The sequence below is a fragment of the Lampetra planeri genome, chromosome 8, assembly GCF_965212315.1.
Source record: "Lampetra planeri chromosome 8, kcLamPlan1.2.h2, whole genome shotgun sequence".
Lineage (NCBI taxonomy): Eukaryota > Metazoa > Chordata > Hyperoartia > Petromyzontiformes > Petromyzontidae > Lampetra > Lampetra planeri.
In genome coordinates, this window is record NC_136114.1 from 6,038,443 (window position 1) to 7,159,049 (window position 1,120,607).

Below are 1,120,607 nucleotides of genomic sequence, written 5' to 3' on the forward strand. Positions count from 1 at the left end.
AGTGTAGTGTATAGTGTAGTGTATAGGTGTGTAGTGTATATTGTAGTCTATAGGCGTGTAGTGTATAGGGTAGTGTATAGGTGTGTAGTGTATAGTGTAGTGTATAGGTGTGTAGTGTATAGTGTAGTCTATAGGTGTGTAGTGTATAGTGTAGTGTACAGTGTAGTGTATAGGTGTGTAGTGTATAGTGTAGTGTATAGGTGTGTAGTATATAGTGTAGTGTATAGTGTAGTGTATAGTGTAGTGTATTGTAGTGTATAGTGTAGTGTATAGTAGTGTATAGTGTAGTGTATAGTGTAGTGTATAGGTGTGTAGTGTATAGTGTAGTGTATAGTGTAGTGTATTGTAGTGTATAGTGTAGTGTATAGTAGTGTATAGTGTAGTGTATAGTGTAGTGTACAGTGTATAGTGTAGTGTATTGTAGTGTATAGTGTAGTGTATAGGTGTGTAGTGTATAGTGTAGTGTATAGTGTAGTGTATAGTAGTGTATAGTGTAGTGTATAGTGTAGTGTACAGTGTATAGTGTAGTGTATTGTAGTGTATAGTGTAGTGTAAAGGTGTGTAGTGTATAGTGTAGTGTATATGTGTGTAGTGTATAGTGTAGTGTATAGTGTAGTGTATTGTAGTGTATAGTGTTGAAGTAGGCGAGAGATCTGCCGTGGCACGAGGTTATATAGGCCTCGGCAGTAGGGGGGAGAGCGAAGGGTGTGTAGTGTATAGTGTAGTGTATAGGTGTGTAGTGTATAGTGTAGTGTATAGTGTAGTGTATAGTGTAGTGTATAGGTGTGTAGTGTATAGGTGTGTAGTGTATAGTGTAGTGTATAGGTGTGTAGTGTATAGTGTAGTGTATAGGTGTGTAGTGTATAGTGTAGTGTATAGTGTAGTATATAGTGTAGTGTATAGTGTAGTGTATAGTGTAGTGTATTGTAGTGTATTGTAGTATATAGTGTAGTGTATAGTGTAGTGTATAGTGTGTAGTGTAGTGTATAGTAGTGTATAGTGTAGTGTACAGTGTATAGGTGTATAGTGTAGTGTATAGGTGTATAGTGTAGTGTAATGTATATTGTAGTGTATAGTGTAGTGTATAGTGTAGTGTATAGTGTAGTGTATAGTGTAGTGTATAGTATAGTGTATAGTGTAGTGTATAGTGTAGTGTATAGTGTAGTGTATATGTGTGTAGTGTATAGTGTAGTGTATAGTGTAGTGTATAGTGTAGTGTATAGTGTAGTGTATAGGTGTGTAGTGTATAGTGTAGTGTATAGGTGTGTAGTGTATAGTGTAGTGTATAGTGTAGTATATAGTGTAGTGTATAGTGTAGTGTATAGTGTAGTGTATTGTAGTGTATTGTAGTGTATAGTGTAGTGTATAGTGTGTAGTGTAGTGTATAGTAGTGTATAGTGTAGTGTATAGTGTAGTGTACAGTGTATAGGTGTATAGTGTAGTGTATAGGTGTATAGTGTAGTGTAATGTATATTGTAGTGTATAGTGTAGTGTATAGTGTAGTGTATAGTGTAGTGTATAGTGTATAGTGTAGTGTATAGTATAGTGTATAGCAGAGGTGTGGACTCGAGTCATGTGACTTGGACTCGAGTCAGACTCGAGTCATGAATTTGATGACTTGCGACTCGACTTGGACTTGCATAACAATGACTTTGTCCCACCTATGAGATGTGGACTCGAGTCATGTGACTTGGACTCGAGTCAGACTCGAGTCATGAATTTGATGACTTGCGACTCGACTTGGACTTGCATAACAATGACTTTGTCCCACCTTTGGTGTATAGTGTAGTGTATAGTGTAGTGTATAGTGTAGTGTATATGTGTGTAGTGTATAGTGTAGTGTATAGTGTAGTGTATAGGTGTGTAGTGTATAGTGTAGTGTATAGTGTAGTGTATAGGTGTGTAGTGTATAGTGTAGTGTATAGGTGTATAGTGTAGTGTATAGTATAGTAGTGTATAGTGTAGTGTATAGGTGTGTAGTGTATAGTGTAGTGTATAGGTGTATAGTGTAGTATATAGTGTAGTGTATTGTAGGCCTCGGCAGTAGGGGGGGAGAGAGGAGGTGGGGGGAGGAGGCGAGGCAGAAAGTGGACCCCGCCTCAGCCCCGAATCACGTGAGTAGAGATCGGAGAGAGAGACACAGAGAGACACACAGAGAGAGAGACACAGAGAGAGACACAGAGAGAGTCGGAAATAACAGCTGACATAGGCAGGTAGGATGGAAACATCACAGTCAGTTAAGACTTTACCTGGTTAATAACGTCCTTCCAATGATTGCTCAGTTTGTACCCATCTTCTCGGTTGAAGTTGTGTCTGTATTTGTATATCTGGATGGCTTCATGAACATTGAAGAGACAAAGACAAAGATACACCGTATAGCCTGCAGCAGACTGTCGGGGCAAGTGCTATTAACGAGCACCTATGAAAGCCGGGGCAACACACGAGGGGGTGGGTGGCCAGCACCACGCCCGGCCGCCTTTGTCTCCCTAGTGACGATGTTCACTACACACCGCACTCAGTTGAGGCTGAGTCGACCTAAGGCATGCCCGGGACAGGTTCAACTATTCGCCACTGTTACTGGTCGTGAGCGGGACCCGAACTCGGGTCGCCGGGTTCGTAGTGCAGCGCACGCGGACGGGTTTCACGCTCCCACTCCACCGCACCGACTCGCGCAGAGACGCAGCGGGGGTCCTTCTGCCACAACAGCGGCAGTCAATCCCCTCGCTTCATATTCTCAGGTTTTTTCGGTAAAGTCACGTAGGTAAAAACATTAAAATTAATGAAAGTAAAATAAAACAAAACAAAATAATGAATTTTTTATTTATGAATTTTATTTGTTTTGTGAATTTTATTTTGTTTTGTTTTATTTTACTTTCATTAATTTTAATGTTTTTTACCTACGTGACTTTACCGAAAAAACCTGAGAATATGAATCATTGCAGTCACGAAAGCTTCAAATCTAGAATTAATCCCCTCGCTATCACGACGCGAATGATGCGGAGGTCAGCACACCGGGGAGACTCTCTGCGAGCTCTCTTGCGCCTGTCATTAATAAGAGGCCCGCGGAGCCATCGGAGAGATCGATGAAAGTGCTGGTCGCTATGAGTCGTGCCGCTGCGAAATCCGGCTCCCTTGCGCGCACGAAAGCCAGAACCACTGTAGCTCGGTGTCTGCTGTACGGACAATTTTAATAATTAAAATTTATAAAGCGCCCTTAATCGTTCTCGGGGCGCTAATGGAAAACAACGGTTTATTTGTGTATGCATATCGACGGATTACTCATTATAAATCAGACTAATTACTAATCAGCCACACACAACAACAATAATAATAATAACTGCAAATCACTTGTGCCGGGCTGGGGTCACGGGGACTGAAGCAGGTGTTCCTCTTCTTCTGCCGCTATCCCTCAGAGTCGAGGGATGATCGTTTTCCATCAACGTCTTAACTCTGGGTCCTAAAGTGACTGATGTATCGACAGTCTCTGTCCCACAGCTCCGCGTGTTTCTGAGAGTGAGTGTTGGTGTCCCTGGCTCGTCGATTCGACCTGCGACCACGCCGTGGAAGACGGCCGTGCGTAAGGTCCGCGCTCATTTACACACAGAGCGCTCGCCACGGATGAACCACAATCATGCTCGCTGATGTCGTCGAGGGGCATGAAACCATCATCACGCTAACTCTGGTCATCCTCGACCACAGCGGCTCTTGGGTGGCCGTCAAACAACGGCGGCGGTCACCGCACCGCACGCTTTCGGATGCGCTTCTGCGGCCGTCTGGAACGCTCTTCCTTCCGACATTAGGAAGCCTCTGGAGCCATCCACTTTTAAATCATCTAGATTGAAAGCTCTTTTATTTTTTAGAACTGCTTTTGTGTTTAGTTTGTTGTCCTTCCCCCGCACCTCCGACTAGCACGGTTGGCTACGTACGGTGCGAACGAAATTCAACATAATGCATAAATCCGCGCGCGATTTTATATTTGTTATCGTTAAGTCATTAAACACCAGCTTCCACACGGTCATCGACACAACGGGACCTCGACCAAATGGCAAGGAGACCCAGACGTCTGGAGATATCGTTCCGCTGAAGCCTTCATGCTCCCTCCCAGTCGTTACAATCCTAAAAGCTTCTTCCACCTTCTCTGCGATGGGAACCTGTGGACACATGTTTATGGGCAGGCTTATTATAATGGTGGCCTCAACTTACCATGTCGCAACACCGTCAGATGATTTGTGTGGCTCTTCAAGAGGAGCAGCGTTGCCATCTGTTGTCCCCACCACATCCTGGTGGTACTAGCGCTGCTTGGTCTGCGACCTCTGCTTATTTTGACAGCTCGCCTTAACTGAAGGTCATTCCACGATCTGCCACCTGTGGATGAGCTGGATATCAGCACTGCCCTCAGAGACTGGTGTTATAAGTTAACTAAGTTGTCCCGTGCTCCCCAATGTGCCAACGTGGTGTATTATAGCCACTCAACACTCAGATCATTGTCAGCATCACTCCTGCACTTTCATTGTTGTTGGAGTCAGAATGCCGCCAACTGCCCCGTCGTATCTTCACGAGCTCCCTCCACAGAGGAAGCCGTTTGTTCGTGAAGAGTACCAGTTATTTGTGAGTCCACCCAGCTCCAAGTCCTCCCGTACCACATCTGTTTATCTCTTCTCTTCAACTTATGTCATGCCCACTCTATCCAGCCAAACAGAAGCTGTGCAGTGGCTGTATATGTAGGTTGTATGACCCAGCCAATGTATCTTCACCTGCCAGGAGAGCTCCCTAATGGGACTATGACCATATCCTCCAAGTATGTGTGAGCTTCTTGTACAATTATAGCAGGTTAAATCCAGAATGAACTGTAGGCAGGCTTGCTTGAAAGTTCCAAGGAAGCACAAAGTGTTCTTGTAAGAGGATCCACATTTTGTAAGCAAGATTGTGGCTGAGAAGACCCAGAGTTTTATTTGGTGCGACAGGCCAGACTGCTTCCACACAGTTGTATACCACTTCGCAATTCTGGGTAAAACTCTACTGCTAAAGCGGAGTTGGTCACCTCTCATGTATGTGCTTATGACACACACAGCACGGACACAGATCCACAAATACTCACACGTGCGTGTGTAAACAAACACCCAACCTAAAAAGCGAACCCAAGCCAGCAAGTAAATGGCCTTGACCACCATGGCACCACTTATCAGAAATGCAATGCATGTGGTTACTTTGTGCTCATATAAGATACTCAGACAGCTAAAAATTACAATAGCACACGTGCCCATATATACAGCCGAGAAAAAGTTTGTGAACCCCTAGGATTTTCACATATTTAACATATTTAAAACCTAAAATGTGATTAGATCTTTATCTAAGTCCTAATAATAAAGATAACCCGATTAAACAAATAACACAGAAACATGATACTCTTTCAACATGCATTTATCCTCAAATCATTCTACATTCAATAACCATGTGTGAAAAAGTATGTACATTCAGTAACTAGTGATACCGCCTTCAGCAGCAATGACTGCAACGAAGCGTTTCCTGTAACCGTTGGTCAGTATCTCTCGCATCGCAGTTAAGGCATTTTGGCCCATCCCTTCTTACAGAGCTCCTTGAACTCGGTGAGATTTTAGGGTTGTCTTGCATGTGTAGTATATCTTGAATGAGACAGAGACTTCGTAGAGGCCACACGCTTTTATTCCAATAACACTAGTCCTCCGGACTCACTGGGGGAACAGCCCAACCACACAACCTAGGGAGGTACAGCCTCCGGCTCTATTATCATTACTCTCCTTCCCTAACCTACAGCTACTCACTTACTCTCCTTCCCTAGCCGACAGCTACTCACTTTCTCTCCTTCCCTAGCCTACAGCTACTCAGTTACTCTCCTTCCCTAGCCGACAGCTACTCAGTTACTCTCCTTCCCTAGTCTACAGCTACTCACTTACTCTCCTTCCCTAGCCTACAGCTACTCAGTTACTCTCCTTCCCTAACCTACAGCTACTCAGTTACTCTCCTTCCCTAACCTACAGCTACTCACTTACTCTCCTTCCCTAGCCTACAGCTACTCAGTTACTCTCCTTCCCTAACCTACAGCTACTCAGTTACTCTCCTTCCCTAGCCTACAGCTACTCAGTTACTCTCCTTCCCTAGCCTACAGCTACTCAGTTACTCTCCTTCCCTAACCTACAGCTACTCAGTTACTCTCCTTCCCTAGCCTACAGCTACTCACTTACTCTCCTTCCCTAGCCTACAGCTACTCACTTACTCTCCTTCCCTAGCCTACAGCTACTCAGTTACTCTCCTTCCCTAGCCTACAGCTACTCACTTACTCTCCTTCTCTAGCCTACAGCTACTCACTTACTCTCCTTCCCTAGCCGACAGCTACTCACTTACTCTCCTTCCCTAGCCTACAGCTACTCAGCTACTCTCCTTCCCTAGCCTACAGCTACTCAGTTACTCTCCTTCCCTAGCCTACAGCTACTCACTTACTCTCCTTCCCTAGCCTACAGCTACTCAGTTACTCTCCTTCCCTAGCCTACAGCTACTCACTTACTCTCCTTCCCTAGCCGACAGCTACTCAGCTACTCTCCTTCCCTAGCCTACAGCTACTCAGTTACTCTCCTTCCCTAGCCTACAGCTACTCAGTTACTCTCCTTCCCTAGCCTACAGCTACTCACTTACTCTCCTTCCCTAGCCTACAGCTACTCACTTACTCTCCTTCCCTAGCCTACAGCTACTCAGCTACTCTCCTTCCCTAGCCTACAGCTACTCACTTACTCTCCTTCCCTAGCCTACAGCTACTCAGTTACTCTCCTTCCCTAGCCTACAGCTACTCAGTTACTCTCCTTCTCTAGCCTACAGCTACTCAGTTACTCTCCTTCTCTAGCCTACAGCTACTCACTTACTCTCCTTCCCTAGCCTACAGCTACTCAGCTACTCTCCTTCCCTAGCCTACAGCTACTCAGTTACTCTCCTTCCCTAGCCTACAGCTACTCACTTACTCTCCTTCCCTAGCCTACAGCTACTCACTTACTCTCCTTCCCTAGCCGACAGCTACTCACTTACTCTCCTTCCCTAGCCTACAGCTACTCACTTACTCTCCTTCCCTAGCCTACAGCTACTCAGCCCACTCAGTCCCAGCGGGGCGGCATCCTCGAGGCTTGGGGTCCAGGATCTCCGGCCGCACCTCCTTCAGCTTCTGGTGAGATGGACCCCCTCCGCTCTCCGGGAGCCGTCTTATATATCCCCTCTCCCTGAGGGGCGGGGGTGTCTCGGGCCCTGGCTCTCCCCAGCCCCCTCCCCTCAGAGCGGTTCCAACCATCTCTCGTCCCTGCCGGTCCGGACCGGTCCAGACCGGTACGTACCTCTCCCCTAGCTTGTGTGACCTGTGTGACCTGTGTCAACCTTGGTGTCAACCTTGACCACCACACATGGACAGCTCGCTTCAGGCCCTGACAACATTTAGATGGGGTTTAGGTCCGGGCTTTGACTAGACCATCGTAAAACGCGCAATTTATTCTTCTGCAGCCATTCTTTTGTAGATCTGATTTTATGTTAAGGATCCGTTGTCTTGCTGCAAGACCCACTTTTCGGTTCAGCTTCAGCTCACGGACAGATGGCCTGGCATTCTCCTCTAGAAGCTTCTGATACAATGCAGAATTCATGGTTGTGTCAATGACGGCAAGCCGTGCAGGTCCTAAAGCAGCAAAGCAGCCCTAAACCATCACATTCCCAGCACCACCACCACCCTTGACGGTTGGGACGAGGTTCTTCTGTTCGAAAGCAGTGTTTGGTTTTTGCCAAACATAACGTTTCTCATTGAGGCCACAAACTTCTACCTTTGACTCGTCTGTCCAGAGAACGTTGTTCCAGAAGTCTTGTAGATCATCGATATGCTCTGTGGCGAACTTCAGACGAGCAGCAATGTTCGGTTTGGAGAGCAGTGGTTCTCTCCTTGCTATCCTTCCACGAACACCATTCTTGTTTGGTCTTTTTCTGGATGTTGAAGTCATGAACACTCACATTAGTCAAGGTGAGAGTCGCCTACGGATTCTTGGATGCTTCTCTGGGTTTTTTTGTGACTTCCTTGATGATTTTCCAGTTTGTTCTTGGAGAGATTTTGGTAGTGACTGTGGCCTGGAATTTTTTCAATTTGTAGCCTGTTTGACAGTAGATTGCTGGAGCCCAAATCCTTAGAAATTGTTTTGTAACCCTTTCTAGATTGGTGACCATCAATAACAATTTTTCTGAGGTCCTCAAGATATTTATTTTGATTGTGGCATGAATTGTTTCAACACACCTGTATGGTGAAGACCAAACTCACACAGTTTGTAATATTTATACAGGATGGGGCCTCCCAAACTCACCCCTGATCTACCTAATTATTCAAACACCTGATTCTAATTATTCCCTTAATTTAGCTCGTGAAATCAGGGGTTCATTTACTTTTTCACAAACCCTGAACCCTAATTACTCATTGTTTGTTTCATTCATACACAATTTTGACTCAAAAGACATTAAATTGGTTAATATAAACCCTATTGAACATTTAAGAAAAAACGGTTTTTATTCGAGAAGGCTATCATGGTAAACCTATGGAATTTCCATCATTGTCATTGGGGTTGACGATCTTTTTCTCAGCACTGTAGTCCTGCACGCGCATGAAGAGTGGTGTTGTCAATCCACTGCCGGATGAAGGGTTCCCTACACCCCGTGGGTCGTGGGGGTTTCATTCACCATGCCGGTCAGCGGGAGGTGCTCAAGCCATATAGGTTAGACACGGGAGCATATAAGCGCTGTACAACAATCGATTTTGCACATCTGCTGCCCTCTGATGCCCATCACAAAGCCCCACAGCAGCCTGTAACATCCTGCTTCATGCATGATGATTGCCAATTGCCAGCACTATCCTCAATTCGCTTAGATTCCAACATATCACTAGATTAAGCAGATGCCATAGGCCACAGGGTCATGGTTGAGGGCATTGTTCGGTCTGATCTGAGAAATGGACGTGGGGTCAGACTTTAGGTCAGAGTCATGATACAGTATTAGGGTCAGGGGGTCAGACTCCGGGTTTAAGAGGTCACGTGCTACGTACAGTACTGCCTATTCAATGTTACGAGCATGTCCACGCCAAGATTCATAACTTTGACAAAAGTTCTAGATTTGAAGCTTTCGTGACTGCAATGATTCATATTCTCAGGTTTTTTCGGTAAAGTCACGTAGGTAAAAACATTAAAATTAATGAAAGTAAAATAAAACAAAACAAAATAAAATTTTATTTTGTTTTGTTTTATTTTACTTTCATTAATTTTAATGTTTTTACCTTTGACAAAAGACCTACGTTCACTTTTGCTATAAATGGGCTATGGCTGCACTCAGAATGCCACGTTAAAACAAAATATAGCAGTGCGTTTATTGTGAAATCGAAAAAGATACATGGAAAGATTGGCTTCATTGAATGTGATTTATCATTGAAGGCAGGCAATTTCCAAGCAGTCTGTTCTGATCTATAGGTCATGTGTTTAAAAAAAATGCTCATTTTGTTATATAACCGTTTTGTATTGAATTCTTGAGATGCTATCCAGATGCCCCATGAGATGTCTTAATATTCCAATGGAAAAGTATTTGGTTGTTTCTTTCTCCCACATTTTAGAAAATGAAATTACCAAAATGGTTTGTTTCCTTTCATGTACATTCCATTATTTAACAATGCCCATGAAGTGTGAAATTTAGAGTGACCGTATTAAGCCAACGTTTGGCTGTGAAGCTTAATTCAAAGAGATTGTACTAGCCCACATCCACCCATCCATGATACGAAGAGATGCCCTGACCTTGTAAGGTGTACCAGCACATCACGGACAACCCAGAGCTGCGTATACCCCACGGAGGAGCTCTCAACCCCCCCACACAAAGTCGCGCCTCATGTCCCGGTCACCCTTCAGGGGTGGTGAGGGGGTTACAGAGTCAAAGACCCCCACACGAGAGATCCTTCCGGTGACGGGAATCAAGGTACAACACCACCATCATGAACCAGGAGCTTATTGCCAACCCCCACACGGGATCCCCCGGGGTCTGACCCCTGCCCAGGAAATGGTGGCGAGCGCTTTCACACTGCTGCGGAACGGTGCACGGCAGATGGAAAATGAAGAGTGGTCCGCAATGTTATTGCTTGCGGTCACCAGAGCCAAGACCGTGGATCACATCCAACACTGATTTCTGTGCAATATCGCTGACATCCACGAAGCCTCCACAAAGGCTTTTAAAGAGCGTAATAACCTCGATATCCACATATGTTGCTTATTTCACATTGCCATACGAAAGACGTTTTTTTACCACTGGCGCCAGGAGAAAACAAAGATTCGATGTCTTTTTGTGTCTCCCCCACAATTTTAACCAAATTGTGCTGTCGGCATCATGCCACCCAAGTTACGATTCAGATCTCTCGCAAAGCAGTGCAAACCAACTTGCGTGTTAGAGAACAGCCCCAAGAATCAGATTTCACAGAACTACCTCTGAGAGCCCTTTAAGTGTCCTCTGTTTCACACAGTAGGGGGCAGCACTTTCACACCCACTTGTCCATCGAGAGTAAAAATATCCGTTTGATCGTCACATGAATGCTAAACCAATATATTTATTGCATTTTCGGAGCTGGCATTTAAATAAATTAAGTACAGAACCATATTCAAATTCAATCTTGATTTGAAGTTTTCGTGACTGCAGGAATCCATACTCTTTGGTTCTTTCGCTAAAGTCACGTAGGTAGAAAAATACATAATAAATCACGACGTTTCGATCGCAACACAAGCAATCGTCATCAGGTAGAAAGATACAGCAGTAGAACTGCTGAACAAGAAAGGGCTGTTGCAACAAGAGGTTTTTTCTAGGTTTGAGGTGGGTGTCACCCAAGGGTAAGTAGGCGGGGTCAGAGATGGAAAGGAGTCCCGTCACCGTACGCACGAACAGCAGCCGCGTTAAAGGAGCTACAAAGGACCGCGGTGACACTGCCAAAGCTGAGAAAACCTGTCCTGGATGAGCTGCACTCTGGACATTGCGGCATCGTCCGGATGAAAGAGTTAGCGCGTAGCTATTATCTGGTGGCCGGTGCTAGACCAGGATATTTAAGCCACAGCCAGATCCTGCACTTCATGTCAAATCAACAGAAACACACCAAGCTTGGCCCCACTGCATCCCTGAGATTGGCAAGCGAGTCCGTGGCAGCGTGTTCACCTAGATTTGGCAGGACCAGTGGAAGGAATGATGTTGCTGGTTGCTGTCGATGCCCATTCTAAGTGGCCAGAGGTCTCAGTCGTGTCCACCATAACATCAGAGAAGACCACCGAGATTCAGAGGGAGATGTTTGGACGTCTAGGACTGCCTGAGCAGATAGTCACGGACAATGGGCCATCTTTCGCATCTAAAGAAATGCAGAATTTCCTGCAAAAAAATGGAATCAAGCACATCCTCTCAAGTCCTGGCAGAAAGAATGGTTCAGACAATCAACCATGCTTTAACAGCATCCAGAAGGGAGGCACCCCTGAAGCAGCGACTCGACAATTTCCTGCTCAAATATCGCAACACTCCGCATGCAATAACTGGAACGTGCCCGGCTTACCTACTCATGAAAAGGCAGCTCCAGACTCGCCTTGATCTATTGAGACCAACACCCACCAAAACTTTTGTCCAAGACAAGCAGCAAGATCAAGTCAATGTACGAGCAAGGCGGTCTAAGGACAGACAGTTCTCTGTCGGAGATCCTGTCTATGCACGGAACTACACCACTAAGGAAAAGTGGGTTCCTGCAACTGTTCTTCAAAAGACTGGACCTGTCTCATACAGAGCCAGCACCCAGGACAACCAGGCCTGGAGGAGACATGTCGACCAGTTACTTCCTCGTGAACCTGCGGCTACAACCTCTGAAGTAAGTACACCAGCGTTTACCTTCAGAAGTGAACTGACACCCTACTGGAACATGCTCTGGAGGGTCAAGACACAACAACAACAACAACGATATAATGATTGCAATAACTTTCCATAGCACTATAGAGAACTAAACGCTGCTCATCAATGACTAAAAATTGAATGATGCCAAAACATATGGCTGCCAAGTTTAATACGCTCTGACTCATTTGACCCATTGGCCAAATAATATACACACCGACTCCAAAGTCTTTTTTTCAAGTGCACATAATCGGACAACATGCTCAGCTTCTTAAATAATTCCGTTCTCACTTTAAGTATTACCGGGTACAAGAATTATCCAATGAAGCTCATAAGCGACAGAATGGCGTGCAACGCGAAAGAAAACATGGGGGAGGGTGGTGCGCATTGAATCGAGGCCAACAAAGCTTTTCTTTTTAAAGAAAGCTTCAAAAAGGCAAATACGCTTTTCAACAACACCTCTGGGCAGCTCGCACACACGACCCTTGAGCCCACACGACCCTTGAGCCGCTGGTGGCTGACCCCCCCCCCACCCCCGTGTTTTCAGTGACAACAGGAGGCCAGCGCCCCATTGACGCCAACCGCGCAGACTCCGAGCTAAGCCGGGTCACCCTTCCGATCGGAAAGCACGCTGCCCTCCCTCCCTCCACATTCGGGTAGTGCGGCGGCTTCTGTAGCATCGGAGGAGGGGGGGCGAACCCCCCCCCCCCCACGTCCATTCCCTATGCTAATACAATCATAATTTCGATTTAAAGCTTTCGTGACTGCAGGGATTCATCTTCTTGGTTATTCGGTAAAGTCACGTAGAAGGAAAATAATAAAATAATAAAAATATAACTTAATAAAATAATTTTCACGACGTTTCGAAGAGACAGAGTCATTCAGACTCTGTCTCCTCGACAGACCTGTTCTCCACCTGAAGACGGCTGCTTGCCTTGTGGCCGAAACGTCGTGAGAAATATTTTATTATGTTTTATTTTTATTATTTTATTATTTCCCTTCTACGTGACTTTACCGAAAGAACCAAGAAGATACAATCATAATGTCAAGTAAAAAAAATGTTGGCACAAAAATGAGTACAAATAAGTGATGGGTGCTGCAGCCTTTCCTCAAATACACTGGGATGAGAGCTGTAAATACACACATACAAAATAATGCATTGCAATTAAACTTTGTTTATTTCACATCGACCTTGTAGTGTCATCCCCGAGAATTGGAATAATTATTATTACTCATTTGTCCAGGAAAGCCACACTTAGTTCCCAATAACTATTTTACAGGAGGGTCCTGCAGTGAGTTTTTAAAAATATATATTTTGTACGATGTTTTCAGCCAATGTATGAGTGCTTGTAGGTGTGTAAGGAAGCAAAAGCACCCAGAGAAAACCCACACACGTCACGCAAGCAATACACCATCCCTGCACAGATGAAAACAGATGGAGATTGGTCCACTTGCTGTACTGCCTTCTGCTGGTGAGCGAAGGTGTGGCACCCTCGCCCCCTTTAAAAAAAAATCTGGATTTCTAACTAATTTCTTTCGAACTGCTTTTTGCGTTTAGTTGGTTGTCCTTCCCCCGCACCTCCGATAAGTTCGGTTGGCTATGTACGGTGTGAAAGAAGCTAAACATACACACACACTACTATACACTACATACTATACACTACACTACTCATAATATAGGTTTTTGGGTCAGATCGCGTTATTTATAAATGTGTCGTAACCCTCCACCACCCGACACGGCCAAATAGTAAAAAATGTGTCACGTTTTTCAAAGGACAAAATAATTAACTTATTTAGCCCACCGGTGTGCTGAAGAGAGAATCAACAGCATTTTAAATTTGAGTAGTACGACGTTTCGCTGATAGTTACAATCAGCTTCATCGGGCAAGAATGGTGAAGCTCTCCTGTTGCTTCCGGTCTTAAATAGAGCAGCATCAGGGTGACGTCATCATTTAATTAAATTCAACCTATATTATGAATAATATTGGTCGCGAAAGCCTACGTGTTACACTACACTACTGTATACACTACTATACACTACCCCACTATACTACATTGAGAACCTCATTTTTTTTCGAATTGCTTGTTGTGTTTAGTTCGTTGTCCTTTCCCCCGCACCTCCGATAAGCATGGTTGGCTACGTACGGTGCAGAAGAAGTTCAGAATACAGTCCGTATGGAGCCAGAGTTGCCCGGCTGCGGAGGAACCCAGCGTGGCCACGCGTGTCTCAGCTCGTCGACGAACCCAGAGAACAAAGCGCACAGGTATCCCCAGTGGTGCTCCCCTGCTGTTCGTACACCTGTAAACCACTGCACGAGGCCAAGCGATAGAGATTTGTAATGCTTTTTTATGTTAAACTTTCGCTTATAATTGCCCTTGTGAGCACATTCTCAAAGGTTATTTTAACGCAATTTTTTTATCATAATGCGGTGTTCTTCGAGCACACAACTACCACGTTATTGGAGAACCGACTATTTATGCATTTATTAACTCCACTCAACCGGGAAGTTTTAACCTCTGTATACCCCACAGATTCCTCTTTAGGACCCACCTCCTTGCTCCTTAGGCCCACCCCTTCCTGTTTCAACTCTAATGCGCCTTTCCTTTTTAGGTCCACCCCTTTTCCTTTGGGGCCCGCCTCCTTCCTCTGGACACGGGGAGGAGGGGGGGTTGGGTTAGTGGTGGGCGGAGGTCAGTAATGGTAGGGATTCAGATGGCTTAAACTTAATTTGGAGCTTAAACTTAATCTGGAAAGAACCAAAGAGTAATTCAGATGGCTTCTCAACGGCCAAAATTGCTCTTTAGAGCAGCAATATAAACAATTTCCTGCGGAAAGAGCTGGTAGGAACGTTGGGTTGCTCGGTCAATGGCCAGGGTCAACGGCGGCGTGGTGTATTCCGCAAATATGCCCGACTGTGAGGGCGGCCACAAGCCGGCGTGAGTAGGTTAAGCATTGAGTTTTAGAAGGGCACCACGGGGTGACCAGCCCCTCCCCACCCAGCCCCACCCCTCCCATCCACCACCCAGCCCCACCCTCCCCACCCAGCCCCTCCCCACCCTCCCCACTCAGCCCCTCCCCACCCTCCCCACCCAGGCCCTCCCCACCCTCCCCTCTCCACCCAGCCCCACCCCTCCCATTTTTGGATCCACGACGGACGGACGGACACAATAATCCCCTGTGGGCTGGTGTAACCAGGAGGTTCCTACCAGTATAACAGATTGTATGTGATTAAGGCCAACCTATTACGGTACACCACGATGCGCACTGAGAAGTCTGCATTCCAAGCAGATGTAATGTAGTGGCCTGCGTTAGCTAAAGGGTGGGTTCTGGCTGATTTCCCTTCCCAAACGATTGCACAGCGTATTTACAAGCAATCGGTTTAAACATAAAACTTAGCCCCTTAATTCCCACCGACTGCATTGCAATTGTACCGAGTCGCGTTCATAATGAGTGTAACACTACTGGCTCGACAGGTTTATTCAAAATCGCTTTCAGCTGTGCTGGGAGGTTTAAAAGCAAATGAAAAACAAAAACATTCCACTAAGTGCATTTAAGATGTTACAAAGATGTAAGTCTTCCTTTCTACCGGGTTCACCTTAAAGACGAATGTGTACAGTATTGCCAAAGATCTGAAAGTAACATTTAAATGTAATATGTAAATAGTTAAAGATATAATTTGATTTTCATTTTTTTACAAGAAAAATATGGATAACTTAACTCAACAGGAAACCTGTATTTTTGTTTGAAAGTTTGTGGTGTGTGTGCTTTTTTTAAGCTTGTCCCTTTGGCTGTGAGGTTGAAACACATTGGCTTATTCTTTGGGTCTTTCGGCAAAGCTTTGGCTTAATCTTGCAAATTATTGTCACGTGGTCTTCAACATTTTCCAAAAGATAACACCGTGGAAATAATACAACTCTACACAAACCACTGAACAGCTATGCGACTCACTGAACTGGATGCAACTGCCCTTTAATGTACATCACATGCATGTACAGGGCTTAATTGCAGCCGGGTCTGACCAGGTTGGGAACCTGGAACATATTTCCGCACCTAGCACACCACACATCCAGTCCAGCTCTCACTATGGCTGTGGCTACGAGCCATGCGCCTCCTCCGGTCGACAAGTTACACGGGAAATATTAAACGAGAAATTAAACTTCACCGCATAACCAGCTGGATGATATGCAATTCGTCTCGGGAATTGCTATTCATCTACATTAAAATGACATTTGACCGACTTGGCTACGCAGCAATGAAATTAATTAATCTAAAATATGAAGGGGGAAAAAACGCCGATTTCCGCAGCACTGTAAAGCAACCGGTATGATTAAAGGGGTAGAGACATCAAAAAAGGCCGACTAACCCAAAGTTCAGTTGAGGTTACGACTACCTCTGCGCTGTGACAGCGCTACATTATTCATCGCGCGCGATCGCTTCGCCCCTTCTCAACATTCGAGTCTTTCCCTCTCGTTCCCCTTCACGCACTCGCACCGCGATGTCACCCACTAAAACTCGGGAGGCGGAATGTTTATGCTCAACCGCAAAAAAAATCACCCCCACAGGCCCCGGGGAGCATCCATCAACTTGCGCCGTTCATCATTTGGTTAATAAGTCCCAGGTGGATTGCACACCACGCGCGCACGTGCACACACACGCGCGCCCGTGTCTTGCGCCGCCCTTTGCGGGATGTGCCACTGTTGCTGCGGGGTTGTTGTTGTTGTTGTTTTTGTTGTTGTTGTTTGTGCAACACGCGCCTCTCGCGTGCTCCGGCGAGGGTTCGCGTGCTCTCAATATGCGAGCGCTCAGATTGAAGTGCTCGTTTGAATATCGATTGAAGATGCGCGCGCGTGCGTGTGCGTGCGTGCGTGTGCGCGCGCGTGTGGATTCCTTAAAATTGTTGTAATTATTGTCCTAATTACATAAATAAATGATAATTTATTCTAAACGATTGCCAGCATTCGCGTGCGCCCATCATAATTTGGGGCGGCCGAACGGTTTTGCTTTGCGTATGCAACGTGTTTGCTTTTAAATCTCGGGTAACGGGTTGGTGAATTTGGTCGCAGTAAATTTGAAATAAATTACAATAGGCCGGGATAGACTACAATGCTTTGTAACGAATTAGGAGCAACGGGGACTCCACAGACAGTATCGACTCTTATCTCCAGGGCATGCTCTCGCCAGATTGCCAAACACTATCTGCTCAAAATACAAAAAAACACACTCTGCCGAGACGAGAATCAACCTCTGGATATCAAGGGGTCATCTTCAAACGACCTTTCCGTATTTGAACTATTTTCAAGTGTGCACCTCTGTTATTTAAATGCATGCGAGTCTATGGGTCTGCTTGCCTTGCATTATCTGGCCTGCATGTGCCGCATTTGCATATACAGTCACTGAAATGAAAAAAGCTCCAAAAATTGATCTCTGGCTCACTCAACTCACAGCCAAACGTTGCTTGGAATATGATCACTGTCTTAAACATAACACCCTGTTTTACAAACGTTGTGCCTATCTATGAGGCGGTCTTAAACAAAGCTAGGTGGTGCTATATATGGTTAGTAGTTGAGTTTTCATGTATTTGATTTGTTGCACGCATGATCCCGTTTAGCCGATCGCCCGGCCTTGTCGCACGGGAGATCCTTAGTGGGTGTGAGCACAGCAGCTAAAACAAAAGATAAAAAAAAATATCGACATTGCAGAGCACGTGTACAGGGTGCTTGCTAATGAAGCCAATAAGTTCTAACTCAAGTCTGATATCTACTCAACCTTTCATTCCCCGAGGGTCCACCAAACGAATAACACTTTGTAGGAAGTAAACAGTTGCATTATTATGGATAAAGCACGTTCTGCCACGGCAATATGGAATTTCTATCACGTATATTCTTAGGTTTTTTTCGGTAAAGTCACGTAGGTGAAAAATTAAAATTCCACCTGAAGACGGAAGCTTGTGTTGCCTCCGAAACGTCGTGATTTTTATTTTATATTTATTTTACTTTTATTAATTTTAATTTTTCACCTACGTGACTTTACCGAAAAAAACCTAAGAATATGAATCCTTGCAGTCACGAAAGCTTCAAATCTAGAATTCTATCACTTAATCAGGGCCCCCAATACTGTAAATAAGTACCAATATATTGTCTGCTTGAGCATAAATACATTTTGACTTTTTTTTTTCAGTCCCTGAACCCAGGCCAGATATTTCACTTGTTTGGTACCACCTAAGGTGATGCAACTTTAGCGGTTCCAATTTCTTAATGTGACCAACGATAGTTGTGTGCGTTATCAAACAATTCAAACGTATTCAACCGTATAAATACAGCGGTGCGACTACAGTTTGTGTTGCTACCGTGTGTTCATGACGATTGTGGCAAAGTATGGCAGGCCCTCTGTGTGTCCATACCACTGTCAACAGAGGTTTTGTGCTTGGACTGCCACTCGCGCTTGGGGCTTTATAAGGTTGTTTCACTGTGCACACCATATGCACGAAGTGCTTTACACGTCGCATGCAAGTTGTGGTTGTAAAGGCACAAGTTGAGTTAGACGTGTTTCTATTCGCGGTACACAGGAGACGGCGTGACAAACAACGTTTATGGCGACAACTATAGCTGAAACGGACAGAAACAGGTACAGTAAATTACTTTTTGACTAAAATCTAAAAAAGCAATAAAGCGGTAGAAACGCGGGTTACATTTTCTATATTTTTTCCAAACAAAAAAAGCGAAAAAATAAAAAAGGAAAAAATAAACAAAAAATGGTAGAAGCATGGATTACATTGACTTCGTAAACCTTACAAGAATATACGATTGCATGCATTTTTTTATGACCATCACACACTCAATGTCCTAACCGAACATCGATTAAACAAAGTCTTTCCACGGGTGTTTTCTTGGTTAATAAAACTGATGGACCTCAGCGTGCGTATTATAGACTGCTTGGTAACTTTTGGAGCAACAAAACTTTTTCAAATGTGGTTCAAATTTGGGCAGGAGATTTACTTGACAACAGACAAACATCAGAGAGTTGGCCTTTGCTTCGGAATGTTGTACACTTCAGATTAATGTGCCATTTGCATTTTAACAATGGCACTTAAAAAGGTTATTTGATATTTAAAAGGCACATGACAAAAAAATGCAGTTTACCTCCGAATGGAGATATATTAATAAATAACTCCAATGGTTATTCTTGGTTCTTTCGGTAAAGTCACGTAGAAGGGAAATAGTAAAAAAAAACGGAAGACATTAGGACGCTGTCTTTCCGACAGCTCTGTTTCTTCACCTGAGGACGGCTGCTTGCGTTGTGGCCGAAACGTCGTGAGAATTGTATTTTATTATGTTTAATTTTTATTATTTTATTATTTCCCTTCTACGTGACTTTACCGAAAGAACCAAGCATATGAATCCCTGCAGTCACGAAAGCTTTAAATCGAAATTTAACTCTAATTGTGCTTGATCAAAATGTTTTAAATCTTCAAAGATATTCGTTTATTGTTACAAATTGGACATATTTTAATCATACTCTTAGGTTTTTTCGGTAAAGTCACGTAGGTAAAACATTAAAATTAATAAAAGTAAAATAAAATAAAAAATCACGACGTTTCGGAGGCAACACAAGCTTCCGTCTTCAGGTGGAACCGTCGCAGCCACGACAGCTGTATCAAGTAAATGAGATATTTCAGGAGCTACCACTCCGTTTATATATTGGTTGGAGAGGGGGGGGACTGGGCAAGTACAGCACACTTTTTATTCATATGGTAAGGTGAGGCTTAAGAGGGTGAGCCTTTGTTATGGAGAGGTACGGTTTGTGACTCAACCTGCGAAAACAACTGAACATGGTAAACCTGTAATAGTTGTCTGTCAAATAAGATTGGCCAAATAAGTGTAGTTAAATCTTTTTTGCATGGTTAATCACATCTTTCCAATGATTACTCAGTTTGTAACCATCATCACGGTTGAAATTATGTCTGTGTTTGTATATTTTTATCGTTTCTCCTATACGAGGCTTCGTGTTGAGGTGGCTGTATCACTCGTAAGTCAGGGCTCTGAGCTGGCATCGCTGAGATCCTGATTTTAGTTCCCAAGTCTTGCAAGTTGATGGTCTCAGCCCTGTAACCAATGACAACCACAATGATACGTTTGCATTTGTACTTAACTTGGCTACATTTCAGTACTAGGAATAGCAAAGCATCATATTAACTTGTGCAGCAAAATCATAGCAGAGAGTATGAGCAAGTGCGGCCTCTACTGTTTAATGTATCAATGGGCATATTGAAGGATTTTTAGTTAAAATTGTGAAATATATCTTCCAATGCCACTTTATAACTCACAGGGCGCTCTGCTCTGTAAGGTTACAAAAATATATATATTTAATCTCATGACATGATGTTAACTGCACAATTGGAATACATTGGGAATAAGACCAATGCATGTTTAAAATAAAAAATGTATACATTGGCAAGTGCATGTGTGAAATTCACCATAAACTTCAGATATGCAACATCCAATGAGAAGAGGGACGTCCAATATTTAAAACTATTGTACCTGAATCTGTGCAGCTGAAATCCACCTAATCCTGCCTTCCATTTGCCCATCCTCTGAACTGGCATTATCCCTCCTAAGCCAGTTCTCCCCGGCAATGCCTTCCTGATTTGTTTGGTCAGGTGGCACTGTGGAAGAAACCTTGACCCGAAATCAAATCAGGAGTTCAAGTCTTCGGCCAAGAGTCGATTCTGTCAACCCTTAAGAGTCAAGCGAGGCATCAAGAGTGAGCGTTGCATGAAGACGTTAGCGCTCGCCATAAAAATGTGAAATTTTCACAAATATCTCAGGACCACCAACAGATGCCCGAAAGCCCTACCCACCCCTGCGCAGGGAGACACTAAAACAAGAATCAAACGATCCTTCTGGACAATGTTCTACGGTACTTTTCACCAATACAATTTCAGAGCTCATAAGAAGAAAACAAAAAGATAACCAACGTTGGCATGCAATGTGCATTTTCTTCACGCAGCCACACCCGACGACTGGTCGTTGTAGAACATCTCGAGGAAGTCTTTTCTTGGAATAGGTATCGAGGTGTCTAGACGGCACGCTGATCAATTCGCGATCGCCGGGCTCTGCCGCGCGTGCGATGACAACACGATACGTTTGATGACACCACGGCACCCCCCCCCCCCACTTCGTTTCATCTGCAGTCAATTCGCGCACAGGACCGGCTGCACCATCGCAGGTACTGGCATCATTCCAGCTAGTAAAAAAAACCGCACAATTTATTCCTGTGCATGCTCAGCCGCGCCAGCGCTGAAAGATCAAAGGGACGGCGCAGATTAAAGTTTGCTCTCTATTGCCTGTAAGTGGTTCTGGTGCGGCTCACTCATTTACAAACTGTAAATCATGTTTACAGAAACGCTCAGAAGAGAAAAAAACCACCTAACGATGGGGGAGCGCGTGTCTGTGGTCTTGCTTTTTAAATATACCACACTTGTATTTACAACAACAAATGGATTTCCACAAGATGTATGCACTGCTGTGTTGAACTTCTTTCGCACCGTACGTAGCCAACCGTGCTAATCGGAGGTACGGGGCAATGACGATGGTCAGAGGACCTGACTAGGACTGCTGTTACCTGTATCACTGCCGCTTTGGATAACAGACACAATTTAGATGGCCTTACGCCTTGAAAGCACCGAGCCTATGAGAGACATTGTTAGAGCATCACAGATTGAGTTGTGTCTCGTCCGTATTGCACATTGGGGGCCGTCCATAAATGACGTCACGCGATTTTTGACCCCCCCCCCCCTTCGTCACACGGCGTCACAAAAAGTCAGACCCCCCCCTTCAAATATGACGTCACAAAGCTCTGCCCCCCCCCCCAAATAAAACATGCTTCAAATCGCTTTAAACTATTGTCATTGTAGTGCGTATTTAATGTGGCGCTGAACTCTGATGTTGTAGGAGAAAACATTCACTAACAAGTCTATTTAATTAAGTAGAACGTGTTGTCTATATTTATTTAAAGTTGTCTATATTTATTTAAAGTTGTGCATTTTGATGTGACGTCAAATTTCTCAACCCCCCCCCCCCCCATCGTCACAAATGTATGACCCCCCCCCCCCCCGCTATGTGCGTGACGTCATTTATGGACGGCCCCTGAATGCACAACCGTTCCCGTGGCGTTCCATGCCGCAGCAGCAAAGCTGTGGGCATCTTGCGCTCAACGCCATTCAGAATCTCCCGTGTGCCCGCGTGAAACCCGAGAAGGCTGCAGAGACGGGACGTGGAATGTAAAACTGCGAGACACGAGGAATCCACAGCAGTGGCGCGAGGCCCAAGGGGAATGCCACCATGCGCCCGGCTCTAAGCTCTCGAGATGCGCTCATAACATTGTTAAGTGGGTAAAAAATGAAATTAAAATTAATAAAAATAAAACAATAAAATCACGACGTTTCGGAGGCAACACAAGCCTCCGTCATCAGGTGGGACCGTCACAGCCAGATTAGCTGCATCATTGATTTTATTGTTTTATTTTTTATTAATTTTAATTTCATTTTTTACCTACGTGACTTTACCGAAAGAACTAAGAGTATCAATCCTTGCAGTCACGAAAGCCTCAAATCTGTAATTGTTAAGTGGCTTTTCTCCACGGAGGCGTGCGTGTTGTGAAGGTCTTGTGATGTTGCTCACGCAGATGTCAGAGCAATTGGTAGCAGATGAAGGGATTTCTGGGGTCCCCAATGGCAATGGTGCAACAATGGCTCATTTCATTGACCACCAGGAGTTGGGGTTGCTGGAGCCGTGAAGGTTCATGCACTCAACTCCCTCATGCCCAACCCACCTGCCCGCCCTCCCTCCGTGGCAATGAGGTACGGGTCACGCGACAATCTTTACAGAAGTTTAGTTTGTAATAATTGTTCACGTAGCGACGGGTTGTTCGATTTTTATTCTGCCAAGTTGCAAATTTCCGCCACATGCCCATTAAAGAATGCAGCGAAGTGAGTGGCGTTCGTGCGTGGGCTTCTCGCCTCCACGTTGACCCTGCGACTCTCACGCGAGGCACAGGTTGAAACGTGAGCACGCGGGCCGAGGTCTGAACTCGGTGGGAGTGGTGGCGCTAGGCTAGGCTAGGCCTCCATGGTAATGTGCGCCCCTCTATTCGCTGGCCAATCATGGCCGAGCCAGCACAGGGCAATCACTGCTTGGGTGATTTTCCATTGGCTATTTCATGAACCAAACCGTGATACGTTAATCTCACGATATAAATCTGACCCGGGGCATGGCTAATGACGGGTTCATTCCATTTGACATCAGTGAGGACACAACATCGCTGTTTACACCGCATCGCACGCTTTTGGATGAACTTCTGCAGCCGTCTGGATATTAGGAAGCCACTGGAGCTATGCACTTTTAAATCTAGATTGAAAACTAATTTCTTTAAAAACGCTTTTTGTGTTTAGTTTGATGTCCTTCCCCCACACCTCCGATTAACACGGTCGGCTACGTACGGTGCGAACAAAGTTCAACATGCATACATCGCTGTTGTCGACATGCGTCTCGACTCACTCATTCCGTGTTTCGTCAGCGGCACGCCTCAGGTTCTGCAGTGGACAAAACCAAGATGGCGTCTCCCGAGCCGCTCTGCGACGGCTTGCCACAGCCCCTGCACGGCTCGGTTGTGCAGTGGAAAAAATGGGTTGGTGGACCGCTCTGGCCCAGCCCGGTGCCAGCACAGTTCACATTGGTCAAGGGAACAAGGCATGGAAGGTGCCACCAGCTACGTTGGACTTGTGTCAGTATCGCCTTGAGCTGCACTCGGGGGGCCCCCATACACAGGAAGTCCCCTGCACCTACAGAGTTTGTTGAATGTTGTTGGAGGAATGCTACTTTATACCACTGCATTTTGGGCCCTACAGAAGTGCATTCATGCATCCATGGATCTTGCCCATAATAACTGGGTATTCATGGAGCAGTGGTTTATGTGGCCACAAATTGACGACGAAGACTGAGAATTGTCGAAACAGATAAAGGGGTGAGTTGTTGAAACAAAATCATAGGAATACTACAGTGCCGGTTGTTGTGGTTGTGCTGTATCAACTCTTTCATGTGTGTTTTGGGCTGTACGATGTCCGACGTTTCGCTCCACATGCTGGGAGCCTCCTTGAGACGCCGGACATGATGCCGAACGACACGCGGTACAACCGCGAAACACGTGAATTCAATGTAATTTCCTTCCAGCGACTTAACCGATTTACCTTACCTACTTACATACTTCCATTGTTACAATTACCGACAGGTTATGAGTAAATGGCTTTTGATTACAATTAGTAATAGGCGGCGTTTTATATTGCGTGGCGAAATGAGAAGGTTTGACCGCGTGAGCCTCAACCGCGTGAGAATGATGGCTGCGTTAGCCCCAGCGGTGCTTCTTTGTGGGACAGGGCAAGCTCCCTGTTGTTTTGGCAGCCGTGAGTTCGACCCGGGGGGAAAAAAAGAACGCGCACTTTTGTGTTTGTGAAAACACCCGAAGGTCTCCGTGGCGCTACTCCTCCGACAGGAAACGTCTTGAGACTAAGGGAGCAGGCAGCCGAATAAAGACAAAGGTGCCCCATATAGCCTTCGGCAGGCTGTTAGGGGCAAGTGCTGCTCGAGAAAGCCAGCAGCATTCACTCACATCGCTCTCCACTGATGAAATTAGATCCCCGAGAAAACTTCCGTCGTGGACAAAAATACTTAAAACATATAAAACAAACAATCCTTTTAAGAAATCAAAATAAATCAATGTTTTGTTTATTTAATGTTTGACCGGTATTGTGGCAGAGTGCCGGCCTGTCTCGTAATCGTGAGATCGATTCCTGGTTGGTAGTTGAAGCTGAATCCACCACAATCCCCTGGGATTGTCCACCCTCTCTGCTCAATGAGAAGTCAACAGTGGGTGTCCTCGAGAGAAAATGATCCCTGCTTCAAAACTGCCAAAACAAATGAGCAGCACCCAATTTCACCTTGAGCATGGATTCACACTTTTATATTTTCTTTACAACACTGAAAACTAAATTAAAGTGATCATTTACGACTAAATCTATTGCCAAAGGTCAAAGTTTAACGAGTCGGTGAGAGCAATGAGGATAAACATTTTTTCCAATCATCACCTTCACGTTTAAGTCAACGTTTATTCAGGTGCTGCTTATTTCACTTTTACAAGTGCATCTCGTTTGCTGTTTAAAAGCCGAGACCGATTTAGGGCTAGTGAATTTGTTTGGCATTCTGATCAATGTGCGTGTTCCCTAAATGATAAACATCTCCGAATCGTCGTAATCGTAGTGCTCAGGCTTTGTATACAACCATGAACTTGCAGAAGTGCACTTCGTTAGAGCTTTGCTCAGTCACTTCGAAGCTAAGTCTAGCTGTAGTTCTTTCATAAAACCATGTCCTTGCAATTCAATTATTTTTTTTCAATTTGTTTTCCAAACATTCCTTAAGACAAGGCTGACCATGGTAATTAGTAATTACAATTCATGCATCATTTCCATGGAAGAGTGTTACACAACAATAACATTGGAAAGGTCCTTATCTCCACATCATTAATATTCCTGCATTATTTCTCTGGAAGAATAATACACGACAAAATACGATTACGTTTTGATTTTATTTTATTGGCATGTCATCATCATCCAAGCTCCATCCACTGCTGGATGAAAGCCTCTCCAAGTCCCCACCTTTTGTCCCGTGTATTTGACACTAAACACCCTGCACAACCTTGTCAACGAGCTTCTCCCTCTGAAACGAATATTATCCCTGTTAAACGTTTTACTGGTAGGAACCTCCTGATTACACCAGCCCACAGGGGATTATTGTGTCCGTCCGTCGTGCATCCAAAAATGGGAGGGGAGGGTGGGGAGGGGCTGGGTGGGAGGGGCTGCTCACCCCGTGGTGCCCTTATAAAACTCAACGTTTAACCTACTCACGCCGGCTTGTGCCCGCCCTCACAGTCGGCCATATTTGCGGAATACACCACGCCGCCGTTGACCCTGGCCATTGACCGAGCAACCCAACGTTCCTACCAGCTCCCTCCGCAGGAATGTGTTAATTAAACAATATATGTATTTAAATATCATAACTCAAGAGAGTACTTATAATTGTATTTACGACGCTCTCCAGAATAAACTCAACACTATGTTATGATGATTGGGGAATATTACAATTACGCTATAAAATGTAAATTGAGCCCAAGTGGAATCTGTACGTTGATTGTTGAGCTTTGTAGTCAATTCATGTTGCAGTATTTGTGACTGTGATATGCTGTATTGCATTGCTCTGCCGTTATATGTCTTGTATTTACTGTATTTGCCTCGGGGCTCTATAAAACTCCATATAGAAATCATGCTAACCGATACAAACCCTGTACAAATGTCTGCAATGTGTTTTAGTGGTTGAGCATTGGCACTTTTGTATAGAATTGTACAAGCCATGCAAACACAGCGAGGAAAATGGATTCGATAATTGTGAAGATAATTCTGCTAATGACGGTGGTATTGATGGTCACGTTGATGATGATGATAATGATGGTAATTATGATATTCAACATTCTCATTACTCTCCTTGGGTAAGATGTTGCTACTATAAAGGAAGAGGCTGCCTGTGTATCTTACCTGCTGGCAGAGGTGGGACAAAGTCATTGTTATGCAAGTCCAAGTCGAGTCGCAAGTCATCAAATTCATGACTCGAGTCTGACTCGAGTCCAAGTCACATGACTCGAGTCCACATCTCATAGGTGGGACAAAGTCATTGTTATGCAAGTCCAAGTCGAGTCGCAAGTCATCAAATTCATGACTCGAGTCTGACTCGAGTCCAAGTCACATGACTCGAGTCCACACCTCTGCCTGCTGGCCTTGTATTTTGCTCTCTGTTCAGTGCCCTTGTCATCATGCCCCTTGTGCTCACCACAATAACCTGGTATCAACCGAGACCTTCAGATTCACCGCACTGTTAAAAAAGTATATACAATTTACAATTTAAAATAACTTTCACATCTTTGTCAATCAACTGCCGGATACAGCCCTCCCCATGTAGCATCGTTTCTAGATGTTATTCGACCATACTTCACCCACGCTGGTCAATGCGGGTTGGTAAATACGGTAACGCCAGGACGGGTACCAAACAAACATCACTCTCAGCTGTGTCCCAAAAAAAAATCGAGATTAGGTAACCATATTCTTAGGTTTTTTCGGTAAAGTCACGTAGGTAAAACATAAAAATTAATACACGTAAAATAAAATAAAAATCACGACGTTTTGGAGGCAACACAAGCTTCCGTCTTAAGGTGGAACCATCACAGCCACGACAGCTGTATCAAGTAAATAAGAGATTACAAGAGCTACCACTCCGTATATATAATGGTTGGTTAATAAAAAGTGTGCCGTACTTGGCCCTTCCCCTCTCCAACCATTATATATACGGAGTGGTAGCTCTTGCAATCTCTCATTTACTTGATACAGCTGTCGTGGCTGTGACGGTTCCACCTGAAGACGGAAGCTTGTGTTGCCTCCGAAACGTCGTGAATTTTATTTTATTTTACTTTTACAGTATTAATTTTAATGTTTCACCTACGTGACTTTACCGAAAAAAACCTAAGAATATGAATCCTTGCAGTCACGAAAGCTTCAAATCGAGAATTAGGTAACCAGTGTTTGTATGAAAGGCCTTGTCCGTTAAACCTGGAAAACACAAGACTTGTGCTGCCAGGCAAGACACTTCCTCCGCGAGACGAGACGCTTAGAAGGCCGGAAGGGCTGCCCGTGGAGCCAGGGACTTCCTCTCGCTGATTTGTGGGTCCGTAAAGACGTCTCGAGAGCAAACAAACATCGCCACGCGAGCGAGCGAGCGAACGAGCGCCGTGCGTGTAAGAGTCGAGGGCAAGCAGGCCCTCTCATAGCGCACGCAACCGAAGCAGTGGCACAAACCGAAGCCAGGCAATGTACACGACGACACGCGTCTCTCTCTCTCTCGCCGTCGAGGCAGGGATGCGGTGTGAAGTGCAGAGATGTGAATGCTTAGCAGCTACATTTAATGCGGTTGGATCGGTTACCGGTCAAAAAAAAACCAGACGTAATATTTCAAATTCGATTTAAAGCTTTCGTGACTGCAGGGATTCATCTTCTTGGTTCTTTCGGTAAAGTCACGTAGAAAGGAAATAATAAAATAATAAAAATAAAACATAAAACAAATATTCTCACGACGTTTCGGCCACAACGCAAGAAGCCGTCCTCAGGTGAAGAACAGAATCATTCAGACGCTGTCTTTTCGACAGACCTGTTCTTCACCTGAGGACGGCTGCTTGCGTTGTGGCCGAAACGTCGTGAGAATTATTTTATTATGTTTTATTTTTATTATTTTATTACTTCCCTTCTATGTGACTTTACCGAAAGAACCAAGAAGAGACATAATATTTGTATGTATTCATAATCAACGTTTTTGGGTTAGAACGCGTTATTTATAAATGTGTCGTAACCCTCCAACACCCGACACTGCCAATCAGCAAAAAAAAGTGTCACGTTGACAAAAGACAAATAGTTCACTACTTTAGCCCACCGGTGTGTTGAAGCGTGAAACCACAACATTCACAATTTTTGAGTACGTTGATTATGAATAATATTGGTCGCGAAAGCCTACGTGTTAAATTTGTATGTATGTTCTCAATGTGGGTATAGTGGTGTAGTGTATAGTAGTGTATACATTAGTGTAGTGTATAGTATGTAGTGTATAGTAGTGTGTACGTATTTTGAACTTCTTTCGCACCGTACGTTGCCAACCGCGCTTATCAGAGGTGCGGGGGAAGGACAACAAACTAAACGAGAAGTTGGAAAGAAATTGGTTCTGATTGTAGTATAGTGGTGTCGTGTTTAGTGGTGTAGTGTATAGTGCACTGCATAGTAGTGTAGTGTCTAGTGTATAGTAGTGTGTATGAATTGTACTTTGAACTTCTTTCGCACAATACATAGCCAACTGTGCTACTCGGAGATGCCGGGAAAGACAATAAACTCAACACAAAAATCAGTTATAAAGAAATTAAATTTTAACGTAGATTTAAAAGTGCATTGCTTCAATGGCCTCATAATATCGTAAGAGCGTTCCAGACGGCCACATCAAGTTTCAAGTTTCATTTATTAGGTATAGCCCTGTGAGCCATTCGGCTCTTGAATCGAGTGCAACCGCAACAAACAAAAAAACAAAACATGAACAAGAAAACATCTTAAAGTGACTAAGTGCAAACAGAAAATCCAAGAAAAGACAGCAAAATATTGCAGAAAAAGCACCGTACACCAACACTGTATGCAAAAATCTCAGTGGGATGCAAGTCAAACAACAACAACAACCACAAGACAACATAAGCGCATCTGAGAGCGCACGATGCGATGACCGTTTTTGTTCGATGAATATTTATATTGCTCAAGTATGATGTTGGACTGCTCTGCAGACTGTGTGGTGTATCATTTACCAAATGTTAAACAAGTTGCGTAGGCACGTCAGCAGATGAAAGACCCCTCCACAAGTGCGGAATTTTCATTACTGGTTCAAGTCTGCAATTACCAATGCTTATTTAAGCACACGCACCCTTTGACTATTGGATGATGGAAAATAAACACTCGGGCCTCGATACGTCTGTTGATGGCACTAAAACACAATTTATGTAATTAAATCCCATCATTAATGGAACCAAGTGACAGTGGATCAACCTTTATGGCCCATAACTACGATGTACAACATTAAGTGAACCTTCACCAAATAGATGCGTTGCACAGATTGTGTCTGGAGCATTTGGAGATTGGTTTATTCTTGATGTAACCCAGGTGACCATTGCACAATAGGCGATGGCTGAAATATATTTCCACGTGATAAGCCACTTCGTTGAGCTATCATTTGTTGCCAGGTCACTTCAGAAAAATAAGCTAATACCTCAGTGTGCTTTACCTGATAATTTTTTTTAACATTTTTGTTGTGTGATTTGCTTATGTTTCCTCTACCTTGCATTCTTATCGTGTGATTGTATTGTTTGTTGTTGTATCTTCCCGACTCGTCCCTATTGGACATCTGTGAATACGGATTTCTCCAATACAGGATGAATAAAGATTCTGATTCTGACTCAATTGGGTTATTTCCTCTCCTGGTTACATCGAAAATACAGCTGCGGGAGGCTTTCACAAGTGCATTGATGACCACCATTCTGTCGGCTATGGCTTTGCTTGTTTGATATGGTTACAAAATACCTAAAATTCCATAGAGGCAGGCATCTGATTTACAGTTACGTAACGATGCTCAGTCAAATGGATCTCAGTAGACTTCGGTGTTGTTGAGTGAAGAGGCGTTCCAGCAAGTTGGAACATGTTGGGGCATAAAGAGAAGCATATAAATATGGGCTTAAAAATAAATGCGTCTAATTATGTTTTGTAAGCTTTGGAGCTGGGAGTCTGTGGGGCAAACGGGAATGAAACCACACGCCGTCCTTTTCGCTTCTATTAATCGCTCCGTTAGGTAAGAGATTGCTAATTATTATGTAAAGATTCAGTCTTGGTAAGAATGCAGCGAGCAAAACTGTTGTGTCGTCATTATGTACGTATGTATGTTGAACTTCTTTCGCACCGTACGTATCCAGCCGTGCTAATCGAAGGTGTGGAGGAAGGACAATAAATTGAACGCAAAAAAGCAGTTCTCAAGAAATTAGTTTTTAAATCTAGATTTAAACGTGCATAGCTCCAGTGGCCTCCTAATATCGGAAGGAAGAGCGTTCCAGACGGACGCAAAAGCGCATCTGAAAGCGCGCGATGCGGTGGTCATCTTTGTTCGATGACCAGCCAAAAGCCGCTGTGTGGAGATTTAAGTGCACAGCAGGGATACTCCACTGACTTGAATTTGCAAATATAATTTTCAGTAATGGTTAACCCCCCTTTAATAAGCTGATTTGATATTGTTTACCCAGGAAAAATATTTGATTGATGGCCCAAATTTGATTTTCCCGAAAAGTGTTCGTAGAATTAACGACCGCAGAAAAATTGTGCATAACACTAAAACTTCATTCAGATAGGTATGAAACCTACCACCTCATTGGCATGCAGGTGTGTGCCTCATGCAGCTAATAGCTGCATCTGCATTAACTCCAAACTACTGCAGCTGGCAATGATCAATCTCCCTGAAAATAATTATATTGTGATAAATTATCATTGAAGACTTAGTGTCATTCCATATAGCTAGATACATTTTCCTGGAGATGATGCTGAAAACACATTTATTGAACAAAGTGTCTCTCTCTTTCTCACCGTCAAGATATTGCAATCTTTAGTGTCTTGTGTTTAATCTTTTGAGTACTGCAGTACGATGTGTCTGACAGCACAAAGGTGGCTCAGAATTATCTCTTAAGTGCTTGATTGGGTCATCACCCACCACAGGGGCGAATGTGAACTGGTGTAGTAGCACTGTTGTCAACATTTATGTGAAACTCTTAACTATAGCCTTGTTTTTCTAGGTCATTGAACAACCCAAGATCCATCACATCCATCATGCCCGGGCCACATTCACTCACTTCCAAGGGCTCGGAAGCTGTGTACGTTACAATCAACAATTAGTTGTAACGTAAATTATTTTTAAAAAAACACACTTGATTTTACTGACATTTGGCGTATTGCTTCTATGTGTTTCGTCAATTATGTTGCCGTGGTGTCAGAGATGTGAACTTAGTCAATGCAGCATGTTAGCTACAGTTTCTGTCTGTATACACGTTAAACACTGATGCCCTGCAACACTTTAGTTATCAAACCACCGCAGTTGTATTCTTAACTACTACGTGAATATTCATTTTTTCGCGTGTCGTACATGGGTGCTGTGTGTGTGGCAATTAAGCCTTACCATTTCTATAACAACATTTTTGGGGGCCTAGTAATCGTGTCGTGGTTAATGCACTCTTGTAGGAACCTGTTTATCTGATATTGATTCCTGCCCACAGCTCATATCGGTGGCGAGTGATATCTTGTGCAGCCAGCGTGGTGAAATATGGTCAAACACCCCCCCAAGGCTGATGCGGCGTTGAGAGGCCTTCATCCAACAGTGAATTGAAAAACTGCTGTAAAATTTTAAAAGTAAATTTCATATATACACACGAAACATATTTACGTTTTAAGATGATGATATCTACTTTGCAAGGGATGACGAACAAAAAACGAAGCAACAGATACAACAATAAAATGCAAATACACAAGAGATAAAATATATATATATAAACATGACGTTCAATAAAAGCAAAACATGCACACAACGTATGAAAAACATGAACGCTAAACGTCAAATTGAAATATTACAATAGAACAACTTACCTCGTTGCGCACGTAAATATGTTTATTACACGGTTACATACTGTACGTGTTTACCAATCAGAGGTTCAATGTACGACATGGTTTTTAATCTACACCCGCTTTGAGCGATAAAACAAAACAAAATCTGTGTCGTACATTTGCCGTCGTGATCGTCGTGAGCACGGAGCACGGGCTCCAGTGAGTTGATTAGGCAACGCAGTGGGATGCTTAGTCTATGGGACCGTTGTCAATTGTACAAATTAATGTTTTCTCGCCTGCTAATTTGCAAAATTGTATAAATCTCAGATAAAGCACGCATGCCCTCTGCTCGCGAGTAATTTGATGTGCAGTACTCTTCCAGACATCATGCGTATTTATTCACTTTGTGCTCTGTAGTAAGACTTGCTTGAAGGGCAATCTATTAATTAGTGTGAAATAAAGTGACTAACATCAGTACATTGATGTACGTTTTATTTTACCATGGCAATATTTGCTCATGATTTTGGAAATCTTTTTGGTGACCCCTGCTATGTATGGCAAGGTTTTTATTTGGTCCTCAGATGGTTATTTCCCAACGGTTGGGGCCATACATAGTAGGGGTCATGAAAAAATTACCAAAATCATGAGCAAACACAAGATTCAGGTTCGATTTAACACAGTACATAAAATTCATGATCTGATCTCATCTGTGAAAGATGTGATCCCTGACATGCAATACCCCGGCGTCTACAAACTAAGCTGTGTCTGCGGCAGTTGTTACATTGGGGAAACTAAACGACATGTCTCGGACCGTTTTCGTGAACATGAGGCAGATCTGATCATTGTTTTAATGCGGTGGGCTCACACGAAATTGATTTCTCGAAGACGAAGGTACTTTGCAAACCCACTGGCTATCAACAAAGATTCGTTCATGAAGCCATCCACATATACAGACACAGACACAATTTCAACCGAGAAGATGGGTACAAACTGAGCAATTATTGGAAGGACGTTATCAACCAGTTTAAGTCAAAACTAACTGTGATGTTCCCATCCTAACCACCTTCCGATGTTAATTGTTATTTTCATCTCTCCGATTTTACATTAACAGGTTACATTTCTCACACTAACACAGCCACCTCCGCGCGCCGACCTAGAGGTTGCGGCTCTGCGATCTCCCATGAACATGCTAATCTCTCCCATTAACATGCTAATCTCTACCATTAACATGCTAATCTCTCACATTAACATGCTAATCTCTCCCATTAACATGCTAATCTCTCCCATTAACATGCTAATCTCTACCATTAACATGCTAATCTCTCACATTAACATGCTAATCTCTCACATTAACATAGCCACCTCAGCACGCTCGCCGTGGAGGCTGCTCACCGATCTTACATTAACATGCTAATTTTTACCTGGCAGCTTTTTAATTGGTGGAAAACCCACCACCATCGCGGTCTCTGCCCACCACTCATATTAACATTGGCTGCTGACATTTGGGCTACGCCCATTTCAAACCTTTATAAAACAGTTTGCCTATAGAAGCTAACCCCCTTTTCCTGATGACGACCGCTTGTGTTGCGATCGAAACGTCGTGGTTTTTTGTTATTTTCTTTGAACCTATCTACGTGGCTTTACCGAAAGACCCAAAGAATATGAATTCCTGCAGTCACGAAAGCTTTAAGTCAAGACGTAACCGACCATCAATTTTTTTTACGAAAAAACACATGGGGAGGTACTGTCTATTTTGTGACATGAATCTTAATAATATATATTGGAGTCAAATGAGAGGACGAGACTGAAAATTTGTGGGTTGTTTTCTTTTTAAATAGGAAATCTAATCAAGATGATTGCTCCCTGGATGATGACGGCACCATAATAGCACGTGTTACGCAGGCATCTTGTAATGTCGCGGCGTGGGTAGCTAGGGCAGGTGCAATCAGTGCACGGCTCTTGCTAAAGACTGGGGACCGCACACACACGAAACAATGTACGTGTTGGTCCAGTCTGTGGAGATTAAGGTCCACGGTTCATGGGAAGCAATAAATATAGATATTGTTACTAATTTATTGCTCGTGTTGCGTGTGCGTACGTAAACGAGAGAATAAACATAAGATAAAGCACTGAATAACAACGTGGAAGAGAGAACAACATTTTGCATACAATTCATGGCAAACATTCCATCGCTTTATCATCCTCGGTATTATTTGTGAGCTTAAAACCGAAAGTTTAAACCAAGGTGGCTTCAGCTCACACTGCACCTGGCCGCGGCGCAGAGATGAAATGCGAGGGACTGTGGGTAGAGGTCGGGGTGAGGCTGGTGGCACGGGCCGACCCGTTGCGATCGCTACAAAAGGCCCTCTCTGCACGCGTTCGTGACCCGAGCCGTGCGGGAATGCCCAAAATTAGATGTTATCACAGGTCAACAATTAGCTTGACCTGCGATAACGTTTGCTGCTTTATGGAGTGATACATTTTTTTAAGTGTACATTTGTTGTTTGCCACAGAACAAATGGCCCATTGTAGATGGAATCAATAAACTAAATACTGTCACTCAATAGGTGTGCCAAGCATTGAAATAGCTCTTCGATTGCCACCTTTATCCCGAATCTGCACGCGGAATTTGCACACGGTCATTATAGGGGACAGATGAACGTGATAATAGGGCACACTGCTTACATTTCCCGATGCTCCTCTGAGCTGCTGATGCATTGGCTACTTAATGAAGCTGGACAATTATTGACTAAACTGATTTACTCAACTCAAAACATTGTCATGGCATAATACATATGATCCATATGAATACAATTACAGTATACTGTATACTATCAGATTCAAATAAGGAAATTTTCTTTGGGTCTTTCGGTAAAGACACGTCGATAGGTTCAAAGAAAACAACAAAAAATAACAAAAAAACTACGACGTTTCGATCGCAACACAAGCGATGACGACTGCTCGTGTTGCGATCGAAACGTATCTACGTGACTTTACCGAAAGACCCAAATAATATAAATTCCTGCAGTCACGAAAGTTTTAAGTCAAGATTTAATAAAGACATTGTGACAATTTGCGATTATTGCTCCTACCAAACGTTTCAATTACGATATTAATTGTGTGTGGGCGATTCCACAATGAAATTAAATTAGTTTTAGACGTGGTGACAGCATTCAGTGCATTATGCATCACGTAGACTGGCTATATAAGAACACTGAGAGAATCCGTTGCTCTGCAACAGCAAATAGGAGATAGCTGTCACTGTTATGTCTTTCTTACAATCCCGTATTCAGAGTACTATAAGTACAAAATTGTAGTTAATAAAATACCAAGATAATATGCATTGTCAGGTTTCTTTTTTAATATATATATTCAAGAATAGTCTGCCAAAACAATTACATTTAGAGGAGCACAGAATGAAAAGCTAGAGCAATTTTAAGTGTACCGTGTCAGCCTTCAGTATTCGTTACGCCCACCTCTTAGGTGTCGCTATCGTCTTTAGAACTTATTCCGCCGTTTCAATTAAATTTCAATTTGGCACACGGAAAATCCCGTTTAGCCAGTTATCCGGCTAGTTTTAATGGGAACGTGTCCGCAGCCAGTAACGATCGAGCCAGCTGAGAAATTCGAGGCATAGATTACATTTGTCAACAAAAAAAACACATTTTTTTCTGACCTGGACTTTTGCAGGTGTTTTAGACTAATTTCAGGGTGCTGATTCCAAATCTGATCTCAGATTTGCTCTATCACATCTCATTTTATGCTATCGGCATACCCCATTTTCATTGATTTTACCCGAAATTAACTCTGTCACTTATGATTGCAAGTTGTTGCGAGTCAGTGACTGCTTTAGTCTTAAAATATGGTGCTGTATTTGTAGGATAGTGTGTTTATAATATCATTGTATGTAGATATCCACATTTATTTAATATTTTTCTTCTGCAGTTTTTATTGAAAATGCAATATTTCATATCTAAAAAACCTGACGTGATAGACAAAAACTGATGCCAGATTTGGAATCAGCACCCCAAAATTACATTAAGACCGTTGGAATACCTTATGCCAGAAAAAGTGTGTTGACCAGTGTCAATTTTCATCGTAGTATATGATTTAAAATGAATTAAAGCCATGGGCTTCATTAAAAATCTGATAAAATCAGGTTCTGCCTCATGCTGTAATTCAAATCATCGTGGAATTTGATCATGTGCACGTGTCTCTTGTCCAGATATTGTCATTTGCAATATGCATATGCAGTATTTTATATATGCACGTCTACATTTACGGGAGCATCGTGTCGGCGGAGTGCTCTGGCCAATAACATCTGGCAGCCCAACAGAATTTGTTGAACTGGCCACACTGCTTATGAGATGCAGAAGGTCAGAACCATTCTAGAGTTTGCTTATTTAAACACATGCTGCTGGATATTTGGTACTGTAAGCCAATAACTAAACAAAATTTTAGTTTGCATTGGAGACACATACGAGTTTTGTTTACATGTGATTTACTTCCACGCATATTCTACTTCGGTCCTAAACAAACAACGTAATAATGTGCTTTGCAATGCTTTCATGACTGTTGAATCTTTGACCTTGATCTTGTGTAACGTCGTAAACTGTTCAAATCCCCCACCGTAACCCCAATGATCTTGGAAGCATTTTACCATTAACACATTAAAAAATACACGCGGGTGGGAGTGCTTACTTGGACGCAAAGGAGCATATTCCTGACATTTATAATTACGAATAAGTGACCTGCCTACAAGACTCTGTCCGCATGTCGGCGTGTTTTGACAGCTGAACGACCCCCCGGGGAAGATGCATCTACATTAAAATGAGAGTTTGGCTTAAATCATGCAGACCATGTATGGCGTTACCAACACATGACTGGGAAATAGTGGGGAATTAGTGGGGGGGGGGGGTAAACGTTCACAACTCTCGTTTCATACTAAAAATACCACGCGCCGACCGAACACTTGCATAAGAGTTCTGACGGCGTCGCCAGCATGGACTCCAACCCTTAACAAAAATCTTTGAGCGGTTGTTAAGGTAAGTGGTTGAGTGGTTAACGTTCCATTATTTATAACGGTACTATAAACCATTGTAACGCGAACACTGCATTGTACTACGTATACTATATACTGTGTATACTGCAGTGCCAATAAGACATCCGCGTGAGGGCTGCCACGCATTTGAAGCCATTGTGTTTGACAGCACGGTGGCGTGCGTCAGGGGCCGCACTAAATGCCACCAGGTCCACAAGTGGCCCACGGGCCTTGCAAGGAGACACCACTGGTCCAGAGGTTCACTCACGGCTCCGACGTTTATCAGAACATTTCCAGGCAGGTCTCGTCGGTTTTCCTGACAGTTCTGGGATTCCTCTTCAAGTGTAGTCGGGAACAACGCGTCCCGACCTCGTGTCAAGCTCCGTTCTCTCAAACCAACCTCGCTGGGTTTAGCACTTTACACTTCTGGGACAATTATCATTGATGATTATCACCTTCCGAAGTGACAAAACGACGTGATGACATTCATTGTACGGTGCTGCTCAACCAGTTCACGATCAAATATCCGCCCAACATCTCCCGGATTGTTTACACTCGTCATCGGGTGAGATCGATGCCAATTCCGGTAGACTTCCTGGCAACCTTACCCATCACACAACCCGCATCGGTCATCATGGTGAAGTATGGTCAAACACTACTCTCCCACCCCCCAAACCTTCACCCCATGGCCGACTGAAACGGCGTGGGTAGGCCTGCAACCCACTGACTGTAAACATCCATTTTTATATTAGGACAGCTGATAAAAAAAACGCGTAGGAGTGAGTAGAGGGGGCATTGTTTAGTTGCTGTGCGTAGGGGACCCGACTAGCGGCATCAGATCGGAGTGTTGGTCAGCGAGAAGGGAGCGCATTAGCTGCTGGGACAGGAGAGAGAGAGAGAGTTAAGAGAGTGGGCTAGGAGAGAGAGAGTGGAACATGAGAGTGAGATGGGAAAGTGGGGCAGGAGAGTGAGACGGCAGAGTACAGAGCGTGGAATAATTATGACGGTGATGCTAGTGGTAGCAAAAGTGTGTGTGTGTAGATAGTGTGGGGAACGGTGTTGCAAGCACCAGTGACGATTATCTGAACCGGTCCTGGACCTCTCCGAGGACAACTCAGCCTCAAATGAGTACCTGATGCGGTGTGTTAAACATTGTCACTGGGGAGACAAAGGCGGCCGGGTGTGGTTTTGTCTACCCAACCCCTCGTGTGCCGTGCAGGCCTTCAAAGGCGCCCACAAACAGCACTTGCCCCAATAGTCTGTTAAGGCTGCACGGGGGATCTTTGTCTTTGTACGCTTGTACCGGAGCGGTGGCGCAGCGGTTAGCGCGCTGCCCCACGAACTCACGGCCACCAACAACCAGTGACGATTGTGCGAACCGGTCCAGAACCATCCCCGAGGTTCAACTCGGTCTCGAACGAGTACCTGGCCACTGGGGGAGACAAAGGCGGCTGTGCGTGGTGCTGGCCACCCTCTTGTGAGCGGCACACGAACAGCACCCGGCCCCAAGTTTTTGATCATCGGGGAATCTTTGTGATCGACAAGGATGAAGGCTTTGTTGTTGACAAAGATCCCCTGTATAGCCTCTAACAGAATGTTGGGGCAAGTGCTGTTAGCGAGCGGCACACGAGGGGGGGCCGCACCACGCCCGACCGCCTTTGTCTCTCCCAGTGGCGATGATTGTCACACAACCGCCGCAGGTACTCATTGGATGCTGAGTCGACCTAGGGGAGGCCCGGGACTGGTTCAGATAATCGTCACTGGTGTTGGTGGCCATGAGCAGGAATTGAACTCGGGAAACGCAAGTGAGCACAAAGACAAAGAAGCCCCGTATAGCCTTTAACAGACTTTTGGGCCAAGTGCTATTAGCGAACACAAAGATGCCCCGTATAGCCTTTAACAGACTTTTGGGCCAAGTGCTGTTAGCGAGCACAAAGACAAAGAAGCCCCGTATAGCCTTTAATAGACTGTTGGGGCAAGTGCTGTTAGCGATTACAAAGACAAAGATGCCCCGTATAGCCTTTAACGCAGTTTTGGGGCAAGTGCTATTAGCTAGCACAAAGACAAAGAAGCCCCGTATAGCCTTTAATAGACTGTTGGGGCAAGTGCTGTTAGCGAGCACAAATACAAAGATGTCCCGTATAGCCTTTAACGGACTTTTGGGGCAAGTGCTGTTAGCGATTACAAAGACAAAGATGCCCCGTATAGCCTTTAACAAACTTTTGGGGCAAGTGCTATTAGCGAACACAAAGACAAAGATCCCCCGTATAGCCTTTATCAGACTTTTGGGGCAAGTGCTGTTCGCGAGCACAAAGACAAAGAAGCCCCGTATAGCCTTTAATAGACTGTTGGGGCAAGTGCTGTTAGCGAGCACAAATACAAAGATGCCCCGTATAGCCTTTAACAGACTTTTGGGCCAAGTGCTGTTAGCGAGCACAAAGACAAAGATCCCCCGTATAGCCTGGGCAGACTGTTGGGGCAAGTGCTGTTAGCGAGCACAAATACAAAGATGCCCCGTATAGCCTGGGCAGACTGTTGGGGCAAGTGCTGTTCGCGAGCACACACACACGGAGAGACGCATCCACAGTCTACACACGGCACAGGATACACGTGGACTTCTGCAGGGAGGGGTAATAGCGAGAGGCTGGGCTGCTGCTGGTGGTGCTGCTGGGTGCGCGTGTGGGTCACTCACGGCGCGCCTGCCTATGGGGGCTGCCGGTTTAAAATAGCATATAAATAAATAAGTGCGACAACATTAAAACAAGGCAGAGAGACGCCGTGCAGGTTCACACACAGCACACGCAAGACAGATAGACGGGCACCACCACCACCACCACAGAGAACATCGACAACGAGCGTGGAGGAGGGGGGGAAGTACACGCAGGCTCGGCTGGGGCGGATGACACGGAGCAGAAGGGGCTCAACATCGTCAACGTCGTCTTCTTCATCATCATCATCAGACATCCGTGGCAGGAGCGAAACTTCAGTTCGTTGCGCGCGTCTGGCGAGCGAGTCGGAGGACTTTAAAGTAGCGCTGTTGTTTAGAGACCGTCGTGGTTTGGGAGTTCGCGATTCATATAGAGAGAGAGAGATCAGCTGCGTGGATCACCATCACCACCACCATCATCACCACCACCATCACCACCATCATCACCACCATCACCATCATCACCACCGAGCCAGCGCCTGGCCGGGAGGTGGCCACGCGCGGCCGCTCTTGCTCACGGGGCTCGTCCACGATGAACGATGTGAAAGTCGTCGTGCTCGGCAGCGACAACGTGGGCAAGTCCGGTGAGACAGTCCTCCTCCTCGTACACACACACAGACACACACACACAGACACACACACACAGACACACACACAGACACACACACACACAGACACACACACATACACGTACACACCACACACTACACACACATAGACACACAGACACACACACACAGACACGTATACACTACACACACTATACAGACACACACACAGACGTACACACACACACACAGACACACACACACAGACACACACAGACACGTACACACTACATACACAGACACGTACACACTACATACACAGACACGTACACACACTACACACACACCACACACACACACAGACACGTACACACTACACACACACAGACTACACACAGACACGTACACACTACACACACACAGACACGTACACACTACACACACGACACACAGACACACACACACTACACACAAACACACACTACACACCACACACACACAGACACACACACTACACACACACAGACCTACACACACACCACACACACACAGACACACGTACACACTACACACACACAGACACACACCACACACACACTACACACAGACGTACACACACACTACACACAAACGTACACACTACACACACTACACACACACTACACACACACAGACATACACAGACACACACTACACACACTACACACACACTACACACCACACACACACAGACACACACACTACACACACACAGACCTACACACACACCACACACACACAGACACACGTACACACTACACACACACAGACACACACCACACACACACTACACACAAACGTACACACACACTACACACAAACGTACACACTACACACACTACACACACACTACACACACACAGACATACACAGACACACACTACACACACTACACACACACTACACACACACAGACACACACACTACACGCACATACACTACACACACTACACACACACAGACACACACACTACACACACTACACACACACTACACACACACTACACACACACTACACACACACAGACATACACAGACACACACCACACACACTACACACACACAGACACACACTACACACACACATACACTACACACACTACACACACACAGACACACACACTACACACACTACACACACACAAACGTACACACTACACACACAAACGTACACACTACACACACACAGACGTAGACACTACACACACACAGACGTAGACACACACACAGACGTACACACACACAGACACACACACTACACACACACAGACACACACACAGACGTACACACTACAGACACACAGACGTACACACTACACACAGACATACACAACACACACACAGACATACACAACACACACACAGACACACACACACAGACGTACACACACACACACGGATACCTCCTCCGCGTTCACTCTATAACACAACTCGTCGGCGTGGGGAGGCAAGTGTTGTTAGCGAGCACCTCTTACGAGGGCGTGGGCCGATAACGGCCCCACGCCCGGCCGCCTTTGTCTCTCCCCGTGCGGTGCTGATGTTCGCACACGGCAACCAGGTGACATCTTTCACGGCGCACAAGACCCGTTCAGATATTCGCCACCGGTTTCGTTGTCGCTCTGCGAGCGGGAGTCGAACTTGGGTCCGCTGCGCAGTGCGCTAACCGCTGTCCCACCGCTCCATGAAACGCGAACACCACCACACCGCACGCAGATGTGCCCCCCACATTGCATGCGCGAGAGTTGCGTTAGCCTCGGGCGGGGGTGTTCTTGCTGCGGCGAGGTAAGAAGTTGGAGTGTTGCCATGCATTCGAGTCCTGCTCACGGCCACCAGCTCCATCTGGACCGGTGCTGGGCGTCCCCTAGGTTGACTCGGCCTCAAATGAGTATCCTGTTGCGGTGTGTAAACATCGCCGCTCGGGGAGACAAAGGCGGTCGGGTGTGGTGCTGGCCACCCACGTTCTCCGTGTGCCGTGCCGGCCTTCATAGGTGCTGCTCGATACCAGCACTTGCCCCTATTGTCTGTGAAGGCCACACGGGGGATCTTTGTCTTTTGCATGGTGGGTGTGATGGGGGTGATGATGTGATGGGGGTGGTTGTATTGTGGTGGACCGCTACATTGGTGGCTGTGGTGAAAGATTTGGTGGTGTGATGGATGGGATGCTGGTGCGGATTTGTGATGAGCTGATTATAGTGCCCGGGTTTGTGTAATATGGTGCCGGATAATGGGTTTGGTAATGGGTTTGATGATGGGTTGTGGAGTGTTGTATGGCGCGTTGGGGTTGTATGATGTGATGCGCTGTTGATGGCTGTTGGTGGTGGCTTTGGGTGGTGTAATAATAGGGCCGTGGATGATGCGACGCTATGTTAGTGCGCTCTGATGAAATACGTGGCTGTGCAGTAATATAGTAATGGTGTGGCTGGTTGCTGTGTGTGTTCGTGTGATGGGGTCACGCGTGGTGTAATGAGCTGTCGTTGAGTGTGGTGTAAAGGGGTGCTGGTAATCTGGGGGGGGGGAGGTGTTTTATCTGTGATGAGCGGTAGCGTGAATGAATAGTGGGTCGTGAATGTAATAATACAGCGGCCGTGTCTCAGTGTGAATGGTGGAATTGTTCAACATCGTGACGAAGCGTCTGTGTGGCCGTGTAATATAATTGCGGTGCGCAGCGATTTGGGATATCGTTTGGTGCAATGTTTGCTGATGGGATCGAGTGTTGGGTCGTGGATGTGTTGATGCAGAACAATCCAGAGTGGTGAACGTCACGGGTGCGCACTTGCGATGCTGTCGGAGCAGGCTTTTATTAAGATGATGCCGTGGGCATGATGAGACAGGCGAGACGATGATACAGCCTGAGAGGCGTTTGTTGGCCCCTGGATTTGATCGCGGAATCCTCACGCCCGCGTTTACGGAGCTGCTTGCATTCTGCGTGAGATCACACAGTGATTAACACGAAGCCTTCAACGCTGATGGTTGCCAGCTGGTTGGCTGGCGTTGCGGCTTCCTTAGCAATGCGGCTGTGTTTGTCTTTGTGTCTGTATCGCTGTAGCCGCACGCAGGCTCCACAAACTAAAAAGTATAACCCGTAAAAACAAAGTTTTTCACTATAAATCCTTTATATGCGTGGCGGCTAGAGTCCTCTCGTCCTCTGGCTTGAGATGGCTGCCACATATGGGTCAGATGATTGCCTGCCACCATTAAGCAATTTATAATTAAATATTTTTTTTTTCCCTAAAAAGTGTAAAGTTATGGAAAAAAATTTTCACGAAAATAAATTGTCACGCACAACGAGTCTGTGTGCAAAATGTCAGCTCGATTGGATCACGGGAAGTGGGTTAAAAAACGACCGAAAGATTTGCACGGTCGTAAGCGCGCAAGCAAGCAAGCAAGTGAACTTAATATAAAGGATTTAAAAAAGGTTTATGAGTTCAAATAATCTCCGGGCTCGAGTCAAAGCAATAGGAACATCTCTCCTACGGGGTAGGAGAACGATCGTCACTTCAGGGAAAGTGAAAGCCAAACGGGTTGTTTGAACTGCATTTAAGGGAGTGCCTGGTCCCGTCACATGAATGTGGAATTGACGCCACCGGTTTCGCGACCAACGATTGAACATTAGGGGATATTTATTTACGTGGATACAGGACGGTATACAAATGAGATGAGGTTCATTTTTATAAAAACTCCCTGAATTGAATGGCCGCGTTTGTACTTTTAAATCACTCACTGATGCCTCAAGCAATGGCGCCCCCCTTCCCTCCCTTGAGATGCTGAAAATTGGTAATGTACTTGATATTAACCGAAGCATATTCACTGAATGTGTTTTGATTATTATTATGAATGTAAGGGCCCTAATTTAAACAAAAATACGCTTGCCATGACTGGAGCGCCTCTCCCTTGGGAAGTTTCTAGATCCGATGCCTTTTCATAATCTCGCTCGTTTTTGTTCTTTCTACAGCCCTCATCGTGAGATATCTTACCAAGCGCTTCATTGGGGAATACGCGTCCAATTCAGGTAAGACGACGGGACGCCCTTTATAAGGAATTCACAATGCTACATGCATCTTGCCTCTACCGTATTTGCTGATGGTTGTATGCTTATTGTGTACACGTGCCCGGAGCAGACGTTGGTACTATCTAAGGTAACAAACTTGAGTGGTAGCCATTTATTTACATGACTAATACGAGTGGATTTGCTTGATAACCCACTCATTTCAAATGCTTGTCACATAATTCACTGTTATTGGCCACATAAGGAAATTGGAATCACGAAAGTTATGCCAACTCGGGTAGAACCGACAAGTGAATTGACTGCTCTGGGCTCATGGACTAAGCCGCATGCCACTGGGAAGTTTCAAGATCTCACAGACCTGGATGCTGCTTAGAAGCTTAAAACGTACACCGATATTCTTTGGGTCTTTCGGTGAAGTCACGTAGATAGGTTCCAAGAAAATAACAAAAAACTACGACGTTTCGATCACAACACAAGCAGTCTTCTTGATGACGACCGCTTGTGTTGCGATCGAAACTTCGTAGTTTTTTGTTATTTTCTTTGAACCTATCTACGTGACTTTACCTAAAGACCTAAAGAATATGAATTCCTGCAGTCACGAAATCTTTAAGTCACGCACTCGGATAGCAAGCATATACACCCAATCAAGTAAATTTGATCATAAGGAAAGAAATTCATTCTATATTTGAAGTTTTCTTGATTGCAATGATCCATATTCTTTGGTTCTTTCGGTAAAGTCACTTAGGTGAAAAAATAAAACAAGTGAATTGTTTCTGGCTTTGCTACACATTGCAAAACACGTAGATGAGTAAGTAGTGTATTTTGACCTACAAGAGGATAAACGCCAACGGGACAGGTGTTAGCTAAAAGGTGGGCACAGCCCTGTGTATCAATATTCACTCTTGTTCTGTATTAGCAGAGTGACACGCGGTTTGCTTTGGGCAATACACCCAGGACCCTAGAGCACGCTCTGCTTGCTGCGTTAGTCGAGAACAGATCAAGAATTGCCACTCCACAGCGATGGAGGAACACTGCACTTCAAGTTTGTAAAATATGATGAGTCTTTTTTTTCCTCGTCTGTAATTGTCAGCTACAGATATTTGTGAGTGCAGTGTTGGCGTTGTGTGGTCTCAGAGGAAACATTGGCAGACGAAAGGTTATATAGACTTAAAGGGCAAATTATTTGGTTGGTTCACTTTCGGCCTTCAGAAGAGCTGAGTTGTTTGAGAGTGCATTAGTTAACTGACTGCTAGGGCTGCATTACATCAAAGCCCTTTGTACATAAAGTATATCGATTTTAAGTCTATCTGACGACTACATTTCTTATACATTAACTTCTTAGTTTCAGTTATAACTTATTTTTTCCTCTGCTTGGGGGGGTCATGCGTCTTGCTAGTATATTGCTATATATAACTCGCTGTGTTTTCACGTGATGTGTGTATTGTGCTTAATACACGCACGTGGGGTGCTGGTGGTGTCGATAGTGAATGGGGGTCTTTTAAATTCCCCTCGATCCCATGGACAGGAGCCAGCGTCTGGTTAAAGTCAACTGTGCGTGCACGTGTATACATATAGGTCGACCCAGCCTCAAACGAGTACCTGGTGCGGTGTGTTAAACATCACCACTATGGAGACAAAGGCGGCCGGGCGTGGTGTTGGTCACCCACCCCCTCGTGCGCCGTGCCGGCCTTTCGGGTGCTCGCTAACAGCACTTGCCCCAACAGTCTGCGAGGCTATACGGGATACATTTGTCTTTGTACATATGTGCCCAGTGACCTTCCAGTGTATAAACCCGCAATGCATTTGACCGAGGAAAGCCCAACTTTAAATGTACCACCGTACAATGAGTACTTGTGGCACAATCTGCACCTGGGGAATTCTGGCAGTCCGTTTCCTCTTGAAATCCCGTAGCCGGCTAATCGTCTAATTGGGGCGTGTGGGTGGGCTATTGTTTGCCGAGCGGTGTGGGGTTCTCTCCCCCCAGCTCCTTCCAACAATTCAGGCTCAAAAAACAATGGGCTCGATTTCCAAGACGTCTTCCAGTAATCGTCTCCAATAATGATCGTCACCCTCGCGTGTGATTGGAGATGCTCACCGCCGTTTCGCCATCGTCATTCACATGCAGCGGCTGCTCTGGATTCATACTCTGGCGCGCTGTCGACAAGTTCACGTGGTGACACTCTGTGTGTGTGTGGGGGGGAGGGGCATTATGTAGCCTCGTTATACCGATGCATGTACGTGTGAAAATATGCAACACGTACACTCATTTATTATGCGCAGCAGTTACTATGTCATGTTTTCCACTTACACGTGTACTGCTGGATCTAATCCACTGCTGGATGAGAGCCTCCCCATACTGAACAGGCTGTCAGGAATATTTGACCATACTTCACCACTCTGGTCAGTGTGGGTTGGTGAAAGTGAGGGGAGGAGGGGGCTAAGAAAACAATAGATTTTGATACACTGCCCTCTACTGCCCATAATGCATATAACGCCACCCGCCATTCAACCATGGTGAGTCGCCCATCCAAGCACTGCCCAGGCTCGTGGTTTTTTTTGGACCTGTGTTGCACACTCGAAATTAAGGACGTGGGCAGGTGCTCCAAATCGAGGGCAAGCACATTTATTTATTGTGGTTAATATTAATCTTGTGAAGAACAGCACCGTCACTCTGTAAAATGCAACAGCACGTGTTACACGCAGCAATTCTTCCGAGTCGCCATTAGCCACGTGGCTGGTTTACACGTGCGCTTAAGTCTTGATGAAATCCGGCTATGTTTCAACTGCGTTTTATACAAGGTGGCCGTATGTCCCACGGATCTTGCGTGCAAGCCACTGGACCAGTTTGTACAGCCTCCTGTTCAAATTCCTGCTGCCTCCTGCCCAGTAATTTCTGCCGAGTCGTGTGAAGTGGTCCTTGAAAATGGTGCACAATTGTAGGCCAGTCGGTAAAGTCACGTAGATAGGTTCAAAGGAAATAACAAACCTATCTAACGTGACTTTACCGAAAGACCCAAGAACATGCATTCCTGCAGTCACGAAAGCTTTAAGTCAAGATTTAATTGCAGGCAACTGTGCTCGTATAATAGCCACAAATAATTATAATACTTCTAGCCCATAAAGAAACAAACAAAAATGTGCATCCCTATATAGCCTCTGACCAATTCACCAGGTATGTGCCGGGTCTGGTCAGATATTGGAAGCCAAGCTGGGTTGAACCTAAAGAGTGCTTCAGTGGGTGACTGCCATCCGTAACAGGTGCTATAGGCTGCGGGGCTACGTGGTTGGCAGCAGACCCACAGTTGTACTGTACTTCTGCGCTTCCACATTGGTTCTCTGTACCTTGAACATTAATCACCAGTCAACACTGATACACGTGGCAAAGAATGCTCAAATAATGAGTGGAAGTCTTCATCCAGCGATGGATTGACACAACTGGTGTACCTGTACAAATGTACCAGAGGCAGATATATATTAAAAAAAGACTTCCATAATCACAGACACTGAATTCATATAATACTGTATTGTGTGCATATACACACACACACACATTGCCCAAATAATTCATTGTAATCTATATCAATCATTGCCCCCCAACTGGAAAAAAAAAACAAGCAAAGCGTCTCTATGTGTACACACGGCCGTGAAAGTGTAAACACAAACTGCGCTTGCACTGTGTGCCAATTTGATCATTTATGTTGCTGCAATGATTTCACACGACGAATGTCAACACACCCCCACGTTACGAGCGGCACACCGGCGCACTGGGCCGACACAATAAAAAAAAAATTCCTCGCACATACAAACAAACAAAGACAAAAATCCCCCGTATAGCCTTCACAGACTGTTGGGGCAAGTGCTGTGAGGGAGCGCCTATGAAGCCTGGCACGGCACACGAGCGGGTGGGCGGCCAACACCACGCGCGGCCGCCTTTGTCTCCCCCGTGGCGATGTTTACACACCGCACCAGCTACTCATTTGAGGCCGAGTCGACCTAGGAGATAATGGTAACTGGTGTTAAGCACAGCGGCGCTAACCTCTGCGCCACCGCTCCCCGCATGCGTGCACACTCCCACACGCAGCCTTCAAAGCCCCGTGGGGTGCTCTTTCCACGTGACGAGTTGGGCTCAGAGGTCGCAACCGGGTACCCGATACCCGTACCCTACCCGATACCCGGCTACCCGTACCCGGCCGGGTACGGGTACCCGTTTGCGACCCTGGTGCGGCCGGGTACGGGTACGGGTAGGCCGTGAGTCACTGGTGAGTCACCGTTTGTCACTCATTTCCCAACGTCTTGTCTCTTCTCACAATTCAAGTTCCTAGAATCAACCCACCCTCGCCTGCAACATGGCTTCATCCCAGAGGTCGCAATCAGGTACCCGATACCCGTACCCTACCCGTACCCGGCCGGGTACGGGTACGGGTAGGGTACGGGTACGGCGGGTACGGGTACCCGTTTGCGACCCTGGTGCGGCGGGTACGGGTAAGGAATCAAAACCCGTTTGCGACCTCTGGTTGGGCTGCACCGGTGTTGTCCAGCACCTGCTCGACTCTCCCGGTAGACATGTCGGTGAAGCTGCCCCTATGCAGCCCAAGTTCAGAGCAGTACCCGACAGATATTTTTTGTTTTTCAGGAGATAAAGAAATGTTAAAACGTGATAGTCATTTACCCGCCCTGGTGTCAATCTGCTGGACAAAGGCATCCCCAAAATTCGAGTTGCTTTATATCACGAGTTTCTTAAAGTTTATTAAATCCCCCTCCCCCCCCCCTTCCCCACCACCTCGGCAAGTCGTGTGTGGTGGGGTAAAGTCTCGGTGCCTCCACCTCTTACCATTGGTCTGGCCAGTGTGGAAGAGGAGACCAAATACCCTCTGTAAAGTTGCTCTCTGGAGCTTTCTCTGGCGGAGGGCCCTTCCGCCAACAGGGACGCGAACAGGCAAATGCAGGGCTACACCTTTGCCTCTTTACTCCGGTTCAGTCACCGGCAGCTAATAAAACAAAATGCCCTGTTGATGTTATTAATGTACCTGCGATGTTATATATAACCTCAAAGCAGTTTGGTAACTCGCAGATTGCTTAATGTTGAATGAAGCAGATGTGCGGGCTTCAGTGCATCACTCTCCAGCACACACACACGCACGCGATGGACCGCACCATCAATCTGCCAACTGGAAACACGAAGCACTTGTTTGTGTGACCACCCCTATGGTCGGTGCCAAAAGGCAGCCGCCGTCTTTATTTGTTTCATTTGTAACCGTGATTTTTAACCTGTCTAATGCGCGAGCAATATTTACGTGCTAGAATACGACGTTTCGATTGCAACACAAACAACCATCATCAGGTACAAATGAATGAGAAAACCAACATAGTGAACTTGGAAATATAATCAAACAGGTGGGGTGTTGACTGTTTTCTTGGCCGACTCTCTGTGTTGTATTGCATTTCATTTTTTCCAAGTTGGCTATGTTTGTTTTCTCATTCTTTTGTACCTGATGATGGTTGCTTGTGTTGCAATCGAAACGTCGTATTCTATTATTATTTAATTTCTTTCTACGTGACTTTACCGAAAGAACCAAAGAGTAATTCCTGCAGTCACGAAAGCTTCGAATCTAGTTTCAATATTTATGTGTTTCCCCCAGCCGGATCTGGGTTCTGTGCAGGATTGCCATTACACAACTTTAACAATTTAATGAAGCCTTCGACAGGACGTCATTCACGGTCGTTACGTGATCATCTCATTTATATGAGTGTTGCTCAATTCCTGGCGCCAATTCTGCCCCCATTTTAACGGAAGGATTGCTCTTGTTTGGCGAGCGCATTTGAATTGACCTTTTGGCGAAACCAAATATTTGATTTTCCAAGAAAGCAAGTCTCAAGACTCTTCTTTTCACCAAATTCTTACATTGAGATGTTACTCAATCCATTTATTTACGTCGCTTACTTCTACGTTAGGTATTGATTAGCAAAGACTGATATACCTGCCTAACTAGCAAGGTCTGTAAATAGATGGATAAATGGCCTTGATAAGTGAGAGCCCAATTAAATAACATTTCTCTTGATAGAGGGAGACCTGTATTTTTATGAAAATAATAAATTACAGCCCCTTTCTGTGTTGTGGGAGTTTTTTTTATTATTATATCATATTTCACCACGATGGCCAATTTAGGTTGATGAAGAGGAGCTCAGAAACCGGTTCAAATATCACTCGCAGCTGATGTTAGCCATGGCCAGGAATCGAACTTGGCTCAGCGGGTTTCATAACGCAGTACGCAAACCATTGCTTCACTGCTCCGCCCCATTGCTTGTGAGTAGAAGTCTATAATTGCCCACTCATTAAAGTCTATTTTCAACCTGTTGCCCCAAACACTCGTTCCGAGCACGTGTTGTCGAAGACCGTGTCTTCAGTGGGCTTCACCGGGTGGAACATGCTCGAAATACAGCGCCACGCATTTCACTTGTCATTGCGCAATTACCACATGCAGTCAACAACTGCGACAGACCACGAATTGAAGCCGGCCCAATGTGTTTTCCCCTCTCTCTCTCTTTTTGTTCTCACCCTTCACTGCATAACTCTGGACCCCTACCCACAGCTCGGCACGTGCATTCATAATATGCTAGCTTCTGAGTTCACTGCGTCATCTTTAGAGTAGTGTATAGTCTGGGTTTCTGAAACAGATCTGAACACTGCTATCACCCTTTGTTAAATCACCCACAGCTGGAAAAGGCAACAGACAACGTCGACCTTAGTCCAGCAGTGGGGTTGAGAATAGCAGATCTTTTATTTGTCACCTTTGAAATGTACGACCCGATGGTACGTTACCCCTCCCTGCGTGCGAAAGTGAGTGAAATAACTGCCCACGCTGCCTCCACTGTAGGCAGACCCCCCCCCCACACACTCTCACTGAGCCTCAGCGGGACTTAAAATGCGCCGTAATCTGATAGAAATGCATGGAAAACGAAACCGCAAACGGCTCCGCCAGTGGGAATTGTACCTCGACCCACAACCACACGCACCCCGCTCCCCGCGCAGCTACTGTCTACCGCGCTCCTGGCTCTACACACTCTTAGAGGCCATTCTCAAGGATTTCAAGAAATAAGCAAGGCTTGAAATGAAGGTTCACTCTGCGGAGTCAACGTGGTTTTTTTTTTGTCTCTCTCTCTCGCTCGCTATTCCCCCAACATTAATAAGAATGCAATTGATCGCGCGCAATATTTCACGGACACCACCAAATGACCACCAAGATCAGTGCCGCCTGAAAGCCAGGCGATCGAGATGGGGCCTTTAAGGGTCTCCCGATGGAGGTTTGTAGATCGAATGGCAGGTGATCGAGATGTGGCCTTTAAGGGTCTCCTGATGGAGGTTTGTAGATCGAATGTCAGGTGATCGAGATGGGGCCTTTAAGGGTCTCCTGATGGAGGTTTGTAGATCGAATGGCAGGTGATCGAGATGGTGCCTTTAAGGGTCTCCTGATGGAGGTTTGTAGATCGAATGTCAGGTGATCGAGATGGGGCCTTTAAGGGTCTCCTGATGGAGGTTTGTAGATCGAATGTCAGGTGATCGAGATGGGGCCTTTAAGTGTCTCCTGATGGAGGTTTGTAGATCGAATGTCAGGTGATCGAGATGAGGCCTTTAAGGGTCTCCTGATGGAGGTTTGTAGATCGAATGTCAGACGATCGAGATAGGGCCTTTAAGGGTCTCCTGATGGAGGTTTGTAAATCGAATGTCAGGTGATCGAGATGGGGCCTTTAAGGGTCTCCTGATGGAGGTTTGTAGATCGAATGTCAGACGATCGAGATAGGGCCTTTAAGGGTCTCCTGATGGAGGTTTGTAAATCGAATGTCAGGTGATCGAGATGTGGCCTTTAAGGGTCTCCTGATGGAGGTTTGTAGATCGAATGTCAGACGATCGAGATAGGGCCTTTAAGGGTCTCCTGATGGAGGTTTGTAAATCGAATGTCAGGTGATCGAGATGGGGCCTTTAAGGGTCTCCTGATGGAGGTTTGTAGATCGAATGTCGCAAAATGTGTAGAAGGGATGGAGTCCCAGATGGACGGTGGGCTGCCATGGAAACACGATGGCCTGGTGGTGAAGCTCCGCCACCTTGGTGTATAGAGGAGGAGGCTGCTGTTGCTGCATAGGAGTTGTAGTAGTGCAGGGTGACAGCAAAGGTGCGGTTGCACAGACAGCGGGCGCCCTTGCAGCTGACCCTGCTGGCTATCGATGGTGGGAAGCCATTCTTCCTCGAGCCTGGGAAGAATCACATCGGCCCTGACAGAAATGTTGGGACGGAATTATAGAATAACAAGGGCAATGAAAATTGTGGTTGGAATCATGGATGTAATGGAAAATATCCACTGTACAGTAGCACGCATGCCATTCTCGAGTGCAACGTATAGGTTTACAGTTTACATGCATAGCTGATGATCTCCTGTAATGTAATCATCAGAAAGAGTGGATCTTTTTTTAAAATGGCAACGCCCTCGCAAGAGCCACACGTTTAAAGCGCTGCATCCGAACATGTACAATCTCACAAGATGTGTAAAGTAGATTACGGTTGTTGTTTTACAAAAGCAACGTTGAGAACGGCTGGGTGGGCACAAGCCAGCGGTCCGGTGACGCCTGTGCAGTATTGTGGGTATTTCCCATACTCCTACGCAGCCTCAACATATTTAAACTTTCGTGATTATTATATTTCCTTTGAAAAAAAAAACGTGGTGTAACTCTTAACAATCGGATCTATTTTGTGTAAAACTGTGCACATGTCGTAGTGTTTAGCTTGCAAATGCATATTTGGATCATTTGGCGTGCTGTCTGTGAAGCCCACATTGATAACAGACGCAACACACGTATGATTCCAGGCTGGTTTTTTCTCATTACAAAATGGTTATTTTGCATTAATTTCACAGATAGGCTATTTACGGTGTATGGCAATGCACTTATTATAAATGGAAGTCAGATAGGGACATCCGAATTCCTGGGTAATTATGTGGCTATCATAAGCCAGATTGTGATCATTTCAAAGCTGCTTGTGTTCTAATGGATTTTATTATAACTTATAACTGCGGATCGGACAAATTTTAATTAATAGAGTTAGTTGCCATAATAAACACTGCTGGATTAGGCAAGCCTGTATGCTGAGTGATGTAATATTAAAGTCTGCGCTCAAATGGCCACGCTATATCACGCTTACCGAATGAGCCTCGTGAATTTGTCTCCGCCTGCATTTCGATACCATTTGGTGAAAATCTCACGCACGACCGACCGCTTGACCGGTCAGCCCTGTCCGAATCACCTGTGACCACAGTGCCTGCCCTCGAATGCCTTCTTTTAGAGTTGCGGGGCCTTTCCCAACCAAATTGCAACTTTAAAGGCACTTATTCATATTCTTAGGGGTTTTCGGTAAAGTCACGTAGGTAAAAACATTAAAATTAATAAAAGTAAAATAAAATAAAAATAAAAATCACGACGTTTCGGAGGCAACATAAGCTTCCGTCTTCAGGTGGAACCGTCACAGCCACGACAGCTGTATTTTTTGTTTTACTTGATACAGCTGTCGTGGCTGTGACGGTTCCACCTGAAGACGGAAGCTTGTGTTGCCTCCGAAACGTCGTGATTTTTATTTTATTTTACTTTTATTAATTTTAATTTTTTACCTGCGTGACTTTACCGAAAAAACCTAAGAATAAGATTCCTTGCAGTCACGAAAGCTTCAAATCTAGATTTAAAGGCACTTGCCTGTCTGTCTGTCGAAGTTCACTGGCCAGTACCTGCCCAATATAATTCGTCGCTCCCAGAACTCGTGTCGCTCACACGTCCTGGCACTGATCGTGTCTGTGACACGCGCACGTGTACGACCGCTACCCGCCGTGGTGCTTCGGGTGTGCTTCTGTTCAAATCCCAGTCGGGGTCAGCGCAGACAATCATCCCTCCGGGGTCGATGGGTAAACATCAACAGTGGTTGTCCGATGAACATACCGGGTCACACCATGGGAATGTGGAGTTTCCTCAATTGCACGAGGGCCACGAATGGGGGCGGGCACTTGCCCATTTGGTTGTTTGAATATGGCAGGCCCTGTGAATTTGAAATGTATTGCATGCATGCATGTCTGAAACGTGCTATATATTTAAAGTAAATAACTACATGCAATTATTTGTAGAACTACGTACATTTGTAGAGTGTGGATAAATGTAGGACGTGTGTTATGTGTTGTGTTCCACGTATTTTGCTTTATATTTATCCATGTAATATTGCATAACATTGACATGCTGTGTATATTACAAAGTAGTGTGTCGGTTGTGACATCGGATTTAATGTTAAACTGGGTCCACGTCAGTGGGCTGTAGCAGCACAGCCCATTGTAAGGTTACCATCACATTCGTCTGGACGCATGAGCAATCTCTTCACATTCACAATCTCTTCACGTTCACAATCTCTTCACATTCACAATCTCTTCACGTTCACAATCTCTTCACATTCACAATCTCTTCACGTTCACAATCTCTTCACGTTCACAATCTCTTCACGTTCACAATCTCTTCACGTTCACAATCTCTTCACGTTCACAATCTCTTCACGTTCACAATCTCTTCACGTTCACAATCTCTTCACGTTCACAATCTCTTCACGTTCACAATCTCTTCACGTTCACAATCTCTTCACGTTCACAATCTCTTCACGTTCACAATCTCTTCACGTTCACAATCTCTTCACGTTCACAATCTCTTCACGTTCACAATCTCTTCACGTTCACAATCTCTTCACGTTCACAATCTCTTCACGTTCACAATCTCTTCACGTTCACAATCTCTTCACGTTCACAATCTCTTCACGTTCACAATCTCTTCACGTTCACAATCTCTTCACGTTCACAATCTCTTCACGTTCACAATCTCTTCACGTTCACAATCGGGCTCTGGTACAGTCAATCTCTGCAACCACAAATCTCATTGTCCCAAAACGTGCCCCGGCATTCCCACGGAAGAGATAAGGACGCATACGTAGAGTAGTGATCTAGAGGGAAGGTTTATGGGAAAACACTGGGCTTACTGATCAGTGGTGGTTATGCTTTTAGGTAAATTGGCCCCCGAGTTTTACTCCGGTGAGCATTGCGAAAAATGTGCTCGCTCTCAATTCTTAATTGGCCAAGCCACTTGCACGACAGGCAGGTGAAGGCCCACCCCTTTGCCTTGAGCACGATTGTTGCTGCTCGGTCGCTCTTGTGATTGAGATGCGTTCGAGGGGATGGGCTCATTGTTCGGAAAGGTCCCTGGAGATGAATTTGTAGGCAACTTGCCATTCCTGCTGGGAGAGAGAAGGCGGAGAGAGCCCTGCTGGGGAGAGGTTGGGTATTTACAAGGCGAAACAGGAAGGGCGCCCCCCTTATACCGTCCCGCCGGATCAATTGCAAAACTCCAGTGGCCTTCTAATCTTGTCGCTGTGACTTGCTCTTTGAAGCGAATATATTTCTGATTTTAAATGTTTCAGTCCTTCCACCTAAGTTTCCATGGAGTACACACAGCTCTGCAGCCATGGAACAATCACCCACCCCATTTACCCACCCCACGAGGGTAGCGATTAGGTTCCAGCATCTATTTTTACACGCTTTTATTTAACTCTCTGTTGTTGTTGTCGTAGTTTCCTCAATTCTTGCAACTCAATTTTAACCCACTTCCCAATGCGGTATCGACTGCAAACTTGGTGTACTTATGTCATGCTGATGACAGTGCTAGATTCTATCATAAAAAAACATATATTTTAAAACATTCTTTTTTATATGTTATGTTTCGGCTTGGGTCTAATTGTCCACGCTCAACTGACGTTGGCTGTAATTGGCCACGGTCCCTGACGTTATGGCAAGCTTCGGGGCCACTTCCTGGAGTCGTGGAGTTCTGCCATTACTAGTACATTTCATAAAAGCGTTTTTTATATTACTTATTCCAGTCTTTATTTTATTCAGTTGATGAAAATTCAAGTAACATTACTGTATATTTGCCTAAATCTGTAACCATTGCATCATACACGCACGGTTTTCTGCATGTGTATCATAAGAATATCCTGTATTAGAATCGACAAATCAATGCGTCTGTGCACCGCTCCACCTCTGTCTCAAACTCCTTACGCCTTGCCTGCGCCTAACTCGGAGAACGCGTTTTTTCGTGGTCTGTGGGCGATTCATTTGTTTGCTGAAATTGCTCAGCGGTTGGAAACCGCAATGAGCAGCAGCAGCAACAACAACAAAAACAAAAAAACATCATTCAGCAGCAGCAGCAGCTGAAGCAGAGCAGCGTTTGTTAGTCCAGTGGGCGGCTTACCCAACCCAGCACCTGCCCTCTCTGGCGGCCAGCCTCTAATGAATTGTGTCAGGTCGACCGCGTACCATATGCTCGCCACTTTTTACAGCCAATGGCTGAAGTGGGTCAGCGAAGGAGACAGGGGGGGGAGGGGGGGGCCCTCCCGAGGGTCGACGTCGGAATGATCAGCAAAAGTCGCGGGGGCGATGCGGCCACGCTCAAGATTAGCCACTTGAAGCGACGCTTTTTTAACGACCTGTGAGACATTTACGTGACCCGTCAATTGTTTATCATTTAGAAACACGACCGGCGATCTGTATCGGCAAGGCCCCAGCTGTACGGCACGGTGGCGAGATGTTTACTACCTCGCCTGGTATACAGGAGGTCGTGGGTTCGATCCCGACCCTGACGCATGTTGTATATTTGGAGTCTGTGTGTCTCTCTCCCCCCGTGGCCTCGTGAATTTTTCTCCGGGTGCTCCGGTTTTTCCCTCCACATTTAGAAACATGCGTTTTAGAGTATTTCGCTGCTATAAATTTCCACGTGGTAAGCCACTGTTGAGCTATCAATAATTTGTGGCCAGGTCGCTTCTAAAAAAAAGAGCTAATAGCTCAGTGGGTCTTACCTGCTAAAATAAAACTAAGTTTAGTTTAAATAAAGGATATAATTGTGCTGAATGTACACGTACAATAAATATGCATAAGTTTAATTAGTATACGTATTGTTACCGACGTAAAACATTCCACGTATCTAGCGCAGCAGGAGGCCACTGTGAGTTAATGTCTTTTCCAGTTATTAAGTTAGCAGATTGCCCCTGTCTGAATGATTCCGAAAGCTGGGCCGAAGCAGGAGACATCCCATCGTGCCACCTGACAGTTTTTGAATTTGCAAAGGGGGATGATGTTGAGGATGTCAACCCTCTTGTGGCCAATACCATTCGCTCAAACAGGGGAATCCGAACTGCACTCTGTGGGCACCGATTGCTCTGCTGCATTACTTTAGCAGAGTGCGTTCTACGCTGCAAAAACAACGCGTGTAAGGCCCACAAGGCATCAGGGGGATTCCAAAGGCAACCTTGTCAGGAGCAGCCTCGTGATTGGCTCAGGAATCCCACAAATCCCTTCACGGCTCTTATGCTTTATGAATAAGATTAAATTATATTCATGGATTGCCTCAAACATTCACATTTGGCATTCTTATTGTGATATACACGCTGGAATACCCATCTTGCATTTTTATTGTCCTTTAGCACAGCGGCCCCAAACCTTTTTGGCACCAGGGACCGGTTTCGTGGATGACAATTTTTCATTAACCTGGGGGGGGGGGTTCATCATTGGGCCTTTCTCGCTTTTTAAAGAAGCTCTCCAGCTACGCTTGTTTTCTACTCATGTTGGCTACTAGGGGTTAGCAGCTTGTGGGCTTACCAACACTGTGACTGAGACGAGTGCGCAGTGCGGGGAAGAGGCGTGGAGGGAAGTGGTCAATAAAATAATTGGGGCGGGTTCCACGCGCAGTCTCACCGCTCTCACCTCCTGCTGCTGCTGTGCGGCCTGGTTCCTAACAGGACACGGGACCGGAATAGCGGTCTGCGGCCCCGGGGTTGTGGACCCCTGCTTTAATATGTATAATAAAAAAAAATTGCCCGTAGATTATTGTTATTTTGTAGACCTGAACAATAATTCCAGAGATGAAAATTTAATGAACATAATATATACAAATATTTTTTTATTGTAATTGTTACACTTCTTTGAAACAGGGAAGCCTCGCTGAGTCTCAAGGACCTATTAAAGGAGGGTCCTGTCACGTACTCACAGTACGGCGGTGATGTTACTGCTACGTGTAATTCCCAATGAGTAATTTCCAGGTCATGTTGCAGCATTGGGATGTTTTGACCGATACCGGTTACTTTGAATGGTTCTTTTCTTTCACTACGGGAAGAAACCGGAGAGTCCGGAGGCAAACGCGTGTACAGCCGGGGGAGAACACACAAACTCCAAACAGGAAAGGTGCCGAACTCGGCAATCTGACCCAGGGCCCTCTTGCTTGTGAGGAGCACGAGTGTTATCGACATGCCTCCCGAATTTTATAATTTGTCCGATGCGAACACAGTGACCGCATCGAGCGTTATGAAAACGCAAGCACATGCGTTCACTGCAGTGAACTCCCGCCACGAAAACTATTTTACCTGGTGGTGCTGCTGCTGCTACTGCCATTGTTTCCCCCCGTGATTTATTTGAGCGCGACGATGACTAACGGCGACTAACGGGCACGTACGAGCGCGTCGGCGCAGGAAGCCGTGGAACAAAAACTGCCATTGTGCGAGACGCGTGTTGTGATTGTTTTCTTTCGTTGCGACCGTGGCTCGCCGTGGCGTCTGAATTTGTTTTTTTGTTCGTGTGTTCTTCCAGACTCCCTGTACAGGAAACGCCTGTCTGTGGACGGGCGGCAGATGAACCTGGAGATTTTTGACCCGTGCTCGCAGGTGAGACGCGAGCGCACGTCGGCACGAACGTCGGCCAACGTTTTGTGACCTTGTGTATTTTACTTGAGTGTGTGTGTGTGTATATATATTTGCTCATTTATTACATGGGGAGCGGTGGTGTGACGGTTTGCGCGCCGCTCTATGAAACCAGCGACACGAGATCGATTCCCGCTCACACCGGTGACGATTATCTGAACCGGTCCTGGGCCTCCTCCCCTAGGTCGACTCAGCCTCAAATGAGTACCTGATGCGGTGTGTGGTAAACATCGCCACTGGGGGAGACAAAGGCGGCCCGGCGTGGTGCTGGCCACAGTACCCCTCTCGTGTGCTGTGCCGGCCTTCATAGGTGCTCGTTAACAGCACTTGCCCCAACAGTCTGTTAAGGCTATACGGGGGATCTTTAGCTATTATATATTATACCTTCAGCGCAAATTTAAATTTCCACGTTTTTACACGCTTTCATTTAACCAATTCTGTCTGTTGTTGTTGTATCCTCAAATCTTGTAACTCAATTTTAACCCACTTCCCAATGTGGTATCGACCACAAACTTGGTATACTTATGTCTTACTGATGACAATACTATATTCTATCATAAAAAATAAAATATATATTTTTAAACATTTTTTTTCATGTTTGTTTCGGCTTGCGTCTAATTGTCCACGCTCAACTGACGTTGGCTGAAATTGACCATGGTCCCTCACGTTATGGCAAGCTTCAGGGCCACCTCCTGGAGTCGTGGAGTTTTTCCATTACTAGTACATTTCATAAAAGCGTGTTAAAAAAAAGTTTTTTTATTAATATTACTTGTTTTTTTTGCTGTACGTTGTTTTCCTGGTTCCGCCCGAGTTGACTGTGATGATGAAAGCATCGTATGAGGAAATAAACGTGCTGGGGAAGGGGGAACCTCTTTTAAGTTCCAGCCCACTGGTGAACCAAAGTACAATGGTCCTATTTCATGTGTTACACGGTACATTGTAAGTTCATAATCGTACATTGTTAAAGTATTTATAGTGTTGGAATTTCCATATTCCTATGGTGGGGACGTTGCGTTGTGAAGGTTAGCAACACTGGACTTGCAATCCAGAGAACACCGGTTTCTAAATTAAACTGAACTACACCATTGGAACCTCATTTGCCAGTAAAAATATGATAATTGTTTTTTTTACCCTTCTATCTGGCAACAAAACTGACACCTTTTTTTTTACAAGGAGTCATGTTAACATAGATCACAATACCTGCAGTCATAATGCAAACAAAAAACATAACTGTGATAATGTGCACTGTCCTTGAAGTTGATTGGTCCACACCCGAGACAGCTTTCCTTAGAGCCTAGTCTCACATGGGTTGGACACAGATGACGCCAAAAGGCGCACAACTCAAAGACAATGCACCATCGGAGTATGAGAGCTCGGGGTAAGCATTTACACTATTGGAACCTCATTTGCCAGTAAAAATATGATAATTGTTTTTTTTTTACCCTTCTATCTGGCAAATGAGGTTCCAATGGTGTAAATGCTTACCCCGAGCTCTCATACTCCGATGGTGCATTGTCTTTGAGTTGTGCGCCTTTTGGCGTCATCTGTGTTCAACCCATGTGAGACTAGGCTCTAAGGAAAGCTGTCTCGGGTGTGGACCAATCAACTTCAAGGACAGTGCACATTATCACAGTTATGTTTTTTGTTTGCATTATGACTGCAGGTATTGTGGTCTATGTAAACATGACTCCTTGTAAAAAAGATGTCAGTTTTGTTGCCAGGTAGAAGGGTAAAAAAAACCCAATTAAACTGAACTATTTTTTATTTTACCAGGTAAGGCCCACTGATCTATGTAGCTTATTTTCAGAATCGACCTGGCCATAAATTACAGCTCAATGAGGTGGCTTATCACGTGGAAATCTATAGCAGCCAAATACTCTAAATGCATGTTTTTAAATGTGGAGGGGAAAACCGGAGGACCCGGAGAACAATCCACGCGGCCACGGGGAGAACACCCAAACTTCAAATATACAACAGGCGTCAGGGAAGGGATGGAACCCACGACCTCCTGTATACCAGGCGAGGTAGTTAACATCTCGCAACGGTGGCACCCTTTTTCATCTCCAGGCATGCCAGTTGATATACTGAGGCAAGTTTCTTAAATCCCCCGTCCATCGCTGTCCACCCAGCTGAATAAATAAGTACACGGAGAGTTACTCCCTCCCCTGCAAATATGCTCCTCCCGATCCTCATCCCTACGATAGTCGTCGGGGCTGTGAAAAGCCTAAGTGCTTCCAGCAGGTTTCCTTTGCGAGAGGGTTTTGCCCCGAAATGTGTTCTTGACCTGCGTTTCCCTCCCCCTGACGGGTGTTTGTATGCTGTGTTCTTGAACAATACAAATAAATAAATAATGCGCCGAATTTGTCAGTTCGGGTGCGATACCTGGCCAACACGGCGTGTAAGAGTCGGCCAAACGAGGCTCTTAGAGGAGGCTTTCTCGAGCTCCCTCTAGTGGGGAGGGTCCTGCCGCCAGCAGTGGCACGAGCAAGCGGCTGCGGGGGCTGCAAAACCAACTCCATCTATGGTGGCGGCCAGGGCCAATTTGCATGACGGGCCACTGTTGACTCGGCATCACGTGGCAGAGCCTCACCCAGGTGGTTCTCATTTCGCCGACCCGCAGAGGGGACGGTGGGGCCGAGTGCGAGCGACTCTGGCTGGGATTTGAGTTCACGATCTCGGCACTGGAAACTTTGCTGCTTCAGTCGGCCAGTTCATGAACGTGAGGATAGATTTGGGGGGGGGGGTCATGTGAGGCTGGATGAGTAGAACTGTCACGTGCCATCACATTCTGTTGAATTATCGGAATGTGAGTTGGTGTTAGAGCAGTTTGATGAGCGTGTAATTTTCAAGAGATATCAAGATGCGATGCGTGTGGATATGATCTCTTGATGTTTTTTTATTACGAAAAAATAATGAACAAAAAGCAACAACACAATGTTTTCACAAAAATCAGTTTTGTTGTACAAACACAACAATAGCATTTTGTTATATTACGTAAAAATCGTGCGTTTCTATTACAATGACAACACGTGAATGGATTGATTTAAATATGAGCCAGGTTTATAAAAATGAAAATGCAAACCCATTTTGACCGAACGAAAGCAAGCCTGAATGCCACGTTTGTTATGGCTCGCAGCTGCACGTACCATGCAAATTAAATTGGACGTCTTGGTTAAATCGGCAGTGTTGAATAACAGCCGTTCATCGCAGCACACAGTATTCCATTATTGCCGCTTTCAGATTACATTATCAGTGCAGCGAACAAGCCATCGGTCAACTTGTTGATCTCAAAACCAGGAACTCTGCCAGGGCATTGGGGCGGCAGTAGTAAAAGCTCTTGGGCAGGCCAGTGTTTACTTATGAGGTGTGTGGGCCCCCGATTAAAGTGAGCCGATTTCCTTCCCTCTGCTGTGCGGCTTTACAACGATCTTGGATCCACCCACACGTGTTTGTGCCAATCTTAGTGAGTGCTGTACTTTATGCACCATTACCACAGCAAATGCAATGCCATTATTACCTACATGTATAGAACACTGTGTGTGCATGTGATTATATGTGGGAGTCGTAGTGTAGTGGGAGTTGTTAGTGCACTGCGCTACAAAGCAGGCGGCCCGAGTTAGATTCCTGCTCATAACCAACATTGGTGATAACCTTTCTGAATTGGTCTGGGGATCCTCTCGGCTTACTCGGCCTTAAATTAGCACTTGTTGTTGTGTGTAAACAATGGCAGCGGGGAGCCAAGGTGGCCAGGAGGGATGCTTGCCATACTATCTCCACGTGCGCCATGTCAGCCTGAATAGGTGCTCGCGAACAACACTTGCCCATACATCCTGTGTAGGCAGTACGGGGGATCTTAGTCTTTGTGGAAGTTGTGACAATGTGGTTACTGCACTCTACTACAATTCCAGAAATTCATATGTAATGCCAGGTCTTTGGAAATCTGTTTCTGGATAATATAAGTACATTTCGATTTAAAGCTTTCGTGACTGCATGGATTCATATTCTTGGTTCTTTCGGTAAAGTCACGTAGAAGAGAAATAATAAAATAATAAAAATAAGACATAATAATATACAATTATTTATTTCATTTTATAAAATTTATTATTTTATTTTATCTTACGTTTTATTTTTATTATTTTATTATTCTCCTTCTACGTGACTTTACCGAAAGAACCAAGAATATGAATATAAGTACACCTTGTTTGGAGGTCAACACCCTGCCTACGGTCAACTCGGCCAGGAAACAAGCCCCCTGTTCGCCATATCAACATTGTCACTCGGGAAACAGGAGTCGCATTAGTGGCCTCCATGTGCCATGCTGGCCATAATGACAATAGGTGGTTGCTAAAAACACGAGCGTTGACGGTGTGTGTGTGGCTAAATGGAGACTATTTGCTGTGTCTTTTGTATGAGAAAGCTTCCGATACACTCATGAATGTAACTTTCCTTCAATGTTTTGATTTTGTTCTAAAAAAGAAAACGCTACGGAAGCGTGCCACGGAAAGCTTTTAGTGGTGCTTTCTGGTCCCATTATTGCCACTGACATAACCTGTCCCCTCGACTGTGAGGGCCCCATTCTTAGTCGTGGCCTCTTAACACGGATCAGCTCGGGCGTGAGCCGCTCATTTGCTTTCAAAGATACACGGGCAGCTTGGCTTAGGCTCGGATGGGAATTCTGAGCATTGCTGGGACCACGCTCGGAGCCGGCTCAAATTAAACGTGGCGTTAAGCCCGCTTTCTTGAGCCAGTGCCAAGCCTGAGCTGAGCCATGTCTTAATACGGTGCTAACCCCGAGGCTTTTTAGCTCAAATACTGACGCCGCCGCCATCTCTGCCGCCCGCAGCTGCGAGAAGGCCGCACGGGCCTGGGCGACCAGGTGCAGTGGGCGGACGGCTTCCTGATCGTGTACGACATCAGCGACAAGGCCTCCTTCCTGGCCGCCCAGTCCCTGGTCTACCGCATCAAGGAATCCCACCAGGAGCTGTACAAGAGGTAACTCGGATGGTTTGGCTGGATTGAGACTCGACCAGAGCCTAATAAATGTGCCTACAGGCGCTGGCTTGCTTCCAGCGTTTTGACCAAACTGTGATTTTCCATCTCTCTTGAGTAGTAAAAGCCTAATGTATAATCGGTATATTACACGCACAGAATGCATAGTTTTAACACTGAAGTGCGTAAAATTTTATAATATTTGAGTCCGTGCTTGGCGGATTTTCTTGTTTTATTAAGCGCTGCTCAAACCTCTGTTAAAGCTTGCGAGTAGTATTCTGTGATTAAGTGGGCGATGAAGTCATAAGTGCCTCTGTGCTCAAATTAAATGAGCGTGGGCTGGTGCTCATTTTGGTCTGGACTGTAACGTAATTCCATTCGTAGAATAAGACCTCTGCATATTCAAATATCACAGATCTCGGCAGCTATACAAAAATATAGAGGGGGCTGAAGCGGGACTTGCAATTTATTAACGACCTTGCTTTAATGTACACATGAGACTCCCTAAATACGAATATTGCAGGGTCAGCCCATGACACCGAAGGTTCATGCATTTTGATGCTGTTTGGCAGGAATGTTTGTGCCATAGAGGTGTACGATCCTGTCAAGTTTCACTTCTTTCGGGCAAATAGTTTTAACGAGAGAGGTCACCAAACGCGCGCGACCCAGGGATGGCTCTTTCCCCCGGATGAGACCGATGACATCGAAGTGCCCGATAACTCTCCGCACCCAAATCGGTGCGAAGGGAGAGGGCCCACGCGCTCACCGCTGCCATGCTCACGCGCGCCCCGCGCCCTGCCACGCTGCGTCTGTGCCGCCCCCGAACCCCCCCCAGCAGCGACGCGCACCCGATGCTCTGCCTCGTGGGCAACAAGCAGGACCTGTGCCACGCTCGCGAGGTCGAGGAGGAGGAGGCGCGCCTCTTCGCGCTCGAGTGCCGCGCGCAGTTCTGCGAGCTGTCGGCCGCCGAGCAGAGCACTGAGGTGTCGGCGATGTTCGCGCGGCTGCTGCGCGCCACGCTCGAGTACTCGCGCGACCGCCGGAGGCACAGCGGCTCCAAGTCCATGGCCAAGCTCATCAACAACGTGTTCGGCAAGCGCCGCCAGTCCGTGTAGCGCCGGCGCGTGCCCCCGCTCGCTGGACGCGTCTGTGGACTCTTGAGCGCCGACGGTGCATGGTGTGCAATGCTGTGGTCGTTTCGTTTTTTTTACTTGATTGAAACTTCGGAGGCTTTCATGAAAAGTCACAAAGTAATTGAAGGATGTGGTGCTGCGGATAGGGTTGCCATCCATCCTGGCTGTTTCCAAGGATCCTCATATTTTTCAGTCGGCTATTCTGGGACAGTAAAAGTCCAGGTTTTGTGTGACTTGCGTAGTAACGCACCAATCAAAAGAATGGATTTCCATAATTGTGAGATATTCTTCTTCACGTGACATGTCCGGGATTTTGTAGCCCAGAGGTGGCCAGTGTAAGTGCTGATGTAGAGGCTTTGGGATTGTGGATTACTCTGAGGAAGGGTTTGGTGGTGTGATGGGAGGTGGATCGGTGGGAGGTGGATCAGAATCGGAATCAGAATCTTCATTTGTACTGGAATAATCCGAAGAGCTATGAAGCTCTCTTTCACAGATCTCCAGTAGGATTGTTGGGTGGTGGAGAGGGGAATGGCGCTACGGTGAGAGAACCTGAGCGGACACACTGAGCAGTGAGCTCGTGTATTGGATGTGTGGCACGGAGGAGAGACATTCGGTTTTAACGACTGTTATGGCTGGGCAGAGCAGGAAAAGTAGGTGAGCCAGTTTATTTTTACGTGAGCGGTGACGCTAATTTGGTTGCACAGAAGAAGATGCATTAAAAAAACTGGGTAGATTCTGGCATTTAGCCAGAAATTGGGTGGGGCAGAAATGTTTGCTAAGGGTGGGAGCACTTTATAGGCTAAGCTGGGAAACACCCCAGACTCAAGTGGAGAATTTCCCCTTCAGTTGAGCAATGGAAATTTCACAATCATCGGGGGTGGAGTCCTCTGACAAGAGTATGAGATAGGGCACTTATTTTGAGCAATGGAAGTTAATAAGCTGAGAAAAAAAATCGGATTTGTCTGGAAAAAGAGGAGCACTTTAGACGATGACATGGAGCTCCGTAGGCGAGGCACGTCGAACACACTTGTTCACCAAAGCTAACGGCAAGAGAGCATATGACCTCGAGGAAAGGAAAGGTCAACAATACCGGGATACCATTGAGCAGGGCAAAGAACAATCAGGACCGAAGCTTACCTGGCATTCGAGCCACCCACGTTTCTCGGCAGTAGTTTCCACGACTGCGAGCGGGCCAGAGTGTCCAGTCCGCCGCGTCACGGCCCTTTGAGACGAGCAGCTGCATTGTACAGGCACACGAGCACCATTCGTTCACTTAAGACGAGCGTTGCTTACCCGTCACCGCAGTGCAGCCGCGGTCGCTCTGGACGATGCTTCACCACCTTCGGAGTATTCACTGACAGCAGACAGCAGCTAGGGACTTTAGAATAGTAGGCCGAGCTTATGAACTTTGTACGCAGTAAATGGAAGAGTTTTGCAAGCTGGCCGCTTTGCCCCTGTGTTGATGGTCAACTGCCATTAAGAAATGCTTGAATTATAAACCATACAGGAAGCCAGCGTAACACATTGAACCATCCATTCAGCTCATTGTCAACAGCCAGTGCTGGTATGTGCAGGTGTAGAGAACGCACACGCGTGCAGAAAATATTTCTTTCAAAAACGCCACGCTGTCCAGAAACACCGCCCATATATCATATCGGATTGTTGGCCCAGGAATACATTTTAGCACGGTGCTTGGGCAAACCTGAGCATTTGGTGTTGAGTGTTACAGAGGCTTGCATTCTGGTTTCAGGGCTATCGAGCGTGTCTTAAGAGCAAACATTGGCCCTTTTAGTGTCAGTGCCTCTGTGTTATCCCAGTCCCAGCCCCTACCCACGAAAATCCTTCAATCGCAGTTTCTGGCAAATGCACTGAACTTGTTCTGTGGCTTCATATTTCAAAGGCAGACTGGCATCCTTAAGCGGGTGATAAAGTCTGTAGCATTTCTTCAAATGTTAAGTTTGTTTACTTACCTAATGTTTAGTTTATCTTTATAGGGAAATGAAATCTGAAGCCAAATTTTGCCCTTTTGTTTTGAGTCAAGAGTTCAAATGTCCGTCGTCACTATTTTTGTAAGCGCTAATAGTGTCGCGTGAACACAAATCTTGTGTTCGGTGGTGAAGACTAAGCTCACTTGTCACGCAGTCTCAGCAAATGTTCGGGCTGTGAGAATTAAAAGATATTTACTTTTAACATAGCTGGCCTCATAATTTTGTTTCTAAGAGACAGTTCACCGCCTGGGGTTTGTAAGCAGTGTATTTAGCAATACAAATCATTAGATTTCACAGTGATGCTCTATACACTCTACCACCAAAGCCACCACTGTATAGTTGCAAAGTGTTTCCATAAGACTGTGTTAACTGTTCTGACAGTGGCATTCTATACCGATGAGAATTTAAGATTAAGCAATAATAATGATTTACAGCCCTTTGTCCTCGACTAAGGCTTACGCACACCGTGCCAGCCGTGCGGGTGGTTTGACCATACTTCACCACGCTGATCAATGTGGGGGTGGTTGGCGAATAGAGGACAAGGACAACTTCAGATATTGCTCGCCACTGATGTTAGTCACGGGCGGGAATCGAACCTTGCGTCACCAGAGTTAGTTGCGTCCACCTGCAAACCACTGCACCCCCTCCCCCGGCGTTTTCTTCCCAGATGCTGCTGGCCAATTAGCCCTGACTCGACTTGGTGAAACGAGCAGTGGCATTGGGTCAGCAACTGTGTAATTGATAGAACATCTCATTTGTGTACCTGCCCATGTGGACCAAAGCAAAGACCTGCCCATGATGCTGATGTAGAGAGTATATTAAGTACGAGGATTCACGTTTTGAATATGGTCATGTCAAGTAAATTTTGTCTTGTTTGGTTGGATGTTTCCTAGGCTCTAAAATACCTATACCGTATTATAAATCTCGACTTAAAGCTTTCGTTACTGCAGGAATTCATACTCTTTGGGTCTTTCGGTAAAGTCACGGAGATAGAAAAATAATGAAAAATCACGACGTTTCATATATTTCTCCTGCCTCAGCAGTTCTTCTGCTGTACTTTTTCACCTGAAGACGATTGATTGTGTTGCGATGGAAACGTCGTGATTTTTATTTTTATTTTTCTATCTACGTGACTTTACCGAAAGAGCCAAAGAGTACTACTGTATACCGTATTGTTAGAAAATAAAACTCATGCTCAACGTGGTTGCATATGTACGAACACCAATCACGGTTTGATTAACAATACGATCGGAATTGGCCAAACAGCCCAAGTTTAAGACCTATTCTGAAAAAGTCTCCAGGCTTTTACTGGGTGACTAAAATATCGTCACCAATTTAAAAATATGTACATTTTTGAAATATATATAATGATGATGATAAGATCGCATAGAATTATATGAGCGACTATTAGCGCAAACATCCTACATTTTATTAAATCCCCAAAACATTAACTTATTCGATTCCCATAAATATAAGGCACTTAGGAGCTGAATACCCGGACCGTTCACGACACGTGGCGCATCCAATGCTCTCGTACGGGAGAACGTTCACAAGCACTTTAGGATCTTGCTGTATGGCGCTGTTTTAAGTGCTGGCATCTCTTGCTCATTCACGGTGTTCGTCGGTGTCGTTTTGGGCCCGCGGCGTTTTGTGCGTCGATGCTGTTGCTGCCTGTCGCGCATTCGCATGGGAAACGCACGTGGGCTCCCCCCCCCTCTCTCTCGCCCTCCCAACGTAGACAGGGCATTCGAAAAGCTCTCCCCGTCGGCTCTGCGAACAACGTCGTGTTGTTCTACCAAAGAAATGTGGTGGTTTTTTGTTAAATTTTTTTTCTTCCGGCTGGCGATCGCGTTACAATCGTGTACATACGACACACGCCGCACCAAACTGTAGCCTTCGTGTATTTAACAGCATTGCATTTCTAAATGTACAGTGTAAAATACGTGTGACCTGTTGCGTGATGATGCTTTGCGTTACTGTTCATAATGTGAAGTTATTTTGTAATAAACATTCTATCCGTCTGTGAACATGCAATCGGTGTCATTTTTTAAATAAACATTTGTTTTTAAATGTCAGCCCTTTCTGTCAATCCACTGCGAGATGAAGGCCGCACCAAATCAAGTCGGTCATGGAGGTTGTTTGTGATACCACATTTTACACAAAGGCAGGTTTGATAACTGGCTAAGACCACAGTAAGTTCTAGATTTGAAGCTTGATACAGTAAATGTAGCTGTGACGGTCCCACCTGAAGACGGAGACTTGTGTTGCCTCCGAAACGTCGTGATTTAATTGAGTTATTTTCATGTATTTTTATTTTATTATTTTTTACCTACTTGACTTTACCGAAAAAAACCCTAAGATTATGAACCACAATACGTATCACTTACCTCGTGGTTTCCAAAAAAAAAACATGCCTAAGAGTCTTAATTGAGCTGCATGCAGTGTGCCTCAATATCACTACTTCAATTTCGATTTAAAGCTTTCGTGACTGCAGGGATTCATATTCTTGGTTCTTTCGGTAAAGTCACGTAGAAGGGAAATAATAAAACAATAAAAATAAAACAATATAAACCAATAATATTAATATCACTACTTCACTTACTCAAGACCGGCTTATTGAACCTGAACCTTGGCCTCATGATGACCAACACTTTGTGTTGTTTTCTTGGTTCTTTCTGTAGTCACGTAGAATGGATATGCTTAGGTTTTTTCGGTAAAGTCACGTAGGCTGTGACGGTCCCACCTGATGACGGAGACTTGTGTTGCCTCCGAAACGTCGTGATCTTTATTTCATTTTATTTTATTAATTTTTATGTTTTACCTACGTGACTTTACCGAAAAAACCTAAGAATATGAATCCTTGCAGTCACGAAAGCTTCAAATCTAGAACGTAGAATGGAAATAATAAAATAAAACATAATAAAATACTTCTCACAACGTTTCGGCCACAACGCAAGTAGGACGGCTACTTGCGTTGTGGCCGAAACGTCGTGAGAATTATTTTATTATGTTTCATTTTATTATTTTATTACTTCCCTTCTACGTGACTTTACCGAAAGAACCAAGAAGATAAATCCCTGCAGTCACGAAAGCTTTAAATCGAAACTTTGTGTTGTTGTTGAAAAATGCACCCAAGGCCGATTTACAAACGCTTCCCACAGCTGTTAATCATCCTCGCTCCGCAATGTTGGTGCCCGTTTCATAATAAACAAAAAAATAAATACAAGGGCATCTCTTCCTCTCCCCAGTTACCGCGAGATGCAGCAAGATGCAGCAGCGCCTTTCTGTAAACCTATCTCCTCTCTCCAGTTATAATTTACCAGGGCACACGCTCGAGAAAAAACACATTTTTTTTTGTGTTCCACGCCGATGAGCCCCTTTAAACAAATGTGCTGGCGCTTGCAGACGCACTGGCGGCATTCCCAGCATGAGCAATAACCCAAGCACGCGGAGACGCGAAGCACCAGTCCCTTTGGCAAGACACGACGCGGGGTGGATCGCATCTCGGCTCGATGTTGAAGTCCAGTGAAACCCCAGAGACAGACTATCTTGTTCCCACGACCATATTCTCTTCTGACACGACTTATTCTGGATCGAGGGCTATAAATAGGCGAAAGAGGTTTTTGCGTGGATTTCCAAAAAGATTTGCTGGGGGACTGAGCCGGACGAACGAGCCGCCGACAAAACCGACTCCCTCCTGGGTTTCGTTTTCGTAAACGAAACTTTAAACGGACTCCGCAAAAAAGATGCGCAAAGCAATGGGGACGTTGCGTTGCGAGTACGCAACAAAGCGGTGTGTGTGGGGGGGGGGTGTTTCATGAGTTACTCCACCGGTTTGCATGCTATTATTTAATGTTGACTTGAAGCTTTCGTGACTGCAGGAATCCATCCTCTTTGGTTCTTTCGGTAAAGTCACGTAGGTAGAAATAAAACAAAATAAATCACGACGTTTCGAACGCAACACAAGCGCCCGTCTTCAAGTGAAAATCACGATGTCTGCTGCCCTGTGAAGAGAAGCTGTCACCAGCAAGAGTTTATTAAAGTTTTTGACGGGCGCTTGTAATACGTTCGAAACGTCGTGATGTAATTGGTTTTATTTCTACCTACGTGACTTTACCGAAAGAACCAAAGCGTATGATTTAATGGTTACATACAATGTATATTTATTCCAATCGCTCATTATTTTAATGAGCGATTGGTACCAGCATATCAGGTCAGGCAGAGGACAACGCGACCTCTGTTCTGCTTCCCCTGGCACTGAATCGAACGTCTGGACGAATGTGCCCAAATCATCCGCTCCCAATCTCATGATACTGTCGAGAAAGCTAAGCTGGCTTGAGCCTGGAAAGTGCTTTAGCGGGCAACCAGCCACGCGTACACCGATGGTGTAGGCTGCGGGGCTACATTGTGGGCATCACAACTATTGTACACCCACAACAATTGCTCCCTTCATCAACCTCCACTATCCAGCGTGGTGAAGTATGGTCAAACAACCTCCAAGACCTCACGGTGGTGAGGCTTTCATCCAGCAGTGGAGTGACAGAGGGCTGTACGTGTACATCGTGGAAACGATTTTCGATCTGATGTGGCTACCAGTGCGATTATTTACACGGGAACAAATTAAGCAAATGGTTGCACAGCGACACGATTTTGTCTCAACCAACGCGCAGTGTCCATCCATCACACCGCAGCGAACAAACTCTTCTCTTTCCGTCTAAAACGTGCTAGGCTGTCGCGACCAACATCATCCATAACACAGGGTGGTTTTGGGTTAGATCTCTTTCTGCTTCTTCCCGACTTAGGGGCCGTCCATAAATTACGTCACGCGATTTTGGACGATTTTTGAGCCCCCCCCCCTCAAATATGACGTCACAAACCTCAAATAATAATTAAACATGCTTCAAATCGCTTTAAACTATTGCCATTGTAGTGCGTATTTAATGTGGCGCTGCACTCTGATGTTGTAGGAGTGTTGCTATAACAATTAGTGTTGTTATAACAATTCTATATTTATTTAAAGTTGCGCATTTTGATGTGACGTCACATTTCTCACCCCCCCCCCCACTCGTCACACATGTCTGACCCCCCCCCCCCAGGTGCGTGACGTCATTTATGGACGGCCCCTTAGAATTCACTCCTATCTCGACCCCCAACCTCTTCTATCCTAGCTCAATTCAAGAAACCGCTTTTAACAAATTGTATTCGTTGCTGGCCGCTTGACATTTTGGGACTGCTCAGCAACTGCGGTTTAGTTTTTAAAATATTAATTTTACAAAACTTTCCCTTCGTGTTTGATCTGAAATCATCACTTGCCAATTGTAACCGATTTACTGTCATTCAGTCGCGATCGCACATTGGTGCCACCAGTGCTGGATGAAGCTAGTGAGGGGCCTGTAGCATGTTATAAAGGGGCCCTAAATAAAATAAAAACACGTAAATATGAAAACACACAAATGTTTAACTTGCATAGTATAGTATTGGTATTTTTTCATTTGCTATACAGCCAGATAATACGACAAATCGCTAACCTTAAACAACCCAGTCGTTCATAAAAGGTGAAGGCAGTATAGTACTATAGTAATAGAGCAAGTGCAGATTCACCGAACCGGAATTTATAGCTTGAAAGAATTTAGCGCGGGGTCCTTGAACGTGCGGGGCCCGTAGCATTATGTAGCTACTTTTGCTACGAGGATAATTAATCCGGCACTGGGTGCCACCACTCCGGGTGAGCATTGCACATGGGCAATGTGAGAAGGAAAAGTTATGCAATCTATGGGTCCATGTGACGAATTACCGTACAGGGTGGTGACGGGGCCACCCTTCAGCATCCAGTGCACTGGTGCAGCACTGAAACGTAGAACCACTTGGGATTAAGTTACAAAAAAAACTACCCTCTAAATGATATAAATGTTAGACACGTTTTGTCCATAAGAGGAGTGCGGTTAATGTGAGATGACTTGAAAATATTGCACATTAATTAAAACGTGTATATAAACAAAATGTTCCTTTGCAATTTTATTTCACGTTTGGTTGGTGTATAAAAAAATATTCCGGAAAAATGTTAGAATGGGAAGATGATATTTTCTTGCTGTGGTTTTCACACCTGATGATGATTGCTTGTGTTGCATTCGAAACGTCGTGAGAATTGTATTATTGTATTATTTCCCTTCTACGTGACTTTACCGAAAGAACTAAGAATAAGATGAAAACAGTTTGTAATTCCAGGCCTCGACAGAAACTCCAGTTGAAGCGTGTATGTCTACTGCGCAATTCACATTTACAAATAGACCAGATATACAATCGCAGTTTGATTAACGGAAGGTATTTTGGGGATGAGTTCAGAGCCACTGATACTAAAAAATTACTTCAGAAGAGAGTTCAGCTGGTACTTTTACATTACAGGGAAGTATAAATGGTAACAGAGAAGTTCACAACGCTAGAATTTGTCAAAATGTTTTAAGCAGACGAATTATATTTGGAGCTTTCGTGACTGCAGGAAAGAAAATAAATGTATTTATTTATAAATGTATTTATTTTCTACGTGACTTTACCGAAAGAACCAAAAAGTAAGACGAATTATAATTGCACTAAACTACTATTTAATATACTTCGAATCACGGTTGTAAAGTAATACTTTAGTACTGACACGAAATACGTTAACTATATTCGCAGTATAGAGAATGTGGTTAGGTTTTTTTTCCACCAAGCGTTCTTTGTATACATTACCCACAACTTATCACACCACAATATAAACTCCTTACAGATTGTACATTTTACGTTTAAATTTAGCTCTTCTAAATATACAAGTTAGCATCTGAGATAGAGAATACTTTCTCGATATTGGCTATGGGAAATGTAAAAATACTCTTGACCAAATGTGATTGTTAGACAATGTTCGTCTCTTGCACAATGTAGATGGAATTCCCAGCGGATGACTTCACTTGCTGCTGCAGCCAGCATCGTATTAAAAAAACTTTCCATCTTCTGACAAAGCACGCTTCCCCAGCCAAACCCCGCCTTTGTCAATTGTGCTCGTCACAATTGCGCGAGTGTCTGTGGTTTGTTTTTTGTCGCTTGAGCAGGCCTTTTCCATTTCCGATCATTTTCAACGCAAACAGCAAGAGACAGACGGTATTTAGAGGAGACAAAGAGAAATCCCTTCGGTTTCTTAAAATCGCCACGCCAGATGCAACCACTGATTACTCGACTGCGAGAACAATCAGTGGGGGCGTTACCACTCAAGGAGTGATTCGTATTCTCAAATCACAGATCCACTGAATGGAATTCTCCGAATTATGCAAACAGTTTCCATGTGGGGAACACATCATCCGTTCTGTCATTGTTCGTGCAAAAGAGGGCATTTAATTTGTAGTGCACTTTTTTGTATTGTAAAATAATTCCCAAAAATGAATGAGTAAACTTCACTGCAACTGCATTTTAAGGCTTAATGTGAAACCACAGCAACGCGTTATATAGGGTACGTATGTACAAGTTAAACTGTCATCCTATTCTCAAAACCTCTCGATTGTCCACTTTACTTTCCAACAATCTTATGCACCGCAAAGAGCCGTGTGCTTTTTACACGTGATAACCCTGCACCGCACCTGCGCTTCGTATCAACTACCAGCGGTCCCCAACCATTTTAGCACCAGGGACCGGTTTCGTGAAAGACAATTTTTTCACGGACCGGGGGCGGGGGGGTTCATCATTGGGTCTTTCTCCCTTTTCAAAGAAGCTCTCCAGCTACGTTTGTTTTCTACTCATGTTGGCTAGGGGTTAGCAGCTTGTGGGCTCACCAAAACTGTGACAAGTGCGCAGTGCGGGAAAGAGGCGCGGACGGAAGTGGTCAAAATAAAACGATGGGGGCGGGTTCCACGCGCGGACTCACCGCTCTCACCTCCTGCTGCTGCTGTGCGGCCCGGTTCCTAACAGGCCACGGGACCGGAATAGCGGTCCGCGACCCTGGGGCTGGGGACCCCTGAACTCGTCGAATTGGAGCAGCGCAGCTGTGCAACATGAATATCGCGCTGGGAAGGTAAGCAAGCGAGTGTTTCACAGCAGGGGTGATGCGACGGCTAAACGTAGAGCCAGAGCTAAGAGACCGACCGATGAAATGTCACGCCAGGTTCACGAGTGGACCCAAGAACGGGCAAGTGAAAGCACGTTGCTTTAGAATGTATGTAGGTATGTTGAACTTCTTTCGCATTCATCTTCTTGGTTCTTTCGGTAAAGTCACGTAGAATGGAAATAATAAAAATAAAACATAATAAAATAATTCTCACGACGTTTCGGCCACAACGCAAGCAGCCGTCTTCAGGTGGAGAACAGGTCTGTCGAGGAGACAGAGTCTGAAGACGGCTGCTTGCGTTGTGGCCGAAACGTCGTGAGAATTATTTTATCATGTTTTATTTTTATTATTTTATTATTTTACTTCTACGTGACTTTACCGAAAGAACCAAGAAGATGAATCCCTGCAGTCACGAAAGCTTTAAATCGAAATTCTTTCGCACTGTACATAGCCAACCGTGCTCATCGGAGGTGCGAATATGTAGCTAGGTTGTACTGTAGATAAGAATCTTGTATACATTTCTATAACTCCTCTTTGTGAGAATTTGGAAAATCGAGGTTGCCTGCCTACCTTCCTGTAGTATTCCAGCCTTATGCATGTCCCTCCCTTCAGGATTTTTTTTTACAAAATTCTAATTTTTCGCAATTCTGTCGACATGCGTGTCTCAACAAATGCGGCATCTTAAAATGCGGTCACATTTTACTTGCTTCATAAATTCAACTTGAACTCTACAACTCCCCGACAGTGACAGCACGATCTTCCGCTCTCCATCTGTCTCCCTACTGTGAAGGGCCATTACCCAGAACTTGAGCTAAAACAGCTGAACGTTAAAAATTAGTGCTTGCTAAAATTCAAATGCTGCAGCATCGTATTTAGCATGCAAATTCAGGACTCTTTTATTAGCAATACACAACATTGGGACATCTCACCGCACATCCAGTCAAAGGCCGCCATGCAAGTGTTTTGATAATTGCATTTATTTATTAAACCATTCACGTTGCATTTTGGCAATCCTCCGTTTCTGGGCTGATAAACGTTAGACAGAACTCGACCAGAATCTCTTTGTTTAAAATAAAAAAAAAATGCACGAACAGGCACAAACGTTGAGTTACGCAAAAGACACTGCAATAGTCGTGGTACGGTACGATTCACAGGGGTACAAATCAAACAACGTGGTACAAAAACCGGTAAACTGGCCAAGCAACTTGTGTCCCACGATTATTGAAATCTAATACTAATCGTGAGACCAGGTCGTTGGTTGTTGAATGTACCATTTCAGTGGTTGAGCAAAATGTGTTTACTTCAATTCACACTTTGACTTTATAAGAACATTTTAATTACAAGATCCTGAAAGCAAATGTGACACATTGCTTCAATGTGGTGAAGACTACGTTTCTCCTAACAGAATACAGCACATTACAATGACATATTTGTGTTCTTCATTTTAAGTGGCGCCTCTCATCACACACAGAGAAAATGTGGCATTAAGTTGTGAATCTCTGTCATTGTTATTAATCTCCTATACCACAAAAAATTGCCGAGACAAAAGTAATGGCCACTTAAAATTAAGTGCAGCCTCAATAAACCACAGCGTATATCACACAGTACCAGATAAAGCAAGTCATCGTTACAGCAAAATGAAAGCATTTTTAACAAATGTTGATATGAACCCTGTCCAACGTAAAACACAGTAGTAAATATAGAATCTGTAAAAGCAGAAACATTTGGTGTAATCTACACGTGTGTTCAACTCAATAACAAACCATAAGGCGCCCTTATACATCACATTACTTTCAATTAAAATATTTGAAAAATAATACTGCGCTTGCCACAACTGGACGCAACATTTGTTAGATACCGCCGCCAGTAGTCGAAATGGGCCACGATAAAACGGTAACGCGCCATGCCGCCACTTCTCAGAACACCGTACACGGTTCCTATTCCGATACTGCAATCTTTCCGCAGAAGGGAAACGAACATGGGGCTGCTGTAGGATAAATATTTATCATACTGGGAATTCTACATTTCCATTTCGACCACTGGATACTGCCATATGGTCTATTATTAAGCAGGACAGTCTAGACAAACACCAAAAAAGTGCAAAAGAAGGTAAATTTAAAATAATAACCCTAAATTAAAATAAAATAGAGGGAAAGCAGGAATCAATATTCAATTTTGATGAGTCTTACTGTAAAATTTGATTGATGGAATATAGGAGCGACGCACTCCCTGCTGTGCCCTGGCTCCATGCGGCCCGTCTCCTTCGCGCTGGTTCTCCCTCGCCCACTTCAGCTGCCCTGCCCTGGCCATCAGCCTGCGGTGGATGCTGCCCCTGCGACTGGCTAATCAATCTGGGGCTGCCCTTGCTCCTGGCCATCGCCTTCGCCCTGTCCCTGGCCTTCTGCCTGCTGCACGTGCTGCGCTGGAGGCTCCACGTGCAGCGCTGGAGGCTCCACGTGCTGAGGAGGCTGCTCTTGGTGGTGGATGGGTGCAGGTGGCACTTCCGGATGACCGAGAGCTGGAAGAAAGAAAAGAACATACATTCGCAAATTCAAAGGATCCCTTCCCCCCCCCCCCCCAGCTTTAACCTTAACCATTTCCCATTCCGATGACATACGTGCGCGTACGTCAGCGCGATGACGTTTACACATTGCACCAGGTACTAATTTAAAGGCTGAGTCAACATAGCAGAGGTCCAGGAGGTATGTACACGTCATCAGTTTTTATTCCAATCCCGTTGCAACGATGCACGTGTATGTCGTGTCGAAATGGAACCGGAATGAGAACTAAAATAAAGTAACTTTATCAGTACCGAGGCTCCCACAAGGCCATATGGGAGTCCGTGTGGGACAGTTTGGCACCAGCTATCGCAGGGTGCGGTCTTGTCGCTAGAGTTCTCTGTGGCGAGTATAATGTCTTTAACAACAACGGCGTTATGCCTCTCTAAATAAAATTCCACTGAACCGCTTGCATGTTCCGAGCTTCATCGGCGAACAGGACCCACCCTGCAATTGCAGTGGCCTCGGAACGGAAAAGGGTAAACAGAGTGTTGGGGCAAGTGCTGTTAGTTGGCACCCATGAAGGCCAGGAGGGCACACGAGAGGGTGGGTGGCCAACACCACGCCCGGATGCCTTTGTCTGCCTCTTGGTGATGTTTACACATTGCACCAGGAGAGGCCCAGGACCAGGTCAGATAATTGTCACTGGTGTTGGCTGTGAGCGGAAATTAGTCAGGTCGCAGAGTTTGAATCGTAGTACGCTAACCGCGACATTACTGCTACCCACACACATTCACAAGCCACACGCGCACGCAAAATTGATGTGCTTATAAATATACACAAACGCACACATGCGTTATTTTCTCAACGTTTGTCTATGTACCATTTTAATATGTCATGGGGTCTCATGTACATTAATATGTCTGTGCGGCAGTTGTAGTGTTTGGTCTCAATGTCACACTTCAGTGTTAAGACACTGGTGTTTGGTTTATTAGTTATATCATTGTATTGGGTTAAAGAGTTGGACTTTAAAGGCAACTAGCAAATAGGCTTCTATGTGTAGGTATATGTGGAGAATGTTCGGAATTTTATGGCAAGATAGGAAAAGCAACATTTGGGTGTGGGCATGAGTGTGTCATTTGTAGGAGCTGGATTGAACCCATGCTGGCTGTACACGCATCAATAAGAGTGTCTGCGAGTATTTGCACAGAATTTCAAAGGCACAATGAAGGTCTGTAATTATCATTCATTTTGAGTTGGCTATGTCGATCTGGTCTCTTAAGTACAGGTGAGGATTTTCTGCTTGAAAGCATTCAATTTTGAGAAAGTACTAAACCGCGGTTAAATTTATGCACAAATCATGAAGTGTTAAAATCTACTCTCCATACCATTAAAAATCTTATGCACACACTCACTGAAAGTGACATTCAGCCTTTTTAGCATCTGTTGTATAGGACTCTGTCAAGAGGCAGATGGATGGGAAAAAAATGCTCAAAGAATAATTTAATGACCAGACAGCATGACAAAACCAATTTTTCCCGGATCTCTAAAATTAGACGTGGAATGCCTCTAAGTGGCGTGACTACTGCATGGACGGCAATCCAAAACCGAAGAGACGCAATCAGAACCGCATCAGATAAGAGCCACGGGGGATGTTTATCGGGCACGGCAGCGAAAGAGCTCAGGGCCCCTCATGCCCAGCTGGAGCGAACGATGCTCTCTCGTGCCGCGCGCTGCAAGACGGGAGCCTCCTACGAGAGGGTTTGCAGACGCACGCACAGTCTCAAGTAATATCACGTTACACAAGCACCTACACACGTTCAAATACCAGCATATTTGCGGCGCGGCTTTTGTGAAAGGATATATATCTCCCGTGGACACTTAAATATGGAAGGGGCCTGCTGTTTTAACTGTTAGAGGGGTGTTAGTTGCCATGCAAAGTCACCATGATATGATGCAAAATTTTGGGGGTTTTCGTTTGACCATCACACTTTCAGTGCTTTTATATAGGGCAAGGAGTCACACATTTAGCAGTTTTGGTATTTACTGAAAGATAATACAAATAAAAGTTGATAATAAAAAATGAGCCACCAGGTTATATTACTATATATTTGATTACTATCAAAAGCATTAAAAAATCATTCCTTTGCCAAACAACTGCTGAATAAAGTCTTTCCCACACCATGTCGGTAACTGGGGTTTTGAAGACATTTTTACCGCACTTTAGCACGTGGGTCAGTGTCGATGAAAGTAGGATAGTGTGGTGCCAATTAAGATATGATTCGGCAGAGATGTCAGCTTTGGCCAGAAATAAAATTCAGGCTGACGAGACCATAACCATGTTCAAAACAACAGTGTCACCTAATTTTAGATTTGAGGCTTTCGTGACTGCAAGGGTCCATACGCTTTGTTTTTTTCGGTAAAGTCACGTAGGTAAAAAATAAAATTAAAATAAATTAAATCACGACGTTTCGGAGGCAACACAAGCTTCCGTAATTTTGCTGTGACGGTGCCACCTGAATACGGAATTAAAACTAAATCCTCGACCAAACGCATGTAAGGAGTGAATTGTGTGTGCAGCGATTGAAGAGTCCGTGTTTAAATGCACTCATCTCTGTGCTGCAATAAACAGAGCTTACACAGAACACTGCGGTAGCACACATCAAGCTCAGACTACTAATAATTCAGTGTTAAGCCACTGTGTTTTGAAATTGTGGCTCTTAAACCATAGCAGAAATTATTTAAAAATAGAACTCTGTCACCACCACAAATCATGTCCAAGCTCATGTCGAAAAAATGGAATCCCAAAACAACCTTCGCCATTTTTTTAGGAGGGGGGGGTGGGGTAGAGTAGGGGGGGGGGGTTTAGTAACAAATACAATATTAATGTCCGGAACTCATTTTGTCAGTAAAAGGTTTAATCACACTTAAACTCTATAAAGGACGATTACGTCAAGCTAAAAGTAAATAGATAAGATAAATACATTGCTTCAAAGTATTATTTTTAAGTCAGTGGTTTCCACTTGGGCAAAGTGGAGTCCTTTGTCTCCTGCTTACAACGCTGAGACGATGGTGGACATTCTACATTCCTATGGAAGTGGTGATGGAATCCATATGAAATCCACTGCTGATTTTTCGCTAAATATGCCTTATTTTATTGACTCCAGAGTCAATAGTTTTGTTTAAACCCCTTACCAGGAGTTGAACTCACAACCTTCTGATTAAATGATGCTTGCTCTCACCACCCAATCACCCCGTGCATTACATTACCTCTGTGTACTCTATAGGGCATCAAACTTGAGCTACCCTGTCTACAATCATTCAATGAAAGCGGTAAATACGTATTGTATCTTGAAGAATTGTTGCATTTCCTACCTGTGCCAGAGTTATTTTATTTATTGACACAACAACAACTTCGTTCCCATAAAGATAAATCAAACTGGCCAAGAACAGTAATTTCCAGCATCACATAAAGACCTGAGGAAGCTATTTTATAGCTATCATCAGTTTTGGCAGTACACACCCACTCGCTGGATCACAGCTGGGCCAACAGAAACACTCGCAAGAGAACCAACGGTTGGGTAAGGAAATCTCGCCTCAAATTTTAATCTCGTTTGTGGCAGTGAAAATTATTGGTGTAGCCTTGTGAATTAAACATCTGCCAAAAAACTGTTTAATTCCTTTACAACGTATTGCACTCTCATGAAGGAGAACACAGCCTACCATTTCTACCAATAGCACTCACAGCCAGAGTTATCTTCTGCTCAAGTAAGCATTGGAGGCTGTTTCCATACCCTTCTTACAAGATTCCAATGGCGGGGGTGAGGAGTATCTTTAGGACAACCGCTGTTGACTTTGCGGCAAAGTGATGCATGTACTCATTTAATTGACTCAGGAGGGATGATGGGCTAAGTCAGGGGTCGGCAACCAAAATAACAAGGAGAACCATTTTTTCGAATTCGGTAATAAAAAAATAATATTTCAAGAGCCGCAATGCATGTGAATACGGGACGGTGCCCCTTGAAAATAAACGTCACGAAGCAGTCCTTAAAGAGCCGCCTGTGGACTCTGGATCCGCAGGATTTCGACCCCTGGGATAAGTCAAAAGCAGCAACCAGGAATTGAACTGCCAACTTTCCTCTCGCGAAGCCACACGCTCTATCGATGAGCCACATCGCCGGTGTCACGATGTCAAAGCTGCTTTGCAAGGTCACACAAAGAACAGTAAGCGTGTAAGTAATCAGGAAGCCATGTAGGACATGCAGCATTTAAAACCTAGCTTGGTGGCCAAATGTCCTCGTAATTAACCATTCTCAACATTGCGCTAGCTTTAATGAGTTGTCAAGTCAATTAACGCACTTGTCCAGTATAATACTGCATTGACGTTAAAAAGATACGTGACTTTTTGGTAGGCCATTGCATTTAATTTCATCGCCCAAAACCCTGAATTACAACAATTTACAATATTTCGTATTAACTGAAAGTTGAAAATGTCGTACTCAGATTGTAAATGTTGTGGCTTTGCTCTCCAACACACCGGTGTGCTGTACTAGTGACGAATTGGCACGTTCTGTCTACATTATAACCTTACTAATTGGCTGTGTTGGGTTGTGGGAGGTTGGACAACACATTTATATATTTACACAATCTAACCCAAAAAAAACTGTATTATGGATGATATTGGTCGCGAAAGCCTACGTGTTAAACTCAAAGCTGTTGTCAGTCCACTGCTTGGTGAAGACCTTTGCACACTATGTCAGACATTCTTTCACCATGCTGGTCAGTGCAAGTAAAATTAAAAAGTTCTGAGTTAAGGATCCCTAAGTCACGAGGCCAGGCAGGAGTGTCAGCCATTACAAAGAGTACAAAATGGAGGCACAATGAGCGTCTCAGTGAAGACGGGTGCATCTGTTCATTGTGGGACTTGAAGAAGCATTGTCTTTGAGTTCGTTTATGTTCTTATAATACTGGGAATGCTGTTATAATGTTAGGATTGCCGCTATAATACTGTAAATGCCTTTCTAATGCTGTTAAATTGTTATGATGAATATGAGGCCTAGTTAAGAACGAAGCCTGCCACTTGCATTATTGTGACTTATTTGTAGTTGGATAAGTCGAGTCAGATTTGTACCCATGTAACTTTAATGCGTTCTTGAGAGCAAGGATGAAGAAGTATCTCATCCACAGTTCAGTCTTATGTGCAGCGCTGTACATTTAGGCTGCAGTATGGTGATTACACGAAGTGACCTTATTTAACACAGTAGCTTATTCTCTTGTATAGCTATTCAGTGCTAATGTAGGTGCCTAATCCATCCAGGACCTATTGTTGAGTTTCATGTTATCTAAGACAATATTATGATGCTCCTTGTGTTCATTCATTGTATCGATATTGCAAGTATTAACAGATGCTGTATTTTGTGCTGTGTTTTTCCATCAGTTTTACCTCATTCTATTCATTAAATACGTTGGAGTCGGATGTTCACCCTGGCTCCGAAGGCTTATTGAATGCGAGGTTAACTACTCGGATAGTGGTGCAATGCAGCGCACAGCGAGGCCGAGACATCAGGGCATTGCAATTGCATGCTTTTGTGTTGGCATTTAATATCCACGCACGTCTATAAGCTATCGGACGTGCACACAAGAACACAATCAGAGCACACGCCCACGAGGTACAGAGAATCGTGCCGTTCTTGAAATGAAATGAACCTGTCTCAGTTCATTTGAAGGCTTTCTCCTGGTCCCATGGCAGATCACATGTCTGATGAAATCCTACACAGCAACTGCATTTAAGAGGGCAACCCAACTTACAACGACAAAAGCGCACCTCTCACCTGCACAAAGGTATTTTTTGGTTTACGTTAGCAAACTGAATTGGGTGACTACTTGCCTGAGTGGTTCGTCTGCTTGGCCCCAGAATAAGGCTTCATGGGTAACAATCCGGATATCATTTGTTAAATTTGAAACACAAGGTCAAAATAAAAACAACGTCTTGGTTGTCAATGCTGATAAAGAAAACACTAAGACTAATGTAGTGCTGCCACCCAACATTCTCAATCACGATATGGAATGAAAAACAAATGTCAAGATGGTCTTATTTTTAAAGAGTGCAATTTGAATGGGATTTTTAATAATAAACAAAGAGACAAAGACAAATATACGAGAGATTGCTAGCAGCACACAGAGGGCTTCACAAGAGACACTTATAAAGATGCAGTGTAGGCTGGTAAGTATAACCCGGAGCACGTTTGTGGAACCTGCCATCAACGCAGGCCTTTGAAAATGCTTGTCATTTGCCCAGATAAATCCTCAGCTATGCCCACGCATCATTCATGAATATGAATAGACTGTCTGCTATTCTAATCCAAACTTCATTTGTATCATTAACTGTGAGCGTGGCGACTTTTATCTTAAGAGGTTTCTCTACTTGATTTAAAATGTTTACAAGGGGACTATCCTTTAATGTTCTTAGCATGTGCCTTTCAGATAAATATGTACAGATACTTCTGCCCTCGACATAATGAACACACACGTACGCTTGTGTAAAGACTGTCAGGGCCAGCCTTTTAAGGCACGTTTCTGATAAACTCAATTCTGAGGCAAAAGAGGTGACCTCAGCTTGATTTTTGTGGAGCCTTGTAGTTACTACTGGACATCTGTGAAAAAGAACTTAACAGCTCATCGTATAGGGTGGTTTATAGCAATACAGTATGTAATTTAATGTTGGTTTTGCCTATGGAAGTATATAGTACGGTATAGACGCGTGTGATGTAAGAGAATAAAGTTTAGATGGAAGCATATTATATAATTTTTTACAACGTAGAATTTTTCATGTATTACTTACTGTTAGTAACTCAGCTTATTGTAGAGTATAGTAAGTTTACTGATGATGCTATGTAGTTTATACTTTAGTTTGTCATGCAGTTTATACTGTAGTTTTTTACGTGGTTGTTTAGTAACTACAGCTACATACTATTAACATTCCTTTCCTTTGTTAATGCTCCCCCCCTTCCCCCCCCCCCTTTGATGCTGCTAATCCTGCATAATGCACGGGCATAGTATTGATTTGGAACCCCCCCCCCCGCCCACCTCCTACGCATTTTCCATATGCTGAATTCCTCTTGATATGCAAATTATTTTGTTTAGGCGCTCTTCTTCCCACCTCCCCCCCCTCTAACCCAGCTTAAATATACGCTCCAAGCTTGGGGTGTTTCATTCTTCGCCTGAGGATGGCTGCTTGCGTTGTGGCCGAAACGTCGTGAGAATTGTTTTATTATGTTTTATTTTTATTATTTTATTACTTCCCTTCTACGTGACTTTACCGAAAGAACCAAGAAGATGAATCCCTGCAGTCACGAAAGCTTTAAATCGAAATTTAGCTCATCGGATTCCTCCAGTCTAAATAAACATTCTGAGTCTGATACTTCTGAGCCCTGTCAAATAAATTCACTGTGATGTTTAGCACGTGTCGCGACGGGTACTGCAAGATCCGACCATGTCTGTCCAGTGCTCGCCGAGCTGAATTGGCTTCCGGTTGCCCAACGAACACATTATGAGGTCGCACTCGTTAAACACAATATGTATGCCACAAATGAACCACGATAACTTGTGGATCTCATCAAGGAGCATAAACCATCACGTGAACACCGGTCATCCTCGCAGTGGCTTTTGGTTAGCTCTTGAACAAAGATGGCCACTGCATTGTGCGCTTTCAGATGCGCTTCTGCAGCCATCTGGAAAGCGCTTCCTCCCGACACTAAGAAACCACTGGAGCTACGCATTTTAAAATCTAGATTGAAAACTAATTTCTTTAGAACTGCTTTATTTGTTCAGTTTGTTGTCCTTCCCCTGCACCTCCAATTAGCAGGGTTAGCTAAGCTACGTACGGTGCAAAAGTAGGTTTTACATACACACATAGCTGAGATGTACACAGCCCGTGGTTGGGGACAAAAATGAGGATGAGAAGGGCTAAAGCACGTTTACCTTGAGCATTGGGGTTCTCTTCTCCGGGGTGTAGCACATCCCCCAAGCTGTTGGGTTGTCCTGGAGGTGGCAACCGCCCTTGCTGCTGCTGTTGCTGCTTCTTATTCTCCATCTGTTTCACCGCCTCCGTATAGGGAAGCATGTGATCAAGTGGGGGTCAACAGATCATTTTGCGAAAATCATTGCTGACATTTCAAAGCTTCATGGTACTCACAATTGATTCACAGAGATAACGACAAACTCAGCCAACACTCTTTGAGGTCAGATGTCACAACTACTTGATTACGTTAACATACTGAAACTTTTTCAACTCATTCCACGGCTAGCATCTGCTGAACCTACCTAAACAGAGCCAGGGTCAAAGTGTATTTCGACCATTGGGGTAGCACTCAAATCTGTTTGGCAGCACAGAACTAGAGCAAAATAAACAATATTCCAATAACAGGGTCCAGTTTATCCACAATATGGTGAAAGGTTAATGGGCTGAATAGACCCCCCAATCAAGAACACATTCCTGCGGAGGGATCTGGTAGGAACGTTGGGTTGCTCGGTCAATGGCCAGGGTCAACGGCGGCGTGGTGTATTCCGCAAATATGGCCGACTGTGAGGGCGGGCACAAGCTGGCGTGAGTAGGTTAAACATTGAGTTTTATAAGGGCACCACGGGGTGACCAGCCCCTCCCCACCCAGCCCCACCCTCCCCACCCTCCCTCCTCACCCAGCCCCTCCATGCATAAAATATATTAATAACTTGGGAGAGCCACTAATTTAAACTAATAACTCATTGAAATAATAGTCCATGCAACTTAAAAATATAAGTGCTGTACTATTGTTACAGATTGTTGAAATTATATACATATATAAATATTAAAATACAAGTGAAATTCAACAACACGATTTCGCAGTCATGTTGCATAGCTCTGATGTGATTTGTTGTTCCGGAAGAAGCTCTCAGCACATGGTGCGAAATACCGTGTCAAACAACACACGCGGTAATAACTCGAAAAAACATCAGAAAGTTAACTCAGCACACGATTTAGCAGCAATTATTATGATTTGCAATTTATTTTTGGGTTAGTCCACATAATGACTTGGCCAATTTGAGTCCAAGTCCCTTCGCCACCTGACACAGCCAAACGAATTAAGTTGTCACGTGTACAAGCATTTGAATGCGGCAATTGTTATTGGTTCAGCTCACCAGGTAAAGTTTAAGAAAAAATGTCTACAAATCAAGGATTTATAAATTGGATACGGCATTTCACTTGAAACTGCATCCAGTATGTTGAAGAAAATCCAGAAAACTAGACTAAAATCCAAGAAGTCAGAATAACTGCATCACCAGTAGCTATAGAATTGTTAAAATAAAATAGATCGTTGAGTTTCGTCGCTCCGGTCTGCGGATAGGCCCATCTAGTTGCAGTACCTGCTGGTATTCCTTGCGCTTGCCCTCCAGCTCGTTCTGCTGCTTGCGCAGCTCCTCGTGCTGCTGCTGCAGCTCGCTGGCTTTCTGCTGCAGCTGGCTCTCCTCCTCCATAAGCTTGTGCTCAAAGTGCTGCAGCTCCTCCTCAGTGTACACCTCCATCTCGTCCACTGTCTGCTTGGCACGCGGAAGAAGGGCAAGAGCAACGAGGTTAGTTGCGAGTTGCGTTCACCTCCTAACAAGAAGGGGCCCGACACGTTCGAATATTGCCAGCCTGTAGGGGCCTTCTCTTGGTGCGGCCCCACTACAGCTGTGGATTGGTGACTAATGATGATTATTGTGATAAAGCTCTCCCGTGCTATCATCATTCCTCACAATGCCGTAAAACAAAAATCCATCTCTCCCTTCTGCACTTGAACTGATCTTATTGCTCCCTTTATTCGGTGACTGTCCTCTCGGGCCTGTTTTATTTTTTGTTTGTTGCGGTTGCACCCGATTCAAGAGCCGAATGGCTCACAGGGCTATACCTAATAAATTAACTTGAAACTTGAACTGTTCTCTCATTTGAGCTCCAATCTGTCACCAGTCTTTCCCGTCGGCCATCATCACATCCAGTGATCTGTTCTGCCCAAGCCCACTTTTCTAAATGGTCAAAATGTACGATTTCAGAACTAAAGCCTTCACAAGCACATGCAGGTGTAAAGCAGAAATCTTATGTCTGTCATTCATTACATCCATTTATTTTATGTATTAACTGTGTATACACTTGAAAAATGGTATTCAATCTTTCCTAGACCTCTTTTATGTCGGCTCACCATAAATGCATACCTGGGTATGCTATGCTAAATTAGCAGTGGGGAGACAAAGTTAACGAATCATGTTGCTAAATACCATTTCATATCCTGTTCCGGCCTCAATAGGAGCTTACTAATAGCCACTTTCCCTGGCAGCCTATTGGGTTCAATTGGCGTGATATTTTTAAGTAAAATGTATGTTTGGCTGTGACAACAAAAATTCACAGACACATTTCCTATTAAACTTTTGGCAACAGGCACAGCTGGTGTGTCACATCACAGAGTGCGGATATGGTGGTGGCGTCGTGTCTATTTGGACAGACATTCAATGCAGGAAACCAGACACAGGAAAGGCAATTCCTTTCATCTTCTCCCATCCACGTTTCAACCACCCAGACTCCTTAACTCCTTCGATGTAATGACCCCCAGCCATTTAAAAACTGAACCACTGTTAATAAGGGGTTTGACATTATTAAGAAAAACTTTTTTTCCACTTTTCATTTCGAAAAGCCATTGCTTCATCAAACTGCACAATTGTGGTCACACAAGACTGTTTTTTTCTTCCCTTGATGTGCATTAGGGTGAGAATACATACCATGATATTTTAAAGCTGCTTTATATAAACAATACATGAGAAGGGTGCCAGTCCACTGCGTAGCTACAGCTTGACTTTGAAAATCTCAACACCCAAGATCATGACGTAATTTAAATTAATTATATTTATTCTAATGTAAATATAGAATTTTCAACACACAAGTACAATTATGCATGTGCAAGCATGTGTGCACGTGTTGTATTACCACACACCGTCCAAACAGAAAATGTTCCCCTTATTGAAAATTCCGCACACTAAATTCAGCAGTGTTGCATGAATCCGAAATGGTCCCAATTGACTGCATGTATCTTTTTTTTTAATCAAATGTACAGCAGATTACGGAGACTTTTAAACATTTCGAAAGGTAAACAAGCACCATCCTTTGCAGAGCCGGCACAGTATCAAGTACACGTGGCTTCAATACAAAGAGAATTCCACAAAGATTATACACACCGAGCCAAGCGTTTGTGCACAGCACCGGGGAAGATGGGGAACAATAACATCGGGGAGAGATTTCCCACTGCTTCTTTCTGACACTCGTCCCAAGCGAGTGTCTTTACACTTTAAGACGATCGATCTAGTGAGCATTCCATTAAACACTGAACTCTTTGTGACATACTCTGGTATCATAAGCAATGGGAATTCTGGTGGAGACCCATCTCCATGGAATGAGAGTGAGAACAACAGTAAATGATCACTTAATTCACTGCCGGGGCTATTTTTAAATCCTTTATATTAAGTTCACTTGCTTGCTTGCTTGCGCGCTTACGACCGTGCAAATCTTTCGGTCGTTTTTTAACCCACTTCCCGTGATCCAATCGAGCTGACATTTTGCACACAGACTCGTTGTGCGTGACAATTTATTTTCCTGAAAATTTTTTTCCAAAATGTTCCACTTTTTAGGAAAAAAAAAAAATTCATATTTCATTTAAAATACCAATGTGATAAAAATGAAACTCATACTCAAGAAAAACAGAAATGAATAATAAAATAAAACCGATGCCACGCATATAAAGGATTTATAGTGAAAAACTTTGTTTTTACGGGTTAAATTTTTTTTTATATGGAATTACAAATACAAAGAAAGTTTGCGAGTGACAAGCAGCGGCATAGCAGTGGAGGAGGCATCCCTATTGGTATGCAATTTCAGACATAATATGGAAACAAGAGACATTTTTGGCCATTGAATAACAAACACATGAGTGGATGCCACCGTGTGTATACATTGTCGTGATTGTTCTTGTAAAGGTCCTTTAATCTGTGAGTAAACTGTCTTGTCAGATGTTCAAATAAGAAATATATACCTGTGTGGTGTGTCATGCTTTTGCCTCTTAAAACCAGATCACTAATACTGTCTGAACCAGCCAAACAGTATAATGGTTATGCAGTAAAACCTTGGATTGCGAGTGTTTTGCAAGACGAGCAATTTTTTTAAAATAAATAATAATTTGATAAACGAGCGAGGTCTTGCAATACGAGTAGTACGTGTATACGCTTTGTCTGCCGAGCGTCACGTGATCACAACTGATGTACGAGTGCTTTGGATTACAAACACGTTTCCGGAACGAATTATGCTCGCAATCCAAGGTTTTACTGTATGGTACATTTGAGAGCAGTAGAAATTGAGACCCTTCAACATGGGTTTTATGAAATAGCTTATTAGATTGAACAGCCTTACTTTTTGGAATTTACTAACCAAACGCGTAAAAATATTAATTATATTGTATGAATACATGAAAGTGGCTACATAATATGTTTAACAATGTGTTGATGGAATGTCTTTGGGGGTATTTAATATAGATATTATGAAAACTTCTACGTCTACATTACAGATGAGATCACCTCACCTGAGAACGTATCTTTTCAACACAATTTGGCGTTATACAGGATCAAAATACAAAGCTATCTCCTTTTGATGTCATACAGGCTGATGATAGGGCAACCACAGATGCATGAGGGGCAGACAGGGATAGTGAATCAAGGTTTCAGTTCAGTTGTAAACAGCATGTTTCATCAGCGGGCAAGCATCACATTATGACGGAGAGGAAATGGCAAACCATTTTAGACTTTAGAAGCAGCAGAGGTGGAGTGACTGGCCATTATGAGAAGGTTGAGATGGAGTGGTTCCCATTCCTCTATGAAATATGTATTTAGATAGCCCTGCGTTAAATATTAGGCTTTAGCGATTGCACAATAAAGTTTGGATGCCAGTGCATGAATGATGAAGTGTAGAACTATATATGGGTATATCATTATTCGTTTTTCAATCTGAATCTTTTGATATACTAATGAAACAACACGGCTTTATTTAACGTCACCATTTGTCCCGGGCCAAATACTAGGATAAAAATTATCTGAACAAATCATCAGATTTATACGAGCAGCGTTCTGCCCGCAGCATCAGGGAACATTTTTGTAAACGTGCCTATTTCAAAACCAAACCTCAAAACGATTAATAATGTCGCAGCAATTATATAACTCTAACATATTCCAGAAATCAGGTGGCAAAAACACGGCACGCGCGCGTCGAATTTTGACAGTCAAATGCCAACATTTTTTTGTCAGCCGCAAATGAAGCGTTTACATTGACAGCCAAGATAGGCAGCTAAAAAAAACCAAGCTTTACTATCGAGGCCAAGTTTCTTGCTGTTAAATCCAACACAAGCACGGCTTCTCTGGGGAGCCACTGGGATCTCAACAGCAGCAGCAGCGCGCGCCACTGGAATGCATGTTCTTATAGCGGCAAATTCCAAGGCATGAGCTCTTGCCCCCGATGTCTGCTGTGCCCTTGGCTTTGCTGGGCTGGCCTGTTGCACTAAAACATGGCACAGTTTATAAATTAAATTTCCGTTATTAAATTGTGGCGCTAGGAACCAGATTTTCTCTCAGGATTTCACCCAGTTAAGTAAAAACCTATGTTTTAAATTCACCCGCAGGTACCGTTTGCCATCATTGGTGAAAAAAAACCCAGCTGTGCGAACACGTGCGTCTTCACAAGGAGCAATGACGTACAAGGGCGGTTAAAATGTCTGGGATGAGATACTAAATAAAACAAACGCCTCAACTACCTAACGTTAGGCTTACCTGAAGCCCCCCTTATATGCGATCATCGTAAGATATGCACTTCTGTTTGCAATAACTGTACTAAATAAACTGTCAAGCCAGCCCATTAAGAGAAGCTGCATTTTGTGAGGGGATATGACAATACGGAACACACGGGTGCTTGGAAATAAGCAATTACAACGACCAGCGGCGGTGCGTGAAGTCGGCTTACCCCACACGCACGGCACTCGTGCAAAGCCTGGTCTCTCCAGTTCTCACCTGGTCAAATAAATAAACTTGACTCGATTTGTACAAACGATGCATGCTCATCGTCCTGGCAGGCAGCATAACATGATGTGTTTATTGCTTTTTGGGCTCAAGTTGTTTTTTTGGAAATGATGGTACTTGACTGGTTTTGTGGCTTTCTGAATACATCGCAAGTCTCCCCCACAGATGAATGGATGGGCCGGATGGAAAGACAGATATTTCTTGTGCATAGAAATAAGCAGCCTTGTGTCTATGTATTAAATATTAATGCATTAGAAGAAATGTAAATAAAGGCCAGACACCCATGGATGTGTGTGGAAGGAAAACATTCCACTGTACTGTAAAGGACAACAGAAACAAGGAAACATTTGTTTCTCTGGACGGTGGTAACCACATCTTGTGTATGAGTGACTGCCCTTTGTAAATCCACTGCTGCATGAATACCTCCCCACCCACACAACTTGTGGGTAATGGTCGTTGTTTGATTACACGTCACAACGCTGGTCAGTGCTAGTTGGGGGGGTGGGGGCGGATAGGATCAGTTCAGATATAGCTTGCCACCGGTCTTGGTGGTGGCTGGATATCAAACTCAGGTTGCCAGATTAGTTCAGTGCTCAAACCACTGTGCCACTGTTTCCAAACATAGATAGCATATGAGCAATGGTGTCATCCCTCTGCAGTGAGATTAGAATTGAGAAAATCAAATAGATTTCCTTAGGCTGCAGCCTAGTCAATATATTAATATGTATGTTGGCACAACTAAGCATTTGTCTATGGAAACGATACTCACTTTCAAAGGTGGCTATTGAGCTGGCAAATTTTACAAGTGCACTCTTCTTGCAAGCCTGTCCCCCTTATAAGTGCCTCCTGAGAACACGATTGCGTGGTGCTAAGTACCCATGATGCATTTCTCTTTGCAAGCATGTGTTTACCATTCACTAATGCTTATGAATCGAAGCTCTCAATGAGGGGTTCATTTTTACGTCTAGATTTGAAGTTTTCGTGACTGCAAGGATCCATACTCTTTGGTTCTTTCGGTAAAGTCATGTAGATGAAAAATTTAAATAATAATGACAATAATAAAATGAAAATAACTAAATTAAATCACGAGGTTTCGGAGGCAACACAAGCTTCCGTCATCAGGTGGAACAGCCACAGCAAAATTACTGTCATGAGTAGGAGTAACCTGATGACGGAAGCTTGTTGCCTCCGAAACGTCGTGATTTAATTTAGTTATTTTCATTTTATTATTTTTATTATTATTTTTGTTTTTCAGTTCATATATACTTGTTCAGTTCGCTATATTGAAGTCGGGGATGCAAATGGTTGCTGTCTTTATCGGAGTTGGGTTTTTTTTAATGTTGGTCTCTTCTCCAAGTTGTTTTCTAATTGTGTTATTGGCTTCACGTCATGAGAGGAATAATATATTCAGGAAGCTCACAGAGCAGTGTGCTCTGCGTGCCAGAGGATAGTCTAAGAAATACAATTTTCACACGACTTCCAGTGGCCTATGTATCCTTCAAATGTAAGGTCTAGGTTGCATTATCCCATACAAGATCGTTAGTCACACTTTTAATTCTGAGACCTCAAATTTTGTAAAATCAAGTACACAGACAACTGCATAGATTTGAACCCAAAATTTCAAGTTGTGCCAGCTTAATCTCCTGATCTCTGAAGCATTAACTCACCAGTCAGAGCTGTTTAAATGCACTTGTGTGCTGTAAAATGTCTACCTCTCTATTGGTTAAATAAAAAATAGATAAGGATTGGTTTTAAATCACAACACGAGTAATTCATCACAAATTAGCCGTGATATTGCGACTCAAGGCTTTCCCAAGCCAACCAATGGTCTTGTGAAGCAACAATTAATACAGAATTCCCTCTATTCATGAACTTGCTATCCGTGATTTTGGCTATCCGTGAATCACATCTGGAACGCAACACAACTGCATCGAGAGCAAAAAAAGTGATGACAGATACAATTATGAGAGATAAAGTGATGAGATAATTTTCACGTATTAAATACGTATTTATTAAAGGTAATTCAGTCAAAATATTCATTTTCGCATCCCTCGCGAATAACGAGGGAACACTGTATTGTTCCTACACATGAGCTGAATTCATTGCTTAATTCTCTGTGGTGAACATCCTCCCAGGCGTGTTCCATCCTTTGGCTGTCACTGTCCTCAGACTTCCAATGACATGCCCATTTACTTTTCTTAAATGTCAATATGCCGAAAAAGTGCGTTTGTATATGTTCCCTGATCCATGTGTTCCTGTTACTTTCTCTTTATGACCAATAATGAACGTAATTATAGATGTACTTTATAATACATTGGAGACTTTGATAAATGAGTCATCTAATTTTGAATACATTTATTTACTCGTTAAATCATGCATCAATTCAACAATCAATTATATTTCTGCAGGGGAGTGAAAATGAATCACCAGCTACTTAGCGATAATAACTACCCATTTTATGGATAAGAGTCCAGAGATTTGTCGACAAGTTGGTCATTACAAAGCCCATGGTTTGTCGTTGCTGTGACAACTGCTGTCATTACCATGGAAAAACATAATAACGAATAGTTAGACTGCATGTATAGCATTGCTTTCGGGACAAAAACAGGCAACTGCATTTTGGACCAGATCGTAAGTTGAACAATAAAGATGTAATGTCATCATTGCAGTTTATATTTTCTTTCCAAAATTAGCACGCGTCTTTGCGTGCTTGGCTAAGTTTAACGTGAGGCATAACGTCCACATGCGCACTAGGGAACACCGTCGCAAGTCCAAACACAGACAACAATGAGGCACCAGGAAACCAGCTTCTGCCAAGAATAGTTTCACATTTTCATCTTCTTATTATTACAGTTAACAACCTTGATGCTGAAAGTCCAATCAATTGCATGCGATCCAGTAACTTCTAAGAACTTACAATCATTACATCAATCAGTAAAAATTGTTCAAAGCCAGTCCAGTAATGGCACCAACATCTGCCATTTATCTCAGTCAGTCAACTCATAACACCTGGGTCTGTCCTGTGACCTGTTGGCAAGCCTTCCACACTCCACGTGGCCTCACAGCGCACCTAGCTTGGTGTGAGTGCGTCGTTAGACAGCTGTTGTTGTATAGTTGTATATCTATGGGTGTGTGCATGTGCACGTAAGTATATCAGGGTGTGCACATAAGTATATCAGGGTATGTACATATGGAGAGCACTAGTGTAGCGGTTATCGCACCGCGCTACGGACTCGGCGTCCCGAGTTTAATTCCGCTCACGGCCAACATCAGTGACGATTATCTGAACTGGTCCTGTGATCTGCCCTAGGTCGACTCAGCTTTTAATGAGTACCCAGTGTGGTGTATAAACATTGCCACTCAGGAGACAAATGTGGCTAAGCATGGTGCTGTCCACCCACCCCCTTGTGTGTTGTTCCCACCTTCATAGGTGCTCGTTAACAACGCTTGCCCGAACAGCCTGTTAAGGCTATATTGAGGATTTTTATCTTTGTATCTATGACGATGTGTGTGTTTGCTTGGATGTCCAGTGTGAATGTATGTGTACATGTATTTGTATCAAGTTATGTATTGACCGTTGATATATGCAGGTCTTCTCATCTCAGATTTAAGTGTTTTAATTACAATGTGGGAAAATACATGTTCCACAAAAATACTTTGTAATGAGATTTAAAAATCAGAATATTTATTTATACTGGAGGAATTCGATGAGCTATGAAGCCCTTTTTCATAAATATCCAGTCGGGGTGGGTAAGAACCTTACAACAACAACAAACAATACAAACACATGATAGGAGTGCAAAGTACAAGAAAGGTAAACAAATTACCCAAACACAAACAAATAATACTAAACCATCCCCATCCTAGCAGACAAAGGCCACTGAGGTATTAACTTATTTTTCAAAAAAGACCTGGCCACAAATGATAGCTCAACAAAAGTGGCTTATCATTTGGACATTTAAAGCAGCAAAATAATCTAAACGTATGTTTCTAAATGTGGCCAGTGTGAACACGTGTTCTTTTTTTCAGCACTAGTTTTTAGTAATTAAGACAACCCTAGAATACACCTCTGCTCTTCAAGAAATTTGAAACATCTCTATCAAGCCTGCAGACTGCATATCATGGTTTGGTATTCATACAGGTGTCCTTGTAGTATGTAGCGTAGGTTTAAAGCTCTTTAGGAAAATTGGTTATTTCGTGATATAAACTCTCAATGGATTCACAACATACCATGTTCTGGTCGGCATAATGCTTGTACATTTCTCAGGAATGTTGATGTTAGCCTTTGGGTCTCGTGCCCTTGTTTACAGATGGGGAAAACGTGATAGGGTTTTTGAAAACACGGGAAGGCAATGCACCGAGGTCAAAAACATGGGCATTGGGAAGCCACACCATGCAAAGACCTGTGGTTCTTTCACACCACAGCTCTTCTCGATAACATCAAGGGGGAGAACATGTTTTGAATGTTTACTTCGTGTAAGTAAAAAAACGTATGCACATTGAAGCACAATTGGAAAAACTCCAAACATATGAAAAACAACATTAATCAGACAAACTATCTCTTTCACAGCCATCTTAAAAACATGCCACTGCTGTGCGTATTTTCCTGATGGCTAAAACGCGACCTTTCAGGTTTGGTGGCAGTCAAGTGTGGGATCAGCCTATAAATATTGTGAACTCGACAATAGGATGTTCAAATGTCCACACTTAGCGTGCAGCTCTCTCCAGTGGTGATGCGGGCCAGTGTTGTTTTTTCTCTTTCCGGTTCGAGCCGTCACACACGCGATGGAGCGCTTGTGGCAGTTTGGAGACGACACTTGGGCAACACGACCAGCCGAAGTGGTGAGCGGTTGCGTAACAGATAAAGGAGCAGCCCTTATTTATGAGCCTTGAGGACCACAGGGGAAAAGCCATACCAGCCGGCACTTCTTTTCACGCCTGGCAAACAATGAGTGGGTGGCCAGTACCACCCCCGCGCGCATAACTGCACTTATACCCAAACACCCCCTCTTTCCAACACACTCCTTCAGTGCAACAAAGTCAGGAGCAGGTACTCATCACTGGCTGTGTTGACTTGGGAGAGGCACTCACTGGACTTCGAGACCTATTGTATTTGTGCAATGCTTCAGGCTTGGTGAGTGGCGTTGACGTGGGATTGCTGGGTGAGAGGGGCGAACGCCTTGCCCGCTATGCGATCCTTCGTAGATAACAGTGTAGGGGAGATACTGCAAACCTCAACAGTTGTCCACGTGCAGCTAATTTGTCAACTGTTATACATCATTGGCTTTTCTGTGATTTTATTTTGTCAAGTAAAACAACATATATAGGACTAGAAAAGTGGTAGCTTAGTATGACGAGTGTTTCTGGGAAGGTACCATATGAATCTGGCTCGTATGTAGAAGCAAGATGCAACTGTAGACACACAGCATCGAAGACTCTGGTACTACCATAAGGTGACGATCGTCCAAAAGTCGAAGAAGAATTGCTGACGCTGATGACGCTAAACTTTTTTAACGCGAGTGCTGCCCAAAGAACATAAAACAATTTACACTCTACCATGTCCAGAAATAATGTACTCATCCCTTCAATAATGCTTCCACACAAAGTTCAGCATCTTCAATGCAAAGTGTACTTTATACAATTTATACATTGCAATGTTCCGGGTCCACTAACCCCTTCACCAATCACACTGACCAGCATGGCACAGTGCCACCAAACGACCCCCATGATCAACGAGGAGTGGGGAGGCTTTCATCTGGAAATTCAATGACAAGGGGGCTATAATACATGACTATGTACAATGGGCACATAACTATAGGAGATACTACATTTTCCATTGGTGGGGGAGTTCCGCTGTCAATGGATTTAATAGATAACAGCAGTCGGGCTGCGATTGCATACCATGGGCATGGACTGTTATAAAAAAAAAGTCCAGCTCTATCGTCTTGTTCCTTCGCAACCTTCTAGTGATTCAAAGTTTTCATCACCCTTTCACAGGGTGCATATGACAGTGGACTTACAAAAGAGCCCTTTAGGGGTTTAAAACACCATGGTGTCAGTGTTTTTGCCAAGTGGTGCACAAGTCTGCGTGCGACAGAAGAAGGCCTTTCCGAATAGCATGCGGCACCGAATTTCTAAATAAAAGGGGACAACGCTAAATAGGCAAGTTGGCTTTGGCAATGCCCACAATGAGAAAGTCCTGTTTGACTAACTTACTTGCCTTCATCAATGTTAAACAGCGTCAAGAATATAAGGGGTGATGTAAATGCGACAGCCATCAGAAAAATGCCTCCATCATATTAATGATTAAATTATAATTTCTCAACGTGAACTTTATTTTGGCCATTATACCTGCACGCTAAAACAGGGCAGTGAAACGAAGGTTTGGGAATTTTAATGTGAACATTGAGTATCCACACAATTATTTTTTTTACAATTTACAAACGACAGTCCCATTTTACAAGGAGCTATATGGGGCGTATTAGATCCTTAGTAGGTTAGATATTAAATCCACCTTGCTTCTAACTGACTGGTTTTAGGTACCCTGTAGATACTTGCCAGGGAAAGATCTACGGAAATAACAGCGCAAAGGCGGTTTATAGCTGCGACCCTAAATCTTTTTTCAGCCCAAGGACCACCAAATGGGACTATCGTTAACAACCTCTGTGTGAATGGGTCTCTGAGGCCAGCCGTTTTAAACTGTATACTCTCTCGTGGTTAAACAAGTTCTTTAGGATAACGAGTGTGTATTTTTTTTACTAATTTCCCCACGTACACAACAGGTTAGTAGGCTAATTGGCATTAGGGTTCAGAATTGTTAATTTAAATGCAATGCATTAAAAACATTGCTACCAGTGGCAATGCCTGTGAAATGAAGGTGGGAGGAAGGAGGGAGGGATGGGGGGGCAGAGGGGGGGATGGGGGGACGGAGCGGGGGGGGCGCTGGGGGGAACGGAGGGGGGGATAGAGGGGGGGGGGGTGATGAAATTGCATGCTTGGGACTGGAAATTTAATCGTGGAAAAATGTACCCACGTCAACGTCACAAAAAAGTCCTGCTTTCCTTAGCTCAACAACGCAATGCTTCCACCTAGGTGGCATGATTAATAGCAACAACACGTGGGACAAGAGAAGTCATTTCCAAGGCATGCAATATTTCAACCAAACGCATAATGGCGATGAATCAATAACAGTGGCTTCACTTTCTTAACGGTCACTGCTCAAGCCCGGGTGATGAATTGTTAACATTTAAGAACAAGTTATGAGTGTTACGAAAACGAATTATGCGAACGATTTAAAGCTCAAGAACGATTAATGGTGTTTTACACATATCATATTTAAACATACAATATATGTCATGGGACCTCCTCCTTTTCCAGTTCCAGAATATGATAATAGGGTTTTCCCTTTTTTTCTGGCAACAACACAGGTGTTAAGATGTTAAAACACCAAACTGAAACCTTTTACGAGGAATCACGTCTGCATTAACCACAATACTTGCGGTCAGAATGCAATATTTTTTTTAAAACATACTCTCATAATATATGCATGCAGCTTTCTTTCGAGCCTAATCTCAAACGGTATAAGACCAGAGGACGCCAAAAGGCCAAAAGGCGTCCTCTGGTCTAACACCGTTCGAGACAAGGCTCGAAAGAAAGCTGTCTTTGGTGTGGACCAATCAGTTTCCAAGACAATGCATATATTATCAGAGTATGTTTTTTGTTTGCATTCTGACCACAAGTATTGTGGTTAATGCAGAAATGATGACTTGTAAAAGGATTCAGTTTGGTGTTTTAACATCTTAACACCTGTGTTGTTGCCAGAAAAAAGGGGAAAACCTATTCGTATACAATAGATGACATGGGCAAAAACAAACCCCTTCTATGAAAAGCCACTAATGTTGAATACATAACATCTTGCTCCTGCGCAGAGTATTGAAAACACGTGAATTAATCATTAAAGCCATTTACAAACCAAACGTCTTAGCCACAGCTAACTGTGGATAAGTGCCCAATAGTGGCAGTACAGAATTCATTCATTGCATGAGGAAAAGTATGAACTGAAATGACAAAAACAACGTGAAGTATGCATTGTATACAATGGATATATACAATCAGCACACCGACAAATTAATTCTGTTAAACCATACTCTTCATGTACTCATGAGCATCATATGAAGATTACATTGAGCACACATGTGAGCATCAATAGCTTGTATGCAATTCACTATGAATCCACGTTCATAATATATACAGTGCAGTGTCCAGCCTTGTTGTTCTATGGAAAGCTGCATGTTTACACGTTTGGCTCTGTTGTTTACATTGGGAGCGGTTGTAATTTACAGCAAGTATGCTATATTGGCTTTTCTGGAGGTACAGTGCAGGTTTTGACTTATCAAAAGGTAGGACACACAAGGACAATACCACTAAATCAAAAAGTACCTCATGGATTCCCAATTAAGACGCTGCTGCTTATTTAATTACTGCTCCATTACTTTTGATAATCATACAGCAGCACTTAAGGTTGTGTAAATGTGTATTAGTTAATCTTGATATTTTTCAACACATGCTAAAGAGGGAATTCTGAAAACCTTCTTCAAAAAAGAGCTGTCATTCTCTTTTTGGCTTTCTAGAGATTAAATTGAATGCTAATATTCATTTTCAAACGTTCAGCTGGGAGCTACAGGGAGCAATGAGTCTGCTTACTTTTACAGAATATTTTTGCAACACTTTAAGGAGCAGCAACGACTCATCTACGCATGTATCTATGTATGGCACAGGCCCTGTGCATTCATTTCGAGATACATTAATGTTAATTAAACAAAGCATGTTTGCATGCATGTTAAAATCGTACTCGCACAAAACCAAAAATAATGTACCTACTTAAAAAGAATATATTTGATGGCAAATCATCACCTCAACGACAAGGCTCTAGTCATGAAACAATCAGTATTCATGTTTTACTCCACGAGGGCTCCACAATTGACCTCAATAGGAGGGCAGCTTTGGCACAGTGTGTTAAAAAACAATGAAAGGGTAACATGTGGAGAAAGCATTAAGCATTCCCCCCTTTGATTAAATACGGCAATGCCAAAAAGGCATGTTTTCATAACAGCACTCGTAGCACGCCCGAATAATAGTGCAGATTGACCCCAATATCCAAGAACTAAATCCGTGCTACTATATTCATATTCTACTAGTCTAAGGCCTGTATTTGTTTGCTGTCAGTTTATGAAACCCGACCGTGGGTCGTCTCTTCCCTGCATGTCCAAGAAGATGGTGTGTTCTCACACAGAGGTGCCTTTATTTCACGATAAATGCCTGCATTTATGGCTTACATGAGCCCTTTTTACTCAATAGAGTGGGCAACAAGAAGCAGCTTGAGGTTAATGGGTCTTTGCTTCTTTTTTAAATGTACCCGTAGCCAAGTTTCACATGATTCTGCTGACGGTAGCAAGCCTATTCTCTGGGCAAGTTGAATCCTGTGCCAAGCTGGCATCATGGTGGTGTGATCCCACGGGCAAACAGAAATCTGCATGGATATTGCAATTCAGAAACTTGGCTCTCGGACAGTCTCCCTGTGGCTCGGAGCAAGTGTCAAAAGCGGCAGTAAATTTCTAAAAACAAATACGTGCCCATGAACGAAAGTGCCATTCCGTTTCGTTGACAATATTTTACGTGACGCATAGAGAGGGATTTATACGGCACGATCTTGGTTAGCAGAAATGAATAATAAACTAATTTAATTATACGTTATTCAGCAGTTTTAAATGGTGAAGGGAACCAAATCAAGTGCGTGCGAACCTACATTTTAAAGTTCGTTTAGTAATGACTGTTCAGAATTTTCTTCAGTTGAAACAAATATCTTGGAGAACGTCTTCCCTTAAGGTCGCAAAGACGGGAGGACGTTAGAATGTAGATGTGGTTCATTTCTATTGAAAATTAGACTTTTGGTTTTGATGGACTATCACCTGAAATTAGGTAATCGACAAGAACAACAGGATTTGTAAATGTAATGGGGAGGCCTACATTCAGCGGTGGATAGATAATGGCTGATTATCATCACTATGTAGATCCATTAGCCGAAGGCGTTTCCAACCAATATTCTCCAAATGTATTTGTTTAAGAAGACAAACCATGCATCGGTTTTAAATTCCCAAGCCTCATCAGCAAAGTGAAAACTCTGAAACTAATTCTGCAGGTTTATATAAGGTTATTTTAAATCTTGACTTAAGGTTTTCGTGACTGCAGGAATTCATATTCAAGGTTATTTTGTTACCAATACATAGCTATGAGAGTGTAGAGCTATTTTGTACAATTTTGCGACTCTGCACTCAGAAGGCCCCATAATGTTCATGTAAGGCCTCGTGGATATTACACCAGGCGAGCTCGTCATCCTTTTTTAAAGGCCATATCCAGCTGATAAGACTTAAAAAATTAAACCTATTTCAGGGTTTTTATATTTAAATAAATGCCGATGGAAAACATGAGTCTCGAAGACCTTTTGGCTGATACAACTTAAACGTTACTATTTTATTTAAATGAAGAAAAAAAAAACCTGTCTGTATATTTTATTATTTATTTGATCAGGCTTGTGTCTGTGAGTTTGCAATGGAGTCTGCATCGCACCGCTTTGTAAGTGTTATACCAGTGCAGTGAAAAGTGGGATGCAATGTTCACACGTTGTGAACAAATGGGCTGTGAAGAATATAACCACAAGTGTTTTTTTTTACAAACAACCGATAACACTGGTCAACAAAAAAACAGTTTTTTCTGGCCTGGACTTTTGCAGATGTTTTAGACTAATTTCAGGGTGCTGATTCCAAATCTGATCTCAGATTTGCTTTATCACATCTCATTTTTATGCTATCGGCATACCCCATTTTCATTGATTTTACCCGAAATTAACTCTGTCACTTATGATTGCAAGTTGTTGCGAGTCAGTGACTGCTTTAGTGTTAAAATATGGTGCTGTATTTTTAGGATAGTGCGTTTATAATATAATTTTATGTAGATATCCACATTTATTTAATATTTTTCTTCTGCAGTTTTTATTGAAAATGCAATATTTGCTATCTCAAAAACCTGATGTGATAGACAAAAACTGATGCCAGATTTGGAATCGGCACCCCAAAATTACCTTAAAACCGTTGGAATACCTTATGCCAGAAAAAGTGTGTTGACCAGTGTAATGTGTCCCTCTTATGGAAAAATGCATACTGAACGAAAGGATATGTACAATTTTTTTTCAAGTTAAGTTGGCTTATACAATGTTCCTGCTGGTTTCTATATTGACACTGGCCATCATTGCCGTCTGCACTAAAGAATGTCAGAAAACAGGACAAAATCACGGAATTATAAATCAACTGGGAATAGAGATTAAACGAAACACTTTCAAAATTTAAATGCCATTATTACGCAATGTCATGCTGTTAAATTATAAAAGTGTAGCCTGTGTCACATGCCAAAGTTCATGTGTCTGAGACACGAATAATAACAAATGGAAGCAACTCCTGTGCCAACATTTAGATGTGGCTAGGGTTTGTGTTAGAGCTGTCAGTGTGGTTAAACTAAATTAGAAGTATTGTACGGTGAACATAGTAGCTTTAGATTACGGCATGAGAAAGTATCAATCACAGTTATGAACGATATCCATTATATTTTCATTGCCAATCGACTTACAAGAAACCCTATGGACATCTGAAGCATAGGCTGGGCTATCAGTACTAAATATTGACAATGACCACAAAATCCGATGCAATCTTTAACAAGCTTTTTGCAAAGATCAAACACAATTATACATCGGATTCAGAGTTGCTGGCATAAAGTAATACTAACAGGATACAACTTCCATTTACAAGATGCTAATGGTAGTCATAAATCTTCATGTTTATACCATGCAAAAGAAAATGTGGTCCACCTTCCTTTCCAGACCAATATGTGATCTGTCTTGCTTTTGGCCACCCAACTAGCGGCAGAGATCCACCAAGGAAGTGCAGCTGCGTAGGTGATAAATGTATACAGTTTACGTGACCCGGAACGTACAAAGCACAGCATGTGCATAAAATTATGTTTATAGCTATAAAAATAGGATTTAAAGCAGTGGTTAATTTCACCCAAACGTCTAATCGGGTTATTGTAAATTTGAACTTTTTTTTGACCTGTTAGGTCATAACATATCCAGTATAACCAAAAGCTGGTTGCCAGTAAGCCGGAATTCAGGATAAGGTAGAAGGCTTCCTAAAAAGAAAAATTCCAACCAGAACACAGTTCAGAGTTTGGGGGTGGTATGAGACGATGGACATGTGTGGACTAGTAATTATAAACAAAAAATGAGCTTATCTGTTGTATAGTATCCAATAAACATGCGTCCTTGGATGGCTTGGGGTCTGCGTGGTCCTGTGTGATATTGTTCAACGTTATGTATTTTTAAAAATAAACAAAATAAATTCTTTAACGCTCATCACAAATTCTACTCCACCTTCCACATCGAGTGAACCACCTCTCCCTTCATCCTCTGCTGCGCAGTGATTTTGAAGCAACACGTAGTAAATTCCATCAACAGTGAATTTGTTACGAAATTGCAAAATATATATTGAATAGTTATGCAGTGTTCATTTAATATCTTTGTTGTTTATTACGTGTTAAATTAATCACAATTGTCGTTTCTTCCAAAATATGTAATTATTTGTAGTACGTTGAACGTTTCCCAGAACCAGAAAGCCTCTCCCCACCAATTCAGAATTTTTCTTTTTTCCTGGAGGAATCCGATGAGCTATAAAGCTCTTTTTCACAGATGTTCAGTAGGAGCAGGTCAGAAAGTTACAACAATCAATACGAAAACATGACAGGCGTGCAAAGTACAGGAAAGAATACGTTTTATTGCGCAAACTGTCAGCTGGATAATTCCCACCAATTAAAATTTGGAATTATGTCATTACGTGAATCAAATACAATTCATCACAAGATCGTGGAATGAGCAGAATTGTATGGTGGGGGGGAGGTAGTATTGAGCTTGGTGTGGCACTCAGGTAAGAAAAGAGGGAACCATGGGGCTTAGCCTGCCAAGTGGAGCCTCATTCCACTCCGATTCAGATGCACAGGGAGTGCAGAAGCTCATCTCGACATTCAGGCAAGACATGGCCCTGGCGAGCCTCGCAGACTCACCACTGGAACACATGTACGATGCCAATGTAATAGACATTTCGACCACAACACCTTCACCACCATGTATCACGATTGAAACCTATGGTCGTTTGTGGCGATGCCCGAACAGCTCAAATCGAACCGGATAACAGCCAGCCGGTATCAACAAGAAAATCCATTGGAACTTATGGGTGAAATTGTTTTCATTCCACCACACTTCTGGCGTGGAGTTCAGGCACGAAGGGAAGACCCGATTTTTCACTCAAAGGGGAATCTTAAGTTCTGAGAGAATCATGCAGAATGGAATAGCAGGAATCAATCAAATACGATTCCTGCAGGAATGACCCAAGTCTACATTCTGTAAACTTCATAGCACGTAAAAAAAATCGTACACATGTGCTACCTATTTTAATGCTTACTAATACACACTACTTAGGTTTGTGTCAACTGAAAATGTTTTTAAATCGTCTGAATGAACGTTTATTGGACAATTTAGCTATAACCTACCAGGTGTTTGTGCTATAGTTGGTAGAATATTGCTGTCATTAGGCCACTGCTTGCTGAAACAAAAACACACACACATTCACTGCTGGAAAGGTGAGTAATACAAACTCATTCTCGAACAACTCTCAATTCTGGGAAATAAACACCGGCTATCAACTATATCACGTGGATCAGTAACATGCTCTTTTCGGTAAAGTCACGTGAGACTTTACCGAAAGAACCTAAGAGTATGTATTCCTGCAGTCAGGAAAGCTTCAAATCAACATCAGTAACACGGACAATGACAAAGAAAATGAAACATCTGAAAAGTGCATGATTGGAATGCCACTCTGGGACACTTTAGCCATCAGCTTATCAAGCGGGAAGTGTGGCAATATGTATATCTGCAGCTGTAAAGTTACTTCGCGAATGCTGATGACCGTGGCCTTCAACGGACTGAGTTGGTTGTTGGAACATGCAAAAGTACAAATAAATGAGTCCTTGTTAAATTACTGTTCTTGTTAATTTTCAAAGAGGCTTCTCCACAAGATCATTGTGTATGTTGAACTTCTTTCGCACTGTAGGTAACCAACCGTGATAATCAGAGGTGCGGTGGAAGGAAGCGTGTAAGAATGATTACAGTAAGATTTGTATTTTATTTTGCAAAATGGTACAAATGGAACTATATGAAGGTGAGAATTCATGAAGGTACCTGATTCAATCAAATTTGTGAGCCAAAGTATTTCCCTGGCTTGGGCATGTGAACAGTGTTCTATACATATGAATCAGATGTATGCATGTATGTTAGACTTGTCTGGCATGGATATTTAAAAAAAGACACATTGTCCTTTTGGGTCTTGTGCTAGACCTTTAAACATACACCAATGCTCTATGAACTGAAAAATCGATGTAATATTTTGTTGACAACTACAACACTTACAACTGCAACAAATGAGTTAAATTATGACGTCACTCTGCTGCTGCTCTATTTAGGACCGGGAGCAAGAGCAGAGCCTCATCATTTTGGCGAATTGCCCGATGATGCTGGATGCAGTTACCAGCGAAACGTCGTACTCAAAAATTGTAAATGTTGTGGTTTCACGCTTCAACACACCGGTGGGCTAAAGTAGTGAACTATTTGTCTTTTGTCAACGTGACACTTTTTTGCTGATTGGCCGTGTCGGGTGGTGGAGGGTTACAACACATTAATAAATAACGCGTTCTAACCCAAAAACGTTTATTATGAAAACTGCAACAAAGTTAGTAATGTGAAAAAACTAAGGCCTTAACAGAGGCAAAGACGGTGCAAAGGAGTAGTTCCAATCTGTGGTTGCAAAGCATTCAAGCTTTGACGATCGACTTAATTATTAGTTTGTCTTTCCCTTTACATTTCAAATGGAGCTTAATCATGGCTGGTTGCATGAAATGAAAGCCAATGGTAGCTCGATAAATATATTGCACTTGATGGATATTGAACAATAAGGTTATTTTAAAAGCCCCAGGGCAAATCTGCCCAATGTATGCACCAAGCCTTGAGAGGCCTGCGCAACTACATTCACAACGCAGCTGTGCCATGAACCTGTGTTGATGAATCACTTGTTAAAGGGTTCATTGCCTAAAACGGTAAAGCACATCCATACATGCAAACCTATGCATGCGTGCATTATTTACACAGGTTTGGAACAAAACAGGAAGACACTGAGTAATGAAGCAGCATCAACTTAACGTAGGAACACATATACAATAATCCTGTATGCATAAACATGGAAACATGAAATAAATGCACACAAACACATGCAATGCTACACTTGCACACAAGGCAACAATGGGTTTGGTTCAGAAAGCCAAAGGTCGTTGTGCAGTTTATGATCTCATTAATGGGACAGATGTGTTTTCGTTTAGAACAGGGTATCAAGGACATTTGGATATGTCCTCATCGTAAAATTAGAGTTTAAACATTCAAATATACACGCAAACCAACCAATTTCCATTGCTCCATTATGCACACACACAAAACCCCAACCAACATACACAACAACACTAACACACCTGTGCAAACGGAAACACACATGTGCACATCACATATGGCTGCAGGCAGGAACGAGTGCGCGTGTGTGTGTGCCTGCACGCGCACAGACGCACACACGCACGCGCACAGACGCACGCGCACAGACGCACGCACTTACCGCCCATCCCTCTGGCTCGGTGAACTCCTTCGTCTGTGTTGATTGTAAGAATTCGTCCATGCTCACCAGCCGGTCTGCGTTCTTATCCACCTGCAAAACACATGCCCAGCTCCATTTAAACAAAAGTTCAGCTGTTTAAAGAAACACCATTAAAGGTACCACCGGTGCACACATTCAAATATTTTTTTGTTAATAGATATTTTTAGACCGTTTCTAAGAATCCAAACCTTTCACGTTTCCGAATAGGCAAGTGAGCATTTGGTTTAAAAAAAAAAACATCTTGCAGTTGAGACGGAAACGGTCATGTAAGAATGTATAATCATGTAAATCCTCGCGGAATGTTGCAATCTGATTAACCTGTGGCTATAATTCAATCTTTATTGGATCAGGGAGGGGTGCCTAATTGTTACATCAAGTGATTGCATACAGCTACCAAAACCTGAACAAGTAGTCTCAAAACACTCCCCAGTTAGAGCAACGATGAGATGTTGTCCATATACGGCCTGCTTGCACATCCACTGCTGCATGAGGGCATCCCCACACTGTGCAGGTCGCGGGAGTTCATGAGAAAACTTAACTGCCCCAGTCAGCGATGATTAGTGCCGGCAGAGAACATCGATGTGATAGCTTATAAGTACAGTACAACAATGGATTTCGCTGCACTGCCCTCTGTTGAGATGTTGTCCGCTCACCCCAAACTTAGCGTGCTATACGCATGAATATTAATACATTTTGATTTGAAGCTTTCGTGACTGCGGGAATCCATACTCTTTGGTTCTTTCGGTAAAGTCACGAAGGTAGAAATAAAATAAATCACGACGTTTCGGGCGCAACACCAGTGTCCACCTGATGATGGATGCTTGTGTTGCACCCAAAACGTCGTGATTTATTTTATTTTCTACCTACGTGACTTTACCGAAAGAACCAAAGAGTATTAATAAATTTGTTGCTGCAATAAATGAACCTCATGGCGGGACCCCGGGGTCCGGAATAAACGGAAGGCAAAATCGTAATGAATATAAACGTCGCGATCCACCTGGTGCGGATCATTCTGTTGTCGTGTCATCCAAGCGCCGTGAGGACGAATGCGCCGAAGAGCTGAACAAGCGAACGCACTCCATGCTCGCGTATGGGCAGGATCATGAATCTTATCCAAAGCTGCTCAAACTGCCTACACGACTTAAGTCCTTTATTTGTCATAACGGGATGCATAATACAGTGAAACTGCTCTCTTGTCTACATTATTATTTGTGACCTATCAATGTCTGCAGCCAGGAGCAATCGATGACAATCCTATTATCTGTAGATGTTTAACAGATGAGATGCGTTGCACCGTTAATTCCTCCTGTCTGATAATACTTCTCTTGTCTGTATGCATCTGTGGAGATAGGTTTTTTTTGCGGTTAAGCCATAGTCCCCACGTACCTCTCGTATCAATGCGGATAAGAGGAGCGGCGACCCACTACTCTGTAGAGTAACATTGGTATAAACGCTCGTTACAATATGAACATCGCATTGAAAACACGTACTATTTTATGTACTGTTTACAAAGTGTGTTCACAAATCCACACTGAGAAACACGATGATTGACAGAGGGTTGTAAATTATTTTTTCGATAGTGTATTTAAATAAAGGTACTGCAGGTAACTAGTTTTCAGTTTTAAAGGCATAGTTTAACAAGACAACACTTCCCACCATCCTTCATACCCATTGGTGAAAAAGAGGAAAGTTTTTGTTTAGATTATAATTTAATGTTTATGCGAGAGCCGTGGGCTTATGGAACCCCGGGGTTCTGCCATAAGGTTCAAATACCTATCTCTATAAAATAAGTGGTTAAACTAGTAAAACAACATCTTTGTTTCATGGAGATGTTTTACCATATATACACAGTATTTGTAAATTTGGCCTATGCTATTGGTACATAAAACATAGTGGCACATTTTGGTAAAGCCCCCAAAGCGATGAGTTTCATAACATTGAATGCTTTAACACAGCCTTAGTAGAATACATGCTTCCAAGGAGGCTGGATCTCAAAATGTTTTACGTATTCCCAGCTAAATTATACCATAAACAGGGTTCTTCCTATTAATCTTCATGGAATGTGAGATCAGGGATGAATTGAGTCCCGCTTTTATTTGTGAAATGAAGCGAAGCGTTTTCAAAAGGGGCCACATTACATGTGGTCAACGCAGTCCAATGCACACTTGGTTTATTTCCAGATTTACATTAAATCACTTGGCTGCACTTGAGATGAACACTTTGAAACACTCGAGCTGGCTCATTGTGATGATCAAAGCAGTGTAATTTATCTCTCGGATGCGGTGCACTTTGATTTGGGATATAGTTCAAAATTTCACGGAACGAACACAAAAATACAGCATCTAAATGTACATTGGATAAAGCCATCTGCGGTAAATTAAAATGCACAGTCCGATTAATAAATCCAGAATAGAGTACTTTAGCACTTAATAAAAAAAATGGGAATTTGAATGCAGTGTTATTGTTAATTAAATGGTGTGTTAGCATTAGCAAAAAGCGTGAACTAATCATGGACACTGCAAGAACGACTTCCTGATTGCAAAGTTTAATAACATAAGTTTCAATGGGAAATATTTTCAAATCCTGAAGCTAAAGTCCAGTTAATAACCGTAAAAATTGAATAAAATGCAAAAAAAAAATCAAAATTTAGGCATCATTAATTCTAATTATTAACAATATTGTCATTACATTTTTGGGGAAATTTGTAAAAAATATGGACAACTTTAAAATGTAAGCAACAATCCTACTGAAATGAAGTGTAAGCAAAAAAATATATAGATATAGATTTGTGTATCGAAAAAGAGCTACATTTTACAGCTTGTTCGGCTTAAGAATAATTAGTAAATTAATCGGAATATAGACAGAATACCACCTTATGCTACTGGAACTGTGAGTTCAATGTGCAGGCCAGACCTGTCGCTTGTTACGCTTGCTAACTGCAGCCTCAGACAGTGACTCATATTAAATGTTTTCCATCACTCCACAGTAAACTCGGATGATCATTGAAGCTTGCAAGCAACCAATCACAAAGCTGAATGCATGACCACAAGGGTTTTGCCAAACCAATACAAAGAATCACAACTGAAGAGACTTCATAATACAGCAACGCTTGATTGGTTGAGATTGTGTGCTTAATCACAAAACCAAGCAACTGATAAGGCAAAAAACACGTTTCGGTTTACCGCTCACAAATAAACGTTGCTACAAACTGACATCACAGTAATATTCACTGCCAATGAAATCTGCAGAACCTTCCCATAAGGCATGCCACAATACACGATTGTGAACGTTAACAAACAGGAAGAAACAAGACGATGGAATAGGCCATAGCGATCACCTTTTTTTGGGTCGTATTTTTTATTATTCTTATTTCACAGCATCGCACTTGACCCGCGCTCAATTGCATGGATCTAGTTGAGAAAGAGGCTGAATTGGATGTGGTTGATGTATTTTATTATGGGTGGTATCACGTGGTGGGTATATCTCATCTTCCAAGTGGTCCTGGGCCAGTTTTTTTACATTATTTCGTTCTCAAGCGGCGCAAGCAGCTTGTGATTTTTAATGACTATAGATTCGTACACAACCAAGACGGATGTTCTGTTCAATGAGACCAGAGTTCATAGGCATAAGTGAAGTTGAAGCAAAAATTATGGCATTGCAATGAATATCATTTCGTTTGAAGCCAACATTGGTTGCGCTATGGAAACAACAGCCCATCAGGGGAATGTGGAATTTTCACCAGCAGCTCAGTACCATCAAGTGCCACCCGATTGCTTGTTCGAGCAAGGATAACCGTTGATTTGCCTTGGATCTCGGAAATGAAATTATTTTGGCTGAAATATGACAAAGTATGATATAAGTTATTTCACGATAATTTACGGTGGTCAATCATGCATGGGTGTATGCATGGGACAACTGAAAGCACATTTCATTGCAGGCAATCTCCCTGAAATCCCCACTGCTCCACTCACCCCATGGGTCATGACCAACGCAACGTGCTGGCAATTCCTGCCCTCACTAGGGGATGTGGGATCAGCGGTGGAATTTCCATAGGCGCCCAGACACTTGGCAGCCATGGCAATGGGGATGATGGAAATCTTCAGGGCCCAGTAACTTTGCTTGACATTACTTTGCGTGCCCTTTGTAGTAGTGGGCGTACATCAAAAAAAGTTTACATTTTTATCAAAAGGAGTGGCTACTGGAGAACAGTTGTAATTTAGAAAAATTATTAACATGAATTATAACCAAATGTATGCCAGCGCTCATATACGCTTGCGCAAGCATGTGGCAAAGTACGCCTTTCACATGTGAACTTACGTGTATATGTAATCATACATCTTAAGATAGTGTAATGTCTCACTAGAGTGGACTGGAGAACATCTCCTGTTTATATTCCTGAGCCAGTCGGGGAAATTCTACATTGCTATGAGAATGGTGAAACTATCTAAAGGCCAACCAGTGTTGACTATCCACAATATAACACTGTCATTGACCCTAGAGGGATGAAAGGTCCGACTTGACCACCAACCAAGATTTTAATTTCCAGCCTTTCAACTAAAGAGTCATCACAATTTTGATTTTAAAAATTCGTGACTGCAGGAATTCAGATTCTTGGTTTTTTCTGTAAAGTCACATAGATAGGAAAAAAAATCATTACAAATTTAGCAAATAATAAAACAAAAAAATTAACCCGTAAAAACAAAGTTTTTTACTATAAATCCTTTATATGCGTGTTCAATGGGCCACAACCCAGCCCACATTGGTCTTTGAAATGGGCGGCTAGACCCATAGGTGGCAGATGGCTGCCACCTATGGGTCAGATGATTGCCTGCCACCATTAAGCAATTGGTAATTAAATATAATTTATTTTTTCCTAAAAAGTGTAAAATTTTAGAATTTTTTTTTCACGAAAATAAATTGTCACGCACAACGAGTCTGTGTGCAAAATGTCAGCTCGATTGGATCACGGGAAGTGGGTTAAAAGACGACCGAAAGATTTGCACGGTCGTAAGCGCGCAAGCAAGTGAACTTAATATAAAGGATTTAAAAAAAACCCACGACGTTTTGATCGCAACATAAGCGGTCTTCATCAGGCGGAGAGAAAACAGAGGGCAAGCCTCCAAATGCAACTGCTTATAAGGGTTCCAAAGTGAGTGGGCAGTGGACGAGAGCTGTACAAGCAACACCCTAATGCAGGAGAGCTGCAGATACAGCTTAGTTTGTAGACGCCGGGATATTGCATGTCAGGAATCTTGTCCTTCACAGATAGGATTAGGTCACGAATTTTATGCACTGTGTTAAATCGGACCTGGATCTTGTGTTTGTTCAACATGGCAATACTTCTGCCATGGCTGATCATTACTTTAATGCGGCTGGCTCACGTTAAATTGATTTCTCTAAGATGATGGTACTTTGCAAGCCGACTGGCTATCAATAAATATTCGTTCACGAAGCCGTCCATATATACAGACAGAAACACAATTTCAACCGAGACGACGGTTTTAAACTCAGCAATCATTGGAAAGCTGTCATTAACCACTTTGGGTCATGACTTGATTTATATTTTCTTGTCAACCTCTACCGACAGCAGTGTGGATGTGTGTAGCGAGGTTCAAGTTCAAGTTCATTTATTAGGTATAGCCCTGTGAGCCATTTGGCTCTTGAATCGGGTGCAACCGCAACAAACAAAAACATGAACAAGAAAACATCTTAAAGTGACTATGTGACTATGTTCAAACTGAAAATCCAGGGAAAAAAACAGCAAAAATTCCAGAAAAAAGTACCATACACCAACGCTGTGTGCAATGCCCCCCCCATCTCTACCCCTATCTCTGCACCCCCTTCTCTCCCCCCCATTGTCTGCTCCTACATTAGCGCTGGCTGACTGGCTGCCCCGCGCATGCTGTTTGCGCTGCACAAGCTCTCCTCATCCCAACTCCCCCATTGTTCTGCTCCTGCATTAGGGTGTTGCTTGTGCAGCTCTTGTCCCCTGCCCACTCACTCTGGAACCCTCATCAGCAGTTGCATTTGGAGAGGCTTGCCCCCTCTTTTCTCTCTGCCTGATGAAGACCGCTTGTGTTGTGATCGAAACGTTGTGGGTTTTTTGCTTTTATTATTTTATATTTATTTTACATTTTATATTACTATTTATCGTGGGTTTTTTTGCTTTTATTATCTTCAATTTATTTTTGTATTTTTTATTAAAAAAAAATTCTACGTGACATTTCCGAAATAACCAAGAATAGTCATCACACATGCACCATATGGATGAATCAATATACATGCACAGTAGAGCTGGGAGAGCCTCACTATACCGAGCCTAGAATCGTGACTACTCTCAGAATCAAACACAATTTCTAATGGGAACATGGGATCAGCAGACTCATTGTACAATTCGTTGTTTGCATTCCTTGATATGTAGAGCAAAAAATCGGAGCACCCGGAGAAAAATCCACTTGACCACGGGGAGGGAAACATACAAACTCCAAATATACCTTCTGTATACCAGGTGAGGTAGTTAACATCTCGCCAAACGGACCTTTAAAAGGTCCTTTACAAAAGTCATTTGGGTATCAGTGGACAAAGAACTACTTCAACAAACACTTGCCTATAAACAAGGGGGTGGGGAGTAGTGGGAAAGGTGGTAGATGTGTAAGGAGTAAAGTATACTTTAACATGCCTTACATTTGATGGTTAGACAATTAATAGCACGTTAACATGGTCACAAATATATGGGCACCACTTCAATGTGAAAATCAACTCCAAATGTTTAATTGCAAACATATGCTTTACAATATTTTTTATTTTAATACAGAGGCAATATTTTTGGAGATTTTTCAAGTCTCCAAAGAGGTATTTGCATGCTGGAGTGTCAAAGTTTACATAAAAAACTCAACATAAAAATACCTAAACACTTTTCTATAAGTGCGCAGCCATATATTTGACTTTCACTGTGTTATAAAAAAAAATCTGGCCGGGTTGCACTGTGAGCAGAAAACGTCAACTCGACGATCCGTGCAAAATCCCAGCCAGGTGCCCAGTGAGCGAATTGTCTCTCTGCGGTTGATAAAAGGAGTACTCCTAAATAGGAAGTCAAGACAGGTCGTGTTTTAGAGAGAAATAGGAAATGATACATTTCCATCCATTGCTACAGATCACAAATGTAAAGGTATTACACAGTATTAAATAATTATCAGATACAAGTTTGAGCTAGGATGATGAAACTATGAACACACACACTTGATGGGAGTGACGATATTATCGAACAGTCCCATCCATAACACATTCCTGCGGAGGGAGCTGGTAGGAACGTTGGGTTGCTCGGTCAATGGCCAGGGTCAACTGCGGCGTGGTGTATTCCGCAAATATGGCCGACTGTGAGGGCGGGCACAAGCCGTTGTGAGTAGGTTAAACGTTGAGTTTTATAAGGGCACCACGGGGTGACCAGCCCCTCCCACCCAGCCCCTCCCCACCCTCCCCACCCATTTTTGGATGCACGACGGACGGACACAATAATCCCCTGTGGGCTGGTGGAACCAGGTGGTGCCAAGCTGTGGCATTAACGACACACGTCTTGCCGAGATAGGAGAGGGCCCCAGGCATCCGCCAACATCTCAGGTTCTGATCGTTTTGAATCCTTCCGTTTTGCACTTTTGCAGGTAACCCAAGCTTTTTGGTTATACAAGAGTTAAATATTTGAAGGAATATGTTGCCAACATTCAACCATGCCCTTCAAACAGCTGTCTAAATAAAAATGTCCAATAATTGATGAGATCTTTATGGACACCCTGCAGTTAGCCATAAGAAAGGATATTTGAAGCAGTATGGATAATAACTGAGATTTATCTTTTCATGCTTTACTGACTTGGAAAATTAGTTATTCTAAATGCATCCAAAATGCCCAGCGACTGTATAATTTTACAGACTTTAATTATGAATTACATGCCAATAAACAATGGTTGTAGCTTGCAAAGTCATTATATCCATGCATTTGCTTCATTAGCCTCTAATGTTCCGTAGACGTATCATTTCCTGCACCAGCATATCATTTTTATAATTTTAAACTTATTTTAGTGATACTATCTCTGTTTGTACTACATTGGAAAAAAATACAAATTGGTGTAATACATTGTATAACAATGCCTTTACTTGTTCTGCTAACTACCTTGTCATATTTTTGGAGTTGTAAATTGTATTTCTTATTTAAATGTTATGATTTAGCTGAGGAATTGCATGAATGTCAAATGTTGAAGTAGTCTACAGATTGGGCAGATAAGATCCAAATCTTGACATGGACAAAATGTTATTGCATAATATCCTGCATATTGGATATAAGTCAAGGTATTTCCATGCTCCCATTTGTAGCCTGTATCAATATAACCCCTACCATATGAATGGTAGGGGTTATATTGATACAGAGTAGTTTTATTAAGGCACATGCTATATTTGGTTACAAGAAAGTACAATTTTATTCTGAAGAGAGTTATTTCGAGCACAGCTGCAGCCACTAGCATTGTGCATTTTCGTAGTTTTCTCTGAACGCGACAATACTTCCAAAACACCGTGCAAAGTCAAACTTGGGAATCTTGTGGAGTGAATGTCCTCTTTGCTGTGGAAATGTGGGAGCAACTCTGCCAGCTCTGGGCTCGAAGTCACCGCTGATGCGGACCAGTTTTTACGCGGCCACGTTTGCTAAAAAGCATTTCGAATTGGCAGGCGGCAACCACAGGCCTGACACGAGCGTGCAAGGGTGACGTAACATCCTCCCCCCCGCCAGAGAAAGGGTTAACAACAGCCAGAACAACGAGCAATAACGTAGGCGGTAAATATGGCATCCATTATGGCAAGGGAGCCGAGGAGGCATGGAGGGGCAGGATGCCATGCATTTAACTTGCTGTAATGGTGTAGCCATAGCGATGCTACCATAAAGAGGGGGGCTGGGCGCAGCATGAGCCATGTCTGGGAGGCTTCACGGCTCCACTGGAGGTGGGAGGCACTCAGTGTTATTAGACTTGACGATAGCATGAGGTCAAGAGTGTCTGCACTGCATGGTGACTGCACTGATAGATGCCTCGAGTAAATAGCAGCAGACAACCTTTACTATACAGTACTCTATGGTCGATCCAAACATTCTTTATATAAACAGATATTATACAGCGTGCATACATAATGTTCATTGCCTCTCCCTATATATGCGTGCACGGGCGAAACCTGAACCAGTTATTAAAATGGGTTGTGTCAGTGATATGTGGCTGTTAGTATATCGAGGACTTAACCTAATGTTAACTAAATAAAATAAGGGTTGAATAAATGAGTAAATATTACACTTAAAACCAAGCATGTTTTATCACTGCTTGATGCATTACAATTAATGTATGTTATCTATAAGAAGAAATCTCATTCATACGCTATACATAAATACAATTATGAAACAAAATGTATATATATATTTTATTATTAGGAATAATTGTGTTGTCTTTTTTTTCAAACCAGAAGCACAAACGTATGTATATTTTGCTTGCATTAACTTTTTAAAGGTTTGGCCTAGTCTCAGGATTGAATGTTACCAAACAATGGGCAGACAAGTGTACATTCCCCTCCACACATTAAGCACTCGTGCACTGATACAACAATGCGAGTTGGAAAAATAAGTAAATGTTTTTTTGCGGATCCAACGCGTGCAATGTTTGTGGCATTGTACATTTTTTTCTCTACGTCTGGGTGACCGGATGGAATTTTTCGAGGAGCTATACATCGCTCTGCTAATTAAAACTGTTCGATACAGACAGGCCCACAATCTGGCCAGTGCCAGTTTTCGGGGCCAGGCAGCTCACTACGGCTACGGTCAAGTCGGGTCAGAAATGCCTGCCGTGCGGCCAAGTCAGGGCTTGCCTCTCTTCCTCTCTGCGGAACAGCGCTACCTACGAAGTGCGATGCAACTGCTGCGCCGAGAATGGACGGCGGGAGAGGGCGCAATTAAATAATTATTTATAAAGATCTCCGGCTGGAAGCGCTGTGTTTAAACTGTGGCCTGACAAAAGACAACAAACCATCCAACGTGAGAAATGCTGCATGTTTTATTGAGGGGACAAAGGGCTATGTGCACATGGTGTACCATGCATCTTGAAAAGTTTCATTCCAGTCGGTGACGACTGCACTGTTATTGGTTCCGGTTTTTCCGATCCTTATAAAGCAAATATTTTTTGCAGCATTACATTAACTCGTAAGAAGTCGCTCTTTTTCGGTTTTAACCATATGCAAATATTCTTTTCCTAAATTATAGTGAAAGTCATTCATTTGCTACATTGATCCGGCATTTGCTCAAACTTGAACCAAGCTGTTCTAAAAGAGCAATGCCCGCGGAATACACCACCAGTGAAGGTAACCCCTAAAGCCTATAAAGCCACGTTAAAGACTCGAGCCGTTCCCACATAAAAACAGGGATAATGCATCCATGCTGGTTGAGAGGCTAGAAATCAACATTTACGATGCCAAACCACGAGACAAGGGAGGTGGCATTCACTTACAAATGGGCATTCTTTTGCGTTGCGGTTAGTAGAGCGCTCGGATATGGGCAGCTGGAGCAACCCTGCCTCGAGTTGAGCGTGCAAAGCTGTGTCAAAGCTTAGGACAAGCTGTGCAGTATTCTAAATCGTCTCACCCTTGCGACGAAACAGGGACATTTTTTTCAGAATACCTTTGGACAAAACAATTACAGATAAAAATGACGATGCATCACTGAGATGGCAAACAGTGTGCTTGTCGTAGTTTGGCACAAATGAAGAAGAACTGGCTTGTGATCAATTTATTTTTACTTTTGTTTTTGAAAAGGGAGCAAACTCTCATCTACACACGTAACTTTTTTATATTAATAAGCATTGCTATGCAACAGAACAGCTCGACTTCTCCAGAATCCAGATTGTGATTTTATTTATTTGCTGTACGATTCAAATGGGGTCGCTTTATTTTAATTCTATTTTTATCACCAACAGCAATGCCAAAACATGTGCAAGGGTGTTCAAGAGCCAGAGACAGTTCCCTAGGCCTTTGCTATGGGCAATAACATTGAATATTTGTTAGACACACAAGGTGTTTTCATTGTATAATGCATCAATTACTCAAACACTGCAATGCCAAAATTAACAACGTATCTGTAGTGTCTAAAGAAAACCTGTCTCAAACATGGCTCTGTGCATAAGTAGTACAATAACACCCCAGGTTTGCATCGGCGATGTGTCCCTGAAAGGTGCGACAACGAATATCGAAACTACGTAAAGCAAAGCAATTTTCAGGGTGGGTGAAGGCTGAGGCGACGGACACGAGAAAGGACGAATGATGCTGTCAGCGACGTAGGTGTGGGTTGAGGCGATGCAAATCAGGCAGCGGTATTAATAAAGTGACGACGTGTTTGCGAAATGGCATTAAAGGGATAGACGGAAATTGGGGTATTAATGTATACAGGAATGAGTTAACACAGATAGAGGAGTTTTGCGTATCATACTTTACAAAATAAAAGCTTTGCACGGCGACTTTGCAACATTACATTACATTGTGAACGCACTATGAGGTGAAGGTGAAATCTGTCCCTGCTGCTCATGCGCAATTGTTTGCAAAAGCACATGGTTAAACAATGAAGTGACGACGTCCACATTTAACACTCTTTAGTTAACAGGGTAAAAACATATTATCATAGCTGATCCCATTGTTAAGTGTGGTGAAAAGTAATCAGAAAAGTACGAGTTAATAAAATTTGTATCAACTTGTAAAACAAAACAAATGGGAGAATGTATTAAACCAGCTGTATGATGTATGGGCTTTGTTTATGTAGAACCACATGAGACTATTCTTGAAAGACGACTATTTTCAATAACATTGACTGTCATAGGTAGGAAATGTCATTCCACTTACACCACTAGTTCAAACTTGCTCGGCTTTGACATCCCCTCCAGACTGTGGCACTGTTGAGCATGAAGTATTACTCAGCATGCAATTTAATTTGTCTTGTTTCACTGATAAACAGCCATTTAAACCCTACATGTCCTTTGTGAAAAAAAAAACTACCCGCTATCATTATACAATTAAATAAAACATCCTATTGAGATGCTGCATCGAGCGCCACAGAAACCCGAATAAAAGCACATTCAGAATAAATAGAAATGCAGCAGCAATGTGAACAGAAACAAAGGCGATGTTTTTTGCGTGCATTGCACTGAGAGGCCGAAGTCGGGTGGTGTCCTCGTTTCCGTGAAAGGTCAGGCGTGCAAATTGACGCTTCCTGCCGTTTAGGTGGAGATGAGGGGAGCTTTCAGGGGGCACCACGTGGAGCAATGTTGGAGATGAGGGGAGCTTTGAAGGGGGCACCACGTGGAGCAATGTTGGAGATGAGGGGAGCTTTCAGGGGGCACCACGTGGAGCAATGTTGGAGATGAGGGGGGACCACGTGGAGCATTGTTGAAGAGGGGAAATGAGAGGAGATGAGAGAAGATGAGGAGAGCTTTCAGGGGGCACCACATGGAGCAATGTTGGAGATGAGGGGAGATGAGGGGAGATGAGGGGAGATGAGGGCAACTTTCAGGGGGCAGCACACGGGGCAAAGTTGGCCACAGCGTCCAGAGACGAAGCTGATTTCACGGCACTCGGCAAGGCATGACAACCCAGGCTGACTGTCTTCTGGGCAAACCTTTACCGTGTAACAACACAGCAATGAAGCTTTCTCGTCCAGTTGTTCAGTGATGTTGCTCAACGAATGTTTTAACGGGCCTCGAGTTTTCCGTCAGTCCTACACATTGTAACACATCTGTGAAGAGTTTTATAGCCTATCGGTTTTCTCCAGTATAAATACATATTCTGAATCTGTATGCTAGTCGTGGCATTTGCACACCCACTGCAGAGTGAATTCCTGTGAGCGTAAAATCGTTCGAGGAATATAGCTTAACTGTCACTACCTTACCACAGCCCGAATAATTAGAATTGTTACAGCAACAGTACGAGAGAATTTAGGCCTGATGAAGATATGAAGTAATTCCTACGCGTTATTTTAAGTGCCTTTTGATGTAAAACTATGTCAAGAGCTGGCAAGAGGTGTCGCTATTGATGTAATTATAAAATGAATGTTTCTTCATTATACTTTATCAAGGACCAAATGTAGTAAATGTAAGCTTTTTACATATATTTTTCAACAGCCAGTGCGTGCCAGTGGTGATTAAAATATTTTCCTGAGGAATGTACTATTTTTTTATTTTTTAATACAAAGCCACATACTATTTTACAAGTGATCACATGCGGCACCGACACAATTATGTAAGTTCATCGATAATGTTGAGTATTCAGACTATAAAAAACAAGCATTTCCATGACACGATAAAATTATACATTTGACGTTATAAGTGGCTACATCGAAATATAAAGCAACCCATATATGAGAACACTTTAATTTACCATTGTCGTAACACGACAACCATAAAATTTGAATATTGCAAAGTTCTTTCATGAAATAGCTTATTTTCTAATACATTTTTTTACACGAAGCAAGCACTGCAAAAATAAGCCTAAAATGTGAGTTCAATATATTTACCACGCAAATATCAAACATGTCTGTCTGTATAAAAAAAAAACATAACCTCAATTAGAATAGCTAAATTGTGGCCAGGGCAGTTACCCATTACTTATTGAAACAACAAAGGCACTCAAATTTGGAAACTGCCATTTCCAAAACCATACATCCGCACATTCAATTCGCAACTACAAAAGCTCATACGCAATACCTACACATATTCATACAGACGAACATACTTCAAATGAACAAAAGTGCAATTGCACTTTGATCATATTAATTTCCCTGTAAGAGAGAGGTGGGGGGGGGTAGCTGAAAAGGTCCTTCTGTATACCCCAGGGGCTGTCATTTCATTGCTATGTGAGACATATGGTTTTCATAAACCATTTCTATAATGGACAACATTTGGCTCCTTACACTGCTTGGACTGCATGCACGCAACCTGTCATTTCGTTGTTAAAAGGAGCGCGATTGTAGAAAACCAATTCCAAACAATGCGTTTCAATTTAAAGTAAAGCAATTGTGATAATTTTTCACTAAGAGGGTACATTTTGGAACGTAAATCGTGCTAAAAAGTTTTCTTTTTTAACGGGGGAAATAAATTCGTGCAAAAATGTTCCCATCTAAAATTTCCAACTGCCAGGATCAGCAAGATGATGATGGACGACGTTTCTCAACGTGTAAATAAACAAGTCAGCTCTGCCCAAAGCACCTACAGAAATTCTCCACTTAAGCAGCACAGTGTAGTTCAGTCACGCACAGTTGATAAAATAACCAATCGGTGGTCATCATATGTTTGCAACTGTGACTCACTGTGTACACATGTGTGCGTTCTTATACACACAACCATAATTTATCCAATGCAGGACTGAACAAGCTTATGTATGGAAGTCTTTTCCTGTCATCATTTTGATTTCTTCTCTGGTCTTAAGAGTTTTACTTTAAATATGAAACCAATGCAGATGTGGCCGGGTAGCCCAGAGGTCAGAGCGCTGAATTGATGGCCTCAACCCGGTCACCAATGACTGCACGAAAAAAAAACCCTTCACATTAAATTTGGTTCTGCACTTAATTTTGTAAAATTCCAGCTCTGAGAATGTTGGCTGCCATACAATTGAACTTTACTTTCATAAGCAGTGTGAGTGGGAAAGTGCTGCCTATTTCTCTGTTAATCAGAGGTCACCTGAAGGGATCTTAGAGGTAGTTCTGTAACATCAACTTCCATGGGCCATTCTCTAACACCAAGGGTCGCATTGCTCTGCTAAAGTTCTGAAAGGATACTTTGTCTCCTGATGTGATGCTGATAGCACAATCAGGATACAACTGGATACAAACATACTAGAAATATGTTTTAACATATAAAACCGACGTTAATATGAAGCTGCCCGGACGTCCCGTTGATTGCTCGAATTAGTGTTCTTTGTATGCACCTCTTACGGTCGCGACATGGCACACGACAGGGCAATGTGGCCAGCAACGCGGGCAATCGCTTTTGTCTCGCCAGTGCTGCTGCTGGTGATCCCTCCACAGCAGGAGGAGGAGGCATTGTGGGCTTCGTCAAGTGAGATTATGCATTTGGGTCTGGAATCTAAATCAGGTCATTGAGATTGTAGTAAAAGTAAATAACTTATTACACTCAGATGTTTATAGTTTTAAGCTGTTAATGTTACAAATCTTAGAAGCATGCTTTGTAGTTTTGGCTTGCATTATTTGGCGAGAACTACAGATGCAGCCATCTACAAAACAAACTGCAAGTGAACAGCACAATTAATCAATAGAACCCAGCCAACGCTTTCCTAGTTTAATAAGAGGCTTATGCAACATGTGTATGGTCCTGCCCATAATCAAAGTGAGTAAGATGACTTACAAACTGGTCCCCAAATGTAGAAAATGCTGGCAAACAAAGCACAATCGCATGTAATTTAAGTATTCTCTCTATGAGTCGACGCCACAAACACAAAGCTGTGGCAAACAGCCAGAAACAAAGGGGCATTTCGTACCATTTGGCTGGACACTTTAACATGGTTGCATAACAGGTCGGCTGGATTATATGTTGAAATTAATATAGACATGAAGCGGTAGTGGCACAGTGCTCTGATCATCAGTCGGCCTGGGTAATAGTGTGTGGCAGAGTAAGAAAACCATGCCCCTGGGTGTCAACGAGCCCGGAAGGACCGCGATGAGAATGCATGTGGGTTTATGGGTCCAGGCTTGGTCAACAACAAAGCCAGCACACTTCTCATTGGAAGTGGAAATGCGGCAAGAGGAACCCAGACAGGTGCCGCTGTGGCACATGACTGCCAATTGGAAGGTTGAGAGTGACAATGTAGGCCTATGATTCCTCTGCGGTCATTCAAATGAGGACACCAGAGTAATTATGGGAAGCCAACAACAGTGGGTGTCACGTAGATAGAACGGGTCCAATTATAGTAACCGTTCGTTAAGGGTTTACGAATGGAGATTTTGAGTAGATTTTTGACTCAAACTTTATTTGACACTCGGCCATCTGCAAAACTTTTCTCAGCAATGAAGTTGTCTTTGTGGGGTGTGCAGAGCCCTGTGTACCTCATTCATGACGTGCTCCCTCATGCGCACTCTCTCTTCCTCCATCTCCTGCATGTCATCCTCTGCGTTCTTGGGGTCATAAACCTTCTCCAGCTGTCAGGAGAAAATGACGGTATCAATTAGTATCAATGTCAATCTTTGCCGACCAGGATCTTTTTGTTGTCGTTGTAAATAACCATTGTGTTGTCACCTGCATTCGATTAGTGGAAAGCACATGCAGACATAAATGAATCCTTAAATAACTCACACCTCCCTTCTGCCACTTTATTTTTGCCACGAAAAGTTTGGAAAAATATACTCAAACCAAACAGTGAATGGACATCATACTAGTGGAAGCGATTTGCTAAAGCATGTCTGAATGGGTAACTTAACCGGCAGGACCAATAGAGACACATGGTACAGCACTGGCATTGCCGGTGTTAGTGTGCCTCCTTTTTAGACTGAAGAATTCCCCATAAAGTTTAAGGCATGCATAAGAGTTTCTGCTATTATCTGCAATAATGACCATATAGCACAATTTCACGTTAGAGTTGCACTGAGTTTTAACATGCCTCTATATGAAGGTTTGCATTTTTAACGGGGCATAAGTATATATGAAAGGCATTAACACATTTTTCATTAGAATGCACCCTTCTCAGTTTTCTTATGGAGCATTTAATAATTATACCTTTTTTAACCCACATGCCATCGACTATAATCTCAACAACCATCTGACATGATGATAAGACACCTGCATGGCCCATCTCCAAAGGCGCTGAAAAGTGTGTGATGGTTTATGAATAAATATGCCATCACACCTGAGCAGAGATCATTATCAACCGTTTTAAAATAAAAACAGCAAACAAATGTAAGGCAGGCTGCTACTAGATAGGAAAGATTCAGATGAAAAAAAATGAAAATAGGTTTACCACAACAAGATGGTTGCAGGTACAAGGTGCAACTGGACAGTTCTCAAACTAGATTCCTTTAGCCAAACAAGCAGATATAACACACATCAGGCTCGCGGGATGAAAGCCACTTTCTTGTGAACATAAATACTCAAATCACTGCTTTTACAAAGTCAAAAGTGATTTCCTGCTCGAATGCGCACCGAGGCGGTACTCATCTACCATTTACAGCGGAGCCAAATTGTGGAAATTCCACATTCCCTATGGAAGGAGCAAGGACGACCACTGTTGGTCCATTGTATTGACCATGAAGGGATGGACAAGCTTAGTCAACCCCTAACCAGGATTTGAACTTGCAACCTTTCGATAAGCTCTGTTGCTGATCCAACCAAAAAGATTTGACTAATGCTTGTTGTGTAACAATCAACGAAGAATGCAGAACTCTCTCTCTCTCTCTCGTTGATGATAGACTTGTGTGAAATATAATGCCTTTTGTGGGAATAAAAACTTCGAGCCCTCATTCTTGGCCAATGGTGTCTATCAGAATGATGCACTGATGTTTTTTCCAAAAAAATACTTGGTCACCCCTGCATGGAAATTGTATTCAAATAAGCAGCCCACTGTAATTTAAATGACAGCAGATAAAAATAAATTGAGGTAATATTAAGGAGTCTATTCACATTAACGCAAACTAAATGCAGATGAAATACATCTGAAAGGCGTGTTACTATGCTTTGTAAAAAGTGTCACCAAAACAAGTCATGACATTTGTTATGGGGAATGAAGGTTGATCTTGACCATGATGATTAAATTGATGGTGATTGTGGTAGCAGTGAGGGTATATTGCTGAAAGCAAAAGCATTACATGAATACATTTTTTATGAAGGTACAAGTGATGAAATATTTTACATTCGAGGATTTGGGGGGGTGGGGGAGTGGAATGCCTTGTTGACAGAAGTTATTAATGTCTACCGTGGACCACTCAATCACGTGAATCTTTCACCACGTGACAAATTGTACTGATGAAAGAGCCTGTTGAAGCAACAATAAATGTTTCTTAGTGGCGTGCATTAAAAAAAATAACGTGGGATGCATGGGTTTCTAAGAGGTCTAAATGCAAATAATATCACGAAGACAAACCTCGATGACCCATAGTTCAAAACCTAGGGCCTATTTAAAGTCCTTCATTTAATCTATTGGGCGTCCACACGCATGCATGATCTGTTTTGTATGCGAAAGGTTGGGAAAGTCATTACTAATTCATCTTTCAATGTAAAATGTCACACAATAGCCTATTCTTGCAAACATCCACTTTGTAGGATTTGGTTTCACTAGATAAATCCCTGCATAAATGACCAAATCCCTGCAGCTGCCGACTAGGAATAAAAAAGTTCACTTTTTGGGTAAAGGATGGTCCCAACTGAGTTACCTATGATTCCAAAAAAAGTCCATTGCATGAAATTGGTCATTGAACCTCATTTCATCATAGCCAACAAAGAAAGCACACTTAACTTTGAAGGTTTTAATTACAGTGGTGGCTTATAGTTTACTTTTTAAATGAAATGTATAAATCCTTAAACATCAAAGTGTCTTCGAAAATCACGTGCAATTAAATAAACTTGTCTAAGCAAAGCAAGCAGCAGGTACAGACAGATAGTATGATTTTTTTTAATATTGGACTGGTGTCTATCAAATGCAAAATAATCTCAACCTTAACAAAACTTGCATACTTATGCAGAGATTAGCTTGGCTCAGCTGACATGCAGCAATTTCTCTGGACTGTAAAATTTAAAGACTGTGGGTGCTACAAAAAAATACAAACAACCTGTGTGGCAATGCCTATGATATGAATACCTAGCTTAGTATTCGCTCTCAGCTATGGGAGATGTTTTAGTAAAGTGATACAAATAATTGTATCATTTCATAATCGAATAGAACCATATCCCCAATCCCGGCATGTCGTAAGAAACTCAAATAAACTGGATAATTGCGCATGCAATTACTTGTGTAAATAATTATTAATTTGAAAGCCAGCCTGGCTCATCATAGTGCCATGACACTGCAACCTAAAACTTCTCAGATAACATTCTCGATATTATTGTTAGCAATATAACAAGGGTGGAATTAATTCACAATTGAGAGCATTGAACTACATTTAAAAATCTGCATGATTTCAATGGTCAGACTGGCGAATTGTGAATTTCCAGCTACACATACACACTCGTGCATTGTATGTAATGTATGAATGCAATTGATATGAACACTCAAAATGTCACTGCTGTTGACTTGAACTATAAGTTTAAAAAGAACACTGCCTAGAAATGTGAATTCATAGTTGCATCGTTTGCAGAAGACAGCCCCATGGTTTTGGGCTTGGAGGCAAGCCAACCACCCTTCTGCTCAAATTCTTTTGTATATTGCAAAGGGTTTCCTAACAAGGCAGTCATTGTTTGTGACCGATAGAACCTGTTAATGAGAAATAACTTCATGGTGTAGAGGTCTGATGCAGGCATTACAGCAGCCACACCGAAATTTCACAATGTGGCTACTCTCTGCCAGGGAGTGTCTGCAGTATGCCATTTATCCGTACATTTTTGCAGTTTTTTTTAAAGAAAGTGTCTCCGTAGATGGCGCTTTTCCAGACATCGTGGCAGACAATAAAGCCGCCCATTACTATGAGCACAATGGTTTCTCAGAGAATGGTTATATTTATAGCACAAGCTATAAGTAATGCAGGACTATATACATCTTATAAAAAGGGGACAAAAATACATAAATATGAACGGATGATCCATAGATTTGAAGCTTTCGTGACTGCAAGGATTCATATTCTTAGGTTTTTTCGGTAAAGTCACGTAGGTAAAACATTAAAATTAATAAAAGTAAAATAAAATAATATAATAAAATATTTTACTTTTATTAATTTTAATGTTTTACCTACGTGACTTTACCGAAAAAACCTAAGAATATGGATGATCCATAATCCAGGTTTTTGGGTTAGATCGCGTAAATATATAAATGTGTCGTTAAAACCCGCCACCACCCGACACAGCCAACTAGTAAGGGTTGTCACGTAAACAGAACGTGCCAATTCATCACTAGTACAGCACACTGGTGTGTTGGAGAACCAAGCCATAACATTTACAATCCGAGTACGACGTTTCGCCAGTAAGTACAACTGGCTTCATCAGGCGACAGCCAGATTTATGGAGACGTTTTAACGTCACATTTAAATATTTACGCGATCTAACCCAAAAACCTCTATTATGGATGACATTGGTCGCGAAAGCCTACGTGTTAAACTGATGAATGGATGAGTTGTCAGCTTCGCAGAATGGGAACACATAATCCTTGCTTGAGCAATTAATTAACTGTCGACTCTACAAAATTTGAAAGTTGTAAAGCTGCTAGCATTGCTTACGAAACAGTTTCCTGCATTCAACAGTTATGCTCCTGAAATAGAGCTGAAGCTTGATATAGCAATGGGTGTAGTGTTAGCATTGCAATTTTTTATCCCATACCAACATAAATTAAGATTACAGGCATCACTGGAATGTCATTTATAGTAGCTAAACAAACACACACACTCCATCCGAACAATTTTTACTGATGATAAGAGGGAATAGTTTTTAATCTTGTGGCAGCTCTACAAATGGTAGAATTGATACCCGTACGTGTTATGCCTATCAGCTCAAATATTTGAAAAAAATTGTGTTTGGGCTATCGCTGAACCATATATTGTAACCCGTTCAAACAACACCATACAACAAACTGCTACTCTCTCACATTCAGATCACAACTGCTAAAGTAAAAAAAATACGCAACTTTATGAACTCACCAGAAGCAATTTGGGAGAGAATATTCCAGAATTCCACAGCCCTGTGCTGTCACCACCTCGACACTACCCACACCTTCACTTTTCAAGTGCAACGGAGGCCGCCATGACAGACCAAGGGCCCTGTGACTGAACGTGATGGCACTAATGACTGGTAGCCCGTGACCACAGTTCCCATGCATGAACACACAGTTAAGAAACTTCCAAAACATGTCACAACTAAGAGCTACAACCAGTGGTATGAACAACAAACACATGACAATGGGAACACCAATTGCCGAATGAAAAACATCGGCCACAATGCAAGAAAAGCATCCCCGTTAAACCCAAGACAAAAACAGCACATCAAATGCACCCAGACTCAAGGCTCTGAGGAGGAACCTTGTGGCATCTGGGTGAGTATATTTAGGGGAGATAGCAGGCTCTCCAGAGACTAGTATGTATGTATGTAGAACTTCGTTCGTACCGCTTAATCCAGAATCAGCAAGTAAAACATAGCTTTTATAAAACCTGGCCTCAGCAGATGCCCCTGTGTTCAGTCAGACTGTTTAATAAACATATAAGGAGAAGCCTGAATGCATGCTTTACGAATGTCAGTAACCAAATCAGTGAGTGCCAGATTTAAGGAGGCAGAAACTGCCCTCGTACAAAGCACGTTTAAAGATGGCAGAGCATCCTTGACTTGTAACCAACCAAAATGCATTCTTTGTTCTAAGAAACAATTTGTATTTGGGAGCCACCTTAACCTTGCATGTTTTTCAATGAAGGCCAAAATGTGTTTCATGCTGCAATCTCGTTAAGACTTTTTCAAATAATACCTGATAGCCTTGGACACATCAAGTTATCTTTCCTTGTTATAGAAGAGGTTTGGACATTAACACGGGAGGACAGGATTCTCATTCAGAGGATTAGCAAACACCACCTTGGTAAAGAAAGCGACATTGGTGGACAAAACAGCTCTCTCTTTATATAATATCATATCACAGCCTCTTCAGCCACCTCAATGTCAGCTAAATGCAAAGATAACCTGATTTCCAAGTTCAACCTCCTTTCCAAGAAGAAGCGAGATCCACACATCAAAAAGTTAGACGTTGACAAGATTGTTATCAATCAGAGTAACAGTCCAATTTCCGACAGCCTAAAATCGGTTCTAGCCAAAGGGTTGAATTTCGCAGTCACCCCTAAACACATCCCAGTTGATGATATCATTGCCCAATCGACGTAGCCCTTTAGGGTTTGGGACACATTACTGCAGATGTGACAAGATCAGAAATCGCTGCAATCCTCAAAAACGCTAAGACACCTATTAGCACCATCAGTAAAGATGAGCGCTTTGAGCTTTCTCAATTAAAAAAAAAGATTACGTCGTTATCCTCTCCGCCGACAAGGGCAATGCCACAGTTATCATGGACAAAACCACATACAATAGCAACATTCAGGACCTACTTAATGATGGTAGCTATACCAAAATTAAAAGAGACCCCACCAACCGCCTCGTTACAAAAACCAACAATATCATCACTGATTTGACATCTTTGATCAAACCAATCAAGCGGTTTTCCTTAAAACCCTCTGCTGCTAGACCACCCAGATTGTATGACTTACCAAAAATCCGTAAAAAAGGGACACCCCTTCGTCCTATCGTCTCCACCATTGACTCACCCACCTACAAACTGGCCCGATTTCTGTCTGAGACCTTACAACCATTCACCGGTAAGACCACCTCAGCTGTACTCAACTCAGCTCACTTGGTATCGTTAATTAAAGACATCTCACTATCTCCAGGTTATTTGCTCGTTAGTTTCGATGAGATCTCTTTGTTTACCAACGTTCCTGTGCTTGACACCATTGCAATCATTGAAGATTTGGTCCAACAAGGACTGAATGCTGATGTACCAGCCCTGGTGAGACACTGCCTCACCAACACCTGCTTCACCTGGAATGGAACATTCTTCAAACAAGTTGAAGGATACCCAATGGGTTCTCCCTTATCTCCAGTTGTAGCCAATGTTTTCACGGAAAAATTTGAGACAGATGCCATCCAGGCATCCACTCTACGTCAGTCCTTATGGAAGAGGTACATAGATGACACGTTCGTCATCTGGCCACATGACCGACCAGCTCTGAACCAATTCCTTAACCACATCAATTCCATACACCCAGCCATCAAATTCACCATGGAGGTGGAAAAGGATGGCAAGTTACCATTCTGGGATGTTATAATCGAAAAAAGACGAGATGGCTCAATGGGACACTGTCTACAGGAAAGCCACCCATACGGATGCCTACTTAAAACCTGACTCCCACCACCATCCTTCCCAGAAGAATTCACTCATCAAAACTCTACACCATAGAGCTCGATGTATTTACGACAGTCATCACCTAGCCAGTGAACTAGAACATGTACACCAAGCTATCAAGATGAATGAATAGTCAGACTACACAATCTGTAAAGTTATCACCCCAACCGTTGGGTAAGAACCATCTGATGACCCAATCAAAACCATCACATTGCCATACATAGCAGGGGTCACTAAACATATTTCCAAAATCATGAGCAAACACAAGATCCAGGTTCGATTGAACACAGTACATAAAATCCGTGATCTGATCCCATCTGTGAAGGATGTGATCCCTGACATGCAATACCCCAGCGACTACAAACTAAGCTGTGTCGGCGGCAGCAGTTACATTGAGGAAACATGTCTTGGACCGTGTTCGTGAACATAAGGCAGATCTGAAACACGGTAGGACCAATACCTCGGCCGTGGCTGATCATTATTTTAATGCGGTGGGCTCACACAAAATTGATTTTTTTTAAGACGAAGGTACTTTGCAAGCCCACTGGCTATCAACAAAGATTTGTTCATGAAGCCATCCATATATATAGACACAGACACAATTTCAACCGAGAAGATGGGTACAAACTGAGCAATCATTGGAAGGACGTTATCAACCAGTCTAAGTCATAATAGGCGATGATGTTCCCATCCTACCACCTTCCAATGTTAGTTGTGCTTTACACCCATTTCAAACTTGCGCTTTCTTCACAGTCACTTCTCGCGCCGACCCCTTGGTTGCGGCTCTGCGATCCTCCATTAACATGCTAATCTCTCTTTAACATGCTGATTTTCACCTGGCAGCCCGTTAATTGGTGGAAAACGAACCACTGCCGGGCTCGCTGCCGGGCTCGCTGCCAAACACTTACATTATAATTGCCTGCTGACATTTAGGCTACGCCCAATTCAAACCCTTATAAACATACTCTTGGGTTATTTCGGTAAAGTCACGTAGATAAAAAAATAACTAACAGATCACGACGTATCGATCGCAACACAAGCCATAGTCTTCAGGTGAAATAATAAAGCAGGCGGACTGCTGAGGCAGAAAGAAATGTAGCGAGAGAGCTACTGAAACCAAAGGTTATAAACAGTTTCCCTTGGAAGCTAACCCCCCTTTTCCTGAAGACGACCGCTTACGTTGCGATCGAAACGTCGTAGTTTTCTGTTATTTTTGATCATTTTCTTTGAACCTATCTACGTGACTTTACCGAAAAACCTAAGAATATGAATTCTTGTGGTCACGAAAGCTTTAAGTGAAGCCATCTTCCAAGCTACACGTTTCAATGCAGAAAAAGCCACCAATTCGGAAGATGGATGACAAATTTCGATTTAAAGCTTTCGTGACTGCAGGGATTCATCTTCTTGGTTCTTTCGGTAAAGTCACGTAGAAGGGAAGTAATAAGACGGCTGCTTGCGTTGTAGCCGAAACGTCGTGAGAATTGTTTTATTATTTTTTATTTGTATTATTTTATTACTTCCCTTCTACGTGACTTTACCGAAAGAACCAAGAAGATGGATGACAAAGTGAGTCTAACATCATGGATAGGTCCAATGGGCAGAGTGGTGACTTTATCAGGGGTCTCCTGAGCAGAACCTCCCTGCATAAGATGGTGAAATAAATAAATGCTCACCAAAGCAACACTCTTTTATCTCTCTTCGAAAAACTGGCACAGCAGCAAGATGAGTATTGACATGGGGTTCCACCAAACCCTTCTGAATCCAGCAAAAAATGTAGGGCTCATGGAACCAGCCATTTTCTATGCACAGCCCATTCACGCGAGCAGGACCTCAATGCCTTCCAGTAGGGTTCGTATATTGGGCCCATGGCGAATCTACATGCCACAACCAAGAACCTTGACACTCGGATAGTTTACGTCTCTCAAACATGTGCTGCTCAAGTCACACATCATACGAGAGGGCCGACAATGTGTTGAGAAACCAGGGATGGCCGTGTGCAGAAGAAGAAGTTTGTTGACCACAGGAGGATGAGACGACACCGGTGCTGGGTAGAAGGTGGATGGGAGAAATCGAATGCAACAGTGATGGGAGTCTACCTCTAATGTTTATCTATCTCACACCGGCACAGCCAACTCCTCCCGGGTGGTCAACCAAGGACAGTTGAGGGTGCGCGGAGGGTTGGAGAGGAGCTGCTGCGCATCATTCTTGAGTGACGCTTCAGAAGGGGGCAGTGACAGGTGAAGGCAGAGGTGGTTGCGGTTTTTTGTCCACGAGTCACTGTACAGTTGCCCCTGTGAAGCTGCACGTGATGGAAAATGAGGAACGGTGTTGCAGATCCCCTATTGAATAGAGCAACCCGATTGCTCTGGCTTGCGCTTTCCATGAAAAGAAAGCTGTTCTTTCTCATTGGTCAATTCAGCTTTGACCATCTTAACCAGTGCAAGTCGCCACACTGAAAAGGCCATCATCACCTTTGAACGGAACCCAGATAGCACGCTCATTATATTCGCTGAAACAGAGGTGTCTCTGCCACCAAACCCTGTTTCACACAATCAAGCCAGACACTGCCCGTGTGACCCATGACATTCTGTAGATAGATCACCGATGCGGTAGATAGATCCTGTAAATAATGAAAGGGATGCTGAGATGTTCTCTGACAGCTCTAACTTGTTGAGCAAAATTTGAAGAAACTTACCCAGGTAAGCGGTATTATATTGCCTTATGAATAGCCCCGGCAGACACCAATTGATATTCTTGAGTTCCTTGTCAAACTGTCTATCTAGAGGCAAGACTCTTCCTGAACAGGATCTTGAGAGTCACAGCCTGCTCAACTTGGGAAACCATGTAAAACTTTGCCTCGTAATTTATGAGAATGCTGCTTTTGGCAAGGGAAGGAGAGCATTTAGCAAGTTTGGAAAAGACACTGGAGAGAATTTCAGCCAATCCCGCGTGTATTTTAAAGACAATGCGCCCTTGAGGGAGGCTTTATTAAAACCACAAAGTCTTCTTGTCCCTAATAGAGCTTTTTTTGGGTTAGATCGTGTAAATATAAATGTGTTGTTAAACCCGCCACCACCCGACACAGCCAACTAGTAAGGTTTGTCACGTAAACAAAACATGGCCACACTGGTGTGTTGGGAGAGTAAACCCACAATATTTACAATTTGAGTATGAAGGTTCGCCGGTAATTACAACCAGCCTCATCAGGCCTTTGCTATGGCTGCTCATTCTCGAGAATATTCGGAACAGTCCCCCTAAGTTATAAGAAGGGTTTCAAAATATCTAGGCTTAGTTCCCAAGAGGTCATTTTAGTCAGTCTTCCTCTGGCACCTGCCAGCAGAAGACAGCCCTTGAAGCTATTTTGTGGATCATGTCCTGGAGTGCTGGGAAGTGGACAAAGTTCAACCAGGGCCAGCTCAAACGTGAGGGGGTCCGAGTCCCCCAGCTCATTCCCTCCTTCATCCTGGCTTTAGTCAAGGCTGTGATCTTCCTCATCGGGAGTTCGCGATAGTCCAAGATCACCGAGGACTTCTCTCCCTGGCTATGTCTAACAGGACACGAGGCGGCCGGTTCTGGGCCCCTGGTTAGAGGTCTGAGGGATGAGCCGAGCGCTTCGAGCTCTAAAGGGGTTGCTGCTCTTTTCTGCTCATGAGACTTGCTGCAGGCCTACCTTCGGGGGTTGTGATGGCAGAGGTGTGATATATGGTTGGGTCCTGGGGCATTTTTGGCACCAACTAGGATGCAGACCCCTCATATGCAACCCCCTCGTGATCTGTCTTAACTTTCCCGGGAGTGGTATCCCCTCACTGGGGGGGGGGGGGTGCACACGAACCTCAGTTTCGATTTAGACACTGTCTTTCCGACAGACCTGTTCTTCACCTGAGGACGGCTGCTTGCGTTGTGGCCGAAACGTCGTGAGAATTATTTTATTATGTTTTTTATTTTATTTCCCTTCTACGTGACTTTACCGAAAGAACCAAGAAGAAGAATCTCAGTGATCCCTGTTTGCACCAAGACAGGCTTTCCACCACGATTCAGGGGGTTGTGGGAAGGTTCTGTGAAATGGTCACCTTTAGTCGTTTCCACTTTCTATCTGTCTGGCTTTGATGGCCAGACTGGAAGTAGGCCGCAAGCACTACTGCCAATTTAAAAATAATCCGGCTTTAAAGTCCAGTATTGATTGTGTGGATCTCTGAGAAACATCCGTAGGCTGCATTCTACACACACGCAGCAATAGGTTGATGTCCTAACCTTTTTACTGACGTGGAGAGGTGGGAAATGTCAGATTGGATGGACGAAATTAAGTTCCAGCGTTATCGCTGCTGGGAATTTAAAAAAAAATCTCGTTGCACTGTACAGCAACCTGAAAAATATAATAAATAAATCACCAGTGTGAAACGTGCTCTGGTTACGGTCACCATCCAACAAAACCAAGTACACATGCATGACAGTGGCGGTCATGGGACCACGGTCACAGGCTTTGGTTCATGGGTCCTTGTGCGATCCGTCACATCTGCCCAGTTGCACCGGACAGTTAAGCGATATGCGGTCTCGAGTCGGTAATAGCATGAGCCTGTGGGATTCTGAGCCATCCGCTCCCCTCATGGCTGGGGTTAAGTTAATGAAGTTGTGTTTGAACTTTATCATCCGCCTGCTGAGTGAGACAGCAGAAATAAGTATGGTGGTATCTGTAATGTAGTATAACTACTCATTATTAAAAAAAAATTACTATCTACCAAAAACAGGGTTGTGGTGGGCACAGTATAATAGTAGATTTTACAATAAATCATTTGTATAAGTTCATGTTATTTTAATAACTTGTGCTCTATGAAACGAAGACATGCCAATTTCTCCCATTTAGCCACACAAACTGTTAGGGCAAAGGCAGTTAATCAGCTTCTATTAAGACTGCCATGGCTTCAATTAAGACTGAGTGTGGCTACCACAATGCCTGGTCACCTTTCACCTCTCCAATGTTTATACACCACAAGATGCTTTTTGTCTTTAGGTTTTTGTCCTTCCCCCGCACCTCCGATGAACACGGTTGACTACGTATGGTGCGAAACAAGTTCGACAAAATACATACAAAGCACTAACCACCCGTTCCACCACCACCCCAAATGAAATGTGCGCGCTCACTCTCCAGGAATTATACATATACACGTCTTTTCTTTCCCGACATTAATGTAAAATATAAATATGTGAACACAATTTGTAAATTTCACATACAAATCTCTACCATTGTGATGAACCAATTATAGGGTGCTTAAAACAAATGTTAACACTTCTGATAATTTGCAACAATACCACAAGAAATGTGCCTCTGGGCTCTGGAGACCACCTGGAGAAGATTCCAGGCACGTGTCGACAATGATGGCGAACAAGTGGAGACATTTTTTTTTATCATGTTCCATTAAAAAAGATAGTCCCATATAAGTGTTGACATTTTTTTGAAGCACCCTGCATTAAGCATTCCTCACCTCTTTAGTGAACAAAGCCTCCAACTCTTGCTCATCCAAATAGCTATCACCATTGGAATCTGTTGGGAGAAATTAAACAGGTCAGAAATAACAACAGCAATTTGCGAAATCTCTTACTTTATGGGACAAAAAAAATGTTGCTTGTTGTTTAGGATTACATAAATACGGATTATGTAATTCAGAGGAGCATGCGAACGGATTACTCAAGTTAGTGCTGTGAGAATACTCCAACGGTTGCTGTGGAATCACTTTTATAATGCCAACCTGCTCTCTTCAAAGGATACAATGATTGAATAATCATTAAATAACAGTAACTGTGAACACACACATTGATTTTCACAGCTAAATTGTGATGAATACAGCAGAGTACTTATAAAAATACACCTTAAGGTGTGAAAATGAAAGAACAGGTTTTCCCATTAACAATAACAGTGCTATTTTACAATCTAGCTGTGCCGAATTTTATACGAGCAGAACCAAAAAGCAAAAAAAATAATAACAAAAAAAAGGTGATTTTTGATTTAAGAACGTCTTTTCATGTTGACTCTGCCATCACCTATGCCCATCAAAATTACTGCACACGTAAACTGTTTCAGAAGTCAAAGCAGTGGGGGCGGGGGGCAGAGTTTGGTTGGGAATAAAGATGGAAAATCGTTCATGACTCATTTGCCACACCAAGGGCTCCCAACCCAAGACCTCCGACATGGTGCATTAGAACTTGCAATCACACAGCATCTCTATAATTGTGTTATTAATTTATAAATCGCAGTAATCCATAAAAATGAAGTGTGAATCTGGCTGAGTAGACTGTCTGTGTGTATCATTTTGAAAAGCCATGTTATTGTTGTTTATAACTGGTTGAGACAAATGGGCATGTTCTTATATACAAATAATAACTGGGCTGAGTTGGTGCAGTTTTCCACATTAATTCCAATTGCTTTTTGTTTTACGAAGTTGCTTGGAGCTAGCACAGGGTGTGTAAATGTTGCTGTATAATATTGCATTCAGGATTAGGGTATAAGATAGTGTGATAACCACAGTATTTAATAATTTGAAAAAGCTCTGCAAAATTATACTTTGATCTTTTTTAATTGTATGATGGACAACTGTTGTTACCAGAATTTTTTCCCCCTACAAATGACTTTTAGGCAAGATACAAATAGTGGATCCGGACGACTGAATTAGCACATGATAAAATACTTCTCGAAATGACAGCAAATGTTCTTAAAAATCTGAAATTACCTGGCAGCTATAAACATAATTATAATAATCTGTGCAAACCTGGATCATTCGTAATAACACTGACCTCTCGGCTATCCAGCTGTATCTTTGTGACTCTCACTTGTATGACTTAGCTTGAATCTATATATATATAAAAAAGTAAAAAATCGTGTGTGGGTTTGTGTGGTCGTGCGCTTGGCTCTCCAACGATGAGGTTGACGTAATAAAAAAATAGCCAGGTACCACGCCATAAACCCTGCCGTGAGCAATCGCTATTCCTTTTTCACATCCGTCAACTTTAAATTCGTTTTATTAGTGATTTAGTGCGATTTCTGTGCGCTTAATTATTTTTTATTTATTTATAACGCATGCACGACCATACCAACTCATGCGCCTTTGGTGGGAAGGATAGCCCATGCCGAGTCGCACGCCTTCGGTGGGAGTGAGGGGCACATTTTCTTTCGCGTTAAACATCCTATCAAAATACACTAAACGCTCAGGTAAATTCTTCACTGTCTCATGTCCCCCCCACTCCGATGCGTGCAGTTATTACTACTATACAGTTGGTAGATGCTACCACTCTACCACTATAGGCCGCAGATATTACTGCAGAGCGGCCCGGGGACATCGTGCCTGGGGGGGGCGGCAGGAGCAGCAGCCTAGCCCCAGACTGCCAAGGTGCCACCTCGGCCGGCTGGACAATCTAGGCGAGGCCGGAGGCTCTGCATGGGACTAAGCCTCACCACGCTACTCTGTCAGGTGAGTACTTTGTGCTATAGAGTCAATACATACTGCTATAGAGTCAGCATGTACTACTGTAATGATAGCAGGTACCACCACAGTCGGTATGCACTGCTGTAATCATAGCAGGTACCACCGCAGTCAGTATGCATTTCTGTAATCATAGTAGGAACCACCAGTCGGTATGCACTGCTGTATTCATAGCAGCTACCACCACAGTATGCATTGCTGCAGTGAAAGCAGGTACCACCACAGTATGCACTGCTGTAATCATAGCAGGTACCACCGCACGGGAATAGGCCTCACCACACCACTCTGTCAGGTGAGTACTTTGTGCTATAGAGTCGATAAATACTGCTACAGGGTCAGCATGTACTACTGTAGTGATAGCAGGTACCACCACAGTCGGTATGCACTGCTGTAATCATAGCAGGTACCACCACAGCCGGTATGCAGTGCTGTAATCATAGCAGGTACCACCACAGTATGCACTGCTGCAGTGAAAGCAGGTACCACCACAGTATGCACTGATGTAATCATAGCAGGTACCACCACAGTATGCACTGCTGCAGTGAAAGCAGGTACCACCACAGTATGCACTGCTGTAATCATAGCAGGTACCACCACAGTATGCACTGCTTCTGTGAAAGTAGGTACCACCACAGTATGCACTGCTGTAATCATAGCAGGTACCACCACAGTCAGTACACACTGCTGTTACATTTTTAAGAGTAGTTTTTAAATATTTTTAAGACCCGGGCAATGCCGGGTACTTCCCGCTAGTCTTCTAAAAAGGTTCCTCTATCGCGATGATGTAAACCTGCATTCTCATTTAACTGAGGGTGCGAGGCCCTTGACAAAACAAAAACCAGACACCTGCTTTCTGGCTCATTTATTTTGCCAGATAGTAAGATGGAATGTTATCATCATCAGATATATGCAAACCTAACATTTGCACAAACATTATATTACGTGGTGCGGCGGAAGATGATTCAGGTAAACGAAGGGATTTTTTAAATAATTATATCTATCCTGATCTGTATCTGGGAAGAATATTAAAATGTGTTTCTCTCATTCCCACACCATATTTATTTCAGATTCAGAGATACTAGAAATCTGGCTGTAACAGCCCTCTTTAACACTTGTCTGTTTACACTTAAGATCAATGTTTCAGTCTTTTTTGAAAATAATGTATTGGTAGGAATACTTTCAACTGTTTCAAACGGGTTTAATTATTTTGGTTTAGTCTTGAAATGTAAAAAAGGGCTTCACTTTCTCTCTGGCCCTCTATAAATGTTTATACACATACACATTCATATAACCACACGTTCATGTCAACGTCTGAAGATTTGAAAAGCGAATGTGTTGTGCAAATACTAGAATCTTTTATGCAAACATTTTTCAATGGGATTAATCTTAAACAAGCCATCAACAAGGTTGCCTTGCTGACAAGGTCTGTTGGCCTCTAGACAAGATAAATGAATACCTTGTGATCCTAGCCCTAATAGCCAACATGCCACAAACAATCATTCAACTGTCAAAGAAAAATGTCTAGCCCCATGGCATACCGACCTTTCAAAAGCAGTTAGAGCCACCTCTTGTCACTTTTATAAAAGAAAAAAAAACTTCACCCTGGATATTGAAATGTCAGCTTCATGTAAAAAAAGGAAACTGACATATGTTTAATGAACTTAACAAATGTTAACCTTTAAGTCATGATTAATTTGATTAATTTGTACAAAACAAATTTGATTCTGTATGTGCATAACTTATTCATATCAAGGCTGCGGAAAAAGGTTGTGTGTGCATCACGAGGGAGTTGAAACACTGTGTGATTCACAGATGGAAGAACACGTTGATGGACACATCCTTGATTGGAGGAACCCACTGCTGAAAATGAATGAGCTCTCTTTTTTGTGCAACGAGTGCTCTCCATCATGTTAACTTGCCTTTTAATAAAAGACACGCAGAACAGACATTTCAGTAACGTGCACAACAGCGTCAGCGGTGGTGGCCTACTCGTGCCCTTCTATCGAGGAATGCATTTCAGACAGCAGCCGCACTTGAATGTCAAATACGAGAGAGCATTGTGGGCACTTACAGTACCACGCATATTTGAAAATGAAGTCTAAATTGTGACTGCTTCATGCAATGCACATTGTGCCCGTTTACAACAAGCAGATTGGCACCTGTTTATATTAATCTGCAGACTTGTGAAATGTAGACAACACCCAAAGCACTTTGCAGTAAGTACAAAAGAAATGAAATGGATATGAGTTGAGGCATTTACCTATGCATTTATAAAATAAATAAACCGATCACTCAATCTGCGTGCATCATTACATATGTATGAGACACAGCAAAACACTTCAGGGCAAATGGTTTACTAAATAAATGTGCACACTAACATTTGTGGTTTATTTACTTATTGAGTAATCTTTAACATTAATGCAATGTGATATTATACAATTAGTACATACTCATAAGGTATTTGAAGTAAAAATGTAGCTTAGTTCAGTATCTAATTTAAAAATTCCCTAACTGCTCATTATGCAGTTAGGGAATTGCTTAGTTTGTATGACAATTTATTCTTGATCCAAAAATGTATTATTATATTGGTCTCTAATAAAACTAGAGTAATGAAAAGTTGCTAAATAACAGTTGGAGGGACGCAACTTCAAACACAGAGTACAACAACGATGGTAATTATAGGTTGGATCGGGATCATAATTATGACAAAATCAAACAAGGGAACTTTTGGAATGCTGAACTTAATATTGAAAAGCAGCAGGTGAGTAAAGTAATAAGGGGACAAATGTAAATCAGGATCATGATGCTGATTTCTAAGAAAAAAAAGTGGGCTTGTGAAGGACATACAATGTGATAGGTGATGGACAAGACGAGTGATGAACAGCCAAAGCAGAGATCACAACCAAGAAGGTGACCACCATGGCGATGGAGTAATTCAATTAACTTGTGCTACAGTGAAATTAATTGTGGCATCACAGGAACATAAGACGATGGCATGGAATGTGGAGGGCTTCATACAGCAGTGGGTAGACCACATCTCATGGTGATGATAGTGATTTTTAAACAGGACCATCCCAACGCGTTTCACATCATAATTAAATAACCTGCTGAGAGTGAGATAAAATAAGGCTTTATAGAAAAAAGCAACATCTTCAAATGATTTAATTACAGCAGTAAATAAAGTGAAGATTACAAAAAAACTATCAATAAAAATATTCGTTGGTAAAATCCAGAAATATATCACTTTTATTCTTATATTATCATCACTTCATGTATATACTCCTGTGCGAAATCTCCTGCTGTGTATGTTGTGATAAAATTATGATCCTACTGTGCACTAGCTTACCTCCCCCATAACGTTCACCGGATTATATTGTTAGTTGTTTAGAATTTCCATTGCGTTGCCTATGACACTTTGTCGACTAATCAAACCAAATCTTCCTTGCAGCTGCTGACCTTTAACTGACAGGGCCTGCACAGCATCTTGAGGGTAAACGTGGGTACACTCAATAATATTATGGCAGTCAGTGATGGGCTGGAATCTTATCTCGGGGTCTACATAAAAAAATTGCCCCCCCTCTCCCCCGTCTTTACTTTCCCCCTTAACAGCCACTGTAATTATGCATGGCCTCGTATCCTTACCATATCACAGCTGCGTGCAGTTTCACTAGGATCATGACAACAAACAAGCGTGCGTAAATTTCAATTGTGTGGCAACTCGTTAATTCTTGGGCCCTCTTGTCGAGGCTTAAATTACATCCCAGTGACTTGGGGAGTTGAAAAAAACCCTTTTGAACTTCACGGAAACGTGACGACGAGTTTGTGGACATGTGGGACAGATTTAAGCAGGCATTCTTTTATTCTCACAACAGCCTTAAAAACCTGACAGCCACCTGCAATACAGAAACATCTAAGCCAAACTATTTGCCGGTAAATTGTAGGGTTTTATCTGGCTTAGACCCAACATAGCCATTAGGGAAAACGACATCTGGTATTACTCCTATTCGATCACTTTGGAAGGAGGCCGCAGCAGTGGACATTTTAAGATCGCAGGTCACACAGAAACTCAGTGCTCAAAGTAACTTTCCACCGGCCTGCGTCCCGGTGATTTATATGAAAAAGGTGTCCACAGGACACACTCCTGGTATTTAACATTAGGGCCCAGCACTGGATTTCACAACCTGCATGTGCAATAATTTATATTTGGCCGGTGAAAAGGGTACCTTTGAACAAGAATCATGCGCAATTAGTGCACTAAAATTACACAGGCAAGATCGTTTGAGAGTGACAAGCTGCCGCTTAAATTGTCAAATATAACAAGTACAAGAATTTGGTGCTTTGTTACGATCATTCAATAACACAATATTTAGAAAGTCTGCTTGCATTACTGCATTCAATTTGGCATGCTGCAGTGATATGTATGGTTTGGGGTTTAGCGCTATGATTACCTATGAATGGCACAATGGGCAATGTTTATAACTTGCCCGTGGAAAACATAATATGTAGGGAATGAAATGCCTGATCTCAGAATTGCTAAATGACAGTTCCAGTTTATAACACGAAATGAAACGAATTTGTTCACGGTGAGAGTTGCATGAAGAATGTTATATCTACACACAACATAATTCAAATAACAATCATACATTAGTGGACTGGTCAGTCACCACAACAGATTACCAATTAATTTGTAAGTGAAGAAAGTGGTACATTTATGCCAGATTTCAAGTGGCAGATTTTGAAGCCAGTCGTTTCTTCGTTCAAATGCTCTGAAACATTGTTCCACAATTTAAACAGGAACATTATCTATCAGTTTTAAAATACTACCAAAAGGGTCTCTGAATTTCACTTAAGGTAAGCCATAATGATAAACTGCATGGCGTCAGACGGTTATAATTTCCTTGGATGGGCCTCATTGAACACACAGATGTATTGCAGCAGGGTGTTTGGAAATCCAGAGTCGTGCTGGCCTCATATGGGCCATAAGTTGAAAACCCCCGATTGCTGTCATGGTCTTGTGGCTTTAGGCAAAGGGCTGTTATCACCCAGTAATGCCTGTATCTGAGCTGATAATGACCCTCTCATGGGTGGGCAGATAGGTGTCTCAGAGATAACCATTATTTGTGCACTTTCAGCAACAGACACAATCTGCTCACTGGGGGATATATTAATAAACTGCTGGAGTATTGTGTGTGACTATTTGTTTATGATAATATTTTTAATAAAATTAATGGCAGAGACATTTTTAGAAAGACCGCTGAAACATTCCCTTTTTGTGTTTACTAAAATGGTAAAAATTATTTTGCTTCTTTTTTCTATAAGTGCAGGCACTTAACGTTATTGTTGACATATGGAAGTATTTCAGACCATGGGTGACAGCTATTGTTATGTTAAACACATAAAAAAATCATCACACTGTAAACACAACAAAAAGGCATTATTTTTTATACCATATTACTCACTGAACTACATCTATACTTTTAACTAGGTATATAAACATATAACATTTTAAAACTGCTACTATAAGTCATCTATAAGAAATTTTTAAAAATGCCTCCATTATTTGCAAAAGTTGGTTATGCGCAACGCCGTAAAAAGACACATTTCACTGTTTTCGTTTAGAGTTTTAAACTACCGTAATACCAATTGTGTCCAATACACCTTTGATTATGGTTGCCCAAGTTAAAGAGAAAGCACCCCCATCTTTAACACAGTGCAAAGGCAAGGTAAGACTAGTTGAATCAAACAAATGCAACCGGTTAAAATAATTCCACTTCCAGTGGGATATGTACAGGTATGTTGTAACTACCCACAGCGACGGGTTTGAGTGATGTATTGACACTCACCGTGCAGTTTAAAGAACGTCTTGGGCTCAAACTGTTCCGGGTCCAACCCATCGCTTTCCTCCCAAACCTCCTGAAGCTGGTCTTTACTCCCCTGTGCACAAACACGGCCGACAAACACAGTTGGGTCAACATTGATCTACGAGTAATGTTCCACACGCACCACTGAACTACCACCAATGTTCCACGAAGAGACAGAAATTGATGACAGTGGATCAGTGATTGAACATGCAGACGGACAATGGATGAGGTCATGAACATGTGCAAAAAATACAATGAACGTTTTCTAAGATTCTTGTGTACAATGTGATGGGTGTGAAAGTTAAGTTTTGGCACTTCTAATAAAAAACACACAATGTCGAAAACTTTAAGGTGGGGTGGTGTTGAAGGGAAGGTTTTGACAAGTCAAGCTGCAGTACTGATGTAAGGGTATGTTCACGGCAAGTCCCCATTCATTCAGCAGCAGATAGGAACCTGACCCAGCATGCATGATCGACCAATGCATTCTCATGTTGAAGGCTGCAACCACAGCTATTTATATTTCATGACAGTATAAACAGCACAATGTTTTTTCACGTGGCAGATTTATTGCACTCTGCGTGTTGCTTTATTTGTATGATGATGGACCTTGTACCATCCGGACAAAAAATGTTAATGCAATTAAACTTCTTTCTTTAGAAACAGGTGAAAAACTGTCGCAATATTGCAAACAATTAACTTATGACAGTCAATTTTTTTGAGATGTCATGATGATTAATGTCCTAGGTGTTTTAGTTGGCCATTTGTAAATTGGCATAAAAACAAGTTGTATGGCCTGAACATCCATGAGGTTTAATTTTGGAAAATGAAGAAAATAGACATGCCATGCCTGGGCAAAGTGGCTCACTGTCAATGACCAAGGCTGTCCAAGCCATCTTTTACCCAGCGGTGATAGCTTTGGCCTGAAATGTAAAATGAGTTCCACCCACAATGCTATGCATCAAGACCATTTGTGTAGACAGTTACCATAGGCACAGCTCTCCTTCCAGAATTAAACACACTGGCAGTGTTACAAGTCCAGCTGCATAATGTGGAGTGCAAACCACTCTGTGCCCGTTGAAAGAATGCAGTAATAAATGTTCCCCTATGGTATTTTAAACCATGCTACTTAAGAGCAATTCAGGCCGCATTCTGTACAGGATAAAATAGGTCTGTAATCTTTAAAATGAAAGAGTAAAAAGTATTTTCTTTCCAATGGCAGAGTGAATGGCTTGGTCTTAAACACTGGCTCCAAGTGAAATAAATACCAAGGGTGTTCTGGTTCTTTTTTATGTTCGGTAAATCCCTATTATCAATGTGATGGTTATGGTAATCTCGACACATTGAACGGTATGTGTGGTGTGTATATTTTAATGGCCAATTTAACTGTTCAGGCTACATTAAAATGACAATCATTGGGGGGCTTTTGGCCTCAATACTCATTAAAGTAAAGCACTCCTATTTGATAGGTTCCAGATTAAATCTCTGCAATTAAATGGTTGCCAGAGAATAATAATCACACGATGTGCCATGCATACCTTTTGAAGGGGACAATAAACATTGTTTACGATGTGATCCTAATGGTGCAGATGATCACATGTCGAAGTTGATCGGACAAATAATACATTATTCAACTGTATGTCAGCTCATGCTTATTCAAATGGAAATACAAGTCAAGCTAACTTTGTTTTTTCAAAAATCAAGTGGTTTGTAGCACTACTCAGCTCTAGACACAACATTGACTTTCGATTTAAAGCTTTCGTGACTGCAGGGATTCATCTTCTTGGTTCTTTCGGTAAAGTCACCACGTAGAAGGGAAGTAATAAAATAATAAAAATAAAACATAATAAAATTATTCTCACGACGTTTCGGCCACAACGCAAGCAGCCGTCCTCAGGTCCGTCGCCTCGACGGACCTGGTTTTCACCTGAGGACGGCTGCTTGCGTTGTGGCCGAAACGTCGTGAGAATAATTTTATTATGTTTTATTTTTATTATTTTATTACTTCCCTTCTACGTGGTGACTTTACCGAAAGAACCAAGAAGACAACATTGACTGTTAAGGAAAGTGGTGGGATGAGCCAGGACATGGATCTAGAAGTGATGATGGCCAATGGCTGCAACTGGTGACGCCATGGCAGTCTAACGAGCGTACGACCACCATGGGGGGATGGAATGATGACATCATCTCAAGGTACAGAAGCGAGAATTATTCTAGCATGGCAATATTGTGGGGGATACATCTGGGGTGGGGTGATGATATGAACTGAGGCATATTAGTAAAAAAAAAATTGTTGGCGCTGCAAAACAGACATGCCTAAAATCTAAATGCTTCACTTCCATTGCTTATATCGGTGGGTCCTATGTGTACCTTAGAGCCAGATTAACTTGTATTAGAAAATTGTAATATTATACATTATTTTCTTGAATAACATTCTGGTCTCCCCGACAAAATGGACGTGGCACACCAACATAGGGGAGACGACTGCCCAGCAACAGGGCTGCCTGAATGTTGTTGATTTTTGATGAAGTGGCATTTGTAAGCATTTTTTAGTTTATTTATTTATATGCTTTCATAAATTGAGCAAGGCTATGAGTATCCTTTGACTATGACGTCACTTGTAACACAGTAATTTGTGTAAAGTTGAAAAATATACATTTTGCATATAAGCTCAGGCCATGTCTATTGGAACAAGCCACACATTATCAAAAGCGATTATCAAAAACACAAATCGAACAAGCTCTTCCTTTCCCTAAACTTGTTTGAACCGAACGTTATTTTAAGCAACATTGCGTCAACACCTCAAATAAAATGCTGCAAAATCAGACCGAACTTCCTACGAGCCTTTGATTAGAAATTACAGAAACAGATTGTGTTTTGTGGCAGCCTGGCAGGCGCTGCGTGCATTTCACCACCGGGTGTCTGGAAACTGGCAGCAGAAACTGTAATTTCATCGCTGGCTTAATATTGTACAGTGTCAATTTACACGCCACGTGTACAGGAACGCACAGCTCACCGTGTGTGTTATCATGGCGTGAAAGCATAAAAGAGCTCCGTGGCAGGTTTTAAATTGGGCACTAAAGTACAGAAAATATACTACCACTGCTCAGTATCTGTACATAGAACATGTCGGTATAGAATTTGAGCCGAGTACTCAGTATTAATTACTTGTTTAATCAATCGTGTGTGCGAATGTATGATAATGTTCGCGTGCGTGGGTTGTGTGGAGGGAGACTGTGTGAGAGAAGAGAAAGAATGAGTAGCAGTGCCATAGTCAATTGCACACTGCACTGTGATCCCAATGATCCAGATTCAATTCCTCTCTATGCACGTCAACAGTGGCAAGTGGTACCTGGACCTGAATAAATACTGTTAAGCAGACAATACTCACATATTCCTTGGGTCTTTTGGTAAAGTCACGTAAATAGGTACAAAGAAAATCCCAAAATAACAAAAAACTACGACCTTTCGATCGCAACACAAGCGGTCGTCATCAGGAAGACCCAAAGAATATGAATTCCTGCAGTCACGAAAGTTTTAAGTCCAAATACTCACAAACTTGTCCCTCCATATATACCTATTCTATCAGTCACATCGCTATTGGTTCACACATACATAAACTCAGCCTTGAACACCAGGTGAACACTTGCATGGAAAGACACAGGGGGCACACAAACCTTAGCAGCTGCTTGCCAATAGCATATTTCCCGTGAGGATATTATTCCTCTGTATGTACGTATGTTGAACTTCTTTCGTACCGTACGTAGACAACAAACTAAACGCATAATGGAGTTCTAAAGAAATTAGTTTTAAAACTAGATTTCAAAGTGCATAGCTCCAGTGGCTTCTTAACATCGGAAGGAAGAGCGTTCCAGATGGCCGCAAAAGCGCACTTGAACGCGCGTGTGATGCAGGGGCCGTCTTTGTCCGATGGCTAGCCAAAATTCCTTTGTTTCATGAGGGTGTATATTCTATATTAACTTTTTAAATTGTTTTTAAGTCTCATCTTAATTGAGGAATTAAATTCCGAGAATGTTTGACCACTCCAATTACGTACACACTATGCATATGCTGTACGAAACGTACGTAATGTCACCACGGACAACACATCTACTGGGAATACGGTAAAGTATTTCATATTTTTGTCGCCAGCTCTTGTAATGAGTTCAAGTGAGAGCACACAGGTTTTTGCTGGAGCTGTTCTGTAAACAGTAGCCAGCCGGAACGTGACAGAATGTGCACTTAAGCAGGGTGTCGTACAGAAGGGAGGGTTGGCGACAGGAGGGCTCCTGCCATCCTCCTGGAAAGAGCCCTCAAGCCCAACGAAGACCTGACACGCGCTTGCCCTCACGTACCCACGAATGGCATTTTAAGTAACAAATGGCATCCGATGTAATTTAGTTAACGAAGCCACTAATAGCATTTGATCATCCTCCCTACCAACCTTAATATGCCTTCGCTAATATTAATACACTATTGTTGGTACTGAAATTTAATCCTCGAAAAGGTAACAATGTTTGAATGTACACTTCGAACTAAATCGTTTGTAGTTATTTTTGTATTACTTTAGTATAAATACATGTTAATTTTGATTCAAATGTTGTTCTTTTCTGACTTTGTGAACGAAAAGACACAAATTCGCCTGTTTTCTCAATGAAAATAGGTACATTTAAAAGTATCACTATCCTGGTCACAAAAGCAAAGTTTGTGGGGAATAATAGGCATTTTCTGTACTTTTGAGGCATAAGAAATTCGAAAATAACACTTACTACCCAGGAACAAAAACAATTTTTGTTCCACAGTGTAAGCAAGTCACTGCCTGAAAGTGCATGTTATTTTTTAATCACGATTGCGGAGCAGAGGCCCCAAAGGCCAACAATGCCAAGTAGTCAACAACAAACAGCACGTCTAAAGCTTTAATAGATGAGAGTTAATACATTTCTTTGAGCAAGGTTGTAAGAACTTGGGGAAACATGATGGGCAAGGAATTCCAAAGTCAAGCAGCGAGAGCAAAGAAGCAAAAAGAGAAGTGTCGTGACCTGCAGTGTAGGCGATTGAGCACAGTATGAATGAGGTGCAACACAACAGTCAGTCTGGTAAGAAATCAACAAGCAAAGTTCATGGGAAAAATAATCATGGTAGCAGCGATAGAAAAGCAATGAGGAGGCGCCTGTCCACTGGTTAGCGTGTTACTGGAGTGAATCGGCAAGTGCCGGAACCATAAATCACTCCGACTGCTTCACGTTGCATTTTCTATCAAATGCAGCACGTAGGCGCAGGACACTCAACCCCAGATATATCCAGTGATCCAACTTGTGTTTTGATGTGAAAATTGGCCAATTTGTACATGTAGCCGAGTGGTTATGATAGTAACACAGAGAAAACACACGGCGTGGTCCATTTTAGTCTTGACATATTCATGGTGTCAAAAAACATAAGCAATACTTTAACATCGAATGTATTCACACCTGTAAGTACAACATTTTGGTTCCATTATTGCAGTAAGTTGAGTGGGGGGAAAAAAAAATCTAACAATTAGGCATGACCTCAAGGCACGAGCATTTTCCTATTATCAGGGAAGCGAACACAAAAGTGCGTTTCAGAAAGGGAGAAAAAAAGAGGTTAACATGGAGTACGGGCCAGCAACAGCAATGCAATCTTCTGAGAACTTGCTAAAAATATCTGGTTAACAACACATAATACTGGATATTTTCTAGGCAATTACCTAGCTTTAAAATATCCCCGAGGTTACGATGGTTGAGTGCTCCGTTGCGTGACAATTTGCACACTGAATGAGAACCACTGTGTTTTGTTCTCTTTATAATAATGTTACCAGAGTGGCTGGTTGATCAACATTCAGCCTCTTCCACACTCCGAGTGCTGTTTGTGCGACATGGATCTGAACTCTTTCGCGTGGTATAGAGGAGGTTGTGTGTTCGTGGCTTCGATTCCCAATCCTGACGTCTGTATATTTGGTGTTTGCATGTTCTCCCTATGGTTGCATGGGTGTTTTTTTACGGGTCCTCGAGTTTTTCCCTCCACATTTTGAATCATGCGTTTAGAACAGTTGGCTGCTTCAAATTTCCACGTGACAAACGACTTCGTTGAGCTATCATTTATGGCCAGGTCGCTTCTGAAAAAGAGCTTCATAGCTCAGTGGGACTTATTTGGTAAAATAAAAAATATAGTTCATAGTTTTATCATATACAAGTGGACATTGTCTGCCTCCACATGACATCCCTCCATATGCACTTGTCAAACTGAGCGGATGTGGCATGCTTTGACATTTTTGCAGGCTGACACCTCAACAGGGAAGTTGAAGAACTCCACCACCAATGTCAATGTTATTTTATAATTTACCGTTTCGTGTTTAACGAGGCAATTCTAAACGTGAGACAGAGTACATCGCAGATAAGCTTAATTAAGGATAACAGTGAAAAAGTATAGACTAAATTCAACATGAAATGTGCACCATCCCATTGCTAATGTAAAACACTGCGAATAATTAATGTCAGTGATGAAAAACGTGTTTTTCATGTTTATACTTATTAACTAATCACACATATATAGCAATTACATTGCAAAGCATCTAGTTGTAGATACTGTGCAAAACATTTCCATTCTGTCTCTCCAAGTTACAGCAGGGTCCACATCATATTGGCAAATGACTCGCAACGACAAAGCACACGGATTCACCTGCAATCATTCAAGTGTCTATTTTGATAGAGCCTATGTGCTTTGCTTTCAATAAACATGTTTTGAATGTCTTTTAAAAAAAACTGAATTAGAAAATGATTTGATATCAAGGGACAGGGAATTACAAAAATTCGTATTCGTAAAAGGAATGTGGAGCCAAGATCTTTAATCTTCGAGTGAGACACTTCATGACACACACGATGTGATGATTACTAAGGCACAGCAGGTTAGTAATGACAGAAAGTTTCACTTTAATAATTAAGAGTTGCACCATGCCAGATGCTAAAGGAAAACAAAGAATGCTGGACCCCATGATTAGTGACAATAAGCCGATTGTGGAAGTGAGCGCAATGTGTGGTGGCATGTCTGAACTCAGTGACACCCTCAATGGAGGCTTAAAAAAACCCAACAGTAACATGGGTAATCCTACTGAAACCCCATGAACTGAGCAACTTCATGCAAATACTTTGGTGTGATGTATACAATGTCTCATAAATAATATAGTTCAGCAACTTCCATTTGTAATCTACTTTGATCTTTGTAAAGCCTTTGTGGTAACAAGTGGTGTGATGCTAGCATTGTTCTGTGATATATATAGCCCATTCTAAGTATCATATGTTCTGTAGGAAACAAATGAAGTAATGTTTTGTGCAGAGTTGTTGTTCACGATCCATACGGCCCAACAAAACGTCTTGCATTATTTGTATTGAAGGACAGACTAGTTGATTGATGAATAAGGGGCTTGTATGATTCACAGATGTATAGATTAGACCGAGCTGTTGATACTTCATGACGTAACAATTTTGTCAATATGGAATGTACCAATGTTAAAATGCAATGTCTGAAGCTCTAAAAGCTAAAATTACAAGATGACTATAGAAAAAAAAAAATCACTCCATTCAATAACCAAAGACGTAATTCCTCACAATCTGGGTCACAATGTATATTCATACTGAAATGATGGATGTGTTATTGGATTACTGGATAGAAGGATGGACAGGATGGCTTCTAAAATAAATAATAAGTGGTTGAAGACAGGTGAATGGACGTAAACGTGTCTCGGACATGTCAGAATAAGAATCATATTTATTTATATTGGAAGAATCCCATGAGCTGCAAAGCTCTTTTTTCACAGACACATGGATGAACAGCTGAAAGGATGGATAGGTGAAAGGATAGAACAATAAATGAATGGAGAGACAGATGGATGGATGTGGAGAGAGAGGTATTTGTTTTTGTTTACATTGGTGCACAGAGGGAGGCCGTACCGGGTGGTTGACCTTGGGGTGGTCCTTGTGCTTCTGCTTCATGTCAAGGAAGCGCTTCTCCTCCTCCTGCCGCCGCTCCTCATCCAGCGTCTTCAGAAACTCGCGGCGCTCATGCTCCTTGAGCATCTCGTAGCGCTTGAACTCCTCGTGCCGTGCCGCGTCGTAGTTTTCCAAATCCTTCGTTGCCTGGCAGGGGTCAGGGGTCGTTCGTTGGGGAGCAGGTATGAATTACATGTACAGTTACTTGTTTGCTAAGACAATGCTTTCATCAACACCGTTTTTTATTCATTATTTTAATGAGCCAAATTATCTATTCAGAGCTATCGCATCATCCAGTGCATCAGAGAATGACCCGTAGAAGCAGAACTGACAGAAGGTATTTTGAGATCCCTAAAACTGACATTTTTAATCCTCACGTTTGGGATACACTTTGCCACGCCACCTGATATGGAGAAATTCCCATCGCGTGACATTCAAACTGATATATTTTTTCATTCGCAGAACTGAAATTTATCCAAAGTATGTCAAAAGCCGTATGCAATTTGATATATTTTTCTGTACGGATATTTATGGCCAGGCTGAAAGCATCAAATCACTACACTTGACAACTCGGTTTAATCAAGAGTTGGTACAAATTTAAACATGAGCGTTGGGTATCCACCCAGGGCTTCAGCAGTACCGGCTCAAAGTGATCCGACCCCAAAAGCCACCCATCCATCTATGAGCACCACACTTTGGTAAGATTTTCCGTCGCTTGAAGCTGTCACTGAAAATGCACGACAGCCATATTTTTTACGGCCGCCATCCATTGTGCGTATGTGTTTACCTCACTTCTCCCATGCAAAAAGAACATCGCAGTCGCGCCAGGCTATAAATTATATGATTGCAATGATTACTAGAGCTCCATTGTGTTGAATAGCAGCTGCACCTGTGAAGAGGCTTATTTTTGGATCAATTTCTTTAAACATACACAAGCCTGCTTAAGTGACGTCAATCACCAGACAAATGAGGAAAAAAAACTACATTTTCCTCAGAGTTTTGGACAATGCCAGGGCTCTGTGGACCCTGCTTAAGCCAAAGAGGGGAAACAGACGGAGACATAAAACTGCCACAGGTTAGAATAGTCGCTGGGTGTGACTGGAAATATATTAAGAACGTGAACTTTAAAGTTGCTGATGGACACAGCAAAGTCAAAGAGTTAGGAAAATGGCAGGTTGACTCAGGAGTCAATATTTAAATACGCACACGTTTCCTGCATTTATAGACCATTCCTTCCCTGAGACCCTAAACAAACAATGTCTTAAAACTTGTGGCACATTGTAAAGGGACATAAGAATGCATACTTATGGGTGTCATTGAAGATACTGTAACAATTTTGTAGATCATCATAATAATTTGATCACGGTGCAGTAGTTTTGTGATTAGAAGTCACATTCTGTTCATTTATATTTTAGTTCCTGTGAACACAATACGAGGGATTCTGGGGGATATATGCACCATCGTTCGATGTCATCAAAGGCTTTAACAAGCTACAACAGCTGCACAATAGCACACATGTGTAGCCTGCATTACCAAAGACAACCATTCATAACTCCTCATGGATAAACCCAGGCAGCTGTTGACAGATGTCATCCTTATTTACTTAGTTCCATCAAGGTAGTACAATTAGGAGTGATCGGATAGCATGAAGTTCTCACAGTAAGCCTTAATAACCAAAGTTTTCCAGTCCTTACCCATTTAATACCCATATGTGTTGCCTTAATGAAAAAGTACTATGGGTACATCATTGTTAAACCCACAGCACATGCTATCCTTCAGAAGGAGATGTTCTGTCTGGTACTGTGTGGATATACAACATTCAATAAATTGTATGTGTGGGCAGGTTATGGCCTGATGTTCCTTTAAATAACTCCTTTGGACAGATACTCATGCTTAGCTTAACGAAAATGCTGAAAGAAAACAAACAATACATCTCCACGAGGGAGGTACACACAGCTCCTTTGTGGAGATGTACTGTTTGGAGAAATAATAAAATAATATTGTTTTCCACAGAGCTGCAACGTATTTGATAAGTATCTTGTGTTTGAAGACGTAAGACTTAAAAACCTCATTTAAAAAACTTTCAGAAGAAATGTATAAAAGGTATTTAAAAGGCCATAAATGAGAGGATTTTGAAAGTCTCAATTAATAAGCGTAATTTTTCCTTCAAATTACTGTAAATAATAAGGCATTTTACGCTAAAAACAAAATAATTCACCATCGAAAATAATTCCAGATCATCAAAGTAAACGTACACTTCACAAACAAACATCGCTCAAGTACATCAAAAGAACATCGGTCTTTGTGAACTTAAACTAAATAACTCTGCGGCGTGAAATAAGGCGTCAACCATAACAAACAACTGAAATGGGTCATGTTGCAATGAACCGAGTAAATGAAGCCAGATTGGCGGTGAAAAGCTAATTCTTTCAGCACACGAAGAAATGGAAATTTATCCCGATTTTAAAGGATCCAGCAACGCATAACTTCTGCTCAAGCATTAAAAAAAACATTCTCAACCACTTCAAACCGACTAAATGAACATTGGCCAAACACCAGTGACAAGCAGACAAATACACTATTAAGAACTATTTCTTAGAGGTTTATGTACAGATGCATTATTGCACTTTAAAAAAAATCCCCATATTAAAGCTATATTTATGTTTAAAAAAATCATGGGAATCTTTCAGTGACTGAGAGCACTTAAAAATAACTCCATAAATTATAGCATTGTAAAAGGAACATGCAATCTTCTGGATCATTGGAAAGCAACATGGCATGGGACTATCTGATTGTGTGTCTATTCGTGGAGGTCTGAGGGGGCCTCAAAGCCTCAGTAGGTACCAACTTAGATGTCCACCAACCTCAGTCGGACAGAAAACTCGATGTATTGATGGCTTTCGAGGCTTTCCTTAACGTTACGCTGCCAAAAAGACATGACCACTCTTGTACCCATCGCACATCTCCCTGCCCTCTGAGTTTCCAAATAAGCCGCCATGACTCTGACAGAATGATGAATCACTACCCAAATTCTTACATTAAAGTAGAGGAATCATGGTGTGCAATGTGCAGCCAATTTTTTGGTATTTGCTTTTGTGACCTTTCATTTTTTTAAGTGTGTTCATTTTTTGTATTTGCTTTTGTGACCTTTCATTTTTTAAAGTGTGTTATTTTTTTCCAGACCAACTTACACCGGCTTGTTACAAGACGTCTCATTCTCTGGAAAATACAGCTAAGTAATAATGGGAGAATCATCATTTCTCTAATTGGCAATGAAGTACAATTTAATGCATACACAATGTGCAGTTAAAGTAAGATAGAGAGTTGCATTCATTGCTCAGACATCGCCTGAAAGCCAGGAATCATTAATCTCTCTTTTGTAAGTTTAAACTAGGGGCTGTGTGACACAGTCAGTAGAGTCCAATACAGATCTCATCGACACATGCAATGCAACACTCGCTGAATAAGGAGCTATGAGCCCATTTCATGTGACAGCACTGGTATCCAGTTAGCATGTAACAATGATTTTATTCATTATTTAACATCGATTCTTATATGCACAATATGTGCATTGATTTGCGTATGTGAGAATTTATTCTGTACGATATTCATAAATCATATTCTATCTCTAAATGTATGCTAATGGGGAAAACCAAGATGTGCAAATATAAATTTTTTTAAAATTTTTTATAAGATTGAACCGTGATAAAAAAGTATTAATTCTTGAATCCAAAAGCGATTCTAAATCGTGACAATCCAATGAATCCCTGAGCAGCGCAGAGATTCATTACATGCCTAGAATCCAGTACACATCTAGACTTGGCTGCAGACTGTTGGCATGTTAAAGGTTGAATGCCACAGTGAATGTGTGCTACGAAGTAGTAAATAGCATGCAGTGGTGTGGGGCATACGGTCTTGATGAGCTTTTCCAGGTCCTGAGGCTCGAAGCTGTGTGGGTTGTTGTGGTCCAGATGCTCAAACTGCTTCAGCAAAGACTGGTGATCCATACGCAGGTCTACGTTGCGGAAGAAACACAGCGGTGGGTTAATGTCAGAGCAATGGCATCAAAGGGGTAAGGTCAGCTCCACAATCCCTTGCCACTGCAGCAGAACGCCTGCCACTTTTCAAGGGGCATTTAGACTCCCCGCTGTCCATTTCCAGAGGGATTGAGAGAGCATGGTTTACCGGTACACTTTACCCCACCTCAAGAAATCAATCAATCCAGCTTATTGGCGAGACAAAGTTTGTGAATGAACAAGTCTCCCCAACATTTGAATTTACAAAAAAAAAATATTTTACCAGGAAAGGCCCATTTAACGATATAGCTTTATTTCAGAAGCGACCTGGTCACAAATGATAGCTCAACAAAGTGGCTTATCACGTGGAAATTTATAGCAGATAAATACTCTAAACACATGTTTCTAAATGTGGTGGGAAAAAGCAGAAGACCGGGAGAAAACTCCACGCACCCACGGGAAGAACACGCACACTCCAAATATACAGGCGTCAGAGTCGGGATCGAACACACAACCTCCTTTCTGCATACCAGGCGAGGGAGTTAACATCTCGCCACCGTACCCTGAATAACCAATTTAATAGTAATGCACTTTTATATATCTGATACTGTTAACTTAAACATGAATACAGTCATGTAAAAATGAAGGCGAGTAGGTTCACCATTTAGAAAGTCTGCTGGAGTGGATGGTCAGAGCATATACTCACCAATTATGCAGCCACAATGACCCGAATATAAAGTGGATGTTTTTCCCGACAGTTTTAATTCATGAGTCTCATGCACAGAATTAAAGTTTTGCAATATTTGTGTCTAATTTTAGGGAAAATTGAGTGAGGGAAAATTGAGTCCTGAATAGAGATTACTTTATTAGGTTTCTAGAACGGGGCCTTAGGAAACATACATAAATATTAACCGCATCTACAAAGGTTCTATTATTTTTCTTGAATTCATTGATGCTTTGTAAAAAGGGCATGAAGAAGGCCAGACGTTGACAGCTGCTCATGGCTAAATATATAACCCCATTTTAGTATTATATTAAAAACATTCCTCCCTACCTTCCTTGTATAAAAATGTTAGCATCCACTTTTGGTAAACAACTTTCACCAAATGAGATCAAGTGCCAATTTCAAGATTTAAATTACACGCTTTTCATCACACACTTGAGTAAACTTAAGCGGATATGCATTTCAAAAACCAATTTATAAATTTCAGAGAAGCAGGATTAACTCGCAACATAATACCTGAAAAATATTTACCTTCGATAAAAAAAAAAACATTACTTCAATTTAGGCGTAAACGTGTAAATGAACCCAGAAAAATAAACTTGTGTTTCCCCAAATAAAAATTTCTACGACAAAATTTCATCAGAGCAGTTATACCAATCAAATGTTTGTGCTTGCATAAAATAGCCAAATATAATTAACTTTTGAAGCCAAAAGGGTATTATTTGTTGCCACGTCAGAATTTTTGTAGGTGGTGACTTTCTTTGTATGAATTTTTCCAATACCCCATGTGACTGCTGAACCAAAAGAGCCGCATTTGAATTAATGAAATTCTCTCTCGATGCTTCAGCCAATGTTCACATAAGCATCACCTGGGATTCTATGATGTTTACTCAATAATGCACAATGTCTGAAAGAGCTCAAACTCTACACAGCTACTTTGGCTGAATATTCAGACGTGGTATTTGGAGAGTGAAGATAAAATGAGAGAGCCAAGCTTTAACATATGGCAGACATACCACTTCAAAAATCACAATTAAAATGTAACATCAATGTAGTACACCGTTTATAAACAGAAATGGTCAGGATTGGCCTGTGAACGTGATCTGGATTAAGTTTAACACCATAGCTCACCGCCTATTGTATTTCCCCATGTGTGAATTATGCATTCATAATCAACGTTTTTGGGTTAACCTGAATTATGCATATTGTAGTAAGTTGAGAGGCAGCTAACGTTTGGTTGGTTAAAAGTGTGGGTATCTCTACCACTCTCAGCTGAGAATGCAAGCGAAATCTCCCATGAGATTTCCCATGAGATTTAGCTCAAACTGAACTATTACCTTTATATATTTACCTAATACATCACTAGTTTACATTATTGGCACTATGTGCAGGCATTTATATGTCCATCCCATTCATAAATCCTCTGCTGGATGATGGCCTCCCCACGACATGAGAGTCATGGGAGTATTTTACCATACATGACCATTCTGGTCACTGTGAGTTGAAGACAGGGGACGCATATGTTGGCGCAAAGTACAGTACAACAATGCATTGTGCTGCAATTCCCACTGTGGACAATGCAGGCCCACAGCAGCTGACAACATTAATTTTGAAGACTATGACCAAATCACCCAGAATGCAATAGATTTCAGATACGAAGCAGGGCTGAGCCTGGATGACACTTGGTTATCTACTGTTCATAAAAAACGGCCAAGGCATATGATTAATGTATATGTGCCCATCTAGTCTGGAAAAATCTAAGCTAAAATCAAATCAAATTAACTATATGTATACATGGGAATTCTATAAAAAATAAATGTGCTGAATCAACTGCAGTGGTTCATGAAAGCATACAATTATGTCTGTGCAAGAAACACATCCTTTCTTTTCCATTCCTCTGTTGCAAATACAAAATGTTGGGGGGGAAAATACCTTGAAATTGTCTTTTTATATTAGATGAGGAATTGCAATATTGCATGATAAGTCGTTGTCTGCTAAAAGCAGGTCCTTGCTTATTTTTCGGAAAATAAATCATAAGAAATATAACTCTCAAATTATTCGAAGTACAACCCTTTTATGATATTACCGCATGGCATTCATGACATGCATGACCTGGCTTCAAAAGCCACACATGCACCATTGCTTAAAAGCAAAGCAAGCAAGGACCAACACCTCCCCCAAGGCAAACAAGTCACTGTGGCCGGGAACAGGCTGTGATGGATATCCCTAACAAATGTGCGGCCAATGACAACAGTGGCTAAGGATGAAGAATACTCATTGCCTTACATTTCCAAAATAACTTAATTTAGAATATCAGTAACCTCCAGAGATCACACCCACCCTTTGCTTCGTAGAAAAGTGCCTTTTTATAAATAAGCAAAACAAGTGACCGAACAGCCCGTCTCGACGACCTTGTTGATTGAGATAACAAGGCTTTATTGTACTCATACCAAAACCTGAATTTGACGGGCTTGATGAAATAAACACATGATGTAAGTTATGCATCAATTACATGCAAGGGGATGAGTCATGGGTGCGGATCGTAGACGTTGCCTCTTGTTCTTCTGATAAATTCTCGGTCAGCACAACTTTAATTTTTAGAGACTTGAGATAACTAGTCTGACTTAATAGCCACTGCATGGCCATCCTATACTGCTGTCCGATAGTGTAGGCGTTCACTCACCCGATATCTATACATCGCAGAAATGGGTGATGCACTGACGCACTGAACAATCTCACATCATGCATTCCAAGGCAACACTGTGTTAACGAGAGCGCTCTACCGTTTGTGAATTCCTATTCCAAGTGAGTGCTCAACCTTTTGCCATGAGAATAAAGTGCTTGATTTTCTATGAAGCATCTAATTTACATTGTGGCATGCGAGCTATATGTAGAGACAATGGTAGTGTGGTTGTCAATGTAGCTAAGACTCACACACTTGCTTTTCAATTTGTGTACACCACAAAAGGGAATGTTTATGAGAACTAGTTGGACAGTTAGGCGATGAGCAGGTTGCATGGGGTGGGGGTAAACATGGGTACTTCCACATCTTCCAAGAAACCAGGCCATCGGGGAAGAGTAGGCCAAAGGGGCTCCCTTGAGCTCCTTGGAGTGAAAGCCCTTCAACAAACAGTGACACTAACCTTGCTCGGAATTCAAACATGCTTCATTTTGGATATCAGACCACGAGGGCAAGTATTCATTCTGATTTGACGGCATTGTCTCCTGTAATGCAAGGCTAATGCTACTATGCTAAACCTATACCCTCATATTCTTAGTCACGAAAGCTTCAAATCTAGAACTATACCCTCATTACAAGGTGCAATATGAAACGAACGTTATAATGAACAATCCATGTATGTTGAACTTCTTTGGCACCGTACGGAGCCAACTGTGCTAATTGGATGTGCGGGGGAAGGACAATAAACTAAACACAAAAAGCAGTTCTCAAGAAATAAATTTTCAATCTAGATTTAAAAGTGCATAGCTCCAGTGGTTTCCTAATATCGGAAGGAAGAATGTTCCAGATGACCGCAGAAGCACATCTGAAAGTGCATGATACAGTGACCATCTTTGTTCGATGGCTAGCCACAAGCCGCCGTGAGGATGAGTGGAGTTCGCGTGATGGTTTATGCTCCCTGACGAAATCAGCAAGGTATTGTAGTTCATTTGTGGAAAGCATTTTGTGTGTGCCCAGTGCGACCTTAGAGTGTATTCGTTCGTCAACCGGAAGCCAATGCGGCTCAGAGAGCACTGGATGGACATGGTCGCATCAACAATAATGACAATAAAGCACACCTTTGCCCTGTGCCGCATCCATCTTGGCCTTGATGAGCATGCGCAGACGAGCCACCTCCTGCCTCTTGAGCTCATCAAGCTTGGAGCGCACGTTGTGGCTGACAAAGTCCAGCTCCTTGCTCAGGCGTCCGTTCTGCTCACCACACACACAGCCAATATGAAGATATACCCCCTTTTTCCTCTGACACATCTAAGCCGAGCCAGTGTGGGTAAATTCACGGTAAGGGTGGTTTTCCACTGGTTATTTGCCGTGCCTAGCCAAAAACCAACCGTGACACGCTGGCCTCACAAGACGTCTGAATCTATCTTGGGGCCAAGTAAGGCCAGGGCAAATGACTAATTATATGTGACCTAAGTAAGTACACTATGAGGACACAGCATCACCACCTCATCTACATACGCCTCAAAGCATTAATTTTGTGTGATATGAGTGGGATGGTTTGGTTTGTGTCGTAGAAAAACCTGGCACCTCCTGAGCTAGCTTGGCCCTGGCGTGGTTGTAGAGTAGGAAAGAGATGACATCGTCTTATATCGTGTAGGGATAAGTACTGCTAGCGAGCGCCTTTTAAGACTGGCACAGTGCATAATATTCATTTAAGGATGAGTTTATCGAGGTTTAGATAAAATTTTATCGTGATGTGTGTGGCCAGTAATCAATCCCAGGTCACCGAGTTCCTAGTAGAGTAAGCGAAGAACTGCACTCCTGTTAAGAAAAACACATGTATCCGAATGCATTAACAACCACAAATAAACAGAACAAAGGCAAATATCCCACAGTTAGTAACATGGAATGTTGGTACAAGTGCTGCTATCAAGCACGAGTTTTGGCCAGTATGCCACAAACAAGGGTGGTGTAGTGAATACCTAGACTATATTTGTCTTAATGATGGTTACACACAACATGAGCTACCAATTAATTATAGGGTAAGTTGAGATTGCTATGATATGTTATCCCTAGTCAGGAATTGAACCATAGTTACTCGGTCATCACAAGTGTGGAACAGTGTATTCATTATTGTTTAACCACTGATTTTCATCCACCCTGCACACACTCCCTCAAAAGACAAAGATCCTCCATGTAGTCTTTATCAGACTGTTTGGGCAAGTGCAGTTAGCGAGCACCTGTGAAAGCCAGCACGGCACACGAGGAGCTGGGTGGCCAGCACCACACCTGGCTGCCTTTGTCTCCCTGTGGGAATGTTTATACTTTGCACGAGGTACTCACACACACGTACATGCACAGACAAACCTTCGGAAAACCTTATAAAAATAATCTATAAGTGCAATAAGTGCAATGTACAACATTTGAGTTCACTTTAGACGTTCTGTTCAATCATTAAATGCACCAGATAGCTTACTAAGACCATGTACACACATATGTTTATAGACTTAGTAATGGTGAAATAACCCAAGCTTTGTTGACTAATTTGCAAGAACAGGATTCAATGCATTTTACTATAAATTACAGATTTTCTGGAACCTTTAGATTATTTTAGGTCTAAAACGTGTCTGCCTTTATATTATATATAAAAAATAAAAGAGAGAAAAAAAAACATGGGAACAAAAATGCAAAACAAAATTAAACGTGAAAAAACTTTTTTGTGGAATGGAGGCTGTCAATTTTAATTCAAGCGTGCCAACTATGGGGATTGCCCTTAAAGGAAACAGCATCCTGGCAAATCTCCTGCAGGCATCCAACTGGGAACCCATCAAACGAGAGCGCTGTCACTTGCCACCTGCCGTGCCCCCATGAAAGGCTGGGCGCAGGCTATGAAATCGCGCTTTGTTACAGCGGCACGCAATCATAGACAGTTCCTGTATTGTGCTCATTACCCCATGGTGTCAGGGTGAGGAAGGGGAGGAAGGTCTGGGGTGAAACGAGAGTTTTAAATATCCTAATTGAAAAAATAAAACATATGCAGGAGGCGATGATCATGGTTTGAGGTTGTTTCCAGGAGACAAAGAGTATATTGTGGCTACAGGAGTGTGAAACTCTACACCATGTGCATGTTGTAAACATTTTGGAAGCGAATTTCTGAGCACATTCTGACAAGAATTGAAGAAACACGAACGCGATAACTAAACTGCCTTTCTATTTAAACATCATTCAATAGCAAACTTGTTCATGTCTTCTCGTATGGTATTAACACTAAACCATTTAAAACATATTTCAAAGATAACATTTTAATATAAAACAAGTCAATACAATTAAATATGAGCATGCAAGAATTTAAAGATAATACATGAAAAAAATATTCGCTATTGCTCACAAAGCTTAACATATAAAACATGGATCGGCATTATTCCCCATTCAAACACAACTAAAGATGAAATCTTAATTTCAATTGTTGAAAAAGTGTCAACATTAGCAATATTGTCAAGTTTGGAACAATTAATCCAAATTGAAAAGGAAGTGTGCTGTACTAACGTCACAGCAAATATTTTCGACAAAAGAGTATGCTGACTTAACCAAAGCAAAATAATGATATTTTAAACAACTCCATTGCGCGCAAATTGTGCAAGCACCTGCAGTCAATCAATGGTTACGTCAATTGAGCCACAACCCAACGTCTTTGAAAAGTCAATCAAGTTCAATATGACAGGTTGCCCAGAAATAATGGGGCACGTTTACGCAAGGCTGAGGAGCTGCTGTCGGATCAAGAACGTACCGACGTTGTTTTTGTGTCAGCATCATCGTATGCCATCACAACTGCCACCAAGAACGTACAGACGTTGTTTTTGTATCAGCATCATCGTATGCCATCACAACTGCCACCAAGAACGTACAGACGTTGTTTTTGTATCAGCATCATCGTATGCCATCACAACTGCCACCAAGAACGTACAGACGTTGTTTTTGTGTCAGCATCATCGTATGCCATTACAACTGCCACCAAAACAAAAACTGCATTTCTCCATTTGGCCCTCCTTTGAATCCGTTCCCCTTCCGATGACATACATGTACATCATTATAACTGAATCGAACCAAAATAACTTTATCGGTACGTCTTCAAGTCGGAAGACGTTACCGAGGCTCCCACAAGGCCATGCGGGAGGGCGTGTGGCACAGTTTGGCGCCAGCTATCATAGAGTGCGGTCGTGTCGCTACAGTTCTCTGCAGTGATTAGAATATCTTTAAAAACAACGGTCCTACGCCTCTCTAAATAAAATTAACGGTGAACCGCTTGTGCGATCCGAGATTCGGCGGTCAACAGGACCCACCCTGCAACTTGCAGACGTCTCGGTACGGAAAAGGGTTAATAAACTCGAACCATTCATTTTAATTGCTCTGCCCCTCTTCCTCCCTCACGAAACAATCATCATCAAAATCATCAATTCTCATTTCAACCCTAAAAGGAGATCTTCCTGTGCGAAAGTCTCCAAGGCGGTTCAGCGGCAATCCCTCTCACTTTCAAACGTGGCCCGAGTTAAGTGCTTCACCTCCCCCCTTTGATCATTTGTCGTCTCACTCAGTTGACTTTCTCACCACTTGTTTTGCCCATCAATGTTTGTCCTGTCAAGCTTAGTGTCCTGCCTTCATGTTACAATGTTGCTTGTTCTCCTATGTATGTGTCGCTCTTTTATTCATTTCCAAGTTGTTATATACACATGCAGCTTTCACAGCTAACAGTGTTTTTTTTCTTCTTAATATACCAACGTCCTCCTCTTAACATTTTTTTCAGCGTTCAAATAGAGAAGTAAAAAAAAATCTGTCTAAAATGTTTGTATCTGCAAGCTCCTCGAGGCATTCTCACATTACCTTTCCCCAAGGTCACGGCTAATCCTCTAACCTAATGAAACCTGGAATTCCATTCTTGGCTGCCAGCAAGTCGATCATACCATCACATCATCCAAATCCATTCATTTGGCTCTGGGAGCCGGGCAAGGAATTAGATGCCCCTGCGGAGCGCTTACAAATGAGCAGGTCCCGTGTGATGTCAGCCGCGCAGGGCCTGTCTGGATGCACTCTCCTACTGCCACCAATGCTGTGCATAGGCATCGTTGGTTTCAGGCTCTTTAATACCCCCCCCTTAGGCATGCCAGCAGATTGTCGCGAGACATTAGTCATGCCTCTCTGGCCGAAGATGACAATGAACTTTGGGTAACCGAGCATTAACACAAAGGCAGGGGGTGGGGGGACATGCTAGGGCATGGTTTGTTTGAAGAAGGCAGCGGTCATTTAAGGACCTAAATGTTAAACAATCAAACCAGGTTTAGTATTCCAATACTATTCATCTCTCTTTAGGCACTGAAGTAATTAGGTTAAAAATAAGTTGTTACTCAGCGGCAATGTGTTGAAATGCCCACTTTGGATTACGTTGAATTAATTACGCCTTTTTCAGAAGGGCAAACGTAAAAAAATGTATTTTATAAATGTACAATAACCTGCAAAGGCAACACTGCTCTGAAACCTAAAACTGAATTTTGGCAGCATGACATTAATAACTTTGGTAACTTTCCTCTACCTACTCTGCTCCAATATAATTCAACAGACGCATGCGCTAGAATGACAATGGTATAGTTGCCTCTAATTGTTTAATACGTTTGTTGAGATAAACACTGTTAGCGAGCACCTATTATGCACGACAACTGATACGGTGGCAATGGTCCAAGGCCAAGGTTGGCCACCATCGAGTACAAATAACGTGTGTTGCTATATGTTAGGTCAAAAGGTGCAAAGGGGAATATAATTATAATAATTATATTTAATTTGAGGTTAATCAGTCTAAGAAACTACAGCTGAAGTACAATAAAACGAATATCTTCAATGCATCTTAATTAAGGTACCTATACTGAACAATCTACATAATAAACTCACAAAGTAATAACCTACCTTTATGAGTCATTAAAGTGCCATCTTAAATGTAAAGACAAGACAACGAGTGTGCTGATGTTAGAGATGACAATGCTAGTATGTACCGGCACATGTGTGGACCAGTACCAGCAATCCGCACGTCCTTGGGACGCAACTGTCCGTCCACCCATCCCTCCCTCCCTCCACGATGTCCCTACCTCCCCATCCCAGGGTGCCCCGCTCTCACATGTGACAACCCCCAGGGTGCCCCCTACCCGCATATTCCCCCACACCCCCCCACCCCCACCGTCTTTACGCTGGGCGGCGTATGACCTCTAGCCAGAACGTGAGCTGGCTGGCGTGAGGTCAACCAGGCAATCAGCCAGCAAAACGTTGTTTGTAACAGTATGAAGAATGCATAATTCATTTCAAAAGACTATTCTCAAACCTTTTCAACTACTGCTCCAAAATATAAACGAACTTGTATTATTTTGTCACGGTTATATTTGTGCTTCTCCTAGTTCCACTCGAATGGTGCCTATCATGGAATAAACGTTCAGTATATCAATATGACACAACCCGAAGACAAATATGCCGAGGTAACATACCAAAAAAAACAGAATGCATCAAATGCAATTTTTGTAATTTCAGGTGAGACAATGGCAAGAGGGACAGGTCAGTTGTGTTACTGGGGAGAGCACCTCTTTAAAGTGAATACAAACCACCACAGCTCTTACAACCAAAAGAAAACTGAATAAATACGGCAGGAATAATCTTTAGTAATATGTGGAAGGGCATCAATTGTTGTGAATGAGCTGAGTGATCTGCAAATTAGGACTGGAGCTTCTGAAACAAAAGTGGCGATTAGGAATTTGACATGAAAGAGGCGGATGAGCTGAAAATAAGATTAGTGATGAAAACAAACGTGACAGGGCCAGCAGCCCTCCGAGATTACGCATCGGATATACAAAGCCTTCTCTCACATGCGGTCCAAAAGCAAAACCCAGGAGTTCATAAGACACAAGATTCAGGCAAAGATTTTAACTTTTGAGAAATGCAAGCATACATTTAGACAATGTAGTTATTATGTGTGGTTTGTGGAGGTTACACATGAGAGCTTGAGATAATTAAGAGGTTCATTTCCAAAAACAAGAACCCTTTTTTACTGCAATCGGGAGCAAAGAAAGATCTCGGTATACTGGCCGATTGGCCTTTTTCAGATATATCTCTAAAGAGGTGTGTCTCTCACGTGTAAAGGGTAACGAAAGGGATTTCTATGAAGTTCTTATCACCTTTAGCCATTCCTTAGAGAATAAAGAATGCCAGGTGGCTGAAATGTCACCCTTCATCTCAGAGACTGTGGAAAATACCTGTCATTATTTTTAATTAACAGTGTGTTAAGTTCACTGAAGCTTAAACCATATAAAACTAAATAACACTGTGTTGGTGAGGATTCGTGTACTGAATCGTATTTGGAGATTTGTGACAATTAAGTTCACTATTCTCACTTTAGGTTTAAAATGCATGATAAACCAGATAAGCGCATGTGTTTTAAAACAGAGAAAAGGGTCATCTTTACCATAATTCTCAAGTGAACCCATAATGATATGGGCTTAAAGTTTAAGTGGCAACATATTTTCCTTCACAAGATAATGAGCTTAATATTTTTCATAAGAAAAAAAAAGGAGCCATGGTGACGAGATGTAAACTACTTCGCTTGGTATACAGGAGGTCGTGGGATCGATCCTGATCCTGACGCCTGTATATTTGGAGTTTGCATGTTCTCTCTCCCCATGGTCACATCGATTTTCCTCCGGGACCTCAGGTTTTTGAATCTCAGGTGTCTATAGTAAGATCCTTAACAGAATAATACCAACTTGAAACCGCACACAAAAATAGAAACAAAAATGTGTGTAAGAAATGGTGGCTTGGTGGTCAGGCGTTTCAAACATTTTCGACTGGGTTCAGGTTTTGCTGGTTTGATGATGTGTATTTCCTAAAATATACTGTAATCAAATTGGCACAGGGTTAGAAAATATAGGGGGAATGCATTAACATTCTGGCTTTACCCACTCGGGCAGGTCAGTGTGTGCAGGCATTGCAGTCAAATTAGTAATCATATTTGCAATCACTCCATTACTTCTTCCCAATTGCTGAGCAGTCTGCTATGCCAAGGTAATGTTTGGGGCACAAACGGTCCAAAAGTGCAGGTGTGGGTATCACAAGCAGCCCCCACATATATCAAGTAACTCCTTAAACATTTAGATCATGCACTTATAAAGCTGATGCCAGATTTAATACATCTGCTTCCCAACAGTTGCACTCCATCACACTCCCACCCGACACAGTGCAAGCACTGCCGATCGTACCTTTCAGCCAATGGCTTGTACTTGATATCAAGTTAGAGAGCAGTTCAGAGTAACTCCCCAGATGGCAGATGTGACATCCTAAAAAGGCTTTGCGAAGCTGTTTAATATTGAGCAATATCCAAATAGATGTGTATACATTTACGTTCGTTTTCCCTGCGTAGGATTAATGTGTAAATGTATGTACGTTTGTATATGTCATCTTATAGAGGGATTATACTTTAATTTGTACACAGGACAATGCAGCGTATTTCTGTAGTTAGTATTACCAGACCATCAAATAGGGGTGGCCACTACTTTTTATGCACTTACAAGCATCTCGTGAACACAAATTCCCTATTCAGTGCGGCACTTTGCACACTGATTTTGGGAAACCTATTTTGGAGCGCCTTTGGAAAAAAGTTTGGTGGTGCTGTTTGAGGTTGCAACATTTTAACGACAAAAACCGGTAGCTCAAGGCAGACATACTAAATATATAGTTTCCCAAGCCAAACACTTGCCAGAAAATGCTGCCCTCAAATTGTTTAAGTGACTTGGATGAGCCTGCCACATTCCTTCAAGCCCACTGATGAGAACGGAAAGGCCACTGGGATAGGTCAAGGCAGGGGCTGCCACTGTGGGATAACGTGCCCAAATGTTCACAGCGTTTCACGGGGTGGTTTGGTTGGGGCTGTTGGGAGAGGTACGGTCAGCTTTGCTCAGAAATCTTCTGCTTCCAGATGCCCTTCCACTTGGCTGTGATGTGTCCTGTGGGATCCCCATCTGTGTTTTGACTAAAACATCACATTTATCTTAGTATGCCGAAATATAAGGGGCAAATTTCAGACACTCAAAAGCAGTAGCCAGTGCAATATAATATTTATTGCAACAGGAGTTGGGAACAACCCGTTAAGACAAATGCTTAAATATGGTCTTGTTCAAAAGGCATGACCTCGGTACTGTCAATCAGCGATAATAAACATCAATGTTACGACAGATTATGGAAGGAAATGGGATAATTTTTCAAAATAAAATTAGACATGCATAGAGCTTTAATTTACAGAACACTAAGACAAATAATACATATTACTCTGATCGAATAATTCTATAAAAAACTATTTATTACAACTTGCTCCTTTCAAAAACCGTGCAGGGGTTTACTGCGCAACATGTACGAGTCCAAGGGGGAGTTCGTGATTGTGAGAGGAAAAGGTGGATATTTGTGCAGTGAACATATAAACGCCAGTGCAGCTTGATGAAGACAGTGACTAAAATAAAACCTTTGGAAAAAAAGCCCACGTCACAAACATTTATGAGACTGCTTGCACAAGTATTGTGATTGACATCAATGTGGCCCAAACAAGCTAAATCAGAAGAAAATGTTGTACTGGCTTTGCGACAAAAGATATACGAGCACAAGATGAACTTCGTATTGATTGTACTGAAACCAACACTAATCATGGTGTCTGAGTGTCCAGAAACAGCCACTGCTCCTGTCACATGCAGTGAGCCCAAGCATTACACTGGTCAACAAAAAAAACATTTTTTTCTGGCCTGGACTTTTGCAGCTGTTTTAGACTAATTTCAGGGTGCTGATTCCAAATCTGATTTCAGATTTGCTCATCCACATCTCATTTTATGCTATCGGCATACCCCATTTTCATTGATTTTACCCGAAATTAACTCTGTCACTTCTGATTGCAAGTTGTTGCGAGTCAGTGACTGCTTTAGTGTTAAAATATGGTGCTGTATTTTCAGGATAGTGTGTTTATAATATCATTTCATGTAGATATCCACATCTATTTAATATTTTTATTCTGCAGTTTTTATTGAAAATGTAATATTTGATATCTCAAAAACCTGATGTGATAAGATAAAAACTGATGCCAGATTTGGAATCAGCACCCAAAAATTACCTTAAAACCGTTGGAATACCTTATGCCAGAAAAAGTGTGTTGACCAGTGTTATCAAAGGCTCGCTGTCCATACCTCTTACTGGCAATTGCCCAAAATCTGTAAACCTCTCGTCAAAGTAATAAAACAGTCGCAACCCAGTGTCCTTGGGGAGTGGCCGCAACAACCCACAGCTGGCAGAGCCTCTTCTCATTTAGAGATGCCCCAAAATGCGGGGCCCCCTCTTCCACAGTGCAGTGACGGATACGCTTTTTCTTTAGGCCATCAGCGCATGGCATTAAAAAACACCATGTGGTATTGACAGAGTGTCCACAGCTAGTGACAGAGTGCCCGCTTTCCACCAATCGCATCTCTCCGGGGACCATAACCTCTTAGTGTCTGGGACTGCTAAGGAGACTAACTGTTCTCGCTGACAGAAGCATGAGTGCTTGCATTGCCTTGTGCGGTGGCTGCTACTGTATGGTACTGAGACGTGGACACTCCTGCAGTGAAACTCAAACAGGCTGCAGACTTTGCAATAAACTACTATTTATTTTACCAGGTAAGGCCCGCTGAGCTAGAGAGCTCTTTTTCAGAAGCAACCTTGCTACAAATGATAGCTCAACGAAGTGGCTTATTATGTGGGCAATTATAGCAGCCAAATACTCTAAAATGAGTTTCTAAATGTGGAGATAAAAACCAGACGACACGGAGAAAAATCCACGTGACCACGGAGAAAACATGCAAACTCCAAATATACAGGCTTTGGGGTTGGGATCGAACCCACCCTGACACCTGCACAGCTTCTTGGAATGATGTGGTTTGATTTTGTTAACAACACCAGTCTCTTCGAAGACTGGTCTTCCTGCCATTCATGACATCAGTCGCTTAATATGTATCTGTCTGTTTGTCCACTTTGCAAGATTGAAGGACACTCGCTCACACTGTGCCCTACTTTGATCCATCCAGGTCAAGAGTGGATCTTTATCGCCTCCATCACGGCACGGTCCAGTCGGCTGTCCATGGAATATGCGTGGGTTCGTCAGATCTGCCGTGACACCATTGTAACCTTGCATGAGGCCTTCTACGTGATGGAACGTGAACACTGATTGCATGAGGGACCTTCGTTGCCTACCTGTTTCTGATTATTTTGCAGTGGCTGCCTACACATCCATACGTGAGACTCAAGTTAAAATATTTTCACAATCCTGAAAATATAATTTTAAAATAGCTATATTTGTTTTTCTTCCTAACATTCAGCAGCCATTTGAAATGGTCACAGACTTGAATTATTTTACATGAAAGCACATCGAGGTTACCTTTGTGACAGCATTGTGATTTTTTTTTATACAAATTTCACAATTTTGTTATCTCAGGCACACAAAGACAAAAATGCAATCCATGCCCGCATGCACACTTAAGTGCAACATGCCAAATGTCACCAAGTTCCAATGATGTCACCATGTTTGTGCCAGATTAAGTGTAGACGTAAATACACATACACTTGTTTTTGTACTTAAACAAAATCTGATCATATGATTCCGGCTATGCAACACTGGTGGTATAGCTTTTAGACTATACAGAAACACTTCTCATATATATCATGCTATTACTTTATTTGCATTATTATGCTCCCATCAATCAAGGTTAAGTGAAGCTTCACTGTGTGTGTTTTCACAATGTCCCGTGTTAGTACAAACACAGAAATTAACTTGTTTGATCACCACGCCATATACGGATAGACTTGCTAAAGCTTAATAGTAGCATGTTCATAACAGAATCACCACGGCAATCTTACACAGTTATTGTGCAACACATTTTTTTAAAATCGCTACCATATGACAAAAGATCATTCATGATAGTGACTGTAAACACTTTAAAATAAGACTCAAAATAAATACACTTATAGGCAATAGCTGTTGAAAGTCCATAGATATTTGTACACATTCAGCCAGGAACCAAGGCGACATGCGAATACACAACATGTTGAAATCACTGCTGTTCCAACGCGTTTCCTGCAATTGTGGCTGGAGACGGAATTCTATTTGGTGCTGAAGAACAAAACAACAAACCTTTATTATGTAAACATTCCAGAAGCAAATATTTGCTTACGTTTTTAGACATTCAAAAGGTACAATGAGTGGTTCCTAGGCAACAATCACGAGATCACAAAATGATTTCCCAGATGAGCTTCAATGCGGTAGGAGAATACAAAGTTTTATTCATCATCCAGTTGGCATGTGTAAATGACGGCTGAGTTTAAATATACTTTTTTTATGGAACGTATTGCACAACACAACCTAATGTCCATAAATTAATCTTAACTCTCGAGTCACATCTCTGTGTGTATGGGCTAGTTTCAGGCTGCAGAATTAATTTTGTTGAAAGATCATTTAAAAAAACGAATTGCCGCCCTTGTGTTAAACCACTGATGTATGAAGGTTTTCCAATGCCGGTAGGTGTGGTGTCGTGAAATTGAGGCAGGGGAGGCCATGACAAGTGCAGATATCACTGAAAACAAACATTTATTCCTATATTTGAAAAAAAAGTACTTTATACATCAGAAGAGCTTCACACTTGTGCGGTTAGCATACGATGCGTAGGAATGAAACAATGTAACTCATCTCTTGTCAGTGGTAGCGCTGTGCAGCGTCGCTTCGAAAAGAGCATTCCAGCATTGGCAAGGGTGTGCTGCTCTCTGGTGGGGGAAATCCGAAATGACAGCCTCAAGCTATGCGTAAAATGTGCAGTATTCCCTCGTTATTCGCGAGGGATACGTTCTGGAGATGCTCGGTGCTTTCTGGTGGGGGAAATCCGAAATGACAGCCTCAAGCTATGCGTAAAATGCGCAATATTCCCTCGTTATTCGCGAGGGATACGTTCTGGAGATGCTCGTAAAGAGAACATTTCGCGGATGATATCTGCTGCTTACGAATGAATAAATAATACGAGTTATTAAACACATTATAATTATCATAACAAACCACTTTCTCACATCACATTATCTTTCATCACTTATCTCACCGCTTTCTCTCGATACAGTCGTGTAGTCTCAGATACGATTTGTGGATAGAATATTGTATGTTGAACTTCTTTTGTACCGTACATAGCCGATCGTGCTAATCGGAGATGCAGGGGAAGGACAAACTGCTTACAAAAATAAATTCGTTTTCGCAGTACTGTACAGTACCGTCAAATGAAGTTTTAGCAGCGATTTGCAGTTCAAGAAAATAGGTAAGGTAAGAGAAAAAATACGAAATTTTTAATATTCTGCATGTATGTCCATACATATGTACAACACATTATTGATATCTAAGTGAGGGCCCATTGGGACAAGCCGGTTTTGTAAAGAAAACAAACCTGACAGAGATGGTAGGGATGACATATAAAGCAATGTATTTGATAGATTGTGAACGCTATTAATACAGTACTGCAGAACATGTCACCTAACTTAAAAGCACGTTTCAGATTTCCAGTGGTAGTCTATGAGCCAAGTAATCAGTATGTGTGGTGGTAATATGTTGGTGTACGCCTTGTATTGCACACACAAAAAATTACCAATGCAACTTTCTGCTCAGATAGAGAAAACTAGAACGAATATAAAGTGCACAGTAAAGAATTGTGGTGTTAATCAATGCTGCATGCATATACAAACAAACATGATTCTAATCTTCTCCTTAGAAAATATATAAGCTAATAACCAATACATTCAGACATTCATCACAATTATAAACTTGTGAAGTAAATGGAAAACAGTACTAATTGCTACATCAAGTGGCCGAATTCGCTCTGTGCTAATTATACTGAGTTGTATTTCCACTCGGTCAATGGTTTGATTGCCATATTTTCCCATGGACGCGGTGGTGAATATTTTAAGTGTGGACCTACAAAATCCTGAGACATTATTTACAAGAGGAACAAATGCGTGCCAGTGACACAGCACAAACTCAAAACTTCTAAATTATCTGCACAATATTAATCAAATAACACCAGGAGTACATTTACTGGACAGGTTGGCAGATTTACTTTTGAGAATTCACCCGTTTATAAATGAAGGAAATAATTTTCAATTTGGAATACGATTAAAAAGAGAATAGTCCCTTTAATATCCCAGGCAAGCATCACCGATTTACAATCCTCTGTCAAGAAGATCCTGCAATTTAGATGTTTGGCCAATTATAGAGTACCGAGTGATTACGACTACAATATCTGGTAAAGGCAGGTGTGCTCTGTTAAAGTATGCGTGCAGATATGCATTAAAGGGCAAGGAAAATAACTCATGGACATGTACACACGACAACAATGATGTTCACAAAAAATACACTTGCATGTTGTTAGATGTGTAGTGGTTCAATTCGGAGGCAGTAATTCTTAGAGGCACTTCTTACTCACAATCTCCCTTCACACACCTAAAGTTGCCTAGGCTACACACACCCTCACCTATACACAACGCTAGCCGTCTAACACCGATGGCGTTGACCGATACAGCCAACAACTGTATAATAGCGCAATATCAAGCGACGAAGACTGCGGCAACTAAGAGAAGAATGGTGACGACGACGAACTTCAGCAGCACGGCGGGGATCCCACTTACAGTCAACAGCCCCCAGGTCCCCTACAGAGGCCTTTCTTATACTGTCAGGGTGGCCTGGCTCGGCCCCGGGCCACGCCCCCTTTCTAGAACCTACCAGCGGGTTCTTGGTGTGCCCCTTCTGTGACCTTTCCCCGAGATCCCCCTCTGGTGTATCACGTGGCCTGCTGACATCAGGGCTGCCGTAAGCCGCAGATCCACTTCCCTGCCAGCAGCCAGCGCTATGCAGCTACATTACTATTCTATGCCCTACATTGTATTCTATCTTGTGGGGAGCAGTAGTGCAACTCTCAGCATGCTGTGCTACAGGCCTAGTGACCTGAGATCAATTCCTGCTCACGGTCAACACGAGTGGTGATAATCTGAACCGGACCTGGGCCTCCCCTAGGTCGACTCAGCCTCAAATGAGTACCGGTACCTGGTGCGATGTGTAAACATCGCCACTGGGGAGCCACAGCCCACAGGTGGCTGGGCGTGGTGATGGCCACCCAACCCCTCGTGTGCCGTGCCGGCCTTCATCGGTGCTTGCTACCAGCACTTGCCTCAAAAGTCTATAAGGCTATACGGGTGAACTTGTTTATGTGTTTAGTTTGTTGTCCTTTCCCTGCACCTCCGATTATCCCTATTGGCTACAGTGTGAAAGCATACTCTTGGGTTTTTTCGGGAAAGTCACGTAGGTAAAAAATAATAATGAAATAAAATAATAATAATTGAAAATAACTAAATTAAATCACGACGCTTCGGAGGCAACACAAGTCTCCGTCTTCAGGTGGGACCGTCACAGCCAAATTTACTGATACAGTCAATTTGGCTGTGACGGTCCCACCTGCAGTCACAAAAGCTTCAAATCCAGAAGTGTGAAAGCAGTTCAACAAACAGGACATCTTTGAATATGGGAACTTTCTTGCCAGTATTAAAATATAAAACATCTTGACACCTTTTTTATAGCCAGAAAAGGTGAAACCTATTGTTATAGGACATCTTTGACTTAGTTTTTTTGTCTACCTTAAAAAAGAAATGTGTAGGACTCATAATATACCACTAGGTGGCAGACATACTATTCAATGTTTTTTTAATAATCAGGAAATAATGTGTTATATAATTATTATACATTTGCAGGATCATAAAATAAAGGAGTAACACGAGTGTTATATAAACGGTCTATATTTAAGGATATTATTGACATATCACAATGCTCCTATCGAGTTAACAATCCTTAATTTCCATTCAGAACTCTGGTGTCAGAACTAACTTTGAAGTTCCGTCAATAGAATATTTATCCACAATGGGGGCGCATAAGGCATAAGGTACCCTAACATGCGCGTTGCATGCCAATCAAATTGTAAAAAAAAACATTTTCAGCAATGGAATTTGCCAAATTTTGTGGAACAAAAATTGTTTAGATTTTTGCTTCTGTGCAAACATTGGTGACTGGGCTCAGATCAGCTCACTGCACTTGAAAACCTTGTTACACAGAGTTCATACTGAGGGGGTAGCTGAGACAGGAAATAAAACCCAGGACCTGTACCAGTGGTTCAGCACCATGACATGGTCTAATGTGCCACCTCGCCACCTCTAAAATGCAACCACCTATAACCAAGATACGCAAATTAACTCAGTTAATGTATGCTATGCAAAGTAAATGACAAATTCCCCTTATCCATCACAAGTGGGTAAATGTGCATTATTTTTTGTCATCACGAAGGTATTGTGTTTATGCGGTGAATTAAAAATTTAGATTTAAACCACACAAATTCCTGCCTTGAAAATGAAAAGGTTTTATTTATCTGTTATTTATTTTTGATGGACATTCCACTAACCAATGTGCTCATGTGTAAGTTAATACAAAACAATGATCTTGCTACAATTCACTATGGGTTACTAAACCTAAATTTTCAGTGGCCCATGTATGACTTCTGGCAATGTACAGTTCTAGAATGTACGCACCTCGCATGGTAAACCGACCTAAAATCAACACTTTTGAGAACAGCAAACGGGGACAATGTTTTTGGGTGTCATCATAACAGACAATAGATCTCTCAGCATTTACTCCAGCAGTCTTTCTGTTTGCCTTCAAGTATGCATGTATGGCTGAACGTATGTAAGCGAACTGCTGCAGGAGTGATCCAGCATGTGTGAGATCAGGAAGGAGGGCCTTAAATGGGCTGTGCTTCCTGTGGGAAATGGCCCCGCATCCTGCCCGGTCTCCTGCCCTTCCCGTGCGTACACACACAGCCACGCGTTCAGTTCACTACCTCACATGGGCTGTACCACTGGGGCAATAGTGGGGGTGCCATACTGAGGTGCTGTAACAAATCTCAGCATCGCACCTTTAAATGTCAACTCTGTTTACGGTAATGGTTCCTTTAGACTCCCCAGTGGACTGTGTTAGGTGAATCTGGCTGCAGCAAAAGATAACAGAGAAATCCAATTGAAACTTAGCCTTCACATGGGAGTTAAGAGGGTTTTTTGTCATGGCTGAAGTTTACTAAAGTCAAGCGCAAAGCACAATTTCACATGAAATTTAAATCAACTCAAACACTTTTAAATGATAGTACATATAAGTAGTCGTAAATAGTGACATTCCCCCTGTTGTAATTACTGACGAACATGTCTTATGTAATGGCTTCGTTTTATGTCTGTTGTACGAGGCTGGAGGATTGTGAAATAGTAATAGAGAACATGAAACATTTTGTATAACCCAGTCAAATAAATGAGCCTCTTCGCCATCAAATCTTGCCTGGTACATGAACACATGTTTTCAGAGCTATGTCTGTCACACTCAGCGATATAACCAATATCTCTCCCCATTACACCACCTATTCAGTGTGCTTCTTGCCGGAGGCTATAGCCTGACCACTTGCGCAAGTATTCACCTGGCACGGTACCAAGTATTAGCCTATAGAGCGAGGTTAGGAAGGAAACTGATGTTATGATGAAAAATGATGGCTGAAAATTTCAAATATGTGGAGTTTTTTTAATGTATTTTGGAGGGGTTTTTTTCCTCCAAGTTCACACCAACCATTTAGGCTAAACATTCCAAAACAGGCATAACCTTTATTGTTAATGATAAACAGTATTTACTATTCCAAACTACCCAAATCCAAAAGTGAATATTTGACTACTTTTAGGTGAAAAGGAGTGGCAGTGTTTCGTTATACAGCATTTGAATAGACTGCACACATTTCAATAAATAACTTTAATTTAAACAATTAAAAGCTTACAAAAAAGTTAAAAGCATTTTAGCAACTTTTAAGATTAATTTGTTCATAATACATTCACAACTACAACTCCAGTAATCAACTTCTTGAGTTCACCGAATCCAAATGAGAAATCCCACATTCTTTTGACACAATTCAATAGACTGAATCATATAACCACAAAGAACTGCACTGCAGGCTATTGCAATGCTCATGGTCAAGTTCTGTAGAGGAACAAAAAGTGGGTTTTAAAAAAAAAAATTACTCAATGACCCGATTACAACACAGGGCCTTTGGACTTAATCCAGTTCCTGCCAAGTGAACTCCCACTGGTTAAACTCCAAGATATCACATGTTTTTTTGATGACATCAACACTTTTCTGTACCGGATGTACCTTCAGCGGTCCCTGTTAGAATGTGTCATGACCTTTGACATTTCTAACTGAAAATATTTGAGCTAGAACAATGAGGAAAATGTAGAGACCAGCGAAATTCAATGAAATCATATGGCTAGACAAATAATTTACATTTGCTGTAAAGCATAGACTCAAATGAGCTCTTTGCTTTCCTGTGTACACTTTTACAGCCTAAAACATGTTGGGTAGTGATTCACAAACTGATATCATTGTTTCCAATGACACAGTGTTTTCTAGGTCAACTGCCAAACATCAAAGTACATTGAATAGGATTTGTCTTTCGATTGTGCTTTTTAAATGCTTGCATCTAAATCAGTCTACAAGCATGGCATTGGAAGCTTTCTAGTTGACGGAAATGTAGGGATTACGCCGCATAGCTTTCTACATTAATCTGCAGCCACATGCAGCCTTACCAGCCGTAGGAGGCCTGACGACATTCAAATACAGCCAAAAAAAATGTGTAAACAGCCTTGATTGTTTTTCTTTAAGCGCTTCTGAATTAGTTTGTACAGAGCAAGCACACTCATGTATTACAATCCATTCCCGAAAAATGGACGTGATGCAATTTGTTTTAAATTTTTGCCTCTTAAAAGGAGGATAATTCATGCCATACTAGTTTTTACGCAATGACTAACTGCAATAAAAAACAGCACACATGTCCTTTCTCCTCTATAAACAGAACTTGGTAAACCATAAAAATGGCTAATAAAAGAAATTTGAAAAAGCAGCAAAGCTCTCCAAACAGCAAACTTGAAAATATTTCCAATAACCCACATAAACACTCAAACATTTTAATTGTAAGAATACAATTTTTTGTCACAATTATTTAAGCTAAGAGCGATGGTAGTTTTATTAATTGCTATGGAACTCACTATGTCAATGTGTTTTCTAAAAATAATAATCATTCACTTTCGGGAACAACATATCTGGCAAAGCAAAATATGATTTAAGACTAAATGCTTTCCGTCTGCAGAGCTTTCACCTCTTACACCTACACTGTACTGTATGCCAGAACAGAGCTGTTTTTACAGAAACAATGCAAAAGTAAATGTCCATTGACATTACTTTTAATGTAATTGTCAAATGATCGAAATAACTTTTTAAACTTTCTACTAAACTTTTGCAATAAATTGTGACCTGTCAAAACAGGTCTTGCTAAACAAAATTATTTTCATCCTGTGCTTGTTGATATTTCCATTTTCAACATGCATACTTTCTAAAACTCTTGGGAAAATGTTCAAATAGAACGTTCCTTTAAAAAATAAATTTAAAAATGTGGAAGTTTTATTAATAGTTCAATACCACGTCAAAGCAGTGAGCAAGCCCTTAAGATATTCTTTGGGAACCAAATGAAAAGTATGTTTGGTCCCCTCTCATAAACTCTGTATTATTGGGAGGAGAGGGTAAGCCCCTATTAAAAGCTTAGCACCATCTTCTACATTCTTATTGTCAAGTCATTGTTGATCGTCTTTTTCCAACCCTCTACACACCAAGATAATTCCTATATTATCACAAAGGCTACAATGTCTTAATGCTTGTATATTTCTGGCAAATATATGTCACACTTACTTATTTTAAATAAAGAACTTGAGGCTTTGCAAAGCCAAGGGAAAGCTGAACATGTCAGAACACATTTCAAATTCCAATTGCACAAAAAAACCTTTCCATAAAATCAATTTATGATAAATCCATTGTATCTCAAAACCTGTGGAATATTTGGAGCTGTAGAGTTCTTTGTCAAACAACTGCTGGATTAGGGTATATATGCCGTCCGAGTCGAGGGGGTTATTTGACCATATTCACCATCCTGCTCAATGCAGGTTAGTGAAGGTTAGAGTATATAAAAGACTGCAAAGGACACTGCAAAGATTGCATTTGCTACACTGCACTCTGCATAACAGAAGTCCACGATGTCCACGACATCTGTTATGCGTGGTTGCTACCCGTGCAATATCTATCCAGGTTAAAACTGCTTAGCTTCCAAGACATGACGAGATGAGGTGAAATTCCAGGGTGACCGGTGATAGGCACAAAGTAATTACAAGGTAATAAAACGATGCACTGTCCTGATTCTAGACTTGGTTGAATAGAGATGCAGGTGATATGAAACCGGTTACCTTAATGTCCTCAATGTCAGCTGTTTCCAGTTTCTGCTTGAAGTGGGTGTCCTTCTCCAGCACATCGATCACCTCTCGTAGGTAGCGGTCATAGTAGAGCCCAGTGTCCTGAGAGAGACGCACGTCAAATTCTCCCTGAGCGGCATCACAATTTTTCGTGTTCATTTTCCAGTGTACATCAACTGCAGCCTACCTCATGATGTACACTATGTTTCCAAAGAGACCGGCAGTTCTGTGCAATGCCCCATTGCTTAAGTGCATCAAAATCACTTTTGTTTTGGTGCCATTTCTTAATTACTTTAATTAACTTTTGATTTTGCTTGGTAGTAGGGTTTTCATTTACTTCGTAGTGGCTGTAAATGGGATTTGGTCCTCGTGTGTAATTAATATACAGCGTTATGGGGGTGTTATCAGCATTAATGATGCAATATAAAATGTAAGTAATATTTATTATTATCTAGGTTACCCTCTCGTACATGTTCTTTGTTGTGGCAGCTATTCAATTGCTACGTCTGCTACTGGAACTTACTGTAAAAATGCTTTCTACATTAACAAATGTGCAATACGAGGACAACGTGGTAGTGGTGCAATTTGAGAGCTGTAAGAGTACTGTATTATACTGGAACATCGTTTACCCACTGATTTCTAACGGCTCTCTTCCGTTTCGTCTCCACTAGTGACTGATCATCGTTAAGCTGATGGCTCTATCTTACAAAGGAGTGCATTTACATCGGTGGCCGACAGGTAGAGGCTTTTAAATGAAATGCATTTTTTCTATTAATTCTCCATCTTATTTTATTGGGGTATCTAAAAATGTATCACCCTGTACACTATAGATAATTACATATAAATACGCCCAAGGTACAAGATAACTATGCTGGCAATATTTCCGCGGACCACCAGAGCTACAGTGAGCTAAACCCTTAAACGGTTGTATAAAAAAAACATCAACATGATTTTCTCCACGATATTTTCTTAAATAATGACTTGCTTAAATGACAAATGCAAATGAAAATGCTCGAAGGTTAGTTAGAACTCACCTCTATCTGCTTTTCATCTTTTGTATCCTTAACCTCATTATGCTCCTTTAGTTTTGATTTGTCGATAGGAATAGCGCTCACGAAACTCAGCAATGCAAGCAGGAGGGTAAGGGCCGGAGCCCTTGATTCAAGTGCCATTCTCATCTGCAAGAGACATTTCATTTTTAAGGTCACACAGCCTGCTGCAGCAGTATATATGCTGCTCAGTGAAGCTTAAATGTTTTCAGCTTTATTGTATGAATGGTATGAATGTCCAAAATACACTTCATTTTTAATATAGAGTAAAATATTAACAATATTTGCTACTACAATATGGTCATAACACATCGTTCACTTAACGTCATTCTAAAAAAAGAGAGTTCATATCCAATGCATGTTCTTTGGTCACTGTCGCCTGTTGACACTGATGATTGGAAACGCATTCTGGCCGTACAAGAGTATGTCCTCCTGATTAAATATATCAAATATCCACTTAATTTAACGTACACTGAGACCACACATCTCTTTCAATTGCTAGGGAACACACGATGAAAAAAGGCCGAGCACAAATACATGATTATAATTCCTGTTGCACATTATTGTAATTGTTATTTATTTACTGTTAGTGTCACGTGATAAAATAGGCACCTGTAACTCAATACGTAGCTCGTTGTGTCAGAGAATAGCTTTGCAATGTGAAGTCACAAAACGAATCAATAGCCTCTATCTACCCAACAGTAGGACGGACACCTTTATATGGCCCTCAAAGTAGTAGTATTACAATGGAAATAAACCAGAAATGTGTTATTCTCACAGCTGCAATATGCTACGTGAAAAACTACATAACATAGAATTATGTTGTTTGTGTATTTTGAGACGATCAACTCACGACACTTTAGCACCTGGTTTAATTACCGACTGCTGCCTGAATTAGAACAAAGGATCCCAGTGGTGTCTATTAAATGCTCTAACATGGTGTCAACCTTCTAAGAAACAGCACATGCATTTAATTGTATTACATTTACATTAGCTAATTAATGTAAATAAGCCTACGTGTCAAACTAATGTAATCCCGTTTTAATATACAGTACCATGTCATATAACAGACATGTAAATACTGTAGGCAAAGTGTATTTATGCTCAGGGGGGCATAGGATGGTGCTCATTTCCATTTGTGCCAGTTACACATTCCCAGAACAGAGGCCAAAATATCCAAAGGACAAAAACAAAGATACCAAAATGTGTACACCTGGCACTGTATGTCTGCTTACTCCAAAGGTCTGACTGCCACGTGTGCATAGAGTGCATATTGATTAGGTTATAAACAAATAGCACAGGGCTGAAGCTTATTTGATCAAATAAGTATACTTAAACCTTACAGCCACGCGCTTGCTTAATATAACACTAATGCCACGACATTAATGTTAACGTCAATGTAGTCGGAATACAGAAAAATCAGGGTTAGTGGTGATTTGGGTGGCCACCTTACATAAAAGTGGTGATGATGCATTGGCAGTGGTGCTGCTACAGGCCCAAAAAACTACTTCGGCAATTACACTGAACTATTCTAATTTTACCAGGTAAGACCCACTGAGTTATATAGCTCTTTTGTCAGGCGCGACATGGCCACAAATGGTAGCTCAACTAAATGGTTTATCATGTGGAAAAGTATAGCAACCAAATACTCTAAACGCATGATTCTAAATGTGGAGGGGAAAACCAGAGGGCCAGGAGAAAAATCCATGCAACCACGGGGAAAGAAACACGCAAATTCCAAATATACAGCAGGCGTCAGGGTTGGGATCGAAACCACGAGACCTCCATACCAGGCGAGGTAAAGGAAGCCATATACGGGCGACGTTTCGGGAAATTAACCTTCCTCATAGCACAAACAGGTTGTCATGGGATGTGGGGCTACGTTGTGAGTATATGACAGTGCAGTAAAATATATTATTGTACAATATACTTCTATGACCAGACGTCATTGGACACATCACCTGGAACTCTGCCAAAATCTAAACCTGATTTTAAAGCTCACCTGTTACCTCACAGCTAGACGGCGATTTCTTTAAATAACATAATTTTGTTTTTCGATTTAAAGCTTTCGTGACTGCAGGGATTCATCTTATTGGTTCTTTCGGTAAAGTCACGTAGAAGGGAAATAATATATATTTATAACATATTTTATTATGCTTTATTTTTATTATTTCCCTTCTACGTGACTTTACCGAAAGAACCAAGAAAAACATAATTTTGCTCCCCGCCACCAAACCACAACAATCGGCATGGGTGGGCGCTGCGGTGGCGAGATGTTAACTACCTCGCCTTGTATATAGGAGGTCGTGAGTTTGATCCCAACTCTGACACCTGCTTTATATTGTGTCTCTGTCTGCGTGATCGCGTGGATTATTCTCCGGGTCCTCCGGGTTATTTCCCTCCACATAATAAAAAAAACATTCGTTTCGAGTCATTCGACTGCTAGAAATGTTCCACGTGTGACGATACGCCACTTTCGTCGAGCTATCATTTGTGGCCCAGGTCGCTGCTGAAACAGAGCTACAGTAAATAGATCGGTGGACCTTACGTGGTAAACAATGTTTAACTTTAATTGTAATTATGTTCAGGGCTCCCGCCTCGACCGCGTGGGTCGACCAAGGCGCCGTGTACGCGGTGTTGTGACGCCGGGCGGGATGGCGCCGCGCCTGAACCTGGACTTTTAAATTATTTTTCACAGCAACGAAGCCATCACGCAGCCCCGGAAACACACCACCACACACACAGCCACACCGCGAGGTGTTATTTATAGCAGCTTCTCGTCTTCGGCGCGACAATGAACGTCTTCACCATCACCTGCGTGACAGCGAGCGCCGTCATCAACAGTGCAGTCCCGGCAAAGTCACCTGGCAGGCCGACAAAATAACGCCCTGGCCACGAATACTGCGTTTGTTTAACGAGACACGACGCAGAGATGTAAAGAGAAATGAACGCGACAGGAAACAACACCGGGGCGATAAAATACAGCAGACTTACCCTCACGCCTCCACTGTACTGTACGTGGCATACGCTCAGCGACAACTAACGCGGTGACGTCAGGGGCTTGCGTGATGACATCACCGCACAGTCTCCATCGTGAACGTGGCCTTACGCGATTGCGTCATCGTACGCGCTGGCGTCATTTGCCGGGCGCACGCAACCCGACGTTCGGCAACATCCGACCTTAACACGATGACGTCACGCGCCATGGCGAAAGGAACACTGTCGGCGTTTTGCCTGATGACGTCACTCGCTCGATAGCACTTCAGACTACACCGGGCTGGGGGGGCGGGGCGGGCGCCTGGCCGGGGGCGGCGGGGCTCCCGGCGGCGGGGGCGGGGCGCGTGACGTCATCGCGCGCACGGCGACGTCCCCCAGCGTGCGGGCGCGATGACGTCGCTAACGGTCCCTTTGCGAGTGCCGCGGTACGGCAACGTGCGTGATGACGTCACGACGGGCCCCTGCGCGATGACGTCACGCGTTCGCTGTCAGTGTTGAGCAAAGTGGGGGGAGGGAGGGAGGAAGGTTGCCGGCGTCGAGTCGCTGTGGGCAGCGGCAGCAGCAGTAGCAGCAAGCGGCAGCTGCCGCATCGCGGCGAGTAGCCCGGCTTCCCCCCCCTCCCCTTTGTTAGCCTCGGCGTCCCGCGTGAGACCGCCAAGGGGTTACACTGCGTCCTCGTCGCCGTCTCCTCATCGTCGTCGTTGTTGTCGACGGCGTCTCTCTCTCGTGAGTTGGCCAAGGCCTCGCTCACACGCGCCGCTGTGGAGTTTGTGTCCGTGGTGGCGAGGTGAAGGGAAGAAGAGCCGCTTAGAGAGAGAGCGGCCACAGGGGGAGGAGGAGGTGAGACTCACACGGGACTTGGACACAGCAGCAGCGGCATCACTGCTGATGCGTGGCTGGTAACGGTGAAGACGACAATAGTCATGTTGTTATGTAGTCACCAATTAGGTTAACAATGTAATACAAGCTCGTTCGCTGTCAGTGGTATAGCAGTAAATAGTCAAAATATGGATTTGGCACTAACAATGTAACGTGTCTGCATAAGAACTCTGTTAGATATTCCACTAACGACTTAATCTACGTGCGATGTCCACCGTATTAAAACAACGTCGGTGTGGATGCAGTATTTATTGTTATCGTATCTATAAAGAGATCCCAAGCGTGCCCTGGCACACTCTTCGTTTTAAGTGGACGTTACCATTCCAATGTTAAGATATTAATATTAATAATTAATGAAACTGCAGTTCCTAGAGGAGACGTCTACATAGGCGGTGACATGAGGCGCTAGGGTGGATTATTTAGTCGACTTGGGGAGGTTTTCATCCAGCAGTGGATTGATTGTGGCTGGTGGGGGTGGTGGTGGGGTGGTGGTGGGGGGGTGGTGGTGGTGGTGGGGGGGGGGGTGGTGGTGGTGGTGGGGGGGTGGTGGTGGTGGTGGTGGGGGGGTGGTGGGGGTGGTGGTGGGTGGTGATGGGTGGTGGTGGGTGGTGGTGGGTGGTGGTGGGTGGTGATGGTGATGATGACAGTTCTGATAATGAACATGTTTTGGCATTCCATCTGTGACCGCCTCTCCGAAATTCAAGCGCTTCGGTATTCACGTTGAACTGTAGGTGTGGGAAGCTAAGCAGGTTTGAGCTTGGATATTGTTTGTATGGAGGTACCACCAGGCACAACACCAGGGTGCTATAGGCAGGCTACATGGGGGGATGGGGGGGGGCTCTCAGTGTTGGGCAGCAGAGGGCAGTGGAGCAAAACTCCTTTGTTAACCGGTAACCTCTTGGCTTTCCCCGCATTCACCAGCCGGCACTGGTTCAGATGCCAATGGTTGAATGGTCAAGTAGCTCCCACGATCCGCGATTTGGCGTGGGAAGGCCCTTCATCCAGCAGTAGATGCAACAAACGTGTCACTTGACTTGCCTAATGTGATGTCCGCGGCGTTGCTAAACACTCGGTGTGTCAATGCTATTGCGGTTGCTAATGTTTACTGACAATGACATTGTGAATTCCACTCTGCTATTGTAAAGTCTATATAGCGTCCAGCGCCGATGGTGAAATAGTCGTTCCTGTTATGATAGGAAGCCAACCAACATCTACTGCCCATGTTTCACTCAAGCACGTAGTATTAATATGGCACTTGGTTATAAAGCGAGTTTGTTGTTCATAATGTAAGATACAACATTTTTAAAGCACTGTTTAGGGGATTCGTAGTATCCCTGATATTGTAGTGGCAGCACTACAAGGGGGCGTTGAGTATCTACGTGACTTTACCGAAAGACCCAATAATATGAATTCCTGCAGTCACGGAAGCTTTAAGGCAATCGGCGACATTGTATCTTCTGAAAATGGTCATGAGCGCACCCAGCATGAACCACCAACCACCCACCACCTCATTGCCTTCACCAACCCCACTCTGACCAGCATACGGAAATGTGGTCAAACAAACCCCCCATCCACCAGTGTATAAAACGGCTCTGAGCAGTCACACGAGGATGCCCACACAAATACTAAAACTTCAAAGTTAGTTTTTAATATATAACGAACTATTTTTTTTTACAAGTAAGCGGTAACGTTTGAAGAATGCTAGCGGATGGCTCCATGCCATTGCACTCTGCTCCAACTTTACAGCATGTATGGTGATCGCTCTCAGCAAGGCCATACCTTCATAGTGCTATTATTCCTGCAGTATTAATATTCGTGTTATTATAAGAGCGGCTATGCTGAGCCAGCAGAGGTGCCTCTTTGGTCAGGGCAATACACGGTACACTGATGACACTGTTATTCATGTCATCTATTTTATTGTTGCATCTGTCGGTACGCTTCTTAAAACAATAACAAATTTGGTCCTGAATTTGAAAAGTTCAGTGGCCACCACTAAACGTGTAGTCCCAGTGCCCTCTCTGGCATTCGACATTTACTACTTCCATTGGGGGCAAATTTTGTACAGCATGAATGATGTTGAACTCCTATTTAGAGGATGTATGTATGCTGAACGTCTTTCGTGTCGTACGTAGCCAGGATCTAGATGTTCAGCAAATTTGGGACTCATGAGAAGGAAAGTCGTAGCTAGAATTTATGACAATAGTGTCATGACTAAATGATTCTAAAGACATTTTATGCTTTGGGATCTCTGGCCGATTCCACTTGCAATTGATGTTTCGAACGAAACCGGAGTTTCTGCGGCGAATGCACGTCTACAATGAGGAAGCACTCGGATGTTCTACTCGCTATTTAACAACAGTATGAAACAAACTAGGGCATGGTCAGTATTACATTCTCAAACATTTACAGTTCAGGTATGCAAACAAAGGCACTGTACTCGGTAGGGAATTGCAATGTTTTGGTAGTCCAAAGCATAGTGGCTGTACAACATTTCAATTAGAGAACTTAGAGTAGTGGCTATCTCAATAGTGCTCAATGAAGTCAAGGTGCTTACATTCTAGCCCAAAGAATGTTGTATTTCTTATCTTTACAATGTCACCTTTCTGGTTTGACTGTAAGCATTAAATGTGTATTTTAATGTCACCCGGCTACTTGCGAAAGAAACATGGAATGCTAATACACCTGCCATTTGAATTTTCAGTTTTAGTTGGTCACAATTGTACACCACAGTACATGTATGCATGCATTAAAATGCAATGTTTTCTTGACTACACGCACAACTTAACTCCTTGTTCAGCATTGGACCTACACCATTTCCCAGTGGTGACTCGTGATGGTTGATTATGCCATTAATGTCATTGTGAGCAAGGTTCAGTGCACAGATTGTGGGCAGCGTGATCGATTTGCTTCATGTAAAGATTAAGAACTCCCAAGTGGCGTTGTTATGTGCTTCCACCGGCCAGAGTAAGACTCCGAGAACATTTCCATTATCCATATGTGCACGTTTGCCTTTGTCGGCAAAACAATGGAGAAAAAACAGTATTTACACAAAAGCACAAACACCGCTTGTTGTCGTGTTAAATACTTGCTGAGGCACTGGCAAAGGAAATATGTTTCGTGACTTTTTTCACATTGGGCCTTGTGTTAGGTGCCAAACATGTTATTGGAATACGTTGGATGAGCATGCATGTTCGTAAATGTTTAACGCTATTTGTGTGTTGTCATCGGTAGGTTCTGGTAGGTATTAATTTTGATAGGTTCTTTTCACAGTGCAATATTACTCCTGTTATATATAAAAAAAAAGCATTTTCATTTAGTTTATTAAATTTTTTTCCCACCATAAGCATCCTCATGCTGTTAGCGCCACGGTGGCGAAATGTTGAGCTATCATTTGTGGCCAGGTTGCTTCTGACAAAGAGCTATATATCTCAGTGGGCCTTACCTGGTAAAACAATTTTTGTTTAAATAGTTTTAATTTGAGCATTTTTATTTGATTTTGGATTTTCCTACAGCCATCGGGACTTCAAGTCTTTTCCGTATTGACCCTGACAGCAACACACTGTATAAGCCTTTGCCCATTAACCTTCAAGTCTCTTATGCGTTAAATACATCATGCTTAAATTTTGTTGAAACTGCAGTTGAAACGCTTGCTCTGTGCGCGCCTGTTGAATGGGTCACCAGTGTTAGATTTCAGCGTATTCAGTTCAAAATCTGGCGGTAGCTGACCATAATTCACACCCTGGATCTCATTGGTCCTGGCACAGTGCTCTGATACATGGAGCCGATCATCCTTCTGAGATGCCTAAAAACCTATGTGAGCTCATTTAAAAAATATACAAGTACAATCCGAGATACCAGTGAGATTTGTCTGCACTGTGCTGTGGTACTGAACCACTGTCTCAGTCAATTCCTGCAACATGGGATGTGGAGAAAGTGTCAAGGTAGACACGTTTTTACTCTCGCATATACATAATATCCTTTGATAATAATTGAGTTACATTTTATAATGAGCGCTTAGGCTTTGAATTTGACGGTGATTATTTTTGATGGCATCAGTTCTTATGAGTTGTAAAATAACTCAAAATTGAAACCCATTCAAACTATTTGTCCCTCATACCACCTGGATATAGTTTCTGCTCCCTTTTGCTTAAGAATGTATTTGTGCCGGCAATGCTATTTTTGAATGGTGTCCAAGATGCAAGCATAAAACCAGGCGCAGCACACATTCGTGAGCTTTTGACCGAGAAGAGTGCATTCCAGAATGCTTGTGTTCCATGCTGTGCTAACCGCTCATGTCTACCTGCTTTCCTCTCTGCGGATTGTTTTGGGATCGGTTTTTTTCTGTGTTTATTTTGAAATTGTGGAAAAGGGATGTGTCACCGCTTATGTATTTCTTTTACAGCTTTGAAACTGGATTTTTTTTACTTATTTGTTTGACTGACCAGGAATTATAAAAAGTCACCATGCAGAACTTAAACCTGTCATATCTAAAATGAAAGTTTGTGTGCATTGAGCAAAGAAGGGCAAAAGCATATAAGCTTAGGCAATGTTTTCTTTTCAGATGGTATATTTTTTATGCCTTTTAATTATGATGTAAAATGTAGCTGTTGCCAAATTTGGTACCACGCCTGCACGTGTTCTGCAATTTTGTCTTAACTTCCTCACAATCTATAAAGGGGGTTCTTTGTGACTTATCAGGATGGCCACAGTCATAATAGAGGTGTTTGGGTTACGTGTCATCAATTCACTCCACGGTTAAATGCATCACATATTTAAAGCTGTCGTGACAAGTAGGGCCTAAGTTTACTTTTGATGTCGGCGCTTGTAAAGTTCTGAAAAACATTTTGTATTACCTGGCCACGTGCCGAATGGTTAACTACATATGGGCATGACAACAATGAGAAGTTTTGGCCTGTAAACTCAACGGTAATTGCGTTGCTTAAGTATTTGGGTGCATCATTGTTCTGTGTTACGATCTCGTGTTACTGTTTGATATGTAAAGATAATATCGTACTGGTAGGAACCTCCTGGTTACACCAGCCCACAGGGGATTATTGTGTCTGTCCGTCGTGCATCCAAAAATGGGAGGGGTGGAGAGGGGCTGGGTGGGGAGGGGCTAGGTGGGGAGGGGAGGGTGGGAAGGGACTGGGTGGGGAGGGGCTGGGTGGGGGGTGGGTGGGTGGGGAGGGGCTGGTCACCCCTTGGTGCCCTTATAAAACTCAACGTTTAACCTACTCACGCCGGCTTGTGCCTGCCCTCACAGTCGGCCATATTTGCGGAATACACCACGCCGCCGTTGACCCTGGCCATTGACCGAGCAACCCAACGTTCCTACTAGCTCCCTCCACAGGAATGTGCTCATGTTGATGTTAGCACAATGACAGCAAGTACGTGGAGAAAACAAGTTTCGTTTGTAATTTGAATACTCCTTCTCTGGGGCTCCTGAGTCTTGAGAGCTCTCGACACAATTCTAAAGGTCACCGTTATAATGCCTCTTTCCATGCAAGTCTTATCTTCATTCTTATCTGTAAGTACTGTTTATGTAATAGTCATTGATGTTGTGTTTTACGTTAAATATTCATCATTCTGTTTCCACTTTCTGTACTTGAATATATTCCGATTAATATTTAATATCAAGTGTTTTTTTTTACAAATTGAGTGTTTCTACACAGCTATAGCCTACATTTCTGACCTTCACTTTTTCAAAGATGACAATGTACGAATTAACTTAATATGCATTCATTGTCCTTATTGAAACAAAATGAAAGATGGTTGAGGTTTGTAACCTGTTTGTGCCATTGATAACGTAGGAATGGTTTTTATATACCATTTCACCTTCGCGTTCTCGTCATGGGTTTGGACTGAGAGTAATGGCACGTAATTACACAATTTTAAACTTAACTATTTAAACTATACTTTTATTAATATTACCAGGTAACACCTATATAGCTCTTTTTCAGAAGCAGCTTGGCCATGAAGGATAGCTCAACAAAGTGGTTTATCTTCTTGGTTCTTTCAGTAAAGTCACGTAGAAGGGAAATAATACAATAATAAAAATTTAACATAATAAAATACAATTCTCACGACGTTTCGGCCACAACGCAAGCAGCCGTCCTCAGGTGAAGAACAGGTCTGTCGGAAAGACAGTGTCTGAATGAACACCACCAAGCTTGGCAGCGTATATTTAAGCTGGGTTAGGGGAGAAAAAAAAGTTATTTATCATGTGGAAATTTATAGCAGCCAAATACTCAAATGGATGTTGATTCTAAATGTGGAGGGGAAAACTGGAGGCCCTGGAGAAAAATCCACGCTACCAAGGGGAGAACGTGCAAACTCCAAATATACAGGTGTCAGGGTCGGGATTGAACCCACAACCTCCTGCATACCAGATGAGGTAGTTAACATCTCGTCACCATGGGGCTCCTTTTGAAAATCATGTCACAGACTCTTCATCATCCTTGCCACTGCGTTTATTGTAATTCAGCAGAGCAATTGCAGTGCTTTTGTGGTAATCGATTAACTTAGTTCAAACTGACTGATTTAAGTGGCACGTTCCACCAGCTGACAAGAAACTACCATCTTAAAAATCTGTTGAGAGTGCTCTGGTAAGGTGTGTTACAGCTGCAGGCACTGGTTCCTCTTTGAGTTTCATCGGATTGTAGTTCACTCTGTCATTAGGTGTGAATGCGGTAAAGTTGAAGTGTTACCTAACCCTTGGGTATAGATATTTAGATGTCATGGTTTGGTTTTTTTTTAATTAAGCCAAATAACCTTTGCACGTCTTGCTTTTTCCCATTATGACGCCGTTGAAATAACATGCCACGGTGACAGTCGATTTGTTGATGTATTGTACTGGTGACTCGAAAAGGTTAACTGACATTTCAACACAGAAATGGGACACTATTTATAGAAGCTATTGCATATATGGCCGTTTTGTGAGTCAACTGCTGAGGGACTCTCCAAGCCATGAAGGTTGTCGGGGTTAATCGATCGCACTTCGCTATGCTGATAGAATCCTTCGTTAACCATTCAGATTAACCTGTCCCATTTATCTTCTTGGTTCTTTCGGTAAAGTCACGTAGAAGGGAAATAATAAAATAATAATAAAACATAATAAAATAATTCTCACGACGTTTCGGCCACAACGCAAGCAGCCGTCCTCAAGTGAAGAACAGGTCTGTCGGAAAGACAGCGTCTGAATGTTCTTCACCTGAGGACGGCTGCTTCCGTTGTGGCCGAAACGTCGTGAGAATTATTTTATGATGTTTTATTTTTATTATTTTATTATTTCCCTTCTACGTGACTTTACCGAAAGAACCAAGAAGATGAATCCCTGCAGTCACGAAAGCTTTAAATCGAAATTTAACTGTCCCATTTAATTTTATTTTTGTTATTTTATAGCTGAATTGATTGTGTGACATTTAACTTAACCCTCAAGTATTTGTTGTGTAATATATCACCATTCTGTACATTCTCATCTGCCCCTTCAAATTTATTTTCTCACAATGTCATATTTTCCTGTGGTTTATCAGTTCCTGGTTGCATAAAATGGAAATCGATAACATACATTGAACATCGGTGACAGCAGGAATGTTATCACTTAAAACAGGGTTCTCATCTCTAATCTAAATGATAAATATTTCCTAAAGACAAGGTCTGTAAAAATGCTTACTTGACACTTACATAATTCAAATATGTGAAAATGATGAGTCAACCATTGCCCCTTCTTCTCTGTGGGGTTGATAGAATAAATACCCCTTTGTTAAAAGTAAATAATTGGAATGATGACTGGTCCCCACAATAAGAATGTGGAATTACCACTGCACTGCCACATGCTCGTTTGAATGGTGAGATATTTCACTTTCAAGACGATGGTTGAGATGTGTTCATCTTTGTGTTACAGGATCTCCTCTGGATTTACAAAGCACCATAAGGACATGCAGTACCGTAGCAACGCTTAGCCGAGTCCCATCCCCCGCAAACTGAATGGGCAACGTTCTTCGCTTGAACACGTCCCGTTGAGCTGCGCACGTGACCAGAACCACGGGTAACCGTCCATGCGCCGCGAAGACGAGGACTTGACGGAGCGTGCGTGACACACGGGGCGGCGTGAAAGGAGCAATGGCACAGCTGGAGAGCGGAGGGATGATGCGGAGGGGACCGTCCTCGGCGAGGTCCGGCGCCCGTGTTCGCGCCTACTCGGCCGAGAGCGTGGGCATGGAGGAGGCGCTGCGCATGGAGGCTGATGCGCTGGCCAAGCTCCAGAAGAGCAAAGCAAAGGGTGCGGTGAGCCAGCACGGTGGCCAGGCGGAGGCGAAATCGGCGGGCAGCAGACGGGAAGCTCCGGCAAGCGGCGCTTCAGGTGGGGGGTGTGGAGCGTGGCGCGTTTGTTGGCGTTGTAAAATTGCGGTCTTCCCAAACGGGAATTTGGTTGGATGCTCGTTGTCATTGGTGGCGTTGAGCCGGCATGCCCTTGCTGGCGGGGCCAGTGTCTATAGAATGGCCACTGTTGACATTAGAGATTTTAGGCTGAATCGAAGCTCAACTGGGGTTTGCAGCTGCTACATTTTGATTATGAGTTGAGCGCTTTGACAACGGTACTACCCGGCTAGATTTAATCTATAAGTTAGTTAAAATATCATTGTTGGCTTGTCTGCTCTTTAAGAGAAGCTTTACGTGAAACAGTCGACTGTGTTAGTGTCTATGGTGAAGTCAGCATTGGGGTAGTGGACAGCTCCATTGGCATCCCCGAATGAGCATATACATTCTAGTTTTGAAGCTTTCGTGACTGCAAGGATTCATATTCTTAGGTTTTTTCAGTAAAGTCACGTAGGTAAAAAAGTTACAATTTTACTTTTATTAATTTAAATTTTTTACCTACGTGACTTTACCAAAAAAACCTAAGAATATGAGCATAGAAACTTCCACTTCACATGGTTGCAGCCTTTCATCCATAGGATGGGCAATGTTTATGTTGTAAGGCAGCGTTATTTACAGCAAAATCCCTCGAAATTGGAATAATTGGAGGGAGATCCTCCAGTTATGGTGGATGTCTGACAAACTGAGAATGTGAAATTGCGATGTTTTAATCACATATACATGCAATTAATAACTAGGATTAGCAACATCTTTCCAAGTTAAATGTGTAAACCATGACCTCAGCAGTACAGTATAATCCAAGTTGCTTACCATCAACTAAGAAGCAGAGACAGGCTGAGTGAGGCTCACTGGATATGGAGGACTAAAGAGATTTGCTGATGGCCTTGAAGAATGTATTTACTTAATTTGGGAAATAAATGTAAAATGAACGTGAATCTAAATAAGTGAGCAACGAGCAGAACATGCGGCATCCACTCCAGCAGGTTCGGAAAATTGTGTTAAACATAACCTTTAAATGATTAATGCACACTTGTGTATCATGTTCCACTAATTAATTTGTACTTAACCTGAATTTTTTTTTCGAATAGCTTTGTACTCTACATTATTGTTGTGGTTGTTTTAACTCTTTGGCTATGCATTCTTTGTCATTCTTAAGTATGCTTTATTTGACAAAGCTCTCGCAATACTGAACTGTTTGAATAGTTGGCAGACGAATTGAGCAGTATCTTTGCAAGCATCTCGGCTCCATATATGACCGACACTGCTGGGCTTTCATTTGGTAATTCTACCAAGCACAATTCTAGATACATTGATTATCGACATGGCGCGCTTGTCCACGTGGTCACGAGTGTCATCTCCTGGGGTTGGGAATAAAATGTTTTCGCCAATTTCTTCCGAAGTCAATTTACTCACAATTCCATCCAGATGGTTCTTTTTGCTACAGTCGGTCAATCAGGTTTCAAGAGAATATAGGGTTCAAGTCGTAATGAACGGGTAGCATTTACATCAGTGGCTGCTGGTTAAAGCTGCCAACAATCGATGCTGGATTACTGCAAAGTGCTGGGACAATTTGCTCATGGTTGTAAAACGTTCTAATAAGGGCAGGCTCTTCTGCTGGTGTAGGAGAAATATTTTGGGTGCTTGGGCTTCTTAACGTTCTGCCCTTTGACACAGAAGGACCCTGTCATCGAGTCCTATGAATCTGTGTATTATAATTGTCGTGTCCGATCAAGGATTCCAATATCTGGATCATTGCCGCTGCCTGAACTTTGATGTTTCCAGGCTTCGGCCATGCAAAATGTCATAAATGTGCATTTGGCTTTCGGACAGTTTCCGTGCTCTGAATATTGTGGAAACAAGTCTGTGTCATTTGATTCGGAGAGAATAGTACAAATTCTTTGTCCTGAATGCCAAACACCATAACAACACACTTCTTGCCATTGCATGAAGGAAATGCACGATAATTTGTATTTCTTAAAACATGTTAAAACATCATTTGTGTATTAAACACGTGATGGGATATGGTATGATGAAATGGTGATTGACTCATGCTACTCAGATTGGTCCGGTGCAAGTGCTTGTTGCCTGAAGATAATTTATGTAATACTCAGGATGTAAAATAAGACTGGTGTGACTTAATGGGGATTTATCATGACTAATATATCCTCTATGCTTGAATGTCATTGCTTGAGGTGGTCTCCATTTTCACCTTGATATCCATAACCCGTATAGGTTTTGCATTCATTTGGTCTGGGTTGCTTACACAGATTGGCTATGCCATGAAGCATGAACATGTATGCTTGCATGTTACGCAATATGTACATTTAAATAGCTGGACATTTTTATATTCACATCCCTGGCAGGAAATGACACAGGTTGTCTCTGTGCCAACATGTAAGATCCTATTGTGCAAATATTACAACCGGAGCATTGCACAATAGCCTACAAAGTGCTGGCGTCACCTTATATTTGTGCAATCACATTTGCGGAAGCTGCCGTTTTTAAACGTGATCTTATAAACATGCTGTTATAAAGGATGCCTAAGAAATGTTTGATGGTATGGAGTGGCAATGCTGAACATGTGGACCCTTGGAATTGCACTCTGACACATTCGGCTAATCATGATTAAGTTCATGGTGCGTACAGTATTTTCAATATGTAGTGTATTATTCCCAATGCGATACACGGGATGAAAGACAAAAACATTACATTTATAAATAATAGGAGTAATGCAAATTACACTTGGATTTATTACATTAGTATGTATGCATGTATGTTGAACTTCTTTTGCACCGTACGTAGCCAACCATGCTAATCGGAGGTGTGGGGGAAAGGCAACAAACTAAACAAAAAGCAGTTCTCAAGACATCAGTTTTTTAATCGAGATTTAAAAGTTCGTATCTCCAGTGGCTTCCTAATATCAGAAGGAAGGGATCATAGCTGTTTATTCTGTACTTGGTTTTATTTATCGCTGGTTTTTGCCGAAAATATTACGTATTATGAACAACACCGGTGATAGATCGACAACCAATATTGGAAAGAGTCATGAGAATGGCAATAATAACTAGCACTGCCCGGCCATGGTGGAGGGGTGGGAGGTGGGGCATGCGTAACCGAGAGCACCGCAGCAACCCGGCTCGGCACTGTTTTTTGCGGTTGACGTAATCACGGAAATGTGTGCAGTGACATCACTACCGCACACTTGTCCATCCGCGTGTCAGCCAGCCAGCCAGCCAGCCATCAAAACTTCAAAAAAATGTATTGTATAACAATTTTGAACTTGTAATGCGCACATCATTCGCCCACGCTCGAAGAGAGAAAACGACTTGGAGGGGCAAGTAACCACAGACAAGCGGAAAGGCAACCATGCAATGATCCGGTCAATTATCGAGGGTTAGCATGTGAGAGGAAACTGGAGAATAACAACTAAATGACGGAGCAGAAAAAGGGAGATATGGAGCAATAAAATAGGAATATGTCTGTGATGATAATTGGTTTTTTACCCTTCTATCTGGCAACAAAATTGACACCTTTTTTACAAGGAGTCATGTTTGCATAGACCACAATGCCAAAAGGCGTCATCTGGTCCAACCCATGTGAGACTAGGCTCTAAGGAAAGCTGTCTCAGGTGTGGACCAATCAACGTCAAGGACAGTGCATACATTATCAGAGTTATGTTTTTTGTTTGCATTATGACTGCAGGCATTGTGGTCTATGCAAACATGACTCCTTGTAAAAAAGGTGTCAGTTTTGTTGCCAGATAGAAGGGTAAAAAAACAATTAGCATATTTTTTTACTGGCAAATGAGGTTCCAATGATGTCTGTGATGGTTCGCATTGGTAAAGCATCGGAGAAGGCAATTGGAAGCATTCACCTGGCAGTAGGTTTAGCGCGGCTTATGATGATGCCAGATCGTGTACCCTGTGACATTTTTACAGTCACAGTTGAGGTTATGTGCAGTTTTACTCGGGTAGTTTAAGTCAGCTTTGCCAGGTTAACGGTAAAACGCGTGCGCATACTCTACAGGTCCTGCGCGGTCCCAGCTGGACAGCGACCTCATCTCATTCCCAGAGGGTGACTTGGAGCGCCGGCGGCAGCAGAAAGCAGCCGAGGCCAAGGACTTGGCTGACCTGGAACTGCTGCTGCTCGTTAATGGCACGGGCACCGGCACGAGCACCATCACCCCTGCTCAACCAGCGCCAGTCGTGTCCCTAGCACTGCCAACGGTTTCTGGCCGTGCTCCCTCCACCCCGCTGCCCTCCTTTTCACCCCTGTCTGCACCAAGCCACGCTGTGCTGCAAACTCAGATGCTGCCGCTGAGTCGGAGCTTGCCACAGAGCCAGACGCTCCCACCAAACCACCTCATGGGCGCTCTGCCGTTCGCCGCGGCACAGCAGCAAATTTCGTTGTGTCCATCCGGCTACAGTCAGCCCATGGCCGGCTTTGCCAAAGATTCCAACCTGTCCAGAAACCATACTGTGGCGGCTGTCTCGTACTCGTACCCACAGCTGCAAGCCGCTTTTCCACAGTGGGGCACCGCTGGGAGCCTCGCTGCTTTCCCAATGCACCGCCCGGTCGTGGGCTTCACGCCACCTGGAGCCGGCTACACGCATGCCGCTCACACGGCCGAGTGGGCCGAGGTCTACAACAAGATCGCCACCATCAAGAAGACGAGGCAGAGCGAGAGCCAGGGAAGCGGCCAGAAGTCCCCCTCGGACTTTGAAGCGTTGGACCTGAACCCCGTGTCGCTGAAGTCTCCGGAGACCCCGCGCTCTGGAGGCTGCGACTGGCTCGACCTGGATCCGATCGGCAAGCTGCCGCAGACGGTCGGGGAGTCGGCCAAGATGAATGGCGGAGTCAAGGACGTTCAGAGCCGGACCGGGGCCATCGCGGCGGGCGCTGCCGCCCCTGACAAGGACCCCTGGGATGCAGTTCTCCTGCAGCCGCAGAGCCAGGCCGGCAGCAAGAAAAGTGTCACGGTGGGTGGGTCGCTTTCTTGATTGGCGGCAGGTGCAGTTTTGTGTTCACGTCCGGGATGTTGTTAACATTTGATTAACTGAAAAGGAATGGTGGGGAGGTGAAGGAAAAAAAATGAATTTCAATTTCGTGTCTAGGTATGAAATTTGAAAGTATCCATGTACTTTGTATTTTTTTTTTCTTTGAATGGGGGGGGACCTTGGGAATGTGTTAATAACGAATGTGGTGGGGGGGGGGGGTTTAGTCATGCCTGTACACCGCTGCCAACAGCCCCTTACTTTCTTGTTGTTGTATACTTTTGGAAATTGTTAGTTGCGTGGATTTGTTATGTCTTGTTTTCTGGTGCTCCTGTAATTGCCGGGGGATTGTTCGCTGATGAGGCACGCAGTGATCTACCTTCACAGAAAACGTCAGTCTCTAACGTTGCCTTGTTAACAGCAGATACTGATGTTATAATTCTCTAGATATTTAGCTGCTGGGATTTGGGGACATGCCGTCAGCTGCTTGCAATTTCAACCGAATGATGAGAGTGAGAGCCTCTGTACTCTGCAGACCAATATCTTACTCTGATGAATGTTTACCATTCCTCGTGTAGACATTTTTTAAAATAGGTAATTCCCTTATTTATTTGACATCATTTTATTTGAATTCCTGCAGCAAAAATAAAACTGGATTTCACTAACGGTCACGAGGAAATGGATTATTGTAACTCACAAGAAACCACTTCCCACTGTAATCGATTGAAACAGGAAAATCATTGCCCTGCTGTTTGCTGAATCCCTTGCTGGGATTTCTTTGTGGAAGAAAATATTTTCTATTGCAGCAACCATTGTGTAGCATCCCATTTCTATAACGTTTCATTGTTGAGGGATAAAAATAACTTAAGGTATTAAAATATTTAAGCAGGCTTTATACTATGAACATTAACGATAATGAAAAAAAGACCAGTATCAATCATGCAATTGTTTGCATGTTTATGTGAAAGCAAGTTATCCCTGCCTTCACCTCCCCCTCTGCACCCACACTGACCAGTGTGGTGAAGAATGGTCAAATCGCCCTCACGACACATGGCACGGGGAAGTCCTCATCCCGAAGTGGATTGACACGAATAGCAGCACATGTGCATCGTTGTAAAAATCAAAACCGTTCACAATCCTCGCGTGTTAAGTTTCATTTAAACAAAGGTTGCGTCCTAGGCTGTGCCGAAGAGCTATGAGCGGTTCGAATGTTATCTGACAGAATGGGAACAAATTGCATGTCCATCTGCAAACGCTGAATTCACAGGAAGCAGATGGCAACTCCGATGGGAATCGGCTGAGCGGCCCCGTGGAGGGTCGCCCCATGAGCCCGGCAGCCTCAAGGCCACTTTCCAGGACACTGTCGGACGAGGCACCGTCGGAATCAGGATCTCGGGGAAAGAGTAACATCTCCAGCAAGGTACAGCCCCCACTAAACACCGCTGTGGTTTTTTTGAATGAAAACTCATTTCTTTAGAACTGCTTTTTGGATTTTAGTTTGTTGTCCTTCCCCCGAACCGACCATTAACACATACGTACACCTGACGATTTACCACCCCAGAGATTTGCTGAGTTGTCACGACTCACGGTGGCATTTCGATTGTCTTGCGTCGATTATTTTTGTCTTTTATTCGCCATCTCGTACGTTCCATCTCGTAAGTTCACCGAGTACGCCCAAGAATGGCAAAAGCGTACTATGTGCATTTCGTTCCCATGAATTGTAAATAGTTGCTATATGCACGTTGTTGTATGCATTCATCATGAGCAAAATAATGCGTATGAAAAACTGCATAATTTCAGTAATAAATCGGTGCATCGGTGCCTACGGGGTTTCCAGTTTTTTATATTTTATACTTTAGTGTAAACCAGACGCCTCCTACATTGATTCTCCTTGCAGTCATGTAAACCACAAGGTCAGCAGACCAGCTTTCATTTGTTATCGCTTCATTTTAATATCACACGCCTGCTGTCTGCACTGATAGCACTTCTGTGGAATGCATTACCCAGTACGGTAAAATTGTGTTTTTTGGAGCATTGTAAGCTTTCCCAATGATGTTTTTATATAGATATACACACACAGTATTGTCAGCAAGTTGCGTGGATTGCATCCATATACCAACATTTAGGATTGTTCATTATGTGCAGTGGATATTGAACAGCAAAGTGGTATTGAGTTAAATATTATTTTCGTCTAAACATGTATCAGCAGTTTGCTGACTTCTGGTGAAAAGAAAACATTAACCAGATGTTGTTATTGTCACTCAGTGACTTTGTTCGTACCAGATTGTCTTCACCGGACTTGTTAAAGTCCACATATTTTGCTCCAACACTAAAAAAAATACCAAGGCGTCAAAGTTCTCAGCTTTGAAAACATTAGCGCTATGAACAATGCTTTTCACGGCCGTAAGGGCGAGGGGTTACTCAGTAATGAATGGCACCGTAGACCCGGCAACTGCGTGCGTTCACGTGATGCAAGACATTTGCCAAGTAGACAGCATGACGTGTGACCTTGGGTTCTTCTAGCAAAACATTTTACATTTTAAAAGTTCTTTGTACAGAGCAGGAGTTTGGCCAAACTTCAGGCAACATGTTTGCAATTGGAATTAAGTTCTATGTGTAATATCTGAAACTGGGACATGGAAAGAAAACACACTTTTACCGTCACACATGATGACGTGGAAAAGTAGACGTTCTGCCTAAGTGCATTGCACTGCACATAACATAAGGCTACAAATATCTGTCACTCAAGTGACAACCATTCTTATTTAGTTTTGTTCTCATACAAAACAATAATATTCTTCATACTGTCCCATATGTACATAATATAACATCTCGATCAGACAGGTACTTTTTTGTTTTATGCCTGAAGTCTGTTGTTACGTATGAAATGTTACATCTCATGTGGCCCCAATTGGGCTCGTGGAATGGCAGATAAACTGGACATGAAGCCACTAAGTTGAGCTATCGTTTGTGGCAAGGTTGCCTCTGAAACATAGCGATATAGCTCCATGGGCCTTACCTGGTAAAATAAAAAATCTAATTAAATCGTTTTTTTTTCCTGGAAAATATACGTTTTTCTTACCGGTGCTTAATGCGACATTTCCTACCTATTTTCCAGTTTCCTTGGGTCTTTTCAGAGCAATTCATAAGTTACATTCTTTCAACAGTCTGAATTGCATAATTTACTCACAGTTACTGTTATTAGAATTTCATGCTGTCACATTCTGACAGTTTTAAAAAGTACAGCTGGGTTGCAGCTTGGGTTACCATACTGGATTTTTGTTTCTTCGTAGTGGAGATTGAAACGTTGAAAATGTTGGTTTGAATGGCTTTGCCGGTGTCATGTATACTTTGTAAATTGAGCCAGCATAATAATGGAAACATCTGAATACCGGACTATCATGTTTAAACATGTGTAAAATGTCTTTACTTTAATATCCATTTTTTATTGAAATTTTCTTCACTTTGGCTGTCTTCTCAGTAGTCTGATTATGCCTGTTTGAATTTCTTTCAGGGGAAATAGTCTTTATGGAATATCTGTCAGAAAGCCGTTCACAAGGAGCCTTTGTTTTGAGTGAATATTCAATTCGCAAAATTAGAATGAATAAAAATAATATTAAATGGCTGTGCAATAATTGTCCTTTCATTTCCAGACTGAGGCTAATTATATATATCATTTAAAATAATGCGTTCAACTCAATTTTTCCAGTGCAGTTCATTTACATGATATTACACTAATAAATATAAAAGTACTTGAGTAAAAAGTTATTTTTTTTTATGGCTAAAGAAATGGTTAAAATGACATGCCACTCACGTGTTATTCTAGTAACTGTGAATTTAATTGTTGACAATTTTTTTTTAATGACCCTGAGTGGTTCTGATGTGTTCAGTGTTCAAACCTAGGGGATGGTTCATCAGAAGATGCGCTGTTTAAATCGTCGGATCGCAAAAACGAAGAGGTGGCATCTTTCTGCGACATGATCACAAAGTAAGTTGGCTTCCCCTGATCTGGCAACCGGAGGACAGTGGCCTTAACATTGGCTGAGTAGCTCACGAGACAAAGCACTAAACTCGCAATACCTGAGATCCTGTGGTTGAATCTGCAGAACTCCACCATGCCCCCTCCACGGTTAAATTGGATTTTCAATTATGTTGAATTGATTGTCTCAGCCTGGTCACTAAAGTCTGCCCAAAAAAACAACCATATTATATTTTTTGTTCACTTAATTTGACTAAATTCCAGCACTGAGAATTTAGAAAAAGAATCTCGGTTTAAACTGCCCTGCCATGAACGTTTATTTATAACAGGGCACGTATCAATGTGCACTCCTTGGTGGTTGGATGAAAAGGGATACTCATAAGCAGTTTTGTGAGATCTACTTCTGCAGGATATTGTCTACACACAATGGGTTATGCATTTATTTTTGAGGTCTCAAAATAGAGGTGATGCTAATAGCACAATTTGAACACAATAGCGAAAAAATAAAACACTTTTGTCTTATTTGTAATCGTGCTAAAATAGTTAAATGTACTGTTTATGAATGTACTTACATGTGGTTTGATCTCGTGAATGCGTTTACTGGAAGAACGGATATAGACTACATTGGCAATCAAAAATGAAAGTGTGTTGATCACTCCATTTAGAACCTTACATTCATATTAAACTTCTTACGAGCAGTTGGTGAATCAATAGCTAATGAATGGCAAGCTTTCTCTACGTTATGCTATAGCTTTGGAATTACCGATGTTGAGATTGCAATGCAAATCAATATTTGCATTACCGATGTTAGCAAATCAGACCACCAAATTCTGTGCCTGCATTAATTAAACATCAGAGTACATATTTACAAAACTACACATGACTTACAATTTAAATATTGTAAATATAAAGAGACATTTGTAAGTTGCAAATGAACCCATCTACTTTTCGATTTAAAGCTTTCGTGACTGCAGGGATTCATCTTCTTGGTTCTTTCGGTAAAGTCACATAGAAGGAAGTAATAAAATAATAAAAATAAAACATAATAAAATAAAATAATTCTCACGACGTTTCGGCTACAACGCAAGCAGCCGTCTTCAGGTGAAGAATGAGACACTACCAAGCTAGGAGCTTATATATTAGCTTATATATAAGCTCCTAGCTTGGTATTTTATTTTATTATGTTTTATTTTTATTATTTTATTACTTCCCTTCTACGTGACTTTACCGAAAGAACCAAGAAGATGAACCCATCTACTATTCAATATATGGAGTGCTCACCAAAAACATTAAGGACTGTTATCTCTGCTTCCTCCTACCGATGATTTTCTTTGGCACTGGCAGTAGTGACAATTGTTTATCCAACCAAAAATGTGGGTTTGTTCTATGGTGAGGTACGTGTCTGTGAGTGAGAGTCTTTAAAATGTTTTGATGTCGTGAATGAGCTTCCGAAATATGCATCGGAGGAGGATGGGGAAAACAGTTGTCGTTGAGCAGACGTATTTCCATTGTCGGCGAAACTGGACTTTTTACGAGCAACAAGTTTGTGTAGGAGCGCATTAAAATAGCTGAACCTCAAGATGCGTGTGTTTTTGTCCTTTTTTTTTTCGCCCCCGCCACAGGCTTCGTGAAGAGCACCCCCACATGTCGTGCAGTAACCTCGGCTTCGTGCTGAGCCCTGTGCTACTCGAGAGAGACCTGAGCAAGGAGAACGTGAGCGTCAAGGTCACCATCGAGATGGAAGGCCTGCAGCAGCCAGTCACGTTCACCTGCGACGGTCAGGAGCCTTTGTCCTTCATTGCGTCTCTCTCTCTGCGCATTCTCTTTGTCCATAATAAAGGGGTTTTTTGTGGTCAGATTGCCTAAAATATAAATGTGTGGTTAAATTCGCCACCAAAATTAGTACATTGGATAATATTGGATAATAATTATTATGGAGAAGATTGTATGCGAAAGGCTAAGTGTTAAACTATTATCTGTGTTAAAGTGTGTAACTTGTGTCTCCATGTACAAGTTTCTACTTTTACAATCAACACAGTTTTATTACACTATTGGAGTCGTGATGACTGTCACATGGCTACAACAAAATACAATTGCTTGGTTGATGTAAGGTCTTCAATGTAGAAAAACAATCTTGTATGAGAAGGCATTGAGGTTAACCAACCTTTGATGTTTAAACGTTCATCGTTTATGACGGTGTGGACCGCGAGTGTCTGGCATTGCTCGCCAAGGAGCCTGAAGCTGAATTTGGCAAAGCGCAGTCTGGTAAATATTGCAGACTGCAATAATGGGTACAGGCCACATCCATAAAGCTGAAAGGGTCACCTGGAAGAAAGGAGAGATCTGGGAAGAAAGAAACCTTCTTTCAAAGCCCTGCCTTACCAAATCACGTTAAACCGACAAATCCTATTATCTGATGACCTTTTACCCGTTGCAACGACAATCCGTTTATATATCAGTCCTCTTACACTTCTTAAGTCCTGATTGTATTTGAGCAGGAAACGTTTTTGTTAAAACAAATGTCATCTGATAGGGAAGTCATGACATCGAACATTACAACTGGGTCCATTTTTACTCTGGGTTTGCCTGCAGCCACTTTATGTTCTTCTCAATGTCATTTTACATTTGGACATGCACGGTGAATTAACACGGTGGTCTTTCTGCGCGCACACAGCCTTCCAGTGCCATTAGCCTTGCCTAATATACAGTGCTCGTCTGCGGTGCTTGCAGACCCAGCTGAATGTGCTGGCTGCTGTTCAACTTAAAGTACCGTGTATCTTAAAGCCCACATTGACCTTCACAAGGCATATTCAATTGCTTCTCTCAGATAATATAATCAATAGACATCATCTTCGCTGTGTCCTGCAACAGTCTCCCATATCCATCCGTGAATTATTGTTCATATATTTAGTCGTAATTTTTAACTGGAATTGATTGATATGCTGACACTTGCCACCTTAGTCGTAATTTAGTGTAAATCTATAATACTATTTCAGGCTCGACATTATATGCAAGGCAGGGGCAACATTCCGTTTTAAATATAAATGTATTAACTTGTTTTTAAAATGCTTTCACATCCAAACTTCCCTTCTCCAGTTATAAGACGGAATAAAATTAGGCGTCATTGCCTTTGAAAATTTTCGTGTTTTAAGATACAAATTATTTTGTTTCGAAAACATTAGAACAAAATTAATGCTACTGTATATGTAAAAGTAAGTAAGGCATGTTTTAGTAGCCTGTGAGCTAAGAAGCTCATAAGTGGGGTTTCATCAATGTAAACCACACGCCGTTTCCGTGACAGACATAACACATCATAGAAAGAAAAATAAATAACTAAAACAAATTAATAAATCGTTTAAAAAACTAAGGAATAATATTGTTTCAAATATTTAAATGCATCTTTAAAAAGTTTTAGCCAATTAAGGAAACAAAAAGTGCAATATTAGACGTAAAAAGTGCCAGTGGTAAAACACCGTTTTCCAAGAAACACTAAATTAAAATCTCCAATAAAAAAAATATATAAATGTGCCATCAATCAACCACGACATTGCACTGAGCAAAACAAGCAATCAAGGTGACAGAATTGCCTTGTGGAAAATCTACAGTATCCTTCACATAAGTAGACCACATGTCAAGCTATCATCTGTCATGCACATTGGACAATGTTTTCTTGATTTTAATTCTTAAACAAGTATATTTTACTGGCCTACTTCTCAGACAACTCTCTTCTGGTCATACCCTGTTCTATCCAGATGAGAAAGTGGATAGAGACATTTCTCTGCCTTGAGGCCTTTTGCAAATGCGCAAGATTTGAACGGCAAATGAACGTCACGTCTTTCGTAGACAGCTTTGTTCTGCCCGATGTCAAAATATCCAACGTTTCGCTCTCCGTGCTGGGATCTCCTTCAGAAACTCAACTGAGCGTCTCGCTCTCTCCCTCGATTGCATAGCATGGCTGTGTTCCCCTGTTGCTGCTTCCTGTTTGTAACGTTGACTGGCTCGGCTCTGTGATTCGGGACAATTGAAAACCAACGAAGTATTAGTTTCGATTTAAAGCTTTCGTGACTGCAGGGATTCATCTTCTTGGTTCTTTCGGTAAAGTCACGTAGAATGGAAATAATAAAATAATAAAAATAAAACATAATAAAATACAATTCTCACGACGTTTCGGCCACAACGCAAGCAGCCGTCCTCAGGTGAAGAACAGGTCTGTCGAGAAGACAGAGTCAGGTGAAGAACAGGTCTGTCGAGAAGACAGAGTCAGACTGTCTTCTCGACAGACCTGTTCTTCACCTGAGGACGGCTGCTTGCGTTGAGGGCCGAAACGTCGTGAGAATTATTTTATCACGTTTTATTTTTATTATTTTATTATTTCCCTTCTACGCGACTTTACCGAAAGAACCAAGAAGATGACGTATTAGTAGTCTCTCCCGCTGCACGAACGTCAGTGGCGATGCTTCCTTATGGATGTTTTCTGCTCTGGGTGGTGGACAGTGAGCTCCCCGGTGGAGCTGATCGTCATTCAGGCACTGTGCTGCACCCACGACGACCTCGGCAAGGTGGTGACCAGCGACTACGTGCTCCGCGTGTGTGGCCGGGAGGAGGTGCTGCAGAGGTATGTTCAGAGAGCACTGGGTGCCTATCAGAGGGGCCCTCTAGATAACCCGAGTCAATAAGGTAGCTTTTTTTATTCAGAACCAGGGCCAAGGTCTTTCACGATTTCTCTGTTCTATTTTTGTCACCGGTCAGAAACCACTGAACTAAAAATAACATCTGCTCTCATCAATCAATATTAATACTGGGTTAGAGTCTCCATGGATTGAGCATCCATTTTCAAAGGGGACATGAGTGTCTGTAATTTTAAATATTAATAATAAAATCGAGTTTTTGCTCTCAGTTATATCCGCTTAAACATATGTGTTTACAATTGTTCATGTTCTACAATCTGATATTTTTTTAAATGATTATTTTCACACATGAACACATACTCCAGTTAAAATAAAGAATGAAAATATCCCCGGTATTTAATTGTTCATTGTTTCAAAGCATATACATATACAAACATCCAAAACCCCGCTCGGTGTATTTGTAAGCCTACTACTACTGGGTGCAGCGTTGAAAGAACTTTCACGTGGAAATCAAAGGGAACCATCTGTACGTGCCACTCCCCAGCCTGACCACAGCCCCAGTGAGAGACCTCGCACGCTATTGTGTTTGCCGTCCACAGCCGGCAGTGCCTAGGCAGCCACGAACACATCCATCTGTGCCGCAAGTTCGACACGGACATCCGCCTGCAGCTGCTGCACGTCTCGGCCATGCGGCACGACCTCGCACGCACGGTCAGGCCCTACTTGTTACATCCTGCATCCCCGTGTTGCCTAATGGGGCCACATTAAGCACCGCCGTGTGGTAAAATAATAAAGTAATGCGACGCAAGTTGGTTCAATACAACATCCTACAAAGACTTTCCCCCAACGACCTCTCTGCCCTCTCATTTCACTCTACTCCTCTCCCAGCACTCTCCCCCCCCCCCCTTTCTGCCAGGAACCAAGGCTTTTTGTCGAAGTCCCGCAGCCAACCGTGGCTTATTGTATCTATGTGTGTACGTTGAACTTCCTTCGCACCGTACATAGCCAACTGTGCTAATGAGAGGTGCCGGAGGGTGTGCATTCTCCCTTCTTTTCCTCATATCTGGAACTCCCTTCCCTTAGCCATCAGTGCCATTGGCTGCCGGACCCCATTCAAGTCCAAGCTCTCAAAACCCTTTATGTTAAGAGCACTCTAGATCGGGAGCACTCTTGTGACCTACTCGATGTAGTTCCATTCCTTACTTTTGAATAAATTGTCACTGCACTAATGTCATTAAGTGCCCCTGACTATCATGTCAACTGTTTAATGAAAGTGCCGAAGTTTATTACTTGTGTGAGACTTCACGGGACTCAACGCCGAGCTATATACGATATGTTTGTTTTTTGGATTGTATCTTCCTGATGAAACTAGTACGGGGCAGTCCTCGTCTCTGTTTACAGCTCTGAGTCTCATGGTGCGCACTGCCCTTTCTTTATGACGAGCATTTTCCGTACCGTGGCAGTCACGAAACCGGTGTAAGCACAACAGTAAATGAGCTAACTTGAGGCACAACCCAGAGTTGAACCCATAACCTTCCACATGCGAGTCAAGTGCTCTGCCGCAGTATCACCAGACCGGAATGTTTTTATTTGGTGGCAATAAAACATTACGCATCGTATGTGGGTGAGGGAGCACTGCATTGTTTCGGAGTAAAAAAAAACGATGAAGCAAGCTTCGGTTGAAAAAGTTGCTTATGTTTCTTGAGCTAAATATTTTGTTTAACGTCTTCTGCTTTGTTAGCTCAACCACATCGCACAAAAGAGTTATTCTACAAAGACGTGGAATTTTTCTGGGATGGTGGCAATAAATAAACTGTAAGAACCTCAAAATATGACAAGAGGCGTTGTATGTAGACATGTAATGTGTGATTAAAATATCTTGGGAGATCTTTGTATGTTTTCGCAATGGTAATTATAATGGCCATTTCTCAAGATAAAAACATGCATTGCTTCAAGTTGTCATTGAGACATGTTTAAAAAGTTGACTCACATGGCAGTCAATTTAACACGTAGACTTTCACGACCAATATCCTATGTAATAAAGGTTTATGGGTTAGATCGCGTAAATATATAAATGTGTCGTTGTAACCCGCCACCACCCGACACAGCCAACTAGTAAGGATTGTCACGTAAACAGAACATGCCAATTGGTGTGTTGGAGGGCCAAGCCACAACATTTACAATCTTTGAGTACGACGTTTCGCCAGTAATTACAACCAGCTTCAACAGGCGACAGCCAGATTTGTGGAGAAGTCCACCTGTTTTGTTTCTTATATAGAGGCGTAGATGTGAAAACCACCCTTCTGTGCTCTTGCACAATGTGGGGGGGGGGGATTACTGTCAGCAGTAGCAGAACACGCGTGCCAACAAGGACACTCAATTGATTTTGATAATGTTGAAGTTTTGTGCAAAACTAGCTACTACTGGCCAAGACTAATGAGAGAATCTATCGAAATTGAAAGAAATCAAAATAACTTTAACCGTTCGGCTAGCTACCGTCTCAGTCTTGCGTGGAAGCGAATCATCAACCAATACATTATTTATTTAAATGCATGCCTACAAAGGGCAGCGTACTTCAATAGGGATTACTGTTGGTAGGGCTATTGGAATAAACACAATGGACAGGAAGGACAAGTTCAAAGGGCTTGCGTAATGCACATTGTGCAAAAGCGCAGAAGGGTGGTCAACACATCTACGCCTCTATCTAAGGAACGAAACAGTAATAGTGTGATGCTGCGTTGGTATTGGGTGCACAACCACCATTTAGAACAACAACAAAAACTCAATCGCAAGCGTCAAACAAGAGGATTTCTCCACAAATCTGGCTGTCGCCTGATGAAGCTAGTTGTAATGAATTAATAACGTCGTACTCAGTTTGTAAATGTTGTGGCTTGGCTCTCCAACACACCGGTGTGCTGTACTAGTGACGAATTGGCCACGTTCTGTTTGTGTGACAATCCTTACTAGTTGGCTGTGTCGGGTGGTGGCGGGTTTTAACGTTTATATATTTATGCGATCTCACCCAAAAACCTCTATTATGGATCACATGGCAGTGTCTGCACCAGGTTGAGCCGTTGTTGTGATTTAGTTCGTGCAAACTAAAATTGCGCCCGTGATTATTTGTCCTCGGGGGTTTCGCGTGCTCGTGCCGTGGATTGACCGTCGCAGAGCGAAGACGACGCGGATCCAACAGACTTGCAGCAGCACCTGCATCTCTACAGCCACCCTCTGAAGCACACCGTCTCCAGGTTGGTGCCGCTACTGTCTTTGTTCGGCCCCATTTACTATTAAAGTATTTAAACTAAACTATAAACAGTTTTATTTTCTTTACCACGTAAGGCCCACTGAGCTATATAGCTCTTCTTCAGAAACTACCTGGCCACAAGTGATAGCCCAACGAAGTGGTTTATCATGTGGACGTTAATAGCAGACAAATACTCTAAACGTATGTTTATAAATGTGGAGGGAAAAACCGGAGGAGCCGGAGAAAAATTGCACACAACCAAACTCCAAATATACAGGCGTCAGGGTCGGGATCGAACTCTCTACCTCCTTACTCTCTGCCTCCTGCACACCAGGTGAGGTAGTTAACATCTCGCCACGGAGATGTTGTGAAATTGTGTGCATACATGCTTTATTGTACCCAATGTCAGCAAAGAGAAATATACAGACGAGCCTTATGCTTAGTTGTTTGTCGAAATAATATTGAAGATAATAAACATAATAATTCAACAAGTCGGTGCCTTCCTTAAAATATGAACAAGTAGTATGAATATTCGTTATTATATATAGAAAACGTACTTAATACAAATTAAAAGTACATGCAGAATGGAATTTCTAACTTTCAGAGTGCATGCAGCTGGCAATCAAGGTCCAGACCTTTTTTTCTCTGAATATCTGGCTGCCTTTCCAAACTATTTAATACTCATCTTCACAGCCATCATTAATGTTAAAACTATTGTTCTTATCTTTGTACTCGTGTTGTTGAAGGAAAGGGCTATCACAGCTGATGGATGCGTACCACAATGAACTGGACATTTTTTTGCAAACCAAGGTTTGTTAAAAATTTTGGTCATTTTTCGTAAATAAAAACAACTGTCTGCAATGTGTAACTCCGTGTCCAAAGTGTGCGTCCGCTTGGCTGAGTTTGTCATCACTGTGTATGAAACATCTGCAAAAGAACGGGGCATGCAAAATTGCCCAGACTCATGACAACATCCTCCCCATTCAGAGTAAACGGTAAAGGTGCAGCGCTGCAATTTCTTTGCCCAGCCTATTGCTGGCAGAAGAGCCTCCAAGAAGAGGGAGCTCTAAAAGAGAGGGCATTTTTGGCCCCACCCTTGCACAACCGGTCAGATGTTTTATAAGCACTCGAGGTATCCACGCTTTACTGCACCGGATGTGACCTGCTACTTGACCAATTGTGCCTGCAGTCGAATGCAGGCATTGTTTTAGTAAGTTTTAGAGGGGCTTGGTTTGGCCCGATTTTTTTGATTTAGTATAGATTTATACTTCAAATTTGTTTTATCTGTATTGTATTATGATTGTTATTGGGATCAAACATCGAAATGGATTTTGTTTGCACTTTTTGTACGCAACATGGATGGATTGTGCTTTTTCTGTAGGATTTAATTGTTTACGTATGTGATGTTCAGATTTGTGTACAATGAATTTTTTTGGTGTATCTTGTAATTTTATTGTTTGTTGCGGTTGAACCCAAATCAAGAGCCGAATTGTTCACAGGGTAAATCCTAATAAATTAAACTGAAAACTGAACTGAAAACTGGACACGTGCAGAGGGAAAGGGTGGGGGTGGGGGATTAAAGAAATGTTATTCTTTGTTTCAACTTCCTCGCTGAGTGATTAAATTGAACCGGCGACCTCTAGATGGCAAGTCCAGTGTGCTCACTATTATGCTACGGAAGCACCGCTCCGTGAAAAGTATCTTGCTTTCAAATACTCTTTGGTTTTTTCGGTAAAGTCACGTATGTAAAAAATTAAATTAAATAAATGAAAACAACTAAATTAAATCGACGTTTCGGGTGCAACACAAGCGTCCGTCATCAGGTGGGAAAGCATGGCCTACTGCTGATTGAGAGAGTGACATGGTACCCTAGAGCCTGGAAAGCATAACCCCCCCATAAAATATAAATCCCGCTGACGAATATTTTCTCTCTCAGAGTTCTCTTTGCGATGGGGGTTGCTCAACCCGCGTTGTTGTTTAGCACAAACGTGGCGATAAATGTCACGTAGGTGTCGCTTCTCATGCTGTAACAGTTAATTCCTGGTTGCAGGTTTACATTCAAATTGTTGTAGAGTTGTTGACTTTTATTTATGCATCTGAATACAACTGTTTACACATATACATGTGATATTTCTGGCTTACCTGTTACTTAATCGCTCTCTTTCATGCTGGCATCAGCCCGAAAACACAACCTGGGCACAGCAATAATAATAAGAATAGCAAATTTAAAGTCCGTTATCAATCTGTCACTGCTTGAAGGCCATGGTCGTCTTGGGGGTTGTGTTTGACCTTTCTTAACCACACTGGCCCATGCTTGCATACTTTCAGTGGGAGCAGCACCGTGGGATGGAAAGGGTGGCGCATGCCACCAAGGCCGTGTGCAGTGCGCTGTCCCACATCGAGACCCCGGCCGTCACGGAGGCTGTGCAGGCTCTGCGGCATGCAGCCAACCGCCCACGCCATACGACTATAGAGGTTTGTCCCCTCAACTATGTCCACTTTTGCCGTCTGTCTCTTACACTTATATCCATGCAATTAATGTACAAGGCATGTAACTATTTTCCCCTCCACAGTTCGAGAATTATCATGATTCAGGCTGATGATTCACTTCATGGATTGCTTCTTTTTTAATGTTACACACAGCTTTATTGTGTGTGTGTGTGTTTTTTTAAAGATGTTATTTATGTGCATGCCCCACGCGCGTGGTACATTCTGTCCGGCGTTACAGGTCATACCCATCAGTTGGTTCTTATTTTGAACTTGCGGTGCTTGTGTTATTTATTTTCGTATTCATATATGCTTATGCACATGTATATGTTTACACGTATATGAATTGGAAATGACCAGGATTTTGCGTGCACAGTTCAATGTATTTGTCGTGAGCGTAATTTGTGGATCGTCGCATCCCCCGAGTGTTTCCACTCATCATAATCTCAGCTAATGCTCCCAGTTCTACCTCTTAAGTTAGAACGATTGACTTTTGTTTACACTTCCATGTATCACCATCCACACTGTCCTTTCACTTGGAGCAGAGACCCGGCCTGTGTTAGCAGCACTTTTTTACCTCTGGGTTTTGCTGTGCGTGCGAGTCTTGACTTCCTGCTGAGTTCACATTGCCATCGTGCAGCATGCATGATCCTCTGGAATAGTTTTCCATTCACATGGGTAGGTCAAATGCATTCTTGAGAAGTAAAAAGACGCTACCGGGATTAGATTTGATGGAGCTTGTTTGGAATGCATGGTTTTGATTGCTGTTGCAATTGATTTGAATGCACGTAAAAGAGTGTGATAAATAGATTGGCTTCTCCCAGTAGTTCTAACTACATGATCCCCTTGTTGTATTGCATGGTTAAACGTGAGCACTTACACATTTAACAAACATATAGAGTTGATTGCAAACTGAAAATGTATTTCTGTATCCTGCATATCAGTTAATATACGTTCTCTTTATTTTTGCATTTAAATATATACTCTGATACACTCATTGTGACTGTGCAATACAAATATGCTTCTCTTTTGTTCCTAAACGCACTTATAGAATGAATTACACATTCTGCTGTTTGCCTTGGAGCAATGTTTACTCACTTATAATGGCACAGAGATTAGTTATCTTTGGTTGAAACCTTACTTACCATGCACTCTTACTCAAACATTCTCATTCCAACCAACCTTCTACTGCCTGCATGTAATAATAATTTGCCAGATTAACAAGGGAATTCAATTATTATTATTATTTTAACTGAATTCCGATGAGAAAGTCTTACAGTACATAGTGGAAGAGCAGACTCTGGAGGGGGTAGGTGTTGAGTGCACAACAATGACACAATCTGGCAGAAAAAAAGTGATGGTTAGGTGTGGTGACCCAAAGATTGGTCATGATGACCATAACCCTTCATTCATTGACAAATCAATTCACATCGGCACACCAAATCAGAGTGGCCAACAAATAATTTGGCGAGCACCACCATATACTGGCGAACGCGTTCCTTTTGGTATTTACAGTGGAATGCCTAACTTGGCCACGTGTTTTAATATTTTATTTTTGATTGGGAGGGCCGGAAATTACATGTTACGGGACAATATGTCATTCTTACAGTGCAGGAAAGCCGTGTGGAAGCGCCGCACTACTGGATATCTGTGAAAAATAACTTTATAGCTCATCGGATTCATCCAGTATGAATAAATATTCAGATTCTGCCTTCCTCCAGCACGCTCGTGTACACACGTCGATGGGTACGCGCTGTGCCCCCCCCCCGCTTTGAGCGTTTGTGCGCCACCCGGTGCTGCAACTACGTTGTGCGTGTGCGTGCAGGCCACGGGGGCGACAGCGAGTGAGAGGCTCTCGGTGGAGAACAAGCGCTCGCACACCCTGCCGGGAAAGCAAGATGCGAGTAAGGAACTCAGGAATGCAGCCCTGGAACGAGCCCAGCTCACACACGTGCACATGCACACACGCGCACAAAGACAAAGATCCCTCGTATAGCCTTGACAGACTGTTGGGGCAAGTGCTGTTAGCGAGCACCGATGAAGGCCGGAACGGTATGCGTGGAGGTGGATGGCCAGCACCACGCCCGACTGCGTTTGTCTCCCCAGTGCCGATGTTAACACACTGCATCAGGTACTCATTTGAGGCTGAGTCGACCTAGGGGAGGTCTAGGACCGGTTCAGATGTGTGTCACCGATGTTGGCCGTGAGCGCACATCCAACTCGGGTCACAGAGTTTGTAGCAAAGCTCGTTAACCACTACACTCCCGCTCCACGCACACACGCACACACACACGCACGCGCAAATTTGCCCGCCGCTGAACATTTGCTTCCAGTTATCGCTGCCTGTGTTTTTCCGCAAGAAATCGAGCCGACGTTAGATGCACAGTGTGCGAAAGCGCGGAAGCAAGTGCTGGCATCGTTTTAGTTGCTGATATTATCATGGTCATTACATTGCTTGCTAGTTATCTGTATTTTTCCGTAACAAAGACCTACCATTACCGATTTAGTCTTGAACATTTTTGAGCATAGCTTCAACTAAGTGAATATATTTTTCACAAATGCTAATTATTGGGTTTTAAGAACAAACACCTAGTTAATGTAAATATTACATAGTTGCTTGCAAAAAATGTGCTACAGTACATTATATGGAAGACCATCTGGCACCTTATGGAAAAGTACTTCTCCCACTTCTTATTGAGGCGCATTACATATGCTCAATGGTAATCGCAGACAATGCTCTTTGAGTAATAACAACCCATCCACTTGTCTTAAATCTGTGTTGTTGATCTATGTCATTCTGAGACATTAACTACTTAATCCGGCTTAACCAGATGAGCTGCTCATTATAGCGTTGGCTAATCAACTCGTGTAAAGCTGCGAGTGTAATGCTTTAACCACGTGACGCGTAAATACACCATGACCAATTCAAGTAATCTATTCCAATTCATTGACCTTCTCGTGCGTATTTTAAAACATCTGTTTGACATGTTTGCTGGCTTTGTAACTATGGTAGTAATTAATTTGATATAAATGATTCATTTAACATACATTTTTTGTGATAAGCAATTGACAATATGTTGTTGATTCATAATAAGAAAAAAATTAAGCCTTTATCGATGAACACCTAAGGGTAGATATCTGAGCAACCTACTTAATGTACTGACAATCTAATCGCCCACCCATAAACCCTGTAGGTTTGGAGTATCACAAGTGATGCTAACGTTTTGCATGATTCCTCCAAAGCGCCGCATCACTGAATCTTTACTCATACCGGTGGAATCCGATGAGCTATAAAGCTCTTTTTCAAAGATGTCCAGTCAACGCTGGAGAGTGTGCGCGCTGGCCGACTCCTGGGGCCTCGCTCAACCCACGTGGCGTGCTGCTTCCCCAGGGCGCGCGGGCAGCAGCGGGGAGGTGGAGACGCAGGCGGAACGGCTGACGGCGGCACTCTACGAGCTCGTGGAGCTCTACTGCGCCGCCTTCGATGCCGACTTCCTGCCCGGCGCGACGGAGGGGATCGTGGCGCGTGATGCCGCCGTGCGGGAGGCGCCCGGAGTCACCGACACGCTGCGCTTCACGCTGCACGCCGCGCACCACGTGCCGGCCGGCTGGATCACCAGGTAGGCTGGATCAACAGGTAGGCTGGATCAACAGGTAGGCTGGATCAACAGGTAGGCTGGATCACCAGCTAGGCAGGATCACCAGGTAGGCTGGATCAACAGGTAGGCTGGATCAACAGGTAGGCTGGATCAACAGGTAGGCTGGATCAACAGGTAGGCTGGATCAACAGGTAGGCTGGATCACCAGCTAGGCAGGATCACCAGGTAGGCTGGATCAACAGGTAGGCTGGATCAACAGGTAGGCTGGATCAACAGGTAGGCTGGATCAACAGGTAGGCTGGATCACCAGCTAGGCAGGATCACCAGGTAGGCTGGATCAACAGGTAGGCTGGATCAACAGGTAGGCTGGATCAACAGGTAGGCTGGATCAACAGGTAGGCTGGATCAACAGGTAGGCTGGATCAACAGGTAGGCAAGCCGACTACACAGGTGGTGGCCGTTTTGATAATGGCAGAGCGCTAACGCGTGGAGAAAGTGCTCCAGTGACGTCACCGCATTTATGTATCCGAGTGAACGTTGCAGTGATGTCACCCAAGTGATATGATGCTATTCTGGGCCATAATCTTAAAGTCCGACTGCATAGTTTGTCATGCTCTACAGCACTCCGATGTGTTTCCGGAGATGCGCCCAGTCCGGCGTGATTTCCATTTCGGGTGGAGTGAAATGTCAGACTTCGTGCCGAACCGCACACTTTGTGTTTTTTGTGTTTAGTTTGTTGTCCTTCCCCGCACCTCCGATTAGCACAGTTGGCTATGTACAGTGCAAAAGAAGTTCAACATACGGTACAACAAGAAAACACGTTGCAGAGCTAATCATTTGAATGTCTTTTTTTCCTACTCTCAGGAAGTTTTAACTTTCACTCGAGGAGCCTGGGACATACCAGCCATGCGTTGTAAAGACAGCATTAAAGCCTGTTTTGTTTTTGTATTGCGTCTACCTCTGAGCAAGTCAATGAAAATGCATTGCTTGTCCACCCAGCCACTGTGGTCTGAGGGCTTAACTCAGTCATCTCGGCATATCACAGTGATTTCTCCACGGCGGATTAAGTCAATCCCACCTTGTAGGAATTCAACCTCTGCCGTCACTTGGATACAGCAGCAGCACCCATTGTAGGAATGTGCATTTTCTACTTGTGGCTCATAGCCCATGAGACCTTTCGCTGAGTCTCTGCAATATTTAAGAATGGTCTTGTATTGTATATTTTGGCCAATTCCTTGGAGTATGTTTTGGGAAGCACCTGGAGAGAACTCGTGCGTGCACATGTGCAATTACTCAAGTAGGCTGCTGAAACAGCAGCCTACTTGCTGTACTGCCTTCTAGGCTATGTAAAAGACGTGCAGGCGGTTTATCATGCATATATCGATATTTGTGAGATTCCTCAACCCTGTCTTCAAAGCGCCAGGTTGTGTGTGTTTGTAAGTATGCTCGGCTGTTGAATTTCCTTTTAGACTCTTAGAAATATATTTGGGCTTAAACGTGATGTTTGGCATTTATATTCTGTATGTGATGTATATGCTTTACTCATACAAATATGACAGTGGTATTTTACAAACGTTAATATCCTTTATTGCTTTCTTTTTGAAGTGTATTTTAATATAACTCATGTCGCATATCAGCACAATATGTGTAGTTTAACACGTAGGCTTTCGCGACCAATATTGGTCATAATCAACGATTTTTGGGTTTAGATCGCGTTATTTATAAATGTGTCGTAACCCTCCACCACCCGACACGGCCAATCAGTAAAAGAAAAAGTGTCACGTTGACAAAAGACAAATAGTTCACTGCTTTAGCCCACCGGTGTGTTGAAGCGTGAAACCACAACATTTACAATTTGAGTACGACGTTTCGCTGGTAATTGCATCCAGCATCATCGGGCAATTCGCCAGAATGGTGAGGCTCTGCTGTGTCTCCCGTTCTTATATAGAGCAGCAGCAGGGTGACGTCATCATTAACTCATTAACTCATCAGGTGCAAAGATTTGAGGGGGGGGGGTTATTGTAATTATATACTTGATTAGTAATAAGGCTATTGTTACGATGCGAGTTGTAGATTAGTAATCATTTGGAATGTGTTCTATTGTGATTATGCTACATTAATAATCAGTTAGTGCTTGTTTCCCTTATAAGGAATTGTAATGCATCTTATTTAATAATACGCTTCCAGGCCGCACTAAGCCTGTAGCTGTCTGAGCGATTAAAGTTATTTCTGTTTCTCTCAATCTCAATGGATTCTCTAATTAGTCATTGCCAGTAGTAACTAGTTACTAGTAACTAGTTACTTTAATCGCTCAGACAGCTACAGGCTTAGTGCGGCCTGGAAGCGTATCATTAAATAAGATGCATTACAATTCCTTATAAGGGAAACAAGCACTAACTGATTATTAATGTAGCATAATCACAATAGAACACATTCCAAATGATTACTAATCTACAACTCGCATCGTAACAATAGCCTTATTACTAATCAAGTATATAATTACAATAACCCCCCCCCCTCAAATCTTTGCACCTGATGAGTTAATGAGTTAATGATGACGTCACCCTGCTGCTGCTCTATATAAGAACGGGAGACACAGCAGAGCCTCACCATTCTGGCGAATTGCCCGATGATGCTGGATGCAATTACCAGCGAAACGTCGTACTCAAATTGTAAATGTTGTGGTTTCACGCTTCAACACACCGGTGGGCTAAAGCAGTGAACTATTTGTCTTTTGTCAACGTGACACTTTTTTTTACTGATTGGCCGTGTCGGGTGGTGGAGGGTTACGACACATTTATAAATAACGCGATCTAAACCCAAAAATCGTTGATTATGAACAATATGTGTATATGAATAATATAGGGCAGTGAGAAGAGTTTACATGAAGCCTTACAGAAGAATTGGCATGCAGTCTTTTTTGTCATCTCCTTCTGAAAATATTTCAACCACCATATCCCCCCCCCCACATATTGGTAACATATGGGGCTCTGCTAGAAAGAAGGGGGGACCTCTGCTGGCAATGTCATTACTGCATTGTACAGAGCTGGTGTTTGTCTTAACATATTAGTGTGTATACAGAGGTGGTTGGATGTATTTGAGGTCAAGCCGCTGCTCAGAGCAGAGCGAGCAGCTCCTGGTTTTGAATCCAGCAAGCTGCGTTAATTAAAGCAGACTCTCAAGTTCAGTGAGTTGATGGTCTCAATGACTCCACATCAAACTATTTTATTTGGATAAAGTCTCTCTGGGAATTTTCAATACTCTGTGATAAATCGTTTCTGCTTTCAGTGGGGGGCACTCTCTCTGTGAGATTTCCAAATGGATTCTTCGTCCCGTAACACGACCCCCGATTCGCCCATCAACCAACAAAGTGAAAAGTTGTGCAAATGCTACAGACGTGTAGAAAGCCATGGCGGTTTGTTTCTCTGCAGCTATGAGAAGTACAACATCGTGTGCTCTCTGACGCATGGAGGCCGGTCGATCCTGCAGCCGTACAAGTGTCAGTCGGGCCGCATGTACAAAAGCTTCTTCCACCAAATCCGCTGGAATGATCAGTGAGTCTGGTGTTATTATTCTTGACGCACGCACGCGTACACGCACAGCACATCACTCGCTCTCCGCATGTTCCATTATGCCTGTGAATTAGCAGTAAAAACGACAACAGGGTAAACACATTAAATATATGAACAACCTACGTTTTGGAAAGCTACATATCAAACAAGGTATTGAGTATGCAAACAAATTATTTGTTGACACTGTTGGCAGTTGTGCACAAACACAGTTAACAAGAAACTCAACACATTCCTCAACAACACTAGCCTTAAACGTAAACGTTTTTTTAATAGGTGACGTTTCGGGCAATGGCTCTCCAGTGCCTTGTTTTCACAAAAACAACCCTTCCCACAATGCACTGTGCCAGCAAACATTTTATAATTTCACTTTCAACATAAATGAATTTATTTAGTCATACATTTCATTCTTGAAGGATTTTTTTATTGCCCCATATCTACTACTAGGTAACTTTTCACGAACCTTTTTTTAAAACTGGTCATCAAAAAACATCTTTAAAATGACATTTTCATCAAGCTGCATGTTATTAAGTGCAGTCTCCAATCCTTACTAACTCCGCCACGAAGAAGGGCCATTTCCCAAAACATCACCTGGACTTTTTATTTTAAGGCTCTGCTGTTGATGAATGTGAATGTTTTCTTATTTGGTATGTAAAAGTACTCTCATGCATAATGTCCAAGCAATTAATTGAGCTGTCATTCAAAAACTGATTTGGGAAAAGGTGGCTGGGTGGCTCCGCTGGGTTTGTGGGTGCGAATCCAGGAAGCCGCCTGTAATTATACCATGTTTTCAAAGTTTATTGAGCTGGGGGTCTCAGCCCACTCACAGGTCACTTGAAGGTATTTCAGAGGTAGCTCTGTGGTATTTGTTTCTGCGGGCCGGTCACTCGCACGGAGGGTCACGCTGCTCTGTGAGGGATCCCAATGCACACCTTGCCATATTGCACGATGCCGATAGCACAGTCGGGATACATTTGGGGCAAATGATGAGAGAAAGGAACAATAATAATAATTGGGAAGGAATCGTTTTTTTTTAACTAGAAAGAAGACATTTCGTATGAAAAGCATCATAAAATAAGGAGCAATTTCCAAAATTGGTGTTTACTCATAACATAGTAATGTTAATTACTGATACATTACATCTAGCAAAAGGAACAGCTGCAAAGAAAACATTGCCTATAGTATTAGCATATGATGTAGTATGATGCATAGCCATCAGGACATCTGTGCGACATGTAAAATGCCATTATAGACTCACTGTGAAACCAGTTCTCATTGTGTGCGGAATTACGGGGTTTTGTAGTCAGTGGTGACCAAGCTGATGGCATCAACTTGCAACACGAGAGAATGTGGCCTAATCACAGGTGTGTGCCTGAATTCAGTCCCAGGCTGTCAGCAGTGGTGTAGCTCAATGCTCCTGCATGGCATTTGCCATCCCCGCCACCCGCACGCCCTCTGCATGGGGTATTTTTAAATTGTGCCATTGATCCGATTGCCACAGCTGTCCCAGGGATGTTGGAAGATATGGCGCTGGCTTACATTGCATTGATGCAGATAGTGGAGTCGAAACTGAGTGCTCCTGTGACGCTGGCAATAATGCTGTCCTCCAGTGAGATTCCATTGGACTTGCACAAAAGCTGCCAAAGAAAGCTGCTGTGGTTAGCAAGGGCAGAGTTTATTTCCACTGGCGACAGGTTGGCTTCCAAATGTGCATCGTGGGATGGAGTTGGGTGAAGAGAGCAATACCCCAGGCTGCCTAAGATCTGTTGTTCATTAGAGTTAGATTAATTGCAGTTAATAACATGTCACTTTTGGTCAGGCAGTCGCACGTGTGTTCCCAATTACGCCTATATAGGACAAATACAAATATTTACCACAGTTTCTGACAATTGTGTGAAATTACTTTGCGGACTGAAACAAAATAGCAATTGTAATTATAATAACAGGGTAATTCTAAAGATACAGATGAGGTGACTTCAATCCGAGCTGTGGCAATATTATTAGTGCAGCAGCACCAGTTTTTTGCGTGTGGGCAGGAAACCACACTGAACGCAAATGCTGCAGTGTCGACACGGGTTCTAACACGCAACAGACACCGAACACAATTTGACCGTGAAGTCTCTGATGTGTGTAATGATTCTCACGTGACGAGATACGACCTTGTAAGTGTGGCCTCGCGTGTCTTGCAGTAAAAAGTGCAGCTGTGCAAATATACACCGGCTTTCACATCCCCAGTCCGAAGTGCTCTGCTGCGAGCTAATGAACTGCCGGCATTGGCGGCTGTGTGCGTGATTGTGTCCACGTGCCTGCATTCATGATGTCCGCCCCGTGAGACTGCGTAAATGCATGTGTTCCATCTGCACCTTTATGTCGTATAATATGAATTTTTTTGCATACTTACTGTGTGTCTGCAGGCACACTTGCTTGTATACTCGTGTGTTTGTGTTAGCTTTCAGCCTAGCTTTGCTCTTGCACAAAATCTTGCTTGTCATAAAATGAGCACCTGATGTGGTCTTTGCCAATAACAACGACGGGGGAGATGCGAAGGCAGCTGGCATGGCGATGGCCTCATTGCCTCCTCGTGTGCTGTTGTAACTTTTGTACCGTTCACTTGTGAGACTCATCCCCGCAGACGGTAGACCACACTTTTTGTCTTCAAATATGTGGCTTTGCTCTAAGCGGCAATGAAATAGAGGAAGCTATTGTGTGAAATACTTGGCTGTACCTGGAAACCCAACGGAAAACATTGCCTTCAAGGAAGAAACGCATTAACCAAAATTAATTGACAAAACTGAAGTAGTCCATTCAGGAATGCGAATGATCAGTAGCAGCCAAACATAAGTCTGCTTTCTTGGTGCAATAAACTCTGGATTCCAAAACCTTTAGTTTATTGAAAAAATATCTTCTAAGGAGAATTTAGCAAATTGGAAGCCAGGAAAACAGCAGGGAAGTATTACGTTTAATATACTTGGTTTCTCACAATGCTCTTCAAAATAAATAGATAATAGGTAATATACAGTAACATCTGTTGCTTTTATGTCAAGTAAAACCCATTCAAAAGAACTGTCATCAGCGTGATTAAGGTAACATCTTGACTTAAAATTAAATGTGATCTACAAATATATGTTCCTCAGTTTCAATGCCCTCTCCGTAAAGAATAAATGCCATTGCATTTATATTGAAAGGTCATTTCTTTAGAACTGCTTTTTGTGTTTAGTTTGTCCTTCCCCCGCAACCTCTGATTAGCACGGTTGGCTACGTACGGTGCGAAAGAAGTTCTACATACATTGCACACACTTGTGGGCCTATTGTATGTATTACATTGTAAGACTGCTAATAGCAAATGCAGTCCATTGCCCCCTTGTGAATGCCCCACTGGCAACTCGGTCCCTTATTTTGTTTTGAATCATCCTGTTGTTGTGATGTGCGCGCGTGCGTGTTCACTACGACGGACGCGCAGGGTGAACTTGCCAGTGCAGGTGTCCCAGCTGCCGCGCGAGACGGTGCTCAGGGTAACCCTGCAAGGTGTCCCACAGCCGTCCGCCTCCGGGGGCTCCCCCGACAGCAGCAAGCAGCGTCGCAGCCCCGAGCCGCTGGGCTGGGCCACTATTCCGCTCTTCAACTTCAGGCAGTGAGTATCGCGCCGGCAATTCCCCGTGGATCGTCGCGGCTTGATGCATCATCATCATCATCATCGCTGCCGCAGGCTTGCGGACGCCGTGCTGCGCTTTGTGGCAGCAAAGCAATACCGTCACAACTCTGAAGCACATTAACATTCTACGATGTGGCTTCATTACCATTGCCGTGCTGTGTTACAGACTCGACGCCACTAGCCCCAGAGTATTCGTATTACGGCGAAAATTCGTACATTTTCGCGAGACTGCTGTCCATTAGTCAATACTAAGCCAGTTGTTGGCCTGGTCACGAATTCGTTGAGCTTCCCACATCACCATAAAGGTGCTGTCATACACCTTTGATTTATGGTTTATGTTTGTGTCATATATGCACATAGAGCTCTTTACTACTGCCTGTGGTGCGTACACGTATGTTGTAGTGTGCTTGTGAATGTATAAGTGCTTGCCAGCTCGTGCACATTCCTCTAGACAATGCATTTCTTACCTCTGGCCACTGCTATTTCTAAGAAATTCCGAAAAAAATCTTTGGAATGGCTTTGTTGAATGTAAGAATGTGGCGCGTGTGTGTGTGTATGTTTCTCCATGTGGGAAGTTTTGGTATAGTGGTTCTCACACTGCACTGCAATCGAGTTGAGACCCGGGTTAGATTACTGATAATAGTGCAGAGTCATGCTTCGTGATGCCCTGTGGGATTGTAGACTCAGACGGAGACCAGGGATGAATATTCGGGGCTGCTTGCCGTTGATTCACGCCAACATCCACACACTTAGTTCCGTCGCGGGTACTCACTACTCCCTGTCTCTAACCCTGTCTCCCGACTCCCTCGACCTTCGTCCAGGCTACCTCATACCCATCCACCCGGAGCCTCCTTTGTCTCTCCGGCCCAGGAGCCTTTCTACCTGCTACCTGCTACCTGGCTCCTCTCTCTCTCTCTCTCCTTGGCTCTCCTTTGTCTCTGACCCCTCCCCTTCCGCCCAGGTTCCCCTTTGATCCCCTTTGACCTGGCTCTCTTCCTCCTACCTGGCTCCCCCCCCACTAGTAGACGTCTCACTCTGTCTACTGACCCCCCTCCTACCTGCCGCCCCCCCCCCCACTAGCAGACGTCTCACTATGTCTACTGACCCCCCTCTCTCGCCCTTCTAGCACTCCCCTTTTTGCTTGGCCCCCTTCCCACGGTTGCCCCTCGTTGGGTCCCCGCAGTACTCCTCTACATCAGTTATCTCCAGGAGCAGTTCGTATCTGAGTCTGGGCTGGGTCTCCCCTGGGTCAAGTCAGCCGACAATAAGAGTCTTGATTCTGCTTGTAGTGCAGTGAATATAAATTCTGACTAAAACCTCAAGGTATTCATCATTTAGTTGTGCGTGTAAACAATTTATTTCATATAAATGACAACAAAATGTATTAACACCATCACTTTACATGCTATTACAACCTTATAGGTGCTAATTAATAACACTTTTCCCCAATGGTGTTTTGCGTCTCATTTAACTTATTTCACGCCATATGTAGCCAACCATGCTAATCGTTGTTGCATTTGTGCGTATGTAAATTAATAGTTCTTAGAATAACCTCAGAATTTGTAGTTTTATTTTCGTATAAATATCTACAAACGATTTAATAATACAGAGCGACACACGTAAACCACTGCCTTCTAAAGCGCGATGTCCATGGCTACTGTGTAGAGTGTTGACCAGCGGAACGAAGCTGCTGTGCCTGGGCCCACCGAGTCAGGCGACCTACGCAGCCAGCTGCAGCGCTGCCCACCTGCTGCAGCCAGACAGCGTCATCCTCCAGGTATCGCGAGAGAGAGAGCGAGATAAAGTGATGAGCTAAAGCAATGAGAGATGACGTGGTGCGAGAAAGCGATGAGATAAATTGATGATACGCAGCATCATAATTTAAAGATACATTCATTTATAAACTATTATTTTATACTTTAATATTTATTTTATGGTGTCTATTATTACCAGTTATTTGGTGTTGTGATCATTTGCATGGGTTGTATGGCTTATTTATTTAAGGTAATGCATTCAAAAGATAGCTTTTCCGAGTCGAACATAATTATCCGTGAGCTATTGCTCTTCACGAGCAAGGAGGGAAATACTGTACGGAGCTGATAGAAAACTTAAAATGTGAAGCAGGTGTGTGTGTGTGATGTTCACATTTCCGTGCAACGCATTACTCTCCCACAGCTGGATTTCCCACCGACGAAGCTGGATATCATATTCCCCACTCCGATGGCAAGGGGGTTGTGGCTGCAGTACAACTTCGAGGACATGGATCCCGACACAAGGAAGAGCCTCCAAGTGATCATGTCCAAGGACTCTGTGCTGGGGTGGGTTGCACCAACCACAGCCTAAAAAAATAATGTGCATTTGCCCGACCCGCTATTTATGGAAGGAGCTGGTATTTGAATTACCGAGCACTTTTCCACTTTGCTCCATATTTAGGTTCACCGATATAACCGTAATTGCTTCAGGGTGCGTGAAGGCATGTGAACGTAAATACGTCCGTTATATATATTTTTAGATATTTGGACGTGCATTCCGAATATTTTTACCTTGGTCGTCTGCGCGACTGTAAGTCTGCAATGATAAAAATTCCAAAATTGCTTTACACTTCATTTATGTGTCGAGTTTTTCATTGACATTTAAAAATATCAATGAGAGACGATGAACCAGGAACTTTCTTGGATAATATAATTTAGCAACTGCAATGAAAATACCTCTGTTCCTGGATACATTCTGAAAATAGTCTAACTTGGCAGTCTAATTTGAACCTTTATAAATCCACATAGAAAAGCTAAGGATGCAGCCTTGCAGTTACTTCTGCTGGTGTAAGCGCGCCACGCTTCAAGGGCGTTCTAGAGAGGTTCTCATGAAATAGTTGGCCTACTCTTCCCACACTTTACTCCACCGTGAGTAGACGGCCATTTGACTAACTGGCGGTTTACCCATTTATACTGCTGAGTGGACAGGAGCGTGGGGGCGTCATTGGGATTGAATAAACTTGTCCCATTGCTTTCTTCAACTGGTGCTCCAGGAGATTGGATCTGCGACCTCTGGATTGCAATTCCAGTGTGCTAACCATTACGCCGGGGCAGCATCCCTTTAAGCATACTTAGCATTTCTTGTGAAAGTTTATCGGCGTTTATAATTGGCAGATGACGCTTCATTGCCATTTTGGATGTGGGTTCCCCAAGAACGTTTAGGTCAGCTGTTGATAAACTTCGTTCCTCGAACTCATTATCTCACTTGACCCACCACCCTTCGCCAAGATATTCTATTACCTGGTTAGTCATCCTTCATATTAAGGGGTACATTATAATGTGCTCATTAATAGGCATATAATGTTTCCACCCCTCGTAAATTTGCAAACTGTCACCATGTGAGGTAGTGTTTGACTTGAGGAATCGATTTTCGCGTTTCCTTTGCTAATTTAGAGCCTCTAGTGGCTGCATCGTTTACGTGAACTAATTTCAAAGTGCATTTGTCAACTGACAGTAATCGAGTCTTACACAGGAAATTCAGTAACGCGTGTCATGAGCTCCAGAATCATATTTGATAAATTGATATGTGCCTACGTATTGCACACATATGTCAATCGGTACGCAGGAGAAGTTGTAGCAGGTTGCGGTTTCCAAAACGGGCGTTTGTGAATCGTTGTTCTCGACTGCCAAATACGTATTTCACTTTATTTAGACTTGAGGAATCCTATGAGCTATGAAGCTCTTTTTCACACATGTCTATTTGGGGTGGGTCAGCAAGTTGCAATAACAAACAATACAACAACACGCTAGGAGTGCAAAATATATAAAAAGGGTAAGCACCAAGCTTGGGCAAGGCAGTAAAAGCAAAAACAAAAACAGCCCCATGCCACACCAAGATAACACCACACCAAGATAAAACCACACAGTAGTATCTCAATAAAATTTCACTTGGACATTGAACTATCGATACACAGGTGAGGATCGTTTGGCTGTATCCACATAGTGCATTTCACCACATGCTGAGTAGACTTATCCACAGTTCTAATCCACCTGATGATTACATAATTCGACTAATCATTCGGTGAAACTGTTGGCAGTGGTGCACAAGCACTGCTTACAAAAAACACAACACATTCGTCAACAATGCTTTCCTTAAAAAAAAAAAACATATATTGCATTTCAAGAAAATTTTAGCGAAAAACGTGGCACATCCGTCACTACATAGCATTGGTCGATGAGCTGCATGCGCAGCGCGGATCGCTTAGACACGAGGTTAAACTCGGCACGCGACGCAGCGGTCTTCGCAAGCGGGGGGGGGGGGGGCGCGTCTTTTGTTTCTGATCCGTGGTGGCGGTGACGGTGATGGTGTCGTCCGCCGCCGCTTTCGCGCAGGCTGGGAGAGGACGACAAGGTGCTGCTGTGGGAGAAGAGGCACCACCTCCATGCTCAGGCCAACGCGCTGCCTTGGCTCCTAGCCAGCGCCCCCGGTTGGCAGTGCTCAGCCCTGCCCGACATCTATGCCCTGCTGGGACACTGGCCCGCCCTCTCGCCTGTGCATGCCCTCATGCTGCTGCACTCCAAGTAAGCCTACCGATGAAGTAAAGCCCATACGGTCGTAATCATCATCGGTGTCATCATCGGCATCATCATCAGCATTGTCAATCATGATCGATCCACTGCTGGATGAAGCACCTTCCCAAGCGGCCGCCATCTCTCGCCGTCCTGCGATGTAAAGATCCACATGGCACCTTCACACCAGCACCTCTGATTAGCATGGTTGGCTACGTACGGTGCAAAAGAAGTTCAACATTTTTCACGCAAAATATATCATTGCTCCATCTCCTCGGTGGACAGTTTTTACTACAAATAGCTTTATTTTCTTTGTGAAGCTAATAATGCCGTTGTCTGGCCGAATGGCACGGTGGCTAGCAGTTAGGGGTTAAGCCATCTTTGTAGAAAATAACTGCCACTTGGTAAAAAGTCAGCAGTTCTATCAAAATTAATCCCGGCCGTGGGAATCTTGTTATTTCAGCCACTGCCATCTGGCCGCTAACAGAGATTAACATGGCCCCACGTTTTAGCTGCCCCTTTTTGTCAACGTTCCAGCATGTTGTGGTGTCATAGACTTCTCGCATGTGAGCCATTCACTTGACAGGAAATGCATTGAACCCTTCCGAAAGGAAAACATTGTCACCAGTAGGACTCATGTCCTCAAACTCGCAGCAGCCCATTGCACCGCTTTGCACCGTAATTCCCGCTCACCCACGTGCCGGCACACTTTCTCGTCTGGCTGCCCACGTGTTCCCGTCTTCAGCTTTGCGGACCAGGAAGTACGGCGTACGGCGGTGGAGTGGATCGCGTGCGTGTCTGATGACGAGCTTGCCGACTACCTGCCACAGCTGCTGCAGGTGCCATCACTCCGCTCCACATAAACACACGCAACCCTCGTTGGTGGCAGTACAGGAAGTAGGTTGCTGGCCACTGGTTTTTAAATGTTCCTGCACGTGGGTTACCCCCACTACCTTGGTGCCCCCTCCACGTACTAAAACACTCGATACTGAGCTGGTTTAACATGTGGAGCAGAAGCTGTTTAAAATAATATGGAGACTCATGAGGTGTCCATTTACTTAAAAAAATAATTCTAGATTTGAAGTTTTCGTGACTGCAAGGATTCATACTCTTTGGTTTTTTCGGTAAAGTCACGTAGGAGAAAATTTGATTAATTACTTTTTAAAAAAGAAACCTGTTGTTTTATGTGCATATTGATTGATTTGTAAGGTTTACCACTAAATATCACCTTTGCAGGTGCGAGGAACGGTTTAGTCCTCGTGTTTTTTTAATACATGCTCTGCGTTGTGTAGGCATTGAAGCACGAGTGTTACCTGGACAATGCTCTCATGAGGTTTCTACTGGGAAGGTCCATGTCGAACATCAGAATAGCCCACTACCTCTACTGGTGAGTAATGTGCCTCTCCATTGCTTGCCTTGCACAGCTAACACTTAATACCTGTTGAGACGGTTACATTTTAACATCTGCTGCACTCAATCATGGTCACTATATTCCGGCAGAACTTGCACTTGAAACATAAGTGGGTAATAATAGTCCACTGGTTTGTACAACAGGTGCATACTGCCTTGCTTTGCTGTTACATTTTTGTCCTTTTTATTTTCAGAGCATTGTAGTCGTATTTCAAAGGCAGTCTAATTGCGTTTGTCATTCCCTTTGTTGACACAAATGAAGAGCATTACTAGCATAGCCTTCTCAGGTATAATGTTTATTTGTTTTAGTAAATCAAACTGGGTGCACACAGTGCATGATGTAAGAACGCAATATAAAACATTAACCTAGTGTACTGTTTTAGTTGTGGTGTCATCTATCGCCATGTCCAAGATTTGCCTTTGGTGTCTCTCATATGTACCGACATTTTTCACTTATCCTTGACAAAGCGTAATAATAATTGAAAACTTATAATTTGGAGAACACAGCAGAGATAAGATACCTATATAGATTTCGTGTGCAACATAATGAGTTTCCCTACAAAAATGTAATATACAATCTAGAATTTATTTCTGAGTTTAGGAATCTTTAACTTAATTGACCAAAATCTAAATCAGTGAGATTCTAACAGCAGTAATCTTTTAGACAGACTGGCTCATGTCATGGTAATGTGGAATTTCTGCTGCCAGTCCAGGGCCACTAACGCAGATGTTAGCTGCCACATTGCTCAGCAGATTAGAGATTATTCAACTTGGCCTCATGTGATTGGTCAAACTCGACTTCCCCCAACCCCCATCATCTTCATCACTACATATTCTGTATTCTGCGGAATTCCATGCAGTACATCACAAAATGCCCTGTGGCAGTCTGAAGGGGTACACCCTGCGGCAGCTATCCCTGTGCGGCACAAGGCGAAGGCAACACCGGCCTGCAAATGTGCGTTAGTCTGCCAGTACGGGGCAATGTTGCCATGTGGCAATGAAACAATTTGCGAGCAATTTATAAAAGAAAAATTTCTCTATTCCGCCAGCGCGATAGCCTCTTTTTTTGAATAACGTCACAGCATCTTCATCGTCCACTCTGAAGCAGACCAACGCGTTTATACGGTCTTTACACACGCGCGCAGTATTAACCAGGGCAGCCGCTGGGCCAAACATGTGAACCTCTGCAACAAGCGGCGAACGCGCGAACGTGGGGTTATGTCACCGCCCCATGTTCGTTCCTATGGATTAGCAACAGCAGATTAACATGTAATTTTAGATTTGTTATCCACTCATGTTTGTTCAGAAGCAAAGTGGATCTCGTCCATTCCTCCTTGAAAGCAGGTCTTTACAATATGGTCTGGTTTGGGATTCGTGGCCGCACTCGTAGGCCGCCGAATCTTTGATGCGTCATTTGATCCTCATGGTGGTACCCCGGGGTACCAAATAATACAAAATGGCCGAGGCAATTAAATATTTTATTTCTAGGACACTATTTTTTTCCAGGGGTGTTACTTGACTCCGCGACTGGGGTACCAATCAATCCAAAATCAGTGCTACTCCGCGATGTTGAAACGTAGCGAGGACGATTGCTCTGAAACCCTGAACGCTCGTACGCACCGTATCGGTGCATCGTGTACAGCTCGTCGAGATGAGTCGATCGCCGCATCGCCGACCATCAACAGACTAAAAATGACTGCTTCACGGACATTCTGAGAACCGGGGTACTCCGGTACCCCGGGGTACCGCCATAAGGTTAATTTGCACATCAGGTGGCCGCATCGGCCAAGCCTGGTCCTGATTCGCCCCATCACCACTTATCCTGCCACCCCCCCCCTCTCTCACCCCCTTCTGTGGCTGCTTCACCCAGGCTTCTGAAGGACACGTTGGAAGACGGGCATTTTGGCGGGCGCTCCCACCGTGTGCTCGGCGCGCTGCTCTGCTGCTGCGGGCGTACGCTGCGCCACGACCTTGAGAGCCAGACGCGGCTCGTGCACACGCTGGCCACCGTGGCCGAGAAGGTGCGGCAGGCAACCGGCTCCACCAGACAGGTAAGGGCACACCGAACGCCGGCAGCTGAGTTCCAGCGACATTGTTGCGGTATTGTTATATTGCAGGTTCTGACCAAAGCTGTAGCAGTAGTGGTCGTTGATCATTTAGGTGACACCCTGTTCAGATTAGCAATGGAGTGGTGCTTGTGTCCATTGGCTGCCCTCCGGCACCTCCGATTTAGCATGTTTGGCTACGTACGGTGCGAAAGAAGTTCAACATACCTACATACAACTGGGGAAATGCCATATGTTCACAGTGCAAGTGCATGTTGGGTATGTGGTCGTTTTGGCGTTCTTTGGTTTACACTGGTGAGACATGGTCTTACAGAAGGCTGTCTCTGTAGACCAATCAGTTCAAGGACAATGCATATGTAATTATCAGAGCATGTTTTTGCATGTTCATCACAATTACGTGTGGTTAATGCAGACAGGATTCCTTGCAAAAAGTTTCTATTTGGTGTTTGAACATCTTAACAGCTGTTTTATTGCCAGAAAGGGTAAATAACATGTGGTCCTGTTCAGCCATATTGCAAAGAGGAGCATGAAGCGGTCACGCTCAGTAAATAATCATCATAGACCGACTTATTGATTAAGATCAATTCTCATGCTCATAATGCATGCATTGAATGGTTGCATAAGAATTAATCTTTTATGATTTATGGATATCATATGATGAGTCTATACTAATTTCAGCTGCTATGGTAATAATTATTTGTCTGTAAAATCGAGACAGATAATAATGATTTAATAAATCAAATCACGACCTCGCATCGCGACATATCGCCGTGTGGGTGAATCGCCTCATCTCCATATAAATAAAAGGCAAAGTTGTGAATGTTTTCTGTTCAAAATGTTTAGCATACTTCCTGACATGCAACAAACTTGAAATTTGCCATGTGGATACTTTCCAGACTGTACATCATGCACAAATTTAAAAAATACACTTTTTTTGTGGGGGGGGGGGGGGAGCTTAAAAATGCATATATTTTTTGCACAGCAAGTGAGCTGTGACATCAAATCTGTCATGTGACCCGCGCATGTGGAAGCGTAACACATTGTATTGTAGTGGTTAGCGAGCTGCGCTATGAACCCGGCGACCCGAGTTCGATTCCCGCACACGGCCACCACCGGTGACGATTATTTGGGCCTCCCCTAGGTCGACTCAGCCTAAAACAATTAACCGGTGTGGTGTGTGAACATCGCCACCGGGGAGACAAAGGTGGCCGGGCGTGGTGGATCCAAGTCCCGGGCGAAGCCGGGTAGTAAAGCTAGTTCCTAATAACCAAATGAATATTGTGCACGGTGGTCACTGTGTCCCGACAGGCCATGCTGCAGGAGGGCATGGAGAAGGTACAGCAGACGTGCTTCCGAAATGCTGGCAGCTCTCGTCTGCCCATCTGCCCCAGCCTGGCAATCCGCGGTGTCAATCAAAAGGTGTTGCACTTACCTTCTGGCTTCTCATATTGTTGCCGTAATACTTTAATTCACACCTCGGCCATTGCATTCTTTTTTTTTTCATTGTTCAGTGATACCTGCCACTGGTCCTCGGTGTGTTTTGCAGCCTATCATAGACTTTGTATCGTAGACATGCAATATAATTTGAGTTTCTTGGGACGAGCGATGTCGGCGGCTGCTTAAAGAGCCCCACAAACACGATTGGGGAGGTGTGATAGATGCACTCCCTGTGCCCACAACGTTGCCACACTCTGATTCTTCGGCTGCGATGCATTCCTGCGTGTCACCACTGGCATGTAAAATATCCCTTGTGTGTTTTATTGTATGTTTCATTTTACAAAAAAGGGTCTTTTTTCAAACGCGTAACGTGTTTCTCCGTTAGGCCTGCTCTTTCTTCAATTCCAACGCCGTCCCTCTGAAAGTTTCCTTCCTCAATGCTGACCCATCTGGAGAGGACATTCAAATCATGTTCAAGGTGAGACGCCCAGCCTTGCTTGCAGTGTGAAGTCATAACTTGGTGAGGGTGTGGCACTGAGTTCAGTGGGTCTGGGCTCCAGAGCTCAGAACGCACACACACACAAACATGTTTTAAATGAAAGTCCAGCTTTTATTATTTGAAATTCGTGTCAGCATACCTCGTTAAAACACGTTTGGTTTGCGTCCTTGAAAACCTGAACATCGAGTGAAAAATCGTACCGTATTATCGAAGCGTATTTTCGCAATAAGGTCCGATTTAATTAACCGAATTTGCGTTGCTAACAACATATTTTCTGACCAAAATCTTGCTAAAATAACACTCTCCAGCGCAACTAAGATATATTCATGCAAAAATGTGTGGAATAATAACTCGACATGTATTTAATACTACATACAGTATACACTATAATTTACTAACCAGAAACTGTGGTGCAAGTCATGTGAGGTGATGCTCTCGGGCAGTGATCTTCATTGCAAGGCCCGCGGGCCACTGGCTGCCCCTGATGGCCTTTAGTGTGGCCCCTGCCGTGCAGCCCTGAACAATACACAAATTACACAAATGTGAAAACACCCCCCCCCCCCCAATTGCCCCGTCCTGCTTTCAAACCCAATGGTTTCAAATGTGTGGTGACCCTCACACTGATATCTTATCGGCGAAAGTGGAGCCCTTCTGAAAATGAGTGAAGAATACTGTTCTATTTAAAACGTTCTTGACTGCAGGGATTCATCTTCTTGGTTCTTTCGGTAAAGTCATGTAGAAGGGCAATAATAAAATAATAAAAATAAAACATAATAAAATACAATTCTCACGACGTTTCAAATGCTGTCTTTCCGACAGACCTGTTCTTCACCTGAGGACGGCTGCTTGCGTTGTGGCCGAAACGTCGTGAGAATTGTATTTTATTATGTTTTATTTTTATTATTTTATTATTTCCCTTCTATGTGACTTTACCGAAATAACCAAGACGATGAATACTGCTCTAGTGAAAGGGGGAGGGGGGAGGGACTATGGAAGGGTGAGGGATGGGGATTAGGAGAGTCTCCCTTCCCCTGTGGAACATCAAACGTAATAACGAAACAAACACGATATGAACCCAATTTAATGTATTTATGCCGAACATAATAATGATGAATAATTCTAAATAAATACACAGAAATTGGAATCGCTATCAACATTCAATGCGAATATTAAATATTTATGGTGCTGTCTGTGTGTTTACTGAGCCTACAGTATGATGCATATTTTTGGTCTATAAATAAACACGTAGAATTGTATCTCGAGATATTGTGCCACAGGGCAGGTGGTAGAGGCAACTACATTATACCGGGGGTACATGCTGGGAGAAAGGAATTTTCAGTAGGGTCATAATGGTTTTATCACTGAGATTAACACACCGCAGGTGTATAATGAACATATCAAGGATGGAGAATACATACGGTGAAGTACTGCAAGGCATAGAATTAAAATAGCACCAGGCCCAGGTCAAGAAAAACTTGGGCAAAGGCAAACTAGAATATGAAAGTCTTTAGTCTGGACTTGGACAGAGGGGATTCAGTGGGAGAGACAGGCAGAGGGAGCTCGACTCAGTGGTTGTGGGCAGATGGGTACAGACCTCAAATTGAGTGGACGCCTATTGGAAGAATCGAGAGAAAAATCCTCGATTTTAATTGATATAAACAAATGTGCCCACTAACTTCTACCAATGTGTAATAATCCTTCAGGAGACGGCTTCGGAATCGGTCCTTTTATTTCCACTCCACAATACACTTTGCTCACTCACTCTCCGTTGCTGGCAGACAACGGAGAGAGGACAGACCACGCACTAAGTCCCCACCGCGCACGTGGCAACCCCAGCCCCCGTCCGCGCGTGACTCTGCTCTTGTCAGTTCCAGTCTGCTCCCGATCGTTCTCCTCCACTCGCTCTTAACACCTTCGTCACGTGGTTCCCCCAGCCAATCGTTCATGGACAGCTTCGACCATTCTCGATGGTTCCCTGTCAATCCCGGGACCACGCCCCTCATCCGACTCCCCATTAGCTGGGGCCCCGAATGGCTAGGCCAATCACCCCTGATGACCTGTCGTGATGACGCATGGGCCATGGTCCCTATCTCAACCCTTATTGGCTACAAGCAGGACGGCAAGCCAATCCCCACGTGAACCCTCTATGGCTGTTATTACAAATGTATAAGAGGTAATGTGCGTGTGTTCCCCAGGCAGGTGCTCACTGACATAACGCTCTGTGCTTTAACACTCCGTGTGGATAAGATAAGAGGTCTTTGTCTCTGTCTCGGGCAGGTGGGCGACGACCTGAGGCAGGACATGCTGACCCTACAGATGATCAAGATCATGGACAAGATCTGGCTGCAGGAGGGTCTGGACATGCGCATGGTGTTGTTCAAGTGCATCTCCACTGGGAAGGAGCGGGGTCAGTGTGGCCACAGTCTCTCATGAATTGTTTTGAACAGATAAATTGACTGCGGTACAGCACAGTGTTAACCTATTCGTATCATCATCATCATCATGGAGTCTTAATGTCCTTCACACAAGTGGACATTATCCTGGTTAGCTAATTGATTGTTGTAAATTACAGATTGTTATACTTGGCACGTGCCATCGCGATTCAGTAGACGGGACTGCCAATGTTGAGCAGCGGTTAAATTGTACGATGGAGCTGGTGCTCTGCCCCCTTGCAAGTAGCTCAACGAACCAACTCCACAGCCCTGATTCTTTGCCCCGATGCACGTAATATTTTATGTTGGATCCCTTGGCCCTTCTAGCCACCAGGCATTACATACCTACGGTGCAAAAGAAGTTCTAAATACATACAAAAGCAGTCAACTATTGTATTTTATCGTGGTGTCCCCCCACCGACCTCCGTCTTATGGCAGTTAATCGAATCGCATGGCGTTCAATCGCTACAAGCCAGGCCATTCCCACAGGGTAACGTCTGCCGTGGGTTGCGCGTGTGCCCATGCACGCGTCTCGTTTGCAGGAATGGTAGAGCTGGTGCTGGCCTCGGACACTCTGCGGAAGATCCAGGTCGAGCACGGGGTGACGGGCTCCTTCAAGGACAAGCCCCTGGCCGAGTGGCTGCAGAAACACAACCCCACCGAACAGGAGTACGAGAAGGTGGGCATCGCTCACTCTCACCGCAGGAAGTGCAACTCCGGTGCGGCCGTGTTCCGTGGCTCACACCTGAATGAAGGTTACGGGAAGCATCCCCGTTTCCGATGCTATGCTTGTTTTCTTGATGTAGCAAAAGGAAGGAATTGACAATGTGGTGTAGTGGCATCGATGACATTTGCAGTGATTGTCTCTTGACCTTTTATTCTTTTTATTTTGGCTCTACGGAAGCATCTTGTCTGCATACTTGGAAGGGGTGTGTTACGAATTGACATTGATTCTGCCGCTGCGCCCAGCGAAGTTGCACTTTTGCGAGGCCCTTGCTGTGGGATTGTTGGTTTTCCATCACTTTCTCAGATGCGTTTTAACATGATCTGACTAATTGACTATTCTAATAAGTTAACCATAATTTTGTGGTAGTCAAGTTGAGACCTCTAAAGCAACAGCTGTCTTTGACCTACAATGACATCTTAATTAATTAAATAGATTGATAGTTGATCCTTGAAAGTATTGATTAGGATTTTGAAAAAAATATGGTGAATATTCTTGGATCTTTTGGTAAAGTCACGTAGATAGGTTCAAAGAAAAGAACAAAAAATTGCAAAAAACTACGACGTTTCGATCGCAACTCAAACGTTTGTCATCAGGAAAAGGATGGTGAAGTGAAGCATACTGCACTTGAGGGCCAAGTGACCTCAGTTCAAATCCAGGCCATGGTTAACATCAGTGGTCAGTGATATCTCGACACCCTCTCGCCAACCCACACTGACCGGTATGTTCCCAACATGACGTGGGTTGGTTGGAGTGTTTTTAATTACCACTTCAATTAAATGTATTTCTACAACCATACAAGAGCCCGTTGCAGATCAGAAGGTCTCTCTTTGTAAGAGGACCTGAGGAATGGGTCCAGTTTCTGCCCTGCTTATGAAATCCCGAATCTGCGCGGGATCCCCGATGAGCGAGCGTTCCCCGCTGAGCGGTCGAACCGCGTCGTCTATGCCGCCGCTGCTGTGCACCAGGCGGTGGAGAACTTCATCTACTCATGCGCCGGCTGCTGCGTGGCCACGTACGTGCTGGGCATCTGCGACCGGCACAACGACAACATCATGCTGCGCACCACGGGGCACATGTTCCACATCGACTTCGGCAAGTTCCTGGGCCACGCGCAGATGTTCGGCAACATCAAGCGGTGAGGGAGGGCCAGCTGAGCTTTCACTGGGCTATAAATAAAGACAAAGATCCTCCATATAGCCTGAGCAGACTGTTGGGGCAAGTGCTGTTAGCAAGCACCTATGATGGCCAACACGACCACTTGGGGGTGGGTAGCCAGCACCACACCCTTTGTCTCCCCAGTGGCAATGTTTTCACATTGCACCAGGTACTCATTTGAGGGTGAGTCGACCTATGGAAGGCCCAGGCCAATTATTATTCATTGTCACTGGTGTGGCTGTGAGTGGGAATCGAACTCTGGTCGCCAGTTTGGTTAACCGCTACACTACCACTCCCCACTGGTCTCCATCCATACACACACACACACACACGCGTGCACAACACCCACCTGCCTTCCTAAGTAACTTGCAGACTTGGAGAGCACTCGACTCGCAAGAGTTTAGGTTCTTAAAATGCTCCGAGCACATGGGGCACAACGTAGGACATCGCGCCCAACAACACGAGCGGTACAACTGTAAAACACAGGAGAGCTACACAACACAATCGCAGAACATCTATGCAGTAGTTTAGCAATCCTTTATTAAACTAAAACTATTACACTATTTTAACGTTGCCAGGTAAGGCCTACTGAGCTGCATAAATGTTTTTCAGAAGCGACCTGGCCACAAATGACAGCTCAATGAAATGGCTTATCACGTGGAAATGTATAGCAGCCAAATACTCTAAATGAATGCTTATGCTAAATGTGGAGGGAAAACCAGAGGATCTGGAGAAAAATCCACTCGACCACAGGGAGAGAGACAGGCAAACTCCAAATATACAAACAGGCGTTAGGGTCGGGATCGAACCCACGAACCTCCTGCATACCAGGCGAGGTAGCTAACATCTCGCCACCATGACGCCCCACTGTTGTTAAAGCCGCATAAGCACTGCCGACTGCTGTCCGTACCCTGCAGTGACCGGGCACCGTTTGTGCTCACGTCGGACATGGCATACGTGATCAATGGTGGGGAGAGGCCCACCAGCCGCTTCCAGCACTTTGTGGACCTGTGCTGCCAGGCTTACAACCTCATCCGCAAGCACACCAACCTCTTCCTCAACCTCCTCGGCCTGGTACGATCGCAAGTGCTCTCAGCAGTGATTGCCAAAGGCTTCCCCTCTTCTCTCCAAGATTCGTATTCGTTGCTGCCATAGTCGTAAATGGTGTGGCCCGTGGTCAGAATCAGAATCTTTATTTATCCTGGAGAAATCCGATGGGCTATGAAGCTCCTTGTCACAGATGGTCGCTGGTTCTATGCACGCGTTATTGTGCTCACTCGGAAAAGTGTACACCGACATGGCCGCTCTTGTGCCTCTGACCAAATCACCCATCGTGCGCCCGACCTTGCCAGTTCTCGCTAAGCAGCAAGGCCATGCCTGGATGGTGCTTTGGGTTATTGACTACCATGCACAAGCAAAGGGGTTATCAGCGGTGACAGCCATGTGGTGGGCAGTAGCGGGCCATTTGCAGAAAAATCCATGATTCTCCCGTACTCTTGCCCTCCCCATCATCACCAAACCCTCGCTGCCAGCGCATGGGTAAAGTACAGTCAAATAACCCCCCACATGACCTGCACAGCGTGCGGAGGCCCTCTTCCAGCAGTGGATTAACTAGACACTGTATTCATGGCTAATATGCTCGGTCATTTTATGTGTTGTATGCTTTAGATGCGGCAGCATACATGTTTTAAGTCAAATTTTTAGTAATGAATATTAGCTTAAGTAAAAAAAAAGGCCTTTTTGCCTATCATTGAGAAGATGTACAGATTTTGATTGATTTCTACAGCAGCAACGTTTTATATTCACGTGTAAAATGCTTATATCAAACGTGTTTGAGATTTCATGGAAAGGGTTACTGGTGAGGATATGGACTGGGGAATTATCCACGCAATTATCCTGCATTTGCAGAGCCTAATCTGTACACCGTTCAGTGTTGACTTAGCTGATTCCATGCTCCAGTGCACTGTGCAGAGAATTTGATACTCGCTTAACATTGTCGTTTCAAAGTGGCTAAAAATTAATCTCTCTTGTGACATTGAGCATGAAGCCAATTTTGGTAAATTATTTCTAAATTGTACCACCTCTAACCCCTTCCTGCTTTCGAACATATTTGCTGTCGGTTGATTCTATGTTATCGTTTTACTGCCCGGTTAAACTGAAGCCCCACACAGCTCTAGCAGAATTGTACACCTCGTTTTTCATTACCTGTGGCTGTCTGGATAGATGATGTCATCGGGAATACCAGAACTTGCCGATGTTCAGGATTTGAAATACGTTTATGAAGCGCTGATGCCACAGGCTACAGACACGGAGGCGACAGCCCAGTTCACAAGGTAAGACAATGCATTGATGCTCTTGAAGAGCGCGTACCATTATGTTTTTACTCCGCACGCTCTGGTGAATGATTTCTATACGGCATAGCACCATCTGCTGATGTCTCTCTGCTGTTGCATATGCTTCTGCATTTCACAATGTATGTTGAATTTTCGTACCGTATGTACCAATCGTGGTAATTGGAGGTCCGTTTTTCGTGTTTTTTTTCCCGATTTTTTTAAAGCATAATGCAGCTTGGCATTTACCGCATGACCTTCGTTAACAATCCAGTTTTTCCAGCCACCCGATGCATTTCATGTCATTAATTTAGCTTCGAAAACCCTGCTACGTAATTAAACATGCTACTCTATTCCGATGTCATGACTTGTATTCTGCATATGAACGTATTTAACAAGTCTCAGTGCCCCTGTTAAATTAAAATTATCCAGGCCTTTATTTATTTTATAAATAATGAATCTCGGTTGGTGCTCTCATAAATGGAAATAGGACAATGATCATTTCAAAGCTATAATTCATGTCCGGGCGGAGTGAGCGCTGGTGGAGTGGACAATGCAATGCCCTGTGAACCCAGCGTCCTGGGTTTGACTTCCGTCCAGGGCTTAACATCAGAAGCGAACTGGTTTTGCCACCTCCCTTTCACCAACCTGCATTGACCAGCGTAGTGAAGTATGGTCGAATGAGAACTCCCCATGACCAACAGGGCACGGAGAGCCCTGCATCCAGCAGTGAATTCACAAAGGGATCTACATTAGTCACGTTAATAAATTATCGGAGGAGGTCAACGCAGACATGGAACGAGATCGCTTCTTGAAAAAGAGACTTGGCTTTGCGGGTTCTCACCTGGTGAACTAGCTAGTCAATACATCTATAGAAATAGCTTGATATTAACAAACTCATCACATTCGTTAATAACACTCGCCTCTAAGGGAACTATAGATAATGGCCAACATTTCTAGCAATGCCCCTTCTTCACGAGCACAGCAGTTGTTCTCTTGCTATGAAGAAGAGTTATTTTAGTTTTCAAACAGATTGTTGTGACGGCGAGGTGTGACGGGGCTGTTCGTTGGCCGGCGTGTGACTTTGGCTCTCAGGCTGATTGAGTCGAGCCTGGGCAGCATGGCCACCAAGGTGAACTTCTTCATCCACAACCTGGCGCAGCGCTTCTCGGGCCCGCAGACCTCCAACGAGGAGCCCACGCTCTCCTTCAACTCGAAGCAGCACAGCCTGCGCACGGACGGACGCATCTGCGAGGCGTCCGTCTACGCGTACCAGAAGCGCTACAACCCCGAGAAATACTACGTGCGTCCCACCGCGTCACGGTCACCGCGTCGCTAGCGACTCGGCACGGGCGCACGCACCTCACAGGAACGTTCAAGGTGTCAATGATATTCGGCCGCCGCGGTGGCGAGATGGCAACTACCTCGCCTGGTTTACAGGAGATTGTGGGTTCGATCCTGACCCTGACGCCTGTATATTTGGAGTTTGTATGTTTTTGCTGTGATCGCATGGATTTTTATTCGGGTCTTCCAGTTATTCCCCTCCATGTTGATAATCTAGATGCGTTTATTTAGAGTATTCATCGGCTATAAATTTCCACAGAAGCCTCTTCGTTGAGCTATCATTTGTGGCCAGGCCGCTTCTGAAAAATATCTATATAGCACAGTGGGCCTTACCTGGTAAACTAATTAAATAAATTGTATGACTTTATATAGTTTAGTTCATATTCGGTAGCATTGACCTGCGTACTCTATATTGTTTATATTTGAGAGTAAATTAAATCATCGTTTGGCTGAGAGGGCTTACTGCCAAGAGTAATCACCACGTGTTGAATTGAAAAGCCTGTTGTATTCATTAAAAAATTACGTTGGGTGACGCGAAATTTTCGCTGTTCAATAGAACGAATTGATAAGGATTTGCTATCACATGTAAGCGATTGCAGTTGGTCAGTTCATCATTTGTGGAAACCTACTGGACATCTGTGGAAAAAGAGATGAATAACTTGTCTAAAGATGTAGGCAGAAATGTTTTTGAATCCTTTAAGGAAATGTGAAATTTATATATATTATCGCATGCATGGGATGTCCTTGCTTAGACTTATTGCCTCATTCTAACGCTTCCACCAATCACGCTGCAGATTTACGTAGTGAAGGTGGTGCGGGAGGTCATGCCGGTTCCTACATTCATCCTGAGGACCTTTGCAGAGTTCCAGGAACTGCACAACAAGCTCTGCATGCTCTTCTCATCATTGCTGCTGCCCAGGTAGATAAACATCTGCAAACGGATTTCGTTCAAACGTAGACACAGGCTAATAGCAGCCTGGCATTTCCTCGGTTCTCATTGTCGTGTGACGATGTCGCGTACATGCGCAATTTTGCCTTCTGCTCCTTCAGCTTTCCAAATAAATTGATCTTGGGACGAACGCATGTCGAGGAGGTGGCTTCCCGAAGGAAAACGGACCTCCACAACTACCTGCAGGAACTCGTGCAGTGCAAAGCTGACATCACGGAGGTAGGCGCAGCACCACTGCTTCACTGGTAAACATCGCGGTGACCCACTCCCCATGTACCACCATCACTGCGGTGTGTATGGGTTGCGTCGATGTCTTCCAATCCTGCCATGTCCTTCGCACCGGCCTCCTCGCCCTCTGTACTCAAGCTGAAGTTAAACGGTGCAAGTTCGATTCGGTGATGTTGCCTAAAACGGTGTTCTCGTCGATTATTTTTTACTCCGTTTCACATTGGCTGCGAAACGGAGTAAATATGGTACTTCGTTGCTTTATTAACGCAGAGGGATAAGAAAATTTTACACAATCATATTTTTGAATGTATTGTGCTGAATAACAGGCACTGTGATTGTTGGCTGGATGGCAGTGGTAAATCAAGCGTGACTAAATATTTTGTATTCGTATAAACAACTGGCTGTTGGAAAAGAACATAAAATTTGGCTCTATTTACAATGGTCACTAACACACTCGCCTTGGTCATTTTCGTCGTCGGTGCTTTGTTTTTCCTTTCTTTGCCTTTCTGAAATGCCTCGTTCTCAACTTCGCCTTGATCCCCTCTTTCGGGTTCCCTGGGCGAGGGCCTGGGGTCATGAAACCCACGCCTCTACTCTGCTCTGTAGCGACATGGGCCGTGACTTAGCGTAATGGTTCAGCAGTGTGCGACTGCATTGCAAAACAGAAGCCGCCAATGTGTAGCGTTTGTCATGGAAACGTCGTGCAGCATTTTAAAGAATCCCCGCAAATATGCGCGCAGGGATGTTTCACCGATTAACTTCAGCTTTTAGAATCTACCCATATCCTGCCTTATGTGATCTAGTCGGTAAATCTACTGCTGGAACCTTTAGCCTGTCTGAATAACGTGTTCCCCTATCTGTGTGTGCATGTTAATGTGTAATAGAATTGTCGCGTGTGTGGAATGCATTACCGTTCAATTAGTGCTTTTTATGCCTCCCTATTTTATTGTTTAAAAAGGTGACCCATTAACAACAACTGCGGCTTTTGAAATGATAAGCCACAGTACAAGCTCTTTTATCAAAGTTACATTTCATGCAGAAATGTAAAATTAAAAAGCACGATGACGTACTAATTTAAATTTTTGTGACGAGTACACCTAATGTGTTGTTTGCGCGTGTGTATGTTGTGTTTGTGCGTGTGTATGCGTGTGCTTGTTACGTAGTGCGACCTCCTGTACACTTTTTTCCATCCGATCCTGAGAGACGAGAAGGTCAAGGAAGAGGTGACCAGACTAAATGGTGAGATGTAAATCCTCATTAATGATGCAATAGTTACTCAAACACAATCTTAAAAAAAAAATGTGTAAAACTACATTTGTTCACTGCCATTGAATTTCACAATGCAGCATTTCTTTTGTACGCCATTGTACAAAACTATATTTGATCGTGTCATACCACTCATTCCACACTGTGCATACATAACATCGTTAAAGTACAACGTTGCCAATTTTAAAAGCGAAGCAATTTTAAATACCGGGCTGCGAATGCAGCGTTCGATTTGACGCGTCGCACGCGATGCCACTCCGAGCTGGCGGGGTGTTGCGCCGTGCAGAGGGTTGACACATTGCCCCCCCCCCCCCCCCCCTGTTCCCAGCAGAGCCATTCCCTCAAACGCTGACGGCGGAGAAAGTGGGGGGCAAGGTGAAGCTCTCCGTGTCCTACCGCAATGCCGCGCTCTTCATCATGGTCATGCACATTAAAGACCTGGTCAGTGCAGAACCTCCCAACGTCGCCTCTGCAGCTTGTTCAGCTCGCTATTTTTTATTTTTCTCCATCCTTCACGCGCGTCTATGCTGTGCCCCCTTGTCTCGTAGCGTCCACTCTGTGGCTTGTATCTCGTGCCACCGTATTCTTCCATCTCGCCCTCGGGACTCCCGTCTCCTTCTGCACCTGCATCTCCATAGCCCTTCTGGCTGCATCTTCTTTGCCCTCTTCTCAACATCTCCATGGACCATTTTTGTGTTCAGTTTGTTGTCCTTCCGCCGCACCCCCGATAAGGACGGTTGGCTACGTACGGTGCAAAAGAGGTTCACCATAGGGTGGTACATACAACACAAACGCACAAACCGTCAAAGTGTAACTGTTTTCACCTTGTAGTGCACTTCAAACAAAACCTAATTTTCCCCATGTCTTACTGTCAGTGGAAAAAAGATCTAAGGCAGTGATTTTTAACCATGCACCCCTTCTTTGGTTCTCAATCGTAAAAAAGTATGTTAATAAATACGTAGGTTTGAAACAAATTATTTGCATTTATGTGCCCATGCTTAATTTGTGTTTTCATGAATTCCCTTCAGGCCATGTTTCGCACCCCCAGAAAGGGCATCTCGCACCCCTAGGGGGTGTGTGCACCCCAGGGTGAGAACCACCGGTATAGAACCACCGGTCTAGAGGATGGTTAATGAACAAAATGGATCAACTTCATGTAAGAATGTCTGGAACTGGAAATGAAACACCCTTGGAAGTGGATAGGCAATCGCTAGAGAGACGCACAGTTTGGGAGCTGGCTATCAGTAGGTGTGCTGCAGCAGCGAGATGTTAACTCCCCCACCTGGTGTACAGGAGGTCGTGGGATCAATCCCGACCCGGATGCCTGCTGTACATTTCAAGTTTGCATGTTCTCTCCCCGTTGTCACGTGGATTTTTCTCTGGGTCCTCCGGTTTTTCCCTCCGCATTTAGAAACATGCGTCTCGAGTATTTGGCCTCTATACATTTCCACATGATAAGCCACTCCCTTGAGCTTTTATTTGTGGCCAGGAAACTTCTGAAAATGAGCTACTTTATACAACTCAGTGGGCCTTACCTGGTTAAATCAAAATTAGTTTCGTTTTTGGGTGTGGCCGAGGCACGTAGGCAAATGGACTTCCTGCGATGTTAACGAGGCATGGCCAGGGAATGAGCGCATGTTGACAGAATTCTGACTTTCGACTATATTTGATGGTGTCTTCGACATGGGTGATATGCGCACAAAGTGAACACGCTCAATGGATTGGTTATATATAATAATAAATATAATAACAGTTTACAACGGCATTACATTGTAATGCTCGGATTACTTGCGTAGCATGTCGGTAAAAGAGGTTCCAGCACAGCTGAAAATTAAACCATTCCTGCGTGACTCAGAACAAAGTGGAATCAGTAGTAAAACCAGGATCAACTTATTAAACACATCCAGACAGCAAGTTGGTTTCACGCTTGCCCCACTTAACATTACTACAATATAAAATACAAAACAATAACATGTCATCTTGATTTGAAGCTTTCGTGACTGCAGGAATCCATACTCTTTTGTTCTCGCGGTAAATTCACGTTGGTAGAAAAATAAAATATAAAATAACTTTGGTGAGGCACTGCCTGGCCAACACTTACTTCATCTGGAATGGTACATTCTACAAATAAAATCAAGGTACCCCTATGGGTTCTCCCTTATCACCGGTGGTAGCGAATGTTTTCATGGAGAAATTTGAAACAGATGCCATCCTGACATCCACCCTACGTCCTTCCCTGTGGAAGAGATACGTAGATGACACTTTCGTCATCTGGCCACATGGCCAGCCAGCACTGAACCAATTTTTCAACCACATCAATTCCATACACCCATCTATCAAATTCACCATGGAAGTGGAAAATGATGGCAAGCTACCATTCCTGAATGTTTTGATTGAGAAGAGGCTTGTTGGGACATTCCGTCTACAGGAAAGCCACCCACACAGATTCCTATCTAAAGCCTGACTCCCACCACCATCCGGCCCAGAAGAACTCCCTCATCAAAACACTGCATCTCCCACCAGCGCCACCTAGCCAGTGAACTGGAGCATGTACACCAAGCCCTCAAGATGAATTGATACTCAGACCGCACAATCTGTTTCCCCAACCATGGGGAGACAACCATCTGAGGACCCAATCAAAACCATCACCTTGCCATACATAGCAGGTGTTACCAAAAAGATTTCCAAAATCTTAAACACAAGATCCAGGTCCGATTCATTACAGTACACAAAATCTGTGATTTGATCCCATCTGTGAAGGATGTCATTCCTGACATGCAATACCCTGGTGTCTACAAACTAAGTTGTGTCTGCGGCATCAGTTACATTGGGGAAACGAAACGACATGTCTCGGACCGTGTTCCCGAACACGAGGCAGATTTGAAACACGGCAGAACCAATACCTCTGCCGTGGCTGATCATTGGTATAACGCAGTGAGCTCGCACGATATTGTTTTTTCTGGGACCAAGGTACTCTGCAAACCTTCGGGCTACCATCAAAGATTTGTCCATGAAGCTATCCAGATATATAAACACAGACAATTTCAACCGAGAAGATGGGTATAAGCTGAGCAATCATTGGAAGGACGTCATTAACCAAGCAAAGTCGTCACTTGCTGTGGTGCTTCCATTCTTCCCTGCCGTCTGGCTGTTATCTCCGACTCTCTGAGTTGCATTGCCCTGTTAGGTGCCTCTGCATTAACGGGCTGGGTTCTCAATAACATGGCCACCTCTGCTCCCTTAGCCTCGATGTATCGATGGTTCTGGCTGTGTGATGGGCTGTGTGTCTCACTGGCGCGACCACCGTTGTGGTTGTTCTCTTGCGTGGACGCGCTTGCTTCTCACAGCGCATTTGGCAGCGCCGCAGCTTGTCTTACACATGGACATTACATTAACTTGCTAATCCCCCTAATCTCTCTGCCTAATTCTCATCAACATAGTGCTAATCTCCCATGAACACTGCTGTTGTGCGCATATGCGGGGACGGTGCTCTTGTGCGGGGACGGAAGCTCATTTTATGCTAATCTCTCTCCCTCATCTTTCTCTCCCTAATCTCCCCCATTAACACACCTGACGTGCTTGCGTTCGGGGATGTAATTCCTTTCCAGCTCAGACCCCGCCTGCTTGCCCTTCGCCACATATATAACCTTGTCGTAACAGCTCTCTCGATGGTTCAGCAGTTACACTGCTGGATAATTTTTTTCCGCCTGAGGACGACCGCTTGTGTTGCGATCGAAACGTTGTGATATATTATTATTATTATTATTATATTTTTCTACCCACGTGACTTTACCGAAAGAAACAAAGAGTACAATAACATTTATTTTACATTCTGGGTGTGGAATTTATGTATGTTGAACTTCTTTGACACCGTACGTAGCCAACCTCACTGAGGTGATAATTTTTACCATGACTACAATAACCTAAACCATTCTTCTGTGTATTGCAAAAATCAAGCTGTGATCTGGTTTGAGCAATGTTGAATATGATCTCTATTTTGGAAAAAAAAACTAATTTCAATAACACTGCATGAATATAATTTTGTGAATAAATAATGAGCACGTTATATTGTGTGATGAAGGAAGGCCATTGCCCACTATGTCACCTTGTATATGCTTCTCCCTTCATGGCCACAGTGTTATTGACAAATGTGTTGGTGATTTGTGCTTGTGTGCCACCACTGCCAAATGCAGTAGAGTCGCCAAATAGTTTTGTTTGGAAGCTCATGCTAACCACTGTGTTTTCTGGAACATTGCACAAAAACTGTACCATGCATTTTTAACGCCCGCCCCCTTACCACAATGCCATCTAATCGAAGCTATTTATGATGTAAATGAATTTCCATTTGTTCCCAAAAGGCAGTGCGGTAAATTGCAATGGCACGTAACCGAACTCAGTATGAGTGTGCACACCAAGGACACAATGCGCCGACCTTGCCCGAACGAACGAGTTGGGTCAAGGGATTTATGAACACTGACGGCTGTCTGCTGATTTTGATGCATGACACAAGTGTTGCCTGCGTTGCAAAGTAAAAGACATTTCACTGTTTAATATGATGGTGCATAATTACCTAATTAAATACGCTTTCAGACTAAAACTTCAAATGAAATAAATTACATTCGGATATTTTTATCGCTTTTGATAAGCTATGAATAATAACAGTGGTTATGACTCACGTTTAATTATATGATAAGCACTTTAAAACGCGTGACTTATTGGACAGCGTATTTTAAGGTTCAAATGTAAAGGATGCTTTCGAGACAATTAACCTCCTTTAAAGTGTATTAATACTGGTAGGAACGAAGTGGACCAGACCACCAATAGATTATATCGTCCGTCCGTCCGTCCGTGTATCAACATCGACCCCTACTGCAAACACTTGGCAGGACCCTACAAAAACCTTTTGAGTCAGTGGGGCTTTCCTGGCTTAACAAGTGTAATAATACATTATGTTTATATTCTTTGGTTATTCGTTCCTACCAGCCCACCCCGCAGGGTCCTGTTATGTATTGATATATTGAGGTTGAGCTGCAGTGCATCATACGATGTAACTTTTATTACTGCCTATTGCGATAAGTTTTTTAATGAAAATAATTTTTCTGTGCTTTCTTGAAATTCACATTTGTAATTATCTAGCAAAGCGATTGTCACTGATTGCTTGTCTGGCCTCGTCAAGGGTACCCATGGCTGTGGCGTTCTCAGTTTTATAACGAATCATTAATAATTACAGTAAGATGTAATACTGCACTTATTCAGTCAGTGAAGACAGTTGCACCAAATGTATTTCAGCCCAAAAATTCCCCATACCATTTTTACATTAATATGGAAAATGATTGCAATGTCATCGCTATAAAATTACAACTAAATATGGCACAATGAAAGTGTTACTTTTACATTCACGATTTGAGTTTAATTTTTTACCCAATTAAAAAAAATACATTCTCTGAGAAATCTGTCCTGCTTAAATGTCACTCTCCATGTTTGTTTCTAGAAACTATCCTAACAAGTGACCGTCCTTCATGAAGACTGTTCTATTCTTTATAGTGGATTTCTAATTATGGTTGCTGCCAACGAAACTCTGAATTTACATTCTGGAAGCAAAATCGGCTCTATTAAAGTCACACTCGCTCAACTGTCCCATGAAATGTTAATTCATCTCAAGGGTCACAACTTGCCTCCCGTGTGCCCTCTTGCCATTTAAGTTTAATAATCCTATAAATGTGATATGAATACAGTTCACACAGAGCAAAGTTAGAAAGTAAAAATTTTTTTTGTAAATGTTGTGGTTTCACGCTTCAACACACCTTTTTTACTGATTGGCCGTGTGGTGTGGTGGAGGGTTAAGACACATTTATAAATAACGCGATCTAAACCCAAAAACGTTGATTATGAATTAGAAAGTTAAGTCGGACATATTTTTCAGGATCCAGTGACTTCCTTGTTTTATTTATTTGTGTGCGTTTCTGTGGTTTCTTCTCACTAAAAGTACTGGCCCCAATGATCGATGGCTACACTGGGATTTCTGTGTATGCATGCAGTGTTGATAATATGGCTACAGACTCACACATTAATTTAAAGAAAAAAAGCTAGATTGTCAACCCCTCTGGCCGGGTGTTGCTGTGATACGATTGCTCAACTCTCAATCAAAGATGCAATTTCGAATTCTAGTTTGGTGCCAACTCGATAAACATGGAAATGGAAATGAAAAAATTCAGCCCCATCATATTGTTGCGGTTGATAAAATCAGCTCAGTTGAGTTTATTTTCAATGACCCTGTGGGAATTCTGCTAAAGGTCATCCATCCATAGGGAGAGACTTGCCCCCACCATGCGAATGTGAAATGTCGACTACTGGCTCGGGGTTGCCAACAGAGATGAGCATCGCAACCATGGTTGTTTGGGCAGCAAGAGCACTTTGACTCGACGGAGATGCTCATCCCGTTGGTGCGTGTCCATGTAATCTACTCCAGGTGTTCACTGATGGAGCCGATCCGGACCCGTACGTGAAGACCTACCTGCTTCCCGACCCAAACAGAGTCACCAAGAGGAAGACCAAGATCGCCCGCAAGACACTCAACCCCACCTACAACGAAATGGTAAGGGTGCACAAGCAGAGAAGCATTCGGATGACTCGCACTCTTCGCACAGGTATGCCGTCTTGTATGAGCTGTATTTTTAGCAAAATTATTCGGGACAGATTTAGCTTTTCCCCATTGTGCATTTAAGGGTAAATAATGTCACCTGTAACTTTTGCTGTTTTGTTTTCGAGATGTATCTCTCGTTTGTACTCCCAGCATCATGTGAAGTTGCTGAATTTTGATGCTCAGTATTTTTCTTACAAACTGCTTTTTGAGCGTTTCCTTATGCCAAACCTTTGAGTACCTTAGATCAGGCGTATTTCTGGCAGAGTGGAAAAAAAAGAGGTTGCGAGGTACGGTAGCATTTGCGACATTGGCCACGATCACCCTTCGATCGTCACGTGTCACAGTTCACACTCTGTAGACAGCCACTGATCTAAGCGCACCTCAAAGGTGATGATCGTGAGTTGGCGTAGTATCATCCAACGACTCAGCTGCTGGCCCCGTGCCCCGTTCCCCCAGCTCGTGTACAACTGCTTCAGCAAGGAGGCTCTGAAGCAGCGGCGACTGCAGCTGAGCGTGTGGAGCGCCGAGGCCCTGCGCGAGAACATCTTCCTGGGCGGCCTCAGCTTGTCCCTGCGGGAGCTGGACTTGGACCACGAGACCGTGGGCTGGTTCCCCCTGCAGGGCTCGCTGGGAGAGTAGCCGGCCTGGGATCCGCCCGACCAACCTCCCGCTCCGAGAACAGTTGCGCGCACTGGAGGGGTTTCGCTTGAAGTCGGCGAGTTGAGCGCAGGAGCAAGCGCCCACTCGCCCGCACTGAGGCCGGTTTGCCTGGCCGCTTTGCTCATTCCAGCGGCGGCGGCAGTAGCAGCAGCAGCAGCAGCAGCAACTCTGTGGTGCTAAATTTCTGAACGCGAAAATAACAATAACCGAGTCTGCTGAGGCAGTGCCTGCACAGGCTGAGCCCGCGTAGCTCGCAGATGTAATGCGTTGTGACCCCGTGGTCGCTGGCTTAAATGTTATAGTTGTATGGATGGGGGCAGCGGCTGATGGCATCGAGCATCAATTGGCAAGCCGACGGGAGTGGGAGGGACGCGACTGAAGACGATGCCGAGCAGGGCGAAGGACTGACTGTGGAAACACCGACAGTTCTGACGTGTCATCTCAGTCACACACTGCTTAAGCCATTTACCAGCCATAACTCCCCTCCAATAACCTTGCTCCTAAGTGGGAGTACAAGGTTGGTTCGCACTTGCCAGTGTTAGTGCATTCCACTATTTTCTTTATCTGCAAGCACAGCCGAGTGCCTTCTTGCTCCAAACAATGTAAATGACTCGTGGATATTCGCATGTGAAAACCTCCAAGCAACCATCCGCTGCATGAAATACCATTGCAGTCACTGACAATACATACGTCTTGTCGATAATATTAACAGGCGCCGCAAGCCACCGAATGGGTTCAGTCAGATACCGCCTCTTGGGGGTTTAAATCCAGATTTCTGTTGTCAGTAGGAAGCTGGCAGTCCTCAACATGCACATTGATGTTTCTGCTTGAGGTGACCCTGCCGACAACTTCTAGAACTGCCCAGCGTATGGCCACTGGTCATTTCCGTGGACACCACCTCGTACAATAATTAAAGTAAGTAATAGTTTTGTGCAACTGCACACTGCGGTGAGATAATATAAAAGCACGAATGGGGTTGCACGTTTGAGAATGTTGACACTGCTGTTGTGTCTACATGATGATTTAAGCGGAGCAAAACCATGCTCGTGCAGTTTTAATGAGCAACATTGACGGCAATATTGGAGTTGTGGTAGCTGACTTGGAGAAAGGTGGCTTCTGCTTGCTTCCCAGCTGTTGAGGTCAACAGATCCTCGGTAATGGCTTTGAATACCTTGCAATGTCAGTTCTTTGATGTCGTAGCTCGCCGTTCTAGTAACATAAATACATAATGCACTAAGCAAATAACAAGCCACGACATTTTCCTAACCTTTCAGTCGGGGCAAGAATGGACATGAAAATTATTATTTAAAAGGCACTTGCAGTTGACCTTTTAACAATACAATTATACCAGACAAATTGGAGTTATTCCATTGTCTGCTATTTTTTGCAATGCTGCTAAACAACCTGCAGCTATATAAAAAAAAAACAATGTCGTGTAAATGCAAATTCATGAAGTTTCCCTGTTTTTTTCTGGACAAAAGTGGTGCACGTCGTTATTTGTGAGCGCCCATGAATAAAGAAACAGACGGTGATGTTGAGAACGAGGCGGTGATATTGAGAACGAGGCCGTGACGATGCCGCGATGGTTACTTGTCAGATGGACGATGCAGCTTATTCTGAAGGACAACAATGGAGTAACTATGGCCTTGAAATTTCCATTACTGTGAGGGCTTGAAGGGGGGGAGACCAAATGAGAGCCAATACCCGCACCGGTATCTGATCCCGTGCGGGTGTGAAACACACCCACGCGACGCAAGCCGAGGCAAATGCGCCCGCCCTCGTCGGCGAATTGCTGCGACTCGTGTGGACACGGCTCCAGCCGACGACTACTGGGGGACAAACAGATGAGGCATTATGGGCCACTTGTGGGAAGGCTTTAACCGGACGGGATTGTGCGCGTTTGTTTGGATCGATGTCACGTGCCTTTTGGGGGGGGTGACTTGCCGCGTGCCAGCAAGGCGCGCAACGGAGGAAGGCAGCAATGCCAGGCATTATTGTTGAATGTAACACTCCACGAGTTTACACCGCGCTGGAGCGTGCGAGGTGAAGTGTGTGAATTGTTGTTCACTCGTTCACTTCAGACACCAGCCTGTGGCAACTTGCTAATCGCACATCGCTCGATGAGAAACTGTTGAATGGTTCGTCTGAACGAGAGAGGCGCGAGTGAAAAGGTTAATGCGCGCACACAAACGCAATGTGTTTTTTGCGCTCTTGGAGAGTGCACGCTTATCCGTAACCAAAATTTGTACGAGTTCATTGAGAGCATGCAGACACCGTGCCTGGAGGTATCTGAACGTTGACATCACGTCCAATAGTCGGTCACGTGAAAGGGAATTGTTCATGGTGCGTTCGAGTTCGTGAAGTAGTTCTTGTTCTGCAGCTGCAGGAAATCCGCTCGCGCGTTTCGGATGAGATAATATGAACGTACGGTCAGTGCATTGAACTGCGATTCGGAGGGGTGAGGGTGTGTGTAACCTGTCGGGGGTGGTGTTGTTCACAGCCTTGTGTGCACGCACACGCGTATGGGCCCTCATTCTCACGTTTCTGGTATCTGCACTAATTACCTATGTGTTTCCCACCCCCACTGGTTTATCCGACATACATACTTCCACTCCCCCCCCCTCCCTTTATATTGTGTACAGCGCCTTGGAATGCAGTTGCATTGATATTCTGCAAGTTCAAATGATAATAAATACGTACAAATCTGTACCGATAATTAGTTTGAGATTTCGAAAATGGTTAAAACGACTGAATTTGATGGACCAATAACTTTGTGTAATGCATACACTGCTTTATGCACCAAATTGCTCACAAAGAAAGCTAAGCAATATTTAAATTATCTTGGGAATCTGTGTGTGTCTTTGCTTATAAAACACCAAGGCATACATTCACGTGAAGAGCAGTTGCAGTGAACTGCAGGCACCTTAATTCATGCTTCACCGTTACGCGACGCATGTCAGCTCTGCTTTTCTTCGCTTAGTTCTGTGATGTCTTGAGTGCCAAATAAATTGAGAAGGTCACAACATGAACAATATAAGTGTTAGTTAAGGGAATTTGTGAAAATCTGAAATCTCGCTCGTTTGTTTGATTTGTTGCAGTATTTTGTTATGTTAATACGTTTTAGCACTAACCGTTTAATATTTTCGCGTATTTGTCCAACACAAGCATCAGATCCTATGTTATTTTAACACAAGCACACTCCATGACTGGGCAGTTGCAAGAACAGCAATTGAGTTACCCGATCACGAATCACGACTAACCAATGTTTGACTTTTTTATGTACTTCTTAGATGTCTCATTAATTCTGATTTAAAACTACTTTTGTCAGTTCATTTACCTATCAATTGTGTTAATTATTATGAATGTGCAAATTCACTGCTCCCGAACATGGCCCTCTATCACGTCTAGTGGATGAATAGGCCTCATTATATTTGATCAATGGTTATTTCGTCTCTGATGAGGTTTTATGTCCCTTTGATTTAGCCTAATCAAACAACGCTGTACCATTAAGGCAGTAGTGCCACTGACCTTTCATTCCTACAGTTAAGTCAAACACTTGGGGCACCAGTAAAACAAATGTTGAAATATTTTTCAAATGTTGAAGAAATAACATGTTGCCAGTACTTGTGTAAAGAACACTTTCTATTTCCATCAAATGATGGGTTACAACCTTTCCCGTGTGTTCATGCTGGTTTATGTGTGTGTATATAAAAAGTAAAACATCCATGCAGACTTTATTAAGGTCGTGCTTTCTCCGCCGCTAACTTGAAAGCGGTTGTTGTTGTATACACGCTTACACTGTGAAAATCGTGTGAATAGACTGCCGGTGGATTGTTAGGATTCATGAAAAATCGTGTTTTAAGAGTTGCAAGCGTTGTGCACTCCTGGGAGGACATCGGTAGGGCAGGGAGATAGGTGAACCTGGGACAACGTAATGGTGTGTGCACAAGTTAAGACGCTGTAAATACGTGGACTTGAAGGAGACGTTCGCTTTAAAGATGTTAAAACTGAGACTATAAATACAGAGCAGTGTTCATCGTTTGTGCATCTTTTTTTTTACTTAAACAAAATTACGAGATTAATGCATCGTGTACGGTTTAAAACTCAATTTATGAAATGAAAACTGATAACATACTTATTTTATTTGTGTTTTGTCCACATGGGTTATGTTCAGTATCTTAAAAATGCAGTACTGTATTCAAGTTTTCTGGATTTGAAGGTTGCTTAAGGGGTCGTTTTGGCTAAATGGTTAATATTAGAATGTTGTAATTTTCTCGTACATTTAAATTCCCTTTCTGTGATTGAACACTGCTGTTGTCGCTATCTTTGCTTATAAATGAGATCAGAATGGAAGGTTTTGGCAGCACTGCACCCTGCTTTCGTGATAAAAACACATCCTTACAGCCCTCGTGTGTTACAGGCAGTAGATTATGAAAGTGAAACTATTTTCAATGCTATCCTAAATACGGTATTACTGGGACTTAACATGTTTTATTTTACAATGTTTAATATCAATAGAGCATATATACAGTAACGTATCAAAGCCATTGTTGTTATAAAACATTCAAACATAGATGGAGACGTGTCCTGAATGTGGATTTTCATTCGCACTGGGTGGCATTAAAGATGCAACATCATCATGCCCCTTCTTTAAAAAAAAGGTAAAGTTGTTTGTTTAAGCCCACCTTTTTCTCTTTTGCATGAATTGTGTCTGTGTGCAATCTTATTTACACGCTTTTCTCAAAGTAAGACATGGGAAAGACTGGTGGCACCTTCTTCCGTGTCGCATCCAATCACAAGCGACAGCGGTCAAACGACTCCACGCCGTTCGGTTGAAGATAAAGATCGCTTCACTTGCACCAGTTCACCAATTTTATACTTGTTCATGTCAGATGTCAGCTTTCTGGTGGAGTTTAGCCCCAAGAAAATGTTTTCATTGCTTTGTACTTTGCTGTAAACCAGTATGCCTTATGTCGGATCTTTTGAGAGTCTACGAACTCGGAAAATAATTTACGTAAAATTGTATTTGTTTAAAAAAAATGTAATACATTTCTGTGACTAAAATGTGTGTCCATTGTACACATGATTGGTGGAAATGTATGAATCCTCTGTTTTGAAGCTTAAAAACACTGTTTTTCTGCCAGAAATGTACTACACTACAAAAATCCCCCATATAGCCTGTACAGACTGTTGGGGCAAGTGCTGTTAGCAATCGCCTATAAAATCTGGCAAGGCACAAGCTGGGGTGGGTGGCCAGCACCATGCCTGGCCACCTTTGTCTCCCCAGTGGTGATGTTTACGCACCGCACCAGGTCATTTGATGTTTAGTCCACCTAGTGGAGGCCCAAGACCAGTTCATATAATCATCACTGGTATTGACCATGTGCGTGAATTGAACCCGGGTGGTGATCGGGCTTCGTAGCGCAGCAGGTTAACCACTGCACTGCCGCTCCCCACTGCTTTGATCTCACACACCAGCGCCACCTGCAGACCGGAGAGCCGGCTTCCTTCTGCCCGAAAAAAACCCCCCATTAAATCCTGAGATCGCAGCAGCACGAAAATGACGTCACTATCTCAAGATAGCCACAATGTTATCATGAACTCCTGGCTCGCCATCACCCAGGTATAATCGAAGTTGAGGGAAGAGTTGAAGCTGGGGGTAATATGCTATAGCCATGGCTTTTGGAAGAAATCTGCCCCCTCGAAACACGAACTCTGCTCGCTCCCCTGTTTGTATAACTAGCCCTGCAAGAGGGTGACCGCTATTACAGCAGGGTCTTGAGGCTGGAAGGTGGTCCCTGGCTCGCCCTCATCTCTCGGGTGACCTCTGGTGAAACTGCAACCCCAGGCTGGGGATCCAATCGTTGTTCTGAAATGTCACTGGGTGAAGATCCTGCTCGGAGAGGTCCTCTGCTTCATTACCTAATTAGTCGCTGGAGGCAGTTTCCATGGGCAATTGTCAAGTGAAGGTCCTGGGACTTCACAGAGGAGCATCTGGAAGGCCCTCTGCAAAGGTTCTGGGGCAGACAGGCTGTCATCCCCTGCCAACTAATTATCCTTGCTCCTGTTGTATTGAGGTGGCAATGTCTTCCAGTGGGGCTTGGTCAGAGCATGAAAGCCCTGCCCTCGGCATAACACGAGTCATGGAACTTGCCAATTCTGTGAACATTTTCATGACGTGGTGGGGGTTTTAGGAGCCATTCATTTTCAATTATATTTTCTCTAAATGACAACGGGGAGAAGCATTTTGTGCTAAGCATTTGTTTTTATTAACGTGAACAATGTTGGTAAATAGGCAATATTACACGAGGAACTTTACATTTGCTTTCAGCAAACATGTGAATATATGTACACTATATATATAAAAAAAACACTATCTCCTGAGCTGCTATAACTATTACACCACAACCAGAAACATTTTAGGTTTGATATGATCATTAACAAGTACACATCTTCAGGATAAAATGTTATAAACACCCCCATACGAGCTCATGGGTCACAACAGCAGGAAGCAAATCACATGCACAACGTTCAATGAGGAATGTTACAAGGCAACTCCACCAGGTGAGGTGATTAATGAACTTAGACAATAGGAAATCGAGCAAGGGTTTACAAAAAAAATTACAAAATGTGCATAAAATCCCACGTATCATTAAAGATATGACTGCTAACACCATAACAGCATATCAAAATGCACATCAAGCAGTAAGCACATGATCAAAAAGTTACAATCTACATCTCTTAGCAAAGCTATAGCATTCGACCACTTCCATGCAAACAAGCTGGTAACTGCATGCCTGCAGAGATTACTAAATGTCACTCCCAAAGCACTTGGACTAGTGGTTTGCTGAAATTACAGAAAATTATAGCGGTTGTCTGGCCAACTATTGTTCTTTGCTCGACTCCCCATTAATTTCCACATCAGCCAGGAGTGTGCACTTGCATGCAGAGCAGCGCTTGATTAATATGCAAACTTGCGAAATACTGTATACTGATAATAGTGAGGCTCTTTCAGTGACCAACAGCTGAGAGCAAGTTGATGATTTAAATATAGACTACTCAATTATGCCAATTGTAAACTGTAAATGGGAATAACAAAAAATATTTTGAAGCTTAATCTGCGATTTCCCAGTAGTCTGCCTTTGTAAAAAAAAATCAATTCAGGAAAACCGTAACACTTTTACTGATAGTGCAAAACCGTGAATGAACCAAGCAAGATATGCTCCTAAGCAACTTTCACTCACTATACTGAAGCCAAGCATTTATTTGGTCGTATACTCAAGGTGCTAAACAGGAAACAATGTCAGCAGGCTAATCTTGGCTAGCACTCGGTAAAGCTGCGATGCACTTTTCTTCGTCATAAATCCTCCACCCTTTAGAGACTGCTCAGAGCAAAGGGGGGGGGGGGGGGCGAGTGTGTGAAGAGAAGTGGCCGAAAGGCGATGCGACTCCCCGCGAAGCATGCAGATTCATTCATTGCTGCATCAAAGCGTGTAAAACTTGTGTGCAAAGCTGCATGTAATTGAATGTCTGTGTCAGGGGAAATGGAGGCTTGCCATGCCACAATACGTCTATCTACTGATATGACCTCAAAACTGGAATGTGCACCCCCTGCTGCTAAAACAGAAGCGAGGCTTTACTGGATGTGATATGAACTAGCCTACTTTAATATTAAAAAGGTAATTCAATAATCATCCGTTAGATCTTTTTCTCAACTTTATTCCTTCTGTGCAATGTTTACATGTTCTTTTTTGCAAGCCAGAAAATTACGATGTTACTTTTATCACCAAAGACACCTTTGCGAGACATCACTATTAAATCCAGTGACTGATATTTCAGTTTCCAACAGATTAACGTGGATGTTACTGTGTTTTTATGTATAAAGAAAGAACGTAAAAAATAATTGGAAATAAAATTTCTTTACCCAATATTACCAATGCATGAACCTTAGCAAATGTGAGAACTGGAAACTCAACGCAAACCAACAGATGAAAATCAATGGTTTGCCTACCTCACTTATGAGACTCTACTAGATGGAACCATTAATGTCCATGAGCCAAGGCCAATTACTGCTTTGTTAATATAGATGTTAATTCACAGAACCTTATTTTATTCAAGCCAAAAAAAGATCCACTTAAGTAGTACGTAAGTAATTCTGCAAGCTATTACTTATGAAGATGGTTTTATGCACTAAGGGATTTGTATTTAACTATTACTTTTTTTCATTGCAAGATTGAATTTTCAACATGGTGTATTTCGATTTAAAGCTTTCGTGACTGCAGGGATTCATCTTCTTGGTTCTTTCGGTAAAGTCACGTAGAAGGGAAATAATAAAATAAAATAAAAATATGTTTTGTTTTTATGTTTTATTTTTATTATTTCCCTTCTACGTGACTTTACCGAAAGAACCAAGAAGATTATGGTGTATGTAGCCAGCGAGGTGAAACCCCAAGCCATGCTCCGTATTAAATGAGTTCCCTTTGCTCACAAACACGGGTGGAGACAGAATGAAGGTGTTTGGGGCGTGCAGCTTAACCATCCACGAACCCATGCACCCCAACATCAGCTTCCATTCTTGTGGGTTTTTTCCCAATTCACTGCATTTGTGGGCCCACACGGCCTTCTAGTTTTACAGGTGGCTATTTTACAATATTGTCACATGCCAGTTACGCATTGGCCAATGTCTCAATACTTTAACCAGCCGGTGTGTGAAGATTACAGGTAAGCGTTAAATTACTGGACTGCGAAGCCTACAGAAACAATGAAGGAATGGCAAGTCCCTCTGCCATGATGCACTCATCTACCTGCAGTTGATCCTGGCTTTACGTGGCAGTCCTAAATGCAGTCTTACACTGACTTTGTTGTGAGGAAAAGACAATGTTAGGCGTCGTATTAGTGTTCCATATTCACTACCCTTGTGAAAATGTGCTTTATGTTTAGAATCATCGAAACGGTCCGAAAGATGCGAATGCAGGTACGCATAAAGGAACGTAGCCATGTGTGTGTGCACGTAAAATAAGCGGGCGAGTTCACAGGCTTAAAATTCACATTAGCATGAAACCGAGTGCATTGTGCAAAACCTTGTGCTTAAGGTATCACACCACCTCTCTGAGATTGGCCCATAGCGTACGGCAAATGTTATTCACTGTAAAAATAGGATATGACAAAATATAACCCATCTATCTAATTCTATATTTGTAAGTCTGCCAAGGTTTGGTTGGCCTTTTAGATGTGTTTCAATAAAACTTACTCTACACACACACACAGACACTTACACACTTGATAAGGTAATATATATTATATATACAAGTGGTTTTAAAGGATTATTCAAAGGTGCAGTCGGTGACTTGAGATTAAAATTAACTTACAAAGGGCTGGCTATGAAATAGACTGGAAGTTTACACCAAACAGCCTGAACAATGTCGGCATGCTGTGGTGACTGGTTCAAAATAAAAAAAGCAGGCTTCAGATATGGATGAAGCCTGTCAAGCAGGCTCAAGTGCCAGTCAAAAATAGCCGGTGTTTTTTTATGCTAAAAATTAATTTAGACCATACAGAATTTTGTTTGATCTTTTTTACTGGGATTTGGAGAAGCTCAGCGGCTACATACAGGGTGCTTCAAAACAAATGTGAACACTTCTGAGAATTAGCAACAACCCCACAAGAAATGTGCTGCCTTCGGGCTCTGGAGACCACCTGGAGAAGATTCCAGGCACGTGTTGACAATGATGGCAAACAAGTGGAGACTCTTTGCCTTGTTGACGCTATTAACATACATTTGTTATCATGTTATAGTGTATTATCTGTTCTTTTTCCATTAAAGACGAGTCCCATATAAGTGTTTAAAAAAATGTAAGCACCCTGTATATTGAGATGAATAGCAAAGTACAAACAGAAACGTTATGAATACGTTTTAACTTGACGGTGAATTTCCCCCGAGACATCCATGATAGGACAAATTTTGCCTTCAATAGCAGATTCTGTTCCTGGCAATGTCAGACTGCACCTTCAAATGTGTGCTTTTGCAGGGGTAAGATTACAATAAAGAACTAGTCATCTCTATGTATATTAAAATTATACATTTTTGGGGGGCAGCTGTTTATGGATAAACATTGGAATAGTTTTGAGTCATTCACTCAGTCTGTTTCCAGCCTCTGACTCTTCTATTAAGTTTCATTTATATATTAATATAAAATTTAGGCAAGGAGGCTGTTTTGCATCACATTAAGAGTTTGTTCATTTCTTATAGACTCTACATTAAAAAATAAAGGTTTAATATACTCAGCGTTTGCATTAGATGGAATAGTCCCCGGTGTATAATACAGTTAGAGGGGTTCTTGGCATTGCTTTTAAAAATGCAATGGATAAAACAAGAGGGGGTAGAGGTGAAAATACCATTGCCCTATACACACCAATTCTGAACACACTGGATGCCTGAAACATGCCTTGGACACTGTGATGCAGATGGTCAGCAACATTATCAGGGGAAACTTTTGCACCAATCTATTAGAGACAAAGATTTTAAATCTGCAGCCCAGCAGGGGCAGAATTAAGCGTGCGACAGATTATTGCATCTTCGCAAAAAATCCATACAGCAGTCGATTATCTTCAGTCAACTATCGGCAGTACTCACTTAAAACCTTATTCACTTGATGATACCTTATTAATTTCACATTTTCTTATCCAATCAATGAATGTGAATCAGCTTGAATAAACATGGGGAAAACAACACCTGCTTCAAGGTTGCTGCTGCAAATGTTGCGGTGCTGCAGCTTGTCTCCCATTTGCTGACCGTTTGCATCCCAGTGTTCCGAGGCCTATGGACAGCAATAGGGAGAGCAGTGAGACGTGGGGGGGGGGGGGGGGAGATTCACCACTTTCCCGTTACGATGATGTACGTGTATCATCAAATTTTCTTCCGATTCCTTTTCAATGACGTACGTGTACATCATCAAAACGAAACCGGAAGAAAAACTAAAACTAAATCACTTTTATCGGTACCAAGGCTCCCACAAGGTCATACAGGAGGGCATGTCGCACAGTTTGGCGTGAGTTATCATACAGGTCGTGTCGCTAGTTCTCTGTGGTGAGCACAATGTGTTTAAAATCAACGACTCTCCGCCTCTCCAAATAAAATTTAATGCCAAGCCGCTCGCGCGCTCCAAGATTCGGAGGTGAATGGGACGCCCAACCCTGAAACTTGCAGACGTCTCTGTAACGGGAAAGGGTTAACCACGCGGGGGAGGGGTACAACCCACACCTAAGAGAAGCTGTTGTTGTGCGTCTGCCGGCGCCGTGCCGTGCGCAGCTTCTCGAAGCGAGCCTCCATCTCCTCCAGCACCTTGGGCGTGTAGCGCACCACCAGCTTCACCGTCCCCTGCGCCTGCTTCAGCAGCTCCACGGCCTTCTCGTGGTGCTCGCCCTCCACACTCTGAACAAGCGTAGACAGATTCCCCCATGCAGCATTACTCGCGGCAGAAGCACGCGCTGCATGTGTGTATGAATGTTGAACTCATTTCGCACCGCACGTAACCAACCGTGCTAATGGGGAGGTGCGGGGGAAGAACAACAAATTAAACACAAAAAGCAGTTCTAAAGAACACCATTGGAACCTCATTTGCCAGTAAAAATATGATAATTGTTTTTTTACCCTTCTATCTGGCAACAAAACTGACACCTTTTTTTACAAGGAGTCATGTTTGCATAGACCACAATACCTGCAGTCATAATGCAAACAAAAAACATAACTCTGATAATGTGCACTGTCCTTCAAGGACTGCACATTATCAGAGTTATGTGCACATTATCAGAGTTATGTGCACATTATCAGAGTTATGTTTTTTGTTTGCATTATGACTGCAGGTATTGTGGTCTATGTAAACATGACTCCTTGTAAAAAAGGTGTCAGTTTTGTTGCCAGATAGAAGGGTAAAAAACCAATTATCAGTTCTAAAGAAATGAGTTTGTAAATCTGGATTTTAAAATGCACAGCTCCAGTGGCTTCCTCATATCGGAAGGAAGAGAGTTCCAGGCGGCTGCAGAAGCGCATGTGCTGTAAGCAATCACCGACTAATACCAGCCTTAGCAAGGCACGCGAGGGGGTGGTGCAGCCGGCGCCCTGCTTGCAGAGATGAGAAGCCTGTGACAGATTCAGACAGCACTTGCCAGTATGCTAACCGCTGCGTTACACGTAAAGAACTGTGAACACTCAAAGAGCAATGTACTGTCAGCTAACAATCAGGTACGCGCACATGAACGTTACTGAAATGTAACACAAATATATACATACATGGAAACACTCAAATACAGAGGACACCACTGTTTAACATTATAGACGGTGCATACAAATGCTACGGGTGAGCACCCAATAAAGAAAAGCATGGCCACAATGGGGTCACATAATCACCACCCGCGCGTGCCTGGCCATTTTTGTCGGCCCAGCTCACACACAAATGCCAGGCCATCCACTATAACGGATTTACGCTTACAAGAGTCTACTTTAGATTCCTACAATGCAAAAGAATGAAAGTGGCTTCACGCAAAAAAGCTGAAAGGAAACTGCTCACAGCTGTGCTACTCTTTCTTACAGTGTTGATCTTCTTTCGCACCGTACGTAGCCAACCATGTTAATTTGAGGTGCGGGGGGAAGGACAGAAACGAAACACAAAAAGCAGTTCTAAAGAAATGAATTTCCAATTAAGATTTTAAATTGCATATCTCCAGCGGCTTCCTAATATTGGAAGGAAGAGCGTTCCAGATGGCCGCGGAAGCGCATCTGCAAGCACGCAATACAGTGACTGCCTTTATTCGATGGTTAGCCAAAAGACGCTGCGAGGATGACTAGAGTTTGCATGATGGCTTATATGCTCAGCAAGGTGTTGTGGTTCATTTGTGGCAAAGACTCTGTGTGTAATGAGCACGACCTAATAATTTATTCGTTCGACAAACGGAAGCCAATGCAGCTCGGCGGGGACCGGACAGATACGGTCGGATCTTTCAGTACCCGTCATGATACGTGAATTTTATACGCGCTGCAGCTTGCGATAAACACTTCAGCATCTTTCGAGACGAAGAGCCATCTCGGGGAGCCAATTCGCATCTCACTGGACGGCACTTTCGTCGTCACTCACTGCTAACGCAAACGTACGAGCAAACCCATGAGCAAACCCACGAGCAAACCCATGTGGGACTCCGTGCCATTTAATGTGTTTTGGCATCACAGTCGGGGGGCCGTACGCCAACAAGGCGCACGCCCTGCAGTGTGAGACCTCCAAGGCGCATGCGTCAAGAAGCGTTTTTCTTCCGAATGCAGATTAAATGCACAAAAAACTAAAAGTTATTAGCGGAGAACGTGCACATGAAGAAGGGTGAATGACGCCAGCTGCAATAGCCCAGCATCTGCTCTCGGACCCAGTGAGGACATCGTGTGGAACACATTAGCATGGCACGCACGCATAGCCGGACAAACTCCAGGTGATTTCAACGCTGGTGCACCGACGTATATTATTACAGACAAGCATCACACGGTCCCTGTAACAGTCAGACGGTATAGCTAGTGTCATGGTCATACTATACCATGCGATACAATGGATTCACATGCGTGTAAATTGTGGAAAAAGCATTGTCAATGCACCATGTTGCATGGTGAGAAAAAGATGTTGGTTTAATATGGCGGTGGTTAAAATATGGTTAAAGAATATTTAGCTGTGAACATACAATAGTGACACTATTAAAAGCAAAGATTCAGAATCAGATTGTACCGCCAGGCCAGATGCAAGCACCCATTACAAAACCACCTAGGCAATCACTGCCGTTATTATATGCTGTGTATAACACGGCTGACCTCATGGGGTCTTTCATAGATTTAATGTAAAGATCCAACTATGAACCATCTGTGCCTAGAATGTTCTGTCATTCAGTGGTGAGCGTTGGATTGCTAGATACTGGATTAAAGAGGCAATTGTGTGTCTTGTTTATATAAGACGCTTAAGAGATTACTGTACATACAAATATCACTATTGAGCACAGGGGAGAATACTGTACATTAAAATTATAACACGTGTCTTTAGTGTCGTCATTTCCCTTGGAAGCAATCATTTAAGCAAAAAAAAGGAATTTGCCAATAGCACTGCCTTCAAATAAAAACATATATCAAAGGCCCTACTTCAGAGCACACAAATGACAAAGGGTAATTGCCCAAAACATCGCCGATTATATATTTTGTTTCTTCTTACAAGGCAGTGTCACTGACGAATGCGAGAATGTGTGCTAATTATGCTTGTCCACCACTGTCACGAAGCACCACCAAATAGTTTGTTAAAATTCAAGCTACCAAAAACTGACCATTGTTATCCCCACTCTACCTTAAGATCCCTTGTTAAAAAGTTCCCTAACTTACTCTCTCTGCAGCCCTGAGGCATTTGTGATTTGCCAATTGCCAGTCGTTCTTTCCCAAAGTGTCTTTCTGCTCAACTGAGCATTGGCCTAAGTAGTCATCTCCCCTCTCATCCCTGAGCTCATGGTGAAAATCCTATTAAGGCGTTAACACCGGAGCTAACCGTTACACCAAACGTAAATTGTTCCTTCACCAACCAGCAATGTTATTGCACCACTGGTGACTTCTCACTAAGCGATACTACTCAAGAGTGGTTGTCGTATTGAGAGGCCTCTTCCATAGGAATGTGGAATTTCTCCCACTGGCTCAGAACCACCAACAAAGCATCATGCCCCATACTTGTTCAAATTGTGACATGGGTATCCTGATCGAAACTTCATTTCGAGGCCAATTGCATTATACGTGTGTCATCATTTCAGCGCAGGTGAAAGTTTACTGTGACAGTGCCAACTCAAAGTCATGGCAGTGGTGAACGAGCTCCCTGTCCTCACCACGCCGTTGACAGAGAGAAGCTGGTCCCCGCGCTTGAGGCCACCCTGCCGGTCGGCCACGCCCCCGGGGATGATGCGCGAGATGTATATGGGCGAGTTTTGCTCTTTTCCACCCATGATGTTGAAGCCCAGGCCCTCGTCGGTCTTGGGCAGTTCCACCACGCGAGGGTGCGCGTGTCCTTCGCTTGCCGCAAATGCCGCCACGGTGGCCTGCACGGCCCCCGCACACACGACAGTTAATCTGCTCTGCCACTCCAGACTTCCAGAGGGCACATGATGCGACTGCATGTGCACAGCAAGCGGACCCCATGGTTGTTCTTCCCCCGGTACCTCCGATTAGCACGGATGGCTACGTACGGTGCGAAAGTAAGTTCAACATACATGGTGCAATCCCAATGCCTCTAAACCAGATTATAAAGAATTGGGCATTGAGGGGTCATACTCTGGTTTGCCAGAAGGCAATACAGCAAAAAAAGCACACTCCACCTGTTCTGTTTGTATGGGATAGTGTTTCCCCCTCGCATGCATGGATTTTTTTTCTGGGTGCCCTGGTTATTCCCCCATATATAAACTGTCATTAATTGGCTGATAACACTTTCATATATAGAGGACCGCAGAGCTTGGGTAATTCATTGGCGCAGACTCGTCACGTGGTTGCCTTCCTGCTTGTCTGTGGTTCCTCCTCGTGCCTCCGAGTCATTCTCTCGCTACGACAGCGAGCGAATATTGTGCGGCGCATACGTTGAAATCATGATAAATTACACATCCAGTTGCCGTTAATGGCAAGAAGGTAAAGTCTGAGCATTTTCGGGGCCACTCAATAGGCAGTGTCTGTCTGATAAAATCAGTAATGGCCAAGTGGTCATCTCCATTGGCAGCCTGAGCCAGCGATGTAAATTCCACAATTTCCATGGTGGGAGCCAGGATCTCCACAGCATGACCACCGTTGACCAACCACGTCGTTACATTTATCAACCCCAGGTGTAATAGGCCGGGTTGGACAACCCTCAACCACTTGATAGGCCCAGGGAAGCTGTAGCCACTTGCTCCACAAGTGGAACGTGAGGAGCAGCCCAGATTGTGACTGTGGCCACCACTCAAGTCAGACGATTGCCCCACATACTGAACTCCTTGGCCTGAGAGAGATCCATTGTGGCATCGCGACCACTCGCTCCACCTCATTTGAAGCCGTTGAATGAATCGCTAATCTCGACATTAAACTACAACTGCTTTCTCAGCCATGTAGAGATCAAGAACCGAGATTTTAACGTACAACTTTCCAATTGCCTACCGCTGTAACCTCATTCAAGCCTCAAGCAGTGGGTGCCATGATTATGTAAAGAAATGATTGTCCACTCAGTGTAGGATTTTGAAATGAGTACTCAATGAACCCAGCGAGCTACAAGAGGGAGTGGTGTGGCCAACATTATATGGGACTGCCTATGTAGCCACAGGTTTGATGGACAGGGGTGAAGGGTTAGTGGTAGGATCCTCTTGAAATACCACCCTTTGGTGCAGACACACATTGACAGTCGAGGCACAATGATGCCCATTCCGAGTGCAAGCAGTGTCATTTTTCTTCGGCATTGCAGTGCCACGAGAACTTGATGATGTAAGCAAGTGCACGATAGAGCAAGAGCCATTATAAAAAGCAGCAACTGCCAAAATCTTCAACAAAACTAATTTTACATGCACCAATAATTTATGGAGGAATTCATTTTCATGTTTTTTTCCTTCCGAATTAACAAACATGCTTTCATGAAGCCCATTTTAATGAGGGTTCTACTGCATTGGAATGAGTGAAGGGATACGATTTATAATGGCATGCAGCATAAAAATAAATTACATTACTGCCCTCATTATATCCTTGCCCATGGAAGAACAAAGACATGAAGAAAAACCTCTTCATATTTACATAACGCATCAACTGAATGTGTATTGCTCCTTACCGCTAAGTATATTTGCCATCTGTAATGATCTTTTTCACGTAATGCAACTTATGAAGCACAGCATGTTGTACATTGCAATGGCATCGTAAAACTGCATTGCTGTACACATTTTAATCAAATCTACGTTCAATAAACTAGCATGATATCTAGCCTGATGGTTACCCAAGCCAGAGTAAGTAATAAATAGGTTTCAACTTGCATTTCAATACATATTGAATGACATTTATACAGAACAACAATAGACCAGAGTAAAAAACATTTTGTATAAACCTAAATATTTAAATATTAATATATCAGTATCTTTACTTTAAAATTGTATGCATTAAAATGTGCAAATCGTAAATTCCCTAAGATGTATATTGAAACATTTTCATGAAAATGTGTTACAAATCACACACACAACCATATTTTGTGCATGAATCAGTTACAATCTTAAAGAGCTGGAAACAGTAGCATCCAATCCATTAGTCTTAGTCGGGACATCACTCGTCACCTCTACAGCAAAAGACCATTAATGAAGATTGTAGATTTAATAATAGGGTTTTTCCCCCTTTTTTCTGGCAACAAAACTGAAACCTTTTTACAAGGATTCATGTCTACATTAACCACAATACTTGCAGTCAAAATGCAAACAACAAAAAACACACTATGATAATATATGCATTGTCCTTGAAACTGATTAGTCCACACCAAGGGACGGCTTTCATATATTATCATAGTGTGTTTTTTTGTTGGCATTTTGACTGCAAGTATTGAGGTTAATGCAGACATGAATCCTCGTAAAAAGGTTTCAGTTTTGTTGCCAGAAAAAAGGGGGAAAAACCCCATTTATTATATTTTGGTACTGGCAAAGGAGGTCTAATGATGATTGTAGATTTGTTAGGGGCTGTCGGATTATGGGTTTCAGCTTTACCTTTGCGGTGGCACTTGCTCTGACCTCTGCACTGCCACTGATGCCGACTGTCTCGTACACATGTTCATAGACCTGACAACACAACCGCGCACGCACAACAACAACAACAAACTCGCGCTTGCTACGCATCGGGAAAGAGGCAGGGCAATCATTGCAAGTTTGCACGTCGCTGTCAAAACTCAAAGATTCAGAAGATATGGAAAGGCCATTGCTGTCATCTCTGTTTAGGAAAGATCACTACTTTGGTGATTTGTAGAGTTTGAGGGCACAGAGTAGAAGTGTAGATTTCATTAATTGGTCTCAATGCTCAAATAACCCGGGATTCCTAGTGATGATCAATATAGCAAGCAATGTCATACAGTATAATGAACAGCATCAATGCAATTACACTAATTGATCAAACACAGCTCGTGGTGAGGTAATCAATATCCAGAGTTGCTCAATTCTAACTGTACTGGTGTGTGTACCAACACTGTTTAAAGGTCCAAATTACAGTCCAATGTTACTAATGAGCCGCGTATAGGACACTTCGATATCCACCTAAATTATGTGTGGTATGAAGGAAGACTTGCATTATATTCGGTATATAATTATCATTGTTTAGAAATGAATGAACTCCAATTGACTGCAGTAAGATGCACCTGAATTGCACGATCAGCTACACAACACATTATGCCGTTGGCGGTCAGAAACACAAAATGCGGATTTGTCTTTCACAAACACAGGCACTGCTGACACATGCTTAGCATTTGGCTTTACACGCTATATTATTTAATCCAAAAAAGCTACACATTTTTTCCTCCAACCTAGTTCTGTTTTTTAAATTCCAACAGGAATGATAACAAAGCTACAAGGGTATCAGCTACAACATGGCTGCAGGTTTACTGAACAGGCCCATTGTTTGTCAACCGTGCGGCAGCTGTAAATGTGAACCCTCAGAGATAAGACCGAGGCCAATATAAAGCAAGCAGTTGGCCAGTTGTGCTAATGGGGACACAGGCTCCCACGTGCAGCTAGCGTCCCATGGGTGCAGGTAAAAAAAACTGCTCATTTTGTGACTCACTCTGTAAATATCCCCGGTAACATCTAGCCTGCATATTCGCCAATTAATTCATTGTTATATTCATAACAAGCACAAAATGACCTTAAAAAGCAGAGAGGCGTGGGTGAATATATTAAAGAAAAGTCTTCAAATTCAGATAGAAGGTCGACACCAACGCCAATGTTGCGCAGTGAACGAGGGATTGAATTCCAGGTGACTAAAGCTGTGACAGCAGCAGCGACCTTTGCATCGTCTAGTTCGAGAGACGTTGGGGACGTTGGGGTTCGGACAAGGAGGCCACTTTTCGCAGATCAGAGGCTGTGAGATGGAGCGTACGATGAGACGACAAACACTTACTAGGCCAGTTGAAAGCTTTCATGACTGCAGGGATTCATATTCTTGGTTCTTTCGGTAAAGTCACGTAGAAGGGAAATAATAAAATAATAAAAATAAAACAATAAAATAAAAATTATGCTTCATTTTTTATTATTTTATTATTTCCCTTCTACGTCACTTTACCGAAAGAACCAAGAATATACTTACTAGGCCAGTTGACCCAATACATGTGCTAGGGACAGCGACGTTGTACAAGATGTGTTGTTGAACTGGAAGCCAGTAAAGAACATTTAGAACGTCTGTGGAACGGATAAACTCATGGGACGTGTCTAGTGCCGAGCACTGTGTGGGCGAGACAATTTTGGATGCACTGCTGACGCTTGAGATGTTTTTGTGGATATGCTGGAGAAGACAGCCTTGCAATAGAGTCCATTCTGGATCTGACGATAGAGCAGGTGATGGTGTTTGCCAACTCGGTATTCAGGAGAGAACGAATATGACGAAGTCCAGTGGTGGTAATTTCCATTGTCTGCTACTGCTTAGAAATAAAAACTATACATTGTGATACATAGCTGCAGAGCGGCATGCAGTTCAAAGCGTAATTTTAATGAGTACGTAGCTGCTTTGTGTTTACTCCCTTCTATTTTAGACGATGTGGAGTCATGTAGTGGTGGTATCTTAGACTACCAAAAGTATGTGGGGAAGTGCATTATTATAGCATTCACAGAAATAATCCTGAAAATAACAAAATGTACATTTACGACAAACCGCAGTCTATTCTTAATCAATAAAAGAGATTACAAAGTTAATGACACGTTATGTAAAAAAAACATTTTCAGACAAGGTCAAGAACATAACCCTATTAAGTTAAGTTTTTTTTTACTCACTGCATGGCAAAAATCCAATGTTACCAAGTGCCTGATTATAATGTTAGGAATGTCAGCTGTGATGCTTCTCAGCTTCGAAGCTGAGAACATGTTAATCCATTGTTGAATATCTGAATCAATTTTAAGTTTTGAATTTTCAGGTATAAAAACTAGAATCTACATCCCTCTATAACCTACATCTACCAAATTAAGCATGAGCCCAGATATTAAGTATACACCTGAACAGCAGTGTATTCAAATGATAGGTCTGTGCGCAAACTGCGGCAGACCTCAAGCAATACGCTTATCATCTATTTTTCGGCTTATCTGCCCGCAGGGAATTAAAACGTGAAAAATTTGTAACAAGGAATGGTCAGCATTTACACCATTGGAACCTCATTGGAAACTCAAAAAGGTGTCAGTTTTGTTGCCAGATAGAAGGGTAAAAAAACAATTATCAAGGAATGGTCATTTGCATGATGACGCAGGCAACAGTCTACAATGCTCACCTCTCGTATGGCAGTACAAAACTCGCTCTGCAGAACCCTTTGAAGTGCCTGCAGCTTCTCTGAAGGCACCTCGCCACTCCGCTGTAACTTTTCCAAAAGCTCTATTGCTCGCGCAATGTCTGTAGGGAAGAAATATCATTATCAGCGTTATTACAAGCATGCACAGGCAGAGACACCACGGGAAATCGGTGATGAAAATCAATGCCCTTCCTTGTAAGATGCACAATGCAGTGGGGTTCAATAACAAGGTGCTAGAAAATCATTAAATATTCCTGTTATGGAACAGAACCTTGCTCCAATGCAGTAAAAGATAAAGGATTGTTACGCATATGATTGTTACGCACTCTGCAAAGTGTCCAGCGCAAGTCAATTTTCCAAAATGACAAACATTGATGTGAAGTCTATGTGACATGAAGCTCAAGAAATACTAAAAAGGAAATCACAAAGTTGCAAGTTCTTGAACTGCTGGTAAAAAAAATTGCACATTTTCAATTTCATTCAATTTGCGTCAAAGTTCGGAAAGGACATTTGTCGGAATTACTCAGGTTCGACATTGAGGGAGCACCAACTGAACAATAATTTGGCACAATCATATATAATTCCTTAGCAGCGCCTTACAGACAAAGCCACAGTTCACCAACACCCATGCCAAGTCCAAGCCTTTGCAGCACACGCAGCAAATGAGCATTGTGATTCAAGCCCGCAAGTGTTTACATAGCTAAATAAGTTTAGACATGCACGTTGCTTAAATAAAACCAACACAAGATAAATAATAGGTAAACTTTTTTTTTCGAGATTATAGCATTAGAGACAATTAATCGACTTTGTATAATTTAAAGGAATGGTCTACAATTCCAGGAAATAATGTATTGGCTTTGGTTACTGAAGCATCCTTTTCCAGCACTCAATTAATCTGATGGAAGGGTGCAGACGGCTTCAGTAATTGCAGGCTCAGCGCTCACACATACTTAAATCACCGAATTCTGTTTTATAGGCCCCATTAAAATCCAATTGTAAGAAAAGCTCACAAATCAAAACTCACATAATATGCATAATTCAAAAGCACAATCATCGCCATTAACACCATCATGACCATGTTCTTTAAAAAAGCATTCATCATAACCATCAGCATTATTTTTTTACACGACGACCATCAATATAACAAAACGTATTCAGCATATCCATGCTCCAATGAGAACTGACTAGTGTTCACCTCTGTGGTCCTCAACGAGTGTTGGAAACTGATGGTGGTGGGAGCTTGTCTCCCATTCTTATTCAAACAGGCCTTTTGGAACAAAAGCTAATACTGACATCATATCATGTGGTGCTCATTGTATTCACCCCAGAGGGACAAATACCGTAGGTGAGTCGGCTCCAGTCCTGGGCTTAAAACTCACACTTTTATGATTGTGAGGTCGAGTACTGAAATGAAAGCATTATCAAGCCATATACAACTGATATACAGTACTCGTTGCGTCTTTCCGTAAAGTCACGTAGAAAGATAATACATTAAATAATAGAATACGACGTTTCTATTGCAACACAAGCATTCGTCATCAGGTAGAACTACATTTGAGAGAGAGCCAAAACACAGACACGAGACACACAGACAGGCAAGCAGAGAGAGACAACACAGAGAGAGACACACAGAGAGAGACACACACATCATAGACATGTGTAGACAAATGTTGTGCGTCTGTGTTGTCTCTTTCTGTGTGTCTGTCTGTGTCTCCGTGTCTGTGTTGTCTCTCTCTGCTTGTGTGTCTGTCTGTGTGTCTCTGTGTGTCTATGTTGTGTGTCTCTCTCTGTGTGTCTCTGTGTTGTCTCTCTCTCTGCTTGTGTCTCTGTGTGTCTATGTTGTGTCTCTGTGTGTCTATGTTGTGTGTCTCTCTCTGTGTGTCTATGTTGTGTCTCTCTCTGTGTCTCTGTGTTGTCTCCCTCTCTCTGCTTGTGTGTCTCTGTGTTTTGTCTCTCTCTCAATTTTAGTTCTACCTGATGACGATTGCTTGTGTTGCAATCGAAACGTCGTATTCTATTATTTAATTTATTTTCTTTCTACGTGACTTTACCGAAAGAACCAAAGAGTAATTCCTGCAGCCACGAAAGCTTCAAATCAAATTTGATATACAGTACTCAATGAAAGTTAAATGTATTACAGGACCAGTGGTCTTGCTTATGATAAAATGAGAAGGGTCTAAAAACACATAAACATAAAGACACCAGGAAAGCACAAAGCTAAAAACGCACAGATCAGCACAAGTGGTACACTTCTGAGGAAAATCAAATTATAAGAAAATGACAGATTAATCTGTCGGAAATTGTAGACCCTAAATTAAAATGTGATGCATGCGTAATCATATTACTCGCGTGGATAATTCGATGCACCCTCCAATGCAGTATTTGACAGATATTGCCTTAACCAACAAATATAAAATTGTTTATGGGCTTTCACTTAAGCTTTGCCATCTTTAAAAGCATAGTCACTTAAAAGCAGACATTCTCCTCCTCTATCAAGGTATGGTCACGTTAAATAATTTACAGTTTCGACGTGATACCCAACGAGATGAAGAGTGAAAAAAGCCAGCCCAGTAACTTTGACTCAAGGGCATCGCCTTTTAAAAGTTGTCCAACATCTTGAGGAATTCAAAGCATCCAGAACCCTACAGATACTGAACTACAACAAAAACTAACTTTTTTTTATTTTACCTGGTAAGGCCCACTGAGCAAAAAAACGATTGTTTCAGAAGCGACCTGGACACAAATGATAGCTCAACGAAGTGGCTTAACATGTGGAAATGTATAGCAGTAGCCATATACTCTCTAAAGGCATGTTCATTTTAAATGTGGAGGGAAAATCGGAGGACCAGGAGAACAATCCACGCGACCATGGGAGAACATGCAAACTCCAAATATAAAGCAGGCCGTCAGGTTCGGGATCGGACCCACGACCTCCGACAAGGATAGGCGAGAGGGTGAAACCTGGGCACTCTAAGTTTGAAGAACGTGGCTCATTACAATAATACACCAAGTAGAACAAATATATAGATGGTACAAATACAGATTAGCACGGTTGGCTACGTACGGGGCGAAAGAAGTTTAACGTAATGTATCGATCAGTCTTTTCAAATACTGTACACCATAAATACGTTTTATATTATAAGCTCACGTCATGGTAAGTTGTTACAGTATATTCTTCATGTACACCACATGGTATACACACTGTAATGAGAATATATGGACGTATTGTGTTTTACAGTTTCAAAACTGCAGTAATGTATATTACCAAGTCACAATGCCCCCCATTCAACCACTAAATGGGGTGGTGGCAATCATTTTTGATAGCTCTGTGCCAATGATGGAAAGTCCACATTTATACGAGAGGGGTTTCGTGAATTTATACTACAACCATATGGATATATATTTATCCACCTGGTTCAATTATATCAGTTTCTTGTCCATTACACGAAGACATGATGACCATGTGGGAACTTTCACAGTGAGCGTTGCACCACCGTGTGTCAAAGAACAGCCCTGGATGATGATGATGGCATCAGAATTCCTTCTAAAGTCACTTCAAAGGAATGTTTTGCCCATTTAGCGGCACACCTTTTTAATAAAACCACAAAAAGTCGTGTGGCGCTTATTGGTAAACCCAAACTACTCATTCTATGAGTTAGATTAAGCTTAAGAGTTACAAAAAATATACAATGTTTGAACAAACCACTACACCTGAAAGAAGCCAGTTTAAGCACGGATGGCTGAAACCCACATTCGAACTCGAATCTCACCGAGGTGCCTTGCTGGGGGCCAAGAGACACCCATAACCCAGTGAATTAACCCAGGAACTAAGTGTCTAGGACTCTGAATGACATTGGATAGGCACCCCTAAAGGCCACCCAGCCACCTTCTGTTGCCTACCCTCAACTGGGTTTTTATTGACCCCGATGGGCCGATAAAAGGGAGACGGACACCGTGAGAAATTTATAATATAAGGGATTTATAATATAAAAAAATTATAATACAAGGGATTTATAATATAAGGCATTCAACTCGCATACTCGCAGCCTATCCATGTATACACTCCCTGCAACAATCAACCACGTTAGAGTTACATGCACCAACAACATAACAACCTTTAACAGAGGGTTGAGGGGTGGGGGGCACACAAGTTATATTTATAGCGAACGCCTATTAAGACCGGCACGGCGGATGAGAACAGCACGACACCCGGCCGCCTTTATCTTCCCAGATCTGATGTCTATCAGCATCGCAGCCACCGGGCTGAGCCGACTGAGAGGGGAGAGACATTCGAGACAGATTCAGATGGAACTTGTCACCAGGGGTTACATTGTTTCATTATTTATCCGGGTCGTTAACAGACTGAAGGTGACGGCAGGTGACTTGGTAAGGATAGTGGGCCACGGACGTAGCGAAAGGTGGTAATAATCCTGGACTGCGGTGTGCCGAGTTGTGGGATACATGTCCAGAGTCGCCGGCATCGTGGGTTGGATACTCGATGTGGTGTGCCCACCACCACCACACAACCACCACACCACCACAACCACCACCACACCACCACCACCACGACCACCACTACACCACCACAACCAGCCCACCACCACAACCACCCCACCACCACCACCACAAACACCCCACCACCACAAACACCCCACCACCACAACCACCCCACCACCACAACCACCCCACCACCACCTCACCACCACCACCAGACCACCACCACAACCACCCCACCACCACCACAACCACCCCACCACCACACTACCACCACACCCACCACCACCACAACCACCCCACCACCACAACCACCCCACCACCACCACCAGACCACCACCACAACCACCCCACCACCCCACCACCACAACCACCCCACCACCACCACCAGACCACCACCACCCCACCACCCCACCACCACAACCACCCCACCACCATACTACCACCACAACCACCCCACCACCACCACCACAACCACCCCACCACCACCACCACCACCGGCTGCTCGCCACTGACGTTATCCGGAACCAGACATCGAATCTGCGCGGGTATTTTTTTCACACCGCAACTTAACACTGCCCGGCCACTCACCATCGCAACACAACATCACACACAGAGATGACCGCGGCGAGTACTCAACACGCCAGAGAGTAACTACGAGCTGCTGCTGCTGCTGCAGTAGTAGTAGGAGCCCCGTGCTACTGTCGGTGGCTGTGGCGGTGTCGCCGCACGAAGACGGCGCTCACCTCTCTCGAGGCGGAGCGGCTCCATTGGCACCGTCGCCATAATCGCCCTGCGAGTCGCGGGGTGCGGGGAGGAGGAGAGGGCCTCCTCGCCCCTCCCACTGCCTTAGCGAGACAGCCTATTGGCTCCCGGCTGCACCACGTGCCCTCCGCGGCGTCTTCCTATTGGCTTCGCTTGGCCACTCCCTCTCAAACGCCCCGCCTCTTTCGCCTTCGCACCGCGCTCATTGGCTGAGAGCAAAGTTTGACCTGGACGTTCCAACAGAGCTGAAGGCTTTGTGATTGGTCAACGTTAACTTATGGGCGTGGCACGATATGGAAATTTTCCAGGAAGGTGCGTTGCTACTTAATATTCATACCCTGCTTAATATTCATAACCTGAATTTCGATTTAAAGCTTTCGTGACTGCAGGGATTCATATTCTTGGTTCTTTCGGTAAAGTCACGTAGAAGGGAAATAATAAAATAATAATAAATAACAACATTTTTTTTATTTCCCTTCTACGTGACTTTACAGAAAGAACCAAGAATATATATTCATGGCCAATATCACAATCAGAATATGATCATTATGGCGGTACCCCGGTGTACCAAATGATACAAACTGGTAGAGGCAATTAAATATTTTATTTCTGGGACATTCAAACTCTTTAAATCCCTGCAGTCACGAAAACTTCAAATCTAGATTCTGGGACATTATACTGGTAGGAACCCACTGGTTCCACTCGCCCACAGGGGATTATTGTGTCCGTCCGTCCGTCGTGCAGGGAGGGGCTGGGTGGGGAGGGTGGGGAGGGGTGGGGAGGGGCTGGGTGGGGAGGGTGGGGCTGGGTGGGGCTGGATGGGGAGGGAAGGGTGGGGAGGGGAGGGTGGGGAGGGGCTGGGTGGGGAGGGTGGGGAGGGGCTGGGTGGCGGGTGGGAAGGGTGGGGCTGGGTGGGGGGTAGGAGGGTGGGGGCTGGGTGGGGGGTGGGAGGGGTGGGGCTGGGTGGGGAGGGGCTGGTCACCCCGTGGTGCCCTTATAAAACTCAACGTTTAACCTACTCACGCCGGCTTGTGCCCGCCCTCACAGTCGGCCATATTTGCGGAATACACCACGCCGTTGTGGTGTATTTAAATGTACAGGGTTTGAGTGCCACGGTGGCGAAATGTTAACTCTCTCGCCTGGTCTGCAGGTGGTCGTGGGTTCGACCCTTGACGCCTGCTGTTGTATATTTGTAGTTTGCGTGTCTCTCTCGTGGATTTTATCTCTGAGTCCTCCGATTTATTTCCCTCCACGTTTCGAGGACAAGAAGCCTTTAGAGTTTAGAGTATGGTGCCGTCCATAAATGACGTCACGCGATTTTGGACGATTTTTGACCCCCCCCCCTTCGTCACACGACGTCACAAAAAGTCAGACCCCCCGCTAAAATATGACGTCACAAAGCTCTGCCCCCCCCCCCACCCCCTAAAATAAAACATGCTTCAAATCGCTTTAAACTATTGTCATTGTAGTGCGTATTTAATGTGCCGCTGCACTCTGATGTTGTAGGAGAAAACATTTATTACAAAGTCTATTTAATTAAGTAGAACGTGTTGCCTATATTTATTTAAAGTTGCGCATTTTGATGTGACGTCACATTTCTCAAACCCCTTCCCCCCCTCGTCACACATCGTCACAAATGTCTGACCCCCCCCCCCCGCACAGGTACGTGACGTCATTTATGGACGGTCCCTCGGGAGACAAAGGCGGTCGCGCATGGTGCTTGACAACCCACGCACCCGCTCAGTCGTTGTGCCGTGCCGCCCTTCAACAGCAACTTGCCCCTAAAGTATATATTCTTAGTTCTAGATTTGAAGCTTTCGTGACTGCAAGGAATCATCTTCTTAGGTTTTTTCGGTAAAGTCACGTAGAAAGTAAAATAAAATAAAAACAAAAATCACGACGTTTCGGAGGCAACGAAACGTCGTGATTTTTGTTTTTATTTTATTTTACTTTCTACGTGACTTTACCGAAAAAACCTAAGAAGATATATATTCTTAGGTTTTCGGTAAAGTCACGTAGGTAAAACATTTCAATTTCAATTAATAAAAGTAAAATAAAAATAACATTTTATTTTACTTTTATAAATTTTATTTTTATTTTACATTTATTAATTTACATTTTTTACCTACGTGACTTTACCGAAAACCTAAGAATATGAATCCTTGCAGTCACGAAAGCTTCAAATCTAGAATTGCCCCTAAAGTTTTAGTTGACACGGGGGCGGGGGAGGTAGTGGTGGTGGATATTTGTCGTAGTACTTAGCACGACCACAAAGCTTTTCGTGAACACGTCACCACCACGGGGGGAGGGGTGGATGTCAGCTTTCCAACATTGCGCCACTCGCTTCGTCGCCTTTCGTTTATGATTGCTGCTGCTGCTGTTGTACTTGGCCGTGGCAAGAGCGCAGAGGAGAGGGAAGAGAAGAAGCGACGCCTTAGCTTTGTAGTTTGCAAGCTGGAGAAAGTTTAAAAACACACGTGGGGTTTTTTTTGTTAGTTTCTATATCCACATCGATTTTCTTAACTTTACACGCGAACGCGTCGAAAGCAATGCCCCCATTGTAAACGAGAGGGGGCGCGTAGCTGGAATAACTTGGCAGGGAGGTGAAGAAGAGTGGTGGTAGATTTGGGGGGCGGGGGGGGTGGTGGCTGGGGAAACATGTATAGGGGGGCTGGGGGAGAAACGTGGAGGTTGGTACATGGCGGTAGTGGCTTTGTGCAGGCGTGTGCTGGGTATGCTCCATTGTAGTGGTATCAGCACTGCTTGGTAGGAGTGGTGGTGGTGGGGTGGGTCGGTGGGTTGGTTGGTGGTGGCCACCGGCGGAATTGTAGTCGCGTCCCTGCTGGTGCTGCTGGTCCCACATCGCCCATGCCTTCGTGCGCATCCGAGCAAAATCCGCATTTATCGAGTCCAGGGACGCAGAAACTCCTCGCCATCATCAACCACCAACCAACCACATCGCTCCAAACTCCACGTTCCTCTTCTGCACACCCGCACTCAGCCTGCAGCTCCGCACTCAATAAAAAGGGATCCGACCCATCTACGACCTCGGCAAAACGCGCTCGGACACTTGCGTCGTGTGTTCACGGGTTGACTCAAGGCAGTCCTCGGTAACCAGAGCCTCCTGCAATCACCATCATCATCATCTCTCTTTGCCCCCCTGAACATCACCATCAACGATGATCCGCGCAGGTTGCACCGCAGTTGCCTGGTTTCCCCGCTCCCCCTTCCAACGCTGCCACCTGCCCGCCGTCTCGCAGCTGTCGCTGGTGCACCATCATCAGCTTCACCTTCAGCAGCAGCATCAGCAGTCCCGTGCCAGCTCATCATCATCCTCCGGCAGCAGCAGCAACTACGATGCCGCTTTCAAGTCGGCCAAGTCTGAGCCGGAGCGCTTCTGGGCAGAAGCTGCCAAGGGGGGTGACGTGGACCAAGGGCTTCGATCGGGTGCTGGATGACTCCAAGAGCCCCTACACGCGCTGGTAAACACAAGTTTGTTCTTTGGTTCTTTCAGGTAAAGCCACGTAGAAAGAGAATACATTGAATAGTAGAATACGACGTTTCGATTGCAACGCGAGCGATCGTCATCAGGTACGAATTAATGAGAAAAACAAATTTCGATTTAAAGCTTTCGTGACTGCGGGGATTCATCTTCTTGGTTCTTTCGGTAAAGCCACGAAAGAACCAAGAAAAGAAAATACAAAGTTAGTAAACTTAGAAATATAATGCAATACACACACAGAGAGTCGGCTAAAACAACAGTCAACACCCTACCTGGTTGACAGTCAACAACCTACCTGGTTGATTAACGTTCTTCCAAAGAGTGCTAATTTCTCTCTCTCATTCATTCGTACCTGATGATGATTGCTTGTGTTGCAATCGAAACGTCCTATTCTATTATTTAATTCATTATCTTTCTACGTGATATTTACTGAAAGAATCAAAGAGTAATTCCTGCAGCCACGAAAGCCCCAAATCAAGTTTAAAAGTTTGTTCGTTGCCTTTGGCTCCGTGCTCCTCGGTCGGGTGTTGTGCGTGTGCCGTTGTTGTCTGTGTGCGAGCCGTCTCACGGATAACGTCAGTGGTGATTCATTGAACCGGTCCCCGGGGCCTCCTCCCTCCTAGGTCGACTCGGCCTCAAATGAGTAGCTGGTGCGGTTGTGTGGTAAACGTCGCCACAGTGCCGGCCTTTGTAGGTGCTCGCGAACAGCACTTCTCCCCAAACAGTCTGTTACAGGCTACACTGGGATGGGTGGTGATCTTTGTCTTTGCTCTCTCATGAAACTCATTGGTTGTGGTTGACAGACGTGGTTTGTCGACTTCTATAAAACCTTGCATAACATGACCCCGGCCAAAGGAAGGTGGAGTTTCCACCACTGCGCTGCCAGAGATGCAACTTCACCAAGGTTCAATTGTTGTTTTTTTTTGTATTCGGGAGATAATCCATGACATGCCCGCACATGTAAGTCCTGCAAATAACTCTTACATGTACAACGTCATCCATCCACCGTGTGTGTAGAATGTCAGGGCCGAGTGCTTGTTAGTGAGCAGCTCGGATTAGTAAGGTTGGCTTCGTACGGTGCGAAAGAAGTTCAACATAAAGTCCTGTACATTCATACAAGCATGTTGGTATGGAACTCGTGATACACCCACTATGAATCACTTTTGTCAATCCACTGCACGATGAAGACCTCCTTTCACGCCTTATAAGCTACTTGACTATACTTCACCACGCTGGTCAGTGCGTGTTAGGGCATAGTATAGTACAACTGTAGATTTTTGCTGCACTGCACTCTGCTGACTACATAGCCCCGTAAGAGCCGACAAAATTTGCTTTATGCATGGTATGTTGCAGGCTCAAATACCGCTTAGCTTCAGAGAGCTGACCAGGTTGTGAGAGTACTCGGTAATTTTGGCATAGACCATCACATACGTATTGTGTACAGGTAAACAGCAACATACGTACCGTATTGTAGGCCTATACTGATGTATTGTAAGTGATCATGTAGCTGACATGCTTAATACTTATGTAGTACATTGCCAGTGTTTGACACCACCCCACCTGTACACTTACCTTCTGGAACTGATTGAAATGCCGAATGCTGATCAAGTCGTTTGCATAACAGACTGCTTTGTGATGCTTATCATTCTATTCCAACAACGTGAGTTGTGAAATATATACAAAGATGGTACTTGATTCTCTCACTTATCTCACATATTAATCATTGATTGTGAACACCGCTACAGTACCGGGGAGTGCTTGATAAGCCCCTGACAATGTAATGTATTTGCCGATGTGCTTTGTGCAATTGTTCTTTGCCTCTCTATCACGTGCAAATGTGTTTACGCAACCTCCAGTTTGATAGTTCCTCTTGGAAGCCACTTTGGAAGTTCTGATTAAAAAACAATACAATACTGTATAAACAAGATCATCGCTTGTTGTAGTTATTTTTACACTTGAATTTTGTCAGTGCTACATTATCACAATTGACCGTTATGTCATGCGAGATTAAGTGGCCATAAGCATTCACCGTTATAGTCGGGTTAAACCATACGTCTGGCATTTTTTCCAGTAGCTATACAGGTTACAACAACTGCTGCTGCTTGAGTGGCATTACATATCTCAGGTGAAAACTAGACAAAAAAACAAGTTTTACCAATCAAGCTTGACATCAGAGGTTTTAGCCAAAGCAACGGACTGACTTCACTTTACACACTACTGGGTAATTGCCCTGTTAAGTGCCTCTTTATTAACGGGCTGGGTTCTCACTAACATGGCCACCTCTGCTCCCTTAGCCTCGATGTATCGATGGTTCTGGCTGTGTGATGGGCTGTGTGTCTCACTGCCGCGACCACCGTTGCGGTGGTTCTCTTGCGTGGACGCGCTTGCCTCTCACAGCGCAGTTGGCAGCGCCGCAGCTTGTGTTACACATAGACATGACATGAACTTGCTAATCCCCCTAATCTCTCTGCCTAATCTCTCCCATCAACATAGTGCTAATCTCCCATTAACACTGCTGTTGTGCACATATGCGGGGACGGTGCTCTTGTGCGGGGACGGAAGCTCAAATCATGCTAATATCTCTCCCTAATCTCTCTCTCCCTAATCTCCCCCATTAACACAACTGACGTGTTTGCTTCCGGGGATGGAATTCCTTTCCCGCTCAGATCCCGCCTGCTTGCCCTTCGCCACATATATAACCTTGTCGTAACAGCTCTCTCGCTGGTTCAGCAGTTACATTGCTGGATTATTTTTTCCGCATGAGGACGACCGCTTCTGTTTATTTTTCTACCTACGTGACTTTACCGAAAGAAGCAAAGAGTTATGAGCATTTATTAACCCATTTCAATGCATGCCATTCAAATGACGTTATTTGAGCACTGGATCGCTGTTGACTTCTCTGGCCTCAATTGTCAATCCGAGAACATACTGTGCATTGCTTTACAAAAACAGCTGGTTTGCCAAGCGCTTGTTCCCCGCGAGTTCACTCTTTGCTTACTTGGTGAGAGGTGCTGGCAGAGGCAGACGTTTCCAAGCACGAACGCACGCTAACATTGACACAGGATACATCACAAGCACATTACAGCTTTGAAGCTGCCTGCACACGAAACACCATTGTTCACATGCGGAACGATTGATGCTTGTGTCCAACGTGGCAGTGAATGTATGAAAGTAATGAATATGCAATACGGTAATTGGTACCCATGATGCGATATTGTAAGTGTTTACTAACAGCATTCACATACTGTATATATTTCCATTTAAAGCTTTCGTGACTGCAGGGATTCATCTTCTTGGTTCTTTCGGAAAAATCACGTAGAAGGGAAGTAATAAAATAATAAAAAATTTATTTTATTATGTTTTATTTTTATTATTTTATGACTTCCCTTCTACGTGACTTTACCGAAAGAACCAAGAAGATACTGTATATACTTTAAGTACTATGCTCAGTAACAAGTACTATGCTGAACAAGTACACGTTCAGAAAGCACATGCAGAGTACATTTAACTAATGAGCTTATTCGATTGCAAATTGAATACAGCTTTACAAATGTACTGTACTATACATTGTCACAGTGGATATGCCTTGTATTTCTTTATCTTACATTAACTATTTTAAAAATATGCAACCAATTAATAAATCTTGACTTAAAGCTTTCGTGACTGCAGGAATTCATATTCGTTGGGTCTTTCGGTAAAGTCACGCAGATAGGTTCAAAATTAATACAATAAATAAAAGTTTCTCAAAAATCTATGTAGAATTTTCTTATTTGTACTTTTAAGAAAAATCCAGTTCGTAACCAAAAATAACTTCACATTAAAACAAAAAGCCTGACCTTAAAAGGGTCAACATTCCACACCATCTAACCGCAGAGTCAAATGTGGCCTTCATATGACACGAGCCCACAAAAACCACAGCATAACGATACGGATGCAAATTGCACAGATAAAGCAGAATGTGAGAGGTTGCAATACTTAAACACTACAGAAGTTGTGGCTAATTCATCAATGGGGTAATACACTGCGAGGTGGCATTGAGGTGTACTGAGGACACCTAAGCATTCCTCACAACTGACATGCGACATTGAACTCGGCTCACACCACTTTTGTAAAGTTCAGACAAAGAGCGGCTGAGTCAGCGTGTAAGCCGGCGACGTCCAGATATGGAGAAGAAAGATTCAGTGTTGGCCTGGTGAGTTTGGTGTGCAAGCGGGGGGGTGTTGCATGGTTGTGCAACAGGTGGCAACTGGTGGCTCACAACTGGTGGATGACTAGATTAGTACTAGAATTCTGGAGTGGGTGACTTGCTGCTGACCGGATTGGTGGGTTTGAACTTAAACAATTCTGGTTATATTGACCAAAAAAGAAATCTACACACCACGTAACCAGAGTTTTCAAAGATTTTGAAAAGAATTTGAAAGCTGGTTGAAGGTTTTATGCAATCCAAATCGTGTGATGGTGAATGTTCTTTTTTGTCCCCGAGGATCGTTTGACCTTCACGGTGGTCAGTGTGAGTTGGTGAATGTAGGACCCAGGTTTGATTTATATATATTGTTTGCCAGCTGCGGCCTATTAATGGGGCAACGTTTTTGGCTATTTCGTCAAGATGTGAGTCTGCTACTATGTTCTATTAAGTAGTTGCATGTGATGCATTGTACAGTATTGTATATATGCGAATGTGTGGTGAGGTATTAAAAATTATACAGCATATGAACCTTATGGCGGGACCCATGGGTCCAACAAATAAACGGAAGTCAATATCGCAATTAATTAATTAATTTCTTTTTGCCGATTCCGTCACATCGCGCACATAAACGCCGCGACCCACCTGGCGCGGATCATTCTGTTGTCATGTCGTTGCCGAAATTGCCGTAGTCATGAACAAAACTTTGATGAGCGCATCGTGTAGAGCTCGTCAAGAGGAGTAGATTGCCGTATCGTTCGCCTTAAACAGACATAAGATGATGTCGCATCGCTGTTTATGCGAGAGCCGGGGTCCCGCCATAAGGTTCATATGCCTCTTTTAAAATTTCCACCGTTGAAATGAGATTATGCCCATCAAGGGAGCTTTTTGTGTTAGTAAGTGAATACAATTTAACAAATTAAATATCAACATCTACCAGCAAAACGTGTTAATTCTCACCGACACCCACGCTGGACTGCCACAGTAGTAGCTTGGCGCATGCGATCATTATTAATGTTGGTCATCACAGCATCACGCCTTTATCCAATTACAGTGCTGTATGTTTAATGCACCACAATAAAATGTTGTATGTCGATGCATTACTCATAATTGTTATGCATATTGAGCCAAACAGATTTGATCAAATATTTGGGCCGATCTGAAATTCTATAAAGGCCAGGGTGCAGTCGTTTGTGCACTGAACTCTGAACCCGGTGTCCAAAGTTCAATTCCCAGACATGGCTAACATCAGTGACAAGTGATACTTTCACCAACCCACACTGACCAGCATGATAACAGTCAGGTTGGCTCTTATTTAATCAGGCAAGTCCATTGCAATGTATTATCAATTAGGCAAAGGAGGCTTGAGAGATAATACATGAGAGTATAGTAGTAATTAATAGTATTATTTAGCCTGTAATACTGACACAAGGTCTTTCCTATCGACTTTACTCTCCATAGCGTGATGTGGTCTGATAACCTGGAAAAATGTTTCAGAGTAACGGTGGGAATTGAACAATTGTGCAGCGTTAAGCTGCTTCAAGTGCTATTCACACTGACCAGCAGGCTGTCCAGCCACTCAATGTGTATACTGTAGTACAGACATGGACATTACAATCAAAGTCAACATTGACTAGTGTTACCAGGTTTCAAGTTAACTTTTATATTGGAATAATTGTCACATATAAACAATTAGGAAAATCGATAGGATGTTTACAAATGTATGCATCCTTCAATAAACTTGTCCAACTCATGCAGACAATAGAACCAAATATTACATCCTTTTTCATTTGTTGAGATAAATGCATTTTGCACAACGTCAGTGCATTTTAATGCAAAATACGCCACAATGGATTTCAATTACAAACACTTCGGCAGTCGTTAGGAACGGACTATACAACCAATCCATGCATAACAATCACATTGCACTGTTTGCTGGCTGATAAAGATTTTAAAAAATCCGTACTTTAAACAAGTAAACTCCTCGACATATACTCTTTGTTTTTTTCGGTAAAGTCACGTAGGTAAAAATAAAATCAATAAAAATGAAAACAACTAAATTAAAAAAGATCAATCGCTTAAGTATGCCGGCTCTTTTGATGTGTTTCCCCACCTGAAGACGGACGCTTGTGTTGCGCCCGAAACGTCGTGATTTAATTTAGTTGTTTTCATTTTTTATTTATTTTATTTTTACCTACGTGACTTTACCGAAAAAAACAAAGAGTATGGATCCTTGCAGTCACGAAAACTTCAAATCCTCGACTTATTTGAATAGATGTTTACTTATGTTCATTCAAACCAGTTACGTGTTTGTTTTGACTATAGATTGGAACACGATGATTGTTTTATCTTCATGATTTGCAGTCTTCTCTATAAAGCACATGCACTGTCACTTATTTACTGCTTCTGTTATGCAAATGTTGCGTGATACGGTCCAGCTTTTAAGAGGTGAATGTATGTATGTGTATGTATGTTGAACTTCTTCCATACCGTACGTAGCCAACCTTGCTAATTGGAGGTGCAGGCCAGAGGCCACTTGCTCGCACCACGGCTTGCAAGAGGGCCTCCACCAGAACGAGCTCTCGAGAGCCACTCTAGAGGCTTTGTGGCCCTCGTCTTCCACAATGGCCTGTCGTCTTGGAAGAGGTGAAAGTACCCACACTTTGCGTCACCACACACGACCTGCTGCCGGTCGACTATCTGTTGGTGTACCATTTACTGTGTACTGCTGAGTGGACAGAGGCGTGGGCTGGGGGGGTTAAGGAACCTGTCTCATTGTTTCAGCTGCCCCGCTGGGAGATCGAACCAGCGACATCTGGATTGCAAGTCCAGTGTGATCACCATTGCAGAAATGCATTCTTGCCTCGTGACGTTTAAATGCTGGACGGCTTATTGTTGCATCTGCAAGTTCTAATATTGCATATGGGCAAAGTCCAACTGGTGCTGCAATGTTTCATTGTGAGCGTTGAGAAAGTTAATTGTTAACAACTGGTAGTCTACACTCAGCTGTTCTCTGGTATCACTTGTGATAGTTATGCAAAAATCGTGTCCCAAAGTTATGTTTTATTTTGCAACATGTATTTTATTCAAAGTTGTACTGTTGCCATGAAAATGATACTGGTAGGAACCTCCTGGTTACACCAGCCCACAGGGGATTATTGTGTCCGTCCGTCCGTCGTGCGGGGAGGGGCTGGGTGGGGAGGGAGGGGCTGGGTGGGGAGGGGAGGGTGGGGAGGGGCTGGGTGGGGAGGGAGGGGCTGGGTGGGGAGGGGAGGGTGGGGAGGGGCTGGGTGGAGAGGGTGGGGCTGGGTGGGTATAGGGGAGGGTGGGGAGGGGCTAGGTGGAGAGGGTGGGTAGGGGCTGGGTGGGGAGGGTGGGGAGGGGAGGGTGGGGCTGGGTGGGGGGTGGGAGGGGTGGGGCTGGGTGGGGAGGGGCTACTCACCCCGTGGTGCCCTTATAAAACCCAACGTTTAACCTACTCACGCCGGCTTGTGCCCGCCCTCACAGTCGGGCATATTTGCGGAATACACCACGCCGCCGTTGACCCTGGCCATTGACCGAGCAACCCAACGTTCCTACCAGCTCCCTCCGCAGGAATGTGTTTTATAGGGTGTTAAGAGTAACCTTGTGGTATAGTGGTGGCAGTGCTTAGTGCACTCTATGGATCCAGAAACTGACGTTCGATTACCAGATATGACTAACATCAATCGCAAGCAATTTCTGAACTAGTTCTGGGCATCCCCTTTCACTGCTACCCACACAGACCAGCATGGAAAAGCACGGTCAAACAACCCCTATGACTGACATTGGATTCCTCCAGTGTAAATACATATTCTGATTCCGAATCTGAATTTGCAAGAACTTAAATGGTGATTAAATGATAAACAATAGCCTTGTATTTTTTTGTCCTGAATGGATTTTTGTTTACATTAAAAGTGGTATGCAGGATATTTTTTGTGGTGTTTTCCTCAGTCCAATTGGTTTAAGCTTGAATACAGTCTATCTTTAATGCGTGACAAATGACACGTTCTATTATCCATTTTCAACCAATCATCCAATAAAAAAATTAGCTTTTACCAATTTGTATTTTTTGGAATTTGATTTTGATAATTATAGGTTTAAATAACATTAGAGTCACATTACCTTAAAGCAGACAATGCATAAGCAGGCAATATGTATGTTCATTTAACACTGCATTGTTGTTTATTCTCAAGCTCTGTATGTATAAAAGGTTTAGATGCTTGCTCTGGTGACTCAAAATCTATTAAAACATGACGCATCAATAAGTGTTCTGCGTTGTGTGGAACTATTAGCAGTACATTTTAGTGCGGTTCATAGACATGTTGACGTGCTGGTGTGGTTGTGCTACTTATGATGCCGTGTTGAATGTGTGCAAGGGTTGACATCAATTCATTTACCCGTTGAATTGGTGCAGCGTGTTTTAGTATGTTGGTGTACCAATGTGGTCGTGGTGCTTTGTAACTGAAGGCGGTGCGTTGACCGTATTTCATGGCAGAGCACTGGCAGTGGTTGCGGTGGTGCTGGGTCATTGGGGGCCCAAAGCATACATTACTTATGTTTGCATCACGTGACGATGCACATTATAGAGTGGACAAGCTGCGTAACTTAACCATTGTTAATCACGGTTGGGTGAAATCATTACATTAATGAAATACTTCTGATTAGTTTAACAAGCGTGATTATATTTGAGCTTTTTTTTAATTTTAATAAGCATCTCTTGTTTGAGCTGATATTTCGTGCCCTCCATTTTTTTTGTTGCATGAATCCATGGGCCCCCTTTGAGCTGCTTGGCACCTTCAACTTTTGCTGAGTTGGTGCCTCGTGCCAGTACTGCGCGCTGGTGCTATTATTAAGGAGACATGCTGGTGCCAACGGCGGTGCGGTGTGTGGGCCCTGCTAGGTTCGTGGACGGGCAGTTGAACATGTGCTACAATGCACTGGACCGGCACGTGGAGGCTGGCCGTGGAGACCAGTCTGCCATCATTCACGACAGCCCCGTCACAGGCATCGTTCAAACCATCACATACCGCCAGGCTCTAAGCGAGGTAAACGGGGGCCCCCTTCACCTTGAACACAAAAAAATGAAAGTCAACTATTTAGTCACTGCTCTCAAAAACCGTGTTTCCCAACTGCATTCCGCACGCAGTGCGCGGTGTGTTAATGGGTTAATTTACACATGAATATAAAAATGTTGGTCATAAAAAAAGAGGATGGTGGTGAGGTTGTTATCGACTGGAGTTGAGAAACATTGCTCGAAAGCCAACCTCGCTTACCATCGTCAGGCACAACGCATTGTGGACTCTTGCACAATGAAATGTATCAAATCTAAATTTAAATTATCAGATTTAAAGCGATGGGGCCAATTCATATGTTGGCAGAGGGCCTTTTAATTCCACCAAAGCACTTTGGGCATTTTTCCATTGGTTCTACAAAGACAGTGATATCCACGAGGCTTGATTGCCCTCCGCAAACGTGGAGCGGTTTTACCCATGGACTGGATTAATTTAAAGATTTGGTCTATCAGCTATGAGACCATACCTATCATTAAATATTAGATTCCCATAAAAAAGTAGCACTGGCATCACAATACACCAGTGCACAAATCACCAGCTGAGCAGAGGGCAGTGAAACGTCAGCTCTGCAAGCTGTATATCTGACCCAGGTACATAACACCGGGTCTCAACGCGGTGATAAATGATGTGCAACCTGCTCGACCACATTGTTGTGTGTGTACGTTCATGTTTGTCCATGTATACGTGTGCATGCATGTGGACGCATGGCTGTGCAATCACACCTAAGAATGTTGTGCTCTTGTGTTGTCCTTGTTATGGCTGTGTGCGTGTGCAATGTTGTGTGAAAGGTTCTATTTACATAAACTGACTACTATAATGACTGAGTGAATGATGTGGGTTGCATGCTTCTTGCGTGTGCTTGTATAATTCGTTCATATATATTTTACAAACAAATGCCTCCAATCATTATACCTAACTATATATATCTTGTTTTTTAAAATCCTCGTGATGGTAAATTACATATATTCATTTAATTGCTAAATGAATAATAACGAGTTCTATTGGTGGCGGCATTTGAGTACCGACAGAAATCACATTATTGCTACCATCATTCATGCTACCTGGCTCTTTTCAAAAGCAGTGTGGCACTCTTTGATCTGAATAGATGTCATTGTCCACAGTGCGAGCCTACTATGCTATATATCAATGCCAAAGTGTCTGGTCAGGCTAGCACGGGGCAGCACCATTCTGTTTGGCGACCCCGTGTCTGAGCGTACGCATGTGTGTGTGTGTGTGCGCACGCGCCTGTGTGCAGGTGTCTCGTCTTGCCAGCGTCCTGGTGAAGAATGGAGTGCAGAAGGGCGACCGTGTGGTCATCTACATGCCCATGATCCCCCAGGCCATGTTTGCCATGCTGGCCTGTGCTCGCATTGGAGCCATCCACAGCCTCATCTTTGGAGGCTTTGCCTCCAAGGAGCTGGCAGTCCGCATCAACCACGCAAAGGTGTCGGAGCGTGAAAAACGTTCTCTTAGATGTGGGCTGTCTCGCTATTTATATAAATCCATTTCTCTACCGATTACGGTTAGATTGTGTTATCAGATCGGACAAAAATATTTGGAAAATTAGTCTAACTTTTGTTCTCATGCTTGCCGCTGGGCGGGGTTTTCTTACTGATGTCATCGGCATTGCAAGCCGCATCACGCTGGGCGTGGATCTTTGGGGGTTTCCTGACTTCAGCAGGCAGGTTATTGGGGCATCTGCTATTTTCAATCTATGTCAAAAATAGTCGATTATAATTGTGAAGCACCTTAACTGGCTAAACATTCATTAATCAAATTCCTCCGTAACCGACTTGTTGGTATATAATTGCAACATCACCAGGGCAGGACAAATCTTATTTGCCTGGTCCCAGGCTCATTCTCTCAATAGCTTCACCACCTCTGACCTCCCACAAAGTGATATACATTTTACCAGCCACAAATGATGATGGGATGAATAGGCTTACGATAGATATGACCTACTTATTAATAACTATCTGAATATGTCTCATTTACTGGAGATTTGCAATTCCCACATTAAATAGTAACCATATAGTGTAATTGTAAATATTCAAGGTCAAGTAATCCACTTTTTTCCACAAATATCGATTTCCCTGTCTGATTGCCATTCATTATATATATATCCACTTAAGTACTCAATATGTTGGTTATTATGTCTCCATTGATGTCTTTCATTGTACCTTGCAAGATTAAGGATGATGGATGTATTTCTGGTTTTATATTTTTTTCCATAAATCTTTGGCACTTTGCAGCATTGTGCCTTTAGTATTGTATTTCAGCATTTAACATTCAGATTACAGATTAGCATCACTTACTCCGACATTAAGGCTGTAGTTTTGCACATTCGAGCCTTTTACATTAAATCAATGCAAATTAAATCAATAGTTTAGGATTACATCAGCATGATATCCCTTAACATTGTACTTTTAGGATTGCAGTATAGTCATTATCTTTCAATATGAAGCCTCTGGTGTAGCATTCCAGGCATCCATTGTTTAACCCATTGTTTAACCCATTGTTTAACCCATTGTTTAACCCATTGTTTAGTGTGGCTGTGTTTGTACAGTAGTGGCACAGTGGTTAGAATGCCGAACTACGAACCTGGCACACCAAGTTCGATTCCCTCTCACAGCCAACACCAGTGACAATGATCTGAACCGGTCCTGAGCCTCTCCTAGGTCGACTCAGCCTCAAATGAGTACCTGGTTCGGTGTGTGGTAAACATCGCCACGAGGGAGACAAAGGCAGCGGGTGTGGTGCTATCCATCCACCCCCTTGTGCGTTGTGCCAGCCTTCATAGGTGCTCGCTAACAGAACTTGCCCCAACAGCTTGGTATGGCTACATGGGGGATCTTTGTCTTTTGACTACAGCCCAAGATGGTGCTGAGTGCTTCGTTTGGGATTGAACCAGGCCGTCAGGTTGCATACAAGCCGCTCCTGGAGGCAGCGCTTGACATCGCCACGCACAAGCCTGAAAAAGTCCTTGTCTACAGCCGGCCTGGCATGGTACCATGAACACGTGCCCTCCTGGCCACACCATGCCACTCCGCACAGCAGCTGCTTGCCGTTTCATACTGTTGAGCAGGAACATTGGACGAGCAGCTCATTCCCATGCTTCAAGCCCTCCCGAACACCACGCCACGTCTGGCAACAACATTCTGTACCACCCCCGTACCGTGTTGCACCGCATTACTATGCCATGCTGCTAACCACCAGCGAAGCACGGTTGCAATAAAATACAGCGAGCAAAAAATCTTCGTGACGTTTTGGAAATGTCAAAAAAAAGGCAAAACGATTATTGTGCCTGTCAAGATGTTCCTGACATTTGCTCTTTCTTGACTGTGCGGTGACAGGCGCGGGCAACGCTGGTTCCTGGCCGGGACATGTGCTGGCAGGAGGAGGTCTCGGCTGCCAAGCCCCACGACTGCGTGCCCGTCTCGTCGGACCACCCCCTCTACATCCTCTACACGTCCGGCACAACTGGAGCCCCCAAGGTGCGAGCACGACGGTGCCTCCCGCTATTCAAGAACGATGGGTGGATCAGGATTGGCCTCAGACACTGTGCTGCCTCCAACACACAACTGCTTCATACCGCAGATGAGGCGCCTGCCATGGGGCGCACATAGCACGTGTGATGAAGCCATGAATGTCATTATGTGGGCCGTGGTAACGGACACACAAATAGACTTTACACATGTAAATGACCACTTTATGTTACAGCCAAAATATGGTTAATTGCTTACCTAAATATACTCATTCAATAATTGCTTAATAATATTACTTTTGTTTTCAGATTTCGATCTTAGCAACGTAATAATGGTGCGGTTAAGTTTGTAGGAAGATTTTGTGCTCTTAGAAACCTTTTTTTTTTACAATATTACATGCCTAAATCTGTGACCAATTCCTAATAGCCACAAACACAGATTCAGAATCTTTATTTATATCAGTGGAATCTTATGAGCTATTTTGTTGTCCAGAAGTAACATTTTAAACTAGTGAATTGTGAGTGCTAATATGGCCTAAATATCATCAACGATATCAACAGTAACATGCATTCACACATTTTACACATATATATAAAATGCAATTTCATTTGCTTGACATCTGAAAATAACGTGGACTTCAAGTCGAAGTATCAATGGTTGATACTGAAATGCGCTGGCGGTGTGGGAACGATTGTTGTTTCGTGTGTGTGGTAATGGCAGGGCGTTGTGAGGCCTACTGGAGGCCATGCTGTCATGTTGAACTGGAGCATGTCGTCCATCTATGGCCTAAAGCCTGGCGAGGTGAGGTTATAAAGGCAACCCGTTGCGTATCTGTATAGCGCCTGTTTACACAGACCTGAACTACGTAATAATTTTTTTTTATTTTGACTGCACAAACATATTTCCAAACTTGGCATTTACTCCAACATCGAAATCATGGATCAATTCATTCTTATTTTGAGTATCTTTAGCGAGGCGTAGCCATCTTCCCAATTTCAGTACTGTATTTGGATTTTTTGGACTGCTGCCAATCAACACACTTTCAGGCTTAAATGTATAATATAAGTGGTAACATTATTTGACCAAATTACACTTTGGCAAGAAATTCACCTCCTGAGTGCCGTGATAACAATAGTATAGCATTATGTTTTGCCCAGTCATCTGAGGCTACATGCAAGAATTCCACATCACCACAAGTGAGTTTACAGGCAACAGCACTGTCCGATCAAAGTGTGAGGTTACAACAAGAAGATCCTTTCAACTGTAGTAATAATACTCACACCGGCATTTAATGCAAGGGAATGGCTACTTCCATGATTCCATGGTACTGTACTGGCTGGCAGCTTTATTGGTGACGGTTTAAAACCTTGGCCCTTTGACCTTCCTACCCTGACAAGGATTTCCAACCCCCATAAAGGAGAGTGTCCAGAAGAAAGATTCTATTGCATTTTACAAGGGCACTGATAAGCAAGTTGAGCAAAACACTCAAGTGATATTTTTTTGTTACCTATGAAGGCGCAATTATTTTATTTATTTATTTATGAGCCGCATGCTGAAGCAATTATTCGCAGGAAGTGTTCATGTTTTTACACTGAGGGGCCGGGGAGGAGGAGGAAAATGTAAGTCAACATTCCAGTTTTACAGCCATATTGCTGTCACCTTTGAGATGTCACGTGCTCACCGTGCGTGATCGGTGATGGTGCTACAGTGGCATCCCTATCCTAATTAGACACACATCGATGCTGTGGTTTGTTTTCCCACTTTACAATAGTTTAATGTCTTTTTGTAACGTCCGTTTAAAAGACACTGCCTGTTTTGTCAGGCACGTACAATTCATAACCCACGTTTCATGCAAACAAATATAGGAATAATCTTTACTATACGATACAAACAATTGGCGTGTTTGATTATTTAAATGAAGCACCGACAAACTGTTGGAAAACTGAACCAACAACGCGGACGAAACAGTCGTGGAAAATAAATCGTGCACTGCAATGTATAAAAAAATCAATTAAAGGAGGGCGTATGCCAATTGCAGGGCAGGTAATTGCTTGTGGGTTTTCAAACACAAATAAACAGTGCTCTCTTCACAGGAGATCAAAGTGAATGTTTCTACTATCAGCATTGTTCAACAAAAAGATAGCAGTACTGTGCCATAAAATATGAGGGTAGAGAGAGCGAGCCTTGAAACAGCTTTTGCTAAATAGTGGCAGTATAATAGTATAATAGTATTCAGCCACAGTAAATGTATTTTAAGGAAAAATTCAATCTGACATGCCCCTCATGGCAGATTTTTTTAAACGAGGAATATTAAAATCGTCTTCAGGTGAAGACGTCGTGATTTTTTATTATGTTATTATTTTTCTATCTACGTGACTTTACTGAAAGACCCAAAGAATATGAATTCCTGCAGTAATACGAAAGCCTTAAGTCAAGAGGCATAGTAAGTTTTAGAAAATATAAAATTCATGAAATGTTAATATATATTTTCAGTTTTGTTCTTCTGACATACACGGTTGTAAGCGATGGAATTATAAGATTATTATTCTACCAAAAAGTTATTTTTGCTGAAACGCTCGGGAAAAAATAATGGTCTGAATGTTGCACTATTAACATTGATCAGTGAAATGTTTCTAAAGTTACTCGTTCATATTTTTCTCATTAAAGGGCGAGGTTATGTAGGGCATACGTTATGTAATTTAACAATTTAATTATAAATCCCAACTCAAGTGATACTCTCACATATCAAACCCTGTTTGGAAGAGGAATTCATCAAAGCGTTGTACAATTATTTAGTTAAATATACTTTGCTGCATTCTTTATGTCTCCTGAAGTCCTCAGTCGTAAGTATATGAAAGTTCAGAGAGAAAAAGAATTGAAAACAAATAGTCTCCGAAGACATACATCTACATAAATTGGGGTTTTAAAAGTTGTAGACTTCAAATTAATAAATGCAGCACAATGGTATTTTTATTTTAATAATGTCACGAGATGAGACAATCTATGTTTCTGGCTTGCAAATTTAAGAAACGTTTTCTCACCTCATTAAAAAATCTACGTTTCGTTCATTAGCTCAGTGCATTTAATGATGTTTGATATGTAGGGGGGGGGGTGATTGTATTGGTAAACATCCATTTTCTAAAGGAACAAGCTCGATTATGTGTAGTACAAAAATCGAATCCTTGACCCAATTAAAATACCTGTAAATGTAGCCACTCTGTGGTTTTGCTCTCCGAAAGTCACCGTGAAGTGTTTGCAAACGGTGAGTTGGTAGCACGGTGTATTTAGCCAATGTTGTGATGAATTGAGTGTGGAGTTGGGCGTGTGTCCTCGGGCCTGCAGGTGTGGTGGGCTGCCTCTGACCTGGGCTGGGTGGTGGGACACTCGTACATCTGCTACGGTCCACTGCTGCACGGGAACACCACCGTTCTGTACGAGGTGAGCTGGGGAACAGGTGCAGCGGTGGCCACATCAAAGTTCAAAGTTTCATGTATTTGGTGTAGCCCTGTGAGCCATTCGGCTCTTGAATCGGGTGCAACCGCAACAATCAAAAAACAAAAACATGAACAAGAAAACATCTTAAAGTGACTATGTGCAAACAGAAAATCCAAGAAAAGACAGCAAAATATTGCTGAAAAATCACCGTACATCAACTCTGTGGAAATATCCCAGCCCCACATTCGTGCCATGCTGCCCCTAATAGGTGTTTACGAATGACACTTGTTCCACCCATGTATAGAAGTTGTGTGAATTACATACCTGTCAACCCAAACGGTTTACCCGTATTCTTGTATAGGGATATTGAGTTTTCAGGTCCATACGACATGAAGCCGTTTCAAATAGTCAATTTGTTTGTGTTTCTCCCTTGCGATGGGATTTTGTAGGATGAACGTTGAGATTTATAAGGGCACAGGGTGACCAATAATGTCTGAATTGGTCTGTAATAAGATAGGCACTGATAACGGGTAGACAGGTGTGGAATTAGAATTTATATTTTACATTTCTATACTGTGGCAGTCTTGCACTATGAACTTCACATAGGGTTGGGGTTAGGGTTTGAGTAAGGTTTGGGGTTAGGGTTAGGTTTAGAATTAAGGTTAGACCTAAGGTTAGAATTAAGGCTGGGGTTAGGGCTAGAGTTATAGTTGGGGATATAGTTGATTACACGTGTGTATATGTGTATATGCTCGCTAACAGCAATTGCCCCAACAGTCTGTTAAAGGCTATATGGGGGATCTTTGTCTTTGTATGAGAGCGGTAGTGCAGTGGGTTCAATTCCCGCTCATGGCTAACACCGTGACAATTATCTGAACTGGTCCTGGGCCGCCTCCCCTAGGTCGACTCAGCCTCAAATGAGTACCTGGTGCGGTGTGTAAACATCGCCACTGGGGAGACAAAGGCGGTCAGCCGTGGTGCTGGCCACCCACCGCCGTTGTGCTCTTTCTAGTTGCTCGCTAACAGCACTTTCCCCAACAATCTGTTAAGGCTATACGGGGGATCTTTGTCTCTGTGTGCTTGGGCAGGGCAAGCCCGTGGGCACGCCGGACAGCGGAGCCTTCTTCCGCGTGATCTCGCAGCACAAAGTCGTCTCCATGTTCACGTCGCCCACAGCGCTGCGCGTCATCAACCAGCACGACCCGACAGCTTCGCTCGGCCGCCAGTACGACATAAGCCGGTGAGGCTCACCCCCCTACCGCCTCTCCAGCTCAGCCATGTGCCCATCGTCAGCATCGTCACTTGGCATTCTCAGTCCGGGTTTTGCCACTGCCCCCAAGATTATCATCATCATCATCATCCTCAAATGCATAATATGCCACTGCATAATGAGTACTCTTCATGCAATGTTTGTGGAAAGCCTGCAGGCACCAATTCTGGCAACTCTCATCTCTAATCCAATGCAGCACACTTCCTGCAGAAATGTACCAAATATATCAAGGGCAATCATGAAAGACGCCTTGAGCTTAGATGACGCGTTTTTGGGTAAATAAATCGATTACTTATGATAATGATGACAATGATGATTGCAAGGCACTATTCAGTGTATAACGTCATGGCGTATGGATAAAGCTGTACCATACTTCCGGTTCAACAAATAATCTTGTACCTGTATATTTAACCACCTGTATATGAAAACTCCTTGCGGTCCCAGGTTCCGCTCGATGTTTGTTGCCGGTGAGATCTGCGACAAGGAGACTCTCAACTGGGGAAAGGCCACCTTCAACGTCCCCTTGCTAGACCACTGGTGGCAGACAGGTGAGGCCAGACGCAAATCATCGCCGACAGGCTACACCGACGACAGCCTACACCGCGGGCAGCGCTGTCGCCTGCCTTTCCAAGCGCTCGGCCGGCGACTAACGATCGCTTGTGTCGTCCTGCCCTTACTGGGCGCTTGCAGAGACGGGCTCGGCCATAACGGCCACCTGCATAGGACTCGGCGGATCTCTGTACCCGCCAGCAGGGCAGTGTGGAAAGTCCGTGCCGGGATACGACGGTAAGTGAACCCGGACTCCCCACCGTCAGATGTGACATTGAGGTGCCCGGCCCCAGATCACGTGACAGCGAGCCATGATAACACAACCATGTTGATTTTTCCGTAGGGTTACGATAAAGATTTGTTTTTTTACGTGACGGTTTTTTACGCTGGAACGTCACGGAGTGCTTTTTTCAAGATAAGCGACTTGCATCGCATCTCATTCATGACTTTTTTCTGTTTGAAGGGCATCCCACGAGTGGCACCTGTCTGTGGTAACATGGTGACTCAGTGCCTGGCCTGAAGTTGGACTGTAGCCTGCCAGTAGGGGGGAATTATTACCAAGCTAATTGCCAATTGCGTAACAATGGTCATCCTTTACTTAACTCAACTCTTGGGAATGCCAAATTTGAGCTCTGATGAAGCTAGTTTACAAAATTACGTGCTGGTAACAGTTTACGTTTAAATAAAATGCCTCAATTGAGGAATGGTACCCGAGTTAGTTTTCCATTCAAAAATGCAGACAACACTGACTTAAATAAATCAGGAACTTTAGCCTCCTAGCACCTGAACACAACAACATTCATGAACATAATGGACTTCACAGAGGCCTACCGACCACCTGAGCAACGTGGATGTGGAAAGTTTTGTTTTGTATTGACCACATAATTACCATGAATCATATCCTATAGATAAAAGTAAACGAATATTAGATACCATTATGCCTGGCTTGTACAGATGGATATTCAAAACGTTTCTTTTGGTCACGTGTTTACTTCTGTTTTTCATTGAGTTCATCGACTATTAATCAGCATTGGCATCTTCACTACATGGCCCCTGATGTTGTGGAGTTGTCAGCGTTTTATGTCCACATTCATGCTGGACAACATGGGTCCTAAAGATGTTATGGCTTATGGCCCAAATTGTTCTTCAAAGTTTTGATACTGAAACAGAGCATTGTGTGTTTAACTATTTATCATAATTACGGTCATTATCACAATGCATTAAGTGAAATAAATAATGTTGAATGTGATTATAGACAATGGCGAGGCCAGGATTTTCAGGAAGGGGGGCAACCCCTCCAGCAATGAAAAATGATAGGAGTTGTTAGTGAATAAGGAGTTGTTAGTGAGTAAGGAGTTGTTAGTGAGTAAGGAGTTGTTAGTAAGTAAGGAGTTGTTAGTGAGTAAGGAGTTGTTAGTAAGGACTTGTCCCTTGCTTTTTATTGGACAATCGAGGGTCGAATTAGAACTGTGTGTGATCGACATCGCGCTCGCTGAAGGTGAAAAGGTGAATGCCTTCAGGGAAGTCGTGTACTGTGTACGCGACTGCGCACAATTCTGTGAGTCACTTTAACTGCTTTGCCGTTACTTATTGCCAATTATGGACTCAGACTATTGTCCTATCATCTCATAGAGTCCCTGGCACGTAATAATCTGCTACACAGTGGCAGTGGGGGTCGCAAAATGCCGATTTATTACTAATAAACCCCAATGATCCGATCGAAATTAGGGATTTCGATCGGATCATTGGGGGGGCACGTGCCACCCCCCCCCCCCCACTGGCTCCGCCAGTGATTATAGACACTACTACAGTATAGATGTTTAAAAGTACGGTAATAAATGTTGAACTGTCTGTACTTTCAGTGTATTGTCAAAAGAGTTGGTATTATCACTCATGAAAAAAGTCAGAGACAATTGCATGCTTATGTTACGTTAAATACCGCATTGCAGTAAGCGTCCACTGCATGGAGGTTTAAGTATGGTGCCTTGATGTGCGGTCAACTCCACAGTGAAAGTGGTGGACAGCAATAACCAGGAGTCAAAGAGAGGCAACCTGGGAAACATTGTCGTCAAGTAAGTCCACACGGATTCCAGAGAATCCCTAGCACTGAACGAACACGAGGTTCATACTCTTAGGTTTGTTCGGTAAAGTCACGTAGGTAAAAAGAAAAAAATTGCTGTATCACAGCAATTTTGCTGTGACGGTGCCACCTGAAGACGGAAGCTTGTGTTGCCTCCGAAACGTCGTGATTTAATTTATTTTCATTTTATTTTTACCTACGTGACTTTACCGAAATAACCAAAGCGTATGGACCCTTGCAGTCACGAAAACTTCAAATCTAGAATCGAGGTTATGAACAATCATTGTCTTTGGCTGCTTCTTTGACCGACGTTCAGACGAAAGAGGCTGTCTACCCGCATCTGCTCTGCCCTGGCAATGGTATCAGTTATGATGTGTACCTAGCGTGGAATACCACGTGTATCTTATGCAATGCATTCGCTGACAACCTGCGCCCTGGAATAGCTAATGAATCGAGACATCAGTGTATAACTTCTGTTGCTGTTCTAGAAATCAGTTGCTTCTCTCTCTAACGCGCCATACATACCAATGAAGAACAATATTTGTTCTTGCATTTTTATCTGGCATGCATCTGTTTACACGATGCTTGCAAATAACAGTAAAAAAAATTCCTTTACTGTTAAAATAAATGCGGTCAACAGTTCAATGCATGTGCCTCCTTTCATTGGTATTTAATAAGAGCTCATTAATGCACTGTCCTTTCGTACAACCGCCAATTTAATCAGCTTCTGGATTTATTATATTCCTGCTGCATAAACTTGTATCAAGCATTACAGCCCAGTGCCTCAATAGAATATTTATGCCCGCAAGGCGCTGATCTGTTATATATTCTCCGCATAAGCCTGTGCTTACACACATATATACAATCTCCATTGAGCCACGAATTCATTGACATATTGAATTTGTATCAAAGCACCATTCGGTACCTTCACTGAAATCTGTGGTAGCAATGCATCGGAACGTTGATTAACTGCTGATTAAAAATACATCTTGGAAGCTTATGATGATGGTGCTGCGCAAACGATCGGGACGAGGTGGGCGTTGGGTGTCCTGCCCCCTGCCGGCTGCCATCATCACACGCGGCGGCAACATTACAGGCGGTCCCCGACTTACGAACACCCGACTTACGAACAGCCGTACTTACGAACGAGCTTCCGTAAGATTGTTTTTTAACCATCCGACTTGCGAACGCGAACTCGCACTTTGTGAACCGAACCGCGGAACTATTTTGCAGTGTCACGTGCAAATCTACAATATTACCTCTTATTTATGAGTTTAACAATGGTTCCCCTTTTTTTGTTGAACCTTAACATCTTATTGGTTCTTTCGGTAAAGTCACGTAGAATGGAAATAATAAAAATAAACATAATAAAATAATTCTCACGACGTTTTTTACGTTTTATTTTTATTATTTTATTATTTCCATTCTACGTGACTTTACCGAAAGAACCAAGAAGATGAATCCCTGCAGTCACGAAAGCTTTAAATCGAAATTGAACCGTAACATGTTTCATAACACTGACCGCGTGTGCATTTAAATACAGCACATTATTGTGTTCCGACTTGTAAAACGTTGGACTTACGAGCGGGTCTCGGGAACGGTACCCACTCATAAGTCGGGGACTGCCCGTGCTGACCTTACACCCCAGAAGTGGTTACAGAAACGTGGCATTTTAAACATATAAGTGCATGTCTTTTTTTCCTCTGATATATATAAATAAAATACCAATTCTTTTTATAATTATAATAATTTGTAAGGCGCGTTCCATCCGTAGATCCCGATGCGGCATGTATGGAAAGCAGGAAATCAACAGAACCAGTGTAAATGGTCAGAACTAGCGGATGAATGCCAATTTAAAGAGGTTGAGTTTTCAAGACTTAAATAGTTCGAACGACTCTGATTGCTTTATGGCCAAAGACAACGCGTTAAATAGTCTGGGAACTGCACTGGTAACTCCCCGATCACCCCAGGAACAGAACCTTGGACTACTTAGAAGGAACCAACGAGTACGGATCCCTGCAATCACGAAAACCTCAAATCTAGATCTCTCTGGGACATCGTTCGAGTTTGAAAATGGATAAGTTCCTGTGAATGTTGTGGGGCTAACACGAAGGCCAGCAGCAGGATCTTATAGTCCACTCGATGCTTGGCAGTTGGAGCTGGGCGATTACTCCCCATCGGCACTGCTAAGAGCCAGATACAAACATCTACATATGACCGAGAGAGACAGGATGTTATGTTATCCGACTCTCCGTTGTATTACATTACATTTCTAAGTATACTAGATTTCTCTTCTTCTTGGTTCTTTCGGTAAAGTCACGTAGAAGGGAAGTAATAAAATAATAAAAATAAAACATAATAAAATAATTCTCACGACGTTTCGGCCACAACGCAAGCAGCCGTCCTCAGGTGAAAACCAGGTCTGTCGGGGAGACAGCGTCTGAATGAAACAGCACACGAGCTTGGAGCATATATATAAGCTGGGTTGGAAGGGGGGGAAAGGGCGCTTCGACAAAAGAGTTTGCATATCAAGAGGAATTTAGCATATTTATGGGAAATGCAGTCATGAATCCCTGCAGTCACGAAAGCTTTAAATCGAAATATACTAGATTTGTGTTTCTATTTCATTTATACCTGATGATGATTGCTTGTGTTGCAATCGAAACGTCGTATGCTAGTATTTAATTGATTATTTTATCTTTATACGTGACTTTACCGAAAGAACCGAAGAGTAGAGACAGGATACACACGGTGGTCACGTAGCGCCGGTTGCATGTGGAGTTTGAATTTAGAAATCTGCGGGAGCATGCCGGGAGTACTCTAGACTGGCTCTGCTGCAAGTGGCTAGTGTCCCAGGTTGCTCCTCCTTCCGCAGATGTTTTCTATTTGAAATGAAGTTACAACAAATAAAAAAAAATGTTATTCACAAGATATGACCATTCATTGTTGGTGTTTTGCATTCTAGTTGCCCTATTTTAGTTATTTCTCACATATATAAATGTAAATTCTTCAATACAAGGAATCCACAAATCACTGTTCCCAATTGACCACAATGCCATGATACAATTATTATTATGCTAAACATGAGGATAATTACAACAGACTCGATCATTATAATATAACTAATCACTCACTGTCGTTGATGGGGATAAATGAGGTGGCAGTAATGGGTGCTGTGTTGGTATTGATGGTGTTTAGCATTCCTCACGTATAGTCCATGTGTCAATCTCCTGCTGAATGAGGGCCCTGCCCATGCCTTGTGAATTATTTGTGAGTAATATTTGACCATAGTCCATCACGTTGGTCAGTGCAGGGTGGCGAAGGCAGGGAGCACAGACTCGGAAGCATAGAAGCCAGAGGTCGCAAACGGGTTTTGATTCCGTACCCGTACCCGGCCGGGTATCGTGTAGGGTACGGGGACAGGTACCCGATTGCGACCTCTGGGATGAAGCCATGTTGCAGGCGCGGGTGGGTTGATTCTAGGAACTTGAATTGTGAGACAAGACGTTGGGAAATGAGTGATAAACGGTTACTCACCAGTGACTCACGGCTTACCCATACCCGTACCCGGCCGCACCAGGGTCGTAAACGGGTACCCGTACCCGGCCGGGTACGGATAGCCGGGTATCGGGTAGGGTACGGGTATCGGGTACCCGATTGCGACCTCTGATAGAAGCACAGTACAACAATTAATTTCCCTGCACTGACATTTACTGCCCATCACCTGGCCCCAAAGTTGATTACCAAGTTAATTCGAAAATAGAAAAAAAAACAGTCACGACTTTATTATTACTGGCGAGGATATCACCGTGTTGAGAATTAGGTCATGTCTTGCACAACCCTATTTGCATAGTAATTACGAGATGATAATAGTGATGACAGTCGTGGTGGTGATGGTGGTGATTAATGTCCTACGTGCTACGGTTTAGGTTGCCCCTGGCGCCTGGTTGCATGGCCACGCTTTGGGAAAACAACCAGAAGTATGAAGACACGTACTTCAAGTCATTCCCCGTACGTACACACGGCGACCTGGGCAGATTTCCCTGCCTTAGTGCTGCATAGTCAGAGAACGCACGGTCTTGCATCGCGTGGTTATGCAATCTGGTACGAGCGCAATGAGACATTGATAAACATTGATTCGTACGCTCATTATACGTGCGTTGAATCCCGCAACAATGCTTTTTTGTTCCTGCTGTCTTTCCCTGCACGCACGCACCGCAGGGATACTATGACACGATGGACGCCGGCAAGATGGACGAGGATGGCTACGTGTACGTGATGGCGCGTGTCGACGATGTCATCAACGTGGCTGGTCACAGGCTGTCGTCGGGCGCCATCGAGGAGGTACGCGGCAACGGCGCCGTGCGGCGCCCCAACCCGAGACGATGCCCTGACGCGCCGTCGCACGGCGAGGAGGCGCTCCGCGTGACGCGGCGCTGTGGAAGTAAACGCGGCCGGTGTGTTGTGTGCAGCCGATTAGCGCACGGTTGGCTACTAATGGTGCGAAAAAAGCACATTGCAGGGCGATCCATTTATAGACAGCCCACTAAGCCGTTATGGGGACATGTTTTTGAGAAAACAGCATTTTATCCCACCATCCTCAATACGTGGTAAAGGTGCATCGCTGGCACAATCCACTACTGAGGGTTTTTTCAGCTAACCAGGCACTGTGGAAGAGGTGGAAGGACCCACACTTTAAATTTCGATTTAAAGCTTTCGTGACTGCAGGGATTCATCTTCTTGGTTCTTTCGGTAAAGTCACGTAGAAGGGAAATAATAAAATAATAAAAATGAAACACAGACCTATTCTTCACCTGAAGACGGCTGCTTGCGTTGTGGCCGAAACGTCGTGAGAATTATTTTATTATGTTTTATTTTTATTGTTTTATTATTTCCCTTCTACGTGACTTTACCGAAAGAACCAAGAAGATGATACCCACACTTTATCCCCACCGCGTGCGACCTGCCGATTGACTAACTGTGGTGAACCCATTTATACAGCTGGGTGGACAGAGGCCATGTGGGGGGGTGGGGGGGTGCGGGATTATTTAATCTTGCCTTTCATTTCACTTGCCATGCTGGGAGATCGAACAAGCGAGCTCTGATTTGGAAGCGAATCATCACGAGTGTGCTAACCGTGACACAGCGGCAGCAAGCCACCACCAATTACAATACACTTATTGAATCTGTTAACACTCTTCTCTGTAAATGATGGCACCATTGCTTTCACAATATTTCATTGCCTGTCGAGATTAAAGTAAGAGGGTCATGATAAATCAGTAGGACTTCTATAAATCAATCACCCTGTGAGCACCTGCAAACTCAATGACCCGGCTCAGTAATATCCATTTTCTTTTTTTTACTGAAGCTAAGATGTATTTGATTGTGTGCGGTGCCTAAAACGTGCACGGATGTTGAATGCACTTTGGAATTAAGTCCAATGAAGGTAAATAAATAACTTCAAAAACAACTTTCAGGTTCTCAACATCCGGCTTGGTTGTCGCATAACTTAATTTACATGGCCATTGACTTCCTCGCCATTGTCAAGAATCTGCCAACTGATTTTGTGTGCCCTGCGTTTCATCCATGTCAAAGGAGTCTTGTAATGAATATTGCATATGTGCGTCCTATTTTGAGTGTGCTTTGTATTATATTTTCTATCATTATTCATGCCCGCCTATTTTTGTATAGCACCACAACAGAAAAGTACTGATTATTATCTTACGGCTCGGTGACACAACCTTTGTGAAATAATTTAGCAATCGACAAACGTACCAGCATGTGGCAATAACAGCACGTGTACAGCGGTGCTGTCACGCCGAGGATTACATCGCAGCGCTCGCATTTTCTTCAAATAGCATTCACGTGCCTGACCTCATGGGTAACAGCTTGTTCACAAACATCAAATCCATGCAGACAAAGGGTGGCTGGAGCAGGTCTCTAAATCTGTCTCTTTCATCAGTCCCAGGCACGTGGCCACGTTTTCTTTGAAGTTAAGGTCGAATTTCCCTTCCTTATTTTGTCACAACTGCTGCCTCGTAAGAACTCATCTGGTTCCTTCGACGCGAGTTCCGTCCGACCAGGTCCACCCTCACCGGTTCCTCTCTGATCTCTCCGTGACCCTCCTGGTTTCCCCGTGCCTATTGAAGGCCGCACTCGTACGACCTCCCCTCCTCCGTCTCTCACCTCTCCCTGCTCTACCGGTCTTCTCTTTCTTCGGCTCTTCCGCCTACTCACATTCATCCGCTTTTATCCAAACCGCACTGGCCCTGATTGTGCCTGCCAGCTTGCCACTCATTGGCTTGTTTAGTCGTCGTCGTTGTTGTTGTTGCAAAAACCTCTGCGACTTTTAATTTCTGTCCTCGTGTAACCCTCCCGCTTGCTGTTGATCTTCAGTGGCTGCTGTCCACGTTTTCTGTTTCTTACTTCCCCCCCACCCCCCTCCTGTAACGCTGCCTCTGGAGACCCACGGCGCCCCTGGCCTTGTTTCCTCCCTTTTAACGTCGTAAATCTTCCTTCACGAAATATCGCGAAGCAGAATATTGGTGCTGGATACAACCACATTTGTCAACGCGATTTGTAACTTTGATCCGTGTACATGTATCGATAGTTCAATGCTAATGTGCAGTTTAATTGAGAGACTGTGCGATTTCTTGGTGTGTTCTGGGACTGTTATTGTTGTTTGCTGCCCTGCTAAAGCTTGAATTTGGTATTGAAACATCGGCAGAAATGTATGTACTTGTGAAATTTGTACTTATGTACTTTATTAATTTAATTTGTATGACTTGCCTATACTACGATGTGTTGTATTGCGTGTTGTTGTCACTTGCTGACCCGTCCCTGCTGGACATCTTTGGAAAAGAGCTTCATAGCTCATCGGATTCCTCCTCCAGTGTCTACATATTCTGATTTTCCCTTCGTGTATCTTGATTACAATGTCCTGTCCAGCTCTCCTGGTCTGTGCCTGCGGTACAATTGTCTCTCTTGGCTTTGTTTTCCTGTCCATAGCGGTCCGTGCTTGTCGTTTGCCTCACCTTGCCTCTAGTTGCTTGTCCTCTCTTCGCGTTACCGGTCTTCACCTGCACTCGTTGCATACCCTGACCAGCCATTGTGTACCTGCACCTCATCTGGCCTTACTTGACCTTGCTTTGCCTCGTCTGCCCTTGTCGTGCTCTGCCTGTCATTGGTTGCTCTCACGTTGCATTGGCCTTGCCTTTCACTGCCTACATCTGTCTAGCCTGCGTCCCTTGCCGCGGTGGCGAGATGTTAACGGCCTCGCTTGGTACAGAAGGATGTCGTGGGTTCTATCCCAACACTGACGCCTGTTTATTTGGAGTTTGCATGTGCTGCCTGTGGTCGCGTGGATGTTTCTCTGCAAAATTTAGCAACAGCATGCATTTACAGCTTTTGGCTGCTATAATTTCCACCTGATAAGCCACTTCTTCGAGCTATCATTTGTGACCAGGTCGCTTCTGATGAAGAGCTACATAGCTCAGTGGGCCTTACCTGGTGGGAAAAAAAAAGTTTAAATTTGATCGTCTCTTGATCGTCACTGCCACGTGTGGCTCACCCACGCTCGCTTGACCCCTCCAGGCCATCCTGCAACACTCGGCGGTGGTGGACTGCGCCGTGGTGGGGCTGGAGGACTCCGTCAAGGGGCTGGTGCCCTTCGCGCTGTGTGTCCTCAAGAGCGGTAAAGCCACACGCGCGGCACGGCACGGCACACTCGCTGGCGTTGAGCGGTGCAACTTTCAATTGCGATGTTATCAATAACACTGCGGCGGGGAAAGTTGCGCTATGTAACGTCGGCTAAGCATCTCTCCACTCCTCCCCTACTCCCTTAATCAAGATGCCAGTCGCGTGGCTATTTGTTTCCATCTGCAGTCACCGCCACTTTTGCAGGCTCAAGCGAGAATGCACGTTGCGGTTTCTCTTCCCCGCTCCCTATCCACATCTCAGCACTCTCGTAAAAGAAATATGGCGATAATTAAGTACAGCCCTGTGTAATAAACAGCGTGTAATATGCGACGAGTGTAGCAGTTAACCACCCGTGGTGGATTAAATCATTTACAATTTAAAAACACACGCCATCTATTTATTGCCTTCTGCTTTGTGAGCGGAGAACACCCATGATGAATGCACGGGCTCGCACGTTTGTCATTTGCACGCTTGCTTGCATTAGGTTAATGCGAAAGGTTTTGCGGCGCTATTTGGCACAAGAGTGTCACTTCGTTTCTCGTTAAGATGGCGAGATGTCTGCCGAGCAGCTGCTAAAAGTTCAAGCGTGCATGGCGAGGGATTTCCCAAGCGCCGACGCTAAACGGGTTGAAAAGGGGACAACTGGTCGGAGTGTGACGATTCACCCCCTCACGTACCGCTCCGTCCATAAACCAGTGACCGGCAGTCGGCTAAAGACGACGCGGGGTGTGGGTCTGTGTCTGCGCGCGAGCAGGTGTGACCAAGAAGCACGACGAGCTGCTCCGCGAGGTCGTGGACCTCGTGCGGAACAGCGTTGGCCCCGTTGCCGCCTTCCGGCGCGCCATCTTCGTGCAGCGGCTACCGCGCACGCGTTCCGGCAAGGTTCCCCGCTCCACCATCGCCGCGCTGGTCAACCGCAAGCCCTACACGGTGAGGCCCTCGCTCCCAACGCCGCCTTGATAGCGCTCGCTCACAATTGCCGCGATATGGGGATGTTACGATACAATGTGCGCTGTAATGCCCGCGATAATCGTATCATCTGTTTTGCAAAATTTCGCTAATAGAACATGGCTGTTTACGATGATGACGAATGCACAGCTAAAAGAAATGTGATCTTATCCAATGTGAACATGCATAAAAATGGATTGTATGACTGTGCTAATGTGTACAAGAAAATACATTGGCCAGCGTGATTCATTAGGTGCATGACTTAATACCCGAGCGGTACTGACGCTTGCGGATGTGTTCTGCTTTGTTTTTTTCCCCCCAGATCACCTCCACCATCGAAGAGCCGCTCGTGTTTAAAGAGCTGGAGGAGGCCATGAAAAATGTGAAGTGAACGCTGTGAAATGCCACAAACCAAACCGGGGACCTGTGCTCGGGGGTCTCGCGTTGTAGAGCAGTCGTAGTCTGTGGAAGGGCAGTTACCTAAGATTGACACACGCACACACACGCGCATTGTAAGTGGCCAATTTGGTGCTGGGCTACACAACTGAAATACTTCATTTTCTGACAGATGCAAGAGGTATTCTTTAAACAAACCTATTTTTTACCCTTTCCTGTATATATATTTTAAACAATAAGATACCTAAAGGCAAGCAACGCAGATAATACATTTGTTGGTGTCACTACAGTGTAAGCAGACAGTGGTTGGCAAAAGGCCTTATTTGCCTAAATTATAAGAAAAGAGATAACATTTAACTTTCGATAAATTACATTTAAGTTCGACAAACTCTTTAAAAAATCACTTTCCCTATCTTGGGAGTCAGGTATTTGGTCGGATAAGATTGCAATAAGTTAAGTTATTTTAAAACCATTGTTGTCAGCATGGCCTAAAGTGTTAATACATATTGATACCTCAAATGCTTTAAACCAACATCTTTTGCCAAATGGAATGGATTTACACCCTTTGAACGTGCACCCACACTCGTTTAAATTAGTCTCAAAGTTAGGTCATTCTTTATCCTCGTCTTGTTTGAATACATTGCCTTTATAAACTCGAGTTTCCAAATTACATTCCCAGGCGCCTTGCTGACTGTCTTACAACTAGTCAGAAAGCGTGCAATCAAACACAGCAGCAAATGTCTGGGATTAGATGGTTTATTTTTTTAATTCCACAATATATTATAGTTTTACAGAGGATGCTGATGTAAAACAGGCCACGTACTCGTACCACTCACCAACAACACTCTGCCTAAAGCCATTGAAAATATAAATATTTGCGGTGTACATTTGAGTATTGTCAGTGATCGTTTACCACTTAACACTGCATATAATGATAGTGCTCTGAAGAGCACGTTGTATTACATATGCACTCACGAGAAAATCGTGTGCAAGTTTTGAAAATGCTTTTCGTAGAATGCACTGATTGGAATACCTCTTGAAAGAAGTCTGGATTACAGGGTCTTCTACTTGCAAGCCAATTAGTAGCGACAATTGGTGGAATCGCTGCTTATCTGTGTTAATCGCAATACAAGTTGACACCCTCTGGAGTGTGCATACATCACTGGCCATGTTTTTTTATTCCACTGGATGCAAATGGTGATGAATTGCACAGAGGTCATTAATCCACTCGTGTACAATAACGGTTTTTGACCAAAAAAATTACGTGACCAAAATGTAGTCGATAAAGTGCCTAGGGAAGGTGGAAATCTGTAATTTAATAATGTAATGTGAAAATACTTACATTGTCTTGACATTCTTCAATGTTACTGGAATGTATCCACTATTTTCGATAATATACATATGAAAACGAGACATATACAGCGTTACATATTACACGTTTTTATCGTACTCTACAATGCATTTTGGCCTGCTCTGTGAAAATCACCCAGACCAATGATCGCACCATGCTCTCATTGTTATTTACAGGCCATGCCAGGTAACCAAACATTTATTGAAAAATATATAGTAAGACAGTCATGGAATGATGTTGACAATACAAATTTGCACAGTTAAAATCGCCATGTTATTTAAAGGCATTGCTGAAATGAAACTGAATCATATGTACATCTGTCTGTGACAAATAAACAATGGTGTATATCCAACATTCGAGGTGCCGTCGGATTGTTTTATTGCTGCATGAAATGAGCTTATCACGTGAGATAGTCTGACGATTTTTGGCGATGCTGCATGGGCAGTGATGCACAGGCAAAATCAACAACAAACACTCGTCCATCAATTACACTGGGGCCTGAAAAAGAGAAATGAGCTGTGAGGAAGGGCCGTCGTCCGAAACGTGGCCGATTGTTTTCTTGACAGCAACTTAAGAAATGTTTTTTTAGTATGAAGAGATGTTAAGTGAAAACTACTTTTGAAAGATTAATGTCCAAAGGACATTAACCCTACTCTGCTTGTTGATCTGCAACTATTAAATTTAAATATACTCGTTCCAAGCTTATATTTCTACAAGTCAATATGTATTCCAAGTAGAATAAGTATGCGAGTTTTGTACAATAATGAAATATTTTCTGTGGTAAAATCCAAAGGCTTAAACACATTCATGCGGAGGGAGCTGGTATAAACATTGGGTTGCTCGGTCAATGGCCAGGGTCAGGGGCGGTTTCTTCATTAGGGCGATTGGGCGACGCACCACCAATGTCATTCAACCACAGAGTCACGCTAGCCGTCACTGTGCCGCTGGATATAGTCCAATCAGCGTCATGTCACGTTCTGTGGAGTACCGCCTCTTTTTGGGCGATTTCACTCCGGCTGAGAATCGCCCCGAGTGGTCCCATAGACTTACATTCAAAGATGTTTTTTTTCGAACGGGGGCGCTGCAATGCATTCTCTATGGGTTCCGGGAGGGCTCGCCCTAACGTGCTTACGTCATCATACGTGCTTACGTCATCATACGTAAGCACGTTTCATCCAACAATATAATTTGTCGCCACCTAGTGGAATCTTTAATAAAATAAACCTGAGTGGTTTGTTTTAATAGTGAGTATAGAAACAAACAAGATGTATTAAGTCACTTTATTTTTCATTAATATTAAAGAAGTGAAGTTACCTTTACATGCTTAAGCTGTTAATTTATCCATTGCATGGGTGGACCTTATCCTTATCAATCATCCAGACATTTGCCCCCCCTGAGAGATTTTGCAGGAGCCGCCACTGGCCAGGGTCAACGGCGGCGTGGTGTATTCCACAAATATGGCCGACTGTGAGGGCGGGCACAAGCCGGCGTGAGTAGGTTAAACGTTGAGATGTATAAGGGCACCACGGGGTGACCAGCACCTCCCCACCCAGCCCCACCCCTCCCTCCCCCCACAAAGCCCCACCCTCCCCTCCCCACCCAGCCCCTCCGCACCCTCCCCTCTCCACCCAACCCCACCCCTCCCATTTTTAGATTCACGACGGACGGACGGACACAATAATCCCGTGGGCTGGTGGAACCAGGTGGTTCCTACCAGTATCACTGAACTACGTGCCTCTCGTAGTTCTGATGTACCTCATAGGTGGAGGCCTAGAGATGGTCACAGGCCTCATGGCTGCATCAGATCAACCTTTGCTCTTAACACCTGGAGATACCAAGCTCGCTTGGTGATTTTTCCAGAAGGGACACTGGGGGATGATACCGGAGGGTGAACGCTCCTACGTTGTTCTCTCGGCGGATGCTCCGACACTCATGTCTCGAAGCTGTTCTCAAAGCACTGCTATGATCTGCGAAGCTGAATCTTGAAGCACACAGACGGCATGTGATGTAATACATAAAACTAAATGAGATGATTTAAAATAAAAAAAACTCGATGTTTTACCACAATAGCAAAAGCAACCACATAGTACAGAAAATATAATCATTAAACGACCTCTTCTGTATCTCCAGACGCTGTAAAGGTGCTTTAAAAAATATTTGGATGCCCACTAAAGTCAGGGCAATCATTTGCGCAGACACGTCCAGGGGCCAAAAATAATTGTGCCACTCCAGCAATCTTGTACGGTTACTTTCATATCAGCACTTCTCTTAGCAGGCCATGTACTCAAACAGTGCCTAGTCAAGACAAATTTACTTTGTATTGTTCCAGTCTCTTCTTAGAGTCTAGGGTCAAGATCTCATCATGGCCAAAGCCACCGATAGCACCCAAACCTCACCAACACTTTCTACCCTCTCCCCGATCCTACTACTGCTGCACCGTAGACAATATACCTCGAAGATCTGCCCTAGCAGCATCTTGGGTCGAGGCATAACATGCTGAAAGACGAGGCAATCAACTGCAATTCATATAGTTAATTAAATAATCACACGAGACATTGTTGAACCTTCATCCTCTTTTTTATTGGCAGTGGCATTGACCAGAGAAGCAATTACCTCTTAAAATGAAATAACACTGTTCCAGGTCAACTTTTGGAGCATGAATAGGACACATACACTGTACAAAACCTGCCGTTGACTTGCTTACAAAGCTGGGTGCAGGCATGGGGGGGGGCGAGTGGCTTTGCTGCAGTCATTTGGCCGCCTTCGTGCTGCCGTGAGAAACAGCACCTGGCTTGGCCACAGCACAAAAAAAACCCATTACAAAAGTCGGGCAAATAGAAAATACTGGTTTTACCACGCAGGAGGATTACCGTTTTGTTGCTGTTAGTTCGGACACTTTCATTCCTTGCTGGATGGCCAGAAAAGCAAGGGCAGAGACTATGATAACTGTGGAATAAACAGAAATGTTGTTTTTTCCCCCATCCTAATGTTTTCCTAGTTTTTTATATAACTGCGTGGCATCGCTGTGGGTTTAACGGGGAGGGGGGGGGGGTTCAGTCGGGCTAAAAACTTAAACCTGGGGTCTATCTGGATCAGTGACCCGGATTTTTGTTGTTCTTCTCAGGGCAGGCAAAAACAAACACATCTCAGTATTACCCCTCGCTATGGCTGTGGCTACGAGTCGCGCGTGCCACCTACTGCAGTCCACCAGCGACCCAGGCAATATTCGAGCCCAGGTCGGGTGAATTCCGAGGTCTTGTGGCATAAAAAAAAGATGGCATCATAATAATATTTTTCTTGATTCACAACTTCTAATGCAGGTGATGATGCAAATGACAATGACCGTGCCAGATACTAATTATGGCGATGCGCATGATCAGGCCAACGATGATAATGATGACCGTTGATTACATATAAATATTTTCTTTTGGTGCGAGGATTATTCAATAAAATATCTAACACACCTGTAGGATTAACACCTTGGCAGAATAGAACACATGCAAGTATATTTTGGTCCTTCTTTAAATAAAGTTAATCAATTGCTTGGCAAGTTTTCATTACAGATGGTGAAGTAAATATTAAAAAGATTGCACACTCCGTGCCTCATTAGCAGAGGTGTAACAATTCACCGCTCTCATAATTCGATGATGAATTGTGACGATCAGATTTAAGAAATTATTCATTTTAATATTTGTTTTTACATCGTGGTGAATGTAGCAGCAGCCTTTGGCGACTGTAGGGCGGGCCACCCAGAGGTTCAATGTCAGCCCGGGATAAAATGCCACTTGAGGCCCCCATTATTCCACCATCCATAGGCCCACTGTGGGCCCCCCTCTGTTGTGCGAGGCCTAGGGCAAATTTCCCCTTCAGCCCCCCCCTTCCACCCCAACTCCGGGCAGCCCTGCCCTGTAGGGGTCCACTTGAACCTTTTACGTACAACATATATGAAGTGAAAAACATTGATGATGCACGCGGTGCGATGCGTGCATCGTATACACCTCAAGAATCGCTACCAATCGATGACTCGATGCACCGCCGAACCCCTTCTCGGCAAGTTTCCAAAGAAACCATCCGTAACTTTAAATTCCGGCGCTGCTCGACTTGACTGCCCAGAGTCCCAACGTCGAGTTGCACGGGAGTGCAGCACTTGTGCTTTGGCAGTGCGACTAGCGGGTACAACCATAGCAGGGTCCCATGAAAACGTGCCAAGTCTTGTCAACCCACACGGGGTTCGAGATTCAACCGCAAACCCCCACAAGTTCCAACCGGTCACACCGTCGCGTTCTCTCCCGGTGAGCGAGCTCAGCTCGGAGCGTCCCATGCATTGCAGGGGTGAGACGTGGATATTAAAATGCATTGCCGTGTTTTGCAGGAACACAATTGTACTGCGGTCAAAAAGGAGAAAATTCTCTGGGAATACTGCCCCGAGTTTCCAAAAATACGGAAACACAAGCCGGACACACTGTGCTTTCATAGAATGTCATCATAGAATGTAATTGCACAATTGAACGTGTAATTGCACAAGAGAACACGTAATTGCGCAAGAGGAGGAGACTGTCAGTGGGGGCTTTAAATAAACTGCTGTTACTTGGCACCGTGAAATGGACGCTACGTACCTCGACCAGCATGCATTACCCAATTACACTCACAAAAAACCTGCGTATAGAAATTGCTTTGTTGAGCTGAGCCTGCATGATCTGCCTGTGAATCCTCCCTCAGAGCGTAATTCACCACGTGACTGTCGCATTGTTTATTTTACTCCCTGCAGCCACATTTACCTTCCTCCTGCTTCCTCGGGAGATCTCATTCCTCGTGTCCATGGTCAGTGGGAACCGGCCTGGATCTCTGCAACGTAATCCCCATGGCAGTCCTCCTTAACTGAACTAATCCTAAAGCAAAAGCTTGGCATCCTATCTTCAGGCAAGGGTTATCAGGCCGTGCCAGCCCGTGCCGCACCCTTTTTATCTGGGCTGACCCCGTAACCTGGCGTGACATCATCATCGTGGGGTCAACGTGAACGTCACTTGATCGTCTTGCCAGGCCTGTTACATTAAAAGCACATGGTGAAAAAACACAAAAACAGTCGACTCAAGCTTCACTCAGCCGAACCCAGAGGGGGGTCAGCAATCAAAATAATAAGAGGCATTTTTTTCGAGTGCGGTAACAAAAAAACATCCCCGCAATATTTCAAGAGCCGCAATGCACGTGAATAACGTCACGACGCAAGCCGCATGCGACTCCGTAGCCGCTAGGTTGACGACCCCTGAATCAGCCGAACCTAACCGACGCCTGTATTCAACTTTGTGTAAAACCAACGTTTTAAGACTACTTTCAGACCGCCACCTTCGAGAATGGGGGGAGTATCGGAGAGGGAGGCATGGGTTTAGGGGGGAGTAGCAGCAGTGGGCGATGTGCCCACAGAGACTCGTGGCTCGTTGGAACGTGACCACGTGGAGTGGGCCACTGGTGCCGATCCGGGGACAGAAATGGACTGTCCCTGGGCTCGCAAAACCTGGTTCTCTGTGGCTGTAGAACCGTGGCATTTGAAGTGGAGTAGAGCTGTGTCCAGCCAGCCAACGAGGTTTAGCGGGTAGGATTTATTTTGGCTTACAGCTCCACGTGCCCAGAATGCAGGTTTGGTGTTGTCTAATTCGCCCGACTGACAAACATTGCCCCATCTTAAAAGCCGGTCAATTTGGCCTATGCCTGCAAAATTGGATTCCACATTGTAAGTCGGAGGCAGGCTGGTGTGTATGATGTATGATAACAGCATACCTAAAACAAGATATATTACTTTTATTTAATTAAAACACCTTATTGTTGGAGTGCATTCCCAGAGAATACATGTTGCTTCAAATCAAACAATGCGAACAAGCAATGATTCTAAAATAAATCATCGGTAGCAGTCATAGCAACACACCATTTGGTCAACCGCAAAAAAAACAACGTGGATTTACATATTTGCCAGTGTGAAATTCAGAGAACCATTTGAAAGGGAACTCAACACCAACCAAAACATGAGCACATTTGTGTGCGAGTGAATGCGCGACTCAAACGTGAGGTGGGTAAATATCGCAAAATCTTGCCAGCCACTTTTCAGGAGAGGTATAGACATTTCTCGACAAAAAGAAAAGAAAAATACGTATACGCATGAGGTTGGCGAATGCAGTGAGCCCGACAGCCGTGCCGGGGTGGGGGGGAGGTATAGGTTCAAGAGTGACGTCCTCACTCATAAAGTAGACCACGCTCGCTCAAAACGCCCGCCAACACGCGTGACCATTCTCGTCGCGGGGAAAAAAACAAACTTAACGTAGCTGCGTAGACTTGACCGCAGCGAGGGTGCAGCACTCTGTGTGCTGTTGACATTTCCCGACATCTCTCTCTCTCTCATACACACACACACACCTGTGCAGCTTTACAAAAAGAAAATCTGCATATTACCTGGTAATTACATTTTCCCGATAAATTTACAAAACATCCCCAAAGCACAATTCGACCTTTTAGGTACATATACATACATTAGTATCGTACACAACCTGTGGAACAGCACGAAAAAAGGCAGCCGTCGCCAGCAAAAAAAAACGTAAAACGATAAATAAATTTCCAAGCAGATTAATGTCATTGTGTACATGATATGCAAGAGCAGACAGTAAAAGGTTCTTTTTACCGAAAGTGAAGAATTTTACACAATACAGTCATCGTAAGGTTTGGATTGATGGCAATATAAATATGAAGAGAAATTACAAAATGAAAGACAATTGATCTTTCAAAAGATTGTACAAGGAGCGCGCTTGGTCCATGCCGCGTGAGAGGTCCTCCCAAGAGGCATAGAGGGATGTCTTTGACTTGGCAAGGCCCCGCTTCATGGCGGTGATGCCAGGTCACCTACCGCTGTCGTCAAGTGGAACTCCACAATCAGCGGAGGTAACGGGCGCTCACTGCAGCAACAATGACAGCAACACGAGCAGATACATCCGCCAATCAACCAACGGCAGGCAATAGCGCACAATTAGCTGAGAAGTGCTCTCCTCGTGACAATAAATCAACACATTTCGTCTGCCGTCAAGAAGGGCCATTGCCTGAAACGTCACCTGTAATATTATTGATTTATAATATAATAATTTATTTTTATATTCTTGGTTCTTTCGGTAAAATCACGTGGATAGAAAATATAAATAAAATAATAAAATAAACTAATACAAATAAAAAAGAAAAATTTAGTGCAGGACTTGAGACAGATGCACCGTGTTTTGTTATTTGGGCTTCTACAGCACTGCCAATGCACTATCACGTGTTGTTGTTGTTGTTTGAGTAACTACCTCGCCTGGTATACACAGGAGGGTGTGGGTTCAATCCCAACCCTGACTCCTCTATATTTGGAGTCGGCAGTGTTCTCGCAGTGGTCGCGTGGATTTTTCTCCGGGTCCTCCGGTTTTACTCTCCACATTTAGAATCATGCGTTTAGAGTAGTAGGCTGCTATACATTTCCACATGACAAGCCACTTTGTTGAGCTATAATCTGTGGACAGGTCGCTTCTGAAAAATAGCTACATAGCTCAGTGAGCCTTACCTGGTAAAATAAAAAAGATAGTTCATAGTTTTAACATAATGAGTGGGTACGGCAGGTGGATGCCATCTTTTACACAGGTCCGTGAGGTTCAGCGCTAAAGAGCACCGTTCTGGATAAATGACCAAACGACTGAATAAATATCTTCTTGGTTCTTTCGGTAAAGTCACGTAGAAGGGAAGTAATAAAATAACAAAAATAAAACATAATAAAATAATTCTCACGACGTTTCGGCCACAACGCAAGCAGCCGTCCTCAGGTGGAGAACAGGTCCGTCAAGTAGACAGAGTCTGAATGTCACGCTCCAGGCTTGGAGCGACTATTTATGCTGGGATGGAGGGGCGAAGAGCGTCTTGACAAAATAATTTGCATATCAAGAGGAATTTAGCATATTTATGGGAAATGCAGATATGCGATTAGCATTACTTGTGAAATGCGTAGGAGGTTTGGCGAGGGGTTTAAAGTCATTATTATTTTATTATTTCCCTTCTACGTGACTTTACCGAAAGAACCAAGAAGATGAAAGCTTTAAATCGAGACTGAATAAATGGACTTGCGGGCACATGGTACAAGAGGGGAAGAAGTGACAAGTAATTACGAACTCTCAATTCGCTTGGGACATTTCAACTGTGGGGTGCTGCTGATAAAACATTCAGCTTTACACTCAAAATGGAATGAGAAAAGACTACTTCCAAACGAATGCAATGCCGAAACAATCTATAAGGGGATTTCACCTCCCAGCTACCCATTACCTCCTCGTAAACAATATCTCACACTGCAATACGCGCCCCCTGGCAAATGTACTAAATAGCTTGTCTTTCCCGCCAGATGTATTAAATTACAATTGTGTTATCAGTGTCATGTCCTCGAGACAGGTTATTCATTAGAATCTCTCTCAGTGCAACTCTTCACGTGAAACAATGGCCCAATGAAGCCAATATCGCAGATCTATCTCTGAAATTCCCTGACGTGATCTCTGATCCACAGAATAAGGTGGCCCTTTCCCAAATGCTGTGCCACTGAGAGGTTTGCAGTTCACATGACACTGAAGCAGATATTACACGTTCTAGATTTAAAGTTTTCGTGACTGCAAGTATCCATATTCTTTGGTTCTTTCTGTAAAGTCATGTAGGTGAAAAAAATAAGAGAATTTTTTTTTTAGAAATAAATAAAGTCACGATGTTTCGGAAGCAACACAAGCTTCCGTCATCAGAAAGCTACTTGTCACAAGTAGCTCTCTTTGCCCACTACAGTAATTTTGTTTTTTGCTGTGGTTGTCCCACTTGATGACGGAAGCTTGTGTTGCTTCCGAAACGTCGTGATTTAATTTATTTATTTCTATTTTTTTAATTCTTATTTTTAATTAAAAATTTTCACCTACGTGACTTTACCGAAAGAACCAGAGTATATTACACGTTCTCAGTTGATATAAATGCAAAAACTAGGAGCAGAACCAACCTTAATGGTTTTTTTGGTGGAGTCATTGTTTACTGGGCAGAGAACCATCAACTCACGACACTTGTGAACCTGCTTTAGGTGGCTGCCTAGATTCAAATCTAGCAATGCCAGCTCAGTGCCACCGAGTCACCCAGCCCACTCCGAAATTACATACAACCTCAATGCCACTCTTGTTTAACATCAGACTCCTCTGGGATATGGGGCAATGCAGAATAGTGCCTTGTATCATTATGATATATTTTAGTGTATTATTTTATATCATTAATAGCGCTGTGACACCTCTCCCTCCAGTGATTCAATCCCACGATTTAAGGTCACGTTTCGATTCAAGAATTGATCACAAAAAACATTGGTAAATGTAGCACCTCGAGTAGCTGCAAGGGTAACAAGAACCCATGACATACAACATCTACGAATCGAGGCATGTACCATGAGCTTAATCATTTATATTAATCGTGGAATCGATTCATAGGTCCACTTATTTTCATTCGTGCATTCTGATTGGCGCTCAATGCAAGTCTAACATTGTTGTAAAATCACTATTTTCGCAATATTTTCGAAACGTTTAACCACCGTGTAGATTTTCACGGCTTTTGCTGTAGAGCTCTCCGACGTGTCCGGCAGGATGTCCGACGTTTCGCTCCCACACGCGCCGGGAGCCCCGGCTTGGCCGATTTCAAAATTCAGTCCCAGCAAGCGAAACGTCGTCGGACATCGTGCCGGACAATGCGCGGTACAACCCGGCAAACACGTCGGGGAGCTGCACCACGAGGGTGAACGCACAGACGGACAAGCGACATGCGGGACGCAGCCGCACCCATCGTGCAGCGATGTTACACTGTCACGTGTTGTGAACGTGGGGGGGGGGGGGGGCCGTAGCCTCAGCTAGGCCGACACTCACTTGGATGGCGTGAGGGACCGTGGCACGTCTCGGGTATCAGCACGAGTACGTCCGCACGACCGAGGATGGGTCAGCCCGCTGCGTCCCCGCTGTTGCACCTGGGAATGCCAGCACGTACACACACAAATGCGCACACACGTATATAAAAGATAACAACATAGATCCCCCGTATAGCCTTAACAGACTGTAGGGGCAAGTGCTGTTAGCGAGCACCTATGAAGGGTGGCACGGCACACGAGGGGGTGGGTGGCCAACACCACGCCCGGCCGCCTTTGTCTCCCTAGTGGCAATGTTTACACATCGCACCAGGTACTCATTTCAGACTGAGTTGACCTAGGAAAGGTCCAGGACCGGTTCAGATAATCATCACTGGTGTTGGCCGTGAGCGCGGATCGAACTCGGGCCGCTGGGTTCATATCGCAGCGCACTAACCGCTACACTACCACACAAACACACAAACACAGACACACACGCGCGCGCGCACATACACAGATTTCACATTTAGCCTGAGAGAGCATCGTGGCAACAAGCGCTACAATTACCTCGTGCTACTAGAGGACGATGTAATGAGCGGTGTGGTCAGTACAACAACCGCCATGTGCCACTAAGTGGTGCTGATGTCACCAAGGTGCTTGTGGCAGGTTATGTGCACTTTAAGGCCACGTGATGTGTCGAACGCCCCCTTGGCAGGAAGTCACAGGACAAACTCAGGTTCCGTGAGTTGACCGACTGAGACGACTGGCAGATGCAGCACCTGTCAGTAGGGTACGATGCTCGACCGCTTTTGCATCTCCATTGGCAATGTCCACACACCGTCATCACCGCTCATGTTTAATCCAATGCCGGATGAAATCCTTCCTACGTTCTTTGCTCCCCCGAGTTCTGCGGGCCCAACAATCCACCTCATTCCTGCAGGAGCCAATCTCATCCGACCATCTCGGCGGTGTGGACGTCTTTCACGGGAATGTTCCCACCCATGGCTGCAATTCTGTTGTTAGTCTCGACCGCTGGCCATCATTGCCACCGCTCCCCATACACAACACGTATGCGAGCAGACACAGACAAAGAGACACTCATGTACACACACAAATTAAACCACCCATGTAACCTTGTAGACTATATAGGCTAGAATTGGACACACAGCGAGTCCTCGTTTAACGAAGTAGATGCATTCGTGAAGAGTGCAGCGTGAAACGAAAAACGCGTTAAGCTAAAACTCTTTCCCTACAAATAATATAACGCTAAAGTTTGGCGAGATACCATGTAAGCACACACAGTAAGATGGCGGGACTAAAAACTGACGGGATTGTCATGTATCATTCAACGTACTGTATTACACCGCCCATCTGCGCAGCTCAAGAAAGTAGTTTGTCATCGACCGTTTAGAAACCGCGTTATAACGGTGCTACGCTCCGCATTATGACAGGCGTGTTCAATCATGGAAGAGCCGCGTTATAGTGAAAACGAGTTGTAGTGTGAATACCACGAATTAAGCGAGGATTTACCCTATACAGACAAACATCTCTCAGCCTTAATAGACTTTTGGAGCAAGTGCTGTTAGTGAGCACTTATGAAGGCCGGCACGGCACACAAGGCGGTGGGTGGTGAACACCATGCCTGGCCGTCTTTATCTCCCCAGTGGCGATGTTTACACGCCGCACCAGGTACTCGCTCGAGTCGATCTATATACATAAAACATATACACGCACACTCAGACGTGAATGCGCACACACAAACCCATAAGTAGACAAGCATAATAAACCAAATAGTTTTGAAGACAAAACCACACTCACGCGCATTCAACTATAACCACGGCAGGCCGCAAGCACAAACTTTAAGAGCGCGTAAAATAATTTACACGTCCAAAAACTCTGAACGCAGGCGCACAGGCACGCGCACGTGCCCATAGACACAGAACACAAGCACACGGAGCTCTCTGTTAGTATGCGCTGCCACACTGCCATTCATCATGCTGGCAAAAGCCACCGGTGGTGAGGAAGCAATGCACCAAACAACATGAACACATGTTAGGCAGCTTGGCAATTAATGGAGCGCGGGACATCTGCATCCCACGCATGCTGAAAGGTCACCTGCCTCATCAATAAACGTCTGTCGGCAGGGCGACTGCCGTTAACATTCACGGAAATAGTTTCAGCTCCTTCGGACCTCACCCCCTTACTGTAACGACATCTTTTGGCATCGCGTAATTTCGCCGGTGTTTGGAGAAACATCTTTGCCAGGGGTCTATTTAAACTATTTTTTGTATTTTACCCGGCAAAGCCCACTGAGCTGTGTAGCTCTTTTTCAGAAGCGACCTGGCCACAAATGATAGCTCAATGAAGTGGTTAATCATGTGGAAATTGATAGCAGCCAAATACTCTAAATGTGCGTTTCTAAATTTTCAGGGAAAAACTGGAGGACGCGGAGAAAAATCCACACCAACACATAGAGAGAAACATGGAAACTCCAAATACACAGGCGTCAGAGTTGGGATCAAACCCACGCACACCTGCATACCAGGCAAGGTAGTCAACATCCTGCCACTACGGTGCCCCCCTCTGCTTTGTGGCATAAGTTTCCACGTTTCAGCAACAAACCCGGCACTCTGGTGTACCCTGAGAAGTTATTCTTGTGAACAGAAACTCGTGAGGTTGTTGATATCAATATTTTAATATGCTGCACTTACGCGATGTTTCTTTAGCAGCACAACTGTTATCTCTGTGGGACATTGGGACGTGTGTACTTGAAGTTCCGTGCAGGAAAGTTTTGGAAAGAATCAATGAATTATACGTGCATTGGTCATCGATGCGATACATAAGGACAGGATTGGGTTACGTATAATTCCAGTTGCGTCAAAAATCTCCACAAATGATGGAAATGTTGATCTATATTTGCATTTTTATAGAATTTTAGCGTATAGAATTTTAGCGTATGAATTGCATTTAATAAATATACACACAAGTTTGTTCTCAGCAATGTGTGATGAGCATTTAACATCATGCTGAGAGTAAAATGTTAAATGAACATATTTGTTATCTTCTCCAAACACTTGTGCAACTTAAAACAAAGTCTCCGAAAGATGACTAATGTTACTATTTAAAAAGAGAACTGACATTTATTTACATTTGAAAAGTGGCCCTATTTTTTTTCTTCCAATAAATTAGCTTCGAGAAAATAGTGCTCATATGTAAACACTGCACTGGTACAAAGACAAAGATCCCCCAAATAGCTGTTAATAGACGACTGGGGCACGTGGTCTTGGCGAACTCCTGTTAAGGATGACAGGGGCACATGCGGTGCTTGTTTGGCCAGCACTACACAGAGCCCGCTGTTGTGCACTCTGTACACACATTTAAGGTCAAGTTGACCTAGGTGAGAGCCAGGGTGGATTCCGATTTCACTTGCCACGCAGCAGAGCTCAGGTCACATGGTTTGTAAGGCAGTGTGCATAACCGCCACACACTACCGCTCCGCACGGGCAACATAGCCTGAGATCAGGCATCAATGCCGTTTGTTCTGAAGCGATCACATTAGTGCTCCACTTTAGGCCAATTAAACACAAAGTGATGACTCCCAGAAAGCCAGCATGATCCATGAACGCATCCGTGCACTCAACGTAGTCCGCGTGTGGGATCTGCAAGCAGCCCTGGGGCTCAGAGCCATTGAGAGCTGGGCTGCTACGGACAGTGGGAATTGGACAACGCGTTGCTGCTTCTCGCGTGCAAATTTCGAGGAACGTATGTAATAGGATTTTTTAGAGGCACAGAAATGCACGCTGGCTTGACCTGCAACATTAATGAGTTGGTATACGTTATTGAGATTAGAGAAAAACAAAATCCAATTTGTCGGATCATTTAACATGTGAATGCATTTTCAATGGCTTTGCTGGGTGATACTTATTTTTTTTAATTAAGTTTCAAAACCCAGTAAATTAATTATTCAAAATTTCCCATAAACCTCGCCTATCATCTCTGTATTCAAAACAATTCTTACGACTTCGGAGGAAGTCAATGAGACTGGCCCACGCCATAGGAATGTGGGATTTCAAACATCGGCTCAGGACTGTTAACGAAGAGGAGTACAACCCCAAGCGTATTTGAGTCAGGAGACACCGACTTTCTCTACTGCAAATAAATAACATCAATAAATACATTATTTTTGGGACAGGTCACAATGACATCTAGTGGTCGAACTCAACAATCAATTACAGTACGAATATTGGCAGAAAAAAACCTGTGCATTGAATCCTCAATTAGTCTAGAAGCTCTTCCACAAACGCCCCCCCTCCCTGCTATGGATACAGTACGCGTAATTAAAATAATGCGTTTTGTTCAGATGAAATTAACAATGCTAAAGTACACGTTGTACGATAGATCCTTCCTTGCGCCGAGTACTTGGGACATTTATTCTAGTGACAGCACTTCGAAGCACTTATTTACTCCGCTGAACAGCAGACTCACACGAAACCCTGTCTGACTTTCAAGAGACAAATGCATCAAAGCCCCCTGTTGACACTAAAACAGAAGGCTGTCGACACTCTCTATAGTTTTGAATGATTCAAGCGCAAACTAGTGGATCGTATGAGGCTGGTACGCTCGCACACACAACGAGAGCAAGGGGGTGGGGAGTGTTGGTGCAGTGGTAAGTGCCACTGCCATATCAACCCGGTCTCCTGAGTTTGATTCCTGGCCGTGGCTGCGATTAGCTGCGAGGTTTCTTTAAACCGGTTCTGCCCAACTCTCTGCACCCTTTGCCAACATACACAAACCAAAGTGGTGAAGTATGGTCAAACAACCAATGTAACGGGCACTGCATGGAGGGTCTTTATCCAGCCGTTGATTGACAAGGGGTATAACACTATGAGACACATCTCCTTTAGCAGTGGCAAAATATAGTAGTAGGTTTTTACCCTTTAAACTGGTACAAAAACTGACACCTTTATACAAGGCATCATGTTTGCAATAACCACAACACAAGCAGTCAAAATGCAAACAAAAACGCCTTTTGGCGTCATCTGGTCCAACACCAGTGGAGACTAGGCTCTAAGGAAAGCTGTCTCTCGGGTGTGGACCAATCAACTTCAAGGACAGTGCGCATATCATTATCAGAGTTGTTTCTTTTTGTTTGCATTTTGACTGCTTGTGTTGCGGTTATTGCAAACATGATGCCTTGTATAAAGGTGTCAGTTTTGTACCAGTTTAAAAGGTAAAAACCTACTACTAAGGGGCTATAAATTATGCTTTTTATTATTATTTACAGAACAAACACAAAGATGGCCCTTACAGACTGCCAGGCTTACGGCTGTTATCGAGCACCTATTTAACTCCAAGGCATGCCACACGAGGATGTGGTGTAGGCAACACCATGCTCAGCCGCCTTTGTTATCCCCAGTACCGATGTTGATGTTGACTGCACTATATTGGATTTTAGGCTGAATGCACACAGGCAAGGCCCATACCATGTTCAGATTTCCACTGCCACTGGTGTGGAATCAGGCCTTGGTGTCCAGGAGTCGAGCCGGAGCCAACACAGGATTGGAGCACAGCAAACTAACCACCACGTGCTCAATACACGTACACGATGTGCACACGTGGAGCGCCAGGGGTGGCGAAATGTTATCTCCCTCGCCTGGTATGCAGGAGGTCGTGGGTTCAATCCCAACCCGGACACCTGAATATTTGGACTTTGCATTTCCTCCCCGTGGTCGCGTGGATTTTTCTCCGGGTTGTCCGGCTTTTCCCCTCCGCATTTTGCAACGTGCGTTAAGGGTATTTGGCTGCTTTAAATTTCCACATGATAAGCCACTTAGTTGAGCGATCATTTGTGGCCAGGCCGTTTCTGAAAAGATCTATATTGCTCAGTAGGCCTTACTTGGTGAAATAAAAAATAGTTTATAATAGTGTAAAAAGACAACGATCCTGCTGTTGGGAATGCTGGGGCAAGTCCTGATAAAAGAACCTATAACGGTCGACACGACACTTGAGGGGGTGGGTGTATCTAGCACCATTTCCAGCCGCCTTCATCTCCCCAGTGTTGATGTTTACACATTCGGTACTCATTTAAGGCCGAGTCAGCCGAGGGGAGGTGCAGAATTAATTCGGATATTTCCCATTGATTTTATCTGTTGCTGGAAATGTAACCCATTTAGCCGGGTTTGTAGTAAATTAAGCTAACCACTGCACAGCCGCTCCGCACAGACATACACATTCATGTAAAAATAACCAAAGATTCCCTGTATAGCCTTAACAGAATTTTGGGGCAAGTGCCGTTAGCGAACACCCATAAAGGCTGGCACGGTACACGACGGGGTGGGTGGCCAGGACAACACCTGACCACCTTTGTCTCCCCAGTGATGATGTTTATCCACGGCACCAGGTCCTCATTCGAGGCTGAGTCCACCTAGTGGAGGCCCAGGACCAGTTCAGATGAATGTCACTGGTTTTGGCCACAAGCAGGGATCAGACTCGGGCCGCCGGGTTGCTCATGCTGTGTGCGCTAACCGCTACACTACCGCTAAGGTACACCCGTGGCGTCATTCATACAGGCCATTCGTTTTGAATTTTAAATGGGTATGAATATCTGTCGCCATTCTACAGGGGGCATGTTTGCACTTCACAGCTAGCTACACTTGGATGGAGCAGAAAATCACAGCGCAGACGCGGAGGCAGTGAGTGGGGAGAGGAGGTTGCCGTGGTGAGGGGGGGGATGAGAGGAGAGAGTGCTACTTTGAAACGTTCTCTCTCCTGCATGCCGCTCCATGCCTTTGAGCGTTCGCAGAAACCTGACAGAACTATGATAACATGTATTTTGCATTTTTTTGCCTATTTCTTTCATTCCTTGTTGTTGTTATTTTCCGTTAAACCATACCAGAACACAAGAGGTTATATACGGACCAACGCGATCATCCAGCATGAGCGATTTGCCGTGTTTGAATGGACTGTTGAATGGTGTGTCGTAAAATTGTGCCAACGCATCTCCGTGACCTCGCCGAGTGCCCTTTGAGGTACCAAATGACAATCGGACGATTGCAGTCGCATGCTCAAGCTTCTATTCAGGATGCAGGTTCGACCGCTCGCATCAACAAAGGCGCTGAAGACGTCCGCACGCCAAATAATCTTTGCCCAGCGGAGCCCTCCTCTACTAAAGCGTTATCCGAGACCTGCCGGGACTTAGAGAAGGGCGGAGGGGGGACCCCTCTTGCGTGCAGACCCAGATCACCGCTTCATTATCCTCTAATCAGCTTTGAGCAGCAGTGCCTACGCAAACACAGCGGGGGCTAAGGCGGCACACATGGGCCTCGGAGGCGCTGTGCATGGCAGATTGAGAGCGTTCGTCTCAGAACGAGCCGTGCAAAATTAGTTCCGCACACTTTTTAAAGCTGCCATTAATCCGCACGGTGTTACGAGCGATGGATATAGGAAGTGATGAGGCCGACCCCGATTTCTTACTGTATATTGTTTTTATATGTGTATATAGTGCACGTTTAAATGTTATCATTCATGCTGTGCATATACTTAAGGAACTGATCCTTCATACACGCTTTCTCAGGGGACAAGTGCCGTTGGAAAATATCTATTGCAGCGTCGATCTAATAAAATGTATTCATATATTATAAGATAATGTAACAATAAGGCCTCGCTGAGTCTCAAGACTCTTATTTCAGAGGTACCTGTTTAGCCGCTGCCATTATGCAGTGTCTTTCATGTTACGGGAAAAACCCGCAAAACACACATTGAGCAAATAAAAAGTCCAAGGTCTCCACTGACGTGTTTACAACCCGTTTGCTGCTCTGCAATCTCCTGGCCTCACAAATCGATGAGATTCACCACCAATCCTTGCCTCCAAAGAGCTACTTCACAGAAGTTGCGTCCACTATATCATCTAATCTACTCACAAACCAGGCCTCTGCGATCAATGCAACCCAGCAGTGGCTTTTTTGTCTTAACAAAGCAAATATCTCACAAATCAGGTGGATCACATGCGGTGCATTGTCTACACCTGCGCAGAGCGGCATGCTTGAGTCACGCGGGGTGGCTGTCTTGCCCAGGGCCGGATTAAATTTGATGGGGGGCAGTCAAAGAGTTTTGAGGGCTTGTCTTCGTGAATTCAATACGCTCCCCTTTAACGGTTTAACCTCCACCCATGCCCGATGCAAAACACACTGTTGTTATTTAGAAACTCAACGCATTCATCGATGACTGTGCCTTAAATGGAAAATACTGACGTAAATCGGTGACCCTTTGGCTAATGGCTCTCTTAAAAAGAGCATTGTTAATTACTTATATTGTTCCAGTTACAGTTTATAAATGTGATACTCACTGCAAAGCTCAGTGAAAATTAAAAGGAACATAACTCAGTCAATTTTAGCCCATAATAGGTCATGCATATAGTGATGCTCCAGCTATAATTACGAAATAACTTATAGGATGTATATGAGTACTAGTCTGGAATTTCAGCCATTAAAAAGCTGTATATATATAAGTAGAGACTCATCAAACTAAACTAAAATATTTCAGTTAGCAGGTAAAGTGCACTGAGCTATTAGCTGTTCTGCATAGGCGACCTGGTCACGTGGTAGCTCATTTAATTTATAGGAGCAGCCAACCAATCTAAACGCACGATTCTAAACATGGAGGACAAACCACGAAAGGACCTGGAGAAAAATCCACACAACCACCACGTGGAGAGAGAGAGAACACGAAAACTCCAAATATACACGCGTCAAGGTCGGGATCGAACCCACCGACATTCTGCTAACTGGCCGAGGGAGATAACAACTGGTGCGACCCCGTGAACCCCGGTCGGACCGTCTGGCTGCGCTTTCTTGGGCAGGGCGGTGGGGGACGCTGCGGCCGTGGCGTTGACGCGGAAGCCCGCGGGCAGCGTCTCGGCCGAGCCGGGCACCATGACGCCCACGCCCGACGCCTCCTGCGGGTGGAAGCGCTTCCGCCAGGACGGGCCGCGCTGGAAATTCTTGTCTTCGTTCTGAAAGAGGGCGTCCTTTTGGGAGAAGAGGACAAAAAAAAACACAAAGGAGAAAACCGTCTTGAAGCTGCCGGACGTGCACACAGGAAGAGCTGTCATGAGAGCAAACAAAACTTTATAGTGTTGCTTTAAAGACCTCGCAATTGGGCATTTCTTTTCATCTCGAATGAACATTTTTGTATTGCTTTTTGTGTTTGGTTTGTTGTCCTTCCCCCCAGCACCTCTAATTAGCACAGTTGGCTACGTACGGTGCGAGGACAACAAAACTTATTTTCTACCGTGCGACCGAGTCGGGGCCGTGCTAAGCCGGCGTGCGGCTCAGGAGGCACTGGGCACACTTTCCACCGTAGAACCCGAGCCGTCCCACGAACGTCACACACACGGTGAACGTGACATCAGCGTCACACGTTCAAGTGCAACTGACTGACGCAAAATACGACGAAAACGTTTAAACCCACGCCTCGCTCTGCTTGCCCCCAAGCCAGATGGCAGATGTCTTGTCAGGATAGAGTTTCATGGTTTGGTTTGGGCACGGCTCGGCAAATAGCCAGTGGAAACAATGTACCTGTCCTGTGAGGACTCTGCACTGCCACGGCTGAGATGTGGTTGTGCAAAAGGGCCGTAAGATGATTCATTGCTGCCAGTGCCAATACGTATTGACTAAATAAAGACAAATATACTGCCCATCGCATTGCGTCCTCTTCACATGTGCTGCGAAAAGTAATGAATGTAGGTTTCAGGTGCTTGTAAGGATTGTTATTTTCTAAAATGGAAATGGAGAGAGTTTTAAACAAAGTATCATCCTGCTTTTAAATGAAGTTTAATAATAATAAAACGTTATCATACTTTACAGCCCTTCATCAATCGACCACTGGATGCTGTGTTGGTGGTGGGAGTTATTTAACCATACTTGACCACACTGGTTAGTACGGGTTGGTAAGAGGTGGGCCTCGAACTGGTTCCGATACAACTTGCCACTGATGTTAGCCGTGGATCCAGACTTGAACTCGGATCGCCAGGTTCACAACAACACTGTTTCCCACAAAGTTTGACATGTGGCTTCCGATCGTGTTTAACAGTTTCCCCACGTTTTATACGTCCGCTTTCCCAATTATGAACCGATTTCCCCATGCTTCCAACAAAAACATTCACGATAAAAAGGCAGCTATGTGATCACGCGATCTTAACCACTGAGTTTATTACTTCTATCAAGACACGTTAGCGTGATTTTTAATGGAAAATACGTTTTGAGATGTTCATGACCTTGTTTTTATTTTATTTTAAACAGTATCTGAGCACAGGCCCAAAGGCCCAAAATGTCACGTGGCCAGCAACAAACAGCACTTGCCAAGTTGTAAAAGTGAAGCGTTAACAAGGTTCTTTCATTGAGAAAGGTGATTATAAGAGCTTGGCAAAAAGAGACGGAGGAGGCAAAGAAGTCAGCGACTGGGTTCCAGAGTCCTCTCAACGTCTGGAGGAGTAAAACAGTGAAGTTCATGAGAACAGTGGCCACATTTTCCATGAGTTCCAATGAGTCACTCGTGGGTGGCCGTTTGGTGGCACGTTGATGGCGGCTGGCCCAGCAGTGACGGAAACCATCGAGTCAGACATCGGCTGTGATCAGTGGCAGTCGCATCTCCCGGCGGAAGAAACTAAAACACGATGAGCGATTTCCTCGAGATGCCTCCTCTTACCTCTTCCAGCCGACGCTCGGTGCCCAGGGCCAGGAGATTGTTAAACTCCCTCTCCAGCACTTGCCGAGCCTGCAGCACAAACGGACGAGTGTCACCCGCGTATCCGACACAGCGTCCGTGCGCGCGTGCAGCTGCATCGATACCGCCGGCTATTGACCACTAAGTGGTGGTGAGGTCACGCTGGTGCCTGTGTCTGGGGTGCACTTTGAGGGCACGCAGGGACAGCGGGCAGGCCACGTCGCAGGCGTCTGGTTGCGTTCAAAATGTTCCAGGGTTGGAAAACAGTGGTGCTGATGCTGGTATCGCTGAAAGGATTTGAGTGTGCACCAGAGTTGTGTTCGTTTTTCCGTGAAGGTAATAGAACCCTTATCTGAAACATGCTCATTCATCCACTGTGTGTGTGTGTGTGTATATATATATCTATGGCATATAATCACTAACCCCTTGCGATTGAACGAATTGTCACGGTTCAAGAAGACATTTTTTATTTTCAGCATTGTGGTAAATGTTCCGCCCTCTAGTGGCTACATGGGCTATGTGCACAAATTAAATAAAGTTAGATCCCTTCATCGACTGTTGCTCAATAAAGGCCTCCTTATGACTTTGAATCATGGGGGCTGCTTGACCATACTTCACCACGCTGGTGAGTGTGGCTTGTTGAAAAGGATGAGCCCAGGACCAGATGAGACATGACTCAGCACTGGCACTAACCATTGGCTTACTCGTGGCTGGGAATGGAACTCAGGTCGCCAGCTTAATATCATGAGCATTAAATACATTTCAAAAGATGACTTTTTGCATCCTTACATGCCGAATATATATCACCAATTATTGTAACTCGGAGTGCAGACACACCAAGTGAAGAGACACTCATTATGTGAACTCCCTCCCGACTGCAGGCCATCGCAACAACAAAAAACTACATCCAGTGTCTCTTCAGGAGTGCTTTCTCACCACAGCAACAACATAAAGCCATTTAATATTGTGTGGTCTATTGAAAGCCATCTATCTGAAATAGGCTTGGCTGAATTCAACGAATTCAACATTTATACGATGCTTTTTAGAAGCAGCTGTTGGTAAATACATTCTACCATGACCAGTCTGCTTGAGACCCCGGTTTAACCTTAGGTGGGAATTAGGCATTCAAATGCAAAATCAATAAGTACATTTTTTTTATATATGTATATAAATATGGCTTTTTAATGTGTAAGGTCACAGAAGCAGCTACTCCAAAAACTACGACCCTGAGGAGTTAAAGATGCCCCCAGTAGCGAGTGGCATAAAGCTCGCGGTCACAACACGCAGCCCAACCGCACCGGATAACTGCATTCCTCCTCGAGTCTCAACAAAGATTCCGAAATCTGAAAAACGAGCGGCACGTGAAAACCCTCCTGTGCCCAATCGATCCCGGGGGCCGCGAGAACGTGCCGCGGCTCCTGCACCTGCGTGTTCTGCGTGGGGATCTGCAGCGAGAGGGCCAGTGCGATGTGGTCGAAGGTGTCGTCCAGGGCGATGAGCGCCCCGTGCACGCCGCTCTCCACCAGGCTGTTGGCGTAGTCGCGCAGGCCGATCGACTGGATCCAGCGGATCACGCGCTCGTTGCTCCACACCATCACGTCTGAAACGCACGTCGCGAGCGCCACCACCGCATCCACGTGACGCTGATGCCGCGCTGCCGCCGCGACTTTTTTAGTTCAGAGGCAACGACGTCCCCGTGCTCGAGCCAGTGTGTGGGCTGTTCTCGGTCAACCCGAGCTTAAGTTGGTGTTGGATCATCCACATTACTATGTTCGGGGACGCGACTATCATCACGACAACCGCTGTTGATTTGTTGATGATTATATTCTTGGTTCTTTTGGTGAAGTCACGTAAATAGAAAAAAAAAATCTGAAACAAAAGCGAAAAACCCACGACGTTTCGATCGCAACACAAGCGGTCTTCATCATCTCCGCCTGATGAAGACCGCTCTCGTAGGGCCATTCGATCTTCTTTCCCTCGGTCACTTCAGGGTGGATTCATTGACATGCTAATTTCTCTGCTCCAGCAGCTGCCCCAGCAGACCCACCTCTCTCTCTGCCCCCCCCCCCCTTCTCTCTATTTAAGGTCTCGACAGAGAGGAATTGGGTCTCTGTGTGTCTATGTTGTGTGTCTCTCTCTGTGTCTGTGTTGTCTCTCTCTGCTTGTGTGTCTGTCTGTATGTCTCCGTGTCTGTGTTTTGTCTCTCTCTCAAATTTAGTTCTACCTGATGACGGTTGCTTGTGTTGCAATCAAAACGTCGTCTTCTATTATTTAATTTATTTTCTTTCTACATGACTTTACCGAAAGAACCAGAGAGTAATTCCTGCAGTCACGAAAGCTTCAAATCAAGTTAGACCATGCCAATTCGTCACTAGTACAGCACACCGGTGTGTTGGAGAGCCAAGCCACAACATTTACAATCTGAGTTCGACGTTTCGCCAGTAATTACAACTAGCTTCATCGGCAACAGCCAGATTCGTGGAGAAGTCCACCTGTTTCGTTCCTTATATAGAGGCGCAGATGTGTTGACCTCCCTTCTGCGTTCTTGCACAATGTGGGAGGGGGATTACTGAGGCAACGTACATAATGCATGTGCATTATGCGAGCCCTTTGAACTTGTCCTTGCTGTCTATTTTGTTTATTAAAATAGCCCTACAAACAGTAATCCCTATTGAAGTACGCTGTCCTTTGTAGGCATGCATCTAAATAATGTATTGGTTGATGATTCGCTTCCACGCAGCACTATGACGGTAGCTAGCCGAACGGTTAAAGTTATTTTGACTTCTTTCAATTTCGAAAGATTCTCTCATTAGTCTTCAACATTATCAAAACTTCAACATTATCAAAATAAATTGAGTGCCCTTGTTGGCACGAGTGTTCTGCTACTGCTGACAGTTGCATTTTGGAGAATTTTATATTTTTCTGATGTTCTTTTAGTCTCGTGCTGACCATTCGTCCTGTTTGCCCAACATAACATTTACCACACGTGCAGTTAATTCTGTACACACCTTTTGTTGATAGCTTCGGTAATACATCTTTTGTACCAGATATTAAATTCTGTATTTTATGTACCGTGCCAAATCTGACTCGGATGTTTTGGTTTGGCAAACATCTGGCTAGTTTATCAGTTACTCCCGCAATGTACGGTATTTTGATCGTTTTAATTACTTGGGCAGTTTCAATGCTCTTATTTGATTTGGTTTTGGTATTAAATGCCCTGTTAATTTGTGAATCATTGTAACCAATCATTCGCAGCGCTTTACATTGTATTATGTGTGCTAGACGTGTCAATTGCATCTAGAATTAAATTCCGATGTTCAAATTACTGGAATATAGAAAACCATGGCATTCATGAACATTTTTTCATCGGATTAAAACAAAAGAAAAAGGGCACGTGATGAATTGACACACGTCCACAACTAACAGAAGCAAGCTGCGTGACAACAGTGAAACGCACGCACACACGGTGTCTCCAAACACAAACGGCTTGTGAACTTATTAGGGAGATCTCAATTAGCATTTGTTTTCTCCATCTAAAGCTTGGGAGCCCTGTGTGCATGTGCTCGAGCGCAGCTTTTGCTGCTCTCTGCAACGAGGCCACTTGCTTTTGTGATCTTCAATGGCAATGTCCCCGGCTTTGGTAAGAAAAACAACGCAGCAGCAATAAACGTAGCCAACAACACGTCGCTTTCATCTCAACAGCATCCCCGGCGCATGCACAAATTTCGCTCCCGCACTTTCAAAAAAACAGTGCTCATTTCCTTTGATGACACACTCGGAAGCTTTGATGCTGGGCTGGGTTAGGTGCAGTCGTACAGCTGCGGGCGTGAGTGGATAGGCGCTCGCTGGGTAAGGGGAAAGCAACACGGCCGTAAACTTTGACGTGTTTGCTGTCAGGACGATGTCACCTCTTCTCCATCTCCTGAAAAAACTTTCATCACAGGCGATGGAAGGGTGGCACTTGTGTTCTCAGATGCGCAATGGATGCACCAGGACCCGGCCCGTGACCTGAATTTGGAAATTTACATCGCCCACGCAGTGAAAAGAATCTTCCATAGTTTTTTTCATCATCATCATAAAAAAAAAAACCTTCATCCTTTTCCCTTCCCCGTACACAACTTGCGAAAAATATACAAACTCTAAACCCAGTTGTTTGAACGCAAGGGACGACGAACTTAACGTTGAGGGAAGTGCAAATTAAAGGCCCAGCCAGACTGAAAAATCCATCGCAAGATCTCGGTAGCATATTTTTCAAACGTGACAAATGATGATGGTACGATGATGTTAATAAGTAATGCTACTTGCTCATAACAGTGAAAAGATGAGTGCACGTAGTTCCACTGGGGAAGAGAGTTTGTGTCGTGGTCTTGGGCACAGACTGGGCGGCACCTGAATCTGTCTTTAAAAATCAGGTCAAGAGGTTTGAGCTGGCACACAAAACGAGCTGCATGAATCACTCCACAGAGCTGTTTGCTACTTTAGATGGGAAGACAAGTGAGTCGTTGGGTAAGTCTAAACATCCACACGAGCATAAGCTGAAGCTGGGGCATCAATCCATTCAACCATTCTTCACACCAAACTTAGCGAAACGCTCGATTAATTGATTTTGGAGATTCTAGATTTGAAGCTTTCGTGACTGCAAGAATTCATACTCTTAGGTTTTTTCGGTAAAGTCACGTAGGTAAAAAAAAAATCATGAAAAGAAATAATAAAAAATAATAGGGAATTTTTTAATTATTTTATTTCTACTATTTTTTATATTATTATTTATTATTTATGTTTATTTTTTTTCCCTACGTGACTTGACCGAAAAAACCTAAGAGTATAGCTCGATTAATTGCCAGTCAACACAGACCATTGCACACATGCTTAGGGTCCACTTGTGTGAGGCAAGCTAGTGTACCCTGGTGGCTTATCATAGCATGGGGTAGTCGTGAACACTCAATATGCACTGCCGAGCATACCTGAAATTCTATCGCGACCATTGGTCGCAGATAAAAGGGAAATGTACACGGCTCATTAACCCGTGAAAAATGACGTGCATCTCGTTACTTTAAAAATGTCTGCAAAAAAAATAGGGAGAATCAGGCAAATTGCTTTGGACAAACGATGCGTGATGAGCAAGGAAGGCTCACCTTTCATCTCGTGTTGACTCTCTTCCCGTTTCCTTTCCAGATCTTTCCGGTCGTAATTTAATCTCTTGAGGCACATGATGCCGTACTGCAGACTTGTCCTGTATGGGGAGTGTGCGTGTGTGTGGTGTGCGTGTGCGCATACACACACATGTGAGCATATGTACACATACATTTTATGAAATCCAGTTTCGTTATGTCTTTTTTGTTTGTTTTTTGGTGAAGTTTAAGACGTCAGACATGCTTATATGGGCACTGGGTGGTCAGTGGTCATCTACACTTGCAGCCCTGAGCCAAAGTGGACATTCCCCAATACTACAGCAAGGACCAAACTTGTTATACGATGCCCATAATACATTATGGAGTGATACATTTAGTTTCAACCGTCAATATAAATCCATTAATTAATTAGTTGAATATACTATTAAATATTTAGCTTTAAAGACACGTGCGTTTCATTTAGGGCATGACACGAACGTGGTAAAATAGGTCACATTTAACAGAATATTACATGTTATTTTTACGTATTAATCAAAGGGCAAGTCTAAAGCCAGCCCAATGCATGGAGATAAAAACACTGCCTGGATCACAGCTTAACCAATGCACCGTCTCATCTTTGTCCTTGTGTAATGACAGTAGAGTCAACCTACGGTGTGAGTGGACTAGTGGCCACAGGAGGTAATGACAGGGGAGTCGGCCTGCAGTACGAATGGACTAGTGGCCACGGGAGGTAATGGCAGGGGAGTCAGCCTGCAGTACGAATGGACTAGTGGCCACGGGAGGTAATGACAGGGGAGTCAGCCTGCAGTACGAATGGACTGGTGGCCACGGGAGGTAATGGCAGGGGAGCAAGCCTGCAGTACGAATGGACTAGTGGCCACGGGAGGTAATGGCAGGGGAGTCAGCCTGCAGTACGAATGGACTAGTGGCCACGGGAGGTAATGACAGGGGAGTCGGCCTGCAGTACGAATGGACTAGTGGCCACGGGAGGTAATGGCAGGGGAGTCGGCCTGCAGTATGAATGGACTAGTGGCCACGGGAGGTAATGACAGGGGAGTCAGCCTGCAGTACGAATGGACTGGTGGCCATGGGAGGTAATGACAGGGGAGTCAGCCTGCAGTACGAATGGACTAGTGGCCACGGGAGGTAATGGCAGGGGAGTCAGCCTGCAGTACGAATGGACTGGTGGCCACGGGAGGTAATGACAGGGGAGTCAGCCTGCAGTACGAATGGACTAGTGGCCACGGGAGGTAATGGCAGGGGAGTCAGCCTGCAGTACGAATGGACTGGTGGCCACGGGATGTAATGACAGGGGAGTCAGCCTGCAGTACGAATGGACTGGTGGCCACGGGAGGTAATGACAGGGGAGTCAGCCTGCAGTACGAATGGACTGGTGGCCACGGGAGGTAATGACAGGGGAGTCAGCCTGCAGTACGAATGGACTGGTGGCCACGGGAGGTAATGGCAGGGGAGTCAGCCTGCAGTACGAATGGACTGGTGGCTACGGGAATGATCGAGAATAGAAACGTAGCCAGGTGACGGAAGAGGACGGTAGAGTCTGCTGGTAGAGCGAGCGGTCTAGAACCAGCGAGAAGGTTCGGGAATGGGAGCGTGGCCTCGGACCGTATATAAGGGAGATGTGCGGGAGACTCGGGGCTGTAGCAGTGGGGGTCTCCGCCTGTTCGAGTGTGAGCACGTGGCTCCTTAAATAAAGAAACCATCTCAAGACAAGTGCGTCGAAGTCGTCATGACACTTGTACTACTGCCGTTATATTGCTCTTTGTTCTTCAGCAATCCTGCCTAGAATGAAATAAATAAGCAGACAATACGCCTCCTCCCAAATCTGTCCCTCCAAATACATAAAAATAAGTATTTTTACATGACCCATATCAGCTCCCATGGCCTTCTGGGAGTTATATGTTTTCAATAGCATTGCTATGCTTAAACCAACTCTGGTGAACTGTTTGATGTTTATTGGCAAGGATCCTATCTATTAAATACAAGTAATTGGATCCTCTGTCTTGTGCTTTTTAAAAATATGAATACACTAAAAAATATTAAATGTTTAAATATGAATATACTTTTAATAGAATTACATTGTACTATAGCCTGAACATATGTATATAATCATTATAAAGTGATTCACTCAAGGCGGAGGAAAATCTTAATTGCCCTATGCACATGAATATTGCACATGCCTAGAAGCTGTCGTTTGGTGAATTATTAATATTCCCCAGCATAAACTGCATTCAAATGTGCATTTAAAATCAAGGCCATATGCACCCACACACAGTAACACACGCAAATAAAATTAACACATATATTTTAAATCACACCCGACAATGATGTACAGTGTGCTGAAATAATTTCAAAACATTTCCGCCAAAAAATGTGCAACTCGGATATATTCCTCCTGAGATGTGCACATTAAGAAAAAATAGCGGCAGTTGAAAAACAGTCCTATTATTATTATTTGATTAAAAACACACAGGCCCTATTGCTTTGGTCTGAATGTAACCACTTTTTATTAAGGCAAAAAAAGTAACATTCTATTGAAAATCAACGACAATCGCCTGGCAGCTCCTCGGAATGTAAGAGCGAGATTATTTTTTTTGTGTTATTGTTACGCTTGTTTACCCCAGAAAAGCCTCACCGAGTCTCAAGACTTTTCCAAGAGGGTCTTACCAAGTTCTCACATTGGGGGTGATGTTGCTGCTTTGTGTGAACCCAATTGAGTCATTTGAAGGTATATTTTCAGCAGTCCGACGTTTGGCCAATACGAGTTATTATATTTTATTTTAGTTGGCGCGACTCCCATTATAATTCTAGATTTAAAGCTTTCGTGACTGCAAGGATTCATATTCTTAGGTTTTTTCGGTAAAGTCACGTAGCTAAAAAATTAAAGTTAATAAAAGTAAAATAAAAATAAAAATCACGACGTTTCGGAGGCAACACAAGCTTCCGTCTTCAGGTGGAACCGTCACAGCACGACAGCTGTATTAAGTGAGAGAAATTCCAAGAATTATAAATTTCCAACCGATGATAAGCCACTTCATTGAGCGATTCATTGTGGCCAGGTCCCTACTGAAAGAGAACTATCAGCTAAGTGGGTTTTACCTACTAAAATATAATAGTTTTTGTTTATTTGTTTTTAGTGATTTGCTTACCTTTCCTATACTTTGCACTCATATCGTGTTTTTAACTATTTGTTTCAACTTTCTGACCCGCCTCTGCTGGACATCTGTGAAACAGAGTTTTATAAGCTCATCGGATTTCTCCAATGAGAGGATAGATAAAGATTCTGATTCTGAAAACCGAAAACTTGGAGGAAACTCATGCGGAACAAGGGGAAAACAATCAAACTCCACTCAGAAAGGCGCCCTAGTCGGGAGCCGAACTCAGGGCCTTGTTGCTGTGAGGTACAAGTATTACCACTATGCCACTCAATGCTGCAAGTTGTGTGCAATTTTAGCAGGCTTTTACTTCCATTTACGTGGGACAAACGGTTTGTCTTACATGTCCTTATTTTGTAAAAACATATATGCTACGTAACATGTGTAATGTTTTCCAAATTTCAAATTCATAAATTCTCAGGACAGTCTACTGTGCAGTAAAAGCTAGATATGTGCACAAGATTATTTAAAACTAAAAACATGACCTCTGCACAAGGCTAAAAAAACGCTGCGCCGTGCGCATGTGTTATGCATTAAAAGGCTGAGACTATTCCAATGCAAACGTTTTTTTTACGGCACAGTTTTATTGCGCGCAAATGTGCTATTCACTTTGCACGTAAACGAAATATCTTGGGTCCAGGCTATAACATAAGCTATGATATATTTACTCTCAAGGAACCTATGGGACCACAATGTTAACAAAACTCACGTGGCTGGCTTAGTTGCGCAATTGAAATTAAGTCTACGCGCTCCTGTATCGTCTTGCATCGTTCCTGGTTTAAGAAATCATTAATTTCCAAACGCCGGTTGCAACGGGTATACACTGTCCGCTCGCATGCTATGCACATGCGAGAGATCACAATCCACCTTCATACCACTCTTCTCGAGCTATTAACATGATTGTCATTCTCGTGAACTTCGCTCGTTGATTTCTCCACCCAGGTGATGGACTCTGTTCACCAGACTTTCAAAGCTGGCTCATCTACCATGTGTTCCACCACCAACAACAACAACGACCGCCATTCGCCACTAAGTGGCGGTAATGTCACCCACGGCGCTTGTGCCAGGCGATGTGCACGTTGAGGCCATGTGAAGTGTTGAATGCCCGGTGGCAGGGCACGTGGCAGACCCAGGTTCCATGGGTCGACTGACTGAGATGACTGGTCGATGCACCACCTGTGTTCCACCACCACTACCAACATCGAAGGTCAAAACAAGCCTCTTTCTCTGCTTTTCCCCCATGCACCGCTTCACACTTTGGAATTCTACACCATGGTAATTTTCCACCCAAGTTCACGGATGCAGGGAGCCTGTAGACCTGTGCTTAACAAATAATGATTTATTAAATAATTATAATTTAAGACGGTGAGCAGATGACGGTGTGAAAGGGGCCCTTCGCCAGTGTTCAACGGCACAAAGAGTTGTCTCGATGCGTGTGAAAGGTGAGCATTAATTGTTTCGAGTGCCCCGGTGTTTGAAAATGGCTGGGAACGCCGAGGAGGGGAGCTTCGTCGGTAATTACGTTCTCTCCCCCTCCTCCCTTACACACACCCCCCCCCCGCCCCTCTAAAATTATCACCTTCATCAGAATTTCCTTTATGTGCTCAGTTAGCCCATGGAAACTCAATGGAAATTGTGCCCTGGGGATGAATTAATGAGATGCATCGGTGGGAAGAAAGGTGAGATGTAAATTAATAATTCACCGCGAGATGCATTCTAATTGCTGCTAAGCAGCGGGCAGGAGTTTGTGGCCACTCGGAACTGGGCCCTCTCATAAGAGTAATGTTTTTGGACAGAGTCCCTTTCGGCACAAGCGTCATGCACCTGCGTTTGTGAACGCAAACTTGGCAAATGTACACCGCAATGCCAATTCAGGGAAAAAATTGTATCCTACATATTATTAGTATTATTGTATGCAAATGCATCTGTAAGCAAGCACACACCCCATTTACTCCCTCATTCACCCAATCACCCAACCAACTCGATCATCACCAAGGTCAATCTTATAATGAAACTATCCTGTTGTTCTCTAGAGTTATCACCTGGTAAACAAAAAAAATCTACTGAAAACTTGAACTTGCTCGCTCACTCATCTTAATCATTCACTCATTCACCATCACATTCAATCACCCACTCAATGTAGGAATGCTCTCATGGTGAGCACACTGGACTTGCAATCCAGAGGTCACCAGTTTAATCTGCCAGAACGGGAGTTGAAACAATGATCCAAGTTCCTTAAGTCACCCTGCCTCTGTCTGCTCAGCAGTACAAGTTGTGAACACCACAGTTCTTTCGGTAAAATCACGTAGAAGGGAAATAATAAAATAATAATAAATGCATAATTGTATTATCTCCCTTTTAAGTGACTTTACCGAAAGAACCAAGAATATGAATCCCTGCAGTCACGAAAGCTTTAAATCGAAATTTATCACCACAGTTATTTGACCGGACCAGCAGGTCGCACATGGTGGGGGTTACACCTCTTCGAAGTCGTTTGGCCAACGTGGAAAAAGTAGGCCAAAGTACCCTGCAGGGGGCTCTACTGTGCTCCTCCTATTGCTGGACCTTCCGCCAGAAGTGACGTGAGAGCAAGCAGTGGCAGGGCTGCAGCTTTATCTTCGTTACCTTTGACATCCACTGTGTTTACAAAAGGGACCTTGTATTCCCCCATGGAGAGGGGCAACTAAAATCTCACGCAGCTGCACTGTGATTTAGCATCCATGCGAGCAAACACATGCGCACTCCGGTGCGAATTGACACTGAGTTGACATGTGTGTACTCCATTGTTAATTGACACTGAGTTGACACGTGTATAGTCCATTGCGAATTGACACTGGATTGACAGGTGTGTACTCCATTGTTAATTGACACTGGATTGACATGTGTGTACTCCATTGTTAATTGACACTGGATTGACATGTGTGTACTCCATTGTTAATTGACACTGGATTGACATGTGTGTACTCCATTGCGAATTGACACTGGATTGACATGTGTGTACTCCATTGTAAATTGACAATGAGTTGACACGTGTGTACTCCATTGTAAATTGACAATGAGTTGACACGTGTGTACTCTGGTGTGAACCGACAGTCGATCAGTGAAGAAGGGGCCTTCATTCTGCTCACTATAAACTTCCATCAACTTAACAAACATCAGATAATGTGATGCATATGAAGGCGATATATGTTGCCACCTGTTGTTAACACACATTTGTTCATGGGCTGCTACTGAAAGTGTATTACATGTTAAGAATTAAGGTAAAATATGTTTTAGCCCTTTATCAATCTGTGGGAAGAAGGCCTCCCCATGCCGTGTCGGTTGTTGGGGTTGTTTGACCATACTTCACCGCACTGGTCAGTGCAAGTTGAAGCGCAGGAATTGGGCCAGGACCTGTTTAGGTTATCACTCCCCGTAATGACATGGCAAGAAATACAATTCAAGGTTGGTGGGTTGATAAAGCAGTGAATTAACAAAATAATTATTGAGGGTATTTCGCTCTCAGGGTGACGACAGTCGCGCACAATGACAAATCCATGTCAATGTCCACTTTGTAGAGGAAAAATGAGCACCACTTAGTGGGAATTCAACGGTGGTGGTCCGGACTGTAAAGAGACCGGCTCCCGCCATGAGAATGTGAAATATCCACGACTGGCTCAGGACCACCGAAACTGAGATGAGCGTCACTCTCCGTGGCGTTTCCGGGTTATGCCACGGTGCTGGGAGCTTCTGCAGGAGTAAAACCTCAGAGTTTTTCGAGCAACACACGGCAGACAAACGAGGATACACCGGACAGCTATACAGCACAAACGTGAATACCGACACACAGGAGACGAGACGAGCATCGCCCCATTGCTCGCTTGAGCAGGGAGACACTTAGGCCTGCCTTTATGGCGGACAGTGAACGTCGTTAATGCCTGGACAGCTGTCGCCAGATTTGCATCAACTGGCTCAAGGCGGGTGCTGCCGACTCTTCAGATATCCAGCCGCTTTAGAGCGCGAGGCAAGGCAGGCGAGTGCCTTGCCCGTCCCATGGTCTCTCGCTCACCGGTGGAAGCTGTCGACCATCTTGAGCTGGCCCCGCAGGTCCTTCTTGGTGAGGTGGTCGAGCATGCGGGCGTCCACCAGGCACTCCATGAAGTAGCTGCGGTACTGCGGCAGGCCCAGGCTGGGCAGCCACTCGTTGCCGATCCACTCGTGGTTCATGTCTCCGTACGCCAGCGTCTGGGCGAAGAGGCATGCCAGCACGCAAGCACGCACCGAGCGAAACAAGTACGCACGACACACACAGCACGTGCAGGCGCAGAGGTGGCAGGGGACAGACGTGGATGGGCATGCGCCAAGACACGCAGCCGCACGTGCACAAGCGATGTCACACGTGTCGAGTTGAGAAAGCAGAGCAACAGGAAGCGTTGAAATGTACAGAGAAGCAACACGCACACGTACACAAGCACACACGTACACACATGCACGCGCACACACACACACCATTAAACCCATCCTTCATTTCTTTTCCAAAATTAAAACATGTAGACATCGTTTAAATGACTGCATAAATATCGTAAATACTTTCACATGTAGTTGGCTCCTCATTCCTATAGCGGCAAGATAAAGCAATAACCTGGATGTAAATAATAAATATATACACACAAACACACACACATCTTCGAGAAAGCCTATTTATTAGGGAGGTTCATCATGTCCTCATCTCATTAAGATGCTAATGTAATTTAAAATTGTTTGCGTCATGCATGCGCAGCGCTCCCCACAATAACCAGGTCTGCTGTTGACAAGTCTAAAAAGTTTGGGGCACAATTTATTAATGCAATAAAGCACGGTGGGAAATAAACTAGAAAACCAACACCATTTCTGAATTGAAAGCGGTGATTGCGCTTTGGAAATTTTAAATGCAAAATTATTTCCCAGTCTAACAAGATGCGCATTCATTTTAGAGTCTCAACTCTAAAACCACAATGACAAGTTGAAAGCAATTGGTTTTTTTTTTGGTCACGTGTAACGTAATTAATTGGCCCTGAAGGTATTTTTTTTGGTTCCAGGCTCGATTGTCAATGCATATAATATTACACACCGGCGCTCTGGGAGTTACAGCTCCACAGTGACATGAATGCACGTGTGCGCGCGCACCACAACTCTTTAGCAAACACAAACGGGACCATCGCTAACCGGGGAAAAGAAAAAAAAACCCGAGAAAAAAAATTACTTCCGACCATCTTCGTCAATAACGGTGTCTTAAAATGAGTCCGCGTCACCACCGCTCTCAGTGACCTACGCAAGTCGGGCAAGGTGAGCCCATTTCTCTCCCTTTCCCACGCCAACACGTGAGCTCTGCGTTGGGGGATTCTGCCCGCGGAAATTTCTGTGCCCCCCCCTTCCCTTTTCATTGCTCGCATTCTGTACCGGGATCTTGCCGAATAACAAAAACAATTAAAACCAAAAGCAGTGTCTTAAAATGAAATATATATGAATTTGGCGACGTTTCAAGCAACTGCACATTTCACGTGCTATGAATAAGAGCCATTGCCCGTTTATATATTTGATCTTTTAGGGGCAGAGTGTTACTGACCAATATATAGGTTTTTGGGTTAGTTTTTTGTAAATATAAATGTGTTGTTAAACCCGCCACCACCCAACACAGCCAATTAGTAGGGTTTGTCACGTAGACAAAACATGCCAATTCGTTACTAGTACAGCACATGGACATGTTGCAGAGTAAACCCACAATATTTACAATTCGAGTACCGCGACGTTTCGCCGGCAATTAAAACAGCCAGCATCATCAGGCGACAGCCAGAGTAGTGGAGAAATCCTCTTGTTTGACGCTTGCGTTTGAGTTTTTGTTGTTGTTGTTCTAAATGGTGGTTGTGCACCCAATACCAACGCAGCATCACCATGTAATTGCTATTACCTGCCTCTGGTTACCAGTCGAAGCAGATTTATTTTTTCAACTACAACGGAAACTCGAGTGCCCAAACCAATATGCACGTAATCATATGCATATTTGTAAGAGCATGAATGTACATTTTAGGAACCTTTTGCAACAATTCATTGTAATTTCTTTTTTAAACTACAGTATAATGTCAGGCCCTATGATTTATTTAAAAAATACACTTTTTGTTTTCAAATAGTATTTCTAGATTTTATTTTCAAGACCTGATATTAATTTACGTTTCATGGTACGAGGTCAAACAAGATTGAACATTACATAATTGTTTTCATAATACAAGAGAGAATGCATATATTTACGCGATCTATCCCCAAAAACCTCTATTATAGATGACATTGGTCGCGAAAGCCTACGTGTTATACCACATGTGTATTCATGCAGGTGTAGGGGTCTTACGGAGGAAATATGTGTCGAGCTGATATGTATGGGATCCTACGGGAAACTAGCACAGTGGGCGGGGCTACGTCAGTGCACGGGCAGGTGCCCTCTACGACGTCCGCGCTTCGGACGTTACGATCCCCCGGGGCCCCACCCCTCAGGGAGGGGGATGTATAAAAGGGGAATGTATCGGGGGGCTAAAGAGAGTTGGGGTTAGCTAAGAAGAGAAGATGGAAGACGTCCGAGATAGAGCCCTGGTCTCCCCCTGGTACGCCGTCCTTGTCAGGACCGCGCAGGCTCGAGCCAGTGGCGTGGTGCCAGAGCCAGAGCCAGTGTTGGTCTGGACTCTGAGTACCGGGCCCGACTGACCAGTGTCGGGCCAAGATAGCCTCCCCTAGTCCACGAGAGGAGGACTCTGAGGCAGGCTAGGGTTAGCTAGGAGGTGTGTCCTCAGATAGACGGGTGAGGGGGCCAATACCCCCTCAAGTGTGTATGTCACAACGTTTGCTGTAATAAACCTCAGTGTGCCTCAACCCCGGGTGTCGACCTGTATTCGACGGTACTACACAGGCATTCCTCCTGAAACTTTAAAAGCAATACACAAATGCGCTTCTTGGCAGTGATTCTTCACAACAAAAAATAATAATAAAAAGAATCTGACATGGAAACTCAAATAAAATGTAAAACATCTAGGAATGTTAAAGTCCTCGTTCACAGCACTTAGCGAACAGTGCTTGCAGGTGGAAATAACCACACATCTTGTGGTAGTGGAATTTACACTAAAAATTCTAAACCGGCATAAGGTTATTCTCTTTTAAATGGCGCTTACATTTTTTTAATCATTGATATACTCTAATCTTAAAACACAATCTTTCAAAGCAATTGTGTTGATTGCTGGTGGGCCCCATTCCACCAAGTCCTTAGCGTGAAGGTGCTGAAACATTGCAGTGGGACAAATTAATTAACTACCCCTTAAGAATGTTTTAATTGGATCACCAAATGTTCAAACGTTATAGAAAATTTCCATTATTAAACCGTCTCGGCAAGTTCTGCATTACCTTCAAAGGCAATTCGGATGACTACTTTCAAAGCAGCCTACCCAAATTCCTGCCGAGTACACACCTCCAAGCACTGTGCATTTGACCACGGAGGACAGGCCCACACAGCCTGGCCTCACGAAGGAAACGTTCACTTTGATGAGCGCGGTGTGCTACGTACGGCGCGAAAGAAGTTCAACAGACATACATACGATGTGTGCGTTAAAGTGAGCCTACCTGTGCCCAGCTGCCCTCCTCATCCTCCTGACATTACCGAGGCAGCGATTAGTGCGGGCGGGGAAGAGCGACAGAAAGGCGTGAGAGGGCTGGAAGGCAGAAGCTGGTCACTCACAGTTGCCAAAGTCGAAGAGCTCACTTGAAAACACACGGAGTTGGGGGGTTGCCACCTCCGAGGTACAAAACAAACCAGGGCGTATCATGGAAAGAAGAATATCCCACAATATCGGAATAGGGGAGTACTGTATTCATATGCACTGACTGGAGTTGTGTATTGTTACGTAAGATTTCTTAGGAAAGCTACCTCAAACCGAGGACAATCCTGGGAAAACCATGATGGGGTGGCAACCCTCACACAGCCAGCCAAGAAGCGCATATACGGTCGTTTAGGAATTGGCATGCCGCTCGTTAAACCCTTTCGCCTAGCAGCGGATGAAATGCAATCAACGCATGCTCATTACATCCACTGTTAGGCAGACCATTTGAGTGCACAAGGCACCAGTGTCATGCATTTTCAAGCGAGATCTTGTGTGGCTCTGCAAGACGACAACATCGCAAATGAATTCTGAAACTCAGAGCAAGATTTCAGTGACACGTGATATTATCACAAAATAAATTGGCACCACGAACAGGTGTTTAAATTAGATCAGAGGAATTGGTCAGTCCAGCTTAATTCTAGACGCACGCACATAATCGCGGAGTTTTATGACTACAGTCAGTACAACTCTCTATAAAGGAGCCTTACATAACTTGACAATTGCTATCTCAAATTAGTTTTCAGGGCACAAAATTACCCTTTTCATTAATAGCTATACTTGGCTTTATGAAATTTAAATATACTAGGAAGGATAAGATAGCTTATAGACAAATAACACTTACAAATAACATTGCTGTGGTTAGTATTTGTCACGCCAAATGACTGTATTTTAATACTTTAGATAAATGCACGCACTCATTGAAGAACGCATGTGCAACAGCAAAATCACGTGGTTCTAATGCCATCTCAGTTCATGCCAAATGCTGCAGCCTGATACAATCAAACACAAAACACTGCAACTATTGGCCTCTTATAAGAGTTTTTGCGATAAAGCAGCAGCAGAGGCCTGCAATTCACATGAGCATTTGAATCTCGTGGGAAAAGTATAAAAGTTGACATTTGAAAGTTGACTGTTGTTGTTTCATGAAAGAAACCGATGCCGGCACCGATTGTTAACTCAGTCTGCGTTAATATCCATCGCCGACCTTTAAGCGTACGTATTCCTTGCAAGGCCGTAGCCATGGAGTCAACATTGGGGGGGACCAAATCTTCCAGGGGGTCTGGGGTCCCCCCCCAGAAAAAAGAATATAATTTTGAAAACGAATTTCCTGCCTAAAATATGAAAAAATGCACTAACACATAGGATTGACTTCTTATTTATATTTAACAATAATGTCTAATGGTGTATTGTATTACGTGGCTCTGTTTTTTTTTCTTTTTTTTACCTTTTCTTGTTTCATTTTATGTATTGGCAGAGATGAGGGATTAATAAAGTACAACCAAAACTACAATCATATGAACATAAATCTATGCATTGTTATATGAAGACAAGTCCAGATATTGTGGCCAAGGTTGAGCAAATTGTTGTTTTTATTTAAATAGCATCGCAATTTAAAAATAAATATTTTTATAGCAATATATTGGGGGTGACATTTTGAGCATATTTGATTATATATATTATAATTACGGCATTGATTCATTTTACAGAGCATGGAATGGTATAGCACGTCCTATAGGTAAAAAATAAATTGTGGAATTGAAACAAATCATGTAATCTTCCTAAAGGGCTGTGAATATAAATACTGTAATTCCATCAGGACCATGTAAGATCCATTTGCAATTTCTTAGAGGAAGATGTTCTTGCAAAGGAGGTTTAAGAGTGTTTCGGTGAAGGGCTTTATTTATATATATATATGAGAATAACACAAAAGTTAAATTCCCTTATCCTTAGGGAGGACACATCATTTTCCCCGCTTAATTGGTTCGACCACCAGCACTGAATAATGATCAGATGGAAAACAGTATATTCAGATACAATGTTCGTACAAAATAACGTCAAAACGAATCTGGTATGAAGAAAACAAAGTTGCCGTTTTTGTCTCGGAGCAAGAAAAATAACTATGGGCAAAATAATGTGGAGAAATGTGGGTTTTTATGACTGCACATTTCTTGGTACATTGCCTCGAAATCATCTCTCCCTTTCAAAGCTGCAATTGAACTACATCTCACTGTTTATGGCTTAGAGCGATTGATTGGATGCTTAAAATGGTAGGGCCCACACACAAGTCTTGGCACCATTTCCATCTGCAATGAATATTGGCCAGACTACAGTCAACATCAATATCCTATTTGAATATTTCACAAATTAGATTTTGAAATTCCCGTAGGATTTGTAAAAAAAAGATATATATATAAAATCTATGTTCTTTTCTTTCCAGGTGCCTTTGTGTAATGTTTTCATGCATGATGCACTCATCTATGTGTTTTTTTATGAATGGTAGACAGAAATAAAAAACAATATTTATTTATAATAATTGTTTTTTTACCCTTTTATCTGGCAAAAAAACTGACACCTTTTTACAAGGAGTCATGTTTGCATAGACCACAATACCTGTAGTTGGAATGCAAACAAAAAACATAACTCTGATAATGTATGCACTGTCCTTGAAATTGATTGGTCCACACCCGAGACAGCTTTCTTTAGAGCCTAGTCTCACATGGTGTTGGACCAGATGACGCCAAAAGGCGCACAACTCAATGACAATGCACCATTAGAGTATGAGAGCTCGGGGTAAGCATTTACACCATTGGAACCTCATTTTTTTTTGCATTCCGACTGCAGGTATTGTGGTCTATGCAAACATGACTCCTTGTAAAAATTGTGTCAGTTTTGTTACCAGATAAAAGGGTAATAGAAACAATTATCTTATGTTGCTACTGGCAAATGAGGTTCCAATGGTGTCAATATTTGTTTATTTCACTGCTGGCAGAATCGCTTCCTCCAGTGGGAGCACGAGAGGGTCCCGCCGGAGGGTAACTTGGCAAAGGCATCCAATTCTTGAAAGAGGCGAGAGTACTCACACTTTACCCCACCTCGCATCACCTCTCAATCGACTATCTGTGGTGAACCCGTTTACACTGCAGGGGGGAGTAAGGTGGTGGAGTTTTTTCAAAGAAACCTCTCCCATTTTGGAACCTCCCTTGCCAATATCAAAATATGACATCTTAACACGTGATTTATTGCCAGAAAGGGTAAAACCTATTCTTATAACTTGCCCCATTGTTTCTATTGTTTCTACTGCCACACTGTGAGATCGGAACCCGGTGGGGGGAGTAAAATGTCCATTTACTTGTGTGGGATAACTAACCAGAGGACGTGAATGCAATCGATTGAGCTGAACATTCTAAACTATTGATGGTTTCATTATTTTAACGTTTCAGCGGGAAAATTGAAATGATTAATACCCTGGCAACACAGCCTCAGCATGACGATGCTTTAAGGACATTGGACGTTTTTATTCTACATTGTTTAGAACGTTGGACTTTTAAGTGCAGCATTTGCTATGCACAGATATTTGAAAATGTTTGCTTGTTCCCCCAAAGGTGTGTGATACAAAATTCCTAATCGGTGTGGGAGAGAGGAAAATATGCCTTTAAAGTATAACGGAAAACACGCTTGTGTTTAAACACATTTCACTCAACACAATGCTGCTTACTGGTAAAACAGAACATTCGTGCAGCACACACAGAGCATGCACCACGGAGCACGGCACAGGCAGCGTGCTCCTGCGAACACATGGGGGACCCCATTGCAGCAGGCAAAGGCAGCTTTAGAGGACATGCAGTTTAAAAATCGGACGCACGACATCGCGGCCGAGACAATCGTGAATACAATCGGCAGGAGAATATCACAGAGATTACCAAGTCAGGTTCAGAGCAACGAAGCGCGTACAAGCCGCTTGAAGGAGAACCCAACGAGAATCGGATTTAAGCAAGAGCTCTAGAAAGTTAGAACGTGACGAGCGATTGAGTGCCTGGCACCTTGGCACGGTGAGTTACTGAGATCAGAGGAATCCACCAAGTATAACTTTTCAAGGCAGGCCAGCAGTAGTGGTGCATCGAATTAGGCACAAAACGCTTTCTCTGGTAAATTCTCACGCCAAGCAGTCGTTCAACTAAACAAAGTGGAATGAAAGGAAAACGTGTGCTACATAAAAGCGTTGTATGTAACCACGAAGTTTAAAACATAAGCAAGTAAAAAGGCTGAAAGTGAAAACAAATAGAATCTGGATAGTGGTGGGAGGTGACGAGATGACAGGAGACGGACAAGAAGTGGTGAGGGCAGTGGAGAGAGAGAGAGAGCGAGATGGGCGAGAAGTGGGAATGAAAAATGTGTGGGAGTTGCAAACAACGAGACAAGATAACGGCAGTCGAGCAGAGTGGATAAGACAAAGAGGGAGAGCGACGGCATACGACTGGGCGAGCGCGCGCGAGCGCACGCCAGAGAGAAGGCCACGGTGAACGGGACGGTCGAGCGAAAAGGGGCAAAGCTCAAGTTGCCTCGTAGAGGGGGTGGTCAAGGAGGAGGAGCGTGTGGCGGTCGAGGGTAGGAGGAGGAGGACGCGGCGGCGCAGCACTGACCGCTCGTGCGGCCGCCGCCAGCGTCTCTATCTCCTCGTGAGTCATCCACACATTGCCTGTGGTCTGAGGGGGAGGCGGCCGACCGACACACGGGGGCCGCAGGGGGAGAGAGGGCAGAGCGCAAAGCAGAGGGTTAGCACGGCGTCGAGTGGGCACCGCAAGCGAAAAACACGGGTTGCATCGCAAGCCACCGGAGCGCCGGCCTAGAGGACAGAGGGCGGAGGTCAGCGTACTCGGAACGTCTGCTGCAGGAGCGCTGCTAGCTTGACGCTCCATGGCGGCGTGTGTGTGTGTGTGCAGAAGGACCAGTTGTGGCATTAGCCTGGAGGTGATGCCGAAATGATATGACGGATATTCAGCTCCGTGGCATCTCTTTCACTAAATCTTAGACAGAATCAATAAGAAGACTGCGATGTCGATTCCAATGCTGTAATAATGGACTGTTTAGCGATGTAGTTTCATTTTCCCAATTTTTTTTTTAAATCAGGAAAGTTGACGGGTGTGCATTTTAACATCTGTAAAGCTACGCTTGCAGGAAGATGGGGGCAGGGGGGAAGATCGGGATAAATAGTCGTGAAAGAATGCCTCGTTGAGTCAAGGCTTTTTGAGAGGGTACTGCTTGGGATGTTTGGTCACTTCTTTGACAAGTTCTTGCTGTTTGAGAAAGATTGCCTCAAGAATACCGACTCAAGTTAGGAAATGCCTTTCAAATTGTACACATGCGGCAAGTCCTCGATTTAATGCGTGTTCACACAACGCGTTTCCACTTTAACGCGCTGCTTCCATTCGAGGAACGCTTTTCAGCGCAACGCATGACGCCTTTTGTTGACGACTAACTACTTTCTCGAGCTCCGCGGTCGAGCAGTGCGGTAGAGTACGCGGAGTGATACGGTACGTGGCCGCGTACCCCCATCTCGGTTCTTTGTCACGCCACGGGGCGACTGCAGGCTGAAGTGACAGTGCAACTGCCATTCAGCGCGGCAACTCCTCGCGCATCGCACGGTTTTCGCTTCGCGCGGGACCTTTCAGGAACGCATCTACCGTGTTAAATGAGAGATTACTGTACAGGTTGGCACCCTACTCGTCACGTGTCTTGCTACAGGCACCATGCTATGATGTAGGTGGGTGTCCCTACACAACATCATTCAATTCAACCAGAGGCACAAAGTTTGTGCATTTCACATCAGTCGTTAATAGTACACTCTGGGTGTTTATCGTTGATTAGAGCACACCATTCCTTTGTCCTCACTGTCAATGAACAGACTTTCTCATACAGGAACAGAATGTAACACTTCAATCATTGGCCATAGTGAGACGTTCCTGCAGCAGCAGCAGCAGCAGCGATAATCTGTCTCTAACTGTGATTAATACCAGGTGCTGTGAGAGATGATGTGAGAGACGGTGCTGTGTTTCCACGAAACACTGGGAATGGTTCAAACTTGATTTGAAGCTTTCGTGACTGCTGGGTTATTCTCTCCCCCTGCTGCTGCGGGGTGGATTTCCAAACAGCTCTCTCATTGACATGCTAATGTCTCTCCTCCCGCAGACCCAGCTCTCTCTCTGCCCCCCCCCCCTCTCTATTTGAGGCCACGACACAGAGGCATTGGGTCTCTGTGTGTCTATGTTGTGTGTCTCTCTCTCTCTCTACTTGTGTGTCTGTCTGTGTGTCTCCGTGTCTGTGTTTTGTCTCTCTCTCTCTCAAATTTTGTTCTACCTGATGACGATTGCTTGTGTTGCAATGGAAACGTCGTCTTCTATTATTTAATTTATTTTCTTTCTACGCGACTTTACCGAAAGAACCAAAGAGTACTGGGAATGGTGCCAACTTCGGCACTCGACCTGAGAACCCCAAAACAAGCGGACTTGGTTATCCAGGCTCACGAGCTCACCGTCACGTGAAGGAAGCTGCAACAATTTAAACCCGGCTGACAGGACCATCGTGACATCGTAGTGACATCGTAGTGCACCTCCGATTATCACGGTTGGCTATGTACGGTGCGAAAGAAGTTCAACATACACACGTGCAGACATAGTGTCAATGTGGAAAGGGGATGCGTGGTCACTTAGTCCAACCTCAAGGCCACGTGTTGGTTGAAAGCACGCGGTGAGAATTACAAAAGAAACAAAATGTTAGCTCGGAGACCCCTAGCCTGCTAACACAAGTCTAGGTCAAGCTTTTGAAACTATTTTAAGATCGCTTCCGCATGGCCAATAGCCGTGGAAATGTAGCACGTGTGACCGGGCTGGGTGGTATGAGCCTTAAACAAGTGCACCTGAGTGAGCTAACAGCAGCAGTTACACCGGTGACCCATCAGGACTTATTAAACCACAAGATTTATCAGTTCAGTAAAATATTAAAAATACAAACGGCTACCAATAACTCATTGTTTTTTAAGGGAACATTTTAAATCAAATGAGAAATGTTTGCCTATAAAACTGCTGACAACTTGCATGCCATAATGTAAAATTAAAATGTTTTTTACCGGTACGAATACACAATAACTTATACAAATATAACTACTATGGGATCCGAGGCTGATTCCTTTGGCGCCTAACATTGACCAAACAGCATTATTTATGTTTGGATGAAGCATATAAAACTTATTTATTTATATGGAAATTACATTTTCCGATGTGGAGTCACCACAATCCAGCGGTTTGCAAATCATCTTTGGATTAAAATATTGTCCCTGTAAAACACTACATGCTACGCACCCTCGAGAACACGAAATCGATTTGCAGAAATTTTCATTTTCGCGTCCGAGGGAATAAAATTCAATTAACCCTTAGAAGAATCAGTAATTCCCAGCTACGCTTAGACTGGCTGTAAGATTTCACTTCAGAGACCGCCAAGATGATAATTTTTGCACTCGCAGGTCAGACGTGCAGATTATGTTCATGGGCAGAGACCCATGGGGAAAATTATGAACTTGTCGCCAATGACTAGGCAGAATCCGCATTGCTTCGCTGCTATTTGACGGCAGCCGTCCGCTCACGTCAGTGAATATTTCCCGTTTGATCATCCTATTGCCCCTGCGCCTGTGTGCTGTGGCTTTAACGGCTGACAAAATATCTCAGTAACTTCCTTTTGACAGGGAGCTAAGACTCAAACTGCATATACAAGCCTGAATGGTAATGTGCAAAATGAAACCCATGCATTGGGCGTTTCTGTTGGAATTTAGCAGTCTCCCACCTCCATTAGACGCATGCCACAGCGGTCGTTAATTTTCATGTTCAATTGTAAATTCAAATCTGTCTAACTAAATCAGCTCCAGCCTCCCGTAATTCACATAACTTCTGTGCGGCTACTCCCCTCTCCCCGCCCCCTGTGAGAACAAACGCTGCTCCGTGTAGCTCGGTCATGCTTGTTCGTTCCTTCTCTTTCCCTCCTCTTCCCTCCCCTCCCATCGCTGACATCTTGGCCAAGTCATTCCTTCTGCCCCCCCTTTCCCTTCCTGCACCGGCAATCCTCCTTTCTTCCTGCTGCTCATTTTGAGCTGTGGCCTCTTTGTCCGTCTTGGGGTACGTCTGTCCCGCACATCCCTTCCCTGCTCATCTCGCGCCGACTCTACTCCCCTTCCTGGGTGTTCCATGAGCCACGAGTGTTCAGATGTAAATAACCTAACACACCACAACAAGCAGTGGAACGCATTGTGAACTCATGGCCATTGCACGCCTATGGGTATGTGTGAACTCATGTCTAGTGTAAGCTAATGGGTCTCTGAGTGAGTCTATGGGTCTCTATATCAATATATGGGTCTCTATAAGAGTCTGAAGGCGTCATGTGAGCCTAATGTATGAATCGCAAACATTGATTTTCACATGCACACATTGATTCCTGCATCGTGAGCTTGAGCATCGGTATTAATCAATGAATAGATGCATCGTTCTACCCCTAATATACAGTATATGCAGCATGTATTACTTTTGATTGGTTACTCGCTATGTGAAGATGTGTGGCCGATTTGCCCACGTGAGGATTCCTGCTTGTTTACATTATCATAAATAATCAATTTTAATCATTTTGTCACACCACTGCTTCTTGAAGGCTTCTCCGTGCAAGCTGGACATGGAGGTTGTTCAACCATACTTCGCCACACCGGTTAGCGCAGGGCGCTGAAGCGGCGTACAAATATTACTTGCAAGTGACGTCAGCAATGGCCAGCAGTCGAACTCAGACTGCTGGCTGCAAAGTCCAGTGTACAAATAACTGGACCACCGTGCAACCCAGTTTCTAGCAGCCGGCCCACGTTATTTAATTTTCCAAGGGTAGGGATCATCCTTAGGGTTGTGTAACCACCTTCTCTAGAATGCAAAGCAGTAAAAATTGAAATCTGTAGATGGCTCCACCACCCCCTTGCAACAACAAAAAAAACCCCCTCTTGATCGATTGACTTTAGTGATAGGTTTTTACCCTTTCAACTGGTACAAAAACTGACACCTTTATACAAGGCATCATGTTTGCAATAACCAGAAAAGCTGTCTCGGGTGTGGACCAATCAACTTCAAGGACAGTGCATATCATTATCATCATCAGAGTTGTTTATTTTTGTTTGCATTTTGACTGCTTGTGTTGTGGTTATTGCAAACATGATGCCTTGTATAAAGGTGTCAGTTTTTGTACCAGTTGAAAGGGTAAAAACCTATCACTATATTTTGCCACTGGTAAAGGATGTGTCTCATAGCGATTCACTTAATTTAATTGTCAAATGGCTGACGTGAGCCACATTCTCTAAAGACACCATCTTCACGAACGCGTGAGTAAACAGGCTAAAATGCATCTGTATTGTGTACTGTGACTTTGGTGAATCCACAGATAATGATTTTAATTGCCAAATGGCTTCAATGGGATCACCTTTAGCCCCGAACCTCACAAAGGTTAATAGGCATAAGGAAGGCAGATGCTTCCTTTGGCTGTGTAATCAGGGGCTGGTTTGAGAAATGGGTAGGTAGGAGGACCGCACTGAGCATGTGTCGCGAGAATCACCAAGTCCCTGACTAATTACAAGGGTTACATGGCCGAAGGTCAGGGAGCCATTAGCCTGCAAAAGGGCAAGTCGATAATCAGACGTAACCCTAAACAAGACAGTCTTTGACCTCTTCTTAAATGGTCAGTTTGCGTGAAGTATTTCTACTGAGGGAAGCTGACAGCCGTTGAGAAATAAGGTCAAAGTGGGTTTGATATGGTACCCCAAAGAGTCAAATAGGTTGACCTTCTGAGGCCTTCAAGGTAAGGTCTTTATTGTGCTAAGAGCTCAGATGTGTTGCATTGCTAGAGACCCGCAGTGTGCCGTAAGCTACCCTATAAACCGCCGTCTTTACGAGAAATCCCCAGGTCATTCAAGAGATCCTTTGCCATGTACTGCGGCCACTTGGGGTCTGATATTTTTGATTTATAGTCCACTGGCATATTTACACCTAATCTACACCTTACATTTCTCAGTTGGTGCTAGATTCAAAGCACAAACAATTATGATATTGTTTACACTGACAAGTAACGTGGAAACACGATAATTGCCAAGTACGGTTATACAATTGCGACTGACTGCTCTGATTGCATTTCCAGATATATATGTTGTGAAATCATGTTACCACGGTGATAGTTCATAACGCCATGGTGACATGTGAAGATCATGTGACGCAGCAATGTACCGGTCGATCAGACCAATCACGGATGTATTACGCAATGATAAGAGGGCCTTCCTGGTTCAATTACAAACTTGTGTTGAATAAAAAACAATTTTCGTCGAGCATTAAGTTTCATAACCGTACTTCATAATAATAATGGATACTATTTTTTTTATTTACAATTTTAATCAAGTCAGTTGATTCTTTAAAATAGGTTAGTGGTTTTATTTATTATGGTACTCTGAAAAAATATTTTTTTCATGATACTCTGAAAATCAAAAACACAAAATGTTATTTACATGAAAAAAATGCACAATTGGAACTACACAAATTATATAGTACAAGTCCTTTGCATATGGGTGCGTGATGCAAGAGGTTTATGCACTCTTCTCTTATCACCCAGACTTTGATTTCCAGGCATGCACGACATCAGTGGCAAGAGATATCTAAACCTGTCCTGGGCATCCCCCAGGCAAACTCAGCCTCAACAATTAATATTTGATACATTGTACAACATTGAGAAGGAGGGAGACAGAGAAAGAGGAACAACACTGGGATGAAATAAAATATGCAGGTTAAAGGCATTATTCAAACTGTTAAGAAAAGTAAGTGGGGCTTGAGGCAGGACACATCACAGCTAGAAGGGATGACGGCCGATGGTGACGAATCATGATAGAGTGGCAGCTAAGGAATTGAACGGGTCTGAGAGGATGTCAACCGAGGAGATGGTGCAATGAAATAAGCTCGTGTGCAGGTGACCTTCATCCGAGAGTGGATTGACTGTGACTCAAGATGACAATGATGACAATGATGTAAAAACATCAGAGTTGGGGAGATGCAGGTGGCCAGCCATGGCGTAGGTGTATACCTCCTCCTGCATGTGGCTCTGCCGGCCTGAGTATTTGCTCGCTCACTGAAAGCAAAATGCGGGGGTCGTTGTGTCTGTGTGTTGGTTCGTGAGCGGGAGCAGCGAGCGAGCGAGCGAGCGCGTGCGAGGCACTGGGGCCCGCACTACAACAAGGAGCAGTGCGCCCGAGCACTTTGGCACACACCAACGAGACACACGAACTGGGCCCCGGCGTCGCTAACGAGCCCTCGGAAGGGACGGGAGACGAGCGAGCGCGGTGCTACCGTGCGCGAGGTGGGTGGCGCCGAGGGGCTGGTAAGCGACACCATCTCCTGGATGGCGAGGCGCAGCTTGAGCCGGTGCAGCGGGTTCGAGATGCCGATCTCGCGCTGGATCTCGGTGTCCGACAGCGCCGACATGATGGCGCCGCTCTTGACGTTGGCACGGCACGCGGCCACGTACCACGCCGGCATGCCCACCCACAGCTGAAACACACGTGCACACGCACACATAGGGACAATAACCACGGCCTTGCTGGCCTGATGCCGAGCCACTTGCTCTGTTGTTAGGATCCTCGCCATGCTCACAGAAAGGAGAGGATGAATATTGAGAGGTGGGGGGTGGGGGGAGGGTAACACGACGTGATATTGTTGACTGTCTGTGGAGAGGATTAGGGGTGTTGTGACACTGCAGTTCGCATATGTTCTACAGTCCACAGTGCGCCTTTTTGTTAACAATGTAATGATCTGCAAGGTTAAAATTCATTATTATTATGTTTCTTGTTGCCACTAAATTCAAGGTGTGTGGGAGGTGGGCGTGGGGGATGCAGTGCCCGGATTCAAAATTGGTGAAGAGGATAGTTTCTGAGCTCATGTATTTGGCTCTGCAAGGTGGCCGGCTAGTTCAGAGGTCAGCGTGCAGAGCTTGCAATTCTGCGACCCTGGGTTCAAATCAAGGCAATGTCCCCCTGACCAAGTGCAGCAACTTGTTGGTCTTAGGCTGAACACCAGTGACTGCACAAAAACGCATCATATTTTCAATTAAATTTTGTACATCATTAAAAAAAAATTCCAGCTCTATGACAACAAAAATGATCAGTTTGACGATCGTGCGATGACCATTACTCTTTGTGGCAGGGAGGGTAGGAAAGTGCTTCCCCCTTTAGCGTGGACAAGTCATTTAAAAAATATAGATCAGAAGCAGTTCTGCGATATTTTTCTACAAAAGACCGTTCTGTGACATGGGGTGGGGATGCCCTGTCAAGAGTTCTGAACGAATTCCTTGTGTCTCGACACGGCTCCAGTGATAACACACTCGAAATAATAATTTGGGAACAATAAATATTTTAAAAAGGTCTTGGCTCTGGTCACCTCTGGTAATGGCACACCAAGAGGGCAAATGTCTCCTTTTTTCCTGCCGCCGGTATATACATTATGCTGGGAAGCACCCAAGCTATAAATTGAACCCGTGCAGATTACATCTGCAGCACCCCGAGCTGTCGATTTTATAGAATTAAAAAATATATTCACAAAAATGTAGTTGAACGTATTACATTCACCTCTTCATAAGCGTCCCTGGGATAGAATGCCACTTCATATCAAAACAAAATTTACTTTTTGCTGGTGCTTCAATAACACTTGGTCCTAAAGTTTAAATTTCCTGGGTTTCATTGGCTAGTATGTTATATTGGAAAAACTATAAATCTAAATGCAAATAAATTCAAATATGTCAGACGTTTTTTGAGAATATCCATGAAAACCAAACTATAAAAATGTATTATCATAATTGCAAATCCTCGAGAGGGCATGTGAAATAGATTTCTTACATAGACCGTAAGAAGTTTACCGACATCCATATTACACAAATCCTGCAGCTATAACGAATGAGCAATACACATTATTCAAGCATTCTCAAACGATTTTCTTTTCAAAAGAATTGCACAAACATGCTTAAAAGTAAAGGGTTCATTTCAACTTCAACTGAGATCCTACGTGATTTTAAAATAACACTGGACACGCGTGTAAAAAAAAAAAACATTTTTGAAATGCAGTGTGCTCATCGCAATAACATTCCCCCTGACAGCCGGTTAGAAACACATTCCTGCCCATAATAGAATGCCCCAAAAAAATCTTCAATTGCTTTTCCCTTGCAAAATTGTTTTTATATCTGTTCGTGAACATCGGCACTGATATAATACTGCCTTATCACCGAGTACTGCACAGAATATCCCACAGCTACGGGCCCTACGACACGCTGTGCCAGTACTTTAATTGTACAGAGGGGAGAGATAAAAATACAGATCAGTCGTGAAGCAATATTTTTGTCATCTCTTCGCTGCTGCTGGTGCCTAAAATACAATATGTATTTTTTTGACAACATAAACCAGTAAAATAACGAAATGTACATTGATAATATCTCAGGCGTACAATAAGTCATGTTAAGGGTTTATAGTAAAATAAACAAATGCAAACTCACCGAGCATTTTTACATTAGTGTGCTTGGGAAAACCATGTTGCACTTACTGTTTGTATAATGTACAGCCCATTGATAATCCACTGCTGGATGAAGGCCTCCCCATGGCCGTTTTGGGTCACGTTGATTTCCATTCCTCACCACGCTCATCAGTGCCGGTTGCTTATAGAGGAGTGCACCCAGGACCAGTTTGAACATCAATCGCCACTTGTGCTAGCCGTGGCTGGTAATCGAACACAGGCAGCATGGTTCATCGTGCAGTGTGCCAACCACTGCACCACGCATACTTAGGTAAATGCAAATAAATTGTATACTGATCAAGATTGGACTGTTATAAAAAACAGACTTGGTTGTAGCATATTCTTAGGTTTTTTCGGTAAAGTCACGTAGGTACTTCACCGAAAAAACCTAAGAATATGAATCCTTGCAGTCACGAAAGCTTCAAATCTAAAATTGGTTGTAGCAATGGCCTACCCAGGCCCTCACCTGAATATTAATCTGGTTATGGTGACCGACGGGATCCTGACAGACGGCTCTTATAGAGCACTCAAGAGCTGTTTTTATTCCATTATCTACACATGCGAAAAATCACATCATATTACAGAAATTATTTTCAGGAATCCTCCAAAAATTGAAGTTCTTAAAGGATTCTATAGTATCCCTTATGGACTTGTATATATGACTTCCACTCATACATACATTAATCAATTAATATTACTCAACAGAATACCTTTTCAAGATTTCATGAAATAAACAAAGCACTCCACTACATACTGTAAACGGGGCTAAATGATTCCGCAGTGCCACACTATAATCCCAACCATCTAAACTTCAGTGGCGAGTGGTACCTGAACCACCGGTCCGGGGACCCCATCCTTGACCAACTCACACTGACCAGCATGGTTAAGCATGTTCAAATAACCCTTACGACCCACAAAGTGTGGAATGACCTTCATCCTGTACGGACTACGTACTTTATAATGTATGTATGTTGAACGTCTTTCACGCTGTACGTAGCCAACCACACTAATCGGATAACTATTATTCATCGCATAACTATCATTTACTTTACATATTATATATGGCCAAGTGGTCACCAGATAAAGAAACACTGGATCCTGCTACGGAAAAGCGTAATTTCTATCTCCAACTCAGAAAACTGGTTTGGGCAGGGAGACATCTAACTTGAATGTGCGGTTAATATACTGTATTTACATATTTAACAAAGACAAAGACCCCCGTATAGCCTTAACAGACAGTTGGGGAAAGTGCTATGAGCAAGCACCTATGAAGGCTGGCATGGCACATGAGGGGGGGTGGGTGGTCAGCACCACGCCCAATCACCTTTGTCTCTCTGGTAGCGGTGTTTACACTTCGGGTCAAGTACTAATTTTAAGACCGAGTCGACCTAGGAGAGGCCCAGGGCTGGTTCAGACAATCGTAACTGACATTGACGGTGAACAGGAATCGAACTCGGATCACCAGGTTCATAGTGCAGTGCAATAACCAATGTGCTACTGTTCCCCATTACACACATATATATATACACACACACAGACACGCACAAAGATGGAGGAGACAATGTTTCAAGAAAAGAAAATTAAAATAGCAGTACTTGTATACCATTATGTATTGAGTGTGTCCAATGCAGTCCTTCAATATCTCCAAGAAGGCCGAATTGCAAGGCTATTTTAACGGGATTGCAACATCGTGATTTTTTCACGCTATTCAACTAAGGTTGAGAGTGTTAATGCATTATCCTCTGTCTGTAAGGATAAGCCGACTCACTTTTCACAAGAGTTAGAATGATGCATTTAACCTGTGTGTTCTCTAATGTGTACATGCATCTTCCTGTCTCTCAAAGTAATTGTAGGCGTGCACCACTCCACGTTTCTAAAAAAACACGTTTTCTTTCCTTTATTGGTGAATATCCATGTCACAGCAGGTCATATTAATCTGTACATTTAAAATAATACATCTGAGGACAAAGGCAAGTTCGACAGTGATATAGAATCCATGTGTGTGTGTGCGTGGTTTTGTGCCCTTGTTCACGTGGGGAATGGGTGGTGTTACCTCCAGCCAAGCCACAACAGTCTGCCCATCCCAGAGGGCAAAGGGCAGGCCCTGTCTCCGGGCCTCCTCCAGCAACTCGTGCCTGGACGCAGTGAACACAAGGGCGAGAGATCGATGTACAATTTGTAAGAGCAACGGGATGCAACAACGGTGTCACGGTTAGCACACTGGACTTGCAAATCCAAGAGGTCACACTGGTTCGATATCTTGACGAGGCAAATGAATGTGAGCATTTCTTCTAGATTTGAAGTTTTTGTGACTGCAAGGATTCATACTCTTAGTTCTTTCGGTAAAGTCACGTACGTAAAAAAATGAAGTTAAAATTAATACAAATAAAATAAATCCCCCCCCCCACCTCCCCAACCTCGGTCCACCCAGCAATAAAAATGGGTACACCACAGTGAGTCGATGGGCAGGTCACCATGGCGGGGTCGAGAATTGTGGTTACTTCCACCTCGTCTAAGAATAGTGGAAGACTAGACCGAATGCTTGATTGAGAGAACTGCCTCTTGTGAAGGATCCTTCCGCCGTGAGCGATGGGAGCAAGTAATCGGTGACTCCAGTCATAGCCACATGATAACATACAGGAGAGAAGCACAGTTGATGGCGGATGACGCAAATACATTAATGTGTTTGGCTCCGACCTGTAAAATGTACACCAATGTTGGGGTGGCATTTTCTGCGCCCAATTGATAGCATACGCGATAATAAGTAACCAAGACAGTGCCCTGCCATGTTAGCGTCATACCGGGGCATCTCATTCCAAACCCATTTCATACAGATAGGCTCAAGTGCCATTGAATTACATTTTGTCATTCATCAATGTGCATAACATAATGAGAAATATAAAACGCAATAATGAGACTGCTATTACATTAGATAATCTTCAAACTAATCTTTACACAATCTCTGTAAATTGTTTCATAGAGATTGGTAAACACAGTCTTTCGAAGAATATGCTTACGGATTGTGGAAGTTTTTTAATGAATAGAACAAAGACAAGGATTACAATTATTTGTAACTTTTAAGCATGTAAAGTTTCCATTATAACGCATTGTTAATCGTGAAAACAAATGTTTCAGAGTGAACGTGTTATTACTATACGCACATACGTCTGCTAAAATACAGGCACATTGCAATCTCCATTATTACTTTGATTATTGATGATCCTATTTAGTCAGGTCCAGTGAATGTAATTTTTTATCAAAATACGTGACACCATCCTGGGACAAATCTGCCACCCAGGAAAGCCTCACCGAGTCTCAAGCCGTGATCAAAAGCGTTCTGCAAAGTTTTCACAGTCGAGGTGATGTTGACCAAGTGTCGTCCCAATTGAGTCATTTTCAGTGGAGAGATCGGCTTACGCACAAGATAAAGATGACTTGTGTGCCTTTGCAGAACCATGACGGACACCAGGCAACATCAGGAGCACGTGACCCAGCAGTGTATAGAACACGACTAAACTACTAAGCTATAAACTATTTTTTATTATACCAGGCAAGGCCAACTGGAATATACATCTCTTTTTCAGAAGCGACTTGGCCACAAATGATAGCCCAATGAAGTGGCTTTATCACGTGGAAATTTGCGGAGGAAAAAACCGGAGGACCTGGAGAAAAATCCACACGACCACGGGGAGAACATGCAAACTCTCAATATACAGGTGTCACGGTGGGGATCGAACCCACGACCTCCTGTATACCAGGCAAGGTAGTTAACATCTCATCACCGTGTTCTCTCACGTAATTAAACGGCAAGGTTGATATTGTTTGCTGATACCACACGTATATAATAATGTTTAACTTTTTGCTCTTTTTATGTCCTTGGAAAAATGTGCTTAATTTAAAATAACCATTATTTTTTATCGATGAAGGCAGTAAAAGAAATAAGTTAAGTAAACATGGCACACTCTCTTACAAATTTAATATGCACTTCCACGAAGCTTAAATATTCGGGGGAAGGTTATTTCACTTGTGAGCTCTCTTATGAATGTTTGTACTCATTATCATGTAGTCGTTGAACTTCATTAAATGTGTGAAATATTAATTTGAAAGCCGACTTCTCCCTCCGATCTCCGAGTTACACATTTAGAAATGTATTCTCTTGTAACATCCAGTGTTTTTCAATCAGCAGAGACAAGCAACTATCAGCACGACTTTCTTTGATCTGGTGACACAAGTAAAATAAAGAATAGGCAAATCTGTATTGAGAAGTCTAATTATGTCAGCGTTTGACCTTGCAAATTGATGCGTGGGTCCTCCATAAGCTCCATTCATATTAAATCACGAGGGATTAAGTGAATGGTAAGATCACTGTTCTTCATAACAGCTTGCAAGGGCAATGAGACAAGCAGCTGGGCCTTTCATTTTAGATAAAGATTTATCGGCCTTAGGTAGTGCCGGTAATGTTATATTGATTAAAAAAATCCTACCCTCTATGCTGCTGTCCATATTGAACAGACTACCCGAAATCTTTTTGTAGTCGAGGCTGCGATCCGTCCAGTGATTTACCCATCACTCTCACGGGCAGCGCCAACAGCCCCGCGGCAGTTAAGAACACTGCGCAAGTTTTCAAATTATTAAACAAGTCTCGTGTCCATCAAAAGCCAAATGGGGGCCCATAAACGTAATTCAGAATGGACTCTCGCAGCTCCTCCCGCCCAGTCTCAGTAAATGAAACGCTGATGCCCGTACCTCTCTGGCCACACGGCTGGAATCATTAATTAGTGTCTGTGTTGAGGTTAAGTGTTGAGGTTAGCGCGCCGCGCTACGAAACCTGGCGACCCGAGTTAGATTCCTGCTCATGGCCAACACTGGTGACGATTATCTGAAAGGGTTCTTGGCACCCCCTAGGCCTACTCAGCCTCAAATAAGTACCTGGTGCAGATTGTAACCATCGCCACTATGGAAACAAACCTGGCCTTGGTGCTGCTCGCCACCCACACCCACGGGCGCCGTGTGTGTTGGCCTTCATAGGTGCTCGCTAACAATACTTGCCCCAATAGTCTAAGGCTATACGGGGGACATTTGTCTTAGTCTTTTATGCTTGTGCGAATGTGTCTGTGCATCTGCCTGCCTCATGGTTTCGCAGTGTGCTCGAAACAAGCAGTACGTACGATTGCTAACAGGTTCTGCGATGGGAAAAAAAACCCACAAGCGATTGGCTAGAACAAGTGATTGTTAGGTTTGCAAATGAACGTTAAGTTCCTGGTCACAGAAAATGATTGTGGAATTAGCACTCAATGTCTTCACTATAGCACAGTGCATTTGGGTTTAGGGTGGGCGCTGACATTTGCATTTCCTATACCTCGGTTAATGATAGAGAGCATTAGCAAGTTGCAGTTTTAATTTCAGCCACTAAATTAGACCAAACGATCTCACCATTTAATGTGATAGTTTTTTTTATGAGCAATGGACTGCTTTGCATTAATGTTGAACGAAAGGCCATGTCTGTAGATCTGAAAAGAACCTTTCCTTCGTGGCAACAAGATGGAATTCACAATAGGAACCGTGAGATGTTTCACGGTCACATATTAATAAAATAATAAAACAAATTAACGACGTCATTTTTGGCCCTGAACATATAAAAAAAAATCCAAGTTACTTTGACTTTCTTTTTGTCAGGCGTGAACACCGTTTTAGCACTAAAGTAGAAGCTTGAAACATTTTCAATGTTTCACTTGCTTTATAAAGATTGTGAGAACATGATTTGAATGCATGTCATTGGAATAAAAATGCGTTTGGCAAACATGGTTGCTTACGCGTGAAACAAAATGCTCAGTTTGGTAAATTAACAGAGCAGTTACAAGTTTTACTTTTAACAATTAATAAAAAGAATTGTGCTGGGTATTCTGGTGTGGCATATTATTTCCATTTCTGAAAACACACCCAAAGCACATTTCCAGAAAGTGATATCTATTTCAAGGCACAGTGACGAGGCACTCTACCCGATAGACAGAGGCGATAACACCTCCAGGATTATACTTTAATTTAATAATTCCACAAGCGCGAATACTTTATTAGTAGATGCCCAGATTGTGTGTGGAATGTCTTTATAGATGGGGCAGTCACTAGAGCTGGGAAAATCTCATGGTACGCAGTGTTGAATCACAATTTGAGGTTTTAAAATCGCATATGATTCCGAACAATATTATGGGAAAGGTGGAATCATTGATTTGTGGGAGGGCCTGGCTGCATGGGGCCTGGCGTGGCTTTCAGGCAAGAATGGAGAACCCATGGGGGCTGGTGGGCTTAATGCTATCACCGTGGAAACGTATGATCAATTCCTATGTAATAAGCCACTGAAATGTATTGCACAGGAATTGGCCATACATTTAAATGGCCAATGCCAATGTAATACTTAGAAACTTTTTATTTAGCAATTACCAATGGAAACATATGGAAAATTCATATGTAGCATGCTTCAAGAGTGATCATGCTCGGTATCATGGTGAATACAATCCTGCCATTATTGACCAGAATCACCAGTGAAACATATTTCTGATAGCTGTGTGCCAGCAATTGGCATGATTCCACCCCGATTCCAGCATGGTATAAAGGGCAACACGAGCGGAGTGCTGGTGGAACTTTGATGGCCGAGTGGAGGCCGGCCCAGGCACAGTCCTTACACCCATGCCAAAGGCACGACTGGGAGACACAAGACAGCTAAACCTGGGCCGTACACAGAGAAACATATGTGTAGAGCCATGGCCGTAGCCTAGCATCTACATGGGGCAGATATGTAAATACACTTAACATTAAACACAGCAAGTAAAGTGTATAATTATAAGGCATGCCCAACTGTTTTGCAACCGATTCATCGTACCATCTGTTGATATTATGGCTTCTTGTGTTTTTCGATGTGTGATGCTCACAGCTTACCGATGATTAATCTTTCCATATTGCTGTAAATCAGTTTTCTTGATTGCAAGGCCCGCAGGCCACTGGGAGCCCCTGGTGGCCTTTAGTGCAGCCCCTGACGTGTGGCCCCCGACAATACACACCACATGATAAGACCCCCGTCGTGCTGCTGTCAAACCCCAATGCTTTCAATCAAATGTGTAGCGGCCCTCACACTGATGTCTCAATCGGCGAAAGTGGCCGCCCTCTGAAAATTACTCAAGAACACTGATGTAAATAATGGTTTCACTCTGTTAGTGCCAATTATATTAGGCATTCGTGAGCACACGCAATCTGACAACGGCCGAGCATCTGAATGCGAATTTAATGCGAAATCAAAAGTAAGTATCTCCCTGCTAAGACAAGCATGAGATGTTCATCTCCAGTGGTGGCTTCGAGCCAGTGGTGGAAATTCTACATTCCTATGGTATGATGAGTATATCCTCAACGAGAAGGCAATTTGTAGCTCGCACAATATTTCGCAAATATAAAGGGTCGTAACTATGAGGCGCACAGCCAAGCTTCGTGTCATTTGAAAGCCAGGCGAATGAGGTGGGGCCTTTAAGTGTCTCTTAAAAGTAGGAGTAGATTGAATGCTGCGAATGTGAAGCGGGATAGAAAAAAAGGATGTACTTAAACTCAATAGTTGCCACACATCACATGCCAAATCATAGAAATGCAGCTACAAAAGCCCATAAAAGGCATGGCTGGATAAAATATGTGTGAGGCTTAATAACACAGTAGTGTTATGCGAAAATGTTAGGGAATTATTTTTGGAAATTCCTGGCTTATCAAAAACTGAAGCGTGAGACTAAGCATCTCGTTGCATGGCTAGCAAAAGAGCCCGATGTGATTCACTGTTGCACCCTATCAGTCATGTCAGCGTTGATTCACAGGGTGAATTTGTGTTACCCTATGAACCTCACTCATGCCAATCGATAATTAAGACGGCAAAAACACACTGGTGGGTCAACAAGTCGAACAAAATCATTGAGGCTTACACGTTAACAGAAACATATAACATATTGTTCGAGGTTGAGACGGTGTTGGTGTTGTGCTAATGCCCAGATAAGTGTACTTTACTGCTAAGGTCGTCATAGTTTAGCAATCAAACCTTTAGGACGGAGCAGTTCAATCATCAATTCGGGCTCTAATTCCCAGCTCAAGTCTATTGCTTAATTAGTATTTGTTAGCAAATTTGTAACATTTTCACAAGTCTTTGTTTGCTACTAAACGAAAAAAAAAATTAAGATAAAAATAGAAAATAGGCTAGTAAAATTGCCAAGTGCAGAGAGGTGCTTACTTGACAGGTGATACACATAAACATCAAAGCATGAAACGGAATTAAATATTATTAAACAGATGTTATATTTCATAATGAGTTCATACCAGTTCTGCAGAGCTGCATCCAATTTAAAGAAAACCATATTTTATATGTATAGAGGCCTCCACTGTGTATAAAATCACCCAAAGGTTATAATGACCAGTAGCAATGTCAAAATGACCTCTCAAAATGTTTTTCACAAGTGACTGTGAACAGATTTCAAGGAATAAAATTGATTTTTGGGAGTTTTTTTCTGCGCGCGATTGAAAATCGTATTGTTCCATGACCTCTAACCTGAACTTTTTTTTCTGAAGTCTGAAATCAATAATATTCACTTCTTCAATAGTTGAGTAAAACTATTATATGATTACCTAAGCTTAAAAACAATACACTGGAATGCAGTGTATTGTTCTGTTTTATATTTCTAAATATTGTTGACGTCATTTATTTAATTGCTGTTTCGATTTTTTTTCCCACAATCGGGAGCCTGTTACTTGCTATAGGTTTTGTTTTACTGTTTGGTCTCTTTATATTTTACCCAGGTCTCCTTTGAAGAGGAGACATCTGCTCTCAACGAGCTTTTACTTGCTTTAAAGAAAGACGAGCAATCACGTTCATCTTCATGTCCACAATGGGATGTGATGACAGATGCTGGGGCACAATAAGGCTTGACAAGCAGACTTGAGCGTGTCAAAAATACTTTCACTTCCAATGTCTCAACAGCAATTACTGGATAGTGAATATCGTACAAATTTAATTCCGAGTAAACGCATGCACTTGTACCTTACTTTGTAACGTGATAAAGGCGGAGCCCTGCACTCCCTTGCTCACGTCACTGCTGGCAGAATGGCCTACACTAGAAGGAATTCTGGAGAACCTCTCTAGAGGGTGGAAGTAGCCACACTTTACCCCACCACACACCAATTGCCGATTGACTAACTGTGCTGTGAACCCATTTACTGTACGGGGGGGGGAGGAATTTAAGGAACTTGCCCAATTGTTGCAACAGGAGAACGAAACAGTAACCTCTAGATTTACAACAAAAACTCAACACATTTATCTAAAACACTTCCTTAAAATAGAAAAATGTATAATCGGTGATTTTTTGTTTACCCTAAAACTCACCAATTATATTTTCAATATTATTGTATATTTATTATATATGTAATCGTGCTTTTATGTGCTATGAAGGGCCACTGCCCGACACATAAATATAACATGTATATATTTGTTCTATTTTAAAGCAGTGCCATTGGCGAATGTATTGATTTTGTTGTTGTTGTTATGTGAGCTTGTGCGCTGCTGCCATCACCAAACAATCTGGATTGCAAGTCCACTGTGCTAATCATTATACCACCGCAGACTAATACACACATATACTTGAACCTTATTTTATATTACACCTATACTTATTACCAGCTGAGACTAGGAGGAAATGCAAGGAATGCTACAGAAAGGGGTGGAGGTACAAATCTGTAAACATCTCAAAATAAATCGGTGATTATCAAACAGAAACCACGTGCCATAATATAACTAACGTTCAAGATTTGGAATATATTACATTTGCAGAAAATATCCACGGGCATAATTACAACAATTTATAATTTCATTTAAATAATTAAGTGGCTGTACAGCGTAGTGGCTAACGACACAAATCACATTATTCGCAAGGCTTGGCCACCGAGTGCTTCAGTCATATCTCAAACTCCAAATCTGAAAATGAACTGCATTCAGTGAAGCACTGATCTTATGCACATTATTTATGGTCACTAAAGCAGGGAGGGGGGGCAATGAATGTCATCGGTGTTCCCCTGGAAATCAAACTATCGATTTTATACAAACTGCCACAGAGCATGTACACTGGACTACTTGGTACCAATGCCATGTCGCATATAACACGTTCTACATATGTATACATAAGTGTCATGAGAACTAGTGTGGTTGTCCTACAATACTGTTAAATCTAAGTAGGGACTGGCACACACCAACAGAATGTGGACTAACACGACAAAGCTGAACACAGCCTAATGCCGATGGTCAAAAAAACCGGGAAACCGCTTTGACACGTGCGACTTTTTCTATCAACACTGAACGCTGGCACTAAGAGATGTGAACTGGCTGACTGAATGGCAGGGCTCCTGTGAGGTTCCACTCACTTTTTCTTGAGTCTCCGGTCCCGTTCCGCTTGGGTGCCCAACTTTGCGAGGCCAACGCCCTCCGGAGAGCCTCCCTCGCCTTCAGCCGAACCCCCTGCGACAGAGAAAGAGAGTCCCCATTTTCCCCCTGTAGGTTGTCGCGGTTGTGCCGTTTGTTTGGGTTGATGTTTTGCTCCGAGTGCTCGGAGCAGCGTCTTCAGGAAGTAAAAACTCCCGGCACGTGGAGGAGGTGGAGCAATAACTTCGGACACCAGGCCGGGCAACACGAGGCCCAGCCACAAAAACATGACAGCGAGCTAAATGTTCACTTTGGTATTCGTCAACTGACGCACCTTACAACACAGCTTACAGAGGCATCACTAAGTGTAGCAAATATGGGTTCTGATGCTCTAATATAATGCATGTTATAATGTGGTTTCTCACCGAAATTATAATTGTTGCCCCGTATTAAACAAGGCGAAAACTCAGTAATATTCGTTATCATTCATGAAAAGGATATCTGGGTTTTATAAGTATGGGTGTTTTCTTTTTACAAGAATTGCGAATTAATCAGCCAATTTATGATTTTAACCATGATACTAATAAGCAATGGATTAGCCTATTGAATATTGACTTCACTGTCTCTATAGACAAGTTTGCACTTGGATAATTCCCAGTGGGAGTTAGACTCTAAAAGTCTGAAATAAAACCTAGCCACCAAACTTGATTAGCAGTGCGATTATGGGGCTACAAAGTAACACCAAAGAATAGGACTAAAGATGAGTGTATAGCATTCTAAGGTCATGGCGTTATGGTGTGCATACAGAACACGTGTTTTCATCCTCACATTTTGCACATAACCGAATACCATTTCTGTTTGGAGTCATCAATACAATTGAAACCGCCCCTCGCCGTGTCCATTGCTGGCCAAAGGTCTCGCTGTGCCATCTTGATGAGGGAGCGGTGACAGGGGCGTGGCGGTGGCACATTTGCAACTTATTGCAAAGGTTCACGGTTTTGATCCCAGTGGCCGCCCTGGTTAATACTGCGGAGTGCATTAACCAGAGTGGACGGTAAACGTCCCACGATGTCATTCACCTCAGTAGGCCATTGTGTGTCAGCGTCATGGTCCAAATGAATCGAAATTACCCAAGCATTACAAAATTGGACTCTACGTAACTTGACTGGACCCTCCTGAAACAGATTCTTGAGAAGCAGTGAGGCTTTCTTGGGTAAATAAGTGATCTCGAATCCTGATGGGGTTCAACAATGATGACGTCATCCTGCACTATTTAAGACCAGAAACAGGTGGATGGCTTCACTATTCTGGCAAATCGCCCGAAGATGCTGGATGTATTTTCCAGCGAAACGTCGTACTCAAATTGTAAATGTTGTGGATCCACTCTTCAAGACACCGGTGGGCTCAAGTAGTGAACTATTTGTCTTTTGTCAACGTGACACATTTTTTACTGATTGGCCATGCCGGGTGGTGGAGGGTTGCGACACATTTATAATTAATGCGATCTAACCCAAAAACCTTTATTAAGGAGGTTGTCGGTCCATACTTGACCACATTAGCCATTGTGGTTTGATGAAGGGGGGACCCAGGACAGGTTCAGGTACCTTTCACCAATGATATTAGCCATGTCTGGAAATCAACTGGGTTGACAATGAAGTGTGCTAACCATTATGCCACTGCTCCACCCTCCAACAATAAAGTTGTAATTGGTTAGACTTATCGAGCATGTTTTTTTATTATAAAATAAGACATGTTAAGGATGCTTATCATAATTCAGACATGATAGTAAAACAACAACCACGTTTCTGAGAAATAAATGCATATTACCAGGGAGGAAAATACACAAATGATGAATCATTCGTCCTTTAAAAATTGTTATGGCATCTACGGACACATCTTCCCAATAAGACAGCCACTGCAAGCGACAAAGGCAATTCTGCGCAATATTAATCGCAGAGCAAATGAAGAGAACAAATAACAAAGTGAGCCTGCGTTGGTTGTGATGCACGAGCACAACTGATTATAATCTTCAAAAAAAAAAATCCCCTCAAAATCTCTGCAATGCAGAAGGACCCTTGGCCAATATTAAACATTTGTCCTTTTTTAGTGGCAGTGTGACGAGAAGCTCATTTTGCACACAAAGCCCCGCAGCCATGCGCACTCGTTTTTTCGGCACGCACTTGGCGACAGCATGATGATGATGATACAGACAGAGCCTCGGCCACACATCTGACGTGGCCGTCACGCGGTGGCTGAACGCACCAGTGGGTGGGACCGGCGAAGCTTGGTCAGCATGGAGATGAAGCAGAGCATGGGGGCCAGGGTGCATGCATGCTTGCTTAGGGCAGGCCGGTTCAGCAGGTTTAGGGAGGCTGGTTGATAATGTAGCAACGTAGCCGTGCACAATGCATTTGTGAACCGACACGGACGTTCATGCACACGTTTCTTTCTGCACAAAACGTTCTGTAATGTGTCGGTTACTTTTGTGTAATGCTTAGCATGCAGTGCCGCGTTTAATCGTGGATCAAATGACAAGTAACCTTAAAAACGTATACTCACAGTCGCCTGTTTGCATAAAACACACAATCAAAGAGATGCTCTTAGGAATAAAACATCTCGGTGCATTACATGTGTGGTTAACGTAACGTCGGCATCGCTCGCTCGTCAAATACGACTTGCGGGGCCTTGTTTGGAAGCAGAGCCTTGAATCATGGGAAGTCGTGCATGATGACTCCAATTATGTTAACATTATTATTCTGGCTGGGTGGCACTGTAGGTGGAGAGCTCTACTCGTAATCAGAAGGCAGATATATTCAACTGGCAGTTGGTGGTTGATTCAGTCCACCATCCCTCTGGGGTTGATGAAATAAGTACCAGTTTGTAAGGAGTCTTGCATGGTTGTCCTACATATCCCTTACCATGGAAACGTAGCATTCCCACCACTAGCCACGAGCCTCCAATGGGGACGAGCACCACCCCTTTTTGCTCATCTCAGCAGATGGCCACTTTACAATCTTTATTGGACGATTTTTTTCAGCTCCTTTTTGATCTGCTGCTGGATTAAAGATTTCCCATGCCGTGTCAAGCCATAGGGTTTGATTGACCATAATTTACCATCCTGGTGAGGACAGGTCGGTGAAGGAGTGGAGGACCAAAACGAGCTCAGTTATCACTGACCACTGATGGTAGCCGTGGCTGGGAATCACAATCAGGACAGGGAACTAAACCCACACGTGTATGTGTATGGGCAGTTAAAGTAACTTTGGTAGCATGGTGTATTAAAATAATGCTTTTCAATTTATAAAAAACTCAACCACTGGACATAATTGGTTGAGTTGTCTAGCACATGAGCTGGACATAAGAAGTTGGAATAATCTCTGAGTGTGTTATTCAGGGCAGATAAACACAATATTCTGTTATCTGCATTCACATGGCAAATAGTTAAAAAAATAATGTTCCACAGCATCTGTAAACAAGGGCTCTATAATCATATTTTGTTCATGTAATACCACGACATCCAAAAGCGAACAATAACACCCATCATGGTATCCTTATAATGGCGTACAGCTGCTGAGAAGCATCGCACATTTCAGAGGTTTAGAAGCAAAACGTCTGCTATGGCAAAGATAGCCGAGCTCCAGTACCGCATAATCAACTTTGAAAGTGCATGGAATGCACACAGTCTGGTCTTGCCAACACCAAATTGGATTTTAAATGAGGTTTGGAAATGTGAACCCCATGGCTGGGCTTCAAGGGGCCAATGCCTCATCTCAAGGGAGAAATCATACCTGCAAAAGGTCACCCCAAGTAGTGGGGACATTATGTAAATTCACTGCTAAGGTAATAGAAGTTTTCGGTGGGTACAATTATTACCTTTTTTTAGTATTGAAAAGTTGCGAGGCTCTAATTGCGGTGTGAAACAGGCCCAGCGGTCGCGCGGAGGGGCTCGTGGTTCGAGTCGAGAGGGCCGCCCCGATTAATAACGTGGCTATTGTTTCATTAAATACGCGCCGTGCTAGCGGACATTAAAGATTCCCCGTGACGCCAATTCGCGAGAGTGGGCCATTGTGCACCTGACGTCAGAGACAAATATTATTTAATGAAACGTAAACAAAAAATGATACTGCAAATTATTAAATGCGATTTTACAAAGCAATCACCAGTTCCCCTTCCCGCCACTGTGAAAAACTTCTTCCTCCTCATGAAAAATAAGTCTTGAGATGCAGTGACGGGTTTCTTGGGTAAATAAGTGTAATAAGGAGGGTGTCTGTCCGAACTTGATGACATTAATGAAGAGCAGGGGGGAGGGGGGAGAGCCAGCCATGACACTCAATGAGGCTTTGCTGAGTAGACAAGGAAAAAATATACATTTCTGTATTACACAATGCATGTGTATATGATAAACTATTAACGTGTTTTGATCATATTTTGGCCACGTAAAAAAATAAAACACCCATAAATAAACAAATAAATAATCACATACCAAATTTCTATAAGCACCTCATTATCAAATCTTGTTTTGCTGCTTGTTGCCAAAGTGTATTGGTATGTTTGTATTTATTTGCCATATCCCTTGGTACAATGAGAGTTGAATTTAAGATTATGCTATGCTGCTTAACACCACTATAAAAAAAAAGTGAAAATCCTTTTATCCGAATATTTTAAGGATATGGGTAAACTTACACAATATAGTTAACACTGCCGTGTGAATCCATGACAACGGATTACCAAATCCATTTATCTGGGAAAAGAAAGATGAGTGTAAAATAATAATTTTATAAATTCTAACGGAATTACAAAGTATTTTGATGGTGCATGAAAATATACCCCAATCATAGTAAAAAAAAAATTAAAACATTGCCACAGCCAGATCTTCTTGGTTCTTTCAGTAAAGTCACATAGAAGAGAAATAATAAAATAATACAAATAAAACATCATAAAATAAAATTATCACGACGTTTCGGCCACAACGCAAGCAGGCGTCCTCAGGTGAAGAAACAGAGCTGTCGGAAAGACAGCGTCCTAATTTAATTTTATTTTAATTCTTTTATTATTTCCCTTCTACGTGACTTTACCAAAAGAACCAAGAATATGAATCCCTGCAGTCACAAAAGCTTTAAATTGAAATACAGCCAGATCTGTCAGAAGGTCTGACACAAACCAAACATGCGCTGGTATTTTCTGGGGCTAAAAATGTGATTTCTCAACCATTGCCTTACGTCCGCATCACCGTCGCGTGCTACGGATAATAAAGCTACGTAATTGGCTCTTACACAATCGATGACAACTACACGTGTTCGTGTCCGTTACGCTTTGTTTGTACTTATAATAAGTGGCATTCTCCACCCTCCTTTTCATAAAAAAAACAAAGTCAAGTCTAGTTGTCTCCCTGCTCAAATTGCCATGCAGCAGCACGTGTCCCCGATCTACTGGTGGAAATCCCACATTCCGATGGTGGAGGGAAAGTCTCGAAACCACTCAACATCACTGTTGAATTCTCACAAAGCGGTACTCATTTTAGTGAGATGCGAGAGGGACGAGCCCCGATGACCGGGTTTTGAACTCGCATCCTTCCCGTTATTCGTTTAGCACTCTCACCCGCAGTGCCACCCTGCACAGGAAAAAACGATTATTCAATTGAGTTGTTCTCACGTACTCTGTGATGAGGGCACGCATGGTATACCATTGTCATAATCTCAACGCGGTTCTGCACCTCCGGTTGGTTGAAGCCCAGCTGGCCATTTTTAATTACACTCACCACAATACCCTAAAGCTGGAAATGTGTCCAGTCATGAGTCATAAAGTGGGGATTCCTGATGGATCTTGGTCAGGAGGCAATGAAACGAACTGAATTGGAACGGGTTAATGGTGCTTTGGAGTGAGCCAGAAAATTACGAGGGTTGTGTCGCTCACCCACAATTTACCATGACATTACACGAATAGATTTTACCACAATATGGCAAATAATTGTATTGCAGTATAATTTTTATGACCACGACACAAAATTACAACTACGACAGGGTTCTCTCTTACGTTCTATATATCAATGCAGTTTTAGTATTTTATATTTTAAACATCAAAACATAATAGCCAAATATGTAGCCATGTTAAATAACACACGTGTGTAAACAGTGCAGGCGAACGGCTCAACAACAGAACATGTTACAATCTCAAAACTAAATTTTAAAATGTTTAGCATCCTTCTTTGCACGTGCCAATAAAAACCACATTCGACCACATAAACGTAAGCCTCAAGACCGGCGCAAATGTTCCACAGGCTTTTATAACCAAGACCCCAGAGACCCGCCGTTGAGTTGATGACCCATAAAAGGAAGAGACAGAGCATTTGTCCAAAACAATGGACAGCCATAAGATAAAGGAGCAGCTCTGCCCACCTTGGCCAGGTGATGCCAGCTCCTTGCTGGGTGTGAGAGGTCGCCCTTTTTCCTTCTTTCCAAACAAGCGGCCAAAGGACGACTTAATGCCCTTCTTTTTAGCCTTGTGCAGGGAGTCCTGGCTGCTATTGCTGGAGCTTGGGTTGCTGGCTCCGTCCTGCAAGCCAGACGACCTGCTCACAGCAAATCACGTTCCGGGCACACGGCAAAGGGAAAATATAAACGTGATCTCAAACCCCATCCGACCACCACCGCACGTCTGCCCCATTTACGCTCGTTAGTGGTTTAATGTTTCCCATTCAACATTCGTCTCCCAAGCATTGCAATTGTGTCAGTTGGCTAACGGGAAGACATTCAAACGCAAACCCCAATGGCATCCTCACGGTAAAAGGGAATCACGGTGGAATGTGAATGGTTGCCGGGTGCTTCCATGCGTTTTAATGATGCGGAGGCAAGTACGCTGGCGGAGAAGATCACCGTCCGCTCCGTGCTCTGTCACTCCCACCCAGACACTGTTCAGACTATAATTCAACAGGACAGTGCGATTTGCCTCCGTCAGCAAAACGGATAACCCTACTCCGAGCGGGCACCTTGCGGATGACCAGCGCCTGCATGCCCTCCTCGGCCTAAACAAAAGCGCCACTGCAACACAGCGCCGGCGCATTTGGAGGGGTTTCTAATGGCGCTGCCCTTTACCCTCGGATGTCCTCTTGGCTGGCCGAGTGCAGAGCTTGCGACACGCGGTCGAGGCGGGCAGACCGCGGCGTCTGCGGCGGAGACGTCTCGCACTTTATCGTGGCTTTGTCCTCCCGCGCATCGTCCCGCGAGCCGGCCGGCTGGCGTGGTGGGGGAGGGGTGCGGCGGGGGGGAGATTGAGGGATGGATGGACAGAGGGTCGGAGTATTAGATGCGAGGCTGTGACTATGAGCATCCCTCACATGGGTAAAATTATAGAAAATGATTTTGATACTGCTTTGGCGGTGAGGCGCAAGCACAGATGACAAAAACGCAACACATTTGTCAATAACTTTGCCCTAACGAAGAAAACATATACGATAGGCAACTTGTCTGGAAATGGTCCCTCTTTATACAGAGCGCTAGAGGGCCCAAACATTTTGAGCGGATGATAGTTGGAGACTGCATTTCTGTCGACACCATGGGGCCCTGATAGAAATGTAAATTTGGGAATGTTTCATTTTGAAATATTCATCTAGAAATTTTCTATTTGGTGTGGAGTGCATTGTCCCAACTTTAAACATGACTTCTCTAAGCTGCACGTGGAACTATTGCCGAATATCATAACACAATTGACCTCATAATCTTAGAATGGAGCTATCTACAGGCAAATAATTTCAATTTGGAAACTGTCACTCGTCACCGGCTCCTGGTGAATGTTAATGCACACATTCGCAAGGCTACACAAAACCTAAACAAAATGTAAGCCAGTTGACATAAGCACTTTCATAAAGTTCTGGTAACAGCTGTCAATCATTGAGGGGATAGTATGCTGTGTGCCAACAAAAGAACGGGTTCCTCTTGCCTATATAAAAAGGCTTTATGCATCTCCATTCTATCCTATTATCCTACTCTTTTTCATTCCACAAACCCCTTGCATTAATATCACACAACGCTCAAATTTATGACGGCCCAAAGATGCAACTAACTATATTGTGCTCCACAGAGATAGAAATCGTACAGTTTCCTGATGAGTTTCAAAAGCATATTTTGCATTTCATAGATTTTTTTTCCGCTCTATTCATTTTAAAGAGAAAATTGATATAACGCGAGTAGGGAATATAATAAAAAATCAAGAAACACAAAAGGGATTCATTTGAGTAGAGGGTACATTTTTTGTTAACGTATTCCAGCTTTATCATCGCCCTGTTGGCACGCGTCAGCCAAATATACAGCGACTCCGGCACTGGCAGCAGTAGCAGCCAGGTTTCAAATGGAGGCAGCGACACAACACGGGCAACCGTTTGAGCGCTGGGCGTGCTACCTTTTTCCCCGTGACACTTCGTTAAATCACTCGCTTGGCAGAGACAAGTGAGCGAACGGAAAAGGGGAGAACAGAAAACAATAAGCAATAAAACAGGCCAGTCGTGAAGGTACATTACTGAGCTGTCAGGCACTGCTGAGGTAATGCAAGGCATCCGTGATCCCTGGGGACGGCTTAGAAATGAGTCACGAAGGGCCAGAGCGCTGGGCCACAGAGATAAGGTGAACATAGCAAGTCAAACTGGGCATAGCTGCCTTTGTTAGTGGTGTGACTACCTGCATGCTGTGTTTATTTTTGTAATTAGTTAGATTTTTTTTTCTCTTTCCCTAGAATTAAAATAGATTCATATGCGTAGGCCCCTCAGACGCAATCCAAGTGAGACAATTCTATGCAACTGCCCGGGAGGCTGGAGCTAACGCAGTAAAATTTCAAACAGCAGCCTTTAGGGTATATTAAATATATTAATGATGGATTTGACATTACCACTGCAAGTGAAAATACTTAAATAATCCGAAGAGAATTCTCGTGCTCTATGGAAAAGAGGATTGGTAAGTGAAAGTTTGTACGGCAGTTTTAATCTGTCAAGCCCACAGAATATTATATTTTTTAGCAACTTGGGAGTAGAAACATTTCAATGCTATCTGGAACATTTTCACTTTTAAATGGAAATATTCAGTTTGAAAAAGATAGACATTTTTTTTCAGCCCTTGTAAAGGTAGATGTTTGGAATGAAATGGCTAACTGTTGGAGTGGTGAAAACCATATTTTGTTGGGCTCAAAGTTTGTTCGTATCATAGTTTAAATCGGTTTTCATTCTTACTTTCCTTCAATTTTGTCTTCGTGCATTTTACTGTGAAATTCTTTTTATCTTCGTATTTCTCAAAGTCATTTTGTTTGCTGCAAAATACATTCATCATCAGCACAAGCGTACGGAATGCCGTAAAAATGTAACAATGTGATGAATCAACAGCGGTCGCATACAAATATTTTTTCACATTCTCTCCCCCAGTTATGGAAATATATCACTCAGGCGCATTCACGTTTGACAGGGCACACACCGTGTCGCCTATCTGCGAATAATTCGAAAATAATTTGTTTTGAGCTTGTTGAGAACACCTTCTGAAGGCACAGAGGTGATTTGAATTTTTACGACCACCGTGAGACTGTGTCGACAACTGTACACCCTTTCAACTAAAGAAACACCTAATTTAAATTGACAGCCAAAGTTATCGTGACGTTTTGTCCCCAGCTCATTAAAATATACTCAACTTTTAGTGACAAGAAAGGCTCTCGTAACATGTACAGATATCTTGTTTTACAAATTAAAATATGTTTTAAATTAGCAAATTTAATTCAAGTCATTACACTTATAAGCATTTAGATGCAGTAAAAAATACAAACATTTTAAATGCTCAAAAATACGCATTCCAGAATGAAAATTAAACATGTGGAAAGTATAATTGTCCTGAGGATGATTAACTTTCAATTACACATCACAGATCATTTAGAGGGAGTTTTACATATTTGAATGGGGTTAAAACTGATATTAAAACCCTTCACAATACATTTTTCAAAACATTTAAGAGAAAATGTATTTAGCAACTAATCATAATTAAATCAATATTGTGGACAATTTTTTTAGCGAATTGTAACTAAACGGAATGGAATTGGAGCATCTGGTGGTAAACGTTAAATAACGACACTCATTTGCCAATGAGGAATTGGTTCCAGTGTAAATATATTAAATTCGAATTTTGTGTTTTTTTTTTACATTTGTCTTCTTGAGAGGATGGGATGTCTCTCAATAATTAATGTGTGCAAACTAATTAGGTTTATAAATAAGTATAACCCGTAAAAACAAAGTTTTTCACTATAAATCCTTTATATGCGTGGCAGCGAACTTAATATAAAGGATTTAAAAATATATTCGCCTGTGGAGGACGCGGGGATCGATCCCGCGACCTTTGGCATGGGAAGCGAGGGCGCTACCAACTGCGCTACTCCGCCACGGCCTGTGGAGGGGTTACGCTCTGGGCTCTTACACTCTGACGTTCAGCCAAAGCCATGAATGCGTTCTATTTGAATATATGTAAAATAATTTTTTTGCCTAAAAAGTGTAAAATTTTGGGAATTTTTTTTCACGAACAATAATTGTCTGGCACAACGAGTCTGTGTGGAAAATGTCAGCTCGATTGGATCACGGGAAGTGGGTTAAAAAACGACCGAAAGATTTGCACGGTCCTAAGCAAGCAAGCAAGCACGCAAGCAAGCACGCGAACTTAATATAAAAGGATTAAAAAAATCGTAATGGAACTTTTTGCACAAATCATTTACAAACTCCTACAAATGGCAGTTTCTAATTTAGGATTTACTGATATGGTGCGCACACTTAAAATGCTCCATGATGAATGTGCATTTGATCATTTCTTCATTGTAATATATGTCAATTAACTGTTAAACGTGAAATAAGATGAACAAATGTGTTTGCTCAGGTGTTCTTAAGAAACTTGGGGTGATTGGTGATACATTTAATTTTTAATTTTTATCATTTACAATTTAATTGCAAACTAATGGTTTCTTTAAGGTGCACACGGCAGCAGATGTCCGGAATTGGTAATTATTCACAAACATTGTGTGTCAACTATGGGAATGGAACATTAAATTGTGATTATCACACTGACCACTTCACAGAATTCGGGTAACTTCTCTTTCTGTTTCTCTCCTTATTGCTTAACTTTGGAATTCCATCCCATGATCTCCTTTCACAACTTCTTAAAATTGTAATAAATGCAATAAGAAATGCATCAACGTATCTATTCAATGGTGACATTTCATGCTGGCTACTTTGCGTGTTGGACGTTTGGGGTTGTACTATACATAGCAACTGGGAAAACAACTACTACTCATAACAAACATAATCTTCCTATATAGAAAATTAATAGTCATACAACCATGAAACACGTGTCATATGACGTCAAACAATGTGTTGCCTGGTTCGTGGAAGTAGTTGTGATAGCACATGTATGCTGCAAATACCAAAACACGGCTTTGCTAAAACTGCACCTATTTATGAAGAAAAGCTCAAGTGAAGGGAATGTTCAACTCAATAAAGATAAAAGCAAAAAAGCCACTATTAACATGAAGCTTACTCAAATGTAACTATTTTATTCATGCACGGTGGCTGCCCTCGGGGTAAAATTGCCGTTTTAATTGCATAATTCCGATAAATGTCATTGCAAACAAGGCAGCGGCGGCGGCGGCAGCCACAGAAGCCAAGCAAGCTGAAAGGTGTTAAAATAAAATACAAGACGTTGCGTTTATCTCCCTGCCAGCGACGTCTGCGCAGTGTCAAGGTCTGCCGGCAACGAGAGTTTATGTGTGGGGCAAGTGAAGAAGAGGGAAACTCGGGGGCCATAAAGCACTCGCTAAAGTTTCTTCACCCAATGAATACCGAATCCCGATGCGTGAGGACTTATACAATGGGGGGGGGGAGGGGGGAGACGTTTCAAGTTTTGTTGAACCTGGTAGGAAATCAAGAGGCCAGGACAGTCTCATTTTCAAGAGCGACCTGGGGCATGTCTGCCAACAATGATTGCATGTACAGTCTCCAGTTAATTAGTTTGCGGGTAATTTTCATACTTGCCAAACTTTGACCATGCCACTAGCAATACAACGGTCTCCTCTTTGCAAATTAAGTCCAGGGAACTTTAACATCCACTGCGAAGCAGAGCAGACGGCACGTAGTATCATTATGGTTTTAACACAGTATTAATCAGGGCAGTCGCTAGATTCGAACTGTGAACCTCTGCAGCCAGCGGCGAGCGCGCTGCCGCATCACCGCTCGAGACGAGTGAGAGCGGCGCGGCACCGGGATGCATGCGCTGGCTGGGGCCCTCTTTTTCCGGGTCACAAAAGTGGCCTGGATGTCTGGATGCGTGTCAAATTCCCACGCCTGACGTGCAATGCCAGGCGAGCGTTCGGCAGATAAGGATGCGGTTCATCATAGCGGGCGTGTCACTTTCATTTGAACGTCGAGTCAAAATCAGAGAGACTCCCTCCTCAAGTGAGCAGTCTGGTGGCACCTCGTCTCCAACAGCAGCGCCGAGTCAGTGGTGGAAATTCAACGTTACCATGGCAGGAGCCAGACCCGTCCGTTTGACACTCACTTTTTACGACGACATGTTCAAATCTAGAATGAATGTGTAAAGCGCTCCTAATTTTATTGACCTCAAAGGTATAACAAGTGAATCGAGGCCAGGATTGAATTTGAAAGATTCCATTTGTGTTTTAAGCGCTCGAAATCTTAGCACCAATGGATTACCTTGCATGATCCATAGAATATCTATGACCAGTTCTGCAATGTTGCCAGTGGATGATAACAGTAATACAAACATGGTGATAGGCAATAGGCTTTTCTGCACCATGGTTACAAATGAAAAGCGCCCATGACGCATGCATCCTTTTAAAAACGCTCCTCAACTCACCCACTCAACCACCAGTGGAAAATGAGAATGCCTAACAGGTACATAAAGCAAAGCTGCATGGAAATACCTGCGATGGAACAGCGGTGGAGGGAAGACTGGGGGGGGAGGGAGCATTGACAGCTGCAGGCACAGATGATGGAAACTGAAAGACTGAAGAGGATGAGGTCACTGCAGGCTGGGGAGAAGACTCGGACTGGATGGTGGGCTACACACAGGAATGAGACGCACACACACAACGCGCACGCACATGTCACGAGACAGCGGCCATGAGCAGAGCAAACGATGGTGTTGTGGGGGATCAACGGACATAACATCTCCAGATACGACAACTCCTGTGAGAGAAGAAACCCGTTAGATTTTTGTGAAACAATGTTAAATGAAGGAACATCAGCCAAAAGCAACATCATGCGCCACATGAGGTTCCCTTGTTCCAAGCGACGAGTTTCATCATTGATATTTCTTTGACACGAGAATTCACTGTTCAATGCACGTTATGTTCACAATGCTGAGCTAGGAAACGTGAGGGCTATGTTTTACACAAAAACAATGAACATTCGTTTTGGTTCAGGAATAAGTGGCCCGCACTAATGGCGTCTTTGGAAATATGGTATCCATGTGTACCTTAAATGTGTGGGACATCAATGAAAGAGTTACATTTTGCGAGCCCAGTATGAGATGGCATTGCTTGTTTCCATTCGCAAGTTATTTACGTATTGAGTGCCAGGGATTAGAGGGCATGCTGGCACAGAGCATAAGCAACGGAAACGGAGCAGCGGAGATGGGGCCTTTGGCTTTAGAGCACAGCGTGGCGAAACTATCAAGGTGTGCAGCTCCACCGTTTTGAATTTCAAATGGGTTCTTAATCGAGGAGACGCATAAAGCAAAAAAAAAACCTCAGCATAAACTGTTCGTCGCCACTAAAGTGAATGACAACGCACGACGAGTCACTGGGTGAATGATTAAAACTACGTTGGCACAATGGCAGGACACAATGTGAGTTTTTAAAGGAAGCAAATACTGTATTACACAAAAGCGCACGATATTGCACGCTTGATTTAAACATTATTGTCTATGTAGCCAGAAATATTTGACGTCAGGGTATCTTGATAATTACTTTTACAAGCTGAGTAAATACATTTACGAAAAGGTACGGTTTGAAATAACATATTTGTAGAACACTTAAGATGTTGAATGTGTAGTAATTATCAACACCTTTGCTAAAATGCATTTCCTTGACCAAAAACAAATATACAAAACTCTCTAAAAATACCACGCGCTATTATCTGCAATTATAAAACCCTATGAAAGTAAACTTTTTTTAAAATTACCACTTTGAACACGTACAATGAAAGAGAGATATAACTTTCTTGTGGACAATTTAAGAACGTTTTTTGGAGCAGGATTGACATTACGAAGAGAAAAAAAACATCTAAAGTGTAAGCGTTCTGTTATGCAACAGACAAAACGTTTAATCTCCTCATTAGATAAAGTATATTGACGAACCGACTCGCAGATAAAAAAAACGTAGTTTTGAGAATTTGTGACACTTTCTGAGGTAATTAAAGAGCACCCATTACATTATCTCATCAATTTTAAATATTCTAAATGCCTCGGCAAACCACTAAACCATTTGCAACACACCTAACAAGAGCACGGACACGCGATTAACGAATGCATGCAATTAATGATGATGTGCGTGTGGAGGGGACCTTCCAGTAAGCCTACCACATATATTAATTTCATTAAATCCACATGTTCAGAGCATTACAGGTGAAAATGGTTAATTATGAGCGGTAATCATCGCGGTCGGCATTGTGGTAACGGCAGGAGGGAAAAAAACTCCTCAATTCAAGAGGCTAATGTGTGGTAATTCATTATTCCCCTCCCCCTCCCGCTGTCTTGACCCAAGATGAAAATTGATCAGGTTTTTACGGCGGCAATTAAACCGCCTCGCAATACGTGACCCGGTGCTGATGCACGTCCGTCTTCAAAAGGGACCGGCGTTAAACATTCACGTGATAAAATTACATTTATAGAAAGCGGGCAGCAGGGGGGGGGGGGGGAGAAATAGAAAACACCGACTGAAACGCAGCATTTTGTAATTGTCGTCAATAGCGAGGCCCCCCCTGTCCCCCCCCCCCAACAGGAGGCGGCCATGGGTCACGAGGTGCTCCGGTTGGTTCATTTCTCGGCAATGATCTTGGGCACTCATTTAAATATTTTTTTGTCGTCGTCGTCGAGAGTAAATGCTTACGATGAGAGGAAGAATTATACTCGGGCCGTGTTCGCCCGACGGAGAGCCGGCACGCTGCGTACTCGTCTAACCTTGGTGCCCTTCCCACCTGTCATACCATTACATCCATTGTGCTAACCCCCCCTCATTCTGCACGTCATCTACACGTGCCTACCAGCAGCACAATAACCCACATTAGACAAACACAAAACCACGTAAACACATTTAAAATGGTCTATATTCTTCATGGGTTTTTTTTGGGATTGTTATTTTTTGTAAATTGCTTACCCGACCATACTGGACATCTGTGAAAAATTGCATCATAACTCATTGGATTTCTCCTCCAGTCTAAATGAAGATTCTGATTCTGATGTAATTACCATCAATTGATTATTTATGTAATGTAAAACCGCCATGCCTTATTATTTTGCCTTGAGAATTTTTGTTCAACAATAAACTGGTGACCTGGCATAGGAATGTAGAATTTTCTGCCAATTTGCTCAGCGCCACAAGTGAAGAATGATAACCCATGACCATGGTTGGATTGTAGGGGGGGGGGAAAGGGAAAAAATACGTATTTATTTAGTTGTGTTTAACTTGAATTTTGCGAAGGCTTTTGCCGCCCACTGCAGTCGAGCCATCAAGCCCATGGTTCAGTGGCGAGTGAAATTGACCCCCAGGTGATCCACATGCCTCTTGATGTCCATGCGGTGCTCCTGCACTCACGCCTTGCAGAGTACAAAGCCTACGCATAAGCAAGAGCACTGATCGGTACTATAAAACTTGCATAAGGAATCGCAGGATTCCGACTGGGACCCACCGATTAAAAGAATACTGATGACCTGCTCCGGCATGACTCATTCAAGTACGCTGCAATGTCTGCTATTGGGCGAATGACAGTTAAGACTGTTTACTGTTTCGAATTTATTTTGATAATTTGCTGTAGCTTTTCTAAAATAAAAAGACAAAGTAATTTGAGAATAGTTTTTCCCTTTTTTCTGGCAACAAAACAGGTGTTAAGATGTTAAAACACCAAACTGAAACCTTTTACAAAGAATCATGTCTGCATTAAACCACAATACTTGTGGTCAGAATGCAAACATAAAACGTACTCTGATAATATATGCATTGTCTTCTTCTTAGGTTTTTTTCGGTAAAGTCACGTAGAAAATAAAATAAAATAAAAACAAAAATCACGACGTTTCGGAGGCAACACAAGTCTCCGTCATCAGGTGGGACCGTCACAGCTAATCTGGCTGTGATGGTCCCACCTGATGACGGAGACTTGTGTTGCCTCCGAAACGTCGTGATTTTTGTTTTTATTTTATTTTACTTTCTACGTGACTTTACCGAAAAAACCTAAGAAGATGATTCCTTGCAGTCACGAAAGCTTCAAATCTAGAAATATGCATTGTCTTTGAAACTGATTGGTCCACGCCAGAAACAGCTTTCTTTTGAGCCTAGTCTCAAAACGGTGTTAGACCAGAGGACGCCAAAAGGCGTACAGCACAAAGACAACGCACTATCAAAGTAATGAGAGCTCGGGGTGAGCAACTACATCATGGGACCTCCTTTGCCAGTACCAAAATATGAGAATAGGGTTTCCCCTTTCTTCAGGCAACAAAAAGGTTTCAGTTTGGTGTTTTAACATCTTAACACCTGTTTCGTTGCCAGAAAAAGGGGAAAACCGATTCTCAAATTTTGGTACTGGCAAAGGAGGTCCCATGACAAAGTAATTTCTTGCACAAACGAGCAATGAGGCGGTTGCCCATCTATTTAGAGCCCTGAGCAAGTGGCGGAAATTCCCCATTCCTCTGGTGGGGGCAAGGCTATCCCATAGGACAACCACTTTAAAAGCTTCCCCCACAAACTTGGTGCTTGTTTTATCGACTCCGGAGAAAGGCGCCAAGTCAATCCCCAAAGCAGGCTTTGAACTCGGAAACTTTCGGATTTGCGAGCTGCTCTCGCTGCCGCTGAGCGACCCGGCTGGGTCCATGTTGAACGATGCCCACAGCGGAAACGGCGCTGGACTGAGACCAAAGGCCTCCCCGCGCATCAAATGGCATCGTGGTGATGATGATATTCGCCCCGTGTTTAGAAACTATTGCCTATGCATGACGTGCCATTAGAATTCAAACGCTTCAAAGCACTCACCCACATGAGGTCATCTAGCAAACAGGCCAACTTGACAAAGCCTGCCGCCGATACTGTCATAATGCTCGACAACAATTCGTCCGCATTAGACATCGGCCTACCAGCAAATGTTGCGAGTGCACAGCACGTGAGGTTTTTTTTTTCGTTCAAAAAGAATTGCGAATACTCCAGTTTTCCTTTCAGCCACCCACGTGCGCTTCACCGTGGAGAGTCACGTGCGCTGCCCCCTGTACTTGTATTATTCATTCACACGCCCGATTCACTCTGTCGTGCAGCCATCAAAAGCGAGGCTCTGTGTGTGTATTAGCTCAATACAGAGGGAGCTAAGGGTTATTTTATATTGAATGTTTAAAATACACCATTAATTTTTAAATGAGCCACACTGCCACGGGTGCAGTGCCAGCATTTCCATCTGAGCTCGCCTTCTATTGACACAACCGCTAAGCTAACGGTGTGGGCTAGGCTAGGCGCGAGTGCGGTGAAACATGAGAATTGAGTCATGCTGCGAGTGGAATGAGAGTGGGGTATTGTGTGCAAGTGATAAAGAAGTTCCATATACACAGTTACACACACGGACACTCACACACACATACACAGACAAAGCTCTTATTTGTTGATGGTGTGTTGTGGCCTGCACTGTCCCATACAAAGACAAAGATCCTACACATAGCTTTTAAGAAAATGTTCAGCGAAGTGCTGTTCGCGAGCACCTTTAAAGGCCAGCACAGCATACAAATAGGTGGGTGGTCAACACCACGCTGGGCCGTCTTTATCTCCCCAGTGGTGATGTTTACACACCACCCCAGGAATTAATTTAAGGCTGAGTCGACCTTGGCAAGGCCCAGGACTGGTTAAAATATTCACGACTGTTATTGGTCATGAGAGGAAAATTAAAATGAGGTCGCTGGGTTCGTTGTGCAGTGCGCTAACCGCTGCACAGGCCAGCACAAAGCCATAAAAAAACAAAGATCCCCCATGTAGCCTAGCATTAGCGAGCACCTATTAAGGCTGGCATGGCACACGAGGAAGGGGGGGGGCAACATTACACCCGGTGTAATTAAGCAAAGTATTTACTTCACTTAACCAAGGAGTCTCTAGTTCACTTTCATCTGTTGGAGGCGATAGTAAAAAAAAATTGACATTATTCTTTAAAATATTCCCTGCCTCTGTTAACCCATCAGTAAAAATTGGTACTCCACAATTAGTTGATTGGCAGGCAGGACACGTACGGTGGGGTTAAGTTTGGGTACTCTCACCTCTTCCAAGGAGTCTGTCCAATGTAGCAGAGCAGGCCAAATACCCTCTAAGAGAGGATCTCTAGAGCGGTCTCCAGTGGAGGACCTTCTACAAATAGTGGCCTGAACAAGCAATTGCAGGACTGCACCTTTACCCATTTACCACCTCGACTGAGAGTTCGATTCGGAAATCGAGAGCTCAGTTTGCGACAAGAACCACGGGTGACGCAGCAGCCCTCGAGACCGGCGTTGCGAGCACGTTCCCCACATTGTGAACGCTGACCGGCGACGCGGGGCGCCCAACGCAGACAGCACGACGCTCGCGTGCGAGTGGACCAGGGTGACATTGGTACGAGCGTACCAGGGTGACATTGGTACGAGCGTACCAGGGTGGAACCGGCACGAGCGTACCAGGGTGACATTGGTACGAGCGTACCAGGGTGACATTGGTACGAGCGTACCAGGGTGACATTGGTACGAGCGTACCAGGGTGACATTGGTACGAGCGTACCAGGGTGACATTGGTACGAGCGTACCAGGGTGACATTGGTACGAGCGTACCAGGGTGACATTGGTACGAGCGTACCAGGGTGACATTGGTACGAGCGTACCAGGGTGACATTGGTACGAGCGTACCAGGGTGACATTGGTACGAGCGTACCAGGGTGACATTGGTACGAGCGTACCAGGGTGACATTGGTACGAGCGTACCAGGGTGACATTGGTACGAGCGTACCAGGGTGACATTGGTACGAGCGTACCAGGGTGACATTGGTACGAGCGTACCAGGGTGACATTGGTACGAGCGTACCAGGGTGACATTGGTACGAGCGTACCAGGGTGACATTGGTACGAGCGTACCAGGGTGACATTGGTACGAGCGTACCAGGGTGACATTGGTACGAGCGTACCAGGGTGACATTGGTACGAGCGTACCAGGGTGACATTGGTACGAGCGTACCAGGGTGACATTGGTACGAGCGTACCAGGGTGACATTGGTACGAGCGTACCAGGGTGACATTGGTACGAGCGTACCAGGGTGACATTGGTACGAGCGTACCAGGGTGACATTGGTACGAGCGTACCAGGGTGACATTGGTACGAGCGTACCAGGGTGACATTGGTACGAGCGTACCAGGGTGACATTGGTACGAGCGTACCAGGGTGACATTGGTACGAGCGTACCAGGGTGACATTGGTACGAGCGTACCAGGGTGACATTGGTACGAGCGTACCAGGGTGGAACCGGCACGAGCGTACCAGGGTGGCACCGGCGCCCGCGCGGTCTGCGTCGCGCGCGGGGCTGCGCGGCGTGAACTTGGGCGTGGAGCGGCCACTGACGGGCGGCGAGGAGCTGGCGAGCGACGACCCCGTGAGCGACACGGGCAGCGACGTCCCCCCCGCCGCCGCCGTCGCGCTGTTGCGGAGCCGCGCCAGGCTCAGGCTGTCGAGACTCCCGCTGCCCACGCGCGACTCGATCTCCTCCGCGCGCTGCTCCGTCGACTCCTTCTCCTCCTGGATCAGCCTGGGGGAACGCGCGACATGGTTTCGGGAAGAGCGTCAATGCTGCCGTAGGATAACATGTAGAATCAACATGCATTTGGCAGCTATCAATGTACACTCGTTTGTGGCCCAGGTCACTTCTAAAAAAGAGCTATATAGCCGAGTGGGCCTCATCTGGTGAAATAAAAAATTGTTGGTTATTTAGTTAGTGAGTTGGGATACTATGTCGATTGATAACTGGTGTACCCATTGATACTGTTGGGAGGACGGGGGGAGGGGGGTCTTACAATGTAAATGTAAATCAAACACGTTTCCCTGAGGTTTGATTCGTTGATTGATATCAAACACCATAGAACAATAATTATATCCTAATTTAATTTTATAGAACTTCGAGGAGCCGCGTTACAAAATACCGTTTTTGACAATGTCACAATCTTCTGCCGTGTCTCTCCCTCTCGCTCGCTGCTCCAGAGAAGAGACAAAGGGCCATCTCCAATGTCCGTGAAAGCTTTGGATGGTGGATTGCACCACACAATATGAGTCATGTCTGAATGTCCACAATGCTATCCGCACAAATCAACCTTGGCATTTACACTGGAGCCAAAACAGGGGCATAAACGACCCTCTCAGAATACGTAAGATTGGTATATTCACAATTTTCTTATAAATGGAAAGAAGAAATGTTACACCAGACGAGACGGTACCAACGGTGTCGTTTTGCCACCCGGCTGTTGGGATTGCTAATTGCTTGGTGGCAAAATGGGGATTCTGCGCTGATTTTAATGTTAATTTGTTGAGCACTAAGCTGTTAGCTACGCACTTGAGCCCGAGTCAAAAGATTACTTTGGCCTTGCTTTGTGTACTAAACAGATTTCAATCCCTTTATGTACCAGGATTAAAACAATTGCTTTCCTATTACATCTGTCATTTTGAAGGGCCAACATCTATGATGATACGTAGACATTGACAGCTTTAATCACCAATAGAATAATTTTTTATTTAAAATTAATATGGATGCATGTATTTACATGCAGCCACTATAATGCATTAGATTGTAATGCTTGTGTAATCATATTCATTATTTGCACAGCATCAGCACAACAGAACAAATGGCTTTTTTAATGGCATCAGTAAAACTCAGTGAACACAATGAACTGCATTTCACAAAAGAACAGTTAGATTTTCTAGTAATACCTGTACATAAATGACAATCTAAATTTTGCATTGCGAATAACTTCAAAAATAATTAGGTAATTATATTCCAGATATCAACGATTGTTCAAATTGCTTTCCACAATTTTACAATGTTAGCGCTTCCACGGATGCTTACATTTTCTTTTCCTTCGGGATTGCACAGATTCCACGCTAAATCAGGGCTAAAACTCGTTTGGCACAGCTGCGGACGAGGGTTGACGCTGCTCTGCATGCGAGTGGTTCATGGGCAGCTCGGTGGATTGCCCCATTAATAATTTCTCGAGGATCAGCGCAGATCCCCGGTGTTAGATGCCCGGCATGATTAACGCGTGGGATCGTCATCACTCTGCAACGTTCGGTGCACGTTTGCGGGAAAATTAATACAACACGAGCAATCATGCTTCGCTGTGTAAAACGTGCACGGTTTTAAAATATACTGGTTTGGTTTTGAATTTCACTCAATTATAATGATGTTGTACATTATTTTTTTGTCTGGCCAAAAGGTGAAATGTCAGTTTGTCAGCAAGTAAGTTCCCTGACCACTTGATACCGTATCACTTGGCAAGCTAAGTGAGTGCAATGTCAGCCTGCCAGTGGGTGTGTTTAAATGTCGGCCAGTGGGTCAACTCAGCGCATTGTCCATCCAGGGTAAATGAAATTACTATTACTTTGTCAGACATCAACAGTGGTTGCCCTGTGGAAAGAGTAACATCTTTTATATACAGTATATATATACTGTATATAAAAAGATGAAACCCTATGACATGCTTCTTGCAGAGGGTATTGTCAATTCTTGACAGTATCCAAGACAGAAACAAAATGAACTGGATCAGATATATTTTCAAGATCATGCCAACATAATTCTACACAAATGGTGTATTAACATGATTTAATATGTTCAAACTTTGTAAATTTCTGCACCATCAATCTAACCCCATGTTACCCATGCCAGGCAGATCAAGAACTTTGACATGGCTTTGCTGCAATGACACAGCACTGTGGTTGGCCAGATTTAAAATGCTGCCATGTCCACAAGACAAATCCATTATTTCCCTCCCACTAGCAAGCACATCAGCACTGCAGTCTCAATGTCTTGCAGTGGGATTAGGATACAAATTCCTATCAGCTTGTGAGCAGCAAGAAGCCCCATCCAGGGTTTCCTCTGCAAGAGATTACGCCGGCTATGCATTACGACTCGCTCCACAAAATCACAACAATCCGTACAATCCTCTTAGTCGCTGTTCAACAGGTTTTGACTTATTTCGTCTACAAGCTTAAACCACTTGGGTTTTTTTTGTCACTTCATCAACATCAGCCATGATCTAATCCATTGCAGACTGTTCAGAAATTAAGTGGGCTTGGGGAGGTATGATGGCCGATAAGATGATTAATTGGTGCAATTTAAATTATGTCAATAAATATATTAGCAGTTCAAGGTCGAGAGGTCACCAAGCTCCACTGTCACTGTGCAGTATTCTACTATCTGGCGTAAGGTCTTCCCCCCTGGTCAGTGCATTCTGGGTACCACTCCAATGCCTGTCTTAGCAACGTACTCTTCTTCATCCTGCACATGTGCCCCACCCAACGTGAGCTCGGTTTCCTCATTATATTGACAATGCTTCCTTGGCATATGCTCGTCTGCGCTTACACTAAATAGCGATTGATAATAGAATCATTCGTATTCAAATACACCTGCATGCCCATCAGTTCAATGCTCATGTACTTCCTAGAAAGAAAAAAGATCCCCCGTATAGCCTCGAATAGACTGTTGGGGCAAGTTCTTTCCACGAGCACCTGTGAAGGCCGGCATGGTGCATGAGGGGGTACACTGTGGCACCACACCCAGCCACCTTTGTCTTGCCAATGCACCAGGTACTCATGTCAGAGTCAAATTATGGGAGGCCCACAACCTCTGCAGACATTCGTCACCAACGTTAGCCGAGTGCAAGGAATGAACCCAGGTCGCGGGGTTAATAGCGCAGAGTACTAAACAATACACTACTGCTCCCAACACTGCTGTACTTCATATGGTCACGTGTGCACTGACACATGGCTACGTCAAGACAAGTGAAAACAGAATGTCCATCTTCAAGCCTCAATCATGCTTGAGCCAGCATTCTTTACAGAGCTCTGGAACAACATATTGCACTCTGATCGAAGCAAAATCCTTATCGATGCGTCTCGCAAGATGCAAATGTCAGTAAAGCCAACCATAACACAGCTGCTCTATGTTTAAATGTTGTAAAAAACAACAATGAAATATCTATTTTAAGTGTAATGTCTTTAACACATGCCACAGTGGTGATCATAATGAATTACAAACATGCCTTTGTCTACATTTTGATAGCCTGCGAGTCACCATTGCTTTCCAATTCACACCCCAAAAATACGAACAGATGATTCATAGCTGAGATACCACAGACCGGCTTGAAATAATGTACAATTATGAATATTACAGAGTTTATAGTTTAAATGCTGGTTAGTGAAAGCAGTTCAGAATAACACACTTTCAGACGTCATCATGGCCAAAGCTGCCACCACCTTAGACAACCGGGATGTAATCGGTGTTCATGTAGAATCACAGAGCTCCTTCACTCAATGCTCTGCGATTGCTCTGCTGTCATCTGCCTGCAAGCAAAGCTAACATTTTGTTACACATTGCACTCTTACAGTAGCAGGAAACGTTAAGCAATCAATATACGTAACCGTAATTTTTTTTTTTATAAATGCATGTTTTTAGAAGGCACATTAAACTATACTTATGAACTTATCTGAAGCAATGTCACTTTGCTTTTGAAATATTTTTTATTTAACAAAAGAAGAGTTGTGCAGGCTATACGAAGCGTGCAAACAAATTGATGTGACTGAACAGCCCTTTAAATTTAGAACTACTCTTGGATATAGGGCATATTCTTCTTGGCAGTCTTCTCATATCTATATAAAACAAAGGTCAAAGAAACAAACACAGATTTTTCTGACCAACATGGAACACTGCCCACATGCAGCTTCGGCCCCTCTGGGGAGAGAGAAAAAGAAAATCCCTCGGCGAGCGACTCCTGGGAAAATCATTCAAGGAAACCGCATTCAGGGTTGCATTTATTCCCTGGCTCCAATTTGTGAGAAAATGTCACAATTAGGGCCCCCCCCCCTTCCTTGCAGATTTGTGAGTGAAAGCAATCGTGAATGTTTTCCCCGGCAGGGGCCAGTGAAATGTCACCGAGTCTTGACCGATGCTTTTGCTTTATGGGGGCATGAGATTGCATGGTGGATATAACATGTCAAAACATGTAAACACATGGTGAGAAAATTTGATGCAAGCTATATATATATCTGTAGCTGATGTATGCAGGCCCTTTGGTATGAGACCTGCTTTGCAATAAACGGTAAAGGTTCAGCCGTGTAATTCAATTCTCATGCCACCACTGGCAGAAGGCCTCTACTGAAGGGAGATGTAGAGAGCTCCCCTCGAGGTGACTGGCTTTCTATTCCACACTGGATAGACATCTAGGAATATGTCAAAGTACCCACATTTTTCCTCACCACACGTGACCTGACAGTAAAACAAATGTTGGTGTACCCATTTATTTTGGGAGAAATCCATGCTCAGAATGACACTGAGTGACAGAAAGACGAGCATGGTGCATCAAAGTAATCATGCATACCACAGACATCGTAGGGACACTTAAGAAAGGTTGGCTTGGGCAGCACGTATTGCTAAGGGGTGATGGCTCTTGGACGAAACTGAAGACGGATTGGCAGCCAAAGGAGGGAGCATGCCCAAGAAGCCAACAACCATGGAGATGGGGTGATAAGATTGGTTCACATGCAGAAGATCGATGGATGAATGTATTGCTTCACGAGACTGTAAGGGGAGACAAAGACTTGGGGCGTTGGGCTTTATCCAGCAGTGGCGGGATGAAGTCTGATTATGACGATTGATTTTATCCACCCTTGAGTGATCATGCTCTCAGTCAAACTCCAACCGGGATTTAAATGCGGGTCAGGTGCTCTGACCAGAGGGGGCCACGTGTACAATGCACGTACGCGTGTGCGAGCGAGCGAGCGAGCGAACGAGGGAGCGCGAGTGTGCGTGCGGGCAGCCTCGGCGGGCCCGTGCTACCTGATCTCGTTGTTGATCGCGTCGAGCTGCTCCTGCAGCATGAGAGCGAGCGTCTGTGCATCCGAGTGGCCGCTGGGCGACAGGAGGTCGGCCGAGCTAAAGATGGTATCGCGGTCGTCTTCCTGGTCGGACGCCTCCGTCTCGCTCTCGAAGGCCTGGGCGACGCTGGCCAGCACGCCCGCCTGCTGCATGCGCTGCCACTCCTGCTCATTCAGCGTTTGTACCTGGGTACACAGACAGGGCCATATTAGGCGTTATGGGGGCCTAGGGCCGTTGTAGTTTGAGGGGCCCATTATTTTGTATATTCAATTTCCTGCCTTTTGATGTTTAACTTTCAGCAATGCCCAATGGTAAACACTCGATTTTTTTGCTTTGCTTTGGTTATTTCAGTTCTCGTTTTTAAATGGAATATATGAATTGTGAAGCTAAATCAAAGTAAAAGTGGATAAATTATCTTAATTTTGTCACGTAACTCGTCGTAATATATGTAGTGGTGGCATGGCCTCCATTAAATAATTACCTACGTGATGTATCACAGACATATATTACTGCATTTATACCATTATAAAGCTGTGTATATATTTTTGGGGTTCCCTCAAAAATGCACGAGTCCATGGGCTGCAAACCCTAAACCCACTCTATTAATGTGGCCCTGTACATGGGCGTGAGGTGGAGGAGCGAAGTGACGCCGAGATATGTGATTGGCCACATTTGATATAATTTGTAAGATCTTTGTCTCAATGTACGTGTTTCTGCAAGTTTGTTTTGGGTGTTGCACATTGAGATCGATACTTTGTGATGTGAAACAGATTAATACAATTTCTCCTTGATTTTCTTATCTCCGTCATTGTAAGAGAGACATTTTCACCGAAGGTGTTTGATGTAACTGGCCATGATGCTGCACATTCAGTTGTGCACTGCACATTCACATCAATACAGCGCAACCCATTTTTAGGTATCCCACTGACTTATAATGACCCCTCCTATTTTATTCTCAACAGATGATTGGACATTGTGAAAGTGATGGCTCCATGCCTGGGACAAGCGAATTATGAGAGTCATTAAATAATTCGTACGTGTATTGAGATCGGTGCGGAACAAAAGTTTATTCTCTGTAAATTCTCTCTGTTATATTTTAGTGTATAACAAAAATGATGACGATTACGGCCTAAACTTTTTTGGAGCCAAGCAATCCATGAATGACTCAATTTATGCAATTGTCACAGCATGTTATAGCATTATAGAATAGCAAAGCAGAGGGATGAACTTACAGGAGCGTTAGAGTCCAGACAGAGTCAGCAATTCAGACATTAGAGAGACAACATTGGTGAACAACAACGAAAGAACGTTACAGATGTTGCATCATTTTGCAAAAAGCATTCTAACCTGAAACATGGATATGTTTTAACATTTTAAACATTTATATACTGGTAAGTTTTCATTTATTTCAATTAAATACCTTGCATTTCCTGCCTTAAGGACATAATTTGGGGAAACAGTAAACAACATTTAATTTCTTTGTTCAAATATTTAAAACACTCTAAAACAGTTAACAGAGTGGAGTGGTGGTCCAGTGGTTTGCACACTCCTGCTTTGAACCAAGCAACCCAAGTTCAATTCCCAGCCATGGCTAACATCAGAGGCGAGAGATATCTGAACTCGTGCTGATCCTGGTCCTGCCCCACCATCGCCCCCCATCACCAAACCGCACTGACCAGAATGGTGGTGTACGGTCATACAACCCCCCATTACCGATATCATATGGGAAAGCCTCCATCTAACACTGGATTGACAAAGCGCTGTATGTACTTAATCATGTTAAGGAAAATTTTAACAATGATTCAATGTTGCAATACTATGCCTAACTCTCTCTCTCTCTCTCACCGGCATTCGTTGCAGTGAGAATATAAATGCACCACTTAGTCAAGATGTACATTTAACATTTTTTGCTTTGGCTTGTGGTGATGCATGGTAAATGGCGACGCTTCAGCTGTGAATTTATGGCCATCCCTCAACTGTTTTCCACTACCGCCCCGTGCCTACCACGTGCTTATTTGACCTCTGACCCCTCCCAGCATACCTTGCCCGGTTCATCTCGCAGTGCTGACAGGCGTCCCTTCTGGCGGCGCAGCACCGCTGAGCTTCCAAACGGGTCTCCTGGTGCCTCCAGAATAACTGATGAGCCCAGCGAGTAGCGAATATCTGACGAGCTACCAAGATGTGACCTTCAAACAAAGCAAAGAGGGCAAACATCTCCACACCTGACACTGAACAGAAGGAATAAAATCACTAAACAACACCATACTCATATATTTAAAAATATATATATAAAATAAACATACATTATTCATTGGATCTTATTCGGATAGAACATCGGATTTTCAAAGAGGATTTTGAAGAACAATTGGTGGGACCTTGACCTGCTTAGAGGACGCTCACCCACCACCAGCGAGGTCAAAGGCTGCCTTTCAAAGCAGGGTTCAACCAAGGGGCATACATCACCGGCTAGACAATGCTTAAAGTGACGTAGCCACCCAACTGGCGTATGGCATTGGGTCAGCTTTAAAGGCGCACACATCCACCGTCACTGTCATCAGCGTAGACGTTCATTTTAAAGCAGTCTGCCACTCATCCTTTGAGAGCGAGCACGGGCTTTGAAAATTAACAAAACAAGCCCACTACGACTCTTCCTGTTCTACTCACATATCTAAAGCCCACATTGAGAGTATTTGGAATGCGGTCTCTATGAGAATTAATTTCTGGACAAGGTTATCCTTGGACGCCATTGCAGCCAGATGGATAGCCTACTATTGTAGTTGGGGCGTGCGCCACGGAGCCAGATGGAATGAGATTCTTGGTGCAAACTCGATCACATCCATCTGGTAATGTCGTGGAACATTACAAAAGCATGCACGTCACTGCAAAAGGTTTGTGACAATTTGCAAAAGTCATAACTGCATGCAATTGTCGTGACAGCAGCTCAAAATGGCAGTCAAAAGGGTCCAAGACCAAAAAAACTACTATTGCAAATAAAATACACACTAAATAATTAGATTGATAAATTATCTTTCTGAATGTATGCTTTGACTTCTTATTTGAAAATATAAAATGTTGCAATAATTATGAATCGATGCACACTTGTTATCAAACATATTTGATTGCTTTCCCTACAAACAATGGAGTGGATTTTCCAATCACAGATTTTATATTGGACTGCACGCAATCCTAAAGTCGCGTAATTCACTTTTCTTGGACACAATGAAAATACTTATCGCTTATCTGATGCCTGTAAGCTGCAGGTTACAAATATAACAAATGTATTCAAATATTAACGATGGAAGACGATCATAAAACAATTTCAAGCATTTTTCTGTCATTTTGACAAGCATGCCCAGGGGTGCGTACGCTCACTACACAATGCATCTTGCCTTGATTGCAGAGCTGCCCCCTCCGCTCCCTTCCCCCCCCCCCTCCCCACAGCACATTTGCAAAAATGACCGAGATTCATTGGAAAGTTTTCGAGCCAAACAGAGCAACAGCATTTAGTTAAGGTGATAATGTTATTACTTTAAGCGGTTTAGGGGCAGGAGAGCTGCCGAAGAATATACGATCAGAAATTTTATATAAATAATACCGGAGCTGCGCGGGAAATTATATGGTGCTCAGAGCAATGGCACACTTTTATGACAGGAAAAAAAACGGCATATCTAAATTGTATGCCAACACCAAGTTAAATAAAATGCTTTTCGTATAATGCACGATGCATTTTGTAAATCAAACGAAGTTATCGGCATAGGCTCTGGGTGGTGAAAAGTTCTGGCTGCAGCGCCTTGAGCGCTGTACACAGAACGGGTCTGGTCGTTTGGTCATGAACCATCATGAATGTGGACTTATATTGGGCAATGCCATAAGTAACCATAATGACCACATTACCCGCAATGTGCCCGATCTGGCTACATCTCAGAAGCTAAGCAGGGTTGAAAGTGGATGGTACTTGTGTAGTGACATAGAATGGGTCACTCGGCGCGTAGCGCTGGTTACTGGTAGAGAGCGAGATCGTGGATGTAATCGCCTGGTCTACCAGCAGGGCAGGTGAAGTCTGCCACTGGAGCGCGTGGCGCCGGTTGCTGGCAGTGAAGGGCATTTGAGGATACAGCGGCCGGTCTGCCAGTAGGGCACGTGACAGGCACGGATGTAGGGTAAAGGTGACAGACGGGACACGTGGGGCAGAGCCCAGAATCTTCTGGTAAGTTCCAGAAGGGGGCGTGGCCGAGGGCGGAGCCAGGCCACGATGGGGAGAATAAAAGGGAGGCCCCGACGCTGGGTCGGGGCTGCTGCGGTTTGGGAATGGAACCCGTCGTCTTCACAAGTCTTCGTCCCCATCTTCACCTCCTCGTCGGTGTTGGGTCAGGCAGTGTGTCGGCTGTCCTGACCCGTATATAGTTATCCCCTATACTGTGGAAAGTGTCGAATAAACGTGTGTGCCTCCTGCTATTAGTGTCTCTGAAAAGACTCGCTACACTTGTACAAGTGAGTAAATGCCATGCAAAACAGGTGTTATTTTCTTATGTTTTTTCGGTAAAGTCACGTAGGTAAAAAATTAAAATTAATAAAAGTAAAATAAAAATAAAAATCACGACGTTTCGGAGGCAACACAAGCTTCCGTCTTCAGGTGGAACCGTCACAACACGACAGCTGTTATAGGCTGCTACACGGGGGCCCTGTCATGGGGCGGCAGATGGCAGTGCATCAACTAGCATTGTTGAACTGGACGTCTATGCACTCAGGTCTATGCTCCCCGCCTTCACCAACCCGCACTGACCAGCTTGGTGAAATATGCTAAAACAACCCCCACGACCCTCCCGGACCCCCCCCCCCCCCCCAATGGTGTTGGTTGAAAGGGCATCATCCAGCAGTGGACTGACAAAGGGCGGCACATGTACAGTATATGAAGTACACAGGATTGGCACAATGTACAGTGAAACGTGTGAAAATGCAGTGCCATTAACACCCTCTACGAATATTACACCTAACCCATCTGACACTTTTATATTAAAACACAAAGTTTATCTCTGTGCAGGCAAAGTGTGGGGTGGCGCTAAGCTCCGCTAACGGTTCAGAGGCGGCGGTGGAAATTCCAGATTTCTACGGCGATGGCCATTAAACAACTGAACATTTTAATTTCGTTCATTATACAAACCACGGTTTTATAATTAAAGAAAAAAACCACATGTTTTAAATTAACTATATATGACATCATTACGACTGGTTTCTTCACGTGGTGTTTTTTTTTCTTTTTACAAAGGTTCCCACCATAGGCAGAAATATTAGTTGTGTTTGCAGTAGAAATGTTGTGAATGTTGTTCACAATCTTTCTGTTATTACCATGTCATTTGAACCATTGGTACCAAGTAGAAAGGATCAGGATGGCAACCGAGCAAGACTGACAATTGCATAATTTGCTGTTTTAGATTTTCCCAAACATTATTAAATTCTTGCCATTGAAATATCCATTAAGAGCTCTTGAAGGAATACTACATTACCCCGTGTGTAACCAAATGGCCATGTGAATGGTGATATCACCAAACTGCTTAAAAAATCCCCTCCCCCTCGAATGACCCTTGAGTTATTCATACACAAAAGACACAGGTTCCAATAATGCGCCCTGCTGCAGGGAAATGATGATTCCAACTTGTAACCCGCCGCACGGCATTCCGCTCACTCTCGCAGAGCAAGAACGACTCGAAGGCACGAGGAACCATAGAGAAGTGAGAAGACAGCCGGGCAGTGAGCCGGCGTCAAAATTCCTCCCCCCCCCCCCTCCCAAACTCTGCGGTCCTCTATATAAGAGAGTCAGTTAATTTAGCTGAAATCGTGAGTGCAATGTCTAAGCGACAACGAGTGAGTACCGTGGAATGACCGGGTCGACCATGGAGCTTGTTTTAAGCCTCCACTGCTCCATCTCCAGACGAACCTTTTCCACTTCGTCCGCCATACGCTCCTGCCGGAAGATATAAACAAAACTATTATAGCACAAACTGTGGCACTGGCTTACCAATGATAGCCTGCTTACCAAGGGCAGTTGGCTTTTCACGACAGCCGGCTTACCAATGGTACCCGGCTAGCCAACTGTGGCCGGCTTACCAACAGCGCCCGGCCTAACAACAGCGGCTGGCTTATCACGACAGCCGGCTTGCCAATGGCGGTTGGCTTGTCAACTGTGGCCGGCTTACAAGCGGCAGCTGGCTTTTAACAGCAGCCGGCTTGCCAATAATGGCAGTTGGCTTGCCACCTGTGGCCGGCTTGCCAATGGCAACCGGCTTACCAATGGCAGCTTGCTTACCGACGCCAGTTGCTGGCTCAGCACCCGCATTATCGGAGTAATCAATACATACACTCACATGTGCTTGTTTGGTGCAAGTCGTTTTATAAAACGTACTCAGTATATGCATGTACAGCAAATAGAAGTGAAAAGGTTATAAACTTGAGAGCTATTACATATAGCACCGTGCTGGATGAGGTCCTTCCAATGTCATGTCAGTATTTTGGTCAAACATCCAAACAAAATACTTTTTTGGTCAAACATCCTCATATTCTTAGGTTTTTTCGGTAAAGTCACGTAGGTAAAAAATTTAAATTAATAAAAGTAAATTAAAATTAAAATCACGACATTTCGGAGGCAACACAAGCTTCCGTCTTCAGGTGGAACCGTCACAGCACGATAGCCGTATCAACACAAGCTTCCGTCTTCAGGTGGAACCGTCACAGCCACGATAGCTGTATCTCAATTGATACTCACTTGATACAGCTATCGTGCTGTGACGGTTCCACCTGAAGACGGAAGCTTGTGTTGCCTCCGAAACGTCGTGATTTTTATTTGATTTAACTTTTATTAATTTAAATTTTTTACCTACGTGACTTTACCGGAAAAAACCTAAGAATATGAATCCTTGCAGTTACGAAAGCTTCAAATCTAGAATCAAACATCCTCTGTTGGTCAGCTCGGGTTGGTGAACGGGAATGGAGGAAGGGAGCTACGAGTGGACTGGTTCTGACACCACACGCCACGGACTCTGGCCATGGTCAGGAATCGAACGCAGATAACCAGATTCGCGGCACACTGAATGAACGACCGTACCATCTCTCCTACCCCTAACTGGGTTCAAACAAAGGAAATGCTTGGTTATATAAACAGGAGAGCAAACAATTGGTGTGTGGGAACGTTAATGCTATGCTTATTAATGCATATATTTGTATAATTTCTCTAAAGGCTCTACATTATTACCCCCCTTAATGGCTAAATGTTAATGCCTTGTAAATATTTGCACACTTTTCCTAATGGCGACATGAATCATGCATGCATATATTTCATCTCATGCTGTTAAGTGTTGCAATTAATATATCTGAGGTTAATCCTGCTTTCTGGCAGTGGGCTTTTCATAAGCGGCTGTATCAACTGCTTACAGAGCCTGCCTTGTGCGTTGAACATCACAAGACACTGGCAAAGACATCACAAATCACTGACTGTTGAGAGAATCCAAGCCTCTCCAGTAATAAGGAGCACATTGTTCAGTATTATTTCAAGCTGCTCTAACAACACAACATTGTCAGGTAGGAAAAAAAAAACACGCAACTTTTCTTTCCATCTAAATAATTTGCGACAATTTGTGAAGCTCATTATCCCAAGGGCGCACAGCAGATGCTCGAATCATCCAGTTTTCATTCAACAAGTGCACCGCCGATTTTCTTGTGGCCATTTCTATTTAAGCACGTCTCTCTTCCGTGCATTTCAAATGTCTCGTTTTGAAAGATGGAATTCTCTCCTTGGAAATCTGTTCTCATCATATATCTAGATATATATATACGTTGTTTGCTAAACCAAATTTAATCCCACAGAAATGCCAAATGATTACTAATCTACAACTCGCATGTAACAATAGCCTGATTACTAATCTAGTATATACTGTAATTACAATAACCCCCCTCAAATCTTTGCACCTGACGAATTAATGAGTTAATGATGACGTCACCCTGCTGCTGCTCTATATAAGAACGGGAGACACAGCAGAGCCTCACCATTCTGGCGAATTGCCCGATGATGCTGGATGCAATTACCAGCGAAACGTCGTACTCAAATTGTAAATGTTGTCGTTTCACGCTTCAACACACCGGTGGGCTAAAGCAGTGAACTATTTGTCTTTTGTCAACGTGACACTTTTTTTGCTGATTGGCCGTGTCAGGTGGTGGAGGGTTACGACACATTTATAAATAACGCGATCTAAACCCAAAAACGTTGATTATGAATATACATGTATGTTTGTGTGATGAACGTCGTTCGCACCGTATGTAGCCAGCCGTGCTAATCGGAGGTGCGGGGGAAGGACAACAAACTAAACACAAAAAGCAGCTCTCAAGAAATACATTTTCAATTAAAATCGAATCGGAAAGGTAATACTACATTTTACATACTTGGGCACGACTGCAGTACAGTATTATTTTTTGTTGATCTGCAAAAATAGGTTAGACAAAATCAAGTGGAATAATGCCGTGCATATTGTGCGTATGGAGTTTATGGAGAGACCGTGGTTCCAGGGAAACAGGGTGTGGGTGCTGGTGGATGCATGTCCATCGCAAGCTGAGTGATTCCCTTCTCATCTCCACTGGTGGTCCTCAGCCAGTGGTGGAAATTCCTCATTGATATGGCAGGGACAAATGAATCCATCGAAAAACCACTGCTAACATTCAATCGAGTTCAACCCTTCCACCTGCGAGTAGATTTTTGTTTTGTGCGATCCAACCTAAAAACACCTTTATTATGGAGAATATTGGTCGCGAAAGCCTACGTGTTAAGTAGACTTTTTGTTTTAGGTCCGAACACAGTACGCTCAAAAACCTCTTATCTGTGGTGATATGGTGGGCCCTCTAAACAGATCCTATTGTCAATAATTACTTGTGTAAATTACTCCCGTTATTCATGTGGCTAACCACATATAAATGTAGCTCATATGATACATTTTCCACAACTTCTGTATCACTCCCATTATCACAGACAAGAGCAGGTTAATATGCAAAATTAATGCATGGCAAACGGGATTTTACATCCACGGATTGAGTTGGGGGGTGCTGGATATAGCAAAATCTCTTAAAAAGGAAGGGTGGATAACGTGCATCTGACTGGATATGCTCTCCTTATGAAATGCAGAAGTCCAGTCTGCGAGTTCACGGTCAAATATTCCTTGGAATAAAATCAAACCAATCAAATAACCCGAGCTATGCAATACAATACAGTAATTGGTATTGCAAAGAAAACAATTCCTCACTCAATATCAGATTTAGAGGAGCCTGAACTACGGAATTAGCTATGAGCTCCAGGAGCTTAGCGGCCCATCACGTGTCTATGTGCTGTGCTGGCTTTATTTGCTCAAATGTAACATCTTGAAGGGTGTGACCAGCAGCCACTTGTGACCTTTTGTCAAGCAATTGCAGGCAGGTCATTGAACCAATTTAACTTTTTAACTTTCTCGAAGGTCCATAGCACGCAATGTAGAACTTGCATGCAACACTGTTTGAATAGAAAAGAGTTACAGCTGTATTGCAGTAATTTAATGTTCAGCATCATAGCGAGGCGACTGTGATGATCATCAGTGCTCATCGCAAACAGGTGAACTCCATGAAGTGCTCTCTCTCAAAGAGTAAATGTAGTTTGAAATCATTTTAAGTCAATCGCACCTGCTGACCCGAATAAGCGAAAAAATGGCACTCAACATCATGCAGCCAGCAGCAAGGTTGGTGAAGCAGTCAAGCATTTGTAAGCCTTTGTCACTCTTAATAAGGATATACAAAAGGTAGGGAAACCTAAAGCAATGAAATGAATACAAGGGACTATTGCATGTCACTGTTTCTATTCTGTCGCAAGAAAAAATAGTTTTTTTGTAAATTCCACAGAGATGCTTTCAGACCATCTTATTGCACAGAGATGCATGTAGTAAGCTGGTTATTACGTTTTCAATTTTCTGTTTGAATTGGAGCCTCAAAATTCCTCCCAAAAAGCTATGGGAGAGGTCAATCCCCTTTCCAAACGAATCATGCATTTTGATAGAGAGAGCTGAGAGCTGTAGCAGAGTGTGTGTACGTGTCTGGGCTGAATCCATTATGACATAAATCTCATCTCATAATGTATAGGTCCTGTCATATGGTGGGTACATCATGGCAATCAAACCTTGTTTGGAACTTACCAAGACATTGAATGTTGACTGTGTGTCTGTGATAGACACAGGTCCATCCAAGTTATGGGGGAAGGGTATCTTATCAAACTGTTGAGGCAAGTGCTGTTAGCGAGCACCTATGAAGGCCGACACAGCACACAAGTACGTGGTGCGAGGTTCACACACCACAGCGGGTACTCATTTGAGGCTGAGTCGACCTACGGGAGGCCCAGGACCGGTTCAGATAATCGTCACCTTGAGTGGGAATCGGGTCGCCAGGTTCGTAGCACGCCGCGCTAACCGCTGTACCACGGCTCTCCCCTCTAGAACGTGACCCCAACCACAGCCCTCATGCTGTGACCTGGTATCCCCAGAAACAGCGAGAGTCTCAATTCGTGATAAGTCCACAGTGCTACTGCTGGGGAGGCCTTCAACTCACAATTGGAATATTGTGAGTTCAGTCGATCATCCTTTGGGGTGGGGGGGGTGGGGTCAATAAAATATGTATAACTTTGTGGGCAGTCAAAAGTGATCAGCCTATCAATGGAATGGTTCCCAGCGTGGGAATGTGGAATTCATCATACCCAAAGGCGGTTAACTTTTCATGTAAAATTCACACATTACAATAACCACCAATTCTCTTCCTTCAGTTCACGGCTTCATTAAAGTTGTAATTTAAAAGAGACCGGGAACGCATTTTACAGGTCTATATATTTTGCACCACATTTTAAAACTATAATACGCGTACATTTAAACAAACAGCATTTCATTTATTTTTTCAAAAGATTTACACACAAAATTACTTTTGATATTAATTAAGCTATGAATATCGGGTTTTTTTCTTTTCCCAATGCAGCAAAAAATTTTTTTCCCATTGGAGCATTTAGTTCATTCACACAAACGTGTTTCACCTTTCACACAATATAATTCCGAATGAGTGACAATTACAACTTCATATTCCACAAGGGCTCAAGGGGCTCTGCATGGATATCACCTTCCACAGGCAAGGCACAGCATCACAGAGCCTCTTCCCTTGGTACTGGTCCACCAACCCAGGGGATGTATATTGCGCTTCTTTCGCACCGTACGTAGCCAACCGTGCTAATCCATTCCCTGGCTACCACATTCAGATAAGCCCCTCCCCCCTTTAACTTGTATTTAAGAGCTTGACTCTTGGAATTTTGCCTCACTTGAGACAGTAAATCTAGCTGTGACCGTCCCACCTGATGACGGAGACTTGTGTTGCCTCCGAAACGTCGTGATTTATTATTTTATTTCTATTCTTTTTTCAATTACATTATTTCTTATTTTTTACCTACGTGACTTTACCGAAAAACCTAGGAGTGTGAACCCTTGCAGTCACGAAAGCTTCAAATCTAGAATCGGAGGGTAACCATAAGTGCAACACTCATTCTGAAGCCTCTGATATAACCAAGACCTATCCTGCTCAAGGTGAGAGCCCTGCTAGCGCAACGCATGATGGGAGCTCGAGGAGCCATCCTCAATAACAAAGAATGGCGTAGAGAGGACGCCAATGACATAGACGGCAGAGGAAGGTCCTAGTGGAGCCAAACGGTGGGTGTGGCAAGCAGAGAGACACCTCGAGCCATCAGGGCCGCCCAGGTGTTCCTCCAAAAAGGGGACACACCAGGCAGACAAGCTCCTGATTCTATCAAATTAAATCCACGAGACGATGCTTGCTGTTGTGAAACGTTTAGATGATAACTACACATTGTTGCAGACGCGTGTGTACGGAAGAGACATCACAATATATAAAGCTGTGAAATAATTAATCAAAAATAAATTAGTTAACTAAACTAAAAGGTTTATTGTCTACATATATATACATATATAAAATTGCTTACCAATAAATCTGCAATAGCCATCAGACAAATCACAAGCATGATTACACTCGGTGCATACACAGACTCGCCCCTTCACCCTAGCCCGTCCCCTGTGCCGGGTGCCCAGCGAGGATGCCACACGAATACGAAGAGGTGACGGACGGGCGAAGCCGAAACCTTGGTCTGCCCCAAACCCTAACCCTTGACCCCATAACCTGAGCAGGCTGCTGGGCCTAATGGAGTGCTCGTGTAAAACTCTGAGTGACGTGCCTCCCGTTCTCGTACGGTGGCATAACCCATGCACCCCTAACCCCCACCTTGACTTCTGCACAAAGCAAAGGCCGAGGGAGGGACTTTGAATCATCCGCGACGCAGCACCGGTTACAGCGGCGCACTCAAGTGCGATGGAGCAGGCACAGCTCGTTCTTGAGGAGAGGCTGCGATACCAATGAGGAACCCACAGGGATCCCACGCCCCATGCTGTTGGTGAGGGTTTTTCGCACGGATAGACAACGCGAACGAAAATGGAACGGAACGCGACAAACAAAGGGGAAGCGGCGATCGAATTGAACTTGCTGTGCGTGGACGTGCCGTGCCCCAGATGGTTGCGGAGGAAGAATATTTTTTTACGGCGTCGGTTTGCTTTAATGATTCATCTTGGCCTCACTTTTGTTGTCCGAAGTGAGCGCAGCGAGACCGCCGGAGTGAAATTGATGTCGCACAAAATTCACGTCTCGCGTAATACGATGCGACTTTGTCAAGGGTGCTTCATCTTGCACATCTAAAGAACCCTTTCTGCTGGTATTAAGATGATAAAAAAATTAGATTTAACCCTATTTGGCAATAATACAGGAGGTGTTAAGATGATCAAACACCAAATTAACATCTATTACAAGGCATCATCCAGTCTGCATTGACCACATATACTGTACTTGTGGTAAAACATGCAAACGAATATGCTTTAATAATGTATGCATTGTCCTTGAAACTGATTGACCTGCACCAGAGGCAGCCTCCTCTATGGCCTTGTCTCACCGTTGCTCAACCAAAGAAAGCCAAATAGCTGTTGCATTTGGTGGTTGAACATCTTAGCACCTCCTGTATTAATGCCTTTTATTATTCTTTTAAAATCACATCTTACTCCGTTTGAGATGGGGTCTGTTTGTCAGCCACTGTCCACATCACCCCCAAAGTTTTCAATATTAACTGGCAATCAGTGGGATTTAACATGTTCCTTGACAATGGATGCAATTGTGCTCTGTGAGAGTATAGAATATACATATATCACAACAGTTGAACGAGCTGCACGACGGACAAAATAACGCAAATTGGCCATGAAATAAACACTCAAAATACAAACCGCCAAAATATAAGAGTTTTGTTTACCTTATCCATGTGGGCCTCTTCCAACTGTTTTCTTGTATTATCAAGTTCATGGGTAAGTGCATTCTAAACAAATACATGAAGGGAATGCATCATTACAAATGCCACACACACACACAACTGTGAAATAAGCAAGTGACAAATTGACAGTTGAAGGGAATCGTTACTGATTAAAATTCAATTCAATGTCGTTGAGCAAGCGGATGCATTGACTTGAAACCTGCCATTTTGTGATTTGTGCAAGCAAATTTTTGCTCATGTCTATGAAATAATCAGCTGCAGCTGAAAAATAATTGTAACAACTATTGGCTTTCATTCAAGGAAATGAGATTAGCCCAAAAAAACCATTCAAAATTAAATAATTCAAAACCAACGCTTAGTTAAGCAACATCATCTTAACGTAAGGTACATATGAAGTAAAAATCCAGATTAAAATAATGGATGTGTTGATGCAATCCAGTTTATAGGGCATGAAATTTATTTGTTTTTTGTTTATTTCAATGGAACAAAAAAACACACGTAACTATTCGCTTTGCCTTCGCCCACCAAACTGTAACACGCGCTCTCTCGCGACCACGTCGATGTTAGTCGCTCCCCGCTGAAACAATGAGACGTAAACCCCCACACGGCGGGCACGTCCCTTCGTGCTCGCGCGGTGCAGGGTGAGCGGGAGAAGTGAGCTGGCGGCCACTTGGCATACTCTTAGTTCTTTCGGTAAAGTCACGTAGGTAAAAAATGAAATTAAAGTTAATAAAAAAATAAAAACAATAAAATCACGACGTTTCGGAGGCAACACAAGCTTCCGTCTTCAGGTGAAACTGTCACAGCAAAATATCTGTATCAAGTGGCCAGTTGGCAGTTCGGGCCTTTAGGCCTTGCGTCCTGCGGCGGCGACTGAAAGTAATTATCAGCTACGACGGGGCCACGACGGCTTCCACACCCTGGGCGACGGCACGTACCTTCTCCTCCAGCGATGACATCCTCTCCTTGAGGTGCAACTGCAGCCGCTCGTTGGACTCGGACAGAAGCTTGTCCACCGTGTCCGAGAGCCGCTTGTTGTGCTCCTCGTTCATCTTCTCTCGCTGCCTCGCCTGCATTCACAAACACATGCACACACGCGCACACGCACACACGCACGCACGCACACACGCACGCACGCACACACGCACGCACGCACGCACACGCACATACGCGCACGCACGCGCGCACGCGCACACGCGCACACACGCGCACACGCGCACACACGCGCACACACGCGCACACACGCGCACACGCGCACACACGCGCACACACGCGCACACGCGCACACGCGCACACGCGCACAGACACACACGCACACACGCACACACGCACAGACACACAGACACACGCACACACGTACAGACACACACGCACACGCGCACACGCACACACGCACACGCGCACGCACACACGCACACACGCACGTGGCGGCGGCCGGGGGGGATGGGGGGGGGGATGGGGGGGGTCATCAAACACTCTCCAAGCTGCCCTCCCCGCTGGGGCATCCTGCAAAATATTACTTTTCAAGACAAGAGTCGCATATCCGCACCTCCGATTAGCACAGTTGGCCACGTACGGTGCGAAAGAAGTTCAGCATACATACACACATATACAACTCGTTGGGGACTGAGGTAAGGTCACATGTGTGAGCGAAAAGGTCGGATATGTAGACATAAAATGACAGTTACACCGTCCGCAAGCACTTTAGAAAATGCACTACATTTACAATGAGTTGCTTGCGAGTGAAAATATTCGTCGGGCATCAACTCAGATGTTCAACCTGTTGGGCCCACAAAGTGTGTTGTACCACTTCATGTGGCAGTCAACAGTTGGTGTCCATTTGAAGCGAGACATTCCACTGCCTCGGGACCCCAGAGAGGGGGCCACTGCCACATATTCACGCGTGCCCCGAGTGATTTCAACCTCGATTAGCCATCAGCAATTTACTGGCTCAATAAGTTGTGCCAAAAGCAGCACCACAGAGGACAATGCCCCCACAATGAGTTGCCATGAGACTGTGAGCGTCTGCATCAAGGATAATGCTTAATGGAGCATTGCAGACTTTCAACCAAACTAACTTTGGATTTGGACCCAAGCCCACTCAATCTCCTAACTACCCAGGCCAGCCAACAGCTAAAATGTTCCAGTAGGTGGATTTCAATTAGGTTACTGTGCAATTATCAGTGAAATATAGCATTGTCTCTCTAATAATTATGCATATTTCGCATCTTTAAAAAAGAAGTATAATTAATTTGGCTTATAAAATGCCAGAGGATCAGCTGACTCCTAAGTGTGCTGACGTTTGTTTAAAATCCTCAAGTTTTAAACATATATACATACATTTGTATTTATCCCAATTACTTATCAATTGTGATCTCAGCATCATGTAATGAAATTAAACATTTCCATTCTACAGCAAGCAGTGGATCACCCTGCGTCAGAGGGGATGACATCACAGAAGTATTTCTTCAAGCCTCTTTTACAAGACCTATATCGACAACAGACACACACCTTTTGAAGCCCTTCCTAATTAGTCATTTCACGTCAATGAAATGTACATATTTGTGTCAATTATTTTTTTTACTAAATTAACGTAATGGCTTCACTGAATGTTGTTGTATCCTGGTGCAGTCACTGGTGACCAAGTTGAGATCATCAACGCACGAAACTTGAGAATCGGGTTCAATCACGTATGGCTGCCTGGATTTAAACCTAGGCCTCAGGAGCGCCAGCTCATTGCTTGTTATTCCCGAGCCACACAGCAGCGACCTGAAGAATACGATATGTATCCGTCAAATTTCGATTTAAAGCTTTCGTGACTGCAGGGATTCATCTCCTTGGTTCTTTCGGTAAAGTCACGTAGAAGGGAAATAATAAAATAATAAAAATAAAACATAATAAAATAATTCTCACGACGTTTCGGGCCACAACGCGAGGACGGCTGCTTGCGTTGTGGCCGAAACGTCGTGAGAATTATTTTATTATGTTTTATTTTTATTAATTTATTATTTCCCTTCTACGTGACTTTACCGAAAGAACCAAGAAGATGTATCCGTCAAGTTGACTTTATTCAGTGTGGAAGTACTGTAATTACACATTATTCAGCCAGTTGCTAAATTAGAAAGGTTCCTATATGACAGTACAGTTGCTGACTGCGTGCAGTTTACAAGTCTTCCCCTCATTTACGGGTGCTGTGCACCAAAACAACTCCAGCAGGGCCCTACAAAAATAAAAGTCTTGAGACTCACAGAGAATCCCGAGATTATCATGTAAATCACTCATTATTTAAATGGTCACAGTGTAAAACATCGGTGTATGTGGGGAGTGACTGCAAGTAAATGGCCTTGCCGTGTAATAGGATTAGGTGTTAAATTACACAGAGACCCAAGGGTACTAATTGCACGTTAACATTTATAGCCGTAGCATAGTGAAAACATATCGTCACCTCAAAATGAATATTCGGTTTGGTGTAATGACTAAGCTTGTTAGTGGTAAGGTAATGCCTAGACATGTTAATGCATGCTAGAGTTCAAAGGATTTCTTTCAGTACCTTTCTTTTTGCATGATAGCACTCTGTAGATACCATTGTATGGCAGCTACCACACGCTGCTTTGTGTAATTAAATTGCACGAGTCACTTCGAGGAAGCCACTCATCATCAGCATTCATCGATCTGCTCCTGGATGAAGGCCTCCGCAGGCCATCGCCATCTTTCACGGATGGTCCCACGATGCACCAATCCCTCTAGTAACCTTCGCACGAGCCGATTTTCATCGCTCCATCTTGCGTGGTGGACGTTCTTTCAGGCACATTCACTCCTTTGGCTGCCACTTCAACATTAGTCTCGACCGCTGACCATCATGCCTTCTTGTCGTGTGTTCTACCCAAGCTCCCTTGCTTCAAAGTCTTGAACGCAAGGTGCAAAAATATAGAAATAACACTAAAAACTGTAAATACTCCAACCCTTATTTTGCAGATACGTACCACCCCAGTCTATGTGTTCTCTCGACTGCTCATCATGAACATGAAGCTTCATTCGTGGGAAACAAATGAAGTAATTTTAAGGATGCAACTGAAGTGACTTTACAACAATGACATTGCATTACGAAGCATGGGAATTACGCTGCAGAGCCATGAACCTACAGACAAAGTAATTTTTTCTCCTTGCTGTTGAAGCTTTAAGCTCATTGTCAGAAAGCTCCGGATGCACATCCTGGGTAAGTATCTACAAATAAAGAGCTGTAGGAATTTTGGGTTACGCTTTCCTATCCTCAAAGAGGGCTCAATGGATTGGCCAACCAATTCTTTCCAGCAGCTTTACACTCACAGGACAAATCTTCAGAAGGAATATTATCTAAATAATGAGATAGCATCCGAGAAGGGGAACAAACAAATATAGAATACCTACAGAGAAGTTGAAAAGAACACAACAACAAAATGAACAAAATGGAATGCATCCAAGAGGACATCTATTCAAGAACTTGAGAGATGACACCAGCTCGTGCTGAACCACGACGTCACGGCGATGGCTTGGGGAGGCCTTCATCAAGTGGTGGATTGATCACGGTTAATGATGAAGATTAATAAAAGGATACTCGCGGCAGTGAAATAAATACCAGCCAAACGGTTCGCAAGATAGTGGCTGCCCTTGAAGTCAGGTGACCGTGAGAGTTGATGCTTTCTGCTCTCTGGATGATGCCCAAGGGGAGGGAGGGACAGGGAACTCACTCTCAACACCTCCTGGTTCTTCTCCTCCAACTGGGTCTCCAGTTGCCGTAGACGTTCCTCGATGTCCCCGTGCCGCTCCTCCGCCTGTCAACCAAAACGAGAATGGTGGTGATAAAAAGCAAAAATCAGAAGTCAGAGAGTGGAGCATTAAAGGGACATTTCTCTTGCTGCAATGAATGAAAAGGTTGCAATGGGTGAATGGCAATGCCGCGAGAAAACCTTGACCGCGGCAAGAGCGGCAGCGTCAAGGCCCGCCGTGCCATGCTCTCTCCCCTGCTAGTTACTCGGAGCGCGCGGCTGAGGTCGGAGAGCTCGGCAAAGCGGTGTGCACGCGATGCATGGAAGGGGGGCGTGAGTCATGCCGGAGTGGCACGAGCTCTTGGGGATTAATGCGCAAATGCAGATGAGTGAATCGAAGTCTGCTATGGAGGACAACACTACACGCGTAGGTTAAAAAAGATCCGACTAATAAACATGTAGGTAAATATGCGAAACACAGATTTAGAATGTCTGAACCTAATCGATCAAACAAATAAAGATCGTACTTATATTTCCGCTCAGATAATTATTGTCTATTTTATTGTAACAATTGCACGCACATTATAATTCGAGTGACTGCGATAACAATTACAACTTTAAATTTTAAGTTCCCCATTGCTCGCTTTAATTTGTTGTCAACGGTTTGCTTGGATCACTAAACACCCGTCAAACAATTGCAACTATTGCGTTAAATAAAGCAGGCTATTGTTCAGCGAATGCTGTCATATAAAATAACTTTACATACAGAAGCTGGATTAGCGGACTCAATCTGGATTCGCAAATGGTTGGCAAGGACCAACTAAATTCACACATATTTCCATGCGAATGTAAGCAGCCTCTAAATGTACGAATGAAAATAAGTTAAAATTGTGCTGAATATATTCAGCACACACATGCAAAGACGCGTACTGATGGATTTCCATGCATTTATCCAAAACTACTTTGCAATTTGCCCAAGTTAATCAAGGAATTAATGATACCACTCCACCACTAACAAAGAGATCTGTCCATACAAAATTGATCCGGTGAACGTTGTAAAATTGAAATTACAAGACAAAACAACAAACCAGATCTTGCCAATATTTTTTTTTGTTGCGTGTCAAAACGTCTATATGTTAAAGTCACACTGACCCCTAAGAATTGATCCAAATTGATTTTCTTCTTCTCCGAGACAAACAAATACAACCCTAAGTTCTCTTTGTGCCTCCATCATCCAAGGTAACCCAATAAACACTGCTCACTTTATCATCTCAGTTATTGCGTCATCCCTCTGCCTCTATAATTTCCTGAAAACTAATATCTTTCACATCGTTCATCACGGTACTTTTATTTGCTCATCTCCATGATCTCTCTCCGCTAATCTTGAAGTGTACGATTAACTATACAGTGGATCAACAGTGAATGTAGATCTCATTTCCTAGCGTGACATACAGCACTATGCTTTGAATCAAAAGTGCAGAAAGTTAAGATGGCCGTACACTTTGAAACGTCGTGATTTCATGAGGATTAAAAGCGTCATTTTATCCACAGTGACTGCGCATCGACAACAGAATCGCGTTGGAAAGATGTAAATAAATGTCCACCATTTTCAGCCCAGGCATATTGTAAAATTCTAATGGCTGAATATGAAGTACATCCCAAGAGCTGAAATGTCAAGTTCCCCAAAGGAAAAGTAATGCAAGTCGAAGAATCTTCAAAATAATACTTAATCAAAAGGCCATAGCTTTGGCACATCTTAATAATGGAAACCCACTTTTAGTATTAATAAGACTTAACATACTTTCCGTGGTAAAGCTACATTCCCATTTTAACATCTGCAATAAATATGCAAGGCCAATTGAAATGCACAGTTGCTCCAACTTCATTCAATATAAATTTTCGTTAAAAAAAACAACCCCTTTACGTATGCATATCTCTTAAGAATTGTTTTTTTCTTTTGTTAACAAGCCTGCAATAGATGGGATTAGACTACCGAGTCGTTATGTTTAGGTGGCGGTCTCCAAGAACCTTGCAATCGACGGATACGTTGCACAAAAGAGGAAGTTCGAGTGCTTCCGCAGATTTCTATTGGCCCTGCTTGAAAGCCAGGCGGCGTTGGTGGTGGCGGTGAGCGCGGCGACGGAGTGAAGGGAGACGGAAGAGGAGAGGAGGCTGGGCACGCTCTACCTTCCTAAGCAAGATGCTCATGTCTTGCAGTTTAACTTCCAGAATAGTGGAGTCATCGGGTGAAGAGGAGGGATCGTACTGAGAGAGCGAGGAGAAGGAAAGGGGAGGAAACAATAGGAAAGAAAACACATTCAAGAGGGAACAAAATGAAAATGAAATACTTAAGTACAGTCACACCTCTTGAACGCCGATGCTTCGACACTGATTTTTCACCGAATAAATGTTTCAAAACAAGTGCGTTCGTTTTTGACATTTCGAGTTCCATATTTCAGTTTTTTTTTTATAAATATCTTTATTCTTTTTTACGAGAGACTGTGACACAATTGGAACTGTTTTAACAAACGGCATCATTCACGGAGTTCGGGTCAAGATGTTTCACCGTGTCTAACATGAGGGTTTGATATGCAATTTGTACTTTTTGTTAAAATAAATTGTGGCCATTACAAGAAATGCTATGTTATTGTAACTTAACTCCCTGGGAACGTTACCTGTGCATTTTAAGAGAAAGGGTAATTCATTCAATATTTGGGGAACTATAGGACTCATAAATACCAAAAAAATATGATTTATGAGCTCCCCTGATTACACATCAGCACTATTCATTTAAAGGCGCATCCTTCAATCAACATATTCTTCTGAAAAATTAACACCGCCAGCTCAAAGAGGTGAGACCATAATCACAGCTGCAGGTTGAAACACAAAACTGACAAAGCGGCTGGTGGTAAAACGTCCTAAATTTAGCTTGCATACTAATTGCAAATAATGCTTCAAGCCATCATTACAACTTTACGGGAATATATTGTATTACTTATTGAGGCACAATCAGCACCGTGAAAAATGCTGAACAGCCTCATCCCACTTACCTGCACAAATTACTCGCATGCAAAGCAGAGTCCAATTAAGAAAATATGACAAATAAAATGTCTCATCGAGTAAGATGAAAATCTCTCCAAGCATTGAAATTTATACTATAAATTAGTTACGCTTCAAATGCATAAATGTAAAACACCGTACGAAGTTTGTTGGTTTTTTACTAATATTATTAAAGATTGCCTGAACAAAATTTCCCCAACATCGAGAAGGTTTTGATATTTTCAAACAGCTAATTTCACTAAAAGTCTTTAAGACAAAACACTCTTAGATTTTTCTATAATCTTCAAATATATATTACACAACCATTAAAGCAGTTTAATTCTTCAAAACATTCTGTTCCTGTAAATGATTCATCCACTCTTTATCTCTAAAGGCCAAAGTGAGCAGAAGGTACGTTATGTAATTACAATATTTGCGCTATCACAAAAAAGAAACGCGTACGTTTGAAATAATCCGTGAATTACATTGGCAGAGCTCATCTAAAGAATGGATTATGTTCTCGTCTGAAAGAACAAGGTTTCAAAAAACATATTCAAAGGTACGACGCACTATTACCAAGTCATGAGAAGCACAGAGACAGCACAGAAAAAAACAAGTGCAGCAGGCGGAAGAGAATTAACAAGAACTCGGAGACATCAAACGTCCCAGCCTAAATCCCCCCACGGTGCATGCTGCATGCAGTTGTTTCATGACACAGTGTTAATGCACATGGGGGCACATGTGACCCTCAGTGTGCAACTTAACATCATGCACAGCACACAGCAACATCCTGCGACGGTGTAAAAAATATATATATATAAAAATGAACCGCTTCAAAAACAATTGCATTTCCACTCATCAGAATACATTCATGTATGTTCCTCATTAGGGTTTGGATGTTTTAACTACTTTGAGCGATATATACAGATATACGTGGTAATTGAAGCAGAGGCACTGTTAGTATTATTTTGAGGTTCTCTGAGCGAAGAACTGCAATAATGGCATTGCGTTAAAGTGATGGCATGGAGGAAAGATAAATAAAGCATTAAACAAGAGAACAAACGTGGGATGAAAAAATAGGACTATAGCTCTGTGACATGGAGCATGCTTATTTTGGGCATGGCATGAGTGACCACAAGCGATGTGATCAAATGAACTGTCTACACAGAACATTTACTTCACAACTCCCGCATGCTTTATATGTTTAGGAACAGTGCGTGCCAAACACTGATATTCCATTTTGTTGGCTGCTGTATCTACGTAACTAATTCTTAAGCATACAAGTGTGGATTCATAGATGAAGCGAAATTATTCAAGTGAACTCGAAACATACCAACACATCGTGCACACATTATAGAGTATCATACTCTTTAAAAACAGCCTAACTGTGAGCGTGAGAAATCAAAAGACGAGCAACACTAAAATGTTCTCGGATGTATTTTTGGTTTGTACCACACTTTGCACACAGCATGTCCGACCATTTTCTTCCAGCCCCCGCATATTCACTGCCAATGAAGCTCCCAAAACAGCCGAGCGAAACGTCGGACATCTTGTCACACAACGCACGGCACAAACCCGAGAACACACCGGAGCCGCTGTGCAGCACAAACGTGGACACCTACGCAGCACCAAAAAATACGTACTTGCATACTGTACATTTTGGACGGAGGGTGGAGAGGGGGGCAGCTGGGAAAAAACACTCCGTTTCTCTTTGCTCGTGTTTACATGCATCTTACTGGGGATGCCGGAAGAGTAATCCGCAACAATGACTCGGCGTTGGCCGTCAGGCATGCACGGTCCGGAACAAATGTCGGTGAGAGCCCCCCCCCTCCCCCCCCAGGCAGCGGCCGTACCTTGGTGAGCGCGGCCACACGCTGTGCCAGCTCGGCCTCCACCTCGGGCAGCGTCTCGGCCTTGCGCATCGTCTGCTGGAGCTTCTGCTCGGCGAGCTCCAGCCTCTCCTGCAGCTGCCGCGTCTTGTCCTCACTCTGCGACGCACGTACAGGTGGGAGACAAAGATCCCCCCCCCCCCCATGTTGCTTTAGTGCTGTTTGCGAGCACCTATGAAGGCAGGCACGCGAAGGGGGTGGGTGGCCAACACCATGCCTGGCCGCCTTTGTCTCCACAGTGGCGATGCTTACACACCGCACCGGGTATTCATTTGAGGCGGAGTCGACCTTGGGGAGGCCCAGGACTGGTTCAGATAATCGTCACTGGTGTTGGTCGTGAGCAGGAATCGGACTCGGGTTGCTGGGTTCGCAGCCCAGCACCCTAACCGCTGCACTACCGCTCCCCAAACAAAGGGGGAAACGCACAGAGGCGTATACACACACATTTCGAATGCAGCCCCAACGTAAGCATCTCAGAGCACGGATATACACGGCAGGCAATGGGGGAATAGGAGGGAGACCGAGAAAGAGATGGAGAGAAAAGAGCCGATGCACGTGCGCGCACGCTTGGGTTTTCGCAATATCATTCACGATATTTAGGTTGACATCATAGATTCATTTCTCGTGGAATATTTTACAAGACCTACCCAACCCCCTGCTGTTTCGTGACATGTTTAATGCGGTGTAAGTTTCCCATAACTGGGTATTTGTATTTCACATGTATTATTTATTGATGCTGTACTTTGCTGCACTATCTTGTAACCATGAAGTGTACTTAAAAAGTTATTCCACTTCATTTCACCCAACTTAAGCATGCCACAAGAGGTTCCGATTATTAAAATCTATGAGCGCTATAAAATGCACATGCTATCAGTTACACGAATCATACTTTAAATAACTGAATGAACTATGAAAATAATGACGTCATATGATCTCCATGCCATGACCTACTCTGCAAAACATATTAGAAAGCGTTCATTTAATGGATAATAGCAAAAAAATTAGATGATACAATTGAGTTTATAATTCGGAAGACATTTTGCTAAGATTTTTAAAAAAATAATATTTATTAAATGAGCAACGATAATCACGACATAACAATCAAAGCAGGCGACAGATTGCATCGTGCAATGCACATCGTGGTATCGCCACATCCTTGCGCCCGTACGCGCTCGTGCGAGCGTGTCGTGCGTGCTCGAATCTGGCGCCTGTACGTGCAGTCCGACACGGAGAGGCAATGCGGGAACACACAGGAGAACCCGTCGTGGGCCGTGATAGCATCCTGACATCTTCTTGGTTCTTCCGGTAAAGTCACGTAGAAGGGAAGTAATAAAATAATTATCACGACGTTTCGGCCACAACGCAAGCAGCCGTCCTCAGGTGAAGACCAGGTCTTGCGTTGTGGCCGAAACGTCGTGAGAATTATTTTATTATGTTTTATATTTTTATTATTTTATTACTTCCCTTCTACGTGACTTTACTGAAAGAACCAAGAAGATGAATCCCTGCAGTCACGAAAGCTTTAATAGAAGCATCCTAACAGTCAACATCAACAGGTCGTGGGCAGGGCTCTGCGATCAGCGCGGTGGCACGGTATAAGCCCGCGAGAGTGATTTAGCGTGAACCTCGTTTGCTCTCGACTTTTCCTTACAGCTCGTGGGGGGGCAAGCCTGCTTCTTGACGCAGGCGTGCGCACGTGATGAAAACGCACGAGAAGAGAAACAAAAACTGAAGCGGATTTTTGCAATGCACTTTAATAACCAGCTAAACCTGCTAGCCTCCCTCGCGCTGATGAAGGTAAATGATCTTGTAAATGTGTCATATAAAAAAAATAATAAAACATGAAATATATAATACACAACTCTGCATTGAATACATTTCCATGTCTCAATAGCCATGCATCTAAAAATATATAACTTGAGTTTTTTATTGCTAGAAATTGATATTTTGAATCACAATTATCCTCTATTAAACTCTTTATTATCTAAAACATCACAAGATATTACGGCACAAAGGCTACATATGACAAAGAAAACATTGTCATTTCTGAATTGATTCTAAAAGGTTGGCCGATGTACACGGTGCATAAAAGTAAAAATTGTACATCTTTATAATAAATAAATAAAATGAAATTTGATCTTACTACCATTTAAATATTGATTAACTCCTTGGCGAAATAGTTATCAAACACATGTAAACAATTAGAGGTTAATAATATTTCTGGAGCAGAATCCATCTTTAAGAATTGTTCTTGATTATTTTAATTGTGGAAATTAAACAAACTGTGACTAAATTTCGATTTAAAGCTTTCACGACTGCAGGGATTCATATTCTTGGTTCTTTCGGTAAAGTCACGTAGAAGGGAAATAATAAAAATAAAACAATAAAATTCTCACGACGTTCGATTGCTACACAAGCAATCATCATCAGGTGTAAAACCCACAGCAAGAAAATGTAAAAAAAATACAATTTCTTGCTGTGGTTTTCACACCTGATGATGATTGCTTGTGTTGCAATCGAAACGTCGTGAGAATTTTATTCTTTTATTTGTATTATTTTCCTTCTATGTGACTTTACCGAAAGAACCAATAATATGAAACTGTGACTAATTAAATTAAACAAATTATTTTCCATAATTCAGTAAAAACTGTAAAAGATTATGCATTTTGACTTCTGTTCATTATTCTCAGTGATGGTATGAGTTATTTGTATTATTTAGAATTCTGACATTAATATTGTATTAATTTCGAGGTGCATGAACGCCACATTACATTTAACATTCTGACCTGGCCTAGAAGCAACAATGTAAATATTTCAACCAAAATCATATTTCCATTGAGTAATTCATGATTACAATCTTGTAGGGGCTGACATAATTGAACAGTCCTCAAAAACGCAAATAAATGCCGGGCAGGATAAATAAAACACATTTTTGTCCGTGCTGCACTTTTAATGGGGCTTCTGATATTTCCATCAAATTCCCTTTTGTGTCCCTTGGGCTTTATTTATTTATTTAACTCTGCAGCTACAATATTAGATCACAAAATCGCAGATGAAATACGCTTCTGACAAGCCAGATAATTATTTATTTAGAACTTGAGAGTCCGTTCATTACAATGTGCAAGCGTGCAAAACCACCAATTCAAATTAATCGCAATTCTCCTTGTGATAAAAAACACAACAGCATCTATTATAAATTGGGCCTGCCGCTGCAACAATGGAGGCAATGTATACCGTGTTGACCGACTCTCTGTGTTGCATTACATTACATTTCGATATTTTACTAGGTTATTTAATTTTAGTGTGTCTTTCTCCTGATTTTCAAGCTTGCGTGCCGTGCCGCGCCGCGTCGTCATCTTACTTGCAGCAGCATCACGTTGCCGTCCACTCATTGATATGCAAATTTTTTTCTGCCCCCTCCCTCTCTCCGCCCCACCCCCCTCTCTATATTTAAGGCACCATCACAGAAACGACCTCTCTCTTTGTGCCGATATGTGTCCTCTCTCTGTGTGTCCTTGTGATGTCTGTCTGCTTGTATGTCTGTCTATAGTTTTCTAGTTAGATTTTTGTTGCTATTTCTTTCATTTATGCCTGATGATGATTGCTTGTGTTGCAATCGAAACGTTGTAATATGCTATTATATAATTTATTATTTTATCTTTAGACGTGACTTAACCGAAAGAACCAAAGAATACACCGTGTAATTTGGCTAAAAGATGAACCCGAAGAAGCCAGAAGGCACGCACGCACACACAAATATTTTGTATCAACAAACGTAAGTGGATTGCTGTATACGCTGTTAGAGCAACACGTGGATAATACACCACGCAGCACGGTCGATGTCAGGACATGCCTGTCAGCAGGGCTTCATTCAGCGGTAAAGGGAGAATTTCCTGCCTGCTCTGCAGGGTGGGATTGGAGTTGGGCGGGTGGGGGGTATAAATGCTTTGTCCTGACTCATCTCCCTTGTTTTATATTGACGTGCTCCACGCGCTCACGCATCCACGCTGTGGACCTGGTCTGTAAAGTGGAGAAAGTCGCACAACAGGAACCACCAACCTCTCCGTCCTGCTGAGATAAGTCACAAAAGGTCACAATCGATTTGATCGCCACAACGTTGTGATTTTCTTCTTGATTTAACTCCTGTGTCTGGGCCAAATGAAGAGCAAATAGATGTAGCAGATACACTAAACCTGTTTGAATAAACCTATTCAACTAATAGAACATTCAGTCGAAGATTGAGACCACATCTGGTATAAATTGTCTCATTTATTTGCATCTTCATTGCTTCTTTCGAAAAAAAAGAGTGCATTTTTTTTATTATTACTACATTGATTTATGAGGCTTGTTTTACAAAAGAGAAGCCTCACTGCGATGTATATGATACCAATTGAGTTATTTGCGAGCACATTTTTACATTTTGCCAACTTTGGACCATGCTGCCTGCAGACAGTGGCCTACTCTTGTGAATGACGCCAGAAGGTCTTCAACGCCCTGTGTGAACCGGACGGCACGTATTATTAGGGCTAAGACATCAGCAGGAAAAAAAGTAGATTTTTCTATTTCAATTGACGTATCAAATTCACAGATGTCAATTGACATCCAATGGACACGGTACAATAGACAAGAGGCTGCGATGTAAATATGGACAGTAGGAGCCCAAGGAGTGAGTCAACAGGAATTGAGAACTGCTCCTCTTCCAGCCAATCTTTAACGCATATGCACATCCCCCCACTCAGACGACAAAGCAGAGAAGATACCGCAATTCTGTCTCATACAAAGACTGCAGATTCCAAACATCTAAACAAACCAACACACAAAAGAAGGTAGAGCCAAGGGAAGGATAATAAAACGCAAGGCGCCACGTCTCCTGCGGTGAGGGCATCCATACGCCATGTGGACGTTGATCCACCAGTGCCTTGGAGCAAGGCTGCTGTGACAGATCATTACGACTAAGTATTCACTGCAGGTATGTGGTGCACCATGACATGTGAACTGTCAGCCAGGAGCAAACAATTCCCCTTAATTGACTCTTGCCGGCAGAACATCATTGGCTCTGGGGTCCATTACGACCCAGGCAGTGTCTAGGTGTGCCCATACTATTCTGGGGAGTAGGAGTGTAGCAGTTAGCGCGCTGCACTACAAACCCAGCGAGTTAGATTCCCGCTCATGTGACTATTACCTGCGCCGGTTCTGGGCCTCCCCTAGGTCGACTTGGCCTCAAATAAGTACCTGGTGCGGTGTGTAAACAACGCTACTAGGGAGACAAAGGTGGCCGGGTGTGGTTTTGGCCACCTACCCCCTCGTGTCCCATGCCGGCCTTCATAGGTGCTTGCTAACAGCACTTGCCCCTACAGTCTGTTAAGGCTATTCTGGTGTCTTTAAACGATTCCCATCACTTTGCCCCATCGGAATTAAAGCACAGGACAATAATAATAACACTGGTCAACACACTTTTTCTGGCATAAGGTATTTCAACGGTTTTAAGGTAATTTTGGGGAGCTGATTCCAAATCTGGCATCAGTTTTTGTCCATCACATCAGGTTTTTGAGAAATCAAATATTGCATTTTCAATAAAAACTGCAGAAGAAAAATATTAAATAAATGTGGATATCTACATAAAATGATATTATAAACACACTATCCTAAAAATACAGCACCATATTTTATCACTAAAGCAGTCACTGACTCGCAACAACTTGCAATCATAAGTGACAGAGTTAATTTAGGGTGAATTCAATGAAAATGGGGTATGCCGATAGCATAAAATGAGATGTGATAGAGCAAATCTGAGATCAGATTTGTAATCAGCAACCTGAAATTAGTCTAGAACAGCTGCAAAAGTCCAGGCCAGAAAAAAATGTTTTTTTTTGTTGACCAGTGTAATTGGTGAAAGAGGCACCCAGGACTAGTTCAGGTATCGCTCACTTACTGATGGATGTCAAGCGAAACATAACTTGACATCCAGCTGCCAGGTTCACGATGTGACGGAGCCTCTGCTGTGGAGAGAACCACCGTGCATTGGCGCTGTACACCCGAATTGTTGTTCAATAAAAATTAGTAACACTACACGTGTATACGTTGTTAGAATGTAAAAAAAAAATGGGATATGATGTGTTATAAAGTAAAACAATCGGGTCTATAATTACCTCGTGTGTTTAAGTGCCGAGAGAGAGAAAGGGAATTAACAAAACAATTTTGGTCGCTGAAAATCAACGTAAACTGAAGCGCCAGCACAAGCGGTTCAAGAATTAAAAACAAAACCCATCAACACTGGAAGCCATTGTGAATGATTATAATGCGATGCTGGAGACGTTGAACTTCTTTCCCACCATACGTAGCCAACCGTGGTAATCGGAGGGTGCGGAGGAAAGGACAACGAAAAAAATTAACCCGTAAAAACAACGTTTTTCACTATAAATCCTTTATGCGTGGCGGCTAGAGTCCTCTCGTCCTCTGGCTTGAGATGGCTGCCACCTATGGGTCAGATGATTGCATGCCACCATTAAGCAATTGGTAATTAAATATAATATTTTTGTCCTAAAAAGTGGAAAATTTTGGGAATTTTTTTTCACGAAAATTAATTGTCACGCACAACGAGTCTGTGTGGAAAATGTCAGCTCGATTGGATCACGGGAAGTGGGTTAAAAAACGACCGAAAGATTTGCACGGTCGTAAGCAAGCAAGCAAGTGAACTTAATATAAAGGATTTAAAAACACAGACGTACCGGTCACGTACAGACACTGCCCAATGCCTAGAGGGGGAGGGGGGGGGCTTGAATGACTCACCTGCTTGAGTAGGTCCTCTGTGTTGGCCAGCTCATTCTCCAGCTTGTCGTTGAGGTCGTGTAGCGACGTGGCCTCTCTCTGGGCCCCCAGGTAACGCTTCTCAAGCGTGGTGATTCGCTCCTCCATGTCCTCCTTCTGGGCCATTGCCTGCGCAGGTCACAGAGCAGCATTGGGTGCTCAATGGTGACCCCCGGGGCTGGACTTCAACTTGAGAACTGTGGCACCCCTGATAATTGTTTTTTTACTCTTCTATCTGGCAACAAAACTGACACCTTTTTTACAAGGAGTCATGTTTGCATAGACCACAATACCTGCAGTCATAATGCAAACAAAAAACACAACGTGTCAGTTTTGTTGCCAGATAGAAGGGTAAAAAAACAATTATCATATTTTTTACTGGCAAATGAGGTTCCAATGGTGTGGCACCCCTGTTAAGCACTAGCTACAGTCCTGGTTATAGCCTGAGAGAGACATTTAAACAGTTCGCATTTGTGACCTGTGCACGTTAAAGACTACACGGTCCTGATGTCCATGCACACGAACGTGGCACTGACGCCAATGTTGAATGACACGGCAGTGTTGCCCACGTTGATGAAAATTGTGCAAAAAAGTTACAGCCGAGCAACGACTTCCACAGAAGGGCCCTGCGCTATAGCCAGCTCTCGAGTGCCCTTCTAGACCTGATGGTGCGCCATGTCACTGCTCTAGAGCGCGAGCTGTCATCAGCTGACCTCCCTGATGTCGCGCTGGTACTTGGTGTTCATCTCCTCGGACTTGATGAGGTCCCTCCTCGCCGTGTCCACGTCGTCCTCCAGCTCTCCGACGCGCGCCGACAGCGTGCCTAGGCGCTCCTTCATCTGCGCCACCTCCACGTTCCGCTTGTCCAGCAGATCCTGCAGCTCCAGAAGCCGCCCGGGTCCCTCGATGTCCCGCAGAGCGGTGCCATTGGTCACGCGAGCCTGGAGTCCACAGAGGCGCACATGTGAGTAAAAGAAAAAAATACTCGACAAAGCACTCCGCGTGTCGTGACGGGGACTGCAAGATCCCACCGTATTGGTCCAGTGCTCGCTGAGCTGCATTGGCTTCCAGTTGCCGAACGAACACATTATAAGGTCGCACTCGTTAAACACAAAGTGCTTGCCAAAGATAAACCACAATACCTTGCCGATCTCGTCAAGGAGCATAAACCCTCACGCGAACTCTGGTCATCCTCACAGGGCTTTTGGCTAGCCATTGAACAAAGATAGCCACTGAACACTGCACCACGCACTTTCAGACGCACTTCTGTGGCCGTCTGAAACCCTCTTCCTCCTAGATTGACAACTCAATTCTGTAGAACTGATTTTTGAGTTTAGTTTGTTACCCTTCCCCCACACCTCTGATTCACATGGTTGGTCACGTACGGTGCGAAAGACATTCAACATACATAATGACACACTTGACTGGAGTAGCTTTCAGGTTTAGTTTGGTAACGGCAAATTAGTGTTGCATAGCATTAGACATACACCCTATGTACATGTTCATAAGATACAAAATAAAACAACTTTTTGCTCTTTCAATGTGATCTTTATAGATGTTTACAAATAGGAGTGCCTTCATGCATATGAAGGGCGACAGTGTTGTGCTTCTTTAAATGTTGTGTTTCTATTTACATTTAAAATCGATGGTGTAGGCATCAGGGATCAAGAGGATGTTGAACATCTGCATCAGCACGAGTGAGATCTTTGGTTTTAATCCCAAAAAGCCACGCGTGATTGAACCAGGTTATCTCCTTATTTGCCCTGTTATTATAAGCTCATCAAGCAGCAGAAATAATGTGTTGTTGTCATGTGCTGCCATTCCGGAAAAAGGGAGGAGCAGTGGCGCAATGGATCTATACTTCCCCGTTTAATGTTTTATATGTCACCTGATGCTCAGGGAGTGGTGGCACAGCAGGCAATTAACCCGACAACCCGAGGTCAATTCGCAGCCATGACTAACATCAGTGACGAGAAATATCTCAACTGGTCCTGGTCCCTCCCTCTCTTTACCCGCCCACAACAAACTAAACACAAAGAGCAGTTCTAAAGAAACGAGTTTTCAATCTAGACTTCAAAGTACACAAGCTCCAGTGGCTTCCTAATATCGGAAGGAACAGCGTTCCAGACGGCCGCAGAAGCGCATCTGAAAGCGCGCGGTCTATTGCACGCGGTTATTACAATGACCGGCAGTTGGGATCTAAAGCTCAAGAAAAATAAATCAATGTGGCAACGGCAGAAGTGGAATGACTGCGATTTCTGGATTATGCAATTAATCCGCACGTCACGGAACGATACCCAGAATGAGGCCTCCTCCAGTTTTGTAGGATAACCACTCATCACATTGACCATGGCAAAGTTTTAAAGTGCACCCGAGTGGACAGATCAGCACTGATACCGGACCAACAGTGGCGTTGCTCTTCTCACTTTATGGACCTCAAAATTGGTGAAAAAAACAGCGACGAAACTTATAGATTTTTCATTAAGTAAAAAAAATTGATTTTTCATTAAGTAAAAAAAAATAGATTTTTCATTAAGTAAAAAAAATAGATTTCCCCCCCCCTTCCCCCAGCCCATCTTAAAAGGAGCGTTTGACACACTTTGCACTTGAGACTTATGAAAGTGTCATCGGCGAGAATTAAGTTTCTCTTGTATTTAAAACCACTCAAGGAACACGCTTTAAACTGTGACATGTTAGGCGTGCGGGAACACATTTGGAAGCTGTTGGGGCAAGTAGCCATAGGGGCTCATGTCAAGTAGCCAAGGGGCCAGGGAGCTATTAATTGAAAGGACGCAGCATATTGCTTTGTCCCATCTGTTCAAAAGTTGGGGGCATGTGGGGAGGAGGGGGAGGAGGGGGGGGGGAGGGGACAGCAGCTGGCTGCCATGTTCTTCATATTTTCATGCCCATGCATGAAGCAATTAATTTAACGATACCTGTAAAATGAATTTGTGTTCCAGCGCGGCTTCCGAATGTAGGGTTGTCATTCGACCAGGCCGTCCCACCTTTGCGTGCGAGGTGAGGGGTCGCAGCTCTGCGGAGTTCTGCGTTGGCGGAGTCTCCATCTCCGTGGAGTCCTCGGAGCCATCCCCGGCCCTGCGCTGGGCGTGAGCCGCCTGCTCGCGCAGCAGCACGAGCTGTGGGGACACACGCAAAGCAAGGAGTGGCACAATGTCAACAACACAAGCCAAACTACCGCGCGCACCCTAAGAGTGAGCGTTCAAGTTTGTTTAACCAGGTGAGAGCCCAAGAGGCCAGGATAGCCTCATTTGCAAGAATGCTCTGGCATTAGCCTGCCAGTCGGGGGCAATGCTTGCTGTGTATGGCCCCGACTGAGTAATTTGCAGTGTAATTTTCGAACGTGGCAAATTTGTGCACCGACACCGGCACACAATGGCCTCCTCTTGCGAATGACGTCAGGGGATCTTTAATGTCCATCACGGTTGACCACGATTAGCCAACTGTGCACCTCTGATTGGCACGGTTGGCTATGTACGGTGTGAAAGAAGTTCACCATACATACATACATACGTGGTTATTACATCCGTAGTAGTAGTAGTAACAATGAAAAAAGAGTGACCACTGGATTTGAATGGCGAGCCTCTGCAACAAGTGGCAAACATCTTCTTGGTTCTTTCGGTAAAGTCACGTAGAAGGGAAATAATAAAATAATAAAAATAAAACATAATAAAAGAAAACAATATAATAAAATACAAAAAAATGTTCCCCTTCTACGTGACTTTACCGAAAGAACCAAGAAGATGAATCCCTGCAGTCACGAAAGCTTTAAATCGAAAAGTGGCAAACATACTACCGCTGGGCCGCGTCACTGACCAAACTCGTGTTGGTTCTATTTCGAACATGAGTCGGGGCTTAACCAGGCCCATTCTCTTTCTGAGCTCAGAATTATTTGTACCATTTCGTGGGAAGAAAACTGTGTTCATCCTGTAGGAAGAGTGGTCACTTCCATGGCAATGTAGAGTTTCCATCACTTGCTCGGGGCTACCGACGGTAATATGCGTCAATCCATCGCTAAATTTGAACAAGTAGACACTGTGGCTTTTGGCTGTTAAAATAAAAATGAATGTGTTGCTGAGCTTACATGTTTTTAGATGGTGTTTATCTACATTGGTGGTCTATAGCCAGTGGAGATCATTGTACACTTCTATGGCAGCTGCTCGCATGTTGAAAAGGCAACCAATGTTGACTTCTTACTGAGCAGTGCAGCTTGGAGGGAGTATGGGCTGAGTTTACCAGAGCTAAGATATATACTCATAGCATCATCATTGAAAGTCCTGCTGCTCTAGCAACCGAGCTAGAAATATGAGACTAATGGCAATGGTCGCTGACATACAATATTTTCTCACGCCATTTGGCTGTTCGTCACTAGCGCTCGGGTCAGAGCATTCAAACATCTGCCGTTAAAATGTGTACGGAATTTAGCAAAGAAATGCTTAATAATACACCGGGGGTGGCTGCTGATCGCATTTAAAATGCACTCCCCATTATTTGCAATAAATGAATTCGAATGCCCATAAGTTGTGACAAAGAGCCCGGTGCCGCCAAGCCCCAGGCTATTAGAACAGCGCCGCCGCCGCCGCTAAGAATGAAGGACCGCGTGAGGGAATAAGAGTGACGGGAGAATAATCAGAGCGCGCACGGGAGCGGGCGTTAGCAACGGGAAAGATTGAAATCCTGAAACGTTTCGACATCGCACTGGCGAAAAAGATTCCGGCAAATAGAAGTCATTCCGTGGTCTAATTTTACCATCGCTGCATCACTCTGACACACCGCCCTCTGAGCCTCAGAAATCCAGGAAATCTACACCCACAAATCTGTTTTAAATACCTGCAGGGAAAAAAAGTGAAACTATTTAACGCTTATTATCATTGCGTGTGATGACACTGCACTAATGCTCCATTTTTATGGACTAATAAAAGTTTAAACTTTCACATTATTTTAATGATCGTGTTGCCCATTTTGCTGTTGGCACCTCTGTTCACAATGGCACCTGAAGGAAATTATTTCCAATTATAATACTGTCATAATTTATGCTGGCTCCATGGCTTACAACACCTAAGTCGCTTTGGTATTTACTACACACCAGATTATGCTGTTTACTCAGCCCATTTCAATGCTCAGCCGTCAGAACGGATGGCTAAACAGGCATGTATCCTGCATATCTGCCCAGAAACATAGCTCCACAGGTGTATATGAAATTACACACGTGATTTCACCCAGCAGGACAATGGTTAGCACACACTGCAATGGGGAACCTGGCGAACTAAGTTGAATTCCCGACCGTAGCTAATATCGGTCGCAATCCATACATGAACTAGCCCTACCCCTGACTTCCCACTTCTCCAACTCACATTGACCAGTGTGGTGAAGTATAATAATAATAAAATACAGAACCCATGACCAACACACGGAAAGCCTTCATCTGGTAGTGGATCCAAAAATGGCACCAATTATTTCATTATACTTTGTAATGCAATAGAATGAACACAAATAGCAAGTGGTTTTACAAGGGAGAGAAAAATGACAAGCACATGTGCGCGCATGTTCTTTGTGTGCGTGTGTGCGCGCAGGCGTGTGTGTGTGCGCAGGCGTGTGCGTGTGTGCAGGCGTGTGTATAAAGGTCAATGTCAGCACGACTGCGACCACAGCCCATGAGCCGGTAGCTCTGCAATGCTCCACAACCCAATGACAATGAGGTCCGCTCCCATGGAGCAATCCATGCACAGAATGGACCCAAGGGAGGGGAGGGGGGGTCTCACAGTGGGAACCCGCGAGCCCCCCACGCTTTGGCCCGGGGCTTCTAAAGGTTTCACGCTCGCGTTCACAAGATTTCTCCAGGTGACGCCGCACCACGGCGCCGAGCCAACAGCAACAAAAAAATCACACATTCTCCTCCACCGCCGCCATCGTCATTAAGGTGCTTCAATACAGCTCTCGGGCACACACAGCCTCATGACGCTAGGACGCGAGGACGCGCCTCAATGTTCTCTCATTTTCCATCGCTCCGTGGAATCACGGGTTTTATCACAGACTCAATTTACCAAACACCGGGTCCTCTGCGCAGGTGGCTTACGTCACGCTGTGCGCAACCGTAGGTGGAGGCTGCCGTCGTACCAACAGACAACTCTGCACGCAGCCCTAGGCCACCTCCTGGGTGTGCCCAAAGCAAATATTATTATACATCAGCTCACGCTTGGAAGATTTCCCGAGTGAATGGCCAATCGTTGTCGCATGACCAGCTGCCGGAGAGATGCTGCGTGGCTTTTGGTGAAAGTCTAAGTTTCATTTTTAGGGTAGTCTGCCCAATCCAGCCCAAGCATAACGGTTAACGGAATGTCCTTTCCGGAGACAAACGATTGAACTGGAAACTCTCCAGCTGCGACAATGGCTGCGAAGCGTCTCCACACTGCGCTTGCTTCCTCCGGTGAATACGTAGTGGCGACCAAAGCATCGCGCCGTGACCTTAAACAGCAAACAACACGAGCAGCAGTAGAAGCACTGCAACTGGGCACTGTTTGGCTTCTTCGGCACTTTACCGAGTCGACATACATCAGAAACACGCCGACACGGTAGTTTACATCGTTCACTTTTGGACACCTTCTTATTGTGGGCAGGAACAATGCTGAATTACAACATTAAATGCAGGCGTTGCTCTCTCGTTTGCGATGAAGTGATTCAACCGACGAAGAGACACAAACAGAGCGAATTGATGTCCGCACAAAGAGCATTCGATAAGATCATTGCTAAACTTAGCATCAGATCAAACAACACATGTCAATCGCATCACAGGCACCTGCGGGCGAATTGTATTGCTGTTTTGCATCTCAGTACCAGCTGTTTAATCACTGTTAACGTTTACATCGGTTGTGCATCTCTTTTGCCTACCTCTGCAGTCATCTCGCATAATGCCTGGCCAGATGGTGAAAACAGTCCAACTTTTTGCCACGTAATAAGCAATACTTCCTGAACAGATGCCACACAGAATCTAATGATCGCTAGAGTCTTAATTAATTGTAGTTTCATATCACAAACACATAAGTGACCGTAATTGAAGTAACTTTTATCAATGCACTGCTGGATGAGGGCCTCCCTGTGTGTCTTGGTCGTTGGGGTTGTTTGACCATACTTCACCTTGCTGGTCAGTGCCGGTTGGTGAAGGAGGGCCTAACGACCGGTTCGGATGTCTCACGCCACCGATGTTAGCCGTGGCCACCAACCCAACTCGGGTGGTTGGACTCAGTGCCGTGTGCTAACCACTTCACCAATACCATAAAACAAACACCCGAATAAGAGTTAGTGATTAATATTTTTTTTACAACTAAATGCATCTCTCTGCCCATATATTTACTTGTCAGTCAAATGCGGTGTTTCCCTGCTGGAACCTTTGAGACAGAGGTGCAAATTCAAAATTTATCTTGGTGAGGTCAAGTCCATCCGCAGGACAACTGCTGTGAACGTCTCACGATGTGGTCTTCGATTTAAAGCATCCGCGACTGCAGGGATTCATCTTCTTGGTTCTTTCGGTAAAGTCACGTAGAAGGGAAGTAATAAAATAATAAAAATAAAACATAATAAAATATTATGTAAAAATAAAACATAATTAAATATTATGTTTTAGTATTATTATTATGTTTTAGTATTATTATTATTTTATTACTTCCCTTCTACGTGACTTTACCGAAAGAACCAAGAAGATGATGTGGTCTTCATTTTAACTCGGTGCTGAGTGGACCCCCGACTGGAACGCAAAATTACAACCATTCAATTGCGAGGCAGGCACGGTGCCAGGGTGCCATCCTGCAGGCATTATGTCCATTACACAACTATGTTATTGTATGAAAATGGTTGTGTTCACTGGTGCCGGCACTTTGATCGAGCAATGAATTACATCACAAAACAAACTCCGCCATGGATGCACCGTCCCGAACGTCAACGGCGCATCATAAAGAGCAATGCGGCAAATGTCGGCGCAGTAAATCGTTTCGAATCAATCTTTATCTTCTTGGGGCCACGTGATGTTCTAACAGTGGTTTGCCAAGGTATACAACCGGGGTTGCCACCTTTGAGTGATGAAAACACTGACAGATTTCGGAAGACATCTACCGTACTTTAAAAAGTGGAATGGATGCTAGGAAATCTGTGACAGTTGGAAACGCAACATTGCCACCCTTTTGAGCCATTGTGATTAATTATTATTGTGTGATAATTATCAGTGTTAAATGGTGTGGTTTAATGAGAGGATATCACATCCTTTAAACAAATGGCATCTGGCCACATGCATCTGGCAGTCCCATTAAATAGCATTTGCATTCGATTAGAAGACCTATGTAACTTTAAACACTCAAATGTAAGTGCCAACCATTTCCCTAGAGTCCCAGACCAGGATATCATTGGGTAAAAAAGGCTGCGGTGGAGGATATTTTACTCGCCGCTGAGCAAAGAGACAAAAGATCAAAGTTAAAAACATTCACCTCGAATTTACTTCGCAATTATATACACAGCAGGGCGAATCACATGCTGCCAAACTACTGTTGACATTTAAACTCGACATTCCCTTCCTGCCAAGCTGCAGCTGACAATTGAAGCACGAACCTCAGAGGTCGCAAACGGGTTTTGATTCCTTACCCGTACTCGTACCCGGCCGCGCCAGGGTCACAAACGGGTACCCGTACCCGTACCCGTACCCGGCCGTACCCGTACCCTACCCGTACCCGGCCAGGTACGGGTAGGGTAGGGTACGGGTATCGGGTACCTGATTGCAACCTCTGGGATGAAGCCATGTTGCAGACGCGGGTGGGTTGATTCTAGGAACTTGAATTGTGAGAAGAGACAAGACGTTGGGAAATGAATGACAAACAGTTACTCACTAGTGACTCATGGCCTACCCGTACCCGTACCCGGCCGCACCAGGGTCGCAAACGGGTACCCGTACCCGGCCGGGTACGGGTAGCCGGGTATCGGGTAGGGTACGGGTATCGGGTACCCGGTTGCGACCTCTGACGAACCTGCGCCGCACATGAATGCTCCGGCAGGGCAAGCCCTTTGAGCTGCCTCGGGCAGGCAACTCTGTGCTTCCCGAGGACAGCAAGCATCGAACCAACAATATTCCCCAAACATTCCCATCCAAATCGCCTGCATATCAAAAACTAAATTACACGTAAATTTCGATTTAAAACTTTCGTGACTGCAGGGATTCATCTTCTTGGTTCTTTCGGTAAAGTCACGTAGAAGGGAAATAATAAAATAATAAAAATAAAATATAATAAAATAATTCTTAAAAGTGTGTAATTTAGTGAAGTCATGTAGAAGGGAAATAATAAAATAATAAAAATTAAACATAATAAACTAATTGGGAGAATTATTTAATTATGTTTTATTTTTATTATAATAAAATAATTGTGAGAATTATTTGATTATGTTTTATTTTTATTATTTTATTATTTCCCTTCTACATGACTTTACTAAATTACACACTTATAAGGCGTTCAGGTGCTCGGCTTGCCCACGACTGCACTGTCACTTGCTTTCCGTACCAAGTCCAATGCAGGGAAGACAGGGTTTTTTTTTTAGGTTTGATTTCAAAGGGATTACTACTGCATGACAGGTTATGCTGGTCTGGAATAAATGCGAAACCATAATCTGTGCGTCTCGCCTCTCCTTCGAGGGGAAGTGCAGGACATGACTTTGCTGGGTCAGGGGACAGCTGATAAGCAGCAGGCAGGGTGCGCTACACTTTATTACGTGCCAAGCCGTGTCCAACGCCGTATTGGCAGCGTGATAGCGATCAGCAGCTGGGAAATGCCTGCTTCTTCCCATTAAGAGCGTTGCAGATCGCCGCGCCTGGCCGGGGTGGATACAGACGCGGCTATGCAGCACCTAACTGCATTTGCGCTTCTCGAACTCCCACACCACCCCCCCCCCCTTTTATCTCCAGCACTCTACATTGACGTGGATGTTCTGTCGTTCGGCACATCCGATTAGCGCGGTTGGCTACGTACGCTGCGAAAGAAGTTCAACACACATACATCTGGGCAGAGAGCTGAAGAACCAAGGAATAAGAAAGCTGAATGTTTGTGTGTGCATACTCACACAAAGACAAAAAGATCCCCCGCATAGCCTTAACAGACTGTAGGGGCAAGTGCTGTTAGCGAGCACCTATGAAGGCCGGCATGGCACACGAGGGGGTGGGTGGCCAGCACCACGCCCGGCCGCCTTTGTCTCCCCAGTGGCGATGTTTACACATCACACCAGGTACTCATTTGAGGCTGAGTCGACCTACGGGAGGCCGAAGACCGGTTCAGGGTGCACGTGGCCTGGCACCATGGTGACGTCACCGCCACTTCGTGGTGAGTGGTGGCTGGTGTTGTTACGCACGCTCATTTACTACGGCGGAGCCGTTTTGTCAATGCACCGTTGGATGAGAGCCTCCCTAAGCCATGCGAGTAATACGGATATTTGACTATACTTCACCGTACTGATCAATGGAAGTTTGTGAAGCAGGGAGCATGGAATCCCTGCACAGCAATGCATTTTGCTGCATCGCCCTCCGCTGATCACCGCCGTAGCACAGTTCCACAGCACCCCAACTCGGTGTACACGATGGTCACCACATCCAAGCACTATCCAGGCTGCCCCCCCTCCTCCTGCTTAGCTTCTGAGATGGGAGGAGATGAGGAATATTCTGGGCGATTCGATGACAGGCACACGTACCCGTCTGTTCTCCTCTAACTCGTGTGTTTCGTAACACGAGTTGGATATACCGCGATGAATATACTGCATAGTGGAAGCGTGTTTTTATAACGCGGATTGGCTATAACGCGATTGAGTGAACAAGACTATGTCGCGTGAGTAGGAATAAGCGGTTGTGCGGCTGCCTCGGCGTAGCATTGCACAAGGTGGGATGCTGCTGGATGCTGCTGGATGCTTCTAGATGCGAGCCATGTGCCTCAGCCTTTGTCCAGCCTGCAGGCGCATCTCACGCGTTATTGTGGACTATGCTTTACCCTATATTATACTTTTTTTTTAATTATAACAACGCGATTTTCCCATCATGCTCTTTTCTTCAGAAACGCAACTACGGCGTTATAGGAGAACAGCAAACACAGCAACTGTATTTCTGGTGTGGCCCATTAATTTCTTTAGAACTGCTTTTTGTGTTTAGTTTCTTGTCTTCCCCCGCACCTCCCATTAGCACAGTTGGCTATATATGGTGGGAAAGGGGTTCAACATGCACACACAGGCACAGTGTGCATATTCTAATTATATTTAAGTTTGTATGTATTAATTTAATTTTAAAGCCACAGATACAACGCTGTCATTGAGTTTGTACGAATTTTGTCACACGGGTTAAATTTGTCACAGTGGCTCATATCCAGCTTATAAAGGCCACGAGCAAAAGTCAGGGTGGAACTTAACGTTACCTAAAATGTTACACGAGTAAGAATTGAAATGTTCCCATTGCTCAAAAAGGCACGACACATTGCATATATTTACTCGGGGGCAGTGGCACAAATTCCACAGTCCTATGACTGGGGCAGTCTCCCCATATAATAACCACTGTCAAATTACCACAACGTGGTAGTTGTGTTGTTGAACATGTCGCAATGATAGGACTAAATGGTAGTTAGAATGAAATTCCTGGAGTATATACTGTACAGATTTATGCCCAGGTCACAAGGTTGCGGAGAGTAACCCATCGGAAACGAGTAGGGTTTTGTATATATATGAAAAACTGTTGCTTATGCAATCAGTAATGTGTAATGAGACAACAAAACTTCCAATCAAAGGCACAGCTGGAAGTGCAACTCCCCTGCATCAGAAAACAGCATCGGGTAACTACTTTTGCAGTCCTATGTATTGTCCTGCAGATAGATTTCATTGGCCATCAATCTAAAGCAATTTTTAATTCCTTAGAGCGGAAAAAAAATTATACGTGCAAAACCGAAGTAAACATGATTTTTTTTCTCTTTTTAATGCAATCATTAATGGCCAGGTGGCGGAGACCATCAACTCCCTGTGCTTAACGAACCCGGTTTTAAACAAAGGTGGCTCTCCAAATTCAAACCGAGGATCTCAACACTGCTGCCTCACTGCTCTGATATGATAGATATTAACCGCCCCCCCCCCCCTCCCTGAGCTACCCAGCCCCCTGTCTGGAGGCTTCTTAGACAATATTCTTAGACATAGTTAAGAAAAAAATTTGTCGGGAACAGTTCAAGCCATGGGGCTGTAACTCACTCACACAGAGAAGCAAATGCGTCTACCCTGCCCCAGCCAGCGGTCAGGCAATATCTATTCCTCAGCTGTATTCGTGGGTCACACAAGCCGTACACTTAATTTCCTCTAACGTGTCGGTTCACGGGGAATCGTGGCTGATGCATGGTGACACAAATGTGACCCCGGCAAGATTGATCAAAGTGGCGACACTAAATCTGCTGGATTGTAGGATGCCTCTCAATAACCTGACAATACTGCGGCATATACAACGGCCTTAAGTGCTTTAGCTTTCATGCAGCACGGTTTAGAGGGGATTTGCTTGCAGAGCTCAGACGTCCCAGGGTAGTTCTGTAGCAATCTGCCACGGACATGAAAGGAAAATGAAATTTAATCTAGCAAATCAGAAAAGTCAATGCAACCATCAGTGAAATGCAAAGCAGGTTAATGTCCAAATCTGTATTACTTGAAAGAACCAAAGAGTATGGATTCCTGCAGTCACGAAAGATTAAAATCAAGATTGCAAAATATAATTTTGCTCGACGTTAGAAAAAATACACGGAGCAGTTACTCCAAATTTTTTTTTTAAACGAACGGCTCTACGTCCCGTTCTCGTAATACTTGTTTTAGAATTGTGCACGGTGCGACATCAAGTAATACATGATGGTGATTATTGTTTTGCTACGCAATCATTTTGTCACTATATAAACTCATGTTTCAGACTGAATTGTGCACAAGCAGCATCGAACGCAATCAAACATCATAAATGATTCATTTGAAGGCAGGAAACCAAACAAACACCAAACAAACCAATCAGGACAGTAAATTAACTCCGAAGGGAACTGCTGCACTGAACACGCAATGCACACGTTTAACAAAACACAAACTCCACACATCGCCAAACGAAAATTTACTTGTGCCGTCAGACTGCAAAAAAAAACATCTCAAGGGGGGAAAAAAAAGCCAAGAGAGATGTGTTCGTCACCAACAAAGGAGAGGGACGCACAAAGGCAAAACACGATCGCGAGTGTGAAAGAATCTGCTTTGCAACAATTAACAAAGGCTAAGAAAATCTATGCGCGCACGTAATGCCGGAGGTGGTATAGTGTCCCTCCAGTGAGCTTCGATGAGCATGATTTAGGCGACGCAGTCGTTCTAATGAACCACACACAGCGAGATTCTCATTGCTTTTGGCAGATGCATTGCAGCGGCGTGAGCAACTCCAGCAGTCATAATCGTACGTACTGTTGTGTTTGTACACGTGCGCAATGAGGTTTATTTTCGTGCAGGAAGAAAGTAAACACGTGCAAACAAGAGTGTTTATACTCGTGTGTGTTTTCCTCCCACTGCATAATGCAATATGCATGTAGGCACAAATATTGTTATTAATATTTTATTTCTGTTGGGCCTGGCAGCGGGAAAGTCGACGCAGATGTTTGTGGTATTGGGGGCACACGGTCGGGTATACACATCTCGCTGTGCATGACGATACAGGACTAAATATATATTTATGTTCATGGACATAGGTGCATATTAACCTACATAATGTTGCCTAGGTTACGATGCTTCGTTATTTTAAACTAACATTTTCTAAGTATTGGGGCGTTCAAGTAATAAAAAAAATTCTGCAAAGTGCTTTGATACACCTTCATTGATGTAAAGAGTGCAATATAAACACCGACCGATTAATTGCACATGCAACAATGAAAAACATACAAGTGGTTTTATTGTGGAAAGATTTACATTTTAAAATTAAGTAAAAAATACGAGCATATGACCGTACAAAATTCCACACAGATGGACTCAATGGACAATCCGCCAAAAATTACTCGGTCCACTGAGTGGACCAATCAAATCTGGTGACCGTACCCATTGGCTGTCATGCCACCTACTGGTACTTAGCAGCAATGAACCTACAACACTTGGTGTGCACCGGTGCCCATCCATCAAGACACGAACCGAGGCCCTCAGCCTCCGAGATCAAACGAGAGCGACTGCATTCGGGGAAGATTTTGTCATACGTGTATTTCTGTTGTTGTTGCTTAAACTCATTCCATATTGTCGCTAAAACACGCTTCTATATAATCGTGCGACTTTGCGCAAGTGGCGACAAAGAGTTTCCCCGGACGCAGAAAACGTGAACGTGAAAGGTTGCCATCAAGCATTGCAAAGCACGTTGAACCAAGGGCAACTCGTACACCGTTACAACAAAAATAGCGACAATTTCAAGCACCAAAATTCTACTGAAACTCAATGTAACACAATATGTATTATTCCTGCTTCTTTCGGTAAAGTCACGTAAAAGGGAAATAATAAATAATAAAAATACAACAATATTCACTATTATAATTATTATTACATTAAGAACAGCAGGAGTTTTGATTTAAAGCTTTCGTGACTGCAGGGATTCATATTCTTGGTTCTTTCGATAAAGTCACGTAGAAGGGAAATAATAAAATAATATAAATATAAAACAATAAAAAATTCTCACGACGTTTCGACTGCAACACAAGCAATCATCATCAGGTGTCAAATCCACAGCAAGAAAATTTGAAAAAATTTGAAACGTCGTGAGAATTTTTGTTTGTTTCATATCTATATTATTTTATTATTTCCCTTCTACGTGACTTTACCGACAGAACCAACAACAGCAGGAGTGTTTACTCCGCGCTGCGGTTCTATTTAATAAGCGAAACGACGCCGATGATTCATTGCGCGGTGCCCTAACGGGCCGCTGAGTGACAGCAGCCATCGTGGTGATTTGTCGTCTTGAGGGATAACACTCGACAAGAACGTGACAATCATACGACTTTGCAGAATGAAGGGCTCAGAGGCGCCCTGAGCGTAGCCGTCAGAACATGTGCGTTTTCCTCTTGCTGCGCATGTGCACCTCGATATGCGCGGCTGCATCACGCGTAATATTTTTACGGTACCGGCGCATCTACACGTGCAATGTCGAGTGCGAAACAGCACGGTGTGTGTGTGTGGTGTGCAGCCTAATAAGCGGTAAGTGCACTTTGCTGCAATCCTGGCAACCTGAGTTCAATTTCTAGCCATGAACAACACCGATGGTAATTGGTGTTCCATGCTCTGTCTGGGCCCCCTATAAGTTGGCTCGGCCTAATGCGAGCACTCGGTTATGGTGTTCGAACAATCGCCACGGGGAAGAGAAAGGTGGTCAGGAGTTGCGTTGGCGACGCCACTCTCATGTCTCATTCCCCCTTTGAAGGGGGCATGAAATATGAAGGGGGCGTCAAATATGAAGGGGGTGTGAAGACAAAAGCCACAAATTCAAGGCGCTAAAACAAGCAGATACTTATGGTGCGCGTCTAGAGCTGTCCAACACAAATTCGAAAGTACGTTTTACAAATAACAAAAAACTACTTTCAAGTCATGGTCAGGTATGTCCGTACGTCGAACTTATTTCGCACCGTACGAAGCCAACCGTGCTAATCGGAGGTGTGGGGGAAGGACAACAAACTCAACACAAAAATCAGGTGTTCTAGTGTGGCACTTAATTTGACATTGCTGCAATAATTTAGTATTACATTATGTAGCTATATCACAGTTACATTAATGGAGCGTCACAAACATTTGTTTTTATAAGGAATCAGGCATGAAAATAAATTTTGGATAGCCCAGTTTTTACCTCGTTAAACAATTTTTTGTTTAACGAGGTAAAACCGGAAATGCATGTACAGTACTGGTAATTTCTTTGAGAAACGCTATTTCTGCTTTCACGTAGCTGAAAATGCCATATTCTATGATGTAATAAACTTACCAAACGGGTATAGGCGACTAAGCATGCCTTGGTTGAGTAAACACAGTTGGTAATCATAAACATTAAACTCCCTTGATTTTTAAAAGCTTTGTAGCAGCCGTAACATTCAGAGGCATTTACAAAATACCCAGTTTTCCCGGAGTAAACGAGCGACTCATATGGTGTGCTAAGCTTGCCTTGTGAAGTCCTGCTACGCCGCATGCACGAATTATATTAAAACTCATCTGCTCGCCCCAAAAATGTTTCCGAGTGCTCAACTTAACCACAAGTCGCAGCAGGCAAACAGGGATAGAGCTGCACAATCCTTTGAAGATGTTACTCTCTGGAGTTCAAAACAGCTTGAAGGAGCTCAGCTGACTCAGTTTTTTAAAAATACCACACGTGAAAATGGGAAATAACCTGCACGCGCATGAGTTCAGATGCACCCATGCACACAAAGACGAACCCATCCCCCATGTTTTCGTACCGGCTGATGGGGCAAAAGCGCTGTCAGCCAGCAGCTATTCTGGCTAGAAGGGCACGTGACAACGGTGTGGCCAGAAGCACGGCCAACTTGCTTCGTCTTCTCAATGTCGATGTTTACACAGTGCACTGCAACAGGGTTCTTGTTTAAGAATGAGTTGACCTGGGGGATGCTCAGGACAAATTACGCTACCACTTGCCAGTGAATATCAGCCGCAGCCAGGAATCAAACTCAGATGGAAGGGATTTTAGTGCACTGACCACTGCGACACTATTTTCACGCGTTCACACACACACACACAAAAGGACAATAACACACAATTGCAAATATACAAGAGTTCTCAAAACAATATTTCAAACTATTACTGCACTTCATGGAGGATGACCTTTATTCATGGCCATGGCGAGAGCCCAAGCTGAAAAGCATACAGGGAATGATGGGCAGATGCAAGCTGGGAAATGCAAACAGAAGTTTGAGACATCAGAACGACTGTTCAAAGAAGTGGGTGAGCTGTGGGCAGGACTCATCACAAGAAGTGATGGTCGAATGGCTAAATGAGAGAACTGCCCTGAGGAGGACGGCCACTCCAGTGATGGAGCAATGACGTCAGCTCGTGGACAAGAGGAAGATGAAGTGTGACATTGCCAAAATACGAGGCATAGCGACGACTTGAGGAGGCCTTCATCCAGCAGTAGATAGATCATGCCTGATGAGGATGATGAGCCAATCGAGACAACACCAAGAGCCTCTTCTTTTACAGTGGTCAGGGTCAGTCCACGGGGAGATCTGGATCAACCAGAACCAAATCAGCAATGGAGCCCATTATTTTTTCTCAATCACAACTCTGCGTTATTAAATGTCACCCATAATCTTGGGAGACCAATAAATGTCTATTTTTTTCTCGAGTACAATTTGACTGGATCTGAAAGGCTTTTTTTTCACAGGTATTTGCTGTTATGGGGGAACACAATGCGTTGTAGTGAACAAAAAGCAGAGCCGGTCAATGTTTCGGTCAATAGGTCTTCATCAGAACTGTCAAGCCAATCGAGTCTGATAAAAGCCAATTGGCGAAAGCATTGATTAACGTGTATATTTTGTCTTCTGCAGTGTTTTAATGCCCTTTTATTTTTAGCTCACCAAACACATGTTTATGTGCGAGTGTGTGTTGGAGCATGTGAAGAGTAATAATGCAGCGGTTCGAGCGCTGCGCTACGAACCCGGCGACCTGAGTTCGATTCCCGCTCAAGACCAACGCCAGTGACAATTATCTAAACCAGTCCTGGGCCTCCCCTAGGTCGACTCAACCTCAAATGAGTACCTGGTGTGGTTTCTAAACATTTTCACTAGGGAGACAAAGGCGGCCGGGCGTGCTGCTGGCCACTCACCACCTCATGTACCATGCCGGCATTCATCGTGTGCGTGCTAAGCAGCACTTGCCCAAAGAGTGTGTGAAGACCTCTATGGGAAATCTTTGTCTTTGTTTTGCTTTGCGTGAAATAAAAACTTTTGTCAAGACATTTCCAGTCAAGTATAAATAAGATGAAAAAATTACATTGGTGGCAGAAGTTTCAGGTTTATTTTGATTAACCTAGGAGGTGATAACTCAAGAGACCAGGCCAAGTCCATTTGCAAGAAAGCCTGGTATTAACCAAAATAGCAAAACCCAAAACCAATCAAATTAAGTACAACAATGCAGCAAGAGCAAAAACTACTCTCAAGTGAGAAATCTAAAAATATTGTGCAAACATCATTGAATGTTAAATAATAAATTCCCTTCAGCATAAATTCCTATGGGCGGATTCTTTTTATGCTGGGCATCGTACAATAAGAAATTACAAATCACTTTAGATTTTTTTTTTTTTTTACAAATATAGAGTGACTAATGTGCTCATATAAGAACAGACCAGGATATATGTAAGTCAAAATGTTGAAAGTTCTTTGCGAGGGAAGGAAGGTGAGGCAAAATATGGGTGACTACGAGAAGATCAGAGACCTTGGCGTCTACTAGAGTAGTCGATGTAGGGATATGTGACGGAGAAAAAAAGGCCACAGCGCTGTCAGAACTGCACTCAGGGAAGTAAAGGAAGAACGTGTCCAAACTCAAAGCCATGATCATGAATTCATTATTCTCACCAACAGCCAAAAGACATGTGAGGCTGTCAGGAAACTCACCACAGAACACCAATCAAGAACAGCAAGAAAAAAAAGTCCCCACGAAGACAGCAACCTATTGAAGGAAGTAAAGCAGGCACCAGCATGTGGGCAGAGTATAGGACTGTAAAGAAGGTGACAATTACAGCATTAACACAAACAAAACAGAAATCGATCGGCCATGGCCAACATCGGTGGCGATTGATACCTGAACCGGTCCTGGTTCCCCCCCCCCCGCCCCTTTACAAACCCGCGTTGACCAGTACGATGAAGTACGGTCAAACAACTCCCATGGCCGACGCAGCATCAGGGAGGCCTTCGTCCAGCAGTGGATTGACAAAAGAGCTGTAATTATCATTATATAGAGTCCTTGCTCCAACAGTGTATCAGGCTGAGAAGTGGCTCTTTTCGATTTAAAGCTTTCGTGACTGCAGGGATTCATTTTCTTGGTTCTTTCGGTAAAGTCACGTTGAAGGGAAATAATAAAATAATAAAAATAAAACATAATAAAATAAAATTCTCACGACGTTTCGGCCACAACGCAAGCAGCCGTCCTCAGGTGAAGACCAGGTCTGTTCAGACTCTGTCTCCCCGACAGACCTGGTCTTCACCTGAGGACGGCTGCTTGCGTTGTGGCCGAAACGTCGTGAGAATGATTTTATTATGTTTTATTTGTATTATTTTATTATTTCCCTTCTACGTGACTTTACCGAAAGAACCAAGAAGATGAAAGTGGCTCTTTTGTTCGTAATTCTACGTGATGCACGCAAGCACCTGCATGTGCGCATGGCACTGCGATTGAAAGCGATAACTTCACCGTGCCAAATATTTGCCATCACTCCGACACACAAGAACATCGCACACTGCACCCCAGCCATCTTAGATCATGCTTCATCTTTTTGAAAGGCATGTGCTTCACTCTGCGTGTATTTCAATTAGCGGGACAATGTCGATAAACCGCGCACGGGGTACACGTTCCAGATGGGTATTGTCTTTAATAAATGCAACAGTGCGGCGGTGTTTTCTACCAGCGTGTTTACTCTGTAATTCATGTTTTTTTCCCCAGCCAATTAAACTGAAAATTTCTGCTCTCATAGGAAAATGTTGACATAATAGGACTTATGGAAATGCTCTCGTTAAAAAAAACACAATAAAATGTATTTATTTCTGAATTCATGGCGAGTGCAGTGCCAGCTAAGCCGCATTAGCCAGTTGCAGGGTAGACGGTGTGTATATTTAATAAGTATATTGGTGATACAATAATGAGCAGAGACCATCACGTAAATAAAGCACAGAGCACTGGCGGAATGGTGGACCACAAGTGTTGCATTGAGAAATTGGCCCAGTATTTTAGGGCATAATGCAGACGTACAGCTGGAACTGGCACAAGCTCTGTGATGATGCCACCACCATTTAGTGGTGAATGGCAGCTGCTGTTATCGTATTTAAAATATTGGTTGCCACATACAGGCAGGAAAAGCAATACATGTCATGTGAACATTTCTCCATACTACCAGGTCCGGATTAATTATCTGGAGTGGGTAGACACGCGGGATTTGTAATTATTGGAGGATCCCTTTAAAATGTAAATGCAAATGGGAATATTATCAGACGTCATGGAAGCTTTGGGAGGCCTTCATCCAGCAGTGGGCTGACCATGGATGAGGATGATGATACTAAAATTGCAAAATCTAAATGAAAGTTTAATGTTGGTGCTGCAATACCATCAAAATGTTGCAAGAAAATGGACACCAAGTCTAAACCACCGTCCCCAATCCCCAGCAGCTCTGGGTCCACCAGCCATAGCATCGGCTGGGTAGGTGACGGTGCAGCGGAGATCGATCTAGACATTTCCCAAGGGGAGTATCGGGGCAGGCCCGCATTTCAAGACTTTTAAGTAGGGCTCTAAATTAACAATGAAAAAAAGACACATTCAATGTATTTTCTCAGATAAATATCAACACAATACAAATTGTTGAGGTCTCGAGGGAAGGGGAGGGGGTGGTGGGAGTCATCTTCACCCACCCCCCTGGATCCACCACTGAGGAATGGGGGAGAATGGGATTTGATCATTGCTACACACGTGAATTCTGTCCTGGTCAATCCAATATTAACAACTGTATAAACATGTTGAAATGTTATACACCCTTTTATTATTAAATAGGAACCAACTGAGCCAGGAATTATCTTCCCCAATGGAGTCCCGGGTTTAAATAAAAAACGGTAAAGCACAACACATAATAGCACGATGAAGAATACAAAAATGATAAAATGTTATTTTAAAATTAATGTTTTTTGTTAATTCACTTCTGGATGAAGGCCTCTTTCATGCCATGTCACAATGCTCATTAGTGCAGGTTAGGGTAGTCAAGAAACTAAGTCAGCTATAACTTGCCACTCATGGTCAATTTCGGCTGGGAATCCAACTTAGGTTGCCATGTCCATATCGCGATACGCCAACTACTGCGACACCACTCCACTGTAATGCATACGATAGAGATATAATGAGAAGGGCTATCATATAGAAATACTAAAATTCAAAAAAAATTGCAGCTGTGGTTGGGTGGCTCAGCAAGTCAGAGCTACTGCTGAGATCCTGGGTTTAAATTGAGGCAAAACCACCAGTCATTATACTGGGTTCTTAAGTGATGCCAGTTGATGGTCTTAGCCCGGTCACCAAAAACGACATGCAAAAAACCCACCACATTTTATTTGGTTGACTTCTTTTGGAAAAATTCCAACCGCTGAAAAATTGTAAATAATATTGGTCTGGTTCCCAAACAAATGAATAGTTTTGCATACCTGGATGTGTACAAAAATGTGCACAAAAATGTGCCCACTTGTTTTTGCACGGCCCATTAAGAGAGAGCTGAACATATACTTTGTCCAGTGGCATGATGCCAAAAGTACAATTTGAATAAAATTTGAAGAATAAAATAATATATAAATAAACTTCACAGTTAACATGATTGAAAGAACAGTCGGTAATCCAACAGTGCATGTTGTTCACAAATGTGATCCTGTACTTGACCAAGTTAAAGTGTAATTCAAAAGATCATTTGCAGAATCATAGTGCAAGCACTGCATTCTGAATATCTACCTACTTAAGACAGATTATTCATTTAGCCACGCCACAACAATACACAATGACCCACTTGTGCAAGGCGTGTCAAAGAGTCATCTTTATGCATGGGTAAGCAGACAGGACGAGAGGCTTAAATATTCCCTCATAAGACCCACATCACGTCTCGAGAACAGCACGAGGCAACAACGCGGGACTTGTGAATGAAAACGCGCACACACACACAACAACTCTGAATGTGAACAAGAAGATGTTACACAGCTCCAAAACAATCTCATAAACCTCAGCATTCTGACCACCAACAATGCAGGACAACCGTGCTTCTGTACCAGAGGTCGCAACCGGGTACCCGATACCCGTACCCTACCCAATACCCGGCTATCCGTACCCGGCCGGGTACGGGTACCAGTTTGCGACCCTGGTGCGGCCGGGTACGGGTACGGGTAGGCCGTGAGTCACTGGTGAGTCACCGTTTGTCACTCATTTCCCAACGTCTTGTCTCTTCTCACAATTCAAGTTCCTAGAATCAACCCACCCGCGCCTGCAACATGGCTTCATCCCAGAGGTCGCAATCAGGTACCCGATACCCGTACCCGGCTGGGTACGGGTACCCGTTTGCGACCCTGGTGCGGCCAGGTACGGGTAAGGAATCAAAACCCGTTTGCGACCTCTGTTCTGTACTAGAAGGGATGTTTCATAGACTACAGCACTCTGGATTCGCCGGGTCAACGTATCAAACCAGGCAGGCTCCCCGAGGCCTGGTCTATGCACACAGTGCGATGACGATGATGTGATGACGACGATGTGTGGTCGTGGGCCACGTGAGAGCTTCTGCTGTCTTCTCCATGCAACCTCAAATCCCCTGTAATCGCTGTGAAGTAATTTTTGTAAAGGGCTGTGTCTAAAAAATGCCATCTCCAGACCAGGATATGTTTTAGATCATGTCAGAGCAATCTAGATTCTTGATAATCAAATTGCTTCCCATTCGAAAATAATTTTCCATGAACGCAAAAAAGATGCCAGTCTAGTATATATTTCCCCCTATATAGCAAAACGGCTATTGTACGGTGCGAAAGACGTTCAAAATACATACATACAAAATGATATGATTTGAAAACGGACTTGAATTGCAAAAAGCAATGTATACTTCACAGAACATTTGACAAGTATGCAATTTATATATTTTCAAAGATTTCCAGTGAAGCAGCGTTACGTGCTCATTGGAGGTTGATATTTTATACACATCTATAATGCGAGGCCATAGAGAGCATTTGGACACTTGTGAGGTGAACAGATGCTTGTGATTAGATCCACACTGAACAGCATATGGTACAGACATCCGATTCATTCATTAACATTCACTTGATATATGGCATTCTTGCAATGAAGTGTGGGGCACTCAGATACAGGGTTTAAATGAGAAACACAATGAAATAATATTTCAAGACATTGTGTATATACTATTATTCATGACCAAGTGAGCGTATACCAAGAATAGCGCAACACAATACAATAACTATTATTGAGATATTGCATTAAGTAATGCTTATCAGCATTTAAAGTACGTAAAACCGCAAAGTTTAAGTGTATCTTGTTTAACAACTCGCGCACATTTCATTCACCTCCAAAGAACAACATCAAAGTAAAGTTATCCCTGTGGCCTCAGCTTATTTTCCAGTCCACCGTTAGGCTGATCATGCAAGTGCTGTTAGCGTGTAATTGCAGACTTGCTCGGGAACTGAACGGGTGGGGCGCTTAGCATCATGCCTGGCCACTTTTGCCGCCCGACACGATGACACAATGACCGGCGAGGAAACGCACGGTATAAACGGAATCAATCCCCGGCGCCGCACAAGCTTGGCGACACTTTCACGCAGGATGTCGCTAATTTCTTCAAGCCGAATTCAGTTCGGGCTCAGGGTGGGGGGCATGCCATTAATGTATTGTGCGGGCAAAATGTGTATTTTTTTAGCGAGTGCGCTGGATGTGCCAACTGCATACCTCTCTGCCTTGCTTCAGGGTCAGGTTGTCAAGCTACATCATTTCGGCTGCCGGCACTCAAGCGAGACCCTATCAGTACGACTTAGTTTTGGTCACGTTGTGCACGGCCAAATAAAAAAAAATGTCTTCATCTTAACCTGCATGTGCCACACCGATGAGAAATATTCTGCATCTCACTTCGCCGCAGATCGCTTGTACTCTATTCATACTCCCCCCCCTCCCCCCCACCGCCTTCATGCAGTGGTGTCACCAATTGTGTTTTAAATCATTGAGCTGGAGAACTGCAATTAAGTAGAACCCATCTTATCCGTGGTGATGTGGAGAACAAACATCCCCAGATCTTATCTGTGGGGTTGTCCCATGAATTGTCTCCATTTATCCACAGAACAATTGCAGATAGGATTAATTTGCCAATGAACTTGATGAATTCGTAACAAAACATGGATAGTAAGGAAGCCGTTCTGCAATGCGGTGCAGAAACAATTGCAGAATGGCTTGTGGGTAGCTAGGAATACAAGGGGGTGCACATAACATGACTATTCCAAGACCATATAGGTCCCAGGGATCATAGGAGCCGAGTGTAATAGGGTTACGGATAAGAGGAGTTACACTGCATTTCAAATCCAGTAAACATAGGTGTTTGCTGTTTGCATGATTGAATGAAGTGGAGGGGGCGTTAGTGTTGCTAACCCATGGGTCATGGACCAGGCGCAACATTCCATCCCCTGTCCCGACTGATGTGTTTCTTGCAAAACATGCCATTTCCTGTCTTTAAAAAATCACTGCACTCTCCACTGAAATAAAGGGCCTGCGAGGGAATACGCTTGGTTGTTTCACATTAGCGCCGTGGCTTTAGTTGATTTAAAAAGCCGTCTGTGGAAACAAATGCACCCACTCCAAATGCATTAAAAGACACACAAGGCAGCTGTGATGACTGCCAACAGTGGCTAACGAAATTCCACTACCATTCAATGTTAGGTTTCGCAACAAAAAACGTTTAATTTTCTGCCACAGTCTAATCAAAATCGCAGGATGAAGATGCAGTCAAAAGCTTAAATTCCTCAAGATTTATATTATTTATTACATTTAATGTGATGGAGAAGCAATCAAAACATCGCCTGCACATTTGATAATAAAGTTATTAACTTGTTCTAAATAGTAGCCCATTCCATTCGTAAACCACTTAAGCACCTATGTGTACGTTTGGCTACGTACGGCGCAAAATAATTTCAACAACATAACCCATAACGGATCACTCAATTCTACATAAACATGAAGCATTCAAAATACCTTTAACACACCGTGGACATGGACGATGAAACTGAAACAAAATTTGCAGAGTGCGCCAAGAATGCTGAAAAAAGCACGCTTGGAATTACACTGACAGAAGGAGAAACAAACACAAATCGGGAGGCACCTTATTGACTTTTGAGGAAAGTAAGTAGGCTGACGACGGCCTATGCAAGAAACCGGTGATGGAATGGCGGTTCAAGAAGAAATCTGCCCAATGCTTACGAACACCACAGCGATGGAGCGACAAGATCAGTTAATGTGCAGGAGCTGGGTGAACTGTTGCAATCACAATACCATGACGGATAGCGATGGTGTGGAGGAGACGTCATTCGGCGGTGGACACACAATGGCTGATGACGATTCAATAAGAACACGCATTGAGCGCACATTACAAGACCAAAACTATTCTCATTGTCCCACACTCTACGCTCCGCCCTGGTACCCGATGCGCAAAACCCAATTCCCCATCATCCGGAACGCCCCCTGCACCACTCGCCCTCCCAACCCACTGTTCTTCTCTACGAGAGAACACCAAATGTTCCTTGTATCTCCCAATGGATACCCCATGAAATTAAGCAATGCCCCTTGTATGACCCTATCTCTCTACACCCTACTCTGTAGTCCCCAGACACCCAACTGATGAGGTACTTAACAGACTTGTACTCCCTTTATGGGGGATAAACCGAGGGCTTTGGCCAGAGCACTCCCCCACCGAGAAACCACATGGCCTTGTAGCTTCCAGCTGTCATCCATTCATCACCTCCCAATCTGCATACTAAACGGATCGCTGACGGTTTTACAGCTACGGTTTAATTGGATGTACGGCACACCGACATCTGTTCTCATTTTATCCACGAAGGAAAGCAATGATCGAGATATACCGGACGTGCTGCTCGTGTCAGACGACCGTTGTTTTGTTGAAGCTGCCAAATTCAATGCCGCTTCATTCAAACTGATCTCTCCTACACTTCTTCATGGTGGCTTTAAACCATGAATCTGCCCCCTGTACACTTGCAAACTTGACTCGAGGATTTCCTGAATCAGCAACAGCCATCAGAAAATGTCCCTGATGAAGCAAAACGGGCCTGAGTCAAGTAAACGGCACTTAAATCTGAATGTCAATCGAGCCCGGCGGAGAGGTGGCTGCGCACACCTGCAATCCAGCGCTGTGGAGGGAGCGAGGGTTGGTGGACCGCACAAATGTTACAAAACTCCCTTCCAGTGGACATCAATGAGGAGCTTAATCCCTGGCTTGCCAGGAGAACAAATCAGGGCAAAAATGTGGTCTCCACGTTCCGTTTGTATGTGACGGAGTGTTTCCCCTTTGCAGGCGCCGGTCTGCTCCGGGCGCTCTGGTTTCCTCCCCAATTGAAGCGCTCATTATTTGGCCGATAACACCTTCACACAGAGAACCCCAGAGCTTGGGCAAATGTTGTCACTTGCTCACTGCATGGCTGCCTTCCGACTTGTCCGTGGTTCCTCATGCCTCTGAGTCATTCTCTCTCTATGACAGCGAGCTAATACTATACGGTGCATTGCAAGGTACAATTATTATAAATCAGTGCGCTGTCTTAAACAGCTGCGGAACATGAACACGGTGGTGGTGCAAGTGTTTATTTTTTTCTGTGCCCATCAGGTAGGTCTCTACATATCTTATGTGTAATACACCTACGGAATTCCTTGTGTGCAAGTGAGCTGCATTAAACGCCCTAAATGCACCATAGAAAAGTTACATGGGAGATGCCACTGCTTATGTATTTCTGGTGGAGGCACGAAGCATCTTATATCCGTCGAGTACCACAACTTTATTGACAGCAATGCTACATTTTAACACCAAATTGTACTGCTCATAAAATCAGGTATCTACTTAAATATATAAAATGAAATTACAGTCTTTACAAAGCCGCTTCTCCCTATATGGAATTGAACGTGAATAACGGCGACCAGTCCTGAAAAAACTGTTCACTGCACCACTTGCCATATTTGCACACCAGCCACATATAGTTGCATTATTTCAATTACGGCCAACGGCTCAAATATAATTCCTTCATTTTTCCCCCCCGTACCATGCTCCAACATTTGTTACATCTGTTGTAGAATTATTATCATCATTGGTTGCATATTATTGCCATAGCCCAAAGCTTGTGTATCTGCTCATAATGCAGCAATTTCACGGTAATAATCTGGATAAGCAATCATAAGCAATGCAACAATGTATTTGTTTAGTAATGGACAACTTAACCATAACCGAGACGTTAAATAGTTTTCCCCGCTGCTGTTTTCGCTACTGATTTGTTTAAAAAAAATAATATGAACCAAAACACTGCACACAACATTACCATTCAATTCTGACTCTAAAAGCCAATCCTTTCAAGGTATAACCCTAACCTAGATCACACCACTGTTGGTTTGTCATAAGTCAAATCCATATTAACATTTTGGCCTTGCCATGATCCCACAGTAAATACAGATCAATCAAATTGCACTTAAAAAGGCATAGAGCTTGGAAAGCAGTGTGGTGGAGTGTCTATGTATGCGTATGTGACTTTGTGGGTGCACATTTCAGATCGCTCCGATTTATTTTACTGGTGAATTGCCAGGTATTTGAATAATACCCCTCAGGGGTTCATCCTTCACTGGATTTATCAACCATTCACATTAAAAAGTATTTTTTTTACAACGTCCCCAACATTACCCAAGTAAACACATTAACACTGTGACGCTAAAAATATGCCGCCGCAGTAACATCTTTGTAATAAAACAAAGTTTTTACGCTTTAAATATTTTGACGCCGCATTCACTTGGTTCCATAATGGCTCGTGACAACTTTGACAAGCCACAACACTCAGTACACTTGAGAAATAACACATTCGTTTGACGGGTTACATTTAAAGTACCACTTTAAAATATCTTGCAACATGTTAGCCGACATCTTCATTCCAATGTGTTACTGGTTATATATTTTAACAGGAAAGATGTCGTTTCAATGAACAATTTCAAGCCCAACACAAGCCACTTGCAGACAAAATATACCCCCGTTATAATCATTCTTAATTTAATTCACAACATTTTCGTCCAACTTCATTCCGCTACTAATTTTTGGTTAATTAGACACTTGAATATATTTATATTCGTTGTGAATAAAGCACCAGTGAGATACACCATCATCCGGGAGTAATGCAAAAAGCAATAAAATAAAAAAATAACGAATTTTTATGTGCATATAAAGCCAAGGTTGTGGCAGCCAAAGTCAAAGTCATAAAGAATCAGCGGTAGGGAGAGCTAAGACAATCTGCTAACCAAGCAAACTCAAATAGCAAGAACAGGGTAACAACACTACCCACATTTCAAATAGGTATGAGTTCAAAACGCTTTTTACCAAGTCATCTTGAAAGAGAACATCTGCCCACTAAGACAACATTTGCCGAAATGTATTTCACACAACAACTGATCAATAATCAATCTTGCTAAGCGGTTAATTATAAATTGGCTAGTGCGCCCGTCACAATTCCGTTCAGGCAAGACCGCTCGCATTCATTGAAATGCTTCATGTAAATCTATTCTCCTTCATTGCAGCTCATGCTGGTCCCCCTCCCAAGGCTGAGGGAATACATACGTGACTCACTGTGTAGAGCAGAATCCAGTCCTTCCTATACAATTAATCAATCACGTAAAGGCAAGAGACAGCCCATTAAAATACAACAGCCCTTTTACATCGGGAGATATGTGAAAAACGATGAGGCGGTGAAAGAAAGAAAAAACACTCGCATGCAAGCGTGCCACAACTGAGGCATGTAAAACACGACGCAGGTTACCGAGACAGTAAGGACAATGTGGACGTGATTATTGTAGAATATTTATAATTGACGGCTTTAATCAACAGAACTGAAGGTTTTGTAGGCCGGTGTGGACCACCTTTCTTCTCACAGAACCATTTCCCAAAACAGCCCAGTCCACCTCCATGACTGGAGCCCACATATGAGAGGTGTAAAGTGAAATCAATTACAGTCAAATACTGCTTTTGACCACACATCATTGATTCTTTAATTTCCAGTCGGATATCCTAAATCTGTTCAATACGTGAAAAGAATGCCAAACACCAGACCTAAAATATGTGAAAAGAATTCCGAACACCAGACCTAACGATATCCTCATCTGTGGTGACCTGACCTCTTCTGAACTTCAAGGTCAGCCCACGTGTGTGAATATTCCAAGCTAGCTGGGATCTTGCCTGCTCTATAATTATAGCCTGGCACTAAAGGGGCCGCCATTCACCAAACTCCAGTGATGGCAAGCTCTGCAGGTTGTACCTTCTTGCCGAACTAAAACTGAAGAGGTTCCCGGCATGTGCAGTGAAACGTCGGACATCAGGCCGAACGGCAAGTGGTAACAGCCCGACAACACGTCGGAGAGTGACCTGGTACGATCGCAAAAACCCAAGCGGCGGGGGACCTGAGTGCTCTTTGATATCTGTGGAAAGACCGTGGCCCACTTAAATAGCTGGCTGAGAATCACGTTTGTGCCGATTTGCGGAGTCAAGGCGGCGCGAGTGGCAGGGCTAAGTGTAAGTGAAGCTCCGGTGATGCCCTGCTGCTGGAAGTAGAGTGGGGGGGTAGGAACCTCACCTCCTGATTGGTGGCCTGCAGCTCCTCCTCCAGGACTGCCACTCTCTCCAGAGCCACCCGCAGCCTTTCCCGCACCTGCCCACGCGCACACCAAGACACCGATGATCCCCATTAATCCTGATACACACTGGGGCCAGCTGCTGTTAGTGAGCATCTATCAAAGGCTGGCGCACGTCGGCGTGATTGGGCCTTTAACAATTCATTATTATTTTGTATCTCCGACACAGATGTTCGCAAACTGCACAAGGTACTCATTTTAGGCCGAGTTAACCTATGGGAGGCTCAGGCCAGATTCAGATTCAGTTGTTGTATCAGGTGTTAACATCAAGGCCACAACTCATACCAAGGCGGCCAATGTCAAAGTCCACATGGTGCGGGGAATTAATATACAAACACGTATATGCTAAAAACATGTCATTTCTAAATACAAACAACACACACAAAGAAGCATACACATATACATGCACATATAGATGGATGGACACTCAAAGACAAAGATCACCCGGACGGCCTACATAGAGTGCTGGTGCGAGTGGTGTCAGCAATAACCTATTAAGACTGGCATGGTCCACGAGGGGGTGGTGTGTGTCTAGTACTACGCCTGGACATATTTGTCTCCCCATTAATGATGTTATTGTGATGGCCAAGTCAACCAATGTGAGGGCCCTGGGTTGATGATGGGTGTGGCTGGGATCAAACTGAGGTCGCTGGGTTTGTAGCGGAGGGTGCCAACTGCTGCATCATCGCTCGCCACACACACACATATATATATAAAACCGTCAGAGGATGCACGTTCATCTCAATTGCAAAGCCAAGTAAGTTGTCCAAAGTCAAAACATAGCCATGTCACGATTGAGGGGCAAGGCATAACACGTCAAATGTAGCAAAGAAAAAAAGGCAAAATATTGTGGAAATATGTCACAGGCAACAATATGAGGTTGCATGCTGGGCACAATTCCACACACCAACTATTCTTATATTCATGACACATGGAGGTATAGTTTGACGTGAGTCCCAATGCTCTGTATCATCATTAGTCCTGGTCCACGGACAGCTGGATGAGAACATCCCCTTGCCAATGCCATCTCTCGTGTTCTTCAATGTGCCAAATAATATTATGGCTTGCAAAGGGTGGAAAGCAAGGATTACAAAAAATAAAAATTCTACAAACAAGTATGAGCACAGGCGTAGCAATCACTCATTAGCCAGCTATGAATGAGTTGTGGCAGCTTATACTGTTCGAGACTTTGATGCAGGTGTGTCACAATAAGTCCAGCCGAATGGTCACATTGGGGCAGCCTACACGGGACAGAATCATGATGTTTTGTTTTCTGGAAAATAATAATGTCGCAAACAATGGAAGATGTGACAGAGAAATAAAAACGAGGGTTTGGAAAAGGAAAAGCAAATTACGCGTTTGGGAACACCCCGCCCTCACCCCAACATAGGAAACAAACAATTGGTCCAATCTACAGACAAAAGTCAGCTTATACTGGGAAATCAAGCAATCCAGATTACTTTAAAGAGCTCAGACCTGGGCATTAGCTGTGGTAAATGCCACGAGAGAAGGGGGCAGCAGGTCATTGTCCCAGAAAATGGCAAATAAAGAAAAAAAATTACTGATGATGAGCTAAAGTGCAGACGATTGCAGCATCTGCAAGTGCTGCAAGTGTGTCACCTGGGAAGAGCTCCAGGTGATAAGACAGAGACCTCCACAGGCGTGAGGCACTGGGTTGCCTGATGGAGTGAGTGATGCGGCGCGGACTACGTGGCTAAGAGAGCAATCTCTGTCACCGTTTTGTCCAGGAAAATGTTTCTGCATTTAGGAAAACAATTTCGGTCAGTAATACATTCTGAAGTTCACAAACTTCACCTCACTCTGCTCTTCATTGTTGCCTTTCATTTATAATGAATGTATAATTAATCACGTAAAAAATGAAAAATAATCACCTGCCAAACACTTAATTTCCCCCCAGGCAATATTTTAAGTAAAATTAATTACAATCCGCTGAAGTTTGTTCAATTGAAAAGCCACGATTCAGATGATAATTACACTGCATAGAATAACAAGGCAAGATGATGTTATCTGCACTGTGGGACCACATTTCTTGCTTGTTGCATGTTTTACACTCACAGCGGCCCCCAGCCACTGCTCACATTGTGAGCGATAATGCAAGCCTCAAAATAATGTATGCAACACATTGATTCATTGCATTGCTTGAACAATGTCTAGCAATCCTTTCTGCGGTGCCTTTTAAAAAGACGACCGTAATATATACGTAGAACTTCTTCTGCACCGTATCTAGCCAAAAGTGCGGGGGAAAGACAACAAACTAAACACAAAAAGCAGTCTAATGAATATGTATGCAAGTTGTATGCATGTGTATTTTAAAAATAATGGCTTTAGGAGATTGATTTTTCTAAGAGGCACAATGAAAAGCAATTTACTATCACCGTCAAACAAATTGTCTCGGTTGCCTGTTCGGCTTCTGGTGAAATAATCACACACATGCATGCACTTAAGCACGCCCACACACACACGTACACATGTGCGGACAGACAAACCTCGCATGCATTTCCTTACCAGCTTCAACCACAGATGGTTATCCATCTGTGTGACACTGGCAGAGCGCCAACGTCATATTCGGAGGGTTGCGAGTTAAAAATTCAGGCCCAATGTTAACTCAGCACATCGATTATCTGGGGTCGATAAAATAGGTACTACTCTGTGGGAAGTCACCAGCCCTTGTCGTACGGTGAGAGTGATCCCTGTCATACGAATATGGAATTTCCAACATTGGCTTCGGACTGCCAATTGAGATGAGCGTCGCCTGCTTTCGTTTGAGTTTGCAGATGCACTTTGAATGTTTCACTGTCAAGGCGATGTGTGTTGTATGCACATCGGATTAGTTCACCATGATTTGGACAAGAAAAGGGGGGGGGGTGTACAGGTCAATTTACACTGGGGTTGCCGCAATTTGGTGAAACTACGCGATATCACAAGATGCAATATCCACAATAATGCAATAATAGTATTGTCAATCTCACAAATGATTGTTGCGTTGTGATTGTTATTGCTCATATAATCTCTCAGAAATATTTTCTATGCTGACAAATGTTTTATGAAATAACAAACTCGATGAACGTTTAAATAAATATCGGTTACCCAGCAAATAATGCTTTCTGAAATGTTTTTCAGAGTAACTGACTGCATGGCGGTAATATAGCATCACCATTTCTGGAGTAAATGTAACCGTTTTTTTCTAGATTAGAAGTCTTATGCTGAATTAACAGGAGCTGAAGAACTTAAGTAAAATCATCGTTATTCATGCTGGAAAGTACAGCACCTCCGAAGAACACGGTCGGCTACGTACGGTGCGAAATAAGTGCAACATACACACAGCAAAGCAAGACAAAAACACTATGAAACTTGCAAACAATGTTATGGTCAACTGATGCCGCGATAATCCTCATCGTAAACCTAATATCGCATCATCGTGAGCGACGGCATCGCGGCAATCCCACGTCACACACACACACAGGAGGGGGAATCGAGGAGACGTGTCGTGAGAGGGCACCTTCTCATCGAGAGCCTTGTGGTGCTCAAAGAGTGACTTGAGGGCCTTGAGCACCTCCACCTCGCTGGAGACGCCCGCCGGAGATTGCGCCTGCCGCTTCACCACCGTCATGCGGAGCGAGCGCTCGTGGCGAGACACCAGGCACTCCAGGTGCTCCAGCAGGAGCTGCGTGTGGGATACAGCCGGCGAGGGGAGGGCACAGGGGTAAGAGGAGACCATGTAACAGGCTGCCAATCATGATAGGTCTTGCTGCTCCGGTGTGCGTCCGGGTCGTTCTGTTTGTTGCTGCGCACGGGGGCTCCGTCGCGGCGATGCGGAGCGAAATGCGGCACAACCCCGAAAATGCATCACAGGGCCTGGGAGCGGCACAACGACGAAAACAAACACCAACGCGGTGGCCTGTTCTGGAAACTACGCTTGGGAGGAACAGCACATTGCATCAATGAAATACTTTAACCACAGAACTCAAGTATTTCCCATGTTCAACCAAAAACAAGCTTTTTTTACAGGCATTCTGGCGATGTCATTTCTTCATGCCCTGTATCGGGTGCTGGCTGAGCATCTATCACCCAAATTAGTGGAGGATTGTCTGTAGTCTTTGGTAACCAGGCTAGACCATTCAATTAGCCGCACGTAAGAATTTGGTTTTATCTCAAGTGAGAGTTCCAAAAATCAAACCCAGAGGAGCTCAGCAGTGGCGAATCGGAAGTCTGCTAGCAGGTGCGAGCCCCCCAGAGTCACACAGCCGTTGCTAAGGAGGCCATGTTCGTTTCAAGCCCTCGAGGTCTGCTGGGACCGTGCTACGAGTGAGCACTTGTTACTCAGGGCAGTGCATCAGCATGCCTTGCCGCCCTTTCAGCACTCCCAAGAGCCTTGCACAAATGTATTCTAGGGTGATTCACCCGAAGATGATCCTTGCTGGAGACACAGCCAACATGATCTTTTTTAATGTTAAGCAATTTTTTTTTTTAGGCAAGAGCTTTGAAATAAAATGTGAATTGCTTGGACAGAGGCTCAAGCACGTGTTTGTGACTGTGCCACAGCCGTTTAAAATCACGTCAGACAAGGGATGCACTGCAGCCATTCAATGCCACGCACAACCATTCAATAAGTTAGGAACCCAAAATCGAACATTGACTATTTTGCTTAATAATATAATTACAAGATTCACAACAATAACTGTGGGCTTCAACAGGAAAATCTTCGAGATTTTCTAAGTGCAAAATGTGAAGTAAAAAATGCAGCATAAGTGGGCTAAAGCTTCAATTTAAAGCTTTCGTGACTGCAGGGGTTCATATTCTTGGTTCTTTCAGTAAAGTCACGTACAAGGGAAATAATAAAATAATAAAAATAAAACATAATAAAATAATTCTCACGACGTTTCGGCCACAACGCAAGCAGCCGTCCTCAGGTGAAGAACAGGTCTGTCGGGAAGACAGCGTCTGAATGAAACACCCCAGGCTTGGAGCGTGCTTGCGTTGTGGCCGAAACGTCGTGAGAATTATTTTATGATTTTATTATTTCCCTTCTACGTGACTTTACCGAAAGAACCAAGAAGATGGGCTAAAGCTGATATAACCGATGGCTTCAAATTCAGTCAGCAGCCTTTGAGGCAGTTGCATTGGAAATGCCCACCATGTACGAGTGTGATTTGGTCACAGTCGGGTATAACGCTATGTTGAGAAGCCTCCCTTTCACTTCAAGTACACCCTCCTTCCCATTCCTCAACTCTTGATCATGTTGTATATGTTGGGTTATGAAATTTTGATGAAAATAATAAAAATGTATAATTTTCCGAAAAACGCACAAATCGCATTAATTATGTTAATGTGTGTAATTATATGCATAAATTATGATAATCACAGAGATAATCGTAGTAATTTATGCAGAAGCTTGCGATTATGTTAATGTGTGTAGTTATGATAATTAGGCTTAGTTTCGTTTATCCAGAGTTATATCAATCGGAATAACACGATTATCATTGATTAAACATTTACCGATTATCCTAGTGTGTGTTATGATATTTTAGGTCTCCAGTTTCAGATCTCATTACAGGATACAGTTCTCAAGAATAAGACAGTTTTGCATGGATTTGGAAAGAAGCACTCGAACAATTGGTGTTAAGCAATTTTAATTCTAAACAACACATGACACTCTAGCATGCATGTCAAACATGCGTCAATAATTCATGAGCAAGATTATGCAATTAACGAAAATGGATGACTAAAACACTTCTAACAATCGTAACCTCTACCTTTCCACCAGGCATCTCATTAGTTCCCCCATGTATCGATCACAATCGGCGACTGGCCGAGTTTGAAAACCAGCATGACATACTTCATATGGCGGTAATAAAAGCACTTATTGTATCCCAGAGGCGAAAGTATATGTCAATAGATTCATCGGCAAGTATAAAATCCTTTTAACGGAATGTTTGAAATAATGGTGGGTGAGGGCGTGTGTGGTGGTGTGAGAGCGAATCTGGCTCTGTTTTAATTAATTCTTCCGCGAGACTCTATGACAAAGAAAACTGGTTTGACAAGATATTCTCTGTGCTTCCTTGAGCCTGTGGGTGTGGAAACGATACAACCCTGTTTGGAGATTTCCTCAGCCCGTGCGGATTGCAGACGCGACTTTCTCCGCAGGGAGTTGAGCGGCGGCGCTTGGCGGTCCTCTGTAGCTGACGGCGCGATGGCGCCTCTCTGCAGCTCTGACGGCGGCGCTCGTTCGGAAGACTTTGACTCTCTTTCTCCACTGCGGGATGACGAATCGGTTTTGGTTGATGCTGGTTGATCTGGGTGTGCGTATTAATCACACGGCGCATTCGATGGCGCTGTCCTCCTCCTCACAGCCGTTCAATCAGGCTTTCTCCACTGCTTCGCGCTCTCTGCTTTGCTCGCTTGGCGATCTCCGCCTTTCCTGCGGGTTGATCGCTGGTCGTCACTCTGACGAGGAGCGATGTTTCGTTCGTGGCAGGGTGGACGTTGGTGTCTTTGTTGGCTCGGGAGTGGTAGCTGGAGTCTCCGTCAGCTTCACTCGCAGCTCGGCGACTCAGGGTAGCGATTCTTCTCAGGTGGTGCAGACCTCGGCTTGTTGCTGCACGTCGCTACCCCCGCGAACCTCGTCATTCTGGATGACGAAAAACTTCTTCGTTGGCGGTGACGAGAGGAGGTGGAACCGACGCCCCGTGACGATCTGTGGTGGGGCTGAAGCCCCGGAGACGAGATGCTTTGAATGGATTTTGCCTTTGCTTATATCGGGAAAGTCCACTAGTGTTCCCGAGTTTGTTCAAAGGCTGTGTCATATAACTTTTCTCTTTGTTCGTGTGCGTTGTGGGCGTGTTCGTCTGTTCGTTTATTAGCTTTGAAGACACAGCTGTGTAATTATTCTGGAAGGAGGGGTGGGGGTCTCGCCACGGCGCCACCTAAGTTATCCATTAACCAGACCGACGATTCGCGTTCGCATCGAGTTATAAAAAAAAATATTCTAATCCATGTTTTTGTTTCTGAATAATATTTGTCGCGAAAACCTACGCGTTAAGCGAGCTTAATTATTCCCTCCCTTGCTCTGGGCGTTATCTTTTGTCTCACACAGCTTAAGTTGTTTTGGTTTGGAAGTTGAAATGCGCTTAGTTCCATTATGCCCAAGTTATTCCGAAACCGTGTTCACGATGTTTCATCGTGACCCGATCTCCCATGGAAATGTTATTTGCTCGCGTGTGCAAATCCTGCTGTCTGTGTTGGAACGCCCTGCACGTGTTTTATTTAATTTCCTTTCTCGAGTCGTTGCCCGCGCGCTACGATCTTTATGGGGCCATTTCCTGGCTTTGTGCCTGCGTGTGGAGATCCTCTCGGAAAGACAAAGACGGCCGTGTTGCTCGCTTCTCATGGGGTGTTGCGTTTGGTTAATTATGAGAGACTTCTCCGCCCTTAGCTCCTCTAGGAGATCCACTTTAATTCCGTACTTATTATTTGACTTCTTGTGATTATTTAATCTGATATCCCGGCTAGGAATTTTTGTTTTGGAGTGACCCAAGCCATAATTATTATTTGATGCTTCGGCCCGGCCGTGTCGAACTACCAAGTGTACATAATGTCCGTATGGAATTAACAATGGTGGGTCGCGACCTTGGTGCCGACTGTAGTCTCGTTTCCAATTGGAGTGAGGATAGATATTGTTTGCTTAATCTTCATGGCTAAGTTGGTAACTTTGTTTATCTAACATGGTTCAAACCCCGTCTGTGCTTTTTGTCGTCAATGTTGTTTCCTTTGTTAAGAATATAATTATATATTTCGTGGCCTGGTTTGTATTTATCAAAGGTTTTTTTTTGTAAGGCTTTTTAACGAAAGGATGTCATCCTGACCCCCCGCCTGCAATTTCCCTCCTCCCTTGTTCCTCTTGTGTGAAATTAGGGGAGTTTTTATGACCTTTATTGCCCTCTTTCATGCCCTCTAGCCCTTTGAGGTGAGGTATGCGCGCATCTGTGGAAGTGTGGGGGCGTGTCCGTTCCCACGTTGCCCCGTGTCTATTAAAAAAACGATATTATATATGTTGGCAGAATAATTATTTAAAAAAATAATATAAAAAATATAAAAAAGGGGTATATACACAACAATCACCACCCTCCCTCTGTCCTGATCACGACCTCTACTTAAAGCATGTGTTGCGTACGTCATAGTGTGTGGGGATAGTCACAAGGATAGACTTTCTCATTCGAGTTTATACAACACAATTTGGATTTCAGTATGGTAGAAATGCTATAGCATCCCAATTTAAAACATGGCTTTAAAATGAATTGCCTATATTTCCCAATGCACTATTCAGTTGTGAGAGTCAGTTCGGCTTTAATTTTGATAAATCAATAGTATAAATACGACTTATATTGTGAATTGAATTAAGTCCACAATGATAAGGGTGCCATTTACTGTGGGGCCTGGGATGCCCTTGGACCCCGTTCTTATCGCCTGAAAATAGTTCTACTCTCTCCCTTCAACAGCAAGTTAAAAGGGAATAATGCCATCATATGTGATATCGTGAAAAACACCAACTTGTTATGACCAAAAGAACACCGATAAATTATTAGCACGAGGAATATACAGTACTGTACACGAAGGCATATATGTAGTGTGTGCATAATGGCCGACAGTGGGTAACTGAAAGAGATGAGCTAAACGTAGGAAACGATTAAACACATTTTTAAAAGTAAATATACCCACGTCAAGATATTTCTTAATTTAAAGTGAATATAAAAGTCACCCACAGGTTTATGCTAATAAAAGAGACCTCCCATCATCAATTACCGCACTCAATGTATCTGAAAAGTATATGCATGCGCAAGGCTCTGATTCATACTTTTGCAGTCATTTGTCGCGTAAGAAATGTGCTCGCTGCTTCCTACCATACAACAACACATTGCGACGCTTCAGACCGCCAATACTCCTCCAGCTTATCTTCTTGACCACGTTTCAGCCATTTCCAATCGCAGAGCATGGCTTTTTTATGAAAAAAAAAATCCCAATTGTGTTCTCTCTGTGGCCAGACATGCTGCTCCCAGTAAAAACTAAAAACGACAAATGCATTGCGTAACACGATGCTAAACAGTGGAACGCTATTGCGGCAAACTCGCTCGTGCTTGGCAGAAAATAAGTTGGATATTAAATAGCGGCAGACCAAAAGCACTGCATTTATGGATCACGCATGACTTCTCCATCATCACTTAATACCCGTAATCAGCGATTATCATCATCATCATTATCTATCCACTGCAGAATGAAGGCCATCCCAAGCCGTAGCCATCGCTAATGGTCTTGCCTTGCAGCGCGATCCATCTGGCACCAGCACCTGAAAACGAGCCAATTTCATCTCACCACCTACACAGCACATGCCTTCTCGGTGTGTTCTCATTTGGTTTCCACTCCATCGTTCTCTCGTCCACTGGGCTATCATTCCTTCTGGAAAAAAAGGGCCTTATCCACCTCCGTTTACTTTTCTTCACCGGTCAGTGAATATGACGACTCTAAATTGCGCATGTTCTCTGATCCCGGTGCTCCTCTATAAAGTCTCCCAGTGAAATTCAAAGCACGCACCCCCATCCACCTTTCGTTGCACATTGTTCAGATGCTGTCAAAGTCAATGTTTCTGAACCAAGTGCAAGCCAGTGATATGCGACCAATTAGCACCTTTCTTTTTTTGGAAACGTAGTTTTTTTCCCAGGACACAATGTGGGGGTCAACATTGTCACGTGGTGGAAACTGTTGGACCAACTTTGGGCCCAACGTTTCATGCTTTCTCCCATTATTCAGAGGTTATCATTGCGTTTACAAAACTTCACGTGGCACGGAATGGTACGTAGAATCCTGCGATGAGGACTGAGGGGCATTTATTGAGCAGCGTTCATCGTTGTTAAAAAATAAAAAACTGGAATTCCAGTTTTACAACACTTTGCTTAATCCTGAAAGTTTCTCGGGATGTGTAGGAGATACGGTTTTGGAAAACCTCCTCCCGTTAGTGTTCACCACAATAAATATATGTCCACGGGCATCTTTATTCAACGTGCAGCGTGCTATATGGGTCATTTCCCGTAACTTTTATGCAATAAAATCCACAAGTTACTGTCTGGCCTCCTGTCAATGGCTTTAACAAATGTTGCGATGAATCACACGCTCACACGCAGGACACTTACGACGCATCCATGACATATTCTAAAGGGCCATGGTAACAGTTTGGTGGTTAATCTGAATGTCACTTCAACACCTATATATCCTTGTTACGAAGTTCTACTTCCTGGTATGTTGTTCTAGGGCTGACACAGATGCGCAATGTTGCACGCGTAAATATAAAGACAGAAGGACCCCTCTTAAGATTAATGTGCAGCGTGCGGAAGAATAAATAAAACTAAATTAACGTTACGCGCCATAAATTCAGATGATCCAGAACGCTGCTTTAATGTAATGCATATAGCAAAAAAAAAAAGATAAAGCTTGTGGCAGGGTTTGTATTTACCCGGGGGACGCATTTTTATCTTTGATGGTAATACAACAGGACCCTTGACTTAATGTCAGAAATTATGGCCAATGAAAGTCACTTGCAATGGCTGACATGTAGTTTCTGATGCAAAGAACACATAACGTTGGGTTCTCCGTATTCCATTTGCACGTAGCTTGATATCTCCATTCCATTTAACATTACATTACGTGTGCATATGGTGTGCATTTTAAACAAAGGGTGTAAGCAATCCAGGTTGATTTAAAACAATGTCTAGGTCCCCTTGGTAACCACGTTATTCATGAATGGAGAATGTAATGATTGAAATTTGATACTCAGGACTTGTCCATGTACCAAAATGCCCTGCTTGATTTATCAAATGTTTTAATAACAGATTCATACAAATGTTACACCAACACGACAGAGTAATGGGTTAGTTTGGAAGTCCGTATTTGTGTATACTTAAAATCCCAAAGGCCTTCACGCTGAAGGTTGTAGTATTCACGTTTAAATCCAACCGAGTGAGTTTTCACCGACAGGACTTTTAAACGTCTGTTCCTATATATATACACATTTTTCATTTTACCACTGCTGTATATCTTCATTAAAGCTGCAAATAAATTCAATTATTCCAACAAATGTGCCCTCTGAAACATGCAGATTGGTCGTAATTAAACACATGGCGCTATAATTTATACAAACAATGACAATGTGTGCGACACGCAGGGAATTCCTAACCAGTGCCATCGTTGGAGGGCTCCAGCCGGTGTTGAGGGAGGGACAGAGCGGAGTGGGACTTGGCTGAGCTCCCATTCCTTCGTTGGCAGAGATCCCAGTTCTATTTGCTTCTGGGGATCTGCCAACAATCTGTCTCGATATTCATGCCCAACACAACCTTGACCATAAGATGAATTTAATAAAAGCAATTATTTTTGCAAAATAATGTTCGAACACTATGAGATGCATTTAATGCAACCTAATTCCACCCCCACCCCACCCCAAAAGAAAATCTTAAAACCAAGGAACAGTTGAACCCATTTAGAAAATAGCAATGCAGCTCTGATTATAGCAAAAATACATATGTGAAACTCTAATGTATTTAAAGCAAGCGGGAATCTACTGAGATACAAATGACAATTTTCACGAGAGACCAGGGCACTATATAGGAAAGTGACTCGTTTAATTTGAACATGAAGCTAAACGCCACTTTTACATTTGGCATTTGAGCCCAGACACTGGCACAGAATAGCTTACTATTATATTGCTATCAGATGCTCAAACATTTAATTAACAGTAGAGATGCATGCTTGGATAATGTCCGACATCATTACGGCAGGGAAGTGAACCACCAACTCAGTGCAAATTGGCCTGGTTCACATAAGCATTCCGACCTCCTGGATTTTCAGCCACCAGGGTCATACGAGCGCATGGCCTGCACAATCAACAGGGGCAGTCGACAGCCCAAGGAGGAGATTTCCTCAATCTTTCTCCTTGAGAACATGCTAGGCCTTTTCTGAGCAAGTTAATTCTGCATAAATGCCAGAATTAAGCGAGCCTTTGCATTAAACATACAAAAACAACACAGATTTCTTTCCCTGGCGCTGTATGAGCTTATTAACCTCAGACGTGCTGTAAAGTCACATAAAATTTACATATTAACCCGGCTGTTTGTCATTCACTAAACTCCATCCGGACCTCTGGCACCTGGTTCCGCCATCCTCTGCGGTACGGCTTGCGATGGTGTTTACACATTATTTTTTTTTTGACCGAGCCGGGTGAATAACGGCTAACTCCCTCCATGGGACCACGTCGGTTTAATTCTCAGCATCCAATTGAATTCCCATGGCCGGCGTAGTTTTTTTTTCAGCGACAGATTTTCCCGTAGCCATAACGATGCTTTACGACACACGAGGCGGCGTCTCCAGGAATGCAAATGTGGAGCATCGTGGCCGACTCGATCGCTGCCACGGACCAGCCATTATCGCACACTAATGAGACACCTGCAGAGACGCCAGCGGTAAATGGCATTATCTGCACAAGAACAATATTAAATATTTCGTATTACACGAGGGAAATTCGAACCATCGTTCCCGCAGCTTTATTAATCAATAAATGGTAAATTAGCGATCGTGCGGACTCTATAAGTACCCTAGGAGTTTTGGCAAGGGAATAGGGGGACGTAATGGGAATTACGTGTGTGAAAGCGAGGTCATTTAGCACAGTGTTTAACTAACGCATGCGATATTTAACAATATGATATCAATATAAAATATTAGATTTAATGTAACAGTAATGGTGGGCAAACTCCCAAATCAGTTCATTTTTTTTAAACAAATTCATTCGGTTTCACAAACCTAGTCTGACAGCATATGGAGGGCATTTTTTTACATTTAAATTAACACTAATTAAGCCCATTTTTATTTTGACATTTAAAAGGTGACATTTTGAAATTTTTAATTAAAGCTATACATTTATTTCCCAACCTGTTATTTCAAAACATATGTTATCTCATTAATGTGTATAGAGTTTACACTATGAAGGTAGCTAACACTGCCTTGGCCTTGCACTAGTGATGATGGTGTGCCCATATGTTACCCACATCATGTGTGAGCTAACGAGTATACAGGCGGTTCAACTGCACCTACTCTCGCTCGTTTTATCTTGGATCTTTATGTTGCGCGTAGTCACTTTAAGATGTTCCTTGTTCATGTTTAGTTTTGTTGCGGTTGCACCCGGGTCAAGAGCCGCATGGCTCACAGGGCTCACAGGGCTATCTCCATATATATAAAAGGCAAAGTTGTGATTATGTGTGTCTGTTCAAAATGTTTAGCGTACTTCCCGACATGCAACAAACTGGACATTTGCCATGTGGGTACTTTCCAGACTGTACACCATGCACAAATTTTAAAAAAATCAACTTTTTTTTGGAGGGGGGCAGGTAGCTCAATAATGCATATATTTTTGCACATCAAGTGAGCTGTGACGTCAAATCTGTCACGTGATCCGCGCATGTGGAAGCGTAACGCATTATAGTGTCGTGGTTAGCGCGCTGCGCTACGAACCCGGCGACCCGAGTTCGATTCCCGCTCACGGCCACCACCGGTGACGATTATTTGAACCGGTCCTGGGCCTCACCTAGGTCGACTCAGCCTCAAACGAGTAAGTGGTGTGGTGTGTGAACACCGCCACTGGGGAGACAAAGGCGGCCAGGTGTGGTGAATCCAAGTCCTGGGCGAAGCCGGGTAGTACAGCTAGTACCTAATAAATCAAACTGAAACCGAGGCCCATGGGCTGAATGGGCCCAACTCCCAGGCTCCAAATGGAGAGAAAATTAGATAGGCGACCAGATTTTATTCCATTAACCAAGGACCATGCCAACCGTGCTAGATAACTATTGACGAATGTGTTGAATTTGTTTATTATGCTACGTCACTGATCTCCGTGACTATTTTCTCAGGTAACTGAAACGGCACTATCTCTAGCAGGATGCAGCTCTCTTCCATCTGTAATAAAGGACTCTCAGGCGATGTTGTTCTCCGTGTCCTTTATTGGGTTCTTGCTCGCACCCCGCGATGTCTCCGCTCCGACCCGCACCTTCTCCGCCTCGTGCCTCCGCACGTCGTCTGAGTCCTCTGCTCTCGCTCTCTCTCTGCAGCCACCCCGCTGTCCGTGTGACTCCGCACACCCAGCAGCCACCCTGCTGCTCCGTGTGCTCCCGCACACTCTGCAGACACCCCCGCTGCCCCACGAACACCGCTGGCCGACGGTGCCGTGACTCCAGCCTCGTGACAATCGTGTCACCCCTCGCCAGCACTCCGCGTGGCCTCTCCCTTCTCTATCCTGTCTCCACTCCCGATCCCCTTCCGGTTCTCCCCTTATATCCTCCCCCTCACGTGACCCTGACTCCTCCTCCTCCTCACGTGACCCTGACTCCGCCCACACTCACGTGACCCTGTCCTTGCTCGCATTACACATCGTTACAGGAACAATCTGCTGAGCCACATACTTTAGCATTGTTTTAAGACCTCTGCAACCACTTTTGCTTAAACATCAATGAGCTTAATAACATAATTCATGTATGTGACAGCAACATGTCAGAAGCTCGCCTGATACAATTTCAACAGACCACAGATTGTCATATTCTGGAAGCTCCCAGCTCGTGGAGCGAAACCGTTGGACATCGTGAAGAGCAACAAGCAGGAACAACGAAAAAAACAAGCATCGAGGCAGCAGTGCAAGCCACAAAAACACTCCATCAGTCAGTCCCATTGAATTGTGGAGAAATGCGTTGAACCACTTCTCTCGCCCGCCCGCCCGCCCTCCCTGACAATTCACAGCGTGCAAAACCCTCCTCCTCCCCTATCTGCTGTTTCTCAGCCATGCCCGCCTATGCAATTGCCATCACTGGCGATGATTCCTCCGCCGCTTGCTTGGGTTATCAAAGGGGGTTGCTCCGAACATTGCCGGAGAGGGGGACTGGCTGCTGTCGTTGTAGGGCGGGGGGGGGTGCAAGGTGGGGGAGCACTGAAGCGAGATTGGGAGCAATTAGTGGCCAGCGGACGCGTGGGCGTCGGCAGCTCACCCGTGTGTTGTTGCGCTCGGCTTTGAGCTCCGCAATCTCCTCCTCGCGCTCCAGCAGCTGCTCCCGACACGAGTTCAGCTCTTTCGTCAGTGCCGCGAACTCCTACACGCAAAACCAAGCAGAGAACAAAGGCCCCCCGCCGTTGAGATTTATAGACCACGGTGGGTAGAGTTGTTCGCGAGCACGAAAATTACGAGCGAACGACCGGGGAATCTGCCCGACGTTGTCACATGGGCGGTCATCAAGTGTCTAACCGGAGGAGTTCTAGGCTGAAATGTTGTCAGCAGGAAAGCCGTGCAGACAAATCCATTGTTGTACTGTACTGTGACCTGTTTCTGCTCCGCGCTTTCACAATCCCCACACTGACGAGAATGATGAAGTATGGTCAAATAACCCAAACAGCATTGTACTAACACGAGGGCTGATGTTTACACAGAACTCGGGTAACTCGTTTAAGGACTCGGGAGAGATCCGGGACAGGCACATACACCATTTGCTCCTGATGATATCAATGACCGGGAATAGAACCCAGGTTTGAAGGATGTGTGGCAGTGTGCAACTCATTATGCGGCCAGTCCCCACACCACACACATACAGACGTGCGCACAAGACGACACAAGGTCATACAACGAAAGCGTTTGGATTTAAATGACATCTGATTCATATCATTAAGAATCTCCGAATCCTGTCCAGTCAGGGAAGGGAGATTTGTGAAATTAGTTGTGTAAACATACCCATATTTTGTTTACATTACATATGTTTTTACCTTCAATTTACCTGTGTGTGTGTGTGTATATAGTAAACGATATACTTTGACGTAAAAGGATGATTAAACATAATGAAATGTGTTGCAATGACATATGTGATACAATGTCAAAATACGAGTACATGGGATGCTGGCTTCATTAATCAATTAAACGCCTTGCGCATCTGTGCACACAGGCACATGTGCACGCTCAGGCACATGTGCACGCTCAGGCACATATGGCCAATCATATGTTCATACAAATACAGCATAATGTAACTATCATACCCTTGTGTCTGCATTACATTGTGTGGACATTTAAAGGTATTCTAGACAACAACAAGACAAGTCCTGCCCATCTCTAAACTATTTAGACGACCAACAATACAAGCAATATGTTGGCGTTCCGGTATACGTATGACAGTTGTAAATTTGGAAAAGGTACTGGCCGAGGATTATTTTGGCATTAAAACAATCTTAATTCTAAATTTGAAGCTTTCGTGACTGCAAGGATTCATACTCTTAGTCACGTAGGTAAAAAATACAATCAAATAAATGAAAACAACTAAATTAAATCACGACGTTTCGGGCGCAACACAATCGTCCGTCATCAGGTGGGAAATATATAGTCCATGACATCTACAACAGGCAAACATTATAGCGAATTGTTTATATATACAAAAAGGATTTACAATAATAATGTGTAATGTATAAAGTGTATACTATAGTCTGAACAGTGAAATATTTTTTTAAGGATATAAAGCACTTTGCCCTTCATATAATTGGAGGTTAGAGCCCAATGAATGTCCATTATAGACACAAAAAAATCAGTCAAAGCATTCTTTGCTGTAATTCAATTTTGACAGCGTATTTTGTCATTTCAATGGAACAATTTACATTAGTGTGTTTCAGAGTGACAGGTCCAGATATCAGATGTATAGATTTATATTAAATGGGACTTGTATGACTTGAACAAAAATGTTTTCTAACAATGCGTGCGCTATGGAAGTCAGAAACAGAAAAAAGAAAGCACTTATTCCCCTTTGTGGTGAAATCCCCCACAAAAGAAGATCACGCCTCTTGGCTGTGCCCAGAGTTGCGATGTCAGAACCCATTTCCAGTGTCTCATGCAATTACCTTTTATGAGCCTTTGTACGGCAGTACACTGGCATTTCATACAGCCTGCAATATAATCTAAGTGTCTTCAATAGTGTGATAGGTCTTGAAGCCTCTAACTTAACACTCTACATTCTCAAACTTAATGACAGAAATTTCAGCGGTAGACTAAACTTTGGTAAAGGTGCAGCCCTGCAATGTCTCGCTCACACTGCTCATGGTGGAAGGGGCTCCACTAGAGGGAGGTCTAAAAGTTTCCCCAAGAGGGTATTTTGGACTACTCCAAGCTCCTCAGATGTCTCACAATTTGAATCTTTATTCATACCGGAGGAATCCAATGAGCGATAAAGCTCTTTTTCACGGATGTCAGGGAGGGGCGGGTCAGATTGTTACAACAACAAACAAAACAAAACACAATGGGAGTGCAAATTATAGCAAAGGTAAGCAAATCACTAAAACAACAAAAATTAATATTTGTATTTTACAAGGTAAAGCCCACCGAGCTTTAAGCTTGTATTTCAAAGGCGACCTCACCACAAATAATAACCCAACGGAGTGACTTATCATGTGAAAATGTATAGCAGCAGCCAAAGAATCCGAGGGGGTGGCAGTACCGTACTTTAACACACCAGACTCGACCTCCGAGTGACTAATTGTGGAGTGCCTATTGATCCTGCTGGACGGATAGAGGTGTGGGGGGGGGGATTTATTTTTATATTTCCCTTTGCTCTTACCACCACACTGGGATAACTCTGGAATGCAAGTCAAGTGTACTAACCATTGCACGACACCAGCAGCAGCAGCAGCAGACTAAATTAGAGCCGACAAATACGTATCTATATGATTAAACCTTCATGAACGATGCATGCATCCAGGGCTGGAAGTAAGGTTATGAGGCTCCTAAGGTTAATAGGAGGAAAAGGCCTAGGGTTTATTGCAAAACATTTTATGATGTCAAACGTATTTATTTACCTACCTATGTTAAATTAACACAATTAAGCGACTCAAGGTAAATTCAAACATGTCACTCACGACACTTTTTAAATTTGTTTTTCCTCACTTTAGCTATGGCGAAGTCATGAACGATATCAATTGATAATCCAAAAACAAAAAAACGTCCAAATGGCCACAGACACCGTTGCTCAACTATTACTTATATATGGTATGTAGGGCCTAAAGGAGGGCCTGTAAAAAAATTGGGGCCTGCATGCATCCTATTTCACAGATATAGCGTGTGTAAAAAAATAAGCACGGAGAGTTCTGGAAAGAAAATCAGTGAAGTACTGCAAAGCAAGGTTTATTTAGTTTGGTCACATGAAAATACTATGTTACCTTACGAAACTATCCCATTATGTATTCACATCATGGCCAAATTATAAGCCATCACAGTAAAGACACCGAAGGCTGTCTCCCCAGAGTGACATCTCTAAAAACCTAAAGTTGACTGCCTAGGTGGCAATTGAATCTTCAAAAACCTATGGTCCATTAAGCAGCCTGTAATTTTATTTTAAAATTGGCTTCTTTACCTGTGGGAGCAGTCAACCACATAACAGCGACATTCAGCCTAGCGGTGACTGTGGTTTAATAAACCACTTAAAAGTTGGAAGCACTTTATTGTGTTAAGTGCTAAGCTTTGTAAATATGCCCGTGTCTCTAAGCCAATCAATTCAGCAGTTTCTCATGTGTGGGACGAACCAAACAGGTGTAGTCACTGCATTCAGCATCTGAGTGACCCACGCGGTCTGGAAATTGAAATTAATTACTCGTATAACGAAGCACAAACCTATAACCGTATTGTTGTCACGAGCTTTTTTTAAAACGTGATTTTTTAAAAAGGCTTCCAAAAACAAATCGTGCTTTCCGAGCAAATGGAAATTTATGGGAAGGTAGCGTTGATCTACGGGTGTTTTTTGCTCAGATTAGCCACTGCTGCAATCACAAATCGCACTGGCGACTCTGCTGCATGCCACCCCAAGCCATGAAACATAACATGGAATGTTTTCAGATCAACTCAATGAAATGAATTGTGGACCAATAATCCTGCGGATGTGACCACCACAAGCATTTTCCTGAGACATTTGGCGAATGAATATTTAACAGGTGCGCAGTGACAGCTTCATGTAATTAATGCTCTCACCAACAAGAAACAGATCAGGGGCCACAGGCAACTTGTTGTAAGTTGTGGATTCCTTCGCTGTATCTTCTAGACCATCGTACTTGAACAATTCTCGATTTAAAGCTTTCGTGACTGCAGGGATTCATCTTCTTGGTTCTTTCGGTGCAGAAAAGTGAAGTGAGCGAGCGAGCCCATCTCGCTGATTACACGACTCCGGCTTCCTCTTCAGTGAGGGGGCTTCTCCCAGAGGTCGCAAACGGGTTTTGATTCCTTACCCGTACCCGTACCCGGCCGTACCAGAGTCGCAAATGGGTACCCGTTCCCGGCCAGGTACGGGTACCCGTTCCCGGCCAGGTACGGGTATCCGTTCCCGGCCAGGTACAGGTACCCGTTCCCTACCCGTACCCGTACCCTACCCGAAATGAGTGACAAACGGTTACTCACCAGTGACTCACGGCCTACCCGTACACGGCTGCACCAGGGTCGCAAATGGGTACCCGTACCCGGCCGGGTATCGGGTAGGATACGAGTATCGGGTACCCAGTTGCGACCTCTGGCTTCTCCCCTTCGAGTGGACTCTGTTTTTCTGCAGTGGCAGCATCTTGGCGGCGTCGGTGCCCCCATTGCTGAGCGTAATGGGGACGATGCGGGTGTCAACACCAACGGATACATTTTTAAAAAGTTGTCGCGCATGAAGAGCGAACGCAACATTCAGCTGAGCTCGGACGCAGCGACTCCATGTAGAAAGCTGTTCGTGAATGGATGCTCGGAATCTTTAAACAAATCAGATACATTTTGATTTAAATCAGATAAACTACAAGTTGCTGGAGGTCAGCTGAGGAACATGTTGCTAAAATGCAACCTTAGCTGCTTTGCAAACTACGTGGTACACTTAATAGCTTTTGTTATGCCGACAGAGCATATTTGAACCTCCTCAGCAATTTTTAAGATTAATGAGGCTTTCCACCTCTACTTCCAAACGGTATTTTTTATTATTCAGCTACCACCAAAAACACATGTGCAGTGAACGCTCGGCAGCCGAATAAATCTCTACCTTACTTTTAACTATCGAAGGTGTATGACCAATTTGACACAAATAGAACAAACAATGTTACAACGTTACCGGCGCCGGACGCATGTGTTTGTGTCACTTTACATGTGACAACAAACACGCTGGCCATTCCTGGCCTTCCCCTGCCCCTCTCTGGCCTTCCCCTGCCCCTCCCTGGCCCTCCTCTGCCACTACCTGGCCCCAGAGGTCGCAACCGGGTACTCGATACCCGTACCCTACCCGATACCCGGCTATCCGTACCCGACCGGTACGGGTAGCCGTTTGCGACCCTGGTGCGGCCGGGTACGGGTACGGGTAGGCCGTGAGTCACTGGTGAGTAACTATTTATCACTCATTTCCCAACGTCTTGTCTCTTCTCACAATTCAAGTTCCTAGAATCAACCCACCCGCGCCTGCAACATGGCTTCATCCCAGAGGTCGCAATCAGGTACCCGATACCCGTACCCGGCCGGGTACGGGTACGGCCGGGTATGGGTACGGGTACCCGTTTGCGACCCTGGTGCGGCCGGGTACGGGTACGGGTAAGGAATCAAAACCCGTTTGCGACCTCTGCCTGGCCCTCCCCTGCTCTTCCCTCGCTCACTTATGGTGGCAGCTCGGCTCCACGACACCTTCCTCTTCCAAACCCCAGAGCTTCCCCAGCCGTCTAATCATCTCATTTTAATATTCCTCCAAATTACTTGTCCCTTTTTCCCCACCTGGCACCTCTCTGGTAATTGGTAACATGTCTCCACGCAGTCTCTATCTATTCCGTCTCCCTAGAAATCAACAAATGCTGCTTTCGTGGTCACCTTCCTTCAATCTGCTCACATTTCGATGTTGCATGCGCCTCACCCCTCTCTCTCTCTGTGTGATTTGCTACACCTCCCTATCACTCATGCTCACCCCATATTCTATCCGGTCGCTACGCATGTAATAAGTGTCAACGGGACATTGTCAGATTGCAGAAGGGAAACTCTGACATTCTATTATCACGCAATTATTCAATTTACAGTACGTCTGGGCATAAAGGAGCTGGGCCACAAGAAATCTCACATTCCTCTGGCCAGAGCAAAACATTTCCAAAGGCATTTTGAGCCGCCGAGTTTTCTTGCCACGCAATTAAAACATTTTTAAATGAGCGGCCGCTTGGATAATTATAAACAACAATAATACTTAACGGCTCTTTGTCAACCGACTACCACCCACGTCAGTGTGACTGGGGAAACGGCGGTGAGGGGGGGGTGGGGTCCCCCCATTTCCAGGAATTAAACTCAGTAAGATGTCTAGGTTCCTAACGCAGTGTTTTAATCACCCTACCATCCCTCCCACAGCAGCTTGCAACTCACAGTGAAAAATAGCGACACGTTTCGTAGTGGTACAGGTGGATTTTTGTTTAACTATTTCGTGACGTGACGTGACTACGCTTGGCATCCCTGCAATAACGACGAAACCGTCTGCTAGCCTTCTCCGGACACGTCCGTGACCCGTGCCAAGAATTGCAAATCGCAACGATGCAGCAAGAACAACAGCAAAAAAAAAGAGTCGTCCCCGTGGATGGCTGCATTGACGAAGAAACAAAGACAATTTTTACATTTATTTCATTTCATTGCAACCCCGCTTGAGTAGCTCAGAGCAATAACTTCCCCAAACTGCAGCGCGCACGCTACGTTGCGCACGCTACGATGCACGCGCCCAGGCACGCGAAGCATTACTCGTTTGCGTAATCACTGCCGCCTCTAATCAGACACGCGGAGCAGTTTGCCGAGATACTGTGTCATTTGTAACAAAGGGAAAAAAAGACAGCGATACGAAAAAAACACAATGGGAGGGAGGGGGGAAAAAACCCGCAGTCACTCAATTCCCAGATGTGCTTGTTTAGGACAGCATCTGGAGCTTGACACCTTGCCTGTCTGTGCACTTTTCGTTCGGCACTTACCATAAGAGAGGCGGTAATTGATGGCTTGCATTATCCAGTCAGCACACGGCCACGTGAAAAGATCATCACGGTGCACGCGGGGAAGGAACGCAAGGATTGCAATTCATTCATTTGTGTGTGTTTTTTTTATTTTCATTTTTCTCCAGCGCAAGCAAAAGATGCTCAGGAGATGTATGAGATGTTCCCAAAAATACGGACGTCTTCTTGTACCTCCGGGGCACAAATTGACAAGGGCTGCTGAAGGAGCCGCTGGGGGTTTTTTTCCCGCGTTGCAGCCTACGCTGCAAGCAGCCAACCACGTGGCCTGGATATTTGCTCGTCAAAAAAAGCCATAATGAATTAATTCGCAGAGTAAGATTAAATTCAGGGGTAATGATTACGAGTGGAGCAATGCAATCAATGTTTTTAGATTCTTATATGTTGTCCACCGGGGCAAATACGTCCAACCGGGAGAAAGAGTAATGACATGAGCTCACGTGCAGACGATATGTGGATTGTTACATCAGTTGGATTACAAGGGACAGCAATTGTTCGAGGACTTCATCTGGCAGTGAATTGATCATGGTTGACGATTTTATTTTGCATATCATAGGTTCATGTCAGTTCGGCAGCCACTCCATATACTACCATTCACCACATTCATAATCAACGTTTTTGGGTTTAGATCGCGTTATTTATAAATGTGTCGTAACCCTCCACCACCCAACACGGCCAATCAGTAAAAAAAGTGTCACGTTGACAAAAGACAAATAGTTCACTGCTTTAGCCCAACGGTGTGTTGAAGCGTGAAACCACAACAATTTACAATTTGGGCTAAAGCAGTGAACTATTTGTCTTTTGTCAACGTGACACTTTTTTTACTGATTGGCCGTGTCGGGTGGTGGAGGGTTACGACACATTTATAAACAACGCGATCTAAACCCAAAAACGTTGATTATGAATAATATTGGTCGCGAAAGCTTACGTGTTAAACCATTCACCACGTTGCAAAATAATAGATTATTGGGTTAAATTGCGACTCTAAATCACAGCAATTCATCGTATCGTCAGAAATAAATTGTTCCATCCCTCATTATGAAGTATATTTTAAAAGTATATTCATTGAGGTGGTCGAGGGGCTCAAAGGTCTGATCACTGAGCTGGCGCTGCTGAGAATGCAGGCAGCTAAAACCCTGAATAAACACCGAGTTATCACTGACTGCACAAAAAAACCCAGCGTATTATATTTGCGTGAAGATTTGGCACTTAATTCGGATACATTCCAGCAGGGTGGGTGGCAGCGTGCCGCCCTCTGGTATTGATAACGAGGTCACTTGAAGATATTCCGGAAGTTGTTCTGTGATATCTCATTCCACAAACTGCTCTTCAACTGGGGATGGTACACTCAACTGTGGAGATATCCAAATCAATTCTGAATCATTTCATGACACGATGTTGACAGCACAATCAAGGTAAACTTGGGGAAACATACAATTCTATATTTTTGAGTCAATTCACCATTGAATGTGCCTCAGTATTTTGAACGTGGGTTAAAATCAGAGCAGACAATCGACTGCTGGCATTCGTACACTCTTGGTTTTAATTGCCATTCCGCCTGCTGTTTCAGAACGCTACAGTCATTGGAGAGTGTGGGGGCTGTAAGAGTGGGAATTCTAGGAGCGACCCAAGTCCCGGTGATAAAATGCAGCCCCAGCGCCGCTGGCAACTGGCTGGTGGAGCTACTAACTGAAGGTGCCCACCATAAAAATGAAGCATTACATTAAATGACTGCGTGCACACCAAGGGCAGCTGGGCAGCCCATGCAAAGCATTGCCTCAAGCACGTACGACATAGTTTATATTGCACAGTTTTTGTTTGCTTACCCGCGTCCTCATTATCACTGTTAGTGATTCTGCAGCTGTGCCTTCGCACTGTGTTGAAAGTGTAAAAATATGTAATTTTCCAAACCTCGCTCTGATCAAGGGAATTGCTGCGTTCAAATTATGCCACGGAATCACATTGTTCCTGGCTGGGTCACTTGTACCAAATTAATCTTGCAGGACTTGCCAAAAAATATATATTTGGCTCTGCCCCAGGGCAGCAAGCCCAGAAGGCAGTGGGCTATTCTGACAACGTGACTTTGTGGGTTGAATCTACAGTGTTCTGCCTCCCAGGAGATGGAATCAGTTTCACTCCCATGTAACGTCATGGTACATTTTCTAATAATCACCAAAATGTTATGTACATTCAACACCTTACATGAAATGACCGATATGGAAATATCCATTTACAATTTGGTTCCACACGTTACAGGATTTGTATAAACCATTTTTTGTGATATCCGAACAAGAAAACCTTGTTGGAGTTTTTCGCTTTCATTGAAACGAATGAAGCAATTTGGTGATACAACAAATTCTGCACTTCTCAACTTGTTCCCTTGTACCAATGCAAGCAGGGCGGAGTGGTGGAGCAGTGGTTTGTGCACCAAATGATGAAAGCCGGAGACCTGGTTTCGATTCTCGGCCGTGGCTAACATCAGCGGCGAGCGATAACTGAACTGGTCCTGGCACACACCTTCACCAAACAACTCCCATGGACCAACACGGCATAGGGAGGACTCCATTCAGCAGTGGATGCAAGTTTTTTTTAAACTCACGAGGTGCATTTATTGTCATGGTGCAAGCACTACAATTTAATTCCTCGATTGCTCGCACGCACTACCACTGTGTCGACAAGCACACCACGAATGCCTAAAAGCTAACATATCTACATTATTCTGAGCATCCTCAAAAAAAGTTTATCTTATCATTACATACAGAAACTAAAAAAAATCTACAAAATTCACTGCCGCTTAGCGAGTGCAATCACAGAGGGGCGCCTTGGTGGAGAGGCATGAAAATGCACCATAAAACATGCCATTTTTTTGCTCCACTGCCTTGATGAATGGCGGAGCTGCTGCTGCCGCCGCCGCCGCCGCCGCTGCTGCTGCCTCTTGAGCATTGTTGGGTCTTCCCAAGGTGACTCACTGCCCGGGGCTGGGAATGGCCGCTCTGCTTGGCTGGTGCAACTCGAGGAAACTGCACCCGTGGCCCTGCCCTGGACATGCAGTCTCGTGCCGTGATGATGCTACGACTGCGTAGGATTACAAGGTTGTGCTTCTTCTGAGAAAGTTCAAAAGCTCGTGGGGCAAAAACGTCGGGCGTCATGTGCAACAGACTGGTTCATGTCCAAAATAAAAATAAACAAGGTATTCTGAACGGACGTTTAATCTACTTTTATCCGCTCTCACGAACAAAACAATATAATTTGATTGCTTATTTTGGAACTCATCAATAAGTATCAAGATTATTTTCATAAGGGCTCTGCTTTGGATTGGAAGCCGACTACTTTGTGAGTATCGGTGTGGCCGAGTTGCACAGTGGTCAAGAGTGCGATTTATAATCAGAGGGCTGTGAGCTTGAACCCCAATCGAGGGCTGATGGCAATTAAATTGATTCTATTCCTTGAGAAGTCAACAGCAGGAGTCCTATGGATATACTTTATCCTTACCATAGGAATGTGGAATTTGCACCACTGGTTCAGGAGTGAAAAACAAGAGATAAGCTCTTGCCCATGTGCATTTGAGTGGGGAACCACATTCACAATGTCACTCTTGCGTGAGAAAACATCAGACTGATAATTACGAGTATGTAGAACTTCTTTCGCACCATATGTTGCCAACCGTGCTCATTGGAGGTGCGGAAGAAGGACAACAAACTAAACATAAAAGTAGTTCTACAGAAATTAGTTTTCAAACAACCTACTTGCTGCATTGCCTCATGCAGGAACCTCAATGCGTTATGCATATTTGAAAACAAGCACTCTTGCCGTCCACTAATTATATTCCCTGTATCTTGAATTAATCGACACATCCTATTTCCTTTCTCTTTCTATTTGTAAATGTATTTTTTCCGAAATATCCAATGATTCCTACCGCTTTAAATGTTAGCATTTTATTTGCCTTACCTTGTTTGCTTGATTACATTGTTTGTCACGCAAGCAACAGCCAAACAAATGTGATTTTTATATTACATTGCAGCGACTGCCAACCACAGTGAATGACATCTTCGATTGGGTCCCGGTGCAATGTTCACATTTGTGGAGCCTTGCGCAAGGCTGTGCGTGATAAAGCCTACGTGACGATTGCCTAACAGTCATCTGGGCCTTAGTTTAACACGTTTTCTTGGTCTACCACTGCTGGTTAAATTGCCAGGGGAAAAGGTAGGCGATGCAAAATTATTTGTAGGAATTAAAGACGTCGAAATCCCTTCGGTATCTTCGCTATAAAATATGTTGTTCTGTGTTTAGGCCTGTTAGCCTTCCAAAGCTATGTTAACCAGCAACATTAATTTTTTTCAAATAGCTCTCATATGCAAATATAAAGGCTGGTGAACCGAGCGTATTACGTACAGTACATTGTTATAAAGTGCCAACAACAAGTTAAATCGTGATATTAAAATTGGTGTTTGTTGGGCAGACAAAACGTATTGATGACAACAGCCGCCCACCCCCACTGCCCTCCTCCCCCCACCCCAAACAAAGAAAAAGTAACAATCTGGACGAATCCATTTTAATAAGATATTTTTTTGCAAAGATTTACGGCATTAACTGAACATATAAACCAGCAGAAAACAATATTGGAACTCGGTGGTCTCTGATCCATCAGATGCAAAAAAAACTTTTATTTAGCAGGTAAAGCCCACTTGGGTATGAGCTCATTTGCAGAGGCTACCTGGCCACGCATGATGACGAAAGCTCATCGAAGTGGCGAATATCATCATCACGTGGGAATTGATAGCCACAGCCAAATAATCTCGACGTATGTTTCTAAAGGTGGAGGGCAAAACTCGAAGACCCGGAGAAAAAAACCACGCAACCACGGGCAGAGAGAACATGCAAACTCGAAATACACAGGCATCGTCAGAGTTGGGATCGAAACCACAACCTCCTGCATAACCAGGCAAGAGAGAGATAACATCTCACAACCGTGGCGTCCAATAAGAGATAAGCAATCCGCTGTTGTGTATGTTTCCGAATGGATTTGTACCACTTTGTGCGACGATGTCTTCATTTGCCTTTGAGGCAAAGTCTATAATATTCCTGACAGCAGCCCCGTGTTAGTCCCGTGTGAAGTGACATTTTTCTGTACCAAACTGTTTCACGGAGTCAATGGACTCAATTCACTGGTTGTTTTAAAATCAAATTAAATATTTAATTATCTGGACATGCTCGATAGCCTTCTTTAAAACAAAATCTGACTACATCTCTTCCAATTAGGTGACATTGGCTCAAAATTAATTTATGAACGTAAAAAAAATAGCCTAAACCATGGTTTCCTGTTGGTACACAATCAAAGCCAGCTGTTGCATTTGCCTGTCCCAAGATGTCCAGCACGTGACCTTCTCAACATCTGAAAATTTCTGAAAATAAATTGCTTGAGATAGAATGGAGTTTGGTGTGCATGTGTTCAAAACATATTTCCCACGCCTATGTTTTTCTACACCTGTGGGAGCCGTGGCACAGTCATGCGGTGCTTGCTGACCGCAGATGTGAGCCTTCACAAGTCTGAGCTGTTGCAATCCCATGCCATCTGTCAGCGCCTTGATTCCTGGAAACCCTAGGTCTCCTGTGCACGCATCAGCCCCAGTCAGCTTAGAAAACAAGCTATTGGATCCTTCCATTTTATATAATTTCGGCTTGTGTCGAAATTCTAATTCGCAAAACCCATTGCAACCACCACCACTGCAACGTTGAACGTACAGGGACGTTAACACCGCACGTGTCTAAGATGCGTCTTCAGCGGCTGCGCAGTGCCCTGCATGACTTAATAAAGCTCAATAAAGAGCAGAATAAGCTTCGTATGGATTTGAACCAGAAAAAAACAGACATTAAAGGGTTCTAAGACTGAGCCTTATGAATTAGCCAAAATATCAGTGAGCTTAATTCATTTTGGGTATGCTCTCTGAAAATTATTTAATACAATTTTTTAAAATCTCAAATGAGAGCTTAAACCTCAAAGCCAGTATGAAACTGTACGTGTATCCGTCTCAGCACGCCAAGGCTATAGGCAATGTCAAAACACCTCTTAGCTATTTAGACTATATGTGTACATGAAATATGTGATAAGCTCACAAAGGGATTTACCACTATAAAACCAGTGACATTATCCTGAGTGCTATTTGTGGCCACCCTAATGTCAGTGGCGAGTGACATCTGATCACAAAAAATGCCAGCTAGGTATTTGATCAATGCGTTACGAGCACCACACAGAGAGAGGCAACATCTTTCGATTTAAAGCTTCGTGACTGCAGGGATTCATCTTCTTGGTTCTTTCGGTAAAGTCACGTAGAAGGGAAATAATGAAATAATAAAAATAAAATATCATAAAATAATTCTCACGACGTTTCGGCCACAACGCAAGCAGCCGTCCTCAGGTGAAGAACAGGTCTGTCACCTGAGGACGGCTGCATGCGTTGTGGCCGAAACGTCGTGAGAATTATTTTATATTATATTTTTATTATTTTATTATTTCCCTTCTACGTGACTTTACCGAAAGAACCAAGAAGAGGCAACATCTTCTCTACCCTTTCTCCTTTCCCTCCCCGAAGCCGCACGTGCATGGTTAACATCGTTAACCCGTCGCTTAAAGGCAGGCTCTAATTCGGTGCTGAGGTTGTTAGCGTCTGAGCCATCTCCGTGAGCAAGCATCCACATCTCATCATGTCGCACGACCGCCCCCCCTCCACTCATGCCGGCGTGCACGCGCTCCAAGAAGTGAGGGCATCTCGGCGGGCGCATCAATCGAGAGCACCCGCGGCACGGCATTCATTGGCAAGGCCCTCGCGAAACGTGGCTGTTTATTCCATTAGCGAATAGTCTGTGCCCATCTGCAAACTGTATTCTCGTGAAAAAAATAACTAATGCCGAGCCCTAATGAGCCTTTGTAGAAGCATTACTGTTGGGTACACAGCAAGTTTTTTTCTTAACATGCCATCTGTATGACAGCATCTTGGGCATGACTGTTCTGGGGTTTAGTTAATCAAGGCTCTTTGGTTCTTTGTGCCATTTGGTTTTACAGCACTGCTACGTAACAGCCTTTCGCAAGGGCGGACGGCCAATCACACGGCGGAATTAATCATCTCACACGGAGTGGCTGGGTGAATCAACAGGCAAGTAGTGAAAAACAAATTCATTAAGTTGTTACACTTATTTTCCAATAATGCATATTTAATTGTTTTTTACATTGTGGTGTGCACTTTACCGTCAGTTTATTATCGTATTAATTTATAATTGCGAGTTATTGTGCCGACCTCAGCCAAACCCCCTTTGCTCTATTATTGCAAATTTAATTATGCATTATATTAAAAACACCGGTAACTTTGCAAGTTAATAACAGACATTTATAAAAAAAAAAAATTGTCAACGCGTTTTTTTCTTGCACAAAGGTATTACGTTTTTTTTTACGAGCTATAAAGAGCATTCAAGCTATTGATACAATTAGAAAAGGAACGGTGCGGCAATTAATGCTTGGCTTTAGAGTCCGCGCCTCCATGCGAGCATTTGCCTTCACGTCTGACGGTGCGTTAAATGGGGTGGATGTTTAACCAACCAGCTCAATGACGACGCTGTCATTCCACCCGATACGGATCCGTTTGGAGAAAGAGAACTTGATTACAAAAATTGGAGTTCAACGATCCTCGGCTCAGTTGGGAAAACTATCGTAAGGGCAGTTGCTGGAGCGAAGATTGCGTGAGTGATAGTGACAGCAAATTGGATACAACCCTCGGGATAAATGTTGAACAAAAAAACTGTCGAAACAAAACGAAAATGCAGGCATACAAAACTAAGAAAGAGGCACAACTGAAAAGCATGCATTTTACTGTTAATTGCTATCGATGCTCGTGTGGTCCGTTATTCAATCATGGCCATTTTATGCATCCACTCCCTTTTAAGTTGTAATAATTTTTACGATCCTATTTGCACGTCCTTATGTTTGACAGCCGGCGAGATGGCTCAGCGGCAGAGCGCGCAGCTCGCAGTCGGAAGGTTGCGAGTTCACATCCTAGTCCCGGGATGACTCAGCCCACCATCCCTCCGGGGGTTGATACAATTCCTAAGACTTTGTGAGAAAGTCAACAGCAGTTGTAAATAACGCGATCTAAACCCAAAAATCGTTGATTATGAATAGCAGTTGTCCTATGGGCGAGACTAGTTCAGCACCTTAGAAATTTGGAATTTATACCACTGGTTCATGGCTGTAGTATCATTCACGTGCAACTTGCAGCAGCTGGATTTGCATGTGAACAATAAAGATCGGTAATAGTGGGAAGGTGCACTGCGGGGAGTCGTGAGGACTGGAGTGTCAGCAATAAATGCTCCGCAGGAGAACCGTGCTATGGAATTTCTACAAAGCGGCACGCTTAACATCAGTCTCGAAGGGATGCAGAGAAGAGTCAATCGTCGCCGAGGATTTTCACTCAGAAACCCTCCCACTGCAAGTCACATCATGCTCTAACCACGATGCCCACCCGGCCTTTCTCCGATTCGACTGTGTCCAGTGAAAATGGATTAAACGTCACGACACACGCACACACACACACACACTTGCCAACGGCCGAAACACACAGGAGATCTCAAACAATATTTGCAGCTCAAGGATCCGTTCTGATTAACACTCATTGGTTAATTCTAAAGGACTCCCTTGGGGGGTGGTGTGCATGAGTAACGAGTGGTAGCCGGCCAGCATCATTACAGCCAACTACCACCCATCAGCCAATATGTAAGGCAGCAATCGATTGCTGCACCGCGCGCACTGCTCGGGACTGAACTGGGAGGCCGTGTAGCCCAGCTCGTGTAAATATTCCACGTCACCTGGGCTTTATAAATCAAATACCGTGCGACAGAAAACTGATAAATGACCTCCATTACAGCGTGTTAATTGGTTTAGAAAACCACTGTGATCAAGAATGCTTCAGCGCGATTGGCTACACGTGCCATGGGTTTAGTGCTAAGCGATAAAATATTGCTGTGTCTTTCGATGTGTTTGCGCGTGGAAGAGTGCACCTAGGGATTATTAAAAAAAAGTCGCCGCTATGATCTTCACATCTTGGAGGAAAGGGCGTCAAATTGCCAATAATTTATCTCCTGCCCCAACCATTCTCATAGGCGATACCAAAGAAAGCTGCATTTTCCCTTCGTCTGGGGTTTCGAGACTTAGGGTAATTCCTGATAGGCTACATAAATAGCAGCTCAGCTCGGTGTTAATATCTCACAAGACAGTGCCCCGACCCTGAAGCTCGACCTTTGTTTAAAGTGGGGGGCAGCAGACAAAAACCCAGGGGGAGAGGTGGGCCACCCACCACCACAGTAAATATTAAACGAACTTTAAAGAAATGTTGAACGCTAAACAGAATGAGTCGTAATGTGATCTCAGTTTGTCGAACACGAATTCTGCTCCATCTCTGCTCTCCTTTATCAAGAATTGTGCCAATTTAGATATTTTTGACTCGGACGAAATTAATTTAGAAGGGGGGCCCCGAAAGCCTCCAGCCGAGGGGGGCGGATGGGGGGGGGGGCTCAGTCCCCCTGTGGTCCACCCGACGCTACTGTGCAGCATTACACATTTACAGGCAACAATTAAACACCCCCCCACTCCACCAGACGAGGGAATTGAATCAATATCGATATTCGCAGTAAATATCGATATCCACACCTGAACACAATGAACAATAATAAGAGATGATATTTAATTTCACTCTATGATGCAATGGATATCCGATGCAAACATTTGCATGGCCTCCCATTAGAACGATTCAATGATTATTTAACACGTCGCAACCCGTGAAATGATATTTAATTGTGCAGAACAGCCAGCAAATGTTCCGACGAGGATTGATCGCCCGTCTTCAATCACTCAAGCGAAGAGCACCGATTACGTATGCAGTAGAATGTTAGACCCATTGAGCCTTGTCCGGTAGTTTGCGAAATCAATGTAGTTTCCAGGTCTATGGGATCACATTGATTTTACATACAAATCGTGCTCAATTTAACAGAAGAGGGAACATTACCACCGTCATTACATTGCCATGTACATTTACTGCTTGGCAATAGTTTGGCTCAGACGAATTTCACTGGGTCAGCACCCGGTTGCCTAAAACTCACAAGAAACAGACAATGAACAGTCCCCAATTGTCTTTGTGGAGCACATCATTTGCACAGGTAACTTTTGCGATCGCAAAGCGTCTGCGATAGGATAATCATCGTGGAAGTCCTCTAACACGTCCTCTCTGTGTAGATGAGCAGGCTACCGCCGCCGTAGGAAGACGCAGCCCCGGTGTGATGGCCATCACACCGGAGGAGCAAACCAGAGGTCGCCAGTTTGATTCAATCTCCCAAGGCGGCAGTTGACACATCGTGCAGCTGTTATAAATCGTCCCCCACAGCCTCTGTCCACCTCGCAATATAAACGGTTCACACCACAATTAGTCTTTTGGCAGGTGGCCTGTAGTGGGGTAAAGTGTGGGTAGTCCAACTTCTTCCAGGACGTCTGGTCGGTGTGGATGAGTAGGCCAATACACAATTGAGGGGGGCTCTCTAGAGCGCCCTCTAGGGGAGGCCCTTCCACCAGCTTCGGCCTGAACACGCAACGAATACAAAAAAAATCCACTTTTTACATTACTTTATCTATTAATATTATTTGGGTCTTTCGGTAAAGTCACTTGGATAGGTTCAAAGAAAATAACAAAAAACTACGACGTTTCGATTGAAACGTCGTCGTTTTTCGTTTTGAAACATCGGGCAGTTGTTATTTACTTTGAACCTATCTACGTGACTTTACCGAAAGAGCCAAAGAATATGAATTGCTGCAGTCACGAAAGGTTTAAGTCAAGATTCATCTATTAAATCAAGTGTTTGCTTTGCACTTTCTTCACTTTAAAGCACAACACTTGATATGCCACCTATTGTTCAACTATATGGAGCCTCTATTTCAAATGCATTTCATAACGGCATTAGTTGTCTGCCTATTGCTTGGCAAGTGGAATAAAAAATTAAGAGTGGCGCTGAACACAGTGACGTCCTAAAACAGATAACATCTGCTCGGTCAACTGCGGTGAAAATTCGACAATGATGCGTGAAAATATGTTTTGTAAATATCCACGCCGCAGTGGGAAAATGTTGATCTGAAGGCATTTACATAAATTTTCAAACCGACCAATTGCTCGGGCAAAAGAGCATCATGTATCGTCAGTAAAGGTGGCTGCCCCTCGAAATGAATGCATTAATTGGCTGAGGAGCTTTAAAAAAAAACATTGGAAAACATCAGATCAATCCTTAATCACAAGGCCTTTCTCATTGTTAACAGCCACTACTTGTTTTGAAGCTTAATTGGCTTGCATATCTCTTATGCACATTCCCCAAAGCTAAATCAGAATCCTCTGAATTAGTTTATCTTTGGTTAAACTGCAAAATCTGTTAGATGTGAGCTTAAATCTTTAATAATAAGGGAAATGCATCATTTTGGCATGAAATAATAGGACCCCAAACAGAGCATGCACTCGCCTAAAGCATTTCAGCTGTAAAGATCACTTATCAGGATGGAATTCAGAGCAAGACATCCACAGCTTTTTAATCAGGTCACAAGACGTCTCAGCATTAGCGCCCTTGTCAGAATCGAGAGTTTGTTACATTTAAAACATAATATCTGCCAAGCAGTGGGATGAAAATACCAGAGGTTTATCAGCACATCCGATCCCCACCAGTGCTAAGGACAGTTTCAATTAACTTTGCAATCTCGGCTTCGATTAAACTCACAATTTTATTTGTATGTTCAAATCCTGGTTACTGTGGACATTTTAGTTTTGATAGTGGTTTGTTTCAGTTTTTCATGTTACAATTCTCAGAATATTTTTTTTTCTCAATGTCAAAATTTAAAGTTATACCATGCGTCAACAATAAAATAACCCGGAATGTTTAAGGAAATACTTGACACGTCCATTGAAGTGGACATTTTCACAATAAGCTCGAACCTGTTTTAAAATAACAGATTGTCTGCCCTTTTTAATCTTGTGCAAGAGATATATACCAAACCGATATAATGGGTTCATTATAATATTCTTTGGTTCTTTCGGTAAAGTCACGTATAAAGATAAAATAATAAATTAAATAATACCATACGACGTTTCGAATGCAACACAAGCAATCATCATCAGGTATAAATGAAATAGCAACAAAAAATCTAACCAGAAAACTATAGACAGACATACAAGCAGACAGATATCACCAAGACACATAGAGAGAGAGTAACACAGGCACAGAGAGGGAGATCTTTATCTTTATACGTGACTTTACCGAAAGAACCAAAGAATAATTCCTGCAGTCACGAAAGCTCCAAAATTAAGATTCATTCTAATACTCTGCATATTACAACTGACAGATGGTGTCCACTTTCTTGTAATGATATCTATATATTTGTATCTGTCCTCGATTAGAGCCTGGATCCAGCAGGCCTTGCTGCTACCTACTGATTTAAAAAGATATATTTTGAACACTAAAATAGTGTGGTTGACGTGACATACATGTGCAAAGCGCAGAATAATACCTCGCAACGTGACAATGGAATTAACGCGAAAGAGTGAGGCACGGCGGTGCTTATTCTGAAGCCTTCACTGCGTGAAAATGGCTTCGACACAGACTCCTGCCGACGGTGAAAATTAACGCAAGACTCGACAAAAACACAGCAAGCGCAATGCAGCACCCCCTAAAATAAATCTTAGCGACACGTTAACCACATTTTTACCGTGGATGCACTTACGGGCACTTTAGTCGTTATTGTCCAAATGCTGGGTTCATCGTGTTAATGCAACCATTTTGGTTGCTGTGTAATGCATGTCAGCTGCAGCTAAGTATGGTTGTGGAATTACACTCATGGTTTCATATGTGCATGCAAGGTATTATTTAAACAAGGTAGCAGAGGAAGGAGGCTCAGTGAGGTATAGCAAGCCATTTCAATATTATATTTCAAAACAAAGAATATCAACAATGATATTTCTGTTCATTATTTTTACTTAGGTAGAAAATGAACATACATATTTAATAGTGACTATATGCAAACAATTCATTGGTCTCATGCATGGATAATGTACTAAAATAAATTGTATGCAACATTTAATATGCATATGCTATGCATCAATCATGATTAACAACAGTGGGGAGTGGTGGCAGCACAGAGGTGAGCACGCTGCCCTATGAACCCAATGACCCGAGTTGAACTCCTGGCCATGGCTAACATTAGAGGCAAATCATATCTGAAAGCAGTACTGGGCCCCGACTTCACCAACCTGAACGAAGCAGCGTGGTGGAGTTAGGGTAAAAAACCCACATGAACTACACTAATATTTTGAGTTAAAGCTTTCGTGCCTGCAGGGATTCATATTCCGGTTCTTTCGGTAAAGTCACGTAGAAGAAAAACAATAAAATAATAAAAATATAAAACAATAAAATTCTCACGACGCTTCGACTGCAACAAACGCAATCATCATCAGGTGTGAAAAACGCAGCGAGAACATTAGAAAAGAGTGGCAGTTTTTTCTTAACATTAGCACCACGGACAGCGATTTTGGCAGTTGTTCAGATGGAGGGGATAGAATTGAATAATACGTGATAGCTCTTGTCAATCTACTTCTGGATGAAAGCTTCCCCATGCTCTGTCGATCATCGAGGGGTTGTCTGACCATAATTGACCACGCTGGTCACCGTGGCTTGAAGGGATAGTGCAAATATCACGCACCACTGATATGTAATATGTAGCCATGGCCAACAAGTGAACTCCAGTCACCAGGTCCACACAAAATACAGCGTTCACTGCACCACTGCTCGAAGACAAATAGTCATTACAAATGTCTAAACAAACACAGCATTTACACAATGTTAATATTTTAATGCCGAATCATGCTTTCAAGTTACTTACTTTGTTCATTTTGGCAGAGATAGGTAGACGGACTGAGATCATTTCCCAGAAGGCTCTTCTTTTAAAGACAAATGGATGTCACGTGTTTTTTCTGCTTTAAAACATATATATGTTTAATCATTCCTATGTTTTGGATGCACGTGGCAAACGGATCAATTGAAGTTTGGCATTGATAAAGATCTTTATGTAAAATGTATATTTTAAAATAACAATGTATTGGTTATGTGTGAAAAAGCTAAATAAAGTATGAATAGTGATTTAGAGGTTACCGAAATATTTCCGGCCCTCCAGTGTAAAGTGTCGTGTGAACTTCTTGTAAGTGGACTCAAGCTGAAGTTGCCTTGTTTATCTGTCATGTTAGTTTTAACAGCCGCTCGCTAGCAGCACCACTTTGCATAGATTTATCAATTAAAATGTATTTCTTAAGATCGTCACACATGCATTGAATCGCATGTATAGAAATTAAAGTTTGTTTTTCATATGTACATGCTGTATGTAATAGGTTATATGCTCTAGGTTCCCCCCCTGGCAGGGGCACGACAATTCAACACCATATAAAAAAAGGAAGTGATTATATCAATTCCAACTGTGACCTTGAATTGTGGCATTTCATAAAACAGCTCGCTGGGAAGAGCAAGTCAAATTTTCGAACCCAAATTATCTTTAAAAACTATTAGCATTACGATACGTTACATTTCCAACACGTTTGATGAGTTCCTAAAACAATATTTTCAAGTTTAATGTTTGCTCTAGCAATGTTTGCCCTAACAAACATTAAACTCTAAAATATTGTTTTAACAACTCTCCCTAAGCCAAATTTTTTGTTAAGCCTCCCAACAAGCGGACTTCGCCGCGCTCCGAGGCCAAACCCTCGCCGGAGGAGCCGAGTGTGTATGACTTTCCACGCGTGAAGACTGAGAGATGCCCGACCTTTGTTTAAAGTGGGGGGCAGACAAAAACCCAGGGTGAGAAGTGGGCTACCCACCACCACCACCACAGTAAATATTAAACAAACTTTAAAGAAATGTTAAACGCTAAACAGAATGAGTCGTAATGTGATCTCACTTTGTCGAACACGAATTCTGCTCCGTCTCTGTGGCCACAGCCAACACAGGGTGGGTTTTTTTTGTTACCCCCCCATCGTAGAGAACAACAACAGCAAAGCCTAACACCGACGCCAAAGAGCAGCGTCTCGCACTCGCCACTGTTCCACTCCTCACGACGACAGCTCAACACCCCAGGCAGCCCGCTTCGTTGCTCGGAAGAGGGATGACCGAGTGTGGTCAGAATGGTGGTGTCAGCAGTTGGGTTTAGACGAACTCAAACCCCCTATGATCGCTGCCGAAGGCTCAACAGTCGCGATACTGTGGTTATGATTGCTTATAGCGGCGTCAAACTTAAATTAGATGAGCCTTATCATCCCCCCCCCCCTCAACGGTTATCCAAGTCATGGACGGCCTTTGACACGAAAGCAATAACGCATAGTGTACAGGTTACAGTTTCACAAACTTTTGGTTGCATTCGTTTAGTAAACATTATTGTTGCTTTTTTATCCCGATTATATTCCCCGATAGTGCTATCGGCGTTATGTCACGAGACAATTGTATTTTGTGTGGAACCCACGAGGTGTGCAATGCCCCCCCCCCCACCCTGTTTCAGAGAAGGGCCTCAGGAGATGGCATCACCAAACCACGCGTGAATGCCACACAAGGGACACGCCCGTTATACACCTTAGCTGTTTAATTTTCAGATATGGAAATAAGTTAAATGAAAACACGACAGTAATGTGATTTTGTTTTAAGCAATCATTTGGGTTGAAACTGATCACCAATGAATACACCTGCGATCTTGGTTTAATCACAGGTAGCTCGCCGAGTTTGAAACCTGGATAAATAGCAGTGCCCAGCTCAGTAACCTGATCCGTGAGCCACCTATTCACCTGCACACACACAAAACATGTAATTTAAAATAAGCTAATAATGGTCTAGGAGGGTGATGCTGAAAATGGTTTTCCTTTTAATTCACATATGAAAAAGATAAAGTCAACTATTTGTATTTTGGATGAACGTTCTTCCTCAGTCTCGTGATCAATTTTCACGCAATAATTCACAAAAGGAATCAACTGGTTGAAACTTGTTTTATAGTTATCATGCGGTTTTAGTTTGCATAACATTTTAATTTTCTTAAAAAAAATTTTACTTATAAAGCATGGGTAAAATGAGGGTCAGCTTTTGCCAAAACAGCACGTGGAGTTAATAAAATATGGGTTGAATATACGTACAAGACAAAATGTAAATGTGGGTTTCAGAAAATCGAGCTACAAAATTGTTGTCTGCAATTTTAATATTGTATTCATATATTGCCTTTTTTAACCTTGGCCAGCCTACTTCCCCTATATTAAAATGCCATCCAATATTGTGCTCAAATAACGCAAGTTAAAATACGCATTATTTAATGTTGCCGTAGCACAGCGGTATTAATAAACATCATTACAATCTCCCTTGAAAAATACTTCATTGTGAATAAACCGCTCTTGACAAGCGTGCAGCCAAATTTTTATTTCACGTTCCCCAAGTTCATGAAGCTAACAAAATCTGAAATGTTTGCTTTCCATTCGCGTCAACTCAGGTACACAGCGTGTACCCTCGTCACAACGTCCAATTGCTTGATAGCCACTGCAGAAATGTGAACCACGACTATCCTTTAAAGCAAAGTTGATTCGTTGAACTAATGATCGATAATTAAAATTGTATTGTTCTCATTCATTCCTGAGAATTATGTCCTATGCAGCTGAAACACTCTGTTCTGAACATCGTGGCTGTACGGTAAACGCGTGCCTAACAATCTGCTATTGCTTCCCATTAGCATGCTCGTAGTGTCCAGCAATAACAACGTTTAAGTAGATGCAGATTTTTTTAAAGGAAGTTCAATTGACTGCAGGCTGCCATTTTGATAACAAAAATGTAAGTACAGGTGAATCAATAGCCCAACAATGACAGGTCCCAGATGTCGTGATGCACTCTCCAGTCGATAGACACTTTTGCTGATGCTTCATTTCTATTCCCGTAAGAGTTCATTATTTGTTATACGTCTGCAACAGGATGCAGCTTTGCTGATTGATGGAAGCCAGAGACCCATGAATGCCACTCATCAAAATAGATGGCTCATTATTGGACCAGATTACGCAGCAGGAGGGCTGATCTGGAACAGCGGAAGAGGAACTGCAGAATGCATCATCAACCATATTTAAATGTAAAGAATGAAAGCTGCTAATGATTACTACATCATAGCAGAAACAGATCATTAGGGTAATATTGCACGGAAAACATGTATTTAATACGCTCGATGAAAGGAGATATTTGGTACATATGCGGTCGTGTGATGGTGGAGTGAATCCTAAGAAAACACTTCCCAGAATTTTAAGAATGTAGCTTCATTAGGCATACATCCCTCACGGCAAATGTACATTTCTTGGAGGGAAAAATCCTTGAAGTAACGACTTAACGTTAAAAAACACAAAGTTGCTGGAGCCGTCTCACATTGACATGCTTATCTCTTAATTTTACGTACAAGTTCCATCTCTAACTCCGCCCATTTACTCTTGGGTTGGAGCCCCCATCAAAGCCTATATATAACCTCGTGTTGTAGCAGCTTTCTCCTGCGTCAGCAGTTCTCCTGCTGCGTTTGTCTCACCTGATGACGGTTGCTTGTGTTGCGATCGAAACGTCGTGAACTATTCATTTTCTATCGACGTTACTTTACCGAAAGAACCAAAGAGTATGAGGTAAACGTAATATTAACCATGTCTACTTCACACCCATTAGCACAGTTGGCACGTATGGTATGAAAGAAGTTCAACATAGATACATACACCTACATATTAATAATTGCGTCCTTTATTTATCCACGTTAGCCGAAAGAGGGTCCTCCTGCATTGGGATATTTAAACGATTCCAACTTTCAATCCTTCGGTTTCGTGTGGAAAATTCCAACATTTACAAACATTTTGTACGGTTCTAAAAAAAGTCTGAAATGTATCTATCAGTTAAGCATCCTTAAAAAGACCCAAAAAACATATGGGCTGGTGCATATACTGCCATTATGAAGGTAGAAAAATGTTACATTAATCGAATGACGTGGTGCTTTAACTACACTGAAATAAGGATTACCCGGTCAGCAATAAGCAATTACATTTCACATGGGTAATGTCCAGGATACTTGGCTCCATGATTATAGTCCAGAAGGTTATTATGTTAAAGACAGTGTGGTTACGTTGCTAGATTACTGCCATTTCCATGGCTTACTCATGCAAGATTGGGGCTTTCCATTTTGCTATTTCCTCTAAGCGTTTCATTTATTCAGGGATATTACTTATTCAAATTTTAAGTGCCGCATAATATGGACGCGTATTACAGGGCGAAGCCAGAAGTTTTAGAAGACAAGGCGATATGAAATGTGCCAGCCAAATGTTGAGCGCAATATAAAGTCTTATACTTAAGTTATAGCCCATATTAAGGGCGCCATGGTGGCGAGATGTTAACTACCTCGCCTGGTATACAGGTGGTCATGGATCCTGGCCCTGACACCTTCAAGTTCAAGTTCATTTATTAGGTATAGCCCTGTGAGCCATTCGGCTCTTGAATTGGGTGCAACCGCAACAAACAAAAAACAAAAACATGAACAAAAAAACATCTTAAAGTGAATATGTGACTAAGTGCAAACAGAAAATCCAAGAAAAGACAGCAAAATATTGCAGAAAAAAACACCGTACACCAACGCTATGTGCAAAAATCCCAGTAGGATGCAAGTCAAACATTAACAACAACAACAACCATAAGACAACTTAGATTAAGGCCATCAGTCTAACTCTGTACTACAACAAACAAACATGGCTAAACCAATACACTTTTCGACATCACCAAAATAAAGCCATGAAAGCAATGAAAAAGCAATCATAGGAACTGTGACAGAATTTTCACAATAAATGGCATAAACATGTACTACCAAAACCTTGCAGCCATAGCTGGCTGCATGAGCCACTCCGCAACATTTAGAAACATGCGTTGAGTATTCTGCTGCTATACATTTCTAAATGACAAGCCACTTCCGTTGAGCTATCATTTGTGGTCAAGTCGCTTCTGAAAAAAGAGCTCTATAGCTCAGCGAGCCTTACCTGGTAAAATAAAAAAAACATGTTTAGTTTAATAGTTTAAAATGAGTGTTGGGTGATGCTCATTTCCACTGCCATTTATGAGATAGTTGGGGGAAATTGCACATCCCAATTACAAGGGCCAGTCTCTCCATTCAGACGCAATATTAGTGACTTCATATTGAGTGAAAGAGCCTCACCACACCGTGACCTGACAATGACGTTACAGTGGATGTTGTGTAAAGTGCCGCCTCCAACGCTTGGATCTCGCTTGTGTGCCATGAAAATGTTAGTGAATTTTTTTTTAATTGCCTTCACTGGCTTAATAGTGCATAGTGAAATTTTAGCAACTCATTTAAAAAATGTAGTGTTCTCAGCATGGCATCAACCGCATTGGCCATGATGGCATTGTCATCTTGATCTCACGTCAAAAGTAATCATCTTATGAAACAAACCACCACAGTCCAGGAGCGAGCAATTACAAACTGTGCAAACAAGAGGGCAATCATGACTTATGAGACAGCAGTGAGGTGAATCGGTACATGCGTACAAGACTCATTCAACATTCAGTGCACTCATTTACAAATTAGATACAATTAGTTGCGTGTGCGATGCAGGGAAGGAACGCAAGTGCATTATGCTTACATTGACATATGCTCTACACACATCTGATGGGGGGAAAACTTAAGTCAGAGAGTCCAAGTATCTCCATACTCAAATGAGAACTGCATTAGCTCTCAATTTATTTTGTGGCTCTGAACCGGTGGCTATAATTCCACATGTCTATGGCGAGGATCAGTCTCGTCAGGGGGTGGCCACTGTTGCCCTCGAACAAAGTGTTACTTAGAGCCCAGATAGATGGTGGAACGAGTTGACCGCCAAGATAGTTTTGCACCGTCAGCCCTTCACATGTGAACATTAAAACCAGCACTTACCTACGAACAAAAGCACACAGTTTATACACGATGTATTACACGTGCGAAAACCGGGTGCTTTCGTACACAAGTTGGTTTTAAAGTTTAGCAAAATGCAATTTACCGCCTGTATTACACGTGTTGACTCATCAAAGATTGACTCCATCCACTGACAAGGTTCGGAACTCATTTTAGATGTTACGCAGCACGCAACGTGTGGGATCTGCCCCCCTCCCCTCCGAGCGACGTGTAATTTTAAACCGAGCCAACAGATCCCGGCTCCCAGCGTGAACAGCTGGGCAGTGCTCAGTGCGACACGCTCCTCGCGTGAAGCCGCAAGCAGGGGCCACAGTTGGCACGTAATTATTTTAAGTGCCCGACAAGCCACCGGGCAGCACGTGCCAAGCCCCAACACAGGAAGAGCAGAGGGTGGCTCCAACCGTGGAGCTCAAGGTCGCCCTCAGAGCTCGCCTCTGGCTTTGTGTTTTGGTTAAGCGTCCGCTACAGCCAGGAGAAGAGGAATTCCCAATGTGTTGTACAGGCAGGGATGTCACACGGCGGCAGCAGCAGCAGCAACAATAACAACAGAGCCCATGATTTCCGCCTCGTCTACACCGTCGGTCTAATTTGTTCACGTCTCATTCATTCCATTCCAGCCATTATCCTAAAGGAAATATTTACGTGAAATTGGCACGATCGCTTTTCATGCAAACCAGCGCACGCATCGCGAGCTTTATCTCACTTCTTATTCTAAAATCGGTCGCATTGTAAGAGGCCTGGTGCTGCTCGCATTTGTGTGTGTTTGCACGCGCTCGCACCGCGATAACTAGCAGCGAGCTGTGCGCGCGTCACCCCGACAGGCAACGGTGCATGAAGACACAGCTCGCTCGATGCGAAGACCACTGGAGATAAGGGACAGGATCAGATGCCCTGGCTGACACAGCGGGTGGGTGCGCAGGCGGGCCGGCGGTGTGTGTGTTCATCATACTTGATTGTATCAATGCCGGTTAGATTGCAGCGGGGGCTGCTGACTGCAGGCCGACTTCGAAACGCACGCACATCACGGACACGGAGCAGCGGGCCCAGACACATCACGGACACGGAGCAGCGGGCCCAGACACATCACGGACACGGAGCAGCGGGCCCAGACACATCACGGACATGCGAGGGGCATCCACGTCATCCGTTTTGTAAATAAACACCAGAAGCTGAGATGATTAATATTTGATTGATCACAAAATTGTTTTTGGTGGTACATTATTTGTGTTCTCAAGTTGCAGTAGCCACAGTGTTTTATATATGTATATTCCTACATCAGAAAAACTTCCTACAGATTAATGGACAAAGCAATGCTCCATCATTAGCCCTACAGTCATGAAATGTCAACAGATCTATGGAAGGTTACCATGTTAATCAGATGGAAAATGTCAAAATTCAATTAAATAGCATTTTCTACATTAGATTTTGGCACTTATGTCAATTTGGTGCATTCGCACAGATAAGGCACACACGCACACACCCAGCAAGCGCCTAAAGGGAGATGAAAACGGGTTACGTGAGGTAATTGGGATCACAGATGTCATGGATTTATATATTTTTAAAGTGAGACTGAAAGGGAAAATGACGTTCTGAATACGTATGATGACAGAACAAATGGGACAACTTGAAGCACTTGTGCCCTGCATGGAGGTTTGGCGAGTTCCGACAGGTTTCTTGGGCGTTACTCATTCCCCATTTCAAGACCTTACATTCAAGGTTGCTCTCTCCTCCTTCACGTATCATTCACGGTATCTCCCACACAACGCCATTGTTATGCAGTAGCCCACTGATTCCTTTCCTTATGCCTCCCCTCTCCTCTTTCCCATCTTTTGATTTACCTTTCCCCCCCATGCAATTTCCCCTTCGCCTTCACCACGTCTTGAGATTAATTTGCACAGATTTAAATGCATCATCAATTCGAACGGTATTGCAGTGTATTGCAAAAGGTGGATTTGCGCCCTCTGTGCGCCTGTGTCATCCACACAAAACAAGCAATACAATTATACAACGGCCAATCAGTACCCAAACGTGATGATGTCACTACGTCATCTATGCCATGGTTGGTGCCGTGCAGCCACATGGCGTACTAAACAAAAACACATCATCCTGCGGAGGGAGCTGGTAGGAACGTTGGGTTGCTCGGTCAATGGCCAGGGTCAACGGCAGCGTAGTGGATTCCGCAAATATGCCCGACTGTGAGGGCGGGCACAAGCCGGCGTGAGTAGGTTTAACGTTGAGTTTTATAAGGGCACCACGGGGTGACCAGCCCCTCCCCACCCAGCCCCACCCCTCCCACCCCCTATCCAGCCCCTCCCCACCCTCCCCACCCAGCACCTCCCCATACTCCCCACCCAGCCCCTCCCCACCCAGCCCCTCCCCACCCAGCCCCTCCCCACCCAGCCCCTCCCTCCCCACCCAGCCCCTCTCTGCACGACGGACGGACACAATAATCCCCTGTGGGCTGGTGGAACCAGTGGGTTCCTACCAGTATAACAACAGAAATTGAGAGTGCTATATCGTTGCTACGTTCAGCACATCAAAAACTGTACAGCTGCACTAGAATTAGCAGCGACTTTAGACAGACTGATTCAAAAGCTCTTATTTTGCAACAGCCTCAATCATTTGCCACCTTTAACAGAATGCCTCTTTAGTAGAAATGCGTTGAGCAATAGTTAAACCGTGCAGCGTTTTACCAGAACAATATTCAAAGCCCGTTTCCGCACCACAAAAGCTCACTGTGCAATAGGAGGGTTGGTGCAGGATACCGTGCGCGTCGCCAGGATTAATGAGCCTTGAGAAACCATCAGTTGCAATAAACAATGCAAAGGGGCCAATATATCACACACACACACTCGCTCATTCTTCATGTGCATAATTCAGCAGCATAAGGAAACCCAGAATAATGTTCTTGTGGCCAGGGTGAAGAAGCCCTGGTTCCATCAGGACACCAAAATCACAGAACCTAGCGTCGTTGCCTTTTGATCAGGGGGCTTCACAAATAACGGGAAGGGTGCGAAAGCCCAGTTTAAACATGTGTTTTTTTTGCCAGAATCTTCAAAAAGATTTCCAAAGAAGCCCTAATGATCACATGTACATGTGCAATGAGGAAGGACTGCGCTGCTCTGTTCCGAGCTGCTACAGCTCTCAACTGCACTTGCTGGGGGGTGCGCTTTACAATTTCCTGTGAAGGTATACTGTTTGATGACCTTCTAACCTTGGCCTTGCTGCCAGAGCTCTGCGCTGCGGTGGAGGGGAGTTAAGTGAGGGTTGAGTCCAAGTGTACGCTACAATTGACACTGGCACCAAACGGAGAGGCGATTCGAAAGCACAAACAAGCGGGGCTTTACAAAGGTCCACAGAGATTGTTACGGCTATCTTCCACAAGCCCACAGACATTTGTATTTCCATTTTCTGAAAGTATGCTTGAACTAGTCCACATGGTAACGTTCTAAAGAATTGTCTTAATTGATGGGGTCCCTCGTGCAATGTAAATTCAAATAATGTAAGATTGTTTTTACAATTTAATAATTCTACCATTTATTATCCTTGAAGGTAAAAAAAATGCCTTCTGGCAGTGATGTTATGACTACACAATGTGCTACACTCTTCCCCCATCACTCTCGACACCACTGAAGGGGGTAGGAGGCGTGCAATGATTCATCACTTGAAGAATCGTCACGATTCGGATCAGAATTTGCTACTTTTTATGTATGTACTAATTGTGCCGCGTAAAATATACAGCAGCGCACAGATATAACGTAGTATAATTTTCTAGACCACATGTATCAAGAGTAATAATATATATTTTTATATCCCGATATCAAATGACTGCCGGACGAATGCCTCTCCACGCCATTGCCTTGTCGATCATAGGGGTTTGTTCGATCGTGGGTTGTCATCATACTGCTCAGTGCAGGTTTTTATGAAGGAGGGAGGCCAATAAATAGTTCAGATATTGCTTGGCACCAAAGGTAACCGTGGCTGGGAATCAAAACTCAAATCGCTGCTTCACCCAAATATTTATTAATTGGAAATGAATAATTGTCAACTGAAGTATTTCCCATAACAGTGAAACACCGTTACAGGTTGGCTATATTTATGGGCAGCCACAATGCAAATGCCACGTCTCACTGAACTCTGAGCTTAAATGATGATACAGCGATGATGTGTTTTATTCCCATTTAGGTTTTAGCTACACACATTTTTTTACACCGAAAGAGACCGCGTAAAATATTAGTCCCCAGTAGTCTCATAAGCATTTTATTCACTTGTACAACAGTGACACAGAAGTATTTCTTTACGTATTAAATATTGTAATAGGCTTTGTATTAAACGTGGTAATTACCGGCCTGGATTACTGCATTCAATCACCATTCACTCGCCGCCACGAATGCAGAGAGGCGTGCATGACGGATACGGGGCTTTACAAATAAAAGCATAAAGTACATTTCCATGGAACAGAGAACATACAGGCCACCCTTTTTTCCATTTGCAGCCCAGACCAGGGTACACCCCCAATGCCACGTGACATATTGACTTTTAAGCCCATCTCCCATGCACACAGTTTATTTCCAGTAGAAGCCAGTCGACAAAAAAAAAACACATCGAGTCAGCTGGAAACTTCCTGCTGTTAAATATGCTGTACCCAATGAACCTTCTAACGTGCAATCACTGCAACAGTAGCCAGAGAAGAGCAAACAAAATAAAATTAATTTCTGTCGAGTCGTGACTGCAGGGATTCATCTTCTTGGTTCTTTCGGTAAAGTCACGTAGAAGGAAAGTAATAAAATAATAAAAATAAAACATAATAAAATAATTCTCACGACGTTCCGGCCACAACGCAAGCAGCCGTCCTCAGGTGAAAAATTCTTCTTATTTTTATTATTTTATTACTTCCCTTCTACGTGACTTTACCGAAAGAACCAAGAAGATTCTGTCGAGTCTAATAACGAGAACCCCCCCCCCTCCCCGTCTCTCTCATGATTGGACTGTGCGTGGGAGTTCGATTGACTTAGTTTTTAACGTTTCGACAATACTTGACAACGCCTGGAATCAATGACAGTGGTGTGTCAATACAAAAGTGGATATTTGACAGATTTTAAAAGTGAATTTGAGATGTGAGTACATTGCAGTGATTAACAGTGAATGTCTCAAATGCTAAAGCTCAAACACGAGGTAGTCTGTTTAGCATGCAGTGGTCTAAAAGCTAATTCGGTCTCCACAGTGCTGCATTTAAAAGTAATAATGCATATGACGATGTGAGTACATACATAACCTTTGCTCAGAGCCCCACTAAAAACCTTGCTGAAAGTATTGAATCACATAAATAACCCACTTCCAACAAAACAACTCAATTCATCTCACAATTCATCGTATTCCAACATTAATAGACTATCAAATAAATGTGCAGTGTTAAGAGTGTGTAGGTCTAAAGGTTGGTGCTACATTCAACCAAACAAGACTGCTTTGCTCCAGATGTAAATGCAGCTCCACTAAAATTTCCTTTTTATACGTTTTCGCTTTCCTCAGGACGACTCGTTTCACTCTCATTTACTTGATATTTGCAGTCCTTATCGCCTGTTCACATCCCAGTAACATCCCGGGCTCCGCTCGTTTGCCCTCGCAAAGACAACACCCTGTGGCGAGCGCTTTCCACCTCAGTGCCACAACTCCACGTGGGGCAGGCGGAGGTGGTGGTGGGTGGGTGGGTGGGGAGCTTGGGGCTCATTTGGCCGCTTCGCAAATTCACACATCAGCACGAGAAGGCACTCGTTCATGATCAACATCACCGTCGCCGTCCTGTCGCGTTTCTTCTTCGTGCCACTTAGCGCCGTGTCCATTGATTGGGCTATTCGCGGCTCGCTTGGTTGCACATGGAGGGGCACAGGAGTTGCCCAACATTAAGCTTCTCTCCGCACCACTAGAATTCGGGATTTCACAGCTGCTTTTGCAAACCCAATCGCAATAAGACAACATTTTCAAATATACACTGGGCAAACAGAAGAATTAAAAGTGCACATATCGTTTCCAAGTTGTCAAAGACAATTCACGCCTCTCTCTGCTCAAGTGAGCGTGGGTCAGCGCTTATCTCCCTCGGCAGCCCTGAGATAAGCCTTGGGAATTTTATATTCCTGTGGAAGGAAACGTCTTCTATGACAACCACTGTTGACTTGCCATAGTGTTTCTCATTTTATGACCGCAGAAAGATGACGGGGCTGAGTTGACCTCCAACCAAGATTTGAACTCGCGCTTTTTCAAATTGCAAGCCGAATGCGCTAACCACAGCGCCACATGACTTGGGAAGGCTCTGTCCGATCAATATTCTCACCCCGTTGAGAAGGCTGATCTCATAGGATGTGTTCATTGCAGGAGGTTTTGTTTTTCGTCGCTGTCATTGGAAGATTGTTTGATTTTCCACGACTTTACTGGGGGATTGAAAGTCTCTCTTAATCTTCGATGTTTTTGCGCCCATAAAGGGGTTTCATATGTACACATCCTGACATGTCCGTTTTTGCTTTTCACCATCATTAGACCACTCGGTTCCCGAATACATTTCTTTTATTTAAATATTGACATTTAATATAATCTATTTAGATCCTACCCATCTAAATCAACGATTCCTTCCTTCCTGCAAATTTTAAATGCAGCCCATAAAATATTCGTATTGCCCATTTTAAAAGGACATTGTATGTTACAATGCTCCCTGGAAAAGATTCAAATACTTTAGAAAAATCTATATCGCTTGCTTATTCGCATGATAACATTACACTTAACCTTCTGGTTTTATTCAAGAAATACTTCCGGTACAAAAATCACGGTTGCTCAGCGCGGTCCCAAAGGCCCAAAACTCCAAGCAGCCAGCAACAAACAGCACCATTAAAGTGTGTAAAAAATAAAGAGTTGAAACGATTCTTCGGGTTGAGAGCGAGGTTGTAAGGTGTTGGGAAACGAGACGAGGGGAGGGAGAAAGCCGAGCAATGCAAAAGAAACAAGCTGAATAAAGGTAATGGAAATTCTAAAACATGTAACACCTGAGTAAGAGTTGTTTTTTAAAGATGTATTGTTGGCAAGCGTAGAGACGTATAGATTCCAAAAACAGGAAGCGTAAGCCCATAGCGGTCGCCACCACCTGCAGAGGACACCACAAAACCGCGAACTCGCTGCCAACAGCAGCAGCAGGGCCCTATCACGTGACCTCACTGCCACCATCACTCGGGAATAACAAATCCATTAGCCAACCAATGATTTATTTGTCCTCACAGGAAGCGAAACCGATAAGTGTACAGAACAGGTTAGTGTAAGCAAAAGCGCAACAACTACAAACCGGAGACGAACTTCTGCTGAAATATAAACGTACTAGCATCTCATCGCGTGATTGTGAATACAAAATGAGCTCGACTGTTAAAAAAAAAACATCTTGGAAAGGTATTCAGCACAACCACAGCAATCCACGGCAGGTCAGAGGGCAGAGGTCGCAAACGGGTTTTGATTCCTTACCCGTACCCGGCCGTACCCGTACCAGACCCGTAGCTGACCGGGTACGGGTAGGATACGGGTATCGGGTACCTGATTGCGACCTCTGGGATGAAGCCATGTTGCAGGCGCGGGTGGGTTGATTCTAGGAACTTGAATTGTGAGAAGAGACAAGACGTTGGGAAATGAGTGACAAACAGTTACTCACCGGTGACTCACGGCCTACCCATACCCGGCCGCACCAGGGTCGCAAACGGGTACCCGTACCCGGCCGGGTACAGGTAGCCGGGTATCGGGTAGGGTACGGGTATCAGGTACCCGGTTGCGACTACTGAGAGAGGGTGGTGCTGGCAGCGAGGTCACATGACAGGGCGTATGCACCGGCAGAGACTTGGCCTTCGTGGGCTGCCCTCTCTGACCACAGTAGCTTCCACCGCGGAGAGACTGCTGCCACCCGTTTAGCCAAGCGGTGGTGGCACGTGCCCGCAATCCACCAACGAGGCAGCGAGGGGCTTGGTGGATCACACGGATGTTGTGAAACTCCCCTCCCCGTTCAGCGTCGGGCTGGTCAAGAGGTGGACTAATATCATCCATCCCATCTCTATGGGATAGAGTGTTTCCCCCTCGTATGTGTGGGTTTCCTCCCACATGCATGTTTGTTGAACTTCTTTTGCACCTTCTTGGTTCTTTCGGTAAAGTCACGTAGAAGGGAAATAATAAAATAATAAAAATAAAACATAATAAAATAATTCTCACGACGTTTCGGCCACTACGCAAGTAGCCGTCCTCAGGTGAAGAACAGAACGTGACTTTACCGAAAGAACCAAGAAGATGAATCCCTGCAGTCACGAAAGCTTTAAATCGAAATTCTTTTGCACCGTACGTAAGGACAATGAACTAAACACAAGAAGTAGTTCTAAAGAGGTGAGTTTTCAATCTAGATTTCAAAACACATCGCTACAGTGGCTTCCTAACATTGGACGCATAAACAACTCACTAGTTGGCTGAATACATCTTAATATAATAACATACAATGCAGGATACTCCTTAAAAAGAGTCTTTGTACTCAGTGGTGCTTCCCGGGTAATTAAGTCATTATAATTATTTTAAACATCTAAGGGGGGGGGGGTGCTGACGCTGATAAGTAAAAGGAAAAACTCTTGAAAAATATTACACAGAACATTAATTTGACAGCCTGGTTCAAGCCACTACATAACATTCAGATGTCCCTGCAATTAGGTCGGTTTCTTGACGAGTCGTGGCTGTCGTGTGTGTAAAAATAGCACAGTGGAACTCCATTAATTAGAGAGGGCCCAAGCTTTGAGAACGTCAGCCCAGGATAGAGCATCATGCATCATTCCCACGCTGCGTGCACTTATGAAACAAAGGTTGCAGCAACCATTGAATGTAGCGTGTAATTACATTCCATTGAAACAGTATCCACATGTAAACGGTTGTAAGCAAAGGTGTACTTTTAGACTTAAAACTTTCGTGACTGCAGGAATTCATATTCTTGGTTCTTCCGAAAGAACCAAGAATACAAAGGTGTACTGTCCGGAGTAAAACTCAATACAAATTTTCAAGTTTATCTTTCTAAACTAATCAATAAACAGGCCATTAGGAAAACACATTGCAATATAAGTTCAAAGATCATTTGTGTTCATGATTACTTAAGTTTCAAGTTGATTTCGTTTAACCAGGTGAGAATTCAAGAGACAAAGGCAACGTCCTTTGCGAATGTGACCTGGGTCGTGAAAATTACAAATGGCAAAAAAAATAAGTAAAGCAATAAAGGAAAATAGAAATCAGTACAAAAATAAACTGTGTCTAACTAATGAATACTAACATAGCAACATCTGTCTTAATTTAATCGTATTAATACTATTTGTGTCTGACCACTAGCTATGTGAATTTTGCATTGTTTTATTTGCAAGTAGTATAGAACAAAGGATATTTCAAGAACTGAATAATAGCTTGTTTCTAGACGTAAGACTGTGCATAAATGCACTCGCAGACATACACACAGATGGAAAGGTGCATGCGCACACAGACTCTACCCCCACGCACATAAGACTGAAAGTCATCCGCAGCCTAGGGCTTACAACAACATATATCCAGACACTGCCCATGATATAACTAACATCATCAGCTTGTGCTTTATCGTGCGTAAAACACTGCTCACCCCACTTCCCTGTCAGTTTCAACGACACAACTCACAACGTTTATTTTGCTTTGTTGAGTATTTTTTACGCTTTTTTAAATAAATTGACAAAACGGCAGTGCCGGATGGAGTGAAACCAGAGGGCTTCAGTGCTCAGTGCTTAATGTATTTTGCGTTGGCAAACATCGCAGTGCCCATGCGAATCCAAGTTGAAATCATTCATAAACTAAACTATTTTTATTTTACCAGATATGGCTCACTGAGCTATATAGCTCAGTGGGCCTTATCTGGCCTTATCTAGCCACAAATGTTAGCTCAACAAAGTGGCTTATCATGTGGAAATGTATAGCAGCCAAATACTCTAAACGCATATTTCTAAATGTGGAGGGGAAAAACCGGTGCACCCGAAGAAAAATCTACACGACCACAGGGAGAACATGCACACTCCAAAAATACAGGCGTCAGAGTCGTGGAACGAACCCACGACCTCCTGTACACCGGGCGAGGTAGTTCACATCTCGCCACCGTGGCGAGATGTGAACTACCTTGGTTGATCACGGTTGCCGAGCAGAGGCCCAAAGACCCAAAATGCCAAGGCGGCCAACAACAAACAGCCATAGTTAATACCAGAGGTGTGGACTCGAGTCATGTGACTTGGACTCGAGTCAGACTCGAGTCATGAATTTGATGACTTGCGACTCGACTTGGACTTGCATAACAATGACTTTGTCCCACCTCTGGTTAATACTCTTAGGTTTTTTCGGTAAAGTCACGCAGGTTAAAAAAAATGTAAATTAAACTGCATCCCCACACACCATGGCAGATGCGGATACCTGATGCACAAATGGAAAATTAAAAACTCTCCAGTGTGCGACTGTTGTCATCCAGAACAGACTACGCAACATTTAACGACACAATGCCGACCGACAAATGCGAAGTAGACCTCACAGCGATACACTCGGCTGCTCCCGATGCGGTTGTCTGACTTGACCACCTGAATGTGAAATTGTAGTCGTTGCTCTGCGTCTACATCAGCCGTAGAAAATAAGACGGCAAGATAGTTGTCTTTGAATGATATTACAATTGTGCAGTGAGCATCGTGTGTTCTGAGATGACGTATTAATCTGGAATTCTCACGGCGTAGCGCATCCCCCCCTCCGTGTCTTAGAGAACGGCTCGTGGAAGCAGACATCGCAGAACTTCTGAGATCCGTTCAGGGCACCTTTTTCATCGACACGCATTCCCACAAGCCCTGCCATATATATTCACCGCGTCGCAATCAAGCCAGTATTTTTTATTCTCCGCAATTTAGCCACATTTTATTTAGAAACGTACTAATTTAAGCGAACGGGGATGTTTTTCACTTAGTCATTGGTGACGGGGGCTGAGAACATGAGCTGACTACACTGGAGAATCTGGTTTAATCTAATCTGATTATATATAGAGAGAGAGCACCTTCAAATTTCGATTTAAAGCTTTCGTGACTGCAGGGATTCATCTTCTTGGTTCTTTCGGTAAAGTCACGTAGAAGGGAAGTAATAAATAATAAAAATAAAACATAATAATTATTTTCTCATGTTATATAATAATAATGAAAAGAAAACATAATAATGATTTTATTATGTTATATTTTTATTATTTTATTACTTCCCTTCTACGTGACTTTACCGAAAGAACCAAGAAGAAGAGCACCTTCACTCAAGGCAGTTGAAATAGCTTGCAAAACTGTGGTGGAATGGAATGATGTGGATGGCAGGGGCGTGCTCAAGGATTGAGGACTGAGTGACAGCAATAGAGGCTACTTGGGGATTATGATAGGGTAGGGGAGAGACTTGAAGGAGTGGAGGGCCGAGGGAATTGAAGAGAATTATCAATAGAGAAGGTGAGGCTTTAAGAGAGGAATGGAAGGAAGTTAAGGAGGGGGGATTGCTTAATATACAAGATAAGTTGATTGCAGGAGAGGGGTGCAAGGAGAGAGAAGAGCCGAAAACAGGATTGGGGACAGGGAGAAGGAGTGAGAGAGAGACGGAGTAGATGATGGGTGGTCACACAGAGGTATACAATAAAATAAATTAAATTGCGACGTTTCGATCGCAACACAAGCACACCTGATGATGATTGCTTGTGTTGCGATCGAAACGTCGTGATTTATTTTATTTTATACCTACGTGACTTTACCGAAAGAACCAAAGAGTATGGATCCCTGCAGTCACGAAAACTTCGAATCGAGATTGGTTACACAGACTTCAGCCGTGTTGGCTCGGTGCTCTGACCCATGAACCACTGGACCACATCATCAATACTTAAGATGTTAATGCATCTCTATTTATGACAGTGCCCATGTAATACAGCTAGGCTGTAACTCTGCAGCGTGTATGAAGCAAATACACGATGACAGAGCATAATTTCCACGTGTATGCATACTGCCAGGAAGAATTAAGAGATGGACAAAAAAAAATACGCGATGAAGGAGTATGGAGAAACACTGTGACAGCCTCGATTTGAAGCTTTCGTGACTGCAGAGATTCAACCTTCTTGGTTCTTTCGGTAAAGTCACGTAGAAGGGAAATAATAAAATAATAAAAATAAAACCTAAAATACAATTATCACGACGTTTCGGCCACAACGCAAGCAGCCGCCCTCAGGTGAAGAACAGGGCTGTCGGAAAGACTCAGACGCAGATTCAGACGCTGTCTTTCCGACAGCCCTGTTCTTCACCTGAGGACGGCTGCTTGCGTTGTGGCCGAAACGTCGTGATAATTGTATTTTATTTTTATTATTTTATCATTTCCCTTCTACGTGACTTTACCGAAAGAACCAAGAAGACTGTGAGAGCCGTCAATCCGTACAATTACATGGCTGCATTCAGTGGTAAACAGTAGCACAGGTTTTTATATACATTTAAACAAAATAAAGTGGAATTGTTTAAACTGTTTACTGCCATTTATACACCGTGACAATAAAGGAAGCCATGCAATGTTTTGAAATAGTGTATATCTGTAAATATTTCGAAATATATTCCAACTGTTACTCTATTTCACTGTAAAGCCATTGCAATGTGAAGCGTCGTAAATAGTCCCACCCTTGTGCCTCCTTTGTAGAAAGTTTTCTCATCATCATTTTACGCAAACGTCACTTTTATGGCATTGGCCAACCTTAAACTTGCGTATTAAAAAATATAACTCTACAGCTACTTTCATGTAAATAAAAACATGGTGTGCTGTGCTTTTCGAACGAAATTCAATTCATTTGTCATGAAATTATTTAATTGTATTATGGCACGATTTGAAGTTATGTATACAAAATAAAAAAGAGAAAATGGAAAATGGAATAAATGTAACAAAAATAGATTAACCGGTGAGGAAAGCTAGAATCAGATAAATGTGGAAATATGCCTGAAGGGAGGCTGAGAAAATATGGCTCGCGATAGTGAAGCTTTTAATAACATGCAAACTCAGTTATTCAAGTTATGATGTATTAATACCCGTGTCATAAAACAGAAATCTGCAATTTGCAAACCCCTCATATAACTGCAAACTGTTCCATAAACCAAAGGAGAACTGGTGTATGCACATGCAGTAGTAATGATTCAATCAGTGGCTCGGGTTCACGAGGTTATTATTTGTGCCAGTCAGGCACATTCCCGCAGGATAATATCACATTTCAAAGCAATTTTTCTTCTTCCGATTCAGCCTCCGTGTTGTGACTTTTAAGGGCGAGTGAGCCATCCCCTGCACCCCTCCCCAACCGACGGCGAGATCATTTTTCCGAGCAAATCGATGGCTTTGGGATAGGCCTGACTGGGCACGCGGACCAAACAGTACACATCAAAAGGTCAATAGAGTGTGCAAGGCAACTTGCCTGCTCTCGCGTGCGCTTCCAGTTTAATTATCTTCACCTGCCGCAGACAGAGAACTGGAAGATTATCGCCAGCGAGATTTCCAACCTGACACAGACAGTCTGCTGAGATCAATTAGGCAGTGACCCGAGGTCGGGTGAGGTTTGCCCAACAGGAGAGCGTGGGGAGACGGTAGAGGCGTGGGGTCACACCGCAGCGCGCCGCTGTCCCTGCAGACTGTTTATTAAGGCTGTCGCCCAGCTCTAACGATTGGCATGGAGATTTCCAAGGACCTTTGACCCCTCAGGCAAGATCCACCAATGATTGCGCAATGAAAAGCCATATTCACTTTGGCACTATCGCAGCAGACAGATATTACATATAAAGTGTGCACAGATTTTTTTAGAAATGTTTTAAAGCTATGGATTTCATTAAGTAAGAATATTGTACATTGTAAATTTGAAGTTTTCAAATGTAAATATAAGCTTAGGGTATATTTAGAACAATAACATAGAGACTGTGAGGATTATTAGCTTCAGCCATTGTATTATTTTCTTCCCCCGAATAAAAATATATTACACCAACCAATACACGAATATGAATCTTTTACGTAAAAACATACTATACCTGTGCACCTAAACAAGACACAGTGGAGCTCTCCTTTCAGCACCTGCCATCGGGAGGTGAAATGCAATGAAACGTACGTTTTATTCAAATACAAAAGAATCTCAAGTGGTCACGCCAATTGTGGTCTTATTGTGGTCTTCAAAGACCTCATTGCCTTTAGTTTCACCACCCCAAAGAGATTCCGCTCGTTTGCATTTCCCACCGCCACAAGGTCACAGTGTCTGCCACCTGAGCCTGCCGCCTGCAGGTCACGCTTTGAGCCCCATACATCATTTCTGGAGATCCTCTCGTGTGATCCCATTCAATTCCCTTGACCCGTCTGGAGGAATCGTCGTTTTGGAACAATTTGTCAAGAATAAAAACGATGGCATCAAAGCCACCGGGAGTGGCCAGGCTGCAGATTTCGCGGAGCACCTTTATCTGATGAAACATCCACGTGCTCAAACAGAGATGCCGTGTTCGTAGGTGATAACAAATGTTCCTTATCCGACCTTTCCAGCAACCTGCCCATAATGTGGCTAACCTGTTATTGAAACAGCCACCCCGGAGCATTCATTCAACCCCAAGGTGGCGGCACTGCTCACTCCTCCACTGCTGTCCACTCTGCCTCAAGATTGACGCCTTCGAGCCGTGGCTTGTTAGGCATGCATCCCATTTGGCACATCGGTTTTTGTCCTCCAGGTGCCGTGACCTTAGCCCTATGGCCTTGCTGTCCTTGGCTTCATTGGGCATCTGTTCTGTCACCTCATGTCTGCCACATCTCATGGTGTCTGAGGCTACCCACTCTGATGGTACCGCAGGAGAAGCAATTGTCGTGTTTTTTGTATTTCCCTTGTGTCGCTGAAAGGCGGGAAACACTTGAAGCCAATGTTGGAAAACACAATAAACTAATCTTCTATCGTAGCCCTTACACAATAACGGCCCACAAAACTCCTCTCAAAAGGCAAAGAGCATCAAGTATATATGAAATGTAGTGGCCAAGTAAATTTACATCGTCATATAAAAGCAGACATGACACACTGTGCACCATTACACACAAGCATGCACTTTGTACGCAAGTTAAAATTATAAAAATTATAAGGGGGTCTACTGTGCATTGATCAAAGAGCCTAGCACAATCAGAGTTCAGATTTTCGAGAAACAGAGATCAAAATACATCCTTCAGCTTCTACCAATGTATAGCAGCTAGCACAACATGTCTGAATCTACAGCTCCGTGCATCCTGATGTTCCAGACTTAGCAATGACACTGAGTGATTACCACCGATAAATGTGTCTCTCAACATGGCCCTCACAGCAGATTCGCTGTGAATATTTCTTTATGAGGAAACCTTTTAAAGAGCCATGCGAGTGGCATTTTTATTCCTCGGAATATATAACCGATTTAATAGGTTCTTTTTTTGGACATTACAAGTGGCATTATGCCTTATTTATTAGGTCTCCTTGTTTCATACACAAGCAGACTTTTTTGGCTCTTAATTTATGGTTTTAATCTGCCGGTTCTGTTTGTGCCCTCAACGCCGCACAGTTGCTGTTGCTGCTGGCGCTCTGCTGTAATTCGGGGGATGCCTCTACGCTTCCGTCGAACGAGCGCTCATAAATAAATATAAACAGCCAAATATATTCCACAGCGCCGACACAGCTCTGTACAGCCCTGTCAAGCCTGGCTTTCGGGTGCAGCCAGTGGCTGATGCACTGGAGGTCAGCAGCCATGATTCTGGAGCGGTCTTTTGCCCTGCTGACACACGAGGCAGGTTTAAGAGCCCACCGCAGTGTGCGCACACGTGTGCTAGGTTTTGTTGTTGTTGCTGCTTTTAACGAAATAATGGTTATTATTATTATTCAGGGCAGATATCCATCTGTGAACGAGAGCCTTCCCCCCTGCCCTCTTGGTTCAACATCGCCGATTCGAGTGAATCCAAACAACCTGGCCGCAGGCTGCTTTAACCTCTGGGGCAATCGTTATTCTTCAGCGCTAAATTACCTTTCCTCTGGACACATGTTTAGGTATTTACATCAGCAATTCGCTTTTTCACCGGTAATGTTATTCAAATACAACTAATGCCGTGACAGGGAACGTTAGCAAGATATGCCAACATTGTTGAGGTTTAGGTCGGGTCGACATTTTTTGCAAGGGCTCGATTGGTCTATATTTATCCTAGATGCCCTCTAAGAGTGCGTCTCAGTGGACTCTTACTAGTTATAATAAATAAACAGTCAATGTGTTGGTACAGTGCATATATAATTTTCATAACTGATAGTTGGAATATTTCCAAGATTTCAAATTAAAATTCCAGGTGTCCCTTTCTCTGAGTTTGAGGAGTGGCGTCACAACAGGAAGTGCAATAGAGCTATTAAAATTATCACGTTACAGTTTCTACTACATTTATATCAATGCTTTAAAAAATGCTGTCCATGACCGAATGCATACAATTGCTAAATTACAATAATTGGTTGTTTCTCCCTGCTATTGTAAGATGCCATCTTTATAATTCAAATGTAAATGATGGTGCACAGTCATGCTCCAAAGTACACTGCCTAAATTCTCAAGTGACTGTAAATGTTTGATTTTCCTCCTCCGTGCGTCCATTACGAGACGCTGAAAGTTTGAGCCGAAATCCTTCTTCATTATTAATATTAATTGAACTCCCTGTTGCCGTGGAGGCTAATTGACTGTGTAAGTTATCTGACAAAACAGAAAAATGTACACAAATCCCTCTCCAATGGTTCATATTTGGCTGTGGAAAGTTATCACTTAGTGGTAGGGAGCGAGTTCCAATGTCAAGGCCTCACATTGGTTCCTGCGCAATTTGAAGGGGGCTATCTAAGCCAACTATACTTTCCTCGAAGCTGTGACAGATTCTAAAAGTACAGTGGCAAATAAAATTCGAATTTATATTGTTTAATCATGTTGCATAACATTCACATTATACTGTTTAATGTGTAAGCATGTATGTGTTTACATTCGTGTGCATTATTGGGTGCATAATGCGTCATCGACTCGTCTCACTCTACAAACATGGAATCGAATCGTTTGTGTGAAACATTATTGTTTTCATTCTCTATGTTGTACTCGTATAGAATTAGTTGTGACCCCTTTCTGTCACTATAGGCATTACAATGCACCACAATGTTGAAAAAAAAGAATTGATTCTTGAATCAAATTGTGACCTCATATCATTGAACCGTAAGGGGGGGGGGTGCATTTACGGGACTATACATTGCACAGTGACATGGCACACCTATCGCTGCTTGCAGTGTTCAATATAAATTAAAACACGTGCATGCTTGCACACAAATTGTTTTAACTTCTCGAATTTGAATGCTCTATCAAATAAAACAAAATATCTAATTTTTACAATCAGCAGGTGGACTTTAGAACTGTATTATTCTTCAGTCGTTATATTTTATCATGCAGAATAATGAAGAGCAGTGCAAAGAAAACACAGCAAGCCACAGAACATATGGCCAAAACCTGGGATAGAGTTTGTAGAAGAAGAGAGCGCTTGTCATGAACACCGGACTGGAATTAGCAGCTGAAGGTTACATATCATCAGCCGAATTGTAGGAATATCATTTCAACAACAAAGGTCCTTCGATGGAGGACCCAGGTTCTTTCAAGTGCAGCAAATAATTCTAAAGAAAACAAATATGGGATGTAAAAAATGTAATGCTTTTTAGACAACACATCTGAAATGTATTTCCCCCTTACCAATGTCTGGATTTTTTATTAAGATATAATAAACCCAGTACCAAGGAGGCCTACACTGGTAGAGAATAACTTTGCTCTCCATTGTAATGGACATGTATCGAGTTTATTACTAATATATATATACTGAATTGGGTTGCACAAAAATGTGAAATTTTTGAAGGATAAAATGGCAGCATTTTTTGACCACTTGAGATCAAAAAGTTGCGTGCTTCATGCGACACCGTAGACACCTTTTGTTGTTTTCTTCCTCACGCAAGGCAGATTCAGCAATCTAGTAATGAGTTGCTTTGTTCATATATTCCGTAAGCTTGACATAAAGTAAAAAGACAACTGGCCATTATTGCACACAAACAAAAACAAATATTGATTTAAAGCTTTCGTGACTGCAGGGATTCATATTCTTGGTTCTTTCGGTAAAGTCACGTAGAAGGGAAATAATAAAATAATACAAATATAAAACAATAAAAATGTCTCACGACGTTTCGACTGCAACACAAGAAATCATCATCAGGTGTGAAATCCACAGCAAGAAAATTAAAAAAAATCTGAAAACTTTAAAAAAATTCTTGCTGTGGATTTCACACCAGATGATGATTGCTTGTGTTGCAGTCGAAACGTCGTGAGAATTTTTGGTTTGTTTTATATTTGTATTATTTTATTATTTCCCTTCTACGTGACTTTACCGAAAGAACCAAGAATATAAAAAAACAAATCTCATTATGAGAAATAAACATCCTTAAGTGTGTTGTTGTTGCTTTCCCTCCCGATGTTAAAAATTATTAATGCAACTGGGAAACAACACCAACAAAACAGGGTCAAGGCCAGGGAATAATTTCCTCACTCAATGGCCGAACAGGGTTGACACACCTAAGCGGTTGTGCTTTCGCTACGTTGTCCCCACCTGAAGAAAGACGCTTGTGTTGCGCCCGAAACGTCGTGATTTAATTTAGTTGTTTTCATTTCATTTTACCTACGTGACTTTACCGAAAAAACCATCGAGTAGGGTTGAAGAGCTTGAACCGCCAATTCACAATGTCCGACAGAACTCTTCATTTTTAAGCTGTTGTTTTATTGATAACCTTCACTGGTTCATCAGAGTCCGAGAACATCTTATTTTTGTGGTTCAATGCGTAGTTTTTTTTTCTCACATGCCTTATTGTAAACCGCAGTTCAATAATAATAAAAGACAATTTATATACACACACACACCCAAGGACAAAATGACGTGGATGCTACTCGTGCACAATAAGGCAAGAAAATACTATGAAAATACGGTTTGGCAAGTACAAGTTCCCGTTCAATGCAACACCGAGTGCAGTCAACGTACCGAAAGCTAACCACAAGATCAAAGTAATTGTGCGCGCCATTAGCATAACATTTAACCGGTACACTCGTGAATGCCGTACAGCAGCAAGTTGACCCGATGTTCTACTGCAAGGGACGTGCTAAAGAAAAACACGATTGTTGATAATAGTACATTAAATACAGGGTTGCATTTTTGACAAATGTCACGTGACCGCTAATTACTTAAGGAGCGACATGTGATACGTGCACACATTGTTTCACGTATACTTATGCATATACTGTAGACGTATTGAGTGAAATATTTGACAGCCATTGATTTTTCAATCAGACATGGCCGGTAGCATTTGCTGACATTTTCTATATATATAAAACATAATATACAATTAGTATATGCGTGACTCTGGAAGAGATTTTTACAAAAAAGAGAAAAAAACCTTAAAACCCAATGAAAGGAACAGGTTTTGGGTCAGTGGAGCAGCAAAGACCTAAGGAGGCCCTAAATGGCAGCCAAGATGCTTGGCTGAACCCACATTCAACCACAACGCTGCTCAAAACTGAAACGTTATCAATAATAAATGGTCAAACGTAAGCAAAGGGATAGGGGCCGAGTTCTTTTTAGACCACAATCCTGCTCGCCCATTTGTTTCCAAACACTGGCAACAGGGTGGCATTATACCGGCGTTTGCATCAGATAGTTTAACACGTAGCCTTTCGCGACCAATATTATTCATAATAAACGTGTTTGGGTTAGATCGCGTTATTTATAAATGTGTCGTAACCCTCCAACACCCGACACGGCCAATCAGCAAAAAAGTGTTACGTTGACAAAAGACAAATAGTTCACTACTTTAGCCCACCAGTGTGTTAAAGAGTGAAACCACAACATGTACAATTTGTTGAAGAGTGAAACCACAACATTTACAATTTGTGGTTTCACTCTTCAACACACCGGTGGGCTAAAGCAGTGAACTATTTGTCTTTTGTCAACGTGACACTTTTTTGCTGATTGGCCGTGTCTGGGTGGTGGAGGGTTACGACACATTTATAAATAACGCGATCTAACCCAAAAACGTTTATTTGCATCAGATAGTTCACGTAAAAAAAAATTCCATTTATTTGAGTATACATTGCACTCGGATGCCATTTCCGCTGCGTATGTGCACGCTAAAAGGAATCAATGCTGAAATAAAAACCAATAACTAATAATCAAAGCTTTGCGATCTTCTGGGCGAAGGGGGGGGGTCACGTGGTTGGGAATGGAGAGGAGGCTGGCAAAACAGAATGACGTTCGGGTTGTTTTGGTTCCTGTTCTCGAGCATTAGGGTGCTCATGGTGCTCTTTGCCCGAGTTAGCCGTTACATGCCGGCGTAATGACCACATTTGCGGACAGAGATGCATCATTGACAAAACCCTAAAAAAAATATAGTCTGCTTGTAAACGAGCGGTTTACAGCATAATGCTTCTCAGCCTGCATAAAAACACGCTCAATAAATGCACTGCGTGGTGTCTGCGCCATCAGCATCATCGTGGTCAAATGCATGCAATCGTAATGCTTTGCTCATGCCAAGAGATACAAGTTTGCATTCGACGTAAAAAATACACCGCTAAGAGGAGGAAAAAAGAAGTATACAGCACAAACAGACAGCGACGGTTTTCTAAACTTCCACTTGTGATATCGTGCGCGCCATGCGAAGGAAATGGGGGGAGGGGCATCAGCAGACAAAAGTATATTTGACTGGATGTACACGCGTGCGGCTGTGCGCAGTGGCGGCGTGCCCTTCGAATAACTTAAAAGAAAATGCATCAAAATTATTTGTAAACGCAAAGCAGGTTTGTGCATCTTGACCATGAAACAAATTCAAGAGCTAATTTAAATTTGAAGGGTAATGTTTCACTTCTTGCTGTGTATAAAAACAATAAAATCCCATGCCTTATTTTGTATTGCCTAGATTATTTTTTTTCAGATGGCACACTTGTTTTATAGCTTGCACAATGCAATATAATTTAATTGCCTCGAAACCAAAAAAAGTCATTTATTTGTACACAAGTTTGCACGTGACCATATATTATATATGCAAGTATTGCACACTGCCGAATATTACCACAAATGTTTGGCAGTGTGCAGTGCATGTACAGAGGCATCTTGTACGTGTGTCTATATCCCACAAAAAACGATTGTGAATTGATATACAACTTGAAATAAAGACTCAGTGGGGCTTTCCATGACAAGAAAAAGTACATTATTATTCATTGTATTACTATAAGGGAACTTGCATGTCAACAGGGGAGAACTGCATTGCATTCTTCAGCAAAATACCCTGTCAACTGGGCAAATGCCAAACTGCAGCACAGGTCTGAAGCAATCCCCAAAAGGTTACGATACATTCCACACATTTTAGTGCAATCATCGCTGGCAACGGTTGCCAGCTATAGCTGCTGCACCATTTTCTGCTGGAAAATATTTCGTGATGCAAAAAACTGGACAAATCTGAACATTGGCAACAGGGATAGCAACTTCTAATCACATCCCAGACGGGAGGTCACATGACCACCCGAGGTTGTATACACCAATCAATGTTCAAACACACTTTTCAATGAACTCATTATAACTGGCAAGAAAGAAGCCCGTCAACTCCCTGCAAATGCAATACCAAGCAGCCACAGTTGTTCGGAGTAAATGTGATTCTGGTGGTAATTGCAAGTCAAGATTGCGCCGAAACTGCCGTCATGTAGCTTGGCCTGGGCATCCTACCTAGAGTCGTGAATGGTGATCGCGTTTAATTCTCCGTTACTGATGATGTTATCTTGAATAGCGAAGAACTCGTATGATTTACACAACACCATGTCTTCAGTCAGGTGATTAATGTTTCATTTTCATGATCATTTATGTTGCTTAACAAGATACATATTACGTGTAAAAACATATTTTGAACGAACTTTAATTTTTTGGGTTTCATGATTGTCAGGTGCCTAGAGATAACTTTGCAAGTATTGCATCACATTATAAAACAAAACGGTTTTGTGAATTCAAATACATGTATTTCATTGCATTTAGGCAGTATGCAAGAGACACGGAATGTGTACGCAGTAGAGTGGAGGTGGTGAGTGGTTATTATTTCTTAAGGATTGCGTAACCTCAAAGCCAACTCGCTGGAATTAATTTTGCGAATTAAACAAATTTTATTGTTTTCAAGAGGCCAAAGGAAACCCTCATGAGGCCAATCTATGAGACTTAAAAGTTGATATGCCAGAGATTGCACAGGATTTTAAGCAGTGAACAATTTTTTTTTACATCTCCCAAAATGAGACAATTTTGTGTCAAGAAAAGTTAAACATAAGCACATCTTGTGCCCTCAACACTACACTGATATGTTATAGCTGTTTTCATCAAAATGCACAGTCCTCAATCATTGCTAAGGGCACAGATTTCTGAGTCATAATCCGTCACCACTATAAAACTGACGAATGCCATTGTAGGGTACTATGATCGAAAGACAAAATCAATGACATTTCTAAACTTGCATGCATATCCCATTATGCCCTGCATTAAGTATGTAAATGTATTCATTATGCCACTATAAAAGTACATACATTCTCATAAACCCACGTTTTATGTAATATAAAAAAAAACACTAATGACGTGCACATTAGCGCAGATAACTGTTCGGTAAAGGTTATGTGCACGGCAACAGAGGCTGGCGCCACGACGCTGCACGGTTGTAACAGTGGCACACAAGTTAAACAATGCCCCGTGAAAGGGCACAGTGCAATTACAAAGGGCAATCCAATTATGAAAGGGGATCTGTTTAAATTGCCATAATGGAACATTGCATGCTCAAGGACAGTGTCAAAAAAACACGCAAAAAGTAACCCATAATAACAAAGTTTTTTACTATAAATCCTTTATATGCGTGGCATCGGTTTTATTTTATTATTCATTTCTGTTTTTCTTGAGTAAGAGTTTAATTTTTATCACATTGGTATTTTAAATTAAATATGAAAAAAAAATTTCCTAAAAAGTGGGAAATTTTGGAAAAAAATTTTCACGAAAATAAATTGTCACGCACAACGAGTCTGTGTGCAAAATGTCAGCTCGATTGGATCACGGGAAGTGGGTTAAAAAACGACCGAAAGATTTGCACGGTCGTAAGCGCGCAAGTAAGCAAGCAAGTGAACTTAATATAAAAGATTTTAAAAAGGTACCACTCCGAAATAAAGGAGGCACCACGGTTGAGAATGGACTGCCGGTTGGCACCTGTCGATTACCTGATCAATGGCCACACACCGGTTCGGCACGTGCCACTATGCGTAGGCGCTTAATTTCCTCTCAGGGCAGGTGGTTTTCTTTCTCTGCACGATTCAGAAGCACTGCAGGGCCCGTGTCAGCGAGTATCGTGGGCCACGTGACGCACGGAGGGCCATTAATATCGGGCCCTCGCCGGGAATAATACATTATAAAATTCTGCATTTATGAATAGGTGTGAGAAGGCTATGTACACACAATTTACCTTGACCTTAATGGCCATGCAGTGGCTTAAGTGTGGAGCATTTATCAAAATAATCGTGCCTAATTTTTAACTAATCTGTACCTGCCCATGGCTTCTCCAACATAACGATGTAAGCTATGCAGCAAGCTGTCCAGCCCAGTGAAAGATGGAATGTTTGTATTTCCATTTAAATAACTCGGGGAGAAACAACAACAGTACCTTTTAGATGTACACCGCTCTCTGGTGAAGCTCGATCTGACTGGACTCTACTCTGGTTAGCCAAATCATCTTGATGGCTATCTGCTGCTCGCCACCAGTAGGTGCAGCCAATGCAAGTCATTAATTGATCGATACCTTCCTATTCAATTCTCATTAACCGTATTGGACGCATCTGATGTGTGGACCAGCGTGGTCTAATAGTCTAATCAGAGTGGCGTTCAATTTAGCTTCGCGAGAGGCAGCCCGATGTGTCACGTGTGCTGTGTGGGGAGCATTAGCGGAGTGGTTAGCACTACGAACCCGGCGACGCAAGTTTGACTCCCGCTCACCGCCAATGCCAATTACGATTATCTGAACCGGTCATGTGCCTCCGATAGGTCGACTCAGCCTGAAATGACGACCTGGTGCAGTCTGGAAACCTAGCCACTGGGGAGACAAAGGCGGTCGGGCGTGGTGTTGGCCACCCACCCCCTCGTGTGCCGTGCCCGTCTTTATAGGTGCTCGCTAACAGCACTTGCTCCTACAGTCTGTGAAGGCTATACGGGTGATATCTGTCTTTGCCATCCTGAACACACAATGTGTGAGTGCATCTCTGCAGCAGCAACAGCAATGTTCATTCTGCTGCTGGATGAAGGCTACCCACGCTGTCACCATCTCTCATGATCTTCCAATGTAATATTTGTCCATCTCGGACCGTCACACGAGCTGGTTTTAGCGCTCGATCTCTCCGTTGGACATATTATCAGATCAGTTCCGTTCCTCGGCTGCCACTTCAACATTATTCTTGACCATAAACCCCTCTAGCAACTCATGTAGAGAGATGTACATGGGTGCATTATTTTCCCAATGTAATGCTACTGTGTCACGCTAACATAGACGCCGTGAAATGCAACGTCAGTGTTGCATATTTGTGTCTCCGCCACGAGTTCATTATTTCACAATTACAACTAACAAGTTGATGCAATGGGCAATTTTGGCTAAACGTAGATCTTTAATGTGGAACTAACCAAACAAAATATCAATACATTAACTAGGATGTTGTATTACTCAACCATAACGTGATTTAAATTAATTCACGGCACACTAACAGGACAATAATGGGCAAGGCTCTGCACAACGAGCCACCTAATCATGTCACTACCAATAAAGTTTATGGAATTCCGATTGCAAACAAACCTGTGGGCCGTCCTAGATGACAGGGAAGAAGCATGCAACGTACTGCAGTTATCAGCCTTCTTGTCCTTCGTGGGGATTGTTGGAGCATCCCTTCAGTACGGGCTGCTCATGAGGTTTTTGTTCCACTGTAGAAAAAAAAACATTCTCTGGTCCATGCCACCGCTCACTGCTCGCTCACTCACTTAATCTTAACGCAAAGACATTCTCCGTTCGGGTCACAGAAATGTATGGCCACCTTATTCCCCCCCCCCCCATTCCAGAACTTATGAGCTTCGCCGTTTGCACTGCACTGCAGAGGGAAGCTGCAGATAAGAGTTCTTGTTAAACTTCAGCTGCAGCTGAAGTGCGGGCTGGTGAAAGACAGGGGAAGGGGTTAAGAGTGGTTCAGAGACCGCTCGCCACTTACGATATCGAACTCGGTGTGTACTGGACTTATAGTGCAGTGTGCCCACCACTGTGCCACTGCTCCCCTGCAAGTGACGTATCTTGGGGACAAAACAACACAGCATGGGCATTTTGTTAATGCTGCATCACATACACACACCTGGTATCTGCAAGTTAATGGATAAACCCATCTGGAAAGCCTATATTGCTGTTATTGCTTCTCTCTGTGCATTACTGGAGGCAATTGCAATGCACAGGCCAGTTCCCATCTTGAAAGTGAGGAATTGCAACAACTTTAAATTGACCCATGTACCCATGAGGGCCTGAACTGCATATCCTGAGATGAGCTTGTGGAGTGAGGCCGATTGCTGGCATAGCAGGGAAATCCTCCCTGAATCTCACAACGTAGCGACCTGCAATGCTTTCCCAGGCAAAGCATTTATCTTAACGTGCTTCATGCGTGCAATTAAATGGTGTACTACAATTGCTTAATTTATTAATTCCCTAAACATCCACCGTTTAATAATTAAAGGGTTACAAATATTGTGTTCATGGTGTGACTACCAAAGATCACATCTCCTATGCCAGGTACACACTTCTGTGAAATGTGGTTTAATGATTTTGGCAAATATTATTCACAGTTGTTGAGCAATATTCAATTTCAAAGAGCAATCTTTCCATGCATTAAGATGCAACTGTTTAAAAGCAATTTGAAATAGAGCCGACAGCAAGGACTTTAAAGGATAAGCACTTCTTCGAAGCCCTCATGACTGCCCGGGGCTCCATAATTTACGTAATAAACCATATCTAATTTGACAATGAGTGAAGGATATTTGCCCAAAAATTAGTTACGGGAGGGTGCTTTTCAGCAAAAACAATAATTAAAGTGATAGATTATTATGGGACCATTTTCTTTCATTAGAGAAAATAGTTGCTTCTGCATTATTATAAGAACTCCTCACAAAAAATAACCCTGCAAGCTTAATTAATTTGAGCAATGAGGGTGTTCATATATTAGCTAAAGGGGCCTAGTTAAAAAAATCCCTTTCTTTTGAATGTGCAATTAAAACTCAAACACTTATATCCTGTACTTCATGGGAGAGTTTTCCAATGTTTTAGGTTGAAGATTTTTTTGCGGGGGGGGGGGGGGGTATAAGCATGGATACCCATTAGTTTTGAGGCTTGACATGTGTTAAATGTATGCATATTTCCTCGGTGCAAGCAAAAGTCAATTATGGCAGCCATGATTCTTCAGTTCACAAGCAATAGGAAAGCCATTTCAAAAGCATTTTATTGAGGTTTAGCACCAAGTTCTTATGATTTTGCACAAACACATGAGTACTGTGGTGATTGAAAGGCAGTCCTGGTACTTGTGGCGATGATTGTATTTGTGTTGGTGGAATGATGGTAGAGGTGGCAGTGGTGGCGACGGCGGTGTGGAGTTGTTGTGACGGCGGTGTGGTTGTAGTGATGATACTTTGGGAAATACTAGTGGCACATACCAAATTCGTCCTCACCTATTTTGAAGTGCACCATCTCACACTGCATCGAATGGCTGTGAAAGTAATTTTTCATTATGCTGCTACATGGCCAATGTGGGAAGGAGGCTGCTAGATTTAACAGACTACAACATATTAACTTCATCTTCTGACTTCTCATGGACTGCTATTGTTTTCACTAATTGTTGGCCTGCGATGGTAATGGACTCCCGTGGTAATTATTTCGCAACAAATGATAGATAATGGCTCCAATTATTATACCCGTGTAAAGGTGTTATCACAAAGATCAACAATGGTGAATATTCAACGTGCAAAAAACTAATAATAGTACATATTTATTTGAAAGCACAATTTTTCTACATGTCTAACACGATAAGCATTGCAAATTTACTTTCAGCTCTTATCGGCGCAAGCCCGGTAGGAACGGACGAGCATTCGGTACATTTTTAATTCTTCAAGTGAACACCGCTTTGCCGTCAGTCAAAACATCCCTTGAATATGTCACGGTATTAACTACACGTGTCAATAAAGTCATCCTGGAGTTTTTAATGAAAATCAGGCAGTGGTTGATGAAAATATGCTAAAGAGGCAGTAAAGCCATAACAAGATTTGTAAGATGTACTGCCATTTTTAATTAGTAAATCCCACAAGTATGCAGAGTCACTTACAAAGTTGTTGGATGTGTGATCTACATGTGGACTTTCAGGCCGCACCGTACATAAGCAAGCTGCTTATGTAATTAAATTGGCTCATCCACTGTGGCATATGGGCCAAAACTATGCCCCTTTAAGTCCGATGCTGAAATAATGGGCAAGGTTTTATACCTCAACTATAACTGTCACATTCATTCAAGTTAAATTAATGATACAATGCATCAAGTCAGTTGGCAAACTGCTTGCGGCGAGGTAAATAATGAGTAACCCCATACGCTTTCAACTTCCTTGACCAGTGGATGAGCAAATGCGTTTTTTGTTATTAGGTTTTGGGACCGTGTACATTGAATCACTTTTAATGGTTGATTCTTGCAAATATGACAAGATCTTGAATGTGCACTTCCCAGTAGAGGAGACACTTTGGTGATGCTCTAAAGGCGCCATGAACTCCAAGCAAACTGGCTCATGAGCAAATGCATTCGCCACATTTGCCAGGAAAGCATTCTCTCAGGGGTAGTGTACACTGCGCCGAGGCGCCCAATGTTAACTCGTGTTTTCATATCAAAAACACTCAACAACGGAGATGAGTGGCAATAATTGGCAATCATCGCAGCAGATGCTAATACACACCCATGTTGGGCTCCATATCGACATCACCAACTGCCAAACAGTCACTCTTAATGCTCTTAATGAAACATAATATCCATAATAAAGTTTTTTTAGTTTCATCGCGTAAATATAAATGTATCGTGAACCCACCACCACCCGACACAGCGAATTAGTGAGGTTTGTCACGTAAACAAAACGTGACAATTCGTTACTACTTCATCAATCCATAGATGGCTGAAGGCATTCCCACACCATGTTGGTTGTGGGCATTGTTTGACCATACTTCACCATACTGATCCATTCGGGTTGGTGAAGGAGTGCCCAGGGCCAGTTCAGACATCACTCAAAGAGGTGAGTCACTCTTAGCTGTGACTCACCTCTTTGAGTTCATCATGCAATGTGCTAACCTCTACATCACTGCATCGCCTTTTGAAATGTGTTGGTAGAAAATGCCACGATCACTGGTTCACTCATGTATAACTACTCCTATTGATATCCAGTGGGCAGCCCACCGGACAACATTTTATATACAACATTTTCAGATATCGGCATGCAAACGAGCGTATCCCACTTGGTAATAAAAACTTTATTCATTGCATTTTTAGTGGGGAAGTTTGCTGATGGCCGACGGTCAGAATAATAATGGAGTGGGGCAGCCAAAAAATACGACCCGTCCCAGAGCACATGCCCTGAGGAGCTGCAGTGGTGAGATCAGCTCATGTGTAGGTGCGAGGTGGATTATGATAATGCAGGATTAAGGGGTGATGGCAGATTTGGAAAAGCCTTTATCCAGCAGTGGATTGACCATGGCTGATTTTTTTCTGACATTTTAACTGCAATGGGCACTTTCAATGTGTGTAATGATTGTAACTTGACACTTTGTGCCTGTCCCAATGCTTTCTCTGCATCACTTTATACGACCCTAACAGGAATTGCTAATTGTTAGAATTAACAAAGTGGTCATGCACGCAGAGAAATGTTATATCACCAAATTCAAAGTCCTGCCCAAACGTAGTTATTCTTTCACTGGGATTTTAGACGTGGAAAACAATTGTGTATGTATTATTTGGGTCTTTCGGTAAAGTCACGTAGATAGGTTCAAAGAAAATAACAAAAAACTACGACGTTTCGATCACAACACAACAGGCCGTCATCAGGAAAAGGGGGTTATAGCTTCTAAAGGCAAACTGTTTATAAATTGTGTATGTGGCAAACGTGCTAACTGCACCTCCATTTAGCATGGTTGGATTTCGTATGGTGAGAAAGAAGTTCAACGTACATCCATACAAACAACCCCAGACTGTGGAAGCAACAGGCTTCTATCTCCCACGATGACCGTGCTCGGACACAATGTGACAGATGCGTGTCCGTCCACCTTCCACAAACGGAAGACCAGAGAAATGTCGCACTGCAACTGTGGTAAAGTCCAAACCAACAAACGCATCACCGACGAATGTGCCATCGGTGCAACATCCTGGCGGGGTGACTTCGCTCCATACGGCGTCGACTACCTCCACGGATTGGTTGAAGGAACTTAGCATTCAACTATAGCACGTTTCAAAATTGTTGCTTTTCCATCCTGCCATACGAACGAAGAAGACTGGGATGTTATTTTTTCATGCATTACCGTGGCGATGCTAGATAGTGCTGCACTACTGCCTGCTTGATGGGAGGTCTAGAACATCATTATGTTCATATTTCTATACCTGTGACCATCCCAGTACTTAAAAAATACACTGCTAGACACAAGCACATTACAGATTTAAGGTGTTATTTTATTTACATACAATTTTTTTTTAATCTTTGTGATGTTACAAAATGGTTAAACATGATCGCAAATATCTGCACAGGGAAAATAATGCACATATCGACAGTTTTACCCACCCCAACCCCCCCCCCCCCCCCGCTAAATGTTTTGGTCTTTTTGAGGCACAACGTAGATGTGAACTGCTGCATAAAATGTCAACAGACTCGCGTCGTCCGTACCCCTCCGAAACATTGGCTTATTAAACACTCTTTCAGTTATAAGTCAGCGTGTAATGGTATTGCCGACGGCAAGAAAGCGCAGTCATCTTGTGGCTCTACAAGACTGCCAACGCCGCCCGTTCGTGTTTATCATGCGAGGCTTTGCTGCTCGTGCTGTGATCCCCTCACTGATGGCAAACAGACACTGGCAGAGAACAAGTCCAGAATGAGACGAGGTAGAATTTCTCCAGGCTGTCTCATTCTGTTCCAATTTAAAGTGTTCTCTAGCTGCGGAGGCCAGCCTATCTCTTGCACACACTCTCTCAGAGCATGGAAAGCAAACCCACCAACCGCTGGTCGTATGCTCCGACACGTCTGTGAGGCGACATTTGCATCGATGAACTTTAAACGCACGGGGCGAGCAGCCGTGGCTGTGGCTGCCCCCATCCCTCAACCCGATTAGTTCTGCTGCACAGGGTGGGAGGGGGGCGGCGCTCGAGTGACAATATGCATCCTTGTGGATGGCAGAAATTGCCACATAAATCTCAATCAGGTGGTGGGGCACACGGAGCCGACCAAACCGCAGAGTGACCGGATAAGCATCGCTCACAGATGGAATCCTCCCACCGCCTCCGAGGGAGGCGGGCCGTTTACCAACCCTTGCCAATGGCCATGGGACCGATCGAAGACGGCAAGGTTCCTGTTCGGGCCATCTGCCCGCAGCGCACTGCTAAGCACACGGTCTGCTGCCGACCATCTGGAAGGCAATATTCGCAGTGCCTTGTGGCTGGAAAAAAGTGGCCCCAGGGCGAAAGCACAAACACAGGATTAGCAGGGGTGGCATCTCAGCGAGCCGGGGAGGAAACCCGGTCAAAGTAAAGCTGGTGCGGCACAAGGCGTCTCTCGTCTCGAGCGTGCACATACCCGCAAATCAGCTTGTGTGCAATAACGAAGGACAAACATCAGCTAAATCAATGTTGACGTGTAGAAATGGGTTTGCGCACGGAGTCGGCATTGGCACTTTGGAGAAGACTTAACCATCGAAGTGATCTGAATTGACTGGAGAAACGTACCTGGGTGCCGTGCTTACCTCATGGTATGCACGGGGGGAGATGGCGGGGTGAGGGAACTGTAATGTAGCATGTGTGTAGGAAGATGGTGAGATTGGAACTCTTAAAAAAAATTCTGGATCTAAGACTTTGCCAATGGAGCATGGTGTTTGTACAGTGCTTGATGAATGCGGTACAAAACAAAACGCCCCCGTGATTATTTAGAAGAGACCAAATTGCAGAGACATTGTTTCCATACGGATCACAGTGTAATTGCCTTGTGTGCGCATGGGAGAGCAAATGATGTGTGCATTAAGGATATAAAAGTACAGGTCGGCTATTTGTATACATCGTTTAATGTTGCATTTAACTGTTTTAAAAAGGTAATTAAAAAAATGCATGCAAAATCCATGATGCAAAAAAGATCCTGCATTAGGAATCGATGGATAACACGAACAGATGTCAGACGCAAATGGAATGTCACAGGACTGAATGCGTCCATGAGCAAACCCATAGTATAAAATATCTAGTTTGGCACCTTCAAGAGTTGTTCTAAGCGTGTTCTAATACGGTTCAGAATAGGTATAGGTTGTACTGCATCAAAAAGTAGAAACAGCAGTTTAAGTTGGAAATGAATGTTGTTGCACTTGCAATCTATTAAGCTACCGATGCATCATTGGTTACTTTTGGGTTTGGTCGTGAATGTTTTTCGTCTTAGAACGCACCTCCAACTGACAAAGACGACAATCAATAAGTGTCAAACTCATCACGGCTTCAGTAGCACAATTCCGCTTTCGTTGTCGAAGAGCAATCTTACAACATTGAAAGCCTCCGTATAATATTAAGCTACTGTATATTATTCTGCCATCAAAGGATATTGACGTTTCGGAAAAGCAACTGCTGGGGCAGTACCACGTGCTGTCGCCGGAGGGGATGATGGCCAATGATTGAGGCTGGCGAAGCAGTGGTAACAGAAGGGGGTAAGTAAGGAGAGGGGGATATTCCCGAGTGGACAACCGCCACAGAGAGACGGAGCAATGAGAGCTCGTGCACGTCGAATTGTTGCACCACGAGACCGTTGATGTATTGCGGTGGCTTGGGGTGGGGGCTTTCATAGAGCAGTGGATAGAGCATGTGGGTACAGTATTCCCTCGTTATTCGCGAGGGATACGTTCCCGGAGATGCTCGCGAATAGCAAATGTCCGCGGGTCATGAGATTGGCTCTACGAATACTCTACGCGCAACGTCTGCAAATGCTTCAAAAGTTTCGAGAAGTTCTCTCTCTCTCATCATCATATTCTCTCACATCACATTCTTTGAATCACTATGAGATCTCCTTTACCAGTGGCAAAATATAGTAATAGGTTTTTACCCTTTCAACTGGTACAAAAACTGACACCTTTATACAAGGCATCATGTACGCCTTTTGGCGTCATCTGGTCCAACACCAATGGAGACTAGGCTCTAAGAAAAGCTGTCTTGGGTGTGGACCAATCAACTTCAAGGACAGTGCATATCATTATCAGAGTTCTTTCTTTTTGTTTGCATTTTGACTGCTTGTGTTGCGGTTATTGCAAACATGATGCCTTGTATAAAGGTGTCAGTTTTTGTACCAGTTGAAAGAGTAAAAACCTATTATTACTATTCTTTGAATCAGTTTATCTCACCACTTTCTTCTCTCGAAATGCAGTCGTGTAGAGTTCCAGATGCGATTCGTGGATAGCCAAAATCGTGGAAAGCAAGTTAGCGATTACCTGTATGTATAACTGCAGTATTATATATATCCTATGATGACTTGGCTATATATGGTGACTGGTTCGTGGACTAGCTTTTCTCAAATGCCATAGGTTCTCTTAAATACATTTTACAGCAGAATACACACTTTGGTAGTTTATACCAAAAAATGTAATGACTCCTTTTATCCAGGAAAGCCTCCTTGAATCCCAAGACTTAATCAGGAGGGTCGTGCTGCTTTGGGATGTTTGGACAATTTCAGTGGTTGAGATTTGGCACGTGGGAGGGAATTGTAATCCTAGGAGAAAACCCCACATGTACAAAGGGGGAGGGGAGCACTCAAAGCCCCGCACAGATAGATTCCAGAACCTACAGTTTCTACTGCCATCGCTTAACCACCTTGCAACGCCAGCCTACGAAAACACGTGACCTTTCCAGGGCAGCCTCCAATCCAAGTACTAACAAGGGTCGACCCTGCTTAGTTTCTGAGATGTAAAGAGACTGGATACATTCATGTGTGCGTTTTGTTCACGAGCCAGTTGTGGAGAAATCCAACCTCACACAAACTATCTTCTTGGTTCTTTCGGTAAAGTCACGTAGATGGGAAGTAATAAAATAATAAAAATAAAACATAATAAAATAAAATAATATAATATAATAATATAATATATTATTAAAATAAAATAATAAAATAATATAATATAATAATATAATATATTATTAAAATAAAATAATATAATATATTATATATTATTTTATTTTATTATGTTTTATTTTTATTATTTTATTACTTCCCATCTACGTGACTTTACCGAAAGAACCAAGAAGAGGAATCCCTGCAGTCACGAAAGCTTTAAATCGAAATCTCACACAAACTAGCTTAGTGATAAGTCTGCTGAATACTAGACTCGACACGGTTGTAGCATTTGGGAGATAATGGTTTCTGCAGAAATCTTGGAAATTCACGCATGGCACAAATGATTATTCACCATTAGGCTAAGCTACAAAATAAAACAATTGCATTGTCATTCGACAAAATGTCTTTTAACATTAATATTTGATCGGTGTATTTTTTTCAAGTGATAAAGATTATCACCAGACATGAGAAAAATATATTGACCGACTTGCCACGATGAATGTTTAATGTGCCGTTTTGTTGTTTACTACATCGGCGATCCTAACTGAGAGGATGACACTGCAGGGAACATGCAGCATATGTGAGAAAAAAATTTTTTTTTACGATTTTACAATTGCTTTACATTTTGCTACAAACGTCGTATGCACACGCTTGGTAAAGGACTGAGCACTGAGATGCAATAACAGCACTGAGCCAATGATCGTTTTAGCGGATATCTTCAACACAGCTTCATTCCACCAGAGTATGTAAATCCTGTCTACAAGAACACCCTGCACCTTTTTAATTCAGGCATTCACACAGGGCTATACCCAGCTCAATAATGGCAATCCTTTGCATACCCTAATGGTAAGGGAAGTGCTGCGCTTATAATTATGAGAATATTTATACAGATCAGCTCATTCCAGCTGCATGGAGACTTGACGAGCCTTGGTATTTTAATTTAGAGGGTATTTCAATTCAGCTGTCCTGTTTGTAAGGAGATTGGGCAGCGAACTAGGGGTAAATGACTCACAGCATGTGATTGAGTTGGCCATGACACAGACAAACAAAGGCTCTGACCCTTAAAAAATTCACATTTGGGTTGTGATACATTGGTAAACAAAATTTATAAATCAGAATAATACCTGTTGTGAAAACATTCTGTTGCCTAGGACACAAGGATTGAGGAGTGATTAAATCATCCCGAGTTTAACCGCTACGAAAAGCCATGTCAAAAAGTGTTATGGACATTGGATTCAAAAGTATGTACAAACATTAAAATACGTACATTTAATGTCTTATTAGCATTGTCCATAAAGACAGCTATTAAATAAGATAATTACATGCATAGTTTTGTAATACATTATTCGTACCAGACAAAATATTGTCAGCATTCATTATTTGTTTCTTAAAATATGATGATGTACTGGAAATTTTTCAAAACGAAATACCCAAAAAGTTATTTTTAAAGGCTTTCACACATGCAACAGCTGGTGAGCATTTTATGAGGCTAAATATAAGCAAAAAGCATGGGGTTCTGAGAATTAAATGTACGTCCTTTATATCCAGGGAAGCCTCACCGAGTCTCAAGATGATTTTGTAGGTAGGTCCTGCATTAGAATGCTTGGTCAATTTCATTAATAGGTGTTTGGCTTCATGTGGGAGGAAAATGCAAATCTCCCGGTCACCTGGCAGTCCAAGCCAACAACAACACCAGTCATTCCTAGTTCATCTCCCCCATCCGTGTGCCGGTGAGCTTACAACTTTGTTTCACCTCCGAGATTGGGGTGATTTCGTTACAGGCCTGAGAATCAGTATCACTGCTTCACGGCACAAGTCTGACGAGAGACAGATGGGTAATGCTGTACAACAAAGCAATGTCTGATCGGATGGAGTTGGAGGGACATTTGAGGTGATAGGCGCCCTATCCTTCAGTGCCTTGTGTTGAGCGTGCATTCATGATCATCTCTGAACCGTTATGCTTATTTCAGAGGAACAGATCTGCTGGTTGTTTATCACCTGATGAACAGCCGGGGGGGGGGGGGGGGTGGCATGATTCAGAGAGGAACAAAAGGGGCCTGGTGGTGCTGAAGGACAGCGCCTGGAAACGCAGCTCATGTTTCCAAGCACAACCAGAGCCCACCCCAAAACAAATGCGTGTATACGTGCATATAAGTACAGTAGGCTGACTCACGCATGCACCGAACACAAACACACCAGCAAGAACAACTGCTCTACTGCCACGTTCAATTGTAAAACATCGCCGTCCAAGAAGTGTCCTGTGTTCACGGTCGAGCAAAACGATTACAAAGCACTTGGTGACACTTTATACATGGAATAGGAGTACTAACAAATCACTTAAATTGGACACAAGTGCATCTAGCATGGCCCCACGCCTTTTGATTTTGAGGGCTCCACAAACAATTGAAAATCCAGCGAGGTATATGAGAAGGAAAATAAAATAAAATCACGCGGTAGTACGAGCACAGGTGCAAGAATGAAAGGAGAGAAACGAGTCAATCAGCTTGAGATATATCAATAACCCAAAGGCAAAGATTGCCCATACTCTTTGGTTCCTTCGGTAAAGTCACGTAGGTAGAAATAAAATAAATCACGACTTTTCGATCGCACGCCCAGTAAGTATATCAACAATCCAACAGACCGACTCACCTACGCAATAACCCCAAATCGCTCACGGCACCGGAGGGGAACAATCATTTTCCTGGCTTGTCTTTTCATATGCCGCCCACATCACAATGCAGTGCAATGCGTGCCACATTCAGGGCTAATCTATAAATACCCACGGCGATTCATAATTGCCCTAAAGAAAACTGTTACTCGCAAAGGCGTGCACCAGTGTGCTCATCGAAGCAACTTCCAAAATAATTGTTAGGAGCTCTCGAGGTAATTAAGCATTGGATTTATCGCACGCGATTATGTCAAAAGCCAACGATGCGACATTGAACGTATTGCGCTATTATGTTATAAGGAGGGAGGAGTGGTGGCACAATAGTTAACGTACTGCCCTATGAACCCAGCAACCGGTGTTTGATTCCCAGCCACCGCTAACATCAATGGGTGAGTGATGTCTCGACTGGCGCGGTGAAATATAGTCAAACAACTCCTTTGACTGACATAGTGGGGGGGGAGGCCGTTAGCCAGCTGTATTGCATTAACGACGAGATGTGGATGTACAATAAATGACATTTTACAAGCGGTTCAATAGATGTGTACATATATGCGAATGACAAAACTAACAACATAAAGACTCTGCTCAGTGAAATTTCACCGATTAGTCGCCCATGACTCCATCCGCCCCCTGTCGCTCCCTCTTCCTACCGACTCTTTCCAACCACAACTCCGTTTCATTCTCATCCCACTACCCACGCCGTATACCCAGTAGCATTGTTATATAATAAAACAAAATTGTCCTCTACATTTGGGAATGCTGCTTTGTTATAACGGTCAGCACGCTGGAGTGCGCCAACTGAAATAAGAGGCAGGTTTTTTAAATCCCCCTCCAACTCCACCCCCGTCCACTATGAATGGGAACGCCACGTTGGCTCGATCGGTAAGGATTTGTGTGGTAGGGTAAAGTGTGGGTACTCTGACATCTTCCAAGACATCTGCCCACCACAGAAGAGTGAAGGCCCACTACCTTCTCAGAAGGGAGATCTGACACTCCCTCTAGTGGAAGGCCCGTCCATCAGCAGTGGCACGAGCAAGTCATTTCAGGCCTACTCCTCTCGCTCTTTGTACATTTCTGTTTTAATGTCGCGTTTGTGATGTTATACTTGTGTTCAATGCATGCCTGTGAAATACTAGTTATGATTAGATACATCATTTGGAGGATGCAGCATGCACTATTCTACATCTGCTCAGCAAAACCTCGACAGGGGACTCGAGACTGGCAATGCATAGTCTGCTGAACCTGCTGCTTATTAACATTTATTACCCCGGAATTTTCTATCTGCATGGTGCACACACTAAACACTGCAGAAGTAATTAAAGGCCAGCTATAAAGACATGCTTTATTATTCATACCACAGTGTACTATCACAGTTTAATTAAATTACAATTTACCAATGCAGAATAAAAATACGAATTCATGATTCAAAGTTTTGCAGACCAATGCAATGCAATTTAATTACGAAACACTGGAGGTGAAGGGATTATAGATATTAAAACAAAAATAAACTACCTCTCTGGAAGTATGTGTTTACAAAGCATCCCCGGGAAGGTGTTTACTAGAGTTTTGCTGAACAGAATAAACAAGTAGACATAAGTGCCACTTCAGGGAAAACCGGTGTGAGTTTAGAGCAGAGAGAGAAGGACTTTGGGGGATTAGGATATTTTGATTGTTTTGCAGGATTTAATCGAGACTATAAAAGCACGTGTTACATCGGGAACTATAGGAACGTCGAGACTGTTAGGGCTTTGCTGTGCCCTAGCGGTGATGTGTCCGATGCTTAAAGCAGAGGCTCTGGGATCTAATCCAACGGCCGCCCTGATTAATACTGCGGTTGCATCGTAAACAAAAAACACGCCCAGTCTGCTCCAGCGGACATTAAAGATCCCACGATACCCGAGCCCTCTGTTGTCATTGTGCATCAGCATCATGGTCCAAATGTGAAAAATTACTGACACATTACTCAATTCGGATTAATACTTAGCAGGACCATCCTACAAAATAGTTTTGGGACTCAGTGAGGGCTTTCCTTGATAAACAGGCATAGACAGAATAATAAATAATTATATTCTGACTTTTTTTTTATCCTCCTGATGACGATCGCTTGTGTTGTGATCGAAACGTCGTAGTTTTTTTGTTTATTTTATTTTTTATTCATTTGAACCTATCTACGTGACTTTACCGAAAGACCCAAAGAATAGAAAAATGATATTCTGGGTAAGATAAGCCAACTGCTGTTTGGTTTCAAGGAAACGTTATTGTGGTCTGAGATAAAAATCAGTGTTTGAGCCGTCTTAACGGACAAGAATGAGTGCGATTTGCACCCGAGACACTCAGAGTATGTGGCTGGTGCGAGTTTGTTAGATTGCACCTCCACTGGAGCACCGCAGCTCTTGGCAGATTTAAGCAACTTTCCAAACACGAAGTTTGTAAAAGCGTCAAAAGGAGCCTGCTAATATGGAGATAGTAGAGGACTGAGCGGTTGGTGATGTGCAAAACACAAAGCGTTCTGAGGAGGTCAAGGAATACAATGTCATAGGAGCAACCGTTTTGTTATGGACTACGCAAGGCACTTTGGAAGAATAGGTCAACGTTCGCGTTACAACCCAGGTGTGTGTTTGAGGCAAGAGGTAACTGCTGCAATTTCTGTGCAGAGCTAAACTTTGAACGATACAACCAGAAAATAAAACGTTGGGCGCCTTTGACTACCGGTGCACACAATCAATAATAGAAATTTCACGGCAGAGTAGGGCAGGTAACTTGGAAGTAAAAGGAAAAACGTGGCAACAAAATGATTCAGATGTAATCAAGAACAGGAGGTTAAAGTTGGTCGGGGCACGCGTGCCGATTGGATGGAGGCGATTCCCGAGAAGGGCAATGACCTGGCACCCAGAGGTCAGCAATCAAGCCCGACAGCTCCCCGGTGAAAAGGCGGAAGAATGACCATTGGAGATTGGATCTGGCATAGCTTAGGAAGGTGATGAACAACGTTGGCCATGACGACCGCTTGCATCTGAAAAACGGGACGCACATTTTGTCAACGTTCATATCTTGTGAACGTTGCACCTGTGTTTTATGGGTTTTATTTGTACATCGAACGCAGTACACAGACGCTTTATGAATATTACGCTGGCAAGGAAAGCTTTGCTGCGAGGGGTGACGTCGGATTGGGCAATAAAAAGGTCAAATAGGTGTCAAGTCCCTCCTCGAGGTAACTTGCTGTATCTTTGGACTTTAAATTTAACTTCAATCGCAGCGAAAACTGCGAAGGCAACAACATTACTGTGGTTCAGTTCATGTGGCTCATGATGAAATAAGCAATGCAACAGTGCACAACAAATCCGTGCATGGCTGAGCTGTGTACCACGGATGCACTGAAAAAAGCATCACTCCGCAACATTTTATATATCGTTGTGGTGTCGATGTTGTTTTAGTTTGTAGTATTTTCAATTTTACACGCATACAGGCATCCGAAAAGGGCATTTAACAAGCGCCACGTGTGGTATGTGCAACGGAGCACATTCGCGAGCAGCATGTTGCCTGACAAGCTGTCACTTACTTTAGGAAAATTGGCGAGATGTATCGGATTTCCTAAAAATACTACATCGAAGGGACCATGACCCAATCCACGCCCACGACAGCATTGTAAACGGCACGTCCCATGCGGCGTGGAGCTGCGGATGATCGTGTCCTCAGTCTTGGACATTACCGTTCATGGAAACGCAAAATGTCTCCCATTACATCAACAAAGGGTGCATTCTCTTTGTTATTGCACGGGATTCATCGGAAGCGAAAGCTGCTTTGGGGTGAATTCCACTCTGCAGAGCTGTATTCCAATTACATATCCAAAGCTTTTTGACAACATATTTATATTTAATTATAGTCACGAGAGAGAGTACCGAGAAAATAAAAAAACATTTCTGCACAGCAAAGCTATATATGATCATATTTAATGTAATCAGAGAACCTGATAGACCAGCTCTATCAGGCGAAATAGTTACCAAATGACGATTTGCTCACTTGTGATATGCTCGACGAATCGTGGGAGTTGGCAAGGAACACGCGACGGATGCACAACGAGAGAGCGCGCAGCTCTCATGCAGGTAGTTCACACGAGAAAAAACACAGGGCCATGAACTCAGAATTCATGTAAACGTATGCTGGACTTGTTCCGCACCCCACATAGCCGACCGTGCTCAATTCATTTCTCCAGTTTTAATTATGCAACGTTCCATTTTTGTAGTGTCAACTTCAACGATGGGTTGCGGGTTTTATACAGAGAAAACTCAAGTCGCAAACTTGTACTGAATGACAAAATCCCTGCCTAGAAGAGGCCAGCCTTGTTGTCTGCACACAGTCACACACCATCTCATTCATTAAATGTTCACCTCATTCGGTCATTCACTTCTGCTCAATACAACACTGGGCCAACCTTCCTCAGGTTAGCCCTTGTAATTTATACATGAAATTGATAAGACTTGAGTTCCAATGCGATGCTTAGACGTTGCGGTCTTACAACATAATCATCTTCTTGGTTCTTTCGGTAAAGTCACAAAGAAGGGAAATAATCAAATAACAGAAATATAAAACAATACAAATTCTCACGACGTTTCGACGGCAACACAAGCAATCATCATCAGGTGTTAAATCCACAGCAAGAAAATGTTCTTGCTGTGGATTTCACACCTGATGATTTTCTTGCTGTGGATTTCACACCTGATGATGATTACTTGTGCTGCAGTCGAAACGTCGTGAGAATTTTTTATTGTTTTATATTTTTGTTATTTTATTACTTCCCTTCTACGTGACTTTACCGAAAGAACCAAGAATATGAATCCCTGCAGTCACGAAAGCTCTAAATCGAAATTTAACATAATCATCATTCGGGGTCTACTGCAAATATGCAGTCAACACATTAGCCCATGCCATGGCTGCATTAAGATTAACAGCAGGGGTGTATCCATGTATCAGTTCCCAGCTCGATATCAATTCTTAAGCTCACGACCACGTGCATCAAATCGTGAAGCTACTATTAACATTTTAACAATGGGGTGGGAAGTGGGGTGGAAGTCAATTGCAAAGTCATAGACATCTTCTGTTCTCGGTGGATGTTAGGAGTCTTAATGTCCAGTGTCCCCACCGCAGGGGTCCATGACAAAGCAAGGGAAGACAGGAGTTGCCCTGCAGGAGGGAGATGAGGGCAGGGTCCCACAGGATGCACGGCACTCCCACCAACATACGGTGCCCCGTGTGTGTCTCGGCGCCTAGCCACTAAAGCCGCGGGATGTATAATGCGTGCAACAGCTCACGCGTCTCCTTGATGGGAATGCTTTCACAGTGTGAAAGGCAAACGGGCGCTTTTTAAATTGCACTAAGAGCAGACGCGTGCATGCTTGCGAGCACGTAAGCGTGCACTCGTAAACTGTACCGAGCTTAAAGCAACACGTTTGACAACATGATGATGATGAGATTTTAACATGTGTGAACAGCACACGCACTTATCGGTAGTTATATCGCCACGTAAACACAGCGTAGATTTCTTTTCAACTTAAATGGTTTCAATGGATCTATTCAACATCTCCCGTTGTACTCCAACCAAAAATAATACGGTAGAATTTGGCTTCGTAGAGACTCGGAACGCATCTGAATCTAAAGACATGCACATCTCCAATACGTTTCTTTATCAGACGGGTTATCCCCGAAATGACTTGATCAATAGACCCGCAAAGTGACTTGAAATCGGCTGGGAACCTCAACTTGACATCCAGATTAAAATGCTTCTATTGTACATACGAGAAGCAAACCCTGGCCACGCCAAATGAAGGCTTCCCTTGTGGACATTTAAAAGTGATGTAAGCGAAGCAATGGCTTGGAAATGAATCCATTGCTAATCCTGCACACTCTACCAACTTTCAACCTCGATGTCAAAGTAAGCACCAAAACATTTCCATGAAAATTGCAAGAAAATGTATGGCGATACTCAAGTTACCGGTTGGATACCAATATTTAACTAGAATACTTATGTTTGTGTTATTATAGTGTATATTATTAAACAAAAACAATACTTTGTATTTAAAAAATGCATGATATGAATGTTTTCCCCAAATTCCCTGGAGCCAATAAATGTAATTTTGCCGTGTAAAACGTTGGAAAGTTATAAGATTTATAAGAAAACAGTGGTAAAATGTTTGCTCTTTCGCGCGTGCAACTAATAATAATTAACCAAAAGCTCAAACAAAAAAACAACCTCCAACAACAGAGGCACGTCATGTTTCTCATCATTAATCTCCCCCGTTTAAAACATCCCCCATGCCACTTACAAATTAAACACCCAATGAGTATTTAACAAAGAAGTAATTTGCAGGGGGGGGGGGGAGGAAAGGGACTGAGGGAAGAAAGAAAGAAACGCGATGGATGTCCCCAACCACAGAAACACGATTCGTTTTAAAGAAGCCGTGGTTATTATTTATGATCGAATTACAAGCGTGCCAATCTGCCCGATTTTCAACACGGTGGCATATTGGGTTACTTTACCGATGAAAATCACAGGCGCCTACACAAATAAATGTATATGACCCCATTCTGGACACTGCATGTTGGCGATTTACATTGGCTCAAAAAAAATTACGCATCAACAACAAACACAAATGCAGTCCATCCGAAAACACACATTGTACTCCAGCAATACACTGAATGGTTTTAAAACCCGGTATAGCACCATGGAATTTTTTTGAACAAATTTAACAATAATTTGATCCTTGTGTATTTGGGTTTATGCATCGAGATCTAAGGACCAAAACCGGGTGATGAATTGACATCGTGCAATAGAAATTTACCTGGCCAAAGAGCTTATCACTTGCTATTTCTAAAACAATACAAACTGTAATGTGCAGTTTTTAATTACAAATCTGACCCATCCTCATCATAAATATAGCAGCACCTTGTCACATTGCCTACAATGCATCCGAATTAACTCCCACCCCATTTCTCCAGGAGCATTTCCAATGGTACCCGCTCGGCAAGAGACACAAACACAATGCCATGCGTGCAGAGATAATTGATGGGGGGGTGGGGGGGGTCTTGATGCACCTCAACGCGCCCGCGGCACCGTACCTGGTACGTGAAAAAGCATGTCCCGTTGGGCAGGTGGATCTTGATGGGAGAAGTCCCGCGATTCATTTCGGAAAATACCATTCCCAGGAAGCCGAGGAGCGCAAAGCGAAACACAATCCAGCGGGGGGGGGGGGGTCCGGCAAGGGGCAGTAGCCTACGTACGACGCTTGTCCCCCATTCACGCCCGCTGCGCGGTGCACCAGAGAGGAGAGCGGACCCAGTGTGGAGGAGGCACAACTGGGGCAATCGATCCTCCTTCGTGTGAAGCTACAGGCTGGCTGCTTTCTGGTTTTTTGGAAAGGGTCCCCCCCCCTCTCCCCCGCGTCTGTCTCTCCTCCCTCCCTCCCTCCCCCGTCGCTGTCGTCCTGCCTTCCCAGCTGCAGATTAATGTAACGGGCTACAGAGAGCAGCATCCGCGGGCTCCGTATTATCAGAGCATATGAATACGAGGCAACCCATGAATCTGAATCCCCTCCCCATCTGCCGCCGCTGATTATCGTCAAGCGAAGAGGGATGGGGGTTGGTGGGGAGGAGGGGGTTGGCGAGGGATGGAGTAGTGGGTGGGGGGGTGGATGCAGCTGCAGGGAGATGTGGCCCGGGGAACGAGAGGTGTGCGGCTCTGGGGGTGAGGCCGATTGTGCCGGGTAGAGAAAGGGAGAAACGGGGGAGCGCAATCGCACGCGGCCCACGCTAACGGCCGCCTGGCAAAGCACCGCTGTCACGGCGATGTCAAATCAGCTGAGCGTGTGACTTCCACACTCAGAGCATCCATCGTCATCGTCAGCCACGATTGATCCACTGCTGGATTAAGGCATTGCCACCAACCCTGTCAACCGTTTCTCACGATCATGCGGTGTAGGTCGCCTCGGACCTGCACGCGAGCCAATTTCATCGCTCCATCTCCACGATGGACGTGATTTCTTGGACGCATTCCATTCCATTGTGGCTGCCGCTCCGTCATGATTGTTGAGCACAGCAGCACAATATGGAGCAGCGTCTTCAATCCAAAGAGAACGTTAACGCGCTCATCTATCTCCAGCCCAATTCCCACCGGTGTTCCGCACAAACCGATTTCTTGTTTCACCCGCATTCCACCCCCCCCGTCCCCTTTCCGCATCTCTGTCAAAACTGAAGCTCGGCGCTAAAACTGGAGCGAGTCTGTCGCGAAGCTTGGCGAACTTGTCGCGTGCGTTGTTCATCACGCTGGATGCACGCGTGACAATCGTCTGGACGATCGTGCGCTCTCAATTGTCGAAGCAGATCGGAGCCTGCACCATTGAGAGCGGCCGAAACAGCGGGCAGCTGTGGGCGAAACATCGTTGTTGTGAAACCTGTGCAGAAGCGGCTCACCTAAAGTAACTAAAACAAGGTCATTTGTGTAAATATACCTAAAAAAAGCATCTGCACCGGTCAAACTTACCCATTTTGCTGAAAAGCATTCATTTGATTCGTTTATTGGATTGATATTTTTTGTCGTGCCATTCCATAACATGATTGCAGACAAACAAAAACCTATTTATAACAACGCGACTTGTTTTGCATCAATTTGTTTACGTTCTGTTCTTATTCATTTCGATTTGACGTACCTAAAACAAAACAATTACACTAGAATGTCCTGAAAACTAAATCAATTGTATTACTCTACATTTTCATCCGAAATGTATATTTTGTCAGGAGCTGAATTATGCTGGTTTTGTGATTTTAGGTGAAACCACAACATGATTTTAGGCCTACTCATGAGCGATTCCAAATTAAACTGTCGTGTTAGGCGCCGACCTTTTCTAATCACTGGAGCACATCTCACTCTAACCAGAGTAGAGATGTTGGAATATCAGGCTGCAAAACAAACCCTCCACACCACCTTGCTCTTTTGTGTGATGCGGGAAGAGAGGCATGTCTTCAAATACAGGCAGCAGATTAGCGCGTCACGCGTAATGTGCATCTCGAGTGATTTTACACTCAAAAGAGAGACGTTTGAGTCCCAGTCTTGGCCTCAAAAAGATCTTGAGTTAGCATTTACTGCTTTTCCATGGATTTATTTTTAATGGCAAATAGGTTGAGTAGTCAAGTAAAATAGCTTGCAATTTTTTCTTATTTTATATGGTAGATGTAATTTAATAATGTCAATATACTTTTAGATTAAGGCCTCACTATTCCTTGAGAGTTATGGCGATAAGTTTGGACATAAAGAAATGCCTAGGCATATCGGCATGTAAACAATGTATTAATTCAGAGATTCAAGCAATAATTAAGCTCATGACGCATAAATAGTATCGTGCTCGCGAGAATCAATGATGTGTGATTCATGCACATTGTAGGAAATTATTTCATTTAGACTCGCGGAGAAACAAAAATGTACATATAAGACAGATTAATAAAAAACGATGCAAATTGGATGGCCGATGATTGAATTGTGTACCTGAATTGTGACAATTAATTCAATCGCTTTGGAAGAAAGGTGGTGAATCGTTGCAAGCCTAATGGGAACGTTCGTATACGACTTCCCACTGGCGTTGTTCATTCCCAGGAAACGAAGCTGGATTTCCAGTATGACCCACACTCCACGCACACAAAAGACAACAACGCCTCGACATCCTTGCAGACTATGGAGGCAAATTCTGTTTTGGCCGGATTGGCACAGAAGTCATATTGAGGCTGGTACAGAACGCGAGGAGGTGATGTGGCCAGCACCACACCTCAAAATCTTTGTCTCCCCAGTGCTGATGTTTGCACGTAACACCAAGTAGTGATTGCAACTGAGTCTACCTACGGAGGGCTCAGGACATGTTCAGAAGCAACTTTCCAATGACAGTGTCCATGGTGGGGAATCAAACTCAAGTTGTCAATTTCATAGCAAGGGCTGACCACTGAACTACACAAAGACAAAGATCCCCCATATAGCCTTAACAGACTGTTGGGGCAAATGCTGTTAGTGAACACCTACGAAGGTCAGCACGGCACATGCAGGGGTTGGTGGCCAGCACCATGCCCCAGCCGCCTTTGTCTTCCCGGTGCTGATGTTATCATACACCAGGAACTTATTTAAGGCAAAGTCGACTGAGGGGAGGTCCGGGAGCAGTTCAGATATTCGTCACCGATGTTAGCCGTGAGTGGGAATAGAACTCGGGTCGCCAGGTTCGTAGCGCAGCATGCGAACCACTACACTACCGCTTCCCCCAACGCAAAAAATGACAAAGACACATGCACACACATTTAAAGTAAATAATGACGAAGAGATATGCGTGTGCCACATGATATTTCCTGGAGACAATCTTCCAGCACTGGGCTGGTTGTAATCTCATTTAAAAGCGGTTAAAATGCAATGTTGCAACCACCCATGACATTTGGCTTTGTGCCCACAACCACTCTGCTGAAATTTGTAATAATTGTCGACCTATCCCACAGGGGGGCCCTGGCTGATGCACTGCGATTGATGAGCGTGTGAATTCGCACAAACGCAGATGCAATCGATGACATCGTCTGCGTGTGTACGTGTGTATATTTATTTACTTCTGAAAACCTACAGAGGCCTGTATCTGTCAATAATGCAAATTGATCAAATTATGAAATGAGGCATCCATTACAGGCTGTACACAGGCCCTAATCTCATGTAAACAAAATTCAATTTCTGCGATCACAGTTATTGAATCGGTACAGAAAAAAAACACAACATAAATGTAATATAGCTGCAACGTTACTGATGTTATTTCCATATGAACATATACACTTAACCGAGCTCATAATGTAGGCACAGCCAATGTTGTTGAATCTGCCACACTTCATTACCACTTCCTTCCGTCAGATCTCATGACTGTTGCATATTCACACGACCCCCAAGGTCTTATCATGCACCACACCAACATCTGGCTGTAGATCTTTCCCTTGGTTTCTGACCTTTAAGACTGAGTCCTACACAAGATGACACGTGCTAGTAAATTAGAACTCGTCTTATCCACGACCATATCATCCGCGCGTCTCCGATTATCCACAGGACCTAGAGGGTCAACAAAAACTCCAATTATCTGCACCCATGTTCTTACAAGTATCCGCGATTACATGCAATGTTTTACACCCTGCATTATTAACCGTGATATTCCCGTGGATAAGTGGAATTGCAAACAAAATCCTATTATCCGCGAGAAATCCGTGGGGTTTAAGTCGTGTTTTTTTCATGGAATTTTACTGCAGAGAAATATCACTACTGTTATCTGTAAAATATATGCACGACAGATTTCTCGTAGCAAATTCATCCGATTATCCACATTTTTATCATGGATAAACGAAGTAAATGTGTAGGCCCGTTGTGTAACAACATCCGCATTGATGTGCGTCCCCCACATCAATGCGGTGAAGAGGAGCAGTGTCGTAGTGACCATGAAGGGTATTTTCAACAGCGGTAGAAGGCTACGTCTCCTTTGATTTAGCACGAATAAATGCAATGCGAGCAAAAGATTGTTGATATTCATTAATGTAAAGGATAAGTGATTTGTTTTTACTCAGAAAAACGACAAGACTTAGGATGATCTTGCTTAAAAGTTTGGCTAACATGTTTCTACGTGGGTCTGAGAGTAAAACAGATAAATAAAGCAATGCAGGTGGGTAGAATCTCCAGCGAGACTCCTACACCGACCTCAGCTATTGCTAACAAGTGCACGATAACATATTCTGTATGCGAAAAAAAAATGTAAACCGTTAAAATGAAAATTACTGTAAAAATTACATCAGGGAAAATTTGTGTTACTTTAGATTACATCAAAATTAAAATAACCCTTTAAAATGAATAGGAGGAAATTCACACTTCCCAAGCAGCAATTGCAGGAAATTGAAGACAAATGAGATGAATGGAGTGCCAACATGTGATGTAATTTGATTCCCTTGTTAATGTTTGTTTTATCGGCGCAAGACTTAAAACAACACAAATGGTACAGACATAAATGGACCCAGCTGAATGTGTGCAATGACACACTTGCCACATACTGTCTATACATAGCCAACAATGTGTTTATATAACCACAGACTACTAGCAAAGATGATGCTGCAGATGAGGGTCTATTCAGTATTAAACGTATACATTCTCTTTTTTTATTGACTAATCTTATTAGGGACAGTGATGATGAGGATAGCAATGATGATGATAATAAGAAAGTGCTCTAAATTACTGTACAATGAAGCAGATCATGTATTATTCTGGAGAATCAGATATCAAAGGATTTCTTAAGCCTCATTGAGCAACCATCCTTATGCATGACGTGGAAGGCAAAGCAACTTTTAGGGACATAAATTAAAACAAATGTGCTGACAATATTCATTTGCATTGCTTAAAATTAGAATGCAGACTGCAGTTTTGCAAGCCGCTCACTTGACCAAAACCAACCAGCCATGACACTAAAGGCTGGGCTACGATTACTGAATGCACACATTACTGCTGTTTGTTGGTATCGTATTTACAAACGTAAAATATATCTAATCGAATATGTGAAGAATATTTCCCAATTCGAAAATCTAAGTTTTTTTGACAACTTTTAAATGTTTGGTTTGTTTTTTCCTCCCACCATGTTTCAGGACCTATCAAGAGCCACACAGTTTTATAGTCAGATATTAAACACATTCATCATCATCATGGTTTATGTTGAGTGAAACCGACAGTTGTCCTAGGAGAGACGAACCACGACCAAAGAAATGAAAATCTCCACCATTGGCCCAGGAAACCAAAATGGGATGAACACCTCCCATTGCTCGTTAAAGCGCGGCCACATATTTACACAAATGGGCAAAACTTTTTTTATTATCTTGTATTGCTGGCGATTAGTCTCGCAAAAACGAAAAGCACCGTGTAATCTCGGGAGGAAAACCTGGGTAATTTTACAGCAGTAGGCATTGTAACGATGCATTGGTTAATCAATCAAGATTGATCCTTACAATCACATTTCACGCATCAAATTGTAAATGTAAGAAAATTATTTGAGATTCATAAATTATTGTATGCTAACGTTATGCTTAGGCTGAAGGAGTAACCAAAACTATTAATAATATATAAAAACACACAAACAACACAAATTAGACGGCAAAAATGAGATGGTAAAAATTAGACAAACGGGAAACAACTCTCGGATTGACACGGAAACCAAATCGTGGTATTTCATCTGATCCCTTGGGCGGATCGCTCATTGCATGCCAAGTAAAATCAAGACGAGAAAAAAAAACCCATTACTAAATCAAATCGCGACCCCAAAATCGAGGCATTCACGAAATCTACGGGGGTGTGGAGGGTGGTGCGGTGAATTGTTCCATGCCGACTTAGCGATGCTGGCGTGGTGCTCTGATATCGGTCCCAGACTCCATGACCACCCAGCCACTTCCTGGCTTTCAAAGTTAAGTCACATGGGCATTACAACGCCCAGCTGAAGCCAAGTGACGGCGGAGCATAGCCCCACACTTTTTTTTTACAACAAACTATTCAAGCAGAAAGCAAAGAGCTTCGAGGGCAAATCACAGCGCACGAGTCACTCGGTCCTCAAAGCACTGGCAATTTCTTGCGGGAAAATTAATACGTTAAGGTGCCCGTTATCTATTTAATATCCTCGTGCGCCGTTCACCGCATTAATGCGCTTCAAATTATTCCTGGCTACAGCTGACCCGCGGGGGTGAGGATTGTGCATGTTGCAATGATTAATAGCTGTTGGCTCTTTCCTATCGTTCACATCATCAAATTAAAAGATTTGCGTCCACCGTGGCACCAAATTGCACTCGTGTACACATAAGGATTTACATGCCGGGGCACCAACGAAAGTCTGAGAGCCAGACACTAAATATATAGTTTCTGCTGCTTACATACAAGCACATTGTGGCACATGCACAGCCACAAGCTGAACATAGGTCACGACCAAGGTCATTTCAAATTCTGCCTTTTAAGTAGGGGTACAACGGATCCATATATTCACCGATTAAAATCATTAATATATCCGGAAATTGTGTTCACAATGGAAAGCAATGACTATACAGCACATACAAACTAAATTACAATGATCCCCTTGTGAGTCTCGCAGACTATAGAAACACGTGCTATATGCGAGCAACCATTATGGCCAAAATTGTACACGAGCGAGTGGGTACGTCTTCCACGAGCACCAACCCCTGGCCACCTTTGCATCATTCAAGACCACGTTGACCTTTGGAAGATCAAGTACAGGTTCAGATACCGCTTGCCATCGCTACTGTGCAGAGCTGGGAATCCAACTCGGGCCCACCGAGCCTGGAGCACAGTGAGCAAACACCATCGCCACTGTCCACAACGTACGTTTCTATATCCATGCATACGAGTATGGTACGTGCACAGCAAAACCATACCGCGGCCGTGTCGTGCCTCCCATCAACATCTGAACCTTATGGCGGTACCCCGGGGGTACCACAGTACCCCGGCTGTCGCACAATGTCCGTGATGCAGTCATTTTTAGTCTGTTGATGGTCTGCAATCGACTCATCTCGACGAGCTGTACACGATGCACTATTCAGTTGTGTGTCGACTGCTGGCTGGCATTCGCCGTGCTGCACTCACCCTGCGAAGGCCCAGGGCATCGGTCATACGAGGCGGAGCAGCCAGTCGGGACGTGAAGTGATCTCTCCTTGTAAAATAAAGTGGATGCACACTCGCGCGTTCTCCCCCCCACCCCGCCCAGAGCTCTCTGCTTTAAGATGATTAATTCATGGGGCTCCGATGCAACTCAGCAATGCGATTTAGTACAATGAACAAAAATATAATATTTAGGTGGTTTTATTTGTTTGTTATATGCCACAGTGCTTGTTCAATTATTCGAGGAAGGGTGCTTATTTAAGGGGATGTTGCCGTACTGTGATTCTTGGCACGCTGGAATTGTAATCCAAAGGTCACCGGTTCGCCCATTTGAAACAATGGTGCCAGTTTCTCAAATCCCCACCCCAACCTCTGTTCACTGAGCAGTGTAAATAGCTACATCACAGTTAGTCTATTGGCAGGGTGCATATGGTGGGGTGAATTGTGGGTATTCCTACATCTTTCTCGATGTTTGACCAGCAATGAAGAGTAGGCCAAATACCCTCTAGAGGGGCTCTCAAGAGCTCCCTCTCGTCTTGGCCCTTCTGCCAACAGTGGCGTGAGCAAGCAATTGTTGGGCTGCGCCTTAACCTAACCTATCCCTAATTTAGTTATTGAAATAACTATTTTTTTTTTATATGGCACAGTTAAAATGTGGTGGCAAATTTTGCCAATAACACTGGTCAACAAAAAAAATACATTTTTTCTGGCCTGGACTTTTGCAGCTGTTTTAGACTAATTTCAGGGTGCTGATTCCAAATCTGATCTCAGATTTGCTCTATCACATCTCATTTTATGCTATTGGCATACCCCATTTTCATTGATTTTACCCGAAATTAACTCTGTCACTTATGATTGCAAGTTGTTGCGAGTCAGTGACTGCTTTAGTGTTAAAATATGGCGCTGTATTTTTAGGATAGTGTGTTTATAATATCATTTTATGTAGATATCCACATTTATTTAATATTTTTCTTCTGCAGTTTTTATTGAAAATGCAATATTTGATATCTCAAAACCCTGATGTGATAGACAAAAACTGATGCCAGATTTGGAATCAGCACCCCAAAATGACATTAAAACCGTTGGAATACCTTATGCCAGAAAAAGTGTGCTGACCACTGTAATCCTTGGGAATAAAGATAATCCATAGAGCAGTGAGCGATACCAAAGAAACATATTTCTCAGCGGTTTGTTCCAGTGCATACGTCCCCATTAGATTGATAGTAACAGAACAGTAATAAAAATAATAAAAATAAAAGGAGAACACCCTTATCCTGCATCATAACATTCAACCCCGCACATTTGTGCAGAGCAGATAAGCCACAGAGCAATTAAACAAATTGTGTTATACATTTATAATGCCACAGTGCTTTACAAAGTAATACATTAGCGTAAACTTTTAATTAATAAATACACTAGCATTACTTCATAGCTAAATATATCTGGAAATGCTTTTGTTAAGTCTCTTGAGAGTTGAATATTCAATGCAGTGATTTGTTATTTTTTACATTTATTCATATACGAGGTTACCCGATATGATCAATGTATAAATACCACGAAGAGGTTTAAAAAGCAGGTATAGATTAAGGACATTTTTCCAATCAATTTGATTAATCTGAAAATTCAGGGCCAAAGTTTGATTAGATTTGTATTGAAGCACTATTTATTATTTATCCTGTTTACAGTATGTTTTATGTATGTTTTGTTTAAATGTTTGTTTGCCCTTTTTTGCACATTCCCTCCCTGCAATGTCCTGTGACTGCCAACACTCTCGACCGTCTTGGCCCGCGGGAGTCATCCTCGTATCAGAGCCGCGTAGCTCAATGAGCCTTACCAACTGAAATCAAGTCGAAGTCTTGAGTTGTACGGTTTTGGATGATCCGCACAACCTTGCTTTGGATTGATCCGACAGCTGGCGTCACTGCCACGCTTGTCCCGCAAGAAGCAGCATCACGTGCCATTGAGTTACTTCATTATCGTTAGCGCAAACACATTTTACAGGAGAGCATAATCGAAAGGATCTTAAAATCAAATAGAGATGCAATAGACCTTAAAGATCTAACTTTGTTTTAGCCCAAACTCATCTTTAGTACAGACGACTTCTTGGAAAACGTAAATTAATGTGTAATTTAAAACTACACAGATTTTTATAATTAAAATTTTTACATTTTAAACCATGGAGAATATAAATTAGGGATGAGTAAAAGTTTATCAGCTGAGTGTCTACATTGATGCAGAGTTTAAAACTCGAATGAATTCAAAATAGGCAAGACGTATGATTATGAATACAATTATGAAATTGAAGATGTTTAGACTGATCAGACACCTCACTGTGCTACGAAAAATAAACGTCGAGGTGCAAAGCAAAAACGAAAAGGTGACCCAGCCAAAAGGCACCAGCCAAACGTTCTTTATTAATGTTCTGCAATCACCCTCTAAAACACAAACATTGCATGCGCATGGTGCGGTCTGTCATGTTTTTGGTTTAACTCCAGCCTTTAAGGATTGGCTCATAATTCTTGCCGCTCTCCTGATACTAACCAGGTTTTTTTCCAGGCCACAGTATTCAGGAGTAGGCCAAAGCAATTAAAGTGAGTGATTGGCGGTCTGGAATGCAACACGTTCATTACATTGGTCATCTCTGACCTCGGCACTGTGCACACATATTGTTGCGAGGCTCTTCGAGAATGCAGAGGAGCAGAATGAACACGTTCTTGCTGTGCAGATTGTCACCCGATTTTTTTTCTTGTGCTGGAACAGGTAAAAAAATGGCCATAGCTGGGAGAGCAAACATCAAAGTGAGATTGCCAAAAATGACTGCCATGAAATTGGGTATGTCCTAACAGCAACTTGCCAACAACGTTGTTTAAAAAAAAAACTCAATAAAAGCAATAATTTACAGCCCTCTGTCAACCAATGGTTGCATAAAGGCCTCCCCACCCCGTGTCAGTAATGGGGGTCATTTGACCAGACTTCACTGCTGCTCAGTGCAAGTTTTGTAAAGGCAGTTCAGATGATGTTAGCCATGGCCAGAAATCAAACTCAGGTCACCGAGCTGAGTTTGATTAGCTACTCCATTCATTCATTGTCCCTTTTTCTTTTCAACGATTTGTACAAAAAAAAACCCATCTCGTTTGTGTGTAAAGTCAAGTTCAATAGATACATTTATTTCAAGTGAGCTTGACATGTATTACATCCTTTTATAAGGGAAAAATAAAAAAAAGGCGTCTACATGTCTGTAAGCATGTCAGCATAGCGGAGCATCCATCTCTCGGGGTATTATTGTAATATTGAATAATTTAGCAATGGGTAAATGGAAAGTTTGGGATTCACGTGGTGACAACTTGTACACATTAGTCCACTGAAGTAGTAAATTATGTCAGAAGGTCTTCAATGCCTGTTTCACAACAGGCAGTATTATGTAAACTAAATTGTAAAACATAAATATCCTGTACACTGCGGACAGGAAATTTCTCATTTTCAATCTCGGAGAGGTAAGAGATTTGTTAGGCGATAAGGAAAGAATCGTGGAACAGGAGTGGATGAATGGCCCCTTCTCAGCCGAAAAGATCTAAAAGTAAGAAAAGAAGAGCAAGGACATGTAAAATACAGGGATTGGGAGGAGTGGAATGCTAACAGAGTGTGCTACAGAGGGGACATTATGTTATTCTAAAATCAGTCCCGTCCAAATGAATAAAACAGCCAAGAGCACAGAAGACCATGAAAAAAAAATCAAGAAAATAAAAATTAAAACACAGAATGGACAAGTATTTCAAAAACGTAGCGGTCCAAAGTCTTAAGAAACATTTTAGAGACATGAATAAAAGAAATTCCCACTGCTGCTACTCAGCAGGTATAACAATGACAACATTTCTGTAATAACTGTACGAGCGGACTTCGCTCTACAGAAAGATTCTGACCTTTTGCTTATACCCCTCATCATCATAGCACTCTGCTGTTTTGCAATTGAGCCCAAAGGCCCCGAATGAATAATTCATTGGTCTACCAACCAAGCGATAACAATGACGCGTCCTCCAAACACAACTCCGCTGGCCCTCTGGAGCCCAGTTTCGTGTCGCAGCGGTGCAAACGTCAACTGGTTCAGATGTGAACAGACAGAAATGAGCCTCACGACTGGAGGCTTAAGCAGAGAACCACCGCAGATTGAAGAGTGTCCCACAGTGGCACCGTCTTCGCGCACTTGCAATGTCTATTTATTTATTAACTCCTCGCTGACATGACGGGATGTAACAAAAAGAAATAAACTGTCGATATTTTTTTCAAAGTCAATATTTAAAGTCGAGGTGGGGTTTCCCACTCAAATGAGCACTCCTCCCTAAGCCCACAGCCTCAAGCCAAGTGGAGGAGAGGAAAGTCCACATTCCCATGGTAAGGAGAAGTTGATGCATATAACGACCACTTATCTTAGCAAATATTTACGTGAGATAGTGGAACACATTGGAATTTGTCTAAAATACCATTTAAAATACTAACTTTACGCGTACAAATAATATACACGTGTAAAGTATGTCACTGTAAGTTTGAACATGCAAAACATTTATCTGGCCACCATGTTGATATATTTCGGTAGCACATCCAATATGGCCATGTCTAAAGACGCCACGGTTTTCATTTGCGGAGGGATTGGGTTGAGTCCTGTGATTTGGTACAGAACGTTCAGGAGCTATGCTGCATCAGGGGATGGCAGCAATGACAGATCACTGACGATACGGCACCTTAGCTCAGCGTGAATTACCTAGAACGTGCCTATAATTCATCGCGGTGGTGTCGTTTGGGATGTAATGAAGGCCTGGCGTTAATACTGTGGTCCTCTTCCTCTGGTTCCACAGGCTGTGCCCATTGCGGTTATGAATAACAAAGCAACACTCTCAAGTTCGTCCCTGGGGCCACTGAATGCCAAAAGTTGTTTCTGAGAGACCCGATATATGGATTGTGATATTGACGTTGGTATGACATCCTACAGCATGGCCCGCAATGATGGTTTTTTGACAGCAACATTTGTTGCAATAGGCTGCTTAGAGAAATAAGCGTCAGTCCGAACGTGTGTCGAACCTCTTCCGTACCATGCTAACTGGAGGTGCGGAAGTAGATGGCTAACCGTGTGTGTTTACTCTTACAGATCGTTCCACTCCCTCTAGAACAATAAAAACTAATTTCACGGGAACATTTTCTGAGTTGGTGTCCAACCATCATATCTCACAAAGTTACCGCTTTATAGCCAAGGAGTGGAAAGATAGTGCCTGAAAGCAGATGGTTAATTTTCGCAGCCAGGACATACACCGTAACATAACGTAGTGCCACTGAGGTACACTTATTGAACTTGCAGCCGCACACGCTGGCTCTGTGCAGTTTCTCCCAGCCCTTAGCCATCAGTTTACATCACTTCACTGGCATTCTAAGCTACCTAGTATTTAATTGACAATTTCATCACCACGCTTTTTTTTAAATCTATACATTTTCAAAAACACATTTAAAACAACTAATAATGCAATCGTAGCATAATTCCTTCATCCATGAAAACCTTACACCGAGCTTACCAACTTTTTTTTATTTTGCTTTGGGATGGTTGGCCAACTACATTTTAATGAGTCATAAACATGTAGGAGGAAAAACCGTAGCTGGAAACACCGCATACATACACGGGGATAACACTCAAAACGTCTGCATAAACAAAGTCACAAACCCACATGCTGTTTTGTAATATTCTGACCACCTCATTGCCCGACAGATTTGGAAGTTTTCATAAATCTGTGTGATTCACCAACCTTTCCCATCAAAAGTGCTGGATCGCAGGAATTCGCCACCTCGCTCGGCTACGTCATGTCCCACGAGGGATTCTAGGGCTCACAAGTTCCAAAATGTATGTTCTCGTCTGCTCGAAAGCACGGTTACCCAATATCAATACTGTAGATCGTTTCAAGCAGACGTCTGTGAGTTCCTGATCAGAAGAGAAACACCAATACTACCGCATGTGTTTTCGCTGTTGTGCTGTATTACTCTTATTATAAGGTTTCATATTCTTGGTTCTTTCGGTAAAGTCACGTAGAAGGGAAATAATAAAATACAAATATAAAACAAAAAAAATTCTCACGACGTTTCGACTGCAACACAAGCAATCATCATCAGGTGTGAAATCCACAGCAAGAAAATTAGAAAAAAGTCGCATGTTTTTCGCAGTTTTTCAAATGTTCTTGCTGTGGATTTCACAGCTGATGATGATTGCTTGTGTTGCAGTCGAAACGTCGTGAGAATTTGTTTTGTCTTATATTTGTATTATTTTATTATTTTCCTTCTACCTGACTTTACCGAAAGAACCAAGAATATGAATCTCTGCAGTCACGAAAGCTTTAAATCAAAATCTTATAAGGTTGTTCAAAATTATGTCCGACGGATTCAGTTCCTGAAGCTGCGAGCACGTGGAGTGAAACGTTTTAGACGTCACTGAGAACAACACGTGGCGCAACTCGACAGAACATGGGAGAACCATAAACGTCTGCGGAGAGAAGGGACATCATGTTTCATGCTCAAAACAAGTTCATGTCAAATCCACCAAACCCTTCAACAATGGAGGCACTGGAATTGGGATGTCTGACCGGTGACGATTGCTCTTCCGAGGTGAGTGTCCTACATATGAGCCAATGGCACCCTGGGGGCAAAGGCACACAACCCAATCCCCTGCCGAGCGCAATAGCACAGAGTGCTGAGACGGTGTTGTGAGCAGACACATTTAAATGGAGTCAGGCAGTGACAATGGGTGCCACAAAGAGCGAAATTTAATGGACAGCATAATAAGCAACAAAAGGTACTAAAGCTCCCGCAGTTGCCTGGCCACCTTGTGCAGAAAATACTAATTGCTCTCCGCCATGCTGAGGGAATACTAAACAGTGCAGCCACCTTGAAAGTAACAATATTTTATATAGCAGCGAACGTTTTTGACCGTGAAACAAGTTTAAGCCGAGCGCAACCGAAATCCCATCACGTCTGCCTATGAGAGTATTCCAGCTGCCATTTGTGAGGACGGGGAGATTTTGGAAAAAAACTTTTCCTCTATGAAACTGTATTCCTTCACATTGCATTTTACCAGCCTCCACTGAAAAGTAAAAACCAGATTTACCCTCGAAAAGAGTTCACAAGTTGTGAGCCCTCCTTTTTTTCCTACACTCAATCCAGCAGATAAGACAATTAATTGATCATATTGCCAAACTCACTAATGTCGTTGGAGAGCACCGCGCTTAAAACACCACCGGACTCTAACGATGAGTGCTCCAGGTACGCGCTTGTGCCCAGACTTCGCAAACAATGAAGAAGAGGGTCACAGGCACAGATAGTATTCCACTTGCAGTGCTGCGTACCTGCTCGGGCAGCGGCAACTTGATGAAGACCTTATCTGGGCGCCGACGGGTGAAATCGAACAGAGATTGGTGTAATGAGCATGCAGTGCTGCAGCTAGTAACACCAATCATCTGCCCTTCAATGGGACGCAGCTGCGGCCTCACTCCAGTAAACAATCTTAGCCTGCAGTCAAAAGGCACCTCCGAAGGCGTTAACATTGACTCGACGATGCAAACCAACTCTACCTATCCCTGGGATTGATTCTCCTCATTTGTAACGTGACTGCGGCGGGATTTTCTTTTTAAATTCACTCGTGCACGCATGCCGACTGCCACACACCCTTGGAGAGACTGCAACGAAGCCAGGCAACCACAAGCAAAGCATCTCCACTCACTATGGGGGGCATCTGAAAAAGGTGGTGGACGTTTGGCACACCAACACCCCCCCACACACACCCACACACATCCCCACACCCGCATGGATAAATGCACTCCCAGCGCACCCGTTTGGATGGCGAGAGGCGCGAACGGACGGATGAACATGGTAGGCAGGCAGACGCACAGGTAAGGACGCAGGCAGGCACGCGCCATGGCAGTGCGTGCGTGCGTGAGTGGTGGGGCAGTACGTGGATCGCTCTTGGCACAGACGGCAGGCCTGACGCTCTCGCCTATTGATCAGCGTAATTACCATGTCTTGCTGCTGATTGACTGTCGCACCTAATCACTGCTGCTTGCGGTGGCCAAGGAGAAAAGGAAAAGACCTGGTCATGAAACAAAGGGCGAGGGAAAAAAGAGTCTCAGCTTTGGTTCATTCTGCCAAATGCGTTAGCCTTCCCGCTCTTATCTGGATGATTTAACACCGTGGGTACGTTTTTCTATATTCTGGCAAGATTCTAAGCACTCTTATAATGAATCAAAAACTTATTCGGCAGTCAACCATTTAAAATGTGCTAGCCAATCTATTTGCAGCCAGTAAAATATGCATAGTTGTATACGCTCTAACAATAATTTTCCTGCACTGTAATTAGGTTTTCGAACCATGGTGCTTGAGGGAAACATTGCATTTTTAAGTTATCATTAAGTTAGTAATTACATACAACACAACCAACCCTTTACATGTTAAGAAGCCAAAAATTGATTTCTTCTGATGTGGGTGGAAGCTATTTCATTGCGAACAATACAGATCTCCATTTCATTCTCCATTCTACCAAATAGAAAAAGTTTGCCTCCAAAAAATGTCACGGTACTGATTTGTTTGCAGTTATTGACATTAGTGCAACACAAATGAGTGTTCGGGGAACATTACTACAAGATGACGCAGATATTAATGTTTTATTTATCTAGGTTAGTTCACGTGCACCCTTTAAAGTGGGACATAAGTGGGCCCAACAAACAACTCGGTGATGGTGGAAATTGGGGTTTCACAAAATGCCTCTGTGCACAATCCGTAACGAATGGCTCCAACTGAAGCTTCAGTTTATAAACCCATCTGCCACATCAGCTTGGACCTGAAGACTGTTCCAATTCCAGCCGATTTAAATGCTATTTAAATTGACAACTGAAACAATAAACAAACGTGGATCATAATGACAACAAAACAACCAATTATTCATTTCGTTGAAATTATATATTTGTTGCTAAAGATAGTTAATGTTTAATTAAACATCATTGCGTTTAGAACTATTCAGTGTTGGACTATGAATGTTGATGTGTTGGGTGCCCAGGAACGGTGGCCCTTTCCGTCCCACTCCCTCAGCCAACGTTCTCACAATGTCCACCACAAAAATACCCCATGGTGCGAGGTAGCCTTTCATTCAAAGCTTACGTCATATTCAAAGTGTAACGCAATCAAGAATTGTAACGAACAGAACAATGATTGGAATCACACGGTCTGCATCACGAATACGAGAAAAGACGTCGGAAAAAGGAAAGGACACACACCAGAGGATATTGGCTGTGGATAAGGGCTGCTTAGATTTATGCTTTTCCCTCACGTTGCTGGCAGTTCGGAGATTGAAAGTGCCAGCTTAAGGCTGCAAGCTCAGCTGGGATAATGCCCAAGCACAGCTCACCTCGGCAGAAGGCAAGACTGTTTTGGGGCGTGGGATCGGAGCCGCCGATGGATAAGAGTGAACCTGTGGCGACAGAAGCCAGCTGCGACTGAAATCAGGACTAATGGCTCATCTGCAGAGAGCAGACAGGCCTCAGGGGTCTCGCTGCAACCCCATCAGCGCCGGCCCCTCCACCCCACAATATTACGGAGAAGACATGTTTCATAAAGCGGACCCTTTACTAATTCGAGATGTAATGGGGGGGGGGGGGGGGTGTAAAAAAAACTTTAAAAATACTTTTAAGAGCGAGGCATTAAACGCTGAATGACACAGACTTAACAACATCTGAATGTATGTTGGGTTGGTGTCATGTCATGTGAACATATCTCAATGTGTTTAATTTGCAAACATTTTAAGTTAGAAAAATATTTTACCAAATAGATGGCAAAGAATGGTAGATACCAAACTGATCATTTAATCGACTGCTTTTGAACTATTACGGACAACCTAGCAAAAAGTACAAATCTGGTTCATAACAGTAGAGGTGATAAACTGAGGCAACAAAACAATACAGCTTGTCAAACAATACAGAGGTTATTTTTCATTTATACAGTGCAGTATATTCCTTCCCATCAGGCAGCCGTTTATACAGTTATTATAATCACATCAGGCCAATGTCTTCATATCACAGCGAGACGTGATACCTTGTAAGATTAATTATAACCAGCATGGTTAATTTGACGTATGCATAGAACATTGCTCGAGAAGGCAGATGGAAGTGAGATCGCGAATATAGATGCAGGATTTTTTGGTTAGGAGAAAAGTTTGGCCAGAACCCCATTTTGAAGAGAAAAAAATCATTTTAGAATAAGTTATAAAGGTATTGCTTACGAACAAATCAGTTTTTTGCATATATTCCTGGCACTTTTCAATATCAGAACGTTTAAGAAAAGACTATTGATGGTGCAATAACATGTGTAAATATTAACCTTCTAAAATAAAACTGAGTTCATCATCAACTTAAATAATTACATTATTTTGGGAAAGGGTTGTAAGATGAAAAATATTTGAGTGTCAAATAAGTATAACACTTCTTTCAGATCAAATCAGGCAATCGTATAGCACTATGGCATTTCTTCAGATGCCTAGGTTATCAAGAGAAAATGTGAAAGCAGCTGAAATATGATAGGAAACTTGCAGTGATCGGCTCAAGTGAGGAGCTGAATTTGAAATTATTTATCAGGAAATGTCCACAATCGCCGATGTTGTGGCTCTGAAATGCCTTTGTAGCACCAAATAAGTGACCTCTACTTGCAGCGCAAACGCCGTGGCCATTAATTTAAAAATAAGTTCTAATCGTGCCTGGGAATGCAGTCTTCTAAACAGTCAGCTGCATCGCCTGCCAGTGACCTTGAAGGTGTCTCAATCTGGGGCGAGAAATGGTGCGTGTCTTACTGCAGCCACTTACTCACGGGTCCAAGTGTGCGTCTCATCATCATAACTGGATCTCATCATCATAACTCAGTTGACTTTTCAATATAAATGCACCGACTGAGACCCTTCAAGAATGTAAAATTGTGCCAAGACCCTTCTTTTTAATCAACCCATTGAAAAATCGCCCAGCCGGAGATTTGGGCCAACACGACCAATGATAAAGGTGCTTTCTCACCAAAACAGCTTGTCCCATCATTTATAAAATCCATGTCTGCTCCAGGGTGCTCTATTCCAGAATGGCATGCAATGTCATGGTTGAGGAAACACCTTCACCATTTATTACTTTTAAAACACACCTGGGCACCATGTACCTGGACCCCATTCAACCCTCGCAAGCACATTCTGCAGAGTTGCTTAGAGGGTGCTGAAAAAGCAAACGTGGCTGAATGTGATAGGGCTTTTTTTAAAGTTCAGTTTCAAATCGAAATCGCTGATTGCCCAAGGCATTAAATCATTGTCCATTTCATCACACCCTTGTGATTGTCCAAGTGCAATACTTCACGGCGTATGCGTCTTCACACGCAAAAATTCATCACGTCACTTCCGCTTAATTACAGCAGTGTATATGATTAAAAAGTGCGAATAAAAATGACTGGATAGTACCCATGTATTCGATAGAAAAACCACTCAACCTCTACGTAGAATCAACAACCAACTTTGGTCTTCTGCGTTATATAAGGACCTTGATGTGACAAATACAATCTCCCAGAAACCCACCAACTCCACTTTCCAAGTCGCTGAATTACATAATACATGGCCACCACTTCCAGACAATCTCATGAGCAGCATTGTGTATGCACTACTCTGAGGGCCTCCCCACGACGTTTCCATCGCTCGCGGTTTTTCATCGTCAACAATCCACCACGACCCTGCACGAGCCATCTCGTCGCTCCCTCTCCGCAATGGTTTTCCTCCAGCGCACGTTCCCTCCTTTAACTCCCATTCCATTGACAGTCACAATGTGATGATTGAATAGGAGTAATGGTTTGCCAATTAGGCTTATTATGCCACATGTTGACTCAAATTGTTATTTCTGCATCAAAAATAAAGAGAACTGCCTGATCCAACAACGACTGAGCAATGCAGTATAGGCAAGCTACAAACTGGGCCGTATAATTTCAGCCCAAATCACAACTCTATCCCTTCCCAGGAAATTATTATCTAGAAAATGGTGCCCTGGGCATTACTCCTGCCACTATATTTTCTCCCACATTCAATAGAATGGCTTTCAAATACAGCAGGAAGAAAGCCTCATTCAACCAATTGATGTACGTTTTAAAGGTATTTTTCTTATCTCGCTCAAAAGCAATATTGCAATTGCGTTGTCTACATAGTAATGGCGCGTGTATTGCTTAAGTTAAAACTGGGGTTTTTCCCCCATTCTGCCAGAGACACAATTAATCAAGGCCATTTAAATTAGTCTTATCCAAGTTCTCGCTCTCTCTGTTCCACATGAACAATGTGGGGCAGTCATACAGCATCAATTATCCTGGGTCGACAACAAACTCCTGGTCAGACGCAAACTCAGCCTACCTACACTCCCTGTAGAATATTAGTAACAAAGCAAACATTCTCAGAAGAAATGTACCTGTGGTATTTAACTACGATATGCCACAATGAACCACGATATTAAGGAGACACACTGTGTGCTTATTTATCATGAAAAATAGGATTATCAGAGTCTTTAATCGCTGTTTATTCATTAGAGTAAAAAAACTTCAAACCTATGCAACAGCAATTGCACGGTGGTTAGCACATTACGTACACATCCGGCGATGTGAGTTTGATTCCTGGCCACAGCTAAGAACATTGGCGAGTGGTACCTGAAATGGTCCTGGGCCTTTAACAACCCAACCAGACCAGCACGGTGAAAGAGTGGTCAACCAACCCCCAACAACAACTCTTAAGACGGACCAGGGCATACACAGCATCCTCCCCCTCCAGGGGTGGATTGACAATTGACAATAAATGCACGGGGAAAATTACGAGGGCAGTTTCAGGCAAAAATAACACCGGAAAGGATCATCTTTCCAAACATAACTCGCCTAAAGCCTACAATTTAAGGTTAAAGATGGAATACTAAACAGAAGCACACACATAAATACCCGTCATCTCTTAAACGCCTTTGAAGGAACACTTACTTACTCTACATGGCCATGGCACCCTCGCCAAGCACGCCATGTGCAGCTCCACAGAAACACATTTTCAAAGAGCTGGCCATTTCCAGCTGGTTCCCCTGATCTTGGTAGAATCAATCCCCTTGCTGCGTGCAATGAGGCGAACCGACTGTTTGTCAGAATACCTCTACTTTCCAGGCAGTGAAGGGTCAAATAAATTTGTGGAAGTGTTGATCCCAGTTAAATTCTTCCAAAATCTCAGATTTTGGAAGTTTACACGAAAGGATTGCAAACCTGGGCTGCTTGTATACATGACCTGGTCACTATTTTGAGTAGGCTTTAGTCCTCAAATCATCACACAGCTCTATCAGGACACATCGTAAATAAGAGTTTCAGAAGCCCAACGAGAAAGCTACATATTCTAATCTCCTGATTAAAAGGTACAGAAAGACGGTGTCCATACAAAGCATTGTCAGACTACATCACTGCACAGTGGCAGAAAAGAACATTGTGCGGAGACAACACCACTTGAAGATTAAAACAAAAACTTTTGTTCAGTATTGAGCCTGCAATCAAAGTACTCGTCGTTCTCATCATAACATATTTAATAATGAAACGGGGGTTTGGCCTGGTCCAGAGTTGGATTGTGGATCTCCATCGTGGGGCCGGTGGGTTCATGTACAAGCATTGCTTATTGCCGTGTGGATGCATTGTGCAGCCAGCTATCGCGTGATGGATTCGTAGGTGAGTGAACTTAACCTGGATGTGAGCTTGAAGGATTCGTTCCCATTATGTATACAGCATTCCTTCGTTATTCACGAGGCATACGTTGCCGGAGATGCTCGTGCATAGCAAATTTCGCGGATGATGATATTGGCCTACGAAAACCTATCTATTGAATGAACTACATTAAATACATGAAAAACACAAGACAAAAAAATTGGTGTAATAAACATAAAGCAGATACAAATCAATATTAAAGTATTAAATCATAGTTTATCAATTAACTTACCTTAGATAATGATGATGGGCCGCAGAAGGATGCAGTAATGATGATCCCATCACTTTCTCGCATCACATTCTCTCTCATCAATTGAACTCATCACTTTATTTTTCTCTCTTTCGCTCAATGCAGTCGTGTAGAGTTCCAGATGGGATTCGCCGACAGCAAAACATCGCGGATTGCAAGTTCATGAATAACGAGGGGAATACTGTGCATTATAAACACGGACGAGAAGTGTTACTTCATTTGTGAATGTACTCACTGGGCCAGTCGGTATGGCCATCATCAATGGTATCGAACAAATTAAGTGTGAAAAATAATCACAATTCAGCAGTTCATTATACACGGACTGCTGTTATCTCCAATCTTATACCATTTCACAAGTGGAACTACATTATTGCCTTGCTTTGAAGTACAGTTGATGTTTATAAAAGTGTAATAGCAACAATTTGGGGAGGTTTCAATTTAAAGCTTTTGTGACTGCAGTGATTCATATTCTTGGTTCTTTTGGTAAAGTCACGCGACTTTACCGAAAGAACCAAGAATATAATTTGGGAGGCTTTCATCCAGCAGTGGATTGATCATGGATGATAACATTTTTATAAATCACACTAAAGTTGAAATGTTATACTGACCACTGTACAAAAAAGTATTACAAAATACAGCATATTTAACTTTTTTTAAGCGCGCCATGCCAGCCACAAAACTATTCTTTAGATTCATTCGTAAAAACAATTTCCATATAAATTGAGACCACCAGTTCTTAAAGTCCCATCAAACTTTTTGAAGGTTACATTTTTCATTTTCAACATGCACACAACCATAAACATTAGAAAAGAACGACGACAATGACTTTCTATCTAGAATTTGTAAAATAAAAAATATCAAAAAAGAATAATAATCTCCCTGCGAGGGATCTGCACGCCACAACTTTTGAATAAATCCAAAAATAATCAAGTGTAATCCAAAAAATATTGTTTCAGAATGTTAATCGGAAGTTACGTTAATAATTCAACTGAACTTCCATGCTTTTCCAGCCCAAAATAGTGTCTCAGGCGTCATCGAGAGGTGTCACTTTGTTAGCGTGCAAACACAAACACACACAACACATTACGAGACTTCCCTTGCCAGTAGCAAGATATAGAAATAGGTTAAAAGGGTAAAAACCCTATTACTGCACACAACACAGTGTACACAATCAGAACATCCGAAATTGTCCTTTAAAAGCCCAAAATAAAAAAAATCGTTTAAATCCGAAACTCATACCTACTCCCGACAGCACCTGTTGTGGCACACGTGTGTGACACAATCGGGGGTTAATGCCACACCCCTGAAAAGGTCACACGGGATTGCCGTGGCAGTCATAATTCAGCCGCGGTGGCGGGGGTATTTGCATTCATCCTCGTGCCCCACCCCCCTCCACATATTGAGGTCCGCCTTAATGACCGGCCGCTTGCATTAATTTTCATCAGGACGGATTAAAGGTGCAACCATCACTAAAGGTCAGCGGCAACTCATCTCCGCCTGGGCACCAGCCCGCCCGCCCTCTCTTCCCACCTTCGCGAGCTGATTGAAAGCCCGTGTCCTGCTCGAGCAAACCGCCCGTCTGTCCCCGGGATGCAGCATCACTCACGTGCCCACCACCTGATTCACCATGAATAGATATGCAGACCCGAGTAGCTCCGTGTAAGGACAAGCGTGCACGCGTAAGCGTACACCTATGGACGAGAATATATGGTTGAAGCTGGGTCCATATTCATAAGTACATATATTGTACTTTGTATGCACACACAGAACACGTATACTGTCTTTGACGATAGGCAGTGTAAATCAAAAGACGGAAACGATTTACTTAGAAAATAGAGAACAAATGACTGATTTAGTATTTAATTGAAGTAAAAAAAATCCCTTTTTAAGAATGCCTAAATCCATTTTTTTATTTTGATGAGAAATATATATTTAACTGGTTTTCTTTTACCAACATGTATAGTCATCAAACGCCATTGTCTATCCACTGCTGGATGAAGGCCTCCCTATGCCGTTGGCATCCCTCAAGGTCCTGCGATGGTACAGCCCATCACAGAGTGTACATCAGACTTGTCTATTTCTCTCTATACACTGATCATCTAAATATCCGACTTGGCTTGCAGCTCAGTTCCTGTCTGTGTGTTCGTGTATCTGTGTTTATCACAAATCTCTTCACATTTATATCCGTCCGTCCATCTGTCCATTTGTTCGATTAATTCTCCCCCTGCTGCCTTTCTGCCAAACATCACAGGCATGCTCAGCACCACAAGCTGGTTATAAATTGAAGACCGACCACACTCTGTGTTAGAAATAAAGTGAGATTTATTACCTGTTGCTGGCCAGGAATAATTGACCGTCACACCGGGACGCAAAGGCTTAATCATGGGAAAAGTAACCGCATGGACGTTTTACATCAGCATGTGAACGTTCCTCTGGATGTGTAAGTAAGGTCTTCGCAGAGCGTCCAGTGTAACTGTGCACCTATTTGAACCCCTCTACGAATGGATCAGGAAGCAGTTTTAAAATGTTGAACTCGGGAAGTCGACGGCTCGCACATGGTTTTGCGAACAGTGCTTGTCATTGTTCGATGAAAGATCTAGATTTAAAACTTTCGTGACTGCAGGAATCCATACTCTTAGTTCTTCTTTCGGTAAAGTCACGTAGGTATCAAATAAAATAAATCACGACGTTTCGATCGCAACACAAGCGGTCCATCCTCAGGTGGAAATATATATATAATCCAGCAGTGGAACTGCTGAACGAGCGAGAGAGCTGTTACAACAAGACGTTATATATGTGGCGATGGGCAAGCAAGCGGGGTCTGAGCTGGAAAGGAATTCCACACCCGGACGCAAGCACCTCAGTTGTGTTAATGGGGGAGATTAGGGAGAGAGGGATTAGGGAGGGAGATTAGCATGAACGAGCTTCCATCGCCGCATAAGAGTATCATGCCCGCATATGCGCACACCAGCAGTGTTAATGAGAGATTAGCACCATGAGAGTGCAATCCAAAGGACGTGAACATGAGAGTGCTTGCCCATCGTCACATATATAGCCTTGTTGTAACAGCTCTCTCGCTAGTTCAGCAGTTCCACTGCTGGATTATATATATATTTTTTCTGCCTGAGGACGACTGCTTGTGTTATGATCTAAATGTCGTGATTTATTTTATTTTATACCTACGTGATTTTACCGAAAAAACCAAGAGTATATATTCAATGAAAGATGTTTTTTTATTTATCACTTGGTTTGGAACGATTGAGTTCCTGCATTTGTATGCGACGTTTAATGTTTTGTTGTTGGACTGTCAGAGCAGAAGCAAGGTAACAATGTAAGGCATGTAAGAGTTCTGCATTTGTAACATTAATAATACAAATAATAATCACGTCCTTTATCCATAAATGCCTCATTGAATATCAAGGCTCTTTTTGGGATGTTTTCCCAATTCAATTTGTGAGTGTTTGGAAAATGGGCGGAATCCAATAATGGTTCATAACAATTAAGTGCAAGAGACAATAGATACAATTAGTGACCTCCATGTGCTCCTCCATGTGCTCTGCATTACCAGGAAGAGCATGGGGCATCCGCGTGGTAATTAAAGTGCGCATTCGGAGAAAAAATTGCAATGGAAACTTCCAGATCATTAAATTTAATTCATTTTCTAAATCAAAATTTTCAAATGAAAACTATCACATTTTTTTCATTAAAAAAACCCCCCCACCAGATTAACACCTTCACAAATAATGCCCCAAAAAAGCATCAATAACAATTAGCAATCTGAAATTCTGCAATGGCCAAATACAAATGCACGTGTGGACATTTCCACGAGATTCCAGCGCCACCGCCTGGCGAGATTGAAGGTGAACAAAGACAGAGCGCGTGCTCCATCCAATGACCTATTCAAAGACATTTTTATCGCGACACGGCCAATTAAACCATCCGTATAGGTTTGCAATTATAGCAATAAAAATAAATAAAAACACCGCATTCATAAAAAAAGAACATTTACATTTGGTCACCAGTTTTTTAAGTTAGTGGTATTTTTAAAAAGCAATTACGGGGTTCTTATTTTAATGTACAATCCAATTTAAGGAGTTTACTTCAATGTAGCGTGTGGTTTTCCTAACGGAGAAAAAAAACACATTTACACTGCATGACACGCACCGGTAAACTGTGGATGTAGATATACTTCACAGACAAATCACACTTGGGAGAAGATGCGAGCCGTGCTAATAAACATAATTTATTAGCTAATTTTCTCTATATGAATATACAGGTGCGTTTTATCATCAGTCTTACCCTGTCTCATTTCAGTGGAGTCAAAGGTTAAGTGGGGACACCGAGCCATAGCATCAAAGATATTTTCTTTCAATGTGCAAATGACAGTCAAATGTCACCCATTTTGTCAAGGCAACCCCCACTTAAGGGCTTTGTAAAAGCAATACCGCATCCACCGCTGCATAGCAGAGAACCACCCGCTTGTAAAACGTGGAATAATTGAACCCAATAACACTGAGAAAACATTTCCTCAGGACCGTCGGCTTCTCAAGCTGCATTCATTGAAATGTCACTGGTATTACAGAATTCTTCATTTTCATCATCCGCTCCGTATCTATTGGCGAACTTTTACAATGAACAGTCTCATTTCAATTTGGCAGATGAGAGCCCTGATACACACAAAAGACCACCACCAATAGGGGCACATTGTATAATTTAGAATCAGACAATATTGAGCTTTGGCGATAAGATAAGTACACAATGACACCGTTATAAATGATGTCAGAGGGTCATTGGCATCAAACGGAGGCGTTTGTGGCTGAGGCAACTGAACCGTTAAACCCAGCTGCATTATGGGAATTGATCCAAGCACAATGGGCTTGTTTTCAGTAAATATCTAAATATTATAATAGGGGTTTTCCCCTTTTTTTCTGGCAACAAAACTGAAACCTTTTTACAAGGATTCATGCCTGCATTAACCACAATACTTGCAGTCAAAATGCAAACAAAAAACACACTATGATAATATATGCATTGTCCTTGAAACTTATTGGTCCACACCAAGGGACTGCAAGTATTGTGGTTAATGCAGACATGAATCCTTGTAAAAAGGTTTCAGTTTTGTTGCCAGAAAAAAGGGGGAAAACCCCTATTATTATATTTTGGTACTGGCAAAGGAGGTCTAATGATATCTAAATATTATATCACTTTGACAAGCTGTCCATCATCACCTGCTTCCAAAAGGTAACCACGGGGACCATGTAGAGGTGTATAACAAGACAGGAACATAATCAAGCAAATTACTTTATGATGATCTGGCATTAATGATCAATTCCTCTCTGAGCTCCACAACAAACAGGATTGCGCTTTATAATGTGTTATTTCATGTTTGATATGCTCATGAAGCACATTCTTATTTTACAGAGTTAAACTTTTGCAAAAACTTTTTTTTAATAAATACATATTTTTTAATTAACCTAAAAATATTATAATCCTTTGAAAATCAAAAAAAAATTCTTTCAGATCTTATTTCTCAACACAATGAAAATGGAAACACTGTTTCCTTGTTGTGCGACGGCGTTCGCAAACAATGTCCGATGCAAATTAAGCCACTTGACACTAATCTTAAATAATTTGTGCCTATAAGGCTAGATGAAAGAAACCACTGTCGCAATTTATTGGAATACTGCTCATATAATTCAACAAAATAATATCATTTCAGTTTATCAGCCTCACAGCTGGGTCAAAAGTAATATGTTTCAAACAGAATATATAGTCATTCCTATAACCAAGTAATGGAAAGCCATAAAGTCTAGAGGTGAATTATTATATTAATATAGTGATGTTCAGCTCGAAGGAATGCATTGAGGCAATGATATAATATAAATAAATAAAACATTATTAACAAAAATTCTCAGAATAAACAGTTTGGATTGCCTGTGTGCGTGGCTGATATAAACCACTTGTGACAAGGTTATTTGTGAGGTTTCAGATGGTGGCTCCTGCCACCGCACTGGACACTGCCAGAATATTCGATTTCTGATGCCTCGTCTCTCCCACAAACACTGCCCCCCCTCCCACAGCCGTGGTGGGTCTCAAAGCCATTACACACGTGCAATGTAATTTAGTCCTTACTACCTGCCTCCACCGCAAACCCCGAAAGGTGAAATCATTCCTCTGCACGAATCTATGAATCTCTCCATGATCCTCCAGTTTTGCCTTCGAATGTTATTTGGCCTTCAGTGGAGTGCAGCGCTGCTACCTTCCCATCTATTACCGCAAATATGGTCAGCGCAAAGGTTTGGCCGAATGCTTCAGGAGAGGGGAAGCCCCCTAGTGAGCAATTGCTCACCTTCACGGCTACCATCACCATCATCCGCCATGATCAATCCACTGCTGGATGAAGACTACTCTAAGTTGTCTCCATATCTCAACGTAATCAGCATTGAAATGAACACCGAGCCGATTTCAACGCTCCATTTTCCTGCTGGACTCATACAATTCCTTGGGCTGCCACTCCGTCACTACTCTTGATCATCAGCCATCACTCCCTTCTTGCAATGTGTCCTGCCCATTTACTTTTCTAACTTTAGTTAGTTCTACACCAAAACGGAAAATAAATGATACCTCATCTCCTTTAATCATTTAAACTTCAGTCTGAAACACTACACATTTTGTCTACAGATATTATATTTAGCACTGCTATGCACTGGAGCAATGCACTTTAAAATCTAGATTGAAAACAAATTTCTTTAGAACTGCTCTGTGTTTAGTTTGTTGTCCTTCCCCCACACCCCCAATTAGCACGGTTGGCTACATACCGTGCGAAAGAAGTTCAACATACAGCACTGCTAATAATCATACATGTGAGAACCCAAGTGCATGAGTATTTTAATGAAGGTACGAGTCATCTCCCACCACATACACAATGGCACCTTCGCCAACTTCCCATTATATTTCTGATCAATGTACTTAGCGGCATTCTAGTTATCCTACAATGTTTTATAACTTTGGTTATTTAGCATCTCAAATATAAAATGTCATTATAGATGCATAATAATACGATGTACTAATTAAAATAACAAAACCAGAAAACGACAGTGCTGGATCATAGCTTACTACTCAGGCCTGTAACAAAAATGTATTTGTCGCAAAGCAGTGCACGCAAGCACAGCCGGCAATAGTTGCTGTCATTCTCATCACCCTGGAACTGGTCACTCCATAGAAAAGGCCTTACCATTTTTCTTCCATTCCTTCCTCTCCTAAGTTCTTGCGCTTCTGAATGTTTGACTTCATTTCCTCTGCCACCTTTGCCTTCACTCAGAGTCTCCACTCCATAGTGAGTTTTGCCTCTCGTCCATCATCGGTGGTTCCCATGCCATGGCTTGCCCACTCCCACTCGATTTATTTTGCTCGATCAGTGAGCAATACAGCAGTCGATATTATCACAGCTGCTATCAGTTGGCTACATTTGCTCACGTTTATTTTCATTGTGATCTCAGAAAAGGAGGACCACAATGCACTTCTTCAGCAAATGCTTGGAAGTTGTTTTGCACCAATGCAAGAAAAGCTGTGCGCTTTTTACACATCTTTGGTGTCTCGTTTGAAACTTACAATCGTAGGCGTACATATTGAAATAATATCACGATCATAAACACACAGCCATGGAAATAAATTCACTGCTAAAGCTTGACAAAGGTGCGGAAAATTTGAAAGAAATTCGTTCCCCTGTCATACTCAATCAGTTTGACAATGGCGGCGCCGACAGAAAACAACTGTCCTCGACTGGCTTTGACTTTTTTTTAAATCTTCAGACACTCCCTCAATGCACTAAATTTGTATTATCCACAGCACCGATCTCTCAATTACACTGTCACCTAAATTACAGGGTCTGAATCCATTTATTTAAAATGATACATTTTAAACCGGACACTACGATGCTATTTTATGTTTATAATTCGATTTGCCATTATGCTTCCTCTAGTGGCCTCTAGACCCCATTTAATATATTTTTTTCCTCCCCATGTATAATAATGCTTGGCCATCCGCCACGCTACCCACACACTGCGAAGCAATCACCACAGTGGGAGTCAGCTTCGACAGTCGCACGATTCACTTTGATCGCACTTTGTATAAAACGCCGACATCCGCTAATAAGCCAGGCCATGCCATGGCCAAGGTCACGGGACACATTTCTCACCGCTTTACCTTTTCTCATTATCACGGTGCACGTTCTCCGCTTAACGTGTACACAGTATCCCTAATCAGAATATTGAAAACGACCTTACCGAAAAAAAAAGCACGCAATTTGTTTCCGCGGGCCTATAATGGAGCCAGACGTTTCATGAAAATAAACATTAGCCGTGGGCTGCATTGTGTTATTCAACGTGTCACAAGATGTCACATTGTTTCAGATGCCATATGCTTCAAAGTACTGATGGTAGAGTGTTAACTGTGCATGCGTTCAACTGTTGGTCAAGTTACGAAAGTCAAATAATGATTTACACCATTGGAACCTCCTTTGCCAGGAGCAAAATATGATAATTGTTTTTTTTTACCCTTTTATCTGGCAACAAAACGGACACCTTTTTGTTCCCAGATAAAAGGGTAAAAAAAACAATTATCATATTTTGCTACTGGCAAAGGAGGTTCCAATGGTGTAAATGCTTACCCCGAGCTCTCATACTCTGATGGTGCATTGTCTTTGGGTTGTGCGCCTTTTGGCGTCATCTGGTCCAACACCATGTGAGACTAGGCTCTAAGGAAAGCTGTCTCGGGTGTGGACCAATCAATTTCAAGGACAGTGCATACATTATCAGAGCTGTGTTTTTTGTTTGCATTCCGACCGCAGGTATTGTGGTCAATGCAAACATGACTCCTTGTAAAAAAGGTGTCAGTTTTGTTGCCAGATAAAAGGGTTACAAATTTTTTTTATCAAATAATGATGCTTCGTGATATCACAATGATGAAACCATCATATGATGGCGACAAGTTAGACCTCGTTGTGTCGTTATAAACATTCTCAATCTGCTTACACACCCGAATATATCAATAGATTCCATCAATATCTGGTCACCTATCAACAAAGGAAACATTAGGCGACGTTTTGGGCAATGGCCCCACTTCAGAGTGCACACAGAGGCCAGAGAGGGAGAGAAATTTGTTGCAAATATCTAAAACCAGAACTTCCCTACACCAATGACAAAAGTCCTCTATTGTTTACATTATAGACGTAGCGGACTCACCTTAACACATATATACAAACACACGGTGCGCAGAGTGTGATGTGGCAATGGTGGGCACTTCCATTGTGGGGATTAAGGAGAGGGGGTATAGGAGACACCAATTTCCATGTGGTTTCCCAACTCAAAGCTCTTTGCTCTGAGATTCAAAGCTATCCCTTGAGCACCATCTACTGGACACCGATCGTGTGTGCTGTTCGTGCCACGTAAGCAGCACATGTGAAGGGTGGCTTGGTGAAAACAAGAAAATAAAACGCTGAAAAAAAACGTATCCTTTCCCGAACATTGCTCAACAACTTCGCGTTTAATCAATATGCGTTTAGGTTTGTTTAAAGTAGCATTCACTTTTTAAAAAAGCAAAACACATTTATCGTTGGGTGAATTAACCTGCGCTAATGGAAAGTGTCACGCGGAATGCACCCCGCCCATCTCGTCCCACTTCAAAAGCTCAGCGGGGTTGAGCATGGATATTGCTGGGATGGGTGACCACCATGCGCACAGCAGGATTGTTATAGGTGAAATACCGTTGAAGACGCTTGACACCAAGGTTGAGGCACACGTATGTTTATTCGTGTAAGCGGTCAGAACAGGACAGCACTAGAGGGGGTATCGGCCCCCTCACCCGGATAGCTGGGGATACTTCACTAGCTATCCTGATCTGCCTCGTAGTCCTCCAGTTACTGGGCTAGGGGAGGCTGTCTGGGCCGACACTGGTTAGCCGGCCTACGGTACCCGGAGTCCCAGAGACTGACTCTGGGTCGCGGGACCACGCCACTGGCTCGGTCCTGCGCGGCCCTGACAAGGGCGGCGTCTCAGGTGAGTCCAGGGCTTCTAGCTAGACGTCTTCAGTCTTCCTTCTCCATCCTAATACTGAGCCCCGATCTCTCCGGCTCATCCCCCTTTATACCCCTCCCAGGATCACAACTCCGGGCCCCCCCCCAGGCTGCCCGGTGCGGACGTCGTTGCGGGCACCTCCCCGTTAGCACTCACGGAGCCCCGCCCCCTGTGCTTGTTTCCCGTGTGATCCCATGCATACAGCCCTACACATACAGCCCCTCCGTAACAGCCCTACATCGGTTCTAGATTTGAAGCTTTCGTTACTGCAAGGATTCATACTCTTAGGTTTTTTCGGTAAAGTCACGTAGGTAAAAATAAGTCAATAATAAAATAATAGAAGCAATAATATAAATATTTTATTGATATTAATAGGCATATTATTTTATTATTTACTTATAAGAAAGTAATAGAAATAATAAGACAATTATTTGTATTTATATTATTATTTCAATTCTTTTATTTACTTACTTTTACCTACTTGACTTTACCGAAAAAACCTAAGAGTATGTTATAGGCTGTTGTGTAGACGACGCCAGGGGCAGCTGAAGGCTGTGCATCAAAATCCATTGTTGTACTGCACTTATATGCTTCCTCGTCTCTACCCAACCAGCACTGACAGCGTGAACTATGGTTAAATGACCCCCCCCCCCCCACACACACACACGACCTGCATGGCACGGGGGGGGGGCCCTCCATCCAACAGTGGATAACACAAAAGCGATGGCTACACATGCGCATGTTAATTAAATCCTTTATATTAAGTTCGCTTGCTTGTGCGCTTACGACCGTGCAAATCTTTCGGTCGTTTTTTAACCCACTTCCCGTGATCCAATCGAGCTGACATTTTGCACACAGACTCGTCGTTATATTTAATTACCAATTGCTTAATGGTGGCAGGCAATCATCTGACCCAAAGGTGGCAGCCATCTCAAGCCAGAGGACGAGAGGACTCTAGCCGCCACGCATATAAAGGATTTATAGTGAAAAACTTTGTTTTTACGGGTTAATTTTTTTGTGTTTCACATTAGGGGCACACCTCTGTATGTTTGCCCCATGCTGTGAACGCCACGTTGCGGTCCATCCGCAATAAGCTCACATTCTGAAACACAGGATATGCTATCAGTGTTTTCTCCATAGAATTCTTGTGTGGCCCAGGCTTGGGAACATGACACAAAGCGGTAAGTTGCACATACCGACGCCAACATTGAACAAAAACATCGGCAGGGTGAGGCTTATCTCAAGCCATATCACATACGGGTGATTCTTTTAAAAGAAAGTGACTAACGCTATTTTTCTATGGGACATTTCACATATACACACCCTCAATTGAAATCACTTTTTTTGTCAAGGTTCAATGAGTCAGTCGTACCCAGTTTGAATAGAAAGTGAAAAAAGATAATTTGTTTCCCACGAGACCCCTCTCACTTTAGCACGATCTTTCCTACAGAATAAACAAGCCACTTATTCATAGTGTAGTTTTTTTGTTATTTTATTTGAACCTGTAGTTTTTTTGTTATTTTCTCTTGAACCTATCTACGTGACTTTACCGAAAGACCCAAAGAATAATCCACTTACTCATTGCAGACAATTCTAAACTTTAGAACGTTGCCCACATCCTGAGAAACCCGTTCATCAAAACACTGCACACTCTCGTCCTGTAACGGTGCGTCCTTTTGCGACATGAGCTTTGGAGGTTTCGGTCTATAACCGAATCCCTACCTCTCTCAGCTGAGTACTCGCACCGCTGTGGTTTAGTACTGATAGGAACGTCCTGGTTACACCAGCCCACAGGGGATTATTGTGTCCGTCCGTCCGTCGTGAGGGGAGGGGCTGAGTGGGGAGGGGCTGGGTGTGGAGGGTTGGGCTGGGTGGTGAGGGGAGGGTGGGGAGGGGCTGGGTGGGGAGGGGCTGGGTGGGGAGGGTGGGGCTGGATAGGGGGTGGGAGGGGTGGGGCTGGGTGGGAAGGGGCGGGGTGGGGAGGGGCTGGGTGGGGGGGTGGGGAGGGGAGGGGCTGGGTGGGGGGTGGGAGGGGTGGGGCTGGGTGGGGATGGGCTGGTCACCCCGTGGTACCCTTATAAAACTCAGCGTTTAACCTACTCACGCCGGCTTGTGCCCGCCCTCACAGTCGGGCATATTTGCGGAATACACCACGCCGCCGTTGACCCTGTCCATTGACCGAGCAACCCAACGTTCCTACCAGCTCCCTCCGCAGGAATGTGTTATGGTGGGGCCCCTGTTTCACGCGACGCCCCCGATGACCGTGTGCGGCGTATAACAAGGATCTCTGCGAAATAATGGCGTTTACTTGGAATCAAAATTTGTTATTAAATTGTTGAATGGTAACAAGTTTTCTACTTCTCCGAGGGAGTGAAAATATCACCAGCAATTATAGCAACCCAAAATCACCCTCATAACAGCAACAATAAACAAACAATACAATCATACAACAACCGGTATTGTTGGGTTGTTGTATGATTGTATTGTTTGTTGTTTGCTCTGTGTATGCATGCAAACCTATGCAGTAGTAGAACAAAAAAGCCATGCAGCAGCAGCATTTGCTGAGAAAATTCAATGGCAACACAGTCACTGCCTCTGGATCTATTTGAACAGATCTCCTGCTGAATCTTGTCCACAGGCAGCAGCAGCCGCAGCCTGCTTTGACCGCTGGGCAACCGGGCTCAATGGCCGCTGTTCGTTAGTGTCAGCCGTACCCATGGGTTCCATCGTCATGGCTAGCATAGAGAAAACCTTGAAGCGGTGCTTCTATGCGCTCCCTGGAGACGAGGGATCCATATCATGGCGTATCTGGCCTAATGGATAACCCACGCATTGGGTATTCATGCACTGTATTTCTTCCACCAGCTTACACGACACGTGTGTTTTTTTCAACGCGTTCATAACATGCACACGCGCCACTCGGCCATGCAAAGCCACGATTTATTATCTGACCAACACCCTGACGTGGGAGGAAAACATGCCCTCCCCACCCCTCCCGGAATACCCTGCTGACAATATTGTCCTCGTGTTGTTGTTGTTGTTGTTTTTATTGTGAGAAATGCGATTGTAAAATGGGGGACATTCGGTCCCCAAGATGGGTTTTGTCAACCACACGGCAATGCGTAACCGTGAAAAATAACAGAAGGAAACGCTATCGCTGCGGTACGTGGAACGAGATCGAAACACAACGCTATATTCCGCAAAAAAATAAAAATGGAAATTATTGGATAAACATTTCATCTCAAAGCCTCTACACGTTTGCCACCAATCTCAAGACACTATATTAAATATGCCAACGCTCTCCCGATACACTTTGTGTAACGTAGCCGATGATGGTTGCTTATGACATTCAAAGATGTACAAGGCGAGCTCGTGGCTATCTCCCGGTTTTGTCGTGTACAAAAACAACAGCAGTCACCATTCGCCACGAAGTGGCGGCGACGTCACCACGGCACCTGCGCCAGGTGCACTTTGAGGCCACGTGAAGCGTCGAAGGTTCGCTGACAGGAGGTCACGGAACAGACCCAAGTACCATGGGTTGACTAACTGAGCATGTGCCTCCAACTGTGTCAACTTGCTGCATTTTAGCCACCCGGCGCTCCGCACGCTGTTGTGAGCGTCGCTCCTCTGCCCTCCGTTGTTGGAGGGTGACTGCCTTCAACTGCCCAGTAGCGTCCTTCATGAGTCTCCTCCATAGAGGTGGATCTTGACACCCCTGGTACCAGTCTTCAGCAAGTACACTCAGCTCCACATTCTCCTGTACTGCATCAGTCCATCTCTTTTTTTTCCAGGCCGTGTCATGCCCATGTAGCGTACACACACAGCCTCTGAGTTGACTCCATGAGAAGAGACCCAGTGGGGTCATTTCAGGTGAACGGAATGGCCATGAACATTGTTCCACCTCGGCTAATCCAACACACAGTCGTCTCTAATTATGTACAGCACGAGACCAGGGGCTCGTTAGACATCAGTTGCGTGATCTAAATATGGAGCGACCCTGTATCACAAAAACAATCTATACTAGCTTCAACAATATGCCAGCAACACACAGCAGTAACAATACGACGATAGACTCCATTAAGTTATCCTTACATCGCCCATGGCGCTTGTGCCAGGTTAGGTGCACTTTGAAGTTCCATCGAGTAGGTCGCAGTGGGTTAACGGACTGCAAAAAAAATGCTGCATTTAGTTGTCAGTAGAGGGCACCAACGCTACATTAACGCAGAGAAACAGAGGCACAATCACTGCACTTCTCGGTCGGGGAAACACATCTGGTGGAAACCCTCGGATGCAATCTGCAGCGCAGATTGTCGCATTACGAGACATTAATGGGAGGTTGGGTGTTGAGGCTGGGGGAAGAAGGTCAGTTGTAAATTATCTCTGGCCTTAAAAGGCACAAAATCCCAACCCACTTGCAAAAACAAGACTCTCATTTTCTCCGCAAAGAAGCCTTGAGGCAAACACGGAGCATTGTGACTGCCACGAGAGAGACTGGTCCATAGCAAACAATGCTGTACAACAATCAGCTGTTATGTGGCCCGTAAGATATGCCCACAAAGTATTGCACGGACAGCTGCTTCTATTTTTTGCTTCATCTAAACTAGCACAATTACACAGTTCTATTTTTGGTTTTAATATTTAGTTTGTGTGTTTAGCAGAAGAATAGGTGCCAACGTGGCTGTCTGCAGGTTGTCAAATTTCACATGAGACTGCACGGGGTCACACCCTCTTTAATATTGTCAAAATATTTGTGATGTCAAAACACGTTTTAAACGCCCTGAATAGATTACAAGGCCAATAAAATGGCTTTATTGTCAAGTGCCTCTAATCTCGGCCCATCAGATGCCTCATTAATCTACTGCCAACGGTGCCACGTGAGGTTCCCAATGGTGTGTTACCAAATTTAATAACAGTGATAACTAATAATAACTATAGTGTATACGTTAAATACCGTACTTTACTAATTTGGCCAGGTTCACAATGAATATGCCATAAAGGAATTACTATTTTATAACTGGTGTTAAAAGGTTTATAATGCTACAATGGTGTGTACGATCGCATATGCATGGGTGTCTAATGAACATTTACTATTTATTAAGTGCAGCTTCTCAAATGTTACATTTTTCACAGTTGAAGACAGTGAATTTATAGGATGGGTTACTTTTGCAAGCGAAATGCAATGCTTGAGTGCATTCTCCATGAAGATTCATCAAAGTTATTTCAACGGTATTTAATCTTGCCTAATAAATTGCATCTCAATGGGTGTAAAATTATACGGGTTATTAGAAGGAACCATAGGTAATTGAGTTATAATTTGCAGGGTGAGACTTTAACAATAATTAAAATTATCCTTTTAGCATATCTCATTAAGCAACATGCTTAAAACCGTGGAACATCCCCGCTGCAGTCCGAACCACAGCAGAGCCATGCCTCATTACAGATAACGCATTCAAATGCCACAGCCTCTGGCTTGTCACTTGAATTAAAACACGCGGCTCTGAATTGAATAATGGAACGGCAGATCAGCAACAAGAGACTAGCCCTTATGTATACTATGTGAAAATGCTCACGCTCAATAGTACTCGGCTCATATAGTAAACGACAATGTCTTGCAAAGGCAAGGCAAATATAGCGGTTTTTCACCGAGGCTTATAAAAAAAAAATTTAAGTAGCCACACCGTATGCCCCCGCATTATGAGAAGTTTTCGGCACTGCTTGCAATACAAGTCAAAGTGGCCATCAGCCTCTGGCCATGTATAAACATTCATTCGGGGGGGGGGGCAGGGGGGGAGGAAGGCTCTCCATTGAGAGTGTTGTTGTGTTTGTGGCTGAAAAAAAATACTGTGCTCAAAAGTCTTCCCAGAAAAGTACATCGCAGAGATGAGACATCCTCCACAAACCAACCTCACCTCCTCCAGCCTGCAAAATTTCATCTCTAAAAACCACTACGAGGCTGGCCAGAGATGAGTGGCCTACCGATAGGCATTTAGACATTGGCTTATAGATTCACAGATTAGCACGGGTGACTACGTATGGTGTGAAAGAAGTTCAACATACATACAATTGAATACAACCCCAATTGCTTACGAACATGCTGCAGAAAAATCATTAGGCACAACAAATCCAACTTTTTTGAAAGCCCAAGAAGATGCCCTAACATTTCTTGCAAACATAGAAAATCTCTATACTCTTAGTTCTTTCGGTAAAGTCACGTAGGTAAAAAATTAAATTTAAATTAATAAAAAATAAAAACAATAAAATCACGACGTTTCGGAGGCAACACAAGCTTCCGTCTTCAGGTGAAACTGTCACAGCAAAAAATCTGTATCAAGTTGCTGTGACAGTTTCACCTGAAGACGGAAGCTTGTGTTGCCTCCGAAACGTCGTGATTTTTTTTTATTAATTTAAATTTCATTTTTTACCTACGTGACTTTACCGAAAGAACTAAGAGTATGAATTCTTGCAGTCACGAAAGCTTCAAATCTAGAAATGAAAATCTCTCCCCAATGTTACTGGGTTATATCGCGTGTCATTCCAGGTGATGTCTGACGTTTCACACCATGTGCTCCACGTGTTGGGCGCTCCTTTATGAAAACCGTTCCTGAAGAAGCTCCCAGCACGTGGAGCAAAACGTCAGACATCATACTGTACAACAAATGGTACAAACCGAAAACATATCGGAGAGCCAAACAGCACCATTGTAAAAACCTACGCAGCATTCAACATGCAATGTTGTGGTCACTGCATCGCGCACTTTCAGATGCGCTTCTACGGCCGTCTGGAATGCTCTTCCTTCTGATGTTAAAGAGCCACTGGAGCTATACACTTTTAAGTCATCTACATTCAAAACTAATTTCTTTAGAACTGCTTTTTGTGTTTAGTTTGTTGTCTTTCCCCCGCACCTCCGATTAGCATGGTTGGCTATATACTGTGCGAAATAAGTTAAAAATACACACGTAAATACAATGTTACATGCTGTGCCATGGCGATATTTCCTCAACAATACATTATGTGTAGTGTCACGATTCGGAGACGAGGGTTTCCAGGAGGCACCTTCTTTATTCAATCGGATACACGGTCTCGTCTACACTCCACAGGTTCGTCCTCACACTCCCCACAGTCGCCTAGCCTAGCCTAAACACAACCCTAACCGGGTAACACCGACGGCACTGACGGAGACAGCAAACAACTTCCAGCAGCGCAATATCTAGTGAAGACGGCAGCAACGACGAGATGAGTCAACTCCCAAAGCCGACAGCCGCGAGCTACGCTCTCGGCCCCCCTTTTATCCTCCCGGCGTGGCCTGGCCCCGCCCTACCGCGCCTCCCTTCTCGAACCTTCTCGCCGGTTCCAGGTGCCTCCCTTCGTGACCCCTGCCCCAGTTCCCCCACTCTGCCAACCCCCCCATGCGCACGCTCCCCCGCGTGTACACCGTCTGTCCCCGCCCCAGCTGCCGCTGCTGCCCACTAGCCGGCGCTATTACTCTACATATGTATAAAAGAGTGGCTGGTTTAGCCCTGCATGTCTGACAATCACTGTGCTGCGTTTGCACAAGCCCGTCTGAGAGGAAACTTTTGAAAGGCAATGCCTGGTATCCCGGTAGACAACAAGCATGTACACTTGTTTACAGAGCCACATCCGTATATGTAGAAAAATAGGCGAGATTCATACAAGCACAACACGAACAAGATTCACCTTGAAAGGTAATGTAACGCAAACAGAATACCACCTGCGCTATAATTTAAAGGTAACTAACCTGAGGCTAAGACTGAACTGTATCGCCTATCTCCGCCATAATTGTCTTTACACTCGCCTAAATACATAAAGCACGTCGCATAATATCCAGCCATCGCGTATGCACCCTGACCAAATAGCCACCCAGCGCAGTACTTGTGCACGATGTAACCGTCATTACAGGTGTTCACAAATCCGACCTTTTCACATCAGGTAACCTTGCATACATTTGTTCACTTGTAAAGCGCTGGACAGCATGTTGCCATGTTTTCAGCAGCCCGCGCGTTTTTGTTGTCCAATAACCTACTCGCGCAGTGCACCTATAATTTGCAATGGATGTTCACATATCTGACCTTTCCACATAACTGCCTGGAATCTCAGTTCGGAGGGAGTTGGATATGCGATGTTAGCTGCACAAGCAACGAGAATGTCTCATCAAAGTAAAATGATAAAAGTGGCTGCTTACTAAGAGAAAGGGGCGATTGTAAGGGGTCTGGATGCTCAGACAAGAATTGGATGCTGCTCATCTCCATTGGTAATACTGATCCATTGGTGGACATTCCACATTCCTGTTGTATAAACCAGTAAACATTTACAGAACAGTTGCTGAATTTACACCTAGTGATGCAATCTCGCCAGGTGGTACGTATTTTACTGTCCCATGTGAGATGATGGGCTCAGCTCACCCCGATTCGTTTTTCAACTCACTATCTCACAATTTGGAGTTTGCTTCTCTACCTAAAATGAGCAATTCTTTCCACAACAGTATTGTGTTATGTATGATAATAACATTGCTTCAAGCTAGGACCCATATATCAAAGGTCCTTGCCTCGAACATCTGGCAGTTCACCAGCATTGATTCAAGCAAGGCTGACTGCCGATAAGACACTACGTCAAAACCAGCCCAGAGTTTGCTTGTACTAAATCAATGCTGCTGAAATTATGCACTCCCAGAAGGCCGTATGGCCAATGGCTTTTGTAAAGATTATTTTTTTTTTACGTGGAAAGACAGGTAAAAATGCAGGAGACATTGTCTACTTGTCCATTTCATTCTTTACTCAGGTAGTGAATAATGTACGCCGCTCATTTTTGCCTTGCAGAGCTGTCACTCGCAAAGGAATCTCTAATGAAGAGCTTAATAAGGATCAAAGTGCAGTGGGCTGTCCACCTGCTACCGCTCTGCATGACAACGCACCAACACAGGCTATTAGCAAGATTAATATTCGTCTAATAAACTGCTTAAAGCCTGAAGAGCGGTCAACTCCAAAATAAAAGGTTTACCTCCAGCAGACCGGATGAGGGGAGGGGGCCCAATGACGATGCCAAGTTCAATAAGTCAGACCTGTCACAACACGGCGGCGGGCGCTACAAATCGTTGGCTCGCTCGTTTGTCTGGAGATATGTATGGGGAGGAGGAGGGGGGGCTTTGGTTGTTTACCAGGCTCAAAGGAAAAGCTTATTTATTTTAAATACCTTGCCGGGAACACAGATTCCCCACATGTCACGTCTCATTTGTGGCCTGGCCGTGGAAGCAGGGAAGACAAGGTCATTGGGACTAGAAGAAATGGGTTTGACGGTGCCCGTTCAGGATACACACCGAAATGAATACCATTAATTTTCAAGATGAGAAGGAATAAGGGTTACAACACTGAAATGTATGTGTTGAAAAAGCCACCCCGAGCCTAGTGCGCGTCGAAGGGCTGTAACCAGATTTGGCGAGGCAAAACGTTGCGTCCTTTATTGTCGTGGGCTTGCCTACCCTTGCAGTTCGCATGCAACAGAGAGTAGAATCCAATCAATGGGAGATTGGCAGGTTTACCGTTGAAGGTATTTGTGCAGAGCAGTCCAAATTAACTGAAGCCTTCACACGGTGACACTGCAAGCTCAAAGTGTTACTTTTTGTTGAATGAGGACTGTGCACTGTGCACTCAATTAAAAAAACATTTTTTCAAAAGTCTGTGCGCAAATGCCTAGACCACGATGACAACAGTGCACACTAATACACCGACTTCAACGTGATCCTCATAAAAAGGTATGCATGCATTAAACAAAGCACAGCTATACCACGTAGTGCTATCCACTAGTGCCAGGCGACAAAAAAAGAATAATGCACGGGTGGGGAGGGAGTACGATCAAAACAAATGCATTAGAAAACTCAACATAACAATGTTTTTTCTTGCAGTAATTGCAGTAATTCGATTAACTGAGAAAATCGATATCATTACAAAAAGTGTGTTGCACATCCACAAGAAAGCTTCTCGCCATGACAACGAACGTACATGTGCAACCAAAGTCACACGGTCAAGAGTCAAGGCAGGAATTTGAGGCACCGCAATTTCCACGGTGAAAAATGCCACTCCTCAGTTGCCTGCTACACTTTACATGGGCCGCATGTCACCGGCTCCCCTGTTGCTTAAACCAGCCTTTTGGGGGGCGGGGGGGTGGGTGTTGTTTCCTCCACACTTAAGTGCGGCAATTTTCCGCGTGACCAGACTGACAACTTTGTAACCTGTTTCATGGTTAAGGTCAAAGCAGTAAATTCTCCCCCTCCACACAAAAAAAACCCCGAAAATGTTGTTTTGATAGCCGTGTGCTGGATCACATTTCTGGCTACATAGATCATATTTCCCTGTAAGAGCGGTAAAGATTATGGATTCATCATTTATTTTTTTAAATAACTCTGAATGTTCCAAAAGCGTACAAATTAGACATTCCCTGCAAGAGAGAAAATTCTTTTTTTAACCACCAAATGCTTGGCATAAAAAATTGTTTGTGTCCTCGTGGCTGGGTTGGCTTGTACTTCACGCTCAACACTTGACGGTTCAAATGCCGCAGCCGAACGGAAATGTGTGTGTTGCTACCGAGAGTGTGATGGAGACCAGGGCTTAAAGTTTGTGGTTACATAATTTTCACGATTAGGGCAATGTGTGCTGATGTCAAGATGACAACGCACCACAATCGATCATTTAAGTGATGCGACTATAAATTCATAACATATTTCCCGCAGATGGTGGCTGGACATCCCTCTACAATACGTGAAACGGCATAGTATCGTGGGCCAGTACATTTAAGTTTTGGACACACCAAAATGAATCCGTTTATTCCAATAACAGCTTGATATTTAAAATGGATATCACAAAATGTATCCCTAAATTAAGCCATCTGGCTAAAACACATTATTCATTCCCGAGGCAAGCCTAAACAGTGTACCGTACCTACATCTAAGCCAATAGTTTGAAAGCCAGCTGTGGTAAACAACATTAGAAACTAAATCAAAGCTACTGAAGCCTTTGGCATTTCTAATCTCACATGTTTTTTCGATGGGATTTTAACATGTATTTGAAGTACTGGAATGTTATTTTACAATCTCAATATGTTCTCTCTACACAGAATCTGGAGCGCCAATAAATGATTAAACATTTCAACTGTCACGTGAAAATACTCATGCCACGCACCAAAACTTCCCACGTGACCCATTGGCATCTCTGCAAATACACACCAGAGTTAGAATTATTTTTTTGGTATGAATTAGAACGTTGAGCAACAGGCGTGGCGCGTGGACAACAGTACAGGCAACAAAAAACACCTTGAGCGTCGCATTCCCTCGTGTTCGTGCACTCTCGACTCCAATTACCTCCCTCGTGCAAAAAACCCCAACAAAAAATAGAACTTGTACTCAACGTCTGAACGGTGGAGCCATCATGATAAGTCTTGGTGAGGCTTTCCTGGGTAAACAAATTACACTTTGTGGGCGACAAAGAACATAAATTAGTAGTTTCCGTTGAGCCAAAAGCACTCTATTCGTAGACAAACTAATATGCTAAACAAATTAATGTGTTGCCAGCACCTGTCTTAAAGGCCCTCAACCATTAGACCAATGCAGTAGAAAAAAGACATAAACCTAAAAATTAAGTCCTAAGACCAAGACAGTTTATTATTAGGTACAAGCTTGCTGACACATAATTAGCAGCGGTGATGCTGAGAGTCCCCAGCCTGGACAACACTTTCACTGCGCACAGATTGTATGGTGGTTGTGTGGCATGGCCCAGACGTGGATTTCATGGCTGCAGTGCAGCAGTGGAAAGAGAATGTTGTGTTTGCAGGACCTTCTAAGACCCCTCTGCGACCCAAGGAAGCGTTTGGATCTAAGGAAAGAAAATCATGCAGCTCACACTCCCACGGAAATAAATCTGAATGCATTACATTAACACCATGTGCTATAGATTTATAGATGTTGTTCACATTTTACGGGTTATAAGCAGCACTTTTCTACATGAAAGGCCAAAAATGCATGAAGCTTTAAGGACAACTGTTTGTGCACTGCTTTACTGATGAATAACCATCCCACCCAGTAGGAATGAATACGGAAAATAAAATAAAACTGATGGTTCTATGCAAACAATTTATGTCTGTGTTTAGAAAATGTGATTCCACAGCAGTGATATGGTATTGTTAGGATATTATATTATTTCTGAAAGGTGTTCATGTTTCATACTTACACAGTTATTTAAATCCCTTTTCATTTTTGCAGGCACAGCTACAAGAAATATGACCACGGACATAATTTCCCAAACGCCAACGAACAGACAATGTCGTATTGATTTCACGTTTTATCTGCAGGGCATTTACATGTTTTGGAATTCCGATTACCTAAATATCTCTTGAGCCGAACTCAAAACAAAAACGGTCTCCGAAACCATCATACACACACACCTGCCCTTACCACCGCGGCACGCAAGATGCATCTTAAACAGGGCGCACCCTCTCCCGCAATGTACAATAACGCTCACTGCCAGCTGCAATAAAGGGAGCAGAGATCTTCCTTAAAGTCGTAGTGTGTGTGTGTACCCTTCTAATGAAATCAAATGGGCCTATCCGGTGCACGTGCTCACTGTGGAACAGCTCATACGAGAGCTCACTCAAGTGAGCTCGACCGCCGATTGTGAACGACGAATATCGTGACGCGCAGAAAACCTGATAATAAGACAAACAAGGACACGCACATATTTGATGCCAGTTAATTATATATATATACGTTAATTATTAAGATGCGCGTGCCACTCTACACCTGGTTTTCTGAGTCACTGTATAATATGAACATACCTGAGTAACAGCTGCTCACAGGACATGCCAATCCCTGACCACTAGAATCTTGAACAAATACTGCATTGTTATAACTGAGAAACATACCGTATGCTTCACAATTGCTTCAGGCAATCAAGTGCGTCCTTGGTCGAGGGAACACAGAAGCCAATATAAAATGTGGGGACTTGCATTGCCAGTTCTAAGGTAGCATGCATAATCGCACCTCACCACCGTTGTTACCAAGCAAACAAAAGCAAGGGAGAAAATGCGTGAATATGCACGGATTCTGTCACGCTTTCTAATGTGCATTTTTTTGTCCCTCGAGAATAATTTAACTTGCGATAACGGTAGCCGCTCATGCCGGGTGCGGAGGAAGAAGTTGGGTCGATAGGTCACGATGAGACAATGGGCCCTTCCAGGGGGGACGCGTGCAACTCAGCAGGCAAGGTCAGGATGCCCAGGCGGGTTCTTTAAATTGATGGCTTGTGCTACCAAGCCGTTGAAACCTTTGATCAATCTGGCTAATTATCTAAGCAGTAAGAACCTAATATAAACACACTTTTATACTAAAATGTAATTTATATTCGATCAACTTTACAAGAGTTTATCATGACCCCGTTACAGACAGACAGATGGACAGATCAACCAATGGTCAGAGCTCTTGCATAACTAGTTTCAACCGTAGTAGTATAGAAGTGCGGTGTCTGGGGTTATCACGTGAGCAGGCTACCTCCTCTGGTAGAGATGTTTTGGTGAGGTCCCCTCTCCATCGGCAGTTAACGTTATGGGAGAAATATTCTGACAGTGATAGACCCAGCACCGAGGCAGGCACTGACATGGACATAGAACAATGAACTTCGCCATGAACATTGCCTTTGAACAAGCTACATTTTCAGACAATGGTCTTTCTTTGGAACAAGAGAAAAGGAAGTTTTACAAATTAATAGTTGGAGATTGCACTTTGTTCAATAAAGTATGGCTCCTTAAGAACTTTTAAGTTGACACGAGTGGTTTTTAATTGACTTATGAACAGTTTTTGTTTCTCATTAACAGATGTGAGTACTGTAACCAGCAAACCCTTCATCAATGGTAGAAGTAAACAGATGTAAATATTACGTGCTGACATGTAATGTATGAAAAACTGATGTAAATATTAAACAAATACAATGTTAGACTACAAAGCTGCATCGTGTGGAGGGTAGCTGCCTACTATCTAGTCTCAAGTTCTGCAATGTAATGATTTGAAATGATTTGAAATATAAAAAAAACATCACACAAGAGGGGGGCATATGAACAACGTTAAATTTAAAGATATTACGTTTCTAGAAACTCTTTTTTAAAATTCCATTTGAAAATTAATAAATCACATTTAAATATATAGAGTCCTCACTAAAAGACGCTTGCATATTACTGCACGGCATTCCGCGAGGGGGGGCATCAGAACGACGGCTGTGTCAACGGTGCATGCTTGCAAGTACCGCTGGGTAACATTGTGCTGCGAAGCTCACCAACACCCGTGGCAGCAGCTTAATGAGCACCGTAATTGGACCGGTGGCATTGCCCACTCGGACTGCAGATGAGCAGAGAGAGATTCGCATTTCCAGGTGGAGTGGGGAAAGAAAAAATTAACCCGTAAAAACTAAGTTTTTCACTATAAATCCTTTATATGCGTGGCGGCTAGAGTCCTCTCGTCCTCTGGCTTGAGATGGCTGCCACCTATGGGTCAGATGAATGGCTGCCACCATTAAGCAATTGGTAATTCAATATAATTTATTTTTTCCTAAAAAGTGTAAAATTTAGGATTTTTTTTCATGAAAATACATTGTCACGCACAACGAGACTGTGTGCAAAATGTCAGCTCGATTGGATCACGGGAAGTGGGTTAAAAAACGACCGAAAGATTTGCACGGCCTTAAGCAAGCAAGCAAGCAAGTGAACTTAATATAAAGGATTTAAAAAAGACGCATTTGTGGCCGTGATACTTTGCATTGGTGTCTGAACGTCACTTGTCACCCCCCTCCCCATCTTTCTCATCATCATCACAAAAAGTTTTCCAGTCACCGCTTGGCTCTCGCAATGCCATGTGTTCTCAAAAACGGGACATCTCTCCTTCCCACACTTTGTACATTAAGTCACGAACACAAATAACCGTCCTCTGAAAGAAGTGCAAACCAATGTGTACATTTTAAAAAAATATTTGTATTGGGCTGTACCGGCAATTACAGCCCGTTTGTCCTCGTGTTGTTCCACCTTCGCTGTGCCTGTGTACCCCTTGTGTGAGCTTGGTAAAAAAATCACTGCACCGTGGCACCACTCGTCGCAATGTGCGCTCGCAAGACTGAGGAGCACAACCGGCGACGGTGACGACAGTGGGGCTGATCTCTCCGAGTGAAAGCAAAGGGGGGGGGGGGAAGGGAGGAATGCAGTTGTGCAAACGAAGCCAAACAGGTGCCTTAAGGTCACCAAACAGAAAAGTGGAAGTTTAACACGAAAACCAACATGGCATTGATTTCCTGCCACCTTGGAAAGTTTCGAGAGAATAAAAATGCCAAGGAGGCATTTTGTACATCCCAGATAAGCTGGAGAAAGTTTTTCTTGTTTCAAGGGTTTCGAATTAAAAGTTTAAAACGTTGGAATTTCCTTTTTCTGTGTTTGGTTCTCGGATCCGGCAGCAGGGGCCTCCCATCTCTCAATGATGCGAACTGCAATAAAGGTGGCAAATGAAAGATAAGACGAGTCTGCCTCTCATCTGTAAGCCCCTGTTCATATCTAGCATACCAATGGGCGAGGCAAGTGTGCCCTTTCAGTTTCCCTCCACCCAAGAAACTGTATATTCTCCTTGCTTTGCAAACCTGCTGTTTATCTTTTCAAGTTTGCAGGTGACCAAGAGCTGCATTCAAATCAAAATCAAATATTTATTTTTCATAACTGTGTAGGCTTGGGCTATGGCATCTGCTGATAAATTAACACGATTATAATAAACGGACTGTTAAAACTCAAACTTACCACCTATAAAGGCTGCACTGAAGTCGTGTGGCAAAATGCATCATGAACATACACAAGACCATGGACACACAATGGCACAAAGAGCCCCCCCCTATAACCTTAACAGACTGTTGGGGTAAGTGCTAGTGCTGTTAGCGAGCACCCAGGAAGAGGGAGGGTGGCCAGCACCAAGCCTGTGGTGATGTTTACACACTGCACCGGGTACTCATTTGAGGCCGAGTTGACCTCGGGGAGGCCCAGGACCGGTTAAAATAATCGCCACTGTCATTGACCGTGAGCGTGAATCAAACCGCGACACTACTGCTCCCCATGGCGCACACACACACGCACGAAATGGGGAATACAATACTAAATATATCCCCACAAGCCTTCAAGATTGTTCACCAAATCACACATTTGGTGCCTCGGCAATAGGCGCCACTTTACAGAATAAGAATGAGAGATAAATGGTCAATTGGAGTTCGCACATTATTAGCTGTGTTTTGAAATGTCCACGCTGCCTCCTCTGCGTAAATAAACGTGTATCCACACGCACAGTCGCACCCACACTCATCACACGCGCGCGCATCAGTGTGAACGGCAAGTCACGTACCTGAGCGAGGGCAATCGGAGGGGAGGGTGCAGGCAGCGGTGACAAGGGCAGCGCATGACGGATATCGCCCGGAAAAAGCCAGAGAGACACACACACAAACAGGGCAAGTTAGACCCCACACATGCAGGACAACGTGTTACCCAGTGGAACTGATACACTATTTAAAGCTAAAATATATTTTTTATTTTCCCAGGTAAGGCCCACTGAGCTATTTAGCTCTTTTTCATATATATTAACTGTAGGTGGAGCAGTGGCACAGTGGTTAGTGCACTGGGCTATGATCCCAGCGACCTGAATTCCGTTGCTGGCCATGGCTAACATCAGTGGCGAGTGAAATCTGTACTAGTCTGTACAGCGAGTGAAATCTGTACAGCGAGTGAAATCTGTACCACTCTGCACAGCGAGTAGCATTTGTACCACTCTGCACAGCGAGTGGCATCTGTACCACTCTGCACAGCGAGTGGCATCTGTACCACTCTGCACAGCGAGTGGCATCTGTACCACTCTGTACAGCGAGTGGCATCTGTACCACTCTGCACAGCGAGTGGCATCTGTACCACTCTGCACAGCGAGTGGCATCTGTACCACTCTGCACAGCGAGTGGCATCTGTACCACTCTGCACAGCGAGTGGCATCTGTACCAGTCTGCACAGCGAGTGGCATCTGTACCACTCTGCACAGCGAGTGGCATCTGTACCACTCTGTACAGCGAGTGGCATTTGTACCACTCTGCACAGCGAGTGGCATCTGTACCACTCTGTACAGCGAGTGGCATCTGTAGCAGCCTGTGGAGTAGCCCCTCTTTCCGACCCTATCTGTCTTCATCAACCTGCACGGAGCGGCAGTGTTGAAATATGGTCAAACAACCAAGGCAGGCCCCTTCATCCCGGGCTGTAAATCACTGCTGTTATTATTTGTCATTCGCCGTATGTATACACGCTGCACATGTTACATTTCTCAGCTGACGCACAAGGTTTCTTTTGTTGCTTGGCTTTTGGAGGTTGTTTGAATATAAAAGTTTGGCACACGAGACGGTTTGAAATAACTTGCCTTGACTGCGTCGTTAGGTTATTATTATGCTATACCATATGTTGTTCTTGTATTGAACTGTCTGCTCGCTGTCGGTGTAATGAGCATTCTGCATTTTGCTGTACAGGGATAGCAGATGGTAAATATTAGCATTCTTGCTGACTTCCTCTATGATACTGTTTGTTCTAAATTGCAATTGTTTATGAAGAGCTGAAATACGTTTTTTCCCCAACCCCATCAAATTTTCAAGAGCGTTAAACAATTAATCTACAACTACTTCTGCAATAGCACCTACAGCAACTTTGGGCATGCTTAGAACTCTGATAAAAAAATGTTTAATACATCCCCCCTTTTGTCTTCGTGCCCTCATTGAAATAAATCATCCAGCATGCCAGAAAGCTGCATATACTAGTAAAACCTAAGTCAAGAATATAAAGTCAATAAACACAATTAAAAAATATATTGATTTCAAACCATTCGAAATGCTGCTTACGTACTGAAAAAAGTTAACGTTTAATGAGAATGAGAAAAAAATGTAAAACACACATGTACAACAGAATAAGAGCCACATTTTTTATGATGGTTCCCATGCCTGGGTAATGTTGTGACGGGACGACTGGGAAAATTGGCACCGTTCCTGAAACTTCACCGAGACGAAATGATAAACAACAAACACTCCTTCGTGGAGTGTGCAGAGTGCTCCTCATTAATCCAGTGCAGCGAATTCCATGACAATCTGTAATTGTGGCTGTGCTGCTGTGAGATTTGGATTAAAGGCCCTCGGAGAGGCTGCGAGGCAGGGTGGGGGACCCATGCAGGTGAAGTTCTGGCAGAGGCTGAACTCCGTTAAAATGGGACAAACACAGCAGGTGGAAACAATTCACTCATGACGACTCGAACAACACATTCCTGCGGAGGGAGCTGGTAGGAACGTTGGGTTGCTCGGTCAATGGCCAGGGTCAACGGCGGCGTGGTGTATTCCGCAAATATGCCCGACTGTGAGGGCGGGCACAAGCCGGCGTGAGTAGGTTAAACGTTGACTTTTATAAGGGCACCACGGGGTGACCAGCCCCTCCCCTCCCACCCCCCACCCAGCCCCTCCCCACCCTCCCCTCCCCACCCAGCCCTCCCTGCACAACGGACAAAATAATCCCCTGTGGGCTGGTGTAACCAGGAGGTTACTACCAGTATAACAGATGCATTTGTAAGGCAACAGTCCAACTGGCTCAACCATCCCCACACGTCAGGCACTACAAACCAAGCATGATTACTAAAGTACAGGAATGTAATGTATTCACGCAAGAAAGCTTTAGCAAATTCCATGGGTTTTATTACGCTTTCCGATGCAGCTTAAAAAGCTGTCGTGCATTAGCTGTGCGTCATGTTAGGGGGCACGATAACTCTCACACATGGAATATGGAATGCTTATGATGATGACGATGATCAGATAACCAATGACCCAATGGACCCAAGATAAGTTCAGACCACAAATAACATGTGGCCAGTTATGGATGACAGACACCTGTAATCCGAGTGTCGGCAGGTTGGTGGTGGTGGTGGTGATGTGGGCACTGTATCTCTAGACATGTCTTGGTATGCCTTTTAAGGTCTTATCGCCTGCCCAGTTGTACACTGTGTGTATTTGATCTTGTCCACAGACGACACAGCATCTGAACTCGGACAGTTCTGTTGAAGTAAAAAAATATATATATATACTGGGCAAAAATGTACCGAAGAGTGTACAATTACTTTCACGTCACTCGCACTGTCATTAGTGCTTTTCTCCTAGCCTGAGGCCCATATTCTTAGTCACGACTCGGCTTGCTTGGCTCAAGCGAGCCAGCACAAAAGCCATCATGTGCTGAACTTGAGCCAGCTCTGAGCATGGTCCCAGCCATGCTCAGGATTTCCTTGATCTGAGCCTCAACCAAGCCACAGCTGGGTCGCTCATGCTTCTTCGAGTGTTGGAGGCCAAACCAGAGCCGAGCTGTAACCAACAAAATGGCCTTGAGTATGAACACCATCAGACCACCCATTTGTCCCAACGTGGCTGACATTACACCGTGGCATTGTTGCTCATGTAACGCAGCGCATATTAAATTCACGTTGGTCAATTAATTACCGTATGAGAAAAACACTTTGAAGACGCGACGCAGAAAACGTGATGAACAAAAGCACTGCAAGACGCCTCGGCTGTGGGAAATGCCGGCCTGAGGTTTCCCACTGTAGGTGTCCTTGCCGTGCTATTCTCACCACAATTTCTGTTTGTTTTAACCCCTTGTCAATCCACTGCCGTATAACGGCTTCCCCCCCACCCTCCCCCATGCCATGTCGGTCATGGGGGCTTGTTGGCCAACACGCTGGTCAGTGCGGGTTAGTGAAGGGATGGTGGCGGCGGGGGGTGGGATCGGTTTAGATATCACTCGGCACTGATGTTAGCCGCGTGCGGGGTTCAAATTCAGGTTGCCACCAGTTTCATGGTGCAGTGCGTTAGCCACTGCGCCGCCGCTCCCCCGTTGTGACCTATGTACAGAACACTGTTATTATTATTATTTGAATTATTTGCTTTGTACGCACTTGCTGAGCTTCGGCGCAGAGGCCTGTAATTGTCAAGCGGCCAGAACCGATCATCAAACAGCAGAACACAAAATGGTACTTGTCTTAAAAAAAAAATTACCGTAGTGTTAGGAGCACAAGGCAGAGTGGATATGTACGGTGCTGCAGCTTGACACGTGGCATATCTTGTAAAAAAAATACACGAGTGCAAGCTGAAAGCAGCCATGCATCAAACAATAAGAAAACTGTTGTGAGAGCTCTGAGGGCTTGCACTGCCTCGTGATTTCAATTTGCGGCCTCGTGTCACTGCAGACAACTGTGATCCACTGCGTTTCAAGAGACAGCACAATAGGTTACCATATTTTTGTAAAAATGTTAAACATCTTCTGAATTGAGCTGGGAGATATCTCAATGGAGTTTTAATAAGTAGCTACGTTAAAACCGGTTTTCATAGGTGGTCACCGACACCCTCCGATTAGCAACCACTGAACCATGGTTGCTAGTGGTATGAATACATGGTGCTTTGTTTTACACATTGCCATTTGTTATCCGTTTTTTTTCTGTACTCAAATTCAATTCTCCCTGGGGTCATACATCATCATCCATGACCTAGCCACTGCTGAAATAAGGCCTCTCCAAGCCATTGCCACACCTCGTAGTCTTACAATGCATCAATATATCTAGCTCCTGGACAAGAGCCGATCCCACTGCTTCATGTCCATGGTGAACACACGCCTCGGCGTGTTCACTTCATCGGCTGCCAATCCAAGGTCAGCCTCGACCATTGGCGATGATTCTCTTCTCGTGGCGTATCCTGCCAAGCCCACATTTGTATTAACAGTTCGTATGTAAATTAACCTGCTCATGTGCTCGAATCCATGCATCTATTTACGAGGATAATTCCAAGCATGCACACCTTCCTCCTTCTTTGCACACTTTTTAAATCGTGTTCCATGTTTGTGTCAGCGATTCATGTCAGACTAAGTTATATGCACTGCTAGAACATGTTTTGCTTTAGGCACATTGGTTTGTTGCTTTGCATTATCAAGTAAAATTAAAAAAAAGCACTCCAGCCTACTCTTGCATGAATCTATTTGCAACTATTTTTTAACTATTTTTTTTATTTTATTTTACCAGGTAAGGCCCACTTAGCTACACAACTCTTTTTCAGCAGTGACTTGGCCACAAATGGTAGCTCAACAAAGTGGCTTATCGTGTGGACAATTATAGCAGCCAAATACTCTAAACACATTTGTTTCTAAATGTGGATAGAAAATCTGGAGGACTCAAAGAAAAACCCACGCGACCAAGGGGAGAACACGCAAACGCCAAATATACAGTCGTCAGGGTTGGGATCGAACTCACGACCTCCTGTATAGCAGGCGAGGTAGTTAATATCTCGCCACCGTAGCACCCAGATTGCCTTAAATAATGGCCCCCAGGTATATAAACACAATGTGATTAAGTTATTTAATCATGTTCTGTCGTTATTTTCATTGGTTGTTATCATGACCATCTCATCAGCAAATCTGATCATTCGGATTTCATACATTTATTTTGTACCTTTATTTCTCCAATCAAATTTTTGGAAAACATCATCAAATGTCACAAAATATATATGATTACATTTTCTTGTATAATTCACCTTCTAAAATATAGTTAGCTACTTTATTTATGCCATCTAAATATAGCTGTCATGTTATAGTAAGATTATTTTAATGCATGTTGACTTAGTTTATGATTGTCTGGATAACTGCATCAATTTCCACTGAGCCAAATGCCTTTTCATCAGCTACAAAATATAACATAACGTTCCTTTCACAGTCAATGTGCTCATTTCTAAAATTAAATAAACGTTTCTCTTTGCTAAATGGACTTCAAATGGCCCACAAGGTGTGCTGGTCAATTTCCGAAATGCCACTTTCCTCATTTTTCAATCAGAAAAAAAAATACAGTTTATTTTATTTGTACTCCGTTACGAGAAAGATGTGGGTCTACATACGACTCCTATGAAAGTCATTTTGTGGAGTGGCAATTTTAGTGCGAGGAACAATTCAAAGCAGCAGCTCTATCGGCTGAAACATGTGGAAAGCAAGGTACCAAAAGGCATTTAATTCATCCTAACACTCTAATTATGAGAACAATAACACTGGTAAATAATTTCTGAGCACAAAAAATTTTTCAAACGAGAAGGTATACAATCAGAGAAGGAAATAAACCCCTTGTTTTTCTGATTTCTCAGTGTTAAAACATTAATATTATTATGACTATGAACTGAATACGTACTTATGTAGAGGGAATCTCTGGATAATGAGCCTATAGATCACAAGGACACTCAATTTCTTTGAGGGAAGGGAGGTGTCTAGTGGAATATAATTTCGCCAGACTTTAATGCACAATACCCACATTTCCAGGAATTCGTAATAAGTCTCAGCGTATTAAGTAAAAAGGCTGTTTCCACGTATCCCGTAAACAGGGAATAACATCGCATCACTCCTTTTGGATCTTAAACTATGTAAACAATATAAATGTGCGCCCCTGCAATTGCCTGCTCGTGCGCCTCTGTTGGGAGAAGGGCCTCCACTGGACGTCTTTTGAAGGAGGTGGGGGGCCTACCCACAGGCGACCCTGCCCATCGACTAACTGTGGTTGAACATATTTACACTGCTGGCTCGAGAGAGGCCAAAGGATTTCATAAAATTGTCCCATCGCCTCACTCGCCGGCCCGGAAGACGGAATCAAACCGGCGACCTCTGGATGGAAGTAACAATTAGGCACTGCGGCGGCTAAAATATGCATCGGAGGCAACACCCGGCCACACACGAAATAGAGCAAAAAACATCGTCACCTACGTTAAAAGTCAAATTTTTGCAGTAAATGTTAATTATTGACACGAAGTGGCAAAACATTTGGCCATTGCTTGATTGGTGACATTTTTGCATCTGCCCTCTTTAAACACGAGTGAACATTTGTTAAAAATATTTTCACTCGATTTTTGCGGCACACAAGAACAAAGGCCAGCCGCAGAACGTTGGGCGACAAGAAACAACCACACGCGAATATCCGCCAGGCCCATGTACCCAATGCATCCTGGGTGATGGGGAGTGGGGGACAGACAACCCGGGGTGATGAGGGAAGATTTTTAATGTCATAAAAATGGTTTCATCATGGCCTTCTCACCATGTATGATTAGTCACTGTATAACTGCGATCAGTAATAAGCTGCTACATTTTACTGGTAGGAACCACCTGGTTCCACCAGCCCACAGGGGATTATTGTGTCCGTCCGTCGTGCATCCTAAAATGGGAGGGGCTTGGTGGAGAGGGGAGGGTGGAGAGGGGTGGGGTGGGGCTGGGTAGGGAGGGAGGGGCTGGGTGGGGGGTGGGAGGGGTGGGGCTGGGTGGGGAGGGGCTGCTCACCCCGTGGTGCCCTTATAAAACTCAACGTTTAACCTACTCACGCCGGTTTGTGCCCGCCCTCACAGTCGGCCATATTTGCGGAATACACCACGCCGCCGTTGACCCTGGCCATTGACCGAGCAACCCAACGTTCCTACCAGCTCCCTCCGCAGGAATGTGTTCTCTGCTCATCCTGGGACACTCAATAGAAGCTGAGGCAATAATAACTCTAAACCCAGCAAAAAAACTATTTTAAACAGCTTTACGGGAGGGATTAGAATGTCAACATCAGACAGTTCTCCCACTTCAATCATTGAACAGATGCACGCAATGTTTTATCAAAACTAAGAGGTCACTTCTTATCTTCATCCAAAAAATGCCTCTCTCAGGCTTCAATGTCCTTTTAATAGGAATACACGTAATCTGTTCAGCCATTTCCTTTTTGAGTAATATTTGTTCGGGGGGGGGGGCAGGAATGCCTGGATAAAACACATGCATGTGAGAGTAGAACTCTTAAACTGGGCACCGAAAGTGATAAAATCAACTTGATGTACTGCCCCCCCCGCCCCGCAGGTATCCTGGGTGTCTCGTATGGATCTTTCCAGAACCAGTGAATTAAGACTTGCATCTTTACGCGATCCACCAGCCCCCAAAATTACGCACGCCGGGTTAAAAGCATGCGCGCCAATGACACGCAATCGTAAAGCGAAATGAGAAAATAAATTGAGAATATTGATCAACATGCAGAGGTGAGCATATGTGAGGCCCATAAGGTCTGTAGTTGTATATTCCACGTGCCTGCATTGCCAGGAGCATCATCCTGAGTTACGAATGCCCTATAATTGCAGCACCATGCAGGCTCACAGCGATTAGACTCGTCAATTACTTTTGTCAGCCGATTCTCATGTAAGCTTTAAAGTGGACTAAAGAATTGGACCAATCGAGGAAATTGGCCCCTGAAAAATACCATGACGTTCAGGGCGCCGCTTTTAACAAATCTCCCCATTTTTTTCCTTGTTTAGGACACAAAAACAAATGTGTCATTGTAAAACTACTTAACGAAATCACTCGATAGCAATTGCTCCTTCTGAACTAATGTCGGCTTGCGTGTGTTGCACTGAGGTAGGTGGCAATATTAACGTGGCAATAAAAAACACTTCACAGCATTAACCCCGTTAAGTTTCCCACCGTCAGCAAACACATAGTCCTTTATTGCTAGGCTACGAACACTACCATTTGACATAACTTGGGCAAGATTTAGACGGGTGTGAATTTCAGACTTTCAATGTATCCTTCCCGATGCAATCAGAACGAAGAAGCAGCGTCAAGTGAATTCTGATTAAATACATTTCACACTCTCATCAGTAAAGCCACCTTCTCCGGCCTCCACTGGGGTTTACCCGAGGTCTAACCAAACATAACCCGCCGTAATTGTACTGCCTGGCAATTGGGGGAACAAATTTAAGAGCCTCAAATTAAATATTAACGATTATCCAAAAGTTTGGCAAAGCGTACAAATTTAGAGTTCCGAAAATAAAATTTGTATAAAGTTAACCCTTGATTTCAATTGTCTCCCAATGTATACTTTGGCTGGGAAATAACAAGTTGAGCATTTCGACACGAATCGCTCGATGCTTACACACATCTTGGGCATCCAAAATATCCAGCGTCTCATTACATAAAATGTTATTTAATCAGCAATGCTTTCTTTGTCATCTGAAAGTAGAAAGAGGCTCATGTTCACATCTATAAGGCCAACGTTTTCCTGCATGGCAAAGTGAGTGATCGCATACGTACGCTCTTGTTTTCAATCCAGCAAGGAAAAAAACAACGGTAACGGCTATCAGCAATTGCCTTATTCAGAGGTATTTTCCCCCAAGGTATTCTACAGCCCGGAGTGCATAACTGCCTGTGAAACGTTGTATATTGACGGACCGGGAGTCAAGACTGCAAGCCTGGTTGAGAAGATGACCAAAGTGGAAACATGAATGGACCAATTAAGCAGGTGCACGTGCAGAGAAACGCATTACATCATTACATCAATTGGCTTGGTGTACAGGTGCTGCCGTACACAACGGTGGCAGGTGTAGATATCCTTGCCACGTATTTTGCAAATGTTCTGCATCTACTATCAACCATGTTAATCAGCACCCCCGATTAGCATGGTTGGCTATGTATGGTGCAAACGAAGTTCAACATACATACATACCTGTGAATTGCTGCACCAAAAAGGTTAGTTTTTAATTAGTGAGCGATAGCCACCATCAATTCTAGATTTGAAGCTTTCGTCACTGCAAGGATTCATACTCTTTGGTTTTTTCGGTAAAGTCACGTAGGTAAAACAATCAATAAAATAAAATAAATGAAACAACTAAATTAAATCACGACGTTTCGGAGGCAACACAAGCTTCCTTTTAAGGTACTCTGCAAGCCGTCTGGATACCACCAAAGATTTGTCCATGAGGCCATACAGATATACAAACATAGACATAACTTCAACCGAGAAGATGGATTCAAATTGAGCAATCATTGGAAAGATGTGATTAACCATGTTAAACCTCAACCACTACTCTCCCCCGCTCTGCGTCCCCCCTCCCCCATTCGTGGCCCCGTCGTTTAGTATCACCTTCACCTGCCTGGCTCCACCCACACCCCAACCCCCCCCCATCCTGCGCCCGTCCCCCTTGGCTCCTCCCCCTCCTTGTCTATCACCTGTCTGGCTCCGCCCATACCCCAAACCCCCCCCCCACCATCCTGCACCCGTCCTCCTTGGCTCCTTCCCCTCCTTGTCAATCACCTTCCTGGCACCACCTACACCCCAACCCCCCCCCCCGCCCTGCACCCGTCCCCCTTGGCTCCTCCCCCTCCTTCTCAATCACCTTCCTGGCTCCACCCACACCCCAACCCCCTCCCCCATCCTGCGCCCGTCCTCATTGGCTCCTCCCCCTCCTTCCCTATCACCTGCCTGGCTCCGCCCACACCCCAACCCCCCCATCCTGCGCCCGTCCCCCTTGGCTCCTCCCCCTCCTTCTCTATCACCTGCCTGGCTCCACCCACACCCCAACCCCCTCCCCCATCCTGCGCCCATCCCCCTTGGCTCCCCCCCCTCCTTCTCTATCACCTGCCTGGCTCCACCCACACCCCAACCCACTCCCCCATCCTGCGCCCGTCCCCCTTGGCTCCTCCCCCTCCTTCTCTATCACCTGCCTGGCTCCGCCCACACCCCAAACCCCTCCCCCATCCTGCGCCCGTCCCCCTTGGCTCCTCCCCCTCCTTCTCTATCACCTGCCTGGCTCCGCCCACACCCCAAACCCCCCCCCCCACCATCCTGCGTCCGTCCTCCTTGGCTCCTCCCCCTCCTCTGACCCTATATAACGACGTCTCATCACAAATAACTCTCGCTACAGTTATTTTGCTGTGCCCTTTATACACCTGATGAAGGAAGCTTGTGTTGCCTCTGAAACGTCGTGATTTAATTTAGTTGTTTTCATTTATTTTATTTTATTGATTGTTTTACCTACGTGGCTTTACCAAAAAAAAAGAGTATAGTCAACATCAACCAATGATGGGCAGGTGTCTCTGTGTGCAACCAAACTCCGATATAATTAAACTAAATTCAAAGATACTTTTCAATATTATTACCAATTGTGATATTGGTGTTAGGTCATGCATAAAAAAAACCTTAGATTTTTGGCAGGGAATAGCATCACATCACGCTAGATAATTGCTCACACAAGATTCCGAGATCCCTTCAGGTGACCTCTTTTACCCACAGTAGGGCACAGGGCACCAGACGACATGTCATACTATAGAGTGTTTGAAGGCATGACAGTGACAAGCAATGTTTAAAATTCTAAGATTGGGATGTTATGCCAAATTAAGTCAAAAATCGAATTTCATGACATTTTATTGGTGCAAATATCAATGGATGGGCTGAAAATCATGATTCCATACAATTGAGAACCGGGTAGAATTATAGGCAGCTGAAACTGAGATTTGAACCCAGATTTGAACCCAGGGTCACCCAGTGGTGGCTCAATGCTCTGATTCTTGGACCACTTGGCCACCTCCCTAACTCGAGGTCATGACCCACAGTGTCGCAAAGTTTCCCGACATGCCACTAAATTAACAGAGACCTTCATCAAGCAGTGGAGAGGGAGGCTAACAATTTGCTTCTATTATACACGTTCAATCACAACACACCAAGGGCAACCATGGTGATAAAGAAAGAAAAAAAACTCACATAAAAAGGTCATAAAATGTGAACAACAAAAAAAGCCCGCTTTATACACGGCAATAAAGTTGAGGGAAATCATAGAGTGGTGAGCTGCACACCTGCTCATGTGTGGGCAATTCATCAGGCGGTCTGACGGGACTTGAAGGGCAGTAAATATGGGCTCTATTCCACTTCCTCAGGGGTGCTTTCTCTCCTCAGCCCTCGCCCCAATGTATGCGCACATTCCAGCGCCGCCCTCGTTCATGTTTCATTCACATCGCGCCACTGATTTAGCGCCTCTGCTCCACCGTCAACTACCCAAGCATGCTGCGTGGAGCCACACCACATCGCCGGCGTGTTTACCAATGCTGCGTGAATTCTCCATGCAAGCTCAGGGCTGCCCACGGAGGATGCATGCATGCATGTTGAACTTCTCTCGCACCGTTCGCAGCCAACCGTGCTAATCGGAGGTTGCGAGAACTTTTGAAGCCACGCCAACTTTCCGTGAGTCACTTCCCTATCGTGGGTCATGGTTATCAACCATGATCGCCCTGCCGCTGGATGGAGGACCCCCCCCCCCCCAAAGCCGTCGCCATCTCTCACGATAGTGCGATGGAATAATCCACCCAGCACCTGAACAAGAGCTGATTTATCAGAGGATAACTGTGGCCCAAATGCCACTTGATATGATTAGCAATTGGGAGGGCATATCGTGTCAATGAGGGCTCACTTAAGGAAATCAGATTGTGTATACAGAGGACTGAGTCAGTTCATCACGAATTCAGTTTCATGGTCAAGATGTAAAATCTCGTAAAAATGCACTATTCCTGTGGCAAACTCGTGTGTGCCTGATCAATTGTATTGCAAAGGACATAGCTTATGAAGTGTCATGTTCAGGTGGATCTTACAGTTGGCACAATACGACGCATAGTATAAGAGCTTAATCTTTTCACAGATACAAGGATGGTCTCGAAGCTTCGCAAAACACCCGCCAGCGTGGTGATGTTGGACTGCATCCCGTTTACACTTTGCACAAATCGATGTACACCCCAACACCGCATCAACAGAGACATTTTACAGCACCTCTTTAAGCTGCACACACACACCTGTCAGAAACACGTGCCAACATTGTTGCTTCCAAACCACAGCATTGGCATTTATTATTTATCTGGATGGAAATGTTTAGGGAGATAAGAAACCTTAATTTGACGCACATACCTTCACAGCGTGACGTGCAGGATGTTCAATTCAAAAGGAAGTAAAATTGAAGCGGATTTTGGATGCATAAATCATAGCTGTACACAAATGGGCTGCATCTGATCAGGGTACAACCTCAAAGCGCAACGTTTTGCATAACCGTTGGGTATAGTTTCAGATGTTGCTATATTGGGAGGCTATGTTGCTGCCTTGCAGTAACAGAAGGTCATTATATTGAGCGTTGTCAAAGCAGTTCACTCACGTAATGCCAATGTAATATACTTTATTTAACCAATTAATTATCTCTCACCTTATTATATTGTAGAAATATTGCTAAACTTTTGGAAGAGACTTGGAAAGTCACAGTTATCTGAAAGTTGATATTTATTTGCAAATTAGCAGCAGATAATGTTATTTTCTTGTATGACATGGCATACAATACAGAAGTATACTTTTAGGAAAGCAATCATATGGTCTGTTAACATACTGCAATGCAATATATGCAGTCTGTATAAACAGTATAAATGTACTGTGTGTTGTGTACCAATGGCACAGTGGTTGGGCTCGCTGCGCTACAAATCCTGAAACCGGCGTGCGATTCACAACCACGGCTAACATCAGTGCCACTGGTCCTGGGCCCCTCTTTACCAACCCATACTGACCAACAGGATGAAGTATGGTCAAACAACCCCCACGACCAACATTACCTTTGGGAAATATATCACACAGTACTGTACTATGTATATATTTAAAGACAAAGATCCCCCATATAGCTGAAATAGACTGTTGAGGCAAGTGCTGTTAGCGAGCACCTATGAAAGCCAGTACGGTACATGAGGGCGTGGGTGGCCAGCACCACGCCTGACCACCTTTGTCTCCTTAGTGGCGATGTTCAAACATGGCACCAGATCTTAATTTGAGGCTGAGTCGACCTAGGAGAGGCCCAGGACAGGTTCAGATAATCATTATTAGAGTTGGTCGTCAGCGGGAATCAAACGCGGGCCGCCGGGTTCATAGCGCAGCACGCTAACTGCTACACAACATCGACGGTTCACATGAATACGCACAAGCCCAAACAGATCATGCTTGGAACAAACCCACAACAATTACAAGACGATTTAAATTTTCTTAAGAAAAACAACCCCCGGAGTGGTGTTTATCTTTGTCTTAAGGGATACAAGATGATTATTTCAGGATTTGTCCGAAGGCCTAATAAAAGGACGCATCCAACACAAAAGACAGCACTTAGCACCAACACAAATGCACTCCTATACATACAATCACCCATAATGGCTTAACTAACTGCAGCAATTATGCACCAAGAGCAATTTAGTTGTGTCAAAGCTGTCACATCCAAAGCATCACTCCAGCTTAAATGCACCATAAACACCTTAAATTCATAGCAGAGTCAAAGCTTGCCCATGCTGAGTCTCTGTCGTGTCTTGTGCAGCGTAATCGGGACCCCGAGCTTGTGCAGCTGCAGGACAGTGCAGTAAGTGAGCAGATGGCATCCCGGTGTGCGGATTCACAAGTTCTGATCCCGGTGAGGGGTAAATACCCACCATGTATTAACTGATCAATTCAAATATTATTTTGCGATCACACCCTGCGAGGTGCGCCAAACCGTGCGTCTAAGTGTTGCGTGGGAGAAAAGGACACTGGAGGCGGTCGTGTAGGGGCTGATGCCAAACGTTTATTGGGGGCTTACGCCTAACTCGGGGGAAGGGGTTAACACGAGGGTTCTTAACTCATCTCCCCTGGGGAAGGGGTTAACACAGTGTAATTAACTAATCTCCCCAGGAGAAGGGGTTAACACAAGGGTTATTAACTAGTCTCCCCAGGGGAAGGGGTTAACACAACGGTTATTAACTCATCTCCCCAGGGGAAGGGGTTAACACAAGGGTTCTTAACTCATCTCCCCAGGGGAAGGGGTTAACACAGAGTTATTAACTCATCTCCCCAGGGGAAGGGAACTGGGAGTTCCCTACACCCCTCCAGGCTATCGGGCTCTTCCCACAGCACTGACCGAGGGTTCATCCAACGCGGCGAGCCGGGTAAAGTAGCCCCCTTGGCCTGGCTCTCAAACCCTCTATCCCGGAGCCCCCTACTTCCTAACCACTCACTCCTCTGACTCTCGGCGAAGACCCCGTCCACGTCACGGGTCTCCCCTCAAATACCCCGGGGGGCCACGACGTCACTTTACCCTGACGGCATTCCCCCCGAGGCGAGTGTGACCTGATGTCAGCACTCCACTCCTCAACATAAGTATCAATGAGAGTCTCAACAAATGTGCAAATTGCAAGCAGCGGCTTTGCGGTAATAGAAGGACATGCGAAACAAGACCAAATGCAATAATGTTTCATTTTATATCGTGTAGTTCAGGCAAAATTGCATCTCATTATTACGGAGAAACTACAGGCAATTTGGAAGGCAGCCAGGCGGTGAGCCGACGTCAGAAATTGCCCTCCCATCGTGCCTTGCATGGCCCGTGACAGCACCACACTGGGTGTACAACGCACACGAGCCTTGCTTGAGACCAACGCAAAAGAATTACGACCGTGGTCATATCGTGTTAGCCAGCAGCAGGACAATGAGACAATTATACTGTAGAGTATAGCAGTTTGATCATTGTTGGGAATCCGCACTACAGTATAGCCACCGTTGTCGACTATTGCACTTCTGCACCGTGCCCCAGGTGGATATTCGCGGACAAACGATCTCCCTGACCACTGTGGGCAGAGTTCGACACCGTCTACGGGTGAGAAAAACAACCACTTGTGTTGTAAACTTTGAGGAACTAGGACAGAGCAGTTGCGTGCGGGCCGAGAGGACTCCGCTCGTGTCGACTCCAGCATGTTCTCATCTCTGCCCGAGTTTATAATTAGCTGCTGAGAATTATTTAGCACCAGTCCCTCCAATGCCGATCCGATAAATCCCAGTATAGTAATGGAGCTGCATCTCCTAGAGGCCAGCAAGTCCGTAAATGAATGTTTAGATGCACGCGCGCTAACCCACACGTAAACCCAACAAAGAGAAGGCGCGGACAGAGCCACTTCCAGCCGCCTCTGGGCCGCAGGTGACACCAGGTGCAGTTATGTACCTATTTATAACTTAGCCAATCTACAGAAGGCCCATGACAACTTCAGATATACCGACCGCGACTGATGCACACGTCCGCTAACGATGGGCTGCGCAGGAGTGCGGGGGCCACGACTCGCAATCCAGAGGGTACGAGTTCAAATGTCGGTAGGGGGGTCAGGTCAACCCTTCATCTCTTGCGGAGTGAACAAGGCGGTGGTTGTTCTCTGGAAATCGCGGCCCCACCATTGGGGATATGTGAAATTTCCACCAGTGAATTGTGTAATGGCCTTAGAATTGAACCCATATCACCGGGACCAGAGTGTGCGGACACTACCCACTGCGCCGACCCCTCCTCCCCTGACGTGACGTGACACGGGCACGCTCGTCAGAATCAGAATCTTAATTTATATCGGAATCAGAATTTCTATTTACACTGGAGGAGGAATCCGATGAGCTATAGAGAGCTCTGATAATAGGTTTTTCCCCTTTTTTCTGGCAACAAAACAGGTGTTAAGATGTTAAAACACCAAACTGAAACCTTTTACAAGGAATCATGTCTGCAATAACCACAATACTTGTGGTCAGAATGCAAACAAAAAACACAAAAGGCGCATTTTGGCGTCCTCTCGTCTAACACCGTTTTGAGACGAGGCTCAAAAGAAAGCTGTCTCTGGTGTGGACCAATCAGTTTCAAAGACAATGCATATATTACCAGAGTATGTTTTTGTTGGCATTCTGACCACAAGTATTGTGCTTAATGAAGACTAGAGGCTGACCGAAATTCGGTTTCGGGTTCGGCGCCGAAAGTTGGCAAATGGCCTCTTTCGGTTTACTTTCGGTTTTGGCCGAAAGTAAATTTTTTAGTTTCGCTTTGGTTTCGGCTTCAGCCGAAACTGATATTGACTTTCGGTCATCATTCGTCAACCGAAGATCTATTTTTAGAATATAACGCTAGTGCTAAGTCTATCACTCTGCCTATCTGCCGGTCAGTCGGCGCTAGGCAATCCTATGCGATAGGCTGCAAACACACACACTTCAGCAGCAGCAGCTTGGGAGTGAGGTTACAGCCGCAACCATGGTCTGCTAATGTATATACGACCGATGAGTCATGTTTGCATATACCACAATACCTGCAGTCAAAACGCAAACAAAAAACATAACTCTGATAATGTATGCACTGTCCTTGAAGTTGATTGGTCCACACCCGAGACAGCTTTCCTTAGAGCCTAGTCTCACATGGGTTGGACCAGATGACGCCAAAAGGCGCACAACTCAAAGACAATGCACCATCAGAGTATGAGAGCTCGGGGTAAGCATTTACACCATTGGTACCTCATTTGCCAGTAAAAAAATATGATAATTGGTTTTTTACCCTTTTTATCTGGCAACAAAACTGACACCTTTTTTACGAGGAGTCATGTTTGCATAGACCACAATACCTGCAGTCATAATGCAAACAAAAAACATAACTCTGATAATGTATGCCCTGTCTTCTCGACAGACCTGTTCTTCACCTGAGGACGGCTGCTTGCGTTGTGGCCGAAACGTCGTGAGAATTATTTTATTATGTTTTTTTTATTATTTTATTACGTCCCTTCTACGTGACTTTACCGAAAGAACCAAGAAGATGAATCCCTGCAGTCACGAAAGCTTTAAATCGATACTAAGTAACACCTACAGATTTGATATTTAGCAACTCTTACTGCAGGCTCTGAATGATTAGTTCTAGATTTATTTTTAATTAAAGTAGCATTACATCATCACATATTTCATAAATCTTGTGTTCGGTAACTTCGGTTATATACCTTTCTGTTTCGGTCTCGGTCTAAAGTGTAGTTAAACTTTCGATTTCGGCTTCGGCCAAAAGTAAATTTTTTACTTTCGGTTTGGTTTCGGTTTTGGCCGAAACCAGAAATTCTGTTTCGGTCGGCTACTAATGCAGACATGGTTCCTTGTAAAAGGTTTCAGTTTGGTGTTTTAACATCTTAACACAGCTGTATTTGTTGCCAGAAAAAAGGGGAAAAACCTATTATCATATTTTGGTACTGGCAAAGGAGGTCCCATGATATAGACAGCTCTTTTTCAAAAATGTCCAGATGATACTGCTTGAGATGTATCAGTCGTTTACACTGCCTAAGAGATTTGTAGAAACCAACAGGGGAGGTGCATTGCCAGTGTCAGTAGGTCACATGTGGTGACACATGGTATAGGTTTAAGAGCCTTGTCTCCCAATGTCGTTGTGTACAAGCTGCAATGATAACAATAACAGTGTCAAGAGTTGCTTGTCAACGCCGTTTATTGCACAGGTGTTCCCGTTTGTCAGGGATTGTTTCACATGATAAAGGGTCAGGGTCTGCAGAGATCGTATATGTTTAAGGGCCTATGTCCCATAAACTGGTTTACAGTGAAAATATCACAGTTCCCAATCACTCAGGGGAGTCCAAAATTGCATGCGATAAATATACTGTATGTCAAGGCAGTAAATTTCCATGAATAAATGTGTACATTGACATTTATACGGACACATACCGACATAGTGGATGCTGAGAATAGCTGCAATCAAGCCTAAAATGGTTTGGGGACATTTAATGTATATGTTCTAAACATGCAAGATTCCAAATTTATCTTCAAAGGATTTCAATCAACATGCTCAAATCAACTTTATAATGAATCATCTAAAACAGACATATTGCAGAGTGAGTCACTGACATTACTTGAACTCGAAATAACGTTGGAACGAGATATATACTGCAGTGTAGAAATAAAGTTGAAAATTAGATGTGCGGTACCGTATATTGCAGTATAAGCACTGTGGGTGGTGGGTTGCTGACACAGTAATTAGCACTCTGCATGACAAACCCGGTGACCTGAGTGGGATTCCTGGCCATGGATAATCGATAACAATTGATGTACGAGCCAGTCCCTGGGCCCAAGCTTTCACCAACCCACACTGACCGATTGTGGTTGCAGTACGTCAAACAACTTTCATGTAATCATTCAGCAGTGGATAGACTAAAGAGTACGCGTACTGATGTTTACGAAACATGAGAATACATTACAAAGAAAGGCTTCTTTCCCTCGCCGGAGGCTCCTGAAAGGTCCTGAATAGGGCATGTGGCGTTCTCAAAACCATTGCACAAACAGGGACAATGTTTGCTGTTATGCCTGTCAAACAATATGCTATCAGCGCTAGACAAAACATGGGCACCATCGCAGAAAAGTAAGAGCTGTTAAAAAAAACCCTCTTCAATGGAACGGGACTCTCTTATTTCCACACGGCCGAATCTAAATTTTCACCACATCCTGTGTCGCTTACTACTCAAAAGAGCAGAAGGTACAATTGCCCTGCCGCGAGCTACAAGCAGAGCTTTAGGAGCGTGCGGTCCAAACATCGGCTTTTCCCTTCAACTGTACTTGTAGATTATCAGTTTCCGCTTCCATGTTTTGTACAGTGGGACTAGCCTTGTCTCAGTCGTGTTACACGTGACGCATTTCCGTGACAAATGGAAGAGCTCACTTAGAAGAGCTCGCAGGCCATGAGAGAGGCCACTGCCTGGCAATCAACATCACTCTCCAGAAGGCAGACGTTGCACGGAACTCATAAGGATAAGCCCTGCAGCACCGAGAGACGTTATTCTGTCTTAAAAGTGCAATCAGACTGTGGCTGTGACTTCAGTCCACTCGGCCGCACCATATTTTTTGCATCCATCTTCGTCGATTTGTCAAGCGGCCACCAACGTACGCATATCGGAAAGCAATAAAACAATCAATTATGAAGCTTAGATTGATAGGGGTCTTCTTAAACGCTGCCGGTGACCAACACGCGCAGCTGGACATTTTGCATGGGCAGATGTGTGAAACTGCAGTGCCTGATGAAAACACTCACAGGGTCTCCAAGTGGACGTTTTACAAATAAAATCGTGTTGGGGACGTGCGCTGCGCATTAAGCAGGCCCCTCCCCCCACCGGAACTTTTGCTCAAGGTGGCTTGAACGCTTTCACATTCCACTGGTCCAAATCAAAGGCGAGGACTTTGAATCACAGCTGGATGCAAGGACTCATGAAGGAATGTGTCCACGTAAAAAAAGAGAAAGTAAACGATGGCTTATTATTATTTATTCTGCCAGAATAGCATTTGAGTATGAACCTGAATGCAAAGTCGTCAAATTAAATGGAATTCACAGGCAAAAGGTTTGTAAACCTTTATACATCAGAAAGCGAGAGGTTGTACCACAATGCCTGATGCAGTGCCACTAAACCACGACGTAAACATTTAATTGACAAGCTTGTGCCGGAGGCCCCGGGGGGACAGGTGTCTATGATGTCTCCTGGCCAGGAGACCGAATCCTTACCCTCGGGGCTCCTACAGAAACAACAAAAAACCACTACGTGTGGCCACGTGGAATGTTCGAATGCTCACTGCGGAAGAGAGGCTGCCACTCCTCTGTCGGGAGCTGGACCGGTACCACCTGGATCTCTGTGGTATTCAGGAGGTCCAGTGGACCGGCTCTGGCTCCTGCCACCATGAGGGGTGGACAGTCCTTTTCTCGGAGCAGGAGACTGCCAAACAACAGGGAGTGGCTCTTCTTCTGAACAAAATAATGAGGGGCGTGGGAGAGTGGCGGTGAGGTGTGGGAAGCTGTAAGCCCCAGGTTACTTTGGGCTCACCTTCCGATCAACCAGAGGCGAGGAGTGGTGGTCATGGTTACTTATGCCCCCCCCACTGAAGACGACCATCTGTGGAGGGATGCAGGCAAGGCCGATGAGTCAGATGCCTCTGTGGAGGAGGCTCGTGAAGGACGCTACTTGGCAGTTGGAGGCAGTCACCCTCCAACAACAACGGAGGGCAGACGAGCGATGCTCACAACAATGAGCGGAGCACCGGGTGGCTAAAGCACAGCAAGTTGGCACAGTAGAGGGCACAGGTGGTGTATCAGCCAGTCGTCTCAGTCAGTCAACCTGTGGCATCTAGGTCTGCCCTGTGACCTCCTGCCAGCGGGCGTTCGACACTTCACGTGGCCTCAAGGTGCACATTGCCTGGCACAAGCGTCGTGGTGACGTCACCGCCACTTAGTTGCCAATGGTGGTTGTTGTTGTTGTTGATGCAGTGCAATCATTACCTTACCCGAGGGGGTATTTGCACATTTTTTTTACAAGCTGGTAGATAAAGCGAGCAGCTGTTCCCACGTGTACTTATGCTACTTGTAGCAAATCAAGACAAATTGGGGGCTTGCAAAATCTGGTCATTTCCATGCATTCTCTGACCTGGCCAGTTTTTCTTTGTTGTGCGCCAAAGTCAAGCTATTCATGGAGGCCTCAGAATTTTGGAAAACCCAGTTGACCAGGAGGATAATTTGAAAACACCAGATTGTATTTTCCCACAAGCTCCATATGAAATATTAATGCACAGTACCCCATTCAGAGAATTAAACTTTGTATTCAGGCTGTGATGTGTGCATGTGTACATGCACTTTTTCACCCACAGTTATCAGACGAAAATATCAAATTCAAGAAGAAACATAAAAATCATAAACATTGACAACAAATAGAGACGAGGCCTTTGTGGTTAACGGCCACTGATCTTTAAGCTCTAACCTCGTCCAGATTTGCTCTTGTACCAATCAGCATATGCGTATGATAGACGTGATCTTCTTCTTCCACACGTTTGTCCCACTCATGTGGGGTCCCCGCTGTCTTTGCCAACCTTCTCCACACTGCCCTGTCCTGCGCCATCTCTCTTTCCGCTCCTCAGGCCACCATGTCTGATCGCATCCACATCGCCTCACCTCTTTTTCTGCCTTCCTTGCATCACCTTGCACCTTGTGACCCACATAATGTTCCTGCTGTCTCTCCACATGACCGAACCACACCAGCCTTTTCTCTCTCATCTTCTCTGTGATTTCTACCACCTTGAGTCTTCCTCTCACTTCTTCATTTCTCACCCCCTGCCCCTTCCTTTTTAAACCCATCATCCACCGCAACATCCTCATCTCTGTGACTGACATAGCTTGATCCTTCCTCTTTCTTGTGCCCCAGCACTCGGCCCCATACAACAGCAGCGGGCTCACCACTATCTTGTACAGGTTATGTATTGTACAAATTGTCAAACCGAAAGAGATGGGCAGAAATAGAATACTGAACAAAGGGTTGGACCTACAAGCCCCAATTTACTAAAAAGTGCTATACAATGGATAAAAAAACCTTGGACCATCAAGAAACCTTATATGCTCTCGATATTGCAGTGGTGAATTCTGTTTTAAGTGTGCTCTTGTGCTATGGTTTGGAGTAAAGCATCATGATGAACAATGCAATCACCATGACACACACACACATGTAAATTTTACATGCTGTAGAATGCTATTGTAAAACTGCATAATTTTGATAAAAAAGATAGCAAGTTACATCTTTATTGTCACAATTTGCATTGCATCACCACATTGTAATTTACTCATATCTATAATTGGTGACTTTCTGAAAACATTTCAAGATGAGTTTTTCTTAAATATTTTCAATCATGTTGATATTCTTATTACATTCTCATACGCACCCACCCCCCCACCCCGGCTCTTCCTTGCAAGAAGACACTACATCGGTGAGCTGGTTCTAGATAAAGGTGCGCATTCACTGACGCAGTTACACACCTATATTTACCGCTACTCACTGCGTATCGACATGAGGATACCAAGAGGCCCTCCGTGACCTCGTACGCGACCTCGCCAAGTGACGGAGGGCATTGTGCGACAGCTTCACACTGCGCGAGCCGACACAAAGTGAGAGCGCACGCGTGTCCATTCAGATGCTCGACCACCCGCGCGGCGCCGCGGCCGGGGCTCGTGGAAAGCGTGGAATTGTGAAAGGACCCTCCGAAACAAATTGCCTGCCCACCCTCCCACCCTTGTAATGCACGGTTCCTGCACACAGGAACAAGCAGAGCAACGCTAATGTGACGAGCGTCCCCTTCACACCAAATGGCGGCCGGCGGCTCGTGAAAACGCACTCCGGCACGCCTGGAACGAACGATAGTATTAAAGCTGTCATTGAGCGGTGAATAGATTACTGAAATAATCAGTCAAGTGTAAATGCAGGGCACAAGTTTTCTGCGGTGTGAACGCATGACGGTGGGAGGGAGGGGGTCCAGAAGTCACAACGTGACACCTTGCTGCGGTACCTGCGCCTCCGGGGAAACCCCCCGACCATTTTCAATGCGAACCCAGAATTACTGCGACGGCGAGAGCGATGCAAGATGAACATGTTGGCCTCATTTCTTCAAGGTGAGCAGCAATATTTGTTATTTTGGCATTTTGCACAGTGGGCTGTCGTTAACACCCCGTGTGAATTCAATCGAAATACACGTGACCATCAACGTGGCTTCATGGACGCATTTTCATCCCTGAACAAATGCAGCTTATAAACACACATACACACGGCAAAGTCCCCCTTTCACCAAAGAACCGAAGTAAATTATCGCCACCCCTTTGTGCGGGTGCATTTCAGGAACGCGCTTCCCAATACGACTGAGCGCAAATGTCCTAAGCAGGCGGGGGAGTGTGGTCACTTCTGAATGCGTGCAAATCTAGGTCTGGCCCTCTCAGCGGTAAAATATAGCCCTCTGTGGTTCAAACTTCATCAAATATTAACGCTACAAAAACGACCTCCAACACGCTAGATAATAATGCAGGGTCCATAGCAGGCATGCAAGGTGGGAGGAAAGGCCTTCAGAAAATATATTTTTTAGGAAATGCACTTCGTGGTGGTGACAGCTTGGTAACAATTAGTTGACAAGTCAGATTTTTCAATATCATAAAGGCAAAATATATCGTTTAGAAACAAGTGACAACATGGCTGCAATTCTCCACAGCTCTTAACCAATGACGACTTTGACATTTGTTGTTACACAACATTGCAACGGTTCACTGGACATTGATTAACGTCATTGATCTCCTATTGTTTGGAATTGAACCGGGGATGTCCTCAAGACTAATTCCTACAATATCCACGTAATTCTCTGTCTGCACCATTGCCTCTCGTTACCTCTCCTTGATCTTGCCCAAGACGTTGCCTCTATTTATAGGACTACATAAAATGTATAATAATACATCACACGGGTTAGTGTTGTGACCAAAGTCTCAAGTGTAAAAATCTGCTTATTTCTAAATAACGACGAATATTAATAATGAGGGGGTCCTTTCTGTATACAGCATATCCAAGCCTCTATTGTGGAATTGTATCAGGTCAGATGTAGCAAAGTACGTTGAATTTACTTGAAAATCAAAATCCAGGCAATCGTGATACGAAGTTTATCTCTTTGGAATGTGAATAGTTTCGAATTCCAATTGCTTGATTGGCACTCCGCTAATTACTTTAATGCGGCGTGATGGTGTGCCTGTGCAAGAGTTCTCGAATCATGGACTTTATTAACAGAATTCAAGACGGTTGTTATTTTTTATGGGTATATTCACACACAGCTTTGGCAACACCATACTGGATTTAACCAAATAAACAAACATTCGGTAAATTTAAAAATGCATTAAAGTGTATACCTCCAATGCTTGAGGTTTTTTTTTAAATCAAACATATAACACAAAACACATCTTAGATGCACTGTCCCATGCAAAGTGTGGTCATGGCGATTGCAAAGGGTCACATGCCATTACACCAGGTCACAGCGGTCAAATCATTACACTCAGCATATTTCCGTATGAAGACCTCCCGGACACGGCCCATCTACGTTTACAACTTCAAGATGTTACATTACAGTCCCAGTAAAGTTACATTACAGTCCCAGTAAAGATGTTTGGCGCATATCTCAGGTCCGGACGTAAATCGAGGCTTTTACAAGTCGTAGGTAAATGAAATTTAAGAAAAACCAAGCAATCTGCAATAATTTACATTAATTGTATTTTTTATTTAGTTGTTAGGTTTTTCATTAGCACAGAGAGGCAAGTGACTCTGCCATAAGCAGGAAGGAGCCGGTCAATTTTGGCTGTAGAAACCTCAGTTGCTTCAAGGTGAACTGAGAACTTGCGTAATTATGATAGCGTGCCGGCTGTGACTTTATGTAATTGATTGGACCATATATGTTTATTGAAATGTCAAGTGTACAACACGTGGAGACAAAGCCAAGAGATCATAAAAAAAGTATATATAAAAGGAGATAATAAATATGGGCCCACAATCATTATAAAATGTCTCGTGGTTTAAAGATGTAAAGTATTTATCGCCTTGTAAACTCTCACTGCATACTATGCAGGAGATTAATTGTTGCTATTTCAAAACAGGTTGATGTGCTTTAATTATATTTTATTCTTATTCCAATATAAAGATCATAAAATCATAAAATGTAGCCCTCAGGCAAACAGCAGACTGTGGGTGATACACATGTGCACTCAGCAGACCTTTGCATTGCGTTTGTCGAACCAATTGACCGCAGATAATATCATAAGGGAAACAATTAAATTGGATTATCTGATCCACACATGGTGCAACCTTAATCACAGTAGATACATTTAATTTGCTATTCATGTTAAAACCATAAAAATGGCAATAACTTTTCAATGTCTGTCAGATAGCATCTAAAATTATTTAACGCAAATATATTTTGGAAAAGAATGCGTCTTTCCTTAAAAATGATATTGCCGATTTACACTTAGAAATATTATTCTGAACAAATTGCCGTTGTCCTTTGCTGCTGAAACACAAGCATGCATAGTGAACGATTAGCAAAATGAGCTTCTCTGCTTTAACATTACACCGCTCTTGCGTGTCATATAGGCCTGGCATACAGCTGGTGGGACAAAGCATGCATTATAAATGGCCTGTTTATTATGGCAAGCGAAGCATTCACAAAAGCATCACATGGAGCAATTTTAACACTTCCCACCGCTATAAGTCAATGCCACGTGTCAAAACCCGTCTCACGCGCACTACAGCGGCACGTCCAACCAGGGTCACCACGTCGCACATTGGCAGGGCACATCCAAGGTCTGATGTCGACATATTCCAAGTGGCCTGGGTTATAAAAAAAACACTCGTGTTTTTTAGCAGTAAAGACATTAAAACAAAAAAGTCAGTGTCTCAGCTTTGACAGATATTAAGCTTCATCATCATCTGTCACTTCTGTCAGCTCTTAGCGACGATGGCATCAAATTAATCTCCGTCACGGTTCTCTTGCTCTCTCGTCAGTATCACTTCTCCATTTTCCTTCCACTTTTGTATGAATATTAAAACGAAAAAGCTACAATCATGTGTACCTATGCTTGTGCATGTGTGCATTCAGTATATACAAAGATCCCCGTATAGCCTGAACAGACTGTTGGGGTAATTGCTGTTAGCGAGCACCCATGAAGGCCGGCACAGGGCACAGCACACGAGGGGGTGGGGTGGCCAGCACCATGCCCGGCCACATTTGTTTCCCAAGTGACGATGTTTACACACCGCACCAGGTACTTATTTGAGGCCGAGTCGACATAGGGGAGGCCCAGGACCGGTATTAAATATGTATTCAGTATATACATAGTTATGCACTGCTAAAACGCGGCAAGTTGGTACAGTGGAGAACACAGGTGGTGCATCTGCAAGTCATCTCAGCCAACTAACCCAACTGCCAGTCAACTCACTCAGTTGATCCATTACATCTGGGTCAGTCCCATGACCTCCTGCCAGTGAGCCTTTGACACCTTACGTAAAATCAAAGTGAGTCTAGCCTGGCACACATGCTGTGGTGGCGTCACCGTTATTTAGTGGCGAATGGCGGCTGTTGTTGTTGCACTGCTTAAATAATTCCTCAAAATTAGTACAACATTGTGGAAAGACAACGGCATTGGAGAGACTCAAGTTTCAGGTTTATTTTGTTTAACCAGGTGAGAACTCAAGAGACCAGGGTAGCCTTATTTGAAAGTCACCTGGGGCATTAGTCTGCCGGTAGGGGGCGACGATTTCGGAGGTATAATTCTCATGGAATAATTTTGCGGGTAATTTTCGAATTTTGGCAATTGGGACCCCGACGTCGGCCAAACAGCACATTTTATCATGGTTATGACAACCGCAGTCATACACAGGACGGCCGCTGGATTTGAACCATCAACCTCAATGACAAGCTGCAACAGCGCTTCATCAAGGACATGTCAACGCCCTGCCATCTGACTTTTGCCATGGGAGTGTGGGATCCCACAATTGGCTTGGGGCCACCAACAGAGTACAGTGCCATCTCAATGCTTGATTGAGTCATTGGAGACATTTTAATGGACAATCACGAATAGATATATTATTAAACTACAAACCCAATGTAGTTTCATAATAGTGAGCTCTCAGCAAATGGCAAGTAGTTGGACAGATCTTCACATCGGGACGTAACACTGTCACACATTTGTCAAGTCTTGCATGCCGATAAGAGTGGTGATGCAGCGGGTAGTGCACTTGCACTACGTGGATGGGAATCTAACTCAGGTTGCTGGATTAGTGGCGAGTGATATCTGAACTGGCTATGAGACGATGGCCACTTCCTCAACCTGCACTGATCATTGTGGTGAAGAACGCCGCCATGACAGACAATCCTGCAGTGGATTGAACAATGGGCTCCAAATTACTCAAAGTCTCATAACATTCTAAATGTAATCGCCGTTGTAAATAGCATGCTGTGTTTAACATTACTGGCATGCTTAAGTAAGCATGATATGTACACATTTTGATTGCCATTGCCCGTTCATTGAACAAACAACTTGAAAATACAGCCATGAGCATAACACGAAGTTGATGCGTGTCTCAATGAGTATACCATACGTTTCTGCAACATCCGATTGGTATTTTCCGAAAAGTATACATAGATTTAATTTGTAGATCAACAGAACAAAGTCAATACAATGAGTAGTTCGTATTCAACGGATACATAAGTGGTTCAGGGTAACTTTTATATATTTTTTTTTTAAATCAAGACGGACTGTGGTGATATGGCGATGGACACAGGGAAGGTAGAAGAGAGAGAGGGGGGGGGCAAATGCAGAAATGAGATTTGTTTTAAAAACATGCATACGATGTGAAATGTAAACATTTCATGACGGAATTGAAAATGAATGCCAACCATCCCCTCCCGCTAGCGGCGGTCACGTGGAGGTGCGCTGGTCACCACACAGGTCCCCCACCGTCACACCCGTTTAACGCCACAGCCGTCCCAATGGTGGGCTCAGCTGCCTCTCTGCGACAAGAGCCACGTGTACACGTCTGCAAGGGGATGCCGTCACACAACTGATGGGATGGGATTAAATCGTTCATTAAAATACAACTTTGAAAATCCAACATCCAAGTGACGGTTGGCACCGCCAAAGCTCGCAAGGGCCAGCAAAGGAACCGACAAATCAACGCCAAGATAGTGTCGGGCTTCATATTCGGCCCAGTTTTTAATTTGCAAACACGTGACAAATGCTGTTCCTTGTGCACTAATCGACTGGACTGGTTTTACATTGGGTTAAAGAAGCAGCGCTGGGGAGAGCAGAACATAAACTGGAAACCAGTTAAGTCTCCGTTAGAGCAGTGAGGTTGTGCATGATGAGCTTTGTGAAAATTCCACCCCCAGGTATTTGATTGTCACAATTCAGGGTCACAATACAATTCAAGAATCGATTCGTTTTTCTTGTTATGATCATCTCATTTGTAATGTCGAATATATGGGTCCTAGTACGATGCAAAATGCTATATAAGGATCACAATTCACTTCTTCAGGAAATGGTGATTTTTTTTTACGAAATGCACGATGGCTGTTTGCTTTTTACACATTTTTGCGTCACGTTTGAAACTTGTGGTTTCCCATCCTGTACCATGATTCTGTTACGATGGGTGTGTCTCGTCAATGTAAATAATTGATATTAGTAACAACATAGATAAGCATGTAATCATACCGATGAAAAAAATAATCGGAAATACAATACTAAAATAATTGGATATCCCAGCTAAGGAGCTACAGTAATTTGCTGCACAGTTAGTGGATGACTGCCAAAAAGGACAGCACCACTGTGCTATGAGGTAGAACCTAACAGATTTGTCCAAATCCTTACAAAATGTTTTGTAAGGATTCGGACGAAAGTTTATGGAACGCCACCCAACGACATACACCCCATCCGAAAGCCTATCTATTCACGATGCAAACGGCGTACAAAGTGAGCAGGAGAAATAAATAACTAAACAAAGCACCTTCATTTATCAATGTGACAAATCGTTGGCTCCTGGTAATGTATATACATTAGGATACTGATGCAACCAACATAATCCCTAAACCTGTACGTTTTTCCAAATAGCTTTAGAAACGTAATAATGACAAAGCTCGTACCAAACGCCCTCCTGAAATATGAAGAAGATTAGCTTGCAACAAAACACCTTTTAATATCTTCTTGGCACAATCCCTAAATGTTTTACTGTTGAGCAAATGAGTACCTCCACAAGTAAAAATCTGAAACTTAGGGTACAACAATGGCAATTATTTGCAGAGGAAAACCTCGCTGGGTTTCGAGACTCGTTGTCAGGGCAGTCCTGTGTTTGGAGGTGAGTGGCCATGTCAAGGAATGGGTGGGTTTGGTTTGTGTCGAAGGAAACTGAAGAACCCTGGGAGAAGCCACCATGCATACGAGGTGGTAGCACTCGGCACTGCCATCCCCTGGCCACATCAAAAGGAAACATTTTTATGATAGCAATGCACATATTTGGACGGTCATGAGTTCAAATTACTGGAGTGATGACCATTCGTTTCTCACCGGTAAATAAAATGAGCGAGACTTTGCGATAATCCAATAGCGGCCAGTCTATGAAATTATTAGTTCTTGTCATAGGAATGTGGAATTTCCACCAATTACCCGGGCTCAATAAATATAAGTTGTGCCCTACACACCCACTTGATAATTGGGTCTATACTTAATACAGTATCAATAAAAAAACATGATTTAAGATAAATATTCTGTGTATCGCAAATGACCCATGCACTGGTAAATGCAAATGGTTCGAGCAAGGTCGTAGTAGTTTTCATTGCACAGCGCGATGAACCTGCTTTACACTCCTGGACATGGCTAACATTACAGTATCAGCGGGTGATATCTGAACCGATCCTGGGCGTCCCCCCCCCCTTCACCAAGCAGATATCTCAATGATGATGAAGTATGGCATAGGAAGGTCTTCATCCGGTAACGTATTGACAAAAGGGGCCATACACTATTATTTGTATGATGAATGCCAACGCAAACGACCGCCTAAGCATCCACAGGACAGCAATGGCTGGGCTACATTGTGAATGCACGGCAGATACTCGCGCAGTGGGCAGATAACCATTGGGCCACGGGTTGCACTGCTATAGCTGACCAGAACAGCTTTGGCGTGCGCTGATCAGCTGATACTTATGCCGCAAGTTGCATCGGCCAAGACCTTTCGTGGCACGAGCCTTCACTCGCCATTTGTGATCATTATACGGAACGGTTCAGAGTTTGTCGACTCGACATCCCCCAGAAAATCCTATCAACATATTTACAGTTTGGCGTCGTGATCCTCGTTTTGTTTTGGGTCAGGACAGACCTCGAACTATTGTCCTGTGCAGACAAAACAGCACTGCAATCTTAAAGGGGAAAAGCACGTTGCACGCACATCACGCCAACCTGTGTTCAGACCAATTGCAATCTGCGTGTCCTCCACAGATGACGAAAGACATCCGGGTGTATTATATCAGAGATAGTTGTGTTACAGTGTGTGACAGCTGTTAGCAGAGCTAGAAAAGTATCTGAGTGAATGTCTTTCTGTGATGGGTATTCAACCGATGATGATGGTGATATAAAGCCTACATGTTACCTACAGCGATATTGTGCCATGATCCGCTTTAGTCAAAGGAATCTTCAGAAGAAATGTGTCAAATTGAACTCAAGTTGAAAACAAAATGAAACAAAACACTTTGGGGAAGAGTCCACAAACACTGAATGCCTTTGAAAGAACATTGCATAACAAATACATCGGGAAACCCCAACGGAGAATATTGTTGTTACTCTGGGCCAATGAATTCAAGGCTGGTGATTTATTTGAAATTTTTTTTTTAACCAATGATGATGGTTTTCTGGAGAAAAAAAAAAGCTTTACTTTGGAGAAAAAAAATGGCCTAATACTTTTTAATATTACAAACATTATTATTGCTTCCATTGAGAGTTATTCGCTCACATTTGTCAAGGTTACCTTGCTACAGTGGCAGTATATTATAAGTGGACACAGCTGGAATATTTTTCAATGTTTTCAATTCTTCATCAGTTTTTTTTCTTCAAAAATGTGTAGGGGTTTTTTCGTTGCTTTCAGTTCACCATGGAAATATATCGAAATAATACTGGGACTCGTCAAGGGAAATATGTACGCACAGACACACACACACGCACCACAGATGGAAAATATTTCACACTTCTTCAATTACAAGCATCATAGGGGTGGTAGGGGGGTACCAAAAAACATATGCGCTTCAGAAAATAATTGTACAGAAGATAAAAGTGCAGCCCTGAAATTGCTGACTTATGCCACTGCCGGCGGAAAGTCATCCACTAGAGGGTGCTCTTCCATGCTGACCAGGCATGTCAGAAGAGGTAGGAGTACCCACACTTTACCCCACCACAGACGACCATGCCGATTGACTAACGTGGAGTACCCATTTATACTTCTGGGTGGACAGAGACGGGGCGAATGAATTTTAAGAAACATGCACAAGGGTTCGACTGCCGCACCAAGAGACATAGTTGATTTACAAGTCCGGTGTGCTTACCATCACCCCACAGTGGCTCCCAACATTATTTACTGTACTGTACATATTTATTCTATCACAAAGACACTAACGTACACAAAGTTGCTTTTTCGTTCACTTTCACCTTGGCTCAAAGCTTTGTAGAATTTCAACCATTGTTGCCCAAATAATGGCTTAATAATATAATTATTCTGCCCACCCAACTAAATGCCACTCATGTTCCCATCATAGGAACAAAACTGTACAGTTGTCCCACAACACAAAGAAAGGCAATTTTTAAGGGCAGCTAAAACCCATAAGTGGCTTTCCAATGAGCACTTTGGCTTGCAGTAACCCAAGAGCACATGGCTACAAGAAATGCGAGGAAGTCATAACTTATTTCAACAACATTACAGTGATTTTCACATCACATCAGGCATCGGCTCACTGGGCAATTGCGCACAGTTGCACAATTTGTGGTCACGTGTTTGTGTGTTTTTTTTATTCTGTGCAGGTTTTAACAACAACAACAACAACAAATCCAAAAATGTTGCATCCGTGGATTTCTAATGGCTCTCTACTCTGGGGAAATGCAGCGTAAATTCGAGCCTGGGATTCATGAGCGCTGTCCGTGACTGGCAGGTCGAGTACACGAGGCAGGTTAGCCCCGTCACGCAGAGCACGCGTCTGGAGGTCAACGACTTTTAAGTCATCGGTGATGAATTCCTCTCGGCATACTTTCCCTGAAAGCCAGAGTTCCCCCCTTGAAACAGAGTACTTCAAGTGAAGAGGAACATACCAACAACCGGCATCCAATGATTCGTCGATTTTAGTTTGTTCTTACGATCGTGATACGAGGATTAAATCGTGCACGCGAGATACGATTGCCGTGACTTTAGATGATTCACGTGCTGCAATGTAATGGGTATAACGTGAGCCCTGCAGGCAGCAGAGGTGCTACATTCAAAACAATGTTAAAATGTTTAGACAACAACATTGCCGATTGAAATGAATTGGGATCCTGAATCATGAAAAGTTATCAAATCGTACAGAAGACGGAGGGGTGACCAGTAGTTTAAAGCCAAATACAAACTACCCAATATATTTTTATATATAGAATGTGTTCTTACAGATGCTGACATTGTGATAACTTTATCATTCAAAAGAAGACGCATGAATGACACAGGGTAAAGATATATGCCATGGGTCATCATGCTGTAAACCCCACTGACTTTGTGAAATCCATCAACAGCCCAAAGTTACTTTGCCCTATTTTGTGAATGCACTCAAGGAGCCATAATTGTTGGCAACACAAGCAAAGTGGTTTCCTTCGATCGTTGAAAAAAAGAGGAAGAAACTGTCCTGTTTTGACACTGTAAGCAGAACCGAAACGCTTTAGAAAAACGATTCGGCATTGAAATCACTGACGAATAAAAAAAACTAAAATAAAAATAATATTTTTTTTTAAAAGCACTCGAAAATAAAATCACTGCTCTGACGGCGTCATTCCATTTCTTCTTTTTAAATCCTTTATATTAAGTTCACTTGCTTGCTTGCTTGCGCGCTTACGACCTTGCAAATCTTTCGGTCGTTTTTTAACCCACTTCCCGTGATCCAACCGAGCTGACATTTTGCACACAGACTCGTTGTGCGTGACAATTTATTTTCGTGAACATTTTTTTCCATAACTTTACACTTTTTAGGAAAATTTTTTTTATATTTAATTACCAATTGCTTAATGGTGGCAGGCAATCATCTGACCCATAGGTGGCAACCATCTCAAGCCAGAGGACGAGAGGACTCTAGCTGCCACGCATATAAAGGATTTATAGTGAAAAACTTTGTTTTTACGGGTTAATTTTTTTAAACCGGCGGCTGCAGTTAGTAGGAAGCCATGTGTTTCACGTCGTGATGGCTGCGTTTATACGTTTGTCCCAAATTGTTGACGTCTCCGAGCGAGAGCGATAACCTGACACTTGCACGTGGAAACGCGGGCGGTTTTGCAGTGCGTGCAAAACAATACTGACGCTGCCAAAAACAGGCGTACATTCTGGATATATTTAATCAAATTATCACCCGAATGTGATTAACTTTAATGACTGAACTGTTAATTAACGTGTTACGTGTGACGTAGTTTTGTGTCGAAACTAGGAAGACCCATATCTCACGGAGCATATGGCAATTCACCAGCTTTGGTTTAAGAAAGATTGACTGCTGATGAGGCACTGAACGTGGAATCCAGTCCAGAGTTTTCTTTAATTAAACCAGATGACCGTGTGGCTGATGAGACGTGAAAAAATACAAGTATTGGAGAGACAAATAAGGGAATGAGGCATATTGTCAACGTAGTTATTTTGCACACGATTAAACGTTACATACACTCAATTAGGGAATTTTGGTGCAGTATCTATCACACCAGAATTCGATTCATAGCCATGGCTACCATCAGTGGCGACTGATATTTGAACCAGTCTTCGTCACCCCCCCCCCTCAACCAAACCGCATAGTGACCAGCGTGGTGAAGTATGGTCAAACAACCCCCAAGACTAACACAGCACGGGGAGGGGTCTTCATCTGGCAGTAGATTGACAAACGCCTCCATACTTTTTAAATGCACTCTGTACTCGTTAAATTCCTCATTTTTGTGCAGAGGCCAACAAAAATGCCTTAAGAACTGAATTTAAAAATCCACGATAAAATCGCAGAACACAAAGACCGAGCACGAATGTGTCTTCATGAAAAGAAGCAGCGAACGGGTACAATATGAAAACATTTCACAAACACAAAGGGCCAAGGAACCAATCTGGCCTATTCTCTTATTGAATAAAAAAAATATTCCCTCGCACCCATTAAAACACTTGCCGTGTCAAGGAATCGTAAATCACCCCCGACGGAATGTGCACCCCTCTACAGCGCACTCCGCAGAGCCCAAGCGAGTGCACGATCGTCCGTCGGACGAGAATGCACGGTGGGTCAACGAGGCCCTATCCACCGGCCCACCCAGTCCGTCCGTAAAACCCTGTGGTCACGATGCGGCCAAGTGCTTCGCCGGTGCGAATTGTAGAGTTTCATCAAACCACTGGCTCAGAAGCTAACGAGAGAGGTGCGTTTCAACCCCCTGCTAAGTGCGTCCAATGGGTTCTTTTTATCTGTCCCCGAGACCACCTGGCATGGGCGAGCACGTTTCAAGTGTCTGTGAATGTGGAACAACGCGATTCGAATTTCGCAAGTGACGTGCGCGGGACGTTTGATCCGATTCATCGGCGTGCTCGAGCACAACAGCAGCTCACTCGGAATGACCCCAAACCCAGCCGCACCAAAGGTTCCTGCAGCCACGTTGGGTCACATCCTAAATGAAATCATACACCTTTTGTGCCACAACAAAGTATGTGACACGAATAGCGGCTGGTCCTACGTGCCCATGAAAGCTTTAAAAAACCGCAGTCCCTGTGGTATACAAGAGCTTCATCCCCAGCGCTCACTTGGGTCAATTGCTATTAAACAGCTGAACGGTGGATTTCATGTTGCACACGTCTGCTACCTGCGTTTGCCATCGGAGCTACTCGTCGAGTTTCACCTGCACGTGATGGAAGTTCAACTGCTAGAGACACTTGCAGAGCGATTTGCCCTGAATACCAAAGAATCTGAGCTAAAATTTGATGTACTGTTTTTTTTTAAGAACACTGACCTATGGCTAACGATGAGTAATATATTAATCGGTGCCCAGTTAGTTCACCAGACCACCGGTTCAGCTTTTGCATTCCAGGGCTCCTTCCTCCCACATACAGTGAACTTGGCAGTTTTTTGTTTAAGTCAGTCTGGCATCTCGCCAGCTAGATAGGCGGTAAAGTGAACAGTCTATGAAAGCCATAACAACAAGGGGCTTACACAGCAAGTGAGTGGGAATAGAATGGAATTTGGACTGGCTTGGATCTGGTTCAAAAACACCCCAACAGTGTTTCATCAGGCTGTGCCAACCCACATTACGCTGATGTGCACCAGATGCTGGAGAGAGCATGGGGATGAGACGAACAAGGGCTTAGGGGTGTTCCGATTGCACGTCAACTTATTACCACGTTGCACGAAATTGAGAGCTCCGTGGCACCATTCAGAACAGATTTACACGTACAGAGCTGCTACATTACAGGGACATATATTGGGTTTTTTTTTACTTTCCAAACATATGTATAATGTGAAAACTGTGCAAATTGAATGCGGGGATTTTATAAACACGCACATAGTAGCTCGTGTATTTTATGTACACAGGTAAGAGACGGGTGAGATGCACATGATGAACTTGCAAGTGAACCCCGGGAAGATTTTGGTCACATCTCGAATAGCAATACTTCCCCGTCTCCCTGCCCGTCTGCCCTTGAATCCACATCATCGCCATCTCCCCTTCCCTCCCGGGTGTGCCCCCCACTATGCACATCGTTGAGATGAGCTCGTCGCATTTAGACACTGGAGGAAATTGCTGTATTATACGTAACATCAAATCACCGTTAGTCGATCGGCAGTTCCTGTGCGGCGCAGTAAAGACGTCTGGTCAGCATGGAAGAGTAGGCCAAATACTGCTTCAAGTGGAGGCCCTTCTGTCGGCAGTGGCGTGAGCAAGCAATTGCAGAACTGTACCTTCGCATTTTATCAAGAACAGTTACATTCGCAGACTACTGGACGATATGGCTACACAAAGGGGACAATGATAAAATCACAATCGAAACCACAATTTGTATTGATTATATCATTGTAAACGTTACCACAATGTGGAAATTTTACTTCCGGCAGTCAACAATCCTGAGCTCCCTACTTTCCAGAAACGCCTGGACAGGTCTGGACAGAGCTGTTTTTTTTTAAAATTAACACTTAAGTAAATGTTTTCGTGGCATTCTACAGCACTGGTGTGTGCATGAAATGAAAACACAAATACCGTTATATATGTAAAAACCCACACGGTCGTTGAATCAGTTATATATACACACAAAAATACGTTTTAAAAGTACTGTAATACACGTTTCGCTTTGATTAACATAATTCATTGAAAATAGACATTTCCCCTTTATTAATATGGCACGAGTAAAAAAAGTGAAGATATTTGATATGTGCACTTCCTGAATCCTAGCAGTGCGTGTTTGTGTGCGTGCGTTGTTCAAATTCCACATTTGGCCGAGGAGTTTGGCGATTCCCTTCACGGTTTATGTTGCCAAGTTATTTCTCTTCCAAGACACGTGACACATTGTTCAAGTTGTCAAGTGCCTGGCTTGTTTCTCCACTCAATCTCAACCTTCCGCAATCCATTTAAGACCCTGGATATCCGTATTGTTCAGTCGCCTTAAAGTTCACAGTAATGTATTGCTTTTTTTCATAGTCCAACTAATTTGCGAATGAATCAATAACACAGTCTACATACTTCAAAATTTGTGTAACTTTCCAGCAGGCTACAATGGGATGCCATCAGAGAACAAACTGGCTCATCAGTGCAATAAAATAAAATGGGTCATGATTACCTTCATGTTTCAAATAACTTATTTTAATAATTCTTCACATATTTTCATAAACAGTTGCTGAACACAGGCCCAAAATATGTATGTTGAACTTCTTTCACACTCTACGTAGCCTACCGTGACAAATCGGAGGTGCAGGGGGAAGGACAAACGAAACACAAACAGCAGTTCTAAATAAATGCGTTTTCAATCTCGATTTCAAAGTGAAAAGCTCCAGTGGCTTTCCTAACATCGGAAGTGGCTACAAACAAGAAGCGCGATCAAAGTTATAATGGATAAGAGTTAATACATTTCTTGAACTGGGCAATGTTATAAGAGCTTGAGAAAACAGACGATGGGAGGTGAATTTCGATTTAAAGCTTTCGTGACTGCAGGGATTCATCTTCTTGGTTCTTTCGGTAAAGTCACGTAGAAGGGAAATAATAAAATAATAAAAATGAAACATAATAAAATTATTCTCCTCAGGTGAGGACGGCTGCTTGCGTTGTAGCCGAAACGTCGTGAGAATTATTTTATTATGTTTTCTTTTTATTATTTTATTACTTCCCTTCTACGTGACTTTACCGAAAGAACCAAGAAGATGAATCCCTGCAGTCACAAAAGCTTTAAATCGAAATGTTATTATGTTTTATTTTTATTATTTTATTACTTCCCTTCTACGTGACTTTACCGAAAGAACCAAGAAGATGAATCCCTGCAGTCACGAAAGCTTTAAATCGAAATGTTATTATGTTTTATTTTTATTATTTTATTACTTCCCTTCTACGTGACTTTACCGAAAGAACCAAGAAGACGATGGGAGGCGATTCCAAAGTGGAGCAGAGCAAGGGAAGGCGCAGGAAGAGGAGCGGTCTTTGGTGATGTGCAGTGCAGTGGCTGAACACTGAAAGGATGAGATTATACCATCGGTCCCGGTTGGTATCTTTCAAGCAGTTTCCAAAAAGAGTGACTTATGATAAAAGCAAATACTGTGATGTGTATGTCTGGGTAGACCAGGTGGTCAGTGATCATGTCAACGAAATCAAGAATCGCGTCTGTGATCCTGGACTCAAGTTCTACTCTAACACCCTGAACTGAAAATGGTTCTTTTGGGGGCACAACATTAATCCCTGATCAGTCAGCAACGAGGGCTTGAAAGAACAATTTCAAAAATATTTCTCCAAAACATATTAAATCATTCTAGATTTGAAGTTGTCGTGACTGCAGGGATCCATACTCTTTGGTTATTTCGGTAAAGTCACGTAGGTACAGGTAGTCCCCGACTTACGACGGAGATGCGTTACGACGACCCCATCGTAAGTCGAAAATGGCGTAGCCTACCCAGGAGTCTTAAAGAATGGTGATAATTTAGCAAAACAGAGCAATTTACAGTACCGTACTGTATAAACTATATAGTTTATCGTAAGTCGAAATGGCCTACGTCCCGGCAGCGTCCCAACGTACAGTATCGTACCTTGTACACTGCTGCGTTTGCCTGCCGCACGAAATGTAAAATATTTTACAATTTTGTCATCGCTATCGCCATCGTAAGATCGAAATATCGCAAGTCGGACCATCGTAAGTCGGGGACTACCTGTATAAGCTTGCAGCACTCCACTCCCCCTACCCCACACCCCCACCTTCTCTATCCCTCCTCCCTGGCTCCTCCCCCCCCCCTCTTACCTATATAGCCTCTTGTCACCGCAGCCCTTTTGCCCAATTCAGCAATTGTTTCTTGCTGTGGTTGTCCCACCTGATGACGGACGCTTGTGTTGCGCCCGAAACGTCGTGATGTAATTTATTTTATTTTTTATACCTACGTGACTTTACCGAAAGAACCAAAGAGTATATTATATCATGAATGTGTAACTACGCGTAATTTATTAATATAAATTCTTACTCTCAACATGAGTGCACGGAATCGTGCGTCTGGGATGATAATACATTTTAGATGCATATATATTGTATTCTCGGGGTTATGCAGCCACAAAGAGGCTGCTACATTCACTGTGAAGCTACAGACAAAATATGTATTCCATCAACCCACGGTGTAATTAGTTCCACCTCTTATAACGAGTAAAACCAGGGAACGGGTAAAGTGGCAATTTGCCTGAATACGTGAGCACTATTTTGGTATAGCATGAACGTGTAACATAGGCGTGCACGCAGGGGAGACCACAAGACATGTACGAGCAAGCCAAGACCTCAAGTTAATGGTGGGCATGAGTCAATAAGCCGTGTGATCACGCAGGGCACGGAGAGTTTGGGTTCTTGTGTTTTCATTGAGCATGTACCCGGGATTCCTCCATCAATGCGAAGTAGATCCGATTAAGACCGACCACAATAATCCCACAAACAAACACGAACAACAAAGATACGGGGAATATCATAAAAATGTTACTGTGATGTGGACGCACATTCGATTAACACAGTTGGCTACGTACGGTGTGAAAGCAGTTAAAAGTACAGACATACATTGATATCATAAACTTGATCAGGAACATCGTCAATCCATCGACAGCCATGGCCAATCCACTGCTGGATGTAGACCTTCAGAATATGCCACCACCTCTCCAGATCTTGTAGGTGCTACAATCCACACAGCACCTGCACAAGAGCAGATTTCATCGCTCCATCTCCTCGGTCATTAATCTTGACCATCCACCATCATTCCTTCGAGCAACGTGTCCTGTCCAAGGTCACTTATTCTTCTAAAGCAATTTCAATGATGTCACCAACCTGTGTATGTTCTCAAATCCACGTGTTCCTCCTCCACTTGTCTCTCAGTGTAATTCCATGCATGCAACTCTCCATGCTTATTTGCGCATTTTCAGTTGTTAAACGTTTTTCGAAATTGGTGTTTCTAAACCACACATCACAGGAGGGTATAATATGCACCGATTGACATGGAAAAACACTTAGATGTGGGTGGAGCGGTGGCGCAGCGGTTTATAGCGCACTGCGTTTCATAGTGCACTGTGCTATCATCTCGGTAACCTGAAATTGATTTCCACCCACAGCTAACATCGGTGGCGAGTGACATCCGAACCGGTCCTGCATCTCCACTTCGTCAAACCCGTGCTACCCAGCGTGGCGACGCATCATCAAAACAAACCTCCATGGCTAAGGAGGTCTACAAGCAGCTGTAATGGTCCATAAATTATTATAACATTTTCTTAAATATAATACAACCTAAAAAATAAAACAAGCCCCCCCCACCCCCCGCCAAAGAAATATTTCCACATCTTAAATTCCATTGAGAGTATTTTATTTTAAATGTATTGACGTTGAATGCTAAGCGTATGCTCTATGAATGCACTACGAATAGAATTGAATTACCAATGTTGTCCCTTGTAACGAACATCACAGTGTGCATCCCAATTACAGCCGGGAAGCCCTGTGGATTCGTAAACCCAAGCCAATGGGTTCATTGTGGCCCCATAGGTGTTTCGCAGTTTGTGCGTCTGGACTGATGGGGATCGTATTTCCTGTTTACTAATTCTACAGGCCGTTTGAATGCCGACTATGCATTTAATTACGTTTGCCGACAGGGACCTGTGGGTTAGGGAAACCAACACCTGCTGTTGTCATTTACACAGATCGTCTAGACAAAAGAACGTCAAACTGTGCAGGTGCAAATTCTGCATTTGGAAATTGTGCTCAAGATATATATTCATTCCCACTGTGATTGCTATGATTAATTGATTAGATGCAGCCGTGCCTCCAAAATCAAGCAAAGTGCACTGCTGCATTTACTAATTTATTAAATTAAGGTATTCACGAATTCAAATACTGTACTTAATTTTTAATAAGATAAGCGTCTAAAATAGGCGCCAATGAGTCTGACACACCGGTTTATTAACCACGTTTACGAAAAGACTGCATCACAATTCACATAAACAAGATCCAGGGAATTTGTTAAAAACGCACAGATATCGTCGTACGAGGCCACGATTAAACTTTATTTTTACAGAAAAATATTTTAAAAGGGAACTTTTTTAATAATACCAGGTAAGGCCCACGGAGCAATATAGATCTTTTTCATAAGATATCTGGCCAGAAATGATAGCTCAACGACGTGGCTTATCATGTGGAAGTGTATAGCTGCCAAATACTCTAAACGCACGATTCTAAGTGTGGAGGGGAAAATGAGAGGACCCGGATAAAATTCCACGTCACCACGGAGAAAACATGCACACTCCAAATATACAGGCGTCGGGGTCGGGATTGAGCCCACGACCTCCTGTATACGATTGTGATCCAGTGCCCTGGGAAAATACCAACTTTTCAGACCGATGCATGGAGCGGCCACACCGTTGCTGTAGAACGCAAATCGAACACGGATATTAACGACGGAAGCTTATTTCTTACTGATCGACGGCCGCAGAACTTGACTCGCACTGCACAACACGGTCTGATGTGGATTTAAAGCTTTCGTGACTGCAGGGATTCATCTTCTTGGTTCTTTCGGTAAAGTCAACGTGACTTTACCGAAAGAACCAAGAAGACGGTCTAATGTGGTCGCGCACTTTCTACTGCAATGTCTAAACGTCACGTGAATGCAGCGGAAAAGCGTCAGTTTAGGCGAAACATTTACAACAACCATAAGCAACGGCCACAAACAGCTCTCGAAAGTCATGAACTCTGCTCTGTGAGAAAAGCTTGCCGGTATTCGTAACTATGGACTCAATGCTGAATTTCAAAACACAACGCTGGAGTTACGTCCTGTTCAATGTTGTTAACGTGGTAAAGACAATTTAAACTTCTCACTTAACCCTGCCGTAATGTTGGGGGCAGACCCACAGATTAGGCAATCTTGCGATACACATACTCTTTGGTTCTTTCGGTAAAGTCACGTGGGTATAAAATAAAATAGATCACGACGTTTCGGGCGCAACACAAGCGTCCGTCATCAGGTGGGAAAGCATGGTCTGCTGCTGATGCAGACTGTTTCAAAAGGTTTGATACACGTTTCTGAATCATCGTCATGCAGTAATAGGTATGGGGTGTAAATGAATAATTTATTTTTAAAAAGTCAATGGTTTGACGCGCACACGAGATAGAATATGCCATCGCCATTCAAGCGTGATGTTGCAAGTCAGTCTGAGTACGTCCAACACCATGGCATTTTACGAGTATTTTTCTATTTCAAGCAAGGTGGACACATCATATATATCTCAATTACAACTAAAATCCCACTTAATGAAAATAACAATGACTACCCACCATATTGTTCAAGTGTCTGAAATGTACATCCAATAGTGAACCAGCCCAGCTGTCAATATTCATGGGCTCTAATCTTGATAATGTAAAGACATTTTTTCTTACAATATAAAAGGCTCTGAAGCCCTGTGTCTAAGCGTCTCTTTCGGCAGGAAGTACCTTTAAGAGTTGCCAGGGAAAGCATACCACTTGCATGGCGAGCAAATCCGCCTATCGATTGCTCATTGTCTGGGGAAACATTTGCCATCAACGCAAGTAGACGTCAACATCCCCAATCATCTCGCGATTTTCCGGAATGCTGACGAGAGACTATCTATTAGAGGCTCGGAGGAGAAGAGAGGCGGGAGGGAAAAATATAATAGCCCTGAAATTACCCATCATTCATCACTGCCAAAAAAGATGCACGCTCAAATCATTTATGTATTTAAGGGGGGAGGGGGGGTCAGAGGAGAGGGGGGGGGGATAAATCGATGATTCCAAAACAACTGAAAAAATATAATTGGAAAACGTTTACCGCGTGTAATGATGAAGAGAATTCAGATGTTCTGACAAAGGGTGATTTAAACGTGAGAATGTTGATGGATGGAGACCCAGTGAAAAGAAATCATTATCACCAATGTTCCAAAGCTCTCCAGTTGCCAAAACACATTCCAGTCGCCGTTCGAAACTTTAATTGTGGAGTATTATTCTTGGTGAAATGCTATTGCTCGAAAAATGGCATTGCATGTTTCCTTCAGTGTCCAGTATATATATGTGTGTTTTCTTAAGTATTCCAAACACTGACTTGCCATGTATATAGTACAGTTATATGTACATACACGTTTACAAAACAAAAATGAACATGGATCACACCCACAAATGTAGCTAATTATCCATAAGATTTCTTCGTGACATTCATCAAACTCAATGTAAAAAACAAATCCCATAAACTACACGTGATATTTAATTAGCAAGCCGAATTAAAGGCGCAACACTTCTGTCCACGTATGCCGTTAATGAGAAACAAAGTTTTCACTGCAACGACATTCCCTGCCTTTTCACCACACGACATTTGCAATGTGCCCGCTGGACTTTAGGGGCCGTCCATAAATGACGTCACGCGATTTTGGACGATTTTTTTAACCCCCCCCCCTCGTCACACGGCGTCACAAAAAGTCAGACCCCCCCCCTCAAATATGACGTCACAAAACTCTGCCCCCATCCCCCTCCAAAAAGAACATATTTCCAATTTGAAAATAAAACAGTTTCAAATCGCTTTAAACTATTGTCATTGTAGTGCGTATTTAATGTGGCGCTGCACTCTGATGTTGTAGAAAAAAACATTTATAAAAAAGTATATTTAATCAAGTAGAACGTGTTGTCTATATTTAAAGTTGCGCATTTTGACGTGATGTCACATTTCTCAACCTCGTCACAAATGTCTGACCCCCCCCCCACCCCCAGGTGCGTGACGTCATTTATGGCCAGCTCCTTATGAGCGTCATCGAATGGAGTGCGCGCACAAATGTGAATGAGAAATTTGGCCCCCTTTTGTTGAGTCGCGACGTTTTCTCGGAAGACTTTCCTCCGCCTCGGTGGCTTGTCAAGGACGCCAAACCACAGGAGAACGTATTCTTAGGTTTTTTCGGTAAAGTCACGTAGGTGAAACATTAAAATTAATAAAAGTAAAATAAATAAAAAATCACGACGTTTCGGAGGCAACACAAGCCTCCGTCTTCAGGTGGAACCGTCACAGCCACGACAGCTGTATCAAGTAAATTTTTATTTTATTAATTGTAATGTTTTACCTACGTGACTTTACCGAAAAAACCTAAGAATATGAATCCTTGCAGTCACGAAAGCTTCAAATCTAGAACACAGGAGAACGCTCTGCAGGCACAATGGACGGCAGGTGAAGGGGTGCAGCCCTGCACACTGCTTGCTCGCACCACGAATGGGGGGGGGGGGGCAAAGCGCATGCACTCGAGGGGACTCGGAAAGAGCCCCTCTAGACGTCGATTGGCCTACTCTTTCATGCAATGCAGACGGCTTGGAAGGAGGTGGGATTACGCACGCTTTACCCCACCACCACCACACGCGCCCTATACCGATCGAGTAACGTTGGTGTGCTCATTTACCACTGCTGGGCGGAGAGAGGAGATGGGATCTAACCGGCGACTGTTCACCGTAACGCCACGCTCAGCGTAACACCACGCTCACCGTAACGCCACGCTGATGACCGTGACGCCACGCTCACCGTAACGCCACGCTCACCCTAACACCACGCTCACCCTAACACCACGCTCACCGTAACGCCACGCTCACCGTAACGCCACGCTGATGACCGTGACGCCACGCTCACCGTAACGCCACGCTCACCGTAACGCCACGCCGATGACCGTAACGCCACGCTCACCGTAACACCATGCTGATGACCGTAACGCCACGCTCACCGTAACGCCACGCTCACCGTAACGCCACGCTCACCGTAACGCCACGCTCACCGTAACGCCACGCTCACCGTAACGCCACGCTCACCGTAACGCCACGCTCACCGTAACGCCACGCTCACCGTAACACCATGCTGATGACCGTAACGCCACGGCAGCATTCCTGATCAGGTTCAAATTCCGGTCAAGGCAGTAAAACGGGAAGGCAGGTTTCCTCACCTTTGCCTACCCCACTCTTGCTTCTATTCATCCGTAGTTAAACGGGTCCACTCGTGCATGCATCCGAATAATTACCACGACCAACACAACATGGCATGCGAAGGCCTTCACATTAAAGCAGTGAATCGATAAAGACCTGCATCTGCAAGCGCACCGACGGCCTCACACTTGCGGCGAGGTAAAGTGCAGGTCACCCCCTCCCCCTCCCTGCCACTCACAACCGGCATGTCCAGCACGAAACATGTTAGGGGTTAATGCCCTTTGAAAATCCGCGTCGTTTCACGACAGCTGCGTCCATTGGCCGTAGCTTTCAGTGTATGCACGAGCTCGTCAAAAGTGCAGCAGTCCGTTGATCAAAGTACCCCCAACCGCGCTTGGTTAGGGGCCGTCCATAAATGACGTCACGTGATCTTGGACGATTTTTTTACCCCCCCCCCTCTCATCGTCACACGGCGTCACCCCCCCCCCCTCAAATATGACGTCACAAAGCTCTGCCCCCCCCCCCTCCAAAAAAAACATATTTCCAATTTGAAATTAAAAGATGCTTCAAATCACTTTAAACTATCATCATCACACCTGCTTGCTTGTGTTGCAGTCGAAACGTCATGAGAATTGTATTGTATTATATTTCTATTATTTTATTGTTTCCCTTTTATGTGACTTTACAGAAAGAACCAAGAATATGAATCCCTGCAGTCACGAAAGCTTCAAATCAAAATTTAAGTAGAACGTGTTGTCTATATTTATTTAAAGTTGCGCATTTTGATGTGGCGTCACATTTCTCACCCCCCACCCGTCACACATCGTCACAATTGTCTGATCTCCCCCCCACCCCCAGGTGCGTGACGTCATTTATGGACGGCCCCTTATGCGAATGACATCGAATATTTTCACGGTGCACGCCAGATGGGAGGCATGGCGCTCCGTGGGGGGGGGGAGGGTTTGTGCAACTCAAACTTTTCTCTGTTTAAGTTTCGAGGAAATGCTGGGATTTTTTTTTGTTGGCACGCACTTCAGCACGTGTCAAATTCAGAACCCGCTTAAGCGTGCAGGCAGCCTCGTGTCACGCCATCCTCCTTACCGTGTGCGTGCGTGCCAGAGTTTCGGGGGTTTTTCAGCTCTTATGTTTTATATTTTTCATGGTGGGTTTTTTTTCTTCCCCCTCATTCAAGTGCTGGTGTTTATTTGGGGGTTTATTAACAGCCTGCACGCAGATTTTCTTGCATCAAAATACGGGCATCACGTGGGCATGATCGATTTTGAACTGGATCACACTGACCCAAGAAATACCAAGGTGCCACAAATGAATGACGGTTGATGGTCACCTAAAATTGCACACTTGAGACCGTGTATGAAAGTGTCTCCGAGCAGAGATTACATGAAAAGTTAGTCGGCAAAAACTCACACTACGCTTGAGAATGACCATGCAGGGCTGTACACAAACGTACAATATAAGTTGTTTGAGAGGAAAACACGTTAAGGTAAAAAAATAAATTTCTATCATTTTGATGTCAACAGAATGAGCATCTCTATGAATAGCAAAAACAAGGCATTCTGTACATTTCTGTCGAATTAAAATATACAACTTATAAATACATAGATCTATAAGAGGACAACTTTTATTATTTGTAATATAATTACTTTGTGTTCCGTACAAAATGACATGAATTTAAAACAGACCTGCTGGCATTCATGCTCAATCATGCAATGTCACTATCCCTTGGCTATTAATGACTTATATTACTTCAAGTACATTATACATTGGCCGTTGTGTTCCGATTTTCAGAGCGTGATTGACAACACCAAGTGAGCCTTGATGAAAGGGAGTTGTGAAGCGGAAATTCACAAACAGCTTTGCATTTTGAAGATGAATTTTTTATTTTTAACATGCGACAGTATTGCTTTCTTTTATGTATTAAAATATTCCCATGAACTCACACGTGATCATTTATCATATGATGTGTTAATGGTGCCGTAATCTCCATTTAAATATCAAAATATGAGTGTATAGTTGACAAAAAAAGTCCTCGTGCTGAAATGCTGTGTATGCTGAACTTCGTTCGCACTGTACGTAGCCAACCGTGCAAATCGGAGGTGCAGTGTCGAGTCTATGGGCAGTGTCGAGTCTATGGGCAGTGTCGAGTCTATGGGCAGTGTCGAGTCTATGGGCAGTGTCGAGTCTATGGGCAGTGTCGAGTCTATGGGCAGTGTCGAGTCTATGGGCAGTGTCGAGTCTATGGGCAGTGTCGAGTCTATGGGCAGTGTTGAGTCTATGGGCAGTGTTCAGTCTATGGGTAGTGATAGTCTATGGGCAGTGTGTATGTTGAACTTCTTTCGTACCGTATGTAACCAACCGTGCTCATGGGGAGGTGCGTTTTTGTATAATGGGAAAGTTTCCAAAGCTACCAAAAAAAGCCTAAAAAAATCGTAATATTTCACATTTGAGAGGGGGCCTCCTGAAAACGCTTGAAAACGAAAGCTGGCTTCACTGGGACACTATCATCTGCCAACACAGATTGGTCACACAATGAATTAAATAATTGAACGTTTTTCATCTTAATCCACCCACTCAACCAGTGCCTATGTTCAGGACATTAAGATCCCCCCTCCCCTCAGACGATGCTTGCGAGGAAATGCGAGTGCTGCAAGTAGCGATGAGCTGTGCGGGCTCTTTCCCATCAGTCAAAATGGGTGCCCTGTAACTTAATATATTCCCCAACATTTGGCCTAAGCTATGCAAAATAAAGTTCCCATGGTTATGTAACATTCCTTGTCTTACTATTGCGATGAAATGATATACGACAATAGTAATAAAGTATAGTCATCCTTCTGGGGCCTTGCCCATCAAGTCTGATGCAGGTATCATTTCAAAATTAGTCAAACATACTGCTTTGACAATTAGCTTTTTAAAAGTGATGCCCAATGCATTAGATACAGTAATACCATCGTCACCATCAACACAATCATCATCAGCAGCCACGATCGAGCCACTGCTGGATATTATCTTACGAGAAGTGCACTATACTCCGATACCAAAACAATGATGCTGGTTAACAGTCATGAAAGCTCCAGGTCAAAGTTCAAGCAAATGCCCTTTGGTACAAAGCATCTGCTATGAGTTTCACTTTCCCCTATGGCCAAAGTAGGTATATATTTAAAATATATATATTCTGTATTGTGTAACAAACATGGGTGGACTCGCATTTTAATGTTTTAGCAACATTTTTTCCCAGCATAAACCTGGATCAGACTTCATACCACAGTGAAGGATGGGCTGTCATTTCTACCGTAAATATCATCACTTACATCACTCACTCACATCCTGAAACACAGCAACGCTGCTCCACTGTCTTGGAGGGTGTTATACTCTCTTATCGCCCATGAAGATGTTCTGAATTTCAGCTATTAGCACCTATGTTCCAATAATTCACACAACTTACCACCGACTCATTCGTAATATAACACAGCACTAATCTAACTTTTCACACATTCCCATAGAAATCTGTGGTGCGATTCCCAACCTTTTAACACATTCAAACAAAGCGCAAAGACGCATTGATTGGTTTTAATGCATAAAGAGTACGTTCTAATTCTAACACATTTTGTAAAAATTTAGGGAATAACATCAAACAGAACTACGTGCAGAGGCTGGTTAACAAATTGAGAGTAATACCAAACTTAAAAAGTGATTTCTTTAAGACAGCACAAGGTGTGATTGTGACCATAAGATTGGTCTTCCCATCATCGCAATAACAATCGCACCTTTTGCGGTCTAAAAATCATTATCTCTTCAGGTCTTTTCATTTGATCATATCACGAGACATCCGTATTATTCAGGTCCTTAATTTAACCATCTCAGAGGCCATTGAGGATTCATTACTTATTCCGGTCCTTTAACCAGACGAAAGCCCATTGAGATGCAGTTATCTCTTCCACGTTAACAACATTGTTGTTGTGTGTATATTTGGAGTTTGCATGTTCACCCCGTGGTCACGTGGATTCTTCTCCGGGTCCTCCGGAATTTTCCCTCCAAATTTCGAAACATGCATTTAAGAGCATTTGGCTGCAATACATTTCCACACGATAAGCCATTTGTGGCCATGTCACTTCTGCAAAAGAGCTATATAGCTCAGTGGGCATTACCTGGTAAAATAAAATAAATGTTGACAGTTAGTACTTTAACCAGGTGAGAGTCCATTAAGATTCTTCATTGCTACAAGCCCTTTTACTGGTAGGAACCTCCTGGTTCCACCAGCCCACAGGGGATTATTGTGTCCGTCCGTCGTGCAGGGAGAGGCTGGGTGGGGAGGGAGGGGCTGGGTGGGGAGGGGCTGGGTGGGGAGGGTGGGGAGTGGCTGGGTGGGAGGGGTGGAGCTGGGTGGGGAGGGGCTGGTCACCCCGTGGTGCCCTTATAAAACTCAACGTTTAACCTACTCACGCCGGCTTGTGCCCGCCCTCACAGTCGGGCATATTTGCGGAATACACCACGCCGCCGTTGACCCTGGACATTGACCAAGCAACCCAACGTTCCTACCAGCTCCCTCCGCAGGAATGTGTTTGTAACCATCCGAGAGCTACACTGCCATTCATTACTTCTTCACGAATCGCGAGCAGTACGGAGAGCAACATCGTCCCGGCAGTCATGGAACACATGCAAAACGCGCTGGAATAATGCAAGTCCTGTGCACGACATTAATGGTAGTTCTCTCGATACCTGGCCCCACGGGAAGGTTCTGGCGGGGTGCCCTCCAGCACAAATGTGTGTGCACAGAGTAACACGGGGGAACTCAACCTTCCTGACGCAAAGCGCAAAGCCAATTCCGTATGCAGCCAAGTTCACCATGGCAGGCTGGCACTGGCACGTCCATACACGGGCTCGGAGCTGCCCTCACGGGCAAGAAACGCGTACGAACCGCCAACGCGAACATCGTTAAGACTAATGGAAAGGCCATAGAAAAAACAGCACCGTCACCATGACCGGCCTCCAAAAGGTTCATAGATGTGGCTCTATATAAGATCTTCTAATCCATAATACAGGTGTTTGTTGGGTTAGATCGCGTAAATATATAAATGTGTCGTTAAACCCACCACCACCCGAGACAGCCAATTAGTAAAGATTTGTCACGGAAACAGAACATGCCAATTCGTTACTAGATCTTCTAAAGTTGTTCAAATATCACCAGACAATTCTCAAAGCACAGTATAACACACACATGGTAAACTGATGCAGGATTCCTTACAGAGTGCATGGAATTGCTCTCAAATCAGCAATCACACTCTCCAAAAATGCACTAGATTTGGCACGAGCCAGTACAAATTTAATGTTGGAACAATGTTGGCATGTGGTTGGAACCGCTGGACCAACGTTGGCCTGACACTCCACGTTTACTCGGTGGACACTTGGACAAAATGTTTGTCGTTCGAGTAACTTCAAAAGTCACCAGACCGAGCGAAAAACTCAAATTTGCGGACACAGACCCGCTCCCAACGTAACCCTGTTAACATATACAGTAGTACAGTCAATGCAAACCCATCTCCATCACCACACTGAGTCACTGCTTATTTCATAACAGCAGCATGCATTTTTACAGCGATGCCGGGCACTGCGCAAGCCGTTCTTCGGCTTAATTAAAAGCCAGTATCCGGTAAGACCACTTTGCAGCTCAGGGTGGCAAATGCTCAAGGCGGGACCTACCGCACATTGCACACGCGTGCGATAACGACCTGCAATATCGCCACCTTGCACAAGGCGCGTCGTGTTTCTAGCGCAGGATGCAAGGGCGCGGGCGAGAGAGGTTCCCGTAAGCGGCACTAATCTGCTTACGACCAGATTTTTGAAGGTTAAAGAACTAGTTACATGTCAATAGCAACATTACGCAACAGAGGAGTTGGTGAATGGCGAGCCGAGATTTAAGGTGACAGCTTGGGACGTTGATGTATGATGACTATGTGTGGGTTTTCACAGAACACATGCACGCACAGTTTACGTAATCGCGTTTCATTATCTACGCGATTGGCAAGGGAGTGGGGGCCACTGCTAAACCAGTAAGGTCGTTGACTTGCACAATTCGGATTTCCAATCCCAATAAAGTTTCACAGTCAATGGAGTTGAGAATTAACTACGGCTCATTGGGGCATGACAAAATATCACAAAAATGACTAATAACGTAGATATCTCATCAGCCAGTCTATCTACTGCTGGATGAAGGGCTCCCCCACGCCATCGCCATCCCTCATGGTCCAGTGCTGCTACCATCCATCTCTCTCCTGCACACGAACAGATCTTGCCCCATATCTCCAATGTCATCGTCGTCGTCCTCTTAGAAGCGCTTTCCTCCTTTGGCTGCTGCTGTTCCGTCCCCTGCCATCACCCTGTCCAGTGGTACGTGCGGCCCAAAGCCATGTACATTTCTTAATTGTCAACATGAAGTGTTAAATTTCGATTTAAAGCTTTCGTGACTGCAGGAATTCATCTTCTTGGTTTTTTTTCTTTTCTTTTTTTTCTTCTTTACGTGACTTTACCGAAAAAAACCAAGAACAGGAAGTATTCCTTAGTCTATCTCTCAGTGTAATTCCAAGCATGCATCTCTCTAAGCATCTTTGTGCACTTACAGTATCTACGTATACTCTGTACGTATGTACGTGCGCTGTATATATATTATTTGAAAACAGTATGTATACACTGCAGCTTAATAAAGTTGTTAAAATATCACCAGACGTGTTATTAATAGAAAAATAGTGACAGGAAGTATGCGTCACTGGGGAAATAAATATGCCCTGCTTTGCATCAAGAAAACAATGGAAAATGACTGGCTAATGTACCCGTCTGTGCTCAGGTGCACGTTGGCCAGTTACAGCTAGTCAAAGATATCACCAAATCATCGCCGTGTTATAATCGGAAGATGGAATGACAAGACCTGCCTGGATTATAGCCAGGTATTGGATACATTGTGTTGCACTAAATGGAATAGAGTTATACAAAAGCAGCATCTCTACTTAAGGAAAAACTATTTTTGTAAACATACGTGAACATATTCATGCTGGTGCCCCAGTTGCATATGGGGTTGCAACCAAATCAGTTTGCAAAATATTAAAAGTATGAAGGGAATTGACAAAGCATGCTGCGTTACAGTGGATATTGAAACTTCCGTGACGATGTGTCCTGAGCAAGTCATCATTTGGAAGCGTAGGATTACAAAACAAAACAAATAAACACAAAACTAATTTAAAAGTTAATTAATACCTGAAAATAGGTTTTCCCCTTTTTTTCTGGCAACAAATTAATACCTGCCCACGTGTAACTACAAAAATAAACTTTTATTGGCAAAATATGAGTATTCCCAAAGCAGGGCATTACATAGAATTTTCAGTATTATGCAGGGTGTTTCAAAAAGATGGACCCAATTTCAAAGCAATATATTTCACGATGGCAACATATTACAATTACACAAAAAGTTACAAACGGTTTAATGAGTTATCAAGTTTTACTAACCATTTTATAAATGCTCTATGTGCCCTCCACCTGCTGTACGGACAACATCGAGACGATAGTTGAATTCGTCCCAAACGCCTCTCAAAGTGTCTTCTTCCACTGAAGTCACCGATGCCGTCATTCTGTTTTGAGGTCATTCAGATTAGTCGCTAATGGTGGCACAAAAACACGGTGTTTGACGTATCCCCACAAAAAAAAGTCGCAGGGTGTGATGATGTCTGGGGATCTTGGGGGCCAAGAGTGTAGCGCCAAGTCTTGGGGTCCCGTGCTACCTATCCAACGTTGAGGCGGCGCGTCATTTAGAAAACGTCGAACCTGCAGGTGCCAATAGGGCGGTGCTCCATCTTGCTGAAAAATGAAATCATAGGAATCTTCATCAAGTTGTGGAAAGAGCCATTTCTGTAGCATTTCGAGATACGCTTGCCCCGTAATTGTGTTTCCCTCGAAAAAGAAAGGGCCATAAACCTTTCTTTCAGAAACGGCACAAAACACGTTCACTTTCAGGGAATTACGCTCATGCTCTACAGTTTCGTGTGGATTCTCTATTCCCCATATGCGCACATTGTGACGGTTAACCTTACCGCCGAGATGAAACGTTGCTTCATCACTAAAAATCAAACGCGGTAAAAAGCTGTCGTCCTCCATGTTCTGTAACATCGCATCACAAAATTCTACACGCTTTCCTTTGTCACCTGCACGAAGAGCCTGTACCATTTGCAACCGGTAGGGCTCGTGATTAAACGTCGCCTTAACACACGCCAGACAGTCGTATGAGGGATCGCAAGTTCTCGGATGACACGACAAGTGGACTTGCGCGGGGTGTGTGGTCGCCCTGTGCTCTTCCCCTGACATAAACAGCCTGTTTCCTGAAATTGTCGGTACCAACGACGAATGCTCTTTGACATTGGCGGGTCAATGCCAAAACGCCGTTGAAACGCACGCTGCACCGCAATTACGGATTCAGTCTTGCTGAACTGCAGAACGCAAAACGCCCCTTGTGTTGCGGGGTCACCATCTTGCGAATGACTGAGGCTAGGGCAGGGGTCGGCAACCTACGGCTCCGGAGCCGCATGCGGCTCTTTACGGGCTGCTTCTTGACGATATGTACGTGAGTACAGTATGTACTCAGATGCATTGCGGCTCTTGAAATACTGAATTTTGTACCGAATTGGAAAGAAATGGCTCTTCTTGTTATTTTGGTTGCCGACCCCTGGGCTAGGGGCTGTTTGTGCGCTGGGAGAGGCATCTAGCGGCATTTGAAACTCTCTGGGCCCCGCCCTCTCTATGCCCCGCCCTCTCTGGGCCCCGCCCTCTCAAGTGGTAAGAGTTCCATTCGTGGGCGGTTTGTTTTTGCAGAGATATAGCGATTTTAAATCGGGTCCATCTCTTTGAAACACCCTGTATAAATAAAAAAATAAAAATAAATGTAGGTCAACAAGTGAATAACTTGGAAATGATCTGAGTTTTGAATACCATTACAATGCTGGATCAAGATATTCTGCATGACAAAGCCTGAACAAACTGATGGGACAAGTGCCGTTCGCGAGCACCTATGAAGGCCGGAACGGCACACAAAGGGGTGGGTGGCCAGCACCACGCCTGGCCGCCTTTGTCTCCCTAGTGGCGACATTTACACATCGCACCATGTACTAATTTGAGGCCGAGTCGACCTAGGGGAGGCCTAGGACCAGTTCAGATAATTGTCACTGGTGTTGGCCACGAGCGGAAATCGAACTCGGGTGGCCGGGTTCATAGCGCAGCGCGCCTACCGCTCCACTACCGAACACTTACACACGTATTCCCATCATGAAATCACCCGAGCAGTTTTTGCACCGTTCCGAACACAAACACCGCAACCAGTCGTGTGCAGACACGAAACCAAGCGGCCTTAACACTTGCGGAAGCTTCATTTAGCAAATGAGTTAACATGCGCTGTTGGGGTTGCACGGGCGAGTTGGATTAAGGTTCAGGTATGCCGGCAGCAACGGAGCCTTACGATGGATTTGTGCCGTAACGCTCGATTTCACCGGGTCGCGCAAATTGACTCGCCATACAGTGTTCGCCGTGTTTCAACCCCGCTGATGCCGCAGAGAATGCTCATTTAATGAATAAAAAATCCTCTCCCGTTTATTCGAAGCGCGAGTTTTCCCTTCAACACGTGAGAAGTGTACACGGGCGAAAATGGGGGGGTGAATCAAAAGGCTCGACGAAAAGGACGTGGGGTTTTTTCAGTCAAGTCTCCCGTCCTTACGGGCCATTGCTGGGGACACACGCGCATTCGGCCACACGCTCCATGGGTATACGCGCACGTGTGGAAATAAAAATTTACACTCGTGACCCACAGATGACATCCCGCACGAGAATGTTGCGCCAACACTTTTGGAGGAAAACTGATTGCACGCAGAGCCCCCCAGTGTGCCGTGACACTAACACCTTTGTTTACGCGAAGGTTTTGTACTCGAAGACATGTACCAGGTGAACTTCTCTGAATTCCAACCCATGTATCCACGTAGATTATTCTCCCCCCCCCTACCCCCCACGTGAAGCATCTGGAGATGCGGTTGCAAGTAAATGCTATATGTACATCGTATTGCAGTCGGGTTCCTATTCTTTCTATTACTCCCAATAATAAGTGACAAAATAAACTCACTCTCTCCGCCTGATGAAGACTGCATGTGTTGCGATCGAAACGTCATAGATTTTCTTGCTTGTATTCTTTTCAATACATTTTTTATTTTATTTTACTATTTTTTATTTGTATTGCTTATTTTTATTGTTTTTTTTTCTTATTTTTTGATTTCTATCTACGTGACTTTACCGAAAGAACCAAGAATATCACATTCAACAATAACACTCTGGCCTTAAAAGGGAAAACATATAATAGGTGACGTTTTTGGCAGTAACCCTTCTTCACAGCACACACAAATCCATATAGTAAGTGGCAAAAGGTGGAATGAATGTGTGGATGATAAAGGATCCCGTGATGTTCATCACCCACATTCACTGTGGACAGAGTTCTGCTGTGCAGCTGCTGTGGCACCAGCTTCTCAATGAGCGAAGTAGGAAGGGACAACACTGGTCAACACATTTTTTCTGGCATAAGGTATCCCAACGGTGCTAAGGTAATTTTGGGGTGCTGATTCCAAAGCTGGCATCAGTTTTTGTCTATCACATCAGGTTTTTGAGATATCAAATATTGCATTTTCAATAAAAAAATGCAGAAGAAAAATATTAAATGTGGATATCTACATAAAATGATATTATAAACACACTATCCTAAAAATACAGCACCATATTTTAACACTAAAGCAGTCACTGACTCGCAACAACTTGCAATCATAAGTGACAGAGTTAATTTCGGGTAAAATCAATGAAAATGGGGTATGTCGATAGCATAAAAATGATGTGATAGAGCAAATCTGAGAACAGATTTGGAATCAGCACCCTGAAATTAGTCTAAAACAGCTGCAAAAGTCCAGGCCAGAAAAAAATGTTTTTTTGTTGTTGACCAGTGTAATGGATATCATTTGTCCGTGTGCTCGTCGACCGCTACCTTTCATGGTTTGGAGGGCACAAGAAACGCCAGCAAAGGGCTACGGCACACACACACACACACTGTACGATAACGACCGAACCGCCGACTGTTTTGCAGCTCGCTATGAAATCCGTTCTCTGATATTTGTGACAGCGGCATAATGTGATTAGGAGGGGCCAATTGTAAATCAAATTGAGCCAAGCGGTCGAGACTTTAACGCCTGCTGGCAGAATGTAATCAACTGATGCTCGGGCTAAAATTGGTTTCCTCTCTCCGTTCACCTCCCTCCCGAACTGCTGGGGTGGTCGCAATCTGTAAGGAACGAACAAAAGTCAAAACGAATATGGCACTGTTTAATAAATGAGCTGGTAGGGGATGAAGGGATTTGATATGATTTGACACGTTATAAAACATTAACTTCTAAAGTAAGCGAGCAGTGGGCCATTTCGCTACTGTGTTTGTAGAAACAAGGAGACCTTGAATCCAAGGGGATGCGATACGACTCACAGAACAAGAACATCATTCCAAGACCCTAGGTAAATCAGCAGTTCACTTCTCACATTCGTACACCTGGTCCATCTCTACTCCGCGGAAGAACAAAGCAGCTTTAAATTCAGCAAAGCCATCTATTGATGATGCCCTAAGCTCTATAGCCAAAGCATATGCGCTTTGCGTTATTAAATGGTATACTGCAGCTTATGCAGGGCACCGAGTACATGTAAGTCTTTTCATAAATGCATTACGAGTATTAGTGTTTGGCGTCACAATGCGATGCCCTCTCTGTTGTAGTTAATGAATGGATACAAGTAAAAAAAGGTGTTTGCCGTATTGTCACGTGGCCATGTCGAGTCTTTGGGTGAAAGCCTATCAAATGATGATGCTGCTGCTGCTGCTCTGTACTTTAATCTGGGGAGCGGACCCTACTTAATCTGTAACGCAACACTTGACGTCTCACTTGATCAAAGCACTGCCAAACGCCAACTCTGGTTAAAACACAGAGGTGGCTCTGGAAGGGTGCGAGCAGAGAAGGGGCCATGCTGTCGGCTTACGAGTTGAGAGTTAAAACAAAATACCAACGAGTGTGCAGCTCGTGATAGCGGTATCCGCGTAGAGGAAACACCTCGCGTCTCGTGGGATACACCGAGGGCTTCTCGAAACAAACAATTCTTTTGGGGGGCAGTGTGTGTCATCTTTTCCCCATCCGCATCATCATCAGCAGCAGCAATTATCTGTACACTGCCGGATAAAGGCTTCCTATAACCATCGCCACTTCTCATGGTTCTGCGATGTAACCCGACATTTTCGAGTTTGGGCCCCCAAGATTTACGGCGCAGAAGTTCGTCATTATCCCTCATGGGGCAGGCTCAGACTCGAAGTTCTACGTTGTTTTAAGTCGCGTGCAAATCACGTAACACTCTCGTATGTGTTCACACCTCATCATTAGTGAACCAAATAATTCACATCCCATGGATTGAGACGCTAAAATTGACAGAATGCAAGGTGAAGCAGGCTACCATTCACTTGTAAGGTAATATGAATAGATAAGACTATACACGAGACCACGGAGAAGCACACTCCATATATATTACTGTATAGTCGAGTGTGCATATTGTGTACCACACTGCATAGCCGAATGGAAAATATCTGAACAAGCAGACGAGTATATTGCTGTTGAGGCTTCTCATCACAAGTTGTGCCCTTAATGCTGTTATGTGCCGTTATGTGTGCTTTATTATTTCAGTGGCCGTGTTTCGTTAATGTGCTTTAGCGTGATGCTCTGAGCCTTAGGCATGTCCACAGAATGCTAAAGAGCTACAGTCCCCTGCAACATCCACTACTGTAGTGTAGTCACGGCCGTTAAGCTCAAGAATTGCATGGGCATTAGGCATTGGGTTGTAAAGGTGAGGGTTTAATTCGAGCAGATGCATTCCGGATTTTACTTACCGTATTTAAAAAGTGACGGTCAAGTTTTATCTTTTGGCTGTGATGAGTGTCAAATGCTGTATACCATGCTTGCTAGGAAACCGTGTTATGCTCATAACCACGGCATCGTGTGGTATATTAATAACACTGCAGTTCCCTGTCGCTGAGAGATGTGTGAAATCAGAGCGTGGTGGTCGTCCCTGAAGACTGGAGGTGGTAAACCCAAAGATAAAATTAAACAGGCCTGTACATTTTCAAAAATTAATTGCTCCGCATTCTGATCCGTCGTCGTCGTCATCATCATCTGTTATGAGCAATGACCTCAAATCGAAATCTCGTCGTTGCGTCCATCATTCAGTAAGCAAACCACAGCACCACCACTCCACATTTTCAAAACAAACATTTCTACTAAACCTGAAACAATTCACCCTCCAAGCAACTCAATTATCATAATTCATAACCAATCATTCGTGTCATATTAAACCGTGTCGTTAGGATATTTTTTTTATTCATTCCTAATCATTTTAAAACTTTGTTCGCATCACGAGCACAAATAATGCATTATAATGTAAACCATTTTTTTTTACAAACAGTCAATAATTGATTCTGACATGCACGTTTTGATCCACCAATCATGAACACAATAAAAATATTATCGATAAACCAATCCATCATTACACAACTACTTTCTATGACAGTACATGAACTTAGTATTGCGTAACAAAACATTTAATGCATAAAGTTGCCCATTCAGTTAACACAAATAGCTGGTTCCTAAAAAGTAACAATAGTGTATTTGAAGTGACTGAGAAAACAGGAAGACGTTTTTACATTCCAGCCAATTGTCTCCCAAGAAATTATTCACCTGGTACAATTTTTCTGCCACGGAATTTGATTCTTACCAAGTCCACATTGCACAAGGATATGGAAATCTGGCTTCTCTTCTCAATGTCATGACGGTCATATCACAGCAGGTGATGGGATTTGGTCTCAGAGGAGCTGGATGAGACCCCAGTGATCCCACCATGTCACCGCAGCAGCCTTCACCAGAGAACACGTTTAAACGACTCTGTGCAATGCGTTAAACGGCAGCCTCGTGGGAGGAGGGAGGGACCTTTGTCTGTATTTCCTTGCATACAAGCTTGACTTGCGATGGTAGATGTTAGAATCGAATGTAAAAAAATAAAAATGTACGGACTAATTAAGCTATCAGATAGTCTTATAAATAGCCATCTCATACTCTGTGGCAGATGCCCATTGTTACGAAGAGGACAAACACAAGCTTTCGTTTTAAAAAATCATAGTAATGCCCCGAGTGGGGCAAATGTGTGCAAGATTATCGATTTCTGCGATCCAGGTCCCCCTTAAACAGAGACTATTGGTTTCAGTGGCTGCTCGTCCATTTTTTAAAAACAAAGCACGTGCGTTTTTGTAATTCATTGTTACAATATATTTCCCGTGATAATATGCTGATGTTACAGAGTTCATGATGATAACACACAAAAACAGGATATTGCAATTTCATTTTCATGGCCAATTTGAAGAATGTCACTCAATAAATTCCTAGAATTTATTGAAAGATCAGCTGAATGAGATACCTATTGCCTAACTTCCACAAGACATTTATAATGAAGATGGAAAAGGTATGTTGCATTTATGATGATGACGACGATGATGCCAGAGATGATAACGATGATGACGAGAGTTGTGATTGCGCCAATGGTTCTGATGGAAACGCTCTGCAAGACTGTTTAAAGACGGATGACGATGAAGCAAATAACGATGACAATGATTAATGATGGATAATGCCACCAACGATGTTGCCTAACAGTGTGAATGTTATCAAATGTTGACATTTGCACGGCCTGTCTTTTTGTTTTCACGCCTCCACTCCACCGCCTTCCATCACCCCACACCTTTCAACCCGTGCCACATTTTCGCGCCCGCAGCCACGCGCACAGGCCAGCGCCCCTCTCGTAATTCTGGGCGAGCCTGTCACACCAGCCCCATCTCATTTTCAGAACAGAGCCGTCAACTCCCACGCTCGTCTCCCTGCAACAGCAGCAGCGGCGGTGGCAGCCGCCGCACGAAGCGTGAGCTGAGACAGCAGCCAAGAGGGCCCGGTTATGCAAGCGACCCAAGGGAGACCCCTGCTAGGGCGCGGTGAACGCTTCCTCACCACCCACTTCACCCCCCTGCTACACCTGTCCCCCACCCTCGTCACGTCATCCCCCTCTCGCATGCACGGGAATCCCTGCAGCCAGCATTCAGCCACATGCTCTCAGGATCATCCACCTTGTTCAATTTTTTGTCGCGATTTTGTTTTCTTCTCCTGCTGCTGCTGGTGTTGTAGCGAGTGGCGCGCTCTCTTCAGCGTTCGTCGCGTTCCAGTCTGAATCCAGCCGCAACTCCCCCGGATAGTTTGTTACGGACCGACTGCACCATCAAACAAGGGCGTTGAGCATTACAGGGATGCAGCATGTGGATGGGAAGAAAAGAGTAATTTACAAAAATGGGTCACCATATGCCAGTGTCGTGAATAATTTTCGAGAATGACTCGCAGCACCTGAATTCTCTATTCACGAATACTTCCTGGAGCAGATTAACCCGTGCCAGGCTCGCCAAGGTTCCCATGGGAGGTCACACTGCTGCGAGGTAAATACAGCAATGTACGAAGAGGACAGATTATTCCAATTAACATATTTCACACGGTTATAAGAAACTGCAACACGCACTGCAGGCATCCTTACGTCATTTAACAGGCAAGAGAGTACTGCCTCGTTGCGACCTGCAAGGGAAGCCCGAATAGGCGCCTCGGTGTGCTAATTCAGATGTTGCAGGGCTTGCTAAGCCTCCCAAATAGCAGATAAGGAGGCTCCCTAAGGCCATAAAAGCCAGCAAAGCAAGGGGTACGGAAAACTAGGCAACGCAAAGCTTACAAAAGGGAAGATCTTGTTAAGATGGACCTTAGAACACCGGCTTCGACTTCCAGATAGATTCCTTTAACAAACGGAAGATGAAGATTTAGGGGCTAGGTCACGGATTGGATACAGAGAACTGACCGATGATTGATTTATTGATGATGGTGATGATTACGAAGAGACGACATAATGAACGGATGACAGTGATGAGTGATAGCAAAGCAGACGTTGTGGTAATTTCAATGAGTGTTAAATGTCAGCACAAAACCCCAATTGTGAAATGAAATAACAAATTATGAAAAAAAAAATCTAAATAGAATGTTTGTTTCATCATAATATTATATTTTTACATTACAGCAATACAAAAAAAATCCAAACTATTTGCAATGCTAAGTTTAGGCTGAAAATCATTTAACCATTGACAGATAGCGCTTCATAAATACAATTACAAACCACAGACAATGCTCATCAATATTAATATGAAACCCATGCATGAGCGCGAGATGCTGCAAAAGGAAGCACACGGGCTTAAACCCTAGGCCTTATTATATAATGCCAATCTGTAGAAGGGTCCTTTTAAACAAAATGCACAATTTTTTTGGGCCAAAATAGCAGTCCATGGACATATTTTAATTCAGTTAAAAAAATGCACAAGCGTGTCAATGCTTACGTTTGACTACTTATTGAAACAAATACAAGAGGGAAGGAGACACGTTCGTTTTGCATGTTTACAGTGGGCCTTTGTAAGCCAGTCTACATTAGGCAATATCCTGGCACCTGTGTGTGTGTAGGGAAGCTCGCAGACTAAACATACAACTCAATGTCCAACCAACATACAAAAAAAGCACTCACACACAGACACGTTTGGGAAACAGTTATTTTTAAATATTGCAACGTTGTAAATCATAACGATCACACTGGCAGACTAGGTTTGTTATATCAACATACAGTAACGAGACCGTTTAATTTCCTATGATATCCAAACCTAGTTATTTGCTGCTATCAGTGTTCAATTTTTTTCTTTTGATGTACACTTTCTACGACGAATTAAGTTCGAGATTTGTATTCCAACGCGTGCCATAGAGCCGTCTGTTATGCCTTGGACACAATTGTTTTACCGCACATCAACTTCTCAACAGTGTGCATATAAAAACACATGAAACAACATTTGTGATGGTAGCCCCAGAGAAAACTCAATGACGCATTCTTTATTTTTATCACAACTAGGGCAAATGCAGCAATTTTAACTTTTTCTTGTAGTCTTTACGAAATTCAATTGCCAGGAGCAAGTACAATTGCTCTGTCCCATCGCATTAAGCTTCTCATTTTTCTTAAGCTTTTCCCAGGATCATTTCCCTTGGAGAGACAACCCTACGAAAAGAGGGCTCACAGCCTTGACCTATTGCACAAGTGGTGCTGGAAAAAACATGTGGCTTCGATGGCACTGTTCTTTTAGCAATGTTGATGATAGCTTAGGTGAGCATAGCACGCATTACAACACCATTAAGTGAAATCACAGAATACTTGGACTTCGCTTTGGCAGCCACGTTCTCCTAACTTTATGTGTCCATTGTGAAAGTGTCAACATTTCCACATTCAATCGCCCCCCAAAAATAGGTTCATTGAGCAAAGGCATTATTTCAGACCCATGTCAAAAAGGCACTTGAACGTTTCTTCTGCGGCTGTACTTTTGTTAGAACATTCATGCCCTTCAATAGTACCGGGAGCGGTTACTTGCCAGCTGAAAAATCAGGCAACAGATACATTTTACGTGCGGTATCATATTCTCGTGACTTGGTGGCTTATAATGCCTTCTATAGGCAGCAGTAGTGCAGGAAGCCAAAAATTGTAGGGACTTCCTTACGAGGATTGCACGGATGTCCCTGACTACCGGCACACGTTTGTCCCCGAGTCTGGAATTACGCGCGCTCATGGCAACAGTGAATGGGGACACGGGATCGAGAGCTTCCCGTTATTTTAAGTGGACGATGAGAATCGGGCTCTCTCTCTCTCTCTCTGTCGCTCTCGTCGTACTTTGCTTGGTAACCGTAGCTTTGTCTGGCGTGGGAAATATTCAGCTTTCCGAGTCGAAAGCGACGCTGAGGTTGGTTAATAAACGCGAAGCCGGCACGCTTCTTCCCGGCACAGTGGACGACGACTGCGTAAATCTGTCAGCTCTACAATTCTTTAAGGAGTGTGCACTTTGGGACCTTGGAGTTTGCTTAAACAGTTTGAAAATTAAGATTCCTTAAAAGTAAAATTTTTCCCCCACCGTGGGAAATAGTGTAACTGCTATGTTATAGCATATTAAATTGCATTGCATAACACTGCCTCTTTCGTTTTTGGCAAGACCGCATTTCTTTTATAATAAAATGTTCAAACCTGCAAGGCGCTGAAGCAGCAGAAATGTCCTGACGATAATTCATTTTAATAAATCTGACAAAAAACACAGAGCGATGGGCTCACAATGATTACACTAACCCTTACTGCATATAGTCTTACATCCTCCTTTGCCAGTGTGTGTTTATACCCAAATTTGGAAAATTGGCTGAGGTTACATGCCCAAGCGTCATGCTCGAAGGAGTCCCTTAAGGCTCAACAGCCATGAGGCAACAATTAGCATCGGAATCATTATTTACATCTGCAGGATGGCATCAAAGCGCAGCTAGATTAGAGCACCCTTAGAAATTGCATGCCAATCTTTTTCAAAACAAACACATTGGCCCACAGCAGCCACATTCTGAGCAAGGCCTGCCTTCTCGAAGAAATATAGTTGGCTGCTAATGTCCCAGTTTTGCAGGGAGCCTCTTATAAGCACCAGGAAGGCAACAATCCAGCTGAGAAGCTGAGAAGAGGCCAAACTTCCCTCCATATAATTCTACACAGCCAGCGATCTCCATCGCCGTATAAGCCCCACAGCATGAGACGAGCAGAGAAGTGTGTTGGATTGAGCAAGGCTCACGAATAATCCTCCTGAGTGGCCAGGTGCCACTTTCACTGCCATCATTCATTGACATTTGGTATTGAAAAAAACGCTTGTGGTGCTTTGGATGGCAAAGACAATGCAGAAACAGTGTTGGTAACTTAAGGTGGGTATTTCTCACCCTTGCTTTAAAATGTATCTTGTTAGTTAACAATACAAGTTGTCCTATATCCTAAGTGATGTAAATTCCAGCTAATCAGATGTAATGTAGACGTCCTATTTCTATGTTTTCCAGCAGGTACCACGGAGCCAAATGATCTATTTATAACCGGGTAGAAATTCACCTAGATTGAGATACAATAACTCATTTGTAAAGTGTATCTGGCAACAAGCATAACGATGAAAATCAATGTTTTATAACGCTCAGGTGCGTGAAAGATGGCGAGCAAAACAAAAACACTTCAATAATTTATGTCACTTTAAATGAATACGGCACATACGTGTGTAAAGCACAATGGCTATTTATAACATAGGTGTTCAGGGCCACTGATCCGAGTGTGGACCTGCCAACTAGATATATAACGATTCATCCCTAACCAACAATTCAATGAATTGTCACAATTCTGAGGCTCATGATTTGATTCAAGAATCAATTATTGTTCCTACATTTATGCACATAGAACCCACTGTGGCTGTACAAGACACTATATATATACACTAGCCTTTTGCCTGTCCTAGGATGGAAGCTGTAATATTTACGAAAAATTTGAGCAGAGTATAATTGTATCTTGTGTAAATTTAATGGCAGTGAATCTTGCACAAAAGTATGTCATCAAACACTTCACTGCATTTCACTGTAGCACTGTATTAATGGCAGTGAATCTGCCACAAAACGAAGTCATAAAACACTTCACTGCAGTTCACTGTAGCACTGAATTAATGGCAGTGATTCTGCCACAAAACGAAGTCATAAAACACTTCACTGTAGCACTGTATTAATGGCAGTGAATCTGCCACAAAACGAAGTCATAAAACACTTCACTGCATTTCACTGTAGCACTGAATTAATGGCAGTGATTCTGCCACAAAACGAAGTCATAAAACACTTCACTGTAGCACTGTATTAATGGCAGTGAATCTGCCACAAAACGAAGTCATACAACACTTCACTGCATTTCACTGTAGCACTGTATTAATGGCAGTGATTCTGCCACAAAACTATGTCATAAAAAACCTCACTTAATGTCATTGTAGCACTGTATATAACTGACATTCAATTTGTTCAAATTCACTGCTTTGGTACTTTCTTCTCTTTGGCTTTCGGTCGCTGGGGTTGAAATTAGAAATCTATACAATTTCTGGAAAATCACCGAGAAAATTTATATTTAACATAATGTAGAAGCATAAATTAGACTAGCCTTTTGTATCCAGTGCTGAAGAAATAAATAAAGACACCAAATCCACTTTGTTGCTGCGTAGAATTATTTATTAGATTCACTTTCAATTAAGAAACGTGAAACTTAAAGCGCTCGACCTTCTTCTGCGCGAGTGCAAAAATCCACCCGCTCATGAATATTCATGAGGGGGGTGCGGCATGTGGAGTGACGTCACGCACGTTACACACAAACAGACATTCTTGGCTCATTGTAGTAGTCATTTGCCATGTTGGTCACGGGGCTCGTTTCAACATACTTCACCACACTATCCGGTCAATGCGGGTTAGGAAAGGGTCATGCCCAGAACAGGTTCAGATATTACCCACCACTGAGTATAACCATGGCCAACAATAGAACTCAGGGCACCTTGGTATACATCACAGTGAGCAAACTACTGCCCCACCACTCCAACACAAGCAATGCACAATAATGCAGTTCAGTATACATAGCAAGTAGAAATAATGAACTCTTACACGCATAATTAAATCCATGTATCACGACCACAACATATTGTCTTAATTCATTATACTGTACATAAATAGTTGTATGCCTATTGCAAAGAGCAAACGTGAGCATAGCTTTCGTTATTTGTAAACCAATCAATCATTGGCGTTTGCAATGGATATTCAGCTTATATTTAGACATGTGCAGGCATAGACACCTTTTTCTAATGGCACCTTGAATGTGATTTTTTTTTCCCTTCATCAGAATGCGATTGTGCTTTTCTTTGAAGCAACAACAATAAAAAAAACCCAGCACAATATAAACGCTGCAAATCTCAAAAAATACGGTGCTGTGATTCGGAAGCTGAACTTGTCACGAGTTTGGCCTGGACACCTCAGCAACACCTATGACATCATTAATGGCAGTGGAGAACCCCTGGGAATTTAATGAACACATATGAGATATGCAGTACCACTGAGACTCAGCATCATTGCATTTCAAAATAACAGTGGCTCAAAACCACGGCATATCCAGTAGGCATATACAAAGCAGATATAGTATATAAATTGGTAATCAAAAGGTCTGTGGTCTGATATAAAAAGCAATGAATGGCCTTGATGAAGCTGTTATTACTCTACATGGTCACACACTCAAGTCCACTCATTTGTCAAGTCTTTAATCCTCACCTGGAGAACTTTGCATTGCTCAGCCATACATTTTGTTCACAGCACAAATCAATTTATGAGCACATGTCTTATATCACACGTGATTATTTAACTGTGGAAACATGTGGAAGGCACTGGGAGGCAGTGATGAATATGGGTTGTTTCCAAATATCCTTGTATTTTTCGTATATATTTCTCCAGAGTACTCAGGATTATCTACGCTTTTCCCAAAGTTTATTGTAGGTTTGTTTTAAAATTCTGCATATTTCAGTACTCTCGAATACAAGAGGATTCAAAAAGACTGTAAACATTACTTGGTTAATATATGCTATAAAAATGGCCATCCTTTTCAAAGTAATGTATTATAGTGACATAAGCACCCGCTTTTGTAGCACCTCTCCTGTTTGGCTATAGACTTTTAAATCACCTCATCTAACACACGATGGGCAGTCCAAGTATTGAAAAAGAAAGTGAATATTAGTACATTCATACAAATACAACGCTTTTCAAATTTTCAATTGTATTCATGAGCTGGAAGGGACTGTGCTAACAGATTCGTCATTGGAGGTAACTCGCTCTGCCCTCTCGTTGCTATGAAGAAGAAGGGCCAATGCCCAAAATGTCAGCCCATTATTTATTTTCTGTTATAAGGCAGTGGTAATGAGGAATGTGGCCAGCTTTTATGTTAAAATGAATGTGTTAATCACGTTGATGAAAGCCAGTCAGCTGAATAGTTCACATCAACATTTTTAAAATGTATTAATTTGTACGACTATATTTAATATAGCACGAATAGTAGTTTGTGAATACTCTTTTATGGTTCAAAATTTGATATGCCCACACCATATTTACTGACTGTATTACATTTTATGTAGATAGACATGCATTTAAAACATGTTTAATGTGTGTTGTGAGACACGATCAGTGGATGCGAATGGTGATAGAATCGCAAAAGGAAAAAAACACAAGATGACCAAGCTCAGAGATAGAAGCATTGTGAGATCAGCTTCATGTGCATCAAGTGAGATGGATTGTGGCATCACAGGACCATGTGAGCAGCCAGGCTTCATCCAGCACTGGATGAAGCCTGGCTACTCATGATGATGATGATGAATTGTAAAATTGCAGTCACAAACCAGGATGCTTTATGCCAAAAATAAATGCGGTACGTGAATTAGAACAATGCCCTCTTATTTGCATAACAAGGGGGGCATCCCTTTCCGTGCACACGCGGGAATGAAATAACCGTGGACTGCGAGGGGCGTCCAATACCAGCAGGCAGAGGAAACATGGTCTCTACACAGCGGTAGCGCCCAACTCGTTAGTGCACAGCACAATGTGACAAATACAAATGATTAAAGTGCCACTGCTTAGTGAACGACATCCACCTTATGCAGAATAAATAAGGCACACGCATTGATCAATTGGACCAGTGCAGAATCCTTAATGGCATGTCTGTTATGCTTCAATTCATACATCACTTGTAAGTATAGTGTTGCTACGATGTTATGGGACCTCCTTTGCCAGTACCAAAATATGAGAATAGGTTTTTCCCCTTTTCTTGGCAACAAAACAGGTGTTTTAAAATGTTAAAACACCAAACTGAAATATTTTACAAGGAATCTTGTCTGCATTAACCACAATACTTGTGGTCAGAATGCAAACAAAACATGCCTAACGACCAAATAACCTGGAGATAGTGAGATGTCCTTAATTGACGATACCAAGTGAGCTGAGTTGAGTACAGCTGAGGTGGTCTTACCGGTGAATGTTTGTAAGGTCTCAAAAATCGGGGCAGTTTGTAGGTGGGTGAGTCAATGGTGGAGACGATAGGACGAAGGGGTGTCCCTTCTTTATGGATTTTTGGTAAGTCATACAATCTGGGTGGTCTAGCAGCAGAGGGTTTTAAGGAAAACAAGTATTGTGGTTAATGCAGACGTGATTCCTTGTAAAGGTTTCAGTTTGGTGTTTTAACATCTGAACACCTGTTTTGTTGCCAGAAAAAAGGGGAAAACATATTCTCAAGTATAGTGTTATACATAAAATAACAGAATGCAGATTCTATTTACCAAGACACTGAGAAATGGGGGGGGAGTCAAGCGTTTAGCTTTGTATTTAAATAATTGTTCAATTTATCTCTGACTTTCAACAGCCCATTTAACTGCGGTCACACTTCACTGCAATTCATTTGCATGCCATAGCAAGCACGTGTGCCCGTCAATAGAGTTGGTGCAAATGCAATAATGAGACTTTTAAGCCAACTTCATTAACCACAAATGGAAATGAGCGAGCGAGGATTTTTATGCAGAAATTGACAGGCTGCTGGTGCGATGATGACCAATCAACGCGTGATACATTTAATTGGGCCGAAAAAGGAAGGTTTTGAAGAAATGTAATGGAGGCGTTGTCACGAAAGTGATACAATTACAAAACAATTATATTTGCTTTTATGTGTAATACATGTAAAGTTCAAAAACGGAACCATATGTATTGTGTTCTACATACTATATATTTCAGCACGAGCCTTTTGCCCGTCCAAGGACGGGTGTATTTCAGTAAATCTGAAACTTGCACGCGAAAAGCAGACCGCGACGTGATATTCATTGCATCAATTAGTGTGCAATTTGTAAGGGCGCGGTGACACAGACTTATTTTATTTAAAGGTTATAATCCCTTGTTCATCACGACGTCCTTTTTACTTTTATGTCTCAACAACAGCGTTATGGAGATCACGTGACGTGAGGGTTCTGCCTTTGTAGTGAGGGTTGTAAGTTGACGCTGAGGAGGGGGGAGGAGGCGCTTCGTCCCCCCATGTGGAGTGACGTCACCCACTAATTATTATTAATGGAGGGATGCGTCCATTTGGAGACGTCATCTCTTCATCATTATTAATGAGGGGGGTTGTTTGATGCGAAGTGATGTCACCTGCTCATGATTATTAATGAGGGGGGGGGGGGTTGCTACATGTGGAGGGACGTCACCCGCTCATGATTATTAATGAGGGGGGGGGGTCCATGTGGAGTGACGTCACCTGTTCATGATTATTAATGAGGGGGGCTGGCTGACGTGGAGTGATGTCACACGCAGGACACACAGACATTCTTGGCTCATTATAGTAGTAAATAGGCCTGCATGGTTAAATGTACCCTATATATACAAACGTTATACACACACACACACAAGTTATATATAAAGAGAAGGCATTTCCCAAATGATGATCTGCTGATAGGTATTGGAACTGGCTCATTACGTGTTAGCACACATCCACATACTGCACTCAATACCCTTGATAAAATCGCCTCGATCATTCATACATCTATTCCACGATTGGACTTCAAAACCATTTCCCGATACAAGTACAACTATGTACAGGGTGTACTTTAGTCACGGAGTTGAAAGAAGTTTGTTAAACAGAGCTTTCATGCCTACTTAGCTGGCTGCAAGACAAATCACACGGGGGAGTTGGTGTGGCAACAAAACACGCTTAATCAAAACGTGGGCTGCGTGACATCGATGATGAGGCATGGGCTTCAGTTCACACACCGCGTAACGAAGATAGCCCCACCGTGCTTGTGGATGAAGTGCTCAGAAAAAGTTAGCACAATTTTTGACGCTTTGGTTGAAAGTTTGCGGATGTGGGCAAGCAGAACTGGCCTGGCGCGGTGTCAATTTGTCATAGCCACTCAACCCCCCCCACTCCCGAATACCCAACCACCATGGGAAAAGAAATGTTTCAAACAGCGGGTGTTTTCTTTTTAAATGAGGCCAGATCACATCAACTCGCAAATTATTCCCGACTGTGAATCAGGAACAAGCAGTGCCATGTATAACTTTGGCACGAAACAACTTTGCTGTTGTCATCACTGAAAAGTGGCCTGCCTTGGAGGAATCTGTGAGCATGCTACAGGTTTTTGGGAATGGTCATGGTTGTTTTGCAATTATTGTACTGCTTCTTCGAAATACTTTCTACACCATACTGTCTTTTCCCTCTCGGTTTTTTCCACTAATTCACGATTTCCTTCATGGTTACAGTCGTGTGCTTTTCAGCCTCTCTTTTCTTTCCTTCCTGTTCTCTTGTTCTCGTCTCTGCTCCTGTATGCATTCACTGAGAGACCATAAATGAAGAACAGAACAATTTTCCCTTTTCAACTTTTCCAGTCACAAAACAAGACATACCTCTCATAGTTAATGTAGTAATAAAGATGTACAATTAGCTCCCTCCTCGTGTGCTATAATTAACTTACTACGTAAAAAAGCTTTCCACTGTGCAAGTTTCTGTACATTTCAACCCGTTTTGCTTATGTGAAAATAAAAAAAATAAGAACAATACTTTTAAGGAAATTATGGGTTATATTCTGCAAATTACTAATAACCTGACAGGTAATGAAAAGCATACAAGCAATTTCATCGACCAGGCAGTTCAAACAGCATTCTCACTTTCTCAAACCTGCCCAAGTTGTCTGGTAGATTAACCCGAAATGGCACTATTCCCTCTGGGTCACCAAACCACCGATGGAGGAATTTTATCTTGATTTGAGCCTTGACCTGCTGGTACATCACGCATTTTAAATCATAAAGTATATGGGGGAAAAGTGTGGTTTAATTTCCAAATGTGTAACAACCACCATCTTCCAAAACAAAACCTAATTTGGGACACATGGGCCAACATTACCCATGACAGCAATGCTGCAATAATACTCTACGTTTTGGAAATTTGGTAAAAGTGTTGTCATGTTTCGATTTAAAGCTGTCTTCCCGACAGACCTGTTCTTCACTTGAGGACGGCTGCTTGCGTTGTGGCCGAAACGTCGTGAGAATTATTTTATTATGTTAAATTTTTATTATTTTATTATTTCCCTTCTACGTGACTTTACCGAAAGAACCAAGAAGATGTTGTCATGTTGTCCTTTAATTTTTTGTATACACGATGAACTCTTTCCAAATATATAAATGAGCAATTATATTTAACCATGCAAGTCAACAAATATAGCAACAATGACTAACATGACATTACAAGTTGCCCCACAACATCCAAATGTCACAAAGACACAGCCAATTACAGACACATGGTATATTTTAAATACAATTCCCATGTTTGTTTAAATTTCTATTATCAGTATAAATATTTATCTGCCTGTAATTTGTGAAGAATTGGAGGGCTCACTGGGAATTCCATAAAGACATCTGCATGGGACATTTTATTCATTAGAGTACTGTGATGCAGGTTCCATCGTAAATTTCCCCAGGAATACAAAACTGAACGTGCCACCCCAGTGGCTAAGTACACACCATAATTTTCCATGGCCATCCATTCAGTACTATTACAGCTCACTCTGTGCTCAACAACGTCAAAAATGTAACCATTTAAAAAAACAGAGAACACTTATGATTAATTACTATCTTTACTGCTTGTTTGGGTTGTGCTGTGTGCTGTCTGCTGTTTTCAGTATTGACTACGAAATTGCAAAAGTGTCCATGTTGAAATTCATTACCTGAAAATAACAGTATATTTCCAAAGCAAGCTCCAGAATATAGAATATGCTATATCTACCACTGCACATGTTTTCGCGGTTGTACTGCAAGGCTCTCCGATGTGCGTTTAGGTTGTGCTCGAAAGATCTCAGCCATTTCAGTTCCCTCTTCAGGTTCTGAAGAAGCAACTGTAGAAGCTTCAAATACGTGGATAAAAACGTTGGACTGTGTTGGGCAACACCCGGTACAACCAGAAAAACTAAATATTTCCAAAACTCCAAATATTACAACATATTCAAACAAATTCTGCACAAACCAAAAAGCCAACATTTTCTCAATGCTCTGAGAAGCACTAAGCAGTACTGTACCCATCTGCACTGATGCGAGTAGTAAAAGTTCCACATGTGGTAATTGCAGTGCCAGGTTAATCTGAACACAATCGTCACTGCTGACTTTCCCACTAGGTGGTACTGTACTCATTTTACTAATGTCACATGTATTTGTTAACCATTCGGAATATGCATACATAATGGTACTTTTCCCATAAATTATCAATGATAGTAGTTTAAATAATTATTTTCTTTATTCTAAAATTGACACCAATAAAAGTATACATTTAAATCCCTGTCCCCAATTGTCCATTGTCGGTTACAATGGTTTCCGTTGAAAAATTGAAATAGTACATCGATGGGCTCTCGTCTTTTCATGAAGCAATTACTGAACGTTATCAATTGTATCATCGATGGCCCACAGTTATAACAATGTAGCTTGGTCAGAACACTCCTAGAAGAAAATTAGGGTACCTGAAAATCAAGACCTGAGTCCCATTGCAATAGGAACTTCTCTCAAAGGGCTTCCACTACTTCACTGATATAGCAACACAAATATAACATCAACAAAGAGACTGCGGATTTATCAATTCATCTTTATTAGGAAGCCACTGGAGCTTTGCAATTTGAAATCTAGATTGAAAACGAATTTCTTTATATCTGCTTCCGATTACATAAGAGAAAATATAAACGTACATCTTGTTTGGGCCTGATAAATGTGTTTCCTGCAGCAATTAATACCTGGTCACAGATACATAAGACGTCTCTGTTTGAAAGGTATGTCATTTCAATCGGCTCTGACCTGGTCATAACAGAATCTACATAGAATTTATAACCATGTATATATTTTTTTACATCTCTTAACATGGACCCATATGGTGCATATTGGTCCATTTCAATCGTGAAAAAATGCATAGCCTCAATCTGCAAATGTATCACGGATGCATGGAGCTGCAAGTCACATTTCCATGCTTTCTCTGTTAACCGCGTGTTTTTTTGCGGATTAACGGAGTCACGCAGCCAACTCCTCCTGTAACGCATGGCACATCGCGCCGGTGCGGAAATATTTCCACAGACAATGTGATGAACCTCCAGAGTGTGCCGCAGATAACAGGATCTGTGATACGGACCACCCCCCCCCCAGTCAACGTGAAAATTGGAGTTCTGCTATAACACAAACCAAAAGACTCCTATATAAAAGAAACATTTCTCATTGAGCTCTCACTTTGATATGAAGGAAAATTTATGCTTTTTTGGTCTTTTTCACCAATTATATTGCAATTGTGCTGTCAGCATCTTGTCACGGGTCAAAGAAATATCCATTCAAAGCTATCGTGTAAAGCAGTGCATCACCTCATGTTAGAAAACGAGCACTGGAAGATGACATCACACAAGTATAGTACTTCTAAGAACCCTTCAAATGCCTTTTATCCACAGTAGGCAGTGAACGTTCTCTCATGCCGTTATAGCAGTGTTCACCACCTGACAATAAAACCAAATGTTTTTTTTTTGCCCGAAGGAGAAGATACATATGCCGAATTAAGGGAAACCATACATTTAATACGATGGCGGTTATTTTGTCGAGTAGTTGGTGACTGCGATGGGACTATCAACTCCCTAATCACAGGTGACTGAAATTTGGATTTTTAAAAACCCAGATGTATAAAAAATATTTTCTTTTAACCTACGTGACTTTACCGGGAAAAAAAAACAAAGAGTATGGATCCTTGCAGTCCCGAAAACTTCAAATCTATAATGTATAAATCTCCAAACCCCTTGGGTTGCAGTGATGAGGATATGCTATCCGCGCATGAGCCCCGTTGTGTTTTCCCCAGGCACTCCCGGTTTCCTCCTGCATGCAAAACGCTCTTTGAAAACGAATCGAACAAACATCCCAAAGCAGGACCCTCTTAAAGAAGAAGTCTAGGCACTCAGCTCAGCTCTGCTAGTTAAATAATTGGAATTGAGATAAATGACATCATTATTACAGCTCAGCTCTGCCACATTTATTGCTGACCCCGTAAAACAACGCAGACACCTGAAGCACCACGAGTTTTACAACCACCAGCATCTTTATTAATAATGGAACCCCGTGTCTTTATTCGTTTACCATTTTTTGTCAATGATTGCCAGCAGCAGTGGGCTCTCAATGGCCATAATCGGCATCTCTCTCTCTCTGCATGCTACGCGCACCTCGGGGACCCATAACGATCTGCGTGTGGGACAATTGCATGAGCCCATGGGAGAATAAACCCAACCACATGGCCCAGCGGTTGAGTTCAAATCCTGCTTGGGGGGGGCGGGGCAGGGGTGTTGACTCAGACCATCATCCCTCCCCGGTATATAAAATTGGTACCGATTTGTAGGGGGAAATCAACAGTGACGAGGACTCGCCCCCGCCATGAGAAATGTTGCATTTCGACCACTGTGGCTCAGAGACCTGTGAACGCTTAGAGGAGCACTGCACTCCGGAGCAGGAAATCACTTCCGACTTGGTTTTTTTGTTGATCGGAATAATGAACACCACCACAAAACGTTTCACTTTCAAGGTCCGACGATGTAATTCTACGCGACACATTTAATTGACCAACGTCAACTACCGAAACGCACGTGGTCCGAAACACACACAAAGACAAAGATTCCCCGTGTAGCCTTAACAGACTGTAGGGGCAAGTGGTGTTAGCGAGCACCTATTAAGGCTGGAACGGTTACACGAGGTGGGGGGTGACGAGCACCACGCCCGACCGCCTTTGTCTCCCCATTGACGATTTTTACCACACACCTCACCAGGTACTGATTTGAGGCCGAGTCGACCTAGGGGAGGCCCAGGGGCCGGTGCAGATAATCGTCACTGTGGTGTTTGTCCGTGAGCGGCAATCGAACCTGGGTGGCCGGGTTCATAGCGCAGCGCGCTAACCGCTGCACCACCGCTCCCCACCATGAAACACACGCGCACGTGCGTGGACGTCACTGACGCGGGGACGTTCCAATTGAAAGTCGGCTCCGGGTTTTCCCGGCGACCGGGCTCCCCGAAAACCATTACGTCACCCTTCGCAAAGACGCCCGCTCTTCCGTTTCGCCGCTCGCGATTGGCCGCGCGGCGCCACGTGACAAGGCCACCGACCAATCCAGGAAGGCGACACAAAACAAAACACGGGCACGCGATCCGGCGGAGCGGCTCGGGTTGCCCGCTAAAACCCGGCATGGATTTCCGCGGCGTGCCGGTGGCCGCCGCTCCATCCAACAGCCTCCTGCTGTTGCTGCTGTTGCTGCTACCTCCTCCCTCAACCCTTCTCACCTGCGGCAGGGCCGAGTTGAGCTGTCGCTGCAGCGAGTCGCGGTCGTGGCAAACGTCGTGCAGACGCGACTGCGTGTGGGCGAGCGTCTCCTGCGCGTCCCGCAGCGCGTCGAGCAGGCGGTCGCGTTCGTCCAGCATGCCCACCATGAGGCGCTCGAAGCTTGCGTCGTCCTGCGAGGTGCGGGTCGAGCTCGCCGCGTCCTCGCTGATGGTCGGCATCACCTCGCACATCATGGTCGGGCCGTGCAGGGAGCTGGCCGACCCACCCTCCCTCCAGCCTCGGCTGCTGTCAGCGTCTCGTGTTAGTCCCCGCGCGTGGGGTCTAGGTGTGTGCCGCCGCCGCTCCTCCGGGATGAGGTCGTGTGATGAGCTGCATCAACTCCACCTCGCCGGCGGGTTACTCTGCCTCCTCCTCCTCCTCGAATCCTCTGGAGTACTGTCACTACAATAGAAGCTCTTCCTATGCTGTCCCCTGTGTTGCGTCCTCTGTGTTGTGTCCTCTGGTTGTTGCTGTCGTCTCCCGGTGTTCCTCCTCTTCCCTTACTGCTCTCCTCCTCTCTGCTGCCAAAGCTGAGCGCTCCGCTCGGGACTCCCGGGGGCCCCGCCCCTCGGCTGTATAGCCCCGCCCCTTATTGGATCCGACCCCGCCCCTCTAGCGCCCTTAGCCCCGCCCCTTAGACTACTAGCCCCGCCCCTAGCACTCAGAGGCCACGCCCCGTTACCTGGGGGGGTGCAAATTCCTGCGTCTATAGCCCCTCCCCTTGCGCCACTCCCCCCTCCCTCACCTGGTGCCTCGTATAGCCCCGCCCCTTACACCACCTAGCCCCCCACCTCTTGCCCGTTAGCCACGCCTCGTTGCTACAGTCACCAAAGCCCCCCCCCCCACTTTTTAACCGACCTCGTGCTTGAATACGGCCAAAAGCCACTGACCAGATTCCCCCCCCTGCAATCCAAACCCCGCCCCTTTTCTAATTAGCTACGCCCCCTGTATTCGCTGGCCACGCCTTTAAAGTCCGCCCCTCTCGCTATCATCCGCAACCCCCTCCCCCGCCCTTTTGCCTAGAATCCTACTTCGTGATTGGTCAAAAGCGAACACCCCCCCCTCTCTCTCCCCCTTCACGCCTGAAGCGGGGATGTCCCGTCCCCTATAAAAAAAGGCGGCGGGGAGAGCCCTGCGAGACGTTGCGGCACGTGGGCCGGTGCACGTGCTGCTTTGCTACCTGCGTGCAGTGCAAGGTTGTCACCCTCCAGTGACGAATGCAAGTATGGTTTGACGTTGGTGTGGTTTTTTTAACCAGGTGAAAACTCGGGAGACCAAGGATAGCCTCATTTGCTGAACTGCTCTGGGTATCCAAAAATGACAAGCTAAAATAAAGTACAGCAATCAAAGAGATTGAAATCGGAGTGAAAACAATTTGGTCCCATAAACAAATCTAAATGATTGCACAAACATCCATTAATGTGAAATAATAAGTTTTTTTCTAGATTTGAAGCTTTCGTGACTGCAAGGATTCATACTCTTTTGTTTTTTTCGATAAAGTAACGTAGGTAAAACATAAAATAAAATGAATGAAAACAACTACATTTAATCACGACGATTAGGAGGCAACACAAGCTTCCGTCTTCAGGTGGAACCGTTACAGGCAAAATCACTGCATAAGTTGATGCATGTGTTGTAAGTAAAATATTATAAGTTCTAGGTCGTGTAGTCGGCTGGGGATCGTATAGGAATAGAATGTGGGCCCATTGAGAATAAAATACCCTTATTGAACGGAGACCTCGTGTTACAAAGCAAATACAGTACAGCTCAAGGGAATATGCACAAAGCACAACAGTAAAGATGAGTAAAGCAATACAAAAGTGAAGCCTAATAAAAAAAAAAATAGTTAATGTTACCCATAATGCATCATGGGGGTGGAAGAGGCGCTATTGCCACGTGGCCGAGTGGAATTCACATCCAGAGCAGGTGCTCCTAATTAATCCACTGCTGGATAAATGCCTCAAGCTGCCAATCGCCTCATATCAACACCCCAAATAACCCCTAAACCCTCATTCACATGCTGTCAATCTCCCAAAAAGCATTCACTGGGTAAGGTAAAGATTCAGCCTCAAAGCGATTACATGGATTGCCACGATTCGTTACTATGGCTCCGTTGGCTCTTTTTTATTATTGCGTTGTTTTATTTTCAAAGATCTGTAATCGCAATTAACATAGATGTACCAGCAACTAATTTGCTTATCATTGGCCCAAATAACAAGTAATTCTTAGATGCATACGTTGATGCATGTGTTGTAAGTAAAATATAATTAATGAGTCGTCATCACGAGATGCCTACCATTCACCCTACAGATGCAGGTGAAAGTACCATTACTGTGTTGTAAAAATCTTTATCATTTAATTATATCAATGGATACTCACTTGATTTTAAGTTTTAAAAGATCTGTCTAATTATACAGGATTTTGATTTTGTTAAATTCTCATTTGTCACGAACAAAATCTCAGAAAACCATGGATAGATGCATTGTAATTATACTGAGGCACAGAAAAATTACACGTGGATTACGGAACAAACAAGTCAGAGACATCACACTGACTTTCGAAAAGTAAATGGGTTTAGGCAGTACACAATTGCTAGAAGGGGTAATGGCTGAGGGGCGAGATTGATGATGGAATGGCAACCAAAGAATAAAACGTGTCCATGAGTATGACCACTGCAGATGGAGCGATGAGAAACATTCATGTCCAGGAGTGAGATGAATGGTGGCAGCGCCTTCAAGAGGCCTTTGTCGAGCAGTGGATAAGACAGCAGATGATGATGAAGATGAGATCTCTAGCTTCAGAGGATATCTGCCTTTGACATGGCCACACAATGGATGTTGTTACAGGGTGCTTAACATCCACTTTACAGAATGGTCCAGAAAATTGTACCCAAATATAGGAGCAAAACAGTTCCCATTTGCAAGCCACCCTGTAATGATGAAATATAGAGGCACACGTCCTTGCATTGAAACAATTACATCGCTCTTTTCCCATGTATGTAGTCATTATTCAATAAACCAGGTCCAGTCAAAATAAACATTCTTCATCATTAAATACCCTTTTCAACCAGCACCAATATTAAAAGTTATACTCGATGGAAAAAAAAAACTCTTATGAAATTCCTCCTCTCCTTAGCTCACTGACTGCACCGGCCTCGTTTGCACAGTCTCAAGCGGTCAAAAGTGACGACTGCTGAATCAGCCCCTGCAGCTCGATCAACTCTGCTCCATTGCCCCCATTGCCTTGCACGAGCACAATGTACAAACGTAGCCCGTTTTCACACAAATATTTTTTTTGGTAGCAGAGAACATTTTCTCATACAGCTGAACAAATTTCGGGAATCACAGAGACGGGGGCACGTTGCGTGTACGTTACATCCGTGGGCAAAATCGCCCATCAGTTAAGCCCTTGGTCTGAAGGATCTCTCTGTGTTTTTTGCTCCGGAATAGTTAACTTTCATCGACCAATTTTAACTACAGTATAACACTATAGGTATCCATACTCTGATGTGTTTTCCACTTTTCCGATATATATATTCCATTGTTTAGTGCAACTTTAGTTTTTCTCATGTAACTTGAGATGCTCTTTTAAGCCTTCGACATAAAATTCCTCTATCATTCACGCATGAGGAGTCGTATTTTCGCCAATAACAATTACGCCTTTATTTCCCAAATCTAAAATTCATACATTTTCATAAAACATCTGTCGCAGTGAATAACTTTTTTTTGCGACAGCATGTCTCCTTGTCCAACTCCCCAGTATATATTTCATTACTTCCTTTTACATTCTTATCCCAAAATCTGATCAATACTGTGTGGTCAGCGGTAGATACAACTTTAATAAATGCAGCTTACTCATGTGGCCTCTACATTTACATCAGTCATTATTCTCCACAAATTGCATCTCATTCGTCTGTTATGTTTATTTACACAATAATAATGAGGCTTCATTCACAAAAACAAGTTGTTTTGTCAAGATGGGATTTGTTCTCATGATGTACGTTGGTGTGAAATAAGGCAGTGTAATCATGGTGAGTGCCCTCACTGTGCATCATTATCTTGCTTAATAAATAAAGAACATTAGAACAGTTGTCAATTTGTATTCGCTGTACTAAATGAATCCTAGACCCTTGTATTGTACCACTGTGCGTGTATTTGCTGCATTTGTCATGTTGGAAAATTCTTATGTTAAAGGGTTGTAAGGTAAAATATTTGTTCTTTTGTCAATTCCCCGCATAAAAATGAGTTTTTTTTTATAGAGGCCCATTGAGTATGTTTGAGTAAAACTAATGCTTTGTTTCATTAAAGCAACATTGTTTTGTTGCCAGATTTACAATATGAAGTGAAAAATATTAACAGCTTGTTCATGCATAAAAAAATTAGCACGGACCCAATAAGTGAGGTCCATTTATAAAACACATAGCATTAAATGTAATTGTAAGGTTCATTGTAGTTTCAAATTCATATTTTTATCCCTCGGTGCAAGTGCTTCCCTTTCTCATAATAAAATTGTACTGAAGAATTGAATCTTGTATCCGCTTATTACAGTAATGAGGAAAAATGGGCAAATTATTTTTGCAACCATGCCTTTGTTACGGTTTGTTTAAAAACTATTTCGAACTACCAAAATAATGAGAAAAAGAAAGACATTAAAACATTTGAAATCAGTAATTTGAAAATCATTATTCTCCACGGTCACGATAAATGGTTAAACTTTCTCATGCTTGGACATAAAATCAGCATGTGCTTAAATTTTTCATGAGAGGATTGAAGTGATGGAGTACAGTTGCCCAGGTGACAAATGCATGCATAAGGGAATTTTCAAACACCACCGTTTGCGAAAATGTGAGGCTAAGTTTAAGTTGGTTTCTGTGGAAACAATCAATTACACATTGTAAAATTGAAAACAGCCAAATAGGACTGCGAATGTAGGGGGAAGCAATTTGACAAAATTTTGGCCTTTCTTAGCTGTACAATTTGTGTGTCAGTATCTCCTCTCAGAAAGACCTTTGATGCAATTCTTTTGGTTGGTTGTGAGGGGCTAAATGTTAAAGAGGAAACAAATAAACACAATTTGCTCATTAAAACTACCAAGTTTGAGCATAATCGGAATAATAGCCAAAAAATGTCGTTCTATTTTTAAACGTAACCTTGGCTACTTTCTCTTTGTACACCTGTGGACAGCACACAGTGTGTACCATTCTTAGTTGATACTAAACCAATCAAACAAAGCAACAATACTTTCCACAAAATTAGGCCATTTTGTCCCAGTGCCATGTAAAAAATACAGAAACATACAAATTATGATGGTTTGTGCAAACGTAATACTTAAAATGTGTTACTTTACTTCATGATTCAAATCTATAATATGTATTTTTACATTGGATATTTATACCATGATCCAGAAAAATATCATTCCTTCGGGCTGACTTGTAAGAGGTAAACGCTAAACGTAAAGGTTACGTCACAGCGTTGAGTACATTGCTTGTGACTGCTCGTCGGAGAGTGGCAGGTGCCATATAGGGAGGCACACATCATGTGTTGGAATGGCCTTTTTACTCGGAACGAAAAATGTATAAGGGGCCGTCCATAAATGACGTCACGCACCTAGTGGGGGGGGCAGAGATTTGTGACGATGTGTGACGAGTGGGGGGGAAATAAATGTGACGTCACATCAAAATGCGCAACTTTAAATACATATAGACATTTTAATAAATGTTTTTTCCCACATCAGAGTGGAGCGCCATATTAAATACGCACTACAATGACAATAGTTTAAAGCGATTTGAAGCATGTTTTATTTTTTTGGAGGGGGGGGGGGGGCAGAGCCTTGTGACGTCATATTTTAGGGGGGGGTCTGACTTTTTGTGACGTCGTGTGACGAAGGGGGGGGGGGGGGGGTCAAAAATCGTCCAAAATCGCGTGACATCATTTATGGACGGCCCCTAAACACAATTTAAACCAACACCGCCCATATCACCCACAGCTGCCTCTACCATTGTAAGGTATTCTTGTCCTGGCCTGAGAATAGTGTTTTTGCCTCCGACAGAGATTCGGCAGTGAAGAGAGAACTTAGCCACTGTGGCGGCCTTCACAGCGGGTGGTCTCATACCCACACTTCACGTTGCAAAAACACGCTCTGAAACCCTTGTAAAAACTGCATTATTGATCTTAATTTTAGAACTTTCGTGACTGCAGGAATTATTCTTTGGTTCTTTCGATTAAGTCACGTCTAAAGATAAAATAATAAATTAAATTAAATAATAGAATACGACGTTTCGATTGCAACACAAGCAATCATCATCAGGTATAATGAAATAGCGACATAATATCTAACCAGAAAACTATAGACAGACATATTAGCAGACAGATATCTGCATTATTGATGGTCGCTCTTCACGGCAGCCAATGTTGCTCAGACTTGTATTGTCAGATTGATGTCTCAAACGATACGTCACTCACACGTTCACTGGGCATCTCCACAGAGTACCTGTTGTGTTACGTAATGCACCACATTATAATCAACACTAAATATTCAAACCTGCAGAAAATATATAATTTATAAAGACAGCATTACCAATTACGTACAGATTTTTTGCGCTCGTTCCAATGCACTGTTATGTATTATGCAGTTCCGCTTGCTAAAACCGCTATCTTTTTTTTAACCTGCCCTCATTACAGTGGTGTGTTGAACAATGCATTGCCACAGCAGCTGGTGCTGTAATTGCTCTGGATAAATTGAAATGAAAGTGGATAAGTCCACCTTTCACATCTAAAAATGGACATTTCCTGTATACTTGTGGCTTTTGGCTAACTCACTGGTGAATAGTTTTTCTAATTGTTCAGGCGTTTGTTACTTTACACATGTTCTTACAATTTGACATTTCAGATCGTGAAGACCATATGTGCATAGCGTACGTACACCCTTTATCCTTTCGATTTAAAACTTTCGTGACTGCAGGGTTTCATCTTCTTGATTCTTTTGGTAAAGTCACGTGGAAGGAAAATAATAAAATAATACAAATAAAACATACTAAAATAATTCTCACGACGTTTCAGGTGGAGAACAGGTCTGTCGAGAAGGCAGATTCAGACTCTGCCTTCTCGACAGACCTGTTCTCCACCTGAAGACGGCTGCTTGCGTTGTGGCCGAAACGTCGTGAGAATTATTGTATTATGTTTTATTTTTATTATTTTATTATTTTCCTTCTACGTGACTTTACCGAAAGAACCAAGAAGATGAACCCTTTATCCTGTCTACTATGGTGACCAATTTGTAGGTTCATTTTACTTGTGTAATCTTCATAGCATATGCACCCTCTGTAGCTGCTATAGCGCATTTAAAACGTATGCGGGTTAACGTGGCCTCTATGCAGAATGCACATTCCATATTTCATTAATTCCAAAATGAAGCCAATCTGTATCAATCTCCAGAAGAATGTTTGTTGTGTGCGTGATTAAACAGCCTACATTCCATACAACACATTGAGATATTGGCATACGTAGACTTTATACAAAACTAAATTGCACTGCATTCCGTTTAACATTAGAGGGGTGGTGGCACACGTATGCAGAGCTGACTGTATTATGTCACAAGGTTGTGCGGGCACAGAGACCGGGCATGATTATAAATATACATGAGGTCACACTAGCATGGATTAAAACGCTGATATGAAATTTAGCATTTCTTCTGAGACATTAATTCTGATGGCAGGGTGTGGGTTACAGGCTGTAGACTGGGCACAAGAACGGCATTTGCTCTGCAAGGGAAGGTTGCAGTGGTCGCCCAGACATCGTTGAGAAAAGATGCATTTTGAAAGTCGGCAAGAAAATATTTTGCAATGTACCCTGCTTCATAGCGCAACTGATGTGGAGTACAATATTTAAGCATTATTGTTTTAGTTATCAAGGGGACATCTTGTGGTGCACCGAGCTCTTACAAATTCTGCCATTCCGTTACAAATAATTTGAACGATCTGCGCTGAAAATGTGTTACATTTAGTTAATTTTGTAATATTACATGGTACACATACCCAGACTGTATATACATATATTCCCTGTACTACACATATATGCTTCACCCGAAACCCCAGGGTTTATAAATACGGAACATATATCTCGTATGTAACTAGGATAGTTCTTCATTGGCTAAATAGAGCCAAGGAAAATAATGAATCTATTGATAATCCATTGGGCTCTGCGATGTGTATATTTTTCAATCAAAAAATGAAGCTGAATTGAAGAGAAAAGCACTGCAAATGTCGCCGCACAAAAACTACCAATGTGTGAAAAAGAGTTCAAAACAGTTTACTCTATAAAACGCTCATCATCAACATCCATGATCTGTCCACTGCTAGATGAAGGCCTCCCCAAGCTACGATCATCCATCTCACTCCTACTACACACCAGCAGATTCCATCTCTCCATCTTCCTGCTGGACGTCCCTATCAGGCGTGGTTGCCTTCTTTGGCTGTCTTTCCATCGTTAGTCTCGACCAGTGGCCATCATCCCTCGCAAACGTTTCCAAATAGTCAATACGATGTCTGTAACTTACGTCTGTTCTCTGATCTATGTCTACATCTTTATATCTCTTGGTGTAATTAAAAGCACCCCTAACAACAACCGCCATTCACCCACTAAGCGGTGGTGACGTCACCACGACGCTTGTGCCAGGCTATGTGCACGTTGAGGCCACGTGAAGTGTCGAACGCCCGCTGGCACGAGGTCACGGGACAGACCCAGATGCCACGGGTGGACTGACTGAGATGACTGGCTGATGCACCACCTGTGCCTCCTACTGTGACAACTTGCTGTGCTTTAGGCACCTGGTGCTCCGCTCGTTGTTGTGAGCATCGCTCCTCCGCCCTCCGTTGTTGTTGGAGGGCAACTGCCTCCCAACTGCGTCCTTCACGAGCCTCCTCCACAGAGGCCGATCTTGACACCGCTGGTACCAGTCATCGGCAAGTCCACTCAGCTTCACATCCCCCTGTACCACATCACGACATCTCTTCTCTAGCCCGTGCCACGTCCGTTTCGCCCCGTCGATCCGGCCAAACAAAAGCTGATTAGTCACGCAGTGGCTGGGCATGCGGGCTACATGATCCAGCCAACGCAGCCTTGCCTGCCGGAGGAGCTCACCGATGGGACTTTGTCCAGATCTTTCAAGGATTTGTGAGCTCCTCACACAATCCAGCCTGGTTAAACCCAGGATGGATCGTAGGTAGGCCAGCCTAAATGTTTCTAACCGGCGAAGATGTTCCATTACGGGGGTCCACGTTTCACAAGCATAGAGAAGGTAGGGAATGACTGTGGCCGAGAAAACCTGAAGCTTCGTGCGGAGCGACAGACCAGGTAGCTTCCACATAGCGTTACGCAACCGATGAAAAGATAATGCCACTCGAGTAGAGGACTGTCCACCTCTGATGGTGGCAGGAGCCAGAGTCAGTACCGCCGGACCTCCTGAATACCACAGAGATACAGGCGGTACCGGTCCAGCTCCAGACAGAGGAGTGACAGCCTCTCCTCTGCAGTGAGCATTCGAACATTCCATGTGGCCATCCATAGTGGGTTTTTGTTGTTTGTGGAAGAGCCCCAAGAGTAAAGATTCAGTCTCCTGGCTCCGCCAAATGGGGTTTGGCCAGGAGATGCCATAGATGCCTGTCCCCCCGGGGCCTCTGGCACAAGCTTAATAAAAAGATTGAATCGTGGTTTGGTGGTAATTCATTGAAGGTGGAGGGGTTACCAGCCCCTCGCACCCGTCCAGAGCCCCCATTTGGCTGCTGTGGTGGTTATAAATGCCATGAGGGGAATGGCCAATCTAAATTGGCCCTCCCCCCACGGCATTGCCCACCACCGCGTTGCCGTCCGGCACCAATGAGGAGTTAAGCCCCCCCACCCCACACACACACACTTAGTTGCCCACTTCTCAGCTTTTGTTTCATTTTTCCTATCAATGTCCATGTTTGTGATCCATGTGTTGCAGCAGGTAATATACATATGGATTAAGAGCTCTTTTAAAGCACATTGATATATTATTTCAGTGAATAATTGAAGATATCTGTTAAAGGGACACAATTGGAAAATATATGAGCGTATGTATCACGAAGGCTGCAATTAAAATGATTAAATAAAAGGGGGAGCGAAAAGAGTTTGAAGTTTGTTTGGAAAAAGATTACTTAATAACAAATGTAGAGTACAATACAGTAAATGTTGCATCACCGTACATTTCTAATGCGATATGACAAGCAAATTGGTGTGGACTCGTATGAGACCATGCCAATTCTAACTGTAATCAAACGATCAAACGCGAGTATGCAATTATTTTTCACACTATATTTAAATGGAGGTTATTTCCTTTTTTTGTTGCCTTTCAATTGCTCCATTTCACATCGGCCAGAAAAAGCCAACAACACAAACAATGCAGAGGAATTTTCAATACAGAAATTAACGATGTCCAAATCACAAAGGTTGGATCCATGCAGTGGAAGACTTTGTCGTGAACAAATGTATGTATGTGTGTTGAACTTCTCACACCGTACATGGCCAACCGTGTTAATTGTAGGTGCGGGGGGACATAATACACTAACCACAAAAAGGAGTTCTAAAGAAATTAGTTTTCAATTTAGATTTAAAAGTGCATAACATTGACTTGCAAATACATCGCGTCTATGTCCCGACCCTTATGAATGTTCAATATGACCACCATTTGATTAACTACAATGTCCACAATCAGTTTTAGACTTCACGTTATCAGTGATTGCCCAGAAAAGTGTTTCCACTCTCCCACACATACTCCAGGTGTGCATGGGATTCCTTCACACAAGGTCAGTGCTGCAGTTCCCTTCACATTAGCATGAAAGTGTGCATGATTCACTCTTGGGAAAACGCTCAGATCGCTTTTCTAATAAGGCAAAAAATTACATTGCCTACTCTGCTGCCAAGCTGCGATTACCTTTAGCAAACCTGGCACTGAAAAACTGAAGTCGCTGCGTCGTTAATTTATGATCACTGAAAAATACATATTTTCATATGCTTTAGCATTAAGCTGGATTTTATGTCCAAACAAATAAACTAACTATAATTTAGTTTTGACGAGGGAGATCATCAGAAACCAACAGGAGAGCTGAAACAAGCAATTTCTATGCAGAAACAATACCCGTAGCCCATCCCACTTGTGTCCATTGCCAAAACTAAGCCAATTGTATTTCTCATTAAAGCGTGGCGTTCCACCCACACATTTTCATTTGTTATTGCTATGGAAATATTTATTTTCACACCAGGCACTTGCACAAACCTGTTCCAAGTAATCTGGTTCCTTGGCTGATGAACTGAGCAATTGCTTTGGTGAGTCGTTAAGATGGTGTGGCTCTTGCAAGTGACGTGCCGTAGACATTGAATTTACTCCAGTGCATCTGGAGTCAACTCGCAATGCAATTCCAAATACAAAACTTTCAAAGGAATTACCGAGTCCAAACATACACAGCAATACTCCGGTTTACTATGTTACGTCGGGGATGCGCGTTCCCGAAAGGTGTGACTAATATCGAAACGACGTAAATAAAAGTCACCAAAATATCGTTCGTTAATAAAGTATTGTACTCTGCAGTACATTTCTTCATGCCCAAAGCAAAGTAGTTCGTGTACAGGGCAGGTGGAAGTGAAGGCTGAGAGGCGACGGATACGAGAAAGGACGGGTTTTGCTGTCAGCAATGCGAGTGTGGGTTTAGGTGATGCAAATCAGGTCGTACTTTTCTTCTTATTATAAATCTTTGTACCATTTTCGAAGAATCTTAAGTGCTAACGATCAAACGACTTTCATTTTACCAGGTGAGGCCCACTGAGCTCTATAGCTAGTTTTCAGAAGCGACGTGGCCATAACGAAGTGACTAACCACGGTACATTTATAGCAGCCAAATACTCTACACCAGAGCCGGCCCAGCCACTAAGCGACCCTTGCAATTGCAAAGGGCCCCGTGGCCAGCAGAGGGCCACCTAGAGTCACTGCTAGCTAGTGGGTGAAAAAAATCATACATCAAAGGGGCCTCCAACCAAATTTTGCTTAGGGCCCCCAAAGGTCTAGGGCCGGTTCTGCTCTACACTACTGGGTGGACAGGGGCAGGGCTTTTAAGAAACTTGCACTTTAGCGCTGTCCTAAGCATTATTTTAGAGTTTCGATTTAAAGCTTTCGTGACTGCAGGGATTCATCTTCTTGGTTCTTTCGGTGACTTTACCGAAAGAACCAAGAAGATATTTTAGAGTTGTCAACAGTAATCACCAATGGAGCCCGATATATATTTATTTGTCTTCACTAGTATTGCTAAAGCAACAACTGGATGAGGTCGACCAACCATGTGCTTCACTCGTTGGACCTCGCACAGACACAGGACCTCCTGCAGCCATAAGCTTTACCAATGGAAAACCCTCCCCTCTCTCCATTATCCTTTCCTCATAGTCCAGCTAAAAAAAAACGAAATTCCGTAAACACCACCGGCGTCTGGACAAGCCCGTGACAAATCACAGGAGCACTCGTGCGACATTACAACTGTCCAAAGTTGAATGAATAATTGTCTCTGGATAGATGCCAGACGTGTCTGTGCCAAGGCGGGCCGCCTCGCCGTTTGTATTTCTTACCACCCGATGAGAAACGCCGTGATGCAAAGCCCATCCGTGACCAACTTCACCGCACACAGCCCACGTGCGCCGCCACATTGCCTTCTTTATCTGTGGAACTAAGTGGCCGACCAAGGTGGTGTGGAGTGGCTTGTGCTGCTTAGGGTACATTACAAGGTATCATCCTCTTCGAGTGCTATTGTTTTAAAGTTGATTTTATTATCATCATCCAGCACTGCATCTTCTAATTCCACACTGTATTTATTTTAGGTTAAAGCTACAGTAAAACCTTTGATTGCGAGTAACTTGGTCTGCGAGTGTTTTGCAAGACGAGCACATTTTTAAAATAAATATTAATTTGATAAACGAGCGAGGTCTTGCAATACGAGTAGTACGTGTATACGCTTTGTCTGCCGAGCGTCACGTGATCACAACTGATATACGAGTGCTTTGATATACGAGTGCTTTGGATTACAAGCACGTTTCCGGAACGAATTATGCTCGCAATCCAAGGTTTTACTGTATTTTGAAATAATACACTGACGCTTCCATATATAGTTTAAGGGCAGAGACGCATCTTTTAATTCAAAAACTAAAATAATGTAATTGGTGTAACTGTTGTTTCAATTCATAGACATACGATGTATGATGAAAATTTAATTGGAAAACAGAATTGTGAAGGGTAAGAATTTTGTTTTTCTTTCATCAATTATGTTTTGGCAGGGTAATTTACCTCCATACAGTATTGTTAATAGGGAAAACATTTCATTAAATCCATTGCTAAATATATTTAACCTATTATGCAAATGGGGCAAATTAATAAAATATATATTGCAATTCAATTGCGGTGCATGCTCTTAAATTTGAATGAGGTATACAATGTACCCTCCCCTCAGGATTTATGAAAAGTTAATACTGTAATCCCATAATCGGGACTGTAAAGTAGAGTACTACTGGCATTAAAAAAAAATATTCTACCTACAAGAATCAGAACATATTTTATACATCATATACAAATGATTTGCTCAGTGTCACCTGCAATTATCACAAATCCACTGATTCCAACAACACAGTTATGATTCTGTAACAGGAGTGGGCAGAGGAGACAGTGGGACATCTCCCAGGTTACCATGCTCTTTCAGTAAAGGATACAGCCCTGCAACTGTTTGATTGTGCCGCTCCTGGTGGAAGGGTCCCCGCCAGAGGGAGCGCTAGAGAGCCCGCTCTGCAGGGTATTTGGCCTAATCTTCCACGCTGGTCAGGCGTCTTGGAATAGGTTGCAAGTAGCCACCACACCTTTCCCCACCCACCACATGCGGGGCCTGCCGATCGTTGGACTGATCTCCCATCTTGCAATAAAGCGAACTTAAATGTCACACAGAGATAGCGTGCCCAGATAATGTTTGTTAATGTGCCCAGTGTACAATAACCGTGCGGCTGAGACGCATGCCCGAGTGGCAAACATTGGTTTGCAAGGGCCGTCTGCTGTCACTGTCCGACCGAGGTATAACGTGGTAAAAGCACCTCCACTAGTCGCCATAAACAAACCACCTTTAACCCTGTCGGTATTTATCGTGTGGAAAATTAAAATTGCATGAACTTCAAATGTTAACAATCGTTGAACTGTGTCTGACGCCATGACATTGTCCTTTATCACCATTACTCGGTGGCATAAAAGGTAAAAAATTAACCCGTAAAAACAAAGTTTTTCACGATAAATCCTTTATATGCGTGGCATCGGTTTTATTTTATTATTCATTTCTGTTTTTCTTGAGTAAGAGTTTCATTTTTATCACATTGGTATTTTAAATTAAATATGAAATATTTTTTTTCCTAAAAAGTGGAAAATTTTGGGGAAAAATTTTCACGAAAATAAATTGTCACGCACAACGAGTCTGTGTGCAAAATGCCAGCTCGATTGGATCACGGGAAGTGGGTTAAAAAAACGACCGAAAGATGTGCACGGTCGTAAGCGCGCAAGCAAGCAAGTTAACTTAATATAAAGGATTTAAAAATAGATGCTGCCCAGCAATCACTTGCTCACACCAATTCTGGCAGAAGTGTTCTCCCTCTTGGGAAGAGGTGGCACTACCCATACTTTGCCCCACCACATATGACCATGCCGATAGACTAAATATGGTTGTGCACATTTATACTGCCGGGTGCAAAGAGGGAGGGTTGCATTTAATAAACCTTGCCTATTGTTTCAACTGCTGTGGCAGAAGATTGAAGAATGACACCGGCAACCTCTGCATACTTGGTAGAATATGGAAATAAAATTATGAAATAGGGCGAGGCTTCAACTGAAAATGGATCGTGGAAACAAAATAAAACAGACCCCCCTCTGCTGCGATTGAACCCAGTGGGGCTGTAAACAGGTTTATTGTTTTTAGATGGCCATATATTTTACTTGGCCAAAACACAGAAACTAAACAATTCAGAAAATGGTGTGAAAAATTTAAAGCAGCTTCTGTAATTCTTTTGAGGCAAAGCTGTAGTTGTTGTAAACCCCTTACGGCTATAACGCCTTTTTACTGCCCTGTTTTCTTTACAGCTTAAAAGTTCATATAGGGGTTTCCTTTGCTGTGTGGAAAAGCACAATAACTGGTTGTGTAACAAGGAATGTATTGAAATTTGGGGAAATGAAAGTGCAGTTCTATGCGCACCACAACGTAATGAAATAAACAATCTCCTATATTCTAGATTTGAAGCTTTCGTGACTGTAAGGATTCATACTCTTAGGTTTTTTCGGTAAAGTCACGTAGGTAAACATAAATAAGAAAAATAAGTAATAAAATGATAGAAATACCATTTTTTTTTACTTTATTTCTATTATCTTAGGTTTTATCGGTAAAGTCACGTAGGGCAAAATAAATAAATAAAAAAATGGTAGAAAAACATTTATTTTAACTTTCTTTCTATTATTTCAATCATTTTATTATTTATTATTTATTTTTTACCTACGTGACTTTACCGAAAAAAACCTAAGAGTATAATCTCCTACATCACGTGACCTGCTTTTTGTAATTTGTGACGTTCGTTCTGTGAGTGCGTGTGTGCAGAGCGCTGTGGGTGCATCCAAGTCAGTATGTGAGTGTCAAGGGCGGCCGGACGTCGTGCCGGCCACCTGCCCCCGCGTTGCCGTGCCGGTTTTCAAAGGTGCCGGCCGACGGCACTTGCCTCCGAAAGTCCGTCAAGGCTTGAGGGGGCATCATTGTGCTTGTATCAGTCTGGATGCGCGGTATTTTATGATCTGTTCGAGGTGACGGTTCCAAATCTTGAAGAATAAGTTCCGAAGCAATGCCAGCCACAGCGGTCTAATTTAGGCATGTATGGCTCATTTGCATATGAGTCAATTAGCACAGGGGCATTGTGCGTCTGTGCCAACCAACGTCAAAAAGAACAAAAAAATGTGAGCTACAGCATAGGTTTTGTGGAACAGCACCTGACAAGAATTATTTCATCTTATCTTAAAGGAATTTATATAACGCCCTAACCAAGGCGCTTTACGAGGAATTAACAACGGTGCAACGTGCATGAAGGTAATGGTGGAGATGAGGTGAACAAAGTAGATGAGAGAGGAAACAATGGGCAATTCTGTGATACGTGAATTTGGTGAAAGCGAAATTGATGACAGTAAACGATGATGAATGGTCCTCTACAGATGGATTGAATGAATGGGGGAATGAGTGAAAGCCATGTAATGAGAATACGAAGAGGGGAAAATGAACGGTGGTGATTGCGAGGGGGAGATTAAGGGGTCGTGGGGTGGGCTACGTCACAACATGTGTGAGTTTTGAGTGGGGAGTGGAATCGAGTGAGCGAAGGTGACTTGTTTCATGTGGAGGGGTGAGTTTGTTCCAGTGAAGAGGGAGCAAGAAGAGACAATAGGGACAGAGAGGGCCTCTTAAATGATGAGCTCCACAATATACCCGCACCTCCGATCAGCACGGTGGGCTACGTACGGTGCGAAAGAAGTTCAACGTACATACATTGGGGGATGGACTACTCATCTGGAAGATCCTGCATACTACTGATAAATCACAAAGCACTCGCGACTACAGAAATTGTTTACAATTATCTTAAATAGCTGCTCTCTCATAGCACAATGCTATTTGTCGTAATTAGATTCTCAGAATTTGTTTTATATCGAGTATATGCGTTGACAGACAATTTTGTGAGTAAAACTGCCACCGAATGAAAGTGAGTCAATAAACAGGACATCAATATGCATTGGCCTCATGCTTTAAACATGCTCTGTAGTAAAATGATTGTGATTGATTGTCGTACAGCTCTGTTTTAACGTCACACAGAAGCTAATCAACAGTGCATAACTGTAAAGTTAAGGGCAGAGAGAAAATCACCTCTTACTTCTGTAACATTTTAGCTAAAATTATCCATGCCCTGCACAAAATGAAGCTTTCCAAATGTTTTAATGTTATTACTTAACTTTTCTATATATAATATTTAAATGACAACACACAAATGTTGAAAAAGATTGACTCAGTAGCAATGTCTTGGAAGTATTGGAAAAGTATAAATTACCACTTATTTAGCATGTTTTAAACCAAGGTTTGAATATTTAAAATGCGAACACATTTGAACCATTTCAGATGGAAGACCCATGGGTGCTGTATCTTTTGCATATGTAGCCGAGATTATTAATCTTTCAATACCGACACGCCTGACAGAGAGTATTTGAGCATCTTCAATTAATCAATGTATTAATTTATATATATATAAAACAGCGCATTTCACAAAATGTACACAAAAACAAAATGATAATTGAACTCCGATGAGAATGATCGGCTTAGCCAACATGAAATGAAAACTCAAAGCCAGGTTAGAAAGGAGCGGAGCGGAGGCAGCAGCAGCAGGGGCAAAGGTCTTGCAAATCACTTGGACCCTGATCGTTTGAGGCACTGTAGGTCTGTAAACTGACCTCCAAGGTGATCTGCCATGGGTGGACAGCCAGCGCGATAGGTTATTCAGCTCCCTATATATCTGTAAAATATGTAAACGATGTGCAAATATACTTCTCGTCTGTCATCCGTAACTGTTTTACCAGTTTCCTGAAAATTGCTGCACGCAGTCATAGTTTAATGGAAAGACAGCTTTCATCCAAATTTAGATGCTGCCAGACGCATTATCTAACAAAAGCCGGGGCTTAGCAGCACAACTGCAACCGGCGAAGTCCAATGCACTGCCTTATCTCAGGAATAGAGCTTTTCTGTAATCTCTCACACCCGACTGTAAACCCATCTCGATTCACACACCCACACGCAGTGCTGATGAGCAAACGGAGGCCAGAGGCATTTTGCAAATAACTCGAGACACAGAGCCTGGGAGAGGAAAGACGAGGCCTTAGAAAGACTCATCACGCACATCCGATTAGCACGGTAGGCTCTGTGCGGCACGAAAGAAGTTGAACATACATGCATAAAGCATGGTGAATGCAGATGAGTTTTTTGTACAGTGGTTAAAGCTATTGCTCCTTGCGTGAGATATCACGCTTTAGAAAACCACTCCAGATGACACCAGGGGAGTAAATTTGAATGTAGCCAAAGTGCTCTGACCCTTTGAAACTGCACATATTACTTGATGTTCTTAACTCCTATCTGTGCTGGATATACGCATTTAGATGTTCCTAGGAAAATGATTGCACACTGCTGTTAGCCTAATCGTTTTATTAATTTGCCTCGGTTATACTGAATCATAGGATTGAGATGAAAACAATCTTTGACAAAAATAAACACGTTCAACGCAGATCATTTTACATTCCATTGGACACGCAAAATAGACTAAGCAATAATATCTGCGTTAACTTAAAAGCAAAACGTATGTAGTGAACTGTTTAAACAAAAACAAATTTTACGTGTTATTTTGAGGTCCACATATGGATGAATTTCTTTACTGTGTATTTTATTTTCTAAAATACCCAAATCTATTCGGGTGAAATGTCATGTCGTTCACACATCAATTATATCTCAGGTTTTTCAAAAAAATCTAAATTCATTAATTGTGATGACCTCCAATGAAAATTTTAAGACTGTAGTCATTAAAATAATCAATAATAGAGTTTTTTTGGTGTCGTTAAACCCGGAACCACCCGACACAGCCAATTAGTAAGGGCTGTCACGTAAACAGAACATGCAATTCATTACTAGTTCAGCACACCGGTGTGTTGGAGAGTAAACCCACAACATTTACAATTCGAAAGTCTACGTTTTAAACAGTCATTAAAATTCTCAAACACAGCCCCGGTGCCTCATCTCACAGGTTTCATGAGAAAGAATGTGTGGATTTTTTTTAAATGCTCACTATAGGGTACAAAGATGTATACGAGACATGCACAATCAATAGGCATGAGCATTGACCTACATTAATGCAGCCAGTTCATCATCAGCACACACAACTATATTGTCATCTTCAATTACAGATACATATTGCATATTCACTTCCTTGAAAATTAAAGTAAATGCAGATATTAAGAACTGATGCCAGCATCATTAACACAGCCAGCATTGGCTCTGCCCCGGCCTGTTTATTTTAATGGTTTTATCTATTTCCTTACATACATAGTTTTTCATTTACTCATGTTATTGCATTCCTATTGCTATTCATTTGCTTGTTAACTTAATGAACCATTTATTCAAGTAATATATTGTAAAATACAAATGTGTGTTTAATGTGGCAGCCTTGTGGTGTAAACAAGTCTCATGTCATAGCATCAAATGCTAATGTGGGACATAAAGCCAGGCTGCAAGGGCCTCATTTGCGCATTCAGCAATGCAGGTTTTGTTTTCTTTGGCAAATTGGCTCACGAGGCAGCATTCCGGGGAGCTCTGTGTAAGGCAGGGCAATCGTGGGCCTGGGTGTCGCGACAACATCGCCCCCATTTAGTTCTGCCAAGGCGGTTGTCAGAATCTCCTGGACTGTACGACCTCCTGACCCCGCAGGTGCAACACTGCCACAGAGGTAATGAGAACACTGGCCTGCGAGGATGCCGTGCTTCCTGGGTTCACGGCCCACATTTCCGTCGCTTTGCAGTTCAGATTGAAGGTCTTTCTGGCGGTGCAGATGAGAAAATTTGCTCTGAGGATTTAATCTTAAAGTGGCCTCTCTGCTGCAGTGCATCATCAAGTTCGCGGTTGGCTGTACAGCAACAGCAGAACTGTCGATGTGATGGCCGAGGCTGCGTTTTGCCGCTTGCTCTGCGCGCAACGAAAGGTTGCGTGGGACTTCCTCGGCCAGCACGGCCTGGAAACCAGACCCGAAGCACAGTGGTGGCATTGACTTGATCCAGGAGGACACTGAGTCTCCAAAGGTCTTCGACAGTTGGCTTTGAAAGACACCGCTGCTCTGAACACTTCGCTTTCGTACTTGTAATTTTCTGGTTATGCTTTTGATGAGATCTCTGCCTTGTTTCAGCTCATATGCTGCATACAATCACACAACACAAACACGCACAGCAAACAAAAGAAACAATGATTCCTTAATAAACCAGCACTGACTGTCAAGGCAATTCTGTTCGTCAGAATGTATTAAGACCAGCACGGCACATGAGATTGTAATATGGCCAGCACCATGCCTCACCCACCAACTTTGTTACCACTACCTGTACCATATAGTTAATTTTGGCTGAAATCCAACTTTCCATTTTATTCATAATTGACTGATGGATAATTTTATATCCAGTGTTCACTGTTTTTATCCTCGATTTACCATCTTCATGCCTTGTCTGGGCAGTGTTCCCTGGGTTTATCCTCGCTTTAACATCTTCATGCCTTGTCTGTGCAGTGTTCACTGGTTTTAAGGGCCATGTGAGACACCTGAAGAACAACGCCTTTGTAACACCGAATCTCCAGTTACAAAGCAAGTTTAACCACAATTACAACTCAACAATTCCTCAATAACATTGCATTATTTTGATTTCAAAGCACGAACACCTTTGCAGGCTATAGTTCTGGCAAACGAGCACAATCATTTAATAGTGCTCTCAATTGATGAGCAGAAAAAAATTAGAAATCTTTCCGTGAAAGTACTGTATATTGAAACAATCTAAATTCAAGAATGGTGTTTGAAATGATAATCAAATCTGTAATTGACGAGAAAACCCACCATAACAGAACCATTATGTTTTGAATTATTAAAATTGACATGGAATTTAATTTACCATGCTGGACATGACTGCATCGATCAATGCGACATATGATTATCATAGCGGGACCCCGGGGTACAAAATGATACAAACTGGCCGAAGCAATACAATATTTAATTTCTGGGACACTATTTTTTTCCAGGGGTGTACTTAACTCCACGACTGGGGTACCAATCAGTCCGCAATCAGTGCTACTCCGCGATGTCGAAACGCAGCGAGGACGATTGCGCTGAAACCCTGAACGCTCGTATGCACCATAATGCATCGTGTACAGCTCGTCGAGATGAGTCGATCGCCGCATCGCCGACCATCAACAGACTAACAGTGACTGCATCACGGACATTATGCGAGAGCCGGGGTACTATGATACCCCGGGGTACCGCCATAAGGTTCATATCACCCTTGTCTTGTAAGTGCACTTTAGTTTGGCTCATAAACTTGGCTAACTCGTCAAATTCGTGATAATATAAATCTTTTTTTTTAAACATGTGCCGAACTTTTATTATTGTTGTGTGCTAATTTATTCACTTTTGACTATGATGGAGTGATTATAATTCGCAGTCAACAGATGCAAAGATATACTTTGTCCATTACGACATTTTATCTGTTTGGAAATCTTTTAGCCAATAAATAGCAAAGAATTGTCTACATTCTTGATATGAAATCCATTGCCGGGAGGAGCATCATCACATGAAATGAAGCGTCTGCTGAATTGTGAGGTTGAAATCAACATGTGAGCACTGCTTGTAAAGCGAGGTCACTGCGTGCTCAAGTCGTGGCTGAATTGGCGGATTACTCACCATTACCAAATTATCTCTTTGTAAATGCTAATCGACTACATTTCGCTAAGTTGCAATGAGTGCACAAAGACTCAACTGTCCAGAAAGCAATCGTTGACATTAGCCTGATATTTATGTTAATTCATCTGAAAATTTGAAGCAATGCCACCTGCAAGTACACAAGCAGTTGTGCCGACGAGGGGTGAGGTCACCGGGGTCGCTGCCTGCCACTCAGTGATCTACAGTCAGAACTAACGGCTCCCTGCAGAGGGCTTCGGCGCTGATTATCTAACGTGCAGGATCGCCCCGGTGGCCTGCCTGGCCCGGTGACGCCAGGCAATAGCCCTGCCATTTCGCTCAGCAGACAGATGGTGATGGCACTTTTCCACGAACAGAAATTGTACTGAGAGATGTTATGACTCGGCTCAGCTTGAACAAAACAACATGACCTTCTGCCGTGGGGTAAAAAAAAAAACCACACACACAATCGTGCATTTTAATATGCAGTAAAACTGAGCGAAAATAAGTAGCTTTAAAAATAAGCCATAACACTTGAAATGAGGTTGTTTCCTGCTGATGAAATTAAATTAAAATGTTTGGCCCGCACCCTTCAATGCTGTTCTGGGTATGTCTGAGTGTGTGTGTGCACGCATGTCTGAAGGAGTGGCGCAGTTATTTGCGTGATGCCCTGTGAATCCCATGACCTTTGCTTGATTTCTGGCCATTCATACCATCATTGACAACTGGGTCTTGAGCCTGACCTGGGCCTACCCTAGGTTGTTTCAGCCACAAAAATAGTACCTGATGCGGAATGTCAACATCGGCACTGGGGAAATCAAAAGTGTCAAAGTATGGTTATGCCACTGCATCGTATGCAGTGTCATCCTTAATAGGTGCTCGCTTAAAAAGCACTTGACCTCATTGAGGAACGCTTGCCATTGTAAGGAAGTATTTAAATGGACTAATGATGTCCAAGAGAATCGTGCGCTGACTGCAAAAACAAGGGCACAGTATTTATGCAATATACCGACACTTTCTCAGAATAGTGGAAACATTTGTTTGGCAATGGCAGTGCAATTATACAGTCGTTTAAATGTGTTGGGATCCTTTCAAGTTGTCCACCATTGGGAAAATTACACAAACAATTGCCCCTGTCAGTGTCTCGCATTGGACTACGCTGCCCTAGCCGAGTGGTGCCGGTCGAACCGCAGTACGAAAATTCAACCGTGTTCTCTGCACCCCAATTGGCTACACATTGCTCATCCAGCTGAAGGTGCGTGTGAGATGAAGTGAAATGTGATTTACGGTTTTGACTACACGAATGCTAATGAGCACCGATGAACATGCACGCTTGACATTCACACGTGTCCGCACACACACACACACTATAAAAAATGTAATCCCTTTTCAGGATGTGCCACTGAAAGTTTTAGGTCATTAGTTTTCAAGCACATGGTAGATTGTGAGCTGTTGACGACAAATAATGAGAATTATTATATTGTATGGCATCTTGGCGTAGTGGTTATGCTTGTACCTCACAGCAAGATTTTCTGACTCGGGAGCCTCTCTACGTGGAGTTTGTAGGCTCTGCCTCTGTTTCCTCCCATAGCTAAATACATACGGTGAAACCCGGCATTGGCCAAACATTTTAAAGCTGAAAAATGAACTGCAAATGACTCTTTTTCGATTAAAAGCTTTCGTGACTGCAGGGATTCATCTTCTTGGTTATTTCGGTAAAGTCACGTAGAAGGAAAATAATCAAATAATAAAAATAAAACATAATAAAATAATTCTCACGACGTTTCGGCCACAACGCAAGCAGCCGTCCTCAGGTGAAGAGGACGGCTGCTTGCGTTGTGGCCGAAACGTTGTGAGAATTATTTAATTATGTTTTATTTTTATAATTTTATTATTTTCCTTCTACGTGACTTTACCGAAAGAACCAAGAAGACGCAAATTACTCTTTAGGGATTACGCACAGCAGCAACATTGCCCTTGACTGCGAAAAACTTTGCAGGAGCCTCCTGAAAAAGAATCCTGCGACTCAGCAAGGCTTTACTGGGTAAACAAGCGTAACAATAATCATTACGACTGAACACAATAAAACAAAATGGTAATTGACTGAGAGGTGTGAGAGGTATGGAAGCTAAAACAGTTCAGAAAACAAGACAAAAGTATTTCATGTTTTTGCTAGCTCCGCAACTTCATAACAACCCTCCTGCTGATCTTTGAAATAAAACATGTTCAGAATTTTTATTTATTTAACTTGATAGCGGTACCTTTGAGCCAAGTAACAGTCTCGTCTGTGAAGAGACGGCTCTCAATCCACTCAGCATGGTCGTGGATGTAGTCAAATGCAGTCAGGCCTTGGCTGTCTCGCATCTTCACGTCAGCTCCTGAGCACACACAACCACGATCAACACTACACTATGGACTTATACAATAACATGTTCATTAAGGTAAAGAAAACACTTGTGTTTTTTTACGTAAGATGTCTGTAAGTTTCTGCCAACTGGAATATTTGAGGAAATTGATATTATGTTTCCTGAAGTAATTTTATTTCAAGAAATATATCCTCAAAGAGACTAGTCGCTCAAAATATTGAGATCTTTCAATCCTCTCGGTGACAGTAAAAACACCAATACATGTTTAATTGTATATGGCCTATCAACATTAGACATTGGTGAAACCAGTATTGTAATATTTTCACATGTTCTTCCTTAATACCTTCCTCATACAAAATAAGATACCACAGCAGATGATATGTGTAAAAAAATCAATAACGGAACGTCATGCATGGTGTTACATTTACCATAACGTTTCCATTTGGCTGAAATTACGAAGTCAAGGCAACATTTTACGTTTACTTAATAAAATGACATGGTGTAAAATAATTGTTAATGCCGATAAACGCAAGTCCATATTTTTAATTCTCACAAATAAGTGTCAATAAGGAAGAGATGAATGTGGCATCGCCAACAATTTGAGGGCTTAATTAATTATCAACCTATAGCGCACACGAGTGTACGTGACCAAGGTCTCACTGCTCCACTGCCGACTAAAACTAAATTCAATTTGAATGTGTGTCAGCTCGTTGAGAAGTAAAAAAAAAAATCCGCGCTGATATATGCACCAAATTAAGTGTTGAAATTCAGTCACATTACCTTGTTACGTGACAAGGTGCCTGAAGTCCTGGATACAATATTTTATCCCAATCACTTTTTATACAGTGGCACTGCGAAAACCCGAGACTTAGCAAAGGGAGAGTCGGAAGGTTAGAACTGAATCGACGCCGCCTTTATTCACAGCGTCATTTAGAGTGCCATCCATCAACTGGGGTGAGCGACACTCTGTACGCGCACTGAGCTCGTTGCAATTTCCGTTCCCATTTCGGCAGAGTCACCGAAGATTCACCGGATGCAATCCCGTGCCTTGCTCGCAATGCGCCAATTTTCATCTCTTTGTTCACGACAACCAAAGTGTGAGGGTGCGGAGGAAAGATTTACGATGTTCTGACACCTCACATTCTCGATACACTGCTCCGAAATGTGTGTGTATATGTATCTATATATCTTCATGAAACTATTATTATGTCTCTCTGCTTCTGTCTATTTCATTGACAGCAGCAGCAAAGCATTGTGTAGTTGGACATTGTTGTTTCTTCTGCACACAGCAGAAGGAGAGAATATGGGGTAGGTCAGCTGGGTGGCTCAGGGAGGGTACGAGCCATGTTTGAGAATTAAGCCAGGACCTCTCACATAATGTATTCACAGGCCCTTAGGGTGTCCATGCGAAAAACAAACCTGTCGCCTCTCTGACGCTGTCACACGCAGCAAGCTTCGCATCAGCACGGTCACTTATGGTCACACTCAATTATTTTGAAATGAGGTCCACAAAATTAAAACTATTTTCATTAGTTTACACACTGCACTTAACTCTGAGAGTACAATAGGGTGAAAGACTTGAGCCATTCATGGTGTATAACCAGAGCTGTTCTTGGCCAAATAAAAGTGGTCTGCTCTATGTTTAAGTTTTCACAAATTAACACAACAGTGCTTTGTCTCTGGGGTGCACTTAACACATTTTCAGAGCACAGAGATTAAAATGACACAGTGAAAGAAAGTTTTGTGTATATATAGAGATAAATATGGAAGACACAGAGTTGACTTGGGAGTCAGATTGTAATGGTATCATCATATTGATGCTTACACTGCACTATGAACCCTACGGCCAACCCGAACTTGATTCCTGACCAACGGCTCACATCAGTAGTGAGTGATATCTGAAGCCCCATTCACCAACCACGCATGTGACCAGCTTGGTGAAGTATGGTCAAACAACCCCCAAGAGTGACGTGGCAAATGAGGAGGCCTCCGTCCAGCAGCACTCTGTTGTCAGTGGCCAGGCTGAAACTAAATTCTGGTGAGATGGAACTATTTGTGTGTGTGCCTCGAGGACTTAACACCCCCAAGCCTGCAGCGAGTTGGCTCCATACACCGACACGCTGCATCAAGTCCCCAAAGCCACCCAGACTCATCTGTCACAACACATCTCTATATATTTTTGCTGTGCTGTACAGCATTTATATAGCCCGCATGTGTTTTACAGTTGATACAGCAATATACTGTACATATTCTAATTCACAGCCCTTTGTTAATCCACTGCTGGCTGAAGGCCTCTTCACACCGTGAAAGTGTGTGGAGGTCTCCCAATCACGAAAGGGAATTGAACTCGGGTTGGCGAGTTCATAGCACAGTGGACTAACCACTTGCACCACCACTCCAATCAATATATTCTGCTTCACAGTATTGCCTCGTTTTTCACAAACTTGATATCCGCAAATTTGGCTATCCACGGATGGCATCTGGAACTCTACACGACTGCATCGAGGAAGAGAGAGAGAAAGTGATGACATAAAGTGATGATGCTACTGCGCAGCATCATCATAATTTAAGGTAAGTTAATTTCTAAACGATTATTTAATACTTTCATATTTATTTACTTTATGTTTATTATTGCCAATTTAATTGTTTTTGTGTTATTGTAGTACCGTTGAGGACGCGTGCACACCGGAGTAGAGGCACACGTATTTATTTCACAACAGTCACTGGGGACATACAGTACTGGAGGGGGTATCGGCCCCCTCACCCGGATAGCTGGGAACACACGGCTAGCTACCCCTAGCCTGCCTCCTAATCCTCCAATTACTGGGCTAGGGGAGGCTGTCTGGCCCGACACTGGTCAGTCGGGCTACGGTACCCGGAGTCCCAGAGTCCTGGCTCTGGTTCACGGGACCACGCCGCTGGCTCGGTCCTGCGCGGCCCTGACAAGGGCGGCGTCCCAGGGGAGTCCAGGGCTCTAGCTAGGCAGTATTCGGTCTTCAAGAGTTTACTTAAACATTCTGCCCCGAGCCCTCTGACACATCCCCCTTTATACTCCACCCCGCTGAGGGGTGGGGCCCCGGGCTGCCTGGTGCGGACGTCGTTGAGAGCACCCCCCCCCCCCGTGCACTCACGTAGCCCCGCCCACTGTGTTTGTTTCCCATAAGCTGCCATGCATAACGGCTCTCTCTCTAACACCCCTACATTATGATAATTTTCATGTATTTAATAGCGGATGCATTTATTTACGGGAATTCATTAAAAAGATACGTTTTCATAGGCCAATATCATTATCCGTGAAATTTTCTATTCACGAGTATCTCCAGAACGTATCCCTTGCGAATAACGAGGGAATACTGCATCAATTCTGTATTCATAAAATAAACCTCCCTGAGTATAAAGCGTTTTTTTTTTCTTTTCATCAGAACAGTTCAACTTTGGGTTCTTGTTTCCAATTTCTTGAGTAATATTCGAGTGTGAGCGAAAACTAGAATGTCTGGAGAAATGCAACATGGTTACGATGAGTCAGAATTCAGCGGTGATAGCATCCACATGTTGTTGCTTTTGTCACAAAAAAGTTACCGGCAATGAAGAAGATAAATAATGGTTTCTCCCACGATTTTCGTTTGAGATCCTTTTTACAACAATGGTCCGTGCGCTCGCTACGGAGACAGTTTATAGCGCGGCGCGCTATATTGAGATGCCGAGGCATTTAAGCGCCCGATAAATGCAAGTCCTTAACTCCTCATGGCCGACGGTCGTGCCCGACGAATGGCAGAAAGACGCCGGAGGGAACAACCGCCGCGGAGATGGAGTGATGATGGCAGCCGCAAGGAGGGAACACAACCGAGTAAATTACCGCCGAGATGGACTGTGGCATTAAGAGACTATGAGGGATGGTAATGATTTCATCCAACAGTGCATAGAGTATGGCTGGTGATAATGATGACATATTTACACATATTTATATTTTCATACATAACTGCATGTATAATTAGTGTACGTAGATACAGCGTGGTAAAATATGGTTTCAAATTCCCATGACCAAAGTGGAATGGCGAGGCCCTCACACAGCAGTGGATTGATAAAAAAAACCCATAAGTTCTACATGTACGTGCACGTTACAATTACGGTCTTTGAACTGGACTTGTTGTGTCACTGCCTACTCGGAGAAAAAAAAAACATCCGTGATCGTGCGACGCAGTGGCCACTGCTACCGGGGCTCTGAGATGCGGGCACGCAGCGGCCTCGCATCAACGCGCAAACGAGATGCGGCGCACGCGGCACAAAGGCAGTGGGGTCCCCGCTGTCATAAATAACAGCGAGCGCCTCCAACATCGGCCGCTCTAACTTTCCGCGCACGTCACGTGATTTAACGTTATCGGCAATCCTGACCGTGCACAATAATCACAGCTTTGCCTGCGCCGCGGCACGGATGGGAAATCGAATTTATGGCGGGGCGCCGTGCGCACGTGTGCTCGCCTGCGCGCACCAGCTATGACGAAGCTACGACGAAGCTGAGCTCCAAGCGATGTGTGGGGGGCGACATGGCAGGACAAAGTAACAGGAGCCGGTGGCACGGGTGGAGCGCAATTCACGCGCGACAAAGGACGGCCAAATCTTTTATTAGGCTGGGCGTGTTCAAAACGTGCGTCCGCTCTCCTTCTAAAGTCTTCCATGCATTCAAGTCAAGTCGCTGAAGTCAACACTCTCCATGCTCAAGCGAGCAATGGCACGGACACTATTCTCTTTTAACGGCCGTGATCCAGGGGTTGGAAATGTCACATTAACCCGCCACGTGTCAACCTCTCCAGAGGATGGCCACTGCCGAACAAGCTCTGTCCTTGTAAATGTTTCCAGCAGTGACATGTTGAAGTCTTAACACTGGGCTCATGAAATATCATGAGCGTGGACATTTACAGTCAGTTTTCACCAGTTATTTTCCCATACAATCGTGCTTTGTAGGATGAGGGTGACATGGGGAGGTGGCACGTATGTATATGTGGGAGAGGATTAAACCGTAACCCCTGCACAACATGAAACAACCTAAATAATACTGTGCATTGCAGACTATCTGCAGGGTGACAATTCCTTAAAAATGTAAAGCCAATGTGGGGAATTTCAAACCTCAGTGCACATTCTGTGCTCTTAAAAAAAATTGCATCCGAAAGCTAACGGTCCTTTGTGTGAATGTGTGGCACATTTGATAGCCTGGCCCTCACTCCCTGCGTTTTCTCACAAAAGTATATCTCGACTTGACAATGAAGAACTGCGTGTTATTATTTAAACATCATTGGGTTGTGCTCTGCATCATCGACTCTCGGCTCAGGTTCAGCGGCTTCTCCTCCCTGCTTATTCTTGCGTACGCTCTGGCCACATTCTCCTGCCCCAGGACAGCGCCGGTAATTTATTATCGTGCACTGATTTAGGGCCTCATTTAAAAGCAAACAATTGGGAGGTCTCTCAAAAGCAGCGAGCTTTGAATGCAAACACAAGAGTGTACAATTCAGCAGAGTATTAAAAGCCAGGTGGCAGACATTTAAATGTGCGAGGACATCAATACACCCCGGACAATGGCTCTTTGGCAGAGGCACTTCGTCTCGATCACTCAAACGAAACACACTACTTTGCTTCATTTGTAATAGACACACTCTGCAGGAATCTAAAAAGCATATTCTTATCAGCCCTTTATGAGACCACCATCCTTGGATTGCGCAAGATCTTTACGTGGCAATGTTCGCTGATATTTTGTACTAAGCTTAAACTCTGGTGCTGTACTATTTTCTGCGTGAATCGAACAACAGCTCGTTGCATTCTGTTGCACTGTTGTCTTGAAGCATTTGTAAACATTCTTGAGAGATGGGGGGCTAGTTTGGGAGATAACAGGTTACGGGCAAAGAAAATAAGGCAGTGGAGAATAACAACAAATGGGGAGATGTTTTTTTTCTTCTGGAAATTCCAACCTTTGCATTTGTCTGTGTCACTTGCACAGTGATGATGAGAAAAGCTCTGTGGCACTGCACCTATCAGAGGAAAAGATTGGTCAAATTGCTCTGGAGATAGTGTCTAAAAATGTCGCCACATTTCAGGTATTCAAACGCGGCTTCTCATTTCCTTTCTCATTGGCAGTGAAGGAAAAAAAATCAATGAAATAACAACCATCATATTTGTATACTGTACTTTAATACTGTACCTACTTTATTCCAACATCGGTGCAGTTATTTTATAGGCTCACTTGCAAGAATATGACTTCAATAAAGCAAACGAAAAAAGACTCCTCTCTGTTTTATATCTCTTTCCACATTCCCTTTGGATGAAAACAGTGGAGTGTATCACCTATCTCACACATATTTCTCGGCCCCCTCCATAAACATTTTACAAACCCCGACTACATCTTGGACAGACCCATATGTACTTTTGCTGACAGATGTGTAAAAGATGTTACCAGCCAGGCAGAGATCAGGCGCATGTTTGATAGGTTTATTGGCTTCGGTGCGTTCGACTTTCACGCCTATGATTTGTTTGCCTACTTTCAAACCTGCGTGTTGAATCTGTATTTCGAGCCCTTTCGTGGCGATTAATATAATGTGATTCTTTCTCTGTTGTTACGTGTACATTCTTTTTGTGATGCACCGTTGAAACACTGTGCGATTTTAAAAAAAAAATTAAATTGGCATGTAAATATATTTAACGTAACAATATTATTACATAGTGGGGGTTCTTTTTTGTACGTGCATAAAGCAGTCCATCACTTACAGCTGCATTGTGAAAGGCCCCGAGCCGTGCATACGGGCCCGTTGTAGCAAACAGTGGACAATTTAGCGAAGAAAAAAAAGATGTAGCTGTCATATACCGGCACGGAATAGCTTACTTTTAAGAACAATGCCACAGGATGTTTTATATCCACAAGTTAACCGACGGGATGTTCCCTAGATAGGACAGCTAATTTATTGAAAACTGTTCCCACAACACGTTCTAATTAGTGGCTGGGGATGTGAGCTGGGGTGGACTGCCAGAACAGACACGGCCTTGAGGTTTTGCTCTGTGACCATCAAAGAGCAAAACCTCAAGACCATCTGGCCACTTACATTTGCAAGTGATGAGGCATCCTTAGTATTTGTTTTGTTTTGAATTCATGAATCACATGTGCAGCTCTGTGGTATGGTGGTTAGCAAACTGTTACTTGGGTACTGGCTTAGCCAATTCTAATTGAACCTCGGTCAACTTTTAATGTGTGGAAGTAACATATATATAAATAATCGTGCTTTTCGATTTAAAGCTTTCGTGACTGCAGGGATTCATCTTCTTGGTTCTTTCGGTAAAGTCACGTAGAAGGGAAATAATAAAATAATAAAAATAAAAAATAATAAAATAATTCTCACGACGTTTCGGCCACAACGCAAGCAGCCATCCTCAGGTCAAGAACAGGTCTGTATTTGAGCCTAAATATACGCTGCCAAGCCTGGTGGTGTTCATTCAGACGCTGTCTTTCCGACAGACCTGTTCTTCACCTGAGGACGGATGCTTGCGTTGTGGCCGAAACGTCGTGAGAATTATTTTATTATGTTTTATTTTTATTATTTTATTATTTCCCTTCTACGTGACTTTACCGAAAGAACCAAGAAGATGAATCGTGCTGTTAACACAGCCATTCGCGTGTACATTTTCACAATTACAAAAACAACGAATCCCCATACAGCCTCAACAGGCTGCAGTGGCGGGCCGTGTGTTTTACACCTAGGCCTTCAGTGCTATCCTCCCGAAAATAAACCGCCTTCGAATGACCTCACCATGACACTAGGGCTATAGACTATTGTTACTTCCCTTCTACGTGACTTTACCGAAAGAACCAAGAAGATGAATCCCTGCAGTCACGAAAGCTTAAAATCGAAATTTAAAACCACCCCATATTCACAGTGACAGTAACCTTTATCGAGTGGAATAAAGTGATTTAACACGAGGCTCAACACCTATGAAAAGTTACAATACACTAACTGCAGAGACATGAATACATGGTGACTGAAACCATCAAGGATGTACCACTATTACGAATTATGACAGGATGCTGCATCACAAGTAGACATCGCATAGCCCAAACCAATGTCATTACCAAAGAAACAAGAGCAGACTCACAACAACCAGTCACATTTACTCATATGACCACCAAGCAAGCCAAAATGCCCTAAAACAAAAATAATACAATCAGGATTCAACAGGCTTCCCCACAGAAAAAAAAATCGAAAGCACTAAGTCTAAAAATCTAAACGTCACAAAAGAAAGTGAGACTAGGTTTTCCCCTTTTTTCTGGCCTTTTGGCGTCCTCTGGTCTAACACCGTTTGAGACGAGGCTCAAAAGAAAGCTGTCTCTGGTGTGGACCAATCAGTTTCAAAGACAATGCATAAATTATCAGTGTGTTTTTTGTTTGCATTCTGACCACAAGAATTGTGGTTTTTGTAGACATGATTCCTTGTAAAAAGTTTCAGTTTGGTGTTTTAACATCTCAACACCTGTTTTGTTGCCAGGAAAAAGGGCAAAACCTATTCTCATATTTTGGTACTGGCAAAGGAGGTCCCATGATGTCACGAAAGAAAGTTTAAATAAATCTAAGATGATGCTACGTTACTTGCTAGCTAGTTTTACTTCAGTTAGCGAACTGCCCCTCTGATGACGCCAGACGAAAAATGGTAACGTAGGCGGCTAGGCCAGCTAGAAGGCTCCGGCGTGTCAAAGAATACGCCCAAAATGTCAAACTCAAATATGATTGGTTAAAGAATATGACAATCAACAACATCGTCCCCATTTGCTTCAACAGCAGAGGGGTTTCACTCGACACTCTGGAGGCCTCAGGGTAGAATTTTTACCCGGAAAGGCGGAGACAGCACAGGTGGAAAATCTGGTGCCCCATGCGTTTGTCCCCCCCCCCGCCCGCTGCCCTTCACACTAGGGCTGAACGATTCGGGGAACTGCTCTAGATACTCTAATGTAAGGATGAGAACTTAAACGATATGAATTGCTTCCAACATGTATTTATTAAAATATTACAATTTAAATTGAACAATCAAACTTAGAACAATTGTTAAGTTAAATTAAGTTATAATAATTTAAAAAAATTAAAATAAGAAAGTAATAGGATTTCGATTTAAAGCTTTCTTGACTGCAGGGATTCATCTTCTTGGTTCTTTCGGTAAAGTCACGTAAAAGGGAAATAATAAAATAATAAAAATAAAACATAATAAAATAATTATCACGACGTTTCGGCCACAACGCAAGCAGCCACAACGCTAGAGGACGGCTGCTTGCGTTGTGGCCGAAACGTCGTGAGAATTATTTTATTATGTTTTATTTTTATTATTTTATCATTTCCCTTCTACGTGACTTTACCGAAAGAACCAAGAAGATGAAAGTAATAGGACTTTTCAAATCGCAGCCTTTGCGCTTTGCCAGTCGCATTGTTTAAAATTGCGATTTTAAATCTTTCAGCCCTGCAACTTCACACGCGGTGGCCCACGCCACCGCCGTGCGCTTTGCTTGCGCGAGTCACAACGGAGGCGGCCGTGAGCTCGGCTCACCGTGGCTCAGCATGAGGGCGGCGGCTGCCATGCTGCCGGTGCGCGTGGCCTGGAACAGGGGGCTCTGTCCGCTGGCGTCCACGCCGTCCACGGCGGCCCCGTGCTCCATCAGCAGCTCCACCAGCTCCGGGCACTCCGGTGCCGCCAGGTGCAGTGGACTGCCGGTACGAAGAGACACACAACACGCACACAAAAAAATTAACCCGTAAAAACAAAGTTTTTCATTATAAATCCTTTATATGCGTGGCGGCTAGAGTCCTCTTGTCCTCTGGCTTGAGATGGCTGCCACCTATGGGTCAGATGATTGCATGGCAGCATTAAGCAATTGGTAATTAAATATAATATTTTTGTCCTAAAAAGTGTAACATTTTTGAAACATTTTTTCACAAACATTAATTGTCACGCACAACAAGTCTGTGTGGAAAATGTCAGCTCGATTGGATCACGGGAAGTGGGTTAAAAAACGACCGAAAGATTTGCACGGTCCTAAGCAAGCAAGCAAGTGAACTTAATATAAAGGATTTAAAAAAAAGATCCCACCTCTAGCCTGAACAAGACTGTTGGGGCGCAGTCGCTGTTAGTCGACACATGAGGAGGGTGACACACAAAAAGAACCCCCGTATAGCCTTTAACAGACTGTTGGGGCAAGTGCTGTTAGCGAGCACCTATGAAGGCCGGAACGGTACACGAGGGGGTGGGTGGCCAGCACCACGCCCGACCGCCTTTGTCTCCCTAGTGGCAATGTTTACACACCGCACCAGGTACTCATTTGAGGCCGAGTCGACCTAGGGGAGGCCCGGGACCGGTTCAGATAATCGTCACTGGTGTTGGCCGTGAGCGGGAATCGAACTCGTGTCGCCGGGTTCATAGCGCAGCGCGCTAACCGCTGCACCACCGCTCCCCACTAGACACACAAGGCACTGACACACACGCGTGCCGACCGCGGTACGTACGCATAATATAATGCGTGCGCACACACAGTCACACTAGCAGCGAAATCAATGAAATGTTATTTGAAATTGATTTAGAAATGATTTTGGAGCTGCTGTGAGTATAGTGGAGAGATCAGCAAAACAAGCCTCGCACACTCTAGGCGCTGAATTAAAATCCAGGTTGAGCTGATTAAATCGTCTGTAAAATTGCTCTCTGCCTGATCATATGTAAATTCAGTTTTCCTCTTGTAATTTGATTGGTGGATTGCTTATGGATGGGGTAAAGTGTGAGCACCATCACCTATATCAGCTGCCAAATTTGCGCTCAATGAGTACAAAATACTCTCATAGAATGCGAATCAGAGTAATTGTATCACTGGCACAATGATTTACAGCCCTTTGTCGAGTCACTGCTGGATGAAGGCCTCCCTGCACCATTAGTCAGGGGGTTTGCGTGAATATTCTTCACCCAGAGACACGGTCAGATTTCACTCACTACTGATGTCAAACACGGCCAGGCATCAACCTTGGATCGCTGGGTTCGTAAAGCAGTGCGCAAACCACTGCCGCCACCACTCCACCCCAAATGTCTAGCCAGACCATTCCGAATTAAATACTGTGCCTGGGTTTGACAGTTATTTCAATCCCATATTTAAAAAAAATACGTGACATTTTTGAATGCGCACCATGCCATTGCAGTGTTTATGATGTAATAAAGACTGTATGGGGTATGAGTCACATGATGGTGGAGGGCCAGCTGATCCTGGCAGGTCACCCTGTCGTGGTGGCGTGTTCACGGAAAATTTGCAACGACAAGAGAGCTCCACCCAGCTTAAACACCTCTGCCAACTTGTGAATCACACCCAATGTATTTTTTTTAATAAGGGCATCATAGGCAATGCAAAACTTTACAGAGGAGGCAAGCTCCTCTCTACGAATGACTTCAGCCAATTAAGCAATGGGCGTCTCCTTTAGAAAAAAGTGTGCTGGAGTCTGTGCGAGGTGAAACTAAACTTTATTTCAAGCGCACAATGCACTTGTTTTGTAAATCACAAAGCCGTATCAACGCCTGTACTCTATAATCTCGTAATGGCAAAAGTGATGCAATCTCAGAATATCCGAGTGCAATATACTCACAATGTCTGCTGAAGATTGTGCTCACAATAATACCTTCTTAGGATTCAGGTGATGCACCGTGAACGCTATTGGAGGCAAATCAGAAAAAGCTAACGCGCAAAAAAAAACGGGCTGACAAAAGCACTAGGGCGAAAATAACAAGTCTCTCGGACAATGCAAAAACACCTCGTAACTATTCTTTGGTTCTTTCGGTAAAGTCACGTATAAAGATAAAATAATAAATTATATAATAGCATACGACGTTTCGATTGCAACACAAGCAATCATCATCAGGTATAATGAAATAGCGACACAAAATCTAACCAGAAAACCACAGACAGACATATAAGCAGACAGATATCACCAAGATACACAGAGAGAGCAACACAGGTACATATCTGTCTGCTTATATGTCTGTCTGTGGTTTTCTGGTTAGATTTTGTGTCGCTATTTCATTATACCTGATGATGATTGCTTGTGTTGCAATCGAAACGTCGTATGCTATTATTTAATTTATTATTTTATCTTTATACGTGACTTTACCGAAAGAACCAAAGAATAATTCCTGCAGTCACGAAAGCTCCAAAATTAAGATTCACCTCGTAACTGTCAGCCTGTTGAAGTCTCCGAGCTTTCTATGCAGCCAAGTCTCGAAATACAACTCGAACATCATTCAAATATCTCATGCTTTTTTTTGAAGGGTCAATTTCAGCCGAGCAGATATTTCACATAATTCGCTGCACTGTGAGAGCGCCAATCAGAGGGTTGATGCAATCTGTCCTTCATGTTTTCAAAACAAGTGAACCCTTCGAAAGTTATTTTTACAAGGCACTCCGCTTCCTACATGCGCAATTAGTAAATGTGCAACGCTGAATTAAATCTCACGACAAAGTACAGCCTAGCAGAGCACGTGCAAATTAAATAGGAAACGCCAAAACAGTCCCGTGGAAATTCTAAACTAAACTTTTTATTTTACTAGCTAAGGCCCACTGAGCTATATTGCTCTTTTTCAGAAGCGATCTGGCCACAAATTATACCTCAACGAAGTAGCTTATCACGTAGAAATGTATAGCAGCCAAATAGTCTAAGACGCGTGTTTTTAAATGTGGAGAGAAAATCCGGAGGACTCGGGAGGAAAATCCACGCGACCACGGGGAGAACGCGCAAACTCCAAATTTGCAGGCGTCAGGGTCGAGATTGAACCCACGACCCCCTGTATACCTTCGTCACTGATTTATTGATATGTTGATGCACGGCATTCAAGTATTTAGAAAACTATTTCTGGTATGCACTTGAGATAGCTGTGGTTCTGGGCTTGACTTGCCAGTACAGACAAAGCAACCATTGCTCACTGACAAAGGCGCTTAACCCTAACGTGACATTTAAGTTCATTGTGGACTCAAAATAGATGCATACTTTGACAAGTATGAGCTCACAGTTGTTTAGACTATTCCAATGTAAAATTGGGGTGATCATAATTCCCTGTGATTTATGTGAATCAATATTCATTATTACGTCTTGTCAGGGTGGAGCAGTGGTTCCTGGTCACCTGAGTTCGATTCCTGGCCAGAGATACTTTCAGCGGACAGTGGCATCTGAAATGGTCCTGGAATGGGGAGGCCTTCATCCAACAGTGGATTGGCACTGGACTATACATTATTATAAAATATTATTGTTATACCTTCTCAACTGATGCAATAAAGATTAGATTTCAGGAAGAGTGTAACAATTCACCATCCCTTCCTACTCCCACGATTAAATGCATTTTCATCATCAACAACCGTGACTCTAGCTCATGAGTCAATTCAATAATCGATTTCTATTGTTTTTTATTACGATGAATGTAGCAGCCTATAGTACCTAGAGAGGCGATGTGAACCCATTACATACAACATGTGTGAATCGAAAAACATGAATTCTCATACATGTGATGTGAGGCATATGTTGTGACTTAGGAATCGATATTAATCAGCGGATGAATGCATCATCCTTATCTTTTAGTGAGTGTTCTTATACATACAAACCAAGACTACGATCCCCTTGCCTGTATAGCCTTAACATACTTTTGGGGCAAGTACTGTTAGCGAGCACCTATGAAAGCTGGGATGGCAATTGAGGAGGTGGGTGACCAGCACCATGCCCAGCCACCTTTGTCTCTCGAGTAGCGATGTATACACATTGCACCAGGTACCAACGTTTGGCTGAGTCGACCTAGGGGAGGCCCAGAACCAGTTCAGATAATTGTCACTGGTATTGGCCGTGAACGGGATTCGAACTCGGGTGGCCGGGTTCGTAGCCACTAACCTCTGCGCCACCGCTCTCCACGTACAAAGACATATACATATGCATCTTTATATATTAAATTGGCTTCACTACATATAAAGTAATGCAATGGTAAAATACTCGTCTAAACCTCACCGACCCTGCTTCCCGATACTCACACGACTTCCCTTAATGCCACACATCATCCGGGCAAGGATTTCTAAGCCTTTATATTTTGCACGTACAGGTATGACAGTTACACAACGTGGTGGGATGGTGATGATGATGACAAGAGTTAATATTAACTCAAAGTAGTGTGAGGCTTGCAAGAAAAAAGGTTAATCCCAGAGCTGTGAATTCACTGTGGCCCAAAAGAGCTGTCCCTTTTATTGAACGACCTTCCCGTGTCCCTCTACTTGTTCTCCAGAGTGTGCCAATGGTGTACGGTGGGCAGGCCCCACTGCCAAACACGCATCTACCAGCGGTTATCCGCCAGTCACCAACACGCCCCAGGCTTCTAATTAAAGGTGCTTTAACTCAGCATTGAAAAATACATGAGCCAATCAGCGAGTGTAGTTGTTAATCTCTGCTCTGGCTCTCACAGCGAACGCCCCACGATTGATTTCTCACTGGGCACGGACGTGTAAAGTCCTTGGCATGTAAAGTCATCTGCATGGCGCTACATTGAGGACAGGGCTAGCTCCTGGCAGACACTACTACCTTGTATTCTTAGGTTTTTTCGGTAAAGTCACGTAGTTAGAAATGAAATAGTAAATAAATAAACAAAGCCTAAGTCGAACAATACTGAGCAGTGCACTGCAATGTTTAACACGGTACAACAATTAGTATGCTTGGTTACGTACGGTGCGAAAGAAGTTCAACATACATACATACAGCGGATCGTGGAAGATATTCAATCATTTCCACCGGAACACAGATGCCAATTCCCGGACTATCCTGGTTAAAACCTGGACAGGTGGAAGCCCTAACCATGGTCCATTAAGGCAATGCCGCTCTCCCTACAGTACCGTGAACGCCGATATGCTAGGAATACATCTGCTTCCAATTACTGTGAGCCGCCTTATAACTACACACGTGCTTCTGTGAGATAAGGCCACCAGTGCTAGATAAATTAAAACGATTAGCTAATACAACATATTTTTACTGAAATTGAGCTGGTTCTATGCGGGTTTTTTTTACTGAATCCATATGCTTTGCTCAGTGTCACCTGCAGTTATCACTAATCCATTGATCGCAACAACAAAAAATTATGATTGCGTTGCAGGAGTGGGAAGAGGAGGCAGTAGGCCATCTCTGTTAAGGTCATAATGTGTTTCAGTAAAGGTACAGCCCTGCAAGTCACGTGACTTTACCGAAAAATCTAAGAATATGAATCCTTGCAGTCACGAAAGCTTCAAATCTAGAATTACAGACATGGTGATGCCATCAGAAGTGTATTTCCCGATTGAGCTAACAAGTTCTTATTCAAGGGCGACTCGGCTGGCAGACAACATCAAAACATTTAACAATTACAGAAAGAAGAAAACTTAATAGCAATTGTTGTAAAATTACATTCATACTTTAACTTTCGTGATTTTAAAAGAGTCAGTTTAATGTGGACAGAGATGGCATAATGGAGATACCAAGAGACGAAACTAGGTGCTTCCAAACTCTTTGGGACAGCTACATTAAATGCTTTTGATCTAAATTGTGTGTGAAATCTGGGAACTATGAACAGACAATCAGATCCACGTTGCGGTTTAAAAAAAATTGAATGGTCCACAGAGAGCTTAACTCCTAACAGGAGGGTTTGCAAGAGCTCAAATCCAAGCCAGCGAGTGGCATATTCAATGCGCATCGTCCACAGCTGATCGAGTATACATTGAAGGAATTTAACACTCATTCTTGACTTAAAGCTTTCGTGACTGTAGGAATTCATATTCTTTGGGTCTTTCGGTAAAGTCACGTAGATAGGTTAAAAGAAAATAACAAAATTACAAAATACTACGACGTTTCGATCGCAACACAAGCGATCGTCATCAGGAGAAAAAAAACGTCGTAGTTTTTTTGTTATTTTCTTTGAACCTATCTACGTGACTTTACCGAAAGACCCAAAGAAAATGAACATTGATTGTCTTTAGGATAGACTGGCCTCGACCATGAGATTTGGGAAATTTCCTACTGCTGGTTCAGAGCTACAAAAAATAGTTTTGGTCCAAATGTATGTATGTTGAACTTTTTTCGCGCGATACATGCTAATCAAAATGGGATCCCACTCAAATGTTCACTTTAAAGGTGTGACATTTTGAAATTAATACAATGTGCATCTGTGAGCGTATTCTTATTGCAGTGCCGATCTCAGTGGCGCATCAACCACAAAGTGTGTGGGGACTCGGGGCACATGGCCCCTCCAAATTAAAAGCTTCGCTTTTTGGATCCCAATATCATCGCATGTGGTCCACTTGCCCACGGCAAAGGACAGCGTCTATCACTAGCGCTCCTGCGTAGGAGTAAGTACCACTCTGTAATGGTACATGAACAGCCCATTTGGAATCCTCTGCTGGATGAGAACCTTCCCATGCCTTGCAGGCCATGAGGGATATATGACGACAAGACTCTACTCCACCACGCCGGTCAGTACTGGTTGGTGAAGGTTGGGAGGAGTGAAAAATCACAATTCATATTGCTGCGCTGCCCTATATATATTTGTTCGCTGGTCACGGTGGTCGCTGTTCATCCGAACACTATCTAGGCTCAAAAGATCATGCACATTCTGGGTGATGTATAGTCATGCTACAGTAATGGTGAGTGTATGACAACGGATCTCATTCTAAAAAGAGCGTGAGAAAATTGTAACAAGAGTGATGCCAGTATAAAGCTACTGGCAGATGGAGAGCTCCTCTGTCTATAAAGCTCAAGCACAAAGCATTCTCAGAGCATTTGATTGAGGCCAGAATCTCACGAGGGCATCCTCATGATGCCATCCCAGACACAAAACACAAGGCTACCATCCCTGGGGCTAACAGCAAAGAAAGCACAGCAGCAGCTTGTAGCATTTAACAGTGCCCATTTAATTTGGAACAGCCCAAGTCACCACAGTTAGTTAGAAAACCCAAGTAAAATTATTTTGACCACGCTCTACTCTACGCTTCCGTTTGGCAGGGCTGGCTACGTACTGTGCGAACGAAGTTCAAAATACGCGTATCTCATTTGTCTTTCAAGATATCAAAACAATGGGCACGTACATATTTACATTTGTTGTCCTTTACTAAACCAGTGAAATGCGCTAATATAACCAAAAAGCAAACTCCTTTAGGGCCTCTAAAGTGATGTGTAAACTGTTTTCTTGTTCTATTGGTGCCAAATATTCAATGCACTGATTACGACAGACGCACCTTCGTGTTTTCTCAGCTGTACAATAGTGAAAATAAAGAGTGCAATGCGGCGAGGAACGCTGAGAGCGGAGAGCCTTCAATCACCAAAGCAAAACGAGGATATCAGTGCCGTTTGTCAGAGTGAGTGCGACGTGTGTGTGTGTGCGTGTGTGCGTGTGCGTGCGTGTGTGTGTGTGTGCGTGTGTGTGTGTGCGTGTGTGTGCGTGTGTGTGTGTGTGCGTGTGTGTGTGCGTGTGTGTGTGTGTGCGTGTGTGTGTGTGTGTGCGTGTGTGTGTGTGTGTGTGCGTGTGTGTGCGTGCGTGCGTGCGTGTGTCTGCGTGTGTGTGTGTGTGCGTGTGTGTGTGTGCGTGCGTGTGTGTGTGTGCACGGCTGTACCTGTCGCCTTGTGGAGTCTCAGCGTTGACACTTGCACCGTTGTTCAACAGAAACTCCACCGTCTCTCTCGGATCATCTCTGTCGTAAGAGAGAAAAGAAAAAAATACAGCCTCTAGTGAACACCTTCTGATGGACTTTTGGGCCTTTGGGGCATGGCCATTACCATCAATGTTTCCTCGCAGTCACGTCTCCACTCCTGTCAGTCACTGCTTCTTTCAGATGAGACAGCTTCATGTGGAATGCAATGTTTGATGTCCAGTCAGATCATGGTGTTCCTCTTCCACTGGCACCTTTGAGTGTTCCCAAGATTGTAATTTGTGTAAGTGAATAATGTGTCCAGAACAGGAACTGTAACAGATTCAATGAACTATGATCTCTGCAGTGGCAGTAACCAACAAAAAAAACAATCACACTCAGCATAGCTGTGACTGTTATGGTGCAACATGGGATCACGTGATGGGTTGGTTTGTTTCTGGGGTGTCGTAAGTAGTGGTGCATGGCTCTCGTTTAGGAAAGAGAAATATTACACTTTGAGATTCCCATAAAATCCATGCAGCTTCCAAGAGGAAATGATTGATGACCCAGTACTGATGCACAATGCATTGCCTCCACATTCAAATTAATAATTGTACTATGGGTGCAATGATGCACTCATTTATTGATTACTAACCATTTTTAAGTTAATGATACATTCATTGAAACATGTGTGTAAAAAAGCTGTTTTAAATTAATTATTATTATGTGTGTGTGAGGGGTGCGGGCTGTGATTGCACAATTGTTAGTACGTTGTGCTATGAACCCAGAGATTTATTTTTGATTACTGACCACAGCTACCATCGGTGGTGAGTGATATGTGGGCGCCACGGTAGCAGATTGTTAACTACCTCGCCTGGTATTCAGGAGTTCGCGGATTCAATCCCGACCCTGATGCCTGTATATTTGGAGTTGGCATGTTATCCCCGTGGTCGCGTGGATTTTTCTCCAGGTCCTCTGGTTTTTCCATATTATTTTTAGCCAGGTCGCTTTTGAAAAAGAGCTTTATAGCTCAGTGGACCTTATCTGGTAAAATAAAAAAAATAGTTTAGTTTATATCTGAACTCCCCCTAGGCCTCCCCTTTACCAACCCACACTGACTAGCATGGTGAAGTGGATAAATTCCCCTCGACCAACACATGGGAAGGCCTTCGTCCAGGAGTGGATTAACAAAGCCTCATATACTGCATTGCATGTGTAATGTGTAAATTGATTGAGATGGCTCATGTAGCCACTAGAGGCCACTACAGTCACCTCAATGTAAACACGTAAATATAGTTTGGATAAAATCATCACCCTGAATTGCAATAAATCATCCAATCAGCGGGGAGGGAGTGGTGATCACTAAACATGTCACCACCAACACACGTCACCTCTTAATAAAATGTTAACTAATAACCTGTTAAGAAAAGTAAGTGGGTTTGGGCCTTCGTCTAGCAATGCATTGATCCTGGTTCATGATGATAATGATGATGACGTGTCACCTGCAATTGGACGACCAGTAACAGGGTTTGTGGACTCTCCGCACTGGCGTCATGAGCCACTGCTGCTTGCAGAGAAATAATAAAAATACTCAAATGAAATTGAACCAATATGTGACCGTAATTATATGGGTTTCATAAGTTAAACACACACACAGCGGAGAGTACCAAAAGAGCAAATTAAGTGAAACCAAAGGAAGCAAATTGCACAGGACATATTTTTGCAGTCTGTAACAAAACAGAAACTTTAGAAGGTTTGGGACGCTCATTATAGGTAAACTGGAAGATGGTCATATTGTTTTTTACAAACGCAAAAAACAGAATGAGATCCAGGTGGCATTTAACACGGGATATACAATGCTTGGATGGAAGCGCTTCACAACCTCCTGACATTTCTTTGCACCATTCCACATTTACACAGTTTCAACATTTATATTAAAACGCTGTCTACACACTGCAGTGGCTGTAAAGATGATCCGAAGGTTTTGATACAACATATTAAAAAGTGGCACATGGTAAAAGAGGAAACCTTGAACCCACCTCCCTTGTCTGATGCACATATATATACAGAGAGGAAGATCACGATAGGTTATTCCACCATACTTCACCACGCCAAGTCAGTGCCGGTTGCCAATGCAGGGGAAACATAGACAACACACACGGCTCTCTGCTGACAATGTAGAGCCTATGACACCTGATTAACGTGGGGTGATGGCCCAGACAAGCACAATCCAGGCTCAATCCCTTGGCCTCCAATGGGCGTGTTTTTAATGATGAGGATGAGAATTAGCTCGGCAAAGTCGAATAACATGTATGAGTGTAAGTTGATTGGATATACATTTTCCAATATAGAATTGCTCCTGATTATAAAACTGTCTGAAATTGTATAGAATCCATCCAGTGTGGCTTAATTTGAATTAAAACATATTCACTGTTTTCTAAATTTGTGTTTGAAAAGAATATAAATAGGATGTATTGATTTTTCCTGTCTGCAAGTATAATTTTTTTATTGAAGGACATACAATTTTGTATTCTCACGATACATTTTTTAAACCTCTTTTATCGGAATAAATAGCACTTATGTATTTAATATTTTAATAAAAACAAGTCAAAATGGAAACTCAATAATTAATGGTATTGGCCAAATATATCATTGCAGGACACTCCCTAAACAGAGCCTTGAGACGTGGTGAGGCTTTCTGGGTAAACAATTGGCAATTGCACAGACTGTTGGGGCAAGTGCTGTTAGCGAGCACCTATGAAGGCCGGCACACGAGGGGGTGGGTGGCCGGCACCACGCACGACCGTTTCTGTCTCCCCAGTGGCAATGTTTACACACCGCACCAGGAACTCATTTCAGGCTGGGTCCACCTAGGGGAGGCCCAGGACCGGTTCAAATAATCGTCACTGGTGTTGGCCGTGAGCGGGAATTGAACTCGGGTGTTGTAGTGGTTATTGCGCAGCGCGCTAACCACGTACTGAGCTAACCGCTACATTACCGCTCACTTACACAGTACATGCATACACACGCACTGCATATAATTTTTCAACATCCTCTGCATAAACATTCACGGATATTTGTTTAGCGTTTTATCTGCATACAAAATAATACACTTGCAATATATTGGGAAGCTATTGCCTAGCTATTAAAATGTCTAAATTAATTACATCCATATATTTTTCTTGTCACTTAAAACCCTGCAGAAGTTTTGTACACAATTAATATTTTGAATAAAATCTGCAGTTGCAGTTGCATACTTAATTACTGTCAGACAATTAAGGTTCTCTTTAAGGGCAGTGCCCTTTGGTTAATGCCCCAGATGCTCAGTTATTGTGTTGTTGGCATAGTGCTACTGTTGTGCAATTTATTTGAGCGACAACACAGATTTCTAAGACATTATTTATTCATTCAACCGTTCATTAAATTATTTACTCCGTGCCCCATGGAAAGAGCCACACAGGAAGGGAGCACATTGGAAGAAAACAAAAACCTAAATGTTACTTATTGCTCAAGTTAAATGCCGTGAAACTTCCCTTATCCATACACCGAATATATCCAGGCTGCCTTTTATCTGTTGCGCCAGATTCGATCTGTGCAATATCCCGATTATCCACGTGACAATCCTTCCTATAATATAATCGGATGCGCCGCAGAGATAAAAGGGAGCGGCCTGGCAGTGCCTCAAAATTAATCATATTGTGAGGCTTCTGCATGGAAGAGAGGATCTACTCGCAAGGCTCTAACTCATGATTTTATCCAAGCTTGTAGGTGAATACGAGACGTGAGCCAGAAGTGACAGCAAAGTGATCGTATTGTCCCTTTTTGTCCGTGCTGTACCACTCGAGTACGAGAGGAGCGGTTTGTGCAGATAAACGTGGTTGACATAATCTGTCCTAGTTCACAGGTTGCCACCTCTGAGGCACAAAACAAACTGGGACATATCATGAGAAGATGATCTCACAATACTAGTTGAGGAGGAGAACTTTATGTCAATACAATGTCTTGATTTGTGTATTGTCGTTATTATTATTACTGTACTCAACTGACAAAAGCTGGGACTTGTAATGTTCCGGGAAGACTTCAAGATTTCCCAGAACAGCAGCGACCAACAATGAAGGGTCGATCCTGAAAATACCAGGATAGGTGCCAACCCTACCCTGAGTGCCCCCATCCCTATCCCCAACAGCTAATTATATAACAGGCCTCCTACTGCATCACTCCAATTGTGCTGTATATGATAACACGTTGACATCAACGGTTGAAAAAATATAAATAATCACAACAATGAGTAAACGATATTTTGTGAACAACATAAGACAAGATACTGTAAAAAAAACACCGTGCATTCGCCCAGGCACTTTAAACTTCTTGAATGGATAGTCATGCCATAGCCCTGGCGACTACAGGACAAATATTAGTTTTTTCCCACAGAAGCAGATTTTCTGCACTGGTGCAGAAAACAACAACACACTTCTGCAGTTAATTTGTGAATTTTGTCTCAGGGTAATGCATATTGTCTTGTTAAAGTGCATTCGATTTCAACAGAAGTGCAGCGGACAGCAGAAGCTTTTTCCACAGAGCAGCGTATTTGTTTGAAGAGAAGCCACGGCCCACAGAATACTAAAAACAAAGCAGTATTGTGTGGGAGTAGCAAAACACAAACTTACACCGCTGTGTAGGTTTTTAGCAGTTGTGTCGTACAGCTCTCCAATTGTTTTCGGGTTGCGCCGCATGTGGTTCGGCACGATGTCCGACGTGTCGGTCCATGTGCTGGGGAGCTTATTCAGGAGCAGAAGCTCCCAGCACTAGGAGCGATAACATCGGACGTCGTGCCGAACGACTCGCGGTACAACCCGAACGGAGATCGGTGAGCGACGCAATCTGACTTCTAAACAGGCAGTAGTGGGTGGGTGGTTAGTCAGTTCTCAATTGAACCTGAGGCGGCCCAACAACACACATCACCCAAGTCACTGTGGGCAGCGGCACGCTGCTCCCACTGTGGGTTAACTCGGCGTCCCCGCAGGGTGCCATGTTCTGAAGTGGACTTGAGTGGTGAGGCATGGGGTCAAGTTTTTCAAGAGGAAGCCGGTCACCTCTATATTTTATCAATCATTCATGTCAGGTGTGATTAATTGATCTCTGGGTTTCATATAAGTTGTTTCCAAGTGGGTTTGCTTTTCTGTCAATCAATTAAAGGCCTTCATTTCACGAAATAAGATCTTTGACATTCATTAACTCTTGTGAAACAATGACAGTTAAGGTGGGCTGGTATTTATTTTTTATAATCAAGTTGAGGAAATATTTCATATTTTCAAATTATAAGGTGATGGGGTATCTGACATGAAAATTGCCACAAAAAAACATCAGGTGGCTGTACACATCAAATCATCAGCTCTGTGCCATTTCGGCTGTGACAGCACTGATCACGAGGGTATAGCCGGCGCAGAGTTAGCTGGTTAGAGACGGTACCATCATGCGGCAGACAGCACCGTCGCTCCATTCTTAGACTCGCAATTTAGTGACGAGGGCCTTGTGAGCAACTTACAGCTCAATCTCCTTGCGCAAGATACCCAGGAGCAGCTTGTCTGCCTCGCTCTCCTTGAACGGGAAGCCTTGTGAGAAGAGCCTGTGGACACAGAACATTAGGATGGACATTGCAGAAAAGGTAGATGGCAAAAGTATAGCCCTGAAATGTCATTCTCATGCCACTGTTGGTGGAAAGACCACCTCTAGAAGTTCCTTCTAGAGAGTTCCTTTAGAGGGCATACTACTTACTCTTTCAAGGTGGTCAGACGCTTTGAAAGAGGTGGGAATACCCACACTTTACCCCGCCACACGTGACCTGCCAACCGACTGTAGTGTTCCCATTTTTAAATCCTTTATATTAAGTTCACTTGCTTGCTTGCTTGCGCGCTTACGACTGTGCAAATCTTTCGGTCATTTTTTAACCCACTTCCCGTGATCCAATCGAGCTGACATTTTGCACACAGACTCGTTGTGCGTGACAATTAATTTTCGTGAAATTGTTTTTCCAAAATTTTACACTTTTTAGAAAAAAAATGATATTTAATTACCAATTGCTTAATGGTGGCAGGCAATCATCTGACCCATAGGTGGCAGCCATCTCAAGCCAGAAGACGAGAGGACTCTAGCCGCCACGCATATAAAGGATTTATAGTGAAAAACTTTGTTTTTACGGGTTAATTTTTTTCCTGCTTGGTGAAGAGAGGCGGTGGGATTTGTTTTAACTGCCGTGCTGGAAGAGTGACCCGGCGACCTCTGAATTGAAGTACAGTGTGCAAACCATTACACCACACGACAGCATCCCAGACATAGCATGCCCGAGCCCAACATTTTTTGCAACAGCTATGTGTGCCTAGTTAATGGAATGTTCTTCGCTGGGACTTCCATTAAGATGTATAAACAAACAGGGCTGTTTGTTTTATTTCATAAAGCAAATGTTTGCAACGTCAGAATAAACGTTGGGATTAAAGTAAAAGGAATTCATTATTTAATATCTTCCTTAGAACTCTGCAATACTTATAAAACAATTACTAATTTAATTGTTAGCCAAATGTTCCTAATTACACCGAATGTACTCTTCATTATTTTCATGTAATTGCAAGTTAATGCACTAAAATTATAATCAACTATGCAATGGTGATCATTATATTATGGTTATCATTAATGCCCACATTTTTTTAGATTTGTCAGCCATGATCAATCCACTGCTGGATGCAGACTTCAACAAGCCATCACCATCTCTAATGGTCCTGCGATATAACAATTCATCTAACACCTGCACACGAGCTGATTTCATCGCTCAATCTCCGTGGTGAAAACTCTCCCGGGAATGTAATTCGCCATTGGTATTTTTGATAATTACCTACTATAATCACTCAGAAATGTCTGTCCGTCCCACGCGTGACGTCACTCCACATGAGGCCCACCCCCTCGCGTGACGTCACTCCACATGAGGCCCACACCCCCTTCATTAATATTCATTCCCGCGTGGAAATGTACACTAACGCACAAGAAGGTCGCGCACTCCACATGCCGCATCCCTCCCCAATAACCATTAGCGGATGACATCACTCCACATGGGGCTGAACAATTTTTCTATTGAATATTTCAGATTTACTGCAATATACACCCGTCCTTGGACGGGCAAAAAAACTAGTTCACTAATAAATAGCACCAACCAACACAAGACAGTAATGTTATGCTAAGAGTGTTTGACTCAAATTATATTGATTGCTGGTTCACATCCTGGCTAGCGGTTGACTCAGCCGATCATCTCTCTGTGGTTAATAAAATAATAGTACCACGTTTCAAAGATTAACAATGGTCACCCTTTACAAGTTGGACTGGCCTCCGTCATAATAACGTTGAATTTCCACCTCCTGCTCAAAACACCAAGTGAGGTGAACACCGCCAAGTTCTTGCGCGAGTATGACAACACTATGACTATGGCTTTATGAGAAAAATATTCTGACACGGCCAAGGCCAAACCGGAAGCATGACCTTTTTTAAAGGAGGGCATTCAGAAATTGAGGGAGGGAAAGATCTAGCCAATGTTGAACAGACTTTAAACACATTTAAATGCTGAACAGAATAATGAATGACACGGTCTGCTTTTGGTTATCATGCATTTTGCTCCAGCTCTCACCCTCTATGCAAGAGCGGAAAGGTTGTCCCAACAAATTTGGACTCAACTCTAAAAAGTCAGAAGGGGGGGGGGGGCAGCAGTGTTCGGCAGGGGGGAGGGAGCTCAATCTCCCGGATGGTAAGGGGCTGGTCAGCGCCCAGCACCACCACCACCACCACGTAGCGTTGCCCCCCACTAAGTTACCAGCGAGCGCACGTTGCCCCCACCCCCCCCAACTTACCAGCGAGCGCAAGTCAAGAATCCGCACGCCGTGGCCAGGTAGGCCGGGCTGGGTGACGCAGACGAGGCCACCTCTCGGACGAGGTTCTCGCGAGACCCGGTCCACGCGGCCAGGAGCAGCGCCAGCATGTCGGACCGGCCCTGCATGGCGGCACAATGCCAGGGGAGCAGGCCACGGTTGTTGGGCTGCAGCAGCGATGCTCCGCTCTCCAGCTGCTCTGACCGGGCAGGAAAACACGGGGCACGATGTTGTTCGTGTAAAGTAGACGAAACCGCTCGGCAAGTCACCGCACGTGCATGTAATGCGTCACGAGAGACTTGTTGGGGGTCATCTTCTTGGTTCTTTCGGTAAAGTCACGTAGAAGGGAAATAATAAAATAATAAAAATAAAACATAATATAATAATTCTCACGACGTTTCGGCCACAACGCAAGCAGCCGTCCTCAGGTGAAGAATGAAATACCACCAAGCTTTGAGCATTTATTTAAGCTGGGTTGGAGGGGGAAGAAGAGCGCCTTGACAAAATAATTTGCATATCAAGAGGAATTTAGCATATTTATGGGAAATGCGTAGGAGGTGGGCGGGGGGGTTTCAAAGTCATATTATGCCCGTGCATTATGCAGGATTAGCAGCATCAAACGGAGGGGATGGGGGTAGCATTAACAAACGTCGTGAGACTTATTTTATTATGTTTCATTTTTATTAATTTATTATTTCCCTTCTACGTGACTTTACCGAAAGAACCAAGAAGATGAATCCCTGCAGTCACGAAAGCTTTAAATCGAAATTGTTGGGGGTCACCAAAACATTGCAAATTGGATAAATGTGTCATTACATAAAATGCTTTTTATCCCACTTAGTGGTTTCAATTCGAATACAAAGCCCCCTCCTCCTAAGACGTGAGCTAAAATCATTCAGCATCTACATATCATTGAGCATCTAGATATACATGGTTCATACCCCAAACACTTTGGGTAGTTTTCATCGTTAAAGTAAATGTTACATTCGTCTACCAGGAAATGTGTTATTTTTTTAATCTCACCTCCCTCCCCAATCAATTCCAAAAGTCAGAGCTCAAACTACCGCCTCCGAGATTCCACTGCCATGCAAAAAAGTCAACTGCTACTACTTTATTTTACCAGCTAAACCCCACTGAGCTATTAGCTCTCTTTCAGAGGCGATCTGGCCACACTTGATTGCTCATCGCGGTGGCTTGATTATCAAACGTGGGAAGTTATAGGAGCCCAAATATTCCCAAAGCGTGTTTTTAAAATTTGGAGGGAAAAACCAGGAGAACACGAAGAAAAATCCACGCAACCACGGGGGAAAACATGTGAATTCCAAATATACAGGTGTTAAAGGTCAAGATCGAACCCGCAACCTCCTTTATAACCAGGCCAGGGAAGCAACATATCACCACTGCAGCGACTCCACGTGAGAACTCAGAAGATCAGGGGATAGGCCTCATTTACAAGACCGACCTGGGTCACCAAAATGCCAAAAGCAAAACAAATAATGTGAAGTGGAGCAATGAAGCGAACAGAAATCGGATCGTTTCCTATGAACACAGAACCCTACAGAGAAGATTAAGTGCGTGACTCTCCACGGGTTTGTGAACACCAACAATGTTTGCGAGTTTCAGACTTCGCAAGCCTTGCACGTTTTTGCAAGTGTTTCATTAGCGCACAAGCGTATAATTAAATTGATCGGCCCCGATCGACCTCTCGATCGTGCCCATGGTCCGAAGGCGATCAACTCACCGCTTAAGGACACCTGCACAAAATTGTGTGCCCGTCAACGCGAGTCTATTTCACACGGGTAGGCTGCACGGGCTTGGATCATTTTACAGCACTCCCAACTCTTTCACGAGCCCTTATAATTATATTCGTGTTTCGACATAAGACAAAAAGAGCACAAAATTGAAGACACGCAATGATGCACATAATTAGGAATCCATCCACCTACACATTCAATTGTGCATTAGCATTTAAATGAGCTGTAAGAATCTCAATTGAGATAGACCATAGCAGAAAGTGAAACTAGCGCACTGCGGTGCTAGATCTGGGTAACACCTTAAAGAAATGAAGCCGTGTTGACAAATGTAGCATTGATTAGCAATATATATTTTTTTAGCTCTGTATCAATCCACTATTGGATGAAGATCTTCCCATTCCTTGTTAGTTGTGGGGGTTGTTTGACGATACTTTACAACGCACTTCAGTGAGATGGTCCCAGGTCAAGATATCACTCGCCACTCACGCTAGCCGTGGCTGCGAATAGCATTCAGATAAACGAGTTTAAATTTCGATTTAAAGCTTCTTTCGTGACTGCAGGGATTCATCTTCTTGGTTCTTTCGGTAAAGTCACGTAGAAGGGAAGTAATAAAATAATAAAAATAAAACATAATAAAATAATAAAAATAAAACATAATAAAATAATAAAAATAAAACATAATAAAATAATAAAAATAAAACATAATAACATTTCGATTTAAAGCTTTCGTGACTGCAGGGATTAATCTTCTTGGTTCTTTCGGTAAAGTCACGTAGAAGGGAAGTAATAAAATAATAAAAATAAAACATAATTAAATAATAAAAATAAAACATAATAAAATAATAAAAATAAAACATAATAAAATAATAAAAATAAAACGTAATAACATTTCGATTTAAAGCTTTCGTGACTGCAGGGATTCATCTTCTTGGTTCTTTCGGTAAAGTCACGTAGAAGGGAAGTAATAAAATAATAAAAACAAACATAATAAAATAATTCTCACGACGTTTCGGCCACAACGCAAGCAGCCGTCCTCAGGTGAAGACCAGGTCTGTCGGGGAGACATTCAGACGCTGTCTCTCTTCCACCTCCAACCCAGCTTATATTCAGACGCTGTCTCCCCGACAGACCTGGTCTTCACCTGAGGACGGCTGCTTGCGTTGTGGCCGAAACGTCGTGAGAATTATTTTATTATGTTTTGTTTTTATTATTTTATTATTTCCCTTCTACGTGACTTTACCGAAAGAACCAAGAAGATGAACGAGTTTATCGCGCAGTATGCTAACCGCTTCATCACCACTCCACCCCAGTATTAATTATGACAGGTAAAAAAAAAACGAATGATACACAATGTAATTTATTCAAATAACAAATACTGTTAAACCTAAACAGAACTGGAATAACATACCCGAAATCTATTCATCTGTTACAATTCAAGTTTATATTCTCTTGAGTCTTCAGTTTTCCTCCCATAATAATTCTGCTTTATAATAATAATCATAATGATAATAGGAAATGCTGTTGGGGAAAAATATCAATATTCGTTTTTAAAAGTTGTGAACAGAAATAAATAAGTTAACAAATAACTATATGACCATTCACCACCATTATATATTTCTACCAATTACACTTTCGTTAATTGTAGCTGATTTAGGCAATATTTAACGTTAAAAGACAGTCGACTACACATTAAGAAATCATTATCAAAGTGTGAGAAACTTACTTCACTTTATTCTCACTCCTCATTCAATTTGTTTTAATTAAAGACGCTACGTGCTAGTGCATGCATTACTTATTTTAGATCATAATTAAATCTTCATTTGCCAGTGGCTTTCAAAATCAGCAGAGTGTCTTCGTATTTAGTCAGTATTTCATCAATTAAGTTGGTTTGCTATCACACTCTTATCCATGGCTATAAGCGCACAGCGCTCCATCCGACCGTGCACTGATTATGCCTGCACACACTCCCGATAAGGCTGGCACTTAACCGTTCCGAATATTATACCTAGATTATCTCCTCGTCAAATTGCAGAACACCTGTGTTGGTGACGCGGCCCAGCGGCAGTCCATTAACCACTTGTTGCACAGGATCACGGTTCGAATCCAGAGGCCGCCCTGGTTATTATTGTGGCTTTATTATCTGTTAAGAAAAATTCGTGCCGTCTGCTTCAGAGTATGATAAAATAAAAATCACGACGTTTCGGAGGCAACACAAGCTTCCGTCTTCAGGTGGAACCGCCACAGCCACGACAGCTGTATCAAGTAAATGAGAGATTGCAGGAGCTACCACTCCGTTTATATAATGGTTGGAGAGGGGGGAAGGGCCAAGTACAGCACACTTTTTATTCATATGGTAGGGTGAGGCTTAAGAGGGTGAGCCTTTGTTATGGTTTGTGACAACTAAACATGGTGAACATGGTAAACATGGTACACCTGTAATAGTTGTCTGTCAAATAATAAATAAGATTGGTCAAATAAGTGTAGTTAAATCTTTTTTGCATGGTTAATCACATCTTTCCAATGATTACTCAGTTTGTACGTTTTTACCTACGTGACTTTACCGAAAAAACCTAAGAATATGAATCCTTGCAGTCACGAAAGCTTCAAATCTAGAATTCAGAGTATGAGTTAAAGATCCCATGGCATCATTCGCAAGAGTAGGTCATTGTGTGATGGTCCAAATGTGCCAAATGTTGTAACGTACCCACAAATTTCTTCATTGGAATACACATTGTAAGCATCACCGCCAACTGCAAAAAAATACTTGGCGAGAGCATCCTAAATAATCATGAGACTAACTGAGGTTCTCCTGCAGAAAGAAGCGAAATAAAATAAAATACCAAAAAGTCTAACATCACGAAGGAATAAATGTCACGGTGATAAAAGTTGGTAAAGCAGCACGAAGGCAATGGCTGGAAAAAGTGTCAGAATTTTGTGGCGTAAAAAACGCAAGACCACAGTTTTCAGTACTGCACTGCAAACCACACATTTCCTATGCATTATTTAAAGTATAAATTTGCTATCCTAAAAATAACACTGTGTAACAAAAAATATTTTTTTGTTCCTGGATAGTAAGTGTTATTTCCTAATTGCTTATGCCTCAAAAGTACAGAAAATGGTTATTATTCCCCACAAACTTTGCTTTTGTGACCAGGACAGTGATATTTTTAAATTTACCTATTTTCAAAGAGAAAACGTGTGCTTTTGTGTCTTTCGTTGACATAAAGTCCTGATCACAAAAGAAAAGTTTGTGGGGAATAATAGCCATCTTCTATACTTTTTAGGCATAAGCAATTAAAAAATAACACTTAGTACCCAGGAACAAAAATTGTGTTACATATTGTAATCTGTGTTGCTCAAATGTTGGGGGGGGGGAACAAAAAAATAATAGGTGTACCATTCTGTTACCTCCTTTAAGTAATTCATGTTTTTATCATTGCTGTTATAATTACCATTTGCTTGTTAAAAATAACCAGGGCTGCAATTTTTTTTGTTGGGCTTTCACAATCAGAAAAAAACATTTCGATCAAAAATAGTTAATTTCGTTTGAACCATATAAGAATAAAAACAACATCTTGAAGCCAACAAACCTCCTGGGCTCAGCAATGCAGTTTGGCAATGCTCATTTAGCAAACGTTCAGCAAAATTAGATGCGCTGCTGCTTAAGCATAGCAAATTCATTGTGACACCCGACCGTCCGTGCAAAACACTTCATTAAATCCATCGGCGGCCACAGACACAGCGTTTACAGATACTCGTAATCCCGCGTGGACAGTTTGGGCCGCACCTGCATCATGGCTACGTGGAATTACATTTTGGGTAAGAATCCTGGCAGCTTCAACTCTATGCCCAAGAGGCAGCGTAAATGAAAATGTGGGTCAGTCCAACTGACAATATATTAACAGTCCAATGTATTTAACAAAGAAAATCCATTCTAGAGGGTTTGTTTGGGTTAGATCACATAAATATAAATGTGCCATTAAACCTGCCACCACCTGGACAAAAGTAAGGGTTGTCACGCGAACAAAACATGCCAATTCGTCACTAGTTCAGCACACCGGTTGTGTTGGAGAGTAAACTCACAACATTTACAAACCCAAGAAAAATCCCTCTATTGTGGAAAATATTGTTCGCGAAAGCCTACGTGTTAAAAATAAAAAATAAATCACTGCGCAGATATATAATTAGGGAGGGGTGGAGGCGGAGGTGGAAATTTTAATTTCATTGTTGGAGCGTAATAAATCCATGGATACTTCCCTTAAAGCCCCGACCTTGCTTAGTACTTAAGGAACGGTCTGGGATCTAATGAATGTATGATGGTATTTTTAGGTAAAGCATTTCTTAGGCGAAAAGACACAAGCTGTGAATACCGATGCAGCAACTCATCCGTTTGATTTGCTGCATACAAATTAACACAGTGTGAATTATTAAAAGTGTTTATATTGTCCCAGCTAATACTGATTCATGGTATAAAATAAACAATCACGTTGTTAGGCAAAGGTTTATTTTGGCCATCTCAGCGTGTCTTTCAGCAGCAATTTTCCAAAAAAATTAATGAAGTTGAAAAGCTGCGAAGTATGATAAATTTACGCAGCCAGCTATGACATCTGCTAAAGTGTAGTTACAGCAAGAGAGATTAATATTGTTATGGAATTAATTTGTAAAGCACGAGCATAAGGAGTGATAATCAAATCGAGGTGTTCTGTTCGTACCCAGCAGGGCCATATTATCCAATGCGCATAGGGCCGATGAAAACTAAAGGGCCTATGAAAAACAAATTTGATCACTTTTTTTCGTGCGATAAAACATCTAACCAAGATATCTTCTTGAATAAATATATTTTATAGCAAGGATAGGAACAGTGTATATACATAGAGGCAGAGTAATGTCAATCGTTTTTTTTCATAAGGTGAGATAAATTTACACGGGAGATGAACAAGTGAGTGACAGTGGCAGTAGCAAAATGGGCAGTAGTTCCAACCGTAGAGATTTATCACTGAAGGCCTACGAAACAGAAGTTCCTAGGGCCTACGGGAACCTTCATGTGGCCCTGGTACCCAATGATTATTAGGAACCTCTGCTCCAGCAGACGCCATGGTCTGCGGATTCAGAACTGCTGGGGGACTGAGGGCCACGGTTGAGTGATGTCAGTCACGTGAGGACGTAAGAGTTTAACTCTACTTCACCACGGCAGTCAGGCCCACGTCAAACAGAGAACTGACACTCACCTGGGGCATTATTATGAATAATATTAGAGGGTAATTACACAGCTGGACTTTATTCGCCACCGACCGAGGCAGAAGAATTGCACGGCAAGGGCCATGGATGGGGTTGTTCATAGCAAGATAGCAGTAATTCCTGCTAAAACAGCTGCCACGTGACCCGGACAACACGAGAGCCGATTGAGGCATCGCCCCGCAGTATTCCGCCACCACCTTTGCAATGCAAACAACGCGGGAATTAAATTGCGATGTCATGAGGGCATTAGTCACCGTACGTCAATGACACAGATACACACTTTGATAAAAACTAATACCATTATCAGAATTCCACACGATGTATTGCCCTGCTCTTATTGTGAACCAGAGCAATGGAATTACTCCATCGGAGATAATAATCATAAGGAGTAGCCTTTTTATTCCCGAACCTTCTGTTTACTTTACAGGTTATGCCTCAATGTTTGCAACACAGACTCCCACTCATCTTCCTGTAATATGAAGGAACTAAGCCAAATAATTAAGTAGCACCTCTACAACAATCTACTGCTAGATGGTGGCCTTCCCATACCGTGTTGGTTACAGAGGTTGCATGGCTACGTTTTCCCACCACTCTGGACAGTTGTATGTTGATGAAGGAGACTAAGATTTACAGTGCAGTGCACGCAGCATTGTGCCACCGCTCCATGCCAGGAGCAACTCTATGACTATTCATATGGCCTGTAGGCACAAGATAAATGAAATAAATTAGAAGAGGCAATGCTGAGACTGCCTGCACGGATCTTCTCCCTGACGCAGTCATAAATCATTGTAATCACGGATTATTTATGTTTTTATCATCCCAACCGAAATCTTTAAAACCCGTCAGTATATATTTTATGATTTATTAGTCATTGGTATTCTCAAGTTATTAGCATCACTGTAATCTTCATCTTGATCATATCACTGTCATTGTGATCGATACTAAATTAAATAAAACAATATTAAATGTATCAGATGGTAGAACAGACATTGTGTAATGGTTAGCACACTAGCCTTTCAATCCACAGGTTTGCAGGATCTAATCGATCTCCCGGCATGGCACTTGAAATGATGTAGACTTTCAATAAATCCACCCAGCAGTATAAATGGTATAACCGCAGTTATTTGATCAGCAGGTCATGTCCAAGACGTCTGGCCAGCATGGAAGAGTAGGCCAAATATCTTCTAGAGGGGCTTACTAGACCTCCAGTGGTGTGAGGAAGGAATTTTCGGGCTGCATCTTTAATTTTTCTAACAGGCTAAATACAAGCTGTTCTCCAGTTTAAAAAAAAAGATACACAAAAAAAGTAAAAAATTAATCAGGAAAGGCCACATCAAGCAGATGGTAGAGTAATGGATGAATGCATTTTAATATCAATCTACTTTTCAAGTCAAAACAGACAATGCGTTCCATTAAACGTGAAACAGAGACAGACGATCCTGTATGTGTGGCTTCTGGCCTCAACTTTTAAACTCACCACTGTTCACACTTTTTTTTTTATCAAATGTATCAAACATAAAATAAAATTATTTCAGGACCAACCAACTCATTACGAATAACCTAACTACCTCGCATTCTTTAAAATCGTATTTTTTAAACCCATTTTCTGCACGTTACAGTGTAGGGTGTGTTTTATTGCTCTATGGATCTTGAAACCAAATTTAAGCAATCCTCATCGTTCCAACATGACATTTCCTGTTCGTAATGGAAAGAAGAAAAGTTATTTGAAACAAGCATTTAAGGTATTGTGGGGGGCGGAGGGAGGGAGGATTTCAACAATTTTATTCGCAGTGTATTATATTCTCAACATAATAAAAGTAATCTTTTTGCACAAAGCACACAAGTGCCAACGTTTCTCCGTTATATTCGTATAACCTAAAACACTGCAGCACTCTCCTCCTCGCAACCTCTAAACTTCAAACATGTCATTATCTTGGGGAAAACTCAGAAACTTCTTTCTATGACATCAACTGATGATGGGGTTTTATTTTTTTCCCAAGTATACGTATGCAATTCCAACTTTGCCATTAGTCAAGACAATCTGACAGTGGGAAATTGCACAGGATATGCCTGGAGCCCTCCACACAGCGGTTCTGCACTCGCATGTTGTGTTTTTAATCTCGATAGCCACGCTTCGTTGTCATGTAGATTTGCGCCCAAAAATGTCATGCTGGCACTGGCTCCGCCAGCAAAGTGACATGCTGGCTTTTGTGTTTTCTATAATGGTCGGAGATTTTAAATGAGTATTCATTAAGATGACCAAATTGTATGTTGGCGAAATGACTATTTTTCTATCGCGATAACCACAGATAATTGCACGACTACCGTGATACTAGTTTGATGATTGTTCTTTTTTGCGAAATGAAAACTCTTCAGGGAAGAAGTGTAACCTGCAGAGCAGACAAACCCGTTCCAGAAGGCCTAACGCTGCAAAGCAAACTTTAAGTTTCTGTGCGCCTACTTTCACCTTAGCTGCATATCAAGGTGGAAATCAGATCCTTTGTCTGAAATTGCATGCTGTCACTTTTCCGGCTCAGCGCTAAGACTCCTGTGCCCGGTGACAAGTGAATTTTTGAGAAAAAAATTACAATCTTTCTTCAGACGATTTTTTTTTAAATGCGCAATTAGAAAAAAAACCTGAGCTAATTACTGATGGAAATAACACGTTCTTATGCTAACCCTGTACATAACCGAGGCACGTAACTTAGCATACAAATAAACTAGCTCTTGGCTGTATGCTAAATAATCACTGTTTGGAAATAATTGCTGTTCTATATTAAAAATTGTAATCATTTTCTAGGTTAAATTGTGGAATCATTATGCACACTTAGGCATTATTTATATATTCACAGTATAAATGCTTCGTACTTGCAGATCTTATTTTGCACAAATTAAGGATATGCATATTGATTACACATTCTATTACATGGAAAATATGCAGTGCATCCACGTGTTATTTTTATTATATTAATTTTAAACAGACATTCTATTGATAATGTCTACAGCTCCGAGATTTAGCCTTAATATTGACTATCTGTAGTTACTGTGCTGTTTTCAAAGGTGTCATTTTATATTTGATCAAATTCTGAGTGCACTGAACTAGATTTCCAGCCACATCCAAGGTTAGTGAAACACAAGCAGGTACCCGCGAAACTCCAGCGGTAAAAGGGTGGTGAATATGTAGGTTTTTAAAAAATCTTCAATCCCTCTTCTTCACCTCACAAACGCACCCCAATTGAGCATGACGTCATCACCCTCTGCTACAACTCACCAGTATCACATGACGTCATCGCTGCTCCCATCTCACTACCTGACGTCACCCCCCCCCCCCCCCCCATTTTTTCTCACATCACCCCAATCTTGCGTGACGTCTTAACTCCTCTCACTATATTCTTTGGGTCTTTCGGTAAAGTCACGGAGATAGGTTCAAAGAAAATAACAAAAAAATACGACGTTTCGATAACAACACAAGCAATCGTCATCAGGAGAAACAAGTAAACCCGTAAAAACAAAGTTTTTCACTATAAATCCTTTATATGTGTGGCGGCTAGAGTCTTCTCGTCCTCTGGCTTGAGATGGCTGCCACCTGTGGGTCAGATGATTGTCCGCCAGTATTAAGCAATTGGTAATTAAATATTTAATTTGTTTTCCCTAAATAGTGTAAAATTTTGGAAAAATTTTTTCAGGAAAATGAATTGTCACACACAACGAGTCTGTGTGGAAAATGTCAGCTCGATTGGATCACGGGAAGTGGGTTAAAAAACGAGCGAAAGATTTGCACGGTCCTAAGCAAGCAAGCGAACTTAATATACCACTGTCCCATGCACCAGGAGACTGCTCAGAAAACTCGAGGAGAACATCAGCTGGGCCCGTATGAAGATTAAACCATCCAAGTCACGCAGCATCTCGATTGTGAAGGGAGTACTCTGTGACCTGAAATTCTTCATCGGAGATGACCAAATCCCAACAGTGTCTGAGCAGCCGGTAAAAAGCCTTGGAAGGTGGTATGATGCAAGCCTGAAGGACAAAGACCAGGTGCAACAGCTGCGCAAAGACATCAGTAGTAGCCTACAGTCCATCGACAACACCCAGCTACCTGGAAAGTTAAAGGCCTGGTGTCTGCAGTTTGGTCTCCTACCCCGGGTGTTGTGGCCCCTAGCAGTGTATGAGGTTCCAATCTCAACAGTGGAGAAGATGGAAAGAGGAGTCACGAGCTACTTAAAGAAGTGGCTCGGAGTTCCACGATGCCTTACCACCATAGGCCTCTATGGAGATGGTGTCCTCAAGCTGGCCCTCACCAGTGTAACCGAGGAATTCAAGTGTGTAAAAACCAGGCTCCAGATGACACCGAATGAATCTCGAGACCCAGTGGTGAGCAACAACGCGCCGACCTTGGCAACTGGGCGCAAATGGAGGCCAGGAAAAGCAGTCCAGGAGGCAACAGCAGCCCTCAGACATGCTGACATTGTGGGTCATGTTCAGCAAGGGAGAGGAGGCCTTGGGCTAACTAGCCGTGCTGCTTGGAGTAAGGCCACTGCACCAGAGCGGCGGAAGATGGTAGTGCAGGAAGTACGCTATCAGGAGGAGGCTGCAAGGTGGGCCAAGGCAGTCTCTCTTGCCAAACAGGGACAGTGGACTCGATGGGACAGTGTGGAGAAGAGGAAGATCAGCTGGAAGGATCTGTGGGCCATGGAAGCGAGACGGTTGAGCTTTTCCATCAGAGCAACATATGACGTCCTTCCAACACCAGTTAATCTTCACCAATGGTATGGTGAAGATCCGGACTGTGCCCTCTGTTCCATGCTAGCCAACCTCAGGCACATTCTCACAGGGTGTAAAACAAGCCTCACCCAAGGACGCTACACTTGGCGTCACAACCAAGTCCTTAAAAACCTTGCGTCCGCCCTGGAGGACAAGCGAGCTGCCACCAACTCCCTACCACCCCCAGCAGCATCACACCCCTTACGGATGACCTTTGTCCGCGAAGGGGCTAAACCACCGAAGAGCGGCTCTACACCATTAGAGCGAGACCAGCTGCGCTTGGCCCGCGACTGGAAAATGCTAGCTGACATTTGCCGGCAACTTGTGTTTCCTCCGGAGATCGCAACCACCACCCAAAGACCTGACATGGTGCTCTGGTCCCGTTCACTCAAGAAGGTCTTCATCATTGAGCTCACAGTACCCTGGGAGGACTCAGTAGATGAGGCTTATGAGCGAAAACATCTACGCTATGCCGATCTAGCTGCCGAAGCACGGCATCATGGCTGGAACACAGAAGTCCGACCAGTAGAGGTGGGCTGCAGAGGTTTTGTGGCAACATCTACAACCAGACTGCTTAGAGACCTGGGAATTAAAGGCCAGAGCCAGCGTTCGGCAATCAGAGCTGTATCGGAGGCTCTGGATGAAGAGGAAAGACCCCAGCTGGGCCCCAAAGTGAGAGGGCCAGGAGGTATGCAGTCAACAATGCTTGACTCAGGGAGGAGGACGCCCCTGCCATGCATAGTCCCAACAAGGCAACTCCTATGACTAATTGGGAATGGGACGCAAGCGTAGGATTGATCACCCTGTCGCTGGCCGCCTTTGGGGAGGGTGTATAGTATGAAAGGCCGAAACACCCTAGGAACCAAAGGTTAACTACTGACGATGCGCTCCCCAAATTTCACCAGGCTCACTGTTCATGAACTCTTGGAAGTGCTTGCACAAAGGATAGTAACATCTCATCCTGTGTTCTTTGGAATCTAAAAATATATTCGCCTGTGGAGGACGCGGGGATCGATCCCGCGACCTTTGGCATGGGAAGCGAGGGCGCTACCAACTGCGCTACTCCGCCACGGCCTGTGGAGGGGTTACGCTCTGGGCTCCTACACTGTGACGTTCAGCCAAAGCCATGAATGAGTTGTATTTGAATAAATGTAAAATAAAAAATTTTTCCCTAAAAAGTGTAAAAATGTAAAAAAAAAATTTTACGAACATTAATTGTCTCGCACAACGAGTCTGTGTGGAAAATGTCAGCTCGATTGGATCACGGGAAGTGGGTTAAAAACGAGCGAAAGATTTGCACGGTCCTAAGCAAGCAAGCAAGCACGCAAGCAAGCAAGCACGCAAGCAAGCGAACTTAATATAAAGGATTTAAAAATGTCAAAAAAAATCAACCCGCTCATGAATATTAATGATGGGGGGAGGGGGTGCGGCATGTGGAGTGACGTCACGAGCGTTACACACAGACATTCTTGGCTCATTATAGTAGTAACCAGTGTCTCTGAGGTCATCAGCCCCTCCCCTCCACCTCAGCCCAATCAACCCCCCTTCTCTCCACCCGGCCAGCGTTACAGAAATACCAACAAGCATATGATTACTTCTACAATGAGCCAAGAATGTCTGTGTGTAACGCGCGTGACGTCACTCCACATGCCGCACCCCCCCATCATGAATATTCATGAGCGGGTGGATTATTACACTCACGCAGAAGAAGGTCGAGCGGAAATATTATTTTTTCCGCAAATTCGCTTTTAAGTTTTATGTTTCTTTATTGAAAGTGAATCTAATAAATAATTATACACAGCAACAAAATTTGGATTTAGTGTCTTTATATATTTCTTCAGCACTTGAGACAAAATATAAGTCTAATTTATGCTTCTACATTATGGTAAAATAGACATTTATCGGTGATTTTCCAGAAATTGTATCGAATTCAAATGTATTTCAACCCCAGCGACCGGAAGCAGAAGAGAATAAAGTATCAGAGCAGTGAATTTGAACAAATTGAAGGTCAGTTATATACAGTGCTACAATGACGTGACGTGAAGTGAGGTGTTTTATGGCGTAGTTTTGTGCAAGAATCACTGCCATTAAAACAGTGCTACAGTGAACTGCAGTAAAGTGTTTTATGACTTCGTTTTGTGGCAGATTCACTGCCATTAATACAGTGCTACAATGGCATGAAATGCAGTGAACTGTTTGATGACATACTTTTGTGCAAGGTGTACTGCCATTAAATTAACACAAGATACAATTATACTCTGCTCAATTGTTTCGTAAATATTACAGCTTCCGTCCTAGGATGGGCAAATAAGCCAGTACCTACTATAATCACCCAGGAATGTCGGTCCTTAACGCTCGTGACGTCACTCCACGTCGACCAGGCCCCGTCATTAATAATCATGAGCAGGTGACGTCACTCCACATCAAACAGCCCCCCTCATTAATAATCATTGTAAGGTGACATCCTCCAAATGGACCCCACCCCCATTCATAATAATTAGCAGGTGACGTCACTCCACATGGGGGGGGGGGGCGAGGCGCCTCCTCCCCCCTCCTCGGCGTCAACTCACAACCCTCACTACAAAGGCAGAATCCTCACGTCACGCGATCTCCGTACCGCTGTTGAGACATCAAAGTAAAAAGGACGTCATGATGAACAAGGGATTATAACCTTTAAATGAAATAAGTCTGTGTCACCACGCCATTACAAATTGCACACGCATTAATTCAATGAATATCACGTCGCGGTCTGCTTTTCGTTTGCAAGTTTCAGATTTACTGCAATACACCCGTCCTTGGATGGGCAAAAGGTTAGTTATATAGAGATGGTCAAAACAACCACAGTGATGTGTGGAGGGCCTTCATCCAACAGAGACCTGCTGTTATTATTATTTCTGTAAAAATTCTGCACATTATTTTACTTAGAATGGACATTTAATATCATATGTGTAAGCATCATGAGCGAGTGTGTATGGCCATATTCCTATTGACTATAGGAAAGTGGGTTTGGGTAGGATGCATCAGTAATAGAGATGACAGCCGATGGATGAGACTGATGATGGAATGACAGCAAAAGGAGGGAACATGCCCAGGAGATGAAGCGATGAGTCACGCTCATGTACAGGCATGATATGGATTGTGCCATCGCAAAATCATGAGGGATCGCAATGGCGTGGACAAACCTTTCATCCCGCAGTGGAGAAACAATGGCTGTTGATACAGTGACGATAATGGTGACCACGTATGGTGCGAGCCATCACATAATACCTTTGCCAACCACATCCAAGACTTTAACCGATTTTTTTAATTAATCTCCAGATGCATTAGGCATTGCTGAAGCCAGAGTCAAGTTGTGGTTACAGTGCACTGGTCTGTGTTTCGCTGTACACCTTTAGACTCGGCAGGTATCACGAGAAAATGTTTCACCTGCCCTCAATAGTCCCCATTATGCTTGGATGATACGTATATTTTGGGATTTATAATTTGATATTCTGAATGTAGCCACATTGACAGCTGAACAGGTTAAACACATTCTAGCTACGTTTCATGTTCCGGCATAAAAAAAGAATGGATTTCGTCTAAATGGAAGAAAGAGGGGAGGGGGGAAAAACCCCTGCGGTTAAACTAAAAATAGTTCCCAAAGTCTGCATTTCCAAACTGCCCAAACTAGGTTATGTTGTATACATGTGTGATAGGCAATGCATATTTCATTCCATGAAACAAATATAGTTTGTTTTATTCTTCCAGTATGTAAACTTGTCAATTTATGCTGTTGGCAGCAGTTCCATGAGACAATGAGACACACAGTGGGGTTGTGTACAGAAAATGAGAAATGAACCGGCAAGGAAGACTGTGCTTACTCACACTGGATAAAATTTTCTTCATGAATGGCAACTACCAAACTTGCTGTGCCAAGTGCTTAAAAACCTTACATACCAATGTTTGAACATTTCGATTTAAAGCTTTCGTGACTGCAGGGATTCATCTTCTTGGTTCTTTCGGTAAAGTCACGTAGAAGGGAAATAATAAAATAATAAAAATAAAACATAATAAAATAATTCTCACGACGTTTCGGCCACAAAAAATGTTGAACATTTCAGCACGTGCTGCAGAACCAATGACTCAGTACCGACAGCATTTTAACCAGCATGGAGCTACAAGCGTGCGAGAGGTCTCGCCCTTCTCCGAGTCGTGGCGTATTCCAATAAAAAGAACCCAGTGTGGCGCTCACCAGGAGGCGAGCGGCGTCCAGCGCGCTGGGCTGCCCCGGCTCCCCGTAGCAGCGCATATGCATCGCCGAGTTTCCGTCCGCGTCCAGCACGTTCACGGCCCCACCGTGCTCCAGCAGCAGCTGCAGTGAGTAGCAACAGAGCAAGCACATTTCGATTTAAAGCTTTCGTGACTGCAGGGATTCATCTTCTTGGTTCTTTCGGTAAAGTCACGTAGAAGGGAAATAATAAAATAAAATATTTTTATTTAGGGAACATGCCCAGGAGATGAAGCGATGAGTCACGCTCATGTACAGGCATGATATGGATTGTGCCATCGCAAAATCATGAGGGATCGCAATGGCGTGGACAAACCTTTCATCCAGCAGTGGAGAGACAATGGCTGTTGATACAGTGACGATAATGATGACCACGTATGGTGCGAGCCATCACATAATACCTTTGCCAACCACATCCAAGACTTTAACCGATTTTTTTAATTAATCTCCAGATGCATTAGGCATTGCTGAAGCCATTTTATTATTTCCCTTCTACGTGACTTTACCGAAAGAACATAGCAAGCACAGCACAGCACCGCGCTGTAAAACACGTTTCCCACTGGCACGTCCGAGCCGCGCCAGGGTGCCAGGGTGCCCTTCTCGCCACAAGTGGTGAGACGAGCCAGAGCCTGAAGCGTGCACCTCACGAGATAATCTCAATCTGTCGAGGTCAGGCTCCAAGCAGGGCCAGGGGTGGGGGTAACTGATGTCCGTCATGCTAAAGTGACTAACGTGAGATGTCGGTAGCACGTCTCTGCTCCTGAAGTTGGAAAAACAATCTGGTGCCTCCAGAGTGACGTCAGGATGGCTTGTTGTGCAGTGTCTCTCTGTTCTTTGCAAGGACACAGCAGATGCTTACTTGTCTTATTTTTATAATCATTATAATTATTTACTAATATTCCTTTGTTTTCTTTTAAAATCCCACTGAGATTAATTGCTTCTTCATCTTGTATTCTTTTTTTTATCTTTGTGCCTAAATGTATTCCAACTGTGCCATCAGTTTTGTGTCACGAGATGAAATATCGATTCGGAATGTAGGAGAGCACTGCACTGTGTGTATGTATGTTGAACTTCTTTCGCACCGTACTAATCGGAGGTGCATCAGAGGATGGCGACTGCAGAAGAGCTTTCCAAGTGGCCTTTATCCATTACACAGCAGGGTGACACTTTTACACACACTCTACTGTTATCACAGATGGTTTGTCGCATGACAGTCAAATAGATTTTCATATCTGTATATTCTTTTACTCTCATAGCTGAAATTTAACCAAGCCAAGAGCAATACCAAATAACATATCATGGGGTGTTTTTGTGTGACCATTGGTGACTTGGCTGAAAACATGACCTCACTTCCCTTGAGTATTCGGTTTCATCACGGGTGATAACCCACATTTAAACCGAGGATCCCAGCAACGCCAGTTCAGCACTCTTCACTTCGGAGCCCACCTGAGCATCGCCCGTTAACACATTCCTGCGGAGGGAGCTGGTAGGAACGTTGGGTTGCTCGGTCAATGGCCAGGGTCAACGGCGGCGTGGTGTATTCCGCAAATATGCCCGACTGTGAGGGCGGGCACAAGCCGGCGTGAGTAGGTTAAACGTTGACTTTTATAAGGGCACCACGGGGTGACCAGCCCCTCCCCACCCCACCCCTCCCACCCCCCCACCCAGCCCCTCCCCACCCTCCCCACTCAGCCCCTGCCTCCCCACCCAGCCCCTCCCTGCATGACGGACGGATGGACACAATAATCCCCTGTGGGCTGGTGTAACCATGAGGTTCCTTCTAGATTTGAAGCTTTCGTGACTGCAAGGATTCATATTCTTAAGTTTTTTCGGTAAAGTCACGTAGGTAAAAAAATCAAATTAAAATTAATAAAAGTAAAATAAAAATCACGACGTTTCGGAGGCAACACGGAAGCTTGTGTTGCCTCCGAAACGTCGTCATTTTTATTTTATTTTTATTTAACTTTTATAAATTTTAATTTAAAATTTTTACCTACGTGACTTTACCGAAAAAACCTAAGAACAGGAGGTTCCTACCAGTATTACTTTTCAATGCAGGCCGAGCTCTTTTGAGAGTGTGAAGAAAATATATTTTAGTTTTGTTAATCATCCGGTTTAAGATTTGGGGTGTGAAGACCGGCACACGGTGGCCTACTTTGTGAATAATGTCAAGGGGGTATTTTTATTTTCACTAAGCAGCAACCAGGGCGGCTTGGTGAATCATCTCTGAGATCTCCAATCAGCGGTATCAATCAAACACGTGACTCTGCTGAGGCTAACAACGCCTGTACGTTGAGAGAGCAAGGCTCCAAGGAGACGATACTGACCATACGTACCAAGCTGGGGCTAATAATTTAGAATATCTCTGCCCGCACAAGCACGCGATAGGCATGAGAGAGGCGCATATTCAGCTTTGCACACTCAGGACAATGATGTTTGATGAGAAATAATGATGTTTGGTGATGACAATTGATGACGATCATCACGACGATAGAAATGAGCGAATGAAAGTGATTCACGACAGTGACGAATAATGATGACGACAGTGATTACGATTTTCACAGTCCCCTAACAATGAAGTTGTATGATCAAAGAATTTATTTTAGCCCTGGAGCAAAGAATGATGAATATTAATCTGACAGCAGCAATTTCTAAAGTGTGCGTGACATTTGTTTTCATCTTTTCCCCAAATGTTATCCTGAATCTGTCCGTGGTGTCATATTTTGAGTACAGAGTATGCATTCAGAGCTCTCGCAGAGCAGTGCAGCCCTTCGTGTCATCACAGAGTTACCTCTGAGATCACTTCAAGTCACCTCTGTTCGACACAAGAGGGAGCAGCACTTTCCCACCCACCCTGCCACGTGAGAGTGACGTTTTTCACTTGACGGTCAAATATTTTTAATTCTCAGAACTTAATTTCGCAAAATTAAGTGCGGTGCAAAATGTAACATTAAGGTTTTTGGTGCAGTAATTTGTTACCATGCTGAGATAATCAACGCTTTGCAATATAATCACAGGTGGCCGATGAGATTCAGACCCAGGATCTCAGCGGTGCCAGCGAATCGCTCTGACCTCTGAGCCACCTCAAGTTAAACCCCAAACTTAATATAATGAGGCTTTTTCTGTGCGGTCATTGTTCATCATGCCGAGACCATTTCGTCTCTGCACTTGACAACTTGGCAGAGTCGTGGGAGGCTGAAATTTGGCCACCTCGACGGCTGGCAATGTCTACAGCTGTACAGGGCGAGGCAGGTACCTGAGTCGCTGGGCCGTGCCGAGCGCGATGCAGAGGCATGGCATCCCTGTAATCCAGCAGGTTGACATCCACGCCCCATCCGAGCAGATCCTGCGGGCACAAGCGGCAGGGGAGGAAAGTACGGACCAGGTCATCTGCCGTGCAAGACCCTCTTCGGTTTTCTTCCCTCCTGCAACATATTTGAATGCTGAACAACACAGCTACAATCTTAATTTGGAGCTTTCGTGACTGCAGGGATTACTCTTTGGTTCTTTCGGTAAAGTCACGTATAAAGATAAAATAATAAATTAAATAATAATTTATTATAAAGATAAACTAATAAATTAAATAATATTTTATTATTTTATCTTTATACGTGACTTTACCGAAAGAACCAAAGAGTAACACAGCTACAACAAGAGGCACCGTTGCTCAGTGCTCATGCAGGTCGCCTTCATCATTTCCCAGTGAGAATGCAAGCACGAGATGCTCATCACTCTCCAGAGGTCAATCACTATAAATGTATGTCGATTGCCAAACCGGGGTAAAATTTTATGTAACGCTGCTCGAATCAATAGCGATTCTCCCTGCCTATGCTGTAGAACGAATGTGGGGCTGGGCTGGCAGCGTAACCGCAGCCAATGAATAATTAAATGCATTTGTACGTAATAATTAAAGAACCCATAAGTGAAATTCGGCGTGAGTGCATGTGAAAACAAATACATTTGTGTGCTGGTTCCACACATTAATCAGAAGGCATTGCTTAAATGTCTCCTGTGCTGTATTTCACTGAGATAGACGGATTCGAGATGGAGAGAAAGATAAAAGACTTTTTATTTTGGGTAATAGATGCAGTTATAGGAACTTAAAGTTATGCAATGGATAATTATCGATGCACTGCATACGTATGACTTTATATGCACATGCACACGTGTGCGACTACTATCAAGCCGTAAGCCCTTTTACGGCATATGTCTATTTCCAAATAAAAATAGAACAGTGTCAAAAAATATTCCACATTTTTCTAATGCGGTATGATTACCTTTGAAAATCGCTGTGGTAAAATGGTTTAAACTCAGCAGCCCATCACTTAAACGAGCAGCATTGGCCAGTGCATACACACAAAGACAAAGATTCCCCATATAGCCTTAACAGACTGTAGGGGCAAGTGCTGTTAGCGAGCACTTATGAAGGCTGGTACGGCACACGAGTGGCGATGTTTACACATCCCACCAAGTACTCATTTGAGGCCGAGTCGCGTGCTCATATACACGCGAACGCGTACATAGCACATGTTCAAGGTATGCGCAGTGCTTCAGTATGCACGTATCAATCATGTTTATTGTTACGTAGCAATGCATATAATTATTAAACCAGGATAGCCTCGGCGAGGAGTCCCATGTAATCCTCGTGTGGCTTTTCCGGGTGGAGCCGCGCGTTTGAGCATCTCTCCTCTCAAGCTCTCGCCACGCACAACTGAGAGATCATCGACAGGAGCTGGGCAACCTCCCGCAGCAGCAGCCGCAGCCGCAGGGGACATCGGCGGCGAACGTTGCGAGGTGAAAACGTGAGAGCAGAAAGAACGGCTCAAGCGCGTGGCACCAAACCCAGACGAAGCCGAAATTCGGACCACGAATGAGCGTTTGGTAGAAAGACCCCCCCCCACTCCCATCCGAGTTCATCGACAGGCCATGATGGCCCAGCCACACCGTGTGACCTCACACCTGGATGGTCTCCGTGTCCCCAAAGTGAGCGGCTGTGTGCAGCAGGCTGCTCCCATTGATGCACCTGTGGGGCAGGGCGACACACAAAGTTCACCACCCACACACCCACACCAGAGCCTGAACAGACTGTTGGGGCAAGTGCTCTTTAGGGAGCACCTATGATGAAGGCCGGGTGGGTGGGCAGCACCACGCCCGACCGCCTCTTGTCTCCCCAGTGGCGATGTTTACACACCGCACCAGGTACTCGTTTGAGGCTGAGTGGACCTAGGGGAGTGCCACCGGCACAGGCAGGACACGGTGAGGGTGCCTGCTGTGCAGTGCGGGGAACACCCCACGTGTCTCCCTCTTGTGGCATCTGTTTGCAGTGGACGTTGTGAGCGTCGAGCACTGTCATACGGGGGAGAACATAGTCAGCATCGCGACGTTTGTTTCAAAAGGTGGCCCTTCTTCACGGCAGAATCTATCCTTCGTGTGCTCCTCGTGAGCGCGGTGTTATTGGCGAAGGTTGCGTTTCTGTTGTTTGTGCTTGTGCACCACTGCCAATGGAATAACACAGAAACGGTTTGATACCACATTCTTAGGTTTTTTTCGATAAAGTCACGCAGGTAAAAAAATTACAATTAATAAAAGTTAAATTAAAATAAAATAAAATTCACGACGTTTCGGAGGCAACACAAGCTTCCGTCTTCAGGTGGAACCGTCACAGCACGATAGCTGTATCAAGTGAGAGAAATTCCAAGAACACAGTATTTGTATATATACTGGTTGAGGGTGGGAGGAGCCAAGGTAGGCCCTGGATATTATTTTTGTGAGGTGAGGTGCGGCTGAAACACGCTGTTAGGCATGGGCCTTTGTTGTGTAAACTGGTTTGATCCCAATGCGAAACGGCCTTTGCTTGGTCACTGCAACGTGGCACTCTTTAGTAAACTATTTATTTATGGGTTTGTAAATATGACAGTTTTGAACCGTTAAATTGTGTGGGTGTAAAGAAAACACATGGGCTTATATGTCAAACATACTTAATACATTGACCTCGGATGTGTATCTCCACACAGACTTCGAATATTTTTTAGTTTACTGGCCTTCGAGACTCGCGTTACCCAGACACATTTGTTTAAAATTGCAAACTCCCGGACTGGTTTCAACTTTCAGGATCTCATAAGCAGAGTCGGGCTTGCCAAACAAACTCTGCTGATTTAATGTATTTTGTTGCGTCAGAGTGCACACGCACAGCACAATACCCAAGCAAAAATCCTATACGGGTATGACCATAGAATTATATAGATATGAACATTAAAAAAACAAATGTGTGGACATGGTCGTCGGGTTCGTAGCAGAACGCGCCAACCGCTACTCTACCGCTCCCCACACTCACACACACACGCACACTCTCAAATAAAGACGACATGAGGAACTGTCTCTACAAATAATCATCTCCCACCCACGAACAGGCATATGAGGTCATTACCAGGCAAGTCTCTCATGGAAAACAACAGCCCCAGCAGCATGGAACCCATTTAGCCAACTCTAGCATTGCGTGCACGTGCATGTAGTTTGAACTTCTTCCGCACCGTACGTAGCCAACCGTGCTAATCGGAGATAGTATGATCACCATCAGTCATGACCTATCCACTGCTGGGTGAAGGCTTCCTCAAGCCATCTCTGACGCTCCTACGGTGTAACAATCCACCTAGTAGCTGCACACGAGCCAATTTCATCGCTCCATCTGCTCGGTGGGACATTCTTTTCTCAGTGTACTCAGGCACATTTGCCAAATGAGAGCAACAGGCTCAAAGGCAAAACATGTGAAGGAATCTACACCTGTATCAGTTTAGCAAGGGTTATTTTTTTCTCTTCATTATGCAAATCTGCCAATTGAAGTTTCTGAAAGAGCTCAATCTAAGAGGGCTACTTGGGAATGAAACAGCGTACAGAATTTCCACTTAAACGGTAACAGCAATAATAAAAATGAATCTGTTGGTGTTTTGTAAACATTTGGAGTCAATTCCAGACATTATCGAGTCTGACATGTTGCTATATCCTTAAGAGCAAGCCCTCTGTTGTTCCGCGGACATGCTACGCGTAGGCGGTGAAATGTTCTCAGAGTAGTTTGTGCAGTTTGTAAACAGTCCGATTCATCGCTCTTTTACGCCATTTCCTGCACAGTGCAGGACTTGCTTGAGCGGCTTCCAAACCTGCAGCCACATTGCTTTAATGGTCGTAATGAAACACCTGGCTACGCTATTTATGCCTTGTGCTTGCTTATGTTGAGCCTGTAATTAGATTTTAAGCCAATTAAATATTCACGTGTTGCTATATAAAATATAAATCTGCAGAAACTCTGATTAAAACATGCAAAAGAATGTTTCACCACTGAATACAGGCGGCACGGCACATACCCTCAACGAGAATGCATTCGCGTTTATATTATTTATTATTATTTATGCACTGTATGTGTATTTTTCCTAAAATGTATGTACATAATTCTAATGTAATTATTTCTACGTTATAGATTATGTTAGGCATTCTGCACATTTTTGGCAATACACATTAGCAAAGTAATTATCTTGCATTAAAAAACCAATCACACTGCAAACATACCTTCTTGAAAAAGGGTGAACATTTTTTTACCGGCATCATCTCCAATAATTAAAATTTTCAACGATTACTTTAAGTTTAAGCAAGAAAATATTTGTAGTTACATACACGATAATGATTTCCAATGAGGCCACGTAATGATCTGACGAACATTTTTTCAAGCATCCTGACCAGGATGCATCCTGAGCAGGATGCTTGGTGCAATTTAAAGTGAAATGTCACGTCTAATTGATACATTTTCGTGGCGAAAATTCTTCTTAAATTTACTGGTGAGCCAAAGCAATAATTGGTGCGTTAAAAGCATGTACACCTGACAACTTGATTTGTTTGGGTATATCCGGTCATGAAGGATAACATGACAAAAATTTGTCCCGATCATTAAGTGGCCTAACCCTAAAATATATTCTGAATCAAATTATTGGCTGTGAAAACCCAAGTGTAAAATAAAGAAATATGTGTTTAAATATTGTGATACAATATAATTATTTTGTTGTTATCATTGCCGTTTAATTACCTGCAACTCAGGCTCGTCAGCTGTCGCTTGCCACTGATGTGGTCTCTAACTATGGCTCTCAACTCAGCAGTATCTCCATTCATAATTGATGACACAGCTTGTCTCCAAAATTCTCCATACTCTAAAGAGGAAAAAAAAACGAACGTGAAAAAAAACACTTAGACAGATGGACCAGTCACTACTGAGCCTGCTAAGTTGCTTGATAAACAGTTCGTGGAAACATATTTGCACATCTGGAATACATGGCAGAATTGAGTTTCGGTGGCTGAAGTCAAAAACTGGAGTCTGCAATTTCCAGCTGGTGACTTGACTTGAATTGTGATGACAATGTTTTCCAGCACCACACCATGAAATGCCATGCCCACACTACTGAAGATATGGAAGTCATGGTCCCTTCGCCGAGACATTGACCACATCCATGCCTTCATGAACCCCTAACAGAACCTTCATTTCTTGAGTCACTGTAATGGGAAATGTACATAATTCATGATCCAGCCAGGATTGTAGCCAAAGTCTATGCCAATATGGTGCAGCATTCCTAACATGCATATGCAGCTGGAAGCAATTGTACCACAAATTATAATCCCTATGCTATTTATAGTAAACATTTAAATGAAGGTTACTTTTTTGGGTTTAAGTTATGCTTTCAGATGTTTTGCCAATTTGTGCAGAAGTGGCAGAGATTGGAACATGTTTGCTTAATCATAGCATCAGAATGAAATGTTATATGGAGAAAAGGCACTCCATTTGGTTAAAAACTAATTCCCATGGTTAGTTGATTTGTGATTACTGAACATGATAAAAAACGTAATTGAGCTGGCACCATCGAGATCCTTGGTTGAAATCCAAGCAGTCGCCTACGATGAAATCAAGTTCTTAAGTGTAGAGAGTTCATAGGTCTCAGCACAGTCACCAATGACTAAATTTGGTTCTACAATGAATTTGGCGAAAAGCCAGCTCTGAGAATTAAAAATATAATTTTGACTGTCGCGTGACAAAAAATACTCTCATTGGCAGAGTGGGATGCGAAACTGCTGCCTTCTAGTGTGTGGACCACGTGTCACTTGAAAGGATCTCAGAGGCAGCTCTGTGATATCTGCTTCCATGGGCCATTCTCTAACAGAAGGGTTGCACTGCTCTGTGAGAGATCCAGATGGAGAGTTCATCGCCGCACAATATGAGGCTGAGAGCACAATCGGGATAACATTGAAGGAAATGCACAAAAAAGTGTCTCCTTGCTAAACTGAGCTCCATTATACACGAGTGATAATTCCAAATTCCTATTATTATATTTTTACCAAGCTTGTTTACCCAGGAACTTGTAGTTTACTACCAATTTCTTTGCAGTAGGGGGCGATTATCACTATGCGTTTTCCAATCGCGTAATTTACGGGGAATTATTCATATTTGGACTGTGACACCAGCACACAATGGCCCACTCTTGCGAATGACATCACAGGATCTCGCGAGGACTCGTCACCGCCTCAATGACAGAAACCAGCCCTATCCACAGCACAACCAGCTTCGACACACCAGAAAGTGATACTATTTTATCGACCCCCTCATTGAGATTTAAAATCGCCACTCTTGGATTATGTTAGGTGCTTTAACCACAACACCACACAGTAAACGTATGTATCTTGTGTCTGTTGCGTATTTTTATTGTAGAGCCAGTTATTACATTTGTTCACTCGCCCACAACCTCATTGGTATATTTATATCGGTCACAATTCATAATCAGAATCTTTATTTAGACTGGAGTAATTCGATGAGCTATGAAGCTCTTTTTCACAGATTTTACTGGACATCTGTGATTTTGCGACATCAATGTATTCCCTATGCATCACGGAAACTTGTATTTGTCCGTCCTGTGTTTTCACAAAATGTTTATTTGATAAGGATAATAAAGGTAATTCAAACTGCTGTTCAGTCTGGGTGATCAACAGCCTCTTCAATCGCATTTCCATTAATGTAATTACATGGCCCAGTGGACGGTTACACTAAAATATACTTAAAGTATTACAATTAAAACCTAAATAATGTTCAGAGGCTTTTTTTGAAGTAAAATAGGTGTTTAAGGCATGGGAAAGAGCACTATATTGGACATTGAATTGCAAATCCAAGAGAATTTAACACGCATGCCCATTACAAAACTGGCAGTCAGAAAATGGGATGCAATCAGGCCCTCTGACCCCTACCCATCTGGAGAATCATAAATTCCACAGCACAGCCCAACATAAAGCAGGTTCATCACCATAATTTGTTTAATATAGTGTCAATGCCTTTGGTGCTTGGCACGGAGGTATAGGAGGTATCATACGTATTTTGAGATGGCTTTGGCAATGTCATCAAACCTGCATCACAATACGCGGTTTTCTCTAGAGAGTACAATAACATGCTGACACGTGCATCTGTGTGGCGACATTAGATCATCCAGATTAGCAGGTGTAAGCACAAAACATTGTAGGTTAGAGAGCAAAAAGCAATATGGCAAGGCAGTGCATTGAGGACTCCATTTTGTTATATCATTCGACTGCACAGAGAAGTGTGCAGGGGGAAATATTCAATTGCACATACAATGGATATAATATTGCCCCAAAACTATACAGATCTAGGCAGTGATATTGGTAAGCTGCGTGGTAAGTTTTGTAGAGAATAATTTAGGGATGTTGTAGCTTCAAATAAAACACGTGGACGGGCAGATGTAATATTTCCCATTCATAGCAATAAGTAGCCTTTAAAACAACAACCCAATGTGTGTGCAATGACTATCATCCATCAATTGAAATTTGTCAGATGAGTCCGTACTAAATCTTGCTATGCTACCAAAGGGCAACTAAAAATATGAGGTAGACTGACCAAAAAAATCTCACCAACCTTATGTTGGACATATGTTGTATTCTAAAAACACAATCTTAACCATACTCTTAGTTCTTTCGGTAAAGTCACGTAGGTAAAATTAATAAAAATAAAACAATAAAAATCACGACGTTTCGGAGGCGGAAGCTTGTGTTGCCTCCGAAACGTCGTGATTTTTATTGTTTTATTTTTTATTAATTTTACCTACGTGACTTTACCGAAAGAACTAAGAGTATGAATCCTTGCAGTCACGAAAGCTTCAAATCTAGAAACAATCTTAAGGACAAGTCGGTGAGACGTGCATTGGAGTGGTCACCAATGGTCGGAGATCAAGGAGAAGCCGAGGACAAATGGGGGGTATTATTCTGTACAGGTGACCCTTTGAGGTTGGGTGTGCAACGGCTGTAGGACCTGGCAGGACAGAAGCATTGGCCCGGTGTAATGACATCTCAAGGCCTCGGCAGTGATGGCCACTTAATCGAATCGTGATCTTGAGCATGGTTCTCTGAACAAAAATTGTAAAAAGGCGGATTATCTGACATCTTATCCAATGGGTAATTTTTTTTTTATAAATTACCGTACGAGCTAGTTTTCTTTTTTGTAAAGGCCTGTACTGTAATTATACATTTTGTAGTTTAATGGCCGAAACGTGCGATGGAAGAAGCAGGAGCAGCTGCTTCACATCAAACTCCACTGGGGGACACGTGTGTGCGTGGCAGGGATCACTCAAGGTAAATCCACGGCGCTGCACGTGAAATAATGATGCAGCATACTAGCCGTGTCACACGAGACAGGATGACAATGCTGTTTGTGGTTGGGGGGGGGGGCATGCACCCAATTTTAGGTGAGCCCATCAGCAGTCACAGTGGGGCTTCCATGTGAATGAAATATGTTGTAATGCAACACAATGCAGAATGCAGCGATACACAGCAACAAGGTTTGGGGGGGGGGCGGGGGGGGGTTATTTCCATCGTGGTGTTTGATTGGTTTAAAATTCCCCATGCAATCACAAATACTTGAATGGTTTTCCATAATCAAGCCCTCTATGGAGATATGTTTCATGGCCGGCTGCCCTCCCATCTCAGATTCTCAGAATGCAGGTGTAATTAAAGCTTGGAGGATGCACTAATAGCAGCACAAACATTTAACTGTGAAAATGTAAGCATTAACAAAAGCGTTCAGCAGACTTCGGCCCTGAATTAATTTCCAGGATTTGTCAGGGAGCATAGGAATGTGGCTGCCACTTAAGAGCATTAGTACTTTTTTTATTTGTCAGTAGGTTATTAGAAAATCTTTGATCAACGTTATGTTAATTATAGTTTAAATTAGGAAAAGTTTACAGTATTAAAATGATCAAAAATGCAAAACATTCACACATTGCTTTCTTTAATCATCAGTCCACATTTTGAAAATTGCAGCTTTTCATATATCGAGGCCAATAGTTTCGGTGGTTATTTGAAACCTAATATTAAACATTTGCTTCAGTCTTCAAAGAATTTCCTTTTCTTTATTTAGAATTTCAGTTTCAACATGTGCGTTGACATAAAGGGATAAAGCAAGTTATTTCTAGACTGCCTTAGAGGGGTATGGACGATACTACGAGTGGTTAATGAAGTAAACACAGCCTGCAACAGTGAGCTCAGTCATTTGGAAAGCACATGCTGGTAAATAAATTCATTACTCTTTGTACACCACCGTTCACTGAATTAACCTCAATTTTATGGGAGGAGGGCTGAACAAACGGAATTGATTTACATCCAAAAAAACACAACGTTCAACAGGGGAGCAAAGGAAATAATTAAGTCAGTGTGCTTCTAAGCACAACAAAACATCTCGAGTGAAAACGAGCAAGGAGACGTTTTCATCTAAGAGATGGTGATTACGATTGTCATTATCAAATAGCTCAACCACTGTTCATCAAGAAACACGTTACAATGTGCATGCGTGTAATCATGATGTTTGTTTTTATCTGAAAGTAAAAAAAATCAAAGCGGAAATTATCGAAGAGGTTGCATTCCCCCTTAGCGGAATGTGATGTCGCATGCTCTCATGTAGCATCCATTGCTTTAGCTGGGCACTCAATGAAGCTACAACTTCGTTTCCTTGACCACTGGGGAAGGGAGCCAACTCGGTTCATGAACTGAGCTGTCAAGCTCAGCCCGGTTTCCCCCACGTCACCACCACCGAGCCAACCCAGCACCAAACAAGTGGACTCGGTCATTTGTCTTGTAAGCTTGCAAACTTTGATCTCACTGTTAACTCATTTGGCGACGATGCGTTGGCAGCGGCGCACAAGCGCAAATGAAATTTAGAAAAAACTCAACACATTCGTCAATAACACTGTTGGCCTTGAAAGGAAAAATATGTAACAGGTGACATTTCGTGAAACGACGCTTCAACGTAGCACGTAAAACGTTTGCGTGCTATGAAGAGCGGCACCAAAAGCATCAATCACAGTAGCACCCACAAACGTCGCCTATTATATCGGATTTCCATTGTAAGGCCAATGTAACAATGCTACCGACTTTGGTTTGCGCTTTGCGCCGACGGAGAGACGCGCCACCCACCCAGCATTTGTTTCCGAAGCTCTCTCGTGCGTCCGCCGTCGAGTGAAGAAGGGACGCTCCCTCCCTCGGCTCCCGCAGCACAGCCCCACTCGATCAGCAACTGACGCCGGCACACGGGAGACCACGGAGCAACAACGCGGGTTGGTGATTGTGGTGCGTTTTTACGGCGAGGAATTACATTTACGGAAATGATTTACTGCGTTTACGCACGCCGAGATAAATTAATTTGTCGCACTGCCATAAGGCGAGTAACAAGCGACTTAAAGTATATGTAAAATATATGATTGGTGTAAGACTCATAAATAAATCATGTGAGGACAAAGAAAAACGGATGCCACTGGACAAGGCCAATTTATAAAAATGCGGTTCATGCCAACTGTCTTTAACAATGTCCTGTTTCTCTTTGTCATATATTCATTCAATGCACACTGGCATATTTCCGTCAGTGTATTTCAACAATCTCACACTTTGGCAGAATTTTTCTATAAAAGGTGCTACGCCTGATGAGAATGAGAACAATACAAGAGTTTATGATTTAATCAACACTGCCGCTTTGATTGTCACTATCTTTAGGATGAGTATTAAGATTATATTTCTTTATTGAACTATTTTTTCCAGAATGATTCATATTATTACGATAACTGGATTTGTATTTTTATATGTACTCGTTCACACAATTACATTGCAATTTTCTGTCATCCGATGAAGTGCACTGACATTTTATGTGCAGTGCAATGTGAGATTAACGTTATGTTATACGTATCACAAAATAATAGCATTTCTTTTACATGTGTTATTAGTACTGCCACTCATTTTGTTACAATAGGCTTGAAGATTTCTTAGTGTGAAGTGGAAAACTAAAATTATTGTGCTATGCATGTTTTACTGGATACATATTTGACATTGCAATATTTTCCACGAGCAAAGCACTTTTAACTATCAATAAACAGCAATTGTAATTCTAGATTTGAAGCTTTCGTGACTGCAAGGAATCATCTTCTTAGGTTTTTTTTTTTCGGTAAAGTCACGTAGAAAGTAAAATAAAATAAAAACAAATAAAAACAGCAATTGTAATGCCACATAAAGCAGAGTAACTTTACACCAAAGCTTACTTACAGAAAACCACATTTAACACTTTATTCCGAGCGCTAAAACGATGCGCCTGTTTAATTTCTCAATATGAACATGTTAAAACAAACCGCATGATGTTTGGAAACCTGATCATCGATTTTAACTTTGCATGCATCACCTCGCTTTGATGAAACAAGTCGTGGCACCGGACAGAGCATTTGACGAGCGGTTTGACAATTAAACATGACGAGCTGTAACCTGTGCGAGGGTGCGGTGGGAGGCATCCACCGCCAGGGAGAAGGCCGTGCTCTGGGTCTTGTTCCGTGCATCGACGTCCGCCCCATTTTGCAGGAGGCACTCGGCAATTTCCTGCGCGCACCCACGGCAGGGTCTCACTTTGACCTTCGCCCGCACGCAATCCGTTAAGAGCGTAATCGCCGTCTGCGGCGAGTATAAACGTCTGCAGGTCGTGTGGAAGCGAACGCGTGTTTTACCCCGCGTGCCATCTTGAACGTGTCCACGCATTTCTAAGTTATGAAAGAGGGTGCCGCGTATGTACACGTGCGTGAAATAGAGCGAGTGTAGAGGGTGACAGTTATTGGAGGGGGGGGGGGGGGACGTGTAGAGTAAAATAGACTGTGCCCTACATTTTGGATCCATTGTCGATAAAGCGAGTTCCACTTTGTGGGATCATAATTTGTGTTTGTCCTATAGATGGACTGGCTCCCACCATGGGAATGTGGAATATCCAACAGTGGTCCAGGGACATAAATTAAAGTATGTTAGTTTAAATAGGGAGATGCTTCGATTATTATTTTTAATTAAGGTAAAGGGCGGGTTGCAAGCCACTGACAATGTGAAAGATGTTCCCATCTGGGGCATGATACATTTCGGTAAATTTAAGGCAACTGTTGCCAGCAATCATCACTTGAAATGCATTTACTATGGGCAACTATAGCAACTTGTAATAGGCAATGGCATAAAGTGACGATGTTCTGTCTAACCAATGAAAACAGAGTTTATCGATACGCATGCTTAAATAACCAAGGATTGGTCTACAGAGTGCACAACCTCGAGTCCACGATGTGACCTCTGTCTATAATCTGATTGGAAGCTGCCACCCGAGTTGCCCACCAGGGGAAGCCGTGATGCGATTTGCCCAGGATTGGGTACCAACATGTTTTACAATAGAGATCAGTGCGGTAACCATTGCCAGTGTTGATTGCCAGCGATTGCTCCCAAGTAATATTCAGAATGATCATACAGAGAAACGTGACATTTACAGGATGATGTTAAAATTATATATATGCTCAAGAGCTTTGAGAGATCCAGAGTGAATTTCAGAGACATTTCCGGAAAAGGAGTAACAGGGGACAGTTGTTCACCACATTCGCACTTTGGCATGTCCTTCAGTCTCCATGTGTGCGTAAGGCATTAGCAGTGGTTCTTAAAGTCTTCAGTATAGTGGCCTCCCAATCAAGACCACTGCTGCTTGCGTCTCCCCCACCCACCCTCCAGACCCAAAACATCCAACTGAGGTTTCTAGAATTGTATTACAGAGCATGTTCTAGTCAATGCGGGGTTAGAATATAATTGTTTTATGTTGAGTATCAATGTGGTTTGTCGCCACAATGCGGCGCTGATGTTCCCAGCAGACGTTACAAATTTCTCCTGCACGGTATCCATTTCCGCAGTCTGGGCCCTCCCTGAAGGCATGCAACTTGCTGACCCGCACATATTCGACATCTGTAAAAAACAAAGAGCTTCATAGCTCATCGGATTCCTCCAGTCTAATTAAAAGATTCTGATCTTACAAACCCACGGGTTGAGAACCGCTGCCTCGGTGCATCAAGAGCTCTAGGTTGAGAAGGTCTGGGTGGGGAGAAAAAGCCCGCTCGCCCACCCCCCCGCCCGCCCACCCCCCTTCTCACGACATGTCCTCGGCGGGCGGCGACGTGCAGCGGGGCGTCCCCGCTGGATGGGTCACGAGCGTCCAGCAGCGCCGGGCGGGCGACTCGAAGGAACGCGGCGGCGCCGCGGGCGGCACGCGGCGCGGGCTCCTGCACGGCGCGCAGCAGCGCTCTCCGCCACGCGTCCACGTCGCTCGCAAACACCTCGTACAGGAACCTTGTGCAAGTGGGGGGCAGGGAGGGAAGAACATCGCAGCGTGAACTCGTGTAAAGGCTGGGGCATAGAAACACGAAGGGGGGGGGGGGGTGATATAGTCATTGCTAAACAATCTTTAAATAAATGTCAGTCGCTAAACAGCGACGATTTGGTCTGCTTTAATCTGTCGTACATTCTGCTCGAGCTCTCAAAAATTTGCCCAACTTCCATGTAAATCCGCCAGTTGTGTTAAATATTGTTGCAGCGTTTTTTTAACGTGACTATTAGAATCCAGAAGGGAGGCTAAAATCTTAAATAGGAGGGCCTCAGCTCCCTCCACCCCCTCCCGGGCTACAGAGCTGACGCCGGCATACGCTATCATTTAGAGTGTTGCGCTCAACTTCACCGCACGACGGCTCGTTCAGATTCCTTCGCTCAAACCGGGGAGAAGAATTTCGTTTTTTGTGTGCGACTTTTATTGTGCTGCAAGCTTTCACATTTTAGGATGTTTGGACCGTGTCAAGTGCACAGCACAGAAAGTAGCCTTGCAAGTTATATCACAGGCCCTCTAAATTCCAAGTTACAGCAGATGGTGCACTCTGGTAATCCGTGTAATTCTCCGTGAAAATTACCATTTGCCAGTGAGAATCTAACTGCCAAAATAGACAAGCCACAAAAAGCATACGACAGTGAAATTTCGATTGAAAGCTTTCATGACTGCAGGGATTCATCTTCTTGGTTCTTTCGGTAAAGTCACGTAGAAGGGAAATAATACAATAATTCAGACGCTGCCTTTCCGACAGCCCTGTTCTTCCCCTGAGGACGGCTGCTTGCGTTATGGCCGAAACGTCGTGAGAATTGTATTTTATTATGCTTTATTATTTTATTATTTCCCTTCTACGTGACTTTACCGAAAGAACCAAGAACATATGCCAGTGGTTGAAGCAGACATTCATAACCGGGGGGATCTTTAGGCAGAGGAGGTGTCAAGATTGAGGAGTGCAGAAAGATGGTGCAGCCCCCTGGATAACCAAACGTTCACCATCAAGCGTCCGTGTACAAGGTTAAGTCACACGTATGGCATACGCTGCGGGGAGACTAGCTCCCCCATGATCCCCCTGGCTTTATGTGCTGCCAAATCATCAATGTACTTCAAACACGGCGTGTTGTTTAGTTACACCAATCCAGTGCGTACAATCGAGAAGTCGGTGGCGATACGTACGAGTGCAGGCAATTAGTGAGATTTGTGCATTTCTTGTAAAAAAAGATGTTGTTCATAAATCAACTGTCGCTTCCAATCCCCTCCTGACGTTCAGCTGCCGGCCATAACGTAAAGTACTGGTGAGTAAAAAAAATATTAAAAATTTACTGCGCTCAACAGTGAAATTAAATCGGTGTTTTGGCAGCTATGGCTTTTTAGGTCTCATTCTGGTAATTAATCTGTCACTCTGAATCAACAGTCATGTTAAAAATGTAAATGTACGTGGCTGTGTTAGCTTAGCGGCATACTGGGTAACGAAAGTACAAATTTAGATCTGGATATTACACGTAGGTTTCATAAAACACCGAGTAATATTGTCCCAGATAAAGATGTGGATAATCTTTGAGACCTTACTTCCAGGCTGTGGTCTTGTTCAGACGAAATGTGTTCGGTTACAACGTGAGAGTCCTTACTGGACCATTGCAAGCAATGAGTTGGGATGAACCTTAACGTAACAAAATATATAAAGTAATTAAGTAATCAATTAATTTATTGATTGATTGCTCAATTAATAACTCAATACATTATTTAATTGGTTGACTGCTTAGTTACTTAATTTAATATGTGATTATTGTATTAATTAATTCAGTAACCTGCCAAAACAAGCCTTCCAGTAACACAATAATACCTCAGCACTGAGCTTTGCTTCGGTTGACTCTCAATGTAATATTCCTATTGGTTTGTCGAACCGGAATGTTTCAGCCAGATTTGAAGGTGGATGCCTGAAATCCGGTGACTTGGATGGGTCTTGGTGAATGACACTGGGCTGGAGCCAGTGTACTCAAGAAACTGACCTACAAGGTAATGTGGTTCCTATACAAAAACCATAGCAAGTAGGTTAATGAAAATACAATACATTTGTGCATTATCTCCTTGTATTATATTGCATTGCTCATGACAGTTGAGCTTCCTCTCATAAGTAGAAGTGTTGAAAGTCAAATAGGCAAAACATCACAAGAAGAACGCTTCGAAAAAAATAATCGTAATCCTACTCAAGGTAGGCTTCGACACCCACAACTAAAAGAGGGTCACGTGCCCTGTGCTTACTTCCTCCAGGTCAATTTAGACAGAATCAATTCTTGCACACCTTGGTCTCAGTCCATCTCTTTCAATCATCGCTTCATCTGCTTAAATTACAAGGCCATGAAACACAGCAACAATCACGTTTTAAATTCATATGAATAAAGTGTTTAGCTTATGTTTGTGATTCGCTTTCAAGCAACAACTATCAGTGGGAATCCAAATGTAGCAGGTTTATTATCCCTCTCCAATACTGATGCTCGATGAAGCAGCTGCCATCACATTACTGTACCTTGCATGTCTCAAATAGCAGCACGCACTTAAATACTCACTGCCAAGCATGCAAATCATGAAGGCCACCAAGGAAGAAAGATTGAATGAATCCATGGGAATGGAGTGATCGATAGGGGACAGATGTACCGATCCATGGTGGGTATGCACCATGAGCTCACTCCCACGATCCGTCAATAAAAACTCCCAGGGGGCCACCCTACTTTATGTTATTTTACCATTTTTAATGCATGCGCATTTCACAGAAATCTTTGCTGTGCAAGCCCCATCTGGATAAACCTCACTGCAAGGACAAATGATGTGGCTGATGGATCCAGTGTTCAATTTTGCTCAATGACAAAAAAAAGCCAATGTATTTTTACAGAAAATAAAATAAACTACAACTTAACCAAACGTTTTTATTTTACCACTGAGCTATATAGCTATTTCTCAGAAGCGGCCTGGCCACAAATGATAAGGAAAACCCAGAAAACCCGGAGAAAAATCCACGCAACCATGGAGATAACATGCAAACTCCAAATATCCAAGTGTCAGGATCTAACCCATGACCTCCTGCATACCAGGTGAGGTAGTTAACGTCTCGCCACCATGGCACAGTGATAACACTTGCACCTCACAGCAAGGATCTGGGTCACATTCCCAACTGGAGCACCTTTCTGTGTGGAGTTTACACGTTCTCCCCTTGTTCTGCAAGGGTTTCTTCCAGGTGCTCCAGCTTCCTCTCACAGCTAACATACATCTCACGAGTGTTGGCCGAACATCTGAAATTAGGACCCTCCCGAAAGAGAGCCTTTGTGGCTTTCCTGGTTAAATAATTAAATATTATTTTTTCGATTTAAAGCTTTCGTGACTGCAGAGATTCATATTTCGGTAAAGTCACGTAGAATGAAAATAATAAAATAATAAAAATAAAACAATAAAATCATTCTGAGAATTCAGAGAATTATTTAATTACGTTTTATTTTATATTATTCTGAGAATTCTGAGAATTATTTTATTATGTTTTATTTTTATTATTTTATTATTTCCATTCTACGTGACTTTACCGAGAGAACCAAGAAGATAAATATTATTATTTATAATTCAGGGCTCACCTCACTGAATAAGTATACTAATAATAATAAAAACAAGAAATCTATTGAAGTAGGACATCTCGCTCCTCAATCATTCGACCCAATGGCTTGGAGAAGATGACCGGATGTACCCAAACTTACTTTGTGTTGGCACCGAGACGCTTGCTCTTCGAGGTGTTCTCAAAGTAAATCTGGAACGAGACACAATTTAACGAGACCATAACTTTGAGCACGTGAAATGCGTTAAGGTAAAGGTGCTGCATTGCAATTCCTCGCTCATGCTCATGCTGGCGGAAGCACCATCCAAAAGAAAAAGCTCCAGTGAGCACCGGTAGAGGGTATTTGGCCTACTCTTCCACACTGCTCAGACATCTTGTAAAAGGTGGGAGCACACACACTTGACCCCACCACACACACGACCTACCGTAGCTATGTATGGTGCGAAAGAAGTTCAACATACATAAATACCGGTCGACTAACTATTTGTGTATCCATTATACTCGTTGGGTGGACAGAGGCGAGGGAGGAATTAAGAAATGTGCCCATTGTTACAAACGCCATGCCAGGAGGTGAGGAATTGAGTTCAATCAAACTCAAATTAACTCCGAGATTTCATTTAAAGAGCCCTTTTCCATGGTATTGACATGTGAGCACAGCTATCGTATGCAGGCGGTGCTACTGCACCGGGGCGCAATTGGCTGGAAGGGCCCAGGTACCGGGGTACGAAGAGGGAGGTGGATAGGGGTATTCGTAGCAGGGCCCATTCCAATCATGCTATGCCACCGAGGCCCATCTATTAACAAAGCAAAGTATTGACTGTTTTATTCCTACAGTGCCCCTTTGAATCGTCATTCTCACAGAGTAGTACATAATTTTAAAGTGCTCTGGCCAGCTTTGGTAAAGCGTCGTTAACCATGCATAGGATATTAAAGTAGTGTGAAGTAATATCATTTGCCTTGAATATGAATCATGAAAATGGAATATTTTGGCCAAAAAACCCTCTTTCAGTGATTACAATTTAGGGCTGTGATTTGATTCAAGGATGGATATTTTCTGTAATATAATGGTGAATTGTAGCACTTCTTTTTTACTGAAGGGGTCACGTAACCAATTACATATAACATACGCCAATAAATAAAAACATTGATTCTTACACATACAAATTGATGCACATATTGTGCGCTTAAGATTGATGAATCCATCCATTCCACCCCTAATAAGTACAAAGAGTCCATGAATAGATACTTACGTATCAAATCAGGTGTAATGTATCGGAGCCATTGATAATGCGGATACAGTTTAACACGTAGGCTTTCGCGACCAATATTATTCATAATCAACGTTTTTGGGTTTAGATCGCGTTATATATATATAAATGTGTCGTAACCCTCCACCACCCGACACGGCCAATCAGTAAAAAAGTGTCACGTTGACAAAAGACAAATAGTTCACTGCTTTAGCCCACCGGTGTGTTGAAGCGTGAAACTACAACATTTACAATTTTTGAGTACGACGTTTCACTGGTAATTGGGCTAAAGCGTTGAACTATTTGTCTTTTGTCAACGTGACACTTTTTTACTGATTGGCCATGTCGGGTGGTGGAGGGTTACGACACATTTATAAATAACGCGATCTAAACCCAAAAAGTTGATTATGAATGCGGATACATACTACAATACATTAAATAACAACTCAGATTTTTAAGTCGCAGGGTAAATGGCACGACCTCAGCACCAGCCACGCACTTTCCACAATTCCTGAACCTTCCAATAACACGGAGGCACATCGGACCTTCCTGAGAACCAACCAAATGGAGAGGAAAACAAATTAAACTCATTTTACTCTACAGGAGTCTGTGATCAATAATAGGTGTTGACGCATCTGTGTGGAGCTGACCGAGCACCGCCCTTGTTTTGCCAATGGTTCTATCCGCGGGAACCTTCCCACGACTCGCCGAAGCAGAACGGCCCGCTGGTGAGATTGCTACGGAGGGATGGGCTCCTGCTGTTTGGCCCCCCTGCTTCTTAATCGCCCACCCTCACCGCCAACAATAACCATCCTGGCTTCTGAATTGGCGGGCCCTGACTGGGACGCCCATATTTATACATTTTAATGATCGCTCACTGCACTCCCGTTTTGTTCGATTCACGTAAAAATAAATACGGTAAATAAATAATACAACCGCCATGGGGTTATTTTTTTTAGGCCATCATGTCTCTCGGCCAAAATAACTTCAGGGTATCACAGTAATTTTGGTGAAATTCATGCAAGGTGGAGAACCAAAAAATAGCCTCTCGTTTCCTTCAAAGCATTCATATTCAATATACAGGTCCTATTTGTGGTTTGTTGTTTTATGTACAATGTTTGAGGTCAGATATTGGACTATTGCTGCCAACCTACAATGACCAGCGTGGTGAAGTATGGTCAAATAACCCCCATGAGCGATGCAGTGTGGGGAGGCCTACGATTTATATTACTATTATTTATTTGAGTAAAATAATTTACGAACCGTAAGCACAGTTGCAATGTCGCACACAAAGCATAGTTTTGATGGGGCAATCACACTGCAACCAGCAGTGAATAAATATTGACATTTTTCAGTGTGCACCCAAATAATTGGTTTCAGCCTACAAAAAAATATTAATGTTGTAAGTACAACCATCAAGAATAGAAAAAAAAATGCCAACTGCTGCTTTTGCGTTAAAGCAGAGCTTCATACAAGTTGACAGCCACCAACATATTTTCCTGCTTTGCCCAGATAATTCCTGCCGGAAATGTCTTCTCCACTTTGCACAACAACTCAAGAATGCAGTTTAGAAATTACGTCCGATCGAAAAGGCTGTATATACCTACGAGGGACTGTCGCCGTGAATTACATACATTTTCGGCTGACAGCGGCCGCTGTGCGGTATCAAAATGGAACACCTGTGCATTTGTCATGCTGGGGCAAAGAGGGATTCGTAATAATAGTTGTAAAACTCCAGTTTGAAATAGTCGTGTGTGAATTGAATCGGTCTGGCCCTTCACGTGAATGCACTGACAAGAGCACGGGCAGAGAGGCGAGCGTTTGAGTTCGAGGCACGGTGGTGTGCCAGCAGCTTCGGACGCTCACAGCCAGTCTGATAATTCTTTCATTGATACCAACAACTATCTAAGGACGTTCAAGAAGCTAAAAAACGTCGAACATTGAACATTAAATGTTTAAGCCGCACGTTTGCAAGCGCACACAATGCCATTTTCGTGTGCTAAGCATTAAAGTTTCATGACAAGAATAAAAAAAAACATTAATCAGCGTTTGCCATGCAGACAGTGGAATACAATAAGTTTTCGATTTTAATTTCGCCGGTTAATCCGCCTGCCAAGGCTGACACGGCGCCCCCTTGCAGTCACAAAGCGGCAACGACCGCGAGCGTGAACCCAATGGGGTCATTTTTCACGCGCGTTAATAGCCAGCTGCCATGTCACTTGGGACCCCGTGGGTGAGAAAAGCGACTGGCTGGTCTTTCATCAAGCTGACAACGCTACATTGGGCCATACAGGATCAGCCGGTAGGCCGCTCACGCGCGGCAACTTAGCGGCGGAGTGACGTCACTAATCGCTGCTGCCATCGTGTGACTGGTGCCGCTGCGCAGAACTTTGCTTGGGGCAGGCGACGGCTGTGAAATCAAAGTGCCTCTTCACACGGCAACACTCTGGGGATCACGGGGCGCGCGACAGCATCGGCGTTTTGCAATATCTCACTTGCAGGTACCAACGTTGTATTGGAGCACTTGACTTAGTGTGTGGATGTCATATATACGCTGAAAGAGAAATTGGAGAGCGCGGTAGTCAGCGTGCCCGCGCTACGAACCTGGCGACCCGAGTTCAATTCCCGCTCACGGCCAAAATCAGTGACAGTTAGCTTCAACGGTCCTGGGCCTCCCCAAGGTGAACTCAGCCTAAAATGAGTACCTGGTGCGGTGTGTATACATTGCCACTAGGGAGCCAAAGGCGACTGGGCATGGTGTTGGCCACCCACCCCCTCGTGTACCGTGGCAGCCTTCATAGGTGCTCGCTAAACGCACCAGCCCCAAAATTGTGTTAAGGCTATACGGGGGATCTTAATATTTTATATACACTCGATGCATAGGCATCATCACATAACTGCTGCCCATCAAACCCATTGAACAGTGGCACCAAAACAATCCATCAGCCAGCGCTAGTGAATGGCTACAGAACGTTGAGATCAATTTATAACATTTGTTGCTTTTCCAAAAACCTGCTACTTTATCCCTGCAAGACACCATACGAGAAAAGGAAGAGGCATCATCTACAAAGCAGCTCAGTGATCTCACTTGATAAAGCACTGGGCTTCAGCTTAAATGTGTGTCCCCACATGATTCCCAAGCCAACGATACTCACATCGTACCGTGGGTGGTGTGCAGGGTTCAGGTCCACTGCTCCAAAAAGCGGCAGCTTCAGCATCTTCCTAATCAACACTGACAGTGAGAGGACAGCAAGCGGGACAGTGGCGGCGAGAAGCTGAGCTCTCTCTTCAACTCGCGCTATAAGCACAACAAAAATCCGCTGACGGGGCCTCATGACCAGCGGCAGCTCACAGGGCTTCAAATCATGACGACAGTTACAGAAGGCAGTAATCTCCACTTCAATTCTTTTGGAATTTCGGATGACTTAATTTATATCGGAGTGTGATCTTCTGGGTTGAGCATTCCTTCTCTCAAGCTGTCACCACACACCCTTCAACTTCTGAAGAGGCCCTTGATAGTGCACAGAGAGAAGATATTCACAACACGCACCCTAACCTGGAAGGCCACACTTGTATTACAAGTGGCTGGGAAAACCTAATTGCTGAATTGACATAATTCATAATTGGAATAGCTCAATTGCTAATGGGAATGCAAAGTGTAATTATATATTAGCTCAAAGCACCGACCAGATCAGCTCTCCTGGGAACCTCTATGAGCTTGTATGTGCTGGTCTGGTAAAGAGAGCTCTGATGTATGAATGTATGTTGAACTTCTTTTGCACCATACATAGCCAACCGTTCTAGATTTGAAGCTTTCGTGACTGCAAGGATTCATACTCTTAGTTTTTTCGGTAAAGTCACGTAGGTAAAAAATGAAATTAAAATTAATAAAAATAAAATAATAAAAAATCACGACGTTTCGGAGGCAACACAAGTCTCCGTCATCAGGTGGGACCGTCACAGCTAGATTTGCTGTATCAAGGTCTTGCTGTATCAAGGTCTTGATACAGCAGATCTAGCTGTGACGGTCCCACCTGATGACGGAGACTTGTGTTGTCTCCGAAACGTCGTGATTTTTTATTATTTTATTTCTATTATTACTTTTATAAATTTTCATTTAAATTTTTTACCTACGTGACTTTACCGAAAAAACTAAGAGTATAGCCAACTGTGCTAATCGGAGGTGCGGGATAGTGAAACCACGACTGTAGGGTTGCCATCTGTCCAAGTTTGACCCGGATAATTCGGGAATTGGCATCGAGATTCGGGTGGCAGGAATGGATTCGTACCGATATGTGGTTGGATTATTTATTTACTTTATTCACGTATACTGCACAGTTTTGATAGGCCTCGGATAACTAAGATATGTGTCCCGGTTTGGTCTGTGAAAACGGTTGCAAACATACATACATACACAACTGTCACATTTAATGTCTTCAATATAAACCTCCTGCGTGTGTTGCCCGAGGACTGGAGAACTTGACGCTGGGAAAAACCCGAGGACGACTTTGTTACTGCTGTCTCAAATTGGAGTGTCGAGCCAGCGCTCCTCACCAAGGTGTCCCACAACCGACGTGAATGTGGCCCGAGTCCCAGCCAGAGCGCATTTGCACCGATCAAAGGCGTGACCTGTACCGCTCTGAGATGCTTTTTCTGGTTGTAACCACGCGTTGTTCGGAGAATGAACGCTTCACTCCACGTGCTATATATGAAGGGCGGCAAGGCTCCACGAAGCGTCGAGAGATAGCGAGAGGCTCGTTCATGAAAGCCGATGCGGTAAGGCTGACTTGAATGGTTCACAATCGCACTAACTATTCGTTAACTACAAAGCGTTACATTCGGGTATTGGCAACCTTTGCTTCAAATGAGGATCCCTGACATTTGAATTACCAGCCCAAAATGGAAGTGTGCGTTGTTCATTTCTTAATGGGCTTTGAAATACATTTAAATGTAGATTAGATGTAAGGAATAATAATCGGCATCCAACACATAGTACCTGTTTAAATAAATAAAAGTATCTAAAATTAATATCGTTCCACTAACTATGAACGCTGAATGATACTGCAAGTTGGCCTTTGTGCATTTTATAGATTTTTTTTATGTACTCACACGTGCATCATATTTACTTTTATTCAAAAAGTTGTGGCTCCTCAAAACATGTAGAGACTTTCAATCGGCATTTCGTTATGATCTCCGCAATATGCGTCATGTTATCCCGCTCAAACAGATGCTTTCATCCCACGCTGCTGTGATGAGATTTCACCACGCTCTGCATACGGTTTGTACTGTAGGCGTTATTGCGAGCCAAGCACGAGATGTGGAATTTTAATTTCCTGTCCGCACGGGGATCAATAGTGTTAATATAAGAGCAGCGGCTCTCACGCTAAGTGTGGAGGCGCGGGGCTGCTCACAAATCACTCGCCGCTGGCCCAAGCAGACATTACAGTCCTAATCTAAAGTCTCGGATGCACGCAGGCTGCACGAACACTCACAAGCACCATCAGGTCCACAAGCAACTACGTCTGGAAGGGGCACCAGTGACGCTTAGTGCAAAGGCGGCTCCATGAGGCAGTCCCCATGCGAATGCACAAAGGTGGAATTCTTATGTACCGAGTCAGTTGCCGCTTCTCAATAAGCGTTGGCTTACGCAGGACACACACTTCGTGTCATCTTTTCACATCCTCGATGGAATGAAATCCAAAGCTTATTATTTCTTGCCAACCACACTGAGCACTTGCCGACATGTACGCGCGGAACAAATTCACGTGTATCGATGTGTTACTATGTTTGTACAGGCTTTTGGGAAATCTACAGCATTGTGACCGATCTTGTCAAATCTCGAAAACTAAAAGCGGGGGATGAGCCAAAAGAGTTCTTGGATGGGTGACGAACATGCATAACAGGTCACCCAAAAACCTTTATTATGAATAATATTGGTCGCGAAAGCCTACTTGTTAAACTCAGGTATTATGGGCTCCATGGCTAGATGTGGGCAGCAGAGTGCAGTGCAGAAGAACCCACTGGTGTACTCTACGTGTTCTGGAACATCTGTGCTGCACTCCTATCACCAACCCACACTCACTAGCATGAAGATGTGTGGACAAATGACCCCCATGACCCGCACGGCATGGGGAGGCCCTCATCCGGCAGTGGACTGACGTAGAGCTGTACACGTACGACCACTTTGAGATGCGGATATTAAGAATGACTTTAACACTTGTGGGTGACTCCTAGGTTCTTTCCACGAATAAATGTGCTTAATAGAATGGATTTGTCATTACTTCTGGGTGACTCCTTTTATCGCTATATATATAAAAATGCTAATCATTGCACAAATCCATCCGCGTATAACAGGCACTGCCGCAAATCAATTGAGGCATGGGATAACAGACGCAACGGATATAATGTACACGTGCACACGGTGTTTGTACGTCGGTTACAACAATCCACATCGTGATAATTGTTTTTTTACCCTTCCATCTGGCAACAAAAACTGACACCTTTTTTACAAGGAGTCATGTTTGCATAGACCACAATACCTGCAGTCATAATGCAAACAAAAACATAACTCTGATAATGTGCACTGTCCTTGAAGTTGATTGGCATTAACCTCAAACAATCAACTTCAAGGACAGTGCATACATTATCAGAGTTATGTTTTTGTTTGCATTATGACTGCAGGTATTGTGGTCTATGCAAACATGACTCCTTGTAAAAAAGGTGTCAGTTTTGTTGCCAGATGGAAGGGTAAAAAACCAATTATCAATCCACCTCGTTTCTTGTTTTTGGAGACACTGTCAAAGAATCGTCCGGTGTCTCTTTGGCGGAGGACTATGCGACGGTCCGGGGGGCAGCTCTCCGTGGCGGTGCAACAGCAGAAGCCGAAGCTGGATGATAGGTCCACGGCTAGGGTCACGGAGAGGTCAGCCACCGTCATCGCCCTGCAGAGCGAACACGCACGCACGCGTACCTCTTACATCTATTGCTCTACACTCGTGGGAATTGATTTGCCGACATAACGGCATTAACCTCAAACAGTTAATAATTGAGACGAGTACATGACGCTGACTTGCGCGGGGGTATAAATGGAACATGTCGATACCAATGCCAGAGCGCGTGTTTGGATTTTAAAACGAGAACAATGACTCATTGCTAGTGGATGGCTTGCCCAAATTCTTTATGCATTTGGATGGAGGAATGAATGGTGGAATGAATGAATGGATAAATGAATAGAAACTTGGAATGAAACTTGAATGGTGCATTATATTTGTTTAACATTTAATCATGTGCCAAGCTGCTTTTGAGAAGTAAAGCATTCCTTGTAGTGAAAATCAAGATAACTCTTTTGGTGGTTAAGCAATGATAACATGCGATTTTTAAGTGAGCATGCATAAGGCTGCTCGTCATATTGCTATGGTTCCGTGGATTCACCAGCTGTCATCTGAACGTATAACATTTCTTTGATTTGTGACTGAAAGTGTTATATGCCAAGTTATTATAAATTTCACTTTTAGTCTGTTCAAATTCATAACAACATTTTGTAAAGCAGAGAAAAAATATACAAAATAAGCAATTCGCCAAACATTTCAAGCAGGGCCTTCCTAAATCAGTCATGACACTCCATGTCATCAATCGTTAGGGGTAAGGCGGTGGTGCCATGGTTAGCGCAGTGTCGGATAAACCCGGCGACCTAAATTAAATCCCAGCCATGGCTAACACCAGTGGCAAGTGATATATCTGAACCGGTCTTTTACACCCCCTTCACCAACCCGCACTGACCAGCGTGGTGAAGTGCGGTTACGAGGAGGCTTTCATCCTACAATGCACCAATACAGGACCGCACATTATCATTACATTATAATTATTATATCAATTACCGTACACAACATGGGAAAGCACAAAGATCCCCCGTATAGCCTTAACAGACTGTAGGAGCAAGTGCTGTTAGCGAGCACCTATAAAGGCCGGCATGGCACACGAGGGGGTGGGGTGGCCAGCACCACGCCCGACCGCCTTTGTCTCCCCAGTGGCGATGTTTACACACCGCACCAGGTACTCATTTGAGGCTGAGTCGACCTAGGGGAGGCCCTGGACCGGTTCAGATAATCGTCACTGGTGTTAGCCGTGAGCGGGAATCGAACCCGGGTCGCCAGGTTCGTAGCGCAGCGCGCTAACCGCTACACCACCGCTCCTCCAGCATGCGCCAAACACCCGGTTGGCGCGGCATGTATGTTGACCTTCTTTCGCACCGTACGTAGCCAGCCTTGCAAATCGGAGGTGCGAATTTCATCATGAATGTGGAATTTCTAATAAGTGATGCATTGTACCGGGGCACATTGATGACTTCAAATCTCATGTCTGCTTTGCGGGCAATGATCCTCCTCGTGTCCCGCTGAACGGTTTTCACATGCTTCGCCAACTCCTCGCACAACCCCGTCGGGTAGCTGATCTCCAGCCAGTCCAGCTCTGTAGAAACACAGCAGGGTACAGCAACCGCTGCTGAGAACGAGTGCAATATGCTAATAGGAGACGGCAGGGCAAACTAGAGGGGCTGGATTTGACCTCAGCCTGCACGGTGTAGCAGAACAGAGAGAGTAAGGTCGGATATTGAAAGAGCTAGTATCAAAGGATTATTTTAAAAAGTTTGGCAAGAGTGAAAGGTAGGATTCAAAGAAAGGACTTATTTTAAAATGAAAACCCTTCGACCATAAAACCGTCTGAAAGCGAAAATCATTATGATTTAACCCAGGAGACAGCACTAACCTTGCACCCCTGCCCATGAAGGGGTAATTACTGATTCACTAACCCATCAATGGCATTGTCCCCCTGAGCCATCCTTTACAACAGCACTGTCTTCTTGGTTCTTTCAGGTAAAGTCACGTAGAAGGGAAATAATAAAATAATAAATATTAAACAATAAAATAAAATTCTCACGACGTTTCGGCCACAACGCAAGCAGCCGTCCTCAGGTGAAGAACAGGGCTGTCGGAAAGACAGCGTCCCAATGAGACCCAGGAGACAGCACCTGAGGACGGCTGCTTGCGTTGTGGCCGAAACGTCGTGAGAATTTTATTTCATTGTTTTATTTTTATTATTTTATTATTTCCCGTCTACGTGACTTCACCGAAAGAACCAAGAAGATGAATCCCTGCAGTCACGAAAGCTTTAAATCGAAATTCAACGGGCAATGTTGAGAGATAGGTCTGTCGGAAAGACAGCGTTCTTCACCTGAGGACGGCTGCTTGCGTTGTGGCCGGAACGTCGTGAGAATTGTATTGTTTTATTTTTATTATTTTATTATTTCCCTTCTACGTGACTTCACCGAAAGAACCAAGAAGATGAATCCCTGCAGTCACGAAAGCTTTAAATCGAAATTTAACAGCACCGTCGGTCACCTTGTTGGTGTTTTGCGGACTCTGCGAGGAGCTGGAGTCTGCTCTGCAGGCCACCCGGCTCCTCGGTGTGCACGGGCAGTGACTCGAGCCGATGCTCGCAGTAGCTGAGCTTGTGCACAAGCGAGCCCTGTGTGAGCACACGTGGAGCACACAATGCAAGGTGATCACGCAGCCCTTCTGCTGCATCCAATGCCACTCCCGCGTGGGAGCTCATCTAAGCTCATGGTGGCTTTGGCTATAACAATAAGTGCTTTAAACATTTTTTTATTGTTTTATATTTGTATTATTTTATTATTTCCCTTCTACGTGACTTTACCGAAAGAACCCAGACTAATAATAGTGCTACTTTAATTTTATATTGCGTCATTCATGCCAACAGCCATCCCACAACGCTGCACATTCATTACCGACTATAATCACCCAGAAATGTCTGTCCGTCCCGCGCGTGACGTCACACCACATGAGGCCCAACCCCCCCCCCCCGCGTGACGTCACACCACATGAGGCCCAACCCCCCCCCCGCGTGACGTCACTCCACGTGAGGCCCACCACCCCCCACTCATTAATATTCATGAGTAGGTGCATTTTTACACTAACGCAGAAGGTCGAGCTGAGTTAAATAATTTATTACGCAAAGTCACTTCAAATATGACGTTTCTTTATAGAAAGTGACGGTGAAAAAATAAATCTACGCAGCACAGTGCTACATCTGTGCGTGACGTCACTGCAAAAGAGCCCCCCCCCCCCCCTTCATTAATATTCATGCGCGCGTGGAAATTTACACTGACGCACAAGAAGGTCGCGCACTCCACGTGCCGCACCTCTCCCCTCATTAATAATCATGAGCGGGTGACGTCACTCCACATGGGGCAACCCCCCCCTCATTAATAATCATGAGCGGGTGACGTCACTCCACATGGGGCAACCCCCCCTCATTAATAATCATGAGCGAGTGACGTCACTCCACATGGGGCAACCCCCCTCATTAATAATCATGAGCGGGTGACGTCACTCCACATGGGGCAACCCCCCCCTCATTAATAATCATGAGCGGGTGACGTCACTCCACATGGGGCAACCCCCCTCATTAATAATCATGAGCGAGTGACGTCACTCCACATGGGGCAACCCCCCTCATTAATAATCATGAGCGAGTGACGTCACTCCACATGGGGCAACCCCCCTCATTAATAATCATGAGCGGTTGACGTCACTCCACATGGGGCAACCCCCCCCTCATTAATAATCATGAGCGGGTGACGTCACTCCACATGGGGCAACCCCCCTCATTAATAATCATGAGCGGGTGACGTCACTCCACATGGGGCAACCCCCCCCTCATTAATAATCATGAGCGGGTGACGTCACTCCACATGGGGCAACCCCCCTCATTAATAATCATGAGCGGGTGACGTCACTCCACATGGGGCAACCCCCCCCTCATTAATAATCATGAGCGGGTGACGTCACTCCACATGGGGCAACCCCCCTCATTAATAATCATGAGCGGGTGACGTCACTCCACATGGGGCAACCCCCCCCTCATTAATAATCATGAGCGGGTGACGTCACTCCACATGGGGCAACCCCCCTCATTAATAATCATGAGCGGGTGACGTCACTCCACATGGGGCAACCCCCCCTCATTAATAATCATGAGCGAGTGACGTCACTCCACATGGGGCAACCCCCCCTCATTAATAATCATGAGCGAGTGACGTCACTCCACATGGGGCAACCCGCCCCTCATTAATAATCATGAGCTCAACAATTTTTCTATTGAATATTTCAGATTTACTGCAATATACACCAGTCCTTGGACGGGCAAAACAAATCTAGTCATATATATAAGGACCAAATCCCATACACACGGTTGTGTACGCACGGCGCAAAAGAAGACCAACCCTACTGGCTACTACCAAGCAAAAAAAATGAATACACAAATTAAGTAATGCCACCAAATTAAAAAGCACAAACATACAAAAACGAAGAAAAGAGTCTACGAGGTCGACGACCACACATCCCAGACCACAGTCCCAACTTCCTAACCAAGCCAGGAAACCTTCACAGGTTTTTGACCCCCCCCCTTATATGACGTCACAAAGCTCTGCCCCCCCCCCAAACAAAAATAAACATGCTTCAAATCGCTTTAAACTATTGTCATTGTAGTGCGTATTTAATGTGGCGCTGCACTCTGATGTTGTAGGAGAAAACAATCATTAAAAAGTCCATTTAATAAAGTAGAACTTGTTGTCTATATTTATTTAAAGTTGCGCATTTTGATGTGACGTCACATTTCTTAACCCCCCCCCCCTCGTCACACATCGTCACAAATGTCTGACCCCGCCCCCCCAGGTGCGTGACGTCATTTTTGGACGGCCCCTTCCTGTTTGTTTTTTTACTCGACCGTGAAGACTACTTATAGTAACAGCTAGGAAGTGGTATGTCTGTGTGTGTGTCTGTACGTATGTACTGGGGAGACAAAATTGGCCAGGGCGTGGGGTTGGCCACACCACCCCCTCGTGTGCCGTGCCAGCTTGAATAGGGGCTCTCTGAGAGCACTTGCCCCAGCACTGTGCATGGAACTATATGGGCGATATTTGTCTTTGTGTGTATGTACACGTACGTGTCCACATACACGTACTTTATACTGGTAGGAACCTCCTGGTTCCACCAGTCCACAGGGGATTATTGTGTCCGTCCGTCCGTCGTGCATCCAAAAATGGGAGGGGTGGGGCTGGGTGGAGAGGGGAGGGTGGGGAGGGGCTGGGTGGGGAGGGAAGGGTGGGGAGGGGCTGGGTGGGGGCTGGGTGGGGCTGGGTGGGGAGGGGCTGGTCACCCCGTGGTGCCCTTATAAAACTCAACGTTTAACCTACTCACGCCGGCTTGCGCCCGCCCTCACAGTCGGGCATATTTGCGGAATACACCACGCCGCCGTTGACCCTGGCCATTGACCGAGCAACCCAACGTTCCTACCAGCTCCCTCCGCAGGAATGTGTTTGTGGGTACATGATTGTGTGTGCGTCTGCGGGGTTCAAGTTCATTTATTAGGTATAGCCCTGTGAGCCATTCGGCTCTTGAATCGGGTGCAACCGCAACAAACAAAAAACAGAAACATGAACAAGAAAACATCTTAAAGTTAATGTGACTAAGTGCAAACAGAAAATTAAAATTGTCAGTAGAGGGCAGTGCAACAATATCCATTGTATCTCCCTGTGCTCCAATGTCTATTATCCCTGCCTTCACCAACCCGCACTGACCAGCGTGGCGAAGTATGGTCAAATCACTCTGACAACCATCACGGTTAAATTTTGATTTAAAGCTTTCGTGACTGCAGGGATTCATCTTCTTGATTCTTTCGGTAAAGTCACGTAGAATTGAAATAAAAAAATAATAAAAATAAAACATAATAAAAAATTCTCACTAAATAATTATTTTATTGTTTAATGTTAATTAGGTTATTTATTATTTTATTTATTATTTTATTATTTCAATTCTACGTGACTTTACCGAAAGAACCAAGAAGAAGAACCCTCACGGTGTGGGGAGGATTGACGGGGCTATTCTCGCACGCGTACACCTGTTGATATGCACGGCTGATTTCGCTCGGAGGAACATTGCGGTCCAGTGAGAGCAGTGATGGACAGCAGGCGAGACACGGGGGCCTCCGTAACGAGACGCTCACCTTGCGGCGGGCCACGGCCACGTTCTGCCTCAGCCTGTACCCGCCCATGAAGAGGAAGCAAAAGTAAGCGCACACGGCCTCAGGGTCAGCCTGTGACAGCAGAATGGAGAGTCAGTCCCTCGGTAAAACGCAGCGAGGTTAATATTGGGGCGTAACAGCGTAAGGAAGATATCTCAATACCAGTGGAGTGGAGAATTACATCCGTGTAAATGTGTTGTCTCGGGTGATGCGTTTATTGCACAACTGAAACATCATGTCCCAGGAAGACTTCAACAATTTTCCCAGGACAGCAGCTACCCCGAATGATCGTGGAAAAACCCAGGACAGTGAGACTAGGCTCTAAGGAAAGCTGTCTCGGGTGTGGACCAATCAACTTCAAGGACAGTGCATATATTATCAGAGTTATGTTTTTTGTTTGCATTATGGCTGCAGGTATTGTGGTCTATGCAAACATGACTCTTTGTAAAAAAAGGTGTCAGTTTTGTTGCCAGATAGAAGGGTAAAAAGACCAATTATCAACCCAGGACAGGTTGCAACCGTAGTGCCCACAGCACTGCTGGCAGAGGGCATCCTGTATTGAGAAGTGGCGAGGTCTCTCATTACACTGGCCAGGTAGTTTTTAGGAGCTCTGAGTTCCCTCACTTTACTTCACCCCAAGCGATCAGTCAAATGGCTTGCGGATAAAACCTGCTGTCAACACTGTGTGTGCATCAATTGTCTTCATGTTACCCAGATTGCCCTTGTTAAGGAATACGAAATAATGTTACATGCATATGTGATGGTGTAAACATGTTATGATCCAACCATAATAACTGGGGTTTTAGAAGTAATGCATTACATGTTAATAATTTATATTCAGCCATATATTCTTTCAAATATGGGGTTAACTGAACATTGTGAACACCACGCACTCTACAAAGTGTGAACGTTTGTATAGAGATAGAGAGAGAAAACGTTCAATGAAGAATTTTGCTGGAGGTCTCGGCCATTTCAATTATTGGACATGTGACAAATCCCAGAGAGAGACTATGCCAAAATACCCTCCAGAGAAGCTCTATAGACCTCCCTCTAGTGGAGGGCCATCCACGATCAGTGCCGTGAGCGAGCAATTTCAGGGCTGCACCTTTAACCTTTTTCCCATTACAGATGGAGAATCGATTGTAGCAGCTTTAGTGCCTAAGAGTAGAGTAATTATGACACAATGACGAGTCACAATTGCAGTTTCAGAAGTCTCACCTCGACCAGGTCTTCGGGGGCAAAAGAAGTGGAGATGTGAAGCATCTCCTCCATTGTCCTCAGAGCCAAGTTCATCGTCCATCTTTGTAACACACCACAAAGACAAAGGTGCTCCATTTCTCCAAAGAGACTGGTGAAGCAAGTATCCCTTAAGTGAGCACTAGCCCACAAAGACTCCCCAATAATCCCTACATGCTCTTGGCTGGGGAGTGATGCTAGCAAGGAGATGTATTGGGGCACATGACAAGGTGGTGTGTCCGTTATTTCCCCAGTACCAATATGCTAATAGTGAATACTTAACTAGGCCCTTATTTTAGTTTAGTTTATGTATTTTTGTTCACCCAGGGTGGGGCCCAGAGATATTTTTTTTAATTTTCTATCACCACTCTCCACACCACATGCACAAACACACACACAACTCACATGCAATGTAAACAGGATTCGTGCATTGCCTTGAGCTTACTAGAGTATATGTGTGTATATTTTTGTGGGGAGCAGTGACGTGACTACATTATCAGCTCAAAGGGTGCGGCAATCGGTCAGGTGGGGCCCCCAATATTTAAGTTTCACACTTTGTGGAAGCCAAACATTACTGCTCTAACTAAAGTAATGAAAATAAAATGTAACCGCGTTTTAAAAAGTTTTTGTTCTTTTACACTGTTGTTAAAAAATGATCTCATGGTGGTTATTAAGGAGGTACCAACTCGTAGCTTTGGCCACCAATGAGTGGGGGGGGGGCAAGGCACCCCCTGCCTGCCCCACGCTCGTTACGCCACTGGTGGGGAGCGATGGTGCAATGGTTTGCACTTTGCACGATGCGCCTGGCAACCGAAGTAAAATTCCTGTTTACTGATTAAATAGGTGGCAAGTGGCACTCAGAAACTTAGTTTGAGTCTCTCTGACCCGCATGAGTGGAGTTACCCCAGCGCGCATATTTCCCTTACCGGTCATTGGGAAGGAGCTCAGTGGGGAGCGTCTCAGGGATGAAGATGTTGACCAGGCCACAGAGCACTGCAGAGTTCAGCAGGTCCTCCATACAAGAGACCAAGAGTCCCTGCCTACCCTCTGCCTCCACCTAAGCACACGCGCACACGTGATTACGGTTTAAACCCTCGCTCGGTTGACGGGATACGTTTGGATGCAACAAGCGGAACGCTGTTTTCCTTCCTCGAGATTAAATATACTGCACATTGCTGGTTCGTTATCGATACCGTACTAAGATCGCAACGCTTAGAAGCTGGATATAAGCACACCCCTTGGGAGCAAGGTCAGCAACACAGACGACGCTGAACAGAAAAACACATTTTTATTTGGGAAACATTTCCCTTTATCCATAAGAGGTTTTTTTGGGGTTAGATCACGTAAATATATAAATGTGTAGTTAAAATCCGCCACCACCCAACACAGCCAATTAGTAAGGTTTGTTACGTAAACAGAACGTGCAAATGTGTTACTAGTACAGCACACCGGTGTGCTGGAGAGCCAAGCCACAACATTTACAACCTGAGTACGACGTTTCGCCAGTAATTGCAACTAGTTTTATCAGGTGACAGCCAGATTTGTGGAAAAGTCCTGTTAAGTTTACGTGACAAACCTTAGCAATTGGCTGCGTCGGGTGGTGGCGGGTTTAACCATACACTTATATATTTACGCGATCTAACCAAAAAAACTGTATTATGGATGATATTGGTCGCGAAAGCCGACGTGTTAAACATTTGCCTTTATCGACAACCATAAAATCCTGTGCACTTTGCTATTATGCCACACGATGGCGCTCTCTGTTAGCAAAAAACAAAAATTGTGCCATTAAAACATCACAAGGGACTTGGGGGATTTATAAATGCGAGGAATGACCTGTAATTAGGAAGAAATACTGTCAAGCTGTTACGATCGGGTAGCTCTGGTGTACGATAAGATACAGCATATGGATCTTTATCAGCCGTTTCTTAAAATGTAATCAAGCCCGTGAAACAATCGACCAATGATGAATACAAACGACTTTTTCTCTCTTTATGCTATGTCGGCTCTTCATCGTTACTAAAGTGAAAATGGAGCATATGTTTTCACCAATATGCAAACTTTAAAAATCTCTATTTCATAATGAATACTTGATTGACATGTCCTGCAACACACCTCTACGTGAAACTGAGATTCAGGCATGCTTGAATCAATCCTGGTGAACTGTTATATGTTACAGATAAGGGTATGGCACATGTTAATGGCTGATACAGGCAATATATCGGCCCTATCTTCATTCAAAATTATATATTACGTAACTCTAAATAATCATAAGCATAATTTTGGAGAATATCAATAGCTAAATATATTCGCAGACATTGGCTCCTTCATATATCCCGCTCCCCACATCAAATGTAAGTATATCTTATGCAATCGGCCGCACGGCCTTCTGGCATTGTATTATTTCATCAACATGGATTCAGCACAAGCAAACTCTGGACTGCTTTATTGTTTTATGGGGGGCATTGTCTGCTTTTTTTTGTTTATATCCTCCATATCGGACGCTGCTAATTATTTTACGTTACGTGAAATGTGTCTAGTGTCTCTGTAGACCTAGTTTGAGAAACACCTTGAGGTGAGCATTGACCATGCTGAGGATGCATTTCTCTGGTGATGGGTAGTGTTCACGGCCTCCCTTGGAAATCTTCTTGTTGTACCTTTTAGCCTCCTCATGACCTACAGACAAAACCACACCGCCTATGAAACCTGACGAGGTTACGACCCCTATTTTTACAATTGGGGGAAATGGATAATTTCTAGCTTGTTTGTCAATCCACTGCCAGACGAAGGCTTCCCCAACGCTGTGTTGGTCACTGGGGCTGTTTGACCATACTTCACCACGCTGGTCAATGCGGGTTGGGTAAGGGGGTACCCTCAAATGGTTCCTGAGTTACAGGAGGATATGTGAAAAGATCAGATTTGTGGACACCTACTGAAGATGCCAGTTACACCATGCACCACAAATAGGTTGCTGCACAAAAAGTAACGCATGGACTGCTTTAAACATGGGAAATGTTTCACTGGGCCTTGGAAGGAAACACATGTATGCAAGAGTAAGAACACTTTACTGCGTGTAAAAAGTTAGATTTTTGTACATCTATAGAAAATGAGAGTTACATGCATTGTGTGGGCAGGCAGTGAATTGATCAGGTTGGGTATGTGACAGTCATATATGCGCCGTTGTACTTTATTCACATTTAATTCAAGCAAGTGCAATCGCCTCATTGACAATGCAATCGAGTGCTGTTCGCCTCATCGACAGGCCACATGCAGGTGTTACCTGGAAATGGCTCAGACTCTGGAGGGACGCTGAAGGAGGTTTTAGGGGAAGAGCCCAGGCTATGTCCTGGCAGGCTTTCAAACCCAGAGGTGCCTCGCAGGAGAGAATTACTCTCTCCGGAGCTCAGCGACCCTAAACTTCTGTTCGTAGCAGGGACTCTGGGTGTCCACTGCATTCCAGACCACAGTATAGGGCAAGAAGGTTCAGGTTAAAAATCGTAGAGTATTCGCATCTCCCCTCAAATGCCAATGAACATTGTTGAAGCTGTGATTGTTGTTTTGTGTGTGAATAATTTTTTGCTTAACTTTTTGTCATTTGACACCAAGTTCATCTGGATTGTGCTGCATTATGTCGTCAGACGAAGTATCCATTCGGATCTCTCGCAACAGCTGTGCGACCGTTCGTGACAGAGAATGGCCCACGGAAGCAGACATCACAGAGCTACCTCTGAGGTCCCTTCAAGTTGCTTCTGGTCCACACACGTATGTATATATGGATGTTGAACTTCTTTCGCACTGTACGTAGCCAACCACATTAATTGTAGGTGCGGGGGAAGGACAAACTAAACACAAAAAGCGGTTTTAAAGAAATCAGTTTTCAATCCAGATTTTAAAGTGCATAGCTCCAGTGGCTTCCTAATATCGGAAGGAAGAGCGTTCCAGAGGGCTGCAGAAGTGCATCCAAAAGCGCGCGATGCAGTAACCGTCTTTAGAAGGCATCACTTTACCATTTGCTCATCATATGAGAGTAACATTTTTATCAGATGCGGCTGCCTGGTTTCAAACCAAGGATTTCATCAACGCAGAGAGCACCTTGAAGGGGATGGAGCAGAGTGCCTCATCGTCATCGAGCTGCAGGTGGCAGGACCTCTCCCACGTGAACCAGATGTCACGTGCCACGAGGTCCCAAAACAAGTCAAACACCTAATAAGCCAGAGAGTTAAGAAAACACGTGTTTCCTGCATTCAGCACGTAGAAAACACCTTGAGATAGCGCACATTCTTGTAAACAATAAAGTGTTCCCTTAAAGGATACATTGGTGGAGGAATTTGCTCAAACTTGTAATTCAGCACTTTGGAGTCAAGGGTTGGTGGGCCATGTAGATTTGTTAAACTTCCAAACCAATTTGGTTGCGATGTGGCCAGGGGTTGGCATAAAGGAAAATGGGCTCACGAACCCAGCTGTGTGAGCCTTATATGCATGGGTTTTCTCCAGGTCATTTGATTTCTTCCTACATGCAAAAAATATCTAATTTCAAGTAATTGACCACATATCCCAATTAAGGATCTTCCTGCAAAAGAGTCTTGTGACTCGGTGAGATTTTACTGGATAAATACATCACGTTATTATTACTTCATTTAACAGGTAAAACAAATCCTAGTATGGGGCCCTCGTTTTGTTTGGAAGTACTAAGGGAGTCCAGGTGAAAACAGTAAATGTTATTTTTCAGAATTTAGGTGAAATTCATCTCAATTTACTTTGACCGGGAGTGGGTAGTGAATGAAACCCAACCATACAGCACTTGCCCACACAGCATGCTGGTGATGAGGACCAAAATTGAAGCCACAGAGCCATCTAACTTAATCCCGAAAACCACAACAGATACAATTTATCAATCGAAAATGCATGTGAAACTTGTAAACAAAAATCACCAGCTGTTTTTTTTTCTTCTAAAAGATAGGAAATAATTCCAAAATCCGCAAGTGGCTACCATACAAATCAAACCGGCTGTGCAACACTCACGTAAGCCACTATACGTGACCACAGTCTAACAATGTACGGCTCACATGTTCGTTGCTGCCCAGGGCAAACATGCGCGCGTCTATCGAAGTGTCGGCTGCCACCACCCCGGCCCGCTTGAGTTCCTCCACAAACCAACGGGCCCGCGTCTCCTTCTGCTGCTCTGTAAGCCCATCCAGGCCCTGCAACCTCTGCGGCGCATGACCAGCCAGGCCTGCACATAAAACGCAAGCAAGGGCAGCACGCAATTAATTCATCTCGGACATGAGACATGCGGTAATGTTAAGCCAAGTGAAAGTAATTCAGATATAGACCGTGGTTAACATGTGTCGGTATACGACATACGGGCACTGCTCAGAACACCAAACATGTATATTGGCACTTTTAAATCCTTTATATTAAGTTCGCCTGCTTGCTTGCGTGCTTGCTTGCTTGCTTGCATGCTTGCTTGCTTGCTTACGACCGTGCAAATCTTTCGGTCGTTTTTTAACCCACTTCCCATGATCCAATCGAGCTGACATTTTCCACACAGACTCGTTGTGCGAGACAATGTTCGTGAAAACAAAATTCTCAAAATTTTACACTTTTTAGGCAAAAAAAATGTATTTTACATATATTCAAATAGAACACATTCATGGCTTTGGCTGAACGTCAGAGTGTAAGAGCCCAGAGCGTAACCCCTCCACAGGCCGTGGCGGAGTAGCGCAGTTGGTAGCGCCCTCGCTTCCCATGCCAAAGGTCGCGGGGCCGATCCCCGCGTCCTCCACAGGCGAATATATATTTTAATCCTTTATATTAAGTTCGCTGCCACGCATATAAAGGATTTATAGTGAAAAACTTTGTTTTTACGGGTTATACTTATTAAGAACTGTTCCTCTACTACGATGTTTATGTGGAGGGGAACGGCAATACAAATAGGTGTCATGCTGGGACTTCTACATTAAAATTTTGACCACTGGATCTAGATTAATAAAAACATAGCCCAATGTCAACACACTGTTGGATCAAGGCTCCCCCACGCCACATCAGTCATGGGGGTTGTTTGACCATACTTTACCATAGTGGTCAGTGCGGATTGGTGAAGGGGGGCACCATTGGATGGTTCAGATATTTCTCACCACCGGTGTTAGCCCTGGACGGTAGTTCAACTCAGGTGGCCGGGTTCACAGCGCAGGGCGCAAACCAGTGGTCTACCGCTCAACCTCAAGATATATACTGTACACACATGACCTTTATTTATGGGCAGGTAAGGGCTCATTGAGACCAGAAGTTTATCTTTCAAGGGAGATCTGGGCTTAAATAAATATAGTACAACAAAGCAGAAACAAACCGTTAAATTACTTTAAAATTTTTTTACAATAGATGTATTATGTCGTCCATGGTGCAATTATTAAAAAAAATGTACATCAACGTACAATTTGGATTTTGGTGACGGAAAACAATTGTTTCACCTCCTTTACGGCAATGTATGTGTGTTGAACTTCTTTTGCACCGTACGTCGCCGACCGTGCTAATCGGAGGTGCGGCAGGAGGACAACAAACTAAACACAAAATAACGTTCTAAAGAAATGAGTTCTCAATCTAGATTCTAAAACGCATAGCTCCAGTGCTAATGACAATTATGGCAAACGTAAACCCTTCGCTGTGCCAAGAGAAGGCGTCGGGAATGGGGGGGGGGTCAGGTGGCCTTAAATCCATGGGGGGGCCTCTGTAAGGACCAATGGGACCTCAAAGGAGGCCTTGTGCCTCATCATTTGCAGCCATGTTTAAAACTGAAGTGAGATAGAATCCATTATAAATTAGATTCAAACTTCAAGGAGGGATGCGGTAAATAAGTTGCCTGCAGCAGCAGTTTCAGCCGTCAGGAAAATCTACGGATACAGTTTGGAGACCATGGAACTACGCGGGATACCAATTTACTATGAAGGTATATTACGGGAAACACTTGAAGATGTACAGCTCGTGCAGGCAAAGATTAGCAATAGATTTACCCATTCCTAGCATCGCAAATCATCAAACAAAAACACTGAATGTCTCTCAGACCTGGCTTTTGGAGAGTTGTTACAGCAGATAGTGATTGCAATTGATATGCGCGAACAGTATTCCTGCCAGATACGGCTCAATAGAGCTGAATTCACTGGCCTAACGTAGACGTTCATACTTGATTAATATAAACTGTAATCTCGCTGCCTGCTTCAGATGATGTTGCACAGCTTTTACACTCAGTGACAGCTATAATCTGCATCTCACTGAAGAATGTAATAGCCGTACTGGCCTTCAGCAGCGGATTGAGTAACGGTCTGGAAGTATGTACATTATGATATACACTCTTAATATCTACAGCACAGTATATGTTTAAGATCATTCTGTAAATAAAATTACCCAACTCAGGTGTATCAGCGTTGAAGCATGTAACAGTATATCATCATACCAAGGTCATGTCTAATTCCGGCAGAATGGTGGTGCAGTGGTTCACACACTCATATCCTATGAACCCAACGACTCCGGGTTTCATTCCTGACGAGTGATATCCGGTCCTGGGACGCCTCTGCCATATTATTTCACATACAGCATAATGTTACTTCAATAAAAAAAATATATAAAGTACTCAATTGGAATATATTTATGGTAATCATAGCCTACTGCTGCAACTAGCTTGGCAGGACTCTGCTGAACAAGTCATGGGACTCAATTAAGCTTTCCTGGGTAACCACGAAAAATGTAAATATGTACTAGAAATACAGGATTTCTTACTCGTACTAGGTTGCGGTTACACGAACATTTACAACATTTAAATCACTTCACCCACACAGTTGATTCAGGGGAGCGCAAGTACACAAAACCTGCTCATATTGAACCGCATTTGTATATGTTTTGTGTGTGTTATGTCATCTAAGGGACCCTGCCGTGCCCTAAGCTCTAAGGGGCTAATCTGTCAAATGTTTTGATTTATTCATGAGTTTCTGAAGTGCCTGGCAAAAGATTGAGTTCAATGGTGTTGGTGAACACCGTGTGAACAACCGCATTATTGCATGCCTTGCGCGTGCGTGTGTTACACATATAATTAAGTACAAATATAATGAACAGACCTTTGTAAATCCACTGTATTGAAGGCCTCCCCATGCCCTGTCCATCATGGGGGTTGTATGACCATTCTTCACCACGCTGGTAATTTGGAGTTGACTAAGGAGGGCCCAGGTCGGTTCAAATATCACTCACTATTGATGTTAGCTGTGGTCTTGAAACGACCCTAAGTAGCAGGTTTCACAGAGCAGCGCTCTAACAACTAAGCCACAACTCCACCGAATAATACCCTAGTCTAGAATGCTGCCTCTCATGTATAGTATGTATGTTGAACTTATTTCGCAACGTACGTAGTCACCCGTGCTAATTGGAGGTGCGGGGGAAGGACAACAAACGGAACACAAAAATCAGTTCTAAAGAAAGGAGTTTTCAGTCGGACCTGCAACGTCTCAACTCAGGACTCAGCCCACCTTCAACATTTTTATCAAGTCAAATGTTGACGATACAGTATTTACTAAAAGACAATGCATAAATTACCAGAGTGTTGTTTTTTGTTTGCATTTGACTGCAGGTATTGTGGTTAATGTAGACATGATTCCTTGCAAAAGGTGTCAGTTTTGTTGCCAGAAAAAAGGGGAAAAACCCTATTAGTATATTTTGGTACTGGCAAAAGAGGTCCCATGATGATACAGTATTTAACACGTGGCAGTTTTTTACCTTTATATACAGGGTGCTTCAAAAATGTTTAACACTTACAAGGGACTATCGTTTTTACTGGAAAAAGAACGGTTAATGCACTGTAACATGATAACAAATTAATGTTAATAGCTTCAAAAAGTCAAATAGTTTCCACTTGTTCGCCATCATTGTCAACACGTGCCTGGAATCTTATCCAGGTGGTCTCCAGAGGCCGGAGGCACATTTCTCGTGGTATTGTTGCAAATTCTCAGAAGTGTTAAAAAAACATTTTAAGCACCTTGTATGTGCATCAAACTAGAGCAAAAGGCGGCATGCTAAACAAATGCGGGCCATGCCACGACTCGTAATTTGTGTCCAATTCACATTCGTTTCGAGTTTAACATTAACTGTGTCGTGCCTCCCCGACGTTCTGGGTTGCACCCCATACTCAGGAGCAGAGCTCGGAGGTTGGTCCCAGTGAAGAGCTCAGCGAGCACGTTGGAGACATAGCAACCAGATGCCTCCATGCGCAGGTTGGCCCAGGCGGTGTATCCGCGAATCCTCGTGGACAGAGACATCTCCTCGCCGCCTGCCAGGTGGAGGGACATGGATGAAATGAGACCGACACGCCAAGTGCGGCACACCGAGGATCTGTCACTTGTACGACGGTCATTGCCAGAGCCTGACTCGTGGTCTCATTGTCAGCATGTTTATTTTTCGCTGGAGGAATCCGATGAGCTATAAAGCTCTTGTTTTGTTTTACAGATGTCCATTCGGGGCGGGTCAGAACGTTACAGCAACAGACAAAACAAAAACACGATATGAGTGCAAAGTGTAGGAAAGGTCAGCAAATCACACAAAAAAACTCAACTATATTTCATTTTATAAAGTAAAACCCACTGAGCTATTAGCCGCTTTTTCAGAAGCGACCTGGCCACAAACAATGTGGCAATGTATCGCAGCCAAAATAATCTAAGCGCATGTTTCTAAATGTGGAGGGAAAACCCTGGAGGACCCGGAGAAAGAAAAAAAATCCACGAAAAATCCCCATATACAGGTGTCAGGGTCGGGATCGAACCCTCAGACCTCATGCATACCAGGCGAGCCTGTAACAATATGGGGAAGCTAACCACTCATCAACGGAACGAGCCAAACATTCCGATGCAGGACCCTTCGGAAAAGAAAAACACATTCCTGCGGAGGGAGCTGGTAGGAACGTTGGGTTGCTCGGTCAATGGCCAGGGTCAACGGCGGCGTGGTGTATTCCGCAAATATGCCCGACTGTGAGGGCGGGCACAAGCCGGCGTGAGTAGGTTGAACGTTGAGTTTTATAAGGGCACCACGGGGTGACCAGCCCCTCCCCACCCAGCCCCACCCAGCCCCTCCCCACCCTCCCCTCCCCACCCAGCCCCACCCTCCCCACCCAGCTCCTCCCTCCCCACCCAGCCCCTCCCTGCACGACGGACACAATAATCCCCTGTGGACTGGTGTAACCAGATTCCTACCAGTAAAAGTGTTTAGATCTCAATGTGGCTTTCCTGAGTATAGAACACGGTGATTAGTATTAAAATTAATATATAGTGCTGAATATTATTATATTTGCACTGCGCTGGAATTGGGACTCCTAAAAGGAGTTATGAACCCTGAATTAAATGATGACGTCACCCTGCTGCTCTATTTAAGACCGTAAGCAGGTGGAGGGCTTCACTATTCTGGCAAATTGCCCGATGATGCTGGATGTAATTACCAGCGAAACGTCGTACTACTCAAAAATTGTAAATGTTGTGGATTCACTCTCAATACACCGGTGGGCTATAGTAGTGAACTATTTGTCTTTTGTCAACGTGACTCTTTTTTAAATCCTTTATATTAAGTTCACTTGCTTGCTTGCGCGCTTACGACCGTGCAAATCTTTCGGTCGTTTTTTAACCCACTTCCCGTGATCCAATCGAGCTGACATTTTGCACACAGACTCGTTGTGCGTGACAATTTATTTTCGTGAAAATTTTTTTCCAAAGTTTTCTACTTTTTAGGGAATTTTTTTTTTCATATTTTATTTAAAATACCAATGTGATAAAAATGAAACTCTTACTCAAGAAAAACAGAAATTAATAATAAAATAAAACCGATGCCACGCATATAAAATATTTATAGTGAAAAACTTTGTTTTTACGGGTTAATTTTTTTACAGATTGGCCGTGTCGGGTGGTGGAGGGTTACGACACATTTATAAATAACGCAATCTAACTCAAAAATGTTTAATATAAGCCCGAACCCTAACAATCCTAACCCTCACCCTAAACTGCTTTTTGTGTTTAGTTTGTTGTCCTTCCCCCCGCACCACCGATTGGCACGGTTGGCCACGTAGGGAGCGAAAGAAGTTCAACATGCGCACGTATAAAAAGCAGCTTGTGTAACGACGCACAAATGCACCGATTAATACTGGTAGGAACCTCCTGGGGAGGGGAGAATGGGGAGGGGCTGGGTGGGGAGGGAGGGTGGGGAGGTGAGGGGCTGGGTGGGTGGGGAGGGGTTGGGTAGGGATGGGAGGGTGGGGAGGGGCTGGGTGGGGAGGGTGGGGAGGGGCTGGGTGGGGAAGGTGGGGCTGGGTTGGGAGGGGAGGGTGGGGAGGGGCTGGGTGGGGAGGGGCTGGGTGGGTGGGGAGGGGCTGGGTGGGGTGGGGAGGGGCTGGGTGGGGAGGGTGGGGCTGGATGGGGAGGGTGGGGCTGGGTGGGGAGGGGAGAATGGGGAGGGGCTGGGTGGGGAGGGAGGGTGGGGAGGGGCTGGGTGGGTGGGGAGGGGCTGGGTGGGGAGGGTGGAGCTGGGTGGGAGGGGTGGGGCTGCGTGGGGAGGGGCTGGTCACCCCGTGGTGCCCTTATAAAACTCAACGTTTAACCTACTCACACCGGCTTGTGCCCACCCTCACAGTCGGGCATATTTGCGGAATACACCACGCCGCCGCTGACCCTGGCTAGGCCTCGGCAAGGTAAGGTAAAAGTTAAACGGTAAAAAAAACAAGAGAAACTTTACCCTACCTTTATCTTACCACAATACAATCGCGCTACCCTACCTTTTACCCTTTAGCAGGTAAGGTAAAAGGTGAAAGGTAAAAAAGAACGAGCCTACCTTTACCTTACCTTTTACCCTTATCCCATACAAATTTCGCGATTACAGGGTAATTACTGGGGTAAAAAACATGGAAAGTTTTTTAAACGATAAATGCTAGTTAGATCGCTTTATTCATTTTTCGATTTAAAGCTTTCGTGACTGCAGGGATTCATCTTCTTGGTTCTTTCGGTAAAGTCACGTAGAATGGAAATAATAAAATAATAAAAATAAAACATAATAAAATAATTCTCACGACGTTTCGGCCACAACGCAAGCAGCTGTCCTCAGGTGAAGACCAGGTCTGTCGGGGAGACAGCGTCTGAATGAAACAACACCATTCTTGGAGCGTATATTTAATCTGGGTTGGAAGGGGGGGAAAGGGCGCCTTGACAAAATAATTTGCATATCAATATGAATTTAGCATATTTATGGGAAATGCAGGTATGTGATTAGTACTACTTATGCCCGTGCATTATGCAGGATTAGCAGCATCAAAGGGAGGGGATATGGGAAATGCAGGTATGTGATTAGTACTACTTATGCCCGTGCATTATGCAGGATTAGCAGCATCAAAGGGAGGGGATATGGGAAATGCAGGTATGTGATTAGTACTACTTATGCCACTGGCGACGATGCTGCAGATCGGCGCAATGCGAACGAAGCGTTTCTTGATCGAATTGTGACAACCAATTTGTGGGCCAATTTATCGACTCGCCAAGGGGATCGATTCTTACCGCCCCCATTGTCGCAGCCTTCACGCGTTTGAAATTTCAATACAACTGCGTTTTGTCGCCGAGTTGATTGTATCGTTGCAGGACACTTTACACATATGAACGAGCTATAATTGATTCGATGCTAATGGAACAAGCATGTTTTTTTCATATATATACTGCATACACTCTGGGTCTGTAGTTAATATGAAAAACAAGATTATAATTTAAAAAAACAAGAGATGATCTACTGCAGTCATATATCACACGTTGCAGAGAGTGGATGACAGAGTGGTGTGTCATAATAATTATTATAATAGCACGGGATCTTGTTTGCAGTGGTTCTCAAACGAATTTGGTGGTGCCTGCAGATTGATCACTGTCAACCCTCAACATTTGTTTCACAAATAAAACTCCAGTACTGTACACTAAAAGCACTGTGAACTGTTAATTTAACAAGCCTTAAAAACCTATTTAGATTTTTATTGATTAAACTAAATAGTTGTGTAATGGGCAGTAAAATTATACGGACCGATTCGCACGGTTTTATGGATATACTTAGTCGGGATCCCACTGGAAGCTGATGGTGGTTCATTTGTAACTTGTACACGACCAACACGTGTGCTTAATAACACCCACGGATACGTTGTAACTGTATGATGAATGTCATAAACAAATAAACACCATCAACGCTTATTTCACAGGTTTACACGTCACTTCCAGTGTAGGTTGTTTCATATTGGTACAGGCACGAACACACAACTGTACCTTCATTTACTCAGAATTGATTCCTTTACAACTTGAGATTTAACACGACAGTCGTGACTAAGTTTAATGAACAGCTACCGCGTTATTTTAATAATTGAATGAGCGTCTATTGCAGTGTGATTAATCCACTTTAACACACAACTTACCAGATAGTTATGTTTGTTCAACAGCAGTAGTGCCACCACAATTGTTGACGTTAAAACATTTTCATGGCAAACTGTTAAAGAAACACTTTAAGGGTACGACTATACTCGTTTTTAGTGAGATACAAAATCTCAATCTACACCCTTCTATTCTGCACGGCCTCCTCCCTTTGGCAGCCTCCAAGGGAAGGGGGCTGCAGTGTTGTGGTTACAGCCGAGATTTACTTTCCCAGCAACGGGGCCTTTTCAAAAAGGTCCCAAGGTCTCCCCCCTCCCATTATTCACAAACACTGAGCTCACACAAGGCTCTCTCGATGCTATTCCACCGAGCTAAGCTGCAGTATATCAAATCGGGTTCTAAATCAGGGGCACGTGCATCTATTGTATTATGAATGTGCGCATCTCCAATTAATTAGTCTAATTTCCTCCAAGTGGAAAATACTGGACGAATTCATCCAAAGACCTTACTACCACTGTGGTGTTTTATTGGCATGTGCAGTCCACAAAACGCATATACATGTTTTTTTCATGTGGAAACTTTAAAATCGTTAAGTTCTTGAAGCAGGAATATTCAACATGGACATTTTTAAAAACGATTATTTTTTCTCTTTGCTAAATTAACAAAGCCAGGTGGCTCAAGAGGTGAGAACGCACTTGAGCTGGCACTGTTGAGATTGTGAATTTGAAATCCAGCCAGTTGTGATTAACCGTTCAACAGGTCGTGATCTCAGCCCAGTCCCCAGTGAATACACAACTCCCCCCAAATAAGATGCATTTTAACTCTTCACTTAATGCGCTAAATTCAAGTGCTATGAATAATAAACTTCGGTTTGACTATTGTGAATGGCATCTCTCTGTAGTAGGGTACATTGGAAAGTGACGCTCCTGGTGTGAAAGAGGTCGCGTTATTAAATCCTTTATATTAAGTTCACTTGCTTGCACGCTTACGACCGTGCAAATCTTTCGGTCGTTTTTTAACCCACTTCCCGTGATCCAATCGAGCTGACATTTTGCACACAAACTCGTTGAGCGTGACAATTTATTTTCGTGAAAAAATGTTTCAAAAATTTTACACTTTTTAGGAAAAAATTAATTATATTTAATTACCAATTGCTTAATGGTGGCAGGCAATCATCTGACCCATAGGTGGCAGCCATCTCAAGCCAGAGGACGAGAGGACTCTAGCCGCCACGCATATAAAGGATTTACAGGGAAAAACTTTGTTTTTACGGGTTAATTTTATTTTAGATCTGTGATATCTTCTTCAGGGGACTGTTCTCTTAGAAGGGGAGTACTTCTCTGCGAGAGGTATGAGTGGGTTTTCATAAGACACCGATAACACAATTGGCATAAAACACAAAAGAGAAAGTTGAGTTCCACATTTTATTGAAAAAAGTTTCCAAACAAATATCAACATCGCAAAGCAATACATTATGTAGTCTATTCAACCAATGTTTTATAAATGTAAAATGAACTGAGAAATAGAAATCTGAAAAGCGCTAGTGCAATATGCATAACTTGAAAGAAGCTTTGGAGGCATTACAATAAATAGACACAATCATTAACTGACTACATCGAATCGTCTTCCATTCATGATACATGCATCCAATCTAATATACAAGTTTTGATTTGTTTAATGTGATTAATGGACTCCTCACCAGAAACTTATTAAAGATGCACCTCAATGGTTTATATCAATTGTGGCCACAATAGGAATCCTAAAATCAGAAGGTTGAAAAGGATGACATCCCCATGCGATATCACAACTCTTGTATTGCCAAAAAATATCGAGCGAATAAAAAAATACATATATAATCAACTTTGTATCACTTTCTGCCATCTTGTGGATGCACACTGATGACATCACACCTCTTATTTAAGGCCCAAGACTGCCAAATATTCAGATATCTTGCAACTGCTTGATGATGCTCGCTGTAACTTCCAGAAAAATGTCATACCAAATTGTGAAAATAGTTCAGAATTCATGAATAGCTCACATTACAAGGGAAGCATATGAACAAAGGTCCACAGAAATAGGTAAAAAACTCAATTTTTACTTCCTTCTACAACACAATGCTGGTGGCCGACACATTTTGTGCTGTGCAATGCTATTCTGGAACGTGTCCTCTGAGCTCGATTGCCTTTGTTTGGACCACACTAAGAAATATTGTCTCCTGTAGCAGGTTCACACATTAGAAATGCTAGTTAACGCTCTGCAAACATCCGTTCTTTCACAGGACCTGTGCTTTTAAACCCTTTTCCTAAAAATCCGATTACAGACAAGTTTTACTGTTATGAACTCGGCTAGGTGGGTTTTACAGATTTAAACACGTGGATTTCACAAATGTTTCTATTAAATGTAAATGTTTAGATTTTATTACAATATAATTCCTACTGTAATACGGATGTAGTTGCATTGTATTTCATTTCATGGTTATTTTACACGCTCAAAAAAAATAAAGCTTTTTACATTGGCCTCGATCAGATATAGGCAGAGAATACTTAAGCTAAATATCAGTCGTTTAGTCGATGACTTCCGTGACAAGCTTTCAGTGGTCATTGAGTGGCTTCACGATTTGCCTGGATCTTCGACAGGAGGTGCTCCATTTGCAGCTGCAGCCTTGGCTGCCCCTTCTTGGTTTTCTGCGAGAGCATGCGAAACGTCTCCTGCCTGCGCTGCTTGTGCTCCTTTATTGCCTTCTCCCTCTCCTCCTTTCGCCGCTGGATCTCCTGAACACCGCGTTAATTCATGCAAAGGAATCGGCTTTGTTTATTCAAATTACAGAGGCGACCTACTTCAGGTAATGTATTTACAGTTACCGAATGACCCTTTCACTGTCATAATGGTAAACATGTTGACATATACACATTTTACTTTAAATAATGCTTAATATCGCTTAATAAACATCACAGTTGATAATTGTTTTTTTACCCTTTTATCTGGCAACAAGGAGTCATGTTTGCATTGACCACAATACCTGCGGTCGGAATGCAACCAAAAAACGGTGTCAGTTTTGTTGCCAGATAAAAGGGTAAAAAAACAATTATCATATTTTGCTACTGGCAAAGGAGGTTCCAATGGTGTAAATCACAGTTGCTATTTGTTGCATGCATATAAAATTCATGCAATAATCTTACCTCTGCTTTGTTTGCTTTTTCTGTATTTATTCTCTCATATTCTTGTTTGGCTTTCTGATATAAACTTGGTTTCTTTTTTCTGAAAGATAGAACATAAATTAATTTTGTACATCAACGTCCATCACCAGTTATTTTCGTTAACTTCAAAGAACATTTGTTTGGAAATAACTATATATACACACAATTCAAAAGTGAATGATATGCCAGTTTAAAGTATAATCACAAACAACACTGATAATGAAGTCAATGTTTTTCAATTGTTTTACGTTTGAGTCATAAACATTAGGCATAAAACGATTTATCCTCAGTGATATTAACTGCTACGATTTGGTGTAATGATGATTAAAACACCATTTATATTTTTTCAGCTTTTAATAATCCCATTTATATTTTTTTCAGTGTTATATCTCATTTGTGCAGTCTAGTTCACTCCATTCATCCCAAAATTGTCATAACATTTCAACATAATTAACAAAATACAATCAATACTTACACGTATAATTGCAAGCATGCTATACTACACATACACAATATTTAAATTGACAAATCGATGCTTCGTCGCGTTCCTAATAAAGATATTGGCAAGACAGCATCAAGTCAGATTTGCGCCACTGCTCATACCTACCGCACTCGACTCGTCATCTCTGGTTCAGCGACACTGAGTGCCTTCTCCTCCGCTTCGTACAGATGCCGCAGGTGCTCGGGGTAGTCTGCCTCCACCTCCGGTGATGGGCTCTGCTCGGTCTCCTGTCGTGTCGCCCCCTTTCCCGCTTGAGGCCTTTCCATCCACGGCTGGGCCGCCCGGCCCCACCTTTGTCCCTTTCCCTGTTCTACCCTCTGGCTAGGCCCTTGCTGTGTTGTCACTCGGCCTTGGAGGGAGGGCCCTTGCCCCATTTTTCGCAACATCTTCTTGTACCTATGCACAACCATTTCCTTCTTTTTTGCAATCATATCTATAGGAGAGAAATTGAGAAATGGCCACATCAAGCGTGGAAGAAATTAAGATTTGAAATATACAAACAAATGTAACACTTGTCAGAAACAATAACATTTGTATTATTTAGTGAAATAATTACTATTAAGTGTTACATCTGACTGGAAGTCTGACCACAAGAGTACTCCAAGTCAAGAGCACTGGTGAACATTACTTTCAGATTAATTATGCAATGTTGGAAGCTTAATAGTTAATCATTTATTTATTTCCCTATGATAACCCATGTTCAATTAGGGCCCCAACAAATATGCCCCAGCGGTTAATAGATTTTACTTAGGTTTTTGGGGATTTGTAACGGACAACACATTCACAATGACCAATGCCTAAACTAAGTGTTTCCATGCTCAAAAACGCAAGGGGTAGGCAGTCCACACATAAGTTAAATGTAGACTCAATATCACAACCATTATTGAATCCCTGGGGTTACGAAATGCACATTAAATATGTATCATTACAGGAAATAATTCATCTCTGTGGTCTTTCACATAGCTTAGCAAGGATTGAGGTGGTTAATTTCGTAGCCCACTATGGTTTATCTATGGTTTAATTCACGCTAAAGCATATCCCTGTTCAAACGATCAGTGATGCGATACAAAACTAGTGGTGGAAATTCTGCATTTGCTTGGCACGGTGCAGTTGGTCAATAGTTTTTTTCTGGTATTCCCCCACTCATGTGGTGTCTGCTTCTCATTCCCGTCCTGGGCCATCTTCATGTCCCAACTGTCGACTCCCCACAAATCTGTAAATCTTCTTGGTTCTTTCGGTAAAGTCACGTAGAAGGGAAGTAATTCTCACGACGTTTCAGACGCTGTCTCCCCGACAGACCTGATCTTCACCTGAGGACGGCTGCTTGCATTGTGGCCGAAACGTCGTGAGAATTATTTATTTTTATTATGTTTTATTTTTATTATTTTATTACTTCCCTTCTACGTGACTTTACCGAAAGAACCAAGAAGATGAATCCCTGCAGTCACGAAAGCTTTAAATCGAAATCTGTACATATTCAAGGTACGCCGGGTGAATCATGATCCTTGGAACACATCCAATCGGGCCTCTCACTTGGTTGCGTTAAGCAAAGTCCCCTGCTCACGCGATCATTTGGGGGGGGGGACCCTAAAGCCAGTGATGAAAATTCCTCATCCCACGGCGGGGCTGCTATTAATTTCAACATGAGCCACTTCGTTGAGCGATCAATTGTGGCCAGGTCGCTTCTGAACAAAGAGCTTTATATCTAAGTGAGCCTTACCTGCTAAAATAAACAAGTTATACAAAAGTGATTTACTTACATTTCCTATACTGTGAACTCCTATCGTGTTGTATTGTTTATTGTTCTAACTTTCTGACATACCCCAAACTGGACATCTGTACAATAAGAGCTTCATAGCTCATCGGATTCCTTCAGTATTAATACGGATTCCGATCCAATCCATAATGACGACGTAACGCAGTAGGGCGAGCTTGTTTAAACAGGGGGCGGGGAGTACGACAATAAATATGAAACAATACTTTGAATAAATGTTAGACGCTACAGAACATCAGACTCGAATGCCTCTCGCCCACACCCCTGGTGTTAAAGGAACCTCACGAAGAACGCGCCCGCAACATCGCCACGGGGTTGCAGCTTTAGCAGCGCACGTGTTCAAATACAGCGAGCCAGCTGCTATCGTTTCCGAAAGGGGGCGATTACTGTTGACCCCCAAGTTGTGTAATCAGCGCTTTGCATTATTTAATGACTAGATTACCGCTATTAACGTATAAGAATAGGTTTTACCCTTTCTGGCAATAAAACAGGCGTTACGGTGTTCAAACACCTAATATAAACCTTTTTGCAAGGAATTAAGTCTGCATAAACCACATACGGTACTTATGGTGAACATGTAAACAAACATGTTCTGATATTTGTCTTTGAAACTGATTGACCCAACACCAGAGACAGCAGCCTTCTTTAAGGCCAGTGTCAAGACTACAGAACACCAAAATGGGAACAGTACAAGGGCAATGCCACCATCAGAGAGCATTTATAGCTCGGGTGAGCAGCTACAAAATGTATCAAAGTATGAAAAAATAGGGGTTACCCTTTCTCAGAAAATGTTTATTGCCAGAAAGGGTAAAACCTATTATTATTTTTTCTTCATACTTTGATACTTTAGTTTTCACTTCTTTGTCGTTACGGGACCGAGTGTACATCGCCTTAAACTACTCAACTAGCAAGGTTCCAAGGAAAAACAAATGAGGACAGCTGTACATTTTGACTCGGCACAAACTGCTACTAATTTTATCCCCCCTCACGTCGCGATGCTGGGCCGGCCGGCCCCGACGTGAGGCAGAGGCGGCGACGTTTCGGACCTCACGCCTCCTGCCTCCTCCACGTGGCCGAGGAAGCCGCGCACCGCACCTTCTCTGAACGCCGCGTGCGGGTTCTTGAACGTCTGCCCGTGCCTCCGCTTGCTGCTCGGCATCTTGTGTTTAGGAGCCTTGCCCCTGTGCGTCTTTGCGTCGCTCATCTCCCCTCTCGCCTCCATGGCAGAACGACCACTCTGGACTGACCACGTGGACGCGCACCACCCCCACCAGCACCCTGGGACGCGCCCTATTGGCTCAGGCAGGATCACGTGGAGCGCCGCACGGCGCCGCGATTGGCCGAGAAGTCGTCTCACGCGGAACCAATCGCGTGTCGATGCGGTGACTACGGAAAGCGCCGCAGGCCCCCCCCTCACTAAAAACGCGATTTGTAAATGCGCGGGGGTTTAAATTTTCCGTGCCAACATAATCTTTATTTATCCATAATACAGGTTTTTTTGGGGGTTAGCATATACATTCTAAAAATATTACGCGATATAACCCCAAAAAAAACCTCTGTATTATGGATGATATTGGTCGCGAAAGCCTACGTGTTAGAATTTGTATTTATACTGGAGGAATCCGATGGGTTATAAAGCTCTTTTTCGCAGATGTCCAGCAAAATCAGTTTAACACTTAGTCGGCTTTCGCGACCGATATCATCCATAATATAAGTTTTTTTTGGGTTAGATAGCGTAAATGAAAAAAAGCTAATTAGTCAGGTTTGTCACGTAAACAGAACGTGCCAATTCGTCACTAGTACAGCACCTATATTATGTACAGCAAAATGTTTAATGTTAGCCAACAAGTGAAACTACGTTTGACCATTTGAAACGAACTCAAAGTAGATAAATGCTAAAAGCGTCTCCTGTAAACGGTGCATTTATTTTATTCAAAGCTTTCGTGACTGCAGGGATTCATATTATTGGTTCTTTCGGTAAAGTCACGTAGAAGGGAAATAATAAAATAATAAAAATATAAAACAATAAAAAAACTTTTTTTAAAATAAAAAAACAATAATTATTTTATCTTTTTATTATTATTCGTAAACTAAGAAGACTCGAGCCAGGAGAGTGCTTGTCTGTGGGACCACTGTAAGTTTTAAATAACAGGTCGTACAGGTTGCAGGTGGCGACAAGATCCACGTGTCTGTAATTCGCTCCTCGCCTTCAGCACACACTGGAGCAGGGTGGTGAATCACAATCAAATGAAACACTTTTTTATTATTTTGCCAGGAGCTATACGGCTCTTTTTTTAGAAGTCGACCTGGCCACAAACGATAACTCAAAGAAGTGGCTTTTATCGCATGGAAATGTACAGCAGTAAGCCAATAAAATCTAAACGCGTGGTTCGAAATCAGGATGAGAAAACACGGAGTAAAGACCCCACAAACTCCAAAAATCCAGCAGACGTCAGGGTCGGAATCGAACCCCACGGACCTCCTGTAGACCAGGCGAGGTAGTTAACATCTCATAGCCACCGTGATGATGATGATGAGAGACACGCAAACTCCAAATATACATTCTAGATTTGAAGCTTTCGTGACTGCAATGATTCATACTCCTTAGGTTTTTTTCGGTAAAGTCACGTAGGTAAAATAATAATGAAAATAAATAATTGATTTATTTTCATTTATTATTATTTTACCTACGTGACTTTACCGAAAAAACCCAAGAGTATGAATCCAAATATACAGCAGCAGGCGTCAGGGTCGGGATCGTACCCACTGACCTCAAGACCCCCACCACCTCGTTCATCTCCCTGGCCAATCCTTCCCTCCATCCCAAGGTGACCCCTCTGTGATGCCCCTACCCACTACACCCACCTTCCCCATTACCCCATCCCGATTCACCGCATCACCTTAAGCTACACCCCCCACCCCGCTGTACCACTCATATCCCTGGTAAAAGCGCCTTCAATAAAGGAGCTGTATAAATATAAGATGACATCTGGCCATCGCGGTGCCCGCCACGTCTGGAGGCTTTCATCCTGCAGTGGATTGAGCCTGCAAATGAACACGTTGCGCATGAGAACGTTGCGAAATATGGACCCCCACCCCCACACTAAGTCAACATTCGCTGCCGCTTGACACGGTGGGGAGGGGGGGTCCACATTTCGCAACGCTCGTGACTCCCGATTGTATTTCGCAATGTTGATAGACGATAGCGCTCCTCGATTGGTCAAAACTTTTGAGGGCCACGCCCTCTCCGGGCGAGTATTGCCCAATCAGCTTCTGTGTCAATGCTTGTATGCTCTGGGAAATACAAACCCCGCTTGTGGAGATGACGTCATCGTCGTTGCGCCTCGCCCGCCTCCACGTTTGCACCTTCGGCGGATCGATTCCCGATCTGCGGCTCCACCAATTCGATTTCAGAATCGATTAACGTTATCTCGCTTTTATAGAAATACTTATACCCTGTCGCGAATTGCCCGCACGATCCTCCCACGATTCGCCGGCCTAAAAACAATTCGCTCGCGCACGGAAGGGAAAAAAACACCTCAACAACCTCCAATCAAAGCTTTCGATTCTTCCAAAATCGACACAAACGATTCCCCCGAATCGCCGAATCGACACACTGCAACTCCCTCGCACCAGTGGAGCGGAGCGCACCGCGGCTTCTCCGTCAAGAAAACAACAAAAATTCGTGTCTCTCGCTCGGCCCCGCGGTGTGAGGTCAACTTAGCAGCGGTGATGCCGAGCGGAGGGCACCTGTCTGCGCTGGTGCTGGCGCGGGGAGGTAGCAAGGGGATCCCGCTCAAGAACATCAAGCCGCTGGCCGGAGTGCCGCTCGTCGGCTGGGTGCTGCGCGCGGCCAAACACTCGGCGGTGTTTGACAGGTGACGGGGGTGGGGGTGGTGGTGGTGGTGTTGGGGGTGACGGTGGTGGTGGTGACGGGGGTGGTGGTGCTGGTGGTAACGGTGGGGGTGGTGGTGGTGGGGGTGGTGGTGACGGTGGTGGGGTGGTGGGGGGGTGGTGGTGACGGTGGTGGGGGTGGTGACGGGGGTGGTGGTGACGGGGGTAACGGTGGTGGTGGTGACGGTGGTGGTGATGGGGGTGGTGACGGGGGTGGTGGTGCTGGTGGTGATGGGGGTGGTGGTGGTGACGGGGGTGGTGGTGGTAGTGGCGGGGGTGGTGGTGGTGATGGGGGTGGTGACGGGGGTGGTGGTGATGGTGGTGGTGACGGGGGTGGTGGTGGTAGTGACGGGGGTGGTGGTGATAGTGACGGGTGTGGTGGTGACGGTGGTGATGGGGGTGGTGGTGGTAGTGACGGGGTTGTTTGGTGGGGCAGTTGGGCGGCCTGGGGATGGTTACGCGTTATGGAGTGGTGTGCACTTTGGGAAATGTGTGGAGGGTACGCGTTTTGGATTGTGTGGGGCGAGGGGGGGGTGTGTGTGGTGTATGGGGGTTATGTGTGGGGCGTGTGGTGTGTGTAAGGTAATGCGTGTAAACTGTGGGGCCCCTGTGTTGTGTACTCTGGGGGTGTGCTTGTGAGCGACGTGTCAGTGTGTTGACGCGTGTATCCGTGGGGGGTATGTGTATTGTACATCAGGAGTGTGAATGAATGAATGTGTATGCAGTGTGTAGTTGTACTGGTGATACGGTATTTCAGAAGCAGCAGGGGGGGAGGGTCAAGTTTTGACAGATTTTTGCGTAAATACTAAATGGATGGCCCCTAAGAACAAAAAAATAACTAGCCGAATGGAAACTCGTTTAAAATGTTTTATAATTCTACCACTCAAGGTGTCACACCCGCTTTGAGGGGCTCTATTCCTGACCATTTGCGTGTTCTCGGCAACTATTTAAAATATTTACTTGAGCAATAAACCATTCAAAGGTTACTTCAAGCAGGCATCGTTGCAAATGTACAAGCATTTGCTGTCATTTACAATGGCACTGTTTTCACTGCAGTATACAAAGGCCTTCATCTGCTTTGAGATAAAGCTTATCAATTTTGGGCCCAAAGATCACTCAGATTATACGAAAGACTTGGAGAAAAAAAATCATAATTTATACGAGCATTCGCCTATTGATTATCTAGGGTAATGGGAAGAGGAGTGGCCTGGGAAAAACAACTTGGGTTCTACAAAATGTGCTTAAAGTGGGGTGTAAAATAATTATTGTTAGCCTACGTGGAATGGGAATGAAGACGTAGAATTTGTTTGAATTGTTTTTAAAGTGAATTGGTTGACTCGTCGAGTTGTGGCCACGTGAGCACAGAACCCCCAACGGGTGATGAGCATCTAATAAACCCGGGGCTTGTGTAGCAATGCTTTAGGTTTTTTTTTAATCAATCACGGCCAATCCGCAACCCGGATAATCCGCCCACTACGGATAATCGAGACTTAACTGTACGCTTAATCGTGGTAAGATGTATTTGCTTGATCTGCAGTTGTCTGATTAATCCCACAAAGTAAACAGTGGTGGACACGAGCACACTTTAGTTTTAAAGGTCTTAAATGTTGTGACTCAACAGCATTTGGGTTTCGACTGACAATGACGACATTGAGCGAGTGGCGAAGAAGTTTGGAGCCAAGGTCCACCGGAGATCCCTCGAAGTGTCCAAGGATTCCACCTCATCCTTGGAGACTATTCAGGAGTTTCTGAAACACCATGACGGTGAGTGGCAGGAAGCGAGTGGTCGCTGCTGTGCGTGTCCCATACTATGATTGGAAAAACAAACAAATCCTTATCACAGATAATGTAAGTTTTCCCAAAACTTTGGGGGGGAGGTCTCATGGCATTGCCCCTCAATGAGCATGGAGTGGTAGGTAGTGTGATCACCAAGAGCAGTTAGGAGACACCAGTTGCGTGGTACTGGCTACAGCTACCATCTGTTTATGTCAGCCATAATTACGTACTCGAGAATGTATGTTGAATTTCTTTCGCACCATACGTAGCCAACCATGCTAATCGGAGGTGTGGGGGAAGGACAACAACGAAACACAAAAAGCAGTTCTAAAGAAATTTGTTTTCAACCGAGATTTAAAAGTGCATAGCTCCAGTGGTTTCCTAATGTTGGGAGGAGAAATTGACTTACCGAGTCTCTTATCGGTGGGGTAGCATGGTTGGCATGGACCCTGGTGCAAGGAATTAAATGAATGGGGCCCCCTGTACAAATTCGTCCCTCTTCGTAATCTGGTGCCTGGGCCTCTCTGGATTGTGGGTCCCAGCACTTTTGCACCACCTACGCACTCAATAGTTACGCCACTCAACTCTAAGACTAGATATGACGTGTGTGTGTGTTTGATTCCCTAGAAGTGGATTCGGTGATGAATATCCAAGCCACTTCGCCTTGCCTTCACCCTGAGCACCTGCAGGAGGTGATCAGCATGTTCCGCAGCGGACAATACGACTCAATCTTCTCAGTTGTGCGGCGACACCACTTTCGCTGGCAGGAGGTCAACATCAAAGGTGAAGCCTCTAGGAGGCTCAGCAGCAATTTAACTTAATAGCAATTAGCGTTTTGTATGTATGTTGAACTTCTTTCACACCATACACAGCCAATCATGCTAATTGAAGGTGCGTCTCCATCTTACGAGTGAATCGGAGGTGCAGGGGAAGGACAACAAACTAAACACAAAAAGCTTTAGTGACCTTACGCCGAAAAATGGAAAAGCTTTTTTGCAATATATTGGCAACCACTTTTTTGGAACACTAGATATCAATGTCTTTGGACATTTTTATGAATGTAACTGATTTTCTTACATTTTCTTGCAACCTTAGTCTTTGTTCAATAGCCAACCATTTGTGTTTCGATTTGATTTGTATGCTTTTGTAACATGCATCCAATTGTATTTCTAAGAGTAAACTCGTTACACTTTTACACTTATTTACCAAATGCTCAATTTAGGTTAATGGAGATAATGAGATACAAGCCAGAAAAATACAAATGTTATAGGAATTTAGATTAAAAAAAAAGTGATTTCTGAATTAAATTGTGACCCCCAATTTTAACAATTGATCAGTCTTGATGAGAGTCTGGACAAATAATCACATTCTAAATATCCAATATTCATTTGAAATTAGTCTGACTTTCATATTCATTATGGCTATACTGAGAAATATATGATGGGAATATCAAGGAGAGACAGGAGATGAAAATACTGATAATGAAAAAGAGCTGGGAATAAAGACATCAGATGTACAAAGAGAGATTGCAAAGCATCCTCCTATAGCAACAGTGGAGCAATGACTAGAGGTCACCAACAGAAAACATGATTGGACAATATTGAGGAAGATGGGTTGGATCTGGGCTTCACATTTCCCAAAGCAGACAGACTTGGCAGAGACAGGAATGGTTTCGATTCGCCATCAGTGGGCTGCCTGCACATGCCGACTCATCAGCGTCACCAAGGCATTAAGTCGGATAATATTAATTTACAGGTTTAGCGCGACCACAATAAAAAAAGATGTTAAAGGTGTAGGCGTAACATCTGTCCTTAAGCTTACAATACATCGAATGGCGTGAGTAAGAATAAATGTTTTTCGATTTGTTGAATTTAATGGGTTCACGTGAAACCAAGCTGCCACTAAATTCGCCACGGGATAAGAAAAATAATTGATTCCTGAATTGAATTTCCAGTCTCAGTTGTGACAATTCATAGATCCCTGGGGGTGGAGGGTGAATTGTTAGACGTCTGATGTTTTGTAACGATAGCGCCCTGATGTGTTTGCGGATTATACCACGTATTTTTCTGCGTCATGTCCTACATTTTGCTCCACGTGCTGGGAGCGTCTGTTCTTGAAGAAGCTCCCGGTGCATGGAGCAACATGTATGTATTTTAAACTTCTTTCGCACAGTACATAGCCAACCGTACTAATCGGAGCTGAACTCTGTGATGAATATCCAAGCCACTACGCCGTTGCTTCATGGCTTCACGTCGGACAGCACGTCGAATAACACACGGCACAAACTCGAAAACGCATTTGAGAGCAACACAGCGCAACTGCGAAAACCTCCGCAGTGCTTAATAATAGAGGTTTGCGCTGGCTCAGCCATGTCTTAATTCCTCTCCGCTGTGTGAGCAGAAGGGGAGGTGACGGTTCCCTTGGGACACAACCCCGCCAAAAGGCTGCGGCGCCAGGACTGGAGCGGGGAGCTGTGTGAGAATGGCTCCATCTATCTCGCCACACGGAAAATCATAGAGGACGGCTACCTGCAGGTGCACGCCTACCACTCATCCTGAGCCTGCAGTGCTTTGTAATGAGTTAAGTCGACATATAAAAGCACACTGTGGACTCTGTAGGTCCGCTGGATGAAGGCCTTGCCATACCGTGTGGGTCGCGGGCATTCTTTGCCCATATTTCACTACACTGGTCAGTGCGGGTTGGTGGAGGGAGTTTTTTATGGGGAGTTTGGTGGAGGGGATGGTGTCCAGGACTGGTTCATGTATCACGGGATGCAATTCATACACATAAGCCTGTCAGCATACTTTCTGTGCTACAATCCTACATGTGGTTATTTCACGCAATATTATCTACCAACTCCACCAGTGATAAATACACTGCATTACAATGCACGGGGCTTTTCTGCATCTGCGCATACTGATATTTTAACCCCTCCATCTCTGCAGCACGGCAAGGTTGGCTACTATGAGATGAAGGCAGAGCACAGCGTGGACATTGACATCGACATTGACTGGCCCATCGCCGAGCAGCGTGTTCTTTGGTAAGGTCGCCCATATGAACACATGGATACGTTTTGTCTGACATGCTCTAGATTGAAAACTAATTTCTTTAGAACTGTATTTTGTGTTTTGTTTGTTGTCCTTACCCCGCACCTCGGATTAGCACGGTTGGTTCGGTACAGTGCTAAAGAAGTTCAACATACATACTCCATCCTACTACTGAATTATCCTGTCCAGCTTTCACTGCTTCCTCATCTATCCCAACTTTAACCACCCTTGAGTAAGCAATTATTCCTCTTTTGCTAGCCTTACATTCTATTTGTTTTCCCCCTGACAAACTTTACTGCAAAGTCTCACTTCCAATTAAGGTTCTCTCTGAAGAGCCACATCTTCCAAACCACCCTTGACTAGTCTTTGCTTAGTCAGTTGCAATACATCATAGCTACATTAGAGCTGGTTATGTTATTGGCTACATTACATTTAAATGGCAGTATAACCATTCGTAGTGTTTGTTGTTTTCATCATTTGTGTTGCTTAATCTTAAGTGTTTTTTTTACTCTTGACATCCTGGTATTCAAACCATGCTTAAACAACACAAAGCGCCTACCATAATTTCTCATCTCAACCATTCCAATGCCCTGCTGTAGTTTAGCAAAGGGTACCCCCAGTGGAAGCTGTCCCTGTGTGGCACACGGAGTATGAAGCACCCGCCTTAAAACGGACATTAGCCTGCTCGTATATATTTGGTTTGTACTTGCGCCGCGCTGCCAACGCAGAACCTTCATTATCCCTGCTCGTCAACATCTGAAAAATGTTTTGCTCGGCAGCTCCGACGCGGACATCGTGATCCGCGTGTTAAACCGGTGGGGTTTATACAACCGTTTGATGTGATGTGCACGGCAGCTACGGGTACTGTGGGGAGCAGCAGGCCGCAGGGATACAGCTGGTGGTGAGCGCGATCGACGGCTGCTTAACCGACGACCACCTGCGGGTGTCGTCGTCTGGGGAGGAGCACAGCACCTTCTGCGCGAGCGACATGGCGGCTATCAGAACCCTGCAGGGGAAGGGCGTCGAGGTATGGGGACGGGCGCCAGGCTTGGCTCGTTGCATCAATGACACTTATTCAAAACAAAAAACTAACGCTCAAGAATAAAATATAATTGTTAATATTATTACACCCGGGTGTTGTTACGTGTGAGAGGAAAAGTGAATGCCCAGATAAATGTATACTCTTTCAGGTTATGAAATGCAAATTTGCTATGGATTGCTCGACAACCTACTTGCTGTGTTGGTTCATACAGGCGCCTCGCTGCCCTTGACAGTGTCACATGACAAGACTTCGGCAGGAGTGAGCTACCCATTTTTAATTTGCTTGTCACTGTCTTTCTCCTCAGGTGCGTTTTCTCTCGGACCTTAATCTGACGGTGCACACAAAATTCGCAGAGAAGCTTGGTTGCAAGCTCAAGCAGGGCACTGCTGACAAGCTTTCCCAGCTGAACTCGTGGAGAGTGAAGCTTGGCCTCGGCTGGGAGCAAGTTGCCTACTTTGGTAAGGAACCGTTACCAACATTGACATAGTTTTAAAACTCTTCTGTGTACAGAAAAATACCAGGGAGATCCTGATCCAGTGTAATAAAATAGTTTGTAAGTTGTTATCGAGAAGAACTTACCCCATTATTTTTTATAATGGAGCTGGACGTGGTGGCTCATGGTGAATAGCGAAGGTTTGTGTAACCACCAAGCCAAACCGACAGGGCTGAGAGATGACCACATAATGGCAGTATCACAATTGGGTTGCGAGTCCGAGTGTAACACTTTGGAGTGTTCTCATCAGGTGTTGGGTTTTTTTTCAGGAGAATCTTTTTTTTCTCTCGCGTGTCAAGCACTCATTAATGGTATTGACCAAACATTCCATTGCAGGACCCTCAAAATACTTAAAAGGACAATTACAGTCCGATTGTTACCATTGTACACAGTTGAATCTTTTGTAATGAACTTCTCTTTCAAAAGTTATCCTCTCAACACTTTTGCTGGCAGATATTAATCTAACCCCCTTTGCTTTTCTGCTTCTGATACCAAACTCAGGCTATGACAGCTCGGATGCAGGCTGCCTGCAGAAGGCCGGGCTGAGCGGGGTGCCCTTGTCTGCGGTGAGCGACTTGGCCAAGTCTTATGCTCGTTTCCAAAGCACCCTCAGTGGAGGTCAGGGCGCCTTCCGCCAGTTTGCTCTGTTCGTGCAGGACGCTAACGAGAAAACCAAGGTTGGGGACAACCAAAACGCGCCGCATCACAACGCCGTTGACGAGCTCGCCCCATCGAAGCAGGGGGTTAAGGAGAAGGCCAAGGTTAAAGAGGACCCTCCTCCAAAGCGTCACAGGAAAACGCACGCAGATGGAGCGACGCACCTCGAAACCCAATGAAGTCTCAACATTCCCCAACAACTCAGTGCTGCTGTAGCCTAATCAGCTAATTTTATGGATAATTTTGCTTTCAATTATACTTTTAGACAGTTGTGGAATGTCAGAGTGTGTAACCTGCAGCAGGAGGATACGTGTTCCGGTTTTCAGTCCTCGGGGTGCAAAACGCTAATACAGGTAGGAATAACAGGTTCCACGCTTTTCGATTTAAAGCTTTCGTGACTGCAGGGATTCATTTTCTTGGTTCTTTTGGTAAAGTCACGTAGAAGGGAAATAATAAACCCCATTCAGACGCTGTCTTTCCGACGGACCTGTTCTTCACCTGAGGACGGCTGCTTGCGTTGTGGCCGAAACGTCGTGAGAATGATTTTATTATGTTTTATTTTTATTATTTTATTATTTCCCTTCTACGTGACTTTACCGAAAGAACCAAGAAGAGGTTCCACACTGCCCACCAGGGATTATTTGTCTGTCTGTCGTGCATATTTGTCGTGCACGAATGCGCTGTCCAGCCAAGTTCCTACCTGCCCACTCCGAAGGAATGTGTTAATTAACAAGTTATGTAAAAGGTTGCAAAAAACTACTAAAGTCTAATCAGTATCTAATGCCACCAAATACCAATACCATTTGCCACTGCACTGTCATTGTATACTTGCAAAACATTGCTCGTTAAACCATCTTCTGAATAGCCCTCTGCTACCTTTATCACAAGATATACATATGAACAAAATCTCCTGCTGCGGCGTTATGCACTTTTCAGTTGAAATCCCAACATTTTATCATTAACGTAACTCAACGTTCAACGTACACGCGTGCACAAAAAATGGTTACCACGGTACCTACCACAATATAAGCACTGACCACGAGTACTGAAAGAAAGTTATACTAAAAACTAACCTTGCAGTGACGCGCTATACATTGCTGTGCCAGTTCAGTACGTTAGACATTGTCCATTGTGAACTCGAGGCATGCGGGCCAAATGCTAAGTTATTGCATTGGCAAATACAGTTGATCATTGATTAATTATCCGGCAAGCGATTATCCGGCTTCAAACATTATCTGGCGGTCCCGGAGAAAGCGGCAAAACTGCACCAAAAGCTGTAACCAGTCCGCCGATCGGAATCCTGTACATGACAAAAAAGTAGCAATGGTTGATTTAAGTGTCAAATATTACATACAGTACATTATATACTACATACAACTTAATGAAAATACTGCACATATATACATAACCCCATGCAGTCTTCGAGATTGGAGTGGTAAGTATAGTACAGTAAGTACAGTCACTTTTTCAAGTAGGATGCTTGTTTTTTATCTATGGCAATTTCATAGTAAAATACAAACATACACAAAACCTAAAGACAATGTCATACAAGAGTATTGTTCTACTGTATGTAGTGTACAATGTACTGGATGTAATATTTGTATGGATCTCAGTGGGCCTCAGCTGGACAATCGACGTTCGACTCTAATGTCACCGATGGAGCAAAAGCCGCGTGCATTGAAGTGAGTCTCGCGGCGGGCACGGCACGAGTCTTGTGACGTCACAGCTCAACGTTCGCACGTCAACAGTGACGCGTGCGCGCGCGCGCACGAGTTAATGTGCAAGTTAACAGCGTGCCTGCATTGCTGTGGCCTTCAATGAAGTGGCTTTGCTCTCCAACACACCGGTGTGGTGTACTAGTCACGAATTGGCACGTTCTGTTTACGTGACCGAACTTTCCTAATTGGCTGTGTCGGGTGGTGGCGGGTTTAACGACACATTTATATACGCGATCTAACCCCCCCCCCGTATTATGGAAGATATTGGTCGCGAAAGCCTGCGTGTTACACTGGAGGGCTCTGTCATTGAGGTTGATTTAGCGCAGTGGTTCTTAACCTTCACTGAAGCCTTGCACCCACTTTGGATCTCAATCGTAAAAAAAAATGTTTAATGTTAATAAGTACATCATTTGTGTTTCGATTATTTACCTTCTAACAAAAATCTGCCCGTGTCTCGCACCCCCAGAAAGGGCATCTCGCACTCCGAAGGGATGCAATGTGCACCCCCAGTTTAAGAACCACTGATTTAGCGTCTCGCTCAATACCAAAATGAATCGTCAAACGGGGGGGTTAGATTAAATTTGAACAATTGTACGGAACCCATTTACTTTTAGGAGTGCAATTTAGACCGGGAAATGAAAGTAACTTCACTATATTATATAGTTATTATCTGCTCGGTGTTGTTTTTATTCAAATAATTAACAATAAGATATGGGTGATAAAAGAAAATTACGTGATGGTGTTTCATTGCATGGTGCCAAATTGAAATGGATATTTTAGAGAATGTAACTATACAAACTTTGCTTGACATGTTAATATATACACACTGCATGTGTGTACACTGTACGCGATAATGTGAAGTTAATGTAAATGTTACATTTCAATGTGTTAATGTTGACTTTTAGGAGTGATTAATCGTTTTTTGGGTGGTTTGGTTTAAACAAAAAACATGGCTGGGAAGATTGGAATATGTTTACAATTAAACGCTGGGGCGGTTTTTTAATCCAAACTTGTCCTTTTGATTTACCGTGTCTTGCATTTGGTCAATATTCACACGGTGGCAACACAGACAATGCACTGATTTCTGTTGTGCACGTGTAGAGCAACCATGACAGCGGAGAATGACGTCATGTCACGGGTGCTGTAAGGAGGGGGGGGGGGTTACCTTCGGGAACAAAGGCGGGTCCGAGCTCGGGGCTACTTAAGGGCGACCCCGTGACGACGCCGGGGTCGCCGTAGGGAGAGGAACGAGAGCCTGCGTGGACGACATCCCCAGCCGCCGCCGAAGAAGAGCTCGAGATGGAGACGTCTCGCCTCGTCGCCGGGCGGTGTTGGATGATTCCCCGCCCGGTGCACACGAGGGGGTAGACAGCTGAAGGGAAGGGGCCGTCCATAAATGACGTCACGCGATTTTGGACGATTTTTGAGCCCCCCCCCCCCACTTTCGTCACACGGCGTCACAAAAAGTCAGACCCCCCACCCCTCAAATATGATGTCACAAAGCTCCCCCCCCAAATAAAACATGCTTCAAATCGCTTCAAACTATTGTCATTGTAGTGCGTATTTAATGTGGCGCTGCACTCTGAGGTTGTAGGAGAAAACATTTATTAAAAGTATATTTAATTAAGTAGAACGTGTTGTCTATATTTATTTAAAGTTGCGCATTTTGATGTGACGTCACATTTCTCAACCCCCCCCCCCCCCAAATCGTTACAAATGTCTGACCCCCCCTAGGTGCGTGACGTCATTTATGGACGGCCCCTAAAGAACAGTTCTGACGTGCGCGATAGCGCGGGCTGGGTGGGGGCTGGTAGGGGTTGGGCTGTGTGGGGAGGGGCTGGTCACCCCGTGGTGTCCTTATAAAACTCAACGTTTAACCTACTCACGCCGGCTTGTGCCCGTCCTCACAGTCGGGCATATTTGCGGAATACACCACGCCGCCGTTGACCCTGGCCATTGACCGAGCAACCCAACGTTCCTACCAGCTCCCTCCGCAGGAATGTGTTTGTGTGTTCAGGTTCAAATGTGCAGCAATTCAACTACCACGCTGGCAAGGCAAATTAGTTTTTCTCTAAGGACTCCACTGTGCACACAGCAATCATTCCAATCCTTCCTTCCAGCAGACGGCAGTGTTTCCTGCCGCGACGATTTGTAATTTCGCTGCAATGCGCGCTCCCTCTTCCCACCAGACTCCTGAGTGGTTGTGGTTGTCGCGGCTCAATGCCGCAGTGGCACTGCCAGAAGTCATCCAGCGGATGCCGGCGTCATCTGCCTCGTCTTAGTTGTCTTGTATTATATATAGCTGCTTTGTATTATACGACTGTCTTGTATTATATAGCTGCTTTATATTACACGGCTGTTTTGTATTTTTAGCGCTTGTGCACGGGACGTCTTAAGGCGCAGTTGACAAATTGGCAAGAATGAATAATTGGTGGCGCCACATGGCATATTTCACCTTCAGGCTCTGCATCGCAGCTGTCTTTGACCATACGCATTGCCAAGGAGGAGCTTTCTAGGGTGTATCCTTGTAGAATGGATGTATCTCCCACTTCCGTTTGTAGATCAGTTCTCACTTTTCAATATCGCTATTCCAAACAACGCGGCAGTGACTTTCACACGGACGGTGGTGCGATGGTTATGAATCTTTCACATGTGCGCGCTTTACCTCAATTGTCTCATGTAGGTTCGAGAAGGTTCCTCAAAATACTAAGTATGCCAAGATGATCACGCCTGTGCACAAGGGTATAACTGGGACAACGCAAGTGCATCTTGACTGAACGCTTTCGTGACTGCAGAAATTCATATTCTTTGGGTCAAGTAGATCGGTTCAAAGAAAATAACCAAAAACTACGACGTTTCGATCGATATATGTATGCCTGAGAAAATGTGCAAGTCAACACGACTGATAAATTACCACTTTATTTAAATTATCATTTATCATACATACAAAACATTTAACAAACTTCCTAAAGTTCTTAAAAGGGACAACAATTACAGGTAATATTAATATTTTTTAATGGACAAGACAAAATAATTTTTTTATCATTGGAGTATGGAAATGAGGTGCTTTTTCTGTGCTTAGAAACTGCATATTTAGTACAACATTTTTGACTTAAATTATATTGCATTTTTATGCTCAATATATTTGCAAATTATATACAGCAGCGTCACGATTAAACACATTTTTTTCCCCCACTGCAGTGCTTCGTTTAAATTTCGTTTAAATTTCAATCAAGTCGGTTTACTCGACGTCCTAAGACCTAAAACGTTCTAGTCTCTTTGTAATAATAATAATAGCAGAGGAAATGGAGAATAAGCGTGAAGCACATTTGCACCATCTCGCTCGTGGGTATTACGAAAGCACATGAAGGCACATAGTTCTGAACACAATCCATAGTTTGGTATGCGGTAGTGACATGGTTCAGTTTTGCAATACCCCCTTTTTTCAGAAATTAATAAACGAGTCACGATTTGTCATAAGAATAAAAAAAGATTTCACCAAATTAACTACACGATTTTATTTTTAAACTAACAATCTAGGTCACTTTGAAGTCAAATTTCTCAACTGCAATTTAAAATGTATTTTTATAAGCCATAAACAAATCTGACAAACTGCAGATACATTTTTAAGAATGCAAATATTTGTGCTGGAGCCGAGGCACGGTGGTGCTTCAGGTACCCGTAATAAAGCTGCTCAACTGTAGCTCTCTCCAGACGCCACTCTCAAAGAGCCAAATGCCCACCCACAGCATTAAATATGGGAGAATTCTCCCTTGAAAAAAAAGAGTTAAAATATTTAACTCTCTCCAAAACCTGGTCTACACGTCACACAGCCATATTAGAATGCTCACATGCTTGTACACACGCACGCTTAGCAAAAGAAACATTCATAAACAAAGGTAGCATTTTGCATAAAAGTATACATAACCTCAACACTGACGCTTACCTTTGCAGTGTAAAAATACCATATGAAACTACACAATGCCACATACAGATACTTATCCAATATACTTGTGTATACCAGGCACATAATTCATTTACAAATAAATTGACAGGCAAAAACAATTTCACATTCTTACAATCAACAATGTATGTGTCCCTTCATTTTTAAGTTCTAGAAATATAGATGATATTAAAAGGCCACCATCATTCTCGTAAGTATAGTCTACTAGCCTTTTGCCCGTCCAAGAACGGGTGTATTGCAGTAAATCTGAAACTTACAACCGAAAAGCAGACCGCGACGTGGTATTGCATCAATTCATGTGCAATTTGTAAGGCCGCAGTGACACAGACTTATACCATTTAAAGGTTATAATCCCTTGTTCATCACGACGTCCTTTTTACTTTGATGTCTCAATAGCGTTACGGAGATCGCGTGACGTGAGGGTTCTGCCTTTGTAGTGAGGGTTGTAAGTTGACACCGAAGAGGGGGGAGGAGGTGCCTCGCCCCCCCCCATGTGGAGTGACGTCACCTGCTAATAATTATTAATGAGGGGGGCTGGCCGACGTGGAGTGACGTCACGTGCGGGACACACAGACATTCTTGCCTCATTATCGTAGCAAATTGCTCTGGATTAAGCTCCACAAACTAAAACATTGTTCGACTCAGACTTCAAATGAATATACTGCATTTTTGTTATATATAAGTTTCCCTTGGCAGAGGTAAGGTCACTCAAAGGACTTTCAAGTCTGCTAGACGCCACAACACAAAGACTTCATTATTCTTCCGAAGACCCGGTACGCCGTAACCTGGATAGCTCCCACAATTCCAGATTGAGTTTATTTTGCTCGCATTACGGACCACAGACGTCCTCGTCCACTCACAGGACTAGACCTGAACAGATGATGCATCAATATCACTTCCCACAGAGCCCCGGCCGGAGGTTATATCTCCTGCTCGGTGACCAGACAGTAGAAGTCCCTGCGCACGCCATAGTTGCGAGACTCCAGGGTTTCGATGTCGAGGTTGGGATCCAGCTCCTCGGGGCCACGGTTGGGCCGTGACACCACCGCCGATGACTGCGTGGATTCAGACAGCGAGAGGATGGCGACTTCAGCCACTCCATCGCCAGCCCGCCCACGCCGGGAATCTGTGTCAGGGCAGAGGCACACGAGTCTGTAAGCGTGATCTTGTTTAAAAGGGGGCATACCAGAACTCAGGGTAGGAGGCATGACACTGTCAATGTTAGGAAAACTTTAAATACATGTTAAAAGCTAAACAAAATGAGTAATTATACGATCTCCTTTTGTCTATCGTGCATTCTTCTTGAGCTCTCACCCCCTCTATGTGTATGAGGAAAGCCTGCGAAGCCTTGACTATGAGAATTTTGAAGAGGGCTTGGGCCTTCAACAGGAAGACTCAGCCTCCAGCCCCCGTGACCCTACAGGGATATGGTGGGTACACAACATTGCCCGGCATCACCATTCCGCATTGTGCAGACCTGTCGAGGGCACGCTATAACACGAGAGAATACGCGAGGCATTCATGTTGAACAAAGATCGTGGGCTGCCTTAGATAGCTGGAAGAACAAAAGGGGCAGTGTGCACTGCTCCATCTTGCCATAATCTGCTGATAGATTTCATCATCAACAGCCCGGCCTGGGTGTCGTAAAGTTTACGATGGCTAGGTTGCCAATGAAAGTGCTGTTATAGTCGGTCTAAACTAAACTATTTTTATTTTACCAGGTAAGGCCCACTGAGCTATATAGCTCTTTTTCAGAAGCAACTTGGCCACAAATTATAGCTCAACGAAGTGGCTTATCGTGTGGAAATGTGCATCAGCCAAATACTCTAAAAGCATGTTTCTGAATGTGAAGGGAAAAACCGGAGGGCCCGGAGAAACATCCACGCGACCACGGGGAGAACATGCAAACTCCAATTATATAAGTATCCTTCGGGTCGGGATCGATCCCACGACCTCATGTATACCAGGCGAGGTCGTTAACGGTCGAGAATGAGGCCTGACAGCACACATGTCGGTTGCCATCTGTGTGAAGAATTTGCATGTATAGCGCTTGACTTATTGATAAACGTAATGCTCATTGGAGGTTGAGGTGCAGTTATAAAAAGGCAGCAATATTTTCACTGCTGTAATAATGCATGTGAAATTCTTAGGAATTTAAACATAAAATGTACATTTTACAAGAGTTCCACCCCTATTGTTTGAATATGATCAAAAATCTGGGCAAGCTGGTCCAATTAATGAGCATTCACCATGTGACAATCGAGATATTTTGGTGGCAGAACACAAAATTCCCTGTTCCCCTCAGAAGCCAAATAGCGCATGAGTAATAGTTCAACAAAACTAGGCCATTGGGCGATAATGTGAAACAGAAAAAAAAGGCAGAAACACTACAATTTTTAGTAAAAAGCTTTTCTAAAAGGAGAGCATAATTGTCATATAAATCTGCGCTAACCTTACAATTCTTTTGTAGAAGCCTGAAACACGCGTGTGCACACAGGATAGCACACGCGAGTGCAATAAATATTTATTATTTAATACAGAACAGACAGTACGCAATGAGACAGAAAATGTCACTCAATCGTATAACGACCATGAACCGTGACATTCCATCATATTGCCGGCGGGGGGTGAATAATTACATGTCTGGGAACTACCACTGTATAAAGCCTCCAGTTATAACATCATAAATGCCGTGTTTTTTCCCACGTGCAATAGCGTAGCTATCAAGTGTGCAGGCGGTGCAATTGCACAACGGTTGGAGGTGCTCAAGCACCGGGTTGCAAAGTTGGGCGAAATTGGATGATGGGCCCCTAATTTGTTATTTGCACCAGGGGCCCATTACCACTGCCCGAGCGTGTCGCTGTGCCCGTAGCCGGGGTCGTACCTTGCCGCCCGCCACCATCGAGTCCGTCCCCACGGCTGTCCAGGTACTCGGGGTTCAGCATGAGCATGGGGTCGCGGTCGCCCACCGCCTGCACCTGCGGGTCACCCGCGCCACCGCCACCCACCGAGAAGTGACGCATCTCCACAGTCTTGGGCAGCGCAAGGCACAGCTGCTTCCAGAACTTGGATGTTGCAGTCTGGTGAGACCCACACGCACATGCAAAGGAGCATAAACCAGTCAACCTCACAGCGGCTTTTGGCGAGCCATCGAACAAAGACGGTCACTGCATCGCGTGCTTTCAGATGCACTTCTGCGGCCGTCTGAGACGCTCTTCCTTCCGATATTCAGAAGCCACTGGAGATATGCACTTTAAAATCTAGATTGAAAACTAATTTCTTTAGAACTGCTTTATGTGTTTAGTTTGTTGTCCTTCCCTCGCACCTACAATGAGCACGGTTGCCTACGTACGGCGCGAAGGAAGTTCAACATATATACACACATGCGCATGATAAATAAATAATGCAGAAAAGCAGTCTCGATATGTGAACATAAAATATTTTTTATGGCCTTGTAAACCAATGTTTTACAGCAGTATGTTGTGAAAAACAACAAACTTTGGACGGGTTTTAGCTTCCTGAGTCTCATTGGATGCATTAGGTACGTTGAAAAAATAATCCGTCTTTCCAGATATTATTGGCAAAAGCCATTTTCATAGCCATGGGCCCCATTCAGCATAGAACATCAAAACTCTAAAAAGAAAAATCGTAAACAATTTACTTACAAATGTGTTTTTTTTCTGAATGGGCCTCATGGCACAAGTAATGACTCACAAGCAATAATCCAGAAGGCCTGTAGCCTGATAAACTAAGAAATATTTCATTTTTATGAGCAAAGAAGTACTTTTGTCTTTTCTTGTTTTTATGTTACTCATGATGCTCCATCACAGCATAAATGGGTTCTCTAATTTCACGAAAAATATATATATATCCATACGGCCTACACAAGTAGAACGATGCACACATACATATACACAAACGACACATACATACAGACACAAATACATGTAGACTCACAAAACACAACTTCAGCAGTTTTTCTTGCTGTAGTTGTCCCACCTGATGACGATTGCTTGTGTTGCGATCGAAACGCCGCGATATATTATTTTTCTACCTACGTGACTTTACCGAAAGAACCAAAGAGTATTAAATAACGTAGTCATTTGTTAATCCAGATGAAGGCCTCCCCCATCTAATGTCAGTCATGTGAGGTTGTTTTAAGGTATTTCACCATGCTCATCAGTACAGGTCGGCAATGCAGGGCCGGCATGCCACTGATGTCAGCTGTGGCTGGGAATCAGACAAATGTCACCGAGTTTCCATCACATTGCGCTAACCACTGTGCCACCACTCCAACTGACACACAAAGCACACACTCGTACACACACATGAACATACATACACACATGTGTATATACATACACACAGGTATGAATCTCACTTTACACAGATTTACCATGAGCTGAAATTAGGGCTGAGACGTCATTTGGCATTATACCCAGTGCCCAATATGCCAGAATTGGCAATCTCCACAGGCTACGTGATATCAGCAACGAGATCATTAAATGCCAGCAATGCCAATATAATTCTGGGATCATGATGGCCTTTGAACTTCATACATCCAAATGTGTTTCTCAATAGAATAATTATTTAATTTACATATCGCTTTTCATCAAGGATCTCAAAGCGCTGCACTGCACAGTCCGGATGCAGCAGCAGCAGTAGACACTCAGCATGAAAATAATATTTTAAATACATTTTAAGAATCCATTTACTTAATGAACTAAACGTTTAATAAGCGGAAGCTTATAAATAAGTTTTAAGATGCATTTTGAAAATGTCCACTGACTGACAGATATAGGATGCCTATCTTGGGGATTACCAACCTAAAGGGAATCACTGTGTATGAATTCCTCATGTAAATAATTAGCGATGCTAATTAAGAATATTTATAGTATCATTATTCATTTCAACAAGGCAATGCAGGTGAGTCACAATCAATAACATTATTTTTAGCACGTGTTGGCGTTAAATTCCTGATGCAGTTAAGCATTGCTATCAAGATGTGGTATACAGTGTGTTGTCAAGGTCACCTGTATTGCTCATCACTTCGTGCAGTGAGCATGTTTACATTCAGATTTTCAATCGAGTTTCATGTTCGCTTTGTTGAACCAGGTGAGAACTGAAGACACCAGGAAATAGTCTTATTTGCAAGAGTGATCTGGGTCTCTAGTAAGTAATATTTAAAAACACTTTTTTTTAAACACGCTTTAATGAAATGTACCGTACTCGTAATGGCAGAACTCCACGACTCTATGAAGTGGCCCCGAAGCTTGCCATAACGTAAGCGGCCGTGGTGATTTACAGTCTACGTCAGTTGAGCATGGACAATTAGACCCAAGCCGAAACATAACATATAAAAAAAAAATGTTTACATTTTATTTATTTATTGATAGAATATAGTATTGGCATCAGTATAATATAAGTATACCAAGTTTGCAGTCGATATCACATTGGGAAGTGGGTTAAAATTGAGTTACAAGATTTGAGGATACGACAACAACAATCGACAGAGTTTAATAGAAAGCGTGTAAAAAGAATGTTAAAAAATATTTTTATTTTTTTTATGATAGAATACAGTATTGTCATCAATATGACATACGTATACCAAGTTTGCAGTCGATGCCACATTGGGAAGTGGGTTAAAATTGAGTTACAAGATTTGAGGATACGACAACAACAACAACAGACAGAGTGAGTTAATAGAAAGCGTGTAATAAACTAAATGGAACGTGCAAACCAAATTAAATCAAGTACAGCAATGAAGCTATCAATATAGCGGGGTGCCAGAGCCTTCAGGGTACACACATTCTCTTCGAATGGCGACATTGGTTTTAAGGGAGTGCTGTTGTTTTATGTAACAAACCCTGGGCACAAGCATGACACAGCACAACGGCATGACTGTGATCTTCTGTTTCCATACAAATGGGTAAAACCAGCATGCAGTTATCTGCACAGATGCAGTGTTTATTAACGATACCGATACAATATGTTCGAGCCCGTGGATTCTCATGCCTTTCGGGTCATGGGGGTTTTATTTCACAGTATGTCGTCACATCACTCGGGACCGGTTCAGATGTCACCCACCACTGACGTTAGATGTGGCTGGAAATTGAACTCGGGTTGCTCGGTTCAGAGCGCAGTGTGTTCATCGCTGCCACCCCACTCCACCCCCTGTGAGGTGGTTAGTGGGTTCTTCCAGGATGCTGTGTCGTATACATATTGACAGTGTGTACTGACAACGTGCTGTGGCTAAGAACTGGCTGATGTGACAACCATGCCTCTTGTCACATGCCCACAAAAGCATGCACGCAAAAAGATATGGCCGAATGATATGTAGCACACAGGAGTACAGTATTGACATTTAGAGGTAATACCTGAGGCTGATCAAAATATAGTGTGCGATCTGATCTATTTGTGGGCATATGATACTTACTGCCCTCCCCGGGGTAAATTCGAGTGAGATGTTTCATGCATAGTTGTATTTGTGTGTAATTAACTTTGAGAGCCCTGGGGAGAGCAGGCGTTAACAACCAAAAGGAATGCACTGTAGTTAAATTCCACACCTGTACGTGCTGCACGCCTTAGCTGATGCTATTTTAGGAGCAGGATCTTTGTTGTGTGATTTTGGAGGTTAGACAGGTTCGGATACCTCAGTGGCAGACTCAATGACAGAGGACGGCACCTTACATGATGGCATATTTCGACTGTGTAGAAATGTGAGCCTTAAGGCTACGGTGGAGAGGGGGAGAACACATAGTGGTGTGTTGTTCTGCCAGCTAAGACGTAATGAGCATAGACAAATTAATAATGCCAATTAATAAATGTGCATCAACACGTTCCCGAGGTACCTTAAAAAGGAGCAGCATTATAGATTTGGATGAGCTCTGATATTTGTGAGACTTTCAGCTTGGATGAGAATGTAATTACAGACATATACACAGACATTTGATGTATTACGAGTCATCATAATTACCGCTGACATAATGAAGACAGTTTAACAACAAAGACGTTTCGCCAAACAAAGTAGAATCAATATAATTTCTGTAAAAAGGCATTGTTTATATCATGTTCTCCATGGCTAAATAAAGCCAAGCATGTCTGTAAATATTTTCCCATGGTGACCGAGTTCAATTTGGCACACGAGCAGCATCGGCGTGCGTCATTCAAAGCCGATATTCAAATCCTGCAACGCTAAACAAGTTTGGCAATTATTTATGCAAAAAATAAAAGAATACGGTCATTCATTACCAAACGAGTTAGGTGTTAATTACAGTAAATGTTGGGTAAAAAAGCTGCTAATAGTGTAGCCCTGGAATTGCTGACTCAAACCACTGCTGACAGAAGGGCCTCCACGAGAGACAGCCCCTCTAGGGAGTATTTGGCCTACTTTTCCACACTGGGCAGACGTCCCCTGGAATAATCGATTTACCCACACTTTACCCCACCACACGCAACTTGCGATCGACTAATTGCTGGAAGAAAAATGTATCATGGTGTTAATTACGACAGTAGTCTCTAAAGAGGAAGTGATTATGAATGTGAAGTTTCGTTATGGCCCCAAGCATGCCTTCATATTTAAATAGTTGCTCAGCCAAGCTTGAAAGCATGCATTGCTCCACTTAAAAATTGCAAATTAAGCGTTTACGCTGTGGATGTGAAATGTCACAGATTCTGTTATCGCAAAGAGAGAACACGTCAGTCTTGACTCTACAAAGTTACATCCTGGAATGAAAACTGGAAATACCAGTCAGATTCAGCCTTTTCAGTAAAAAAAAAGGTATATTCACAAGGATGAGGTTTTTAACATTTTTTTAAAAGGTGATGCAATGCTGAGGTGGGGCAGGGCTGGTGGACTGCTGGAACAGGAATGCAAAAGTACATATTTCCTCAACAAATTACCAATAAATTACAAGCTCTCAAACGTAAAGTCACTAAACCACGTCTGAAAACTTTTTGTAATTAGATATATTATGATATGGGATGTTGGCTCTCAACAACAAGGCAACTCCTATGACTAATTGGGAATGGGACGCAAGCGTAGGATTGATCACCCTGTCGCTGGCCGCCTTTGGGGAGGGTGTATAGTGTGAAAGGCCGAAACACCCTAGGAACCAAAGGTTCACTACTGACGATGCGCTCCCCAAATTTCACCAGGCTCACTGTTCATGAACTCTTGGAAGTGCTTGCAACAAAGGATAGTAACATCTCATCCTGTGTTCTTGGAATCTGATATGGGGTCACGATTGAATTCAACAATAATAATAAAAAATCAGGAATGCAGTGCCTCGACTGACTGTAGGGAAACTATAAAATGTATATAAACCTGAAACAACTGATTCTAACCCGCACGATTCTATGCAGCTAACGTGAAGATAAGAAAACATTTTAAACGATGAATATGCACATCGCCATGAGCCTAAACGTTTTACTGACGTGGTTTTAAGGAAGGTGCGTGTGTGTGTACCGCAGTACAAGGACCAATGCCTACGTTACAACTGCCCCACGTTTTACAGGACGTAATCTATTTACAGAAGTACAACCCTCGAGTGGCCGGTGGAGGTCGGTTTTCTCCAAACTAAAAATACGTGTAGAAAACCAAAACTTTTCCACACCGTTTGCTCACACCCATTTGGTGATCGTCAACCCCTGCGAGGCCACGCACATAACCTTGACAGCACTGGAAAAGGTTACTTTTTGTGAAATGTGGTATTTTGCATTGAAGGTTAGGGGGAGGGAGGAGGCTAGGTTTTGGAATTCTCATCAGATGTCTCATCTGATATGGTACAGTAGGGTTTTGTATTCATTACCTACTATGATCACCCAGAAATGTCTGTCCGTCCCGCGCGTGACGTCACTCCACATGAGGCCCACCCCCTCGTGTGACGTCACTCCACAAAGCCCACCCCCCCTTCATTAATATTCATGCCCACCTGGACATTTACACTAACGCACAAGAAGGTCGCGCACTCCACATGCCGCACTCCTCCCCTCATTAATAATCATGAGCGGGTGACGTCACTCCACATGCCGCACCCCTCCACAATAACCACTAGCAGGTAATAATTATGAGCTGAACAATTTTTTTATTGAATATTTCAGATTTACTGCAATATACACCCGTCCTTGGACGGGCAAAAAAGCTAGTTGGTACATAATCTTCTGGTAGAGCATATTTCACAGGCAATGACTAAAAATAGCCGTGATATCATGCGCAGGTAATTTTAGAGGAATGGCAAGCCACCTTTTCTCTTTTGTTGTAATGAAAAACGAGCCGTGCTGTTTCTGCCTGCAAAAAGCTTTAATAGGTGAAATTATATCAATGGACCCCAATAGACGAATATTATGTTTTCCAAATGTGCCCCAACTGCCGTTATTATTTCTAATATTGAACAAGTTATAGTACGATCCTGTTCGTTCAACCAAATAATTTTACCCATTCAATCCCAGGGTGCACCGTGCACTATTTTTAAAAGACCCTCTCATTTATGTTCACTCCAATTAAGGGCCCTGATGGCGATGAAACACTGACTCGGTTACATGATAGTGTACAGCTACAACATTCCACCCCATTGCTACTCTGCCAAAGCCAAAGGAATGCTTGCTGCTCACCCTACGAGTTATGTGAGATAGTAATGGTTAAACAAAACTTCCTTGTAAAAAAAATACATAAATCTATTTCCTTATATAAATATTTCATGCCAATAAAAAGTCTTCTATGCTTTTCAAACCAGCCACACTTTCCTGTTGTCTGTATCTGGGCTGAACACGAAAGTCCATAAAAGTAAAAATATTAATTGAACAATGCCAATTGTGTTGTCGACTCTGAACAATGCAAGAAAACGTAAATACATAACATTATTACAAATGCAGTATCTGCAGGCATCGCCAATAACTGCATCATGGACACGAAGTACAATGACACCCACAGATATTGCCGACCACAAGTGTCAATGTTAATGTAACTGACAGAGACTTGTCCAGCATAACTGGTAGAGCAGAGCCACATTTGACAGTGAGGCCCAGAAAAGAATTGTCTCAAGAAATCTGGTTTATGATCTTCCCTCTCGACTGTGCTCACAGGGTCTGTGTCTCACCACTGAGAGACCGCTCATAGCAAGTGGGACCGGTGTAACAGGCCGTAGTATACCCACAGGCCGTAGTATACCCGGGGTTAAAACGGCCTAGGCTAGATTATACCCGGGTATATTATGGCCTAGGCCAATTTATACGCCGGGGTATATTATGGCCTAGGCCAAATGATGCCCCTCTAGGCCAAATCATACCCCCATGATAGTAATAGTTTTGAGCGATATACACATTAATCTGCTGTGGCCATGATCTCGGCATCTGTTGCCCAGACTCTATCACGAGAGATGCCAGAGGTGTTTACATATTCATTGACTTCTTGGTCCAAGTAAAGTCCTGTAGTTCTTAGTTCCTAACCCTAACCCTTTTCCGTGACTTCCGACAACACGTCAATGGAATTGCACGCGTATTCGACTTCACTGGCTTCGACTGCTTCTAAAAATGCTTTAATTGATCAAATTGAGATTCTTACTTACATTTATATGCTTTTTAGATATCGATTGAAGTTCGTTGTCGGCTGTTCTCTGTATGGATAATTGCCTTTGAACTTTCACATGGGGCATATTCTGGCCTGGAGGGGCATGGTCTGGCCCAGTCTAGTTTAAACCCCCGGGGGGTATAGTTTAGCCGAGGACACTTTATCCCCCCGGGTATACTCTGGCCTGGGCCAAACTATACCCGGGTATAATCGGGGCAGGGGTTATTTTAGCCTGTTACACCGGGTAAATGGGATAGTGGGACCAGGGACCGCCACAGTGAGAGCGGGTGGGGGGAGAGGCGTAGAATCGAAGACAGTGGTGGTGTTGCCCCATTAGGGACCCCAAGCAGAAATTCGTTTTGGGAACTCCTGTTTCAATCTATGAAATCCTGGCGAGATGACAAACGTCGAGAAAAATACAATTGTAGCGAGATGAGAGATAAGACAATTGATCTCTCTTATTTATTAGGATCTGAATTTGAGCCGATATTTAACGCCCCTTTTTTTGTCGTGAATCCGAGGCCTCTTGCTATACTTGGGGTGTCCCAAGCCGTCACTCGGTTTGCCTGCGCCTAGCGCTGCCACTGACCGCGGAGGTGGAGTCCCATGGCAAGACGACGGGGTGCGGGCGGGAGAGGTGCAAGAGCTGTAGGGCCGGGTGGGGGGCTGCACGGCGGCCATCGTCGAACGTGATGAACACGGGCCGTGGCGTCAGCTCCTGCAGGCGAAGCAGGCCCTCCCTGGCAGACGCCGGGATCGTGACCACGTGGCAAACAAGAGAAAGAAAGGTCGGTATTGCCTTGGGAGGAAAGAATGTGGTAGATGCAGGGCCGGATTAACCCATAGGCTCATGTTTTGTAGGCCCTCTGTTAGGCCCTCCATTCGATATTGAAGTAAGAGGTGAGCAATGGTAGCGCAGCCATCGGAAGTTTTTTTGTCTTTGAATTACAATGACATCATGACTTTGCCACAGCTAAAGCTTGGAAATTGTTTTGTTTATTTGCAGATATGAGTGCAGTGAGTGATTTATGTTTTACGGCTCTACCTTGAGTCAAATACATTATGTTGATGAGTTGTTATATTTTTTTGCAATATGTATTACATGTATTCCCCCTCCTATTAGCCTTAGGCACCTAATAACCTTAATCTGGCCCTGGGTAGATTCATTTACACAGATGTTGTTTTTTTTACAGTTGCCAAGTACAGGCCTGAAGGTGTTTCATACAAAGCAGACAGCCAGTAAGAGACGGTTATTGTACAGGGTAGCAGAAAACAACGAAACACATTTATTTTAATTGAGTGAGGTCATAGAACTATGGGAATAAAGCTAGTGGGAGGGCATTCCAAATCAAGCAGTGCAAGGAAGGAGAACTGTCCCGCACCATGGTAGGTTGCAAATGAGGGCCAGATGGACATTGGTATTTCATTAAAAAAAAACGTCCGAAATAAACACATCATTAAATAAACACAACCTTGGCGATTTGCCCAATTGTTGGTGATTGAAACACTAGTGTATTTTTGCCATACATTGTTCAAAAAGCAACACTGGCCAGTGCATGAATCTAGCTACTTTGTGAGTGAAGTACAAGTTTGGGGGTTGTTCGTAGAATGTGCACCACTATTTTTTGGAAATACTGGCCCCTGCCATGGAAATGTGATATTTTTTCTACCTACGTGACTTTACCGAAAGAACCAAAGAGTATTACGACTGGCTTAGCAGTTGCCAATACAGAGGAGCATCAGCAAACTCTCTGTTTGGGCATGGAGGCACGGCTACAAAACTGTAAGCCACTGCAAACTACAGAAAATAACATAGGACAACCTTCTTGGTTATTTTGGTAAAGTCACGTAGAAGGGAAGTAATAAAATAATAAAAATAAAACATAATAAAATAATTCTCACGACGTTTCGGCGACAACGCAAGCAGCCGTCCTCAGGTGAAGACCAGGTCTGTCGGGGAGACAGCGTCTGAATGAAACACCACCACGCGTGGAGCGTATATTTAAGCTGGGTTGGAAGGGGGGAAGGGCGCCTTGACAAAAGACGCTGTCTTCCCGACAGACCTGGTCTTCACCTGAGGACGGCTGCTTGCATTGTGGCCGAAACGTCGTGAGAATTATTTTATTATGTTTTATTTTTATTATTTTATTACTTGCCTTCTACGTGACTTTACCGAAAGAACCAAGATGAATCCCTGCATTCACGAAAGCTTTAAATCGAAACATAGGACAAGCCTGCTGATGCACAATACTGCCAAGGAATGGAATGTGTTTGAGAGTATGTCCGCTTAGAAAATAGAATAGTGGAAATACACTTTTGTGGTAGCGCTAAGTGGATTGTTAAATCACAGAACCATGAGAGATAGCAACGACTTGAAGGAATTTATCCAAGAGTAGATTGAGCACGTTTGATGACGATTATGATGTCACAATATGTTGGTAGCTTCTCCAATTTCAATCTACAGTTTGAAACTCATACTCCTTCGGATGACCAAAGGATTGCTTTGATTTTAATTTCAATGCTTGGGTACCGGAAAGCCTCAGAGCACCATTCCTGGGCCAGGTACGCGCCAGACAGCACCACGATCAGGCGGCGGCAGCGGCTCAGGTTCATGAGCAGCTCGGGCGACGGCTCTGCCATCATGTGGGACGCGTGAACATAGACACGTGCACACGAAGACACATAAACACAGAAAGATCGTCACGCTTCGTGTAACGTTGAAGAGCCCGTACATCGTTAGCAACTGTCTGGAAAAGTTAAAAAGCAGTTGTATGAGCAACGAGTATGTATAGACATATGTATGTTGAACTTCTTCCACACACCGTACGGAGCCAACCATGCTAATCGGAGTATGGTACTTGCACAACTGGCAAAGTTCGAGCAATGTCAAATCATCCACAATGACAGTGATCCAGAATCCATAGGATTGCCACTGTGGCAGGAGAATATGTAATGTTGCAAAGTCAAAAAGGCATGTTTTGAATTTGAAATAAGACAAGCTTCCATTCACAGGTATAGCCAAATATATAAAGCCACGCATGTATATGACAGCAATCAAAATATTACAGTACTTTGCCAATCAACTGCTTGTAGAACGAATTCCCACGCCGTGTTGATCATGGAGGTTGTTTGAACAAATTGTCGTCAGTGCGGATTGGTAAAGGGGGATTAATATCACTCGCTAATTACATAGATAAGAGCGCTAACCACTGCGCCACTGGTTCAGCCCAATATCACAATACCCCCACAGAAATCAGCAAAACACCCACCCATATTGAGATGCGTCAAGGTCAATTTAAATTGCTCGAAAGAATTGAACCTTATTTATTTGCGTCCTTTTGTTTGTTTTCACTCATTATAAATTCGACAGTCGCGACAACAGTGCATGAGGCTCATCCACGTGGCAGGCTGCCACACGCATCATTGCACAAACAGGGACATGTGAACGCCCGCTTGCAGCTTGCGCACACGCGGATTCATGCGCACATGCAAGTAATCCCACAGGACTAAAGGCTGCGAGTGAGCAGGGGGACAGGTGCTTGTGATAAACTCACAGTGTACTTTGCCCTAACAGAGCCTTTGCGAGTAACAAAACACATCCTTCTTTACAAACCGATGTGAAGCGTAATATACAGTGCTTGGCAACCGGTGCCAATAAGGGCCGGTGATGGCATGAGTATTAACAGAGGGTCTTTTATTCATTTAAGTTTGGTGCCGAGCTGCTTAATTATTCAGCACGAGTCCTCCGTGCCGGGAGAGAATGGAACGGTAAATGGAAACTGGCATGGACTTGCTACGTGAAGAGCAAAAACGACGAGGGCATCGTATCCCCGCGGAATCCCTACCATCCGGCACACAAGCGCATTTCTAAGCCACCACAGTGCTCTCGACGTAACGAATGCCGCATAATCTTACAGTAAAAGATTCATTTGTTCAAGATGTGCATCCGAAAACAGAAAAACTATTTTAGAGTGTGGTTCTATCACAATAACAATCACGACCGCCAGACGAAATGCTGACCTTCATTGCTTTCCTGCTGTATCAGAATCAGAATATTTATCTACACTGGAGGAATGCGATGAGCTATAAAGCTCTTTTTCACCGATGTACAGTAGAATAACGCTGATATGTTAAATTCCGATTTAAAGCTTTCGTGACTGCAGGGATTCCTCTTCTTGGTTCTTTCGGTAAAGTCACGTAGAATGGAAAAAACATTATCAAATACAATTCTCACGACGTTTCGGCCACAACGCAAGCAGCCGTCCTCGGGTGAAGAACAGGGCTGTTGGAAAGACAGCGTCTGAATGACGCTGTCTTTCAGACAAACCTGTCGTGAGAATTGTATTTTATAATGTTTTATTTTATTATTTTATTATTTCCCTTCTACGTGACTTTACCGAAAGAACCCAGAAGCTGATATGTTAAGTTCACAAACAAATTAATGCGTCATTCCTCCAGTAAAGGCACATTAAAAAACAATGCATTGATAATTATAGAAGAGTATGCCGCTACCTACAGCTGCCAGCTTATCTTGGCCAAACGAAGTAAGCGTAACTGACAGAATCCCATTAAAAGGAGCGGTGCGATATTGAATTATAACATGAGGGCGGTTTCCTGAGTAATCTCCTGAGCCCTCTTACTTGAACTCCTCTAAACGAGTCACAACCAAGGACACATATCTCCCCACAGTGCACGCACACACAGACAATTGTTTCCCGCGTAGCCACACAAACTGTCGGAGCAAACTGTCGGAGCAAATGCTGTTAGCGATGACATATTAAGCCAAACCCAATGTGGTCGGCACCTTTGTCACAAAGTGCTCATATTAGGTCTTAGTCTACTTTGGAAAGGAGGCCGAGCGTAGGTTGAGACACCACTTGCCACCGACGATGTCTGTGGCCCGGGAATCAAGATTAGGTCAACAGCATCACAGCATGATGCGTGGATATCTGCGACCCTTCTCGCTCCACTCCAAAGACAAAGATCTCCCTATAGGCTGACACCGGCACACGAGGGTGGCGATGAATACCCACTGCACCAGGTTCTCAGTTGAGGCCGAATCGACCAAGGGGAGGCCTGGAACCGGTTCAGATAATGGTCACTTGTGGTGACACCGCTCTCCACTCCGCACACACACCAAGCGATGTAAGTTTTATTTTGCGAACATAAAGGTTGAATTTGATGCCTGCACCTGCGTGCGTTTCTGCGCTCGGATTGTCATTCACGTCCTATACAGATATTATTTCTGTGGCATGTTGCAAATCCTGTTCAGTACAATACAGTAGCCATACACAGTAAAGTATCCATAAACAGTTGCGATGGGGACGTAGCATTGCTGGCATGCTAAGAACTCCTTAACGGACTGCAGCACTAAATTGCTTTCAAATAAATAACTAAGCATGTTTCACAGATGTACAACTTCAATACAGAAAATTCTCAGCATGTCAACTCTGTGTACAATCAGCCACTGCTGACGAAATTGATCTTATTCATACAGGTCATCATCATGCTGTGTCCATCATACCACTTGTTAGATCAATGACTGGTGCAGGTGCCTTGACTTTATCAGTCTACATCTCCTGTGTTAGTTATCTTGCCCTGCGTGCCCCTTCATCGTCACCATGACCTCCGTCACGTGTGTGTGTGTTCCACTTCTTTAACACCGTACACAGCCAACCGCACTAATCGGAGGTGCGGGGAAGGACAAGTCAGAATCTATTTTACGCCAACAACATAGTTTCCGGTTACAGCAACACCTCCAGCTATATACCAAGGGTTTGCGTAATGACACTCACATGGCTCGTGACGGCAGCGTGGTTGTTCAAGCCTCTATCCCCCTGCCCCTTCTCAAGCGCATACCATGCATAATGACTGTGTGGGTGTGCCTGCCAATTCTCCAATAAGTCAGGCAATGTTATTGCCACCACCACACAGCAGGAGACCGATGTTAAGCCCCAGCGATGGAAAGGCCCCAGAATAAGACGCTGCAGAACTAGTGGCGAAGTAATTTGGATAAGACTCGTTCGCGCAACACGACACGGCACCTTTTAATAATTAATGGGATGCTCTATCTTTTGCACGTCAATCATTTCACGTGTTTATACATTTTTAGCCCCAATCCTAGCTTGTGCTAATTTAAATAAAATAAAAGTATACAAATTATTTTTTGTACCGACCTTGGTAGGGGTGACCAGGCTGAGAGTATCAAACACTCGACATTTGAAAATGTGGTTTATTCATGCAAATGCTGATCAGATTCAAACAATGGATGGACGCCAGCAGCGTCGGTTTAGTACTTGGGTAATATAGACTTAGCAACAGACCATATCCACATTCCAGCCACGAAGGCAAGGTCGCATTGTGCAATAGTAGGGCATGCACCATCTCCTCCATTACATGTGCATATATTAACGGGTACACAACTGCTCGAGTGGAGAACATACCCAAGCCCGGCAGGATGTCCTTGTCATCCGTGTGCAGGCGGTAACCATAGCGCATCTCCAGGTGAGGCCGCAGAGTGAAGTGCACGAACTTGCGGTCGAACTCGGTGTTGACATAGGAGACGTACGCGTCGTACAGCTTGCCGTCTGCGGGGACGAGCGCACGGGCAAGCGGGCAAGGGATACCGAGCGCATGCACACGCCATCGCACGTGGGGCGTCAGGTTTCCCCCCCCCCCCCCCTTGTTATTGTTGGGAATGCTCAGTGAAAATAACAGCAATTCACTTTTGTTTTAACCCTCTGTCGTTTTTTTCGTGCTTAACCCAGAGCCAGCAGCGCTGCTCGGAATCAAATTCACCTTGCCAGAGATAGATCACAGTGTAGAGGTCGAACCACTCAACTATGTCACCATTAATCAAAGTGCACATCTGCACATTTCCGCTTTAGATTTCAGAATAAGGAAGTGAAAAGATGCACGCACAATGACAAACACTGCCTGTGCAGCCATGAACAACTGTTGGGATAGCAAGCACCTAATTTGGCGAGGAAGGCACATGAGGGGCTAGTGTGATCAACAACACGCCCGGAGACCTTTGTTCCCTCACTGCTAATGTTTACACCCTATAACACTTGCCACTGATGTTATCTTAATGATCAGGAATCAAACTCGGCTGCCGGTATCTTAGTGGCGTGCCCTAACCACTGCACCACTTCTCCCCGTATAGTGTCGCTGCCACGCACACACACATATAAGCTACATCCAATAGGCCAGGAAGTAACCATTTAATATTTCATCATAAACAATGGGTCAGTTTAACACGTAGGCTTTCGCGACCAATATTGTTCATAATCAACGATTTTTGGGTTTAGATCGCGTTATTTATAAATGTGTCGTAACCCTCCACCACCCGACACGGCCAATCAGTAAAAAAAGTGTCACGTTGACAAAAGACAAATAGTTCACTGCTTTAGCCCACCGGTGTGTTGAAGCGTGAAACCACAACATTTACAATTTGAGTACGACGTTTCGCTGGTAATTGCATCCAGCATCATCGGGCAATTCGCCAGAATGGTGAGGCTCTGCTGTGTCTCCCGTTCTTATATAGAGCAGCAGCAGGGTGACGTCATCATTAACTCATTAACTCATCAGGTGCAAAGATTTGAGGGGGGGGGTTATTGTAATTATATACTTGATTAGTAATAAGGCTATTGTTACGATGCGAGTTGTAGATTAGTAATCATTTGGAATGTGTTCTATTGTGATTATGCTACATTAATAATCAGTTAGTGCTTGTTTCCCTTATAAGGAATTGTAATGCATCTTATTTAATAATACGCTTCCAGGCCGCACTAAGCCTGTAGCGATCAGATTATTAAAACAATAAAAATACCATTTATCTCAGGAGTAACTGACAAATTAGCCCGTGTTTTGCAAAAGCAAAACATTACAGTAAGATTTGGTACAGTACACAAAATTCAACAATTAGTAACGTGCACTAAAGACGAATTACCTAAATTATCAACAGAAGGTGTATATCGGATTAATTGTGTATGTGGCAGATGCTATATTGGACAGACAGGGCGTAACGTTAGTGTAAGACTAAAAGAACACCAGAGAAATATTAAACTATCGCAAACACAACTGTCGGCAGTGGCAGAACATGCTTGTCAACAGGGACACTCAATTGATTTTGACAACGTTGAAGTGTTGTGTAAAACTAGTTACTACTGGCAAAGACTAATTAGAGAATCCATTGAGATTGAGAGAAACAGAAATAACTTTAATCGCTCAGACAGCTACAGGCTTAGTGCGGCCTGGAAGCGTATTATTAAATAAGATGCATTACAATTCCTTATAAGGGAAACAAGCACTAACTGATTATTAATGTAGCATAATCACAATAGAACACATTCCAAATGATTACTAATCTACAACTCGCATCGTAACAATAGCCTTATTACTAATCAAGTATATAATTACAATAACCCCCCCCCTCAAATCTTTGCACCTGATGAGTTAATGAGTTAATGATGACGTCACCCTGCTGCTGCTCCATATAAGAACGGGAGACACAGCAGAGCCTCACCATTCTGGCGAATTGCCCGATGATGCTGGATGCAATTACCAGCGAAACGTCGTACTCAAATTGTAAATGTTGTGGTTTCACGCTTCAACACACCGGTGGGCTAAAGCAGTGAACTATTTGTCTTTTGTCAACGTGACACTTTTTTTACTGATTGGCCGTGTCGGGTGGTGGAGGGTTACGACACATTTATAAATAACGCGATCTAAACCCAAAAATCGTTGATTATGAACATAAACAATGGGTGTTGGTGTGAAATAAGTAAAGTTTCCAAGTACCAATGTTTCTACCGGACCAATGACCGCTGTTGTTTACGATGACCAAAACTTGCCTCAATCTCTATTGCTCTTCTGCCACTCATTATGCACGACCCCAAAGCTATAAAGATCTCCCGTATCGCCTTTAACAGACTGTAGGGGCAAGTGCTGTTAGCGAACACCTACGAAAGGTGGCATGGCACACGAGGGGGTGGGTGGCCCGCACAATAGCCGCCCACCTTTGTCTCTCCAATGATGAGGTTTAACACTTCACCAGGTATTCTTTTAAGGCTGAGATGACTTAGAGAAGGCCCAAAACCGATTCAGATAATCGTCGCCGATGCTGTGAGCGGGAATGAACTCGGTCGACGTGTTCATAGCGCAGTGTGCTGCCCCACACACACGAGCGCGCACCGTTGGTCTCGAAGTCGCCGTAAGTGTTGCGGTGCCACAGCTGCAGGTCCAGCTTGAAGCGTGAGTAGAGCGCTACGGACAGCGCCAGCAGCAGCAGCAGCACCAGGGCGGCCACGGCGCTCACCACGTGGCTCGGAGCAAGGCCCTTATCTGCACACACAGCACCGCCAAATGAACGACCCAGAGGCCAACACCCACGCTCACCCCGCTACCCTAAAACACAAACTAAAGATGGCGAGTTAATGGCTCTGACCTGCTCGTCAAATGCACAAAATCATAAAATTTGACACTTGGGGTTTCACTTAAATTTTTTGAAACATGCGGTTTAAACTATTTGGATGGCATACATTACCACGTGATAAGCCACTTTCGTTGAACTATCATTTATGGTCAGGTCGCTTCTGAAAAAGAGCTAACATCTCAGTGGGCCTACATGGTAAAATAAAAATAGTTTTAATAGTTTACACTATCTTAATTCTACGGCACACAATTACATAACCATTCTAATTATGGAAATGTGCTGAACTACATGAATTGAATTACGATGTTTCTGGTGTTGGGTAAGACAAGCCTTTTGAAGAGACTTCAGCATTAGTTATGGAAGGTGATATTTAAGGGCTGTACCTGACATCATGCGATGCCCCATAGACTGAAAGAGTTCAGATTTTTTTTAATCTCATAATTTACAGCAGATCCATCAATCAAATGTTTTTGTATGTGCCAATATCACCCTCAATAAAGTAGGCATCAGTGCACATTACAGTAGAATGGGAACGGTACAAGAGCATGGATTTTGATGGCAATTCTGATGCCAAAATGCTTGATCGTTTTCCAAGTCAGGGTAAATCCTCATGGATTGGCTGTAGTTGTTTTGGCTGGACTTGTTTTGTACCTCTATTCACCGTGCTATCATAACCCACCTTCCATCGCCACAACGAAGCTTGCACTGATATTTCCAGCCGTAGTGTGGAAATGGCATCCAAACGCCCCAAAGTTTGAAGATTCCAGAGTGCTCACAGACAAGCGACTTGTGATGACCACAGCTGAGAGCTCATCTGAAAACCTGTCGCATGGACAGACACACACACATTTAAAATCAACTATCGGCCTACCAAGCGTGGCTCAGTGGCTCAAGGCACAAATGACAACACCTGAGGAAGAACCACTGAGAAATTAGGTCTGAAATCAGCACAACCACCTGTTGTCATTAAGCCATATCCAAAGTTTCAGAGCGATGTAGTGGTTCTTGGCCAGGAGATACATTTTTACTTAAATTGGCATAACTCAGCTATTGTGTGTGAAATTTAAAGTGCAGTTAATTAAATGGGTACAATGCAGCAAAACATTATTGACATGGCATGACTAAGTGGGACATTTATGAAACTGAATTATCTTGCGTCATTACAGAATAATGAATACAGCTTGGAACTTTCATTATTAACACTGACTTGTGTTAATAATGAAACATAAATTAATACAGGAGGCAAACATTTTGGGCCACAGCTGATTGAAGTAGGCTTGATTAGCTTAAAGTGGCAGATCACACTTTTAAGTGCGGTGCCTTGAACACTGGGAAATTGAACAGCTGGCCCCCAATTGTTGTATTATGTAAGCCATTTGACTGCAGATGTATTTCTGTGGTAGTTTTCCAATGCCATACCTTGTTCTAACACAATGCTCTTCAGAATAAACGCATTATTTATTTATTTAAAGGACTATCACCTGGCGTCTTGGACAGTTATGTTGTAAGCAGACGAATTTGAAGGCAGCGCAATGCCGTCCTTGCGCCAAACGACCGAGGTCGGACACGTGACATCGCTCCTGTTGGTGCCGATCTCCACGGTGCAGTTGAGAGACAGGGATGCGCCCATCGGCATGTTGTGCCGCTCCGGCCCAGGTGGGGAAAGCAGCGAAGGGGAGGTCATGCACGGAGCTGCTGTCAATTCTGTGGGTGGACATTTCAGTTTGAATACATTAACTTTGAATCGCTTTGATTTGCATTACTCAGCTTTGGTTTTTCAACTGCACACAAGCAAGCTCCAAGTGTGCTTTCGCAATATCGTAGAAATGTATGAAAAATCCAACTATTTTACATTGTTTGATGGTGTATTGTGTCGAGGGTATTGGAATGGTGTGTATAAATGGTAAATACATATATCAGTCATGTGCTCCCAGTTTTCAGATTAATCCCCCACAAAAAATTGTAGGCCTAGACACGATATTTCAGACGATCTGTAAAGAATATTGTTTATGATTATTTTTCAAAGGGAAGTGAGATCAATGACATGATGCCGTTTTCCTGCAAAAATGTTGTTGCAAAGCATTGAATGATGTAAATGTTGTGAGCTTCATGACACAGAGTAAAACAAGGTGTAAATTATCTGAAAAAGATGCGAAATTTCTCTCAAACATCCCATTTTCCATCAGAAATTAATCTCTAATATGAAGGATCAATGAGGCAAAGCATCTTTAAAAAGCACGGGAACAAGAGCAGTTATCGTTATGGATTATTGTGCATCCCTGTGTGGTGAGAAACTTATCAGTTTCATGCTGTTACATAAATCCTGCTTCACATGCAATAGCATTGTACTGCTCCCACACACCTGACAGAAGAGGCTTGCTTGTTGCTAAACTTGACATTTCATATATTTCCATGTTCTTTTCTATCCTCCCACCAACATCCCACATGACATATGCATTTCCCCGAAGTATTTATTGCTGTGTTTAGCAAACAAACATAAAAACGAATTGAAAAAGGAATTGCATAAACAGAGACAATATAAATCTATTCAGAATATAAAAGCGCTTAAAGCAATAAAAAAGATACACAGACGCTGACCTTCAATAAATCAATATAATGCTGTAGTTTCGGTAGACGCTTTCTAAACATATTTTGCAATAGTGCCCATTCAAAGTTTCATGCTAGTCTCATGGATATTATTAAAGAAAATCATTCAAAACGTATTGCACATTCAAGTAACTTGAATTCACAATACCGCATTTTGTTTCAAATGTGGGTTGCACAGCAGAATAATCAAACATGTTTTGATGGCCCAGACAGAATATTACAGGTTTGGCTTTTCAAAACTAAAATGGTTCTTAAGAGTAATTTATTGGAATGGCTTTCCAATTATCCAGACGTCTCTGGAACCCATATACGATGCAAAATGGGGGGAATAATAAAATGTAACAGCTTAATAGTCTGTTTTTTTAGAGTGCACGCCTTGCTGTAAAAGGCCCGGCAAATGTGAAATCGCTAAGAGAAAAATCTACGTGATGATGCGGTGCCTTTACCATTCGCCTATTTTTTCTCTTACTGCACAAGTGCTGAGTGATTAGTGAACATGTGCATTGTCACAAGGCGGTGAAGTAACACACATTCTATGGCCATTGGTAAATGCCTTCAATTCAAGGTTTAGCTTTCGAACCGATTCCAACCGACGATGAAATCAAGCATTGACGTATTATCTCTATCCCTCTATCTCTTTGTAATGAGTCGGGGGGGAGGGGGACAGGATCAACACAGCGCTCATAAACATTAATCAATTCACAATAGAAGGGAAATAATAAAATAATAAAATAACAAAAATTAAACATAATAAATAATTCTCATGACGTTTCGGCCACAACGCAAGCAGCCATCCTCAGGTGAAGAACAGGTCTGTCGGGAAGACGCTGTCGACAGACCTGTTCTTCACCTGAGGACGGCTGCTTGCGTTGTGGCCGAAACGTCGTGAGAATTATTTTATTATGTTTTATTTTTTATTATTTTATTATTTCCCTTCTACGTGACTTTACCAAAAGAACCAAGAAGATGAATCCCTGCAGTCACGAAAGCTTTAAATCGAAATTCAATTCACAATATTTTAGTAAATGTTCGCTTCTTTAAATTATGTTACCCTATGAAATTTGACCAAAGGATTGGCCAAAGCTTGGTGATAAAACCAGTGCTAAAAGGCGAATTAAATAACATAGCACACGACATCGCGAGATGACGTCACCAATTATACAATTGCCTCGATTCCCTTCCCGATGGGGTCATGCATCATGTGACATCAACTCGTGCAGTTTGGAACGTAACATTATCACTGCTAATACAGTACCTCCGAGGACAAATGAGTGTTGTGAACTCTGACAGATTCCAAATGTATGCACAACATTTTTCTTCTCCAGAGACCTTCACCTTCCCGGTGTGTTTTAATTTTCCACTTTGACCCCATGAGAGGACTATTTAGCAAGATGCCCACTTTACTTCTAACTCGAATACTGGGAGCCCACAAAGAAAGCAAAAGTAGATTAGAAATACAATAGTCAGAGCAAGCGTGCTAAGCGCTCACAAGTCTGCTTCAGCTGCATATAAAATGACCTTTAATTCAACATGCACCTGTTTAGCAAATGTGGCGCATACATTAGCTCATGACCAAGATTCATTTTCAAAATGTCAAACATATTTACAAGGCAAAGAAGCACTAATGTTGAAGGCAACTCCCTTTGATGAAAAAAAAGTGTTCTTAAATATATCTAGCAGATTAAGCAACTCGTGGCATTTGCTAGCCAGTGCCTGTTAAACCAGCTCACATGCACACTCTTATGAATCTATCATTTAATTAAAAACTTTTTTTCAAAACAGCGCAAACATCACTGTGCTGTAAACCTCTGGGAATGACTGCTTGAAGGAGGTGGGACCATGTGATTTCAAGACAATGCTACAATTCGTGAGCTATACCATGTGCTCTCTGATTTGCAATGAAGTTCAATACCAGTTGTTCTCGTTGTTGATGTGTTTGAATTGGCCGTGAACAATGCAGGCGTGCTCTTATGTGCCTGGAATAATAATTTCAAGTGAGATGGAAAAAATTACGACAGAGTGGATACTGAGAAATGGCAAAAGAAACAGAGGAAGACAGCGGAAGGGATGGAGACACAAAACTAAGGAAAGGAATGAAAGAACATGGGGAAAGGCCTCTGCCCACCATATAAGCCCATATTATGACAGACACGAATACTTATTATTCATATTCAAATACTGGTTTCAGAGATGCTATATAGCTCATTGACTGATGTCAAATTTTGGCTATGGTACTTTACAAATAGGACCTTCCTCTTCATAAATCACCGTAGAACTAAACGACTCAATGCCCACCATTGGAACCTCATTTGCCAGTAAAAAAAATGATAATTGTTTTTTTACCCTTTTATCTGGCAACAAAACTGACACCTTTTTTTACAAGGAGTCATGTTTACATAGACCACAATACCTGCAGTCATAATGCAAACAAAAAACATAACTCTGATAATGTGCACTGTCCTTGAAGTTGATTGGTCCACACCCGAGACAGCTTTCCTTAGAGCCTAGTCTCACATGGGTTGGACCAGGCGCCTTTTGGCGTCATCTGGTCCAACAGGCGCCTTTTGGCGTCATCTGGTCCAACACCATGTGAGACTAGGCTCTAAGGAAAGCTGTCTCAGGTGTGGACCAATCAACTTCAAGGACAGTGCACATTATCAGAGTTATGTTTTTTGTTTGCATTATGACTGCAGGTATTGTGGCCTATGTAAACATGACTCCTTGTAAAAAAGGTGTCAGTTTTGTTGCCAGATAAAAGGGTAAAAGACTCAATGCCCAATTCACAAATATTAAGGAGGTATCACAGTGATGCACTCCTGATGCAATAATTGGGTTCAACCGCCTCAATGAAAAATTATAGTTGCTCCTCTAAAATGAACATCAGCCATCCGGAAAATAATACATTGTTGATGAGGCATAGGTGGGAGTTATACACATAGATAAGTCAAGCCTTGTTTGTATGTACTTAGATTTTTTTTCGCACCGTACGTAGCCAACCATGCTAATCGGAGGTGCAGGGGAAGGACAAAATAACTATTGTAAACACAAAAAGCAGTCATAAAGAAATTCGTTTTCAATCTAGCAGCAACCGTGCTGAACACTGGACACATCGGACGCACGCACAAATTGGTATCCGTATTTACTTGTACATCCCAGTAGGACATTCATCACATCATTCTTTTCAATTTCTACATTTGTCACAGGGCGAGAACTCTGATCGATAGTGGAGATTGGAGCTAGTTGGGAGAAGAAGTGTGTTTTCGTGAACGACGGGAGAGAACACGGGTGGCTGGCTGAGTCAGGGCATGGATTTGAGACGTGAGAATTGGAATTGAACACAAAGCAACACCACAGCATTCACTTCATCATCATTGCCAGGGCGACGGCTTTAACAGGCGGTGCAAAAAAAAACACACAACGCATTAAAAAACGTTAGAACCAGTGAAGGGAAAACACGAGGCAATGTAACGATGCACCCATTAAAATCAATCGTTATGCTCGTGGAAGACGCTTTGTAATAGCGCGTGTGAGAATTATTAGCCATTTATGCTCATGACAATTTCAAATGTTATATGAATTAAGTGGACAGTTGCTCAACATATTACAAATAGTACAAGACCATCCAAACGGGACTAAAAATAATTGATATTGACTTGAACCGTGACCTTCAGCATTAACAATTAACACAATTGTAGGGGTGGGTGGTAATTGATATCATTAGATAGCACTGCCCATGAGCCAATTTCATAAACGTCTATCATATAAGGCCTGTCACTATGTAAACATACTAAAGCGAGCAGTTGTAGTATTAAATGAAAACTTCTTCGACTTGTGAAATTAAACGTTGAGCTAATTTAGTACTGTGACAAGTGGAAAGTAATCATAAAAAACCAATAGCAAAGAGAAAATAAGTTGCCTGCAATGTTAGTCACCAAACACACACAGACACATGGTGCTTTTCACGGCCTATGAGACCACACAGAATTCATGAATAATAAAGCGTATTCACTGCCTAACATTTAAGTGTGGTTGGTGTCTCTCCTATAGTCATATCGAATTGCTAACAATTAAATTGGCAGTTACATGGCCATAAAGATGTAACTGATACTACACGTTAAATTAGGCAACACAACATTAAGTTTCTTTGTTGCCATAAAACCATGGATATCTTGACATAGCCCATGATATTTTATGTAACAATTTGAAATATATAAAAAAGATAGATAGCTAAATAATGGTTGATAGTGCTTTTTACCAATTCATTACCACCTTTATTCTGATGCATTCTTAAGTTTCGGATTTTTATCTTCCAAAATTATTTCAAAACTGCACTGCCCTATGGACAAAGGTGGCATGCGGATTCATTAATGCGATAGCCTCCTCGGTGGACATATGTAGTTCTCGTAGTCAGTGGACAGTCATCAACAATTTGCGAAATTGTTTGTACAGAGCTAAAGCTGCGGTTTGGGTTGTCATGAATACCCCAACGGTGAAAGTTGGCTGCACGAAGACCTTGCCCTGACCAGAACCTGTTCAGCATAGCCCACTGACAGTGCAACAGGTTGAAGCCGGGTGGACAGATAACACAGCACAAAGGGGTTGCGTGTACTCTACTTTAGAAGGAATATTAAATCTTAGGGTTAGTTACGAAGCCCTTTTTGTGCTAAATTTAGGTGACCAATGACACTCTTCATGCACTTTTGTGAATCAAAGCAAAACCAAATGTAGTGTCAGCCCAATTGGCCAAATTCTTTGAGCATGGCCAATTCAAAATGAGCTGCCAATTATTAGAAATCGTCTATCTTGATGGTGCAACGAGGACTGTGTTGTTAGTAAAATGTAAAATAAAAGATATCCATGTTTGTCTTTCAACAAATTGTATCTTTGCTCGATAAAACATAAAACCCAGCAGCTACGGGTCTGTTCAAAAAAGTGCCGTTGCCTGATGGGTGGGCCCAATGTGATTTCACAACAGATCAGGTGACTCCTGCAGGATGACCAATGAGAAGACAGCAATAAATAGCTAAGGAAGTTCAACTCAAAGTCATCACTCTTACAATTTTACTCCGGATATGCATGGTCACACAGTACCAATTTCTATTTATCATAACTGTGCAGTCAATATTTTCAGAGAGTGATTGGAGGGGTGAGACTATTAAACACCAAGCCAATGGCTATGTCGAGGCAAAGTGCTACATTTGTAGAAAATGAAACCAGAAACAACATAAAAACGCAATCGTATTTTTCTTTAAGAGTCCTGGTGAGTAAACAAACCTTTCATGGCGAGGTTGGCAAGCCAGTGGAAGGCCTCAGGAGTAGCCGGGTCGAATATCTCGACATGAACATATAAATGTTGCCGATCAACCACCCACCCCCCCCACCCCCTGACGTACGAAATAAAAAATTTACCCGTAAAAACAAAGTTTTTCACTATAAATCCTTTAAATTACAGTACGTGTTCAATGGGCCACAACCCAGCCCAAATTGGTCTTTGAAATGGGCGGCTAGAGTCCTCTCGTCCTCTGGCTTGAGATGGCTGCCACCTATGGGTCAGATGATTGCCTGCCACCATTAAACAATTGGTAATTAAATAAATTAAAAAATTCCTAAAAAGTGTAACATTTTGGAAATTTTTTTTCATGAAAATGAATTGTCAAGCACAACGAGTCTGTGTGCAAAATGTCAGCTCGATTGGATCACGGGAAGTGGGTTAAAAAACGACCGAAAGATTTGCACGGTCCTAAGCAAGCAAGCAAGCACGCAAGCACGCAAGCAAGTGAACTTAATATAAAGGATTTAAAAAGGAGGAACGCACCCTTCACGGCGAGGATGATCGTGTGACTCGAGTTTCCCAGGTTTCCGCTGCCGTGGCACGTGTAATTCCCCGAGTCGGCCAGAGCAACGCTCACAAAGTGCAGGCCCACGTCGATGGCGTGCACGTGCCCCTCCACGGACAGGTTGAGTGTCTGGCAGTCCTTGAGCCAGACCACTGGGCACTGGGAGCTGGAGCAGTTGCCGTTAATGGGGCAGTTCAGTGTCACGTTCTCCTGCCCGGCCAACAGGTCTTCGTTGCTCGTAGGCTCATCATCGGCCAGGCAGGAAGCAGAGCCTGCATAGAGACGGCCAAGAGACCATTGTGGGAGAGACGCCACAGCACGTGCCAGTTCTGAGAAATATGTGCACTGTTGAATCATACTTACATATCATATTGTTTCAGTCTCCCAAACCGGGTGAGTAATGTGTACAAAATATCCATAATAGAGGTTTTTTGGGTTAGAGCGTGTAAATATATAAATGTGTCGTTAAAACCCACCACCACCCGACACAGCCAACTAGTAAGGGTTGTCACGTAAACAGAACGTGGCCAATTCGTCACTCGTACAGCACACCGGTTTGTTGGAGAGACAAGCCACAATATTTACACTCTGAGTACGACGTTTCGCCAGTAATTACAACTAGCACCATCAGGCGACAGCCAGATTTGTGGAGAAGTCTTCCACCTGTTTCGTTCCTTGTATAGAAGCGTAGATGTGGTGACCACAATTCTGCGCTCTTGCGCAAAGTGGTGGAGGGGATTAATGAGTCAGTGTACATTATGCGTGCGCATTATGCGAGCCCTTTGATGTTGTCCTTCCTGTCTATTGTGTGTATTAAAATAGCATTACCAACGGTAATCCCTATTGAAGTATGGTGCCCTGTATAGGCATGCATTTAAACAATGTATTATTTGATGATTCGCTTCCACGCAGCACTAAGGCATCGAAGCGAATCTTTCAATTTCGATAGATTCTGTAATTAGTCTTGGCCAGCATTAGCTATTTTTGCACAGAATTTCAACATTATCAAAATCAATTTATTTTCCTTGTTGGCACGTGTGTTCTGCTACTGATGACAGATGTATTTAACATAACATTTGCCACACGTGCAGTTAATCCTGTGCACACCTTCTGTTAATAGATTCAGTTATACATCTTTTGTACCAGATATTAATTTCTGTATTTTATGTACCTTGTCAAATCCCCCCCCCCACTACACTTTGCGCAAGAGCGCAGAAGTGTGGTCACCACATCTGCGCCTCTATATAAGGAAAGAAACAGGTGGACTTCTCCACAAATCTGGCTGTTGCCTGATGAAGCTAGTTGAAATTACTGGCGAAACGTCGTACTCAGAGTGTAAATGTTGTGGCTTTGCTCTCCAACATACCGGTGTGCTGTACTAGTGACGAATTGGCATGTTCTATTTACGTGACAACCCTTACTAGTTGGCTGTGTCGGGTGGTGGCAGGTTTAACGACACATATATTTACGCGATCTAACCCAAAAAATCTCTATTATGGATATTGGTCGCGAACCAAGAAACCATTAAATGCTCCAGCAAAACCTAAATAAATTCAGCATACGCATGGGATATTAAAACGTGTTCATTGGGAGTAATGTTGTATGGGTTAATTGTCTCAAACCTTGAAAAAATTTCACATCCGTTGACGAATCGTTTACCGTGTACAAATATGGACCAACATACAGGAAAATCAACAGTGGACAAAATTGATTTTTAACAGGTCGGCAAATTGTAAACTGTGCCAACTGAACACTCCATGGTGAGAGCAGGGAGTCACGATTGTCAGGGCCCTCTCTGTAAATTGTGAAAAAGAACTTCACAGCTCATCGGATTCCTCCAGTCAAAATAAAGATTCAGATTTTGAACTACACCGCCACTGCCAAAGAGCTCAGAAGCACACACTAGCTTTTGTAAAAGTTCGATATTTCAAAGAGAACACAGACCCAAAGTTCACTTTAAACTCAGTAAAAGATTTACAAAATGAGTCAACCTGTGGTATAAGATTACTGTATTCATTGTATTTATTTACCTTCTGACTGGTCTATCGTGTGCTGGCATTGTGAAGTTTAAACTTCAGGGTTAGTGCAGGCATATTAGAAACGTTCTTTGGGGTTTCACCTTTGGTATGTGTAACTATTTATGTTTATGGATCAACTGCGAAATTTGTTTTGGCAGCACCATTAGATGCATCCTTGAACATTCCATCTTCTATCATGCACATCTGCCACAATGTTGTTCGTTTCTTTCAACCCTGACAATGCCTTAACATGGGTCTGTGAGTGTCAAAACATCATTTACGGTTCAAATGAAAAAGTCAACTCTAAGAACACTCGCAAATATTGCATGGTCCAGGTATAAACATCGCATCTGTTGATGGTGGTGCCTTGGCAGTGGTGCACAAGCAGAATGAACAAACTCAACACAATCAATAAATGAAAAATAAATCTAAAATTGGAAACATTTTGGGCAAGCACATAAACCATGTGCTATGAAGGTCATTGTCCAAAACGTCGCCTATTTATATATTTTCTCCCAAAACAGTGTTATTGATGAATGTGTTAACTTGTTTTACTGACAAAGTCAGTATGTCTATACAAATGTTACTAAACTCTTATATATATTTATTTTTTACGAAATAAATACATGTTTATACCAAAAAAAATACATGTCTATACAAACGTCATTTTACTTGTTTCTTTAAAGTCGCATACTTCTATGGTTTACCTTTTTATATCAGTTATCCATTACCACGTTCATGACATGCCGTTGCTCGTTAATATTCTACTCTAAAGGAACTTTTATGAATCACAATGAAGAGCTGTTCTGAGCAACTTTCAAGAACATTCAGGTAAATGATCAAAGACGGGTTTTTTTTCTGTGCTTGTGAGAAAGCACACTGAAAATTAGATGACAGTTCCAACATGTCCACTTGGGACCCTATATATCATGAAGCAAATGTTTTTGATTAATTTAACAGGGCAATAATCTGATTAAATACAGTGGAATTAATCCCATAAAATACTTATTTTTATAGATCATTAATTAAAGGGTTTGCTTGATTAAAAAAAACTAATTTTTAAAATACACCCTTCATGTTATTTTCCAGAAACCCACTCTTAATGCATGTTAATGCTATTATCAACTCAATAATCCCACAATGACTTAAATGACAAAAACTCAATTAATGATTTTTAAAAATGTACTTAAGATTCGCAGTTCTGACACATAACTTTATGGGCTAATTTTGTTCGGGATCTTCGCAGCAGAGGTCGCAAACGGGTTTTGATTCCTTACCCGTACCCGTACCCGGCCACACCAGGGTTGCAAATGGGTACCCGTACCCGTACCCTACCCGAAATGAGTGACAAACGGTTACTCACCAGTGACTCACGGCCTACCCGTACCCGTACCCGGCCGCACCAGGGTCGCAAACGGCTACCCGTACCCGTACCCGGCCGGGTACGGGTAGCCGGGCATCGGGTAGGGTACGGGTATCGGGTACCCGGTTGCGACCTCTGCTTCGCAGCATTGAAAGGCACTTGCAGATTAGTAATGCTGGTCCGCTTGTAATTACTAAAACACAAATAAACATCAACGACAAGCGATCCTCGTCTCGTTCAATCTACATTGAACAGACCCAGTTTAGAAACGTAATTCAACTCCTCCAGATTAAATGTTGAAGAAATATACCAATCATCCATAATGTGATGACCACGGCATTACTGGCTGAAGACCTCCCCCCCAAGCCTTTGCCATCTCACAGCCTTGCAGTGCAGCTATCCATCTAGCACCTGCACACGAGCAGATTCCAGGACTCCATCTGTCAAAATAATACACCAACATCATCGCCTGTGCCCCTCAAGTCCAAACACCTCGGTGGACTCCACTCACTTCAGTGTTGCTTTTTCATGCGGTGATCTTTCTTCTACCTTTAAATCTCAACACGTTCGTCAGTAACTGCCTTGAAAAAAGAAAAGTATATGATATGCCAAGTATAGACTTGATTTGAAATTTTCGTGACTGCAGGGATCCATACTCTTTGGTTCTTTCGGTAAAGTATGTAGGCATATATAAAATAAATGTTATTATTTTTATTTTATACCTACATGACTTTACCGAAAGAACCAAAGAGTAAGTATATACTTTTTTATTTCTATAATATGCCTTTTTCTACGTTTCTTTTTTTAAACAGTGCTGAGGTTTATTGTGTTATTTGTGCTTGTGAACGACTGCCCACGAAGTATCACCATAATATTGTGTTTAATGCATCAAGCTCGGAGATTTATTTAAACAAGAGCCATGGTTGAATGTAAACGTAGCTTAAAAGGCAACATGACTTACATATGCATCAACACCCTGTAATGTGCTACCCCTTTCATATATAAGCTAATACAATTTAGAGTAGTGTGAGAGTACATTCACATTATGTGCAACACAAATGCCACATTTTGTGAGGCCTTGTGCATACGACAGTGCTTAGTGTTGGCCAAGTCAGGGTCAAACCAGCCTTCATCTTACACCTTCAATCTGATAACAATATAATGAAAGTACAGTGCAGACAAAGAACTTCATTGATTGGGGGTAATCTCTGTCTAAACCAGACTTTGCAACGTGGCATCAGTCGTGAAACCTTATAGCATGTGACCAGGTGCACAAAACACATGATGAAGCAATTTACTGTATTCTAGATTTGAAGTTTTCGTGACAAGCTTCCGTCTTCAGGTACACCCAGGTACAAATGGAAGACGGAAGCTTGTGTTGCCTCCGAAACGTCGTGATTTAATTAATTTTCCTTTTTTTACCGACGTGACTTTACCGAAAAAACCAGAGATTACAATTTATTATACTTTTATTGATCATCAGCCAAGTTCAATCCAGTGCTGGACGAAAGCCTGCGCAAGTCGACGCCATCTATCACAATCCAGTGATGTAATTTTCTACCGTTGACCTGTGCACAAGCCGATTTCATTACTCCATCTCCCGAACGGACGTGTTCTTAAGCACATTTCATGCCTTGTCCGCCACGCCATTATCATTTACTATTAGCCTTCACTTTTCTTTCCATTGCTGAACTTTAACAAAGAAACGTTCAATAACGTTCAAGCAGCTTTTAATTACAGAAAGGCAGTCACTCCGATGTTTCGCAAGCGTATGGCCTGCGTCGCTATTTTTACTCATAAAATTGGGCAGAAGTGGGTTTTTTTTATTTGCCCAGACACATCCAGTGTTTCATGGAGCCTGCCATTAATTTCACAAAGGCTCAGAAGTTTTGACCATTTTAATGAGCAACCTCAAACACAAGTGGCTGCAGACAGCTGCAGATAGATGGTGAAAGTGCCCTCTCTTCTCCACTGCTTTTCAGCCAATCTCGGCACACAGGCAGCGAGCGAGAAAACTCGTGATCTCTGCGCTGTGCGTGTGTGTATGAGGCTCTACCATTCGAAATGCTTTGATCCCAACGGAGAGCTGGTACTGAATTATCTAATCAGTCTGCCAAGACAAGAGCATTCCAAACTAGGTTCAAGACCCTAGGGCTTTAAACATGTTATGCTTCCAAACAGTCCCCTACAGGTTAACAAATATTCGGAATACCCTTTCATTAGCCAAATCCCATTGTAAGCATGTCCTCTTAACTTCTTAAACATTTAAAGCAGATGCAAAAGAGGGGTAGGAGACAGAAATAATTGCCGGCTCATAGTTTCATTCAACACAGGCATTTAAAATAACTTAATTTTACTGTACTGTGTTTTATATGGCTATCGCTTTTATATAAAAAAGTACATTGTATCGAAATTTGTACACTTATATTGAATGTGATTATGGAGGTCCTAGTTTGATGTTGCTGATAATAATTGAGGTGTAGTCATGAAGATGGTGGTATGTTATAGATGAGAACTGACGCAAGTTGTGTTGATGCTGCTGCTGCGATGTAATGACTATGATGATGACCAATTTTATGCAGATAGTTAATATGGCGATAATGATAATGAAGGCAAGTCATATTTCTGATACTACTGATAATGGCAATTATGATGATCATCGCGAAGGCATGCATGGCATATTGATGGTTTAAGGCCAGATGGCAACCTGGCCTTACTTGAAGTCTCCTACCCCTCTTTCATTCAAGGCCAGGTGTTAACGACCTCGCCTTGTATACAGGAGGTCATGGGTTCAATTCCGACCCTGACGCTTGGAAATGTGGAGTTTGCATTTCTCTCTCCACGTGGTCGCATGGATTTGTCTGCGTGTCCTCTGGTTGCTCCCTCCACATTTAAAATTATGCGTTTAGAGTATTTGGCTGCTATAAATTTCCACGTGATAAGCCACTTGGTTGAGCTATGATTTGTGGCCAGGTTGCTTCTGAAAAAGAGCTATACAGCTCAGTGGGCATTACCTGGTAAAATAAAAAAACAGTTTAGTCTACATTTTATGATGAAAACGACAAAGATGGGATTGGGTGATGATGGATGCAAGTCCCCTTGATAATAAGGATCAGGAGTATGCGAGGTTCAATTTCGTGAAGAGTTCAGTTGAAGTGAACGAGTCGATGAAGATTTCGCCACGAGCTGGGTGTTGAGCGACGAGTGTGTGATTTGGGGTTGAGTCGAGGCGGAGATGATAAACGAGGCGAATGAGCGTTGAGTTTAAGTTCACACGAGTTCAGTAGAGTGTGTGTGTGTTGAGGCAGTCCTGTATCATGACCTTGTTTAAATGGGGGTTGCGACACAGTGTGAAACAATCTTTCAACAAACGTGAGCCACTAGACAGAATGGTAAGAAATAAGGTGTGCTTTTATGTACACAACACTGCCTTTAAAATAATATATATGACAGGCCACGTTTCGGGCAATGGTCCTTATTCATAGCATATTATCATCCTAGCCTATTTAAGTAAATCTGAAACTTGCAAGCGAAAAGCAGACCGGGACGTGATATTCATTGCATTCGTGTGCAATTTGTAAGGGCGCGGTGACAACAGACCTATTTCATTTAAAGGTTATAATCCCTTGTTCATCACGACGTCCTTTTTACTTTGATGTCTCAACAGCGTGACGGAGATCACGTGACGTGATGGTTCTGCCTTTGTCGTGAGGGCTGTGAGTGGACGCCCAGGAGGGGGGAGGAGGCGCCTCGCCCCCCCCATCTGGAGTGACGTCACCCGCTAATTATTATTAACGGAGGTGTGTCCATTTGGAGGACGTCACCTGCTCATGAATATTAATGAGGGGGGCTGGTCGTTGTGGAGTGACGTCACGAGCGTTAATGACATACATTCCTGGGTGATTATAGTAGGTATACCGTATTACACATTTTCATTTAAGGCAGCGTTATTGACAAATGTGATGAGTTTGTATTCTTACATGTGCACCACAGTCGACGCAGTAATCGCCACATCATTATTTGACGACTCATGGTATCTGCTAAAGCTCTCACCACCTTGCCTGTCACCAGACTTTACACGAACATTGTTTGACTTTAAGAAGTGCAACAAGAACTCTGGGAAGGTAGCTTCTTGAGCCCGTGGGTAGATCAGCGGCCTCGCCATGTGTTAAGTTAGAGCCGAATAAGAGCTCGGAGTTGACAAGTTTGAGTGGGAGGTGATGGTGGGGGGGTGGCGGGAATATAAAAGTTTAATTCATCTTCTTGGTTCTTTCGGTAAAGTCACGTAGAAGGGAAATAAAAAAAACATAATAATAATTCTCACGACGTTTCGGCCACAACGCAAGCAGCCGTCCTCAGGTGAAAACTAGGTCTGTCGAGGCGACAGCGTCTGAATTCAGACGCTGTCGCCTCTTCTTGGTTCTTTCGGTAAAGTCATTATTTTATTATGTTTTATTTTTTATTATTTTATTACTTCCCTTCTACGTGACTTTACCGAAAGAACCAAGAAGATGAATCTCTGCAGTCACGAAAGCTTTAAATCGAAGTTTAATACAGTTGAGTGTGAGTTGCTTAACAAAGTCAATAATCACTGTAGTGAGTATGGCTGTATATAGTATCACTGTAGTATCACTGTAGTGAGTATGGCTGTATATAGTATCACTGTAGTATCACTGTAGTATCACTGTAGTGAGTGTAGCTGTATATAGTATCACTGTAGTATCACTGTAGTGAGTGTGGCTGTATATAGTATCACTGTAGTATCACTGTAGTTGAGTATGGCTGTATATAGTATCACTAGTTGAGTATGGCTGTATATAGTATCACTGTAGTATCACTGTAGTGAGTATGGCTGTATATAGTATCACTGTAGTATCACTGTTGTATCACTGTAGTGAGTGTAGCTGTATATAGTATCACTGTACTATCACTGTAGTGAGTGTAGCTGTATATAGTATCACTATAGTATCACTGTAGTATCACTGTAGTGAGTATGGCTGTATATAGTATCACTGTAGTATCACTGTAGTGAGTATGGCTGTATATAGTATCACTGTAGTATCACTGTAGTGAGTATGGCTGTATATAGTATCACTGTAGTATCACTGTAGTGAGTGTAGCTGTATATTGTATCACTGTAGTATCACTGTAGTGAGTATGGCTGTATATAGTATCACTGTAGTATCACTGTAGTGAGTATAGCTGTATATAGTATCACTGTAGTATCACTGTAGTGAGTGTAGCTGTATATTGTATCACTGTAGTATCACTGTAATGAGTATGGCTGTATATAGTATCACTGTAGTTGAGTATGGCTGTATATAGTATCACTGTAGTTGAGTATAGCTGTATATAGTATCACTGTAGTATCACTGTAGTGATTATCGTGGTTGACTGAAGGCTGCATGCGAGTACGGCTGTAGTGTTTGTAGCAGCAGTGCTGATGGTGGTGATGGTCTTGGTGGTGATGGTGGTGGTGATGGTAGTGGTGGTGATGGTAGTGGTGATGGTGGTGGTGATGGTGTTGGTGGTAGTGGTGGTGATGGTAGTGGTGATGTTAGTGGTGGTAGTGATGGTGGTGATGGTAGTGGTGATGTTAGTGGTGGTAGTGATGGCAGTGGTGGTAGTGATGGTAGTGGTGGTAGTGATGGTAGTAGTGGTGGTGGTGATGGTAGTGGTGGTGATGGTAGTGGTGATGGTGTTGGTGGTGATGGTAGTGGTGGTGGTGATAGTGGTGGTAGTGGTGGTAGTGATGATGGTGGTGATGGTAGTGGTAGTGGTGGTAGTGGAGTTGGTGGTGGTGATGGTAGTGGTGGTAGTGATGGTAGTAGTGGTGGTGGTGATGGTAGTGGTGGTGATGGTAGTGGTGATGGTGATGGTGGTGATGGTAGTGGTGGTGGTGATAGTGGTGGTGGTAGTGGTGGTAGTGATGATGGTGGTGATGGTAGTGGTAGTGGTGGTAGTGGAGTTGGTGGTGGTGATGGTAGTGGTGGTGATGTTGGTGATGGTAGTGGTGGTGATGTTGGTGGTAGTGGTGGTGATAGTGGTGATGGTAGTGGTGGTAGTGGTGGTAGTGATGGTGGTGGTGATGGTAGTGGTAGTAGTGGTGGTGATGGTAGTGGTGGTGGTGGTGATGGTTGTGGTGATGGTAGTGGTGGTGATGGTAGTGGTGGTGTTGATGTTGGTAGTGATGGTGATGATGTTGGTAGTGATGGTGGTAGTGGTGGTGATGGTAGTGATGTTGGTGGTAGCTGTGCGTGCGAGTTGGGAGTCCCAACCCTCGTGGAAGCTCTCTCACCTGCCCGCGCTGCCCCACGCTGCCCCACGCACACGAACAGCAACAACAGCAGCAGCAGCAGCCGCGGCAGCCGCGGCGAGCTCGCAGACATCGTCCCACGCAGTCAGTCCCCCGTCCTCGACTAGAAAAAAAAACACCGCCTCACTCACGACTCCGACAACCTCCAACAACGACAACCACCACCACCAACCACGACAACCACCACAACCACGCGACACACAACACGCTGTGAGATGCTAACAAGTGGGTGGGTGGGGGGGATGACAGCGAGCCGCTTGTATGGGAACCCGAGAGCGGGCGCTGTTGGGGGTGAAGTTACCTTCAATCAACTCGATCGGTCAGCGCTCCACTTCCACCTGATGATGATGATGTTGGTGGTGGCGGCGGTGGCGGTCCTCGTTGCGTCGTTTTCTCTCTCGTGTAAGACTATTTAAGAGTTAAATTGTATTGTTTTATTAAGTGGGTGTTGTTGTTGTTGTTGCTGCTGCTGTTTAAAGAGACACGAACTGCGTGCGACAGGTAGAGGTGGGGGGGCAGCCTTGACAGGTGCCGCCTGGGGGCGCGGTGCGGTGACGCGCACAGAGGGGCCGTGATGACGAGAGGCGCTGCGCACAGAGCAGAGATCCCCTCCCCCCACCACCCCCCACCACCCTACCCCCCTCCCCCCACCGCTACCCACCGCCACCCCCCACCACCCCCCCACCCCCCACCACCCCCCACCCAACCCCCCCCACCACCCTCCCCTCACCACCCCTCCCACCCAACCCCCTCCCCTCACCACCACCACCACCACCCACACCCCCCACCACCCACACCCACCCACACCCACCCACACCACCCACCACCACCCCTCCCCCCACACCCCCTACCCCTCACCCTACCCCCACATCCCCAAACCCCCCACCCCTCGCCACCCCCCTCCCCACCCCTCCCCCCACATCCCCCAACCCACAAAAGACAAAGATCCCCCATGTAGCCTAAACAGACTATTGGGGCAAGTGCTGTCAGCGAGCACCGATGAAGGCCGGAACGGCTCACGAGGGCGTGGGTGGCCCACAGAGTACACAACACAACACACAACACAACACACAACAACACACAACACAACACGCAACACAACACGCAACACAACACGCAACACAACACAACACACAACAACACAGCACAACACGCAACATAACACACAACACACAACACAACACGCAACACAACACGCAACACAACACAACACACAACACACAACAACACAGCACAACACGCAACATAACACACAACACAACACACAACACAACACGCAACACAACACGCAACACAACACACAACACAACACGCAACACAACACACAACACAACACACAACAACACAGCACAACACGCAACATAACACACAACACAACACACAACAACACAACACAACACGCAACACAACACGCAACGCAACACAACACACAACACAACACGCAACACAACACACAACACAACACACAACAACACAGCACAACACGCAACATAACACACAACACAACACACAACAACACACACACGCGCCTTGCGTTGTATTTGACAAGCCAAGTGAGGGCCCATTGATATGACAGGTCGCTTATTGTAATTTGCAACACAATTAGTGGCAATAATGATTAGTCTTTTTTCATGTTCGGTGATTGCTGCTGCGTTGGCAGCTGCGGTGAACAAGCACAAATAATAACAACAACAGCACAAAACAACAAATTCGTCTATTAAACTGCCTAAAAAACCAAGCGCTCGATTGTCGAATGTGGCCAGTTATTTTTAGTCGTTCATTAAGTCCAGGCGAGAGCTCACTGAGAAATATCTCATTATAAAAGAGATGGCACTTACTTTGACGAGGCGACAGGTCTCATACCGCCAACATTCATGATTTTAAATGTACAAGAGCTCGATGAAAAATGTCGACCTTTACGCATGACCGCCTGCGATCAATTCACAAGGAATGCGCCTCATTTCGTTCGATCTTGGAAGCTAAGCAAGGTTGAGCTTCGGATAGTGGCTTGGATTGACGACCACATGATCTGCATATAAAACACAATATAATCATAAGCATCGTTTTGAAGAATACAAGTATGTTTAACACTTCCCATCAACCACAAAGGCTTTCTGGGAGTGGAGAAATATCAGCACGGCTGGTTCAATGCAATCAAACCCTGGACCATTTTTGACATACGTGACGAAAGCAGTCAAGACGTTGCTTGTATTGAGCCAATTCTACTGAGCTTGGATACATGCATAACAAAACAATATCTCAACACGTTCGTCAATAACACAGGGGCCTTCAAACGTATGTAATAAGCAACATTTAGGGAAATGGCCCTTCTTCCCAGCACATGCAGAGGATAGAGACGTAGTGGGGATGAGAGTTGGGACAGAACGTTATATACCATAGGGTATGATTACGAATTAAATGACGAACAGTTTTTACTCAGGTTGCCAACTCTGACTGAAGCTAGTACGGGATATATATTCATCTTCTTGGTTCTTTCGGTAAAGTCACGTAGAAGGGAAATAATAAAATAATAAAACATAAGAAAAAAATTCTCACGACGTTTCGGCCACAACGCAAGCAGCCGTCCTCAGGTGAAGACCAGGTCTGTCGGAAAGACAGCGTCTGACAGACCTGTTCTTCACCTGAGGACGGCTGCTTGCGTTGTGGCCGAAACGTCGTGAGAATTACTTTATTGCTTTATTTTTATTATTTTATTATTTCCCTTCTACGTGACTTTACCGAATGAACCAAGAAGAGGAATCCCTGCAGTCACGAAAGCTTTAAATCGAAATGGATATATATTGTTTAATGCACAAATGTTCTTAAACTATCCAATTACAATCTTCTGGATTGCTTTTAATAGTCACTGGGAGACCCATGCCAATTCCTGTAGAGACTCCCAGCCACTCTGGGATGGTTGGCAACCATCGTTTTTACATTTACAGTATATAACACATTCCTGCGGAGGGAGCTGGTAGGAACGTTGGGTTGCTCGGTCAATGGCCAGGGTCAACGGCGGCGTGGTGTATTCCGCAAATATGCCCGACTGTGAGGGCGGGCACAAGCCGGCGTGAGTAGGTTAAACGTTGAGTTTTATAAGGGCACCACGGGGTGACCAGCCCCTCCCCACCCAGCCCCACCCCCCACCCAGCCCCTCCCCACCCTCCCCACCCAGCCCCCTTCCCACCCTCCCCTCTCCACCCATCCCCATCCCTCCCATTTTTGGATGCACGACGGATGGACGGACACAATAATCCCCTGTGGGCTGGTGGAACCAGGTGGTTCCCACCAGTATAACACAGGTTGTGTTATTGTTTGCTTTGGGGCTCCATTGTGGGCCACAGAAAGTAAGTGCAGCAATAGCTATTTACTTTACCAGTCTGCTCCCACTTTGCCTGTATGGCCAAATGACCCCCATGACCTACACCTGTGTGAGGCCTTCACCCAGCAGTGGGTTTGACAACAAGCCAAGCGAATGTCCACGTATGACCAGGTGAGAGCCCATTGAGAAGACGTGTTTATTATCGTAACTCATAATTATTTAAATTATTTGCATTGAGATCATTTATATAATTTTGCTCCTATACATTTCCACATTGATAAGCCACTTTGTTGAGCTATCATTTGTGGCCAGGACGCTTCCGTAAAATAAGTTAATACTTCAGTGGGCTTTACCTGTTAATTTTTTTCTATTTCTACATTTTTCAGTGATTTGTTTACCTTTCCTGTAGTTTGGACTCCTATCATGTTTTTAGTATTGTTGTTGTAACGTACTGACCCACCGCGACTGGACATCTGTGAAAAAGAGCTGCATAGTTAATCGGATTTCTCCAGTGCAAATCAATATTCTGATTGATTCTATGAATGGTTTACAATATTTTGTCAATCCACTCCTGCACAAAGGCCTCTCCACATCATGTTGGTCATGGGTTTGGTTTGACCATACTTCACCACGTTGGTTAGTGTGGGGAAGCGAGGGGAGGCCCAGGATTGGTTAAGATACAGATGTTAGCCGTGACCTGGATTAAAACTCAGGGGCTGCTGCTGCTGTCACCACTGCTCAGTCATTCTAATACCATTAATGACAACACTGAGTCCTTTATTAAATACTGCTGAAAGATCACTGAAAAAGTTCTCATTTAAGACAGCTGACATTGAAACCATGTGGCGAATAGTAATTGCAATACCACAAGTGGAGTACTGATAATAGGCGGCCCTTTATTAACGTCAGGCGAGAGCTCACTATGAACACGTTCCAATAATAACAATCTGTTCTGAACGATGACAGAGCACGTTGAGAAACAGTATGCCTAATAGATTTCAGTAATCGGTCATTAAAAATAAGGTGGATTGAAGCACACTTGAGATGACAGTTATTTAATACTAATTACAATATCACTTATATAAATGTTCATGGCGAGTGCTTTATTAAAGATAAATTAGGGCTTCCTGTGAAAATGTCTCATTTAAGATTGACGCCATTGATGTATGATGTATGTGTCTATCATGGGGGTTTGTTGACCATACTTCACATTGTTGGTCACTGTCAGTAGGGAGGCTTATACCACTTGCCATGTGTTGGCCATGGCCAAGAATCAAACTCAGATCGCTGGGTTCACAGTGCAGTGCACTAACGTCTACGTCACCACTCCACGCCAATATAACTTGTGCTTCATACAGGGTGTTTCAAAAAATGTTTAACACTTACATGGGACATACTCTTTGGTTCTTTCGGTAAAGTCACGTAGTTAGAAATAAAATAAAACAAATCACGACGTTTAGATCGCAACACAAGCGGTCGTCTTCAGGCAAGATTGAACCACTTACATGGAACTATCATTTTTAAAGGAAAAATAACGGATAATACATTGTAACATGATAACAAATGGATGTTAATAGCTTCAAAGAGTCTGCACTTGTTCACCATCATTGTCAACACGTGCCCGGAATTTTCTCCAGGTGGTCTCCAGAGCCCGGTGGCACATTTCTTGTGGGGTTGTTGCAAATTCTCCGAAGTGTTAAAATCAATTGAAGCAGCCTGTATATCATGTGAAAGCCCATTGAGAAGAAAAGTGGGTTGTAGAGATTACTATACCACTGGACCTCTGCGTTTTAAAAAATCTAGATTGAAAAGATTTTCCTTCGAACTGCTTTTTGTGTTATTTGATGTCTTTCCCCCGCACTTCTGATTATCACGGTACGAAAGAAGTTCAACAACGTTCAACAAAATATTCAAAATGTGCTCCAACAACAAGCCGTGATGACGAAGCAGATAAAGTGTATGAAGCAATTACCCAACTACTATATTAGGATAAAATACATTCGAACACCAAAAGGTGATGTTAATCCAAAGTAAAAGGTGCAGAAACAGGGTGAATAGTAAGTTTGGCAAATGAGTGAGCAATGAGGATGTGAGGATCTTTGAGGGCGTGCAGCAGCAACATGAAATGATGAATTCCTTTTTCAAAAAGGAGGATTCTAGGGAGTTGACATGGAGAAGCCCTAATGGTGACATTAGAAATGAGAATGACTTGAATCCGATGGGTAAACCCCAGATTTTCACAGACGTCTCTGTCCTTACATTTCACACACCATGTGATCACAAACTGGTGAGATACATCTTCTTGGTTCTTTCGGTAAAGTCACGTAGAATGGAAATAATAAAATAATAAAAATATAACATAATAAAATAATTCTCACGACGTTTCGGCCACAATGCAAGCAGCCGTCCTCAGGTGAAGACCAGGTCTGTCGGGAAGACAGCGTCTTTTGTCAAGGCGCCCTTCCCCCCTTCCAACCCAGCTTAAATATACGCTCCATGCGTGGTGGTGTTTCATTCAGACGCTGTCTCCCCGACAGACCTGGTCTTCACCTGAGGACGGCTGCTTGCGTTGTCGCCGAGTCTGAATGACACACCCCAGGCTTGGAGCGTCTATTTAAGCTGGGATGGAGGGGGAAGAGCGCCTTGACAAAAGAATTTGCATATCAAGAGGAATTTAGCATATTTATGGGAAATGCAGATATGCGATTAGCACTACTTGTGTATATTGCATATCTGCATTTCCCATAAATATGTTAAATTCCTATTGATATGCAAATTCTATTGATTCTTTAAGATCACTTTACTTACAATTGCATTTTACATATATCCGTGTATGTTTGCACATGCTGTAGGTCACGCAAACTCTCTTTTATGTTTGTGTAACTTGTTTGTCAACGTACTAAGTCAAATAATCTGTCCGAGACAACTTACATGACAGGAAATTTCATATTTAAATTGTTTTTAGGTGAATATTTTCTATTTCTCACGCGAGTTTTTTTACTCTTATTTCTATTTGCTTCATTGCTATACTTTATTTTATTTGCTTTTGTCATTTTGGTGACCCAGGTCTCGCTTGCAAATGAGAATCAATCCTTGTCTCCTGGCGAAACAAATAAAGTTGAACTGAACATTGCCAGAGATGTCAAAGCTAACCAAGATGATGAACATCAGTAAAGTTTTAGACGAATCCAGAACAAAATATTATAATTCCTCGAGGAGAATAACATAATACATAGATTAAATAATGCATCAACTAGCATAATATATTATGGATAATATAGTATATTAAGAGTGGGGGTAAAGATTTAGAGAGCAGATAGCAATCTCTAAATCCATAAAAATAAATTGTTTAGGAAAAGAGCTACACACATTAATAGAGATGCAAAACAAAATATTGAACACATCTCAGAAAAGACAATTAGGAAAAACATGAGAAAATGAATCCGACTACAACGCAAAGATGACTTAAGATGTCACAGCAAATAATTGGAGCGTCAAAGCAGTAAAAAGGTTGATGATTGGCAACTCACAAATGCTAAGACTTAGGAAGAAATATGCAACTGGTAGATATATTATTTTAATTAGTGGACAACTTATTCAGATAAATCTCAATGGCAGTAAAACATCCCAGGAATCAAACCAATTCTCAGATGCAGATGACGAAGTTCCAGATGTCACTCTCGAAGAAGTAAACTCTTCCACCTTCACATCGTGACAAAGGGAAAGCTCCTGGGCCAGGTGATAAAACTGTGGACATCATCACACAACCAGGACCATTTGTAGTGACATAGGACGGTCACTACTGTGTTGGCCCGTACGAGGGCTGGGGGCCCCAAGGGGGTGCCTGGGGGGTCACGTGCTGGAGGGATCCGGACCTTCCCAGAGGTGGGGGAAGTGAGGCGTGTCCTGGGAAGGGAGGCGTGGCCTGGAGAGAGCCAGCCACGCCGGGGCGGAGCCGGCCACGCCAAAGCAGATATAAGCGTGGTGTGAACGCAGAGCGAGGCTGTTGTACTGTACTCCGAAGTGAAGACATCATCGGTCGTCAAGTCCCGAGTCGTCGTCCTGGGCCAGGCAGGCCGTTGCCTGCCTGGTCCAGTCTGTGTCGTGTTCCAGAGTGTTAGTGAGTTGAGGAAGGTGGTCACCACCTTATGTACAGTGTTATATTACTTACCGTTTAATAAAGTGTTGCCTCCAAGCTGCGTGTGTGTGCACCTAATTCGAACCCATTACACATTTGCTGAATCGGTCCTTTCACCAGGCGAAAGTCCAATGAGACCGAATGCTGTTTTTCACTCTGTGGTTAATGTTAACCAGTTCTGAAAAATTGTTAATAAAGACGTTAATGTTAAACTCAAGTTTGCTGTGGGCTAAAGCAGAGGGAATAAGGCTTGGCATGGCATGTAATTATATAAGCTACTGAGAAACTATTCTTGCCTTCAGGATGTGAAATGAATAACAGCATAATGAAACGTTGTGAATGCCTCAATGGTTTCGAATTAATTGTATGTTTATGGTGTTTAACATTCCTAAAATAGGTGTTAAAGTATTACAAGCAAATTGCATTGTGTTAATATGTACACCTGCAACATTTTGTCCGTGTGAAGTATTGGAAAATGACGGCAGGAAACTCCTTGACGGGAACACACTTCTTTTATTAAATCTTGACTTGTAACGATACAACGCGTGGCCTCTCTTCTTCACAATGCGGTCACCATACAACGGTACAACTCGTGACCTCTTCTCTCCGCCCTACGCTTCTCTTGACTCTCGTAGATTCTGTGCTGCTGGCTCTCTGTGCCTCGTGTAGACTCCGCGCCTCGGCTACACTCTTCTCTCGTCTCGTGTAGACTCTGCGCCTCTGCTACACTCTTCACTCGTCGCGTGTAGACCTTACGCCTCTGCTACACTCTTTACTCGTCTCGTGTAGACTTTACATCTCTCTCTGGCTACACCGTATGCATACTCGGCTCGTGTAGACCTTTCTCTCTCTCTGGCTACACACTATACATCGCTCAGCTCGTGTAGACCTTTCTCTCTCTCTGGCTACACACTATACATCGCTCAGCTCGTGTAGACCTTTCTCTCTCTCTGGCTACACACTATACATTACTCAGCTCGTGTAGACCGTTCTCTCTCTCTGGCTACACACTTATACCTTACTCTCCTCTACTCTCCATTACTCTCCTCTCCGGGCTCTATCTCTGCACCTTCGTCTTCATTCTTAGATGGTTCCACTTCTGCCCTCTACTCCTCTGTGCATCACCTTATATATCTCTTCCTCCCGGGAGACGGAGCGGATGCGGACCTCAACGTCGGCACCGCTCCTCAGTTACCCAATCACCACGCGCTATCTCTACGATCCGTTTTCCCCCCAGCGCGTGTTTCCACTCCCCGACCAATCACACCGCGCTGCCCCCCCGATCACTCCCTCTCAGCGCATCACCGGCACACAGCCCATCAGCAGCACTACCCCCACCCGCGCACTGACGCCTGCTCCTCCCCGTCAGCGCGCGTCACCACACACACACCCGTACATACGCGCTGGCACACAACGTATACACCCAGCGCGTATCACCACTACACGTGTAATGTGTTTATGGTTTGAGTCTCAGACAAATGTTATGACAAAGATGAGCGGATCTTCACATGAGACCACAATAGCCGGGTGACATCAGCAGGAATTATCTGCCATCATCTGACCACCGTGATGAATTGGATCGAGATCCACCGTGAAGTTTCACGGTGACGAGATGTTCACTACCTCGCCTGGTATATAGGTCTTGGGTTCAAAACCCAAATTTGACGCCGAAATATTAAGAGTTTGCATGTTCTCCCTGTGGTCGCGTGGATTTTTCTCCGGGTTTTCCCTCCACATTTAGAATCATGCGTTTAGAGTATAAAGGCTGCTGTCAATTCCCACATGATAACACACTTCGTTGAGCTATGATTTGTGGCCAGGTCGATTTTGAATAAGAGATATAGAGCTCAGTGGGACATACCTGGTAAATAAAACGTTTAAAATAGTTTAGCTTAGGTAACACAAACATACATGAGTATTGTGCTCTACATTCACAGATATCAAACACACCCTTTCTAAATTTAGTAACACACTAAACTTCCTTACACACCCTGGGCAGTATGAGTGAATACTAAATAATGTCCATTGTCTTAAGTTATTTTAATAAACATCGCTAAATATAAAACCCAAGTATATTTAACGGTGTGTATTGCCGGCTATGACACGTCGTTCAGAAAGGTCACGAAAAAGATATTGAACTAAAACTAAAGTGTGCAGAAAAGCATGGTATCACAGTGAAACAGAAAGAGGAACACATGATGAGAGAACATACTTATATCATTCAAACTATGAGTGGGGCTTGCAGGAGGACACATCTCTAGCGGTAATGTTATCAGATGGTCAAGAATAACCCAATAAAATGAATATTTTTAGAGCTGCTTCACTCAACGCGCTTGACATAGCTTTACACAACGGGGACAGAACGTGATTTAGAAGACAGGGGGGCATACAAGGATTGAGGAAGGAGTGACAGCGATAGGGATCACGAAGGGTAGAGGAGGGATGGGAAGGAGTGAAGGGGCGAGGGAAGGGAAGAGAATGAGCAATAAAGAGCTGAGGCTTTGAGAGAGCAATGAACAATGAAATGCGGTAAAGGAGGGGGGGAGGTTCCTTAAATGTACAAGGGAAGTTGATTCCAGTGGAGGAGTTGCAAGGAGGGAGGACCGAAAACGGCACGGAGGAGGGACAGAGAGAAAGAGACAGAAGATTGGGGACGATGAGGAAATAAGGGGGCACGGAGTTGCAGCGAAGGGACGAGATGCATGAGAGGACGTCGGCTGATGTGACGGAACTATTAAATCAGCCCATCTGTGCTGGTTCTGGGTGGATGATAAACATTACAGGATTGAGAGAATGCGGTCAATTGGGGAGGCCTTCGTCCAGCAGTGGATTGACAATGGCTGATTATATATTTCCAATTTAAATTCAAAGTATCACCGTGTTCCGATGTTTGTTACATTTTCATCAATTCATGCGAATATGCAATTCACTTTAAAACAGGTATTTAGCTTTTAATAAACACATTAATACAAATCGTAATCTGAATCTCGTGTTTTTTTTTTACTAATTATATTTTGTAAGCTAGAGTTTTGATTCACAATAAATAAATACCACTGTTGAACATGACGCCCGTAAGATGCATATCTACAAATCCTTATGGAAATATATTTACTTAATATTATATTCCCAACAAGTGCCACTGGGAGAAAAATCCTTCACGTAAGACAACTGTTTAACTGCACAGTAGACAACTATCAGGTGTATTTAATATTTATTAAATGTCAACATGTTATTTTGAATGGCATGCATTACTTAAAATTAGCTTAACAGTGTACATATTATCTCACAATAATGGTAAACGTTTTTTTAAAGTCATTTATACAATATACCTTGTAGTACTGCATTAAATGTACATCGACGACCTTAACTGTAACAATTTATGATGGTTATTTCATAATCCATAAGCATTGCGTATTTTTTAATGAAGACAAGTGGTGCATTATACAACATCATGTTTTATTTTAAGACCCCCATTCTATATTTAGACTGACTAAAACAAGGCACTGAGATTGAGTATATGAAATGGGCTGTTTGGCAAAACCTACAAGTTCACCATTACATGTGCAAGACTGGAGATATCCTAGGAGAGGCGTGGTGCCACATTGCTTATATCAACAAGGCTGCACAAAGTTCAGCATCAACTCCATTCGTTAAAAAAAACCGTCTTTACTTCACCGGCAAAACACATTACAATAACAACGTGGATGCGTCTTGTGCTATTTAGTCAAAGCGAGAGTAATGGAATAACCGCTATTGCACAAAGGTTTCATCACCATCATCATCATCGCCACCACCATACATATTCAAGACCAGCTCCTGTGCCACCATCAGAATTGTGAAGTACCAACTTATTTTCTACCAATATTCCGTAAACTTTTCGGTGCACTTTCGTGAATTGAGCGAAAGACAAAAAAAACTTTTACTTCAATGGTCATGGGGTGCTTTATTTTTATTCAAATTTAAGCAAAAATGTTGGTGAATGAAAGTGGTGTGTCCTCTTCTGTGGGTCATAATCCCCTTGTGGGGGTCCTGCAGAGGTTAGCACAAGCATGACCGAGTGTGTGTGTGCATGTTTACAGTGTCCACCGTTTATGCATGGGTCGTCACGTAGCTTGCGTACTATAACAAAGTAAAGGCTTACAATCAAGATTTACCCTATTGCTGCTAACAGAAGTTGTGACTTTTCTATTAAATATTAGTGGCAGAGTGAAAATAAAAATGCAAACATTAAGCACAATATAACAGTAAATGTAACAAGTAGAAAATATATCCAGGTGATCATGTAACATATTATTGCCTGTTGCATATATTTGGGCAAAGCTCATTTCACTCTCACACGCACAAAGGCAAGCTCTCAGCACTTAAGTACAAGGATTTCCAGCTTTGGGACGCAAGATAACCTAATTTTAACATCATGTTCTTTACCTCTTAAAATGTAACTTTCTATCAAAAACGAAATAAGTGACAAATTAGACACGGATTTACACAGCATGGCAAGGAATGGTTATAATTACGAGACGTCACCTTATATCAGTGGTAAAGTGAGATCTGGTCTATTAACTTCGGAATTTCCAAATAATTAATTTATATATTCACGGTAACTAGAATGTGGCATATGCAAGATGAATATACCAGCGGAACAATACATTAAACAGATTTTTTTTAAACAGATGGCAAGTAAAAAATGTACACAGGAATCCCGTCTATCTCACCTTTTTGTATACAAGTATTTACATCGTTTTTTCCTTCTCTTTAAATTACATTTCCTGTGTTTTGATCAGTTAAGACAAATGGTTAAGACTACACGTGGACCCAATTGTACGTACAAATAATCACATTTATCCTCTGGTGCAAAGTAAAAGCGTTTTAATTTATAGTCAGTGTCACAACGAGTCACCCAGCATTCTGCAAAAAAGAAAACATTAAGTAGGTGTACCGTTTAAAGTTAACATTAACTGTACAGACACACACACTTATGTGAACTGGTCACATGGCTTTGCAGGTCTTCAGAGAAATCCAGGGTGGCTCGTTTTAATACCATACACACCCTAACCAAAGTATTGCCAGACTGCACAATAACTGCAATACTGGTGGCCAACAATCGCTCAAGCTGTGTTTTACTAGTGCATGTGCAATGTGTGACAGTGTATTTACTACTGTATGTCATAAACCTTCTGTAACTAGACTTCTTGGCAGTGATGGCTAATTACATTAAAGTAAGCTGCTACTAGCGCCACAAACAGTGAAAAATGTATAAATATAATTGACACATTTACCAGACACCTAAAATACAATCACTGCCAGTGCACACAGTATGCAGAGTTCAGTAACGACGTATAACATGCGGCTGACTTGATAATCGTAATAGGATTAGAATTGTAAAAGGTAAAGTAGCTAATAGTAAGGCTTGAAGCACTGAATAGTGGGGAAATTAAGCAAATGGAAGAGTATTTCTACTTGAGATCCTTTTGATGCACATCTGTGGGCAGGGGAAAATGGGCAATACCAAAAATTGATAATCATCCGTAGCCCACCTCACCAAGTGCTGAAACGCGCTCACACACGCACAACTGCCAGACAAGATAGCACGCTCAGGCTGAGCGTATTGACCGTGGCGGCATGACAAGATAAATATTACAGTCGACTCGAAAACACCAGCTACTGTGGGATTTAAAATGGCACTAAGGAAGACATATTCGTTTATTTCACTTGCACCTTCATTTCTTCGCTGAAATAAAAACCGGCGTGAGCAATGGGAATTAGTGAATTCATTTTGTTCCACTCCGAGCTCGAGCCTTGGCAAACAGTGTTTTTGCCAACAAAAAAGAATTAACAAGACAAGAATGAACGTTCGTTACCAAAGATGACGCGTGTTTTTTTCCTCGTGTAATTTTAAACTCACCCCAACTCATTCCACTTGCTCATATATTAGTTACATCACAACTACAAAAATTGTGACTTGAAAGACAACTTGATTGCTGCAACATGGGTGTAGTATATGCAAAGCTCCCTATATATACCAGGTACATATACGCTGTAAATGTGATGAGCAACGAACAGCTCAGAGAATCGAGAAGCCACACACGCCCACTTGGTGGATCAGCAGCCTCCACATTGTATAATATAGTTATACACTTACGAAGACAACTACGCAATAACATTAACTGCAATATTAATTGACATTGATGCGATAACTCGCAAATGGAGTGTAAAAGGTGTGCTCTTGGCAATCAAAATATATATTATATTTGTAAGTGTGCACAGGCATTATTAGAGGGCAAGGGTCCAGCCACAGCTGCTCCATTTTTCTTAATTTTCCTTTCGCAGCAGAGGCCTTGGACATTATGACTGCTGCAGACAGCCACTGACAAAGCGTTCCACCCTGCTCCGCTCAAGGCTCCCCCTTGATACGTCGAAGGACTCCACCGTGCACTGCTTAATAAGTCCCCGGCAGACCGGCATACACGTCCGCTCTGGACGAGCGCTCTCGCGCGCAGTCAAGGATCCACCCTGTGTTCGGCCTAAGGGCTCAGCCCACTCAGCTCCGACGGCTGCCGCTTTCCGCCTCACAGCAGCCCGGGAGGGGTGGGGCACGTGTCTGGGAATTTGCCGGCATGCACGCAGAGGGTGGCGAGCATCCTATTTGAGAATGTAGGTGATGAGGAGCTGGGAGAGCAACAGCAGGAAGATGAGCATCCAGTCTCGAGCCTGCAACAGGCTCTCTTCCTCTGCGGGGTGGTTGGGCAGCACCCTGCGAGCGAGGAAGGCCAGATTCCTGTGCGTGCACACGGGACACATGGTTAGTGTGGAAGCAATTAGACTCGGAGCCACGCGATTTAATGCAAAATCTATGCACACATGTAGGCGTCGATACACACACATACATACATATGGAGCCACAAAATGCGATTAGAATTCACAATATGAAAGTAGTACGGCCGGCCACCTTTTAATAATGTAAACTGTAAGACCATATGTTAACAATGTAAACTGTTAATATTTACTTAGCACTCATATCAGTGGGCACATCACTTAGCACCTGTCCTACAAATGTGACAGAATGAAAACAAGTAGATATAAAATTTAATTAGCGTCACCAAATTGAAAAGTATGATTAGCTATGTTATCCACTGCAGTAAAATGCGCTTGGAGCAAATTAAACTGCAAGGTTAATAAAAATGCAATGAACACTGCACCTGCAGGCAGTTGCTGCAATAAGTGTATAATGCTGCGGTGGGCATGACGCACACCTGATAATTAATGAATGCATAATAACACGTAAAAAAGGTTTGTATTTACGCAATTCATAACAACAGCTCACCCCCCCCCCTTTAGCAAATGGTCTAGAGCAGTGGTTAGTGGTCCATGGGTTCAAACAGGATGGGAACCACTGATCTAGGGGAAACGTAGGATTTAAAAGCTGTCATTTATCACTGCCTGAATCCCAAGCCCAACAATGACACTCCAAAGCCATACTTGTTAATTTCTTCCTGTGTTTTCCGGACTGAATCGATGGCCTCGTGGATTTCCACCAGCCCATGCCTCCTGCGAGACCTCGATCCATGCGACCTCACGTCTGTTCGCAGACAGAGAGAAGAAATCGTTGCAGCCAATAGATGGCAATCGACAATTGTGCAGAAAACAGCTGAACTACGCGCACATATTTATTTTGTTATTTTCTGACGGAAAGTTACTACGACATGCATTTGTTCAAAACGAATACAAATGAGACAACTGAGTGGCAATCATCTAGATTAACCCCGATTGATATACAGCATTTAAACCACTTAATTTCATAATTTAGCATTCAAGAATAAAACATACACGACGAGCTCTACTATTGACCAAACCGACAGGACAGGGATGCCCGCACGGCAAGGAATGAAGCGTTGTACCATCGTTGTCGGACGAGTCCAAGTGCTGGTGGTCTGGCAAGGGGTTTTTCCGGTGTCGCAGGCCACCCTTGAGTGGTTTGAGGTCCGGGCCCACCGCCTGAAAGCCCTTGTGAGATGCCGACGGCACGGCGAGGCTCACCACACTGTGCGCCGCCCTGTGCCGCATGTGCGTCTGGATCGCGCCGTCTCTCTCAAACTGCACCATGTCGTTGAGCATATCCCAGGGCCTGGTACTGTCAGCCACAACAACAGGAGACCCCCGTGCCCGACGGCGCCCAATTAAAACCGACGCACGGTGTGGCTGGATGCATCTGTGGGGGAATGGCTCCACAACATGGTGGTTGCACGTGTGTGGGCTTGTATAGCCTAGAGTGATTTTAGAAGAAATGGTCATTGCTTTTATTACATTTAGTTAAAGCCTGCAATACAAAGGGCTAGAGAGTATATCCAGCAATGTGAAAATAACATACTTAACATTTACTGCATGCCTGTTCAGTTTTACAAAGTCTCATAATAAAATGTAGGCTATTATGGTCAAAGGGGAATAGCTTTACCACATTTAAATCTGAAATTCAACTATTGCCCATCAAAAATGACACAATATTTACCAATTAGAATGCTTCAGGCAATGGTCAATCCTTGGCATGAAGGACATTATGAATGTTTTAAAGATAGCGTAATATGGAAGTAAACATTGTCCGTGTGCTGATGGTACGGCATGTAAAGTCGCAGAGTCACGAGGTTGCAAAAGGCCACTCACTCTGCATATTTATAACACCAGGCGCCTGTGATGGGGTCCTGCCGGAACAGTTTGGGTGTCCACTCCGAGTTCGACTCCTTGCGCTCCTTGGCCGCGTTTCGCTGGGCCTCTTCCAACACAAATTTCTCCTGCGTCGCTCTGTTCTGGTCCCTGTCTTGGATGGCCCGGGTCACGTGCTGCCACAGCCTGGCGTGTCGACACGGCACGCTCAGTCATTCACACTTGTGTAGAGGTGTAATTGTGGAAATGTATGGGCACGGATGGGTAACAAACACAAGGGGCGTGGCTAGGGCCGTACACAGAGGAGGTGCTCACACCGACGTCCGCACCTGCATCCCCCACGGGCCCCTCCCGGGGGCCGAGTGCTATAAAAGGTGGTGAGCCGGAGGGCTCGAGGTCGAGTGTTAGCTTTAACCAGCGAAGAGTGAAGACCAGCTAGAATAGGCCCCGGAGCTCCCCTGGCTCGCTGTCCTTGTCAGGACCGACCAGGGCAAGCTGGTGGCGTGGCCCCGAGAGCCCAGACTGACGTTCTTATAAGAGCCGGTCTGAAGACTCAGGGTGCCGGGATCCCAGCTTGACCAGGGCTGGGATAGGTAGCCTCCCCTAGCTCCGTAGTGGAGGACTCGGGCGTAGGTTAGCGGGGTTAGACGTTGTGTCTCCCTGTTAGACGAGTGAAGGGGACAGTACCCCTTCAAGTGTTGTGTGTACCCGTTACTGTACACGAGTTGGTATTAATAAATAAGTGTGCCTCCGACCCCGTCGTCAAAGCCTCCTAAATACTTACTACACTTGGACTTATCTCCATAGAGAAATGTCCTCTATTTCAGCAAGTGATCAATGTAAAGAGGTGCAGTCGTGCAATTTCTTGGTCACGCCACTGCCGACAGAAGGGCCTCCACCAGAGGGAGAAGTAGAGAGCCCCTCCAGAGGATATCTGGCCGACTCTTTCATGCAGATGTCTCGGAAGAGATAAGAGTACCACCACACTTTAACCCACCATATGCAAACTGTCGCTCGACCGACTTTAGTGTACCCATTTATACTCCTGGGCGAATAGAGGCAGTGGCATTTGAAAAACTTGCACCACTGTTTCAACCACAGCAGTGGATGATTGAACAGGTGATCCTCAGGTTTACAAGATTATCGAGCAACCATTACCCTATGGTAGCAACCCCACTTTAATGCACAGTAATGAAAATAAATAACGCACGTCAATAGTCGCATCCAAATAAAAAAACACATTATACAGCTTTATATTTGACATTTACTCTAAGACTTTATTTATTTCAGCAGAAAGGGCAAAATTAGCTGTTAGGGTCTATATCATGGGTGTCCTGGGATGGTACAGATGTTATGCAGCACAGATCGTGGTTACAATCGTGGTTTTGTAGGTCGCGTCTAGATAGCAACAATTAATTATTACATTATTTTTTTTAAATTACAGAACAATAATCTTTATCAGAATCTTTATTTATCCTGGAGATGATATTAATTAGAGATTATTCACCAGCGTGTTAATAATTCAATGGAAAAATGTTAGTTTTTTTGCGTTTAAAGACAATGAGGAACTAATGCATGGTTTGCTAACAGTCATCAAAACACACTCAGAAACCACAGATAACAAAGTACGCAGCACAATACAAAAATACAACACGTTACTTTGCACAATACAACAGATGAGTCATTCAGGAGGACACTCCTCATCTTTACAGCATTATACCACAATGTTCAAGTCCAGGAAGGATTTGGCTTTGAGATATTTTACAGATGACTCTTAAATCCACACGAGTTTATTCCCTATCCATTTATTTTGCCAAAACATTTTCACTGATGCAAACAGCTTCAAACTATGTGGCCGTTGTACTGTAACTTATCCTTTGACTACAATAAGGTAAAACTGCTCCAGAAAGCATCAACATGTCTACATCACAAAATATATTGACTTTTTTTGTTCCTAATTTGAAGGCACTTAGTGACACTTGACTTTACTGTGACAGGGAAATTTGATCTTGTCAACATTTAGACCAGCAGCATGCACACACTTTCGCTACTCCAATATATTCTACCATTGGTAAAGGAGGGTTGAATAATACAAAGAGTAAGTGAACCAAAGAGATGAAAAAAAACTCAGTTTTATTTTAATGCCACCTGTTTTCCAATTACACAATACACAGGAGGACCTGTGGAAATTATGTTTAATCTCAAGTGAGTTTTTCTGGTTCTTCCCAATTAAATAGAACACCACAATGATTGCAATAATACACCAACTTGATGTAGAAATATAAGTTACATTCAGTTCACAAATTTGAAGTGTTGAATAATTGCACAAACTGGTATTATGCAAAGGTCTCAAATTATTGTTAAACGGGAGCCCGAGTACGAGTGAGGCAGCGTCGGACACTTCTGGTGTCTACTGAACCCAAGAGCAACCCCCCCCAGGCAATCTCCAGTCCCATAAAATAACTCTTTTTCATGATAATTGGTTTTTTACCCTTTTACAAGGAGTCATGTTTGCATAGACCACAATACCTGCAGTTTTTTGGCGTCATCTGGTCCAACACCATGTGAGACTAGGCTCTAAGGAAAGCTGCCTCGGGTGTGGACCAATCAACTTCAAGCACAGTGCACATTATCAGAGTTATGTTTTTTGTTTGCATTATGACTGCAGATATTGTGGTCTATGCAAACATGACTCCTTGTAAAAAAAAAAGGTGTCAGTTTTGTTGCCAGATAAAAGGGTAAAAAACCAATTATCATATTTTTTACTGGCAAATGAGGTTCCAATGGTGAACTCTTTTTCATTTACACCGGCGCTATTCACAACCATGTGAAAGGAAGATGCAAAGAAAAAGTCAAAAAGCTACGGGCGGCACGGCCGCCCCCCATGCCTCGCGCGGTCTCACCTCTCCGACTCAAACTCGCCCTGCTCGTGCATGGCGACCGTGTGTCGCTGCAGCCGCTGGTGCCGCACATCTGACGTCGGGTGCCAGAAAACCTCCGTGACCCCAGACGACAGCTCGTGGATCAGCACCTCCCGGTCCTGAGTGGGGTGAGGACAAACATTGAGGCCGCTCAAAGATGCTCAACACTCAGGCTGTCATGGCCCCTCAAACATGCTGCCTTGCCTGTCCGGGACCCCAGTGGATGTCCTGGGACTTGTCAGTGCTGCCCTGGATATCCTCTGGCTGTCCCCGATCCCCTGTGTTGGTTCTCGTTGCTATGTCCCAGGGCTGTGCCACGGTGTTGCTCTCCATCGTTTATTTCTAGTTTCTCTGCCCTATCCTCCCCTCCCTTCAGAAACCCAATTCCCTTTCTTTCTTAATGTACGTTTTGACCTCTTGAAAGCATCTTGAGATGCGGCCATATTTAGACGTTGCACAAATTTAAATGTTTGTTTTGGTCGTCATAGGCCTCGTGGAACGTAGTGGGGCTAATGTTGAGGAATCACGTGGCCTTGTGAAATTAAGTTCTCTTTGTCAAACAAGTGTTCTAAACATTTTTTCTCCAAATTACAGCATCTTTCATCAGGGACCATTGCAGAAACCAGCATATATTTATGGTAGAGTCATGCCTTTTAGAATAAGTTACCGCATACATACTTCCAAAGTCTCTTCAACTGCCTCTTATTTGTACATGCTTGATGATGACTACTTGCCCTGCAAGTGTTGTTTGTCGCTTACCAATCAAAATGAAGTGTGTTAGTCCTTAGAGTTGGAATGTGTTAAAGTAGGCATAAAACAATCTTTATGACAGTTTTGTGTACAGTTACTGGGCTTAGTGAAATGAATTAGTAAAGTTTAGAGTTGAAGAACAGGCCATCGATAGCAGATTATGTAAGTTAATGGGTGCTTGTTAAATTAATGGTAGATTACTTCGTAGTTCAATGATTTGTCAGTAACTCTTGTTATTAAATGGTTCTCCGTCACGGAAATATCATAAACCATAGGTTTCTCACCAAAATTGGCCATTTTGCCAATCCCTTAAGAATCGCGAGTCATTTTTACTTACAGTACAATTATTTTTCGATTTAAAGCTTTCGTGACTGCAGCGATTCATATTCTTGGTTCTTTCGGTAAAGTCACGTAGAAGGGAAATAATAAAATAAAAAATATATAACAATCAAATTCTCACGACGTTTCGATTGCAACACAAGCAATCATCATCATCACCTGATGATAATTGTATTGTTTTGTTTTATAATTGTATTATTTCCCTTCTACGTGACTTTACCCAAAGAACCAAGAAGAATACAATTATTATAATAATTATGTTGGCGAGCCATATTTCCTTATATTTGTTTCCAATCCATAACAGCTGTCAATCGCACCAAAAGGTGAATGTTGAGTGGCTATTCAATGGTAATCTCTTCTGAAGACAGCGATGATGTATACCACCAGACTGACAACGTCCACCTGACATGCAATAATTTCACCCTAAACACTTCATAGGCCATAATAAAAAAACTCCCAAATTCAAATGTAATGGGTGAAGCTTCAACCACAGATATTGCTTACAAAAATATACGTGGAGAGTTATAAAAGCCAGAATGTTTAGTACTACTGCCAGCTGGCAGAGTGATTAAGACATTAAAAATGTCTCTCCCTAGGGTCCATGTGTGTGTACTTTCAGTGCCTGCTGTAATTATGAAGAAGCAACTCACCCAATGCCCCTGCAGCGTGGCCAACACTTCCTTGCCAAGCTTTATTTTCCCAGAAACTTGGTTCACGCTGTCCGAGCTCCCCAGGAATGGCTGCAGGAATGAATTGTGACAAAGCACGCAAACAATGCACCATGTCTACCGTGAACACCGCCTTATGAGAGAAACATAAAAAAGCAGGCTAGTATCTCAGGCAATGGTACTTCTTCAGTGCATCCAGAGTGCCATTGCCCTAAAAAAAGTTGGCCCGTTGTATATTTCACTATTGCCAGATAAAATCAATGTAAGGGTCTGCCATTGGCAGCGGTGCACAACACACACAAAAATGACTCACCAGATGGGTCATGAATAGTCTCATAACAGAGCCGGCATGCACAATATTAATTTACAGCCACTTGTCAATCCACTGCTGGATAAAAATATTCCCATGTTTGCTATTTGTTAGACCATACTTCACCACGTTGGTCAATGTTGATTTGTCAAGGTGTGGCCTTGGGACAGGTTCAGATATCACTTGCCCTTTATGTTAACTATGAGCAGAAATCGAACTCGGGTTGTAAGCTTCATGGCACAATGCGCTAGAAACTGTGCTGGGTTATTAAAGCTTTTACATTTTTTTCCCATTACAAGCCAGTGTTAATGAGGAACGTGGTGCGTTTAATTTTTTTGTGCTTTTGCACCACTGCCAATCTGATCCTCTACAAAACATTAGATTAAAAAAACCTGTTAATTTACTAACCACGCTGAAATAGATTTAAAGCAATTACACATGATAAAATAACGAGTAAACATTGAAAGCGAGCTTTGAAAAGTAACCATCACAGAATATGCGTGGTCCACCTTTGGGTGCTCCGCTATATTACCATAAATGCAATCCTAACATTTACCAAATTGTTACTTAGTGTCGCGAACCAAAATAAAAAGGTACGTTTCATCAACATTGCATGTCAACGAGACGAAAAATACAAAACCTGCAATTATTTTTTCAATTAAAGACAAAAGGTTATTACCACCCAAAAACAGACTATTATGGGAAAGATTTTGTTCGCGCCAAATCCCTTTAAATCACCGTACGGACAAGGTAAAAATATAAACGTGAACACACTTCCACAACTATTGTATTGGTGTTTATAGATAACACATTGTTTACCTTGAGTTTGAATTCAATCTCGGCTTTATAGTTGGTCTTCTCGCAATCTATTACAATTTTGCCTCCAAGTTCAAGCGTCATGGTGCCGTAAAGGATGCCTGTGGGTTCAAAAGGAAAGTTTCCACGAGCTCGCATGCAACTCAAGCCCCATTTCTGAATGGCTATGAGCTGCCCATCAGTATCGACTTAACATTCCATTTAATCCCAAGACGCCGCACCAGCTTTCACAGCAGATACTTATTAATCTATAACCAAAGGCTGGGTGATAATTTCAAAAGCGCTTTGTGCACAATTGCTTGGCATGCTACTCTCGGCAGTGCAAAGCAGAAGAATATCATTACAAAACAAGTGCTTAATGCCATTTAATATTACACGGGATTATGGAATGTTTACAGTTATACTGACAGTGTGTCCTAGGCACAACTGGACATGACTGCATAAAAATGCGTTCTCCAGATCCCGAGTATAAGTGTGCTGCATAAAGGCCAAATGTAAAGCATAATCTTAAAAGTACAAGTAATTATAATCACAAAACATAGTTGGGCACTTTCTGTGAAGGTAATAATGAAGGCAGGGTTAACAGAGTTACACAATAGAATGGTTTTCTGGAACAATATAATGCATATTGAAATGTTCCTCAATTTGTGCTGTGAAAGACCCTCTGCAGTTTATTTGTTGATAATGAGTATGACGAAGATGATTAGGGGGACATCGTGTTTTGTACCAGCAACAAAACAATCAACACACGACTTGTGTAGTATTGAAGAACGTGCCAAAGCAAGCAGCTCTGCTGTGATAATGACTGTGGCAGGTTTACTTGAGGATGCAATGACAGCTGATGAAGTATGTGTGCACAACCGGGCGACGATGCCTCACCTTTACAATGCGCATAGGGCATCGTCATTAAGTATTCCTCGCCCCGGTTGAGGAATGTCAGCTTCCCCTCACCATCCAAAATGGCAGAGAGCGAGTTTCCTGAGAAAGGGCAAAACGCGGTTGAACGTGGGCAGCGTCGAAACTTCCAAGCTCAACAGAAAGCTTGTCGTAAAATAACGACGAGCCTGAAAAAATGAGCCCGAGTCAAATGACGTGCAGATACAAACCTGGACAGCTCATTGGAAATACAGACGAGATAACGAAGAATGCTGCTCATGCTCATATATTACATTTTAATATGCACCGTTAGGACACTTATTCTTCTGAAGATAGTATTTTGTTTTGGTTATACTGGTAGGAACCCACTGGTTCCACCAGCCCACAGGGGATTATTGTGTCCGTCCGTCGTGCAGGGAGGGGCTGGGTGGGGAGGGAGGGGCTGGGTGGGGAGGGGAAGGTGGGGAGGGGCTGGGTGGGGAGGGTGGGGCTGGGTGGGGGGTGGGAGGGGTGAGACTGGGTGGGGAGGGGCTGGTCACCTCGTGGTGCCCTTATAAAACTCAACGTTTAACTTACTCACGCCGGCTTGTGCCCGCCCCCACAGCCGGCCATATTTGCGGAATACACCACGCCGCTGTTGACCCTGGCCATTGACCGAGAAACCCAACGTTCCTACCAGCTCCCTCCGCAGGAATGTGTTTTCATGCTTTGCATTTGAAGGTGTTAAAGGTTCTCACCGTAAAATTTTGATCTTGCCAAGATGTTTCCGCTTATGCAGAAGCCGTCTTTTCTATTGCTGATGAAGAAGGCAGAGATGGGAGGGTGATGCGAGACCTAGGACACAACAAGATTTAACACTGTTCATTTCATTTGCTCCCTGCATCTCAGCATTAAAACAACAACATATTGCAATCTCATTCACCAGCTCGTGAACAAACTCAAATAACCATACACTCTCAAAATAATTTTACCCTCCACATTTAGAAACATGCGTTTTCAGTATTTAGCTGCTATACATTTCCACATAAGCCACTTTGTTGAACTATCATTTGTGGCCAGGTCGCTGCTAAAAAGAGCCTTATAGCCCAGTGAGCAGCACATTACAATGTCTGTTTAACTGAAGTAAGTCTTTTCTTGTGACAGGGTCACATGTCAAACAAATACACTGCTTCACTTCAGCTCTCGTGAGAATTCCACTGAACTCTGCTGCCAAGCGCATGGTTTATAAACGCTCAGTGACGTATAATTCCACAACTTGGAAGTAAATAGGGAGTTGAAGGAATGGCCTGAACGAGCTCACCAACCTTAATGTGATTAGCCATGACCAAGCTGAATGCTACCTGCATTTATTTCGCCGTGACCACATCTGCTGACTGTTCCAGAGCTGCGCGTTCCAACGTCTAACCCTGCACACCTGCTCAGAGATGTAGTAAGTCTTGCTGCTGGTCTGCGGATGGATCCACATGCAACGGAATGTCTCGCCAATTATTGGGTTGTACGGCTTTTTCAGACCCTGCAAGGAGCAGACATACATGGCAATGACACACAAACAAACACACATGGGGCACAAACAAATACACAAGTATGCGCATAGTATCTCATACTGAAATGTGGCCTAAATACCTGGCTTGGTTTTCAAAGCATTACATTTTGTTGACAGGACTTTTTAAAATCATTTCCTAAAAAATGTGACATGGGTTCCATGGAGGCAGACACTTCTAACTTGGAGGCAACATGTTAATTATACACGCCAACAGGGTAACTACATACACACTCGACGGGATAACGAGATAATCGGACCAGGTCAGCTAACACGCTGGCTGGTCCACGATGTCGTGCGCGAAGATCTAAGAGCGAAGCCCGATTAGCGTAGCACGAAGATTTGAAGCTTTCGTGACTGCAAGGATTCATACTCTCAGTTCTTTCGGTAAAGTCACGTAGGTAATAAAAAGAAAATAATAAAATCACGACGATGCAGCAAATCTGGCTGTGACGGTCCCACCTGATGACAGAGACTTGTGTTGCCTCCGAAACGTCGTGATTTTATTATTTTATTTTTATTACCTACGTGACTTTACCGAAAGAACTGAGAGTAGCACAAAGAGTTGATCCCAGAGAACAACCTGCTCGGCTCACAGGATCCCCTTCGTATCCCCTGAGCGTGGCCTTGCTCCGCCCTCGGCCACGCCCCCTTCGGGATCTTCCCAGAGGGTTCTGGGACCTCACATCACGTGTCCCCTCGGTCCCCTTCTGGCCCCCATCGTTATCCTCTCCTGGTCACGTGCCCTCTCGGGTTTACCTATTCTGTCCCGTATGCCATACGCACTCTGTTGACAGAGAGAGGCTCTAAGATGCACAGTTACATTCTTCTCACGGTGGCTAGTACCAACACCACAGTGACTTAATATGTCACTACAAATGTATTGACCAAGCACACCAAAAGCAACTGTGGTCTGAACTTCGTTCGAGTCCCTTTCTAGCCTGAATGAGTACTTGGTATTGTATCCCTACATCAGCATTGTGGAGATAAAGGCAGCTGGCTGTACCGATGGTGCTGATCACACCCCCCCCCCCCTTGTGTTGATGTGCCATCTTTAATAGGTGTGTACTAACAGCACTTGGCCCAACAGTATAAAACGAAATCAAGATGCTTGTGTGAGTTTAACAACATGGCTCATGCCTTGGGTTTCTTGTAGAAGCCAGACAGGTACCACCGCACCACCTGCTTGATACGATCATATGCATTCTCCTCCACAGCAGCTCTGGAAAAGACGGGGAAAAAACAACGATAAATATCGGAACAAATAAAGATAAATGCGACAGGTGAAACGGATGTGAAGACAAGTTTATAAAACTCTTGAAATAGACACATTTGTCGGACAACTGCCTTGTAGATCAACATGAATGGACTTCATGTCGTATGCATAGCCATACGAGTAAAACTTTGGACAACACTTGAAACCTAGAGTTTTTTAGTGATGCGCCAGGACTTAATTCTGTGCACATCCTGAACAAAATTGGCCAAGTGTAGTTAAATTTTTTCACAATATTCTGAAACAAATTGAGTTGGCAGGCAGGGGATGTACATTTAAGACGCTTCAGTTGCTGCAGGGCTGCTGCGACGTTTCACTTCACTCACCATGAGCCCACAAGGGCATAGAAGTTAAATCCCTCATTGTGTGCCCATACTACAGCAACAAAGACCCGGTCTCATCGGGGGGAACGAAGTTTCAATCTGCAAAGTGGATCTGCGTCTCTCCATATGTATGCAGAGATCAGGCCACTGTGTGGGAGGAGGGGAGGTGTGCTCCCCGTGTGATGCAGTACGCACTGCGACAGGATGTCGGCGTGGTAGTAGTAGTCGGAGAGCTTGTCCAGGAAAGAACGCGGCTCCAGAATGAAAGTGGGCAGCACCACCTTGGACAGGTCCATACCAGGCCGCAGCTGCTTCAAGAGTGTCCAGATCAAGCCTTTGTTTTCCTCTGAGACGGTCTCGGTCTGAGCCGCCTCGCCAACCTGTGTTGCATGCGCGCAAATACCCCAACTGAGAGGTCAAACTGCAAACGCTGATCACCCACACTTCTGCAGCGCAAGTCAAAAAAACATCGCCATGTTTTTTTTCACAAACAGCACATTACAACAGAAAAATACGATACAAATGTGTCAAGTGATGGCCTGTCCTTCAGGTAGAAGTGTCACTGGCTCTAAAGAACATTAATTGCCAAACATGTTGGCCTATGATATATTTTATGTTGTAAGGAAGTGTTTATGATGAACATAAGAATATTTTATTTGTGCTCGTCCACAGCTGCCATTGCAGGGTTTCTTTTTTTGGTAGCATTGTACTTGCGGGAGTAACGATAATGGATTATTTTGTTAGGTGGGGTTTTGTTTCAAACATCTGTCTCTCGCTAAAGGAAATGTGCACAAGTCTCTTTCAGGATTCTACATAGTTGAGCCAATTCTTTCACGTGCTTTTTTGTTGCGTGGGCAGAACCAAATTACGAAGAGAAAGCCCACGCATCGAGCCAGACTGCACTCAAAGGACTGCAAGTGAGTCAACAACTAATTTGCGCATTGACTTCTACAGACCAATTAGTTGGCGTGTAACAATTCACCTGCAATGATGATGAATTGTCATGATTTGGGAATAGGATTCCACTGAAGAATCCATTCATTTTTTTCCTCTTTTGACCGATTCATTGGATTGTTTTGAATTGTTTCACCCCCATTTGCAAAGTAACGTTTTCTCCCTCCGCCAAAAATCTAACATTTACGTATTATTTGCAAATCAATTGCATAATAAAAAAGAATTCCAATGGGTGGAACAATATTTCATGCTCCACGCGTTCTGACAAGTATCACTCTCTTTCCGCGTTAACATGAGCGCGATGCTCTGTGTCGTCATCGGTGCGGTTCTGCAATCATCGACCGTAGCCAATGACGAGCGGGGGGGCGGGGGGGGGGGCTGCTCACCTCACCAAACTCCTCGCCCAGCTCGGCCACATAACCCGTCTCCACCACGGGCTCCGGGGGGGACCCATTACTCTGGGAGCTGTTTCCCAGGGAGCCGTTCCCGGGGGAGCCGTTGGCAGGAGAGCCGTTGCTTGGCGTGGCGGTGACGACGGCGGCGTCAGGCCGGTCCGACACGTCCGAGTCGCTGTCGTCCGTCTTGTCGGCCGTGCCGTCCTCGTCCGACTCCTCGCGCTGGCCGTCGCCGTCGCCGCCGTTGGAGCGGCCCGAGCCCTCCCAGGGCAGGTGGTGCGATCCGAAGTGAGCACTCTCGATCTCGCTCTCGTTCAAGCTGCGACCACCCGGCACGGCGCGTGAGGAACGGGGGGGTGGGGGGCACGTGGGGGCGAGGTGGACAGTCGGAGGGATGAGAGCACGGATCAATGCCATGTCATCACGATCATAAACGTCGGTCATCTTTTTATCAATGATGCCACTCGTCCCACGCAGCACAGCCTGGAGGGGCCAGAGCAACAAAGAAATTGAGATGGAACAAAATATCTCCGCAAGGAAGTTATTGGGGACAAAATACAACGGGCATCGGTGATGCATGCCGGTAATCCGGTGCCTTAGAGGTGGGTTTGGGTGGGTCACGCAGAATTCATCATGCTGTGAGACTCCCAGCCTCTTGAACTAGAAGGTGGCAAGTAGGTGGCAGTAAAGCAAATGGGCTGCCAGCCTGTCTTTGTAGTTTGAGGGTTGTCTCCTGATTTTGTATATAAAGGTTTGTTTTTTTTTCCTGGGGGGCTGTTGCCAGATTTACTTGGAATTTCTAAATTTGGTTCAGGACATCAAACAGAAATGTTTACTGCCCCAGGCAAATTTGAAGGGGCACACCGACCAATATACCTAAGTGAATCTGAGATTTAAGGACCTTTAGAAATGACATAAAATAAAATGTTACAGTAGAAACAGTCATGATTTACACAGATGGTAAAAGATGCCTACACCAACTGTAAATGCACTGTATGTGTACAATGCATGAGTGCAATAACGTACATGCATTTCAATATGCACAACATTTATCATGGTGATGATGAACGTGTTTTTCATCACCTGTGATAGAATATAAGATTTAAAAAAATAAATCATTGGGTAGGGGCGCGGTAAAGCTGTGGGGAAAAAGAGAATTGCTCGTAGAAAGTGATAATTACGGACAACTTGCAACTCAGAAGCGACACGTGTGGTTAGAGTGCATAGCAAGGCGCAGACAAGGCTGCCATGTTAGCGCAATTAAACACAGGGCCATGCCGTGGGTCGAGGCTGCAGAGGGGCACCCATCAATTTGAGGTCTTGTAACCCATTTGTGTGACCAATTAGTAATTGTGGAACGTGCAAAGGTGAACACCGGAGCACCCTTTGAACGGTCGGCAAAATATGTTTGCTTGCGATGATTCTGCATTAACTTGAAAGCTTACGTATTAATAGCAAATTACTCGCCTGCAAAAAACATCGAGCTCTAATTAGGCATGTAATGAAATATTGGCTTTGCAATAGATTTTGATGCACAGAAAAGCCGTTATAATTGCACCATTCCCGTTTTAACGCATCATGATATTCAACCACGAGCATTTGGGCAGTACCGCCAGGACGAGTACATGCTGCTTGGCCTGCTCATGAATGGTCAAATGGTTCTGTAGAGATGTTTATGACATTGGGAGTTTATGAAGCAGTGCCCACTGCAAAATATAGGCTTCGTGTGCCGCAAGTGTGACCTGTTTAAGTTTCTGAAAAATGTTCCTACATTTTGTATCCCAGGACAATTAAAAAAGAAAATGAAATGTCACGGTAAAAATAAGCATGATGATGAACATGTTTTAATCCACCTTAAATAGGGGTATAAATATAATAAACATGAGATTGGGGGAGAGGTGTAATGAAGTGGGTTAATGTTGTATGTTTTTGCAATGTAACCTGATACTGTAATAAAACACGTCAGTCTGATGCAATGTCATTTCAAACACCAATGATACATATTGTTAAGCATAAAAGTATATACGTTTAAAATAATCATTTAAGAACAAGTGCTGGATTAATCATTACAAGATTAGTCATCTTCAGGAAGTAACTTGTATGCTAGAACATTATGAAACAAAATGTATACCGGTTGTAACGTAACTATGGTTAAACGCACTCATCGGTTTCTTTTTTTACCTCCCTGTACAGTGATGGGAAAACCCACTGCAATAGCTCACATCTCCTTCTATGAGCTGAGTACAGATCCTGTGGGAGGGGATATTAAAGGGCACATCTGCTAATGAAGCCTCGATGCCAGAGACGTGAAGAGAAGGGACAGGCCGTGACTCGGTGCGAGGTGTAACGTGATGCGTCGTGACATCAGAGGCCGTGGCGGGAGCGAGATGACATTGTCGCGAAATGCCCCCATGGCGCTGTGGTTTGCAGTGGCCTGGTACGGAACGATATCAGCTGCCACAGTTAAGTACGATGTCTGTCATCACTGTGATGTGTATTCTTTGGGTCTTTCGGTAAAGCCACGTAGATATAAAATTGATAAAATAATAACAATATCACGACGTTTCGATCGCAACACAAGCAATCGTCAGCAGGTGAAAAATATAGCGGGAGAGCTGCTGAGGAAAGAAAAATATATGGCGGGAGCGCTGCTAAGGCACGGAGTTATAAAGGTTTGAGATGGGTGGAGCCCAAGGGTCAGTGGGTAGGGCTAGAGATGAAATTTGCATTTAAATATAAGATAGGAGAAATCTTGACAAACGAAGCTGTGGGGGGGAGGGCCGTTGTATTGTGAGAGATTAGCATGTCAATGTAAGAAATTTGCTTGTCAATGTACAATCGGTGAGAGCTCGAAAATATGTGATGTGCCAAAGTAGGTAATGACAATTATATATTCAAGATATGCAAAAACACACATTCATAATGCTGAATTAATGCTAAGTTGTGCTCAAATTTTTCCTCTCCCAAATGTGTTTTTTTTACCAATTACGTCCCAATTGTACAATCCACACAATGTCAAGAATCTGACAAATTTACTCTACCTATGCTATAATAATAACAAGAAGATATCATCTGCACTGTGTGCTGGAAACCTTGGAGAATATCAATCCATCCCCCTGGGAAAGAGCAGCTTTGGAATAATCCATTGAGGATATAGTGGCATAGTTGGTTGGCAAGCCGCACCTTAATCTTATAAACACACTTAAAGTTACCAAATGAGGCTATAGCTTTCTTGACACCCTCTCCACCACCTGATTGCCCAGTTGCCCATTATCAGGCCAAGTTTCCCATTATCAAAACTGCATGGCCGTACTTCTCCTGGGGGCTGAATGGGGCGCTGGCCCTGAGCAGCTGCAGCAGCCCCATGTGGCCTCCATCCACCGAGTTGTTGAGCTCAGCCTCCTTGCCATCCTTGACCACGGCGCGCTTGAGCAGACTGGAACAACGCAGCGCCAGCTCAAGGGCGTCCATCCAGCAGCGGCCTACAGCGAGATGACAACTCTGATTAGCGCGGTTAGCTACGTACGGTGCAAAGGAAGTGCAACACACATATATACGTGCGTGCACATAGCGGAGGGAAGGACGTAGAAAAAGCGTGCGAATGTGCAGAGGTGATTGTGAGGTGGCTGGGTGGCTCACAGAGCTCTGAACCAGCACAGCTAAGATCTGAGTTTGAGTTTTAATTCCTGGTAGCCACTCGTATTTAAACCACGTTTTCAACTTCTTCTTCTTGGTTCTTTCGGTAAAGTCACGTAGAAGGGAAGTAATAAAATAATAAAAATAAAACATAATAAAACAATTCTCACGACGTTTCGGCCACAACGCAAGCAGCCGTCCTCAGGCAAAGAATGAAACACCCCAAACTTGGAGCTTATATTTAAGCTGGGTTAGAGGGGGGGAGGTGGGAAGCAGAGCGCCTAAACAAAATAATTTGCATATCAAGAGGAATTCAGCATATGGAAAATGCGTAGGAGGTGGGCGGAGGGGGGGGTTCCAAATCAATACTATGCCCGTGCATTATGCAGGATTAGCAGCATCAAAGGGGGGGGGGGAGGGGGGGAGCATTAACAAAGGAAAGGAATGTTAATAGTATGTAGCTGTAGTTACTAAACAACCACGTAAAAAACTACAGTATAAACTGCGTAACAAACTAAAGTATAAACTACATAGCATCATCAGTAAACTTACTATACTCTACAATAAGCTGAGTTACTAACAGTAAGTAATACATAAAAAAAATTCTACGTTGTAAAAAATTATATAATATGCTTCCATCTAAACTTTATTCTCTTACATCACACGCGTCTATACCGTACTATATACTTCCATAGGCAAAACCAACATTAAATTACATACTGTATTGCTATAAACCACCCTATACCTTATACATTTTTAATATAACACTATGTATTATTCTACCCACCCTAATGTGTATCAAAATGGTTTATTACGTCCTTCCAGTGATTGCTAAGCCAGAATCCATCTTCTCGGTTAAAATTGTCTCTGTGTTTGTAAATGTGGATCGCCTCATGAACGAATCTCTCATGATAGCCAGATGGCTTGCAGAGAACCTCTGTCTTGGAGAAGTCAATGTCATGTGAGCCCACTGAGTTGTAACAGTGATCTGCCACAGCTGAGGTGTTTGTCCTACCGTGTTTCAGGTCAGCTTTATGTTCACGGATGCGGTCCGAGACATGTCGTTTGGTTTCCCCAATGTAACTGCTACCACAGAGGCAACTTAGTTTGTAGACACCAGGGTACTGTATGTCTGGAAGCACATCTTTTACAGACGGTACCAGATCACGGATTTTATGTACTGTGTTGAATCGGACCTGGATCTTGTGTTTAATCAGGATTTTGGAGATCTTTTTTGTGACCCCAGCAATGTAGGGTAAGGTGATGGTCTTGAAAGGCTCCTCAACAGGATCCTTCTTGATGGTTGGAGTGATGGCTTTGCGGATTGTGTAGTCGGAGTAACCATTAGCCTTAAGAGCTTGGCGTACGTGTTTGAGTTCACTGGAAATGTGTTCATGGTCGGAGATGCATTGGGCTCTATGATATAGAGTCTTGATGAGGGAATTCTTCTGGGATGGATGGTGGTGGGAATCCGGTTTTAGATAAGCATCCGTGTGGGTGGCTTTCCTGTAGACAGAGTGGCTCATTGAACCATCAGGTCTCCTTTTGATTAGGACATCCAAAAAGGGTAGCTTGCCATCATTTTCGACTTCCATGGTGAATCTGATGGCTGGGTGTATGGAATTGATGTGGTCGAGAAATTGGTCTAGAGCAGGCCGGCCATGTGGCCAGATGACAAAAGTGTCGTCTACGTACCTCTTCCATAAGGTCGGGCGTAGAGTGGCAGTCTGGATGGCGTCCGTCTCAAATTTCTCCATGAAGATGTTGGCTACAACCGGAGATAAGGGGGAGCCCATTGGGGTGCCCTCAATTTGCTTGTAGAAGGTTCCATTCCAGGTGAAGTATGTATTGGTTAAGCAGTGTCTCACCAGGGGGGGTACCCCAGCATTCAGTCCTTGATGAACCAAGTCTTCAATGATTGCGATGGTGTCAGGCACAGGCACCTTGGTGAACAAGGAAACCACATCAAAACTGACAAGCAGGTCGTCTGGGGACAGGGCAATCCCCTTGATTGTTGATACCAGGTCAGTAGAGTTTAGTACTGCAGAGGTGGTTTTTCCAGTGAAAGGCCGTAGGATTTCGGACAAAAAACGAGCCAGTTTGTAAGTGGGGGAGTTGATAGTAGAGACAATGGGACGAAGAGGTGTATCTTCTTTATGTATCTTTGGCAAGCCGTACAATCTTGGTGGCCTGGCTGCAGAAGGTTTCAACGAGAACGGTTTGGTCTGATCAATTAATGCGGTTGAAGCAGAAATGATGTTGTTGGTTTTGGAGACGAGGCTGTTGGTGGGGTCTCTTTTTATTTTTGTATAGCTGCCATCGTTGAGTAGTTCTTGAATTTTGTTGTTGTATTCTATTTTGTCCATGATGACAGTGGCATTGCCTTTGTCGGCTGAGAGGATGACAATGTCATCCCTCTTTTTTAATTGAGCTAATTCAAAACGCTCATCTTTGCTGATGTTGCTAGCTGGCATCTTAGCGTTTTTGAGGGTTACAGAGATTTCCGATCTTGCTACGTCTGCAGCGATGTGACTCAAGCCCTTGAGAGCTACATCTACTCGAGCAATTATATCATTAACTGGTATGTGTCTAGGTGTGACTGCAAAGTTTAGTCCTTTAGCTAAAACGGATTTCAAACCTTCAGAAATAGGACTGTTACTGCGATTAATTACGACTTTGTTAACATCTAGCTTTTCAATGTGTGGGTCCGGTTTCTTGTTTGAGAGGCGGTTGAATTTGGAAACCAAGTTGTCCTTACATTTAGTCGACATAGCGGCAGCTGAAGTGATTTAAATGCCTCAGCTGGAAGAGAAGACGAAAAAAAACTATTAAAATAAATTTGGTCCTGCTTATTATTTGGATCAAATCCAGCTCTAGGAATAAATAATATCGATTTCACGATTATCTGATGAACATCAATTCCTCTGTGGCACAGCAGGTGGGAAAGTGCTGCCGTCTACTGTATATGGACTGGACATCACTTGAAGAGATCAAAGATAGCTCTGTGACATCCACTTCTGTGGGCAAGCAGCGTGTGATGCTCTGCTAGCGATGCAACGGGATATTTCACGACATGGCGACATTTGGACATTTTGGATAAAATAGCAGAAAAATAAAAAAAGAATAACATATACAGTAGATGTTGTGAGCGGCCTACCCATGTGGATGGAAGGAGGATGGATGCCAAGAGAACCGACCTCAGGCAGTGCTTGTTGTGAACACAGCAATACCCAGTCCACTATCAATGGTTAAATCACACTGAAGTGACCGTCAGTAAACAACCGCATATCTACAGGTCTCCGTGTTTAAGTTCCATTCTTTGTCACTCTGTACTCTGCTTATTATTATTTGGCTGCTATACATTTCCACATGATAATCCACTTTCGTTGAGCTGTCATTTGCTGCCAGGCCGCATCTGAAAAATAATCTCAGTGGGGCTGACCTGGTAAAATAAAAAAAACATTCTCGTTTTGTGATTTGCTTACCTTTCCTATACTTTGCACTCCTGTTGTATTATTGTCATTTTCTGACCTGCCCCTACCGGACATCTATGAAAAAAAGTTGTATAGCTAATCGGATTCCTCCAGTATAAATAACTATTCGGATTCTGATCACTATTTGTGTGTCAATATAAACAGGGAAGTTAACTTCTCCCACTTAACTACAACACATGGGAATGAAGTCTGAACAAAACCCACACACATCTAAAAATAAAAGTTAATTACCACACAGGAAGGAAATGATCAAAGCCCATCCAGTTCACAACGAACTTGGCGCCAATGCACACACGATGATCCCGAGTGTAATTGGGGTGCTTGGTACACCAGACGGACGCGTGCAAGGACATCGCCGTGTGCGGCGCAGCGTGGGCTCACCGTCTGACTCGGAGATGGCACGGAAGATCAGGTAGCTGCCAGGCAGCGGCTGAGTGATGGCGCCCACAGTCTCACCCTCCGGGCCCTAGCAGTGTGGGCAGACAGCACGGCTTGCTCAAGGGCAAACAGAGATAATTGCTTTTGGACAAAAATGTGCTGCACCGAGAAGGGTATGTTACCATTTTATCACAAATATCAGGCGAGATTTACGATGATGTATGCGTGTATGTGCTGCACATCAAAGGCAAAGATACCCCTGTATAGCGTTTAACAGACTGCGTGGGCAAGTGTTATTTGCAAGCACCAATTAAGGCCAGGGGCGGCATGCGAGGGGATGGGGTGGGCAGTACCACATCTGGCGGCCTTTGCTCTCCCCAGTGCTACTGTTTACACAGCACACCAGATATTTGCCACTTATGCTGATTCAGTCTTAAATGAGTACCTGGTGTGGTGTGTAAACATCAGCACTGGGGAGACAAAGATAGTCTGGCTTGGTACTGGTCACCCACCCCCTCGTTTTCCATGCTGGCCTTTAATACGTTCCCACTAAAAGAACTTGGCCCAATAGTCTGTTAAGCCTATATGGGAGGGAAGGGGGACTTTGTCTTTGTATTGTATGTGATGTTATCATTGTCCGTGCGGAAAGTATTGCTTTGCAGCAATTATAACTATAGAGATAAACTGGAGTTCAGTTTAGGGGCATATCTTTCTGATGAACATTTTGCACACGATAATTTAGTCATCATTTATATGAAATTAAATTTCTAAAACCTAATGCCACACATGCACTTTAAAAACATACACATACACTTGCATACGATGACTATACTATAGAATGAAATGCTTACAGCAAATTTCATTATAAGATTTACATTGCGAGGAAACCACTGACTAGGAAAAATGTATAGAAGTTTATTATAACTCTCATATCTCACCGGACACTACCCAGGCTGTTGAATGAAAATAAGCGATGTATAAGTGATGATCAATGCTTGCACAAATTGAATACATTATCCAGTACATATCATGGGTTGTCATTTAACACATTTGGGTAAGCTGTTACATGGCATGGTCCTATATATTTGGGAATTAGCAATAATATGGACGCCAGTCTCTTTTCATCCTGTTAAATGCCACATTGTCCCCATCATCCTCGACGCATTCATCCTCGACAGCAAGAATAACAACTCCGCGCACACTTGCAGGACAATGCGCTCAAGACACACAGAACGTGTATATATGTTCGCTGAAGGCCGGGCGAACATACTACGTGGAAGGTTGCGCAGGCAGGCAGAGAGGCAAGAGAGGTATGTGTACACGTTGCCTGATTTCAGGAAAAGATTGACATTTTTATCCCTATGGATGAAGAATTAATGACCTGGATGGGGGGCGGGGGCGTTGCTATCATAGTAATTATGTTAACACATAATGTCAAAAAGCTAGTAAGGAAACATTTCATTTGGCAAAGAGCACGCCCAAACAAACCACCATTATAGGCATACTAACCAAGCCCGAGAAAACCCTACCACCATATACAGAACAAAATGTCCCCCCTTTAGATCACACACTCCTGCAACATAACCTAAAATTCTAGATTTGAAGCTTTCGTGACTGCAAGGATTCATACTCTTATTTCTTTCGGTAAAGTCTACAAAATTCTAAACAAACATAAGATTCAAGTCCGATTCAGCACAGTACATAAAATCCGTGATCTAATTCCATCTGTGAAGGATGTCATCCCTGACTTGCAATACGAGTACCCCGTCCCTCTGTTAGCCCCGCCCCCCCTCCCAATACGTTCCATTCATTGGCTACCACATTCTGATAAGCCCCTCCCCTCCCTCCCCCCTTAACTGGTACTTAAGAGCTTACATCTTGAATCCCTCCCTCACTTGATGCAGCAAATCTGGCTGTGACGGTCCCACCTGATGACGGAGACTTGTGTTGCCTCCGAAACGTCGTGATTTTATTGTTTTATTTTTATTACCTACGTGACTTTACCGAAAGAACTAAGAGTATGACTTAAAATATCTCATTAAGTCCCCTAAATCCTGTGGCCACATCTCATTAAATGTCACCTTCCCCAATGACTTGACTGAACAACACCTCATTCAGGATGAATAACAAACATTACAGTAGTTTTCCAATGGCCTTTCACCAATCTAAATTCAGGGGTACGTTTAATATTAATTTAAAATATATATTTTTAGTCTTGCGGCGGTACGAAGATAGCACTAAACTATATATATATAAAAGTATTAAAAATCTCTTCCCCGTTAACCATCTTAACATCATTTGCCCAAGGTTATCACACTTCTTGGCTTCACCTTTCGTGCAGCGGACCACGCGTGCGTATTTATATACTCTCACCCTGCACGTGAAATAACGCTGCGTACTGCGATGCATGACATTTGTCGTGACCCTGCCAAGTCGGTAAAATACATTTTGTTTTCATACACCGCTAATGGAATACCCGAGGGTTTCAGGCAAAGCACCACCGCGTTCACAAACTTGAAAAGACATCCAAAGCAAGGTGCAGCGGGGTCAGTGGCCGGGCCAGGTGGAAGCAATGAAACAGAGGGGGGGGGGGGGGGTGGGGGTGGTTCGCGTAAACACGAGGCGTTGAAGGAAAACTGAGAGAGGCATAAGGACAGAGAAGGGGACGGGGGTTGAGAGGCTGGCGGCACAGGCAGATTGTGAGAGAGGTCAGTGAGCCAGGCAATTACCAGCGAAACGTCGTACTCAAATTGTAAATGTTGTGGTTTCACGCTTCAACACACCGGTGGGCTAAAGCAGTGAACTATTTGTCTTTTGTCAACGTGACACTTTTTTTACTGATTGGCCGTGTCGGGTGGTGGAGGGTTACGACACATTTATAAATAACGCGATCTAAACTCAAAAACGTTGATTATGAACAGGTCTACCTTGACGGCCCAAATGGACTGGTCCAGCGGGTGGAAGAGCTTGAAGCAGAAGCCGTCCTTTTTGGAGGGCCGCTCGATGAGTTGGCACACGTTGAGCATCACCGTGCCCACCCAGTGCTCGTTCTTGGGGCTCTTGTATATGAGCAGCACGCCGGGTTTGAGCACGCACCACAGCTTGGTCCAGCTCTTCAACGTGCCACGGATCTGCAGCCAACAGCAGGATGTCGTGCATCGCCCTTGAAATTTCCACGCGCAGGCTGTTTACCGAAGGTGGACATCTATCCAGCTTGATGCTCCGTGCCATGATCGAGGATGCTACACGTCATTTAGTACCGAATGTGTCTCTCGTACAGTTGAAGTACCGATTTGTCAGTTGCTCTCCATCATTCACCGTCTATTTGGTGCTCATCCTGCATGCAATGGCTACTATATTAAATGGATACACCCCGACCAAGATGTGTTTGGCTTTTTCCCAATGTTATTATAATTGCACTAGCAGAATTATGTCCTGAGGTGGCATATCCATTCATACATTTTGCAGAACAGTGGATCACCCCAAATATTAGAAACTTACTCGCAGAATCATATAATTTGGAACTATTTCTGTAATTCCTTCAAGCGCCCTTTTTAATCCATATACCTTACGGAAGAGATATGATCATTGCATGTAATTTTCTTTTTCCAAAACAAGAGTTTATCCAAATGAAGTTAAAAAAAATCATGTGATTGGTTCTTCCTGCAATAATTGGTAACTCGGCTAAGACAATCACACCATTGCACCTTCAATCACACAGGTGGCTACCAGGATTCGTAACTAGGATCTCAGCAGCACCAGGCTCAGTGCTCTGACCTCTTAGCCATCCAGATGTTGAAGCAATGCGCACTCTGTAGTAACAATACATTGAACAGTGAAAATCAAAACACCAAATTATACGAAAAGATAAGACAAAATAATTTGGTGTGAATGCCATTTTGAGCGAATGCTTCCAACAGTAGTAAGTGGAGCAAAGCTTTAAGGTGCTTCACGTTAATCAACTTAACTCTATACTTTATATTGTTTCTTCAACCCTGTGTTAATATGGTTTAATAAAAACAACCAATTCCAACAGTAAGGTTGTATCTTCTATCGCGTGTGCATACACACACTGGCATCAATTAGTTTGAAGAAATGCATCGCATCACAAAGTGCTTAGCATGCTCCAAAATACAGTATGAAAACTGTGCACACTCGCAACAAAATGAGCGGATTAACTCGCCTAATTAGCAAAACACATTTAGTAATTTTCCATTCCAGTGTTAAATGTCGCATGTGATCATGAAGCACGCATTGAGCCATAAAAGCGAAAGCATCATGTTTGCAACACAGTCAAATGACATTACCGTTTTGAAAAAAATAACAATGAAGAATGCCGTTTTCCCGGCCCTTTCGAACACAAATACCGTAGTGTTAATTAGTGGAAAAAGATGTATAAAATTAGCTGTTGATCATTCTGAAAATAATTTTGGCTCACGCAATCAATGAGGATGTGCAACTTATATATTGCAAATCAGAATACGAGAGAATATTTTAAAAAATATTCTTTAATGCAATTGTTATGCCAATCGTTGCTAAATTTTGCTCATCAGTTGAAAACAATTCGAAATGAATACTTTGTTTGTGGTACAATATTGGTGCCCTGACATCCTCTTCTTGGTTCTTTCGGTAAAGTCACGTAGAAGGGAAATAATAAAATAATAAAAATAAAACATAATAAAATACAATTCTCACGACGTTTCAGCCACAACGCAAGCAGCCGTCCTCAGGTGAAGAACAGGTCTGTCGGAAAGACAGCGTCTTCCCGACAGACCTGTTCTTCACCTGAGGCCGGCTGCTTGTATTTTATTGTTTAATTTTTATTATTTCCCTTCTACGTGACTTTACCGAAAGAACCAAGAAGATAAATCCCTGCAGTCACGAAAGCTTTAAATCGAAACCCTGACATCCTGTTTGCAGAAGGTGGGAAACCCGAACAAACCATGCCCAGCGTGACGTGGCTAATGATGCCCAAGATGTTAAAAGCGCTGCCCATCACCTCCTGTCCCGTGGCACATGTGGCGGCGAGAATTTTTTCCCAACTAAAATGGTGTTATCCACTCAGTTGAGCAAGTGAACCCGATGTTCGGTAGTATATTCGATTGCTTAAATCATTGGTATATTCCAGCTCTACTTAAAATGTGCCCAGTTGATACCTGTGCAATCAATCGTCCGAAATGAATCGTGGATGGCAACATTTTTAATGGAAAAGAGAAGACCGGCACACACAACATAAAATGTCCGTCCATCATCAATGAATCATTTCAAATCGAGAAGCGTCCTTCGCCCCAAAAACCTTTAAAAAATCTTTCTGCAATATTAATTTTAACCACTGGGACTAACCCACCTTGACGGCTCAGCCCCTCACAACACAAATAATTTATTTGGCACCGTGCCTCAGACAGTCTATTCAATTGCCAAAATAGAAAAAACACATATGCATGTTTCTTAGTAGCAAAACCAGTTATTTGGGAACGTCGTTTTAATGCGCAGAATTTTGTTGGTGCTGTGTAATATGTGCCAATGTGCAGATGATCAGCGAGGCCTCAAAACAATACCCAATTTATAAAAAATATAAAAAAAACTCAGGGTAATTTACATCCTATTCTATTTGTCATGGACAAAGATATCTTGCACGAGAAACATTTTGATTGTTTTTCTAAGCAGTGCTCCCAACGATAACATTCATTAACACATTTTCCGAATAATTTTCTAAGCAATCAGTGAATGACACCAAGTAGAAATTCTTGGTTAACGAAATAATCAGTGAATCACCCACCTTCAGCCAGTCTGCCATGATCACCACGGTGGGGTCCTTCAGGTTGCTAAGCAGCTCTTTAGTAGCCCTTTTCTTCTCCTGCTTGTAATTCTGTTTTTGAACCTGAAAATTGAGGTTTGTAAAATGTGAAAACACAATTCAAAATCAGCATTAGCCAATAAAAAAAATCAATAACAATCAAAGATCTTTAACTTTCTTAAATTCTAAATAATTGAATTATAGTACATAGACTGCAGTTTTATTGTATTTTGAAAATAATGTTTTGCTATTAAAGCGACAAAGGACCTGTGCAAAGGGTTGCATGTGGATCCATTAAAATAAAATCCAAGGAAGCGCCGTGGCATGTTAGGAACAAAGTGTTCATTATTTTGACAACATCAAATGTGTAGCCCACAAAACTTCTGTATGAAGTTTTGCTACTTCAGAGTGTGATTCATCCGATGCATTTTCCAATTCCGTTGCCTTTTTAAGACCATGTGAAACCCCACGTCTGATCCTTGACATGTTATACACATCAGACTGGTCGTTACTTTCGTAGCACCTATTTGAAAATTTGAGCAAAATGGTATTTTTAGGAGGTTTCTTGTACGTCATTTACACAAGTTTCAACTGTAAATAGTTATTCTACAGATATTACTATACAAAAGAATATATTTTTTACACAACAGTGATTTGTCTATTTAATATATGAGCAAAATTTATGGAAATTACATGAGCTGAACATTATAAAACATTTGTGTTACGTAAGTTTATCTCTTTTCCAGATGTATAATGGCCTTCCCCAAGGAGTCGACAGGTGCAGACAAGGCGAGCTTGACAGAAATGCGCTTGATTGGCACAAATCAGACCCCGTGAGACTTGTGGAAACTTCACACGTGGTGACCCCCACAGACACAGCGATGCGAGATTTGGAGCCAAGTGTTCAAAATCACAAGTGGAGAGAGGGCTTGAATATCCCAATGGAAGGCCGAATTATATGTCAGAACAATGGAGATGTGCGGGTTGGCTTATCCTACCTAGATTATCCAAGGCACTTTACAGCGATTATAAAAAAAAAAGTAATGTTTATAATCGCTGTGGATTTTTCTCCAGTGAATCTCTGGACCTTTGATAAATTGAGCCTTAGTGCATGCACACACTTGGCTTTCTGCTTCAAGCTTCTTGCGACAATCCCTTCCCAAGCACCACCACCGCACGGTACTATTGCGCACTAGAATATCCCCTTTGCTGCTATTATGTAAAATTTGTATTTTTAAATCATGGTTTTGTAAAAGAAAACTACCCGATCAAGCGATGTTAATGTCTGGATGTCACAAACAGATGTCAACACATTCCTCCTGCGGAGGGAGCTGGTAGGAACGTTGGGTTGCTCGGTCAATGGCCAGGGTCAACGGCGGCGTGGTGTATTCCGCAAATATGCCCGACTGTGAGAGCGGCCACAAGCCGGCGTGAGTAGGTTAAACGTTGAGTTATATAAGGGCACCACGGGGTGACCAGCCCCTCCCCTCCCCACCCAGCCCACCCTCCCCTCCCCACCCAGCCCCACCCTCCCCACCCAGCCCCTCCCCACCCTCCCCTCTCCACCCATGGACGGACACAATAATCCCCTGTGGGTTGGTGGAACCAGGAGGTTCCTACCAGTAAGAATTTTCATTTCATATCAACCTTAGATTTGTAGATGTGTGGCAAAAGGAAAGACGAGCACAGTACAATCAAAGAACGGAATAAGTATCTTCTTGCAGGATAAATTAACAAGCAAAAAGTCTACCTTAAGAGATTCCTTTTTGGTAAGCTTGACTGTTGGGGTTGACGTCTCATTGCCATTGTACAAGCCGCTTTCCGACTAAAAGCGGAGTGGGGGAACAAAGAAGACAAATACGCAAACGTACTCTCCAGCGTAACAACGCACCATAAAATATACAATCATCATTCCACGCATTTATTAAACAGTGTGCGAAGTTGGAAGAGATCAGATGAAATATTTTGTCATTGCAGATACATAGGAAAAACATCGCGAGCGAAAACGCGTGCACGATTTTAATGACGAACGGTCGTTCTCACTTTGCTCTTTGTGACTGTGAAGGAGTCGTCCCTGGAAATGTCCGACTCCTCCTTCTCCCTCTCACTCCCTGGTAAACGGTGAGACACAAACGAACGTCAGTTCATCACAATTCATAAGCGGCACGAGAAACAAGAGTGCGGAAAAAGTTAATCCTGACATAAAAACTTAAGGCAACACACGCAGGGCACAAGCAACTGTTGAGAAGCAGTGATTGATTTGTTGACACGAGCACGAGCTACGTGGTATGAATTATTTAGTCATGTGTACATTTCAGTTGTGGATATTACATTTAAAATTCATTTGAAAGGAAAAAAGTGTTGACAAAAAGTGCATCGATTATGGTAAATACCCAAACATTACTGTCAATATAAATTATCATGTATATTCAAGCCAACATTTCATTTGTAATAAGATAACTGCTTTTATTTTTCAAATCAATACTTACACAACATTGAGAACACGGAGTTTTTAATCAATAAATACCCAGATACGCACAACACAATACAAACTACGATCCACAGCATCAACAACAAAGAACACAAATGAATCATTCTGATCCAATACTCAATCACTGCAGTGCATCTTGAAAGGTGTGCGATCCATTTAGTATAATCTCACAGCCTGTAGGCACTGTACGTATGTGGAATATGAATACCCGTTAAACAGAATAGGTGGCGATTGGAAAAGTAGAATTCAAACTTGCATCCGAGATTAGCGTTTCACTTTAAATTGTGCCGTTTTTCAACACGGCAGGCAGGACACTCATTAAATCCTGCTCACAAGGTGCCATTTAAGCAACTGCCACAGCTAAGCCTGTCCTAGAACACGTTTATACCAAAATGCTGTGAATAGCAACACGGATGAACCATTTGCATTTTTCCCACTGCCATTTCACAATTTGACTGAAGCGTCCCATTGCAACTAAGTGCTGTGATATTACCATCAAAATATACATTATAAAGGAATTATCTTATACGCTATAAACACATCCATATCGGACTACAGTAATGAGTACAGCTAATCTATTGGCTCAATGTCATGAGGGATCTGACCTTTTAGGCTAAAGCCTGAGCATTAATATCATAATGTATAATAACTGAGTATATTTCCGTGATTTTCTTTCAAATAAAAAAGATGTCAAAACAGCAAATGGGTAAAAAAAAAACGGAATAGTCAATGTTCGGACCACGAGGTCACCATTCTGCATGAACAATGGCTCCTCATTCATCAGTGATTAGTGACCAATGCCTCTGGGCTAAAACATTGACCGTATGTTTGTTTTTTCTTCATAGAATTAATGTAATCGATTTTCCCCCAATGCTGACACAGCAATACGAAGTAAATTAGAATTTTTTCTTCGGGTCCGGATAAACGCAGTTCAAGAAAACAATCGTGCGACACGGATGAATTAGACTAATGAGTTTGATTAAAGTGAGATCATATTTTACACACGGATCAATATGTTAATAAAAGGTCCCCCCTCTGTGTAATGAACTTTGAAGGGAGATAAATAATAAATTTAATACTCATTTCCATTTCAATTTTATGGAAATGGAATAAGAACATTCGGTTCTAGAAGAGTATCTACGTGAAACAAATGAACCTCGTGAAACAGTGTGTATTGCACAAGAAAATACATGCACTCATCGCGCTTATGACAATTAAACATTTTCACCGAGTAAATTAAAGCATGTGCAATGCAAATTCTGAGCTTACAAAACTGGCTTCATTTAATTGCAAAAATAAAAGTTCCTTTAAGTTCATCTGGGAATTAAGTGACATTGAAATGCACGGAGCATATTAAACAGCCTCCATTACATGCACGCCAATTTTGCCAAAAAGGTGACCTGGAAACCACTCTCATCGTATTCATTAAAACCCCCAGCAGCAACGCAGGCAGTACTGTGCAATCCACAACTGCAATTGTGAATTGAAAGTCGGTCACTGTTATTGCAATTTTCATGCTTTTGTGAATCCACTTCTAGATGGCAGCCTCCCACACACCATGTCCGTCAAGGGCGTTGTGTGACCATACTTCACCATCCTAGCCAGCTGGTTAAGGGGGTCACCCAAGACCAGTCCGTATATCACTCACCACTGATGTTAGCCGTGGTCGGGATACAAATTCAGGTTTCCGGGTTCAGAGCACCACGTGCTAAACATTGCATCAGCACTCTCGAATAACAATAATTACGGTTGTACTTCAAATGATGCATGCTGCTCCATTTAACACCCATGAATATAAAAAGGAAAATGCAATTATCTGATTTGTGACATCATTGCGTGGTGGTGTTTCGTAATTATTTAATTCAGGTATTCCTACCATTAATTGGTGCTTATGCAAATTTAATCTAAATTTTGTTTTGTAAGCATCATCACTGTTCAGATTGTGCTACAAATGTCAATGCTGGCTATTCTCTGCTTAAACCCATTTAGACATTCAATGGAGGAATTGGTCTCTGGCACGCATGTACAATTGACGTTTACTGCCCACAGGAGTTAGCGAACAGCCGTTTGTGTCCACCACTGTGACTGCTAAAAAGGACGAGATCGCAAATTCCTCATGTCTCACATATGTGAGTGTAGTCTTGCTGAAGTAACGCAAACATTTTTTTTTTAGGTTTACGGCAGTCAATGTCTGCCCTGATGAGCCACGGCAGTGCAAGGCCATCACGGCATAATTGATTCCCAACTATACCGGCGATCTGGGCAATTAACGAGCCAGGCCATTACAAAACCGGTAAATTTCTAGGCTCACGAAACACCTGAATCTGACTTGAGGCCAAGAAGGCCAGCGACGAGGGTAATTATTTCGATACGACGAAAGAGACGATAATGTGACGTCAGTAGCAAGTTTTGGGTTGTGCGGCGGCAAAAAAAACAACCCCGACATCTGCTGAGCAGCACCGTGCCCTGCCCGAGCCCACGGCTCTGTTGCACAGCGGAAGGGAGGCAAGGGAAGCGGTTGGGAATGTGGGCGAACGTGCAGCTCAGAGCGAATGTCGTGGCGAAAATGTAATCACGTCCGAGCGCGCGGTGCATGCACACACACCTGGGCAGAGCCACACATGGTGGAACCCCTCGAAGGAGGCCAGCCGGCTGGTTCGATGGCGCTTACTCAGAGGTAGCGCGGTGGCCGAGGAGGGTAGGGGCGGCGGGAAGGAAGCCCTGGCGTGTAGAGACATCATCGACGCGCCGCTCGTCTCCTCCCGCATGCTAGCAGCACTCCGTGCCGCTAAGAGATATGTGGCCGTGGCGGGCAGAGGCAGTTAACCAACGTGGCTTGCCGCGCCAAATGAAAACTCGCGCGTGCCTTACGATGTACTCGTGTCCAGTAACTCACGCCCGCCTTAGAACTGACCCGTTTCCAGAAGGTTGTACACATCCGTAAACGTGCACGCATGCCGTACATGCATGGCTGCCAATCAAACAGCTGGAGAAGACTTAAAATATGTATTTCTTGACTGCTTGCTTACATTTGAGTGCATAGTCAAATGTATGAAAATATGCAATGTTTATAAAATAATGTAGAACTGTACTCAGATTCTTCAAGTCATGTAACCGTGACAGACTTTACTATACTAGCTATATACATAGATGATAGTACGTGGAAGGGGTAGATTGTCCATATAAGTCACTTCTATGTTAACAGTTGTAAATCAACATAAATGTTCACTGCTAAGAATGGCTTTGAGAAGATTTATGTTAAGTATAAACAAAATTTCATATTATCATGTTATGTTATCCTAATTTTTACAGGCTATAGCTGACATATGTACTGCCATGGCATTACTTGACTAAATACAGAATTAAAATCAAAGTAATATTTTCCTATTACATATTATAAATAGCAAACACTTAATGCATTTTTCATTCATAATTCAGTACAACAATGTACGACCGCAAATAAAACTAATCTATTTAAGAGAATACTTGAGAAAAAACTGCCTTGTATGTCTGCAAAAGTCACACAATTACAACTTACCACTACAACACAAAGAACAACACTGTGCCGTATCACATTTCTATTGTGACAGCTTCTGCTAGCGAGAGAATTCACCTGGGTGTTTCAATGTTTGCCGGTGGAAAACAGTAAGGGCAATGTTTTGAAAATCCCATTCTGTTAAAATGCTTTCTGTTCAACCAGGAAGCTCAATGGCCTCCATGCACTGACAAACAAACCCCGCTTTGCTGCTTTTGTCTGCCCCATGGACATTGTTTGACTGCACTGTTAGAGAAGGAAATGTACCGGCACACAACCTAACGATGCAACCGTGTGGTGCAAAAGGTCACAGGGCGGATGTCCGCACAGTCCCTCGTTAACAATTGAGGCCGAATGATTGTCCCCAACGATCCAAGGCTCTATTTTATCTCTGTCTTAAATGTCCCACAGCCAGCTCTGCACCAAGGACTCTGAAGCGCTTTAAAATGTATTTCCAAGTCAAACCTAAATCCCCCCGATTCCCACATTACTGGCTTTCCGTGCAATGTGTATAAATGCATTTGCACACTCATTTGACTGATGGCAATAAAGACTTGTGAACCCGTTTAAAAAAAATTAAAATACACCACCATTACAGAGGGTTCATTTGAATTTTTCAATCCATGAATTATTGAAATGACTAAAGTAAAATGTGCATTGACATTATCGACTGAAATATTGAAGTGGTTTAAATACGAGGATTTTTTGAAAACTCCTGAACCACTCCCAATTTAATCCACTGAAACTGTCCCTAATTATTTCGGGATATTTATTTTGCTTACTGCAAATTATGTAAAGTACCATGGCATTAGCTGTGCACAAGTTAATCAGATACTTTATAATAAAGTGTTGATAAGACAAAGGCAGGCCAGGCCCGAGGCATTCCACTCTAGCTTCATGATCGTTCCCAAAAGAGGTGATGGCATTAATTTGCCATCCCATACCCCCGCATCACCATTTACTTTCGCTCTTAATAAAATATAATGAATATTATAATTGTGCCCATATAGGAGGTACTATATCGCTGCATATGGAATGTTTACGTAGGAGGACCTTTGCGCTACATGCATGAATCAATGATGAAATAAAGAAGTGGACAACAGCAGGATGGAAGGCATTTGGACTACTGAACTTAATAACGAAAAGTTAAATATCCACGTGCATAATGGAGATAATATTTTATCAGTGCATATTACATGCAAAAAGCTGAAAAGTGTGCAAAGAAGCATAGAGGTAGATGTTCTGAGAGACAAAGAGGTACATTTGTATTACAAAACATGTACAAGTTCGAGACATCGTATTGACCGATTATAAAGTAATTAGGCAGGACTACATCATCCGATGATGTCCATTGAAGCTATTGATGAAGTGGCAGCCAGAGGAGTGAACACAGGGCCATGAGAGACAGTGATAGCTTGGGGAGCGGCTCTAATCCCACAGTGGATAAAGCATGGTTAACAGTGATGATGAGGATATGAATGGAGGAAATGTTCTTCATGTGTCTACGGGAGCAGTACACGCTGTCTCTCTCTCTTGCCAAGGGACCAGAGGGATCTCTCACGTGTGCAAAGAAACGTTCTCAACTCTCCCCCTTTGAGGTACTGAGGCTCATTAATAATGTACCAGCCAAAAAAACCCTCAGGGGCCCAATATGTGCAAGCCAATGGTCCAATCCAAGCCTCGAGAGATTACAGCGGCATACAAAAGCTGCTGCCTGTGTGTTTGCGTAGAGGTGCATATGTGCACGCGTGTACACATGTCCGGGGGGAGTTAGCCGGAGAGATGGTACTCTAGTCTGTGCTTTCTGTCACATCCCCAGCCACCGGGGCTCACTTACAGGAAATGGACACGACGGGTTATTAAGATTCTTTATGCTGTATGGAGCAAACGGGTCGAAAAATGGGTGCCGGTTGAGATTTTTCTGTATTAATAATAGATTTTCTCTGCGGGGACAAAACTAAGCAGGTAGGCATTATTGTTTATAGTATTGATATATCAACTGATAAACTAACAAGGAGGTGAACGCTGACTTCACATAAAAACCAAACCCTCAAGAAAACCGCACATATTGTTGTCCTTCCCCCACACCTCCGATTAGCGCAGTTGGCTACATAAGGCACGAATTTTTTTTTAAACATACATACATGAAAGGATATCTATATTTGCAGCTATGATGAGCGGCCTGTTATGTATTGTTAATTTCTTATACAGTACCTTTTTCCCATTCTTGCTTAATTTTACAGAAAATCAATCTTGAGCGTACGAATTCTCTTGCACCACTGCCAACACCGTTTCTGGGCACATGAGCACAGGATAAGTGATTGGCCAATTAAAAGATCACACGTAAAGAATAGGTATCAGCCTTGATGCCATTGTAGTGTATTACCATATTCATTCAAATGCCTTACTCATTCCAATTTGGACCTTGCTGATGGCTCGCCCTACTTCCGTAACACAATGCGGTTAAATATAGATCGGCCAGCGCCAATCTTTCGAACATTCAGTAATGCAATAAAGGCTTGGGTTAATTGCTTAAATGTTAATATAAGTTTTGAATCATTGTTAATTAAAAGTTTGTATGACATTAGACGACGCTGAATATTTGAAGCCAATTCATGGCACACAATGAAGGCCAACACAAGGTGTAATTGAACAGTTAGGGCCAAATTGTACGCAAGGTAAAGCGGCACATGATGCAACAGGATGTAATACTTCTAGATTTGAAGCTTTCGTGACTGCAAGGATTCATACTCTTAGGTTTTTTCGGTAAAGTCACGTAGGTAAAAATAAATAATAGAAATAAAATAATAATAAATCAATTAAATCACGACGTTTCGGAGGCATCAAGTTGATACAGTAAATTTAGCTGTGACGGTCCCACCTGAAGACGGAGACTTGTGTTGCCTCCGAAACGTCGTGATTTAATTGATTTATTATTATTTTATTTCTATTAATATTTTTATTCTTTATTTTTATTTTTAACCTACGTGACTTTACCAAAAAACTTAAGAGTAGGCATAAATATGAAAGACTTTAGTTATATTGTGCAAAATGGTAAAAAAAATATGATCCGTGGTTATTCCTATATAAACTGCAATCTGCATATGAATCACCTTGCTCATGTGTCCCATCAGCTCTCAGAAGCTTCGCAGGGCTGAGCATGGACGGAACTGAGATCGGTGACCACCATGAACAATAAGATTGTCAGAATTGTGGGGCTACATTGTGGGCAACAGAGGGCAGTGCAACAAAATACATTGTTGCATTGTGCTTCTATTCTCCCAAGTATCGGTACATGTTTCCAACTTTCAGCAACCTACATTGAGCAGCATGGTGAATTATGGTCCAATAACCATCGCGGACCTGCATGGCGTGGGAAGGCCTTCATCCAGCAGTAGATGAACACAACTCCTGTACATGCACATTCGTACATGAGAAACTAATCTGGATGCATGTCTGTACAGCAAAGTCCTCCTAGACCGCTTCAACAATTTCAATGGACGATGAGTCATTTGGAAGCTTATGATGCATAGATTTTGCAAATGAGGTCAAAATTACAAACAAAATGGACCCTTTTACCTGATTATGCAGGTTATCGGCCCCAGCGCTGCTTATCCGCGAAATCATTTCACATTACAACCAGGAATACACCGAGCCCCATAGCCTCATTTCAAAATCATGCAACTGGTAGGCATGTGCCTTTGGGGAGGGGTGTTTGCATGGGTGGGAGCAGCCAGCCTTCACCCGTGTCATATAAATTGGTGAATCGTGAGGGTCATTTAGAGTTGATGACTGGTGAGTGGTGAAAGTCACATGAGTTGGTGAGGCTCAGGTGAGTAGATGACTGGTGACTGGTGACAATTATGTGGTTCGGGTCGGGAGAGTAGTAAACATTCCAAACGGGTCAGGGAAGTGTAATTTGAGTGTGATGTCACCGTCAGTAGGATAGGCTGCCCACTAGTTATTTATATGTACGGAAAATAAAACAAAATTAAGTACTTAGCTTGAGAAAAATAGGCAGAGTGCAGCTAAGTCAACATGTGACAGTTTAGGCACACTGAAGGGACATACTTGTAGCCAAATTTCATCACTGCATTACATAGAACATGCAAATAAACATGAATCCCGATTCGTATCTTATAACCCTTCATGTTGTGGTGGTAGTAGAAGAGAAGACGATCCTATTGTCAAAACCTATTTGTTTCCCTTTGCACAAGATGCGGCTGGACATTGTATACACTCTTTATTTATAGCCTATCAATTAGAATTATCCCGACATTCTGTCAACTCAAACAGTTTAAGTGAATGTGCAGGGTAAATCGCAGTTTGTGAGCACTGTACTTTATTGTGCACCAATTACAATGTATTCGTAATAATAACAAAATACATTCCCAAATTCGTTTTCCACCACATTGGCCTTGAGGTGATAGGTCAGCTAAAGGGCATCAGAACATCATAGAAGCAATTAATACAACTCACACTTCTGCTTGCAAATCACTTAAATTCTCCGACTGCACACTTTGTTCAATATTAATGTATTTTATAATGGGCTAGATGCCTTTATCCTTACCTAAAAGGTCAGTGTCGGCACTGGCTGTGCATATGGTGCTATGTGTGGAGGTAATCGGGTCACATCGAGGAATTTCCATGCATCATTTGGACAATTCCTTTAAATTTGTGCTTTCCAACCCCATAATCCATGTTGATTTGTACGAGAAGCATCTGCCAGACACTTTCTAAAATTTCCCTATAGGCCAAATCATACTTCATTATCTCAGAACAAAATACTATACCTGCAGCCTATTGAAAAGAATCCCATTTAAACTCAAGGGTAACCCCATGAAAACTCAATACACTAGTGTATAGACAATTCACGTGGCTAAATTCACTACCACCATCCACTGCAATTAAATTGTACGTATGACTGTGTTGTGAACATTCTTTGACTATAATTGAAATACAATCTTCATCCTTCAAGCATGCAAGAAAGAGCAGTAACAGGATAACAATCCAAGTTAATATATTAAGTGGCCTTTGTTTAATTGTAAAACCTATAGTTAGTTTAACAAAACCAAAACTGATTCAGTGGTTACATTCGTAGCATTCAATTTATCAGTGGATTTTCTTTTTCTCTGAAAGAAACTTCCATTTTATTGAACAACAATAATACCGTGAAAAACATTTTTCAGAAAAATAACAACTAAACTATAAGAAAAAGTACAAGACTCTGAGAGAGACTCGAGTGCAATGTGTGAGAGGTGTTTTGACTATGTCAGCCCCAAAAGAGTGCCTGGTGCGGTGTGTCAACATCGCCACTAGGGAGACAAAGGCGGCCGGACGTAGTGCTGGCCACCCACCCCCTCGTGTGCCACAGTGCCGGCCTTCATAGGTGCTACTCGCGAACAGCACTTGCCTCAACAATCTGTGAAAGGCTACACGGTGGATCTTTGTCTTTGTTGGGGGGGGGGGCTGAACGAGCTGTGGTCTTGAGCTCCAGGTCGGACCTCTGGCCTAGGCGCTTCCAACACCCAAAGGAACACCAACGCTTGTGCGTCGCAGGCGCGAAAGCATCAAAGCGAGAGGACCATTGCATTCTGAAATTAAAAGCCATGTTCAGCCACAGTGAGCCCTTTTGCTCCTACAAGAAAATATCTGTGCAAAACCATCAACAACGATGAGGACGAAGAAGACAACAAAACCAGTCTCTAATTTTGATTTGAAGCTTTCGTGACTGCAGGAATCCATGCTCTTTGGTTCTTCCGGTAAAGTCACGTAGGTAGAAAAATAATAGATCGCGACGTTTAGATCGCAACACAAGCAATCGTCAGCAGTTTTTTCTTGCTGTGGTTGCCCCACCTGATGACGATCGCTTGTGTTGCGATCGAAATGTCGCGATCTACTATTTTTCTACCTACGTGACTTTAACGAAAGAACCAAAGAGTAGAGTCTCTAATTGCCAGATTTGGTTGGGAGAAATTTTCTTAAATTCATCGGTTTAGCTGAAACAATAATAAATGCCGTGCTAAATGCTTGTAGACCTCGTGACAATTTAATGTGTTTGACAGTCGGGTTGTGTATGCTCTTATCATAAACATTTGGCCAAATTATTACGTGGCCTAGATCAAATCTCCTATGAATTATGTCGGCTGCAAAAAACCTACGTAGTCTACTTAAAAAGAGTTGCGTAATATGAAAAGGATAAACAAAACCACTACCGAGTCAAAATAAAAACCTATCACTTAACATACATGCCATTCTACAATCCGCAAGCAAAAGCCTGACCTATAGGTAAGCGGATCGACCCCAACTTTACAAAACCGCCTCCTCTGCTTAGTTTCACTCAGCTGAGGGAATTCATCCCAAATGCACTACTTTAAGAAATCATAAAATAAGCAGGGTGCCCCTTGGAATCCAGCCAATGGATATTTGGGCCACCTAAATCAAACCACTGTACTATGAAAGCATAACTCATTGTTATAAATAGCCTCATACTTGCCCATTCTTCAAACAAACTATTTCTGGTGGGGAGTTGCCCACACAAGTGATTTTAGAGAATCTTGATTTGAAGCTTTCGTGACTGCAGGAATCCATCCTCTTTGGTTCTTTTGGTAAAGTCACGTAGGGAGAAAATTCATAGATCACGACGTTTCGATCGCAACAACAAGCGACCGTCTTCAGGTGACGATCGCTTGAAGACGGTCGCTTGTTGTTGCGATCGAAACGTAGTGATCTATTAAATTTTCCTACCTCCGTGACTTTACAGAAAGAACCAAAGAGTATGATTACAGTAATAAAACCACACGGGTTCGGAGTGGCGAGTCATTTTAAGAGAGTAAACAGTCAGATGGCTATACTGCAAGCTTTAAAAAATAGGGAATCACTCTCTGCAAATGATCCTATTATTTTTATTACTTTTTAATTTTTTATTCACTTTATTTTTTTTTTCTATCTACGTGACTTTACCGAAAGAACCAAAGAATATGATCCTACATCAGTGTGAAGTGCAGGTATTATTTGGTCCAGTGAGTGAGAGATATATAATGATAAAGTGGATGGTCTTACAATAACTGGGTTTTTAAGTCGATTCAAGCTTGCCTTATTTTGGGTGTTTTAGACAATGTGTGCAAGCATGCGTGTTTTTTGCAGCAACGATTTAAGCACGTGTATATAAACACTCGCATGCGTGAAGTCACTTGCTTTCTGCACTATACATCATTTAAAATATAGGAAATACCTCATTGAATATTTAATTGTGTTGACATTTTCATACTTTCAACCTACGTCCCTAACAATAACAAACATACCATGAAAAGGCTCTTAATGGTTGTAAAAAAAACCGATATTATCTTAAAGTTAAAGTTCTCATTCTAAAGATTAAGGGGGTAGGTTAGCGTGTCCGGTGGTCCCCTTGTTCAACACTCAGCCTTGCACTTTAGATAATTGGGCTCCTCCTGTTCTGGACACCGCAGCAGTGTTAATTGGGATAGGAATTTTGTGGATGGTTAGCTACCTGCACTACTGGAAATACAGTGTTCCCCAGCGGAGCACGACGCTAGAAATGTTGGAGCACACGATACATTTTTCATCAACGAAACGTCTCTCAGCATCAGCCGGTGTGTAAGGGAGAGAGAACAATCGTACATGAGCATCCGCGACGATGCGGTATATGTTTAAAGGCAACCGAGTTGTGCACGGTCATGTCGGGCAGGTGGCTGTTCCAAATCGCCGGCTGTTTTGTTAAGAAAAGCCACGTGAAAGATATCCGCTAAGTGCAGGTCTTCTCTACGGGACCCTGATGCCTGCTGTATATTTGAAGTATGCATGTGCTCTCCCTGTGGTCGTGTGTCCTCCGGTTTTTGTCTCCACATATAGACAGTATGCATTTAGGAGTATTTGGCTGCTATCAATGTACCCGTGGCAAGCCATTTTGTTGAGCTATCATTTGCGGCCAGGTCGCTTCTGAAAAAAGAGTGGGCCTTACCTGGTAAAATAAAAATAGTTAGAAGTTGACTCCAAGATGGTGATAACTGCACCGCCAATTTAAGAATCGAGCGTGCCCTCTCAGTAATTGCGTGCACACTGTGGAGTATCACCTGTCGCCCCCACTCGTCCAAATGTCGTCTTTAAAAACATTTTGAAAAGGTTCTCGAGATGGCCAGACGACTCACTTGGATCAAAGCACCAGGTCAGCACTACCGAGATCCTGGGTTTGGATATAGCTGGCCAGGTGCCTACGATTAAGTGCAGCGAGTAGATGATCTCAGCCCAGTTGCAATAACTGCACACAATAGTTGATTTGGTGGATCACTTGCTTACTGCAGCTCTGAGAATTAAAAAAAACTGGTTTAACGCGATGAACAATATTTACTGCAGGGTGTTGTAAAACGTGTAGAAACGCTCAGTGTGAATAAAGATGGTTGGAGTAACTATTAAAAGCAGTTCTGTGATGTCATCTTCCTGGCTGTTCTCTAGAGGTTTATTAAGACAGCAACAGAATAACTCGATTATAATAATAAAAAAAAGAAAACATAAAAGATGTAAAAGTTATCTCTGTGCATTCGTCAAATTACAGCCATGTTCTCTAACACTCCACCACATGTAGATATTCAATCACTGTAGAGGTGGCCAGGTGGTTTCAGAGGTGTAAGTATTGAGCTGGCACCCCTGAGATCATGAGTTTGAAACCAGGCCACAAGCTGTCATTTGAGTGTAGAGAGTTGACCTCAGTCCGGCCCCCCAATGACAATCCAAAAATCCCATCGCATCACATTGGTTCCGCACTATATCTTGCTGGTCTTTTCAAGGAGCACAAACCATCACACAAACTCTGGTAATCCTTGCAACGGATTTTAGCTAACCCATCGAATAAAGACAGTCACCGCCTCGTGCGCTTTCAGATGCGCTTCTACGGCCGTCTGGAACGCTCTTCCTTCCAATATTTGGAAGCCACTGGAGCTATGCATTTTTGAAATCTAAATTGAAAACTAATTTCTTTAGAAGTGCTTTGTGTTTAGTTTGTTGTCCTGTCCCAACACCTCAGATTAGCACGGTTGGCTTCGTATGGTGCGAAGGACGTTCAAAATACATACATAAGGATACATTCTTTAGCTCTGAGAAATAAACACGTGGGTTTTACTGTCATGGAACCAACATTACACTTTGTAACAGGGTGGGTGGGTAAGGATGTCCCCTTACTGTGTGGACCACTTAAGGGGATCTCAGAATTAGTTATTTGTTATCTATATATAAAAGGGAAATTTATGAATATGTGTGTCTGTTCAAAATGTCTAGCATACTTCCCGACATGCAACAAACTAAAATTTGGCATGTGGGTAGTTTCCAGACAGTACACAATGCAAAAAGTATAAAAATAGACTTTATTATTTTGGGGGGGGGGGGGGGGCGCAATAATGGATATATTTTGCACGGCAAGTGAGCGGTGACGTCACATCTGTGATGTCACCTGCACATCTGTGATGTCACCCGCATGCGGCAGCGTCACGCAATGTGCCTGCTGACGTCACGCACCCCCCCCGCAACCCTCCGCGTAGGCCGTGTATCAATTTAAGACAAGAATCCAAGTCCCGGGCGAAGCCGGGTAGTAAAGCTCGTCTGCTTATATCGGTGTTCTGTACTCGAGGGCTGTGTATTGCTCTGCGAGAGATCCTCATTCATCATTATTAGTCTCATGGGGTTATATTGCCCAATACAATAAAGATTAAATTTAGGTAAAAAACTAATATTAAAATACATTGCAACATCAAAGCAATGTCTTTCATGGACTTTTGCATATTTAAAAACACAAATAGGCAGCGATTTTCAATCCACACTGCAGTGTGTGCCTTGCTGTGCTGACACCATTGGCGAGAGGCTTTCAACACGTGTCCCAAATTCATCATCGCATGTCCACTTCAGTTGATCCTTTATACGTGTCACCTCTCTTGGCTGTCATTCCAGCAGCAGTCTTGAATGAGGCTGTCATCTCTTGGTACAATGAGCCCTGCCCTCACCCATTAGCGCATAGCATAGCAATGCGAGTGAAACAGGTTCCTGTTTTGTTCACTATTCAAAGTTTACCTTCTCATTTCATACTCGAGATGTCTGTTTAATTTTTTTTTGTCTTATTCTGGATATAAACCATCAGTAGACACATTCGGGAATTTGTTCAAGAAAGCCGCATCATTCAAAGCATAATTAAATAACTTGCTCAACTGCCATCTAACTCAGATTGATGTATTATGTTTCCCTTTATCCCCAGCTCTTTGGAAGATTTGATATTGTAAAGTTACTTTTGTTTATCTGAAAAGTCCCCCATCTTTAATATCCGACGCCTACGCATTAGACATATGCACTCTAAATATAATCCTCGCTGTGGAATGAATGTAGCTGATCTTTATTCTCACGATCTGTTTCAATCGCTTTTACTTCAATATTTTCAAAAGATAAAAATCAATTCCTTACAAGCCGTCTTACATTCATTCAAATTAAAAGATTACTTGCTATGAAACACTAAACACTATAAATCCTCAAAATGAAAATAATAATAGTCAGCAGAGAACAGGTTTCAAAAATAGCAAAAATCATCAAGAGAAAAATACAAAATGTACATTCATTATTTTTAAAACACTGGAAATATCAGCCACATTTTTAAACATTAACTACCTGTTTTTATGGCATTGTCTACGTGAAAAATGTTGCCATCCCAATATAAACATGCTCTTTACTCTACCCAACAACTTAAGTGTTCCTTTGATTTTACCCCAACTGCGTGAACACGAGTCTTTAATTCAGCTATTTTTCTTGAAAAGAACTAAGAATTCAACAAAAACCGTAACACCACACAATAATAAACCACTTTATACATACTTACATGGTCCGGTGGTAAGGCTGGCTGTGCGCGTGCGCGCGTACACGAGAGGAACGCACAGTGCGAGTGGCTGCGTGCGAGTGAACAAGCCGTGGAACCGGCCCCGGCGCTATACTGACGCGTGACGTCCGGATCACGGCGAGCCCAGGGCGCAGCGACGCTCAGCCCAACAGCAAAGGGGCGTGCGCGCACGGGTTCCGAGCGAGCGTGCGTGCGAACGCGCGTGCACGGGTGCGAACGTGTGTACGTGCGTGCTCGCGGATGGCCGCCCCCTGTAATCCGCAGGGCACAAGTGGTCGGGGAGCCTGTGTTTAATCAGCAACAAACACGAGGATGTGCTGGCCGCCCGTGCCACGTACGCATGTCTCCGCCCGCGACGCTGCCACCACCCCCAAGGGAGGATGAGCAGTTTCATGTGCGAGACACCTCCTGTCAAGCAGAGCACCACCACCGTCTACAACCGCAGTCGTGCTGAGAATGGGATTTTTTTTATTCAACAGCAGACGGAGTAGGGAAATATGAACCATATTTCTTATCAATTATTCACGGCTTATATCTAAACTAGGGCAAAGGAGTCTGAAGAGACAGCTGAGCATTTCTACGGGCAGGGGGAGGGTAATTGTTTACGGGAAAGGCAGGCTAGGCTGCCACAATTGTGTATAGAGAAATATATCAGTGGATATAAATTAAGGGATTTAATGAGTTCAAATGAGGTGAGATTTTAGGGTATTGCAATGCCATGTGCGTCAATATGGACATTGTAAAAAAATCCCTATTAATTGAAATGTGTAATCATTATTAAGCTGAAAGGCCAAACCAATTCAAACAAAACTAGTTAAGGCTTGTTGTTTCTCACATAAGTAAAGTGAGTTCAGTCAAAATAAAGCAAGATTTAAGGGCTGTATAGGCCTTACGAGCAATATATAAAACGAGCGACCTCAAATTTACAACCTCAGAGTCCTCAAGGCTTTCCCCGCATCTCCGATGAGAACGGTCGGCTACGTACGACGCGTAAGAAGTTCAACGTACACACATACAAGGCCGTTTGGCAAAGCTTTGTAAGGCATCAGCAAGGAAGTTCAAATAATGGCTGACACGTGTTCTATGTAGTGTTAAAAACGTAAACGTCAATTACACAACAGTGACAAAACTGTAAAGAAACTTGGTCTAATGTAACAACATTAAACCACCATATTAGTAATGTTACTTGTAAATTTGGTTTGAATTGCTGTGATTCAGGTTGTTTTTTCAATGCTGTGGTGGATAGTAGTGTCTCTAGTGACTGCAGGGGTCAAGTGAACCGATTGTGTAACAAATTCATTATTACACGCACTATTTGGTGCATGTATCGTGTGCGTAACACTTTCCCGTTCCCATGACGTACATGTACATGTACGTCATCCGTCTTTGTTCCGGAAATGGGAAAAAACTAAATTAAACGTATCGGTACCAAGGCTCCCACAAGGCCAAGCGGGAGGACATGTGGCACAGTTTGGTGCCAGCTATTAGAGTACGGTCGTGTCGCTCCAGTTCTCTGTGGCGAATGCAATGTCTTTGCAAACAATGGCGCTACGCCTCTCCAAGTAAATGAACGCTGAACTTCTTGCACGTCCGAGATTCAGAGGCGAACGGGACACACCCTGCAACTTGCAGTTGTCTTGGAACCGGAAAGGGTTAAGATATTTATTTCGATCAATGAATGGATGCATCGGACCACCCTGAGTAGACACTGTACTGAATGTTTTCAATGCTAACCCTTGAAAATGATTTTCTACAAACAGTTGCCCGCAATCATTTGGAGTCAGAATGTATGCTAAGAGGAAATAACAAATGCGAGCTACGTCCATGCATTTGGCACCAACTGTAAAGATGCAGAAATGCAGCCGTGTATTTCAGCAGCGCAGGCAGAAATATTGGAAACAATTTTTTGAATCTCGAATCCGTTGAACTAGCACACGTCTTCAGCGCCTCTGAGCAAACACCCCAGGAGGTTACAACCGTTCTTCCAAAGACCATGCACTGCGGAGGAGCAGGTTGACTTTCCACAATGGGTAGAGAGAGAGACAATGCTTTCTTGCAGCGGGCGGGCGGGCAGTGTGTAAACTACACATCACAAAACCAGGCGAACATTGAATGCAGTGGGACCTACTCTTGTGCCTATCAACAAGGCCAATATGTTTGGTAATCAACTAAGTATATGTTAAAAGTATATCAATGACTATTAACTTGTCCAAAGCTAAAACTCGTGACACCGACCAGAAGAGTATCGCATGATTGCATGCCACTCCAAATTTAGAAGCAAATTGCACACATTTATCTGTCGTTTGTCTTGCACACAACGTTTTTGTGACCTTTCACTTTGATACAAAAAAGGGTTTTAGAGTTATGCCATATCAGTCTGTATGCAATATAGTGCTCATGCCTGCAAGGATAAATATAGAACATTCCAATATCACAAGAGAGGGCAGAAAGCCGTGGAAACCAGAGCCAGCTTAGCCTCCCACATGTGTCTCAATGCACACTGCAGAGACCTGCTCAGACCTGCGCTTGGCCCCGTGGGAGCTGTGTGCACGCTGGAAAATGTTGGTTTGTGCAGTGGTAATCTGCACACCATTTAACGTGACCAAAAACAAGAACATCTTTAAAAAAAACGTTTGCTATGCTTTTCATCCGACACGTGCTTCTAAATACGGAACATATATATATATTTCTGCAGCAGCAACAATAAGGGGTAAATCACACTGTGCGCATGGTATGCCGTTAATTTTAATGCGCAGGCAATGTCACCATTCGGCGTGTTGCTCATTTTAGATTTTCAACACTTCCTAAAACGTACATTACACTGGAAGGCCTGATGAGGAAAGGTTTATGACAATTATCGTTGTCTCACCATTGCAACCGGGAGTGATAAAAACGAGTACGACTTTGTGGGGACGTTCACAGCGGCTGTCCTATGGATATACTCACCCCTGGCCATATGAACATGGAATTTCCACCAGCGGCTCAGGGCTGTAAAAACGAAGATGAGCACTGCCACAGTGCTCGCTGCTTCTGCAGGACATCACCGTTGTTTCACGGGCTAAACAAAACCCATGCGCAACGTCTTAAAAATGCACTTTGTTTGCCCACCCTTAACAAAAATACACTAAATGTAATAATTCGCCTGGTCACCAAGCGGGCACACACTGGACTCGAAGCGGTCAGTGGTTGCTAACAACAATGCACCGATGCACACAGGCATTTACGAGCAAGACAACTGCACTCGTAACGCGCAACAGAAACTGCAGCACTTGTCAATGGCCTTTCTAAGTTCAATGGGAACTGAACACACCCCCTCCATCACAAGCAATCACTGCGGAGTGTGGAGCTTACAAATGAATTAACGAGAAGGCCTTTTCATATTCATTGTAACTGTGCTGTACTAAGCGCGTGTGGTGTCCTGCCATTATCTAACCGAGTCCGTGCGGGTATTTATTCGGAGCACTTGCTTGTGCCGCTATATAACCAGGCAGCGATGCTGTTTTGCTGACGTTTTCAAGTAAATGTTACTCGAGGAAACGTGCTTCATCGGTATCTTGTGAGGTGGAGAAAAATAACATTTGAAGAATAATGTCCTGACTGCAAGCGACAGAGAGAGAAATCAAGAAAACTCCAGCTATGCAGACTATGCGTTACGAAATGTAAACCAAACGTAAAATTATATTATGGAACATGGTTCCAGGCAGGTAGCAAATGCATTTGATTTTTCGATTTAAAAATGCATTTGAATTAATGTTACTGCGGTTATCCATGCCTAAGTGCAGCATTTTTATCGAAGTTAACTGAAAAGGAGTGTTGTGAGTTTAAATGGATTGTTGTTGTGAATGTAATCACAGCGATGATGTTTATTTATGTATTTATATGCTTATTTATTTAATTGATCAGTCCACTAATTCTCTTCGGAAAGCTATTTGCGCATAGTAACTCAATTTGTGTGATAGCAGCTAGTTTATAATGAGATACCGTGGGCATTAGATTAATGAAGCGTAGTCCAACAGATCAATAATACTAATGGTCTACTTTATAATCACATTACACGCTTTAATCTCTAAGCTCTATATGGCTGCTGCATTTGCTAAGTGAATGAATGTACACAAAGTTTCATAGATGTTCCTGGTAAAAAATGGATGCCCATTGTTCAAAACTGCATTAAAAAGACGTGAGTTTACATATAATTTAACTTTTCTATGAAACCGATTATCTTGAAACACATTTTCTTGCGCAGTTCGCAAAGGGATAGCAGCATTGTACATGATTCACATATCTTGAAGCACTTTCCATTGTGGCTATCTTTTTCCTGAATGCACAACAGACTGGTGGCTATAATCAATACGACCAACACAGGCAGCTAAATAGAAAACTTAATTCGTATTTTTCGGTTTAAAGCTTTCGTGACTGCAGGGATTCATATTCTTGGTTCTTTCGGTAAAGTCACCTGATGATGATTGCTTGTGTTGCAATCGAAACGTCGTGAGAATTTAATTGTTTGATTTTTATTATTTTATTATTTCCCTTCTACGTGACTTTACCGAAAGAACCAAGTATATAAACTTCGTATACTAATAAACACATGCAATATGTCCAACTGTCTTTTAAAGGCAGGACTACTAAGTACATCCTGAATGCTAATATAATAACGGAGCACGGAATCTATGGCAAACAATTAGCAAGCAGATAGTCCCACGGTTCATAACAAAATATATTAAACTGGCTGTGCGACTCACAAACTATGGAGGGCCGATGAGCGAGTGCTGTAAAAAAAGAAGAGATAAAAAATGAGAGTGGTAACCTTACCCTTATTTAAACATTAAACGCTTTCCCCAGACACAGACAACTCCCGGCTGTCTGCTGCAACCCTGCACCACATGAGAAGCCGAAGGGCAGGTACTGCTCGCCGGAGCCCAGGGCACAGGTATAAGCTTTCGAACGGATTCTGGCTCATGTTTCTAGAGCCTTCGCAAAAAAACGTTCCCGATTTAAAGGCTTCAAGATAAAGTGCCAAAATATATTCAATAATTTCCCACGCCAGTGACGTGTAACACCAATGCCAATAACTCCACCCCTTTATAACAACAAATCTCCTGTGCCACTATACATACAACTTTGCAAAAGTTTGAATTTGACCTCTAAGCAAGCACATACAATATTACCCATCTCTTCAACTTCCGAATAATCACAGGGATGTTTCAAATAGCTATTGAGAAATGCCTCAAAACACACTTCTGGCCAAATATCACAATACCGCTAGAATAACACGAAACGACCCGAAATTAGTGGAGCAATTTTGTCAAACGTTATTAGGTGCGCTCAAATTACATTACGCCGGAAAGCAAGAAGACCGCACTGAAAAATGAGGCATTTCATCACAGCGAGGTCTTTACAGCGAAACGCCTGGAAATGAACGCACTGATGGATGGATATCCCACTGGGTGCATGAACATAGAGAATATAAAAGAATAATAGATGGCACACGCAACGAAGGTGAATCAACACGTGCATTCACACAACGAACGCGCAAGACAACACGGCTGGCAAGTTTCTGCAGGTGCCGGCTGCCTGCTAACGCTTTAGCGGCATGTCACGGAATCTCATTACAGAAGCAACGCAGGGGCTAACGAGGTTTCGAACATCACAATGGACGCGTCCCCACAGGAACACACAACAGACACAATGTCCGGTCAGAATGAACCACAAGAACGGAGCAAAAACGGCCCATGATATATATTGTTATCACCATGAAGTAAAGCTAAAAGCACAACCAAATCTGTGCCTCGATAATAATGCTAATACGTTCTCTATTTACATCATCTGTGTGCCAGAAAATGCCTTGCAGCAGTTTGATATACATGTTTTAACATTAATATTCAACACACACCTTGAAATGCAAAAATGAAAGAGGATATTGTTATTTTTATTTAGTGCGCGTATTTGTGCCGAGGAGCCAGGCAGTAGCTTCATCATTTACATAATGTGATGTCCTGAGACAGCTGCTGCCCGCTTGGTTAGCTGACAGAATCCAAATATTATTTATCCTGGAGAAATCCGATGAGCTATGAAGCTCTTTTTCATAGATGTCCAATAGGGACGGGTCAGAAAATGAGTCTTCAACAAAGTGCGTCACCGTCTGTCTTGCACCACCGCGACAGTTGAATTAATTGGTCACTTTTATAACCAAAGTACATTTTCTGAATCCGATTACCGTACTTTACAGGGACACTTCTCACATGCAATTCGTTTTCTCTCTGTGGGTGTCTTTGGTCCTCTGCCCAAAAGCAGGTCCTTGACTCAAGCTCCCTCCATGTTGCCCAATCTCTCGCCTTCTTCTCAAGTCACCGTATGCCACCCCCCCCTTCCCTTGAAGGTGTCAAACAGCACCCTTCATTTTCTACCCCTTGGCCTCTTTACCAACATCCTTCCTTCATGGAGCTTTCATTTCTGAGAATGCGTCAAACTCATATCTTTTACCTTTTATGGATTGTTCTAATTCGACTTCTCTCTTTCTGAACCTGCTCCAGAATGTCCTCACCACTCTCTCTTTCTCCACGCAAATGATGCCAATCATTTGATGCCATACCCACCATCTCTGAACTAGAATTAGTCCAGTTTTCAAAACCCTTTGATTTCCACTCATAAACGTGCATGTCTGTGGCTAAAAGGGGCATAAAAGCACTGCAGAAGAAGCGAGATGGAGAGTGGGATGATGTGGGTGTGAGCAAGTGTGACATGACGTGTTACGGCAGAAGCACACGGCGATCTCAGATGCCGACGAGAACTGTCTTAACAGGAAGTGTGTAAATTTCGATTTAAAGCTTTCGTGACTGCAGGGATTTATCTTCTTGGTTCTTACGGTATTATTTTTATTATTTTCCTTCTACGTGACTTTACCAAAAGAACCAAGAAGAGGAAGTGTGTAGTTTCAACGCACATTGCAATCCACTGAGGATGCCAACTTTGCCAGACGGCGTTGTATGAATCCGAGACTGCAAGACGCAGTCTTCAGCCTCCATGTTTGTGCTTGCCATGTACACAACTGTGGGTTTGGTATGATGTGTGCGAATGCCAGATTACAGTAAGTGTAAACGTCTTTTAGTAACAGTTCATTTCATAACATGCTTTTCCAGTCGAAATTGACCAAACAATCCAGACAGTGAAAATGTCACAAAATAATTCAAAGAAAGCCTTCTTTTCAGGTTATTTATTTATTATTTTAGGTGCTTATCTTTATGTATGAGATGGTCAGGTACTGGTGAAATTCTGGTTTCTAACCTGGGCAATAACCCACGCTCGGTGGGGGGGGAGGGCTGTGGAATCAACCCTGGGTGCTACGTCTCTTCGGTCTTCGCTCGGCATCGTGGGTCAGGCAGCGTGCGTGCTGGCTGACCCGTTCGTGTAGTTAACCCGCTGCTCACATAGTTAACCGTGTAGCTATCACCTAGCAGTAGAACCAATTTACATTTAGTTAGTTACCCTGTTGGGGAGTTGTAATAAACGTGTTGCCTTCAAGTTCAAGTGTGTGTCTCCATGGTCAACACGACACATGGATAAAAGACAACTGAAACGATGCCATAAGTTACCTCTCATCACTAGCCAGGCAATTACAGAGGCTGCTCCCGAATATGGTAAGACGCACTGCCTATGAGTGTGCTGAACAGAAGATTATTCACCTCCTGGCGTGATGTCAATATTCACTGTTACAATACAATTGAGAAAACTAAATGAAAAAAATACTATTTGGAAAATTGTTAGCTTTTGTTTATATAGCCTGTATTTTACCCCAGGTTTCATTTGCAAAACAGACCTTTGGTATTAGTGGGCTCTCACCTGGATGCAGAACAACTGTCATCTATATACAAAAATGGGGTGCAGCGGTGGTGTAGGGGTTATCTCACCACGCTAATAAACCTCGTGACACTGGTTCTAATCCCGGCCACGACTTGTGTCATCGGCGAGCGATGTCTGAACCGGTCCTGTGACCGCCCGTCACCAAGCTTTCCGAAGCAGTGTTGAAGTACGGTCAAATAACCCCCCCCCACCCACGACTGACACAGTGTGCAAAACTTCCTAAAGTGGTGGATTGTCCATGGGGTTCCTCACTTTGTTATAGAACAGAAACATTCACTGAGTTTTGCACGAAGAATTGTATTATCAGACACCGCCAGAACATTTCCAAACTATTACACTAAATATAGACTTGAAGATGTCTACAATTCAGAATTTTACATTGGTTTGTAAAGTACCACATCGAGTAGCAGGGAACACTGTGAAATCTCCTCGTACGGGTGCTGCCGACACACCACCAGGTCACCAGGTCACCCAAAACGAAGCAGCGTTCAGAACGGCAGTGTCGGTAATAGTCAACTAACCGAGCATAAGGCATCCCACTGGCGACACTCGGCACCCATTAATGATTGTCTGCGCTGGCCAGGCCACAGTGTGATCAGTCACTCTGAAATCTTTCACGCCACATTCCTTTGCACTTGGACCATATACTGAGCCCCATGGGATACAAATCAAAGGCTCTTTATTGTACTACTGGTACATTTCTACTATTTATTGTCTTAAATATCTTGAAAGACACTGAGATGATGTATTTGTATACTGTATTCTCGTATGAAAGGTCTCTAAATGCTAAGTGTCTTCTCCTGCACACTATGCTGCATCAAGGCAGCTGATAAGCTACCATTTGCTATTATCAGGGCATATTATGTTCGTTTGTCCATCGATCGACACCTCACATTTAAATAATCATTGCAAAAGCTCGACACTAAATGCTACAGAACTTACCACATGGCTTCTAACATTAAAATACCATCATCTATAGTTTTTGGATAAAATTGGCTAAAGTAGTTGAAAAGAATCATGTTTATGTCCATTTATGTTACACTATGCTACATACCAGAGGTGTGGACTCGAGTCATGTGACTTGGACTCGAGTCAGACTCGAGTCATGAATTTGATGACTTGCGACTCGACTTGGACTTGCATAACAATGACTTTGTCCCACCTATGAGATGTGGACTCGAGTCATGTGACTTGGACTCGAGTCAGACTCGAGTCATGAATTTGATGACTTGCGACTCGACTTGGACTTGCATAACAATGACTTTGTCCCACCTCTGCTACATACTAACACGATTAGCACTTGCACATTATAACATGAGCACATGGGTGTAAGTTCACGAACCTAATGTGTGGCATCCATTGATAGGTGTGCTTTCCTTTCCCCCCCTGCACACATGGCGATCATGTAGAGACAAACATCCCGTTATTGACTGGCTTTGCACCTTGTTCTCAAATGTGCTATGGACCGTGTGCAACATGCCGGGCCGAAGTCCACTAACTTTTCATAACAGTCACAATGACGTATGTAAACCTGCACGCTCTAATACATGTGTTCCTCTCTCCATCTCTCCGTGTAACATTCCAAGCATGCACCTCTCCCATACTTCTTTGCGCATCGTTCAGCTTTTGTTCAATCTGATCTGGATGCCGGTTGTGTCCCGTCAACAGATCTCTTCCATTCTATAGCAAATGTGCTGTATGTATATATGAACCTTATAGCGGGACCCCGGCTCTCGCATAAACTGCGTTGCGACGTCATTTTGTCTGTTGAAGGCGAACTATACGGCAATCTATTCCTCTTGACAAGCTCTACACGATGCGCTAACCAAAGTTTCAAAGTTTTGTTTCTTCTGCGCATTCATCCTCGCTGCGCTTGGACGGCATGACAACAGAATGATCCGCACCAGGTGGGTCGTGGCGTTTATGTGCGCGGTGGGACGGAGTTGCCAAAAAGAAATTACGATTTTGACTTCCGTTTATTTGGGACCCATAGTCCCGCCATAAGGTTCATATGTTGAACTTCTTTCGCACCATAAGTAGCCAAACGTGCTATTAGGAGGTGCAGTATATGACTCTTGTTTCGCTCATATTTATCGAGCCCCACTTTGCAGCCTTCTCAACTTGGTACTTCCAAAACATTTCCCATAGTTAATTTCCATTACTATTTTACAATGACTCATTTTGTAAATTTCACAAAAAAGCGATATGGACTGATGCATCTCAGGACTGTGAGAGTTAGAGATGGCTTGGGGGAGGTCTGTATCCAGCAGTGGCCAGATCATGGCTGATGCTGATGAAGATGATAGCTGGTGTGCAAGTGCTGGGATCTGCCATTCCATCCCGTAAAAGTACGTCTGGCTCTGCTCGCTTTACCCCGAATGCAACCAAAGTACTCACCGCTTGGTGACCACGTTGACAGCTATTTACTTATTTAACATCCAACCACCCCACGAGTGTTCAATTAGACAATGTTTAGTTTACATGAGAGTTCCAATGGAGGCAAGCTACAGGAAAGCAGCACACTTTAAAGCAACACCAAGAATGGCAACAAAAAACAGTGATGTGATAATGGCAATACTTTTATAGTATAACCTAATTATTAAGGCATTCGTGTTACTGGTTTTCTTTTTACATGTAATTCAATGTGTATGATCTCAAATTGGAAATAAAGTACAAACATAAAATGTTCATATTGTACAATATTATAAGCAGCAAAGCCTCTATGAAAGTGAACATATTTAGGTAAAGACAATGTTGCCATCTGAAAATAAACTGTAATTACACTTTTCCAATGGTGCCCTTCATAGGGCAAGCAACTACCATTAATATCCATAGTTTTTGACATGTATATAAACTGGGTATGACTGTGCATTGGATAAAATCTGCTTCCTATTTAGTGGCGTTCAGGTACCACTTGCTGCTTTGTTTGCAAGGCAAGACTTTGTGATTGGATCCCACCCTTCCAGTATGCGTGCCACTTTCTGTTCAAAACGTCTGCTGCCTCCTATGAATCACTTGAGTTAAAATCAATATATACAGCATGTCATGCTGTGTGGAAACCAAAGAAGGCCAAGACAACATGCCAGAGGCATCCCTCTTCCTTGCAAAGTTATGTGATTTAATAATAATGCGATCAATATTTTTTGCAGGGGCTTTCCATTTCACTAGTCTTGCAATAGAGGAAGCTGGTTATTCTGCCAATACACCATCCTATTCTGAGAAAAAATAATTAAACAAAAGGCAGGGAGGAAGACAGTGGAAACGGCACTTAGGGCACACGAGAAAGACGTGATTTATCGGGTCCTCCTTGGCACTTAACAAAATTTAAGACAGGTGATCGCTAATAGTACGTAGCTACAGCCGCATGTTGGGTCGGTAAAATAAAATACAACACAATGAGGCCGCACATGCTTTCACAATCGATTTAAGAGAGCAGTCGCCAATTTCAAACTAAATGTTGAAGAAATAAACTCAAATATAGCACGTTCGGAAGGACAGTGTAAACAAATGGGCAGGATGCTAAGAGAGATAGGATGGAGGGGTACTCGGGACAACAGGCAGGAAATATGTAGTTGCCGTTTCGCAAGCGTGAGAATGATGCATGCGGGTACACGCATGCACTCACACAGGGATCACAGCCATCTCTTGGTAAGCACGGCAGAACACAGTTGAGTAATTCCGGTAAGGTAATTAAAGTCATCCTGGTGGAGCCAGCAGTGCCTAATGCAGCACAATCATCCCTGTGAGATCGGCATCTCTCCATGGAAAGAAAAAAGGCACACTGCCACATCGGAGCTGAAATTTCAGAAACCTAAGCTGTGCATCGCTCAGCGCTCGGATCAGAGCTGCAATTTGCTTGGAATTTTCCTCTGAGCCGGTCAGTTTAGAATTCACAACTTGAACTGCGCCTTTAAATTATTCACACTGCTGTTCCAAAAGATTCCCTGACTTATAAATACAGTAAACAAGCGCTGTGGGCTGATCTCTGACTAAATGTTTAACTTTGCTTCGTTAATGCCAAAGCATCTGTTTCAATTCTTGTGGTCTCAATTTAATGATGCACAATGTATAATTATTAATCAATTTATTTGAATGCTATGTTAACAATTTAAATATAGCTTGTGTTTTTCGAAGAAGACCTGAACTGGACTACTCTTCACATGACAGGCAGACAAACGAATGCTCTTGAATATAATTTGACAGTGAGACTTTATAACTCCACTATGGACATCACACTCGAGCAAATCCCTTGACAATCATCACACGAGTAGGAATTTTTATTTCACCTTTATTTAACCAGGTATAAAAACCCATGAGGTTAAAAAACTCTTTTGCGAGGGGGACCTGGCAAGACGTCAGCAAAAATAAATCACCACACACACACATACGGACACAATACGAAAGAGTACAATACTAAATATTAAAAAAATTACAATGGTCAATGACATTTTATTCTATCAGAGCTTTGAAATGAGACAATAATACCCTCTTCTCAGGTCTTAAAATCGTTTGTAATTCATTCCAGGACTAAGGAGCATGATAGGAAAATGATTATTTCTCCATTTTAGTCGTTGCCCTTGGAACTGTTAAAGAGAACACTGACTCAGAACGAAGGCTGTAGGGTTGTGATGTTTTTGTGAGCTGTGAACAAAGATATGTCGGGAGTAGGCAAAGTACTGCCTTATACACAATCACGTACCAGTGTTTCAGCTTTCTGGTGTGAAGGAAAGAGGACTTCACCATGTTATATAATTCGCAATGGTGAGTGAGTAAACTTGCATTAGTAATGAACCTAAGTGCTCCATGGTGTACTGTGTCCAGCACCTTAAGGGTACTGGCGGCTGCTCACATATAAACAATGTTACCATAATCCAATACAGATAAATATGTACCGTGCACAAGATCTTTCTTAACTGACTTAGAGAAGCAAGTTTTGTTCCTAAAAATAAAAACCCAATTTCAACTTCAATTTCTTTCCAATATTTCAATATGCTGTTTAAAATTGAGCTTTTTCATCTAACCAGATGCCTAGGTACTTGTATCAAAATACCCTTTCGATCAGTTTACCATCTAAAGTAAAAATTGGCAAATGACCACACCTGTCTGCTTTGACGGTAGAAAAAAAAACATTTACAGAGTCTGTTGGCATTAAGCACAAGCCTTAATTGTGAGAGTTGATTCTGAATGTAAATCCTGAAACTATCAACCGACTCAAAACTGGCTCACTCATCAACCCAACAACTATATTGCTAACTAACAAGTAGTTCCAAAAGAGTTTTAAATTATATCGTTACGCTGAAGAGCTCTGGGGGGTGGGGGTCGAAACAGTTTTTGACAAGAAGACCCTGTTCCGTTGGGAGGAGGACATTTTTCACACTGTAGCACACAATTAAGAGGTTTTTTTTGCAATGTCTTCAGATTAGAATTCATGATGAAAAATGGCCTGAGAATGCAGCATCAACGTGCAGCATTAGGCATCAAGCTGGGGAAACAAGCGTGTCCCCCTCCGTGCCTGCCACTCAGCTCCCAGAAAACCTGCTATCTTCGGCTCGCTTCTACCGTCACGATGAGGCCTCCCACTCCCTCTTCACAGTACGCCCTGCTGGGCCTAACGGAGATAATAGCACCAAGCCATTTCATATATCTCACATCTAACTTCCTATAAATAGCATGCCCACTGTCAATCTAAGACTGCCATGCGTCAGCATTGATTCATAGCCATCTAAGTGCTGCTAGGAGAGAATCATTAGGCTCAATTTTTGAAGGCTAAAACTATACATTTCAGAAGAGCAAATCTACATCAAACAGCGACGCTCCGGAAAGTTCACCAAGGACAATTTCCATGAGCATGATAACACATTCGTATCCTCGGTTAAAGCACATTTGTATGTATCTATTTTTTGGGAAGCATCAGGTGTCTGAGAAAGCTCAGAATCACCTGAGTGTAATGAAACAATACATCACCATTGTGCGCTGGATCACCACATGCAGACGACTGCCCTATCTTTCAGGTTACGCTAGTAAGCAAGCTGCCCCTTCAGTCACGAGCGACTATGATGAGGCCTGCTCAATAATTTCTGATTTACACCATTGGAACCTCATTTGCCAGTAAAAAAATATGATAATTGGTTTTTAACCCTTCTATCTGGCAACAAAACTGACACCTTTTTTACAAGGAGTCATGTTTGCATAGACCACAATACCTGCAGTCATAATGCAAACAAAAAACATAACTCTAATAATGTGCACTGTCCTTGAAGTTGATTGGTCCACACCCGAGGCAGCTTTCCTTAGAGCCTAGTCTCACATGGGTTGGACCAGATGACGCCAAAAGGCGCACAACTCAAAGACAATGCACCATCAGAGTATGAGAGCTCGGGGTAAGCATTTACACCATTGGAACCTCAGTCATATTGCATTATGACTGCAGGTATTGTGGTCTATGCAAACATGACTCCTTGTAAAAAAGGGTGTCAGTTTTGTTGCCAGATAGAAGGGTAAAAGAACAATGATCAATTTCTGATTTAATTAGATTCAAAATATCTTCACGCAATGTAAAAAATGTAGAACGTTTGACAATTTTACATCATTAGCAAGAATAAGACACTATTTTATTGCAAAGATACATTTTTAAATCATGCATTTCAGTGCTGTTATATGCAGCTTAACTTGGGGCATTAAATAATTAATTGACAGGCTCTGGTTAAGGCAAAGTGATTCTCGACAGCTGTGGAACATTTAGTGGCCAAACAAGTTATCAGCTTCATATGTCACCATGAATGCTGACCAGAGGATGTGCCCTCGCTGCTGACACAGCAACCATCCAAATGCTCTTGGCACACAGTGCTCTGGCAGGTATTTTTTGCATTTGGTTAAATTCGCCAGTACAAATGGCATTGCCTGCAACACATAAGCACAATGTTAGACTGCCGTTTGCATTCTGCATCCTACCCCTTCTTAAGCTGCTCCACCACTAACTGAATACCAATTCAAAATATACATTTATGTTCAATTACAGTAGCAAAAAACGTATTGATCCATTATAATATTGCATTCACATTCCCATTGCCCACAAATGTAAGGTTCTGGTGTCACATTGTGTGTATACCATTGAATCACAATTGTTGCCCTGCCCACATTAGTGACATTAAAAAAAACATAGAACGGCCAGTAATGCATGTGTGACCACATACACGCAAGTACAAAGATCCCCCCTATCGCCTTCAACAGGCTTGAGGAAAATGCTGTTCGCGAGCACCTATGAAGGCTGAAACATGGCACACAAGGTGGCTGGTGGCCAGCACCACGCCCTGTCTTTGTCTCCACAGTGCTGATGTTTACATACCACATCAGGTACTCATTAAAGGCTGAGTCGACCTAGGGGAGCTTAAGGACTGGTTCAAATATTTGCCAATGTTATTGGTTGTGAGCAGGAACCAATGTCATGTCACCGAGTTGGGTTCGTAGTGCACTGTGCTAACCAGTATACTACTGCTCACCACCAAATACATAACAACCGACATTCACAACTAAGTGGATGTGACATTACCACGGCGCTTGTGATAGGCTAGGTGCACTTTGAGGCCACGTGAGTTGTCGGAGGCTCGCTGGCAGGTCACGGGACAGACCCAGGTGCCATGGGTTGATGGACTGAAATAACTGGCAGATGCACCACCTGTGTCCAATACTGTGGCAACTTGCTTCGTCTAAGCCACCCGGAACTCTGCTCGTTGTAATTGGAGGGCAATTGCCTCCCAACTGCCCAGTAGCATCCTTCACGAGCCTCCTCCAGAGGCCGATCTTGACACTGCTGGTACCAGTCACAGGCAAGTCCACTCAGCTCAATATCCTCCTGTACCACATCAGTCCATCTCTTTCATAGCCCGAGCCATGCCCGTTCAGCCCCCTCTATCCAGCCAAACAAAAGCCGATTAGGCATGTGGTGGCTGGGCATTCGGGCTACATGCCCTAGTCAACACAGCCTTGCTTACCAGAGGAGCTCACCGATCAGACTGTGCCCAGATCTTTCAAGGATTTGTGAGCTCCTCACACAATCCAGCCTGGTTAAACCCAGAATGGATCGTGTGGGCAGATCAGCTCCATGGTAGGTCCAGGTGACAAGGACATTGGCCTGCATCCACTGTTCCTTCACTTTGTAGTCCAGCAGATGTTCTTGCTTTAACTCAGTGTGCATACATGATGTTGTGTGGATGCACCAATGCCAAAACAGAGTGTTGGTAATTACAAGCCCATGGGCGGCACACAAGTCCAGTAGACTCCTACCGTTGTTATTGAGCTCATCTGGCCCATGCCTTCCAATCACTCCAGCCCGGGTGCCTGCGCCATGACCCACTCGGGCATTGAAGTCACCCAATGGGAAAACACTTTATCCTGAGGGGCCACTTTAGCTAGCACCCATGACAAGTCATAGAAGGCATGTGACTCATTGGCCTTGCCAGCATCCCTCCACTGATGTTCATGATCAGTGGGGGGGTAAAACCACCACCCCATCACCACCACCATTCCTCGCATCCCATTGATGGGGAGGAGAGCCCACAGTAGCCTGGAACGTACAGCTTCCCACACCTCAACGCCACGTTCCCACGCCCCCTTCATTATTTTGTTCAGAAGAAGAACCACTCCCTGTTGTTTGGCAGTTTCTGACACCGAGTGGAAAACTGTCCACCCCTCAGTGACAGGGGCCAGAACCAGTCCACCGGACCTCTTAAATACCAGAGATCCAGGCGGGTAGTGATCCAGATCCTGACGGAGGAGTGGCAGCCTCTCCTCCGCATTGAGTGTTCGAACATTCCCTGTGGCCACTCGCAGTGGCTTTTTGCTGTTTCTAGAGGAATCCCGAGGATGCAGGTTCAATCTCTTGGCTCCGCCAAATGGGGTTTGGTCAGCAGACATCATAGACGTCTGTCCCCGTGGGGCCTCCAGCACAAGCTTCGTTTGATCTCAGGAGATAATAAAAAACAATCATTTGTAGTTGACCTTTAAAACGCCAAAATTTGCACCTACATTGACCACCAAACACAGTTCTTGAAACAAACATCGGCCAATATTCTATGTATTACAGCACAATCTCTCATTAGATGCACCACATTGTCACCTTTCCCAGGCAATACACTGGTGTAACAAGGCCTGAATGTGGCTATAAGACTGTCGTGTTTGTAAAGCCTAAGGAATCAATCTTTGTTTGGGGCAATTGTGTCTATACTGTACTGTGAATTAAAATGAGGCCTGTTAAAACCTACTCCATTTATTAACACATTCTCCCCTCTTTGAATAGTGAATCGGTAAAAAAAAATCTCAGGAATGAAAGTAAAATGTTTCTTTTAACGATGCTCTCCTTACGGGAATATTTTATGATGTAAAAATGCTTTTTTTACCTTTCACAACGACAACAAAAATTACGTGAAAAATTGGGAAAAACAATGAGTTCACAAGCTGAGGATGCGTGGTAAGTTTTGATTTCCTTCAAATGAAAAGGAGTGAAAAGCAGAGGCTACATTTCTGGGAAGAGCTGGGGGGGGGTAAGACAAAGGACCGCTCTGTGCAAATTAAACAAAACACATTTAAGGGAATGTATTTGCAGATGTGTGTGGACACAAAAAAATTTAACTCACCACGTGCGTCATTAAAACTGTCTTAACAGAAACATATACCAAGTATAATTTTTATATTTCTGACAATGGCCTTTCTTCAGGGTAGAAGAGGAAGATAAACGGCTGGGTGATTTGACTTATAGTTGGAGATTATACTTCACAGTATTGAGAAAAAGTCGAAATGTTGAGAAAGCTCACCGTTTTGAATTTACATACTGTATTCGTAGCTTACCGAGTAAATATTCATCAATTAATCGAATGCTTACAAACCGAATTATGGTCAAACAACTCCCACGACCGACAGCGTCTCTCTGAAGAATATTAGCATATTATAGGTGAACAACCGAACCAGTCTTACCAGTTTACTAGCTCTTTATATCTGCTATCTACGGCAAGCTTGACGTGGTGACTTGTTAAAACCAGCGGTGCTTCACTTCAACAGTGTTGACCAGAGTTACAATAAGTCTGTCCGTGATGTTCATCTGATTTCTAGTAAAAATGTAACTATAATCGAACACACATGCTGTATTCAAACTGAAAGATGTTCATCCAGCGAGGCTAAATGAATATAAAATATATATTTACCTAACATTATATCTTGTGTCTATTGAATGTTAGAAAAGTCCCTTGTTTTTCCCATAATGAAATGTAACAATCAAGACAATGCTCTTCTTTATGAAATTCAGTTTTTTTACACATGCATGAAGGCTGTGTGCTTTTTACACATTTGTGTCTTGTTTAAAAATTCGACTTTTACTGCATAAGGGTTTAATCATACATACTGCTTAAGAACAGTAACATTTGAAACTGTTCATCAATTTATATAAAAAAAATATCCTTGTTTACTCAAGGCCCCAGAGTGTACATTAAAAATCTCCCAGTATAAGCCAATATCCATTCTCTCACTGCTGTAAGTACCTTTGCCTGAAACGTCAGCCTCCTGTATAGTGCTGTCGTAACGCTGGGCTAATAAAGAATGTGGTGTTTTTGAGTTGTGCAAGGTTTCTCAAGTGCCCGCCGATGGAAATAAAGGCAGAGGCCAAACTCCCACAATGTAATTGCACAAAAACATGCAGACAGGAATTATGACCTTGCTGATTCAAAGAAATTGAGAGCCAGTTGGCTTTTATTTCGTCTTTCCCTCCGAGGTGAGTGACTTTGTCCTGTACTCCTGTGCCAGCTCATCATCGAGATGAAGAAACATCCAATGGTCATTAATACAGTTCTGTTAATGACCTGCTTGGAATGTCACATGCAGCCAACCTATGTACTAGACATGCCTACCACCACATTCCATCCCACCCAGAGATGTGATGAATTGATACAATTTTCAGTTCCAAAATGACGTAAGATAAATGAGATATTTTGAGAACAGGCAATTGTTTCAAAACATCTCTTGTGCGCTCACTGCGTTTTTACCTTTTCATTAATATCTTTACCTTGCTATTTCCACTCCGATTCAGCAGTTTTATGAGCTCAATTCGCCTAAATCTAACATATGTAGTAGAGTTAACTACTCGATGTTCACAAACTGGGAGAGCAAATCGTTAACAAGGTTTTCCCGCTCAAACTAACGGTCAGGGTCTCACAAGCTGTGAGAGCTGACCGTAAACAAGGTTTTCTCGCGCGACCAAACGGTCAGGGTCAGATAGGGTGAATTGGGATCGAAAAGCAGATTGGGAACGACCAATCACAGGGTTCCACAAGGTGGCCGGGGATTGGACAACCCGGCCACGAACAAGTATAAAGCCAGAGCGCTCAGAGCTCTCGGGGAGTTCGACTACACAAAGACCCAAGACGGCGGAAGAAGCCTAGGACCCTGGACCAAGCCCTACAGCCCTTATAAGGGCTAGGGTTCAGAGTAACCAGTGGTCGGGGAGACATCTCCCTAGGTCCAGTCAGAGGACATTGAAAGAGCGGGGTATTAAGTAGCCTGTAGGGTGCGGAGGCTTGTACGTTCTGAGTGTAACGGGTGAGGGGACCGTATACCCCTCAGTGCATAGGGACTGTGTTCATAAGACGAATAAAAGTGTGTGCTACAAAAGACGTCGAAGAGTCCGTCTGTACAACACTACACATATAACGTGCATGAATCGTGAGAACAGCAATCAATATTAATGCATTAATCAAGCAACGTGACATGGCTACCACGCATGCTTTTCTGAACAATGGTGGTAGGCAATGCCATAGTCTTGAGTGATCGCCACTGAGCCAATTTACACGGAATCATCGGTTCGATTCCCACAAGTGTATAAACTGCTGGGCACTATTCCTTCACTTGTCAAAAGCCTTTGACACTGTTGACGATGATATTCTACTCACAATACTGGGTCAACTACTGACGATGATATTCTACGATAATCTTCTACTCACAAGACTGGGTCAATTAAAATGTTCAGACGATACAATAAAATGGTTTAAGAGTTACCTCTCAGACCATTCTCAAAAAAGTGCACAGTGATAACATCTCGTCCACAAATATTAAAATAACAAAGGGTGTTCCATAAGGTTTCATGTTGGGTCCAATTCTGTTCTCAATAGATTTCAACAATCTCGGACTCAACTCAATTCACTCAGAACCAAATACATTTGTTGATGACCCTGTTATATAAGCACTGGGTAAATCTCCAAACCAAGTCAAACAATCTCCAACACAATTTCCACTGAATTTAAAATCACTGTCATCATTAAAATTTCTCTTAAATCCTAAAAAACTGAAGATCATGCTATTTTCTTCAAACAAAAATCAAGTTTAATTCCATTCAACTATTGCTGATATCAGAAACAACATCATTGAACAAATGGAATGCTTCAAATACTTGTGTTTATACTCTTTGGTTCTTTCGGTAAAGTCACGTAGGTAGAAAAATAATAGATCACGACCTTTCAATCGCAACACAAGCTGCTGAAGTAGCCTACTTTCAGACCGCAGTCCACTCACTGGCATTGACTATATATCTTTTATTCTCCGCAGGGAATGGATTCTTTGCTCCGCTGCAAGTCTCCTATTGCCACTCTCCCATTGACATATTTCGTTGCTTCCTCTTAGTACCTTTCACGCGACGGCCAATGGTATAGTGTATAGCAGATTGTATAATAATAAATAGTATAAAAGTGTAATATTTAATATAATGTATAAGGTAATATATAGTATCGTAATTGTATAGTGAATACTCCCTCCCTTTGATGCTGCTAATCCTGCATACTGCATAATGCATGGGCATAATATGACTTTGAACCCCCCCCCACCTCCTACTCATTCCACAAGTAGTGACTAATCCCATATCTGCATTTCCCATAAATATGCTAAATTCCTCTTGATATGCAAATTCCTTTGTCAAGGCGCCCCTTCCCCCTCCAACCCAGCTTAAATATACGCTGCCAAGCCTGGTGGTGCCCATTCAGACGCTGTCTTTCCGACAGACCTGTTCTTCACCTGAGGACTTCTGCTTGCGTTGTGGCCGAAAGGTTGCGAGAAGAATTTTATAATGTTTTATTTTTATTATTTTATTATTTCCCTTCTACGTGACTTTACCGAAAGAACCAAGAAGATGAATCCCTGCAGTCACGAAAGCTTTAAATCAAAATTTAAAAAAGGTTTTAATACAAAAACAAACATTGGTTTCCCATTCAATTGCATCTGCTAATTATTTAAGGTATCATTCTACCACTTTGACAATTGTGACACTTACAGATCAGCTACTAATGAAACACTCAGACTAAATTCACATTAAATCTTGACTTAAAGCTTTCTTGCCACGTAGACAGAACAAATAATAAAAACAATAACAATGTCACGACGTTTTGATCACAACTCGAGCAATCGTCATCAGGTGAACAATATAGCGGGAGAGCTGTTTGGAATATATGGTGGGAGCGCTGCTAAGGTAAGGAGTTATAAAGGTTTGAGATAGGTGTAGCCCAAGGGTCAGTGGGCGGGGCTAGAGATGAAATTTGCATGTAAATATAAGATCGGAGAAATCTTGACAAACGAAGCTGTGGGGGTGGCTATTGTATTGTGAGAGATTAGCACGTCAATGTAAGAAATTTGCATGTAATTGTAAGCTCGGAGAGAGCTCGGAAAGAGCCATCGCCTCATAGAGGTGGAAAAGGATGGCAAGCCGACATTTACTACAGCTAACGGTGGCTGTATTAGTGAATGTAACTCAGAGTCAAAAATAACTGCTAACATAGGAAGATAGGGAGGGAACATCACAGCAGTTATGACCGAAACTGGTTAATAACGTCCTTCCAATGATTGCTCAGTTTGTACCCATCTTCTCGGTTGAAATTGTGTTTGTGTTTATATATCTGGATGGCTTCATGAACGAATCTTTGCCGATAGCCAGTGGGCTTGCAGAGTACCCTCGTCTTGTCAAAATCTATGTTCCCACAGCAGTAAAACAATGATCAGCCACAGCTGAGGTATTGGTCCTACCATGTTTCAGATCTGCCTTGTGTTCACGATAAAACTGCATTTGCAAATGTGATTTGTAACTTTCATCATTTCCCATGTATCGATAGTTCAATTTGAATGTGCAATTTCATGACGGGACCGTGTGTTGACTTGAGTGTGGTCTGGGAGTGTTCTTGTTGTTGTGTTGCTGCCCTGCCCAAGCCTGGGAATTGATGTACTTATGAAATTTGAACTTATATACTTTATCTATTATATATATTCGTTTTTAGTTATTCGTTTTCCTTTCCTATACGTTGCACTCTGACCGCTTTTTGTATTGTTTGTTGTTGTAACTTTCTGACCCCGTGCCCCTACTTGACATCTGTGAAAATAGCTTCATAGCTCATCAGATTTCCCCAGGATAAATATAGATTCTGATTCTTCTGATTCTGATGAACATTTCTGCTAGAAATTCTAGATGCACAGTTAGCTGCATAATGAATGTGAAAGACCGTGTGATGTAACTTGAAAATGTGGGTCAATGTGTGTTCTTGTTATAGCCGAAATGGCACATTTTCTTTAATTACCTGCAATTATCAATGAACTCGACTTAGAATCAGGTGCATTTACTTTGTGCAATTAAAAAGTGAGCGATTAAATGTATAAAACAAAGTTTACCTAAATCTTCAGCATATGATTTACTGCTTCTCGTCGAAGTAATGGAAACATAGTGAATTGAGGTGAACTTGAAGATACACCTTCATGTCCCAAGTACATTAAGGTGAAATGGGTGGATGGCTGGTATTTAAATGCAATACAACACTGTAAAAAATAACAAAAGTGTCCCTCCACAATACATGACTAAGAATGGCAGCTGACATTCTCCTGACATTTAATTGCGCCATTTATTTTTGCTGCACAGTGCACTTTGGGTGACTTCCACCTGCTGAGATTTTTAGCTACATATGTCATCACCCAACTCGGATGCTTTGAAGAAGCGCATAATACAGCTATATACACTGCCCTGCAAAGAACTATGTAATGCGAGCCAAAAACAATATATGCACACACTCTGCTAAAAATGGAATATCACATTGAGTTAAACTGTTTGCAAGTAATTTCCATGAACCAAGCAACTGTCTACGATGATATAAAAAATCAATCGCTACTTCCAGAAAAAGGCTTCCGTATCAAATAATGCATTAAACGCTCATCCCCACTGTATGAAGAATATGGCAAGCAAGAGAGGCTATGCATTGCGACTGGAACACGAGTGCAGTTGGGCTCAGCACATTTTAAATTTCAACACGGTGAGCAACTTAATGAACACTTGATCAGAGTTTCAAGTCCAAAAGTCCCAAGCAGCACACATCACATGACGACGCTATGAATAAGCGGATCAGCCCTGGCCAGCATACATGCGGGTTATTCTACGTTCTCTATCGTGGCATCACTTAAATGCCATCAATCCCGACAATCCCTCTGTTTTGCCGGCACACTAAGTGCTATTGCCTTAATCTCCAAAATGCCACAAGCTTTTCGTTTAAATCTATGCTAGGGGTATTCAATCATGCAGAGCATAGCAGTACAGACAAGGGTGTTTACCACTGCCCCCACGAAGTCTGTGCAAATCAATCAGTGTAATAGAAGCTGCCAAAAAAGACCACGCCAAGTTAGGGTCTACAGGGGGTGGGGGGGGGGTTACACCGTAGCTAGGATACATACTCAATTGAAATGTTTGTTCGGCTCTTGAGATACTTGACCATCCAGTGACTGTCTGTATGAAAGCTAATGGCTGTGTTTAGCAGGATAATATAGCGTGTTATTCATATATAAACATATTTAAGGCCATACAATATTCTGTTGTAACAAAGTATGCGGGTAACAGAAATAAACACTGGTTTTACATTTATGGGGCCATGAACGATGACTTAAAATAGCTCATTGGGATATGTTCTCAATGTGATACCAACCGGAGCAAAGCCAACAAGCTGGTTTTCTCTAGACGAGGACAGAAAAGGACTCTGAAGTGGTAGAGTATTTTAAGAAAATTACGAGTGCGTGTTTATTCTAAACTCAAAGCTGACCCGGCAGGAAATTCATTCTAAACAAAGTAATGAGTTGTGGCCTTGGGAAGTCAGTGAAAATGGAACCACAAAACAACGAATTTCCTCTTGTTAAATAAATAATAATTTTCATCTCTACAAGTAAATCCACCGCTGGACAAATGCCTCCCCCATGCATGTAAATCATACAGCACCATACTGGTAAGGGGACGCTGGTGAAAGGGGGCCCAGATCTTAATTTATGTTATAGCCATGGCCAGGAATCAAACTCAGGTGGGCTGGGTCAGCAAAATAATACTATTTCATCAATAAATAATTACGCTGTCTTTCCGACAGACCTGTTCTTTACCTGAGGAAGGCTGCTTGCGTTGTGGCCGAAACGTCGTGAGAATTATTTTATTATGTTTTATTTTTATTATTTCCCTTCTACGCGACTTTACCGAAAGAACCAAGAAGATGAATCCCTGCAGTCACGAAAGCTTTAAATCGAAAAGTCATTAATCACATTTAAGAGCTTTACCTAACCATGCATATGGCACAATCATGTTTGTGCTATGCAGTCAATAAGCATAACATTTTATTGAAATCTAGTTACTGATTGACCACGAGTGTGAAAGCAACTCAACTTGTCATTGATTTATAACATTTTGCCTTGTGGTCCTGAATACCACTCTGCATCACAAGCGAAATAAACACGAAGGGCAGGCAATACACGACTGACTGCAGTATTCATCTCCAGCACTTTTTGTCAATCCACTGCTGGATGATCGCCTCTCCATGTCATATGGGTTATTGGGGCTATTTGAACATTGTGCTAAGCCTAACCGTACTACAATTAATGCTGTTGAAGTGGACTTCGTTTCCCACCACATAGTCACACAGCTTATGGTGGTCATCCATATAATCACTCTCCAGGCTCAAACCGGCTTTGCTTGCAAGATAAATACACCATCTGTTCGTCTGAACCCACTTTACATGTTCTCACGTTAACTATAAACTCCTAACCAAGAGCCTTACTGTAACACCATTGTCAACAACAATGCCCGCCAAAAATTATAGTTTTTTGGAACTATCGTCAACAAACGTGAATTATATATTTTTTAAAAACATGCTGCTATCAGTGTTCGATGACCCAATTCGCCATGGGAGCACGTTGGTAACAGTTTTGTATGGGCGTAACAATGGATTAATCAATAAATTATTCGTCTACGTTCTCTATGTAATCGAAGCATGTGAACTTTCCACTTGACTTTTGGATTGAATGATAATGCAGAATCACAATTCACCAATTCGCGAGGAGGGAGAATCCTTGCACTCCTCGTAGTTTCTACGTATGGTGCGCGTGTGTCCGTGAGTGTTTCTGTACGCACGCTAATTTACGCAGCCGACTCCGCTTGTCACAGTGTTCTTCAAAATATCAATATTATTTCATCTGGGTGGAGAGCTAGCGCTGTTCTTTGCCCCATGTGCGAAAAACGACGCGAAGTTATGTTCCTGGCCACATCTAACATCAATAGAGTGGTATCTGAACTGGTCCTCAACGGAATAAGGGGCCATCCATTTAGTAGGTACGAAAAAATCAGTCAAAACTTGACCCCTCCCCCCCTCCCTGTACGCACGCGTACTTTTTACACCCCCCCCCCCACCACTTGTGTGCGTACGTACGCTTGACGCACCCCCCCCACTCGAATCCTATAGAACGGCCGATATTTAATCCACGCAGATTAAATATCGGCCAAGCTTTACACACAGCTTTGTACAAACAGTTATACTTGACCGTGTTATCAATCCTGACTGGTTATTCAAAAAACGTCTATTATTATCTTAAAACACAATTAAAACTCGGTGAACTAGTCTCTACATAAAGTGCGTCGACTGAACATCTACTGTAACAGTAGACCGATGGACAGACCAGTGTTAGTACTGTAGTCAGGGAACAGCAGCAGCACGAACAGAGCACCACGGCAGCTAAAATCTTGAGACAGGGGCAGTCTGCAGTGAGGCCAGATTGAAGGATGTGTAATCCATGGGGCAGACCGCCAGACTATGTCAGACTCACAGCTGAGCTGCGTGATAGCTGCAGTCAGGGGTACGGTGGCATACAAGTGACACCTCTCCCACAGTCCCACTTCTCCCGGTAGTACTTGTCTGACAGCAGAAGAAACTGAACTGTGGCTCATTTGAAGGCCAATGTAGACAAATTATCAAGGCTTCACCCCCCCCCCCCCCGTTTCCTCTGCGTACGTACATTGTCAGCAGACCCCCCATACGCAAGCGTACACATTTGGGTTAACCCCCCCTCCCCCCTCCATGCGAACGTACTAAATGGATGGCCCCTGTGATGAGGTATGGTCAAGTAACCTCCTCCATGACCCTCAGTGTGCAAAGGCCTCGATCAAGCAATGGATTGACATTTGGCTGTAAATTATTATATTATTATATGTTCAGTAGGTCTGCAGTTTTTCCACTTAAAATTGCAAACTAACGTTGGTTTCAAATATTCAAATATAAATGGAAAATAACCTAGAAACCTCAATAAAATGGATGCTTTTGTCATAGGCTGACGGACACAATTTCGATTTATTATTTGGGTTCTTCTAACAATCCTCATTAGAAATACTTATCAAAATAGTTTTCTGCTGTCAGTACATGGTAATGGACCTGCAAACTGATACGCAAACATCGCTAACTTATTTTCCCACTGGAAAGACTGTAATAGCAACATTTCAGACGGCACAAATATGGGACCAACGCCACGGCTCAGCACAAGGCCGGCACTAGGTGGATGCTGGGGTGGGCCCTTCCACCACCTCGTGTCAGAGGTCGCAAACGGGTTTTGATTCCTTACCCGTACCCAGCCGCACCAGGGTCGCAAACAAGTACCCGTACCCGGCTGTACCCGTACCCTACCCGTACCCGGCCGGGTACGGGTAGGGTACGGGTATCGGGTACCTGATTGCAACCTCTGGGATGAAGTCATGTTGCAGGCATGGGTGGGTTGATTCTAGGAACTTGAATTGTGAGAAGAGACAAGACGTTGGGAAATGAGTGACAAACAGTTACTCACCAGTGACTCACGGTCTACTCGTACCCGACCGCACCAGGGTCGCAAACGGGTACCCGTACCTGGCCGGGTACGGGTAGCCGGGTACGGGTAGCCGGGTATCGGGTAGGGTACGGGTATCGGGTACCCGGTTGCGACCTTTGCCTCGTGTCCCCTTGGCACTCCCGGTGTTTACTCTTCTGCACGGTACTGTCTACCACTGTTACGATGGCCCACACGATAGTATTACCCCCCCCCCCCCGTCCGAGACGAGCTAAAGCCAGGCCTGCAAAGAACTCCAAATAAAATTCCATTAAGTTTCTCATGTCACACGACCACAGCCAGTGGACAAAATAAGAATTAAAAATGTATAAGTTGTTAAATGTAATTATTTATTAATTCACATATATATAGGATATTTTTTATACATAGCACAATTTAACTCATGGGATTGTTGCTCAAGTGTTTCTAGCACACGACTGGTGTCACCGATTTGGCGAGGCAACCATGTAAACTAATGCATTCAAAATGCTATGACCTTTTAACCAAATCTGCCAAGCGCACTTAACCTTTCGCAACGATGTGCAGAATTGTGAAATGCGACAGGTGTTGAAAAGCACGACAGATTCAGCACAGTTTACAGATATGAAGTGTCTTAAAAAAATACTCACACCGACACGTTGTAACAAGTCACCTGCTTACACTGTATTCACCTACTAGCTGATATACCCGGCGTTGCCAAAAAATATTTCAAAACTACTCTTAAAAATGTAACAGCAGTGCGTACTGACTGTGGTAGTACATGCTATGATTACAGCAGTGCATACTGTGGTGGTACCTGCTATCACTACAGTAGTACATGCTGACTCTATAGCAGTATTTATGGACTCGAAAGCACATGGTGAGGCCTACTCCCGTGCAGAGCCTCCAGCCTCGACTAGATTGTCCAGCCAGCCGAGGTGGCATCTTGGCAGGCTGGGGCTGGGCTGCTACTCCTGACCACCCCCCCAGCCACGATCTCCCGGCCGCTCTGCAGTAATATCTACGGCATATAGTGGTAGCATCTACCAACTGTATAGTAGTAACTGCACGTATCGGGGTGGGGGGGACATCACACAGTGAAGAATTTACCTGAGCGTTTAGTGTATTTGAATAGCATTTTTAACACGAAATACAATGTCCCCCTCAGTCCCACCGAAGGCGTGCAGCTTGGCATGGGCCATCCCCCCCACCAAAGGCGCGTGAGTTGGTACAGTCGTGCATGCATCATACATAAATAAATAAAAAGAAAGCACACACAAATCGCACTAAATCGCTAAATAAACTAATTACAAGTTGACGGATGTGAAAAAGGAATAGCGCTTGCTCACGGCGGGGCTTACGGCGTGGTACCTGGCTATTTTTATTTAATGTAAACCCCACCGTTGGAGAGCCAAATCCTTCGCAAATGCACAAACACAAACAAACCCACACACAAACTCCACCACAAACCCACAGACAAATTTTTACTTTGATATATATTCTTGCACTAGTTGTAGGCACTCCTATAACGGTCTATACAGTCACGGTCACTTATGTTTAACCTCTCCCCACTCTTATCTACCTTTCACCTCCCTTGCACTCAGCAGCTCTCAGCGACTCCGCACACAGCGTCTTCGCACACAGCGTCTTCGCACACAGCATCTTCGCACACAGCAGCTTCTACCCTTCCACCGCTGCTCCCTCAGACCCGCTCACCCATCTGTCCCGGGCAGGGGGATCAGCCATCACCCGCCCGGCGACAGCATGAAGGTTGCGGTTGCGTTGACGGCTGTAGCGGCAGCGGCGAGATGTCTTCACACTTGGTCCCCGGCAACAACTCCCCGCTCCGCTCACGCAGACGCCCTTATATTCCTCTGCTAATTATCCGAGACCTCTCGTGTGTCTCTTTAGGCTGGCGCCTGTCGGCCCATCAATCAACCCTTATCTCCCGTCTCCCTGACAACACCTCCGGTGTCAGCGTGCACAACCGGTCGACCACGTTTGCACCTGTTTCGTCCCTTACAACTGGCGGTTTGCCCGTGCAAACCTCACGCGCACCTGTTTGCCCTCAGTTGCTCTCGGTTAACTGTGCGCACCGCGTATTTCACTACATTGCAGATATATAAACACTGCCCACCTCACCAAAGTGCAAATGCAGCACAGGACACCCTTAATATTCGCAGGGGATACGTCCCGCGAATATTCATCTTTAAAATATTACGAGGAAAATTGGATCAGGGGGGATAAACATATTATGTTTCATCATAAACATATAAACTGTATGTATATAGTAATTCGTACATATTTTATTCATATAGTTTAGGTGATCTGTGCCTAACGCCTGATACTGTACACTGTGTAACGCTGGGGAGGCTACGTGGATCCGAGTGATGTCACAAATTATCCAGTAAAATATCTGCACACACGAACACCATCATCTGGAATGCCACCTCATAAATTGGTTTTGAAAAAAGGAACCATTGTAATGCCGATTCCAAATCTCAACCCCAAAAAAGTATTATGCAATGGCACACGTCCAGTGATTCGTGAATTGATCTGGCACCGTCTGATGTGAATTTACCATTAATTTTGGGGCGAAGACCGTTTCCAATCATTCCTGCATTTGCTATCACTGGCAATAAGTCACGAGGACAAACTTTTGAGTATGTTGGACTTTATCTCAACAATTCTGGTTTTGTTCCCCGAATGAAAACTTTATGTTGATTTGTCAAGATGCAAAACTCCAACCAACATCAAAATGCTGATTCTAGATTTGAAGCTTTCGTCACTGCAAGGATTCATATTCTTAGGTTTTTTCGGTAAAGTCACGTAGGTAAAATGTTGTTTTTTAATTACTATAAGTAAAATAAAAATAAAAAAAAATAAAAAAAAATAAAAATCACGACGTTTCAGAGGCAACACAAGCTGTGTTGCCTCCGAAACGTCGTGATTTTAAATTTTTATTTAATTTTTTATTTATTTTACTTTTATTAATTTTACTTTTTTTTACCTACGAAAAAACCTAAGAATATCAAAATGCTGATTCAACAAAATTCATCTCAAGGAAAACTTTTGGGAGATGATCGTCAATTTACTTCAAATGTGCTATATAGACAAATTTTTGATTAAATAAATTCAGTACAATCTTTAAATGTTTGTCTTTTTAATTAAATATATTTTTTATGAAGCCGTCATATGATGCACAATTACACAAGTAATGTATAGTTATTTAACTTGCCTTTAATAAAGATTCACATACAAATATGTAAAAGTACAAATAGAAATCAATAAATAAGTGAATATTGCACACTTAGTAATTCCAAAACATTGTAAAGAAAAGTGCCCGTGTGTAAACAGTGCGGCAGATAAAGGCAGACTGAGGGGGAGAGCGTTGCGTGGGAAATATTTTGTGGTCTAAATCTACACCGCTCTCTTGCCTCACTACAAAACAACACTTCTTGTCAGATGGTAGCGCATGCTCCAGCCGCCAATATTTAAAATAAATACCCGCGAATATCAAATAGCACAACAGTAAATTAATCGCGAATACGCAAAAAACTCGATTATAAAACCTGTGAATATTAAGAGTTTATTGTACCTTCATCAGCAGTTTTCCTGAACTTTGTGGACATTTATTACGCCAATATATGTGGTTGTATACTTAGAAAATGTATATAATGCAATATTCGTAGCTTATGATTGATATCATATATAACTGGTCAAAGGTGGCAGACGCCTGTAATCCAGCACATTTCAGGCGAGGATTGGTGGATCGTAAAAATGATTTTTAAATTCCTTTTCCGTCAGCATTGAGGTCTCATACCCTGGCTTGCCAGCAAAAGGCGGTACAGCAAAAATGTGGATTCCACATTTAGATAGAGTACTACGAGAAGTGTTCGATCAGCACAGAGCTTGCACTCCACACACCATGGCATCCAGACTTTGCAACACAAGGAGGAGGGGCTCCAATTGACACAGACCACGCCAAGAAGCCGCCAGAGCTGGATGTGCTTCTAATTGGGAAGATGCCTAATGAACCAATTATTTGTGGAATGTTAAGAAACCCACTCAATTTTTCTTTATGGAAGATTTAATCATCTTATTATTATTTTGGAGAAAGGTCATCTATAGGCATTACGTTTCAGTCAAGTCTGCGCCATTCTTTAACAGTGAGCGTTAGAACTCCAAAGATGTTCTTAATAACAAGCAGGCAATAGAACATATCTCTAGCAGATGGATATTAAATTCCCCCAGAAAGCTAAACCTTTTGATCGGTACAAAAATAGCAACTGCTGGGCTAATCTCAAAGGACTACGGGGGTCTTGTCCAAGATAAAAAAAATTGTCACATCCCACTGCTGGGTTGATCACACACCTTCCAGAGGTCTGCTGCTTGCAGTGCTGGATACTTAAATATAGCAGTTTTAACATACGGAAATGTACAAGGACATCACAGACTCAACACGACATCCAAACACCACAGAACACAGTACACCCACATAAAACCATGCAGATTTTTGTCAGCAGTTAAAGTTTTGCGTTTGCTGGGGGCACTTACCTTCAATAATTAAACCTACCTTGAAGCTTGCAAAAACGCACATATGAACAGTTGAGCAATAATTAAATATATAGGGGGCACGGGATAAATGCCCAAGTATGTGTTTTCATAAAAATTATGTTGCATGAAGCAGCTTGAATTTTACTCAAATAACTTAGTTTCCTGCCAGTAACCAACAATAACAAAGTGCGTATCTCACGATATGCAATTTAAATCTCATGTTATATTAGTGTTTTTTTACGTAAGCTGCCAACACGTGCCATAAAAGCCGTTTGCTCCCATTGTTATCATTATATTTTTTGTTTATGCCATGCAGCGTTTCGCAAAAAGTATTTTTAACACGCAAGCAGAAAACCCTGTCATGTGACTTCGTACTCCTTGCGTCAGCTCAGTCTGTGGCCGTTCACTTGGAGTGGTGTTAAGTGCCCCTTCTCGTTGCCCATGCTGCAGAAATAAGAGCGGCAGCACTAACAGCCAGCATCAGCTGTCTGTCCGGGCCAATAAAACCAACCGTGTGCCGGGCTGGGGATGGGAGTTGCCATGTTTTCTTTTCCCGGGCGAAGGCTCAATCTCTGTTTCCCTGCCAACGCGTCCTCACTGTCCAGGGGTTGTAGGACTGCAGCGCACAACGGACACGCACGCGAGCACGCACACACAAAAAGCAAATAAAAACAAACAGCTCATACTCCCAACAGAAATGGGCATGCTGCATTACGGTCGGGATTGTACGTGCACAGGGCAATAACTCATAAGACTGAAACAGGAAGAAAACAAAAAAGACGGATGGAAAAAAAACTGACTCGAGGGATAAGAAATAAATGTTATCAGGGTTAGGTTAAGACATAATTGTGCTCAATATTTTTACAAGTAGGTGGCAAGGTTATTGGAAGGTGACACACGAATGGCATGAGATGAAGACCCATACATTTGGCAACATATCTCAACGCTCGACACTTGCCGGGTTTACATTCAGGAAAATGAATTATCATAGTCCAAACGATTTGATGCAGCTGTTCACCTTTATCAAGTAAATGCAGATTATTCCTTACCCAAATGAATGTGTATTCTTTGATGTAAAGATCACTACTGGGGTGTACAAATGGCTGCAGCTACATTTGTGTTTTGGCAAATCCAGAATGGGAACACAGTGCTGTCTGTACAGACAAAAGCATATTCACATTTTGTGCATAATGGCAGCCAACACAAAAACTGAATATGTCGCACAAGGAGACGTTAAAATACCAGCAGAATGTCCAAAATCAAAGTGGGATGCCCAACAAAATGATTATTCTAATCAATGAAAGTAAATTAAATGAAGACATCAAAAACACTAATTTAACAATTACATATGATCAGCATTTATATTTAACAATTCTTTAAATCCGTTGACAATCCACTGCCGAATGAAGGCCTTCCCCAACACCGTGTCAGCCATGGGGGTCGTTTGAGGTTACTTCCCCACGCTGGCCAGTGCGAGTTGGTAGATAGGTGCTCAAGGCCGGTTCAGATATCACTCACCATCGATGTTAGCCATGGCCAGGAATTGAACTCAGGTCTCCCGGTTTATCGGGCACGCCACGGCTCTTGAGAGGGATTTAAAATATTCAAATTGCACATACAGTAGTGCTCTTAAGATTCCAAAAAAAACAAAAATTGGAGTTTCATGCATATTTAGTGTGCATTTCATCAAATGCCTCCACTTGCAATGTTAAAAACAGCTCAATGCGTTCATAAAATAATAATGACAGCAAATTAACCTCTAAAAAGCAGCCTGCAAGTTCCATTTGCTTAAACAAGCAGATGGGAAACTTAAATAATTATTTTGACCTTAAGCAAAGCATACAAAACCTATCTATTCACAAAAATGTTTTAATAACTCATGACATGTATAAGATAAGCACAATCTCTACAGAATTTTAAATCACCATCTTTGTGTGTGAAATACCATTTCAAGCCCACATTTGCTGCAATTATTAAATTTTAAGAGATTTTTTTAAGTAAATAGTATATAGACATTTCAGATTTTAAATGTAAAACAATACCACAATGGGACACTAAAGACATTTAAAAATGGCAAACCGCCTATTTTAAATTATTTTGAAGAAGCAATTCCAGAATCATGTTATTTATATACTTCTTATTCATGTTTAATTCGTTACACTACAACATGTCTTGTTGTGTATAAATGATTAATCAGATTATACATCAATCACCAGGTACAATATAATAACAATCATCTACAGCCATTTGACAAAACTACTATATTGGGGGGCTTCCTCGTGCCATTTTATTAATCTACAGGTCTACCCTAAAATACCGGATTGCAATTTTTATGTCCTGAATTACACCTAGAACGATACAAATAAATAATGAGTGGTAGTCAATAAGTATTTAAATTTGCAACAGCTGTGACCAATTCACGTTCATAGTGAGTGAAGTTGATTTGCTGCTTCATAATGTAGAGTGGGATTATCGTGGCATGCACAGAACGATTATCAAGCATGCCTCTGCACATCCATCTTTAAATAGGTGCCATTTGTACGAAACAGGAAATGGTATAACCGGTTACATTTTCCACTACCGTTGGAAAAACTAGCGTAGGCAAGCTCTCAATCTCCAAAGAAGTTAACGAGAGCACGGTGGACCCTAAGAAAGAAAAACCGAAACAAAGTGCACACTTGAAGCTTGTAACACGTTCATAACAACCGTGAGTTACACTCGCCTGCGGATACGATGGCGACTGAGGGCCACTCCGATTGCGCACTGACTTGGCAAAACTAACGCGAGCCTTGCCACCACAGGCAAGCACAAACACATGCGGCAAAAGAGCTTGCAACAAACACTTGCTCGTGTGGATGGCAAAGCGTTGTGAACGTTGAACCAAACAGTTCGTAGGCCATGCAACTATTCATCTGTCCATCTTAACATTGTCTACATCCACAATATGTATTCTATCAAAATTACTGGATGTAGTTCAGCCATGCAGAGTGCAGCTATTTATTGAATAATAGTAAGTGTATATGCTAATGTATTTACAGAAAATGTTATATTTTCAACTCTATGTGACCATGAAATTATCCATATGTTCACCTCGATCATTTTTACAGTTACTCTGTGTAGTCTATAAAAATTAATGGCTGCGCATTCAGTCATACAGTGTTGCTATTTATCTAACTATCATCACTGTACGTCAAAACCGATCCAGAATTCGCTTAAATTGGATTGATGCTGCTGAAATGGTGCACTACCAGAAGGCAATGGGGCTAAGCGGTTGCGGGAAAATACTTTCATTATTAATGTAGAGAGATGATTACATGAAGGACACATTTCCTGTTGACTTATAGTTATTCATAATCTCCACAACCATGCTTGGTTATTTTGTGTTATATAAATTATGTGTCTCGGCTAATTCATTTACACTCGTCATTTTGTGACAAGCAGTAGGGAAATTGCTGCTCATTGATAAAAACAGAAGTGTGAGTTGCAACGCCACTGCAGGGACTATATATGGCCACATGCATTAGAGGAAACCCCCTCATGTGAACTCATTAGCAGAAGATCAATTGCTGACTGTGCAATACAACTTCAATTAAAACGTTAGAGAATGCTACTAGCTAAATAAAAGGCATTACCAATAAATATATGTTATTTAGCCAAGTGAATTTCTATCCTTTTTGAATAAATGAGCATCTTTAATTTCACAGTAACAGTTATTAAGTTCTTAAAATTCTGCTGTGCATAATTTATACGTTCGAGATATGGACTATGCCACTTGATGAAAGAAAATATTTAACACGCCTCTTATATGAGACAGCGTGCTTTCGCGATTTCCCCATACAAATTAGATGGTGGCTGTGAAAACTGAACCACTGACTCGGTCGCAAGCACACGACAGCCCCCCCCTCCTCCCATCAATCACGAGGACTGCTCGCGAAGGCGTCACGTTCCACCTGAGGTAGGTAGGCGAACGCCATGGTGAGCAAGGGGAACACAGGCCCATTTGAACGCACATCCTGTTAGCATGCAGCAGTCACAAGGTCATTAATTCCAGTCACTGCTCATCAACCTACAACCTCCGCGCTTAATTGATGTATATATGGTGGAATTGATAAAGAAAAATTACACGCTCCTTGCATTGTGCCCGAGTGGCAATGTTTGACCTCTCGGTGGATGGAGAGTGGTGGCCTCCTCCATCCACGTCAATGTCACGTAAAGCGAAGTTGCCCGTTTCGGATAATGCCAATTTTGGGATCACAACAAACCGTGTCCATCTCTTTGCACAACATAACCACACGCCGATAAATTATTAACATACTGTGCCACATCCTAAATTTACCTTTGTTGATAAAAGCAAACAATATCGCAACATCCTTCCTGCACACACAGTGTGACACTGTCCTTTAAAAAACATTTTTTTTGCAACAACAAACCATAACAATCATAACTTAACCATGCCCAGTGTGAAATACATGTCTTATACTGTCATACATGTTGAGTCAACGATTAAAAAAATATATTAACTTGGCAATATAATCACTTGCTAACAATAATAAATAGGCACTCCCTAAAAAGAACTGAGTTATGAAACACACTAAAAGACCAAAACATATCCACTGTGTCAAGACTTGATGCTGCTAAATATTTTCCCGCCAACACAAATGAACCGTAGTATGTATAGTGAACTTATTTCGCACCGTACGTAGAAAGCCCTGCTAATCGGAGGTGCGGGTAAACGACAAGAAACGAAACACAAAAAGCAGTTCTTAAGAAATGCGTTTACAAGGTCACTCAAATTGATCACAGAAGCAGTTCTATGCAATCTGCTTCAGCAGGCCATTGAAATGTACGATTGGAAGTTCCGCTTCACAACCACCCCAGAGCCCCGTGCAAAGGAAACGGGAGGTACCGAGTGAGAAACGGGGACCGCGTGCTACTCACATGCATGGCTGTCGCGTGCTTGAGAAGCTTCTGCCCCATAGTCCTGTGGGCAGCGGTCCAGTGGAAAGTGGAGAAGCCAGCAGTGGGTGAGAAGGAGGGGGAGGGAAGGAGGAAGAGGGAAGGAGAAATGCAGAGGGAGGGGTGTGGAGGAAGAAACAGCAGGAGGGAAACGTGGGCGAGCGGTCAATAAAAAATATCGCATCGTTACGAGGTTAGTGTGCATTACACAGAGGACGAATTGGAATGTGCGGAAGGGTTAACGTTCGTTGAGGCCATTTGTTTTGTCGAGCAAGAAAGTACACCACTAAATGGTGCTTTATAACGACGACAATTATGAGTAGCAAACTGATCGTAATTAATTGGAAACAAGTGAGAAATTAACACAACAGTGACTACATTCGAAGGTAATACCATAAACAATCCATCCGACATACTCTTTGGTTCTTTCGGTAAAGTCACGCAGGTATAAAATAAATTACATCACGACGTTTCGGGCGCAACACAAGCGTCCGTCATCAGGTGGGACAACCACAGCAAGAAACAATTGCTGAAGTGGGCAAAAAAGATCCGACATTCAGCTTTGTTGTAAAATTTACTAAAACACGTTGAGCCTGGACCCTCGCTCCTTTTCCTAATTCATCATCCACGCATTTTGCCTTGTTTACAGATGGTGTCAATTTCTGAACGTTCCATAGCGCACACTATAAGTATATGTTATAGTCCATTCATAAATAAGAAAAACGTCCTTCACAGATTAAAGGAAATATATAACGTCTGCTAACCGTTCACTGCATACATAACCTAACATGTGCGTATCATTTCAACAGTATATATTATGGTATCCGAAAATGAAACATCAATTGCTATGCTTTATCCACTGCCGATTAAGGAGCCCCAGGTCATCCGCACTGAGCAATGCCACAATCCATCTTGCTCTTTTGCATTGGCTGCTCCAGTGGTCACCCTCTCAGGCCTGTTTTCTTCCTTTAGCTGACATTTCATCACCATGCGCGTCTACCAGCTACCATTCGTTTTCATAATGCGTCCAGCCGAAGTGAACTTATTTTTCTTCACGGTCAATGTCTCTAATTTTCACTGCTTCTCTGATCAATGTTTACTCTTTATGACTCACGTGTAATTCCCAGAATGCATCTCTCCATGTTTATGTGCATACCTTCGATAAATCTCCATGTTACTTGAGGGATTCCATGTTTCCCATCCTTAAAGTAATAGCAGGTAATATGCATCGATGAAAAATTATCATCAAAAACTATTTTCCAAAATATCTCTATTATGCTCTCAATTGCCTTCGGATTTCATCATTTTTATGCTCGACTGCTTTCAATGATTACCAAATATGTCAATACTCTTTTGAGTACTGTATTCTAGTTCTCTCCCTCCAACGAAGATTTTTACAGCAAACCGAGTTATTTATTTATTACTGTTATTTTGCAAATATTTATCTTTAGTTCAACTTTTTTTCCAGGCTTCTTTCGCAAGTTATTTTTCTTATGTCTGGTGGTTCAGTTCCATTGGTTGTAAATGTATCACATTAATTAATCAAACATTGTGAATACTTTCACGATTCACGATAAAATCTTTATTTCCTCAATCAGATCTTCATAAAACATATTCTGGAGTTGCTGTGAAAAGCCTTTGTGAGAGGTAAACCTCCTTTGCTGAAAGCCAAATAAAAGGACACAAAATGCCAGGGACACCGTTGACTGCTAAGATCAACTACAATCATTAATAGTTGAAAAGCTGACATTTCACAGAAATGGGTTTAAATTTCAGGGCATGTCACTGAATATGACACTTCTGTTACATCGACCACAACTCACGAACAATATGGAAACAGCACCGACTTATCTGCCTAATTAGGGAGCGGTTGAGCTCAGTCCCTGCATTGTTTGAAGGCTCAGGCCAAATAGAGGCAGCTCAACAGCATGGCTCGAGCAAAAAGCAGCAAACGCATGACAGGCGTATAGCTGGGCATGTCAGTGGAGTGTATCAGTGGAATGTGAGCATAATTAACTGTTAAGATACTATGCCAGATTTGGCAACTCAAAATAATTGTATGCAGTACTCAATCAAAGCTCTCCAAAAAGCAACATCTGAATTCAAGACAAATATTTAAAAATTAGAAGGAAAAAAAAATCCGAAATGGAAGAGCGACACTGAAATTTCGTTAATCACAGGGACACGCGATGTTTTTGAAAAGTTGGATTGGAGATACATTCAAGTGCATGTTCATGACGCAAATTAAGATAGCCGTGTGCACTTAACAAGTTTTGCTGGCTGGCACACAAGTGTGCGGTGGGGTGGTCACCGCACACATCAGCGTGATGACATCACTCGCATCCCACGGCAGTGAGCTGGGTTCGTGGGTCACGCTGGCGTTATCACACCTACCGCCCACCCAGCACTGGATCCTGTGCAAATGCGTAGGCAGTGCTAGTTTCGCTATACATATAAAAAACATATATGAAATACAGTGCTATTGGCAAAGTTGTAAAAAAATGCCATGTACAAATTGCGATCATGCACAATATATCCAAAACTCATAATGTGCACTGCCAGTGCTGTCTTGTCTGTAATCCCACAGTAAATGTCTGTTGCTAAACGCCGACATCCATTTTTGTATTTCTGGAAGTTCTACACAGCAGGGGATACGCCCTTACCATCCTGTTGTTTCCTTTTCTGGTCAGTCAGGGTGGGTTCTGCAGTGGAGACCGAGCGCTGGCAGGACTTGCGAGCTTAGTGACCAAAGTAAATTACGAATGCGAGTGCTTGGCACTGGAGAAGTCAATAATTGCTTTTCTGCCTTTTCTATTTACAATTGCAAATCATATTTTTTAGGGATGTTTGCTGTTCCTTGATACCACGTATCAGATGTTCCATATTTACAGTACATTGTAATTTGGTGTTGTGTAGTGCCAAAGGCATCGCTATTTAATGATTATAAACATATCAGGTTATACATGGATGCGGTTGCCGTGTTGAAAAAAATAACACTCACACTGGGATAAATAGCTCTGTATTGCCTGTAGGCTAATAAAATAAACGTATTCTTTTTTATTCCAGCAATTATACAAAAGTCATTGTCCCGTGACAATTCCTCACACTTATCAATTCAACAAAACAAAGCTGTAAAACCTTATATAGGCATATCTAAACATATCTGCTCCTGTGACGAAATTACCCAGAATGCAGCCAACATCATCAGATCTCGGAAGCTAAGTAGGCAAATTGCGTGCCTAGTGCTTGGATGGGCAGCCACCTCCAATTAGCGCAGTTGGTTATGTACGGTGTGAAGGAAGTTCAACATACATATATCTAAACAAGTATGATGTATCATGATGCTGGGCTACATTTTCAGTAAAGAGCAGTACATCAAAATCCATTGTACTGTAATATGATACAATGTCTATGCTCACCAGCAATCCTTACAGACCAGCGTGATGAAGTACGGTCAAACAACCCCCACGACTGGCATGGCATGAGAAGGCCCTCATCCAGCAGTAGTCTGGCAAAAAAGGATGTGCATGTGCAAGCACGAAGGCAAAGGAGGTTCCAATGGTGTAAATGCTTACCCCGAGCTCTCATACTCTGATGGTGCATTGCCTTTGAGTTGTGCGCCTTTGGCGTCATCTGGTCCAACACCATGTGAGACTAGGCTCTAAGGAAAGCTGTCTCGGGTGTGGACCAATCAATTTCAAGGACAGTGCATACATTATCAGAGTTGTGTTTTTTGTTTGCATTCCGACCGCAGGTATTGTGGTCAATGCAAACATGACTCCTTGTAAAAAAGGTGTCAATTTTGTTGCCAGATAATTGGGTAAAAAAACAATTATTATAACTAATGCATTACTTTGCCAAATAAGTGTTATTGCCCATAAAATGCACTACGATACGCTACGGCTTGATAGACTGAAAGTCTGCCAAACTGGTGCAATGTTGCTGTGAAAAAACAAATGTCATTTGACGTTTATCAAGAAGGCCCATCATTTTAAAAATATACGAACACTAAAAAAAAAACAGTTTCTTTATAAAATAGCATTGTCTTATATATATAATAACTATCTAGAACAGGGGTCCTCAAACTACGGCCCGCGGGCCACATGCGGCCCGCCGAAGACATTTATCCGGCCCATGGTCACTAATTGGGCTGCGCTTGTGAGCACTAATTGGGCTGCGCTGGTGAGCACTAATTGGGTTGCGCTGGTGAGCACTCATTGGGCTGCGGTGGTGGGCACTGATTGGGCTGCGGTGGCGAGCATTGATTTGGCTGCGCTGGTGAGCACTGATTGAGCTGCGGCGGTGGGCACTCATTGGGCTGCGCTGGTGAATGGTTCAATGGGCCAATTGACTGGACTTGCCCCCCAGGCCGAAGGCTGCCAGCCCTCCCCTGGCTGCGCTTGACTGGCTCTCCCTCCCTCAGCTCCCTCACTTGCCCCTCGGCTCCACTCCCAGTGATATTCCTGTGTCCTGGGGATGTACTGTGATCTGTGAACAAAACTGCAGGTGTAATTAACTTTTTAATGGCACCCGCACTCGTGTGAGCCTGGGGTAAAAGCGGAGTTCCCCCAATCAGACTGCATTGATGGGCAGTGCAGTCTGTATGTCTCTGTGTGGGCAAAGTTATTGCTGGTATATTGTTTTTGTAGCGCTGTATATATATTGGTATTTTACTAATAGCAATTTGACTCCCTAGGAAACTGATGTCAAGAAAGAGAAAAATTGACTCGGAGTATAGGATATTCAAAGAACAGTGGACTTATGATTACTTTTTCATGCAGTACAAGGAAAGAGCTGTGTGTCTGATATTCCAGAATATAGTGTCTGTGTTCAAATAATACAATTTACGTCGACACTATGAAACTCAACATGAAGATAAATATGATTGTTTGGTCGGAGAAGTGAGAAAAGATTAAATATTAAAACTGAAAAATACATTAACTCATCAAAATACTTTTGTGAAGCAGAAGCAGCTAAATATTTCATCACTGCGAGCAAGTTTTCAAGTTGCCAAGCTAATAGCGTGCACTGGCAGCCCATTCGTGGAGGGAGAATTTGTTAAAGAATGCCTTATTTCTGTTGCCAAAGAGATGTGTCCAGAGAAGGCCGATTTATTTAGTACAGTGAGTCTTTCAGGACCTACAATTACACGGAGGATTGAAGAAATGGGAGACAATTTGCATCAGCATTTGCAAAACTCCACAAAAAAACTTTCCTATTTTTCCTTGGCACTCGACGAAAGCAATGATGTTCGTGATTCTGCACAACTTCTAATTTTTATTCGTGGGATGAATGACTATTTCGAAGTCACAGAAGAGCTTGCTGCACTGCAAAGCATCAAAGGAACAACTACAGGAGAGGATATCTATGAAAAGGTTTGCCAAACTGTGAATGATTTGGAGCTGAATTGGGCTAAACTAGCCAGTGTGACAACTGATGGTGCTCCTAGCATGGTGGGGTCTAAGAAAGGAGTAATTGCTCGCATTAACCAAGAGATGGACAAACATAACAATTCTCATCCAATAGCCATACACTGCCTCATCCACCAACAGGCGCTGTGTAGTAAATCACTGAAGTGGAACTCTGTTATGAAAATTGTGGTATCTTGTGTTAACTTCATTAGAGCTCATGCACTAAACCACAGACAATTTCAGGAATTTCTGTCTGAACTAAATGTTGACTATGAAGATGTTCTGTACCACACAGAATTCCGTTGGCTGAGTCGAAGGAGAGTTTTGAAACGTTTCTATGACTTACTTCCACAGATTACAGCTTTTCTGCTTTCAAAAAACAAAGAAGTACCAGAGCTCAATGATGCAGAATGGAAATGGCACCTTGCCTTTCTGACAGATGTAACAGAGTTACTCAACAGTTTCAATGTGCAACTTCAAGGAAAGGGGAAGCTCCTCTGTGATATGCAATCACATGTCAAAGCATTTGAAGTAAAATTAGGCCTCCTCATCAAACAAGTTAAGGAGGAAAACTTCTGCCATCTCCCCACAACTCAAAATCTGTTAGCGGAAAAACCATTGGTTGCAATTCCCAAACAAAACATGTGTGGATTCACTGGAAAAATTGCAAAAGGAGCTCCAATTTAGATTTAAAGAGCTTCATCTCCATGTACAGGACATACAGCTTTTCCGTAACCCATTTTCTATTAACATTGAAAATGTGGATACAATTTACCAAATGGAACTGGCTGAACTGCAGAATTGTGACTCTGAAAGACGCATTCAAGTCAAGCAGCCTTCATAATTTCTATGCATCTCTCCCCTCTGAGACATATCCTCATCTCAGGAACCATGCACTCAAAATGGCAACCATCTTTGGCAGCACTTATGTCTGTGAACAGACTTTTTCCAGAATGAAACATTTGAAATCTCCAACCAGATCTAGACTAACGGATGCACACTTGCATCACTTGTTACGACTAGCAGTGACAAATATGGAACCGGACATTGACCATCTCATTAGCCAAAAGCAGGCCCATAGTTCCCATTGAAATACTGGCAAGTTTGTTGATTTAACTTTACTTGTTCTTCATTTTAAATATTGTATTTGTTCCCGTTTTGTTTCTTCACTTCAAAATAAGATATATGCAGTGTGCATAGGAATTTGTTCATAGTTTTTTTTAACTATAGTCCGGCCCTCCAACAGTCTGAGGGACAGTGAACTGGCCCCCTGTTTAAAAAGTTTGAGGACCCCTGATCTAGAATGTAGATACCTTAATCTCCCGGTCAGACAAATTGTTTCATGTAGAGCATTTATCAATGGCCAGCATAAAAAGATGTTGATTATAAAATATATTTACATCATTCATGAATGCCCAACATAAAAATAAGCCAAATTATTTTAGTTGGGCTTTATATTTTTCTGTGCCAACGAGTTATATATTGAGGCATGTTTGCAATAATTCCGTTGTTTTCCAGTTTAGTCACTCATGTTTAATGTGATCCCAACTGGGTTAAACTTTGTGAAGTTCTTTAATAATTTATTGTGGCTAATTTATATTGGTTGTTATGGCTTGTATCAGCAAATATGGGAAGGTTAATACAATCCCTATTTATGCGTATGCCTCTATTTCTCACATGTAATTGTTGAAAAATATTTTGCAACATCCCTGTGAATAGCTTCAGCGAGCAGCGTCTCCTTGCCACACTCTTCGGATCTGTATTGTGTTTCCGGTCGCATTCAATCTCAAAGTAACTGTACTACCTTAATAAACGTTTTTTTATAATTATTATATATTTTAATGAGGCCTGGGTTAGCGTTTGGTTGTCTGCTTCTTTTCTACCGAATGAAAAATATTTTCCATGTATAGGAAAGATAGGCATAGCGGTATCTGATATTAATTTCCCTCTTCCATAATCTGATAGCATTTATGTGGACAATGGCAGAGCGAGTGTTATAATAACACCTTGCTCAAGTGGTAGGTTGGCCTCTAAATTGTCCATTATTGCATTATCTATCATGTTGTGAACAATGTGTATGCACAGAATGAGGATAATGGGTCGAAATTTCTTCAAATAAGCTTTGTCTCCATTTTTTATGAAGTAAAAATTGAGGCATCGTTCCAGAAATCGAGGTAATTAATGGCTGCGTTAATATATATTCAGTACATAGGTCCACTTGTTTTGATCCAGGACCTTGTCATGTTTTTTCGATATTTCCAATAGTATTGCATCGTGTCCGGAAGCTTTCCCATTTTTGATACTGCAAAGGGCAGTGGTTACCACTTCAACTGTGACATCTGGGATATATTTATCCTCATCTGAAAAATGATTTGCTTCCTGGGGAAAGAGATTAGCTCGTGCGAGAGGGATGGATAGTGAATCCACGAGACCATGGGCAGCGGCAATAACTGGTGGAGGCCTTTATCCACCATTAACGCACATAATGCAGAAACACCGCACGAGACAGAATTCTACTTGAAAGTGCAGTTTTGTAGACATCTTGCCGTGCATGTAAAAAACGCACAGAAATTCTACAGTTTCTATGTATTGATATGGTCAGACAATTTCTGCGAGCAGGAATGCAAATGGCAACCACATCTTCTCGGTCACCTAATGGCCTAAACAAAAGGCATTTCTCCATTAAGTGATGTATCGCTTTGAGGCGGTGAAGGTTTACCATTTATAGATTTCACTATAAACATTCGTTCGTTCAGTCTGTCAAATACGAAGTGGCAGACGTACCACCACATTTGTTTGGGCAATTTGTAAACTCTACACTTTCGATCTACAGTACAGCATTCCATGCAGAGGGCTCTTGATACATCGGCCAATAAAGTTGGCACCTTGGCTCTCTGACGGCAGTGCTTAAAAGGTCAGGAGCAGTCATGGTGTACGAGTTAACACGTTGTTCTGGAGGTGTTACATCTTGCACCATTGATTTTTCAAAGCAAAAGCAAGTCTCAAAGCAATAGCAAGTTATTCCCAAGATTATACGTGTTCAGCGAGACAGCTGCGATTATGGGGGTCTCTTAAGTTACCAGTTTCAAATACATTTGGCAAATGTGCAATGGTTGAAATCAAGTAACTGTTCATAGTTTCAAATGGCTTGCAGGGCTGAGTGACTGAAAACAGTACATGAAACACGAGTTGCAGAGAAGTGCCAAAATATATTTAAATTTTATTTGATATGCTTCCATGACGTTGTAATCATGAGCATATCAAACTTTCATAAACACACAAAACTTCATATCCATTGAAAATATAAATTTTCACACACAGATGACCATCTTGACTTCTCATATAATCTCAAGCATGTGTAGAATTACATTTTTCTAATAAAAAATAAAAGGTTCAAAATGTCAGCCCTTTAAATTTTCAGTGGGTCTGTTGTTTCTGAAACTAAAAACAGTCACAAATGATATATCCTTATTTTAGCTTCCCTTATATTTTCATGGATTTACTGTACGTTGATTTACACTAATAACAAGATGCATTTGAAAAATAATGTTTTTTCCTCTATAGTCCAGCTGCCACCAATGAAATGTGTTTTTGTTTGTAAAAAAGTTACAGATGCCTCTGCTTTCTGTTGATCTGTGAGCAGTGGTCAGCACTGGGGAGTGAACATTTCAAGCCGTGCGTTATCCAGTAAAAGTTACGTAGTGCGGCGAAGTGTTCGGCGATGTAAATAAAAACTGTACAATGCAGTGTTTCTGTACAATTTCTGAACCAAATGAATGCCAGTAACATTCCCCTCCCACCACCCTACCCTTATAGGCTCTCTCCACCATTCTGGCCGTGTGCAGAATGCTAACATTTACACTGTACATCGAGCATGCCCTTCTTCTATCCATCCAGGCAAAGAAAGGACGTCGACTGGCACCATCTAGACGGCCGTGTGAGAGACCCGTGGGTTCGTCAGATCTGCCATGACACCGGCCGAACCTTGCATGATGCCTTCTACAATGCGGTGGAATGAGGACACTGGTTTGCGGAATGGGCCTTTGTCGCCTATGTGTCTCAGATGATGATTAAGAATGAGGCACCCACAGGCATGGCTGGAGATGTCAGAGAAGCCTTACATAATTGTGCTTAAGTGTGAAATTACTCATAGCATTAAAACTAAAATATTTAATTTATCAGGTAACTCCCACTGAGCTATTACAGACAATTTAAAGTACATTTTCAGTAACAAATATTACTTTTTGGGTGTGTACCTTAACTTCCCCAACAACTGGCAGTTGGTCAGCCTGTAAGACACCCATCTCCTCCACACATTTAGATAGGAACATTCTGCCACGAAATATCCAGAAACAAAAACCACAAGCGAGTTCACGTGATTTCATACCAACGACAACATACTCCTTAACCAAGTCCTCAACAATGTACCGCGTCCCCAACTCAAGTCGCGATCCCCCTTCTAGGATCGTGCTGTCACCATCCTAGAATCTCACCCAAATTCATAAGGATGCTGGTGAACAGAGTGGAACAACGTGAACGTCCAGAATAGCCAACTCATTACAGACCCAAACATCGCATCTCCTGGCTTTAACATTGCTCAAAGACACTGGTGTATCATCAACAACATCAAAACAACAGGGCAATGCACATCTCCATCATAAGTGGAACATTAAAAGACAAGCCAGTGTGGTTCTGGCCATGCTAGCAGACCACAAAATTGGCATTTCACTCCGCAACATATTGCCATATGCAAGAATATAAATTCCATACACACCACACAGAAGACTCGTCCATGAAGAAGCTTTGGGTCGCACAGCACGATGAGTGGTTTAGTATCCAGGAGGGTATTCAGAAGACTTAGCTAAACCTTAACAATCCGTTTCAAATAACCAAACTGTGTACATGAATGTACACATATTTCAGAGGTACGCTACTCATTTAAAATTACCAAGTGGATTTTAAACAGGTATATTTATTCCCGAGAAAACAAACTAGATGAGGCAGCAGTCAAATGAGGAGTACATATGATTAGTGGCTTAACAAGGGGGCATGGACACAAGACACCTGAACAACTTGACATTTCCCTAGACAATGGGCTATATGTACACAGTGGTTTGTAAAATAAATGTTGTCTTCTGAGATCAAGTTACCGTAAACATACCCAGCAGGAAATGGTTAGCATGCGGTATTTTTTCTGCAAACCCTGTGGAATTACAACCAACCATTTGTCAGACTGTATAAAACCCACATTTCCATGACTAAATGAAACATTTTCATTCAGCTCAGTTTCACATCTAACAATGGCCGACGGTAAACAATGCTAAGGCATTCATTTACCAAGTGATAATAATTAGAACACAAGGAAATAAGGTGACATGAATGCTGGGCAGGCTGACATTTCTCGTCATTGTGTTACATCAGCTGGCCATTGCACAAAGGTGTTTGAACTATTTGGCCCCCAGAACACACCCTGGGAGTGTCTGTATGTGGTAGAACACTTAATTACGGTATGCTGCATATATTTATTTATTCAAGATACAGTACAAATACTTCATAGCAGATTCTCAATTACGTTTCAAAGCAACATTTACAGAATCAAAATTATAAAACCTATATAGAGTACGCATTCTGAGTACAGTAAAACATTACATTCCGTGGATTCTTTTCACGAAATTCAAATATTCGCAATTTCATATTTGTATACCACTTCAAGTGTTGCACCTTTTTACCCTGGACTATTCACGATTTGGCAACGTGGCGGAGGGGCCCCGTGTGCACACCGAAGCAGTTATGTAACCCATCGGTGGCATGATCGCGCACAGCACAAATGTGCACACGTTACCATGTGCATCTAGCCGTTCACTCGTTTAGGACGTTTCATACGAAAGCCTAGATGGCATATCACTAACGCTCAAGTGACCATGACGTTTTGTGTTGATGTGTTTTATTTTCGTCTATTCTATGTTCTTGTGTTATAAAATATTGTATTATTGACAATTTTATGAAGTATATGGATCTTATTTACGTGGATGGTACAGGATTAACGTTACGAAACATTAATTTTTTCCCGTATGTTAAGCCAGACACGGGAACCTAACCCCATTTCCAATATAAATACCAAGGCCTTACTGAAAAAGATTTACAATCACGAAATAATGTTTGAAGCTCCAATATGCAGAACTGTACTTGCTTATAATAATGAACCCATTTAATACATGTCATTACTCATGGGCAGAGAGAACATATATCTTATAACCTTACCAAACATGCAGCAGAAAGGATACGATTGTTAAAAACTGTCAAAATAATTGTGTCCACACTCCCCGAAGAACAAGGTGCTAATCTGGTTGAGGTTGCTGAGACTGCCTAAAGGTAAATTCCCCCTTTGGGTACAGCACAAGCTACTATAACAAATAATAGCACAGCAAAAATGGAGACAGATTCCAATGCTGTCAACATGCTCACGGATATGAGCGTGAGTCACTAACCACATGAGCATAGTCTGGAGTGTTTTTGTGGGTAGTGGCACAAATATCGTTGAAAAGTGAGACCTGCCAAACAGGGAGGGATTTCTTACATGCTCGCTGCAGAGCTGCCCAACTGACTTCACAGGGATGCAAGGCTCGGAAGCACGAATGGAAAATAACAATTTCTTCGATATGTGCGACTGTGGTCACCCAAAACAAATAATAAAACATAACGACTCAACGCCAAATTCACAAATACGAAAGAGGCATCACAACGATGCATTCCACTGCTGCTAACGCAATTATCTGGCTCAACCACGACAATGTTGAATTACGGTTGTTGCGTGACATCAACATCAGCCATACAAAGAAGGAAGCGCCATTCTGTACCGTGACGTAAAGGCGCCATGAGTATTATCAACAAACAAGGCTCGAGTTGGGAGGTACAGCTTGAAAAGAAGAGACCGTATGAGGTGTGTGACAGACAATTATGTTCGTGGTGCCTGCTATTTTAAGCGCAAAAAAAGCATTTCAGTGCATATGAATTTTGCCTACAGTAGAAGCTTTTTGAAGCAAGCACGTACACGAGTCTGCACAGAATATAAGCAAATTATTTGCACAAAACATAATTTCAAGCTAAGGTAACTGTACACGATTTTTGTAAAAGACTATGGTGTTGTTTTCCTTCATTTCCTTTTTTGAATAAAAAACTATTTCCAATGTAAACCTCAAAAGTGGGCTTTGTTTAAATAAGGAAATACTATATTTAAAACTTTTTCCTAACTACAATGCTCAGCACGAAATACATAAATACTGGAGAAATCACGAAAATGTGGAAGTCTTGAGCATAAGGCAAAAAAAATCATTCAAATGGCATCAGTGAACACATAAAACGCAATCTTTTATTGAAGCAACCTTTGATCCAGCGAGGATAGATATCTCGTTTCAAGATAATCTAAACAGCACAGCTTCAATAATTGATAAATGCAAACATGGCTTTTATATGTGGGAATTCAGAATTATTTGAGGGTTTTTTTCACTTTTTGTTAACAAAATCAACTTAGTAACTGGAGATATTTAAACCAACGCCTCAAGGAAGGAGTGGAATTAGTTTGGCAATCCAATTAAATCAACCTGAGCTCCAACTCCAAAACAATTCCCAGTGGAGACCTAACACATGCCAACCTGGGGGAGCCCACATCAAGCCTCTTGAGATGAATACAAGTGTTTTGGGAGAAAATAACATTTATTATTTTGTCCACAGCAGACACGCTCCGGGCACACGTTGGCCCTTGTGGAAGTCTGGGGTTCAGTCCTGCTACGGAGCCGTGGGGGTTAAGGGGGGCTGACCCCCGGGGAATGTGAGAGCGTGGCCGATCACGCACGCCTCATGAGACAGGTGCCACTCACCAGGGTGTGCTCACTCTCCGCTGCTGCGTCAGGCGTGGCCGGCTCCATCCTATTGCTGCCAGATCAACATGAGGCTCTCACCCCCCTTCACGCTCGGCTGCATGCGAGACAGCCCAGAAAAATAAACACACACATAACACTGCAAATAAATCCTCAGGCGGCAAAACATCCAAGCTGGAAATGCTGTACAATGTTAAATGTAATGTCAAGATTCCTACGAGAAAAACTAATTTACAGCATTATTTTTAACGCACAAATGTCATTTACTGTATTGTGTGTATGGTATTTGTATGTTGAAAAAATGTCATCATGTGATGAAATACATTTTATGCAAGTAAAATGTTTCAGAATTATAATGCAACTTATTAATAATACGATAGTAAAAGCATGCAGACCCAGTAATTTTCATGTTTTTCAATATACCGTAGTGACAGCAACATCAATGTACTATTTTCACATTAAGCAGAGTACACTAAAACTATGAGCCCAACATTAAGTACAGTACTGTAGATGTTGCATTCCCAAATCTTGACATATTATTAAAGTCCATGGAACTAAATACATATACTCATGATGTAAATGTGTCTGTTGAAGGTGAAACTGTTTGCTTTTTTCTGATTATTCTGAAACATAATTTTGATGCATCGATGCAAATTATGTATCAATTCAACTATTCATTTCCCTTCTTACCCTCACAATGTATAATAATCGACAGACCTGGTCTTCACTTGAGGACGGCTGCTTGCGTTGTGGCCGAAACGTCGTGAGAATTATTTTATAATGTCTTATTTTTATTATTTTATTACTTCCCTTCTACGTGACTTTACCGAAAGAACCAAGAAGAATAATGGATGTGTTTTCATTTATACATGCAAGTAATTTGCTAAATACTGATAGGTAAAGGGGGTACAAAATCTCCCCACCTCCCCCTATACTTGTTACACAAACAAATTATCCACAAATTCAGTGAACCGTGCTGAAGAACGATGCCCAATTTCAGTGGCTCTAGAGCAGCCAACACATTTAAGTTGCTGCGTAACTACAAAAAAAACCTCAATGACCCCCTCTCAAAACTGCATTAAGGAGTGCCCCAAGGTGCTGCACCAGGTACCAGACAAGCACAAATGCCACACCTCTCACACAGAGCAGGTAATCCTGGTTTTAACTATAACCTCATGAACCTTTAAACCTTATCCTGACCTACTTAAGCCTGACACTAGTCCCCATTCCATGAGGCCAAATCCCATAGAAAACCTCCAAACCCAAACAACATTACCTCCCTCCCACAATGTTGTTCAAGGTGACATTCACATGGATGAAGAGCCACATTATCTTTAGTCAAGATTTATCTACACCCAAAATAGATAAAAAGGTTATCCATTCGTACACTAAATAACTGCACGTGATTTTGTAACCTCCCCCCACTCCTGCCTAACATGTTCAATACGTCTATAAGACTGCTCCACTTACGTCAAAAGCTTTGATGTTTAATTTCACACAAAATTACCATCCATGGTGTCAAGCTGTGAATGCCAGAATGTGGAAATTAAATGAAGGCTGTTCAACACTATAAATATTATAGAATCAATCATAATTAAAAATCATGACATTCAACAAATAAAACGAGGGTCTCAGAAATCCAGAAAAATGTCATTCACATCCCATGTTAGAAAATGGTAATGAGTCCAACTATGGCTAAAAATAAAGCATCCTTATTTTAAGGTGGATATCATACTGCAATGCAGTGGTAATTCAATGCTTTCTATATAAAAAGCATAGACTTGCAATTCCCATTCTGATTTATAAAAACTAGTACATTACCGTAATTTCATTCCTGTCTGAGAGAACATTTTGAAAGTAATTAAAACAGTTAATAGAGTAAAAAAAATATTAAATAACACTGCGAAACATAATTGTTCCACTGTATTCAAAACATTTTCCATATTTAGTAAATATATTTACTTTATGGATTACGGTGTATTAGAAGGTCCGTGTCGCTCACATTCTATAATTCACAGGAGGTATTGAGCAAATCAATATGCAGTTTCATCCACTTTGGCTCAGAGAGAATATTAAATATTCATTACAAGTCTTCCAATAAGGCCAGATTGAAAGTTGTGAGGTTATAGATCGAATAAAGCTGCACCATTGGCAGGCACCGTCATTTTTATATAAATAAAATAATATATCTTGATCTGAGGACGATCGCTTGTGTTGCGATCGAAACGTCGTGATGTATATATATTTTTTCTCTACCTACGTGACTTTCCAGAAAGAACCAAAGAACATCAAATAATATATCTCATAACAAGGGAAAGGGGTTAGAGAACAACATTACAATTAATAGCAAATGTATCCTAGACACACGGTTGTGCTAAAGAACTGCAAATGCTGCTCACATTTGTTTGTCTATGACCAAATCACCAGGAATACACCCAAGTTGGCCAGATCGCAGAAACTGGACAGTGATTGGGCAGCAACCACCGTGTAACATTCTGACCCACCCCAACTGGACATCTGTGAAAAAGAGCTTTACATGTCATCCGATTCCTCCAGTATAAATAAAGATTCTGATTCTGACAAACAGGTTGTCATCGGGATGTGGGGGCTACAATGCGAACAACAAAGGTCAGTGCAGCAACATTCATTTCTGTATTGTGCTGTGATGCTCCCACGTCTATTTTCCCTGCCTTCACCAACCCTCACTGACCGGCAAGGTGAAGCATGGTTAAATAACCCCCACAGTCTGTACAAGGGATTGACCAAAGCGCTGTACACGTTCTTGTACACATGCACACTTATTTACAGATGCATGTTTAATATGAATTGTATACAAACAATGTGCAATTTAATCATGTTAAATAGCTACGCGTGAAAATGTCAAGTTATCGTCATGAAAAGCAACACAGCATTATGAACAATAATAAGACCATTACGCTTTTTGTTCACTGCACTGTAGATATAACCTCTATGAACACGCTGTTAATCTTTAGTACATTTGTTAAGCAGCTTACACTGCATAGTGAGACAGGCATTTTACATTTTCCACAGGCTCAACAGTTAAAGGGTTTAATTTCCAGGCTTCTTTATCCAATGAAATGCTTACAGACTTCTTGAAAAAAAACTACTCTTGCCAAGGCTGCCAGTGTGAAAATTCACGGCAAACCTCTCTGTTCACCACACAAGGTCAAATTAAAAAAGCCCCAGAAGGTAGACTATCATCAAAGCTGGGAAAGGATCATCAAGGTGAATGTGTTAAGTGATCTGGCGGGCTTGCTGGGTTCATTGTAAGCACTACTGCGTTGCTGATGAATGTCCATCATTTCAGAAAATATATAATGCCCAGTGTGCACATCAAGGTGCTTTCACTTTGCTGTGTTTATGGCCGAAAAAAATGCACGTCTAAATTCACTGTGTCTGCAAGAACGATGCAAGGCAAAAAGCCATGGTGCTGACCCCCATCCGGAACCAGCCTCCACCCAGGGAGCAGGAACATCACGCTGCGATGCTTCAAGCAACAGTGATGCTGCAGCGCTGCTTTGTGCAAACCCCAGGGCACAAAGAACACAAATTCCGCATAGCAAACTGTTAAGCTTCAAGCTACAGCAGCCTGATGTGCTACAGTTGGACCTCAGCAGCTGAACTGCTACATTCTGCAAGCCGGAGCAGATGGCCAAGTCAGAAGCTCTCTGATGTGAATGAGGGCATATAAGATGTGTACTCACCAGTATGGTGCAATGAATATGATTGTGCATGCTGTTTCAACTGCTTTTTGTGTTTAGTTTGTTGTCCTTCCCCCGCACCTCCGATTACCGCGGTTGGCTACATAAGGTGCGAAATGTTCAACATGCATAACCAGGTTGTGTAGAAAAAGAGCAATAAGTAGCAAGCATATAGCATGTGTTTCACGGATACTACATTCAGTTAAATGGCACAACACGTTAATTTATTATTCTAGTATTGTTCTCAACATTGAACCGACAGAACAATGAACGAAGGAACATTCAATAGCATAAAAGATGTAACTGGTGAGGCACATTTAAGTTAATTGTTCTGGGGTAGTAAACATGCAATATTAATGCATGTCAAATTACAAAATCATATGTGGTGCATGCCAAATGTAAAAACGAAAATAACATCACAAAATATTACATAACGTGAACAAATGTTGTCATGTACACAAAGATCCCCCGTGTAGCCTGAACGGACTGTTGGGTCAAGTGCAGTTAGCGAGTACCTATGAAGGCCGGCGTGGTACGAGGGGGTAGGGCGGCCAGCACCACGCCCGGCCACCTTTGTCTCCCTAGTGGCAATGTTTACACGCCCCACCAGGTACTCATTTGAGGCTGAGCCAACCTAGGGGAGGCCCGGAACCAGTTCAGATAATGGTCACTGATGTCGGCCGTGAGCAGGAATTGAAATCGGGTGGCCCGATTTGTAGCGCAGCGCGCTAACCGCTAGACTACTGCTCATGGACACAATACATGGCAAGACAGACCCATTGCAAATATTTTAACCAACGCAGTAACACTGCAAACAGAAAAGAAAGCACGTCAGACCTGGAAAAAAACATATGCAATGTATAATGGGCGTTCAGCTGCTTTAACACATGTCTGGATATGGTTATACGGAAAGTGTTTTTAATTGCAGACTCATGGCTTATGGAAAGCTGCATTATTTTACAGTCGTCACAGAGCACTACTATCTCGTTCGAAGTGGGGTTAAATATTCTATTTCAGTCCACACCTTGAGGCATGATTCATAAATGACAACTCATATGCATGATTGACGAGCAGCAAAGGGCGCATTATGCCTGTTTAACCATTGTGGGAGCTTAATCTTATCAAAAATACTATTGTTATTTGTTATGTTAAACCACTGCACAAAGGTATATAATAGTACACGATGGGGCGGAAAAAACACTTTTTTTTAAACTGAGTTTCACTATCTCTCAATACCTTAAAATCTCACAGGCGGATAATAGCTGACAAAATGTAAAAAAAAACCAAGCCCGTTTCCGTTTCTGCCCCCCGTTTTCTGGCATTTCCTTCTGGTCATCGGCACTGCTAAAACTCCATCCTCTCCTGTTCTAGTCCAGGCTTAAGAGATGGTTTCTCCTCTATTTGACTGACCGTCAACCTATCCTTGCTTCGTCTCTTTTCCCAAGGAATTGTCTTCAACAGCAGACAGCATGTACATGCTTTATACGTGCCATTCAGGCTGCCGTTGGCACGTGTGTTTCGCTAAATGTTTAGTGACAGGGTTAGCATTTCAAACTCGTCTATTTCACTAGAATGCATCTGTAGAAATTTTTTTAAGAAGCGGATGTTTTACGCAGTTGTGTTACTTCGTGTTAGAATGGTTGGTTTTCATGCTCAGTTTTTGGGTGTTTTACTATTTTCCACCGTTTTTAGGTTTATTCGTTTCATTTTCCTGCTCATATTTGTATAAGGGGTTATCCCTCCCCACCAAACCTTTACGGCAACTGTAGTCTGATGATTGCCGTCTTGTAGGGCCACACACTTCAATGGTGAACACTTTCCATAAACTAATACACACAACACAGTAACCGTATTATACTGTAGTTTGCTTTTTTTCCAAAGATGAATTTTGATCACATTTTACAGAGTTGAATAAAATATACATAAAATAAAATTTCAATACGTATTTTTTTATGTGTCTATAACGTTACATAGATATTCATTGTTCTAAACGCTTGCCGGACCAGTGCTCCTCCCTATGAGTCCGACTCGCCTACATTTTTCTGTAATATGCAGGTCATTTCCATCATTGGAATTCCTTTGGGCAAGACCAGCTGCAGTGGATATTTGTCAGCTGTAGGAAAAACCCGAGGGTTGGGGACATACAAACTCCATGGGCTTATGTATGAGGCACGAATCAATTTTAGATGTCATCCTTCTGTTAAGTCGTCTAAAATTCCAACACATTCCCCCTGTCTTGTTCCCCAACCTTGGCTCTTCGCCTTCCAAACTAACAACTCTGCAAAACAGAATCCCTGCTGTTGTTGACGGGGGTTAGGACTGTGTTGCAGGTGTCCACTCCCATGGCCTATTTCATTTAAAAAAACTGATTGGTTTGTTTTGAACGCGGCATCAAGTGAATAATTGTAAGCGAGTTGAGGTTTTATTTTTGTTAAATCTTCAAGTCGAATAAAAAAACAACTGGCGTTCCATTACAGGGAAATGTGTAATCAACCCGACACTAATTTCCGTTTCCAGCGTCTTAAATGTCTCCAACTTAAAAGGTTTATACATCCAAATTGTACCTTAATGTTGTCGATACTGTACACATGAAAATCTTATTCTCGCCCTCTCTCCTGCCCCTGAAACCTCACCTTCACATCAGACACACAATCACGTCGCTCCTCTTCCCCCTGGACATATCGACACACGCGTTCCCCCCTGGCACGTACAGTGGTTGTAAATCAAAACGTAAACATTTTACATTTCCGTCTGCGACCCCTCCATATCGCCGCTTCCGCTTTTATCCATAATCACCCAAAACACAAATCAGGAGCAGCCTCTTCCCAAACACTTCACAACACCCGCACGTACACACACCAGGGTCGCATTCTGACGCTTCGTGCCATCACAATGTACACCCGGCCACTCTGTAATCGTGCCTCTTTTGACACGAGACCAACCGACTGAACGCGCCACTAAAAAAAACATCGCAAGGGGACGCGAACCCCGCACACAGCGGCGAGGCGAAAGACATTGACACCAAACCCCGCGAGCGAGGCCGAGGGAGGCCGCCCCGACCCTCGGGCCCACCCGGGGGGGCCTCTCCCATCGCCGAGCCAGGCAAGCGGCGTGCGGGGCAAGGCTCGTGGTGGTGGAGGTAGTGGAGGTGGTGGTGGGTGGTGGGTGGTGGTGGTGGTGAGGTTGGTGGTGGTGGTGAGGGTGGTGAGGGTGGTGGTGAGGGTGGTGGTGGTGAGGGTGGTGGTGGTGAGGGTGGTGGTATTGGTGGGTGGTGGTAGTTGGGGTGGTAGTGGTGGTGGTAGTGGTGGATGGGTGGTGGTGGGGGTGGTGGGTAGTGGTGGTGGGTGCTGGTAGTGGTGGGTGCGCTAGGCCTCCACGGAACTCACCTTCCAAACGAGGCGACCCAACGCGGAGCCACACGTCCCCGACGGCGTTCGGTGCTCGCTGAACGAAGAAATCTTCCCGTTGATGAATGCGGTGTGGCGTGTGGTGGGTGGTGTGGCACCGCACTGGTCACCCCGTAGAGCCTCACACACAACACACGACACAACACGACAGACACAGGAGGCAGCAGCAGCAGCACGAAGCAGCCGACACCGCAGCTCTGCACCACGGCGACTTCGCAGCGAACCCTTCGCTCTCGAATTTCCTAGCGCGCATTGACGCCTCTCGCGCGCCATTGGTCAATTGGCGTGGGCGTGGCGTGAGAGGGGGAGGGGCCGGAACCGCGACCCGCCCGCCGACCAATAGGGAATCGCCGCCATGTGGCAGACGCCGCGCGTGCGTTGTGGGAAATGTAAAGGGGATGGGGGGGGTCCATATTATTTGGTAAAGTCACGTAGAGAGAAAAATAATAAAATTTAATATAAAATGAATAAAATTAAAAACACACAAATGTAGACTGTAGCCTGGTTATTAAGCTGAGTGAGTGTACTGGCAGTCTATAATGTAGACTGTAGCCTGGTTATTAAGCTGGGTGAGTGTACTGACAGTCTATAATGTAGACTGTAGCCTGGTTATTAAGCTGGGTGAGTGTACTGACAGTCTATAATGTAGACTGTAGCCTGGTTATTAAGCTGGGTGAGTGTACTGACAGTCTATAATGTAGACTGTAGCCTGGTTATTAAGCTGGGTGAGTGTACTGGCAGTCTAAATGTAGACTGTAGCCTGGTTATTAAGCTGAGTGAGCGTACTGGCAGTCTATAATGTAGACTGTAGCCTGGTTATTAAGCTGGGTGAGTGTACTGACAGTCTATAATGTAGACTGTAGCCTGGTTATTAAGCTGGGTGAGTGTACTGGCAGTCTAAATGTAGACTGTAGCCTGGTTATTAAGCTGAGTGAGCGTACTGGCAGTCTATAATGTAGACTGTAGCCTGGTTATTAAGCTGGGTGAGTGTACTAGCAGTCTATAATGTAGACTGTAGCCTGGTTATTAAGCTGGGTGAGTGTACTGACAGTCTATAATGTCGACTTATTCTTGGTTCTTTCAGTAATAATCAGGGGGGTTGTGGGTGAGTGGTTGGGGGTGACATCACGCGCGTGGGAACGCCGCCTTGGGCTGGCGCGGGACCACGTGGGAGGCGAGGTGACAGCAGATCACTGAATGACTGCATTGGGACTAGCACACAGCATGATGATGTTTGGTAGCAATGTTTGTGTTTTTTTTATATATACTGGATGTTATCTGTGGGCCACACATTGGAAGATAGGCATATAATTATGATATTGGCAGCTGTGCTTGGTTTATATATGTGGACTACACATTGGAAGATGGGCATAGCATGATGATATTTGGTAGCAATGTGTTTTTTAAATATATACTGTATGTTATCTGTGGGCCACACATTGGAAGATAGACATAGCATGATGATATTGGCAGCTGTGCTTGGTTTATATATGTGGACTACACATTGGAAGATAGGCATAGCATGATGATATTGGCAGCTGTGCTTGATTTATTCTATACTACTAGCATTTTGCCCGTCCAATGACGGGTGTATTGCAGTAAATCTGAAACTTGCAAGCGAAAAGCAGACCTCGACGTGCTATTCATTGCATTAATCCGTGTGCAATTTGTAAGGTCGCGGTGACACAGACCTATTTCATTGAAAGGTTTTAATCCCTTATTCATCATGACGTCCTTTTTACTTTGATGTCTCAACAGCGTTACGGAGATCGCCTTTGGAGTGAGGGTTTTAAGTGGACGCCGAGGAGGGGGGAGGAGGCGCCTCGGCAGAATATTTATTTTATATTTGAGGAATCCTATGAGCTATGAAGCTCTTTTTCACAGATGACCAGTAGGGGTGGGTCAAAGCGTTACAAAAAACAAGCAATACAAAACACGATAAGAGTGCACCATATAGGAAAGGTAAACAAATCATTTAACAAATATATACAAATAAAAGTAAACTTTTTTTGTGCTTAACAGGTAAAGCCCACTGAGCTTATAACTCATTTTTCAGAAGCGACCTGGCCACAAATGATAGCTCAACAAAGTGGCTTATCATTTGGAAATGTATAGCAGCAAAATGTTCAAAATCTGGGACTACACAGTGGAAGATGGGCATAGTATGATAATATTGGCAGCTCTGCTTGGTTTATATACGTGTACTGCATTTGTTTGGATTTCATCACATTTATGAAGCATTAAATGGTACAAAACATACTTTATGACATGAGATATTGAATAGCTGCATAAGACAAGATATTGAAGGAATAAGAATGGCATCATATGTTCTGATATACTTGCTTTATTTGTTATTAATATAGATCTATAATGTTCATATCCACCGCTGAATGGAGGCTTCCTCATCCCGTGACAGGCATGTGTGTTGTCTGACTGGACATCGCTACGCTGGTCACTGTGTGTTAGTGGTGAGGGAAGGGGAGCGAGCCAGAGACTGCTTCAGATATCACTCGCACTGATTGTTACTTGATCCGGAACATCGAACTCAAGTCGCCAGGTTCACTTTATCCACATACGTATATGGAAATCAAACGTCACAAATTAAATGATGACATGAGATTGAATAACTGCAAAAGGCAATACATTGAAATACTAAGCATGGCATGATATTCTCTGCAATGATTGGTTAATATATCTTTGATTTCATATACATTCAGTTTTTCCATGCAATGAAATATAAAAAATGGCATGAGATGTGATAATAGGACTTAAACATGAACCAAACCCCACATACAGAATGACAAACGTACATATTTTTAAAGGCTCTGTAAGCTGGGATGCACCTAATTTGGCATGCAGAGGAGTCGGCTGCGATGTGAGATCCAAATTCCACCATCACCTCTCCAGTCAGATGTAACTTGAGCACTACATGGGCATGAGTTGTTATCAGCGATTGCACTGTATTAAACATTTTTATTCCTGGGTAGTAAGTGCTATTTCCTAATTGCTTATGCCTCAAAAGTACAGAAAATGGATATTATTCCCCACAAACTTTTTTGGGAAATGTCCCTATTTTCAATGAGAGAACGGGCGAATTTGTGTATTTTCGTTCACATAAAAAACCAACATGAATCTATATTAACATGTATTTATATACTAAAGTAATACAAAAATGACGACAACAGATTTAGACACCAAGGCGCACTACCACAGGCAGGACTGGCCACAGCAGACCGAGTTCTCTGTGGGGAGGAAAAACGTCAAGTGGGAGCCACTGGTGAACCCCCGGAAGGTGCTGATGCCACCACTGCACATCAAATTGGGCATTATGAAACAATTTGTCAGAGTTGTAGATAAGGAGTCGGCAGCCTTCAAGTACCTTCAAGACTTCTTCCCTAAGCTGTCTGAGGCAAAGGTCAAAGCCGGTGTCTTCGTCGGACCACAGATAAAGAAGATCCTGGAGTGCAATGAATTCCCCAAGAAGCTCACTAGTAAGGAGGAAGCGGCTTGGAACAGCGTTGTCCCAGTGGTTCGTGGCTTCCTGGGCAAGCACAAGGTCGAAAACTGTGGAGCTGGTTGAGACTGGTGAAGAACTACGGCACAATGGGCTGTAGGATGTCTTTCAAAGTCTATATCCTTGATGCTCATCTTGATAAATTCAAGGAGAACATGGGAGCGTACTCGGAGGAGCAAGGCGAGCGCTTCCAACAGGATATACTGGACTTTGAACGTCGCTGCAAAGGACAATATAACGAGAACATGATGGGAGACTACATTTGGGGGCTGATTCGTGAAAGTGATTTACAGTAGAATCGTAAATCTCGAAAAACGACTCACTTCTAAATCTTTTGTCGTCATTTTTGTACTACTTTAGTATAAATACATGTACATTTTTAATTAATTTGTAGTTTTTTAAATCCTTTTTTTTTAAGTTCGCTTGCTTGCTTGCTTAGGACCGTGCAAATCTTTCGGTCGTTTTTTAACCCACTTCGTTGTGCGCGACAATTAATGTTCGTGAAAATTTTTGTTCCAAAATTTTACACTTTTTAGGACAAAAATATTATATTTAATTACCAATTGCTTAATGCTGCCATGCAATCATCTGACCCATAGGTGGCAGCCATCTCAAGCCAGAGGACGAGAGGACTCTAGCCACCACGCATATAAAGGATTTATAGTGAAAAACTTTGTTTTTACGGGTTATACTTGTTTCTGAATTCATGTGAACGAAGACACAATCGCCCGTTTTCTCATTGAAAAGGTACATTCAAAATATCACTGTCCTGGTCACAAAAGCAAAGGATGTGGGGAATAATAGCCATTTTTTTATTTTTTAGGAGTAAGAAATTACGTAATAACACTTACTATCCAGGAACAAAAATTGTGTTACATAGTGTTGGTATGGCAAATAATGTTAAAGTTAGACTTGTCATTGCCAAAGGGATGTGGAATCACCACCCCTTGTGATTTGGGGTTCTATAGCATGCTTGTTGCTTTGTCTTATTTTATGTAATGTATGTTTCATTTTTACTATCATATATAATAAACTTACAATATTTAATATATCCTTAGTTATTGGCAATATATTAAAACATATATTGACATGTTCTCGATAACTGAGGATATATTGTTAAGATTGTAAAACAAATTATTGCTGCAAATCAAACATAATTAATCAAACACAGCAACGAACAGCATGCGATATTTTGCTGCACGTGGCCTGCGTCCGTCAGCGCAGAATAATGGAACGCACACACTATCAACCCATATCGAACATACGGTGGTGGAAATTGGCCGAAACGCTGTGGTGGGGTGAAAATGTAAACCCAGCTGCGTTCCGGAAGGAATCAATGATTTATCTTTTTTTTTATTTGACTCACAGATAGACCCCCTAGAGGCCTAGACTAACAGAGATACCCACAGACACGCTCAGAGACCAAGAGACACACATCGAGACCCACAGACACAAAGACAAAGATACCCCTATAGCCTTAACAAACTGTTGGAGCAAGTGCTGTTAGCGAGCACCTATGAAGGCCGGCACTGTGGCACAGGATGGAGTGGGTGGCCAACACCACGCCCGGCCTCCTTTGTCTCCCCCAGTAGCGATGCTTTTACACACCGCACCAGGTACTCATTTAAGGCTGAGTCGACCTAGGGGAGGCCCAGGACCGGTTAAAATGATCGTCACTGGTGTTGGCCGTGAGCGAGAATCGAACTTGGTTCGCCAGGTTCGTAGCGCAGCGCACTAAACCACAGACACACACGTAGACACACACACCACCTCCTCCTCCGATCTAGTGTACGGTCCAGATCTAGTAGGGGGTGGAGGAAATAGTTTTATAAGTTCCCCTAGTACTTTATTCCCATTTCCAGCCCTGCGAACATATATAAAAAAAAAGCTGCGTGTTTTATCCAGGGCAGTCCCCGACATATGAACGGTCCCGTTCCTGAGACCCGTTCGGATCCATCCATAGATTGACCCGTTCGGATGTTGATTCGTTCGTATCTCAGAACTCACTAATGTACTGTGTTTAATTGCCCATACGGTACGTGTTATAAAATGTGATATCGTTCAACAAAAAGGGAAGCATTGTTAAACTCGTAAATGAGAAGAAATGTACATTTTCATGTAATGTCAATTCAAGAGGCACACGCAGTAGGATGTTGACAAAATTTAAATAGAGCATATTCATTCTTGACTTAAAGCTTTCGTGACTGCAGGAATTAATATTATTTTTTCTATCTACATGGCTTTACCAAAAGACCCAAAGAATGAGAGCATATTCATATTTGATAACTGTTCAATACCTCGGATTTAATGATTTCAGAAATTGTCGATTATAATCGAGGATACATTAAATAAGTTGTTTAATACATTGGCGATAATTGAGGATTATCCTATATACAGTAACATTATTTATGTATATTGTCGAAATGAAAAAGTACAGAACAGTGTATTTAAAAAAATCTAATATAGCAGCAAATATCATGCCAGTGTGCAGCCAAAGATCATCGTGATATATAAAACGATGGACACGTTTACGGGAAGGGGAAGTGAACCTGAAACCACTTGCTGGGAATTCAACGATGTTAATCCGTGAGCCGATGGATTAACCGATTTTTTTTTGTTTTAAACACAACAAAGCATCACTTGTTGAACCTTACACGCCTAAGCTGCGTTTCGTGGGTTCTCCAACACACTGTGAGGCTTCTTTGATGAGGAAACAGTGTTCACTTACGGTTGGGGAGCCTAGTGACGTCTGCCATATGATTTATGGAAGATGTCACGGCAATATGATTTATGGCAGATGTCACGGCCATATGATTTAAAGCGCCAACGCATTGGCGTCACTGCAGCGAGCGCATAACCGTAACTTTGAAGAATTACATTTATTTCTGATCCCAAAGTTTAAAAAAAAATTTGAACAGTCCGAGACGCATTTTAAATAAGCGCTACAGTTGTTCTTTGGTTTGCATCTTCTTCATTCAAGGGTAAGAGGTCATTTGATACAGCTGAGGGGTAAGGTTTCGCTGGATACTGGCTGTGAAAATTACAATCGGAATTGGGACTGGGGTAATTGGGTGTGTTGATGGGATTGCCATAACCTTTAACGGGAATAGGCGCGATCGATCGTGTTGGGGATAAGACTATGGGCAGAGCCAGTAATTGTCTAAATCTCTGTTTAAGAGCAATAGTGTTCAATTAGATACGTGAATAATAATAATATCTCCACACTAACAACAAACACAAGTTTCCAACAACACGCAAAAAAAAACCCGCAGAAAAACCACTCAGCCTTTGTGCATTATTCAGGAAAAGCAGTTTTTTGCAAAGTGCACAAAGGCTGAGTGCCATTTCACACGCGCCTGAGTGTTGTCCAGTGGCGTTTATAGCCCAACAGCGCTCACGGGGTGAAATCATTGAGACCAAGAAGCTTTGCCCTGCACAGTCACTATGTGTTTAATTGGCACCTCTCTTCTGTTGTTATTCTTCCCACCGGCGATGGTATCTTCTTGCGACGTGTCCTGCCCAAGTTCACTCGGCTTTCCTTAAAACGTAAAAATTATGATTTTAACGTGATATTCTCGAATCCAAACGCCCGTGATTCTGTCTCTCAATGTAATTCCCGGTATGTTTCTTTGAGCACGTTTGAGCTCATCTTCATGTTGGTTCGTCAATGTCCATGTTTGATCCGTGTCGGCTGATCCATGTCATATCAGATAATACCATTAAGTTTGCCTTTCCAAAACCACTCAAACCCACTCTCGCCGTGACCTCAAGTTCACCTTCAATACATTAGTTCAACTGATGCAGTCATTCAAGATCTCACAGCAGATTGAGTACACAGTATAAAAGAACATACATTAATATTTAATGTTTTAAATGTGTAATACATTATATTTTATCTGATTAAAGTACATAGAGTTATCTATACGGTAGCAGACTAGGCTGTGCAGTCAAGGGACGTACTATAGGGCATTACCATATGAATAAAAAGTGTGCTGCACTTGCCCCTTCCCCCCTCTCCAACCATTATATAAACGGAGTGGTAGCTCCTGCAATCTCTCATTTACTTGATACAGCTGTCGTGGCTGTGACGGTTCCACCTGAAGACGGAGGCTTGTGTTGCCTCCGAAACGTCGTGATTTTTATTTTATTTTACTTTTATTAATTTTAATGTTTTACCTACGTGACTTTACCGAAAAAACCTAAGAATATGGATGTACTATAATTAATATGTAGCTATGAACACAGTCTCTGTAGCCAATAACGAGAAGGGTATATTATGCATAAGCGAGTGTGAACACAAACAATACAGCCATGTGAATAAAGTAAGGTATTCTAAAGCCTGTCTTCTCATTGGCTGATCTTGGCACTTACTATAATGATGGAGAATATGTATACACGTATCAGAACATCTGAAAGTTTATACTGGTAGGAACCACCTGGTTCCACCAGCCCACAGGGGATTATTGTGTCCGTCCGTCGTGCATGGAAAATGGGAGGGGTGGGGCTGGGTGGAGAGGGGAGTGTGGGGAGGGGCTGGGTGGAGAGGGGAGGGTGGGGAGGGGCTGGGTGGGGAGGGTGGGGCTGGGTGGGGAGGGGACGGTGGGGAGGGGCTGGGTGGGGAGAGGCTGGGTGGGGAGGGGCTGGTCACCCCGTGGTGCCCTTATAAAACTCAACGTTTAACCTACTCACGCCGGCTTGTGCCCGCCCTCACAGTCGGGCATATTTGCGGAATACACCACGCCGCAGTTGACCCTGGCCATTGACCGAGCAACCCAACGTTCCTCCCAGCTCCCTCCGTAGGAATGTGTTTAACGAGAGGGATCCATACGGTCCGCCTGGGTAGGAAACCACAGACAGAAGCTAGAAGGCAGCTAGAAACGGGTGCCAACAATTGCCCATTGGCACCGGTACACAATGGCCTATTCTTGTGAAAGACGTCACGGGATCTTTAACGTCCACTGTGAAGCAGATGGAGAATAGGTTTATGCTTCATCTGCTCCACAGTATTAACCAGGGCGGCCTCTGGAATTTAACAGTGAACCTCCGCAACAAGCAGCGAAGGCGCGACCCCAAGACCATGCATGCATTGCTTTGCTGTAACATTACCTATTGCTGTAATAAATGTAACTAGAAATTAGTGTAATGATTGTAAAATAAATTATAAAATTGTAATATTTAAAAAGGCATTCATGTAATTACCATCATCCTATTCCTATTTAAACTTTTTTTCTATCTTACGAGGTAAGGCTCACTTGATTTTTATCGCTATTTTTCAGAAGCGACCTGGCCACAAATGATAGCTCAACGAAGTCGCTTATCATGTAGACATTTATATCAGCCAAATACTCTAAACACAAGCTTCTAAATGTGGAGAGAGAGAAAAAATTAACCCGTAAAAACAAAGTTTTTCACTATAAATCCTTTATATGCGTGGCATCGGTTTTATTTTATTATTCATTTCTGTTTTTCTTGAGTAAGAGTTTCATTTTTATCACATTGGTATTTGAAATTAAATATGAAAAACATTTTTTCTAAAAAAGTGGAAAATTTAGGAATTTTTTTTCACGAAAATAAATTGTCACGCACAACGAGTCTGTGTGCAAAATGTCAGCTCGATTGGATCACGGGAAGTGGGTTAAAAAACGACCGAAAGATTTGCACGGTCGTAAGCGCGCAAGCAAGCGCGCAAGTGAACTTAATATAAAGGATTTAAAAAACCGGAGGACCCGGAGAAAAATCCACGCCACTACTGGGAGAGAAACATGCAAACTCCCAATATACAGGCATCAGGATCGGGATCGAGCCGGCCAGCATGCTGGCGTCATTGTCCTCCATACCAGGCGAGGGAGACAATATCTCGCCACCACGACGCCCAGGGTCTATTCACTGGTAGATGAATACCTCATGCTGTCACCATCCCTCACATTTTTACAATGCCACGGTCACGTCTCCTTCCTGCAGATGAACTGATCACACCGCTCCATCTGCAGTGGTAAGCCTCTCGTTGTTGAGTCCCCATCATGTAGAGTACTGTCCTGTATTTAATTAGCATTTGTTTCGCAAAGTCATTGGGCAATGTTTCTCTATCTCTCCATGCTTCTACTACCTTGTCAACGTTCATTTTCATTGTCAACGCCCCCTACGCTGATCCAATGTCAGAGCAGGTAATATGCAGATTTGAAAACTTGTATCCGTTGGCACACGTGTAATTACAAAGGGTTGTTTCTTTTCTGGATTGTGCCTCCCATAATTGACTTCTTCGAATTCTCTGCCCAAGGGAAGGTGGTTTGCTCAAGCTTGAGTTTAGCTAATTTGAAATTGTGCAGCTGTCTAACGTTACATCAGCTTTGCTTAACCCCAGGTTAAAATCTATTGAGAGTCCATGAAAAAAAACGTGCAGAGATAACACGAGCAACACAGTTTCATTAAAACGTACAGTACATTCCAGCCTGCCGTACTCGGATTCCGTACACACCATCAGCAATTTCGTTACCCTACTCCATTGCGGCATTTAATCACACTATGTAACACAATTTTAGTTCCTGGGTAGTAAGTGTTATTTCGTAATTGATGCCTAAAAAATAGAAAATGGCTATTATTCTCCGCAAACTTTGCCTTTGTGACTAGGACAGTGATATTTTGAAACGTACCTATTTTCAATGTGGGGCCGTCCATAAATGACGTCACGCACCTGGGGGGGGGGAGGGTCAGACATTTGTGACGATATGTGACGAGGGGGGGGGGGGTTGAGAAATGTGACGTCACATCAAAATGCACAATTTTAAATAAATATAGACAACACGTTCTACTTAATTAAATATACTTTTTAATAAATGTTTTCTCCTACATCAGACTGTAGCGCCACATCAAATACGCACATGCTTCAAGCGATTTGAAGCATGTTTTATTTTTGGGGGGGGGGGCATAGCTTTGTGACGTCATATTTGAGGGGGGGGTCTGACTTTTTGTGACGCCGTGTGACGAGGGGGGGGGGTCAAAAATCGTCCAAAATCGCGTGACGTCATTTATGGACGGCCACTACGAAAACGGGCGAATGTGTCTTTTCGTTCACATAAAGTCAGAAAAAACTAAAGTAATACCAAAATGACTACAAAAAAATTAGAAGTGAGTCGTTTTTCGAGATTTACGATTATACTGTAAATCACTTTCACGAATCAGTCCCCAAATGTACTTCCATCATGTTCTCGTTATATTGTCCTTAGTAGTGGCGTTCAAAGTCCAGTCTATCCTGGTGGAAGCGCTCGCATTGCTCCTCCGAGTACGCTCCCATGTTCTCCTTGAATTGATCAAGATGAGCATCAAGGATATGGTCTTTGAGGGACATCCTACAGCCCATTGTGCCGTAGTTCTCCACCAGAGTCTCAACCAGCTCCACATAGTTTTCGACCTTGCGATTGCCCAGGAAGCCACGAACCACTGCAACAAAGCTGTTCCAAGCCGCTTCCTCCTTACTAGTGAGCTTCTTGGGGAATTCATTGCACTCCAGGATCTTCTTTATCTGTGGTCCGACGAAGACACCGGCTTTTACCTTTGCCTCAGACAGCTTAGGGAAGAAGTCTTGAAGGTACTTGAAGGCTGCCGACTCCTTATCTACAGCTCTGACAAATCGTTTGATAAGGCCCAATTTGATGTGCAGTGGTGGCATCAGCAACTTCCGTGGGTCCACCAGTAGCTCCCACTTGACGTTGTTCCTCCCCACATAAAACTCGGTCCGCTGTAGCCAGTCCAGCCCGTGGTAGTGCGCCTTGGTGTCTAAATCTTTTGTAGTAATTTTTTGTATTACTTTAGTATAAATACATGTTAATTTTGATTCATGTTGTTTTTTTCTGACTTTATGTGAACGAAAAGACACAAATTCGCCCGTTTTCTCATTGAAAATAGGGACATTTCCCAAAAAAGTTCGTGGGGAATAATAGCCATTTTCTGTACTTTTGAGGCATAAGCAATTAGGAAATAACACTTACTACCCAGGAACAAAAAACATGTTTTGTTACAGTTATGCATGTCCAGCTCGTTCGTGAATCTACTGCTGGATGAGCCTTCCCTGGCCATTCAGGTCGTGAGAGTTTATTGGATCACATTTCATCTGACTCCGCAGTGAAGATTGGTGGTGGTTAGATGAGGGCAGAACAAACATCGAATCTGCTGCACTGCCCTCCCTCTACACATACCTTCACTTGAGTGTTTGTGCTTGGTGGTGGCCCATCCAAGCAACTATCCCGGATCAAACTTGCTGAGCTTCCGATGGATAACAGAATCGGCCGCATTCCAGGTGATTTGCTCGGAGGCCATGTGTAATCGTGTTTTACTATGTATACTTTTCATGATTAAATTACTCTATTGCAGCTATCTTTCGTAATACCACCCCTCAAAATCGGTGTGATTGTACTGAGTAAAGGGCATTGCATGTACAGTGTTACAATTATTATTGTACGCATGTCTCGCCTATTGAGGACTTGGTCCAATTTTCATGGCTCATTTCGTTGTTAAAATCATGGATCAAAATCATGCTATTCACACATTAGCAGGCCGATATTATATTATTGTAAACCATATGAACGTTAGCCTAAGTGGTACTTATTATGCAAAATATTAGAGAACAGAATTACTGTACAAGATGCTCCTGAAAGTAAGACGCACCACAAATTTGTACCCGGTGTCAAGGAGGGGTTAAAACTGGTCATACACATCGGATTATAAGACGCACCTCCAACTTTATCTTTAAAACGCTGCAGGGGAGAGTGTGTCATATAATGCTAAGAATACGCTACCAAATTGCACCCGTAATCGGGTTGCGGAATTACCTTTTAAACGCACTTCAAGCACCTCATACCATTATTCGTGTCTGCTTTAAATCTATGCGGCAAAATTCAAACTCCGTCCATTTAAATTCAAAGTACATACTGCTTCACAGACATGTTACGTAGTTAAGTGGAGCTTTAATTTGAAGGGCACCTCTTTTTGGGATGTGATTTATTGGTTGCTTACCGGTGCAATGCGGCTGATTAGTATGGCCGTGACAACTCACAGTGGCCTTCACGAACTCATCAGTAAGCAGACGACTGAGGGCTTTAAACGTTTACCTCTTAAAACATTCTCTCCTGGGTTATCTAGGAAACAAAATGTTCTTTCTGTTCATGGCCCTTGCGCATTCTGCCTTGAAAAGGCAATTCCAACCCAGATACGTGGTTGAATTGATGCTGAAAATATTACCAGGAATGGCCAAGAGTAAAAACAGTTGAATAGTTAGGGTATGTGGGAGGGGACACGTGAGAATAACATGCCATTCCAGCATAATGACCATGGCTTAATTAACAGGTCTAAAGAGTGCACAAAATAGCCTTAGAATTCGACTGTTGCATTTGGTCATGGATGGCCAAATTGGCAACGAACAAATCTACAGAATGAGTCGTGCGAAAAGGCTTTGTTCCTGAGAAAGTCACATTTAGAATAGTTTAGAGATGAGAAATACTGGTGATACTGATCATGATGAAATATCGCCCTCATCTGGAAAATTCTGGAAGTCTATATATATGGTCGTTCAAGCATGCGCCATTACTCTAAGATCCATTATATTACTTTCCAGCGACTGGATTACGATGATGCACCACAATATCCAAGGTGTCTGAAGCGGAGAAACGGTTTCTCTTATTTACTCAAAGCGTTTGCTTTATTGACATGTAGACTGAAGCGGGAACACGTTACAAACCTGAACCACTTTACTGTAACACAAAAAAATGTGGAAGACCGAACCACGTTTCATACAAGCAGCCATCTATAAAGAAATGTCGAACACGAAGTTTATTTTTGAAAGTGTCAGATATTACGGTCATTCGGCTTTACATTAACTCAAATAGAAATTATACATAAATAAAATTATGGCACATCTCATAAATAAATCATTTATATAAAAAGAAAATCAAATATACAAGAAGGTTTAACACAACCAAGTTGTTCCAATACAGCAAATGTCAGAATGTTTAAGCTTATGAGATTGGGCATCATCATGGGACCTCCTTTGCCAGTACCAAAATATGAGAATAGGTTTTCCCCTTTTTTCTGGCAACAAAACAGGTGTTAAGATGTTAAAACACCAAACTGAAACCTTTTACAAGGAATCATGTCTACAATAATCACAATACTTGTGGTCAGAGTGAAAACAAAAAACATTCTGATAATATATGCATTGTCTTTGAAACTGATTGGTCCACACCAGAGACAGCTTTCTTTTGAGCCTCGTCTCAAACGGTGTTAGACCAGAGGGCGCCTTTTTGGTGTCCTCTGGTCTAACATCATTTGAAACTAGGCTCAAAAGATGTCTCTGATGTCGACCAAATTAGTTTCAAAGACAATGCATATATTATCAGAGTATGTTTTTTGTTTGCATTCTGACCACACGTATTGTTGTTAATGCAGACATGATTCCTTGAAAAAGGTTTCAGTTTGGTGTTTTAACATCTTAACACCTATTTTGTTGCCAGAAAAAAGGGAAAACCCTATTCTCAGATTGGGCATCATTTACACAATTTATAATGATAAACGTTATAACATTGCTTGGCCTCCTGTCCTAGAACAGCAAGTGGCAATGCACAACTACAACCAACAACTGTACACAGCAAAGTCAATATTTATATATTTTCACCATACCCTTAAGTGTCTAAGGTACATATTTTCCCTTAAATTGTTCACACCAAGAATTTTTTTTCTAGCACACAACACAGACTGCCGAACACAATGATATGCACCAAGCATAAAACAAACCTTGTAAACATTGATGCAATACGATTTGTAGTCATGCGAGCTTGTTTCAAACAATTTAGCATTTTTTTCAACAGGAAATATTGCAAATTGCATGTTTCATTTGTATGACTCTACCTGGGCCCTTTAACATTCACCCACACACGCACACTTAATACGAGGCGACTATGATGTTATCATGAAAACTCAGTGGAACACGTCTGCACCCAATTCAACACGTATGCTTAAGCTCAAACTTTATAGAGCACTGATTTCAGGGTGAGGCTATTACATACAAAATTAATTGAAGTATGCAATAAGTAACATGAATTTGTATGCAACAGCCACACCATGTCTTCCACTGATGGGAAGACCCTGTCTTGCCTTTGAGGGCACTCGTTTACATTTTGCTTGCCCAGTTTCTGTCTCGTTATTTCAACCAAGGTATGTGCTAGCACACTTTCACACGTTTCCTTAATTGCCACAAATAGTTTAAGCCCCTATATTAATTATTCTGTTCAACATAAAAACACAAGATCTCAGGAGCCATAACAATTGCTTAATCGAGGCCTAAGAAAATCAATTAGAAAGTGTTGTTCACTGCTACAAGCTTTTAATTTTGTGGCTGCTTAACGCTAAGTTAACAATGTCCACAGATATATATTTCTTTGCATGGTACTTTCAACGTAGTTGCAGCCTTTTATCCAGGACGTTTTCAAGCAGGTCGGGGGAGCCAATAGAAGTCAGGCAGCAACAAGCCTATTGTAACAATTTGTGCATACTGGCGAAACGTGGTTGGTTAGTTTACAGTGCTAACATAGAAATAAATGTTAAGAAATTATCACTCAGCTTTATACAGCCTCCATTATATACAAATTACTTGCTTTGTTTTGCTGACAGCTTGTATCGTCATTCACATTACATCCCTTTTTTTACCCCGTTTCTCCCACCCAAATTAGATCAAATTGAAAACAATTAAATTGTCACGTGATTTCACTTAAGTATGATGTAACAAACAATGACAGCTCCATATCACATCAATATCTAAACACAATGGCTAGAAAGAAAACATTATTTTTTTGAAAATAAACATCACACTTCCCCATGCTTATGATATAATTTCGATAATTTTATCAAAAACTATGAAAATAACAGTGACCAAGCAAAAACCTTTTGGTTGCTGCCTGCAACTTCTGACTTGTGGCTGACTATTACAGAAAACCATAATTATGTGGTATATGAAGGTACGTTTCATTTAAAAATTACAGTATTTTAATGTTTTGATGAGCAAAGAAATGAATCTTGGCTTTAAATAAAATTTTGGGGATTTTTTATTAACACTAAATCTTCGGATCCAATATTTTTTAATTATCTGGGGGAAAGTATTACATAACCATACCAATGTTATTCACAAAGACACCGTATCTTTTTTGACCTTGTACTGTATTGTTTTCACGATACCAAATACAGTACTTGAATAGCTTCAGAATTATAGCAGCTGTTTTCAGGATACCTATCAAAACATACATTTACATTTCGTATAACAGAGCGCAAACAAGTGATAGCACATGATTATTTGGGCAATCTGTGCAACTAACCTTGACGTATTGGAACAATTCAAATCAAGCCCATGATTTTTACATTGTCAGCCACTGATAATTCATATGGATTTGTAATTTTTGGGTCGGGTTTCAGAAATCAAATGTGTGTCGTACACCCTCAAATCTACAATATTTTAACGGTTGGGTAACAATTGGATTGCTCTCCAACACTGGTCTGTTGAAGCAGTAATGAAATGGCACGTATGTTCTCGTGACAACTTTACCAATTGGCTATGTCGGGTGGAAAGAGGGTGTACGACATACATTTTACTTCCACGATCTTACCCAAAAAACGATTCTCAATCATATTGGTCAAGTGAGAGGTGTTCAATATGGACTTAACCTACACGGCCTGGAGGCATGATCTCTTGGCAACAAACTTGCTTCTCATTAACGTGGCCTGTGTGCCAGCATTAATGATGCGTCTGTCAGAGGTAAGAGTGCCTTAATTGCCACATGAATTGTGACTGTACATACACCTTCACCAGAACCCAACATGTCCACGATGAATAGTAACCTGCTCTGTCATCATGCCATTATTGCATTATGGGTAAACTTATCCTGGCACATTTATACAGTAGTTTGGTAAAACGAAAGCAAAAAAATCCCACAGCTACATTAATTTCATATTCCTTAAAGTTTCCCCCGATTACTACGCAGACAATACCAGTCAATATTTGATCTGCTGGGCAAAGAGGATTTCCGTACACATTAATCTCGACAATGTCAATAAACCGCTTGGTGCTTCCTGTTCAACTATACACCATCCAAATGTGTTGTCAAGTACCATTGGTGTTAAAAAGAAAACTATAACTTGCTAATTAGTCCGTGTGATTTCAGATAACATGAGAATGTGATGTCTACCAAACACTTGCATGGCCTTCAACTGAAAACACATTTTCCAGATTGTGTGAGAATGCATTTTCTCATAATTTAATCTAGTGAACAGAAAGACATTCATAGACATGCAAAAGCGATCAAGATGTCATATGGTTAATGCCAATATCCAGCATCATTACAAATTGGGATGTCAATATTATCAAAATGTGCTGCATGCTCATTCCAACAGAAAACAAACGTGGAACAACACACATTGAAAAATGTTAATGGAACATTATAGATGTATCAAGCTCACCACTAAATAGACACAAATGTATTGGCTCTACTGTACCTGAAATGAAACTTACAAATTACACAAATCTGTACACTCGAAAGCATCTGCAAGTTTGAAAATAACCTCTAATTTTAAAATAATGTGAGACATTTAACAGCAAAGAGGGCCTGACGCATTTACATAAACAAGGCATTCCACTGACAACTACCATCCAAAAGGGTGTAAAATGGTGTCATGTTAAAATTGTTTAATATAACCTATGTGTTTTTTTTTCTGTTCATAGTAAGCTTAATACATGTAAGACTCACCTGCTATAATGCATACATACAATCTTTATTTGGTTTGATAGTGGGCTGAATATTCACCGAATGTTAAACACACTTGCATTCATCCTTTGTTAAAAAAAAACTTTTTTTTCAGTCTCACTACTCCTCCAACTCTTGCCCCTCACTAATTGCAAGGAAATGAAATAGCATGGGTCAAGAGAGTGTACCACTTTGATGATAGGGAAGAAAAAAAACCAAGATAGCTAATTAAAATGCACTGAATGTGCATTTTCACTCCAAGACCATAAACATTTTTAGAGACCAATTAAAAAAGATACATAACACTGGAAAAGTACACTTAATGCTAGATCTGATTTTCTAAACTAGCAGATTAACCAACAAAATAATTGGCAATTACTAAAACTATGGCCATGATGTTTTCACATTTCACAAAGAACTTCCGATCAAAGTGGTGCAATCTCATGAATGCTAGGTGAAACTTTGTATTACCAAATCTGAACTAAAGCTTTAAATAGCATGTGTTTGTGTATATGCATGCACGCTTTGTCAGCCTCAATGCAAAACAAAAACATTAATAAATAACAATATTTGTTTAAGGTTTTCAGCGTTCAAAATTTGCCACTCGAAGAGAGCAAGAACGTACAGTCAGTATCAACCACCTGCACACACACACACCAGCAAGCTTCGCACACGACCTTGCCCGTTGGCCCTTACACCAGCTGATAGCCCGTGCCGGAACTCTGGTCATACTCAATGGAGAACTGGCGTGTCCAGTCCACAGCGCTGGGTCGGCACAGCCCACAGCAGCGGCACTGGAAGAAGTCCACCGAGTTGCGGAAGCAGCCGTGACTTCAGGGTGAAACGAGATCGTGGAGGAGAAACAAAATGAGGCCACAAGGGGAGGAAGAGAGATCATGACCGATTAGCACGGTTGGCTACGTACGGTGCGAAAGAAGTTCAATATACATTGTAAAGATAAACATTCACTGACCAAGTTTACCGCTTTACAATGGAAGAAACTGTTTAAGAGGCCACGTGCACTCAATTTAACTCAAAACAAGTGGAATTAAATGTTTAACTGAATAAGATAACTTCACACGTTGACTTAAGTACAACACTTCTCAACCAGCTGTAATGTTTGTTTGTTCCAGGCTGACAAAGCTGTATGACTGAAGACTTTCGTTATTAATGTTACGTATTTTATATCAGGAAAGCCGTAATGACTCTCAGTACAATTTTCTGCAGGTTATCCCTTGGAATGTTGAACAGTTTTGGAGTGCTGCGGGAGGTAATCACGGTGCCCAGAGAAAATCCACACGTTTAGAAGGGGGAGTTTAACACTCAAATGTCTGTGCAAATTCACACACATTTACTGTGTTACTATCTGCCCACTATCTTCCATTTCAGTGACTTTTGAAGCTTTTCAAAAAATGTTTGCCACCACATCAATTTTTGCAAAAGAACACAACAAATTGTTACAGCTATAAAATGTATCATACAATCACTCACTTGAATGGGCTCTCAATGGTTGTGGCAGTCACTTTAAAGTGCTTGTATCTTCGTGCATTCATCCTTTCATTGGTTGTTATTCCCAGGCAAGAAATCTTTAAAGAAACATCATCACACAAGTTAAAACAAAGGCAACATTTTTTTTCTCCCAATCATTACTTGTAAAAGCAAACACACTGCATCTGACACATTAACATGGGTGAGCAACACAATATTATCAGTTTTGTAATTATACAGGTAGGAACAACAGTACCACACTGCCCACCAGGGATTATTTGTCTGTCGTGCATAGCCACGCCCTTGATTTGTATTTCATAGAGCGCTTCGGGTGGGCTCAGCACCACGTGACGCCCCGCCCCACGCAGCTTGCGCCGCGTGACACGGATCGCACGAATGCGCTGTCCAACCAAGTTCTTACCTGCCCACTTTAAATTTACGTTCTGGTTTTCAGGAACGCATCCTGGGCATAAACCAGGGTATGTCTATATGTTACCTATTAGTAATTACACTCATATTAAGAACACGATTGAAAGGTATGAAATAATGTTGCATGTTTACCCTGTTACATTTTATGATTCGCAAGTAATTGCGATGCTAGGTTTATATGGACAGATATTAGATGCATGTGTATAGCTGAACCCGATACACATATGTTCAGTATGGAATGCACATATGACCTGCATCTGAAATGTAATTTCCAGAGTGAAATGACCCACAACACAATAATAAGTATCACACTGACCAGAGCCAGAACAAACTTAGTGGGTCGAGAGGCAATAGCACAATCCTATGCAGTCTGTACTCAGTGTAAGCAGGACAATCAGAGAACATGAACACCTGGTAGAGCTGACACATGAGCAGGATGGTGACCCAAGTGAGGTGGAAGAGGCTATTGATGAACATCCAGAAGATCCAGGGCGAGCACATAGCCACCTGGGACACGTATGTCCAGAAGCCATCCGTGTGGTACGTCGTGTGGCACCGCCGGCTCCAGACTGCGGTTAAACAATCCAAACGCAACGTTGACCACAATGGATACCCAGACTCAAATACTAAACATGCCGTCCTGGAATTCCATGGAGATATAACTGATGTGGAATAAGGTGTTTTGGTAAGTCAGAACCAAGTTAACTATGACTTAAAATGTATTAAACTCCAAGACTAATCTACCATAATCTGTTGGCCAAAATATATTGAGGATATTTCCATAAACCAATAAAACGGATATACATGATATAATTAGCCACCACATTCTGTATAATCTAGTTCTTACTTTGCATGTAAATGTATCAATATGAAAGTTTCGGCAACACTGAATTTGCATGCAAAAAACAAACGTTTAAAAACATGAGAATAGGTTTTCCCCTTTTTTCTGGCAACAAAACAGGTGTCGAGATGTTAAAACACGAAACTGAAACCTTTTACAAGGCATCATGTCTACAATAACCACAATACTTGTGGTCAGAATGCAAACAAAAAAAACACACACCAAAAGGCGCCCTCAGGTCTAACACCATTTGAGACGAGGCTCAAAGGAAAGCTGTCTCTGGTGTGGACCAATCAGTTTAAAAGACAACGCCAATATATTATCAGAGTATGTTTTTTGTTTGCATTCTGACCACAAGTATTGTGGTTAATGCAGACATGATGCCTTGTAAAAGGTTTCAGTTTGGTGTTTTAACATCTCAATACCTGTTTTGTTTCCAGAAAAAAAGGTAAAACATTAGCATATTTTGGTACTGGCAAAGGTCCCATGGTTTAAAAACATGTAATAGAAAAGTTATTTTCTAAGAGTAACCCCGAATGTTTAAACCACAATTTATCACTCACATATGATGCACCCGTAGATCAGCCAGCATATAGTTCCCAGCAGGAAGAAGAGGTAGCCAACGAAATAGCGGTGGTTTCCGGCACCTTGACAAGAGAGTAAAAATCAACATATGCAAAGGAACCAATGATTGTATGACTTGAGCTGTTAAAACACTTCTCTAGCGTTTCTCATCTTAATAGCAAGGCTCTCAATCGGTGAGACCACTTGATGCAATACTGCTTGGTGGAAATTTGGTGAGAACCCAATTCCACAATGTTCATATTTTAGGCATGGGTGGAATGGAACGACAGCACAATGAGCTTGATCCCTTGAAAACAAACAAGTGTGCTCAAAATCAAAGTTAAGGATCTCGTGCAAAAAACACAAAATGGGAACTGTCGTCACGTGGTGACCTTTGATGGCAATGCTCACCCACGCAGTTGCCGACCCAGGGACAGTGGTGATCGAACTTGGCAATACAGCGATTGCACACAGAGCAGTGCTTGGACCTCACTGGCTTGCGGATCTGAAAATGTTAGTGATTACACTGGATAAGTTTCAAGAGGCAAACAATTCATGATTTTCTTGTTACAAAGAACGGTGTGTGAAGTATATTGAGGATTACTCAACCCAATAGAATTTAAACTATTATGAACTTCCAGCAATATACAATAGCAAAAAGATATTGTGAATAAAAGAATATAGAAATTGTAACTCTTTTGCTTACCAAACATGTACTGCAGAATATGCTGAGATCCAAGCTCCCAGCTTCAGCTAACTCCACGATAGTCTTAAAATGGCACAAGTACAGAGACGCAAGTACACAACACAACCACGTGTAATCAAAGTGTTAAAACAATCCTTGAACATTTAGTTAGACTTATTTGGACAGAAACATCATGAACGATAACATTTTTTGTAATCTGTAATATAGACCCATGAACAGAATCAATTTGGCTTAAAACGTTTCAGTGCTTTTTCTAGGAGTCCAATTTTTTGGAAGACACTTTTTGCAATTTAACATAAGACAAAATTACAAATGTCACTCAAAATGTAAGAAATATTCCCAGGCAGACGTAAACAAAGTATGACCATCTACGAGAATAAAGAGTGTGTAAAATTGGAATGTTATGTGGACATTAAGTGTGTATACTAAAAACACACTATGCAATTAGTTATAAACATATTAAGTGAGTGTGTAGAGAAATGTCACCAACATTAGCAATCACCTTAAAAGGCCTCAAAACTGTTTTCAGAAAGGCTTTTGTTTCAAACAACTGTAAGCACTTTAGGCACTAACTACCCTTTGATCTTACCTTCTTTTTCTGCTCCTCTGTGGCTTTCACAACACCCGGGTCTGATTTCCAAGACTTGCCGAAGTTGTAAAAGAGAGCCGCAGTGTTTATTAAGAAGGGCACCTGAATGGAAAGGCTGGTCAGTTGTGCATGGCTTGTTAAGGAACACTACTCTCAATGAGTGCAAAGCCAAACAGTGCATTAAAAAAATATTGTCAATATCCACACACTAAAGGGAAAGAGTCAACTATATTCAGAGACACATTATGGCACTAAAAATAAACGCACACTACATGTACCAGAATCACAGATTTGACATACTATTGTCCAGAACAGTAAATTCACTTTGAATTTATGATCTGCAACCAACCCAATAAGTATGATTCTGTATATTGGACTCATTCTTTGCACAAAGAAAATGCTGTGTTCCATAAAAAAAAACAGGATGGTTCTTATACTGGCTTTCCAATCACCTTCTGATGGACTCTGATACAAGTGATACTGCAATAGATTAACTGCAGCACAAACCCTATTATACAGGTTGGCCCGAAAGCCAGGACACACATGAGTAATTGAATGTATTTTAACACTGACATAAAACAATTGTATTTGTTTATTCATTAAGTGAATGTTATTTATTATCATTATTCAAATAAATTTTTTTTTCTTCTCAGATGAAAAAAAATGGAAAGAAAATTAAATAACCCCATTGTGATTTGTTACAATAAATATAACCATATGTCTTGACTTTCGGGTCACCCTATGCAATTCAATCCGGCAACCTCAAGAGGTTATCAATTTTGTCAAAAGTAATCGCACTCAAATGGACTACATGTGTATCATAGCACGATGACAAAAATTATGTCCAATGCAGTGTTTTCAAACTCCATGAAATTTTTATCACAATTTCCAGGAAACAGAGCTAATGACTGAATTACTGCAAAAACCGTGTCCGACAAATAATAGACTTCATGGGAAAAAGTCCCTCTTTGTTCATCTAACGCTACACAATTTTCCACGACTTGGCATCACAAGAATCAAAACAGATGCAAAATACATGTAAATCAGTGAAACAGAATTTTTTCTCCTTATTATAAATTATGATTGTGGGGGTGTTGGAGGGCTCAAAGGGTTTAAGGGCCCTCTTTTAATGTAGAAGTACTGGTACTTTCACTTTTGCTTTGTTTTAAATGTTCGTAAAGGCAGTTAGCCTTCTCCGTTATCATTGCGAGGAAGTATTCTTTGTGTCTGTTCCTTGATCCACAAATTAAGTGCCTTTTCTGTTTTCTCGATCAATAGTTCACGCCGAGCAACCAGAAGACACTTTAGCACTGGCTCAAGCGCTGACAGAAACACTGGCCCTTATCTTGTCTTCCGATTTCTCAATCATTCTCACAGTCGATTCATGCACACCATATTACTTCCACCGGATGCAGCACTCTCACCTCTCACAAGCCTATCTAACAAGTACAGTAATCCCTCGCCACTTCGCGGTTCAAGTTTCGCGGCCTCAGTGCATCGCGGATTTTTCGAACTGATTTAAAGGCCTCATTATGCCTGTGCAGTAACACCATCATCATCATTCATCATCACATTCATCGAACTGCACAGGTCTGTCATCGTCGTCATTGTCATCGTCATTGTCATCGTCGTCGTCGTCATTACTGGAGTCAAGTCTCAAGATACTACTGTCATTGGTGAGTGTAGAACACACCATAATACGTATCGTATGAGAGAGAGAGTGTATAATATTAAGGTTTTATAATTAAATAGATTTAAGTAAAATATATATATAAAGTATAAATATACATATTTTAAACATTCTGGTACCCACACACACATATACGGAAATTCCTAGGGGGCCAATCCGACTTCGCGGATTTTCACCTATCGCGAGGGGTTCCAGTCCCCATTAACCGCGATAAACGAGGGATCACTGTACACTTTTTGCACTAACATCATTACTTTGCTGTGAATTCCTCATGACAATAACCACCACTCAACTTGCATTTTGGGTCATGATTAAAAAGTGAGACCGCAGCATGAGTGTTGCGGAGGGAAGATGGTGATGAAATATTCATCCGCAGCATATACAGGACAGTACAACCGGACCGTTCACTATTTTTCGACACGAAGATGAGCGTCTTAGCAGCATCAAACCATAATAATAGGGTTTTTCCCCTTTTTTCTGTCAACAAAACTGAAACCTTTTTACAAGAAGACGAGGCTCAAAAGAAAGCTGTCTCTGGTGTGGACCAATCAGTTTCAAGGACAATGCATATATTATCAGAGTGTGTTTTTTTTTTGCATTTTGACTGCAAGTATTGTGGTTAATGCAGACATGAATCCTTGTAAAAATGTTTCAGTTTTGATGCCAGAAAAAAGTGGGAAAACCCCACTATTATATTTTGGTACTGGCAAAGGAGGTCTAATGATGTAGAAGCATCAAACCACTCATAGCCAAAACATTACCCCCGTATTCCAGAAAATATTCTTAATTTTGTAAACTGTATAGAGACAAAACACGTGTTCGGTAAAACCGCATTTGGCGAGGATTTCCTGTACAATGGTTTGCTGAAGGCAAAGGATATCTGGCCACAGCCATCCAAACCAGGTGATGTACATCCAGAATTTAGTTCCCAAGTAGATGCCCAGAGGCAGGGCACTGTGCATGGAGTGGTCGAAAAATGTCCTGCAAATAGAAAAATAAACAATGTTTACACATTCTTTGGTTCTTTCGGTAAAGTCACGTAGGTAGACAAATACTAGATTACGATGTTTCGATCGCAACACAAGCAATCGTCATCAGGTGGGACAACCACAGTAAGAAAAAACTGCTGAAGTAGGCGAGAGATCTGCTGTGGCACGAGGTTATATAGGCCTCGGCAGTCCGGGGGGGAGAGAGGAGGTGGGGGGAGAGAGGGGGCGGGGGAGAGAGGGGGCGGGGGAGAGAGGGGGCGGGGGAGAGAGGAGGCGGGGGAGAGAGGAGGCGGGGGGAGAGAGGGGGCGGGGGAGAGAGGGGGCGGGGGGAGAGAGGGGGCGGGGGAGAGAGGGGGCGGGGGAGAGAGGGGGCGGGGGGAGAGAGGGGGCGGGGGAGAGAGGGGGCGGGGGAGAGAGGAGGGGGCGGGGGAGAGAGGAGGGGGCGGGGGAGAGAGGAGGGGGCGGGGGAGAGAGGAGGGGGCGGGGGAGAGAGGAGGGGGCGGGGGAGAGAGGGGGCGGGGGAGAGAGGGGGCGGGGGAGAGAGGGGGCGGGGGAGAGAGGGGGCGGGGGAGAGAGGGGGCGGGGGAGAGAGTGGACCCCGCGGCAGCACTTGGAGAGATCTGAGAAATCGGCTACAGGGGGGGGGGGGAGAGAGAAGGGGTGAGGGAGGAGGCAGGGCAGAAAGTGGACCCCGCAGCAGCACCTAGGTCACTGGAGTATAGTGGATCACCACAGCAGCACTAGAGAGATGGGCTACAGGGGGGGGGGGAGAGAAGGGGGGGAGGAGGCGGGGCAGAAAGTGTACCCCGCGGCAGCCATTTTTCAGTATTATTCTCATAAATTAACAACAGGTGGCCATTCAGTGCAACGCAAGTCAACATGCAATGCTAAGACCATGGGTGCAATTCACATGTTGCCAAAGGGCCAAATAACCCTGGCAATTATCTTCATCTTAGCAGAGCCAATAGGAAATAACAGAGAGAGCATGCTCCATGAGCCTTAACCAGCCATTCACCAACTTCTGAACGCACTCCAGGGTCTAAAGGTGTGGCCCTGCAATTGCTTGGGTATGCCATTCCTGGGGCAAGGGCCTCCACTGGAGTGAACTCTTGAGGGTATATGGTCTTCTCTTCAGACCAGATGCGTTGGAAAAGGTAAGCGTACCCACACTTTTCCCCACCACATGCGATCTACTAAATCGACTAACTGTGGTGTATCCATTCATACTGCTAGGTAGATAAGAGGCGGGGGGATTTGAGAAACTTTCCCACCGTTTCAATTGCTACGCCGGAAGATTGAATGGAACCGGCGACCTCTGGTTGCAAGTGGAGTGTGGTAACCATTACACAATGGCAGCTAAAACCTGGGTTTTAAGTAGACCACAAAATGGAACTCACTTTGACAGGAACTGCACGAGAGCCCAGACCCCAACGTAAAGAGCCCCCTTGATGAGCCAGGAGCCAGTGTCCAAGTCAGCGATGAAACCGATCAGCCAGATCACCAAGAAAGGAGTGCCCAGCATCACTTTCTGACGTACCGACTGAATGGGAACACCCGAGGCAAGTACACATTTCAGAACAGAAACGAAAGAACCAAATCCCAAGGGCATCTGTGACAGTAGTGTAAAAAGCCAAGTGAGGCAATGGCACAATGCACATGATATACCTTTATAATAAACGTTTTTGGGTAAGATTTATAAATGTGTCGTAACCCTCCACCACCCGACACGGCCAATCAGCATAAATAAAGTGTCACGTTGACAAAAAGACAAATAGTTCACTACTTTAGCCCATCGGTGTGTTGAAGAGTGAAACCACAACATTTACAATTTTTGAGTACGACGTTTCGCTGGTAATTGCATCCAGCATCATCGGGCAATTCGCCAGAATGGTGAGGCTCTGCTCTTGCGCCCGGTCTTAAATAGACCAGCAGCAGGATGACGTCATAATTTACGACACATTTATAAATAACGCGATCTAACCCAACAACGTTTATTATATTGGTCGCGAAAGCCTACGTGTTAAAATGACATACCTTGTCTGATTTAAACCTGTGCAGGAAGGAGGCGTTGTCCAGCCCCTTGGCTTGTCTTGCCTCCTGTAGCCGGTTTACTATCCAGGCATTTTTCCGCTGTTTGGCAAGGTCGAGAGCACTCTCTCCCTGCAAACAATGAAGCAGGGGGGTTCAATTTGTAGACCAAAGTGTGTTGTGGACTAAACCAACATGGACTTCAGAAATAGGAGGGAAATAAGTTTTGTGGCGACGCATCAATGTGCCGTCACCTTGACGTTCTGCGCGTCAACGTTGGCTCCGGCATCGAGCAGGAGGCCGATCACATTGGTGTTGCTGGCCAAGACGGCCCAGTGCAGTGCTGTGTTTTTGTGGAACTTGTCCCCCAGGTTCACCGTCGCATTGAATGTGAGCAGCAGCCGTGTTGGGTCCACGCTGCGTCACAGCCAATGGAAACGGCAATGTTTTTTTTTACAGCGAAAATGACATTATAGAACAAAATTCATCACTAAACCATGCCAATATGATTGAAGTTGGTCAAATTGAGAACTTTAGATCGAGTTGATTATCTTATTTCATATTCTTTGGTTCTTTCGGTAAAGTCATGTAGATAGAAAATAAGAATAAAGCGAATAAAAATAATAATAAAAAAAGACACTAATGTAGACTGTAGCCTGCTTCTTAACCTGAGTGAGCGTACTGACATTCTTAGTAACCATTGCTACAGTCTACATTATAGACTGCAAGGACACCAACTCAGATTAAGAACCAGGTGACAGTCTATATTAGTTGTAACTTATTTGTATTATTTTTCTATCTACGTGACTTTTACCAAAAGAACCAAAGAATATGATTTACTGCTGTCACGAAAATTAAGTCAAAATGTAACTTATTTCAGTTTAGATTTAAATAAACCATGTGTTTTATATAACAATTGTAAAGGTAAATTATTTTGTTAATTTAAATATATTCCCGATTAATGCATCTCAACACAACAGAGAACATACCACACCCTATTAATGTGACCCATAAAGTCACAATGTCAAACTGGATCATGAGTTTGCCTATTTAAAAAAAGACACTGCTGGTAAAATAACGGTCCAGAAGGGCTTCTGGCATGGACCTCATTATTATTTTCATTATGTATTTTGGGATACAACAAAATGCTTGCTTGTCAATTTAAATCCAATAGCACATTTTTATAAACCGACATTTGAAATTTTAAGAGTTCTCCAAATTACTTTCATATGCACTAGCTTGATGTTTTTTTTTACAAGTCCCGAAAATGAATTTGGAACTAATTATAATCAAACGGCGCAATATTTTATCCCACAAAAGAACCAGCTACAAACAACTGCTGCTGCATTTATTTAAATTACCATCATGATAGACACTGCAAAATAGATGTATTTTTCTAAACCTGATAATCCAGATGATAATTGTCGCGGCTAACTAACACTCTGAATGTCTATCGTTTCTCATGTCTGGCGCAAACTACAGGACGTCCTCTTACCCGTACGTCCGGTATGCCGCCCACATCAATGGCGTCATTCCATTTTGGTCCATCATGTCCACATCCTGAAATAACAGGCCCAGAGGTTGCATTTAAAAATGTCATAAAGGCACAAACTAACATGAAAAGTCTGGTAAACATTTTAAACTATGCTCGAAGAACATGCTTTAAGCCAGATTCTTTAAACGTAACCAAACCCACCCTCAAAACCTCTTTAATAAAGAAACCCGACTATTTTAGCTATACTCACCCATTAACCTGACTTAGAAATCAAACTTATTCTACCCACAATATAAAAAATAACCACGACACCAACCCGGTGCAGATGAAAAGCCACTATATTGAATATTGATATAAAGTATTCATTTGGTGGGAGATTGATTGCTCATTCTTTTCTGCTGCACCCCCCCCCCACTGTCTGGAACTCCTTTCCCCCAGCAATCTGTACTGTCCACTCGCTGCCACTGCTCCAGCCCAGGTTCAGCACCTACCTTTTTGAAAAGTCTATCAACAACTGCCTCTCAATAAAATAATTATGGCCAATGTTTTTTTAATAGTATCTTGAGATGTGGTCAGTTTTATACTTGACATAAATCCAAATGGTAAAAAGCGACATGCATGAATGCTTTCTGTCAGCCAATGCAGTATAATGCACTGGTATCTATATGGATTACAACTGAATCGGTTACAGTTTCAATTTTTAAATGACATTGCCAAACCAAAAGAATTAAGAAGATTGATAATTATCAATGTGGATGTCATTGATTGGGCTCATTTTTAGCATCACCGCTCCACTCACCAGGCCCTTAGCTATGAGGTACGCAACGATGGCTGTGTGCTGGAACTGAGCCGCAAGGTGAATGCAGCTGCAGCCTTCTCCGTCCAACAGGGAGGGATCTGTGCCATACTTCATCAGCAGCACCACCATGGACAGGTGGCCCTGCCTGAAACAGAGGTGGTAAGGAATTAATGCACAGCACATATACGTCTATGTACCAATGAATGCATCTATTGGGGTGAGCAGAGGTAGAGTTAAATAGATGAAGAGGTATGATCAAGGGATTTCATCTGTCTATGAAATTGGAGCAACATGAATATTTACCAGAAGCAGATGGATCTCTTCTGGGCTCTTCGCCAGATCTTCTGATTGCAGAATGCAAAAAAAAATCTGTCCAAAGACAGCTGGAAAACATTTGCCTTCTGCTGGTACGGCTACTTGTAGCAATGAACGCCAGTTAATATTCGCGGTGGTAGTATCTTTTTGATTTAAAGCTTTCGTGACTGCAGGGATTCATATTCTTGACTCTTTCGGTAAAGTCACGTAGAAGGGAAACAATAAAATAATAAAAATATAACACAATAAAATTCTCACGACATTTCGACTGCAACACAAGCAATCATCATTAGGTGTGGAAAAACACAGCAAGAAAATTTGAAAAAAGTAGCTGTTTTTCACACCTGATGATGATTGCTTGTGTTGCAGTCGAAACGTCGTGAGAATTTTATTGTTTTATATTTTTATTATTTTATTGTTTCCCTTCTACGTGACTTTACCGAAAGAACCAAGAATATGGTGATAGTATCGTTTCATCGGCATCTTCCTCAGCTCATTGTTGTTCTAGCTGCATCAGAACCTCATTAGACAGGTCCTCACCATGAGACTCGAGTAACTACACCATGTCGGACTCCTCCACATTGAGTCCACGTGGTACGCACATAGCCCTCCACGTGCTACGCTATGCCCGTACAGTATACGTGGAGGGCTCCTTTTCCTCTCAACCCGGTACGCGCTATGTGCGTACTATAGAGTATTACATCACGTAGTATTTTTTTTATCACGTGCGTTCCTAGTTTAAACATAATGTGCAACCATGTCAGTTACAGGGCTTGTAAACACAAGTGTCATGTAGAATGCTCAGAAAGTTGTGACTACACAGATGTTGATTAAATTGTGAATGTGCTGCACTTGGAAGAAAATGTGCACCTACTCCCACAGCAACTCCATGATGTTTCTAACAAATGTATTTCGCAAGTTTAAAGAGGTCTAACTAACAAAATGTAGCAACAATGAACAGCTAACACAAGATTCAAATTACTGTATTTCTTAGAGTGATTGAAATCATTGCAATAATTCTCCAGCGTGCTTTGTACAAGAGAGTTAGATGGATCGGTGATGCTAGTAGCTGCTCATGTTCTCAGTAATTGCATTTGAAGGGTATGACCTTAAAGGTAACACATTCAGAGCAAAGAGAACATTTATTTATGCACTGCAGAAATGTTAAATAAGAGCTTGTGCCATAAAGTGACATGTGGCAGAGGAGCCAATCTGCAATTTCTGAATGTAAAATGCAGTGTCATTTTGTTTCCATGGCCACGTGAAAGCCATGACTGGCACATTACCGTGTGGCCCAGTGAAGAGGGGTGGAGTTGAGGTCTCCTCCAAGCTGATCCACTATGGCTCCTTTAGAAATATAGAACCTTCACAACAGGAAGTTCAGATTTTCATATCATCATACATTCATCCACCCACATGCTAAGCAATGCCCTCCAGAAATGTCACTCCCTGAAGTTTCCCTCCTCAATAAAATCCAGTGCAGAGGAGAATTATTTTCAGACAAAACATGAGTTTTAAATACAACCAAACTATGAGTACATTTACCATTAAAGAATGCTGTCTTTTACATTGAACATTCAGCATCCTAATTTGGATGCTAGCTGGTCTAAAACATCCCACGGTTTCACCATTAAGCAAGTGTACTGAAGTATAATAAACGTAACTTCCCACATTTAGTCAAACTACAATGGGCTGTTGCAAAATAATCTATTAAAAATACTGATCCTTTGGTTAAATCAATAAAAAAACACATGCACATGTTTCATAAAAAAAACACATGAAATAAACTAATCAATTTAATGCACCAAATATAAAACCCAATTAAGATGACAGATTTAATCTGTAATATCAGCAAGCGGGAGATTAATATTATGCAGGAAAAACTTGACATGGATACATTTTCCACCATATGCCCTAGATTGAAATAATATTCCTCGGGATAGATATCAGCAGTGCCACAGAAGACGTAATTCTGATAAAGAGTGCATGCAAAGAAATGATTGACCAACATATTCATCTTAACGTAAATAATTTAAATACAGAATTTCACGCAACAAATCTATACTGTAATGTACTAGTTTGGTTGAAGAAAACAAATCCTCATTATATTGTCTAAATACAACACATTTGTGCCTCATAACCAATGCCTTTAATCATGAACGGAGATCAATATTTAAGTCCCATTTCAAACTAACACTGCACAAAAATAATGTGATAAAAATTACATCTTTACAAACACTAAAGTATTTTTAAAGGAAGCATCAGCAAGAAAACGTGTTTTCTATTAATTTACCTTCTTTCTGTGTTTTTTACAATGTATGTTTTAACTTCCCTGATTCGAATGCTCCACTAGCTCAGCATTTGCATCAGGCCAATTCACCCACCATGTGCCTTCAGTGTTGCTCTTGATTAAGAAGACACACTGCAACTACTATTCTGTGCATGATAGGTTTTGCAGATAAACAGAATGTATATTTAAATATTAAAATAATCAAGCTGCGGGAACTGCCAGAGCTAATCCAGTAACAGCATTATACAGCATTATGGACTGTGCGGGGGTTAGGCAAAGAAGAAACTGCAAAAATATTGTAAAACAAATAATGTACAACTTACGAATCTGAAAAAATTTAGTGAAAATAACCTGTTGATTACTGCTCAGTCCATCTTTTGGGAAGCAATAACTGAAGTTCCATCCTCATGTAGAATACAAATTGATGTTATATCAGCAATACTCATTATCTATAAGTTATTACATTATGAATCAGTTAGTCCACACTTGTGAAACTAGAGTATCTCGTCCACATGGCCATCCATGGCCATTGGTGTAATTATACTGAAAGTACTCTTTGGTTCTTTCGGTAAAGTCACGTAGGTATAAAATAAATTAAATCACGACGTTTCAATTGCAACACAAACATTCATCATCAGGTGGGAAAACCACAGCAAGGAAAATGTTTTTGCTGAAGTGGGAGAGAGATGCCGTAGTAAGAGGTTATATAGTTAAGAGAGGGTGGAGGGGCAAGTGGGGAGAGAGAGGGGGGTAGGGGGAAGGGAGCGTTGCGTGGACGCTAGGCGAGGGACGTGAAACTGGACGGGGGGAAGTGGGCAGGGCTGGAAGTGGGAGGCTGAGAGAGCTACTACGGCATCTCTCTCCCACTTCAGCAAAAAACATTTTTCTTGCTGTGGTTTTCCCACCTTATGATTGATTGTGTTGCAATAGAAACGTCGTGATTTAATTTATTTTATACCTACGTGACTTTACCGAAAGAACCAAAGAGCATGGATCCCTGCAGTCACGAAACCTTCAAATCTAGATTATACTGAAAATAATAATGCTCCTGTGCTGGTGCGAATGCAATTTCCCCACAGCAAGTGGCCATTAATGAAGCGGCTGCTTTGTCAATCGGTTGACTCACTTGACAAGATCAATGCGATTGTTGATGGCTGCCCAGTGCAGCAGGGTGACATTCTCCTTGTCTGGTTGTCGGACATCATAACCCGCTTCTACCAGTTCCCGGCAGCGCTCAAAGATCCCGTATCTGAGCACAACAACAACAAACCACATTAATATATGGGCAAACACATATCAGATGTGTCTATTATGAAGTGTGTATCACAGAGCATGTTAAAACTGGGTGTGGAGACTCAAGCCTATTAACCAGAAATGTTGGGGCAGGATTTGTAGTTCAGTTGTAGACCTTTGAAACTGAAACTTACCGGGCTAGTTTCAAAGGTCTATAACTGGGCTAGTTTGTAAATATATGAAGATATTGGAGTGTTATCCCATTGTATTCACAAGTTTCTAAGTAAATGTTTTTTTTTCCTCTCGCATGCAAAGCACTCAATCAATGGAAAGAGCCAAACATCTCAATGCTGGATCCTCTTGAAAAAAAAGTACCACAATTGAGACTTTATTGGATAAGAATATATGTAAGTACGATAATAATAATAAACTGTGCTGCATACAATTAACAATTGTTCATAGGAAAAGGCAATAACTTCACTGCATCACAATCACGGGCTAGTAGAGCGGCTGCACTTACTGTGTTGCTTTGATGATATCCCAGGTACTGTAGTCATCTGAATGGTGTTTTTGCGGTTTGCCAGAAGAATCGTTGAAGCCTTGGCTATTGTTGAAACTGGCCTTCGTTTCAGACTGCAAATGCACAAGCATAGCATAATATGAATCAAAAATTAACATAAACAATTGCTTTTCAGAACATCCAGATTTCTAAACCATCCACATTGTTACTTATTACTGCAGTTAGCTGCTAAATCACATATTTTCAAATGTTTATTGCATGGGAATTTAAGGGGTTAATACCATAATTAACACACAAATGCCATTTACTGTATTGTATTAATTTGAGAAACTGTCAAAGTTAGGTCCATTTGGGTTACACCTAATCTATTATATTTTCAGCTGAAAAATCCAGACTCCCATTCGTAATGCCTGAGGTCTATGATACCAGCCAGCACACTATTGAGGAAAACAGCTAAGTAGGTAATTATGAGGAATGAAAAGGACCATTACCTGAAACGTCACCTATTTTCTTTTTTCTTTTAAGGTATTGTTAATGGCGAATGTGTTAAGTTTTTTCTAAGTAGGTAATTAAAACCGAAATAGTTTTTGTAGAAAAATAACAGGCCAATTTTAAGCACTACAAAATTCTAAATGTCACACTGCTCATGTATATAATTAAAATTAAAAAAATTGGACGAAGCTAATTCATACATAAATGCTTGTTTAATTAAAGGTAATTTCGAGTTATTCTTCAATATGCAAATTTTAACATTTAATACTTAAAATTGATTATATTACAATTTATGGAAAACCATTCAGTTGCTTACTCAACTTTAAAAAAATTATATAAAGATCAGCTACTTTTTTTCTCTCCAAAGAATGAACAAAACTAAGTTGGTGATAGGAATATGTTAACAGATTTAGGTTAAAAAGATTAAAACGGCCTTGGAGACCACTGACAGGAGCCCTGAAGCCCACAATTATCACCCCCTGTGCATTGCTACAACGGGCTCAAAACAATTCAGTGAGCCTGCTACTCAGCCATTTTAACAGTAATCAGATTACTTGCGGATGTTTTTGGGTTAGCGGTCACCGAATCACTGACCAGCGTTGAGGGACAGATTCATAATTAACTTGCACACATGTATAGATATTTTTTTCGCAAGCATGGTTAAGCTGAAACATGTATAATTTCCCACCAAGTAATCAAGGATTAAACGTACCACTTATAGAATATGCCCAGGCTGATACTGGTCTTAGGTTTCATCACATATCATAGTTAAGCACACTTTATGGCACTCCATTTACAACGCTCCCATGTTTTCATATGTCAATGCTTGTCACGAGAGCGGCTATGGTGACACGTGATTTCAACCTTGCTTTATCATTTAGAAAGCTTTAAACTGATACGTAGCTTGGGTAGGGCATCTACAGCAGCTGTGTGTGTCCTGGGTTGCATCTTCTTTTAAATGCCCATCTTTATTTCGAGCACTTCAACCATCCTCTTTTAATGCTAGGTATTTTGCTCCCCAGTGACCCAGTCTTTGCAGGTGCCAGATGGGAGGGCTCATCCCCAAGGGTTTGCTGCACCCGACAAGTTCCCTGCTGCTAAAGCTGCTGGCTAAGCTGATAATAATCCCACACAATAGCAGTCATCCTACCAATGGGCTGTGTGCTGCCTAGGTTTTATTAATTATAAATGAAAAGTACAAATTATTCCTGTGCAGCCTGGAGTTAAATACAGACACTTTTTTCAAAAATGATCACACATGAATGTAGAAAAATGTTAATAGTCCGGAGACAAATATTTGCAATACAGTTAATGTGACAATGTGGTGATTACTGTATGTCACTGGTATAACAAGTACATGTGCTTTGTACGTTCTGTATAAGGTTAACGAAATAAAGGGCTACAATAACTCCTCTTCCATACAACCTATTTACACTCAAACTTCACCTATGGTGGGTTTTTTACCATTCACGCCAAATTCAGAGATATAGTTTGCTGATCGCTGAAGAATACACTTCATGAACATTCATGCAAAGTATTTTAGTTTGTTATTTTTTTAACAGCAGAGTATTTAATGTAATTGTCTTTTTATCCCTACCTTTATTTTCATGTTGACTTAAATATACAGTTATTCACGAACTTGCTATTCGCGATTTTGGCAATCCGCGAATCGCATCTGGCACTCTACACGACTGCAACGAGAGAGAATGTGATGTGACAAAGTGATGAGATAATTTTCATGCATTTAATAGCTAATTTATGTATTTAAGGTAATCCATTAAAAGAAAAGGTTTCTGTAGGCGAATATCATTAGCCGCAGAATTTGTTATTCACGAGCATCTCCGGAACGCATCCCTCGCGAATAACGAGGGAAATACTGGAAAGGAAGACCTCCTTGGAGCGACCCCGTAGAACGCAGATTCATTATAACGCGCTTGGGTAAACATTTGATGAAAAGAAAATTCACAAAACGACAGTTTATATTTTGCACGCTTTTATTTAACTCACTCTGTCTGTTGTCCTATCCTCAAATCCTGTAACTCAATTTTAACCCACTTCCCAATGTGGTATCGACTGCAAAATTGGTATACTTATGTCATACTGATGACAATACTATATTCTATCATTTAAAAAAATGTTTTTTAAACCATCTTTTTGATGTTATGTTTCGGCTTGGGTCTAATTGTCCACGCTCAACTGTAAATCACCACGGTCCCTTACGTTATGGCAAGCTTCGGGGCCACTTCCTGGAGTCGTGGAGTCTTACCATTACGAGTACGGTACATTTCATTAAAGCGTGTTATATAAAAAAAAAAAGGGTATTTTTAAATATGACGTATTAACTGAAGAGTACGCAACAGTGATGACGAAACGAGCCTGCTCTGTTTACATTCGCTCAGCCAATGACACCCCCACCCCGTCCCCAGGTCACTATTACATTTGTAAAAATAGATGTTATTCAATGTAATTACAATACCTCCGATTATCACGGTTGACTACGTACGGTGCGAAAGAAATTCCACATACATACGCACATAGAGTATGCTCTGAGCCAAGTAGCTCCTCAAACCTCGTCTCCCACTGCTGCCACGTACGAGTACAGGAAAATGCGCTATCTGAATTATTGGGGCTATTACCGATACCCCAATAAAGTCCTCATATAGTAATAGGTTTTAACCCTTTCAACTGGTACAAAATTGACACCTTTATACAAGGGATCATGTTTGTAATAACCACAACACAAGCAGTCAAAATGCAAACAAAAAGAAACAACTCTGATAATGATATGCACTGTCCTTGAAGTTGATTGGTCCACACCCGAGACAGCTTTTCTTAGAGCCTAGTCTCCATTGGTGTTGGACCAGATGACGCCAAAAGGCGTACAACTCAAAAACAGCGCACTATCAGAGTATTGAGAGCTCGGGGTAAGCATTAACACTATCAGTGGCAAAATATAGTAATAGGTTTTTACCCTTTCAACTGGTACAAAACTGACACCTTTATACAAGGGATCATGTTAGCAATAACCACAACACAAGCAGTCAAAATGCAAAAAAAAACTCTGATAATGATATGCACTGTCCTAGAAGTTGATTGGTCCACACCCGAGACAGCTTTTCTTAGAGCCAAGTACTCATGTTTCTCCTGTACAATGCTTTAACTCCCTTCAGCACTGATACGATTAGTGCTCACTTCTCCAGGGCGCTGTACAGTGCAAGTTATATTTAACACTATCAAAATATGATTCAAATTTTACGTTAAAAACCAAAACCCTGTTTTTCCACTATGCCTTTTGAGTTCGTCGATCGCGGATTTACCGATTGCAGCTTTGTTCAAGAGCGTAACCACCCCCCGCGATGGGAAAGGTCGCGCTTAATGTGCCTCCATACAAGGCGAACGCTCTTCGATTCGGGCACGTTTTTAGCAAAACACGGAACGCGGTTTCTAAGCGACCGAGGACGAATAACCCTACTTGAGCTGCGCGACTGAACGGTATGATGCAGCAGGCAGCGTACCCTCATCTCAGTTGTGCGATGGTTTGACTCATACCTGTCAACCACTTTATCAGTGCCTACTTTATTAAAGACCAATTCAGACGTTATTGGTCACCCCGTGCCCTTATGAATCTCAACGTTCATCCTGCAAAGCCCGGATTAAAACTGTAAGACGTGTGGACCTGAAAACTCAATCTCGCTGTACAAGAATACGGATAAACCGTATGGGTTGACAGGTATGGATGACTGCGGGTTGATGTTATAGTGCAAATATAATTCAAACATGCATTGTTTTATGTATGTATGCCCCGTAATGTGTATACCTCAATACCTCGCTTAACGCGGCACTGTTCAGGATAGCACCCTCCTCGATGTGTAATTAAGCGCAACTGCACTCCAGTTACCGCTCAGCACGAGTGGCACCCTGCACTTGCGATCTCAGATGCTCACATTAACTTAGCCAACGCATAACGAGTCATTTTAAACATTACTTTTAAAGTTGTGAACCCTAAAAAAACGCGTGTAAAGGTAGCCGAGGAACGAATTTGTTGACATAAAGTACCACAGTATGAAACGCTGCGTGATGCATGTTTACCACCCTGTGCAAGGGCACCGCCGCTCAGACGTGGCCCCATTACTCAATGCAATGTCATTTGACGCCAGTGCTTTACCACTTGTAATCGTGTAATCTCCCCAAGAGAACCAACAGCACAGCAATGCTAAGGAATAAATAATGATTGCATAATCTCGGCTGTATAGCGTGGGCGAGAAGTTCCATTACCTCCATGTTAAAAGATAACATTTTGCACGGGAGGTAAACGAAGATATTGTAAACTGCAGTTAAAATGTCATGATTGCACATCTGCGTCTACATAATGTACGTTCAGTTGCATATTTGTTAAGGATTTCCTTATGCATGCAGAGAATAAAGGGCGTTTGACCAAACCATCCCTAATGATGCTGCAGCAGTGATTCAGTGCAGAGTCCGTGCGCGACGTCACTTATCAAAAAGCATTGCTCCCTACCCATCAACCGGTCTCCTATCTCCAACTCGAACACAAACGTTGCATGAATAACAACACCGATAACAACAATAACAAAAGCGGGACCGCCGAGGCTTGGGGTAAGAGATCTCCTGCAAGGACCTCGCCTAGAGACCCCTACCGAGAAAGCCTCCCCCTCCTGGGCACCGCCGAAAGGAAAACCGCTGAAAGCCTCGGCCTACAGACCTAGCGCGTGGGGCGGCCATCGAAGCAACACAACAACGGTATCACCGCAATCGTTAAAACGGCGATACACACACGCTACAAGCAGTCGCGGTGTCGCTGCGGGCTGGGGGGAGGAGAGAGACGTTACCTCGGGCTGGAATACGGGCGCGCAGCCAGCCTGCTTCTCGTCGTCAACCATTTTCACGCCGTCCGCCATCTTGTTCGGCCCCGGCGCGCACGGCATTGTGGGTAGAGGGGGCGGGGCCACCACTCTCATCCACCCCCCCTCTCATTCACCCCCCCCCCCTATTCCAACCCCCTCTCATCCACCCCCCTCTCATCCAACCCCCTCTCATCCACCCCCCTCTCATCCACCCCCCTCTCATCCACCCCCCCTCACACCCCCCCCCCCCATCTTATCCTTCCCCCTCTTATCCACCTCCCTGTCATCCACCCCCCCCCATCTTCCTCCCCCCTCTCATCAAACCCCCCCCCCCATCTGATCCACCCCCCCCCCCTCACGTCCAGCCACCCTTTCATCCACCCCGCCCTCTCATCGACCCCCCCTCTCATCCACCCCCTTCTCATCCACCCCCCCCATTCCACCCCCCCCTCTCATCCACCCCCCCCCCCATTACACCCCCCCCCTCTCATCCACCCCCCCTATTACAACCCCCCTCTCATCCACCCCCCCATTCCACCCCCCCCTCTCATCCACCCCCTCTCATCCACCCCCCCCATTACACCCCCCCCTCTCATCCACCCCCCCCCATTACACCCCCCCTCTCATCCCCCCCCTTATTACACCCCCCCTCTCATCCACCCCCCCCCATTACACCCCCCCCCCCCATGACTCCCCCCACCACGAGGGGGCAGCAGCGCGCGCTGATTTTGGCCACGGAGGGGAAACAGCCGAGGGCCGAACACAAACCCGCGGCGACTTCATAAACTGGACGCACGGCCAAGTGAGGCTTTATACCACTTACAAATGGCCAGAAAACGAAGTACCGTATGTTTATCACCGCCAATAAATTGACTGCACTAATGGGGAACTAGAGGGGAATATTTAAATACAGCATACTTCATTTGCAAATGGAGCTAAGCGTTAGGATAGCCAGAAAACACGTGTTAAATCACATTAAGGCATTACTCTTTTACATGCACTGATTTAATAATAGAAAGTAAAATAATACAAGTCAAATATGGGTGCAGTATTTAATTTGTATACAACTTATTAACTGGCATTCGTCTCTCAGTCTTCACTACACCAACAGCTTACTCATAATTAGCTGTTACGACGGTTAAGTTTGTGAATGAGACCAGGCTATTATACAATAGCACTTATATATTAATGATCAGTGAGCAGCAAGTATTGTACCCAGTAAAAATAGTACTGCCACTGTGGAAAGCCCCCATCTGTGGAAGAGGGGAGGGGGGAATGGTGATTGGGCAAATTTCAGATAGAAATTGGTACGTTTCAGATCCAGTGTTGGTATCTGACCTGGCACATCACACTCATGGAGAAGTTACAATCACTATGCCGAGTTATAATATCAGTGGCGAGGTGCAATGTCCGTGGTGCTGCACAACGCACACGTTGTGGTACATTTTCCTTAACATGGTACATTGTACATGGTGTGGTGCAATGTCAAGTGCCATGTTCTGCTGCGAAGCCATGTGATGTCACACCTTGAAGCCGTGTTTTCCGCTGCGTGGCATTTCAGTAAAACACGATATCTCCAACCTCAGATAGACAGCGGGGCGGAGGGGTCAATAAAGAGACGTGGAGATCACGGGGGAGAAGTGGAGGTGATCAGACATCATGAACTTCGTCGAGAGTGAGAACACGTGGTGTGACAAAACCCATCCACCCCATCCATTCGAAGCAACGGCTCAGAGCTGATGTGCGGGTTGGTTCCACGCACGCGCAACGTAGCGGAGGCAACAAACACTCAACCCGACTCACCTCGAAGGAAAAAATCGCTCGGACGTCGAAGGAAACGATGTGCGGCAGCAGCAGCAGCAACCACCACATCTATATATTTCACGACTCTTGTGTACGGCCCACGATGTGATGTCAGTAAATCGTTGCATGCCTACAACGCAATGTTTACATAAAAATACTGTAAATCACGTGAAATAAAATTAATGAAGTAATCGAAGGTATTAAGGTTCGCTTCTATAATTGAGCCCAGGTCTGGTGGGGTGTGTGACTGGCAGATGCGTTTATGAAACAATGCGTGCCGGACGCGTTGCCATCCCAGTGAGTGGGAGCATCACACCCTGGGTCTTGTTGAAGTCTCACTTGGCCTGGTGGAAGTCGGCAGTCAGCCATGGAAAGCCTGGCAAGGAAGCGTTTCATTTTAATCGATTAAAAAATTGTCATGATGTAGTGAGTTCAACTGAGTCGCAGACGTACTCTTGGAGGCAACACATTTATTTAGCACCAACACACGGGGTAACTGCCCCTTAACAGAATAACAACCTATGGTGGTGAGTGGTGACCACCAGGCTAACTACACCGTAACGAGCTACAACGGACCGGACCACAGTTCGGGTCCAGGTCCACGTGTTAGATACTTGGCAGGACGTAGACGAAAGCTTCTTCAAGATGAACAACAACGCCGGTCCCTCTGGGGGACCCGGCTTATATCCTCTGCGGCGTGGCTGGTTCAGCCCTTAGCTACGACCACCTTCCAGAATCCTCGAGCAGGATCTGAACCCCGACCACGTGACCACCCCTAGCCCCCACTTGGGGCCCCTGTGTAGACTTAACCGGCCACGTGTCCTCTCGGGTCAACCAGAGTGCCATGGCCCTCAATAACCCCGTTTCTATGGCCGGCACTCCCACACCCTATCCTGTAGGGGCCTGCACTGCACGCCAAGTGTGGTGCCATCCAGCGCTATTAATCAGCGCTCACCGGGCCCTTCCAGGGCCGGTATTACACCCACATTATTGTGGTCTCCGCGATGTCGCTACATCGCACGCCGTGCCTCTCTATGGCCGGCACTATTGTAGTGACATCTCGGGATGTCACGACAATAGTAAAGTGTTATTACAAACGCAAATCCGAACCATTTCTTTTTTTAAAGAAAAGTGGGTTTTGGGAAAGAGACTACGAAAAGTGATGATGGGCGGTAGGTGACTGATGAAATAGCAGCCAAAGGGAAATGAGACAACACGCAATAAAGTACCACTGCGGAGATGGCGTGATCAGAACAGTTCATGTGCGGTGATGGACTGTGGCATCAAACAATCCCAAGGCATGCTGATGGCATGAGGAGTCTCGTGATGATGAGGTGTAACAATTTCCAAAAAGGGGAGCAATTCGTCAAAATATTTTCACACATTCAAATAATTGCATATGGCTGTGAGCTAAAATCGTTCCTTCACTTGAGAAAGGGATTGTTTCCATCACGGTTTAGAACTCCTTTAGGATGTTGACTGCCTTGCCGGTTCTGTAGTCACAGGGCTTCATTAGCCCCGTTTCCCACTGCCTCCGATTCATTTTCAACTTTGCCTGAAAAAAAAAGTGAATTCTGGCTGTGGTTGTCCCACCTGATGACGGACGCTTGTGTTACGCCCGAAACGTCGTGATTTAATTTATTTTATACCTACGTAACTTTACCGAAAAACCAAAGAGTATGAATTATTTCACGTACAATACTGTCTTTGTAAATTCACTGTTGAATGAATGCCTCAATGTCCAGCATGGGGATTGATATACCATACTTCACCAGAATTTGCAGATTACTTGTAGGGCAGGGGCGGTTTAGATATCACACCTGTCCAGCACTGCCCCTAAAAAAATATATACACAGTGAAAATTACGTATAACAAAAAACAAAAATTCTAACACGAAATCAAACTTCGCAAATATACATTTCACACGAATTAATTGCAGAGAGGTCTATTGCTCAAACACCTCCCCTTCACAAGCCAGCCTTGCTGGCATCTGCAATAAGTCACCTGCAACTCGCTTTCAATCTAACTTTTAATTAGAGTAATTTCCATTTACGCGAATAAAAAGGCACTTGTAAAGCTAATAGGACGGATACAATCGATACGTCCTTCCAAAAACACTTATCTTACTTGCAAGATCTATACCGCAACACAAAGGAAACGTAACAGCAAACACCCTGAACGAGTTCAAATCCAAGTCGCAGACAAAACCGATCATCCGAATTGACATACTGTATCATCTTTCCGTGGTCGATAAAGTGGGTATCATTTTCTGGCAAAGTGAGCAGCGCTCCCGTGATCTTGACAGAGCGGCTCCAACCCAAGCGACAAAAACTGCGCATCCAGAAACACGAGCGCCTCCCCACGGTCAACGTGAGCGTAGAGAAGCCAAGAAGAAACGTGGGAAAATCTTAAATCATGAAGTTAATGTTAGTGAGCGGTTGTTATGTTCCTCCAGCTGCAGGAGCCAAGTTGCCAGGAGACATTGATTGACAGCAGTAGTCATCGTGATGCGTACCGCAGCGTTCATCGGAACCTAGGTCCACATAATCAGTCCCACCACCAGATGGACCTGCGCGCCTCTAGTTGCCCTATAGGGGCCGGCCATAAATGACGTCACGCGCTTTTGGACGATTTTTTACCCCCCCCCCTCTTCGTCACACGGCGTCACAAAAAGTCAGACCCCCCCTCCTCAAATATGACGTCACAAAGCTCTGCCCCCCGCCCCTCCCCCCAAAAAAAATAAAACATGCTTCAAATCGTTTTAAACTATTGTCATTGTAGTGCGTATTTAATGTGGCGCTGCACTCTGATATTGTAGGAGAAAACATTTATTAAAAGTATATTTAATTAAGTAGAACGTGTTGTCTATATTTATTTAAAGTTGCGCATTTTGATGTGACGTCACATTTCTCACCCCCCCCCCCTCGTCACACATCGTCACAAATGTCTGACCACCCCCCCCTAAATGCGTGACGTCATTTATGGACGGCCCCATAGGACTCGATTGAACAAACCATGATGATAAACTTAAACATATTTTGGTCTGAAAGCGCACGCGTCTGTGTAGCCTCCTACAGCAGAGGACAGATCAACCCTGGAGAGTGGGGCCTTGCATTAGGAGGAACTCCCAACAAATCTGTTCCAAGTTTAGTTCCATCAGTCGTGGATCCGTTTGCATCCAGATCCTCACATCTGTGACAAAGGGGCCGTGGCCAGTGGACGAGTTCCGTGTTCTATGGACCCACAGGGGCTGTTGTACACCGCTTCTCCACTGCTTCCTCGATTTGCTACCAAGATCTTGTATACAAGATCATGAAGCTTACATTTTGTAGTTTTGTAATGCGGTTGTATCTTGAATATATATACACACACACACAACTGTTTAAATGTAAGAGTACACCAGCAAAACAAAAATATGGGATTTGTTTTATTTCATCCAAGTGCAAAACCATGCAAAAGTGAAATGTCTTGGCAAAGATAGAAACATATGCATTTGTTTTACGATATGTTCCCCAGCCTGCCTTGTTCGCATAAAAACACTTTTTTGCTCTTTTTACCGTGAACATTTTTAGCACATGTTAGGATATATTAACTTCCAATTCTAAAACACTGCAACTTAACTTGTAACTGCAATTCTGTGAGATTTGTGGATTAGATTACTAAAGTGTAAACCTCGGAGCTCTGACAAAGACCATGAAGCAACCATATGCTACGGATTGAAAAGACGCACCTTCTCCCCCCCTCTTTTAGAAGCGTTATGGGGTGCTTCTTATAATTTCAGTCGGGGTATGTATGACCAGATTTGTATAACTTTGTTGACACCTAGCATACGTTCGTAGTGTCTCTTCATATTAATTTCCGGAGCATCCTATAATCCTGTGAATGGGATATTGAGCCACTTGGGTTTTCCAAATGAGCAGGTGGTGCTTCACATGACTGCCTGTTTATCCATATGTAACTCATGCAAAGTGCAAAAGTGGATGGCTGACAAATCTGTACGATTCGGGGTAGTCCTCAGGATTGAGGTAGGTTGATCGTTTAGCATTGTGAACATTGATGCCATTGGCCACATGCCTCCTCCACACAGCTCCATATAAATCATCACAAAGTGGACCAGAAAATAGAATTTTCACTACAAAAAATACGCTGTAGGACATCTCATTTACCAACATATAGGCTCTTAATGTAAATGTCGACAGAATCAAAACAGAAGTTACAAATAAATCAGTCTTTCCATCGGGGTGACTACGTTTTCAGATTCGCATATCACACACAGCGGGGGTGGCTAACGCAAAAGCCATCACATGCCAGACTCCCCAACAAAACGATGGCATCAACGAACCATTCACACCGCGAGCGATGATCCGTAAAATTACATTTTAAAGCCGAACCACACCTGGCATGAAAGGTCTAGGAGTTGCCAACAACGAGCACGAGACGTCAACAATGCCAACAAATTGCCAATCTTGCCCAGGTCATTGGAACAAGCCAGAACGTCAGCTCTCCTGCCGTGCCGCTGCTGCATTCGCCTTGGGCCGCACGCCGGTTTTACGAGCCTTGCGCCGTTCGCGGGGGGGTCTCTCCAGCAGCATTTGGGGCGGCCGAATGTTGATGCGGTCGATCTCCGCCTCCTGTTCCTCGTCGTAGCGCTCCTCATCATCTTCACCGCCGCCATTCTCACTCTCGCTCAGGAAGGAGTTCGATCGCAGAGAGGCCGACGGGGAGGTCGGCACGGAGGCCGGGCGAGGATAGCGGAATCCAGCCTCCTCCTACAGGCAGTACACCACGACAAGAGGCCAAGCTGACAACTGCTGTCATGGCTACCACACGCTACGGTCACAGGTACGTACAACAGCAGTGGTGCAAACCCATTGGGTGCCCCAAACAGAAATGAGTTGAGCCCTTTCAATTGATACTATCCTAATGAGATGACAGAAGATATCGATTTGGTGAGATAAAAAGACTGTAGATAAAGCTAGATAAGGAGAGGTCCAGACAAGACAGAAATGGGAGAAGTTGGATATTTAGGTTAATTAACTTATGTTTATTAGGATTTGATTGTGCGTCGTGGTAGTAAATGCTGAGGATTGGCATTTGAGTGTCTTAAGGGTTGCCACTTTGCACTCGTATTGTGTTTTTGTAGTGTTTGTTGTTGTAACTGTCTGGCCCGTCCCTACTGGACATCTCAGATTTCTCCAGGATGAATATAATTATCTAAATTGCTTGGGACCCGAGGCTTTTGCTTAGTTTCATTATGCATAATGCTGCCACTGTATAACAGGAACACAGCTAAACTAGAATTGCCTTCCAAATGCACACAATCATTGGTTTGTATTGCACCTGGTCCAATTAGATTGTACGACTAAATTGCAGACTGAGTGTATTGCTTGCATATCTTTATTTACCAAGTCTCTTAAAAGATAATCAAATAATGTCAGGTAAATTGTACAAAGGGTTAAATATTAGGATGAATTCTACATCATTTTATTAATATGGCAGGATTGGAGATATATGTTTGGCATCAATGGAATTGCTTGGAAAGACAAAGGAACAAATGGATATTAGAACATATGCAGGTTAGCAACATCATTGAAATTGTAGTTTTGCTCAAGACACATCGCTAAAATGGATGTCGGACAATGGTAAAGAACAATAATAAAGTGGCAGTCAAGGGTTGACATTCTTACAAGAGGACGCACATCGAGAAGATGGAACGATAAATCATCTCGTGCACGTGGTATATGACACCGCAAGAACATTAGAGATAGTGGGCATCTTTGGGAAGGCCTTCATCCAGCAGTAGATTGACCATGGCTGATAATGGCAGCATATGGTAAAAATGTATCCCTTAGCAGTGTCTTTAAATGGGCCTTCATGCGTTTGAGAATTTCACAGATTTACAGAGCTTTAATGCAAGGGACCCAAACTCGATGTCCTCACCAGTTCAGTTTCCTCCGCATCATAAGTGAAACTTTCCGGAAACTTCTTGGCCAGTGCCATGTGTCTGGCCTGTGCATAAAACTAAAAACAAAGACAGACAGGAATAGTTATTCAATACTTGTTTTTCATACAAATGTGGTGGCACTGTGGTTAGTGTACTGCGCTATGAACCCAGTGACCTTTGATTATATTATCGGCCCAGAGTATACAATGGCAAGTCATAACCCCCCCCCCCAAAACACCTCCTTAAATCTGCACCAACCAACGTTAAGTAAAAACTAAAAAACTATTAATATTTCCAGGTAAAGAAGCATGACCAAACAACCCCGCCATGACCGACAGCCTGGGAAGGCTTTCACCCGGCAGTGGAATGAAAAATGGTTGTATAGTATATTATCATTGTTTAAACTTTATTAAGCCGACTCTTTTTCACCGTTAGCTAGTTATAAACACAAGAAAAATCATGCACATGCATGGATCGGTAACATTTTCCGCAGGCCTCAGAATTATTTGACTAATTATGAATAACGATGTCGCGTTTCAAGCCGCACGGATAGACGTCGCCACAGACATTGACATCGCTGGGAGGGGAGGCGCACATGTGCCTCTGCAGCCCCCATCTGCTAGAGCAAAAACCGTTTAAGTGCCGTTTTTTGTCTCCAAGGTTTTGACCACCCTTCCACAAATCTGGTTGCTTTTCTCAAGGGTAAGTGCCTAAAAGCAGAACGGCTTTATACACGATGCAACTTTAAATTGTGACCACGTTGGATAACCTTCACGAGAGACCTCATATGCTCCCGTGTAACAGACAGACAAAGCCAATGCATTTGTGTTTTCAAACTTAGTTGGAATTCGTTCCAAGGGGCAGTACTGCTTATTAGGAAGCAGTATAAAAAGGCAGTTTTCGAAAAGGCTATCTCTGTGCAGATGTGCATTCTTACTTTCTGACATCCATGGGGTTTTCAATTCAATGCAGGGCGCTCCTGAAGCGCAGTCTTAAGACACCACTACTGGTGGAAGTTCCTCTGCTTGAGGGGTCTCTCAGGAGCCCCTAGAACGTATTTTGGCGTGCTTTTCCAAGATGGCCAGAGACATCTTGAAAAAGTAAGCGAGGGGGACCCACACTTTTCCCCCACCACACACGATCTGCTCGATTGAGAGTGGCGCGCGCTCATTTATAAATCGCCAGCTGGACAGACGCGAGAGGGTTTAAGAAATGTTCCCCACCGTTTCATCTGCCGTGCTCGAACATGACAAGGAGTTCATAAATCAACGGCCGGTTTTACCTTGTTCAGATACCTCCAGTCGAGCAGGTCCGACAGCCGCTCGGTGCGATTGCGCTGCACCACGCGCTCGCGCCGCGACTGCCGGCAGAAGCTGAACAGGAAGCGCGTGAGCTGCTCGCACGACTCCTCGGGTGACTTGAAGCGCCGGTCCACGATGTAAATGCCTGACGCAGCAGTCACGGCGGCAGCAGTGGACGAGATGGTAGTTGGGGTAGTGTAGCGTACAACAGCACTTGGACAGCTAGAGCACGTGGCACAGCTCGCAAACGGCACCACCATTTTACGAGCAAACGGGAGCTAAACGACGCCGTGGACGACGAGTACTATTAAAGCCGGGTCTTCTGCGGGGAGGGGCGCTGTAGCCGAGGAGATACAAAGGTGGCTTAGCTTGTACTGTCACGGAGGGCTTTTTGACCCGACTTCACTCCATTGGTAAGTGCAGGCTGCTGAAGGAGGTGCCGCACGACCGGTGTCGGATATCACTCGCCACTTGCGTCACCCGTGGTCAAGAATCAAACGCAGGTAAGCGAGGTTCTTAATGCATTAGGCTAAGCATCGCGCCACCATTCCCGTGACAATATAATTCAGTTCAACGAGCAAAACAGCAAAAGAAAAAAATTACGTCAGAGGTGATAGGCGTTCAGAGATTACAAGAGTTCAAAGATTCGGAGATGTGGGTGCAAGCGTTGTTGGCGCCATACCGTAGGATGTGGGATCGGCGATGTGTTCCGCCATAAAGGAGCCGAACCCAGACAAGTTGGTGGTCACACTGGGGATACCCATCACTGTGCACTCGGCTGACGTGAGAGAGAAGAGACATCCACCTCGACACCGGTTATAATGGCAAACGCACGCACACACACACTGCCTTCTGAACACTGATGGTATCGTGGTTAGCAAGGAGCCACATAGACTGTTAGAATTTTGAAATTATATGGTGATCTAAAATAATATGGTCAATGCAAGTTCACAGTTGTAAGGCGTTTTGATGTTAGCTTCTTTGACAAAACTTCCACGGGATGGTGTCGATGAGATTAAGCACCACGGTAGCGAGATGTTAAATACCTCGCCTGGTATGCAGAAAGTTGTGAGTACTATCCCGACCCTGGCACCTGTTGTATAAATCTAGTTAGTATGATCTCTGTGGTCGTGTGGATTTTTCTCTGGGTCCTCCAGTTTTTATCCCCTCCATATTTAGAAACGTGCATTGAGTATTTGGCTGTTATAGATTTCCACACGATAAGCCACTTCATTGTGCCATCATTTGTGGCCAGGTCACTTCTGAAAAAGAGCGATATAGCTCAGTGGGCCTTACCTGGTAAAATAAAAAGTTTTTAAGAGTTTAGTTTAGACTAATACTTTGACTAAATGAAGACTGCTAATAACCCTATATGCAACCACACAGCCGATTGTGCCCCTCCCCCCCGTGTCGCATAGGGATTCACGGTTGTTGCTGTACAACTCTCAGATGTGTTTTTGGGTTGAACCGCACGTTGTCAGGATCAATGTCCACGATTTGGCTTGACATGCTGGGAGCATCTTCAGCAACCAAATGTAGTTCACAACAACATGGAGTAAACACAACCGGAAAACACATTGGAAAGCGAGGATTGCCACACGTCTCACCAGGCGTGTATCCCCAGGGCTCGTAGTAAGAGGGGAAGACCCCAAGGTGGCAGCCCCTGACGAACTCGTCATAGTCCATGGGAAGCAGTGGAGAGGCGGAGGAGAGGAATTCCGGGTGGAAGACGACCTGTTTGGGTGCAATCCCAGAGGCACAAATTAAGCGCCTCCAATTAGCACGGTTGACTACGTACACTGCGAAAGAGACGAATTATTACCAACCATTTGTATCTTACCAGGTAAGGCCCACTGAGCCATACAGCTCTTTTCAGAAGAGACCTGGCCACAATTGATGGCTCAACGAAGTGGCTTATCGTGTTGAAATTCATAGCAGCAGCCAATTACTCTAAATGCATGCCGATTCTAAATGTGAAGGGAAAACTCGAAGGGCCTGGGAGAAAAATCCACACGACCACGGGGAGAACATGCGAACTCCATATACAACAGGCATCATCAGGATCGAAGTCGAACCTACAACATCCTGTATACTAGACCAGTGAGTTAATGTCATACATCCAGCGACAGTTGAAATATTGTTACCATGGACCTTTGTTCAGGAACCATGATTTTTCTTGAGACGATTCGTGACTTTCAGGAGAATGTTGTGTCGTCATGTGTGGCCATTTCCTTTTAAAATACTGTTGCCCTATAATGGCACAAATGTACCACTTTACCTAAAAGGTCTTCATCATTAAACCAATTCTTCTTGTAGAAATTGACAAGCACCTAAAGTATCACTTGTACAAACCTAGAACGCCAGCAGGAATAGCCGAGGTGAAGACTTTTGCAATATCCACAAGAAGATTGGCCATAATTGTCAAATTGTGATTGGGTCACAGAAATCCTGCCGCTACTATAATACATGAACCACGGTGCAAACAATAATATTTTTTTTACAAAACAAACGGTGACCTCCAATTGTGACAAGGAGTCATTTTATTCCTAGCAGAGAGGGTGCATCAGTAGCAAGCATGAGTGATGGTAATAAAATGGTTCAAAGGTCAAGTGGGCTTGGTTAAAGCAATTTGAGAGTGGAGTTGCAGGTCCATGGTTAGCGCTCTGCTAGTAATCCGGTGACCGAGTTCGACTCCTGGCTATGGCCAACATCAGTGGCGAATGATATCTGAACCAGCTCTGGGATACTTCACCAAAACTACTCTAACCACCATGGTCAAGTAGAGTAAGGGAACCATCCATTATTGATGTGGGGGAGGCCTTCATGCAACATTTGATTGATAAATATGCTATAAATTATAATGAGTACTCTTCTTGGTGCTTTCGGTAAAGTCACGTAGAATGGAAAAAATAAAATAATAAAAATAAAACATAATAAAATCATTCTCACGACGTTTCGGCCACAACGCAAGCAGCCGTCCTCAGGTGGAGAACAGGTCTGTCGAGAAGACAGAGTCTGAATCCACCTGAGGACGGCTGCTTGCGTTGTGGCCGAAACGTCTTGAGAATTATTTAATTATGTTCTATTTTTATTATTTTATTATTTCCATTCTACGTGACTTTACCGAAAGAACCAAGAAGATGAATCCCTGCAGTCAAGAAAGCTTTAAATCGAAATATAATGAGTACTTTTAATGCTAATATGCATCGTGGATAAAATACACCCTCTTGCTAAATGCTTGCTCTCATTTGTATTATTATGCAACGTGGGGAGGCCGTCGTTCAGCAGCGGATTAAATAAAGGGCCGTGAAAAGGAAAAAGGATGCTGGGCAGCAGTGGAGAATAAGAGGCGACGGAGAAGGCGAGGGAGGGGGTCACGCGGAAAACCGAGACGGGCGCTCGTCACCTTGACGCGGTCGCTGCGGTTGTTGAAGAGGCCGATGCGGCGCACCGTGTTGAGGATGGGGTCGCTGTTGTCGTCCTGCATGTTGTGAGTGCACACGGGTGGCAGCAGGTGTCTCTGTGGGAGCCACGGGGACAGCACCGCGATGCAGTGGAAAGGCATCCAGGGCACAGCTAGACCCCCAAGGTTACACTGCCAACAATCGTCAGGTTTTAGTGTAAAGCAGCAGGCATGGCCAGCTCACAATGTGGAAAGCTTAGACTAAATTTAGTGCGATGTATGCATTAATGTAGCTACGTAACAATAATTAAAATGTGTAATGTGCATTCAATACAAGGATCCAAATATCAGACAGCACCGTACATATAAGCTATATTAAAACTAATTTGGTATTCGTACTTTTTTAAATATATATAGTGCAAGGCTATCATGGAAAAACTATGTTTCGAAGGGAGTCTCTGTAGTAGTTTCATAGTAGGGAGCACATTTGTCTACGTGTTATCCCAATTGCTTAGTTTGCAAGTAATATTTTAAATAAAAAAAAATTTGGGCCATGATACTGGAACACAACGGCCTACTATTATGAAATGGAATAACGCAATCTTTAAAATGTGCTGTCAAGCAGACTTGTATTTTATGGTTAATCAATTTGTAGTAGTAACCGGGGCTGCCTGCCGGATTCGAACCGCGAGCTTCTGCAACAAGCAGGAACGTGCCTCCGCTAGGCCATGTCCCCCACCCCATAAGACAACAGTACACAAATCCATGATTGTAATGTACTTTGCTCCTACTTAGATGCTTCCCATTTCACGAAATCCACACTGACAAACATTCCAGTTAACGTGCAACGTTGACCCAACCTTCCATGTCTACTCAGATGAAGTGTGGTCAAAATATCATCATGACCCAAAACAGCGTGGGGGAGACCATCATCCAACAGTGGATTGAAAAAAACGAGCCATTTTAACCAGCCAAGACGACAGTTGTAAACATGTAAGGCCTTCCCCTCGCAGTGTCGGTCATGGAAATGATATGATCATACTTCACCATGCATATACGGTACAATGCATAGTGTCATTACACAACGTGTGCTACTTCGAGTCGTCCACCAGGTGACACCACTCCATGAGACTAAAATGCCGTTGCATTTTTTTGGGGAAGGGTTCTTGTGACTGTCAGACGGTGTACACAGATCATATTTAATCCAATAGGTCCAGTTCCTGCCAGTCAAGAGCGAGCTCTTGCTGAACACTTTATGACTCAAGCGATGTAACCGACAGACTGACTGATTAGACATGTATTTATTGATATATGAATAGATCTGGACCAGTACAATACCTGTGCAGAAAATATTGCTCTCTTCAGATGTGTAACATCCTCCCCATCCAGACAGTGACTGATGTCTGGAATCTCACTCCTGCACACACAGTAAAACTGCTGCAATGAGAAATGTATAAAACTCTGCTCGACTTGTTTTGATTAATGTTGTGAACTCTCAATTCTGGTCGCATTTGCATATTTTAAAGTTTGCAATTCTTAAAGGGGCTGCACCATAGAGTTTTGAAACTCCCCACACTATGTTTTATAGAAAATTTGCATTAATATCTAAAATTCACTTAGGAGGTAGATTTATTTTTGGAATTGCATGTTTTATTCATAGCCAAATAATTGGATGCTATGCTGCAATATCATGAAATTACTTCAAAATGCACAACTCAAAATAAACTATTAAAATCTTTCATGAAGTTTACTCAAACTGTTCAGAAAAGTAAGTGCGCTTGGGCAGAACCCTTTGCTTGAAGGGATGATTGGCCAAGAATATTGACGATTGGCCAAGAATATTGGTCAATGACGGCCAGAGTATAGAACTAACCAAGGAGAACCCGCCAAAGAGATAGAGTGTTGAAAGCAGCTTGTGTTCAGGTGCTGTGTGGATTGTAGCATCGCTGGATCACGGGAGACGATGGCGCCTTGGGGGAGGGGGCTATCATTTAACGGAGGATTCCTCAGTGGCTGATGGACCGTGAACTCACATCAAGAGTGACTCGTAAAGCTTCTTTGCAAATTTTTCTTTGATCGTGTTAGCCGTGTCCCTGTAGAGAAAGAGCACAAGGTTATTTCAAGGCCACATAGGTGTGGGGCCCACTTACCATCCGTGCTTGCACATTCCCCAGGGTAACGCCACATTGAGCAAGGCAATGCCGCGTGGTGATGCGCGCATTTCCAGGTTTGAATGTTGGATTAGAGACAAACTCCACTTGATCGGCAAGCATTGTTGGATCGCGGCAGTGTTAACGTGCAGAGAAATTATGTGGCCAGCACATGGTAGTACAGCAAGTAGGCCACTGACTTATCCATAGGTTTGAATGTTACACTCTCGCGTGCGTGGGTTTCATTGGTGCATTCGGGTGCCATCCCACGTGCAGAACATCAAGACGATTAAGACTTGCCTCAAACAACGATTCGCTTGTCATCGAGAACTATAATTTGCTTAACTGGTTTCAATTTAAAGATTTCCTTACATGGGGTATCACTGCGCTGGAAGCTCATGACACACAGATCCAGCATTAAATCGGAGAGGGGTGTGGGAAGGAAGGTCAAAAGCTGGTCATGTTATAATACCACATGGTGTAACCATGTGGCATTCAGATTGCGCAATCACCAGATTGTGCATTCACTGGGGGGTAGAGGCGATTATAGTAGTGGTGGTATTCTGGTGGGGGAAATGGCGAAGATTATAATTCGCTGTGGGTGGAGAAGTTTAGGGGTTTGCAATTGTATGGGCATCTCTCAGGCTGAACCATCTCGAAATTGAATGAGGCTCTGAGCAAATGAGTCGAGACTGGTTTCCACAAAATGGCAGTACTACAATATATCGTACTATGTAAGATGCGCAAAAATAGTTTCATTGATTTCGCAACGTATGGCGATTATGGTACTACTAGCCTTTTGCCCGTCCATGGACGGGTGTATTGCAGTAAATCTGAAACTTGTCAGCGAAAATCAGACCGTGACGTGATATTCATTGCATCCATTCATGTACAATTTGTAAGGCCGCGGTGACACAGACTTATTTCATGTAAAGGTTATAATCCCTTGTTCATCATGACGTCCTTTTTACTTCTATGTCTCAACAGCGTTACGGAGATCACGTGACGTGAGGGTTCTGCCTTGTAGTGAGGGTTGCAAGTTGAGGAAATAATATATATTTTTGAAAGGGAGCAAAAATAATTCCATAACCAACATAATGTATGTTGCAAAATCACCAATACCATTATTGCGGATCTTATATCATTCTAGCATAATATTGCATAAACCAGTCTGCTTTTAAGCAATGTTTATTCATACTTCATGTGCATAATAGCACAAAAACGAGATGATAAAAATTCTAAATATATTTACAAGGTTAAGGTAAAATGATACATCGTGAAACCTAATACCGCATCATGAAAAATTATAGTGGCAACCCTAGAAGAAACAGACATAAAAAGACAGAAAGACAGTGTTATTATGCATATTTGTGTCACCATTTCTCAAACACAGATGCAGGGTTGCCTGCTGGATTCGAACAGAGAGCCTCTGCAACAAGCAGCAACGTGCTACTGCTGGGCCATGCCCCCCCCCCCCCCCATAATAAACAGGACAAAAAACTAGTATTGTAATGTACTATGCTCCTACGTCGATGCTCCCCATGTCACCGAATCCACACTGAGAGGGGGAGGGGGGGGCAAGGCAAGAGCAACACAGAGGCAGACACATGGACATACAGAGAGAAAGGTATCGGAGTCACAGAGACAGAGACCAAGAGCCACAAATACAAAGACACAGACACAGAGAGAGAGAGGCAGAGAGAGAATCTCTGGATATTATTTTGGGAAGCATGAGCAGAGAGAATCACCGTCTTAACCACATCCAACACACCGTGTCGCCCTGCGCGCGCACGGACAGCCGTCACGTGACAGCCCTCCCCCACCACCGGTGCAGTCTCTCAGAGGGCAGCTTACCAGAGCTGCTTTCGCACGGCCTGCCCCTTCAGCGTCTCCACGTTGAAGTTGTTGGTTTGTGCCGGCATGATGAGGAAAGCCACCACAGTCACATCGCTGAGGGACGTCTTTGGAGGAACGAGACCAATTCAATGTCTTAACAATTATGTTGGCAGTCGAGTAATAAGCATTGGTCAGACAAAATATACAGCAATGAACAACAACAAAAGCACAAGCCACATGTTAACTGTTAAGCCATTTATTTAGATAGTGTAAGAACAATAATTATTTTCTTTAAACAGTTTAAACCCTACATGTTCTACAATTGAAAGGCAACATCTTCACTTTTTTCAACGCTAAAAGTTAGAATTCTTGAACTGTAATGAAAGTGCATGTACAGCTCGCTCCTTGATAAGCTGCTGCGCTTTAAGTGGCAAATTTCCAGCAGCCCAGAGCTGGATTAACAGCTGTGTGGTTGGTGAACATGCCCTGCATGGGTCCATGGTTGCAAGGGAGGCCCTCTACTGGCATGGCTGGTATCTGTGAATGCACAGACTTCAAATGTCAACACTGAACACTAGTTATGGTGAAGAGAGCCGAGTATTTTTAAATCCTTTATATTAAGTTCACTTGCTTGCTTGCTTGTGCGCTTACGACCGTGCAAATCTTTCGGTCGTTTTTTAACCCACTTCCCGTGATCAAATCGAGCTGACATTTTGCACACAGACATATTGTGCGTGACAATTTATTTTCGTGAAATTTTTTTCCCAAAATTTTACACTTTTTAGGAAAATTTTTTTTATATTTAATTACCAATTGCTTAATGGTGGCAGGCAATCATCTGACCCATAGGTGGCAGCCATCTCAAGCCAGAGGACGAGAGGACTCTAGCCGCCACGCATATAAAGGATTTATAGTGAAAAACTTTGTTTTTACGGGTTAATTTTTTTGCTATCATTCGTGACTGGGCTGAGACCATCAACTCGTTGCACTTGAGAACCCAGTCTTATCACTGGCGGCTCAGTGCTGAGCTACCCAGCCACTTATACCACCCTCTTTCACTGTCTAACAGAGCCCCACGCCCATACCAAGTCAGCATGGCACGGCACAGAGGGTGCCGCGTCGTTTTGCCGCTGTACGGCTGGCTCGGATGTGGCATTGGGAAAAGGGTTTTGTATGTACGAACTTGTTTCGCACCATATGTAGCCAACCATACTCAATCGAAGGTGCGGGAGAAGGACAAACTAAACATCAAAAAGTTTCTATACAAATTAGTTTTCAATTCTAGATTTAAAAGTGTATAGCTGCAGTGGCTTCCTAATATCGGAAGGCAGAGTGTGTTCCAGACGGCCGCAGAAGCGCATCTGAAAGCGCGCGATGCAGTGACCGTCTTTGTTCAATGGCTAGCCAAAAGCCGCTGCGAGGACGACTGGAGTTCGCGTGATAGTTTCTGCTCCTTCAAGTAGTAACCGTCAGTGAGCTCTGCGGCCAGACGTTGATCACCTGCAGGCGGTAGTTGAGCCGAGTGAGTGCCTCCAGGAATAAGTCCGTCCCTTTGTTGGTGAACTCGTATCGCCCGGCCGTGAACAAAAACAGTGTTTTCTCAAAGTCGAAGTCAATGTGCCTACACCGCCAGAGTCGAGCACACAACAGGGATGATTATTTGGATAGTCACGGTTGAGAGAAGTTTGAGAAACTTTTTTTAAACGACTGATAGTCATCAAAGATCCCTCCCCCCCCCCATGGGCACTAAACTAAACACATTTTTTTTTATTTTACCAGGCAATGCCCACGTAGCTATACAGCTCTTTTCCAGAAGCGACCTGGCCACAAATGATAGCTCAACGAAGTGGATTATTGCGTGGAAATTTATAATCAGCCAAAAACTCGAAATACGTTTTTATAAATGTGGAGGGAAAAACTGGAGGACATGGAGACATATCCAAGCGACCACGGAGAGAGAAACATGCAAACTCCAAATATAGAGGCGTCAGGGTCAGAATCGAACCCACGACCTCCTGCATACCAGGCGAGGCAGTTAACATCTCGCCACCGTGCAAAGTGGTTCCAAACAGGTTTCATGGTCGGAATCGAACCCACGACCTCCTGCATACCAGGCGAGGCAGTTAACATCTCGCCACCGTGCAAAGTGGTTCCAAACAGGTTTCATGGTCGGAATCGAACCCATGACCTTCTACATACCAGGCGAGGCAGTTAACATCTCGCCACCGCGTCACATTCAACTCTGTGGCGCACCCGTAAAAGTGCCCCCGAATGAACTCCTGGATGCGGAGTTTGCTGAGCACGTGCAGGTTCTGGAACTCGTGCGTCGCCGAAAACTTCTTGAGACTCAAGCCGTTGGGGGTGATGAAATCTGCGAGATAATGCACGAGGACATTATCCAGGTCATTTACAGAGGGCAGGTGGTGATAATGGTTGTATTCTGATGGTGATGATGGTGGTACCATAATGGAAGTGTTGGTGGTGACAAAGCCGATAATAGTAATGATTGTGGCAAAGGACCTAAAGTTGTGATAATTATAGGCTGGTTACAGAGATGGCGGCAGCTGTTGTGGTTCGGTGGTGTTTATAATGGAAGTAGTGTTAGTTGCGCCGGTGGTGATGGTGTTGAAGGTTATAATCGGTGATGGTGGTGATAATCAGTGTCAGTGCAGGTAGTGGTGATCGTAGTTATGGGACCTGGTGATGGTGGTGATGGTGATCATTAAGACAGTTATGAATAACAATAGGACGATTGATCAATAGATGTTATGGGTAGGTATGTCCATCGATGGTGACCAACGGAGGCAACCGCCCAACTCTGCCCGATGGGATGGAGGCAATGCTTTCGAATTAAATGAAGGACCGGAAAATAAACGAAGAATGGGATGATGGCGAGGACTTTGCGACCACGAAGAGGAGGGGACGTTGACGCTGGCCCTGCGGGGGCGGCTCGCCTGGCCGTCGCTTGAGCAGATGCTCAGCCTCGTAGGCCGTGATGCGTGACACGGTGGTGAAGGCGTGGGCGCAGTACGACGCCGCGCGCTCGATGCAGTAGCGGTGGTAGATTTGACGCTCGCCAGCCTCCTTGTCGGGGTCGAACTGTGTCGACAGACGCAATCATTCTTCACCAAGGCAATGGCACGTACACGCATGGCCATTTTGTCAATCCACCGTTGGATGAGGGCTTCCCGCACACCATGTCGGTTATGGGGGGGGGGGGGGTTGCTATTCGACCATAAAATGTATAGTTATTAACTTTAATCGATCTTCTTGGTTCTTTCGGTAAAGTCACGTAGAAGGGAAGTAATAAAATAATAAAAATAAAACATAATAAAATAATTCTCACGACGTTTCGGCCACAACGCAAGCAACCGTCCTCAGGTGAAAACCAGGTCTGTCGGGGCGACAGCGTCACCTGAGGACGGCTGCTTGCGTTGTGGCCGAAACGTCGTGAGAATTATTCTATCATGTTTTATTTTTATTATTTTATTACTTCCCTTCTACGTGACTTTACCGAAAGAACCAAGAAGATGAATCCCTGCTGTCACGAAAGCTTTAAATCGAAACTTTAATCGAGTGAGTATATTGATAATATGGGGATATTACAATGGTGAGTATTTTTTTTTAATACTTGCTAGCCGTTGTGTTAATGTCGTTATACATATTGGGAGGCATCGAGAGAGAGAGGGAAGGAGCGAGGCTTGGAGGAGTGCTGGATCTTCCGGGCCGAGTCGTGACCCAGCGTCAGTGAATAATGAACGAGCAGCAACGCGGCTGATCACCACCCCTTAAAGGCTCCCTAGTGGGCAGTGGGTGGGGGCCTGGGAGAGTCGGGGGGCTCGTGCTGCGGTACAAACCCACGGGCACCCCCAGTTCGAATCTTAGATGGCCAAGAGCAGGTGACAACTATTTGAACTGGTGATGGGTTACTCCTAGGTCGACTTGGCCTCCGGTGGTGTAAACATCACCACTGGGGGACACAAAGGCGGCCCAGGCGTGGTGTTGACCACCTGCTCCCTCCGTGTGCTCTTTGCAGCCTTCCTAGATGCTCGCTAACAGCACTTGCCCCAACAGGCTATGCGGAGGATCATTTGCCTTTGTCCTGCGACATCAGAGGGACATTACGGCTGAAGCGAGCACACGGGCATACCAGCGAACTCGTGACAATTTGATTAGACTAGAGCCGCTTTGTTTAACTGGATGAGAAATGCATAGGTGTAATTGAATTTGTCATTGGATAGAGTACCAACAGATTACTCTTTGGTTCTATCAAACAGCCTATTTCTCTCTCTATAAAATTTACCAGGCTCTCACAGGTCCATTCGATCTTTCTCTCCCTTGGTCGCTTTGGGTGGATATCCACACAACTCTCTCTAAAATGTACCAGTCTTGTTGGGTCTTTCAGTAACATGCTAATTTCTCTGCTCCAGCAGACCCACCTCTCTCTCTGCCCCCCCTCTCTCTCTCTCTATTTAAGGCCTCGACACAGAGGCATTGGGTCTCTGTGTGTCTATGTTGTGTGCCTCTCTCTGTGTGTCTGTGTTGTCTCTCTCTGCTTGTGTGTCTGTCTGTGTGTCTCCGTGTCTGTGTTTTGTCTCTCTCTCAAATTTAGTTCTACCTGATGACGATTGCTTGTGTTGCAATCGAAACGTCGTATTCTATGGTTTAATTTATTTTCTTTCTACGTGACTTTACCAAAATAACCAAAGAGTAATTCCTGCAGTCACGAAAGCTTCAAATCAAGTTTGTACCAACAGATTACTCAATTGGAATTACACACATAGTAGTATCACTCCCTACACAGAAAAAACAAACTTGGCAAGACCCTCCTTGACAAGAGAGTCACGAAACCCTGCAAGGCTTTCCTGGGTAAACAAGCGTCATCGTGCCTTCCATTACCATGTAACCTTTCCTAATGTATTCTGAAATTTGGATGCATGTAGAATTTCTTTCGCACCGCACGTAGCTAACCGTGCTAATCAGAGATGCGGGGGGAGAACAAACTAAACACGAAAAGCAGTTATAATGCAAAGAGTTTTCAATCTAGATCTAACAGTGCATAGCTCAAGCGGCTTCTTAATATCACAAGGAAGAGCATTCCAAATGGCCGCAGAAGCGCATCTGAAAGCACGCGATGTGGTGGGCGTCTTTGTTCGATAGCTAGCCAAAAGCCGCTGCGAGGATGACGGGAGTTTGCTTGATGGTTTATGCTCCTTGACGAGATCAGCAAGGTATTGTCGTTCATTTGTGGCAAGCACTGTGTGTGTAATGAGCACGACCTTATAAAAATGTGTCAGTCAACGGTGCGCGCAGGACTGCCAGCATCATCCTCTTTGCACGTCTCATGACAGGGTTAACGGGAAACGTGTCATCATTAGACAAATGACGGTGGTGAGGTTTGGCCATGTCATTCAGCGCGAGCCCTTCCTGCCACGGGCTCCACGTTGCACTTCCGCCTGCACGTCCTTAGAGCGTCTCAAATGAATGAGTCAACGAGTAATGACACGGCAGCGTTCCCGTACTCCCCGTCCCACCTCGCACACAAACTAAGAATAAAGGTCAAATCACTGGCACTTCCCAACGTACAAAAGTATACAACTATACTGTTACTGTTCAGCTTTGCAAAGTAACAAAACTCAAGACTGGTGCAAGGTTGCTGATGGCCGAATTATTTTTATTTTAGTGTCTCAACCCACGTCTTTTAATAATGTATTTCTGGATTGTATCACCATCTCTTGTAACCTGCTGACCCACAACTACCATATATCTGTGAAAAAGAGCTTCATAGCTCATCGGATTCCTCAAGGATAGAGATTCTGATCCTAACTGTGATCGGTCATGCCATGGGGTCATCATTCAATTCCCTAATTTGATGTTAAAGTCTGGACCCGTTGGTAATAGAATTAAACTTCTGCTGGAGGTGTCTTTTCTCTTCCACAGATATTTCTCATTCAAGAGATGACACGGTCTGATCGAAAATAAAGAATGTTTAATTGCAAGCCGGTTGTTAGATTGCCTACCAAACTTTCAGGGGGATTTCACACAAAAAACATAATTTTCCACCTTTGTCAATACACTGCCAAATGAAGGCCTCACCACACACTGTCGGTCAGAGGAGTTGTTCGACCATACGTCACCAGGACTGGTTGGTGAAGGGGAGCCTAGGATCGGTTCAGATATTACCAACTACTTCTGACATTTCACCTCAGGTCGTCTGGTGCATAGCGCGATGCATAAACCGAACCATTACCTGTCCGCACCCAGATCAGAGTTAAGGTGCATTCATTTGAAAACCAAACAAGAAGCATTATTCAATCACTGATGACATGGATACCGGAAACCTGCTATGTTTGAGGACATGCCATGCACAAATTCATCGATTCAAATCCGGCTTTCACTCAAGGTACATCTGATCATGTACATTACTTTCAATATTCGCAAATGTGATGCTGATGTTATGGTTAGGCTAAGTAAGCAATGCAGTACAAGACAGAACAACAAACACCACAAAACAAGACTGCTAAAATTTAATAAAGTAATGAATGATCTTGAATTAAACCACGACTAAAAATGTATGATAATTCACGAAATTGTATTGGGCGAATTATTACATGCCTACTGTTTAGATCGAGTGAATTCCTAGAATCTGGGGAATGGTTTCCAAATTCTCCGACAGACGTTTCACCTTCTACTCACCCTCTAAATGCCCAGCGCAATTACTGCCGTCTGTCGCCAGTACAGACGCAAGCGCACACTCTTGTGTGCTAGCATGGGCGTAATTGCCGTGTTAAAACAAGGAAGCTGGGCATCATGGGAGGGTGCGTTGCTGACGATCTCAAGCCAACAGTCGCCCACATGAGTCCACTTCAGCCTGCGGATTTCTGCGTGATGAGCGGCAGTCACCGCATGGCCAATATTCATCGGGAGGACCAAGACGAATCCACTAGAACCCTTTCCCAGCCCTTCGCCAAATTTGTTTTTCAAATTTGGATTTGTTTAAATCAGTGCGAGGACAACGATAATGTACTTGCCAAAAAGATGTGTTTTAGTGGTACAATAGTTCCAAATAATACACATAAGTGAGAAATATAATTGATAAAAAGGTTATCCAAGTTGTATGGCACATCTATGCTCCTCGCCATTACCAACCTACACTGATCAGCATGGTGAAGTATGGTCAAATAAACCCCACGACCTGCACCGGCAGGAGGGAGGCCCTCATGAAGCAGTGGGCAGACAACAGCTGTGTATGTTCATTATTATGATGGGACGCTGCGGTGATCATGGGGTAGCGCACACTTCAGGTCGTCACCAATTCGATCTCCTGGCATGGTATTTGAAACAATTGCCAAGTTTCTTAGATCCCACCCCATCCACCCAGCAGTAAATGTTGATACACAGTCAATCGGCAGGTCGCGTGTGGTGCGGTGAATTGTGGGTACCTCCCACCTCTGTGTAAACATGGGCAAAACTTATTTTCTCAATTCCCCCTTTTAGTGGAGGCCCTTCTGCCAGCAGCAGCTTGAACAAGGCATTCCAGGGCTGCACCTTTACATTTTACGTTTACTTTTATTATACCTGCACGAACCACAGAGTATTCCTCTAATGTGCCACATTACAGACAAAAACGCGACACGTACACCTCCGATTAGTACGGTTGGCTACATACGGTGCAAAATAAGTTCAACATTCGCCAATCGAAAAAGTATATAATAAATAAATAGGTGGTCTCTTTTGGGCAGAGGTCCTTCTTTACAGGACAGAGGGGGCAGAGAGGTAGCCTCCCTATGTGCCATGAAGAAGAGCCATTGCCCGAACCATCACTCACGATATATATTGTTTCTTTTTAAAAGGCAGTGTTATTGACGAATGTGTCGAGTTTTTGTTACTTGTGCACCGCTGCCAACGCAGCAGCACCAAACTATTTGGTCACATTGCAGGCGGTCGCCACCGCGACTGGCTGCAGCCGTGCGGAGTGCCGCCGTCCCCAACCGTAGCGTTGCCGCCCGCGTGCACTCACGTGCTGCATGTTGTTGTAGAAGTCGGTGTTGCCGGCGCACAGGTAGCGTCCGAGCAGCGTGGCGTGCGTCGTGAACACCGTGGCCACGGGCAGCTGTCGTAGGCGGCACAACAGCAGCCCCACGCCCGACAGCCACTCGTGGAAGTGAGCCACGATCGGCAGGTGCTCCTCGCTCTGCGCTGCAAACTGACGCAGACGCGCGCGGTCATCAGACCGACGAGCGTTACACGCCGATGGCGACGACACGCCGTGTCAAGCATCGTCATTTCGAAGCGCTGACAAGGTGCAGCGAAACGACTTTCATCCGCGGCCATAATGTCTGCTGCTCCTGGTGTGCGTGCCCCCACCCCAGTCGAATTGCGGCCACTGCCGTTTCTCGCGAGCGGATGTGGAGAGTTTCTCTGTACCCAGCCGGGTGGTGCTGTTTGGCAGAGTTCTCAATATACAAATCACAAGGTTTTTTTTCCAGTATCAATGTATGAAAACTATGAGTGGGGTTTACCCTTTCATGGCAATAAAACAGGTGTTAAGATGTTCAAACACCAAATAGAAACCTTTCAAGGTGCACATAGCCTGGCACAAGCGTTGTTGCGACGTCACCACCACTTTGTGGCGAATGGCGGTTGTTGTTGTTCAGTCTATGCATGTATGTGCGAGTCCATTTGTGAGTGTAACTCTATGTGTGTGTATCAATGGATTTGCGTGTGTAACTACACGTCTGCCTTTTTCGCCCGGGCAACGCCGGGTACTAACCGCTAGTAATATATATGGCATTCTCTTTGAAACTAATTGGCCTACACCAAAAACAGCATTCTTTATGGCCTAGTCTCACCATACATATTAGCAGAGAATGTTTTATTTGCATGTTCACCACAAGTACGTGTGGTTAATGCAGTGACTTGATTCCTTGCAAAGGCTTCTATTTGGTGTTTGAATATCTTAACACCTCCTGTTTTATTACCAGAAAGAGTAAACCCTATTCTTATTTTTATATTCAAAATGTTGGCAGGTCAAAACGAAGGTCAGGGGTAAATAGTAAAATAGACCGATCATCTCTCCACGGTCAATAAAATTCGTACCACGTTGTGAAAAACCAGCAGCGTGGAAAAGCTGTGGCAAGAGGTGGCGTATACGCCACACATAATGTCCATCACTGACTTCCAGTTAAGACGAGTACCAACCAATGCTGATTAAAGTGTGGAGCTTAATTTGACTTGCAATTCATTTTGGCAGGAATGCTTTCCAATGGACCAAGATAAACCGTGATGTGAATAAAAAAAATTTTCAGCGATTCATTAATGATTTGGCAGAGCTTCAATGTACTGGATAGCCCTTTCCCACCTCCTCCGATTAATATTATTTTTAAACATGTTCCCTTTTGGCAACCTGTGGATAATGCTGTACTATAGTAGAGTACAGTATTGTTTGCAACATGTATATAATGAATAGACAGAAAGTCAAAACCTGTCCAGAGCTGGCCTGCTTAAACAGATGCTGCTGGAAAACACTGCTCTGGAAGGCCCAAAAGTAAATGGAACAAAAACATCAACTTGCTTTTATGTGGAGAAAGGGATTTCCTGTCTATTCGTTTTCTACATTTGAATAAGCCTTTTGTGAATCTACTGCTGGATGAAGGCCTCGCTACGCATTTCATCATGATCCCCGTGTCCCTTCCCATGTTTCTAACGGGTTCTCTCTGTGTGTCCCCGTGTCTCTCTCCGTGTGTCCACATTTCTCTCCATGTGTCCCTCTCTCTCTCCATCTCCCCGACGGCTGCTCTGTGCTTCCAATGTTCAGGGGCCTGCTTAAGGCGCGGCTCTGGCTGGAGCACGCACACCACACACGTCGGTGATGTGCACGTCTTCTTCGAACGCTGGGGGGGGGGGGGGGGGGGGAGCCGGAAAAGCCCTCTGTACCAGCGTGGACGGCACCCTCATGTTCACCTTCTGAAGCGCTCACTCATCACCGTGGCGTGCGCGATGAACACCACCACGTGACTTTTCTTTCGTGATGTGCATGGTGCATTTAGCGCCACAGCGCATGGATTTATAGCGTGTGTTTCATTTGTTTGCTGGTGACTGTCTATTTCATATTGGAATCGCCTTCAGTGCTGTTGCTGCTGGCGGCAATAAAAGTTGTACTGGTAGGAACCTCCTGGTTACACCAGCCTACAGGGGATTATTGTGTCCGTCCGTCCGTCGTGCAGGGAGGGGCTGGGTGGGGGGTGGGAGGGGAGGGGCTGGTCACCCCGTGGTGCCCTTATAAAACTCAACGTTTAACCTACTCACGCCGGCTTGTGCCAGCCCTCAGTCGGGCAAATTTGCGGAATACACCACGCCGCCGTTGACCCTGGCCATTGACCGAGCAACCGAACGTTCCTACCAGCTCCCTCCGCAGGAAAATGTTAAAAGTCTCCGTCTCCCCCCACGTGTCTCTCCCCCCCACCCCCGTGCGTTTCTCTCTCCCGGTGTGTCCCCAGGGGGTGGGGCCATGTCCGGCTCGACTATCACTCGCCATTCACGTCAACTGCGACCAGGGATCGAGCTCGGATCTCGATACCACTGCAAACCACTCGCCCCACTATTCATAATATACGCGAAAAAAAAATTATAATCTCACACGTCCCAAAATAGCACTGCAAGTCTGGGGTCCCCTGCGGCCACTCGCAAAAATTAACAGCGGCAGGAAACATTTCTCGTCCCCTTGCGAGTTCTCGGCAGTTGGCCCCATCGACGGGGTCAACTGCCGGCTCCAAATGTGACGCCAATACAAGACGACTAATCACGTGCTGATTAGGGGAGGACGAGGCATCTTTCTGTCCACCCTGAAGCGGCGAGCACAGCAGAATCCTTATTGTGCATGTACAGCCCTCATGTCAAACTCATGCTGGATGAGGGCATACCTACACTACACGGGTTCACAGCGGTCATTTGACCATAACTTCGTCATGCTGGTCAGGTAGGGAGCATAGATGTTTAAGCATAGTACAGGACAACAATGGATTTTGTGGCACTGCCTACTGCTCACAACATAGCCCAATGGGAGCTTACAACAAAACGTATGCGTTGCGGATGCCCCCATTCAAGCACCATCCTTGCTCAGCCCTGTTAAGATCGAGGGGACATTCTGGGTGATATGGTCGTAGGTTATTGAATTATTACACCAGTTAAATGAGCAGCGTGGTCACCCACACGGGTAATTACTCATTCATTGTACAGTCTTATTACAGAAAATTCACGGCTCATTACTACTGCTGTAACAACGAGTGGCAATTAATGTTTCCACCAGGGCCAAATTATTTATGTAGCCCGACCTACGTTTAAAGCTGTATTTATTAAATTTTAATCATTATGTCATTATTCGGGTTTTCAGATAGTGCAATTTTCAATGTATTTCAATGTTTCGTTTTCAGGTACCATTCTATGGTATTCCAGTGGCATTTATTTCACATGCTTGAACATTAGAACAAAAATGTAAACCATGTCAATTCAATCAGCTGCTGCCAGTGCATACAAGTTTAACGTACATTTAGTATAACCAGTTGAGAACTCAAGTGACGGGAGGCATGTCTGATAGGAGGGGCGATTATTGCTGTGCATAGTCTAAAAAGAGTAATTTGCGGCTAATTGTAGGATCTGGTAAATTTGGACCCTTATGCTTATACACAGTGGCCTACTCTTCAGGTGATCTGTAACGTCCAATGTAAAGCAGACTGCACGTGGTATTCTTATGGTTATTGCACCCACATAAAAACAGGGCGGCCACTGGATTTGACCAATGAACTTCAGGAACACTACTTGTTATGTATGTTATGTATATCGTGTTATGTATATGTAAATGTTATGTATATCGTTGATTGTTAAATTTGAATCACAGTTCCTATGATCACTGTTACATTGTTTTTATAGCTTTATTTTGGTGATTTTGAAAACGTTTTGGTCTACATTGTCTTATGGTTGTTATTGTTTGACTTGCATCCCACTGGGATTTTTGCACACAGCGTTGAAATACGGTGTTTTTTCTGGAAGACTTTGCCGTTTTTTCCTTGATTTTTCTGTTGTGTGTAGTCACTTTAAGATGTTTTTTGTTCATATTTTTGTTTTCTTGCGGTTGCACCCGAGTCAAGAGCCGCATGGCTCACAGGGTTATACCTCATAAATGAAATGAAACTGAAACTACTGGGCCAAGTCGTCACCACCACTACTCACTCCTGCTAGGCCATACACCCTGCGACAGTGTGACATAACTTGCCCATACCATACGCAACTTTCAGCTGCATAATCATGAACCAGAAACATAACCAGACCACGATTCAGGTTGCATGTTGTGACATCTGCTCAAGGTCAAAAACATTTCGCCTTTGGCTCACGCTACCCTTCAATTGCAGACCAACGTTTCCATGTTGGTAATCTCACAGGTCCTGTACATTCACTGGCCACCTTGCAGCCCAGGATGATGGGAATCTCACACAGACGATGATAATATTTGTATAATCCACTAACTGCTGCATCCAAAGTTATCGATTACAAGGCATGCACCACTACCACTATCAACACTTCTACAAAATTACTATTGGCTTTATTTTACCACATACCTTTTTTGCTGTGTTCGAATAGGTCATTAAATTTGTATCTGCATCTATCTACCTATGCCCATTGTGCCACTCCCACGAGGTGCATAATGATTCACCTCACAGAAATTATAAGAATTGACAATTTGGGGATACAATTCAAGAAACATCTATTGTTAATTTTTATGGTCCTGTATTGTAAAATGTATTATTTGTTCCGAAGTCAAAAGTATATTATAACTTGCAGAAACAGTAGACAATCACTTCTTAGACACATGATTCAATGCATGTGTAATGGGGGTTCAATCAGGGCACACACTAGAACTTGGAGGCAACACGTTTTATTAACCAACACCACATAACGCCTAACGGAATAACAACATAAGCTGGTAACCCACTGTTCCCACACTTATCTATGTACACTGGAGTATGGCTATTTACATTCTGGATGGGGCAACTACAAATCGGACCCAGGTCAGCCAACATGCTGCCTGGTCCACGTGCGCGACGCCCGGAGACCCGGAGACCCGCCGACGACGAAGGTTTCTTTCCAGCCAGGACGAACCCCAGTCACCCCTGGGGCTCAGCTTACGGCGTGGCCAGGCCCTGCCCTTGGCCACGCCTCTTTTCCCGATCCTTCTTGAGGGTTCAAGACCCACCTCACGTGTTCCTCAACCCTGGTCCCCCCCCCCGTCCGCACCACATCCGGTCATGTGCCCCTTCCCGTTTACCCAGCCTCCCCTGGTATGCCCTTCCACTGTCAGGGAGAGGCTCCGCCCCTACAGTACCACCCACGCGGTACGGTCTCTACACAACGGTACCCACATCAACGACACTACACATGTACAGTATCACAGGCATAATAGATTTCCAATCAATGGCTTGTTACATGCTTACTTTTTTTTCTCTCCACCTGAAAAAGACCGCTTGTGTTGCAATCGAAACGTCATGGGTTTTTTGCTTTAAATTTGTATTGTTTTCTATCTACGTGACTTTACCGAAATAACCAAGGAAATGAATTCCTGCAGTCACTAAAGTTTTAAGTCGAAATTTAACCGCCGCTACGGAGAGGGTTTCCACATAATCATAAGATCTTTTAACAAACTCCGAGACAAGAAAGCTCATCTGATCGAGTCACTCACATTTCTGAAGAGATGCCGCGACTCTAAGGTAATACCGACTTTATTCGCAATGACCTCTGCTGCTGTCACATCTTCCAATGCCAAACGAATTTTGTTTAAAGCTAGCTTGGCCCTGGTCTCTGAGAGAATTAGACTGCTCCACACTGAACTGGATCATGCAGACAAGACTCTTGAATTTACACTTAACATTGATGCACAAAATGTCTACATCTGATTGGGAACATGTAGATAACATGACCGCTTCATCAGCCGCTACAATGTCAGCTAAATGTAAAGATAATCTGATTTCCTCTCCAAGAAGAAACCAGATCCACATGTTAAAAAGTTAGACCTTGACAAGGTCGTTATCAATATGAGTAATAGCCCTATTTCTGATGGTCTGAAGTCGGTTTTCGCTAAAGGATTGAACTTTGCAGTCACCCCCAAACAGATACCAGTTGATGACATTATTGCTCAGGTCGATGTAGCCCTTAAGAGTTTGGGACACATCACTGCAGAAGTGACAAGATCTGAAATCGCTGCAACCCTCAAAAGCGCTAAGATACCAGTCATCAGTAAGGAGGAGCGCTTTGAGTTATTTCAATAAAAAAAAGAGAGGGAAGATATCGTCATCCTCTCAGCCGACAAGGGTAATGCCACAGTCATCATGGACAAAAACGTGTACAATAACAAAATTCAGGACCTACTTAATGATGGTAGCTCCACAAAGATTAAAAGAGATCCTACCAACTGCCTCGTTACAAAAACGAACAGTATCATCACTGATTCAGCTTCATTAATTTGAACAGACCAAAAGGTTTTTCCTCAAACCTTCTGCTGCTAGATCACCCAGACTATATGGCTTACCAAAAATCCATAAAGAAGGTACACCCCTTCGTCCCATTGTCTCCACCATTGGCTCACACACCTACAAACTGGCCTGATATCTGAGACCTTGCAACCTTTCACTGGTAAGACCACCTCTTCTGTTCTTAACTCGGCTCACATGGCAGCGTCAATTAAAGATATCTCACTGTCTCCAGGTGATTTGCTCGTTACTTTTGATGTATTTCTCTGTTCACCAAGGTTCCTGTGCCCGATACCATTGCAATAATTGAAGATTTTGTCCAACAAGGACTGAATGCTGATGTACTGGCCCTGGCGAGACACTGCCTCACTAATACATACTGCACTTGGAATGGAACATTCTACAAACAAGCTGAGGGCACTCCAATGAGTTCTCCCTTATCTCCGGTTGTGGCTAACATTTTCATGGAAAAATTTGAGACGGACGCCATCCAGGCATCCACTCTACATCCATCCTTGTGGAAGAGGTATGTGGATGACATGTTTGTCATCTGGACACATGGCCGACCGGCTCTGAAACAATTTCTCAACCGCATCAATTCCATTCACCCAGAAATCAAATTCACCATGGAGGTAGGAAAGAATGGCATGCTACCCTTCTTTGATGTCCTAATCAAAAGGAGACCAGGTGGCTCAATGAGCCACTCTGTTTACAGGAAAGTAACCCATACTGACGCCTACCTAAAACCTGATTCCCACCACCATCCATCCCAGAAGAATTCCCTCATCAAAACGCTACACCATAGAGCTCAATGTATCTCCGACTATGAACACCTGACCAGTGAACTCAAACACCGGGCTCTCAAGGCGAATGGATACTCTGACTATACAATCCGCAAAGCCATCAACCCAACCGTGAGGAAGGAGCCATCTTGAAGATCCAATCAAAACCGTCACCTTACCTTACATGGAAGGGATAACCAAAAATATTTTTTAAAAATCTTGATCAAACACAAGATCCAGGTCCGATTTAACACAGTACACAAAATTCATGACCTGATCCCATCTGTGAAGGACAAGATCCCTGACATGCAATATCCCGGCGTCTATAAACTAAGCTGTACCTGCGGCAGCAGTTACATTGGGTAAACTAAGCGACATGTCTCGGACCGTGTTCGTGAACACAAGGCAGATTTGAAACACGGCAGGACCAATACTTCTGCCGTAGCTGACCATTACTTTAATGCGGCTGGCTCACGTGAAATTGATTTCTCTAAAACGATGGTACTTTGCAAGCCGACTGGCTATCAACAGAGATTCATTCATGAAGCCATCCATATAGACAGACACAAACACAATTTCAACCGAGACGACGGTTATAAACTCAGCAATCATTGGAAAGATGTCATCAACCACTTTTGGTCATGATTTGAATTTGTGTTTCCTTGTCAACCTCTACCGTCAGCAGCGTGGATGGGCGTAGCGAGGTGCAATTCCTCCCTCCTCCCATCTCTACCCGTCTCTCCCCCCCCCCCCCCATCTATGCCCCACCCCCTCTCTCCCTCGCCCCCCCCCTCTCTCGCAGCTCTTTTATCCCCATTTCTTCCCCCGCCCCGCCCCATTGTCTGCTCGCGCAGCCCTTTCCCCCGCCCACTCACTCTGGAGCCCTTATCAGCAGCTGCATTTGGAAGCTTGCCCCCTCTTTTCTCTCCACCTGAAGAAGACCGCTTGTGTTGCGATCGAAACGTCATGGGCTTTTTGCTTTTAATTTAGATTTTAGTTTTATTGCTACGCGACTTTACCGAAAGAACCAAGAATATCTTTATACCAATTTATGTATGCCTTAATTTCAGCCAGAGCTGGCAGGGGCTGGAATCTGGAAACGCTTGACGGTAGGTGAATCATTGTCGGGGAAAGAGTGGGGGGAGGGGGGAACAGTTTACAGGGGGGCGGTGGGTGACCGGGGCAAGCATAAGATAGACCACAGGGCCTAGGCACCTACCTCTCTGAGGAACGCCTCTGTGAGGAAACCAAAGAGGACGGCTTCCGTGGTCTCCCGGTCATCGCACGGCACGCCGATGTTCGACGCCTCCCACAGCTCGCCCTTCCACTGATCCAGGTGGTGCCGGGCACTCTCGATGTCGAACAGCACCACAGAGGGGCCCCCTTCCGTCAGCCAGCGGCCAAAGTACACCTGGCACCACACAATGCAATATCCACAACCGGGCCCTCTCGTCACCACAAAGCAAATCATGAGTACTGTCTCGTATTCGCTCCATTCCTATTAGCAATAGGCTAACCAGGATGGTGCTATGATGCACAAATTAGTTTAGTCTGCAGTACTTTTGCAGTGGGGGGGGGGGGCAATGCTGCCACGTGGCTTAACCTCATTCGAGAAATGTTATAATTTTTACCGAGATGCCGATGCACGTGATTATGTCCAATGAGAAGCAGTGGGCATGCATTTTTGCTCAATACACCCCGAGTATAAAAATGGAGGTGACCATTGGGCTCACACTGCGAGCCACCACCAGAAGCAGCAAACGCTTTACTGCTCGGCCACGTCGCTAAAAACAAAGCACGGACGCCGTAAAATAAAAATTCTTTTGGAAAACTTCACAAGTAGAAAAATTTCGCTTCAAATCGAACAATTCATGTGATTAGTTTGGACTGCTGGGATCATCGACCAGGCTGCCTTCACCCACCGTATTCCGCTGAAAAACGGCGACTGGAGCGAGACCACAGTGTCACCGCCTACAACTGGACCATAAACTGCTTAACGATCATAAATCAGGAAGCAGTATTTGTAATTCTTTAAGGTCTCCATTGGAAAAAGAGGCCTTCATCTTCGTGTTTTGGGAATGGCTGGTAATTGGCTTTATTTATTTTACCTGTGTGTGCAGAAATGCATTATCAGCTGATAACTCCACTTTTCTTGGCCAAACGCGTGCATTGGAACACACCCTGCTGATCTCAACAGAAAGAGCATATGGTAGTAGAGAGCCTGTTTGTGTGACCCTAATTCACCGGACACCATCATCGTCATCATCATCGTCATCATGCCACGAGTGGCCATCGTCTCATCTCTCCCCTACTGACTTCATGCACCACAACTCAACAGCAGCTCGTGGAATTTAGCTGCCAGATTAGGAAATAACTGGATGGTCCACTCCTAACGCCACTAATATAAGCAAGCTGTTTCAACTCCTCCGAATTGGACAAAACAAGAAACAGTTCTCTTGTGTAGAGCACCAGTTGTCCGTGTGTTGCTGTGACATAGCATCCATAAGAGCTTTTTTTGGGTTAGATCGCGTAAATATAAACGTGCCCTTATACCCGCCACCACCCGACAGCCAATTAGTAAGGTTTGTCACGTAAACAAAACATGCCAATTCGTTACGAGTACAGCACACCGGTGTGTTGGAGAGTAAACCCACAACATTTACAATTCGAATACGACGTTCCGCCAAAAATTACAACCAGCCCCATCAGGCGACAGCCAGACTTGTGTAGAATTCCCCCTGTTTCGGTCTTAAAGATACATAGCAGTTTGGCTTAATTCACACTGGGCAAAGAGCATTTGTCCGAATCTACACTCACTGCCACGCGTTGTTTCTCTCTTTCTATTCTAAATGCCAAGGTGAAAGAATGCGTAATGGTTAATAAAGCGCACTTCAGCAAGTTCCAACTGAGTGAGCGAGCCATGCTCTGCCCCCAGGGTTAAAATTCTTTTCACTTAATATGATCCGCGTATTCAGGGCCAAACGAACGAAAGTTTTTTTTTACTCAGCCACTAGGGTAGCATTTGCAGACACGGTGGAAACAACGAATGCAATTAAGGACAATGCTGGCTGGCCACGTTTCACCCCTGCTGGAATATGAAACAAGTGGCCGTTAAGTTACCGGGCTGCAGTGGTGGCTATGCACGCACCTGTAATCCAGGACCATGGAGGAGGAGGCCATGGTTGGTGGATCACACAAATGTCATTGCACTCCCTTGCATATTAATGCAATTCGTTACATTAATGAATAAAAACAATCATAACAGTGAAATGCAGTGTTCTGTGCAACAATGTAATGAAACATCATGGCCTCGGATCACCACACCTTACCCCCTTCTAGATCAATCCAGGATACAACTCCCAGTCAGCACCAGGTCTATAATCAAAACTGTGCCGTATACTGCAATAACGTTCAACACAACGCCGGTACCAGACCTCAAAATCAATCCCTGCCACCAGATCACAAATTCGATTTCCCGGACTGTCCGGGTCAAACCCAGACAGGTGGCCAGCGTAATCATGGCGTGTTAACGCTGCAACAATCTGGGTCGGGATCCCAACAGTACCTGTAGCTCCAAGGTCGAAACAGTCAGTGGTCAAGAACTTAGCAGAGACAGAGGGCCATGTCTAAGCTCGAGTTAGCAATGGTGTCGCTTGGTTCAATTTCGCGGTTGAATGCTTTGACCTTTTGCTATATTATGCATTTAATGCGAACATAACTGGAATTGACCGGACACAACTGGGGAGCTGAAAGGTTATTGATTAAGCAGAGCATAGATCATTGGATTCAGGTACAAGCAGAATTTGCTGCGTAGCGTGTTGGTGGACCTTGCATCCGAGACATGGGCATTTGCCATTGCCCCATGGCACCAATGGGGGGGGGGGGGGGGGGGGTAAGGGGGGCACGACCTCTGGATTGCAAGATTTCAAGTCCAAAGGTCATCTCTAAATTCTTATAGTAAAGTAAAAAAATGTCGATTAGCATCTTTTATACGAGTGCCGTTGTTTTTTTAAAAGGTTCCCTTGTTCAGCTCTCAACAATTGTTCAAAATGTAGTTACAATTACTTCGTCTTCATCACATCACTACGTTATGGCCGCCCACGACCCCACCACCCTCTTTATCAAAGGTCACGGTACAGGGTTTTGCAAAATGCCTCGCAGCCCAAACCGCCCTCCACCTGAACGCAAGGTGGTGGCGGCAGTGGCAGAGGTGGCGGTGTCGTCAGAGGCGTAGCTAGGGGGGGGGCAGGGGGGTACATATGTCCCCGGGCGCCAAGGTAAAGGGGCGCCAAAATGAGGCTTACAACGTTACATTATAACTTATTGCGGCGGGCGCGGCAGCCTGAAACTACTGTACAAATCTACACCTCAACCTAAAAGTTGATATATCCCGCCACACACAGCCTACATGTCATGTAATTACATTTGGTATGTGGTTAAATGGGGGGGGGGGGGGGGCGCCAATTTTATAGTTCGTCCCCGGGCGCAAAATATCCTAGCTACGCCACTGGGTGTCGTCATCCAACGGGCCCCTGTGGAGGATGCGCGAGGACGCGCGAGTGTGTGGTTGCCGGCACCTTGCACCCGCGATTGTCGAGGGCCTCCATGGCTCGGCGCACGGCAGGGTTCGTCGGCTCGCCCAGCTCCACCTCGGTGCGCACATTGTGCTCGAAGTAAGGGCCGATGAGGAAGTAGTTGTCGCCCCACTCCACGCTCGTCTGTCTCACTTTGCTCTGGATCACCGTGTAGATGCCGCCGACTGCAATGAGGGAGGGGGATGGGGGTTGGGGTCGAGGGAATGTGCGACAAACATCTTATTTTACTTTTATTAATTTTATTTTACCTTTATTTATTTTAATTTCAATTTTTTAACCTACGTGACTTTACCGAAAAAACCTAAGAATATGAATCCTTGCAGTCACGAAAGCTTCAAATCTAGAAACATCTGAGAGGTGGAGCTTCTGCAGAGCCTGGTCTTCAAGCCAGAGGCCTCCACGGCCACGGGGAGACAAACAAACGCACAACATTCTAACTGCGGGAGCCCAAGTAAATACAGACGTAAATAGAAGTGCAAATTGCAACTACAAGTAACGTAGATTATTACTGCCCATCTCTGTAATACACGTAGCTGTCTCAACACAAAAGGGGCTCTCTGTTCAGATGGGGGGGGGGGGGGGTTCGGGGGAATGAGGCTGTGGATCTCCTTTATCCAGAAGTATAACTTCTGGCTCCTGAAAATGAAATGTTGGGGGCATCCTAAAGAAGTGAAACGCCCTGACCATATGCACATGGTCCACAGCCCTGGGTGTGTATACATAGATAAGATGAACAATATTTCAACATAAAAATCTTAAAATATTTATCTGTAAGGTTTTCTTTTGTACAATTGATGGAAATCAAATGCAGGATTTACGAGTGAAATTCTAACGGAAGCAGAACTCTTATGGAAAATAAAAGCAGCTTTATTGGAGAAATATTTATCCCGCGGTATTAAAAGTGACGTGGGTGGGGGGTAAATGTCTGGAGCTCTTAACGTTTTAAAGATTAAAAAAATGCAGCAATAGCAACATTTCTATAAATCCCGTCAGATTGCCTCTTAAGTGATCAAATGTACGAGCCCCGCACAGGCACAGTATCTGTGTGTTAGGCAACCAACTTGACCTTTAAAATGTCGAGTAAGGACATTTCTCAGAATGTCCGGTGCTGATGGGCGTGTGTAGGCCAACTCAAGCCATGAATGTGTGTTTTTTGTATGCGATGTGTTCTATCAGCCTTGTCATTTTTTGATGCTGGTCATAACCATGTCTGGTGCAGAACCTTGCCATTTGGTAATTGGCAATGTACAGTTGTTTTGGGATTTTTTTGTTGGTGTGTTTTTTCTTGTTCTTGTTGCTGTAACTAACATTTTTTTGCGTGTAACCAGGTCCCCATCGATTTGCATATTTATTTTCCAATGGTTTGTTGTTACTTGTGCCCGAATTTAAAACAAGAAAAAAAAATCTAATCACACAAGAGAGGGTTTTCTGTGCAATTTTGGCGTCACACAAACCGGGTTTGAACTTTGCACCAGTGGTCAGCTGGCCTCAAAACATTCAAACAACATCGACTCGATTGCAATTTGGAATGACACACTTTTCACTTGACCTCAAAATCACCGGGCAATTTGTTTGTGTTCCCGTTCATATGCATGTGGCGTTGGCGATAGATAAATAAATGAAATGCTACACATTAAAACAAGATAAATGTTCACGATTTTTGATTTGGTGATATGAAGAAAACCCATGACTGGGAGCATAACCGACACTGGATATGTTCATGTAATATTCAATGGTTGTTCGCTAATGAAAAACACTGGAACAACCGAGACCTCAATAGTTTACCAATATTGTACATCGCAACAATAACTGAAAACTGGATACTATGTAAAATGTGTTACCTTCACAATACAAATACATTGGCAACTCCAAGCCAAGCATTGGCAGTGTATTTTAAAGATATGTCCCTTTCATTATTTCAAATGTGGATAGCTTAAAAAAGGCAGGCATTTATGCAATGCACTGAAACCAATTATTGTCCCAGATTCGGGAATCAACATTCACCTTCTTCGCTACTTTGGCAGTGGTTGGTGAAATACTTTATTTTATTTTTCATACAATGTCTACACACAGTAACACTGCAAATGTTGCCCCCCCCCCCCATATCCCTGCTGGGTGGAGCAGCGGTGAAGTAATTAGTGCAGTGAGCCGTGAATTCAGTGAGCAGAGTTGACCCGGGTTCAATTCCTGGGGTGCGTGAGGACAGCCTTCTCGCGGTCCAACCGATTGTTTCAACGACCTCCCGGTACGAGTCGCAAGAATCAAAGTCATTCAAATGGTCCTTCTCAGGGCCACGACTAACCGTGCCATGGAACCAGCACTGAGGATCTGCAAGCAACCTAGACACGGATTGAATTCTTGTTACTCAATTTCCATACGAAAGAGTCACATTCCTGGTCACGGCTAACATCAGCGACCAGTGATAACGGAACATGTCCGAGGCATACCTTCAACCTACTCTGGCCAGCATGGTGAAGTATGGTAAAAAAACAACTCCTACGATTGACTTGACGTGGGGAGGCCTTATTTCAGCCACGGATTGACAAAAGCCTGTACATTCTTGCTGCGATTATTATGCCCGTGCAGCGACACGTGATCCCCAGGTAGCGATGAATGAGTTGTGTGTTTTAAATGGAGCCCTTGCCACTTTAGGTGGCCAACGAGGCCAAATAGTTGCGGGAAATTTGCAAGCAGCAGCGATCTATCAAGCTGGTGAAACATCGTTGCCCTGCTCATCCCTTTATTCTCATTTTGGATTTTGATTTTCTCAACATCGCAGGCTTGCACACCCCCACACTACAGGTGAAAAGCATCGAGATAAATTAACTTTGGACTGCGCAAAGAAGCATCTCACACGACAGTTGAGATGTACTTCAGCTTTGGAAGGCAAAGTGCCACACTATTGGTGCCGTTGGTGCAAATATCCACCCACCCCAACCCCCCAACTGCGTCGCAATCGGCAATGCTCTCCTTTTGTTCTGGGCGCAGTTTGTGGCAGCATGCCGCTTTGATTACTGGGCACGACCATGCTCGCGGATCGTGTAGACGGTGGCCAAAGCTGGGGCGAGTTAGAGACCGCACCGGGGAGAGACAGAGAGGCGGGCGCGGTCCCGTGTCGCGCAGGTCACGACACAAACGCCGAATTTGTGCCGAGAATAATGCGCTCCATTCAACGGCCCAGGCCGGCCTATAAATAGCGCCGAGACTGGGTCACAAAGCGCGCATCTTGGCAAGAGCCACGCTGTACCACCCCCACGCAAGCAAGCAAGCAAGCTCGGCTCTTGCATAAGCAAATTCAGCGCACAAATCTGTTTACACACCAGGCGAGCGCACGCGTGTGCATTTCAGTAATATCGGTATCGAGAGAGAGAGAATTACGTTACACCCCCTTCCCTCCCCCCGCTCGTCGGCCGTGAAAACATGTTTTTTTGTGCAAATGCACGCTGTAGGTTCGCAGACCAAATTAAACGTTTTTATTTTACCAGGTGAGGCCCGCTGGGCTGCACAGCTCTTACAAAGGCATTCGTTTTAAAATGTGCAACTTGATCCTTTCTCTGAAAAAAAAACCTACTTTTAATTATCCAGAGGTTTTTGGGTTAGATCGGGTAAATATAAATACATATCTGTCAACCCCTACGGTTTACCCGTATTCGTGCACAGGGAAATTGAGTAGTAGTACTACTAATATACAGGGAAACTGAGTAGTAGTACTACTAATATACAGGGAAATTGAGTAGTAGTACTACTACTATAAAGGGGAATTGAGTTCAGGTCCATAAGGCGTACAGCCGTTTCAATGCAGGAAAAAAAAAGTTGTCTATTTGTGTTTTTCCCTTATGATGGGGCTTTGTAGGATGAACGTTGAAATTTATAAGGACACGAGTGACCAATAAGGTCAGAATTGGTCTGTAATAAGGTAGGCACTGGTAAGGGTTTGGTAGGTGTGTAAATGCGTCGTTAAACCCGCCACCACCCGACACAGCCAAGTAGTAAGATTTGTCACATGATCAGAACAAAACATGCCAATCAATGCGTTACTAGTTCAGATATATTGGAGAGGAAACCGACAACATATGAAACAAATGATATGTTTTACCCTTTCCGGCAAAAAAACAGGTGTTAAGATGTTCAAACACCAACTAGAAACGTTTTGCTAAGAATAAAGTCTGCATTAACCACACGCACCAGTGTTGAACATGCTCTGATATATGGATAATATTTGAAACCGATTGGCCTACACCAGAGACCGCCTTCTTTAGGGCCTGGTGTCACCAGTGTCAAAGCAGAAAGCGCCTAAAGGCGAACAGCACAATGATAATGCCACTATCAAAGCATTCATAGCTCGGGGTGAGCAGCTACAAAATGGGACCCTTTTGCCAGTTTTGAAACCCACAACATTAACAATTAGAGTACGACGTTTCGCCGGTAATTACAATTAGCCTCGTCAAGCAACAGCCTGCGTCACAACTCATCAGGAGACAGTTGGGAATGGAACTCAAGATATCCGAGCACATAGACGAGTGTGCTAATCACACCACCACCACCATCCAAGCATTCACAGTCATGGGGCATTTAGAAACCACTCTCACTCTCCAGAACAGTTCAACCTCCATTCTCACACAAAGCATCTCGATCGCGTGCTCCAAACGAATTTCACAACACCCTTCAAATATATGCCTGCTCTTTGGATAAATATGGAGAGATATACAGCACCGTGTTCGTGAATGGGCACTAATGACTGCAGCCATTTGTCATGAGGATTCAGCCCCCACTCTTAAACAAGTGCAGTAGTATTGCGAGTCAACTTTTCCATTGTGTAAGGAATTCGTCTCACCCGCATGCAGCTGGAATAAATAGCTTATTGACATAAAAGGGTTGCCAATTTACAATACCAACAGCGGGCAATACGGCTATGCTATGCCAGACCGTCAAACAGTTTCCAGAACTTTCTACGATGCGACAAGGCGAGTTGAAACAAATACGCGACTGAGGCTGGACAAAAAAAAATAAAGTCTACATTAATCTTCTCCGAATAACAGAGATCAGAATTGCAATCAAGATACATCTACCGGCAAAGATAAAGTTACCCTGGTCCCGATTGCAGCAGGGCAGTTGCTGCCCCGAACACGAACCAGGGCGTTGCTGGCTTGAATCTTACCGATTGCCTGCAACTGCTTTGAGCCCCCCAGTGGTGTGGCGTGAAGAGAATTGGCCCTTCCCGGTGCCAATTCTTCTCTTCTTCGTAGCCCGGTGCCTAGGCCCCTCCAGTCTCCTATGGGACGTGAATGCAATTGCACCGTCTTGGTAGCTACGGCACCGTATCGGTATAGCCCACAAGTCCACCACGTGTCGTTGGGTTGGTTTGGGTTGGCGGACAGAAACAAAACCTCGCGAATTCTGGCGCCGCGCCGCAAGCCCTCTCATCATTAGGGCGACTCGCCGTGCGGGTGTCATCAAGTGGCAGGCGCGCAGCAGGTACCTTTGTTCGCGACTTCCCACGCGACTTCAAAGAGCACGGCGCCTTCGTGAGGTCTCTGCTCCAGACTCCACTCGCCCACCGACGTCACCGAGATGGAGCGAGACAATGGCATGGTGCGCAATGAGTCCCGCTTGGATGCGGATTAAAATTATAATAATGATTATGTATTCGAAGAAAAGCTGAAACCGCAACAACTTACAAGAGCGGCAACATTGGCATCGAGCAGCAGCGCCGAAGTTGCTCTCAGCCGGCTGAGCAAAACTAAAAAAAAGACTCGTAAAATAATAAATATATCACAACTTTTCTGCGACCCGAAAATGCACGCGAGCACGTGGAGTTGACGTGGTGTGAGAGCCGAGTGGCTGCGGTGCATCGCATCGGGCTCAGGGGCGGTGTTCTGCAGTTCGCAGTCTGCTTTAGCCGGCCCTGGACCAATAACCAACAGGGTGGGCCGGTGGCAAAGTGGTTGGTTGGCGGTGGTGGTGGTGATGAAACATTGCCGCGCGCGCACACACACACACAAACACGAAGTCATTAATCAACTCCAGCCTTGCAACGATCATCGCTAGGTCGTGACTCGCCGCACGAGTTGCGTTGTCTGGTGACGCTGCGTGCCCGTGATTCACACCTGCACCGCGTGCGCACGTGTGCGATGACGCCCGTCGTTGGACGAACACGTCCGCGTGTGTGTGCGCGACTGCGTTATTGAGCACACTGCACAATGGCATCAAAGAGAAAGATCCCCCGCATAGCCTTAACAGACTGTTGCGGAAAGTGCTGTTCGCGAGTACCTATGAAGGCCGGAATGGTACGCGAGGGGGTGGGTAGCCAGCACCACGCCCGGCCGCTTTTGTCCCCCCAGTGGCGATGTTTTACATAACGCACCGGGTACTTATTTGAGGCTGAGTCGACCTAGTGGAGGCCCAGGACCGGTTCAGATAATCGTCACTTGGTGTTGGCCGTGAGCGGGAATCTAATCCGGGTCGCCGGGTTCTGAGCGCAGAGCGCTATCCGCTGCGCCACCGCTCCCACAAAGTAATCGGGGTATAAGCATGTGCACTCATACATAAACTGCGTGTTTTATACTCATAAGAATCCATAAACAAGTCTTTTTTTACGAGTGCATTCAAAAGAAAAATTTCACCGAAACCACATTTTTGACTTTTTTTTACTTGTGTAAAATAATACTTTTATCTTTACAAATATCGTATGACCACCGCTCGCTCGAGAGGTACAACGCGGCGCATGATGGAGAAATGAAATCAATAGTCGAGTTGGGTGTGCACAGACTTTTTAATTACCGATTCTTTTTTTTAAAGCCGGTCATGCATATTTTAGCTCCGCTAAGGAACAATCTGAAGGGCATTCATGTGCGCAGCCGAAGCCTACGCGAGTGCTATTGTGAGACTGGGTTTAATTAGCGCGCCGCGCCGTCTACACACTCAGCTGACAAGGCACGCAATCGGTGACGCTGGAGTGAGTGAGTGATTTGCTTTCAAGTTGTAATGCAAACTTCCTGCGCCTTACATCTCGTCACCCTGGGCAGATGTCTTCTTCAGTGCGCGCCTCGCTCACTGCGCAATTACTAATAAACGCGACGGTGAGTTGTGTTACTTTGGGATTTGAATAAAGGGAGGGGGGGGATAAAGTCACAACTTGAAATAAATACACATTAATATTCATCAGTGGCTGAACACATGGCGTTAAGTGGTGCTCTAATAAAGAGATGGAGGGAGGAGGGGGGGAATTAAATAATTAGACGCAAACAAAGCGCTAACGTCTTCTGTGCAGATACTTATAAATTGGACTCCATTTCCAGATACCCTGTTTCACCACTATCAATCACCATCATCACTGTTGCAAATCATCATCATCAACGTAATTATCATTCTAGATTTGAAGTTTTCGTGATTGCAAGGATCCATACTCTTTGGTTCTTTCGGTAAAGTCACGTAGGTAAAAAATAAAATTAAAATAAGAGATAAAAAAATAAATAAAAAGCTAATTAAATCACGACGTTTCGATTGCAATACAAGCAATGATCATCAGGTGTGAAAATCACAGCTAGAATTTTTTTTTTAAGTGGGAGAAATGCCGAGGCAAAATTTTCGAGCTGTGATTTTCACACCTGATGATGATTGCTTGTGTTGCAATTGAAACGTCGTGATTTAATTAACTTAAATTATCTTTTTGATATTATTACCTCTTTAAATTTTATTTTAGTAATGATAATTGCCATCAACATAAATCATCATACATAATCATGCGTCATCACCGTTATGTGAATACATTTTATTAATAATATAATTAATGAAAATAATCAATATCATTAATAATTATCAGCATCATAAAACCATCATTTAATTATCATCATCAACATGGTAAATAATCATAGTATATGATCGTCATTGTAAATTGTCATCAACATTGTAATCATCAACACTGCTGTAATGCAATAACAGTGTAAACAATGGCCATGTTTATAAATCACCACCACGGATCGTCACGTTAAGTCATCAGTGGCATCGTCGAAAACCAATTATCAAAGCGCAGCAACAGCAGGATACACAGCAGTGTTCTTAATCCCTCCTGGAAAGTCTCACCGAGTCTCAAGACTCTCTTTCACGAGGGTCCCGACGCACTGAGATGCATGTCCAAGCCCATCCATGTGCGTTTGGCTCCATGTGGCACAGGAGCCGAGTCAGCAGAGACACCCACGCACACGGAGAGGGGCAACACTCACAGGTCCGCACAGATTGATTCAAGAATCAAGCTCACCTCGCAGCCCGTTCTCTATCTGATGCTGGATTATAACCGCCCTTTATTGCGCGTGACGGCGCAACTTGCATTCCTTACGGAGCCCACGACGTTCTTCAAAAAGGGATCTCCACTTTTGTCACTCCACCTCTCGTTCGATCGTTCAACGCGGAACAAAACTTAAAGCTGTGCACGCGTTTACTATTCGGTGGTCTTTGCACAATTTGAAAAGACTGCCTGCCTCCTGTCACGTGATTGTGGAATTTCCACCACCATTGACTCCGCCGAGGGGATTAGCTCTTCCCCGTTTCTCGTGTTGGCAACGTGACAACATTACATGTTTTCAACGCACGCATTGGGTTGATTGAATGAGCCTACGCTGTTGCGTGTTAGTAAGGCTGATCGTAATTGTACAAATGGCCGGGGTGTTTTTTAATAGACTTTTGTCTGCGTTATTTTTGATCAAAGCAAGCTCCTGTCTTTCAAATGTATTATCAGCAGAGTAACAAGTATTTTTTTTGCCAACACGTATGTTCATCATTGTTCATATGACGCCGTCTCTGTACCAAGTGTGCCTTCAGTGTGAGACGGTGTTGGGTTCTTTGTCAATCCACTGCTGGATGACGGATGGCGGTTGTTTGGCCATACTTCACCACGATGGTTGGTGAAGGGTGTGCCGAAGGGAGGGGGGGGGCGGACCCGAGGGGTGTTCCAGGAACCGTATCAGCTCGAAGTCCCCACTGATGTTACCTGTGACCGGCAATCGAATTCAGGTGCCAGGGTTTATGACGCATTGCGCAAATCACGGTGCCACAACTTCGCGTCGCATTATGAACCCCACAGATATCCGCTGCGTATGCAGGCACATTGTATCCCTTGTATTTGTACTTCACGTGTTCCTTTTTCTGGCTCTTCGTGTACAATTCCAGGCACGTATATCCCCACGCTTTCTTTGCTCATGTTTAAGCTTTTGTTCAAATTTCTTTGTCAATGTCCATGTTTGTGATCGATGTGTCACAGCAGGAACTATACTCTGAATAAAAAAAAACACTTCTCTTGGCAGATTGGTCGGCTGATTTTCATTACCAAGTTGAGTTTTCCCAAATAAACTACCCCAAGCCACTGTCGTCCATCTTCATTCAATTATTTACTTTCATCAATAACTGCCATGAGTAATATACCTGCACGGTCGTGCTGGTTCTCAATTGAATTACAGGAATAAAAAAAAGCCATGAATATATGCATCTAAAAATCCATTATCAGAACAAATCTGCACTTTTCCCCGCTAAATGTGTACCATTTCTGCAGACGATTAACCGTGAGGTGACAGCAGAGGCACTTCGGGACGATGCATATCAATTGCCAAGTCAATTACCAATTTCTCGGGAACACGAAGCACGCGTTTAAATGTACAAAACAAACACGACCCGGCTGCTTTATGTTTAACATTTCATTTTCTCTCTCTCCATCTCTGAATCTCTCTCTGCCTCTCTGTGTGGCACAAATGGCAGGTGAATGGTGTTAATTGCCATGGGAGAGCCGCGCGTCAAATGGACAAAAGCTCAGATTCAAGGGTGCTCGAGGCTTGATCGGATGACTCGGGGGAGGTAGAGGAAACCCAGCTCGTAACCTTTCGGTGTGTTCACAAGTAATGCCCCGACTGGCCGCGTCGCAAAAGAGACGGTCGCTAATTGACGACTTAAAGCCGGATTCAGTTCTCTCCCCACCCCACACTCCGCACTCAATGTGCGGCAGCATCATTAAAGTTGTATGACTCAGGCGTGGGCCCATCTATTATATAAACACCGTCGACAGTCCGCTTTTCGTTGTTTATTCGGGCTTTGATAAATCTTTAATAACAGCCGGAGATGGTCCCGTAAAGCCCCCCCCCCACACGCTCTCTCTGGCTAAACGCACACAGATTAGCAAAAGCAGCACCACGCCAGCCCGGATATATAGAGGGAAGCACGCCGGTGTCTGATCACACATCTCTGGTTTGATAGTGGGAAGCGCATATCCGGACTTGCAGATAGATTACTGGGCGGATAACGAACTATTGCTATCACGATATTACTGCATTGCGCTTTGATATTTAAATAAAGAACTGTGCACCAACACTCTAAGGTTAGTGACGTTCCTTTGAGATGGGCTATATTACTATAGAGCCCACACTTTTACATTGTTTACATAAGTTGAATCGTTCTTCAACACGTCACAATGCGTCTCTTTACACGCATTTTTAAATGCATTGGCTCGCTATGTGTGCGAAAAATGTTGTCGTAGCATAGCGGTTAGCATTGCGCTACGAAAGTTGGTGACTTGAGTTCTGTTCCCGACCACAGTGGCTGACATACGAGCCAGTTCCGGGCCTCCCCTAAGTCGACTCAGCCATTAAATCTGGTGCGACGTGTAAACAACAGCAGCACTGGGTGGACAATTTCGGTCAGAAATCATGCACCATGCTGGTGGGGGGGGGGGGGGGGGTGCCCCCCCTAATAGCACTGACCGAGTCTATGAAAGGCTAAAGGGGGGGGGGGGGAGATGTGTGTCTAACGTTGACCCTGCGCCCCCACGTCTCTCACCTGTTCAGGGATGGCGCACGAGACTCTCCTCATCAAGCTCGTGCTCCTGGGTTACCTGTCCACCGGCGGAGTGGCTGCCTTTCTCCTTCTCCCCAGGCTCGCGTCACCTCAAAGGTAAATGCGGCTCCGTGCAGCCTCTGCGCACCACCCATTCCTTGTGTGTTTCACGAGTCACTCCTCCCTCTGAGTTGCTACTATTACGAACTATTTTGTATATTCATCTTCTTGGTTCTTTCGGTCAAGTCACGTAGAAGGGAAGTAATAAAATAATAAAAATAAAACATACTAAAATAATTCTCACGACGTTTCGGCCACAACGCAAGCAGCCGTCCTCAGGTGAAGAAACAGGTCTGTCGAGAAGGCTTCAGACGCTGTCTTCTCGACAGACCTGTTTCTTCACCTGAAGACGGCTGCTTGCGTTGTGGCCGAAACGTCGTGAGAATTATTTTATGTTTTATTTTTATTATTTTATTACTTCCCTTCTACGTGACTTTACCGAAAGAACCAAGAAGATGAATCCCTGCAGTCACGAAAGCTTTAAATCGAAATATTTTATATATTACCAGGTAAGGGGCCACTGAGCCCTTTGGGCTCTTTTTCAGAAGCGACCTCACCACAAATGATAGCTCAGCGAAGTGGCTTATCGCGTGGAAATTTATAGCAGCCAAATACTCGCAACGCGTGTTTCTAAATGTGGAGGGGAAAACCAGAGGACCGGGAGAAAAATCCACGGAGAGAACATGCAAACTCCAAATATACAGCAGGCATCAGGGTCGGAATCGAACCCACGACCTCGTGTATACCAGGCGAGGGAGTTAACATGTCTCCAACGCCGTCCTTCTAACAAAACAAGTACCAGGGCAGGCATATTCCGCATAGATAGAACAGCAAACTACTTGCTGTGCTGCCTGCCGCAGGCACCTCGCTGCTGGTAGTCGTGTTCAATCAACGTCTACACTCACGGATGCCTGTAAAGGGCTACTGTTAAGGCAGGGGGTGATTTAAATACACTACTTCAAGACTATGCTACGTTGTTGGGCAGCAGAGGGTAGTGCAAAAGCGTGCGACGTTGTACTGTCATTCTATGCTCCCACAGATTTACTAAACAATTTAGATTTACATAGACTCTAAAGTGGGATTTCCCAAACTCCACTCCTCGCCACCCACCACGTCACTCTCCATTCGAGTACATTTACTCCTTCTACGCTGCATGCGTCCGATGATTGTTAACCACGTCCCACGTGACGCACTAAGCGATTAACGCTGTCTGCATCATCTGGAACGCGTGTACACGCACACGTGGAACGCGTGTACACGCACGTAGACGCACGCCGAGATCTCAGTCTAAATTAGAATCGGGCTATCTATGGGCACAACAAAGTCGCTCCACATAACCCAGGCAGCGACGCTCTTGTGCGCAACTGAAGTCGATGTTCACGTGTTTTTTGCCAGTCCGCCTAGCGCCGCTATTTTACACGTGTGTACAAGTTGTTTTTGTTGTTGTTGCGCGTTAAAAATCCAACTGGGAAACGGCCCGCGCACCCCAGACAGCCAGCCAGCCAGCCAGGAAGCCAGCGAGAACAACTTTGTTCGAATGCGTATGTTCAACGAATGCAATTGCATATACATGGCGCGCGCGTGGAAATTGATGACAGTTGAATATCTGGGCCCTCAATTCGTGACGCTCCCTCGTGAGGCCTCAATAGCTTGTGAGACGTCCGTGGTAAGAGCTGAGCGCATGCTTGTGCTGTCAAACTCCAGCTTAATGAGTCCATATTTTTTTTATAACTTAATTACCAACCGCGTTAGGTCAGCCCACTGATGTATGAAGCCCTTCATCCCGCCGTGTCGGTCAAGGGAGGTTGTTTTTGAAGAGGAAACTGATTCAGATATCACTCGCTAGAAGATGTTAGCTGTGACCGGCAATCGAACTCTCTTGAAACCTATTGAAGACTACCCCTAGTCTCCCCAGTTCTGCGACCTCTGTTGGAGCAAGGACCAGCAAATCGTCCAGGTAGCACAAGTTGGTTCGCCGCGAATGTTTGTCCCTTGCTAAAGTGTCGTGGCAGAAAGTACCATTCACTGGCAGGCAGCACGAATACTACTAATGCCATTTGCATTGCTTTATTACCCAAGCCCGCCATGTGCCGCACAGTGACGTTAAAGGCGCGGTGACCTTTCTTGCAAGAGCTAGGAATTAAGTTTCGTTTAAATACCAGAAAATGCGAAATATGCAAATTACCAGCAACTACATTATATACACTAAATAGCCGCATCAGATGCAATTACGGCACATCAGTTCTCCCTTTCATGATTGATGATGCATTAAAGGAATGGGTCCTCACGTGGCTATGAGATATCAAACACGCAAATCACATCAATAGGGCTGGGTGACTCATGGGGCGGAGAACGTACGAGGCACTGCCGAGATAGAACTGCTTTGTGTGTTTAGTTTGTTGTCCATCCCCCGCACCTCCAATTAGTGCGGTTGGCTACGTACCATTCGAAATAAGTTCAAGATACATAGTACAATGGCTGCACACACACAAACACCGTGATATTTAATTGTATTTTCACTTAATTCTGAATATTCCACATCTGAAAAAAAGGCAGTGTTCATTGACTCGCGATATTCATGGTTTGCCGCGAGCGGAGATGAATCCGCAATTGCGCAGTGGCTTTAGCAGTAATGTGGCGTCGACTTCTGGGGCCGTTCTTTGTCACAAGGTAGTGCACTGTTCGCTGCAAAAGTTCCAAGTTTAAATGTAATCGTTTCATGACACGTCGCTTATAGCGAAAATGTGAATACATCTTTTAAGGGGGGTGGGGGTCAAATGAAAATGTTTTGAAAACAAAAAGATAAAAACGAAATCCCTCTCTGTTCACAACAGCCAGGAGTCACGGAGCTCCGAGAACGACGCCAACGCGGGGGGAGACCCAGGCCGGATCTGGGCGGACGAGGATCAGCTGCAGCAAGAGCAGCTGCAGCTCATGGAGCCAGGTGAAGCTACCTGGTCCTCCGAGGGCCAGGGCTTTCCGAAGGGCTCCGACTTCTTGGAGGAGCTGTGGTTGAGTTCTGATCCCGGTCCCAATCAGCTGGTCAGCCAGCGCGTTGATCGCTCCGTGAGCAGCGTGGCGGACCACGCCGTGATGCAGAAGCGTGGCCGCCTGCTGCAGGAGCTGGCTCGGCAGAACTGGCTCAGCGCGCTGCTACAGGATGTGGGCTCCGTGGGGGCGCGCACCCAGCGTGCTCTCGGCTCCTCTGAGCCGCTGTCCGTGGTGCTGAACGGCGGCGGTGTTGGTGTTGGTGGTGGTCTTGGTCGCGGCGTTGGTGACGGTGGTGTCGAGGAGTCGCGACGCAGGGCGACCGTGGCGGAGGATGGGCTGATCAGGCAGAAGAGCAAGTACCTAGCCGATGTCCACCGGCAGTCCTGGATCAATGCTATCGTGCGTAAGCTTTCCTCGTGAAGGGGCCTTGCCGCTACTCGCCCTTAGGCCTTGCTCTAATGGGCGTTCGACCAGATTTATTGTCACGGATTCGTACGGGAGCGGTGAGTTGAGTTTATGTGGCACATCGGTGAGATTTATAAGCTGAGGTTGAGTCTTTTTTTTCCTTCTTTCATTCAGAGGTTGACGAGTTGTTAGGGTTAGAGATGGGTTAAGTGTTGGATGATTGATGGTTGTAGACAAACATGTTTATGCTCCTATTCGATAGAGAAAATCTGAGCCAACGAGTAAGTTATAGCTCAATATTTGGGTAGATATGGGCACAATTAGATTTTAAGATGTATACGATTCTCATTGAATGAGCATTTCTCCCCTTAATTATATTACAATACAGTTTCAATTTATAAAGCATCTAAATTGAGCATCTATTATTGGGGCATCTAAATACAACATCCCCAGATGTTATACAGATGCCATGCGTGTTACTCTTATAATTCTATACTGTGTGGATTAGCTCACAGTTCAACAAAGTTGTGTGAGAATAAGTACTACTTCTAAGCCAGTGCAATTCATCAAATAGTTGCCACAAGCAAACATGGGGAGTCGTGCTTGCTCGTGTCATCCACATTGCACGTGTTAATATGATACAGGAGAGAAGACCGTAGCAAGACAGATGAATGCATAGCAACACGGCCCTCTGCTGTCGACATAACGTGACTCTTGATTTCCAACACCACGAATTTTCCATGTTTACGTTCCTACATATTCAATGTCAAACCAACGGTGATTTGGGGTATACATTTATAAGACTCGGTACGGTTTCAATCAAACTTTTGTGTGCAATAGTGTCCAGTAATCAGTTTTATTGCGTCAATGTATGTTATTTGTTTTTCTTATTGTCGTTAAAGTATGCTGTCGTGTCTTATACAATGATTCGTTCCTGCTTCGGATTATACCATTAATAAACACTGCAATTTGAAATCTTTTGATGCATTTAGCAATTTACTGTCAGTCACACTGCTTGAAACAAACACAATACAACGAAACAGAGTATTTAGTGATGTTGCTGCGTGCACAAACATATACAAAAAAAATTAAACACATTTAATCAATAACACTGTGTGGCCTGAAAAGGAAAAAATAAAAAAGAGGCGACGTTTCAGGCAATGGCCCTTCTTTGTAACACATACGAACGTAGGCCTACGTTTCACGTAAACAAGTGCATCGACTGTAGTTGGAGCCTACACATGATTTAAAATTAGGTTTAGCCAACAAAAAAATAACATTTATAAAATTGAAATGTAGATAGTTTATAGTATATAGATCAAGTGTCGTCCCTTTAAAACAACATTAGATAAACAGGTCATTGCAATATAAACGCTATTAAAGTCTAATGTTTGCGTTTTATTGACAGTGTTTGCAAAACAAGGTGGTATTTTTCAGTATATATGTAAAGCTAAGGCCGTGTCCAAGTGTTAATATGATCGATTCGCAGTTTAACTGATTACTTTTGGTACATGTAATTTATCGACCACACTGCATTGACCATCTCAGCCATAGCCGTAACAGCCCCCCCCCCCCCACCTCATGCCCACCCCCGATCGAGGCTATTTATGTACTTCTATGCCCGACGCATTGTTACGTCCGAGGACATTTCACGCGTGGTCACGAAAACTACAACAACAACAAAAACCCCTCAACAAAACCGCCACGAAAGCTTGCGCGCAGATAATCAACCCCTAACACCGAAATGTGTGAGTGTGTGTGTTTCAAATAAAATGTGGGCAAGACTAACGAAGACACACTTGCAATGCAGGATTGTATATATACGTATGTTAAGCATAAACAGAAACATCTGTGCAAGATCGCCAAAGCAGCAACTACGTAACATAATTTTCACATCCATGCAATGTATGTGCTTAGTGACAGTACTATATTCTCTTGTAATACAAACCTGATGCGTGCTTTTCTAGCTTTGTCTATTTCTTTTGGCTAACAATGAGGCAAATGAAAACAAATCTCAATTTTCGAATGTTATTGTTAAAATCACAGTTGCCAATATGACTGGGAAGAACTGCTCTAAAATATCAGCAACCCGAGTTCGACTCCTGACCACAGCTAGCAAGAGTTGCACGGGATATGTGAACCGGTCCCGCATCTATCCCAGCTTCACCGACTCGCACACTGACCAGCGTGGTGAAGTATGGTCAAAAGTCCCCATTTAAGCGAGACGACGCGACGAGGCCTTCCTTCATCCAGCAGTGGAATTGAAAACAATCCGTGCATCATTACATCAGTCTACAACGCTACATCAGAAATGTCTCAGAATCAAAGAGCCAAACATAAGATGCCCTTACATTAAACAGAACACGCACGTATTACAACTTGAGTGATTCGATTCACTCATGGAAATGCTGCTGCTGATGATGATGCTCATGAACACAAAAAAGACAAAGACTTCCCATATAGCCTTAACAGACTCTTGGGGCAAGTGCTGTTAGCCAGCAACTGTGAAGGCTGGCACGGCACACGAGGCGGTGGGTGGCCAGCACCACGCCCGGCCGCTTTTGTCCCCCCAGTGGCGATGTTTTACATAACGCACCAGGTACTCATTTGAGGCTGAGTCGACCTAGGGGAGGCCACGGACCGGTTCAGATTACCGTCACTGGTGATGGCCGTGAACGGGAATGGAACTCGTGGGTCGCCGCGTTCGTAGCGCAGCGCGTTCACCGCTGTACTGCCGCTGGAGAACGATGCACATCCACAACCACTTCGCGTTACCAGCACCCACACTCCACGCAAGGGGGCGGGGGGGGGTGTGAATTAACGTCTGCTGCGACACGCCGGGGCACAGACACTCCACACACTCCCCTCTCCATGAACAACTCCACTCGCTGCTCATCTCCCCCGTGGAGTGGAGTGATTCCGTGACTCTGCCGCACATCACCGGTGTATATGCATGCATCTGCACGCCTAGGCGTGAACATGTAATTACACGTAGCTATTTTGCCATCTGATCAATTCTAACCTTTATATATTTTTTAAAGACGTAATTTATGTGTCGACGGCCTCTAGTATTGGGGAGAATATGTGGCTAGAAGAGAGGTGGAAGGGGGTGAATCAACTTGGGGAGGATTACGAAGACAGCGGTCAGATACATGTGAGCAGGGGAATATCTAAAATGTATTCACAAAGACAAAAAAATCCCCCGGATAGCCTTGACAGACTTTTGGGGCAAGTGCTGTTAGCGAGTGCCTATGAACGCTTAGCACGGCACACGATGGGATGGGTGTCCAGTAGGGGTCGGCACGGTTTGAACCGACTCAAACTGGTTTCAAATTGAGCAATCCAAACCAAACCAGCGACGACTGAACCAAACCAAACCAAAACCAAACCAAACTAAGCTAAACCAAACCTCTTAAGTTGGCTTGAACCAAACTAGTTTGAGCCGGTTCCACCCTGTCCGAGCCAAACCGAGTCGGTTTTCGTAGCCCCAAACCAAACCGAACCAGTTCAAACAGAGCCAAACCAAACCGATTTGGTTCGGTTCAAACCGCGGTTTGGTGGTTTGAGCCAAACCGTGCCGACCCCTAGTGTCCAGCACCACGCCCGGTCACATTTGTCTCCCCAGTGGCAATATTTCACACACCGCACTGCACCAGGTACTCATTTGAGACAAAGTCGACCTCGGGGAGGCCCAGTACCAGTTCAGATAATCGTCACTGGTGTTGGCCGTGATCCGGAGTCAATCTCGAGTCGCCGGGTTCGTAGGCGCTGCGCACTAACCGCCACACGACCGCGACACGACGCAGTGACACACTGTTGTCATCAGATATATCTAACCATACTTCGCCTCGCTGGTCAGTTCGGATTGAATAAAGGCGTGGGCCACAGTGCAGCAAACTAATTGATTGTTGCCGTACTGCCCTCTGCTGCCCACAACATCGGCATGCTGTTTATGCATGGGGGTCACCCATCCAAGCACTCTCCAGGCTCAACTCGGCTTAGCGCTTTGTATCCAGCAAGATCGGCACATTCTAGGCGATGTGGTCAAAGTCTATGGGGGATACACAATTTTAGAAAATCCAAGCTTAATAAGTCAAACTATTTGAATTTCGTGTGATTCAACAATTTGCTGAGAGTCCAATAAAGGCATCATCCTGCAAAAATCAAGGACGGCTAGGCCGTGTGTTCATGATCATTTGAGTTCAATTCCTTGTCTGGATCAACTCAGCCATTGCTTTCCCTCGTGTTTCCAAAATAAATACTACCCGTTCAGATGGCTTCCCCACGCATTGCAGTCAAGAGCAACTTGTTCCATTCAAATGGTGGCCCCCTGCCTTAGAAACGTGGAGTTTTCTCCATTGACTCAAGGCCACCAAATGCCGACGAGCATCCTCAAATTATTTAAAGATATAGGGGGTAGCGTGGCGTCAGATGCAAATGCCGAAGAGTGACAGAGCAGCATTGGGTTGAATTACCACCTGTGCCAAGATCTAGAACTCAATTCCATTAAGAGCCGAGTGGGTGTGCAGCCTAGAATTCGAATTACCGTATTAGACTTCCAAACCACCCCCCGTCATCTCCACCATCTATTTTTCAGTTCATGCATAAATATAATTGTCACCAATATGATGCTTTTCTAACGTTGTTATGATAAAGAAAGCATGTTTTAAACATACATGTGAAAATAATTTGCGCAAGAAAAGATTTCTAAACACCCACTCTTTACACGATGATCAATGAAACATTGTTGGTAAGCAATATTGGGCTTCACTCAATTTATTTCGACTCGAGGTCACACTCTATGGGCAGTTCACCGATGATGATGATGGTGTTCGTATATTGGTACGCGTTTAGCACGAGGCCCTTAAACACAATGGATAATTTTTGGCTAAACCTGCTATGAGTGAAACCAATCCACCTAATTCAACCCAATTCTGCTCTGCCACTTTTTAAAAAATGTGATCTTTTATATGTTCATAATATTTGGGACTATGAGCATAGACTTGAATATATTGTGCCATATTTTAACTTTTCAGCTGTTCTGAAACTTCACAATTCACACGAGTCACTCATTCAGACAGAATTGCCAATACATATTTGAAGATTTACACCCTGATATAGCATTAGACAAAATGACTGGGCAGACACTTTACCAACTATTAACAAACTGTATTTCAGTTTGGTGTTGAAATCTCGAGTACTGAACAATGTATGGTGGTGGTTATGTGGCAGATATTCAGGCCAAAGAGCTACAAAGCACTAACAGTGATTAATTGTTACTAAGTGCCAAGTATGAGGACAGCTAATAGATAAAATCCCCCACAATCAAATCCTTTAGGTCACTTCTGAGATGAGCCTATTGAATCAAAGACAACTCTTTGTAAGTTTATGGGAACACACCGGAGCGATGCTTATACGTCCATAATTGAAGAGCCACGTCCCAAATTGAAGATAGAAGAAAGAAAAAGGCCAAAAGACGTCAGTAGGAGATGCGTAAAACAGACGTCGATGGTGGAATTTAATCAATAGCAGGCGACACCGAGAACATGTGCAGGATTTTGCACGTTTCAATAAGACGCGCGGGCCCGGATTGATTTTTTAATGGAAATCCTTCCTTACCATTTCCAGAATAAAATAGCTTTTATGTTAACGTGACACTACACCACCTGCCACGAAATGTGGCCCCGTGGATGTCTTTGTTGGCCTCCAAATGGAATCATCGCCACAAGTGTGTGACTCACGAGACCCCGACGTTATGCGCTATATCGATATGGAGTGCGTATATAACAAGCGGCGACGCATGCCCCGGCAGTCGTCCCGTGACTATAACCGCCTCTGATGGGGACCCAACGTCGTCTCTCATCGAGTCCACTCTGACGCGTGAAGGGCACACGAGGGGCCCGGTCCGGTGGCGACGATGGTTCGCGAGTGAGGCAGGGTGCTCGCTGAAGGTGCCACACCGACACGCGCTCAGGCGCGTCGACGATTAACAATTAAAAAAAGAAAGTTGGTAAGTAGTGGAAATTTCTAAAGCAATGGCACTGGACAGCTCTTCGTAACTGTTGTTGCTGGGAGTCCTTTCGTGAGTTAAAAACAATGATGATGCGTCCATTGTTGCTGCTGCCGGTGATAACGATGATGCCGATTCTGATTCTGATGTTGATGATGCTGCGGCTGATGATATTAATAATGATGATGCTATTGCTCTGCTGATGAAAATGATGATGGTGCTTCTGCTGTTACTGCTGATAACGATGATGATGATGATGATATTGATGCTCCTGCTGTTGCTGCTGCTGATTGACGATGATATTGCTGCCAATATTGCTGGTGTTGATGATGAGTTTCGTTTTGGGATAGCCTTGTTGTCCGCTTAGAAATGAATTCACACACACGCGCTTTATGGAGACGTCGACCCAGCTTACTTTAGCCCAAGGGAAAATGCAAAGCCATGTTTTTCACCGACACAATTCCAATATCCACACACGCTTTGCTGTGGATAAGAAGTAAACCCGTCGGCAAACAGCACTGTTTCCTAAAAACGGACATTGACACAGACAATGAGTTGTGAGTATATGTAATTTGGTTTAATTACTATATTACTCGTTGCATGGTATTTGTCCCAGCCCGTCACGTCATTATGATTGTCTGTTAAGGTTCCATTTCATGTGTTGCTGTTTGTTTCATTCTTGTGTCAAACACCAAAAGGTTGAGGTTTTATTTTGAATTAGTATAATGCTGCAATTGTAAAACCAAATGTCGAATCTTGATTTGAAGCTTTCGTGACTGCAGGAATCCATACTCTTTGGTTCTTTCGGTAAAGTCACATAGGTAGAAATAAATTAAAATAAAACAAATCACGACGTTTCGATTGCAACACAAGCAATCATCATCAGGTGGGAAAACCACAGCAATAAATAAATTCAATTCGAATGCTGAATTAAATTGTGAGTTTTAACGCTGTGAATTATGCCTTGAGAGAAACAGGCATTTATGCCCTCCTAATGAACAATTACGGTGGCCCCGCATCTGTGTCTGTCGCCTTATTACAGGGAATACATTTCAAGACAAACGAAAGCGTTTCGTTTTTACAACGCCACAACATTCGTCACTGACCCTGCCCTAAAGAAGTCACAAAATATCCATGATAGAAGATGCTTCAGGCAATGGCTCTTCTCCATAGCAAAGAGTAACTGCATGACCCATTTGTGCTATTAAGACGGGCCTATTATGCATTGTTTCATCTTAAGGGCAGTTTTTTGGACGAATGTTTTGAGTTTGATTGTTACTTGTGCTTGTGCACCACGACCAATGCAGTGTCACTGTTTGCTTTATTTTACACGCTTGGGCGATCCCTTCCGTTAAGACACAACTACACGTTCACATGTAAAAACGTGTCTATGTTTTTTTTATATTAAATGCAAGTCAATGCAAGAATGTCAAGTATGCACAGCTATACGATGAGCCCTCACTAAAGCGCCACGCCAAAGTGAACATAGTGAGGGCAATCGCAGAAGACACGCAAAGTTCCGACCGACTGAGACATTCACCGCGTAGATAACGGATAACGGTAAAGACGATAGCTCATGATGGTGCAGTGCTCTCTATAACTTTCCTAAAAAACTCAGTTTTTCGTGCATTTACCAACATTCCCGAAAACAATACTATAAGCAGAGCAATGTAATTTAAATGTACAGCTATTGTATTTGCAATCCACTGCTGGATGAAGGCCTCCCCCTCCCTACGCTTGGGGGTTGTTTGACCATTCTTCACCACGCCGCTCAGTGCGGGCGAGTGAAAGCGGAGCGTGGGACCGATTCACATATCGCTCTCGACGAATGTTGGCCATGGCAGGGAATCGAACTCAGCGTGTCTGGGTTCACAGCGCGGTGCGCATTCTGGACCTGCGTTGTTTTATATTGCCCTCACCTTGTGCTTCCTCAGACTGTGACCCCGTTGCGTTTGATCGATTGAGTTGGGCGGTCGTCTCAACCGAGGTTACTCTGTGCGTCCGTGTCCCATTCCAGGGTGGCCATGACTCCCGCGTGCTCCATCGCCGCGCTGCTCGCAGTCTGCGTGCTCGGAGGAGGAGCCGTAGCCGCCCGGACGGATCGTTACGGCGCGAGCCCAGGTGAAACCTTCGAGCAATGTTACAGGCGACGTGCCCAGAGGTTTGGCAACGTCTATGTCCTGACCAGGGCTTCACAGGCGGGGGGAGAAGGGGGGTTGTGAGCGCATTTCGCCATGAACCCGGCGGCGACCTGAGGTCGATTTCCAGCCACGGTTAACATCGTTTGACACCCTGGAAAACTCTTGCCGAACGGGATGTCCCATCTAGAGGGATTTATTTCCATATGAAATATTTTAATTAATAAAAAAGTGGTAATACTTTAACCAGTCCAGGGCTCTCCAGCATTTCACCGAACCAGCACCGGCCAGCACGGTGAAGTATGGTCAAACAACCCCCGTGACCGACACGGCGTAAGGGAGGCCTTCACCCAGCAGTGGATTGACAAAGGCCAGTTAAATATAAACATTTATTGTACACACGTTCTGGGTGTGACGTTCAAACTGAATCCGATGATGGTGTCACCCAAACAAAACTTGGATGAGCCGAGATGTGTCCCCTACCTCAGCAGTGCTTTCCCTGGGTAATGGCTCATCAATTAGCGTGTGGCGTGCGGGGTTATGGATCGCAGCAGATGGAGGAAGCTTGGTGAGCCGTGGATCTGCCTTTGAGCGGTGGAATCTGCAGGGAGAGAGGGAATTGAACGTCTTTGAGTGCAATAGAAATCGGTAAAAGCCAAGCGCCGTTCACTCTCACTGCAAGTCAATGTGACTGTCTCCGTCGCATTATGCGGCAGAGAAGGCTCATGAACAGCGCGGCGTCGCTGTATTGTTGTGTCGCGCACATTGCACTCACCTTGACGTGAGGGCGAGGATCAGTGTGGAGGCGGCTGCGTGGCTCAGACGACTTCGTACGGGTTAGAGACCGGGTCCCAGTCACCTGTGAATTAGACCGGCTTCTCCTGTGAAGAAAGCCGATGGTCTCATTATGTCACGTTTGAGTTTTCACTCAATGCCGATTTTTCCGAATCAGATTGTTCCGAATACCATTATTCGGAACCGACGGATCGCACACATTTTGTGAAGCTCCCTTCCCGTGGGCCATAGCCTGGCTTGCCATGAGAAGGCGGTACAGCAAACAAGCGGACTCCACCTGTTCCGTCTGTATGGGAAAGTGTTTCACCCTGGCACGCGTGGGTTTTCTCCTGGTGCTCCGATTTCCTCTGACATGTAAACAATAATTGGCGAATAACACCTTAATATCCATAATATAAGTTTTTTTGGGTTAAAGCGCGTAAATATATAAATGTGTCGTTAAAACCCGCCACCACCCGACACAGCCAACTAGTAAGGGTTGTCACGTAAACAGAACGTGGCCAATTCGTCACTAGTACAGCACACCGGTGTGTTGGAGAGCCAAGCCACAACATTTACAATCTGAGTACGACGTTTCGCCATTAATTACAACTAGCTTCATCAGGCGACAGACAGATTTGTGTAGAAGTCCACCTTAATATATTGAGGACTGCAGAGCTTGGGAAATTGTTGGTAGCACCGGCTCACCGCGTGGCTGCCTTCCCGCTCGTCTGTGGTTCCTCCTCGCGTCTCTGAGTCGTTTTCTCTCTACGATTGTGAGCGAATAATTTACTGTGCCTGTTACAAGTAAAAATTATTATTAATAATTACAATTTTCGATTTGATTGCCATGCGATGAGCGGAATTCTTTGCAGAGCGCATTTAATAAAGAGGTTTATTGAAGCGACTTCATAAATAGTTAAGTGGAGTTGTCGCCAGCGGTTGCTCTCTGGCACAGGGTGGTTCCCTACTCGCTGCGAGGGCCCCGTTTTGAAACTGATTTGTCTCATTGCATGACGCCAATATCAGCGAACTTATAATTCGGGGAAATAAAATAATAAAAGAAGTAATAAACGTTAAGGATTATTGCAATCAGAGACAAATCGAGATGGTAAGGAAAATTAAAAGCAGTCTATTTAGACTGAAATGTATTGTCAATGTAAACCCTGTTATTTCCTCACAAAACACGCAGTTTGTCTTCATCACATATATATCCATCTCTATACACAAAATATAAAAGTATTTCTCTCACGCAGTCCATCAGCGGCACGGCCTTCTAATAGCACACAATTTTAGCAGCATTGATTCAAGACCAGCAAACTTTAGACCGGTTACGACATCCAGAGTGGAGATACGTCTCCAATTATTATTTCCAGTCATTTATTCTATAAGATAATTGATGCATCATTAACTAGATTGACAATAAATATAACTGCCATGTTGGTCATTTAAATCATCCATTCACTGACCTTTGTCAACCCACCACTGGACGATGACCTTCCCAACTTGCGTGTCAGTCTTGGGAGTCGTTTGACCATACTTCACCACGCTGGTTGGCGACGGCTTAATGCGAGGTGACCCAGGAGAGGTTCAACTATCACTCAGTGATTACACCTGTGCAAGCTCGTTCATCGTACGCACGGGCTGTTTGTAGAGCAGGTGCAGCTAACGATATTAATAACGCGTGGATGGCTTCACAGACGCACAATAACACAACAAGCAGGTGTAGTCATCAGCGAGCATCTATTTTTAAATCCTTTCTATTAAGTTCACTTGCTTGCGCGCTAACGACCGTGCAAATCTTTCGGTCGTTTTTTAACCCACTTCCCGTGATCCAATCGAGCTGACGTTTTGCACACAGACTCGTTGTGCGTGACAATTTATTTTCGTGAAAAAAATTTTCAAAAATTTTCCACTTTTTAGGAAAAAAAATAATTTCACTAACACAATCATATATTTTTTCTAAACACAGAAAATTATTCAAGAAAACAACAAAAATGTACAATATAAACAATCATACAAAAACTGAAAACCTTATAATCCTTATATACGACTTTCCTTATATTTCATTTAAAATACAAATGTGATAAAAAATGAAACTCTTACTCAAGAAAAACAGAAATGAATAATAAAATAAAACCGATGCCACGCATATAAAGGATTTATAGTGAAAAACTTTGTTTTTACTGGTTAATTTTTTCATTCTCGCTCTGGGTCGTTTAGTAGCTGTAATGTCCCACGCACTGCAGGGATCACGTGCCAGTGTTTAAAGAAATAGCGGCTCACCTAATCGTGTTGTTCAATGAGGCATCTCCAGCCAGCTCGTCTGACTTACGAGCAGTGTTGACTTCACACGTGTACAGTTTTTGTGTGATATGCACAGGCAACCAACTTCCCCCAAACACGCATCCGTATCTCCCTGCGTATTTGTATCTCTGTCCCTGTGCCCCCTTGGTGACACCCATCTCAGTTTCTATCAATCTCTACATGTCTCCGGATCTATCTTTGTGTTTGGTGGCTGCATGTCTCTGTCTCCACTGCTCCTGTTCCCCATCACATGCAAAGGCTGAACGTCAGGTTGAATGCTTCAGTACCACATTTTGGTTAACCTCGAGAACGACTGTGTCCCATCATCTGAATGCGGAATTCCCATAAGTGGCTCAGGGCCATCAACACCTCATGCCTGATGACTAATTCCTATTTAGCGTTGAGGACAGTCAAACACGTACTCGGTATTAACTTACTAGGTCTTCATGACTCCCTAAATTTGTCTCCACATTTAAACATGTTTAAGCCTATTCCCCATTGACTTCCCAGGTATCCACCAGTATTTATTTACACAAGGAAACTCTGGACCAGTTTTGGCCTTCTGGGTTTCATCAGCAGTCACACTTGTTAAACAAGCGCTGCTCAGTTGTTAAATGTTATTGGCAAGAGCAGGCCATCGAATTGATGGGCACCGTATCGTGCACTTTCAGATGAGCTTCTGTGACCGTCTGGAACGCTCTTCCTTCCGATATTAGGAAGCCACTGGACCGATGCACTTTTCAGATGTCTCGGTTGAAAACTCATTTCTTAAGAGCTGCTTTTGTGTTTAGTCTATTGTCCTTTCCCCGCACCTCCGATTAGCGCGATCGGCTACGTACGTACGGTGCGAACAAAAGTCCAACATACAACATACGATGAGCAATAACGTATACAAAAACAGACCTCAATTCTGTGCCCGGCCACGTACAAAAATAAAACCTTTTTCTCGCCGTACCATCAGCCTCTGAGCTTGCACATACCAATGGGTGTGTGTGTGTGCGCGCGTGCGTGGCGTCTCCTCGGCTCGTGCCGCCAGATTCCAACCGCGCGCGCCGTGCGAACAGCCCCTCGGAGGAGGTCGTCACGGGGCGTTTGCGCGCCTCTCCCTTGCGCCTCTTCGACGCCGTGTGCCGGCGCGCGGCGGAGACGCCGAGGCTGCTGCGTGCGCTGCACGAGGTCCACGACCTCGACGGCGCCCTCACCGACGGCGAGGCTCTGCCCCGTAGCGCCGATAAAGACGTCACCGAGTTCAACTACAACCCCTTCGGCTTGCGCTTCGGCCGGCGCAGCGGTGCGCAGTCGTTGACGGCGGCGGCGGCCACGCGGAGCCGTGCCGAGTCGGCGTGCGCGCCAGGCAAGCACGGCTGTCGGCTCGTCATCTCCAAATACAAGCTGCGGTTGTGATGGTGGTTGTGGTGGCGGCGGCGGCGATGGACACGGTGCACAAGGGACCGCACTCACAACTCCCACCTCCTTTCAGTCCGAATGCGATGGTCTTTGGGTGTCTTGGCGCGCGGTGCCACGTTTGAGGTTCGTGGCTTGTTGAGAGAAGCCCCTGAGCACGATGTTGGCTGTTTGGGTCGTGGACAGCTCCAGTCGACGACGGGGACCAGTCGCTTCTCATGTTTTGCCAGCTGTACAGAACCCCGAGGAGTTCTCAGCCTTGATCCTCATGATCTCCGCCGTACAGTGCCAATTTCGGAATGTCAGTCATGTGTTTGTTACGTGCGTGGTGGCACACACCTGCAGTTTGGTACTTTGATGGTTAATTAGAATGTATGTTTGTGACGTGCTGCCGCACAGTATTTGGTCACCCTAGAAGCGAGAGAGAACGACTCAGAGGCGCGAGGACCCACAGACAATTGGCCAAACTCTGCGGTCCTCTATATATTCAGGCGTTATCGGCCAATGAATGAGTGCTGACATGCGGGAGGAAACCAGAGCAAGCAGAGAAAACCCGCACGTGTGAGGGGGATACACTCCGTCTCAAACAGACTGAACAGTTAGAGTCCACACTTGTTCTGGACTGTCGTCTGGCAAGCCAGAGTGTGTCACCCCGGGGTTTGTGATTCACCAATGCTTGATTCCACCGTGCTGGATTACAGGCGTGCATAGCTACTACTGCCATGCTCATGTATTTTTAGCGAAGTTATCAAATATGATGACTTTCTGGCGGGCCAGGAGATATCAGTACACCAAATGGGTTCAAGACCCCACCTGTGTGGACCTTTGAGTGGTATCCCCATGTGTCCATTGGTTTTCGTGAGTACACTGAAGACCTCGTCCATGCAAAATTATCTCTAAAAGAAATTGGCCAAACATCCCAGCACAATAGTTATCGAACTGAGTGTCATGGTTTCCTTTAAAAAAAATTGTCATTAAAAATAAAATTAACCAATAACATACAAAAAAGACCTCACTCGATATTTTCTGGAACCACTAGAGTACAAAGTAGGTATATTCATAATAATCCTGCACGATTGTCCCCTATATTCTTAGCATTTTATGGAAAGTTGTATAAGCATAATGAGGACAAAGGGTGAGAAGAAAGTGGAGTGCCAAAATAATTCCTGGAACAGTATTATGGTCTCTTCTGGCTGAAGTTAATATGCATGTATGCTGACATGTAAGTTAGGTTTAAAAAAAAAACATTTGCAAACACTGTCTATAGTTTTGAGCTGATAGTGAGGCTTTCCTGGAAAAAAAAATATTGTAATGATTAACAATAAAATAAACGAGTGTTTGGGGAAACACTTATAATTTGAGAGCTGAAGCTCGGAGTATCAAGAAAAAAGGTTGAGAATCGAATGCATTGATACCAAACTGTTTTATTAGATCTTAATTTGGAGCTTTCGTGACTGCAGAAATTACTCTTTGGTTCTTTCGGTAAAGTCACGCTATTATTTAATTTATTGTTTTATTGGATTCACATTGGCTAAGTTGGTTGTATGGAATAATCTGATAAGTATGGACATGCTTGTATGATGACTCATGTGACAAAACAAGAATGCAAAGCAAAACCCTCCTAGTATACACCGGTAGATGCTCCAAAGGAATATCTCATGGGCATACGCGTGTGTAAATACTCCATGTAAATATCGTCCATTGCAATCGGTTCACATTTTCCATTGTCCTCGCAGTTAACAACTGTGTGACACCTGCCAATTTGCGTGGTAGGTCGTTGAGTTTTAACTTGTGTTTCCGCATAATCCATTTCAAGGTGTAAAAAAAATCTAAAATAATATTTTTTTCAAAATGTTTGTGAATCAGCGTGATCACCGTTGAAGATCTGTAAGTGGTAAAAAAGTGGTAAAAGAGGTTTAAAACTCGACGCTTAAATCGCTCGGTTTGTGCCAATACGGCGTGCGAATGTAGATGTTGTGTAGCGTGTTGTCACTGTAACCCGTAGGCCAACGCACCAAAGCGACTGCATGCACGTGTCGCGAAGCTGTCTGTCCGTACGAGGTCCCACTGCTCTAAATGTGTCAGCACCGTGTGCGATGTAGATTACTTGCGGTACAATCTCAGTAATAAATATGTCTCGCGTGGGGCTACCGTGCCACGCTCGGTGGGACTCGATGTGCAGTGTTCTGTTTGTTTTAAAGTTCATGTTGACATTTCAGTGGATTTGCCCAGAGTGTTCGCGCGCACACACACATACGTATTCATTATAAATGCAACTAATATCACTTATTTAAAAAAAAAAGTCAAAGTCAAAACGGTCTCTCGCTAATTTAAGCGGAGGATTGTAGTCATCTACCGTATACAGTCCAGAACCAGTTTTTAATTCCACATTCCTATGGTGGGGACGAGTATGTCCATACTCTTTGGTTTTTTCGGTAAAGTCACCTAGATAAAAAAACAAATAAATGAAATCACGACGTTTCGGAAGCAACACAAGCAATCGTCATCAGGTGTTGACTGCTCCAGCAAAATTACTCAGTAATTTTTAATTTATTTGTTTTTTTACCTACGTGACTTTACCGAAAAAACAAAAGAATATGGATCTTTGCAGTCACAAAAACTTCAAATCTAGGAGTATGTCCATGTGAACCACTGTTGACTCGCCAAAAGAGTAGTTTTGGTTGTATGCACCCCAGAGTTGACCACACCACAGGGATTTGAACCCACACTCATCACAATTGTAAGCAACATACTCGACTACTGTGTTACCTAGCCGGGAAAAAAATAATTGACAACAGAAACAATATATTGGAGGCCAAATCATTTGAGGCAACGTTTTTTGTCTGCAAAGCCAAGAGAGAAGGCAGACATAGTGACCACATTATTGTTGAAAACAAACGTTTATATCGTGGAGGCTGAAGAACACCGGATTAAAGAAAGGAGACTTGAATTGAGATGTGAACCGTGGTCATTTAGCAGACAAGTAACCAACAAATCCTTGCAAGTCATATATATACTGATTGAAAATGCGCCATAGGGCAAGTGGCAATATCAAAAGTAAACATTTCAAATTAATATTTTTGTATATTATTTTGAAATCAACTCTCTACGTGAATCAATATCTGCATGTTTTAATACTTAATTATTTTGGTGAAATGTGTCCTTTAACATCGTCTCTTTGTACATTAATTCCCGGTAAATAGTATTGGCTCAAGACTTCATCTCATTTCCTTAGTTTCAGAGCTATATGCTGCACGCCTGATTGAAATGTGAAATCTCAAGCTCAGATCAATGTGCAATACAGACCGATATTTGTGTAACTCTTACCGACACTGCGTCAACAATATTGACATTAACAATGACGCATTTTGCTCATTGAGTAACAAAGAATGAATATACCGAAAATATATCTTTCAAAGAAAATAATTATCATTCCCAAACTCTGACAACTGTCGTCTCTCACGACGCAACATATAGTTTTTTCTTTACCCTCAGATCATTCAACCATCAGCTGTTACTGGACATCTGTGAAAAAGAGCTTCATAGATCATCGGATTCCTCCAGTGTATATACAAATTCCGATTCTGTTCTTTGCTCATGTAGTGTGACCATTACATTACTGCCATTAATTAGTAAACGTGTGCATATATAGTTATATAAACACTCTGTTTTAGATAGAAATATATATAGACATATATATATAATTCCTCCTTTGGCTCAACGATCAATCCATGGAGTTGCCAGGGTCACTTATCTCTGTGCTCACACAGATGTGTCGTGGATGTTGCCCAGCAGAACTTGAGGTTTGTTCAACCGTGCTTACATTTTAAAGGCGACAATGGCTTTTTCACACGACTGAAGGCCACAAATAATCGTAGGAACTACAATTCAAGACTTCTGTTTAATGCAGTCCTGACCTCGACGACTGTGCATTCCATATACATCCCAAACCCACAATATACATTTGTTAAAAGTCAGCTAGGGTCAATGGAACACATTTACTAGATGCTTTGCTTGTAGGTGGAAACATCCAAATGATTTTTTTAAATTGTGTATTTTCTCAACTATTTTTTCAATGTTAAACAAATTTTTAAGCTCCTCCAAGTGCCAATGATATATTACGGCATATTCATGTTAGGAGCGACTATACTGAATAAAAGCCTGATGTGAATACACGCACGAACCTGTCAATCTACTCCTGGATGAGGGCCTCCCCCCATGCCATGTGAGTGGTGGGATTATTAGACCATACTTCACCACACTGACCATCACAGGGAACACAGACGGAGGGAACATTCAGGAACGGTACAACGATGGATGTTGCTGCACTGCCGCACTGTGCTGCTCACAACATAGTTCCTCCACCTAGAACACTGTTACACATGGCAGGCACACATCCAAACATGACTCAGCCTCAAAATCCTCATTAGCTTCCCAGATCTGACCAAATCGGGTGCATTGCAGGCGTTTGTTCGATGGTTAATATGAATACTCTTAGTTCTTTCGGTAAAGTCACGTAGGTAAAAAATGAAATTAAAATTAATAAAAATTAAACAAGGAGACTTGTGTTGCCTTCGAAACGTCGTGATTTTATTGTTTGATTTTTATTAATTTTTATTTCATTTTATACCTACGTGACTTTACCGAAAGAACTAAGAGTATGAATCCTTGCAGTCACGAAAGCTTCAAATCTAGGCTAATATGTATGTTGAACTTCTTTCGCACCGTACCTAGCCAATATGTACGTGCACGGTAGTGAGGCAAAGGTACAGCTCTGAAATTGCTTGCTCAGGCCACTGCTGCAGGAAGGGCCTCCTCGAGATACAGCCGTCGTGGCTGTGACGGTTCCACCTGAAGACGGAGGCTTGTGTTGCTTCCGAAACGTCGTGATTTTTTATTTTGTTTTATTTTACTTTTATTAATTTACATTTTTTACCTACGTGACTTTACCGAAAAAAAGCTAAGAATATGAATACCACGGGAGGGTGTTTGGCCTTTTCTTCACCACCGATCAGACGTCTCGCAGGAGGAGGAGCACCCACGATTCACCCCGCCAAACACGACGAACTGCGGTGTACCCATTCATGCTGCTGGGCGGGCAGAGGTGACGGGCGGGGGGAGGGCGATGTAATAAACTTGACCATTGTATCAACTGCCGCGCCGGGAGAACGAGCCGGCGGCACCTGGATTGCAAGTTCGGTGTGCTGCCCATGGCACCACTGTGGCAGCAGTAACCGTGAGTGTGTGTGCGCGTGTATATCTCTCATTTTCTTAGGTTTTTTCGGTAAAGTCACGTAGGTAAAACATTAAAATTAATGAAAGTAAAATAAAATAAAAATCACGACGTTTCGGAGGCAACACAAGTCTCCGTCATCAGGTGGGACCGTCACAGCCAGATCCGCTGCATCACGGTCCCACCTGATGACGGAGACTTGTGTTGCCTCCGAAACGTCGTGATTTTTATTTTATTTTACTTTAATTAATTTTACTGTTTTACCTACGTGACTTTACCGAAAAAACCTAAGAATATGAATCATTGCAGTCACGAAAGCTTCAAATCTAGAATATCTCTCATTTCCCAACACATTTCAACTGCCCACTTAAAACTAAATTCAAATGAGTTTTTTTTCTTATTTTACCAGGTAAAGCCCACTGAGCTATGCCGCTCTTTTTCAGAAGCTCAACGAAGTGGCTTATCACGTGGAAAGGTATAGCAGCAAATACTCTAAAACGTATGTTTCTAATGTGGAGAAAAAAACCGGAGGAGCCGGAAAAATCCACACGACCACGGGGAGAACATTCAAACTCCAAATATACCGCAGGTGTCAGGGTTGAGGATTGAACCCACGACCTCCTGCATACCGGGCGAGGTAGTTAACATCTCACCACCTCGGCACTTCAGAATGCACCGGTTCTTACAGGGTAACCGACCACAAAACGCACCACAAGTGACACAATAAATCACGACCGACAGCACCGCGGTTAAACTCCACAACTACATGTTTACTTGGACGTGCATTCTTACACGGGATCGTGGCGAGCTAAGCGTAACAATATCGTGCTCAGCGACACAGACACCAGCGCCCGACTGAATAATACATCTGGAACACGACACACAGACGAATGGTAAGAAGTATGCATTTTTTTTGAGAGCACAAACGGCAGCTAGGATAATGAGACACTTATTAATACGCTGGCCCATATATAAGTCTTTAGCTTATTATACACTCGGTGCTTAGATGGGACGAACACAGGCGGCGGTTTGGGATCAGGGCTGCCGCGGGAGATCTTCGAAGAAGTCTTCTGGCATCGTGCTCAGTCCTCTTGCTTCTAAAGAATGTAGACGGACAACAACAACAACAGCAACAACAACAACAACACTCGAATGATCCAAGCAGTGGCGGAAATGGGGGAGGGGTGGGGGAAAACGCCTGTGCATTTTTGGTCACTTTGAAAGTGCTGAAGTTGTAAGCGGTGCAAACACAGTGCCGAGATGACTATCGTCACATCGCCATTTACACGTGACCCTGTGTGGACCAGGTCACCTGCATGTATTGAATATGCAACCGTTGCATCAATTTCGACTTCTGGGCCAGGTTACTGACAGAGGGGTGTGCTCACAAGGTGGCTGTCAGCACTGTAGTAGTTTGGGAATAACTGACAAGCACGATTATTTAATACATGTGAGTGAGTGATCCCCCTTAATGTCTCTTACATCCCTGACTGCATTCAACAGGATCAGAATCGTTCTTTAGACTGGATATGAATAAAAGTTTCGGTATTTTTTCCCCAATGTATTCCAATTACACCATTGGCATCATCATGGGATGTACAGTTCATTTTAAAATCTTACAGAGCAGTGCATGGTCCATGTGTCAGGGAATGACTTTGCCTAAAAAATCCATCGTATAGATTTTTACACTTCACAAGCAACTGGTTGGCTGGGCCAATGAAGTCAAAACACCTCAGGCCATCGCCTGGCTCAACTCAAAAAACCGGTTTAATCGTGGATGACTAAAAACCCGGATTCAAGCCCAGGATCTCAGCAGTGCCGGACCAGCACTCTGACCTCTGAGCCACCCCAAAACCACCAGATAATTAATGTAGGCATTTGCTAAGCATCACAATCGGGGATGATACAAAATTCGAATGGCAGCCAAAGCACACACGAACAGAACATTCTATTGGGAAAAATTACGTTGGTGACACAAGGCTTTAATTAAAGATAAAAAGCCATAGCTTAAAGGTGAGCATGGATTGCACTTACCTTTCATGTGCATGTAATTAAGGTAGTCGATGATGGCACGCAGCACATCTTCTGTCGACACCCGCAATGGCTTTTGTCCTGCCAAGGGCACACAGGAAAATATTACCAACCATACCTGCATATAAGAACGCTGCCACAGCGGTGCAATGGTTTTGCGCACTGGACTTGCGATCCAGGAGTCGCCGATTCGTTCTCTGGGCACGTGCAGTTGAATCAGTTGTGCACATTTATTCAATCCCCTCGCCTCTGTCGACCCAGCAGTGTAAATGGGTTCGTCACGGTTGGTCGCATGTTGTCGATTAAAGTGTGACGTGACCAAGCAATTGCAGGGATGCACCTTTATCTTGATTTGCAAATATAATACATGCGTGACTTATTCTGTGGCAGTTTTCAGCACATTATTATCTTTTATTATTTTAAAACATTATTACTGTATTAACCCGCATGGGGCTGATATGTGAGCATTGGAGGAGCGATGCAGTGGTCATCACAACGTGCTCTGAACCAAGCGGGCCGAGTAAGTTTCCCGGCCATGCCTAAGGTCAAGTGGAAAGTGACATCTGAACTGGTCCTGGGGCCCCAACTGCTTCAGTAGCCTGCACTGCGCAGCACGGCGAAGTATGGTCAAACAGGCCCCACGACAGACGTGGCGTGGGAAGGGCTTTATTCGGCAGTGGATTTACAAGAAGGCGATAAATTCTTCTTATGGGCAGTTCAATGGCTTGTGGCATAAAAAAAATACACCTATATGAAATGTCTGGCTTAATTATTATTACGCGATGTATTGATAAAACACTTTTTAAGTGATTGCAGATAAAATGTATCCAGTGCATTGACGCAATAAAACGTAATCCATAAATACAAATCACACGAAGTGCAGTCACGAGTGATGATTAGTGCTGCTATACAATGTCTACAGCCATATAACCATGTCCACTTTTTTGCGATAGTTATATATTAAATAAACAATGTCAAAAATACATTGTTCGGGCTTTCCATTTCTTTTTGCTAAGGTTATACGAATATTGGAATTGCAAAGTTTGATTTAAAAAAAACATTGAAAACAATGTAAGCAAATACAATTTACTCCTCTAACGAACACCAATAATGGTAAAACTATCATCTGATGGCCTTCGAGTGTTGCAAACATTTGTTAATTTATTAATTTAATCAACAGTCTGCAGGCTTACATATGCACACCAGTGGGCTCTAACAAACAATTGTTGGTATTTCCATGGCTGTATTCTGCACCATCAATCCACTCTCCATTGAGAGTGGATTGATGGTGCAGTGGTCAACACACTGCGCTATCCACAAAGGGATCCGAGTCCGATTCCCGGCCACGGCTCACATCAATGGCGTGCGAGCGATTCCTCAATTTGCTGAGAAGCGAATTCACGAATCTAGGACACGTGACAGCCTCGGCACAATCGCCAATGACTGCACAAAACTCAATCATTTCAATATTTGGTTCTTGCCTTGTGACAACCTTGGGGAGATTATTTTTGCACTTTCTAAACTAACTCCATATTATCAAGTACATATCAGAGCACAATATAGAGGACCGGATCGGTTAATTGTGACGCAAGTCAAATATTTCGATTTAAAGCTTTCGTGACTGCAGGGATTCATCTTCTTGGTTCTTTCGGTAAAATCACGTAGAAGGGAAGTAATAAAATAATAATCACCTGAGGACGGCTGCTTGCGTTGTGGCCGAAACGTCGTGAGAATAATTGTATTATGTTTTATTTTTATTATTTTATTACTTCCCTTCTACGTGACTTTACCGAAAGAACCAAAAAGGGGAAAGTCAAATAGTTACACGGCCCGATTGGCGTAATATGTTCATATTAAAGACCAAACAAGGTAAAGATCCCTGCCCTCCGACGACCACGGAGTGAATGGGTGGGTGGGACTGAGGGGCGGGGCTCGAGCCCATGGAGCCGTGCTGGCCATACATGGAATCAATCTCCCAGCTCGGCTTGGGTCCGATTTCCTATAGATATAGAAACATACCGTGAGTGCCCAATGAATGGACCTGGCTTCTTGTGCCATCTTACTCTGCAGGCAATCCTCGACGTGCAAAATACCCGACTTACGAACACCCGCACTTACGAACCAGCTTCCGTGAATATTTAGTTTGTTTGTTTGACATCGACTTAAAACGAAAAAAATCGCACTTGCAAATTTATTTGATGCAGCTGTGATTGATGCGCATTTACCGAATGTATTGAAGGTTTCCTCAAAGGCCGCACGCTTGCCAGCCAAACCGTTGAGAGTTCGATGCTGATCCATAGCTGCTGCAGATACACGCATGCTTTGTGTTCCATCTCATCACAAGGATAGTGCCGTGCTTAGGCTGTGCACCATCACGGGAAGAAAACGGATCTCATGGTGGCGTTAACATGACATCCTCACGTGCCGTTGGAGCAGAGGATCCTCCTCCTAACGATATGAACTCGAAACATTAAAATGTGCGCGAGATTGTAACGTCTGCGATTTCACTCTTTCAGTAATATTCAGCCCCTGTATTTATTGTCACATTTGTAAAATATGGATGGTGATAATGACCCACGATCATCCAGCTTGCTTGTCGTTGGCTGTTGAGGACACTGTGTTAATTGGGTGATTAAGGTGTAAACCGCAACTACAATTAGCACAATTGGCTACGTACAGTGCAAAAGAAGTTAAACATACGTGCATAGGTGTGCATGACTTCTACTTAATTTGTTACATTTCTCGGTTGAAAGAACGTATGCTACTCACTGGGACCCAGCAGATATCCTGCACTGTTCAGCGTCCATCCTCTTTTCTCCTTTTCCTGATGGGAAAAAAACATGTACAAGTTCAAAAGTGACAGAGAGAGCAGGTGGAACATTTGCTAAAACTGTCCATTCATATTCCTTGCAAGGCTATGTTTATGGACATTTAGCGCAAGCATTTTCAGCAAGCGTTGTTAGCAAATCAGGAGTGGCAATCAGCAGCATTCGAAATGGAAATGTGTATGTCCCAGTATAAAACCTATTTATCCTGCAGAAACACCACAGCATAGGAATATGAAACGTTGTGAAAGTGGCAGTATACGTTTGGTGTTCTGAGCAGTGGCGGTATGGTGTACCGTCGTATTTCGGCCCACTTCAACCACTGCCAATCAGCGATTATGACACATACCCACATTAGCAATGCTGATCTCAAGTGTCAGACTTCAAAATATTTCTGCACGTATGGAGAGAAGCAGTGGTCGAGCGATCCAAAGCCAGCTTCTTCGCTACGTGTACTAGTGCGACCTTGTATCTGCGTCTCTGTGTAGTGTGGGGAACGAGGGTTCTCAATTTACCGTCAGAACCATTCCGTGAGATTCTGCGATTGCCGCCAACACCAGGAGAGCGAGGCAAATGAATAGTCTCGGACTGCACTGCATCTGCAAACAAGTTGTATATGTTGATTAAACAGCAGACATCCAACGTCTAACAATACACCTGGGAATTCATGAAATGTAAAAATACATTTTGTCGCCTTTATTTAAACGTACATTTAAAATTAGTATGCGAATGCCATAATTTAGTGGATGAAATTGTGAGCAATTCATTTCTAAAAGTTTGAATGTAACCTATAGTATTCATCTCATGTTATTACTGTAATGTTCATTTTAAAAATACTGATAACTCACTAACCAGATTCTTTAAAAATTATTATTTCCCAATGTTAGTTTTAAGTTTCAAACTAAATAAGATCAACGCCCTTAATTTACCCAAGGAAGCCTCACAGAGTCTCAATCCTCTTTTTCAAGAGGTTTCTGCCAAGTTTTCGCACTACGGGTGATGCTTCTGCTATGTGCAATCCAAATGAAGTAATTTGCAGGTACCTTTTTCTGCATTGAGGTGTTTGACCAATGCCAATTACATTGTATGCATTTTTAGCTATGGGAGGAAACTGGACAACCCAGAAGAAACCCATGCAAAACAAAAGGAGAACATACAAACATCCACACAGAATCATGCCCGAGTCAGGAATCGAACCCAATTCCTTCTTGCTACAAGAAACAAGTCTTACCTATTACTCGCCACCCTGCCATCCTACTAAATTGCAAACTCTGTAGTCGATGACGTTACGACGAGATGCAATAAAACATTATTGCAGCCAATATATCGTAGCCACTGAACTGTACCGTTAATGCAAATGCATAACTTTCTGGCAAATGGTTACAAATTAAAATTTGCATTGAAAATTATACACAACGGTAAATCCACTTGAACAAATTGACGGAATTGCCTTCATATATTAATACACGCATATTAGAATAGTTTCATAGTCCAGAAACAAGGATTGTTTCCATAGCTAATCTCATGCGCCTATAACCGGTAGTGTTATGCACATCCTTGCCTGGTAATAACAAAAACGAATAATCTTGGTAAATTTGACCACTGAAAATATAATGCAGATGTCTTGAATTTTGAGGCAGTCCGCATTTTATTTTAGTCTGTTGTCATGACTTTTCAGGCAGTGTACCTGAATTATGAGACATCCCTAAATAGCTCATGGGCGCCAAGGTGGTGAGATGTTAACTACCTCGCCTGGTCTACAGGAGGTCGTGGGTTCGATTTCGACCCTGACGCCTGTATATTTGAAGTTTGCATGTTCTCCCCGTGGTTGTATGGGTTTTTCTCCGGGTCCTCAGGTTTTTCCTTTCACATTTAGAAACATACGTTTAGATTATTTGGCCGCTGTACATTTACATATGATCGGCCACTTCAATGAGGTATCATGTGACCACGTCGCTTCTCAGTGGGCCTTAACAGTTAAAATAAAATAAAAAGTTAGTTTAATAGCTATTTTATATTATTTGTCCGGTAGAGCGTAGCATCTCACCTGTTACCATACACATTATGGCATTTACGGGGAAAAAAAATCTTATTTTATCATACTCTGACAAATACAATTACAATGTGAAGACATTTCAAATACATATCTCTGCTATGGGTTTGGAGCATCGGCACATTTATCATGCACACCATTTTCAACACATTTAGTTCCAAACGAGAGGGTTATGTTTTGCTGACATTTTCTATCATAATCGCATATTGCAGCATTAACATCTTAAAGAAATAAGGAGATGTAATAATTTGGAAAGTTCCAAAGTGAAAGGTTAAAACATCTAATATATATAGTAGTTAGTATTTTATGTTTTAAACTTAATGCATGAATTTCAAGTAAATATAATGTAATTTTTATACAAAAAAATGTAAGTGATAAATGTAGACTATTCTTACAACAAATGCAGCTTCCCAAACACATTCGTATAAGCATACACATTAAAAACACAATCATAAAAAAAATACATTTGTAACACAGTAACGTTGGTACCTTGAAAATGTACTGGGTAGTGAAGATAGAAAGACGTCGAGACAGTTTTTCGCGAGATCTGCAGACTTGAGCGAGCCTCTACAACTTGTTGTTAACTTTTCTGTGCTCTAGCCCAAGAGCCAGTCCTACCCATAGCGCGCTCGCTCACTCCCTGTGCAAACAACACCACCGCCACAAAACTGCACGAGGCAAGCAGCCGGGTCGCCCAATATATACTCAATACGTGCACATCCACCCAAATATGAATACCGCGCAATTTTCCGTTTGGCGATTTAGGCGGAAAATTGCACCCTCCCTTCCCTTACCCTTCACCATCCACAACCCACCCCCAGCTCCCTCCCACCATCCCCTCGTTCAATTTTTGTCCCCCCCCCCCCCCACACCAATCCTCACCCAAATTGCGCTCCCTACAGCGGGGACAAAAGGCGCGTTGCTCGGCGTCAAATTGTGATGACTAAACTGCGTGTGCACTCGTCCGTAATTCCGAAGTGAATGCAGATGTAATTTGCCTCGTAATTACTTTTGATTAACGCACCATTTAGCACCATGGTTACAGGAACGTCGCGTTTTGAGGACTCGCAATCTCGAACCTGGTTTCGGAGTTTCATTTTTTTGGATTCATAACAGGGCGGTCCTTATATGCTCTTTGGATACCTGGTCGCGTTGCACCGCCGTCACACCTGTACTTTTGGGAGCCCACCTGAGCAGTATAGAGATGGAACTTATTTACTACGGGGGCAGAACTAAACAAAAAGAGTCATCTCCATCGGCAGGTGCGCAGCACGCCACACTTAGACCCGAGTCATACTTTCAGAAAAATATCAGCGGGGTCACAGTATTCCCAAAGTTGTCGAAAATATAGACCAGAGCCAAAATTATCACGGTCAGAAACATTTCAATACGATATACTTGCAGAACCGCTGGACTGAATGAATAAACTTTTGTAAAAAAAAAAATTGCAACGGAGACCAGTAACCAGTGTCATAACACAACTCAAGTGGAAATGTATCTTCAGAGGAATAAATAAGTGCTTAATGCAATTGCGTTCCGTCAACTCCACGTCTAGTTCGCGTCATGAAGTGCGGCATAAACGTGCGCATGTATATCGTCGGAGCGTTTTACAAAACCCGCGGAGCACACAATTATAGGAGCTTAGAATGATTGGCACGTGCCCTGGTGCAATGCAATGAAATAGGCCCCATGTCAAATCTCCCCCCTTCTTAACAGCCCGCCACTAGAACTTCTCCGGACCGTGCGGCCTGGTGCAGATGCACTGCTTGCACACTCCATAGCGATACCACTGACATGGTTAAACGTGCTCTGTATGAGATACTGAAATAATATCTTATTCGTTTTTTTGGGGTCATATGCTTCACCGCCCTGGTCAGTGCGGATTGATGAAGGTAGCAGATCTTGTCACGTCTGTCGTTGAGTGCCTGACTGGTATGGGTGACCCTATTCAATACAGCTCCACAGGTTCATGGGGCCTTCTAACGTATTTGCTATGAGAAGGCAGTGGCCCATCGAAATATTACTGCAATAAAACAAGGCCATTGTCATCATCATCATCACAATCAATCCAGTGCAGGATGAAGCCCTCCCCGATCTCAGGTTGGTAGATTCATTGCGCAGTGAGCTCATCACTGCTTCACCATTCCACTCCCCAAAATGTTTTATTTTGTATTTACCAAAATAACAATTTATATATTTAGATCACGTAATTATATAAATGTGTCGTTAAACCCGCCACCACCCGACACAGCCAACTAGTAAGGGTTGTCACGTAAACAGAACATGCCAATTCGTCACTAGTACAGCACACCGGTGTGTTGGAGAGCCAAGGCACAACATTTACACTCTGAGTACGACGTTTCGCCAGTAATTACAACTAGCTTCATCAGGCGACAGAATGATGCCAGCGTCTACATTTTTACAACTGAAAAAAGAATATAATACAATGAGTTTAAATACTTTAGTCTATACTATAGAATTAAGCCTGCCATATTTAACACATGTTTCCTGAGTGTTATAGGGCACCACGGTGGTGAGATGTTAACTACTTCGCCTGGTATACAGGAGGGCGTGGGTTCGATCCCGACTCTGACGCCTGTATATTTGTAGTTTGCGTGTTCTCCCCATGCTATTTAGCTCAGTGGGCCTTACCTGGTAAAATACAAATAAATAAAATAGTATAATACTCAATGTTATATGTCCCTGTGACTGTACTCGGATTAAGGTCGAAAGTCAAATCAGCACATCATCACTCTGGGATCATGACATCAGTACCACTGAGTCGGTCGTCATGTGCAGTTATCATTATGTAAAGACTCACCCCTGTCATAGCAATGTGGAATTTTCACAGCTGACTCAGGGTTATAAACAGGAAATGAGCACCAATCCACGCTAGCTTGAATATGACGTCTCTGACTTTTAAAAGTGTGTTCAGTGTGTCTGACCTATGAAATACAATGCCGCATATTATCTAAACGCTGCCACTTTGAGGACTCACAATCCACAGGCACAATCACAGTCCAGATTGCAAGGTTTTACTCTCGCTCTCGGTGATTGAATGCGAGGGCTAGTGCCTTTAAGGCGACACAATGCGACTTGATTTTATATCGGGGTTAGCCATATAGACTGCACATGGAAGGCACGCCAGGCAGGGAACTGCATATTATAATGAGACAGGAAACCATGGAATTAATGCAAACAAAGGTAATGCACATATTTGCCTAAAGATGTAATTGAGAACATTTTAAGCCAACAATTGCTGAACACTCATTCGTCCAGGAGGATTTATGGAAAACACAAGTAAAATCATACAGCAGGACAGTAGCGGATGTTTAAATGCACACGCCACCTCAACCAAATGCAAATGTGAAACCCGGCGAACAGGTACACCACACCACGTTTCTGTATATTCTGTAACTACACAATAAAAATAATGTACACGCATCGTTAACGACATGTAATCCCAGTTCTTAAATTACCGCAATAATGGTTTCCTGTTAAATTTGGGATTTATTTCAACATTCTTCTGACTGTTTATAATGCCTTTCATGGTCTCCAGACCCTTATATGTAGAGGAACTGCTGACACATTCCGGTCATCCTCGCACCAGCTTTTGGCTCGCCATCAAACAAACACGGTCACTGCATCGTGTGCTTTCAGGTGCATTTCTGCGACCATCTGGAATGCTCTTCCTTCTGATATTATGAAGCCAATAGAGCTATGCACTTTTAAATCCAGATTGAAAACGAATTTCTTGTGTTCAGTTTGTTGTCATTCCCCTGCATCTTCGATTAGCACAGTTGGCTACGTACGGTGCGAAAGAAGTTCAACGTAAATCCTTCCATTATGCTCCCAGTCGCACATTAAGATCAGCAAAGGCTGAAATTTTAGTGGATCCTAGGAAGTGACCTCAATTCAGGTGGGGCATGGGCACTAAGCTGTCATGCTCCCTGCAACTTTATTCCAAGTCACATCAGCAATTTTGCCCAAACTTAATCTTTGACATCAAATATATAAACATACACCGCTTCAACTTAGCCTATTCTTGAGTTGGATTGATGGCCAAAGGCTTTTTGAGATTTGATGTTAAGCGCTCGAAGATGTTATCTGCATGAAAAGCTCTATATTAAATGAAATTGTGTTGTGAATTGTACTCCTATCCTCGACAGATATGACGATTAAACATGGCGAACGAATAATGACTTTAGTAAGAAGCCTCAATTGTGTTATTCATATGAAAGGATATTGGAAACTTAAAACAAATCACGTGTTTTGACCAAGAAAAAAATAAAACATATGTAATCAATACATTAGTTTTGACAAGTTTATTCCATACTATAGTTTAGGACAAACAACGACACCCCCCCCCCTAATTGGACAGATGTGTGCAATGGACATAATGAACACCTCGCATTTATCTCACCAATGACTGCTCACGATTGTGTGGGGACCGTAAGCACAATGCAGGTCTGAGACGACTGCTGGTCCTACCATCAAATAATCACAAGGTAAAACTGCCTGTACAATTACACGTATTTCCAAAGTGTATCGTAAAGAACACATAATGTATCCGTGCTACTGTCGACGCAGTGATTTCTACCTTTGTATGTTAACGCGTGCAAAACCCACAAGGCCAGACATTGCAACTAAGTTCATACGTTGGCACAAAGATACACGTATTGAGCAACAACAACAACATACCGACCAAACTTCTATTTTTAGTCAGGGATTGAACATTGCAAGAAATCACCTTTCTGCCAACCCATGACTCAAACGCCTGGTGTTGCTTGTTTGTGCATCATACAACTGTTACCACAATGAGCAGCGACAGTTGTTGTACTCGTAATTTGCAGGATTATAATTACACGCATTCATTGGCAATAATTTTGCTAAACAATGTACAACATCAGCATAAGAATTTTGAGCAAAATTACAAAACAGGTCGCAATATGTGCAGTTCTGTATTACATTATAAAGCATTGATGTGCTTTGAAAGAGAAGAGAGAATTGATTTGTAAAAACCACTGAAATCAGGGTATATCAAATGAACACAACAGAGTTTAAAAGTGAGAGGATATATATGTGCATATATATTAGAAACAAACAAAAGAAAACCAAAAAAAATCGGAACGTGGGTAACACAATTCTATTTCACTTAAAACAAAAGCAAAAGAGGTAGGATTTGGTGAACAACATTTATAAATGTTTTTTTTTCAGCTTGGTTCTAAAGACAGGCAAGGATACAGCTTTCCTCAATCCCAAACGACAAGTGGATTAACAAACATGGGGCTACAAAATACAATATGTATTTTCCCATACAGATGTGCCCCACACGCCCGTCGGATGCAGATAAAAGCTCCCGGACTCTGAACATGTAGTCCACTGTCGGACAAACGGCCACATTCTGGACGCGAGATGATACATTTGGCCAAAGGCCATGCAAAGAGTGAGCAGCAGCGAAGATGACCTTCTATTCAATGTGAGCTGCGACAGAGAGCTAATGTGGGTTTCTCCAATAACGGAGACCGGTACCAAATTCGCGTGCACCCACAAGCGGGTGACGGCGCTGCAACGCGGCCGTCGGCCAATGCCCTCTGCCTCTCGCTGCGGCTGTGGCGTGCGCGGCCCTGCGCAGGCTGCCTCCGCCTAATACCTCGCCGCTGTCCCTCTGCCTGGGTGGGTGGCCCTCTCCCGATTGCTTTCCCATGCTAAAGCTAAAGCTCCGTGGCTGGCAAGGCCCACACTCTGCCACAACAGTCTTTTTTTTCCTACGGCTGATGTGCGTGCAGAGCAACAACTACAATTTCACATTCGGGTGGTGAAGCCAAGACATCAATGGGGCGAGTGAACGTCGATCATCGATCTCCCGGTCTCCAGAGCAACAACACAAGCCACAGCAGTGACAAGAGTCCTATCAACAGTAGGCCCCGCTGCAGATGGAGTCAAAGTGTCTCCGTGCTCAAATGAGCAATGAGGCGTCAGCTCGTTTCTCTTGAGAAGCCCGAGACAATTGTGGACATTCCACACTACGATGACAAAGGGGTCAATCTCCCTAAAGAGTAACTCCTGTTGACTGCTCACAAAGAGGTACTTGCCTTATTGATCTCAGAGAGATGTTAACGGGCGTTGACCATCAACTCAGATTGCAACTCACAGCCTTGTCGAACTCTACCCTGCGCTCTTATCTGCTGCATTTTCTTTTTCAACAACTATGACGGCAATGAAACATGTTCTCGGTGACCCAACGCAGACACTTGTGGTTCAGAAGCTAGTGCCACCATTATGCACATAATACGTCTCGTGTAGGCAAGAGACTTCATCTTGCAAAGTTCCACGCTGTTGTGTGAAAGAGGTGCTCGAAAGTTTGCAATATGTGGTATGTTTGGATAAATAACAAAAAAGCGGGAGTTTTGCCATTTTCATGGTAATGGCCGAACGACATTATTTAAGTGCAAAGTAGCTTTATTATCTCGTGTTGTGTCTAACTCATGATGCAGCAGCTACATTAATGGTATGCACTTCTACCAATGAGTGGCAACACCTGATTTTAGCCAAGGTGGATTTTTTAAAAGTATTCCATCACATTTTGTTCGTCTATCCAAAACATATCTTGCTGTTCAATGGAAATGTTATACGAGTGCTCCAACACATTTCTTTGAGATTGTAATTGGAAGCTCAAATAGATGTCAGCTTACTCTGCTTCTTTACATTACTGTGGATCAAAACAGTCATTGGGTAGATAATTGAAAGTTATTTAAAACAGGTGCGCCCGTTGAGGCTAAGAGTCTCTTTTTCAGGGTCACTAAAAAGTACAACTTACACAAGTAACACGGGATCACAACAAATAAAAAGAACCATGAACAATGAAACATGATTCTAGATTTGAAGTTTTCGTGACTGCAAGGATCCATACTCTTTGGTTCTTTCGGTAAAGTCACGTAGATGAAAAATAATAATAATGAAACATGATTTATACTTAAATTAAGCATAAAGTAAGATACAATTTAAAGTACAACTCCCGTAAAAAAAAAAAACTCACCATATTAATCATTAACAATGGCCCGCACAAGACGGTCGGGTGACCTTTCAGGCAATGGCCATTCTCGGGACAAAGAATGGGGACAGTGACTGACTCTAACTTGGAGATCATACTTCACACGATGGAGCTCTGAGAAAAACGGGAGATTTAAAGAAATGTAACAAACATATGTAAGGTATTAAAATGTAAATGCTGCGGTGTTTACTCTCCAACACACCGGTGTGCTGAACTCGTATCGAATTTTGATTTGAAGCTTTCGTGACTGCAGGAATCCATACTCTTGGTTCTTTCGGTAAAGTCGCCTACGTGACGTCCCCTACGTGACTTTTCCGAAGTAAAAACACCACTCTATTGGTGAGCTCCAGCGGAGCAAAACCAGTCCACAAGGAGTGCGTGTAAACGATTTAATCTGGGTAATATTAGTCTGGGAGGCTAATAGAGTGATAGAATAATATATGTATATCTTTTTTTTTATCATAGTTGCTGACCACAGATCCAAAGATGCAAAAATGACAAGTGGTCAGTAACAAACAAGACAATTGAGGATACAATAGATAAGCGTGGTAAGTATGAAAGCAGACACGGTCATTTTTAATCAACAACATCTTAGATCTGCGGTAATGCCACCATTATTCATGTTTTGTGGGTGCTTTGAGTGTAAAAACATTAATCAAATTCAAAATCAGGCATAAGTGTATGAATGTTGAACTTCTTTCGCACCGTACGTCGCCAACCGTGCTAATCGGAAGTGCGATTAGCTAAAAATGCAGTTCCTCCATCATTTAACAGGGTGGGCATGCGTTATGCACGAATATATTGTGAATGTATGTCGCCAATGTTTCCAGCACACTGATACCCGTTATCAAAAGCGCGCTATGACACGTGCAGCTGAAACAATTAAAACGGGTGATTGCCCCATGTCCACTTTGGAATGTAAAAAAAAACAATTACTCGGGGTCTACGCGCTCTTTCAGCAGGTGCTGCTGCTGCTGCTACGCCACCGGTTAAATGAGGAATGTGCCCACTTTTGTGAGCTCCGCATACATTAGATCACCCTCCCTCCCCGCACGTGAACAATTACCCACCCCCGAATGGAGTTACGTTAAACAGTTGTATTGAAAGGATGTGTCGCACACGGTTCAAATTGGACGCAGCCATCATTAAGTGGTCATCTGCACCGGCAGTCATTCAGGCTGCTTTGTGACTTGGGCAATTTATTTAAATGACGAGTTTTTTTTTCTTCCTCTTCTTTTGCAACGACTAATGAAGTGGTCCATTTAATTTCCAGCACCTGTGAGGCAGATTGGGTTTGACTATGGAATGAGCATCTTTGTTCGCGGGGAAAGGATGGAAATTACACTTTTTGAGATTTTCAAGGAGCTGATTATTTTGCCCACGAAACATTAAAGTAAATGGCCGTGGCAGCGGGAGTTCTCTTGCGTACGACGGCGCACCTTCGCCGATTGTGCCACAGGCGCCACGTGACATTTTAATTGTGGCGACGTTCAGGCGCCACCTTCAAAATATCCACGAAAAACGATGGCAAGCTGAACGGATGGTGAGTAAGCTTCACTCATTAGAGAGTAATGGAGCCGTCAAAATATGTATATATTCATATAATCACAGTCATTTGAACACCTGCTTTCGCGATGAGAAATTCGATGTGTACTTGGTAAACAATTGGCAGCACGTCCCACTGGGGTAAGATGTTTTGCCATGCACAGTGATTGGAACCAATCGATTCCGTTCAGGCAATGAACACAACGCCTTGCTCGCCAAGCACTTCGTTTCGTTGTCACTTTAATAACTATCTGTAAGCAAGAATAAACGAATCAACTCACACCAGGACGTAAATTAATAATTACATTAATTATTTTTCTCAATTATTTTCCAATATATTAAAAGGTTAAATTAATTGCAAATGAAACTCAACCCACCCCCTCCCCATTAACTAAGATTTACGAATACTGGTCCAATCATGACAACACACTCTTGGGAAATCCTTACATTGGTTGAATTGAAATTTATTCACAAAAGGAGCAGTAAAAAAAACCAAAATGAAATGTTTAATTACTTCTGCATGAAAGTTCAACACAGCTGCACCATCTGCTAATACTCACACGACTGCACGATCTGGGCCATAATCCACAGTAAAGTCGAATGCTCGTTGTGGGTAATTGGTTTTGTTGTTATTTGGAGGGGTTACTCGCTCAGGCATCTTCGACGGCGTTCGCAGCCTGCAACGTTGATTGCAAAGGCCGTGCCTTGGTTTGGGTTCCAGTCTAATGGACATTTGTATGTGTTGAACTTCTTTCGCACCGTACGTAGCTAACCGTGCTAATTGGAAGTACGGGGAAGGACAACAAACTAAACAGAAAAAGCTGTTCTAAATAAATGTTTTCAATCTATATTAAAAAGTGCATATCTCTTGTGGCTTACTAGTAATGCAAGCACAGCCCAGTGCCAAACTAAAGTAAACTTTTCATTCTATTTTCATTTTACCAGCTAAGGCCCACTGAGCTATTTAGCTATTTTTCAGAAGCGACCTGGCCACAAATTATTGCTCAACGAAGTGGCTGACCATGCGGACATTTATCGCAGCCAAATACTCTAAACGCATGTCCAATATAAATGTGGAGGGAAAAAAAATCGGAGAGCCCAGAGAAAATTCCACAGGGAGATAGACATGGATATACAAGCGTCAGGGTCGGGATCGAACCCACGACCACCTGTATTCCAGGACGAAATAGTTAGCATCTCGCCACCGTGGCCCCCGAGTGACAATGTTCAGTCACCCAAGGGGTTATCACACCTCGATATGCGATCCAGAGATCGCTGGTTTTATCCTCATCTCCCAGCACGACAGCCAACACAATGGGCAAGTTCCTGAAATTCTCCCTGCACATAACCACCCAGAAGTATACAATGGTGAAGCACATTTGGTTGATTAGTAGGTCACGTGTCGTCGGGTAAAGTGTGTGTGTGCTCCCACCTCTTTCATGGATGTCTGGCCAGAGTGAAATAGTAGGCCAAATACTCTCTAAAGGGGCTCCGTAGAATTCCCATTCGTCAATGCCCTTCCATCAGCAATCGCATGAGCAAAGCAATGTAAGTATTGCACCTATACCTTCACTACCCCTTCCACGTGACTTCCTCGCTTGCATCAACGGGTCCGTGATATTAACTCACAATGGCAGGCCACTGTGTGCCGTTGCCATGGACAAATTTGCCCAGGGAAATTACCCACGATTGTCACGTGTTCCTGGTGCACAGCCCGCAAGCAAGACGCCTTTTTTTGTATTCCGAGTGGATTGTGGCTCCCATGCCTCCACAATAAGTGAATCGCCGGCGCATGAGGCCGAGCTGACCGGCCGTGCTGCTTTTGCAGTCGCTCTCCCTGATCATCCACGTCGCCTCCGAGGCTTCCGGCGTGTTCATCTGCGGGGTTCTCCATCGCCAAGGTGACCAATTTTTGGCTGTTGAACTTCTTCAACGGGGCCCTCACCAAAAGCCCATCGCGAGGCCACGCCAAACACCCACCGCTGCATTCTGCATTGGTGAGTGAACGGCGAGGGTGGAAACTCAACGGGCAATTATTCATTTCGCTACCGCGTGTGTAACGTTGCAACGTCGTGTGGTCACCTATAGCTAATGAGCTATAGCTGCGATACTTTGCCCTTCAGCGCGTGTATGGCCACCGGATAGCTTTCATGTCATTTAAGTCTCGTAAATTGGATCATAATGAATGCCTGATTTTCAACCGGTTGCAAATGATTATCTAATTTACACATGAGGGAATTGTGCATTTCCACTTAAATAGCGAAGGCAATTTAGACTTGGCAGGCTCCATGATTCGTTTGAAATCTGAAACCTGGATATGTTATACACAACTGATTGTTAATATGACGAAGAAGTCTGCCATGAGCCTGTGCGAAATATACTCGCAGCATACGCCTACCAACTGCTGCTGCCGGTCTCGTGGTGCCATGGCTTAGAGCTTCAATTTGGTTAAGTCACTCACTGATACTCAAATAAGCACCGCTCGTTGCAGCTGGCAAGTTGGCCCTTTTATCCTCGGAAGCTTACTCACAGATTCAGAGACGTGGCATTGTTGTACATAGCTGCACTAACTGCATCTTAAAGGAAAAATTCCAGAGGTTCCATAACAATAATTGTAATTATTAAGGTTGTGGATGCCTACGTGCGCTGGTCTTACGTTGGGCCAGTTGAATAGCCTGGCATTGGGAGTCATGCCATTGGACAGTTTGTGAACATTGTCAACTTTATCTCAGGTGTAGGGCAGGACTGGCACTGTGGTGGTCCTGGGGTGGGTCCTGTATCGCATGTTCCTTTGGTTCCCCCAGGTTCACTGGTATGGGAGTGCTTACAGCTCTACTGCCCCCCCCTCCCCATTCAAGAGAAGCTAGAGCCGGGCCTGGTAAGTGGAGGTGGCTATCGCACGGTGAGGTGGCAGTCACACACGTCACTCTGTCTAGTGGCCGGCCATCCTGCCTACCTACCTACCTATCCAACTGCCGGTCTGCATACCTAGCTAGGGGTGAGTTACCTCGGCTGTTAACTCGTCAATGTTCAGTTCTGCTGCATTAATATTACACATGGATGCGATTTCCCCATGAGTGTACTTAACATAAAAAAAATAAACCCGTGAGTATTCCATCTGCGTTTTCAATGTGCACAAACAATACACAGCTGTAACATTTTACTTAGTAATTAGTGATCTGACGCACGCAAGAAACCCATGCAGCGCCATGAAGGAGGTGTCAGTCGGAAGAGAGTGCACCGATTGCTTGTGCCGTCCAGACCCACTGGCAGGTTCCTTTTTTTAAATCCTTTATATTAAGTGCACTTGCTTGCTTGCTTGCTCGCTTACGACTGTGCAAATCTTTCGGTCGTTTTTTAACCCACTTCCCGTGATCCAATCGAGCTGACATTTTGCACACAGACTCGTTGTGCGTGACAATTTATTTTCGTGAAAATTTTTTTCCAAAATTTTCCACTTTTTAGGAAAACAAAAATTCATATTTAATTTCAAATACCAATGTGATAAAAATGAAACTCTTACTCAAGAAAAACAGAAATGAATACTAAAATAAAACCGATGCCACGCATATAAAGGATTTATAGTGAAAAACTTTGTTTTTACGGGTAATTTTATTTTTGGCTCGCCATCGAACAAAGACGGTCACTGTATCGCGTGCCTTAAGACGCACTTCTGCTGCCGTATGAAACGCTCTGCTTTCCGATATTAGGAAGCCATTTCTCCTTTTCAATCTAGATTGAAAACTAATTTCTTTGCAACTGATTTTTGCGTTTTGTTTGTTGTCCTTCCCACGCACCGCCCGATTAAAACGGATTGCTGCATATGGTGCGAAAGTAGTTCAACAAACGTACAGGTGAAGAGCATTCCCTCTTGCCTCAAATAGAAGCCTGGAGAACTGAGTGCACAACATCAATTGGAGAACCAACTCCTTGCAATGTTTTGTCCTGCTCAATAATTGTGTGACATTTTTACAATTTCTATAGCACTGCATCAATGTCCAATGCACACAGTACTTCAATTTTCTCGAGTGGATTTTCCACTCTTGATGTTCACAAACTTGAAGGTTGACTTTTACTTGTATGCCTATATTGAGTGCAATGTGCGTCAGACACCATTAGAACCATTAGCAGCAACATCATCATCATCATCAACAATAGGTCACTGAAAGTTTACCAAGTCAGATCAAACCTGTTTGTTAATCTTGTCGTGAATTTAGTCCACGTCTACATCTTCCTGGCTTGTTGTTGGGACATTTTTTTGGACTTTCCTTACATTTTTGTGGATTCAGAGCCTTTATCGTACCTGGGTAAATTTACTCTTGAACCCGAAAATCCGGACGTGAAAGCTCAAAATCCCATGCCTCCATGATATTTGTAATACCTCTCTGTGACAGAAAAGTTTGCCACTTTTTAAATTACGCAGTCCTCTCCATGTCTCATATGACTTTATCCCGCTGTTCCAATGAATTTCTACCGAAGCTGTATTCCAGTTAAATAATGTTTCATATAACACCCTTACTAACAAGATACTAACAACACCCTTGCTCAAGGGATTATCCAAGTGTAATATTGAAATCGCAATTTGTAATGCAGCATTGTCCAAATGTATATATGTATGTATGCTGAACTTCTTTCGCACCATACGTAGCCAACTGTGCTAAGTGGAGGTGCGGGGGAAAGACAACAATTCAGAAAGCATGCTGTATGTACCTACAGACTGTTAGCATATGCCCCTTCAACTTCCTAGCCAACACCGTGGCAGGTGGATCTCGACATCCTGGAGAATAGAGGGCCTAATTTAGGCATGATTACCATAGGGGTTGTTCGCCCATACCTCAGCACGCTGATCAGTGGCGATGTGTGAAGGTGCGGTGCATAGCCATAAATGTGGCTCCTCTGCATTCAACTCCCCTATGACAATCTCTTGTCGGTCACCCGTCCAAGCACTATACAGGCTCGGCTCTGCTGAGCATGTGAGATCTGACGAGATGCAGCCCACTGCGGGTGATTTGGTCACAGGTGGCAGCTCTTACGACCGTCAAGGAAATCAGATCGCGTCATCGCGCATCCACATCGCACCCCGCGGAGCGAGGCCCGGCTTGCGGTTCCTCCCGCGTCGATAGATGCCCAAAGGTCGCACACCTGAGCGTCTCGTGATGTTGAAGGAAATGACTACAGAAACGGTGATTCATGGATAAGTGGCCTCGTCACACATCCTGAGAATCATTCTCCTTCTGACGTGCGCGCAGTTTGCATGCAAACAGATGTCAACGGTCGCTAAGTGGTGTTCAATTAAAGCCCTTCACATGAAGGTGCCTCCAGTCGAGGTCTTCACGGCCATGGCCAATGCCAGTTAATGCCACCAAACCTTTCCATCAGACCCTTACACTTCTGCTAGATCCCAGAGTTTTTATAAAGTTTGACACTTGACCTCCAATGTTCACTCTTATAGTATCCTATCATCTGACTTGAGGTCCTCACATTGTTCGCTGGCTTCTCTGGGTGCCACTCTAAGCACTTAAAGAGTGTAGCCCAATTGTGAAACGCGTGCAGCCAGAGATGAAAAAAACACGTGGGTGAGGCTGAACAAGATTTTTATCGAGAGTCAATGTGATGTGCCAAGCAACCTGTATTTTGTTTGATATTCGTAATTATATTTAATTCTAGAGGGCAGATCCTTAGAGAAGCGTACAGCCATGCCGTTTTCAAAGCAGACATTTAAAGGAAGCCTGTTGTTGGACATGCACGTGGCTTGTAATCTAGCACTCTGGAGGCAGCGAAGGATTGGTGGATCGCTAAAACTTTATTGTGTAACTCCCTTACCATGGGCGTCGAGATGAGCAGAAGGCAGTAGAGCAAATGGAGTGTCCAGTACAGCAAAGTGGACTATGTGTGTCTCGGCCTCGCTGTGCGCTGCGTTGCACCATTATCCGAGGAGTTAACCTAGCATTCAATAAACTTTCAGAGCCACGGTGAACATCAGACTGCGACGTATTTAATTAATTGAACGAGGTAAAACTGATGGAAAAAAACTGCACAAAATACAGCATCTGTTAATACTTGCAATATCGATACAATGAATGAACACAAGGAGCATCATAATATTGTCTTAGATAACATGAAACTCAACAATAGGTCCTGGATGGACTAGGCACCTACATTAGCACTGAATAGCTATACAAGAGAATAAGCTACTGTGTTAAATAAGGTCACTTCGTGTAATCACCATACTGCAGCCTAAATGTACAGCGCTGCACATAAGAATGAACTGTGGATGAGATACTTCTTCCTCCTTGCTCTCAAGATCGCATGAAAGTTACATGGGTACAAATCTGACTCGATTTATTTAATTACAAGTAACATTCACAATAGTGTAAGTGGCAGGCTTCGTTGTTAATTAGGCCTCATATTAAACATAACAATTTAACAGCATTATAAAGGCTTTTACAGCATTATAACGGCATTCCTAACATTATAACAGCATTTCCAGTATTATAAGAACATTAACGAACTTACAGACAATGCTTCTTAAAGTCCCACAATGAACAGATGCACCTGTCTTCACTGAGACGCTATTTTGTGCCTCCATTTTGTACTCTGTGTAATGGCTGACACCCTGCCTCATGGTTTAGAGAATCTTAAATCGTCACTTCCTGGTCACGTGACCAAACTCAACTCCATATCAGGAAATTCCTGTGTACGCACACCCCCATACCTGCCGTGAGGCAGAACAATGTGCCACCTGTTTCCATCTGTACAGGGGATAGAGCATTGTCCCCTCACGTGTGTGGGTTTTCTCCCGGTGCTCTGGTTTCCTTACACCTTATATACATTGGCTAAAAACATATTTTAAAAGTATACTAGCATAAGTACCCGGCGTTGCCCGGGTGAAAAATATATTTCTTAATAACCTTACATAATAAATAAGGCGATCTAAACCCAATAACGTTGTTTATGAATAATGGTCGCGAAAGCCTACGTGTTACAAATTGACTCACTTTACTTAATAACCAGGCTACAGTCTACATTATAGACTGCCAGTACACCCACACAGCTTAATAACCAGGCTATAGTCTACATTATAGACTGGCAGTACGCTCAGCCAGCTTAATGACTATTTGTACAGTCAACATTTAAAAAATCGATTCTTGGCGCGTCGTGTTTAAAAGTAATGACACAGTTGTTTTTTCATCAGAAATGGTAATTGTTGTGGTTTCACGCTTGAACACACCGGTGGGCTAAAGCAGTGAACTATTAGTCTTTTATGAACGTGACACTTTTTTACTGATTGGCCGTGTCGGGTGGTGGAGGGTTACAACACATTAATAAATAAGGCGATCTAAACCCAATAACGTTGTTTATGAATAATGGTCGCGAAAGCCTACGTGTTACAAATTGACTAACTTTACTTAATAACCAGGCTACAGTCTACATTATAGACTGCCAGTACACCCACCCAGCTTAATAACCAGGCTACAGTCTACATTATAGACTGCCAGTACGCTCACCCAGCTTAATGACTATTTGTACAGTCAACATTTAAAGAATCGATTCTTGGCGCGTCGGGTTTAAAAGTAATTACACAGTTGTTTTTTCATCAGAAATGGTAATTGTTGTGGTTTCACGCTTGAACACACCGGTGGGCTAAAGTAGTGAACTATTAGTCTTTTATGAACGTGACACTTTTTTACTGATTGGCCGTGTTGGGTGGTGGATGGTTAGAACACATTAATAAATAAGGCGATCTAAACGCAATAACGTTGTTTATGAATAATGGTCGCGAAAGCCTACGTGTTACAAATTGACTAACTTTACTTAATAACCAGGCTACAGTCTACATTATAGACTGCCAGTACACCCACCCAGCTTAATAACCAGGCTACAGTCTACATTATAGACTGCCAGTACGCTCACCCAGCTTAATAACCAGGCTATAGTCTATATTATAGACTGCCAGTACACTCACCCAGCTTAATAACCAGGCTACAGTCTACATTATAGACTGCCAGTACACTCACCCAATTTAATAACCAGGCTACAGTCTACATTATAGACTGGCAGTACGCTCACCCAGCTTAATGACTATTTGTACAGTCAACATTTAAAGAATCGATTATTGGCGCGTCGGGTTTAAAAGTAATTACACAGTTGTTTTTTCATTGGTATGTAATGTTTGAAAGTTTTCAGAAGATTTTAAATGTGTTTTCCACCCGGGCAACGCTGGGTATATCGAGTTTATACCACAAAGTCGTCGCTTGACACGGGTGGGGTGTCGAGGCCTAGTACCGTGCAGAGCCTCCGGCCTCGCCTAGATTGCCCAGCAGGCTGAGGCTGGGTACCGGGGCCGTTACCCCCCCCCCCCCCCCGCGCTACAATAATACTGTCTAATCGCTATAATTTTATAATCTACCGAGCCTATAATAGTAATTGCACACATTGTGGTGGGGGGGGGAGTGAAGAGGACGTGAAACTTTGATGAATTTACCTGAGAGTCGCGTGTTAATGCGTGCGCATATTTTTTACGGGAATTAAAAATGGCGTCCACCCCGCAGCGAATGCGTCGTTACCCGTTGCCAGGGGCAACCGCCGTGGAAAACCAAACGGACCAATCGTGTCTCGCAAATCCCTCACATTTCGTCCAATGAAACTGCGTATGGTCCGGCGACACACAGACAGACAGACACACACACAGACACACACACAGACAGACAGACAGATTTGCGATTTTATATATATAGATAAACCCAATGTCGGAACCTCCTGAAAAAAGAGTCCCATGACCCAGCGTCGTCTCCCGGGTAATAAGAACATATCCAAATAAACAATTTCCAAATGTTATCTCCACAAAGTTCAATTATTTAAGCTACGTTATCTCTAAAGTCATTGTGTAAATATCAATCTTGCAACATGGTATGGTTTCGCAATAATTAGTTCAACACCCATTATGTTAGATATTTAAAGCAGTAATTACACAATTACTGTGTCATTACCTGTTATTTTAAAGGAATCCAGCTGAATTAATGTGAGAGGTCTTACTCAACAACTGACTGAACAGACATGTCATCAATTACCTCGTAATTACACACTCGTTATCCTTTGTTACAATAATTAGCACACAAAATAGCCATGCCATGTAGCTCAATATTAACCAGCTAATACATTTTTCAAGTGAAAGGAATTGAAGAGAGTGGAAGTGATAAAGGATAATCGTGATGCTCTGGCGCTCGTCTCAGATCGATGGTGCTTCCACGTCGATCACTGGCCCGAGTGTGATGGATGACCAAAATACTGAAAACGGGGTTACGATATTATACCAGGAAAGGCTGTGTGTGAATCTTTGGTCGTGGCTAAATCTGTTGTAGGTCACGACACTTGCACACGGTTTAACCAATTTTTGTGTGTGTAGTTTGTTGTACTTCTGCCAGCACCTCGGATTTGCACGGTTGGTTCCATACGGTACAAAACAAGTACAACATACATACGTGTTACAGCACAATAGAAGTTGTCACTATAATACATGTTACCAGCCTGCCATAACTCTCCCAGGTGAAAACTTCACAACTGACGCTACACAAAATAAGTATATATCCACGTGCCAAAAAGTTGAGTTTGCAAGCTACCGTTCCTCTATAGCTTACTGTAAATTTAAATCAATTGCATTGCAGTATCATGTGTTAGAAGATGGAAACGTGTGTTGATAGGCTGCTGATATTTCAGTGAGGTGTGTATCTCATTCTTAGCGAATGAAAATGATTAAGATTGACAATGCACTATATTTGCATCTGTGACCCTTTAGGAAAATAAGACAATTAAGAAGAGGTTGTTGTATAATTACTTTAGCTATGACTTCATATATAACATTGTTTTCAGGCTGTGCCTAAAACCAGGTCACTCTGCACATATACATGAAGGAGATGCAGCATAAATAATGTTTCATCATGATGGTGAGAAAATGTGAGGTATTGCAGTTTTATCGTGGCGTGAATGACTTTTGGTGTGAATATTTCATTTCAGAATGTACTATTTGATACTTTGCTTTTCCATCGAAGTCGTCATTGTTAACAGCAATGCACTTTGATGTAATCTTTGCATGAAAATGGCTATTCATAAGAATCTAGGTTACTTTTTGAATCATTCTCAAAACCTATATAATTTCTTTTCTTATAACCATGCTTGTTGGAAATCCATTGAGATTCAACTGGAATAAATTACATTGGGGTAATTATTACCTCAAGATAATTAAACGATTAATCGCTTGCAAATGCAGGTATCTTGACACCCTGACCCCTATCCCTCCCACTGCCACCTCAACGGCACATATATATACATTTTATGAATTTAAAATAGAGCTCGCACGATATGCTGGACTATTGTAAATGTTATCGACCATAAGCGGCACCATGGCAATAAGCCAAAAGGACACGTCAAAGGTCAAAAATTAACCCGTAAAAACAAAGTTTTTCACTATAAATCCTTTATATGCGTGGCGGCTAGAGTCCTCTCGTCCTCTGGCTTGAGATGGCTGCTACCTATGGGTCAGATGATTGCCTGCCACCATTAAGCAATTGGTAATTAAATATTTTAAAAAAATTCCTAAAAAGTGTAAATTTATGGAAAAATTTTTTCACGAACATAAATTGTCACGCACAACGAGTCTGTGTGCAAAATGTCAGCTCGATTGGATCACGGGAAGTGGGTTAAAAAAACGACCGAAAGATTTTCACGGTCGTAAGCGTGCAAGCAAGCAAGCAAGTGAACTTAATGTAAAGGATTTAAAAAGTATCCATAATTTTGCCCCTGTTGAGATGAACTACATATCATACACAGGTTAAGCAGTCTAGGATGAATTTTCCGGATACACGTACAGATTAGCCACTTATATTGTACACTGTGTATGCACGGTATACACATTGATCCAGTTGGGTGCTACAGTGGTAGAGTGTTAGGCTTACAATCAGAAGGGTGGGAGTTAAAAATTCCGATCAGAGGTCAACCCAGCCCTCCGTGTCTCTGGTATCCATTAAATTAGTACCACTCATGAAGTGAACAGCGGTTGTCCTATGGACATACTGACTCCAGGCATAGCAATGTGGAATGTCCACCACTGACTCAGGGCCACGGGCAGGAGATGTGCGCTACTCCACGTGCACGAGTGGAAAATCACTTGGACTCTTCTGATGCGTTTTCGGGTAATGGCCCACGTGCTGTTCGTGAGGATGACGTGAAAGAACTGAAGAAGCTCCCGGCTCGTGGAGCGAAACGTCGGACATCGTGTCGGACAACACGCGGCACAATCCGAAAACATCGGAGAGCCGTATAGCACCACCGCGGAGACCTACGCAACAGCATCAGCTCGAATTTATGTGATACAATGTAGCACTCGAGAAGCAAGGCCCCCTTGTCTGTCCAGCAACGCAGAACGGGAGAAGCAGCACTGAGATCACAAATTGACCAGATGTATAGTCGTGCAATGACTTTGTTATCAGTGTGCTGTTAAATTTATGTTGGGAAATCATTTTGCGATTGAATCTCAAAAATAAGTACCACGATTAAATAGTTTTCCTTGAATATGAAGGACTTGGGAGTAAATCTGCTTTAAAATATATATTTTTTTGAGCTGTGGGCGTAATTGCTTCAAATGTCGGAAAGACAAAAACTCATTATCCCATTATAAACCCACAGACCTTCCTGCCGTCACTCAGATTATGCGCACTACCCAGTGTCACGTACGAGGAAATTTAAATTCATCGTGCGAATCTGTGGTGAGGCAGAGTAGCTTATGCTTTTTTTTATCGATGAAAGATTGCACAAACCGCAGGAGATGGAAGTGTTCAACGTTTGCTTATCACCGCGACGTTGTTGATAGAAGTTGTTTTTGTCTCTCCCCGTGCAGAAGACTGACCACCGATGGTCTTGAGTGTGTCGCCAGCACGGTCACCAACACTGCCTCAGAAGTCTTCCACCTCGTTGCTGACCGTACGATCGTGGTCACCACCGATAGAACAGGCTGGTAAGAATGTACGGCAACGTTTTACAAAAATACTGTTCATCCCTCCTCTCAGTGTGAATGTCGACATTGATTTAAGCTACCGACACTGTGAGATAAATGATCATGTCCGTTTTCAATCGGACAATAATAACATTACACCCATTGAGATAATAGGTTTTCCCCTTTCTGGCAATAAAACAGTTGTTAACATTTTGATTTAAAGCTTTCGTGACTGCAGGGATTCATATTCTTGGTTCTTTTGGTAAAGTCACGTAGAAGGGAAATAATAAAATAATAAAATATTAAACAACAATAATTCTCACAATAACAAAATAAAAATATTAAACAATAAAAATTCTCACAATAATAAAATATATTATTATGTTATTATTTCCCTTCTACTTGACTGTACTGAAAGAACCAAGAATAGTTGTTAAGATGTTAAAACACCAAACTGAAACCTTTGCCAGGAATCATGTCTGCATTAACCACATATACTTGTGATGAACATGCAAAAAAAAACATGCTCTGACAAAGACAATGCACGTACTGATAATTGGTTTTTTTACCCTTCTATCTGGCAACAAAACTGACACCTTTTTACAAGGAGTCATGTTTGCATAGACCACAATACCTGCAGTCATAATGCAAACAAAAAACATAACTCTGATAATGTGCACTGTCCTTGAAGTTGATTGGTCCACACCCGAGACAGCTTTGGACCAATCAACTTCAAGGACAGTGCACATTATCAGAGTTATGTTTTTTGTTTGCATTATGACTGCAGGTATTGTGGTCTATGCAAACATGACTCCTTGTAAAAAGGTGTCAGTTTTGTTGCCAGATAGAAGGGTAAAAAACCAATTATCATATTTTTACTGGCAAATGAGGTTCCCATAGTGTAAATGCACGTACTGTTAGAGCATGTCTTTTTTTGCATGTTCACCACAAGATTAGGGAGTTAACTTGAGCTTCCTTCGCCGCAAAAGAGTATCATCCCCGCATATGCGCACAACAGCAGTGTTAATGAGAGCAGAGTATCCGTTCATCCTGTGGGCTTGATGTACGTGCTCCAACTCACTGGCTAGGTGGTGCTGGTCGGAGATGCAATGGGGCCCTATGGTGTAGTGCCATGGTATATGTCTTCAAATTATATTTGAGGCCTCTGACGCAAATGATCTGCACGATCTCTGTGTGTGATCAGCTGCGGCAGAAGGTGGAGCAAATGTGGGAGCGCTGTTGGTAAATGCTGCTGCAGCAGTAACACAGCAATCATGTGTCCTGCAGTCGATTGACTCTGAACAGAATCAGAATGTTTATTCTTGCTGGAGGAATCTGATTTGCTTTGACGCTCTTTTTCACAGATGTCTAATAGGGGCGGTCAGAACTAGACAACAACAACAAACAATACAAAAACACGATAAATGTGCGAGGTCTAGGAAAGTAAACAAATTTCCAAAAATCTACCTGATAAAATAACATTTTGCTGGAGTTTTATTGCTGTGGCTGCACTACCTGATAACGGAGGCTTGTGTTGCTTCCGAAACGTCGTGATTTAATTTAGTTATTTTAATTTTTATATATATTTCTATATTATATATATTTTTTTCACCTACGTGACTTTACCGAAAGAACCAAAGAGTATGAACTACATTCACTCGCACCTCCTGTCTACGTGGAGTTATTTTGAGCAATCGTTTAAAAAAACAACACTTGCAAGTAACTCCGACCTGCAGCCAGTTTTACAGCCGTTGTGTGATAACCCGTAATGGGCTCGGCTACTTACCAACAATGCCTTTGTTCTTCATCTACTTATGGTAGTTTGACAGATAACGTGTCTCAGGGGTTTCAAAAGCTAAAAAAAAATCCTTCTTGTCAAAAAAAATCGTTGACCATTGTCAAACAATCCAATTTTAGTTAAATATAACCTATACACTGCTGTGTATAGATTCATATTTTAATGGTGTCAAATTAGGCATGCGAAATTGCCATAAATGCGGGGCTTATTGTCATGTTGCGAATTACACAGACACGGGCGGGTTGGTGAAGTTTTCTATGGCCTGAAAATGCCCTCTCGTAATAACACACACTGCTACGATCGCGCTTTGCAGCTCAATTTCAAACATTGGTCCTAAAGTCATGCCGCTCATACGGCTGGCGTGGCAATCCATAGAGTAGCACGGTATGAAAACTTTCACGCGTGTTTGTCACCGTTGACATCGAGGACAGGAGGTGACTAATACAAGAAGCAGAGAGTCGTGCGCCACGGGCATACAACAACCAAATACATAGTTACAGGACGGAGCGAGGCAATGTATAGCAAAGGGGCCATAAATGACGTCACGCGATTTTGAACAATTTTTGACCCCCCGCGCTCGTCACACGGCGTCACAAAAAGTCAGACCCCCCCCCCCCTCAAATATGACGTCACAAATCTCTGCTCCCCCAAAATAAAACATGCTTCAAATCGCTTTAAACTATTGTCATTGTAGTGCGTATTCAATGTGGCGCTGCATTCTGATGTTGTAAGAGAAAACATTTATTAAAAAGTATATTTAATTAAGTAGAACGTGTTGTCTATATTTATTTAAAGTTGCGCATTTTGATGTGACGTCACATTTCTCAAACCCTCCCCGTCCCTCGTCACATATCGTCACAAATGTCTGACACCCCCCCCCCTAGGTGCGTGACGTCATTTATGGACGGCCCCAAAGAGCACAGGAGTGCAGCGCCTACCAAAGCAACAGCCCAGGTACTCAACCCACTGACCTCCAGCTGCTGCATCATGTAACTACGGAGCCCACACGCTGCAAAACAATGATTGTCATTCATTACCGAACACACTTTTTTGATACAACACTTTGTTACTTTCATTGAAAAGCTCTGTTAAAACATGTTTTTTTACATTAGGTTTCAGTAATGTCGTTGGTGGGATGAAATAAGTTAATGCACACATGTGATCTGCAGACATTTATTTGCACAGCCCTGACGGAGGAGTTTTACAACAGAAATGTGCTTTCATTTGTGGACCTTATCAAGCAATGTCTGGAGGCACGGAATGTTGTTGTGGTAATGAGGCATTAAATACCTGATTTTCCCCACTGTATGTATGTATGTTGAACTTCTTTCGCGCCGTATGTAGCCAACCGCGCTAATCGGAGGTGTGGGGGAAGGACAACCAACTAAACATTAAAAGCAGTTCTCAAGAAACGAGTCTTAAAAGTGCATAGCTCCAGTGGCTTCCTAATATCGTTAGGAAGAGCATTGCAGACGGCCGCAGAAGCGCATCTGAAAGCGCACAAATGGCTTGGCAGAAATGTTATTGGCCGATTGCTTTTTGTTTGGCCAAATTTGACCCACAAGTCAACCCGGATCAAAGGGCCCACTTTATTGATGACGAAACGTGTCCCCAACCATCTTCACCTGACTATCCTCGTGTCTCAAGATTCCTCGTCGGATGCTCTACTCGCAGTCGATTGTCCCAGCGAGTAAACGGACGTTGAAACCTTTACACTGCGATCTCATTCTCAACCTGGTCTCGTGCAGAGGGGTCAAGTTCTAGCTGCAAGGTTATTTTGTTGAACCTGATGAGATCTCGAGAGACGCGTGTCGTCTCGCGTGCAAGAGTGACCTGCGGCATTCGTCTGAAAGTAGTCCGCAAATTGAGGAATTCGCGTGAGATTTTTCGAATTATCATACCTGTCAACCCCTTATCAGTGCCTGTCTTATTACAGAGACAATTCAGACCTTATTGGTCACCCCGTGCCTCTTATCAATCTCAACGTTCATCCTACAAAGCCCGGATCGAAACAACTGGACGCCATATGGACCTGAAAACTCAATTTCCCTGTACAAGAATACAGATGTAGAGAAGTTCCCACGGACGCACTCGGAGACGAAGGTAAGTTAAGGGCTTTCGACAGAGTTTATTAAAGCTTATCAATATTACACAAGGGTACACAACTCCCAGGGGCTAGGGCTCCTACTCTGAGTCCGGGTCCCTGCCGGCTAGCTCCGGTCTCTCTCTCTCGTGTCGGATCGTGGACTCTGCCGACTCCACCGAGCGGAGAGAGAAGCACCTCTACGGCTACCACCGGCTTCTCCCCAGACTCACCACTCGATCCCTCTCTCTACCCCTGGTTCCCTCTTCACCCTTCTTACTCTACCCGTTTCCCATAGTGACCCCGCTTACGTCACGGGGTATCCCTTAAGTACCCTAGGAGACGTGACGTCATCGCACTGAACGGCACACCTGACGTCACGTCCCCATTTTACTCCTCTACACAGATAAACCGTATGGGTTGACAGCTATGAATTTGGCAAATTTGGACACTGACGCCGGCCCACTCCTCCTGCGAGTGACAACATAAGCAGATGGCGCACATCTATAGGCTCATTCCATTCGCGGCAGTAATCAGGGCGGCCATTTGATTCGAACCGTAAAAAAAACAGAGTGCCGCATGCGGCTGCCTGCTCCAAGTTCAATCATATCGGGGGCTGTCCACGTGGACACGGTGGAGTGGCAATCACCACCCATAGGGAACATGAAATCACTGGTGACCGTCACTGCTAAGGTAAAATGTGGCTCAATGAGCGGAGCGGGCCAATTGTCCGTCTGCTGAATCACTCAGCATGTTCAATTGACCGACCGTTTCTCGCCTTCCGTTTTGCACGTCAAGCAAATCACCAGCTGATCAAAGCCTTTCATGCCGTCATGTGTTTCCTCTTTCACGATCGCACCTCCCAACCCTCGTAGCGTACGCGTGGCCCCTTTGACCCTCTTCTTCTCAACCCTGCCATCACTGTCATCATCACGATCATTATCCATTCACAATCTACAGGTTGAATAGAAGACGCCCCTCTCCCCCCTCCCGTGCCAACGCCACTGCCGCCCGTAGTTCAGCGCAGCTGCGGTCCATTTCGCGTCCCACACGGCGCGTAATTGCAGCGCTCATTTCTTCTTCCCGCTCCCCGGACTATCCAACCGTAGTGACACCTCTTCAACAGCCTCTACCTCAGCATCTCAACCCCTTGACCCATCCAACTCATTGTCTCCTGCCGTTACTCTCCACCCACCCCCGGCGACACTTTACTCCTTCAAACATCGACCACTTCACACACACACACACATCCTCGTCAGGGATCTGCACGACCGCCTCGCCACGACTCCACAACCATTTAATCAGCAAGCAGAACTCAAAACTATCTTGGGTATTCATGCGCCACGTGTGTGATTTGGTTACTCGAGGCGGGGCGAGTCGGTTCCACTCGAATCATGTCCGCGACGTGCCTATCTGCAAGGGCAGCAAGGCCGTTTGCATATCTACCAGTATCTGTCTTCAGTTCGAGTGCGTTCCTCCCACTTGCACAACACAACATACTCAGAAACTTTCTCACCGAACATCCAAAGCAAAAAGTATTCCGAGAACTAGTCTTGAAATGAAAAGGCAATATGTATATCAATTGTATTAATCGCTTATTCAAATCATTTCATAATTTCTAATACCTTGATCACAAGATTATAGCTTGGAGTTGATAACTTTTTCTCTCACTTTTTAAGATAAGCAATAAACCATGTAAGTAGAATATACGTATACAACTTGCTCAACTGGTTTGCATTCGTTTTGTGGCTTTATACGAATTGGCTTTTTTATAAACGGGGGACCAATAATTTCTTAACTTTAAATAAATCCCTGCAATTGTTTTAATTCAACAATAATTTACTTTAAATTGTAATATGCACACTTAAATGTCATGTTGGAGAAAATGTCCTCATCAAAGTAGGCTCGTAAAGTAAAGTAGTCAATTTGTCTTTGACATGAATTGCGTAAGTGACTTACAGACACGGCGACCTCAACTTATAATGGGCTTTTAGAAATTTTACTTTTCACCAAAGCTAAATCCTGCTCAGGAATTTAATTGTTTCAAATTTTTTCCACCCTATTATTTGCCATTTGGGTTTGCAATTACGTAAGGCACAGAACTGCAACACGGTTATCAAATCTCCTTGGGACCCTGGTTTGCATAATATATAATTGCAACCGTATTAACACTAATTTTAAAAATTACTCCACTTTGTAAAATTGTTTTTAGATAGTAAACTCTTTCGGCCGGCTATAGCCACATCATATTCACACAGAGATGTCTGTCTGCTCAATACGAACAGTATCGCCATTAGAATGTACATGTGGGTGTTTTAAGTACAAACATTTCCACCTTGACATCAACAATGACCCAGCTTGACAATAATGCCACACTCACACAGTCACTTGAAGGCTGTGGGATTCGAAGCACGAAGCCGATTCAAATAGGTCTTTGTGTTTTGCATGTAAAGTGCTAAACTGTATAGCCACAAAGCTATATTTATTACATTTAACCTGTCATGTAGGCATTGGATTAAAAACAGTGTATTCCAATGAGCTCATAAACAAATTTTACGTTGGGAAATTCATCGATCTGGATAGGGATAGTGAATGCTTATATAAGTATACTGAACGTACGGGATTTAGTCTTTGTCCTCCCATCATTATGATTCCTAATAACGGCTCTCTCTTCAAGTTCAATGTGCAATCTGTTATCCATAGTCTGTTGCTGAATGGAGACAAGATAATCATTCACAATGGTATTCTTTACAGCCAAAGTGGAACAGGACATCACAACCTTAGCCATGCCAGCTTATAAGCATCCCATATTTAGGGTTTTAGTTAAAAAACTTTCATTTAAAACCTTGGGTGCTTTGACTTGAACATGAGGTGGATGCAAAACCTTTATGATCGTACGAGGCAAAAATGTATCAGAGCTTCAGCTTACGCAGATAGAATAAGTGATAATAATGGAATATTTTATATACTACTACATCAATGACAAACATGTCGTAATGTTTGATGGCAAAGACATCATGATTTAGGTTGTCGGTATTTTCAAAACTCTGATAATAATGGGGGCATTCGTCACAGCTCGCACATGAGCCACAATAACCAGACAATTATTTTAAAATCACCATAAGAACAAGTTAATTTACCTGCATCATTTGAAATTCACAAACACAAATCAAATTAACAATATAAATTGAGCACAGATATATGTAAAATTACCCACAAATAAAGCCACATATAGTTTTTTGTTGCAATTATATGTGTCTAAATAAAACAAGCGCAAATTCGCCATTCTATAATTAACAAAATAACAGCAGCATTCCTCACGTGTCTGTCCTGCGCCAAGCTTGACATGTGACGACAGATTATAACAATTCATAATAGAGGTTTTTGGGTTGGATCGCATACATATGTCGTTAAACCCACCACAGCCAATTATATATTAAAGTTTGTAACGTAAACAAAACATGGCAATTCGTGACTAGTTCAGCACACCGGTGTGTTGGAGAGTAAACCCACAACACTTAAAATTCGACTACGACGGGCCTGTAATTACAACTAGCATCATCACGCGGACAGCCATGTGGTGGCAGCGGGTTTAACGACACACGTATATTTACGCGATCTAACACGAAAACATATATTATGGATAATGTTGGTCCGCGAAAGTCTACATGTTAAACAGATTATAACAATGTATTACTGGAGAACCTTTCAACCGCCACTAATAACAAGAAAACAACAAAAGTACCCAGATGATGTCGAGTCAGGCAGTCAGGTCATTGCCTGTACAGGTCAGAATGACTCGCTGCTCACTTAAACATGTAAAACAATCAAATGCAATAATCTTCTAATTGTTATGGGGTTTTGCTTGTTTTTTTATGTTCCATCTCCTTGTCTAGAACCTGTTGATAAATAATTTGAGACATTCTAACTGCCTATTTCATTTCTTTGGGCACATATTGCCCAGCAATGTGACTCATTGCTCAAACAAAGTGAAGTGCATGTTTGAATTCAGTTAGAAAAGTAACGGTGCAAGAGTGTTATTTTTCTACCATAGTGTGAAATTGTATTATATATATAAGATCATGTTTACATGTAGGCTTTCGCGACCAATATCATCCATAATAAAGGTTTTTTTTTTGGATTAGATCGTGTAAATATATAAACAACATTTACAATCTGAGTACGACGTTTCGCCAGTAATTACAATTAGCTTCATCAGGCGACAGCCAGATTTGTGGAGAAGTCTTCCACCTCTTTCGTTCCTTATATAGAGGATGTGGTGACCACACTTCTGCGCTTTTGCGCAAAGTGGGGGGAGGGGGGGGATTCATCACCACATCTACCTCCTCTCTGACGCGTTACATTCCTTAGCTGCCATTCCGTTTTTATTATTGACCTCAGCCATCATTCCTTCGAGCGACGTATCCTGCCCAAGCCAGCTTACTTTTTCTTCACAGTTTGCATCATGCAATTTAACTGCACGTGCTTCTATAATTTAGTGTTATTCCAAGCATTTATCTCTCCACGCGTCGTTGTGCACATTTTTGTTATATTGATATAACATCCTCGAACATATGCACCCATATAAATGAAAACGAAATGCACATTTTAATTGGTGCAAAGGACAATTCGATACCGTGTGGCAAATAACTATATAAACAAACATAATTTATAAATCGTATTTCAAGCACTGGTCATCTGGCATTTTTTTTATTGTGCAGAAAAGTGCTTCCACTCAAATAAGAAACGGAAAGTAAAAGGAATCAAAATAATTCAGTCGCTCTGCCTTTGCACGATTTTGTTTATATGAGAATGTGGAACAACCTCTGGCAAGCTGGATCTGGACTTGCTTTTATCTCCCAGCTCTACATTTTTCGTGCCCTGATGGTTACAGTGCAGTGGACGTCATGCCCGGTCACTGTCAGTAACTGATGAAAAGAAAACACCAAATGGATTTGTAAAATGTTCAAAGCTTTTAGCGGAGAAGGCTGTTGAGAAAATGAGTTAATGACACAGGTGACATAGTTTAATGCACTTCCATAAGGAGGTGGATTGCTCTATTATCAGGTCCCATTAAGTCATCACACTTGTCTGTTGAACGTGAAACAAGCTTTTAGCATGTTTCGGTAAAGTTTTCATTGTACGTTTGCAAAAAAAAAATTGCGTGGTTATGGTATCATCGCAACAAATGCCAAATTAACTCTTTATCGGTACCGAACGCTTCTTCACCACACCATAATAGTCCTTTATCGAAGGGAAAAAAACCTCACCAGTCGCTCAATGTCTTGAACCTTTGTAAAATTTCAATCCTAACTTTCTATTTGAAAAAGATGGCCACTCTTTAATGCGGGCTGAAGTGTGTGTGTGTATCGCATAAGTAACAGTGTCTGGGCAAGTGGGCAGACCTCACATACTGAAGTTTTTCAGATAACGTAACATTATTAGGACCACGTAACTCTGTCATATCGAAACATTATGCACAGGACATGAGTGATGTAAAGAATCTTATTTTATAAATGATAGGCAATAGCAAGAGTGTTGAGTAAAGATGAAAAGCTGTTGACAGAAAAACGAGATTTGTCGGCTTAGGCGTTTCAGTACACTCACATTTGTTAAGACACCACGCAGCTATTTTACTTACCAAATGTCAAACCTCAGTTAAATAAAATACTTATTGTACATTTAATGATCCTATATCTGTGAGGAAAAGTTTAACCTGGAACACATTTGGTTTGCTTTCAGTTTGTGGTACCACTGTTTCATGAAATTTCAGACTAACAAGTCATTGGCATCTTACCATCGGGGTAGGCACATAGTAATTCGGGGTGAAACCAATTATATTATTTAAGTAATGCCATTGAGTGCCTTTTTTACGTTTCAAAGCGACACGGTATTACAGGAGAGGCTCTCTTATGTCGGGGACAAACATCGTGGATCCTTTTATCCGCAGGGATACCTGTGAATTTACTCCATGTCCTTGTGCCAAATAACTCCACTTATACTGTGAAATACTCACAGACAATACGCAATTTCGCAATGAAGGACAAGGTAAAGATCGCAGATAATTGCAGATAATAGTGTAGCGACATCGCTGCACGTGGCTGTGTGTGGCCAGCCACTACTGACACCGCTGCTTGGGGATGCAGCACCGGCCCTGCCCGACAAGCAGGTAATGGCACCACGCTCTACGCGCAGTGCCAACCCCTACAGGATAGGGGGCGAGAGTGCGGGCCTCGGAACGGAGTTGCGGGGGGCCATGGCACTCTGGTTGAACCCGGTGGACACGTGCCTGGAGGTGTCTACCTGGGGACCCCCAAAGAGGGGGCTGGGGGGACCACGTGTCCGTTGGAGAACCTCCTCGAGAGTTCGAGAAGGGGGTCGTGGCTAGGGGCGGAGCGAGCCCCGCCACACAGGATAAAAAGCCGGGTCCCCAGTGGGACTGGCTGCTGTTGTCTTCATGAAGAAAGCTACGTTCTATGCCGGAAGAGGATCTCCAACTCAAGCGGTCTGGTCCGTGGTAGCTTACTCTGAGTGTTAGAGTAACTAGCCTGGTGGTCTACCACCATCGGTTATCTGGTAAAGGGGCAGTTACCCTTTTGTGATACAGTGTTGTGTTAATAAATGTGTTGCCTCCAACGTTAAGCCTGAGTCTCCGTTTGAGCCCACTACAACAGGATAAACACATTTCTGCGGAGGGAGCTGGTAGGAACGTTGGGTTGCTCGGTCAATGGCGACGTGGTGTATTCCGCAAATATGCCTGACAGTGAGGGCGGGCACAAGCCGGCGTGAGTAGGTTAAACGTTGAGTTTTATAAGGGCACCACGGGGTGACCAGCCCCTCCCCACCCAGCCCCACCCCTCCCACCCCCCACCCAGCCCCACCCTCCCACCCAGCCCCTCCCCACCCTCCCCACCCAGCCCCTCCCCACCCTCCCCTCCCCACCCAACCGCTCCCTCCCCTGGTGTAACCAGGTTCCTACTAGTAACAGTGGCACGTAGAATATAATTTTACACGGACCATTCAGGTCCCGCGGATGATAGGGGATGTGGATGATAAGGCTCGGGGTTGTAGAGGTTGTCCCCTACGATGTGGCCAAACTTGTATCCTACCATTGGGGTAGGAATGGAAAACAGCGTGGTTATAAAATGTAGCCATTTTGGGTGACAAGGAGGTGCAGTGATAACTCTTGTGCCTCACAGCGAGAAGGTCCCGGGTTAGATTCCTTACTTGGGTGCATTTCTGTATGGAGTATATATTGTCTTCCCGTGTTCCACATGGGTTTTTTTCCCATAGTGAAAATAAACATATCATATAACTGGTATTAAGCCAAACGTATGTATGTTGAACTTCTTTTGCACCGTACGTAGCCAATAATGTTAATCGGATGTGTGGGAAATCGGAGGTTTGGGAAATCGGAGGTTTGGGAAATAGCAATGCAAAAAAAAATACTTTATTTAGGTTACACATAGCAATACCACCCGCAACTGCGAAAACTTAGCAGGACCCTCCTGAAAAAGTATTGAGAATCAGTGAGGCTTTCCAGGGTAAACAAGCATAATAATCATAAGCCTTTCAAATTTAATACAGTGTTTAAAAAGATTGACCAAATTTCAAAGCAGTATATTTCACGATGGCAACATATTACAATTACACAAAAAGTTACAAACGGTTTAATGATTTATCAAGTTTTACTAACCATTTTATAAATGCTCTATGTGCCATCCACTTGCTGTTCGGACAACATCGGGACGATAGTTGAATTCTTCCCAAACGCCTCTCTTCTCACGTTTTCCTCTTAGGTGCGTGGCCGCCCTGTGCTCTTCCCCTTACATAAACAGCCTGCTTCCTCAAATTGTCGCTACCAACGACGAATGCTCTGACATTGGCGGATCAATGCCAAAACGCCGTTGAAACGCACGCTGCACCGCAATTACGCATTCAGTCTTGCTGAACTGCAGAACGCAAAACGCCCCTTGTGTGTTGCGGGGTCACCGTCTTGCGAATGACTGAGGCTAGGGGCTGTTTGTGCGCTGGGAGAGGCATCTAGCGGTCATCATTTTAAACGCTATGCCCCGCCCTCTCTATGCCCCGCCCTCTCTATGCCCCGCCCTCTCTATGCCCGCCCTCTCTATGCCCCGCCCTCTCTAGGCCCCGCCCTCTCTATGCCCCGCCCTCTCCATGCCCCGCCCTCTCTATGCCCCGCCCTCTCTATGCCCGCCCTCTCTATGCCCCGCCCTCTCCATGCCCCGCCCTCTCTATGCCCCGCCCTCTCTATGCCCCGCTCTCTCTAGGCCCCGCGCTTTCAAGTGGTAAGAGTATCATTCATGGGCGGTTCGTGGGTTGCAGAGATATAGCGATTTCAAATCTGGTCCATACTTTTAAAACACCCTGTATACATGGCACAATCTGGATGGCAACCCAAGATTTAACTGTGATATCGTGGATCAAATCTCGATAAAGCAACTCTGAACAACATAACATTCTCCTCAGAAAATACATGTGTAACCAAAACCTGTGTGCAGGCTCATTGGCATTTCTGAAATATCGTTAACATCATAATTATCATATTTTTACTGGCAAATGAGGTTCCCATAGTGTATCGTTCACATCAATGTATAGTACGTAAAGAACTGTTTGAGTTCACAAATGTGCCTTCTGTACTGCATTTAACAGGGTTATTCAAAGCCCTTCTTGTACAAAATGGTGTGTAGATGAGTGCTGGAGAAATTCTAGAATTAAATGGCTATTCCTCATAGACCCTTCATGAGCAAATCATGTTCAGTCTCTGTTTTTCTCGATTAGTTTTTTGGCTAACCGATGACAAATTATAGACTTAGCTAGGAAATCACATGGTCTATGCTGGTCATACAGACATCTGAATGTAGCATTCTATTGTATCCCACTTGGGCACGATTACAATCCGAGGCATATAGGCGTTACAGAACGGACAGTACCGTCTCTCTAAAATATATTTAAGCGGTGAGTCTCAGAGTAAGAGTCATCGTGCCGTGATGTCCGCGAGTCTCCAATGTGGGAGGATTGCTTCCCCATCTCTTGCTCGGAACCACGCTTCAAGCATGTCCCACTTCTCTCTGAACTTCTCTCTGCCGTGCCAACACACAACGCTGCCAAACAAGACACTTGGGAGAATGTAAATGCAGTTGTGCAATAGATCTCATGAGAGAGAGCACATGCACTTCGTTTATACGTTCACACACGCAGAAGAGATTTATTGCAGTGCACCTTTGCACCCGGAGACCTGAGTTTGCGTCTCATCCCTGGCTAACATCCGTGGCAAGCACTCTCTGAAACTGATCCTGGGCCCACCTTTCACCAACCCACACTGACCAGTGTGGTGAAGTATGGTCAAATATCATTCCATGACCAACATGGCACGAGGTGGCCTTCATGAAGAAATTGATTGATACAAGGCTGTACATTGTTGTTTGCATGTACAGTATATACATTTGGTGAGCTGTTGTTTGCACTGACTGGAAATGAAACCAAAAAAAAAATGATAGCTCAACAAAGTGGCTTATCACGCGAAAATGGATATCAGCCAAATATTCTCAACACATGTTGCTCAATGTGATGGGAAAACCCAGAGGACCCGGAGGCAAATCCACGCGACCACGGGGAGAACATGCAAACTCAAAATATATAGCAGGCGTCAGGGTCGGATTTGAACCAACGACCTCCTCCATACCACCTGCATACCACCTGCATACCAGGTGAGGTAGTTAACATCTCGCCGTGGCAGTTGCCATCCAACAGGTTCTACTTGGCCTTCTGGTACTTCAGTACTGACTGTAGTAATACTGTCGTAGACCTTCTTAGAGTTGACATTTTCAAGTGGCCCGATGGTTTTGCAATTCATCATTTGCTATGAATTTCTACACAGTGTGCCATCTTGAAGAAGACTGCCATTTTGGTTAGATTGCTAATAAAGTTGTGGGTCCAGTATCCAGTGTCCCTGACAATACAATTTGAACTACATATTTTACGTGGTGGTTTAAAAATTACAATTCAAGAAAATATGTGGTGTGACTACGCATAGCCCGTATACTTTTCAAAACATCAGTTAAATTGTTTGGAGCAGTTTCATTCAAAGTGGAATAAACACTGACCTGCTTTGAAGGTTCCTTGGGGTTGTTGTTTAATGCTAGCAGCTGCGCTGTGATGCGATCTGATGAAGCGTGTGGATAAATGCCCTTCTGGACCTCTGAGCAGCGTAGATGATCTCTTGACACGCTTCCTTTTGTAAAACAAACTGAAATGTGTGAAGGCGAAATGAAAGGACACGCGCACGCCTTTGAAAAACTTCAAAAAACCCTTTGATATCCAACGCAGAGCACAAATCCCAAGTAATTAATACATCGTGGTATTAATGCACAATTATTAAGACGTTTACTTTTTTTTATGAATCTAATATTGGAGAACAAAAATGCATTACATAACATGTAATCATTTTCACACGATGCTTTATTGATGACTAATTGTAACTGTGGTTGCTACTGTATACCATTATAATACAGCTCCATCTTACCTATAAATGGCTTATTTAAAATTAGTCCTTGCTTGCTTGATATTTTGCCTGCCAACATGCCGATCACGGAATGCTTAACTTGGTTGCGAGACATACTTAATAATTTCATCTTGGGAATTGTTGTCTCGCTTTGTCAATGTGTGCCTGAGATCAAACATCCACATTATGATTTAATCTCAAAATGTAATACATTGTAAACATGACATCACATTTACAAATGTGCCGGGTCAAACACTGCTTAGCATTGCAGGGTGTAGGATGGAAAGTCTTGGAGCTGAGCTTTACAACTGCAGGCATGAACACAATGCGTATTGGAGGATAGAAGAAACTAAACATATTAAAAAAAAAACATTATTTTAAATGCTTTGTTAACTTTAAAATCAGACACATGATAAATGACAAACTCACATCGGTTCAAATTGTTGCCATGTTTGTCGGTAAACTATTTTGAAGCTGGAAGGGAATTTAATCAAACTATGATTAGTGGGGGCACAGGTTACGCTTCCAAGCAGTTGGCCCTCAGCTTGGGGTGGGTATGAGGCAGAGCTGTGAGGATGGTGCGGACCTTCTGCGACTTCCTTTCTGCTACCAAGATTCAGATCCACGTGCAATTACCGAGACGTGCTCATGACCAAAGTAACCTTTTCAGCTGGCATCTTGCTCATCGCTTCAAGCAACGCCAAGAAACGGCACTGTCAACACCAGCTCCGTGATTCTGGTTGCCAGTACTTTCAAAAGAATCGCCTCCAGTCATATTATTGACACTGCCTGATGCAGTACGTGACATTTCATCTGGAGATGTGCATATAGTTACAAAATTACAGGGCAGGCTTTGAATTCAGGACATCATTATTGTGGTGTAAAAATAATTAAAGCCATTTTATTTTATATTGAACGAGTAATTAAGCACCTAATTAAACGACATTTTAAGCAGCATGCCATGCATTTTAATATTTTCATTAGTATGTAATGATTGTCACTGAAATAATAATCACATTAAGTAGACAAGGAGATTAAGTTTGTATCCTGCTCTCGAAGACATTTGCTACAAATAAAACACGATCATCATTAGCGACAACATAACGAGTGAATGCATTAATTCTAGATTTGAAGCTTTCGTGACTGCAATGATTCATATTCTTAGGTTTTTTCTAAACCTCCTGGCTACCATCAAAGTTTTGTACACGAAGCCATACAAATATACAAACACAGACATAATTTCAACCGTGATGACGGTTACAAACTGAGTAATCATTGGAAAGATGTGATTAACCATGCAAAAAAGATTTAACTACACTTATTTGCCAACCTTATTTGATAGACAACCATTACTGTTTTACCATGTTTAGTGGTGGTCTTCTTGTTACAGGTTGAGTCACAAACCGCACCTCTCCATAACAAAGGCTCAGCCTTTGTTATGCAGTCTATTCTTAGTCTCAAGCCTCACCTTACCATATTAATAATAAGTATGCGGCCCTTGCCCCACCACCTTCTCCAACCATTATATACACGCAGTGGTAACTCCTGCAATCTCTCATTTACTTGATACAGCTGTCGTGGCTGTGACGGTACCACCTGAAGACGGAAGCTTGTGTTGCCTCCGAAACGTCGTGATTTTTATTTTTTATTTTATTTTACTTTTTAATGTTTTTCCCTACGTTACTTTACCGAAAAAACCTAAGAATATGAGTGAATGCATATTAGTTAATATTAGTGACCATCATAGCCGTCAACAACTTAACTTCAAATTTTGACATCTATTTATTTTAGTCTTGCTCAAATACCTATGTATGGTTTACAAGCAGATCCTCTATGTGTTTAGCGCTATCAACTGGCGGCTTTTTAAACTTGCTGTTGACACTGGGGAAAATAAGAGCGGACAATTGCAGTGTTCTGGGTAATGCACACATGTGGCTGAAACATACAGTGGCCTAATATGTCCTCCAAATTATCTCTTTTTTGTTCGCGTGAAAGGAATTGTTAAGGCATGTTGGAAATTCAATTGATAAAAGCTAGTCAATTTCCAACATCTTTCTGTTATTAAAAAAGTAAACAATTACATCATAAATTACCAGAACAAAAGCAACGTAATTGTCTAGCACTTAGCAACCCTTGACATCTGCTTGCATGCAAACTGCGCGCACGTCAGAAGGAGAACGATTCTCAGTGTGTGTGTGTGTAACGAGGCCACTTATCCATGAATCACCGTCTCTCTAGTCATTTCCCTCCACGTCACGAGACGCTCAGGTGTGCGACCTTTGGGCGTCTCTCGACGCAGGAGGAACCTCAGGCCGTGCCTCGTTCCGTGGGGTGCGATGCGGATGCGCCACACCGCGATCTGATTCCCTTGACGGTCGTGACCAAATCACACGCATGGTGCTGCATCTCGTCAGACCTCACACGCTAAGCAGGTTCGAGCCCGCATAGTGCTTGGACGGGTGACCGCCATGCACGATTAGGTTGTCATTGCGATGCAGATACGTGGTGGGCTGTTTGTAATCACAGCAAAATCCATTGGTTTATGATACGTCCGTGCGCCTGTGTCTATAGCACCCGACATCATCGTCCCACACTGACCCCCACGACCCGCACAAGGGTGGAAGGCCCTCATCCGGCGCTGAATTGACAAAAGCGCTGTATAGGTACGCGTGAGGCGTTGTGTACACGTTTGTGCAAAGGCAATTTGATATTTGTAAAGTCTGCTGAAGTCCAAACACGCGTAACTTATTTCATACATTCCTATTCACATTACAAGGTAGATGATCGTGACGTATGGAATTCTGTCATATTCAATAAGTGGCGCTTGCCAACTGGTGACAATTTGCATGGTTTCAGCCAATTAACTAAGTGGCTAAAATGCCACGTACATTCCAAATTCGACACGTACATTCCAAATTCGACTTTTTGACACAAACATGGTTGTGGCACTTCAGATACCACTATCAAATTATCTTTCGTGTCGTGCACGCTGCATAGGAATGTTCACTGCAACAAAAGAAATCATGCTCATTGTACAATAGTCAGATAATTTAGCAGGGATTTTCATGCTGATGAATAGACATACCCATCATCAAAATCTGTTTGCTGGATACACATTCCAGACTTGATGTAGGTGATCTACCTTCATAATAAGTTGCACAGCCTTCTGGCGTGGTTGTAAGCTGGTGATCAAATTGCATAAAGAGAGCGAAAAAAAGAACATCAAGAATCGAGTAAATAGGATTATTCACGGAAATTGGCAGGCCATTTCTAGAAGAAAAAAATATTATAGAAAGAAATGCATGAAAATAGTCGCCATAATAACAACCAATGAAAATAAACTTCAGGGAATGATTCAATAACTTAACGAAGGCTGCAAAGTTGGGCTCAATATAAATGTTGTATTAAGAAAAAACAACGTGTGTACAACATTGTTTAACCAAACAATTGATCGAGGGGCACAACTAGAAAACACAGCAGAATGCGTATACCCTGGTAGTTACTGAACATGGTTCAGGATCAAAATGATGGCATAGCGGATAACAAGAGCAGAATTGAATACCTTTGAAAATCTGTTTGATAGCTAGTTAAAGATTCACGCCAATGCAATTGAAGAAAGTGCGAATCAGTGTATATTACCAACTCTAATATACAGTATATAGATTATACATATGGACAAAAACAATGGAAGAAAGTTGAAAAGTATACAAATATGTATGGAGAGATGCAAGCTTCAAATTACACTGAGGCAGAAAGAAGAACACACACGTGTACGAGTGAACAAAGACATTGCCTAATCATTCAGGGAAGGGGCATCATATTGCGTGATGGATGAGATGGCTGATCGAACGGTAACCACACGAGGGCATGCACCCAAGATGATGCCCGCCACGGACATGATGATATGACATCAGCTTGTATGCAGGCGTGAGGTGGATTGTTGCATTGCAGGATCATGAGAGATGGTATTAGCATGGGGAGGCCTTCATCCAGCAGTGCCTGTACATTGGATGATGATGATGATGATGACAGTCTTCACTTACCAGCATTCTTAGACAGAAATGATTTGGGTGATGTACATTTAAAAGACACAGACTACACAATGCCATCTCTCACAATATTTTAAGTCTAATAGGCCTTTAAGAAAGCGCACAGGTTACAGCACCAAGCTCAGTTTGCAATGCATTTATTGAATGTGGTAGGTAAGAGGGCATTACATTGATCCTGACTGGGAAATGTGGACAGAGGACATTCTTTGCACATCAATGAAATAAGCAATCTCATATTCAAACTATTTTTTGTTGGCCACAATATAAGATATATGATGCAATAGCTACTTTAGGCCATTCAGTTTCGCGGATTTCTCTTTGATAAAATGTATCTCAGGGGACATTTGTGAATTGCCTTAGGCACTCGAATAATCAAACGATAGTGTGCAGTATTTCAAGCCGGCCAACAACAGCCTCGTAGCTTTTATTGCACTGTTCCCATCCCCGACAGCAGAGCCAGTGGAGATATCATAACTTCTGCTCACATAGGGTGGCTGCATTGTCCATCACAGTTACATGTTGTTACTAACATATTTTCAAGCGTGCTACTTTATTCAAATGGGATTGATATGACGGTGTATTGCTTAAAGATACATTCAAGAGAGACGATAGATAGATAGATTAACCAGAATAGGGACCTACATTATACTTGGAGAAATGTAAGTATACCCCATTACCAACAATCCACGTTGTGGCAACAATGGCAGTCAGTGGCTGAGAGGAAACTTCACTTCGGCATTCAGTGCAATGAGACTCCCTTGTGCTTTGCTAATGCAACGTTGAGGCTCTTTATGTTGAGGCGGCCGTGTCACCCCACGTCAGCTCTGCGCCATGGCCGCACGGACGGAGCAGCACAGGGCGGTATGGGCCGCGTGGCCATTTATCTATATGTGCCAAATTGCAACCATTAAAACAAATACAACAGGAAAGGCCGTAACATATTGTATCAGCAGAGCGCAGCGACGTTGCAGGAAGGCATAATTAAACAAATTAGGATAATTGTTTAAATGGACAACGCACACAAATCTGCGCAATTGGGAGATTAAATTGGCTCGGGCTTTTTATTTTAGAGCACATATGCTGGCTTGCGCGCTAATGCCGTGCAATTCAGTTTTTTTCAAGAAAGTAAGATTTAAATGACATTGTTGACTAGGACATTAACTATAATGCGTAACCCAAAGCTCACAGATAATTGATGCACTCTCAGTAATCAAAAAAATAACTTATAAAAAAAATCTTACAATGAGTATTTATGCTATCCAAAACTAATGAAGTTATGTAAGGTTATTCCGCTTAAATGTAATACTGAGACGTGTCGACATTGTTATACAAAAAAACATTTCCCTTTATTATGTTTAATGACAGATTTAAAAAGAAAACTTTGTTTACATTTGAAAGTATAGTGTTCTGGATTGTTACAATGGTAATACAAAAGCTAAATAAAAGATTTATAACATTTCAAATAAAATTAACACTGCACCTGCAAGCAATTGCATAACCAATTTTTTTTTTATTGTCTGGTGGTCAGTTTTTTCTAACCTCGCAATTATCTGGAAAATATTTCTGCAAAAGCTTTTTTGAACAAATATATAGTTATACACGTGTATGGATTTATGTAATGTTTTACAAGCGAGTTCATGTACTGCTACCGTCATTCTGTTGATGTCCTCTGTTGTGCATAAACATAATTAGGTCTTTAACAAGCTGCTATTAGGGGGTCTCTGGGGCTAAAATACTGCACTATCAGATGTTTCATTACATTAAGGATGCGATATTCTATAAATGCAAGTACTGCATTATATATTATGCATTCTATAATCGGTGCGTTCCTCTTTTTTGTACCTCATATTGCCTTTCAATAATAGTGAGTGGGTTTGGGCAGGACACTTGGCTGGAAGAGGTAATGGCCGGTGGTCGTGAATGCTGATGGACAGCCAAGGGAGGGAACACATCTGAGAATACATGCACAGTCATCCACCGTGAAGAGAAGAGCGATTCCATCAGACATTGTGCAGGTGCAATGTGGATGATTACGTCGCAGAACCGTGAGAGGTGGCAAGGGCTTGGGGACATATCCACCAAGAAGTTGACTGATCATGCCGAATAATTATGATGATGATGCAAGTGGCATGCAAAGGTCTAAGGAAGGCATGGTAAAGGGACTGATATGTGGCCCACGCTGCCACCGACTACCTGACCAGCGTGGCCTTGATAAACCACTATGCCCTTAATTTTGTGAATGGGTCAACTTCATGTCCGCCAACATTCGTTGCTGTCGAGATTAGAAGCTAGGATTTCAGTGGTGGCAGCTCAGCACTCTGACCTCTGAGCACCTCGTATGGAGGAGCCCTGCTGCTCATGATGACGTCAGGACCTCAGCAATGTTATCTCCTACTAGGTGCTGCCCGAATGCCACACAGACACGCAGTGTCATGGTGAGTCGATGGCACACCCATTTTGATGGCCCGTATATCTCTCATACCCTGAATCCAACACTCACACCTTCACGTTAGAGAGATTTAGTTCAATATGTGCGCGAAATGCCACTCGTATTCCATGAATCGAGTGTCATATAAGTGGAACAAAAATGTTTCGTTGATGCGTCAGAGTAAATGTACATGTTGTTCCTCATCCCTGATGGTTACTGAAGTAGAATTTGTGTGACGTGTGTGCTTCATCACAGATGGATAAGCTATGAGTGTAATTTTAAAAGTCACGAGTGAATATACTGTAATAACCACGTGCTTATGAAACTATGCGCTGTACACCACCAGCACTCACATTCTGGGCTCGTTGTTCCCACACGAAAATATTGTTATCACCCACCTGCTTTCATTAACAAAGACTGCTACAGTTTCCACTTTTGTCGGTAGCAACTCCAAGTATTCTACAATAAGTGTTTTTGTGAATCAAGAGGTTTGACCATAACTTGCCTCCCCAAACTTCGCTCGTACAATGAATGTGCGTTTAAATCAACAATTTAGTACCCTGGATTTCTGAAATGTAAATGAAACATATATTTGGAGATGTAAAATTGTTAATTTCGATGTTATTATAAAAAGCCATCGTGCTAAGATTGCAATGGAACCAAGAGGCAGTCAACAACGTTTGTTTAGAAGGGAGAACACTACCTTGAGGGAAGATGTTACTTTTTTAAAGTGAAAAAAAATGGAACCACAATAAGCCAACAATGTGCTTAATGATGAAAGATTTGCATCATTATACATTGCAGTACTTCTACGTTGATGTATGGATTAGAAAAATAGACATAGACAACGACAATGGAAGAACACTTGAAAAGCGCACAAAGCATGGAGATATGCCCTTATAAAACTCAACGTTTAACCTACTCACGCCGGCTTGTGCCCGCCCTCACTGTCGGGCATATTTGCGGAATACACCACGCCGCCGTTGACCCTGGCCATTGATCGAGCAACCCAACGTTCCTCCCAGCTCCCTCCGCAGGAATGTGTTAAAAAAAGGACCACCGTGTCGTATTCACGGGAATTGCGCCTCGTGAAATGGCTCTTCTTTGTTATCTTGGTTTCCGACCCCTGAGCTAGCAAGAGCATTACATGGAACCACCAACCTGTTCACTCAACGCTCAGTGTGTTACCCGCATCCGACCACTCTGGTGGGAGGGGCACACGCGAATGTTGTTGTTGTTGAACTTCTTTCGCACCAGTACGCAGTCAACCGTGAAAAATCGGGAGGTTCGGGGGAAGGACAACAAATGAAAGACAAAAAGCAGATCGAAAGTAACGAGTTTTTTATCGACTGGGTGAGAGGTGTGTGTGTGTATTCAGTGCGCTCCTCAAGAAGAAATAGGCTCCCCCCTGCCCTAAAGCGGTGTTGGGTTAAAACTCGCCCGGTGTTTGCTCTCCCGATGTGCTTTCGGGTTGTTCGGCATGATGTCCGACGTTTCGTTCCACGTGCTGGGAGCTTTTTCAGTTAGAATCCGAATATTAATGTACACTGGAGGAATCAGATGAGCTATCAAGCTCCTTTTCACAGATGTCCACGCGGGGACATTACAACAAAAACAATACAAAAACACGATCGGAGTGCAAAGTATAGGAAAGTTAAGCAAATCGCGAAATATGCATAAATAAAACGAATCTAACTAAAAACAATTACAAATGAAACGAAGTCCCTGAAGACATCGGGCGTCGTGGAGAGCGACGGTGTTCTCATCGCTGCTGCATCTCTTGCTCTCTGCCCCTCCACCTCCTCCTCCTCCTCTCTCGTGCTGACCGCTCTTTGTGTGCCCGGCGAGGATTGTGCGGCCACCTGGCGGGTCAGCCGCACTTGCAGCTGGGGGCAAGCTCGGAGGGGAGGGGAGAGGGGACACGGGGCTCGACTCAGCAGCTGCCACCGAACAGTCCCAGGCCACCCCAAACCAGAGGTCGCAACCGGGTACCCGATACCCGTACCCCACCCGATACCCGGCTACCCGTACCCGGCCGGGTACGGGTACCCGGCCGGGTACGGGTAGGCCGTGAGTCGCTGGTGAGTAACTGTTTGTCACTCATTTCCCAACGTCTTGTCTCTTCTCACAATTCAAGTTCCTAGAATCAACCCACCCGAGCCTGCAACATGGCTTCATCCCAGAGGTCGCAATCAGGTACCCGATACCCGTACCCTACCCGTACGGTAGGGTACGGGTACGGCCGGGTACGGGTACCCGTTTGCGACCCTGGTGCGGCCGGGTACGGGTACGGGTAAGGAATCAAAACCCGTTTGCGACTTCTGCCCCAAACTCCACGTGGCGTCCCGTGCGTCATTCCACGCGCCCTGCACGAGGTAGGGCCGAACGATTTGAGGAAAATATCGAATTGCGATTTTTCTGACAGATATTGCGATTCCGATTTGATTTGCGATAATTTTTTTGGAAGTCATGCTTCAGTTTAATATTCACTGTGTAATAGATTTAAAACATGTGATGGAGCATTACCACATGATACCATCAAAATATGAACCGCTCGTAATATTCTAATGCAAGGATGAGAACTTAAAAGATATGAATTGCTTCCAACATGTATTTAGTAAAATGTTTTAATTGAAACAGAACAATCAAACATAGAATAATTGTTAAGTTAAATAAATAAGCACTGTTGTAATAATTTAAAATAAAACAATTCCAAGAAGAAATTGGACTTTTCAAATCGCCAAAAATCGCAGCCTTTGCCATTTGCTAATCGCATTGTTTCAAATTGCGAGTTAGATTTGAAATCGATTAATCGTTCAGCCCCTAGCAGGAGGTGGAGAAAACCCACCGTGGTGAGCGAGAGCTCCCCGGGCTCCAATACCCATGGGATATGTTACCGGAGCGGCTTTCGCATCATCATCATCAATCTTTCATCATAATTATCCACCATCGTCAATATCATAACTCATCATTGTCAATCGTCATCATGTTCAGTCATCATCACTGTCTGCAATGTCCTCCTTCCAGACTCCTGTTCAAGTCCAGGCTCGAGACTGATTACATGAAATGTCTTCATATGCAGATGTAGCATGCCATCAATTGTGTTGTTTTCTGTTATAATTGTGTGGTTAATTAGCATTGCATCTTGAGATGCCTTTATATTTCGGCGTATACATCATTACTATTAAAGATGATGTCCCCTCAAACAACTGTTGAGAGGGTGTAATTTTAGCAGCCCGAAACATCAGCCATGGCCAATCCATGATTGGATGAAGGCCTCTCCAAGCTGCCGCTAACTCACGTGATCCTTCTTCTTGGTTCTTTCGGTAAAGTCACGTAGGAAGGAAATAATAAATTAATACAAATAAAACATAATAAAATAATTCTCACGACGTTTTGGCCACAACGCAAGCAGCCGTCCTCAGGTGAAGAACAGGTCTGTCGGAAAGACAGCATCTGAATGGGCACCACCAGGCTTGGCAGCGTATATTTAAGCTGGGTTGGAGGGGGAAGAACGCCTTAACAAAGTAATTTGCATATCAAAAGGAATTTAACATATTTATGGGAAATGCAGATATGGGATTATTCACTACTTGTCTACTTGTGGAATGCGTAGGAGGCGGGTGGGGGGTTTTACGTGATCCTGTAATGTACATTACATATTCCCATGGAAAAAAATAGTCATCTTACAAGGACAGCCACTGTTGACTTCCCACAAAATGGAATAGATTTATTAGCCTCAGAGTTAGGGCTGAAGTGACGACCCTCGACCAGGAATCGAGTTTTCAAGCTGATAAACTGCGCGAAATGTGTTCTTGTCCTATCACCACTCTGGCGGATTTTTTGTTAAGTGATACGAAATTCGTACAGTTCCAAAACGTAGCTTGACAAAAACATGATTTCGCAACAGACAGCTCTGATTGCGGTCGTCTGCTAACGGAGACAGCAGCAAGGACAGCTGTGTAATATCAACTGTAAATAATAATGGGTTATAATCAGCCATTCACAAATAACATAATGGTAGTACTGAACCGACTAAATCAACCCTGTTGCCTAGAGATGACAAATGCTGCCGCTGTGACACGGTGATGTTTTAGACCACGGGTCAGCAACCTGCGGCTACTGGGCCACATGCGGCTCTGCTTCGTGACCGTTGTCTGTGAAGGACCCACCGTCGCGTATCCACAATGCATTGCGGCTCTTGACATATTGATGGGTTGATAATTGGTTCTTTACCCTTCTATCTGGCAACAAAACTGACACCTTTTTACAAGGAGTCATGTTTGAATAGACCGCAATACCTGCAGTCATAATACAAACAAAAGAACATAACTCTGATAATGTGCACTGTCCTTGAAGTTGATTGGTCCACACCCGAGACAGCTTTCCTTAGAGCCTAGTCTCATATGGGTTGGACCAGATGACGCCAAAAGGCGCACAACTCAACGACAATGCACCATCAGAGTATGAGAGCTCGGGGCAGATAATATTGATGGGTTTTTTTTATTTACCAAATTCGAAAGACGTTCTCCTCTTGTTATTGTGGGTGCAGACCCCCGGTTTAGACCAATCATAGTTCTGCATCTCACGTGTACATAGAGCCAATTTGATTGTTTTATCTGGATTACTATGTTGGGTCCTGCCTCTGTCCACCTTAACAGTGTAAATGTGTACACCTGTCAGTAGCGTATAGTGGGGTAAAATATAAATACTCGCAATTCTTTCAAGATGCCTGAACCATCGTGGAGGAGTAGGCCAAGCTACCCTGTGGAGGGGCTCACGAGTGCTCCCTCTGGTAGAGCCCCTTTTCGCCACAAGGGTGGGAGAGCAAATTAAGAAAGCTTTTTTACGGGACTTCCCTTGCCAGTATCAAAATGCAGGAATAGATGTTACCCTTTCCGGCAATAAAACAGGTGTCAAGGTGTTAAAACACCAAACAGAAACCTTTTGCAATGAATAATATCTGCATTAACCACTTATACTTGTGGTGAACATGCGTCCTCTGGTCTAACACTTTGTTCGACAAGGCTCTAAAGAAAGCTGTCTCTGGCGTGGACCAATCAGTTTAAAAGACAATGCATATTCTACCAGAATATTTTTTGGTTTGCATGTTCACCACAAGTATATGTGGTTAATGCAGACACGATTCATTGCAAAAGGTTTCTTGTTTGGCGTTTTAACACCTTAACACCTGTTTTATTGCTAGAAAGGGTAAAACCTATTCTTAGATTTTTTCGGTAAAGTCACGTAGGTAAAACATCAAAATTAATGAAAATAAAATAAAATAACAACAAAAATCACGACGTTTCGGAGGCAACACAAGTCTCCGTCATCAGGTGGGACCGTCACAGCCAGATTAGCTGCATCAGCTAATCTGGCTGCATCAGCTAATCTGGCTGTGACGGTCCCACCTGATGACGGAGACTTGTGTTGCCTCCGAAACGTCGTGATTTTTGTTGTTATTTTATTTTATTTTCATTAATTTTGATGTTTTACCTACGTGACTTTACCGGAAAAAACCTAAGAATATGATTCCTTGCAGTCACGAAAGCTTCAAATCTAGGGTAAAACCTATTCTCATAAGAAGAAAGCTTGTCATTGGTGCGGTACGATCTTAGAAATGCATGTGCAGGATATATTTGGCTGATGTTCCAACAGGCTTGTTTTGTTACTTATCTGTTGACATTCTACAGATATGCTCATACCAAAACACAGAGTAGTATGACTAATGCATTTCATGGTTTCTTGATGTGGAAAATTCAATTCAGAGGTAACTTTTTTCAGCGTGTCGCTGATGAAAAAGTCACAAAAATGTATGTCTGTGACACTGTGCAGCATTATAATTAAATTTCCCCTCCTTTGTGTGTCCTTTTTGTGCTCATCTTGCCATTTTTGCCAAAATAATGGACCTCTGACTCGTTCCAGAAGTCCGCTCTATCCTATACAAAGTTCTTTGCTACTGCTTTGAAGGTGTACACCTCAGCAAAAGCCGAATCTTTTTTTTATTAAGATGAAACGTTTTTTTTTTAAATTGCCATTCAATTCACAGCCATTGTAGCACCAGAAAATGTACGCTCATTGGAACTGCTTTATGCCAACCGGCATTGATACAGGACCTGCAGAGAGCGTCATTTATGCTGTTACCTTGATGTGTGACTTTCAGGCTCTGCTGTTGCTGCTGCGAAATAAGAAAAAAAAGTTGACAGGTGCCGAGGTTGCTGAAATTTCTTAAAATGTCACCAATTTTGAAATGCCACCCGAGACGAACACAGAAGGCCAGCCCATCGCGATTACATTTTCCCATCATCACCTCTGGTAAATATAAAAGCAGCGCTTCAAAGGCGCAAAATAATTATCAGGGGTTTTTTAAGGCGATGACAATGACACTCACGTATTCCGTGATTGTTATAGATGCACCTCTTTTAAGGGTGATGGGACTCGTGCCAATTTTAATGGCAGAGAAAGCCGTGACAAGTCGAGCTCGTGACGTGCGGCGAGTTCGCGGAGGAGCGTTGGGGCCGAGTGTAGGGGTCACATCGGGGACAGGGGACCACGCCGATAGAAATAAGGAGAGGGGGGATGCTGGCAAGAAAGGTGGGACACGGGGATTGTAGGGAAACCCACAGTGGTAGGGAAAAAATAATAGGGTAGAGAAGAGAGGGGGAGACAAAGAAGCAGAGGAGGTCCGAGAGAAGATGTCTCACCGTAAGGATCCGTGTGCGTGCCCTACCTTTAATTGGTGTTGGCGTTGCTTCGAACAATAAAGTTCCCTTACCAGGACGAGTCGTGTGGACTTCCTTTCGCTGAAACTATCAACAGGGTAAACGCAAGACGCAGCGGCTAGCTCTTTACCCTACCCAATGAAGCACATTAACACTCTTCCAAACCTAAGAATATAAAGGTACCACTGCAGCATTTAGCACAACACAATGTAATGTTATATAAAATATCTGCTTCCCAATCTTGATTTGAAGCTTTCGTGACTGCAGGAATCCACACTCTTTGGTTATTTCGATAAAGTCACGTAGGTGGAAAGTAAAATAAATCACGACGTTTCGGGCGCAACACAAGCGTCCATCATCTGTTTCCCACTTCCTCCTGCCATTGGCTGTCGCATGAAGAGAATGCAGTGCTTTTAATGAAGGCAATTCTTGGGCGAGCTTGAATCCCACCAGGAACTGCTGAAACGGTCAGCCCTGCTACTGTCCTTACCCACAGGTGGACTGCGAACGAACGAGTCCCATTGTCCTCTCAACACATGGCAGCATCTCAGGCATCAGAGGTCTGTTACTTCAGGGAGCCCTTGCTTGTTCAGCACGCCGACTGCTGTCATCCTGCGCCGGTTGACCAATCAGGTCGGCGCTCCAGGTCCATTGTCCGGTGTCTATTGTTGTAAAGGCTGGAGGCCCATGGAGTGTCGTGTTTGACGATGTTGCCATTGGTGCACCAACGATGGAGGTCCACTCATGCGGACTCCTGGAGTAGGAACGGATGCTATGTCCAGTCAACTGGGATTCAAGCATCAACTGCAGTGGACACATGTGTAGCCTGGTGACCTATCTGTAGCATGTCCCCAGTGGAACATTGTAGACCCAGCAGAAATAGCACATCCGTGACTTTGACCTGTGACTTCTGAGAGAGATAGGAGATCTGCAATCCATGGCCTTTGTGACGGGTGAGGTACAATCTCCCAACAATTGATTGAATGTCCGCCTCGAGGTGGATATGAATCTGCTGGCGATAAGATTGCATTTTATGTTGAAGAGTTGAATGCTTTCGTATAATGGGGTTTTTGTCGTGTTCCCTCAGATTACCTGATTGGTATATTGTCCACATGAGGATAAACATGCACACATGACCTTCTCTGGCTCAATTAAAGTATGTTTTAATTACACATGCCACCTATTCAAGGCTGAATGGAAGCTCGGTATACCGATAATGCTCGTCTTGAATGGAAAGTGAGGAAATGTTGATGCTCTTGATGGATGGGAACGAGCAGACAGGTCCACTGATGTCATCCATTCCTGGGGTTGTAAGGCCTTCATCAGATAGCGAAGGGACTCCATCTCAATAAAATAATTACACAAGTAAAACAATCCTAATAATTTCTGTAAATAATTTCCAGAAAGTGATAGAATTTAGTCACCCTTAAGCAGTGGCCAAACTGTCCTCCAAAGTGTTGGAGAACACCTTGTCAATTTAAGGCCCATGAGGTACAAGGCACCACTAAGCGTTAGTGGATATACTTTGGTGATGATTCCTACAAAAGTGAAACCTGTAAATAGTTATCGCATTGTCCTGCTGCTGTCCAAAAGGGCCACAATTTTCCAGTTGATTAGTTTGTGTGCATTAATATAATCTATGGTCACATCACGTGACATGCAAGGTATTATGGAAGGACTAACGTTACGTCGCAATCATGCCGTTCGCTGTCTATAAAACACTCGTCCTCTGCAGTATTTGTCTTCACTCGGCCTCTGGTAATTGAGGATCTGTTTGTAGTAATACTGCTGTTGAAACGGCTTATACTGAGAATGAATATTATATATAAATGATTCTGTATTTGGCTTTCTTATCGACACCCTAGACCAGGGGTCGGCAACCAAAATAACAAGAAGAGCCATTTCTTTCCAATTCGGTACAAAATTCAGTATTTCAAGAGCCGCAATGCATCTGAGTACATACTGTACATACGTACATATTGTCAAGAAGCAGCCCGTAAAGAGCCGCATGCGGCTCCGGAGCCGTAGGTTGCCGACCCCTGCCCTAGACCAAGTGCAGCTTTGCTGGCAAGTACTTTGACAAACCCTGTAACTCCCACATGTAAATGGGTGACAGATAGGAGGGGTTCTGTAACGGAAATCCCATAGACCTCATTAATTAGTAATAATATTTTTTTCCAAGAATCACATCAGTTCTGAGCCGGGTGTGAGGGTTGGTCCATTTCGACCGTCACACAAGGGATCATGCGAATTGGCCAACATTACTTTTCATACACTTAAAGATTGCTAATGCTCCCATGTAACTTTTTTTATTTCGTAATAAATATAAATCATTCAGCCATTTTCTTGGTTCTTTCGTTAAAGTCACGTAGAATGGAAATAATAAAAATTAAACATAATAAAATATTGTTTTAAAATAATTAAAATTAAACATAATAAAATAAAATTTTAGTATGTTTTATTTTTATTATTTCCATTCTACGTGACTTTACCGAAAGAAACAATAAAAATAAAACATAATAAAATGTTATTGTTTTATTTTTATTATTTCCATTCTACGTGACTTTACCGAAAGAACCAAGAAGATGAATCCCTGCAGTCACGAAAGCTTTAAATCGAAATTCATTCAGCCATTGTCAGCCCACTTCTGAATGAAGGCCTTCCACACGGCAGTCAATAAGGGCTGCATGACCATAGTTGACCACTGACCACTGCAGGTTGGTGAAGAGGGGGGGGGGTAGGACTCGCCTCTGATTTTGGCTTTTGCTGGTGGCCAGGTTGGCAGCACAATGCCAAACAGCTGCACCACTACTAACAATGAGTATCATACAGATGATCACTGCCCTCTTGTGGCTGTGAATCAAGCGTACATCAATTTTCCAATGTTTCACCAGCTGTCTCGGCGATAGGCATGCATCCTGTAATGGGGTTATGTATAACCGAGCTCATCAGAATGTACAAGCCAGCCTCATATACGACACCTCTAACCCATCTGACCGTATGATTGCGATGCCAATTCATCGTTGCTTTTCCATCAGCAGTCGCATGCAAGGCTGACGATGACGATGGACGATCATCTTCCTCTGACGGTTTTCTTTGATCGTGGCGATCGTTTCCCGGGGAGTTTTATAGTTCTCCACATTTTTATTTAAAGTCGTCAAATCACACCCCATGTGGATGGCCTCTCCTTCCTGCTCCTTCCACACAGCAGGGTGAGGTCACTGACGGTCGTTCTTTGTTCTCCATTCTGTTGACGCACCCAAACCAGATACGCCTACATCTCTATGTTTTGCGTTAAATACTCCTGCTGGTTTAGTTTTTCTGCGCAGTAACTAATTTCTAACCTCTTTTTTTTTACATATCCCTCATTAAATACCGAATTAGCTTTTGTGTAATTAGCCATTGTGGCATATGTTAATATAGTAACTATTTTACAAAATTATTTTGTATATCTCTGGCTACGATTCAATGTTAAGCTTCTTTAAAATCAAATAAG

The 1,120,607-nt window shown here is 43.4% G+C and overlaps 15 protein-coding genes across 37 annotated transcripts; 5 read left to right on the top strand and 10 right to left on the bottom strand.

The window, feature by feature from the left end:
* Positions 1-40,066: 40,066 nt before the first annotated feature.
* On the top strand, positions 40,067-66,461 carry RERGL (RERG like). 2 transcript variants are annotated; one of them, XM_078596777.1, is made up of 5 exons: positions 40,067-40,569; positions 44,525-44,581; positions 59,278-59,351; positions 64,231-64,379; positions 65,212-66,461. In XM_078596777.1, exons 1-5 carry the CDS (start codon positions 40,518-40,520, stop codon positions 65,489-65,491), a joined length of 612 nt encoding a protein of 203 aa, XP_078452903.1. In that variant the 5' UTR covers positions 40,067-40,517; the 3' UTR covers positions 65,492-66,461. The 2 variants fall into 2 exon arrangements, with proteins under 2 accessions (XP_078452903.1, XP_078452904.1); XM_078596778.1 differs by having other exon boundaries at positions 65,215-65,599.
* A 10,065-nt stretch (positions 66,462-76,526) lies between these two features.
* Positions 76,527-184,561, bottom strand: LOC144720233 (nucleobindin-2-like). Of its 7 annotated transcripts, none has more exons than XM_078596785.1 (13): positions 184,449-184,561; positions 181,440-181,583; positions 180,400-180,507; positions 161,043-161,175; positions 156,416-156,519; positions 152,466-152,651; positions 144,487-144,577; positions 136,652-136,710; positions 124,150-124,242; positions 107,994-108,083; positions 87,466-87,636; positions 86,044-86,167; positions 76,527-78,083 (listed from the first exon to the last, which is right to left on the bottom strand). In XM_078596785.1, the coding sequence occupies exons 2-13, from the start codon at positions 181,581-181,583 to the stop codon at positions 77,908-77,910; spliced, it is 1,479 nt and encodes a 492-aa protein (XP_078452911.1). In that variant the 5' UTR covers positions 184,449-184,561; the 3' UTR covers positions 76,527-77,907. The 7 variants fall into 7 exon arrangements, with proteins under 7 accessions (XP_078452911.1, XP_078452910.1, XP_078452912.1 ...); XM_078596784.1 differs by having other exon boundaries at positions 87,466-87,639; XM_078596786.1 differs by having other exon boundaries at positions 86,044-86,155; positions 184,449-184,509.
* Positions 184,562-184,972: 411 nt separating this feature from the next.
* On the top strand, positions 184,973-256,612 carry LOC144720234 (phosphatidylinositol 4-phosphate 3-kinase C2 domain-containing subunit alpha-like). Of its 4 annotated transcripts, none has more exons than XM_078596787.1 (35): positions 184,973-185,291; positions 193,234-193,692; positions 197,736-198,688; positions 199,971-200,123; positions 202,594-202,691; positions 204,305-204,459; positions 207,177-207,297; positions 207,910-208,021; positions 210,479-210,558; positions 211,301-211,364; positions 212,883-213,029; positions 214,867-214,945; positions 216,433-216,661; positions 220,072-220,194; positions 223,670-223,840; positions 225,527-225,638; positions 226,037-226,179; positions 228,226-228,414; positions 229,148-229,241; positions 229,695-229,789; positions 231,683-231,863; positions 233,187-233,297; positions 233,701-233,793; positions 236,092-236,221; positions 236,789-236,925; positions 237,939-238,108; positions 239,046-239,202; positions 240,352-240,461; positions 241,554-241,761; positions 242,597-242,721; positions 242,853-242,970; positions 244,143-244,218; positions 244,574-244,686; positions 250,715-250,840; positions 251,345-256,612. In XM_078596787.1, the coding sequence occupies exons 2-35, from the start codon at positions 193,452-193,454 to the stop codon at positions 251,525-251,527; spliced, it is 5,397 nt and encodes a 1,798-aa protein (XP_078452913.1). In that variant the 5' UTR covers positions 184,973-185,291; positions 193,234-193,451; the 3' UTR covers positions 251,528-256,612. The 4 variants fall into 4 exon arrangements, with proteins under 4 accessions (XP_078452913.1, XP_078452915.1, XP_078452914.1 ...); XM_078596789.1 differs by having other exon boundaries at positions 244,577-244,686; XM_078596788.1 differs by having other exon boundaries at positions 184,973-185,177.
* A 1,181-nt stretch (positions 256,613-257,793) lies between these two features.
* Positions 257,794-277,428, bottom strand: LOC144720235 (protein lin-7 homolog C). The gene is made up of 6 exons (XM_078596792.1): positions 277,308-277,428; positions 272,050-272,168; positions 269,297-269,368; positions 266,435-266,644; positions 262,809-262,979; positions 257,794-262,365 (listed from the first exon to the last, which is right to left on the bottom strand). Exons 1-5 carry the CDS (start codon positions 277,345-277,347, stop codon positions 262,809-262,811), a joined length of 612 nt encoding a protein of 203 aa, XP_078452918.1. The 5' UTR covers positions 277,348-277,428; the 3' UTR covers positions 257,794-262,365.
* A 2,772-nt stretch (positions 277,429-280,200) lies between these two features.
* Positions 280,201-311,673, top strand: ACSS3 (acyl-CoA synthetase short chain family member 3). Its single transcript, XM_078596793.1, is given in 17 exon segments — positions 280,201-280,742; positions 280,744-280,808; positions 289,933-290,077; positions 291,360-291,548; positions 292,976-293,110; positions 293,458-293,598; positions 294,310-294,390; positions 296,932-297,027; positions 298,113-298,264; positions 298,739-298,842; positions 298,985-299,080; positions 300,852-300,915; positions 304,853-304,934; positions 305,145-305,267; positions 308,517-308,616; positions 309,376-309,551; positions 309,892-311,673. Coding segments are annotated over 17 exon segments (2,055 nt in total). The 5' UTR covers positions 280,201-280,505; the 3' UTR covers positions 309,961-311,673.
* Positions 311,674-313,871: 2,198 nt separating this feature from the next.
* On the bottom strand, positions 313,872-666,016 carry PPFIA2 (PPFI scaffold protein A2). 2 transcript variants are annotated; one of them, XM_078596794.1, is made up of 29 exons: positions 665,412-666,016; positions 471,961-472,062; positions 460,395-460,559; positions 456,817-456,891; positions 430,192-430,323; positions 427,900-428,127; positions 427,169-427,315; positions 420,344-420,478; positions 415,434-415,517; positions 411,645-411,776; positions 410,689-410,751; positions 403,163-403,254; positions 399,334-399,478; positions 397,254-397,477; positions 391,697-391,961; positions 384,881-385,018; positions 379,027-379,166; positions 378,331-378,503; positions 371,938-372,031; positions 363,560-363,641; positions 359,299-359,499; positions 352,540-352,602; positions 344,293-344,468; positions 337,075-337,172; positions 333,364-333,539; positions 331,922-331,990; positions 330,050-330,242; positions 321,243-321,340; positions 313,872-318,254 (listed from the first exon to the last, which is right to left on the bottom strand). In XM_078596794.1, the coding sequence occupies exons 1-28, from the start codon at positions 665,643-665,645 to the stop codon at positions 321,279-321,281; spliced, it is 3,888 nt and encodes a 1,295-aa protein (XP_078452920.1). In that variant the 5' UTR covers positions 665,646-666,016; the 3' UTR covers positions 313,872-318,254; positions 321,243-321,278. The 2 variants fall into 2 exon arrangements, with proteins under 2 accessions (XP_078452920.1, XP_078452921.1); XM_078596795.1 differs by lacking the exon at positions 352,540-352,602.
* A 15,006-nt stretch (positions 666,017-681,022) lies between these two features.
* Positions 681,023-780,585, bottom strand: LOC144720238 (uncharacterized). The gene is made up of 27 exons (XM_078596796.1): positions 780,325-780,585; positions 776,041-776,181; positions 771,938-772,104; positions 770,964-771,074; positions 770,152-770,320; positions 769,441-769,547; positions 767,798-767,928; positions 766,854-766,935; positions 765,618-765,707; positions 761,933-762,059; positions 760,865-761,003; positions 759,309-759,478; positions 755,693-755,769; positions 751,433-751,482; positions 747,472-747,667; positions 745,799-745,909; positions 744,470-744,569; positions 739,044-739,164; positions 735,932-735,995; positions 734,229-734,318; positions 730,937-731,056; positions 714,935-715,146; positions 712,591-712,671; positions 707,031-707,108; positions 698,951-699,108; positions 689,279-689,395; positions 681,023-685,498 (listed from the first exon to the last, which is right to left on the bottom strand). Exons 2-27 carry the CDS (start codon positions 776,168-776,170, stop codon positions 684,843-684,845), a joined length of 3,654 nt encoding a protein of 1,217 aa, XP_078452922.1. The 5' UTR covers positions 776,171-776,181; positions 780,325-780,585; the 3' UTR covers positions 681,023-684,842.
* Positions 780,586-781,690: 1,105 nt separating this feature from the next.
* LOC144720239 (thyroid transcription factor 1-associated protein 26-like) lies at positions 781,691-787,421 on the bottom strand. Of its 2 annotated transcripts, none has more exons than XM_078596797.1 (4): positions 786,849-787,421; positions 784,085-784,412; positions 783,460-783,538; positions 781,691-783,051 (listed from the first exon to the last, which is right to left on the bottom strand). In XM_078596797.1, the coding sequence occupies exons 1-4, from the start codon at positions 786,973-786,975 to the stop codon at positions 782,878-782,880; spliced, it is 708 nt and encodes a 235-aa protein (XP_078452923.1). In that variant the 5' UTR covers positions 786,976-787,421; the 3' UTR covers positions 781,691-782,877. The 2 variants fall into 2 exon arrangements, with proteins under 2 accessions (XP_078452923.1, XP_078452925.1); XM_078596799.1 differs by having other exon boundaries at positions 786,800-786,997.
* A 1,935-nt stretch (positions 787,422-789,356) lies between these two features.
* Positions 789,357-797,004, top strand: CMAS (cytidine monophosphate N-acetylneuraminic acid synthetase). Its single transcript, XM_078596800.1, has 8 exons — positions 789,357-789,631; positions 791,269-791,411; positions 792,051-792,206; positions 793,824-793,957; positions 794,369-794,463; positions 795,326-795,497; positions 795,817-795,970; positions 796,507-797,004. Exons 1-8 carry the CDS (start codon positions 789,486-789,488, stop codon positions 796,839-796,841), a joined length of 1,335 nt encoding a protein of 444 aa, XP_078452926.1. The 5' UTR covers positions 789,357-789,485; the 3' UTR covers positions 796,842-797,004.
* Positions 797,005-801,283: 4,279 nt separating this feature from the next.
* On the bottom strand, positions 801,284-841,050 carry SIGIRR (single Ig and TIR domain containing). Of its 2 annotated transcripts, XR_013585735.1 has the most exons (12): positions 840,790-841,050; positions 840,471-840,591; positions 830,770-831,063; positions 823,829-824,051; positions 823,027-823,169; positions 822,107-822,256; positions 819,355-819,498; positions 815,442-815,544; positions 813,501-813,651; positions 805,229-805,424; positions 803,659-803,761; positions 803,377-803,470 (listed from the first exon to the last, which is right to left on the bottom strand). XR_013585735.1 is itself a non-coding variant. In XM_078596801.1 (11 exons), the coding sequence occupies exons 2-11, from the start codon at positions 840,559-840,561 to the stop codon at positions 803,265-803,267; spliced, it is 1,701 nt and encodes a 566-aa protein (XP_078452927.1). In that variant the 5' UTR covers positions 840,562-840,591; positions 840,790-841,049; the 3' UTR covers positions 801,284-803,264. The 2 variants fall into 2 exon arrangements, 1 of the variants encoding a protein (XP_078452927.1); XM_078596801.1 differs by lacking the exon at positions 803,659-803,761 and having other exon boundaries at positions 801,284-803,470; positions 840,790-841,049.
* A 10,092-nt stretch (positions 841,051-851,142) lies between these two features.
* On the bottom strand, positions 851,143-955,151 carry LOC144720242 (oxysterol-binding protein-related protein 8-like). 6 transcript variants are annotated; one of them, XM_078596802.1, is made up of 24 exons: positions 954,894-955,151; positions 947,786-947,882; positions 934,480-934,522; positions 930,053-930,157; positions 886,170-886,352; positions 883,117-883,184; positions 882,824-882,898; positions 881,056-881,157; positions 878,204-878,407; positions 875,280-875,364; positions 871,082-871,250; positions 867,760-868,087; positions 866,615-866,799; positions 865,964-866,045; positions 864,698-864,796; positions 864,021-864,117; positions 863,287-863,385; positions 862,411-862,508; positions 861,264-861,353; positions 859,507-859,643; positions 856,604-856,789; positions 855,844-856,076; positions 855,425-855,524; positions 851,143-854,723 (listed from the first exon to the last, which is right to left on the bottom strand). In XM_078596802.1, exons 2-24 carry the CDS (start codon positions 947,831-947,833, stop codon positions 854,588-854,590), a joined length of 2,952 nt encoding a protein of 983 aa, XP_078452928.1. In that variant the 5' UTR covers positions 947,834-947,882; positions 954,894-955,151; the 3' UTR covers positions 851,143-854,587. The 6 variants fall into 6 exon arrangements, with proteins under 6 accessions (XP_078452928.1, XP_078452929.1, XP_078452930.1 ...); XM_078596803.1 differs by having other exon boundaries at positions 947,786-947,924; XM_078596804.1 differs by lacking the exon at positions 954,894-955,151 and adding an exon at positions 935,654-936,911 and having other exon boundaries at positions 947,786-947,888.
* Positions 955,152-972,659: 17,508 nt separating this feature from the next.
* ZDHHC17 (zDHHC palmitoyltransferase 17) lies at positions 972,660-993,637 on the bottom strand. Its single transcript, XM_078596809.1, has 17 exons — positions 993,525-993,637; positions 988,183-988,295; positions 987,556-987,678; positions 985,426-985,503; positions 983,825-983,969; positions 983,026-983,090; positions 981,785-981,947; positions 981,537-981,662; positions 980,900-981,042; positions 979,388-979,494; positions 976,824-976,942; positions 976,235-976,297; positions 975,940-976,033; positions 975,528-975,611; positions 974,535-974,692; positions 973,698-973,792; positions 972,660-973,037 (listed from the first exon to the last, which is right to left on the bottom strand). The coding sequence occupies exons 1-17, from the start codon at positions 993,618-993,620 to the stop codon at positions 972,899-972,901; spliced, it is 1,911 nt and encodes a 636-aa protein (XP_078452935.1). The 5' UTR covers positions 993,621-993,637; the 3' UTR covers positions 972,660-972,898.
* A 5,119-nt stretch (positions 993,638-998,756) lies between these two features.
* Positions 998,757-1,035,840, bottom strand: LOC144720244 (glycogen [starch] synthase, muscle-like). Of its 2 annotated transcripts, none has more exons than XM_078596810.1 (16): positions 1,035,352-1,035,840; positions 1,029,855-1,030,036; positions 1,026,497-1,026,688; positions 1,017,997-1,018,182; positions 1,012,931-1,013,075; positions 1,012,230-1,012,347; positions 1,011,477-1,011,597; positions 1,009,995-1,010,101; positions 1,008,024-1,008,083; positions 1,007,329-1,007,407; positions 1,005,994-1,006,107; positions 1,004,195-1,004,321; positions 1,003,270-1,003,365; positions 1,002,569-1,002,732; positions 1,001,283-1,001,363; positions 998,757-1,000,111 (listed from the first exon to the last, which is right to left on the bottom strand). In XM_078596810.1, the coding sequence occupies exons 1-16, from the start codon at positions 1,035,461-1,035,463 to the stop codon at positions 999,839-999,841; spliced, it is 2,157 nt and encodes a 718-aa protein (XP_078452936.1). In that variant the 5' UTR covers positions 1,035,464-1,035,840; the 3' UTR covers positions 998,757-999,838. The 2 variants fall into 2 exon arrangements, with proteins under 2 accessions (XP_078452936.1, XP_078452937.1); XM_078596811.1 differs by having other exon boundaries at positions 1,035,551-1,035,838.
* A 3,772-nt stretch (positions 1,035,841-1,039,612) lies between these two features.
* Positions 1,039,613-1,045,118, top strand: LOC144720448 (uncharacterized). The gene is made up of 3 exons (XM_078597250.1): positions 1,039,613-1,039,619; positions 1,040,699-1,040,804; positions 1,043,582-1,045,118. Exons 1-3 carry the CDS (start codon positions 1,039,613-1,039,615, stop codon positions 1,044,156-1,044,158), a joined length of 690 nt encoding a protein of 229 aa, XP_078453376.1. The 3' UTR covers positions 1,044,159-1,045,118.
* A 17,640-nt stretch (positions 1,045,119-1,062,758) lies between these two features.
* Positions 1,062,759-1,084,121, bottom strand: GAL (galanin and GMAP prepropeptide). Of its 4 annotated transcripts, none has more exons than XM_078596813.1 (6): positions 1,084,034-1,084,121; positions 1,067,381-1,067,464; positions 1,066,810-1,066,864; positions 1,066,266-1,066,343; positions 1,064,044-1,064,121; positions 1,062,759-1,063,106 (listed from the first exon to the last, which is right to left on the bottom strand). In XM_078596813.1, the coding sequence occupies exons 2-6, from the start codon at positions 1,067,462-1,067,464 to the stop codon at positions 1,063,045-1,063,047; spliced, it is 357 nt and encodes a 118-aa protein (XP_078452939.1). In that variant the 5' UTR covers positions 1,084,034-1,084,121; the 3' UTR covers positions 1,062,759-1,063,044. The 4 variants fall into 4 exon arrangements, with proteins under 4 accessions (XP_078452939.1, XP_078452941.1, XP_078452938.1 ...); XM_078596815.1 differs by lacking the exon at positions 1,084,034-1,084,121 and adding an exon at positions 1,069,408-1,069,629 and having other exon boundaries at positions 1,066,266-1,066,340; XM_078596812.1 differs by lacking the exon at positions 1,084,034-1,084,121 and adding an exon at positions 1,069,408-1,069,592.
* Positions 1,084,122-1,120,607: the final 36,486 nt, after the last annotated feature.

Excerpts from the sequence above, each read along its gene's own strand:
- LOC144720448 (XM_078597250.1), top strand. Across the intron at positions 1,040,805-1,043,581 it reads AGGCTCGCGTCACCTCAAAG|CCAGGAGTCACGGAGCTCCG; the intron begins GTAAATGCGGCT and ends TGTTCACAACAG.
- LOC144720233 (XM_078596780.1), bottom strand. The coding sequence starts at position 184,292 with ATGACGGCGCTCGCTGTCACGCAG. Across the intron at positions 180,508-181,439 it reads AAGATGAAAAGCAGATAGAG|GACACTGGGCTCTACTATGA; the intron begins GTGAGTTCTAAC and ends CGTCTCTCTCAG. Across the intron at positions 124,243-136,651 it reads AGGCTTTGTTCACTAAAGAG|CTGGAGAAGGTTTATGACCC; the intron begins GTGAGGAATGCT and ends TTCTCCTGACAG.
- LOC144720234 (XM_078596787.1), top strand. The coding sequence starts at position 193,452 with ATGGCACAGCTGGAGAGCGGAGGGATGATGCGGAGGGGACCGTCCTCG. Across the intron at positions 208,022-210,478 it reads GGCACGACCTCGCACGCACG|AGCGAAGACGACGCGGATCC; the intron begins GTCAGGCCCTAC and ends TGACCGTCGCAG. Across the intron at positions 238,109-239,045 it reads ATGTTCGGCAACATCAAGCG|TGACCGGGCACCGTTTGTGC; the intron begins GTGAGGGAGGGC and ends CGTACCCTGCAG.
- LOC144720242 (XM_078596802.1), bottom strand. The coding sequence starts at position 947,833 with ATGGAGCCGGCCACGCCTGACGCAGCAGCGGAGAGTGAGCACACCCTG. Across the intron at positions 934,523-947,785 it reads CGGAGAGTGAGCACACCCTG|GACTATGGGGCAGAAGCTTC; the intron begins GTGAGTGGCACC and ends CGCTGCCCACAG. Across the intron at positions 875,365-878,203 it reads AGTCCATTTGGGCCGTCAAG|GGCCCGGAGGGTGAGACTGT; the intron begins GTAGACCTGTTC and ends CCACACTGCTAG.
- PPFIA2 (XM_078596794.1), bottom strand. The coding sequence starts at position 665,645 with ATGATGTGCGAGGTGATGCCGACCATCAGCGAGGACGCGGCGAGCTCG. Across the intron at positions 410,752-411,644 it reads TGTCATCGCTGGAGGAGAAG|AATGCACTTACCCATGAACT; the intron begins GTACGTGCCGTC and ends GTATTTGTTTAG. Across the intron at positions 397,478-399,333 it reads TGCGAGATGAACCGGGCAAG|GTACAAACGCTGAATGAGCA; the intron begins GTATGCTGGGAG and ends CTGTGTACCCAG.
- ZDHHC17 (XM_078596809.1), bottom strand. The coding sequence starts at position 993,620 with ATGCCGTGCGCGCCGGGGCCGAACAAGATGGCGGACGGCGTGAAAATG. Across the intron at positions 981,948-983,025 it reads GCGGCATACCGGACGTACGG|CGTGGACCCAACACGGCTGC; the intron begins GTAAGAGGACGT and ends GCTGTGACGCAG. Across the intron at positions 973,038-973,697 it reads ACCATTGAGAGCCCATTCAA|TCACGGCTGCTTCCGCAACT; the intron begins GTGAGTGATTGT and ends TTCACCCTGAAG.
- GAL (XM_078596813.1), bottom strand. The coding sequence starts at position 1,067,464 with ATGCAGTGCAGTCCGAGACTATTCATTTGCCTCGCTCTCCTGGTGTTG. Across the intron at positions 1,066,344-1,066,809 it reads AGGATATCTGCTGGGTCCCA|CAGCTATGGATCAGCATCGA; the intron begins GTGAGTAGCATA and ends GTGTATCTGCAG. Across the intron at positions 1,063,107-1,064,043 it reads TAATTACATGCACATGAAAG|AAGCAAGAGGACTGAGCACG; the intron begins GTAAGTGCAATC and ends TACATTCTTTAG.
- LOC144720239 (XM_078596797.1), bottom strand. The coding sequence starts at position 786,975 with ATGGAGGCGAGAGGGGAGATGAGCGACGCAAAGACGCACAGGGGCAAG. Across the intron at positions 784,413-786,848 it reads GCACGCGGCGTTCAGAGAAG|ATATGATTGCAAAAAAGAAG; the intron begins GTGCGGTGCGCG and ends TCTCTCCTATAG. Across the intron at positions 783,052-783,459 it reads AAAAAGCAAACAAAGCAGAG|GAGATCCAGCGGCGAAAGGA; the intron begins GTAAGATTATTG and ends CGCGGTGTTCAG.
- LOC144720235 (XM_078596792.1), bottom strand. The coding sequence starts at position 277,347 with ATGGCGACGGTGCCAATGGAGCCGCTCCGCCTCGAGAGAG. Across the intron at positions 266,645-269,296 it reads GAGCAAGTGCCACCGCAAAG|GCCACCGTGGCGGCATTTGC; the intron begins GTAAAGCTGAAA and ends GGGGCCGTGCAG. Across the intron at positions 262,980-266,434 it reads TTCTCTCTGTCAACGGCGTG|AGTGTGGAGGGCGAGCACCA; the intron begins GTGAGGACAGGG and ends ACGCTTGTTCAG.
- RERGL (XM_078596777.1), top strand. The coding sequence starts at position 40,518 with ATGAACGATGTGAAAGTCGTCGTGCTCGGCAGCGACAACGTGGGCAAG. Across the intron at positions 44,582-59,277 it reads GGAATACGCGTCCAATTCAG|ACTCCCTGTACAGGAAACGC; the intron begins GTAAGACGACGG and ends GTGTTCTTCCAG. Across the intron at positions 59,352-64,230 it reads TTTTTGACCCGTGCTCGCAG|CTGCGAGAAGGCCGCACGGG; the intron begins GTGAGACGCGAG and ends TGCCGCCCGCAG.
- LOC144720238 (XM_078596796.1), bottom strand. The coding sequence starts at position 776,170 with ATGTCTCTGTCCACGAGGATTCGCGGATACACCGCCTGGGCCAACCTG. Across the intron at positions 766,936-767,797 it reads GAGCTCCTTCCCAATGACCG|ATGGACGATGAACTTGGCTC; the intron begins GTAAGGGAAATA and ends TGTGTTACAAAG. Across the intron at positions 747,668-751,432 it reads CGTCTCGGTGCCAACACAAA|GTTCCTGTACGAGGTGTTTG; the intron begins GTAAGTTTGGGT and ends CACTTGCACAAG.
- SIGIRR (XM_078596801.1), bottom strand. The coding sequence starts at position 840,561 with ATGTCTGCGAGCTCGCCGCGGCTGCCGCGGCTGCTGCTGCTGCTGTTG. Across the intron at positions 813,652-815,441 it reads TGGTGCTCTGAGGCTTTCCG|GGAGGGCCTGCTTCGCCTGC; the intron begins GTACCCAAGCAT and ends GGCGTCTGCCAG. Across the intron at positions 803,471-805,228 it reads CGATGGTGGCGGGCGGCAAG|ATTCCCGGCGTGGGCGGGCT; the intron begins GTACGACCCCGG and ends GCCCTGACACAG.
- LOC144720244 (XM_078596810.1), bottom strand. The coding sequence starts at position 1,035,463 with ATGCCATTGTCTCGCTCCATCTCGGTGACGTCGGTGGGCGAGTGGAGT. Across the intron at positions 1,012,348-1,012,930 it reads TCTGCTCAAGCGACGGCCAG|ATTTCATCACCCCCAACGGC; the intron begins GCGAGCCGCCCC and ends ATTATCTCGCAG. Across the intron at positions 1,002,733-1,003,269 it reads CGCCGATCCCACATCCTACG|GCATTTACATCGTGGACCGG; the intron begins GTATGGCGCCAA and ends CTGCTGCGTCAG.
- CMAS (XM_078596800.1), top strand. The coding sequence starts at position 789,486 with ATGCCGAGCGGAGGGCACCTGTCTGCGCTGGTGCTGGCGCGGGGAGGT. Across the intron at positions 789,632-791,268 it reads CACTCGGCGGTGTTTGACAG|CATTTGGGTTTCGACTGACA; the intron begins GTGACGGGGGTG and ends GTGACTCAACAG. Across the intron at positions 793,958-794,368 it reads TAGAGGACGGCTACCTGCAG|CACGGCAAGGTTGGCTACTA; the intron begins GTGCACGCCTAC and ends CCATCTCTGCAG.